This window comes from Giraffa tippelskirchi, chromosome 3, assembly GCF_054371585.1.
Source record: "Giraffa tippelskirchi isolate mGirTip1 chromosome 3, T2T-mGirTip1v1.2.pri, whole genome shotgun sequence".
Lineage (NCBI taxonomy): Eukaryota > Metazoa > Chordata > Mammalia > Artiodactyla > Giraffidae > Giraffa > Giraffa tippelskirchi.
The window spans coordinates 55245481-56364904 of NC_137277.1; the positions used below are offsets into that span (position 1 = coordinate 55245481).

At 41.8% G+C, this 1119424-nt stretch overlaps 2 protein-coding genes, 5 long non-coding RNA genes and 2 pseudogenes across 11 annotated transcripts; 5 read left to right on the forward strand and 4 right to left on the reverse strand.

Moving 5' to 3' along the window:
• Window positions 1-39859: 39859 nt before the first annotated feature.
• On the reverse strand, window positions 39860-44353 carry LOC145542892 (uncharacterized). The gene is made up of 2 exons (XR_014080213.1): window positions 43883-44353; window positions 39860-42727 (listed from the first exon to the last, which is right to left on the reverse strand). It is a non-coding gene; the product is annotated as an uncharacterized LOC145542892 (long non-coding RNA).
• Window positions 44354-66799: 22446 nt separating this feature from the next.
• Window positions 66800-74481, forward strand: LOC145542891 (uncharacterized). Its single transcript, XR_014080212.1, has 3 exons — window positions 66800-70430; window positions 71807-71954; window positions 73106-74481. It is a non-coding gene; the product is annotated as an uncharacterized LOC145542891 (long non-coding RNA).
• Window positions 74482-184282: 109801 nt separating this feature from the next.
• Window positions 184283-186310, reverse strand: NOG (noggin). The gene has a single exon (XM_081585332.1). The coding sequence runs from the start codon at window positions 185652-185654 to the stop codon at window positions 184956-184958; it is 699 nt and encodes a 232-aa protein (XP_081441458.1). The 5' UTR covers window positions 185655-186310; the 3' UTR covers window positions 184283-184955.
• A 63384-nt stretch (window positions 186311-249694) lies between these two features.
• On the reverse strand, window positions 249695-737674 carry ANKFN1 (ankyrin repeat and fibronectin type III domain containing 1). 4 transcript variants are annotated; one of them, XM_081585328.1, is made up of 22 exons: window positions 737482-737669; window positions 736702-736946; window positions 552410-552450; window positions 443268-443402; window positions 421126-421327; window positions 417010-417220; window positions 401457-401651; window positions 399574-399687; window positions 342938-343035; window positions 339744-339834; window positions 332372-332479; window positions 323302-323401; window positions 322860-322992; window positions 322265-322381; window positions 311190-311405; window positions 300045-300211; window positions 297072-297222; window positions 295375-295543; window positions 285189-285355; window positions 277696-277909; window positions 262918-263719; window positions 249695-250880 (listed from the first exon to the last, which is right to left on the reverse strand). In XM_081585328.1, exons 1-21 carry the CDS (start codon window positions 737516-737518, stop codon window positions 262950-262952), a joined length of 3681 nt encoding a protein of 1226 aa, XP_081441454.1. In that variant the 5' UTR covers window positions 737519-737669; the 3' UTR covers window positions 249695-250880; window positions 262918-262949. The 4 variants fall into 4 exon arrangements, with proteins under 4 accessions (XP_081441454.1, XP_081441457.1, XP_081441456.1 ...); XM_081585331.1 differs by lacking the exon at window positions 249695-250880 and having other exon boundaries at window positions 260203-263719; window positions 421129-421327; window positions 736702-736943; window positions 737482-737674; XM_081585330.1 differs by lacking the exon at window positions 249695-250880 and having other exon boundaries at window positions 260203-263719; window positions 736702-736943; window positions 737482-737674.
• On the forward strand, window positions 263428-515568 carry LOC145543536 (uncharacterized). Of its 2 annotated transcripts, XR_014080772.1 has the most exons (6): window positions 263428-263609; window positions 311683-311796; window positions 341205-343375; window positions 509587-509761; window positions 511021-511208; window positions 515281-515568. It is a non-coding gene; the product is annotated as an uncharacterized LOC145543536 (long non-coding RNA). The 2 variants fall into 2 exon arrangements; XR_014080771.1 differs by lacking the exons at window positions 509587-509761; window positions 511021-511208; window positions 515281-515568 and adding an exon at window positions 306650-306737 and having other exon boundaries at window positions 341205-343096.
• On the forward strand, window positions 556558-575752 carry LOC145543537 (uncharacterized). Its single transcript, XR_014080773.1, has 2 exons — window positions 556558-556724; window positions 571619-575752. It is a non-coding gene; the product is annotated as an uncharacterized LOC145543537 (long non-coding RNA).
• Window positions 737675-1014700: 277026 nt separating the features above from the next.
• Window positions 1014701-1015139, reverse strand: LOC145542685 (ubiquitin-conjugating enzyme E2 D1 pseudogene; annotated as a pseudogene).
• A 78771-nt stretch (window positions 1015140-1093910) lies between these two features.
• LOC145540955 (uncharacterized) lies at window positions 1093911-1112198 on the forward strand. The gene is made up of 2 exons (XR_014078664.1): window positions 1093911-1096343; window positions 1110122-1112198. It is a non-coding gene; the product is annotated as an uncharacterized LOC145540955 (long non-coding RNA).
• Window positions 1099811-1108821, forward strand: LOC145542428 (KN motif and ankyrin repeat domain-containing protein 2 pseudogene; annotated as a pseudogene).
• Window positions 1112199-1119424: the final 7226 nt, after the last annotated feature.

Here is a 1119424-nt window from a genome sequence, read left to right on the forward strand (position 1 = left end):
TAGGAGTCCCCTTTCATGGTCCAACAGGCCTGTGCAGAGAGGAAGTCGTTTCTTGGGCTGACCTACGGCTCTTAACGCTACATTAGACCGTGTTGATCTGAACGAGTCGGGTTTTCCTGGATGGCACCTATTGTGGGCTTTCCTGGGGCCCAGGAAGGTAAATGAGCTGCCTTTAAAGGCACGTTTTAGAGGAAATCTGTCTTCCACTGTCTAATGGCCGGAGTGTTCCTGCTGCTGGAGCCTTTGATGATTTCCTTGGTCGCCAAGGATGCCTGCCCCACAGCAGGGAGGCCGCCCGAGTCCCCCAGGATTCTGGGGATGGTCTCTGAGGTGAGGTTTAGATGCGGCTCTCTGTGCTATATCCTAATCCTTCACCCTCCTTGGGGGCCAGGCTGGGAGTGTTCCTAATTTCATTCTTTAATTGCTTTACTAACTTCCTGGCTCCATCTCATTCTTCGTGCCTCTTTAGGATACCCCCGGCTGCCTCCAGGCTGTACTCAGCCCAGCGGAGACTGAAGGCACTTTCCCTTCTTCTGTTCACTCTGACCAGGGTTGGTAGGTTCTCCTTCCTGGTTTTGAATGAAGCTGCCAGACCTGCAGCCTTGAGTTGCTGCAGCAGGTAGCAGACTGGCAAAAGACATTTGTGAATGGGGATATTAATGAATGAATGGGAGAGTGCATGACCATGTACCCGACCAGACATGTTGGCATTTGGGGTTTTTAGTTGCTTCCCTGTTTAGCAGTGGGTTTTCTGCCTCCCACTACTTGAGATCACAAAGCATATTTAGTAAGTAGAGAAGATGCCAGCAACCCAGGACAGGGAAGCCCCGTCTGGGAATCCGGGAAAGACTTTGACCAAATTTTGGCTTCGGCACTCAGCCATGAACCAGGCAGGATCCAGGTCGGGGAGACAGAATGACCTCTTGTATTGGTGGCATCTGCTCCAAGGTGCATTTACGACTCCCTCTTTGGGACCCAGTAAACTCTTCTGTCCTTGATTCTCTGAGCCCCCATCTCTGTTCAAGGCTAAGGGAGCCAAACAGAGGAGAGTAGTGTTGAGTTCAAGGTCCTCTGAATTTGAAGTCCACTCACTTTCCTGGAATTCCTAAGGAGGACTGTGCCATAAATATGACGCCTGCATCCCTCTGTCCTCTCCCGACAAAGCAGGCCCTGGAGCTTGGAAGCCAGGTTTTGAGAAGGAAGTGTAATAATGTAAACTATGGGACTGGAGGGGTCAACACAGTTTTACAAAGGTCACGAGTAAGCAGTGAGTTTGGTCATTGGTCATCCCAGGAACCGAATGCCACTCCATATGGTAAAAAGGAATTTCAACAACTACAAAAAAGCTTGTTTCTCCAATATGTTCTATTACTAATGTAATAACTCTCCCTTTTCGGCACACACCTTGCTCCTCCAGAGGGGACACTACAGCCTCTTGGGCATGACCATCCCCCAAGCCTCACGTGGGAGTTTCGGGAATCTAGGCTTTCCAACACCCTCAAGAAATAAATGTCCATCTCAACTCTCAGACTGAATAACAGCCCCAAGGTCCCACAGTACAGACAGTGAACCAGTGAATTAGTAAGTCAAGGAGCTAGTGAAATGCTATATCTACCTGCTCTCCAGTTAAGGGAGCTGATTACTCTGTGGTTCTTCTCAGCTTTTTGCAGCTTGAAAAGCAAAATAAAATACAGTTGGTTAAATCTTGAGTTTCTCTCTCCTGGAAGGTGCTCTAAACTCCCGCTCTTCCCCCGTGCTGACTTCCTCTCTCCTCCAGGAAACAGGATGCTGCCCTCAGGCTATGATGCCCTTTCTTGAAGCTCACAGGAGCTCCTCGTTTTTAATTTCAAGGTCATTGTTGAGTTCACGAGTCTGCAGGAAGTTGCCTTCGCTGTGGGAAGTCTTCTCCATCTGAATTTTACCCTGCTTACTATACCTGACAGTGCCCAGGAAAAAAGGGAGCCTTGCCTAACAAACTAGCACACGTCTTTTAATGGTGCCCTTCATCACCTTTCCCTTTATGCCTTGGTCACCAGGAAGCTCAGTGACACTTTTTGCTCAATTGCACTTGCTTTCCTTAGCTTAAACATTTTGATTCTGACTTGATTCTGGTTCATCCACCAGAGTTTTAATCATCCTCTGCTATTTGTTGAAGTTTGGCCTTTAAGTCCATGAGAATCCATGAGACGTTCAGAAAACTTGGGTATCTGGGGGGATTCTTGCTAAGCTGTTGACAGAGGGAATTTGAAGGAGTACTGTAGTGTTGGGCAGAATCCTAAAGGAGGGAAGGCAAGTCAGAACCAGAAAGAGAAGGCAAGGTTTTGTCTTTCAGCAGGGCTGGAAGCCTGCTGGGGGGCAGTGGGAGAAGCCCAGAGTATGAAGTCCCTTTCAAGTGAAAGATTCAGAACTTGCTTATACATTCATTCATTTATTCCTTCTTTCATCCATCCAGCCACTTATCATTCCATTTATTTTTTTTCTAACTTAAAAAAATTTTATCTGTTTTTGGCTGTGCTGGGTCTTTGTTGCTGCACAGGCTTTTTTCTCTAGTTATGGAGTTGCGGAGAGAGGGCTACTCTCTAGCTGCGGTGTGTGGGCTTCTCACTGCAGCGGCTCCCCTTGGTGTAGAGCACAGGCTTAGGGTGTGCAGTCTCAAGAGTTGTGGTGCACAGCTGAGTTGCTCCGAGGCATGTGGGATCTTCCTGGAACAGGGATCAAACCCGTGTCACCTGCATCGGTGGGCAAATTCTTTACCACTGAGCCACGAGGGAAGCTCCTCATCTATTTATTAAGAGTGTATTCCATTCTAGAGACTTTTGCAGGCACTGGAAACACTGAATAACTGAAAAAGTTCTCTGTTCTTGTGGAACTTACATTTTGTTGAAGACAAACAATAACAAAGAAGTGTGTGAAATATATCATGAGGAAACAAGACAGGAGTAGGAGGGTTATAACTTTATGTAGGGTGGCCCAGGACAAAGGGTGGCATTGAAATTAATGGAAAATATATGCCAGAAAAGCCCATTAACATGGTATCAGGTATGAGCCACAAGAGTTGAGATGGTCCAGTCAATCTCTTCTAGGAGTAGAAGGGGTGCTACAAAAATAATAGATACGATAAAGATATTTAGACCTCTCTGGTGGTCCAGTGGTTAAGAATCCACCTGTCAATGCAGGGGACATGGGTTTGATCCCTGGTCTGGTTGCTCTGATAGACAGAGTGTCTGAAGAACTATGGACAGAGGTTCATGACGTTGTATAGGAGGCAGTGATCAAGACCATCCCCAAGAAAAAGAAATGCAAAAAGGCAAAATGGTTATCTGAGGAGGCCTTACAAATAGCTGAGAAAAGAAGAGAAGCTAAAGGCAAAGGAGAAAAGGAAACATATACCCATCTGAATGCAGAGGTCCAAAGAATAGCAAGGAGAGATAAGAAAGGCTTCCTTAGTGATCAATGCAAAGAAATAGAGGAAAACAATAGAATGGGAAAGACTAGAGATCTCTTCAAGAAAGTTAGAGATACCAAGGGAACATTTCATGCAAAGATGTGTTTGCATGAAGGGCAGAATATAGGGCAGAATTTAGGACAGAAATGGTACTGACCTAATAGAAGCAGAAGATATTAAGAAGAGGTGGCAAGAATACATGGAAGAACTATACAAAAAAGATCTTCATGATCCTGATAACCACAATGGTGTGATCACTCACCTAGAACAAGACCTCCTGGAATACGAAGTCAAGTGGGCCTTAGAAAGCATCACTACGAACAAATTGAGTGGAGGTGATGGAATTCCAGCTGAGCTACTTCAAGTCCTAAAAGATGATGCTGTTAAGTGCTTCACTCAATATGCCTGCAAATTTGGAGAATTCAACAGTGGCCACAAGACTGGAAAAGGTTGGTTTTCATTCCAATCCCAAAGAAAGGCAATGCCGAAGGATGTTCAAACTACCGCACAATTGCACTCGTCTCACATTCTAGTGAAGTAATGCTCAAAATTCTCCAAGCCAAGCTTCAACAGTATGTGAACTGTGAACTTCCAGACGTTCAAGCTGGTTTTAGAAAAGGCAGAGTAACCAGAGATCAAATTGCCAACATCTGTTGGATCATAGAGAAAGCAAGAGCATTCCAGAGAAACATCTACTTCTGCTTTATTGACTACACCAAAGCCTTTGACTCTGTGGATCACAACAAACTATGGAAAATTTTTAAAGAGATGGAAATACTGGACCACCTTACCTGCCTTCTGAGAAATCTGTATGCAGGTCAAGAAGCAACAGTTAGAACTGGACATGGAACAATGGGCTGGTTCCAAATCGGGAAAGGAGTATGTCAAAGCTGTGTATTATCACCTTGCTTATTTAACTTGTAAACAGAGTACATCATGCAAAATGCCGGGCTGGATGAAGCACAAGCTGGAATCAAGATTGCTGGGAGAAATATCAATAACCTCAGATATGCAGATGACACCACCCATATGGCAGAAAACAAAGTGGAACTAAAGAGCGTCTTGCTGAAAGTGAAAGATGATAGTGAAAAAGCTGGCTTAAAATTCAACATTCAAAAAATGAAGATCATGGCATCTGGTCCCATCACTTCATGGCAAATAGGTAAACAATGGAAACAGTGACAGACCTTATTTTCTTGGGCTCCAAAATCAGATGGTGACTGCAGCCATGAAATCAATAGACACTTGCTCCTTGGAAGAAAAGCTATGACAAATCTAGACAGCATATTAAAAAGCAGAGTCATTACTTTGCTGAGAAAGGTCTGTATAGTCAAAGCTATGGTTTTTCCAGTAGTCGTGTATGGATGTGAGAGTTGGACCATAAAGAAAGCTGAGTGCCGAAGAACTGGTGCTTTTGAACTGTGGTGTTGGAGAAGACTCTTGAGAGTCCCTTGGACTGCAAGGAGATCCAACCAGTCAATCCTAAAGGAAGTCAGTCCTGAATATTCATTGGATGGACTGATGCTGAAGCTGAAACTCTGGTATTTGTCCACCTGATGTGAAGAACTGACTCTTTGGAAAAGACTCTGATGCTGGGAAATATTGAAGGTGGGAGGAGAAGGGGACAATGGCACTTCAGCAGTGGCCCTGACTGATGGACAGGGAGGACCTCCCGGGGCAGAACTGGGGCCCTGGGGAGAAAGGACCAGGAAGCTAGTCTGAAGGCATGGGACAAGGGGCCAAGTCAAGTGACACCCCTTATTCCCAGATTAATCCCTGTTCAAATGAGAATGTTTTTGCAGTGTTTCTGACCCTATCCCACCATTGTATGTTAGGTTTATATGGGAAAAACAACTTGTCTTTTTGCTTTTCTGTGGATCAAGAGGAGCCTTGGTGAGGTGTGTATAGGTCTTGGGTTTCTTGATTTCCAGGTCAGTGTCAGGATTGGATAAGACTATTGGAGTGTCTTCCGGATAGAGTGAGTGTATTTTGCATGTGGGAAAGGAATGAATATTTGTGAGCAAAATGGCACAAGGAGGGCATTATCTGTAAAAATTCCCTCTCCCCTTTCTGTTCATCCCCATGGGGCAACTCTACTTGCCTGCCTTTGACTGTAGGCTTTGTCATTTCGTTTTGGCAAATGATATGCTACTGGATATGACGTGAGCAGAGACTAGAAAGGGGCTTATGCTGCTGAGTTTGCTGTCGTGCTTCTTCTGTGGCCATGAGAAAAACATGACATGGGCCCAAGAAGATGGGAGTTATGCAGAGCTGCCCCGGGTGGCCACGGAGACCTGCAGTCTGAAGCAAAGCCACTCCCACTGACCCTCAGGCTTAGGGTGAGAAATACTTCCTGTTGTATGCCACTGTGGTATTTGTTATACAGCAGTAGCTGACTGAGACAACCCACAATAGCAACCAGGAGCCCCATGGCTTCCTGAAATATGGGAATTGAAAAAATAAAATGCCTAAAACTGGGAGTGAGTTTGCGTCAACAGAAGAGAGAAATGATAGCATCTTTGGGATGAGCTGAGAAAGTTGTCCCCACTGCCTTGAGAACTTAGCGTGAGTGATGGGCCCTGGAAAGGTGGGAGGCTCTCCAGAAACATGGGTCTCCCATGCTGGTCAAAGACGAGAAATAAAGAGTCTGTTGAGGTTGTAGGTGAGGTGAATGGGTTTATAGACTGAGGTTGCCCAGGAATTCTCAGTGTATATATACAGTGTACATACTTAATGTTTGATATATTTGTTGTACAGTAATTTTATGATAATTAAACTTCTTAATATAGCTTTGTGGTCAAAGTGCTCCTCCTACATTCCAAAGATTACCAGGAGTCTGACCTTTTTTTTTTTTTTTTTAAATCTTGTATTGTATGTATTTTTGGGAAGACATAGAGTAAAAATAAATAGATTAACCAGGAGTGCTGGGAATGGGGGTTGATGGGGGGAGAGATTCAGAAATAGACTGTGAAACTAATTACCTAGATAAACCAATGTAAACCATTTATTGTTTAAGACAGGGGTCATAAACTCAAGTACCTTGGGGGCCCCGCAGGTGACACAAGCAAGCACCACCACTTGTTTGTGTCAGGCCAGCTTGGCACTGTGGGGACGTGGACTGTGCATGTCCGTTCAAAGACAGCAGCTCATATGACTTGGTTCCCTCCAGTTGCTGCCATGCGGGAATGGAGCCTGCTGTGGCCAAGTCTTCTATGTTTTCCTGAGAAGCAGAGCTGCCGTGTACGCTAGTGTAGGTTGTGGGCTGCACAAGGCGCTCGTAGGGTTACTGGAGACTGAAATACCGTCCAAGCTCTGCTTAACGAGCCTTGGCCAGGACACATGGCTTGGAGAGTAGGGATGGGCTGGACTTCAGGGCCCTCTGTCTGCTTCAGCCTCCCTTTGTGCAGTGTTTGATCATATGGGCTGGCATAGGATGGAAGATCCATTTCCCACTGTTAAATCCCTCCTTATTCCTACCCCTGGCAGCCCATGCAAAGATGCCCTTCCTAGGCTCAGCCAATTAGATGCTCCTCCCCAGAACCTGGAGTTTTGCCTGAGTGACGACAGCACAGAGGTAGAGAGAAGATGTAGGGTGTGTTTGGGTGTGCTTGAATTGTAATTGATATAGCGCCTTTAACAACACTGAGCTGGGGACTTCTCTGGTGGTCCCAGTGACTAAGACTCCGCACTCTCAATGCAGGGGGCCTGATGTTCCATCTCTGGTCAGGGAACTAGATCCCACATGCTGCAACTAAGATCTGGCGCAGCCAAATAAATAGACATTTAAAAAAAAACCCACAAAGAACACTGAGCTGCTAAACAAAACTCACCAGAGGGTCTCTACCTACCTACTCAGGATCAAGACATTCCAATGGCAGGAAAGGAACTCTGAAAATACTTATCTCTTCTTAATAAACCTTGCACAATGCATAGGAGGAAGATGCCCTGGAGAAGGGAAAGGCTACCCACTCCAGTAATCTGGCCTAGAGAATTCCATGGGCGGTATAGTCCATGGGGTCGCAGAGTCGGACCTGATTGAGCGACTTTCACTTTCACTTTTCACTTTCACTCCTTCATGAAAGTTTGCTAAATTTTGTCTTTCATCACAGTAAGGTGTCTTTCCTGGGTATCACAGTACAGGGCAGTGAAATCTCCTTTTCTCAAAGGGCTGGCATTTGGTCCCAGTTCTACTATGGCTTGGTCCTGTGATCTTGGACAAATTTCCATCATGCTGACCCTCAACTTCCTTGTCTGTGAAATGGATATTTAGATGCTGGTCCTCTTTTCCTCCCAGGGATGTCATAAGGATCAAATCCAATGAGATGATGGATCAGAGAGTACTTTGAAAGCTCCCACACATCATGTAAACATAAGGTATCACTGTATAGCTGCTGAGATAGGAGAATGGATGTGGCTGATGTTTTAACCAGAGATAGGGGGATCTGGCATGGGGCAGGCCATTTGATGACTATCAAGATGCTGAGAAAAAGACTTTGCAATTCATTATCCACCCTGTCCACTGCTGCATATCTGTGACTTTCCTATAATAATAAATATTTATAATACATCTTGTCATTATTTTATCTGACCCTCACAATAGTCCAGTGGGATAAGGATTATTATCCCATTTGCTCGTGAGGAAACTGAGGCTCACGGGCCTAAGGTTATGCAGCTGGGAGGGAGCAGAACTAGGGAGTGAGTTGGGGCTTCCCATGTGGAAGTTCGAGTTCACAGTGTTTCCTGACAGTTCCCTGGGACCATCAGAGGCCAACCTGGAGCTCAACAGCACCATCAGTGATAGTAAAGACTCCAGCAAAGCACTCAAGGGATCCAGAGGGGATCACTGGAATTGATGACTTAGAACTGTGGTGCTGGAGAAGACTCTTGAAAGTCCCTTGGACTGCAAGGAGATCAAACCAGTCAATCCTAAAGGAAATCAAACCTGGAATATCCACTGGCAGGACTGATGTTGAAGCTGAAGCTCCAATACTTTGGCCACCTGATGCAAACAGCTGACTCACTGGAAAGGACCCTGATGCTGGGAAAGATTGAGGACAGGAGGAGAAGGGGGTGACAGAGGATAAGGTGGTTGAATGGCATCATCAACTCAAGGACGTGAGTCTGAGCAAACTCTGGGAGCTTATGAAGAACAGGGAAGCTTGGCATGCTGTAGTCCACGTGGTCACAAACAGTTGGACATGGCTTAGTGACTGAACAACAACAACTTAATGTCTGATGAGTTGATGAGCTGCAGCCCAGAATTCCCATCTCTGGAAACAACAGTATCCACTTCTGACTTTTGGGGAAACTGCCTTCTTCCCTATTCCATGTAGGTCTGTATGAAGCTGCATCTTCTTGCCTGAGAGGGGCATGTGATTTAATCTAGACCAATGAGATACATGGTCTTCCCTGGTGGCTCAGCAGTAAAAAATTCATCTGCCAATATAGGAGACCCAGGTTCAATCCCTGGGTTGGGAAGATCCTATGGAGAAGGAACTGGTAACCCACTCCAGTATTCTTGCCTGAAAAATCCCAGAAACAGAGGAGCCTGGCCAGCTGCAGTCCATGGGGTCACAAAGATTTGGACACAACTGAGCGGCTAAACAACAACAACAAGGAGATATATGCTCCCAGTATCTGAGTCTTGGGAGGTTACATACAGGGATGGAGGTAGGTTGTACCTGGGGCATCCCAAGACCAAGCCAGGCAAAGCAATTCTCAGAATCACCCAGAAGGCTTGTTAAAATGCAAATTACTGGGCCTGCCCTCAGGGCATCTGATTCAGAAGGTCTAGGGTAGGGCCTGAGATTTTGTATTTCTAATAAGCTCCCCGGTGACGCTGTTGCTCAGAGGACCACAGTCAGAGCTTCACGACCAGGGGTGACTCTGCCCCCCAGGGGACAGCTGTCAATATCTGGAGGCATTTTTGATTTTCACGGGTGGAGGGCTGCTATTAGCATCTAGTGGGTAGAGAGGTCAGGGAGGCTGCTAAACATCCTCCATTTCACAGGATAGCCCCTAGAACAAGGGATTACGCAGCTGTCAATGTCAGCAGTGCTGAAATTGGGAAAGCTTGAGTTGAGGAACAGTCCACTTGCTCCTACACTGAGATTCCAGAAACCTGGTTCCTGCTTCTTTCCAAGCTCATCTTTGAGTCTGGGGGCAAGCCCAGTATCTTTCCAAAACATTTCTTTTTCTTAATCAGTCAATATTTGTTATCGGCAACTAAAGATCTGATGGAGATGAAGTTTTAACTACTTTGGAGGAATCGGGTGAGTGCCGTGGAAGATCAGTCACTAGGTCCTGTCAGACTCTTTCCAACCCCATGGACTGCAGCACGTGAGTCTTCCCTGTCCTTTACTATCTTCCCGGAGTTTGCTCAGGCTCATGTCCATTGAGTCGGTGATGCCATCCAACCATCTCATCCTCTGTCATCCCCTTCTCCTCTCGCCTTCAATCTTTCCCAGCATCAGGGTCTCTTCCAATGAGTCATCTCCTCACATCAGGTGGCCAAAGTATTGGAGCTTCAGCTCAAGCATCAGTGCTTCCAATGAATAATATTCAGGACTGACTTCCTTTAGGATGGACTGGTTTGATAAGGACACACAGGCCACAATCTTTTTTCCTTCCCTCCCGTGACTCTACCCTCCTCCTAGTGCACCAGTCCACTTTAAATAAATGCCATAGTTTGTGTATCCATTCTCCTATTCTCGAAAAGGTCATTTCCTTTAATTTTTTGTTAGTAAACAATACCACAATGAATGCTTTTACATATAAATGCTCATGCTCGTATATAAGTGTTTCTCTAAGATTCCTACCTATATATAAGTGTTTCTCTAAGATTATATATACCCTTATATATAAGTGTTTCTCTAAGATTCCTCTACCCTCTAAGAATTCCTCTCTAAGATTCACTTCTTCCTACCCAGGAGTGAAATTGTTCGATTACGCCATCGAGACACCTTCAGTTTTGCCATTGAAAGTGAAAGTGAAATTCACTCAGTCTTGTCTGACTCTTTGCGACCGCATGGACTATACAGTCCACGGAATTCTCCAGGCCAGAATACTGGAGTGGGTAGCCATTCCCTTCTCCAGGGGATCTTCCCAACCAAGGGATCGAACCCAGGTCTCCCACTTTGCAGGTGGATTCTTTACCAGCTGAGCCACTCTTGGCTTGTTTTATTAAGTACAGCTTTTATCTTCCCTCTCAAATTTACTGAATGTTAGTAAATTTCTTTTCAAAATTGTTGTATCAAGTCATCCCTACACAGTGATGGGTGTATCAATGTCTTCTCACCTCTCCATTAACACTATATGTAGACAGATGTATTAATTTGTGCCATCTGTTGAATGACTCGTTTTAATTTGCATTTCCTTTATCATTAAGGTGTTTGACCATATTTTCAAATACTTAGTGCTCACTGGAGATTATCTTTCTGGAAATCACAATTCGAGTTCTTTGCCACTCCCCCTTTCTGTTTTCTTTCTTTCATTCTCTCTCTCTCTCTTCCTCCCTCCCTCCCTCTCTCCTTCCTTCCTTCCTTTCTTCTTTGTCCCATTTCTTAGTGATACGTAGGCTGATATGCTATACTCCAGGTGCTAGTCATGTGAATTGAATATCTATTCTGTGACTTGTCTTCTAACTTTGTTTATGGTGTTATTTGTTGAATAGAGCTTTTGAATTTTACTTCAGTCAAATGCATTAATCTTTTACCTTTTGGATTATTATTTTTCCATCTTGCTTTAAGGATCTTTCCATATGCCAGTTATTATAAAGATATTCTCCTCTATTTTCTCTTAAAAAATATAAAGCTTTAAAAAAATTTAGTCCTTAATCCATCTGGAATTTATTTCTGTTTGCAGAGTGGGTCAAAAATCTCACTTTAATTTTTCCATGTGAGTAGTTAGTTGGCATAGCACCAGTTATTAAGCAACTCAGCCCCTGCTCATTGAAGGATGCTGTCACCACTGCAGGTAGACAGTTTCCATTTATGTGAGGGTCTGTTTTGGGTTCTTTGTTTTGTTCAAATTGGCTTATTTGTCAGTCTCTGCACAAATACCACATGGATTTAATTACTGTAAATCTGTAATATGTCTTGATATGTGAAAGTGTGAATCTTTCCTCCTTGTTTTCCTCGTAATTATCTTGTCTAATTCTAGTCCTTTACATTATGCATATATAAAATGGTGTACTCTGTGTGTGTGTGTGTGTGTGTGTGTGTGTGTGTGTGTGTGTGTGTGTATAAAATGCTTGTTGGCTGTGTAGGTGCCTGGCCCAGAAGTGGAGCCCCGGAAATATTAATTTCCTATCCTCCTTCGAAGGGTTCCTTGTTGTTACCACCAGGAATGTACATTTCTTGGCTTAGCTTCATTCAGCCCCTGACCTTGTGCCCTAAAAGAGACAAGAGAATCACTGTTTTGAATCCAAGGATCCACTTTGTTACAAGTAGTCTCCTGACACATATGACCCCAGCTACGGATACATAATAGCACCTAGTAAATATTTGCTGAAACTGAATGAAAATGCCTTCAAGAGACCAAATGCCCAAGCGGAGGGTCTGTCTGTGAACCTCCTAGCAGCACCAGAAATAGCACTATGTTTATTCATTCAACGTGTGTTTGTGTAGCTCCTACCATGTTCCTGGTAAGCCAACGAGACATGGCCTCAGCCTTCACAGAGAGACATTCAATAAGCAGTTACCCTGCAGAAAGTGCTGTAAAAGAGAAGAAGCTGGACTTTTAAGGGAGAATAATGTTATTAGAGGGTCAAGGGAGCCTTTCCTGAGGAAGTGACGTATGAGTTCAGGATGGGTAGGGCCAAGTTAGGCCAAGAGGAAAGGGGATTGCTTTACAGGCAGGAAGCAGCGCGTGTGAAGGTGCTGAGGGGGAAAACACTAGACGTTCGTGAGTGGTGCTCCTCACTCTGCAGTGAGCACCCCGGGCTGTTATGCTGGGATGGGGCTGAACTGAATCTCCAGCCATCCCCCAGGTGCTGGTCTGAGGCCGTGGCTCTCATTTAGGGCAGCGTGGTGGCAGGGGAACCGAGAGGGTTGTGAGGGTGTGACAGAGCATGAGGGGCAAGGGTGAGGGTGAGGAGCTGGGGCTGGAGGAGCAGGCAGGGACCGGGTCCTGCAGGGTCTTGGGAGCCCCCTTCCAGATGTAAGTGGGGCAGTCCGCAGTCTGAGGTGGCAACTGATAAAACCTTTCTTAAAAGTTTTTTTTTTTTTTTTAATGCTCTGTTATGTTGCTGAGGGTGGTAGTGGTTGAATCAGACATACTCATGGGAGTTTACAAGCCTGGGCTTGTTCTTAATGCCAGAGAACCCTAGGAACCAAGGGGTTGCTGGAGTGTTTAAACTCGAGGCTGGTAAACCACACAGCCAGAAGTCCACCCTGTCACTGTCTCCCCTCCGGCTCCCCTCTCAGATCTGCTGCTGTGTTTACAAAGGAGGCCACTCGGAGCTCTGAAAAGAGGAGCCTGGAGACTGAAGGGAGCGCTTGGCCCCCTGCTCGCCCCTGGGGCATCTGTCCAACTTTAGGCACACCCTTCATCTGCCTAAGCCTCAGTTTCCACATCTGTAAAATGGCGCTACACAAGCCTCCCTGGCAGAGCTCTTGGGAAGACTGGAGGTAATATACGATAGTCACGGCCACTCAGCAAATGAGATATGCTTTTCCTGATTCCTATTCCCACGTCCTGAATTTAGGAAAAGCTCTCAACGTGCTACCTTCTGCACAAAGTTCAAGGACCTGAGACTAGCAGGACCTCCTTTATCTTGACAAGTCACTCCACTTGGGGAAGTTTCCCTTGTCTTCCGAAAGCCAGTAGTATCTGGTGTTAGACAGGCAAAATATAGGCCAAAAAAAAAAAAAGTGAATATTTTCTTTTTGAAAAGGAAAATTCTCCATAGGGGGGGGAGAAATTGAGCTGAGTTTGCCTGCTAGGGTCTGTGCTGACCTTTCCTCCCTGTCTGTCTGTCTGTCTCTGTCGTCTCTGCTCAACAACAGGATGTCCTGCGTCTCCCCCTCCTCTGGCTGCAAACAACCCCGGAGCCGCTCTGTCTGCCCCGCTGCGCTCTGTTTAAAGGAACAGACACCCATTTCTCACAGAAGAACCGTTAGGTAAACAATAATATATTTTTTTAAGCCCAGAAAGTGGCTCAACATACTCTGTGTGGAGGGACTGTCTCAGGCATTCTCCAGCTAGTTTCAGGACAAAGGGCTCCAGAGGAAGAGTGCTTCTTTCCCTTTCTCCTCCTTCCCTTCCCTTCTCTTTTCTTTCGAGTGAAAGAGGACCACAGGCCGAGAGGGGCAGGGAGATGGGCAGGCGGGAGCCTTGTCTAATGATCCCAGGAGGCTGCTCTCTGGGGCCCCCCTGGCACGCATGGCAGGAGAGAGTGACTTTTGCTCTGATGCATCTTGTCCCCTCAGCGTCCCTCTGTTCTCTGAGCACTTCCAGCCCTGTGCGGCGACCCCCCTGGGGTGACCTCACCCCACCCTCCTCAGGACACCTCGAGGTCGCCCTCACTTCCCAGATGAGGAAATTAAGGCCCAGGGGATGAAGTAATTTGCCCAAGGTCACACAGAGCAAAGTTCAGGTCAGGACTCAAAGCCAGGACTCCAAAGCTCCCTTCTGAACCACCTCCAACATTGACCCCAGCTTTCTGAATGGCTTGACTTCACCCCATAGCCCTGGAAGAGAGGAAAGAACCCATGTTCTAGATCTGGAGGGCAGGATCTGGAGGAATGAGCTGCTCCAGGTTATGTGGGTGGGGTGGTCAGGGGTAAGACCGAGGTTTCCGGGGTCCTGACTCCAATACCGAGCGCTGGTAGTTTTGGTGAAGGAAAAGCCCAAGAACAAGACATGGTCAGTCACTTCATTACCTTATGTGCACGGTGCATTCAGAGGCTTCCCTCCACCCTCTGCCTTTCAGCACTGTCTGCACAGCTGCGATCATGGAAGCCGATGGCTGTACATCCAGGTTCCCATCCGTCCGTAACAACAAAGAAATAATTACCAGAAAACTAAAGCCACAGAACAGGTTCTCAAACCAAGCAGAAAGAAAGAGTTTTTGGCTTTTTCAAAATACAGCGACTGTTGGCTGATGGGGACAAGTCAGTGGGGAGGGCTGTTGGGATGGGCTGGGGTGTGGAAGGCCCCGCTTTGAGATGAACTTGCTGATGTGGCTCCATGAGAAGTTCCTTCCTGGCTATTATGATCCTTGTTTCTTCATCTGCCACACCTGCACTGACTGTTGTTCCGCGAAAGAAAGGGTTACGGAAGGCGTCTCTGCGCTGGGTTGCTTCTTCTATTCCCACAGCAACGTAGAGATGGCCGCGTGATTATTTTTGCAATGAGGAAAGTGAGGCTCAGTGAAGTTTACCAGCTTGCCCGGGGTTGGCTGGCTTCAAAGTGAATGATCTTCACCAAACCACTGAGCTACCCTGGGTAGGTGAGTAGAATCGATTTGGGCTCAATGGATCTTATTCATTTCCTTGATTCCTTGACTGTGAGGGGCAAAGAGCATCTTAAAGATGGAAGCCCTGCCTACCACCCTTTGGGAGCCAGGCCAAGGTGAAGTCAAGGAGGTTTTGGTGCTTTGCACCCCAGCTCCCACCCCCGTGAACTGAGACTGGAGGTGAAATTTGGTCCGTGGAATGGAGCTGAATGTTGTCATCCTTGTCAGTTATTTCCTCTCTAAGAAGACAGGGGATGACCAGGGTCTTCCCTTCATCTGAGCTAAGAATGGACAGAAGAACAGAGTGGGAGGCAGTGTTCACGTCAGAATGACGATGAAGTTGACAGTGATGACAGCGAAGACGGGCTGACAGGGGGCGGGAGACATGCCCAGGGTCCCAGCGCTCTGCCTCTTTTGGTGGAACCATGATGCCACTGAGTTGTGATGATATCTTCCCCTCCAGATCCTCTCTTTGCTCTTCTTTCTGTGCCTGGGAGGCTGGGCTTTTCCAGGCAGCCTTACCTGGGCTTGTCTGATATGTGAGCAGGACGTCAGGAGCCTGAAGAGAGAGGTCAGCGTGTCTCTCCCCTCTCCTTCCTGCTCTGGCTCTGCGTCCCGCAGTGGCTCCTAGCAGGGGTCCCTTCCGTGTTTCCGGCTCTTGCACTGGGCCTCCGCCCCCGGGGAAATAGCTGCTTCCTTCACTAGGTTCTTTTCGCATCTCCCTGCTGAGTGTGCCTTCAGCCCCCTGCCGCCCCCGAGCGGGTGTTGCCGAGTGCCTCTGTCTCCATTCTGCAGGGAAGAAGCCTGAGACCCAGGAAAGCAGGTCTTGCCCAGGTCACAGGGTTTGTGTGTGGCATATGGAGGATCTGAAAGTGAACAGGACGGACTCGGTGGGCCCGCATGGAGACCCCCTAGGCTGCTCCTGAAGCAAGCTCCTGGGCTGGGAGGCATGTGGCGGGGGAGGCCAGCCTGCCTGGCCCTGCACCCTCCCTGTGTGCGACCTGTGCTGAGGACAGGCCCAGGGGCTCGGCCTGACACAGGGATTCGTGCACGTGGGGGCCTGGGAATGCTTTATGACCTTCCAGCCGGAAGCAGCGAGGCTCCTGGGAGCAGGGAAGGTGAACAAACACCAGGTTCTGCGGCCCGAAGTCATTGCTGTTTTAGCTCATGTTATTAAATGTTTTTCACATTTGCTGAGCTTTCCTCTTGCTCCTCTGTCCCCCACCCTCTCCGCCTCTTCCTTGTGGACAAACGGGGTGACCTCCCCCAACCCACTTTCCAGATGGGGACCCTGAGGCTCTGGGAGATGCAGGGCTGGCCTGAGGGGGCAGTGAGTGACTTGGGGGTGGTGCTATTCTGGGGGCTTAGTTCCAACAGGGCTGTGACATCTGCTCTATGAGCCACCAGCCAAGATGAGGGAAGAACTAAAGCTTTGGTGGGAATAAGGTGGCAGAGAGGGAGGAGAGGGGAAATCAGCATTGGTGGGGAGAAAAGGTAATAATGGGCTTCCCAGTGGCGCTAGTGGTAAAGAACCTGCCGCCAATGAAAGAGATGATAGAGACATGGGTTTGATCCCTGGGTCAGGAAGATCCCCTGGAGGAGGGCATGGCAACCCCTTCCAGTATTCTTGCCTGGAGAATCCCCTGGACAGAGGAGCCTGGCAGGCTACCGGCCATGGGTCACAAAGAGTCAGAAATGACCAAAGTGACTCAGCACGCGCACACAATGTAATAATGAGATAGCAGACAGTTGCCTCACCGCATCTGCGTGACCAGTGTGTACCGTTACTCCCATCGTCCGGATGAGAAAACAGAGACTCGAAGGGGTTAGGTCCCTTGGGACTGGCATACAGGCAGTGCTGAATAAACATGTGTTGACTGAATAGATTAAGTAACTTTACCCAACTAATCAGTAGTGGAGCTGGAATGGAATTCATCTGTCTGACCCCAAAGCCCTGTGTATGTGCCAGCAACAGTGTCTGTGCCAGACAGAAATAAAAAGAGGGAAAGGACGGAAGCCAGAGAAGCCAGAGGAAGCCACTGGCTGGTAGACCAGAGGCTCTGGGAAGGTGCTAGAGCGCTGCAGGTCAGATTGGGGGTTCCAGAGCCAGGCGGTCTGACTTGCTGTGTGATATGGGGCAAGTTGCTCAGCTTTTCTGTGCCTTGTTTCTTTTCATGTAAATGGAGATAACAGTGCCTGTGCTGGCCCGGGCCTGCTTGCCTTGTTGTCTGCTCTGCACCTTTCCCCTGCTCTGCAGCCACCCTCCAGGCTCTGCATGCAGGGCTCCTGTGACATCTGGTTCCAGTGAGGGTCAGCCAATGAGAGGCGCTGGCGGGCGGGCGATGGGCGGGGTGGGAGTGAAGCCAGAGTACTTCTTGCCCTCTCTCTGCCTGGAGGCTGATCTCTGCAAGCAGCTCCTTGCTCCTGCTGCAAAGGGGCACTGTGTTTCCAGCTTTTGAACCAGCCCAGAAGCCACGACTCCCACTCTCTTTGTCTGCCCGGCCCTGACTGGGGGTGGGGCAATGACTTTCTCTGAGCACTAAACTGGGCTCTCTCACTGTTCTTGTTTGGCGTCTCTGCTGTTTTATCACCAAGAAAGCCGGTTCTCTGCATTAAACCCCCTTTTTTAAGGACTTCGAGTGATTTCTCTTTTCCTATTTGGTACCTTGTGGGGTTTATGTGATTAATACGTTAATCAATGCCTAAGCACTGAATACACTCTAGCCTCTAGCTTTTGTTTTTTAATTGAAGTATAGTTGATTGAAAATGATTCAAGTGTACAGCAAAATGATTTAGTTATATACTTATGTACAATTATATATACATTATTATATATAGTTAAATATATATGCATATATTTACTCTTTCCAGATTCTTTTCCCTTGTAGGTTATTACAAAATATTGAATATAGTTCCTTGTGCGATGTAGGTCTTTGTTGTCTATTTTATATATAGTGGTGTGTATCTGTTAATCCCCAGTTCCCAGTTTTCTCCTCATCCTCTTTCCCCTTTGATAACCATAAATTTGTTTTCTGTGTTTGTGAGTCTATATGTTTTGTAAATAATTTCTAAAAAATGATTTCTTTTAGATTCCACATATAAATGATCATAAGATATTTTGATCTTTTTCTGTCTTTTTCTGTCTGACTTCACTTAGTATGATAATCTCTAGGTCCATTTATGTTGCTGCAAATGGCATTATTTCATTCTTTTTATGGCTGAGTAATATTCCATTATATATATATATATATATATATATACTGCTTGAGTGCTAAAGGGCTTCCCTGGTGGCTCAGATGGTAAAGCATCTGCCTACAATGTAGAAGACCTAGGTTTAATCCCTGGGTCAGGAAGATCCTCTGGAGAAGGAAATGGCAACCCTCTCCAGTACTCTTGCTTGGAAAATCCCATGGACAGAGGAGCGTGGTAGGCTACAGTCTATGGGGTTACAAAGAGTTGGACACAAATGAGCGACTTCACTAGTTGAGTGCTGAGTCACTTCAGTCATGTCCAACTCTTTGGGACTCTATGGTCCATAGCACACCAGGCTTCTCTGTCCATGGGATCTTCCAGGTAAGAATACTGGAGTGAGTTGCCATGCCTTCCTCCAGGGGATCTTCCAGACACAGCCCATATACCTTGGGCTTCCCAAGTGGCTCACTAGTGCAGCAGGGTGCAGCAGGGGGGCTGCAGTTGGAAGGAGAAACCAGGAAGGAGTTTCTCTTTGGCTTGACAGGGTTGGGAAGGGACAGTAAACAGCAGATGAAATGCCCAAAGTAGGGATCCTGGTTGAGTAATTGTGGCAAGTCCATGCAACAGAATCCTAGCAGCATCAATAACAGTATGCTCTCATATTTGTTGACTTGGAAAGACACTCACAGCCTGTTGTGTAGTGAGAAAAGCTGGTCAACTATAAACCTATCAGTGCCGAGCTTGGTACACGTACATGTCTGACTAGATGGATGGTGAGAGTGGTGGATACAGCTACAGATGACACCTAGTTCTCCCTGACAGAAGAGATTCCCATGTTGGTTTTTAAATGTTCTTGCATGATTTGACTCTTTTGCAAATAAACAGTGAGCATATACCCTCTTATTAACAGAAATAAAAATCCTAGAAGATTTTCACTTTAAAAATGCATGCATGAAAAATAAGAAATTTTAAAGTAGCTTGCTTTTCAGATTTCTCACCCAGGAATTTAGCAGGGAAATAAGGTGATACTAAAGGCAAGAACAAAGTTGAGGACTTTCTTTTTTTCCCTGCAAAGGAGAGTCCCGATCAAGCATTTGTGCTGAGACTGAGATGCCCATAGTGGGAGGAAGGGCACAGGGAAGACGGGGTGCTGCTCAGTGGGACAGGGAATTAGGGAGGTGGGAGTGGGTAGAATCTTGGCACAGGCGGTGGGATTAGCCCTGGACAGGTGGTGCACACCCCTTCCATGCCGCAGGAAGGGCGGTGCAAATCTACAGAGCACATAAGTGGGGGTGGCAGGAAAGTGAGGGCGTGCTTTCCTGACAGCCTCTATTTTCTCTGCAAAGTAGGAGGCGAGGTCAGCTTCCCAGGCTGGGGGCTGGAGGGGCTTGGGGGAGGCTTGGAAGGCACCATGGGAGACGGGAGAAGGGCTGGTGGGGACGCGTGGAGGGATGGTTAGTCTTCGCTGCGGCTGTTCCTTTGGCACCTGCCCACACAGCTGGTGGGGGGAGATGGAACACTGTGGACTCAGCTACAGAGCTGCAAGGCCTTCTGGATTCAACGCGACCGAGGAGCGAGCGAGGTGGTGAGGGATTGGCAGTGACAGCCAGAGAGCGGGTTAAATGAGGAACCATGGCCTCAGGCCAGCTTAAGAAGGGACGGAAGTCAGCAAGCAGCAGAGAGAGGGCTTAATGAGAATCCACAATGGGCATCGGGGAAGTGAATGAACAAGAGGAGGGCGGCTGCTTTGGCTGAGGATGAGATGTTGATAATGGGACTGCAGGGGTGAGAGTCAATGCTTTTCTTTGCCAGGAGGGGAGATGGGAGAAAGGAGTCACCTGTTCTGTGTCCCCTGATTCCCTCGGATGCACACTGCAGCAGCCTGGGCTCCCAGCATGCCCTGTGTTCTCGCCGAGCACTGGAGTTGCCTGGGCTGGAGCCATCCTGCTCTAACCAGCAGGCTTGCAGGCCCAGGTTCCCCACTGCTTGTATTAGTACCAAGATACCTACAGTGGGCACACTTGATTAGTCAGGCTCTGTATGAGTTTGCTCAAGTGGCCGTAATAAAATACCACAGACTGCATGGCTTAAAAGATAGAAATTGTTTTCTCCCAGTTCTGGAGGTTAGAAGTTCAAGAATGACACAGCGGAAGGGTCCATTTCTTCGGAAGCCTCTCTCCTTGGCTTGTAGACAGTCACTTTTTCCTGTGTCTTCCTGGGATCTTTCCTCTGGGTGTTTCTGTGTCCTGATCTCTTCTAATAAAGAGACAAGTCATGTTGCATTAGGGTCCATTTTAAAGCCCTCATTTCAATTTAATCACCTCTTTAAAGACCGTATCTCCAAATACAGTCATATTCTGAGGTACTGGAGGTTAGGACTTCAACATCGAACTTTGAGGGACAAAATTTAGCCCAAAGTAAAACTATTTTGGTTGCAAGGCCTAGAACCCCATTCAAATTAACTAAGTAAAAAGGACTGTTGCTAAGGATGAGGCTTTCTCATGAGAATTGTAAACTGCAAAGTGGCTCCTCCTGTCTCTCTCCTCTCTGGGGTGGTGGCTCTAAACTGTGGTCATAAATCCTTTGGCCACCTCCCTCACATGAAGTGGTGGGGTCTGTATTGAATGTGGGTGGGCTTAGGACTGCTTCAACCAACAGAGTGTGGCAGAAATGTTGCTATGAGGCTTCTAAGGCTAGGCCATGAAAGGCCAGGGAGCGTCTGGCCTGTTCACTGAAATACTCACTCATGGAGTGCTGACTCTCCTATAAGAAGTCCAATAACCCCGAAAGGCCATGCTGGAGAGCCCACTGTTGGGCACTCCGGTTTATAGTGCCAGCTGAGCCTGGCTTCCAACTCCTTGCCAAGGTGCCAGAGACAGGAGTGAAATCATCTCAGACACTCCTGCTTCAGCCTGTCTGCCAGCTGATGACCATACAGTGACTTCTGTCTATACCAAGCAGAACAGAAGAATCACCCACTGAGCTCTGCCCAAATTTCTAATCCAGACATTCAAGCTATATAATAAAATGGTTGTCATTTTGAGCCACTAAATTTTGGAGTAATTTGATATGCAGAAATAAGTAAGTGGAAACACCAGAAATCTGCTTCTTTCTTCTTTTCCCCTCTGTTGGTTTCTCCTGTTTACTCATATTTCCTGCTCCCCCATACATTTAGCCTGCATGTGGCCATGACTTGCTGTGGTTCCAAGTTATTCTGTGCTAGCCCCTGCATCTCTCTGATTAGAATCTCCACATTAGTCAAAATACGTGAGAATCTAGTCAGCCAAAGCCAGGAGTAGGACCATGTCTCCTGGAGGTTGGGGCCCAGCGACACAAAGCCTTATCTATGCAGTATCAGCTTTAATGGAAAAGTGTTCTGTGATCATTCAGTTTATTCTCCTATCCTATCAGGAATTCCTTGGATGATATCAGAAAGATAAAATCCCCATAGCCTCTCGTTAATACCTCCAGGGCCAGTTCCTCATGTGAGGCAGCCCACTTGCCGTGGGTCACTTATGATTTAAAATTTCTACATGTGGAGCTGAAATTTGTTTTCCTGTACTTTTTGATCTTTGGTCGTCATCTTGTTCTCAGCAGTCACATAGAATAAGTGATTTTCTCTTTTGGTGGTTTAGTCGCTCAGTCGTGTCTGACTCTTGTGATCCCATGGACTGCAGCCCACTAGGCTCCTCTGTCCATGGGATTTTCCAGGCAAGGATACTGGAGTGGGTTGCCATTTCCTTCTCCAGAGGATCTCCCTGACCCAGGGATTGAAGCTGGGTCTCCAGCACTGCAGGCAGATTCTTTACCGACTGAGCTACCAAGGAAGCCCAGATTTTCTTTTATGGCAGACAATATTTGAAATTCTTGAACCCCTCATTTTAAGGCTTAATCTCTTCATGGCAAACCTGAGACTCAGGTATAATGACCAGAGTGGGTGATCAGAGAGGGAGGAGGGAGAGGAGAGCTGATTTTCTCAACTACCAGTTCTTTCTGATCCTGTATTTGTTCTTTAGTGATTTTCACAAGTGAGCAAGCCTGGCTTGGCCTTCCTTTTCTGTATTAGTTTTGCAGGGCTGCCATAGCACATTACCACAAACTGGATGACTCAAAACAACACAAATGTATTCTCTAATAGTTTTGGAGGTCAGAAGTACAAAGTCAAGGTGCTGGCAGGGTCAGTCCCTTCTGGATGCCCTGAGGGAGAGTCTGGTCCGTGGCTCTCTCCTGGTTCATGGTGGCTGCCAGCGATCCTTGGTGTCCTTTGGGTTGCAGTGCGTCACTTGATTTCTACCCGTCTTCACGTGATGTTCTTCCTTGTGTCTTCTGTGTCTATGTCCAAATTTCCCTTTTCTTCTAAGAATACCAGTTAATGAACTAGGGCCCACCCTAATCCAGTATGACCTCATTTTAACTAATTACATGTGCAAAGAACTTTTTTTTTTCAAATAAAGTCACATTTTGAGATTCCAGGTGACATGAATTTTGGGGGTCACTGTTCAACCCAGTACTCTCCTCCCTCTCTCTTTCCATTTCTTGCTTCCTCCTCCTTAATTTTCTCCTCCAACCATATCTCCCCACTGGAAGCACACAGATAAGTGGCCAGTGTTCTTAAAGGGGTCATTGTTTTTGCACTGTGCCTGGGGTAGCACCATGTGTAATTCAGTTGGAGGTCAGAAAATCTTCAGATGGCAGAGACCACGTGATTGCTTGTAGATGAGTTGCAAATAACTCAGTGTTAATATCTGGATTAGATGTTTTAGCAGCTGTTGCTCAAGAAAGAGAGAAAGAAGAGGGGGAGGATAAGAAAAAGAAAAATACCATTTGTGAACTGAAATAATGTTTGCACCCTCCCTGCCTGACTATGGGGTGCTCAACTCAGGATGAGAGTTTTTCCTCTTCAGAAATAAAGATGAGTTAAGCAACAATCATGCTTCCTTTTGTCTGAGATTCTCTCAATATCACACTCAGTTATCAAAGCTGTTCTGGATCCTTCTAGACTTTTGCTGGCCAATAACATAGCCACTTGCCACAATGAAATGAGAATGTGCTCTAAGTACAAAATATACACCGGATTTCAAGTACTTAGCATGAAAACAAAGAATGTAAAATATCCCATTATTAATTTTTACATTGATTAATGTTGAAATGATAAAATTATATTGGGTTACATAAAGTGCAGGCATACCTCAGAGATATTGTTGGTTCAGTTCCAGACCACTGCAATAAAGCAAGTATCACAATAAAGCAAGTCACACGAACTTTCTGGTTTCCCTGTGCATGTATGACCAACCTACACAGCATATTAAAAAGCAGAGACATTACTTTGTCACCAAAGATCCGTCTAGTCAAGGCTATGGTTTTTCCAGTAGTCATGTTGGACGGTGAAGAAAGCTGAGCGCCGAAGAACTTTTGAACTGTGGTGTTGGAGAAGACTCTTGAGAGTCCCTTGGACTGCAAGGAGATCCAACCAGTCCATCCTAAAGGAGATCAGTCCTGGGTGTTCACTGGAAGGACTGATGTTGAAGCTGAAACTCCAATACTTTGGCCACCTGATGTGAAGAGCTGACTCAATTGAAAAGACCCTGATGCTGGGAAAGATTGAGGGCTGGAGGAGAAGGGGACGACAAAGGATGAGTTGGTTGGATGGCATCACTGACTCAATGGACATGGGTTTGGGTAGACTCCGGGAGTTGGTGACGGACAGGGAGGTCTGGCATGCTGCGGTTCATGGGGTTGCAAAGAGTTGGATACGACTGAGCAGCTGAACTGAACTGAACTGTGCATGTAAAATTTATGTTTACACTATACCATAATCTTTTTTTAAAAAATTATTAATTTTTAATCAAAGGATAATGCTTTACAACATTGTGTTGGTTTCTTCCATGCATCAACATGGATCAACCATGAGTATACATGTTTCCCCTCCCACCTCCCATCCCATCCCACTCCTTTAGGTTTAGAGCCCCAGTTTCAGTTCCCTGAGTCTTACAGCAAATTCCCACTAGCAATGCTATACCATAATCTATTAAGTGTCTAAAAAGACAATGTTCATAACAATTAAAATATTTTGTTGCTAAAAAATGCTAGCCATAATTGGAGCCTTCAGTGAATAGTAATCTTTTTGCTGGTGGAAGGTCTTGCCTCAGTGTTGATGGCTGCTGACTGGTCAGGCTGGTGGTTGCTGAAGGCTAGAGTAGCTGTGTCAATCTTAAAATAAGACAACAGTGAAGTTTGCCCTATTGATTTATTCTTCCTTTCATGAGTGATTTCTCTGTAGCATACAATGTTGCTTGATAATGTTTTACCCACAGTAGAACATCTGTCAAAATTAGAATCAGTCCTCTTAAACTTTGCCACTGTTTTATCAACTAAGTATATGGTGGACACATGCTAAGTCATGTCTGACTCTTGCGACCCCATGGACTGTAGCCTGCCAGGCTCCTCTCTCCATGGGATTTGCCAGGTAAGAATACTGGAGTGAGTTGTCATTTCCTTCTCCAGGGGATCTTCCTGACCTAGTGATCAAACCTGGGGCCTCCTGCATTGCAGGCAGATTCTTTACTGATTGAGCTACAAGGGACGCCCAACTAAGTATATATAATATTCTAAATCCTTTGTTGTCATTTCAACAGTCTTCACAGTATCCTCACCAGACATAGACTCCATCTCTGGAGACCAGTTTCTTTGCTCATCCATAAAAAGCAACTCCTCATTCATTAAAGTTTTATCATGAGATGACAGTCATTCTGTCACATCTTCAGGCTCTATTCCTAATTCTTGTTCTCTTGCTATTTCTACCACATCTGAAGTTACTTCCTCCACTTAAGTCTTGAACCTCTTCAAGTCATCCATTAGAGTTGGAATCAACTTCTTCCAAATTCCTGTTAAGACTGATATTTTGACCTCTTCCCATGAATCATGAATTTTCTTAATGACATACCTAGAATGGTTAATCCTTTCCAGAAGATTTTCAATTTACTTTGTCCAGATCCATCTGAATAACCACTATCTGTGGCTATATAGATAAAGCTATAGACTTAAAAAATAAATTTCTTAAATAATGAGACTTGAAAGGGGAAAATTAATCCTTGATCCACGGACTGCAGAATGGATGCTCTGTTAGCAGGCATGAAAACAACATGTTCTGTTATGCATCTTTATCAGAATTTTGGGGTGACCATATGCATTGTCAATAGGTAGTAATATTTTGAAAGGAATTTTTTTTTCTGAGCAGTAGGTTTCAATACTGGGCTTAAAATATCGAGTGGTGATGGTTTAGTCATTAAGTTGTGTCCAACTCTTGTGACCTCATGGACTATAGCCCACCAGCCCTCTGTCCATGGGATTTTCCAGGCAAGAATATTGGAATGGGTTGCCATTTCCTTCCCTAGGGGATCTTCCCAACCCAGGGATTGAACCTGGGTCTCCTGCATTGCAGATTCTCTAGGTACTGATGGGCGCTACTGGTAAAGAACCCACCTATTAATGCAGGAAACTTAAGAGATGTGGGTTCAATCTCTGGGTTGAACCATAGGGGTCTAGAGAAGATCTGGAGACGATCCCCTGGGGGAGGCCATGGCAACCCTCTCCAGTATTCCTTAAAATATTCAGTAATCTGTGTTATAAACAGATATACTGCTATCCAAGCTTTGTTGTTCCATTTATAGAGCACAAGCAGATTTACTATAATTTTTAAGGCTCCTAGGACTCTAGAATTGTAAATGAATATTGGCTTAAACTTAAAGTCACCTGCTGCATTAACTCCTATTAAGAATCAGCCTGTGCTTTGTAGTTATGAAGCCAGACATCAACTTCTCTAGCTATGAAAGTCCTAGATAGCATAGTGTTCCAGGTGAATCCTGTTTAATTTGCATGGAACATCTATTGCTTAGTGTGGCCACCTTTATCAATTATCTTAGCTAGATCTTCTGGATAACCTGATGTAGTTTCTACATCAGCACTTTCTGCTTCATCTTGCCCTTCTATATTATGGAGATGGCTTCTTTCCTTAAGTGTTATGAACAAACTTCCGGTAGCTTCAGACTTTTCTTCTGTAGCTTCCTCACCTCTTTCAGACTTCATAGAATTGAAGAGAGCTAGAGTCTTGCTCTGGATTAGGCTTTGGCTTAAGGGAATATTTTGGCTTAAGGGAAAATTCTTAAAGAGATGGGAATACCAGACCCCTGACCTGACTCCTGAGAAACCTGTATGCAGGTCAGGAAGCAACAGTTAGAACTGGACATGGAACAACAGACTGGTTCCAAATAGGAAAAGGAGTACGTCAAGGCTGTATATTGTCACGCTGCTTATTTAACTTATATGCAGAGTACATCATGAGAAATGCTGGGCTGGAAGAAGCACAAGCTGGAATCAAGATTGCCAGGAGAAATATCAATAACCTCAGGTATGCAGACGACACCACCCTTATGGCAAAAAGTGAAGAGGAACTAAAAAGCCTCTTGATGAAAGTGAGAGAGGAGAGTGAAAAAGTTGGCTTAAAGCTCAACGTTCAGAAAACTAAGATCATGGCATCCGGTCCCATCATTTCAGGGGAAATAGATGGGGAAACAGTGAAAACAGTGTCAGACTTTATTTTTTGGGCTCCAAAATCACTGCAGATGGTTATTGCAGCCATCAAATTAAAAGACGCTTACTCCTTGGAAGGAAAGTTATGACCAACCTAGACAGCACATTAAAAAGCAGAGACATTACTTTGTCAACAAAGGTCCATCTAGTCAAGGCTATGGTTTTTCCAGTAGTCATGTATGGATGTGAGAGTTGGACTATAAAGAAAGCTGAGTACTAAAGAATTGATGCTTTTGAACTGTGGTGTTGGAGAAGACTCTTGAGAGTTCCTTGGACTGCAAGAAGATCCAACCAGTCCATCCTAAAGGAGATAAGTCCTGGGTGTTCACTGGAAGGACTGGTGTTGAAGCTGAAACTCCAATACTTTGGCCACTTCATGTGAAGAGTTGACTCATTGGAAAAGACCCTGATGCTGGGAAAGATTGAGGGCAGGAGGAGAAGGGGACGACAGTGGATGAGATGGTGGGATGGCATCACTGACTCGATGGACATGAGTTTGGGTAAACTCTGGGAGTTGGTGATGGACAGGGAGGCCTGGCGTGCTGCGATTCATGGGGTCGCAAAGAGTCAGACACGACTGAGCGACTGAACTGAACTGAACTAAGGGGATATTGTGGTTGGTTTGATCTTCTATCCAAACCACTAAAACTTTCTCCATATCAACAACATAGCTGTTTTGCTTTCTTATCACTCATGTGTTCACTGGAATAGCACTTTTAATTTTCTTCAAGAACTTTCCTTTGTAATCACAATTTGGCTAACTGGTGCACGAGGCCTAGGCTGTGGCCTGTTCTGGTTTTGACATTCCTTCTTCACTGAATGTAATCATTTCTAACTTTTGATGTAAAGTGAGAAGTGTGACTCTTCCTTTCACTTGAGCACTTAGAGACCACTGTGAGGAGGAAATGGCAACCCACTCCAATATTCTTGCCTGGAGAATCCCATGGCCAGAGGAAACTGGTGGGGTACAGTCCTTGGGGTTGCAAAGAGTCACACATGACTGAACAGCTTAGCACAGATGCACATGATGCTATTAACTGGTCTAATTTCAATATTGTTGTGTCTCAGGGAATAGGGAGGCCTGAGGAGAGAGAGAGACATGGGGGTCCAACTGGTTGGTGAAGCAGTCAGAATGCACATAACATTTATCAACTAAGTTTACCGTCTTATCCGGGTGCCATTCATGGCACTCTGAAACAATGACAATAGTAGTATCAAAGATCAATGATCACAGATCACCATAATGAATATAATAGTGAAAAGCTTTGAAATATTGTGAGAATTACCAAAATGTGACCCAGCGACATGAAGTGAGCAAAATGCTCTTGGAAAAATGGCACTGATGGACTTGTTCAATGCAAGGTTGCCACAAACCTTCAATTTATAAAATATGCAACATGTATGAAGAACAATACAGTGAAATGCAATAAAATGAAGTCTGCCTGTATTAAAATCAGTTTCATCTGTTTCTTCTTACTTTAAAAAATGTGGCCAATGGAAAGTTTTGAGCTATGTGGCTCAATGATCTTTTTACGAGGCTGCACTGTTTAGAGCCTGAAGCACTATGATAAAAAAGCTTATCTGCAGGTTTTGAATCTAAGTTTTGCCACTGACAATTTGTTTGTTCTTGGTCAAGACACTGACTCTCTAGGCTTAATTTTTTTCCTCCTCTTTGAAATGGGTGCAATGTGATAATGATTTCTACCCCACCTCCCTCTGGACATCACTACCAGCATCAAAGGAAAGATAATATGTGGCGAGGCCTCATGAGTATAAAATGTAGCACAAATGTCTTTTGATTAGCATCAGCTGTGGCAGCAACAGCATCACTGCCACCATCACCACCACCACCACCACTATCACCACCACCACCATCACCATCACCACCACCACCATCACTACCATCATTATCACCATCGCCACCTCTGCCATCATCACCACCACCACCACCACCACTACCACCACCACCATCACCATTACCATCACCACCATCATCACCACCACTATCACCACCACCATCACCACCACCACCACTGTCACCATCATCACCACCATCACTACCACCACCACTATCACCACCACCATCAGCAGTACAACCATCATCACCATCACCACCATCACCACCACCACCACTATCACCACCACCAGCACCATCACCACCACCACTATCACCACCATCACTACCACCACCACTATCACCACCATCATCACTACCATCATTATCACCATTGCCACCTCTGCCATCACCACCACTATTGCCACCACCACTATCCACTATCACTACCACCACCACTATCAGCAGCACCACCATCATCACCACCACCACTATCACCACCATCACCACCACCACCACCATCACCACCACCATCACCACCACTACCATGACCACCACCATCATCACCACCATCACCACCACCACCACCACCATCACCACCATCATCATCACCACCACCACCACCATCACCATCACCATCATCACCATCACCACCACCACCATCACCACCACTATCACCACCACCACCACCACCACTACCATCACCACCACTACCATCATCACCACCACCATCATCACCACCACCACTATCACCATCACCACCATCACCACCATTACCACCACCACCATCACCAACAGCAGCACCACTATCACCACCACCACCACCACTATCACCACCATCACCACCACCACTACTATCACCACCACCACTACCACCACCATCACCACCACCACTACTATCACCACCACCACTACCACCACCATCACCACCACCACCACCAGCACCACCACCACTACCACTACCATCATCACAACCATCATCACCACCACCATCACCACCATCATCACCACCACCATCACCACCACCACCACCATCACCACCACCACCACCATCATCACCACCACCATCACCACCACCACCACCACCATCATCACCACCACCATCACCACCACCATCATCACCACCACCATCATCACCACTATCACCACCACCATCACCACCACTACCATCATCACCACTACCACCATCACCACTACCATCATCATCACCACCACCATTATCACCACCACCACTATCACCATCACCACCATCACCACCACCATTACTACCACCACCATCACCAACAGCAGCACCACCATCATCACCACCACTACCACTATCACCACCACCACCACCACCATCACTACCACCACCATCATCACTACCATCATTATCACCATCGCCACCTCTGCCATCACCACCACCATCACCACCACCACTATCACCACCATCATCACCACCACCACCATCATCACCACCACCATCATCACCACCACCATCACTACCATCACTATCATCACCACCATCACCACCATCATCATTACCATTATTATCACCATCGCCACCTCTGCCATCATCACCACCATCACCACCACCACCACCATCATCATCACTATCACCATCACCACCATCATCAGCATTGCTTCCACTTTCAGCCAAAAGAATTAGGCCACCAGGGCAGGAGCATAATACCAGACTCAGGGTAGAGTACAGCCCACAAGAATTTTTGCTTTCAGCTCTTCCCAAACCTTGTGGCTGGATTATAAGTGACTTACCCTCTGCCAGCTGCCAATAGTGCTTTTGTCTGCTTTGAGGGAGTGGAGTGGGGGCAGGTCTCTGAGAAAAATGTGCCTTCCACCTAGTACTTTTCAATCAATACAGCGTTTATGCATGCTTTGGGATTGGAATAAGACAGCCAGCTTTTTTTTTTTTTTTTCTCAAAAAAACATTTCTGTTGCATCAGACCACCAAAGCATTTCCCCTCTCTTTTCTTGGCCACCAAATATTTTTATGATTTTCCACATAAACAGCTAGGGAAAATGCTAGCAGCCACTCAGGCGGCAGTGGCAGGCACACCATGTCTCCCATGAGAGTAAGGGATTAAAAAAAAAAGACCAATGACTAGGGGGTGGGGATGGTGAGTGGTAATTAGTCTAAGATACAAGGATTTCTATGAATTCTTCTTGGGAATTCTGGGATAATAAACTAGAATTCACCCTGTGGCTTCAGGCTGTGAGTGCTCACTTTTGAAAGATTCAAACATTTGCAGATGGAATTAGGCATTGGTGAGGTTAGGAGGTGGGTGGGGAGCAACCCCACCCATCCGAGGGTTAAGCCTGGGTCCAGCGGACCTGATCCTGCCTCTTTCTGCTCCTCCTCCTTCCCTCATGAAGTGAGAATCATGATAAAGTTGGGGACCTGCCTCCTGAAGGATACTGTGTGGAGAAGGCCAAGAGCTCATGATAACTATTGATTATTTGGTCCTTTTTTCCTTTCTCATTCCATCCCTGGCAAAGTTTTCCCAGAGACATAGTGGGGCCTCTCGTAGCCGGCCAGCTGCTCTGTGCTGAGAGATTTAAAATCCTGCGATTGATTCTGACTGTGTCCAGAACAATAGGCGTCTGAATCTGATTTATTAATCTTCTGGGGAGTGAGGGAGGTGGGCTTCGTGTCCAGGCTGTTTACTGCGGGGGACAATGGGCAGGGTTTGGGCTTGCATTTGAGCTGGGTTTATTATGGATAGAGGCAGGGGAGTGGCGGACAGACATGTCTAACCTGAAGGAGGCAGTGAGGACCCGCTGCACAGCACGAGGGGAGATGTGTTGAAGGAACAGTAAGTAGGGGGTGGAAGTTGATTTAGGGCAGGTCCCCAAATGGGCAGCTGCAAGTGACATCACAGAGATGGCAGACGTGGTACCTAATAGATACTCTGCATAGTTGATTCCGTTATCTCGGTTTTGTGGTTGAATCTCTCAGGTCTCTGAAAGATGGAAGCCCGACAGGCAGGGCTAATGCATTCTTTCTCAAAAGGAGGGAGCTGGATATGATGATCTTTGAAGAGGTTAACGAGCATATGGGGAAAGGCTTCTACTCAACTCTGAGAAGGCTTCCTGGGTAGCTCAGCTGGTAAAGAATCTGCCTGCAATGCAGGAGGCCCCTGTTCAATTCCTGGGTCAGGAAGTTCCCCTGAAAAAGGGATAGGCTACCCACTCCTGTATTCTTGGGCTTCCCTGATGGATCAGACGGTAAAGAATCCACCTGCAATGCAGGATACCTGGGTTCAATCCCTGGGTGGGGAAGATCCCCTGGAGGAGAGCATGACAACCCACTCCAGTATTCTTGCCTAGAGAAAGCCCATGGACGGAGGAGCCTGGCGGGCTGCAGTCCCTGAGGTTGCAAGGAGTCAAACATGACTGAATCGACTTAGCATGCATGCACATATGGAAGACAGAAAAAAAAAAAATCAATGCGTCCCTGTGGTTAAGAGAACTGGCTTTTGGATCACATTCTGAATCAAATCCTAATTCTGCCACCCGTTTGCTGTGACATGTGGGACAAATTACTGAATGCCTCCAAGACTCAGTTTCGCAGTCTCTGAAATGGAGACGGTTAAAGAACCTATTCAGTGAGGTTGTGATCCTCGTATGTGAAGGAACAGCTGCAAATTTCTCAGTACAAGATAAGAACTGAGTAATATTTGCCATCAGCAGCAGCAGCTCCAGCATCATCCTCATGGTCGTTTTCTTATCTACGTATCCTGCCCTGCCCAGCCCTGGAGGGCAGACATGGGAGCAAACATGTGGAATCTACAGGGAGGTTGAGGGTGGTTCAACTCAAGAAAGAACAATCTAACTGCTAGAATTGTAGAGAATGGGCACACGGAGTGGGCAGGGAGGGAAGAAAGTGGGAAGGAAGTTGCTCAGGAGAGGGAGAGGGAGAGAGAGGAGCTTCAGCCGACCGACCGACCGACCGATCTGCGGAGGACAGCCACGAGCCTTGTGCACCGTCTCAGTCAGGGGTTAACCCCGTCTCAGTCAGGGGTTAACCCCTGCCGTGTCAGACTGTCAGAGAAAACAGAGGCCAGGGGCTTCCTGGCCACTGGCCATGGAGACCAAGAGAAGTTTCACTGTCTCCTTCACCTGCCGCCTTCCCACAGTGGTGAGACCCCCGCCCAAGGGCGGCCTGGAAATTTGGTGAAGAAATGAAGGCTTGGCATTCTTGAAAGATGGTCTCAGCGTGGTCCTGTTTGGACCGTGTCTTCAAGGAGGCCGTCTGGGGCCCTTAGGAAACCGGGCCTGGCGCCTCTGCAGCCTCTGAGGGCTCCTGAAGGGCCTCTGCCTGACTCAGCCTTCAGTGGCCCCTCCTCCCTTTGCCTCTAGCCTGGAGGCCTCCTCTCCTCCCACGATGGCTCCCTCACCCTGTAACTGCACCTGTGGATTCCCATTCTAGGCCAGCCACTACCCTCTTCTTTCAGTCTTGCCATCACTGCCCCTGGCTTTATCTTCTCTTCCCTGGGCACAGGGGCCCTTCCCGCGCGATGGTGTGAGTCTGTGGTGTGCCCAGAGTCCCGGATGCCTCCGCTGACCTTGACCTCTGCAGCCTTCCTTTCTCCGCTGCTTCAGTGTAAATGCAACCAGATCCCGGGAACGAAGCGCCCCGTATAGGCAGCGGAAGCTGTGATTGCGCTGTCATGATTACTGTCAGATGACACGCACGGGGGGGCGATGGAGCCTAGCCCTCCTCGCGTGCTCGAGGGTGAGGTTCGGCCTTGGGGTGTGAGCCGGCAGGGCGGGGGCTGGGGGCGGCGGCGGGGGGCCCGCGGTTCCGAGGCTCCTGCTAAAGATACTTGGCGGCAGCGAGGCCGCAGGCCTGTGGCTGGGCGCCAGGCCCGACCGCGAGTCATTTCCATACGCGGGTCAGCCCGCGGCGTGTTTACAGCCGCCTCTCCCCAGAGCTCTACCAGGAAGGCCCGGCCCCCGGGCCTCGGGAGGGAGGCCGGCGCTGGCTGTGGGCGGCGGGCTGCGTGCCTCTGGCCGGGAGAGCGCGGTTCCCATCAGCAGCGATTACCGGCGGCCGCCCCCGACGGGAGGTCGGGAAGCAGGCCGCCGGCACCGCGGGGCCGTGCGAAATGATGTCGGTGAGACCTGTCTGTGGGGCTGTGTGCTTATAAATACACGCCGGGCCGCTGGCCGGGCGCTGCGGGCGCCCAAACAGCCCTGCACGCAGCTGGAAACGCGGGCACAGGGGCCGGGCCGACCCCCTCGGGGACCTTGGGCGAGCGCTCGCTTCCTTCGCGCTCGCCCTGGGTCTGCGGACCCAGGACTTTAGGGAGAGTGTGGAGCCGGGGCTTGTGTTCCCACCGCGGCCTCTTTATAAAGAGACCCTTCTCTGATGTGGAAGCGTTTGGAAGCGTCTCCTCCTTGTCCTCCTCCCTCATGGCTCCAGACCTACCTGGTTGAGGTGATTTCATCCCAGCCATCCCCCCACCCCCGCCCTGCCCCCTCCTTCCGAACGCCGGTACCCTTCGCCGCCCCAGGCCAGGCAGGGCACTGGTTAAGGTTTAACAGCTGATTCTCTGGGTGGGGGACGGGGAGTCATGATTTGTAGCTTTGGTCCATTTCTGGGGTGTAAATATTCCCAGAGAGAGAGACAGAATGAGAGAGAGAGAGCCACAGCCACTTTCAAGCTACCCGCGTCAGGTCCCTGATGATACAGCTGGGCAGAGAGGCTCGGTAGTTCGTCATTGTGTAGCATTCCCTATAAATGCATAGGCGTAAATAACCGCAAGAGCGAAGATAATAGTAAAACGTCATAAAATAATGATAAAATGATAAGGTTTTGAATATTGACTAGCTTGGTTTTAGAAGTAATTTATTTCATTGTAACTGTATAAAATCTAACTTAAAAATAACGAATGTGTCCAACTTCTGGCTTACAAAAATGCCAGGAGCTTTTGCAGGCTTGTGAGCAGGATCCAGAACGATCCTGCCTGCGCTAAAGCCCCTGTCTTTCAGCCAGATGGCCCATCCCCCATATCTCTTCCTTTCTGAGACATGTTCCTAAACTGCAAGCCTGATTGATCATTGTCGTTGTTCAGTCACTGAGTCCAGTCCAACTCTTTTCAACCCCATGGGCTGCAGCACGCCAGGCTTCCCTGTCCTTCACTATCTCCTTGAGTTTGTTCAAACTCATGTCCACTGAGTTGGTGATGGCATCCAACTGTCTCATCCTCTGTCACTCTCTTCTCACCTTATCCTCAGTCCTTCCCAGGGTCTGATCCCATCTTTACACAATTCCAAGCGTATATGAAGTTTGTAATTTGAAAGGTGCTTCCTCATCTGACCCCTCTGATCTCTCCACTTTCAGTCCAGACTCCACCCCCGTTCTCACTCTCACACTAAGCTTCTTTCCATTTCTAAATAGACTATATAATTTATGTGTTTTTAAGACTTTTCAAAGGCTGTTAACTCTGCAGAGTCACTTTGACACTTATCCCCAACCCATTCTTCCATCTTCACCTGGAGGATGCCACTTCAGCCTTGAAGTTGGGGGTAAGTGCACTACAGCCCATGGCCAGATCTGGCTTGCCACCTGATATACAGCACACGAGCTCAGCATGATTTTTACATTTTTAGATAGTTGAAAAAAAAATCAGGACCTTGCAAAGAGGTGGCTGGGCCTATCCCACAGAAGCTTCCAGGCCATGGTGGAGACTTCAGACTTCATTCTGAGGAGGACTTTGAGCCAAAGCTTAGTGTAGCCTGAGGCATATTAAGAGTGTCACTCTGTAAACAACAGATCTTATTGGGAGGCCCGAATGGAAGCAGGAAGAACAGTTAGGGGCAAGAATCCCAGCAAGAGATGTGACACTTTGCACCAGGTGCAGCCCTGGAGATGGAGGGAGATGTCCAGATTCTGGAAACATTCCGAAGGGAGAGCCAGTTGATTTTTCTGATGATGGTCCCAATGAGATAAGACAGAATGGTCGTCAAGTATGGGCAGCATGTAGTAGTTGCCAAGTGAAGAGGTGCTGAAATCTGATCGGAGATTAAGGAGGACTTCTAGGAGGAGTTCAGTTCTGAGCAGAGCCCTGGAGACCGAGGGAGACATCAAAGGATTGGGAAGTGGGGAGAGTATTTGGGATTGAGACTGTCACGTGAGCGGAGTCATGGAAGTAAAAATGTGCCAGGTGAACGTGGGGAGTGGGGAATGGAGAGTGGTCCTCTCCTGTCAGTGGGCTGAAAGCAGGGAGGCCAGGGAGGAGGTGGGTCTAGGTCATGGAGGGCCTGGCTGGCGCAGCTGGGGCTTGTTGTGGCCTTGTCTCAGAGGCAGTAGGGCGCCGTCAAAAGCCTTTGGTGATGAATGCATGCACTGTCTCTGATGGGTGCAGGGAGGTTGAGCTGGAAGGCATGGGGGCTGCAGACTGTGATACATGGAGGAGGCTGTTGTCAGGGTTCAGGGGCCAGAAGAGGCAGGTGTAGCTCAGGGAAAGGAAGGGATAGAGTCTGGCGACTTTTCCAGAGCAGAAATTGCAGTGTAACTCATCAGTTGTTGTAAACCTCAAATAGCTGAGGGGAACTAGAGCCCCTTAGCTCAGCTTCTTGAGTCTGTCTCTGGGGAAATGGCGACTCAGAGGAGGTCAGACAGGTTTCGGGGTAGGTGTGAGACGTCCAGTTTAGGGGATACTGAGTGGAAATGTGTGGTGAACATAAGCTTGTGAGGTGAATGAAGAAACAAATGAAGGTCAGACTCTGAGTTTTGTGGTGAAAGAGTGAAATATCCCTTGGGGGCCATTCCCGGCCTGACCCAATCTTTCACTGACTTGGATTAAACTGGGCAATTTATAGCAACAGCTGCCAGGGTGCTCCCCTCTGCCAAGTAAAAAGGGTCTGTGAAGAACCCACAGACTGTGGGGGAGGACATTTGATTTTGTTTTTGGTGACTTTAAAAAATAAACTCTTAATCAAAGGGCAGAAAACTGCATAAATGCCTAACATGGAACCTGAAAAGTTTTTCATCAGCACCCAGATCAAGAAGAGGACGTTGTCAGCACCCCAGAACCTGGCTCTTTGGTGGAGGTGGTGGAGGCCTGCTGACCTCCTCTCTTGTCCTGGCCAAAGGCTGAAGGCCTCTCCTTGGCCTTCCTTCCTCTGGAGGGCCCAGATTCTCTGCTAATAGTCTTGTTCTCAGTAAAACCCTGGCCTGGGGCAAAGCTCATCCTCCTGTCTCAGGCCAGGGTCTGCAGTCATGAATGGGAGTGGGCACCCTCCCCAGCACAGAGGCTGGCATCCCCTGACCCCACCCTGCCATCATCCCATCTCCCATAACTTTTGGAGACTGGGCCTGCAGACCAACAAACAAGAGCCCTCCTGTGCTCCGTGTCAGAGACTCTGCACTCAGCCATGAGTGACAATTCATTGAGTGGCCTGTGTATGTCAGGCCAGGTCTCTGCAGCACCAGGTCCTGCTTTTGAGGGGTAAATCAGAGCCCTGAGAAGGTCTCTTTTAATGTGTATGATGTTTGAAGCACGGTAATTATAAACTTCATTCGAATGAAAATGGTTATTGCAGTTATTTCTTGAGCACTTTCTCTAAGACTCGAACCTCCCATCTGCCCTCAGGGGTGGCTGTTTGTATGTTTTCATTGGGGTATAAATTTCCTCACACTGTAATCGCATGTGCAGTGAGATTAGAATTCAGAGGCAATTCTCTGTAGTGGATTTTGTTTTCCTTACCAGCTTTCTCTTCTTCAGAAAGGTGGAAAGGGAAAACACGCCTTAAATTTTAATTGTCAGGTGACCTGAGTAGCTAACAGTCTCTTTGGGAACTAACCTTTAGCCTGGTTTGTTCAGGTACCTGATGCATCTTTCAGGATGCCTCCCTCTTCCTTTTTTTTTTTTTTTTTTTAAGGCTGCTCCGTGACACTTGCAGGATCTTAGTTCCCTGACTGGGGATCGAACCTGTACCCACTGTGGTGGAACTGCAGAATCCCAACCACTGGTCATCAGGGAAGTCCCTCCTTGTTCTTCTGTAAGACGGAGCTGGGTGAGGAGGGTCCTGCCAGGAAGGAGGAGGATGTAGTGTTGATGTCTTTGCAGGAGAAGGGGCCTTCTGTGCCTATCCCAGAGATGGGCTCCAGGCCAAACTTGATGGACACGATTCCAGAACAGGGCCTCTACAATCTGCCCCATAAAATGCATTTTTTTTTTTCTGGAAGCAATAGCCAGAGGTGGTATCCATGAGGAGGCCATACTGAGAGGGCTCATGGGTTCCCTGGGTGAAGCTTTAAGCAAGAGAGGCCAGTGACTGGAGGGTGAAGTGAGCCACACATGACAGACCCCGCCAGCCTCTGGATGTGCTCCCCACACGCTCTGTGGGGAGAACCCAGCTGCTCCCAAACTGCCCTCCCCAGCCAGCTCAGTGTCAGTCTGAATGACTTGACCCTCAGGCCGGTGGAGAGCTGGTCCCCTCCTACTGAATCTGGAATTGCTAATTAGCATCCTACCACCAGGAACCCTGCTGAAATGTGGGCCATTCCTTCCTGAAATTGAGGCTTTGGATGTAAAAAAAGAACACACAAGTTGGTTGACACCCCACATCCTCAACACGGCCTCATCTCCTCCCCTGACTTGGGAGAGGAGTCATGCCAACCTTTCGACCTTCTCCACGAAGTATGGAACTAGGAAGGTGACACGCATCATCCCCCAAGAACCTGGACCTGAGGTTTTCTCGGTACCACTGCACCTACAAGGGGAAGGGCAAGATGCTCCAGGTACTGGGTAACTTTTCTGGGGCTGGTGATGGTGAGGGCAGGAGCTGTGATGGTGTTGGTGGTGCATCCGTGTGCTGGGCTGGCAACCCTGGCCGTGGGGAAGCCAGCTGCTCCTGGATTGATCACAGCTGCAGGGCTGTTACGGGCCCCCAGGAGGACAAGTGGGCTGTGGCTCCAGGTACTCTGCTGGAGGTTGGGCTCTCTCTTTACCTTTAGCCACTGCCAAGGGAGGGCGACAGAGCCTCAGGCTGGGCCTGCTCCCAGTCCCTCAGTAGGCAGAGCACAGAGCACTGAAGGCTGTGCATGAAACGACCTCAGTGCATGGCTGGAGTCTGGCCATGGAATGCCAAGATACACAGGAGCCACTGTTCCAGCCCAGGTCTCCAGGGACTGGGGCTCCAGGGAATGAATGCCTGCATATTACCTCCTCCCCAGCAACCTGAAAGCTCTGTGCACAGACCAGGGTTGTGGAGGGGATAACTGAGAACTGGGATGGAGTTGGCCCACGGGCTGTGGAGAGTGGCTCCAAAAGATGCCGTTCCGAGGCAAGGCCAGAGTCGAGAACTACCAGATAGTGGAACAATGCATTATTGTGGAGGGGGGCTGAGCAGAGAAGTTCAGGGAGATATATGGCAAGATGAGCCACAGGTTTTGCAAGCATAGGGAGGCGGCAAGGGCTGGCGTGTTCCCTGAGGTGTTGAAATGAGACATGTACTTTGGCATGGTGGAGCTTTTTATAGAGAACCGACCATTCTGGAACATCTATCCATCTGTCCACTCCTGCATCCGCCCTTCACCCATCCATTCACTAAATCATTCTCATTCATCCAGTAGCCCTTGCAGTATGCGTGGGAATGTGCTGAGAGTGGTGGGGGAATGGAAAATCCACTAAGGAAAGCCCTCGGATGGTCTCCATCCCTGAAACATAGCCAGTCTGGGGCTCAAGGATTAGCCCACCATGGTGCCACATCTTGCATTCCCTTTGCTGCCCCTTGCACCCATCTGGGTAAGAACAATAGTTACTCTATTTTTTTTTTTTTTAACCATCTACTACAGCTGCTGTTGTGGGTGCTTTGAATCCATGTTTTCATTTAGTGCTCATGCAACCCCTGTGAGGGAAGCAAGGTCTGGAAAGTTTAAGGAATTTGCTCAAGTAACTTGCTGAGTCAGCGAGCGACAGAGCTGGGCCGTGAGCTGAGCTCTGACTCTGTCTGAAATGAAGGCTTCCTCTACCCTGCGCCGCTGCCTCTCCACTCATAGGACCCTGCTGGTGGCTTTTAAGGTCCCTGAGGGGGATGGATCAGCATCTGCAAAGGAGATTCTTTAAAAAAAAAAACACAAAACTTATTTGGGGCTGCATAAGGTCTCAGTTTTGGCACTTGGGATCGTCTGTCGCAGTGAGCAGTCCTTTAATTGTGGCTGGTGGGCTTCTGTCTAGTCCTGGTGTGAGCTCAGTAGCTGCAGCGCAATGGACTTTGTTGCCCTGTATCATCTGGAATCTTATTACCCTGACTGACCAAGGCTCGAACCTGCATCCCATGCATTGCAAGGCAGGCTCTTAAACACTGGACTGCCAGGGAAGTCCCAGCAAAGGAGAGGAGTCTTTTTATTTCTGACCCTGAGAGTCTACAGTCAGACAGGGACCAAGGACACCTACCGTGTCATCCACAAAAGGCATTGTACCTTTGTGTACATATGTGGTTCATATGTTGGATCTTCAAGCAAATCACTTCATATTTTGTAGATTTGCTTTCTCTAGTAAGTACCCAGCTTACAGGGGTACTGTGAGGATTGAGTGAAGTGATCCATGCTGAACACTTAGAACTGTACCTAGTATGTCGTGAGTGCTTCAGAAGTATGAGCCATTAGTACTGCTGGAGATTTTGTTTCCAGAGTTTTCCGTGGCTAGCACAGCTGCAGAACTCAGCAGTGCAGCCCCTTCCTCTTAGAGATGAGGAATCCCATGTGAGGCAGACCTGCCCAGGGTTGTTTTGTGAGCTTTGTGACCATGAGCTTCATGGGTCTTCAAGGTCAGAAGTCTGTCTGGGGAGGCAAGCTAAACTTGCTGGGCAGATGGCGGTCTAGGGTGCCTTCACCCACAAGTGGTGCTGAGTTACTACCAGAAGTGCCCTCTTCCTTCCAGCCCTCCGTGCAGTATACCGGGAACTGCAGCCAGCTCCCCTTACCCAAGGGCACGGGTCCACTTGGTGGCTTCCCTGTGGTCCCCATTCCCTTCCCTTCTCCGCGAGGGCCCAGGCTGAGCTTCTGCAGAGCAAAGACGGTATCTCAGCATCTCCAAATCCATGAGGCCTTGCATCTAGTAGGGACCCAGTAAGTCTTTCTTCAGGGAACAAGGAAGGGTTACTCTGGCACTGAGGAGGCAGCTATGTGGCCTGTATACGTTGTGAGCCAACGTTAAGTTCAAACCAATGGAAACAAAGTGAGTGCATCTGATCCTTGGACTTCTTCTTCAACAGAACAGCAGGCATGACTTCACAGAGGGGATCAATGTGCTGTGATTGACTGAGGGCTGAGTGGGACAAGACCCCAGCTCCATTGAACTGTTTCTTTCTGTTGCTCCTTCTTCCTTCAGATTCTGGGTTTCCTGAAGTCAGGAAGCATCATACATGTGTCTGTGTGCTCCAGCATCTTAGCTCAGGGCACTGAGGTGGGCCAGTCTGTGTGTGTCTACTCTCTGAAAAACTGTCTTTGTGAGTCTGCAGGCCCCAAGCCCGTGTGGACCCCCCTGTTCTTCCAGTGCTGCCGCTTCGGATCCCACCAGACAGACCTCTTTCCTAAGCCCGTCCCTGCGGACCACTTCGTTATCTTTTCTGTCCCCCCCCACCTCCTCTTCCCCCTCCCCCAGCCCTCCCACCCTCGAATAGAAGCTCAGGGAGTCAGGGCTGCGAAGAGAGTCGCCTGCCCAGATCTGATCAAGACACAAGTGAGAGGCAATGATTTGTGAAGAAATCCTGGTCCCGTCTAATGGAATTTTCCCAAAATAAATTCATGTAAACAACTTCCCACAAAGAGGCAGTCAGGGGAGCTGGGTGTGTAAACAGCGTGAACAGTCCCAAGTACTATGGGCTCCAGGGGTGCTGTGTCGTCTGGAGGGGGGGCTGTGGGGAGACTCCCTTTAGCAAAACACCTTTGGCTCCAGTCCTTCTGACATCATAATGTCAGCCAATTCATTAACTGGAAGAAAAAAAAAATGTCCTTCTTTTACTATCATCTCCAAAACATAGCAACACCACTTTGTAGCTGAAAAGACCGCAGAAAGGATTTTGTTTACATTTCTCATCCCATTTGAAAAACCAATCGAATCGGGAGATTATCTTCCAGCCTGGAGAAGGTGGGGGGAGGGGTGGGGGGGATCGGTGGCTGGACGAAGACTCCCTGGAGACAGAGAAAACCGTGCCTCCTTGGTGCTCGGGGATGGGTCTGAATACACTCATGGAGTTCCTAGAGTTAAGATGGAAATCGGCTCTCCTGAAGGCACTCAGAAGGACACCGAATTCTTGTGGCCTGGACGTCTCTGGCCACGTCCACACGGAGGGCTGCTGCAGGCTGGGCTGTGTGCATGGCTGTGCAGACCAGGCTTCCGGAGGGAAGTGTGTGCAGGCGAGCTGGGTGGGACACACCTTTCCCCAGACATTTTTTCCAACCGAGTCTGACTTTCCCAAGGCTGGGTTGTTTTCAAGACTTTGCACTTGATGACTTCCCCTCCCTCCTGTTACCAGGGCCCAGCGAGAGGAGACCTGGGTTCAAGTTCTGGCCGGGACACTACCAGGAGACCTTTTAGCAAGCAGCATAACTTCTCTGGCCTCGGGTTCTTCCTCTGTGCAGTGGGGAACCTGGATAATATTCCCAGCCCTGTGTACTTGAGGGAGTTGTCAAGTTCGAGTCAGGAAGTGGCTCAAAGTTGAGGGGTTTTATTTATTATAGTGAATTCTGATTTCTGCTTCAGCTGTATCTTGGCTCAGTTGGATTTTGCCAAGGACCTGACTGGCTTTGCAAAAGTCAGGGCCAGAGAAACAGGGAGTTGAAAGGAGGGTGCCTGGAGGTGTGCGAGGAGGAGTGAAGAGGCCCCTGGGAGGTAGGAAGGGGCAGCAGGGAAGAGGAGGTCACCAGCAATCTGCTGGGCTGACGCGCCCCACTCAGGGCTCCAGAGGACCTCAGGGCTGCTCTCTGCCAGCCTGATCTTCTAACCAAGCCACACGCCTGCTGGTCATGGTGATACAGATGCTGACTGTGGCCAACAGGCTCTGGGTCTTAAATTTCACCCCGGAAGGCGGTTGTCCATCCCCTCTGCCATGTGACTTTGCAGTGCCCTCCTATTGCGGGTGTGGGTCCCTTCCTCACCACACTGATGTCGCCTTGGCCATCTGACCTGAGATACTGAAGTCAGAGGTTTCTCACGTGCTTGTGCACGTTGATCTCTTGTGCTCCTAGGATCTGCTGTGAGAAAAAAACATACCCCAGTGGCTGCTGGCCCAAGAAAAGGTGTGGACATGTAGACTGGCTTGCACTCATCCCTGAGCCTGGAGCCAAGCGTAGCTGAGCTACAACCTGACACAGAGCTGCCCCCACCAACTCATAGAGCTGAGAGTGACGTAAACAAATGCCCTGAGCTTGGGGAGGTTTGTTACGCGGCATTCTTACAGTCTGATACACTGATAAGGGCAATGAGGATAGTGCACGGTTCCCTGAGCCCTGAGATTTGCCAAGGTAAGGATAAAGTTTTGATATCCTTGAAGTTCAGTTAAGATGGTACTAAGTGAGATAGGGCTTCCCTGGGTGCTCAGTGGTAAAGAATCCGCCTGCCAGTGCAAGAGACATCAGACATGACTCAGTGACTAAACAACAAGAAGCAGCAAAGTGCCGATGGCCTGTGATCACTTATGATGACAGGTTTTCTGTTTCAAAGCATTAGCTTCCCTACACAAGTAGAACACAGATGCCTATGATGTCATAGGGCTTCCCAAATGGTGCTAGTGGTAAAGAACCCACCTCCCAGTGCAGGTGATGTAATAGACTCAGGTTTGATCCCTAGGTTGGGAAGATTCCCTGGAGGAGGGCATGGCAACCCACTCTAGTATTCTTGCCTGGAGAATCCCATGGACAGAGGAGCCTGGCGGGCTACATAGTCCATGGGGTCACAAAGAGTTGGATGCGACTGAACTGACTTAGCACATGCACAAAAAGTGTCATAAATAGAAAACGGGATGCTGTATAGCTTGATGGGTAAGTGCTTGGCCTCTGAAGTCAGATGGTCTTGACTTGAATTCTGACTTTTTGTCATATTCAAACTTTGTGACCTAGGATAGCTTATTGAGTCTCTCTGAGTCTTAAGCATTTCATCTTTGAAATGAAAATAATTTTTTGTGAAAAGGACACGAAATAGGGTAGCAACATTTTAAGTGCAGGGTCTGCCACCTGGTGAATGCTCGCTAAAGATGTTAATTATTATTAGCTGTTATTCTGGACGGGAAATAATGTTTGTGTCCATAACGCAATGTCTCCGTTAAAGGCTGAACATAGTGGAGGATGTAAGTGACTGTGGGGAGATGCAGGGAGGGCCTGGGCTCCAGGTAGTGTGGGCCCAGCTCTTACCTGGGAGAGGTGGTGACGTCCTTCAGCCTTTCTGAGCTCTGTCCCTTCGTCAAAAGCCTCCCTCTCACTTGTCACCTGCTGTGCAGTCAGCCGGTCTGCTGTGCCCCCGATGGGCCTCTAGGAAACAGGACTCCTTTTGGTTGAAGGAGGAGAGGAGGGTTGTGGACAGAGAAGGAGTCATTTCTTCAGGATTAGAGTCTGTGTGTTGGGGACCCAGAGGGCTGGCAATTTGGATCTTGTCGATGGAGGGGACACTCCCTGGGGCTGCCAGAAAAGTGTGACCTTCATGCTGTAAAGCTCCTGGATGCTTGGGGATCTTTCCCCATCAACTTTGGCTGAAACTAACCATGAAGATGATGATGACTACAGTGATAAGTTAAACTTCAGGGTGGTGGACAGTTCTCTATGAGGAATGCTATTAGATTTTGGTACTCTTCACTCTACGAGGAAGGCAGAAGAGGGTTTTCAGCCCTGTTAATGGAGAAGCAGCAAGTAAGAATCTCAGTCCACAAACTCAGATGTGCAAATATTCAACTTAAATTTCTATTTCAAGCTCTGCTATGTTGGAAGCACACAATTTGATTCTTGGTGGATTCCATTCCCTGTGGGCCTTGCCCTACCCTGTGACACTTGTCTTGAGTTTCTGTCTGAGTTCCAGGGGCAGACTCGTCTTTGCAGGTCTCCACTGAGAAGTCCCTTGTTCTGGTCATTGGTTCTTGGTCACTGCAGTCACCACTGTGTCTGCCACTCCTTATTCTTAATTGCAAGAGCCCTAGCTGTCTCTCAGCTAACTTCTGGGCCTCTCTTGGCTACACAAGGAACAGTCCTTTGCTCCCATGCACTCCGGTTATTTCCAACCCAGCGAGGCTTTATTGGATCCCCCTTTTCTGGACATGCCACAGAGCCGCTCCCCTGTAGGTTTGCCACCACCTCTCCATGGCTCCATCTAAAAATCAAGGCACAGGTCCCTCTTGCCCCTGATCCCACAAGCCTGCATAGAAAGAGCTGGTTGTTTCCCCATCTCAACTGCACAACCAAGCTCGTTCGTCATTAGCTTCTTCCACACTTGTAGTAACGAGGCAGCTGCCGCCGCCGCTGCATTAGATGCCAATCCCACGACTGTACAGTAGTTTAAACTCTGGAGGAGTTTATTCATCATGAAACCTAAAAATGGATGTCTCTCATCAGTAGGAGGCTCTCTAGTCCCCTTCCATCCATAGCCTATGCTTTCACAGCACGTGGCTTCCAGAGTTGCTGCTGTGTTGGCCTCAGGCCGGGGACAGAGCAGGAGCATCCGAGAACTGAACTTGGAAGGTGTTTCTGGGCCAGGCCTGGAAGTGCCCCGTGTCACAGATGATAGCTCTCTGTGCTAGGACTCAGTTACCTGGCTGTGCTTACCTGCAGAGGTGTCTGGCAGATGTAGCCTACCTGCGTGCCCGGACCAAGGGGGATGGGCTTGGTAAACAGCTAGCCTGTCTTGCCACACCATTGTTTACTTTTTTCTTTTATTTTTTATTGTAGTTGATTGACACCTATGTATTAGTTTACGCTCTCCAGCAAAGTGACTCAGTTATATATATATAAGTATATATATATATATATTCTTTTTTCTATTCTTTTCCATTATGATTTATCCCAGGAGATTGAATATGGTTCCCTGTGCTGTACAGTAGGAGCTTGTTGTCCATCCATTCTGTGTGTAATTCTTTGCACCTACTAACACCAGATTCCCAGTCCACCCTTCCACCCCTCGGCAACCACAGGTCTGTTCTTTATGTCTGTGAGTCTGTTTGTGTTTCATAGACAGTTTCATTTGTGCTGTATTTTATATTCCACATATAAGTGATAGCATATGGCATTTGTCTTTCTCTTTCTGACTTATTTCACTTAGTGTGATAATCTGTAGTTGCATGCACGTTGCTTCCAATGGCATTATTTTATTTTTTTTTATGGCTGAGTAGAATCCTATTGTGTATATATGTGTATACACACACACACACACACATATATATATATATACACTTCAGTTGTGTCCGACTCTTTGCGACCCCATGAACCGCAGCATGCCAGGCCTCCCTGTCCATCACTAACTCCCTAAGTCCACCCAAACCCATGTCCATTGAGTCAATGATGCCATCCAGCCATCTCATCCTCTGTTGTCCCCTTCTCCTCCTGCCCTCAATCTTTCCCAGCATCAGGGTCTTTTCCAATGAGTCAGCTCTTCACATCAGGTGGCCAAAGTATTGGAGTTTCAGCTTCAACATCAGTCCTTCCAATGAACACCCAGGACTGATCTCCTTTAGGATGGACTGGGTGGATCTCCTTGCAGTCCGAGGGTCTCTCAACAGTCTTCTCCAATACCACAGTTCAAAAGCATCAATTCTTTGGCTCTCAGCTTTCTTTATAGTCCAACTCTCACATGTATACATGACTACTGGAAAAACCATAGCCTTGACTAGACGAGCCTTTGTTGGCAAAGTAATGTCTCTGCTTTTTAATATGCTATCTAGGTTGGTCATAACTTTCCTTCCAAGGAATAAGTGTCTTTTAATTTCATGGCTGCAGTCACCATCTGCAGTGATTTTGGAGCCCAGAAAAATAAAGTCAGCCACTGTTTCCCCATCTATCTGCCATGAAGTGATGGGACCAGATGCCATGATCTTAGTTTTCTGAATGTTGAGTTTTAAGCCAACTTTTTCACTCTCCTCTTTCACTTTCATCAAGAGGCTCTTTAGTTCTTCTTCACTTTGTGCCATAAGGGTGCTGTCTTCTGCATATCTGAGGTTATTGATATTTCTCCCGGCAATCTTCATTCTAGCTTGTGCTTCAACCAGCCCAGCGTTTCTCATGATGTACTCTGCATAGAAGTTAAATAAGCAGGGTGACAATATACAGCCTTGACGTACTCCTTTTCCTATTTGGAACCAGTCTGTTGTTCCATGTCCAGTTCTAACTGTTCTTTCCTGACCTGCATACAGGTTTCTCAAGAGGCAGGTCAGGTGGTCTGGTATCCCCATCTCTTTCAGAATTTTCCACAGTTTATTGTGATCCACACAGTCAAAGGCTTTGGTATAGTCAATGAAGCAGAAATAGATGTTTTTCTGGTACTCTCTTGCTTTTTCGATGATCCATCGGATGTTGGCTATTTGATCTCTGGTTCCCCTGCCTTTTCTAAAACCAGCTTGAACAGCTGGAAGTTCATAGTCCACGTATTGCTGAAGCCTGGCTTGGAGAATTTTAAGCATTACTTTACTAGTGTGTGAGATGAATGCAATTGTGCAGTAGTTTGAGCATTCTTTGGCATTGCCTTTCTTTGGGATTGGAATGAAAGCTGACCTTTTCCAGTCTTGTGGCCACTGCTGAGTTTTCCATATTTGCTGGCATATTGAGTGCAGCACTTTCACAGCGTCATCTTTTAGGATTTGAAATAGCTCAACTGGAACTCCATCACCTCCACTAGCTTTGTTTGTAGTGATGCTTCCTAAGGCCCACTTGACTTCACATTCCAGGATGTCTGGCTCTAGGTGAGTGATCACATCATTGTTATTGTCTGGGTCGTGAAGAAATTTTTTGTACAATTCTTCCGTGTATTCTTGCCACCTCTTCTTAATATCTTCTGCTTCTGTTATGTCCCTACCATTTCTGTCCTTTATTGAGCCCATCTTTGCATGAAATGTCCCCTTGGTATCTCTAATGAGATTTCTTGAAAAGATCTCTAGTCTTTCTCATTCTATTGTTTTCCTCTATTTCTTTGCATTGATCCCTGAGGAAGGCTTTCTTATCTCTCCTTGCTATTCTTTGGAACTCTGCATTTAAATGGGTATATCTTTCCTTTTCTCCTTTGCTTTTCGCTTCCTGTCTTTTCACAGCCATTTGTACGACCTCCTCAGACAGCCATTTTGCTTTTTTGCCTTTTGTTTTCTTGGGGATGGTCTTGATCCCTGTCTCCTGTACAATGTCACGAACCTCTGTCCATAGTTCATCATCTGTCTATCAGATCTAGTCCATTAAGTCTATTTGTCACTTCCACTGTATAATCATAAGGAATTTGATTTAGGTCATACCTGAATGGTCTAGTGGTTTCCGCACTTTCTTCAATTTCAGTCTGAATTTGGCAATAAGGAGTTCATGGTCTGAGCCACAGTCTGCTCCTGGTCTTGTTTTTGCTGACTGTATAGAGCTTCTCCATCTTTGGCTGCAAAGAATATAATCAATCTGATTTTGGTGTTGACCATCTGATGATGTCCATGTGTAGAGTCTTCTCTTGTGTTGTTGGAAGAGGGTGTTTGCTATGACCAGTGTGTTCTCTTGGCAAAACTCTGTTAGCCTTTGCCCTGCTTCATTCTGTACTCCAAGGCCAAATTTGCCTGTTAATCCAGGTATCTCTTGATTTCCTACTTTTGCATTCCAGTCCTCTATAATGAAAAGGACATCTTTTTTGGGTGTTAGTTCTAGAAGGTCTTGTAGGTCTTCATAGAACTGTTCAACTTCAGCTTCTTTGGTGTTACTGGTCGGGGCATAGACTTGGATTGCCGTGATATTGAATGGTTTTCCTTGAAAATGAACAGAGATCATTCTGTCATTTTTGAGATTGCATCCAAATACTGCATTTCAGACTCTTTTGTTGACTATGATGGCTACTCCATTTCTTCTAAGGGATTCCTGCCCACAGTAGTAGATATAATGGTCATCTGAGTTAAATTCTCCCATTCCAGTCCATCTTAGTTCACTGATTCCTAGAATGTCGATGTTCACTCTTGTCATCTCCTGTTTGACCACTTCCAATTTGCCCTGATTCATGGATCTAACATTCCAAGTTCCTATGCAATATTGCTCTTTACAGCATCGAATCTTGCTTCTATCACCAGTCCCACTCACAACTGGGTGTTGTTTTTGCTTTGGCTCCATCCCTTTATTCTTTCTGTAGTTGTTTCTCCACTGATCTCCAGTAGCATATTGGGCACCTACTGACCTGGGGAGTTCATCTTTCAGTGTCCTATCTTTTTTCCTTTTCATACTGTTCATGGGGTTCTCTCAAGGCAAGAATACTGAAGTGGTTTGCCATTCCCTTCTTCAGTGGACCACATTCTGTCAGACCTCTCCACCATGCCCCGACCATCGTGGGTGGCCCCACATGGCATGGCTTAGTTTCATTGAGTTAGACAAGGCTGTAGTCCATGTGATCAGATTGGCTAATTGTCCGTGCCTGTAGTTTCAGCCTGTCTGCCCCCGATCCCCTCTCTCAGTGCCCACCATCTTACCTGGGTTTCTCTTACCTTGGACATGGGGTCTCTCTTCACTGCTAATCCAGCAAAGCGCAGCTACCGCCCCTGACCTCGGGCGTGGGGTAGCTCCTTTCGGCCGCTGCCGCTGACCTCCGGCCCAGGGTAGCTCCTCTCGGCTGTGCTCAGTGTGCAGCCACAGCTACTGTATCGCCTATTATTTAGCCATTCATCTGTTGATGGACATTTAGGTTGTTTACATATCTTGGCTATTGTGAAGATGCATGTATCTTTTTGAATTATACTTTTGCCCAGATATATGCCCAGGAGTGGGGTTTCTGCATCACACGGCAACTCTATTTTTAGTTTTCAGAGGAACCTCCATACTGTTTCCCATGGTGTCTGCACCAACTTACATTTCTACCAACAGTGTAGGAGGGTTCCCTTTTCTCCACACCCTCTCCAGCATTTGTTATTTGTAGACTTTTTAATGATGGCTATTCTGACCAGTGTGAGGTGCATACCATTACTTCTTCATATGAGGGGTCTTTTAATCAATCTTAGATCAAGCAACCTAGTTCTGATTTATCACATAATTGCTGTGTCCTGAGACTCCTAGGGTCCATTTTTGAAACTCAAAAAGCTATTTCTTGGCTTCCTTCCCTGAAGAAATAGATGCTGCAGAGTTCAGTTGCCTCAGGGGACAAGGGACCTAGAAACAGGAAATACCAGAAGAAAATACATCAATAAATATTTCACAGTCTTAGAGGTAAAGTGGCTTGTTGACAACTATACAGCTAATAAGTGATGGAGCTGGGGCTTGGTCCAGAATTTCAAGCCTCAACCTCTTTGATGGGGATTCCCAAACCATGACATCCAGTAAATCAAGAATCCAGCAGAGCTCCAGTTCATCCATATTCCGGTGTGTGGTGTCTTGACCAAAGCCGTGGGGACACACTCAGAGACGCAGTAGGAATGAACAGGTGAACCCCAAGAGCCATGTGTGGGAGTCTGCATCCCCGTGAGTTCATACTGATCTTTCCTTCTCTTCCTTTCTTACCTGCCCTTCCACCCCAATTTCATCTTATATTTACCTACTCTCTCTCTCTGGTGAGGGTTGGGGGACCATTCCGTGAGGCACGCAGATCTTGGTTCTCCAACCAGGGATTGAACCTGTGTCCCGTGCAGTGGAAGTATAGATTCCTACCCCCGGACCACCAGGGAATTCTTCTACCTACTTCCTTCTAAGTCTCCCCCTCTTTATCAATCCCCTCTACTCCCTAGGACTCCATGCTCTGCTGCTACTAAGAGATTCAAATCAGCAAAGCTGAATTGGTGGTTAACTCATGCTTAGAACCAACACTTCAACTATTACTGAGCGCTCTCTCTGTGATGAGGGTTGTTTTGTGAGCTTTTCAGGGCGACCAGCTGAAGAGAACAGTCTTTGAGTTGGACAAATTAGAATTTGTATCTGGCTTGGCAGCCCAAGAACAGAATGCTGGGTCAAGTAACTCAACTTTCCTAGGTTTCATCCCCCTCATTACTATGTGCGTGCTAAGTCACTCAGCCGTGTCCGACTCTTTACGACTCTATGGATCATAGCCCACCAGGCTCCTCTGTCCATGGGATTGTCCAGGCAAGAACACTAGAGCGGGCTACCATTTACTTCCCCAGGGGATCTTTGCAACCCAGGGATCACACCCGTGTCTGGTACATCTACCTGCATTAGCAGGCGGGCTCTTCACTAGTAGCGCCACCTGGAAAGGCCCCTGATGACTGTAGTGGGGGAAATAAAAATAACATCCCAGGACTTGTGTTGCGGATTGAATGCAGAAGGACCTTGCACAGAGCTATGTGCTAACTAGCCCCGCCCCCGTCTATCACCATCTTCTCCTCGGCCTTCGAGGCTCTTCCGCCCACAGAGGCTCTGGACCGCAGCCCCCTTTCGCCTCTCAATGCCCTCTCTCCATCTTCGTCCCCTCTCTCGACTGTGTCGTCCTTTTGCCCTCCCTCTTGGATCATCCCAATCAGCCTTGTCACAGCTGCTCAATTTTTTCAACTTTTTCAGTTCAGTTCAGTTCATTTCAGTTCAGTCGCTCAGTCGTGTTCGACTCTTTGCGACCCCATGAATTGCAGCACGCCAGGCCTCCCTGTCCATCACCAACCCCCGGAGCTTACCCAAACCCATGTCCATCGAGTCAGTGATGCCATCCAACCATCTCATCCTCTATCGTCCCCTTCTCCTCCTGCCCCCAATCCTTCCCAGCTTTTTAAAGGGATACAAAAATATCCCTTAACTCCACCACCCTTTCTTCTCCTTCTTTCGCTCTGCGCCCCACCCACCAGATTGAAGCTGATAAAAAGGGATGTCCGCACACGCTGCCCCTGCCTGTGCCTGGTCCGGTAAGGCAGCCGCCTCCCCGCTCCGTGAGGCTGTCCTCGCCGAGGTCACCAATGACCGACGCAAGGCTGTCCACAACGGCTGCTTTCTGCCTTCATCTTCCTTAGCCCTGAAGTAGCTATGGACTCTGTGGGTCACATCTTCGTTTCTGAAACAATGGTTTCTCCTGGTTTTCCTCCTCCCTCTGGGGCTGTTTCTTCCCAATCTCTTTGGCGAGCTCTTGTGCCTCCACTTGCCTTCTGAGTGCTGGGGTCCCTGCCCCCCGAGCCCTCCTCTCTTCTTCCCCGAGTGATGTATCCATCCTCACGACTTGACACAGCCACTCTATGGTCTCACTCCCGAACGTGTAGCTCCTGAATCTCTATTTCTTTGGAATTCCAGATCTCCATGAGAAACTGACATCTTCAAAGAGGACTCTTCTGCTTAAGGTCTGTTCCTGCCTCGGTGTCTCCCCATCGCAGTTAAATGGCATCTTCCCGCTCCTTCTCCCCCACCTCCCACATCCATTCCATCATCAGCTCCTGTTGATCACAAGTCCTGATGCCCCCACCCTGGCCCCAGCCCCTTCCCTGTTTATAATCACTTCCTTTCTGGTGTCCTCAGTGCTACTCTTAATGTTATCAGCAGAGTGATCTTTTGAAAATGTCAATTAGATAACGTCTGAACAGTACACCCACACCCAGAGCACCTCAGTGGCTTCCCGCTGACGGAGCGCAAGGGCCAGGCTCTCGTATGGCCCGTGGGACCCGGAGGCGCTGGCGCCTGCTTGCTCCGAGCCTCGGCTCCGGGCCTCACCCTGTGTTCACTGCCCTGCAGCCTCCCCGCTCCAGTCCTTCCAGTTCCTGAGGGCACAGTGTTCTTGGCTCCCCTGGAGCCTTGGCCCGCTATTCTCAGCTCATCACCTCATTCCTGCACATCCTTTCGGTCTTGGCTGAAATGTCCCCCGCCTCCCCATCTCATTCCAGCGCCTCCTCTGATTTCTTCTCTTCTCTCCATTCATACTATCCATTTTCTTCAGAGCACTCGTCACAGTTGGTGACTATATAATTATTTGTGCCCACCCTTTGTGTTAACAGTTTGTCTCCCGCAGCAGACTGTACACACTGTGAGGCCAGGACCCGGTCTGCTTGGTTCATGGTTGCAGGGCCAACCCTGGCACCCAGCCCGAGCTTGGCACATAGTTGTTGAATAAGCGCTGATAGCTCTTACTATGTGTCAGCCCATCTCAAAGAACTTCCCCACGAAGTAGGTACTGTTTTTCATTTTATCAGTGAAGAAATCATGGCCCAGAGAGTCTAAGTAACCTGTCCAGAACCTCCCAGCTGGAAAGCGGCAGAGCTTCAGTGAGCGCTCAGGCCCTGAGCTTGTCCCTGCCCTTCTCTGCCCCCGCTGTAGGGGAGTGGGCACAGCAGGCGCTTGGGAAATGGGGGTGCCTGGGAGGTGGGTTCTGCTCACGGCTTGGGATGGGAGAGTAGGGGAGCTTGGAACCTGAGGGCAGTCCCCCCGCCGGCCCTGCAGTATCTCTGTGGTACCTCCCATCCAGCTCCCAGCAGTTAGTAGGTCAGAGGGACCCTGGAACCTCAGGCGACTTGGTAGCTGGGAGAGGCCCAAGGCTTCAAGACACCAGGGAAGGTGGGCCAGGCTGCTGCTGGGCAGCTGGCCTCAGAGAGGACCCTCAGTACCAATGCAGGGTGAGTGGGGAGGGGGCTTGCCTGGGATGTTCTGGGTGATGTGGTTCAGTCCTCACCTACTTGGGACCTTTGGAGAAGGGACCAGAGTGGAGGATATGCAAACTTTAAAAATGGCATTGAATCAAACATGGCATGTGCATTTCCTGAATCCCAAAGCAGGGGAAGCAGCTCAGGGGACGCAGTGGATGGGTGTGGTGATGCCACCAGCTGATCCTGCTCTGTCCCACCTTCAAGGCTCAGGTTGTCCCTTTGTTTCAAGTTCCCTGGACCCACACCCTGTGGTCCCAAACCACATGCATGGCCTGTCTGCATCCTTCACTCACTCCTGCCCCTCACAATCTCTTTGGGGGATGGGTTGAGATTTATCCATCCTTGTACCCCTAAGTCCTTACTGTGTGCTTGTTACCCAACAGTTGGTGGGTAACTGTTGAATCCATCCAAATCTTCTAGGGCGAGATACCTCCTCCTCTGTGTTACCTTCCTAAACATTACATACCTCTATTACAGTATCCACTGCACCTAAGTATTTCCTTGTTCTTCTGTCTCCCCAGTTAGAAGCGAGCTCCTTGGAGTCAGCAGTCATGTCAAAGTCATCTTTGGATCTGCAGTGCTCAGCGTGTGTGCATGCGTGCATGCTCAGTCACTCAGTTGTGTCCGACTCTTTGCGACTCGGTGGACTGTAGCCGGCCAGGCTCCTCTGTCCATGGAATTTCCCAGGCAAGAATAGTGGAGTAGGTTGCCATTTCCTTTTCCAGGACCCAGGGAAGGAACCCGCGTCTCCTGCATCTCCTATATTAGCAGGCAGATTCTTTACCACTGAGCCACCAGGGAAGCCCCCACTGCTCTGCCTTTCTGTTAAATGAGTGAATGAATGAATGGTCTTCCTTCTCTGGTCTCCAAGAATCCCAGCTTCTGGTGGGTGCTTCTCAAGCAGATCAGTCTTTGAGGTAGTGTCCCCTGGAGGAGGGGAGGTTAAAAAAGCAAGTAGACAGAACTGAACCTGGCCCAGGAGAGGGCTTGGCTGTTTCTTCTTGGAAAAACGTATCCCAGTTGTCCGAAGACTAGACACAGCTTTAGGGGATTGGACGCATGCATTTGCTTCCTAAATATTAAAAATTGCCTTGAGTGTGTACTAGATGTCAGTCACCTGGACCTTTATTAATTTCATTTTTGATACCTATTGTTTTCATTATATAGATGAAGGTACATAGGCTCAGAAAAGCGCAATGTCTTGCTTGTCTTGTCTTATAAGGTGGGCAGAACCCAATGTCCACCTTCTTGACTATGCCCATTTTTTATTCCATCAGGGAAGAATTATAAATAGATATGGTCCTTTCCTGACTACAGGTCTCTTTCAATTAGCTCCCTTTTTGGAAGGCAAATAATTTTTTTTTTGCGTTGTGAGCACATCTCTGTCCACGTTGAGCAAGTCCTAAAAGGGAGGCCGAGTTTGCCAGATCTTAGGTCTGACCACCAGGTGGTGCTGTTGGCCCAACATATTTGGGAAGTGCTAAAGGGAAAGCTAAACCCAACTGAATGCAGAGCCCCAGAGAACAGCAAGGAGAGGTAAGAAGGCCTTCTTAAATGAACAGTGCAAAGAAGTAGAGGAAAACAATAGAATGCGAAAGACTAGAGATCTCTTCAAGAAAATTGGAGTTACCAAGGGAAGGTTTCATGCAATGATGGGCTCAATAAAGGACAGAAACAGTAAGGACCTAATAGAAGCAGAAAGATTTAAGAAGAGGTGGCAAGAATATACAGATGTGCTTAGTTGCTCAGTTGTGTCCAACTCCTTGTGATCTTATGAACTGTAGCCCATCAGGTTCCTCTGTCCATGGGGATTCTCCAGGCAAGAATGCTGGAGTGAGTTGCCATGCCCTCCTCCAGGGGATAGAAGAACTATACAAAAAAGGTCTTAATGACCCAGATAACCACAATGGTGTGATCATTCACCTAAAGCCAGACAGCCTGGAGTGTGAAGTCAAGTGGGCCTTAGGAAGCATCACTACAAACAAAGCTAGTGGATGTGATGGAATTCCAGTTGAGCTACTGAAAATCCTAGAAGATGATGCTGTTAAAGTGCTGCACTCAGTATGCCAGCAAATTTGGAAAACCCAGCAGTGGCCACAAGACTGGAAAAGGTCAGTTTTCATTCCAATCCCAAAGAATGGTAATGCCAAAGAATGCTCAAACTATCATACAGTTGCACTTATTTTGCGTCTTAGTAAGGGTAGGCTCAAAATCCTTCAAGCTAGGCTTCAGCAGTACGTGAACTGAAACCTTCCAGATGTACAAATTGGATTTAGAGAAAGCAGAGGAACCAGAGATCAAATTGTCAACATCCATTGGATCCTAGAGAAAGCAAGGGAATTCCAGAAAAACATCTACTTCTGCTTCACTGACTTCACTAAAGCCTTTGACTGTGTGGATCACAACAAACTGTGGAGAATTCTTAAAGAGATGGGAATGGCAGACCACCTTACTTATCTCCTGAGAAACCTATATGTGGGTCAAGAAGGAACAGTTAGAACCTTACAGGGAACAACTGACTGGATGAAAATTGGGAAAGGTGTATGACAAAGCTGTATATTGTCACTCTGTTTATTTAACTACCAAGCAGAGAATATCATGCAAAATGCCAGGCTGGATGAATCACAAGCTGGAATCAAGATTTCCAGGAGAAATATCAACAACCTCAGATATGCAGATGATACCATTCTAATGGCAGAAAGTGAAGAGGATCTAAAGAGCCTCTTGATGAAGAGAGTGAAAAAGTTAACTTAAAACTCAACATTCAAAAAACGAAGATTGTGATCACTTCATCACAAATAGAAGGGGAAAAAATGGAAGCAGTGACAGATTTTATTTTCTTGGGCTCAAAAATCACTGCAGATGATGACTGTTTCCTTGAAATTAAAAAATGCTTGCTCCTTGGGAGGAAAGCTATGACACACCTAGATAGCATATTAAAAAGCAAAGATATTGTTGACAAAGGTCCATCTAGTCAAAGCTACGGTTTTTCCAGCAGTCATGTATGGATCTGAAAGTTGGACCATAAAGAAAGCTGAGCGCCAAAGAATTAATGCTTTAAAACTGTGGTGTTGGAGAAGACTCTTGAGAGTCCCTTGGACTGCAAGGAGGTCCAACCAGTCCATCCTAAAGGAAATCAATCCTGAATATTCATTGGAAGGACTGATGTTGAAGCTGAAGCTCCAATATTTTGGCCACCTGATGTGAAGAACTGACTCATTGGAAAAGACCCTGATACTGGGAAAGATTGAGGGCAGGAAGATAAGGGGGCGATAGACAATGAGATGTTTAGATAGCATCATTGACTCAGTGGACATGAATGTGAGCAAACTCCAGGAGATAGTGAAAGACAAGGAAGCCTGGTGTGCTGCAGTCCATGGGGCATAAAGAGTTGGACACAACTTACGACTGAACAAAACAGGAGTTCTCAAGGGAGAAGCTTCTGTTGTTGTAATGAGACCTGTCAGTCTTTGAGTTCTGCCATTTTCCTAAGCTTTGTATCCATAAGTCATCTCATTTGGGCCCCAAACCTTCTCAACAAAGTTTCCATCTCCATCTCAAAGCCTCCAGAGGATTTGAATAAAGTTCCCAGAGTTATAAATCAAAGGCTAGAATTTGAAACCAGGTCTGTTTGATTCCAACTCTTTGGGTTCTCCGGGTACAGGAAGATCTTGGCCTGACCTGTGAGTTGCACAGGAACTGTGAAGCCTTCATCTTCTAGAGATAGATTGTCTGGGAAGGTTCTGTGCAGCGTCAGGCCTCTGGGCAAAGTTGCAGAGAACCAGGGTCTGCCAGGAAACCTTTGGAGGATGTGGGCATCTCTGCACCCGCACAGAGCACTGTGTCATTTCTTTGAGAAGTGATGCTGTCCACAGCCCTCTAAAGTGGTTTCCTCTTGGTGGAAAAAGCCCGTTCACCTTGGAGTTATGGGATAATTCACGTAACCTCTGGAAAATACCATTTGCATCCTCTTGTTTCTGAAAGTAAAAGTCAGCTCTCCTTTTTATTTTCCTCATTTTTCAAAGAGAATGTTGATCTATATTGACAGTTGTAATTGCATATACACAGAAATAAATTCAATGAAAAACAAGGCTTCATAAGATGAGGGGGAGGTACAAGGGTGGCACATTCTTATCAGAATAGGAATATTAATACCTCATTAACCAAATGATTGCTCAGCCATTAGTGTCTTAGGAGACTGGCAAGAAACTGGCCCAAGGAACAGTCACACTGGCCATTATGGAAGCTTCTGTGAATGGTCTAGAATGTAGAACAGCCCATGAGGAAGGTATTCTTGTCTTTGTTTTGTAGATGAAGAGGGAACACCCACTTTCATGGTTTAGAGTGAGGGCTCTGGAGTCAGGTGTGTGTGTGTCTGCTGAGTCCCTTCAGTCGTGTCTGACTCTTTGTGACCCCATGAACTGTAGCCCACCAGACTCCTTTGTCCATGTGATTCTCCAGGCAAGAATACTGGAGTGGGTTGTCAGTCCCTCCTCCAGGGGATCTTCCCGACCTGAGGATCGAACCCTCACTGTAAGAGGCTCCTCAGTCCTTACCCTTCCGACATCTTTTGGCCAGACAGAAAATCTGCACTCCTTTCTCCAGCTTCCTGGACTCCCCATGGCTCCTTGATGTGTTTTTTTAAAAATAGCTTATTAATGTTTTTGGTTGCACTGGATCTTTGTTGCCACACGCAGGTAGCTTCTCTTATTGCGGAGCAGAGCCTCTAGGCACATGGACTTCAGTAGCTGCAGCACACGGGCTCAACAGCTGTGACTTTCAAGCTCTAGAGTAGCTCTCAGTAGCTATGGTGCATGGGCTTAGTATCTCTGCAGCCTGTGGGATCTTCCCGGACCAGGGGTTGAACCTGTGTCCCCTGCATTAGCAGGTGGATTCTTATCCTCTCCACCACCAGGGAAGTCCTACTCCTTGATGTTTATACCTTCTCTGGTGCCTCAAAAAAGGTCACTTCACGTCAGTCTTGCTCATCCCATGGTCTGCTAGCAGACCAGAATTTTCTATAGGACTTAATCTCATTCAGAAAGGTGTGCTTTGCCTCCTCCATCCATTTCCCCATATTCTCTTTCAGATAATCAAATAGAAAGTATCTTGAAAGAATTCAATATTTTCTTGGTTTTCCAGAAGAAAGTGGATCCAAAATTTCTTCTGAGTCTGAGAACTGAGCTGGATGCTCTAGGCCCTTAGACCAAGATGAACACCACCTCACCTAGGGTTAGGAATATGCCTAGGGTTCACCCCTGGTAAGGCTGTCTTCTCCTTCTCAGGGCTCTGGGCATCCTGTCTCCTCTACAAGTGTGGGGGCCAATCTGCTTCGGAATCTCAGCAAGGGAGAGGCCTGTTCTGGGCTCTGTGGCCCTCACTGGAGCTGAGTGGGAATTGATTATTCCCTCTGTTGTTAAGCATGAGCTAAACATTTTCTAGTTATTATTTTTGATCCTCACAGCAGCCTGATAAGGTAGATATTTTTTGTTCCCATTTCACAGATGAGTTAGCTGGGAGGCTAGGAAACCTACCTACTTTATTCAGGTACCAACTGGCAGAGTCAGAATCAGGATCCAGACTTGAAAGCCCTTGTTCTAAGCTAACATCTAAAGAAAGGTCGAGAGGAGTCGACCAGCCTTCAGGCTGTAGGGGATGGTGATGACTCTGACCTCCTATCTCAGTGCTTCACTGAGCCTGCTTCCCTGTTTTCCCTTTGAAAGCTCTCATGGCTAAGCAGAATCTCTGGAGGTGGTTTGGGGGGTACTCTGAGCCCACCATCTCCCCAGATTGCCATCGTTCTGATCAAAGGCAACTTTCCTTTCTATCTACGACAACAAAAATAGAAAGAGAACCCTTGTTTTTTCCTATGGCTCCAAGAATAAGAGCCCAGGGTGGCTGGGGGCACAGAAGCATCACGAGCGGACAGTGTATTAGTTTCCAGGAGCTGCTGTAACAAATGACCACATACGAAGTGGCTTACAGCAGCAGTTTATTCTCTCACTGCTCAGGAGGCCAGAAGTCTAAGATCGAGGTGTCAGCAGGGCTGCGCTCCTTCCAGAGGCTCTGGCGGGGGTCCACCCTTGTTTCTTCCAGCCGTTAGCGGCTCCCTCCAGCCTTTGGCTTGAGGCAGCCAAGCTCCCTCCTGTTTTTGCACTGCCTTCTTTTTTCTTGTCTCCCCTCTGTGTGTTTCTTACAGGATTGGTCGCTGGTTTAGGGGCTCACTTGTCTTCTGGAGATCTTTAACTCATCTTCAGAGACCCTTTTCTCAAATATGGTAGAATTCGGATGTTCTGGGAGGTGGACATGTTTTGGGGGGTCACCATTCAACCCACTAGAGACAGCTATACTCCTCCAGGGAAAATGAAAGTCGCTCAGTTGTGTCTGACTCTTTGCGACCCCATAGACTGTACAGTTCGTGGAATTCTCCAGGCCAGAATACTGGAGTGGACTGCCGTTCCCTTCTCCAAGGGATCTTCCCAGCCCAGGTCTCCCGAATTGCTGGTGGATTCTTTACCATCTGAGCCCCCAGGGAAGCCACCGGGAAAGTACTAGTTAACTTGTTCTCTGTAGTTCCAGCAGCTAAAGTTGGGGCCAAGGAGAATGGAAGCTCAAGGGACACACCTTTTCCCTCATTATAAACAGGTGCTTTCTAGTAATCCAGAGTTCACCTCCGTGGCTTGTGCCCCCATGGAAGCAGTGAATTTCCATCATTAAGGATGAGGGGTGAGAGGCTGGACTTAGGACTGATTCATGCTTTGCCATGGTGGGCACAGGGCAGCTAATATTTTTAGGGGCCCTTGAACATATTTGCATTCCTTTTAAAAATCAGAAAGAAACCTTTTAGGTTAAATGTTTTATTATGTAATACTCATATATTCATTGTGTACCACTGTAGTGGTAAAATAAGACTTTCAATGTTTGGTTGATGGAGGAAGGGGTTTACAAAAGCAAAAATGGCCAGAGCCATGAACGTCATCATGTGGTCCTGGCTAGGTTATACTTCAGTGGGAGTGGGATGTGCTGGAGGGGCCTGTCACCATTCCCAAGACCTCCATGCACGCCCTGACACTGCCCGAGGGTGCCCTCCACCTCAGGGCACAAGGTCTTCTTGCTGGGGCTCCGGGCCTGGATTGCTTGGAGCTGACGTTTGAGGGCCCCCCTGGCAGCTTGTCACAGATGGCCTCTGAACGGTCCTCACCTTTGGTGGGCATCTGTTAGAGGCTGAGCCACAATAACAATGCATAAATCCCTTAAGAGGGAAGGGAAGGGAACCGACATTTCCTCAGAATCTGCTTTCTTCTGGGTCCTTTATAGAGTTGTTATTTTACTTCCGCATTTTACAGATAAGGAAAGGGAGGCTCCAGGAGGCTAAAAAACCTGCTCATTTTCGGGTGAATAAGCAGGAGACACAGGTCCATCGGAAGCCATTTCTGCCTGCCTCCCGAGCTGGGTATCTTTCCTCTCTGTAAAGTGCTGCCTCCACGCCCCTGCACAGAAAATCACAGGATGGGAGGGTGGTGGGGAAGGGCGGGCTAGAGTTGGGGTGAAGCCTTTCAGACTTTTGGGATTGAAAGGAAATCAACATGCCCCAAATTTTCGTTCAGGCTCTCCTGCTGGCCTGGGAGAAGCCTCTTCTGCATTCCTGGCTATGGCGTTCTCTTGAGGATGAAACGAAAGGAGGTGGGTGTGACCCCCAGCGTTCTGGACTGAGATCCATCTGTCTTTTGGCCCTTCTGCAGTGTATTGCCCCGGCTAGCTCCGAGGCCCCTCCGGAGCAGAGAATAAGTCCATCATTTTGCTTTTCCCCAAATTTAGTATCTCAGTGTCATCCTCATAATTTTTGCCTCACTGGAGTCTACCTGTATTCCTAGTACCTTTATATGATCCTTTAAATTAACTTACTTTTGAAAAACATTACTCCTATTCTCAACAATAATATGTATGAAAATCATAGGCTCAGTTTATCATTCATTACTTCAGCAAATCTTTGTTGAATGCCTATGGGGTAACTGGCTCTTCTAGATGCCAGGGACACAGCCAAGAAAATTACAGTGAAGTCTTTACCTTATGGAGAGTATATGCCTGTAGAGGAGATGGAGCGTAGATAACATATACAAGAGAATCGTAGATGGTGATATCAACTCTGGAGAAAATTCAGCAGGGTGGTGAATTAGATAGAAATTTTTGATGCATAGTGAGTTATTGCCCTATATATATACATATATATATGTATGTATGTATATTATACACACTAACACACAGAGAATAGAACAAAAAAGTTGTGAAACAGTGCTTACATTTACTACACATGATGTGTTGTCATATTTCCCCTTTTTTTCTACTGTATTTTAAAAATATACTGGTTATGAGCCACTAAGACTGATCTTATGATCTACCAATGGATTGCAGCCTGCAGTCTAAAAACACTGGAACATCCGGGGGCCTGGTGGTGGGACACATGACAATATTTAAAACATTTTTTTAATTGAAATATAGTTGATTTACAGTATCATGTAAGTTTCGGGTGTACAGTACAGCAATTCACTTTCTATATGTATATATATATATATATATATATATATATATATATAAAATATGGGGGGGCTTTCCTGGTGGCTCAGAGGTGAAAAACCAGCCTGTAATGCAGGAGACGCAGGAGACATGGGTTCGATCCCTGGGTGGGAAGAACCCCTGGAGGAGGAAATGGCAACCCACTCCAGTATCCTTGCCAGGAGAATCCCCTGGACAGAGAAGCCTAGCAGGCTGTGGTCTAAGGGATTACAAACAGTTTGACATGACTGAAGCAACTGGGTGCATATAAAATATATCTTTAAATGTGAAAATGTTCGGCACTCAGTCACTTCCGACTCTTTTTGACCCCGTAGACTGTAGCCCTCCAGGCTCCTCCGTCCATGGAGTTTCTAGGCAAGAATACTGGAGTGGAAAAGGAAGGTGGGAGGAGGGAGAAATTAAGAGGCTGGGATTAGCATATACATACTACTATATGTAAAATAGATAGATATTCAATGAGGGCTTACTGTATAGCACAGGGAACTATACTCAATACTATGTGATGACCTATACAGGGTTATTCCAGTTATAATTCCCTTCTCCAGGGGATCTTTTTAACCCAGGAATTGAACCCGGGTCTCCTGCATTGCAGGCAGATTCTTTACCATCTGAGACACCAGGGAAGCCTCGAGATATATATATACATATAGTATATATATATTCTTTATAAGATTCTTTTCCCTTATAGGCTTTTACATAATATTGAGTATAGTTCCCTGTGCCATACAGTAGGTCTTTGTTGATTATTTTATATACAATAGTATGTATATGTTAATCCCAGCCTATTAATTTATCCCTCCTCCCACCTTTCTTTCCCCCTTTGTTAACCATAAGTTTGTTTTCTATATCTGTGCGTCTCATTTTACTTGGAAAATAAGTTTATTTCTGTCTTTTTTTTCTTTCCAATTCCACATATAAGTGATATCATATGATATTTGTCTTTAGCATGACACTATTTTAGAAAGAGCAGTCAGAGAAGGAGACTCTGAGGAATGAAACTTGAGCAGAGATAACAGAGCTGAGAAGGAGGGAGCAATGTAAAGGTCTAGGGGGAGAGCATTCCTGGCAGAGGGAGTAGCAAGTGCAATTCCTCAAGGTGGGATTGAGTTTGGGTTAGATGTGCTTGTACTGTGTGTGTGTATATGTATTGTTGTTCAGTCACTAAGTCATGACCGACTGCTTGTGACCCCATGGACTGCAGCACGCCAAGCCTCCCTGTCTCTCACCACCTCCCATATGTATATGGTGGGTTAGGTGTGCTTGTACTGTGTGTGTGTGTGTGTGTGTGTGTGTGTGTGTGTGTGTTAGTCGCTCTATCGCGTCTGACTCTTTGCAACCTCATGAACTGTAGCTTGCCAGGCTCCTCTGTTCATGGGATTTCCCAGGCAAAGAATACTCAAGTGGGTTGCCATGCCCTCCTCCAGGGGATCTTCCTGACTTAAGAATTGAACCCATGTCTCCTGCATGGCAAGTGAATTCTTTACTGCTGAGCTACCAGAGAATACATATATACTCACACACACACATATTAATGTGATCCATGTATTCTGATACAGATACAATCAATTGCATAGAAATCGACATAGAAAGATTTCCCTGGGAACCACTATATTAGTTTTCTTTTGCTTCTCTAATGAATCAGCAGGAACTTAGTAACTTAAAACAACACAGGTTATACTCTTACAGTTCTGGAGGTCAGAATTCCAGAACTTCTGGGTTGGCTGGACTGTTGGCCTTCTGGAGGGTCTAGGGGAAGGTTTTCTTGCCTTTTCCAGCTTCTAGAGGCTGTCCCCATTCTTTGCCTCGTGGTCCCACATCACTCTAACTTCTGCTTTCATTGTTACATCTTCTCAGACTCTGAGCTCCTGCCTCTCTCTTGTAAGGCTCCTTGTGATCCCACTGGGTCCCCCGGGATAATACAAGAGAACTGGTTATGAACTTGAATCACACTCACAAAGTCCCTCTTGCTATGTAAAGTAACAAAGCGGTAGCTTTAGGGGATCAGTGTGTGGACATCTCGGGGGAGGGGCGGCATTGTTCAGCCTCCCACACTGTGTAGAATCATCCTGTAGGTCATTGGTGAATTCTCCACTGTCAGGAATATCCTCTTGCATCTCTGCTCAGCGTGGTCCATGCACTGGGATCTTGATACATACTTGCTAGATGGTTAAATAAATGAGTCTCCTTTCCCAATTTTCCCCTGTTGTCCTATTCCTCTCTCTCTACTCTTCTAAAATACATGTCTGCTCACAGGAGTGGAAAAGGCGATGGCACCCCACTCCAGTTCTCTTGTCTGGAAAATTCCATGGACGGTGGAGCCTGGTGGGCTGCCATCTATGGGGTCGCACAGAGTCGGACACAACTGACACAACTTAGCAGCAGCAGCAGCAGCTCACAGGAGACACTCAGGCCAGAGACAAATGGGTCACCGTTTGAGCAGAACTAGCAAACTCCCACCCTGCGCTCCTCCTCATGAAACTCCTTGTGCATCTGAGCTGGAAGGGACTTTGGAGACCATCATCTGTCTTGACTTGCTGAAGGAGGAGGAAATCTTCCCAACCCTTTCACTTCCGTGGCTTCGTTTGGTGTTTTTAATTATGACTCACTTTAATAGGTTTGTTTTACCTTCAAAAGACATGAATCTCCCTTTTCTCATCTTACCCTCACCTCACTGGTAAAGGGCAGGCATCAATCTTCCCATTTTACAGATGAGGACACTGAGGGTCAGGGCGTAAAACTGAGCCCAGGACACAAGTATCCTGACTTCTCCTCCCCAAAAACTCCTTCCATTTGACTCTTCAACTTCTCTTTTTTTGTTGTTGCTATTTTTTCATAGTTCAGAATCCCAGAGGGGTTCTAGAAGGGCTTGGAAAGGAAAGCATGGCCCATCGGGTTTTGTGTAGTGCCAAAGACTTTACTTTTGAGAGACAAAATTTAGTTCAACATATAGGGAAACATTTTAGGAGTCAGTGTTGTCCAAACTAATGGGATCGGTTGCCTAAGGAGAAGCAGGGGACCCATTGCTTGTCACTGGATGGTTCTTAGCAGAGGCTGGACTTGGAAATTGTTAACCTTACTTAGATAATCTTCAAGTTAAATGTTTAGCTATAGGTGACCCTAGGGGAGCTTCCCCTGCTTAACACCACATGGAACTCTGAGGCCCTGTCCTCATCTGTCTTAGGCATCTAACCTAGGGCTTAGGAGGAGGGGAAGGGAGGAGGGGGTACAGAAAAATGGGTCTTGCAATGAGGGTGGGGGGCTAATGTAAAAGAAAACCTCAAATAGGGAGCCCCCCCTTCTAGGAGATAGCAATCAGATTATATACATTTTAAATGGCATTCTCGGGGTCTGAGTGATGTTCACATGAACACTCTGCTTGGAGTCTTTGGCATCTGTTTCTCCTAAAAGGGTAGAAGCCGAGAGAATATTTACATATTCTTGGGGCCCAATCACCAATTAAATCTTTTCAGAACCTCAGTCCCCCCTGTCCTCTGGCCCCCACCCCCTACCAACTCTCTCCACTTTTAGGATTGAATTTCTTGGCAGTCCGGGGCTTTTCTCTCTTTGGTGATTTATTTATTCAGTTGGATGATTTTTCATCTCTAGCCTCAGTGTTCACCTTGGGATCATTGGGAAGTGACCCTGCTTGGGGACCCTCCCCAAACCCGGCTGCAGGCCCGAGCCGGGACACATTCCTTCAGGCGCCGAGAGGGCCTGCCTCCGTGGCACCCCTCCGCACCCCCCGTCTGGCCCCCCCGGACCGCGACAGAGCCTGGTCCTGGAGACAAGGGCGCACAGCTGGCTGACGTCACCAGGAATGCGCAGGGGCCCTCACGGAGCCGAGCCGAGAAGTCACTGGGAGCAACTGGACCGTCCGTTCCATCCTCTGCTTCAGAGACGAGCCGGTCCTACAGGGACGGAGGAATCTGTGGAAACATCTGAGAACTCTGTATCTGGTGGAATGTGCCTCCCCGCTCCGCCCTCCTCACTCTTCTGCCTCTGGGGCTTCTCTCCCCAGGAGGCAGTCTACAAGAGGGTTTGGAAGCAAAGCACTTGGAATCCGCCTTGGATCCCTCCTGGCTCTGCTCCTTGCCAGCTGTGTGACGTTGGGCATGGCACGCAACCTCTCTGAGCCTCCCACGAGGCATCTAAAAAATGGGGCAAACAGTGGGCCCTGCCTCCTGGGCCTTGGGCAATGAATGAATTGGTACTGATGGAGCCCCAGCACTGTTCCCAGCACATAGTAGGCATGTAATAGCTGAGGGTCATGTGGATTAAGCTGCAACCTCAGGATCAAAGGTCGAGACCTATGAATAAGACATTCCGTTTAATTGATCAGACGCCTAAGCCTTGACTGTGTCTTGACTATGCTGGGGAGGTGGAGGCAGGTAGAGCAGAGGGCAGAGGCAGGGGGTGACCTTGAACTTTAACCTCACAGAGCTTCATGGATAAATCAGATGACTTATCTATAAGGTGAGGATGATTCTCATTTCAATGTGGCTGTTGAGTTGTGGAGGAGATAATGTATGAACACTCAGTCCATAGAGAGGATACTCCATGCAGTAGAACTATTGTTACTATTTATATCAGTACAGTAATCTACTAAATACTCATCATCATGATAATAATACTTACATTACTGCAATGTTTACAATAATAACCCCAAGTTCCTGCACTCAAGGAGCTCAGTGTCAAGTGGGTGAGACTGACCTGTAACTATAGCAACAGAAGGAGGGGCGAGGTGGTCTCTAGCACAGTGGATCCGGGCCCAACAGCCAGGGTTCCTGCCCCCCCCCCCAGCCCCCCGGCACTAGTGTGATCTTGGGCAAGTGACCTCCTGTCTCCCTGCCTCTGTTTTCTCATCTCGAAAATGTGGATGATGATAGGACACACTTTGAAAGACTGGGGTGAGGATAAAATGAACCAGGTTGTGTGAACCCTTGATAATGTATGGTACCCACCCCGCGGTTAGCACGATTGAAGCATCAGTTTCAGTCATCACCAGGAACCAGTTCACGCTGTATGGACCTGAGGGGAGTCTTCTGACAAAGGGTGATACTGATGTTGGGCTTTGAAGGTTATGAAAAGAATGTCCATGCGTGTGTGGGAGGCAGGCAGGGTGGGCTGGGCTTTCCAAGCAAACGGAATGATCTGAGCTGGAAAGCTGAAAGAGGTGGTTTATTTAGAACGTGAAGATCTGTGCCAATGAGCAGAGTACGAGGAAGAGTGAAAGAAGGTGGGACGGGAGGGGGAGGCCCGGGGGGCTGGTGGAGGAGTTTGTGTCCCAGGGGAGGGGGTCGGCGTCTGCCCGCGGAGATGGCAGCAGACCTGGAGAGAACGGCCAGGCTGCAGTGAAAAGGGTGGGCTGAACTCTCCATGCTGCCTGCTCCTCTCTGTCTCCTGGGGTCTTTCAAAGCAACAGTGTCAAGGTTCTGCTCCCGACCAAGTAAATAGGATGGGCTGGGACCTGGGCAGCCTCTAGTTGTTCAGCTCAAGCTGAGGAGGCCGGAGGGCTGGAGGCCATAACATTGTCTTGATACGATTAGGAGGTGATACGGCTGGAACCAGAGGGCCAGGGTAGTCACAGAGGCAGAGGCAGAGGTAGAGGGGGTGATGGTGGGGCTAGGGTCCACCCATCTTCCCCTTGGGAGCCACTGGCCTCATCTCTGGGGCTTGGATCCCACCCTGAATCAGAAGTCAAGAGGCTGGCTCTCAAGACCCAGCAGTTCCAGTCATGTGCATTTTGATAAGCAGCTGGGAAAGTGAGTGAAGCCAGGAAGGATTCTCCAGGTCTCCCCCACTGGTGAGCTTGTAACTCCATCCACCTCCTCTTTAGATAGAGCTAATTCACCATACTCTCTGCCAGGGGCTGGCTCTGATGTCATGGGTTAGCTGTCGTGGTTAGCTGGGCCTGGGTGGGTGCTGGCTCAGAGGCAAGCTTGCCAGCCTTTGAAATCAGAGCTGATAGTTTTTAATAACATCAAATTTTAAATTTCATTTCTCACGTTGGTGCTTTGGCAAGCGTTTCTCAGGCAGGGCAGGCAGTCTGATTTGGGGCCCAGCCTCAGAACTCTGGCCTAATCCCCTTTCACTTTCAAGGCCCGCAGACACCGCCATTCACATGACGGCCCGGCTCCGTCCTCAGCACCTCCAGAGTCACTGCTGTTCTGGCCCGGGGCCAGCCTGCGGCCTGCTGGCTACCTCTGCTCTCCTGCTATCTCTGGGTGTGGTGTCCCTTCCCCTCCAGTTTGTCTCAAGGCCTTTACCATTCTTTTTTTTTTTTAATTTATTTATTTTTAATTGAAGCATAATTGCTTTGAAATATTGGTTTGATTTCTGCCATACATCGACGTGAATTAGCCATAGGTGTATGCATGTCCCCTCCCTCTCGTACACAGGTGATTCTGGGAGCACAGGCGTGTCTGTGCTTGCTGACTAGGACAAACGGAACCCCAAAACTGAGGGCAAATACAGAGCAGCCTGAACACTGGACAGGGTGTGAGGAAAGGCAGTGTCTCATTCCTGGGCTTCAGTCTCCCCTATGAGGTCAGCTGGCCTCCGTCCAAGATTCCCGTCTGCCTCACCACTGTGTGACTTCCTGGGGATGAATCTTTAGCCAGTGATGGGATCTGGACCTTAAGGGTCGACCCCTCTATGTGATCTTCTGGAAGAAAGGCAGAGGGAGGAGACTGGCCTCCTAGGGAAATGTGAAGGGAACACCCATCGGGGTGAGGGAGAGAAGGAGAAGCAGCAAGTCCAGCTGAGATCACACAGCCTGGCCCCTCGACTCCTACACCAGCCCCGGGAGCGAGGGGCTGGGTGCCCTTGGTGGAATTGCGGTTTGCAGAGTTAAATGTTCTTAACTGAAAGAAATGGGATCTGAGACAACTCTTTCAAACTCAATAGTTATAACAGCAGTAGCAATAATAACAGCTCTGAGTCTGAGTGGTTATTACGTCTTTGGCTCTGTCCTAATTATCTAATTTACTCTGCATCGGGACTTCCCTGCTGGTCCAGTGGTTGAGACTTTGCCTTCCAGTGCAGGGGGTGCACTCGTCGGAGAGTTAAGATCCCCCATGCCCAGAAAACCAAAACATAAAACAGAAGCAGTATTGTAACGGATTCAATAAAGATGACCCACGTCAAAAAAATCTTAAAAAAAATTTACTTTGCATCATAACCCAAAGAAGTTGAACTATTTCAAATCCTAAAAGATGACGCTGTGAAACTGCTGCACTCAATATGCCAGCAAATTTGGAAAACTCAGCAGTGGCCACAGAACTGGAAAAGGTTAGTTTTCATTCCAATCCCAAAGAAAGGCAATGCCAAAGAATGCTAAAAACTACCGCACAATTGCACTCATCTCACACACTAGCAACGGAGAAGGCAATGGCATCCCACTCCAGTACTCTTGCCTGGAAGATCTCATGGATGGAGGAGCCTGGTAGGCTGCAGTCCACAGGGTTGCGAAGAGTTGGACATGACTGAAGCAACTGAGCAGCAGCAGCAGCACACACTAACAAAGTAATGCTCCAAATTCTCCAAGCCAGGCTTCAAAAGTACATGAACCGTGAATTCCAGATGTTCATGCTGGATTTAGAAAAGGCAGAGGAACCAGAGATCAAATTGCCAACATTCGTTGGATCATACAGAAAGCAAGGGAATTCCAGAAAAGCATCTACTTCTGCTTTACTGACTACATGAAAGCCTTTGATTGTGTAGATCACAACAAACTGTGAAAAACTCTTAAAAAGATGGAAATACCAGACCGCTTGACCTGCCTCTTGAGAAACCTGTATGCAGGTCAGGAAGCAACAGTTAGAACTGGACATGGAACAACAGACTGGTTCCAAATAGGAAAAGGAGTACGTCAAGGCTGTATATTGTCACCCTGCTTATTTAACTTATTTGCAGAGTACATCATGAGAAATGCTGGACTGGTTGAAGCACAAACTGGAATCAAGATTGCCAGGAGAAGTATCAATAACCTCATATATGCAGATGACACCACCCTTATGGCAGAAAGTGAAGAAAAACTAAAGAGCCTCTTGATGAAAGTGAAAGAGGAGAGTGAAAAAGTTGGCTTAAAACTCAACATTCAGAAAACTAAGATCATGGCATCTAGTCCTATCACTTCATGGCAAATAGATGGGGAAACAGTGGAAACAGTGGCAGACTTTATTTTTGGGGACTCCAAAATCACTGCAGATGGTGACTGCAGCCATAAAATTAAAAGACACTTACTCCTTGGAAGAAAAGTTATGACCAACCTAGACAGCACATTAAAAAGCAGAGATGTTACCTTGCCAACAAAGGTCCATCTAGTCAAAGCTATGACTTTTCCAGTAGTCATGTATGGATGTGAGAGTTGGACTATAAAGAAAGCTGAGTGCTAAAGAATTGATGCTTTTGAACTGTGGTGTTGGAAAAGACTCTTGAGAGTCCCTTGGACGGCAAGGAGATCCAACTAGTCCATCCTAAAGGAGATCAGTCCTGAATATTCATTGGAAGGACTGATGCTGAAGCTGAAACTCCAATACTTTGGCCACCTGATGCGAAGAACAGGCTCATTTGAAAAGACCCTGATGCTGGTAAAGATTGAAGGCGAGAGGAGAAAGGGACAACAGAAGGTGAGTTGGTTGGATGGCATCACTGACTCGATGGACATAAGTTTGAGTAAACTCCAGGAGTTGGTGATGGACAGGGAGGCCTGGTGTGCTACAGTCCATGGGGTCGCAAAGAGTCAGACATGACCGAGCAACTCAACTGAACTGAACTGATAACCCAAAGAAGTTGATAGTATTAGGATCACCATTTACAGAAAAAGAATCCGAGGGTCTGAGAGGCTCCTTGTTCAAAACAGAGCAGTGGTTCAGTGGTAAGACTGAGTTTCAGGTCTCAGTCTTTCAAACTGTAGAATCTGTGGGCAAAGAATAGTTGCAGTCAGAGACCACAGGAGGAAACTAACTGGAAGGTGTCTAAATGTCCCCACATGTCAAGCACTTGGTCTTGTGGAAGCAGAAGCTACTAGATGGAGAAGAGGCATGGGAGGAGCGGGTGGGGCAGCAGAGAGCAGGGGAATAGCACATGCAGGAGGAGCTGGGGCCCGGGCAGATGACACCCCAGTGAGAGAAGCCGGCGTGGCCGTCGAAGGCAGACGGAGACCTCTGCCCCTCGCAGTGCGCGCGTTCGTGGTGGCTTCTCACCACCAGCGCCATGAGGTCCAAGACTCGTATCACAGATAAGAACCCTCTCGGCCCATCTCCGCTGTTGTCCCACAGCACCCACTCCTACCACACCCACCCATTGCGTTCCTAATATTATAGAGATTTTCTGACCCTGAAGTCAAAGAAGCTTGACTGAAACACAGGTCAGCCTGCTGCAGAGTCTGGGAAGGACAAGTCAGGGTCCCCATTTCAGGAGTGTCCTTGTTAAGCTTTCTTGACCTCCTCAGCTCCATGACGTTGAAGTGGATTACACCTCTCTCCCGGAAAACACTCAAACACATACATATAGGGCAGTGCCTGGCACATAATAGGTGCTCAATAAATACTATATATATTATATAAACCTCTACATCTCTCATGGCAGATTTCCACAACCTCCATATGAGACAAGGTGCATTTTAATCCCATTTTACAGATGAGGAAATTGAGGCTCATGGGGTTTAGATGACTTGCCCAAGGTCCCATGGCTTGAAGGAAAGATGCAAAATTATCCCTGAGCATTTTTAGTGGCTGGTACAAACATGAAGGCATGACTTGTTCTGATGGGTTTGTATCACCTTGGGCCCCAGCAGTGGTGCTGTGACAGGTCTCCTGGACCTCAGCCGGGTGGTGGTAGAGGGGTGCTGCTCTTCTCATGAGTGCATCGGGAATGGAGTTTGTGGTATGAGTGGTACCCCCTCCTCTCTTCCCTCCCTTCCTTTCTTCCTGATGACAAACTAAAGAAGAAAATAACCAAGTGTATGGGACACCCTTTTTGTTTTCTGTTTGAAACAAAATAGCTGAATCAAGTTCCATGAAGGATAAAAAGTGAATTCTCTGGACTTAGATCACTTACTTAAGAGGAGGATGCTGATGAGTGAAAAAACCCCACTAATTTCAGCAATGAAGTCACTACTATCAGCACTTCTCGAGCAGAAGCACTCACTGGTGATTTTTTACTCTTTATTCTGGAATTCACTTGTGGGCCAATGAAAATCGAATAGGTGGGCCATGGGGGTGGCTTCAGGGCGCGCTGCTCAGCACAGTCTTACATATTAGACTAGAGCTCAGTGACTTGGCAGTCTCTGGGAGCACCCATCCTAACCTAACCCGGCTGTCAGGAAAGGGAGAAACAAGCCAATCTATTTGATGGCTGCCTCCTTTTCTCTTCCAACCAAATGAGCAGATTTTGACTTTTTAAAAGAATATTTATTTTTAATTGATTTATGATTGGTTTACAACATTAGCTTGATTTCTGTCATACATCAGCATGAATTAACCATCAGTGTACATATGTCCCCTCTCTCGTGAATCTCCCTCCCCCTCCCGCCCACTCCCACCCCTCTAGGTTGTTACAGAGCCCCCGTTTGGGTTCCCTGAGTCTTACAGCAAATTCCCGTTGGCCGTCTATTTACATGTGTTAGTGTATATGCATCCACGCTACTCTCTGCATTCATCTCACCCTCTCCCTCTTCTCCCCACCCTTGTCCATAAGTCTGTTCTCTATGTCTGCATCCGCAGACTTTAAGTGTACCTCCTCTTTCAGAACCCACAGCATTGCCAGGAGCGCCAGCCACCTGCTGATGCTGCCAAGGGCCCAGGCTCTGGCCGGGGGCCCTTCCCTTGCTCCTCCGACCTGCACTCCGTCTGAGCCCTCCTCTGGGCTCTGGTCTCTGTCTGCTCTGGCCCTTCCCTGGCTGGCAGTCTGTTCTCCCCTTCTGGCTCTCTGATTGGCGCCTGGCCCTGAGCACTGTCTTGATCTTCCTGTCACTTGTGGCTTCTGATAAGAGATGAGCTCTGACCAGATCCAGGCCCAACCACGGAGTCACCGGTGCAAGGGTTCAGGACATGGGCTCTGGAGTCAGGGTGATGCCAACCTAGCTCTTGTTAGCTCTGTGACCCCACGCCCCCTTCTGAGCCTCAGTTTCCTTGTCTATAAAGTAGGGGTGATGAGGTCTACCTCATGGAGGTGCTGAGAGGGTTAAACCCTGGTTTTGTTATTCTGTCGTGAGATTTCCAGCACACCTGTGTGTGGAGTGTTAAGGACTCAGGAAAATCACGTGTCCACAGTACTGTGCATTCTCAATGCTTTTTTTCAGATCATCAGCCTCATGATGATCATTTTGAGGCATCACAATACTTTCAGTCTACACACGCGGAAAGTGAAGCATCCAGGGAGAACTGAGGACACGCAGCATCACCACCAGCAAGCCAGGAGGACTGAGCTCGAACCCACACCTGCTGACTCCTGGCCCAGCCCAGCCCAGGCGGCGCTTTGATCCCCAGAGCTGCTGTCCAACAATATGCCACCGGGCAGGGAAGACAGGACGCGAGAGGAGTGGCTCCCGGGCCCCCTCCTGAAGAGCACCCCTACCCCCCCCCCCCCATACCGGCCGGCGGGGCAGGAGGAATCTGCGCGGCTGGCTTGTGCTCATGCTTGAGGAATGTCTTGAGAAGTCGTGCCTAAGCCCTCTGTATCTGACTCATCATCTCCCCGTCTCCAGGAGTGTCAGAGAAGAGCTCCCTTAATCCCTCCTGTCCTCGGTCCCAGGCTTTCATTTGTCAAACTAAAAATATTCCCTCCAGGAACCTCCTTTTGCCAGAGGCTGAAGGAGGTATAAGGGGAATGGCGTCTCAGTGTCACTTCCTGACAACACCACGAATTGTTCCCCGCCAGGGAAGCAGGGCCAGGCAGCGGGAGCCAGGGGCCCCTGGCATTCTTGGGCCGGGGCCAGCTGCTCACCTTTCTCCTGCGAGCTGGCTTCCTCCCCCCCACCCCCTGCCCCCCGCCACAGCACCCCCTTCCCTTCGAGACTCCAGACAATAGCCCATCAGCCTGACACCCAGCCTTGGCCCAGTCCCTTGGGGCTGCGTGGTGATGCCTGCCAGGTGAGGACTACAGAATGCCAACTTCATTTCCTTTGCAGCCTGAAGGGAGGGCGGCCTGGCACAGTTCATGTTTGTCTGCAAGGCTGATTTACCTATAAGGGGATGTCAAGCTTGAAGGTAAAGGAAAAAAACTCGTCCGGACTCCCTAGGAAAAAAAAGGAGGACCTGGAGCTCCCTGAGCCATTTGGTGGCAGCGTGGGGAAGCCATCAGGGCTTGTCTCCTGTTCCCCTCCTTCCTTTCACTTTGTCACTTCCGGCAGCCCTTGCATCCTCTGCGCTGATCTTGAATGTCCATGACCTTCCCTTGGCTCCAAATCTTGGCTCATAGCCTGGGCCCAATGAGGGTGCCCCCTTGCTCAATGGAAATGGAACACAGTGAAAACAGAAGATTGTGGACTTTGGACCCAACCTTGGATGTCAACTCTGCGGCCACCTGCCAAACTAGCTGTGGGTGCTTGAGTGAGGTACCTCACCTCTGAGCCTCAGTTCCTCCATCTGTATTAGTGGACAATCATACCCATTATTTAGTGCTATTGTGAAGGTTAATAAGATGGTGTAAGTAAAGTGAACTATACAATGCCTGTCACACAGTGCGTGTATGCGTGCTCAGTCGCTTCATTTGTGTCCAACTCTTGTGCCACCCCATGGACTGTAGCCCACCAGACTCCTCTGTCCATGGGATTCTCCAGCAAGAATACTGGCGTGCGTTGCCATGCCCTCCAGCAGGGGATCTTCCCAACCCAGGGATCGAACCAGAGTCTCCTGCATCTCCTGCCTTGGCAGGGGGATTCTTGCTGCTGAGCCACCTGGGGAGCCCCTGTCACATAGTAGGGGCTCCAAACATCGTCCTCACCATCATCATTCCTTTAAAGCTCAGCAACACATGCTGCTGCACCACTGGAATCAGAAGACCAAGTTCAGCACTGCCATTAACTAGATGTATGACTCTGGGCAAGTCTCCTAACACCTCAGAGTCACATGTGCTCATTTGTGAAATGAGGAGTTTGTCCTTGATTTCCCCAAAGATTCTTCTCAGATCTAAAATTCTGGTGTTTTGGAAGAGAAAGACAAATACTGTATGATATCACTTATACATGGAATCTAAAAAAAGAGTTGTTCAGTTACTAAATTGTGTTCCACTCTTTGTGCCTTCATGGACTGCAGCGTGCCTGGCTTCCCTGTCCTTCACCATCTCCCGGAGCTCGCTCAAATTCATGTCCATTGAGTTGGTGATGCCATCCAACCATCTCATCCTCTGCCACCTCCTTTTCCTCCTGCCTTCAATCTTTCCCAGTATCAGGGTCTTTTCCAATGAGTTGGCTCTTTGCATCAGGTGCCCAAAGCATTGGAGCTTCAACTTCAGCAACAGTCCTTCCAATGAATATTCAGAGTTGATTTCCTTTAGGACTGACTGGTTTGATGATCTTGCTGTTCAAAACTCTCAAGAGTCTTCTCCAAAGATCAGACAAACTAGTGAATATAACAGAAGCAGGCTCACAGACATAGAGGACAAACTAGTTGTTACCAGTGAGGGGCATATAAGGGTGAAAGATTGAGAGGTACAAAATATTGGGTGTAAGATAGGCTCAAGGATGTATTGTATACAACATAGGGAATATAGTCAATATTTTTTAATAACTGTCAATGGAAAGTAACCTTTAAAAATTGTATAAAATTGAAAACAAACAGAAATTTTTCAAAGATTAAAAAACAGTAAAATAAACTTCTGGGGTCTTGGAAATACCTGGGAGTAGATGTTCACGGAAAACTTCCTTCTTTTAAAGAATGTGAGAACCACTTTCCTGTACACTTGAAACTAATACAACATTGTAAATCAACTACACTTCAATTTTATAAAAAGGAATATGAGAATAAGGTAACCGCTTGCCATGGACTGACTTGTGCCTCCCCACATTCATATTGTTGAGGCCCTAACCCCCAATATGACCATATATGGAGATAAAGTCTTCAGGAGGTTGCTGATGTTGTTTAATCACTAAGTGGTGTCTGACTCTTTTATGACCTCAAGGACTGTAGCCCGCCAGGCTCCTCTGTCCATGGGATTTTCCAGGCACGAATGCTGGAGCGGGTCGCCATTTCCTTCTCCAGGGGATCTTCCCAACCCAGGGATCAAACCTGCGTCTCCTGCATTTGCAGGCGGATTCTTTACCGCTGAGTCACCTGGGAAGACCATTTAGGAGGTAGTTAAGGTCAAATGAGGTCATAAGTGTAGGGCCTTAACCTGACAGAACCGTGGCCTTAGAAGAAGAAGAAGAGCGAGGTCTCATCTCTCGGTCTCCCCCACCCCGCCGCTCCCTCTCTCCGCGTCGTGAGGACGCAAGGAGCTGGTAGTCTGGAAGCCCGGAAGAGGTAGTCTCACCAGAAACCCAGCCTGCTGGCACCTTGGTCTTGGACTTCTCAGCTTTCAGAATTGTGAGAAAATACATTTCTGTCAATGCCAGAAGCCTGTGGTATTTTGTTACGGTCTGCCTGCCGAGCGGGAGCACTGCGAACGGGGCTCCGAAGCAGAGCCCACCTCCGCAGCCAGCCCTTGACACTGCTTACCGAGCGGAAGGGGTGATGGCGCCTCCTGCCGGAAGGGGGGGAGCCACACCCCCCAGCAAACTGCCATTAGGAGAAACTCCACCTTCTATCACCGATCATGGTTGACTCAGGCTCTGGATTCAGACAAACTGAGTTTGATCCTGAGCTCTGCTGTACGCCAGCTGTGTGATTGTAGAAAAGTGAATTGAGCTCTCGGGTCTCATCTTCTCATTTGTCAAATGAATCACATGATCACATTTACTCTTCACCAGCTGTGAGTATATATATCGTGCAGAGCTCAGTGCTTCTTATATAGTGGGCATTTGATATGTTGGCTCCTGCTAGTAATAATGTCATATTATCAACAATTATTTTTTAAATTAAATTTATTTATTTTTAATTGAAGGATAATTACTTTACAGTATTGTATTAGCTTCTGCCAAACACCAAGATGAATCAGCATAGGTGTACACTTGTCCCCTCCCTCTTGAACCTCCCTCCCACCTCCTCCTCATCCCACCCCTCTAGGTTGTTACAGAGCCCCAGTTTGAATTCCCTGGGTCATACAGCAAACTCCCATTGGCTCTCTATTTTACATATGGTAGTGTATATTTCCATGTTACTCTCTCCATACATCCCACCTTCTCCCCCCACCTTGTCCATAAGTCTGTTCTCTATATCTGTGTCTCCATTGCTGCCCTGCAAATAGGTTCATCAGTACTGTCTTTCCAGATTCCATATATATGCATTAGTATATGATATTTGTATTTCTCTTTCTGACTTACTTCATTCTGTATAATAGACTTTAGGTTGATTTGTCTCATTAGAACTGAATCCATGTGTTCCTTTCTATGGCTGAGTAGTATTCCGTTGTATATATGTACCAAAGCTTCTTCATCCATTCATCTGTTGATGGACATCTAGGCTGCTTCTGTGTCCTAGCTATTGTAAATAGTGCTGCAATGAACATTGGGGTACATGTGTTTTTCAGTTTTGCTTTCCTCAGGGTATATGCCTAGTAGTGGGATTTCTGGGTCATATGGTGGTTTTATTGCTAGTTTTTAAGGACTCCCTACTGTCTTCCATTGGAAGGACTGATGCTGAAGCTGAAACTCCAATACTTTGGCCACCTGATGTGAAGAACTGACTCATTTGAAAAGACCCTGATGCTGGGAAAGATTGAGGGCAGGAGGAAAAGGGGATGACAGAGGGTGAGATGGTTGGATGGCATCACCAACTCAATGGACATGAGTTTGGGTAAACTCTGGGAGTTGGTGATGGACAGGGAGGCCTGGTGTGCTGCGATTCATGGGATCACAAAGATTCTGACACAACTGAGCGACTGAACTGAACTGAACTGTCTTCCATAGTGGTTGTATCAATTTACATTCCCACCAACAGTGCAAGAAGGTTCCCTTTTCTCTACACTCCCTCCATCAATTATCAACAATTATTATTAATTAATAATAATAATTATTATTATTTTTTTGCTCGTATGGCTTGCTTTACCTGCTTAAGTTAACAATAAGGCTATCCTACTCTTGTTATTCAAGCTAAAATTGACTATAGCACTTGTTTCCCCACCGGAGGAACACCCTTCTCTCCTCCTTTGTGTCTACTCTCCTAAGATAAGCTGCAATTCTCCAAATGCTTCTTTGTTTCAGACCCAGACCCGCTGGGGATTCTGTTAGAAGCAGTTGTGCCACCCAGAGGGGAGTGGAGTGCAGGCCGCCCCGTGTCCACCTCTGCTGCGTGAGATGTGGGAGTAACTTCCTCCAGTGACAGTCTCAGCTCTGGTTGGGGTAACAGCCCTCCTGTCCCCTCCCATTAGAGAGCTCCTTCTTGGGAGACCCTTCTTTTCTTTCTGCTCAGAGGACTTCACTTTGTTGTTGTTTAGTCACTAGGTCTTTGTGACCCCATGGACTGTAGCCCGCCAGGCTCCTCAGTCCACAGGATTTCTCAGGTAAAATACTAGAGTAGGTTGCCATTTCCTTCTCCAGGGAATCTTCTCGACCCAAGGATTGAATCTTTGTCTCCTGCATCGGCAAGGAGATTCTTTACTGCTGAGCCACCTGGGAAGCCCAATGACTTCACTATGCAATCTCAGTTCTTCAGCTGTTTGGATAACCTTGAATCCAAAAAAGCATCGCTCTCTGTCTGGATCTGCTTGTCCCTCCCATATTCAAATCTGCCCATCCCTTCACTAGAAGCCTTTGAATTCCACAAACAAGAGATAATTGGGCAGAGTGGACTTTGACAAATTTCCAAAATTCCTTTCTTGATGACAATGAGGTGCCTTCTTGTTTTATATATCTTTTGCCTATAGGACTACTCAAGTGGTCCTTTTCACCACAAGAAGATCTGCTTCAATAATAGTTTCCCACGTCATTGAATATAAGATGCTAGATTGTAAAATAAATTGTTAGTGCATTATGAAGAAAGAAAAAAAATGCTTCCAATTATCTATGACATGCTGTCCTCTGAAAGATACATCATGATTTCAGAGGTGCTAAAAATGTGAAACCATGTGCATTTCAGAATCAGTGAAATTATTAACAATATTAGCTAATCTCTCTCAAAGATTTACTGGGTGCTAAGTACTTGTTTTAAGAGTTTAAGATGAATTAATTAATTTAATCCTCAAAACAGGCCTACTCAGTCATGTCTGACTCTTTGCAACCCTATGGACTACTACAGTCTGCCAGGCTCTTCTGTCCATGGAGTTTTCCAGACAAGAATACTGAAGTGGGTTGCCATTTCCTCCTTCAGGGGATCTTTCTAATGCAGGGACCAAACCCATGCCTCCTGCATGTCCTGAATTACAGGCTGATTCTTTACCTTTGAGCCGCCAGGCTTTGTCTCTATGAAGTAGAGGTTATCATATTAACCTCATGTTACAGATGAGAAAAGTGAGGCACAAGTAGATTATGTAACTTAATGTCACACACTTACTGAGTAGCTAGATTCCAGCCCAGGCAGTTGAATACCCCTCTTACTAGACATGAAACAGTGGCAGCTTTTAAATAAAAACTTTCTTCTCATGCAATTCTCTGTCTCTCACACACAGGATTTTAAATCTTATCTTCATAGCTCTTCCAAATGCTATTAGAGTACCAACTTAGATTGAAGAGCCAGAAATGGGAGTTGGAAAGATCTGGTAAGTCTTCAGGAAGGAGTTTTGGTGCTATAGCCCCTCCAGGGAGGAAACATGGGTCCCCTGTATATAACTCCCAGCACATGATAGAGTTCAGGCTGCCCAGGAGCCTTTTTGTTTAAGCCACAACCTAGTTGGCTCCTCACTTCCTGGCTCTGGCTCTTTGCAATGATCTCCCTGGGTCTGGGATCCACACCAGGGCTGTCGCATGATGATACTGATAACATCTTCTTTCCGACCCTTCTGGAATCTTTCAGTTGCTAGTGACACAAAACCGAATTACAAGCAGTTTTAACAAATAAAGTGTTGGTGTTGTTTGTTTCTTGTTTGTTCTCATCTGATGAGTATCCCAAGGAGGGCAGTTCAGCTCTGGGGTGATGTCAGCCGCTCTGTTCTTTTAGTCCCATCATCTTAGCCTGTTGACATGTTGCCTTAGGCTTTTACTATGGTGTCTACATCTCCAGGCATTTGGTCATGTCTCAGGAAGAAAGGGGAAGGGCAGAGGGGCTTTGTCTTTTTATTTGGGAAAGGAACAGAATCGGGAAGTGTGGATGGCCTCTGCTGCATAGCTCCTCACTCCCCTCCAATGTCTGCCTGGGTCATACCTGCCCCCCTTCGCCTCACTGACCCGCTTCTCTCTGTGGGCTTCGGACAAGAGGGCGGGGAATCTGCATTCCCATCAGTGGTGTAGCTGCTGGAATGGAAGCCCACCTCTGCTGGGCTCCCCATGTTATCCCCAGAGCTAATCACACACCTGATGCATTGTAAGCACTCAGTAAACGCTGGAGTGAATGGACGAATGAACAAATCCTGGCCAGGAGCCCATGTGCTGACCACGGTCTCAGGAATCAACACCAGGATTGGGGTTCCCGCTGCCACCGGCCTGTGCAGAAGTTATGTGTGTGTGAATGGGTGTGTGACTGTGTGCGTGAGTGCACGCCTGCAGCTCCTCCCTGCCTCAGATTGAATTACTTATAAACAGGCCTATGCATTTCAGCATAGCAGAGTCTGTATTTGAGCACAGCAGTTTCCATCATTCCTGAATTCTTTTGATTTGGCAAAATCCAAAAATAAAGCAAAGCTCCCCGTACCCTCCTGCCAGTCTTCGGCTCAGCCTGTCTTTGGAGCCCAGTGCTCTACTTGAGCTATGGGTTCCGGATGTTCGAGACGTATCTCCAGAGCCTACCAGTCTGCTTTTTCTTTTTCCACAAGCTCCTGCCCTGGTCACAGCTTCCTCTCGGCCTCTCCCTGGAGTTTGGTGTGCAGGGTCAGGGCTCCTGGGCCCCTGTTCCGAGTGGGCTTTCTCTCATTCTGCAGTCTAGGCCTCTCCATACAGGACATCTACTGATGTAATTGTCTTGACAAAGGAATTGGGAGCATTTTCCCTCTGTCTTTAAGAATCCCTCATAGCTCAGTTGGTCAAGAATCTGCCTGCGAAGCAGGGGACCCAGGTTTGATTCCTGGGTTGGGAAGATCCTCTGGAGAAGGGATAGACTACCCACTCCAGTATTCTTGGGCTTCCCTTGTGGCTCAACTGGTAAAGAATCCTCCTGTGATGCGGGAGACCTGGGTTCGATCCCTGGGTTGGGAAGATCCCCCGCAGAAGAGAAAGTCTGCCCTCTACAGTGTTCTGGCCTAGAGAATTCCATGGACTGTATCGTCCATGGGGTCACAAAGAGTCGGACATGATTGAGCAACTTTCACTTTCGCTTTTCAAGAATCCCAAGGTGGATGCTACGACGGTATCTCCAGTTTCTGGACTCTAGGAAACAGGGTGTGACTGGTTGGCCATTTTCATTTAACTTGATCCTTAGACTCCAGTATATATGAACCACCTTTCACTATTGTCTCACGTGTGTCTAAGATCTCATACGGATGAATTGGTGAGCTTTTTATAAATCAAATTAGGAGGTTAGACTAGACTCTCTTTGAGGCTTCTTCGAACATTGACTAGGTAGACTAGCAGGTGTTAGTATTTTTAATATCACTGAGGAAGCTGAGGCACACGGAGGTTAAGGGAGAGAGGCTCAAGGTCACACAGCAAATCAGTAGCAGAATCGAGAATTGAACTAAATTCCCAGTCCAGTGAGCTTTCATTACACCATCCTATCTGTCCCATTAGTCTCCCCATGAAGCCCCAGTGGAGACACCCCTCCTGTCCCTCAGCAGGTTGCCTACGATGTACCTGCCTAGAATGTTTCAAATTGTATCAGAATCTTCTGAAGCTCTTGTTAAAATTTACTTTAGACAAATTCCTAAACCTCTCTCCAGGCACAGAACCCAGTCTTTCTCTAAGAGGTCCCCACCTCTCTCCCAGCCCCTAAAATGTTAGCAGGGTAGGTTCTCCAGCCAATGCTGCAGTGATGGTTGTCATGTGGATGTGCCCCAGGACAAAGAGCATCTGGAACTTGGAGCCTGGCAGAAGCAGTGGCCTGGAACTCCCTCACTCCTACCTCCCACCATGGCCCAGGCTTCCTCTGTGCTAATTAAAGTGATCCCTTTCTCAGTGTTTTGTTTTGTTTTTTCATATGCATAGAGAAAGACCAGGTGCTACTCTACTGCTGGTAGAGTAGAGTAGGAAAGAAAGAGCAAAAGCCTGGGACTTGAGAAAACAGGGCTGGAGGCCTGGCATGGCCACTCACAAAGTGGGGAGTTTTCTCACATGTTTTAATCTTTGAGGATCTCAGTGTTCTCTTCTGTAAAATGGGTACAGGGAGGTGTTAGACTGGATGGCCTCTAGGATCCCTTCAATTCCTAATGTGCTGTAGTATGTCCTTGTAATGCTATTTAAGGTAACAATGGCAGAGACCGACATGGATTCAGGAGCAAAACATTGTGAATGCTGTATGTTTCCACATAGTTTGGAAACCTGGAAACCCAGGAGTCTGTTAGTTGGAACATGTATGTATGAACTGCAGCAGCATCACTTTGAGAGGGAGTGGACAGTAGGAACTGGATGAAGTAAGGACACATGCCTTTGTTTTAGTTAATCCTCGTGTGGTAAAACTTGATCCTGACTCTCTTTAACTCCTTACTTTGTGTTCTCTCTAACACCACCCTGCACTTGATGATGTCTTCCATTTTATTATGTCTCAGTTACCACTCCTAGTAATTTAAGTATATAACTTAATTGACTACTCCGAATAATCTTAAGGAAATTAATAATGGATCCCCATTGTATGGATATAGCAATGGAAACAAGAGAAATGCAGTAGCTTGCCCAGGGGCACACAGTTAATAAGTGGCAGAGGCTAAATTCTCACCCACTTCTGCTAGATTGCAATGCCCACATTCTTTTTTGTTGTTGTTGTTGTTGTTGTTGTTTTTAAGCTGGGTGTTGAACCAGGAAGCTTTATTTACACAGTAAAAGTAACAAGCAGATTCCTGAGAGACTAGAATGGCCCTAGTGTAAGATAGTTGTGGAACACCCACACTCTTAACCACTAGAGTGTGGCCTCGACTTTCCGTGCTGATAGCTACTGTCCCTCAGCAGGCTGTCTTCTATGTACCTGCTCAGAATTTTTCAAATTGCATCGGAATCTCCTGGCACTCTTGTTAAAATTTGCTTTAGGCAAATTCCTACACCTTTCTCTAGACCTCCAGAAGCTGGCTTTCTGGGAGTGGGGCCTGGGACTGTATAATATCAAACTCTCAGGAAGTCTTATGCCTACTAAAATTTGAGAACCACTCAACTTGGGAATGAATAGGCCTTATTCTCGTTAAGCAGACTTTTCCATGAGCATGAGAGATCCAAGATGTGGAGAACATTTCCAACAGAGAACCAAGCATCATTATTACCTTACTGAGACGCCTATGGAATATAGGTACTTTGCACTAGTTTTCTGAATATGGGCTTTATTTATACTTTACCATAAGGTAAAGCCCAGTGTTTCGGTTAGCCAAGACTAGGTTAGGCTGCTGTTATAAGAAATCTTCAAATATCAGTTGCTTAAAATAATAAAGATTTGGATAGCTACATGTAAAAGAAAGAAATTAGAACATTTTTTCATACCATATACAAAAACAAATTACAAATAAAGACCTAAATGTAAGATTGGAAACCATGAATCTCCTAGAAGAAAACACAGGCAGAACACTCTTTGACATAAATCAAAGCAATAATTTTTAGATCTATCTCCTAAGGCAAAGGAAACAAAAGCAAAAATAAACAGAATGAAACCTAATTAAACTTGAAAGCTTTTGTACAGCAAGGGCAACCACTGACAAAATGAAAAGGAAACCTACTGAATGGGAGAAAATATTTGCATACGATGTGACTGATAATGGGGTAATATCCAAACTATATAGACCGCTCTCACAAACTCGATGTCAAGAAAGCAAACAACCTGATTAGATTAAAATGAGCAGAAAACCTGAGAAGACATTTTTCCAAAGAAGACATGCAGATGACCAACAGGCACATGAGCACAATAAAGATTGATTTCTCTGTCATACTACATGTCCGGTGTAGGTCTGTAGGGTGGAAGATGAGGGGCTATTCATCAGTTATTATGTCACAATTTTTCTCCTGGGTAAGGATTCAGGAGTGACTTAGCTGGGTAAATCTTATCCAGACACTCTCATGAGTTTGAGTTAGGATAGCATCTGAAGGCTTGACTGGGAGGATGTGCTTCCAGAATGGCCCATTCACCTAGGTGTTGGCAGGAGGCCTTAGTTCCTTATCACACAGGCATCTCCACAGGTTGTCTGAGCGTCTTCGTCACGCAGAATCTGGCTTTCCTCAGAGCAAAGGGTCTAAAGGGGAATGGGCCAGCAGGAAGCAGTGGAACCTTTCAGGACCTAGTATTCAAGTGGCGCGCCGTCACCTCTGCCTTATTCTATTCCTTACCATTGAGTTCCTACATCCAGCCCACACTAAGGGGAGGGAAGTTTATTTCCAGTTCTGAAGAGAAGAGTAAAAAATCTGTAGACTTTGAAAAATCAATACAGTCAGCCTGCTGTTAACTATTTATGTCCTTCTCGTGTGCAAAATATATTCACTCCCACCTAAGGCCTCCAAGGTATCATTCAATCAGAGCATCAGTATCAATTCCTGAATTTTATCTAAATAAGGAGCTGATAAGTGTCCTCAGGTACAACTCCTTAAATTCAGCTCCTTAAATATAGTTCCTCAAAAATACAAAGACGTGTGAATATACACACTCAACATATAATAATGATGGGACAGGCAGAGGATAACCATTATAGACATTTTTGTTCAAAATGGAGAGAATAGAAGGCACAAAGAACTCACTAGTCCATTGAAGTCTGAAACACAGCTGGACAAATGTTGAGAATTCTTTAAGACTTGATTTTACTCCTGAATGACAGTAAGTCTTCATTGCTCTCTGCCCTGCCCTCTGATGTCTTGACTCTTCTTGTGAGTTATCCTTACTTTTCTGTGAAGTGTAGTGTTGTTTGCAGCTGTATGGTTTTCTCAGCCTGTTTCCTGCTGAAATTTGGGAAGAGAGATTCAAAGATCACTTTCGTTTCATAATGTTTCAATCCTTTTCAGTCCAAGTTGGCTGTATTTTTACAAATATAATTTTCTGAAAAACTTTGTGAGTCTCTGTGATCAATATATTAGTAAAAGGCTATACCCAGAAATCTCTTTGAGATAATAAACCAGTGGGCTTACGCTGAAATGGTAGAAGGACAATATTTTTAAACTTCTTAGAGACTCTATTGCTTAATTGGGAGTATCTACAAGGCAAATACTTAAATTTTTTAGAGGAATTTTTCTTTTGATTGAATAGCCTTCTGAGATACTACCTTAGAGCTTCCTGAGGTCCCAATAAAGGGCTTTACTGCCACACCCTTAGCTCCATCTTCTACATGTTTCTTTTTACAGGGCCCTGGAATTAATCATTGTGTGGAAGGCACTTCTTAGTTTTAGCATTGTCTGCCATCTTGGGACAATGGAAAATTTCAAGACTATCAAGTTCTAGCTCTTGCATGTTAACAGTCCTTTTAGCCTATCTATCTCCTCTCACATTTTATTTTAAGCAATAGGAAGAAACGAAGTGTCACCTTTAACACATAGCTTAGAAAACTCCTTAGTTGGACCCACTTCATTAGGTATGTTTTCTTCATGCCTAGCTGCTGGTGAGATTGTTGTTAAACTTTCTACCACTATATAAGAAGGATTTCCCTTTCTCCCACTTTACAGTAAGATTTTTCTCACTCTCCTTTATACCCTCATCTGCAGACTCCTTAGAGGTCATCACGCATCTGCAAACAGTTTCGTCAAAGCACTTCAAGTTTTCACCAGCATTCTCTTCAAAATCGTTCCACCTTCTGCTTATTACTTAATTCTAAAGCCTTTCCTACATTTAAAAATATTTACTATGACAACCCCTCACTTCCAGTACCAAAATCTGTGTTAGTTATCTATTGATGTTAGTTATCTACTACCCAAAACTTCACAGCATGAACTAATGTTTTAATTCTACCAGTTACTGAGGACCAGGAATCCAGAAATGGCTTAGCTGGATGGTTCTGGCTCAGGGTCTTTCATGAGGTTGTAGTCTCTAGGTCAGACCTGGAGCAGTCGCTTCCAAGATGTCTATTCACATGGCTCTTGTTTGTAGGCCTCAGCTTCTTACAATATGGACGTCTCTACTGGGCTTCAAAAGTGTGCTGATAACACGGCTCCTGGCTTTCCCCAGAGTGAATGATTCAGAGAGAGAGCAAAGAGGAAGCTACAATGGTTCTTAGCCTTGGAAGTGACATGCCGTAACTTCTGCCACATTCTGTTGGTCACACAGACCCACTCTGATAAGATATGGGAGGGAGCTATTCAAAAATGTAAATTCCAGGAGATGTGGGAGTCACTGGGAGCCATGTGGAGGTATATGGTAGTCAACTTCAACATGGCTCCCGGTGACTCCCACATCTCCTGGAATTTACATTTTTGAATAGTCTCCTCCCAGCCTGAGACTAAAGTTTTGGGCCACCAAAACTATTGGGATTGTTGGTACTGTGAATAAGAAACTGAACAACTTGAAGATATAGGCGGCATCAGTTCAGTTCAGTTCAATGGCTTGGTCATGTCTGACTCTTTGCAACCCCACGGACTGCAGCCCGCCACGTTTCCCAGTTCATCACCAACTCCTGGAGTTTGGTTGGGGCATAGACTTGGATTACTGTGATATTGAATGATTTGCCTTGGAAATGAAGAGAGATCATTCTGTTGTTTCTGAGATTTCATCCAAGTACTGCATTTTGGAGTCTTTTGTTGACTATGAGGGCCACTTCATTTCTTCTAAGGGATTCTTGCCCACAGTAGTAGATATAATGGTCATCTGAATTAAATTCGCCTGTTTTGGTCCATTTTAGTTCACTGATTCCTGAAATGTCAATGTTCACTCCTGCCATCTCATTTGACCACTTTCAATTTACCTTGATTCATGGACATTCCAGGTTCCTATGAAATATTGTATTGCATATCCATCTTTATTTCTCTCATCTTCTTTTCTCTTTTGAAACTAGGGCTTTCAGAACTAGAAGAAATCAGAACCAGTTTGTTGTTTAGTCGCCAGGTTGTGTCCAGCTCTTTGTGACCAGAGCCACTTACAGATAGTGAAAAAAAAAAGAAGAAATAAAAAAACAGGATTTTGTATTTGAGCCTACAGCTTAAGATAGCAGAAGGATGATCTGGGTTGGAATGCTGGTCATAAAAAACAAGAGGAATGTATGTGGAGGGGACATGTCTACTGATCAAAATGCTTTAAACTGAGGGAGGAAAAAGGATCAGATAAAATTCTGTGAAATATATGAGTGAATAAAAAATTCTTATGCCTTGAACTAGAAGTCTTCTTGTGAAAGAAGTTGTTTTAATTCAGGAAAATATCTACATAAGCAGTTTGAGATTGAAGGTAGTCTTCTTTAGAAATATTAAGAATATAGTATGAGGCAAGGAGAAAAAAAAATCAGCTAAAGCTTCTGTACATTGGGCTAGTTAAAAACAAGAATCTGGGACATGTGGGGGAAATTTGGGAAGAGAGTAGAAGGTAGAGAGGCAGCAAGATAAAGCAACACGTCAGGGTAGATGAAAGAAGCATGCTCCACGCTCTGTGTTTCTGCTGTGCTCAGAAATGCCTGGTGTGAGTGCTTTCCGTAGAAACCAAGGATAAGCACTTGGCTTTAAACCTGGGTTATGTGATGTGACAAGGGAAAATGCTAACAAAATGGCAAGATGGTCCATAAACTGAGCAAAAGCTCATAGCCAGTCTCTCAGGCAAAGGAAGCCGGAAACAGACATACAAACAGGGAAGCAGAGATGCTTAGGGGTCTGGGCACCGGCATATGTGGTAGAGAAACAAGACAAACCTGATGTGAAACAGGAAGAGGCAAATTTCAGAGAGCTGGACACCTGTTGGGATGGTGCTTGTCCAGCAATGGAAGGATGCAACTGGTTTAAAAGAGAGAGAGTGATCTTACACAGACAGGGAGGAGTTACCCATTGCAAGCAAGGAGCATGAAAATTACTGAACTTGAGGGTGAACAGGGTAGAAAACTTGGATAATGAAATAAGAAAAATGATAAAGATTGGTGCTAATTTTTTTTTTTTTTTTGCTTTTTATATATTGGTAGGCATCGTCAAAGTATTTGACTTGCAATATCTCATTTAATTTTCACTGTAATGTTTTCATTCCAATCCCAAAGAAAGGCAATGCCAAAGAATGCTCAAACTACCACACAATTGCACTCATCTCACACACGAGTCAAGTAATGCTCAAAATTAACTGTGAACTTCTAGATGTTCAAGCTGGATTTAGAAAAGGCAGAGGAACCAGTGATCAAATTGCCAACATCCGATGGATTATCGAAAAAGCAAGAGAGTTCCAGAAAAATATCTATTTCTGTTTTATTAACTATGCCAAAGCCTTTGATTGTGTGGATCACCACAAACTGTGGAAAATTCTTAAAGAGATGGGAATACCAGACCACCTGACCTGCCTCTTGAGAAACCTGTATGCAGGTCAGGAAGCAAGAGTTAGAACTAGACATGAAACAACAGACAGGTTGCATCATGAGAAATGCTTGGCTGGATGAAGCACAAGCTGGAATCAAGATTGCTGGGAGAAAGATCAATAACCTCAGATATGCAGATGACACCACCCTTATGGCAGAAAGTACGAAGAACTAAAGAGCCTCTTGATGAAAGTGAAAGGGGAGAGTGAAAAGTTGGCTTAAAACTCAACATTCAGAAAACTAAGATCATGGCATCTGGTCCCATCACTTCATGGCAAATAGATGGCGAAACAGTGGAAACAGTGACAGACTTTATCTTTTGGGGCTCCAAAATCACTGCAGATGGTAACTGCAGCCATGAAATTAAAAGACGCTTACTCCTTGGAAAAAAAGTTATGACTGAACTAGACTGCGTATTAAAAAGCAGAGACATTACTTTGCCAATAAAGGTCCATCTAGTCAAGGCTATGGTTTTTCCAGGAGTCATGTGTGGATGTGAGAGTTGGACTGTAAAGAAAGCTGAGCGCGGAAGAATTGATGCTTTTGAACTGTGGTGTTGGAGAAGACTCTTGAGAGTCCCTTGGACTGTAAGGATTGGACTGTAAGGAGATCCAACCAGTCCATCCTAAAGGAAATCAGTCCTGAATATTCATTGGAAGGACTGATGCTGAAGCTGAAACTCCAATACTTTGGCCACTTGATGCGAACAACTGACTCATTTCAAAAGACCCTGATGCTGGGAAAGATTGAGGGCAGGAGGAGAAGGGGACGGCAGAGGATGAGATGGCTGGATGGCATCACCGACTCAATGGACATGAGCTTGAGCAAACTCTGGAAGTCGGTGATGGGCAGGGAGGCCTGGCGTGCTGCAGTCCATGGGGTCACAAAGAACTGGACACGACTGAGGGACTAAACTGAACTGAACCCAGAGAGAATGGAGTGAGGATCCAGACACAAGGAGTCTGCAATGGGGACCCACTCCAGGGCTCTAGAGTGGGCTCTTGTCTAAAACTTGGAGATGAATTGTCCAAGGAGAGACATGCACTGACAAAACAGAAGACTTCATTGGGAAGCGGTGCCCGGGCAGAGAGCAGCAGGGTGAGGGAGCCCAGGAGAACTGCTCTGCCACAGACTGGCTCACAGTCTCAGGGTTTATGGTGATGGGATTAGTTTCTGCGTTGTCTCTGGCCAATCATCTTGCTTGGCCCATGTCTGGTCTGACTCAGGGCTCTTCCTGCTGGCGCTTGCATCTCTCAGCCAAGATGTATTCCAGTGTGAAGGATTTGGGGAGGTTGGTAGGACATATGGACTGCTGTCTCCTCCCTCCTTTTGTGAAAGTCCTTCAGTTGTGTCCGACTGTTTGTGGCCACATCACTATACAATCCATGGAATTCTCCAGGCCGGAATACTGGAGTGGGTAGCCCTTCCCTTCTCCAGGGGATCTTCCCAACCCAGGGATTGAACCCCGGTGTCCCACATTGCAGGCAGATTCTTTACCAGTTGAGCCACCAGGGAAGCCCTCTTTTTGGCCCCTCGCAAATTCTGTTGGTTAGTTTTCAGCAGCAGCAGCACACTGTTTCTTTACCAGGACCTCTTGTTGTGAAACAATTCATGCAAGCGGTTACTGTCATGCCTGGCCAACGTGGGTGGTTTCAATCAACAGTTCCTGACACTTGGACTAACAGAAAATATAGGTGGTGATTTTAAAAAGGCCAGATCCCCTCACACAAATATAGGAAAGAAATCATGAGGACTTACAAATCACCAGTCATCTGCTACAGGTGAAGGTCTATTATCCTAAAAAGCATGATGTTTGGCAAGTCTTTTCACTTTGTATGGCAAATGACACCTCTGAAAAGACAAAGGAGACAAAGAGCGCTATCTCTTGGCATTTTGCACATTGAGGAATGAGCTTGCTGTTCCCATAATAATGAAAACTGTGGGAACTTTGGAAGAAAGAGATGATGTAACCTTGGAGGTTGTGATAGTGAAGAAGAGGGTGCTGGACACAAACATGTGGCCCTGACATTGGGAGGGTAAACATGTATCAAGCAGGGCACTCTCACTGGCAATCAAGCAAAAGAGAGTAAATTGGCTCTTGTGACTGGAAAGCCCGTGAGTGACAGCTTCAGGTACCACTGTAGTCAGGAGCTTGAATAAGACAATTATTCTTATTCTTATCAAAGGCCACTTTGATCTCCCTTCTCTCATCCCTTGGTTTTGAGTACTGGCATCTGCAAACGACAGGTGAGAAGGCAACTGCCTATAATCTCAGATTTATAACCTAAGTGGAAAAGTGTCCTTTATCTCTCACAGTCTCTTATTTTTCAATGCAAGCCACATCTCCTATTGGCCCTGGTGGTCTCATGCCCTGCTCTGGAACCATCTCCATTGCAAGACAGAGCACATACTATGGCAGATCCAGCCTGGGCCACTCTCTCACCCAGCAATGGAGGTTGGGTTGAGGGTGGTGGGTAAGAAGCAGTTCCACAAAAGGAAATAGGGCCCCTGGACGTAGTGATGTCCATTATAGCACATTTTGAACATTCATAGAGAAGTCTGGCCCAGTAGCTGATGATGTCATGAAGAATATAGAATGTTCCTGGAAAAAGCATTGTAACAATACTGTCAGAGCTGATCCCAATGAGGAGGAAAAGGGGAACTAGGGCCCCACACTGGGGCCATGAAACTTGCTCCAGGTTGAATTCTGACTTTAAAAACGCATACAACCCCTGGACCCTGAGGATGAGAACCAAAGAGTAGAGTGAATCTGTGGGAATAGTGATGGCAAGGCTAAGGTTCAGAATAAACTTATCTTTAAAGAAGGAGACATTCTAAGGACAATACAAAGTCTTTAGGCTGTGTTTAGTGAAAGAAAAGCAGTGCAAGTGTAGACCCATTGATTGGGCAGAAGGAAATAATGTTAGATAAGAAGACAGAGAAAGTCAAATAGGAGTTGAAAATATAATTCTTCTCTCAAGGATATTAAACTAGAATGAGAAAAACAAACAATATATAGAGGTTTGAAATCTATGGATATGATAGCCAGCTCAGTCGTTACTCCCTCCTTCTTTGCTGGCAAATGGCTGGTTTTTAAAGTGTTAACACCTCTTCACCACATCTGAGGGATAGATTCTGAGTTGTCCAGGACAGCTGTGTGGTTCCATGCTCTTCACCACTGGTTGTTCTGAGGACGGGCAACAGACTTCTGACTGATGATATGTGAGGACTGTTCTGTTAAGATTTCTGAAAAAGTGTCCTTGCTTCACCACTGTTGTGTTTGCCTGGGATATTAGAAATGAAAAAGCCATCTTTTGACCATGAGGGAACTGAATTGACAACCTGAGGAAGGCAGAGCAGAAGGGCAGAGAGGGATCCTTGAAGATGTCAGTGAAGTACTGAAGTAACCAGTCCTGAAGTCTCTCTGCCTAGCACTTCTCCTTTTATGAGGTAATCTATTTTCCTTATTGTTTAAGCCAGTTGAAACCTAGATTTTCTGCTCGCTGCAGCCCAAGGCAGTTCTGACCAGCTCAGAGCTCAAGGGAGATGAGGAGATTAGATTAGAAGGGGACAAGAAGCAGGATTCAAATGGGTCCAAGTATCTGACCCAATGACTCATATCCCGAGGTGTGGAAAGAACTTTCCGGTGGGATTGGGAGCCACTGTCAGTAAGTTTTAAGTAACTGTGGAGAATAGAAGGTGGTGCCAGGATCAGGAACTGCACAGAGATTATTCTGATTTTCATTAAGGAGAAAAAAGATAGTTTCTGGAAACTCCAGACAGATGATTTTGAGGTAGATCCTTGACAACAGAATGGATTAAGAAGCAGATGGTGGGTGAGCATTTAGGAAGGAATGCAATGGTCAGTTGAGAATAAAATGACTTCACTGAGCACAAGTTATTCCAAACTAACCTCATTTCCTCTTTTGATAAGGTTACTATGTTTGTGAATCAGGTGTGTGCCCTAAACATTACAGGTCTTGATTTCAGCTTAGGGTTAGCAGTTTCTCTCATGGTTTCCTTGTGGCTAACATGGTGAAATGTGGGTTGGATGAGAGTTGTGGTTTTATGTATTTGCAGCTGGCTCAACAGCTGAATCCAAAGTGTTGACTATTGGATGAATGTCACAGCCCATGTGCTGAACGCGGCTGGGGTGGTGGAGAGAAGTCACATATTGATCTGAGCTTGGCTGAGAGTGAGAGTCTGACACTTTGTGAGAGAAAGCCCGGGAGGGCCAGGACAAGTTCCAGCAAACCCTGAGCCTGTTGCCCAGGGAGACTAGGTGAAGGGGAGAGGATCAGATGGATCCAGGATGGGGCAGAAATAAAAAGAAGGGTCATCAAGAAGACCTTGAGAGGTGAATACAGACAAGGAGGCAGGTTTCAGGGTGAGGAGCAAGAGGGTGGAAGCAGTTGGGTAGAGGGGGAGCCCAAGGCGGTCCCATGGGTGGGTGTGTAGGCAGCCCTGCTCAGGCTCCATCTCCTTACTGCTTAGAAGGGCTGTGTTCCTCTCATGGCGTTGGGTGTCAATCTTCAGAGAGGTTTCTTGCAGAGTGCCAAGGTCTCCCTTGATCCTGTCTGATTTATCGTTAGATGAAAACTCAGGAGGCATACTGATCAAAGGTGTAGATGTCACAAATCTGGGAGGGAGAGTTAATACCAGAGGTGACAGAATGAGGACCCCGAGTGGTCCTGACAAGTTGGAATGCTGGGTCAGAAACAGTAAGACACAATTTAACAGGCCTCCATGTAAAGTCTGGCCTTTATGTGAAAAAAAAAAACAAATGGCAAATACATAGAGTGGGGGAGACTGCCTTGGCAGGAAATCATGTGAAAAATATCTGAGGCTTTTAAATGACCACCAGCTCAGAATAAGCCAACAGTGTGATGTGATTGCTAGCAGTCAACACAACAGGAGCTAGAAGAATGAATGGAAATCCAGTCCTCTGGGCTGGGGGGTGGGGGGGGGTGTTGTCTCTTTATACTCTTGGTCAGATGTCACCAGGAGTGTCATGTTCAGTTTGGGGCACCAGATTTTGAGAAGGGCATGGATAAATTAGCGTGTACTCAGAGACTAGCTAGGACTTCCCTGATAGCTCAGCTGTAAAGAATCCATGTGCAATGCAGGAGATGAAGGAGATGAGGGTTCAATCCCTGGGTTGGGAAGATCCCCTGGAGCAGGAAATGGCAACCCACTCCAGTATTCTTGTCTGGGAAATCTCATTAACAGAGGAGCCTGGCGGGCTACAGTCCATGGGGCCACAAAGGGTCAAACATGGCTGAGCATGCAGGCCCAGAGACTAGCTAAGGTGGAGAAAGTTCCAGAAATTATTTGATGTAAGGAGAATTTGAAGGATGGGAAAGCATTCTGCCTGGAGAAGCACACGCAAGAGGAACTATGAGAGGGACGCATGTCATTGAGGAGGAAGTTGGTCCACTGTCTCAGGCAGGACTAAAATCCGAGGGAGAAGATACGGGAAAGCCAATGTACTTTTATGTAGAGAAAACGTTCCTGATCATTGCAGTAAAGAGAAATCATGACCACTTATGAATTTCCCAAACGTGAGCTCCTTTGTGAGGTAGACCATCGGTTCCATGTCATAGATAAGATAATTGTTTGAAATGATTAAGAAATTGTGTGTGACGCATCCCCGGTGCCTAGAACATTCCTTGGTACGTATCTGTCCAATGAGTGCGGTTTGAGAGAGGTTGAATGCCTTTCTGGAGGTCACACAGATGAACACCTCGCTCCATGACAGACCCTGGAGTGGCTCGCAGATGCCCTGGGCTGCCCTTGGGCAGTGGAGCTTGACGTGAGCACTGGCAGCCATGCGTTAGAGGCTTCTGGATTGTGGTGACGGGGGAGCAGGGGACCTGAAAACCCCTTCCAATTTAGAGGTTTCACTCAGAGTGTTCTAAGCCAAAGAACCCCTCACTGCTGCTTGAGAGCACGTGGGGGGTGTGGGATCTGTCCTCACGCAAGCCCTGCCAGCCACTGTGGTCGATGGGATCTCCCCTGGGATCCTCTCAGCTCTCCCCCTAGAGATCTCTGTCTTGGGCGTGGGTGCACATAACTGGTGCTTCTATATCCGGACACCCAGGGTAACATTTACACGTACAGAGCTCCGGGATGATAGAATTTCAGCTCACTGAGCTGCCCGGGATATGCTTTCGACATCTGTGCTTGTTGCCAACTTGCATCACAAGTGTGAGTTCTCTCTCCTGCTTTGGCACAGGAGGAAACTCCTTTTCTGCAGAACGTGAATTTGCAGGAACTGAGGCGTGATCCTCTGAAGCGAGGGGCTTCCCAGGTGGCGCAGCAGTAAAGAACCCGCCTGCCAAGTCAGGAGATGCAAGAGACTTGGATTCAATCCCGGGGTCAGGAAGATCCCCTGGAGGGAGGCATGGCAACCCACTCCAGTATTCTTGCCTGGAGAATCCCATGGACAGAGGAGCCTGGCGGGCTACAGTCCATGGGGTAGCAAAGAGTTGGACATGACCGAGTGACTGGGCACACACTCATCTGAAGTGAATTCAACTCTAGGCTCTTTCTTTACAGACCCCTCAGGACAAACCAAGGAAGGTGTTTTTCCCTCTTCCTTTCGGGATAAGTTATGGTATACCTAGAAGGTCTTCACCCCCTTTCATTGTGATGGAGATGAAGCGATTGGGGCGAGGGTCACAAAATGGACATCAGCGTATGTTTGGGTTAAGTTCTTTTTCTTCCAAGAAAAGTGCAAAAGAAGTCAAGGGTCCTGGTCAGCACTCCTGACTGGCGGGGGCTCTGGATGTACCCTCTGCTCGGTGGTGTCTGCCATCTCCACTAGGTGGAGAAAAGGAGCGGCGGCGAGATGTACAAAACCCCAAATCAAAACCACAGTCCAAAGAGCAAAATCCAATTCTAAATGGAACTCGAAAACTTGAGAAGTAATTTAAGGGAACCACATTAAATACGAGAAGGTTTAATGGGGCCCATGTGTCGTGAGCAGAGAAAACAGAGGGCGAGAACTGGGACAGAGGAAACCAGGGAGACAATATGTCTGTGCGACTTGTTCTAATTAGGGGCACGGAGCTGCTGAGCATCAGTCATTATAATTTGGTTAAATCTTCAGCCTGGGCCGAGGCACCTCTGCTGACTGGTGTGAAACAAAGGGCTCCGTCGGAAGCGGGGTGAGCGCCTCTCCGTTGGAGGTTAACGCCAGTCACTGGGGAGGCCCCCGGCTGTACATCACTCTCCTGCCAGCTCTTCTTTATGACTCCGCGCCCGGCTCCAGCTAGCAGATGTCTGCACATTTCGGGGAGGAGAGGGGAGGGGCGCAGGGGGAGGGACGGGGGCCCCTGGCGCTCATTGTCTCCAACGTGTCTGTCGCTTAATTCAGTATCTCTGTCTGCCTCTGGAGCGGGATGGGAAGAGTTCAAAGGAGGAAATCAAAACAATCCATAGATCAGAGCTAGGGAGTGAGCTGTGTTGGCACCCAGGAATCGCGGGGCACTCCTCCGGCTCTGCTTTGAAATGTGGAGGCCGGCAATGATTCAAGGGGCCCCCATGGCAGCAGCACGTGGAACGCTTCCTGGGAGGGTGGTGCGTTTTGTTGTTGTTGTTTTTTTTAAAGGAGAAGGTAGCCAGAGACTTCAGGGGGAGTGGGTGGTGTGGGCTCAGGTTCAGGTTTGTCCCAGGCCAGAGGCATTTCAGTTCAGAGCTAGGGGTGATGTAGGGATGATAAGAAGGACTTGAGATGAGGCTGACACCCCACCCCCGCAAAACACATTCTCTGGGCTTTGGACTCTGCAACTCAGTCCATGGGGCTTGGGTGCTTCATCCAGGCCTCTTGCCAAGCTCTCAAACTTGGGAGGGTGCCATGTGTTTGTTTTAGACCTTTTCTTTGTATCCCACGGCCCAGCCAACCGGCTGGCTTGCTATGGCAAAGACAGGGCCTATGCTAGCCTCTAGGGCATCTTCATAGCAAAGTGCTCCCTGGAGATAACGGCAGAGCTTGGCCAGGCTGCTGGTGGCTTCCTGTGATGCGATACAGCCTTGAGCTGGGCACACAGCTTGTCAATGAAAACTCAGGTTGAATTTCTCCTCGTTTAACCCTCCCTTCAAGTGTCTGAGCGCCAAGTGTACATGTTAAGCACCAGCCTGGGCGTGGACAGCCCACCAGTTCAGTGCCTTATGCCAGCCACACTTGTGGAGCTGAGCCCTAGATCCCTTCCCAAGTGTTAGGTCCTATTCTGGTCCTTGACTGACCAAGATTCATTCTGGTGAGAAAGAGCTGCTTTATCTCTACCCTCGCATGGTCCACCTGAAAGTAGATGCTATTGACCAGGGTGGGGAGCAAGGGGAAGAGTGTTGGAGTCGAGGTGACTTGCCCCCTGACTACTAAAGAGCAAAGGCACAGTAACTCCTAAGGGTGAAATAAATGCTCCCTTCCATGTTTCCACCTTCCTGGGTGGGCTGGATGCCTCTGCTTCTGCTCACTTGTCCAACGTTCCCACCAAACTATTAACTCTGCAAAGGCAGGGCCTGTGTAGCTCCTGTTCACTTGTATAACCCGGTACCCTACCCAGTGCCAGATTCAATAAATCCCCGCCTCTCCACACGAGAGGGAAAGCACCTTCTACTACCTTGGCTCTGATTTAGCTGAATTCTTGTAATTTAATTCATTGATCATTTATTGAGCATCTGCTATGTGCTATCTGCCAAGGACATAGAGATGATTAAAAAGAGTTCCCGATCCTTAAGAATTCACATTCGGGGGTAAAGTGAGATGAGGACTCTGAGGAGAGAGCAGACAAGGACACTGCTAGATCCCAGCGTGCTTATGGGTCCCAGACGAGGGCATGGCCCAGGGTGAGACAGCCCCACAGCAGCAGGGCTCAAGCAGGGAGAGGCATCTTGCCTAGAAAACAGTGCTCAGTATCAGGCGTGTCACAATCAGCCCAATGCTGAGAACCCAAACATCCTGATGATAAGAAGTGTCTACTTTCTCTGAAGATTCTCAAAGGTCCTCCTCTGTTAACCCAGCCTCCAAAACCATTCTAGTTCTTGAAAGACAACACCAGGGCATAACCCCACAGGCTGCTGGGTGTCTTTGGGGGAAGGAATAGAGTGAATGTTTTGCTGCCTCCTCCACTGGGCGTGTCAACAGAAAGGCCTTCACTAACACATCTTTCGCATCTCTAAGGTTGGTCTGGTCTTGGACTCCCGTGAAAGAATGAACATGGGAAAAGGAGTGGACAAGCAGAGTGTGCTCCCATATACACCACACGCAGAACCTGAGGGGCTAAGGATCAGAAGTTTTCTCGGCTTCAAAGTTTTCTCCTCTGTAAAGAGATGAGATGGGGTCGGTCAGGAAGCTTTCCTGGAGCCAGGGAAGGGTTGACTTGTGTCACGACTGAGCGTGTTCTGGTTGTGTGATGAGTCAGGGCAGCCAACATGCGTAGACAACCCACTCAGAGGATTTCCTGACCCTTGTGCTGCCTGCAGATCATCACCTGCAACCCTCACCTGGTCTGATCGCATTTCCTCACACCGTGGGCTGGAGGGATACGTCCACATTGTCTTCTGACATGTATCTAGCATCTGCTGTATGTTAGGCACAATGTTGACCGGGAAGGAACCAAACACGAAGAAGCTATGGTTTCTATCCTGTACAGGCTCATATGCCTGAGAATGAGACTGTGACGTCAACAGATAAGCAAGAACTTTCACACATTTGCATTTTATTTGCTGCATCTCTTTGTGAATTTCTTGAGGATAGATAGGGCTTAGAAGTACTAAGAGCTCCGGCTCCAAAGGCAGGCTGTCTGGTCTCTCTCCCAGCATCACTTCTTGTTGCTGAATGAGCTTGGGCAAAACACATTCATCTCTCTAAGCCTCGGTTCCTTCAATCATAAGTCGGGGCTGATAACAATGTCCTTCTCAAAGGGCTGATCTAAACAGTAAGTGCGATAATGCACGAAAGATACCTAGCATGCAATAAATGCTCCACAAATGTTGACGAATATTATTTTCCAGTTTCTTTCATCTCTCTTTTGCAGCACCTCCAAATGTTCTCTGCAACTAAATGTTAGAGGCGTGATTTCAGAAGCGATTAGTTTGGAAAGACACTGAGTGCCCTGGAATTCTGGTTGTTGTTTTTGTTTTAGTTACTAAGTCAGGTGGGACTCTTTTGTGACCCCATGGACTGTAGACCATCTGTCCATGGGATTTTCCAGGCAAGAATACTGGAGTGGGTTACCATTTCCTTCTCCAGGAGATAATCCTGGCCCAGGGATCCAACCTACATCTCCTGCGTTGGCAGGCAGATTCTTTACCACTGAGCCACGTGGGAAGCCTGGAATTCTGATAACCACTTGGAAATTATAGTGCACCATCTAGGATCATAACTGCATAGTAATTCTGCAGACATTTGTTGAGCGCCTAGTCAGACTCTATGCTACACAATGTCAGGCAGACAAGAGAACACCCCCAGACATGTGGTTGCTTACTCTTAAGAAGCTCAGATTTCAGGGGAGTCATGTGAGCAAAGAGATTTAATGTCCTGGAGCAGCTGCTATGATGGCGATCCATGTGGCAGTGGTTGGAGATGCAAGGAGGGGGTGACCAACCTGCTGGGGTGGGTCAGACAGGGCTTCTCGGTGCAGGAGACTCTGAGCTGCATCCTGAAGACCGAGGAGGAGTTGGCTGGTTTTGTGCCTGGAGTCACCCAGAGAGTAGGAAGTTCCCCTCTCCGGTGCCTGTCTTCCAGCCATGCTGGCCAGGAAGCAGTGCCCAGTAGTATAAAGACCCCGGTGAGCTGGATTCTACTTTGAGCTCTGATAGTGACTTCTTGTGTGGCTTTGAGCAAGTCACTTCCCTCTCTGGGCCTGAGGTAACTTGCTGGCCTAGCTGGCAGGAACCTCTCAGATTGGATTTAGTCATCTGGCATCCAAGAAAAATTGTGTCCAACAAGTGTCAGGCATGGTTAAGTGCCAGAGAACCAATGGTGAGCTGGTTACCATTATGGTGGCTGAGAACTTTATCCTACGGGGAAAATTTGGAGAAACTGTTAAACAGCTGCTCAGAGTTAACCTGCCCAAGGGGCAAGGGGGTTGGGGCATTTATATGCAAACTCCATCAGTCGTTGGTTAAGAACTGTTGGTGTGAGGTGCAGTGGGTAGTGTAATTAAACTCTGTGTCCTACACACAATCAGAATGATATTCCAAGACTGGAGGATGTCGATGGAGGCTCTGTGATACATGCAGTGAAGGAAAGGAACATGACAATGAGAAGGGGAAGACTTGGTACGTGCTAAATGATATCCAAGGATAAGAAATCTTACTGTCACCAACTATATTCTTGAACTTGACTTTCCTGAGAGCGCCTTGTTGTAAGTGGCCTGTATGTTTAGATCCGTGGTTCCTAACTGAGAGTGCTCTTGTCTTCCAAGGAACATTTGGCGACTTCTGGAGACATTTTTGATGGTCAGGAGGCAGGGGTAGGGATGCTACTGGCCTCCTATTATGTGAGGCCAATGATGCTGCTAAACATCCTGAATGCACAAGACATCTCCCACAACCAAGAGTCATCTCCACAAATGTCAATAGTGGCCAAGACTTGGTTTAAGGCTGCAGTTTTCCAGTTGTAACTTATTCTGGTTCACCAGGCAGATGAGAGAGTTGCCTATAATAGTGGGGAGAGGGAGAAAGGGACAAGAAAATTAGGGAGAGTGACCTGTCTGTGGATGCAGGAGGAAGGGCACATTTCTGCTCCTGGAGCAGCCTGCTTACCCTGTGATCTCACTATGAGAAACAAGTCATATCTGGAGGAGGAACTGAGTTTCCACTTCTCCTTTGTCACCTGGGTCGTATGATTCCTGAGTGTGTGATCAACAGTAACTGGAAGGGAAAGGGAAGTGTGCGTGATTACCCACTGAGCCAAAGGGCTAGGAAACACTTTCAGAGCTTGGAAGCAAAGGTGAATTTTTGCTGGCGACTTGATGGAGCGAGTTGCCATGGGTGTGGGGCTGAAAGCCCCAAGCGGTTAGGTATGGAAGAGGCATTCAACAAGGGCCCCAAAGCTTCCAGGCGATAGAGTTTGGGGGCAGAGAGTATAGATCCTGGGCCATTTTCTGGGATCCAGTCCCTGTGTTAGTAAATTTCCCCTCCCCACTCCTCCCACTTAGCCACTGTAACTCTGAGCAAGTCACTAGATTTCTCTGAACTGCAGCTTGTCCTCATCTAGAAAATGGTGGGAGTTGTGGGGTTACAGTTCAATATTAGAGGAGATAATCCATTGTGTGTGTTTGTTTTAGGATACACACATGTTAGCCACCAGCCTCTTGGCAAAGTTGAGACTTAATGTGAGCTTGTCACAAAAGGAATTGTTATTAAATTGCACTGAGGTCCTCAGGATTGTCAAGAAACACGACCTAAGATCTGAAAGTAGAATGATCTCTCCTAATTCTCTCTTTTGCAAATGTCTGGCTCTCAAGTGCCCTTGAGAAGGGCCTCAGAGATTCCTTATCAATGGAGTAGAGGGGAAGTGATGCTATGAGGCCGGGTCACAGAAGGCCGCATGGCCCTGCCTGGCTTTCCTGGGATGCTCCAGCTTGTAATCAGGCACCGTGTTGTGAGGAAGCCCAGGCCTCATCTCAGCGGTCTCAGCTTTTCAACCAAAGAACCAGAAGACAAGAGCTTGAAATGAGGGCTCTCTCTGGAGGAAGGAGAGGGCAGAGTTAAGTGCAAAGATCTCACCACGGACACATGCAGTATCTCTGAAGCCTCATTTATTTCCTTAAAGATCAGTGTGGGGTTTTCATCAGACTTCATAATAAATCTCTTTTAACAGAAAAGCAATGGTGTTCGAATGACACACCGTCAAGTAAAATGGACCCTCTCAGCTGTGCCCTCTTTACTCTGTGGCTTTAATGCCTCCTGGCACACTGGTGTGCACCTGGGGGTCACACGCAGCAGAGTGCCCTGCACACACCCCCTTGCCTGCTTCACTTTCCCGCCGTGTCCTTGTCCTTCTTTCCCCTCACTTGCCCTGTCTGGTCTTTCCCATCCCCAGCAGCACCAGGGACATTATTGGGTGTTTCTTAGCCTTCACTGTGCTGGTGGGGTTCAGAGCTGGAGAGAGAAGTCGCTGCCCCACCCGGGGGTGGCATCTCTCCCCAGCCTCACTCCCCCTCCCCTGGATCTGTGTGCCAAGCATGATGCCATGCCCTGGGCATGCAGCGGGGAGCAAGGTGGGTAAGTCCTGCCCTCATGGGGCTTGCAGTGGGGGAGCAGGCAGGCAGATGTTAGCCACCTAATCACAGAAACAGTGCGCAGGGGAGAGGGACTTCCAGGGTGTGAACAGGCATGAGGCAGGGATGACTAACATCGCCAAGTGTCAGGGAAGGCTGCCCGGGAGAGTGCCTTCTAATCTGAGAGCTGCAGGCTAAGGAGGAAGGAGAGGGAAGTTCTGGGTGGAGGAATAGTGTGACCAAGGGTCGTGCAGGAAAAAACATGGAGACTTTTTGGATCTGGAGGAAACTCAGCCTATCTTGATGTGAGAAGGACAGTGGCCAGGGATGAAGCTAGACACCAGGAAGTTCCTCAGAGCCCTTCATAAGTCAAGTAAACAGTTTGGGCTTTATTTGGATGCCGTGAAAAGTCACCAGAGACAGTGTGTGTGTGTGCATGTGTGCTTGCATGTCTATGTGTGTGTGTGTTTGTGTGAACATGTGTATATGTTTGTGTGAACATGTGTGTGTGTGTGAGAGAGAGAGAGAGGTAACAGGGAGAGCCTCTTTGGGTACTACCCCTAGAACTCTGTGGTCTAAGTGGGAGTCTCCTGGCCAGTGGGAACATAATGAAAAAATAAAGAGGCTGGTATTTCAACATTGTTGCCAGATGCTATTAAGGACAACACAGACCCAGTGAGTCAGGGAACAAATGCAGATGAATCAGAAGGGATGTGTGGAAAACAACATGGTTTGGGGCGACAGGGTTAATGGTCTTTGGATGCTTCCTGCGGTGAACTGAGTACTCACTGAGCACTGACCACTCAGGGGCCTTTGGGGACTACTCAGAATTGCCCAGGTTCCCCTGACCAGTCTCTGGAACTTGTAGGATGAAAAGACTCGAGCTAAAGATACCGGGTCCACAGTGAACTGGTTCAGACCAGACAGTTACCCTTCCAAGCCTGGGGGGCTTTGTTGTCGTTGTTCAGTCTCCCAGTCGTGTCCAACTCTTTGCGACCCCATGGACTGCAGCACACCAGGCCTCCCTGTCCATCACCATCTCCCAAAGTTTGCCCGAGGTCATGTCCATTGCATAGGTGATGCCATCCAGCCATCTCATCCTCTGACAGCTTCTTCTCCTTCTGCCCTCAATCTTTCCCAGCATCGGGGACTTTCCAATGAGTCAGCTGTTCGCATCAGTCGACTGGGGGGCTTACCCATCACCAAACAGTGAGTGGAGGGAAATGGTGGGACAGTGTGCAGGGAGGAGTGGATGGCATGGGGAGACAGGGGGGCCATTCCTCTCTCTGCGGTTCCCAGGGGTGGGCCTTCTAGATGTGTTAGCTGGGGAAAAGGGACAGCCTTCTACAACCTGACAGGTGTTTCCTAGCTAAGCCAGTGTCAGGCATTGGTTTATCTATTCATCTATTATCCCTACACTTCATCTGAAAAGGCTGGGGCTCTGACAGACTGAGATGGGAGTGGGTAAGTTTTAAATGAGCAAGCATGTTAGGAAAGATACGCAGCACGAGATTGCGCTGTGGGAGCCTTGGGCGATGCTGTAAGGCCATAAGGAAAGGTTCCTTCATTCATTCAAAAAATATATCAGGTGCTGTGGCAGATAGTTTTCTCCCAAAATGGCCACAGAACACGTGGGCCTCTCCCAAAAGGCCCAGATGTTCTTCCAGAATATTGAACTTCTCATCAAAAGGCAGAGTCTATTTTCCCTACCCTTGAGCCTTTGCAAGTGTCTAAATAATAGAATGGACTTCCCTGGTGGCTCAATGGTAAAGAATCCGCCTGCAATGCAGAAGACCTGGGTTTGATCCCTGAGTCAGGAAAATCCCCTGGAGGAGGATATGGCAACCCACTCCAGTAGTCTTGCCTAGAGAATCCCATGGACAGAGGAGCCTGGCAGGCTAAGTCCATGGGGTCGTAAAGGGTCGGACACGACTGCAGCAACTTAGGACGCATGCAATGAATAGAATATAGAGGAAGGGGAGGGGATTCCCTGAGAGCTCAGTTGGTAAAGAATCCACCTGCAATGCAGGAGATTCCGGTTAGTTTCCTGGGTTGGGAAGATCCTCTGGAGACGGGATAGGCTACCCACTTCAGTATTCTGGCCTGGAGAATTACATGGACTGTATGGTCCATGGGGTCACAAAGAGTCGGACAGGATGGAGCGACTTTCACTTTCTTGAGAGGGAGGAAGAGGTGTTGTTAGCCTGGGTCGTAAAAGGCAATATAGGTCTGCCTGGCTGTCTTGGGATGCTCCAACTTGGAGTCCAGGCACCATGCTGCACAGAAGCTTAGGCCACATAGAGAGGCCACGTGGAAATGATGTGGCTGACAGCTCACTGAGATCGTAGCTGGCAGCCAGCATCAGCTGCCAGGGCTGTGAGTGAGTGAGCAAGTCTTCACATGCTTTTGGTCACCAGCCTTGGAGCTGCTCCAGCCAACACCGAGTGGAGCAGAGATGAATGGCCCTTCCTGAGTCCTGACCAATTGCAGGTTTGTAAGCAAAATACTAATGTTGAAGCTGAAACTCCAATACTTTGGCCACCTCATGTGAAGAGTTGACCCATTGGAAAAGACCCTGATGCTGGGAAGGATTGGGGGCAGGAGGAGAAGTGGACGACAGAGGATGAGATGGCTGGATGGCATCACTGACTCGATGGATATGAGTTTGAGTAAACTCTGGGAGTTGGTGATGGACAGGGAAGCCTGGTGTGCTGCGATTCATGGGGTTGCAAAGAGTCGGACATGACTGAGCGACTGAACTGAACTGAACTGAAGCAAAATACATGTCGTTGTTGTTTCAAGACACTAAATGTTAGAGTAATTTATTAAGCAGCCATAGTAACTGGGAAAACCATCTGCTACAAAATACCTGAGAATGACCTCTAACATTTGTAAAAGCACATTGGAGTTTACAAAAGATATTTATGAAGTGATCTCAGCCAGACCTCTAAAGGGCCCTGTGAGGCAGGAGTTGGGTTAGTTTCACAGGAGAGAAGCTGAGACTTGAGTGAATGGCTCAGAGGCAGGTGTCTAGTAGCGAGCAAAGGAGCCAAGGGCTGCCCAGGTTCTCAACGTGTCCTGGCGCGTGTGACCAAGGCCCAGTTCTAGGAACTGTGAGGACTACTGAGATGGAGCAAACAAGAGCCTGGCACAAAAGCATCTTCTGCATGGCGGAAGTGAGTTAAGCCCAGAAGTGACCGCACCACACTGCAGGGTACGAAGTGCTAGGTTCCTCAGTAGGTGAATTCACTCATTCATTCATTCAAATAATAATTATTGAGCACCTGTCATGTACCAGGTACAAATCCCTGCCCTTCTGGATTTTCACTCTAGTGAGATTTGGATAGATTACTGCTATGGACAGAATTACATCCCCTTCAGTTGAAGCCTTAACCCCTAGTAGCTTAGAAAGAAAGTGAAGTCGCTCAGTCGTGTCCGACTCCTTGCGACCCCGTGGACTGCAGCCTACCAGGCTCCTCCGTCCATGGGATTTTCCAGGCAAGAGTACTGGAGTGGGTTGCCATTTCCTTAGAGTACAACTATATTTGTAGATAGGGGCCCCAAAGAGGTGATTAAGATAAGATGAGGTCATAGGGGTGGATCCTAGCCAAGGAGAGAGGTCTCTGAGGAGCCCAACCCTTGCAATACCTTGATTTTGTGTCCTCTTGTAGACTTGTAGCCTCGAGGACTGTGAGGAAATAGATTTTTGTTGTTTAAGCCACCAGACTCTGGTTCTTTGTTATGGCTGCCCTGGCAAACTCTTACAATTGCTGACGGAGTTGGTCATGGGTTGGACTACTTCTTCCAGGACAATAGGGGAGATGGAATTTGTATTTTTTTTTTTTTTTAAAGGAGGGGTCTGGAGATACCACACTGTGGTAAGGGCAGGGTCGGGGGAGTTAGCTAGAGGAAGGGGGTGGGGTGGTTTACAGAATTAGGGGCAACAAAAATCAAAACTTTATATAATCCTGTTGTGTAATTCTTTTCGAGTAGAGGTGGGGATGTTCAGAAATTATGTCAGCCCCTCCCAAACCTACCCCCAGGCTCCGCAAATCACCTTGGCTCAGTCCATCACTATTTAGGGGACAGGCGCATGCAAAGTCGCCTCCCCCATCTTACAGACATTAGCTAGTGGACATCCATTGTTGTCCTGGGGTTTCTTTTATGCAGATCTGATTGCTGAGAGAAGGCAGATCAATTTCCTAAGATGCCCATGGCATTCTGAGAAGAGAAAGGATTGTTATGCCACCCCCTGTCCCCCTAAATTCAAAGTAAAGTGGTTCTAACCAAGTCCATTGTCCAGAGAAGTGACAAGATCTCTAAACAGAACCTTTCTAAGAAAGCAGAGAGTCTATCCCGGGGCCTTAGGTCACCTTGGCTTCAAGGTTCTTGTGGAGGGCCCATCCCCAGAGCTTGTGGCCTGCACTGATCCAGCTACCCCAGTGCAGGGAGTGGCTGACTCTGCAAGGTGGGCTGGGGAGGGAGTGAGCGTGAATTGCAAAGAATTGCCTTGGAGGTCACGCAGACATCACGGTGGTGTGGGCAGGGGCCTGGACCAGCAAGCACATCGCACTCATCATGGACCCATCCTCAGTGATCATACCCCGGGGCAGAAGAAGCTAACAGTGATGGCTCCTCTGCTGGAAAATTTAGATGGGGACTGTGTCCTCTGGGCTGAGTAAATTCAGTGGTCTCAGGAAACTCCGGGCTTGGGTATCAAGAAAGAGATGCTAAACTCTTTCTGTTGCGGCAACAATAGCTTGAGCTACTAATTGCAAAAGCAGAATAAAGTAAAATGAAACAAGTGACTATGAGATGTGTGTACCTTGATTATGTGGAGAAAGACATAGCCATACACAGATCAGGGCTGGGAGGGACTGCTGCGTCTCCTGTTCCTGGAGAACACTCCCCTCCCCCACCGTCTTTGTTTTGATAGAGGACATTAAGGTGAACTCTAGCTGTTTCTCACTGGAGTGGAGGTTCCTGGCAGGCAGGGTGATGCCTCGCCCATGTGAGCAATCCCCATAGCCTATGCACTTAGTAGGGGCTGGGATTTGCTGCCCAAATGACCTTGATGAGTCCCCTGACCAGGTTGTCTCATCTTGAAATGGCTCTCCTCTTGCTCCCCAAGGCTGAGCCCCAGACTCAGCTTACAGAGTAATTCTCAGAATCTCCCTCCCAGGATTAGCCTTTCCTGGACACTCCCTCCCCACTGTTCAGATGGTAGGAGCCATGGCAGCCCTGCGAGCAGAAAGCCAGGTGGTAAAAACACTCTTTGCCGTGTGTGTGTGTGTATTTCAGTGTTGGCTTAAATTCTTTCTTTGTCACAGCCTGATTCCTCTGTTGGCAAGTGCCCTGGACCCAGGTTAGGTCTCTGTGTGTGGAAGGTGGGAGCTGGTGGGAGGTAGGGTCTGTTGTTTTTTTTCCTTGTCAGAGTTAGGACATTGGGAATCACCTTCACATTCCCTAGAGCTCAGGGCTTATTCAAACAAACCTGTGTGTTGCCAGGATGTCAGCAAAGAAGGAAAGCAACAGTCAGGGGGTGGGATGGGTCAAGACCATCTGGCCTTGTGAGTGATAGTTCTTGCCGGGGGTGGCGTTTGTTATCTCAGAGTTTTCCATTATTTTCATATGCTCTCTTGAGCTGCAATTTTAACCAGCACAACCTCAAACGAGTGGGAGAATTTCATCTACTATTGATAAGTTGTACCTCATTTCCTAGGGTTACCATTTTTCTTCCTCTGGGATATTACATTGTGATGTTGGGGGCTCCCTGACCCTGACACCCTCCCCACCTCTTTACTCAGTCTTTGTCTGGTCTGCATGGAGCTGGGAGAAGGGGTGTCTTAGTCCTTACTTTTGACACACACCACCTCATCGAGTTCTCCAAACAGCTTATGCTACAGGCAGGGTTTTTACCGAGGAGAGCAAAGGAGGTTAAACAGCACACGCAAGGTCATATGGGAGATCTGTAGCCACCTGGATGTGTCGGGTTGAGGAGCCCAGATTCAAGCTGAAGTGATCCTGACTCCATGTGCCGAACTCCTCAGCCCCATGGCCTGGCGAGCCATCAGAGGTGACCAGATGTACCCACAGCTGGGGCCCCGTCCAGGTGGGTGGTATCCTGCAAGGAGGAGAAGATCCAGTGCTCCAAGCCTTTGACTCTGACTGGAAGGGACACCCTTCCATACCTGTCTGCAGACCAATGAGTGTACCTGGTTTCTCCTGCAGAAACCAGGTCTTTTTCCCCGGACCTGGCCTAACCTTACTCATCAGTACAGATGGCCTGGTTGTCAAAACTTATACAGGAGAGGAGAAAGAACCGCCTCTGTCCCCCTTCACCCCCAGAGTCTGGGGCTGCCTGGGCACCCCTCACCTGGGCACATCTGGAGGCAGTCTCTCCTCCACCAGCTCCCTTCTCTGTGTGGTCCCCACCCCCTGATGCTCTTTCTTGAGGGATGGGAAGCCAAGATGGAGACTGGAAGGCCAGAAACCTTACAGCCTCATCTGTCTGCTCTCATTGGAAATCGGTCTTCTTTCATTGGAGCCACGCTGGATGATGAGTCACAGCCTGTGTGTGGCTCCTCAAATGTGGAGAAAGCGTGCTAGAGAGATGAAGAGCCTTCCCCTGTCACTTGCTCAGGGGCCTTTCCTGCACCCACCTGCTCTCGGCCCAGGTTTCAAAGCCTTGGCCCAAAGGAAGGAAGAGGGTGAACATCCACAGCCTGGGGGCCGCCTTGGCCCCCTTCGCGGGTGGGGGGCTCTCAGGGGCTCTGCCATTGCTGACTTCTGTCTCAGTGACCAGGGCGGAAGGGTGGCCCTGAGGAACCTTTCCCTCCGCTCGTCTCTGAGGGAGGTCAGGGGCCAGGGTGGGCCTCTCTGGTGGGCAGAGGGGCAGGACTGCTCCAGAGAGAGGAGCGTGCTGGCCGAGGCCTGCTTCCTGACAGACGGCCGCACCAGGCCCCCCAGCGCCTGGCCTGGTGGTGGGCTCCCCGACCTTGCCGCCTGGTGGGCCCAGGGCCTCCGGCTGTCTCCTCAGCCTCCAGGCCAGTCTGCCAGGTGCCACGGAAGAGCCAGGAGCTGAGGACACGCCGGGGGAACCAGGGCATCCCCGCCCTCCAGGGAGTGACATCTCCCCGGGCCCACGGGGTCTGCGTGGAGCCGCCGCGGGCCATTCACTGAGGAACTGGGTCACAGGAACAGGAGGAATCTAGGCCGCTTGCGCTCCGCGCCCCAGTGGGGACACCCCTGAAGCGAATTCTGAAACTAGGCCAAGGACTTGCCCAGATTTCACACCTGTGGGAACACCGCCCCTCCCTGCTCAGCGCGCTTGACGTTCTGGCAACACGTCTCCGTGGCTGCAGGAGGAGAGGGGCCGGGGTGGGCTCCTCGGGCTCGGACCCGCCCTCCCCACACCCACAGCTGACTGGCCTCATCTCTAAAACGAGGATGGCCGGCTCTCCTTCACGGCAGGTCTGCAGACAGCGCTCCGCCGCACACCTAGCGTGTAGGGAGGTCTGAATCATGGGGACCCTCTGAGGATGAGATAGAATGTCCACGAGCGGCAGTGCCTGATGGTGCATGGCATCCAGTCCCCGCAGCCCCTGCTGCTCCTCGCATCCTCTCTAGCACCCCGCTTTCTGCCCTGCCCCCCTCAACCCCCAGCCTCACACCTTATGCTGCCAGCAGGTGAAATGCTGCCTCCTAAGCTTGCCTGGGAGGCACTTCCACAGGACACTATGGAGGTTAAATGGCCTGGCCTCCCAGCCCCCGAGACAGAGATGACTAATCCCTGATCAAGTGGGTGGGGAGGGGGGTTTCTGGCACCCGCAGATTCTAGCCCAGATCCACAAAAAGTTCTGCCCATAGGCTAGTGAGTTTCAGTGGGTGGTGGTTTCCTCTCTCCCTCCCCTCCTCCCCTCCAGAGAGGCTTGGCATTGTCTGAAGATGGTTTTGGTTGTCATAAAGGGAGAGATGCTCCAGCATCCAGGAGGTAGAGGCCAGGAATGTGCTGAACGCCCCTCAGGGCACAGGACGGCCCCCTGCAACAAGGGATTAGCTGGACTGAGATGTCAGGGGTGCCATGGGTAAGAAACCCTGAGATAGATGAGAAGAGGGAATTCACACGTTGACACAGAAACTGCGGGAAGCCATTACTGGGCAACGCTAGCAAGGGGACAGCCTGAGCCTAAGCAGGGGCTGTTCTCCTGGATGAGGGCAGCGCATAACTAGGAGAAGCACTGGAGCAAAGGAGATACTGCAGTGAGCTTTGGGTGCTGTAGGCCTTCTAGGCAGTGGAGAAGGCTGGAGTGTGGGCTGAAGGGACCCCACTTCTGGGTGGGCCAATAGCATCTGAGGAAATGCTTCTTGTTAATGGCAACTATTGCCCCCAACACCCAGGCTATAGGTCAGGGGAGAAGCTCTGCTTGGCCAGGTGGCTGGCTACCTTGGATGGCATAGCTTTGGTACTGGGACGCCGTGGACATGGCCAGAGTTAATTGATCACTGTTCAGCGTGGGTGTGACTCTTGCTTTTAAAAATCCACTAGAGGGCATATCAATGCTAAGATCTTCTGGCAGGTTGGACAAATGACATGTGGTACAAACTTCGCCCGCGAAGGCTCCTGGCCCTGGGTGGTGAAGGGGTGAGGGGGGCAGGTGATGGAAAATGGGGTTATTGATTCCCACCCCTCCCTACACTCCCTCCCCCTGCCAAGAGGTGGCAGGAAGGTGATTTGTGGGTTCATGGAGACAGGCAGCGGTGATTCTCCCAGTGATGACAGACACGGTTCGGGAAGTTAAGCTGGGAGAAAGACAGATGGGAAGACGGGGCCAGATTCTAGGGAGGGAATCTGACAGTGGTGTGACCTTCTGGAAACGGAGTCTCTTCCCTTCTCCACCTCTCCTCCCCAGGAACCAACTGGTACCCAGGGCCTGGCCTGGCCTAGTCAGGGGCCTTTAACCCCTGGACCCAGCAGAGCAGAGTGGCTGAGGGGCCCAGAGAGGTCTCCAGCGCAGAAGCCAAAGTGCTTCTGAAAAGGCCCACCCACACCCAGCCTTCGTTTGTGTGCATACCAGCCTGCAGAGCCTTGACAGAAAGGGGTGATGTACCCAGAAGCAGGCCAGGATGACGGTGAACAGAATCGGGTCGTGTTATTATCTCCCTGGGGTGTCATCTGGGTGGGGGGTGCATTGTGCGGGGAGCTGGGAGGCAGTGGGGAGAGGGTGGGTTAGTGGGTACCTGCCTTCAGGAGAGGGAATTATGAGGGCTCTGGGGCTTGTGTAAGAGAAACCAGCACCCCCTGAAGGCAGTAGGTCTGAGCTGAATCAGGAACAAAACCTACTGTTTGAGTTTGGATGATGATTAGGCAGGGAATTTGAGGGAGTCTTTGCCCACGGGATCTGTATTCACCAGGCCCTTTCTTTATCCTACTGACACCATTCAGAGAGATATAAACTTTTGACCATATATTTGTATATCAAGAGACCTGGCCCAAAGCCCAGCTCAGCCACTGGCTCGCTCTGTGACCTTGGGCAAGTCACTTAACCTCTCTGAGCTTCAGTTTTCTCATCAATGCCTCTCAAAGAATTATTGTGCAGATTCACTGACATAATGCATGAAAGTGCCCATCCCAGGACAAAGTTCAAAGCAAGTGCCCAGTAAGGTTTATTCTTCCTGTTAGCAATCTGGAGTCTACACATGGGTCACTTGGTCACCAGGAAAAGGTCTAGAGACCAAACCAGGCTCAAGGATGAGAGCAGAAGCAGCAACCAGCAAGGCTGTCTTGGTGTCTAATAATAGCACTAGTACTAGTCTTAGTTCCCATGGTGTTTGTGCTGCTTCAGTCGTGTCTGACTCTTTGCAACCCAAGGGACTGCAGCCTGCCAGGCTCCTCTGTCCATGGGATTCTCTAGGCAATAATACTGGAGTGGATTGCATGCCCTCCTTCAGGGGATCTTCCCAAGCCAGGGATTGAACCCACGTTTCCCTCCTGCATTTGCAGGCAGGTTCTCTACCATTAGTGCTACCAGGGAAGCCCAGGGCCCAGGGAGGTAGGTGTTTATTCAAAACCCACCATTTTACATACTTTATGTCCTTTAATCCTTGACAACTCACAAAGGATAAAACCAAGTCTCAGAGGGGTTCAGAAAATTTTCCAAAGTCACACAGGCAAAGATTTTACAGTGTGTGTGTGTGTGTCTCCCAGATCCACTTAAAACGACAAATGACTACTGTACAGAACACCCTGAAGCCTGAGGAAAATGGAAAAATCAGTAATACTGCCTGTGTCTTCCTTTGAAATTTTTATATTCTGTTCATCTTGGGTTTTTGCATTAATTTTGATTTTTTTTTTTTTTTTTTTTTAGTGGCTAGGAATCCATGCTCTCACTGCCAACGGCCCAGGTTCAATCCTTGTGTGTGGCCAAAAAGAAAAAATAAATTCAAAGAGAAAGACTGATTGGCTGATCTGTTTTTTTTTTTTTTTTTTTATAAATTTATTTATTTTAGTTGGGGGCTAATTACTTTACAATATTGTAATAGTTTTTGCCATACATTGACATGAATCAGCCATGTATTGCAGCCTGTCCTCCTTGTCTGATGGCAGAGTGTTTGGGTGGCCTTGGGATGGGGGCTCCACTCTCCCTGCAGGTCCCATGGCACTGCTGAGTGCCCCTCCTCTGAGTGATGTGACGTGGGCATTAGAACTCTCAGAGATGCAGAGCAGAGTGGAGGCCATTGTTCAGTAAAAGACACAGAAATCTCCTCTATGGGTGCGTCAGAGCCTACAGGCTAATGGGCACAATGGTGAAAGCTGCTGGCAGTGTGGACGTCCATCCTTGTCTGCAATCAGGCAATTGCATGGGAAGACATCATCATCAGTCAATATGCATGTTTACCAGCTTAAGATACTTCTACCTGTGAGTCACCCACACTCACTATCAGAAAAAAAGGTGAAGAAATGAAAGACACTTATTTACTATTGATGCAAATATGCGGGTATGGCTTCTTTGAAGAGTTGTTTGGCAGTGTCTGTTAAAACTAAAGATATGTGTGCCCTTTGACCCAGTTAGTCCCCTCACAGGTTCCCATCCTAGAGAAAGGCTGGCCTGTGTACACAGTGGGTGGCTCAAGCATGTTCATTACAGCTGCAGAACATCCCATATGATTATATAAATAATGCTACCTTCATGCTACAGAAGAACTGTGTAGCAATAAAAAGGCGTTAAGTTGGCCCAACGTGTTGAAAAGTATCAAAAAGTTAAAAATGAAAAGTCAAAAAAGAAAAACAACAGAAGCCAGGACAGAACAAGAATACCTGCTGTTTGGCTTATTCATGTTGTAAGACCGGGTATAGACTAAGAACTGAAAGCGAAACTATATTCCTTCATAAGTATGCAAATGGAAAGAGCAGCCTGGAAGTATGATTCAGTGTGATTTCTCTGGGTATGTAGAACACAATCTGTGGGAAAAAGTCACTAGGGACTTTCCCTTTGACTCTGGTTTGATTTTATAACAGAAAGGTAATATTCATCTACCTTGATAAATACTTTGTTTTTTAGAGCAGTTTGAGGTTTACAACAAAATTGAGAGGAAGATACAGACATTGTCCAGATATCCTCTGCCCCCAAACCTGCATAGACAGCCTCCCTCCTGATCCCTGTTATCAACATCACTGATACATTTTTCACCAAGGATACATTCAGTTCAGTTCAGTCACTCAGTCGTGTCTGACTCTTTGCAACCCCATGGACTACAGCATGCCAGGCTTCCCTGTCCATCACCAACTCCCAGAGTTTACTCAAACTCATGTCCACTGAATTGGTGATGCCATCCAACCATCTCATCCTCTGTTGTCCCCTTCTCCTTCTGCCTTCAACCTTTCCCAGAATCAGGGTCTTTTCAAATGAGTCAGCTCTTCACATCAGGTGGCCAAAGTATTGGAGTTTCAGCTTCAGCATCAGTCCCTCCAATGAACACCCAAGACTGATCTCCTTTAGGATGGACTGGTTGGATCTCCTTGCAGTCCAAGGGACTCTCAAGAGTCTTCTCCAACACCACAGTTCAAAAGCATCATTTCTTGAGCACTCAGCTTTCTTTACAGTCCAACTCTCACATCCATACATGACTACTGGAAAAACTATAGCCTGACTAGACGGACCTTATTGGCAAAGTAATGTCTCTGCTTTTTAATATGCTGTCTGCTGCTAAGTTGCTTCAGTCGCGCCCGACTCTGTGCGACCCCATAGACGGCAGCCCACCAGGCTCCCCCGTCCCTGGGATTCTCCAGGCAAGAACACTGGAGTGGGCTGTCATTTCCTTCTCCAATGCGTGCAAGTGAAAATTGAAAGTGAAGTGGCTCAGTCGTGTCCGACTCTTAGCAACCCCATGGACTGCAGCCCGCCAGTCTCCTCCATCCATGGGATTTTCCAGGCAAGAGTACTGGAGTGGGTTGCCATTGCCTTCTCCAACATCCTGTCTAGGTTGGTCATAACTTTCCTTCCAAGGAGCAAGTGTCTTTTAATTTCATGGCTGCAGTCACCATCTGCAGTGACTTTCGAGCCCCCCAAAATAAAGTCAGCCACTGTTTCCACTGTTTCCCCATCTATTTGACATGAAGTGATGGGACCGGATGCCATGATCTTAGTTTTCTGAATGTTGAGCTTTAAGCCAGCTTTTTCACTCTCCTCTTTCACTTCCATCAAGAGGCTCTTTAGTTCTTCTTCACTTTCTGCCATAAAGGTGATGTCATCTGCATATCTGAGGTGACTGTTATTCCTTCCAGCAATCTTGATCCCAGCTTGTGCTTCCTCCAGCCCAACCATTTCTCATAACGTACTCTGCATATAAGTTAAATAAGCACGGTGACAATATACAGCCTTGATGTGCTCCTTTTCCTATTTGGAACCAGTCTGTTCTTCCATGTCCAGTTCTAACTGTTGCTTCTTGACCTGCATACAGATTTCTCAGGAGGCAGGTCAGGTGGTCTGGTATTCCCATCTCTTTCAGGATACATTAGATACATGTATAGAGTGGTACATTTTTCACTGATGATAAATTTACACTGATACAATATCATCACCAAAAGTCCATAGGTTTATCTTAGTGTTTACTCTCGATGTTGTACAATCTGTGCTTTTGGACAAATGTATAAATGACATTTGCCAAAACCTTTTGTTATAATGCCATACAGAGTGTCTTCACTGTCATAAAAATCCTTTGTGCTCTGTCTATTCATTTCTCTCTCCAACATCCCGCCCCTGGGAGCCACTGATCTTTTCATTGTTTCCACAGTTTTACCTTTTCTAGAATGTCGTATAGCTGGAATCATACAGTGCATGCTCTGTTCAAATATGTTCTTTCACTCAGTAATATGCATTTAAGTTTCTCCCATGTCTTTTCTTGGATTGATAGCTCATTTCTTTTCAGGGCTGAATAATATTCCTTTGTCCGAATGTGCCACAGCTTATCGAGCCATTGCTTACATTTGTTTTTTAAAGGAAGAAATAGTATAATTTATTTTCTTGGAAGTCCTTTCTGGATGTGATGGAGCAGATGGGATGGAAGGTACACTCTTTCTTCTGGTCAAAAACTCCAGCGGTCTGTGGTCAAGTTGGCCATGGGAGAGTCCAAGGCAGGCCATCAGTTCTCATTTCCTATTTCCAGGAGCAGTAAGTCTGCCTTGTCAGAGGAAAATTATTGGTCTCACTGAAGATTTGTAGACTGCAAATGACTCTGATGAGCAGCCTCTAAGCCTGTCACTAACGTCTCCAAGGTTGGGACTACTCTGAAGCCCCTGATCTTCCCACTACACCATGTTGCCATCCTCTGTTGTTATTTCAGAATTTTAGACAAGAAACCTCAGTTGTGGTAATAAATAAAGCCCCACACTCAGTGGCTTAATCCTACCAAGATTTCTCTCTCCCACCCCCTGAATTTTCCAGTGTGAGTTGAGGGAATCTCCCGGGTAGTTCTCTTCTGGGTGATGATTCAGGGTCCCAGATGTTCCTATCTGGTGCATGTATTATGCCATTGTATGATCACTGCAGCCTGGAAAGAGAAAGCTGGAGGGCCACACTGGGAGCTTATATCACCGAGTTTGAGAATGGCTTACTTCCTCCCATGTCCCATTGGTCAGAACTAGTCATGTGGTTTCAGTCTAACTGCAAGGGAATCTGGGAAATGGGGGAGAGCACACAGCTATTTAGTGAGACTGTAATGTCCTGGTCGCAAACGGAGAAAATGAAAGGTATGAGTTAGACACAAATAAGTGTTATTTCTGTAAAAGTAGTCAACATGGGAAGCAGTTCTTTGCTCATGGCCTCCTTGAAGGTGCGGATCTTCTCATTAATTCTCACCTGCGTTCTAGTCCTGTTGATTGAAAGAATGACCTACCTTTGCAGAGAGTCTCAGTGTTAGCAGAACAGATCTACTACCCTTGCTCAGAACATTTGATTGCAACTTGTGCTGGAAATTTCCCTCTCGGTCAGCCTGTGAATGATACAAGCTGATCCGCTGCGTTTTCTTTTCTTTTTGTGCCTCATACTTCCAAGTTAGATATTTGAAAAGACTTCAGAGTAAGACAAACTGACAAAAATATTGGTCAAGACAAACTGAGAAAAGGCGCCAGTGAGTGCTGTGAATGCAGAATGGGACATCACTAGAGATGATGGAGGTCTGAAAGATAATAAGAGTACACTCGCGCATCTCAATACATTCCCCCAGAGTCTCAGCTATTTCGTCTGTTCTAACCCAAAGAGCCATTACCCAGCTTGACTGATCATCTTGTTCCCTACCAGACTGACCTGTGGCTATTCTTTTATAAAATTAATTATATTGTCAAAAGAAGATATTGTAGGGTTTAAAAGGGATATAGAGCAGACTCGGAAGGCAGTCTCCAAAGAAGTATGGGGACTTGATTATTTGATGTGTCATTGGAACATAGCCACCTTAGGGTCCAAGTTTGAAAGATGACTCTGCTCTTAGAGGCTTAAAGATGCATAGTTTGCTTAAAAAATTACTGGTTCCTTTTAACCTTTGATTGTACCTTGAACAGACTTGGGTTTAACCTACTCCACTCCGTATCCTGATAAAATGAATTTTTTGAAGCTGGAAAGTGTTGAAATGGGACTTAAGTCCAAGAAGAGATGATTCTGAAGAAATAGCTTAGAAGTATCATTGTTCCAAAGATGTGAGACTTGCAGTCAAATCTGGGCCCTGACAAATGCACGTGCCATTTTCCTTTAGAAAATGTCTTTCTTGTGGAAACATTCCATCAGGTTTTCTGCCTCCCCCTGGTTCAGGGCCTCCATCCCACTGGTTTCATGCCTGTGACAACCCCCTCCTTGCTGTCATGTCTCCACTCTATCCTCCTGTGCCTGTACCAGATGGGTCTCCCTGAAACTCCTCTCTGCTCATGTCTCTCTTGGAGGAAAAACCTTTCAGGAGCTCCCTCTTGTCGAACAGTTCAAGTTCAAATGCCTCAGCTTAGCTTTCAAACCTGCTAAAATGGCCCCACCCTACCAGGCCAATTTTATTTCCTTCTGCTTCCTGACACACACCCTCTTCTCCAGGCATGTCTGTCTCCTCCACATTCTGTAAACATGCCATCCTTGTTCTGCTGTTTCTGTGCATTAGTTCATATTACTCCCCAAGCCTGGAATGCAGCCTTGGGCCCACGTCATAGGAATACTTGACTAGATTCCGGGGGTGTCACTTCAAGTGTGTGTGTGTATGTGTGGAAAGCAAATCCCACTTCCAGCGCTGGATGCTACAGCTTCCGAAGTTTGTCTTGATTTGTGATTGGTCTTTGACTGGCTGTAGGCCCAGTTTTTCGCTTTGTATTTTCCTGCCTCTTAGTTGCTGCCAATCTATAAACCAGCACTTAAATCCATTAAGGAAGTTCCTTTAATGAAAGCATCATCTTTGATAGAAAGTGAGGAAGCGCTCGCATTTTTAAAATTTGCTGTTAAGCCTTGGATTATTGCCAACCCCTTTTCTTAGAATGGAGCCTACTTGTATGTGTCAAACAGCTCCTTTCCAATTTGGGATTCCAGAGTGGTATATACCAAACCCATCTTTAGGGGTTGATGTCACCACATCCTCATGGATTCTCTCTTCTCACTTAACCCCTATTGTGCAGGGTTAAGAGTCAAGCAACCCCGATGTACCTGGCATCCATCGGGAGCCCACCAGATGAACTCACTAGGGTGTTTTGTTTTGTCTTGATGAGAAAGACTGTGACCGAACATTCTGAGACCGACAACCAGCCCTTGGACTAAATCTTCTTGGCTATTGATTAAAAAAAAGGTCATCGTGTCCTCCTAAAACATTTTATTGGATGTGGAGAAAGGAGAGACCAGTCTGGTGGGAGAGGATGTCCTGACTTGATACGTGGACCATTCCTGGGCTCAGCTCAGTAAGTGCTAGGGCTCCTCAGGCTTCTGGCTTGGTTCCTTCAGGACCAGTTCCAGAATCTTCTGGGGATGGGAGCTGTAAGAAGAGGGAAGAAAATAAGAGTGGCTCACTCTTCATGGAAGCAGGGCTCAAAATGGCTGTGTCTTGTGATTTGGCATAAAATGTAACTGGGCAAAGAGGAGCAGCCCCCAGCCTTCCAGTTGGGTCCAGCGTGGGTCTCCCCAGCTGAGGTCCCCCTAGATGTGCTGTGGAAGAGTCAGCTATTCCACAGTGCCCCTTTTACATTTCTGCCTGAGAGAATCTGCGGGTGAAAGAAAATGATTCGATTTTTTAATACCACTCGGCCTGGGGAGATTTTTTTATGCAGTGGGAACTGCAACAGAGAGCTTACTTCTTGGAGGTGGACAGAAAGGATTTAGAGCTGAGGGAGCTCTCTAGGGAATTAGACTGGCAGTTACAATGATCTCTGAATCCTCTGAGCTCCAGATCATCCAGGCCCTACCTGTATCCCCTGGAAACCTGAAGGTTAAGTGAGAATAGAAGAAAACGGGGGCCATTTGGGAGACCCTTCTGACCTCCCTTGTTGGCCCAGAGCGGCGCTTTCTTTGGATGAGGCTGCGGTTTCAACCACCTCCTTCGTAGCGAGAGCCAGGGAGAGTGTCCTAGCTTCATGCCCTCAGGACCTCAGGACCTCTAGGCTAGAGACCTTATAACTACTGATTTTATCTCTTATACTCAGGGTAGAGCTGAAGAGACTTCAGGCCTCTTTCCCTATTGCTAGGACAGGCAGCAGAGTAAAACCTCATGAAACACGGCGAAGCTTTGGTTGACACTCGTGGTTCTTTCTGTACTGTAAGCTCTGAAGTAGCGGACGCAGCGAGAGAAAACCCGTGGCTCCAGCTCACTCACGTGGCGCCAGTTCGGGCGCCGCTGGCGATGCTGCTTTTAGGCCGGGCCTTTCCTGTGGGGGAAGGGCTGGGGGTCCGCAGGGGTGAGCTGGGGGCGGGGGGCGGGGAAAGCCCGTGCCCCTGGACCCCCCCTGACTTCCCAACTCTCTTCCTCAGTCGCCTCCGAACACACCACTTAGAGTGAAGCTGGGTGAGTGTCATGGAATTACAGCCCCTGCCCTAACAAGATGTTTCCGCTCTTGGAAGGCTAGGGGAAAATGCGCCCACCCTTAGGAGGCAGCCAGGTAAAATTCTCCCGGGGAAACTGTCCTGAGCCCTCCGCCTCCCACTGGCCCCCTTTCCTCCTGCCTGCGGTGCCTGCCTCACCTAGTAGACTGTGAACTCCTCAGGGTGCTTTCTTTAATCTTTATATCTCTGAGGCATTCTTGCTTCTGAGCACGTCCGACTCAAGAAATGTTCGCTGGGAAAAAAAAACAACAACAGAAGCATTGTCGGCGTGGCATGTATATCTTTCAAGAGATAACCAATGGGAAGGTGCTGTGTAATACAGGGAGCTCAACCCATACTCTGTGATGACCTGGAGGGGTGGGATGGGATGGGAGATGGATGGAGGTTCAAGAGAGAGGGGGCATATGTATGCTTGTGGCTGAGTCACGTGGTTCTATGGCAGAAACCTACACAACATTGTAAAGCAGTTATACTCCAATTAAAACTAAAATTTAAAAAGTTCTCCTTACGTATCTTTTTTCTTTTTTATATAATTGAAATGATAGTAAAGATACAATTTTGTGTTGTGTCTTGCTTTTTTTTTTTGTACCATGATTTCAGATGCATTTGCCCTGTTGTAACATGATTTCAAATCTTAGTAATAACAATAGCAACAACTCCATTGATTGTATGTTCTGTTCTGTGCCAGGCAGTCTTTGAGGTAGTCTTCCCAACTTGCAAGGCAGGATGTTCTTCCATTTTACAGATAGAGAAACTGAGGCTCAGAGAGCTTAGGGAGCATGAGCGTGCCAACAATCACCTGCTGATGGAGACTAGATTGGTTCCTCTGGTATCAGTATTCATATTCTAGCGATTTTACCATGCCACTTTCCATCATGTTTAAAGTGACCTCACAATGCTGACACTTTTGTGTGTATAGATCATAATTTGCTTAATAATTTCCCTCTTTATTTTGTCACTTAGGATACTGGCTAATTTTAGATATCTTAAACAATGAGGCAGTGAGCATCATTGTGCTAACAGACTTTCCCCATTTTTGGATTATCACCTTGGAATAGAGTCCCAGAAGTGGAATTACTGGGTTAAAGGGTAGGACTGTGTTTATGGCTTTTGATACTTATTGCCAAATCAATTTCCCAGAGGACAGGCTCACTTTGTAGGTAGGCCCTGGGGAGTTCGCAAGACAGGACTGAGCGCACAGGCACGCATGCTGGGGAGTTACCACGCTCCTCCGGGATGTCAGAATGCCCTCTAACCACTAGAGGGTGTGAAAGGATATTGCTCAAGTGACAGGAGCCTGGCCCCCTCTAGGAAATCCCCAAATTTCCTTGAGGAGCCTTCAGAGTCGCCTGGAAAGGAGGCAGGGGGCATGCTTAATTAATCAGAAGCTCAGTGCCATCATGAACGGACTTTCTCAGATTTACATTGAAGGTGGCCTGGTTGATGATCTGGACTCTGGGTGAGAGAGCAGTACAGTGCTCTCAGAGGCCTCAGGGATGAGGCTGACCCTGCCATCTCTTGCTTAGAACTCATGGGTGACTGACTCTCCCTGTGTGTCTCTGTCTTTGAATACTGAGCCTCAAATTTCAGCATCAGTGGGACTGGCAGCATCTCTGAGCGTCTCCAGGGGAGAGTGTGTGACCTGCCCATTTTTGTAACATCCCCATAGCCAACATTTAATAACAGCACAGCAGATGGGAGCTGAGTTGATAGAGGAAATGAGGCCAGAAATCGAGAGCAGACTTGGGGAGGATGGCAAGGGGTATGACACTGGCTTCCAGTCCCCACAGCCGGCTTACTGAAGGAGGGGTATTGGCTGCTGAACTGCAGGATGCTGAAGATGGAAGGATACTTAGAGATCACCTTGTCCACAAACTTGGCCCAGACAGTTATGATGATGACAGTGTCCTCACTTCCGTTCTTTTCCTTTAACCAACACTTGCTAAGCACCTATAATGTGCCAGGCCTTGAGGATGGAAAGATGACTGTGTAGAGTCCTTGCCTTCAAGAAGTTTTTTCTTTGTGCAGGGGTGTGAGAGACCTATACTAAACACCAGACAAAAAGTGAGCCCTCTGCTCAGTGAAGCTAAGGAAGGCACATTGAGGAAAAAACAAAAAAAAAGCTTGGCCTCAGATGTTCCTAGAGAAGTACTTTTTTCCAAATGTGTTCCTTGGAACATTCAATTGGGTATTTAATAGATGTTAATGAAGAAAAAATGGTTTGGTAGTTGTATCTGTCAGTTAACACTGCGCTTATGCTGAGTAACAAACCAACCCCAAACTCAGTGACTAATAATAATATTTATCATGATTTATTTCGATTTTTAGGGTTTCTCAGGTGGCACTAGGATAGTGATAAAGAACCCGCCTGCTGATGCGGGAGACGTAAGAGACGCAAGTTCTATCCCTGAGTCAGGAAGATCCCCTAGAAGAGGGCATGGCATCTCACTCCAGTATTCTTGCCTGGGGAATCCCATGAAGAGAGGAGCCTGGCAGGCTACAGTTCATAGGGTTGCACAGAGTTGGACACGACTGAAGTGACTTAGCAAACATGCATGCATTTTGATTTTTAATTTTTCTCATAGTCTGGAGGGGTAGCTGGGAGTGCCTCTGCTCCACGCATCTCTTATTCTTCGGGGATCAGGTAGCCACCCAGGGCATGGTCTCCTCAGGATGATGGAAAAACAAGAGGGCAAGCTTACCTGCATAAGCATATTTCAAGCCTTTCCCTCTATTGTGTCTATTAACGTCCCATTGGCTAGACCAAGTCACCTGGCCGAAATCAATGTGACTGAAGCAGAGAAGTGAATATATGCTACCACTAGTGGTAAGAATTGCAAGGTCACAACAGAGTGTGGTTACAGTGAGGAATTGGCAGCAATAATTCAATCTATTACAGTGGTCCTGTGAATTCAGGAAACCCTGCTGAATCTGGTTTCTTCATTGTAGGACTTCTCAGAGCCTTTATAGATGATTCAATTTAAAACCTTCATTTTAAAAGAAGGCAAATTAAGCCCAGAGACTTAAGCCACCCTTTGACCTGGATGTGCAAGCACTTAGTGGCAGGCCTGCAGTGAGACCCCAGATTTTATGACCATCAGGCCAGGGCTCTTTCCCTCACCCCACACTGCTAACATGCCTTGGCTGCAGCGGGCTAAGCAGACCAGAGGAAGCTGCTGAATGTGAGAGGGCTGATCAGCTGCGCAGAGAGGAGGCTGAAGCAGTCCTCAAACCTAGGAAACATGACTCTGAGTGGGGCAAGGAAGCCATCGGAAGACCTAGGCTTGAGGAAAATGCAAGTGGACAAAATTAAGGACATGTGCCATAGACTGTCTGTCTGGGCAGCCTTGGGCAAGTTATTTAATAGCCCCTGTACGCCTCAGTTTCCTTATTTGTAAAATAGAGAGGGTAGATATATTCACCTCAATAGAGTGGTTAATTCTTATAAAGCGCTTAGAACAAGAGCAGGAATGTAGTGAGCACTCAATACAGGTTTAGCTATTGTAATTATGTATTATGATTATTATTAATACTTTTTAACTTAGCCGATGTCCTCTCTCATGACTTTCTTATTCCTGGGGTCTCCTACCCCATCAGTATTCTCCCAATACACCATTCTTCTTTTATAATTGAAGTGTAGATGATTTACAGTATCATGTTAGTTGCAGATATACAGCACACTGGTTCAGATATATCTGATTCTCTTCTTCAGATTCTCTCCCGCTATGGGTTATTACAAAATACTGAGCAGAGTTATCTGTGCTGTACACTAGGTCCTTGTTGGTTATCTGTTTTATCTACAGTATTTATAGTAGTATGTATATGTTAGTCCTAACCTCCTAAATTATCCTTCCTCCCACCCTTTCCCCTTGGGTAACCACAATTTTGTTTTCTCTCAATACCCCATTCTTGGTATTAGTTGGTTAATGGCTAGTCTCCACTAAGCTGCAGCAGGATAACAAGTATTATTTAATATTAAAAGGGTGGAACCTGGAAAAGTTCAAGGTCCAAAGGTGTGGCAGGGAGTAGAGCTACATTTTAGAATCGGGAATCTTTTCTGATGCTCTATCAGGTCTCACTCCCTGGTTGACAGTCTGTCTTTTCAGCTATTTGGGTGGAAATGAGTTGAGTTTGACTAGGATGAGTAATTCACCAAAATCTGTGGTTCTTAATCCTGGGTGCAGATTAGAAGCACCAGGGAAGATTAAAATAATGACAACAACAACAAAAACCCCGGTGCTTGATCCCACCCTGGACCAATTAAATCTAAATCTCTGGGGTGAGGCCTGCGTACTGGTATGATTTAAAAGCTCCCAGGGTGATTCTGACACACAGCCAAATTTGACAGCCACTGACCTAAGGCATTGGATGGGCCCGCTGAGACTTTGGAGTCAGATACAAGCAAGCTTGCATCCCAGCCCTGCATTTCATTAGCTGTATGACATGGAGCAAATAACTTATCTCTCTGAGCTTCAGATTCCTTCCCTATTAAATGGGAATAGCAATTGATGTCTTGCAGAGATTTTATAAGAAGTCAGTGAAAACCAATGGGATGTGCCTCATGTTGCTGGCATACAGAATGAACTCACTGAATATTTGTTGATCAAATGAACGATGGTCAGTGAGAGCAGGGCTGAAGAACAGGGTGGGTGATGTCTGATCCCAGGCCGGCTGTCTGCCCTCCCCACTGGTTGGATTTTTTGTGCCCTCAGTCCTAAGTCTTCTGCGAGAAGAACTGAGTGAGACCAGAGGGGAGGCTTGCTCTGGGGTTGCTATGTCTATTGCACCATGTCTGGGGAAGAGCAAGGGCTGAAACCCAGCCTTTCTTCTACCTGCTATGTCTGGGCCCATAAGGCAGGGCCTGCGTGGGGGAGCCACCTTTTTCCATCAGTCCTCCCAGAGTGGGCATCTTATCCTAAGTAACACAGCAGAGTTGTGCAGGTGGGCTGTGGCCCTGCCTACTCCCTCTCAGTCTGGAGGCCAATGGTGCCAGGAAGGGCTCAGGCTGGCTGTTCTGCCAGCTTGTCATTCCAGCCCTACACACAGCCACCACCAGCCCAGCTGGGCAGAAAGTGAGGGTGCAGTGAGCAAGGTTGGAGCAACTACTTCTAGCAGAGTTGTCAGGCACTGTTTATGTGCTGGTCTCATGGGTTCCTCCAGGTGGCAAGGGGCCTGCGTTCCATCGTGGTTCATGCCCTGCATGTGACAGCACCCATGTTTTTGTTTATTAATAACAAGCTACATGATGAATGAAGCAACTGGGTTTCTTTGGTCTCAAAGCTTCCCGTTCAAAGGCAGACGGCTGGGAAGTGAACATCAGGATAGACACTCTGAATTGCTATTATCTCAGCAGTTAAGAAATCTTTTCAAAAAAACTCCTACTACCTGCAACACGTTCTCACTCTATCTCCTGCTTAGCGCCACTAGTCTAGAAGATTTTGTAGGTTTGACTCTTTGTAGTTTGTATTACGGAAACAATAGGTCTGCTGAATGTGTTCGGAGACATTGACATGTCCCGCTGGGGGGTGTGGCTCAGACGAGACTCCTGGCATGACTCATAAAATCCTCTGACCCGAGGGAGATGGGCGTTGTCATGCCCTTCCTCAGACAAAGGGGCCAAGGGGATCTAGATTCTAGCCCAAGCTTTCTGAATTCAGTCCATGAGCTTTCCATGTTTTTAGTTGGGGGGTTGGGGGGGAGAGAGAATTAGTGTTAACAAATTAGTACAGAAATATAACAAATAGAATTTCAATTTTCAAAGAGCAATTTCCCATCAGAAGGAGGTGAAAGTTAAGATTTGCAAGCAGAAAGTCAAAATACATTTCTCAGCCAGGTTGACAATTTTACATGGGAGTGAAATGCGTCCCCACCTTACTAAATTGTCTAACAAGAGAAAGGTTTGAAAAATGCTCTGCAAATCAAAGGGAAGTGCAAGGGGTTGTTATGCAGATCAGCGATACTTAAACTGGGGTTCACAGATCTTTGGGGAACCCATGCATGAGTAATTCACCATGTGAACCGCCTATATTTGCAAGCGAAATTTTGCGAGTGTGCACATATCTGATTTTCTCTAGGGAGAAAATGCAGAGCTTTCATCAGATTCTTATAGATGTGTGTGACTCAAAAATGATTAAAAACCACTACTGTGGCCCAACCCTGTATGTCATTTGCCAGTAAGAAGAACAAAGTAGTAATTTCAGAATCTGAAGTGCCCCCTACACTCTCTACAAGTCTCTTTCTGTATCATGGGGACCAGGGAAAAGGTAAAAGAAAATTTTCCAGGGGAAGGAAGATTAAGTAAAGATCCCCTCTTCCCAGGGGCCATGGGCCTTAGGATTTACCCCAGGGTTCACACAGTCAGCTGGAGAGAGGGGTACAGGAAGGCCTGGCTGCTCGAGCAGATGGCAGAAACGCCTTCCCATTCCCAGTGATGAAGGGAGACTGCTCAGACAAACGCTTTCAAAGTCTTGAACCTGTGAGTTTTGCTCCGAGTTCAGGAAATAACAGGATATAAATCTGCCCGAATCATCTCAGCTCACGCAAATTCAATGCCAGGCCACAGTGGCTCTGGCAACATCTTGTTCTTTTTGTGTAATGACTTTTGATACTATGGATTTAGATGGATTAGGCCATTTAGGGGAAAGACGGGAATATTAATATACAAAATTGTTAAATGTCAAATAAAATCCCTTAATAATGTGTGTGTTTAAGATGAGTATGCAGGCACTTTGAAAACACTTCTAGCACTAGCTCAAACATTTAAGAAATCCATTTTGCAAGTTCAAACAGATAACCCCCCGCCAACTATGCTGTGCCTGTGTGCGTCTGGTGGGTGACTCTGCAGTCTCGGCTGGGAGGAAGGCCCGTTCTCTTCCCATTGTCAGCAGCAGTAGCAGTACTTCATCCAACTTGCTGAATGCTTAAACCCCAAAGATAGGTGTACAGCTTGCAGCCAAGAATTGGTTTTCATATTTCCTGCAGATTAATTCCCTAAGGGTTTGATTTTACTTGTTTTAAAGGTCAACGAGTGTCAGATGATCTGGACAGTTCCAACCGTGAAGGCCCCTACATTGTGGTTTTGCAAATGATTGTCTGGGATTTGAAATCATTTAGGCGGTGAGGCAGGCAATGGACAGGAGTCACCTAAAAAACTGAAAGTAGTAATGTGAATGTAATAATTTATATCATATTATAATATTATATGTTCTAACCTGTGTAGGCTGGAAACATAACTGCTCTTTCAATTATTGATTCAAAAATAATGTTTTTCTGTCACAAAGCTGGACAGGCATGTATACAATCACCTATGATTCAATATAGACCCTGGTAAGTCCTCTGATAGAGATGCTAATGAAAGATTAGAGGGTCCAGAGGGGAAAATACAGTGTCTTGTGGGGACAGTGGGAGGGAATATTCAGGGAAGGCATCTTGGAGGTGTTAGCATTTATACCGGGCTGTATTCAAGGTATAATGTCTAAAAGTGGCTTAATTCTCATCCTATAGTAGATGTTGGCTAAGTTTAAGGATCTCATGATAAAAACAACAGAACTCCATCAGGAACCATTTGGAAAACAGAAGAAGTACCACTCATGGTTCCATGCCACTAACACACATTGTGTTGGCATTTTGCTGCATTTCTTGCTAGCCTTTCCTCCCGGGTACAGCTTCTACACGGCGCTTGTTGTTATAGCTGATATCATGTTATCGTACTAAGCATACGTACATTGTTAAAAAATGAATCATGAATTGTAAGCCTTTTTCCATGTTTTCACAAGAATGGGCAGATTTAAACTAGGTGGAGATGGGGGAATAGGCATTCCTAGGGAAGGAGAGAGTAAAAGTTCCAGTCGTTGGCAGGGAGTTTACTGTGACTGCACCTTAGGTTTTATGCAGGGTCTGGAATGCTCTCCTGAAGAGTGGAGGTTTATCACCTTGGTGATGGACAGCACTGTAGGTTCCATGAGATGGTGACATGATCAGTGTCTGACCCTCTCTAGTACTAGATTTGGAAATTTTTGGATTCCCTGGGAGACTTGAGAATTTGGGGGCTTCTTGTAGAGATGAGCAAACAGTTCATCAATCAGTATATAGAACAAGATCATTAACTAGCATCTGAATGAAAATGTTAATATATTTTAAAGTACTGTTTGATCTTAGCTACGGTAGAATAGGCTTGTTTATTGTAAAACTTTGTTTTAGAAGTTTCATACCTGATCATCAGATCTCAACAGATCTATCAGAATCTGACCCCTGCTTCTCCTGGCCAAGCTTGATTATCCAGTTCATAGATGATAAATAAGCTTCAGTGTACCTCACATCTCCAGGAGCTGGCTGCAGTGACTTAGGAACTGTGTTGAGAAGGACTGAAGGCATGTCTGCACACAACAAGAAAGGGGATGGCTGTGTGGGAGTGAAAAGCATCAACATGTATGCTGTATTTTGGCATCCTTATGCTCCTCAAATGTTCACTTAGGATGTTTTATACTGAATTCTATTATGGTCCAAATTGTTATAACAGAGGCAAACCAACTAGAGTCCAAAGAAAGAAGCAGGTGGAAGAAAATTCCTATTTGTTAGCATCTCCAGAAAGTAAAGGACTTGATCCATCAATCTATATCCATCTATCCATCCATCCATTCATCCATCCATCCATCCACTTATTCAACTAATCTCGATTCTGCATCTACAATGGGCCACACAGTATGCTAAGTTCAGCGGATAGAAGAGATTCTTGTCTCCAGAATTCAGAATCAAGTAAAGAAGCAACTGAAGAGATGGATAATTATAATACAGTGTGTTCCTAGCTAGTGCTAAGGAACCTGCCTGCCAATGCAGGAGATGTAAGAGACAGGGGTTCGATCCCTGGGTTGAGAAGATCCCCTGGAGGAGGGCATGGCAACCTACTCCAGTATTCTTGCCTGTAGTATCCCATGGACAGAGGACCTGGCGGGCTACAGTCCATGGGGTAGCAAAGAGTCGGACATGACTGGAGCGACTTAGCATGTGTTCCAAGGTAGACAGAGGTCTGAACACAGTGCCATGGCACAGTGGCAAAACCCACTGACCCCAACTGGGGCAGGAGAGGTGGTGAGGGTAGATATGGGCTACAGGTTCTTCATTAAGCTCAGATCTCCATGAGGGCAGGGGCCATGCATCTAATTCACCATTGCATCCCCAGCACCTAACATTGTGCCTGGCTCATAGTAGGTGTTCAGTAGATTTCTGTTAGTGAATGAGATATCCCAGGAGTAGAAGGTCATCTAGTCCATCCACCTGCCTCTGGGCTGAGCCACACCTAAATCATCCCAAGCACTATTTTGGGTGTGGTTATTCTTAGCTGGCCTCTCTGACAGCTGGAAAGAGTCAGAGAAGCAGGCTCTCCTCTGCAGGAGGAGCTCTGTTGGGTGGAAACAAGAGCTGGGAAGAGAGAGAGGCAAGGGGGTCCCAAGCCTGAAGCTTGGCTGGAGGTGACTAAGGTGAGCAGTCTCCTCTTCCCGGCTGATCGGCAGGTGAAACTAAGAAGGTAGTCTTCAGGATTGGCTTGGAGACTTGGTCATCGAGGCTCTGCTGGGCCTGGGGCATGGCTGGGCTCTTAGCCTGGGGCCCGACCACGGGAGAGAAGGCATGCTCATGGGCATTCTTGGATTGCCCCCACCAGCAGCCTCCATGAGGGCAGAGGTCTCCTAAACATGCATTCTCTCCTCTTTCCGTGGGTTGACTCAGGCCCTATATGCCCTGCCCCCACCTCTGCCAAGACCTTCAGTGAAAGAGGAGTTTGAAGCAGCAGCTCTGTAAGGAGATCTTTTCTTCCAGAACCTGTTTTTTCCAGGGTATTTCACAGTGGCCGGGGAGTGTCGGGGCCTAACACAGTCAGGCTGTACCAGGAGCCAGAGCCCAGAGTATTCTAATCTCATGGGGAGATAGGAAGAAATGATTAGTGCTCATTGAATAGCCCTGCTGTGAGCATTCTGAGCTGGACCAGTCCTGGGGCAAAATCAAGGGCAAGTTCTAATCTCATTTTCAGGTAGGGGAAGGGTAGAGAAGTTACATTCTGGGGCAGTCTCCTGAAAAACAAGCGTAAACAGGGAACAATGGGACCATTCCTTTCTGACCTACTCAACCTGGTGCTTGATACAAAATGAGTGTGCGTGTGTGCTTGGGCGTGTGTGTGTGTGTGTGTGTGTGAGTGTGTGTGTGTGAGAGAGAGACTAAGTATAACCTTGTGAACCCTCTTAGGAGGCTAATGCTTACTCCCAAATCCCCCCTGCATCGGGATGGATTTGCCCCCTTTTTTTTTTCTTATAAAAACTTGTGTTTTCTCAAGGCAATACAGAAAGTGGTTCAGTGGAGCTGCCCCTGAGCATCGGGGTCTCTGGATGGCTGTCCAGCTCCCACCCATGCTCCCCTCTGCCCCGGCCCTGCCACCCAAAGCTCTTAAAAGTAAAAGCTACAGAGCAAGACTGGGAAGACTTCTGACCCTGGAAGAGCAGTAGACAAAGAGCTAAAGGCTCCTGGCCTGGGAAAGGTGGAAGTGCAGAGACTCAGGGTGTTGGATCCAGCAAATATTACTGAACATGATCACATGCTGAGAACTGTGCCAGGACCTGTGCACACTACAGAGGGGATGAGATGCTGCCTCTGCCCAGGAGGGTCTTCCAGCGATGGTCACCTCACGCCTCTCTGCAGAAAGTCTCGCTTTAAAGACAAATCTGATGCACCTGCTTGAATGATGCTGCAAGCTATATTCAGTACTCCCTTTCCTGTGAGCCTGACAGTGTACACATGGTCAAAAGATAATTGCTCCTCATCAAGCCCACACTTATCTGAGCTCCTCAGAGAGGAAGCCTGAGCTTCCTGAGTCTGTCTCTTCTTGCTAAAAGCCACTGCATGTGCCCTGGCTTTGTCACTCATTGTCTCTGTGATGTGGGGAAAGTCACTCTTCAGGGCCCCCTCTTGGTATTAGGATGAACCATATGAAATTTGCTTTTTTTTTTTAGGTTAAACATGACCTAAAATGAGATGAAGGGGCTGATCTGTCTTTGAAAGTCCCTTCGATCACTGACATTTTAGGCTCCTTAGGTGATGCCCATTTCCCCCCAACTCCACCTTCCACAAGCAGAGTTCACCACTACTCCTCACTTAACCAGCAGGGTACCCGGCCCAGCTGCACAGCTGTCCCCTCTTAAGGGGCTTACTGTTACAAAGACTTTAAGGCAAGTCTGCCCCAGGCTTAGTGGGTGGCTTCCCTTTTCTGGATCCAGATGCTCCTTTGCTGGAACACTGTTTGCCCTTCAGTGCCAGCTCCATGTCACCTGCCTTCAGGTACTTCCTGAGGCCTCTCAGTCAAAAATACTTTCTCCTTTCTTCAGGCTCTATGAACCGGTCTCATATTTTCTGTAACATTTTTTCTTGAGATGTAAACATGCTCTTTGCAGAATATTTGGAGCTGGAAAAGATATAAAGAGGGAAATAAGAATCATACACAATCTGCCAATATCTAGTGTCAGTGTTTGATATGTTTCCTTCCAGTCTCTTTTTTATGCCTCGATTAAATGTGTTTTTTTCCTAAACCGCCATAGCTCTTTATAGTAGGTTGTATTTTTAGACTTTATTTTTTAGAGCAGTTTTGATTCACAGCAAAACTGAATGAAAGGCACAAAGATTTCCTATGTAACCAGAGTCCTACCACGTGCATAGCTTCCTACAGTCAACACTCTCACCAGAGTGGCGCATTTGCTGCAACTGATGAATCAGCACCAGTCCATGATTATCACTCAGCGTCCACAGCGTGCATTAGGGCTCGCTCTTGATGTACATTCCATGGGTTTGTGTCACATGTGTAATGACATGTGTCACTTATTATAATCTCATACAGAGTAGTTTCACTGCCCTAAAAATCCTCTGTGTTCCGCTTGTTCATCCCTTCTTCTTTTGAAACCCTGATCTTTTTAAGTGTCTCCATAGTTTGACCTTTTCCAGAATGTCCTAGAGTTGGAATCATACAGTAAATACCCTTCTTAGATTGGCTTCTTTCACTTAGTAACATGCATTTACATTTCCTCGATGTCTTTTCATGGCAGTAGATTGCGTTTTGGGGGGCCCAATTCCTTATCCCCTCTATATTTATACCCTTTGTCCTGTGACCTTACAGTTTCTCCTACTAACATGGGGGTGGAGTATATCCCCCTACCACCCCTTAACCTTGAGTCTGGCCATCTGACTTGCCTTGGCCAATGGATTTTTATGGTTTGTTTACTCTGTCAATGATAAGGACTTTATTATAATATTTATTTAGGTGACATAATAATCTGCTTTACTAGCTGACTCACAGACTGAGTTTATCTAGAGGGCATACAGTGCATCTTATTCATCATCTCTTTTTCCTTAGAGTCATTGTCACAGAGCAGCTGTTCAATAGGATGTCAGACAACCACATTAGTTATCCACGCAGGTATAATAAATGATCCTTACACTTAATGCTGGATGCAGCACACACTCGTGATCTCACAGTTTCTGTGGAGCCAGCATCTGTGTGTGGCTTAGCTGAGCCTTCCCGCCCAGGCCCTCTGCTGTTGGGGCTACAGCTGGGGCTACTAACAACTCAGGGCTCAGCAGGGGAGGGTCTGCTTCCAGTCTCACCCAGGAGGTTGCTGGCAGGATTCAGGTCCTCACAGGCTGTTGGACTGAGGGCCTCAGTTCCTCCTGGACTGATGGCCAGAGACTGCCTTTCTCCATAAGGCAGCTTAAAATATCCCTAAGAGCAAGCATGCAAGAGAGTTGAAGAGGCCAAACAAGACAGAAGCCAGGATCTTTTGAAACAAAATCTTGGAAAGGACATCCAGATTCTATCCACTGAGGAGAGTTACTAGGTCCAACCCACATCCAAAAGTAGGCAATTATGGAATACCACTAAGCCATAAAAAAGAATGAAATAATGCCGTATTTTGCAACATGGCTAGATCTAGAGATTAACATACTAAGTGAAGTGAGTCAGAGAAAGACACATACCATATGATACCACTTATAGGTGGAATCTAAAATATGACACAAATGAACTTTCTATGAAACAGAAATATCTTCACAGATGTAGAGAAAAGACTTATGTTGCCAAGGGGGAGGGGAGTAGGGGAGGGTTAGGCTGGGAGTTTGGAATTAGCAGATGCAAACTATTAAATATAGAATGGATAAACAATGTATAGGATGGAGAACTATATTCAGTATCCTGTGATAAACAATAATGGAAAAGAATATAAAAAAGGATTTGTATATATAACTGAATCACTCTGCTGTATAGTAAAAATTAACACAACATTGTAAATTAACTGTACTTTGATACATTAATTTTTAAAAAAGAGAGGGGGACTTCCTTGGTAGTTCAGTGGTTAAGACCCTGCACTTCCATTGCAGGAGGCTCGGGTTTGATTCCTGGTCAGGGAACGAAGGGAGAAGGCAATGGCAACCCACTCCAGTACTCTTGCCTGGAAGCTCCCATGGACAGAGGAGCCTGGTAGGGTGCAGTCCATGGGGTCGCTACGAGTCGGACAAGACTAAACGACTTCCCTTTCACTTTTCACTCTCATGCATTGGAGAAGGAAATGGCAACCCACTCCAGTGTTCTTGCCTGGAGAATCCCAGGGACGGGGGAGCCTGGTGGACTGTTGTCTATGGGGTAGCACAGAGTCGGACACGACTGAAGCGACTTAGCAGCAGCAGCAGCAGGGAACGAAGACCCTGCATGCAGCATGGTGCAGGGACCGCAAATAAATAAAACAGAATAAAATAAAATAATAAAAAAGAGGAAGGAATTAAACTAGGGAGTGAGTTCTAGGAGGCAGGGACCCTTGGGAGCCTTCTTAGAAACTGCCTACTACACTCGCAGAGGACAAAGTCAGAGTTTCTGTAACTTTGGAGAGCCCATCTAACACACATCTTATTGTCTAATTATTTGACAGTGATAAAGAGAAATGGGGGCAGAATCGACCATCTGCATCATTCACACACTAGATACCTGGACTATGAAGAGATGACACACCCAGAACAGTGAATCCCCCAACAGTAAATAAGATCAGGGGTTCTTCAAAGGGAGTCTGTGTGTGTATAATTTTGTGTTTATGTACACTGGGGGCCTGGGGTCAAATACATAGCTTTCAGCAAATTCTTTTAGGGCTCCCTGACCTCCAAAAGGGGACGGCCCTCAAGAGCTGAAGGTAGGTGAAGCAGTCAGGGGAATATCAAGACTAACAGCTAGACTGACAGCTCACTGGGATATAGCTCTCATGTGATTTGGTTTTGGGTCAAATAGTCTTTATGCCCTGTCTGACCCAGACCCAAACTTCTCTGAAGCACAGGAGGTATTGGTTGGAAAATTCCAGAAAAGAAATGTGATGCATCAAGGAGCCTGAATGAATTAGCAAACGTCAGAAAACAAGTTGCCCGTGCCTGTGTCCTTGAGGCAGGAGCAGGGGTGGGGCCCCTTCAGAGTTGAAGGTAAGCAGGCAGGGCTGCAGGTGGCCTTCGATAAATGCTCAGCCTGTTCAGTATGTCAGGGCTGTGGACAGAGCTTTGGGTCAACTCAGGCAGACTGAGACTGGGATCCTGGTTGGCCCCTTCCGAGCTAGAGGAGCTGTAATCTTGCACAATATTTAACTCACAGAGCTGCTGAGAGATAGTTTACTTTTTTAAACCTCGCTTTGTTCACAGAGGATTTAAGGCAGCACTTGGGAAATAAAAAGGCATAAACACAAACTACAGAATCTAACATTTCACTCACCCTCCCACCATTTATCCCCCCGTACATCCCTTAACCCATCCACCGGTCCAACTGTCCACCACCTTTCCATACATCACCTATCCACTCTCCGTCAGTTCATTCATCTACCTACCACTCACCCACCCTTCTGCGCATCCCATCCACCCACCCGACACATCCATACACCTACATATATAATTATGCGTCCACTTAGCCGCTGTCCACTCCTCTCTCCCTCTCTCTTTCCACCTGCAGCTTATCAGGCACTGTATTGGTTGGCTTGGTTGCCTTATGCTCTAGGGGAACAAGACAGCTTTTGTCCCTATTCTCACAAAGCTTACAATCAATTAACAAATGTTCTTCAGTTGCTCCAGCAAACCCTACCTGATGAAAATTAAGCACTTGTTTGAACCACTGTGAAAGGATAGAAGGGTCCCAGCACTGTCCCTCTCTGCATCACTCCATCTCTCCTGTGGGATTGGCCTGACCCATAGGTGAGCAGGTAAATGCTTTCTGCCTTTGGTCCCCAGCATTCCCTCCCCAACTACTCTTTGATGCCTGGAAGGCCACCAAGTGAAAAGTGTTTCTTGAGCTTAAGGCTTTGATCCCTGTGAAAATGAAAATCTCTGTAGGAGGGTCACAATTTAAACTGGTGCTGGTTATTGACACTTGATTGTGAATGAGTATCACTTCTTTCAACAGAATTAAATGAATGGGTATTCATTGAATGGGCTTTAGATCAGACTGGGGATGGTACCTGCCAACACCAAGGCATGTTTGGAGTGAGGCCTGGATGAAGAATCAGGAGATGCTCGTGGTGATTCTTGCTGGGCTGTATTTGGGCTACCGAGACGCATGTGGTCCGCTCCCCCTCCTCTGAATGGGTACAGAAAGGGGGTGTTGAGGGCTGGCTTCCCGGGCACTTGACCAGAGCAGTTGCACAGGGCCTTGTGCTTGGTTTAATGCTCTCCTGTGTCTGTCTTATGAAAAATAATTTTTGAACATGGAGCCTGATATTTTCAGTTTGCCCTGTGTGTGCCAGTTAGAGAGTTGGTCTTGGTGGGGAAGGAGACCCAAGGACAAACAGTGCTGCATGTAGAAGGCAGCCTTCAGTCGCCCCTGCTCCCTCCTTCCCAGTGGGGCTCAGGACTCGCCTCCCTGAGAAAGCCATTTCTGACTCTGCCCACCTGCCTGCATCACTCAACTCCTCTCTGCAAGTCTGCAGACAACAGGCTCCGCTTGGCAGATCATTCTCCTGTTGACGTTGTCAGGGAGAAGCTGGCTGGACAAGAGTGTGTACCCATTTCCCTGCCAGCACCCCAAGGCACCTGTCCCTTGCAACCCATGTCCCAGGGGCGGTGGCTTTGGTCCCGAATGAGAGTTCCAGCCTCACCTCTTGACAAGCTGTGTGCTGATGTCATAGGTCAGCAGGGTGCCCAGCTCCCACCTGCCTTCCTGGGTGGCTGCGAGGGCAGAGGGCATGCTCCTGAAAGGTCCTGGGCACACGGTAGGCAGCGATGAAATGCAAAGGTCTTCTGGACTCTCCGAGCCTCCTTACTGACCTCTAAAGAAGAGAAGCCACCCTCATCCTTGGGGGGTCAGGAGCAAGGGCACCTAGATACATTATCAGCTAAAAATACCCAGATCCCCAGCGGCTCCCGCCCCTGGCTACAAGGGAGCCACACCCGGGGGCAAACAGCATCTCTGGGGCAATCGTGCCTTGAGAGTTTCTAGCGCCTTTGAGCCCTTTGAGGTTTGAGTTGCATTTTCCCTTGGCAGCGTCTAGTTAGTTCTCTGATTCAAAGAGAAAAGCTGTCAGAGACAGGGAGGGTTGCGGACTGGGCGGGGCTGGGGGCTTGGGCGCTTGGGGGCTTGTGGAGAGGGTTGTGTTAAAAAAAAAATAGCTCGTCCGGCTTCTCGGACTTGGAATGGAAGGGTTCTGTGAAGACCAGGGGGGTGCACGCAAATCAGAACCGCATGCACTAGGCGCCCCTCCCGGAATACGCAGCTCGGAAGGAGGGCGCTGCTCCCTGATGCTTAGGGCCCAGCCAGACTTGGGCTGGGGGCGGAGAGGGGGTCTGCACCTGTGTTCTCCCACCGAATCCTGATTGAGATGGGAGAAGCTGGGAGCAGTGGTCGGTTCTATGGGTCTACTCGTGGACTCTGGAAGGACTTGAGGCCCCGAGACCTCCTGGATCAGGAGGCCAAGAGACGCTTTATAGAGACAGGGGGCTTCTGGCGGCGCTAGACAGTGGGAAGAGCACAGACTCTAAATGTTAAACTTTAAGCTTTAAACTTGAGGTCAGGACGACTTGGGTTAGCGTCCTAGTTATGTCCCTCACTAGCCGTGTGACTTTGGGTAATTTACTTAAACTCTCTGTGCCTGGAATGTCCTCATCCCAAATATGAGGACCATGATCACTATCCCAATAGGCTTCTGTGAAGATGAAACCAAATTTTTGCATTTTATTTATTTATTTAATGTCTGATTGATTAGGTCCCACATGCTTCTTTTCTTTCCAGGAAGGATATTAGCCAGCTCCCTAAATGAGATGCCATACATTAAAGAAATCACGACAGGAAGAAAATGAGTTGAAGAGAAATATGAAGCTAGGGCAGTGTCAGTCCACCAAACTGCACAGCATGGAGTCTTGCATAGTTATTAACATTGGTTAGTAAGCTTGTCTCTGAGCTTCTGCCTGGGCAAAGGAAAGCAGAAAACGTTCTTTGTAAGATTCATGTTGTGTATTTTAAAAATGTTTTCTCAGGAGGCCAGCTTTCCTTGGCACTGAGGCCACAGTCGTTTTTCCCAGGGGTCCTTAAAGGGGTCACAGCTCGGGGATAAACGGGCAGCAGCTCTTTGTTGCACTGTCCACGCTCAGAACCAGAGGTGGGTGTCCTGGTGCACAGCAGGTGAGGTCTCCGAGGGGCTGCCCAGGGCATCTAGGGGAGATTGTCTCATCACAGGAGAACTGGTGATCTAGGGTCGCTTTTTCCCCACTTCCGGTTACTGTTGGCTTGATTTCATCTCCTGCAACCCAGCCTCTCCCTCTGCCTGCCTCTGTGGGGACACACCTCTCGGTGCCTGTCAGCTAGAGATGATGTAGATCTGCTGGGCTGCTCTCCTGGAACTTGGCATGCTTGGCGCAGTGACACCCTGCTCTCTGGGTTCTGTCCCAGGGAGGAAAAGTGTGGGCACTGTCGAAGGACTCAGCACTGTTCCCTCCTGCCTTCCTCTCTTTGTCTTTCCTTCCTGGGCAGATGAAAGGCAGGGTGAATGAACTTTTCCCTTCTGATGGGAAAACGCACTCTGGTGCAGTCATGAGCTAGGATAATTGATCAGTGGATGGAAACCGAGGTTGTGGAATTGATGCTCAGTGTCAAAACAGCCCGGATCACTTCGGGGAGCCGTTCGACGGGAGTCTAGTGAGAACGCAGCTGACTTGGGTGAAACGTGAAAAGGTCTGATTGTGCTGAGCTCCCCCACATGGCGCTACCACGCTGAGATCTGGTTTCTGTTCTTTGGATCGAAGGTGTTGGCTAGTACTTGCTTTCTTCCCTTTCTCATGAGGGTAGAGACAGCTTGGCGATTGCCCCACAGCAGCTACTGTTTGAATGTGGATATTAATTTAATCTGGAGTTCTGTTACTCTTTAAACAGTTAGGGGTTTGGCTGAGGTCTTTGTGTTCTTAGGATGCGATAGACAGTGAAAAATGGAATTGGAATGTTTCTAACTCATTTCAGAATGGAAAAGGATTCTTGGCCTCCTTTTCCCCAAATTCCCCCTCCCCTCATCCTATTCCTTGCTTCCATTTTCTCATCCTCTGACTAAAGCTTCTGATGAGAATGAAGAGCTATTTCAACATTTATGGACAGAGGCCATGGGGTGGAGGAGAGAGAGAAGATAATTTAAAGTCAGACAGATCCACGGAGGGATGAGTCATGCGCATCAGGTGGGAACTTCAGAGCCCCATGTCCTCATCTGTGAAATGGGGCTTTGGACACCTACTCCTTAGAGCTGATACAAAGGTGAACTGAGACATGGTGAGCAGGGAGAGCAACCACCGGAATTCTATTTTATGTAAAATGCCACTGACCTTCAGCAATCTACTCCTAGAGCTTGCGTGTGGAATTCTGAGTGACTACATTTTTTTTATTGGATGAACCTAGTTATTTCTGGGGTCCTTTGATCTTGAGGAGTTTGTTGCTAACTGGAGAAGTCGAAGGGATTCAGCTCTGTCCTGTTGTCCAGAGAAAAGGCACAGAGGAAGCTTGAGGGGGCTGCCATTTAATTCTTGTGTTCCAGCCCTCCAGCAACTCAAGGGGGTAGGGGGCACAGCTTCATTTGAAAGATGACGAGATAAACTCGGATGCTCTGAGTCGCAGGCCGCACGGTGACACTGAGAGCCCAGGTCCAGTCTCACCACCTCCACGTTCCCAGTCCTTTCGACTTGACTAAGATGCTGCTCGTGGCCTCTGATGGGGTCGGGAGGTGGGGGGCATCCCCAGTGCCACGAGGAGGCCCTTCCTGGGGACTCATTGTTTCCCTGTTGGCTTATTTCCCAGGTATTTATTAAGCATCTACTCCATGCCAAACACCGTGGGAATTTAGAAGGAGCAAGGCAGAGCCCTCATCCTCAGGAAGCTGACAGTTCATCTAGAGAGACAGACACATAGACAGTTTTTCAAAAAGAAGAAAGAGGAAAATTTGAGGAATGAGTATTGAACGCTTCTCTTAGCTACAATTGCACTGTCAAGCCCCAGCACATAGTAGGTGTGCATTAAATGTCACCTGAATGAATACAATCTCTCTCCCCCATTGTCATTCCCCAAATGCCAGAAATCTCACTCTTGGTTTCCCTGGATTTAAGATACCGGGTGCTAGGCGCATGGTCAGTCCTCGGACTGACAGTCCAGGAGGCTTGTTTAACAGAAGCATCAGCTGTGGGAGCCAGAGGGTGCTTCACCTGAGAGAAGCACAAGAATGACCAGCGCTATTAGCTGCTGGGCCGACTTGGGGTCCAGACGGGGCATGTTCATTTCTTCCTCACAAGTGCTGATGGCATGGGTATTCTTACCACGCCAACATACAGATGAGGAAACTGAGGCACAACGAGGTTGCTGAGTGCATCTCCAGGCCCCTGATGGGGAGGGGAAGATGGACCTCAGGCCAGGTCCCAGGGAGAAACTGGTGATGCGCGAACACCTGCCTGTGGGCCACTAGGCGTCTGGGGAGGAGTGGGTCCTCCTAGCTCCAGGACGGAGGCAGGGAGCAGGGAGTTTCCCAGAGTCCTTTGAGGTGAGGAGCAGGGAGTGTCCCAGCGTCCTTCGGGCTGGCCCAGACATACCCCTCTCCATCTTCTTCAGGCCTACCTGCCCTTCCCATGTCACTCCGTAGGCCCAGGTGGGGGTCTCACAGTGTGCTGAGACAAAGTGGGCTCCAAGGAGCCTTCCTGGCTGAACCCACGCTTCCTGAGCCCAAGGAGCACCCTGAGAACTGCTAGTAAGCTAATGGCCTCAGAGTGGTACAGCCATTTATCCTGCCAAGAAGAGATTCCTTCCTCTGTGTTTTCTCTGTTTCCTCTCCCGGCAATTCTTTGACTCACTCATCCTTCTCATCTTCCTCTTTTGATTTTTCTGACTGTGTATCTCCTTTCCCTTCTCCACCTCCTTCACACCCTATTCCTCCTCCTTTCCACATTCTTTGTTCTTTTTGCCTCCTTCTTCTCTTCTCATGAGTTCCAAAAGAATTGTCCTTTTTTTTTTTTTAAATAAAGACTCTTTTATTTTATATTTATTTATCTGGCTGTGCCAGGTCTCAGTTGTGGCATGCGAACTCTTAGTGTCTGCATGTGGGGTCTAGTTCCCTGACCAGGGATCGAACCTGGCCTCCCTGCACTGGGAGTGCAGAGTGTTAGCCAGTAGACCACCAAGGAAGTCCCAAGAGCTGTCTTTCATTCACACACATGTGTAAACACATCCATGTAGGTGCATGTATAGGATATAAGATTTACTTCATTGTGTACTGTCTAGGTATGCATATCACACATACACACATACACACATATAAAATCAGGGCATTTGCACTGCTGAATATGTCCTTCTGTGAAAAATGTAGGAGATTCAGAAGATCTGGGGTCAAAGTCTGGCCAGGGCCACACCCAGGACAGGCTGCAGAATGGGTGGGAAAATGACAACTCCATAAAAGCGTGGGCTTCAAGTGTTAGAGATCACTTGGGCTATTTCTTCTTTCTGATGCTAAGTTTCTGTGTGACCCTGGGAAAATTATGTTCTCTCCCTGTTTCTTCTTCATGTGGAAAAGCAGGCCTGCAACACTACACAGAAATGCAGTGATGCTCAAATAAAAGATGAGTGGCAGGAGAAATAAAAATGTGAGTCATTATTTCCATTACAGGTTTTTATGCACGCATACACACACACCCGCGTGCGCGCGCACGCACACACACACACACACACACACACACACTCACACACTCCACCCTGCTCCTTATTTGAGCTGCAGGACAGTTGTGTGAATGTGAAGAGGAGGTAGAGACAGAAGAGGAGGAGGAGACCTCCTCTTCATAAAAAAGGAGAGTGGTTTTTACATAATTCCGGGTGGATTGCTCACCCTCAGTGTCTAAGAGAATATTTCTTAATTTTCTTTTTACTCATGCCCAACAGAACATTTGTTTAACTTTAGTAGTTTGTATAATTTTTAAAAACCTATTTCTCTTTTTTTCTAAGTATAACATCATTTTGCAATGTCCACTATGCTTTCTCAAACTCCCATTCCTTGAAATGTGGATGAGCCCTGGCTTTGGAAGATAGAGAATTCATTCTGAATTGTTGCATTTGTGGCTTTGGCTCAGCTGTTCACTTTTTTGGGGCCTCAATTTCCCTCTTCTGTGAGATGAGAGCTAGTGACGCCTCCTTGGCACCTACAAGGCCTGTGGTGAGGAGATGAGGTCCCTGGAGTCAGCATCCCTCATCTTGACCCATGGAGCTCAGGGCAGGCCCGTGGTGCAAGGCAGGGGGCCTGCAGCGGGAATAGTTTCTCTCTGGGGACTGTCTCCTGGAGATTTAATGTGACATTTTTTCTCACTGTCAGGAATCTGGCCAAACTCCAGGGCCGCCTATCATGAGCAGTCTTGTTTGCTTGCAATTTGCAGAGTGGAGAGGGTAAAGGACAGGCTTGGGACTATTCCATCAGTTGGGTGGGGTGGGAATTGCTTTGGAACAGAGGTATGGGCTTTGTCCTCTTAGGAAACAGGGATTCCTACAGGATTCAGAGGAAGTCTGGGGGGAGTGTAATCCTTTTAGGGATGACGTTCAGTGCCAGCCAATTCTTGGTGGATGTCCTCCTTTTCAACATTCAAGCATGCCGTGTGGTGGCATGAATATCCCCATTTCACAGATGGGGCCACTGAGGCTCAGAAAGTGGTACATAATTGTTCCTAGTCATGTGCTCAGCAGAATTTGCACCTATATCTGTGGTCTCTCAAGCACAGTTGGAATATGGGATGGAGGGATGAGTGGTTCCAGGGGTTAACAGGACACGTTTGTGAGGGTCTACATTTTCTCCTCCCTGTTCACCTATTTCCTTGAGCAGAATAAATTTCAGGAGGTGGTGACGACAGTAACCTGACTCCCAACTGTGTCCATCCAGTGTCCTGTTGGGGCCTGCTAAATAGGGAGCCAGCCACTCAGGAGGGGTCTTCTTTCCCAAGCTATTGATGACCATCTCTCCTAAGACCAAGAATTTGGAGCAGTGGATGATGTTCCCCCTGGTCTTCTCCCCCAGGTTTCACTGGCCTCTATTCCTTGTTCTGGTGCACCTGGCATGGTGACTGTAGGGTAAAGGGAGTGAACACAGGAGGAGGGAGTGAAAAAGTGAGAATCTATAGAGGCTGACACATCTAGGCTCACATCTTGTTTGCCACCTCCCATCTGTGTGGCTTCAGGCAAAACAGGGTGTGCCTTTGAGCCTCCATTTACCCAACTGTAAAATGGGGATGACAGTCTCCTACACAGTAAGATGAACTGAGATGGGAGATGGAGGGAGAGCCCGGAATGGAGTGAGGCACAGGGGAAGAACTCAGATGATGCAAGAGTTTTTTTGTTTTGTTTGTTTTGTGAGAGAGAAGACGTGTGCTCTGAGGCCTTTAGTAAAGCAAAAGACCCACCCTTCCCCGCCCCCAGCTGTTCAGAGTTAATAGCAAGAGACATACATTGCATAAGCACGAAATTTCACTTGGAGAGAAAAAAGACGAGAGAGGGGTAAAGAAAGATAGATCTGCAAACAGTTAGTCATCACCAGAGTGATGCTCAGAGCTGATTCTCACGAAGTGATTTTGTGATGGAGAGATTAAGCCTCAGTTACAGATCATGCCCAGAGGTGGCCAGAATGTTCCCGGGTCACCCCAGACTCTGCACGGTGCCCACCGTGCGGTGGGACCCAGTTCTGACAAAGGGACTTGGGCCCTCGGCCTTCCCAGCGGCAGGGACAGGGCGAGCCACCCGTCTGGGGCTCCCTGCCCACAGCTTGCTGTCAAGGGACGGGGCCCGCTGAGCATTCCAGAGCTGAAGGATTAGAAACTCGCCACGTTCACAGCTGCGGAGAAACACTCACCCAGCTTGTTTTTAATCAAACACCCAACACTGACACTTGGGCTCCAATCAACCATTTAAAAAGTTCCGCTAGCAAATAAACACTTAGCCAAATATTTGCCCTGATGTGTTTTCAACAGTAAATACCAGCTATATTGCTCATCTCCTTATAGCGCCCTGATAGGGCCTGTCGCTGGTGGCTCTGGAGGCGAGTAGCTTCTCCAAGGATGGGTGGGAACCCCTTCCCGACCTCCCGCTGTGGAGCCAAGAGCAGAGAGGACCGTCTGGTGAAAAAAAACCCCTCTTACCTCAAAGCCCAGACCTGCTTAAGACCTTTGCCTGCTATTTGCACTGATGTGTAGCTTAGCCCCCAGGCCCCAGACATGTTTTCCTGTCTGCCTCTCTTTTCCCTGGGTGTTCAGCAGCCAGCCTGCGATTGCCAGAGCATCTCTCAGGAGCAGGTCAGGGTTCAGGGCTGCCTCTAACCTAGTCTTCTGACCCGAGAAGACTTCAGGGGAGAGTTTGGGAATGGGGGTGCAGAATGAAAGTGAGAGGGCTTCAGCTTTAACAGGTCCAAGAGGGTATCTGGGAGTTTAAATTATACAAAACACAGTTCCACAGAGACATGTGTGCACACACACCTTCCCACGCAGCAACTGTGGCATTGGTTAGTACCCCTTGGCTCCAAGTAACAGATTCCTCTACAGGAGGGAGTAAGGGGGGCCTTATAAGAGGAGAGGCTGAGAACCTAGGTTTGGAAAAGGCAGTGCTGCCACTGGAAAGAAGGTTCTACCATATTCAGTCTCAGACACTGTGCTTATGGATCAAGTTCCAGGGAGGAACCAGGGGAGAACTGGACACCTTCATTAAAAACTCCCTCAAGTCTCAACTGAATTAATTTTCAACTTGTTTTTTTTTTTTTTTTTTTCACATCCCAACACATGTAAAAAGTATTTGCAAGGCATAACAGAGTGAAAGAACGAGGCTGCCCTAGGCTGTAAGCCACTGCTGGATGCTGCTGGCTTCCCAAATGGGCCTGGGGCTTCAACAGCTCAGTCTGTGCCCATCACAGCAAGTGCTGGGAACCTCAGCTGTTTCCAGGAGGAGGAGGTAGTTTCTCAAAGTATAATCAGGATGCTATCCCACCCCGCACGAAGGCCTCCGTCATCATCCACGAAGTGATCAGAGCTGCTCTCCTGCTCTGGCCTCTGCCTCAACTGCTCTCCATCTCATTCTCGCCACAATATATTGACTCTTCACCCAAGTCCTCTCTCAGTAAAGGGATGGCAAGGAAATGCACTTATATCTCTGCTCACACATTACAAATCTCCCCTTCAAAAGACTAAGGGCACCACAGACCCAGCCTATGGGTCATCGGCTTTTCCCATTGGGATCTAGAATAGTGCTTTGCACACAGACATATTTCAAAATGGACTCCAGACTTAGCTGAAACCTCTGCTCCAGACAAGCCACTCACATCCCCTTACTCTTCTGTTTAAGGTCCGCTTGGGCACCCTTTTTCCTTTAGGATCTCTGCTAAAGGAGTCTCTTGATGTATACTTAGACAGTGAATGATGAGAGAAATCAAGTGGACTCCCCAAAGAATAATCAGGCTGAAGCACCAGATAATCCAAAGGTGTTCATGGTATTCTTTGGTTTTCAAAGCATGATATCTGGATTCTCTTATGAAAACTTAATCTAGTCTGCCATATTCTTGGACTGGCAAAACTATAATGTTGAGGCTTTATGCCAACTGATAACCCATGTTAAATAAAAGCAGAACTGCTCTGAGATGACCATGCACTTTAATGGACTTAATTTATAAAACCTTTTGAAGAAGTCACAGGAAGTCTCAAGAAAAGAAAAACTAACTTCTGGGGAAAGCTCACCCATGCTAGGTAATTGCACTTGTATCATTTCATTCCACCTCTCATCTTCTCAGCAAACATTTAGGTGGATGTTATAATTCCCATTTTGCAGATGAAGACACTGAGGAGTGATTTAAAGATATACGTGGGCTAGTTTATTTATTTATTTTTGACTGCACTGGCTCTTTGTTGCAGCATGTGGGCCCCCTTTGCTGCAGCGCACGGGGCTTGCTGTCTCCGTGGCACATGGGATCTTGGCTACCTGACCACGGATTGAACCCACATCCCTTGCATTGGAAGGTGGCTTCTTAATCACTGAACAACCAGGGAGGTTTCCTAGGCTTGTTTTTCTAAATGACTTGTCTGAGGCAGAGCTGGGGCCCAAACTCAGGTGTTTCATGTTTCTGTTTTACCTCTGTAGCTCTTTGCATGCGCTCTCTCTAGGATCAGTGATTTTTTTGGAGGTATGGTTTTTAATGCTAGCTGCTACCAAAGTTACATGACATGCAACCAGACTTCTTGCTTCATGGGAAAAAGACACTCCTATTTGGTGCAGCTGTTTTTAAACACGGTTGTGGTGAACCTGGGGCTTCCCAGGTGGCACTAGTGGTAAAGAACCTGCCTGCCAATGCAGGGGACATAAGAGACGCGGGTTCAATCCCTGGGTCGGGAAGATCCCCTGAAGAAGGAAATGGCAACCCATTACAGTATTCTTGCTTGGAGAATTCCATGGACAGGGAAGCCTGGCCATACTGCAGTCCATGAGGTTGCAAAGAATCGGACACAACTCTCAGTTCAGTGACTGAATTGAACTGATACAGATACACATTTTTAAAAATAACTCAACTTATGCAAATCTATATTAATGGGATAAAGTGATAGAAGATTTTTAAAAGGAAAACATCCCACTTAATAATTCATGTGTTTTTGTAGAAAAATATTGGGCACTACAAGAGGGTGTAAACTCAAAAATGAAGATTTTTCTGCTGACATATCCTCAGTACTTCTCTCCAAAGGTAACCTGTGTATGAGCCCCAAACTTTTTTCTACGCATAGGGATTGGGACTAGGGTGAATCAAAGTGCCCAGGGGGCGAAACGTAAGGTGGTGTCCACTCTCAGGTTTCTGCAGCTGCAGTGTCCATACCTCCATGAGCCTGGGTGATGGGGCAGTCACCTCCTTACATATTACTCCCCAGATACTTTGCTTGAGTCCACTCTCCTGGCTCGGCTCCATGCTGCATATATTTATGTGGGTCCTTTTACTTATGTTTAAAAAACTGAAATCGTGTATTTTATCGTGACTTTCTTTCACTTAATAATGAATCAGGATCCATTTATGTCCCTTCCTATAAAGGTAGCTCAAACTTTTAACAGCTGTGGAGCATTCCGTACTATGAACAAACTGTAGTTGGGTCATTTCCCTACTGATGAACATTTAAATTTTAAAATTGCTATCATGCTGTGTCTTAGTCAATTTGAGCTCCTGTAACATAATGCCATAGAGTGAGGGCTTAAACAAGAATTTGCTTCCTTGTTTCTGGAGGCTGGGCAGTCCATGAGCAAGGTGCTGGCAGGTTTGGTTCCTCGTGAGGGCTTTCTTCCTGGAGTGTGCTTATGGAGGGGCCATGCCTCTCCCGTCTCTTCTCTAACCAGGGTGTCGATCCCACCATGAGAGCCCCGCCCTCATCGCTGCTGTTCACTTGCTCAGTCGTGTCCGACTCTTTGTGACCCCATTAACTGCAGCACACCAGGCCTCCCTGTCCATCAGCAACTCCCAGAGTTCACCCAAACTCATGTCCATTGAGTCGGTGATGCCATCCAACCATCTCATCCTCTGTCGTCCCCTTCTCCTCCTGCCCTCAATCTTTCTCAGCATCAGGGTCTTTTCAAATGAGTCAGTTCTTCACATCAGGTGGCCAAAGTATTGGAGTTTCAGCTTCAGCATCAGTCCTTCCAATGAATATTCAGGACTGATCTCCTTTAGGATGGACTGGCTGGATCTCCTTGCAGTCCAAGGGACTCTCAAGAGTCTTCTCCAACACCACCGTTCAAGAGCATCAATTCTTTAGCACTCAGCTTTCTTTATAGCCCAACTCTCACATCCATACATGACTACTGGCAAAACCGTAGCTTTGACTAGACAGACCTTCATTAGCAAGGTAATGTCTCTGCTTTTTAATATGCTATCTAGGTTGGTCATAGCTTTTCTTCCAAGGAGCAAACGTCTTTTAATTTCGTGGCTACAGTCACCATCTGCAGTGATTTTGAGGCCCAAGAAAATAAAGTCTGTCACTGTTTCCATTGTTTCCCCATCTATTTGTCATAAGTGATGGGATCGGATGCTATGATCTTAGTTTTCTGAATGTTGAGTTATAAGTCAGGTTTTACACTCTCCTCTGGCGGCGGCCAAGAGGGGCTAGGCCGGGCCGGGGGCCGGGGGCGGCAGCCGAGAGGGGCTAGGCCGGGCCGGGGGCCGGGGGCCGGGGGCTGGGAGCGGCGGCTGGCAGGGCCTAGGCTGGGCCGGGGGCCGGGGGCCGGGGGCCGGGGGCGGCAAGAGGAATTACCCAAGGCCCAAGGTAAGAGAAACCCAAGTAAGACGGTAAGTGTTGCGAGAGGGCATCAGAGGGCAGACACACTAAAACTAAAATTACAGAAAACTAGCTAATCTGATCACACGGACCACAGCCTTGTCTATCTCAATGAAACTAAGCCATGCTGTGTGGGGCCACCCAAGATGGATGGGTCATGGTGGAGAGGTCTGACAGATTGTGGTCCACTGGAGAAGGGCATGGCAAACCACTTCAGTATTCTTGCCTTGAGAACCCCATGAACAGTATGAAAAGGCAAAAAGATATGACACTGAAAGATGAACTCCCCAGGTTAGTAGGTGCCCAATATGCTAATGGAGATCAGTGGAGAAATAACTCCAGAAAGAATGATGGGATGGAGCCAAAGCAAAAACGATACCCAACTGTGGATGTGACTGGTGATAGACGCTAAGTCCGATGCTGTAAAGAGCAATATTGCATAGGAACCTTGAATGTTAGGTCCATGAATCAAGGCAAACTGGAAGTGGTCAAACAGGAGATGGCAAGAGTGAACGTCGACATTCTAGGAATCAGCGAACTAAGATGGACTGGAATGGGTGAATTTAACTCAGATGACCATTATATCTACTACTGTGGGCAAGAATCCCTTAGAAGAAATGGAGTAGCCATCATGGTCAACAAAAGAGTCCAAAATGCAGTACTTGGATGCAATCTCAAAAATGACAGAATGATCTCTGTTCATTTCCAAGGAAAACCATTCAATATCACAGTAATCCAAGTCTATGCCCCGACCAGTAATGCCGAAGAAGCTGAAGTTGAACGGTTCTATGAAGACCTACAAGACCTTCTAGAACTAACACCCAAAAAAGATGTCCTTTTCATTATAGGGGACTGGAATGCAAAAGTAGTAAGTCAAGAAACACCTGGCACAACAGGCAAGTTTGGCCTTGGAGTACAGAATGAAGCAGGGCAAAGGCTAATAGAGTTTTGCCACGAGAACGCACTGGTAATAGCAAACACCCTATTCCAACAACACAAGAGAAGACTCTACACGTGGACATCACCAGATGGTCAACACCGAAATCAGATTGATTATATTCTTTGCAGCCAAAGATGGAGAAGCTCTATACAGTCAGCAAAAACAAGACTGGGAGCAGACTGTGGATCAGATCATGAACTGCTTATTGCCAAATTCCGATTTAAATTGAAGAAAGTAGGGAAAACCACTAGTCCATTCAGGTATGACCTAGATCAAATCCCTTATGATTATACAGTGGAAGTGACAAATAGATTTAAGGGACTAGACCTGATAGACAGAGTGCCTGATGAACTATGGACAGAGGTTCGTGATATTGTACAGGAGACAGGGATCAAGAAAATCCCCATGGAAAAGAAATGCAAAAAAGCAAAATGGCTGTCTGAGGAGGCCTTACAGATAGCTGGGAAGAGAAGAGAAGCAAAAAGCAAAGGAGAAAAGGAAAGATATTCCCATCTGAATGCAGAGTTCCAAAGAATAGCAAGGAGAGATAAGAAAGCCTTCCTCAGCGATCAGTGCAAAGAAATAGAGGAAAACAACAGATTGGGAAAGACTAGAGATCTCTTCAAGATCATTAGAGATACCAAAGGAACATTTCATGCAAAGATAGGCTCGATAAAGGACAGAAATGGTATGGACCTAACAGAAGCAGAAGATATTAAGAAGCGGTGGCAAGAATACACAGAAGAACTGTACAAAAAAGATCTTTACGACCCAGATAATCACGATGGTGTGATCACTCACCTAGAGCCAGACATCCTGGAATGTGAAGTCAAGTGGGCCTTAGAAAGCATCACTACGAACAAAGCTAGTGGAGGTGATGAAATTCCAGTTGAGCTATTTCAAATCCTCAAAGGTGATGCTGTGAAAGTGCTACACTCGATATGCCAGCAAATATGGAAAAATCAGCAGTGGCCACAGTACTGGAAAAGGTCAGTTTTCGTTCCAATCCCAAAGAAAGGCAATGCCAAAGAATGCTCAAACTACCGCACAATTGCACTCATCTCACATGCTAGCAAAGTAATGCTCAAAATTCTCCAAGCCAGGCTTCAGCAATACGTGAACCGTGAACTTCCAGATGTTCAAGCTGGTTTTAGAAAAGGCAGAGGAACCAGAGATCAAATTGCCAATATCTGCTGGATCATTGAAAAAGCAAGAGAGTTCCAGAAAAACATCTATTTCTGCTTTATTGACTATGCCAAAGCCTTTGACTGTGTGGATCACAATAAACTGTGGAAAATTCTGAAAGAGATGGGAATACCAGACCATCTGACCTGTCTCTTGAGAAACCTGTATGCAGGTCAGGAAGCAACAGTTAGAACTGGACATGGAACAACAGACTGGTTCCAAATAGGAAAAGGAGTCCGTCAAGGCTGTATATTGTCACCCTGCTTATTTAACTTATATGCAGAGGACATCATGAGAAACGCTGGGCTGGAAGAAACACAAGTTGGAATCCACATTGCCAGGAGAAATATCAATAACCTCAGATATGCGGATCACACCACCCTTATGGCAGAGAGTGAAGAAGAACTAAAGAGCCTCTTGATGAAGGTGAAGGAGGAGAGTGAAAAAGTTGGCTTAAAGCTCAAAGTTCAGAAAACTAAGATCATGGCATCTGGTCCCATCACTCCATGGGAAATAGGTGGGGAAACAGTGCAAACAGTGTCAGACTTTATTTTGGGGGGCTCCAGAATCACTGCTGATGGTGACTGCAGCCATGAAATTAAAAGATGCTTACTCCTTGGAAGGAAGGTTATGGCCAACCTAGATAGCATATTTAAAAGCAGAGACATTACTTTGCCAACAAAAGTCCGTCTAGTCAAGGCTACGGTTTTTCCAGTGGTCATGTATGGATGTGAGAGTTGGACGGTGAAGAAAGCTGAGCACCGCAGAATTGATGCTTTTGAACTGTGGTGTTGGAGAAGACTCTTGAGAGTCCCTTGGACTGCAAGGAGATCCAATCAAACCATCCTAAAAGAGATCAATCCTGGGTGTTCATTGGAAGGTCTGATGTTGAAGCTGAAACTCCAATACTTTGGGCACCTCATGCGAAGGGTTGACTCATTGGAAAAAACCCTAATGCTGGGTAGGATTGGGGGCGGGAGGAAAAGGGGACGACAGAGGATGAGATGGTTGGATGGCATCACCGACTTGATGAACATGGGTTTGGGTAGACTCCAGGAGTTGGTGATGGACAGAGAGGCCTGGCGTGCTGCAATTCATGGGGTCGCAAAGAGTCGGAGACGACTGAGCGACTGAACTGAACTGAACTTTCACCTTCATCAAGAGGCTCTTTAGTTCTTCTCTGCTTTCTGCCATAAGGGTGGTGTCATCTGTATATATGAGGTTACTGATATTTCTGGAAGTTCTCAGTTCATGTACTGTTGCAGCCTAGCTTGGAGGACTTTGAGCATGACTGCTAGCATGTGAAACGAGTACAACTGTGCGGTAGTTTGAGCATTCTTTGGCATTGCCCTTCTTTGGTACTGGAATGAAAACTGACCTTTTCCAGTCCTGTGGCCACTGCTGAGTTTCCAAATTTGCTGGCATATTGAGTGCAGCACTTTCACAGCATCATCTTTTAGGATTTGAAATAGTTCTGCTGGAATTCCATCACCTCCACTAGTGATGCTTCCTAAGGCCCACTTGACTTCACTTTCCAGGATGTCTGGCTCTAGGTGAGTGATCACACTGTTGTGGTTGTCTGGGTCATGAAGATCTTTTTTGTACAGTTCTTCTGTGTATTCTTGCCACCTCTTCCTAATATCTTCTGCTTCTGTTAGGTCCATACCATTTCTGTCCTTTATTGTGCCATCTTCGATGAAATGTTCCCTTGGTATCTCTAATTTTCTTGAGATGTCTAGTCTTTCCCATTCTATTGTTTTTCTCTATTTCTTTGCGTTGATCACTGAGGAAGACTTTCTTATCTCTCCTTGCTATTCTTTGGAACTCTGCATTCAAATCTGTGTATCTTTCCTTGTCTCATTTGCCTTTCACTTTGGTTCTTTTCTCAGCTATTTGTAAGGCCTCCTCAGTGAATCATTTTGCCTCTTTGCATTTCTTTTTCTTGGGGATGGTCTTGATCTCTGCCTCCTATACAATGTTAGGAACCTCTGTCCATAGTTTTTCAGGCACTCTGTCTCTCAGATCTAATCCTTTGAATCTATTTGTCACTTCCACTGTATAATCGTAAGGGATTTGATTTAGGTTGTACCTGAATGATCTAATGGTTTTCCCTTTCTTAAATTTCAGTCTGAATTTTGCAAGAAGAAGTTCATGATCTGAGCCACAATCTGCTCCCGGTCTTATTTTTGCTGACTGTATAGAGCTTCTCCATCTTTGGCTGCAAAGAATATAATCAATGTGATTTCAGTATTGAGCATCTGGTGATGTCCATGTGTAGAGTCTTCTCGTGTGTTGTTGGAAGAGGGTGTTTGCTATGACCAGTGTGTTCTCTTGGCAAAACTCTGTTAGCCTTTGCCCTGCTTCATTTTGTACTCGAAGGCCAAACTTGCCTGTTATTCCAGGTATCTCTTGACTTCCTACTTTTGCATTCCTGTCCCCTATGATGAAACGGACATCTCTTTTTTATGTTAGTTCTAGAAGGTCTTGTAGGTCTTCATCAAACCATTCAACTTCAGCTTCTTCAGCGTTACTGGTTGTTGCATACACTTGGATTACTATGATACGGAATTATTTGCCTTGGAAACAAACAGAGATCATTCTGTCATTTTTGAGATTGCACCCAAGTACTGCATTTTGGACTCTTTTGTTGACTATGATGGCTACTCCATTTTTCCTAAGGGATTCTTGCCCACAGTAGTAGATATAATGGTCACCTGAATCACCCTCATGACCTCATCTAAACCTAGTCACCTGCCAAAGTCCTGTCTTCTTCAAACACCAACACATTGAGGGTTTGGGTTGCGTTTAAAGGAGACACAACACTCAGCAAATGCTGTGAAACGGATAACCTCAGGCATAGGTGCTTGCAAGTGTTTTCAGATGATACATTCCTAGAAGTGGAAATGCTGGTTAAAGGGATGTTTTACATTCTGAAAGCTGTAACCAAAGCTCCCTTCGAAAGTTTGGCACCAATTTGTACTGCCATCCAGCAGTGCAGAAGGATATAATGGTAGATACTTCACATTAGAATTATCTGCAACATTTAAAAATATAGCCAGCTTTCTTGGTATTTATGACTTCCAGTTAGATTCACGTGCCATTTTCGAGCAGTTGTCTTACTGACTAGATCCAGACATGCTGCCTGGAGCATGTGTGCTGGCTTCTGGGCCAGCCCTTTTTACCTCTCTGCTGGGGAAATCTATGGGGCCACGGTTGCTCTAGCTTTTCCTACAGACCTGAGGTGGGTCTGGGCTGGAAATGGGGAGCCAGGCACTCTGAAAGGCTTTCCCACAGGTCTGTATTTCATGCTTGCTCTCCAACCCCTTTAAAGATCAGTGCAGGGTCATGCAGGTCCTAAGGGGCATCAGGAGGTGACAGCTGTAGGGGACAACTTCTTGAATACAGAGAAGCTGGTGGAATCTTGATTTTTGTATTTCGGAAACAAATAACTTGGCCACCTTGGCAAAGAGGGAGAGTGCTGGACCTCAAGACCCTCTGAGATTCTTGAACTCCTCCTCCTCCCTGCAGTTCTGGATGTCAATTCCTGTCCATCTACCTTCCAAATCAGTAGTTGGCAAACTCGGCCTATGACTCACCTGTGGCATGCAACCTCCTTTTGTAATAAAGTTTATTGGAACACAAGCCATGCTCATGTTCAGATTGTCTGTGGCTGCTTTTGCAACTGTTGCAGTCATTAGATTGCATGGCCCACAATAGCTGAAATATTTATATCTGGCCTTTTATGGACAAAGCGTGCTGCCTTCTGCTCTAAATGTCTTGTGCGTTTGTCCTCCTCCTTCCTTAATAGTTCAGCCCATCCTGCCCGGCTACTGCAGTAGTCAGCAAGCTGGTCACCGTCGGTGTGAGCTTTCTGAGATGCAGATGGAAGGGTGGCAGGCCTGCGAATGTCTCCATTTCTACTGGTGCCTGCTGCTGGGAGTGGCTTGCTCCCTAAGATCCTCTGAGTCTGCAGGCTGTGTGCGGTCACCTCGCTGCGTCATGTACTTGTATGTTCTGTGAATACTCTACAGTCAGTTAATTCACCTGGAACATGGAGCTACTAGCATCTCCCTGGTGTTTCAGCTGGTATCAATCACTGAGCTTTCTAGACATACTGCTTGCTGTCTCACCCTTGGCCCTGGACACGTGCTGGTCCCCTTGCCCCAGGGACCCTCCCAGTGTCCCTGGTAAACTGCCACTTTTTCACATGCCTTTTCAACTGTCTCATTCGTGAAAACTCCTCCTTCCTCTTTGCTCCCACTAAACAGCTGCAGGGCTGCCTCTCTCCTCTGGAGCACTCACCAGCATTATAGGTGATTGCGTGCCTCTTTCCCTGCGTCCCTCTCTGATTTGTGAATTCCAGGGTGTGAGGAGCTGGTCCCAGTCTCCTCTACCTCTAACAGGGCCTGGCCTGCACAGGTACTAAGGAAAGGTTAGTAGAATGAATAAACACCAGTGTTCACTAAGCACTTGCTGTGTATCCACAGTATCAGAATCTTCACAGCAGACTGTGGCACAGGCAGTGTTTTAGCCCCACTTTACAGATGTGGCAGTGCAGGGTGTAGAGAAGCCACACACCCAGTCTCAGGGCTTGCCAGATCGGAACTGGGCAGCAAGGCCCCAGAGTGTGTGTTCTCACTCCTGTTCTCAAAGGAAGCAAGGGAAGGGACGAATGAATTCAGTGAGATTCTCTGAACTGAAGACAGAAAAGGTAAATGTCACATGGCCTTATGAAACCCACTGTTAAGGGGGTTTCCAAAAGAAAAACACAATGATTCCAGGAGACCTGGCAGGAATGGAGGCTATGGGGGGATAACAGCCCATAGAGTTCAAGGAGAGTTTAATGTAAGTGAAAAATCAGACCAGCCTGTGAATGCATGGGTGTACTTGAAAAACTGAGGGGCCATCGTCAAACAAACAAGGCCCGCTCCTCTGCTTGTAGAGCAAAGGGAAAAAAGGCACCAACCTTAACATTTATGGCACGTCTTCTGTATGCTTAATACTACACCATCTAACTTCATGTACGCTAGTTCACAGAAGGAAAACTGCCCCCTGCCCACAAAAACTTTCTGGCTCCATATATTTTCGCTGAGTAGCTATTATGTGCCAATCCCTTGAAGCAGATGCCAAGAGAACAAAAACAGATGGAACTCTAGGGGTCTCCAGCCTTGCAGGGAGACAGAGGAGTGGACAATTGTAGCAACATGCTCAGTGTAACCAAGAAGACCTAACTCCGCCTGGAGACGCAGATTTCCAGAGAGCAATGACTGAACTGGGTTCTGAAGGATGAATAGAGGTTTACCAGGTGGACAAGGCTGGGAAGTGCTCCTAGATAAAAGGCACAGTTAGTGCCAAGGCACAGAGGCAAGAATGTCAGGAGCCTATCAGTAACTCACTGGGGAGGAATGGCAGGTGGGGTTGCAGGGTGGTTCAAAAGGCATGCCGTGGAGACTGACTTTCTCCTGTGAGGTGGTGGGAATAGGGTGCAGGGATTTAATCAGATGGTATTTTAAAAGTGAGATGGTGTTTGCATGATGGTAGTATGGAGGAAACAAAGAGAGGCACAGTTTGTGATTGGGGGGTGGGGGGAAGCTAGCAAGGAGGCTCTTACCTGGTCCAGGTGGGAAGTAATGTGAGTCTGAGCTGAGGACACAGACAGGGGAGATGAAAAGAGAACCAGAAGATCAGGAAGTCTTGGTCTTGAAATGCTAAAATCTATATGAAACACCTATTGTTTGAAAAGCTTAGTCATTAGGATCTTCATTTGAGGAGGTTGCCACATAGTAGTGGTAGAGTGGCCTATATCTGGGGAGTGCGCGCGCACACACACACACACACACACTGCAGATAAATAATAGAAGGAAAACGTCCAACAAAAGGAACAAGTACACATAGTGACTACTATGCTCTCCAGTCTGAAATAAGTGGGTGTGTGTGTAGGATGGAAAGAGGCAGGGGAGTAAGTGTTAAGGTGTGGATAGGGGAGGGGTGAGACGAATCGAATGCCAGGTTACAAATTACCCCCAAAGTTAGTAGCTTAAAGCAGCAAGTACTTTTTATTGAGGTGTATTTGATCTACAATGGTTCAGGTGCAGAGCAAAGTGACTCAGTTCTTTCTAAGATATTAGATATAGTTCACTGTGCTACACAGTAGGTCCTGTATATCTATTTTATACATAGTAGTTGTTTCTGTTAATCCCATATTCCCAATTTATCCCCCATCTCTTCATCCTTTGGTAACCTTGTTTGCTTTCTGTGTCAAAGGAGCAAGTATTTATTATCTCACAGAATTTGGGAGTGGTTTGGCTGGAGAGTTATAGCTCCAGATCTCTCAAGAGATTGCAGCCAGGATGAGATGGAAGTCTTGAGTGGGGCTGGACCACCCGATTCTGAGATGTTGAACTCATTTGGCTTTTGGTGGGAGGTCCCGGTTCCTCACCAGAAGGACATTTCCGTAGGGCGGCTTGAGTGTTCATGACATGCAACTTGCTTCTCCATGGGGAGTGAGCCGAGAGAACACGGTAGGAGCAGAAAGGTCTACGTGACCTGGCAGTTGTCCCCATGATGCCCCAGGAGTCACGCAGCCCTGCCCTGCTCCTGGGGGAGGGGTTCCTCAGGGTTGTGGGTGCGGGAGGGCAGGGTTGTTAGGGGCCATCTTGGAGACATAGATGGGCCCGGAGCTAACTGAGGGCAGAGCAGGTGTGGAGAAAAGGGAGCAAGGCTTGGAGAAGAAGCTGATTAACAAACAGTCGTTCCGCTTGCGTTCTACCATGAGCCTTGTCTGTGCAGTGAGGCTCACCATCCAAATGCTGGTGGGCAGTAGGGAAGGTGATTTGAGAGAAGGCATACAACATGCTTTTTGGCACCTGCAGGGCACTCTAGTATGGTGCTGTGTAAAGTGACTGTGCAAGCAGAGGATATCCTTGTGAAGGTCTGGGTTTCTTCTGGATGGGAGGCTTAGACTTGCTGAATCCAGGAGGACCTCACTGAAGACACTTTCCCCTTTATTTCTGTGGCTGCGGAAATCCAGTAAATGCCATTTATTTATCGTCTGCTTGTACATTCCAGGAGAGGCACCATCCCAATTCCGTTTCATTTTTCTCAATGATGCTGACAAATGGAATCCACAAGCCGCACTTTACAGGAGAGGATACCGAGGCTCAGGGTGTGTAGAGAACTAGCCAAGAAATGAAGGGAGCTGGTGTTGCAAGCCCAGGCCTGCTGAACCTGATGGTGGTTAGGGGATGGGCTCAGCAGGACTGGCCCCTGCTGTCCATATCTGGGACCTGGGACTGCCCCAGGTTTGTTCTGCAGGTCAGCAACAAGGGCAGGGTGAAGGGGGAGCAACAGGGCTTCTCTTAGCAGCACTCCCACCCCCCAAAGCTCTTGGTCCTGAGCAGATGATGGGTCTTCGTGTATGCGTTGCATGTGTGACCAGCCCGCCAGCTGCTCCCATCCCCAAGCTGGGGATTAGGGTGATGAGGCCCACAGGGACCTCCGGAGCTGGCTGCAGGCCAGAGCCACATGGGGCTGGGGCTCCTGGGAGCTGCGTTCCCAGGCCGCTCTGGGAAAAGCATTTGCAACGGGGCTGCTCCAGGTGCCAGGCGAGACCATCAATCCCTCACTCTTTGGAGCAGCGAGTTTATAAAGTAGCAATTAAATAAGAGCTCTGTAAGTGCTTCTGGGAACTGCCCTGAATGCAGTTTCCAAACATAAATAACAGGACCTCCACTGGGCAGAGCCCACGCAGACAGGCAGCCGTGGCGGCCGGAAGGGAGCCCGGCGGAGCCTGCGAGCCAGGCCCCGCGCCCCGGTGCCCGCTCCGGGTAGGTGGCAAGTCCATTTGTCTTGTCCGCCTGGGTGGCATCGCAGCCTGCCAGGACAGGTCGCTGTGACGGCATGGTGGCGGTGACTGGCTGCTTGCTCGGGGAGGCTGTGATCACTGGCTGTCCCAGATGGTGAAGACGAAAGAGCAGAGTTAACAGCAGCGATGGCGTTTATCCTGTGAGCCCCTACTCTGTGGCAAGAGCCCACACATCCATATTATTGGGAGGTCTGGAGACTCGTCCAAGGCGACAGCTGGCTTGTCAGGTGGAGGGCCCCAAAGGAGGATCTTCAGCATCTCACGTTTATCAGTCTCGTGATATGCGTGGGGCTGCTCTAAGAAGCCAATGCTCTTATTACCCTGTTTTTCAGAAGAGAAACTGAGACAGGGAGAAGCCCCTGCTCTGAACCCCTCACTGTGCTGCGACAGAGCCTCAGACCTGAGCCCCGATACCAGGTGCCCCTCCATCTTCTCAGTTCGGATTTAATTCCTGTCGACTGTCCCGACCGTCTGAACCAGTCCCCCCCGGAGTGGTCCAGGGAATAGTTCTGGCAGCGTCCACCTTGCCTGCCCCCTTCCCCTCGGTGCCTCCCCCTGTGCATCCTCCTGTCCAGGGGGGCTGGCCCCCCAGTGACATGGGGACCCCATGGGCAGCACTCACTCTGTGCTCACAACCTCACACCCGTGCTCAGGCTGGCCTGTCTTCCTGGATGCTGTTTCCTCACTTGTCCATCTTGGAATTAAAAAATACTGAGGGATGTGAAGTCACCAGAGACAAGTTACTCTCGTATTTCCTGACCATCTGTCCCACCCAACCCCCACCATCCAGCTGAACTGGGAGCACCTCCTCTGTGAATACCTCCACCAGAACGCACATCAGAGTCTCATTCTTGCTGCTTTTCTAGTCTGTATTGATATCGCTGAGGAGGTAGATGGAGCCGTTTTTCAGAGAGGAAACATGTCTGATCCTGGGTTCCTAAAGGCCATTCTCACCCCTTCGGAGCAGTGGGCTAGTAAGATGATTGATCTGAATGAGAACTGACTTTGGCTCTGCTGTTGACTTGCTGTGTGACCTTAGCCAAGTCACTTCACATCTCTGGGCCTCGGTATTCTCATCTGTAAAACAGGAGCAATTATATCCTCCTAGAACCAGACATCCTGGAATGTGAAGTCAAGTGGGCCTTAGGAAGCATCACTATGAACAAAACTAGTGGAGGGGATGGAATACTAGTTGAGTTATTTAAGTTCCTAAAAGATGATGCTGTGTAAGTGCTGCACTCAATATGCGAGCAAATTTGGAAAACTCATCAGTGGCCACAGGACTGGAAAAGGTCAGTATTCATTCCAATCCCAAAGAAAGGCAATGCTAAAGAATGTTCAAACTACCGCACAATTATACTCACCTCACACACTAGCAAAGTAATGCTCAAAATTCTCCAAGCCAGGCTTCAGCAATACTGAAGCAAGAACTTCCAGATGTTCAAGCTGGATTTAGAAAAAGCAAGGAATCAGAGATCAAATTGCCAACATCTGCTGGATCATAGAAAAAGCAAAAGACTTCTGGAAAAACATCTACTTCTGCTTTATTTTCTATGCCAAAGCCTTTGATTGTGTGGATCACAACACACTCTGGAAAATTCTTAAAGAGATGGGAATACCAGACCACCTGACCTGCCTCCTGAGAAATCTGTATGCAGGTCAGGAAGCAACAGTTAGAACAGGACATGGAACGATGGACTGGTTCCAAATCGGGAAAGGAGTATGTCAACGCTGTGTATTGTCACCCTGCTTATTTAACTTATAAGTTATGCAGAGTACATCATGTGAAATGCTGGGCTGGATGAAGCACAAGCTGGAATCAAGATTGCCGGGAGAAATATCAATAACCTCAGATATGCAGATGACACCACCCTTATGGCAGAAAGCAAAGAAGAACTTAAGAGCCTCCTGATGAAAGTGAAAGAGAAGAGTGAAAAAGTTGACTTAAAACTCAACATTCAGAAAACTAAGGTCATGGCACCTGGTCCCATCACTTCATGGCAAATAGATGAGGAAACAATGGAAACAGTGACAGACTTTATTTTCTTGGGCTCCAAAATCACTGCAGATGGTAACTGCAGCCACAAAATTAAAAGACACTTGCTCCTTGGAAGAAAAGCTGTGACCAACCTTGACAGCATATTAAAAAGCAGAGACGTTACTTTGCCAACAAAGGTCCATCTAATCAAAGCTATGGTCTTTCCAGTAGTCATGTATGGGTGTGAGATTAGGACTGTAAAGAAAACTGAGCACCGTGGTGTTGGAGAAGACTCTTGAGAGTCCCTTGGACTGCAAGGAGATTAAACCAGTCAATCCTAAAGGAAATCAGTCCTGAATATTCATTGGAAGGACTGATGCTGAAGCTGAAGGTCCAATACTTTGGCCACCTGATGTGAAGAACTGACTCATTTGAAAAGACCCTGATGCTGGGAAAGATTGAAGGCAGGAGGAGAAGGGGACGACAGAGGATGAGATGGTTGGATGGCGTCACTAACTCAATGGACATGAGCTTGAGCAAACTCCGGGAGATGGTGATGGACAGGGAGGCCTGGCGTGCTGCAGTCCATGCGGTCGAAAATAGTCAGACACGACTGAGTGACTGAACTGATATCTTCCTGGCAGGGTTCTTTGGAGGTCTAAATGGGATACAGAAAGCAAAAGCACCCAGCACATGATGGGTGCTTAATAAACATTAGTTTCCCTCCCCTTTCCCTTTACCTGCAGAGGCTGAGGGGAGTCAGGGGGGCAGCATGACAGCCCTTTGCAATGTATATCTTGCAGGCTTACAGTCTTCCCTCCACTTCACCACGGTGGGGTCCTTACTTTCTGCACAAGATCCGGACCACAGTGGGCTCCTTTCTCTGCTTCTTCCAGGGTGACGACGCTGATTTCACCACCAGCCCACTGTCATGTTCCAACTAAATGCAGCATTTCTTGAACGCTGTCTTCCCCGCAGTTCCTCAGCAGAAGATCCTGTCGTAAAAAGCCCGTCAAGAATCCGGCCCCTGTTCATTCCTGAGCTGGGAGTCAGTGATTTCCCTGTCTCAGACGCCATCGGAGTTGCCAGTGATTAAGAAACTCATATATTTTCACACTCATTAAAAGAAACATGATGTTCACGATTCCAAGAAAAGCCATCCTTGTTTGTAGACCCTGTAATATATTGGGAACGCCTCTTAATTGGCTTCTAGGACTCGGTGTCAGAAGTCAGACCCAAGTTTGTTTATTGACACAAGGAAAAAAATAAAACGTCGTATAATTAGTTGAGTGACTGCCTCTAAATTCAGTAACTCCCATCGGTATGTGGCCTTGTCAGGGTTTAAGATTCCATTTCGGGTTATGAAAGAGGCCGGGTCCTAGGTAGTCCAGGCGCGGGCCGCCCTGCATCATAGCTATTGTACAAATGGGCTCAGTGTGCTGTTTGTGTTAAGATGGAAAACTTTTACATGTTTGATTTTTATGCAAGTCAATTAACTTGTTTTTTATAACTGTAAGGGCTTGCTTTGCAAATAAGATTACTTACCACTATAAATTATGGGAACATAGGGGCCTATTCAGACAAAATGCTACACACCCCTGAGCCGTGCAGCAGGCTGCATGCCGGCCTTCTGCAGAGGGGACGGCCGAGGCAAGCAGAGAAGTGCAGGAGGACCGAGGGGGTTATTTTAGTGCATCCTCAGGGGCCTTCCAGGAGGAATGCAAGGGGGGCTGGGGGGGCCTGGGGGTGGGGCCTGGGGACTGAACCAGAATGCCCTTCTCTGTGTTGCTTACCTCCTACCCCAACTCGCCCAGGTTGCACAGAGCTGGCCAAGGCCTTGCCTTACATGGCAATGGAGGAATCTGGTTTGAGCAGGCTTTTTGTTTTTGTTTTTTGGGGTTTGCCTCTGAGTGACAGCACACCCCCCTGAAGTCTGAAGTCTGGGGTAAGGCCGAGGCTGGGCTTTCTCCTCCCTGCCGACCTGTCCGCCTTCCTGCCACGACAGCGCTGTGCCCGTGCTGTATTCAGTGGGCCACCCCCTCTCACAGGGCAAATGGAAGGGGCGAGTGCAGGGCGGAGGGAGCAGAGAGGGCATTCCTGCCAGCTCGGCGGTGGGGAGGGGGCCAGGCAGAGTGAGAAGGAGCGCCTCGGGAAGAGCCCCAGGAAGTGAAGGAGCGCGCCTGGATCTCAGGCTCCTTGAGTGGAGATGGTTCCTTCCGGTTCTGGGTCTCAGGTGTTTTCTCACCTGTGACAGGGAAACAGCACACCTTCTGGGGCAGGGGCAGCACAGGGGATTCTCCGCAGGGGCCATTCTGCCCGCTGTCCAGCCCTGTGGGCATTTGGCAACGGCTGGAGGCATTCTGGTCGCTGCAGCCGCAGGCGGGGTCTGGCATCCAGGAGTGAGAGGCCAGGAACGCTGCCAGCCATGCTGCAGGGCCCAGGACAGCCCCACAGCAAAGGACTGTGTGACCCCCAGGGTTGAGTACATCGAGTCTGGAAAATTCTTGTAGGGTTGACCTGCTTCTTCTGGGGCGTGTGAGGGGAAAGGAGGTCCTTTGGAGCTGATTCATCTTTGGGATATATTTGATTTACTGAGGAATCAATATAGTATCTGGTCACTCAGGAATTCAGGGACAGGCCATTGACAAAAACAGCAATATAATTCTCTACATACGAACAGGAGGTCCTTGTGGATTCAGTGCTTGGGGATGCATGTTACCTCTATAAGACGCTCCCCAACCCCCACCCCCCTGCCAGCAATCTAAGAAATTAGCTAGGGAAAAAGCAATAATAATGACAATAGTCCTAATAGAAATTAGGATGATCATATTCCTATTCAATCCTGAAGGAAATCAATCCTGAATATTCATTGGAAGAACTGATGCTGAAGCTGAAGCTCCAATAATTTGGCCACCTGATAGGAAGAGCCGTCTCATGGGAAAAGACCCTGATGTTGGGAAAGATTGAACGTGGGAGGAGAAGGGGCAACAGAGGATGAGATGGTTGGATGGCATCACCGACTCAGTGGACATGGGTTTGGGTGGACTCCGGGAGATGGTGATGGACAGGGAAGCTTGGCGTGCTGCAGCCCATGGGGTTGTAAAGAGTTGAACATGACTGAGTGACTGAACAACGAATTCCTTTTCTGCTGAGAAAGAAACTAGGGCTTAAAAGTATGAAGTCACTTGTCTAAAATCACACAGATAAATCTCCAAGTGCTGGGCCCCTCTCACATCCTTGTGGGAGGAATCAGGATGCATATGATACTCTTATGAAACAAAGTCAAATGTCATTGTCAAATGTCACTGTCAGGTTTGACTTCACCTAATTTGCAAATACTTCCCAAAAGGAGGCCTTCCTTCTTAAGATAATTGCACTCTCTTCCACACACCTTGAATACTTTGTAGCCACTCTTTTTGGGTCATAGGTCATGGCCTCCAAGTCTGTCACCTCTATTGAACTGGGGTCTCTTTGAGGGTAAGGACTGTATCTTAATCATCTTGACAGACCTCTTTGAGCTTCAGTTTCCTTTTGCAGAAAATAAGAACAATGGCTCCCACCTTGCCAGGTAGGCCTCCATTAAATGTTTGTGTAACACCTGGATGAAGCAATAATGTTGACTTTCTTTCATGCCCTAGCCTCTGTGTCCTACCCTTTCCCCTTCCCCCTCACATGCTTGATGTCACATTTGGGTGCCAAGTGTCAGAGGAAGCAAAAGCTCTGTGGAGACTGTAAGAAGCATCATTGTGCTCTGAGGGTTTTATCTTATTTTTGAAAGTGTGGTTTATTGGAACACAGAGGATCAATGGTATCAATGGCGATTGGCCTTCAAGAATCCAGTTTTCACAACAAATAGGAACCGATTTAAACCGATTTAAATAGGTGATATTTAAACTTGCGAATAAATTTCTGTTGTGGCTCTTTAGATCATCAACAAATCAAATGTCCCTAAAAGAGATGAGAATGTAGGTGGCCACTTGACAACCCTACGGAGCTATGAGTGCCCAACATTTGCAGATGGCAAGATTCACATCTGGCCCTATGTGCTCCCCGCTGAGCCACTCACAAAGTGTGTCCACTCAATGGAGGCCTTAGAAAACTCCTTAGACATCTTGGCCTTTACTCTGTTCAAGTCTGAGTCTGGCATCATTATGCAATCAGTTCTATTCTAGGTGCTGTGGGGTCAGAGCCTAAGTGACAAGGGCTTTGTTCACTAAATCATTAGTGGTTTTGAGGACACATCACTCATTCATTCATTCATTCATCTGACAAACATTTTTTAGTGTATTCTGTGCAAACAGCTGTGTGTCTGTGGGCAAACTAACCTCTGTGAGCCTCGGTTTTCTCTTCTATATAATAGGAATAGAAAAGCTCACTTCATAAGGCTCAGTGTACAATTTCAGGCATATGGCAGCTACCCAGCAAATGGCAGTTATTATTATTAGATTCCAGAAAGCTGTGAATCTCACAGTTATCAGTTAAGGCATAAAAGATATTTAGATAAATGTGTTCAATGACATACAAACGAGTGTTAACATGTTGAGGACTCCAAACACAGCCCCTGAATGATTTTAGAAGACTCCACAGAGGAGGTTAGACAGAAGTCTCGAGGAAGCGACAGCCCAGATCTTAGAGCTAGAATTAAGATTCGGTAAGAAAGGTTGTAAGTAAGATCTCTTTGCCTCCAGCCAGGCACAGTACAATTATTGTTATTTTTTCATTTTCAAGTTGAAGAAACTAGGAGTAAATGAGATGAAGAATCTTATGCCCAAGAGTTAGATACTACCAATATGTTATTTTCACAAATGAGGTAACTGAGGCAGAGAAAAAATAACTCTCCGCCAGTGACATAGACCTCAAAATGGACTGCAGGTAGCCTGACTCCAGAGACCAGGATTGTGACCTCTGGATTCAACGGGAACAGGGACTCATAGTTAAGAACATTGGTTTTGGAGTCAGACCAACCTAGATTCTAATCTCTGCTCCAGCGAGTACTATCTTATCAATCTGGGAAAGGCAACTAAACTTCTGGGCTCTGGCTTCCTTATTTGGGAACTGGAAAGGATGATATCCACCCTGTAGGACACTCATAGAATAATAAACAGATATGTGAAGAGTTTTGCATAGCCCCTTAGATAGAGTGGGATTTCCCTGGTGGTCCAGTGGCTAAGACTTCACACTTCTAATGCAGGAGAACTGGGTTCAATCCCTGGGTCAGGAAGATCCCTTAGAGAAGGTAATGTCTACCCACTCCAATATTCAATGGGCTTTTCTGGTGTCTTGGATGGTAAAGAATCTGCCTGCAATGCAAGAGACCCGGGTTCAATCTCTGGGTCAGGAAGATCCCCTAGAGTAGGAAATGGAGACCCACTCCAGTATTCTTGCCTGGAAAATTCCATGGACAGAGGAGCCTGGTGGGTTACAGTCCATGGGGTTGCAAAGAGTTGGACACGACTGAGTGACTAACACTTCATGACTTACAGTAAATTATATCTCATATTGTCATAAACTCTTAAAGTTTACAAGAACTTTCGCAAACATGACTGCATGGAATTTTCTCAGATGCCCAATGAGGTATACAGGGGAGAGATTTTTATCTCCCTTCTGTGAATGAGGAAAGTTATCCAAAGAGGCAGAGAGAGGTAAAGGGAACTGTTTCAAATTCTCCCAGCTGTTTATATCAACTAAGCAACACAGATATTCCAGCATTACATTATCTTGAAGGGTATAAAGGATTGCTCCCATTTTTCTGGATGAGCAATTAAGGCTCACAGAAATGATATAACTTGTAATGTCTATAGAACCAATCATAAGGGGTATTGAGATTTAGACCAAGGTTTTGTGTGGACCCCAGGCATGCCTATGGTGGAGTGATTTGCTTCTGGGTCACAAGGCAGAGAAGGAACAGCCAAGGAGGGCTCCCACCTTGGTCTCCCAGCTCCAGTTCTCTTCCCCCTTCACCTTACTGCATGGATTAAGCTCTCAAATAAGATGGATTCCAAATTCTAAGCAAACATTGGCTTATGCAAAAGGTTAAAAAACCAGAACCTCAGAGATAAGAAATATCACCTTCCTTGATTAAACATAGGAAATCTGCCCATTATGGATAAGATTTGCTGTCTGCAGGAAACCTTCCCAGACATAAACCATTCCTATCTTCCAGCCAAAGTGATTTGGAGATGGCTTAACTAAAGAGACTTAAGCTGACCTACCTACAAGGTAATCAATGAAAAGGGACCCTGACTTTGGGAAATGTAGTCTGCTATTAAAGTCTTTGAGAATGATGGGTGTGGCCCTGTGTTCTGTGTAACCAGAAGGTCTATATGGATTGTGGGGAAGAGGGCGACCCAGAGCCAGAGAGATAGGTATCAAGTTTGGGTTTCTCTACTCTTGGCTGAATCACTCAATTTCTTTATATATAATGGTGATGGTGATTTTTTTTTTTTCCACCATAGGATTATTTGAGACTCTGAAGACATAATGGATGGTGAAACTGCATTGTATAATATCTCTGACATTCTTTTCTTGAGGGAAGAGTCATGGAGAATAGTAAAAGAACTGGAAAATAAAGATATCTCTCTGTATCACCAGTACACTCCAGAGGAGGGAGGTATGACTTGGTCTTTAGAAAAGAGCAATGCATCCTTGTGCTTGTGATGTTTCACCAGATCCGGCTTTATAGACATGACGACGATGATGATGACATAGTACCTGACTGTTCATAGCACACTCCCACATACAGTTATCATTTTCAATTCCCTGAGCTGACCATGCAGCTCTCTTACTTTCTGACCTTTGTACAATGTTGCTACTGCTGCCTGAAACATTTCTCCCCTGTCTTTGCCCGACTATTTACCCTTCGATATCAATTTAGGGATCTTGTTCTTAGGGAAATAGTTCCTGACCTATTCTACTCCCAACTTGGGTGAAGAGCCTTTTTGAGTGCTTTCTGATCCCATCACTCGTGTTGGAACTGCCTATTATCTGTCTATAGCTTCCCATCCGCTTTCCATGACAGCTGATATTGACCTTTGTTCATCTTAGGACTCCCACATCTGCTAGAACAGGAGTAGGCACATGGAGAGTGGTAATGGATATCGCTGTAGGTATGAATGAATAGACGAGTTTGACTTTCATGATAATCACATCAGGAAGGTAAGTAGGGCTGGAAGACACCTGAGAGGTGGTCCAAGCCAATTCTCTATCTCAGACGGAGGAACCAAAACCCGTAAATTAGAGTTCTGAAGGCACTCTGCCTGTTAGTGGCAGAGCCACATTAGACACGGCCCTTTGACTGGTTCACAACTGTTCTTTCTGTTTGTTCTGAGTCTGGTCTCCAAGCAACCTCGGGATGATGTTAGACATTTAGGTACCTTGTTCTTGGGCTGGGAACACTCCAGACAGTAATCAAGGTTTTGTAATGAAAAGGATATGGGGTTATCCTCGACTCCTCCAGTCTCTGTACTCTCTGTAGCCAATCAATCACCAAGACCTGTGAGTTTTACCTCCTAAGTATTTCTTGCATCAACCATCTCCTCTCCATCCTAATCTTTCGATGACAAAAGACTACTCGATCTTGAGCCCAGACATTGCCAAGTTTTCTAATTGGTATCTTCTTCTGATCTACCCTCTACATGATGTACAGAACCCTTCCTTGGCTTCCAGTGAACTCTTCTGTGATGGTATATGAGCGTCCGTGCCACATGAACCCTTCAGTGGCTCCCAGTGACTTTGGAGAGAACCCAAACTCCTAAATGTGGATTCCAAGGCCCTCTATTGTATGGCCCCTGACTTTCACCAGAGTTTTTATTTTCCCTTCATTCTCAGGTACCCTCTTTGTAACCCTGATCTATATAAGGTTCCCACTTCACACCAAGCTATTTCAGATCCCCATGCCTGTGGTCATGCCATTCCCCCTACCAGGAATGCCTCATCCCTTCCCCTTTGCCCCCCTATTTTGCCTGACTCACTCTTCCTCATCCTTTGACTTGTTGAAGCTCCCAGACTGAACCGAGAGCTCACGCAACAACATTTGCCCACCTCAAGTTCAGAAACCAATCTTGCTGCCTCTCTATAGCTCCAGCACCTGGCTTAGCAGGTACATAGCAAATTATGCACCTCAGCATGCCTGCAAGAGTTAAGCTCGGAGTTTTAATCCTCTCTTCATACAAGTTGTGTGACCTTGAGCATGTCATTTCCCCTCTTTGGACTTCAATAGTAACGGCCATGTGTGCTGTGTGCTGTGCTTAGTCGCTCAGTTGCATCCGACTCTTTGAGACTCCATGGACTGTAGCCCGCCAGACACCTCTGTCATGGGGATTCTCCAGGCAAGAATACTAGAGTGGGTTGCCATGCCCTCTTCCAGGGGATCTACCCAACCCAGGTCTCCCACATTGCAGGCAGATTCTTTACCATCTGAGCCACCAGGTAGACCTGATAGAAGGTTTAATTTCCTCCACTGTGAAATGGACCTAATCTTTAAGGTCCCTTCAAATTCTAAATGACATGCTTGCCACATCAGTTCCACAGGCATAGTATTACCACCTTGTAGTAGTATCTAAATGGTGTCCAGGATCAACTGTAGCATGATGGCCAAGGAATCAGACTTGACCTCAGATGAAGAGACTGTGAACAACTGATTGGTGTTTTCTTACAGATTCAGTTTCCTTGTCACAAAAAGTGGCAGATTAATAAAAGGCCTACCTCGGGTAGATGGGAGGACGGAGTGAGATCTGTGTGTGATGTGGTACGTGGCCCCTTGCACGCAGGGTAACTGTATAGGATGGCTCTGAGCAACCAACCTCACTTGATAGAGTATCACAAGAGCCGTGAGGTCCAGCATCTGAGAGTTGGAGCAAGGTATGCATTCTGTAATTCCAGACTTGCAAGGACGAGGCTCAGATTTTTCATCCAGGGACCTCATCAGCCCCAAAGGCTGGAAATAGCAAGCCTCCCTTAATTATAACCTGCCACAGGGGCTGAAGACTCCAAGTAGTCTCACCAGCACTCTTGCCTGGGGAAGGCTCATCTAGGGGCTTGGGTTCTTTTGCTCTGTCTCCATGCTAGACAGAAGGTTGTTTTATTTGCTTGTTTTTAAAGTGGAGGTTCTCTAACCGTGTCCCCTTTGCTTCCTCCCTTGGGAAAATGTCCCACTGCCTTTTGGGTGAGGCTAGCCCAGCCCTCCGGATGAGTTAGATCTGACCAGTCTTGATCAGCAAGATAAGGGGACGGGAGAAACAGCAACTATGCCACCTCCGCATTGCTGCTGGGGTGTGTTGCCATGGCTACCAAAGGCAGGGAAGCAAAAGAAGCAGAAGAAAAACAAAAGCCATAATATGTGTATATGTATGGTCTGCATGTGAATGCTTACACACGCCTGCAAGACAGCTGGAGAAAAGGGGAAGGTAGTCATTTCGGAGGTGGACAGACATTTTAACAACTGGATTGAAATTGTCTGAGGTGCATCAACATTCCCATTCCCTGTGTGAGGTGACCCCCTTCAAGATGCTACATGGTCAGAACAGGCCCCGGCATCCTGGCCTCTGTCTCTCCCCTTCTTCTTCCTTGCCATTTGCCTCAATCCCATAAAATGCTCTTCTGAAGTCCTTGCATATGGCAAGCATGGTGCTGGGCACCTACTTTTCTTACCCGCTTTCATCCTTGCAATACTCCTGCGAGGTAGGTGGTGTTACTCCTATTGTGCAGATGGGGGAGCGGTGGTTAAGGAGGACAGCACAACTGGTTGTGAAGTCAGAAGGTCTGAGTGAACCCCAGATCTGCCTTCTCCTCACTGAGTAAGCTTCGATTGCTGCTGTGTGTACCAGTCCTCTCATCTGGAAGCGGTGGTACCAGCTCTTCACTTAGGGATGGGGATGGTTAGTACAGGCTGTGGCACACAGTAAGCACCTGGAAGATGACTGCTGCTGCCACTGAGTTTTCTCAAGGACGGACAGTGGGGAAGGAAAGAGTTTTTAATTCACTGTGACTGCACAGTACCTGCCATGATGGAGGAACCGCATTACCGTGGTTTCACCTCTGCTGGGGATGGAGAAAGACTGGCAGAATGGTAGATAGTTGCTTCCCTCAGAGCTCAGCTGGTAAAGAATCTGCCTGCAATGCAGGAGACCCTGGTTCGATTCCTGGGTTGGGAAGATCTGCTGAAGAAGGGATAGGCTACCCACTCCAGTATTCTTGGGCTTCCCTTGTGGCTCAGCTGGTGAAGAATCTGCCTGCAATGTGGGAAACCTGGGTTTGACCCCTGGGTTGGGAAGATCCCCTGGAGAAAGGAAAGGCCACCCACTCCAGTATTCTTGCCTAGAGAATTCCATGGACTGTATAGATCATGGGGGTCACAAAGAGTCGGACACGATTGAGCGACTTTCACTTTCAAGTCACTAAGTCGTGTCCGACTCTTTGCAAACCCCATGGACTGTAGCTTGCCAGGCTCCTCTGTCCGTGGAATTCTCCAGGCCAGAATACTGGAGTGGGTAGTCATTTCCTTCTCCAGAGGATCTTCCTGACCCAGGGATTGAACCCAGGTCTCCTGCGTTACACGCAGATTCTTTACCGTCTGAGCCACCAGTTTCTCCAAGTAGGCTGCCCATCCGGAGCTCTGTCACTCTAAAACTTAAGCTCTTTCTGCTCATCATGTTCACCTGACTCAGATGCTGGGCTGACTTTCCCAACCTGGGGAAGGTTGTGCCTCTGGAGACATTCGGAGGAGGAGCAGCAGTGGCTGGTCTCCGAGAGCCAGCCTGTGCCTGGCAGGGAGGAAGGTGCTCGTCTTGGAAACACCCTGGGCACCGGCCCCTCAACACCTCCCCCACCTCGCGCAGCTCTCAGGGCTCTGGAGACTCTAGAAGGGTCTCTCTAACATTGTGGGTGAAGAGGTCTAACTACTGACTAACTGCTTCGTTCAGTAACACAAAAAAAGATAATTATGTCGAGTGTTTTAAAAAGTGATTTATGTGGTATACATACCCAATGAAATATTACTCAGCCATAAAAAGGAACGCATTTGAGTCAGTTCTAAAGAGGTGGATGATCCTAGAACCTATTATACAGAATGAAGTGAGTCAGAAAGAGAAAGATTAATACCGTATGCTAACGCATATGTACGGAATCTAGAAAAACGGTACTGAAGAATTTATTTACAGGGCAACAGTGGAGAAACAGACAGAGAATAGACCTATGGACATGGGGAGAGGGGAGGAGGGGGTGAGATGTATGGAAAGAGTAACATGAAAACTTACATTACCATATGTAAAATAGATGGCCAATGGGAATTTGCTGTGTGGCTCAGGAAACTCAAACGGGGGCTCTGTATCAACCTAGAGGGGTGGGATGGGACAAGAGATGGGAGGGAGTTTCAAAAGGGAGGGGATATATGTATACCTATGGCTGATTCATGTTGCGGTTTGACAGAAAACAGCAAAATTCTGTAAAGCAATTATCCTTCAATAAAAAATAAATTAATTTTTAAAAAGTGATTTCAATATCGGGAGGATGGTAATCTGGCATATCATGGGTATCACTAGGTTCTAGTCCCAGCTCCAGTGTTAATCAGCTTTGTTACTTTGGGCAAGTCTCTGCACCTCTCTGGACCTTGATTTCCCCATCTCTAATGTGAGAGGCCTGGGACAATGGCAGTCACTTTTTTTTTCTAATGTCCCTGCCATGCTGGTCTTCTGTGACTCTGACCTCAGTTGCTCCTGGTTTAAATAGGCTTCTGTTCCTCTCTGTTGAATCTTCTGTCAAGTCTGCTCCTCACAAGACAGCAGCATTTACAGAACACCATCCCTATCTGGTGTTCACAGGCTTTTCCAGTGAGATGCCAGTAATCTCTGGGGTTATCTCTCCCCATTTTCCTTCTCTGTCTGGGTGGGGACAGGCTGAGTGCTCTTTGGAGAAGCACATATTAATAACAGAGACTTGTGTTTGCTCAGGGTTTTAGAGCTTACGAAGGCATTAATATTATCAGTCACACAGCTGGGATGGAGTAAAAAGCTTAGCTTCAACTTCAAAGTCTCTACTTTTAACAACCCACATTACCTATGTCTTCAAAAGATCTCCTTAAGTTAAAGCTGGAATTAACCGATGTTCATTAAACAAACCAACACATTCTGTTTGGATCCGATTTAAAAAGAAAAAGCCAGAACCCCTTTTCATATCCAGTTAGTTACTCATTCACCATATATTTATCAGATGCTTAATATGCACCAAGCACTCTTTTGGATAACATGGTTAGAAGTTAGAGTCAAATACAGCAGTTGCCCTCCAAGGGCTTCGAAATCCAGAGGAGCCGCATATGCATCCATCCCAACTTAAAAGTGCTGGACTAATGAGATGAGCGGAGAAGGCAATGGCACCCCACTCCAGTACTCTTGCCTGGAAAATCCCATGGACGGAGGAGCCTGGTAGGCTACAGTCCATGGGGTCGCTAAGAGTCGGACACGACTGAGCGACTTCACTTTCACTTTTCCTTTTCATGCACTGGAGAAAGAAATGGCAACCCACTCCAGTATTCTTGCCTGGAGAATCCTAGGGACAGCAGAGCCTGGTGAGCTGCCGCCTATGGTGTCGCACAGAGTCGGACACGACTGAAGCGACTTAGCATTAGCAATGAGATGAGAGGCAGTATGCAAAATTGGAAGGAACATGGGTTCGGGAGTTTGAATCCTGGTTTTGCATCATGATTTTGCCACTAACAAAGAGTCCGCGGGTAGTTCACCAAATCTCTCTGAACCTATCAGTAGTAATACCACTTAGGATCTCTGTTGGAGTTTAAACGATGTAGTGCACATAAAGTACCTAGGACAGTGTCTGTCACATATGGGCAGTTAATATCTATTTATGTTAATTATTAATCATCGCACTGTGGGAGGGCAAAGTATGGCTTGACAATTCCACCCTGGCCAAGGGCTGAGGAGGTACCATGTGGGTTGTGCCCTGAAGTATGAGTAGGTCTTTCCTAGGTGGGAATCTTGGTTCGGGTTGATGGAGCAAGGGTGGGGCAGGGGGCATTTCAGGTGTAAGAAATTTAGCATCAAAGGGCTGACAAGTTCAGGCAGCCATGAGTAAGTTGGTGTGGCTGGTTGGTGGGGGTGGGGTGGAGCAGAAAATAATGAGAGATTATAGTGGAAGGTAAACTGGGGTCATAGACTGTAAAGGACCTTGAGCACCATGCTAAGGAAGTTAGCCATGGTTTTACAGTAAAGGGGAGACCCTGGAAGTTTGGAGTGTGTGCTAGGGAAATAGCGATGCAAATCACAGTGTTGAAGATGGGACAAGGCTGGAGGTGAAGAAATTGACTATGAGAATGTTCAAAGGCCAAGGCGAGAGACGATGAGGTCCTGAGCTATAGCTCATGGGGGCAAGAGGACGGACTGAGAGGTAATTGGAGAGGTGCTGGTGGACACTTTATTAGAGAGGAGAGGATGCTCATGAGAGGTAGACCAGAGTGACTGTGTGTTCTTTTTGTTTGTTTTGTTTTGACCATATACTTGGGTGAATGGTGGGGACATTACTTAAGAAGGAGAAAACTTATTGGAAGGTTTAGGAATAATGTTAGGGTTCTGCTTTGAGCTTGTGTTTGATGTGGTGAGTCTGGAAGGCAGGTTCAGAGCTCAGGAGAAAAGTCTGGTCCAGGGCAGAGATCAGGGTGCTGGCTACCCTAGTGTGGTAGCCCCCACTGTGGGAAGCCCAGAGTTCCTCCTCAGACATAGTTTCCCCTATGAAAGGAGAAGAGGGGAGTGGACCAGAACTTTGGGAAGCATCGGTCTCCACGAGTCCAGCCAGAAAGGGGAATTACACTGGACATGTCCCTGTGGGTCCCAGTGGGCAGGGGCCACAGCCCAGGATCTTCCCATGGCACTGACTTCCAAAGGGAAGGATGACAGAGCAGAGCCGAGCCCTTGGGCAGGACCTTTGGAATGTGGGCAAACTGTGGACACTTGAGTCTGCAGCTTAGTTTCCAGTGGGCCCACACTCACCTCAGGATTTCTCAGTTTGTGTATCTAACTTGAGATTTGGTCTTGGACCATGTCACTTCCCCTCTCTGGCCTCAGCTTCCTCATTTCCTTGGTGGTGGTCCTAGGTGGACAGATGCCCCTGGTGGCTCTCCATCCCCTGATTCTGCACATTTACCCTTGAGGAGGCCTTGGCCCTGATGGCTGTGAGAGTCTCTATCCCTGAAATGAGATGAGAGTTTCTAGGAGCAAGTCGTGTCTGGGTGATTCCTGCAAATAACCAGAAAAGAGGAATTTCTAGAATTCAAAGAAATTAGGGTGAATTTACCTGGGCTGAGTTCCTGTCGTGGTTTGTATAAACCAAATTCCTTGGTTTCCCAATTTCCCTTCACCCCGATGTAACCCTTTTTCTCTCAACTTTGCTTTTGGCCATTGGTCTTCCTCCTCACCCACTCTTTGCCCTATAATAACAACAAAAACAACTGGCCCTAAATATGCAGCTTTTTCAGGGAAGAGAGGAACCCAATGGATTCTTCCCTCCAGGTGTGGACCTTTCAGAGCTGAAGACCTGGGAAAGTAGCTGGTCACTGGCTCTGCATGGTAGGGCAGTCACCTTTTCTCCTGACTCAGAAGGTGCTGCTCCAGCCCTGAAATCGACCAGAGCGGAGAAGACTGTCATTGACTGGGCTCCTACACCTCACTTGGAGGTACCTGCATGGAACCCACTAGAACACCCCAATAGCCCAGAAAGGTGGAAATTAAGCCCGCTTTAGATATGTGGAAACTAAATCTCAGGGAAGTCAAGTGTCATAACCGAGGTCCGCAACTTAAGGCCATAGTACAGTTCAGTAGCTCAGTTGTTTCCGACTCTTTGCAACTCTATGAATCGCAGCACGCCAGGCCTCCCTGTCCATCACCAACACCTGGAGTCTACCCAAACTCATGTCCATCGAGTTGGTGATTCCATCCAGCCATCTCATCCTCTGTCATCCCCTTCTCCTCCTGCCTTCAATCTTTCCCAGCATCAGGGTCTTTTCCAATGAGTCAGCTCTTCATATCAGGTAGCCAAAGTATTGGAGTTTCAGCTTCAACATCAGTCCTTCCAATAAATATTCAGGACTGATCTCCTTTAGGATGGACTGGTTGGATTTCCTTGCAGTCCAAGGGACTCTTGAGAGTCTTCTCCAACACCACAGTTCAAAAGCATCAATTCTTCGGCGCTCAGCTTTCTTTACAGTCCAACTCTCACATCCATACATGACTACTGGAAAAACCATAGCCTTGACTAGACGGACCATTGTTGGCAAAGTAATGTCTCTGCTTTTTAATATGCTATCTAGGTTGGTCATAACTTTCCTCCCAAGGAGTAAGCGTCTTTTAATTTCATGGCTGCAATCACCATCTGCAGTGATTTTGCTTCATTGACTATGCCAAAGCCTTTGACTGTGTGGATCACAATAAACTGTGGAAAACTCTGAAAGAGATGGGGATACCAGACCACCTGACCTGCCTCTTGAGAAACCTATATGTAGGTCAGGAAGCAACAGTTAGAACTGGACATGGAACAACAGACTGGTTCCAAATAGGAAAAGGAGTACGTCAAGGCTGTATATTGTCACCCTGCTTATTTAACTTATATGCAGAGTACATCATGAGAAACGCTGGGCTGGAAGAAGCACAAGCTGGAATCAAGATTGCTGGGAGAAATATCAATAACCTCAGATATGCAGATGACACCACCCTTATGGCAGAAAGTGAAGAGGAACTAAAAAGCCTCTTGATGAAAGTGAAAGAGAAGAGCAAAAAAGTTGGCTTAAAGCTCAACATTCAGAAAACTAAGATCATGGCATCCGGTCCCATCACTTCATGGGAGATAGATGGGGAAACAGTGGAAACAGTCTCAGACTTTATTTTTGGGGGCTCCAAAATCACTGCAGATGGTGCTTGAAGCCATGAAATCAAAAGACACTTTCTCCTTGGAAGGAAAGTTATGACCAAGGCCATAGACCAGGACTCAAACCCAGGCTGGTATTCACTTCCAAATTCAAGGTTCCCTCCCTACCCCTACATCAAACTCCTTTCTCAGCAGAAAGGTTTTTGCCTCCAGGGCAAGTTATTCTTCAAGCCTCAGTTTCCTTATCTTTAAAATGATAATAAAAATTCTGGCTGTGCGCCCCTGTGCGGTCTGAAAGAGATAATGGATGTGAAAGTGATTTTAAACTGTAAAGCATTAGGTCTGAGTCAGTCATTGTGTAATGTTATTATTCCCTGGGCAGGGAAAGATCAAGTTTTAACTGTCCAGCAGATAAGGCAATCGGTCTGATTTTTAAGGATTTCAGATATGGGGAGAGGTGACTTTTCCACCCATGCCTGGTGAGTCTTGAAATTTTCTCCAGGGAATCACTCACTGCTATCTAGCTCCTAATGGAAACTGTATTTTGGGGGTGGAGTTCCTTTTATTCGAAGTGTCCTTGATTTGGTAAAAGAGTATATCTGGCAACTTATCCTTCCCCACATCCTCCAGTGAGCAGAGATCTTGGGCGTCAGTAGCCTAGGAGTCGCTGTAATCCCCAGAACTGATAGCATCATCTGAACAGTCCAGGCTCCTTGCTCTATATCACACATTGGGGCACATTCTTAAATTTTCCCTGGATCACTATTTAACTGGAGGTGGACTTTGAACTCTGGTATCCTCAGAGTCCCAGACAGAACATGGCTGATACCAGGAAGCTGATCAGTTACTGCTTCTTCATTTATTCAGTGTGATCATTTATCCCTATGTATATATATAGGGATAAATGATTGAGTATCTGTATCTGCTCCAAACTGCACCAGGGCCCAGGGATACCATGATGAATAAAATGGAGGGAGGTGACAGTCTATTGGAAGGGACAGCGTAAGCAAAGAACAGCAAATTATAAATACTAGCTGCGGTTTCCCCGGTGGCTCAGTGGTGAAGAATTCGCCCGCCAATGCAGGAGACACCAATGAGATCCCTGACTACTGAGCCACGAGTACAGAAGCCTGAGTGCCCTAGAGCCTGTAGTCCACAACCAGAGACGCCGCCACAGTGAGAACGCCACACAATGCCACGCAGAGTAGCCCCCGCTCGCCACGACTAGAGAGAAGCCTGCGCACCCCAGCGAAGACCCAGCAAAGCCAGAAAAAGAGATAAACAAAATTATGTAAAAAAAACAACTAACTACCAATTGTGACATATCCTGTGATGAGAGCCGAGAGAGCGTGGAGAGAGGGCCCTGACCTGCTTGCTGCAGGTAGGGGATCTAAAGGGCAGGGTGGTATTTAGGGGTGCTGGTGGCAGAGAGAGCACCCCTGGGCTGAAGGGGCAGCCAGGGCGGAGGCCCTGCACAGCGGGGAGCTCGGTGTGTGAGCGAACTTGGTAGAGATTGTGTGCCTGGGGCCCAGAGGCAGGGGCGGGGGCCTCGGCCTGGGAAGAACTGTGGCCTTTATCCCCAGGAGTGATGAGAAGCCACTGAGAAGTTTTAAGCAGGGGAGTGACAAGACCACATGTGTGTCTTAAGGTCACTTGGGCAACAGCGTGGAGAATGGATTGGAGCTGGGCGAGTGTGGAATCAGGGAGACTGGCTGGGATTATGAACTCTGAGAGCGCAAAACCCCTCTGCGACCCCTGCGGCCTGGCAGAGAGCTGAGTGCGGTTTGGATCTTGGAGCCACTGCCAGCGAGTGTGCGAGGTCGGCAAAGTCACTAAGCTTCCTATTTCCCCACGCTTCCACATCTGTAAAATGGGGGAAGGACGACTTCCCTTGCCTGACTAATCTTTCCCCCTTAATTCCATAAGTTGAATGCCAGTTGGGAATCCTTTGCAACTCAGGCTGGAAAGAGGCTGCCAAAACCAGCCACTGCAGGGCCTGTTTGCCTTGGCAGGTGTGGACCACCTGATCGTCCTTACACCCGTTCTGTAGACCAGCTGCGTGACCCAGCTCCAAGCAGAGAGAAGTAACAGCAGCCGGATGTCCCGTTACTGATGCACCGGTTCGTCCTGCTGCCAACACCTGGAATGAGCCCTGTGAGCAACCATCCTTTCCTCCTCTTCTGTGAGCTTCAGCTCTCCTATCAGTGAAACAAGCCTATGCATGTCCATCCTTCCAGGCGATATCTGTGACATGCTGCTATAGGTTAGGCCCTGGAGTAGGCTCTGGGGACACAAGACAGACCTATCTCCTTCCCTTGATTCATATCTCATTGCACAGAAAACTATGTATATGAAAATGCTCTTAAAATTCTAATACTGTTTGTACTTAGAACAACTGTAAAGGGAGGGTTGAACTAGAAATCTAGAAATTCTGCTTCTGGCCCTAGTTCTCTTCCAAGGTAACTAGACCTGAAACACACATCCATTGACCTTGAGCTGACAGACCTGTTTCTGCAGTCGGCTGAAGGAGTTTATATGTTGTAATTCTATCTATCCTTGAAATCTGGATCCCCTTCCCAAATTCTGTACCTGGTTTCCTTTAGCACTTTCTTTTTTCCTATTTTAAAGATGCAACGTTTGCTTTTGACTTTCAGTCCCCTCCTTATATTGAGTCCAGGGGTCTCAAATGCGTAAGCCTACAGTGGCTCTGGAGGGAATACGACGGAGTAATGCCTACATGGGGAAAGCGGAGGGCTGTGGCAAAAGAAAAGGGGCTTGTGCAGTTTGAAGGGGAGAGCTTCCTTTCAGCTCCAGCAAAAGATTCTTTTTTTCAAAGAGGCGGGCTAGATCTAACTTCCGTTCTCCTTTAAAACATCTCGGTTTTGTCCTTTTCTCTTCACCCCCCGCCCCCCCATCACAGCGTCCTCCAAAGCCAGATGACAGCAGCGGTCTCATACATGGTCTTCCAGCCCACCGTTTTGCATTTCTGATCTCTTTTTACCAAACCTAAGCCAGAATCTTCCCACTTCATCCCTTCTTCAAGAAACTACGCTGACTCCCTGTAGACCTCAAGTCAGTTCACTGCACTTTACCTAGGATTGACTGAACACTCACCAGGACAGTTGTTGTATTGGATGCTGTGGAGACCAAAAGCATGAGTTACAATCAACAATTCTGTCATTTAAAAATCGCATGGACTGGGATAGGGTTTAACCTTTGTGTTACCGACCTGGTGAAAATGACAGACTCCACTCCCAGAAAAAAACACAATACAAATAGGTAACTGCAAATCATAAATACTAACTACAAACTGCGATGCATCCTGTGAAGAGAAGGTCCTGAGAGCCAGAATAGGATGAATAGAGGGGTCTGACCTGCGTTCCAACCTGGACACCCCTCTTCTAAGCACCAGAGGTTAAGAACCCCCTTCCTTAAGAAAGTGCAGCGCTCAGGGCTTAGTGTGATGCAGAGAAGGGGGACGCTTCATTCTTGCCAGGGAATCCCTAATGGAGGAGACACGATGTCCCTTTGAAATCAGAGTCCTGGATTTGAGCTTCCACCCGCTGGAAGTGTGTCCTTGGGCTAGTCTCGTAACCTTCCTGAGCCTTGCCTTCCTCAGCTGTATAATGGCAATAAATGCTCCTCCTTTCACAGAGAGAACGAAATAACCAAGGCGAAGCGCGAGCTGGTAGCATCACTGAGAGTGTCGGTACCTTCTTCGCTCCTTGGCCTCTCCCAGGTTTGCCTGTTCTCCTTTCTTCACATCACCCCCAAATGCAAGTACCTTTGGTGCTATCAGGACCCATCTGTCTGCTGGGGGAAATCCGATTGCCCCCCAGGCCCAGAATGCTTGTTTATCCCTACCCTCTTTCTTTTGCTCTGTCTTTACTGTTCATTCATTCATTTACTCACTCATCTCGATGATAGACTGAAAGATTCTCCAGGCTTCTCAGATTCCTCCCTCTTCTGGACAAGCCTGGAATCTCCGTGTGCGTGTGTGTGTGTGTGTGTGTGTGTGTGTGTGTGTGTGTGTGTGTGTGTGTGTTGGGAGGAAGTGCTTCCATCTTAGATTCCTTTTCTGTGCCTGGTCCCTTGCAGGCCAGACATATCAGGTCTTTCTGACCTTCCTCTCAGTCCTCACATCTAATCAGCCACCAAGGCCTCTCCAGGCTTCTGGCAAATGATCTTTTTGTTCACTGGCATTGCTGTTCCTCAGGTATCAACTCTTAACTGATGTTTTTCTGGACCTTGGCAAGTTCCTCCTTAATGAATTTTCCAAGCTGTTATCCCACTTCCAAGCCATACTGGACACAGGCACCAAACTTAATTTGAAAATGACAGCCTCTTTTCATTTTTGTGTCTGGAACATACAACACAGAGCTTAGCTGATAGAAAGTGATTATGGTAGATTAAAGAAGGCCCCCCCGATTCTTTGCTATTGTTTCTATTGAGGGGTGATGTCTAATTCCCTTCCCTTGGAATCTATGCTGGTCTTAGACACTTGCTTAACCATAGACTGCAGCAGAAACAAGGTCCTGGGACTTTTGAGACAATTTCATAAGAAGTCTCGCAGCTTCCATTTAGATCTCTTGGAACACCTTCTCTTAGAGCCATGGGCTACCACGTACAAAGTCCAATTATTCTGAAGCCACCAGGCTGTAAGAAAACCCAAGTCACATGGAGAAGTCACTTGTAGGAGTATTGGTCACCAGGTCAGTGGAGCTCCCAGCCAACAGATAGGTGAAGCTATTTGGGAGTGGACTCTCCCACATTCCGCTGACTCCATGAGTATCAGAGACGAACTGCCCAGCTGAGGCCTTCCCAAAGTCCTGACCCACAGAATCATGAGCAAAATAAAATGGCTGTTTGAAGACTGTCAGTTTTGGTGAAGCTCATTATATATCAGTAATAACCAAAATGGGCTTCCCAGGTGGCACTCATGGTAAAGAACCTACCCGCCAATGTAGGAGATGCAGGAGAGACAGGTTCGATCCCTGGGTTGGGAAAATCCCCTAGAGAAGGAAATGGCAACACATTCCAGTATTCTTGCCTGGGGACTCCCACATACAGAGGAGCCTGGAGGGCTTCGGGCCATAGGGTTGCAGAGTTGGACGTGACTGCAGGGACTTAGCATGCACACAATAACCACAACAAAGACTACTCAAAGACTACTCAAAGACTACTGAGTGAATAAAGAATTCTTTTGCTGCAGGGTGCTGATGGCATCATTGCCCTATTCAAGAGCACTTCACGGCTTCCTATGGCCTGAGCACTAATTCAAGGTTCTTTATCATTAGACTTCAGCCTGCTTTTCAGACCTTACTGTCTGCTCTCACTTGGGGTAGATCCATCCTATACTGAAGTTTGTTTGAGCTGTTTCCGAAACATGCAAACACTTTTCCAGCAATATGTCTTTGCTTATGTATGCTGCCTTCTCCACCTAAATGCCCTTTCCTCTTGTATCCTCACCTCAGTAGGCCAGCAATCAACTGTCCTTGTGAGTCAGATGCCTTCTCTGGTTGCCCAGGCCAGCAGGGAGTCCTCCTCCTTCTGTCCCAGGTTTGTAACTGGTTTGTTTAGCTCCTTTTTCAGCACATACCCTGTTCTTTCTTACCTCCTCTACTGCATTGTAAGCTTCTTGTTTTAGGGAGGGGGTGAGTGAGAGAGGTCCTGGCACCTAACAGGGTACACAAAAATGTCCTGTGTGGCATCCCAGGCATGGATCCTCGTAGAGGTTGAGTTGAGCCTGGACAGCACGTAATGCGGCATGCGGGGTCTTCCAAGCCAGGTGTATGTGTGCTTGAATGGGGGAGGGGTGTTTAGAAGAAGTGTAGGCTTTAGCATAAGCCCAGATTTTTGAGCCATAACCATGCCACTTACTGTATCACTTTGAGTGAAACGCTTCAACTTTCGGAGCTCCAATTTCCTTATTTGGAAACTAAAGACTTCGAGTGAGAATGTGTATAAAGGACTAGAGAATGTGTATAAAGGGCCTACCTAGCTCAGCTCTTGGCACATGACAAGCCATTAAAAACTGTTTGCTGAACAGATGCAACAGGATGGTTGATCACCTGCCTGATGACCAGTTACAATTATGGCAATATTGGAGAGAATGCTCCCTCATGCCCCTCCCCCACCAATAAATAAAAATTGGGGGGAAAAAAGAGAACAATGAAGAGGCACCCTCAGCTATATTAATCTGTGTGATCTTCAGCAAGCCCCTCTGAGGTCTCAGTCTTCTCATCTGTAAATCGAGGGGTGGGCATTGGAATCTAAGCTCCCCTCCAGCTTGGGCATTCCAAGAGCATTAAAGAAAAAGGATGAATCACCCCTTCAAAATACCAGTATGAGCTGGGCCCTCCGCCTGCTGTCCACATCCAGCACAGCTAAGAGCTCTTAATGCACAGCCAGCCTTCCCCTGCAGCTGCCACCAAACTTCAAGCCCCTTTCCCAGGAGTCTCAGAAGCAAGACTGATAATGGACCCCTGGCCTTCTCCATCTCAACAGGGAACCAGATCCCATTCCCAGACTCTAGGGGCCAGAGGGCCCTCCCCTAAGGGGGCTGGCTTTCCGTGGACATTTGGCCTCCCTGTACTTGGGCGTCAAGTGTGGGGGTGCTGGAGGGGCGGAAGGAAGGGAAAAAAGGGAAGAGTGGAAAACAGAAGAGGGTTGATGAGTGAATTGGGGCAATCGGGGCAGGAGGACTAGGGTGCTGGGAAACGTTGCCATTCTCTTCCAGGATTTTGAAAAAGTAGAAGTGTCTGTATCAGTAATAGTGATAAATCTCCATTCTGGGGAGGCGTGGTCCCTCAGCAGCTGCATAAATTCATAGACACGGGCTGTCAAAGCCTCAGAAGACACCGAGATCAATTTTCCTTCTTACAGGAGGTAGGCACGAGGTGACCGCAGAGGACAGTTTCTGGCCTCTCTGCCCAGAGCTCTCTACTCCTTTCCGCCTTGATGCTATTATTAGTATTATCGACATTAATAATAATGGAGACGTAACCGGCTGTGCGTTAGTCACAAGGTTCCAGGAGCCAGAGCCGCCTTCGCTCTCTCGTGGGGCTGGCTGGGTTCTGCTGGATCTTCTCTGCTGGTCCGGAACCGCTGCGGGTCTGCCCTTGGGGTCTGTCTGTCCAGGGGTCTGTCTATTGCTGGTCACGTCTGCAGCCCGGGTCCTCCTAGCTCCCGCGGACTCCCGCTCTGAAAGCCGAGAAGCTCGCCGGCTGCGAGCGGGTTTTCCAAGTGGGCAGGGGTGGGGAGGAGGGGCAGGCGGGCCTGAGGGCGGAGGGAGGAGGGGGCGTCGCGAGGGGAAGACCTCGCATTGTAATCCAATGACATTGCCAACGTGGGGGCGGGGGCGCTGGCCTCGGCGCGCTCTCCGAGTTTTGGCTGCCCGCCCAGCTGGGAATAACTCTCTTCGCATAATTCGCGTGTTTACCAGGCATGAAAATTCTTGCTTTCGGCTCCCCCCGCCCCGTAAGCCCCCTCCCCTTCCCCCCCGCCCCACCACCCCCGCCCTGTGCAAGAGAAATTCTGTCTAAAAAAATATTGGCCCGGGGCACAGAAAGTTTTGCATAAATTCATAAGTGATGAATGGCTGATTTTAACATTATTTGGGTATTTGTCAGAACTTAACAAATATACATGGGGATGGCGGTTCATAAACTTAAACATCTCAATATCCCCTTTCTTCTGGAAATAAATTACGTTTGTTTGCCGGGCTTGGAGTCTTAAGGTAGCCGACATTAGGAATATTTTAAAAGCCATCATCCATCGAGCATGTCTCCCAGGCGCCAGGAAGATTAAATGAAAGAATCATAAGATGGAGGTCTTTAACTTTTAATCCTTTTACAATGAAGCCTCAGATAGTCGCGGGGGCAGGGTGCCCTCTCTGGGGGGAATAATGCCGTTATTCCTCGGCTCTAAGTTAATGAATACCCTAACGTCTGTCCCACGGCTGACGGAGGCAGCGCCGGGGAGGGGGTCCGGCTCCCGAGCCAGGCTATTGAAACGAGGAGCCACCGAGGCTGCGTCGGGAGGGAAGAAAGCGCCCGGCTGGAGGGACGGGGCGGGCGGGGCCCGGGGGCTCGGCGGCTGCGCCGGGGACCAGCGCAGGTTTGAAATAATTAGCATAGATTCCCCGGGACTCCGGCCTGGGGGGCGGGACGCCGGGAGGGAGGCGCGGGGAGGTGGCCAGGGGGTGGGGAGGGAGCACAGGAGAGCGACTTCGGAGTCCAAGATAAATAAAAGGAGTGCTGAGCGGTGTCAGGAAGCCGGCCCACGTGGAGCGGCGCGGATGGGCGCCACCGCGGGCTGAGGCGCAGGGACGCGCGCGAGTCCCGAGCCGGCCTCGGGGCGCTGGCTTCTCGAGGGGTGGGGTGGGGGGCATGTTTTGCACGTCCCTTTAAGAGGTCACAGGTCTGTTGCCCCCTCTGAAACCCACACGCTCAAAGATCTGACTCCGATTTCGCCTCCCTCTCCCACCCCCACGTGGAGTAAGTGTCCAGAGGGGGGCACACCCGGTGCCCAGCTGCAGATCCCCGGGGGTGACGTTTTTTCACCCAAATTCGGACTCCTCTGAGCCCTCCTTAGATCTCAGGGGAGGGAGGAGGAGGTGAGTGTCAAATCTCCCAGCTATTCCCAGCAATTCTGGCCGAGGGCCTGGATTTCGGGGCCTCAGACCTGCAGGACCCTGGAGGCTGTGAGGGTCGATTGCAAGGGATCGCCTCCCCATAGCTTCCGGGAGTGCAAAGGGTTAACGCGGGCGGGTTGTTGGGGGGGGGTGCGAAGCGGGAGGGGTGGCGGGATCTGGGTGGGCGCGCTCTGATCTCCCTCCCCCCCCCATTCCTCGGGGGTCAAGTTTCAGCGGCACTCCGCCCCCAGGGTAGGTGTGAAAGACACGTGTCCCCATTGTGAAGGGCCTGTCAGGCAGGACAAAGCGGCCGCCCACCCTCCCCCCCCCCCGCCCCTCGGCCCAGCCTGGGGTCAGCTCCAGGGGGCCGGCTGGGTGTCGAGGTCACGATGGGCCGGAGCTTTGGTGACATAGGGAGAAAAGGCTGGGAGACTGGGCGGAGGCCACGTGATGCTCAAGTGGGGAGTTTGAGAATAGCCACCCCCTCCCATGAAAAACTGAGCGGTCACTTCCATCACCCCAGAAGAAGGGATGAGCCCCTTCTCCCAACAGGCAGAGTAAGCACAGCGGCACCCCCTACCCGCCCCTCCCATCCCCAACCCCCCATCAATCACCAACACAGAGAATCGCAGTGTAGAGCGCAGTCGGTTTTAGTGGTTTTCTTTAATCCTGCTCTGCACTTCTTTCTCATTTACTACACGGGATATTATAAAGAATAAATAGCAGATACTCTTAATTTACAATGATTAGTCATTCCATTTGTTCTCTATATTTACAATAACTGTAAAATAACATTGAACTCTATAGCTTCTTCGAGGTCCAAGGAAAACCAAAACACTTTCCGAAGAATGGAAAATAGCTTTTTAAAAGTCCCTCTACAAAAGTTCTCCCCTCTCTTTGTACTTTAAGAAAAAATAACTTTCCCCCCCTCCCTGCTTCGCCATGCGAAGGGCACTGTAATATAAATAGCAGGTTAACATTATTAGCAACAACCAGAATAAGTCTCTCTTTTCTCTGTTCTCTGTTTTTTCCTTTTGCTTAAAATTTTTTTAAAAATACAGTAGAAGCCGGTAACTTTTAACGTATAATACTGACCTTTTAATAAGTAAATTAAAACTGGGACCGTATATACACACAGATATACATTCCTACACAGTTAAACAGTGCATTACATGAACCAGAAAGCTAGGTCTCTGTAGCAAAAAAAAAAAAAAAAGTTCATTGAATCCCCTCGCGAGAGGGCGGTGGAACTGGTTGGAGACCGTGCGGGGGGCGTCGGTGGGGTCGATCAAGTGTCCGGGTGCGGGCGGGGGGCCCTGAGTTCTAGCACGAGCACTTGCACTCGGAAATGATGGGGTACTGGATGGGGATCCAGCCGCAGCGCTGGCCCCCGCGCCGCTGACAGCGCCACCGCAGCACCGTGAGGTGCACGGACTTGGACGGCTTGCACACCATGCCCTCGGGCACTGAGCACGAGCGCTTGCTGAAGCAGCTGCCCACCTTCACGTAGCGCGGCCAGAAGCGGCTGCCCAGGTCGTTCCACGCGTACAGCACCGGGCAGAAGGTCTGCGACCACAGCCACATCTGTAACTTCCTCCGCAGCTTCTTGCTCAGGCGCTGCTTCTTGCCCGGGGCCAAGCCCTCGGAGAACTCCAGCGCTTTGATCTCGCTCGGCATGGCCCCCGACGGCCGCTGCCGCAGCAGCTGGTCCAGCTCCGCCAGGTCCTCGGCGCCCCCGGCCGCCACCCCGCCCCCGCCCGGCCGGTCCTCAGGGGGCGAGGTGGCCATGAAACCCGGGTCGTAGTGGCCCCCGAGCAGCGAGCGCAGCAGCGTCTCGTTCAGATCCTTCTCCTTGGGGTCAAAGATAGGGTCCGGGTGTTCGATGAGGTCCACCAGGGGCAGGTTGTCGCTGGGAGCCGGGCGGATGTGGAGATAGTGCTGGCCGCCGGCCGGTGCCACCCGCAGCCCCAGGACCACCACCAGGGCGTAGAGGGTGACCCCCAGGCTGGGGCAGCGCTCCATGCCTCCGGCGCGCGCCCGGGGCTGCTGCTTCGTCCCGCGTCCCCGGAGGAGAGCACGCCGAGCCGGCGGCGCCGCCGCGCTCCCCCGTCTCTCCGGAGGCGGCTCACCCGAGGCTGGGCAGGCGCAGGGCCGGCTGCATGAGGCGCCCGCAGAGCCCTTCGCGCGGCGCCGGCTCCCACCCGGGCGGAAAGGAGGCGCGCAAGCGGGCCGCCACTCTCCTCCCGGCTCTACGCGGGCAGGCGGCCGCGGCGGGGCATCCGAAACCACTCCAGGGCGACCGCGGGCGCGGGGGGCGCCGGCTGCTCGCTGCCTTCCCGGGCCGGCGGCGGCGCGGGGCGCGTGGACGGGCCGCTCTCCCCGCCTCCTTCTCCCGCGGCTCGTCGTCCGGCCGCTCGGGGCAGCGCCGCGGCTCGGGCCGGTCCTCGGGGCACTTCCCTCCGCCCGCTCGGGGCTCGGCGGCCGGCTCTGCCCGGCGGACTCCAGCGGCGGCGGCGGTGGCGGCGGCGGCGGCGGCGGCGGCGTCCGCGCACGTTGGCACCGGTTTGTCTGTCTCGCAGGGTCCAAGCCTTTAAATTTCCTGCACTTTCAGCTCCATCACCATGGAAACCACTGACTCTCTCGGCGTTGCCCCCTCCCCCTTCTTCCCCCCAAACAACAACCCCACCCCCCACTTCTCCACCCCCGAGGAGCCGGAGCCGCACAGGCTCCGGGGGAAGCCGCCTGCACTCGCCGCGGAGGCGGCGGCGGCGGCTTCGAAAGCGCCCGGGCTGTGCCCTGCCGGACCCAGATGCCCCGGGAAGCCGACAGCCCGGCTGCCCGCCGGAGCTCACAGGCGGCGGCGGCGGCGGCGGTGGCGCTTGGCAGGTCTCCGCGCAATTTTCTCTCTCCCCCACCACCCACCCCCCTTCTCCTCCTCCGGCAAAATGCACCGCCCCCCTCCTTTCTCCTGGAGCAATGCAACTGGGGCTCTAGGCGCCCCGCCAGGGCCAGTCCCGGGGAAGGCTCGCGGCTGCGCTGGAGCCGGGCTAGAGGGTGCAGGGCCGGTTTTGGGGGGTGGTCGAGGCGGGGGTGGGAAGATCCTCACTAGCTGGGTACTCTGCCCCGGGAGGGGAGCTGCGGGGCGGTGCTGGGGGCTCGCTTCTCGGTGCAGTTCGGTGCAAGGAATGTCTCCATGTGCAGGGAGCTTTTTCCCCGGGCGCGTCTCGCCTTCTTCTTCTCTCCCGAGCTCGGTCTAAGTCCCCTCCCCCTCCCCCCAACGCGCGCGCACAGACATACACACAGACACACACACACACACACACAGACACACACACACACACACACACTTTGCGCTGGAGGACTCCAGGAGCCGCAGCGTTGCGCAGCGTGATGCAATTCCTAGGAAGCCTCCGGCCCGTGTGTTCCCCGGGCCCTCAAGGGGGGTCCGCTCCTCACCCTCCCCGTCCCCTCGGCCGGGCCCTGCACCCTGAGTGGCCGAGCTGGAGGGGCGCGTCCGGCTTCAGGGGCTCCCCTCGCCCGCCCGGCTCCGCGCGGCCGCCGCTCGGCTCCCTGGGGGCGGCGCGCCCTCTGCCGGCCCGCGGCGAGCCCTGCACCCGGCGCTGGAAGGGGGGCCCGGAGAGGTGGGTTTATCCGCTGTCCGACTCGGTCCGACTCGGTCCGACTTGGTCCGACTTGGTTTGTTTCAGTGTCCGCGTCGTTGTGTGGACGTGGACGTGCTGATGTGCGTGTGTGTGCGTGCGCGCGGACGAGTGAGTCTGTTCCGTTCTTTCGAAGAGGAACTGGCGGCAGGGCACCTGAGTCCTGGCCCGGTCCGCCCTGATGGGACTGTGTTAACCTCGGACGAGCCACTGTAGTAGCACCGCACACCTTACTTTCTGCGTTAGCGACATAACCACATGACTCTTCCGGATCTACCTTTCCGTGGTTCTGAATAAACCTCCATGATGTTTTCTCTTCCAGGAGCAGTTTGTCTCTGATGGGAGGTGGATATTGAAATGAGACTTCCGGTCAGTTTTTCCTTGAATGAGGGGCTGAATCCAAGCTTCAAAACTCAAACTCAGTTTCCTTTGAGGGGCTGTGATTGGAGTCTGGAAAAAGCTGGAGAACAGAGACTCGGCGTGGAAGACTCAAGCATTCACAGCGTTCCAGAGAGTGGAGTTAGAAGTCTCGTTTTGACAGCCTGAATCACTCCAGTTTCTTTCCCCAAAGACCTGTTTTTTTTCCTTTCAACCTGTGCGGCTTCCCTCCCACCCCACCCCACCGCCACGAAACAAACAGAAGTTTATCATCTAAGGAAACACATTTGTTCCGAGACACAGTATTTCTGCAAAACCCCAGCAATTGGGAGGGATGGCTAGTTTCAGCTGAAAACAGTTCCCTAAACTTTCAGGTCTAGACAGTATCTAGAATTAGACAATCAAGGTACTGCTTACAAGGAAATCTTGCTTTGATGAATACAGTAGATTATAACAACCAATTGGTTGCTTGAATTGCGTTGATTCTGAAATAATGTGGGACTAGAACCTCGCACACAGTAGGCTCTTAAACAGCACTCCTTTCTTTTTGATGTGCTTTAGGGGGCTTGGCACTGGTTTGTTTTCTTAGGAAGATTAAATGTTCCAGAACAGTTCTGCCACTGCTGTGAATTAACTAAGAGAATAATTTTTCAGTAAAGAGTTCAAAAGGTTAAATTCTAGCCCAGCTCTCCCAAGATGGCGGGTTCCAGTTAGTGACATTTTCTTGTGCTGTCTTCTCTTCCATTGATCTCCTCTCCTTTCCTTCAAATCACCTGTTTTTCTTTGAAAAGCAGCCCAGATCCTTCAGTCCTTTATTTGGGTGGGGTAGAATGAAAACAAACCATGTCAGACAATAAATTGGGTGACCTGTTTATAGAATGTCCACTGGGTGAAGACTCTGCGGGGGTGGGGGAACACAAAGGAGAAAGAACTCACAATCAATTGCTACCATCCGAGATGTTTGCAGTCCAGTGAAGGGGAATATGATAAGTATATCAAGAAAACTTCAGAAGAGTGTGGGAAAAAAATCTCTAAATTCCCCTAAGAGTATAGACCAGTGTTTTGCAATCTTTAAAAAAACTCATGCCCACTTTTGGTAAATATTGCAATTTCATGCTATCTTCTGAATGTTTGAAATTTTATAATACATTATGATGACTCCTTGGTGGCTCAGATGGTAAAGAAGCTGCCTGCAATGTGGGAGACCCAGGTTCGATCCCTGGGTCAGGAAGATCCCTTGAAGAAAGAAATGGCAACTCACTCCAGTATTCTTGCCTGGAGAATTCCATGGACAGAGAAGCCTGGCTGACTACAGTCCATGGGGTTGCAAAGAGTCGGACACGACTGAGCAGCTTCACTTTCACTTTCATGATGACCCCAAAGGTAGAAACAATTATAAGCTATACTCTGTTCAAACCACACTTCCTCTTCTTCAGTGTGGAGTTCTGAAATGCCCCACTTGGGGCGCCTGCAATCACTTTCCCACTCCCTGCCACGCTGGCATAGCCCATATACTTAGGTACTGGGTGAATCTGGGCATGCTGTTTATCAGAAGCTAAGTACTACTAACACCTTAATAGTGAGCTGAACTTTAGCTGGGCTTGATGAAGAAAAGGGATATATTTATCTGAGTACATAGAGGAGGAGATTTGAGTTTGCATAAAGAAGGGAAGCACACCATATCAGGGATGGCCAAAAGAGCTGGGGTGTGGGGAATGGGAGAGTAACTGTCATAAACAGAGAAACTCAGCATAAAGACAACCTTCGCACCAGGTGGATCTCAGTTAGGATTCTGGTCCTGCCACTCACCAGCTGGGCTACCTTCTCAACATGGGCATCTTAACTCCAAACTTCCATTTCCTCCTCTGTAGAATGGGGATCACACACACCTCTCAGGACTGTGTTCTGTATCCTTTATAGCGATAAAGGAGGCTGTGCTTAGCTCAGTACCCAGGGCAGAGTATAATGTGGGCAATAGACTTCCAACATATGTTAGGTCTTCTGGGAACCCCAGTACCCTCGACTGACCAACTGTCTCTGATTTGAGCCAGAGAGGCTTGAAGGGCCTGGGCTTCTGTTGGAATCACCTCCAACACTGGTGAGCCTGCTTTCTGTCTACTCAGCATGTGCAGCTGAGCTGTTCTCCATGGCTCCTGGCCTTTTAGGAGCTTAGGGCAGGGGAACTGGAATTTCTTGGAGGGACTCAACAGCTGACCCATTTCCATGCTTTTGCTGCTCTGTTTAAGAAGGAGCTTGACAAGGGGGAAAAAGTGGGTATATTTATTCAAAAAGAAGCTGTGAGTGGTGTGGACATTAGCCAAAGGAAGAATGATTATCAGCTCAGTTTGCTGGAGTGGGAAGGGGAGCAGTTGAACATTAGTGGGGATTGGCCAGGGCCTTGGGCCTTGGCAGCCTATTCAGGAAGTCTCGTGAACAGCACGACTGCAGGTCCATTCTTGGAGATCTGCGTCCCAAGATTCTATCCGTGCCAAGTGCTCTGGTCAAGGGAGACTGAGGCAGCCTTCTGAACAATGGCTTTGGCAACTCCAGGTCAAGGCAGCAGGACCCAGAGGACACTTACTTATGCATCTTTTCTTCTTTTCAGCTGATGCTCAAAATAATTCGACAGTCTTGTTTTATTTTATTTTTTGGCCCTGGAAGCGTAGCCCCGAGGAAGCTGTGGGTGACATGCAAAGGACATGGGGCTTGACTTTGGAAAACCAGCCACCTGCCAGCTGTGTGACCCTGGGTGAGTCACCGCACCTCTCTGAGGCCCCATGACACAGAGGGGTCAAGGGAGCAGGAGGCACCGCAGAGGAGAAGACATGCCAACAACCCTCTTTTAGGCCCCGCATCATCCCAGGCATACAGAAACTGTCTCTCTGATTCTGATTGTCTTTTGGGTCCCCTACATGTCGAATTTGATGGGCTTGCTCTCAGTGAGACCCCAGATGGCATCTTTGGGCTTGACCCAACTGAGCAAAATGAGGACAAGTCAGCCACAAGGCTTGTCACTTTCCTGTCCTGACTTCAGGAGGAATGTGAGAGGGGAGGGTGCTTGTAGGGTGGGAGGTTGGTGGGCACCATGTAGCCTGTAGGAGGCCGGGGGAACCCTGGCCAGTTCAGGACCTGCAGCCAGGGTGGGGGCCAGTGCAGCTTGGCCACGCAGTCTAATATTTTGAGCGTGATTATTTCGGTGATGAGATTCCCGCGACAGCAGAGGAGTTCTCACCAGCATAGAAAAGGGGGAGGAGGTGGGAGGAGAGAAAGAGGAGACAAGGAGGGGAAGGGGACTCCAGATTGTGGGCTGGGGTGGGAGAACGGATAAATCAATGGGCAATGCATTTGCAGAGAGAGAGGCAAAGCTAAAGCAAAGGCCGAGGGAGGCAGCAAGAGGTCGCTGGGCCCCGACCGTGCCTCCCTTCCCAGCCTGGCTCCCGCTCCCCCGCCCCGCCCGGCTCCGCTGGGGAAGGGGAGCGCCTCTGGAGCCCGGTGGTTCATTCATCTCCTGATAAACTGTTTATCTGAGTTTTAACGAGGGCGCCTCTCTCCCAGCTCTGGAGACAGCAGCCTCCCCGTGTTTAGCCTGCCCTGCCGTGGGGGGCCTGGGGCGGGTAGGGGAGACGCCGCGGCCCGGCCTCGTTGCTGGGTCTGCCTGGGCCTTCGGCTCTGCAGGGCTTCTCCTCGCCTCTCCCGGGCTGGGGTCTGCGCCTCTCTGGACTGGAGAGGGCCTCTCTGGGCTTTTATCTGGAAAGGAAATCTTGTTTTATCATTTCTCTCAGTTCACTGTGTTGTGTGCGGACGTGCATGTATGTGCTCACACACACACACATTCCCTCTCTAAATACACACACACACGCACACATTTAAAAATCAAACACCACTTGGTTCTGAGTTGTGGACTTCTATCATAGGCGACCCAAAATTTCAAAAGGGAAGTGAATGGGATGCCACCCCTACAGCATGGGCAGCACAGGAGAGGATTCTCCAAAGTGAAGGAGGGAGACGCTGTTCTGTGAAAAGGCAACCGTCACCGAAAACAGAAACTAAAGCCCAGTTGTTCTAGGACTTGCTTCCCTCTTGCCATCCTTCTCCCTTAAGAATTCACACTTCAGAGACATTGATGCGTCTGCTGAGGCGCACACCTTCCCCATCACAACACATACTGGAGCTGTGCACATGGACAGACCAGGGTGCACACTTGTGCACACACGCATACCACACAAGCTCCCTATCGCCCCCCCTCCCCCACCAGCCCTCCTTTGCTCCCCAGGCTATAAGGGTTCCTGGAGACAGTCCCTCTTAGCCACCTACCATGAGGAATTTACACACAGCCCTCCCCCCATCAGACACACAAGCACCCATCTCAGTTTAAGCTCACATCTCCCCCACATCCTCTCATCCTGCTGCCTCAGATAGATGTTTATTGAGATAATATGGTCTAGCCTCCCTTATCCCCTCAAAGACTCAAGATAACAAGGAGACAGGAACTCAATGGAGTGAAAAATACAGTGAAACCCACTGCTATGTGAGTAGGGTGATTCATAGGTTCCAGCCACTGATTCCGCCTAAACGCAGAAGTCTCACATCTCTGAATTTTTTTCCTAGCCCCTACCTCTGTCTCTTCACCATCCAAGCATCCGTGCAGACTTGGAATATTTGCTATGACTACCTGCTGTCATCCAGCGGTCTTATTTCTCCATATAAGGAGTACCAGGCATGTACCCTGATTCCGGATACTCTGAAAGACTATTGGGGAAAAAAAAGAAAAATAAAGGCAAGATTACAAGTCAGGATGTCAATTGCTATGATGAAGCACAGAAGTGTTGCGGTGGGGGGGTGGAGGATCCCAAAAAAAAACTTTTTAGGAAATTCAATGTCCAGTGACCAAAGGGCCACTACTCGGGCTAGAGGAGCGAGGAGGGGGTGTGGACTGGATGACACTTGGGGCAGTGTGAGGAGGGAACACGGTCCAGATTCTGTAACAAGCTGAACATGGCAAGTGCTGGGGTTTGAGGACTAACGGCTGGAAGACTAGGGCCTTATTGTGGGCCATCAAGGGTCTCAAGCAGTTTAAAAATCCAATTTGAACTTATATTTGAGTTTAGAAATACTTGAAAGAATATGGTGATCATAGGTCCTCAATGTTTTAAGACAGCCTCTATTAAAAAAAACAAAACTTTATTCTGATCAAAGTCTAGACTGGTTTAGCCCTAGAATCCTTGTTTTTAGTCTCTATGAAGGGATTATGTGCAGGGGAAAATCTCTAAAATATAACTCATTAATTGTAACGATTACCTCTGAAGCGTGGGGTAAGTGGGTGAGGTGAGAAGGGGAGAGAGCTTTTCACTTTACGTCATTTGTATGTAAATCTGCTTAAAAAGAGAGCGCAATCATAAACCATTTTTGCATTTAAGGAAAAGACAGCGACAAATTAAAATCAGTGCATTGAGAGGCAACGACTTGCCCCAAAGTAACTATCAGGCACAAGTAAAGCTGGAAATGGCGTTGTTGAAAAGAGTTTTGAAGTCAGCCCTGGGCTGCAGGGCAGGGCTGACTCCTATTCTAGGAGGATCTTAGTTTCAGGGTTAGTTAAATGATTCAGCGCTGCTGTGTGGTGGCAAAGTGAGGGAGAAGCCCGTCTGAGGAGCTTTTTGTGTTCAGATGGGAGTGTTTGTATGCATGCCTGTAAGTGTGTGATAGGCACTGTTTCATGACACTTTAATCTCCCATCTCTGGCATCTACAGAGAAATCAGATTGTTTTCAAAATAAAGTGATACCCTCATCAAAACCAACCACTGGCCTGAAAAACAAAACTAAACTAAAATGCACCAAAGCCCAATCTCAGGCTTGATCTAAACCCTGCAGTCTGGAATGAGTTTGGGGTGGGGGCTGGTGACTGGAAGTACGTCACCTCGGTTGAGGGTTTAGGGGACAGAGTCCCCAAGCGAGTACAAGAGAGGATTTCTCTCCCAGTTGCCAGTCTTAGAAACAGGACTATGAATTGAACATGTGCCAGAAGTTTTTGTTGTTGTTTAGTTGCTAAATCATATTCGACTCTTTTGTGACCCCATGGACTGAAGCCTGCCAGGCTCCTCTGTCCATGGGTTTTCTTGGCAAGAATATTACAGTGCATTGCCATTTCCTTCAGGGACTTCCTCTGTGGCCAAATGGTTAAAACTTCCAGTGCAGAGGGCAGAGTTTGAACCCTACCTGGGGAAGTTAAGATTTCACATGCCAGGCAGCCAGAGAATACTGGAGTGGGTTGCCGTTTCCTTCTCCAGAGGATCTTCCTGACCCAGGGATGGAACCCACATCTCCAGCACTGGCAGGCTGATTCTTTACCACTGAGCCACCAGGGAAGCCCTCCAGAAGTTTACCATGTGCCTAATAAATAGTTTCTTATCTACATCTAACAGGAACTTCTGGAGTAGGAGTGATTAAATCCTCATTTTATAGATGGGTAAAAATGAGGCCCACAGAGATGAGGGAGCTTCCCAAGGTCATTTTTGATTCTGAGATTATCTAAGGAGGTAGGGAGAGGATTCTTAGCTCAGAGCTGTGGGCTCAATGGAGCCTTCTTCCTAAGGAATCAGTCTTCGTTGGTCCATTACTGTTCCCTTAGTCTGACCCATATCTGGCTTCCTTCAGAGGTCATCAGTATCAGCCAGAAGGCAAGGGAAATTTACTCTGGCAAGTGACTTTTGACGAAGGCTCATTTCAAACTCCCCATCCCCCAGCCTACCCACAGTCCCACCCTCCATAATGGAGCATGACTGTAGTAAAATGAGGCTTTTGATCAAGCTTTCTCACATCACTTTCAAGACAAACAATGTCTCTGAAACCCCCAGCTGCTTTTATTTTTCTTATATCTAAGGTTTCACCTTAAAATCTTTACCCAGCTTCATTAAAAAATGCCCTTAATTAAGGAAAAAAATCATGACATTTCATTATTGTAACGCACAAAACATACCCATAGTAATGAAAAAGAAGCTTCAAAGTTATAAAAACAACCTCTGTAAATTTATAAAATGGGTTCCTACCTTACCATCTCCCACCTACCATGATGATTTTCCAACCTTTTCTTCAGCACAATTAGTTAAGATTGTAAGTAAACATTAATTAAAATACAAATAAAAGTATATAAGACAGTGGCCAGTCCTTCACCAGCACGGTTGGGTATATTCATGTTTTAACACAAGTCTTTTCTAAGATATGATTCATTATTTATAGAATTTTTAGGAAAAAAGTTAATTTTATAAATTATTTATATGCATATATATTTTACAAATTTCCCCATCTTTGGTAGAAAGCTGGATAAGGTTGGAGCTAAGTCCAATACTTGGGTCCCTGGGTTTCCTCCCTACCTTGCTACAAAATGATCTGGTATGCTACAATTTCAGACAAGGGTTTCTCTCCTTACACAAAGGCTTAACCATGTTAACTAGTTAATGTAAAGCTTGATTAAACTCGCAAAGATAATCCCTAAAATGCTGGGAGAAGGGCCCTTGAAGTGCCTGGAGGTGGCAGGGAGGGGGCGGGCTGGTAATGAGGCAAGGTTGTGGTTCCAACCTCATTTTCACTTCGCTGTGTTTCAAAAGTGAATTACAGCAGCGGTTCAGCAAAATACATTGAGAAAAATGCAAAGCTGCCTCCCTCACCTCCTGGAGGATTTGAGTCACCACAGATGAGCCTTTCAATGTAATAAGAAGCATCGTAATTATCCTGCCACAGGGGTAAGAAAATCCTGGCAGATCCCATTTTATAGAACTCTGCTTTTCTTTCAAGCCCCCAGCCCAGAAGGAGAGGCAGCTACATTCGAGACTAAATGTTTATGGCTTAGGCTGCTTGAACAGCCTGAACGTTTACTTCTGAGGTAGTCCTATTGTTCTGTGTGTGATTTCAATATGCCTTTTCTAAATATTTTGACAGCCGGGCGAGCTTTGAGGCACTTGTCCTCTTTTAGGGACCACAGGGCCCTGATGTGTTATGGGTGGGGGATTGGTGAGGTCTCTGACTTATCCCTGATAGCACCTCTTCTTCATCCACAGTCCTCGGGGTCCTAGGAGAGACCCTCATCTCTTGCCAAGTTCCCACGGAGAAGGAGGGCTTGCCAATAGGACTAGCCCGCCCAAGGCAAGAAGCTTCCTACTGAACTGCACTGAAGTGCCCTTCTCATTTCTCCCAAAGTCTTGGCATTCTTGAAGGAGAAACAGGCTGAAATAAACTCATATGTAGAAATGGAATTATTTACAGTTGTTCAAAAGCTTTTAAGGGTTCTCTTGGTTATCCTCCGGATAACACTATGACATCAGAAGCCTTTTCCGATCTAACCTTGATCTACCTTTTCCCTTCCTGTTTCTCTCCCACTCTCTGCTGTCCACCTTCTATTTAGAGAACTCGTCAGACGTCTCTACACATTGCCTGCTCTGTCTCATCATTATAGTTTCTGTCTACTCTCTCTTTTTTGCAAGATCATTTGCAGCCTTCTGGATTCTGCTTCAGCATTGCCTCCTCCATTCTCAATTCCTTTGGGGCAGAATGAATTGCTCCCTCCTCAAATCTCCTATGCCGTCAAGGAGCTCTTCCTTTAGGTTATGGATTACCAGATGGTGATCCATCCTGGGCATACTAGGCCTTTGTCTGTCTTGGCTAGTTATCTCAAGCTCTTTATGGGAGTTCATCTCTCTAATCCTGGTACCTAGCATTGTGTTTGGTGTACCATAGATGACTAGTGAATGAATGACTTCCTGAACTTGTGAATTGCTTCTGGGGACAAAAAGCAATTCAGATAGATCCTGGTAGTGCATAGAAGGAGACTGCGGTGGGGAAAACTGTGCCCATCTCTGAATGAATGCAGCAAATCCAGACTGCAGTGGCTGATGTTTGATCTTTTTAATTTATTTGGTCATGCTGCTTGGCTTACAGGCTCTTAGCTCCCCAACCAGGGATTGAACCCAGGCCTGGCAGTGAAAGCGCTGAGCCCTAACCACTGGACAGCTAGGGAATTCCCTGTTGGATCTTTTCTTATAAACTAGGTCCCTCATAGGTATCTAGAAAATAAAAAGACCAACTTGTCCAAAATAGATGCCTTATTATTTAACTGGGACACACCAATAACTTGCCTGTGCTGAACTGGAGACAGCCTGGTTGTTGTACCAACACCTTCAGCAGCCTGAATCCTCACAAATTAGCAGCTCAGTATCTTGAGGTCTGCTGTCTTTGGCAGCACAAGCGAGCCTGGGCCGGGCAGAGGGTGGGGCGAGATTGGCTCCGTCCCAGGAAGCTGCAGCTTGGGCTGGGGGTCGGGAGTAGCTGAGTGATCCCAGCTCTTTTTGGGGAGGCACAGCTGCTGGGACATATCAGGGTGAAGTCAGCCCATGCCCTTGGAAGGGAGGATGGTGGAGTCTTCCACCCGCCACCCCTGAGACCCTAGCACCCAGTGCTTCTGGAAACTCTCTTCTCTCCTTTCTGCCCTGACTGCTCCCAGTCTATGCTGTCTTCTTGGAGAGGTGGATTCAGAAGAGTTTCCAAAAGGGCAGAAGAGCACTAATCTCTCTGAAGAGCAGGCTCCCCTTGTATCTGATTCTCCTTTGCGTAGCCAGAGAGCTTTGCACAACATCTGGCTCAGTCAACACTCACTGGGGGTGGCTGGATCAATGGCTAGGTTCACTGTCAACACCGAAGAGGTGCAATTCCCTAAACATCCTTTAGGTCCTCGAAACTGTCACTCCATAGCCCCAACTGTCCAGATAACCTGGTCAGAGGTACCCCTCCGGGTATTCTTTCCCAGCCTGAATGACACAGCCCACTGCACAAGTTTCTCAGGGGCAGCTGGGCATCACTCGGGTTCTGTCCACCTGGCACGCAGGGCAACGCTTTGAAGAAGAAATGGATTAAGGTATTGGATTACAGTTTCTGCAGCCAGGCTCAGGGCCTGAGCTGAATGTCCTCCCCCAAGTAGGGTGACTTGGCAGAACAGTTCAGGCGTCCCTCCCCTCCTTCCTCACTTTCCTCCAGTTTCCACTGCTCTCTGGATGAGGTGAGGAGGGGGAGGGGGGACCCTCACTCTCATAACTTAAATCACCAGTTTCTTACAGGGCGAATCTTAGGCTTCTCCAGATGGTCTGTCCTGCCTCATGGCAGCATGAAGATGTGGGCAAGAAAAGTCAGTGAGTGCTCTGCGTGAGTGCCAGCAGGGCAGAGGCCCAGCTCAGCAAGAAAATTGATGGCAACTTCTTTCTCTTCTTCTGCTTTCTTACCGGAAGAGTTCTTGCTGTGCGCCTGTTACATTGTATTATATTTGTTATGTCATGTAGCCTTTAAAACATCTCAGTGTATAAGTGAGGACACTAAAACTTAGGGAAGTCGAGTGACTTGACCAAGGTCACCCAGATAGAATGTGGCAGAGCTGCGGTTTAACTCTGCCCAACCCCAAACTTGTGGTCTGTTCTTGATTGCCTCTTTTTGTTTCATCTAGGATTCTGCTTCTCGTGTTCCTTACACAACTAATAAATATGGAAAGTGGTGGTGAGGAGAGACACAAAAATAGAATTTAAGGTGACTTACAAAATAGTAGTATAAATTATTAATGGATGCAAACATATGTGGTAAAGCTTATAATGGGAATTATACATACCAACTTGGAGACAGTGGTTATCTTTGGGGAGAGGGAAGAAAAGGGTGGTGTACTTGGTGGGTATTTACATGCATTTTTATTTTTTAGAAAGAGGATGAGAGCTTTCAAAGCAAACATAAAACAGACACAAATCTTTGGTGTCCCAAACCACAATGAGATATCACTTCATACTCATTAGGATGGCCATTATATGTATATACACATAATGTAAAGAAGTGTTGACACAGATATGGAGAAACTGAAACCCTTGTGTACTGCTCGTGGGACTGTAAAATGATGGAAGTGCTATAGAAAGCAGTATTGAAGTTCCTAAAAAATTAAAAACAGAATTACCATAAGATTCAGCAATTTCATCTCTGAGTATATATCCCAAAGAACTGAAAGCAGGGACTGCAACCCACATACACCCATGTTCACAGCAGGAGTATCTACAATAGCCAAAAGGTAGGAATAATCCAAGTGTTGTTCATCAACAGAAGAATGGATAAACAAAATGTGGTGTTTACATACAATGAAATATTACTTGGCCTTTAAAAGGAAGAAAATTCTGACATATGCGTGAGTGCCAGCAGGATAAACCTTGAGGACACTATGCTGAATGAAATAAGTTCTATCACAGAAAGACAAATACTGCGCAATTGCACTTACATGCGGTTCCTAGAGTGATCAGATTCATAGAGGCAAAGTAGAATGGTGGTTGTCACAGGAGAGAGGGAGGAGAAACAGGGAGTCAAAGTTTAAGGGCTACAGAATTTCAGTTTGGGGAGAGGAGAAGAGCTCTGGAGACAGATGATGGTGAAGGTGGAACACAGTGAGGATGTACTTAATGCTACTTACAAATGGCTAACATGGTGAAAGTTACATTGTGTGCATTTGATCGCACATGTATACACGTCCATCGCACATGTACACACGTCCTTGACGTCCAGCAAGGAGGGAGCTGCACTCTTCACACACAGCCCCCTGTCATGCGCCCTGCTTCTCTGGCTTGGTCCCCATTAGGGGACACTGGATCCCGGGTGGGGGGGAGTCCTCTCCCCCGGGCACTCCCGGAGGAGGGGCCTTCCTGACTCAGGTAGGCCGGCAGCTCAGCTTCGCACAGTCAGGCTCAGAGGAAGTTCATCTGAAAATAAAAGCCGTCCTTCAGGAGTCCATATGGATTGAAAGACTCCCTTCCTGGTGCTCTGGAGGCCCACTGCAGCCAGCCCCCTGGGCATAGTAAGAGCCCTGTCAGCCACGGCAAAGCTGCCCGACCTCAAAATCCCAAATTAGCACCTGGCCCTTCGATAGGGCAACTTTGGTTTAAAGTTTAAGTGAAACCTTGACAGTCCTGCTGCCTTGAGGGGAGGCCTTGGGCGGCTCTCATAGGATGTTCTTTCTTCGGAGGAATGCGATGCTGTGTACAGTGTGGTGTCTGCATCAGTTCCTACAACTGCAATTAGGGCCTTTCAATGGAGGCGTCAGCCACATTCAAAGTCTGAACGTCTCACCCATGAAATTCATAATGGGATGAAAGTTCCATTCCGGGACTGACAACTTCAAATGGAATTCGGTGTAATCTTTTATTTATTTACAGGGTTGTGGGAGTGGGGGATGGGGGCTATGCAAATCCCCCCCCCCCCGCTCCCATCCCCCCTAAAGTTTCCAAGGATAAAAATGAGGGTTGGGATTACATTTGGAGGGAAGCAAGGCTATATTTAAATAGGCTTTGGAAAGTGTGGCTCCATGTCTGAGGCAGCCCTGAGCAACAGCTCCATCCAGCCCGGTCTGGGACATTCCAGAGAATCGTATTGAGAGACCTTGTGCTAATTGGTTCCAATTTATCAGATGCGATGTGTCGAGGACCCGGGCCAGGTCTGAATGCTCAACGATCTGCGAGGACAGGGACCTGGATCTACTCCAGGAGCCAGCGGGGCCTTCCATCCGTGCCTTTGCCTGGCCTGCTCTGATGGCGATGGCCGTTTAATTAATTCTCGAATGCCTTCTTTTTAACCAAAGCTTACCCAAGTCATTATGCCATTAGCTGCCTCTTGGTAGGCCTTTCAGTAACTTCGGTTCGTCGTATTTACACAAAAGCCGAGGCTTTTTGCGGTATTAAGGGAGCTGGGAGAGCCAGGGCTGGGGGCGGGGGGCGGATTTATTTGTAATTACAGCGGGGTTCTCGCTCAGTCCCATCCCACCGTTCTGCCCATTCACAGGCTCCGGCCAGGGCTGGCGCCAAGGTCTCCAAGTTGCCCTGTGTTTATGTCATTGAGACGAGGACAATATTTCAGTGTGGAGCCAAGCCACAGGGATCCACTCTATAAAACCCTCACTAAAAATAGACGCGCCAACCCCCGCCCAGCCCCCTCCCCGCCTCCGCGGCTCCCTCCGCCCGCCCCCCGCGCGCAGCACCCAGCTCGGTTCGCGGGGAGACAGGCGTGCTAAATCGGCCGCACCGTGCCGCTCCGGGCTTGGGGGGCTGGGGGGACGCGAGCTCCTTTCTTCCCGAGGAGTTCGAACGCGGAATAAAAGGCGTCAATTAGCTGCCTTTAGAGCTGACAGGGCAATTAAAGCTAAATTGCAAGACAGGGAGAGCTGGACGGAGGAGGAAGGGAGAGAGGGAGAGGGAAGGAGCAGAGAGATCGCCAATGTATTTTTGGTGACAGCTGCATTTTTGAGGAGGGTGAACCTCTACAACTGGTTGTTTGGATAGATTTCACTTGTGAAGTGATATTTTCTGTGAGCACTGATACTCCCCGTTTATTGCACTTTTCATGTTAGATCTGAGCTGCTTGGGAAAATGAAAACAAAGTGAAAGGATCTTGACTTCAGTCTCTCCCAACAGGCTGAGTTAGATGCAGCGCGAAATTGTTAAGAGTAGATGGCCCGGTGGGCTGAGGCCACTGCAACAGGCAGCAGCTAATTTGGGTTTGGGGAATTCCAGAGTTTAGAACTGGTGATACCATCATAATGCCTTTGCACACTTTTCATCACCAGCCCAGGACCCGAAGGTTATAACACTATTGGGAAATGGTCTTTTTTTGGTTAACTCTGGAGTAATCTTCCTGAAGGAGCAGCCAAGCTTTGGTTTGGGGTTTGGGAGGGGTCTGAGACTGTCTTAAGCAGGTGGGAGTTGGTAACAAGGGTGGTATTGATTTTGATTCACTGTTGCAACAAACCAGGTTCCAGGGAATGGATGCAAGAGGTGCTGTGTCCCAGTAGGTACACAAGAGAGAAATACACTGCAATCAGAGGAGCAGGCAGCCTGAGGAAGCTAGAGCTCCATCACCCCTTCACAAGCATTCCACTTTCCCCTGGCCCCCAACCCACCAATGGAAGAAACAGTACCCACGGTCCCTGAGAGGATGCTCCCAAAGTCACCTTTGCTTTGCTGGGCCTCACATCCCCCATCCGACCCTATAATCCTGTTCGCTTTATCTTCCCTCACTCACTAAAAACTACCATTCCCACCACACGTCCCCGGATCCTGGCACTGTGTTAAGGACTTGCCAGACACTGAACGCAAGATGGATGTTATTCCTATATCTATTTTATGTAAGGGGAAATTGAGGCTGAGAGAGATTCAGTGACACGTTCCCGGTCATTCTGCTGGTAAGTGGGGAAGCTGGGATTGGAACCAGATCTTAAGTCTAGAGACTGTGCTCTTGATCCTTACCGTGTTCTCCCCTCTGTACAGGGCTCCCGTGAATCTCCAGGAAAACTTACTTACTTGAGATCAGTGTTCATTTGGTTTGCGCTGAACCTGGAAGCCCTCAGGAAAGGGTGACTTGCAGTCTTAGGACCCTGGTGAGACAGCAAGGACAAAGGTCAACATGCTTAGGAGCAGCAGTTTTGAGCTGAAGGGGCCGGAGAGTGACATTTAGTGATTTGTGCTTGGAGCTAGGGTCCAGAACTCCTGGATTTCTTAAATGAGAATCTATTCTCAGGAGCATAATGAGATTATAATATTTTGAGACAATATCTAGCTCAAGCATTGCCATTTTGACAGCTCAGGAGAGTGAGAGGCCAGAGAAGCTCACACAGCTGGTTATGACTTGTGACGTCAGAACCAGATTGCAGCCCTGCCCAGGACTATGTCTGTTAACAAGTAGCATTTTCAAACACTGAATTTATAGGTCCACTTGTACTGCTTGATTGAAGCCCCTTAGGGGCAAGGACTGGTTTTAGGAGCTTTAATAGATATTTGATGAGCAAATGTGTACAAGCAATTTAGACGTGGTTACAGGTAGGCAAACACTTGATATGCTAATTACAGACCAGCCGTAGCTGCACTCAAAAGTATTGGTGTTTGGTCACAGTTTGGCCTCCTCATCTCAATTGCTTAAATCAAGTAAAATTGTCTTTCTGTGTATATCCTGAGTTCTTCTCTGTTTGTTCCACATTCAATAATTTTTTATAGAATGCATAATATGAGCATTGTATATATTACATACTATGAGCAGAGTACTGTCCTGGACTGTAAACAAAATAGGCCAATTCCTCACCCCAGTCCACATTAACCTGGTCTGGAAGGCATTGCTGTGCCATATTGTACATAATTGGGATTTGGTCTGGTGAGGTTTGGATGGTGAGAGGCCCAGTTTAGTTTCTGCAACTTGAAGGCAATGACTGCATCTAATTTTTTTTTTTCTTCTTTTCTTCTATTATGCCTAAATGAGTGGCTTTTAACCTTTAAGTTTTTTAAATTAGAAAAATGACCAAATAATTCATTGTTAAAAATTAAAATAATGAGGAATATAAAAAGTAAAAACACAGAAGTGTCCTACATCCCTCCCTAGAGTAGCCAGTGTTAATAGTTTGATGGTTTATATTCTCTCCCTGGGGGTGTGTATATATAATTGTTCAGTACATTGTAGAAACTCATAGAAGTGAAGGGTACAGAGTTAGAGCAATTCAGTCAGTGGGGCAGGATAATCATACTTGTAATTTTATAATCTGTACTATTGGTATCTTGCATGGGCCTCTTAGGATATCATTAAGAAATCTCAAAATCAAATTTTAATGATATTCAGAAAAGAGAAGTCAAGGGCAGCCCCTCACAGCTCCCTTTACTTGCCTCCCCTTCCCTGAAATCATAGGCCCCGGGCCAGCCCGGCCTCTATCTGAGGCCCAAGGGATGGGCCCTGGTATGAATCTTTTTCCTTTTCTTTTCCCTTTTTTTGTATTCGAAACAAAAGTGGTTGATTCTATTATTCATGTTATTTTCAACTTGCTTTATTTATTTAACAACGTGGATATACATCCATGACAGTACAAGCAGAGTCATTCATTCTTTTTAATGGCTGCTTGCTGTTTCATAGCATGCACATATCATGATAAAAAAAATTTTTTTTGGACTGCTGCTGCTGCTAAGTCACTTCAGTTGTGTCCGACTCTGTGTGACCCCATAGATGGCAGCCCACCAGGCTCCGCCATCCCTGGGATTCTCCAGGCAAGAACCCTGGAGTGGGTTGCCATTTCCTTCTCCAATGCATGAAAGTGAAAAGTGAAAGTGAAGTCACTCAGTCGTGTCCGACTCTTTGAGATCCCATGGACTGCAGCCTACCAGGCTCCTCCATCCATGGGATTTTCCAGGCAAGAGTACTGGAGTGTCTGTACTCCATTTGTACTCCAAATGGAAAATGCCTTCTCCATTTTTTGGACTAACATGGAGCATTTTGGTTTTCTCCAGTTTTTGGGTTTTATAGGGAAAGTTGCAATGGAACAGCTTTGATGCGTGTCCTGTGCTCACTCACCTGACTATTTCTTTGAGGTAAGTTCCTGGAGGTGAATTGTTGGCTTTGAGGTTTTATACATTTATGATTTTGATACTGTGGATTTTTTTTCTTAAAAAACCTTTCAATTTGCTAAGTGTAGCAACTGAGCAGTGACAGACCCACTGGTGAGGGAGGAAAGCAAACCCAGGCTGTCCTTCCCCACTTTTGTGAATTTTTTTGGCATAAGGAATAATTATGTATCATTCCAGGCAGACATAATTGTATTTCAATCCCAGCTTTGCCATGAACTTAGTTATATGATATTGGACAAAGTGCTTAACCTAGTTCAGCCACGGTAGAAGAGAGAAAAGAGAATACTAGCACATGAAAAGATGCTCAACATCTCTAATTATTAGAGAAATGCAAATCAAAACTACTATGAGGTATCACCTAACATTGGTCAGAATGGCCATCATCAAAAAAATCTACAAATAACAAATGCTGGAGAGGATGGGGAGGAAAGGGAACCCTCCTACACTGTTGGTGGAAATATAAATTGGTATAGTCACTATGGAAAACAGTATGGAGGTTCCTTAAAAGACTAAAAATTCAACTACCATATGATCCAGAAGTCCCACTACTGGGCATATAATCAGAGAAAACCATAATTCAAAAAGATGCATACCCCTCCACCCCAGTGTTCATTGCAGCACTATTTAAAATAGCCAGGCGACATGGAAGCCACCTAAGTGTCCATTGACAGATGAATGGATAAAAAGGGTGTGGTACATATATACATGGACTATTACTCAGCCATAAAAAAGAATGAAATAATGCCTTTTACAGCAACACGGATGGACCTAGAGATTGTCATACTGAGTAAAGTAAGTCAGATAGAGAAAGGCAAATATCATATGACATAGCTTAGAGGTGGAGTCTAAAAAATGGTATAGATGAACTTATTTATAAAACAGGAAGAGAGTCACAGATATAGAAAATAAACTTATGGTTACCAAATGGGAAGCGGGGGAGAAATAAATTGGGAGGTTCAGGTTGACATACACACACTACTGTCTATAAAATAGATAACTAATAAGGATGTATGTATAGCACAGGGAATGCTACTCAATACTCTGTAATGACCCATCTGGGAAAAGAATCTAAAAAAGAGTGGATATATACATAATATATGTATAACTGATTTACTTTGCTGTACAGCAGAAACTAACACAACATTGTAAATCAACTATACTCCAATAAAGTTTTTTTAAAAGAAAAGAAAAGGAGAGAGAGAATAGTAACTGTCTCGGAACTCTTGTGAGGTTGAGATGAAATGATGGCACACAATGCTATTTCAATGTTTATGTCCCACACAGTGAGGCATTTTAGGTCATTACCCTTCATATCAGTTTAGTTGAATGTTAATGACGACAACAGTGAACGTTTTGGTATGTTCCACCTTACAAACCCCTTTAAGCATTTCCTTTACTTCCATTTTTATAAGGTGTCATGAGACTGTGTCTCAGGAAGGTGGGGTGACTTCCCAAAGTCCTGCAGCTAGAAGTGGGGGCGCTGCATTCCTGTACCAGGCAGAATCCCTCAGGCTAATTCCATCATGCTTTCCTCATCCGACTCCTGTTACAACTTCAGAGGTCCACGGGCATTTGTTAAGTTTGGAAGCAAATAGAACCCATCACCTGGGTTGGTGCAAAAAGACCTAGCTGCTTCACTAGACCTAATCCTATTGAGTTCTACCTGGGATTTTTCCTTGGAAGACCAGGGAGCTAGAAGAGGGTGGAGGCGCTTAGGTTCACAAGTCTCAGAAGAGGGAAGGCCCATCCCCGACCGAGCGTCTTTTTGAAGCCTGTGGTGGGAGATGCTCTCATGGGGGAGAGGCCCCTGGGGCAGAGTTAGGCTGAAGACAGCAGACGAGGAGTGACCTCTGTTGCTGGCCTCCATCCATCACTGCTCTTTTCTCCCCGCGTCTCCAGTCTCCTGGGGGATGGCTGGCTCCTCCTTTCTTTTCTCTCTAGCATCAGGGAAGATGACTCAAACACTGCCTTAGGGCACCGATGGCACCCACAAATTGGTCCCAATCCCAGCCAGTGAGGGCAGCGAGGGAGGAGACAAGCAGGCTGTCCTGAGGCTTGGGCCTTGAGAGGAAGGGGAAGGAGGCAGCTCGCCAGGCCCCTCTGACCCCATACGGCTCTAAGGCCCAAGCCTCCCGACCTGGGCTGCTGGGGCAGGCTTTGCTAAAATCTCTTCTGTTCCAAGGTGGTAAATACACAGATCTCTCTCCAGCTGCCCTCCCTCTTTTCACACATGTACTTTCTTACATCAGATCAGACAGAGCAGAGGAGAGGTCAAGAGCACATCTTTGAGTCCCCGAACTCCCAGTTTCCATTCCAGCTTGTCCACATGGAGCTGTGGGTCCCAGGATAAACCGGCTGGCCTTTCTAAGCTTCAGTTTTCTCATCTGTGAAATGGATACGGCAACACTCATTTTGGAGAGCTGTGGAAAAGGGGTGAATTCAGACACGCGAATTGCCTGGAACCCAGTCCTTCAGGAAGTGGTACCCTTGATTATTTTTAAAACCTCCTTCTGCTGACACCACGCCTGCCCCTCAACACACACAGTTTAGAGCAGGCAGCTGTAGCACTGACACAAACCCAACACCCTTTTCTCAAGTCATTTGCTTTCTTTTAAAATTGAACCTTGTATGACTTCCTGTAGCCGACACCCTGATCTCCCAGGCTGAATTTCACATATATATAGGCTTCCTGGGTGGTGCTAATGATAAAGAATCTGCCTGCCAATGGAGAAGACCTAAGAGACATGGGTTCTATCCCTGGGTTGGGAAGATCCCCTGGAGGAGGGCATGAAAACTCATTCCTGAGGAGCCTGGTGGGCTATGGTCCACGGGGTCACAAAGAGTCGACATGACTGAAGTGACTGAACACACACATGCACACACATATATATATTATATATATACACACATACATGCATATAACTCAGCCATGAGAAATAATGAAATGTCATTTGTAGCAACATGAATAGACCTAGAGATTATCACACTAAGTGAAATAAATCAGACAGAGAAAGACATTTCTTATTTGATATTGTTTATACGTGGAATCTAAGAAAAAAGGATACAAATGAACATATTTACAAAACAGAAGTAGACCCCCAGACATGGAAAGCAAATTCTTGGTTACCAAATGGGAAAGGAGATGAGGGATAAATTAGGAGCTGGGGATTTACATATACACACTACTGTATATAAAATAGATAACCAATGAGGACCTACTGTTTAGCCTGAAGAACTGTACTCATTATTTTATAATAACCTCTAAGGGAAAAAGTCTGAAAAAAAATATCTCTATATGTGTGTATGTATAACTGAATCACTTTGCTGTACACTTGAAACTAGCACAATATTGTAAATCAACTGTAGCTGAATTAAAAAATAATAATAATAAACACCAGAAAACCCCTCTTAAGGTCAGATTGGCTCAGCCCGTTCCCTCCAGTGACATGGGTGTGGGGGAGGGAAAGCAAGTAGCCAAATAATGGTCAAGAGTGTTCTGAAATCTTCTCCATTAGCTGTTCTTTCCCCCATCACCCCGCAATCGCTTCTCACTTAAGGTGGTCTCCTTGGTTGATAAACTCAGATGATTTCCCTTTTTTTCACACCCGGCTTGAAGTCGGAAATTATGTTGGTAAGACTCATGATGGTGGATGTTATTAATGTGCTTAACGGGCACTCAGGCAGTTTAAAGCTCTTAGCTTTTGCGCCTTGCTTTATCCCACCCTGGGGGTGAATAATGGAGATGCTAACACAGTCTATAAAGGGCAACGGAGCAGAGGTGGCCTGCCCGCTTCATGGGAAGAGGATGCTTTGATGGCTTGTCTGCAGGCAGGGTGATGAAATCAGCTTCCCTGGTTTTTATACCCCCTTCAAAAGGCCAGTTCTCCCAACACAATGCTCACTTCCAAGTCGTTTTTAATTTGGCATGAAAATGTCCCCTTTATTCCAGACTAGAGCCAGCGGAGTTAATGGGAAACACACATCTGGGCAGCTGTGCTCTTCCAAGTGAGGAAGTGAGCGATGAGGGTAGGAGTGTGATACGGCATTAAAGATAGCAGCTCCAGACCCCATTCAACCAATCATGCTTTAAGCCATCACACTGGAATTGTAAATTTTCAGAGCTATTTAGTGCTCCCATCCGTGGCCACGGTTTCCATCTTTTCCTCTGTGGAGGTGAGGTATGGAGTAGTAGGCGCCTCAGTTAACATTTTGGTGGTCTTTAGTTCCAGGCCCCAGGCTATGGGGGCAGGGGAACTTTCTTTGTTTCTCTACTAAGTGAGTCCAAATGATCTCCTGGCTGGGTCCTCTTCTGCAGCCCGGCCCTCTGTGTGAGTGCTGAAGATGGGGCACTTGGCAGAGGGATAGTGGGTAACTAAGGCTTTGAGCACACCCATGTCAAACTTTCAGGATTCCTCATGACTTGTTTTCATTCCTTTCCCTGCCCAGATTCATGGTGTGTGAATTCAAATTTGGAATGAATTTGTATCTATGACAAGGAGGCAGTAACCCTGGTAGACAAGTGTATATCAAGAGTGACTTTGTCTATTAATGCCTAAGATCCTAGGCCGGCGGGAGTGAGGGGGTGCAGGGTCCCTCTACTTAAACTTATCCCATCGTTATTTTAGCCTCAAGTTTTAGGCGTACTTTTACCATATTATGGTTTGCATATTATTGTTTTTATTGCTTTTTAGGGCCGGATGTGTAACCCAAGGAATCCTGGAGTCTGTGAATTCCTTGGGATTGTCTGCAAAAAAATGTATGTGCTCATGACTTTCATCAGATTCTCAAAGGGGCCTCAAAGGCTAAAATTAGGGTGATCATACATCTTGGTTTGCTTGGGACAGTTCCAGTTTATACAAGTTGTTCTGGTATAATTGGTAGTAGCAACTCTTTTCACTCATAAAAAAATGTCTTGGCATGGATGATAAATTACAGTTGATGCTCAGTACGTGTAGATTCTGTATTTGCAAATTCACCTACTTGCTAAAATTTATTTGTAACTCCCAAATCAATACATACAGTGCTTCAGCAGTCATTTGTGGGTGTACACAGCAGCAAAAGATTGAGTTGCCTAATGTGTGCCTCAAACAAGATGACACTTTGCCTTCCTTCTCTTTCAGCTTTCATAATGTGTCCCTTCTGTGGTCTATTTAATGCCAGATTTTGCATCTTGGCTTTTGTTGGTGATTTCATTTAAAATGATCCCCAAGCTTGGGGTGCTGAAGTGCTGTCCTGTGTTCTTAAGCTCATGAAGGCTGTGATGTGCTATATAGAAAAAACAACATGTATTAAATATGCTTCATTTGGTTTTGAGTTATAGCGCTGTTGGGCATAGTTCAACATTAATAAGTCAACAATATATATTAAATAAAATCTATTTGAGCAGAATCACATGTAAATGGATTGTTTGACTGACAGAAAAAAAGACTCACAAGAATCTAATTATGCATTTCTCTAGGAGCTGGGGTTCAGTCTTCAATATTCAGGAGTCTTTATAGAACTACTGTGAATTGGACTGCAAGGAGATCAAACCAGTCAATCCTAAAGGAAATCAACTCTGAATATTCATTGGAAGGACTGATGCTGAAACTGAAACTCCAATACTTTGGCCACCTGATGTGAAAAGTTGACCTATTGGAAAAAACCCTGCGGCTGGGAAAGACTGAAAGCAAAAGGAGAGGGGATGGCAAAGGATGAGATGGTTAGATAGCATCACCGACTCAATGGACATGAATCTCAGCAAACTCTGGGAGATAATGGAGGACAGAGGAGCCTGGCATGCTATAGTCCATGGGCTCGCAAAGCGTCAGGCACAACTTAGTGACTCAACAACAAGCCATGAATAATGAAGATCACCTTGGTTAAAATTCATTGTTTTATAAGAAGATAACCAGACTCAAAGTGAACCAGACTTGGTTCCAGATCCTGCCCTGTTTCTTAGTAGCCATGACACCTTGAGCTCTCAGTTTCCCTTAACAGGTATGTTTTCTCTTGGTAGGATGAGAATGGGATGCTTGGGGTTTCTTTCCTCTTTGCCTTGAATTGAGGAGCCTGGTACTTCCTTGGAAAAATAGGCTCTCTGGGGAAGGTAGCCCCAGATATTAGCCATAGGTTCCTACCTGGGCCTGGGACATACTGACCTCTCTGTCGAGGACTCTTGTGTCAATAACTGGAGTGGTCCCCTCCGAGGGCCTCTTTGATGGGGGAAATGGTCATTGCATGCTAGAGTGGGATCCATCCCCTTCACCAAGGCTCCTTTCTTGGACTGTCCACCAATCTGGAGAAGTTCTCAGTCCCCCAACAAATAGTCTTTCCATCCTGGGAACATCCTAGTCTGTTTTACAGGTACACTATAAAGCCGAGTGGGGGCCATCCAGATGAACCAGGAAAAAACCAGAAAGACAAAGGGGTTGGATTTGTCATGTGCTGAATGCCCAGGAAGAGTTGGGCATTGTGCTATGTACTTCAATCAATTACCCTATTTCTCATGGCATCTTCTCTGGTTAGATAATTTTATGTCCATTTAAAAGCAGATGTGGAAACTGGAACTAGAAGAGGTAAAGCATCTGCCCAAAGATATTCAATAAGTACTTGTGTGAACAATTCAGACTCAAGACTTTCTTACTCTGAATCCCATCATGTTCACTTCCCTATGGTGTTTTATGGGCTTTCCAGGTGGCACTGGAGGTAAAGAACCTGCCTGCCAATATAGGAGACATTAAGAGATTCAGATTCAATCCCTGGGTCAGGAAGATCCCCTGGAGGAGGGCATGGCAACCCACTCCAGTGTTCTTGCCTGGAGAATCCCATGGACAGAGGAGCCTGGCAGGCTACGGTCCATAGGCTCACAAAGAGTCAGACACCACTGAAGTGACTTAGCAGGCACGTGGTGTTTTACAGTAAAGCCAGCTTTTGGAGGGTAGGGATTTGCCTTTGAAAACCCATGATCTCTGACTCCCCAGGGATCTTTGAGAAAGAAAAAGAGAGGGGATCATATTGCATAATGGAAGCCCCAAGGGTGTCAGTAATTTCTCAGGAACGAGGTTTCAGCGACCAGTCTGCAGAGCCCCTTGTAGGAGTGACAGTGGACCTCCAAAGGAGTTGTGGCTCACGGGCTGCTGTCTGGTGAAGGTCACCCTTCTCAGCCTCACTTGCTTTTCGCTGCTTTCGAGCACCCTTTTTTCAGAACAGGAGCTCAGTTGCAACTCTCTCTTTTGCTTGGCCCCAGGACAAGTTTTCCACTGTCACCGCCCTGTAGCCTCAGCTGGCACAGAAATTCCAAAATAAATGAACGTGTTGTAAATCGGGAGAAAATATTGTGTCCTTGCGGTGTTGATGTTGATTGCAGCTCAGCGGCTCAGGCAGCGATGACCACAGCTCAGGCTGCATATTTCTTTACCCAAACATGCAGAGGGCCTGCCGGGGCCAGGAGCTCTGCAGACGCCTCCGTTCAGAGTGCACTTTAGCTTCTAGGAGGTGTGCCTGCCGGGCTGACAAAGTGCCGTTGATCCGCAGCCTCCAGCCAGGCCCGGAGCCTGGCTGTCAAAGCCAGGCTGAGACCAGTCTTCAGCCTCGAAGCGCCTGGGAACAGAGGCCTGACGATAACACTTTGGCAGGAGACAGCTCCCAAAGCAGCGGGCTGCTGGCCTTCAGAGTGGCCCCCTGGCCTGGGCTTGATCAGGGCTGGCACAGCACAGCCTGCAGCTCACTGAAGCCCTGTGCTAAGAGGATTCTTGGGCTGAGGGTGCGACCCAGGCTTGCTTGTCAGGGTCTGGCTGCAGGTTCTGAGGGGGGTTTGAAAGTTTGACCACCCAGAGTCATTTTGGTAGAGACACGAATAAGAGAGAAACAGAATCTCCTTTGAAGAGGCCTACAGGCAGGCAGAGGGAGAAAGTGATTTGTCACAAGGATTTTTTTCCTCTTAGCTCAAAGATCAGGCCTGAATTTTCCAGGGAGCAATGGGGATTCTTATGCAGGGCACTTTCCAGAGAGCTTTAGAGAAGACATCTGTTATTTTCTTTTCTGTCTGTCCAGAAAACCCCCACCTCCTCCTTTCAGACCTTGTGCCCAGTTTCCAATCATGTGACTCAGTAGGACAGCCAATCACAGTCTCTCACACCCCTGGATGCAGAGATGGGGCATAGACTTGATCTACCAATCACAGAACTCCACTTTCCTGGGAGGAATGGACATTTGACATTAGCTAGACCACTCTGAGGGGCTTCCCAGGTAGTGCAGTGGTAAAGAATCACCTGCCAATGCAGGAGTAGCAAGAGACTCGGGTTTGATCTTTGGAGGACGATCCCCTGGAGAAGAAAATGGCAACCCACTCCAGTATTCTTGCCTGGAAAATTCCACGGACAGAGGACCCTGGTGGGCTACAGTCTGTGGGGTCACAAGGATTCCGACGTGACTGAGCACACAGACCCATCAGAGTCCTTTCTGGAACTTTTTTTCATTCTCTCTGGGACTCTGGATCTGAAGGAGAAGGTCCCTTGCATTTTAGATGAGGGAGCTAAAAGCATATGAATGGAGGATGGCTAGTGGGCATCTTCTTTACACTTTGGGAAAGACTAATTTGTAGAACAGGTGAGAATGAGGCCATAACCAGAGAGTGACAGTACTAAATGATGGAGGGGAGAGTGGGAAAGAAGGTTCTGAGGATCACGCTTGAATTCCTGAATCTAGGTGTGCTTGGAACCAGGTTCATCCTTCGATTTCATGGTTAAATGGGTTGATATATTCCCCTTGCTCTTCTTTTTTTTTAATCCTAAACTTGTTTGAGTTGCTACTAAAAGAATCTTGTCTAAAACAAAGTGGCTTGTCACTCAGCCCTGGACAAATAGAAGTGTGTTTCTGAGGGGAAGCAGAGAGGAATGGGGGAAGGAGTTGTGACAATCATTTCATGAAAATCAAGCACCAGTTCCACTTCTATGCATTCCCATTCATTTATTCCATGTAGAGCTTTTGGATGTGCACTACACACCAGGTCTGGGCTATGAAAATGAGTAAGGTGAGATCTCTGCCCTGAAGGAGCTCATCGTTTAGTCTGAGAAACAAACGAACAGAGACTCTGATGGTGCAGTGGGATGCAGTCAGTGCTAGGGTTAGAGTCCAATGCTATGGTGGGGGGCCTGGGTATCTGTGAAAGTGGGGGAACCCCATAACCCAGGAGCCCAGGGAGCCCAGGACAGACTCACCAGAGGAGGCGGCAGCCACACCACAGTGGGTGCTGGCTGGTGGGGATGAGCAGGAGCTGATCTCTGGCCTGGAGCTCTTATTCTGGGGTTCGGGCTGGGTGGACTGCAGATGAGACCAACACAGAAATCGCAGTAACACATGATCAGTGGTGAGGTGATGGGGCCAAACTGATGACCAGTCAACAGTACAGACACTCAGTGGAGCGTCTGATACCTTCTCAGGAGATGATCTTTCCAGGCCAGACACAGTTCATCTGCTCACTCCTCATTCCTCTCCTGCATTTACTCGCCTCCTTTTGGCCACTGACTTTGTTATCTTCCTGCTCCTTCCAGCATCGGTCTTCAAATATTTTTGATCATGCCCCTTACTGGTAAAATGGTTTTGATGAGGCACTCACAATATTTGTATATTTACTTTGGTATTTATACATTATATTTATGTGCATTCATGCCCCCCCCCCCATACATAGGGCTTCCCTGGTGGCTCATTGGTAAAGAATCTGCCTACCAATCAGGAGACATGAGTTTGATCCCTTGGCAGGGAAGATCCTCTTGAGAAGGAATGGTAACCCACTCCAGTATTCTTGCCTGGGAAATCCCAGAGGAACTTGATAGACTACAGTCCATGGGGTCTCAAAAGAGTCAGACACAACTTAGTGAGTAAACAACAACAACAGTACACATACATATGTATATATAGCTGCTGTGCGAGTATAATATGCAATTAAAATATATTCAGAAGTAGGAAATTAAAAAGAATAAATTAGCAGTGTTTTAAATGTCTTGCTACTTGTACTAGCTAAATATACATTAACCAATATGCCTTTGGAGTGAGGTTAACTGTAAACGAAAGGAGATTTAAAGCCACTCATTTTGCAAATAGTCTTCTTAACAATTTGATTTTTTGGCAATATTCTTGTCATATTTGATGATACAGCCAATGGATAGCTCCATGAGAAGCAGGAAAAGTGAGAGAGTCATTTTCTTATTGGTCTCTTGTCCTGGCACTATCAGTATTGTCCTCTGGTCACATTCGTTGCAAGAATTCTTTAAGTCATCTGTCTATTTTGTGAAGATGAGTTTGGTTAAAATTAGGTAATTGTCATAGTCTGATCAGAGACTGCTATAAGAAAATAACACAAAGACTGGTAACTCACAAAAATAGAATTTTCTTTGCATAGTTCTGGAAGTGGGAAGTCTGTGATCTGGTTGTCAGCATGGTCAGCTTCTGGTGAAGGCTGTCATCCTGGTTTCAGACTGCTGACTTCCTGCTGTGTCCTTAACTGGCAGAAAGGTGGCCATGGCCAATTCTGCCCTCATGGCCTAATCACCTCCCAAAGGCCCCATCTCCAAATACCATCACATGAAGGATGAGGATTTCATCATATGAATTTGGGGGGACAAATATGTTCAGCCCAGGCTTCCCTGGTGGCTCAGATGGTAAAGAATCTGCCTATAACGCAGGAGATACAGGTTTGATCCCTGGATCGGAAAGATCCCCCAGAGAAGGGAATGACTACCCACTCCAGTATTCGTGCCTGGAGAAGTCCATGGACAGAGGAGTCTGGTGGGCTACAGTCTGTGGGGTAGCAAACAGTTGAACATGACTGAGCAACTGACACAGATACAGTTACAAATGCACAGCCTTTTCTGTAGTAACAGAAAACGTTAGTCTGCAAACTACATAGAGGTGCTCTGAAATCAAGCAAACAAGTGAGAACACCCTCACTGTCACCCTCTGTGCCATGGGAATCCCGTTTAACCCTCAGTGCTGTTTGCGTTGTGACCTGCAACACATGGACTTCAAAGAAGACTGCACTGCAACCTAGATATTAATAGTCATAAAGCTTAATTCATTCATTTTTAAAAGAAAATAAACATGTATTGAAATGCTAATATTCTCTTCCAGTTCTGGGGATCATTGTGTGTGCCTTCTGGAATGTTAAAACTGACTTGGGAGACCATTTGTTACATCAGGGTGAGGTTAGTTAAAGGTGGCTGGAAATTCTTTGTTTCTCGAAAGCTTGATCATATAAGGCCTGGAAGCCCTGGGCTAGACCGCTAAGGATACTCTCTGTGGGATCCCCAAGCAGTCACATTAGATATTTAATTAGTCTGATGCTAGTATGACCAGCTTAGCCTTCTGGCCATACCTGTACCGGTATTAGATGTGGGAAACAAGCTATCTCTTGTCTGTCCACAGTCAAATAGCACTGAACTTCTTTTGTTGACATTACGTGGAACAGAATAACCAGTCAGCTGTGCTCTGCCCAAATTCCTGAGATATCATCTGTGAGATAAAATAAATCAGTGCTGTTTTAAGACGCTGCATTTAGGGGTTGTGTGCTATGAAGTTATAGAGAACCTGAACACGGGTCTTTGGGCCAGATGCCTATGCTGTCTCTCTTGATTTTTAGTGATGACTGCCTTCTTAGCCTCACTTTTCTCTCTGAATGTACCTCCCAGTGATGCTTGTAGATTGTGATTGCCCTCTCTGGGTGGGGAGGGCATCACCAGCAAAACTCCACATCTTCTCTGATTCACAGGCAGGTACGACCATTCCAATTGCTCATGCCTAAGGCTGGATCTGATGTGGATCTTTCTGTGGGTCCAGTTCTGCCCAGTCTTCTCAATCCAGGGCTTTACTTCTTCCTTGGGGTGCTGACCATATGCAGAGATTTTTTTTTTAAGTTCTCAGTTAGTGAACACACTCCGTTGATGGAATTCTCTGGAACTGATGAAATTACAACCTCACTTGGAATTTGGCCTTCAGTGCTTCTCTGTCTGATGGTCTCAAGACCAGTCTTATTTCTTCCCTCCACAGTGACTTCTTTAGGCCTCTAACACATGGCTTAGATCTGGTTTGGGCTTATAAAGTCATTCAAGACCAGTTCCTTGGATTGTTAGTCCTTCATTGAGGACCATCAACTTGTCCTTTACAAGAAGTCCTTACCAACTCTTTCTTCCCCAGGTTCCCTTTCTCGCTCCCCTGAAGCAAGCATGACTGGGCAGGATTTACTTCCTCCCTGAACGAAAACCAGTGAAGACACTGTATCTGTTATCTACCATCACAATGATGCTGTGCAAAAAAATGACCCCAAAGCTCAGTGGCTTAAAAGAAGAAATATTTACTATTGCTCATGAACCTCGAGTTTACCAGATGGGTCTTGTGGTCTCTGCTGGGGTCACACATGCGCTTCTTAGTAGGTCTGCTAGGTGACTCCTCTGATCTTGGTTAAGCATTCATATGTTTGGAGATTGGTGTGCTCTCGGCTAGTATTGGAAGACTGGGCTTTTAAAACAACCCTACAGCAGGTTAACTCAATCATCTTGTGAGACTATCACTGTTTCATGATGATAGCAAAGAAGCAAAAGAGGAATTAGAAACATTCAAGTGGTTTTTCTTTCTTTTTTCTTTTTCCATTCTTCTTTCCCATTGGCCAAAGCAAACCATATGGCCAAGACTAGAATCAGAGTAGAAGGAGACCATGAAGTTACAGGGCAAAAGATGGACATGAGGAGGCCATTAACTGACCATTAATGAAGTCAGTCTATCAATATGCTAGATTCTCTCTTCTAACAAGTAGTTGTTGAAATCTGGAAAAACAGAAAGGCAGTCATTTGGTAGAGGTCACTTTGTAGTCATGAAAGAATGCAGTTATTGGCAGAAACACAGTGCTGAAGCAGGGAAGAGCAGTGAAGAAGTATCCTATCCACTCTCTCTCTGTCTGACCTCCAAGCTCCTACTGGTGCCTCTCAATGGCCAAATCCAACCTGAAGACAGCCAGTGAAAGAGCCTAGAAGGCACAAACCATAGAAGTCAGCCTTCCCGGGCAGAGGGTGAATCTGGGTGTGTGTGTCAAGCAGGTCGTTCTTACTTTACTTGTACCACTGGAACAGAACTGAAAAACCTGCTTCATAATTCCGAGGCCAAGAACTTTTGAGATGGGCTAGTTTAAACTTGGCCATGCTCAACACCCTCCCTCTCCCTGTTATTTCCTTCCTCCCTACACAGGTTAGGGTCTCTGAGATGTAGATGCTAAGATGATGGTGAGGGAAAAAGGGGAGGGGGCCAAAGCAGGTTGGGAGAGCCATTAGACCATGATGCAAGTCTGACATCTGTGAAGGAAAGGGGAAGAAAACTTGGATAGGTAGAATCTTAGATGGCATTGTAGTTCTAAAAGAGTTTCAGCCAGGTCAGTGGGGAGTTCTTGAGCCAAAGTCCACATCAAAGGGACCCCACATTCCACAGGAACTGTAGCCTTAGTTCCCTGACAGTGCTTACTCTTTGGCTGAGAGCAGAGATGGGGTGCACAGTCTTGGTGTCCACTCGGAACTCAGCAGCTGGATCTATCAGTTGACTGTGCTCTTGGTAGCAGGAGGTCTGAGAGGCACATTTCATGGCTTTTGCCCTCTCCCCTTCTACCCTGCCTTTCTTCCTTCCTTTCTCCTTTCCTTCCTTCTCTTTCTCCCTTCCTTCTTCTCTTTTTCTTTCCTGTCATTTTTTTTAAAGTGTTGTTTAAGTTCCAGGCTTAGTGCCAAGTATTGGTGATATGTAATGAATATGGCAAATATGATATCCACTCTTATGGAGCTTCATTGTTGACTCTTCTGTAGGATTTTGGGGTAGAGTTCTGTTGAAATAATTCAACTGAAAACCTTTTTGAGTGGAGGAAGGGAGACTTACCTAGCTCTATACCCTCCCTCCCTACTTTCTTATCCCACAGAGCCTGGTCAGTTGCCTCCTACATCATTAAGATGACCATATTTACTAAGCTCAAAACCAGCCCATTCTTATTCGTGACTTTTTTTTTTGGCAGAAAAAGTCATAAACAAGTATGAAAGTGAAATCGTATTTTTTAAATAGTTTTAATGAATTCACTTTCAATAATTATGGCAAATTCATGAAATTGGACTGATCCCAGGAAATCCAAGTTATATGTCAAACATAGCAAGTAGGCTGACTTAATCAGACTTGTTTGGGTGAAAAAAACCAAATTCATTCAAATTATTCATAAGTTCGTCTTAAGGTTACATGTGTGTGGGAACTCAGGGAAAGTTATTCAATTGGCCTTGGGAAGATCAAGAACTCCAGCAGAATCTGGGCCACACAGAGACTGAAAGTGGAATTGTAAAGTCATTTGGAATCCTGGGTGGTTCCAGGAATGTTGGCCTCAGGAGTGTATGGATCGTGACTGCGGTGTTCCATCGCTTTCATGACTCATCTCTTCTTCATGGCTGTTTTCCTCTTCCTGCTGCCTGATTTCCTCAACTTCTGATCTTTATATTTTCTTGACTTCCTAGTTTCTGACTCTCATTACTGCATTTTGTTCATGACCTGTGTTATAGTCTCTCTGGTTTATTTCTGTCTCATAATCTTTTGTCTTCAGCTGCTAAAGGCTTTATTCTCCTGGTATTTCTCAGTTTAACTTTTAGAGAGAGAAAAGAAATCTAGTTGGCCCAGGTCTTTTATAACAGTCCATGGTAATCTGTGCTGGACTGGGGACTTTGTTTAGAATTTCAATTGAGGGTCCAATCAACTGGGGGCGCTCAGTGGGTTTCATGTGACTCCCTGTGTGCTTCCTGAGGCTGTCTTTTCTCTCGGGGGTAATCATTATGCCTGTTTCCCTTAGGAGAGAACCACGGCTTCATTGATGAAGGTATAATCTTTTAAAAGTCTTATTTTGATCCTGTACCACAGTCATGGTGAATAAAATAGTGTTATTATATACCTACCATTTCCCTATCATTTACATATAAATGAATCTACTCTTCCCATTTCCTAGATTGATGGAGGAGGAGTGGGTGTAAAGTTGATCAAGTCTCCCCTATATGCCAAGAATTCTGCGAGATGTTCTGCATTCATTGTTTTATTAAATGATGACAATAACCCTGTGAGGTGGGTCCACATTTTCCAGATGGCAAAACTGAGACTCAGAGAGTTTCAGTAACTTGGCAGAAGTTGTAGAACCAGCAGGTAGCTAGCTCAGAATTCAAACTCATGTTTTTGGCTCCATGCTACTTCTTCAACATCCTACTTTTTATGTTATTCCAGAGCTCTACTTCGCCCGGCTCAGACAACACTCAAAATATTCCCTTCTCTGCCCTCCTTGGCCTGACATACAGGTCCCCTCAGGGCTCAGAGGGCATATCTGTCCTTCTCTTTGTCCTTTACTTAGCTAAGTATTCTGGTGACCAGAGAGTTTGTGAGGATAGTGACTCTGCTGTCTGCTCCCTCTCCGTGTTGTGTTGGCACTCTAATTACACAGCTACCTGAGTGGGGATGAGGGTGGGTAAAATAATTTTGGATTAGAGGCCGTCAGAAGACCTGAGTTCAAGTCTGGACTCTCCTACTAATGAGATGGATGACTTTGGGCCCATTTTTTTCAGGTGACAAATGAGAAGGACATTTAAGTTTCTTTCAGTCTCAAGAGACCATGCTCCAAAGAAAGCCTGGGTTCTTACTGCTTCTCTCCACCTCTGAGAGCTACATGATGTTGACTCAGGGTCCCAGACTTCTGAAGACCGAGTCCTTAAGGTAGATCAAGTCTCTTTCACAACCTGCTGCTGATAGGAGCCACCATATGCAGTGTTTAGGAAGTTAGAGGATGCTTGCCTGTGACTAAAAAGGGCCTGAATTTTGAGAAAATGCTACTTGCCATCTGATTTGGGGCCTACTGTGTGGGAGGAATGTGAAATATAACTGAGTGGGAGAGAATAATTCTCCATAGTCTGAATTCATTTTCTCCAGCTGTTTCACAGAACCATGCTTTGGATTCCCTAAAGTTCCAGTTTCACACATATCATCCCAGCCTGCCTGGAGTCCTAATTCAGAGATGCAGAAGTCTCCACAGTGGGGAGTGCTGACCCTCACTTACATTCATTACATATGGAGTACCACCATATAGTCCACTCCAGTATTCTTGCCTGGAGAATCCTACGGACAGAGGAGCCAGGTGGGCAGCAGTCCATGGGGTCACAAAGAGTCAGACGTGACTGAGCAACTTACATATTTTGTCCACACCATATAGTTCTGGGTTCCAGGTTTACAATAGTGAGCAGAAGTGATATGGTCCCTTCTTGCCATTTCTCACAAGCTGGAAGGAAAATCAATAAACAGTCAATAAGTATGTGATTCTAAGTCCTTTTTTAAAATTGATTTTTTAACTGAGATAACATTGGTTTATAACATTATATACGTTTCATGTGTACAACATTATATTTCTACCTCTGTATACACTACAGCCTTCCCACCACCAAAATTTTAGTTTTAATCTGTCATCATAGAGTTGATTTCCTTTACTCATTTTACACTTCCCCTGCCTCTTCCCCTCTGGAAACCATTACCCTGTTCTCCATATCTACATGTTTGTTTTGATTTGATTTGGTTTGTTCATTTATTTTGAACAAATATATTTTGTTTTGTTCATTTGTTTTTTTACATTCCACATTTGAGTGATTCTAATTTCTCAGGCAGCCCCTTCTTTAGAAATCTCATAAGGAGTTAATTGAATGTGGCTAGTGTCTTTTTAAAAAACTGCCTCCAAGTATTATGCATTGCAGCTAAGATCTCATTGTGAAAAATTCCTCTATGTAGCCAATGGAGTTATCACAATCAAGTTCAAATTATAATGAAACCTAGTAAATCACAGTCCCATTTTAGAAGCTGGTGCTAAAGGATGCAGCTGATATACTTTGATAATCACCCAAGAAGCAGCAAGATGTAGTTACACTTTCTTGGTTCTGTAGTCAGCCAGGCTTGTGTTTAGATTCCCACTCCTCCACTTATTAGCTGTCTTACCGTGGGCAAGTTATGTAACCTCTTCCAGCATATATGTATCACTTATCAAATAGTTAGGATAACTGTTGTGTAGCTTTGCATGATATACCAAATCAAGATACTTGGCACATAGTATTAAGGTTCCTTAAGTATCAATCTTCAATCTTTTCCCTAAGAGGGAACAAGTTAAGTGACAAGATGATGAACAGCAGGAGAAGGAAACTGTTATAGAGATGGTTTTGAACTATGTTCCATTCAATAATTAGACAACTTTTGCACTTATTCTAATTATTCATTAAACAATTAAAGGCTTACTTACAAAGCTATGGTTTTTCTAGTAGCCATGTACAGATGTGAAAGTTGGACTGAAAAGAAGGCTGAGTGCTGAAGAACTGATGCTTTTGAACTGTGGTGTTGGAGAAGACTCTTGAGCATGCATCCCTTGGACTGCAAGGAGGTCCATCCTAAAGGAAATCAACCCTGAATAGTCACTGAAAGGAATTATGCTGAAGCTGAGGCTCCAATACTTTGGCCACATGATGTGAAGGCTGACTCATTGGAAAAGACCCTGATGCTGGGAAAGTTTGAAGACGGGAGGAGAAAGGGGCAACACTGGATGAGATGATTGGATGACATCACCGATTCAATGGACCTGAGCTTGAGCAAACTCCGGTAGACAGTGAAGGACAGGGAAGCCTGGAGTGCTGCAGTTCATGGGATTGCAAAGAGTTGGACACGACTGAGCGATTGAACATCAACAAGGGCCTACTATGTGCCAGGGTTAGTAGGTTGTGCTAGGTTATGGGGATGTAGTGGTAAGCAAAACAAACATAGTCCTTGATCCTATGGAGCTGTTTTTAAATTTTTCTTTGCCTTTGTTGCCTGTCTCCCTCTCTCACTCCAGCCCCATTCCTACTTTCCCCTCTTCCTTCCTCTCTCTGCCTCTGTCTGTGTGTCTCTGTCTCTCTATTGCTGTCTCTGTCTCCTTTCCTTTTTTCCTCCAGTGGGCTTTTCATGTAGGATCATGCTTTGTGAGCATGATGACAATGAGTTTTGAAATCCTATGGAAAGTAGTGAGTACAGAGAGGGAAAATGATGGAAACAGAATGAGAGGGCGGTTTTTCTTTCTTTTTCTCTTGTATAACGAAGAGCCCATAATTAGAATACCACTGCTGCAGAGAGTGACTCTCAGATAGAAAGGATCTAGAGAGAGTATTTGTCATATAGGAGCATTAATCACAACCATGTGGGCCAACAGTCTGTCATGGAAATAATCCTGTTATTTACGTAGCTCTTTACAGCAGTGGGATGTACCATCCTGGGAGCTGACCTGTGTTACTTTCTCCTGAGATGCAGGCCAGTGACTGTTTACAAGTCTATATATTCTATAGCTGCTCTAAACAACTGGTAACTGAGGTGATGAAGGGGCCGGGGCTTTGCATAAATAGAAAAGCAAATGTATATTTGTCGGCATTGCTCTCTTCTCCTTTGTTTTATCCTCTTTCCAAAAATAAAGTGCATTGTCCCCGGGGAGTGGAATTTGAAGTGGCAGCTGTCTGCCTGGCTGACTCCTTCCCAAAGAGCAGAACCCAAGGAAGTAACTAGGGTTAACTTGAGTTTGTTCTGTCCTCTACCGACACACCAGGATCCAAGCTGCCAAAATAGCCACATTTGTGGGGTGTGTCAGACTGAGCCTCAAATGCCCACTGCTCACACATTTGCAAGTGATACACAAGCCTTGTGGGTGCCAGTGTCCTTGGGTCCCGCACACGTGTTGCTCATTGGAAAGCTTGCTCCCAATTAGTGCCATTTCTAGTGCCATTGCTTTTATCCTTCTTTCACATGAGAGACAAATATGGGCTGAAAATCATCTCACTCAGTCCAGATCTACAGCAATTCAAATGAGGTTTGGTTTTAACTGTGTTGTTTGTGAGCCTGTTAACCTGAGGGACTAGTCACATTTTGGAAGGTGAACACATACTGTCTGGCTTTAAGAAAAACAGGATTCACTAGATGACAGCTCTAAGGTAGTGTGCCCAGGAGAGGGAACATTTTGTTCAGAAAATTCAGGTACATTATCAAAATTTCCTGGAACTGAGTTAAATTGATATTACTCAATACAATAAACATGGATTAAATCCTTTGGTGTAGTTATTACACCAAGATTTCTGTGTAAAATAATTTATCTTCTTTGCAAATGGCTGTTCCAGAAGGGATAGTATGTGTGTGATCCCAGGAGCATCAATCTTTGGTGCAGGGGGAAAAGTTCCCAAGAGGTGGTATTAACACTTGGGAGAAACTTTCCCAGCCACCTTTTGCCAGCAGGTGCTAACTCAATGTCCTAGATGTGGTTAGTGGCAGAATAAACACCCATTCCATTTTAAAAATTGACCTTATAGTAGGTGTTAGGGTTAGGTGTTTCCCTAGCGGCTCAGATGGTAAAGAATCTGCCTGCAATGCTGGACACCCAGGTTTGATCCCTGGATCGGGAAGATTCCCTGGAGAAGGGAATGGCTACCCACTCTGGTATTCTTGGCTGGAGAATTCCATGGAGAGAGGAACCTGGTGGACTACAGTCCATGGGATCACAGAGTCAGGCATGACTGAGTGATTGAACACACAAGTTAGGTGGTAGGATAGATGCCAATAAATATGTCTCTACCTTTAAAAAGTATGCCTTATGGCAGGAAGCTAAGAGGAACTAAAGAACCTCTTGATGAAAGTGAAAGAGGTGAGGGAAAAAGTTGGCTTAAAACTCAACATTCAAAAAACGAAGATCGTGGTATCTGGTCCCTTCACTTCATGGCAAATAGATAGGGAAACAATGGAAACAGTGACAGACTGTATTTTCTTGGGCTCCAAAATCACTGCAGATGGTGACTGCAGCCATGAAATTAAAAAACGCTTGCTCCTTGAAAGAAAAGCTATGACCAACCTAGACAGCATATTAAAAAGCAGAGACATTACTTTGCCAACAAAGATTTGTCTAGTCAAAGCTATGGTTTTTCCAGCAGTCATGTATGGATGTGAAAGTGATAAAGAAAGGTGAACACTTTCTTTAAGGAGAATTGATGCTTTTGAATTGTGGTGTAGGAGAAGACTTTTGAGAGTCCCTTGAATAGCAGGGAGAACAAACCAGTCAATCCTAAAAGAAATCAACCCTGAATATTCATTGGAAGGACTGATGCTGAAGCTGAGGCTCCAATACTTTGGCCACCTGATGCGAAGAGCTGACTCATTGGAAAAGATCCTGATGCTGGGAAAGACTGAGGGCGGGAGGAGAAGGGGAAGACAGAGGATGAGATGGCTGGATGGCATCACTGACTCAATGGACATGAGTTTGAGCAAGCTCTGGGAGTTGGTGATGGACAGGGAAGCCTGGTGTGCTGAGGTTCATGGGGTCACAGAGTCAGACACAACTGAGTGACTGAGCTGACTGACTGACTGACCATAGAAAAGAGCATTTATTGGGACTTCCCTGGTGGCCAGTGGTTAAGAATTCAAGCTTCCACTGCAGGGGACATGGGTCGATTCCTGTTCAGGAAACTAAGATCCTGCATGTTGAGTGGTGTGACAAAAATAAGTAAATAAATAAATAAAAGCTTTAAAATAGAGCATTTATTGGGTTGAATGGCACAAAAGATATATACAATACACTCCTAATGTCGGAAACTCATGTATGTGACCTCATTTTAAGAAGGGTCTTGTGTATTACATATTTAATAACTAGGTTTAGTTAAAAACCTCAAGATGAGACCATTCTGGATTATCTGAGTAGGCCCTAAATCCAATGACAAGTATCCTTATAAGAGGCATACGGGGTAGAGACATACAGAGACTAGAAAAAGGCCTCATGAAAATGGAGGCAGAGAAGGAGTGGATCCACAGTCAAGTGGAGCCACCAGGAGCTGGAAGAGAGAAGGGAGGATTGTACTCTAGAGCCTTTGGAGGGAGCATGGCTCTGCAGACCCCTCACTTTTAGATTCGTTGTTGTTGTTAAGTCACTGAGTCGTGTCCGACTGTTTTCGACCCCATGGACCACAGCACGCCAGGCCTCCCTGTCCCTCACTGTCTCCCAGAGTTCGCCTAAGCCCATGTCCATTGAATCGGTAATACCATCCAGCCATCTCCTCCTCTGTTGTCCCCTTTTCTTCCTGCCTTCAATCTTTCCCAACGTCAGGGTCTTTTCCACTGAGTTGGCTATTCGCCTCAGGTGGCCAAAGTATTAGAGCTTCAGCACTAGTCCTTCCAATGACTATTCAGGGTTAATTTTCTTTAAGATTGACTGGTTTGATCTCCTTGCTGTGCAAAGGACTCTCAAGAGTCTTTTCCAACACCACAGTTCAAAAGCATCACTTCTTCAGCATTCAGCCATCTTTATGGCCCAAGCGATTTTAGGTTTCCAGTCCCTAAAACCATGAAAGAACACATTTCTTTTGTTTTAAGCCACCGAGTTGGTGGTAATTTGTTTTGTCAGCCCTAGGAAACTAATACAGGGTATAAACTCGTCACTGTATTCTGGAAGTCCATACTTGGAAGCTCTTTCTGAGTTTTCTGTGGTCTTTTTAATTCATTCATTGACTCCCTCCACAAACGCACAATGCCAGGCCTCTGTGGGCTGGGCACTGTTCTTGGTGCTGAGTAAACAAAGGCAAGTAAGACTCAGTGTGGCCGTTCAGAGAACTCACAGATGTAAGCAAAGAAATAACTACTCCGCTGGTAAGAGGGCCCCTCCGAGGTGTGTGTTTGGGAGCAGAGAGCAGAGCCGGGCATCGCTGTACTTATGTAGAGAGATGAGAGCTTTACCGCCACAGAGCCACAAGCGCTAAGGTGGGCCTGTGCCCAGAAGGAGGGCACATCTGCTCCCACAGAAAGTGCTTCTGCCTAGTGAGCTATGATTTCTCTCCCCTAACCTTAGGCTCGTTAAAAAAAAAAAAAAAAGACTGTGGCTCATAATTTATGGGGGCCCATGGGGAAGCAGACAAAAGGGTCCTTTCTTGAGTAGCTGATGTGTGGGGAGTTTGTAAACGTCCCTGTGACGTCGCCAGCCCCGGGTTTGAGTCCTTTTGCGTTGGAGCTGGTCAGTGTTGGTGGTGGATGGAGGAGGAGAACAGGGGGAGTGAAGGAGAGGGCGTTCTGCTGGAGGAAGACATCCCCGTCAAGAGCGGGGCCTGAGCTCGATGTGAGTGAGATCTACCAAAGATGCCATGTTGTCTGTCAGACTTATTCAAGCACAGTCACTTGTTTACTCCTTTATGGAATGCTGATGGACCCCCATGAGGTGAACAAGATGGTTCTCTGCTAGGGGTCAAGATGGAATGATACGAAAAAGCAAGGAAACTCTCAGGCGCTGATGAGTCTTGTGTGGGACCCCGTGGAGTGGTGTGAGACCAGGTCTGCTGAACCTGCAATGTGAATTGTATAGACAGACATGAAAACGCTATAGACTGTTAGAAAAGGGAGGTCAGTTAGGCCGGCCTAGTCAAGAAAGGCTTTCTGGGGAGTGAGGAGCTCAAGGTGGGTGCTGAAAGATGGGGAGGACTTAGCCAGTTGAGAGCAGATGGAGACTGGATGATTCTTTCTTTCTCCTTCCCTTCCTTAAGCCCCAGGTAGGAAGAGGATAGGTACCCAAATATCTACCATTAAACAGGATTGTTATCTGGGGGAGAAGGCAAACTTGGGTTAGCTGGGATATTAAATTCTGGTAAAAAAAAAAAAAAAAGATCTTGGATGGCAAAACATATAATTTTTAAAAAGAAAATGTAATCTGTGGCCAGATTGGATGTTTGCTAAGGTGTTTGTCTGTGATCCTAAAGATGGTGGGGAACAATTGCTTCTTTTTTATTTTAAGGAGATAAAGTCTATTTTCTATCCTAAAAGTAATAATGTTCATTACAGGAAGTAGAAGGATTACGGAAAAGAAGAAAAATAAATCACCTATAATCTTCCCTTAAAGAAATGATTACTGTCAGTAGCTTCCTTGCATGTAATTTTGTAGAAATCACATATATACTATTTTATATCTTGCTTTTTAATCTTACCATTATAACACAAGCATTTCCTGATGTTATTTCAATACATCAGGAGCACAGTCTTTAATGCCCACATCTAGGAGATGTACATTAATTTATTTAATCTTTCCCCTATGGTTGAATATTTGATTTACTAGCATTTTTCATTATTATAAATCATGCTAAGATGAGCTTCTTTGTGAAATAGTCTTCTTCCATATTTATGATTATTTCCTTTGGCTAGATCCTTAGATGGGGAATCACTGAATCAAAGGGCATGAACATCTTTAAGGTTCTTTGAACATTCTGCCAAATTGCTTCCTTGGGGGTTGTTGAGCTTTGGAAGTACATGATGAAAGATGAGTCTCATAGCTGAGGACAGGCAGGGCCAGGCCAGAAGAGAAAGAGCATTCCAAGCATTCTAGCAGAAAGAGACATTCCGGAGTCACCGAAGCCTCAGCCTGGTGATATGCTGTCCTGATATGAAAACATTGCTGGTGGCTCTGCCATTTTTAGAAAGACAGTTCTGAATTCTTCCCTACATGGATGGTAGTGCTCCAGACAAACTGGCCCTGTTTTTGTTTGTTTGCTCCTAGAGCACCTCAAGCTCACTTCTACCACAGGGCCTTTGCATTTGCTGTGTCCCTTTCATGGGAATGTTTTCCCTCACAATTTGTCATGACTGGTGTCTTCTCATTGCATGTTTCTCAGTTCAAATGTCAAATGCACAGAGAGGCCATCTCCAAAGACCTGCTGTAAAGAAACCAGACACCCTTTGCTGCCAACACTTCTATCAAGTTGATTTTATTCACAGCATTTGTTATTCCTGCCTAGTATCAATGTTCAATAGCTATCTGTGGAATGATTGAATGAAGTCGTTCCCTCATCCATGTAATCTAGAAATATTTCCTGATTGCCACTTTAAAATATTCCCATTGTAAACACAAAGACTAAAATATATCATGTAGCCTACAGAAGGGTTTCTAGAACTAGTTCCTGCCCAGTCTCTCTTATTTTACCCTGATCCACATCCTGCCTTCAGTTCAGTTCAGTCTCTCAGTCTCGTCCGACTCTTTGTGACCCCATGGACTGCAGCATGATAGGCCTCCCTATCTATCACCAACTCCCAGAGTTTACTCAAACTCATGTCCATGGAGTCGGTGATGCCATCCCACCATCTTGTCCTCTGTTGTCCCCTTCTCCTCCTGCCCTCAATCTTTCCCAGCATCAGCGTCTTTTCAAATGAGTCAGCTCTTTGCATCAGGTGGCCAAAGTATTGGAGTTTCAGCTTCAACATCAGTCCTTCCAATGAACATTCAAGACTGATTTCCTTTAGGATGGACTGGTTGGATCTCCTTGTAGTCCAAGGGACTCTCAAGAGTCTTCTCCAACACCACACTTCAAAAGCATCAATTCATCCTGCCTTAGTCTCTGCATTTCAGCCATATTCACTTTCTTTATGTACTTGAAAGTGCCACGCTTCTTACTGTCACAGGACCTTCACACTTGCTATTTCCCCTTCCTAAAACACACTTCTTGTGTTTACTGTATCAATGCCTCCTCATCTATAAGGTCTTAGATCACTGACACTTCCTTGGAAACCTTTCCTGACCATGCATACTAGGCCACTTTCTTCTAGTATGCACTGTTTGTGGGAGCTAGTTTCCAAAGATGACCCCCAATGACTCACACCTTCTAGCATTTATGCACTGTGTCGTCCTCTCTCTTTGAATCCACTCTGGCCCTGTGGCTCATTTTTTGATCCGTAGAATGTGGCAGAAGTAACACCATGCAGTTTCTGAAGCTAGATTGTAAAGATCCATGCCTCTTCCACAGGGGCCTCTGGGAATACTTGCTCTAGGAGGGATGCTGTGAGTCGCTCAGGCTACAAGGAGAGACTATAGACAGGTGCTCTTGTCAAAAGCCCCAGCTAATGCCTGACTGAAAGCCGCATCAGCCAACAACCATGTGAAGAAACCATCTTGAACTTTCAGCCCAGTCAAACCTTCCTGTGACTCTACCTCCAGTGCTGTCTGCCTACAGCTGTATGTGAGACTCCAAGTCCAAACCACCTAGCTGAGCCCAGTCAGGCTCCAGAACCATGAGGGGCAAAAGTAAATGTTTGTGTTAAATCATCAGGTTTGGGGGTGTGTTTGTTACACGGTGACAGATAGCTGAAACACACGTTAGAGCATTATACTCCTTACAGCATATAAATCTTTTCTTTCCTGGGAGTCATCTACAGCTGTGGCTGTGGTTTTCTTGCCTGATTATTTAATTTATGACTTCTTCCTTAATAGTCAACTTTATGAGGGCAAAGATCATGTTGATCTTTGTCTTCATCTTGTTGGCTTACCGTTTGTAATGGACACTAGTCACTTTGTGGTACCAAGAAACGTTTGGGGAAACTTCCATGGTGTGAGTTTCAAAGAAGGCAGGTTTAACCTCCCAAAAAGAGATCTGGAAAATCAATACCCTCTGTATCTCATGGCAGGTGCCCTGAGCTCAGCTAATCGGATGTCTCTGTCTGGGTGTTTGAATCTTGAGCTACTAATGCAGAGAAGCAGGGGTTTAGGAGTTGTTCTAGCAGCCCTGGTGGTAGCATCTCTTGCCCAATGGTGGCAGCCTGGACACTTGTATATTAGCCATGCCAGACTCTTCTGAGGTACAGCTTCGCCTGGGCTCAGGCTGCTCGACTTCCCTTTGTCCTGTCCATCTATTTTACAAGTTGGTTCTCCAAACTTGCTGCTGATCCTCTGAGCTACTTGATACTCCTTCAGAAATTTTGTTTCTATGTAAGCTAGTATTTAACTTATATGCAGAGTACATCATGAGAATCGCTGGGCTGGAGGAAGCACAAGCTGGAATCAAGATTGCCGGAAGAAGTATCAATAACCTCAGATATGCAGATGACACCACCCTTTTGGCAGAAAGTGAAGAAGAACTAAAGAGCCTCTTGATGAAAGTCAAAGTGGAGAGTGAAAAAGTTGGCTTAAAGCTCAACATTCAGAAAACTAAGATCATGGTATCTGATCCCATCACTTCATGGCAGATAGATGGGGAAACAGTGGCTGACTTTATTTTTCTGAGCTCCAAAATCATTGCAGATGGTGACTGCAGCCATGAAATTAAAATACGCTTCCTACTTGGAAGGAAAGTTATGACCAACCTAGATAGCATATTAAAAAGCAGAGACATTACTTTGCCAACAAAGGTCCATCTAGTCAAGGTTATGGTTTTTCTACTGGCCATGTATAAATGTGAGAGTTGGACTGTAAAGAAAGCTGAGTGCTGAAGAATTGATGCTTTTGAACTGTGGTGTTGGAGAAGACTGTTGAGAGTCCCTTGGACTGCAAGGAGATCCAACCTGGGTGTTCATTGGAAGGACTCATGTTGAAGCTGAAACTCCAATACTTTGGCCACCTGATGCTAAGAGCTGACTCATTGGAAAAGACCCTGATGATGGGAAAGATTGAGGGCAGGAGGAGAAGGGGAGGACAGAGGATGAGATGGCTGGATGGCATCACCGACTCGATGAACATGGGTTTGGCTGGACTTGGGGAGTTAGTGATGGACAGGGAGGCCTGGCATGCTGCGGTTCATGGAGTCACAAAGAGTCGGACACGACTGAGCGACTGAACTGAACTGAAGCTAGCTAGAGTTGGGTTTTGTCCTGTACAACCGAGAATGCTGACAAGTTACATAGCCGCCAGTAAGGTATTTAATAAGGCAAGAAAGGTATTTAATAAGGATTGTTACGGGAAATAATGAGTGTGCCAGGAAACTGGGAGGACATCTGGGACCCCAGGTTAAATAAATCTCTAACTCAGATGGGTTTATCTTTTCTTACATACATAAGCAAATATAGCAAATGGAGGTTAGTTCTGCAAGAGTGACAGGCAAGTTGCGGGACCAACTGTATCTAGAAGCAGGGAGAGGACCTCCAACTTATGTCAGCGACTATAATCAGATGAACAGTAAAGGTTTATTGGCTGATTGACTAGATGAATAAAAGAATGTGATGGTGAAGCAGTGTATACCAAAAATCTTGTCGATTTTGTTAAGTCCTAACACTTAATTTCTGTATTAATTAGGACTATTTATGTAACAAGTATCAGAAAACTCCAGTCAAACTGGCTTAAGTAAAAGGACAATTGATTGGCTCATAGAAAAGGTCAGGGTGTATAATAACTTCAGGGGTTCAAGTGTTATTATTCAGGACCTTCACCTCTTTGATCTTATCTGCACTGGCTTCATTGTTAGGTTCTCCCGACATGGTGGTTCCCAGACATTCAAGGCTTTCCTGTCTCAGGTTCATGGTCAGAGGAAACAAACACCGTTTCAATAAACTATTTCTAGCGGTTCAAGTGTGGCTGCATGGGTTTGCATGGATTGGACAAACTTAGTCTAGCCTGGCTAATATATTCCTTTCTGAATCAACCACCACTGGAAGGGAATCTATAATATATGAAACTTGCATTGGCCAGAACTAGTTCATGGTCCTGTCCTTGGAACTGGAGTAGAGATTAGCCCTAACCACTTGTGGTCTTCCCAGATGGCTCACTGGTGAAGAAGCCGCCGTAAATGTAGGAGACACAGATTTGATCCCTGGGTAGGGAAGATACCCTGGAGGAGGAAATGACAACCCACTCCAGAATTCTTGCCTGGAAAATCCCATGAACAGAGGAGCCTAGTGGGCTACAGTCCAGGAGGTTGCAAAGAATCAGACACACATGCATACACACACACATTAACTACTTGTGGTTAGGACCATGGCACTGGATGTGGATAGCTTGGATTTGTAAATCTTGCTTCTGCCACTTAAGCGAAATAGTAAATATTTGTCTCTATTTGTCTCTATCTTAGTTGACACATCTCTGAAATAGGGATAATAATAGAGCCCACATCATGGAGCTAGTGTAAGAATTGAAAGAGTTGATGCGTGCAAAATGCTTAGAGCAGTGCTTGGCCCACGGTGCGAGCTTTGTGCATGCTCATTATCATCCTTAGGTATTACTGCAGGGACCAAGAATAGGGAAGAGAGGGCTCCCAAACGAAATTCAGGGAACCAGTACCAGAAAGCTGTATGAATGAATGCTCCAAAGGCAAAAATAACAAACGTCCACGACACTTCATCCTTAAGTTCTCACCAATAAACCACCGGAGGTGAGAAGCCAATAAGCTCTTGGATGAAGCCAGCTGGGATTCACAGCTGCTTCTTGGTGTCAGTCCTGTCCCCCAGGAGAAGTTCCAAAGCAGTCATGCCCACCTGATCAACACCCAAGCAGGGCTGAATGTCTCCCTGGCAATCAGTCCTCATTTTTCCAGGCTTCACCTTTGGTGCAGTCTTAGAAAATCCATGCCCTGGCCAGCCTGAGTGCATATTAAACCATTTCAAAATGTTGGAAGAGGAAGTCTGCTTGCTTAATGTGTAATTTAGCTGAAAGAACTGGAACAACTTGCATTTTGGTATGTTCCTTATTTTGCAAATGAATGTTATTTTCGTAATGGACCATAATGGCTCTCTCAGAGTTATTCTGGTCCATCATATTAACGCGGGTTGTGGTGCTTTAATAAGATTTGACTTTTGACTCTTTCGGCGTGCATCATGGTTGCTTGGCTGCTCACACACCAAATCATCAGCCATTCTTCTTCTTGTGAATTGACATTTATTTCTTATTTCATGACTTCCACAGGATGGGCAAGAGCATGCACAATACAGCAACAAGCCCTGAGATACGTCAATGGCTTGAAGAGATAAAGGACTGGTTTTTAAGTCTTTACAAAATTCTGGTTGAGGAAGCATAGTGTCCATATTGTCTAACTTTGTCTGAGGTCACCAACATTCTTCACATCTCTCTGGAGACAGACTAAAGAGATGGTCCAGACCTCCAATTTTTCCCAGTTCAATTTGTTTCAGGATGGGGCGGGGGGAGTGTTCATGCCATAAAATAACTGGGTAAGAAGGATATTCACAGGCAAGAATTCCTGGAGAGCACTTTTGGCAGAGAAGTGGTTTTGAGCTAGGTTCTTGGAAAGAAAACATAAACCCTTTAAACTTTCTAACAGGAGTGCTGGAAAACCTGCCGACCCCTCTGTGCTAAGAGTCCAACACAACTGCTTGGGGACACTTAGGTGGCAGCTGTGATAATCTACCACTGCAAAGCTCCTGGGACCCACTCTTGGCTCTGCCCAAAGAACAAGACTCGAGGCTTGCTTTGATCCCTTGGTGCAGCATTCCATGAATGGTAGACCCGTGTCTAGAAAGGAATTATTGGCTTCCCTGTCTCCTGGGTCCCCAGCCTTCCCTCTTTTCTCTTTCCAGGAGGGGATGCATCCCCAAGTCCCCTCCTAAATGACCTGTTTCATCATCTCCTGCCTGTACTGTGGCCTCCCACCTCAACCTTCTTCTCCCTTAGGGCAATCACTTATTTTACATATTCTGAGGTGGATCCTATATCAGATGTTACATGGTTTTGTTACAATGTCCACTCCAGTGTTCTTGCCTGGAAAATTTCATGGACAGAAGAGCCTGGCAGGCTATAGTCCATGTATCGCAAAGAGTTGAACATGACTGAGTGACTAACACTTTCACTTTCATACCATAAAACTCTCTATCAATGACTGGTTTGGAGTATATGATCACACAGTTCTCCCCTCACCAATCCTGTTACTGAACAGCCCTTGGTTGCTGCCCTGTTGGATAGAAGACAGAGCCTGGAACTCAAAGAGACTCAGATTCCCATCTCAGCTTGACCATCTCACTGGCTGTGCAGTTAGAGACAAGTTCCTTCACCTCTCTGGGCCTCAGTGTCTTCATCTGTAAAATGGGCACAATCACATTTACTCCAGAGGGCTTTTTATGAAAACTGAATGCGGTTCTGTGGCTCACACTCTGAGCACACTGTTTGACACGTAGCAGCCTCTCAGGGAATCGTTGTCCTTGTTATTCTAGAAATCATCCTCCAGACAGGAGGTCTTGTCTACAGAGGACAGTGGTGCCTATTCTTCTCCTTCTCCTCTGCACTCCCCCGGACTCTTTCCTGTCTCTTCTCCTTCTTTCTTCCTCAGCTTCTTGTCTCCTCCACCTTTTTCAGTCCCACCCACAACTCTGAGAGGGTGGAAGAAGATAGACTTGTTTATTTGAAGACTAAATTCAACATTGACCCTCAGAAAAAACAAGCCCTGCAATATGCTCTATTACCACATAAGCGCCACATTTAAACAAAGCCTTTCGGCCTGAACTGAAAATTACCGTCCCGCTGGGAGGTATAAACTGGAGGGGCTGCCTGTGTGAACGAGGAATGGGCAGCAGCTGGCAGGGCCGTGTCTGTGGGAAGGAGAAGTCCAGCTCCTGGCTGTATGCGTTGATTTTACTCGGAAAATTGCACTCCCCTGTTCCTTCCACAGACAAGAAAACAATAGCAATCTGTTAAAACATGGGAGGGCAGGAAAGTGACAACTCTCATAGACTGAAGTCCATAAGAGCCCCATTTAGCTACCAGCTAGAAAATTCTGTTGGGGCTTTGGATGATATAGTCTGAAAACAGTACACAGATAGGATGACAAAAAATTCCCCCGGGCTCAAAAAAGCCAAAGAAGAGTGCGAACAACAGTGGAGCTGAGGAAATTCCTTTTGCTTGGGTATCGATATTAATGCTACTAAAAGCAGACTTTTATTGAGCACTTATTATGTACTGGACACAGAAATAAGGGGACACTTTATATCCAGGAATTGATTTAATCCTCACAACTAACCCATGAGGTCGATCCATTCTTCTTTCTTTCCTTCCTTCTTCCCTTTCTCCCTTTCTTCCTCTCTTTTTCTTTCTCTCTCTCTCCCCCTTCCATACTTCCTCTTTCATTCTGACTATTTTAGGGTAGTTTTAGGTTCACAGTCAGATTGTGGAGAAGATACAGAGGTATCCTATATACCCCCTACCCCCACATATCCGTAACCTCCCTTAGTATCAATCCCCACTACCAGAGTGGGTAGATACTGTCTTTATGCTCATTTTTACAGATGAGGATGGTAAGACTCCGAGAAGTTTAGTATCTTATCTAAAGTCACACAGTTGATGGTTTTTTGTCCCAGCATTCTGGTTCCCAAGCCCACATGCCTACTCCCCAGTCTTGTACTGCCTTATACTGCAGGAGAAGCCCTTGGCTGATGACACTGAACGAACACAAGTGAAGCTGACAGACCTCTCAGATGGGCCCACTCTACTGCCTTGGGGGCAGGCTGTCTTGTCATCCCCCTGAGAGACTGTAGGATCCTTGAGGATCTTTCTCTTTCAGAGTCTGCATGGTGCACCTGGCACACAGAAGGAGCTCAACAAATGCTTGTTGAGCTGGGAACAGGTAGATGCCAAATTGGGTGATGCTGACTGTAAATGTGATCTGGAAATTCAGAAAAGATGGAGATCAGGGAGGGATAGAGAGGCTGTAGGAGGCCCGTGGAAGAGAAAGAAAGGGACATAAGCCTTGAAAATTTGAATAGAGAGAGCCCTCCAGAAAGGGCACTCAGGGTGGGAAATCACATGGGCCAAGCACACAAGAAGAAGCCCTGCTTCTCAACATGACAGCTGCTGACTGGAAGATCTGGTCAACCAAAGTGAACACTTGGACTTAATCTAGCTGGCCACCACTGGGGCAGGTGGAGGTTCTGGACCTCCTGTGTGTATGTGGGGGGACCATGGGCCAGGCAGTATTTTCAGGAGACTCAGAGGCCAGTATTGCCCAGTGGTTAAGTGCTTGGAATCTTGAGTCAAAGGCCAATTTGACAATTTCCCAGTTGTAGGATTTTGTGCCAGTTACAGGGCATAGGCACCTCTCAGGGTACTGAGAGGATTAAATGAGACAATGTGTGGGACAGTGCCTAATGTCGTCCCATAGTAAATGGTGTCCGCTGCTGTCATCTATTCGAAGCCTCGAGGCAGAGGAGGGATGGGACCGGAAAGACTGAGGGAGCTTGAGTGAGCTCAAAGTCTCTGGCACTGATAACAGCAATAGTGAATTCGGATATTAGGGACTTTTACACTCAGTTTCCTTATCACATAATAATCCAGGGAGGTGAATGAGCGTCTGGTGAGTGAGTGTCTGGTCTGGCTTCACATGCACTCTGGTTTTGGGGTGATGGACTTTCCTCCATTATATCCTGCTGACCTGATTCAGGATGAGGAGGAGGAGATTTTACTGGTGGAAACATCCCTGGGCTGTAAATTGGGGGGCATTGGGTAAGTGCCCTAACCTTCTGGAGGCTTCTTTGAACTCCTGCTTTTTGAGAAACTCACAAGCCCCCACCCTCCACTCCAACTCCCAGGGGTTCTGCCGAGGCCACCACCCCTTTCCCCGTGAAGGAAGCCTGTCTCTGTGTATCTCTGGTAAGTGTGGAGCATTGTGTCAAGCTTAACTTTGTGTAGTTTGCTTTGTATTTTGTTGCCATTTTTAAACAAATTTATAATTTTTACATATCTAGGACTAGAAGGTAAGCTTGGCCACAGTTTTAGCTTTGTCATCTAGAACAGTGCCCACCACATAACAGGGGCTCAGTGAGCATTTGTTGAATGAACGAATGAACAATTAACCCTTGAACAATATGTTGTTAGGGGTGAGAACCCTCTGTGTGGTCGAAAGTCTGCATATAACTTGTAGTTGGTCCTATGTAGCCATGGTGGCACATGGAATGTGGATTTGACTAACAACAGGTTGTGCTGTACCATAATATTTACTATTGAAAGAAATTTGCATATAAGTGGACCCATGCAGTTCAAACCAGTGTTGTTTGAGGGTCAACTGTACTTCCTCAAATTATACACATGTCCTTGGGAATGTCCCTGGCACATGTCCAGAAAATGGTAGCTAGTATTTTTATCACAATAAACTTGTTTCGCCAACCTCACTTCTCACAGTCCCAATTCAGTAGCTAGACTGTGCATTATTTCCACTAGGTCCTGGGATCTTTAGGATATCTTATGTCTTCTTTCTGAATTTTGTAAGCGGTGCTGCCTGGAGTAGGTGCTCAGTCAATGCTGAGAGAATGATTGCTTGGTGGGACATGTATGTCCTGTGTACATATGTGTTTGTGTGTGTGTATGTGCAGGTGGACATGGGTGTGGTTTCCTTGCAGGCCCCCCTTCCCTGGAACTGAGGATGTTTGCTGAAGTTAGTCAGAATGGCTGGGACTCAGGACTCTTGGGTCCTCTTCCTATGATTCATGGGCATTCTGGAGAAGTCTGTGAAGCCCTTAAACTACAGTGAGAGCTGGTATTTAAAAAAAGAGGATGACTTCGTTCCTCATTCCCTTTTGTACATTTTTCCACTAGCACCACAAGCTCCTCCAGGAAATTTTAGATCTTTAACTGTCTTTAGAAAAAGTCATTTTACTAGTCGTATTTATTTTGACTACTTTTTTTTTAGAAACTGTCTACTAACTGGGCGTTTGTTCATACCATTCATTCATTCATTCATTGTTTTGAGTTTCACTCTGTCCCTACTATGTGCCAAGCACTGGCCGGCACTGCAGAGGTGAGACACATCTTCCTTCACCTCTGAAGCGCTCCTGGGGCTGGGAGACCAGCAAGGGCCTGGGAGTGGAGATCTGGTAGAGAGGTATGTGGGGTCAGGGAGGGAGAAGGTCAGGGAAGATTTCTAGATGAGGGTGCGCTCTCTGAATGAGAGCTCACAAGGTGCCAGGAGTCATGCTAAGCACGTTGCAGACATTATCTCATCCACTCCTCATCCGTCTATGAGGTAAGCGCTCTTATCCTTGTGTTTGTGTGACCTCGAGTGAGATACTTAACCTCTCCAAGGCTCAGTTTCCTCATCTGTAGAATGGGATGTGTAAAGCCTCAGAGAGTTGTGGTGGGAATCCTGTGTTTAAGAAGATAGACAAGAACTCAGCAACGTGCTAAGTTGGAGTTACTAGGTGGCTCATAAGTCACCAGCTATGACACTTACAGTGAGGAGATGAGGCCTGGAGAGGATGAATGACTTGCCCGAGCGTCACGAGTAGCATTTGGTTCCCGTACTCTTAAGTACAAGCTCCGCCACTATGTATGTGTTCTTAGGAGTTTGGAGTGGATTTGGAGAGTTTGTCCTGGATGGCAAGGAGTGTTATTGAAATATTTTCAACAGGGTAGCCATCTCCTACTTCCTACTCTGTAACTCCCTTCATAATAGCTATGGAAACCAGGAAGCTGGTAGAGGATCAAGGATTGTCACTACAGAACTCCTGGCCGGCAAATAACAAAAGGAAGTCATTTAAATAGGAGGGGTTGAGGAGGGAAAGAAAAGAGGAGAAAAGAAAAATAAAAGCAATCCATCTCTGACTCAGCACCGCTAACTGAAATAATTTTTTATCCTCTGTACAGAGTCACCACCCAGCTCTTCCAGGAGCCACCTCCCGGGGCAGTTGTAAGGAGCCCTGATAAAGATTTATGTGGTTTGTTTTCTTTCCCTGAGCCTTTGAAGATCAGCGGAGGAGGTAATGTTTATGGTTGGTTGGTTAACCCTACAGCTCTCTGGGGTCTCCTTCTGTGAACCCCAGGCTGATTCTCAAGGCAGGAGACAGCAGGCCAGAGCTGCCCCATCTGGGGAACTGGCCTTCTAAAGGCCAGGGTTGGAGAGGATTTCAGACCCAATAGTTCTGGAGGCCTTACTTACCACAACGGCGTCAGCACTGCAGAACGCCCCCACTGTGTTCGGAAGAGAACCAATTCATCCCACAGGGGAGTGGACTCAAGAAAATCCGCGTCAAGAGGAAAAAAAAAGGTTGGGGTGATGCTTGTAAGGTTGGGTTCAGCAGGCTCTGAGGTGGTTGAGGCTGATTAGGTGAAGGCAGAATTGTCCAGAGTTCTTTGGTGTTAGGAATGTTATAGGAAGATATGTATATATTTAAAAAATAAATGAATCTCTGCTTTATTTTTTTTTAAACTCTAATATTTTCCTGGCACTGCTCTTTAGAATTACTTACTTGTCTGGGTGTCCTGAACTCCATTTCAGGACCCAGCTGAAAACCGTGGACAGCTGGAAGGAAGCAGATACTTTGGAGATCCGAGATGTTTGGTATGCCTTTCTGACCTCATTAAAAAAAGAATCTGCTTGTTTTCTTCACATGCTCCTCCACATCTTAGGATAGCTACTTCAAGAACATTGGAAAAACATGTCTTTTTTAGAATTATGTTGGGGAGGAGAGGGCTTCAGTTCTTTGACTCATCTGGGAAACTCTGGATTTCTAGCTCCAAATTTGCCATTTCTGTTCAGAAACCTAGGAATCAGCAGGGGATTCCTCCTCTGAGTAACAGTGGGCTTCATTTGAAGAAATGTTCATCTATGTATGGATTCATTGGTTCTTTTTTTTTTTCTTTTTTTTTAGTCAACAAACTGGCTGCAATCATTTATTGATGATTTACTCAATAAATTTGTAAATCATCTGTAAGATCTCTGCTGACCCATGACAGTCCTACCTAGTAAAGGTGGTCATTTCCCACTTCATATGGGTGAGGAAATTGGTGCTCAGGGAGGCTGAATCATTGGACCACACAGCATTTCTGATTCTTTTCATTTTTCCAAGTTGTTTTCCCCAGAATCTATAGTGGGATGATGCTAAATGTGGAAACCAGAGAGACAGAGTTCAAATCCTGTATCTTCTTCACTCTGGTGGGGCCTTGGGCAAGTTCAAGCCTCAGTTTGTTCATCTGTAAAATGGAGATCAAATCAACAATAACATCCTTGCCAGGATTGTAGTGAGAATGGATGCAACAAGGTGTTCAGAACCCTCTACAATAGTTTCTCCACATGTGGGATGAATATTGGCATTATTAGGCCAAAGTCATGATCCATTGCTCTGGTCCTGGGGCCTGAAAGGAGTCTTTCAAGTTCACAGAGGAGCCTAACTAAGCCTTTGAAAACTGTATATCCTGCCTTGGGTTCTGTGTTCTCTGTTCTGGGCAGAGGTGGTCTTGAGAGCAATCAGCTTCGGTTTCTCCACCAGGAGGTAGAAATATTTAACATAACAAGGTGACCTCATCAGGGGCGGACCAGATTCTATCATCCATAAACAGCCATTTATTCGAGTTGAGCAGGCCCCACATGCCACAGGTAAGCTAGGAAAAGAGAGATTGAATTGTTCAAGTCTGCAGGAGTGGAGGTCGAACAGAAAGGCAACACAACCCTTACTCATAACTTCCAATTGCTGCAAGTGTGTGTGTGTGTGTATGTTTAAAGCAGGTTGAACAGGTTTTCCATGGAAAGGTGTAGAACAGGCCCAAAGCAGGACAATGTTAGAATTTTCTTTTTCATGGAATCGTCTACCTCTCCCCTATCTCTAAACTCCTTCCCCATCTCGACCCATACTGTCCTCTACTCCACATTTCAGCCACCATCACTCCCCCTGCTTCCCATCTCAGGAGAAGCATGTAAGGCTCAAATTAAGCTGATTGAACTGCATAAAGGCACTCTCTTCCCAAATGAGCAAAAATATTCCCACTTAAAAACGTACATAAAATGTTTATGAAATGAGGGAGGAGATTCTGAAGTTATTGTAGGAGCTGGCACAAGGCAGGGCCAGACGTGTGTTAGCGCACCTCTGATGGTTTTCTTCGCAACTGCCATTTAAAACATGTAGACACGTTCCTGCTCCCTCACTGGAAGGCCCCCCAGGCCCCACCCCTAGGCCCAGCTGCATATGCACACAGGAGCCCGCGTGTACAGGCGAGCATGCTCCGACCCCAGTAATCCTGCGAAACACGGGGCCGTTCTTCACGGGCGGGAGCTTGTTGTTTCAGCCTGTTGTTTTCATTTCGGAGCACCTGCACCCCTTGCCCCCTGCCACACTGCCCTGGCCTCGGCCAACAACACAGGGATGTGTGTTTCTGAATAAGCCTCACATTATTTAATTCGGTTTCCTTAGGAATTCGGTAGGAAAACTGGATCCCAGTGAATTGGTCTTAATTGGATCCTTCAGGTCCTGAGCACGCTTCACCTGCCTTGGGCTTGTTCTGTGGACCCCTCTGTCCCCATTGACCCCTTCTTCCCCTCCATCCCCCCGGAGCTGCACACGTGACACGGCAGAGGTCTCTATCCTGGGCAGGAGCAGGGCAATGAGCCGAGGGGTATGTGGGTGGTAAGGACAGCTTGGGCTGCCCGACATTCTGGTGGCTGAAGGGTAGGTAGAGAGGGTGGGCACCAGGCTCCAGGTTGATGAAGAGCTATTCCATATATTTGACTTCCAGCCACTACAGAATCCTATTTGCAAATGTTAAATAACCTAGCCAATATGGTACAAATTATCAATAGCAGCAGGGGGAATGTTGACTGCAGCAACTTGGGCTTTGAAGATATTTCTGTGTTCTAGGTGCAATCCAGGGCCAATGATGTCTTAAATACAACTTTCATTTGATGGATCTCTGAATCACGGCAGAGATGGCATTGCATAAACAAAGCAAAGGCATCTTCCTGATGGGGACAAGCCAATTTGGACCTAAATTAAGACTCAGAGGAAAATCATCCTAGAGTTGCCTTGCCATAGTATGAAGGTGACGTCACTTTCTTAGCCAGAGAGAGCAGTGAAGGTCAGGAAAGCAATGGTGGCTTGTTGGAATATGAAAGATAAAGATGAAAAAATGAAGAATCTGGGCTCTAAGCTCATCCTCAGGCACTGAGTGTAGACATCACCTTTACAGTATCCCTGAGAGGCGGCGGTGGTCCTCCTGGTTGAACACAGGGAGCTCACTACTTCAATGGTGGTACCATTCATTACACTCTTAGACAACTGTGATCATTGTGATTTTTTTTCTGTTAAAATTAAATTGGTCTCCTGACAGACACATCTTGCTATTTGTTAGTTATCCATTGCATAAGAAATTCCTCCAAAATTTAGCACCTAAAGACAACAAACATTCATTATCTCACACGGTTTCTGAGGGTCAAGAATTTAAGAGCAGTTCAGCTATGTGGTTCTGGTTCAGAGCATTTTGTAACGTTGTGGCTAAGGCTACAGTCAGGATTGCAGTCAATGGAGTTTCTGTTGGAGGTAAGCATGCCTGCCTGCAGGTGGTTCCCTCCCATGACTGTTGGCAGAAGGTCTCAATTCCTTGCCAGGTAGACCTCACCATATGCTGCTTGAGCATCTTCATGGCGTGGCAGCTGACTTTCCCCAGAGCAAGAGGTCTGAGAGAGAGCAAGGAAGAATCCATATGTCTCTTATGATCCAGTCTTGGAAGTCACACATTGTTACTTTCGTCACATTCCATTAGAAGGGAGTCACAGTCCAGCTCACATTCACCTTTTTAAGGAAAGAGTTCTGAAGAATTTGTGGATATATTTTTAAATTACTACAGTTGTAATTCTCCTAAATGATACCATGGGAAATAAGTCTATTGAATTATTATGGTAGCCTTCCAGATATTTGACTGCACACCCCTGGCTAAATATCCTCAATTCTTTTATCTATTCCACACATGACTTGCTGTATATATCCCTACTTTTCTCATGTAGTATGTCCATAAAGCTGAAACATGGTACCTTGAATTGGGCATAAGACCCAAAATATGAATACAGAAGAATACGTAATTGTTAGAACTCATTAGCCCATGCTTAGTACACATAGTAGGCATTCAAATAATGTTTGCTTCTGAAAGAATGAACACATGGATTACTATATTGTTAGACTTATTTGTACTAAAATAAATTTGTACTGAAGACTGCATTAGTTTACTCATAGATTGGGGGGGGGATCCTTTTTCTTAACAGATTTTCATACTTTTGTTTAATTGGGAGTTTGTTAAGTAAAATGCTTAAATCAACTTTTTTCCAATCCTTTGCCCAGTTACAGTTCTCCCATCTCGTTCTTGGATTTTTTAAACTTAAATAATGGAACTTTAATCCCTCCTAAATGACATCTGCGGATCAAACTTGTTCTGAATCATGAGCCTATCACTAGTATAAGCTGTCTCTCCTAGATTTATGTGGCCCAAAAGCTGCATAGAAATTATTGATTAACTACTGCTTCTTCAGGCTACCAAGTTATTTCATCTGTGGATATTTTCTCTGCCACCAGAACTCCTGATTTCCTGTCTCTCCTTCTCACTGGGCTCTGCATGTAATCAGTGCTCCAAAAAATGGCAAGCCACCCATAACTAACTTGTTCTAACTTCAGTTAATCCAAGCCATCCCCCATAGATGCGCCTCTCTCTCTCGGTAAAGACCTTTAGAAAGGGAGATTCCACTGCCTCCCACGGTCACCCATTTCCAGAGTTCACCATCTGGAGTTTGGGCAGAAAAGAGTGGGGAGAATGATGCATTGGTAGAATAATTGGGGTGGAAAGGATTTATTCTTGGCCTTTTCAGCAGGGACCAAAATCTTTTTTGGTTTGAGTGGGTGGAGGGAGATGTGGGGGTGGGGAAGATGGGCCTCAACTAAAGTCTTAACATCCAGCAGAGATGGCCATTTGGAAAACCAACGCAGAGTGAGGAGTGGAGGTATTCCACACAGATGTCAGTGTCTGGGGCCAATTAAGAGAGTGCATTTGGATAAGCTGAAAGATGTTAAGCACAGGAATCTGAGTTTTCTTTGCTCAAATCAGACTTGGCAAAATTCTGGTCTTAGTTTATTTTTTCTTTTATCTTGATCTGCTTTATTATGGTTTTAAATTATAGAAATAATATGTACTCTTTTTTTAACCATGTCAGATAATTCTGAAGTATGCAAAAATGTTAATAATCTCCCGATTCCCTCTTCTAGTCCAAAGTCAGAAGTTACCATTTATGTTTCTCTGCATATATATGTATCACATATGCATTAATAGGATTTTAAAAATTACTTACAGCAGGCTGGGTCATAAAATACATTTTACACTCTCACTCTCTTTCCCTTCCCTCCCCTTCATCTTTTTTTTTTCCTCTCAACCCACCATGGATATTTACAGGTCAATATAAATGGCTCTTATTCTTTATAATAGCACTATGTGTGCTGGTTCAGTCATGTCTAACTCTGTGCAGCTCCACGGACTCTAGCCTGCCAGTCTCCATCATCTATGGGATTGTCCAGGCAAAAAACTGGAGTGGGTTGCCTTTTCCTCCTCCAGGTGATCTTCCTGACCCTGTGATGGAATCTGTGTCTCCTGCATTGGCAGGTGGATTCTTTACCCCTGAGCCACCTGGGAATCTCATAACAGCACTATAGATGTAGCATAATTTGTCCAACTCTTCCTCTATTCATTGGCACTCGGGTTGTTTCTAGTTAGTTTTGCCACGAACAGCAAAGCTGCAGTAAGCATCCTGTACAAATATTCTTATCTCTTGACTCTTTCATCATGATTGAGATTTCCCAAGGTGGGATTTTGGTTTTACATGGTACCACGTTTTATATTCTTTTATGCTGGTTAATAGTACAATAAATAATGTACTGTTTTCTCTACCTTAAACCAACTCTCTAAGCCATTATTCTATTTTATTTATGCAGTAGCCAATTTCTCAAAGTGGCAGTTTGACTGAAGGAAAACCCAGGAAAATGCATCTACTCATTGTCTAAGTTGGGATCTAGGGTAGGCTCATTTCTATAGACCCAGTTTTGAAGTGCATCCATGTGTGCCAGTGAGTGTAGGTGTGAATGTGTATGTTGTGATTTAAATGACTTAGCTGAAATGCAAAGAGTGAGCATGTCTACATAGCATTTCATGTTAAATAAAATAAATGGATTGTAATACTGAAGTGTGATATACTAGACAGAGCATGGGATTTAAAGTTAGAAGACCTAGGTCTACATTTTCTGGTTCTCTACTTACTGGCTATATTCTCTTAGAGTTGATATCTTCATGAGAAAAATGGGCATCATCTCAGTGACCACCTTGCAGTTTGTAAGAACTAAAAGAGAGATCACAATGTAAGCCATACAGCCCTACGTGTGTGCCTGCATGCTAATTCAGTTCAGTTGTGTCCCACTCTTTGGGACACTATGGACTGTAGCCCTCCAGGCTCCTCTTTTCAAGGGGTTCTCCAGGCAAGAGTACTGGAGTGGGTTGCCATGCCTTCCTCCAGGGGATCTTCCTGACCAAGGGACTGAACCTACAGTTCTCATGTCTCCCGCATTGGCAGGCTGGTTCTTTAGCACTAGTGCCACCTGGGAAGCCCATACATCCCTGCACATGTGACTTAAATGCATTTAATGCAATCTCTAGCTTCCCTGGTGGCTCAGACGGTAAAGCGTCTGCCTGCAATGTGGGAGACCCGGGTTCGATCCCTGGGTCAGGAAGATCTCCTGGAGAAGGAAATGGCAACCCACTCCAGTACCCTTGCCCGGAAAATCCCATGGACAGAGGAGCCTGGTATGCTACAGTCCATGGGATCTCAAAGAGTCGGACAGGACTGAGCAACTTCACTTTCATTTTAATGCAATCAAAACACTCCAGGGGAAGATGCTTTATTTTTAACAAACAACAAACACATAAAGTCAGAAGGGGCCACAAAGACCTTAAGACTCTTCCAGAAACTTAGGAGGGCCGATCCCAATGGCACCCAAAGCCTAGAGAAGGACTGGCTGGGTTGAGTGGAAGATATCATAAGCTTACAATCAATAGTGTGTTGCAAAATAGTCATAAAAAAAAAAAAAAAAGCTGTTCTGGCATTTTCTGCATTTGAAGTCCCATATTTTACCTGGCTGAAAGGATTACTTTTGGAGAGCTGTCTGGTTTGGGGTATAAAGATTCTTTCTAATAGACTAAAGCTGTTGCTTGCAGTCCTGTACCAAGAAGCCCATGGATAATTCTCAGGCTTCTTGAATTGACAGGATTATTTACCACTTTCATTAAGGCAACCAGCTCAATGATATGCCTGGGACTGTCCCCAGTTCTGGGCACAATTAGATAGCCTTGCTCTCTCTGCTGGATCACTTGCTCTGGGGAAGCCAGGCACCATACCATGAGGATACTCAAGCAGCCCTATGGAGAGATATACTTGGTGAAGAGCTGAGACCTCCTACATCTTGATCTACATTCTTGAGTGGCTAAAACTGTTTAAAGAAAAGAAAATATGTCACGATCACAAAAGTTGCCCTCCATCCCTTACTCCCTGGGGGGTTATTCTTGGTTCTTTAAGACTGAGATTCTCAAATGTTGCTCTTATGGAATATTGGTGTTCTGTGAACTAGAATGAGGAGTTTTCCATTAAATTTAAATAAGAGCCTCTTTTTTTCAAGTATCAGAAAAGAAAAAATTAAAACAGCAGTAGAATTTTATCAATGTTCAATCCTCCATCCAAATATGACTTATCACTTATGATTATAAGTGATAATATATATTAACACTATAACCTTATGATTTTTAAATATAAGTAAAATTATATTTAAAATTACAATTTCACTTGCGAATATCATGGTATGTCATAGAGTGTTATTACTTCCAGTGTGCTTCATGATATAGAATTAAGTTTAGGACCATTTTTAAATAATTATTTTATTGGAATATTATATAAGAACCCTTCAGAAAGTTACGGGAAGGGGGATCATATGTCCCAGTTTTCCAGAGACAGTCCCTGGTAAGCCAGTGTCCTAGGGTCTGTCCAGTTAGTGTCCATTCTCACTGTCAAAAGTGTTCTGATTTTGATGACAAATTATATTTTCATCCTAGTTATGGGGGAGGGGGTCTTCCAGAAACCCAGTAGGAGGGAATTTTTTGTTGTTGTTGGCTAGCTTTTGTTAGATAGATGCCAGGCATTGATTTTTCCACATTTAATGTATTTTCTCAATTAACCCTAAGGATCATTAGTAGGTGCTATTAGAGATAAACAATCCAAGTCCTAGAGAGATTAAATAATTTGCACACATTCAAAAAGCAACCAAGTGGCAGAGTCAGGATTAGAACCCATGTCTGGCAAACCCCAAAACCTGTGCGCTTAGCTAATGCATACTTGTTTTCATCCTCTGTATTAGCAAGTGGTCTGAGATGTTGGACTTCAGTCCCAGCTGCCTGAAATCCTCAAGAATTCCAAGGAAGCAGATGAAACCTCAAGTGGCCAGTGGGGCTTCCTTCTAGGGGAACTGTGTTCCCTGGGTAGGGAAAATGAGGTGTCTGTACTTATCTGAGTATTTCCGATAACCCCAAGGGACACTCTGTCCATTCCTCATTAGTAGAGCTGCCTGTTTACAGCCAGGCTGAGATTTTTTTTCCAAATTAAAGTATAACAAATTCACTAAGACTTCATCGCACATTGCCCTGCCAGTTGGATGTTTTGGGGGCAGGTAGAATGCAGAAGTGTGAGTCCAGCGGCCTGCCCTAGGGTGAGACGAGAAAAGAGCTGATCTGTGTGCGTCCTAGCAGCCGGGAGCTCTCCCTCTACTGTGGCCTGTTCTGGGACTGTGGGCCAAAGGAGCTTTGGAATTGCTTTAGACCTGCCTCTGTGCCTTTAGCTGTCCGGGTAAAAACATCACCTCTCTGGAGGCCTGTGCTGGAGCACAAACCCACGTATTGTCTGGCCCCTGGCAGGCTGGTCTGTGGAGGGGACACTCTAAGAGCTCTATTTTAATCTTTTGGAGCTGGGCCAGGGTAGGAATTCAGCTGCCAGCACCAGGCTCCCCACCCCCATCCTCTCCCCCTCGCCCCCATACTGCTACCCCCTCCTCCTGGTTTCATTTGCTCTGACCTCCCATCATGAGAGGCGCTGGTGTTCTTTTTTTCTCTTTCTCTTTTCTAAACTACCAGGGCTCTTTCATTGATTTGACCTCCCAAAGTGAGGCAGACCAGGGCTCCTCAGTGGGCTACTTGGGGCTCAGAGCTGGCATGGAGCCAGCCCTTGAATCTCGAGATTTACCTCCAGATGTGTGTGCCTCTGTGCTGGTGTGGATGGGTGTGTGTGTGTTGTGTGTGTGGGGTGGGATCTGAGAGTGCTGGTGAGTCTACGTGTGTTTTTGTATCTCTATGACTCTTCTCTCCATATGAAGAAAATGTATACGGTGGGAAAGCTGAGGGGAGGGAAAGATAGCAGGGAGAGTCAGGGGTGGCCCAGAAGCCCACTCTTCCCCCACTGCCTAAGTCCTTCCCCAGTTGCCTCTCTAGGTGCATCTTCGTGTCCCTCCTCAGAGTCACTTGGGTCTTTTCTGGGTAGGAATGCATGAGCCTTGCAACGAGATCAGGTGGCATAGTCAGCAGGGGACTCCTTGAATTCTAGACTTGGCCACTTGCTGGCTGGGTGATGTCAGGCATGTGATTCCCCTTATCCTGAGCCTCAGTTTCCCAACCTGGAAAATGTGGATGATACCACTACCAGCTTTCACAGAAGGTGGGGAGCTGATGATTCGCTGGCACTCCAAAGGTGGCCTGTAATGCCAGTTCCTTCCCAGGCTACCTGGCCTTTCCCAGGAATAAGCCCGAAAGCCACAGCGGGGCTTGGCCCCTGACCCCAGTGAAGAGGCCCCCCCAGCTGGGAAGGAGGGGCTGTGTTCTTCCTGCAGGAGTGGGAGGGGGTTGAGGGTGGGGCCCTGGCTCTCCCCCCCGGAATCTCCCATCTTCCCTCACCCCCATGCTGCGGGCCTCTGCCAGTGATGTGCATTTTCCCCTCTGCACCAGCCTCCCAAACTGACTCATTACCTCGACAGGGTAGCAACTTCCAAAACAAAACTTTTTCAACCAAGGAAAATATAACTGTGAGGAGGAAAACATTTCAGTATCAAGCCTCCTGGGACCCGAGGAAATGTACTGAAAGTTTGTCAGGGAACGATGCTGTCCTGACTTCACAGACTTTGCTGAGGATGGCAGGAGAACAATGGCTGGCACCTGGCACCAGCCACGCTGAATGGCCCACGCGAGGGCCAGGCTGGGGCTCAAGTTGCCCCGGACTTGAAAGAAGCAAGTGTGTGTTCAGTTATGCCTCAAAGCAGGCCCCACTGTGGTAGGACAAACATCCTACAGGACAGAGGCCTTGAGCTGTCCCATGCCAATCCTTCCACTTCCCTTCCAGCCCAAAGGAGATGCCCATGGCAGGCGTGCTGTCTGGCAGAAGGCCTGCTTGCCTCCCTCCTGGGTTCTAGGAAATGGCTAATGGAGAACATTCCATACTTTATAACAGTGCCCCCTGGAGTTGTGCAACGCCTTGACCCTTTCCAGGACACTCCAGGGAAGGGATAGTAGGGCAGTGGTTGGGCAGGATCTAAGAGAACAGCTGGTGAGTGGTGCTGATGCCAAGTCAGGATACCAGGGCAGGTCCAAGGGCTATTCCAGACCGTGACTCCACAATGGTCTGGATGATCAGGGAAAGGGAAACTGAAATAAGTGGTTGTTTTCTCAGAGGGACTGGGGTCAGATTGAAGCAGAAGGAGGAACTTGGGGGGCAGGTATTGGCACAGGATGCTGAGTGGGAATCACTCAGCTGTTTTCCTTCCCCACTCTCTGCTCTGGGATAGACTCATTGTCATGTCTACTATCCTCCACCACCTGCCCCCCGTCCCCCCAAAGAGCAATGGCACCACCAAACATATAAACAAAACAGAAATGCTCTGAGAAGAATCATGACTCATCTCTGATATGTCCCCAGTGTGAATATTTTTTGATTTGAAATTTTAAAATTTTGTGAATATTTGACCAATTCATATTTTTTTATACAACTTTATTAATTTAGCTTTGGCTGTGCTGAGTCTTCGTTGCTGCACGGGCTTTTCTCTAGTTGTGGCAAGCGGGGTCTACTCTCTATTTGTGACGCACAGATGTCTCATTGAGTTGTCTTCTCTTGTTGAGGAGCACTGGATATAGGGTAAGTGGGCTTCAGTAGTTGAGGCTTCTGAGCTCTAGAGCACAGGTGCAATAGTTGTGTTGCATGGGCTTAGTTGCTTCTTGGTATATGGGATCTTCCTGGATCAGAGATTGAACCTGTACTTCCGGCACTGGCAGGTGTATACTTTACCACTGAGCCATCAGGAGAGCCCCTCATGAGTATTTGAAATTTTAAAGCTTAAAATGATCCTGCGCATTTGATAGATGTCTTCATCTGTAAGTTTAGAGAGGAAAAGTGTCTGGCTTGTAGTCACAGAGTGCCTGACCCTGAGCTAAAATATGGGCCTCCCAGGAAAGGGTCTGTGTGCTTTGCTATCTGATTCAGCTTCCTTTGTGGTCACTATCTTTGTATATAATGTCCCCTGTGTGTCTGTCCATGCAAGGTGTCTGTTTCAGAAGACAGAGAGCTTCTGGTGGCCAATTTAGGCATTCTTCTTCCTTTCTCATAAGACCTAAGTCTATGGCATGTAGCATACTGGATAGTCAGGAGTCTTGGGCCCTGGATTTCACTTTATTGAGCCTCAAGTTCCTTGTTTGCAAAATGGAGATAAAAGTTCTTGGTGTGATCACCTCACAGGGAGGTTTGTCAATCTCAAATAGGAAGGTGCTTGTGCAAGTATTTTATAAACATATAGGAGAGTGCAGTTATCAAAAGCTTGGTGGGATAAGTGATGTGGGCAAAAATGACCTTTTGGACATTGGGACAATACTTTTGCAGGTTTTCTGGGTGCTCTGAGTGTGCAGCTGGGATAGGTGGCCAGCATGTATCCATCTCCATGGTGTCCACTCACTGGACAGGATGCTGTCCTCTTGGATCTAATGGGCTGTCTGGACAGCAACGTTTCCCCCCTGACTTCCTTCAGGAGGCTGACCTCAATCAAAGCACTCTGGAGGTGGCATGTGGAGTTCATGGTAGAGTTTTTCAGGAAATCCATTCAATGCAGCCTGAAGGAGCTTCCTCTGATCCATTATAGATAGGCATTATAGATAGGCTGATAGGCATTTGGAAAAGTCCTTGAGTTCATTTCTCTGTGGAGAAGTTAAGCAAACTATGAGAATTAACCTGATTTTCAGTGGATCACTTCATCAGTTTATCACTCATTTAACAAGTCTTTGTACCAGGAGCTATGAAATGTGCTGGGGAGATGAAGATGAAAAAAGAAAAACCAAACAAAACCAGGCAATTGCCAAGGGGGAATGGAGTAGGAGAGGGATGGATTGGGAGTTTGGGACTAGCAGATGCAAACTATTACATACAGAATGGATGAACAACAAGGTCCTGTTATATAACACAGGAAACTCTATTCAATATCTTGTAATAAACCATAATGGGAAAAAAAACCCAGGCAGTTAGAGATCTGATCTAGTCTAGTATAGACTAGTCTAGTATACTGATCCAGTCTAGGGTACTGCTGGGGCCTAGCTTCCTCTAGTCTGTGTCTAATGCCAGTCCCTTCTGTGGCAAGATAACAGTACAGTGATTGACAGAAGAGGGATTCTATGATAGAATAAGGATTATTATTATTAGTAGTAGTAGTATAGACAGCATAAGAAACATTATGCAAAGGTGAGTGTACCATGTGTTACCGGAAGAAGAAAATGCATTTGCATAGTCAAGGAATCTTTGCAAAAATCTAACTTACTTGACAGATAATACTGGGCGAGAGAATTTCCTGGTGAGTGTTTTCCCCTGCCTGGCAGTCACTGTAAATCAATAAGAAACTCCTGGTTTAAGCTTGCCTAATTCTCTAAAATGATTTTCGAAAATTTTTCTGGAGAAGAAGGAATTATTTCTCGCTGGCAGATGGAAATACTGCATATTGCTTGGCATACCTTATCCAAAGGGCTCAGCAGTCAATGAAGGCTCACTTCTTACTTGGCTTGAATTTGAAAGACCTGCCCTTACTCTGTTCTGTCCCTCTCCCAACACCTCCCCAGGAGTGTCCATAGAAGAAAGAGGATATCAAAGAGCAGTGTCATCTGTTTGGTTTGAAAAAGAAGGTAAACTTTTATTTAAAGACAGAATTAGGGAGAGAAAGTAATGGTTTGCTTAGAAAGATGACAATTTACATAGGGAAAACAGCACATTTATCAGGACAACAGAACAGCCTTCTGAGGCTGTCAGGAAAGCCGACCACAAACATGCCCAAAAATTGAATTTGTGTGTGTGTGTGTATTTAAAAGAAGTCTGTAAAACAACATAAGACAAATACATAGTCCAAAGCAGTATATTTCCTGTTCTTTGGAATTCAAGAGGACCTTTGTGCAAGTTCCTGGGATTGAAGTAATCTGTTTGTAGTATTCTCAAACACAGAAGAAATCTCAAATCTCAGCCAGAAGGAGTAGGGGTAAGGGAAGAGCTTTGTGGGTGTATTAATAAAGGCATAGAGAGAGAGAGATAGGACAGCACATGCAGAAATGCACTGAAGACATTTAAACATGCACGCAGTGGAGGAGGGCTAAGGTTAAGATGTCTGAGCTCCTGGGTGCAGTCTGATGAGAATATTTGCCATGGTAGTTTGCTGCTGTGTTTTTAATACTTGACGCCAACCAACTGTACAAGAGAAATTACTCAAATGCTATTGATCGATAGAGGGCCAACAGGTCAGAGTTTTCCAATAATTGTCAAGACAATGCCCTCAATAGTAACTCTTTCAAAGTTTCAGTGAGATTTTAAAAACTCAGACTGAAAAATCTTTGTCTTCATAGAGACTTGGGAAAAACAGGTAAGCCAAGTACTGACAATTCTATTAGTTTATTATTTAATTGACATTTTCCCACACTGAAGACGAGGGCTTGGAAACTGTCCTTTAAACAACAAAAGATCTTATGAAGAATCAACAATATTTTTGACTTCTTCCTCCTTGAACTAGGTTTAAACAACATCAAGTTAGATATAAAGTATATTAGTACTATTTAATGCTTATGAAATAAAGTCATTCCCTCTGACGGGTAAGATTTCTTCAGTTGACAATTTTTCTTTCAGATACAATTAGGCAGATAGGAAATTATCAAAAATACTTGCCATTAGAAAAATTATCTTAATTCTTATTAACCCCTGACCTTATATAAATTGGTAGGCTCAGAGGCATGCATTTCACCAGTGTTGGTTTTGACTGAGGGTACTGGCTGATTACAATAGCTATTTAAAATGCTCAAATAGTCTGCAAAAGTACTTTCTACAAAATATTATTGTTTCAAGATTGGAGGTCACATTTAACACACCGTACATGATTCTTCTGTACATTTACAGAGGTTTAAAGCACACAAAATTGTGCACATAACATACCGAAGTCTAAATTTTTACATAGACTCAGTTGCATATGTAGCAATGAGATACAATAAATTCTGCACAAACAACAACTAATAATCAGCCAAATTACTATGTACACATTAGGCAGAAAGCAGTTAAACACTGCCTAATAGAATGTCCCTTAAATTATTTTTTCTATAAAGCACTCCTACTCTCCCACCCCACCCCCACACTTCTTTAAATTTGTTTTCCATCAAAAACATTAAACTGATGCTGTGACCATATACATGAGAGCTCTCAAACATGAGCTTTGTCACAGGGCAAGAAGCAACACAGCAACTCAGAGTGACTTAATGCAATAATTTGCTGGTCTTGGTTTTATAGATCAGCTACTGGATGGTGGTAACTGTGAAACCATATTCAGACATTTATGTCATGGAATGAAGGAAGAGGAGCAGAGTATTAACTAACAGCTTCTTAACATTTGCCACTAAGTTAAATATTGACTTTTCCTAAAATAAAAAATATGTGTATATCTAGAGAGTAAAGACCATGGGATAATATTGAAAACAAACAACAACAAATCTCCTTCCTTTGTCCAAAGATAATATTGTCACAGTCTACTTATATGATTGTTGAAACAAAACCAACTCTCCTGTTGAATAACCAATTTACAAATTTATTAATAATGGAAATGGAAGAAATAATTAAAAAAAAAAACAAACATAACTACTGTGTGCAGATGTGGTGGAAAAACCAGAGACCCGAAATATGGCAAAATCAGTGCTTCATAAACAGTCAATGGATTTTTCTAAAAATACTTTTTGCTAATGGCAAAGTTCAACACCTCAGAAAAGCTCTGAATTAAGATCTTAGAATAAGTTTCCAAGCTGTACACATAGTTTCAAATACACTACCCTTGTTGTTTGTAAGGCCGCATTGAAGTTTAGCTTAACAGTCATAAGCCATGTGTTTGAACATCTTATGAGAGGAGACCGGCAAAGAAACAAGTTTTTGCCTTGTTCACCCTACTACCTGTGAAGAGGTATCATTGCTTTCCAAATAGCTCCTTTAAAAATGTCCTTAAAGGTATGACCAGAAAAAAGTTCCGATTTGCTTAATTGAATCATCTGGAAAAATATTTAGACTTTATAAAGTGACAATGTAGCACTTTCAATTCTCTGAGAGTGCTCTCTTGTTAATGTATAACTGCCCTCTCTAATTGGCATGTTATAGTCCAATAAATAAATATACCAAGAGATGCACATTGTCTGCTGTAGCTCTGCTACATGCAAAGTTGTGTGAGCTGCAGAATAATGGCATCAATTTTCGAACAAGTATCAATCTTAAAAAGCCAGTGAATTCTGTGTGCTGTTAACAGAACTAGGGAACTGAAATGCCCTGCAGACCCCCTAATAGCTCAAGTTGACAGCTGTCCAAGAGAAGGAAGTGCATCTAGGGTGGAGTGTGAAGGACAAGACAGTGCCAAGGAGGTGGGAATATCTTGTACATCTACTTATCTAAAACTGTCTTCGAGGGAAGAGCTCAGCATTCACCAGGGTGCACATTCATGTGGCAAGAGAACAATGAATGAGAGGCCAGTCCTCTTTCCCACTTGTCTGGCATGATCTCCTGGCAAGGATGGCATAGGTGTTTGCCAGGTGGCTCCAGGACAAGGTCTTTTTAGGGGAGTACAACAAGGCTTCAGTCAGTGCTTTTCAGAAAGTGCTTTGAGATCCTTCAGGAATGAGGGCTGGAAGAATATTATTACTAACTGGCTTCAACTTTCAAACCACATGGAACCATTTTCTCCAGTGTAGTTATTGCTTTGAACATTAGTGAATGTTCTTAAAATGGAATGGTTCTTATCTTAAATAATCACTTCTTAAAATACCCACTCCCCAGAGCGGATGTTTTTGATGACCATCTCCCAGGTACCTTCATCAAGAAAAATGCTGTGATAACCTTGTAAATGATTACTGGGCATATGTATAGATGAATTGCATTTTCCAGGCTATCTTCTTTTATGAATAGATAGCAAGAGTGAAACCAAAGATGTCTAGCCCAACATGCACTGTGTGGGCCTGGTTGAGGCCACAGGCTCCTGCTTCTCCTAAGACATGGATAAGGTAATGGATGATGATGACGGCTATACTCAAAGCAAAATGTGAGCTCCTTGTGGCCTGGGAATCTGTTTCATACTTGATTATTTTGTTTTCTGTGGGACTTAGAATAGAGTTCCAGAGAGGACTTTGACAAGTGATTTTTGAGGGTTTCATAAAGGTGAGAATTAAGCATGGGAGGAACACTGTGAAAAAGAAGATCTGAATCAGGAAAGTTTCCTGCAGTGGCTCCCTGGTTGGACTTAAAAAGAATAAAAGGCAAAAGTCTATCATATCCAAAACAAACAAAACAAAATAAAGCTGATAAGACAAAGCAAAACAAACAAACAAAACATCCTTAAACTTTGTAAAGACTCTAAAATGAGATGACTGGACAGCTGAAAAAAGGACTGTGATTTGGAGAACACAATTATTTCTCACAAGAAGGTATTAATTGAAACTAGGCTCACAGGAAGTTGTAAAGTGGAGGTGTGGGTGGTGGGAAGCTCCGTGAACAAATAGTGGATTATCAAGGATATAATGTCCACTTTTCTATATAGGAATATTGCTAGGAAAATGCATTTTCAAGTTGATTGAGTATGCCCACTGAAATCTAACATTCATTTATTCACTTCATGGGCATGCTTCTCTTTCCTCATAGAAAGTGAAAAAAATCCACCATGTCCATAATATAAATTAGTGGGTTTGAATTTAATGCCATTTTACTTAATGAGTCATTATTTGGCCCAGTGTATCAAAATGTGCTGACTGAATGAGGGGGTCAGAGGGTTGGGTCAGTCTTTGCTTTGGTTGCCTGTCAAATGCCTCCCATCTAGTTCAGTCACAAACTTCTTTCCATGCCACCAGAAAGGTCATGATCAGGGAATAGCTTGGTTTCTGAGTCCTTGACAATTTCAGCATCTCATCTCACATCCTCATTCAATGTACATAATGCCTTATACTAAGAGATAAGTAGAAACTGAGTGGAGACAATTCTGTGTTATTTTTGTTTTTAAATTGGAGTCATATGGTAAGCAATTTTAATGCATTTCTCCTGATTAGGTTTTAACTAAATTATAATTAATTAGCTTAGATATCTATTGTATGAAATTTGCATTTTCTAGCAACAAGGAGCTCTGTGATATCGGAAATTTGTTAGGTAAAGGTGGAGAAAAAGAGTTGAATTTGGAATTAGAAGTAGATAAATGGTCTGTAAACTAAGTAAGTAGAATATAGACAATCTAAAGCTGATTAGGTATGTACCAATTACCAATGGGACAGTCTGCCCTAAAGGAAATGGTTCTGGGTTCTGACCCTAACTCTGAGACAAAACTAGCTCTGTGACCTTGAATAAGTCACTTAATCTCTCTGGACCTTAACTGCCTCATCTGTAAATGCTAGGACTTAGATTAATTTTATGGTCTATTCTAGTCCTAGAATAAAATTCAATCAGAACAAAATAAAGTTGCATTTTAAAATCCTTCCAGGCTTGGGAAAGGAGTTGCAGTGATTCTGATCAGGATTCTTTGGGGGTGGGGAGTGGTTCATTGAGTATAAAATCTCTTAAAACACAGACTGAGCTCTGAGCTTTAGTTTTCAAATGACCATAGGCCACAGGTCAAACCTGAACCTATACACCAAGATAATTACTTACGTTTAAATCAAATGTTTTAAAAATGGAAGGGATCAGAATAACATTGTGATCAGGTGATCTTGTATGAATTCCCATGAGGAGGAATGGCAGAACTGTGGCGACAGGGGTAGGACCGTAAAGAGCAATATTTAACCAAAATGCCTGTGCAGCAGAAAAGGATCATTTAGAATATCAGTGAACTGAATGGATCTTGGCTCCAGGAAAGGAGGGAAGACTCATGCCTGTTTTGAACGTGCAATGTAATTGCTGTTTGATTTGGGTTTCTCCTTTGTGAGAAAGGCAGGTGGGAGTCATTGAGACCAAAGCAAGGTTTTTGGGTGTCTTTAGGCATAGCCATGGAGCCACTGACAAGGCCTTTTAAGATTTTTCCCGAGGCCAGTGGGCCAGCTTATCTAGGAGCAAAACTGACTGAGGATTGAAAAAGGGAATGCAGACTGTCCGAAACTCTGGACAGTCTGTCCGATGACCTGTGTGGGGGTGACGAGATGTGCCTGAGTCACTGAGAAAATTCCATCCTTGCCTGATCACGTCTGAAGGGCACTTTCTTGTCCAATTACAAATCTATCACCTAAGAACCTGCAACAGATCCATTATCATTCTCAGAGTCACAGCCCCCACGGCTTTGCTTATTTTAGGACTGGAAAGGAAATACAATTTTGCACATGTCTCCGTCTCCCTCCCCTTGTCTTGTCTCCAATCCAGACTTCCACTTAACTCGGCCATCTCCTTGCACCCAGGAATAATTCCTGGGCCATTTTCATGCTTAAATGGGATCTGAGTGGACAGAATGGGCTGCTTCCTGGCCTAGTCTATCTTTGCAAGAGAGAGCTAGAAGAGATGCCTCCTCTGCTTTCATTTCTGGAGGGTTCCACATAGCACTAAATTGAAGAAAAGGCCTGCCCAAGGCCTAATAATCAGATCAGTGCTGATGGACAAATTGGATTTGGGGAGCTGCTGAGAAACATGCAGTTTGGAACAACTTGGCTTCTCTGACAGGGACCCAGGACAAGGCCACTAACCCTGTTCCCTAGAGACACAACTTGGGCTTCTTTCCTCAAACTCTTCTAAAGGTTTGGCATGGAGGGAGAAACAATGCTAATCTTATTGTCATCTGTAAAACTCCTTCCTAGCAATCACAAATGCTTGAAAGAGAGTAAACTCAGGAGTCAGATTACAGAGCCAGCCGCAGAGCTGAGGGTGGGTCTTGGGTTGTCCTACTTTGGCCAAGCCCTTCATGGATCATAGCTCTGTCATGGTGAAGGGGCTTTCATAACTCAATGAAGCTATGAGCTGAGCCATGCTGTGCAGTGCCACCCAAGACAGATGGGTCATAGTGACGAGTTCTGACAATCTGTGATCCACTGGAGGAGTGGCAACCCATTCCATGATTCTTGCTGAGACACCCCCCATGAACAGCACTAAAAGGCAAAAAGATACAGCACCGGAAGATAAGCCCCCCCAAGCAGGTGGCCAATAGGCAGCTGGGGAGGAGCAGAGGGCAATTACTAATAGCTCCAGAATAAATGAAGTGGCTGGGGCAAAGCAGAAATGATGCTCAGTTGTGGATGTGTCTGGTTGTGAAGGTAAAGTCCAATGCTATAAAGAACAATAAGGCATAGGAACCAGGAATGTTTGGGTCCATGAATAAATAAATAAATTGGATACAGTCAAGCAGGAGATGACAAGAGTGAACACTGACATCTTAGGAAGCAGTCAACTAAAATGGAGAGGAATAGGAGAATTTAATTCAGATGACCATCATATCTACTACTGTGGGTAAGAACCCCTTAGAAAAAAATGGAGTAGCCCTCCTAGTCAACAAGAGTCTGAAATGCAGTCTTTGGGTGCAGCCACAAAAATGACAGAATGATCTCAGTACATTTCCAAGGCAAACCATGCAACATTACAGTAATCCAAGTTTATGTCTCAACCACTGATGCCAAAGAAGCTGAAGGTGACTGATTCTATGAAGACTTACAACACCTTCTAGAAATAACACCAAAAAAGATGTCCTTATCATCATAGTGGACTGGAATGCAAAGTAGGAAATCAAGATTTCTGGAATAACAGGTAAGTTTGACCTTGGAATACAAAATGAAGCAGGGCAAAGGCTAATAGAGTTTGGTCAAGAGAACACTGTTTGTTTGTTCAGAGCAGACACCTGTTTCCAACAACCCAAGGGATGACTCTACATGGACATCAATAGATGGTCAAAACTGAAATCAGATAGATTATGGTCTTTGCATCCAAAGATTGAGAAGCTGTATACAGTTAGCAAAAACAAGTCCTGGAGCTGACTGTGGTTCAGATCATGAGCGCCTTATTGCAAAATTCAGGCTTAAATTGAAGAAAGTAGGGAAAATCACTAGACCATTCAGGTGTGTGTGTTAGTTGCTCAGTCTAACTCTATGTGCCTGCCCTGCTCCCCTGTCCATGGGATTCTCCAGGCACGAATACTGTGGGCTGCCATGCCAGACAACCAATTCCAGACCCAGGGACTGAACTTGGGTGTCCTGCATTGCAGGTGGATTTTTACCATCTGAGCCACCTGGGAAGACCATTCAGGTATGACCTAAATCAAATCCCTTATACAGTGGAGGTGATGAATAGATTCAAGTGATTAGATCTGGTAGACAGAGTGCCTGAAGAACTGTGGACGGAGGTTTGTAACATTGTACAGGAGCGAGTGACCAAAATCATCCCCCGCCAAAAATGCAAGAAGGTAAAGTGGCTATCTGAGGAGGCTTTACAAACAGCAGAGGAAAGAAGTGAAATAAAAGGCAAGGGAGATAGGGAAAGATATACCCAAATGAATGCAGAGTTCCAGAGAATAGTGAGGAGAGATAAGGAGGACTTCTTAAAAGAACAATGCAAATGAACAGAGGAAAACAATAGAATGAGAAAGACTAGAGATCTCTTCAAGAAAATTGGAGACATCGAGGGAACATTTCACGCAAAAATGGGCACAATAAAGAACAGAAATGGGAAAGACTTAACGGAAACAGAAGAGATTAAGAAGAGGTGCAAGCTGGTTTTAGAAAAGGCAGAGGAACCAGAGATCAAATTGTCAACATCTGCTGGATCATCGAAAAAGCAAGAGAGTTCCAGAAAAACATCTATTTCTGCTTTATTGACTATGCCAAAGCTTTTGACTGTGTGGATCGCAAAAAACTGTGGAAGATTCTTAAAGAGATGGGAATACCAGACAATCTGACCTGTCTCTTGAGAAACCTGTATGCAGGTCAGGAAGCAACAGTTAGAACTGGACATGGAACAACAGACTGGTTCCAAATAGGAAAAGGAGTATGTCAAGGCTGTATATTGTCACCCTGCTTATTTAACTTATATTCAGAGTACATCATGAGAAACGCAGGGCTGGAAGAAACACAAGCTGGAATCAAGATTGCCAGGAGAAATATCAATAACCTCAGATGTGCAGATGACACCACCCTTATGGCAGAAAGCAAAGAAGAACTAAAGGGCCTCTTCATGAAAGTGAAAGAGGAGACTGAAAAAGTTGGCTTAAAGCTCAACATTCAGAAAACTAAGATCATGGCATCTGGTCCCATCACTTCATGGGAAGTAGATGGGGAAACAGTGGAAACAGTGTCAGACTTTTTTGGGGGGGGGCTCCAAAATCACTGCAGATGGTGATTGCAGCCATGAAATTAAAAGACTCTTGCTCCTTGGAAGGAGGGTTATGACCAACCTAGATAGCATATTTAAAAGCAGAAACATTACTTTGCCAACAAAGGTCCATCTAGTCAAGGCTATGGTTTTTCCAGTAGTCATGTATGGATGTGAGAGTTAGACAGTGAAGAAAGCTGAGCACCGAAGAATTGATGCTTTTGAACTGTGGTGTTGGAGAAGACTCTTGAGAGTCCCTTGGACTGCAAGAAGATCCAACCAGTCCATCCTAAAGGAGATCAGTCCTGGTTGTTCATTGGAAGGACTGATGTTGAAGCTGAAGCTCCAATACTTTGGCCACCTCATGTGAAGGCTGACTCATTGGAAATTACCCTAATGGGGGGAAGGATTGGGGGCAGGAGAAGAGGATTACAGAGGATGAGATGGCTCGATGGCATCACCGACTTGATGGACATGGGTTTGGGTAGACTCTGGGAGCTGGTGATGGACAAGGAGGCCTGGCGTGCTGCGATTCATGGGGTCACAAAGAGTCGGACACGACTGGGCGACTGAACTGAACTGGACTGGACAAGAATACATAGAAATATACAGAAAAGGTCATAATGACCCAGAGAACCACAATGCTGTGGTTACTCACCTAGAGCCAGACATCCTGGAGTGTGAAATCAAGTAGGCCTTTGGAAGCATTACTACAAACAAAACCAGTGGAGCTGATGAACTATTTAAAATCTTAATCTAGCTGAACTACTTAAAATTCTAAAAAATGATGCTGTTAAAGTGCTGCACTGAATATGCCAGCAAATTTGGAAAACTCAGCAGTGGTCACAGGAATGGAAAAGGTCAGTTTTCATTCCAATCCCAAAGGACAATGACAAAGAACATTCAAACTACTGTACAATTGTGCTCATTTCACATGCTAGCAAGGTAGTGCTCAAAATCTTTCAAGCTAGGCTTCAGCAGTATGTGAACTGGGAACTTCCAGATGTACAAGCTAGATTTAGAAAAGGCAGAGGAACCAGAGATCAAATTGCCAACATCTGTTGGATCACAGAAAAAGCAAGGGAGTTCCAGAAAAACATCTAACTCTGGTTCACTGACTATGCTAAAGCCTTTGGCTATGTGGATCACAATAATTTGTGGAAAATTCTTAAAGAGATAGGAATATCAGACCACCTTACTTGTTTCCTCAGAAACCTGTATGCGGGTCAAGAAGCAATAGAACCAGACATGGAATAACTGACAAGTTCAAATTTGTGAAAGGAGTACAAGGTTGTAAACTGTCACCCTGCTTATCTGCTGTCTACACAGGGTATATTATGGGAAATGCTGGGCTGGGTGAATCACAAGCTGGAATCAGGATTGCCAAGAGAAGTATCAATAACCTCAGATATGCAATAATACCACTCTAAAGGCAGAAAGTGAAGAGGAATTAAAGAGTCTCTTGATGAATGTGAAAGACAAGAGTGAAAAAGCTGGTCTGAAACTCAACATATAAAAAACTAAGATCATGACATCTGGTCCTATCACTTCATGGCAAATACAAGGGGAAAAAGTTGAAGCAGTGACAGATTTTATTTTCTTCGGCTCTAAAATCACTGTGGATGGTGACTGCAGCCATGAAATTAAAAGATGCTTGCTCCTTTGAAGGAAAGCTATGACAAACCCAGACAGGATATTAAAAAGCAGAGTGATCTCTTTGCAGAAAAAGGTCATTATAGTCAAAGGTATGGTTTTTCTGGTAGTCATGTACAGATTTGAGAGTTGGACCATAAAGAAGGCAGAGCTCTGAAGAATAGATGCTTTCAAATTGAAATGCTGGACAAGACTCTTGAGAGTCCCTTGGACATCAAGGAGATCTGAACAGTTGATCCTAAAGTAAATTAACCCTGAATATTCAGTGGAAGGACTGATGCTGAAGTTGAAGCTCCAATACTTTGGCTACCTGGTGCAAAAAGTGGACTCACTGGAAAAGACCCTGGTGCTGGGAAAGATTGAAGGCAAAAGGAAAAGAGGGCAACAGAGGATGAGATGGTTAGATAGGATCGCCAACTCAATGAACATGACTTTGACAGTAGAGGTCAGAGGAGCATGGCCTGCTGCAGTCATGGCATCACAAAAAGCTGGACACGTCTTAGAAACTGAACAACAAACCTCTGCCACAGGTGTGACCAACAGGATGGTATGCTTGAACTCTTGTGTCTAGGACTCCATGTTGACACCAAAGCGCCTTTATGTCCTTTATAGGCTGACTGGGTATGAGACTGGCCACTCTTGCTTCCACTCCAACTCTAAAAAAGAGGACCCTGAACCTCTAACCTTTGGATTGTTAACCTTGAAAGCAGTTCAAATTGGGTAAAAACATGGGTGGAGGCGGGCTGGGATAGGGTGATAGAAAACGCAGGGACTTGCAGTGAAAAGTGGACAGCCAATTGTAGACCTCCTTAAAGCATGCTGCTGAGTATCTCTGACACAGGGGAGGTGGTAGGGTCCTCTGGGCTCAACTCCGGGCCTGTGGCGCTGGGCAGGCCCGAGTGGCCTACGATGGCAGGACTCAAGGCATTCCAGGGTTTGGTGTCCACCAGGGCTGCAGGGTAGGCCTCCACATAGATACGGTGCACCGCAGGCCTAGGGTCCTGGAGGCTGCTCTTCCGCTCCTCCGGGAGGCTGGCAGCATGGGCCAGAGCCAGGCCCCGTGGCCCCTCGGGGGCAGGTCCTAGTCGCTCGGCCTCCTCAGTCTCCTGGGCCAGGCCGCAGGCCCTGGACACGTGCTGCGTGTACACGCCCTCTGACAGCGACAGCGACTGCGTTTCTCCGTGCATGCGCAGCCAGCGGTGATGGCGGCTGAAGCCACCGTAGTGCGGCTGCTTGGCCGACTTCCGTTTTCCCAGGAAGCCCAGCGGCGGCCGCGCTCCTGGCGCCATCTTGGCGTGGTTCTTGGGCGTGAGGCCTGAGAGGGTCAGGTTGTGCAGGAGCTCGGCGCATGAGTGGTCGGTGTCCTGGCCCGGCCCCGAAGGAGGCTTCATATCGTGCACCTGCAGGACGTCGGGGGCACTGCCGCTCAGTCCGCTTCGGGACTGCTGGGCAATGTCGTGCGATGACAGGTAGACCAGGTCCAGGTCTCGGGGGCTCAGGGCGTCACTGGAGTCGTAGTCGCTGTCGGTGGGCAGGAAGACTTCTGAGCAGCCTTCTTCATCAGAGCAAGGCTGTGAATCTGCAAAGCCAGAGACTGCGCTTAGAAAAAAGAGAAACTCCTAGCCAGGGCTCAAGTGCAGTCCTATGAGCCCACACCCCCGTGCCTAGAAGGGCTTACGCTTTGTTTAGTGGTCTCCGCTCATTTCTTGATATTTTAGTAAGTTTTGAGCAAGGGGTCCCACATTGTCGTTCTGTGTACGGCTTTATAAGTTAAGTTGTAGATCCTGTTCTTAGCTAAAAGCGGAAGGAGGGAGAGGGAGTCTGACTGGACCAACCAGCCTTGTAGCAACAGAAGGCAACATGCCCTTCCTTACCCACACCTAATTTTACTATTCACTTTTCCCTGGACTTGTAGGGAGAGGGTGAAACAGGAAATAAAGCTGGATGTCATTCATTTATTCGTTCCCTAATCTTATTTCAGAGGTGATTTTTACATTTGATAAAATAGCAGAAACTTAAAAGGGGGAAAGAGAAGAGGAGGCCCTACGGTGGCAGAAGTCAGGGAAACCTGGATTCAAACCCTGGTTGTCCTCTAGATTGCTCTGTGATCTTGGGAAAGTTACTTAAGCTCTTTGAGCTTCAGTTTTCTTATCTGCAAAATGGGGGTGATAACAGAACTTCTTACTTAAAGTGACTAAAAAAATCGTTTATACATATAAATAGTTGACCTTGTTGTCAGTGTTTAAAAAGAAAAAAAAAAATTAACGCCAAGGGAGAAAATAAAACAGAAGTAAAATCAGAGGTGAAAATCAGCCTCAAAGGGCATGCTACACTGATCGTAAGTGAACCAGAAGTTCAGTTCTGTAAATACAGTATTTATAATTTAATGCAGTGCAAAATGTTTATATCTTTTTCCCAACCAGATTGTACATTTTTGTAGGACAAAAACTGTCTTAAAATCCTTTGAATTTTCCACAGAATTCAATCCATATTGAGTACTTGGTAAATATAAGCTAATTTTGAAAACATTCGAGTCCTTTTAAAGAACAAGAAATCACTCATCTCCAAATCTGAGCCAATCCCATTCAAAAATCGCCATAGGATTATTTATTTATTTGGGTGCACTGGCTGTTAGATGCGACAGGAGGGATCTTATGTTGTGGCAGGCAAGATTTAGTTCCCTGACCAGGAATCTCACTAGGGCCTGTGCTGAGTCTTAGCCACTGGACCACCAGGAAAATCCCTTCCATGAGATTTTTAAATGGAATTTGGTAAATTGATTTTTAAATTTATCAGGAAAAGAAAATTTATGAAAATAACTAAGGTTTTTTTAAGGTCCAATAAGAAAGAGCCTGATTTATGAGGTATCAAAACATATTATAAAACTCTGGTAATTAAAACTTTGTAGTATTGATATATAATGGACAGATGGATCTGTAAAACAGAAATATAAAGTCTAGGAACTGTCTTAATTCAGTGTGATGATTGAACATATGGTAAAGATAACATTTCAGACTAGGGGAGTGAATAGATTTTTCAGTATATAGTGTTGGTGCGAGTGGTTATCCTTTAGTAAAATAATTAGAGAACGTCCTCCCTCATCTCATATATAAAAGTACATTCCATATAGTTTAAATATAACAAGCAAACTCTACCAGTATTAGAAAACAGTATGTTTGTAATTTTGGGTAGGAAGGTCTTTCTAAGCAAGACAAAACCCCAGAAGTCAGAAAAGAAGTAACTGATAATTTGACTATATGAAACCTTAATACTTTGAAATGATCATATGAACAAAGTAAAGGTAAGGGGTAGGTTGAAAGAAAATAGTGATAATATGTATAAGAAAAGATTAATTTTACAGGCTACATAAAGATCTCCTGTAAATTAGAAGACAATCCAGATGGGCAGAAGATAACCAACACTTCAAAGAATAATTAATACAAATGGCCAATAAGCATAATAAAGCTATTCAACCGAGGTAGACTGTAATTACTAATGAGGTAGTAATTTGGGAAATGTAAGTTGAAGTAAAAACAGGGCATTTTTTTGCCCATCAGATTTGCTGAAAATAAAAAGAATGATCAACTCCTGTGTTGAGAAGAATGATAATCTCTTGTGTTGGTGATGTGTAGAAAGTCAGGGACCCTCATATAATGGTGGTGGGAATATAAACTGATCTGGCTCTTTGGATAGCAGCTTCGTAGAATAGATTAAAAGTGTGCATATCATTTGTCCCAGCAAGTCCTTTTTTTAGATATCTATGTTTGAGAAATTGTCACTATGTGTACATGGAAGCATTTACAAATTGTTTACTGTAACATGATTTATAATAGTGAAAAACTAGAAATAACCTTGTGGCTGAGACTACTGTGAAAGGAAGACTTAGAGACATAGAAGCAGTAAGAAAAGAAAAATAGTTTAAGAAAAGAAAAATACTTTACTTGGCAAAGTTGTGCAAGGGAGTCCAAATTGAGTACTGGCTTGCTGATTAAAAAATACAACAGGTATTTGAAGTAAAAACCCACAGGGTTATAAGGTTATAGTTAGTCTGTTCATGGTGGAAAATCAGACATGATTATCAGAAGAATATTGCAAGCTTCAGAGAAAAAAATTGTTTTGTTAATGGAGTGAATAATTTACACAAATGGGATTAAGGTTTCTTTTATTTTAGGGACTAGAACCAGATGTAATATATATTTTTTGGTTGTTTGTTTATTTCAGTGTCAGGGAGTGAAGTGTTTCTTTTCCTTTTTTTCTTTTTCCTGGCTGTAGAAGATGACATTCCTTACTCATTGGCAGGACAAGATTTCAGTTTTGTTCGCTCACTGCTGGCTGCTACCCAATATCCATTACCCTTTTTTAGTTACAAAATCTTAAATTTTGTTTGAGACAGCAGTGCATTCATGTAAAAGACCACATTTTTTTTTTTCAGCTTCCTTTGCAGCTAAGCATGGTCATATAACTAAATTCTGGCGAGTGAGATAGAACTGAAAATATGGTACAAAGCTTTTGGAAGGCTGCATTTGAGGAGCTGGCTTAGCTGGCAGATAGACCATTTTGTTTTTTCTTCCAATTGCCTGTAACAAGATGTGTTGGCTGGGCTCAGGAGCAACCTTGGAAAAGGAAGCCATGTTCTAGGATGGTGGAGCTGAAACATGGGGCATGGTGTCTGAAGACCATAGAGTCTACATACTGTCCCTGATTTGTTTTATCTCTGGGCTTCTTTCACATAAGAGAGAAATAAAGTATCTTGTGTTAATGACACCCTTATTTGGGTTTTCTGTAACACAGATTTAGACTTAATCCTAACTGATGCAAATCTAAATGTTTTTTATTAGGGGAGTGGTTTAAAAATTTGGGCACATCCCTACTATGGATCCAGCTACAGAGAATGAGATCAACTCATATGTTGTTCTTTAACTAATGATTATCAAAAAGGACTCCCTTTTTAATTAATTTATTTATTTTGGTTCCACTAATCTATTCAAGGATTCCCTCAAACAAAACCTTTTTTAGGAAGTATGTCTCAACTGTCCCAGAAAGGATTGCCCACTTGTCTGCACTTCTGAAATATTTTTTGCTTCTATTATCCTTTGGCACTTAGCCTGTATAGACTTGTATTGTTAGGTATCATTTTAGTGCAAATATAACATCCCGGTTTCCTGATTGGACCAGAGCCCCCTTCCGGCAAAGATACTTAATTCATCCATTTGTCCAACAATGAAGATTTTGTTTTGCTTGAGCTCCTGCTCTAACAGAAACACCATGTTTAGTGGCTGACTGAACGTAAAATTAATAAGAAATGATCTGTTTCAGGGATTTTACTGTTTTAATGGAAGTGGGGCATATGCATCTATGAGACTGTGGAAGAATGTACCTTTTATAAAAGAAGTTTAGCAAATAAGATGCAGGTTTATAGGAAAGAGATCATATTTTATTGGGACAGGATTGATAAAACACTATCGTCTTTATTTTTTCTCTCCTTTCATTCATCTCTGTTTCTATGTATATTAATTTATTTCTTCATCTACTTTCAAAAAATGATTTGAGGCAGCTTTTAAAATAAATACACAAATGTTGAGGAGAGGATTAGAAAACAGAGAGGGAAAGGAAACAGTATAAGTACTCCTGTTTGACTATTAGATGGGAATAGGAGTGGAATTTTGGGAAAATGGGGTACAAAAGTAAGATGCCAGCATTTTCACTCTAGGAATTTATCCTAGAAAAATTAAGGTTTATTTTCATGCAGGAACCTATATATATGAATGTTCATATACCAATTTTATTGGTATTAACCCCGAACTGGAAACTACCCAAATATCTTTCAATGGATGTGTGATTAAACAAATTGTGATACATCCATTCAATGAAATGATACTCATCAATACAAATAAAGAATTCTATTTATGTAACATTCATGAAATAATTATAGAGATGAAGAACAGATTAGTAATAGCCAGGGTAGGGGCAGGAGTGGGGTGTGGTGGGTAAGGTAGAAAGGGGTAACAGAGGAAGTTTTGTGGAGATGGTACAATTGACTATGGTGGTGATTACCCAAGACTATACATATGACAGATTGCACAGAGCTATGCAATCGAGCCTACGTGCTTATGTGCATGCACATGCATGCACACACTACACACACACACAAACATGCATGAGTATAACTGGTGAAATTTAGATGAACAGTAGATTGTACCAGGTTCTTGGTTTTGATATTGTGCAAGAACTGTGTAAGATGTGAACACTGGGGAGAGCCTGGGGAAGGAGAACATAGAAATTCCTGTACGTTTCTTTGCAACCTGATGTTCTTAACAATTATTTTAAATAAATGGTTAAAAGAGGTTATTTTTTTTTAAAGACAGGATAGAGCCAGAGGAGAACAGTGAATACCTAGATAAGGAGTTTGTACCTAATTTTGTAGCCAATGGGTAATTATCAGAAAAATTTAAAGAAATAATTAGCAAGACGAGAGCTGAAATTTATAATAATTATGTCACAGGTAGGATGTAAGATGAGCTGGATCAGGAGGAAACAACAGGGAGGCCAACTGTGATGCTGTTGTCCAAGATATGTTTTTTCCTTTATATATTTACCTTTTATAGGTTGTGGGGTTGAGCAAGAGTGGTGGTTACGTGGAAGAAAATAGAACTCCAAGAAAGTCATTCATTTGAAGATGTTTACCGAGCACCTATTTTATGATAGACGGACATGGTTGCTGCTTTCAAGCAGTTCATAGAGGGTAGATTAGACAATAAGTAAGTCAGAATATACCTAAAATTAATTTCAGAGAGTGTAAAGTTCTATGAATAAAATGAAACTGGATTTCAGCTAAAGAGTGACTTGGAAGGGAGGTTCTTTAAACAAGGTAGCCAGGGGGGGAATCTCTGGAGACTAGATGAGACTTCAATGATCAGAAGGAACCAGCTTTATAAAATTTTTAGGGAACAGTGTTCTAGGCAACTTGGAGAAGAAAGTGTGAAGGCCCTGAAATGACAAATATGTTTCTAGCCTTGGTGCCTGAAAGATAGGAATAGCATCAAACCAGAGGAGTTTAACTGCAAGAGGATTGGGCAGTGGAAGACGTGGTAAATTTGATTTGGGACAAATTGAACCGAAGTGGTTGGCCAAACCATCCTGGAAGGATGGAATGGGAACATGGTGGGGGAGCACAGTTGGGGGAAGATGTTTGTGGGTAGAGAAGAAACTGTTGGAAAGGGAATGACTGAAGATACGAGCAATAAGTTGATGGAAATAACAAGGAGGATGGTTGCGGTCTTCTTGACAGACTGGAACCTGGGGACAGGAGTTGACGAAAAGAAAGCAAAAGAGAGAGAGAGACTAATATTCCCTGGGTTTCGTGGAAAACCAATAAAGCCCTAGAATAGGGCCTGTACTGCTCATGAAGGCACAGGGCGTCCTCTAAAGGAGGTCTTGAAAGCCCGGGCAGGAGAGTAAGCTCTGCAGGCCTCCATGCTCCAAAGAACTAGCCTGAGAGAAAGAAGGACATGGGGGACCCAAGTCTCTAGTGGAACAAGGGTGCTTTATTCATGTTTGCATGAGCTTATATATTGTTATATAAGAAAGCTTTAGGTAAAAAATAAGCAAAGAACAAAAAACCAGACATATAACAGCCGTTACCAAAGGAATAACAAGAAATAACAATCATCACAAGGCCAGAAGACAATCCATAACTTGAGTAAGAGGGTCATGACTAAACAGTTTTACCTTAGGGTAAAAGGTTACTAAAGGAAATCCATGCATGCATTCCATCCTATGACCTCAGTCCTGGGAACAGCATGCCGCTCCACTCGTTCCTGTTTACCAGGAACTGATAAGGAACAGAGGGTTCATGAGAAACAGAAAACAATATACAGGAATCCTATAGTTAAACGTTCCCTGACAGAGGATCACTTGGGAGCACTGGTGCTGTCATCCATCTTTAGTGAAAAGATGTAAGGACTCCTCGTTAAGGAAGAAGGCAGACATAGCTTTTCAAGTTAAGAGAACTGGATAAAGGCTTGGGCTGAATGACTTTGCCTTTCTTAAAACAATTTTTAGACAATCCTTTTCCATATCTTTTTTAAAATTTATTAAATTAATTAATTTATTTTAATTGGAGGCTAATTGCTTTACAATATTGTAGTGGTTTTTGCCAGACATTGACATGAATCAGCCATGTTCTGTTCGCACATGTGGGAACAGAAAACGGTCTCAGAACTCTTAGCTGTTTTTGATGATGGTAGTGGTAGGTGCCATAGGGCCTTGAGGAAGAGAGGTTAATTGAAGATTTGACACTGGGCTGGAAATAGGATCCATGCAATTAACTGGTAATTGACTTTAGTCAAACTTCCTTCTCTATTTGATCACTGTCGTCTATTCAGCTATCCATATATACTATTCATTTGTATCCACAATAGTAATAATAGTACGTGATGTTTCCTTAGTGCTTACTGTGAGCTCAGTGTTCTAGGAGCTTTATCTTATTTAATTCTTACACCAGTTTCCATTCGCAGGTAAGGATACTCAAGCCTAGGCTTATTAAATTTTCCAGTTCATATAAGCTGATAAGTGGCACAACAGAAACCTATATGCAGATTTGTGTCACACCAAAGACCTGCTCTGCTGCTATTTACCTCAGAATTCCCATGGCTTTCTGTGGAAGCTTCCTGCAGGCTGGGACCTAGTTCATATCATCCATTTGATGTGATACTCACACAGTTATAATAAGGTTTTAGTAAGAGAAACATGTTAGGTCTTGTATTAGTTTCCTGTGGCTGCTGTAACAAATGACCACACACTGTGTGGCTTAAAATCACAGAAATTTATTCTCTCATGGCTTTGGAAGCCCTGAGTCTGAAGCCATGGCAGTCAGCTGGGTGGCACTCCCTCTGGAGGTTTTAGGGGAAAATATACTTCTTGCCTCTTACTGCTGCTCCTGGCTGTGCATACCTTGGGCTGCATCACTCCAATCTCTGCTTCTGTCTTCACATGGACTCTTTTCTGCGTCTTTTAAGGACACTTGTAATTGGATTCAGGGCCCACCTGGATGATCCAGGATGATCTCATCTCAAGGTGCTGAATTACATCTGTGAAGACTCTTAATAAGGTCCCATTTATAGGTTCTGAGTGTTAGGACACAAACACGTCTTTTGGGTGGCCACCATTTAACCCACTAGAAGTCTGATAGTAAAAATGTCAAGAAGCAAAGTGCTAAGGGGTTTGTGTCGCTAAACTCTTCCCAGCCTGTAGTCAGGTCAAATGCTCTACAAGAACAGTTTGCACTTTGACCCCACAGCATACAGATAGTGAGAATTTGTTGGTTGGGGGGGACTAGTGAGTATATGAAGATATGCTTTAAGGGCTGACATTCTGATATTTTGATTGAGCATCACATTTTAAGACTCAGCCTCAAGAAGAGCCCGTGCTGATTTCCCCAGGTTGAGTTAAGTTGCTCAGTGCTCTTGGCACATAAGGCATTTTATTTATATCTCTATTACAGCATTTATCAAGATTTATTATAAATTATTCTCTTATATTTTTATCTCTCTCATTAAGTGTAAACTCCAGAGGGCATGTACCATGTCTTAATCATCTCTGTTTAGTAAGTGTTGAAGAAGCCAGTCAGTGAAGCAAAGGACTAAGGAAGCAGTCAAGAAAAGGGATATATAAATCCTCTGTATTTCCCAGATCTGAACATAGACATATGAACAGACCATGAGGAGTAGAGTGTGAATTCATCATCATTGTATTATTAGCCTCTTGTGCTATATCTGATACATACAAGAGTCTCAGTAAAGAATGTTGCATTGAATTGAAACTGAAACAAATATTGAAATCTGAAAGCTTAAAGAGAGATTTGATTGCCTCCTAAAAACAATACTGAAAGCAGTCTGAAAAGATCTAATTTAATCTGCCACAGAAATGTTTGAGAACAATCACCTACATCATTTAACTTTATTTTATTTTTTTCATTTTGCTTCATATTTGGTGACACTTAACTTGAGTCAGCACAGTTGTAGCAGAAAGAACAATTATCTGAAAATTAGGCTGAAGTCCTGCCTTGCTCCTTACAGTGTATATGATATTGAACAAATCACTTAGCCCCTCCCAACTTAGCCCCTTTATCTGTAGCATATAGGTAATCATGTTACCTATCTTCCATAGGTGCTATAAGGATTAAATTAGTTTGTTAAAAATAGTTTAAGTGCCTTACAAACAGAAGGTGTTAATATTGACATCTTTTTCACTTTTAAATGGAGAGTAGCTAGAAAAAATGTTAAGAGGTGACTCATTAAAATACAAACCAGTAATCAAAAAACCTTCAAGATTTTGCTGTGAGAATTGTATTGATAATAAAGAACAATAATGTCTTGAATGGTGTCTCGTATTAGTCCAGTACTGTATTTCTCATCCTAGATTTAGCAGTGAATTTGTAAATGATGTAAACTTTTCCTACAGCTCCCAAGAGTAAGGGAGATAGGAGATAAATCAAGAGAAAGAGCAAGTTATAACTGTAGTAACACGAAAGAGATGAAAAAGGGCTTAAGTATGAAGTGGTAAATATTATATTGTAAGTTCATGGACCTGCACTTTGGAAACCCTGCTCTAGTGGGAATCTAAATATTTGACTTCCATGGTGGTTGTCTTATTTATTATAGGACTTAGTGGAACCTATTGCTTAGAGTGGGATACCCCTCCCAGAACAAGCTGGGAAAATCTCCAGGATGCCAGCCAGGGCACTGAGGAGAGTTTCCAGGGATTTTAGGCCACTGCCACTCCCTCCCTTCCTGGAAAAGAATGCAAAGTGCAGCTTCCATCCCCAGATCCAGGCCATAATGCTCCATTAAGCATTGTAGGCACCTTGCCCAGTTGTTATTTTAATAAAGCTGGTTGTGCTCCTCAATTTCCCTTAGAGGGCCCACTGGGCAGGCCAGCACTGGTAGAACCTTGTGTTTCCCCTCTGCTTGACCCACGAGCTGTCTGATGGAAGTTCTGCCCATAGTATTAGCGCTGGCTTAGGAAGCTTGGCTTTCTTGCCATTGTAATGGGTGTTGCAACTCCTGGTCTCTGCAGATCAGGCCAACAACAGCAGAGTAGAGTTGATGTGGATTTTGAGGGTGTTATGGGGAGATGACATTGCAGGAAGGAATAACTGATTTAAAGCTATTGCTTTTCTCTTAAAGGCAAGGGGCATGGCAGGACAGAAAGAAAGGAAAAAGAAGTAGTATTTGCCCTAAGAATCTATCTTCACATTTTTAACATATCACTGTTCAAACTGGTACTTTCTTTGTGTGTGCTTCATTGAATTTATTTCCACTGTATTTGAGTAGAATTTAGATAATTTAGAAACAAAGAATTTTAATAAATCATTAAGCCTTGGGTAGAAGCTCAGGGGTTTGTTCACCTTCTAATTTCCCATCTTCAGGTTCCTGTTGATTTTTCTTTTTTTGAGCTGTTTAGATTATGCCACAGTGTTCTTAATCTTAACTTCATCTGGGAAAATCTTACTAGGAACATCAGGATAACCTTCACATGCATCTGAAGGAAACAATGCCTCCCCTCCCCTTTGTTGCCTCACCCATGCATCACTAGGAGAAATAGCAGTATCGGAAAAAAAAAATTGCTGCTGTCTGTGACCATTATACCCACAGAAAAGGAGTAGGAGAGAAAATAGCTAGCTATGGACCAGTCATTCCACCCCCTGCCTTATGCTGCCTTTTCTAGGAGCCAACTTTCCCCCTTGGGTCTTTAGGAGATGCTTAATTTTAATTGACTCAGAGGAGTTCTACTTTGTATCTGAAAACCACACAGAAATGGGAAGTAAAAGAGTTCCATTGCCCTCCCACCCTGCCCGTCCAACCACATACACATATACACACACAAACAAATCCAAGGTACTCAACAGCCTTCAAATGGAATCTTGGGCTGGTACCAGAGTCTAGGCTTGTGACAGGCTTTGCATTCCCAGCAGGCTTCTCAGAAATTAGGTGACCCCTGCTCACACTGAATGGAACTGTGTTGTAAACTTTGACCTGTGAGCAACCCAGAGGGGATGTACCTCTAAATTGGATTTTTTTCTTTTCATAAATGGTTTCCAAGCAATTAAAAATAGTCACACTAGTGGAGAGGACAGAGTATGCAGGTGCAGATTTCATTGCTCTGAAATGCTTTTGCTTTTGCTTTTGTGAGGGGATGCTAAATGTTTCTCCCAGTTCTCAACAGTTTCCCTGTCACTGGGTTCCATTTTTCATTTGCTGCCCTCCACGTCTTTGTGTTTCACAGCCCATGGAATCTTGGCTTCAGAGAAATAAATGGACCCATGAGAGAGTTATATTTTAAGAAACAGAATGATGATCGCTCACATTTTAAGTTAATAATAAAATCCAAGTGTAATTGGCCAGATCTTCCCAGCAGGGAGTGTGTGTAACCCGTCATCTGGGCAACGTGAGAATTTGGCACTTATGTGGCACAGGAGAGGCCACCCGCATACAGCCAGGGGGACCTACTTAGGAGCCTGTGGCTAAGAGAAGATTAAACACTGAGAAAGTTTTGTGAGCAGAGAGGACAGACAACGGCTGTGAAGGTGGAAGTAGAATTGAAGAGTTGTTTGTAGAGTTATGTGAATTGGGGAACACCGAGGGTATATCTGTCCTGCCTTTTAAACATGCCCTTTCAAACTTACACCTCCCCAGCTACCGCCCTCGCCCCTTCTCTTTCACGGCCAAAATTCTGAAGAGTGTATCCTTACTGATCCCATTTTTTAACCTCCCGTTTACTCCCTGATCAACTTCTATTCGGTTTCTGTCTCCTTTCCTTCTCAAACTGCTGTCATCAAGATTACTTATGACTTTCTTGTTGAAAAGACGAAACAAAACAATAGAAGCTGTTCAGTTTTATTTAACCTTTTTTACCATCATTTGACATGTTTTAATTTTTGTGACACTGCTCTCTTTATCTTCTTCCTCTGGTCTTTACTTCTCAGTTTAAGAAGTTTTGCTGTTCTGTTCCACAAGCATCTTTCCTTCTCCTCTCTTATTCTACCTACTCTCTCTAGGGAATATCAAGCATATTCATGGGAATATCATGCATTTTCATAGGGAATATCAAGCATTCATATGTCAACAATTATTACATCTATAGTATTAGTTCATTTATCTTTTCTGATGCATCCTGTTTGCTTTTGAATGTTTCTTTTTGCATGGAATGCCCTAAAACTAACCTAAATTCACCATACCCATTTGCTCAAACTTTTTCTCCTCCTGTCTGTTTTTGGTAAATGACATCATAATGTCCTGATGCCAGGAAACTTGCTATCTTCTTTGGTAATAGCTTCCTGATTGATCTCCCTGTTTCCAACATTGGTCTCTTCAAGCAACAGACAGATTTGATTCTAAAGAATAATTCAGATTATATCAATTCTTGCTTAAAAGCTTTCAATGGCTTTCCATCACAAGTAGAATAAAATTCCAGCTTCCTTCCATGCCCTGCCTGATCTGGTCCTTGCCTTTCTCTGTACCCCTTCTCTCATCACCAGCCCCTTTGTTCAGTCTACTCCGATGACTTTGGCCATCTTTTCACCCCTTGCTCTCCTCAGGGCCTTTTGCTGTTTTGTTGCTTGGGATATTCCAACTCGAGATCTTTGCATAACTGGATCCTTTTTTTCAAATATAGCCTTCACAGACAGGTCTCTGCTGATTATCCTAGTGAATTCAGCACTCTTCCTAGCCACCTTGATTGCTGTTTTGTATTATACATTGGAATTTTCACTATCTGAAATGATCTTGTTTCTATTTTCATTGTCATCCAAGAATGTCAGCTCTGTGGGAGCACAGACTTAGCTTTATATCCTTGTTACCTTGAAGAGCGCCTGGAAGATAGTAGGTGACCAATAAATGCTTTTTAAATGAAAAAAGAAAAAAAGGATAATATCCTTAGATCCTGAGTTCAGCCAGACTGCTTACAGTTCCCGGAACTACAACACACCTGCACATTCTGCCTCCTCTGCGTATAATGCTTTCCTCTTTTTCAGTTCAAATTCTGCTTATCCTTCAGTACTTGACTTTGTCACCTCCTGCAGGAAGCTCTCTTTGATCTTATGAGTTCCTGGTTAACACCTCCATTAGATTCTATAGCACCCTGTGCATATCCTTATTATATCAGTAGCACATACGCAATTAGTATGAAATTGTTTGTTAATGTATCTGTCTCCCTCATTAATTAGCTTCTGGTAGGGATAGTGTTTTATTTGTATCCTGAGCTTACTGGGAACCTATAAAAACCTACCTAATTATTTTGTTGAATTATTTGTTAAATGATAGAATCCTTTGGTAATATAAATAAACTGTCCCTCAAGTTCTTACACTTGCCAAGTTTTGATTTTTAGACACTGAAGTTTTTAGAATGTACATAAACTTACTTATAGAAAAGGTTCATATCCCCACTAAAGTTTTCTGAAATAAAAATAACATTAAATACTATATTACAATTTATTGTCTATTATGTTCTGTGAACCTCTGACATAGATTCTTATTCACAAATAACTTTTCAAGGTGTATATAGTATTATTCTCATTTTACATACATAGAAACAGACTCAGATGTAGTAATCTGTTCAAGCACATACAGCTGGCAAAACAAAGCTGGAATTTGAATCCAGGTCTTTGATTTCTAAGGCCAGGCTCTTTCTGCTACACCATGCTGCCCCCTATGGGACAAGTTCACATTTTAGAACTGTTTATTAAAAATACCAATTATCATCATTGTAGAACATATAAAATTAGCTCTTATAAGATATAGAATAAAGATGCTTTGAATACCATTTTTTCAATTAATTAGAAAAATGGCATTTGTTTCAACATGGTCTAGGCAAGAGCATTCATTATATTGCCTTTGACTAGTATGTTTTCTCTCTGTTTATAAGTATAAAAGGGTTTTGCAGAAGTTTGTGTTAACTCAGCTATGTTTTTTTCAGTTAGTATTTGCCATGTAAAGTCAAATTTAATTCCCAAGAGTGGAGGTGGCTTGCTAGGCATCTCCTCCAGCTTGTCTGAAGTTGTCTCCAGATTGTTGTACCCATGATGAGACCAACCTATTTATTTGGCCTCAGGCTCAGGATTCTAGTTCACCCAAGGTTTCTTGCTTTCCCATCTTCACCCCAGGACATTGGTGCCATGTTGGTGGGAAGTTTGCCTGGAACTCTTACCCAGGCTAGGACCTACTTCCTGCCTCAGTTCTGTCAGTCCCTATATACTGGAGACTGGGTCTATTTTCTTTACTCCCTGGTTTTGGTCAAATTCCTTTTGTATATTGGAAGCTTAAAGTAGAACTGGACTGAATCTTCTCCACTCCTAACTGGATATGATCTCAGGTCATTGCCCTAGCTTCCTACCCTCCCCTGTTCTGATTTTATTTCTTCTATGCTTCTAGACTGTTACTGCTGAGCAATGTTTTCTACCGCTTGCTTAGTCTAATGACTCAGCACAAACCTCATCTGTGGAGATTAGGACCAAGAATCTGGTGACTGAAATACAGAATTTTGGATCTTATTGCTTACCACTCACTGCCTTTCTTCTGTGCATCTCTGGGGATGGTGATGGTGATGGAAGACAGTCTATATGTGATGATGTAGAGTTGATCTTCTTTAGGTTCTGCTCATCTGAAGGATCTATCAGCTTAGTGATGAATAAGCCAGAAACTGGTTGCTTGTATCTTGCATAATGTAGAGCATCCATGATCCACCTCATTTCACGCCAAACTTCATCTATTTGCTTTGGAATAAAATGGTAAAAGACATTGAGTTAGCTTCCCAGGTGATGCTAGTGGTAAAGAACCTGCCTGCCAATGCAGGAGACAGCAAGAGATGAGGAATCGATCCTTGAGTCGGGAAGATCCCTTGGAGTAGGGCATGGCAACCCACTCCAATAATCTTGCCTGGAGAATCTCCATGGACAGGGAAGTCTGGCAGGCCGTGGAGTCGGACATGACTGAAGCAACTTAGCATACATGCATGCATTGAATTAGTGAACAGGTTTAAAAAGGTGTTAAGTTTCCTTGAGGGTCCAACATGATACATTTTCTACAGTATTTGGTTTTGAGCATGGGTAAAATATTTTCAACATAGATTTACTAAACCAGAAAATACCTCATTTTTATAACCTTTTGTGTCTTGCATGTTTTTTACCCAAGAGGCTATTTGATTTAATGCAAATAGTGAAAGACTTGGATTCCAGCTGGGATCTGCAACTTACTGGTTCTATAACAACCTTTGGCAAATCACTTGACCCCTTTGAGCTTTAGTTGCCTTATTTGTGAGATGTGGACAAAATATTTCTTTTATACGCCACAGGACTGCTGTGATGATTGGGTGAAATGATAAATTTGAAGGTGCTTTGTAAAACTGCAGGGTACATTTCTCACACATGTAAAGTGTTATTAATTCTCAGCATGTAATGAAATATTCCTCATTAGGATTTATGGGGAAGGCATATGATAAAGTCTGAATTTCAGAACAGGTGGAGAAAGAAATGTAGTTTTAGTCCTGTGTGAACACTAGTTAGCATTACTGGGATAAACAGCTTTGCGTCTAATTTCACTGGGTGCCTTGAGCAAGCCATTAACTTCTGACTCATTTACCTCGCTGTGAAAAGAAGAGGCTGGGCTGGATGATGTCTAAGGTCCCATCCAGCTCTGACACTTTATGATTTATTTTTGAAGAACCCTTAGAAAGTTGGTGTCACTCAGTTTCCAGCTAGAAGGTGTTTATTGTACGAATACTACATGGTTAAGGTGTCTCTGATTGTAGAAGGGACTATCTAATGTTCTGTTTTATTTTCAAATTTCAATTTTTAGAGTCTTAATCTGTACTTAAAGAATACTCTTTAAAGAATATCCACAAGCCAGATGCTCCGAATAAACACAGAGTAGCTTCTGAAACTGTGAGAGTTCAGAGTGACAGGCAAGTTTGAGTGAACTAATGAATGGCACTGCATGGTTGGTTGCCATTTTCCCTTGCTTTCTGGTAATGTTCTATCCTGGAGTGACAGAACTTAGCAGAGTTTTTAGTGTTGTTAATGAAAGCATGAAATTGAGCTTCAGGCTTTGTCAGCCAGTGAGTTGGGCTGAAGGTTCAACAGTGGCAGGCCCACTGAACATTACATAGGGAAAAATCTGAAGTTCAAGGGGTAAATAAAGTGGAAGTTCCATTTAACGCTTGGACAAATTTTCTTAATGAGATTGTTGCTTTCTCAGCTAGCTTTTATTGATCCCACCTCATGCAGCATACTCTCATCTCAAAGTGAGGCACTGCCTGACTATGGACAGCTTTTAGAGGTCCTGCCGAGGCAGGTACTGTGCTTTTGTACCTTTTACTCTTGGCTGTGCAAAGAATTGGTACTCAGTAAATGATTTTTCAGCAAATGAAGGTATGAGTGAATGGTTATCTAATACTTTAGATCTCTGCCCTTGAACAGAATTATTATGAGGATTAAGTAAGATGATGTAGGTGAGTGCACTTTGTAAGCTGTACATTCTTATAAAATTTTCAGTTGTTACAGTGACAATCACGGTTATTGTAGTGGACAGAATGTGACCTCCCAAAATATATGTCCACATCCTAATCCCTGGAACCTGTATTACTTTATATGATAAAAGAGTGAATGTTACCTTTTACAGCAAAAGATGTGATTGTTAAGGATTTTGACAGCAGGGTTTTATCCTAGATTATCTAGGTGGGCCTTGATTCCAGTGACAAATGTCTGCATGAAGACATTCTTCTCAGAGTGAGGTAGACGGAGATGTGGCTGACAGAAGAGGAGGCCGTGTGACCACAGAAGCAAAGAGTGAATTGAGGTAGCCCCAAGTCAAGAGATGCCAATGGCCACCAGGAGCTGGAGGAAGCAAAGGATAGATTCTCCCCCTCTCCAGAGGGAGTGTGGCTCTGCCTACACCTTGATTTTAGATTTCTGGCCTTTAGAACTGTGAGAGAATAAATTCCTGTTGTTTAAGCCACTCAGTTTGTGGCAATTTCTTGCAGCTGTCTTAAGAAATGAATACAATTATTAATAACTTGTTCTCCACTTGTTCTCTTTGGATAGGTTGTTTTAGCATTACTACTGAGGATGGATAGTGAGATTTAGCATAAAAATTTTAAAACTTATGTGTAGAAACAATGTTTATTTCTTAATTTTTCTCAGTGATGAAGTGAAGAGGAATTAACTGAAGAGAAATCAGAAATATAGGTAGAGGGAAACCTATGGACTGAGTTTTACGGACTTAGTTAAGTAGCTCTAAAAGAAGCACAATTTTCACTCATTTTACCTTATACTGTTGATCTAAAAATAACTGACAACATAATCCCCTTGATTTTAAGGTCCAAATACAGCTTCTAAAGACTTGCTGACATGTTTTTAAAAAAGAAAGACCATGAACTCACTAGGTCTGCTGGTTAAAAGTTTTGCATCCATTTCTCACTTTGCCTTTTAAAAATTTTGGTTTTCATCCCATAAATTACACTCCTTTCTCTGTACTCAGGCAAGATAATATTTTTATTAAAATGTAAAGGTGATTGGTTTTCTCACAGCACAGTTACAAGGTGCTTGAGGGGATGATAGATTGGCTATATTTAATGAGCTGTGTTTCTATTACAGCTTAGGAGCATTTGAAGCATTCCAGTATATAAATTATAGCCTAATTGCCCTTTCGGCTTTAGCAGCTCCAAATATGCGCAGTGCCAAGTCTCCGCACTCTGACATTTCTGCCGCACGTGTTGTCTGTAAAGGCTGTGTACCTTATCTATGGTTTCTACACCTCCCCCGGCCCAGCCCTTCCTCTCTGGCTGCACTCCTTGGCTTCTTTTCCTAACTGTATTTACACAGACTCCCTCGCTCTTTACAATGTTTGGTTTGTGTAGTGCCTTCAACACTGTCTTAGATCTGCAATCACACAAATGCTCCCACAGCTGGCACTTGCCTCTGCCGATTATGGTGTGTGGTGGACTGAGCTGTGAATGCCAGTGGGTGAATGGCTGCAGCTGGTTTTCATTCTGAGCAGGAGAGACAGAGAAGCCCAATATTGTTATGGAGAGAGATGATACTGCATTAACTCTAGTCAGTGAAATTATCCATGTTGGATGGAGCAAGGCAGTCCACTGAAGGCTATCGGTGCAAGGAGATGGTCTGGTTTTAGCCTGGCCAAGAAGTGCTTTTTGGAACTCTTGGGGAACTGGCTTTTATCCAAGTCTTCATTTACCTGGCTGGCTAGCTGGAGAGTATGTAGAGGGGGCTCTCAAGTTACCTGCTTTAGGAAACCAGAGCAGGCTAGAACTTTAAAGAATTCCTGGCCTCGCTTGCCTTCATCCATCCCACTTAATGGTGTGCTGAAAAGGAAAGAGAAGAAGGCATTGGAGCCATAGGCTAGGTGAGAAAGAAAGGAGTGAGGATTGTCATCTGGAAGTAAGAATGGAGCCAGGGATTCTTGGAGTCTGTGACAGGCTAAAGAAAGTCAGTGTTCTTGGTTGAACATAATGGATTCAGGGGAGCCTTAGTTGGAATAAAGTGGAAATAGAACCTAAGGTAAAGTTAGAGAAGTGCTTCTATAAAACTATTTATGGCTGTTAAAGAAGTCATGAAATATTAGAGCCAACTAGGTGCTTAAGAAGTCATCCAGTCCAGTTCTTACAATTGAGGCATTTGGATCAAATGAATTGTCCAATAGTCCAAGGTTTATCAGTGGAAGATTCCGGACTAAAAATATATGCTAACTGAATTCTGGTCTTCATTCTTCTTAGTATGCCCCCCTATTCCTTACCTTGGGCTCAAAAGATATGCCAATCTTTCATATTCTCCTCCTGCTTCTTTCTTCTTTTTCCCACCCCCTTTCCCTATCAGTATTTCATTTTTACTAGAAATAAAATAAATGATGTAAATGTTTTTAATTTTTAAATACTATGCTTTCAGGTCAAGAAAGCAAGTAAGTTCTTGAAAGGTTTATTTTTTTAGTCTAAGAGGTCACCTAAAATATCTCATTTAGGATGAGAGAAGTAGGATGGGATTTGTCTGGCTCACACTTTGCAAGCATATTACAATATCTTCTTCATGAGTACTTAATAAACCCCCAATCTTGCATATCATGTTTTAAAGTATTTTCCCTTCTTATTAATGAATGAATGTATAATTTATTGCATACTTATTATGTGCAGGCACTTCAGTGAAATCATTATATGTATTATCATATTGAATTCTCTCAGTGACACTGAAAGCTAGTCCTATTATTATCATCCCTGTTTTACAGATGAGGAGATTGAGATTTAGAGAACTTTATTTGCCCAAAGTTCACAGCATTTTCTCATCTTAGGTCCTCATTACTTGCTTGGAGGGTTGTGTAATAGCTTTGTATCTGGTGTCCCTGCCTTTAGTCTTCTCCTTAAGCCTAGGAAGGACATGCAAATGATTTAGTAGCCAGTGAGAATGAGTGCTTACTGTGTACAGCCAGTGTGGCCATACCAACATGAATGGGAGGACTATCTTCTGCTGCTTGAGTCCATCCTAAATATCTGTGAGATCCTGTTACTGACTTTCTCCAGCACTCTGGCTGGGTACCATGGCCTACAGCATCAAGTACAGATTTGCTGTGGTCTTTAATAGAGCCCCATGTGATCTGATTTCATTGCTACTTTCATTCTTACCTAATTTTTCACTATTGTCCTTTATTCAGTTTATGCCCAAACCAATCTTGATTATACATCATCCCCCAGGTACGATTTTTCTGCTCTTTCTCCCTTATCTGTTTATATTTTTCTTTGGCAGTTCTTCATTCTGTTTCTCTTCACTATAGACTAACCTATTCCACTAGGCCCAGCTCATATATCAGTTATATCCTCTAAGGCATTTTTTTTTTATGCCCACAAATGTAAGTAAATTTTTACTTCTTTGTGTTGACACAAAACATTTTTACATTATTTTTTATATTTCTCTTTTGGTACCTTAGAGAAGGAAATGGCAACCTACTCCAGTGTTCTTGCTTGGAGAATCCCATGGACTGGGGAGCCTCGTGGGCTACAGTTCATGGGCTCACAAAGAGTCAGACATGACTGAGTGAATAGGCAATAAATTTGGCACCTAAATCATTTTTACATATAGTATTTGTACACATTTCTTGTCTACCCTAATGAATTTTAAACGAAGCTCAAGGACCGTGTGTAATTCAACTTTGTATCCCCCTTACGGTGCCTGACACTTGTGTCCAACAAATGTTATATTTATCAGACTGATCTGAATATATGTCAAAGTGATATTCATGATGGGGCTATTGCTATTATAGAAGTCCCCTCTTATTCATGGTTTGCTTTCTGCAGTTTCAATAACCATTGGTCTACTGAGGTCTGAAAATGTTAAATGGAAAATTCCAGAAGTAAACAGTTCATAAATTTTAAATTGCCACTGTTCTGTATAGTGGGATCAAATCTCTTGTCATCCTGCCCAGCCTGCTCAGGACGTGAATCATCCCTCTGTCCAGCGTATCCCACCCTTTAGTCACTTAATAGCCATCTGGGTTATCAGATTGTTGTGGTATCATAATTCTTGTGTTCAAGTAACCCTTATTTTATTAATAATGACCCCAAAGTGCAAGAGTAGTGATGCTGGCAATTTGGTTGTGACAAAGAGAAGCTACAAAGCGCTTCCTTTAACTGAATAGTTGAAAGTCCTATACTTAATAATGTAAGGGAAAAAACCTGTATGATGAAATTGCTAAGATCTATGATAAGAATGAATCTTCGTTCCCTGAAATTGTGAAAAAGGAAAAAGAAATTCCTAGTAGTTTTGCTGTTGTACCTCAACTCGCAAAAGTCATGGCCACAGTACATAATAAGTGCTTAGTTAAGATGGAAAAAGACATTAAATTTGTATAATAAGATATTTTGAGAGATAGAACATTCACATAATTTTTGTTACAATATATTGCTATAACCATTCTATTTTATTATCATTGCTAATCTCTTACTGTGCCTGATTTATAAATTAAACTTAGCATAGGTATGTACATACAGGGAAAAATAGTATATCCAGGGTTAGGTACTATCTGCACTTTCAGTCATCCACTGGGGGTCTTGAGATGTATTCCCTGAGGTTAAGAGGGAACTGTGCATTCATTTGTGAATTGGATTATACTGGAGGCATAAAAGGGCTTCCCAGGTGGCACTAGTTATAAAGAACTTGCCTGCCAGTGCAAGAGATGTAATAGACACGGGTTCAATCCCTGAGTCAGGAAGATCCCCTGGAGAAGAAGATCCCATGGCAACCCACTCCAGTACTCTTGCCTGGAGAATCCCATGGACGGAGGAGCTTGGCAGGCTACAGTCCATAGGGTCTCACATAGTTGGACACCGCTGAGGCGACAGTATGCACGCACACACAGGCATAAAGATTATAAGATTTGTCCAAGGGATTTAGGGCCAATTTCAGGCCAGATCCAAAGTCTCTTGATGATTCCTCAGTCCCACTGTCTCAAGACCCTGAGACTTCACCATAGGGCTTTTCCAGAAAAGACCATGGACAGGGAACACATTTTTAAGCCTTTATAGCTATGCATTAAAATGTCAGTTCTGCCAGAAAGAAGTCCAAAGAATGAGAAATCTTATGTCCTGAATTTGGGTTTACATAAACTGATTTATCATTCTGTTCTGTTTTTCTCTGTGATATTGAATTAATTAATACAGTTTTTCTTTCTGTTGGAATTAGCATTGGGCTACTGGGTACTAATATTCTGATCTCTACTTCTGGCAGTTGTTTTTCTCTTCAATGTGGGAGACTACAGCTACCCACCACAGGGACTGATAAGAGCTCTTATTAACACTGATTTATCTGTAGCTTTTTCTTAAGCCTTTGTTTAAAAACTTGTATTTCCTTGAGTTCTGCATTTTAACCAAATCAACAGTCTGTTTGCACATAGTGGTCTTTCGCCCAGACTGCTGTTCTTTCTCTTGCTTGGTTTTCATCCTCACCACCCTGTCCCTTCCTTCTTCCTTTTACCTCAGATAAAACAAACTATTACCTGAATGAAATCTAAAACTTGCTGGTGTCTTTGTTTGGCAGCTGCAACTTCGCTGTCTGAGATTGCTTCCCTCAGGGACTGTTGGGTATTCAGAGAATCCAGCTCCACAACAGCAGAAAGGCGGCAATACAGACTAATAAATTTCTCCCTGTAGCTGCAAAAATGAACTGGAAAATGGACAAGCAAAATAAAACATGTTAAGATCTGGTATCAAAATAGAGAAATTCATACCTCAGAGAAAACAAGTTGAATGAAAACATGATTTATTAATCCTATCATTGGAAAATATTAGGCCATAAATAAATTATAAATGTGCTCTTAAGGGGCCAGTTGTCTGGCTTTAGTGAGACGGTATTCCCTTTTAAGGTTTACCAAGTCCTGGTAGGGTATGGGGAAGTGGAGTTGGCTAAAGCTGCAGTTTATGTTCAGCCCCTAAAGTTGGGCTACTACTGGGAAAATAAGTTTGCGTACCAATTTAAAGAAAAAAAAAGGCAAGTATCAATTTGAAACCCAGTTTTGATTGCCACGTCTGATTTCTAGTGTGTATCTTGCATGTTCCTTTCCAAGGCCAGAAGTCCCAGAAGATAAAAGGCATATTTTTCTCAGGGTATGTTTTGTTTTTTGTCTGGCTGGAAAACTTCTTAAGGACCTAGTATGATGAGTTTTGATTCTTCTCCTGCCTCTTCACTCCTCAACTCCTCTGGAAAGATGATGGAGCTAGTGTGCTGCAGATCATTTTTGTCTTCACCTTCTTCTCTTAAAAGATAATGGGCTAGAGGCCAATGGAGACAGTCTAACCTTCATCTCTGTCATGGAGAAGGGAGAGAAGTGTGTGGGTCCCAGCCTGACGCAGACAACCTGAGGTGGTCCGATTTTTCATACCTCTCTGATCGGCTCTGATCACACGCCATAACTTCAGAGTCCAGTAAGATGAGGCAAGCATCCTGATTTAGACTTGTATAGTACCAGTCTCTTCCTGGCCATTGCTGAGTTTGGAGATTCACTTCCCAGGAACCTCACTTACTCTGTGTACCTCTGACCTGTATCAGTGTGTTTCATGCTTCGGAAATAGGGCTGTAATAACTCAACAAATCTGTGGAAGCATTTTTATTCTGGCTTCTTTGGTGAGGAATTCTAGGAAGAACATCTAATTACTGCCCTCAGGCCTCTTTGCTATTGATTCCGGAGACCTAGACCTGGCCATTTTGGGAAGCTAAAACCACACTACCTCAGAACGGGGCATCTGGTCATCTCTACACCTCACTGAGGAAGCCCTAGTGCTCTGCACATTGAGAGATTTTGTGTACCCTACAATTCCCATCTTACCACTGCCTGCTTCCTTGCTTGATTTTCTCTCAGGATGAAACTCAGGTGAGGGTAAGGGTGACCTGCTCTGTTTGGATTTCCTTGTATTGAAGGAGTAGAGAAGAATGGCGTGAGGGCTCCAGTGGCCTGTCCTTAATCCAGCTGGGCACTATTTCAAGGAGTTGTTTCTGATTTCAGGTAGTTTCGGTTCTGGGTTTTTTTGTTTTTTTCTCTCTCTCTCTTGTATTAGATCTCTCCTTCTACTTCCTCTGCTCTAAAACTTCCTTGTCTGACACACAGAAGAACTCATCTCAGTAAACGCAAATTATTTAGCTCTTCCCAAATGATCTACATTTCATGTTTTCCCTTGATTATACACCTCTATAGAGCACCTTCTTGACTCAGGATACAATCCAAACATCACAGTAAAGCGAGCTTCTTGAGATCTAGGGTTTTAACATATCTTCGGTCATATCTGCTGTCATGCCTTCCACCCTCTGCCTTCATTGACCCTATGCTTTGCTCAAGCTGAGCTTACTACAGGTCCTTTTGTACTTCCATGTTTGTGAACATGCCATTTCCTTCTCCTCCAGTGCCTTCTCTATCAATACATGCATGTCAGCTTCTTCTGATACTTGAATATTCAGCTTAAATATCTTCTCCTCTGTGAAATCTTAACTGGTACCTCTTTCACTCCAGGCAGAATTAGTTTCTGTCTTTTGTGGTCCTAGACCACTTGTTTTTAAACACACCAGGACATTTATCCTGCTTTATTGTAATAATGTGTTTACTCGACTGATTCTTTGAGGGTAAAAACCATATCTCCTATTAACTTTTATTTCCTCAAAACCTGAATACTATAACTTCTCAAGTTAAGTCAAGTGTTAGTTGCTCAGTTGTGTCTGATTCTTTGTAATCCCATGGGCTGTAGCCTGCCAGGCTCCTTTGTCCATGGGATTTTCCAGGGAAGAATACTGGAGTGGATTGCGATTCCCTTCTCCAGGGGATCTTTCTGACCCAGGGATCAAACCCAGGTCTCCTGCACTGCAGGCAGATTCTGTGATTTGAGCCACCAGGGAAGCCAACTTCTCAGTTAAGGTTTATTGCCTGAATGCACAACAAAATGTGTGCCCTGATCTGAAGAGAGCAGACCTTTATTCCAAAGTCTCCTTTTCCCCTCTATTCTCTTTCCTCAAGGTGCATTTGATTTTCAACTCTTTCAAAAGGTATATTTCAAGTCTGTGATATTTACTGGCTTCTCTACAGGAAAGAGTCACTGTTACTTTTCAGCTTACTCTTGACCCTTGTAGCTCCCTGAATGTGTCTTTATGCCTTTCAAGGAGGAATTATATCCTGTTTGCACTTGATAGATGTCCTCTCTTGGCTGAAGAGTGAAGAGAGTGAAGTGTCTCACAGTCTGCCTTTCCAAACCAAGTTGCAAAAAAAAAAAAAAAAATCAGCTTTTTTTCCTTCTTTCTAAAATATGACTGGAAGATAGTGAGAGGCACTGAAGAATTTCTTTAGAGGAAATGCTATCAGTCCCATCTGAATTCTAGAACGCCAGGGTGTCCACAACTCTCTCTTGCTGCGTCTCTTTGTGGTCAGAGCCTTGGATCAGTGGGTGGTCTCACAGCGCCCACACGGCCCGCGCCACCCGCCACAGTGAGCTACGAGGACCTTCCAATGACAAGGACAGTGCTTCAGTTTCCCACTCTAGTGGTTTTTATCCGGAGCCTTTAATGTTACTTTAACAAATGTGACTTTAACATAGTCTTTTGTGGTTTAGCAATGATACATTTGGTAGCCATCACTGAGAAGGGGAGGATAAACTGGAAGCTTCTAATTTTTTTCCTAATGTGAATCACATGCATTTTGCAGGCAAAATGGTATAAAGATACAAAAATGCATTATCCCAGACCGCATAATTTGTTAGTAATTTACAAACGAAGACTAATTTTCTGCGGTGTTTTCTCTGCCTTTTTTCTTTATAGGATAGTGACGGACTAAAATGCCATCAGCACCGACAGTGGAAGTCAGATTAGGGGTACTGTAGGGTGGAGAGTACTCAGGCTTAGGCGCAAGACAGAACTGGAGTTGAATTATACTTCTACCACTTACTACTTTCATAATAGGCATATAACCCCAGGGAGCCTCAGTTTCTTAACATATCTAAGGCAAGGATAATAATGTCTACCTAGGATAAAGCAACATAATAATAAAGTGCCTAGACAGCATGTGGCACATATCAGATGCAAAATGAATTTTTGTTCATATCCTTACCCCGTCCCCCTGGGAAGAATGAGGCATTTAGTAGTTTGAATATTAGAACAGGATTGAGGTTAGAATATTTTTCCTAAAGATCTCTTACTCAATAGGGTCCTAATCAGTCTGAGCCACATAGCCTAGTCTGGAAGCTAAGGAACCAACAAGATTACCTCTAAGGGTCAGTTTAGTTCTATGGTTCTTTGCCAAGGTATCAGAAAGAACCTGGGCGTAAGATGCCTCTCTAAAGATTCCTGGTAGTGAATGAGTTGACAGTTGGAATTCAGGAATGGTATCCTAAATCATGAAAAATGGGCATTAGGAATGAGGGTTGGGACGGTGCCATTTCTTATAAGCTTGTGGCCTGGATTCCATTAGGCTCAATGCCTGGATATCCCACAGGCACCTCAAACAAAACTCATCATTTGTCAAACTGAACTAACTCATCATCTCTCCCCTCCCCCAAACCTGTTCCTCCCCTCTTATTTCCTGTTTCTGTAGATGGCAGCGTTATCCATGTCAGTACCGTATTCAGACTCTGTGGCTCCTCCATCTTTCTCTTCAACCACATTAAATCAGTCACAAAGTCCTATTGATTTTAACTTCTAAATTCCTCTTGCCCCTGCCTTCTCTTCTGTTCCCCTGCTGTGGCAGTCTCCGTCTGAGTTCTTATCAATGCCCACCTGGGCCGGTCTCTTAACTGTCTCATTGCCTCTAGGCTCAGCCCTTTTCTTGTTGTCCCGCAATCCACAGAGTTGTTAAAACCCAGTCAGTTCAGTTCAGTTCAGTTCAGTCCAGTCGCTCAGTCGTGTCCGACTCTTTGCGACCCGATGGATCGTAGCACACCAGGCCTCCCTGTCCATCGCCAACGCCCGGAGTCTACCCAAACCCATGTCCATCGAGTCGGTGATGCCATCCAACCATCTCATCCTCTGTCAGCCCCTTCTCCTCCCGCCCCCAATCCTTTCCAGCATCAGAGTCTTTTCCAATGAGTCAGCTCTTCACGTGAGGTGGCCAAAGTATTGGAGCTTCAGCTTCAACATCAGTCCTTCCAATGAACAACCAGGACTGATCTCCCCTAGGATGGACTGGTTGGATGTTCTTACAGTCCAACGGACTCTCAAGAGTCTTCTCCAACACCACAGTTCAAAAGCATCAATTCTTCGGCGCTCAGCTTTCTTTATAGTCCAACTCTCACATCCATACATGACTACTGGAAAAACCATAGCCTTGACTAGATGGACCTTTGTTGGCAAAGCAATGTTTCTGCTTTTAAATATGCTATCTAGGTTGGTTATAACCTTCCTTTCAAGGAGTAAGCGTCTTTTAATTTCATGGCTGCAATCACCATCAGCAGTGATTTTGGAGCCCCCCCCAAAAAGTCTGACACTGTTTCCACTGTTTCCCCATCTACTTCCCATGAAGTGATGGAACCAGATGCCATGATCTTAGTTTTCTGAACGTTGAGCTTTAAGCCAACTTTTTCACTCTCCTCTTTCACTTTCATCAAGAGGCTCTTTAGCTCTTCTTCACTTTCTGCCATAAGGGTGGTGTCATCTGCACATCTGAGGTTATTGATATTTCTCCTGGCAATCTTGATTCCAGCTTGTGTTTCTTCCAGCTCAGCATTTCTCATGATGTACTCTGCATATAAGTTAAATAAGCAGGGTGACAATATACAGCCTTGACGTACTCCTTTTCCTATTTGGAACCAGTCTGTTGTTCCATGTCCAGTTCTAACTGTTGCTTCCTGACCTGCATACAGGTTTCTCAAGAGACAGGTCAGATTGTCTGGTATTCCCATCTCTTTAAGAATTTTCCACAGTTTTTTGTGATCCACACAGTCAAAGGCTTTGGCATAGTCAATAAAGCAGAAATAGATGTTTTTCTGGAACTCTCTTGCTTTTTCGATGATCCAGTGGATGTTGGCAATTTGATCCCTGGTTCCTCTGCCTTTTCTAAAACCAGCTTGAACATCTGGAAGTTCACGGTTCACGTATTGCTGACGCCTGGCTTGGAGAAGTTTGAGCATTACTTTACTAGTGTGTGAGATGAGTGCAATTGTGCAGTAGTTTGAGCTAATACCATATTATTCTTTTCCTTAAAAATTTTTAATGACTCCTTATTGCTTATAGAATAAAGTCTAACTGCTTTAGGGTGGCTTAGCCCTTCATGCTTTTTCCTTTTTTCAATTTTAGTTTTGTCTCCCGTCAACACTTGCTCACATGCCTTAAGCATCTGTCACAATGAGCTACTCAGAGTGTACTTAAGTGAGATGCATTTTCCTAGGTCTCCAAGCCTTTGTGCCTGCTTTTCCTTCTGCTTACAGTGATTTCCTTTCCTGGTCTACCTTTTTGTTTTTCTGAATGTTTGCTTATACTTCAAAGTCTATCTTAAATCTTATCTCTGTAAGAAAGGATTAAGTGTTTTTCCTCTGAAATTCAGCAACCGACCTCTCACAGAAGAATTTTCATTGTATTGGGACTATTCGTATAGATAATATCCCCCACTGGGTTCTAGGCTTCCAGTGGGCAGATTATGTCCTATTAATGTCTATGTGTCCAGCCCTAGCATAGTACTTGGCATATAGTGGAAACTTAGAAATGTTTGTTGAATGAAGCGTGTGGCTGAACACTGAAGTATAAAATGCATACCAGGCTTCAAACTGGTTTTAAAAATTTCCCAGTTTCTTAATCTTGCTCATTGAGTCAGTCAAAATCTTAGAGCCAATGATACTGATAAAAGTCAGCTTTTCTCTTCATAGGCCTATGGTCAATTGTGACTGCCCATGGGGTCAGGGCAGGGCGACCTCCTCAGTATAGGCAAGTCCTCAAGAGGCCACATCACAGGGCAGTTTCTAAGGGCTTTTCCTTTTATTTCTGGGGCAGCATAAATAGTGACCTTGCTGTCCCCCAGGTACATACTTGATAACTGCAGAGGAGTGCATCCTGTTCCTCTCCAAAGGGTTGGGAATATCAGCCCTCAAGCTGTGGGGGGCAGTGGGTCTACAATTATATAACTTTGTCCCAGCTCAACCCTGCTCATGGAATCTCACAGCATCCTCCTGTATGATGGTCTCTCTCCCCCACCGGTAATCCTAGGAAGGAATACCCTATGGGACTACCCTATTCTGCAGAGCTTATATTAAAAGTTACTTATATTAAAGATTATATTAAAAAGTTATTCTACTCGAAAATCTCCACTGGATTTCCAACACACTTAAAATAAAATCCAAAGTCCTTATTATGATCTATGAAGCCATGAATGATCTTCTAATCCTGACCTTTTGATATCATTTCCTATCTTTGTTGCTCTTGCTTACCTACATTCCATCTATACTGATCTCTCAGCCAAGCACACTCTTACTCTAAGGCCTTTGCACCTGCTATTTTCATTTCATGGAAATCTCTCATCTCCGCTCAAATTATCTTCTTCAGAGAGGCCTTTCCTTGTCATCTTATACAAAAGCGCAGTTCCTGTCTCTTCAGTCTAGTCTTTTATCCTGATTTATTTTTGTTTCTGGCTCTCATTACTGTCTGACATTTCCAATATTACTGTTTGTTGATTGGTTTACTATTTGTCTCCCCCACTGGAGTATTATTAGCTCCATGAGGAGTTTGTTCACTCATTTTTCAATGCCTGGAAGAGTGCCTGACACATAGGAGTTGTTTTACTTGCTAAATTTTAGTCACTAAGTTGTGTCTGACTCTTTTGTGACCCCATGGACTATAGCCTGCTAGTCTCCTTTGTCCATGGGATTTCCCCAGGCAAGAATACTGGAGTGGGTTGCCATTTCCTTCTCCAGGGGATCTTCCTGACCCAGGGATTGAACCCGTGTCTCCTGCATTGGCAGGAGGATTCTTTACCACTTAGCCACTTAGGAAGCGTGGCACATAGTAGGTTACTTAATAAATATTTATTGATGAATTAATGAAGAAATGAGTGAAGAGAGGAAATTGTAGAATGGAGAGTAATAGAGGTAGGATAAAGTGTGGTTGCCCAAGGATAGTGTGTAAGCCTCCCAGAAAGAAAGATAGGATGCTTCCAGGCCTTCATTCTCCAGGGTCTTGGGAGTCATGTTATATTATGATTGATACTAAATCATCGATTATTCCCACCCAGGCCACTGAAACATTGAGAAATGAGCCTCATGTATTTTTGCCTGTAATCATGGAACAGTATGGCCTTTTTACGTAGAATGGGCTCTCAGTTCACTCTCCAATAAAGGATTTTCTTTAGTTCTTTTCTCTGTCATTTATCTATCCATGGGAAATCACTCACTTTCATGGCTTCATCTGTTATCAGTAGACTGTGGCCAAGTTTCTGTTTTGTAACCAACTTTGTCTCCTGCATTTTTACTGCCAGTTGTATATGTCCACTTGGATGTTGAATTAACACCTGCAGACTCAACATATGTGCATGCTCAGTCATGTCTGACTCTTTGGGACCCCAGGAACTATAGCCCGCCAGGCTCCTCTGTCCATTGAATTTTCCAGGCAAGAATACTGAAGCACATTTCCATTTCCTACTCCAAGGGAAATCTTCCCAACCCAGAGATCAAAACCCCATCTCCTGCATTGGCAGGTGGATTCTTTACCACTGAGCTCAAGATATTCAGAGCTAAAAGCATCATATTCTTCCCCAAAGCATTTTCTTTTCTGATTTCATTATGTCTGGTAATGGTAGCAATATCCTCACAGTCTTTGAAACTAAAAACCATGGGGGTGCTTAGAAGTCTCTAAGCTTTGCCTTTTCTCATTCAAACAGCTGTCCAGTCTTGTCGATTACTTCCAGTGTTTCTTACATCTATACTTGTTTCCTTTTTTTTTTTCTACTTTAGCATCAAAATATTATTATAACCTCTGAACTATCTCCCCAACCCTGCTTTCAATTCATCTTAAGCATATTCCTCAGCCTGATTCTTAAAATACTGCCAAATATGGCTACAACTTGTCTGTAAAGGTTTATGTCTACTATTTCCTCAGGTCATTTCTCAAATCTAGCTAAACTGGACCACTTGTTCTTTTTCTGATTCTTTCTGAGTTCTTCTATTATGTCTTTGCTCATTCTGCTCCCTTTGACAAAAGAGATTTCACTATCCTTGTTTTTAGCATCCAGTCCATTCTTTAACACCTACAACAAATAGCCTCTCTCCAAGGTGGCCTTCTGATACCGTCTTTAAGAAAATGTGCTTTCATTTCTTTTTTTCAGTATCACTTAAGATTTAAGCACATTATACATATTTTAAAAATTAATTTGGGTCTTTATTTTACTCTTACCACTGTACTAAAAAGCCCCTTGAGGGCAGAGTCTTTGTCTTAACTCATTTCATAATCTCCACAGTAGACACCTGATGTGTATATATGGACGTGAATTGAAATACTTTGACTCAAACTATGTTTTGTAATAGCAGTGCAGTTATAGCCTAGACTAAAAATGTTCACTAAATGGTCACATTCACATTCAGGCATCTTGGAAGTGGTATGACCAATATTATCAATCATTTGGCACAGAAAAGGTACAGGAAAGTTAAATGATTGCCAGTGCCACACAATCGAGGACCCAGTACCCTCAAGTCTCAGTCTGCAAGTCTGATTCAGGCTTCTCTTAATAACTCTCCCTCCTCTGGCAAATAACAATTGCTGTTCATCAGCTTTTAAGCATGTAAACTCCTTGGAGCAAGGGAAACTGGGAGACTATCCATTTATCCTCAAGAGATAAATTCAAATTCAGATGCCCGGGTCTCAAAATGAAACATCAGGCAGTTGCCTTGTCTCTTTGTAAATCTGGTAGCTGGGGAGCAATCCAAAGAGAGGCTGCCTTCACTGAACTTCATTTCACCCACCCATTCACTCCTACTCCCACAAATCCTACAGTCCATTTGAACTGATGGAACTCTTGTTAATTGCCTCTTATTGGCCTGTTACAAGATGAAACATGGGGAGGAGACAAAGCCTCCCTATTCACATTTTCAGTGGGCAGCAGGGATCTCTGTAAAAATAGAGAATCTGCGGCCCAGGCTACCCATTTTTGAAAGTCAGGATGAGATCTTCCACCATTGAGAATCCCATATTATAATCACAATATTGCATCCTGGGAGACCCTGTCAATTTCTCAAATGGTCTGTTAGAAATTTAGAGTCTATTTAATAAATGAGTACTACTTAAAGTTACAGGCCTTTTTCTGCTTTAAAGTGATACACACTTTACATTTTAATTTCAGTTTTTTTCCCAGTTGGAGGAAAGAGGGGGCAGGAAGAGGGGGAGAGAGGAAAAAAAGAAAGAGAAGGGACAGTGCTTTTCATGAAAACATCAGTTCTTATATTTAAGCTTTAGGAAAGCAAGGGGGAGGTAAGAACTGCAGCCTGATAACTGAACTTTCTGTTTAGAAGTCCCTCCTCTCCATTGGGCTTTAGCTAAGTTTCAGTAATTATTGCTCAGGCACATAGTCTTGGAGCTTGCTTTCTCTCAGACTTGTACACAGTTCTAGGAAGGGTTGTTGCCAAAGCCATCATGTGATTTATTGACCCTCCACTGGGACAAGGGGGAACAGATATAACTTTGTGATTTTATTATAAGGAGGCTGGGTTAATATTTCTAGGTGAAACAAGCTACTATACCAAGTTCAAACATCTGAAGAGGGAGGTTAAGAAACCCTGAGTGTGGGGTGTAAGGATTATTCTGTCCTGGGGCTGTACAGACGTCGTCTGAGGCAGGGAGCAGGAGAAGAAAGGACACATTGTGACCCATTTCCAACACCTCCTGTGTGTAGAGGCGGAAGTTCCTTGCCTGCAGAGGGACACGCGAGGAGGAAAAATAGGAGAGTTACAACATGGCACTTACATAAACAACACCAAACTGGCATAAAACATCTAACAAAATTACATGACTTTAAGCTTGGAATTTTTATACAACATAAATATTAGGGTTCAGTCCATTTAATAATGCTATATAAAATCAAGATTTAAGGCAGTAATGTTCCACATAAACTCTGAAAACAACATTTATGCTTCTTATAAAAGCAGAAAATGATTGCGTTCTGTGGGCTTTTCAAAATGATGAATATAATTACATGAAGCAACAAAAATGGATTGAATTAAAAATCCACTAGTTTCAATTTAAGTTGGTTAAGGGGGGAAAATGTAGTTTCTGGCCAAGGACTGAGAAAATTTTACAAGTACCAAAAAAAAAAATGCTGTATGTACTGTTAGGCTGTTGGGCAGGCTGCTCCCAATGTGTGCGTGGCCCAGGAGTCACCAGTGAAACATGAGCTGCTTCAGACCCGCTAAGCCCAAGAAACCCTTTAACGGTATCTACTGTCAGAAGTTGAGCTGGTATTTTTTTTTTTTTTCTCCTCCTGAGTATATGGCCACCCCTGGAATAATCCAGTTAACTCCCCTAGTGTCTTTATAGCATCTTGTGCAATTTATTCTTTTTCAGCGTTAGCTGTTTCGGACTAGCTTTGCAACATTGACTTGTAATCAAAGCAGTACCCTAATGTAAGAACACTCTTGGAGTCTTTAATCTATCCTCTTGTCTCCTTGGGTCAGAGGCCAATTCAGGTTGTCTCTCTGTTATTTAAAGAGAGCCAGTCACTCCTGTGACAGTCTCCCTGTTTGCAGGCTAAACTTGGCTTATTTTACTTGTGTGTATAGGAATAGTATGTGTGTGTTTTGAATGGAGAGAGATGGTAAATGTAGATCAAAAAGAAGAGAATCCAGTGCTACCTGATATTAGCTCACTAGACAGAGCCTAGTAAACCTTTACTGTTGTCTTCTATGCCAACAGTTTCTTTTTTTAAAGTTGCTTATTAGTGGAGGTAAGATTTACACATTCGGACTTAGACAAGACAGTAATTTTGACAGCAAATTTTCTGTTTGTGGGAAAATAGCATGGAACAACCTTGGCCACTGCTCTAGATTTATACTACCAGTAATCTTCTATTCTTAAGGAAATCATTTGCAAACTAACTATACACTTATTTATTTACTTCGCTTGCTTCATGCTCTCCTGATGCTAAGACTTGATGTCTTTCAGGGTGGGTTAGCTAATTTTTCCTTGTTTGACCAGACCACAATAAAGTGGGGTCTGGGAACTTTGGAAGACATCAACATGGAAGAGAGAGTAAAGGTACAGAAGTGTACTCAGTGTCCATGTATAGGCATCAGATTGAAAATGTGCATGTGTGTGCAAAGCGACACGTAAATCAATGAACAAAATGTATATATGTGTATTTTTTCACCTCTTGAGTTTTACACCATAATGCAGTTTCCATGAGTCACAAAAAGAAGATAAAAATAATGGTAAAGACTAGTACCTGATGTAGAGGTATATTGATCTGCTTAAGGAGAGCTTTCACTGCCATCTGGAGCTCGTAGAAGAACAATTGCATGGGGCAGTCAGAAGTATGATCCACACTTTCCATAGATTCAGAGCCAGAAAGCTTTTGGACCCATTCCCACTCCTCTCTGTATGTTGAGTCAAGTTAAAATTAGAAATATAACAAAAGTTCAGAACACAGCTCAGAACATTTTTAGTGTATATGTCCAGAACCTGAATAACCAATTTTTGGTGGTCAAAACTTGATGCAATTCATGAAATTTGAACTTTTTGCCACCCAAATAGAGCTTAAAATGAGCTCTTTTCAAGTTTATTTCACCTATCAAACCACACATACCTCAGAACAGCAGGTCTGATTTGTAATGAATCAGTTTTTGAGATTGGAGCTTTGAAATATTTTGAAATAATTTTTCTTTCCCTGAAGATCCCCTGTAAGTTCTAAGACCCTACATTTTACCACCGGGGCATCTGCTGGTTAATTCAGCAGTTGGGTAACCACAGGACTCTGGTCCAACTCAGGCAAGAAACCACATGGCACATTTCAACCCTGGCCTGTTGTAATCGTGGGTACTATTTTGGTTTCTTTTCCCTTTCCAAAAGCTTGAGGAGAATCACAAACAGGAACACCAGACAATTCCAATAAAAGGGGTCAGGGGACACACATCACTGATTCTGTCCTCTTTTCAAACCAGTCATCTGCGTCTTTATTCTGCATGCTCTACCATCCTTCCTAATGAACTTTTCCAAATGTTCTGCAGAAAGGAAGGGAAAAGAAAGGAGGTGGGAGGAAAGCGCATCTGATTTGTCCCCCAAAAGCTGCTCTTCAAAAAGGTCTTGAAAAGATCAAGGGAAATACCTCTCGGGCGACATTGTTTCTATAAGGTATTTTAGCACAAGTCTCTAAACAGATTCATTTGGCTTATTTGCTCCTGACTGCAAGGAGAAGCAATATGCTCTCAGAAGCAGGCTAGGGAGGAAAGGAAAGCCCTGTTGTTTTGGGATGGAAAGGGAGGAGGTGCTAACATGTGTTCCCACCCTCGTGAAAATCCTCTGAGGGCTCTCCCTGATGGGTTGTAGTCACCGGGGCTCCAAGCTGTGAGCCAGAAAATGGAATTGATTGTGACATAAGCTTTGCATCGGATACACTCTCTTTTAACCAACTCCCCTCTTAGAAAAGTTTCTGTTTTCATGATATCAGTTTCATTTCAATTCCCACACTGGAAAAGACTATGGAAAAATATACCCTTTGTCTCAATAAGAGGAAAAAAAATGAAAATTAAATCCCGCTTCAATCTGGGCATACTGTTGGCTTCACAAATAACTGAAATCTTTGAGAACCTGCTTGGGAACTATATCTTTTCTTCCATCACTGATACTGAACTAAATGAGGGATTCTGACTAGCATAAGTATGCACAAAATCTAAAGGACCACATTGCTAAAATAATATCTGTAATCAAATTAGAAAATAAATTACCAGGGGGAATACCATTAAACATCTACCACTAACTAATCAGTTTAGCCTTTAAGGATGAGGGAGGTGGAACTGGCACAATGAAGACTACTGGAATCTTTTGTAGAAATGAAACTTGGATCCTTGGCAAATGGAAATTAGTTGGTACAACCACTAAAAGATAGAATCTAAACCTTTAAGACACAAATCTAGAAAATGGATGAAAGTAACCATTGCAGAAGCAACCCACAAATGAGCCTCTTGGGAAGGCCTGAGGTAACTACTGCTGATTGTATAAGTGGCCACCAGATGGCAGACTTAAAGTCTAGGTGTGTCTGATAAGGGAAAGAAGAGAATATGGCAGCTAGCGAGTGCTCTAAAGAGCTCGTGCATCATCATCATCTCCTCCACTGTCATGAAGGAATATTTAATATATATTGTGAGACACTATAGTTAATAAGTCCTTCACACTTTAGGGACCAGATTTTAAATGACCAAATTAGAGTCTTCTTTGGTTAAGCAAATTTGTAGGTGCAACTAGAATGATCTAAATTGTACACTGAAGCCTGACAAACCGTTTTTCAAGTTCTTTTTCTTTTCTTATCTAGTCTTTCCTTTCCTTTTTGTGTTGAGCACAATTCAGTTCATTTTAGTAGACTTTCATAGGCCTGCTAGAGGGCTAGTTGTAAAGCTGGATCAGATTACAAAGATTGGGCAACTTTTCCAAAGTTAACAGGGTAATTCACCATAATGCCAAACCATAGAGCAGTTTCCAGAAACTCGGGCCTTGTTACTTCTTTTCTTCCCTAGAGAACCATATAGAGCATAGGAAACATACGAAGTCCTTAGGTCTGGGGATTAGGAGTGGGAAGAATGAGAGTAGGGAGGGTCCTTTAAGATTATGGGGAAATCAGTTACTCTACTAGAACCAATTCACTCAAGTGATTTTTTAAAATATGACTTTTTAGGTTATGGAGAAAAGATTTTGGAAATAAAAGTGTTGAAAGAAAAGGGCATCTGTTCACTAACCTGAATGTCAGTGGTTGCAGAGAGGAAAGGGAAAGGATAGCATCCTCTTTAAATGGGTGCACTCCTTATCCTAATGTTAAAACTGAGCTATGCCTTTAACGGTAATGAACCTGCCTGCAATGTGGGAGACCTGGCTTTGATCCCTGAGTTGGGAAGATCCCCTGGAGAAGGGCGTGGCAACCCTCTCCAGTATTCTTGCCTGGAGAATTCCATGGACAGAGGAGCCTGACAGGCTATGAAGTCCATAAAGTCGCAAAGAGTCGGACACAACTGAGCGACTAACACTTTCACTTTCCTTACCCTAATGTTAAAGCCGAGCTATGCCTTTGCCCCAGTGTGCTGGCCCCTGAAGACATCTCGTCATAAAAACTTCACCTGGAAGTCACATTTCAGTTTCCTTCTGGCACATCAAACCCATCACTTGAACCATTGTTTCATCACAAGAAAAATCCAAACTTCTTATAGCTTACTTGGAAATGTTATAGTTTTCACGGATCTTCACATGACAGAGAATGTTAGGCAGCTTTTTGGTAACAAGAACTTTGATCTGGTCCACAGAGCTACACAGCTTTAGGTAACCCAGATATAATCCAGGAGAGAGACGCTGATGACTTCTTTTGTGATAGGCGAGAATATCCTGTAGGATGAAAAATGAAACAAAAAATACATTAAAAGACAATCTCTTTTCATTTCTTAGGCCCACCGTGTCATGAATTAAAGGAGCTGTAGCTAAGTGATTAGTTAGAAACCTTGGATATCACCATCATGACTGTTGAGAATGTTTTGGTGGTACAGCCATCTTAACCGTCAGGAGAATTAGCCTCCAAGTCAGGTAGGCAGTCAGTAATATTTTCTGCATGCTTATTTTCCTCAGACTTCTGCTCCACAAGTAGATGTGTGAGTTGTGATTTGGAATGGGCTGGTGGTGGTAGAAGAAGACACTAAAGAAAAATAGAATTCGTAATTTCTATTCTTGGAGGGTTTATTGTTTAGCTGGGGCATACTTGTAAGTGTAAAAACTGATAAAGCAGTATAGAAAAGCCTCATTATTTCAGGATAATTGGTGTCAGGAAAAGGATCAAAATTTTATAGTAAGTAGGAAAAAAAAGAGAATTTGATTGATTATCTTGAAAAATGAAACAAGTAATAGCAATATATCTTATTAACATTTGAGTTATAATTGTTCACTACTAAGTTGTATGATAGCTGGAGTGCTGTGCCTAATATTTGACGTCACAATGTGATCATGAACAGGATAATTTTCGCAAGAGGATTTGAAGGCTCCATATATTTTTTTCTCTGGTGTAAAAAAATTGATCTTCAAGTCAATCTCTTACATGATCCTTGTTCCTTATGTGTTCTTCAGTTGTTAACTAGCCTACCTCTGCTAAATTCTCAATTGTCAGTAGCTTTGCATGTTATTTGATTAGGTCTCCATGTCTTCATCAGCTTCACAAAATTTTGTAACTTTTACAAGATTTTAAAGTTTACCTTGTGATAGATTTGCATTGAATTTGCCTTGTATTGTCCCATCACACTATTCCATAGGCAGCAGAGACTGAATGAAGTTGGGGCAACAAGAAATGCCAACTTACTAAGGTTGTGACTTTTGCTTCTCCACATGACTGCAGGAACTCAGATAATACATATTTGTTGATATAGATACTCCCTTTCTCCAATATCAGTAGGTAAGACTTTGTATACATTTGGGCAGTGTGGTGGTGAAAAAAGTAGGCATTATGACTCAGGAGACTGATTCTAAGAGAATGATTCCTATATGCCAGAGTTTATCCTGTTTTCAAAGGGGGTAAAAAAGAGGGAATTAATGCTACCTCTAGGAAGGAAAAAAGAAGAGGAAAAGTATTTAGAATGGTACAGAATTTAGTATGGAACAGAAATGTATGAAGGAGTGACCCCTCCTCTGTAGAATGAACCATTTGTAGCATCTAATATTGGCTTCCCTCCTGCCTACAATGCAGGAGATCTGGGTTCAGTCCCTAAGTTGGGAAGATTCCCTGGAGAAGGGAATGGCTACCTACTCCATTATTCTTGCAGTGAGAATAACATATGTTATTTTGTATTGTCTTCTTTGTCCCAACCTTATCAAACATACTGAGTTTCAGGTACTATAGGAGACATTGGGGTTTCAGGTGAACCTAATATAATGCCTACTTTTAAAGAGGTTAAGAAAAACAGGTAAGTAAAGGAATGATTACAATATACTGAAACCAGTTTATAATAGAGGCAATGTAGGCATACAGAGGAAGGTGTATTTAACTTATATTTTTCTTCTTTTATATTGTTTGGTTGAACTAGACTATGAAATTAATGGCAGGGCTTTTTTTTTCTTTTATTGCTGTTTCTTTAGTACCCAGTACTATTTCTGCATATAACAGGTATGCCACATGTAGCAATCAGGCCTTATCCTTAAAACAGCATGTATGAGAAAAGCAGAAGAGGGACAAAATAAGAATGATCACAATTGGAAGGAGGATGTAACTAGCATTATAGAAAAGCAAATAAGTAACTCTTATGATGCATGGCAAAAAATAGACTTGAAAAATTTAACTTCATGATTAAGAAGGAAGGAACTCTTATATCAGGTGATTGATAAGGCTGAATTTTTTCATCTTCTCTCTTCAGAGCAGATCGCAGATAGTTAAACTAGAGGAAGTTCAGTCAAGGTGAAATTTTGAGAAATGAACAGGTAATCAACGAGAAAGAAACAATTAATGAGAGAAAGAAAAATGAAAGTATTCACATCAGCAGAATTTGATGACATGCACCCTAGGGGTACTTTGTGTACAAGCAGATGTGGCCACAAACCCACAGGTCATTATTTTTGAGAAGTAATGGAGAACTGGAAAAGTCCCTAAAGACTGGAAAAGGGCAAATATGCCTATCTTTGAAATAGGAAGGGGAGAAACACAGAATGATCCTAGTAATTAAATACCACCAACTTATTGATCTTTGGGAAGAATGAGAGTGAACTATCAAGCAATCAATTTGCAGTCACTAGGAAACCCTGAGATGCTAAATAGGAGTCAACATGGTTTTGTGATGGGCAAATCATAGGGACAACTTTAATTTCTAATAGCGAAAGAACAGGATCCATAGACCAGGGAGAGGTCTCCAGTATAATCTGTAAGCTGAATATCAGGGTTGAAGATTCGTGGATGATGGGGATAGTATGGTGATATTAGGACATACTGAGTGATGGCACAGTGGAGACTGGTCTTGAGAGCCAGTCTGTTCAGCATATTTATTGATGTTCCTGACAAATAAAGAATGTGTGTATCAAATTTGTGGGTCCCAAATTTGGTGTGGTTTTGATTTTCTGGAAAATAGTAATAAAGCTCTGAATGACCCTATGCATTGGAAAAATAAGCCTATCACAATTAGGGTTGAAACTTAATAAGAAAATGTGCTTGTAAAGACCCAAACCCAAGAGTAAAAGTATAGGATGGGTATGAGTATAAGAAAAAACATGTGGGGTCAGAACTGACCACAAAGAAAGTGTGAGTTAGGAACATACTGTGGTTACGCAAAAAACAGTATCACTTGGGAATGGAGGAATTCACTCTTTCATTCAATTCTGTAATGACTATTACTGAGCATCTACTATATGTTTTCCTGCCTTTACGTAGTCATTTATCCTTCATTAGTCAGAATGTTTTTGGAGCCTGTGAAATGCATGGGAAGAGAAAGAGCTGTCCTATTCACATGATTTGAGGTACACTTTCTAGTGCCTCCTGAGTGAGTGAGTGCAAGTCGCTCAGTCGTGTCCGACTCTTTGCGACCTCATGGACTATACAGTCCATGGAATCCTCCAGGCCAGACTACTAGAGTGGGTAGCCTTTCCCTTCTCCAGGGGATCTTCCCAACCCAGGGATTGAACCCAGGTCTCCCACCTTGCAGGCAGATTCTTTACCAGCTGAGTCACCAGGGAAGCCAGAAAGGCCTCCTAAGCCAAATAAAATGCCTATGGGTTTATATATTGCCTGATCTGAGCTCTAATCTGCATTTCTAGTCTCTACTTCCACTACAGTCCTCTTGTGTCTCTTACCTCCAGCCAAAATGGATTGCTTTTCCCTTCCTCATATATAGCCTAATCTCTCTTCTTTGATTCTTTATTGGTTCATGAATTCACTCATTCTGCCAACTTTCATTGAGTATCTAGAGGAGGAAATGGCAACCTACTCCAGTATTCTTGCCTGGAAAATCCCACGGACAGAGGAGCCTGGTGGGCTACAGTCCATGGGGTGGCAAAGAGTCGGACGTGACTGAGCACACACACTACTACTACTGTGTATCAGGCATTATGCTAGGATGTTAATGACATCAAGATCAATAGGACATGATCCTTCCTTTCATGGAACTCATATTTCAGTTTGTGAGAGTGACATGTAAATTTTTCTTAGCCTGGTATGATGAAGGTTTTGTAATGTCCGTTGTGGATGCAAGGGAGGGTGGGATCTACTTTTCCAGCTTTCACCCTCGTTTCTTTTTTAACCATGCCCTCTATTTAATTATATATTTAATTCCTTCCTTCATCCCTCCTTTTCTGTCTTCCTTCCTTTCTTCTTCCCTTCCTCTCTTCTTCTGTTTTTTTTTCTAACTTCCCTCCCCCCACCATCTTTCTCTTTTTTTCTCTACCTTGTGAACTTACACTTCACAGCTCAGCCAAATGTCACCTCTTCTACAAAGCCTTCCCTGATATTTCCAGGTAGAATTAATAGTTACTTTGTCTGTGTTTTCATAGTACACTGTTTGTGCTGCTATCAGACTCTGGTTTAATTCTGCCTTGTATTACCTTGATTTGTTTACATGTCTGTCTCCCTCCCTTGACTGAACTCCTTGAAAGCAAGGACCTTGACTTAATCATTTGTTTTTTCTATAGCACCTAGAAGAGTTCCTGGCACATAGTTGGTGCTGAAAAAATGTTTATTAAATATGAAGTGAGAGGCCCAGATGTAGTGGGGGTCTGGGGCTGGATCTTGGGGAGAGAACATGTTGTGCTGGTACAGAGGAAGGGGATATCATCTTCTCTTCATTGATCAGATATCCAGAGAGCTTGTTAGAGGAGCAACATTAGTTGCTTTTCAATTAACTTTTGTTTTGTTGGATAAGGCATGGAAGCTGAATTGTCCAGGGTTAGCAGAGGTCATAAAATGGTGGCCAGTGGCCCAAGATTATACAGGCTGCCAAGAATGTAAAGTTTCTGAATTATTTTCTAACTTTTAAAAAATAAAGTGATTTTATCCAAAATTCTGGACTTTTGACTTCTCTTTAAAAACTGAAAAATATTTCAACATTGGGACCACTTTCTTCCACTGCAGTTAGCTGAGGCTGAATAGGGCTGTTCTTCAGATGAGACAAGGGCTCTCTAGATTACTGTAGTCTTTATTACTTCCACTTTTTTATACTGAGATATAACTCATATACCATAAAATTCAGCCTTTTAAAGTATGAAATTCAGCAGTTTTTTACTAAAGTCACAAGGTTGTGCAAATTATCAGCACTATCTAATTCCAGATTATTTTCATCATTCCGGAGAGAATCCTTGCATTAATTAGCTGTCATTCCCCAGTCCCTCCTCTTCCTGCCTCTGGAACCACTCATCTACTTTCTGTCTCTATGGATTTGCCTACACTGGGTATTTAATTGTGTAGCACTTTGTGGCTGGCTTTTTTAACTTAGCATAATGTTTTCATCCATGTTAGCATGGATCAACACTTCATTCATTTTATGGCTGAATAATATCCCATTGTACGAATGCACCACTTTTGTTTATCCATTTACCAGTTATTGGACGTTTAGGTTGTATTCACTCTTTGGCTGTTGTGAGTACTTCTGCTCTGAACACTGATGAACAAGTTTTTGTGTGACCCCAGTTGTTTCTTATACCCAGTCCAATTGACTCATTTCCATTAATCTTCCTGATTTCAATAGTTTTAAACCCCTATGTTAGGTGTATGCAGGAAAATAGCAGAAAAGGACAGAAGAAATAGTTGGTCCTGAGCAGCTCAGGTGTAAAAAGAAGATACTGGGTGCCTGCAGGTGACAGGAAATGCCTAAGGAGAACAAGAGAAGGAGAGCAGGGACAGGAGAAGATACAGGCAAGCTTCATCACAGCTTCTCTAGGACCACAGTTTGAAAAAGGGTCTAGAGAAAAAGAGGGGGAAGACGAGGAAAGCATCCCTGCAGATGGGAAGAGCACCAGGCTAGGAGTCAGAAGACTTGTGTCCTAGGCCCACAGGCTGATTTTTGGCTGGTATGACCTTAGGGAGTTACTTCCCTGAAATCCATAGCTTCATTTATGAATTGGACACAGGTTTCCCACTCAACCTCACTGGGTTTTCACGAGGGTTAAATAGATGTGACAAAGTGTTATCAACTTTAAAGTACAAGCATGAGAGATTAATCTTCAGAAAAATACTTCACCTGTGAGGTTTCTAGTTATTGAAGTGACCCTTGAAGATTATGGTCAGAGAAACTCAGCACTTGAGAGGGGTCTTTCTGATGGAAATACGGTTGACCCTTAAACAACATGGGTTTGTATTGTGTGAGTGTACTTATCCATGGATTTCAATAAATATGCAAAAATATATGTGTAGAACAATGTGTACACTTGTATTATACAACACTTGTATTGAAGTGGATAGCCTGTCCTTGCATAGGCATAAGGTGAGTAATATTTAATGCAAAATTAGTAATGTTTTAGTTTTCTTACTGGTTTATAACTTTGCTTTCAAAGAATTACATTATCACATAGTATGTTTCCTCTCTCGTAATTGGAGAAACTGCCTATCAGCCTATCATCACAATAGATTTCTTAAAAAAGGAACAGGGTTTCCAATACTGTACTATGAATGTGACTGTAATACTGTATGCCATAAAAATTTCATGACCATTCATTAGCCTATAGGCTAGGCTACTGTGAAACAATTGGATCGATTAGGCTACCACAAAGCAATCATACTGCTGCTTCTTTATTATCAATTTGTGAATCATTATACCTAATAAATAAATATGAATTTATTTTTCACATTACCTTTTCATTTTTGATGTCTAGCAAGGACAGGAAAGCCTGGCATGCTGCAGTCCGTGGGGTCTCAAAGTCGGACGTGACTGAGCAACTGAACAACAACAGTTTGTGATAGGTATAACATCTACAGTGTTTTGTATAAGACAGTATTTTAATAGGTACTGACAGAGGATTCATCTTGTAAAGAGATGACATCAATTTATGGTATTGATAAATACAGTATAGTACTGTAAGTGTATTTTCTCTTATGATTTTTTAAATAGTATTTTCTTTTCTTGATCTTATTATAAGAATATACTGTATAATACATATAAAATATGTGTTAATCAATTATTTATGTTATTGGTAAAGCTTCTGGTCAGTGATGGGTATTAGTTGTTAACTTTTGGAAGAGTCAAAAGTTATATGTGAATTCACTGCTGGAGGTGGGCTTATCAGCACCCCTAACTTCTGTGATGTTTGTTCAAGGGTCAGCTGTGCTTTCACTGCCAGTTACTTTGCTCAGGGGAATTCTAACTTGTCTGTACTACCTCCCTTTTCCTTCCCAGGAAAGTGTGGGAAGGATTTCTTTTCCCTTCCAGATACTCGAGAGAGGCCTATTATGAAGGTCCGATACTTGAGAGGGTCAGGCATTTGAATGGGTTAGACCCTGGGAGTTCCCTGGGGCCCTAAAGCATTAGTACATTAGTTGTGGGCCCAGATTTTGTTAAAGCCCTTATCTGTTTTGAAAATTCCATTGTGGATCACACAGTCTTTATTTTTAGTCTAAATTTATACAGTTTTTCCTTACTATTTATGTAAAGGAGAGGAAGTAGTGAAATACTCCAAGGGTTGAATGAACTGCTACCTAAGGTCTCCTGGGAGAGTAGGGATGAGGAGGAGATGAACTAGGTGTGCCCTGAGGAGAACCTAGTATTGGTCGGATTTTTCTGAGTAGAGAAATAATAAAAATAACTAACAGCTCAGCTATTTAGAATACAAAACGATGATGCTGTTAAAGTGCTGCACTCAGTATGTCAGCAAATTTGGAAAACTCTACAGTGGCCATATGACTGGAAAAGGTCAGTTTTCATTCCAATCCCAAAGAAGGACAATGACAAAGAATGTTCAAACTACCACACAATTGCACTCATTTCACAAGCTAGCAAGGTTATGTTTAAAATCCTTCAACCTAGGCTTCAGTAGTATGTGAACCAAGATCTTTCAGATGTACAAGCTGAGTTTCAAAGAGGCAGAGGAACCAGAGATCAAATTGCCAATATTCATTGGATTATAGAAAAAACAAAGGAATTCCAGAAAAAACATCTACTTCTGCTTCATTGACTATGTTAAAACCTTTGACTGTGTGGATCACAACAAACTGGAAAATTCTTGAGAGAGGGGAATACCAGACCACCTTACCTGTCTCCTGAGAAACCTGTATTCAGGTCAAGAAGCAATGGTTGGAGCCAGACATGGAACAATAGACTGGTCCAAAATCGGGAAAGCTGTACAACAAGACTGTATATTGTCACCCTGTTCATTTAACTTGTATGCGGAGTACATCATTTGAAATGCTGGACTGGATGACTCACAAGCTGGAATCAAGATTGCCGGGAGAAATATCAACAACAATATGCAGGTGATACCACTCTAATGGCAGAAAGTGAAGAGGAACTAAAGAGTCTTTTGAGGGTGAAAGAAGAAAGTGAAAAAGAGGAGAGTAAAAAAGCTGACTTAAAACTCAACTTTAAAAAAACTAAGATCATGGCATTTGATGTCATCACTTCATAGCAAATAGAAGGGGAAAAAGTGGAAACAATGGCAGATTTTATTTCCTTGGGCTCAAAAATCACTGTGGATGGTGACTGCAGCCATAAAATTAAATGACTCTTGCTCCTTGGAAGGAAAGCTATGAGAAACCTAGACAGTGTATTAAAAAGTAGAGATATCACTTTGCCAACAAAGGTTTGTCTAATCAAAGCTATGGTTTTTTCCAGTAATCATGTACGGATGTGAGAGTTGGACCATAAAGGAAGGGAGCACTGAAGAATTGATGCTTTTGTATTGTGGTGCTGGAGAAGACTCTTGAGAGTCCCTTGGACAGCAAGGAGATCAAACCAATCAATCCTAAAGGAAATCAATCCTGAATATTTGTTGGAGGGTCTGAGGCTGAAGCTTCAACGCTTTGGCCACCTGGTACAAAGAGCTGACTCATTGAAAAAGACTCTGATGCTGGGAAAGATAGAAGGCAAAAAGAGAAGGGGGTGACAGAGGATGAGACGGTTAGAAAGCATCACTGACTTAATGGACATGAATTTGAGCAAACTCCAGAAGACAGTGAGGGACAGGGTAGCCTGTTGTGCTGCAGTCTGTGGGGTCACAAAGAGATACAACTTAGTGACTGATCAATAACAACAACAACAATATTTACTAAGCATTCACTTTGTGGTGTTCTTCTAATGGTTTATATACTTAACTCATTTAATCCTCATTAGAGACCCATGAAGCAGGTTTTATTTGCAGAAGAGGAAGGACAGGAGGTAAGAAATTAAATAACTTGTTGTAGTGACATAAAAAAGGTGGAGTCAAGATTCATACTGTCAGCCTTATTCCATAGAAGTGCCTCAGAATGTGGTGTGATATAGCAGAAAGAAACTCAGGCTTCCAATCAGAAGGCCTAGTGGTCATCACTCTAGTGACCCTAAGAAAAAAGAATGGTCTGTGGCCTGTAATTGTGGGAATTATCCAGCCTCCTTTGGTCAAATCCAAGATCTATCTCTATGTTGAATTGGTGGGGCTACCTCCTAACGTAATTAAATGTTAAGTCTAAGAGTGATTACCCTAGTGATTTTATTCACCCATTTCCTCTTTAGTGTGAGACCTGTGTGGGAAGGAGGGGAGAGAGAAAAAGTAGAAGGAGGAAAAAGGAGAGTAGGGGGTGGGTGGGAATGACATCAAGCAGGAATGTGCCAGTCAGCGGGGGTAAATTTTCCACTTGGATCTGTGTGGAAACCTGATCTTGCCTCTATTTTTGGTCTCCTTCTCTAACAACTTTTTGCCAGATTGGAATTTTTCTGCACCTGTAACATATTTTTAATGTAATAAGTCTAGGAGAAACCAGGTATATTATATCATGCTGGGGCCTGTGATGTGTTTCGTTTCTAGGAGCAAAGGTAGCCCAGCCTCCAGTTTATCCCTATAAGGGATTAGTGTATTAGTCACCCTGTAAAAGCTCAATTTATTATGATTTTTTAAATGTTTCTTTTAGCACTTACTTATAAAAGGTGAAAGGGGAACCACGAATGTGTCTGTGTTCCCTGCTCCCAGCTACACCTACACACACACACACCCCGTCACTCTCTATAAATTTCATATGAACCCAATTCCATGAAACCAAATCCAGAGGTATTGGCTTTGACCAGTTAGTTTACCTTTGCTGCGATGGACTTTATCCTGGTCTGGGCCAGAGGAGTATAGAAAGGTGAGATTATTGTACTAGCCACCCCTCAGTGGAGGATGGACCTAAGTCAGCAGGTGAGTGGTTTAGCTGTTTAGGGTGATCATGTGGGGTTACTGGGTCAAGACTTAGGTTTGGCTTGTGAGAGTGAGCCCTTTCCCATTATTCCAGGTTGGCCATCTTGTGGATATATGCCATTGGTTATGTAGGCCTTAAGGCAGTTGTTTCTCCTAGCTTTACCATACAACTGGAGAGCTCTACAGAACTCGTTCTCATCACTGGGTTTAAAAGAAGGAAAAAAAAAAACCCAACAGCTTGAAGCCCATGTTCACGTAAGAACATGTGCAGGCACTTCCCTGGTGGTCCAGTGGTTAGGAACCTGCCTTCTAATGCAGGGCATGTGGGTTTGATCCCTGGTCAGGCAGCTGAAACCCCACAAGCCGTGGGGCAACCAGACAGCTTGCGCGCTGCAACGGAGACCCAGCATGCCAAAAAAAAAGAAAAGAGAGTGTGTGAGAGAGAGGGAGAAGAAAAGAAAAGAGAGAGAGAGAGAACACCTGAGGCAGTGTGGTGGCATGGAGCGAGCGCTGAACTTAGGGGCGCAAGATGTAGGTTTGCATTCCAGCTCTGCTGTCCAGCTGAGAGACTGGATCTCAGCTGCCTGGATTTTGAGTTTCGTTGACCATTTAGTTCTCTCTCCCATCCCTCACTCACCAAAATCCTAACTCCTGCCCCCAAATGTGATGTTATAACACAGCAGGAAGAAGCCTGCTTCCAATCAGAAGATCTGAATTCAGATTTCAGCTCTGCCATTTTCTAGCTGTATGTTTAGGGGCAAATCCAAGTTTGATGGGGCCTGAAAATAACTCCATTTTTGATGCTTTCCTTAAGGAAAAGAATAGAAAATTATGAATGTGAAGCTGTTAGGGCCTTCGAAGGGACTTCTAGAAGTGAAGAACTGAAAGATGCTTCTGAATCTTTCCTATGTGTGGAATGCAAACAATGATATGTCTCTGGACCTCTTCATTCCATTATTGCATATGTAAATGGCTCTTGGTATATTTCACTAGTTCCTCAATAAGTGAGTTTGGAACTTTAAATGTTTAGGAAATTGAAAAGACTACATACCTGGATAGTTATCAGTAAAATGTCTAAGGCTGTTGGCTCCTCAGGTGTAGAGAGAGACTTCCTCTGGCTTTGCAGTTTTGAGATCTGCATCCATTTTCCATTGAAAAATGAATAGAGCATCTCTACTTCTCTGATGGTGACTATGAGGATGTTTCCATGCCGATCTTTAATGGGTTCGTAGTAAACTCTTCCCAAGTTGTGTGTTCCAAGTAAATTCTAGAAACAAATAGATTTCTGGTAGCTTTGATCATGTGCAAACAAAGCAACATAACTGTGACAGAAAACACTGAGTAATTATCTGATGTTTCTGAGAAGCTGTTTTGTTGTTGTTAAGCAGACTTAAACCTAGAATATGTAGCATCATAGAAATGTACTTAACAGAAGCTCAAAGAAAATGTCTTTACCATAAGCCTGTGAAGATTATAGCAAGAGGCACAAAAATTATGTTTTTTTAAGCAAATTTAATGTCTGTAAATATCTCTTACCCACATAGACACACCAGCACATAAACCTCAGTTACCAGCACTTGAAGAGAATCCCAGATGTTTTAAAGAAAAATGCCTGATATTTCAAGTATGCTACTTGTGGAGTTTTCAAGAGATCTACGGTAAGCTGGTATGAAGTGGGGTTGTTCAAAATGAAGAAGTGAATTGACAATGTAGCACATTGTACAGGTCCCCAAATGACTGCACATTCCCTTCAAGATACTTTAATTGGAAGATTGGCCTGGTTTGACTTATCTGCATTTCAGAGAGTTTTATTTATTTAAAATTTTATTGAAATTGTTTGTGAGCTAGGTCAACGAGGTAGACAATACATTTAGAAAGGTAAGAAGCGAAGGATGCCACATTAAATTGTGGAGGGGCCCAGGCAGATGTTATTAAAATAAGCAACTTTACAAATATGCAAAGTTTAAAGATTTTTAACTTAGAGCATTGGATGAATAGGATAAAATCCCCTTTTTGTTTGAATATCTATGGTTTTTTAAAATTATTAATCATCTCAGAGCTTAGCTGTGATTTTTGTGAGCTCACGTAAGTGCTGACAAGATAGCCTGTTAGCAGGAGAGCAAAAGTACAACTGAAATTTGTAAAAGTAATTAGGATGACCTAAAAATGAGTGAGCCAGCTGATCATTATCCACATTTACAAAAACACTGGAATGATCCTCATAGGTAGGGACTGTGTCCTTTTTTTTCTTGTTCTTAATTTACAAAGACAGATTCTGCATATTGATAAATAAGAAATTTCATAAATAATTATTGACATTATAAAAATTCATTTGGCAGGCTTACTATTTTAAAAACTGGCCTAACTACTCAGTCAGATTATTGCTTTCCAACAATTAACTTCTATATCATAGGGAAATAATTGGGTAAGGCTCTTACTACAGCCTTATATAAAGCAGTTTGCTGCAAGGTCATACTGGCTTAATCAGCAATGGCATGCTGGTAAACTGGCCATCAAAAAAAAAAGTCCTGATATATAGAATATGCCAATTTTTGTGGTGTAAATACCCCCACAATATTTTATTTCAAGTTACCAAAAGTTTGATAGCAGGCTTTGAAAATTTCTGAGTACTTAACAGTTGGCCCTTCCAAGTGAGTACAAGTTGACTCCATCACATTACTGCTGTTAAGTCTTTAGTTATCCTGGTGTTGAGTTTCAGGGCTGGCTGCTGTTCATTAACATTTAAACTTTTGAAAAATGACTTACTCTTTCTGGCCCTGAGTTTCATCAGCTAAAATTAAGAGTCCTTACAGGTCAGACATCCCTTATGCTAATTCTTACCTTATAGAGTGATGGATTAAATCAAACAATGTATGAGAAAGTATTTTGTATACTGTCAAGCTTGATACAGGTAGGTAGGGTATAGGCTTTCTTTACTGCTCCAACTGGAAAACAATACTTACTTGTTTTTAAGATTCATCTCAGGTTTCACCTTCTCTGGGAGGACTTTCTCAACTGTCATAGGTAGAATTTAGCATCTCCTCTTTTGTCCCCTACTGTTTCCTGTACCAACTGGTATCTTAGCATGACCCTGGCTCTCCTGTGTATTGATGTAAATGTCATGAGATCCATCTCCGTCTCTCTGGGTTCCTTGCACAGTGCCTGGTACATAGTAATAGCTCAAGAAACTTTTGTTGTCTGAATTAACATATTATCATTATGACACTGGAAAATATGATCTGCTTTGGATCAAAGTGGGTGGGTGGACATTGAAATGAGATGATCATTTCATTTAGGCAGAGTTATTATCATTGGTCCACTGTTAGCTTTGGATATGTTGATTAAGGGACTAAAACAAGAAAGCACTAAAAATCTTCCTGAAATTCTATATTGATAGTTAATTGAATTAGATAGTTAGCTCTGGGAAGAGCCAATGTAAAAGAAGAATATCCTTGTGAAAGTAAATTGCAACCATATTCTAAGGGGACAAATGTAGGGTTCTTTAGAGCCTAAAGGAAAAACAGACCATGTTAATACCTGTCATGCTCTGCAGTCAAGATTAGGAGATCTGGGAACACTGAGGATTCTACAAGGTAAAGAGAGATAAAAGCCATATGATGGCTCACCGGCATGCATCTAGGGTGTAACCACAGCACATCGCAGGGGTGTCAGTAAGCCCTAGACAGATGCACAATACTTAGAGATCTTTATTCAGTTTGGAGTGCCACAGGAAGTTGAAGGAAGTTTGGAATAAGATATGAAGGCCTGGAAAATAATAAAATTTGGGGGAAACCCCTTTGCCCCCACCTTGAAAAATGAAAAAGAAATAATATTCATGAATTGTTACCTGGCTTTAGCTCATTAATGCTTATTTCTAAAAGCTGTGGAGAAGGAATCTAAAAAAAATTATAGAAATAAATTTATTTACAAAACAGAAATAGAGTCACAGATGTAGGAAGCAAACTTACAGTTAACAAGGGGGAAAAGATAGGGAGAGATAAATTGGAAGATTGGGATTGGCATATACACGCTTCTATATATAAAATAGAATAAAGACAAGACCTAGTATATAGCACAGGGAACTCCACTCAATATTTTGTAATGACCTATATGGGAAAAGAATCTGAAAAAGACTGGATATATGTAAATATATAACCAATTCTCTTTGCTGTGCACCTGAAACTAACTCAATGTTTTAAATCAACTGTACTCCAATAAAAATTTTAAAAATAAAATAAAAGCTGTAGAGGAGGGAAGTTTAATATAACCCAATCTATAATGTCATATTATTACTATATTTTGAAGATAAGTAGTTTGGACATCTCTCAGTGTAAGAGGAATGTATACTTCTGCCTTTTGGGGCCTCTGCCATTTTCCTAAAAGTAGGGAAAACATTGTGGGGTCTTGGTCACTTACAGGCTTTCTAATCTTTTTTTTTTTTTTAAATCCAAATGTTGGAAGATACTTATCTCTCCTGCTCAGGTAATATTAATTCATATTTTTTTTGTGTGTGTGCTCAGTTACTGGGTCACCTCTGACTCTTTGTGATCCTGTGGACTGTAGCCTGCCAGGCTCCTCTGTCCAATGGAATTTCCCAGGCAAGAATATGAGAGTACGTTGCCATTTCCTACTCCAGGGGATCTTTCCAACCCAAGGATTGAAACTGCATCTCTTGTGTCTCCTGCATTGGCAGGTGGATTCTTTACCACTGTTACACTTGGGACTTTACCTTCTTCCAAATAAAGTTTCCTGTGCCAGGAAGATCTGCTGGAGAAAGGATAGGCTACCCACTCCAGTTTTCTTGGGCTTCCTTTGTGGCTCAGTTGGTAAAGAATCCTCCTGCAATGTGGGAGACCTGGGTTCGATCCCTGGGCTGGGAAGATCCCCTGGAGAAGGGAAAGGCTACCCACTCCAGTATTCTTACCTGGAGAATTCCACGGACTGTATAGTCCATAAGATTGCTGAGTTGGACATGACTGAGTGACTTTTTCACTTCACTTCACTTCATTACTAAATAGACTCCAAATGATGCAGAATAGACTTTCACTTTTTAGACTATAATGTAGATAATTTGTTCTCTTCAAAATTTTTGTTTGCTTTTTGTAAAATGAATACACAATATAAGTCATGGAATGACATGGTCAGAACCTTTTATTGGCTACTCTGGCAGGAGTGTGGAGAATGCATTGGAGGGTGTTAAGACTGGAAGCAGGAGGATGACTTTGAAAGCTTTTGATATAACTGGGGTAATGAGGCAGTGGTAGTGATGCTGGAAATGGGAGGAGATTAAAATGAGATTTACCATAGGTTTATGTATGGCTGATGCCAATCAAGCTATTTAATAATGCTTTTTCTCAGAACATTGTAAGAAATGTTAGTTTAGTAAAGAGACCTAAAATATTACGTATAAATCTCCCCAAATGTATATTTCTTCCTCTTCTGTAAAGTTTTTCCTGTGCCCTGTCACCCCCTGCACTGCACCCCCCCCAAAAGAGTGGCTTCAGTATTTCCAGAAATGTTTATTTAAAGATCAGTAAGGAACTTGGACAATATTTCCTACAAAAAAAAGATGAAAGTGACTTCTATTATTTAAGCAGTCAGTGCTTTGGCTTGTGGCGCTGTAAGGGGTAACTATTTTGAGTACTACGAGGCACTGGTCACTGTGAGGGGCTAGAGAACTATCCAGGTGGTAAATATGGCATGAGGTACATTTCTGTAATCCCTTTTCCCTTTGGTTAGATAGAGTATCCTCAAGTGTGATTTTAGGGCTACAGAGGTTGGACTGATAAATACATTTATCCAGGTAGTAGGTAAAGAGGATCTGCCACGTGCCACACATGGTGGATATAGTGATTACCAAGACAGAGACATGATCTCAGGGACTCACAGTCCAAGTTGACACTGACCAAAAATGATATGAATAATTAACAAATGGATTATGGTCACCATTCTGAATGAAGAACACAAGGTGCTCTGTGAGTGATTCACTTAATTGGGAGATCAGAGAAAGGCTCCCCGAGGAAGTACGAAAATGAAGCTGAGTAAAGCAATTATCATTCAATAAAAAAATAATTTAAAAAAATGAAGCTGAGATCTGAAGGTTATGTAGGAATTAGTGACACAAAGAAGTAGAAGCAGATTCTAATCAGAGGAAACAGCATTCAAGCTAGCAAAGGAGACTGAGCCAGACCAGGAAGTTGGAAAAATATGGAAAGTGTGGAGTCGTGAAATCCAAGTGATGTGGCAATTTAAAATTATAAAATGAATAAGACCATTGTATCAAATGCTACTGAGATGTCAGCTGCAAAGAGGATTTGAAAGTGTCTATCGGATTTAGTGAAACTGAAATCATTGGAGCGATGGATGCAAGTTTTTTAGGGGCCAGTACCACACACTTTGGGGCCCCTCTTTAAGATAAAGAATAAAAAATTGCAGGTATGAAGATCAGGTATGAAAGTCATTTTAAAAAAAATAAAAGTGAATATTTTAGACTGAGAAAGAAAATCTCCCCCAATACTAGAGTATTTGGAATTTTTGATCTGGGATTTCTTTAGGCATGCCTGCATACGCAGTTGCTCAGTTGTGTCCAACTCTGCGACCCTATGGACTGTAGCCCACCAGACTCTTCTGGTCATGGAATTCTCCAGGCAAGAATACTGGAATGGGTTGCCATTTCCTTCTCCAGGGGATCTTCCCAACCCAAGGATTCAATCCTGTGTCTCCTGCATTGGCAGGCAGATTTTTTTTTCTTACCACTGAGCCACCTGGGAAGCCCTTTCTTTAGGCAGCTTACCAGAAATGCTTGCTGGTTGTAACTCAACCTCCCCTCCCTAAACACTCTACAACTCCCACACCCACAGGGGGTCATGCAAGTGAGGGACCCCGAAGCTCAAGATTTATGAGCGTCGTCTGCCTCTGACTATTGCTGGCCTGAGAGAGCAGTCTGGTAAGCACGATGATAGCAAAAGTTAGGGAAAGAGCTTGGAACTGAATGGGAAGTGAGGAAATGAATGGAGAAAGAGAATGTTGGCCACTCTTTCAAGTTTGGGTCTAAGGAGGAGAAGGGTGATTGTAGTTGAAGAAGGGAGTGAAGAGCTGAAATCTAGAGCACATGTGAGAGATGACCCTTTGGTAAGAGGAGTGAGACTTTATCTGTTGGAATAAAGGGGAAGGAAGAGGAAGTAGTGTCAATGCAAGGAGGCTTTCCGATTTGGTGGTAGAAAAAGAATTATTTCCCATTTATTTTCTTAATGAGTTATACAGTAAACTATCACCTGATGTGGGGATGGAAAGTATGGGGAAGGGGAAGGGATGTGGTAGAATGGAGAAGATTTTAAATAGTTGTAATTCGGAAAAATTACAATCCTTGTAATTTGGAAAAGTGAATTTAGTAGAGAAATGGAATGTGATCAGTAGGTAACATTATACGTGAGAACTGTAGTAATGACATAAAACATAAAGCCAATCATACCCCCTGCCCTGGTTTAGTAATTTTATTTTTTTTAATGCAGCAGTGTGCAACTGCTCCAGTGTAGTGAATGCGTGTTGGATTCATCCAGGCTTCGATCTTTTCCAAATAAATAAGGTGGAGGGAGAGAGTGGCCAGAAATTTAGAGGATTTTCATGGGGGTAATTATGATGGGCCAAATAATCTAAGTTAGACAAAGAGGAAAATGACCTCAGAAGAGGGAAGATGCATTATGAAAAGTGATGGGGGCTGATACATTGGGGGACCAAATCCAAGAGCTATTTCAATGGAAGTAATAGTTGAGTAGGGCACACTGACCATTATGACTTCTCTCTAGCCCCTCAGTGTTTAAATGCAATGACTTGTGACAGCCTAGTTCTTCTCTGATACTAGATGAAGATGTTCTTCGAAGACTCTAATGAACATAATATAAAGAGCTCCATTTGAAATTCTAAAGTTGTTCAGTCTGTAATCTAAACATGCCTGGGTTGTATGGTAGGCTAATGGGAGGGTCCACTAAGGACTCCTGAGAAAGAAGTTTACTAAGGGACCAAGGGGCCTACTGAGAATGAAGTTTATTCTAAACAAAGAGCTGTTTTTGAGGTATAGTGGCTTAGTCCAACTATAGCTGGTCAGTGATGAAAGGAAAAGCCTCTTTGAATTTAGCACAGTCATCATGGCCCAGCTCCAAAAACATCTTGAGTTAAAGGAGAAGATTGTGTCATCAAGAGTGAGTTGAATTTGCACTGGCCATCATCTATTTTACATATGGTAATGTATATGTTTCAATGCTATTCTCTCAATCATCCCACCCTTGCCTTCTCCCACTGAGTCCAAATTCTGTCCTTTACATCTGTGACTCCTTTGCTGCCCTGCTTGCAGGATCATGGTTACTGTCTTTCTAAATTCCGTATATATAGAGCAGGGCACCCAAAGCTGGTGCTCTGGGACAACGCAGAGGCATAGGGTGGGGAGGGAGGTAGGAGGGGGATTCAGGATGGGGGGACACATCTATACCTGTGGCCAATTCATGTTGATGTATGGAAAAAAATCACAATATTGTAATTATCCTCCAATTAAATAAATTAATTAAAAAAAGAGTGAGTTGAAATTGAGGGCACTTTTTTCTTTTAGATCTTACTGAAGACACAAAATAAAGACAAAGGAGAAAAGGAAAGGTATACTCATTTGAATGAAGAGTTTCAAAGAATAGCAAGGAGAGATAAGAAAGCCTTCTTTAGCGATCAGTGAAAGAAATAGAGGAAAACAATAGGATGGGCAAGATTAGAGATGTCTTCAAGAAAATTACAGACACTGAGGGAATATTTCATGCAAAGATAGGCACAATAAAGGACAGAAATGATATGGACCTAACAGAAGCAGAAGATATTAAGAAGAGGTGGCAAAAATACACAGAAGAACTATACAAAAAAGATCTTCATGACCCAGATAACCACGATGGTGTGATCACTTACCTAGAGCCAGACATCCTGGAAAGCAAAGTCAAGTGGGCCTTCGGAAGCATCACTACAAGCAAAGCTAGTGGAGGTGATGGAATTCCAGTTGAGCTACTTGAAATCCTAAAAGATGATGCTGTGAAAGTGCTGCACTCAATATGCCAGCAAATTTGGAAAACTCAGCAGTGGCCACAGGACTGGAAAAGGTCAGTTTTCATTCCAATCCCAAAGAAAGGCAATGCCAAACAATGTTCACACTACCACACAATTGCACTCATCTCACACGCTAGTAAAGTAATGCTCAAAATTCTCCAAGCCAGGCTTGAACAGTACACAAACTGTGAACTTTCAGATGTTCAAGCTGGACTTAGAAAAGGCAGAAGAACCAGAGATCAAGTTGCCAACATCCGTTGCATCATCGAAAAAGCAAGAGAGTTCCAGAAAAACATCTGCTTTATTGACTATGCCAAAGCCTTTGACTGTGTGGATCATGACACACTCTGGAAAATTCTTAAAGTGATGGGAATACCAGACCACCTGACCTGCCTCCTGAGAAATCTGTATACAGGTCAAGAAGCATCAGTTAGAGCTGCACACGGAATAACAGACTGGTTCCAAATTGGGAAAGGAGTATGTCAAGGCTGTGCATTGTCACCCTGCTTATTTAACTTACATGCAGAGTACATCATGAGAAATGCCAGGCTGGATGAAGCAGAAGCTGGAATCAAGATTGCCAGGAGAAATTTCAATAACCTCAGATATGCAGATGACACTACCCTTATGGCAGAAAGCAAAGAAGAACTAAAGAGCCTTTTGATGAAAGTGAAAGAAGAGAGTGAAAAGTTAGCTTAAAACTCAACACTCAGAAAACTAAGATCATGGCATCTGGTCCCATCACTTCATGGCAAATAGATGGAAACAGTGACAGACTTTATTTTGGGGGGCTCCAAAATCACTGCAGATGGTGACTGCAGCCATGAAATTAAAAGACGCTTGCTCCTTGGAAGAAAAGCTATGACCAAACTAGACAGCATGTGAAAAAGCAGAGACATCACTTTGCCGACAAAGGTCCATACAGTCAAAGCTATGGTTTTCCCAGTAGTCACATATGGATGTGAGAGTTGGACTATAAATTAAGCTGAGCACTGACAAATTGATGCTTTAGAACTGTGGTGTTGAAGAAGACTCTTGAGAGTCCCTTGGACTGCAAGGAGATCCAACCAGTCCATCCTAAAGGAAATCAGTCCTGAATATTCATTGGAAGGACTGATGATGCTGAAGCTGAAACTCCAATACTTTGGCCACCTGATGTGAAGAACTGACTCATTGGAAAAGTTCTGGGAAAGATGCTGGGAAAGATTGAAAACAGGAGGAGAAGGGGATGACAGAGGATGAGATGGTTGGATGGCATTACGAACTCAATGGACATGAGTTTGAGTAAATTCCAGGAGTTGGTGATGGACAGGGAAGCCTGGCATGCTGCAGTCCATGGGGTCAGAAAGAGTCGGACACAACTGAGTGACTGAACTGAACTGAAGACACAGGGCAGTAAACTGCCTATGCAATGGAATATAGCACAGTAGGTTTAAGAGTTACGTTTCAGAATTTATTATAATATCAAGACAATAGTTATTATTGCAAGGAGTCAAATTATTGCATGGGTAAAGAAATGAAATTTCTGTAATTGCAGGTAGGGATGAAGCTGTAGAAAATTTTTGTTATTATGACTCTTTTTTTATGCTTTGGATGATATGGCCTGGCCAAACACAACTTATGCAGATTCCTGTTATATGTATTTCTAGAGTTTATGTAACTGACAGCTTTGTAGGTAGATACCTATCACTGAAAGTGTTCTTTGCTTAGTCATGTCCCACTCTTTGTGACCCTATGGACTGTAGCCTACCAGGTTCCTCTGTCCATGAAATTCTCCAGGCAAGAATACTAGAGTGGCTTGCCATTCCTTTCTCCAGGGGATCTTCCTGACCCAGGGATCGAACCTGGGTCTTCTGCATTGCAGGCAGATATTTTACTGTCTGAGCCACGAGGAATTGATGCTTTTGAACTGTGGTTCTGGAGAAGACTCTTGAGATTCCCTTGGACTGCAAGGAGATCAAACCAGTTAATCCTAAAGGACATCAACCCTGAATATTCATTGGAAGAACTGGTGCTGAAGCTCCAATATTTTGGCTACCTGATGCGAAGAACTGACACATTAGAAAAGACCCTGATGCTGGGGAAGATTGAGGACAAGAGGAGAAGAGGGTGACAGAGGATGAGATGGTTGGATGGCATCACTGACTCAGTGGATACGAGTTTGAGCAAACTCTGGGAGATAATGAAGGACAGGGAAGCCTGGCGTGCTGCAGTTCATGGGATCACAAAGAGTTGGATACGACCCAGCAACTGAACAACATCAACAACCCATCACTGATAAAGCCTCATCGGTACCTTAAAGATCCTAATTCTATGTAGCAGAGGTTTTCCTGTGCTAAGAACCACAAATTCAGATAATATCGAAACAAAAACAAAACAATGAAAGGGAAACCCAGAGATGCCTGGTTAGAATTCAGTGTCATTTCTAAGAGGAGCTCTGTAACCAACAAAGATTCCTGCAGGGCTTGGAGATATGATCTGATTGGGTTAATAGTAGAGAAGGGTTAAATTCAGAATGAAAGATAAATTTTTAAGAGTTTTTGTTTTGTTTTGTTTTGTTTTAATTATCAAAAATGTATGCAGATACATTTGTTTTCCCATAACATCAAGCCAAGACACTCCTTAAAATATCTGAGGGTCTCTTTTTCCATCTCCGTACACTCATATAGATCCACAGGATGCCAAAACATCCAGAACTCATCAAGAGAGCTAATCAAACTCTTATTGTGCAAATGATGAAACTCAGACCCGGAAAGCAGAAATGAGTTGACTGATTAATATCAGATCCAGAATTCAGGTCTCTTTACTCCTTGTTTACTTCTAGATTCTTCAAGATAAACCTTTATTCCTCTCCCAGGAGAGTGCCAAAAGCACAGGTTTGCTACAAAGACAGGTGTGCAGCTCAGAGTATCCAAGAAGACTTCATATGTCTAAGGATCTGAAACAGCAAGGAGCCCACCCTTTTCCTTTGCAGGTGTAATTGGTAACTTAACTGACACATGTTTCCAAAATTTCCTTGGAGGTCTAGGTTGAAACCTGGCCACTCACCTGTAGCTGGGCTGTTGCTGCAAGCATCTTCTGCCGAGTTTGTAGTACTGTGGATGAGGACATGGAGATAGGTATGCTTTGCCTCAACCACCTTATATCTTCCCACATACAAGACAGCTGCAAAAGAAGTCACGAGGTCATATCATCTTCCAAGTCAGTGCATGATTTAGGTTGTGGCATCAAAGCAAAGCAGGGAGAAGGAAACCTGACACCTGATGTTTGTTCTCCAGTCCATTTTCAGATACATGCAAAACAACTTTTTGATCTCTGTCCAATTGGAAAAAGATCTGAATGTTAATGAAACAATCAGATCCACATTTTAGTCTTTGCCAAATGATCCCATAACTCAGAATAGTGAAGACACAATCTGACAGGGTGGAAGCTTCTTTGCTTTGAAAATGTAGTATAGATACTATTTTGGCATTTTTAATGACAAAGGGCATATTGGGCCAGAAAGAGACCATTGAGATAATTTACTCCCACTCCAATATATTGATCACTGGAGACTCCTCAACTTCTCAACTAAAGTTTTAGAGATTTATGTGAGGTACTGTTGGTGCAAAGTGGGGAAGAATAAAATTAGAACTCAGGGTACCTTTGTGAACCACAGAAAATCTTGTGTAATGGAACTGGTGTGAGAGTCATCTATTTCAACAATCGGTAGTTGATCTTCATTGGTGACTAACATATTGTCTTTGTAATAAAATAAAACAGCTATGTAGAGTCCTCTAAAAAGAAAAAGCAAAATAAAGATTGTCATTAGCCATCTTCTCCAAGCCTGAATCATGGAAAGAATATTTTTGGGCATGATAAATGATAGTTTAAAATATACCTATGAAGATATTCTTGTTAAGTACCACAAATTTATTGGCTAGAATTCAAAGAAATAACTCTTTTGTCCAGATTCTCAGAAGAAAGGTGAATTTTATATTCTTTTAATAATAAAACAAGAAATATTTACCAAGTTTCCACTCAGAACCAAAATCAGTAGATTTCTGAGATGCTAAGACTTCCTGGAAAAACTACAAAGGACCCACCGTTTCAAGGTCTTCACAAACTTGTTTGAGGAATGGAATAGGTGTTTCAGGCTCCTAGAGACTGACTGCTTGCGGCCCGAGGTTTGTAATTTTGAACTTTCTGGAACACAGGAAAAAATACAGTGTAAATTTCACTGGAAGAAGAGCGCGCTCAGAGCCTTCTTCCCATCTTTTTGCCTTTCTCTCCCCTGTCCTCTCAGTGGCACTTATATTCAGTTTCAGAGGGACTCAGCTCATTCACTTTAGAAGCTTCTGTATCTTGAGATGCCAGTAGTTAACTCGGTTAATGAATAGCTCCTCAAAAATGTTGAAGATGAGTAACATTTATAACTCCAAGGGAAATCACTCAGGTGTTCTGTTTATATCCTCCTTGTTTATTATGAGGTGGGATAAAAAGAAATAGAATCAACTTTTGTCCCCAGCCTATATTACCTTTTAATATTCACACACTTCTCAATGGTGACAAAACTCTTATTAGACTACATATTCCATTAATTTTTTTCATTATAAAATTAATATAGGCACATTACAGGAAATCTGGAGCATAGAAAATGAACAAAACCTCACACATGCCATCCTGCCACTTTAGCAGAACCATTGCTAATATTATGGTGTAGTTTTTTTTTTTTTCCAGTGTGTATGTTGGCTTACAAAAATAGCTGTAGGCATGGTTAACATCCTCATTATTCAGAAGAAGATACTGAGATAGAGAAGTTAAGTGGTTTGTCTAAAATAAAAAAACCAGTAACCAGAAGAACACATTTATTCACTGAATGAATGTTTATTGGGACACTACTATATGTTAAGTTCTGTGGTTACTGTGATGAGCAAATCATCCATTGCTTCTGCTTAGCTCTTTTATTTACAGTCTGGAGCTCTCACTGGTAAAAGTAGTAGCATTGAATCATATACATTACCATATGTAAAATAGCTAGTGGGAAGTTGGTGTATAACACAGGGAGCTCAACCTGGTGCTCTGTGATAACCTAGAGGAGTAGAATGGGGTAGGTGGTGGGAGGGAGGCTCAAGAGAGAGGGGACATATGTATATTTATGGCTGATCCATGTTGCTGTATGGCAGAAACCAACAGAACATTGTAAAGCAACTACCCTTCAATTAAAAAAAGTAGTAGATTTCCTGTAACAGTATTTGCAAACAGTGCTCCCTAAAGCTGAACTAGAATTCTTAAGTATAACTAATGAATGGAAGATGAGGTTGTTGGGGTCATCACCAAACTCTCGACAGGCATGTTACTGGGGATGAGAACAGTCTATCACTGTTCTTAGACATGGAAACCTGGGCAGATAGCCTGTGCCTGAGGCCCAGTGTGGCTCTGCCTATGATCCTTTAGGAGAAGCTGGGAATGAGCTGACTGATGCAAGCTTTCATGCCAGCTTCAAGCTTGTGCTGATAGTGGTTAGTCCTGCCAGGACAAAGAAAAAGCATTTTCTTCTAACTTGAACATGAATTTGGCTGGTCATATCCTACTTGAACTGCTGCTGGGACTTCTGATTAAAGGCAGCATATTGAACATATTCATCACATGCTACTCTCTTCCAAACCTTACTAAAAGCAGAGTTGTTGTTGTTATTCAGTTTCTCAGTCGTGTCTTGACTCTGCGACCCCATGGACTGCAGCACTCCAGGCTTCCCTGTCCTTCACCAACTCCTGGAGCTTGCTCAAACTCATGTCCATCAAGTTGGTGATGCCATCCAACCATCTCATCCTCTGTCGTCCCTTTTTCCTCCTGCCTTCAATCTTTCCCAGCATCAGGATCTTTTCCAATGAGTCAGTTCTTCACATCAGGTGGCCAAAGTATTGGAGTTTCAGCTTCAGCATCAGTCCTTCCAATGAATATTCAGGGTTGATTTCCTTTAGGATGGACTGGTTGGGATCTCCTTGCAGTCCAAGAGACTCAAGAGTCTTCTCTAATACCACAGTTCAAAAGCGTCAATTCTTCAGCACTCAGCCTTCTTTATGGTTCAACTCTCACATCATACATGACTACTGGAAAAACCATAGCTTTGGCTAGATGGACCTTTGTCGGCAAAGTAATGTCACTGCTTTTTAACATGCTGCCTAGGCTGGTCATAGCTTTTCTTCCAAGGAGCAAGTATCTTTTAATTTCATAGCTGCAGTCACCATCTGCAGTGATTTGGGAGCCTAAGAAAATAAAGTCTGTCACTGTTTCCATTGTTTCCCCATCTATTTTCCATGAAGTAATGGGACTGGATGCCATGATATTCGTTTTGTGAATGCTGAGTTTTAAGCCAGCTTTTTCACTCTCCTCTTTCACCTTCATCAAGAGGCTCTTTATGTCCACTTCGCTTTCTGCCATAAGGATGGGGTCATCTGCATATCCGTGGTTTTTGATATTTCTCCCGGCAATCTTGATTCTTGTGTTTCATCTAGCCCAGCATTTCACATGATATACTCTGTATATAAGTTAAAGGAGGGTGACTATATACAGTCTTGTACTCCTTCCCTAATTTGCAACCAGTCTGTTGTTCCATGTCCAGTTCTAACTGTTGCTTCTTGACCTGCATACAGGCTTCTCAGGAGGCAGGTCAGGTGGTCTGGTATTCCTATCTCAAGAATTTTCGACAGTTTGTTGTGATCCACACAGTCAAAGGCTTTGGCATGGTCAATGAAGGAGAAGTAGATGTTTCCCTGGAATTCTCTTGCTTTTTCAATGACCCAACGGACGTTGGCAATTTGATCTCTGGTTCCTCTGCCTTTTCTAAATACAGCTCGAACATCTGGAAGTTCACGGTTCACGTATTGCTGAAGCCTGGCTTGGAGAATTTTGAGCATTACTTTGCTAGCGTGTGAGATGAGTGCAATTATGTGGCAGTGTGAACATTGTTTGGCATTGCCTTTCTTTGGGATTGGAATGAAAACTGACCTTTTCTAGTTGAAATAGATGTTTTTCTGGAAATCTCTTGCTTAAGAGATTTAAAAAAGAGGAAGGGATGTAAATCTGTAAAGACAAAGAGATGGGAAAGGAGATAGAGGCAAGTGAATTTTGGTAGCTAGGAAGCAGATGGACAGAGGGATTTAGTAGACTTGAGGAAGATGAATCCTCAGCCAACAGTGGAGAAAGTTGAAAAGCAACATGACTCACCCCATGGGCATTATACACTGCTGGAAGTGAATGGTGAATGTGGAGCTAAAATGAGGAGGGTTTGTTGAAATCTGTTTAAAAAATATTTAGAGGTCTCGAGCCTTCCCTATCCCTTCCCATTCTAGATGAAAGATGGTAGCTTAATTTCAGGAAAGAATAAAAACAGAGATCTTTGGCATGAAAGACATGATGTATGGTTATAAATGGAAGGAGGGAGTGGTATGTACTCAAAACAAGTGGATTAAATGAAAGCTTCCTTACAGCATATTTCCCCGCTGGACTCTGGGAACACTGATACTCAAACCTCTATCCTCCAGGCAGAACACTGGAAATAGTGTCTGTGGAGACTCTGATTAGCATAAGAATACACCTAAAGATTCTGACATTGGTTTTATTACTTTCCTAAAGATAAGGCTATGCCAGATCACCCTACAGTGGTCTGTTTAAGAGCCTGATCCTTGTGTTCAAAGCTTCTAAACAGCTACTGAGTTCTCTTCTCTTAAATCTGAGCACATATACAAGGATCACTGGGCAGTTTGGAAAGCATGTAACAAAAATAGTACAGGCCAAAAACAAGCAAAAGAGCAGTTTAGAGAGGAGTCTACGTTGAAAAAAGAAAAAATGAAAAACAGCCAATCATTAATAGCCTGAGAGACAAGCGAAGACTTTGCCTCCTTGTAAAAAAGGTAAGCATCTCTAAGAGAAATATTCAGAGAACAACAGAGAGCATCAGAAACTAAAACTATGTTATTGAAGTCTGAAAAGCCAAATAAAAAATAAAATTGAGAGAATCTGCAAGAAAATGGAGCAAAGGAACATGAAAATGTAGGGAGAGGAAAAAAAAACAAACAGGGCTGGTTTATGAGGTTCAGTATCTGAATTAGGGTTCTCACAGGAGAGGGCAGAGCAAAAGGAGGGGAAGAAATAATTAAAGAAATAATTCAAGAAAATATCCCATAATTGAAAGCTATAAGTTTCTATATTGAAAGGGCTTGCCAAATGTGCAGCCCAACAGGCAAAAAAAGGGCCACTCAAAGGCACATAGCAGTGAAATTTTAGAATAGTGACGTTATAAAGAAAGCTTAAAAACTTCCAGGGCAGGAAAATGTAGCTTCCATATAAAACTTCTGGAATCAGAATAGTGTTAGACTTTTCAGCACTGAAGGCTTGAAAACGATGAATATGAAGGGAAATTATTTCAGTTGAGGATTCTAAATGTATCCAAATCCTTAAATAAATATTAAATAAAATAAATACATCTCCAGACACATAATGTATCCAAAAATTAGCTCCCAAGTATCCTATGAGGAAGCTACTAGAGGAAAGGCTCCACCAATGACAGACAAACCCCAGAAAAAGGAAGAGATGGTAAACAGAGGAACTCTAAAATTGGAGAGAATCCTCAAGAGAGAATCCTCAATATGGTGATGAAAGGAGATCCTGGAGTGACAGCTATGTAACAGACACGGAGGCATCCAGTAACCAGTCTAGACTGGAGCAGGGTAGAGGACTCTATGAGAGGTTTCTTTAAGAAGAGGCGCTTGAAACAATACTTATGTATCTGATTGTACTGAGAGAAAATTGATGGAACTGAAGAGTAGCTTGGGGATTGATTAGTTATAACATGGAAAGATTAAAAAACACATAATAAAAGTTGAGTATTATCTACAGGGGAAATAAAAATTTATCTAGGAAAGGAAAATGATTATAAAATTTATATGATCATTATAATGTTAGCAATAAATATTGATCTCATTAAAATTATAATATTAGGAGGATGCATGCATACTTAGTCACTCAGTCATGTCAAATCTTTGTAACCCCATGGACTATAGCCCACCAGGCTCCTTTGTCCATGGGATTCTCCAGGCAAAAATACTGGAATGCATTACCATTCTCTTCTCTGGGGGGTAAGGAGGATAAGGGGGTAGGAATTATATGTGCTTGTAAGAGAGTGGAGGGATAAAAAAGAAATAATCATCTTCCTTAGTGAAATAGTTGACTATAATTTTTAAAAATCAGGAATTAGCAATTTAAGCTTGTTATTTAGAGATATAGAAAAAAAATCAAAATAATTGAGCCTTTAGGGAATAAAAAATGGATGATGGGAGAAGGTGCTTTTTCTTTAATAATAAAGCTTTTCTTGATGCTTTACTTATTTTAAGTCATTCAGTTCTCAAATAACTGACAGGTTTACATAATTCTTATTTGCATTTTACAAGTGAGCAAAGTGAGGTATAGAGAATGTGGGAATTTACTTAAGATCACACAGCTTTGTAAATGTTCAGCCTGTGTTTGAACCCACATAATCTGACTTCAGAGTACAGTCATATATAACTTAATTAAAAATGAAGACTTAAAAAAATTAGGCTAAAAAAAGAGAAAATGAGAAATGCTGCGACTAGTTGGGGAAGGAGCCCATGAAAATGTCAAATATTCCAGGTCTCCTCCAGTTTGGGCAAACAGTAGAATTACACTTCTTGGAGCTCTTGTGGTTGGGTTGAGGCCATGTGACCAGTTTTGCCAATGAATTTTGATTGTGAATGTTAGTCTTGTCTGTAGGAGACGTCCAAGTGTCTTTTTTCCCCCCATGGGTTCTGACAAATATTTCTAGAAAGAGTATCATGACAAGACTGATGGATAGCCAGCCCTCAGCTGACCAGTGACATATAGTAGTAGCACATGCGAGAAATACATATTTTGCAGTTCATTTGGATACAGCAGCATGACAGCCCATCTTGACTGATGAAAGTGAAAGTGTTAGTCACCCAGTTGTGTCTGACCCTTTGCAACCCCAGGGACTGTAGCCCACCAGGCTCCTCTGTCTGAAATTCTGTGAGCAAGAATACTGGAGTGGGTAGCCATTCCCTTCTCCAGGGGATCTTCCTGACCCAGGGATCGAACCCAGGTCTTCTGCATTGCAGGCAGACTTTTTTTTTTACTGTCTGAGCCACCAGACTGATACAAGATCTAAGCTCACTTCTCTCCTAAGAACACTGTGGCTTCCATTCTGTTTTTGCTTAGTTCAGAATTCCCGAGCAATGGTTAGTTTTCTGGACTCTGAATTCAGCCGGTCTTGAGCTTTTAAGTGCTTAGAGCATAGAGAGTTTATTTTATTCATACTAGTACATCTAGCACCTAACACATAGTAGACAATGTTTCAGTTAATGTTTGCCAGTTGAAAAATTGGAAAATAATTGAAATTCACTCCTGTAGGGGACGGCTTTAGTGAACACAGTTGACTTCTTTATATTTCATTATGTATGCCAGGGCATTAACCTTGTGAACAATAAAGGCCATGCAATACCTCCACTGAATTTCCATCTCTAAAGATGTGAATTAGCTGTGGCCAGTTCTTTTGCCAAAAATAAAGAAATTAATGTGGGTTTTGGTATCTTCTGTGTAGGGCTTTGGTAGGAGAAGGAATGTTTTGTTATTAGTTCTGCATTTAGAATATGCTGTGTGTTTATTGAGTACTACAGGCTCATTACAATGGAGTCAGTGATTCCACTTTAATTCTAGGACATATAAAGTGCTGAGGATGGAGAGTGCTCCATTCTTCAATTGGAAGAACAATGGAAAAAAATAAGCTAGAGTTTGCTAAGTGCCTACACTATGCCAGATGAGTTTAATCCATTATCTAATTTAACTCTTATAACAGTCCTGAAAGATGGATATTATTATGCTGGCTTTTTCTGATAGGGAAGTTATGGTTCAGAGAGGTTAAATGCTTTTCTTAAGTATGCACAGTAAGTGGTAAAAATGGGATTTTAAATAATTGTTTTTTCTAAATATGAAAGTTGTAAACTACACAGTATCAATGTACTTGAGTATTTCAAACAAAAGTTTTATAGTTTTCTGTATGCAATACCTAATTATCCTTCATTTATCCTTTTAGACTTGGAAAGATTTATGTTGTATCATCTTGGAAGGTCATTGGGTTTATCCTGGAGTATGACAGGTCAATGTTCCCCAAAGTTTGTGCCTTGGAACACTAATTCTGTGAAAAATGTTTTACAGTGGCCAAATAAGTGGAAAACGCTTGCTTAACCAAATTCAAAATGTCTTTTTATCAGAGTCTTTAATATTTAATGTCTATTTTACATTTCCAATAAAGGGATATATAATGTAACAATTCCCACATTTACTTGACCAGAGACCCTCTTTCAGCTGAGCATATTATGCAACCACTCTTCTTTGGAACACACTTTAGGTACTGTTTAAATATCCAATGTTCATTTCAATATAAAAATACTCTTCTCTTGTGGGAATTCTACTTAATGCCTTACTTAAATCTTGCTTGATGCTATATGTATATTTACATCCCCGTGGGGGAAAAATATGTACATGATAAAAGTTGAATGGCAACTATACAAATAACTGGGCTGTCAAGACAATCATTTTCTGATTATTGGACTGTAACCCAGTAGTATTGGAGAGAACATCTAGATCCTCAGATAATATAAAAAATAATCCCTCATTCCATGAGTAGTTTTAGCTTTCCCCCTCTGATCTTTATCAGAAAACGCAAAATGGCTTATGAATTGAAAAGAAAAATCTATCTGATTGCTTTTTCACTTTTGCATGCCATGCAGGAGCTGAAGGACAGGGGAATGATGGAAAGGCAGAAGAGAAAGGAGCCTAGGTAACACCTGGCTTGGTTAAATGGGCCCTGGATAACTGAGAACTGAGGAAATTTTGGCCAGTGTGGAATGTTGAAGGCTCTTGTCTGGCTAAAGTTTTCCTAGAGATCTAAGAATGAAATTCCACTTGGGTTTCCTTCTCAAGCTTCTTCCATGAATATTCACATCTCCTAATGAACCAACCACTCGTTAGAACATGATTTTCTTACAAACACTTGCCCTCATTTCTAGCTATAGCTGGCATTTCTTAACGGCTCTGTTGTCATAGCTATATAGCAAATAGGAACAACTTGTGCTAGTGCTTAATATGATTTCCTTATAGCCAGTCAAAACCCCTTTAGCATTTCTTAGTTTCAACCATAGATTTCTAACCTAGCTGGTCCAGCAGTGCCCTATTCTAGAGAGTACAATGCAGTTAGAGATCTGATGGGTGAAGGAGCATGGAAAATGAAAACTTTATGGAACTTTTAATTCTCCAAATAAAACCAAGTGCCTGCTCCACAAATCATTACACAGATCAGAAACCTGACTCTCCCATTTGAACAGCCCAAGTAGAAAATAATCTTTTTAAAGCTTCTCAGAGATTTTCTGGGTATACTTAGCTACGTCTAGAGAAGGTGTGCTCTACTTTCTCATGAGCAGTAGTACAGGGAAAGATTAAAATTCAGGGTGAGATTAAAATCCAGTGCCCAGTCCTGATGTAAGAGTGGGACACAAAAATGAGGTGTAACAAGAAGACTGGCTTGGAGACAGAAAACCTAGGTTGGTATCTTGATTCTGTTTCTTCTTGGCATTTTGACCTTGGTCAAGTCACTTAGCCTCAGTGATAATTTCCAAAATGAGGATGAAAAGAGATATTGAATGTGAAATTGCATGTAAACTTTATTATAAATATACACAAAAGTTTGCTGATACAATTGGTTGAGCTTCCGCAGGGATGCTCAGAGAATTTTTGTTGCAGGTGAAAAGTTTGAGGGTGAACATCCCAACGACCCAGCACACTGAGAGGTTTTGTGAAGGTGCAGTTTAAATAAAACTAGTGGCTGTTGCTATTTCTCCTGTGCTTGTTTGCAAACTGTTCCTATGGAGTGAGGGTGCGAAAGAAAGAAGAAGGGAAGGAAGGGAGAGTCTCTTCTCAAGGGTTAAAGCAAGATAGTGCTGTAAAGTGATTCCAGATGTACAAATATTAATATCTCTCTCCCTCCTTGATGAATGAGAAGGTATGACCCAGTTAGGAAGCTGCTAAAATTACCGGCGCCACCGAGACCTCAGTCAATGGCCCGGAGGAGATTTTTATCCTTACCCCGGCAACTATAATGCTGATGAAGGGCTCGGACCTGCTGCAGCAGACCTTCCAAGACTTCACTCTGTCCCTTGTGTCTGGGCGCTCTGTCGTCATAGTCTTTCCAGTCTATTGAACAAAAGAAACAAACAGAGTGAAATTTTCAAGTAGGAGAGGCCTCTTCCCTGCTTTGCCTCGGGAGCTAAGTTTTACTTATACTACCCACAGACTCTGTGGATGAGCACCCAGCGCTCGCACAACGAGCAGGAACTGCCAATGGTTTGGAAGCTGCCATTGTCCAGGCCCTGTACAAAACAGTAATTGTGGTTGACGTCTTGTGTTGGGCCGTTTTAAGGCAGAGAAAATGGTAATTGAAAGCCAAAAGAAAATAGAGGATTTGGGAGTCCAGTGTCCCCTCCCGCAGCTCCTTACCCTCCTTTTCAGCATCCGTGTCCTAATCAGTTCCCCTGTCCCTCTCCATTCAGCACCCCGGGTCGCGACTGAATTTCCACAGAAGGAAAGAAAGGGGTGGGAATGTGCAGACTAGATGAAATCCACAGTCCCAATGCTTTTATTGTAGGTTTCACACTTTTGGCCAAATTGACATTTCTTTCCAAGGAAAGAGCCCATGTCAGATGCCAAGAAATGGAAATCTACATTTTAGCTCTAATGAATGTCTGCTTTGGTTAGCTGGCACAGCAACTCCTGCACATACTCTGAGCCACCAACCGCCCAGTCTGCTCACTCTCTAAATATACAGTATTAGCTTACATGGCAAATTTAAATTGCAATACCCACTGAGATTTTTCTCCCCCTTCTATTTTCATTCCATTTGGCTATGATGATATCAGAAGTAATAATCCGTGTGGGACTAATGTCAAGATTATAATTCTGCTGTCTCCAACTCTAGTTTTTTTTTTTCTCAGCAGGTCAGTCATTTCATAGTCCATCCCTCTCCTCCTCTAATCTCTTTCCCCCGGCTTTTACTTTCTGGATCTTTCAAAAGCAACAACTTAAAGTGCTTCTTAGTTTAAATGCTTTCTCTAAAATTGGTAGACATTCTTTTCAAGAAAAGCCAGTTAGTTCAAGAATATATCTGAGGCTTAAGTTCTAATTGAACAAGTTTCAAGTTCTCTCCACCTAGAGTTATTTTAAAATAGCGAGTCTCTCTTGTTCAGCCCCCCTTGTTAAGCTGATGCCATGACAGTTGAAAGTGAAGTGAAAGTGACAGTCTCTCAGTCATGTCCGACTCTTTGTGACCCTATGGACTATACAGTCCATGGAATTCTCCAGGCCAGAATACTGGAGTGGGTAGCCTATCCCTTCTCCAGTGGACCTTCCCAACCCAGGAATCTAACCAGGGTCTCCTGCATTGCAGGTGGATTCTTTACTAACTGAGCTATGAGGGAAGGCCGCCATGACAGTTAACGTTAGGTAAAAGCATTCCAGATTGGTCCATCCTAGGCCAAGCAGTTCAGCATAGTCAGAAAGAACTCAGGTTATGGAGTCAGATAAGTCTGGTTTTAAGCCCTGACACTTCTGATTCCTAGTTTGGTGTCTATAAGACAAGTTACACTGACGGTGACTTGACTCAGTAGTATGAAAAAGGGGTATAGTATCTATCTGGCAGGATTTTTGTGAGGTTTAAATGAAAGGTGTGTTATAGTAGATATTTAGCACAGTGTTACATGGCAAGCCTTATGTAAATAATAACTTAAAAAGAAGGGAACTCACTGATGGAAAGTTAACTTCCTGAATGGTGTAATGGAAACATCATTGCTTACCTTAGCAGATAATTCCCTTTGAAGTAGAAGGCCTCGGAGATTTTCTAATCCCTCTTCCTTCCCATCTACCCACCATGTACCCATCTTCCTTTCACCTCTCAGAAAATAAAGGCCCAGAGATAGCCATTCCAGTTCTAAATTATTCAGCTTGTTGGTGGTGTAGTCAGGACTATAACATAGTCTCATGACCCTCCATATAGTGCTCATTTCCTTTTACCGTGGTGATGTTTTTGTTTTTGTTTTCTTTTGAGAAGGAGGGTGAGAGTTTGGTTGGAGTCTGTGTGCTGTGGCTTAGTTGTGGTCAACTCTGGAGACAGGGAGTTGGCATAGGTGCTTTCTGTGGACGCTGTTCCTTGTTGGCAGAAACCATGACTTAATTTCTCTTTGCCTCAGGGTTCTTCTTTGTAAAGTGAGCTTTTGAATCTCTTTTCTAGGTTATTTGTGGTTTCAGAGGAATAATGTAAGTAAAGCACTATTCTGGGCACATTGGAGATGCTCATTAAATGTTGGTAAAGCATTGTGACTTGAAACGTGATGGTGTTCATGTAGAATGGGCTAGGAAAGGGCTTTTCCTGGGAAATTTAGAAATGTCTGAGGAAACAAATGGCAAATGGCCCTTGGACTATCTGTAGTGTCTCTGGCATCTGGACACAGTGAGACTAAACAGTGCTCTCATGAATTCCCAGAGGCCATTATGTGTTTGTTCTCTTAGATGAATATACCTGAAGTACTCAGATAAGATGAGAAAAGCTGTTTGCTTGAGTGAGACTCCTGGGTGGCTGAATTACTACATGACTCTGAACGTACTTATGCATTCTAATGAGTGTTAATACTGCCATCCATGCAGGGGGAGATGAATTAGATCTGGCTCTTTCAGCTGAGCCCTATTACATCAGAGGCAAGCTTGAACTGATGACTTTATGATACATTAGAAAATTGCTAATGCTAAATTGCAGCCTGAGTGAGCACTGGACATGATGCCAAGGTTTTTGGAAAGAATGAGTTTTTCTCATGGATGTTTGGAAGGTTCTGATGACTACATAAAATAGAAGACTTTAGGGATGAGGAAGAAAATTGAAAATATATTAAGAAATCAGGAACCTGACAGGAATAAACTTAGTGTGGTAGGAAAAGAGCAGATTGTGCCACATAATACTGTTCACTGTTCTGGTAATGAGAACACTTCAATTGCAACACAATGCAGAGCTTACATTCACTGGCGATATCAGGGCTTTCCTGATCATAATTCAGACAAGTCTGTCTTGGTCCTTTTCTCTTGTTATGTACCATGCCATTTAACATCAGTCTATAAAAACACATTAAGGCCTTTTGTAAAAATATTTTAAAAAGTTTTATAGCTTACTGGAACATATTACCAAATTTCCAATTACTCTGTCATGTTAGAATACATTGTCCTCTAGTAAATATCTGAATACTGATATATGTTACATCACAATGTCATACTCTGTTTATAAATAGAACCAGAGTGTTTTTATATTGTTCTTTCCAAGTGACATGGCATGTCTGCAGTGACTATAATGACATGTTTCGATTTCAGTTCTTTGCCAGATACCCCTACTAATCAAATGTGCTGTTTTAGAAAGTGTTGCCATTTGCTATGTTAATTACCAAGTAATAAGTAACTCTTCCCAGCCCTGCACAACTGTTCTTTTCATTCTGGAGAGAGCTCTTCAGATGGGCTGTGAGGGAGAGTATCCGAATAGAATTTGAAGTTTACAGAACCAGGATCCATCTGATGTTTATAAGTAAATACATAATATAAATCAGAATTTGCATGGGATATGCATTTGGAGTGGGTTTCCCCCTGCGCCACCTTCAGGGGTACTATTGTTTTCCTACTTTTTTTTTTTCTTTTCTATTCCTTCTATCCTTCCATCTTCAAAAATACATATCCTTCCTCTCTGTCCCACCCTGGAATGAGATTGGTTCCTTAAGTATCTTAGTATACTAGATAGTATAGTAGTGTCTTATCGTAATCTTGCAATATTCCCCATATGTGTTTCTGGCAAGTCTTCAGTAAGAAAGATGCCCAGATAAGACTGGAATAGTTAAATCATCCAATGCTAGGGGACTCAGGAGTCTTAGAGATCTTAGGTATTTGTGGTCCAAGGCTCTGTATGGCCCGATTTAGCTATCTGAATCCACAAGAGGCAAGAATACACAGAAGAACTCTACAAAAAAGTTCTTAATGACCAGAATAACCATGATGGTATGGTTACTCACCTAGAGCCAGACATCCTGGAGTGTGAAGCGGGCCTTAGGAAGCATTACTATGAGCAAAGCTAGTGGAGATGATGGGGAATTCCAGCTGAGCTATTTAAAATCCTAAAGGATGCTGCTGTGAAAGTGCTGCATTCAATACACCAGCAAATTTGGAAAACTCAGCAATGGCCACAGGACTGGAAAAGGTCAGTTTTCATTCCAACCCCAAAGAAGGACAATGTCAAAGAATGTTCAAACTGCTGCACAATTGCATTTATCTCACATGCTAGCAAGGTAATGCTCAAAATCCTTCAAGCTAGGCTTCAACAGTACATAAACTGAGAACTTGCAGATGTACAAGCTGGGTTTAGAAAAGGCAGAGGAACCAGAGATCAAATTGCCAACATCTATTGGATCACAGAAAAAGCAAGAGAATTCCAGAAAAAGCTTCTACTCCTGCTTCATTGACTCTGCTAAAGCTTTTGTGTGGATCACAAAAACTGAAAAATTCTTAACCTGCCATCTTACCTGCCTCCTGAGAAACCTGTATGTAGGTCAAGAAGCAACAGTTAGAACTGGACTTGTTCAAAATTGGGAAAGGAGTACATCACTCCAGTATATTGTCACTCTGCTTATTTAACTTATATGTGGAGTACATCATGCGAAATGCTGGGCTGAATGAATCACAAGCTAGAATTAAGATTGCTAGAAGAAATACCAATAACCTCAGAAATATCAATAACCAGGAGAAATATCAATAACCTCAGAAGTATAGATAATCACCCAATGGCAGAAAATGAAGAGGAACTAAAGAGCTTCTTGATGAAGGTGAAAGAGGAGAGTGAAAAAGCTGGCTTAAAACTCAACATTCAGAAAACTAAGATCATGCCATCTGGTCCAATCACCTCTTGCAAATAGATGGGAAAAAATGGAAATAGTTACAGACTTTATTTTCTTGGACTCCAAATCACTGCAGACATTGACTGCAGCCATGAAATTAAAAGATGGTTGCTCCTTGGAAGAAAAGCATAACAAACCTAGATAGGGTATTGAAAAGCAGAGACATCATTTTGCTGAACAAAGTCTGTATAGTCAAAGCTATGGTTTTTCAATAGTCATACATGGATGTGAGAGTTGAACCGTAAAGAAAGCTGAGTGCTAAAGAATTGATGCTTCCTAACTGTGGTGTAGGAGAAGACTTCTGAGAGTCCCTTGGTGACAAAGGAGATCAAACCAGTGAATCCTAAAGGAAATCAACCCTGAATATTCATTGGAAAGACTGATGCTGAAGCTGAAGCTCTAATAATTTGGTCACCTGATGTAAACAGCCAACTCACTGGAAAAGACCCCGCTGCTGGGAAAGGTTGAAGGCAGGAGGAGAAGGGGCGACAGAGGATGAGATGGTTGGATGGCATCTTTGACTCAATGGACATGAGTTTGAGCAAACTCCAGGAGACAGTGAAGGACAGAGAAGCCTGGCATGCTGCCGTCTATGGGGTCGTAAAGAGTCGGACATGACTGAGCAACTGAACAGCAACAGCGATAATCCACCAGAGGCAGTGGGTGGTATTGGCTGGCTGGCTTTTAGTCTGATTGTCTGCCTGATGGCAGGGCACTAGTTACTGCATAGAGTCTTCACTATTTCAGACTTAATCCTGGCTCAGCCATGTACCAAAGTTGTGATCCTGGGCAAGGCAACATCTTCTCTCAATCCTGATTTCCTTATTAGTAGAGGAGGAGTAGAGCCTGGTGGTGAAGAGCAAGGGACAAAGGGTTTAGACTTGACTTCAGTGCTTGCTAATTTTGTGTTGTTGGGCCATATGTGTGTGTGTTATGTACATCAACATTAATAGTTCCCTCATCAGTAAAAAGTAAAAAACACCTCAATAGATTTGTTATGAAGATTGACTTAATCTGTATAAAATTCTAGATTAACGTGCAGCATATAAGCAGTTTTAGAAATGTCAGCTCTGGTATTGATAGTGATGCAGATGATAATGGTGATGTTTGTCCACAAGATGGGAACAGCAACTGTTGTTAGGATTACGTGATACACTGACTGTGAAAGCTCGTAATATGCTACCTGATTCATGGTTTCTCCTGGGTAAGCATTATTAGAATACTTGAAGAATACATAAACATATAAAAAGGAAACCAAAGAGCCCATAATCTTATAACCTAAATAGCCACTGTTAAATTTTAATAATTATATGCAGACACACCTACCTAACTGTGGTCAGACTCACAGTTTAAATGTGAAAAAATTGTGAAAATTGTTTATATAAAACTTACACTATAAGAATGTCTTCTATACAATGTTGGTTTTTTAAAAATACCATTTGTAATGGTTGCATTTTGTTCTATAGTGTGGATCTCTATACATCGTGTTTTATTTAACCATGAAATTGATATTGGATATTTATTTGTTCTCCTCATCACACATGATATTTCACTATATCAATATATTGCTGCAGTGCCCATGTTTGTTTATGATTGTGTGTCTGCATCTGTTTCTTTAGGTTATATTCTTAGACATATAATTATGGGATAGAAAGAAATGAATGTTCTTATAGCAGTTGATATAATATAAACATTGTCTTCTACAAAGGATGGAGCAGTTTGCACTGTCACAAGAACATGTGATACCATTTTAAATGATCACATTAGTGAGGATTTTTTAAAATTAAAATATAATTCAGAGCAATAGATTTATTATGTAGAAAATATCATCTTGTGGTATGTCTGGAGATATTTCTTCTTATTGAATTTTCTGGTTAATAGAGAATTACCAAATATACCACACATAAATTATTAATTTTAAACTAATTAGAAGGGGCTTTGCTGGGTTTTTCCACCACCATTACAAGTATTAGAGATTTTGTTTGTGGCAGAGTGTAGCAGAGTGCCTGTTAATAAGAAAGCTTTCCTTATGATGGAATATGAGTAAGATTTGCTAGATTTTTGGTGAGGAAGGTGAGGTGAGAGCTAAAGTGGATTGCATGTACTTGGGGCCAGCCAGTCCTAGTATGACATTTCAGTACATCCCCACAAAAGCCCTGTGAAGGGTATGATGCGACCCATTCTACAGATGTTGAACTGAGACTCAGAGAGTTTAAGTAAATTTTTAAGGCCATGTGGCTAATAAAATGTATAATGGGTATCTAATCCAGTCTTGCTGGTTCCAAATTCCCCCTTCTTTTATTCCACTGAGTTGCCTCCCCGGGAAACATTTCTGCAGAGGAATCATTCATTATGTGGCCAGATGCTACTCTGAGGAGGTCTTGTTAGTGTGAAGCAGTGGGGAGAGGGAATGGCAGTGGCATCCTGAGGATAGAATTGCAGCTGGAGCCTGGCCGGTCTTGAGAGAATTCACAGCCACCACCTACTAGAAGGAGAAGCACATGCTGGTGTCGTGGTCTGAGCAGGTCCCCATCCTTTCATGTTATAAGCCGACACTTGAACAAAATACTGTTGGCCCTGCAAAGTATTGAAACAGAGAGAATGATGCATTGGGAATTTTATTTTACAAGGTCAGTTTTATCCTGTGTCTGATGAACTCATTCATCCCATTACCCACACTTTAACTTTCTAGCTTTTCTTGACTACTATGTTTTTACATGATAATAAATGTGTTTGGGGTACCCTCTTAATTTATTGGTGCTTTCTTTTTTCCCAAATTGGAATATCTTAGTTGCTTTTCCTGACCTCCTCCCAAATATTATATACCAATTTTTAAGTCATAGTTCTGTAGGGTTTACCAAAACCTTCAATTTCTCACCCTTTATCTGTTTTTCCTTTTTTTCTCCTCCCTAGTGGCATATGCTATCACCTTTTTCTAACTGATCATCTTGCTTCATAAAATTGACAAGTTGTAATGAACACATTTTCAGATTAATAATGAAATATCTGCTCCATTCTTTTAGTGGTTGCATAGTACTTCACTTTTGTTAAACACATTTATTTATTTAACCAATCCCTTATCAGTGGACAGATCATTTCCACATTTTATGATACAATAAATAATACTGTAATAAATATTCTTTACTCAATTATTTTTTTAAAAATTAAATCTTTGATGTTACTTCCTTTTAAAAACCATTATTAAAACAATAGTTTATATCTATAATGTCTTAAGATATCAAGAATTAGGAGTTGTGGCTGTATGGAGGTTCCTCAAAAAAATAAGAACTTCCATATGATCCAGCAATTCCATATCCAGATATTTATCCAAAGAAAATAAAACACTGATTTCAAAAGATATATTCATCTGAATGTTCATAGCAGCATTATTTACAATAACCAAGGTATGGAAGCAATCCGTGTCCATCAGCATATGAATGGATAAAGAAGATGTGATACACACACACACACATACACACAGACAATGGACTCAGCCATAAGAGTGAAGTTTTGCCATTTGCAACAGCATGGATGGGCCCGGAGGATATTATGCTTAGTGAAATAAACCAGAAAAAGACAAATACTGTATGATATCAGTTATATGTAGAGTCTAAAAAATAAAACAAACTAGAAATATAACAGGAAACAGACTCACAGATATAGAGAACAAGCTAGTGGTTACCAGTAGGGAGAGAGAAGTAGGGAGGACAGAGAAAGGAGAAGAGAATTAAGAGGTACAAACCACTGGGTAAAAAATAAAGAAGATACATCAAGTATGTAATGTACAACACAGGGAATATAGCCAATATTTTATAACTTTAAATGAAGTATAATCTATAAAAATATTGGATCACTATATTCTACACCTGAAACTAATATAACATTGTAAATAAATTCTACTTCTATTTATCTATTTATTTTTGGCCCTCTGGCATGTGGCATCTCAGTTCCCCGGTCAGGATCCAACCTGTGCCCTCTGCAGGTGCAGTGGAAGCGTGGAGTCTTAACCACCGGACCACCAGGGAAGTCTCATATGCTTCAATTTTTAAAAGAGAATTAAGTTGTTTTTTGTTTGATTATAGAATTTTAAAATGTTTTGTATGGTTTTATGTTTTTGCTTTGAAGAATTTATTTTTTCCCCCAAAAGGGTATTTCAGAAGTCAGCACTTGTTAAAGCGTTGCTTGTAAAATCTGTAAAATAATGTTTGAAGTTAAAAAAAAATAGAAATCGTTGTAGAGCCTTTTCTAGGGACTTAATAATAGTGGACTTACCTATTATAAACTTAATTTTTATAACATTAAAAATGGGTTTCTATGTATCTCGGCGTTACGGAGATTCTGTAGAAGTGTAAGTCTGCTTCTAGGCTTTTATGTGATTAGGATAGTGTCTGCATTACTCTCATTGGACGACCAAGTGGAAAAACTTAATCCCTATAAAAATTAGTTCAAATATTAGAGAATTCTCTGTGGAGAGTTTTCCAATTTTATCACCGTATCACTTTTTCTTTTAAGCAATGGAAATTCCCTTGGGTTCTCTCTGGCCCTCTTCCATCATGTGAGCTATAGTGTTGGGAATCAGATGCTGATAGCATCTCTGGGGGCCACCCACTCAGGGGTTTGTTTGTTCTGCTAATCCATAGTTTTGGCCCCTGGTGTAGACGTGTAAGATGAAAAGTTAAGAATCTGTGATGATGACCCAACCACCAAGAATTCTGTTAGAATAAGGTGGTTCAAACTTGAAGAGGTACAACCTAACACAGCTTTTTAATCCTGGGCTTCAGGATTATGCTTTACAGATAACTGTTTTAATTGACTAGCCTTTTAGAAAAACAAGAAAATTCTCCCTCTGCCTCTCACATTCAAAGGTCCTAAGATATTAATTATTTGAGTTGGATTAAAAAAATACAGGTTTAAGTTTACCTAAAACCTTTTTTAATTAAAAAATATTGATGATCCAGTTTAGTTGCATTAATTGTTTGAGGAAATACAGAATTTGTTCCAGTCTGAACTGATTTGTTAGGTGTTTTTATATACTGCATTTCATATGCTCATATAGTTTGTAGTTCTATAAATAATTAACATTTAGATTGGTTAAACAAATAAGCACAGTTTGTTCCAGTTTTTCATTCACAGTTAAAATTGGTTCAGGTTATTGAGAAGTGTAGTGCCACCATATATAGTTTTCTTTTTTTGTAAAAGCAGATTTAGACACACTTTTTTTTTTGTAATCGAGGGGAAAGGATTTCTCTCAGGAAATTGTGTGACTCCAGTTGATGACTGATCTCAACTGAGGCTGTCGGGGTGAGGGTTAGATGAGGCTGTTATTTTTACCATCAGACAGGGAGTCAAAATTGGATCTCTTAGAGCCTTTGATCCCTCCCCCAACCCCTGAGATTAAACTGTGATCCAGAAAGCAGCAGCTTTCAAGGCTTGCATGAGGCCAGTCTTTTTCTGATCTCTGTAGAACATGGCAGCTTACAAAGTGGTTCATGCTGTCTGCTCTCTCCTTTGTGGGGTTCAGATTATGGATACCAGACATATCATGCTTCATGAGTGGCAGTTGTTGCCAGAGGAATGGTCGTTGGCTGTTGCTTCCAAAGTAGGCATTTGCTACGAATATCCCAGCACAGACATCAGGGGCAGGGGAACAGGGAGTGTGGCGGGAGGACTCGGCATTTACCGTTGTAAGTCCTGTGATTGTGTATTTCAGGGTCTGCAGGTTTTCCATGATGATTTCTCCAGCCAAAGGACAGAAGTCTTTAGACATGCTCCATTCCACTGGATGGAAAGGGGAGGGTAGGGGAAAAGAGAGGGAGAGAGGAAAATAGAGAAAGAAAAAGGAAGAATAGTCATCTCTCAAGAAGCATTATAGAAACTCCAGCATATAATCACTCTCAAAAACAGTGAAGTTTATCATCTTTCCCCTATACTGGCAATCTAACAGTTCTCAGGGTAAGGCAGTTTCCACATCCACCATTATTTTTTAAAACAAAAGCAGGAAAAAACAATCACTCACTCAACAGTGATTGTGCATGCTAAGTCACTTCAGTCGTGTACGACTCTTTGTGACCCCATGGACTGTAGCTGGCCAGGCTCTTCTGTTCATGGGATTCTCTAGGCAAGAATACTGGAGTGGATTGCCATGCCTTTCTCCAGGGGATCTTCCTGACCCAGGGACCCGCATCTCTTAAGTCTTCCGCAGTGGCAGGCAGGTTCTTTACCCCAGAGCCACCTGGTATGTATTTTATGTATATAGACAAACACATGCTTACATGTTATATAAAAAGCTTGTTGTATATAGAAGGTAAGCTATTTATTACGTGTGAGAAGTGAAGGATTCATTAGGATATTATCTTCTATTTGTTCCCTAGGTCTGGCTTCTCTTTCGCCATTTTGCCGAGAGTTTTACTTCAAGATCCCAGGGGTATTCTTATCACAAATAAAGAAGCCTTCTTTCATGCCCTTCTGCAGAATTTGACTCCTCCTTCTAGAATAATTCTCTTTCTTTAATGTCCTATGCTCTACTCCTCTGGCTTTCGTTCTCTTCCATGATAGTGTCTTCCAGGCTTTTTCATTGGCTTCTTTTCAGTTGGAGAATTTAGGATTTGTGGCTGACCTCTTCAGTGCTCCCCACACACCTGACATCTCCAAAGCGGGTGTTCATTCACAGTTAAATCTAACACTCAAATTGAAACACCCCATTTTACTGTGAGACATGATCTTTCATAACATTTTCCACTGGTTGGAAAAACCCATGGTCAGGAGAGAGACATTGTACATCATCAGTAAAAAGCATCTTAAGTGACCGTTTACACATGGCAGGATTTGAGGCAATCCTAAATGAAGCATGAGCTTAAGTCACATGGAAGACAAGGCCTGCATATTTCTAAACCTCATGATGACAAGCTATAAACATTAAGATTTAAATCATATTCTCTGTGACACTTAAATGCTGCAAAATTAAGCCAGACCATCTAAATCCTGCTGCTCCCCCAGACTCAGACAATTCCTCTGCTTGTGGAAGTACTCCACTAAGTACTTTTTCTTATAGGAATGTTTCTCTTCTCTTTTTCTTAATTTTAACTCATGACTTTGTCACACATCTAGTCAACCAACCTAAAACTCGGTGCATCCTTGCCTCCTCTTTTTCTCCAGTTCCTCACAACCGGTTGATTACTATACCCAGTAAATTCTGTTTTTAAATGCCTCCCATAAACTTCCCTCTCTTCCCTCACTGAAGCTATTGTAGAGCAGACTCTCATAATCATGAGCATCAACTCTGCAACTGATTTTTTTTAGGCCTAATTAATAAACTCTCCTAATTGATTTTTCTGTTCATCTCCATATCCTTATATACGATCTTCTTATTATAACCTGCATTATAGTTTTAAAATGAAGATCGAATTATTTAGTTTCTCTGCCTAAAATCTTTTCATGGTGTCTAGTTGATTTCAAAGTGAGATTAAATCTTAACAAGGCATTCAAGGACCTTCACAGTCTAGCCCCAACATTATACTACTATCCTTATGTTCTGCCATTTCCCAAAGCAAAGTCCTTGCTTTATAAATCTCTGTTGCCTGGTTATTACTCTGTGTGTTTTTATGCCTCTGTCTTGTGTTCATCTTCCAACTTTGCTTGTCCAAACCCTACTAATCCTCTAAATTCCTCAGGAATAATTAATTAAATACATCTTTTTTCTGTGTTCCCAAAGTACTTTATTTGTATAAAAATAAGATTTAATACACATAATTATGCTTTATTGTATGTGTCTCTTTTTTTGTTAGATGTTGGGAAAGTTAAGAATAAGAAAAGTGTTAGTCATTTTTCTCCTCTAGATCCACACGTGGATCTGTGTTCTTGGTGCATAGAAGATGCTTACTAAATATTTCATAAATCAAATACATATATATATTTGTTTTATTGTGTGCATTTGCATATGTACACATGCTCACAAACACACAATCCAGAATAGACTGGTTTTCCAACATAGAGATATTTTTCTCATGTGAATCTTCTCCTTCTCCAGACTCTTGCCCTTTGAAGCTCTCAGGCACATTATAAAGTCTAATTAGAATCAAATGATTAAGGTTTTATGTTTACTCTCAAATCAAGCCTATACCTCATTATGAATACATATTCTAAAAAATATATGTGGATGCATTTTAATATATGTGTTTTATATATGTGTATATATGTATAATTTTTTGCAAATGTTTTATTATGCTTATGAGCTCTTAGCTCTTGAAAAAGCCAAGTTTCTTAAAGTCAAATTAGAGAGAGTTTGTAATCAGAGAATAATGTTGCATATTATTTTAAGCTAAAGAAAAAAGAGCAGTCACTGAGGGAATTATCACAAACAAAATGAAAATCAGTAGCACATGTACAAGGACATTTATAAAGAACAAAGAATATAGGAAAATTCTAGAAACAAAAATATCTTTGGTTGCCATTGAGATATATATGGTTGACTGATGTGGTGAAGCCCCAAGCCCAAGGCTGAGGATCAAGAGCTTCTGATTTTGGGCTGAGGATTCAGGGTAACATCCAAAAGAAGAGCTAAGGATTAGTGGGAACAAGACCAGATTATTTGAGAAATGATTAATGAAAAGTTGCTCAGAGATGCAGTCTTCAAAATTTCTCAAGAAACAACAATTTATTTTTGAATAAGAGCTGTCATGTTCTATTGAAATATGTTCTTACAAAGCATACTTCAGATGGAAAAGAGGGCCTGGCTTCTTGAAAAACAGCACACACACACAAAAACAAATAGAAGCAGGTTTGTAGGGAGGTATGGTCCTCTTCAGGAGTTAATAGAAAGGTTTAAACGTTTAAGTGTAATTTGATCTTATAATGTGTGTAGATTTCAACAGGTGAAGGATTTAGAGAAAGAGAAGACTCACACGAAAGGAAAAAAATCCTCCACATTGGAATAGCCAGTCCATTCTGGGACAACCTATAGTTGTTTTCCCTCTATGTACTTCCTTGGGTTGGTGGGCTCTTTTGACATAAAGAAAGGTGATTCTGCTCACTCCTGAAAATAGAGTGAGTAGGAATCACTTTGAGAGTCAATTGGGAGTTCTAAGAAGGCAACTTAGTAAGGTCTCTCTGGAAAGTTATGTGTAGGTAGTTTAAAGACTTAATATTAAAGCCATGAGAAAAATCACTTATAAGTCTGCTCTAAATCCCTGAAGGGTTGGAGCTGTATATATGAAGTTTAAGACTATATAAGACTTATAATTTTCAGATAAAGATCAGGGCAACTGTTTCTACTTAGGTCTGGGAAATAGAAGCAGGGTTCAATCATGCAATAGCTCACAGCAGTTGAACATTAGTGAAAAAAGGTGCCAGACAAAACCTAGGTGTTAGCATTTTTTAACATTTGGCTCTGGCTCAAACTGTGAATCAGTGTATTTATATCAAATAGCTATGAATATTTTAAATGTGATTTGCTATTTTAACAAATATTTCACTTTTATCTAAGCTTTAGAAATGTCAGCTGGGCAAGAGAGTTCTAGCTGAACCGTCACCATTTTCCTGATGACAGTTATGTAAACCACAGACTGAAAGCCCAAGAAGAAAAAGAGCTCCTGACGGGTTGGCCTTGTCATTTGAAGTCTATAACGTAAGGAGAAATGTCCCAGGGAGAAGGGTAGAAAATGCATGACTGGAAACGTTAGGGTACGCAAGCAGAGAACTTAGTCAAAATTTCATGCCTCATGGTGTGGACTGAGTGATTAACAAACCCTGAAGAGTTGTAACAGTGTTACAGCTGAAGAGGCCATCCAAAGTCTGCTGGGGCCTCAGTGACGCATGCATTACTGTGTGATGATGAGGACTGTGTAAAAGTAAAAGCATAAAGAGGTAACATTGCAGCAATGTGTAGTTTCTCTTCAATTGATTAAAAAAAAACAAATCTAAAACTGGCTATTGTCCAGCTTCTCCCTCAAATCTCAAATGACTCAAAGTCTAGAGAAGTTGTTTTACCCTCTTCACACATCAAGAGGACAGACTGTAAAAGGGATGCTCTTGTCCAGGCCCTACCCAAGCTTTCCACTTGAGCCCCACCAGTCACTTGACTTGTATGCGTATGCTGTTTTCTCTTTTGGTATGCTCGCCTTTCCCCAAATCTTCTACCTACTCCATTCAAACCCCTGGTTCCAGGACCCTTCCTTTCCACAGCTCTTCTTGGCTTTCCAAGGGAAGCCTCTTTGCAAAACTCCCCTTAGCAATTGTAATACATCTGTTACATGGCACTTGCTTTATTATTCTGTATTTAAGAGATCTGTCTCCTCTTGAGTCTATGAGCTCTCTGAGAGCCTGAACCAAGCTGCATTAATAGCAGTTTCCAAAGCATCTGTCATAGCACCTAGCACAATATAGGTGGTTCAGTATAAATTGGGTGAACTGAATACTTGATTCATGACTTTGGAATGCTTGAAGACTAAGATAGACAGAAATCTGACCCTGGTACTTAAAGAATAAGAAAACAGTGTAGAATAGAAAAAATTACAGTCAAAAGAGAACAGAAGTTGTTTGAGCTGCTTAATAAGTAGTTGAGATGGAGATTAATTCCTGGCTTTCAGATTCCCAGCATCCCACACTGCTCACTTGTCTATACTGCCTCTGAGGACCCCCAAAATTAAAGTTTATTTCCTATTCTCTATCAGCATTTCTATGGAACCAAAACAGCATTTTTACTGGCCACACTCACCCGGCGCCTTAGCTAATGAATGGAATTTGGCTAGACTGCCCAGCCCAGCACCAGAGCATTATGAATCTTCCCTTGATTCATCTAATTGTGCAGTTTCTAACCTTTCAGGCCAACCATAGCACAAGAGGAAGAGAGAGGGAGAGAGGAACGGGCCGAGAAACCCAGAGAAAGATCAAATATAGTCATTTCTAGAGATGAGAAGACCTGTCTTGCTAAAGCATGAACCCGCTCCACACTTGTGCGTTTTAATTGGGAACTGACGAGAAAACTCTGAATCTGGGAATTCTGTTTAGGTCTGGCAACATACGAGATTGGAGCCGCTTGCATTTTTTATTTTAAATTCCCTTGGTAGTTCGAGAAGCAGGGGCATGCATTACTTTCAAACAAGAATCTTTATTGTTTGCATAGCACACAGTCTTCCAGTTAATTAGAAAAACATTTTTTTCCCAAATTAAATTTCCCTAGAAAAACAATGATTTAAATTAAGGGCAAAAGGCTTTTTTGGGGGGGTGGGGAGACACTAGTAAATCCTTCCTGCACCTATTACTTCTAGAAGACTAAAAGTGCAGTTGGAATTGGAAGGCTATATTCATTCATTTATTGTCAGATTCTGCCATCCATAAAAATAATATGCCTCTACTTGTATAGGTTATGTACTGTCTTAGTTTTGCCTGCCATATGACAGAGCTACCTATAGACACAGACATGATGAAGAGATTCTAAATGTTCAGGTTTTTGAAAAGTGCAGAACACTACAAAAGAGTACAAATAACAACAAAACTCAGCTCCACAATCTGATCTATTTGCTTCTTTATCTCCTAATGGCTTTCCTCTTAGGGCTCTTATCTGAATTTGTACTTTCTCTTGATCCTCTTTGCTTTGTAAATAAAATATATAGTTTTTGTGATTCTTACTACTACTAAGAGTTCTTTCTCTTTTTCCAAGCATGGCATGAAATGTTTGCTGAAGGTATACCAGTCTTTAGAGGCCCAGCTGCCATCAGCTTAATGTCTTCAGTGAGATTCAAAGAGCTTCACCTCTTGCACTTTCTTGGTCTCTTAACCAGAGGTGCCTTTAAGCAAAAATTTCTTCAGTAATTTCTACAGTTTGGGGATGAGAAAGTCTGAATGATCTCTACTACTGGAGTTACTGGAAGTATAAGTAACCCCCAAATCCCAGATCATATAGAAATCACTTTTTTTTTCATTTATAGGATCTCTTTCCTTAGTAGAGTCATCTACTGGGTTTTCCTAGAACATTAAATTAAAAGTTAGGAAGGTCTCAGATTTATCACAAACTACAAAGTGCAAAATCTCCTTATGTCACATCTAAGATTAGGTGGTATGATAGGGTGGCTTTTAGAGATAGCACAGAGAGGCAGAAGGAGAAAGTCAGAGCTTGGTTCCAACCACATTTAGATCAGATAATTCCAGTGGTGCTGGAGTTGACCCATATGGCTTGCAAGAGCTGATTGTTAAAATTTCAGGAATTTTTCCAGCTAGAAGTTAAACATAGCCATCATTAAAAATTAAATTGCATAAACTTATAGTTAAGTAAATTGTGTTAAAAAGACAGTAAATAATCAAAACTCATGACTTCCTAATTTACTGCGTTTTACTTCTACTGCATTTTTATCTTAAGAGCATATTAATTATGCTCTTAAGATTATCAATACATATTTTATTAGTATGGTAGAAATAGCATATAATGATGTACTACTAAACTAATCTCCCCAGCCTGTTTAGTGACATCACATTGGTAGCTTCAATTGTGGTGGGAATATGTGCAGCATAGAAGTCAGCAAATGCTATGAAACCAAAGCTTGATTTTTTATTTTGTGGACTGTCTAAACCAGGTATTGGCAAACTATAGTTAAAAGCCAAATCTTGCCAGAGGTCAGGCTTTTACATTTTTAAAGGAGTGTAAACGCACGCATGCACACACACACAAACACACACACACAGAATATGGGACAGAGACAATATGTAATCCACAAAGCCTAATATGTTTACTCTCTGGTCCTTTGTAGGAGAAATTTGCTGACCATTAGTCTAGACTTAAGAAAGTGATAGAGAGTTAATAATTCAAATTAAAGTTAAATGTCTCTGTGGCTGTTATATTATGAGTAACACAAAATAATTGAGGAAATATTCTTCCAGTACTCAGAACTATTACTTGATTCTCCTCCTGCCCTCAATCTTTCCCAGCATCAAGGTCTTTTCCAATGAGTCGGTTCTTTGCATCAGGTGGCCAAAGTACTGGAGCTTCAGTTTCAGCAGAAGTTCTTCCAAGAATATTCAGGGTTGATTTCCTTTAGAATTGATCGATTTGATCTCCCTGAAGCCCAAAGGACTCTGAAGAGTCTTCTCCAGTGCCACAGTTTGAAAGCATCAATTCTTCAGCACTCAGCTGTCCTTATGGTCCAACTGTCACATCTGTATATGACCACTGGAAAAACCATAGCCTTGACTCTATGGATCTTTGTTGGCAAAGTAATGTCTCTGCTTTTTAATATGCTGTCTAGGTTTGTCATGGCTTTTCTTCTACGGAGCAAGCATCTTTTAATTTCATGACTGCAGTCACTGTCTGCAGTGATTTTGGAGCCCAACAAAATAAAATGTCACTGCTTCCACTTTTCCCTCTTCTATTTGCTATGAAGTGATGGGACTGGGTGCCGTGATCTCAATTTTTTTAATGTTGAGTTTCTAGCAAGCTTTTTCACTTTCCTCTTTCACTCTCATCAAGAGGTTCTTTAGTTCCTCTTTGCTTTCTGACATTAGGGTGGTACCATCTGCATATCTGAGGTTGTTGATATTTCTCTGAGCGGTCTTGATTCTAGCTTGTGATTCATCAAAGCTGGCATGATGTACCCTGCATAGAAGGGTGACAATATACAGCCTTGTCATACACCTTTCCCAATTTTGAACCAATCCATTGGTCCGTGTCCGGTTCTGATTGTTGCTTCTTAACCTGCATACAGGTTTCTCGGGAGGTAGGTACAGTGGTCTGGTATTCCCATCTCTTTAAGAATTTCCCACAGTTTTTTGTGGTCCACACAGTCAAAGGCTTTAGCATAGTCAATGCAGCAGAAGTAGATGTTTTTCTGGAATTCCCTTGTTTTCTCCATGATCCAACGGATGTTGGCAATTTGATCTCTGGTGGTTCCTCTACCACTTCGAAACCCAGCTTGTATATCTGGAAGTTCTCGGCTCACATACTGCTTGAAGGATTTTGAGAATAACCTTGCTAGTATGTGAAATGAGTTCAATTGTGTGGTAGTTTGAACATTCTTTGGCATTGCCCTTCTTTAGGATTGGAATGAAAACTGACATTTTCCTGTCCTGTGGCCACTGCTAAGTTTTCCAAATTTGTTGATGTATATTGAGTGTGGCCCTTTAACAACATCATCTTTTTAGTATTTGAAATAGCTCAGGTGGAATTCCATTAGCTCCTTTAATTTTGTTCATAGTAAGCTTCCTAATGGACTTCCCTGATAGCTCAGTTTGTAAAGAATCCACCTGCAACGCAGGAGACACCGGTTCGATTCCTGGGTCAGGAAGACCCGCTGGAGAAGGGATAGGCTACCCACTCCAGTATTCTTGGGCTTCCCTTGTGGCTCAGCTGGTGAAGAATCCACCTGCAATGTCGGAGACTTGGGTTAGATCCCTGGGTTGGGAAGATCCCCTGGGGAAGGGAAAGGCTACCCACTCCAGTATTCAGGCCTGGGGAATTCCATAGACTGTATAGTCCATGGGATCACAAAAGTCAGACACGACTGAGTGACTTTCACTTTCACTTTCATTTTCAATGCTTCCTAAGGCCCACTTGACTTCTCACTCCAGGGTGTCTGGCTCTAGGTCAGTGATCACACCATCGGGTTTATCTGCGTCATAAAAACCTTTTTTGTATAGTTCTTCTGTGTATTCTTGCCACTTCTTAATCTCTTCTGCTTCTGTTAGGTCCTTACTGTTTCTGTCCTTTATTGTGCCCATCCTTACATGAAATATTCCCTTGATATGTCCAGGTTTTTTTGAAAAAATGTCTAGTCTTTCGCATTCTATTGTTTTCCTCTGTTTCGTTGCATTCTTCATTTAAGAAGGCTTTCTTTTTTTTAAATTTAATTAATTTATTTATTATAGTTAAGAAGGCTTTCTTATCTCTTCTTGCTATTCTTTGTATTCTCTAGAACTCTGCATTCAGTTGGGTGTATCTTTCCCTTTCTCCTTTGCCTTTCACTTCTTTTCTTTCTCAGCTATTTGTAAAGCTTCCTCAGACAACCACTTTGCCTTCTTGCATTTCTTTTTCTTTAAGATGGTTTTGATCTCTGCTTCCTGTACAATGTTATGAACCTCTGTCCATAGTTCTTCAGGCACTCTGTCTACCAAAGCTGAACTCTTGAAATCTATTTGTCACCTCCACTGTATAATCAAAAGGGATTTGATTTAGGTCATACCTGAATGGTCTAGTGGTTTTCCCTACTTTCTTCAATTTAAGCCTGAATTTTGAAATAAAGAGCTCATGATCTGAGTCACAGTCAGCTCCAGATCTTGTTTTAGAGCTGCTTCATCTGTGGCTGCAAAGAACGTAATCAATCTGATTTCAGTATTGACCATCTGATGATGTCAATGTGTAGAGTCATCTCTTGGGTTGTTGGAAGAAGGTTTTTTCTATGACCAGAGTGATCTCTTGACCAAACTGTTAGCCTTTGCTCTGCTTCATTTTGCTCTCCAAGGCCAAACTTGCCTGTTATTCTGGGTATCTCTTGACTTCCTACTTTTGCATACCAATCCCCTATGATGAAAAGGACACCTTTTTTTTTGGTGTTAGTTCTGGAAAGTAGTGTAGGTCTTCAGAGAATAGGTAAACTTTAGCTTCTTCTTCAGCATCAGTGATTGGGGCATAGACTTGGATTATTGTGATGTTGAAAGGTTTGCCTTGGAAATGAATAGAGATTCTTCTGTCATTTTTGAGATTGCACCCAAATGCGCATTTCAGACTCTTTTGTTGACTATAAAGACTACTCCATTTCTTCTAAGGGAATCTTGCCCACAGTAGTAGATATAATGGGCTGCTTAACTAAATTAGCCCATTCCTGTCCATTTTAGTTCACTGATTCCTAAGATTGGTGACGTTCAGTCTTGCCATCTCCTGCCTGACCATGACCAATTTACCTTGATTCATGGACCCAGCATTGCAGGTTCCTATGCAGTATTGTTCTTTACAGCATTGGACTTCACTCACCATCTGACACATCCACAGCTAAGCATTGTTCTTGCTTTGGCCCAGCCACTTCATTCTTATTAGAACTATTAGGAATTGCATTCTGCTTTTCCCAGTAGTATATTGAACACCTTCTGACCTCAAGGGCTCATCTGCATGTGTCATATCTTTTTGCCTTTTCATACTGTCCATGTGATTCTCTAGGCAAGAATACTGGAGTGGGTTGCCATTTCCTTTTCCAGTAAACCACATTTTGTCAGAACTCTTCACTATTACCTGGCTGTCTTGGGTGGCCCTGCACAGTATGGCTCATAGCTTCATTGAGTTACACAAGCCTCTTTGCTATGAAAAGGCTGTGATCCATGAAGGGGATAGGCTGTGAGGGATTTATAAGAAAGTGTATGGTATATTTTATTATTATTATTTTAAAATTGTGTGCTCCATATCCTCTCTGTCAGTAAAATTTATTAAAAGACTGGTGTGTGTATGTGTGTGTGTACTTTTTTTCCTCAGAGATTCAATTGTCAAACATTTACCATCATACCGCTGGATAAATGATAGATGGTTGCTCAGATAAAGTATGAGTGTGGATGTATCCTGAATAGCAGGGTATAGTGTCCACAGAGGGTAGATTTCTCAAGCATGACTTAGGTAACATTCTGTTATCTAAGATGAAAATGAGGTATGTAAGCCACTTAAGAGGCAGGAATGGCACACTGAGGGCATCTGTGACAAATGTTCATTTCCTAAGGAATTACCATATGGGAGGTCTGTCCAGTGGCCAAGACCCAGGCACTGGTCTGTACAGGTGCTCAGACTCCTTACATCAGTGCTGCTTGCCCAAGCCAGTACTAGCCCAGAAACTAGCACAGCATGCAGCTTGTAGGGCAGGTGTCTGTGGACTTGATTGTAACAAGGATGGCAGCGTCATGGGCCGGCCAACTGAAACCTCAATGTTGGTTGTATGTGTGGCAAAACATCCTAGTCTACTCCCTCTGATGGCCTGAACGAGCTCTGTGCCTAAACAGGGTTATCTGGGTTTCATTATTGTTATAAATTTTTATATTCTTTGTTGTATTTACTCCATCACTACTCAACTGCTTTCTTTTCCTTGCAGCCTTTTCCACTGAGAAATAGTTATCAGTTTCTCTTATTCTTTAATTTATGCAAATTGAAGAAGTAGTAATGTAAAAGGGTCCAAGGCCAAATTTACTTCAAATTCTTCTTTTCCAACTTTTCTTATAAGATCTCTCTTTTTCTTCATTCTCTAGGATTAGGGAAAGCCTTTGTTACTTGTTATTTTATTAGCCTTATTCATTTCACCTTTTCTCAAATATTTGAGAATATTTGTCTCAAATATTTGGGAATTTTTATGTTTTATATATATATATATGTAAAGCTGAAAGCCACTGTTGAGTCAAGACTGTATAATCAAGTCAGTACCATACTTTTCATTTGAATGATTTGTCAAATCAGATTTTAGGTTACTTATGAAAATAATCTAAGAAGATAGTGCACCCATATGTACAAATGTTTGTGATAATTTGTTATGTAAGGGGTATTATGAAAATGAGAGCTTTTTGGTTTGATCTGTTTTTCTCAAATAAGTAACTAGTAACATTTTACATCAAGTCTATAAAGTTTGAATTTTTTCTCCATGAATGAAACTAATTTTTATAAGTAAATACCGAGTTTTGTGAGCTTCCCCTATGGCTCAGTGGTAAAGATTCCACCAGCAATGCAAGGAGACGCAGAGACCCATGTTTGATCTCAGGGTCAGGAAGATCCCCTGGAATAGGAAATGACAACCCACTCCAGTAATCTTGCCTGGAAAATTCCATGGGCAGAGGAACCTGGTGGGCTATAGTCCATAGTTGCAAAGAGTTGGATACAACGGTGTGACTAAACAACAACAATGATAACTCTACTTTTAAAGCTTTTTTAAGGAACCTCAAGTTATAAGATGTCTAAGTAGATTTTCACTTATTTTAGACTGCTTTTTAAGAGAAACCGTCCTGATAATAATTTTTGTTCATTAAAGAAGTGTAAGCTTTTTAAACACTGCGATGGATAAAGCTGGACGATAGCAGGGGCATAAAACCAAGTGACAATTAGAGATCTGAAGGCTGGGACTGCTGCACCACATTCCTCCTTTGAGAATAGGCAGCATCTGAAACCTATTCCGTGGGGTAAGAGCTGCTCCATGAGCTTCCTGGGATGCTGAGATTTTTGTTTTTGTTTTGTTTCCAGTGGAGTGATGCCCTTCTTGTCTGCAGGGAGAGATTCTGACAAGCTGTTTTACTTTCTAAAGCATACAAAGTAGGGAAGTGCAGGATCAGCTGTCTGATTTATACACACAAGGCCCAAGATATGTGATCAATTCACAGCTTTCTGAATCCTGTTGAGTCCTCATGGAATTAAAATAAAAAGAAAGCAAAAACATTCCAACTTTTCTGCCAGATGATAACTTTCATTCAGAGAAGAGTATCCTATTTGGTTTTGGAGGTAGAGGGTAATTTTCCTACCATTTAAAAAAAATATTGGGGTAACATTGGTTTACAACATTATAAGTCTCATGTGTTCAACATTGTAAGTTTCATGTGTATAGCGTTATGTTTCTACCTCTGTACACACTCCACTGTGCTTGCCACTAAAAATTTAGTTTTCATCTGTCACTATACAGTTGACACCCTTTACCTGTTTGGCTCTCTCCCTACCTCCCTTTCTTTTGGGTAACTACTATTCTCTTCTCCATATCTATGCATGTTTTTAATTTGGTTTGTTTTGTTCATTTATGTTGTTTAAAATTTTTTATTTTCCACATATGAATGAAATCACACAATATTTTTCTCCAAGTTAGCATAATACTCTCAAGGTCCAATGTGTTGTTGCATATGGCAAGATTTCATCTTCTCTTGTGGCTAAGTAGTATTTAAGTGTGTGTATGTGTGTGTGGCCCACATCTTCATTCATTCATCCAAACATTGGTGGGCACTGAACAGTTGTTTCCATATCTTAGCTATTGTTAATCTACTATACCCATTTTTAACATCCCATTTTTCTTCTTGGGCTTTCATGGTGGCTCATTTGGTAAAGAATCCACTTGCAATGCGGGAGACCTGGGTTCAGTCTCTGGGTTGGGAAGATCCCCTGGAGAAGGGAAGGGCTACCCACTCCAATGTTCTGGCCTGGAGAATTCCATGGACTGTCCTTAACAAATTAAACTACCTAAGGAAAGGACTCATGCCATATTGATTTATGGACACCCACTCCACTCTTATAGAATTATGGAGTACAGGCTCAAACTGAGTGGGTTTGATTTGAGTCAAGTTGAGTGGGTTTATATGTGGACACACATGTGTGAGGGACAGTTCTCCTAGGTCTATTTTGCTCCCTTGACCTACAAAATAAGAACTTCTTTCCTGGGCATTTAACCTAATTTCTGAGCCTTGTTTTTCACTGCTCTCTGCATTTGCTCTGTGCTCCAGGAAAAGAAAACTAACACTTAATGAAAATCGACCAGGTTCTTTCACAGATAATTTTGCTACTTTCCCTCACAATATTCCTGCAAGATAGGCTAAAATAATTCTTCCAATTTAACAAGTGGCAGAATTGGGAATTAAAGCCAGGTCTGTGTGAACCCAAAACTCACATAAAAACTTTTTTGAGCCTGTGATAAAATCCTCTGTCTTTGTCCTGGTCTGCAAGGCCCTGGGTAACATGGGCCTTCTCCATCTTCTAGCTTCAGTCTCAATGCACTCACAAGGTCTCATTCTGATTTTTAGATCCTCAGACATGTCAAGCTTCTTCTTCCCCACACATTTTATTCATTTTACTGGAAATGTTTTTTCCTTTCTGACTTTTGTAATTATCCCTTCCTCTTCCCTTACATTTCTAGTGTAAATGTCACTTTTGCACGAAAGCATTCTCTGATCTGAAGATAAAATTAACGTCTCTGTTACATGTCTCAGAGATAGATAATAGTACCATAGTGATTACCTGTTAGTGCAGTTATCTTTTTAATCTTAAAAACTCTGTGAAGACAATGGCTGTGAATATGTATTCCTTAATAGCTAATATATCCCACCAAGGCTTCCCTGGTGGCTCAGACAGTAAAGAATCTGCCTGCAATGCAGAAGACCCTGTTTGATCCCTGGGTCGGGAAGATCCCTGGAGAAGGGGATGGCTACCCGCTCCGGGATTCTTGCCTGGAGAATGCTATGGCCAGAGGAACCTGGTGAGCTACAGTCCATGGGGTCTCAAAGAGTCAGACACTACTGAGTGAGTAGCACTTCACTACTTTATAGTATGTCTCTCTCTCTCTCTCTCTAGTAGGTAAGCCCTGTCCAACACTTGCGACCCCATGGACTGTAGCCTGTCAGGCTCCTCTGTCCATGGGATTTTTCAGGTAAGAATACTGGAGTGGGTTGCCATTTCCTTCTCCAGGTGATCTTCCCAACCCAGGAATTGAACCCAGGTCTTCTGCATTTCAGTAAGTCAATAAATATTTATTGAATAGATATTAGATTACTGTTCAGTTAGGTTGTGTGGATATGGAAAGACAAGTGACATGGCCCCTAGCCTTAAGAAGCTTACACTTTAATATTATAGTCCATTTTTTACAGATAATGACAGGAGATACAGGGAGATCAAGTGTATCTCAGACCAATGTTCTTATTCCATCACCATGCGAACTCTCAGGAAACAAGATGTCTTTCCAGCCTAAAGCCTCTCCCATCTCCTCTTATCAAAATCTACTTGAGTGAAAGGCTCATGCTCCTTCAACCCTGGTTATTCTCCCTGATTCCCCAGAGTAATTTTATCTGTCATTCTTTCTAACATTAATGCTCTCTATTTTGTATTACAATGATTCATGGACTGCATTTTCAACTCTATCTGCACAATATATTTCAAGCTTTTTGGTACTGGCACAAAGACAGAAATATAGATCAATGGAACAAAATAGAAAACCCAGAGATAAATCCATGCACCTATGGACACCTTATCTTCGACAAAGGAGGCAAGAATATACAATGGAGAAAAGACAATCTCTTTAACAAGTGGTGCTGGGAAAACTGGTCAACCTCTTGTAAAAGAATGAAACTAGAACACTTTCTAACACCATACACAAAAATAAATTCAAAATGGATTAAAGATCTAAACATAAGACCAGAAACTATAAAACTCCTAGAGGAAAACATAGGCAAAACACACTCCAACATAAACCACAGCAGGATCCTCTATGACCCACCTCCCAGAATATTGGAAATAAAAGCAAAAATAAACAAATGAGACCTAATTAAACTTAAAAGCTTTTGCACAACAAAGGAAACTATAATCAAGGTGAAAAGACAGCCTTCAGAATGGGAGAAAATAATAGCAAACGAAGCAATGGACAAAGAATCCATCTTGTTTTAATTTTTTTAAGCTCCATTATTATCACCTTCATCCAAACTACCACCATTTCACAATGGAGCTCCTAGGACAGTCTCAGAGCTGAACCAGACAGTCTCTCCCTCTGTTCATACCCGCTCCCCCTTCCCCCAATCTACTGAAGCCAGAACAGTCTCTTTGAAACATAAATAATATCACAATACTCTCCTTCATTGAAACCTTATAACCTTATGAAATCCAAACACCTTAAGATAGTCTACGACAGGGGTTGGCAAACTAAGACCCTGTGGGCCAAATCTAGTCTACCACCTGTTTTTATGTAGCCTGTGAGCTAAGAATGGTTTTTCTACTGAAAAAAGAATCAAAATGTACTGTAAGTTGTGAAAATTATGTAAAATTCATATTTCAGTATCCATAAATAAGATTTTATTGGAACACAACCCCCACTCATTCTTTTACACATTGTCTCAATGGCAGATTTGAATAGTTGCAATAGAGACCATATGGCCTGCAAAGCCTAAAATATTTACTATCTGATCCTTTATAGAAAGAATTTGTAGACCTCTAGTCTACAAGGAATCATGATCTGGCACCTGCCTACTTCTTTGGAATCCCCTGTCCTAATTTCTACCCATTTTGCTTCATCTGCACTTTCTTTTTCTCTAAGTTACTAAGTTATTTCTTCCAAGCTCATCTGCATCTCTCTCCAATACATTATCTTTCTTTATTTAGGGTTCTTATCATTATCTAAAATCATCTTGTTTAAATTTATTTGTTTATTCAAAAAATATGAGCTTCATGTTTTGTCTGTTTTCCCCCCAACTGTATTCCCAGGGCCTAAAAGAGGATCTGCACATTGTGGGCATTCAAAAAACCATGTTAAATGATTTTCCCCTAATTTTCTTCAAGGAAGACATTGTATCTGACTCATTTTTGTATCCCCCACAGTGACCAACATTGTGTCCTGTGTGGAATAATAATAATAGTTCTAAAAATAGCTGTTAAGTGAATAAAGTGCCAGACACTTATTTCCTCTTCCTCCTGAGTCAAAGTGAGAAAACACCTGTTGTCAGCTGGACCCTAAGAAATAACAAAATGTGTACAGCATCTTTTTCTACCTTATCTACAGTGCATTGTTTGAGGGCAGATTTTAATGAGGGGCCATGAATTCCAGCACATTCCTCAAAGAGCAGTAGCTACAGGTGCCGTAAGTGCCCCGATAAAGAGCATTTTTAGTTGATGGTGAATTAGGTTCAGTGTTTTCTAGTAGTGGGAAAGAACCATTGGCAAAGATGTTTTGGCAGTTTTTCCTATGAAAATTGCTCCAATTATTTTTCAGAAGGTTATGGATTGCCTTTTAAAATATTGCATGTGCAAAATGCTACAAAAAATAAAAGGTAAAAAGAAAATCCTGAATTAGACATAAAAAGATGATGGTTTATTAGGAAGCTAATGCCTAGTGATCTTTGGAGGATACTGGGAAGATGTTTATTAATATTTATTGGAGTGCTTTGATTTATTGGGGTATCTATGATCCTGTATCATAGATAATATTTGTCTCATTTTACAAATGAGAAAACTGAGACCCCAAAGTTTTTAATAAATAGTTTAAGGATATATAGCTTATCAGCGCAGTCTGGATTTGAACCCCTGTCTCTTTTGTCTTCCTCTCAAGCCCATATGAGGAGAAAGTGATAAATGGACTAACAGCCATGTTGGGGTCTTTTAAGCTAGAGAAAGCCCCACTGTGAAGAGTTTGTAGAAAGTATTTATAATATTTGACTTCCAGTGAGTGAACTTAAGACAGGGCTCCGGTTGGCACCTCTGTCTTATTTCCCCAAGGGCCAGCATTGTCTCCAATCCTGTGATTTCCTTGTTGTGGTTTCAAGAGGGACTGAGGATAGTGGGCAGTGACTGCTGAGCAGAACAGGAGATTGTACTCATGCTGGGGACTGTGAGGCTTATGAAGGTGTCCTGTATCTCCACATCAGCCACACGTGGCTGTGGTTGCCAAGACGTACTGATTTAGAGGGAAAAACAGCAACGTAAACAGCCACAGAAAACTCATGTGAATTGCTGGCACGTATTCTGAGCCTGTTTCATGTTATGTAACCTCACTGGTGTCAGATACTCCTCCTTCACCTCCCTCTCCACCATGACCTACTTCTTTCCTCCCAAGTCCTGAATAAGGTCCATGTCCTCTTTCACCTGTTTGCTTAAGCCGAGATAAGAGAGTGCTCACTATTGATTGATTGAATTGATTGAAAGTCGTTCAGTCATGTCTGACTCTTTGCGACCCCATGGACTATACAGTCCATGGAATTCTCGAATACTGGAGTGGGTAGCCTACCCCTTCTCCAGTGAGTCTTCCTGACCCAGGAATCGAACCGGGGTTTCCTGCACTGCAGGCGGATTGTTTACCAACTGAGCTAACAGGGAAGCACAACGTGGGGATAAACCAACTCCAAAGCAGGAGTGGTTCCTTAGGATCCAGAGAAATTTGTGGGAGAATAAGAAATAAATAAGGAAAGGAAGGGATGGAAGGAAGGGAGGAAAAGAAAAAAACGAAAGAAAGAAAGGGAGAAAGAGGACTTCCCTGGTGGGCCAGTGATTAAGAAGTCACCTACAAATGCAGAGTCCACATGCCCTGGAGCAACTAAGCACTGAAGCCCCAGTGCCCTAGAGCCTGTGCTTTGCAATAAGAAAGGCTGCCGTAATGAGAAGCCTGCGCACGGCAGCTAGAGGAAAGCCTGCGTGCAGCAGTGAAGATTCAGCACAGTCAAAAAGAAACCACATTTAAGAGAAGGAAGGAAAGGAAAGGAGGGAGGGAGGAAAGGAAGAAAGGAAAGAAAAGAGAAGGAAGAATAAGACCACTTTAGGGCAGCTAACCATAGTCCTCCTTCCTCTGTATCTCACCGAGGCGAATGTGCTGTTTGCAGTACCTCCCTTCCGTATTTGTTTTCACATACTACTGTGAATTACTCAACAAAGTGCCTTTATTGATCCTGAAAAATTCAGTCTTTAGATTTGAAGGCAAGAATAAGCCTTTCAGAGATTCTGAGGGAGACAAAGAGCCCTGTCCCGCATTCCCAGACTCAGATTCTGCTTCTGTGTGGATGATCAGACTAGCTGATGACGAGGGCATGAACCTCAATATGCTCATATAAGGATTCTTTGCTGGAAGTCTAGAAATCCCAAATGGGCTTCAGAATATTAAAGCAAACCCTTCATATTGTAAGCAACATACACATATTTTTTTTCTCACAGCTCCCTCTGAAAAGTTATACATCACAACGTAGAATGTATTCCATAGAATCCTAGCTGGAGCTATTTGAAGGGCATAATCCCTTTTCTTTTCTTGGAGATAGTGCTCTAGTTATCTCTGTTTTGTTTGTTGTCTTTGGTTTCAACATTTCTAGTTATATGTGATGTGTCTAAGTTCTCAATACTTACAAAACATATTTGAACCAGTAGCTTGGACCTAAAATATTTGTTGAGTGTTTTACAGCTCATTTGTTTAACTGAAAGTTTCACCCATGCCTTTATCTTGGCCCATGGGGGCAAATGGAACTTAGTGGGTTTCCAATAAAGATGTTGGAAATTAATGATTGCAATAATTTATTTAATAGAGAAGACTTTTTTCACATTCACAATTAAAAATGAAGAACAAAACTGCTATTTTGCAAAGATTCAAAAGAGGTTATCCACTTGTGGGGATGATAAAGCTCTACAGATTTTGAAAACCCTTGTATCTATTTTAATATAGATAATAAGGCAGGGAAGGAAAGCCATTGGCAATATTTAAATCAATAGTAAGATACCTGGCCCATAGAAGGTGAGAAAAAGAATTATGTGGATTGATTGGAAGGTTATATACATAATTGGATCTCAATAAATAAACATAGTTGAGTTTACTGAATTTTGTATCTATTGGTCCAACACCCAACACCATGATAATTGCTGAGATATTTGGGATAAGAAATCAAGTTCAACTTTCAATCTAGTACTATTTGGCTGATTGAAGAGACTTGCAGCGCTGCCCTGTTAGACACCAGATGATGTAAAGTGCTGGGGATATGAATGTGAATAAGTCTAATCTTAAAACTCAAGATAATTACAGTTCAACAGGGGAGAAAGACAAGCCAACAAGTTATAACGCAATGAGTGCTGTCTTAGAGGCAGGCTTAGAGTGGGGACACCCTCAGAAATCCGAGGAGAGAGTGGTTAGGGATAACTTTCTGGACAAACTGGCTCTGGGCAGACTCTTGAAGGATGTGTTAAAGGCATTCTAGGCAGAAGCTTCTGGGTATGCAAAGACACAGAATCAGGGGATGGCGGGGCAGTTACGGAGAACAAAAGAGGTGAGTGGAATGCGAGTGTGACTTTAATCAATGATAAGATTCCACAGGGAGGCAGGAGCTCATCATGCTAACAAGTATCACCATTATTTTGAAGGCATTTTGGAGCTATTGAAAGATCAGGCCATCATATGATCAGATTTGCATTTTAGAAAGTCTTCTATTATAGTTTATGGGAGAAAAACTGGAGAAAGGCAAGGCTGTAGTCAGGGAGACCAGAAAGATTCTACTAGTACTGTGATTCATGTGAGACAGGGTACTAGTTCTGGGCTGGCATTATCTTTGCCCTTTGTGAAGAGGAGGAAAGTGCCTGACTTCTTGTTAGCCACCACAATATACCTTTTCCTATTCACTGAGACATTTATGAGCCAAATTTTTATGTAAATCCAAATATTTGGCATTTCAAACTCTCATAGAAAATGGTAAATACTGGAGTTCTAGTCTTTTTTTTTTCTTTTAATTAAGAGCTATTAGCAACACTGTATACTTAAAAATTTCCAAATCAAATTCCTGGTCATATCAAAAACCATGCTGTCCCTTCAGGTATATGTAATGGGTCTCAGCTTGACTCAGAGTTCAATTGCAAGCAGTAATAAAAACATTGACATCTCATTGCTCATTCAATACTCATGTAGCTGTCCCCATCTCATTTTTCCACATGTAAAACCTCAAGAGTTGGTTGAATTTGAGGTGAGCTGAAATCCTCTTTGACAGTAGGTTTTTTGGAGGATACTTTCATCCTTAAGTAGTTTTCAAAACAACACTCAGATAGTGGCAAGAGATCAAAGAAATGCTTTGTTACCACAGGGGCTGCTGAAATTGATATTTCCCCTGCAAAAGTTCTCCTTTGCAGAGAAGAAAGTAGATCACACTTATTAGGTGTTGGAGCAAATACTCCTCTATGCAAAAGCAGACCCAAGCCCAGTGAGATGTATACCCATACTGTAGGTCCTCTGCAAAGAATCCAAGAGGGAGAGATGGGGGAAGAAGTAACAAAAGAAGGTGAGAATGTGCCTGGTAAGTCTACGTCTCATCAAGAGAATAATAACTTACAGTTCCAAAACATTTTTAGTTTGCAATACCTTCTTCCACATTTTTTTCATTTGATTTTCACAAGCCTTATGCATTTTTCTTATTTTAGAGGTGAGGTCAAAGACTCTTCAAGACTGAATACACTGGCCAAGGCCACACACTGGGAATAAATGGGAGGGTCGGATTTCAAACCTGTGTCTGTCTGGTCTCAAAAATCCAGTGCCTCTTTCCCTCATAGTTAAATGAAACTTCAGCATGTACTGAGAGGTGAGGAAAACAGTAGCTGTAGAGAGGAAAACATAGAGGTACACAGATCTGTGAGTTTTAATTTTGAGAAAGTCTGAGAGATTCCTTCTGAATCTTCAGTTACCAGTCAGATGAAGGTATTATTCCATGGACCAACTCTGTCCCACAATGAAGGTTAGGGTGTGTTATGCCTGGTAACACCAAGGGGCTCACCTGCTTATACACCCACCCATTCCTCTGCAAGCTTGTGGAAAAACATGTGGCATGTAGAATAAGAAGTGTTCTGATACAAAACTCTGGGGCCAAATTCTCCTTATTGCTCAGGTTCTTCACTTTTGTGCATGAGTGCGTGCTAAGTCGCTTCAGTCGTGTCCGACTCTTTGAGACCCTATGAACCGTACTCCACCAGACTCCTCTGCTCATGGGATTCTCCAGGCAAGAACATTGGAGTGGGTTGCTGTGCCCTCCTGCAGGAGATCTTCCCAACCCAGGGATCAAACCTGAATCTCTTAAGTCTCCTGTATTGGCAGGCGGGCTCTTAACCACCAGCGCCACCTGGGAAGCCCTCTTCACCTTTACTAATGCTAATTACTGTATTTTAATGACAGTTTCCAGTTTCAAAACTCCTTCATGTATGCGCATTTCCATATATGATTACATAATTCTTTGAGCATCTTTAAGATTGGAAGGCGCTGTGCTGGGCGATGGGGATAAGCTAGAATAAGACATCACCTTTGGCCTAGGACTCACAAACCAATGGGCAGATGGATAAAGATACAGGCAATTACAGTAAGATGTGATCTTGCAGGTGAACAAAGTGTTGTTGAAGTTCTAAGGACCATCAAAGTTGGGAGGGGGTGGGATAAAGGAAGGTGATGTTTGGCCTCGGTTTTGAAGATTGAGTGGGATTTTGCCACACAGAGAAGGGCATTCCAGGGGAAGAAATTGAGGGTTGAAAGAGTTGAGCATGATAAGTCACAGCAGAGGAAAGAAGGATGGGAAGGCTGAGGAATGGGCTGATACGTGAAAGTCCTTGATGCAATGCTGAGGGTTGGTTTTTATCTCATGGGAGCCAGTGAAGGTTAATGAGCAGGGGAATGACATGATCAGCTCATGTTTTAACTTGATGACCAGTGTCGGTGTAAGGAGAGTAATGAGAGGCATTTAGATCTCACAGACTCTGCTGGGTTCTTATTCTTACATTTTAAGTAAGGGAGCTAATTCCTAAGAATATTTCACTGACTTTCACATAGCTAGTAGGTGCTGGTATTACAACTCAGCTGCACAGTTTCTGACTTCATTCTTACGGAAACCACATGCCTGTGTGACACATGGCCCCCAAACTCTTTCTTTTCTGTAGAGCCTATGGTTTATAATATTTGGAGTGTCTGCCCAGCTCATTCACTACCAACACTGTGCACAGATAACTTAGATTTCCCATGAAGGTCTGGCATGCCTGAGAACTGTGACCTTTATATACAATTCTCTACTCACCCCCCCCCCCCATTTCAACTCAGTTACTAAGATGAATCTACTCAGAGTAACTGTTGAATGGTGTTGACAGATGCTTGAACCACATCATATAATTACTGCTGTACAAACATGCTGTTGCTTTCACCCTTCTAGGCAAGGACCAGGACTTTGGGAACCTGGACAGCTACAGTTCTAGACCTGGAACATGTCTCTCACTGTGGCTCTTCTTAAAGTTCACATTTGCATCACCAGATCTGCCATTGAGCTTCAACAGTAAATGAAAATCCAGTCAGAAACCAAAAATAATTACACAGCTTTGGCTTTCCCCTTTATGGAATAGATTCTTCCATTTTAATAGAAACTAAAAAACCTACTGGAGTTGGGTCACAGCTGAAATTAAGTGTTTCCGGCATTTTAATGATCACCACTCAATTTATTTTGAATTTTGAATGGTAAAATGTCACATCAAGGTATTCATCACCCCTATTTGTTTAAAAATGTCTTACCACTTATTTTATTTCTTTAAGCCTTAAAATAGAAAAGTAATAAGCATCTCATGATTCAGGGTTTTGATTTTTAAATAGCATGTATGATGAACCGATTATTTAGTTACCTAATGTTGAAGCTGAAACTCCAATACTTTGGCCACCTCATGCGAAGAGTTGACTCATTGGAAAACACCCTGATGCTGGGAAGGATTGGGGGCAGGAGGAGAGGGGGATGACAGAGGATGAGATGGTTGAATGGCATCACCGACTCGATGGACATGGGTTTGGGTAAACTCCGGGAGTTGGTGATGGACAGGGAGGCCTGGCGTACTGTGATTCATGGGGTCGCAAAGAGTCGGACGTGACTGAGCGACTGAACTGAACTGAACTGAAAAATTTTAATAACACACAAAGAGAAGAAATAGTTAAAAATGCATGTGTGTTGGAGTTGGGGAGGTTTGGCTAAACGCTGCCTGAGACTGGAGAATGAAGAAAAATTTTACTTATTTTAGTATTTACTTTATCAAAAAGTCTGGCATAAAATGCACAGTCCAATAATTCTACTGAAAACTAATTTGCAAGTAAAAAGCCAAGGACACCCAATAAAACATTTAATTGTTACATATATAAGTGACATATTTGCAAGATACCATCTCACCATGCTGCAAATATATTTACTTTTAAAATGTATTATTTACCTATAAATTATCTGACTAATGTTAGGGGATAAGTGATTTTAAAATGATATATAAATTTGTATGAAAAGCTTTCATTTTCAGAAGACATTGAAAATATCTGATTTTTCTAAGTTTTCCACCTATTGAAAGGGATGAAAATGCAAGTTTGAAGTAGGAGATTTGATATCTTTCTTTTTTTTTTAAGTGACAGCACACACAGAAAATATACAAACACTACAGAAAGTTATATTCTCCCTTAACTTGCTTCGCAGAGGCAACCATTGATACCAGTTCCTGACTTTCCTTCTAGATATTTTCCATATGGATAGTAATAGAGGATATTCTCTGAAAAACCAGGCTGATGTTCTGTTTCCTCATGAGTAAGATGAAACAGTGCCTGGTGAATTGGGTTGTTAAATGACATAATGATATGAAAAATACTTGACAAACTTTGGAACAATTTGCAAATATTAACCAGCCATGGAGTCCTTAACCTAAAGTTAATGGACCACTATAAAACCTACAAGTCTTGGCTTCACAGTGTCTATGAAAGCCCAGAAGTTATAGATAAAATATACTGGGTATACAAATAAGTGCATTTTTTTGGTTTGTTTTGTTCTGTGTTTTTTCCTGGGCAGGCAGAGCCATTGTGTCCATGAGCTTTTCTAAGGGAGAATGATATCAAAGTTGTTTAGAACCAGTCTTCTAGAGCCTGAGTTCCATTTTCTTTGGATTGTACCCTATTCATTGAATGTGCATCAAAGGAAGGAGAGAATGAAGATTGTGAAACAGTTTAGAATTCTCCTTGGGGCTTTCTAACTCCCCTTTTCCTGGATCTCTCTCTCCTGTTCACCCAGAGCAATGTCTGTATGTTCCTCACTGAGTTATCCCATTCCTCCAAACAAGCCTACTCTTTTGCAGCACTGTGCCAAGCTTCCAAAATTACCACCCTGTCTTCTCCCATCATCTAAATTCTGAATCCAGCTGTCACAGAGGAAAGTTTAACATCTAATAAAAATTAAAGACACATCTAATAATAAAGTGCTTTACATCAAAGTATGAATGATGGCTAACAGCGTAAAGACATGCTGTGAGACTATTTTCACTTATATACTTTGATTATTCGTTTTTCCCCCAAAGTATTTTTATTTTAAAATAGGAAGTCAGAAGATAAAACATAGGGCATTATTTCTACTACAAAGTTTCCAAACTTGTTTTCTCTACTGCAAACATAATGGGTTACAGGTGTATGCTGTACTCCCATTGAAATATCCAGGGTTATGCCCAACTACATGCACCTTAGGTATAATTTCACATCTTTTGTGCTCAAGACTCCAACTGCAATATCATAATCATTATTTAAACTATATAAACACCTCATGGTTGATAATAACAACACTGGTGTGATGCAAGAAGGAAGCTGAGACTATTCAAATAATAGAGGCTTAATTTTAATTTTTTGAGTGGGAGCTGGAGCTGCTTTAAGATGGCAGGTTTTTCTGGTGCTTCTCAAATTATATTCATTCATTCTCTCATTTATTTGCCATTCATTCTTCCATCCAGCTGTCTATTTGTTCAGTCTAGACATTGGGAGAAGGTGGGAGGGCATGTCATACAGAGGGAACAGCATGTGAAAGTGCATGAAGGCATGAGATTGTATGATGGACCCAGGGTAAGGTGAGCTGCTCTGTAGTTTTGGCTTTAGAATGCAAGATGATAAGAGGTGGGAGATGCAGCTGGAAGGGAATGTTGGGGCCAGGCTGTGAAACTACTGTCTATATGTTAAGGAGGATGGACTCATGTCATCACCACTTAAAGCTGGTTGTACTTGAGAGAAACTACATAAAGAGCAAAATCAATCTTTTACATTTATGTTTCTTTTTAGAGTTCTGGAGAGGGAAGGCCAGTGGGCTAGTCCTGTGCACTGATTGAGGGTTGAGCAACTGTTTGGAGATTCTGACCTGATATATTGGTTACCATGATCCACACCAGTTAGAAATGCAAGAGTCTGAGGTCTGAGATGTAAACTTCTGATGTCAGCAGAAGTAGTAAGTATCTAAGAGCTCTCAGCATTTTACTCTAATCCCAAGGGGATCAGAATTGAACAGGCTCCTTTTGTTGAGAATTTTCAACCTCTGCAAACTCAAGAAATCTCACCTCAGCTCTACAAATTGCTCAGATTATGGGCTAGGTGCCTTAACCCCCGAAGTTCCTAGCTGAGGTTTCAGACCTCTGTGTGATTTCTGGTGATTTTTACTTGGGAAGTAATGTGCTATGGGCAAAATAATAGTGAATTAGGAGGAGAAATCTAGGATTTTTGTCTTGGCTCTGCCAGAGAGTTTTGTGACCTTCAGCAAGTCTCTTCACCTCTCTGGATCTCAGTTTCCATAGTTTTAAAAGATTAAGTTGGTGCACATGATCTCTGCTTTTCTTTGGTTATTAAATTCCAGGATCCTGGGTTTTTCTTTTATTATGTACTATACATATCTTATGTATAGTATTTTACTATTTTGTTGTTATATTTTGGCTTTCACCACATCACCATTTTAAGTAAAACCCTTTTCTAAAATTGATTTTATATATTTTTATATTTATACCTTTAAATTTTTAATTTTATCCTTTTTATCACTCTGTTTTAATGTTTTAAAACAAAGGGTCATCTCTTAAAACCATTTAAGATATCTCAATTCTTTTGCTAACTTTGACTGGGTTTTGATTTTCCAGAATTAGATCAGAGGATATGAGCGAAAGATTCTTAAGTCCAAATCTTTATCCTCTGATCTTAAAGAACATCCAGCCAACATAAACACATTCCTTAGCTTTATGAATTAACAAAGAATTTACTACCACAGTGTTAGGTAGATTGGACTGTTTAAACATGGAAGAATAATATCAGAAAAGAAAGATAGGTATCATTTAAAAGAATATCTTTACTTAGAAATTAAGGGGAAGTTTTAGCAGACTAAAAAGTTGGGAAGTTAAAACTATTCAAGTGAAAATCACTGAGATAGAATTAGCAAGAAATTATATTCTTTCTCCCTGATTAACAAACCAAAGTATATTCTGATTCAAGAGAACATTCATGTAGGAAAGGTGAAACGCTCTTTCTCCTTTGTGGACAAAGCTATCTTAAGACCTAACTTATTGGAGAAAGAAAAGACATCGACTTTGGAGAATTCTAATGTATGTGCTCAGTTGTGTCCAACTATTTGTGATCCCATGGATTGTAGCTCGCCAGACTCCTCTGTCTGTGGGATTCTCCCCAGCAAGAATACTGGAGCACGTTGCCATTTCTTCCTCCAGGGGATCTTCCCCACCCAAGATCAAATCCGTGTCTCTGGTGTCTCCTGCATTGGCAGGCAGATTCTTTTTCACTGAGCCACCTGGGAAGCCTGGAGAATTCTAAGAGCTCTCTGGTGGCAACAGATGCCCCAGGGCAAAGAAAATGTCCTTTGGGGTTTCACCTCTCAAAACTGGTTCGACTTTTCTTCTCCTTAATAGTTATTGTGCTCTCAGTTATTTTAGATTGTATATTATTGAAGTAATTGTGGATTGATTTTATAACTAAAAATAACACAATCATTGCCTTCCTACTTTAGAAAGAAACTGAGGCCAGAGGAATTAAGTACTTGCTCAAAATTTAATTCAGATGACCATTATATATACTATTGTAGGCAAGAATCCCTTAGAAAAAATGGAGTAGCCCTCCTAGTCAATAAAAGAGTCTGAAATGCAGTACTTGGGTACAGTCTCAAAAATGACAGAATGATCTTGGTTCGTTTCCAAGGCAAACTATTCAACATCACAGTAATCCAAGTCTATGCCCCAACCACTAATGCTGAAGAAGCTGAAGTTGAATGGTACTCTGAAGATCTAAAACACCTTCTAGAACTAACATCAAAAAGATGTCCTTTTCATCATAAGGGATTGGAATGGAAAAGTAGGAAGTTAAGAGATACCTGGAGTAACAGGAAAGTTTGGCCTTGTAATGCAAAATGAAGCAGGGCAAATGCTAACAGAAATTTGTGAAGAGAACACATTGGTCATAGCAAACACCCTCTTCCTACAACACAAGAGATGACTCTACACATGGACATTACCAAATGGTTAATACTGAAATCAGTTTCATCATATTCTTTGTAGCTGAAGATGGAGAAACTCTATATAGTGAGCAAAAACAATACCTGAGCTGACTGTGGCTCAGATCAGTTCAGTTCAGTTCAGTCCCTCAGTCATGTCTGACTCTTTGTGACCCCATGGACTGCAGCACGCCAGGCCTCCCTGTCCATCACCAACTCCCGGAGTTTACTCAAACTCATGTCCATTGAGTCGGTGATGCCATCCAACCATCTCATCCTCTGTCTCCCCCTTCTCCTTCTGCTTTCAATCTTACCCAGAATTTCAAATGAGTCAGTTCTTCGCATCAGGTGGCCAAAGTATTGGAGTTTCAGTTTCAACATCAGTCCTTCCAATGAATATTCAGGGTTGATTTCCTTTAGGATGGACTAGTTGGATCTCCTTGCAGTCCAAGGGACTCTCAAGAGTCTTCTCCAACACCACAGTTCACACCACAGTGGCTCAGATCATGAGCTTCTTATTGCAAAATTCAGGCTTAAAATGAAGAAAGTAGGGAAAACCACTAGACCATTCAGGTATGACCTAAATCAAACCCCTTTTAATTATACAGTGGAGGTGACAAATAGATTCAAGGGATTAGATTTGGTAGACAGAGTGCTTGAAGAACTATGGACAGAGGTTCATAACATTGTGCAGGAGGTGGTGATCAAAACCATCCCAAAGAAAAAGAAATGCAAGAAGGCAAAGTGGTTGTCTGAGGAGGCCTTACAAATAGCTGAGGAAAGAAGAGAAGTGAAGGGCAAATGAGAAAGGGAAAGATATACCCAACTGAATGCAGTGTTCCAGAGACTAGCAACAAAATATAAGAAACCCCTCTTAAGTGAACAATGCGAAGAAACAGAGGAAAACAATAGAATAGGAAAGACTAGAGATCTCATCAAGAAAATTGGAGATACCAAGGGAATATTTCCTGCAAATATGGGCACAATAAAGGACAGAAACAGCAAAGACCTAACAGAAGCAGAAGAGATTAAGAAGAGGTGGCAAGAATACATAGAAGAAGTAGACAGAAAAGTTCCTGTGTGTGTGTGCGTAGTCATCAGTCATGTCTGACTCTTTGGAACCCCATGGACTGTAGCCCACCAGGCTCCTCTGCCCGTGGGATTTTCCAGGCAAGAATACCGGAGTGCATTACCATGTCCTCCTCCAGGGTATCTTCCCAACCCGGGGATCAAACCCAGGTGTCCTGTATTTCAGGTGGATTCTTTGCTGTCTGGGCCACCAGGAGAAAAGTTCTTAATGACCTGTATAACCATGATGGTGTGGTCACTCACCTAGAGTCAGACACCCTGGAGTGTGAAGTCAAGTAGGCAGTTGGAAGTATTACTACAAACAAAACTAGTGGAGCTGATGGAATTCCAGCTGAACTATTTGAAATTCTAAAAGATGATGCTGTTAAATATGCCAGAAAATTTGGAAAACTCAGCAATGGCCACAGAACTGGAAAGGTCAGTTTTCATTCCAACTGCAAAGAAGGGTGATGCCAGAGATTGTTCAAACTATTGAACAATAGTTCAGTAGTTGAGCTCATCTCACCTGTTAGCAAGATAATGCTCAAAATCCTTCAAGCTAGGCCTCAATAGTACATGAACTAACTTCCAGAGGTACAAGCTGGATTTAGAAAAGGCAGAAGAGCAAGAGATCAAATTGCCAACCTCCACTGGATCATAGAAAAACCAAGGGAATTCCAGAAAAACATCTACTTCTGCATCACTGACTACACTAAAGCCTTTGATTGTATAGATCACAACAAACTGTGGAAAATTCTTAAAGAGGCAGGAATACCAGACCACCTTACTTGCCTCCTGAGAAACCTGTATACAAGTCAAGAAGCAACAGTTAGAACTGGACATGGAACAAGGGACTGGTTCAAAACTGGGAAAGGAGTACATCAAGGCTGTATATTGTCACCATGCTTATTTAACTTCTATGCAGAGTACATCATGTGAAATGCCAAGCTGGATAACTCACAAGCTGAAATCAAGATTGCAGGGAGAAATATCAACAACTTCAGATATGCAGATGATACCACTCTAATGGCAGAAAGAGCCTCTTGATGAAAGTGAAAGAGCTGACTCTTAGGAAAAGACCCTGATGCTGGGAAAGATTGAGGGCAAGAGGAGAAGTGGGTGACAGAGGATGAGATGCCTGGATAGCATCACCAACTCAATGGACACGAATTGAGCAAACTCCAGGAGACAGTGAAGGACAGGGAAGCCTGGCATGCTGCAGTCCATGGGGCTGCAAAGAGTCAGACACGTCTTAGTGACTGAACAACAGGGTCACACAGGTAACAAGAAGAGAGACTGAGAGCCAATTCAAAGAATGAGGAAGGCAATTGTGATTGCTTATATTCAAAAAATAATACCTGTTCCTCCATTAAACTCATGTTTTAGAAAAAAAAAATAGGCATAATAAGAGAGAGGACATGATTTAGTTATCTATTGATAACTTACTGTAAGGAGGAAGGAGGAAAAACAAGGTCATGAAGGGGCTGTTTGAATCTCATTGAAAGAGATGCTGATAAACTTCTGTAGAGCTCTCTTCATCATAGAGTTGTTAGGATAGGAATTTATTCACAAGCCGCTAGGAAGAGGCTTTTAAGTAAATGAGACTATCATTCTTTCCATAGTTAGTTAGTGTTAGTTGCTCAGTCGTGTCCGACTCTTTGCGACCCCATGGACTGCAGCCCCATGGACTGCAGCCCGCTAGGCTCCTCTGTCCATGGAATTTTTGAGGCAAAGATACTGCAGTGGGTTGCCATTTCCTTCTCCGGGGTATCTTCCTGACCCAGAGATTGAACCTGGGTCTCCTGCACTGCAGGCAGATTCTTTACCTACTGAGCTACCAGGGAAGCCCATCGTTCTTTCCATAGAAATACCTAATATTTTTGGCATTCTTAAAGAGAGTTTTATAATTGTTAATTATGAAGATCATATCATTCATTGACTTTTTCTACAGCTTTGAAGAAAATATTTATTTTTTAAAATAAGAAACATAAGATTTAGATAAAGGAAAATAAAAGTTGCTAGTGATGTCAACAAATTAAAATAGTTTTAATTTTTTCTATTCCTTTCCACATTTAAGTCCATGTTTCACTTCACCTTAATTTTTGAACAATGTTTGAATCCTAGAGTAACGTTTCTTTTTTCTCCCACTGTGAACATCCACTTGCTCTAGCACTATTTGTTGAATACATTATCTTCCCTCTATTGAGTTGCTTTTGCACCTTTGTCAAAAAATCACTAGAGCATGTTTGTGTGACTCTAATTCTGGGGTCTTTTCTGTTCCATTGATCTTTGTGTCTGTCCTTCCACCAGTAGCACAGTCTTGATTAAGGTAGCTACACAATAAATCTTGTAACTGGGTAGACTAATCCCATCTACCCTTCACTACTTAGTTCTGGGAGAAGTATTGTAGCTATTTTAATTTCTTTGCCTGTCAATATAAATTTAAACAGCATTGTCTAAATCTATCAAAAAAAATTTTGATAAGTAATTTTGCTGGGCATAGGATTCTGAGTTGTCAGTTCTTTTCTTTCATCATTGAAAATTATTATTCTACCTCTGTCTGAAGTCCATGGTTTCTAGTGAGAAATCCAGTGTCATTTGAATGCATTTTTTTTTCTCCCATAGGTCAGGTGTTTTCGTTCTTACAGTTCAAGAGTTTCTTTTTCTTTGTCTTTAGTTTTCAGAAATTTGACTGTCATGTGGTATGGATTTCTTTTGGTTGATCTTGTTTGGGTAGCTTAGCTACTTGAATACAGATTTCCATCTTTTGCCAGAGTTGGGAAGTATTCAGTCATTATTTCTTTTAGTGCTTTTTCTGCACTGCCCTCCCCCACCCCTTTTCTGTTACTCTAATGATATAAATATTAGATCTTTCATTATAAACCCACTGGTCTCTGAGACTCTTGTTTATTTTTTTCAGTCTGTTTTCAATCTGCTTTTCAAATTGGGTAATTACTATTGTTCTGTCTTCTAGGTCACTAATTCTTTCCCCCTCTGTCCTCTCCATTCTGCTGTTGAGCATATCCACTGAGCTTTGTATTTCTGTTATTGAATTTTTCAGTTGCACAGTTTGCATTTAATTTTTCTATACATATTCTATTTCTTTGCTAAGACTTCCTATTATTTTGCTTTAGAATTTCTGTTTTTTGTTTGTGCCACGCATCTTTGTACTTGCCTTTGAAACATCACTGCTGATGTAGACACTGTAAGAAAACTCTTTATCTCTGGTGTCCTGATATTGACATCTACTGATAGATTTCTTTCTTTCAGTGAGCAATTTTCAAATGATGACTAGACATTTTTGTATTATTTGATGAGACTTGGGGTATTTTTTAAACTTCTATTTGAGCTGGCTTTCTCTGATATCACTCTAGCAGGGGAAGTAGGGAACTCATTCTAACTGCTGGAAGTCCAGGTTTCCCACTTGGCCTCCACTGACACCCGAGGAGAGGGGATCATCATCATCATTACTGCTGGGCAGGTGGATGTTCCAGCTTCCTTTGTGGTCTCTACTGACATGGTCAGGGGGACTATGTTAACAATGAACAATGGTGAAATTTCCCACATTTCACTAGACCTCTTCTGACTCCACCCTGGAAGGAAAGGGGACCTTGTTACAGACCAGCAGGGATGAAATTTCTATTTGGTTTTCTCTGACACTACTCTGGCAGAAGTGTATGGGTTCTTCATTATAGTCTGGAAATGGGGGAAGTCTGAGTTCCCCTCTTGGCCTTTATTGCCAAGGTTGGGGATGGGGTCACAGTTTTTTCCTATGGTATCTGGCTGGAGTAGAGCCATTATTGTCTAAAGTTTTTCTGTCTTGCTAATCTGCCCCTTTCCTGGTTCTTTGGCTAGAGAGAGCTTTTGTTGGGCTTTTTTTTTTTCTTTTTTTGGTCTGCAACCAATAGTGCTAGCTTCTATTCCTGAATAGATAAGGCAAAGGAAAACCCAGGGAAGTGACTTCTGTGTGGTTCTTGAGTCCCAAAGTTCTTAGACAGTCTGCCTCCTTTTCTTCATGTTTCAGGACTTCTTATGCTTTTTTCTGTATAGGGTATCTCCTTTCTGGCTTACTTCACTCTATATAATGGGCTCCAGTTTCATCCGTCTCAATCCAAACATCTAATCTTAGTTTTTATGACTCCCTTCCCCTGTTTTATTTGTGAAAATGAGTCTGTAAGTTAAATGTAATTTTTGAGAATAAAGAATCTGATTGCTGTCTTCTTCCACCACAAAGATAATACAGGAGAGTATCTCTGGCAGGTCTACATAAAAGCTCCCATCATTTCTACAGGTGTCTTTATCCTAATTCACTAGCAATTTATACCTCTGTTAATTCATAATAGGAATATAGATTTAACAGAATGTCTCAAAGAAAACAGATGGAGGAAACATAAATAATAAATGTACATAGGGAGATAAAACTTCCATAAACACTTATTACAATTTTCAGAAAGACACCCAAAATACTATGATGGACCAACTAATTAGTCAATAAGAAATTTAAATATGTAGCTATTTAAGCTTAATAAAATATTTTTTCTAGAAAGTTCATATTGAAAATAGTTGTAGTAATTGCAGTCAGTGAAGAAAACATCTAGGCACTTTGCTAAAATATGGTTCTGAATTTATTCCAGTCTAACATTTCTTTACTGACAAAGGTCCATGTAGTCAAAGCTATGGTTTTTCCAGTAGTCGTGTATGGACGTGAGAGTTGGACCATAAAGAAAACTGAGTGCTTAAGAATTGATGCTTTTGAAGTGTGGTGTTGGAGAGGACTCTTGAGAGTCCCTTGGATAGCAAGGAGATCAAACCAATCAATGCTAAAGGAAATCAGTCCTGAATATTCATTGGAAGGACTGATGCTGAAGCTGAAGCTCCAACACTTTGGCCACCTGATGCAAAGAACTGTCTCATTGGAAAAGACTCTGATGCTGGGAAAGACTGAAAGGCTTTTCATTCCCATTTAGAGAATGGGATGACAGAAGATGAGATGGTTGGATGACATCACTGACTCGATGGCCATGAGTTTGGAAAGCTCTGGGAGTTGGTGATGGACGGGGGAGCCTGGCGTGCTGTAGTCTATGGGGTTACAAAGACTCAGACACGACTGAGAGACTGAACTGAACTGAACTTGTTTCTGATATGGACATAGGGAATGGGAATGATCTACAGAAAATATAGCCTAAAATTCTTTGTAAGTTCTAAATTATTTTCTATCTTGAAGTCCTCTGATACTTGGGCAGTTTTGTGCTAGGAGTGGTTGATATCCCTTTATTTCAAGCCTATGTTTCAGAAACCTTAATCAAATACAAAGAATATATTGATCATGTGTTAGCTCTGACCTACTACAGAGCAATAAAAGCCTGTATATGTTTTAACATAAATGGAGGTCCAATGTGCTGTTATGGGTATGTCATTTGGAGAAATGTATTTATCCTGACTTTATCACCTATTAGCTATACAACTTGGGCAACTTCTTAATTTCCCTCCACAAAATGAAGAGAAGAATAGATCCCACCTCATAAGACTGTTGAAAGGATTAAATGAGATAATACAGAGAAAACATTTAGCTTGGCACATTGTAAAAAGTTCAGTAAATATTTCCTACTATTAGTGCTACCACTTTTACTACATTTCTTCATAAACCAATCTAAAGGATAGCACTTTGTTCAATATGCCTTATATGCTAGACTGTTTTTTTTTAGTCAGATACAAATTTTCTTTACTCTGATAGAATAATTAAACCCTTTCCAGATTCCATGTCCATGGAGTTTGAAGGTAGATACTGTTAGATACCTTTAACCCATCAAATGTTTACTTTTGGAACCCTATAAGCTGAAAGGTCACCCACATTTTCTTCCCTTTTTTTCTTTTGCCATATTTATTTGGTCTCATGTCAGAGACTTCTTTGAGGTAGTTCAAATTTACATCCATTACAGGTCAATCTAGAAAAGGGTGATTATTTATTGTCAGATGAATACATGAAACTTGGCATTTTCAGAAACCATTGCTAAAGTGATCTTATAAAGTTCCAGTTAAATCAAGACAGTGATGTGCTAGTCTCATGATGACTTTCATGAAATTACCTCTGAAATGCTAAGTATTTTCCCACTCAGAACCTTGTTCTGATTCTCCAAAGATAACCCTCTACTTGCTCTTGGCCTTATAAGTCTTACAAAAGCCCTTGGCCAAAAGCAATAAAACTTGACCTGACCTAATCTTAGATTAGGATAGGATAATGTGTGTATTTTTCAATCAATAATTTAATGTGGAAATTAACTGCATGTGTCACATATTTCCCATCTTAAAGAGAGAGCTTTTACGGTTCTAATGTTACACAAAAATTAAATATGTAAACACTCTTGTCATTTAAGACTCTTCATTTTCCTGATAGCTTAATAAGCACTACAAAAGACTCCTTTGGAGAAATTTGTTATTGAATAACATGGAAGCCTGCTCTATGGAATTCACCCACTATGGTCACGGAAATGATAGCAACAGATATTTTTCTCTTTCCCTTTAAATGATTTGAACTAATTTTTCTACTTTGGCTTATGTATTATTCTCTCATGATTGTAAATACAGGAAGAACACTGGAAATGTATAGAAAAATTTTGTTCCCTTTCTTCTTTTTTTAAGGTGTACTTTTGAGCATTTCTTCTCCTGGGTGTGGGGAGAAAAGTGTCTCTCTTCCTGGCCTCACTTTTTCCATAAAGGCTATCATTTCATGGTATCTTTTGTCTGATAGGTCTTTTCTCATTTACTCACCTGTTTTTCTCTGTATCCCATGAACTTTATTTATTTATTTATTTTTCGATCTTTTTAAAATTAAATTTAATGTTTTGAATAGGTTCATGTTGTTCAAAAACCAAAAGATGTAAACAATATTACAGGGATAAGTCTCCCTCAGTTCCTCATCTGCTATCTTGTCTGTTCCCAGATTTGCCCTCCACGGGTATACACTGTTCTTAGTGTCTTATATAACCTTCCAGAATTTCTTCATGCATATGTAAGCAAATAGGAATATAGATCTGCACCCCACCCTTATTTATCACAAAAGGTAGCATATTATATGTACTCTTCTAAACTTCTTTTAAATTTAATTTTTCCTGGAGATCTTTCCATTTAATATACATTGATTTCTACTATGTATGGTAATTTAATTAGTCTAGATGGCGCTAGTGGTAAAGCCCTGGAGGAGGAAATGACAACCCACTCCCATATTCTTGCCTGGAAAATCCCATGGACAGGGGAGCCTGGCAGGCTCAGTCCATAGGGTCGCAAAGAGTTGGACATGACTTAGCAACCACACAGTGGTAAAGAATCTGCCTGCCAACTCAGGAGACACATGAGACATGAGACGCGTGAGGCATGAGTTCGATCCCTGGATCGGGAAGATCCCCTGGAGGAGGGCATGGCAACCCACTCCAGTATTCTTGCCTGGAGAATTCTGTGAACAGAGGAGTCGGGGGGGCTACAGTCCATAGGGTCACAAGGAGTCAGACATGACTGAAGCAACTTATTACGCTTGCACACTATTGATAGATAAGTCTATGTTTTACTCTTATAAACTGTATATTATGTATTTACTATTTTTTTTTTACTCTTACAATGATGTGAATAATCTTGCGCATATTTTATATTATACATCTTTAAGTGCATCTGTGGGATAAATATCCCTAATAAGGATTGCTAGGTTAAAAGCATTTGCTATTTGCTTTTTATAATTGTTTGAATTTGTAATTTTGATAGATATTGCTAAATTGCCCCCATAAGGGTCATAAAAATTTATTCTTCCAGCATTATTATATGAGAGTTACTATTTCCTAGAGTCTAATCTATAGGGTGAATATTAAAACTTTTGGATTTTTGCCATTCACAGAGGTGAGAAGTGCTATCTCAGGTCAGTTTTAAATTCCATTTCTTTAACAATGAGGGAACTTGAACTTCTTTTTATATGCTTGGGGACCATCTGTGTTTCTCTATGAACTATCCATCCTTCGTTTTTTCTTACAGATTTTAAAAGCTGTCTATATGTTAGAAAGATGAGTCTGTGTCTATTGTAAGAAATTTTGTATTTTTTATGTTGCTTATAGTTCTTTCTGCTGAAGATTTTTTTTTTTTAATAGTTTGACTTTATTCTAGATTTTGAGTCATGGTTATAAAGGCCATTCCTATTTTAGTTGTAAAAAATTTCTCTCATGTTTTTGTCTTGAACTTTTATGATTTTATTTTATTTTTACATTGAAATCTCTGCTATCTTTATAATTTATCTGGAAATACACTGTGAGACATTAATTCTATTACATTTTATTTTTCTATTCAGTATCCCTCTTATTGAATTGTGTACATCTTTTCCCCACTGATGTGAGACCTGAGAGATCATAGACTATCCCAGTCATTTTATAAAAAAAAGGAAACTGAAGCTCAGTGAATCTGTGATCTTTGTGCCCAAGGTCATTCAGTTTCTAAGAAGCAAGAGTCAACTCAGAACTCAGAGATAGTTATTTTCACTTGATTTAGCAGTGAACCTGCTGCTGCTGCTGCCAAGTTGCTTCGGTAGTGTCCAGCTCTATGTGATCCCGTAGACGGCAGCCCACCAGGCTCCCCCGTCCCTGGGATTCTCCAGGCAAGAACACTGGAGTGGGTTGCATTTCCTTCTCCAATGCATGAAAGTGAAAAGTGAAAGTGAAGTCGCTCAGTCATGTCTGACTCTTTGCAACCCCATGGACTGCAGCCCACCAGGCTCCTCCATCCATGGGATTTTCCAGGCAAGAGTACTGGAGTGGGTTGCCATTGCCTTTTCCATAACAGTGAAGAGAAGGACAAAAATACTTTATGTGCTTTACTGAAACTATGGTACCATGTGCCAACCATTGTGCTTGTCATTGAGTTGATAATAGTGAACTAAATAGGCATAGTCCTTGTCTTCATGGAGATTATGGTCTAGAAAGAGAGAGAGATAGCAAGGAAATGATATATGGATAAAGATGTAATTACAAAGTGGGAAAAGATTGAAGGGAAACTACCCAGTACTCTGAAAGACTATAACAGGAAGATAATTATTTTGACTGTAGAGTCTGGAAAACCTCCTGTGGTTCTCCCTATCCCCAGTCCTGCCCTCCCACATTGTCCTGAGGCATCTCTGTGGAGACCTAGGAGTCCATGGATCAATTTGAAGACCACTGATCTAATCTTATTCCCTCTTTTCTTCAGAGGAGAGAACTGTGGCTCAAAGAGGAGACTTGGCTTACCCAGGGATGTTACCTAGCTGTTTAGAACAGAACCAGGACTAGAACAGCAGACCCCTGACTTGCTGATTAGGGCTTCTCCTACTATACAATGAATGACCTCTTTGTGAGACTCGTGCTCTGCCACCAAAGTTTGCAAGGACACCATCCTCCATGGATCATGGGCTCCCAGGAGACTGTGTTACTTTGACACTTCGATTTCAGTTATACCATGCCATCATCAGCACACTGTATAGAAGAGGCAAATCACGATTTTGACAAACACTTGCCAACAAGGCTAGGTAGTTTTTAGAATATAATTTGTCTCATTTTCCTTGAGTGGGATATTGATTATTGTACTTAAGAGTGGTGGGATGAATGTCCCTAAACCCAGTGCACATTTTTAGAATTTAAAGCACTTCATGGGATATCCAACATCTTTCTTTTGTCAATGGAAAACTCTTCTTTGGCAGTTAACAGTCTGACTTAAGTTTTCCTGGTGAATTGTTTCTATCCATCAGGGTACTCTAGCACAGACTTAATCAGAAGTGGAAGTGGTTGATCAGAATAGAAAAGATTTAATGCCATTTACTTAGATTTGGTTAATGTGTGGACAGCACTTCTTGTGTGCCCTACACTCATTGTTTATGGTTGTATTCCCATTTACCACCTGGGACAGAGGGATTAAGCAGGGGTGATGGATCCTCAATCTATCTAGAAGCTATTTCTTGTAAATTAAAACTCCTTGCCTTATTATGCTTCCCCCTTGCCCCCCATACTTTTCTTTATTTTTCTTTTCTTTGGGGTGGGGTAGGTGGTAGAATAGGAGAATTTTAATATTATTTCCCATGTCCACAGTTAGCTGTTTACAACTTAGTGACTCAGAGGTGATAGAAAAGTCAAGACTGAATTTAAAATGGAGGAAAAATTAGTAGAATTCTCTTTTAAAAAATATTCCACTGTGCAGGAAAAACTAAATACAGAGATGTTCATGGCAGCAGTATTTATAGTAGTGAAATAGTTGGAAGCAACTTGAATTGCCAACAATCAGGAAATTATGTATTCCAGATAATGTTAAGTATGAATTAAAGCAGTACTTCTTCAAAGCAAAAGCTGTAACATGGGGATGTGAAGTGGAAAAGGCAGTGCAGTATAGTCATTAAGAGTAGAGGCTCTGGGATAGATGACTGAGGTTCAGTTGAACTCTAGTGTAGCTATAGGACCTCCAGCAAATTCCTCTCTTTGCCTTAGGTTCCCCATTTATGAGGAAAGGATGATAATTGTACCTATTCCATAGAGCTGTGTGAGGTTTAGAAGCAATGCTTGTAAAGCCTTGACCCAATGCCTGGCATATGGCTTGACAAATGTTCATCACTATTATTACATATATGATATCAGTTTTAATGGATATGCCAAGAAATCTTGGGCATTCCTTTAAGGAGTAGACTTCTTTGGGATGTAGGATTAAGGGTGAGTGATTTGTTTCTTTGTTTAAATTTTCTTTGTAATGTTCTATAATTATTATGCTTGTTTTTCCTTTTTTTCCTTCCATTCTCTTTTCACCCCAGAACATTTTTTTCACCTTTTCTGTGCTGCTCTGTGTCTCTTTAGAGGCTGACCTCTATGGATGCTTCCTCCAGTGCCTTCTAATTGGGCTCATCCAGTGCCTCAGTCTGAGGGTAGGTGTGTCCTTTCACACAGCAACTCCTGACTGGTGTCCCCAGCCAGGCTTTTCTCCTTACTCTTTCAAGAGTAGGGGCGATAACAGCTTCCCAGTGTTGCTAGTCTTGAGTGCTTTGCTATTCCTTGTTCACTTATAAACACTGTTCTATTCTATGTAAATAATCCCTTTCTTCAAAATTCACGTTGAGTGTGTTTTCTCTTGGGACCCTGGGTGATATAAGGAACATATGTTATTTTTATAATTGGAAAATTTGTACTTAAGAAGCACAAAGGACCACCCCCTGCCTCCCACCTCCCAAAAGGAAGCACTCTTCACTGTGTGGAGAGGCCCCTCAGTGTTCAGACTTCAGGGTGATTATTTTTGTTTCATTTGTGAGCCCTCACATGAAATTAGGCTTCAGGCTACAACACCTATTTCTTAGAAAAACACACTTTCTCCTGGAGAGAAATTCTAGAAAGCAGTCGCGGACTATTGACAAACTATAATGCTGCAAAGGGTTCTGGCCAAAAGCGAATCAAGAGAAAATCTCTGTGGGGAGATGGTGGCTCAGAAAGTGGTTCATCATCTGTGGTGCCAGCTGTGTGCCTAGTTGGACAGTTGTGGACAGAGCTGTGCCTTAAGTGGAGACCTGCCTCTGTGGCTACTGGAGACTCACCAGCCCCTGTGGTGTCTGGGCTCAGCAACTGCCAGGCTCCCAGGGGGTAAGTGATATAGTGTGTTCAGTCCGGGGCTGGGCATGGTGGTGTGAGGTGGTGATGGGACTGGTTGAAGGGGAAAGTGGGGCTTGGCACATAACTGTGCACTGCTCCACTGTTAAATCTCGAATGGCAGGCTGATTTTTCCCCAGGAGGAAGTATGAAGAGGAATCTCATTGTTGCAAGGCAATAAAGAGCTACCTGGTGGGCTTCACTCTCCCCCAAGAGGCTTCATGGCTCCAAAGTTCCTGGAAGGGTGTGTTAGGGGGAGGAGGAAGAAATAAACTACCTACTCAGTTGTGATGTGATCACCTTTGTAGAAACTTTCCAGTGGCAAGTATGTTGAAGACAGTGAGTTTAGGGGAGACAGCATAGTACAAAAGAATGAAACTGAAGGCAAGGGGAAGGGGTATCTGAGAAGAGAAATATAAACTACATATAAAGTACAGGGATGAAGTGTGAGTTTCAGTAAAAGAGGGTATTGGACAAAGGCAATTAAAAACACCAGCTTCAACACTTTGGTCTATGATAAGCCCTATTTTCTTTATACTGTGAACTGAATTCTTATGTGGGTGAGTTTTATTTTCTCCACTAACCTCTAAGCACCATAAACAAAGGAAACTGTGTTTATTGTGTTCATTGTGCCAATGAATTGAGTACCTACCATAAAACCTTTGAGTCCTGTGCCAAGTTCTAGGAGCACAGAGATGAAAAAAAAAGTCCCTGTTCACATGAGGCTTACAGTCTGAAGGGAGGTGCAGATATAAAAAACTTGACCACACATTAACAACCTAGCTGCATATTAGAGCCATCTCACAACTCTTGAAAACTATCTGTGCTTGGGTTCCTATCCTACAAAGACTCAGATTTGATTGGTCTTGGAATCTATCCTGGCATGGATCCTAAAGTGATCCTATTGTTCAGCTTAGTCTGAGAATTACTATTCTAAATATTCTCAGGACTTGGTGAAACACTATTCCCATGAAACATCCAATGATGTGCAAGTTAAATTTGGGAAATAATTTATTATATATATTAGATATTAATGACTCTAATGAGTTATATAATAAAGAATAATGAATAAAGATATATATATATATATACACACACACACACATACATACATACATACAAAGGAGTGTTGTTGTTTAGTCACTAAGTCATGTGACTTAGAAAAGGTAGAGGAACCAGAGATCAAATGCCAACATCTGTTGGATCATCAAAAAAGCAACAGAGTTCCAGAAAAACATCTACTTCTGCTTTATTGAGTATGCCAAAGCCTTTGACTGAGTGGATCACAACAAACTGTGGAAAATCCTTAAAGAGATGGGAATACCAGACCACCTGACCTGCCTCCTGAGAAATCTGTATGCAGGTCAGTGAGAGAGTCATTTCCTAGGCAGGTTGATAAGAAGTCTAGGGGTCCCCAAGGAGAGAGGGTTCTGGAATTCTGAAAGAGGAAGAAAGGACAAACTTTTTCTTTTCTCTCTACATTCCTTAGGATTATATAACAATAATGTATCCTGCCTGAGGACAGTCTCTGGATTAAACTTTCTGGCTAATTCTGTTATTTTAAAATGTAAATTATGGGAGTAGGTCTGTCTTTACAAGGATTATAACAATAATGTATCCTGCCTGAAGGACAGTCTCTGGATTAAACCTTCTGGCTAATCCTGTTATCTTAGAGTATATAACTCCACTGCTAACACTGGCAAGGGGGTACTCTTTCTGCCCACTTCTGATGCCTATGTCAGAAGCTTTCTCTATCCCTTTTATACTTTAATAAACTTTATTGCACAAAAGCTCTGAGCAATCAAGCCTCGTCTCTGGCCCTGGATTGAATTCCTCTCCTCTGGAGGCCAAGAATCCCGGCCATCTTTTCGTGATTCAGCAAACAACCTTTCATCAGGAAGCAACAGTTAGAACTGGACATGGAACTACAGACTGGTTCCAAATAGGGAAAGGAGTACGGCAAGGCTGTATACTGTCACCTGGCTTATTTAACTTATATAGAGAGTACATCATGAGAAACGCTGGGCTGGATAAAGCACAAGCTGGAATCAAGACTGCTGGGAGAAATATCAATAACCTCAGATATGCAGATGACACCAACCTTATGGCAGAAAGCAAAGAAGAATTAAAGAGCCTCTTGATGAAAGTGAAAGAGGACAGTGAAAAAGTTGGCTTAAAGCTCAACATTCAGAAAACTAAGATCATGGCATCTGGTCCCATCACTTCATGGGAAATAGATGGGGAAACAGTGGAAACAGTGACAGAATTTATTTTTTGGGCTCCAAAATCACTGCAGATGGTGACTGCAGCTATGAAATTAAAAGACGCTTGCTCCTTGGAAGAAAAGTTATGACCAACCTAGACAGCATATTAAAAAGCAACCTTGGCCAACAAAGGTCCATCTTGTCAAAGCTATAGTTTTCCCAGTAGTCATGTATGGAAGTGAGAGTTGGACTATAAAGAAAGCTGAGCACTGGAGAATTGATGCTTTAGAACTGTGGTGTTGAAGAAGACTGCTGGGAGTCCCTTGGACTGCAAGGAGATCCAACCAGTCCATCCTAAAGGAAGTCAGTCCTGATTATTCATTGGAAGGACTGATGCTGAAGCTGAAGCTTCAATACTTTGGCCACCTGATGTGAAGAAATGACTTATTTGAAAAGACCTTGATGCTGGGAAAGATTAAGGCAGGAGGAGAAGGGGACGGCAGAGGATGAGATGGTTGGATGGCATCACCAACTCCATGGACATGGGTTTGAGTAGGCTTTGGGAGTTGGTGATGGACAGGGAACCCTGGCTTGCTGCAGTCCATGGGGTTGCAAAGAATCAGACATGACGGAGCGACTGAAATGAACTGAGCATCCTTGTCTTGTTCCAGATTTTAGCAGGAAAGCTTTAAACCTTTCACCATTGAGTATTATGTTGATTGTAAGTCTGTCATAAGTATCTTTTATTATGTTGAGAGATGTTCCCTGTTTACCTACTTTGGTAAGATTTTTTATCATGAATGAATGTTGAATTTTTATTGGGTGGTTTTTCTGCATCTATTAAGATGATCGTGTGGTTTTGTCTTTTCTTTCATTGGTGTAGTTTATCACATTGATGGGTTTGCATATGCTGAACCATCCTTGTGACCCTGGGATGAATCCAACTTGATTGTAGAATATGATTTTTTTTTTTGTATTGTTGGATTTGGTTTGCTAATATTTTGTCAAGTATTTTTGCATCTATATTCTTCAAAGATATTGCCGGTACTTTTCTCTTTTGGTATTGTCACTTTCTGGTTTTGGTATCAGGTGATGGTGCCTTCATAGAATTGCTTTGGGGATGTTCCTCCCTTTTCAATCTTTTGGAAGACTTTGAGAAGGACTGGTATAAGTTCTTCATATGTTTGGTAGAATTTCCCAGTGAAGCCATCTGGTCCTAGACGTTTGTTTGCAGGGAGTTGGTTTGTTTGCTTTTAATTACAGATTCTATTTCACTTCTAGTGACTGGTATGTTCAAATTATCTATTTCATCTTGATTCAGTTTTGGTGGGTTGCATGTTTCTAGAAATAAGCACATTTCTTCCAGTGTGTCCAATTTGTTGGCATATAAGTGTTCGTAGTATTCTCTCTCTCTCTCTGTTTTTTCTTTCTGCAGAGGTTATTTGTCCTCTTTCGTGTCTTACTTTTTTTTTTATTTGGTTCCTCTCTCGTTTATTGATGACCCTGGTCAGAGGTTTGACAATTATGTTTGCCCTTTCAAAGAACCAGTTATTGATTTTATTGATTTTTTTCTACTGTTTTTTGCATTTAACATCACAGTAATCCAAATCTATACCTCAACCACTAATGCCAAAGAAGCTGAAGTTGAACCTTCTAGAACTATTGCCAAAAGAGATGTCCTTTTCATCCTAGGGGACTGGAATGCAAAGGTGGGAAGTCAAGAGGTACCGGGAGTAACAGGCAAGTTTGGCTATGGAGTACAAAATGAAGCAGGGTGAAAGCTAACAGAATTTTGCCAAGAGAATACACTGGTCATAGCAAACACCCTCTTCCAACAATACAAGAAATGGCTTTACAAATGGACATCGCCAGATGATCAATACTGAAATCAGATTGATTATATTCTTTGCAGCTGAAGATGGAGAAGCTTTATACAGTCACCAAAAACACAACCTGGAGCTGCCTGTGGTTCAGATCATGAACTCATTATTGCAAAATTCTGGCTTAAATTTGAAGAAAGTGGAAAGAACCACTATACCATTCAGATATGAGCCAAATAAAATCCATTATGATTCTAAAGTGGAGGTGACAAATAGATTCAAAGGATTAATTCTGGTAGACAGAGTGCCTGAAGAACTATGGATGGGGCTCATAATATTGTACAGGAAGGTAGTGACCAAAATCATCCACAGGAAAAGGAAATGCAAGAGGCAAACTGGTTGTCTGAGGAGGCCTTACAAATAGCTGAGACAAGAAGAGAAGCTAAGGGCAAAGGTGAAAAGGAAAGCTATATGCATCTGAATGCAAGAGTTTCAAAGAATAGCAAGGAGAGATAAGAAAACCTTAAGTGAACAATGCAAAGAAATAGAGGAAAACAATAGAATGAGAAAGACTAGAGATCTCTTCAAGAAAATTAGAGATACCAAGGGAATTTCATGCAAAGACTGGCATAATAAAGGACATAAACAGTAAGGACCTAACAGAAGCAGGAGAAATTAAGAAGAGGTGGCAAGAATACACAGAAGAAGTATACAAAAATGTTCTTAATGACTTGGATAACCATGATGATGAGGCCACTTACATAGAGCCATACATCCTTGAGTATGAAGTAAGGTAGGCCTTAGGAAGAATTACTATGAACAAAGCTGGAGAAGGTCATGGATTTCCAGCTGAGCCATTTCAAATCCTAAAAGATGATGCTGTGAAAGTGCTGCACTCAATATGCCAGGAAATTTGGAAAACTCAGCAGTGGCCACAGGACTGGGAAAGGTCACTTTTCATTCCAATCACAAAGAGAGGCAAGGCCATAGAATGTTCAAACTATCATACAATTGTGCTCATTTCACATGCTAACAAGATAATACTCAAACTTCTTCAAGCTAGCCTTCAATAGTACATGAACTGAGCACTTCCAGATGTACAAACTGGATTTAGAAAAAGCAGAGGAATCAGAGATTGAATTGTTAACACCCATTGAATCATAGAAAAAGCAAGAGAATTCCAGAAAAAAACATCTACTTCTGCTTCATTGACTATGCTAAAGCCTTTGACTGTGTGGATCACAACAAATTTTGGAAACTTCTTAAAGAGATAGGAATACCAGACCACTTTACCTGACTCCTGAGAAACCTGTATGCAGGACAAGAAACAACAGTTAGAACCAGACATGGAACCATGGACTGGTTCAAAATTAGGAAAGGAGTACATGAAGGCTGTATAACTTATATTTAACTTCTATGCAGAGTACATCATGTGAAATGCAGGGCTGGATGAATCACAGCTGGAATCAATATTGCTGGGAGAAATATCAACAATATCATCATATGCAGATGACACCACTCTAATGGCAGGAAGTGAAGAAGAATTAAAATGATGAGGGTGAAAGAGGAGAGTGAAAAAGCTGGCTTAAAACTCAACATTCAGAAAACTAAGATCATGGCATCTGGACCCATCATTTCATGGCAAATAGATGAGGAAAAAGTGGAAACAGTGACAGATTTTAGTTTTTTGGGCTCCAAGTCACTTCTGATGGTGACTAGAGCCATGAAATTAAAGGATACTTGTTCCTTGGAAGAAAAACTATGATAAACCTGGACTATGTATTAAAGAGCAGAGACATCACTTTGCCAACAAAGGTCCATATAGTCAAAGCTATGGTTTTTCCAGTAGTCATGTGAGAGTTGGACCTTAAAGAAGACTGGGAACCAAAGAATTGATGCTGTTGAACTGTGGTGTTGGAGAAGACTCTTGAGAGTCCCTTGGACTGCAAGGAGATCAAATCAGTCAGTCCTAAATGAAATTAACCCTGAGTATTCATTGGAAGGACGGATGCTGACGCTGAAGTTTCCACCTCATGGGAACTGCTGAGTCATTGGAAAAGACCTTGGGAAAGTTTGAGAGTAGGAGGAGAAGAGGATGACAGGGGATGAGATGGTGGCATGGCATCTTTGACTCAATGGATGGGAATTTGAGCAAACTCTGGGAGATCATGAAAGACAGGGAAGCCTGGAATGCTGCAGTCCATGGGGTCACAAAGAGTGGAGTGGGACTTAGCAACTCAGCAATTTTTTTTTAATATCTGTTTTATTCACTTCCTCGCTGATCTTTATTATACCTTCTGCTGTCTTTAGGTTTTGCTTTTTTTTTTGGGATTTTTCTTTTTTTTTTTTTTTGTTTGAGGAAGGTCTGGATCGCTATGAACTTTCCTCTGAGATCTGCTTTTGCTTCATCTCATAGATTTTGTAGGATTGTGTTTTCATTGTTATTTGTCTCAATGTATTTTTAATTCCTCTTTGATTACATCATTGACCCATTGGTTTTTCAGTAGTTTATTGTTTAGTCTCCATGTAATTTTTTTTCTTTGTTTCTCTTGTTGTGGTTGATTTTTAGTTTCATGCTGCTGTGATCTGTAAAGTTGTTTGAAATGATTTCTACCTTCTTAAAGTCATTGAGGGGATATTTTATATTTTATGTCCTTGTATATAGTCAGTCCTAGAGAGTGTTCCATGTATAGCACTTGAAAAGAATGAATATATTCTGGCTTTTTTGGATGTAATGTTCTGAAAATATCATAAGTCTAACTGTTCTGTTGTAACACCTAGGATCTCTGTTGGTTTACTGATTTTATGTCTGGAAGATCTGCCTATTAATGTGAGTGGGTTGTTTACATCTTCCATTGTTATTGTATTTGGTAGAGGGATCATCCGGAGAAGGCAATGGCACCCCAATCCAGTACTCTTGCCTGGAAAATCCCATGGATGGAGGAGCCTGGTAGGCTGCAGTCCATGAGGTCGCTAAGAGTCAGACACGACTGAGCGACTTCATTTCACTTTTCACTTTCATTCATTGGAGAAGGAAATGGCAACCCACTCCAGTGTTCTTGCCTGGAGAATTCCAGGGACGGCGGAGCCTGGTAGGCTGCTGTCTATGGGGTTGCACAGAGTCGGGCACGACTGAGGTGACTTAGCAGTAGCAGCAGAGGGATCATCATGTGTAAAGAACTCACAGTGGGGGGAAATGGTTTAAGATCAGAAAGAAGGCCAAGGCTACTGGACTGTAGAAAGTGAAGGGAAAAGTGAAAAACAATATTTCTGCCTTTAACAAACACCTCATACATTAGAGAAAAATGTTCCAAAAACTCAGTACTTTATAAATCTATCATTTTCCAAATATAACAAGAAGAAGACATCAGTGTTAGGAATAATCTTTCACTAGCTGATGCAAAAACCAGTTTCAAGTTTGTCCTCACTTAGCTCACATAATTTTTTGAAATAGCAGTTATGATTTCGTTAGTAGGTTGGCTTAGGATAATGTTAGTTTAGGTCATGTTTACTGAGCATACAGTCTGGCTAAGAAAGAGAAGTGACTTGGAGATTGAATTAAGATGCTAAACTGACACGTTTGCCTACCCCCTTTTCTCTCCAAATCTCTTAAAAGGTAAATAAGTATGCTAGAACATATCAATTCATTAGAAAACCAAAAAGTGAGTAATGTATATTCATTTATCTCTTCCTCATTTCCTCATTAATTCCTGCAACCACTAATCTATTCTTCACTTTTCTAATTTTGTTATTTCAAGAGTGTCATATAAGTGGAATGATATACTATGTAGCTTTTGTGGATTGGCTTTTTACTCAGCATAAATCTCTGGAGATTCACCCAGGTTGTTGAGTATATCAATAATTTTGTTTCTTTTTATTGTTGAGTAGTATTCCATGGCTTGAATGTACCATAGTTTCTTTAATCATTTACCTGTCGAAGGACATCTGAACTGTTGCAATTTGGGACAATTACAAATAAAGCTGCTACAAACATTTTATATAGGTTTTTATATAAACACAAAATTTTTAGGATAAATGCCTGGTAATGCAATTGGTAGGATGAATGGTAGTTTCATGGTTAGTTTTTTGAAGAAATTGTCGAACTGTTTTTCAAAGTGCCTGTATCATTTTACATTCCCACTAGCAATGTATGGGTGATCTGATATCTCTGCATTCTAGTCATTTGGTGCTGTCACTGTTTTAAAGTTTTTGCTACTGTGATATACATGCAGTAATATTTCATTGTGATTTTAATGAGCCTTTCCCTAATGGAAACCTAATGAACTATTATTATACAGTGGAACATGAGCAGAGAGTATTCTGAGAGGGAAAGTAAATACCACTCTTGGGAAAATAGGTACTACTCTGAAAGGACCATTTGAAATGAATTTTGAATAAGATAATGGTAAGTAGTGTAAGAAAGAGAGAAAGAAAATTAGAGAATTGAGGAAAATATGTAGGGAAGGAAATATAATCAAATATACTATTAATACTTTATTTTAGAATGTCAAAAACTTGTAGTGGTATATAAACATTGTTGCCTTAACTAAAAATGGAAATATATTGAGAGAATAAGAAAGTGTGTGGTATTGTGAGAGAGTTAAATTCTGTTATAATTCTATTGCATACATAAGACCTGCAATTGATAAAAAATAACCATAGAAGCATATTAATTAAAGAACGTGTATAACCATGAGTAGTAGAGGAGTTAAAGGTGGCTGGCTCTGAAGGGAAGAAGGATGGTAAAAATGGAGCAAGTAACAGCTGTTTTTTCACACGTTTGCTTTTTAATCCTATTCTTATAAGGATACATCACTTGGGACAAAAAAAAAATTAAAAGTGTATAGAAAGAGACTCTCAGAGTATATGAATTTATTTCTATACTTTTTACAAGAGACAAACGTATTTCAAATGTCATGGAAAGTTGAAAATAAAAGAAATACAAAAAGACAGAAAGCAATATTAATCATAAACAGAAACTGAGGCAAACAGTATTAGGCAAGACAAATAAAACAGCTTCTCAGAGATCAAAGATCAAAGGGACAAGTACTTTAGAAAAAGACAGGGATTTAACTAACACACACACATTCACACTTTATACCCAGTGGAGTTGACATATTCATTTCAAACACCAAGTATGGTACATATATCCACTGATTCATTGGTTAGCCACAAGTAGGAATTGAAAAAAATTCTCAACGGAATACAGTCCACATTTTAAAATGTTCTTATTGTAATAGAATAAAATTAGAAATTACCAATAAAGCTATAGTAAAAAAGTATGGCCAGTTACAAGTTTAAGGTGACTCATCTAAAAACTTTGATTCAAGTGGAAGTGAAACATATAACAGATTATTTATAAATATATGATCATTATAGCAATACATTTTAAACTTTTTGGATATGGACAAAATAGTAATCAGGGGATAAATTGTAGCCTAAAATCCATGAATTAGAAATGAAGAAAAATAAACAAGTAAATTAAGTTAAAAAAAAAAAAACTCTACAAAACTAGAAAAGAAACATTTAAGTAAACCCACAAAAAGCAACAGAATTGGCAAAGATAAAGCCAGAAATTAATAAAATAGAAAATAAGCAAGAAATGGATTTTATGAATCAAGAAGTTTATTCTTCAAACAAACCAATAAAACAGACAAATGATCAAAATTCTAAAAAAAAACTCACAAATACATGACTTTTGAGGTTCTAAAGGGGCTCTAACCACAGAGGATATTTAAAAATTGTGTTCACCACTATATCAATGATCATAATCCAAATCAAACTTTCATAACTTTGCAAAATGTATCTACCAGAAAATTACAGTAGACATCATACTTAATAGTAAAATATTAGATACATGTTTACAAAGAAGGTAAGAGAGAAGAATACCTACTATCCCAGTTACTATATACAATATAGTGGGAACTAGAACTCACATTGATTCTAGTTAATAAAGTAAGATCTGAAAAGAAATGAAAGGTATTAGAAAGTAAGGGACAAAATGATCCTTTCTTGAAGATGAAATGTATTGGGATGAAAGAGGCTATTTAAGTTTAGTAAAGTAGTCAACTAAAGATTGTTCTAAAATTAGCAAGAGCTCTTCAACTGTCCCACAATAGCCCATTAGAAAATATTTTGAAAAGAGAGTTCACTTATAATGAACTGTAAAAATACATTCAGCATGAGACTTTACAAGAATAAAGATCAATAAATAAACAGAGTTATTAAACTTTCCTGAAAATATAAAACTCCAGCTTTGTTAGAAAGACATGTCATGGGTGGGAAGTCTCTCCAAATTAATTTAGGAATATGATGCAATTTAAAAATTCATTTTGGAGGAACACATTGCCATACCAGATGTTAAAATATACTATGACATTATTATATGGTATTAGCATAGGTGTAGGCAGTGAGACAGAGTATGGGACTATATAAATATTTCCACTTTCAGTTTACAATCCCAGAAAAGAATATTCCCACAGGTAAAAGAGACATATACAAGGACTTAAACATTATAAAATAGGAAAAAAATAGAAACCACTATATTCATCAGTGGGAGAATGATTAAATACATTATGGCACCTCTGTCTGTGGAATAGGAATACTATATAACTATTTAAAAGAATGAGTATCCAAACACTGACATGTATATTGTTGAACTGAAAAAATATATAACTATGACTAGACAAATAGCATGATATTTATATTAGAGTACACAAACAATACTATACATCTGGGTGTATATACATATATGTGCACATACATCAAGAAAGGTTTTGCAAGTCTACACATTAAACTCACAACAGAGGATAAGTTGGTGATAGAGATGTAACCTTGAGGAAAGGGCAAATCTCAACTTTTTCTTAATTTTTTAAAGTCTTAAAAAACTTTTAATTTTACTTTTTATTTATTTACTTTTTAAAAATTTTAGTTTTAAATTGGAGTATAACCGATCAATAATATTGTAATAGTTTCAAGTGGACAGCAAAGGGACTCAGTCATACATACATATGTATCCATTCTCCCCCAAACTTCCCTCCCATCCAGGCTGCCACATAACACCAAGCAGAGTTCCCTGTGCTATACAGTAGTACCTTGTTGGTTATCCATTTTAAATATAGCAGTGTGTACCTGTCGATCCCAGACTCCCTAACTATCCCTCCCCCCCAACTTCCCCCCAGTAACCATAATTCCTTCTCTAAGTCTGTGAGTCTGTTTCTGTTTTGTAAATAAGTACCTTTGTATCATTTTGCTTTTTTAGATTCCACGTGTAAATGACATCACATGATATTTGTTTGATTTTTTCTTTTGTATAATTCTGGACTGTGTTTTTTGAAAGTTAGATTTTTTTTTTCTAAATGAAGAGAATGCAGAAAGGATATGATTCACGGCATATGTTATTACAGAAAACTTTACAGGTTGGTTGGAGAGTAAACTGGCTGGATGCTGACTACTGAGTTACTAGTGAAGGAATGAAGGACTAAGATACAAAGGCTATAGCAGCTTAGAAGAAATGACTTTTGAGTAGTGTAGGCATTCTGTCACTCTCACTGGATCTTCTATTTTTCCTCATCATACATGTTACTCAACTTACTTCCACATTTTCACTTGTGTGCAAAAAGTTAATACATTGCATTTCATGTCCTCTGGACGTTAACAACTTCTGCCTCTCTGAGTTGCTTTCATTGCATACTTTTGACTTCACTTCTGCCCAAACAAGCTAAATAAAGTTATAAATATCACTATGTGGAATGATATCACTTCAGTCTAGTAATGAGGGTAGTCCCCTCATGCTTATGATCAGATTAATTCTTCAGTTAATTAAACATGCAATATTTATTTCCTATGCAATAATTTCCTATGCAATATATTTTTCTATTTAGACAAGTATCTTTCCAATTACAACATATAGGAGGAAAAAAAATAGAAGGGGTGAAAAATAGTATAAAGTACTGAGCAGTGTCTTGTGAAGTCAGATTTTTCTTAAGTCTTATGAAAAGACAGCCCAAGTTATCAAGTCATAATCAAGTTCACACTATCATTGTAAACTATCAACCCTGAGGGTTTTAATGTGCAAATGATGGACCTTCTTTCCTAGAAGCTGCAGTGCCCCTAGACACCTCTCTGGTATCCTTTGGCTTCCTCTCCTTCTGAGAAGGAAACTGGAGGAAGTGGTTGGCAGACGCACCAGCCTGGTCTTTGAAGAAGCAGATACACTACCAGCTCCTGAAAGGTCCTGGCAGTCTCTGCGGGAAAAAATGCTTTTTTATTTATTTTTGAAAATGCCATGGAATGAGGAGCAGTTAAATAACTTGCTATTCAAGCCTTTGTAGGAAGGAATTAGGGAGGCAGTTTCTAATCTCTTAGGGAACAAGATGGGAAGAGAGATGGGGAAGGACATCATCCAAACCAAGGTACTGCCCGCATGCACTGGAGCAGCTACAGCATCTTGTCATTGGCAGATTGCAAAGTGTCACCATTTCAAGGCCTGCTTTTTCTTTTTTAAAAAAAAAAAAAAGCTAGAAAATGAATCATCCTGTAGATGGAAAACAGATGCTGCACTGCACCTGTTAAAGGATACCTTCCTATCCACCTTCAGCCCTGCAAAGAGCACTAAAGTCACTTTTGAAAATGTTTTCTGCTTTGGGACTACTGGGAAATGACATATCCTCTGCAAATGAGAGCTCCGGGTAAGTCACCCAAGGCGGCAAAGAGAAAATGTGGAACGAAGTTCTGGCACTTGTCTAAAGCATCAGAGCATCTGAAATAACTCTTGTTTTGCTCTGTAAGCCATATCCTCTGCAAATGAGAGCTCCGGGTAAGTCACCCAAGGCGGCAAAGAGAAAATGTGGAACGAAGTTCTGGCACTTGTCTAAAGCATCAGAGCATCTGAAATAACTCTTGTTTTGCTCTGTAAGCCATGAAAACTGGTGAGATGGGACCAAAAGAGGCAACCACTCTTGGAATCCAAGGAAGAAACACCTAGAAACAGACTAGCTCTCTGAGCTCCATTTTACTGTTTTCAAGGAAGATGCAGGCAGAGTTTAGAGAGTCTCACTCAAAACTGTTTTCTGAGTTTTGAGCTGAAGTGGATGCCTTTAATCTCCAAGTTGGGATGCCTGTTGGCCTGGTGCTTGGCCAACCCTGGGGCCTGAAGAAGGTGTATAAAGAGATGCTCTTTAAAAGATTTCTGGATATCAGTGAACGTTTTTTGAAAACAAAAAACAAAACAGAAAAACACATGTTGATGAGTTGAATGTAAATAAGAAGCAACAGAAGGATTCAGATTTTCTTTCAAAAATTGGCTTAAGCATGAAGAGGGATAATGTCCAGTTGTCAAAATAGGCTTGAGGTTTTGCTGAACCCAAAAGTTCTGGAGAGCAATATGTTTTTGCCAAACTCTAAATACTGCAGGGTTAAACCTTCCCTCTAACCAATTAGATAATTGCCACTCCATTTTGTGGATTTCTTAATTGTTTCTTCTTTTTTAACGCAAACAAAATAATTAGCCTTGTCTCAGTGTAGTTTTGTTAGTATTTCCTTAATTAAATAACTACTTCAACCCTGAATTAAAAACTGTCCTGCTGTCTCTCAGTACAGTAAGCTGGCAGCTGTTTTAAATAACCCTTGAGAGTGATCAGGTTAAGGACTCAATTTATGACCTTATAAATTAACACAAGGAAACCTACTCCATAATGCAACAGACAATTCTATTTATAATACTTAATTAAGCCTCTCCAGTCACTAACAAAACCCATTTGTGACCTTTCATTTCAACCTCACCCAAATGCAAGTCTCCTGAGATGATACACGTTAATATCTGAATGTTGATTGAATTTGCTGGCATTATGGTTGGGTATTAAATAGCTGACAGTCTGGATAAATTAGCTCCTGATAGCTCACTAATCAAACGTTAGAAGAAAATGTCAAGGTGGGCAGCATTGATGAAACTCTTTATCAAAGCCTTGAGCTGGAGGGAGGTAGAAAGAAAGGAAAATGTCATGTCTAACATTGCCTGCAAACATTTGCTCTGAATTTCAGAAAATCTTGGCAACCAAGAGAAAGTATCAGAATTGAATTGAAGGATGGCTGTGGGCAGCCGTTCTTGGTTTCATTTATCTGCTGTTTCCTCAGGTTGCCCTCTCTTAGCTTGATACAGAAAACCCAAAGTGACAAATAATTCAATGCTGTTTTGCCTAAGATATAAAAAGTAGTGGAGATATCTGGAAAATTCCAAGTAACTTAGAAAGCTACATATTGTGGATAATTTGGAGACATAGAAAGTTCTCCTGGTAACAGGCTCTAGAAGGAGAAAGGAAGGATACACTACTTGAACATTTTTGTGGTCCATGGTAGTGGCAGTGACCTGAACACAGGAATTCTGCCTTGTGGCCTGGCATCTTGGAATATGTGTGGAGAGTCTTATCAAGTTTTAGGACTGTCCAGGGAATTTCCATACGTCCTCCTGAATCAGGAAAATAGATTTCTGTCTTTTTTGTCTACCACATTCAAGAGTCAACATAATATGGTATTTCTGGCTCTACTGTAAGTCTTTAGGTAAACTTACGTTCTTCATTTCATTGCTCCAGTTTTCTCATCTGCAGATGGGAACCATAACAGTACCTACCTTATAAGGTTGTTGTGAGGAACAGAGTTGATACATATAAAGGCTTTACACAGTGCCTGCAGCATGGTAAGTACTATGTAAGCCTTGGCTGTTATCCTCATAGCATCTCCATCAAATTTTTCTCCTTTCCCAGGGCTGCTATAGCAGTCAGGTCAGGCTGTCATGACCTCTCTCCTGAATATAATGGCTTCCTAACTCACTTCCTTATTCCAAATCCACATCTCTTCCAATACACAGTATGTGCGTGCATGCTAACTCGCGTCAGTCATGTCCGACTCTTTGCAACCCTATAGACTGGAGCCGGCCAGGCTCCTCTGTCCATGGGATTCTCCAGGCAAGAATACTGGAGTGGGTTGCCCTGCCCTCCCCAGGGGATCTTCCTGACCCAGGGATTGAACCCATGTATTTTATGTCTCTTACATTGGCAGGTGGGTTCTTTACTGCTAGTGCCACCTGGGAAGCTACATCACACACAGTGTCGGAACTTAAATTTTTGAAAAGTCTACTTCTGATTTTGTCCCTATCTTATTCAGTGGTCTGCAGGGTTCATCAGATAAAGTCTAAATTCTTTAATCTTGATTTCAAGCCTCATTCTATCCCTCCCTTCTAACCCTAGTTCCACTTTCCAATTGTATATTTCACTGCTTCTTCTCATGAACTCTGTCCTGGAGCCACTGCACTGCAAGCTCCCTTGCTCTCCTCTACTTATTCTGGAATGTTCTTTCTTTTGTATGTGTGCTCACTGTTCCCTTCACTTGGAGTTCACTTTCCTTCCAATATCTTCTGGTTCAAATCTCAGCCATCCTTAAAAGCCAGGCCCAATTGTCACTGCTTCACTGGGGCCTTTCCAGCTCTATCATTTAACCATTCCTCCCTCTTCTCTGACCTCCAATATTGTTGTCGTTTTAATTATCAGCCCTAGTTACCTGCTATTACAGCTACTAATTCGTATGCCCCCTGTTTAGTATGTGCCATATCTTAGCCTCTGAGCCCTGTAGATTGAGGCGGCTTCTTTAGTGTGTCCTACTCGGAACTGTCTGCAAGTGAATGCTATACACAGAGCAGGTGCTCGCTCTGCAAGCAAGAATGAAATATTAATACTAATATTAGTCTATAACACTCTCCATCATCTCACTCTCTGGGTGAATGCCTATGGAAATACTGCAACTTGAAAAAGTAAATGGGATGAAAAAATCTTTTCAGCAGAAAAAACAAACATGCAAAATGTGCAATTGATCCTCACACAGCAGTTTGTATTTTAAGGCGAAGCAGTGACAAAAATATTTGGAATCAAGTACCTTTATATCTGGTTACTACAGCTGCGTTGACACTGAGAGGCTCTTGAAAGCTGACAGTGAGTGATGTGCTGCTGGTTACCATGAGACAAGCGCTGGTTGGCACTTCGGGGGCTCCTGGGACAGAAGGAGAAACACAAGGATCTTAACATAGCAAATCCTTTTCAAACAATGTTCCTGTCTCTTCAAAGGATACCCTGAAACACACACTATGGAGACATTTGTTTGTAGAGCCTAATAGCTTTTGCTTTTGAGCATTTTCATTAGAAGTCTCAATGGCCTTTATTTGTTGCCATCACGGTCTTATTTGAGCATTAGAACATCTTCTGAAGGGGTAAATAATACCAGTTAAGCCTTCGCAAAGTATCTTAGAAACACAATAGAAGATTGGGCTGGACCAGTGGAGAGGAGGTCAGAAAGTGTTAGCAGGAATCAATATTGTAGGTAGAGACTACTTTCATAAAGTACTTTCATGTAAATCATTTCACTGGAGCCTTTTTGCAACCCTGTTGGGTAGAAAGAATGAGTAACCACATCCACATTTTTAGGATGAGGCAACTTCAACCCAGAAAGGCCAAATTACTGGTTCAAGAACACAGTAAAGGCATAGCTAGGATGAAAGTCCATGGCTTCAGATGCCCAATTCCGGGCTGTTCCCAGTATGGAATGCTAACTTGACTTGCTCTCACACTGCCTCCAATTACATCAGGTACTATTTTTCTAAGAGAGACTTCATGGGCAAATGTCATGTCCACTAACCCCAGGTTTTAAAGGACTTCTATCACTCAGGGTACTTTTTGACACCCAGATGTTTTTTCATTTAAAAAAATTTTTTTAAATGGCATCAAATTAATGATTTGATGATTCTAGTATTAATACTAGTATTAATCTATCCTAAATGAGGTACAATGGTAAATGCATTTATTGAAACCATTGCTGAAAATAATTTCAACAATTATTGAAATGGTTTTTTTTAAAGCATGTATTAGTATTACTAAAGGGATTGTTAATATTAAAAGCAACCTTTCATTAACGTTACTTAAGCTATTTTCTTCAAGAGAAAGGATTAGGCCTAGATTTGGTATTTAGAATACAATACTACCGAAAACAAAAATTTCTCTGCCTTTGGTGTTTATCACGAAGCGGAGGCAGATAGTTCCCAAACTAATGAATTGATCTTTCCCTTATATTAAACATTTCAAGTCTAATTTTTTGTTGTTTAAATAAGATCACCTTTTAGAATAAAAGTTTAATGTTTCACAAGTGTTCAGATTGTGTATGAATTTTTATATCAGAGGTGACACTAAGCAGTACCTTTCAATGCTAATGAGTATTATCCAGAAACAAAGCTTTTCTTAAATTAACAAAAAGAAGTGGTAAAGAGAATGGAAATGCAGACAAAAGCATAATTCATAGGTTGGTTATCCTTCTCTGTTGGCTGTATTAACTGAAGGTCAGTTTATATAAGCTGTATATAGTAGAGAGTTGAAAACAACTTAATCTTGAACTTGAAGTAGAAACTGGACAAATAGGCAAACAAGTATTTTTCCACCTCCACATCTCAAAATAAAGCCACTTAGGGAATCAGACCATCCAGGTCATTAGACGTTAGGGCGTAGCGGGTGGAAAGTGCTAGATGAGTGTGACACGGTGGAGGGAAGCCAACAGCACTAAAGCCTCATGGCTGTGGTCAAAGAACCTATCAGGAGCCAGAAAATCAAGCAAGACAAAAGACCCTTTGACAGCCTCCCAGAACCCTTGCTCCAAAGAGGCTGACAACGGCCATCCGTGATCCCTGAAGTGGCAAAAAATCAGTGAAAGAAGTCCTGCTGTCTCAAACCAGGGTTCAGTCTAGTTAAACGAACAAGTCCTCTGCTTATACTCACTGGCATGTTCAAAGCCTGTTTTCATGCGCCTGTAGAGTCGGTACCTCCACTCCCAAGCTTTCAGCTGTTTCTCTTTCTCTGTGTTGTCCAGACTGAATCCTTCATTCTCCACCTGAGCAGACAGTTCACTCACCCTTTCCTGGGCTTCCTGCACCAGTGTGTTGAGGTGCATAGATCGGCTTTCCAGGCTGACAACTGGAAGGAAAGAAATGGAGTGACTCGCTTTTCTTTCTACGGAAATGCCGCTTTGTTGACACGGTATCTGAGAGTCTACCATGAGTTTTTAAAAATGCCCACGGAAAGTAGAATCTGTATTTATTATTAGCTATCTTACTATGGTAAGATCTAACTGGTGACACAACTGGATTAAATGGTAAACACATCAGTTTAAGAGATTCCTATTGCCCTCTGGCCCAAATAGCTGCCTGGCAGAGTTAATCAGAATTCCACTGGTATGAGGTCTACTTCTATTTCATGTTGCACATAGTTGTCTCTCTGATCTTCAGAGGTACAAACACTTAGGGGCAAAAGCTTTGTAGGACTAGGAAGGTCTTAAGAAAAGTCATCCATGAGGCAAGTTGCATTCTGCTGAAGATGTGCTTTTGGTTTTTGCTGTTTTTTTGTTTGTTTGTTTTTGTAGAACCTGATCAAATCTTCTGTTTTTATATTCCTTCCAGCTCATAGGGATTTTTCTTAGTGGTAGTTTTGTTATTGTTAGTCAATTTAGTTATTGATAACAAAGTGAGAGTTGCTCAGTCGTGTCTGACTCTTTGCGACACCGTGAACTGTATAGTCCATGGAATTCTCCAGGCCAGAATACTGGAGTGGGTAGCCTATCCCTTCACCAGGGGATCTTCCCAACCCAGGGATTGTTCACAAAGTGTTTCACTATTGCTGCCACAATAGAGCTAGTGAGTCCTGATGGCTGGATGACTTGGGTGTGATCACATATTGATCTTTGATCAATTTTACCCTTTAATGGTGGTCTGATTGTGTGAATGATTTCTGGAGATGCCCATGCCCAAGAGAGCAAGTTATACTAACTCCCCTTGCCAAGAGAGGTTGTCAGGCTTGGTAGTTTTTTTAATTCAGTGTATGATAATCTTTATTTGATTCACATCATATTATTTACCCAACCTGCCCTGTGTGAGTGAACGTTCGTGTCAGTGACAGAACATTTCAAATTCTTATGCCAGATGGGAGTCTGCTTCTTGCTGTCCACTCATGGCGCTCTTGCATGTGAGGGCCTGCCTAGGGGGTCACTTGGCCACTTCAGTGGAGCCCTTCCTGGTTAGTGATAAAGAAGGGAAGAGAGCCTTAGCATGCATAGGGTAGAGGATCATACAAATAATGAAACAGAGAAGAACCAAGTTCTGTAGATCTGTCATCAAAACGTGTTTGACACTCTCTGTGACCAAAACATTTCCCCCTGGTGGGTGGGAAAGATATCTAACCATTTTATTCTTCTGATTAAGAGGGAAAATATTATGAAGATAACGCAAAGTGAAAATTTTTAGGTGTATTTTGAAATGGAAATTACGTGGTTATATATTCATATTGTCTTGTGTTCATAGGCATGTTTGCATTAATTACAGGAAATGAATACGAATTTATTATTGCCCCTGCTTACCATCAATCTAAATTTATTCACAGATGAAGTCAATGAAAAATTAGTTGAGTCTTTTTCGTTTTTTCTTTCTTTTTAAAGTTGCTGTTTAGAACACTCAGGACTGTGTTTTGCTGCAGATTTGTCATGGTTAATACACGTTGCTGTAGCAGTCAATCATGTACTCTAAATACTGTCACACTTTTTTTTAAAGCCTCAGTCATGAGCCATGACAGAAAAATAAACAAACAAATATAGAGCTAAAAAACTCTTTCACTGAGAAGCTACACTATGCAGAACCCCTTGGGAAGGCTAAAGGAGGCCAGAATAAATGATAATATAAGTGCTGTGGGTGTAGGGAAGCAATGATGGTGTATGAACACAGAGGTTCTGGAGAAAAAAAAATACACATACGCACATGCAGGCGCATACTCCTGTGGAAAAATTGGCAATATTAGTAGCCTCAAGGTGCAATTTCCTGGAGCAGTGAGATTGACAAGTCAGTACTAAATGCTGTTAATTTAACTAACTTCAGATTAATGGTAGAGTCTGCTATGACTGAAGCCCTCAAACACAGTCTCATTATAGCCTTGCTGGGAAGGTCCTAAATATAGGCATTGACAGTTTAAAACGAACTCGTATACATTTGTGTATTTTTAGACATAGGTTAGGCCTCAGAGTTTGTGTCACAGTTTTCAGGTTGATTAATTGACCCAGTAACTGCACCCTTTACCCGCTCCCCCCACCTTCTTCCACTCCAAATTATGCACAAAATGGGGGAATTGTCCTTGCTAAGTCATTCAGTGAGCTTTTTATTGTGAGCCTGATGTTTGAATTGCATGCATGCGTCAACACTTGGGCGATAGACACATGATTTATAAAAATAAATTTTTCTAATACTATGAAATCCCCCCTATTAATTTTTATATCCACAACAGTTATTACTGGTGTGAATTCCAGGTGGCATTTCAGATGGACAGCTTCTCTTGAGCTATGCTTGGCTCCCTCTGAAATTTTTCTTGCTTCTCCTAGCACAACACATTTTGTTTCTAGACTTTGCCTTTATTCCTAGACTGTAGACTTGATGCTATTTGAGTTGTAGGGGTAAAAGCACTCTGAATCTTTAAAATAAAGCATTCACCTCTTCATAGAACAACAAGAAAGATATGTAGAATTTTATGGCCAAGTAAGTTTTCCAAGATGGTTTAGATACATGTGCTTCTCAAACTGAGACACCTAACTTACAACATAGTATGGTGGTGATATTGATGCAGTTCAGTGGGCATCTCTGAAGCCTCAGAATAAATATGTCTGTCTTTCAGGAATATTGAATTTTCTATGCAGATTTTGATGAAAGCAAATTATTTAGAAGTTAAAACAAGCTCTTCTATTATGGAGAAGAGTGGAACATATTCCTAAAAAAATGAAGATTAGAAAAGAAAGCTTATAGATCTCTTTCTCTCTTTTTTTTTTTTCCAGGCTAAGTTCCCAGCTGCCCCTGGGAATATACCTACTCACTTGCTTCTGTTAGAAGTAATTTCATGCACGAGTTGGAGAGGCACTAACTGAGCCAGTGGTTTCAAACCATTTCACCAAGCAAACCTTTTATTATTTTTATCCTATGGATTTTTTAATAGTTTAATAAAACACTCTCTCTTGAAAGATTTTCTTTATTGACTGCCAAATCAGCTGACTTAAAGTAATCATTTTTCTCCCTATTAATAATGACCTATATAACTGCCAATAGAAGCATCTGTTCAGCATTAGATAATCAAACCTAACAAACTGAGTTAATGTTTTAAGGAAAAGCATGTAAATATGATAATCATATTAGACTGTGTAGTTTTATCTTGAGTAACGATGTGTTTGTTAAGCTTTTGACACCTTGGAAATTGTTTGGGGAATCTCATTCCTATTTTTTCCACCCAGAATGAGAACGTTTTCAACCACCTTATTGTTAAAGATAAACTGATATCCAGGGAGGTGGGATGATGATCCAACTTAAAAACCTTAAACTCAGTGAACTTCCTCTAAACCCAAATGGAATGCAAATCAACCTATTCTTTATGTATTGCTATTTTCTAATTGCTATCTATTTGGCACAAGATTGGTGAGCTTATTTTGGTGGTTTGTTTGGACATAGAAACTAGAAAGGTTAATGTCTATTCTATGATTAATTTTCCTGCCTGTCACTTCCCTTTTCCTTGGATCCATTCTTCTTTTACTTCTACCCTCTGGATATTTTCCCCTTGAGTCCAGAACTCCTGTATCTGTTTGCGAGGTTTGGTCTTTTCACTCTTACTGCAGTTGATCCCTTCTCCAGTCAAGCAACTATCCCTCTGTGCAGCCATAGCCAGCACAATAGAGGGTCTGTGAGTGTGTGGTGAGCAGTTCGGCTGGGGCAAGACCACTCGGCGGCTCCTGAAATAGGCTCCATGCTATTGTGGTGTTTAATTATCAGCAGCATTTCTACCACCCAGTGTTTCTGAGTAGGTATTTGTTCTAAGACCTGCCCAGCTAATTAACTACTGGGGTGGGAATGGGGGGAGGGGCAGGAACTTGGTGTTCAAAGAATACAATTACGGTTACTGTTTAAATCCTGAGATAAATAATAATCAGACCAATGGATTTTCTTCACCATCAGAATCTAACCTACTGGTTGGCAACTACTTATGAGCCTTACATTTCTTAATTTTTTCTTTTACCTTGCAATTGGTGAATTTGGGGCTAAATTGCTTAAAGCTTGAAAAATATAAAAGAGTAAAATGTAAACTAATTTTAATTTTTTATTGACACTTTCAGGGAACGATTCATTTGGCTTACTTAAAAAAATACATTTGCCCATTACTAATGATATGATATTTTGCAATGTAGTGATAACTTTTCTGTTGTCATTGACATTTCCCTTGTTTTCACTGATGAGAAACGTAGGGCAGTAAGATAATCATTTAAACTCAGTGATAGAAGGATGTTTACAACTAGCCTTAGGTGCCTCTTCCTATAGTACCCTTGGTTCTATATGATTTTCTTCATGAGGGGAACTCATTGCTCACCAGTAATAGTACACAGAAGACTCTCAATTAGTACAGGTTTATATAATTTTTATTAAACCCATTGGTCTGTGTTATACTTAAGAGGCACACAAATATAAATCAAATGCTTGTTTTTATAAAATACCTTAGTGTTCTTCCATCAAAAAATAAAAATCTCTTGCCCCAGATACAAATTTTCTGTTTTAGCTTCCATTCAAAAATATATTGTATACTAAGTGGTGTTAATTTCAACCCTATCTGTAATTTCAAAGGAGAAAACAAGGTCACTTATGTATAAACCTTGCATTGTAAGCCAATATCCTCTGGGCAACCAAGAATAGCAGTTAATAAAATTTATCTTTGCTGATCATAAATGACAACCTTCTAACAACCTCACAACTGACTTATTTCCAGCTAGGAATGTCAAAAGAAGTAATATAGAGGTATTTTAATAATTAAATGTTTTTTAATTAAAAAACTCAAAACATAAGTTGCAATTTACCTGTCTAAATAAGATTCAGGGCTAAAAATTCACTTGGGTCTCAACCCATTGCCTTATTTTCAGGTTTTCCCAAGGATTTTGAGAGTGTGATTCCCCAAAAAGTTTTAGTGATTTGGAGATTAAATGTTTCATTTCAATTACTGTGAACTTTATTCTCCTAGAACTCATTACAACTTGGACATGGGGCTCTGGAATATTTTTCTCTGCTGCTGCTGCTAAGTCACTTCAGTCGTGTCCGACTCTGTGCGACCCCATAGACGGCAGCCCACCAGGCTCTGCCATCCCTGGGATTCTCCAGGCAAGAATACTGGAGTGGGTTGCCATTTCCTTCTCCAGTGCATGAAAGGGAAAAGTGAAAGTGAAGTCGCTCAGTCGTGTCCGACTCTCAGCGACCCCATGGACTGTAGCCTACCAGGCTCCTCCGTCCATGGGATTTTCCAGGCAAGAGTACTGGAGTGGGGTGCCATTGCCTTCTCCATTTTCTCTGCTACTTTCAGCAAAATGTGGATTCACAAAGTCCACATTATATAGTGTAAGTTGTAATTGTTGCTCTTTAAGAAGCTAGAGCTATTGACATAGAGAAAACTTTCTGCCCAGGTCTCCCAAACTTCCATGGGCAAATGGACATTTTCTCTGAAATAAACACACAAAATAATTGAAGAACTTATTTAGAAAATCCAAAGTAGATTACTCAGTGATGTCATAGAGGGGTTAAAGATGAAATAAGATAGCTTTAACTTCTTCTGATTTTTTAGTGCTGTCCAATAGAAATGTAGTGTGTCACATCATTTAAAAATTCCTAGTAGTGACATTAAAAAAGCAAAAAGAAATAGGTGAAATTAATTTTCATGATATATTTAAGTTAACTTAATAGACTCAAACATTATCATTTCAACATGGAATCAGTATAAAATTATTAATTATATATATATGGTATTTAAGCCCTAAAAATTCATTGTAAATTTTATATTTAAAACACATTTTAATTTGGACTGGACAGATTTCAAGTACTCAACAGTCGTATGTCTATGTTTGACAGTGTAGTTTTAGAACATAAAATCCTACAAACTTTAAAAAGGGCATATATTGGACAGCGTTTTCACAGCACAGACCATACAACAAATGGGTAAAATATTTAAATTCTCTACCAGAAAATCTTGGATTGTTTTATTTTGTTTCTGAGAGTTATACTGGCTAACAATTTATTTGACCATTTACAATGTGCCAGGGAAATGTTTTAAACCTATTGCATTTAATTCTCAACAATTTTAGATAGGTAGTAGAGTAGCCGGAGAAGGCAATGGCAGCCCACTCCAGTCCTCTTGCCTGGGAAACCCCATGGACAGAGGAGCCTGGTAGGCTGCGGTCCATGGGGTCGCTACGAGTCAGACACGACTGAGCGACTTCACTTTCCCTTTCCCTTTCATACACTGGAGAAGGAAATGGCAACCCACTCCAGTGTTGTTGCCTGGAGAATCCCAGGAATGGGGGAGCCTGGTGGGCTGGGAGCTGGGAGCTCCTGGGAGCTGTCTGTGGGGTCGCACAGAGTCGGACACGACTGAAGCGACTTAGCAGCAGCAGCAGCAGCAGCAGAGTAGCCAGCCTTCAAGAGACCCCCCCTAGTGATCTCACTGTCCTAGTATTCACACCTTGTACCAGAGTTGATCTGTGTTGGGCATCAAGATCAACAAGATTCAGCAAAAGTGATAATATATCACCTCTGGTATTAGGTAACAAAAGAGACTGTTGCTTCCATCTTGGTTGGTCTCTCTCTCTTACTTAAATAATGTCCTCTAGGGGAAGCCAATTGCCATGTTAGGGAGCAGGGCTATGGAGAGGCCCATACAGGAGGGAACACAGGCTTCTCACCAGCAGTCACTTGAGTTAGCTTGGAAATGGATCCTCTGGCTCAATCATGCTTTAGAGCAGAGGAGTGGTTATGTTGGTTGAATTGAGGGACAGAAGCCTAGACAGTGAGTGTGTGCATGTGCACATGTATGTGTTGGGTTGGCCAACAAAGGTATCTTTATAGTTTATGTATGTTTTAATTTGGGGAAGGGAGAATACATTCAGTGTTGCAGGAATATTTAAAAATTAAAAATAAAAGAATGAAAGAACAGTTGTCAACTCTTGAAGAGCAAGTGACCGGGACTTAGGCTATGGCCACCTGATGTCTAAAAAATTATTTGGAAATAAAAGAGGTAAATTCACTTGATATTTAGTAAAATTATTCCCTTCAAAATTAATAATACATTCACACCCTTCAAAAGAAGAAGTAGTCTTGGGATTTATTCAGTTCAACTAAACACATATTTATCAAGTGCCTACTCTTTGATGGGGATAGAGTGACAAATGAGACAAATTTTGCTCTTTGGAGTTTACATTCTAGTGCAGAGGAAACAGAAAATAAGAAAATCAAAACACCGAGAATATATTGTATAGTGATTTCGGTGCTATGCAGAAAACTAAAATAAACTGATGTGATCAGAAGTGGCTTTACTTGCAGAATAAACTCTTAAGAGCTATGTACAACTCTCTGCCACCCAGTTCCTCTCACTCAAGCATGGAGGTCAACTGCCCAGGGAGGGTGGCCTGAACCCAAGCAAGCTTGCGTGAGCCATACATAAACCTTGGTGGTAAGTTCACTGAAATTGGGGAAGGGTATTTTTGTTACTACAGCAAAGTCTAGCCTAATACACTTGTCTACATAAAAGTGAAATAGGTAAAATATTGTTAAAAAAAAATGGCCTCCCAAACTATAAAACTCCTAGAGGGAAACATAGGTATGGTTATGTCTCCGACATAAACCACAGCAGTATCCTCTATGACCCACCTCCTAGAATATTGGAAATAAAAGCAAAAATAAACAAATGGGACCTAATTAAAATTAAAAGCTTTTGCACAACAAAGGAAACTATAAGCAAGGTGAAAAGACAGCCTTCAGAATGGGAGAAAATAATAGCAAACGAAGCAATGGACAAAAAATTAATCTCAAAAATATACAAGCAACTCCTGCAGCTCAATTCCAGAAAAATAAATGATCCAATCAAAAAGTGGGCCAAAGAACTAAACAGACATTTCTCCAAAGAAGACATACAGATGGCTAACAAACACATGAAAAGATGCTCAACATCACACATTATCAGAGAAATGCAAATCAAAACCACAATGAGGTACCATTTCACCCCTGTCAGAATGGCTGCTATCCAAAAGTCTACAAGCAATAAATGCTGGAGAGGGTGTGGAGCAAAGGGAACCATCTTACACTGTTGGTGGGAATGCAAACTAGTACAGCCACTATGGAGAACAGTGTGGAGATTCCTCAAAAGACTGGAAATAGAACTGCCATATGACCCAGCAATCCCACTGCTGGGCATACACACTGAGGAAACCAGAATTGAAAGAGACACGTGTACCCCAATGTTCATCACAGCACTGTTTATAATAGCCAGGACATGGAAGCAACCTAGATGTCCATCAGCAGACAGATAGATACGGAAGCTGTGGTGCATATACACAGTGGAATATTACTCAGCCATTAAAAAGAATGCATCCGAATCAGTTCTAATGAGGTGGATGAAACTGGAGCCTATTATACAGAGTGAAGTAAGCCAGAAAGAAACACACCAATACAGTATACTAACACATATATATGGTATTTAGTTAATCAGTAAAGATGACCCTGTATGCGAGACATCAAAAGAGACACAGATATATAGAACGATATTATGGACTCCATGGGAGAGGGCGAGGGAGGGATCATATGGGGAGAATGGCATTGAAGCATGTAAATTATCATATGTGAAACGAATTGCCAGTCCAATTTCAATGCATGATACAGGGTGCTCGGGGCTGGTGCTCCGGGATGACCTGGAGGGATGGGATGGGGAGGGAGGTGGGAGGGGGGTTCTGGAAGGAGAACACATGTACACCCATGGTGGATTCGTGTCAATGTATGGCAAAACAAATACAATATTGTAAAGTTAAAAAATAGATAAATAAACTAATTTAAAAGAAAAAAAAAAAAGAAAAAAAATGGCCTCCCATGCCCAAAACAGTGGATATAGAGAACAGTCCTTGCCTTGCATCCTTTTTCTATTTACTTTCTATTACTGTTCCCAACATCTTTAAATTGCTAAAGGAGACTAAAGATCCCCATAAACTCAAGGAAAAAGAAAAAAGAAAGACTTTAGACTTTGGACTTGGTGGCCAAAGAAAGCGTCTCTTGAAGATGTGAAATTTGAACTGAAATATTAAGAAGGAGTTGGCAATGTAATGATCAAGATTAAAAGCACTCAATCTTTTCAAGCATGGAGAATAGCCATACAAAGGCCCTCTAATAAGATAGTGAGGAGTGTTTAAGGAATGGAATGGAGGTTTGCATATCACAGCTGAGGGCTGAGCAGTATGGGGTAAGATTTGAGGAGGAGCAAGTTCATAAGTCAGGGTGATGGTCTGTACACCTATTTTAATGAAGCAGACAAAAATATCTGGAGACACATTCTAGAGACCTGCTTAAGCCTTGTCCTTTACATAGTTTTAATGATTGAAAACCATTATCTTTTGAGGGTGGATTTGATTTCAGGAAACCTCTCTAAATCATTGGAAGCCATGTCTGGTAAACAGGGAGGGTGATGACGCTGAGCAATGCTGTTTTGGAACAAAAATCAGGTGTGACTCTAAGCAACGAGTCAGATTTTCTCATAAACTGGCTCTGAGGACAAATCCAAAAGTGCTTACAGCAATGGCAGCACTGTTGAAGCAAGTGTGGGGTCTCCCATGAGGACCCTGTTACAGGATAACATTCGTGTGGATTGTAGGCTTTCTGGTGTGTTTGTTTACATAAAGCCAGCCTCATTAGTTTATAGTCACACCTCTTAGACGTGCCCTGAACCAGTCCCAGCACCAGCATGGACCCTTGACTACTGCAGAAATGAGTGGTGCATCCTGACAAGTCTGCCAAATTTTGACATTGGTGTCTGCACCACACTCAGATGACAGCTACTCTGCGATCGTATTTTATGAAGTAACTGAACATAACTAATTCTGGGAGACATTTCCTAGTGCCACAGGCAGTATCCAAGGGAAAGCAAGAGAGAGAAGTTCAAATGGAATGCAGAGAGGGAGGAGAGGGTCTGGGCAGAAGGGAGAATGCAGCTATAGGAAAGCGCAGAAAGAACAGTCTGCCTTGTTGTTAATCAGTGTAAAAATAAAAAGTCAGGCTATGTCTGCAACCAAATTTCAAAACAGTGCCTGGAAAACACAATAATGGCAGCAACAGAAGGTTCCCCACAGTGTTAATTACTGGAAGACAAAGTTGTCTTCATACACTGTGTGCGTGTGAGCACACATGTATGTGTGCTAAAATTCAGTACCTGTGATTCCCAACAGCATAAAGGAGGTCTTAAAATTTCACCTGAAAATTTCTCAGCCCATACTATGTGCCAGGTATTGGGGTCAAAGATGAGATAACATTCATGTGAGTGACCAGATTTGCGTATGGTAGGTGTCCAAAAAGAACTAGTTTCTTTATGATCACTGTTTATAGAGCCTATGCTGTGCTGTGCTTAGCCACTCAGTCGTATCCGACTCTGTGCGACCCCATGGAGTGTAGCCTGCCAGGCTGCTCTGCCCATGGGAAGAGCCTAAATGATGCCAAATGGGCAGCAACCTCAGAAAGGCAAGGACTTCACTGACGATTTAGTAAACCCCTGGAGACTGTGGAAGTGTGATTCAAAGGTGAGGGCAGGATATGAGTTGGAATAAGGGAGAGGTTTATGACAGGGGACTTTCAGATATGGAGCAAATCTTTCTCAGATAGCAGTTGTTCAACTGCGTATGTGTTATAGCAAATGGGTGACTGAATGGGTGAAAAAAATCAAAAGTATAGTCCCCAGGTATCCTGAAGTACTTCTGTACATTAGTTTTCCTAGGTCTGATCCTTTGAGATTCTCTGCCTGTTTTCTAAGCTTGGCACACCTATGTGGGATTCTACTTCAATAATGGCTGAGGTTTCCTTCTAGAAGGAATGAATATTACTTTGTGCTGCTTACTTAAAGGTGGGAGGAACAGAAAAATGTTGCTGAATAAAGACAGTTGATTCATCTAATGAGCAGGCTGAAGTTCTGTATATATTTAACCTTGGGGCAGTGTGCAAATTTGGGTGGCTGCTTCTGGCACTTCCCTTACAAATAAGGACATGTACATGGCTGAATTTCAAGCCATGTTTATTAAGAACAGCTCCATATAGCTCTATGATTTGAAGGGTTAAAACCCGGATGACACGCCTGACCAATGGCTTAGGAGGTTAAGCCCCCAAACGTATCTGTGTTTTTGTGATTCCTGTTTTGAAATGGAAACAAATACAGAGGACTTTTTCTGAATTATGTCAAAATCTTTGGTTGGCATAGTGAAAAGAGAATTGGGCTGTTTTCAGAAGGGAACACACAGGGGAAGGGAAGACAGAAATTTTACCCTACTAGAAATCCTGAAATATTTGACAGGCATTAGAAGACGAACAGATGGAGGAAAGTCAGGGAAGGAAGGAACTGAATATCTACATTGTGTCAGGAAGTGGGCTAATACTTTTCTACAAATACCTAAAGCATTTAATACCAAATACCAAATACTAAATACATTTAATACTAAATCAGTTCAGTTCAGTCGCTCAGTCGTGTCCGACTCTTTGCGACCCCATGAACCGCAGCACGCCAGGCCTCTCTGTCCATCACCAACTCCTGGAGTCTATCCAAACCCATATCCATCGAGCCGGTGATGCCATCCAACCATCTCATCCTCTGTTGTCCCCTTCTCCTCCTTCCCCCAATCCTACCCAGCATTAGGGTCTTTTCCAATGAGTCAACTCTTTGCATGAGGTGGCCAAAGTACTGGAGTTTCAGCTTCAACATCAGTCCTTCCAATGAACACCCAGGACTGATCTCCATACCAAAGCATTTAATACAGAAGATCTGGGTTCAAATTGTGGGTCCACCACTTATTAGCTTTGGAGCACTGGATGAATTATTTGTCTTTCGTTATTTCAGGAAACTCTCATCTCACAAACCAGTGGTCAGGATCAAATGTAGACAAAAGCATTTTTTCAATGTGTAACATACTCTAAGAACTTAAGACCTCATTGTTATTATTATTATTACTATGTTTACTCTTCTATTCTGCCTCTACTGCTTCTCTGGAACAGTTTGCAACAGGTGCTTGCTTACCTGGTTCTGGCTGCCAGACCGTTTTTCTCATGGGCTGACTCATACTCATACACAGAAGCAATTTGACTTCTTTTGTACTTGATATATAAAGTGAATTAAAAATCCCTGAAAACAGATTGTGTTCTTCTATCCTGCTTTTTTCCAGCAGAAATGGCATCTCAGTGCCCAGAACAGGACAAAAAAACACACAATGGAATTTTAGCAAATAGCAAAAAGGGAAAGGGAAAGGGTCCTAGTGGCCAAAGCCTTCCATACTGGTTATTTGGAAAGACAGTAAATTTGCACAGCAGGATCCCAGGTATGGTATCCCACACACTTGGACTTCAATCCTTGACACCCTTATTCATTTGCTCTATGTGTGACCTTTGGTTAGTCATACAACCTCTCAGAATCACAAATTCCTCTTCTTCAAAATGGAGTTAATAACATTATCCTGAAGGGCCAATGTGAAAACTGGAGATAATGTATGTGGAGATTTCATAGACCCTCAATCAGTTGTCCTTTGCCATTTTTACACACGTGGAAGTCTATACACCATCCTGTCTCTAACTTTTTGGGTGGCCGAGGTGACTTAGGTATCATATTTCCCAGAGGCTAAAAGCTGAGTTTCTCTCTCACTATCCTTTACAACTTTGCGATGATAATGTGGTTATCATCCCACAGGGAATGAGGAAAAACCAGGGATCTTTTCAATGAATTTTCTTTTGGTTTAACTAGATATTTAGTGCTTAGGTTCTTTTATGGAGATTTAATTATGCACAAAGGGGATTGGGGGGATTGGGAGTCTTACTGGTTTCGTGGAAAATGCAGACATTTTTTGTAGCGTCTCAGGTAAGTAAGAGTAATGTTTCATCCGGCTCAGTGTAGGCAACATCTGGATGAATGGTCTCCTTGTTCCTATAGAATGGAGCTCAGTCTGCATTCTCTGTGTTCAGACCCCTTGATTCTCTCTCCACTGCTCTCTCACTGGATCTTTGGGACAGACATTATTGCAACATAAATTGGAAGGCAGCAAATAAACCTTTCTCATTTCTTCCATCCTTATTTGCCCATCCATCCAAATCCTCCAGTTCCACTAAAAAGTAGCGGCACTTTGACGAAGGAGCTCTTACTGAAGAGCCCATGCTAGTGAACCCAAGTCCTCATTCTTTTTGACATGGATGTGGTGAGCTTAGCATTTTTAAAAGAAAGAGTTTTCTGATACAAGGATCTGCCTCTGTACCTAGTCTTTGGGTGGCGGGGTTTTATGAAATTTAGGAGCATAGATGTGACCTCTAATTATATATTTGTTTCTTCTCTTTCAGCCTTCTGGGTCTCACCACTTGGAAGTGAGTGAATCAGTATTAGTGAAACTAACAATTTGATGAGTTTACTTTTTTCTTTTAGGAAACATAAAAACTGTGGCTCAGAGCCACTGTGGTCATTGGGTCAGAGAGTTTGCACCTAGGGGAATGTGAGTGCCTACCTCAGAATGTTGTGTGAGGATTAAAGGAGTCAATACATGTAAAGTACTCAGAATAGTGCCTGGCACAGGGCAAGGGCTGTGTGATTTTATCCCATCCACTCCTGGGTGGGGGCAATGGCCCCAGAGCAGCTCCCTTTGGCAAGGACTATCAGCTCTACTTCAAAATACATTCAGAAAGAAGCCATTCACAAAAGATCACATATTAAATGATTCTATTTATGGGAAATGTCCAGAATAGGCAAATCTATAGAAACAGAAAGTAGTTGTCCAGGGCTGAGAGGAGTGGGCAGATGGGGGTGTGATAGCTGAAGGGTATGGGATTTCTTTTGGGGGTGATGAAAATGGTCTAAAATTGATTGTGGTGATGGTTTCACAAGCTTGTGCTTGTACTAAAAATCTTTGAATTATACATGATAAGTGGGTGAATTGTATAGCATGTGAATTATATTTCAATAAAGCTGTTAAAAAATACATCCAGAATTCCACCCCTGCTCACCATCAGTGTCACTACTGTGCTAATCCAAGCAACTGGCGTCTGTCTTCTGGACCATTAGAATGGCCTCCTAGCTGGTTTTTAGAATTTCACTATTGCTGTCATCACTGTGTCTTCTCCGCAGGGCACTGTAGTGATCTTTTAAAATGTAAAGCAGAAGGTCTTTCTTTTTTTTGCCACGTCATGTGGCTTGCAGGATCTTAGTTCCCTGACCAGGGATTGAACCTGGGCCCTACCAGTGAAAGTAGGAGTTCTAACCATTGGACTGCCAGGAAATTCCCCAGAATGTGTCTTTCATCTGCTTAAACTGTTTCACTATGTCTCTATCAAAATGAAACATCTCGCCGTAGCCTATCTAATCCTGAATGATCTAGTCCTGGTGATGTCTCCCTCAACCATCACTCTCCCCTATGTTCATTTTCCTTTAGCCACTCTGGCCTTCTTGTTCTTCAGAAATATGGCAATCTCATTCCTGCCTGCCTCAGAACCTTTCTCCCTGCCATTCACTCTGCCTAGAATTAGCCGCCATATCTTCTCATGGATCATTCCTTGAGGTCATATAGGACTAGGAGCAAGTGTCGCTACATCACAGAGACTCTTCTTGCCCAATGCTATTAAAATAGTCCCACTCGATCAATCTCTACCCATTCATTCACTTTATTTCTTCGTAGTGTTTATCACTATTTGAATTTGTATTTTATTTATTTTCTGGCTTGTTGGAAATCTCCTCCACTGGAATATAAGTTCTATAAGTGCAGAGGTTTTTGTCTTGCTCACCACTGCATTCCAAGTACTTAGAACGTACTTGTTTGTTGATTGAGTGAATAAATGAATGGAACCACCATACTGACTGTGAATAGAAGTCACCAAATTGACTGTACAGCACACGCAGGCTCATTCTTTTTTCTATCTCATTCTTTTCTCTATGTATATATCCTGTGCTATAGCCTTGTTCGGGGTATTTCACGTATCTTAACTTACGTTCAATTCTTAAGAGGAAGTTCCTTTGAGGTTCCCGTTCAATACCACTCTGTATATTCTATTTAAAATGTAACTGGATGTTTAGACGTATAAACACCGTCACTATTTGCATGAAAGCTTTTGAAAACATGTAAAGGATTTCAGAGCCTATGGTTAGTCAGTCATTCATTCTAATGGCCAGTAATGACTACTTCAGTGATATAAAGCTGGGGTCTGGCTTTAATAGTATATGTTTTATTCTCAAGTTTACTTACAGTGTGGACTTTCTCGGGCCCCTGTCTTCAGAAGAATCCTAGCAATGGGTACATTGTTGGTCATGATGGCAATATCCAGAGGTGTCAACCCTTCACTGTTAGGTGTGTTGAGATCTAGTTCTTCTGGTGTGTACTGATACAGGAGGATCTGAACAGCATCCATGTCTTGCTGTTCAACTGCTTCAAACATGGCTTCATTGCCCTGGAAGTTCTGGAGAAGAATGAAGTAGGTTAGCACAGTTTCATAGACCAGCTTGTCTTCATGGCCTAGTTGTTGGAGACTTCAAGGACTGCTTCAGGGACTACATTTCCACTTAAAAGTGGTATGATGGTGGTGGTGGTTTAGTCACTAAGTCCTGTTCGATTCTTGCTACCCCATGGACTGTAGCCTACCAGGCTCCTCTGTCCATGGGACTTCCAAGGCAAGAATACTGGAGTGGGTAGCCATTTCCCTCTCCAGGGGATCTTCCTGACCCAGGAATCAAACCTGGGTTTCCTGCATTGCAGGCAGATTCTTTACGGACCGAGCCACCAGAGAAGCCCTTTTACTCCAAGGTCTTGAAAGTAAACACTGTTGGGCCCTCCCTCCATCTTTCTAATGGGCATTGAAAAGATCTGTACATTTAGATGCATGGAGACAATTCAGTATACAGTCTATAGATAAGAGCAGACATCAGTTTTTCTCAAACCAGCCTTCTGTGGAATACTGTTCAGGAGCCCATTATGAGGTGTTCTATGAAGAAAGTAACATGTGGTCAAATGAATTCGGTCAATGTTAGATTAAATCAAGTTACTGCATTATTTTACTGTAAGACCTCTCAAGGTCTTTGCTAATTTTTTTAATAGATTACATTACATAATTTTCTGTATATTATTATTATTTTTAACATTAAAAAAAAATAATTTTATTTTATACTTTGGCCACCTGATACGAAGAACTGACTTGTTGGAAAAGACCCTGATGCTGGGAAAGATTGAAGGCAGGAGGAGAAGGGGACGACAGAGGATGAGATGCCTGGATGGCATCACCAACTCCATGGACATGAGTTTGGGTGAACTCCGGGAGTTGGGGATGGACGGGGAAGCCTGGCATGCTGCAGTCCATGGGGTTGCAAAGAGTCGGACACGGCTGAGCGACTGAACTGGACTGAACATAATTTTCTGTATATTATTATGTTTTAACATCTTTTAAAAAATAATTTTATTTTATTTTTGGCTGTGCTGGGTCCTTGTTGCTGCATGGGGTTTTTCTAGTTGTGTTGCTGTGGGGGCTCTTCTCTGGTTGTGATGCATGAGCTTCACATTGCAGTGGCTTCACTTGTGGAGCACGGGCTCTAGGGCACACGGACTTCAGTAATTGTGGCTGATGGGCTCAGTAGTTGAGGCTCGCTGGCTCTAGAGCATGGGCTTAATAGCTCTGGTGCGTGGACTTAGTTGCTCTGTGGCAAGTACAATCTTCCCGGATCAGGAATAGAACCTGTGTGTTGTGCACTGGCAGGCAGATTCTTTGTCCCTGAGCTACTAGGGAAGTCCTAAGGCCTTTACTAATTTTAATATGCAATTATGATCCTCTCATAGGTGAGAAATATGACCTGTTTCAAATAATTTTTTTCACAGAACATATTTTTCATTGTACTAGTTTTAACTGTCCTGGAATAATGTTCTACAAAACATAGTATGGAAAATGCTGGCACAGATAACTTAGCACTGCTGCTGCTGCTGCTAAGTTGCTTTAGTCGTGTCCGACTCTGTGCGACCCCATAGACGGCAGCCCACCAGGCTCCCCCGTCCCTGGGATTCTCCAGGCAAGAACCCTGGAGTGGGTTGCCATTTCCTTCTCCAATGCATGAAAGTGAAAAGTGAAAGTGAAGTCGCTCAGTCGTGTCCGACTCTCAGCGACCCCATGGACTGTAGCCTACCAGGCTCCTCCGTCCATGGGATTTTCCAGGCAAGAGTACTGGAGTGGGGTGCCATTGCTTTCTCCTAACTTAGCACAGGTAACTTAAATTATGACTAGCTTGAAATTGAGAGTACATACCCTTTCTCTGTTACCCCCTCGTTTTCTATCCCCATGTCTGGACTGTTGCTCAGACTGTTCCCAGATTATGGCAACGACCTACTTGTTTCTTGTCTTAGTCTCCTCCATCACTACTCCATACAAGAGTAATCTTTCTAAAATTTACAATGCTACATGTCCCTTCCCTATTTACAAATTTCTAATAGGTCCATACTGCCTGCAGACTGACTCCCTAACTCCTTTGTACCAACCTCTGTGCTTTCTCAACCTGGAGTCATAGTCACCTCGCATTTCTGAAACCTCAGATGAGGGAATCAAGAGGTAGTGTTCAGGGAAGGTGTACAGGATTAGGTAATAAACAGTTTATTAGGTAATAAACTGCTTTGCTGTCTGAGAGGGACAAAATTTCAATAATTCATAGGATACAAATCACCTATAGAAAAAAAATAGCTAGAGACAATATGTTTCCTTTGAAAGTTTCTTTCAGAATATTAATAGTAAGCAAAGGAGAAAACCTTTAGAATTCTCTCAAATACATATTTCTACAGCTCAGGGGAGAAGAGCAACACATATACTATTCAAACATTTATCTGGTACCTTTTCCTGGAGTTGCCTGGTGGTTAAACCTGTTGAAATACCAGTGGTCCTGACCTAGCATATGGGTTGTCTGATTAAACCTTTAGTAACCAAATATTAAGGTTGGCAGGTTTTATTTTTAGTCTCATCAAAAATCTGTTCTTTCCATCAAAGGCTGCAGGTCGGCTTAACTGAGTGCATAACACATGAATGAAATCTGAGGAAAATACAAAGCTATTATGCAAATACTTGTTTTGACAATGGGGACCCAGGGGATGGAGCTATTTGGTATGCAGCTTTCTTTGCCATGGCAGTCTGCTGATTGGAAAAGTGTTTTGTCAACAATCTGCTAAGCTGAAGAGCCTCTAATGCTTGGGCCATAGCTTAACCAAGTCCTCCTAGAAGATGTGTTTGAAATGAGAAAAATTAGAAACCAGAGTGCAAGGTTAATATGCTTCCCTCTCCAAACAACACAGTTGTGTATTTGTTTGTGATTCTTAGTATGTCTATTTCTCATGTGCTGTCGTATTTGCTCTCACTCTAAGTCATCTCCTTCTCCATGCTTTCGTTGGCGAACTCCAGTATGCTTCTCTCTGGGAAGGCTAGGGCTCATTTCTGTTTTAAGCTCAAACAAATGGTGCCATAAACCCCTGCACAGACCTCCTTCCTGATCATGTTAATGTTATGCTCTCAGCTTTTACCGGGGGGCAATATAAGAACCTTCTATATGAGAATGTCTATAACATCCCCAGTACTACTTGTTATTCTCCATTACATAATTCACTGTATCTTATAAAGGCCAGAGGACTTAGCAACAGGAAGATATCATTTGGTATACTTTCAGTTATTAGCTAATGGATGCTATTACCAATTGTTCTTCCCTTTCTGCTTTGACTGACTGGGAACTCAGAGATAAATGTAATGATGAATTTCAGGTACTGTATTTGCCTAGGTTTTTAGTATATCAATTTTTCTTTCTAATCTCACTATTTTCTTTTTCTAGTTTTTTTCTTCCTTCCTTTGTTCCTCTCCCACTCCTTTGCTGTCCCCCACTATTATCATTGCTATCGATTTATTTCCCATTATATAATACATTTGCATTTTTTGCCTGGATTCTGTCTTGAAAGCCTTTGGAAAGCATATGGGGTCTACATTATAAATAAGTAAATAGAATATTGTTCATTGTTTATTCAGTATTTGAATGAACACTGGATCTCCCAAGAAAGCTTATTTGATCTCAAATTGTTTGTCAAATTGCTCTTTTGGAAGTTCTTCGGTGTATTAGAGAAAGCAAAACTAAGGAAAAATAAAGGAAAAGAAATTAAGAAAAAGAAAGGGAAAATCTCCCAGTCATTCCAACTTTGAGTAACATATATATGTGCAGTTCCTGCCTTACTTGACTTTCAACATTTATAAACTTGCAAACGTCAGGTTCTGAAGTTAATGAGGGTCATCTTAAAATCTTAAATCCAAACACAACTGCACAAATCAAACCAAGATGGGAATACAAAGAGTTTTATTACCACCGAAGTCTTTCTGAGACTCAGCCGGTCAGTTCTTGTCCGAAAACAGGCCTCATCGAATGAAGAGTGGCCCCCTTTCAGTTTCTCTGAGAGGTTCCGGTACAGGCGTTTGGCAGCACTGGGAGACGAAGGGGCACTATGTTTCTTTGACTGAGAAAGATGTAAATTTTGCATTTGTTGTGTCATTTTCACACGACAATTCCTAGGAGGAGAAAAATCTAATGTTATAATAATTTACATAGTGTAATTATAAGTTGACAAAGAATTTTATCATCTCCAGTAACCATCTAGAATCTTAATAAAATATTATAGCTGGAAGGGACCTTAGAGATCATCAGATGCAGCTTTTTCACCTTATAGATGAGAAAGCTGCAACCCCAGGAAGGGACACAGCTTGTTTATGGCCATACAGCTAATTGGTGACAAGAATGAAATGACAACATCCATTTACTGTATAAACATATACATTCACATACAAACATGTATGATTTGAGCCTCTACTCAAAATCTTTTGATCTATGTCCCACTGGGAGGTAGTATCTGAATTGTATAACCCAGGGTGTCTGTTCAATTCTTCTTGGCTTGATATAATTGGAATTTTGCTACTTATACTTTACACACTATCTTCTGTTGGGTATATAAGAGAGTGTGGTTTTTTCCTGAAGATCTTCTTCTCTCAAGCGGTTAAACTGTGCCTGAGATTCATTAAACTACTCTAGTGCCCAGACTTTTGGGGAATTTGTACTCATGTACCCATAGGCTCAAAAAACTAAGATCATGGCGTCCAGTACCATCACTTCTTAACAAATTGATGGGGAACAAATGGAAACAGTGGGAGATTTCATTTTTGGGGGGGGCTCCAAAATCACTGAGGATGATGACTGCAGCCATGAACTTAAAAGATGCTTGCTCCTTGTAATAAAAGCTATGACAAACCTAGACAGCATATTAAAAAGCGGAGACATCATTTTGCTGACAAACGTCCATCTAGTCAAAGTTATGTTTTTTTCAGTTGTCATGCATGGATGTGAGTGTTGGGCCATAAAGAAGGCTGAGTGCTAAAGAACTGATGCTCTTGAACTGTGGTGCTAGAGAAGACTTGAGAGTCCCTTGGACTGCAAGGAGATCAAACCAGCCCATCCTAAAGGAAGTCAACCTAGAATATTCATTGGGACTGTTGCTGAAGCTGAAGCTACAATACTTTGGCCACCTGATGCGAAGAACTGACTCATTGGAGAAGACCCTGATGCTGAGAGAAGAAGGGCAGGAGGAGAAGGGGAAGACAGAGGATGAGATGGTTGGATGGCATCATTGACTCAATAGACATGAATTTGAGCAAACTCCGGGAGATAGTGAAGGATAGGGATGCCTGGCATGCTGCAGTCCATGGGGTCACAAGGAGTCGGACACAACTTAGTGACTGAACAACAATACCTATAGGCTCACCCCTGGTCACCACGGATACTCCAGATAGTGTCCTCCAGGATACTTACTGCTGGCATTCTCCAAGTAGTAGTAGACTATTCCACAAATCTCTAAACCAACATCATACCTGAGTCAATTTCCAGGAGGTCAGCCATGGATTTCAAAAGCCATCCACCATTATGTAGGTATTGCTTTTGAGATACTAATGCTGCCAAGGCTATGGTTACCTAGCATATATGTATTGGGTGAACAAATGCAAGAATGGAATAACTGGCTAAGGCAGTTAGTTATGTGCAAAGTGTCTCTATCCTGGTGCAACCTCTGGTGCATCGCACCCAGGTCTCTGGAACATGCTGCTGCCTTCTCACCACCTGCCCTCAAATTTCTAATAGTGTCTTCTATTTGTAATGCTGCCATTTAGCTGTGACCTGGACATCTCCAGTTTTTTAATATTTTTAGCCTTGTGGACTCTGAAATAATATCATGTAAAATCTCTTTTATTGACCAAACTCTTCATAGGATAGAGTTCAATGATTCTCCAGTTCCTACAGGTATAAACTACATTCTTCAGCCTGACAAACAAGTGCTTGCCTCTCCAGCTTCATCTGATACTGTACTTCTACTTTTATGTTTCAGTCTTTCTGACCGTCATAGATTTCCTGAATAGTTCAAACTCTTTCCTACCTCTGGGTCATTGTATGCACTGCTTTGTATTTATTAAAATTCCATCTGTGCCTTCATCCCCTGGGAAACAATTGCTAATCCTTAAAGTGTAGGCTCAAGTAGTTTCTGACACCTCCAGGTAAATTTGTGTATTTCTTTACTCATTCACTCAGTATATGCCTGTTACAGTAAATATTTTATCCCATCACAACTGTTTAGCATTCTTTCTCCCAGCTAGTCTGTATGTTTCACCAGAAGAAAGACTGCCAAGTATTAATTTTTATCTCCCCAGTACCTAAAAGGTGCCTGTCTCAGGGTAAAAAAAATATAACACAGATTGATGAAGGTGAAAGAGGAGAGTTAAAAAGTTGGCTTAAAACTCAGCATTCAAAAAACAAAGATCATGGCATCTCGTCCCATCACTTCATGGTAAATAGACGGGGAAACAATGGAAACAGTGACAGACTTTATTTTCTTGGGCTCCAAAATCACTGCAGATGGTGACTGAAGTCATCAAATTAAAAGATGCTAGCTTCTTGGAAGAACAGTTATGACCGACCTAGACAGCATATTAAAAAGCAGAGACATTACTTTGCTGACAAAGGTCCATAACGGTCAAAGCTATGGTTTTTCCAGTAGTCACATGTGGATATGAGAGATGGACTATAAAGAAAGCTGAGCACCGAAAAACTGATGCTTTTGAACTGTGGTGTTGGAGAAGACTCTTGAGAGTCCCCTGGGCTGCAAGGAGATCAAATCAGTCAATACTAAAGGAAGTCAATCCTAAATATTCATTGGAAGGACAGTTGCTGAAGCCGAAGCTCCAATTCTGTGGCCACCTGAAGCGAAGAACTGACTTATTGGAAAAGACCCTGATGCTAGGAAAGATTGAAGGCAGGAGGAGAAGGGGACAACAGAGGATGAGATGGTTGGATGGCATCACCGACTTGATGGACGTGAGTTTGAGCAAGCTCCGGAAGATGGTGAAGGACAGGGAAGCCTAGTGTGCTTCCCATGGGGCTGCAAAGAGTTGGACGTGACTGAACTGAAGATGTGAATTGCTCCTCTTCTACCTACTGACTACATGATATTGAGTCAGTTGTTTTAACATGCCTGAATCTCATTTTTCTCATTTATAAAATAGGGACAATAACAATAACTATGTATCATGGCTGTGAGGATTTGATGAAATAATGAATGTAAAGAGCTTAGAATATAAGAAGACTCCTGGCAGCTATCATTTTGTTGTAGAATATATTCAGTAGATACTTTAGAGAAAGTAAATGCACATATGAGAATCTATTATATTATATATATTATATTATAATCTATTATTAATTATATAGTAAGGGTCTACCCAGAAGGCTTATTTCTGCTCATGCCTCTGAATTGGGTTCCATTTCCACCAGCACCAATTAACCTTGACTTATTTGCACTTTAATGCAAATGAGTGGCAATCCCTCTTCATTACATTGTTGAACATCTTTAGGCACCTATTAAATCTTGCTTATAATTTTCTTCAATACAAAGACTAGACCTATTTGATATTAATAGTCTTCATCAGGTCCTACCCAGTCTTAGCTAAACGGCCATATTTACATTTAGAAGGAGGGTGTAAAGCATTGTCTGTAGTATGTATATACCTGGGGGCGTATTTTCATTCATCTTCAATAATCTTTTAATTTACACAAAAGCAGAAATGGAAAGAGTAGGTGATATGGCATCTTTCTCCTTCTGTCCACAAGTCTTTTATCTATAATTCAATAGCACCTATAGCATTTCCTCTATATCTTACCATTCTCACAGAAATTTCAGATATCTGATGTGCAAACTAGCTCACATGGGGATTGTCTTATTTATTTCTGCCTCCTCCTGCCTCTAGTCTTTTCCTTCAGCATTATTGCCCCAGTTCGAGCCATCTGTCTTGTCTACATCATTATCATTCCCCAAATGAGCGTGCATTCTTTAGTATCTCTCACAGTGCCCAGGAGTCCAGTAAATGAATTCTTGCCGATTGATCAAATTCTAGTGACTTGCCCTCTAACTGATGCCACCTACCCACGTGGCCTCTTTTGTCTTTGCTCATCTCCCATCTGTTCCTTTCACTCAAAAGAGATTGACTTCTTCTCTTTCTTTGACTTCCTTCTCATACCATCCCAGCTGTCCCTTCTTTCCAGGCCATCCTTTAGCATGTTTCTGTTTTTCTAGATTTCACCTGTCATTATATTTTCTTTTTCTCCTTTATACGTAGAATTTTGTCTTATGAGAGATACTTAGAAGGACAACTTTCTATTTTCTGTTCTCATAAACATGTACACCACTACCGCACCCCACCCCCTCAACTAAATGTGCTCTTAAATTTTTACCATGGAAAGGGGCAAGCATTTGAGAAGCAGAGTAACTTTGGCTCTAATTTGGCAGATCCAAGCTTGAGCCATGATATTGTAATCTGTAATTGATGTAACTTTGGGCACTTTAATAAAATTCTCTGAGATAGTTTAATTATATATAAAAAGATTTATTACAGAGTTGTGAAGATTAAATAAATTCACACCTGAAAGGTTTGTATCCTGTTTGGTGCATAATACTCACTCAATAAATAGCAGCAATTATTAAACTTACTTCAAGTCTTTTTCCCAAGGTAGAAACACCAAAGTACACTGTAATAATTTAGTTTTCTTTGTTCTAAACATTGTTTTGAAATCTGATTTTATGTATTTATTATGCTGCTGCTGCTGCTAAGTCGCTTCAGTCTTGTCCGACTCTGTCTGACCCCATAGACCGCAGCCCACCAGGCTCCTCTGTCCCTGGGATTCTCCAGGCAAGAATACTGGAGTAGGTTGCCATTTATTATGCTACTTAGCTTTTATTGTGATAAAAATATGTTTAGATATTTTAATGTGTATGTTTATGGTAACTTATGGTAAAACAGAAATAGCAAGCAGAGCTTCAAACTATTAGGGGGAAGAGGGGAATGAAGATAAGTCTAAAAATACTTGGAAAATACAAAGAAATAAAATTAGAAAGTATAATAAATGAAATGTAAAATGAAGGAGTAGGGTTAAGACTGAATGTATTAGTGAGCACAATACAGTCAAATGGTTTACTTTTCCTAATAAAAGATAAAATTCTCCAATTGAGATTTTTAAGTTGCCATTTACAAGTGGTATACCTAATTAAACATTTTTACAGAAATATTAAAAGCGAAAGAAAAGTATGACAGGGGGAATGTCAAAATGAGGACCTCTGAAGATCCTTTTAGCAAAAATTGTCTGAATTAATTTTTCAAAACCCAGGAAATTAACCAAAGTTTTGCAGCAATGCAGGAAGTGTTTATTCAAGAAAAGTAACTGAATTTGATAAGAATAGTGAGCTTTGCGGCATTTTTAAACATGCTTCATTCCCATCAACTCAGCAGTAGCCTTGAAGACTAAACAGTAGTCTGGTAGCCAATGGATGGTGCAGAATGGTGCTAGAGATAAAACCCGTCTTGAGAGAATTGTCGTTCTTTGACATGTCTGGTGGTTCCCTGAAAGAATTCACTCACAGGCTTTTTAAAATTTGATCTAACTCAGAGCTCACCAAGTACAAATAACTTTTCCTCTGGGGCATATGTTTGAACACGAACACCAGCAGTGGCTTAATATTATAGCTGCCTGCGGTGGTGGATAACAGTGGTAACAAACAGTAGATAACCAGAAAGCTTAAAAGAAAAAGTTGGAGAATTAGGTGTCCAAAGAAGACTTTGTAAAGTTCTGACTCATTCCTGGGGATCTAGCAGATCACATGTATTCTCAGATATGAGAGGATTATCATCAAATACCTGAGAAGGTCCTAAGCTCTCATCTCTGTCTGAGTTTGCGGTCTGTGCAAGCAGGGTGTGAAGGCTATGCACTGTATGTGCCTAATTGCTTGGTAATGTCCGATTCTTTGTGACCCCATGGACTGTAGCCCACCAGGCTCCTTTGTCCATGAAATTTTCCAGGAAAGAATACTGGAATGGGTTGCCATTTCTTACTCCAGGGGATCTTCCTCACCCAGGGATTAAACTCACATCTCTTGCATCTCCTGCATTGACAGGCGGATTCTTTATCACTGTGCCATATGGGAATGAAGACTACTACAGAGCTGTCAACTGCCTGGTGAGGATTGAAGGTGTGCCCTAATATACACTTAGAGCCACTCTGCCATGATTGATTCTAGGCCTTTAATGAAATTTTTATTTGATCATTAGCTGAGCACTTTTTCTTAGGCTTCAAAATCACTGCAGTTGGTGACTGCAGCCATAAATTAAAAGATGCTTGCTCCTTGGAAGAAAAGCTATGACAAACCTAGACAGTGTATTAAAAAGCAGAGATACTACTTTGCCAACAAATATCTGTATAGTCAAAGCTGTGGTTTTTCTAGTAGTCATGTATGGATGTGAGAGGTGGACCATAAAGAAGGCTGAGCACTGAAGAATTGATGCTTTTGAACTGTGGTGTTGGAAAAGACTCTTGAGAGCCCCTTGGACTGCAAGGAGATCAAACCAGTCAATACTAAAGGAAATCAGTCCTGAATATTCATTGGAAAGACTGATGCTGAAGCTGAAGCTCCAATACTTTGGTCACCTGATGCGAAGAGCTGACTCATTGGAACAGACCCTGATGCTGGGAAAGATTGAAGGCAGGAGGAGAAGGGGACGACAGAGGATGAGATGGTTGGATGCCATCACCCACTCCATGGACGTGAGCTAAGCAAGCTCCAGAAGATGGTGAAGGACAGGGAAGCCTGGCGTTCTGCACTTCATGGGGCCACAAAGAGTTGGACATGACTGAGCGACTGGTCAGTCTGGTCAACAACAAAGTTGACCAAACAAAGACTTCAGTGGCCACCTATAATGAAAATACAGACTTGACAGATTTAGTTCTGGACTTTACAAATTCAGTTAGGGGACAATCTGATTTCTAGAGTTGCCACATTATATTATTTAAGATGCCTAGTTTTTAACAGAAAAAAATATGAAACATGCAGGAAACAAAGCTATTTTCCATTCACAGGAAATAAAGCAGTATGTTAATATTGCCCTTGAAGAAGTCTAAATGTTGGACTTGTTAGACAAAAACTTAAATTGGATATCTTAAATATGTTCAAGGAACTAAAGGAATTTATGTCTAAAGAAATTAAGGAAATCAAGAGAATGGATGTCTCACCATATAAGGAATATCAATAAAAGGTAGAATTTATTAAGCAAAGCCAGAACCAAACAGAAATTCTGGAGTTGAAAAGTACAATAATTGGGACTTCACTGGTGATCCAATGGTTAAGAACCCACCTGCCAATACAGAGACACACATTTGATCCCTGATTTGGGAAGATTCCACAAGACAGGGGACAATAAGTCTATGTGCTACAACTACTGAGCCCAAGTACTGCAACTGCTGAAGCTCACATGCCTAGAACTTGTGTTCCCCAACAAGAGAAGCCACTGGAATGAGAAGCTCATGCACCACAACAAAGAGTAGACCCCACTTGCTCATTGCAACTGGAGAAAGCCTGTGTGCAGGAGTGGAGACCCAGTGCAGCCAAAAATAAATGAACAAATAAGAACAAGAGCAGCAAAACCCCATAATACTAACAAAAAGAAAAGCACAATAACTGAAATGAAAAATTGACTTAGAGGGACTCAACATCATATTTGAAAAGGCAGAAGAAAGAATCAGGAAACTCAAAGATAGGTCAATTGAAATCAGTTTTAGGAGCAAAAAGGAAAAAAATAATCAAGAAAAACTGAGTTTCGGAGATCTTTGTGACACCGTCAAGTATACCAACATACATTTAATAGGAGTTTCAGAAGGAGGAAGAATATTGACAAAATAATGGCCAAAAACTTCCTCAAACTGCTGAAAAACACACATCCAAGAATTTAGTGAACACCAAGTTGGATAAAATTAAAGAGACTCACACCTAGATACATCATAATTAAACCGTCAAAAGCTAAAGACAGAGAGAAAATCTTGAAAACAAGCAAGAAATCACTCCTTATGTACAAGGAATCGTCAAAATGAGTTATAACTGACTTCCCATCAGAAAACAATAGGGGCCGGAAGGATGTGGTTTTAAGCACAGTATTGAAAGTAAGGACTTTGATATAAGTCTGATCTACTTTCAGGGTTTGGCTTTTCAACTTATTACCTGGATGATATTTAGCAAAATATTAGCTTCAATTTCCTCATTGTAACAGTGGTACCATCTCAATTTTAATAGTCATGTCTAAAGTTTTAAGTGAAGTAACACATACCAATTGTTTAACAGAGTGCTTGAAATAAATAGATGTTCCGTAAATATTTTCTGACTATTTATTTTAGGTCCACTGTTCCCAGGAAATTACTGGTCTGCTTTTTAATACTATAGATTTGGTTCCATTTTCCAAAATTTCATAAAAATGGAAGAAATCATCATCATTCACTCTTTTTTTTTAACTTTGACTCTTTTTTTTGAGGGCCAATTTTTTAATGGTAGTGTTTCTTTTTAAATTTTAATTTTTAATGGAAGTATAGCTGATTTACAGTGTCATGTTAGTTTCTAATGTACAGCAAAGTGATTCAGTTAAATATAAGATTATATATTTTCTTTTTTCAGAATAGTTTCTATTATAGGTTATTACAAGATATTGAATACAGTTCCCTGTGCTATACAATTGGTCCTTGTTACTTATCTATTTTATATACATGTAAGTCCCCTACATATGAATGAGTTACGTTCTAAGAGCACATTTGTTAATTCAATTTGTTGGTAAGTCTAACAAAGTTAGCCTAGGTACCCACCTAACACAATCAGCTATATAGTACTGTACTATGATAGGTTTATAATAACTTTCACACAAACATCTATAAAAAAACAAACACGAAAAATAAATAAAACACTATAAATCTTAGAGTACACTACAAAAGATGGTATCCAGGGGCTGGCATGGAGTGACCAGGCAAGAAAAGTTACTGACTGGAGAAGGAAGAGGGGGTGGAGATGGTAGAGCTGGAGGATTGCCAGCAAAAGGAGACGGAGGGCAAGCTGCAACTTCACTCACTCTTGACCCTGATGGCACAGGTTCTGGTTCTTTGTTGGGTTCATTTCTATATACACTGGATTATATAGTGATGTCTGGTGGTAGCTTTTTTTTTTTTTCTTATCATAGATGACATGGCAGCACTGGATTGCATTCCGAATAGCTGCTGCAACTTTCGTATACTGTTCTATATTCAAGTCCTGTGCCACAAAGACTAACAGTGCTCCTCAAATAAAGAAAAATCCCCTTGCTGTTTCCTGCACTGTGACTCTCTTTAGTTACTTCCTCCTCTTGTCTCTCTTTGTCCTTTCTCTGGGCCTTCAATTCCATCAGGTCTTCCTTAGTGAAGTCCCCATGTTGCACAGCAAAGAGCTCAATGAAGCTGTCCTCTTGAAAATTTAACTTGAAATAAAGATACTGTAGCAAGTGTCTTTTAATTTCATGGCTTCAGTCATCATCCATGGTGATTTTGGAGTCCACCCCAGGCAACTAAAATCTGTCACTGTTTCCACTTTTCCCCCATCTATTTGCCATGAAGTGATGAAACTGGGTGCCATAATCTTAGGTTTTTGAGTGTTGAGCTTTAAGCTAGCCATTTCACTCTCCTCTTTCACCTTCATCAAGAAGCTCTTCATTTTATGCCATTAGAGTGGTATCATCTGCATATCTGAAGTTGTTGATATTTCTCCTGGCAATCTTTATTCCAGCTTGTGTTTCATCCAGCCTGGCACTTCCCATGATTGTACTCTGCATATAAGTTAAATAAGCAGGGTGACAATATATGGTCTTGATGTACTCCTTTTCCAATTTTGAACAAGTCCACTGTTTCATGTCCAGTTCCAATGGTTGCTTCTTGATGTGCATACAGGTTTCTCAGGAGACAGGTAAGGTGGTCTGGTATTCCCATCTCTTTAAGAATTTTCCACAGTTTGTTGTGATTCTCACAGTAAAGGAGTTTAGCAAAGTCAATGAAGCAGAAGTAGATTTTTTTTTTTTTCCTGGAATTCTGTTGCTTTTTCTATGATCCAGTAGGTGTTGGGAATTTGAACTCTGGTTCCTCTGCCTTTTCTAAATTCAGCTTGTACATCTGGAAGTTCCCACTTCACATACTGTTGAAGCCTAACTTGAAGGATTTTGAGCATCACTTGCTAGCATGTGAAATGAGCACAATTGTATGGTAGTTTGAACATTCTTTGGCATTGCCTTTCTTTGGGATTGGAATGAAAACTGAAATTTTCCAGTCCTGTGGCCATTGCTGAGTTTTCCAAGTTTGCTGGCATATTGAGTGCAACACTTTCACAGCATCATCTTTTAGGATTTGAAAGAGCTCAGCTGGAATTCCATTACCTCCACTAGGTTTGTTCATGGTAAAGCTCCCTAGGGCCGACTTGACTTCACACTCCAGGATGTCTGGCTCTAGGTGGGTGATCACACCATCGTGGTTATCTGGGTCATGAGACATTTTTTGTATAGTTCTTCCATGTATTCTTGCCACCTCTTCTTAATCTCTTCTGCTTCTGTTAGATCCTTGCTGTTTCTGTCGTTTACTGTGCCCATCTTTTCATGAAATATTCCCTTCATGTCTTCAATTTTCTTGAAGAGATCTCTAGTCTTTCCTATTCCATTGTTTTCCTCTATTTCCTTGCACAGTTTACTTAAGAAGGTTTTCTTATCTCTCCTTGCTATTCTCTGGAACTCTGCATTCAGTTGGGTATATCTTTTCCTTTCTCCATTGCCTGTTCCTTCTGTTCTTTTCTCAGCTATTTGTAAGGCCTACTCAGATAACCACTTTGCCTTCTTGCATTTCTTTTCTTTGGGATGATTTTGGTCACTGCCTGCTGTACAGTATTAAGAACCTCCATCCATAGTTCTTTGGCACTCTGTCTACTAGATCTAATTCTATTTGTCACCTCCACTATAGAATCATAAGGGATTTGATTTAAGTAAATATATGAATGGTCTAGTAGTTTTCCCTACTTTATTCAATTTAAGCCTGAATTATGCAATAAAGAGCTCATGTTCTGAGCCACAGTCAGCTTCAGATCTTGTTTTTGATGGCTGTATAGACCTTCACCCGATGTGAAGAGCTGAATTCTTAGAAAAGACCTTGATGCTGGGAAAGATTGAAGGCAGGAGGAGAAGGGGACGACAGAGGATGAGATGGTTGGATGCCATCACCGACTCAATGGACATGAGTTTGCGCAAGCTCTGGGAGATGGTGAAGGATGGGGAAGCCTGGTGTGCTGCAGTCCATGGGGTCACAAAGAGTTGGACATATCTGAGCGACTGAATAACACAGACCTTCTCCATCTTTGGCTGCAGAGAATATAATCAATCTGATTTCAGTGTTGACCATCTAGGGATGTCCATGTGTAGAGTCATCTCTTGTGTTGGAAGAGGTGTTTGCTATGGCCAGTGCATTCTCTTGGCAAAATTCATTTTGTACTGTTTCATTGTGTACTCTAATGTCAAACTTGCTTGTTACTTCAGGTATCTTCTGACTTCATACTTTTGCATTCCAATCACCTATGATGAAAAGGACATCTTTTTTGTGTGTGTATGTATGTGTCAGTTCTAGAAGGTCTTGAGGTTCTTCCTAGAACCATTCGATTTCAGTTTCTTTAGCATTAGTGGTTGGGTCATAGACTTGGATTGCTGTGATGCTGTATGATTTGCCTTGGAAATGAACTGAAATCATTCTGTCATTTTTGAGATTGCACCCAACTCCTGCATTTTGGACTCTTGTTGACTATAAGGACTACTCTATTTCTTCGAAGGGATTCTTGTCCAGAGTAGTAGATATAATGGTCATCTGAATTAAATTCACCCATTTCCGTCCATTTTAGTTTACTGTTTGCTAAAATATTGATGTTCACTCTTGCCATTTCCTGCTTGACCACATCCAATTTACCTTGATTTGTGGGTCTAACACTCCAGATTCCTATGCAATATTGCTCTTTACACCACTGTACTTTACTTTCACTACCAGACACATCCACAACTGGATTTAGCAGTATACAAAAAGCATAATATCATGATCAATCATGGTTTATTGCAGGAAAGCAAGTTAGTGTAGCATTCACCATAATTTATTGCACTATCAGAAAAAAGGGGAAAAGCTATATGGTCATCTTTATAGATGCATATAAAGTAACATTTGACAATTTCAACATCCATTTATGAATTAAAAAAATTAGGAATATAAGGGAACTTCTTCCACCTGATAAAGAGAATCTATAAAAACCTATAGCCAACATTATGTTTAATGGTTGAAGACCAACTCCTTCTTTCCAGGATCAGAAAAAATGCAAGACTATCCATTCTTACCTTTTTTGTTTTACTAGGCATCCTTGCCAGTGAAGTTAAATAAGAAAAATAAAGGCATATAGATTGGAAAGAAACAAGGAAGACAGTCTTCATTTGCAGATGACATAAAACCTCTGTAGAACAATCTAATAAATATACAAAAATCTACTTAGAACTAAATACAACAAAATATATGCAAAATTATACAGTTAAAATGACATGACATTAATATGTGAATTAAAGAAGACCTAAATAAATAAAGATATACCTTCTTCATGATCAGATCAGAAAAAGTAGTATTGTTAAGATACTAGTTCTTCCAAACTGAGCTATAGATTCAATGCACTCTCAATCAAAATTCTAGCACTCTTTTTTTCTTTCTAGAAATTGACAAGCTGTATGAAAATGGGAAGAATCTAAAATAGTCAAAACAACTTTGAAAAAGAACAAAGTTGCTTACATAACCTTATTTCACGACTTTTAAAGCTACAATAATCAAGATATGGTACTGGTGTAAGGATTGCTGTATAAATAAACACAGCATAAGGATAGACATATAGGTGACTGAAGCAGAATAGAGAGCCCAGAAATAGCCTGAACATATATGGTCAGTTGATTTTTCACAAAGGGTCAAGATAATTCAATAGAAAAAAATTATTTTTTCAACATTCTTTTGAAACAATGGATGCTTGAACAATGGGATCAGTTCAGTTCAGTTCAGTTCAGTCGCTCAGTCGTGTCTGACTCTTCGCGACCCTATGAATCACAGCACGCCAGGCCTCCCTGTCCATCACCAACTCCCGGAGTCTATCCAAACCCATGTCCATCGAGTTGGTGATGCCATCCAGCCGTCTCATCCTCTGTTATCCCCTTCTCCTCCTGCCCCCAATCCTTCCCAGCATCAAGGTCTTTTCCAATGAGTCAACTCTTCGCATGAGGTGGCCAAAGTATTGGAGTTTCAGCTTCAATATCAGTCCTTCCAATGAACACCCAGGACTGATCTCCTTTAGGATGGACTGATTGGATCTTCTTTCAGTTCAAGGGACTCTCAAGGTCTTCTCCAACACCACAGTTCAATAGCATCAATTCTGCGGCGCTCAGCTTTCTTCACCGTCCAACTCTCACATCCATACATGACCACTGGAAAAACCATAGCCTCGACTAGACGGACCTTTGTTGGCAAAGTAATGTCTCTGCTTTTAAATATGCTATCTAGGTTGGTCATAACCTTTTTTCCAAGGAGTAAGTGTCTTTTAATTTCATGGCTGCAATCGCCATCAGCAGTGATTTTGGAACCCAGAAAAATAAAGTCAGCCACTGTTTCCACTGTTTTCCCATCTATTTCCCATGAAGTGATGGGACCAGATGCCATGATCTTAGTTTTCTGAATGTTGAGCTTTAAGCCAACTTTTTCACTCTCCTCTTTCACTTTCATCAAGAAGCTCTTTAATTCTTCCTTGCTTTCTGCCATAAGGGTGGTGTCATCTCCGTATCTGAGGTTATTGATATTTCTCCCAGCAATCTTGATTCCAGCTTGTGTTTCTTCCAGCCCAGCATTTCTTATGATGTGCTCTGCATAAGTTAAATAAGCAAGGTGACAATATACAGCCTTGACGTACTCCTTTTCCTATTTGGAACCAGTCTGTTGTTCCATGTCCAGTTCTAACTGTTGCTTCCTGACCTGCATACAGGTTTCTCAAGAGACAGGTCAGATGGTCTGGTATTCCCATCTCTTTCAGAATTTTCCAGAGTGTATTGTGATCCACACAGTCAAAAGCTTTGGCATAGTCAATAAAGCAGAAATAGATGTTTTTCTGGAACTCTCTTGCTTTTTTGATGATCCATCGGATGTTGGCAATTTGATCTCTGGTTCCTCTGCCTTTTCTAAAACCAGCTTGAACACCTGGAAGTTCACGGTGCACATATTGCTGAAGCCTGGCCTCGAGAATTTTGAGCATTACTTTACTAGCATGTGAGATGAGTGCAATTGTGCAGTAGTTTGAGCATTCTTTTGCATTGCCTTTCTTTGGGATTGGAATGAAAACTGACCTTTTCCAGTCCTGTGGCCACTGCTGAGTTTTCCAGATTGGCTCAGGCAGTAAAGAATTGGTCTGCAATGCAGGAGACCTGGGTTCAATCCCTGGGTTGGGAAGATCCCCTGGAGAAGGGAACGGTTACCCACTCCAGTATTCTGGCCTAGAGAATTCCATGGACAGAGAAGCCTGACAGTCCACAGTCCATGGGATTGGAAAGATTCAGACATGACTGAACAATGGGATATACATATGCAAAAAAGAACTTTAACTTCTACTTCATATCATATATACAAACTAATTTAAAATGAAATAGATCATAGACCTAACTTTGAAAGCTAAAACTAAAACTTCTAGAAAGAAACATAAGAGAAAATCTTTGTGAACTTGAATAAGATAATGATTTCTTAGAGGAGATACAAAAAGCACAAACCATAAAATAAGTTGGTAAGTTGGACTTAATGAAAAGTAAAGACTTCTGCTCTTTGACATATTATGGCCTGATCTCAGCTATATTTTTGAGGGACCTGTGAATAGCCAAGTTGTAAGGAAAGGGTGACAGTAACCTGGACAATCCACATCCAAAATGGCAAGAATAACCTATGGAGAGCAGAGTCTGTTCAGATTTCTTTCAAAACTACCTGTTTCCTGGGCTTTGGCTGCTTGTTCAAATAGAGAGCTATCCAGCTGTTGCAAGTGAAGGGTGGGTCCATCATGCTTGTTGTGACAGTAGCTTCAACAGCTCTGACCCAACTAGACCCATAGAGGGAGGCTCCAGCTTCAATCATGGCTATGGTGAAGGACTGGGTAACATTATCCAGATATGGGAAAGCTGGACCAAGGAGAGACAGGAGACTGGAAGTATCCAGCAGATAATTTCCTTTCCATTCCTTCCCTGTGGACTGTTTTGAAGGCTTCTTGGAAGCAGCCACATGCAAGCAAATAGCCGTATGTGTTTTGCTGTGATGTTTGGGTTAGTTCAGCTACAAACCACCTGTATTTGTTTCCCCTCATTCTGTGGCTCATTTTCTTTTATTCCTTCAAGTTTGATGCCCTGAGGTTGCATCTGTCAGTACCAAATAGAATATTTGCAATTGACTCTGCCTCAGGCTTTGTTTACATAGGCTAAGACAAAATATAATAACAATCCTATGAGGAAATCATAGGACCATTAGGACTTCCCTGGTGACTCAGACGGTAAAGTGTCTGCCTACAATGTGGGAGACCAGGGTTCGATCCCTGGGTCAGGAAGATCCCCTGGAGAAGGAAATGGCACCCCACTCCAGTACTCTTGCCTGGAAAATCCCATGGACGGAGGAACCTGGTAGGCTACAGTCTATGGGGTTGCAAAGAGTTGGACACGACGAGCGACTTCACTTATACTTTCATGAGGAAATCAGCACTACTAATACATCATCATTTTAAAAACAAGAACACTGAGGCCCAGAGAGGTGAGGCAATTTGTCCAAGATCCTATAGTTAGTAAATGGAGGAGGTAGAATTGGAACTGTAACTCTAAACCTCCTGCTCTTAGCAACTCTGCTATTATTCTGGTCTGGCTGCCTATCAGCTTCTTCTTAGACCTTGGTTCTGAAGACAAGATCTTGCCCTCATAATGAGTTCTGGCATGTCCAGAGTCCATGTCTCATAGGTTGTGGAACTTTCTCATTTTATTTGTACTGTGAAAAATGAACTGAGCCAGTTTGAATGAGGAGCGGTGGTAAAACAAAGCATATTAGAAACAGGAACTCTAGCCATTTTTGACAGCTGGGTAGACAGATACATTTAGTGAAGGGAACATTTCTGACTGGGACAAGATTGCTCTTCAGGCTGTGATGTGAACTAGGGACCTTTAGACTCCAACCTGCCTGTCACTAGATAGAAAAGTATGACCCCTTCCCCCATTCTCTACTGCTGTTAACATGACGAGTATGTCTTCAATTGCTAAAGTGTGGCCAATTCTATTACACTGATGGTATATAAGAGGGTGGAAGCATCCTTTTCAGTTCCTGTGCATTTTTCAAAAACATAATATATTCAGTTATTCAGTGATAAGTTTTGTAAAGTCAGCTGTCTTCTTCACAGCAAGAAGAAGACTGATTTTTGAAGTTTGATAGTATATTTATGAGGTAGAAAGTGCAAAGACAATTAATATTGGTTCTATAGTTCAATAAATCCTTACGGATAATCTACTTTGTAACCTATGTACCCTGTGTTAGACCCTTATTCAGAGGTGAACAAGTCAATGTCCTTATAGGGTAACCAACTGGCTTGGTTTGCCTGGGACTGAGTGGTTTCCCTGGTTGCAGGACTTACAGTGCTAAACCTGGAAAAGTCCTGGGCAGTTTGAAACAAGTTGATTAGCCTACCTGTACCCCAAGGGGCTCATAGGCTAAAAATGAAGGCAGTTATACAAGTGTATGCAGCTATGAAGTAGTGTGATATGTGAAATTATGTAATAATAATATGTTTTACTTCCCTGCAGCTTCTCTGAAATAGTCACTGTTTAGAATAATAATATATGTATCAGTTCATTGAATCCCACAACAGCCCTGTGAAATAAGGACTGTTATCAGCCTCACTTGACATAGAAATTGAGGCACTGCTAAGGCACGGGTCTAGGTTTCAAACCCAGGAAGTAAGGGTCTACATATGATAAATTAACCTCTAGACACTGGTCTCAAATGGCTAAGGCAAAGAAGTAGCAAAAGGAGTAAGTGATTAACTTTGTGGGTGACAGAAGGTGCTTATGGAAGAAGGGGGTGTGGGAAAAGGGGTTAGAGAAGGTGGTACCTGCACAGGAACCTAGGAAGGAAAGGAAAAGCATTCTAGGCAGGGTGGGTCAGGTCAGGACGTGGAGATGTGAGCCATCACCGTGTGCTGGTAGGTCAGTGTCTACAGGAGCCCTGAAGGGAGTTTTCTGGGCTCTGACATGTTCAGTGGTACATTTCACCCACTGTTCCAGGACCTTGAGAAAGAAGCCTGGAGAAGTCGTAGGGCCAGGTCATCAAGGACTTCACATGCCACACTAAGGAGCACAGATTTCAACCTGTTCATAATAGGGAATCAATAGAGGATTTTAAGACAGAGCTGATGCTTGTACTTTTAGAGAATTTCTCTGGAGGCATCCAGAAGGGGAGAGCATGGTGATAGGACTAGTGACAAGTGAAAACCAAGGTCTTAAATAAGGCCCTGTGGGAGCTGGTGACTTCAACTACAGTGGGTGACAGAGGGATGGAGAGGACCGGGCAGGTTAAAAATATGAAGATAGAATGAACGAAGCTTTCTTAGCGAATGGATGGAAAGGCCAAGGAATTAGGAAATTGACTTCTATGTTCTTTGCTTGGCTAGCTAGGTACATAGTCCTTCCACCAATGATTAAAAAAAAAAGAACACAGGAGGAAAAGTGGATTTAAAGAAGAAAGATGGTGAGTCCAGCTTTCCGCAGTGTGACTCTCAAGGGCCTAGAGGAAATCTAGATGATATTGTCTAATCCAAGCATTTTACTAAAAAATGAGGCAGCTTTTCCTAAAGGCTACTTAGTTTTCTGATCAAGAGTAAAATAATAATTATGAAGGAACCTCTTGGAGCCAGGTATGAAATAGATAGAAAGCAATATAATTAATATAATATTAATGTAGCACTCTTTGGGTTTCCCCTGAGGTACAAAATATTTAATACATTCATTTAAATACATTTAAAATATTTAATACATTCATTTATGGTAAGATATCAGTGACTTGGGCTTCCCAGATGGCGCTAGTGGTAAAGAACCCACCTACCAATGCAGGAGATATTAGAGATGCAGGTTTGATCCCTGGGTTGGGAAGATCCCCTGGAGGAGGGCATGGCAACCCACTCCAGTATTCTTGCCTGGAGAATCCCCATGGACAGAGGAGCCTGGCGGGCTACAGTCCAGGGGTTGTAAAGAGTTGGAGACAACTGAAGGGATTGCTGCTGCTGCTGCTGCTGCTAAGTCGCTTCAGTCGTGTCTGACTCTGTGCGACCCCATAGATGGCAGCCCATCAGGCTCTGCTGTACCTGGGATTCTCCAGGCAAGAGTACTGGAGTGGGTTGCCATTTCCTTCTCCAGTGCATGAAAGTGAAAAGTGAAAGTGAAGTCGCTCAGTCGTGTCCGACTCTTAGCGACCCCATGGACTGTAGCCTACCCGGCTCCTCCATCCATGGGATTTTCCAGGCAAGAGTACTGGAGTGGGGTGCCATTGCCTTCTCCGACTGAAGGGATTTCGTATGCACATATGCATCAGTGGCTTAACTTATTATCTGTCTTAAGAAATATCTGTGTTTCATAAAGGACAGCAGTGCTTAACTGAATCCCGGATAAAATAATTTCATTTATTTTAATCCTAGAGATGGATTTTTTTTTTGAGCAGATGAACCTTCTAGAACACCTCAAATTATAATAAATTTGCAGCTGCTAATTCCATGTACATGGGTATGGGGGTAATTTGAACGTCTGAAAGGTGTCATAAATTCATTACATGGATTTCTTTCATCCTTGAATGAACTCTCCCCAAGTATTTACATGTTTGTTTATTTCAAACATTTAAGACCTTCAGTATCTTGTTATCCAAGTATAGAAAATCAGTTACTACTGTGCAATATAATGAAAAAATTATTTACATGACCAATTTATTTGAATTTTAAGTTTTTAAAAAATGCCATTTTCCATGAAAATAAACTCAAAATGGATTAAAGATCTAAACGTAATACCAGAAACTATAAAACTCCTAGAGGAAAACATAGGCAAAACACTCTCTGACATAAATCACAGTAGGATCCTCCATGACCCACCTCCCAGAATATCGGAAATAAAAGCAAAAATAAACAAATGGGACCTAATTAAAATTAAAAGCTTTTGCACAACAAAGGAAACTATAAGCAAGGTGAAAAGACAGCCTTCAGAATGGGAGAAAATAATAGCAAATGAAGCAACAGACAAACAATTAATCTCAAAAATATACAAGCAACTCTTGCAGCTGAATTCCAGAAAAATAAACGACCCAATCAAAAAATGGGCCAAAGAACTAAACAGACATTTCTCCAAAGAAGACATACAGATGGCTAACAAACACATGAAAAGATGCTCAACATCACTCATTATTAGAGAAATGCAAATCAAAACTACAATGAGGTACCATTTCACACCAGTCAGAATGGCTGCTATCCAAAAGTCTACAAGCAATAAATGCTGGAGAGGGTGTGGAGAAAAGGGAACGCTCTTACACTGTTGGTGGGAATGCAAACTAGTACAGCCATTATGGAGAACAGTGTGGAGATTCCTTAAAAAACTGGGAATAGAACTGCCATACGACCCAGCAATCCCACTGCTGGGCATATACACTGAGGAAACCAGAACTGAAAGAGACACATGTACCCTAATGTTCATCGCAGCACTGTTTATAATAGCCAGGACATGGAAGCGACCTAGATGTCCATCAGCAGATGAATGGATAAGGAAGCTGTGGTACATATACACAATGGAATATTACTCAGCCATTAAAAAGAATACATTTGAATCGGTTCTATTGAGATGGATGAAACTGGAGCCCATTATACTGAGTGAAGTAAACCAGAAAGAAAAACAACAATACAGTATACTAATGCATATATATGGAATTTGAAAGGTGGTAACGATAACCCTATATGCGAGACAGAATAAGAGACACAGATGCATAGAACAGTCTTATGGACTCTGAGGGAGAAGGTGAGGGTGGGACGTTCTGGGAGAGTAGCATTGAAACATGTATATTATCATATGTGAAACAGAACACCATTCCATGTTCGATGCATGAGACAAATGCTCAGGACTGGGGCAATGGGATGACCCAGAGGGATGGGATGGGGAGGGCGGTGGGAGGGGGGGTCCAGGAAGGGGAACACATGTAAACCCATGGCTGATTCATGTCAATGTATGGCAAAAACTACTACAATATTGTAAAGTAATTAGCCCCCAACTAAAATAAATAAAAAATAAATAAAAAAATAAAAACGAGAAAAAAAAATGCCATTTTCATCTCTGTTCTCCCGTTCCAATGCTCTAAGTGTAATCTCTATTAGATGAGGGAGGGAGCATGCATCTCCTCATCCCCACGTAAACTCTCATCTGTGGGTTTTTGGTACACAGGCTCTGGATTAAAGCGCATTAACGGTGATCTTGATTGCCTGTTGCATCCTTTAACAAGAAAGATTTAAGTACTAACTCATAGATATGTTAATTGACCTTAGTGTGTCTTCTTTGAAACAACTAGGAATGGAAGGAGTGAAGGAATGGAGATTCAGGGAGAGTAAATGAATTCTCAAAGACACACACTTAATTGGGGAAATCAGCAAAAGGGACTGGCTTTCCTGACATCTCTAGCCACTAAACAATGCTGACTCCTTCCTGTTAGGATGCCATCATTTGCTGAAACAGCCAAATCATGCAGGAGAATGACCCTGTTCTTGTGACTGAGTGGCCTGGGGATACTTTCTACTAGGCAAAAGGCCACCCATCTCTCAGATTTCTTAACTTTGCTTTGTATTTAGAGAAACATGCTGTTCACTGTTCCAACATCATCCATCCTTGTCAGCACCCAAGGCCACAGCTTCATCTGAACAGCCAGTGATGTACTGCAGATAGAATGCACCAAAGACATTAAACTCTGTCTGACATTTACGCAGACTCTGAGCCCACCAGAGATGGACTGGTGCTGCCATAAAGTCTTGGAGTAGCCAGGCAAACAAAAGACTAAGGAGAGATAGTGGTGATGGTGATGGTAGGAAAAGCAATAGTTTTTTCTATTCACTTTCCCCCTCTGCAGAAATTGGTTTATATCTTATTTAGAACATGAGAAAATTAAATGAGTACAGGGATTTTGGGGGCCCAGCATAGAAGCAAACTCAGGCTTGATTATCAGTCGTACTTCCAGCCGCCTTGGCTGGGCCAACAACCAGCATGGGTAACAGGGCCCTCAAAATATTCCACTTTCAAACTTAAGGCATCCTCCCAACTATATATGTTCATGGGATAAAAGACTTAAGAAACGTGGGTGTAAAAGTGGCAGGGGATCAGGCAAGTGTTTGCATGCATGTTCACTGTGTCCCCTTGGCAAGTATTAACATCCAATCATGATGTTATTTATGATCATGCCAACCCAGGATGGACAGAGTGCTAACATTCTGTTCTGGATGTCCAGCCTGCAAACTGGATTAAAGACAGCAATATGCCTACATTTGGATTCAGGATTATCAGCATGATGGAATCCATCTTTACCTGATCCCACAGGTATTTTGTAGGTACTCAGGAACCTCAGTGGAAAACAATCTCACACAACAAGAGAACAGCATATTTTTCATAGCTAATGCTAATCCGTTAAGCAAGCACAAAATATCCTTAAGCTTGCTGCAAACAAAATGCCCAGTTATCAGAAACGGGGCTTCCCTATCCTCATCTTAACCTATTCACGTAAACAAGCATGTGTTATTGCAAAACCACTGTGTATGGCCTGTGTGCATTCTTCATGGACTGCCTGCAGCTAACTTTGGAAGACGCAAGTTTTGTTTTCACATCATTTAAACCGCAGCAACACATACCTATTTTAAAAATAATCAGTAACTGAGAAAGCCTCACATGCACACGAAGAAAGACAACAATAAATTGGACTTACCAGTTTAGGTTGTTTGAGGCAGCAGAGGAGCAAGTTGCTGGTAATTGTCCAGTGCTTTCATTCAATAAATCACATTGGCTCTGCTTTCTCCTGTTGCTCAGCCTCTGCACAAAGCAAGCAAACCTCCTTCCTATTCTGTGTAAAGAGTAAAATGAAAGGAGGATCACTACGGGCAAGAGCTGAAGTCATGATCACTAAGGTATCTCAAGGCAAAATAAAAGAGCCAGTGATGTACAGGGAGAGGATGGGGGAAGGAAACAGCTGGGCTCAGAATCTAGGTGTATTCTCAGGACTGCAGCCCCGGGAGGGATTGATTTCTCAAGCCCTTGTGCAAGTACTGAAAGGATACTATGACTCCCATGCACCTTTAGCCTATTATAACTGTGAGGTCCATTAGGAATGGCCCACAGGGAAAATAAGCTTCATGGCAAACAAGACTGAATCGGAACAGATTGTTACTCAAGGATGAGCAAAGTGGCGATGAGGCAGCCAGTTAGCTTTGCCCTGTATGAACTGTAGGGGAAGAAATATCGTCTGGCATCCTGGAACCCATCCAGCAGTCTGTGACTGCAGATGGTCCACAGCCTCCTGGGGCCAGATGCCCTCTTACCCCCAAAGCTGCTTGGGGCCAGAAGCTCACAGGTGGCAGCCCAAATCCTCTCACCTGGTGGCACACGGGCAATCCTTTTCCTGGCAGGAACAAGGGGTGTCTTTGGAAAGGTCCCAACCCTGCCGGGGCTACTCAACCAATGCTAGTTTTTGTCTGAGCAGAGTCTAAGAAGGTAATCAACAGACTTGGGACTTAGGACACCCAAAGGCTCAGTTTTTAGGAAGAAGATTCCAGTGCTTTCATTCCATCCACATCTGAATGCACCTGGCTCCTTTCACGGGGTTATGCTTTACGCGACGAGTAAGACACACAGAATGGATTTCCTAGAAAGCCACTATGTAGGCATTTTTCATAATTCTCCCTGAAATAAAATGGCAAATGACCTCCACAGGCTGCTTATTATGTTTAGGGAGGCATCGTTGATTGAAAGCACATATGAATACACACACACACTCACACATATACACACATAGATACACACACACGTCCCTAGCAACAGCATTGAAAATCTTTCTAAAGCTCTGTTCAGATTCTGTTTCTGCCAAATGAAAGCTTAGCTTCTGTAATGACTTCACAAATAATTCTGGACCCTTTTGTTAGGCACCGACACTGGTTTGTGATTTATACCTGGAGCTCAATCAACTTCCCTATTTTGAATGTGACTCTGTAGCAAATCAGGAGAAAGTCTCTTAGTTATAAGCAAGAGGGTGGACTCTTAATATATGTCCTGGTTATCACTTAGAATCCTGGGAATGGCATCTTGTATTTTTGAAAGTCTTCCTGCTTTATAGAGACCGCACCTCATCCTGGCAGCTTAGTCATCCCCAACAAGTGGCTGTTCTGGGGCTGAGATCCGAGATAAGGCTCAGTGACATAAAACGTGGGTGTCCAAAGGAGGAGTTCAGTTTGGCTTTGCACAATTGTACTTTTTCCTCATTTGAAAGGCAAAGTCTCTCTCTGGATTTTTTTCTCTTTTTCTCTCCTTGAACTTATTTGTCCATGGAAGCATTGATAGAAATAATCTAATTTGGGAATGTGTGTGCCCTTTAGGTTGAGGAGGCTAATTTTTTCATCAAGGATTAAGGAAGAGTCAGGCTACCCTCTCACAGCTTAAGCCTAAATGATTGCCAGGTAAAACTTTACCCTTATCTCTAGGAAGGCTTTGATTTTTGATGCAGATTGACTTAAATTCCATCTGCTGGGGTAAGCCAGGTGACTCTCAGTAATTCTACCGAGGTTAGGGGCTGCCTCATCAGGGTCATTAGTTCAATCTGCTATGCAAAACTAAGAGGATGATGCCTCCCATACTAGTGGCATTGCTTTTTGGAGCAAATACTTGAGACTGAGTCATTTCATGAGCCCGTGTCTATTGAAAAGGAGAACCATTCATCCATTAATTTATTAATCCACTCTTCAACAGACATTTGTTATTACTTAGTAGGCTAGTATGCACTATACTTTAATGTTATGAAAAATTTATCAATAAATATGAACTCCCAAACATACTTTAGCAAAATTCTCCATAGTCTGGCTCTGCCTGTCCCTCTAGCCTAATTTCTTGTTACCTTCCGACTTGCCCTTCATGCTGTAACTTTTTTGAATATTTTTCAATTCCTTGGACATGCAATGCTGTCTCTTAACTGCAGAATTCTGCATATGATATTCTTCTGTCTGAATGCTCAGTCACTTTTGTCTGCCTAACTAATGTACGGTTTTAGAGTCTCAACTCAAACATCATCTCTCAGGGATATTTTTCTAGTCCCTGAGCTTTTAGGGTTCCTACTCTGTGGTCCTATAGCACTTTATACCCTCCCATCACAATTTATCCATCACAATTTTTTTTTTTTGCACTTACTTGTTTGACATCAATCATTCCCATTTTACTGTAAGAGTTTAAATACAAAGTCTTTTATTCACTGCTCTATCTTGAGTGTCTTGCAGAGTTCCTGGCCTATACAAGGTGTTCAAAAAATATTTAGAAAGTGTTTTGTTGAAGCACTTAGCATGTATTTATTAAATGATGAATAAACCGTCTCAAAGAATAACAGGGGTCTGAGAATTGAAAGGAACCCTAAAGTTCACTTAGTATGTGTAATTTTTCTTGCCAAGTGGCCATCAGTGAATGCTTGTCTTCTCTGATTATTCCTTCTACATCAGTCCAATCACACATTTACTTTGTCCCATATCCCACCACAACCCCCGCCACCCCACCCCACCCCCCGCCCCCACCGGGCACTTTCACAGCATGTTCTTGCTTTTTGTTCTCCAGCTGTTTCCTGGAGTTTGTCTCATCCCTACAAACTGGTATTCTCCATGCCGCTGCTGCTGCTGCTGCTGCTAAGTCACTTCAGTCATGTCCGACTCTGTGCGACCCCATAGATGGCAGCCCACCAGGCTCTCCTGTCCCTGGGATTCTCCAGGCAAGAACACTGGAGTGGGTTGCCATTTCCTTCTCCAATGCATGAAAGTGAAAAGTGAAAGTGAAGTTGCTCAGTCATGTCCGACACTTCACGACCCCACGGACTGCAGCCTACCAGGCTCTTCTGACCATGGGATTTTCCAGGCAAGAGTACTGGAGTGGGGCGCCATTGCCTTCTCCGGGTATTCTGCATAACACCTAACAAAAACCTGCAATTATTTGATGCTGATTCATTCAACAACTCTGAGTTAAATGATCAGAGTCCCGCTTTGGGAAGGTTACTGTGGTATTGGGGGAAGGATGGGTTGGATCAGTCAGACCTAATAATGACCACAACCCAGAGGTAGCATTTAAAAGCAGCCTTGCTATTTCTTGGGTTTCCCTGGTGGCTCAGCTGGTAAAGGATCTGTCTGCAATGTGGGAGACCAGGGTTCAATCCCTGGGCTGGGAATATCCCCTGGAGAAGGGAATGGCTACCCACTCCAGTATTCTGGCCTAGAGAATTCCGTGGACTGTATAGTTCATAGTGTCACAAAGATTTGGACACGACTGAGTGACTTCCACTTGCTCTTTCTTTTCCTCTACCTCTCCTCCATCACCCCACCCTCCATATCATAAAATCAGTGTTCTCATTTTTAACACTGAGAATGTTTGGTCCATACTCGGCACTTCCCCTCCACCCAGTTCCACCCTCACAGTTAGTTCACTTGCTTAGGTTATTCATGAATGTGTCTCACTGATTAAAGCTCCTTTGAAGACAGGGATTGCATTTTACTTATTTTTAAAATTTTCTTCCTCCAGCCCTTACCCTGCCTGGCCTAGTGTCTTATAGATAGTAAATGCTCAATAAATATTAAGAAAGAAAAGCACTTATTATATGCAAAGCTTTGGATGGAACACTATGGTGAGGAGGGGTACCAAGATGAATTAGATATCTTTTGAAAGATAGAAGAGATCTATTTAGTGAGGGAGATGTGACTTACAATAGAGGGCAGAATTAAATACATGTCATAAAAATTATGAGCAATATGCTATGGGAACAGAACAATTATTACTTCCTTCTGGGATATGTAGGGAAAATTTACAGAGAAGGTTGCATTTAAACTGGATCTGGAGGAATGAAAACCTCCAGAAGTTGGAAAGAAGAGAAAGGAATGGAGACAATGCACAAAATTCCTGAAATATTTGGGGATTCACAAGTCGTCCAGTTGAGCTGGAGTAAGTGGTAATGGGAGGACCTAATGGAATTTAAGTTTCAAAAGTAGGCAGGAGCTAAAGAGAGCACTCAAACACTGTGTTAAAGAGTTTGGACTTTATGTACAGTTGACAGAGATTTGAACAGGAGAATATCAGTGCAGCTGACTAAAGATCCTTCTAGTCTACCCATCATGGACCATGAACTGAAGTGGTAAGAATTTATAAGCAGGAAGACATTGCTATTAAGGGTCTGTAAGTGTACAAATTAGGAGATGCACACGGGACATTCTTTGGAGGTGGAGCTTATAGAATTTGTCAGTGGTACAGGTGGAGGAAGTGAGATGGCAGAAGAAGCTGAATTTTAACTTGCATGATGGCAGATAATGATGGCATTACTAGATCCCAGTAATCAAACATAGAAATAACTTAGGCATTCATGTAATGTTCAGAGCACCTTTTGAAGACAGAGAAGAGAGCAGGAGACCAAGTCCTTGGAGTCAGGTGAATGTGCCTAGGGGCTTTGAAGAAGCCATTCAGCAGCAGCTAAAGTTGCAGGCACTAGTGGTAAAGAACCTGCCTGCCAATGCAGGAGACGTAAGAGACATGGGTTCGATCTGTGGGTTGGAAAGATCCCCTGGAGGATGGCATGGCAACCCACTCAAGTATTCTTGCCTGGAGAATCCCATGAACAGAGGAGACTTGCGGGCTACAGTCCATAGGGTCACAAAGAGTCAGCAACAACTGAAGTGACAGCACCCATACATGCAAAGATCCAGGGCCATTTGCAAGGGGAAGGGTGTAGAATTTCCCTTGAAAGAAGATTTCCCATTTAAATGTGAGGGTTTGCAATTTCCCATCTCCGAATTATTTAGCTCAGTGGAAAGAACCCTGGTTTGGGGTGCAGACTTTGAGCTTGAGCCGCAGAGTGACCTTGGGCAAGTTACTTTCTGTTGTGAGGTCTCATTTTCCCCACTTGTAAAATGAGGGAGTTGGGCCAGTTAAATCCAAAGGTTCCTTTTAGTACTACACTGTTCTCTGATTTGTGAAGTGCAACGTTTAGAATTTCAGAACACTTGTGAAATTAGGCCAAAACCCACCAACATCAGAAGCTACTAATGTCCAGTCTCTCCTGCGAAAGCATGCCCATATTTTGAGAATGTCCATTGCAAATACACGTCTGCCCTGCGGTTAATTCCATGTGGTTTGTTTGTAAGACATATATTTAAATTGATCACTTTTTGATGACCATTTTCTAACAATTTTTCACTTTTTTTTTTTCCCAGCAAAGATTTTTTTTAAGGGGGTGCCTTTTCATCAGAGTCTCAAAATTAAATTATGGGAAGAAAGCAGCAGTCCCTTACTGTGGTCAGCAAAGAGTTTGGCCAGCCTACTTCCGCTCCCTAATCTCCTGACCTTCCTTAGGGCGCGGCTGCTCAGTAACGGCTCTGATTCTTTTTTCAAAAATAAAATGTGCTACTTATCGAAAGCTGCTAAAAAGGAGACAAAAAAAAAAAAATAGGAAAAGAAAACTAACACCGCAGGGTGTATCTGAACATGCTTATTATGTGTGAAGTTGTTAGTAATGAATGTGAAACTCTTCCTCCTCCTCCCTCTCAATTTCTAAGCCCCAAAGAAAAAAGAAAAAAGGGATGGGGGAGGGCATTGGCTATTCAATCCCAAGCAGACCTTTTCAAAAGGTGCAGACTGTTCATAGGCATGGTATTTCTTGATTATTTTGTTTTAAGCACCAGTTGACCTTTCAGACTAAAAGTAAAGGTCCTCAAATATCCTGAGATACCCTCTTTTGGGTTTTTTTCTTTTCTTTTCTCTCTAAGTCTTGGAAACTAGACTCATGACATTCAGAAAGACTCTTCAAAAAGAGATGGTCCGTATGACTTCTAGTGTGATTTGATGACAAGGTGTTTATCTGAACTAATCATGTGAGATTTTCCAGCGTTGCATTTTGAGAAATGGGATTCTCTTAAGGAGGTTACAAACACTTCACTGAAAGCTTTCCAAGAACAGCCTCATTCGGCCTCTCAGCAGCCTCTTGCTGGGCTGTAGCACCGATGTGATAATCAGGGTCCTGCTTCTGAAAAGTCTTCTTGTTCTGGCTGCCACCCTCCTTTCAGTCATCATTAGAATTCTCCAGCTATGAATCCCCTATTGTCTGTGTGAGCCCAGGATCCCCCACACCATGCAGAGGCAGGAATGTGAACCTCCTAGGTCTGGCTCTAAGTCTCCACCTTATCCAGCAGGTCACAAAGCCCCATTTATACACAACTCCAAAGTTTTTATCATAATTCTTTATCTGCTCAGCCCCATATATCCTCTAGGGCAGTCCAGAGACATTTGATAATGAAGCTCATTTATCCTCATTTTCTCAATTGGCACACTTAAAGTTCTAATATTTATGTTCACACTGTCCTAATTTTGAATGTCAAAGATACTATACTAGACAAGTAGCATTGCTGAAGGATAATTGAACCACACAGAAGAATTCACCAGAGTCAGATACATGATGTGGTTTGTCATATTACCAATCACTGCATCAGAAATAGTTCCTTTTAATAACTCTGTGAAAAATAATAATAAATGCTGCCATTTATCAAATACCTCCTGTGTGTTATGCAGCAGTATCACTGAATCCTCACACAAAGAGGATTATCCACTTTTTACTGATGAGGAAACTAGGGTTCAGAGAGATCAATTAACTTGTTTATGTGCACTGAGGGGCTGAGCTGGGACTCAACCCAGATCTCTGATTGCAAAGCTCATTGCATTTCTACCTCATTTCTACCTCACTCCTTTGCCTCTTACCAGAAATATAATTTGTGAGTTGTTTTAAATTAGTATAACATACTTATTTTTTTTAACTCACAAATACATGAAGAATTATGAATTTAGGGCTGTTAAAATGTTTTGGCCAACTGAGTAATGAGATCTGCTCTGATAAACATTAATTAGCACAACACCATGTTCGAGTAGGAATTTGTAGCATATATTTCACCTATCAATAGGTGGCAGCATTCACCTAAATCTCTCCAAGAGGAATTAGCACAGGTTACTTCTCCTCACAACCACCCCCAAGACCATCTACCTTCTTTGATACACTGTATTTTATCATAAAGAAAAGCATTTACAGTAAATGGATTGCTAAATGGATCTTGATCATGCCTCTGTGTAGTGAGATTTGGGCTATAAAGAGATTGTCGGGAAGGATGATGAGCCATCTCAGAAACACTGGGAATCCTTTCCATTCACAACTTTCATTTCTGCTGATTCTCTGGGGAGATCTTTTGTTTGCAACTCAAAGCCAAAGGCATTTTTGTGTCTTTACTTACTTTAAGAATGTTGTGTAGAATCCTCAAATAATTTTAAAATGTTGATACTGTTCATGCACTTATAATTCAGTGAAAGAATTTGTTTAGATCAGGACAATAAAGCAACTTTCAGAATATATGATTTCAAAACCTTGTGTACATGTATACCTACCCATGAAATCATATGACTCTTCATCTTCCTGACGGAAAGCAGAGTCCATAAGGACTTGTATAAGGATTCAGTATACAAGTTAAAGTAGTCAAGCTGATAAATCAAAATACTGAAAGATACATGACTTCTGTGGAGAAGGAAATGGCAACTCACTCCAGTGTTCTTGCCTGGGAAAACCGCATGGACAGAGGGGCCTGGTGGGCTGCAGTCCATGGGGTTGCAGAGTCAGACAAGACTTAGTGACTAAACAACAACTACAACAAGATGACTTCTGAGTTTTAAGTATGCTCTTTCTCCACTTTCCGTTAATCCTATTATATTCTTTTTCTCCTCCTATTTTTTTTTTGTAAAGAAATTCTCAATATAAAAATATGTAATTAAATATATTAGCACAGAATCTGTTTCTACTTTCCAGCTTCCAATAAGAGTTTATATAGTAGGATTTACTTTTATGAAGTCAAGAAAGCAGGTGTGGTAGTAGAAACAAAGATAAGCTGGCCTACTTTTCTGTTGACTTCTCCATTTTCATTTGGGATACTTGGGACTGATCCTCATCAATGATGGCTGAAAAGCACTTAGAAATCAGATAAGATGAAGAGTCTTAACTCTCAGAAATAAGAAGTTGACTCCGGTAAGATTCTAAAGGAGAACAGAATTTCTCAAAAGAATTCAGATTGGAAAGTAGAAGACTTTGGAGACTGCAGGTTAACCTTTTCTTTTATATTCCCCAAACGGAATAAGCGTCTTTCTCTTCCCTCTCTGTGGCATCTGTAGCTATCTCAGTGCTCTTAGCACAGTGTAACTTTGTTAGAGTTACATGGGTCTCTTCTTTCCTTACTGTATTGAGATCTCCAGGAGGGCGGGGCTCAGGCATGCCTGACCTTTGGGTCACTAAGTCATGTCTCTGAGCTCAAGGATCAGATCTGTGCATGTTCAATGCATCTATGTTTAATTCAACTGAATTAAATAGAACTCAGAGGAATGCATTTTATACTTTGCTGTTGCTGTTCAGTCACCAAATCGTGTCTGACTCTTGGCGACCCCATGGCTGCAGTATGCCAGGCCTCCCTGTTCTTTACCATCTTCCAAAGTTTCCCCAAGTTCTTGTCCAATTTTATACTTGGTCCTTAATTTAAAGAAAAATTGCAGCGTGGGTGTTGGATACTACCCATGGGTCACATTTCTTATTTCTCACGTAGTTCTTCCATTTCAGGACAGCATTGGTAAGTGACTGTCAAAGCCCCCCACATCCTTGGAACCATTAATTACCTAATTTTACATCATTGACAAGACTGCTGTATTTTGTAGGATATAGCTGTGGCCATAGGAAGGTTAAATGCAAAGGCAGGCTAAAAAGTCATTACAAAGGACATGAAGTGACCCACATCTAGTGTATCCTTTCAGTCACTAATGTTTCCTGCCTTTGTGGTTTGGCGACCCAACCTGCACTAAAAAGCTGAATGGTACAATGCTGTTTCCAAATGGTAGCTATCATTGTTTCCTATATTAGGACAAAGCTAAGTGCAAGGGTAGACATTCATTTTGAAAAGCTACAAAATTACATTTCACTCATTAAGCATATCAGGAGATATTGCCATACTCGGGAAATGAATTACCCAGCTGAATACCACAGGCATAATGAAGACATCAGCGGCAACAGTGCAGCTGTAGACTGTCTGATTATATGTTGACTGTTCTGGCCATTCAGGGACACCCCAGGCAGGAAGTTGTTGTCATATTGTCCACCACATTCCTAGCCTTGTCCACAGCCTTGGTGATAAACCTGATCTTGGAAGCACAGGGAAAAACAATAAAAATAACAAACCAGGAAGACAATCCTCTTATTCCTGGCAAGGGTGGAGTCTCTCTCCTCCTGCAGGTCCAATCTGTCATCTTCTTTAAAAAATGACAATGACAAGGAGTGTAAGTTTAGTTCTGATTTTCCAAACAGCGCTTCACAATGGGCTTTAGTTTTGTTAACTTCAAAATCAGCAACAGTCTAGCAAGAAAGCAAACTACATGCTTGAAATTCACACCTTTCTTTGAGTCAAAGAGGAAGGCATGCTGAACTGTTCCTTTCTGAAGAACAGTCTGAGCAGGTTGGTATGTAGTGTCTCTTAACATCAGCTAGAATCTTCTGAAAGTTTATCTTGCCCCCACCCCTTTTTAAAACCAAATAACCCTTTCAACTTTCTTCTCTATTAATTGAAGGGGTTAAACTAGAATATCTTGAAGGACATTTCTGACTCTTAACATCCCATCATATCAAAAGACCTCTAAGAGCACTTTGTACATGCTGCTGCAAAGACAAATTGCTTTATTTCCACTCGGCTACTTTTGGTCTGTACTGGAAATATAGTCATTGCTTTGTATCTGTATTCGCAGGGGATTAGTTCCATGATGCCCCCCGCCCAGTGCTCCAGTCCCTTATATAAAATGGTATAGTATTTGCATGTAACCTATGAGCGGGCTTCCCTGGTGGTGGTCAAGAATCTGCCTACCATGTGGGAACTGCAGGAGATGGGAGTTTGATCCCTAGGTTGAGAGGTATTGTGTCTCCTGGAGGAGGACACGGCAACCCACTCCAGTGTTCTTGCCTGGAGAAACCCATGGACAGAGGAGCCTGGCGGGCTACAGTCCATGGGGTCGCAAAGAGTTGGACACAACTGAAGTGACTTACGTGGCACAACACAACCTATGAACATCCTTCTGTATACCTTATATCCCCTCTAGATAGTTTATAATATTGAATACAATGTAAATGCTATGTAAATAGTTGCTGGTTCATGCCAAATTTGTTTGCTTTTAGGACCTTTTTGGAATTTTTTTCCTGAGTGTTTTTCATCAGTGGTTGGTTGAATCCACAGAAGTGGAACCCACAGATATGGAGAGTCCACTGTATGTTCTAATGCTGCAGAACTGATGTAGGTGAACTTTCTTTCCCTACAGTACAATGTAATTTGCTTGTAACACATGTGTTATTTATCAGAAATTTTTAATAAAGTAATGTAGATGTCCCTCCTTCATTAATAGAGCCCTATATTTATTCACATTTTCTTTGGAGAAAGTCAACAAGATGTTTTTATTGATAGGACTGGTGCTTTTGTACACGTTTACTGTACTGCATAGGAGCTTTTGGTCCTTTGATTAACCTAGGTCCTAACTCACTGAAGAATGATTTGCATGAGTAATAATTGGTAGTTTTGGTGGTCAATCAAGCCATAGAGAAAATTCTCCTTCCACCTTCATTTATATTTTCTCCTGAATGCCAGCCAAAAATGGAGTTTCATAAAATCAATCATATTTCAAAACTAGAAATATTTCAGTTTGGAGTTTGAGTCTTGTTAAGTTGAATTCTAGGTGCCTATGACCAAAGTTCATAACAGGTCCTCTTATCCTTGGTTAGCTGATAAATAAATGAATTTCTGAAGAGGCTTGCCCTCTTTTACAGGCTGCTTTCTCCATCTAATTTTCAGCCTGTGTGTTCCTTAGATGATAGCTACATGGATGCCTTGGGATCCAGTCCTCACCAGATTGCTCATCTGCCTATCTCTACAAAGAATACCTCACCAGCTTGAAAAATGGTTTATTTTGATAATTTCATGATATCACATCTTCATAGAGAAGACATGCTGCTGCTAAGTAGCTTCAGTCGTGTCTGACTCTGTGCAACCCCATAGACGGCAGCCCACCAGGCTCCTTCGTCCCTGGGATTCTCCAGGCAAGAACATTGGAGTGGGTTGCCATTTCCTTCTCCAGTGCATGAAAGTAAAAAGTGAAAGTGAAGTCGCTCAGTCGTGTCTGACTCTTCGCGACCCCATGGGCTGCAGCCTACCAGGCTCCTCCGTCCATGGGGTTTCCCAGGCAAGAGTACTGGAGTGGGGTGCCATTGCCTTCTCCAGAGAAGACATAAGTCTTTGTAACTAATCACAAAGAGTTGAGAATTCAAAATAGTAATGTAAAGGAAAAGTGAAGATGTAAATTTTATTTGCTCATTCAAACATGGTAATGAAGACCTATAGCTGCAGGACAGGACCCATAAATGATGAAGGCAGTCTACACTGCCACGTAAACAGTGGACTGTAAATGCCACTTTAACCATTAAAACTACTCTTAGCAAAAAGGAAAAACTTCTTTCCCTTTTTCCTAAAAATGCCAGATCAAGTTTGCTGTGCAAATGTTGGAGCTTCTGACCCATAGTGCCTAAGAGGTATTTAACGAAGAAGAAAGACAAACAGGAAGAAATAAAAGTAAAGTTAAAGAACTTGTAATAATACTTTAAAAGAAGGCTTTAAGGATTCATCTTGTTAAAATTTAGCCTCATCTCTATTATTCCCATTTTCTCCTTACAAATGTTGGCACAGCCCTTTTATTTCTGGCCTAGTTCTGTCTTCCGTCTTCTGTCCCATTTCCCTTTCTTTACTGTGTCCCAGACTCTGAAATCCCATGAGAGCAGACACAGGAGGGGCCAAATGAGGTGCCCTGGCCACTTTGTAAGTTTGCTCAGCAGAGCTTTTTTAAGGACTACATATGCCAAGTACTCAATGTAATTCTTCTGTGGCATTGTCAAGCCTACCGGATACACCTCGCAGGAGAGCAAAGGCATTGAATGGAATTAGAGGCTCAATGGCTTATTCACTTCATTCATTATTTAGGGGGAAAATCCAAGACTTTGCTCAGAGAGGATTAAAAGGACTGCAACAGGCGCCTTCCGTCTGCACTGCCAATCTAACTAGGATAGTCTCTACTTCGTTTGAAAGGGAGGTCACAAAGTTCCACTTATTTCTCAGATCCTCAACACTCAAACTCAGCATATCAAATACAACCAGAGCTATTAACAGTTATTCAGTCTCACTGCTCCTTCAGTGATTTACCTTTAGCATCAAAGTAGGGATTTTTCGTATAGTCCAGCTCTAAAATACATTTACTTCTCAAATTAAAACACACATACACCACACTACAAGTTCACCATCTCCTTTAGATATATGAGCAAGAAAATCAAGAACTTAAAAGCATTTACACTTCATCAACCAAATATAAATTTAGTGCAATGTGACATGGGTGGAAGAAATTGTGGCTATTTTAACTGATTAAAACGGCATAGGCTGAAGAGAGTTACATGCAGACCAGTGAAAAACACACTTGCTCTTGAACAAAAAGAGGTAATTTTGGGTTTGGCAGCACTGAATAGGTGAGGCTGCAAGTAGATCCCTGCCTGAGATGGCATTAGACATCACACAAGTACCCCACAATTAGTGTGCAATGGTTGGAGTTCTGTTTGAAAAAGCCACTGTTGCTCTCAGGTAACCTAAAATCATTCCCACATCTGTACCTTCTTCTACCAAACCTTGTCAAACAGGCCCTCATGTGCTGTAGACTGGTACAGATAAGGAAAGCTGAGGTCAGGGATCTGATGTATAAAAAAATACAGTACTTGGGAAATGAAATACCGGTCAGATTCAGGAAATGTGGCTAAAAAATGTGTTTGCTACTTTTTAGCTATGAATCTTTGGCAAGTCACTTGACTTCAGACTCAACTTTCTTGTCTATAAAATGGAATTAATAGTAGTTGCCCTGCTAAAGGCTTGAATAGACACATCAAAATGGAAGATATACAGATAGCCAATAAACACATGGAAGGGTGTTTAACTTGATGAATCAACAGAGAATTGCAAAACAAAACCACTCTGAGATACCAGTTTACAGTTACTACAATGGTTAACATCAAATGCTAGTGAGGATGGTGAGAAATAAACTGAATGTACATGGATTGCTGAAGGGAGTGTAAAATGGTATAACAGTTTTGGAGAACTGTTTGGCAGTTTCTCATAAATATAATATATAAGAAAATATAATATAAGTTAAATATAATATACTTTTGACTCTACAATTCTACCTCGGTTTTTATCCAAAAGAGAAGAAAATAAGTATCTACAAAAAGAGTCGTATAGGACCACTTATAGTAACTTTGGTCAAAATAGCCAATCTGGAAACAGTCCAAAGATCATTAGTAGGATAACAGATCAACAGATTATTGTTTAGTCATCCTATGGAACATTACTTGATAATGTGAGTGAATCTCAAAACTATTCTTTAATTTTGAGAGGATTTTTTTGCTGATGCAATTATCATTGGACCTGTTAAAAGTATTTTACAGGTTATAATAATATTCATATACATTTTTGATAAATCATTTTGAAATCCACATATTCATACATCTACAGGTGATGATTCAGAACAATCTTTTTCTGAAAAGATGTAGCTCTTTATAAAAATTGATGTTGTCTGAATTCAATTTTAAATGTACATAATTATAGACAATGACATTTTAATGTTTCCTCTGATATTTCCTATAATTTATGGAGGTCATTTAAGACACTAAAAGTGGCTTCATGGTTCATCTATTACTGTATTTTTAATTATGAAAAATTTAAACTTCCTTTCCTCATTAATAAGTGGCTCATTTTTCATATGAAAATAATGTTCTTATGTTCACTGAAATGATCTTTGAATTTAATTTCTGTTTCTAGAAAAATAAGAGCAAAATAAAGTAAGCAAAAGTGAGAAGATAATAAAGTTATGAGCAGAAGTCAATGAAATTGAGAATAGAAAAACATTAGAGAAAATCAATGAAACAAAGAGATGCTTCTTTGATAAGATAAATAAAATTGATACCTCTATTGACAAAGAAAAAAATGACACTGGTTAACAGTACCAAAAATTAAATGTGGAACATTAGTGATATTAAAAGAATAATAAAGAAATTGAAATCTTAGGCCAAGGTAGTTTCACAGGAGAATTTTACCAAATTATTAGGAAAGAATTAGTGCCAATTTTACACCATCTCTTTCAGAACACAGAAAAGGAGAGAACACATCTCAATTCACTTTATGAACTTAATGTTACTCTGATAAAGCCAGACAAAGACAGCACCAACAAAATTAAATCACACAATAGTCCTCATAAATGTTTATGCAAAAAATCATTAACCAAATGTTAGCATTCAAATCCAGCAATATATAACAAGAATTAAACAACATGACAAAGTGGAATTTATTCAAGGCATGCAAGGCTGGCTCAATATTTGGAAATAAAACAGTATAATTCACCATATGAAGAAATTAAAGAAAATTCGTGTGATCACATAAATTGATGCAGAAAAAGTATTAGACAAAATCCAACACTCATTTATGTTGGCAATTCTCAGAAAAAAAAAAAAAGGTATGGGGAACATCCTCAGTAAAAAAATGTCTACCAAGAAATCTATTGCTAACATTATACTAAATGCTAAAAGGCTGAATTCAGTTCAGTTCAGTTCAGTCACTCAGTCATGTCTGACTCTTGTGAAAGGCTGAATACTTCCCCCTAAAAAATTGACAGATCATCCAGACAGAAAATCAACACAGAGACACAGGCCTTAAATGACACATTAGACCAGATGGAATTAATTGATATTTATAGAGCATTCCATCCCAAAGCAGCAGTATGCACATTCTTCTCAAGTGCACAGGGAACATTCTCAAGGATTGCTCACATGCTTGGCCACAAGGCAAACCTTGGTAAATGTAAGAAAATTGAAATCACATCAAGCATATTTTCTAACAACAATGGTATGAGATTAGAGATCAACTAAAAGAAAAAAAAAACTCTAAAAAATACAAATGGAGGCTAAACAACCAATGGATCACTAAAGAAATCAAAGACAAAAAATATACTTAGAGACAAACGAAACAAAAGCACAGTGATCCAAAACCTAAGGGACCCAGCAAAAGCAGTTCTAAGAGGGAAATTTACAGCAATGTAATCTCACCTCAGAAAATAAGAAAAAATGCAAACTACCTAACCTTGCACATAAAGGAAGTAGAGAAAGAAGATCAAACAAAACCCAAAGTTAGTAGAAGGAAAGAAATCATAAAGATCACAGCATAAATAAATGAAATAGAAATGAGGAAAATAATAGAAAAGATCAATGAAACTAAAAGCTGGTTCTTTGAAAAGATAAATAAAATGACAAACCTTTAGCCAGACTCATCAAGGGGAAAAAGGAGAGGGCTCTATTCAATAAAATTAGAAATAAAAATGGAGAAGTTACACTACGGAAATACAAAGGATCATAAGAGAATACTACAGGCAAATATATGCCAATAAAATGGACAACCTAGAAGAAATGGACAAATTCTTAGAAAAGTACAATATCACAAGACTGAACCAGGAAAAAATAGAAAACATGAACAAATCAATCATAAATATTGAAATTGAAACTGTGATTAAAAAGCTCAGAACAAACAAAAGTCCAGGATGAGATGGCTTCACAGGCAAAATATATCAAACATTTGCAAAATAATTAACACTTAGTCTTCTCAAAGTATTTGAAAACATTGTAGAGGAAGGAATACACCCAAACTCAGTCTATAAGGCCAACATCACTCTAACACAAAGACCAGACAAAGATACCACAAAAAGGAAAATTACAGACCATATCACTGATGAACACAGGTGCAAAAATACTCAACAAAATAGTAGCAATACAAATCCAACAACACTTTAAAGGGATCAAGCATCATGATGAAGTGGGATTTATCCCAGGGATGCAAAGATTTTTCAGTATCCACAAATCAATCAGTGTGATACACCACATTAACAAATTGAAGAATAAAACCCATATGATAATCTCAATAGATGTAGAAAAAGCTTTTGACAAAATCCAATACCCATTTATGATAAAAACTCTCCAGAAAGTGGGTATAGAGGAAACCTACCTCAACATAATAAAGGCCAAACCTAAACATCATACTCAACAGTGACAACCTGAAAGCATTTCCTCTAAGATCAGAAACAAGATAAAGATGTTCACTCTTGCCACTTTTATTCAACATAGTTTTGTAGGTCCTAGTCACATGAATCAGAGAAAAAAGAAATAAAAGAAATCCAAATTGGAAAAGAAGAAGTAATAGTGTCACTGTTTGCAGATGATATGATACTATGCATACAAAATCCTAAAGGTGCTATTCTAAAGCTACTAGAGCTCATAAACGAATTTGATAATGTGCAGGGTACAAAATTAAAACACAGATATATGTTGCATTTCTATACACTAACAACGAAAGATAGGAAAGAGAAATTAAAGAAACAATCCCATTTATTATCACGTCAAAAAGAATAAAATGCCTAGGCATATACCTACCTAAGGAGACAAAAGACATGTGCTCAGAAAACTGTAAGATGCTGATGAAAGAAATAAAAGACATCACAGATGGAAAGATACACTATGTTCTTGGACTGGAAGATTGATATTGTCAAAATGACTTTATTTCCCAAGGAATCTGCAGATTCCCTATGAAATTACTATTGGTATTTTTCAGAGAACTAGAAAAAATTTCTAATTTTTATGGAAACACAAAAGACCCAACTTGCATGGCCAAAGCAATCTTGAGAAAGAAATACAGGGATGGAGGAATCAGGTTCTCTGACTTCAGACTATACTACAAAGCTATAGTCATGAAACAGTATGGTGCTAGCACAGAAACAGAAGTGTAAATCAATGGAACAGGATAGGAAACCCAGAAAAAAGCCCATATGACCAATGAATTCATAACAATGGAGACAAGACTAATAAAATAGAGACAAGACAGTCTCTTCAATAAGTACTGCTTGGAAAATGACAGCTATGTGTTAAAAAAAAATGAAATTATAACTTTCTCTAGTCAGTAGTTTCATTTGCTATTATTTTTCCCATTCTGAAGGTTGTCTTTTCACTTTGCTTATAGTTTCATTTGCTGTGCAAAAGCTTTTAAGTTTAATTATGTCCCACTTGTTTTTATTTCCATTACTCTAGCAAGTGGGTCATAGAGGATCTTGCTATGGTTTATGTAAGTGTTATGTCCATGTTTTCCTCAAGGAATTTTACAGTTTCTGATTTTGCATTCAGGTCTTTAATCCATTTTGAATTTATCTTTGTGTATGGTGTTAGGAAGTGTTCTAATTTCATTCTTTTACATGTAGATGTCCAGTTTTCCCAGCACCACTTATTGGAGAGACTATATTTGCCCCATTGTATATTCTTGCCTCCTTTGTCAAAAATAAGGTATCCTTAGCTGTGTGGGTTTATCTCTGGGCTTTCTCTCTTGTTCCTTTGTGCTATATTTCATTTTTTGTGCCAGTACCATACTGTCTTGATGACTATAGCTTTGTAGTATAGTCTGAAGTCAGGAATGTTGATTCCTTCAGCTCCTTTCTTCTTTCTCAAGACTGCTTTGGCTATTTGGGGTCTTTGTGTTTCCATATGAATTTAAAGTGTTTGTTCTAGTTCTGTGAAAAATGCCATTGGTAGGTAATTTGATAGGGATTGCATTGAATCTGTAGATTACATTTGGTAGTACAGTCAATTTCACAATATTGATTCTTCCAATCCAGGAACATGGAATATCTCCTTATCCATTTATGTTGTCTTTGATTTCTGTCATCAGTATATAACTGTCATCTGTATATAACTCTTTTTTCTCCTTAGGTAGGTTTATTCCTAGGTATTTCATTCTATTTGTTGCAATGGTAAATGGGATTGATTCCTTAATTTCTATTTCTGATATTTAATTGTTAGTGTATAGGAATGCAAGTGATTTTGTATCCTACCACTTTGCTAAATTCACTGATTAGCTCTAGTAATTTTATGATAGTTTCTTTAGGGTTTTCTATGTATAGTATCATATCTTCTGCAAACAGTGAGAGTTTTACTTCTTCTTTTCCAATGTGGTTTCCTTTTATTTCTTCTTCTTCTCTGATTGCTGTAGCTAGCACTTCCAAAACTATGTTGAATGATAGTGGTGAGAGTGGGCACCCTTGTCTTGTTCCTGATCTTAGAGGGAATGCTTTCAGTTTTCACCATTGAAAATAATGTTTGCTGTGGGTTTATCATACATGGCCTTTATTATATTGAGGTAGGTTCCTTCTGTATCTATTTTTTGAAAACTTTTATCATAAATGGGTGTTGAATTTTGTCGAAAGATATTTTTTCTGCATCTATTGAGATTATTGTATGGTTTTTATCTTTCATCTGTTAATATGGTGTATCACATGGATTGATTTGTATTTATTGAAGAATCCTTGCGTCCTTGGGATAAACCCAACTTGATCATAGTGTATGAGCTTTTTAATGTGTTGCTGAATTCTGTTTGCTAGAATTTTGTTGAGGATTTTTGCATCTATGTTCATCAGTGATATTGGTCTGTAATTTTCTTTTTTTGTGTGTTATCTTTGTCTGGTTTTGGTATCAGGATGATGGTGGGCTCATAGAATGAGTTTGGAAATGTTCCTTCCTATGCTGTGTTTTTGGAAGAATTTTAGAAGGATAAGGATTAGTTCTTCTCTAAATGTTTGATAGAATTCACTTGTAAAGCTACCCAGCCCTGGGATTTTGTTTTTTTGGGAAATTATTTATCATAGTTTCAATTTCAGTGCTTGTGATTGAATTCTTATAATTTCTGTTTCTTCCTGGTTCAGTCTTGGAAGATTGAACTTTTCTAAGAATCTGTCCATTTCTTCCAGGTTGTCCATTTTATTGGCATATAGTTGTTTGTAATAGTCTCTTATGATCCTTAGTATTTCTGCATTGTCTATTGTAACTTCTCCTTTTTCATTTCTAATTTTGTTGATTTGATTCTTTTCCCTTTTTTGCTTGGTGAGTCTGGCTTAATGGTTTGTCAATTTTGTTTATCTTCTCAAAGAACAGCTGACAAAGTATTAATTTCAAAAATATACAAGCAGCTGAACACCAGGAAAACAAACAACCCAATCAAAAAATGGGCAAAAGATAAAAACAGACTTTTCTCCAAAGAAGATGATAGATGGCTAATAAACACATAAAAAGATGCTCTACATTACTCACTATTAGAGAAATGCAAATCAAGACTATAATGAGATATCACCTCACACTGGTCAGAATGGCCATCATCAAAAAATCTACAAACATTACATGCTGGAGAGAGTGTGGAGAAAAGGGAACCCTCTTTCATTTTTGGTGGGAATGCAAGTTGATACAACCACTATGGAGAACAGTATGGAGATTCCTTAAAAAACTAGGAATAAAACCACCACATGACACAGGAATCCCACTACTAGGCATATATCCTGAGGAAACCAAAATTGAAGACACATGTAACCCAATGTTCACTGCAGCTCTATTTACAATAGCTAGGAAATGGAAGCAACCTAGATGTCCATTGACAGATGAATGGGTAAAGAAGCTGTGGTACATATACACAATGGAATATTACTCAGCCATATAAAGGAATTCATTTAAGTCAGTTCTAATGAGGTGGATGAACCTAGAGCTTATTATACAGAGTGAAGTAAGTCAGAAAAAGAAAAACAATTATCGTATAACACATATATATGGAATCTAGAAAGATGGTACTGATGAATCTATCTGCAGAGCAGCAGTGGAGACACAGACAATGAGAACAGAGCTATGGACACAGCTGATGGAGGCGGGGAGGAAGGAGAGGGTGGGAGGTAGGGAGGGAGTAACATGGAAATATACGTTACTATATGTAAAACAGAGAGCCAGTGGTAATTTTCTGTATGAGTCAGGGAACTCAAACTGGGGCTCAATAACAACCTAGAGGGGAGGGAAGAGGAATGTTCAGGTGGGAGGGGGCATGGGTAAACCTATGGCTGATTCATGTTGATGTTTGGTAGAAACCAATACAATACTGTAAAGCAACTATCCTTCAATTAAAAAAAAATTCTCTAACACCATACACAAAAATAAACTCAAAGTGTATTAAAGACCCAAATGTAAGACTGGATACTATAAAACTCCTAGAGGAAAACATAGGCAGAACACTCTTTGTCATAAATCACAGCAATATCTTTTTCAATCTGTCTCAAAGAGTAATGGAAATAAAAACAAAAATAAACAAATGGGTCCTAACGAAACTCAAAAGCTTTTGCTCGGTAAATAAAATCATAAACAAAATAAAAAGACAACCTACAGAATGGGAGAAAATATTTTCCAACAATGTAACCAACAAAGGATTAATCTCCAAAATTTACAAACAGCTCATACAGCTCGATTAAAAACAACAATAACAACAACAAACCCAATAAAAAAAATAGGCAGAGAACCTACAGAGATATTTCTCCAAGGAAGACATGTAGATGGACAAGAGATATGTGAAAAGATGCTCAACATCACTAATTATTAGAGAAATGCAAATCAAACCTACAATGAGATATCACTTCACATTGGTCAGAATGTCCACCATCAAAATATCTGCAAACATTAAATGCTGGAGAGGATGAGGAGAAAAGGGAACCCTCCTACAATGTTGGTGGGAATGTAAATTTGTACATCTACTATGGAGAACGGTGTACAGTTTCCTTAAAAAACTAAAAATAGAGTTCCCATATGATCCAGCAATTCCATTCTTGGGCACAAATCCAGAGCAAAACATGATTCAAAAGGATACATGCATCCTGATATTCACTGTAGCATTGTTTACAATAACAAAGACATGGAAGCAATCTAAATGTCCAAGAACAGATGAATGGATAAAGAAGATGTGGTCCATATACACAATGGAATATTACCCAGCCATTAAAAAGAAAATAATAACATCGGCAGCAACATGGATGGCCCTAGAGATTGTCATACTAAGTAAGTAAGTCAGACAAAGACAAATGCCATATAATATCACTGAAATGTGGAATCTGAAAAGAAATTATACAATTGAACTTATTTACAAAACGGAAACAGATTCACAGACTTAGAGAATGAACTTGTGGTTACCAGGGGGAAAGTGTTGAGGGCAGAGACAGATTGGGAGTTTGGGATTGACATGTACACACTGCTATATTGAAAATAAAATTCTTTTCCATGAAAAACAAATGCAATAAAATGTTTTGCTATGAAAAAGACATAGTAAAGATGCAAATTTCACCCAAGTGGACATACAGTTTTAATATAACTCCTATAAACATCCCAGCAAGATTTTTTGTAAGTATAGAACAAATTTTTCCAAGTTGTAGGTGAAAAGACAAAGAAACTATTATAGCAAAACCATTTTGAAAAAGAAAACTAAGGTGAATGGAATCAGTCTACTCAATTTCATATAGCTACAGACTCATCATATAGCTATGGTAATCAAGACTGTGTGGTATTAGCAAAACAGACACACAGATTGATGGAAAGGAATAGAGAATCTAGAAATTGTCTCACACAAATATGCCTACTTGAGATCTTTTGACTAAGGTGCAAAAATAATCTAGTGGAGGAAAGAGAGTGGTACTGGAGCAATTAGGCCAAAAAAAAAAAAAGAAAAAGAAACGAGCTAAGCCTCAGACTTTATGTGAAAATTAACTCAAAATGGATCATAGACTTAAATGTGAAAAATATAACACTTCTAGAAAAAATATAAGGGAAAGCCTTCAGGATCTAGGACTGGGCAAAGAGTTCTGAGACTTGATGCTCAAAGCACAATACATAAAAGGAAAATTTGATAAAATGGACTTTATCAACATCAATTTTTGCTTTGTTGGTGTTCCTGTTAAGAGGATAAAAAGACAAGCTGCAGATTGGGAAAAAAAATATTTTCCAACCACATGTCTGACAATAGACTTCATATATGGAATATATAAAGAGTTCTCAAAACTCGAAAATTAAAAACCAAACATTTCATCTAGAAAATGGGCAAAAGATATGAAGAAACATGTCAACAAAGAAAATATACAGATAAAAAATAAGTACTAAACACATGAGATTACGTTCAACATCACTAGCTACTAGGGGAATGCAGATTAAAACCACAATGGGATATAATTACAAACATCAAAATGGTTGAAATTAAAAATAGTTGATAACACCAAATGCTGGTGAGGATGCAGAGAATGTGGATCACATATTTTGCTCATGAGAATGTAAAATGGTAAAGTCACTCTGGAAAATAACTATCTCAAAAATCAAAGGAACTATAATGCCAAAGGAAGCCAAAGGAAGTGGCCTTGTATAGTAGACAGAATGTAGGCTGTATAGTATTTCATTTTGGTTGTATATTATTTCATGTTTCATTCATTCATTTTGGGTTTATTTTTGTGTTTGGTATTAGAGAATATTCTAATTTTATTCTTTTACGTGTAGCTGTCCAGTTTTTCCATTACCACTTATTGAAAAGACTGTCTTTTCTCCATTGTATATTCTTGCCTCCTTTGCCATATATTAACTCACCGTAGATGGATGGGTTTATTTCTGAGCCTTCTATCTTGTTTCATTAATACATATTTCTGTTTTTTGTGCTAGTACCACATTGTTTTGATGACTGCATCTTTGTAGTATAGGCAGAAGTCAGAGAGCTTGACTCCTCCAACTCTGTGTTTCTTTTTCAAGATTGCTTTGGCTATGCAGATGGGGTTGTTTGTGTTTCCATATAAATTAAAAAATTTTTTTCTAGTTCTGTGAAAAAATGCCATTGGTAATTTGATAAGGGCTACACTGAATCTGAGGAGAAGGCAATGGCACCCTACTCCAGTACTCTTGCCTGGAAAATCCCATGGATGGAAGAGCCTGGTAGGCTGCAGTCCATGGGGTCGCTAAGAGTCAGACACGACTGAGCGACTTCACTTTCACTTTTTCACTTTCATGCATTGGAGAAGGAAATGGCAGCCCACTCCAGTGTTCTTGCCTGGAGAATCCCAGGGACGGCAGAGCCTGCTGGGCTGCCATCTATGGGGTCACACAGAGTTGGACACGACTGAGGTGACTTAGCAGCACACTGAATTTGTAGATCCCTTGGGTAGTATAGTCATTTTGACAACATTTATTTTCTCAGTTGAAGGACACAGTGTATCTTTTTATCTGTGTATGTTGTCTTTGATTTCCTTCATCAACATCTTATAGTTTTTAGAGTATCTTTTGCTTCCCTTGGGTAGGTTTATTCCTATATAAAATATTTTATTCTTTTACATGTGATGGTAAATGGCATTGTTTCCTTAATTTCTCTTTCTGATCTTTTGTTGTTAGTGTATTCATTAACTTTCATATTTTGTTAAGGGTGTTTTAAAGAAGGAACATGGGCTTTGGAGTTGGACTGACTTGTTTTTGAATTTCATCACTTTCATTAACTATGTTAATTTGTACAGGTTACTTAATCTCCCTAATTAATGAATTTAGGGGCTCTCATTTCCTCATCTGTAAAATGTGGATAATGACAATTAGCTTATAAAGTTATCATGTGAATTCATTGTGTTAAGCATTTTATCTAGGGTTTGGCTCAAAGCAGGTAATTTTTAAAGAACATTTGATGTATTTATCACTGCCTAGACTGTTGAAGAATGGAAGATTTCTGACTAGCTCACTTGCCTAAGACTTAATAATTGTGTAAAACCTTGGTATCCATCAGGCCCCACGGACTCACTGAATTTCCAAAACTGGCCACTTCCTACCTTTTCTTTTCTTATCCAATATCCAAAATCAAAGCAACACGTAGTCTCAGTGCCCTGGTTTGGTATTCACCTGCCTTGGACATGCCCATCTTTTACCCTTCTGTCAGCCATCCTGGTCTAAATTTTCACTGTTCTTTCTCTATCATAAGCTAACTCAGTGATAGAGGTACTTCCAAGCTCAGAATCTTCATCATTCAATGAGTCAAACTCTTCTGCTCTTAACCCCATTTGAAAATGACAGAGCCACCAGGACATTCTTGATTGCATTTCCTATTAGCAGTTTTGTTTTGGGAGTTGAATGTTCACATAGCTTGTTGGTCCATAGGGCAGAGAAAGTCTCAGTTTGGGCCATGGTGTTTCAAAGGCTAAAATCGTATAGTGAAAATGGAATAGAATAAGCCAGCCATAGGATTTTAGGGCATTTTGGATTAAACTGAATTACTATGGTTGATCTATCCGAAACTACCACATGCCATGCACTATGAGACTCTGTGATCCTGAGTACCCAGAAAGACCCAATCCAGTCCAGCAGTGAACATGCTGCCAGAAAGAAGCCTGTCTGGAGTGTAACTTCAGCTGATGGTAGAAGAGGCAGCACTGCCATAAACCTGGATCTGATGCAGGTTAAACAACCCCAGATAATCCCTCATATGACTTAGATGTGGTACCAATGCATGGCATATTTCTACCTGCGCTGTGGATATCTGAGGATTATGTGAATCCTTCTTGTGACAGCAGACTCACTAACCCTGGAGGTGTGCCATCTTTACAAAACTCTGTGAGAACACTTCTGGTGATTAATACAAAGATGCTATCTTCTGTTTTCTCTCTCTAAGGATGATGTGGCAAACTAGATAGAAGACATCACTGTGTTTTAGAATTAGCCATTCCACTTCTCTTAGACTACTTCTGTGCATGAATTTGTGATGTTAACTTCAGGATTTGATCAAGGCAAAGGGAACCAAATTCTAAGCAGCAGATGTCTCAATACAGAAGTATGGATGGGAGAGGGACTCTCCGCTTGATGGGCAAACAATCAAATATTTGAGGACTCTGTCACAACACACTGCCAATTACTGCCATCTGCCTGCATGTGAAATTGATCTTTCTCTCACCCCAAGAGTCCTGCAGGGGCAGCAGTGGAAGATGCCATGTTTGCAAATGCTCAGTTCCATGAGATTGTGTATCTGACCCATCAACACTGACCTTGAGACTTTCAGTTTGATTCATTTTCTTTTAAAAAATGCAATTTCCTGTGTCTAAGGGAGGGGGGAAAAGGTTAAAAAATATCATTATAAAGGCTCCAAAGATTTTTGGGACATCAAATTGCCCTGACAAACCATTTTTATGAGTTAAGTGTAAAGGAAACAGAAACATAAGGATTGAATTTCCCTTAAAATACACACGAGCTTAAAAATTAAGGGGGAAGAAGGACTTGGCAATGCAGGTTTCAGACTTTGCCAAACCCCAACTCCCAAGAAATAACTTGAGATGCTTGACAAACCCAAAAAGCAGCTGGTTATGCCCTGTGCCCTCACTGAGCGACATCTAGAGTCCCATGTGATTGGAAGCTCTCTAGCTCAAATATGCTAATTTACAAATTCATGCTCTGATTCTTCAAATTACCCCAAACAGTCTCTGTTTATAAAATTTCTCCCTAAAGGCCTAGTCCTCCTTGGGTTCTCCTTGGGTCTAGGCAAAATCACAGACCAACGTTCTAATTCCCATTTCATGGATGAAAACAAAGAGCTGGATGAGTTCTGAGCTAGATGGTTGGGGGGCAGCTTCTTCAAGACAGAAAATTTACCCAAACGGCCCCCACATCTGCCTTGAGAATAAAAGAGAGTCTTGGGTTCATTAATGGATTCATAGACAAATTGCAACTATAAACTCCCCATTGAGCACTGAGAATTCAGGATGGTTATGTATGAACCTAACTATAGTATTGATTCATTCATACATTCAATAAAAAAACACTTACAGAGCAAAAATGTACTACTGGAATCACAACGGAGATAGAAATAAAAGCAGCTAATGTTTGCTGGAGTTTACTATATGCCTCTGTGCTGTGCGCGCACTTAGTTGTGTCCAGCTCTTGATACCCCATGGACTGTAGCCCTCCAGGCTCCTCTGTCCATGGGATTTTTCAGGACAGAATACTGGAGTGGGTTGCCATTTCCTCCTCCAGGGGATCTTCCCAACCCAGGGAGTGAACCAGCGTCTCCTGCATCTCTTGCAATGCAGGCAGATTCTTTACATGCTAAGCCATCAGGGAATCCCTTGCTATATGCTGGATATTGTGTTTGCCCATTACTGTGCAGGATCTTCTTTAAAGCCACTTGAATTTTCAGAAGTTGTTATTGTGATCATCCCCGTTTTATGGAGGAGGAGGGAAGTACAGAGGGATTTAGAAATTTTGGCTAGTTAAGGTTGGCTTGAAAGGGCAGATCTAAGATTCAAAGCCAAGACTGGTGTGAAAGATACTTGAGTTCTGCCTTTGGGAAGCCCAGAGTTTCTTGGACAAGCTAGAACACACTTAAATACCAGTACAATAAAGAGTGATTGATGTCCTAGAGACATTCAAAGCATGAAGGGGGATCGCTTTCTACTGAGATTAGGAAGGCTTTGTGCAGGAGGAAGTTTTTTGCAAAGATTTTAAAGGATGAGTAAGACCGAAATCCCAGGCAGGAGGTCAAAGTCATGCCTGGAGCACATATGCGAGGGGGATGAGAGAAGGGAGCCTAGGACGCAACAGGAGATGCTGCAGGCATGCAGGGAGATCACAGCAAACGGCGAATGTACATCTCACTCAGGCAAATGCATTTATGTATCATCAGCCAAAACAGGCGAAAACAAATCCTCCAAAATAATTTAAACAGCTCAGGCAATATAATCTGCCATTTCCAGAAAATGAGTGCAAGATAGGAGGAGCAGTCTGTTATTTTCTCATTCAGGTCCAACTCTGAGAGCCTCTCATGTGGTGAGCATCTCACAGCACTAAGTAATTCTAAAGGTGAAAGGTGCACATTTTTGCATAACATGGCCCCTAATTGTGTTATCTAGTACTAGGTGAAGTCTTTCCCAGGGCTTGAGGAATAATAGTCTATTACCAAGATAGAATGGACTTCCCTGGTGGCTCAGATGGTAAAGAATCTGCCTGCAATGCAGGAGACCTGGGTTCAATCTCTGAGTAGGAAGATCCCCTGGAGAAGGGAATGGCTACCCATTTCAGTATTCTTGCCTGGAGGATTCCAAGGACAGAGGAGCCTGGCAGGCTATAGTCCATGGAGTCGCAAAGAGTTAGACACAACTGAGCGATAACATACACACACACACGGAGATGGAATAATTTTGACTATATGTGATATCTACCTTATTTGCTCATTTTAGAACTTAAACCCCCTTGTATAAATGCAAACTCACAATATCTGCTTACTTTGTAAATGAACTCTTGAAATTAGAATGGCCTCGTTGTTAAAAATGCTTTGAGTTGATGTAGTGAAAACAATCAATCTAAACAAAATGAAAGTTGTGCGTGAAAATACATGCAGAAGCTAAAAATTGTTACTAATGCATGAAAGTATGTTAAGCTCTACACATATACAAAAGGGCTTCCCTGCTGGCTCAGATGGTAAAGAATCTGCCTGCAATGTGGGAGACTTGGGTTCGATCCCTGGGTTGGGAAGATCCCGTCAAGAAGCGAATGGCAACCCACTCCAGTATTCTGGCCTGGAGAATTCCATGGATAGAGGAACTTGGTGGGCTACAGTCCATGGGGTCACAAAGAGTTATACACAACTGAATGACTTTCAGTTTCATATACAAAAGGAAATATCATGCTTAACCCCCTTCCCCCAGCTATTTGCTTACTTGTGACAAACCAAGCATACAGACTTTTAACAGTCTCCAAAATCCTGTTTTTTGTTAATAGCAGAGACTTCAAGACTTGAGGGTGAGAAAGTCAGTAAAAAGGTAGCAGAGATGAGAAAGTTTATTAAAGAAAATATAAGGCGGTAGAATTGTAAGAATAAGAAATGGAAGAACACTGAAGGTGCATGAATAGTTGTCTTCAAGAAAATGTTAATGTTATGAGTTGATAGAATATACATGTAAAAGAAATATCTGATAATTTTACTCCTATCTTTTCTCTAAATATAAAAGCTATATATGCTCATTTTAGAAAAAGTTGCATATATGAAAACCACAGAGGATAAACAGAGAAAAGCAAAAATCAGCCATAATCCTATCACAGAGAGAACTACTTTATCTTTTTGTGTATATTCTTCCATATGCATATATTTTACATAGTTACATTGATTCATGCTTTCTATCAGTGGTTCTCAAATTGTAACATAACATCAGATTCCCCTGGCTGGGAAGACACATTGCTGTGTCTCATCCCTTGAGTCTCTGATTCAGTAGGTGTGGGTGGGCCTGGCAAGGTGCGTTTCTGTCAAGTTCACAGGCTCTGCTGCTGCTGCTGGTGAGATCCACACGCCGAGACCCACTGTTCTGTAAGGCTTTCATTCTCACTCTTTTAACTTTACATTGCATCGAGTATTAAAATTACTTGAAAATATCTTCTCCTATGTATAGTATGTTATTACATAATTTGTTAACCACGCCCCTATGGTTTTTCCAAACCGATGCAATGGAGGATGTTCTGTTTCTTTAAGACAACACTAAGCTGTGTCTCAAGCCTTGAGACAGAAGCACACACACCTAAGGATGTGAGATATTTACACGCTTCTGGTTACTTTGCATATTAAGGACAGTAATGATCACAGCCCCGGTAGGAACGGTTCTGATAAATCATTTCAGCTGCCAGGCAAGGACTCTGTAAGCCTCCAGAAGCTGTATCTGTCACAAAGCAGTTATCAGTGACTTCGGAAATGTGCCAAGTGGTTCTTTTGAAATACGTAGAAAAAGAGAATCAAGACAGGAGTGTAGGAGACTGATGTTATGACATGCAACTAGCTAAAATCTCCTTCCAGAAGCCGCTTGATAAACTTATGGTTCCAAAGAAACCCTTGGCTCTCTTGGTAAGCAGCTCTTACCACGAACAGAATCACCACATGGAATGCTCTGGCCCTCCTGCCTTTTTCTCATCCTCAGCAATGAGCATCAGAAACAGTTAAACTGCCAGCAGCTCCCAAACAGCGGTTTCCGCCCTTAGCGACTGCCAGCCCCTGCAGGCTCACCGCACACAGCCTCAGAGGTCTGGCTCCGGAGCGCCTCTCTGCCCAGACGCCATTAACAATGAGAAAGGAAAACTGCGGCCACCGCAGAGCTTCGGAGGCCAAAGACACAGGGCAGCCTCCGCCCTCCCCAGCCCCCTCACCCCTTGCCTGCGCCCTGCTTCCCACCCCCTGCGTGCTAAGCCGACTGTGCGACCCCACGGACCGTAGCCCGCCCGGCCCCTCTGCCCCGGGGTTCTCCAGACAAGGACGCTGGGGAGGGTCGCTGTGCCCTCCTGCAGGGGGTCTTCCCGACCCAGGGGTGGAAGCCGCGTCGTCTCTATGCCCCCTGCATTGGCAGGAGGCTTCTTTACCACTAGCGCCACCTGGAAAGCCCTCTCTTTCCCAACCTTTCCCGAATTTTCACAAAAATCTAGGGTTCTCGTCCTCGTCCTCGTTCATTGTCTCATCGTCTCACACAGTCCCTGAGGAATTGCAAGGAGGGCCAATGAAGCTGCATTTGGTAATGAGGCATCTCCGGACATCCGATAACACTCAATGTGGATGAACTCAGTAAACAGTATCAATGAGACCAAATGTTTGAAGGATGATGCCTATCGAGCATGCTGTAGATGCGTACAATCCAACTTATTCCTCACATCGGCCCTGAGAAAAGGAAAGGCGCTCAGTTGTGTCCAGCTCTTTGAGACCCCATGGACTATAGAGCCCACGGAATTCTCCGGGCCAGAATACTGGAGGGGGTAGCCTATCCCTTCTCCAGGGGATCTTCCTGACCCAGGAATCGAACCGGGGCTCCTGCATTGTGGGCGGATTCTTTACCAACTGAGATATGCGGGAAGCCCCAGCGCTAAGAGCTCAGTATTATCACTCTTCCATTTTATCAATGAAGAAATAAGTGAAGGGTCTACATGCAGAGCCAGAGAGGTTGAACACTCACCCAGTTTCACTCGGTTGGCAAGTGCCAGAGAGGGACTTAAACCCCAGTCTATCTAACTCCAAAGCCCATGTTCTTTACCACTATTCTGATCAGCTTCTTTGAAGAAGATATCCAATATTTGTTTAATTTTCTGTTCACCAGACTCATCTAAATGACAAAGCAGGCCAGGCATTTCACTTTTTTAGAGAATCTTAAATGGTAGATGAGATTCCTAATAGTTTATTTTAAATTGGCCAAAAGAAAGTCTCCTGATTTCCTGGGTTATTTGTTTAACCTCTCTGGCACTCAGACCACAGGAAGCATGTGGAGGTAGTCCTCAAGGGACTCAGCATTATCACATCAATTAGCCAGAGGTTTCAATAAAAGTTACTATTGTATTAAACTGACTTTTTGAAAATTCAGTAATTTTAGTGCTTATGTCTATGCATGATTATAATATGCATATAAATATGGTAGTACTAAGTACACATACACGCAAACATATATACACTTAGTATGACATAGACTCAGTTGGAGTCGTGGTTCTCCAACACCAGCGTGCCCTGGAATTACCTGGAGACTTTGTTAAACCACGACTGTTGGGCCCCACCCCCAGGTGTTTCTAAGTCAGGACATCTGGGTAGGACCCAAGAACCTGCCTTTCTAGCAAGTTCCCAGGTGATGCTGATATTCCTGGTCTAGGGAGCTCCTCTCAGTGTTGGGGGGTAGAGGATCTGCCAAGGCTCTGCCCTGCAGGGTAAGAAGTACTTGCCTCAATATTTTAAAGAAAATTGCCTTTCTTTCTTGAATTCCATGCCACGCTGCCTTTCTGCTGAGATGATAGATGGGTGTGTTCGATCTGAGAGCATGATCGCCTGAAGGACGGGGCCCACTTCATACTGAGTCTTCCATATCATGACACAGAGGGTTTCCCAAGGAGCAGCTGTGGCACCTGAAGTCCCAGGGGTGGTCATTAACAGATGAAAGCCAGAGGCCAGAGAAGGCCAGTGTTTTTGATTGTCTCCTCTACATCAATAACAGGAAAAGATATATTGACTCCTTTGTTACTTAATGTAATTTTAGAGATGTTTGCAAACAAACTTAGTAGTTTTCTGTAGCTGTCCTAGGAACTGGATGTTCCTTTTGCTGTTGGAAAGATCATGCTCGCTTGCTAAAAGTGTGATTGCTTTCTCAGATTTGGCCATCAAAATGCCCTGTGAAATGTTCCTTAGCCACTTGTTAGCTCAGGTCTTGTCCTGTGTACATTGCTTCCGGAAGTTTCTTGGCATTTTGGAGTATGGGGAGTTTAGAATCAGTGTTCATTCAGTAATGTTTTCATCTAAATTAACAGGTTGAGTTCTGTGGCAGAAAATTTCAGCTATTTCTGCCAGATTTGGGCTGTCCCTGAATGACACAGCCATGAACAGGCAGGTCAGATCCTTGCTCCAGTTTGAAATTCTTTGTGTCTTGAGCTGTTTTGCTAAAGTAAAGCAGCATGCAAAATGCTGTACCAGGCCACACATTCAGTGGCATCAAAGAATAAAATTCTCAAATTTCTACTATCTCTTCCCAGGATGGAGAAAGCCAGGCTAATGTCCAACCTCAAATTCCGAGAGCAAACCAGAAAGGGCCAGAAAATGTCAGTCTGTTTTCTTCTTTGATAAGCTTCCTTGGCAAAGTGAGATGACCTGAATTACGGTGTGGCCTGGGGCCCAAGAATCCTGAAGTCGACTCTGGCTTCTCCTGCCTCCTGCCTCTCTTCAGGCAGTGGTGTCTGGCCCACAGTGCCATAGATCACTCACTAGGTTTCCAGTGGCAATCATGCATCCTCTTTATGATTACGGGTGCCACCAGAGAGAGGGAAATAGCACAGATAACCCCAAAGAGAGCTAACACAGAAGCCAATTTTATGTTTGCTTTGGGAAGGCGTTATTCAGTTTCTTTATATAGCTTATTTTGCCTTTCTAGCTGATAGCAAAACAAATTCCCTGAGAACATAAGGCCTCATAGTGGGGGAGATGGATCAGCAATTTGCTAACTGGGAAGAAAACAAAGCTTGGAGTTTAAGGAAAAGATGACTGAGTATGCCTATAAAGGATGCTTCGCTTGCTGAGAATCTGCCAGGTAGCTAAACCACAAGAAGGTGTTTCTGTCTAGAATTTTTAGAAGGGAGCTTGGGTATCCTCGAATACAAAGGCTTTCAGACTTTCCCTGGTGCCCTGGAGAGGGCTGGAGCCCTGGGAATACAAGGGATGAATAAGGCCCAGCTTTTACTTTCAAGAAGCTCAAGGTTCAATACATGGTTGAATGATTATTTAATCATTCATTTGATAAGTATTTTCTGAATACTTAGAATGTGCCAGGGAGATTGTTTCCGTAATGAGAACTCAGAATAGAAAGAGACTCTAGACCAGGGATCAGAAATCTCCTGGGTAGCAGCATCTCTTCCATGCTGTCCTTGGCAGCTCATCACCTGACCTCTGACCACATATTGGGGTGAGAAGCTCACCAAGTCATGAGGCAGCTTATCCCATTGCTCCCCAGCAGTCATGGCTCAAAGGTTCACTTTGTACTGTACTGAAACTGTTATCTCCCTTCTTAGATCCCACCCTGAATGAGACCTGTGTCTCCTTGAAGGAGCCCCACGGAACTAGATACCACTGCCCACCCACCTGAAACCCTTTCACCTCTCCCCCTAAAATAACCACATACACACAAACACCCACATGTAAGTCCCCAACATTGTTGGGTTTGTGTTTCCTTCTGTGCTTAGCAGTGGTGATGATGGTGTATGTGTGATAAAAGGAGTTAAAAAGAAGGTAGAGAAGAAGAGGATGAACATGTTTGTCGCAGTGCCTAATATGGTACCTGGCACACAGTCTTTAGCAAATATGTGTCAAAGGAATGAGTGAATGGATGCATGACTAGATGAGAGACTAGAGCATGAATTACTAACTAGACTATACATCTTTCATATTATGAATTATGTCTCATACATTTAGCACCAAGACAGTGCTTGGTCCATAAGTAAGGGTTCAACGATAAGTAATTTCTGAATGAGTGAATGGAAACCTGAAATTGAAAACCACTGGAATATAAGTGGATGCTAAATAAATGTTTGTTGTCAGAACAAATGAATGAATGAACATACAAGCCAAGGAGTGAGGCTTCACTGGGAACAGTTATTCCTCTAGCAGTTATAACTGGTAAGTTATAGGTAGGTGAGAAAAATATGACTTTATTTAATAGGGCTGTTGGTTGCCTTTTCAGCATGAGAAGCTCTTTCCTACTGTTGACTCAGAAGCCCAGGCAGTCTGCCTTTATTCTGCGGTCTTTTCTCACACACTAGGGTTAGCTAGGTGAGATGGCAGTGCTTTATTTTGTTTCATTTTTAAATCAAACTCAGCTTTGCTAAGAGAGTCTACATTTATTTGGATGGCTTTCCAGTTGCTTAAGAGAATATGGATGTTAACTAGAAATGGTTACAGATGCTAACTGAGAAACTGTCTGGTTTGGTAACAAAAAAAAAAGGTCGAGAGAAAATGAGTATCACTTACTGATGTCTGGACCCTTGTCCTCCTAAGACCACCTAGAGATCCCTTACAGATACAGAAGAGGACTGGACACTCCATTTCTCCCAAGAGGTCTTCTTTTGGATCTGCCCCACCTTGCTAGAGCAAGTCTGTTCCCTCAAACGTGGACCTCTGAGAAAGTTGTTTCTCAGAGCCACACTCTGTGAAGATGAGACCACATGTTACTTTTGATCACATCACTTCTGTCTCCTGGAAGGCAGCTCCAAAATGGCACAAGACCAGCAGTACTGAAATTTGGTTTGTTTTTCCTTTTGTGATGGTTAGATCCTCAGCCTCTGAGTCGGTTTGCCTGTATATCTTAGGAAATCAAGTTTTGCTTTCTTATAGTAGGAATTGAACTCAGCCTCTGCCTCTTTGGAAGGTACTGTGATTTCCATGCCAGTGATGAAAAGAAGAACCAGGGAGATACAAATGATACCCACTATGTAGCAACCTATGATCTCAGCAACATGCTCCTTCAAGAATGCCATCTGATTAGCTCTCCTGGACCCTGCTGAAATGATGAACCAAATACTGGCAGCAGTCCTAAAGAAGATAAAGAATCTGTCACAAACTAAGAGGATTTAATATAGCCAAGTAAATTAAGTATCCATCTCTTAATTAGGTTCCCTGATAGCTCAGTTGGTGAAGAATCCGCCTGCAATGCAGGAGACCCCGGTTCGATTCCTGGGTCAGGAAGATCCCATGGAGAAGGGATAGGCTACCCACTCCAGTATTCTTGGGCCTCCCTTGTGGCTCAGCTGGTAAAGAATCGCCTGCAATGTGGGAGACCTGGGTTCAATTCCTGGGTTGGGAAGATCCCCTGGAGAAGGGATACGCTACCGACTCCAGTAATCTGGCCTGGAGAATTCCATGGACTGTATAGCCCATGGGGTTGCAAAGAGTTGGACATGACTGAGCGACTTTCACTTTCATCTCTTAATTAGTTCCCGATTCTTTGTTAAAATGGGGTCATTTGTCAATTACTTTTCAAGGCAAGTATTTGGCACTAAGAAAATACTTCAGAGAAATAGGTGATCAGACTACAGAAATTCAACAGATGTTTCTGGGCCAAGTGACAGAAGCCACAGTCCTTCCTTGTTTCAGAGAAACCCTGGAAAATTTCTAGATGGCCCATATGAAAAGCAAGTAGCATGCTGGGTGGACAGGCCATCTACTGCTCCTGACATTAGGTTCTAAGCCCCTCAGCAAAGGACTACAGGCCAGATTGGGCAAGAAGTGAAGGCTGCCCATGCCCACCATAACAGGCAGCTGTCCAGTGTTCTGGCTGGCCCAGTTAGATGAAGCCAAGTTTGAATTGGCAGGACTAAAGTCAGGAATAGTACAATTAGGCCCCTAACTGTGCTTTGGGCTATTATATATCTGAGCATCAGAAAGTCAGTTCTGTGTAGTAGGATACTCCATGCCAATTGATATGGTCTTGATCTGGATTGATTTGCCCTTCTTGAACATAGTGTGTGTGTTCAGTTGCTAAGTCATGTGCGACTGTGTGACTCTATGGACTGCAACACAATAGTCTTCCCTGTTCTTCACTATTTCCCGGAGTTTGCTCAAACTCATGTTCATTGAGTCGGTGATGCCATCCAACCATCTCATCCTCTGAAGTCCCCTTCTCCTTCTGCTTTCAATCTTTCCCAGCATCAGGGTCTTTTCCAATGAGTTGGCTCTTCACATCAGGTGTCCAAAGTGTTGGAGCTTCAGCTTCAGCATCAGTCCTTCCAGTGAATATTCAGAGTTAATTTCCTTTAGGATTGACTGGTTTGATCTTGCTGTCTAAGGGACTCTCAAGAGTCATCTCCAGCACTACAGTTTGAAAGCCTCAATTCTTCAGCTTTCAACCTTCTTTATGGTCCAACTCTCACATCTGTGCATAACCACTGGGAAAACCATAGCTTTAACTATATGGACCTTTGCTGACAAAGTGATGTCTCTGCTTTTTAATACATCATCTAGGTTTGTCATAGCTTTCCTTCCAAGGAGAAAGTGTCTTTTAATTTCATGGCTGCAGTCACCGTCCACAGTGATTTTGGAGCCCAAGGAAAGAAAATCTGTCACTGCTTCCACTTTTTCCCTTCTATTTGCTGTGCAGTGATGGGACTGGATGTCATGATCTTAGTTTTTTTAACGTTGGGTTTTTAAGCCAGCTTTTTCTCTCTTCTCTTTTACCCTCATCAAGAGGCTCTTTACCAGTCACTTTTAGCAGGCATCTTGCAATTCTCTGATGTTATGAGGGAATATATCCAACATAGAAAATGTCATATATTCAGTCAATTAATGAGTTAAAACATATTCAAGGCCTTTGGAGAGAGGAAATCAGGTGAACAATTTAAGGAAGATGTAAAACAGATTTTGAAAGATATGGGAATAGGCCCAAAATACACACAGAACCTTGCAGTGATCCAGTGATATTGTCTTACAGACATTTTGCCCCTAAGGAATTATTTGCAGTCTCAACAGGGTTCTCCAGGTTGTGGTCATTTCTCAGGGTGAAATGACCCAGACTCTTATTTACAAACTGGACCTACAGCTTTTAAGAGCCAAGAGACATGGTTTTGAGATATTACCTTTCTTTGACTCTCTAGATTAGCTTGGAAGTATTTAAATCCTCATGGTGAGTCAGTGTTCTCCAAGCATTACAGCCCTCACAGACTGGAGGCTGGAGACAGGCCCTCATGAAAGCTTGTCTTCATGTCCTTAATTTTCACAGGAGGGGAGGAAATGAGATCAGACATTGTTCAGAGTAATTTCAGTATCATGTAGTCCTCCAAACATCTTCAAATCAATAGCAATTGAGGTGAGAGGAACTGTTAGAAGGCACTGGTGCAATGATTAATGAGACTAGCTATCAACTGCCTAAGCTGGATTTGAATTAAAAAATGTTTCAAATTGCTAAGATAGTCTTATTTAGAACACCAATTAGGCTCAGCTCATCACAGGACCTTTGAAATATTTAGTTCATGTGTCTCTTCAAGTAGAAAGGGGAGTGTGGGGAGAATGTTCTGGATTTGGCTGTAGCTTCGAGTGCTCTAATCAAACATAATTGCAAATTCTAAAAGGAGACAATGAAACTTCCACATCAAGGCACACATGAATTTGACCTAAAGAGATACAAGTTGCATGTCTTCTACTTCAGTATTTCTCTGGGCATGTCTAGCTTTTGTTTCTGTTATTTGTATTTATCTACATGGCATCCTTATTTCACAGATAGAGAAAATGAGTCACAGAGAGACAAAGGGATTTCCACTGAAAGATGTGTAAGTTCCTATTAAAGTCATTGGATTAATAGTGAAGTTGGCTCTATAATTCTGTATTGTTCATGGTCCTGCCTGAAATCCTTGTTGGAATAAGGGAGTTGAGGAAAGTGTGGAGAGAAAGAGATTGAGAGAGGGGACAGAAGAACGAAGGGAAGGAGGAGAGATGGGGGTGTGGTGAAAGAGGGGAAGCGAGAGAGGAAAATCCGCAGAGAAGGGGGAAGGAAGAGAAAGTAACTGTCAGTCATTGTGGGGAAGATGCAATTGCCGGGAGGTTAGGACCCAGTCCCAGAAGGCGCCAGATGCATGATCAAACTGTACGAGTCTCAGTCTTCTCATCTGTGAAATGGGCTAACAACATCTGCTGTGCCTCTCTTGCAGAGTTTGCCAGACCACAGGAGACCACAGCTTCTTCAAGTGTATGGAGAAGCTATGGAAAACACAGAGTGCTGTTCAGCTACAAGCAGTAGGATGGCAGACAGTCAGTTACTCCTTCAGGGAATTCTGGGATTTGGTTGCCCTGGAGGGTCACTGAAAATGTTTGGACTCCCCCTTGCTTCCGAGTGAGGAGCACCACATGCTACAATGGGGGCTTAGTTTACAAACAGGGAGAATTCCAAAGCAACCCCGGATAGGGGGTGGGGAGCCTCTCCTAAGAGCCGGCTCTAGGCGCCAGAAGAAATGGAGCTGTCTCCCTGCCTTTTGATGCCAAGACATCAACACTTAAAGCAGCCACAGGGTGAGTTTGATCGAGAACCAGCAAAGCAGAGAAAGAACTCAATTGAGGTGCCCTGCCCTGTAGGCAGGCTTCCTGCTAACATGAATGAGAACTATACCCAGTAGGAGCTGAGGACTGCCTTCTGCATTTTAAGTATCCCCTGGGCTTTCTTATGAGTGAATCTGCTGTCCTTTTGGCCCTGGAAACAGAATTGAAGCCTCAGAGCCAAGTGATGGGACAGAAGAAGGAGGAAAACAATTTCTGAACTTTAACAGAATGCCTTTTTCTCAGGGTCTAATGAGGCAGCTTCTCGGACTTGCATCTGAGACTCTCTGCCTCCCCCAGTGTAGATAAATTTCTCAGATGCTGTAAACATAGACTCATTTAGTCTCTTGTCACTAATTGATGACAAATATCTAGTAGTCTTTGCCACTGGATAAAGTAAAACACTCTGTTCTCTTTAAACAATAAGAGCAAACCTTAGGTGAATGGGGATCCACCTTCACAGAAATGGATGCCATACATTTAAATAACATAGGAGAGTGTTTTGCTGAGAACTTCTCAATAGAGCTTGACCTTACGCTCTGCCCCAGCCATCCAGGGCTGGCCAACTCCCAAGATTCTTCACTAGCAACACGAATTCCTGCAAAACAAAGAAACCTCCCATCACCTGCAGCCTTTTGAGCTGGTGATTTAACCATCAGTCTATATTCCATTTAATAATGTTTGCATAGATGAGAATTGGTTTCCCTTTGTGAGGTTTCTTCTTCAAATTGCTGAACACTACCTCTATGAGAAAGATCTAAAATGATTGGCTTTTAGATACGAATTAAGGATGGTTCCCCACCCATATGCAGATGTAGAGCATCTCCCTTTTCTTGTGTGTGGCCAGGATTAAGATTTACTTTAAAAAAAAAGAGATTTTATTTGTTTATTTTTTGTTGTGCTGCATCTTCGTGGTTGCCTGGGTTTTTCTCTAAAAATCCAAGGTTGTAGTGAGTGGGGGCTACTCTCTAGTTGTGGTCTGCAAGCTTCTCATTGCAGTGGCTTCTCTTCTCTTGTGGCTCTAGGGCACACAGGCTTCAGTAGTTGCGGCTCCCAGGCTCTAGAGCACAGACTTAATAGCTGTGGCACACAGGCTTAGTTGCTCCATGGCATGTGGGATCTTCCTGGATCAGGGATCGAACCAGTGTCTCCTGCATTGGTAAGCACATTCTTTACCACTAAGTCACCAGGGAATTCCCTAGCATTTACTTCTTAAAAAGCAGCTTCTAAATAGGTAGTATCACCCATTAGATCACATATCATCATTAAAATTAACTTCTTAGCTACTAAGTGCCCAAGATGCTTTAGGTACTACTCTAGACACTTAATTATCGTCTTTTAATTCCACAGCAGGAATGAACCACACAGTAGGTTTTTACTGCTTTCATTCTAGGGGTGAAAAGGGGAAACTCAGGGAGGTTAACTTTTTGTCCAAAGCCACCAAGCTGGAGAACCAGGACTCAAACTCAGGCTTGTTTTGTTCAAAGACCAGGCTGAGAGGCCCAGTGCTGTGCTGCTCTCTCATTGGCAGAGGTCCATTGGTGGTGCCAAGAAACCCGATTTCACATCAGACTGACTGTCCTGAGTCTCAGCTCAGTGACTTTGGGTAAAGTACTGATGTGGCTGTGTTTCCCTTGTGTTTGCTTAAAAATGGGGAGAGTGAGGTCTGATTTATCTTCTTCACAGAGTTACGAGGATCGGATGCAAAGATTTATGGAACCACAATCACAACTACAGGGGATTGTAGTAGCATTCTTGATAGGAAAATTATCACTCCGTGTCATTCCATCAAAGGACTTCTTGGAAAATTCTGAGAGGTATTAACAAGAATGATGATATCCTGCCTATGGCTGGTAGGGTGCTTGGTAGAAGTGGCTGGCCATTTTCCAAGCATGCGTATAGACAGCCCATCTCACTTGATCTTCTTACAAAGTTGACTGCACTTCTGCTAATGGAGGTGGAAGTTAAATGTCCTTTGCCCTTGGATCTTGGCTAGCATCTTCCTTGGTCTATGGAATATGGTGGAAGGATGCTGTGGAGGGATGCAAAGTGAACCTCTGGTTAGCTTCCACCTGGCTCAGGTACTAGTCCTTGAAATCCTGCCAGCATGCAGTGAGGAAGCCCTCGTCACATGGAAAGGCCATGTGTGAATATGGCCAGCACTGAACAGCCAGACCTCGACTGACCACAGCATCCATGTGTGAGCGAATATGCCTTCAGATAATTGCAGGCCTCGACGATCTTCCAGCTGAGGCCCCAGACATTTTGGAGCAGAGACAATCTGGCCCCAATATATCCCCTCTGAATTCCCAAACCACAGAAACCATAGGAGATAATAAATGATTGTCATTGTTTCAAGTCACTAATTTGGGGTGGGTTGTTCAGCAGTAAAAGATACCTGATATGAGAAAACATTAAAACAGGGTCACAAAGGCTCTAAGATAACATCATAGTTTTCTCTAAGCTTCCTCTTGCCAGGACAGCTTTCCATTCTGGAAGTTCAAGAAGATGCTGAGAGATAGGAGATGTTGAGTCTCGGCCAACGTGGAATCACAGACTTAAGGGATGGGCCGCTGCAGGCCACAGGAAGGGAGCGAACCAAGCAGGCTGAGTGGGTATTGGAAAGGTGGTTTTTCTTTTGAAAATGAAAGGCGTGTTACTAAGCATTACTCTGGAACAGCAGGTGTAGATAAGGGTGTCCTAGGTAAGCTGGGACTTAAGGACTGTTTGACAGCAAGGAGATGATGAGAGTTCTGAATGGTTTGCTGACTATAGCAGGGGGTGGGGTGGGATTTAGGAAGCAAAGTTTGAAGATCTGGACAGGCAAGTCTGTGTTTGTAGCAGTAGGACACGAAGTCACACAGCTGGGTACAGAGGCAGGATTCAAGTCCTGGGTGGGCTGAGGGAGGCTTGCTCTTAATGACAGACTAAGAGGGGAAACACAAGAGCATTATGTGGCTCCAACTCTGAGACCTCTCTTAACCAAGAATGTGAATTTCAACTATATATTTTGTTTTGAGAAACTCCTCAACTAGAAGTGGAATAAAGATGGAGAGAGGCATGAGTCATCTGGTGTGTGTGTGTGTGTGTGTGTGTGTGTGTGTAGAAAAAAAAGAGAAGTAAGAAAGGGGACAGAATGAACTTCTGGAGGGTCGCTGGTTTGGAGCAGACCTGGGCTGGGAGCTGGGAGCTCTTGACCTAAATACCCTAAGGATCGCAGTGAGCAGGGGAGACCATCTCCAGTCCTGCAGCTCAGCTCGAGGGCATAAACCCTTAGCAGTCTGTCCAGTCTCTGCCTCATACTCTTGAAAGAATAGGAATTTGTCTGCAAGGGAAAGACCACACACAGTCCCCAACCACACCCCTGCTGTCACCCTAAATGGCACTGGCATGGCTCAATTAAAATTTTGTGAGACGGGAACAGATTATAAGGCCATCATAGTTGTAGATTTCTCCATGAGATGATTTACTGAAGCAGTCAAAGATTCCTTTCTATCAAAAAATAGCGCAATATTTATATAGTCACAGAATAAATAGAATCCTGACTTGTGCTTCATATTTTACGCAGCTCATTCCAGGTAATTTGAGTTCTTTCTGTCATTTCTGACAATTATGGCAGTTATACCTTTTCTGGGAAGTGGAGGAGAATTTTTCTGCCCTCTTTCTTTACTTAGGATTGTCTCAATGAACTAAATGAAGTCTCTCTTTAGGTTGCCTGGGAATTCCCTCTTTCCCTTCCATGCACGGATGTATCTAAACTCTTGTTCTTTTACTGGACTTGCACTTTCTCACCTCCACTGTTGCCTGGGTATTTTATGCTGTTGTATAGAGCAGTGGCCTTCAAACTTCTTTGACCATGACTTACATTAAACAACACTTTTTACGTTGTGACCCACACACATCACAAATATATAACAGAAACAAAATTTCATAAAATGTTATCAATGTTCACAAAGAACCCTCCTTTGCACTCAAATGACATTCATGCCCTTCTATTCTAAGGTATGCTTCCCTATACTGGCCTATACTAGTAGATCAAGAAAATTCAATCAAGATAAATTGGAAATCATTGGCTTGATTAGAACTTTCTTAGACTTAAGACTGACTGTATTTGTTTGTGAAGAAAAAGAAGAAAAATGAAAGATCTTATGAATATTTTTGACAATGTACCTTCTAAAAGTGAAAGTGAAATTGTTAGTCGCTCAGTTGTGTCCAAATCTTTGCAATCCTATGGATTGTAGCCCACCAGGCTCCTCTGTCCATGGAATTCTCCAGGCAAGAATACTTGAGTGGGTTGCCATTCCCTTCTCCAGGGGATCTTCTAAGACAACTTTGAAAGGCAGATTGTAATTGGAAATTTTGTGATAGTTGTTAATTATCTAGGAGTGGAATTTATAACACTTAAGTCCGTTGCTGGAATTTTACAAATCAATCTTTCTCAGACACTCATACATGTATATGCATTCAAGCTCATTACACACACACACACACACACACACACACACACACACACACACAATATTGCCAGATATCTCTGGGAACTCTAATCAAATATCAGAGTACAGGGTATTTTGTTCCCCAGTCAAAAGTGTCTAAAAGTTCATTACTGGGTGAGGAAGCATATAAACCATAATATGGCCATATAAACCATAATACTTTAAAACATATAAACCATAATACTTTCGCCACCTGATGTGAAGAACTGACTCTTTGGAAAAGACCTTGATGCTGAGAGATTGAAGGCAGGAGGAGAAGGGGACGACAGAGGATGAGATGGTTGGATGGCATCACTGACTCAACGGACTTGAGTTTGAGCAAGCTTCGGGGAAGATGGACAGGGAAGCCTGGTGCGCTGCAGTCCATGGGGTTGCAAATAGTCAAACATGACTGAGCAACTGAACTGAACTGAATTGTCACATCAAAGTGTCATCAGTCTTTTGATAGCTATAAATCATATCAGATTATTTCCTATTTTTGAAAGGGCTTGGGTTGTGGTGGTTAAAACTAATGAGATCTAGTCATCTAATAAGAGGAAGCAGCTTCCTGAAGGAGGAAAAATAGTCTGCATAGTAAAAGGGGGAAAGGAGTTGAGGTTCAATCTAGGTGTTAGGTGTTGTGCTAACACTTGGAATATGTTCCTTCATTTAATAGTTAAAATGAACTGTCATATCAGTGTCCATTCACTGAATCACAGAGTCTACAAAATGCATGTGGCCCCTACTATGCTTTAGATGCTGGGATTGATAATGAGCAAAGCCCACAAAGAGCTTTCCCTCTACCAAGGGATATGCTTTTATGCCTAGTCAAGTGCTGAAGGAGAGGCTTCTTGTGTTTAATCAGTAGACCCGACCCTAGGGCAGGGCTTCCCTGACAGTTTAATTTTGGGTCTGAGGAGGAGTGTGTGGAGAGCACTTAGCATTTAACACCTACAAACTAATGCTACTCCTGGTACTTTATGGAAGGTGCATAGGAGTCTGTATTGTGTGTTAAAAAAAGAGGGAAGGGAATTTGATTCTTGGAGAATTTATTTGTTTCCTAAAATTTATTTTTATTGAAGTATAGTTGATTTACAATGTTTCTGGTATACAGCAAGGTGATTCAGTTATACATATGTATAAATATATATGTATATATATATCTATTCTTTTTCAGATTATTTTCCATTGTAGGTTATTACAAGCTATTTGATATAGTTCCCTGTGCTATGCAGTAAGTCCTTGTTGTTTATCTATTTTATATACAGTAGTGTGTGTCTAATCCCAAATTTCTAATTTATCTCTCCCCCATTCCTTTCACCTTTGGTAACCATAAGAAAGGCAATGCCAAAGAATGGTCAAACTACCGTACAATTGCACTCATCTCACACGCTAGTAAAGTAATGCTTAAAATTCTCCAAGCCAGGCTTTAGCAATATGTGAACCATGAACTTCCAGATGTTCAAACTGGTTTTAGAAAAGGCAGAGGAACCAGAGATCAAATTACCAATATCCGCTGGATCATCAAAAAAAACAAGAGAATATCAGAAAAACATCTATTTCTGCTCTATTGACTATGCCAAAGTCTTGACTGTGTGGATCACAATAAACTGTGGAAAATCCTGAAAGAGATGGGAATACCAGACCACCTGACCTGTCTCTTGAGAAACCTGTATGCAGGTCAGGAAGCAACAGTTAGAACTGGACATGGAACAACAGACTGGTTCCAAGGAGGAAAGGAGTACGTCAAGGCTGTATATTGTCACCCTGCTTATTTAATTTATATGCAGAGTACATCATGAGAAACACTGGACTGGAAGAAACACAAGCTGGAATCAAGATTGCTGGGAGAAATATCAATAACCTCAGATATGCAGATGACACCACCCTTATGGCAGAAAGTGAAGAAGAACTAAAGAGCCTGTTGATGAAAGTGAAAGAGGAGAGTGAAAAAGTTGGCTTAAAGCTCAACATCCAGAAACTAAGATCATGGCATCCGGTCCCATCACTTCATGGCAGATAGATGGGAAACAGTGGAAATAGTGGCTGACTTTATTTTTCTGGGCTCCAAAATCACTGCAGATGGTGATTGCAGCCATGAAATTAAAAGACGCTTACTCCTTGGAAGGAAAGTTATGACCAACCTAGATAGCATATTAAAAAACAGAGACATTACTATGCCAACAAAGGCTATGGGTTTTCCAGTGGTCATGTATGGATGTGCGAGTTGGACTATAAAGAAAGCTGAGCACTGAAGAATTGATGGTTTTGAACTGTGGTGTTGGAGAAGACTCTTGAGAGTCCCTTGGACTACAAGGAGATCCAACCAGTCCATCCTAAAGGAGATCAGTCCTGGGTGTTCATTGGAAGGACTGATGTTGAAGCTGAAACTCCAATACTTTGGCCACCTGATGTGAAGAGCTGACTCACTGGAAAAGACCCTGATGATGGGAAAGATTGAGGGCTGGAGGAGAAGGGGACGACAGAGGATGAGATGGCTGGATGGCATCATTGACTCTATGGACATGGATTTGGGAGGACTCGGGGAGTTGGTGATGGACAGGGAGGCCTGGCGTGCTGCGGTTCATGGGGTCGCAAAGAGTTGGACACAACTGAGCAACTGAACTGAGCTGAACTGAACCATAAGTTTATTTTCTATGTCTGTGAGTCTATTTCTTCTTTGTAATAAGTTCATTTGTATCATTTTTAAAAGACTGCACATGTAGGTGATATCATGTGATGTTTATCTTTGACTTACTTCACTTAATATGATAATCTGTGTGTGTGCATGCATGCTCAGTCATGCGATTCCATGGACTATAGCCCTCCTGGCTCCTATGTCCATGGAATTTTCCAGGGAAAATTATTGGAGCAGGTTGCCATTTCCTACTCCAGGGAATCTTCGTGACCCAGGGATCAAACCCACGTCTCTTATATCTCCTGCATTGGCCAGCAGATTCTTTACCATTTTGCCACCTGGGAAGTCTCTATGATAATCTTTAGGTCCACATTGCTGCAAATGGCTGAGTATATTATTATTTTATTATATTTTTTATTGGTGATGAATATTCAATTATACATATACATATATATGGCCAATTCTTGGCAACTCTATGGACTGTAGCCTACCAGACTCCTCTGTCCATAGGATTCTCCAGGTAAGAATAATGGAGTAGGTTGCCATTTTCTCCTCCAGGGGATTTTCTCAACCCAGGGATTGACCCTGCATTTCTTATGTCTCCTTATTGGCAGGCAGGTTCTTTACACATATGGTAAAGGACCCCATATGCATCCGTGCCTTGGCTATTATAGACAGTGCTTGCTGTGAACATTGGGGTGCATTTATCTTTTTGAATTAAAGTTTTCTCTAGATATTGGTATATGACCAGGAGTGGGATTACTGGATCATTTGTTGTTCAGTTGCCAAGTAGTGTCCAACTCTTTGTGACTTTGTGGACTGCAGCATGCCAGGCTTCTCTGTCCCTCACCATCTCCCAGAATTTGCCCAAATTCATGTTCCATGAATCAGTGATGCCATCCAACCACCTCATCCTCTGTCACCCTCTTCTTCTGCCTTCAATTTTTCCCAGCATCAGGTTTTTTTCCAGTGAGTCAGCTGTTTGCATCAGGTGGTCAAAGTATTGGAGTTTCAGCTTCAGCATGAGTCCTTCCAATGGATATTCAGGACTGATTTCCTTTAGGATGGACTGGCTTGGTTTCCTCACTGTCCAAGAGACTCCAAAGAGTCTTCTCCAACCCCACAGTTTGAAATCATCAGTTCTTTCGGTGCTCTACTTTCTTTATGGTTCAGCTGTCTCATCCATACATGACTACTGGAAAGACCATGTCCTTGAGTATATGGACCTTTGTCAGCAAAGTGATGTCTTTGCTTTTTAATACACTGTCTAGGTTTGTCATAGCTTTACTGGATCTTATGGGAATCTATTTTTGTTTTTTTAAGGAAGCTCCATACTATTGCTGAAAAATTTAGTAGAGATTTTATTGTAAAATGGTATGTTTAAATCAGTTTTCATCTTTTAGCTGTATTCACATACTTGCATATTGTATGATTATTAATAGAATTTGGATTACAGAATGTGATTTCTGTTGTCCTATCTTAAACTTCCATTTTTTTTCTACCTCAATTCAAGGCTTTTCTCTAAAATTTTCAGCAATACATACAGTGAATATGCCAACACTTTTGTAAAGGTTCAAGGTTCTTTGTATTTTCTTTTTTTTTTTTAATTTATTTATTTATTTATTTATAAATTTATTTATTTTAGTTGGGGGCTAATTACTTTACAATATTGTAATAGTTTTTGCCATACATTGACATGAATCAGCCATGGGTTTACATGTGTTCCCCTTCCTGGACCCCCCACCCACCTCCCTCCCCATCCCATCCCTCTGGGTCATCCCATTGCCCCAGCCCATACAGATCATTCTTGGTACCAAGCTTTTTAAAAAAAAAAAAAAAATTGTTAGCTAGGATGGTTATAAGGCACTGTATTCATTTTCTAAGTCATGAAACAAACTCATCATATTTTAGCCAATCATATCAAATATCCAGATAAATATGAGATACTCATTGCTATATGATTGTTTAGCATCAGTTCAGCACTTTAACCGCCTCAAACACATCTTTTTCTCAGAGCACTTTAAAAGCTAAAACACTTTCTAGTATTGTATAGCACTCTGTAATTTACAAAAGTGGTTTTTAATGTTAATTTTTGAGGTATAATTTACATACAGATCATAAGTGTACAATCTTAAGTACATAGTTTTTAGAAAGTGTTTTGACAAATATATACACTCATGTAACTACCACACCTCAATCAAGATAGAACATTTCCAGCACCCTAGAGAGTTCTAGTCTATTGCACAATCTCCCTTCTCATACACAAGACAAGCATTGTTCTGATTTTATTATTATATAAATACTGTCATACTGTATGTATTCTTTTGTGTCTGTCTTCTTTCACTCAACATATTTCTGAGATTCATCCATGCTGTAGTTTGTATTAGTAGTTCTCTCCTTTTTATTGCTGAGTATGAATATACCATATATTTAGCCATGCATCTGTTGATGGACATTTGTGTTATTTCCAGTTTTGGGCTATCATGAATAAGGCTCCTCTGAACATTTGTGCGTAAGCTTTGGTATGGTCCATTTCTTTTAGGTAAAGAGTTAGGGATGGAATTGTTGGGTCCTAGGAGACAAACATGCTTAACCTTACAAGCAACTACCAAACAGTTTTCCAGTGTAGCGATAACATTTTATTCTTCCACATTCCATGTATATGAATTCTGGTTGCTGTACTTCTTTGCCAACATTTGGCATTGTCAGTCTTTTTAATTTTAGGCACTCTCACGTATGTGTTAAGCTTTCATTTCAGTTTCACCCAGAGTTTTACTTGCATTTCTTTGATGTCTAATGAGTTTGGGTGTTTTATTATGTGCTTACTGGTTCTTTTTCTATCTTTTGTGGAGTGTTTGTTTGCATATTTTGCTAATTTTTAAACTGGGTTGTTTGTCTGTTTGCTATTGAGTTTTAGGAACTCTTTATATATTCTGAATACAAGTCCTATGTAGTGTAAATTTTCTTCCTCAGGCTATGTGGCTTATTAGTATTTTTAATGTAGACTTCTGAATTTTTAATTTATCCTTTTAATGGTTAGTATTTTCATTGTCTTGTTTAGTAAATTTACAGGGATTTTATCTTATATTTTCTTTGAGAAGATTTACAGTTTTAGCTTATACATTTATGTCTGTGATCAATATAAATTAATTTTGAATTTGGTGTGAAACAGGGATTGAGATTTATTTTTTTCCTAAAGTATTATCCAGTTGTTACAGTGTTATTCATTGAAAAGATTTTCTTTTCCTGATTGAATGGTTTTGGCACTTTTGCTGAAAATCAGTTGATTGTATAAGTGAAGGTAAAGTGTTGGACCATCTATTCTGTTCTATTGATCTGTTTGTCTATCCTTATACTAGTCAATAATACCATATGTCTGGATGGCTATAGTCTGATAATATTGAGATCCTCAACTTTTTATTTTCTTTGCAAGATTGTTTTGACTATTCTAGATCCATTGCTTTTCTATTAAAATTTTTTAATTAGTTTGCCAAGTTTCACAAAAAAAAGTCCACTGGGATTTTGACTGTTATTGCATTGAAACTATAGAAAATTTATTGATAGCTTGAGTTTGCTACTGAAGCTGAAGAAGAGTCATGGAAGCTCAGAGAGCCATAGAGTTTAGAATACTAGAGTTGGAAAAGACATTGGATAAATCAGTTTTCTGCAGTAGTTCTTTAACCTTGTGGCGCACTGGAATCCCCTGGGGATCTTTAAACAACATACATGTGACTCCCACCCTGATATATTCTGATTTAATTGGTCTGGCTTGCAACATAGGCATCAGGATTTTTAAAAGCTCTCCTGGTAATTCTAATATGCAGTGAACTTTGGGGACCACTGGTTTTGTGCTCAAATTTATAGATGTGGAAATTGAGGCCCAGAAGTTTCAAGTTGCCTAAATTTTCAAAAAACTTACAAATTGACTCACTTAAAACCCACTACTCTTCACACAATGTCATATAGTTGTTTTTAAAAAATTATGTAAACCTTGCAAAGCAATCACAGCTACAGCTACAGCTCCCAGCCAAGACTAAATAGCTGCCTCTTTCTTGCCAGCAGAGACTGTTATCTAGCTCTTTGTGTCATACTGAGCAAAGTTCTAAATGTGAATTTCCTCAGGGAAGTAACAAAGCAAAGGAATAGAGAGGAGAAAAGACTGAAAGAAATAACACAAGCATTAAGACCAGGTGTGTTATTATACCACTGGATGCCAACTCAATTGCTGTCTTTTCAATTGTTGTCAATTTTCAAGCTGTAAAAACAAAAGGCTATTTGGAGAAACACAATGAAGCCTGAAGTCTTATGCTTCTTGGGGAAAAACACATAATAATATTACTAAGTTCAATATTAGCAATTTCTATTTAAATTTCATTTAAAGAAAATTGCTTTTAAACATCATAAGAAAAAGAACATTGCTCAGCATGCAGATTTATTTTCTCTGTGGGAGTCAACATCCTTCTGTCTGGAAAGTAGAAATTTAGGACAATAGACATAAAAACTGGTGTTATGCAATTATTACTTCTTTAATTGAGTATATTAGAGGCTGTAGCCTCTCTTTTTCCAACACACTTTTTAAGCTCTTTGAGGGCAGGAACCATGTTTTTCTTACCTGGTAAACTCTCATTAGCACAGTGCATGGCATGTCTCTACATGGCTGCAGCTGAGTGTTAAATGGAACTATTGTCCAGAAGAAGAAAAGCTAAGCGCCACATTAGATTGTCTCTAAGAAAAGTCCTGCAGCGTTGAACAGTCAGGCACTGCTCATTTCAAAGCTTTAAAGCAATGCATGCTAAGGATATCTTTCACCTTCAAACTTCATGTTGATCATCTTTCAGAATAAATGTCATCGTTTCACAATTTTTCTCATTTCAAGGTGTTTGGAGACAAAAAAAAAGACTGTTCCCATGTGCCCATTTAGTTACGAGATTTGGGCTTTTCTAAATTGTTTATCATTATTTGTGTTTTGTCATAAGGCATCTTTCAGGTTGTCCCTAAAACTGCTTACTGGCTGTCAATTCTCAGAATTACTGTTGTCGATAAGTAACCCATTCCCTAGTTTTTGAAATGGAACCAGTTTAAAAAAAATAGTGGTGATGTGCCAGAAACATATTCAGAGTCAGTCTGCATACTCCTAAAGCAACAATAATTTTTCGAAGCTGGAGCTGTATGTGAGGTCCACCCTCAAAGCACTCCTGTTTGGTCTGGGCCAAATGAAGGAAGAGGAGGCAGGAGATGGAGCAATTCCCAAGTTTACTTTAGGGATGGACAGCAGAGGATAACATGAGACTGTAGACATGTCCTTCTGTTATTTTTATCTCCCAGATTAGAGGAGAAAATCATACTGGAATAAACATGTACTTAATACCTAATTTGGGTATTTTGAAAAACTTCAGATCCAAAGGGATGACTGAGAGAGGGAGTGATTAAGGGTGGGCAGGAGGCAGCAGAGAAGGAAAAGTTCCTTGGGAGCCATCCTGCCAGAACTGGAGTTGTATTTCATGGCTGTCATTATTAAGCGTGCTGGAGAGTAATATGTGTCAATCCCAGTCTCCCATTCCATCCTGCTCTCTTTCCCCTCTTGGTATCCATGTTTGTTCTCTACGTCTATGTCTCTATTTCTGCTTTGCAAATAAGATCATCTATACCATTTTTCTAGATTCCACATATATGCGTTAGTATATGGTATTTGTTTTTCTGACTTCACTCTGTATGACAGTCTTTTTATATACACTATTTTGTATAAAATGGATAATGAATCAGAATAGACTACAGCCTAGGGAACTCTATTCAATGCTCTATGGTGACCTAAATGGGAAGGAAGTCCAAGGAAGAGGGTTTATAATACATGTGGCTGATTCACTTTGCTATACAGCAGAAACTAATAACACATTTTAAAGCAACAATACTCCAATTAAAAAAAAAGAATGCTAGAGATATTGGCAAAGAATCATTTAGAGGAGATAGGCTTTAGCATGAGATATAAGCTGCTCTGATCATTTGGACATTGCTTTGGATGGGTAATTCACAGTGGCTTTTATTGGGAATTGCTTTTCAGAAGTCATTGCTGATGAAGAGCCAGTTGATATCTACTTGATAAATGATTACTTCCTTACAGGATCAAGGATTTTTCAACACCCTCCACCCCCACCCCACAGACTGGGTGTCATCCCTTGCTCTCACTGGTAGAGTGGTGAATTGAAAAGTGTGAGGAGGCCTCTGGCAGTGACACCACTGTCCCATGATACTGGATACACTACAGATCATATGACTCAGTATTCTTCCATAAACACTTCTCTAAACCACTAGCTTTCAGGCTTTAATCAGATCACTGTTACTTCTTTGGATTGACCATGGTGAGCCAACTTTTAAAAACTCAACTTCTTAAGGACTAAAAACTTGATTCTAAAGCAGTGTAGGCTTTGGAGTTAGCCATATTTGGGTTTGGTTCCAGTCCTGTTCTTATTATTGGGAGACTTTGGACCCAATTTTTTTAACTTTAATGTCCCCCTCTGTAAACCAGAGATATAAGTACTTACTTCTCAGGGGTGCTGTGAGGATTACATGAGAAGATGTACATACAGCACCCAGGGCAGTGCTTGGCACATAGGAGGCCCTCAATACATGAGAGCTACTACTATTATTATTATTATACCATTATCATCACCACCATTATTCTACTACTCTACTACTACAGGATAATTCCGTACAATAAACAAACAAGAAAAGTTCTTAAATAAAAACAAAGAACTTATAGCATTGACATCTTGCAAGTGAAGCTTTAGAATTTGGAATTGTAAATTCCCATACTTTTCATTATCAAATTTTGTCTAGAAAGTGTTTAGTTATCACTTTAAGAATGGGATGAAAATTACTTTAATTACTAATATTCAAATAATGATTGTCTTACTCAATATTATATGATGATATTTGATTGAATATTATAGATCAAAATTAGGATTAGGTAAAAAAATATATGACTCTTGATTCTCAGGAGTGAAAAGAATCCTGGAATTGACCCATGAATTTAGATGTATTCCTGGAGAATTTCAAGAAAAGAATCAACAATTGTTTATAAATAAATCTTTAAACAAAAATTAGACATACCAAACAGTCACCAGTTAGTGGCTATTCACTGAATGGATTCTATTTGTATATCGTTTTTATATCTAGGATTTTAGGAGTTAGGGTGTGGTTGTTACTTTTTTGTATCAATTGACTGGGCTAAGTGATGCCAAGATGGCTGATAAAACATCATTTCTGAGTGTGTCTATGATGGTGTTTCCAAAAGAGATTAGCATTTGAATCAAAAGAAAAAGTAAAGATCATCTGCCCCAACGTGGGTGGGCATCACACTTTTGTTGAGGGCCCTAATAGAGCAAAAAGGGGACGAAGGACAAATTTGCTCTCTGCTTTAGCTGGAACATATTATCTTCTCCTGGCCTAGGACACTGGTTCCATGGTTTTTAGATCTTCAGGTTTGGATTAGAAAGAACTATACCGCCAGATTTCCTGGGCCCCCAGCTTGCAGGCAGCAGACTGTGGGACTTCTTATCCTCCATAATCCTGTGATCTAATCGCTCATTCATTTCGGTTCAGTTCAGTCGCTCAGTTGTGTCTGACTATTTGCGACCCCATGGACTGCAGCACGCCAGTCTTCCCTGTCCATCACCAACTCCTGGAGTGTTTACTCAGACTCATGTCCATTGAGTCAGTGATGCCATCCAACCATCTCATCCTCTATCTTCCCCTTCTCCTCCTGCCTTCAATCTTTCCCAGCATCAGGGTCTTTTCCAATGAGTCAACTCTTCCCATCAGATGGTGGTCAAAGTATTGGAGTTTCAGCTTCAGCATCAGTTCTTCAATGAACACCCAGGATTGATCTCCTTTAGGATGGATTGATTGGATCTCCTTGAAGTCCAAGGGACTCTCAAGAGTCTTCTCCAACACCACAGTTCAAAAGCATCAATTCTGCGGTGCTCAGCTTTCTCTATAGTCCAACTCTCACATCCATACATGACTACTGGAAAAACCATAGACTTGACTAGATGGACCTTATTGGCAAAGTAATGTCTCTGTTTTTTAATAAGCTGTCTAGGTTGGTCATAACTTTTCTTCCAAGGAGCAAGTGTCTTTTAATTTAATGGCTGCAGTTACCATCTGCAGTGACTTTTGAGCCTAAGAAAATAAAGTCTGCCACTGTTTCCCCATGTATTTGCCATGAAGTGATGGGACCAGATGCTATGATCTTAGTTTTCTGAAGGTTGAACTGTAAGTCAATTTTTCACTCTCCTCTTTCACCTTCATCAAGAGGCTCTTTAGTTCTTCTTCGCTTTCTGCCATAAGGTGGTGTCATCTGCATATCTGAGGTTATTGATATTTCTCCCAGCAATCTTGATTCCAGTGTGTGTTTCTTCCAGCCCAGCGTTTCTCATGATGTACTCTGCATAGAAGTTAAATAAGCAGGGTGACAATATACAGCCTTGACGTACTCCTTTCCCTATTTGGAACAAGTCTGTTGTTCCATGTCCAGTTCTAACTGTTGCTTCCTGACCTGCATACAGGTTTCTCAAAAGACAGGTCATGTGGTGTGGTATTCCATCTCTTTCAGAATTTTCCACAGATTGTTGTGATCCACACAGTCAAAGGCTTTGGCGTAGTCAATGAAGCAGAAATAGATATTTTTCTGGAACTCTCTCGCATTTTCGATGATCCAATGGATGTTGGCAATTTGGTCTCTGGTTCCTCTGCCTTTTCTAAAACCAGCTTGAACATCTGGAAGTTCACGGTTCATGTATTGCTGAAGCCTGACTTGGAGAATTTTGAGCATTACTTAATAGTGTGTGCGATGAGTGCAATTGTGCGGTAGTTTGAGCATTCTTTGACATTGCCTTTCATTGGGATTGGAATGAAAATGGACTTTTTCCAGTCCTGTGGTCACAGCTGAATTTTCCAGATTTGCTGGCATATTGAGTGCAGCACTTCCACAGCATCATCTTTTAGGATTTGAAATTGCTCAACCGAAATTCCATCACCTCCACTAGCTTTGTTCATAGTGATGCTTCCTAAGGCCCACTTGACTTCACATTCCAGGAAATCTGGCTCTAGGTGAGTGATCACACCACTGTGATTATCTGGGTCGTGAAGATCTTTTTTGTACAGTTCTGTGTATTCTTGCCACCTCTTCTTAATACTTTCTGCTTCTGTTAGGTCCATACCATTTCTGTCCTTTATTGAGCCCATGTTTGCATGAAATATTGCCTTGGTATCTCTTATTTTCTTGAAGAGATCTATAGTCTTTCCCATTCTATTGTTTTCCTCTATTTCTTTGCTGTGATCATTGAGGAAGGCTTTGTTACCTCTCCTTACTATTCTTTGGAACTCTGCATTCAAATGGGTATATTTTTCCTTTCTTCCTTTTCTTTTCACTTTTCTTCCTTTCACAGCTATTTATAAGGCCTCCTCAGACAGAAATTTTGATTTTTTTGAATTACTTTTTCTTGGGGATAGTCTTGATCCCTGTCTCCTGTACAATGTCACAAACCTCCATCCATAGTTCATCAGGCACTCTGTCTATCAGATCTAGTCCTTTGATTCTATTTGTCACTTCCACTGTATAATCGGAAGGGATTTGATTTAGGTCATACCTGAATGGACTAGTGGTTTTCCCTACCTTCTTCAATTTAAGTCTGAATTTGGCAATAAGCAGTTCATGATCAGAGCCACAGTCTGCTCCCGGTCTTGTTTTTGCTGACTGTATAGAGCTTCTCCATCTTTGGCTGCAAAGAATATAATCAATCTGATTTCAATGTTGACCATCTGGTGATGTCCATGTGTAGAGTCTTCTCTTGTGTTGTTGGAAGAGGGTGTTTGCTATGACCAGTGCGTCCTCTTGGCAAAACTCTGTTAGCCTTTGCCCTGCTTCATTCTGTCCTCCAAGGCCGAATTTGCCTGTTACTCCAGGTGTTTCTTGACTTCCTACTTTTGCATTTCAGTCCCCTATAATGAAAAGGACATCTTTTTTGGGTGTTAGTTCTAGAAGGTCTTGTAGTTCTTCAAAGAACGATTCAACTTCAGCTTCTTCAGCATTACTGGTCAGGGCATAGACGTGGATTACCATGATATTGAATGGTTTGCCTTGGAAACAAACAGAGATCATCCTGTCGTTTTTGAGATTGCATCCAAGTACTGCATTCTGGACTCTTTTGTTGACTATGATGGCTACTCCATTTCTTCTAAGGGATTCTTGCCCACAGGAGTAGATATAATGATCATCTGCGTCAAATTCACCCATTCCAGTCCATTTTAGTTCATTGATTCCTAAAATGTCAACGTTAACCCTTCCTATCTCCTGTTTGACCACTTCCAGTTTGCCTTGATTCATGGACCTAATATTCCAGGTACCTATGCAATATTGCTCTTTACAGCATCGGACCTTGCTTCCATCACCAGTCACATCCACAACTTGGTGTTGTCTTTTCTTTGGCTCCATCTCTCCATTCTTTCTGGAATTATTTCTCTACTGATCTCCAGTAGCATATTGGAGCCGCTGCTTGCCACTAATCCCTCATAATATATCCTTTCTATTAATATATATCTGTATCTATATACGATATCCTGTTGGTTGTGTTTCTCTGGAGAACCCTGACAAGGGGCAACCCACAAACATTACATGTGCATAGAGTGTACTCTTTTTAAGAAACCTCCTTTTCCTCAAATAAATCTTGAAAGTGAACTTGTCACAATTGAAAGAAATGGAATGAAGCTGAGGCTCTCTCAGCAAAAAAGCAAACTGCCTCATTTGAGGCTTGTAAACACAGTCTATGATAAGTCAAAATATATAATGAATAAGAATAATTCAGGAGGAGCGATAAGCTGTCAAGAATAAAAGGAATGAAGATTTTGTGAGTTAAGAATAAACTCTGATAACATTCACCTACTTAATGTTCAGCAGAAATTCCAGTTTGAAGCAGAGGTTAAATTCACTGCTATGAAAGCATGATTTTTTAATTGTCTCACTATCATGCATTACATTGAATTTTTAAATTTTATTTATTTACTTTTGGCTGTGCTAGGTCCTCTTTGCTGTGCCGTCTTTTCTCTAGTTGCAGACAGCAAGGGCTACTACTCTTCATTGCAGTATGTGGTCTTCTCATTGTAGCAGCTTCTCTTGTTCAGGTTTCCATGCTCTATAGTTGTGGCTCGTGGGCTTAGTTGCTCCGTGGTGTGTGGAATCTTCCTGGACCAGGGATCAAACCTGTGTCTCTTGCATTGGCAGGCGGCTTCTGTGCCACTGAGCCACTAGGGAAGGCCCAGTTTTTGATATTAGATTTGAAATTGTGAGCAACCATGCCTGAGGATTGGATAGGCATGGTGGTTATAGCCTATGACAATGTGGGGACAATACTCTTTCCTGGCCGCTAATGGCTGATCATCACTGGGTACCAATGAGGAGCAAATGTGGATCTCAATAGGTTTCATGTATTGGCTTACTGAATTCTCACAACAACCTTGTAATGTAGGGACTGTTATTTATTCCACCTATAGATTAGGAAATTGAAGCTTAGCAAGCTTAAGGGATATCCTCAAGCTACATTGTTTAGAGATGAGATATGAACCCACCTGCCCGTTTTCCAACTAGCTTGTTCTTAACCATGAGTCCATGGAACCAGAAGTCAGAAAGAGAGGAAGCCTTATCCTCAAGCTGACTGAATGGGTGCTTTCATCCTGAATGAATACAATTTTATAGAGACCCAGAGCCGAGGGAAGAACCCAGGCAAACTGCTAACCTCAAAAGTGCTAGAGTCAGGTTACCTTTGGATCAGAGATTTGGGGGCTGTGTCAAGTTCTTCAGTGCTTCTACTAGAGTCAGACAGGTGAGAGACTACATTTGGACCACTCTCTGCAGTGTATTAGCTGTGTGATCCTGAAGCAGTCAAGCACTGTAAGCTCTTGGAACTTGGTCTTATTTGTGAGAAGTTGATTAGTAAGAGTACCTCCCTACAATAGAGTAACTCTGGCTGCTCAGCATGCTTGAGTCTTACTCTGCACAAAGATCCCAAAGTTCATTCAGAGTTCTGTCCTCTACCCTATTGTCAGTTCATGTGGTTTGGCTGTGTTGTATGAGATGAAGATCCAGACAATAGAAGTGCTGTACTACCAGAGCCATAGAAATATTATCTGGTGAGCATCAGTGAGATGGGATGAGATTTGGGCCCAGATTCTTGGGCCATTCATTGCTGAGAATGAAACAGGCATAGAGGAAGTCAAAGTCAAGCAGTAGAAAAGAAATATTATTTGAACCTTGAATCAGGTTGTACCTGAAGCCAAATGTACCAATGGTCTTTTCAGTTAAATGACTGAGTTGCCTCATACCTTCTACATAATAATGGAAATGTGATCTGGTGAGGGTCAGTGAGATGGGATAGGATTTATGCCCAGGCTCTTGGACCATTCATTGCTGGGAGTACGTAATACTTTGTCCTAACTATACTATCTACTTGTTGTAAGGGTAAAAGAGATTTCAATAGCATTGAAACATGTATATTATCATATGTGAAATAGATCGCCAGCCTAGGTTTGAAGCATGAGACAGGGTGCTCAGGGCTGGTGCACTGGGATGACCCTGAGGGGTGGGATGGGGAGGTAGGTGGGGGGAGGGTCAGGATGGGGAACTCATATACACCCATGGCTGATTCATGTGAATGTATGGCAAAGACCACCACAGTATTGTAAAGTAATTCAGTTCAGTTCAGTCACTCAGTTGTGTCCGACTCTTTGCGACCCCATGAATTGCAGCACACCAGGCCTCTCTGTCCATCACCAACTCCCGGAGTCTACCCAAACCCATGTCCATCGAGTCGGTGATGCCATCCAACCATCTCATCCTCTGTCGTCCCCTTCTCCTCCTGCCCCTAATCCTACCCAGCATTAGGGTCTTTTCCAATGAGTCAACTCTTCGCATGAGGTGGCCAAAGTATTGGAGTTTCAGCTTCAACATCAGTCCTTCCAAAGAACACCCAGGATTGATCTACTTTAGGATGGACTGGTTAGATCTCCTTGCAGTCCAAGGGACTCACAAGAGTCTTCTCCAACACCACAGTTCAAAAGCATCAATTCTGCGGCGCTCAGCTTTCTTCACTGCCCAACTCTCACATCCATACATGACCACTGGAAAAACCATAGCCTTGACTAGACGGATTTTTGTTGGCAAAGTGATGTCTCTGCTTTTAAATATGCTATCAAGATTGGCCATAACCTTCCTTCCAAGGAGTAACCGTCTTTTAATTTCGTGGCTGCAATCACCATCAGCAGTGATTTTGAAGCCCAAAAAATAAAGTCTGACACTGTTTCCGCTGTTTCCCCATCTATTTCCCGTGAAGTGATGGGACCAGATGCCATGATCTCAGTTTTCTGAACGTTGAGCTTTAAGCCAACTTTTTCACTCTCCTCTTTCACTTTCATCAAGAGGCCCTTTAGTTCTTCTTCACTTTCTGCCATAAGGGTGGTGTCATCTGCATATCTGAGGTTATTGATATTTCTCCCGGCAATCTTGATTCCAGTGTGTGTTTCTTCCAGCCCAGCGTTTCTCATGATGTACTCTGCATAGAAGTTAAATAAGCAGGGTGACAATATACAGCCTTGACGTACTCCTTTTCCTATTTGGAAACAGTCTGTTGTTCCATGTCCAGTTCTAACTGTTGCTTCCTGACCTTCATACAGGTTTCTCAAGAGACAGGTCAGATGGTCTGGTATTCCCATCTCTTTCAGAATTTTCCACAGTTTATTGTGATCCACACAGTCAAAGGCTTTGGCATAGTCAATAAAGCAGAAATAGATGTTTTTCTGGAACTCTCTTGCTTTTTTGATGATCCAGTGGATGTTGGCAATTTGATCTCTGGTTCCTCTGCCTTTTCTAAAACCAGCTTGAACATCTGGAAGTTCACGGTTCACGTTTTGCTGAAGCCTGGCTTGGAGAATTTTGAGCATTACTTTCCTAGCATGTGAGATGAGTGCAATTGTGCAGTAGTTTGAGCATTCTTTGGCATTGCCTTTCTTTGAGATTGGAACGAAAACTGACCTTTTCCAGTCCTGTGGCCACTGCTGAGTTTTCCAAATTTGCTGGCATATCGAGTGCAGCACTTTCACAGCATCACCTTTGAGGATTTGAAACAGCTCAACTGGAATTCCATCACCTCCACTAGCTTTGTTCATAGTGATGCTTTCTAAGGCCCACTTGACTTCACATTCCAGGATGTCTGGCTCTAGGTGAGTGATCATACCATCTTGATTATCTGGGTCATGAAGATATTTTTTGTACAGTTCTTCTGTGTATTCTTGCCACCTCTTCTTGATATCTTCTGCTTCTGTTAGGTCCATACCATTTCTGTCCTTTATCGAGCCTATCTTTGCATGAAATGTTCCTTTCGTATCTCTAATTTTCTTGAAGAGATCTCTAGTCTTTCCCAATCTGTTGTTTTCCTCTAGTTCTTTGCACTGATCACTGAGGAAGACTTTCTTATCTCTCCTTGCTATTCTTTGGACCTCTGCATTCAGATGGGAATATCTTTCCTTTTCTCCTTTGCTTTTCACTTCTCTTCTCTTCCCAGCTATCTGTAAGGCCTTCTCAGACAGCCATTTTGCTTTTTTGCATTTCTTTTCCATGGGGATTGTCTTGATCCCTGTCTCCTGTACAATGTCACGAACCTCTGTCCGTAGTTCATCAGGTACTCTGTCTATCAGATCTAGTCCCTTAAATCTATTTGTCACTTCCACTGTATACTCATAAGGGATTTGATCTAGGTCATACCTGAATGGACTAGTGGTTTTCCCTACCTTCTTCAATTTAAGTCTGAATTTGGCAATAAACAGTTCATAATCTGAGCCACAGTCTGCTCCCAGTCTTGTTTGTGCTGAGTGTATAGAGCTTCTGCATCTTTGGCTGCAAAGAATATAATCAATCTGATTTCGGTGTTGACCATCTGGTGATGTCCATGTGTAGAGTCTTCTCTTGTGTTGTTGGAAGAGGGTGTTTGCTATGACCAGTGCGTCCTCTTGGCAAAACTCTGTTAGCCTTTGCCCTGCTTCATTCTGTCCTCCAAGGCCAAATTTGCCTGTTACTCCAGGTGTTTCTTGACTTCCTACTTTTGCATTCCAGTCCCTTATAAGGAAAAGGACATCTTTTTTGGGTGTTAGTTCTAGAAGGTCTTGTAGGTCTTCATCGAACCGATCAACTTCAGCTTCTGTGGTGTTACTGATCGGGGCATAGACTTGGATTACTGTGATAGTGAATGGTTTGCCTTGGAAACGAACAGAGATAATTCTATCGTTTTTGAGACTGCATCCAGGTACTGCCTTTCGGACTCTTTTGTTGACCATGATGGCTACTCCATCTCTTCTAAGGGATTCTTGCCCACAGTAGTAGATATAATGGTCATCTGAGTTAAATTCACCCATTCCAGTCCATCTTAGTTCGCTGATTCCTAGAATGTCGACGTTCACTCTTGCCATCTCCTGTTTGACCACTTCCAATTGGCCTTGATTCATGGACCTAACATTCCAGGTTCCTATGCAATATTGCTCTTTACAGCATCGGACTTTTTGTCTATCACCAGTCACCTCCACAGCTGGGTATCGTTTTTGCTTTGGCTCCATCCCATCATGCTTTTTGGAGTTATTTCTCCACTGATCTCCATTAGCATATTGGGCACCTACTGACCAATATGACCTACTGTTCATGGGGTTCTCAAGGCAGGAATACTGAAGTGGTTTGCCATGCCCTTCTCCAGTGGACCACATTCTGTCAGACCTCTCCACCATGACCCATCCGTCTTGGGTGGCCCCACACGACATGGTTTAGTTTCATTGAGATAGACAAGGCTGTGGTCCGTGTGATCAGATTAGCTAGTTTTCTGTAATTTTAGTTTCAGTGTGTCTGCCCTCTGATGCCCTCTCGCAACACTTACCATCTTACTTGGGTTTCTCTTACCTTGGACGTGGGGTATTTCTTCACGGCTGCTCCAGCAACGTGCAGCTGTTTCTCCTTACCTTGGACAAGAGGTATCTACTCACGACGGCCCCTCCTCTTGGCCCTCCTGTGACCACGCATCCCCTGCTCCTTGGGCCTTGGGTAACTCCTCTCGTCGCCGCCCCTGGCCCCCGGCCCAGCCTAGCCCCTGTCGGCCACCGCCCCCCGCCCCCGTCCCGGCCTAGCTTAGCCTCCAATTAAAATATATTTTAAAAAAAGATATTTCAATGTAAACAGTTAACAAAGTTTCTGATGCATATAAAAAACACAATAATAGTAACCCTATACTATGGGAATTTAATTATTTTCATACTTTTAGATTTTTCCTTTACATATATATTTTTTATTTCCTTTAAGTCTTAGTAATATTCTTCATGTAATGATGAGTGTTGTAGCTCACAAATATGAAAAATCTCATGCCTAACTACTAATCATATATATAAATAAAAATGAGACTCTCAGGTTATAATATATAATTGTTTTGTATTCTTGAAATAAATTTAATAACACTATAAAAAGTCATTAAAGTGGCCATTGTTTTAGATCTAGAAATTCACTTCTGACACACTCACTCTTATGGAAGCTATATAAAATTCAGACAAGATTTATGTCTCACAATATATTAATAATAGTGAAAATTGGAAAGAAAATCCTAATTGCTTAACTGTTGTTCACCTGTTGAACTGTTGCTTCTTAGCCAGGGGAATGGCTAAGAAAATTATAAGCCAGCCTCAGAACTGAATATTTTATACCTATTGAATAAAGATATTTACAGATAGCTGTTTATTATAAGGAAAAATGAACATGCTAAAATGTTAAATGGCCAAGGGATACTGAAATGTACACATATTAAGAATTTATTCGTGTGAAAAGTTTTATGCATATTGTGTCATATATACACACAAAAGATGAAGGAAAACACCAAAGTATTTGCCACAGAGGTTCAGAGTTCCAGACACATGCAACATCCTGTATGAATTAGAATTTACCCTCTTCTGTGTCAGAGTGATGACTCAGGCTCTTAAGATGTGTTAACAACTATTTCTAGAAAAAAATATTTGGGCTTTTGAACCAAGGGCCCAATTCAGACTCATCTATCAGTTTTCCCTGGCAGGGATTTAAAGGATGCAAACTGAAGAACATTTTCCCAGACAGCTGTGGTGAAATATGAAATTAGGATCCCTTCTAAGTGGTATTCCACTCATCCCTTGCATTTCACTTCTTCAGATGCCAGTTAAAAATATACTAGTAGGTGGAGACATTCTCCAGCTCACTCGAGACCAAGGAAGTATCTATGCTAATATTGTAACAAACTCATATTTCTCTGCTTCATCATGAAGATTTTTGCACCTTTCCCTTTCCAGTAACAATAGTTACTATTGATTAAATGTGCTTTTTCTATCAGACTCAGTGTTTGGTGTGCTGTGTTTGCTCAGTTGCTCAGCTGTGTCTGACTCTTTGCAACCCCATAGACTGTAGCCTGCCAGGTTCCTTTGTCCATGGAATTTTCCAGGCAGGAATACTGGAGTGGGTTGCCATTTCCTACCACAAGGGATTTACCTGACCCAAGGATGGAATCCGCCTTTCTTGTGTCTCCTGCATTGGCAGGTGAATTCTTTATTGCTATGCCACCTGGGAAGCCTCCCAGTGTTTGGTGCTTCATTCTTTTTATATAACACAACATTCTGTGAGTTAGATATTATCTTCATTTTACAAAAGGAGAAACAGGCTCAGGGAGGATCAATGACTTGTCCAAAGCCACAGGGATGAAGCACAAGCTGGAATCAAGATTGCCGGGAGAAATATCAATAGTCTCACATATGCAGATAATACCACCCTTACAGCAGAAAGTGAAGAGGAACTAAAGAGCCTCTTGATGAGGTGAAAGAGGAGAGTGAGAAAGCTGGCTTAAAAGCTAAGATCATGGCATGCAGTCCCATCACTTCTTGGCAAATAGATGGGGAAACAATGGAAACAGTGAAAGATTTTATTTTCTTGAGCTCAAAAATCACTGCAGATGGTGACTGCAGCCATGAAATTAAAAGACACTTGCTCCTTGCAATAAAAGCTGTGACCAACCTAGACAGCTTATTAAAAAGCAGAGACATTACTTTGCCAACAAAGGTCCGTCTAGTCAAGGCTATGGTTTTTCCAATAGTCATGTATGGATGTGAGAGTTGGACTATAAAGAAAGCTGAGCACTGAAGAATTGATGCTTTTGAACTGTGCTGCTGGAGAAGACTCTTGAGAGTCCCTTGGACAGCAAGGAGATCAAACCAGTCAATCCTTAGGGCAATCAACCCTGAATATTCACTGGAAGGACTGATGCTGAAGCTGAAGCTCCAATACTTTGGCTACCTGATGTGAAGACCTGACTATTTGGAAAAGACCCTGATGCTGGGAAAGATTGAAGGCAGGAGGAGAAGGGGATGACAGAGGATGAGATGGTTTGATTGCATCATAAGTTTGGGAGATGGTGAGGGACAGGGAGCCCTGCGTTCTACAGTCCATAGGGTTGCAAAACTCCGGCATAACTGAGCCACTGAACAACAGCAACAAGGAAGTTCATGGATTTTTTTTCCATGAGCTCCGGGCTTTTGATGGCAAGGACTGACTCTATCTTTTAGACTGTGCTGCAGTCTTAGGAGGTTGAGTGAGGGCACTATCTTGGCACCATTCAGAAACCCTTGTGAGCTCCTTTGACTTTGAGCAAGGCAGTAGTTAAATATTTCAACCTTATCTTTCTTGTCTGTAAAATGGGGACAACTCCTTAAACTCAGGGCTTGGAAGGACCAGGTAAAATTTCAGAGCACATTTAAATTAAAATGATTGGTTATAATGAATGTGTCAGGAGGTTGTGAATGGCTTTTAGATGGTACATCCAGCTTATCTGTAAGTGCTGTTGATAGGGGAAGCAGTGAAATGAATTTGTGTTTTCTTCTTGTTTCTTATGCTTAGAGGGGTGAGGATGTAATCTAAGCTGGAATGAGATAATTAGAGATGAGTTCAAGAACAGCATCCCTTCTGACTCATAGTATCTGGCTGTGCCTGAATTAGAAGCTTAGAATTTTAGAGCTTGGAGACCATCTCTTTGTTTCATACTTGAGAAATCTGAGGTCCAAAGGGGAAAGTGACTGACCCAAGGGAATATAATTATCTCACTAAAATTTGGTACTATGCATATGCTGAGAGAATAAGGTCTGTTTTTAACAGGGGGAATGTCACAAGAATGGGGTCCAGTTATTTGTAAATAAGCAAGGCATATTATTCAGCAAGGCATAGTATTCCAGTGGTAGGCCTATGGTTTTTCTCTGTCATTAAGGCTTCCTTGAGTAGTGGGCTTATGACTCAGCCTGTAAAATCCCTTGGGGCAACACTCTTCAGTTCTTGGTATAGGGATGGGCATGTGACCTTGAAAACAAGGCCAAACACGGTACCTCCACACAGTGTGATATACGAACAGCAGACAGAGAGGATCTGTCTTCCTTTTGGATTGTTAATCTGCAGCATGCACGCTGGGAGTGGTCAGTGGCCTTCATTCCCAATGTGCTGCTCCTGCTGCTGCTAAGTCGCTTCAGTCATGTCCGACTCTGTGCAACCCTATAGATAGCAGCCCACCAGGCTCCACCATCCCTAGGATTCTCCAGGCAAGAATACTGGAGTGGGTGCCATTTCCTTCTCTAGTGAATGAAAGGTAAAAGTGAAAGTGAAGTCGCTCAGTCGTGTCCGACTCTTAGTGACCCCATGGACTGCAGCCTACCAGGCTCCTCCATCCATGGGATTTTCCAGGCAAGAGTACTGGAGTGGGGTGCTATTGCCTTCTCCTCCCAATGTGCAGAGAGATACTAAGATGATACCAGTGAACAGTCAGAAGTGCAGCCAAGAGAAGAGAGTAGATATGATGACTGAATTCATGTCCCTGGACTCGGCCATGACTTAAGTCCAGGTATTCCAGCCAGTGAAGCTCTTTCTGCACCTTTTTTCAGAACAGTTGAACACGGTTGGGAAGGCACTCTGGAGAACTGTAAGGACTGGGTGGGGCAGCTGTATGAGCTGATGATGATGAACAGAGCATTTGTGGAAGCCTCAGTTTCTGGGGAAGGGATTTAGTGTGGAGGGATGATTCATGAAGAAGAGAGCAGTTACCTCCTGGCTGATCTAGGGAGCAGGTAAGGCCACCCCTCCATCTCCACACTGATCCAGTATGTGAAAGAGCCACCACTGGAATCCACTACTTGGATGAAGTCAGACATCCTCAAAGTATGTTCTTCTGAAGGCCCCCATATTCAAGGACTGTTTGTTCAAATACGTTTATTTTCTTTTGTTGTTGTTGCTTAGTCACTAAGTCAGGTCTGACTCTTTTTGCAGCCCCGTGGACTGTAGCCCACCAGGCTTCTCTGTGCATGGGATTTACCAAGCAAGAATCCTGAAGTGGGTTGACATTTCCTTCTCCAGAGCATCTTCCCAACCCAGGGGTTGAACCCATGTCTCTTGCATTAGCAAGTGGGTTCTTTACTTCAGAACTTTTTAGATGTAACTCTCCTAATGTTCTTTGGGAATCTCCAAGAGGCAACTGGAGTATATATTCTCTAACCTTTTAATTCAAAGAACTCTTTGTTTTGTTTTCCTTTGGCTGGAGGCACCTCTCATAAGAACATCCTTTGATGAGTCTTGGATTAAGGCATCATTTCCCAGGAAGACCCCTGCTAAGTAACATACTGCTGGGGCAAAGTAGCGTTATTATATCCTCTATTCCTCCTACAAAGTTCTGGAGGTGCAGAGGAGAGAATGGAGCAAAGGGCTAAGAGACCAAGGATGGAGTGTGGAAAAGAGGAGGAGGAAGGAAGAGCGTGGGGCCAGTTCAGAGAGGAGGTAAAGTGAAGTGATGGCACCTGGGGGAAAGTCAGGGCCCTGAGCCTCTTGATAATCATGGCAGACAGGCAGGTGATGACTTTCTTGAACTGATTTTTGTGACTCTAATTACCTCCTAAAAGCGAGTGAAATAGGTACTTGAAAGAAACAAAAAATTATTTTTCATTTTAACACTTAATCCCAAAAGAGCATTGATCATATGGCTTCTTAGATAAGAGACATAGAGAAACATGGTAGAGACTTCAATAGTGAACTTACAGCAGGCACAGAAACGCCCTTCATGGGGACTGTTTCCTCTACTCACATTCAACAAAAGAACAGAGGCTTAATATGAAGTAACAGACTTTTGTCCTCCCAGGTGGCCCTAGTGGTGAAGAACCCACCTGCCAATGCAGGAGACATAAGAGACGTGGGTTCGATCCCTGGGTCAGGAAGATCCCCTGGAGGAGGGCATGGCAACCCACTCCAGGAGAGGGGCAGCTAACAAGTTAGCCCAGTGGAGATCAACGGTGTGCACAGAGCAGATGATTACCTTCATTAATGCTACTGGAGGAAGTTAAGAATGAGACTGAGTGAAAGGTACAAACCTACATGCCTGAGTGAAAGGTATGTAGGGCAGAACCATTTTGAAAGCAGGGGGAGGAACAGTAGGGAGAAGGGGAAGGAAGGGTGGAAGGGCTTGGGTGGAAGCAGTGTATAGACTCTTGATGATTCACCAAGGATGTGTCTTGGAGGCCGTAGAATTAGATTCAAATGTGGGTGAAATTCTCAGAAAGTAGATAAGATACAATGAGGCCTAGCTCTGAAGCCACAAATCAAAAACTGCAGGAACAGTATGCAACCCAGGATTCAGAATGATTGTATTTCCAAATGGAAGAGACCCCCCAACACTCAGATTAAATATAATGATTGAGTCATTAATACACAAATGACTCAGGCACAGTTGGAAAATGTCATGAAAGCCAAATTTCATTGTTGTTTGATGTAAATGTCCTACCCCCAGACTGTGTCAGAGAAAAGCTGACAACCTGACCCTCCTGACAGTTACAGCCGCACTTTTGCGTGTCCTCCCCTTTGAATGCTGTTCCCTTTGGTCACTTTGAATGCACAGTCCAACACGTGGCTTCCAGGTTGTGATGGTCTATTCAGGTTCCCCAAATCCTTAAACCCCAACTTCATCTATCATTGAACCATTTGCTCAAATCTTGGATTTCTTCTCAGAATATCAGGGAATCTTTAGTTCCCACAAAACCTATGAGCTCTATCAACACTTGTTCATTTTTAATAATATAAAACTAGTATGGAAAGGGAGATGCGGCAGAGAAAGAAGCAATCAATGGAAGTTGCTCAGAGTGGTCTCAATTTACATGAGCTTTTATAGGAAAATGCTAGAAAGGATGTGAGAATGGTCTCAGAGGGCTGGGGAGTGGGGCTTGGTGAGGGCAAAGCTGTTTACTCCTCCAAACAAAGGCTGTGTAGAGGGGAGAGGAGAGTACTAACAGGTTTCACGGGTTCCAAACAAGAGGAATCATGTAAGATAGACCATGAGTCATGGAAAAGTCACTTACAGGTGAGAAAACCGAAGGCCAAGTAGACTAGCATTTCTCTTTGCCATCAGATAGTGGCAAAGCCAAGAATAGAGTCTAAACCTCTGGACTCCGAGGTCAGTGTAGTGTTTGCAACACAACTGGGACAGATTGCAAGTGCAGAGAGAGCTGTTTTGCTGTCCTGAGAACCAGGCTCATTCTGAGGGGGCAGAAAAGCACAGGGGAGATTGGTTACTCTTGGGAAATTTCCCCAAATCAACAGAAAGAGAAGGGAGACGTGTGTTTGTAAACTGCAAACTTTTTGAAATTTGCTTCCAGTGTCTTAACGAGCTCCTGAACACCAGAAAAAGACAGAGAAGCCTCTCCATGCGGGAGGTCTCAGAGGCAGACAGACGATGCATGAAGAATACCCATGCCAGGCTGGCGGGCATCTGTTCATATTTCAGGAAAAGGGCAATGATATCGATGGAATCCTTCTGCAGAGGAAAAGAGGCTCCACACACTGAGTAAGTTACACAGTTCAGCTGCTTAACAGACAGCATAAATCCTCTGTGGTCACTTGACCTCACTCTGTGGCTTCCTCGTCGTGGATCTGACCCACTTTTACCAGCCCTCTGGAGAGGAGATGCTCTCTTCCCAGTAAACCCCAGCGTCTTTTTACCACTCCAATTTGTGGGCAGTCCCTATAGGAGCCTGAGTCCCTGTCACCAGCTTCAGTAAGACTCCAGTATTGCTCAGCTGGAAAGGGAAAGAGTACTCCCCAAAACACTTCCTACCCCCTTATCCACCCCCTGTTGATATTTCACTAAATGTAATGTCACATGATGTAATGTCACCCTCATAGGTCAGGCTTTCTCTGTTGGTTGGTCCCTCAGGGAGTCTTTAGGTTGAGAACTGTAGGAAGCCCTTTGGGCTGGAGGCTGAGGTACAGGTATCAGAGCGACAGTGACAAATGAGGATGGTGCCAACAGAGACTGTTCAAATAAACAGCTGGATGCTTGGAAGTACAGCCCAAAGACCTCAGATCTTTCTCTCTCCTCTGTTTCTTTTTCTCCCAAAACAGAAGATTAAGTTTGCTGTGAACATGAGCTGATGAAAAGAATTCAAATAGTTCTTTGAATAGGACCCCAGTCAGACCCACAGGAGAGCTACAAATTGCTTTTGGAGACACCAGTCTCCCTTTACAGAAAGTTAGCATAAAGCCCACATATCTTCTTTCTATAAGGTACTAACTTGTAAATTAACCTTTAATGGTGTATAAATGATGTTCTGAAAGAACTGCTTATGCAGCTATATTTATGATCTAGAAAATTGCAAATATTTACAAGATTATAGGTGTTAATGGTCTGTCAAAAATGTTTGTATATTGTACATACATTAAACCCCGGTTTCAGACCACCCTGGTATAAAAGACCACCACTCTCCAGTCCCATATAGTGTTTCGCTTTGATTCCATATATGCCAATCCCTATAATTAGCCTGTTCCCTAATATAGATCAAGTCCACTTTATAGCGAATTCTCCCGATAGTTTTCATTTAGTTTAAATCCAGGACCCAGGCCGCCTATGTAAACTGTTTGCTAAATGGCCCGGGATGGCCAATCGATCTTATGTCAAGCCTTCGGAGGCTGCTGGGCCATGGCCTGTGAACTTGTCCGTCTTGTTTCTGAGTGGGCCCCAATGCAGGGTCTAAGTGCCTCTGGTTTGATTGCTTTCCTGAAATAAAATTAAGTATATGTGCGCGCTCCCAGGACTTGGGCTCTGCTGAGGTTCGGTCGTTCGTGCCACAAACATAATTCATTCCAAAGAGTGACAGCAGCACCTTAACTCTGGTGCTTGACACCGGAAAGGACACGGGACAGAAGGGGAACCTCTCCTTTCTCCCTCACTGTTAATCCCTTCCCTGTGGTTACTGTGGATCCTTTCTCTGGGTGTGGCAGGAAGGAAAGAAAAAGGGTCACAGGTTGTTTGGAAACGGTTCTTCCATCCTAGTTTGAGATCTTATTTGCACATTTTTTTTAATGTCAAACTGTTTCCATGCTGTCTCAAGGTGATGGGTCTCCCAAGGCTTTTGCTAGAGCTGTGTCTGCTTCACAGAGATTCAGAGAGTAGAGCTTCTTTTCAAATATTATGAGAGGAGCTGCCTTCCCATCTACTCCCCTGAAAACTCACAGGAAAATGTTTGCCGAAGTTCTGATGTGAAGAGATGAACATTTTAATTTTTACCTAGCTCGTCACACAATCACTCCCTCCCACTCCCTCCACTCCCTGACTCCACCCTCAAAAACAGAGCAGGAAAATAATGGAGTCAATTTTTCTTTAAAGCCCTCTAACGAGCCTTGACGACACACAAATTTCTTGAAAATAAAATAGGTGTTTTGGTTTCTGTGGATGGACTGAAACCACTGAAGTCTCAGCAGAGGTCCTAAATGGAGCCAGCCCGATGGCTCTGGGCTCCAGATGAGGAGTAGGATGCTCCAGAGAGAAGGGGAGAGGCTCTGGGCCCTGGGAGGTCTGTGTCAGGGAGGGCGGCCTTGCCGGTCCCCCTCAACTCTCTCTGAGATGTTCTCAGAACGAGCGCGTCTTTGCACTCGCCCAGCATTTAGGAAAGATACCAGGATGCTTTCCAGCGCTTCCCTACAGCATTCCACTGGAGCTGTTCTGGATATCTGTCTACCTTGAAATGCCTATCAGACCCTTTCAGTTAACTATTCACTACCTAGGATTTTGATCCTTTGGGGACACGTGCTTCTCAGAGGTATTCCCAATATATCAGAAACACCCACTGGAGTTACAGAACCAACTGGGTTCAGACTACAGAGGAGAAGTGACGCCTAATTAATTCAATTTCTATCAACTTGGGGTGTTTCTGTTGGTTCTGTGACAATGGCAGTTCTTTTTATTAATAACAAAATGAGGAAACTATTTCTCAATAAGTGTATTTGGTGTATATCCGTCAAACTATGGACTTGGAGAGGAAAGGAAAAATAACAATGTCCATGGAGGTGAAAAGTGAGGAGCCACTGGTTTAGAGGGGCTTTGTGTGGGCCACAGAGCACCAAGTCATCACTTGTTTTATTCAGATGCCAAGTGAGGAAGCTGAAAAGTAAACACAAGATCAGATCCCAATTAGGGACAGATTCCAATCTCTGCTCAATTGCCTCTTATGTTTATTGAGGAGAACAAATGACTGAACAGTCAAATGTGCTATATTTGCATGCTCTCACAAGAGGGTTATAAGTATGTTAGCTTTCCCTCTTACTCAGGAAGTGATCTTCTTAAGATGGACACTTAAGATTAGGGAGCAGTCTAGGTACCAAAAATGTAATGCTGGGCCCTGGCTGTTCCCCAGTGTTGTTTAAGAGGGAGGGGCCTGGAATAGTCCAACAAATAGCCGTGCATCTATTCCTCCTGGTGAGAATGGCAGGGCCTTGGAGGAATTCATCAATTGTTTCAAATCTTTTCTTTTTTTTTTTAATACAAAAACATTATGGGTTTGGCAAAATTCCAGACATACTTTACCAAATGCTTTTTTCCTTCATTTTTAAATCCCCAGTGTATTTCAAATGCAATCCTTATGTTACTGATTCATTTACGCTTAACTCATCAAGAATGCTGGTTGGGATGAATTAGTCGATGCCCAAGAAGAAGGTTGGTCCCCTTTTAAAGAAGATCTTAGGAACCTTTTCCCCACTCCACCACTGTTTGCCAAATACAGTTCAAAGTGAATCAGCACCCCGCCGCCTCCCCCACCGCCAATTTTTAATAACATTAGAAAAGCCATTTCCAAAGAGCACTAAATTTGGGGAAATTCTTCATTCCATTCTCCCTCATTTAAAAACCCTTGTGTATTTTAAGGGAAATCTAATCCATATGCTTCTGATTCATTTACACTTGAATCATTAAAATGTTGTTTGGAACAGCCACTTGGTGAACAGAAATGAGTATGAGCCTCTTTTATTATTATTTTGTCAGACTCTTTTCTGCAAAACAGGAAGTTACACTGGGAAAGTTAACTATCCGAAAGTTTAAATTTGGTATGATAATTTTTAGGCCACCATGGTTTCGATAAATCTATTTTTGGTTATCCTCACATGAAACCCAGGGCAGCTCTCTGCTTGAATGGCAGATGCATGATCATAATTGCACGTAATGAGCCAAATTGCATCCATGAATAAGTTACTTCCTTTAAGTAATTTGTGCGTGCGTGTGATAAATTCTTTGGAAACTAAATATACCTGCTAAGATGGGACTGAGAATTGAACTGCATGCTGAGAAAGAGGAGAGAACATACATGAAACAGTTTATGTGTTTCCACAAACATTAGTGGGGTAACACCCAGGATATAGTCTTCTTTGGTCCTAGGTGAAGACTAGTTAAGGTCATTGCACCTATGTCATCAAGATCACTGACAAACTAGAGGGGCAAATTGTTACCATCTCTTGTTCTTTTTCCTCTATGACAATGCGTGCCAGTGGACGTCACTGTCTTTTTAAATCCTTTTTGTCTTCCTCTCCTAAATCTCTTGATATAAGTTATACTGGGAACATTCACCTACTCCAGCCTTTTCATTTTACAGAAGCAGAAACAGAAGTCCAAGAGTTCATAACAAAACGTAGGACATAGAAGTTTTGATTTCCGAAGTCTAATTGTGATGCGGTGGTTAAAAATGAGGACTTGTGAAGTGCTTTTGAATACTGACTCTGCCACTCAGTGGTTGGTGATTTTAGGACTGTTACTTAACTTTGCTCTGTCTTTTTTCTCTCAAAAGTAGACGTAATAATAGTACCTAAACTATGGAGTGGTTGTGAAGATTACATTAGCCACTCCATGCAGTGATGTCCAGATGCAATAAACACTCAAGAAATCGTGGCTGTCTTATCTATATGACATTTTAAAACAAAATCTCAGTACTTAAGAAAGCAAAAAATTCTTAGCTTTTGTGGCAATTTACAAGTAATTTGCATTATACCAGGATCACAGTGATGATTATACAAAAGTACCAGCCAAATTTTTTAAAATTACATTGTTGGTTAAAAAGGAATAGTCTAAATAAATGTCAGAGTTTTCAATAAATATTTATGAATAGTCAAGAAATAAGCAAACAAAAATCATGGCCAACACTCTTTCTGCTCCTCTTCACAGTCACTCTAATTTGGGATTTCATCAAGGCAAAAGGATGTGCCTACTATTTTATGAATAGAGAGACCAGGGTAGCTGCAGTGAACTGGATAATTTGTGTATGTTCTGAAGTCCTCTCTCTACCAGCCCTTTATTCCAAATCCTGCCGTGTGATGGGCAGGCTCGAGGTACATCAAACTGCAGCAAAAAGCATACAGATGGGCTCAGCACCTTCCCAACATGGAACCTGAGCAAAACCCTCACATCCTGCCACGATGGACGTGAAAACAAAATGGAGGTTATTGAGAGGGAAAAAATAGCATGACAGCCATCATTTATTAGTGTTGTTATTATTTTCATATCTACAGTCTAGTGTTATATTTGCAAGATGATTTTTAAGCCATAGTAGGGGATAATACCATGGCTGAGATGGTAAAGAATTTGCCTGCAATGTAAGAGACCTGAGTTCAATCCCTGGGTCGGGAAGGTCCCCTGGAAAAGGGAATGGTTACCAATTTCAGTATTCTTCCTGGAGAATTCCATAGACAGAGGAGCCTGGTCTAAAGTCCACGGGGTCACAAAGAGTCAAACATGACTGAGCAACTGGCATATTTTTGGGCTTCTCTGATGGCTGAGATAGTAAGGAATTTGCCTGCAATGTAGGAGACCCGGGTTTGATCCCTCAGTTATGAAGGCCCCCTGGAGAAGGAAATGGTAACCCACTCCAGTATTCTGGCCTGGAGAATTCCATGGACAGAGGAACCTGGCAGGCTACAGTCCATGGAGTTGCTGAGTCGGACACAAAGTGTCATTCTAGTTTGGGATTACCATTTCTAGTTTGGACTGTGGGTCATGAGAGTTCCTAAAATCTCACTTATCAGATAAAGTGAGGTGAATCCCATTAGAACAGTGAGATGGGGATTTCATGGCAAATAAAAACACTGAATCATTTTAATAAAATCATTATGTGCAAATGAACACAGAGGCAAGGAAGGGTTAAATTTGTAAGCCTTTACCCAGCTCTTCTTATTCTGGCTAATATTCTACAATTCCAGCAGAGACTTTTGGTAGTAGCATTATCAGTCTGCTACAGAAGCTGGTTAGTTCTAGATGTTTGTGTATCTTAGGTTGAGGAATTACAGTGAGGTTTCTAGGGTAGCATTTGAATAGGGACAGTATGAAAGGCTGACAAAGTATTTTGGGAAGGAGGGTTAGTGGAAGGCAAGACAGGTAAGCTAACCGGGGAATGTTTCCCTTTTGATTCCAAAATCCCCTCCTGGAGCTTCAAATGTCGCTGGAGGAAACTGATGACGACCTGTTTTCTAGATCCAAGGTGACACATCCTTTAATATTAATTTCTTAAATTGTCCAAAGGAAATTGTGACTATGCCTGTCTCCACAGTGCCAAAAATCTAGATGAAATTTGCAGGGGAGGGAATCCCCTGAATAGTCCCCATGTCCTCACTTGCTTGTGGCCTGGGGGGTTGGTGACTGTGAGTAAACTGGCAGGGCTTCTGAGGAACGCATGAGTCTGGGACAGGGCTGAGAGGCCAAGTGGAGGCTTTTACACACTGTTAAAAAATGCTCCCCACCATGTCACTGGAGTGTCTGCAGGCCCTGGAGCCTGTGGGATTGACCCTCTTTTTCCAGAGTCATGGGCAAGTGAGAGAGACTGTTAATGTTCAAGGGCTAGTGAATAAAATCAGCTGTATTGCACGTGGCACTGATGCAGCCTTGTTTCCAGCTCCATCTGCAGCCAAAGGCAGAGGAACAGATGAATCCCAAAGGTCCTTATCAGTTCTAGGATTCAAGTGCCAGCTTTCCCTAGTAGAGAAAGAACACTTCTACTCCAGGGACCCCATTACCACCATGACCATCACCACCATCAACACAAAGCTAAGTGAGTGCTTACTATATCCAGGCACCAAACCAAGGCCTTAAGTTATCATTTAATTTAATCTATAGTAACTTTTTGAAGTTGGCACCATCATGATCTCCTGTTCATAAACTGGGCTTCCCTGGTGGCTCAGAGGGTAAAGAATCCACCTGCAATGCAGGAGACCTGGGTTCAATCCCTGGGTTGGGAAGATCCCCTGGAGGAGGGAATGGCAACCCACTCCAGTATTCTTGCCTAGAGAATCCCATGGGCAGAAGAGCCTGGCAGGTTATAGTCCGTGGGGTCACAGAGTCAGGCAAGACTGAGTGACTCAGCACAGAATGCACACACAGAATTCATAAATCAGGGACCCAAGGTTAAATCAGGGACCCAGGCCACCAGCATAGCAAGTGACAGACCTAGGACTTGTCCTCAAAGCCTGTGGCATTAGTCAGTATGCAGTTAGGTGGTTCGAGCCTAACTTGAATGAATAAACAAATAATTACAAATACCAATTCTGACTTAACTCACTTCTGATGATAATCTTGGAAGATAATATTGTTTGGCAAAAGAGATAGAATTAGATTAGAAGTCCTGATTTGTCACTTGGTAGATATGTAGCCTTAGGCAGGTAATTGTGTCTCTGAGCTTGGTTTTGTATCTGTAAAATAGGGATAAAATTAACCATTCTGTAAAGTTGTTATTAAGTTTTCACACATAATATATATCTTAATAACATAATACATTAAGTATCTGGTTCATAGTTGGTCACTAATATTTGATACATATCAATTTTAAATATCTTAAATGTTTATATTAATTGATTATTACTTGTGGGCTACAACTACCCTTTAAGAAAAGAAAGCTGGGCAGGTCGGCAGTCATGGAAGCTGGCCTTATTTTCTGCCCTCCTACCTCTTACCATCTTTAAACCTTCAGAATGTGACCCTCCCCCACTTTTTACTCCAAGTTCTCAGACTCAAATAATGAAAAAGCAAGCCTGATGAATTTGGGCTTCCTTTTATAGGTGAGAAAAGGGAAGGCTGTGTCTGCCAAGGGGAAAATGCCCAAATTTTGAGAGATTAAGGGAAATATCTCATCTTTCTTATTTTGTAGTCTGCAAATAATGATTTCCTTTCAAACTCATGGATAATGGATTAAAATCAACCCTTTTCTACTCCCCAGTAAAATGATTTGACTTGAGTTTTTGAAAATGTTTTCATTAATCTTTTCTAACTCTTAGCAGACTGTTCTTAGACTAAGGCTAGCCCTGGGTAGTTTACACTACTGGACAATGAAGGGATTCAGAATGGAAACAACCACGCTTGTTAGGTCTTAGCTCATGACACATTCTTTCTTTAGGCAGAGTCATTATCTACTAATTCTCTCCATAGTAAATTTGAAGTTCTTACATAAATTTCTGTTATTAGATTATGGAGTCTTAACCAGTAATGAGAAACTATAACCAAGGCAATCAAAGGTTTTAGACTCAATTGTCTTGAATATCTAGAATTTAACAAGCTTGTGTAAAAGCTGTGTGATATACAATAGTCCAGGGAAAAGATGACCATTTACAAAGCATGATTGGATTACATTTACCATACTGACCTTCTTGCTTTGTAAACAGGCTACTTTTTCACAGGGGAAACATAGAGATTAAATTTCCATTAAAAATTAGCCACTTTTAAATTCATACACTTAATTTGGACTTCTTTGGGGATACAGAGGAAAGGATGTAAAATGCACTTTTCTTTTTACAAGTGTGTTTCTCACAAGGACTACCCCCTTCCACATAGCCTGAGCCTAAAAGGAGTAGTGACTGTCCTTTTCTGGGACAAAAGTCTGTGCTTGGTGGACTGTGTTGGCAGAGAGAATGAAATCCCACATTCCAGGCATTTGGAGCTGTGCTGTGACTGAAAAACAGGAAGCCTGAAAAAAATAGGACTTACTTCCCAATCTCTCTGTACCCAAAGGCACAGTGCTCCTTCCAGTATATTCTATAGTTCTAAGCGGTTGTGCAGATGCAACATACAGCAAATATCACTCTCAACAGGGAAAACCTGAAAGCATTTCTACTAAGATCAGGAACAAGGTAGCATGTCCACCTTCACCACTATTATTTAACATAGTTTTGGAAGTCCTGGCCATGGCAATCAGAGAAGAGAAAGAAATGAAAGGAATTCAAATCAGAAAAAAGAAGTAAAACTGTCACTGTTTGCATATGACATAATACTATAAACAGAAAATCCTAAAGAGGCCACCAGAATACTACTAAATCTCATTAATGAATTCAGTAAAGTTGCAAGATACAAAATTAATACACAGAAATCTCTTGCATTCCTATATACTAAAAACAGAAGCTCAGAAAGAGAAATTAAGGAAACAATCCCATTTGCCATCACAACAAGAATAAGCTACCTAGAAAAAAATCTACCTAAGAAGGCAAATGAGTATACAGTAGAAGTGACAAATAGATTTAAGGGACTAGATCTGATAGACAGAGTGCCTAATGAACTATGGACAGAGGTTCGTGACATTGTACAGGAGACAGAAATCAAGACAATCCCCATGGAAAAGAAATGCAAAAAAGCAAAATGGCTGTCTGAGGAGGCCTTACAATAGCTGGGAAGAGAAGAGAAGCAAAAAGCAAAGGAGAAAAGGAAAGATATTCCCATCTGAATGCAGAGTTCCAAAGAATAGCAAGGAGAGATAAGAAAGCCTTCCTCAGCGATCAATACAAAGAAATAGAGGAAAACAACAGATTAGGAAAGACTAGAGATCTCTTCGAGAAAATTAGAGATATGAAAGGAACATTTCATGCAAAGATAGGCTCGATAAAGGACAGAAATGGTATGGACCTAACAGAAGCAGAAGATATTAAGAGGTGGGAAGAATACACAGAAGAACTGTACAAAAAAGATCTTCATGACCCAGATAATCACTATGGTGTGATCACTCACCTAGAGCCAGACATCCTGGAATGTGAAGTCAAGTGGGCCTTAGAAAGCATCACTACGAACAAAGCTAGTGGAGGTGATGGAATTCCAGTTGAGCTATTTCAAATCCTCAAAGATGATGCTGTGAAAGTGCTGCACTCGATATGCCAGCAAATTTGGAAAACTCAGCAGTGGTCACAGGACTGGAAAAGGTCAGTTTTCGTTCCAATCCCAAAGAAAGGCAATGCCAAAGAATCCTCAAACTACCGCACAATTGCACTCATCTCACATGCTAGGAAAGTAATGCTCAAAATTCTCCGAGCCAGGCTTCAGCAATACATGAACCGTGAACTTCCAGATGTTCAAGCTGGTTTTAGAAAAGGCAGAGGAACCAGAGATCAAATGGCCAATATCCGCTGGATCATCGAAAAAGCAAGAGAGTTCCAGAAAAACATCTATTTCTGCTTTATTGACTATGCCAAAGCCTTTGACTGTGTGGATCACAATAAACTGTGGAAAATTCTGAAAGAGATGGGAATACCAGACCATCTGACCTGTCTCTTGAGAAACCTATATGCAGGTCAGGAAGCAACAGTTAGAACTGGACATGGAACAACAGACTGTTTCCAAATAGGAAAAGGAGTATGTCAAGGCTGTATATTGTCACCCTGCTTATTTAACTTCTATGCAGAGTACATCATGAGAAACACTGGGCTGGAAGAAACACACGCTGGAATCAAGATTGCCAGGAGAAATATCAATAACCTCAGATATGCAGATGACACCACCCTTATGGCAGAAAGTGAAGAAGAACTAAAGGGCCTCTTGATGAAAGTGAAAAAGGAGAGTGAAAAAGTTGGCTTAAAGCTCAACGTTCAGAAAACTAAGATCATGGCATCTGGTCCCATCACTTCATGGGAAATAGATGGGGAAACAGTGGAAACAGTGTCAGACTTTATTTTTTTTGGGCTCCAGAATCACTGCTGATGATGACTGCAGCCATGAAATTAAAAGACGCTTACTCCTTGGAAGGAAGGTTATGCCAACCTAGATAGCATATTTAAAAGCAGAGGCATTACTTTGCCAACGAAAGTCCGTCTAGTCAAGGCTATGGTTTTTCCAGTGGTCATGTATGGATGTGAGAGTTGGACGGTGAAGAAAGCTGAGTGCCGCAGAATTGATGCTTTTGAACTGTGGTGTTGGAGAAGACTCTTGAGAGTCCCTTGGACTGCAAGGAGATCCAATCAATCCATCCTAAAGGAGATCAATCCTGGGTGTTCATTTGAAGGTCTGATGTTGAAGCTGAAACTCCAATACTTTGGCCACCTGATGCGAAGAGTTGACTCATTGGAAAAGACCCTGATGCTGGGAAGGATTGGGGGCGGGAGGAGAAGGGGACAACAGAGGATGAGATGGTTGGATGGCATCAGCGACTCGATGTACATGGGTTTGGATAGACTCCAGGAGTTGGTGATGGACAGAGAGGCCTGGTGTGCTGTAATTCATGGGGTCGCAAAGAGTCAGACACGACTGAGTGACTGAACTGAACTGAAGAAGGCAAAAGGCCTATAGTCTGAAAAGTGTAGGATACTGACAAAAGAAATCAAAGACAACACAGCATATAGAGATACATACTGTGATCTTGGATTGGAAGAATCAATATTGTGAAAATAAATATAACAGCCAAAGTAATCTGCAAATTCAGTGCAATCCTTATCAAGAAACCAGTGGCATTTATCACAGAAATTAGAACAAAATTTTTTACAATTTGTTTGAAATCACAAAAGACCCTGAATAACCAATGCAATCTTGAGAAAGAAAAGTGAAGCTGGAGGGATCGGGCTCCCTGGCTTCAGACTACACTACAAAGCTACAGTCATCAAGACAGTATGGCACTGGCACAAAGACTGAAATATATATCAATGGAGCAGAGTAGAGCCCAGAGATAAACTCATGTACCTATGGTCACCTGACCTATGACATAGGAGGCAAGAATATATAATGGAGAAAAGACAATCTCTTCAATAAGTGGTTCAGGGAAAACCAGACAGCTGCATGTAAAAGAATGAAATTATAACACTCCCTAACACTATACCAAAAATAAACTCAGAATAGATTAAAGACCTAAATGTAAGGCTGGACACTATAATATTCTTACAGGAAAACGTGAGCAGACTCTTTGACATAAATCACAGCAAGATTTTTTTTACTCGCCTCCTAGAGTAATGACAACACAAACAAACAAATGAGGCCTAGTTAAACTTAAAACTTTGCAAAGCAAAGGAAACCATAAACAAAGCAAAGGCAACCCTCAGAGTGGGAGAAAATATTTGCCACAAAGCAACTGGCAAGATATTAACAAAATATACAAACAGCTCAAGTAGCTCAATATCAAAAAGCAAACAACCCAATGGAAAAAAAAAAATGGGTGGAAGATCTATACAGACATTTCTCCAAAGAAGACATACAGATGCCCAACAAACATATGAAAAGGTGCTCAGCAGTCCTCATTATTAGAGAAATGCAAATCAAAACTACAATGAGGTATTGCTTTACATCAGGAAGAATGGCTATCATCAAAAAAACCCACAAACAATAAATGTTGGTGAGGGTGTGGTGAAAAGGAAGCCTCCTACACTGTTGGTGTAGGCTCCCCTGGTGGCTCAGATGGTAAAGAATCTGCCTGCAATGCAGGAGACCTGGGTTCAAACCCTGGGTCAGGATGATTCCCTGGAGAAGGAAATGGCAACCCACTCCAATATTCTTACCTGGAGAATTCCATGAACAGAGGAGCCTGGCAGGCAGGCTACAGTCTATGGGGTTACAAAGAGTTGGACATGGACATGGCTAGGCGACTGATAACAATATGCTGTTGGTGTGAATGTAAATTGGTACAGCCACTATGGAGAACAGTATTGAGGTTACTCAAAAAACTAAAAATAGAACTACTATATGACCCAACAATCTCATTCCTGGGCATATACCTGGAGAAAACCATAATTTAAAAAGATACACCAGTGTTCATTTCTGCACAATTTACAGTAGCCAGAACAGCAACCTAAACATCCATTAATGGAAGAATGGTTAAATAAGATGTGGTATATGTATACAGTGGAATACTACTTAGCCATAAAAGGAAGGAAATCGTGCCATTTGAAGAGAGGTGGACAGACCTGGAGACAGTCATACAGTGTGAAGTAAGTCAAAAAAAAGAAAAACAGCTAAAGTATAATATCACTTACATGTGGAATCTAGTAAAATGGTACAGATGAATTTACTTGCAAAGCAAAAATACAGACATAGAGAACAAACTTATGGAGCCCAAATGTGGAGGTGGGATGAATTGGGAGATTCGGATTGAAATATATTCACTACTATGTGTGAAATATATAACTAATGAGAACCTACTGTATAGCACAGAAGACTTGGCTCAGTGCTTTGTGGTAACCTAAGAGGGAAAGAAATCTAAAAATCAGGGCATATATGTGTATGTAAAACTGATTCACTTAGCTGTACAGCAGAAACTAACACAACACTGTAAAGCCACTATACTCTAGTTTAAAAAAAAGAGAGAGAATTGTGAAAATGAAACTACCAGTTGTGACCAGCTGTCTCCACCAAAACACTTTTAATGCAGAACCACACAGAAGAGAATCCCTGAATCAAATGACCATGGTCAAGAATAGGCTAGAACTCAGGACTTCCGTTCCCTGCTGCCTTTCTCCCCCACCCACTTTCCTTCCCATCTCTGGCCTTTCTCTCTTCACTCCCCCTCTCCCCGGCATTCTCTGACTGCAGTGATTTAAGCCGGGTGCTCGTGGATGTTGAGGTAGGGCAGTTGTGGTGGCAGGAGGCAGAATGCACAGAAGTGGGGGAGGAACAGGGTTTTTCTTGTCTGGGAGCTGCTCTACATTTGCAGCCAGAGTCACAGGATCAGATTCCTCCCTGCCAAGCACAAGCTTCCAGCCCTTTGACTGGTCTCCTTCCTTACCATCTCTTCCTTCCTCACCCACTTCCAGGGCACCAGGGACCTGGGACTCGTGTTCTCTGTCCTCTTTTTATCTCCATCTTTGTCTCATGAGAGTTCTACCCCCAGAGACTCCAAGATCCCTGGGCTGGGGTCCAGCCTGGATGTTGGGCTCTTTTGAAGCTCCCCTGGTGATTCTGATGTGCAGGGGTTGCTGAGAAGCTCTGTTGTGGAGGAGTTGTCTTCAGTCTGAACCCTGGGTTTTAGAGAAATTGGACTGCATGCAGTCCAGAGGAAAACAGATTCTGGAGATGTAACCATGGGGAAAGAATTACCTGGAAGTTCTGGCTGTAATCACTTATGTGAGCTGGTTAACAGGCTTAACTAATCATTTTGTGTGCATAATGGTACACACAGACAATGTAGTAAGAGTAGATTTGCTGTAGCTTTTATTTGGTAAAAACACTTTGTTTTTCAATTGAAATGTAGTTAATCTGCACTATTATGTTAGTTTCAGTTGTATTACATAGTGCTTTGACATTTGCATATATTTTGAAATGATCGTGACTGTAAGTCTAGTAACTGTCTGTTCCCTTGCAGTTATTACAGTATTATTGACCATATTCCTTATGCTGTATATTACATTGTCATGACTTATTTATCATATAACTGGAGGTTTGTTTCTTTTAATCCCTTTTATCAATTTCACCTCTCTACCTCCCTTCCTTCTGGCAACTACCTGTTTGTTCTCTGTGAGTCTATTTTTGTTTCATTTTGTTTGTTTTTTAGATTCCACATATATGTGAAATCATATGGTATCGGTCTGCCTGACTTATTTCAGTCTAATTTATTTCACGTAGCATAATACCCTCTAGATTCATTCATATTGTTGCAAATGGTAAGATTTCATTTTAGGATTGAGTGCTATTCCATTGTATGCATATACCACATCATCTTTATCCAGTCCTCTATCAATGGACATTTAGGTTGCTTCTGTATCTTGACTATTGTAAATTATGCTGCGGTGAACATAGAGGTGCATGTAACTATTTGAATTAGTGTTTTTTTCTTTGGATGTGTACCCCAAAGTGGAATAGCTAATTTGACACTCAGGCCTTGTAGCAAGTTCTCATAGCCATAATCTTAAAATCAGTGAAAACATTCATACCTTGCACTCTTATAGATACTGTGAATGTGTGTGTGTGTGTGTGTGTGTGTGTGTGTGTGTGTGCGCGCGCGTGCTCAGTCTTGTCTGACTCTTTGTGACCCTATGGACTGTAGCCTGCCAGGTTCCTCTGTCCATGGCATTTTCCAGGACAATGGAGTGGGTTGTCATTTCCTCCTCCAGGAGAATCTTCCCGACCAGGTGATTGAGCCTGTGTCTCCTGCCTCTCTTGCACTGGCAGGCAGATTCTTTACCACTGAGCCACATGAGAAGACCCATCATAGGTATCAGAGTGCCTCAAATACTATAAATTCCCAATTACCTGCTCTTTTGGTGGAGACAGGACAGTGGTGAAGGGGTCCTAACCTAATATGTTGAAGAGTTACTTTGTATTTTCTCCTCTGAACATTTTCTGGCATATGTTCTGGTGAAATGTTTTAATTTTCATAGAAGATTACAGATTCAGCATTAGAAAAAAAATTTCTGCAACACCGAATATCTGTTTTCCAAGTTCTTGACAGAAAATATGACCTTTATAACCTTGAAATTTCCATTGCTCAGTCCTTAATTAAAAACTCAGTTTTAAGTAACAATATTCACTAGGGTCTGCCCAGAAGATGTGAAGATAGCATAAAATGCTCAGAACAGTCTGGGCACATGGTGAGGGTTTATCATGGTAGATTGTTTATTTCGCCAGGTAGTCTAAATGCTATCCCTGATGAAGCCAGACCCTCAGTGAGCTATGTGCCTGGAACACAGTATTCTGGTTTTTTGTCCAGATGCTTTTGCTTTCCTGGGCACTGCCGCCCTCCTGGCCTCTGTGAAGAATGGCTCAGAAACTAGATTGTTGAAATTTACTATTGCATTCATAGAAGCAATGCCTTTTCTGAAGATCCATGAGAAAAACTTCATTGAGGTCTCAAGACCAGGAGCCATGGAATTTCTCCTGAGAATCAAGATTTTTTTTTTCCATAAGCAGTTTACTTTTTTAAGAGCAGTTTTATGTTTATAGAAGAAGAGAGAGGAGGGTACAGAGATTTCCCATTCACCTCCGTGCTCCCCCCACACGAATAACCTCCCCTGTTACCAGCGTCTCCCATCGGAGGGGCACCTTTGTTAACATCAGGGAATTACAGATATGTCAGAATCACCCAAAGCCCGCAGTTTACATCAGGGTTCATTCTTGGTGCTGCACATTCTATAGGCTTGGACAAATGTGCAATCACGCATCGCCATCATTTTAATCTCATAAACAGTTTTTCACTGCTCTAAAAATCCACTGCGCTTCAACTATTCATTCCCTTTTCATTCCCCAGCTCCTGGCAACTTCAGATTTTTTTTTGACTGTCTCCATAGTTTTGTCTTTTCCAGAGTGTCATATAGTTGGAATAACAGAATATGTAACCTTTCAGATTTTAGATTGTTTTCATCGGATGCCACCATGAATTTTGTGTCCTTCCTTCCTTGGCTGCTAGGAAGTAAAGCCATCATTGGTGACCCATTTTTACTAACTATGTGGAACTTTTTGGTGCATTTCATCTACCAAAGTAACTTCTTGTTTTATTTAATTTTTCTCACTTCCTCTTTCTCACTCCAGATTCTCTCAATTGCTATTTTTATCTTATTAATTCTGTATGTACTTCAAATTAAAAAATAAAACCTTTGAGGAAGTGGAAGGAAAGTAAGGAATAAATAAATAAATGCAATTGGCCATGGAATGCATTTAAATAATTCTTTTGCAAATTTACTGGGGCTCCTCTGGTTGCTCAGATGGTAAAGAATCTGCCTGCAACGCAAGAGATCAGGGTTTGATCCCTGGGTCAGGAAGATCCCCTGGAGAAGGGAATGGCTACCCATTCCAGTATTCTTGCCTGGAGAATTTCATGGACAGAGGAGCCTGGCAGGCTACAGTCCATGGGGTTGCGAAGAGTCAGAGATGACTGAGCGACTAACACTTTCACTTTGCAAATTTACTACCCTATTTTTTTTCTGTAGTGAAAAGAACATAATAACAAGAGTTCCAGCCTTGATTACATCACTGGTGAACTGGGTAACTTTAGAGAAGTCACTTTATCCCACAGGCCTCCTCGTATTGTATCTGTAAGTAAAGAAGTAGAAGTATGTGATTTTTAAAGTTCCCCTCAGTGGTGACAACCCTGGACATATAAAGGAGTTTACATTCTCTAAGCATATGTCATCAACCCAGACAGGTACTGAATGACAGGTAGAAGCCAGCCTGGGAGCTGTGCTCTGTGATTACGCCACAGAGCATAAATGAAACATCCGACAGCTAATTGCCTTGAGCCAACTTGTTACCTTCCCTCAAGGAGTTTATGATCTAATGGAAATCCCTAGAATTTATTCTCAATATCCTGATGTCTACTGGCCAGCGTTCAATAACTATTTGTTGAGTTTATAAGTGGAGGGATGAACAAATAAATCAATACATTCTCCAATAGCTTCTCAAATTTTGGATTTTTTCCTTCTGAGTAACTTTGTATTTCATTTACTAAAAAAGCATATATATATACTTAGAGATGGCTACATTAATATGAGTCATTCAGTAGACAAATAATTCTTGATGTGGATATTAATTCCTAGTCCTCTTATAACTCTGTGGTGTATTGAACATCTCACTCCCCAACCCCAGAAGTAGGGAACGCCTTCTAAATGTTTATGATGATACTTCTGAAAAAATATTTCCAGTTATTCTTCCCAATTAGCATTTAAACATCTGTCTATTCATATGTTGTTACAATTAAAATTAAATTGTTAGGAAAACTTTATGGTATTTAAAAAAACTTATTTTTTGATGACTTTTTGATAAATGATTTCTATTTTGTTTATTTCTGAGGGAACACTTCAGATCCTTTATTATAGCTTCAAAGGTGCCCATAACTCAATACAAAAAGATATAAATCACTGATTTCAAGACAGATTTGTAACTCAGTTCCAGCATCTGAATAAGACATCTTGATATTCATGTTATTAAGCTCTCCTCAGCCCTTGATTCATTTTTCCACTTTTAGATTCTTAATGCTCATATACTAGGAGCCTTTCTATGGACCCACAAGATCTCCTTCTATGGAAGTTAGGCATATTGGTTACTTTTTTCCCTTTTTAATTCTCCAGATAGAACATGTGTTTCCATATTAGCCTTGAAGCTTCATCTAGGGTGGGAGTTACAACAAATGAGATGAGGTCAAGTGGGTGATCTTTAGCATCAAAACGATAAGTGAAAATGAAAACTGTGCAGTTGTGAGAAGAATGCCTAATCTGAAAATTTGGACATCAGAGAGAAAATCTTTAGGGCAGCAAGAGATATATACTCTCTGCCAGTTGCAAACAAAAGTCTTTGCTGATATAAATGCAACTAAGTCCAATGTTGGCTTAACTAGAATGAAAACTTCCCTAGAAACAAACTTGATTTTAAAAAATCACCAACTTATTCTTTCATAAGATTATATTTATTACTTTATTTCTTGAGTCACAGATCATGCTTTTAAGAGCTCCTCTTATAAGTTTCAGTTGAAACTTTATTTTACAGTATTGCAAAGCTATGCAAAGCTCCCATATCAAAGGAAACCAATTAAAAATACTGTATAAACACAATTTGGCTTTATTTGGAGAAAAATGACCAATCTATTTTCATTAACAAGCCTATCTTTTTTTTTTTTATTAACAAGACTATCTTTTTTTATTAACAAGATTGTATATGGCTTTTGTTGTAAGTGGCTCCAATTTTTTTTTTAATAGAAGTGAAATATAAATATTTTCAACAAATAAAATGATGTGTCAAGTTTAGATTGCCCTCCGACTTTCCTGCGTGGGAAAAGTTGTTCAAATTGTTTAAAAGTAATAAAGTTTCAAGTGATTATTGATGAAGGCTATACCATTTTAGATACATGATAAAACATAATTTTATCATGTATATCGAATTAGAAGGGAAACCCTGGGCTGCATATCATATTCCCTAATCAACTGTTGGCTTGCTTAAGCCAAATAACTATTGAGGGTAGGTTCTTCCCTTTTCTTCTCAAAGAGCTGTAACATGATGGATAGATCTGGTTTGTGCGGCATATTCTAATCAGGTGCTTTATGAAAAAATATTCTGTGGGCAGAAGTTGGTGTTTATTTATTTGAGTTATAATATTAATCTCCTTAGATTAAGGGCATAAGAATATGCTTATATTTCTGAATAGAAACACATCAAATTAAAGAATGATAAATTCTTGGCCAGCATACTGTTACTTTCACTATTGTGCCCATGGCAGACATTACTAATCAGCTATGATATTCTTTTTAATGAGTTGGGACTTGGCTCCAAAAGCATTTGAACTACTGTTTCAATGGACAGATACGATGAGACTTATTTGCCTTGCATTTTGAAGCAGCCAAAATATAGCAGAGGCCCTATAGAACACTGGAATCTAAACAAAGTAAAACTGAGTTTTTTGAAACTTAAACTTTCAAAGGAAAAAGAGAATGGAGGATACTGAGGTTTTGTTGCCTTTCTGCTCCATTTTTATGAGATAACAGGCATTATGTCCTTATGAAGTTTCTCGGGGGAGGGAAGATTATTGAAGAGATGTTCAATGTCCAAACCCTTGTTTCAACCACTGTGTAAATACATATAATAAAACCATTTCACAGAAGCTTTTATTTTCCTTAGAAAAAAAATGCCAACAATGGTATAGCAGAAAAGTCCAAAAGCATTGGAAGCTGCCCCAGTGATCAAATCTCAGAAAGTACTGTGGGACTATTGGTTTTTCATATGGAAAAGAGTGAAACCCCTATGTAATTTATCTCCACATGAAAAGTCAACAGACCCACATCCCTTACTGAATAGTTCAACTTCTCCACTGAAATCTTACAACCTCCTCCTTTACTTACCATTTTTGAGATCACCTCTTAGTGCCATAGCTATGTTTCTGTCCCTGTGACAATACATACTATCTGAATGACTGCAACTTTACAAGTCTATCTTATCTGTTCATGACGAATTTGCCCAATCTTTGTCCCTTTTCAGAATTGTTGTGGCTATTGTTCTTGTCTTTGTCTTGTCTTTGTTCTTTCATACAAAGTTTAGAATCAAGCCAAGTTCTATTAATAAACCTGTTGATATTCTGATTGAATTTCTTTTTCATTTACAGATTAGAAGATCACTTACATTTTTATAATGTTGAGACTTTCTGTGCATGAACACGATAATTCTGTTCTTTCACCAAATCTATTCTTATATCTTTCAACAACCTTACCTTGTGAAAATTTCAAAGGTCAGAACAACCTTAGCTACAGGTGACTTACTCACCTAATGATATTGAAGCTGTTCTGGTCAGACTGGATGTGACTGGGGAGTTTTCAGCTCCATTCCATGCTATTTCCAATGGCAGTATGGTCTTCACAGCATCCTTGTCTCCCAGTGGGATTAAGTTCCAACTGTCCACGTGTTAACTTGTTTGATAATGCACTTTTTAATCTTTCCTTCTATGTGTGTGTGTGTTAGTTACTTAGTTGTGTCCAACTCTTTGTGATCCCATGGACTGCAGCCCATCAGGCTCCTCTGTCCATGGGATTCTCCAAGCAAGAATATTGGAGTGGGTTGCCATTTCCTACTCCAGAGGATCTTCCCAAGCCAGGAATCAAACCCAGGTCTCCTGCATCGCAGGCAGATTCTTTACCATCTGAACTATCAGGGAAGCCACTTTCCCTTCTATGCTCCACTTCTTCTTTCTTACCCATATTTCCCTTAATCACTTAAACCACAGGTACCAAGTCAGGAAGATCCCCTGGAGGAGGAAACAGCAACCCACTCCAATATTCTTGCCTGGAGAATCCCATGGAAAGAAGAGTCTGGTGGACTACAATCCATGGGGTCACAGAGTTGGACATGACTGAGCATGCATATGCATGCACATGAAATTTCATCCTTGCCTTAGGCTCTGCTCTTGGGAAACCTTGACAAGTATTACATGGATTTCCATACCAAATGTAGTAAAATCTAATTCCCAGAACCTGAAAGCAAAGAAACTCCATCTGCTGTAACTTTCAGGTAAGGTCTTTCAGGAGAAGAGCATGGTCTTTGGGGCCTGATAGACATTTGGATTCTAGCTTCCTGATTTTTTCACTGTATGGCTTCAACAAACCTCTGTCTTCCACCTACACGAAAATAGTAACTTAGGCCTCATAATACTATTCTGATTATTGAATGACATGTTAAATTTTACATTCTTTCAACATTTATTTCTCCAGGTATAACTTATATAAGGAATTTCCCTGGTGGCTGAGTGGTGAAGAACCCCCCTGCCAATGCAGGAGATGCGGGTTCAATCCCTTGGTTGGGAAGGCACTCTGGAGAAGGAGATGGCAACCCACTCTAGTATCTTGCCTGGGAAATCCCTTGGACAGAGGAGCCTGGCAGGCAATAGTCCATGGGATTGCAAAAGAGTCAGACACAACTTAGTGACTAAAACAACAGCGATAACTTACATAAGGAACATAGTTAAGTAGCTGGAACAGAGAGGTGTACAATAAATGGAAACAGAATCTGTTGCTGTACACTGATGAATGGGCGGTCGAGCGAATCTTGGAGAACTTATGAGAAACAGGCATTTGCTGCTGCAGCTGCTGCTGCTAAGTAGTTTCAGTTGTATCCAACTCGGTGCGACCCCATAGACGGCAGCCCACCAGGCTCCCTTGTCTCTGGAATTCTCCAGGCAAGAACACTGGAGTGGGTTGCCATTTCCTTCTCCAATGCATGAAAGTGAAGAGTGAAACTGAAGTCGCTCAGTCGTGTCTGACTCTTAGTGACCCCACAGACTGCAGCCCAGCCGGCTCCTCCGTCCATGGGATTTTCCAGGTAAGAGTACTGGAGTGGGGTGCCATTGCCTTCTCCAAACAGTCATTTGGACAAGCCCAATTTAAGTGGGCACTCTTCTGTCCAATTCTCCAGAACTGACAGTAGTTAAAACCGAATACACAACAAACAGGACAAACTTGCTATCCACAATTTATGAAGTTTTCTAGAACGTAGCATTAGAGAAAAACATATTGAGGTTATGTTCAAAGGCAGGAAGATGTAACAGTTCTATTCAGTCTCAATAAGCAATCTTAAGAGGACATTTAACTGTGGAAGAAAGAACATGGTTTTTAAAGTCAGATGAACTTAATCTTCTTCACTTTCTGCCATAAGGGTGGTGTCATCCGCATATCTGAGGTTATTGATATTTCTCCTGGCAATCTTGATTCCAGCGTGTGTTTCTTCCAGCCCAGCGTTTCTCATGATGTACTCTGCATAGAAGTTAAATAAGCAGGGTGACAATATACAGCCTTGACGTACTCCTTTTCCTATTTGGAAACAGTCTGTTGTTCCATGTCCAGTTCTAACTGTTGCTTCCTGACCTGCATACAGGTTTCTCAAGAGACAGGTCAGATGGTCTGGTATTCCCATCTCTTTCAGAATTTTCCACAGTTTATTGTGATCCACACAGTCAAAGGCTTTGGCATAGTCAATAAAGCAGAAATAGATGTTTTTCTGGAACTCTCTTGCTTTTTCGATGATCCAGCAGATATTGGCAATTTGATCCCTGGTTCCTCTGCCTTTTCTAAAACCAGCTTGAACATCTGGAAGTTCACGGTTCACGTATTGCTGAAGCCTGGCTTGGAGAATTTTGAGCATTACTTTACTAGCATGTGAGATGAGTGCAATTGTGCGGTAGTTTGAGCATTCTTTGGCATTGCCCTTATGGCAGAAAGTGAAGAAGAACTAAAGAGCCTCTTGATGAAGGTGAAAGAGGAGAGTGAAAAAGTTGGCTTAAAGCTCAACGTTCAGAAAACTAAGATCATGGCATCTGGTCCCATCACTTCATGGCAAATAGATGGGGAAACAGTGGAAACAGTGTCAGGCTTTATTTTTTTGGGCTCCAGAATCACTGCTGATGATGACTGCAGCCATGAAATTAAAAGACGCTTACTCCTTGGAAGGAAGGTTATGGCCAACCTAGATAGCGTATTTAAAAGCAGAGACATTACTTTGCCAACGAAAGTCCATCTAGTCAAGGCTATGGTTTTTCCAGTGGTCATGTATGGATGTGAGAGTTGGACGGTGAAGAAAGCTGAGCGCCAAAGAATTGATGCTTTTGAACTGTGGTGTTGGAGAAGATTCTTGAGAGTCCCTTGGACTGCAAGGAGATCCAATCAATCCATCCTAAAAGAGATCAATCCTGGGTGTTCATTGGAAGGTCTGATGTTGAAACTGAAACTCCAACACTTTGGCCACCTCATGCGAAGGGTTGACTCATTGGAAAAGACCCTAATGCTGGGTAGGATTGGGGGCGGGAGGAGAAGGGGACAACAGAGGATGAGATGGTTGGATGGCATCACCGACTCGATGGACATGGGTTTGGGTAGACTCCGGGAGTTGGTGATGGACAGAGAGGCCTGGCGTGCTCCAATTCATGGGGTCACAAAGAGTCGGACACGACTGAGCGACTGAACTGAACTGAACTGAACTTAATCTTAATTCCAGATCTTCCATTTTGTAGGGGCATATGATTTTGGGCAGAATGCTTCATAGTTGACCTTCGGTTTCTATAGTAAAATGCTTAAAAAAATCCCATTTTTCAGTGTTATTAATAAGGTTAAGTCAGATAATCAGGAAAAATCATGTGAAAACAAATACCCAATTTGCACACACATGGGTATACAAATTGGGTGTTTGTATACCCACATACTGGCACATAATCAAAACACTATACATGGTAACAATTGGTATTATGCAGCTAGTATATAAGCTGAAATATTTACTTCAGAGTTGTTTATTTTTTACGTAGAGTTGTTAGTCTAAGATATGAAATATATGTAGGAAATCTGTGTCTTACTTCCGATACTTTAGTTCTCAACTTTTTAAAATTTGACTTTCAAATGGCTTACATTTCTGTATATTATATATTTAAATCCCTAAGTCTCCTTTCCTCTATCAAATGCAGATTTATACTTTACCAAACAGCCATGTCAAGTTTTCTCTATGGGGTGCTGCTTGCCAACAAGCAAGCAAAGCCATCCATCATTGCCTGCAAAGCAGCATTATTGGTCAGTTATCTGAGTAGTGTATTGTATTTCCTTATTTTATAAACATGAGTGGAAAATGGAAAGTGAGGGATATGATTCTAGTGATAAGCACAGGTTTCAGAAGGCAGCTGTTCTACCTACAGAAAGTGGTAGATATTTTACTCGGGTTAGTAGTTCCATTGGCTCAAGGTGGTTAACTATGTTCTCAAGTGAAGAGAATTAGTAACTCGTGTTTGAAGCTTGTGCCTGAAAGGCAAGAACGAAGTAGAGATTTTATAACATTCTTAAGGTCTCTGAATGGAAACTCCCTTTTAATGTGGATAACTACCCTTAGAACTTCATGTGTTATTAGGCTTCAGCATTTTAATGATGTATATGCCAATAGAAAACTGCCTACATTTCTAAAAAGTCTAATTGAAAATGCAAAGTTTCTTTTTTTCTTTAGAGGACTATAACTCACGTGGTAATGCTGAACACGTCCGCAAAATCAAAGTTCTGATGGGCAATTTCCCATTTTGGTTCATAAAAATTGTAACATTTATTTTTCATTAACTGTTTGTTTAATAAGCGAATTTCTTCAAAGCATGAGACCCACAAGGGAAAAAATACAAAAGGGGTTTGTAAAGAAAATAATGAGAGAAGGTTGGAAACCAAATGAGTCCAACAAACATGGCTGGGCAACTTTGTAACTTGAGCTGCAGCCATTAACTAGAGCTGCAGAGATGGGTTAGAGACTGACTGACATTATTATGTCTCTGGAGGGGCTTGGTCTCTTTGAGATTCTTTTCTTGGAGGCCCAACAGATTAAAAGGTCTCTCAGTTCAGTCCTTACTGAAGCTTTTGCCCATGATGCCATGAATGAGGTAGGTTTGCTCCAAACATACCAGTTAGGAAGTGGACTCCAGTCTGGATAACCTATATCCCAAGTTATATTTTCAATGCAGTTTGGAATCACCTTGCAATTACTACTGAATTTCTTCCTTCTCTGGTTAGAGGTGGTGGTTGTGGTGTGGGAAATAGAAAGGAGCAACACTGATTACAGATGCCTCTTTTGGGGTGAATAATGAATTCTTCAAAGCGATGTTTTCTTGACAGGAAGGATCATTTTAACCTGATTCAGGGGAAGAGACCCATCTGCTTTTTTCTCTTTGACCTTTTAGTAGGTTGATGCTGTCTGTCTTCCCTTTTAATAAATTGCAACACAGCTCTCCTATAAAAGAATCCATAAAACATGACTTAGTGCTGTAGCAAAACTATAAAAACCAATTACCAGCACAGCTCCTGCCGGTCTGTGTTAAAATTTCAAAATAAAAGTAGGATTCTCCAGTTTCCTTAGAGAACTGCTTTTCTCTTGATAGTGTCTCTTAGCCCCTACTTCTATTTAGTCTTCATTTTAATGACATAATTAAAATGGGCTAGACTGTGCTTTCTTTTAAAACATTGTAAATAAAATTATCTCTCTTAATCCGCAGATAAAATAGTATTACTTTAAGTGTTTCTATCAGCTTAAAAATGGTATTGACAAAATTGAAGAACCACACCAAAGTCACAGACCATGAGGAATTTAGGTTTTAAAGTTGATGTGTAAGGTAAAAAATTGCTAATTGTCAAAATTACCCTGTGAAGATTTATTAACTTACCCATAACACACTGTGGGACCATCTTTTAATAAATCTAAGCATTTAGTGTGGCAGGAAAGATCACTGTTGAGAATCAGGTAAAAGGTTATCTCAGGTTTAGGCACCATGATATTTAAAAGAAAATCTTTAAATACTGGAATCTCTCTGCACTTGGTGAGACCTTCACTCCATAAGAGTCATTAAAGTGAATGAAGTGAATGACCTGAGGACCCAGCAGCTTTGGGCCTCCAGTGAGTCTTGTGACTGAGAAAGGATCAGTGGGTGAGAAGGTGGGCAACATTTCTCACATGATTTTTTTTTTTTTTTTGCTTTTTGCTGAATATTATACAGTTAAATTTGCAGATGGCAAAAAAGAAAGGACCATTGAATATTAGAAATTAAAACACAAGTAATGCCTTTTGGGGGCAAGACCTAGCAAATTTCAAGAGGGTACAGACAAGTAAGCAATCAGCAAATGTTTGATAATTCAAATACTCAATATTATTGAAAGCCTTTTTTTTGGAAAACACATACTGTAATTAGAAGAATCTTAATTACTGAGATTAAAGAAATACTCTCAAGTTTTAATGAATAAAAGGTCGATCCTTCTCTAAGTAAAACCTTCTCCAAAGCAAAGCAGTGGCTTAAATTTTCTGTTTCACTGAAGGGTGAGTTGAGACAAGCTTCAGAGGGTCAAGCTGAGTCTCGGAGCAAGCTTGTTCTCTTAACCCTCCACTCCCTGGTGGTTCTCTTGTTAGAACTACAGATCTAATCCTTTTACTTAGGGTCTCTGGATCCAGTGATACTCAGCCCTTCCTTGCTGACCACATGCAGTTTTTCTGGATTTATGAAAGGACTGGATATCTAATCTCAGGTATAAAAATTAAAACAAAAAATAAAAACCCAAAACTTAAAGATGAGCAGTAACATCATTCAGTCATTCAGCTTTCTCTTGATCTGTTTTTGAGAAGGCCTCTCAGAGCTGAGTAGTTCCATTTTGTACTTAGGTTGTTGGGCCCTGAAGACCGAGGCCCAGGAATGTCATGATGCAGTAACTTTGAGTCACTGAGAGTGTTTACTCTGGGCATGTGGCTTTGGGTACCAAACACACAAGGAAGGAGGCGAGAAGTCTTGAGAAAGACAACAATCCAGGAAAAATGATTAAACATGGTTTCTCCTCCATTGGGGGAAAATTTTGCCCAAGTTATTCCCTTAGAGTTATTCTGTCCTGTCTTCACCTTGATGCTTACACTGGAATGAAGAGGAGCACAGAGTCTGTCTTTACTAAGGGATCTTCACCTACCTTACCTAGCGCACTGCTTGACAATTAGCACATGCTTGACACACATTTAAAAAATTAATATGCTGAAGTTTATAGGTTATGAATAGGAAAGGAAAGCCGATCGTGAACACAGTATTTTAGGTCACACTCCCTTCCTGCCGCACCCTGTGTGCCGTTCAGAACTTCCCTCCAAACAGCATGTTGGCCCCCCTTCCTGCTTTCTGCACTCCCACGCCCCACCCCATCTGTGATATTTCGTAATGGTCTATGGCCAAACTCTGGCCAACTGGCTTCACCACAATACAATGAAGTTTCACTGAACTGAAAATGTATTTAAAGGTCCAGAATTAGAGAATATAATTATTACATAGGTTTTTTTTTTTTAATTGAGGTATAGTTGATTTGCAATAAATACTGAACATAGCATAGTGATTCAGCTTTTTTCCAGATTATATTTCATTATAAGTTATCATAAGATATGGAATATATTTCCCTGTGCTGTACAGTAATTCTTGGTTGCTTATCTATTTTGTGTAGTCGTTTATATCTGTTAATCTCATAATCCTAATCTATCCCTCTCTCCTCCGTCTGCTTTCTGCTTTGGTAAACATAAGTTTGTTTTCTATGCCTGTTTTCTGTTTTGTATATCAGTTCACTTGTATTATTTTTTAGATTCCATATAGTGATCTTATTTAGTATTGTGATATCGCATTGTATTTGTGGGCTTCCCGGGTGGCACTAGTGGTAAAGAATCCACTTGCCAATGCAGGAGATGTAAGAGACATGGGTTCAATCTCTGGGTTGGGAAGAACCCCTGGAGGAGGGCATGGCAACCCATTCCACAATTCTTGCCTGGAGAATCCCACGGATAGAGGAGCCTGGTGGGCTACAGTCCAGAGTCACAAAGAGTTGGACATTACTGGAGCAACCTAGCACGCATGTGTAGTATTTGTATTTCTTGGTCTGACTTACTTCACTAAGTATAACATTCTCCAGGTCCATTCATGTTGCTGCAAATTACATTTCATTCTTTTTTATGTCTGAGTCATATTCTATTCTATGTATAATGTGTGTGTGTGTGTGTGTATGTGTATTATATGTATGTATGTATATCTCACTTCTTCCTAACCCAATTATCTGTTGATGGGCATTTGGTTTGTTTCCATGCCTTGGTGATTGTAAATAGTGCTGCTCTGAACATTAAGGTACATATATATTTTGATTTAGAGATTTTGTTTTTTGGATATTGACTCCTTGTTGGTTGCATCATTTGCAAATATTTTCTCCCATTCCATAGGTTGTCTTTATTTTGTTGATGGTTTCCTTTGCTGTGCAAAGCATTTACACTTGATTAAATCCCATTTGTTTATTTTTGCTTTTACTTATATAGGTTTTAAATGTTAATAAAAAGATAACATTCTTCAATACCCCTTAATGTAACTGGAGATTAAAACTGTAGTTGAGATTTGAAAGGCATATATATGTATAATTTTAATAAATACAGCCCTTTAAACATTTTTCCTGAGTTGGTTCTCATGGTGAGAAGGTTATGGTAGTCCTAATGATAGTCCAGTCTATCTACCTGAGAGCTTCTTGATGTATCTGCTGTGTTTAGGAAAGGCAGTCCCATTTCTGGCTTCCATATCACGTTATACCTTCTGACCTTTCTCCAGCTATACTTTGCCTAACTTTACCAGGAGATGTGTGATTTTGGTCTCAGATCAGGGTGTGTTCCTCTTTGCCACTGTGTGGTCTTTCTTATAAGTATGGGATCCCCTTTCTTTCCTATCTTTGGGTGGTTGAGTGTTTAAATGGTAACATTAACTCACTGTATGATCCCTTTCAATTGTTTTGGATTTTCTTACTGGCCTTTAGCCTCTCTTTTCAGGCTTCACTTCTTGTTTATGTTTTTCCCATTGCCACAGAGTATCTGGCTGAGAACACGGCCTCATTCACTGGATATCTAGCATTCATCTCCTATCCTAACTCCTGACCTCTTCAGATAGAAACTCTGCTGTCTTTCCAATAACTATAATCTGCTCCAACTGTTGTTGATATGACAGCATTCGGTGGGAAAAAGATAAAATGGAAAAGGTTCAACAGGCATTAGTTCTCCCCAAATGAAGTCATAATGCTTCTTAATTGCATTAGCACTTTCCAGTGTCTGGCTTCTTTCATTCAACATTGTGAGATTTATTCATGTGGCTACATGTAGTTGTAGATTGTATATTCTCATTGCTCTACAGTTATTTCGCTGTGTGAATATACCTCAATGCATTTCTCTTGGGTGTAGATAAAATAATAGAATCACTAAGTTACAGGTATGCCTATGTTCATCTTTAGGAGATAATGCTAGTTTTCCAAAGTGGTTGTACCAAATGTCTCATCCACCAGCAATATATAGGAATGCCAGCTGTTCTACATCCTCACTAGTATTTGGTATTTTCTGTCTCTTGTTATGTTCATCTGGTGGATGTAATTTTATTGTCTTTTATTTTGATCCAAATATTGGAGTATATGCTAGAGATTTCCTGGAGGTCCTTTAACCCGGTATCTATTCATGATCTGAACAGTTAGCTTTTACAGTGTCTTTTATGTAGAATTGTGTCTCCTCCTTGGTCTGCCTCTCTCCTTTTAAAAGATGAGATGCTTCATAAATCAGGAATAAAGTTACTTTAGCCACTTTAAAGTTTCTTTATTTTAGCCTTAAAATTGAATTAACATGGAGACACAATAATCTGCTGTTTCTTTTTAAAATTAACTCTAGCATAATAGTCTTATTTTGAACCATATACTGAGACTTTAAAGGTCACTCTGTACCAACAAACTGTTCTATAACTTCTGTAATGGCCACTGATGAAAAGCAATAATAGCTGACCTTAAAGTTACCTCTTTGTGTGCCTTGGTGCCTTTTACCCTACTGCAGTATAAAGATTACTTAATCCAGTGTGCTCAGTGATTCCCAGTTTAATATGTGAATTCAAAGACACAAATAAGAGAATTACAGGATGTATATTCACTATCTTCATGGTTCTTTCAGAACTGGGAAAACGTGATTAATCCATGTGTACAAATCATAAAATAATAAAATGAGTATATAATCCATTGTAAAATATGATGCTCTAATGGTAATTGCTAAGGTCTTTAATATTATTATTATACTGTATTTCAGATTTTTGTTTAGTTGTTTCCCATACTAGATATGGGTTTCCCAGGTGGCTCAATGGTAAAGAATCCACCTGCTAATGCAGGAGACGTGAGTTTGATCCCTGGATCAGAAAGATCCCTGAAAAGGGAAATGGCAACCCACTCCAGTATTCTTGCCTGGGAAATCCCATAGACAGAGGAGTCTGGCAGGCTACAGTCCACGGAGTGGTTCAAGAGTCGGACACAACTTAGAGACTAAACAATGACAGCACTAGATATACGTTCCATGAAGATAAGGACCATGCCTATCTTCTTCATTATTGTATTCTCAGTGCAAGTATAGTGCTAGATATGTTGTAGAACTTAATATATATTTATGAGGCTAAACTGAAGGAAGACAAAACATGAATTAGAGTAAGTAGCCAGAGAAAACTTATTAAGATTCAGGTAGACAGAAAGGAAAGGGGTGTTTTCTAGGCAGAGAACATACACCAGCTTTATACTAGTGTTTCCTTTTATTGCTGTAATCCTTTATATTTAAAAAAAATCACACAATTATCCCAATTCATTTCCCCAGAAAACCATATAAGTATATGGGACTCAATGAAGTAAATAAAGTATCAAAAAGATACAGCCTTGTTCACAAAGAAACTCATTAACTCTGAAGATAACAAATAATACAGGAAAATAAAGAAGTAAGTGGAGGGGTGAAGCCCTCTAGCTGAACTTCAGTTTGGAATCAAAGCAAGGGAGGACTAGAATCAGGAAGGGCTAGGAGTTCTGCACCTGCAGTTTACTGAGGATTGCAATCTTGATATCAAGTGGGAAGCTAAAGCTGGGCTCACTGATTGAGGCCGGGAGGTAATGTGAGTCTTCTCAATTTGTCAAAGGAGGAAGAAAACTGTTGCTTGGGATTCAGATGTGGGCTAGGGAAGCTGAAGAAAATACACTCAACTTTATAAAATGACTGAGTGTGGATGTCTTCAATAAAACCAGGGAGCAGGAACATAAGCCTCTGTTAGATATTTGGTTGGACTGGGAGTCCTTCTGAGAGGGGCTGAGTAGAGGCAACAGCAAAACTTATAGAGAAGGCAGTGTGAGGAGAATGGGATGGAAGGAGAGAGAGAAGGAAAGTCTCAGGAAAAGTGAGACACACATAAAGTTTTCAAAGAACAAATAAACTCAATACTAGGTAAATGTAAAGGAGACTAGAATGCCAAAAAAACCACAAAACCCTACAATTGATTCTTGAACAATGTGGGAGTTAGGGGTGCTGATTCCTTGTGCAGTAGAAAACTTACATATAACTTTTGATTCCCCCCAACTTAATTACTGTTGACAAGAAGCATCACCAACAACACAAACAGTGATTAACACATATTTTGTATACCATGTGTATATCTACATATATTTTATGCATTCAGGTCATACTAATTTTTCTATATTGTTATTTTAAGACTATACAATTTGTGATTTTTTTCAAGTTGTTGCAATATTTTTTCAATATGTTTATTGAAAAAAAATCCACATACAAGTGGACTTGCACAGTTCAAACCTGCACAGTTCAAAGGTCATTGTATAGGTTATTCTCATGTGTGTGTGTTAGTCGCTCAGATGCCATTTCCTTCTCCAGGGAATCTTTCCGACCCAGGGATCAAACCCAGATCTCCTGCATTGTAGGCAGATTCTTTACCATCTGAATCACCAGGGAAGCCCCAGGTTACTCTCCTAAGTGAACCTAAATGAAAAAAATTTCAATAGACATCTAATACTCAAAACTCATCACTTCATATCTGTTTTATGACATTTTATTATTACCTGTTCTTCTCTGGTTATTTGCATCTATTGCATGTGTATGGTAAAACACCATATAAATGTATTGCAATCCTTTCTTAATTCCATATTCAGTGATGTCATGTTAGTTGCTTGAAATTGGCCATAATAGAAGGATCCACACCAAAGAAATCAACAAACACCACAAATCAAATCCTGATTCATTGTGTTGTTGGTTGTCTACATTTAAGAAAGTGAGGTAGAAAATATTAGTAAAGCAGATTAAGCAAAAAGGAATATTGAGTTTATGACTTTCATGTTGTGAATAATATAGAAACTTGAGGAAATATTTTATAGTATTAAAAAAATATTATCCCACCTAGTAAAGAAGTTGCTCACATTCTTAATGAATGGGTGGGTTTGTGACACACACTTTGTTTCACTTTTGTCTTAGTCATTGTGTGCTGTGCTCAGTCAGTCATATCTGACTCTGCAACTTATGGACCGTAGCCCACAAGCCACTCCTGTCCATTAGGTTCTCCAGGAAGAACACTGGAGTGGGCTGCCATTTCCTCCTCCAGGGGATCTTCCTGACCAAGGGATTGAACCTGTGTCTCCTTGAATTGACAGGTGGGTTCTTCACCACTGAGCTACCCTGGAAGCCCGGCTGAGCTATTGGGGGAAGCCCTGTCTTATTTATTAACATAAATATAAATATCAACATCAACCACATTTATATGTAAACTACATTTATTCATCAATTACAACCATTGGTTGACTACAAGTACAAGATTCAGCAAAAATTAATGGAAAGTGTTGTGTGAGAATCAGTTGGTTATATGAAATTTACAATAAATAACAGAATGAACAGTGTGAAAAGGCAAACCAATATGACACTGAAAGATGAACTCCCCAGGTTGGTAGGTGCCCAATATGCTACAGGAGAAGAGTGGAGAAATAAGCCCAGAAAGAATGAAGAGACGGAGCCACAGCGAAAACAACATCCAGTTATGGATGTGACCGGTGATGGAAGTCAAGTCCGATGCTGTAAGGAACAATATTACATAGGAACCTAGAAGGTTAGGTCCATGAATCAAGGTAAATTGGAAGTGGTCAAACAGGAGATGGCAAGAGTGAACATTGACATTTTAGGTATCAGTGAACTAAAATGGACTGGAGAGGGTGAATTTAACTCAGATGACCATTATATCTACTTCTGTAGGCAAGAATCTCTGAGAAGAAATGGAGTAACTCTCATAGTCAACAAAAGAGTCCAAAATGCAGTACTTGGGTGCAATTTCAAAAATGACAGAATGATCTCTGTTCATTTCTAAGGCAAACCATTCAGTATCACGGTAATCCAAGTCTATGCCCCAACCAATAATGCTGAAGAAGCTGAAGTTCAACGGTCCTATGAAGACCTACAAGACCTTCTAGAACTAACATCCAAAAAAGATGTCCTTTTCATCATAGGGGACTGGAATTCAAAAGCAGGAAGTCAAGAGATATCTCGAGTAACAGGAAATTTGGCCTTGAAGAACAAAATGAAGCAGGGCAAAGGCTAATAGAGTTTTACCAAGAGATCACACTGGTCACAGCAAACACCCTCTTCTAACAATACAAGAGAATACTCTACACATGGACATCACCAGATGGTCAATACTGAAATCAGATTGATTATATTCTTTGCAGCCAAAGATGGAGAAGCTCTATACAGTCAGCAAAAAAAAGACCAGGAGCTGACTGTGGCTCAGACCATTAACTCCTTATTGCAAAATTCAGACTGAAATTGAAGAAAGTAGGGAAAACCACTAGGCCATTCAGGTATGACCTAAATCAAATCCCTTATAATTATATAGTGGAAGTGACAAATAGATTCAAGGGACTAGATCTGACAGAGTGCCTGATGAACTATGGACGGAGGTTTGTGATATTGTACAGGAGGCAGTGATCAAGACCATCCTCGAGAAAAAGGAATGCACAAAGGCAAAATGGTTGTCTGAGGAGGCCCTACAAATAGCTGAGAAAAGAAGAGAAGCTAAATCAAAGGAGAAAAGAAAAGATATTCCCATTTGAATGCAGAGTTCCAAAGAATAGCAAGGAGGAATAAGAAAGCCTTCCTCAGTGATCAACGCAAAGAAGCAGAGAAAAACAATAGAATGGGAAAGACTAGAGATCTCTTCAAGAAAATGAGAGATACAAAGGGAACATTTCATGAAAAGATGAGCACAAAAGGACAGAAATGGTATGGACCTAACAGAAGCAGAAGATATTAAGAAGAGGCGGCAAGAATACACAGATGAACTATACAAAAAATATCTTCATGACCCACATAACCATGATGGTGCGATCACTTATCTAGAGCCAGATATCCTGGAATGCAAGGTCAAGTGGGCCTTAGGAAGCATCACTACAAACAAAGTTAGTGGAGGTGATGAAATTCCAGTTGAGCTATTTCAAATTCTAAAAGATGATGGTGTGGAAGTGCTGCACTCAATATGCCAGCAAATTTGGAAAACTCAGCAGTGGCCACAAAACTAAAAAAAGGTCAGTTTTCATTCCAATCCCAAAGAAAGGCAATGCAAAAGAATGTTCAAATTACTGCACAATTGCACTCATCTCACATGCTAGCAAATTAATGCTCAAAATTATCCAAGCCAGCCTCCAACAGTGTGTGAACCAAGAACTTCCAGAGTTACAAGGTGGATTTAGAAAAGGCAGAAGAACCAGAGATCAAATTGCCAACTTCATCGAAAAAGCAAGATTTCCAGAAAAACATCTACTTTTGGCTTATTGACTATGCCAAAGCATTTGACTGTGTGGATCACAACAAACTGGAAAATTCTTCAAGAGATGGGAATTCCAGACCACCTGACCTGCCTCCTGAGAAATCTGTATGCAGGTCAAGAAGCAACAGTTAGAACTGGACATGGAACAACAGACTGGTTCCAAATTGGGAAAGGAGAACACCAAGGCTCTATATTGTCGTCCTGCTTATTTAACTTATATGCAGAGTACATTATGAGAAACGCTGGGCTGGATGAAGCACAAGCTGGAATCAAGATGGCCGGGAGAAATATCAATAACCTCAGATACACAGATGACACCACCCTTATGGCAGAAAATGAAGAAGAACTAAAGAGCCTCTTGATGAAAGTCAAAGTGGGGAATGAAAAAGTTGGCTTAAAACCCAACATTCAGAAAACTAATATCACGGCATCCAGTCCCATCACTTCATGGCAAATCGATGGGGATACAATGGAAACAGTGACAGACTTTATTTTGGGGGGGCTTCAAAATAACTTCAGATAGTGACTTCAGCCATGAAATTGAAAGACACCTGCTCCTTGGAAGAAAAGTTATGACCAACCTAGAGAGCATATTGAAAAGCAAAGACATTTCTTTGCCAACAAAGGTCTGTCTAGTCAAAGCTATGGTTTTCCAGTGGTGGTCATGTATGGATCTGAGATTTGGACTGTAAAGAAAGCTAAGTGCTTAAGGATCAATGCTTTTGAACTGTGGTGTTGGAGAAGACTCTTGAGAGTCCTTGGATTGTGAAGAGGTGAAACCAGTCAATCCTAAGGAAATCAGTCCTGAATATTCATTGGAAGGACTGATGCTGTAACTCCAACACTTTGGCCACCTGATGTGAAGAACTGATTCATTGGAAATGACCTTGATGTTGGGAAAGATTGAAGGCAGGAGGAGAAGGAGATGGCAGAGGATGAGATGATTGGATGGCATCACCGACTGATGAACATGAGTTTGAGTAAGCTCCAGGAGTTGGTGATGGGCAGGCAAGCCTGGCGTGGTGTGGTCCATGGGGTCGCAAAGAGCTGGGCACGACTGAGTGACTGGACTGAACTGAATCGAATATTGCATATTTTATTGTTATTTATGAACTTTGTGCTATAAATCCATTACATCAACAAGATTTATGATATATACATATGTGTATATATATATGTGTGTGTGTGTGTGTGTGTGTGTGTGTGTATTCCAGGAATAGGTTGGAAAGACCACATTGAAATTATACAAGAAATGTAATTGTTGGAGACTGAAAATAATAGTTGTTTATTAATCCTGCAGAATTGGACATGATTAAGAGAGAAGTAAGTGAGAAAAAAAGCAACACAGGCTAGGATCTTGTTATACAAGCAGTAGGGAGAAAGAGGTCAGACTCTTGAGAAGCCACTATGAGGCATTTGGATAAAGAAGATCTTTAGCATAGTTTGCTGTGGAATATAACATAATTCCTCTTCAAATTTAGTAAAATTTACATTATTTTCATCTTTTTAGACACTTGTGTTTGTTTTGAATACCTAAACTCTGATAGGCATGAAGCAGTTGAGTTCTATATAATCAGATCACATAGCATGTTGGTAATGTAGGTATTATTTGAAGGTAATATTGGTTCACTATGAACAAATTATGCCAAACTTACTTTGATTCCCCTTAGGATATGGTAGCTGCACAAGCATCTTGAGAACAACAACGAAAGAAACAATACAATTATTACTACCATTAATTATCATTTTTATAGTTTTGGCAGCTATTCTACATTCTTTAGATGACATTGATTAGTTTGCTTAATCATCGCAACAAACAAATGAAGCAGATACAAATAATTTAATATCATCATTTTACAAATCAGGAAATAGACCCAGATGGGGAGAAACTTGCTCCAAAGCACACAGGTAGCAAAGTCTAGCAGGATTAGAATCCAGGCAGCTTATCTCTGAGGGTCACGGTATAATGCTACAAAACCACCAAGCATTACTTAGTAGCATAAATTCCTCTTGTTTTTGGTTTGTAAAGGGCATCAATATATATCAGAAGATGGCTCTCTGTCTAGGTGTTGGAAAGCTGCCTTATTTGATTTTATTGACTGATTTCATAAAGGCATTTTTGAACATCTGGTTGTTTAACAGAATGTCACAGGAGAGATACAAATGAATAAAATATGACTTCATGTTTGAGAAGCTTGAAGTCCAGACACTTGCTTATTTTAAAAATCAATCTCTTGAATGAAGTCAAGAGGCAAATCCTTCAAGTATGTCCCAAAACTGGCACAGGATTTTAAAATAATTCAAATTCAAAAAACTCCTAACAGTTTCCACTACTAGTATTCTTTTTTTAATTAGTTTATCTATTTTTTAACTTTACAATATTGTATTTGTTTTGCCATACATTGACATGAATCCACCATGGGTGTACATGTTTTCCCCTTCCAGAATCATTGTCACCAGGATAAACTTTAAGATTTGCATATTCAAACCAAGTACAGGACTGGGGAAAAAAAATCTGCTTTCTTGTCTGCTTCTATATAACATAAGTAGATGTTTTAGCATTAATCTCAGGACTAAAGTGCTATTGACATTTGCGATGTGCTCTTAGGTCATAGTAATGGAAATAACATGTCCAGAATGAAAGCTTTTCGGTTTTTTTCCCCTTGGTGCTCTGCAGTGGTCAACCACCTTGGCAATATTCTTTTCAGTTCAGGCAGTAGCATTTTAAGAGGAACATTGAAAAATGTGACTGGGACACATGGAAAAGGGTAACTAAACCAAGTCATATGAAGAATGATTGAAGGAATTGAGGATGTTTAACCTGGACATGGAAGAGTCACAGAGTATAGAGGATCAGATTCCAAAATATTTGGAGCGTTGTCTTGTGGAAGAAGCAGTGAACTCCTGAGCAGCTCCAAAAGGAAAACTAGTACAAACCACCTGAAGGTTATCTTAGGTTAGCAAAATAAAGCTGAAAGGGCTGAGCTACTAAAAAAACAGATTGTACTTCCATAGGCTGGAGACTCTAGAGAGTGTTGTGAGGAGGGAGGCTTGGGGAGGGGGTGCTGTTGAACAGCATCATGTCGAAAGCATCTTCCAAAATTAAAAACACATTATTTATAATGATACAACACAAAGTTCCCTAGGGGACATATAGGAAGACCGTATATTACACAAATAAGTGAAAATTACACAATTAATCTACAAGTAATAATTATTCTTCCTAGAAGCAAAAGAAGCAGTGATGTTTAGGTCATGGAAAGAAAAGAAATAAGGGGCCTGTGCAATTGCCTTTGTGCTTCAAAAGTCCAGGAACAGTGGGCATAAGTCCTGGGATATCTACTCACTCCATGGAGAGCAGAGTTTCTTTAGATATTAAGAAGTGAATACAGGTTCACCCTGGATGCAACTTTAAAGCCTTCAGCACAGTGTCTAGCAGTCATAAAAAAGTAAACACAAATCAGCAAAGCCTTTCCAGAGATGATAAACAGAAACAGAACAAATTTCTCTCATCTACATAAAAGCTACATCCATGAGCTGCCTCTGCTGAGAGATAAGGGCAAAAATTCTGGCACATGGATCTTCAGGTGATTTACAAAAGCCAAGTTAACACAATTGGCAAGTAGACATTTAAAGATGGAGTATTTAAAGAGAATCCCATCAAGGCCAGAAGAGACTGATGGGACCTGGTAGAAGAGACTGTTCTAGGCTTATCAAATATAGGAAAAGAAAATAAAACAGATTGAGATTGCAATCTAGACGAAGCCCAGTGGAGAGTCAAGAGGAGTTAAGCGGAAGAGACCTTTTCCTAGCTGATGAAAGCCCCTGATAAAATCCCAATCACATCTGGCAATTTATTAAAAGTTGCTTCTTCCCCACTAACCAACCAGCTTCCACGAGTCTCAAGCATTCTTTCTGACTTATTTCATTAACATTTCCTTCTTTCTGGAGTGGTCAGAGCCCCAGGGAATCTCTCTCTGTCTCTCTCTCCTGCCCCCTTGCCCCCAACCAGTGGGGCATTGAATGAGAGCCAGAGTGTTGTCTGCATAAAGAAAAATTGCAAAACCACAAATTGCAGAAAATCGTTACTGCCAAAAATCGAAAGGAACATACAATATCACCAGGCCTCTTAAAAAGCAATTGTGCATTTTACAGGCCTCTGGATAATTCAGGTTTGTTTGGCAGCTGTCTCACCCGTACCACCCAGAAGACAATTCTTCCACCAGAGGCAGTGGTCCTAAGGAATATGTGTAGTTGAAAAGAAACAAAAAATGTGGGTACAAGTCTTTCCAGGGGTACGATATGGCTCCATATAGTTCTTTTTCTTCTATTGTGAAATATTGATTTTAAGACCTAAAGTTTGCTTCCAGAGTCCCTAGGACTTCCACAAAAAAACAGCAAGTGCCTCCAATAATTAATAATAAGAACCCTTTGAAGATAGAAAGCATTTTTAGATGATAAAATCTTTCTGAAATGTTATGCTGTTATCACAACTGTCCTTAGACGGAGGTAAGAAAATGGTTTTCTCCCCAGTTCATTCTCCACCCCGCCATAATACAGATACTTAGAAACTGAGAGGTTAACTAAAATTCTCAAAAACCCTACCATTTCTGAGGGAGTGATCCGAGACTCAGACGTGCACCTTCTTGTTCTTTCTCCTGAGTTCCTGTCATCACTTGCCCTTTCGCAGCAATGAGCACACCTTCCTGACTTGGATAAGGCTGCCCTTCCTCCCCCACAGTGGGGCTGGGTTTTACTTGGTGCATATACACTCCCAGGACCTTTACTTGCAAAGCCTCCTACCAGTCACTGTGGATGGAAGCCTTGTTTGAATGGAGCGCTGATTAGGTGGTTCTCCATTTGTATTGACTGTATAATACAATCATCATTAGGACACAAGGCCAACTCCAGAGGGGCCCATTGAGTCTGGCTGCCAAAATGAGCCCCAGTCACAATAGCCTGATGATTTGAACGCGTTTCCATGACTCCACAGATCAGACCAACTTTGCGCCAGTTGCTCTGAGATGATGTGGAAAGGTACACAGATGGTATAAAATTCTAGTGCAAGTTTACTTAGAATTAATAAAATGGGTCACCAAGCACTTTGTATATCCTTGAGAAAAAAATGTAAAAGTAAAATGATCATAAATTACTTAAAGTGAAATAACTAGATTTCCAACCCTCACCCTCAATCTAGGAAGTAAAAGGTGTTTTCAACTGAAATTTTGAACAAGAGATCTTGAGCTAATAGGCATATATGTGTTTATAGTTGCATATTTGCATATAATGACTTAAAATGCTGCTTTAAATTGCCCTTCATTTAATTTTCACCATGAACATATATCAACCATGTTTTAGTATTTAACATTAAATTATTTAAAAGCAGTGTAAATGTAATAACCAGACTCTGTATGAAAAAGATCTACCAAATATTAATATTCAAGGAAGGAGCACAGGTGGTGTTTCCTGAATGGCATTTTACATTCAAAGGAGAGAGTACCGTCAAAAGTTACCCTTTATACAATACTCATGATAGCACATGAAAAGGAAGATTGCTCATAAAATCTAGAATGACTCTATTAGTAAAAGCTGCTTAAATCATTTATAACATGAAGGTGTCTTGATAAGGCAATAAAGACCAAAGCAGTATAACACAGAACTTGACATTTTACAAATTCCAGTGAATGCATAATAATTAGACATAAAATGTAAATGATTTTAAGGGTAATGTTTCTTGTGCTGAAGTTTAGATATTTGGGAATAGCAGTGGGATCAATTTCTTCTAGAGAACAAACAAAAGACATCATCCAGGGAAGTCGGTAAAAACTAAGTTTTTCTTACAGTTCACCTGAACACATCATTGGTCCCAGGGTCTGAATGACTCAAAGAGAATTTATTAGAACATGTATAATATGTATAATTTAAGTGAGACCTCTGGATTCTCTCTGGTCCACGATGTCTAATTAAATGCTTCAGTGACTGCTGAGATGCACCTCCCAGTAGAGACTGTGTGAATCAGGAGCTGGGCGCCATGGGCCTCCTACTTACTTATCTGTAGTGACAGAGTTAAGCTACTATTGAATAGCTAGAGTCTTCATATTGAATCCACATTTAGCCTCTGCTTTTTGAACTTGCATAATAGAGTCTAGTGTGTCTGGTGGGACTTTTCTGTTTTAAGAATGTGTGATGTATGTTGCAAGGTAAGGAACATTAGATGTCTTTGTTCTTAGATTCTCATAATCAAATTATTGCAGAGGCAGATGGGATGTTCATATTATCTGGTTAAAATTATTAAACACATTTTAATTTAAAAAAGAAAAAATAATCACATCTGAATTCCCAAAGGCAAAACTCTAAAATGCTCAGAACTACCAGTTCAGACCTGGTATAATTTTATTTTGTCTTTTAAAATAGAGGGGGTTTGTAATTTGGGTAGGGACACTGAGAGTACCAAGAATAAAGAAATATAATACTCCAAGAGAATCATTCTAGAAAGAACACTGGTCTAGAGAGTGGCTGTAATCCAGTACACACAGGAAAGAATTATTAAGATAACTACAATATTGTTAAATGGAAAACAATCTGTGACTCCAAGGATCAGCTGGACAAAGAGTAATAAAGTAGTCAGCCATTTTTGAGAGAACTTGAATATTCAAAAGTATGCTGTCACACTATCATAACGTCTAAAAGAATACTGTCTAATTCTTTCCTCCTTACTTTTTTCTAGCCTTCTTTTAGAGGTAACCTGCTCACAACCACAATCTGGTTCAATCTGCTTCCTAAATGGTTTATAAAATGTTCCACAATGTTACACACATCAAGAGTGTGAAATATTAGATTTAAACTGCATTTGTTGAGCCAGACTTGAAAAATTCAGCAATGTGAGATGGGAGCCTTAAAGATTAGGAGCTTTTAGGAATTAGAGCTAGAAGGAGATACCATTTCAAGGAGGAAATGTACTTACATTTTACTGCAACTGAAACGCTTGTCTTTAAATGGTAGCCTCTGAAACAAAGAGAGAAAAAGCTGTGTTAAAAAATTCAGACTGACCAATTACAACTGAAAAGGGCGTTGAATTGCCTTTGAAGGTGTGGCCTTAGAATATGTTTTCTCATTTGAAAAAATGAGAAGCTTAGAGATGAAACCATTTTTACTGGGAAACTTCTTGGAGGCACAGGGGGCTGCAGTCCACAAAGGAAGCACATGAGTCAATGATGGTACCGCATTGCACACTCAGCTCCCTGTCCCAAACATCTGCTAATTTTGAGATTCCTTGATGATCACTTATCTCCAAGGTGTGATCCTGGTGATAGGAGATACGGAGTCTAGTTGCATAGGCTGATGGCTCAGTTTATCATTCTCTTGCTTCTGGTTTGTACTCACCGCGTACCCTGTTCTAGAAGGCTCAGGTCTGACCCTTTGTTCCGTTAACTGAAACTCCTCCTGAAAATTATGATTTTCTCAATTTATGCTTATTGGGATAAGTGGACAAGTTTTCTTTTCCAAGAAAACTTTTCCAAGTTTTCTGGGAGCAGGGGGAGGTTGAAATCAATGCCAAGTTTCTCTTTATTCAAGATGGCAGTGAAAAGAGAGGGACAATTAGACTGTGCCCAAGCTTGGAAGGAGTCTGCCAGTTGTGCCAGCAATTTGTTCAGGGTGGCATCCCACCAGACAATTCGCTTCCAAATCCATTTAAAAAAAAATCTACTGTGGTTATATCCAAAGGGGTATTTTTCAGGGTAGTAGGTTTATTGAGAATGGCAGGTAAGTCCCCATGATTGATGGGAAGTATTTGGGTTGTGAGATTCAAATGATCCCAGTCATCTCCCAGCCTGAGCAGTCAAGTCGCGATGTCCTCAGCCTGACAAGAAGATCCTGTCACTTGTCACGCCACCCACATGGATCTGGATGAGTCAGATGAGTCACCTCAGTGAGCAATAATTTTGCAGCCTCTGCCATTTTTAGTAATAGCGTGACTTTGGCAAATTGATCCAATGCTTTGGGATGGAGAGAAATAAAAATAGTGGCTGTTTCAAAGAACTGATGTAAGGGTTAAATAAGATAATACATGTCAAATAGTAATATAAGGCTGGTCCATGCTGAAGAGAGTGCTACCTGGTATTGTTACTGTTATTGTTATTATTACTATCAGAAGGCCAACTTGGAAAACTAAATTAAGATAAGTTCATGGAATTGGAACTAGGAAGGTAGCTACAGAGACCATTTTGCTTGGGTGGGAATGTCTCCACTCTTGGCAGTCAAAACTGTGCCATTTTCCCAAATTTCTCTCCCAGATGGCCTCCCTCAAATCTTCATTTTTTCCAACTGCTGAGAATATTAATAATTTGAATTAGATCCAAACCCACATTGGAAAATTGCTAAGTATTTTAGTAAGCCACCTAATTCCTCATTTACAATCATAGAGATGATTGGGGTTGGGGTTCCTAGATTGACAATGTACTAAATTGTTGAATGGCTGAGCCCAGAAAAAAAAAACAAAACACAAGGATATTCTTCTTTCAGAACTTTTACCTAAGGTAGGTGCATGATGCATTTTTATTGAGTTGAATTTTTTTAGATGGACCCTATGGTGAGATTCAGGAAAATTTCAGGTGTATCACTGACTTGAAGGAATTAAGACCGCTCCTCTGATGCCCTGCCCCCTACGTATACTTGCCTCACTCTCCTGCCCCTCAAACAAAAAGTGTATCAAAGATTCCTCTGAAATTTTGAGCCCTTCAGTTCCTTTGAGGAAATTGTTGCTAGGAAACAAATTTAGAACATTCTCACCTACTGAGAAAAGTTTTTACTACTGCCTCACATAACAGCTTCTTACTTAGCTTTGAAAGTATCAATAAAGAAAGCTGTCCTTTACTTCACTGATTCACTGGATAATAGCTCTTCATTTGGGCAACAATTTCACAGCAATAGCATTGATTACTTTGAAAACTATTCAAAACCATCCTTGAAACTAACTTATGTAGCTACCTAATGCAGTAGGACCAATCTTTTTTCTTGGGGTACAAAATAAATAAAGCCATTAAGAACATTGTGGTGGTGAGGTTTTACAGACCATTAAAAACCATAAAAACTTGCTTTTGCTTTTCTAAGCTTACTTCCACACTTGAAAAAGAAAACCTGAGTTCTTAAAGGAGAAAGAGAGCCCTTAACTTTAATAATTAGCTCATTTGCTAAATGTTCCTTCAGTGCCTGGTATGTGAAGGACTCTGTGATAGGCACTAATCATACATTCCCTGCCCTCATGAAAATGTCTGATTGAAAAGACAACTAAACACTTGGAGAGATCATGAGGTGATACAGTGCAAAATTACAAGGTGCTCAGTGAGGCAGGAAGGTGGTCTTTGAGGATCCAATCTAGAAAGAGAAATCAGGGAATTCTAATTGGGAAAGTGCTAGGATAATATCTGATGAAAAGTCCATATTAATAATAATAGCTCAACTGCTAGTGCTTTGTGCACCAGGAACTGTCCTGATGCACTGATTCACTTATGACTCAGCATGCCTACAGAGGTGCTATTCTGGCCTCAGGGTAGGAGTTAAGAAAGCAAAAATGGAGAGTAGAGCATACCAGGGGAAGGGACATCATCAAGGGCACAGGCCCTGGACAGGAGGAACTGGCTCCTTTGAAATTCAAGAGACCAGGCCACCATTTGCCTTACCCCTGTATACATCTCAGCAGAGTCCGTCCTTCCACCCCATGGGAATCTTCAGGGGGTCACGGATGGGCTCTTCTGATATCAATTCTGGATTACTTTAGTTATGGAAGTTGAGCCTTTGTTCCCACCTTGGGGAGACACAACACACAGCTTGGCTCTGCCTGTACCCAGCACGGGAGCCACGCTCATAAGATGTGCAGGGACAGCAGTCTACCGTCCTCAGCTCACGGTAGCGCTTGGGTCTGAGTCAATCGCCAGGTCCACAGGAACGGGCCTTGTCCAAAGCATTTGGATACCATCTCTGGTCTCCTTGTTAGAAATCCAGTCTCCTGTGCTCTGATGACTACTGAGATCTGTCAACTGACAGTTCTGGAGCTCAAGGCCAAGGTGTCCAACCAAAGGATTCTCTGCATCCCTCATCTCTCTCAACTTCTCACTCGGCTTCCTGTGGCTGATACCATCTGGTTATGATCTGTAACCTATGATTGACACTTTTTAAGAAAATGAATGTTTACGCTGATTGAAATATTTGACTTGAGTTGTCTGCTGTTTAAAATTTTATGACAGCAAAAAATTTCATCAGTGCCAGTGTAATTGTTTGACTAATATAACACATGGAGTCAAATCAGTATGCCTCTTCCTCTCGCTAATATACAATGTTACTTCCTGCTAGTCCAAGATTATAAACTTTGAGATGAAGTGGCTACTACTTTCTTATTCTGAATATAGAACTAATTCTATTTTATGTTAATTTAAATTATTTGCTTATTGGCATGGTAGGAATAGGGCCTTCCCACGTGGCACAGTGGTAAAGAATTCGCCTGCAAATGCAGAAGATGCAAGAGACATGGGTTCAATCCCTGGGTTGTGAAGATCCTCTGGATAAGGAAACGGCATTCCACTCCAGTATACTTGCCTGGAAAATTCCCCTGGACAGGGTAGCCTTGTGGGCTACAGTCAATGGAGTAACAAAGATTCGAACATGACCGAGGGACAGAGCATGCATACACACACAAAGAAACACACACACACACACACAGTAGAATACTTGTTCTTTATCTTACTTAATCCCAGGAATGCTGGGAACCAATAGTCTTTTAAGTTACCGGGGAAACTAAGAAAACTGATGCAGGTTTCATATAAGTAGAATATGCCAGTTCCTGGGTAATAATTATCATTTGTGATTGGTGGATCCTCTTCACTTTGAACAAATGTTCTTCATGTGCTGGCTCCTTGAGAGTTTGAGGGTCTCTGCCCACAGCTCCCACACTGAAGGTAGAGACAACAGTATCAGAGGCTAGGAGTTCAGTGTCAGATCCTCCACTGACCTCCTGTGTGACCTCTAACCAGTCATTCAACCCTACACTTCTTCAGTTTATGACATCACATGTGTGTATATCAGTCTTTATGTAGCTCATTGCCTTTTCTGTAACATGTGGCACCTACATCTCTCCTAAGATTGCTGTGCTTATCAGAGGAATAATGCATATAAAGCACTTGGCAGAGACCTTGACCATTCTAAGCACTAAACATAGGATGCTTATGATTGTCTTTACTGAGTACAAAGTGAAGAATCACCATACAAAGAGCTACACTTTCTATGTGAGTCAAAAATATTCCCTAACTGGTTATAAAGTATGCCATATTCAACCTCTTTTGTCTCTGACTTTGGGTCTTGATTTAACCCAAAGTGGGCTTGTCTTTAAAAAATCATAGTTGATTGGCTTTTCATGATTGTTAATAATTCTGTTAACAGTAGCTCATTTATTTATTTGCTGTAGTGTTTTAAGAATTTTATAAACATTTCAAATAGCTTCTGTTATGGTATTGGGATTTCACTGCTTTTTTTTTTTTCCTAGTCTTGACTCTGCCTTTGCTGAGATCTCAACAAACCCTTCCATTGCCTTGCCAAGTTTACTTATATGGAATTCTTGTGTTTTGATTTCTTCCTAGCTTTAAACAGTAAAAAGTTTAATTAAATAAGCTATTTCCATTACAGAAATTTTGGAAAATACAAAAGAGTATCAAAATGAAAAAGTGTTCAGAACCTCATAGATTTATTCTAAAGTATACAAAGAAGTGAATGTTCTTGTCCAACACTCCAGCCTCATTTCCCAGAGGTAATGTTGTCAATAGTATGTGAAGGCATTATTCCAAATTGTTTTTTATGCTTATGAAAGCACATATACATACATAAACCTTTAGACATATACACAAGTATCATTAACATTCTTTCAACAAAACAAGGTCATACTATGTAATTTTGTAAAAAATGCTTTTATTCTTTTAATAGTTTTTGTGGACATATATTCCAAGTCAGTGTATATACATCTCTTCATTTTTTTTAGTGACTAAATAGAAACTTATTTATGTAATGCGCTAATTTATTTAACCAATCCCATATTGATGAACATTTAGGTTGCATGTGCTTTTTAGCTATTACAATAAGCTTGCAATGAGAAAGCATTTTGAACTTCTTTTCTTAGACTCACATGCTTATACTGTAGGGTAGTTCTTAGAATTGTGAGCACTTTATGACAGGATCTATGCAGCTTAATATTAAATGGAGGTCTTCAAGATGATTGAATCTATTCACTTTCTACCAACAATAGGATGCATCTTCCATGTGTACTTTCATTTTCCACTCATAATTTCCATTTCTTTGAGATTTTTTTTTCTGTATGTGATAATTCTTCCATCTGAGCTTCAAGATACTTAATTCCTTTTTCAACAATGTTTTTGAGTTCCAAGAACTCTTTCTTTTCCTCAGATTGCTCCTTTGTAATAACTTCTGTAGTCTCTTTAGAAATTAATATTATTTTCTTTTAGAGTTATTCTGGTTTCTTTTTTAAAAAGGTTCTCACAGGGAGCTACATTTTCTGATTATGTTGTTTTTACCCCCTTCAAGCTGCTAAGTTACCATTAATGCTTTGTACGTTTTCTCTCCCCACTGTTACTCATCTGGACATCCAGATCTCCTGACTCATAAGGGAGGAAGGGTCCTCAGCCCATATGCAGGGAGGCTCTTGGGGTCTCCTAAACAGTAGGGAGATCTGCCAGTCGTGAGAGGTGAAGGTAGAATCTTTTCCTGGGGGATGAGATGGTAGGCTAGGACCTCTCAGCTGAGTGGTAAGGGGGCAGTCTCCATGTTCTCAGGACCCTCAAGGCAAATGTGGAGTATAAGTGTTCTCTTCAAGTTAAATACACTTGATGTATTCTTTAGTCATGGTCTTCTCAAAAATAAAACATAAAGCAACAGCAAAAAATCTAAATATGGGTCCCAAAACAATAAAAAAAAGTCTTTGAAGCCAAGCTGACATGACAGACCAAAGGTAGATAGACTCTCATCTTAAAGATAAGGGCAGTAAGGAATTTTTATAAGCATGGCATTCTCAGAAAACATGTCAATAATATTGTGAATTATATTCTATGCTGGATATGGGGATATTCTGGCCAAACAGTTTCATTGCACACTCTATTCAAATAGTATACATTAATTGTCAGTAGCAATAAAGTAGAGGGTCCTTTTGGTCAATGGTCAATAGTGTATTTATCAACATATACCAGGTACTTAAAATGTGTCCCAGGTGTTGAACATCTAACATTGGCAGAAGTGTGGTGATTATATAATCACCAAGGTATTTACATGAAAAGCGTTCTAGAAAAATGACTTTACAATTATAGTGACATATATGGTAAGTACTATGATACTGCTACATGTCGGGTATTACTAGGGAAGGAGGTTCTTCCTAAACCAGATTAAGCCAGACTTTTCCAAAGAACGGTGATGATGGATTTGTGAAAGGAAGTTAAGTGTTCAAGTAAGTTTGGGAAATGCGGGATTAAAGATAGTGAAATAGGTCTTTCTACAGCAATCTCAGACTTTTTAATATTTATTATAAATTTCAAAGAGAAGTAATATCCCAAATCTACATGTCCAAAGAACAAGTATTGGACTTCTTGCCAAGCATTTTGAAGGATATGTGGGGGGAGCAGTGGCCAAAGTGATGCAGGAGAGCTCTCCAGAGCAGTAATAGCAGAGCTGAGATTTCAAGATGAGCAGACATGAGCAAAACAGATTAGGGAAGTCTCAGGAGGACAGTATATACACAGGCCCAGAGACAGGACAGGAGCTGAAGGAACCCTAAGTAGCTCAAAACAGTTATACCAAAAAATTCCACAGGAAAATGTGGCCAGGGGCAGGGACAGAGATAAGCAAGAGTTAATTAGAGCATTCCTTCCTGGTAAAGGACTGAAAGTCTTCTCGAACAGAAAGCCAAGAAGCTTGTTTGAAGGTTTCTAAAATAAGGGAGAGATATGAATGGATTTTTTGGGTTCAAAAATCACTGTGGATATTGACTGCAGCCACACAATAAAAAGACACTTGCTTCTTCAGAGAAAAGCTATGACAAACCTAGACAGCATATTAAAAAACAGAGACATCACTTTGCCAACAAAGGTCCATAAGGCTATGGTTTTTCCAGTAGTCATGTGTGGATATGAGAGTTGGATTATAAAGAAGGCTGAGTGCTGAAGAACTGATGCTTTTGAATTGTGGTGCTGGATAAGACTCTTGAGAGTCCCTTGGACTGCAAGCAAATCCAACCAGTCCATCCTAAAGGAAATCAACCCTGAATATTCATTGGAAGGACTGATGCTGAAGCTCCAATACTTTGACTACCTGATAAGACCTGACTCATTGGAAAAGACCTTGATTCTGGGAAACATGGAGGGCCGGAGGAGAAGGTGGTGACAGAGGATGAGATGGTTGGATGGCATCACCAACTCATTGGACAGAAGTCTGAGCAAGGTCTGGGAGACAGTGAGGAATAGGGAAGCCTGGTGTGCACAGTCCATGGGGTCGCAAAGAGTTGGACACAACTTGGCCACTGAAAAACAACAACAATAAATGTGTTTTGTCAAAAATATCTTGGTCGCAGCAGAGCTGTGGATTACAGCTAGGTCAGCCTGGAGAAAGGAAGCACAGTTGGAAGAAGTTATTAAACTAACCCAGATGACAGTGTTGAGGGACTGAAGTAGAGAAAGGTGAGTGGATAATTAGAAAGGTTAGAGAGATCAAAGAGATTAATTAGATACATTGACAATAGGTAAGTAAGTAGATAAGGGGCTGAAGAGAGTGGGCAGAGCCAGGCAGCAGATTGGATGTGAAGTGAGTTGACATTAGGTGATTTCTGGGGGACTGGGTGGGAAATAACATCACTTAGAGAGAAGAGGAATATGGGAGTGAAACAGGAGGGAAGGCATAACCTTTGAAAGAATGACATAGGCCAAAGACATGACATAAACTGATTAGAACCAAATAGGTCCAAGATGGCAGATGATTCAAATTCCATTAGACCTTGAGCCTCAGAATATACTTATTGTAACATATCAGCAAGCTAAATTACACACACAGGTGCCATGACGGTTCCAAGACTGACCATGAAGGTCAAAAAGTGAGCAGTGGCCAATTCCTGGAAATCCCCATCCCTTTCCCAAAATAACTGGAATACTCTCTCATTCGTTGGTGTTCAGTCGCTCAGTCTTGTCCAACTCTTTCTGACCCCATGGACTGTAGCATGCCAGGCTTCCCTGTCCACTACCAACTCCCGGAACTTGCTCAAACTCACGTCCATTGAATTAGTGATGCCATCCAACCATCTCATCTTCTGTTGCCCCCTTCTCCTGCCTTCAATCTTTCCCAGCATCAAGGTCTTTTCTAATGAGTCAGCTCTTTGAATCAGGTGGCCAAAGTATTGGAGCTTCAGCTTTAGCATCAGTCCTTCCAATGAATATTCAGGATTGATTTCCTTTAGGATTGACAGGTTTGATCTCCTTGTAGTTAGTTCAAGGGACTTTCAAAAGTCTTCTCCAACACCACGGTTCAAAAGCATTAATTCTTTGGCACTCAGCCTTCTTATATCCATACATGACTGCTGGAAAAACTATGGCTTTGACTATACAGTAATTTCATAGGCTCTCACTCATTAGCCTATGAAATTACCCAGCTGTGGAATGTATTTCCCTCTAAATAAATCCTCTTCTTACCTATCACTTTGTCTCTCACTGAATTCTTTCTGTGATGAGACATCAAGAGCCCAAGTTTCTTTCCTTAAGTCCCGAGACCAGGGATGATCTCATTTAAAAGACCACGGGTTCAAGTCTCAAACTGAGTTACATGGTATCAGGGGGAAGAACAGATTTGCATTGAACCTAACAGGTTCAATAGCATAGGAGGTAGAATTCAGATGAGAAGGGAAGGAGGCCCAATCCACTGCTATAGCCATACTCTTTGACATGTTGAATTCGCTGAGCTGTTGAACATGTAACTTTTAAGATCCTAATAGGTAAATCTAAAAGAAATAATAGCAACACTAGGAACCCAGAAGTCATATTTTTATTCCTTAGGAAACACAGAACTCACTTAGAGATTCTATACTCGAAACCCCTCAACAGGAGTTTCTCTGGTGGCCCAGTGGCCAAGGCTCTGCACTCCCCATGAAGGGAGGCCCAGATTTAATCCCTGGTCAGGGTACTAGATCCACATGCTGCAACTAAGACCCAGTGTAGCCAAATAAAAATAAGTAAATAACTGTAAAAAATTGCTCATACTTTCTAAAATATTTATTAAAAAAAAAACCCTCAACAGACAAGATGAGTATGAATTATTTTTAAATGAACATAGATGAATGGCTAAGGAAGTTGTGGTATGTGCATACAATGGACTGTTACTCAGTCATAAAAAGAATGAATCAGTTGAACTGAAGTGGACAAACCAAGAGTCTGTTATACAGAATGAAGTAAATCAGAAAGAAGAAAACACATGATGAACCTATTTGCAGGGCAGGAATAGGGACGCAAACTTAGAGAACAGACTTGTGGACACAGCAGGGGAAGGAGAGGAGGGGACAAATTGAGAGTAGCATTGAAATATATACATTACCGTGTGTAAAATACATAGCTAGTGGGAAGCTGCTGTGTAACACAGGGGGCTCAGCCTGGTGCTCTGTGACAACCTAGAGGGATGGCTTGGGAGGGTGTGAGGGAGGCTGCAGAAAAGGGAATATATATGTATGCTTATGTCTGATTTGCATTGTTGTATGACAGAAACCAACAGAATACTGTGAAGCAATTATCCTCCAATTAAAAATAAATTAAAAAACAAACATAGAATGGTTAAAAATTCTTTATTTAAAACCCATACTGTCTAACCTCTTCTTCTTTCTAAGGGGGAGAAGGGGATGAACTTATTCAGGTTAGTGGAAAACCAATTCTCTATTTCAGGGTTTCTCAGCCTTGGCACTGTTGGCATTTGAGGTCAGATATTCCCTCCACATTGTAGGCTAGCAGCATCTTGGCCTCTACCCACTAGATGCCACTATTACCCCTTCTTTCCCCAGTTATGATAATCAAAATGTCTCCAGACTTTGCCTGATACCCCTGGGAGGGTCATAACTGTGTTTTCTCTGGTGCCTCCTACTCAGACTGAGAACCAGTGCTCCAGCTATTCCTCTGATACCATGTGGTGAAATTTGGAAGAACTCTGCTAATTATTTTGTGCCAGGGGAGGGTGAAACCTAGAGAAGGCCTTTTGTTTATCAGAGAACATTAATGAGTTCCTGGCCTAGACCTTGAGTAGATGGTGTGGAAGTTAAGTTCTGTGACAGAAGAAAGTGAAAGGAACTAAATTTCTACAGTAAACTGAAAGGAACTTGCTGGGCAGCAGGAGGCTAATATCTTGCAGAAAGGAGAGCGGTGAGAAATCCCGGATGGTTGGGAGGATGTACGGTCTTTAATTACAGGGATGCTTAACATTCAGTCCTAAGCTAAGCTATTTCCTGCTCTGTGATATAAGACTCCTCCTTTACTTTAAAGTCCTGAGGTGGAACCTCAGGCCAAACATAGCTGTAAGGATGTCATCTCCCAGGACTTTGCAGAGATGTTCAATATGGGGCTTAGGCTTTTAAGCTCTATCACTGTCCTCACCATTGCCATCTTCTTTCTTTTTATCATTTCCTCCTTCTTCTTTCACATTCCATAATAAAAACTTTCATTCTTGGAGATTAATTCCTTTGCTTGGAATTATCAGTAAGCTTAAATTCCCTGTGGGATGCTGAGTTTCTGAAGCTGTAGGAGGCCAGAGATGCTCTTTGGGATGGACAGGGCAGAGCTTGGCATAGAGACAGACATCATCAGCAATATGGGGTCCCCTCACTGATATCTCCTAACAGATGGGTAAGCTGAGGTCCAGAAGGCCACAGGGCTTTGTTTTAGGAACAGAGCCTAGGTCCTTTGGCTCCTGGTTCAGTACTTTTTCTAGCAGAGCACACTAGGAAATCATTTCTCTCAGATTACCTGGCACTGATGTCTAGAAAGGTCTCTGATTTTTGCACTAGAAGCTTCAAGGTAATAAACTTTCAAGGAGAAAAAAAGCAGAGTAAAAGCTCTTTAACTAAAGGTTCACTCAAGGATGTCTTAAAGCTTGGCTTATCCTCAAATCTTTTCTCCATGACATCATTAAACTATTATTTGGCTCAAAATATTTTCTACTTTCAAACATCTCTTTTCAAATTTCTATCTTCTGTCAGCTGACAATACAGGCACATAAAACCCTTTCATGTCTCACAGGCCACTATAGTTCAAATCTTATTAAATAATGAATTTCTAAAGATTAATTATTCAAATGTCAAAGAGATGGTTTTAGGCATGGAATGAAGTATGTTTCAAATCTGCAGTAGATAATATGAAAGCTGATCAATGGCCAGTGTTTACATTTCTAGCTATCAATTTTTAATGAAACATTTCTTTTGAAGTCATAAGAATGTATGAAGTCTGTAAATATAAAACCTGAAAATCACACTGAAGTTCTGTTTCACAAAAGGTGACCTCAATTAATACTGTTCCAAAACTCTCCCAACAGGAGAGCAATGGCTCAAATTCTTTATAAATCAGAGCATGAACCCAAACAACTTCTTATCCATCTTTTTATATTCTGCAGTGTCTATCAGAATATTGAGCACAAAGTGAGTCTTCAATTGATAGTCATTAAATGAATCAATCTCCAAACTTCCCCAGCAAAAAGATTCTGCCTGCCCAGCAGCCTCCCACATCCACACTGCCTCTATCACCCATACGTGTGTCCAGGACCAGGTATGTCATTTGTAGGACTCAGTGCAAAAATGAAAAGGTGGAGACTCGTTGCAAAATGATTAAGAACTTCAAGGCAGTGACAACAGAGCATGAACCTAAGGCCTGAGGCCCTGTGTGACTGCATCAGGTGTGTGGCACGTTCACAGGGCCAGCATTGCAAGTGTCCAGCCTGCTTCCCAGTCTTCTGAGTCCTTCATGCTGCTCGTCATGCCACCTGGGCCAAGAGTAGACCCAAGTTGATCTGTACTTGGCCCCTTATTTCCTGTCTCAGTCAAAAAGTCAAAAAGAAGACCCTTCCTTCTAGGGTATGTGGCCTTCCATCCTTCTTGCGTTGTTTTTTTCCTTGTGCTTTCTGGACCCATGTGCTAAGGTGAGAGATCTCACCTCAGTCTCTATCTTCTCTGTCCATCTCCTCACCAGAATGGAAACAGGGCTTTCCACCTCTCAGTCTTATCCAGCATGGAACATTATTGTTTCTGACTCCAAAGTGCCCTTGAACCTTAGTGGCTCTTCTAGACCATTTGTTACCTTGCTCTTTGTTACATAGTTGCTTGCACCCTTTTCCCATACCCTACCATATATCATTAGATACTTTGCATGATGCATTAGATACTTAGACACTTCCTTCTGCCTCCCTCCTGACTCTAGCATGCAGCTCCCAGCTTTCTCCTTCTCTCTCAGCTTTCTTCTTCTCTCCAAGATTTCTTGGTGTTTGTAATGTTTGCCTCAATGATCCATCTGGCTCTGTGACCTTGCAGCTCAATGATTTCCAAAAAGTCACTGATCTTCATTACTACTGACTCTAAACACTCACTGCCATACCTCAACTTACACTATTACTGGGAACTACTCCACTTACAAGATGTATGTTTTAAGCATGGGACAATTTGGAAAATATAGAAAGCTGCTGCTGCTGCTGCTGCTAAGTCGCTTCAGTCGTGTCCGACTCTGTGTGACCCCACAGACGGCAGCCCACCAGGCTCCGCCGTCCCTGGGATTCTCCAGGCAAGAATACTGGAGTGGGTTGCCATTTCCTTCTCCACTGCATGAAAGGGAAAAGTGAAAGTGAAGTCGCTCAGTCGTGTCTGACTCTTAGCGACCCCATGAACTGTAGCCTACCAGGCTCCTCCGTCCATGGGATTTTCCAGGCAAGAATACTGGAGTGGGGTGCCATTGCCTTCTCCGAATATAGAAAGCAAAAACAAGCAAATAAGAACAACAAAGCAAATTAACCAACCAAACAAAAATAACTTCCATTGTACCACTCAATGACCTCACTGTTAGAATTTTAGAAACTACCACCCCCAGTCTTTTCTTTTTGCAAAGAAAATAGAAAGTGTAGAAGCTGTGATGAGTCTTATCTATAAGAATGAAGAGTATTGATCTCATCTGGGATATCAGATTATGGATGTTTAACCAGAGAGCTCTAGTTAAGCTGAAATCTGAAAGCTGGGTTGGAACATCTCATTGAAGGAGAGAGGAAAGATCATCATGCTGCTGCTGCTGCTGCTAAGTCGCTTCAGTCATGTCCGACTCTGTGCGACCCCATAGACGGCAGCCCACCAGGCTCCCCCGTCCCTGGGATTCTCCAGGCAAGAACACTGGAGTGGGTTGTCATTTCCTTCTCCAATGCATGAAAATGAAAAGTGAAAGTGAAGTCGCTCAGTCGTGTCCGACTCTTTGTGACCCCATGGACTGCAGTCTACCAGGCTCCTCTGTCCACGGGATTTTCCAGGCAAGAGTAATGTAGTGGGCTGCCATTGCCTTCTCTGAAAGATCATCATAGCAGAAGGCATAGCTTGTGCAAAGATTCTGAAGAAGGAAAGAGCATGTCTTGTTTGAGAACCTAAAAGAAAGCCACTGAGTAAGAACAGGGTGAAATGAATCACCTGGATTCAAATTATTTACTTCAGCTTCAATTTCCTCCTCTGTAAACTGGAGATCATATTGGCCTTCTCCGAGGTTGGTTAGAAAGATTAAATGTGTTCTTGTAGGGAAAGCACTTAAAATAGCACCTGACACATAGTAAAGCTTTTTTTCAAACAGGGGAAAGAAAGTGTAGATAGCCTGAAGAATCAGCGTGGAGAAGGAGCCATGTCTCCTCTGCCTCCCGTGTTCTCCATGAGGACACAGCCATGAGGGACAGCTACCTGCATGAGCATGTCAGGCTTCTCTCTTTACTCTTGAACTGTCTTTTCCAGCCAGGAAGAGGTTGACTTCCCAGACTATGGGAAGACCGATGTCCACCAGGCCATTTTCCAGAGAGGGAAGTCTTCCTGGCTGCAGGCCACTGACTGCTCTCATGTACACGTGGTTGCAGGCTTCTGTGTTAATGCTGCAAGTCAGGGGTCCTGTGAGTGGACAGGCAAGTGACAGGTGTGTGGCGATGGGCTCTAGGTTCTTCAATTCAGAGGAGGGCAAGGGGAACCCCTGGTTTGGGTTCTGCTGTGAAGTTTCCTGGTTGCTGTGCATTTTGGGTTTATTGGACACTCTCCAGCTATCAATGAGGTTGGGACTTTGATACCCACTTAGTGGAAAAGACAGGGTAAAGGATTAGAATCATAGTCCTCAACAAGTCAATGATCTAGAAATCTTAAGAATAACTACAAATACTTTGAAAGCAAAAAACCTGAACATGAGACCACAGATCCTAGTACAGCTATTTATATTATGAACAATTTGGTGTGAGTGGGCAGTGCTAGCCTTTGTTTGACTTGTTTGGTGACAATGACTTGCAGTCAATGTGCAGCTAAGGCCAATACTGAATTATTTGGACTTTAAGTAGAAGAACAACAACAATAGCAAATCCCAGGATACTTTCCATCAGAGTAGAGAGAACAAGAGAGAGGTTTCAGCTTGCAGGGTACTGGTAGGCACTGGGAACACTTGCTTAGCTGATCCAGCTGGGGTTCCTGCTGATCTAGTTTGGAACGGCACAGGCTCGAGGTGGGACTGTGGAAGGACCAGCTTCCTAATTCAAGGAGCTTGCCTACAGGATCCTGAGGCTTTTGAGCAAATATTTTCTAAATGGCTTTTTTCATAGCCTTATTTCTTAAATGAGATATGATATCTTAAATCCATAGCTGATTATGATGTGGATTTACAAAACCATTTCCCATCACTTCATGGCAAATATATAAGAAAAAAATGGAGACAGTGAGAGACTTATTTTCTTGGACTCCAAAATAAATGTGGATGGTGACTGCAGCCATGAAATTAAAAGATGCTTGCTCCTTGGAAGGAAAGCTATGCAAACCTAGCTGCTGCTGCTGCTGCAAACCTAGACAGCATATTAAAAAGCAGAGACATAACTTTGCCAACAAAGGTCCATATAGCCAAAGCTATGGTTTTTCCAGTAGTCAAGTAAGGATGTGAGACTTGGACCATAAAGAAGGCTGACAACTGAAGAACTGTTGCTTTCAAACTGTAGTGCTGGAGAAGACTCTTGAGAGTCCCTTCACCAGCAAGGAGATCAAACCAATCAATTCTAAAGGAAATCAACCTTGAATATTCATTGGAAGGACTGATGCTGAAGCTGAAACTCCAATATTTTGGCCACCTGATGTGAAGAGCTGACTCATTGGAAAAGACCCTGATGCTGGGAAAGATTGAAGGCAGGAGGAGAAGTGGGTGACAGAGGATGAGATAGTTGGGAGGCATCACTGACTCAATGGACATGAGTTTGAGCAAACTCTGGGAGATGGTGAAGGACAGGGAAGTCTGGTCTGCTGCAGTCCATAGGGTCGCAAAGAGTTGGACACAACTGAGCAACTGAACAACAATGATCCAGGTAACGATTAAAGAGGAGCTGAATCTCTCGTTTATCTTTAGGCAGTCAGCTGGGAAGTATACTTGAAAGACCATTTTTTTGAACTATCTGTTTCTAGGGTAGATTTGCTTACAGAGTGAAGGAAGAATAAAGTTTTTTTTTCTATAAAAAACAAAAAACAGGCTTTGATCTTAACGTTAGAATACAAGCTGTTAAAATTGAAAGGAAAATGAAGGAAGATGCTGTGACTGAGTGGAAAAAAAAGGAAGTTATTACTTTAGGAGAAATGCTAAGATTTTGGAAGCTAAATTGGACAGGTACAAACCTAAAATGTTTTAAATGCATTTAAAGTTCATGTTAGAAAAGAAGTATTGCTGCTGTTTAATTGCTAAGCCGTGTCTGCCTCTTTTGAAATTCTATGATGTCTATGTAGCCTTCCAGGTTCCTCTGTTCTCTGGTCCTCTCACAGATGGCTCAGGGAGAACCAGCTAACCAACTTTAAATGCTTTTTTGTTAAATTTTATGGAAGTGCAGTTATTTACGGGCTTCCCAGGTGGTGCTAGTGGTAAAGAACTCGCCTGTCAATGCAGGAGATGTAAGAGATGCAGGTTTGATCCCTGGGTCGGGAAGATCCCCTGGAGGAGGAAATGGCAACCCACTGCAGTATTCTTCTCTGGAGAATTCCATGGACAGAGGAACATGGAGGGCTATAGTCCATCGGGTTGCAAAGAGTCGGACATGCCTAAAGTGACTTAGCATGCACACACAGTTATTTACCATGTTGTGTTTAATTTCTGCCAAATGGTGAAGTGACTCAGTCATACATGCACACACACATGTCTATATAAATATATATATATATGTATATATATATATATATATATATATATATACACTTTTTGGCATTCTTTTTCATTATGGTTTATCACAGGACCTTGGTGTTTATCCATCCCATATAGAATAGTTTGCTTCTGCTAATCCCACACTCCCAATCTGACCCTCCCCCATGTCCCTCTTTCCTTGGCAACCACAAGTCTGTTCTCTATATATGTGACTCTGTTTTTGTTTCATGGATATGTTTGTGTCATATTTTAGATTCCACATATAAATATCACATTTGTCTTCCTCTTTTTGACTTACTTAGTATGATAATGTTTAAGTCCATCCATGTGGCTGCCACTGGCATTATCCCATTCTTTTTAAGGTCTGAGTAGTATTCCATTGAATATATGTAGCTTTCCTTTATCCATTCATCTGTCAATGGACGTTTTAGTTGTTTCCATATCTTGGCTACTGTGAATGGTGCTGCTATAAACACAGGGGTCCATTGGTCAACTTTGAGTGAATTGCACCTCACATCCTTGGGCAACATCTGGCGTTATCTAGGAACATTCCTCTTTGATTATCATGATTTGAGGGTGGGGCTTGTTGTTGTTGTTGTTAGGTTGCTCAGTCATATCCATCTCTTACGACTCCATAGACTGCAGCCCCCCAGGTTTCCTTGTCCTTCACCATCTCTATAATTTGCTCAAAATCAAGTCCGTTGAGTTGGTAATGCCATCCAACCACCTTGGCCTCTGTCATTCCTTTTCCTGCCTTCAATCTTTCCCAGCATCAGGGTCTTTTCCAATGAGTTGGCTCTTCACATCAGGTGACCAAAGTATTGGAGCTTCAGCATCAGTCCTTCCAATGAATATTCCAGATTGATTTCCTTTACAATTGACTGGTTTTATTTTCTTGCAGTCCAAGGGACTCTTAAGTGACTCCTCCAGCTTACTTGCTACAGTTCAAAAGCATCAATTCTTTGGCACTCAGCCTTCTTTATGGTCCAACTCTTACATCCATACATGACTACTGGAAAAACAATAGCTTTGACTATCTGAAACTTTATTGGAACAGTAAGATCACTGCTTTTAATATACTGCCTAGGTTTGTCATTGCTTTTCTTCCAAGAAATAAGCATCTTTTAATTTCATGGCTGCAGTCACTGCAGTGATTTTGGAGCCCAAGAAAGTAGTCTGTTACTGTTTCCACTGTTTCCCCATCTACTTGCCATAAAGTGATAAGACCAGATACCGTGATCCTAGTTTTTTGAATGTTGAGTTTTAACCCAACTTTTTCACTCTCCTCTTTCATCCTCATCAAGAGGCTCTTTAGTTCCTCTTCACTTTCTGCCATAAAGGTGGTATCATCTGCATATCTGAAGTTATTGATATTTCTCCCAGCAATCTTTATTCCAGCCTGTGCTTCATCTAGCCCGGCATTTCACATGATGACTCTGCATATAAGTTAAATAAGCAGAGTGACAGTATACAGCCTTGACATACTCCTTTCCCAATTTTGGAAACAGCCCCTTTTTCCATGTATGCATCTACCTGTTGCTTCTTGATCTGTGTACAGGTTTCTCAGGAGGCAAGTAAGGTGGTCTGGTATTCCCATCCCTGGAATATTCCACAGTTAGTTGTCATCCACACAGCCAAAGGCTCTAGTGTTATCAATGAAGCAGAGTTTTCTGGAATTTTCATGCTTTTTCTATGATCCAACAGATGTTGGCCATTTGATGTCTGGTTCATCTGTCTATTCTAAGTCCAACTTGTACCTCTGGAAGTTGTTGGTTCACATACTGTTGAAGCCTAGCTTGAAGGATTTTGAGCATTACCTTGATAGCATGTGAAATGAGTGCGATTGTGAGGTGGTTTGAAGATTCTTTAGCATTGCTTTTCTTAGGGATTGGAATGAAAACTGACCTTTTATAGTCCTGTGGCCACTGCTGAGCTTTCCAAATTTGCTGGCATATTGAGTGCAGCACTTTAACAGCACCATCTTTTAGGATTTGAAATAGTTCAGCTGGAATTTCATCAGCTCCACTAGCTTTGTTCTTAGTGATGCTTCCTAAGGCCCATTTGCTTCGCAATCCAGAATGTCTGGCTCTAGGTGAGTGATAGATCACACCATCATGGTTATCCAGGTTATTAAGATTTTATTTTTGTACAGTTCTGTGTATTCTTGCCACCTCTTTTTAAATGTCTTCTGCTTCTGTTAGGTCCATGCCTCTTCTGTCCTTTACTGTGCCCATCTTTGCATGAAATGTTCCCTTGGCGTATCTAATTTTCTTGAAGAGATCTCTAATATTTTAAATTCTCTTGTTTTCCTCTATTTCTTCTCATTGTTAACTTAGAAAGGCTTTCTTATCTCTCCTTGCTATTCTTTGTAACTCTGCATTCAGATGGATATATTTTTCCTTTTGTCCTTTGCCTTTCACTTCCTTCTTTTTTCAGATATTTGCTGAACTCTTTATTGTAAAATTCAGACTTAAACTGAAGAAACTAGGGAAAACCACTAGGCCATTCAGGTATAACTTAAACCAAATCCTTTATGATTATACAGCGTAAGTGATAACCTCAGACAACCATTTCACTTTTTTGCACTTATATTTCTTGGGGATTGTTTTGATCACCACCTCCTGTACAATGTTATGAATCTCTATCCATAATTCTTCAGGTAGCCTGTCTACTAGATCTAATCCCTTGAGTCTATTTGTCACTTCTACTATATAATCATAAGGCATTTGCTTTAGGAAATGAAAACTACAATCAAAGAGAACTAACCAATCTGATTCCATGGATCACAATCTTGTCTAACTGAGTGAAACTATGAGCCATGCTGTGTATGGCACACCCAAGACAGATGGGTCATGCTGGAGAGTTCTGACAAAATGTGGAATCCTGGAGAAGGGAATGGCAAATCACTTTAGCATTCTTGCCTTGAGAACCCCATGAACAGTATGAAAAGGCAAAAAGATATGATAGTGATAGATGAACTCCCCAGGTCAGCAGGTGTCCAATATGCTACTGGAGAAGAGAGGAGAAGTAGCTCCAGAAGGAATGCAGAGGCTGAGCCAAAGCAGAAAGAGCACCCAGTTGTTGATGTGTCTGGTGGTGAAAGTAAAGTCTGATGCTGTAAAGAACAATATTGCGTAGGAACGCAGAATGTTAAGTCCATGAATCAAGGTAAATTGGAAGTGACCAAACAGGAGATGGCAAGTATGAACATCAACATTTTAGCAATCAGTGAACTAAAATGGATGAGAACACACAAATTTAATTCAGACGACCATTATATCTACTGTGGACAAGAATCTCTGAGAAGAAATGGAGTAGCCCTCATAGTCAACAAAAGAGTCCAAAGTGCAGTACTTGGGTGAACTCTCAAAAATGACAGAATAATCTCTGTTCATTTCCAAGACAAACCATTCAACAACTGAGTAATCCAAGTCTATGCCCCAACCAGTAATGCTGAAGAAGCTAAAGTTGAATGGTTCCATGAAGACCTACCATACCTTCCAGAACTAATACCAAAAACGATGTCCTATTCATCACAGGGGACTGGAATGGAAAAGTTGGAATTCAAGAGATACCTTGAGTAACAGGCAAGTTTGGCCTTGGAGGACAAAATGAAGCAGGGCAAAGGCTAATAGAGTTTTGCAAGAGAATACACTGGTTATAGCAAACACCCTCATCCAACAGCACAAGAGACGACTCCCCACATGGACATCACCAGATGGTCAATACCGTAATGAAATTGATTATACTCTTTGCAGCCAAATATGGAGAAGCTCTATACAGTCAGCAAAAATATGACCAGGAGCTGACTGTGGCTCAGATCATGAACTCCTTATTGTAAAATTGAGATTTAAATTGAAGAAAGTAGGTAAAACCACTTGGCCATTCAGGAATGACCTAAATCAAATCCCTTACAGTGGAAGTAACAAATAGATTTAAGGGATGAAAACTGATAGATGGAGTGCCTGAAGAACTATGGACGGAGGTTTGTAACATTGTAAAGGAGGCAGAGACTACTGGCTGTGTAACATGCTGTTATGTAGAAGAAAGCCCTCTGAACAAAGAATTACCCAAACTGAAGTATCAGTAATGCTGAGATTGAGAAACTTCCTTTGGAAAACCAGCCTGGGCTACAACACTGAGTGCAGATGGAGTCAATTGCTGGGCTGATGGGCAGACTCATCCAACTTGGAGACCTACAAGTGGAGCAGGTTTGTTTTAAATGTGGATATTTTGGCAGCTTTTGAAATGGCTGACTTCATATCTCTTACCAAGGAGGATCTCAAAAGACAAAGTCTGGAATGATATCATGAAGAAAACAAATGAATGAGGCTGAAAGCAAAGAGAAAGAGGAAGGAGAGAAGGTATTGTGATCCAGCCAAGTGTATTAGCATCACAAAATAGGAAAAGGTAGGGAGTCAAGTATTACACTTTTAAAAACAGCTGACCTTGTTCGAAAAGAGTGCAGAATGAGAAAGAAAAATGAAACACTAGAGGCATTTGTTACTGAACAGGGATGAAGGTGGCATAGATGAATGTCCTCAGTACCAATGAAGCAGCATAATTCACTCAAGGCCTAGGGATTTAAAATTCGAGGAAAGGCAAGTTTTGGGGGAAGAGCTCACAGTAAAAAGGATAAGCTTCCCATCTGAGCATGCAAACTGCGGCTGCCTCAACAAGAGTTCAGTTTGAGAATCTGTTGAAGACAAGTGCCCCCTGAGATAAACATGAAGCAAAGAAGGTATATCATTCAAGGATAAGTCTACAGAAGTGGTTCTCAAGCTCAGTATCCATTAGAATTGCCTGGAGAGATAGTCATAACCCAGATTTCTGCATCTCACTCCTGAGGTTCTGATATAATAGATATGAGTGGTGCTTTAACATCTGTATTTCTAGTATACTGCCACATTTATAAAACACTAGTGTACAGAATTCCAGTGTAGGAAGTGAAGACAGTACACGCTGCCTTCTTGGGATCCTGAAACAGATGGATAAATTCAAAAAGTAGATCAAGGCACATGAGACAGTTGCCTCTCCCTTTTGAGCACCCTGCTCTAAGCAGAGGATGCTGAGTAATTGGAAAGATCCCACCCAGGATTCAGCACTGGGAGAGGGACAAAATGTGGGGCTCAAACCTGGAATGGAAATGAAAAGAAATAAAATATGCAGCATAGAAAATGAGCCACAAGAAGATCTGGAGATGAGGGCCACCATTGCAATTCCTTTATTTTGCAAGTGTCTCAGTGCCAGTCTGTGAGGGAGGAAACAGGATGCATGGACAGATTACCTTCTCTCTCCTTGCCTCAAAGGATATGGGGAGAACAGGCTCACAATGAACTTTTCCATGTGTCAATACACAAAATTTCCCAGTTCAATTGTTTATGCTCCAGGTTATAGATCCTAAATAGATTATGGATTCTAAATTGTTTTGAAACTGAAACCAAGAACATTCTCTTTTCCTTCCCAAAACTTTATGACTCCATGAACTATACAGTGGCTGAGCCACAAGGGAAGCTCAAGAATACTGGAGTGGGTAGCCTATCCCTACTCCAGTGGATCTTCCTGACTCAGGAATCGAACTGAGGTCTCCCACACTGCGAATGGATTCTGTACCCACTGTGCTATGAGGGAATGTGGTCCACTGGAAAAGGGCATGGCAAACCACTTCAGTATTCTTGCCTTGAGAATCCCATGAACAGTATGAAAAGGCAAAAAATAGGACACTGAAAGATGAACTCCCCAGGTCGGTAGGTGTCAAATATGCTACTGGAGATCAGTGTAGAAATAACTCCAGAAAGAATGATGGGGTGGAACCAAAGCAAAAACAATACCCAGCTGTGGATGTGACTGGTGATAGAAGCAAAGTCCAATGCTGTGAAGAGCAATATTGCATAGGAACCTGGAATGTTAGGTCCGTGAATCAAGGCAAATTGGAAGTGGTCAAACAGGAGATGGCAAGAGTGAACGTCGACATTCTAGGAAGCAGCAAACTAAGATGGACTGGAATGGGTGAATTTAACTCAAATGACCATTATATCTACTACTGTGGGCAGGAATCCCTTAGAAGAAATGGAGTAGCCATCATGGTCAACAAAAGAGTCTGAAATGCAGTACTTGGATGAAATCCAAAAACAACAGAATGATCTCTGTTCATGGCAAATCATTCAATATCACGGTAATCCAAGTCTATGCCCTGACCAGTAACGCTGAAGAAGCTGAACTTGAACGGTTCTATGAAGACCTACAAGACCTTTTAGAACTAACACCCCAAAAAGATGTCCTTTTCATTATAGAGGATTGAAATGCAAAAGTAGGAAGTCAGGAAACACCTGGCATAACAGGCAAATTTGGCCTTGGAGTACAGAATGAAGCAGGGCAAGGGCTAATAGAGTTTTGCCAAGAGAGCACACTGGTCATAGCAAACACCCTCTTCCAACAACACACGAGAAGACTCTACACATGGACATCACCAGATGGTCAACACCGAAATCAGACTGATTATATTCTTTGCAGCCAAAGATGGAGAAGCTCTATACAGTCAGCAAAAACAAGACTGGGAGTGGACTGTGGCTCAGATCATGAAATCCTTATTGCCAAATTCAGACTCAAATTGAAGAAAGTAGGGAAAACCACTAGACCATTCAAGTATGACCTAAATCAAATCCCTTATGATTATACAGTGGAAGTGAGAAATAGACTTAAGGGACTAGATCTGATAGACAGAGTGCCTGATGAACTATGGACAGAGGTTTGTGACATTGTACAGGAAACAGGGATCAAGACCATCCCCATGGAAAACAAATGCAAAAATGCAAAATGGCTGTCAGAGAAGGCCTTACAAATAGCTGTGAAAAGAAGAGAAGCGAAAAGCAAAGGAGGAAAGGAAAGATATTCCCATCTGAATGCAGAGGTCCAAAGAATAGCAAGGAGAGATAAGAAAGCCTTCCTCAGTGATCAATGCAAAGAAATAGAGGAAAACAACAGAATGGGAAAGACTAGAGATCTTTTCAAGAAAATTAGAGATACCAAGGGAACATTTCATGCAAAGATGGGCTCGATAAAGGACAGAAATGGTATGGACATAACAGAAACGGAAGATATTAAGAAGAGGTGGCAAGAATTCACAGAAGAACTGTACAAAAAAGATCTTCATGACCCAGATAATCACGACGGTGTGATCACTCACCTAGAGCCAGACATCCTGTAATGTGAAGTCAAGTGGGCCTTTGAAAGCATCACTGTGAACAAAGCTAGGGGAATTCCAGTCGAGCTATTTCAAATCCTGAAAGATGATGCTGTGAAAGTGCTGCACTCAATATGCCAGCAAATCTGGAAAACTCAGCAGTGGCCACAGGACTGGAAAAGTTCAGTTTTCATTCCAATCCAAAAGAAAGGCAATGCCAAAGAATGCTCAAACTACTGCACAACTGAACTCATCTCACATGCTAGTAAAGTGATGCTCAGAATTCTCCAAGCCAGGCCTTAGCAATACGTGAACCGTGAACTTCCAGATGTTCAAGCTGGTTTTAGAAAAGGCAGAGGAACCAGAGATCAAATAGCCAACATCCGCTGGATCATCGAAAAAGCAAGAGAGTTCCAGAAAAACATCTATTTCTGCTTTATTGACTATGCCAAAGCCTTTGACTGTGTAGATCACAATAAACTGTGGAAAATTCTGAAAGAGATGGGAATACCAGACCATCTGACCTGTCTCTTGAGAAACCTGTATGCAGGTCAGGAAGCAACAGTTAGAACTGGACATGGAACAACAGACTGGTTCCAAATAGGAAAAGGAGTCCGTCAAGGCTGTATATTGTCACCCTGCTTATTTAACTTATATGCAGAGTACATCATGAGAAACGCTGGGCTGGAAGAAACACAAGCTGGAATCAAGATTGCCGGGAGAAATATCAATAACCTCAGATATGCAGACAACACCACTCTTATGGCAGAAAGTGAAGAAGAACTAAAGGGCCTCTTGATGAAAGTGAAAGAGGAGAGTGAAAAAGTTGGCTTAAAGCTCAACATTCAGAAAACTAAGATCATGGAGACTGGTCTCATCACTTCATGGGAAATAGATGTGGAAACAGTGGAAACAATGTCAGACTTTATTTTTTTGGGCTCCAAAATCACTGCTGATGGTGATTGCAGCCATGAAATTAAAAGACACTTACTCCTTGGAAGGAAAGTTATGACCAACCCAGATAGCATATTTAAAAGCAGAGACATTACTTTGCCAACAAAGGTCCATCTAGTCAAGGCTATAGTTTTTCCAGTGGTCATGTATGGATGTGAGATTTGGACAGTGAAGAAAGCTGAGCACTGAAGAATTGATGCTTTTCAACCGTGGTGTTGGAGAAGACTCTTGCGAGTTCCTTGGCCTGCAAGAAGATCCAACCAGTTCATCCTAAAGGAGATCAGTCCTGGTTGTTCATTGGAAGGACTGATGTTGAAGCTGAAACTCCAGTACTTTGGCCACCTCATGCGAAGAGTTGACTCATTGGAAAAGACCCTAATGCTGGGAAGGATTGAGGGAGGAGGAGAAAGGGACAACAGAGGATGAGATGGCTGGATGGCGTCACCAACTTGGACTCGATGCACATGAGTTTGGATAGACTCCGGGAGTTGGTGATGGACAGGCAGGCCTGACATGCTGCGCCTCATTGGGTCTCAAAGAGTTGGACACGACTAAGCGACTGAACTGAACTGAACAGTGTGGATCAGAACTTTGTGTTCCATCTGTCACTTCATTCTCTGTGCATATTTTCTATCCACAAGGAGAAGAACTGAGTACTCAGATTCAGGCACCAAACTCTATCTTATGCTTCTCAAATCCAGTGAGAGAAGATCCAACTAAAATATGACACAAAGGACAATGATATAACCATTAAAAAAACCCAAAACCTCATGAAGAGGTATAATTATGAAGAGGTATAACTGAGGAAATGGTTATGATATATAGGGAAGTGAAGTTAAAAAAAAATTCAATATTAAAAATCATATGAACAGTACAAAAAGAAAAAGATATGACACTGAAAGTTGAACCCTCCAGTTGATTGGGTGTCCAATATGCTATTGGAGAAGAGAGGAGAAGTAGTTTCATAAGTAATGAAGAGGCTGAGCCAAAGAAGAAACAACGCCCAGTTGTCAATGTGTCTGATGGTGAAAGTAAAGTCCAATGCTGTAGCGAACAATATTGCATAGGAACCTGAAATGTTTAGTCCATGAATCAAGGTAAATTGGAAATGATCAAACAGGAGATGGCAATGTGAACATCGACATGTTAGGAATCAGAGAACTAAAATGGATGAGAATGTGCAAATTTAATTCAGATGACCATTATATCTACTGTGGACAAGAATCTCTAAGAAGAAATGGAGTAGCCCTCATAGTCAACAAAAGAGTCCAAAATGCAGTACTTGGGTGAACTCTCAAAAATGACAGAATGATCTCTGTTCACTTCCAAGACAAACCATTCAACAACAGAGTAATCCAAGTCTATGCCCCAACCAGTAATGCTGAAGAGACTGAAGTTCAGTGGTTCCATGAAGACCTAGAACTAATACCCAAAACAATGTCCTTTTCATCACAGGAGACTGGGATGCAAAAGTAGGAACTCAAGAGATAGCTCGAGTAACAGGCAAATTTGGCCATGGAGTACAAAATGAAGCAGGGCAAAGGCTAACCGAGTTTTGCAAAAGAATGCACTTGTCATAGCAAACACCCTCATCCAAAACACAAAAGATGACTCTACACATGGACATCAGCAGATGGTCGATACCAAAATCAGACTGATTATACTCTTTGCAGCTAAAGATGGAGAAGGTTTATACAGTTAGCAAAACAAGACTGGAAGTTGACTCTGGCTCAGATCATGAGCTCCTTCTTGTAAAACTGAGATTTAAATTGAAGAAAGTAGGGAAAACCACTAGACCATTCAGGTATGACCTAAATCAAATCCCTTATGATTATACAGTGGATGTGACAGATTCAAGGGATTAGATCTGATAGACAGAGTGCCTGAAGAACTGTGGATGGAGGTTCATAACACTGTATAGGAGGTGGTGATTAAAGCCATTTCCAAGAAAAAGAAATTCAAGAAAGCAAAATGTTTGTCTGAGGAGACCTTACAAATAGCTGAGAAAAGAAGAGAAGTGAAAGGTAAACGAGAAGAGGAAAGATATACCCATCTGAATGCAGAGTCCCAAAGAACAGCAAGGAGAGATGAGAAATCTTCCTAAGTGAACAATGAAAAGAAATAGAGGAAAACAATATAATGGGAAGCATTAGAGATTTCTTCAAGAAAATTAGAGATACCAAGGGAACATGTCATGAAAAGACAGGCACAATAAAGGACAGAAATGGTATGGACTTAACAGAAGCAGAAGATATTAAGAAGAGGTGGTAGAATGTGTAAAAGAACTGCACAAAAAAAAGATGTTAATGACTTGGATAACCATGATGGTGTGATCATTCACCTAGAACCAAACATCCTGGAGTGAGAAGTCAAGTGGGCCTTAGGAGCCTTGCTACAAACAAAGCTAGTTGATGGAATTCCAGCTGAAGTATTTCAAATCCTAAAGGATGGTGCTGTGAGAGTGCTGAACTCAATATGCCAGCAAACATGGAAAACTCAGCAATGGCCACAAGACTGGAAAAGGTCAGTTTTTATTCCAATCCCAAAGAAAGGTAATGCCAAAGAATATTCAAACTACTGTACAATTGGGTTTATCTCACATGCTATAAAGGTAATGCTCTAAATCCTTCAACAGTACATGAACCAAGAACTTCCAGAAGTAAAAACTGGATTTAGAAAAGGCAGAGGAACCAGAGATCAAATTGCCAACTTCTGTTGGATCACGAAGAAAAGCAAGGAAATTCCAGAAAAATATCTGCTTCTACTTCATTGGCTATACTAAAGCCTTTGACTTGTGGTTCACAACAAACTGTGAAAAATTCCTAAAGAAATGGGAATACTAGACCACCTTACCTGCCTCCCAAGAAACATGTATGCAGGTCAAGAAGCAACAGTTAGCACCATAAATGGAACAACAGATTTGTCAAGGCTGTATATTGTCACCCTGCTTATTTAACTTATACGCAGGATGCATCATGTGAAATCCAGGTTGGATGAAGCTCAAGCTGGAATCAAGATTGTCTGGAGAAATAATCCCCAACTTCCGGTATGCAGATGACAAAACCCTTATGGCATAAAGTGAAGGGGAACTAAAGAGCCTCGTGATGAAGGTGAAAGATGAGAGTGAAAAAGCTGGCTTAAAACTCAACATTCAAAAAATGAAGATCATGGCACCCAGTCCCATCTCATCATTGCAAATATATGGGGAAACAATAGAAATGGTGACAGACTTCATTTTTCTTGGCTCCAATATCACTGGGGATGGTGACTTCAGCCATGAAATTAAAAGACACTTACTCCTTGGAGGAAAAGCTATGACAAACCCATATAGCATATTAAAGAGCAGAGATATCACTTTTCTGACAAAGTTCCGTATAGTCAAAGCTATGGTTTTTTCCAGCAGTTATATATGGAAGTCAAAGTTGGACCACAAAGAAGGCTGAGTGCTGAAGAATTGATGCTTTCGAACTGTGATGTTGGAGAGGACTCTGAATGTCCTCTCTTGGATGGGCAAGGATATCAAACCATTCAATCCTAAAGGAAACCAGTCCTGAATATTCATTGGAAGAGCTGATGCTGAAGCTGAAGCTCCAATATTTTGACCACCTGATGTGAACAGCCCACTCTTTAGGAAAGGCCCTGGTGTTGGGAACATTTGAGGGCAGGAGTAGAAGGAGACAGCAAAGGATGAGATGGTTGGATGGCATCACCAACTCAATGGTCATGAGTTTGAGCGAACTCTGGGAGATAGCAAAGGACAGTGAAGCCTGGCATGCTGCAGTCTATGGGTCTCAAAGAGTCAAACACTACTGAGCAACTGAACAACAACAACAATGTCACAGTTATATAAAAACATAAAAACAAATAAAATACTCTGCACAGATCAAACTATATATAGAAATGCAGCACAAGTGTATATTGGGGTTATTCTCAAATGCTAGAGATTTTCTCTTTCATTATTAAATTGGACGTCATATATAATAGGAATAATAAACTTTATCAATTTTAGGTATTTTAGTGCAATAGCTAGCATTAGAAAGTCTGAAGACACTTATTTCTAGAACACAGGTGAGACAAAGTAAACAAATATCAAAATTGTAAGGAAGATGTTGGTAGAGATGTGCTTTGAGGTCGGTGAGAGACGTGGAACTGAGGGAAGATTTACAATGGGGAGAGAAAGATCATTTCTCCAATAGGAGGACATTCTTAATATTTGAGATCTTGCATAGAGTTGATGTACAGTAATAGAAAAGATATAAAGCAATTTTGGGCTGATACTGCTAACCAATTGCAGAAGCATGAAGAAAAGTTTTAACACTCTGGGGATATAATGAAAATCAACAAAATTGGTTTAATGAATTCCACATGGGAAAATAGAATGAACTGGCTATGAAAAAAATCAGAAATCTCCTTTTGAAAGGATGGCTACAGTATCGCTTTCCATTATAAATGAGGAATATAAACACATTGTCAAAAATACACATTTTAAAATGAATTTGAAGAAAAATATTTTAGCTTTCTGTCAGCTGACTAGAATAAGTTTAGATTTTAATTTAAGCATCAAGAGAAATGATCTAATGGTTTACGAGCAGCTTTGCAGAGACCAGAAGTGATAAAAATTGCAAACAGATGATATGTAAATAAATATTTGCATCAACTGGTATAAATATTTAGAAGTGCTGACAACTTCCAATTATATTGTTTTAATTGGTTCACATAGAAACTAATTTTTGACAATCACCCTTGGTCAGTTAATACTTTAGTAGCTCAGCTAAGGTCTTTGATCTTAAGAGTGCTTTTGGGGACAAGTCTCCTTTGTATGTTGGAGAAATAAACTCTTCATTCAGTCATGAAAATGCAGTGGTTTGTGAGCCACCTTCTACAGCCAAGGAAGTCTTAGTCAAAGAGAGTGGAGCCAGAAAGGTTGTAATATTAAATTGTCAAAACCAGTGATGCTGGGATTGTGGGTAGGAAAGAGAGAAAGGGACAAAGCTCATGGGAAATGTTGGACATTGGCTTTTAAATGTCTATGTCATAACAGCTGTTGCCAATCAGTTATATGTAATCACAAACTGTGTCCAACTTTCTGAAGAGACATGATTTAGGTATCATTTCAGAGAAGAATCAGGCATTAGTCTGAAAGTTCACCCATTCCCCACCCCGCTTTTCTCTCTCAGTTTATATCTCACTACCAAATTTCTTGGCTAGCTACACATATTTGTTAAAAAAAAAAAATAGATATCCTGAGGGAGAGGGTTCAAGATGGAAGCATAAGGATCCTGAACTCACCATCTCCCAGGGACACAACATATCTACAACTACACCTGGAATAATTTCCTTAGAAATGAACCTAAAAACTGGATAAACAAAGTCTTCACAACAGAAAGAAAAAAGATAGCAAGCAGGGTAGAAGAGGTAGAGATATAGTCTCATAGGGATCTCCCATGGTGATCCCTAGTGGGGAGGGTCACAGAGGGATCTTTTTCCCTGAGGAGCAAGAGATTCATTCATACCAAGCACACTACCCATACAGGAGAGACAAGTTCCCCAAACACATTTGAAAAGAAAAGTAATGGGGAATATGCCTAGGAACTATAGAACTTGAAGAAAGGAAAAACCTTCTCTGAAAGAGTTCACACATATACTTACTTGACCAGAAAACCAGCACAAAAACACCAGAATAAAAAGCCTATGGACCATAGGTGAAGGGGACCTACTTACTAACCTGAAAGTATCTGTTATCAAGGAAGTAGCCAACTGGGACTTTCCCTGGGTACTGAGACAAGGTAGTTATCATTTTTGCAATCTCAGACCTCTTTGCTAATACTAGTGCTGACAGATGCCATTCTAAAATTCACCCTCTAGCTTATTAGTTACAGTGGGCATGCCTAAGGGAGATGAGTGGGCATGCCTGCGCCTTAGCTGGGTTGCACAGTCAGCTGAGTGATAGCATCATACACCTGAGTGCACAGCAATTGCAGGCAGGCCTCAAAGCTGGGCTGGGGGTTTGTCCTGCCCACAAGCATCCTGTGGCAGCTATGGCCAGGCTCTGTAGCCAGTCCTTGTACACTGAAGATGCAACTACAGCCCTACCACAATAGGAAGGTGCATCCAGCCCAGACAGGCAACACATATGGAGTACCTGGCTTTGATGGCCAGGTCAGATTTCACCTCTGAGCCCCATAAGACATCTCCTAAATAAGTCTACTCCTTGAAATCTGAGAAGATAGCTGATTTACCTAATAACCTGAAGCAAATGCAGAGAATTAGGCAAAATGAGGAGACAAAGGAATATAAACCAATTGAAAGAATAAGACAAAAACCTCAGAAAAATAACCAAATGAAACAGAAATAAGCAATTTATTTAACAAAGAATTCAAAGCAATGGTCATAAAGATGCTCACTAAACATGGGAGAAGAATGGATGGACACAGTGATAACTTCAGCAAAGTGATAGAAAATCAAAGAAAGTACCAAACAGAAGTTAAAACTGAACTGATAAATATACTAGAGGGGTTCAACAGCAGACTGGATGAGGTAGAAGAATGAATTATTGAATTGAAAAATAGAACAGCACAATGAAGCTAGAATTTTCAAAAATAAAGATACCATAAGGGATCTCTAGGACAATATCAAACAGAATAACATTCACATTAAAGGGGTCCCAGAAGGAAAAGAGAAAAGGTCAGACAAATTATTTGAAGAAATAGTGATTGAAAACGATTTCAATTTGGAGGGGGTAACAGAGATCCCAAGTCTGGGGAGCTTGGAGAGTTTCAAATAATACAAACCCAAGTAGACATACACAAAGACATTATAATTAAAATGTTGAAATTTAAGGAAGAAGAGAGAATTCTAACAGTATCAAGAGAAAAATAGCTTCTCATAAGGGTATCAGCAAATTTTTCAGCAGAAATTTACAGGCAAGAGGGAGTGGCATGGCATATTTGAACTGGTGAAAGGAAAATACTTCCAAGAATACTCTACCCAGCTAGGTTATCATTCAGAATTAAAGGAAAGATCAAGAATTTCCAAGACTAGCAAAGGCTGAAAAAAAGTTCATCACTCTCTAAACTGACTCTATAAAAAATGTGAAAGGACCTTCTTTAAGCTAAACAGAAATGGAACTAAATAATGAGAAAACATGGGCATCCCAGGTGGTGCGAGTGGTAAAGAACCTGCCTGCCAGTGCATGAGACTTAAGAGACAATGATTTGATCCCTGGGTGAGGAAGATCCCCTGCAAAAGGGAATGGCAACCCACTCCAGTATTCTTGCCTGGAAAATCCCATGGACAGAGGAGACTGGCGGGCTACAGTCCATGAGGTCACAAAGAGTTGGGCATGACTGAAGAGACTCAGCATGCAGTAAGAAAACATATGGGCTTCCCTGGCAGATCAGATGGTAAAGAATGTGCCTGCAATGCAGGATACCTGGGTTTGATCCCTGGGTGGGGAAGATCCCTGGAGAAGGGAATGGCTACCCACTCCAGTATTCTTGCCTGGAGAATTCCATGGACAGAGGAGCCTGACAGGTTACTATCCATGGGACTGCAAAGAGTCAGACTTGTCTGAATGAGTAACAATTTCAATTTCACTTAAAAAAAAAACATATAAAATTAAAAATTTCACTGGGAAAAGTAAACATATAATAAAGGCAGTGGATCAATCACTTATAAAGAAAGCATAAATGTTAAAAGACAAAGGCAGTAAAATTAACTAAAATTAAAATACTAGTTAAGGGATGCATAAAATAAAAAGATGAAAAATGTGAAAGTTTAAAAGGTGGGCAGTAGTTAAAAGATAAAGCTTTGGAACGTGTTCAGATTTAAGTTGCTCACAAGTTAACCTAAGGTTACTATTTAAATAGGATGGTATATGTGAACCTCATGGTGATCACAAGGGGAAAACTCACAGTAAATATGCAAAGGAAAATTATAAATAAATCTAAAAATAACACTAAAGAAAATCACCAAAATATAAAGGAAGAGAGAAAGGGAAGAAGAAAGTAACATAGAACTACAAAACAAACAAAATGGTGATAAATGCATACTTATCATAATTGAATTAAAGTCTCCAATCAAGACATAGAGTGGCTGAATGGATATAAATAAATCCAAGATCCATTCAAGGCTTCTCTGGTGGCTCAGTGGTAAAGAATCTGCCTGCAATGCAAAAGCAGTAGAATACACATTCTTTTCAAGTGCCCATGAAACATTCCCCAGGATAGATCACATGTTAGGTCACAAAACAAGTTTCAAAAAATTTAAGATTTAAATCATATCAAGCATCTTTTTCAACCACAGAAGTATAAAATTAGGAATCAATCTCACACACATGTGCGTGCACACACACACACACGAATGGGGAAAAAAATCACACACACACACACACACACAAAAACAGGAAGATTAAACGACATGCTACTGAACAACCAAATGGTCATTGAAAAATCGAGAAGAAATAAAAAATACCAAGAGACAAATAAAAACAGAAATACAAGATACCAAAATCTTTGGGATGCAGCAAAAGTAGTTCTAAGAAAGAAGGTTTCATAGCAATTCAGGCCTGCCTCAAGATACACGAAACTTTTCAATAAAGAACATAAATTTACACCTAAGGGAACTAGAACCAAAGAACAAACAGAGCCTAGTATTAGCAGAAAGAGACAAACAATAAAGAGAAGAGCAGAAATAACTGAAATAGAGACTAAAACCAGAAAAGGTCATTAACACTAGGACCTAGTCCTTAAAAAGAACCCAAATGGAAAAACCTTTAGCTAAAGTAACCAGGAAAAAAGAGAGGAGGCTCAAATAAATAAAATCAGAAATGAAAGAGAAGAGCTTACAACAAAGCATCAAAAGAGACTTCTATAAACTGTTATAAATTAGACAATCTAGACCCAAAGGAAGCATTTCTATAGCATACAATTTTCCAAGGCTGAATCAAGAAGAAATAGAAAATCTAGAAAGACCGATTGATCACTAGTAAGGAGAGTGAAACAGTAATCAAAAATTTCCTAGCAAACAAAAACTCAGGACTAGATGGTTTCACTGGTGAATTCTACAAAACATTCAAAGAAGATATAATACCTATTCTTCTGAACTCTTCCAAAAAACTGAAGAAGAGGGAGACCTCCCAAACACATTTTATGAAGCCAGCATGACCCTAATACCCAAACCAGACAAAGACACACACACACAAATTATAGATGTGTCCTTGATGAACATAGATGCAAAAATCCTCAACAAAATATTAACAAACCAAATCCAACAATACACTCAGAGGATCATACAATATGCTTAAGTGGGATTTATCCCAGGGATGAAAGGATGGCTCAACATGAAACATCTCATTAAGAAAGTGGAGAATAAAAATCATATGATCATTCCAATAGATACAGAGAAAGAATTTAGCAAAAGTCAATATCAATTTATGATAAAAAAAAACAAAACCTCAACAAAGTTGGCATAGAACATACCTCAATCCATATATGACAAACCCATAGCTAACATCATACTCAATGGTGAAGAGCTGAAAGCTTTTTCTCTAAGACCAGGAAGAGGAAAAGGATGCACACTCTCACAACTTTTGTTCAACATAGTTTTGAAAGACCCAAACAGAGCAATTAGGGAAGAAAAAAATAATATGTATCCAAATACTGTGTGGATCACTATAAACTGTGGAGAATTCTGAAAGAGATGGAAACACCAGACCACCTGACCTGCCTCATGAGAAACCTGTATGCAGGTCAGGAAGCAACAGTTAGAACTGGACATGGGACAACAGACTGGTTCCAAATTGGAAAAGGAATACGTCAAGGCTGTATATTGCCACTGTGCTTATCTAACTTATGTGCAGAGTACATCATGAGAAACGCTGGGCTGGATGAAGTACAAACTGGAATCAAGATTGCCAGGAGAAATATCAATAACCTCAGATATGCAGATGACATCACTGTTATGGCAGAAAGTAAAGAGGAACTAAAGAGCCTCTTGATGAAGGTGAAAGTGGAGAGTGAAAATGCTGGCTTAAAACTCAAGATTCAGAAAACTAAGACCATGGCATCTGGTCCCATCACTTCATGGCAAATTGATGGGGAAACAATGGAAACAGTGACAGACTTTTATTTTCTTGGGCTCTAAAATCACTACAGATGGTGTCTGCAGCCATGGAATTAAAAGATGCTTGCTCCTTGGAAGAAAAGTCGTAACCAATCTAGATAGCATATTAAAAAGCAGAGACATTAATTTGCCAGCAAAGTTCCATCTAGTCAAAGCTATGGTTTTTCCTGTGGTCATGTATGGATATGAGAGTTGGACCTTAAATAAAGCTGAGCAGAGAAAAATTGATGCTTTGAACAGTGGTGTTGGAGAAAACTTTTGAGAGTCCCTTGGACTCCAAGGAGATCAAACAAGTCAATCCTAAAGGAAACCAGTCCTTAATATCTATTGGAAGGACTGATACTCAAGTTGAAGCTCCAATACTTTGGCCACCTGATGGGAAGAACTGATCCACTGGAAAAGAGCATGATGCTGAGGAAGATTGAAGGCAGGAGGAAAAGGGGAGGACAGAGGATGAGATGATTGGATGAAATCATCGACTCGATGGATATGAATATGAGCAAGTTCCAGGAGTTGGTGATGGACAGGGAAACCTGGTGTGCTGGAGTTCATGGGGTTGCAGAGTCAAACATGACAGAGCGACTGAACTGCACTGGCAGACTCAACAAAAAAAATTGTTAGAGCTAAAATTAATTCAATACATTCACAGGATAAAAAAGCAATATGCAGAAATTTGTGGAATTTTTGTACACTAATAATGAAAGAGAAATTAAGAAAACAACACATTTACAATTGCATCGTAAAGAGCAGAATATCTAGGAATAAATTTAACCAAGGAAGTGAAAGACCTGTACACTGAAAACTCTAAGATACTAGTGAAAGAAAATAAAGAAGACACAAATATATGGACAGATATTCTGTGTTCATGAATTGGGAGAGTTAATATTGCTAAAATTTCCACACTGCCCAAAGCAATCTACAGATTGAATGCAATCTGTACAAAATTTCCAATGGCATATTTCACAGAACGATAATAGAGATATCATACTCCCTGGTTTTAAACTATACTACAAACTATAGTAATGAAAGTTGTATGATACCAGCACATAAAGAGGCACATAAGTCAATGGAACAGAATTGACAGCCCAGAAATAAGCCCACACATATATAGACAATTAATTTATGACAAAGGAGCAAAGAGCATAGGATGGAGAAAGTCTCCTCAGTAAATTGTGCCAGGAGAATCAGGCAGCCACATGCAAGAGAGTGAAATTAGACTGCTATCTTATACCACACACAAAATTAACTCAAAATAGATTGAAGATTTGAAACCATAAAAATCTAGAAGAACACGTAGGTGTTAACCTCACTGATTAGTAATTTTTTTTTTTTTTGTGGATCTGACTCCAAAGGCAATGGAAAGAAAATAAAACATAAACAAATGAGACTACATCAAACTAAAAATCTGCATAGCCAAGGGAACCATCATCAAAGTGAAAAGGCAGCCTCCTGAATGGAAAAAGATATTTGCAAATCACACATCTGATAAGGTGCTAGTATCCAAAATACAGTAAGTACTCAAATAACTCAACAATAAAAAAAAAAAGAAACAGCCTGATTAAAAAATAGGCAGAGAGTCTGAAGAGACATTTTTCCAAAGAAGACATGCATGTGGCTAACAAACACATGAGAAGATATTCAATATCACTAATTATTAAAGAAATGTAAACATGTATATTGTCATGTGTGAAACAGAACACCATTCCACGTTAGATGCATGAGACAAATGCTCAGGGCCGGGGCAATGGGATGGCCCAGAGGGATGGGATGGGGAGGGAGGTGGGAGGCGGGTCCAGGAAGGGGAACACATGTAAACCCATGGCTGATTCATGTCAATGTATGGCAAAAACTACTACAATATTGTAAAGTAATTAGCCCCCAACTAAAATAAATAAATTTATTTAATAAAAAAAAAAAGAAATGTAAATCAAAACCACAATGAGATATCACCTCACACCTGTTAGAATGGCTATTATTGAAAAGACAAGAAACAACAAATGTTGGAGAGGATATAGAGGGAAGAGAACCCTCATACACTGTTGATGAGTCTGCATTTTGGTGCAGCCACTATGGGAAACAATATGGAGATTCCTCAAAAAATTAAGAATAGAACTACCATATGACCTAGTTGTTCCACTTCTGGGTACTTATCCAAAGAATTCCTTTGCCGTCCCACCTGCACTGCCCACCTCACAGCAGCACCATCAGAGGCTGCAGAGGCACATCCCATGGCACAGCGCCCACCTGCCCCCCTGGTGTGGCTGGCATGCTGAGGGCTGGGCTCCAAGCACACTAGAGGCCCTAGGGTCTTGGAGAGAGGGAGCCCAGGAAAGGTTCCAGAGCCTGGGCCCAAGCAGGAAAGGGGACGCCTGAGAGGCAAAACTGTGGCAGGGAGCACCCTGTGTTTTATGTAATCATTGATGCATAGCACCATAGGGAAGACAAAGAAGGTTAAGACCCCTGCCTCCCAGCAGCTTATACCTAAGCAGGTGGTGCAGCAGTAAAGAATCTGCCTGCCCGTGCAGGAGATGCAAGAGATGTGGTTTTAATCCCTGGGTTGGGAAGATCCACTGGAGGAAGGCAAAGCAACCTACTCCAGTATTCTTGCCTGGAAAATTCCATGAATGGAGAAGCCTGGCGGCTACAGTCCATGGGATCACAAAGAGTCGGATGCTACTGAGCACACATCTAAAGAATACACGAACACATTCCAAAAAGATAACGTGCACCCTATATTCATTGCAGCATTAATTACAACAGTCAAGATATGGAAACAACCTCAGTTCAGTTCAGTCACTCAGTCATATCTGACTCTTTGTGATCCCAAGGTGAGGGATCCCCCCAACTTGACTTGTGGCGATCATTTTAAAATGTTACATACTTGAAACTTACGTAATTAAAAAATGGTATCACTGGCTAGCTTGTGCCTATTTTGTACTCTAAACCAATATCTAACTTTTATTGTGCCCCATAGTACTCATTCATGCTCTTTGCCAAAAATGTTTGGCTCTACACCTTCTTGGCATATAGAGAATTGCTTTCTTAGTTCCTTTGTGGGTGAATGAGACCATATGAATAGTTTTAGTTGGGAACAAATGTAAAGAGCAGAATGTCACATCCTTGCCAGGTCATTTTATTTCCCAGGCAAGTGCCCCAAGGACTTTCTTTGCCTTCTGACAGGGCAACCAGAAGTTTCAAGATGGTGGTCATTCCATCAGCCTGGGATCCTAAGTGACCGATGAACAGAGCCCCCAAAGACAGTGATATGCATGTAAGGTGACAAAGCCCCTTTGAGCCAAGCCTTGTGTCAGCTGCTGAGGGAGATAAAAGTTTATATATGTATATGTGTATATATATATATATATATACACACACACACAATATATTATGTAATATATATTATTATTATAATTTTCAATTAATATACTATATATAACATAGATATAATTATATTGTCCTTGGCCTCAAGGGGTGTTCAAATTAGTTGCAATGGTAAGATATAAAAAAATCAGAAGGTATATAACAGGAGCTATTTTTATGTGGAATGTAGTTCAGGCCAACAGTAGGAGAGATGGCACAAGGTTATGGGCCATAAGAAGGAAAAGGAGAAGAAATAAGGGAAGATTATCTGAGGAGAAATCTGCACTGGGTGGAATTTAAACTTTGGAAGGCTGAAGACTTTATATAATTAGAAAAGAGGGAAATAGCCCTTCAGGTAAGAAAAAGCAGGTAAGCAACAGTAAATCAATGAGAAATTAGGAGGTATTAAATAAACCAGTTTCACTGACACCAAGTTTTGTTTAAGAAGTATTAAGCTGGCCTGCAAAAGTCAAGCATCATAAGCTCAACAGTTCATTAATTAATTCAACAAATATTTATTGGACACCTCTATGAGTTCATCACACAAAACTGACAAGAAAATCCCTGTCCATATGGTAAGTGCATTCTAGTGGAGTTGAGTACTGGTAGAGTCAGAATTAGATCCAGAGTCTCCTGACTATTCCAGTACTTGCGGCTTTTTCCAGTGATGAAATAAAATGATATATTCACTTATTTTCTGGATTAAAAAAGTTCCAGTTCTGAAAATTTGGAAAAGTGGCTGTCCTTTTCTCTTTTCCCTGGATGGTTTGGCACTGAGTACAACCACGCACCTGTTTGTTCTTCTATTTAAAATTCAAAGTTTTTACAGTCCATGTGTTCCAGTGATGCTCAATGAATATTTGATGATCCACTTGCTATCATTCATGCGTTCAAAAAATGCACTTAACAAACATACATTAAATGCCTAGGATGTTCCAGCCACTACTAGGTTCTGGGGATATTAAATATATGTGAACATATGATTTTAGCAAAATGTTAAATAAATGGTAATAGATATATGTTCATATATGCGTAGAACTTTGGGATCACAGAGGCAAACTTGGCTTAGTGGGCTTAGCAATTAGAAATGGCACCATGCTTGCCAGATTTACCAAATAAAAACAGAGGTGACCGGTTAAATCATAAGTGTGTCCCAAATATTGCATTGGATGTGCTTATACCAAAACATAATTTTTGTATATTTGAAATTCAAATTTAAGTAGGAGTCCTGTGTTTTATTTGGCCACCTTAGCTGGCATAATTGGATGGACTAGTAGATGAAGTTCCAGGGGTCTCTGTGGGAAATTTACCAAGACACCAAGAGATGTTGGAACTCATTAAGGAGAGTCTAGCAGAAATGCCAAGAAGAGTGAGGATGCTCAGGAGTGGGGGTGGGGAGAGAGGTGCTTTGAAGTTGGGGGATCAAAATTGTGTTTGTGATTTCACATTGTTCTGGAAGTTGAAGCCAATATAATGAGAACCAGAACAGAAATGAGGAGTATGACCTTTGCCTGTTGGAAAAGGGAGAAAAAAAAGTCACTATTTTTGGAAAATATCTTCTTAAAAAACCTGTGAAAATCAGCTGAAAAAAATATTGGAGTAGATGGGGGTTCAGTAAGGTCATTACATATGAAATAAATATTAAAAAAATCAGTAGCTTTCTTTCGTAAGAGCAATAGCCAGCTAGAAAATATAATGAAAAAAGATCGCATTCAGTATACCTTCAAAAATATAAAGCAACTAAAAATAAACCACAAAACCATGAAATGTGCTGAACTTATACAAAAAAACAAGTTTAACACCTTCAGAGACGTGAAAGGAGATGAAAAGATGGAGAGTCATGGCATATTTCTAGTCAAGAAGACTGAAGACTGTAAAGATGTCAATTTTCTTATAATTTACTTTTAGGACTAATGAAATTGTAACCAAGATCTTTGTAGGATGCATGAGGAACATCAATAGCCAGGGGCAGGTTGACGTATGACACAGGGCACCCAAAGCCAGTGCTCTGTGACAACCTGGAGGGAGGGGATGCGGAGGGAAGTGGGAGGAGGTTCGGGAGGGAGGGGACACATGATTCATGATTCATGCTGCTGTGTGGCAGAAACCATCACACTATTGTAAAGTAATCATTCTCCAATTAAAATGAAAAAAAAAGATTCCAACATTTACATGTAAGAACAAAGTCATAAAAACAGCTAGAGAAATTTCAGAGAAAGGACTAGTGAAGGGGTAATTAAACCTACCTGATATTAAAACATTCCAAGAGCTCCATTCCTTCCATCACAGGGGCGTTTAGGAATGAATGAACAGAGAAGGCATCTGGATGGAGCTGAGAACCCAGGAACCCCCCAGTGTCTGAAACACTAACTTATGTGCCAGGAGGGAAAATAGATCAGAGGGCAAGAGCAGGACAGTTCAAGAAAAGTGCCTAGAGAGTTGAGCTGTTGTTAAGTCACTAAGTCATGTCTGACTCATTTTCAACTCCGTAGACGGTAGTCTGCCAGGCTCCTCTGCCCATGAGATATCTCAGGCAAGGATACAGGAGTGGGTCGCCATTTCCTTCTCCTGGGGATCTTCCTGACTCAGGGATGAAACCTGAGTCTGCTGCATTGCAGCAGATTCTTTACAGCTGAGCCACCAGGGAAGCCCAAAGAATTGCGTATCTATCTAGAAAAAAATTTTGTTTTTCATCTCATAGGAAACCCTCCAGATGCGTTAAAGTTTTAAATGTGAAAAGTAAACCAAACAAAAGAATAAAAGAGCAAATATATATCTGATCTATGGACTTAAATTATTTTCTGGATGGCTTAAGGGGCTTTGAGTAGTGTAAATCCAGCCAATCAGAAGACTTCAGGGTTTGTTGGTAGATTTGTTCTTTGCAGAGAGTTTGCTGACTTGTAGAGGAAGGCTTGCCTGGAGACTAGTCAGAAGACCATTGGAGTGATCCCGGCCATAGACTTCAGGAGTCTAGCTAAAGCCTGGCAGTAGGGAGAGAGAGCTGAAGAAGGGTATGGAAACTAACAGCAGCTTCCCTAGGAATTTGCCGTATGCAGTACGTGTCTAGACACAAAGAAATATGCTCGGGATCTCTCTGTCAGATGGTTTGTAAAGGGTAGTTTTTAAAGTAAAACCTATTTTTATTATTCCCACAAAGACCACCTCCCCACAATTCAGGTCTTTTAAACTCCATGCCTGGCATAATCAAATTCAGTGTTTCCCACTTTCTATGTTTTCTTTTCTCAGTCTCTGGAAATACGATCTAACTAAGTTTCACCGTAATCGATAAAATATTGTACAGTACGTGTGGAATCAGATATGTCTGTGTTTTTATAAATGCACACGAGAGAGGGGGACAGGAGCGGTACAGAACAAGGTGGCTTGTTCATGCTTTTTAATATAGATAGACTGGACGAAACAGCATGATCTGTCATAAAACGAAACCTAATATTCGAAAATGAGATTGCCGTCTCTGCGTATTTCGATAGTCTTCCCGGGAGACAAATCTTCTTTCATTTGAACAAACACACACAAGTGCTTTTTATGGACTATTAGGAAATACTCAGCAGTTGGTTTGTGAGGTAAGAGCGGTGAGGTAAGAGCGGCGAGGTAAGAGCAGCTGGCCAACAGTTTGACTGTCTTCTCACCAACACAGTTTCAGTGAAGCTACCCTCTGACCCACTTGCAATGTCATTTCGAGGTGTCAGATTAGAAAGAAGAATTTGTGTGATACAATGCACATGGCCTTGCTTGTTGGCCACAACTTCTTCCCAAAGTATTTCCTATCCAGTTAGCCACCAGAGCAGCCATGGTGGCTTAACATGAAAAAGGGGACCAGGGGTGTAGATCTCAGATCTGAAAGGCATTGGATCCAGTCTGACTGGATCTGACTTTGGTTCAAATTTTTTTTAATTAGTTTATCTATCTATTTTTAAAATTTTACAATATTGTATTTGTTTTGCCATACATTGACATGAATCCATCATGGGTGTACATGTGTTCCCCTTCCAGAACCCCCCTCCCACCTCCCTCCCCATCCCATCCCTCCAGGTCATCCCGGTGCACCAGCCCCAAGCACCCTGTATCATGCATTGAACCTGGACTGGCGATTTGTTTCACATATGATAATTTACATGCTTCAATGCCATTCTCCCATATCACCCTGCCCTCGCCCTCTCCCATAGAGTCCATAATACTGTTCTATATATCTGTGTCTCTTTTGCTGTCTTGCATATAGGGTTATCTTTATCAATTTACTAAATTGCATATATATGTGTTAGTATACTGTATTGGTGTTTTTCTTTCTGGCTTACTTCACTCTGTATAATAGACTCCAGTTTCATCCACCTCATTAGAACTGATTCGAATGTATTCTTTTTAATGGCTGAATAATATTCCATTGTGTATATGCACCACAGCTTCCTTATCCATTTGTCTGCTGATGGGCATCTAGGCTGCTTCCATGTCCTGGCTATTATAAACAGTGCTGTGATGAACATTGGGGTACACGTGTCTCTTTCAAGTCTGGTTTCCTCAGTGTGTATGCCCAGCAGTGGGATTGCTGGGTCATATGGCAGTTCTATTTCCAGTCTTTTGAGGAATCTCCACACTGTTCTCCATAGTGGCTGTACTAGTTTGCATTCCCACCAACAGTGTAAGAGGGTTCCCTTTTCTCCACACCCTCTCTGGTATTTATTGCTTGTAGACTTTTGGATGGCAGCCATTCTGACAGTCGTGAAATGGTACCTCATTGTGGTTTTGATTTGCATTTCTCTGATAATGAGTGATGTTGAGCATCTTTTCATGTGTTTGTTAGCCATCTGCATGTCTTTGGAGAAATGTCTGTTTAGTTCTTTGGCCCACTTTTTGATTGGGTCGTTTATTTTTCTGGAATTGAGCTGCAGGAGTTGCTTGTATATTTTTGAGATTAATTATTTGTCTGTTGCTTCGTTTGCTATTATTTTCTCCCATTCTGAAGGCTGTCTTTTCACCTTGCTTATAGTTTCCTTTGTTGTTCAAAAGCTTTTAATTTTAATTAGGTCCATTTGTTTATTTTTGCTTTTATTTCCAATACTCTGGGAGGTGGTTGATAGAGGAGCCTGCTGTGGTTTATGTCGGAGAGTGTTTTGCCTATGTTTTTTTCTAGGAGTTTTATAGTTTCTGGTCTTACGTTTAGATCTTTAATTCATTTCGAGTTTATTTTTGTGTATGGTGTTAGAAAGTGTTCTAGTTTCATTCTTTTACAAGTGGTTGACCAGTTTTCCCAGCACCACTTGTTAAAGAGATTGTCTTTTTTCCATTGTATATTCTTGCCTCCTTTGTCAAAGATAAGGTGTGCAGAGGTGCGTGGATTTATCTCTGGGCTTTCTATTTTGTTCCATTGATCTATATTTCTGTCCTTGTGCCAGTACCATACTGTCTTGATGACTGTGGTTTTGTAGTAGAGCCTGAAGACAGGCAGGTTGATTCCTCCAGTTCCATTCTTCTTTCTCAAGATTGCTTTGGCTATTCGAGGTTTTTTGTATTTCCATACAAATTGTGAAATTATTTGTTCTAGTTCTCTGAAAAATACCATTGGTAGCTTGATAGGGATTGCATTGAATCTGTAGATTGCTTTGGGCAGTATACTCATTTTCACTATACTGATTCTTCCGATCCATGAACACAGTATATTTCTCCATCTATTTGTGTCCTCTTTGATTTCTTTCACCAGTGTTTTATAGTTTCCTATATATAGGTCTTTTGTTTCTTTAGGTAGATATATTCCTAAGTATTTTATTCTTTTCGTTGCAATGGTGAATGGAATTGTTTCCTTAATTTCTCTTTCTGTTTTCTCATTGTTAGTGTATAGGAATGCAAGGGATTTCTTACAGCCCATTATTTGCTCCCTAGTATAGTTCCTTGACTGAGCACATGGAGGAAATAATCTTTCCACTGACAGCTTCCCCATATGGAGTCATGATCACAAATTTTGGATGTCCTATTCACTACCATCTTTTAAAATTATGGATCCACTTCTATTTTTAAAAAAGGCATTGTTAAATTATCGAGGGGGGAGCTAATTAAAATCTAGTGTGATGTATCACAAAGTATTTGGAGGCAGTGCCCAAGCATTTTTGTTTCTTCCACTTTATTAAGATACACCTGAGAGCATCCATCATTAGAGAGGCACTGTTACTGAATGGAAGCTGAGAAGCTGTAGGCACTCAGGCAGCAAGGAGAATGATATGCTGAGTGAGGCGTTCTCTCTGAGTCTGGCTGCTGTCACAAACCCTATCTTCTATGAAGGAAGAAGGAAATATACTTTTTTTTTTTTTTTTTTGCTTTGAATGTAGAAGCATCTGCTTTCTTCTGGGTTTTCATACAGAACAAGTTGTTTCAGTAAAGATTGGGTATTTGACAGGTGGCAAAGGGTTGTCAATAATGACATGATAGAATGAGGAAACTAGAAATAGAGGGCCAGAAATAGGAGGCAGGAGGAATTGAGTTTTCCTCTGGCACCATGAATATATAAAATAAAATCCTCTAAAATACACTCACCCTGCAAACATTTATCAAGGGCTTATCTGCCAGAACTGGGTAAATCCTTGAATATACAGAGATGAACTAGACATAGTGTTCAAGAGTACAGAGGGAGAAAAACATGATTTCTGGATTACAAGTCAGTTTTTAATATTCAAAGTGTTAAGTACTGTATTTGTGTTGTGTACAAAGTGCAGGGGGGCAAAAAGAAGGGCCCAGGAAGATGCTAATCTAGATGGGAGACTTTGAAGGCCAAAGGAACACTGACACCTTCAGGGTAAGCTGTTGAAATATGTTTTTAAATGTTTTCCTTATTCAAAAAGAGAGGCTAAGGGATACAACTCACATGCCTGCTTCTAAGTATATAAGCTGACTTCTGTCTGCCTCTTCTCTCATTATGAAATGCCTTTAGCTGATTGCATAACAGACAACAGAGATTGATGGTGGGGAAGAGGGGAAGGAGGGCTGGTTTATACTGTTGAGCCTTGTCATTCCGTTTATGAATAGAGAGCAGAAATTACAAATTCAGTCTTGACTTCTGCTAATCCAAGCTGTGGTTGGCTCAATAATGACGCCCCAAAGATGTCCAGGAGCTGACCCTGGAACATATGACTATACTACCTTACATGGTAAAAGGGGCTTTGCAGATGTGATTAAGTATTTTGAGATGGCAAGATTGTGCTGGATATGCAGGTGGACCGAACGTAATCACAAAAGTCCTTATGGGAAGGAGGCAGGATAATATAGTAGGAGTTGTGATAAAAGAAGCAAGAGGTTGGAGTGATGTAAGGAAGGGGCCACAAGCCAAGGAATGCAGGTGCCTTTAGAGGCTGAAATGCAGCACTGCTGATACTTTGATGTCAGATCTCTAACCTCCAGAATGATGAGAGAATAACGTTGGGATGATTTGTGACAGCTACAACAGGAAACTAGTACACTGGGCTCCTCATTAATATGGGCAGGGAAAATGGTGTCCAGGCCATAGAGCTTCAGAAGGCACCAGAACTTACATTAGTTTTGTGTGGTTTTCAGTGGCATCGTTAGGAAGTGGAACACCATATAGTTTCTCATTTTGTATGTGTGTCTCAAAGGGACACACACTTAGCTTGAGTCAGAACTCAGCTGCCTAAGACTTGGTCCTGTGCTGTGCCCTATTTCTCTGATATCTAGGAAACCAGGTGATAAGTTCATTTCCCATGTCAAAGATTTTCTTCTACTTAGAATGGCCTTAGAGATTTTTGCTCAAATTTATATGTCTGCTTCCGTGGGTCACAGTAGATACAGTGGATACTCTGAAACCAGAAGACTGTAGGAAGCATGACTGACTCCTGGTAGCTCCATGACTTGGTCAAACCACTTAACGTCTCTTGAACTGTAAAATGGGATGATAACACACATCGTGCCCGACTCACTGGGTTGCTGAGGATCAAACATGATAATATATGTGAAAGGGCTTTATAAATTCTATAATGCTATTCAGATGTGAAGAATTATTTTTATATGCTCTAGAAGGCTGGCACAGTCCCTCTCCCAGGTGACTAAAAAGCATGTGAGATTTTATTTGCTCCAATAATTTTATTCTTATTAGTACTTGTTCAGTATACTACATGGGTACGCACAATGCACAAAGCATTTATTCTTCTTCTGGCCAGGGTAACTACACCCTTCTCCCTCCAAACTTACCCTTGTAAAAATAAATATGACTCATAAAAAAAAAACAAAGGCAAAAAGGGGGGGTGGTTGGTGGCATCATTCATGAGCACTGTGTGTCATCAAAAACACTCACCTGTCACTTTGCAAACGAGCTGCTTTTGAGAGTGGACAGTTAGTTCTTTTAACCAAATAACTACCTAAACATACAATCTATTGCTTTTTCTTCTTTTTTTTTCATTTTAATTTTTAACGTGATTTTCTAACCCTCCACTTCAAGAGGTAAATACAATTCTGGCAGAGTCTTGGTCTAATTTAGTTTATTAGGGTTTTTACTACAAGTTTTTAAGCACTCGCTGATTTTCAAAAACATATTAAACTGGCCATGGCCAATCTCGTCGATTGGTACAAGTCCACATTTCCCGAACGACTTAATAGTCTGAAACTTGTGCCAGACAGAGAATGATTTCACCATTCTCTGTCCTACAACCTGAAGGTTGGACATTGTTTTTTAACTCTGTGGTGGGAGGAAGCAGTTTGCTTTGCCACATTTGTCTTCCCACCCCCACCCAGAACCACCTCCTATAAGTTTTATAGGTTCTGCTATCTTGAAGAGCACATTAAGTTCCCAGAGAACCTCTTTGTAGGCCATTTCTAGGGTCAGCAGCCTTGCCAAGGCCTGTTCTTGGAAGATGGAGCTCCTAGGAATTTTCCCCAAATTTGATCTTTTGGGCAGGGGGATTAGAAGAGCTATGGAGAGCCTATCCTGTGGCAAAATAACTAAAATTGACACTTATGCTTCTGAATCTTGTCCCTTTTCTCTTTCTCCATATCTTTTTCACAGTTTTTTAAACATTTTTATTCTTTACTTATTTTCAAGATATTTAAAAAATTTATTTTTAATTGGAGGATAATTGTTTTACAGTGTTGTGTTTCTGCCATACAAAAATGAGAATCACTGCCTCCCCACCCCATCCTACCCCTCTAGGTCTTCACAGAGCACTAGCTAAGCTCCCTGCACTATATAGCAACTTCCTACTATTTATCTATTTTACATATGATGATGTACATGTATCAGCGCTACTCTCTCACCTTCTCCTTCCCCTACTGTGTCTCCATATCTTTTTCAATTGCCAATGACAAATCCAGCAAACGTTTACATACAGCAAATAAATAAATGGCTAAATATTTGAGCACTTCCACTGCAAGGCTCCTGTGCTGAAAGCAGAGTTGAATTCACAATCTAGTAGAGGGAAATCACATCAGTGTATATGTATCATATAACACCTAGGGTGTCAAGTGGGATTAGTTTTGGTGCAAAGGAGAGATAGTTAACTACATGGTCAGAGACTGAGGAAAGCAAAGATGACTAATTGCCCAGGAGGACAAATTCACTAGGAAACTCTGCTATATAAGCACTGTGTCTGCGATTCATGTTGCAGATCTTTTGGGATAGTTATTACTTCATTTGTATCTGTTAAACTCCTGCTCAGCCCAGAGAGTGACTGTTTACCTGCTGTCCTGAAGCAGCACAGCACTTTGATATTCTGGAGCAACAGTGAGGGGGTGTGCGGTTCTGGTCTGAGTTCTGCTCCAAGGAGTGGACTCACCTGGGATGAGTCACTTCACTGCTAAAAGAACACAAGATCTGCCAGCTTCTCAGGCCTAATCTCAGCATCAAATGAGATCATGAGAACTCTGCTTTATATGAAAATGTGTATGAGAATTTCTAAAATAACACCAAAGCACAAAGGAATATATGTGTCTATCACCTAAGGAACTATAGCTAGAAGTATAATGGAGTGGTTTTGAATACCAAAATCAAAGTGACAGTTTATGTTCTTCCCGTGGAGTATATGTGTAGGCATATAAACATATATTGTGACATGTATACATAAATACATGTGTCATATACATACATACATGTGTACATGTATATATGACATGAAGTGAAAGTGTTAGTCACTCAGTCGTGTCTGACTCTTTGCGTCTCCACTGATTGTAGTCCACCAGGCTCCTCTGTCCATGGGATTCTCCAGGCAAGAATACTAGTGTGGGTTGCCATTCCGTTCTCCAGGGGATCTTCCCAATTCAGGGATTGAACCTGGGTCTCCTGCTTGCAAGTAGATTCTTTGCTGTCTGAGCCATCATGTAATTCTGCATATGTGACATGCACATATATGTTTGTTGGTCGATTCTGAGAAAGCAAGCCACGGGAAAGGGGCAAGCAATGATGGTCTGAGCACTGTGGGTTTCAGGTGACTAGGCTGCAGCTTTGAGCGATGGTTATAAATTCGTTCTTGGAAGCCAGATTGTCTGGGCTACCATGTATTACTGTGTCGTGTTGGGCAAGTCACTTCCCCTCCCTCTCCAAGCCTTCATCTCATCCTCTGTGGAATTGAGATATAATAAAGATGGCCTCGTCAGATTGTTGCAGACATGAAATATATACATGACAAATTAAAAAAAGTGCTTTCTAAAACGTCTGGCACTCAGTAGGTGCTCAATAACTCACATCCATTACTATTTTTATGGAAATTGCTTTATTTTTAAACTTTTGGAAAAATCCTCCAATTTCAGAGACCAGGATGCAAAAACAATACTAAATATTAAAAAGATGTAGGAATGGATTCTAAAACTTTCCAGATAAAAAAGCATTTGTGTAAATAAATTTACAAAATTACAAAAAAATTTACACAAAAAGATAAAAATTCTTTGTTATGTTTTGCTTTAGATGTGTTATCAACCTTTTACAGAATTAGCATTATTTTTATAATAATAACAGAAAGCATCACTCATTCTCTAGACTAAAATAGCCAACCAGACTCTGGGTAAAGGCATATATTATGTGAGCAAATTGGAATAGCAACTCTTTTGAAAGGTGCTCTTTATTGAGGGCATTTTTATATAATGTAGGGCAACCTGTTTTGTAGTTAATGAACCTAGAAGCTAAAGCTGAAAAGAGTAGAGCTCCTTCTTCGATGCTACAAGGTAAATTAGCATCAAATCCTCTGTCATGAACCTTCTAATAAAGAACCGATTATATAAGGCATTGAGCCTTTCTCTAATTACAGCTATAAATATAGATAATCAAGTCATTTTGAGCACTAAAATCAGATTCACTGTTTATGCTGTTGCCATACTATATATTTAGCTGCTGACTTTTAACTTGAAGACATAAGCAGCTGGTGAAAAATATCCTTAGCATACTAATTAAGTTGTCATGGGGGATACCAATAAATGTGGCCTGTGCTAATGAGGACTGAAAACAGTATAATTGTTTTACCAACTAAAACACTATATATGAAGAGAGCCTAGGATTTCGTGTCATAAATTAGATGCTAAATACTTTTCTCTGGCTATTTTCAAAAGTGTCATCTCTGTAATAAAGTTATCTGTAAGTGCTTTTTGCTGGGGCAGGCCCGGGGCTCTGAGACAGCTTCTGGCCTGAACTATGGGGTTTGCACAGTTGGTTACAGGGAGGGAGGTGAGTGGATGATGATGGAGACTTTCAACACCTCTCCCAATCACAAATAGACGGGGCCCCAGACAAACTCACACACCTCACCACAACAGTACCTGGATGGCTGTCCTGCTAAAGTAGGTTCTACTTCCATCTCAGAGCTAGGAAGTGACTCTGCCTCTAGAAAAATGGGGTCCAACAAACCCTCAGAGTGACCACCCTTCCTCTCTTGGGGAAGGACATGTAGAAAGAGTCCCAAAGCATTCCCACCAGCACTCCACTTAAGAAAAGAAGGGAAGGTTACAAGAGCCCCTTTCATCCCTTCCTCCTAGGCGAATCTAGGGCTCTTTAAGTTGTTGTTTTAAAATGTATTCATATACAACTACTCAGTCACAATAGTTTCAAGAAATATTTATTGCACACCTTCTCTGGTCAGGTATTAAGCTGTGACATGCACTTAGTCACGTGATTTTCTTATGGTAGTGTTCATAAGTGTGCTTCCAGAATTGAAATCAAGCTAAAGAATGCTGCTTTCACCTCCAGATTTTGGGAGGAAGGAAGGAACATTTCATTTGGCTTCTTAAGTCTCTACTCAGCCCAGGATTCTGAACCTGATATCCTAAAATTTGATTTCATTTGTTACTCAAAGAATCTCCAAGTGGGCAGGTAAGTTGATTTAACAGAAGAAGTAACTGAGATTCAGAGTGATTAAGTGACTCGTCCAAGGTCACAAGCTTGTGAGAAGTGCGTGCATGCTAAGTCATTTCAGTCATGTCTGACTCTGTGCCCCATGGACTATATATAGCCAGCCAGGTTCTTCTGTCCGTGAGATTCTCCAGGCAAGAATACTGGAGTGAATTGCCGTGCCTTCCTCCAGGGGATCTTCCAGACCCAGAGATTGAACCCATGTCTTCTGTGGCTCCTGCACTGAAGGCAGATTCTTTATCACTGAGTCACTGGGGCAAATTAAAATCCAAATTCAGTCTGCCTTCCTTCTTCACATTCAGCTCCTTCAATTCTCTGTTCCTGGCTGGTCTAGTGGCAGGAAAGTCAAAGCTCATTCTACTGTCCCTACAAATGACTCTTGTCCCAATAAATGTGTTCTCTCCGAGTTTTTGGGACCACTAGGTACAGCATTTCAAGTGAGGCTGGGGACTCTTCAATCCACACCCAGGGGAGGGGGGGTGACCTAGTCAAAATCTCACCTACTGCTTCTAGTTAAGAAATACAGTGAGGTTTGCTTTCTACTATCCTGAGTTACTAAGAGCTCAGAAAGTGGTACCAGAAAGTCTTGCTATTTTGTCTTCTCGTTTCCTTATCCTAGTGTTTCCTGAAGAATGTTTCAGGGACACGACTCTTATGAAAAGGAGCTTACATTCAAATAAGTCTGGGAAGTGCTACATTACATCCCCCTCCCCCATTCCATGATGATCAAGATGTTCATTGGTGTATAAAAGGCTCTGAGAAGAGCTGCAGCAAAACCCAAATAAAACACCATATCTTACTTCAACCTATGCCTTTCAAGTAAACCATTATGACCCTGGAATGCTTTTCCCACCTACTCCAAGGATTAAAAACCCTACTTACTCTTTAAGGTTGAATTTTAAAAATATATAGTTCCCCAGCCTTACCCTCAGAAAGTCTAATTTAGAAGAAGCCCAGGAAATGGCATGCACACACGAGAAATGTGTGTGCATGAGAAATGGCACCCCTCTCCAGTGTTCTTGCCTGGAAAATTCCACAGACAGAGGAGCCTGGCAGGCTACAGTCCCTTGAGTCGCAAAAAGTTGGACATGACTGAGCACGCACACACACACACATATACACACGGAATTTTAAGCACCTTCTTAGTGTATAGATTGGAAGAAACTTCTAAGTAATTCTGACAACCAACTGTGGAATTAACAGACAGTGCCTCAGAACTGAGTCTAGGTTAGTGCTCTATTCAAGAATCCAGGGACCAAGATGTGTTCACATCAGCAAAAATAGATTATGCTGTCAATTATTATATTATAATTTTATATAGCCAGTGATACAGTTTGCAGTGGGGCATGTTTAAATGAACGCCCTTCAGATAACAACTTTATTTTAAAGTATTGCAGTTCTTCTGGTTTTTCAGTGCCCTCAACAACCACATGATATCTGAAGCAGTCAAAATCTGGGAAGATTGATAGATGAGACAATCCTGGGGTTCATCAGACTTGCTCCTGGTCCATTTTCCCAAGTCTGCATCTTTTCCTTTGCAGACTCCTGTAACATTTTAGGATCTTTTAACTTGATTACAACAAAGTGCTGAGGACCTGCAGGGGAATGGTGAATGGCATCCTGTCCCTATTTCCCCCAAGAAACCAGTTACCAACCAACATCAAGGGCCCCTTACATTAACATACAGGAAAAATTTATAAGTATGAATTTCTTCAGTAGTTGTTTTGTGTTTATAATCAATTCCCTTGTGACTTCCTTCCTTTAATCACAATGAAATCTCAACTACATCATGAACCTAACTGGAAAATGCTGCCTTAATGTTAAATATTAATAACATACTGAAAACAAACAAACAAAACAGCAACTTATAAAAAATAAAACCAAAACTTGTGCTGTCAACTCTGGTAAAATTAGGAGCTTAGGCAATTAAAAAGATAACACTGTAGAAAATATTTTCACATCTTTGTTGCAAACATCATGTACTATAGCTTATAAAAGGCACATGTCTTCATAAATGAATGTTATGTTGGTCTTTTATCTTTGGAGGCAGTTTCTGAGTGTAGCAAATAAGTCCAGAGAAAACACTGGAGTTGCCTCCCAGAGGCTTGAGCCTCAGATGAAACAGGGACATGAACTGTAGGCAGATTATGAGATACAACCCTTTGCAATCTCCTTTTCCAGCGAAGATGGGCCAGGAACCTCCACTTACTCTTGACCCTTGCTTCTAAGAAGCTTCATCAAGCCCTAGGTGAGACTGTTTTCCACATCATGAAAAAAACGGGCACTCGTTCCCATGCTGGGAAAACAAAACCGCAGCTGCTTTGTGGGAAAACAGCATTAGAGGACAGTGGTCCCTGGCTATGTCCACCGACACACGGCCAACACTTGACAAGGTCACAGGGCTTTCTTTGTCTGTGGTTGGATGGGGATCCCCTTGGGAAGACCAATCCAGACTGTTAAGGGAGACTTGCACTGACCAGTCAGTCATCCATTTCTGCCAGTGAATCTGGAAGGATGCTGACTTTCACCAAGGACAGAGGTCAGAGAGGTCATTTTACCTGGCGGCTGTGGGGCCAAGAGGAGCTACTCCACATTCAAGGTCAGGAGGGGTGGCTGTGAGGAGATACCCCTTGCCCAAGGTAGGGAGCAGTGGCTGTGCTTTGCTGGAGCAGCCGTGAAGAGATACCCCACGTCCAAGGTAAGAGAAACCCAAGTAAGATGGTAGGTGTTGTGAGAGGGCATCAGGGGGCAGACACACTGAAACTATTAATCACAGAAAACTAGCCAATCTGATCACATGGACCACAGCCTTGTCTAACTCAATGAAACTCAACCATGTCGTGTGGGTCCACCCAAGACAGACGGGCCATGGTGGAGAGTTCTGACAAAATGTGGTCCACTGGAGAAGGAAATGGTAAACCACTTCAGTATTCCTGCCTTGAGAACCCAATGAACAGTATGAAAAGGCAAAGAGATAGGACACTGAAAGAGGAACTCCCCAGATCGGCAGGTACCCAATATGCTACTGGAGATCAGTGGAGAAATAACTCCAGAAAGAATGATGAGATGGAGCCAAAGCAAAAACAATACCCAGCTGTGGATGTGACTGGTGATAGAAGCAAAGTACGATACTGTAAAGAGCAATATTGCATAGGACCCTGCAATGTTAGGTACATGAATCAGGGCAAATTGGAAGTGGTCAAACAGGAGATGGCAGGAGTGAACGTCGACATTCTAGGAATCAGTGAACTAAGATGGGCTGGAATGGGAGAATTTAACTCAGATGACCATTATATCTACTACTGTGGGCAGGAATCCCTTAGAAGAAATGGAGTAGCCATCATGGTCAACAAGAGTCCGAAATGCAGTACCTGGATGCAATCTCAAAAACGACAGAATGATCTCTGCTCATTTCCAAGGCAAACCATTCAATATCACGGTAATCCAAGTCTATGGCCCGACCAGTAACACTGAAGAAGCTGAACTTGAACGGTTCTATAAAGACCTACAAGACCTTTTAGAACTAACACCCCAAAAAGATGTCCTTTTCATTATAGAGGATTGGAATGCAAAAGTAGGAAGTCAGGAAACACCTGGCGTAACAGGCAAATTTGGCTTTGTAGTACAGAATGAAGAAGGGCAAAAGCTAATAGAGTTCTGCCAAGAGAACGCACTGGTCATAGCAAACACCCTCTTCCAACGACACAAGAGAAGACTATACACATGGACATGACCAGATGGTCAACACCGAAATCAGACTGATTATATTCTTTGCAGCCAAAGATGGAGAAGCTCTATACAGTCAGCAAAAACAAGACTGGGAGTGGACTGTGGCTCAGATCATGAAATCCTTATTGCCAAATTCAGACTCAAATTGAAGAAAGTAGGGAAAACCACTAGACCATTCAAGTATGACCTAAATCAAATCCCTTATGATTATACAGTGGAAGTGAGAAATAGATTTAAGGGACTAGATCTGATAGACAGAGTGCCTGATGAACTATGGACAGAGGTTTGTGACATTGTACAGGAAACAGGGATCAAGACCATCCCCATGGAAAACAAATGCAAAAATGCAAAATGGCTGTCAGAGGAGGCCTTACAAATAGCTGTGAAAAGAAGAGAAGCGAAAAGCAAAGGAGAAAAGGAAAGATATTCCCATCTGAATGCAGAGGTCCAAAGAATAGCAAGGAGAGATAAGAAAGCCTTCCTCAGAGATCAATGCAAAGAAATAGAGGAAAACAACAGAATGGGAAAGACTAGAGATCTCTTCAAGAAAATTAGAGATACCAAGGGAACATTTCATGCAAAGATGGGCTCGATAAAGGACAGAAATGGTATGGACCTAACAGAAGCGGAAGGTATTAAGAAGAGGTGGCAAGAATACACAGAAGAACTGTACAAAAAAGATCTTCATGACCCAGATAATCACGACGGTGTGATCATTCACCTAGAGCCAGACATCCTGTAATGTGAAGTCAAGTGGGCCTTAGAAAGCATCACTACGAACAAAGCTAGTGGAGGTGATGGAATTCCAGTTGAGCTATTTCAAATCCTAAAAGATGATGCTGTGAAAGTGCTGCACTCAATATGCCAGCAAACCTGGAAAACTCAGCAGTGGCCACAGGACTGGAAAAGGTCAGTTTTCATTCTAATCCCAAAGAAAGGCAATGCCAAAGAATGCTCGAACTACTGCACAATTGCACTCATCTCACACGCTCGTAAAGTGATGCTCAAAATTCTCCAAGCCAGGCTTCAGCAATATGTCAACTGTGAACTTCCAGATGTTCAAGCTGGTTTTAGAAAAGGCAGAGGAACCAGAGATCAAATGGCCAACATCCGCTGGATCATCGAAAAAGCAAGAGAGTTCCAGAAAAACATCTATTTCTGCTTTATTGACTATGCCAAAGCCTTTGACTGTGTGGATCACAATAAACTGGAAAATTCTGAAAGAGATGGGAATACCAGACCATCTGACCTGTCTCTTGAGAAACCTATATGCAGGGCAGGAAGCAACAGTTAGAACTGGACATGGAACAACAGACTGGTTCCAAATAGGAAAAGGAGTACGTCAAGGCTGTATATTGTCACCCTGCTTATTTAACTTCTATGCAGAGTACATCATGAGAAACGCTGGGCTGGAAGAAACACAAGCTGGAATCAAGATTGCTGGGAGAAATATCAATAACCTCAGATATGCAGATGGCACCACCCTTATGGCAGAAAGTGAAGAGGAACTAAAGAGCCTGTTGATGAAAGTGAAAGTGGAGGATGAAAAAGTTGGCTTAAACTCAACATCCAGAAAACTAAGATCATGGCATCTGGTCCCATCACTTCACAGGAAATAGATGGGGAAACAGTGGAAACAGTGTCAGACTTTATTTTTTTGGGCTCCAAAATCACTGCTGATGGTGATTGCAGCCATGAAATTAAAAGACGCTTACTCCTTGGAAGGAAAGTTATGACCAACCTAGAATAGCATATTAAAAAGCAGAGACATTACTTTGCCAACAGAAGTCCGTCTAGTCAAGGCTATGGTTTTTCCAGTGGTCATGTATGGATGTGAGAGTTGGACTGTGAAGAAAGCTGAGTGCCGAAGAATTGATGCTTTTGAATTGTGATGTTGGAGAAGACTCTTGAGAGTCCCTTGGACTGCAAGAAGATCCAATCAGTCCACCCTAAAGGAGATCAGTCCTGGGTGTTCATTGGAAGGACTGATGTTGAAGCTGAAACTCCAATACTTTGGCCACCTCATGCGAAGAGTTGACTCATTGGGAAAGACCCTAATGCTGCGAGGATTGGGGGCAGGAGGAGAAGGGGACGACAGGGGATGAGATGGCTGGATGGCATCACTGACTCTGACTCGATTGATATGCGTTTGGGTGGACTCCGGGAATTGGTGTTGGACAGGGAGGCCTGGCATGCTGCGGTTCATGGGGTCGCAAAGAGTTGGACATGACTGAGCGACTGAACTGAACTGAACTGTGGGGAAGTTGTCCAGTCAAAAAGGGCCAGGGTGGCCCAAGTTCCTGCAGATTACAATCTTGCCTTCGTGGAATTACCTGGCTTGCTGGTTTTGCTACAGGGATTGTAGGGTTGGGGTGGTATTATTTAGGGGAATATCAAGTGTTTTGACTCAGGCAAGAGGCACTGGGTCGTAAGAGAACCCATATTTCGCTTGATAGGATGTATCTTCTACTATAGATAATCACGACTGAACCAGAAACCTTATAGGTTTCTGGATAGGACATGAGTTTGAGTGCATTGATTTTCCCAGGTCTCTCCCATGCCTCTGTGCTTTGCAGAAGATCCCCTACTCTCTCCTCAGAGAAGTGATTTTCCTGCATGGAAGGCAGGTGATTTAGTTCAAGGATTCAACACATGCAAGTCTAGGGAAAGTGCTTCTGGTTCTGTAGCCAAACTCCCTGTCTCGCTCCTGTCATCCAGTGTCTGCTTAGGGCCAACGAGGTTCAAAATATGGGCTGCAGCACAGACGTTGACACCATGAGCACGAGGCATGGGTAAGACAGTCTGCTTTGCTATAAATGGAGTTCTCTTAACTCCTTGTGCACATTGAATGGGTTCCAATGTATAACAAACACTCCAGTCCCATGCATTCCCAAGCGCATAGCCGTCAAATCCAAACTTTAAACTTGAGTAAATGTATCTGTCTTACAAAGTCCAAAGTATTTATTACAGGGATCACCCACTTCAGGAATTTAAACAATGTTCAGACCAAGGAAAATTTTCTTACCAGGGGTTTTAAACTCCATTTCCCTTCTCTGCAGCTGGCGAGCAGAGCCTGACATGAAAGCAAGTGAACCAAGCAATCCCCACTCTTCCTTCCCTTAGTCCTGGACTCACTGGTCTCTTTAACCCCTCTCTGCCCAACACAGGGATTTGCATCATTTACCAAAAAATGTGAAGGGTGGGTTGGTGCCAAGCTGGCTGAACTCACAGCAGGGTGGTTAAAAATACCCCCCACATCCATTGTCACATGACTCTGCAAAGTCCAATTAACAGATTTAAATGAGAAGGTCATAAAAAGGTGTTTTCTTGTCTCTCTTTCTCTTGCCTCCCCTCCCTTCCCCCACAGCACACACACTATCTCATAATAGGCTATTAATTCCAGCCATTTCAGTCTGTCTGTAGTGTGGTGTGTAAACTGTGGCAGCATCAATCAGAGTTGTGTGTCTGGTTATTTCAAGCATTCCCTGTTGGCATAAAGAAAGGCTGGTTTGTCCGCTCCAGCTCAACTGCCCCTGAGATCTCCATTGATGGATCACTGAATGCATGAGCTGGAAACCTGACAGCTGGGGCAGCAGGAACCCAGCTGCTGAGTGATCAGAGTAGTCGGGGGAGAGGTTGGGGCTGGGCAGGGAAAGGTGGGGCTGGCCAGTGACAGGGTGTCTCATCCCCTGAAAGTGGGTGGGACTCTCACTACTAGCTGGCTGGCTCTAGCTTGGTGACTTGGCGAGCTGAGGTGCCATCCCTGGTGATGAGCACAGCACCCTGCAGGGTGTGCAGCAAACCCCTCAAACACTCAACCCACCACTGTCACCAAAGTCAGAGGCGCGACCTTCCTGACACAGCGAGGTTTTGGCAGTTGAGAGACCCAGGTCAGGAAGATCCCCTGGGGGAGGGCATGACAACCCACTCTAGTACCCTTGCCTAGAGAATCCCATGGACAGAGGAGCCTGGTGGGCTACCGTCCATGCGGTTGCACAGAGTTGGACACAACTGAATTGACTAAGCAGCAGCGGTACAGGGACCAAGGACCTCCCAGGTGGCTCAGTGGGTAAAGCATCTGCCCGCAACGCAGGAGACACAGGAGATGTATGTTCGATCCCTGGGTCAGGAAGATCCCCTGGGGGAGGGCATGACAACCCACTCCAGTATCCTTGCCTGGAGAATCCTGTGGATAGAAGAGCCGGGTGAGCTGCAGTCAATGGGGTCGCAGTGAGTCAGACACAACTGAAGCAACTGAGCCCAGTGGGAGCCCCAAGAGCTGTGAGGGTGGCAGTGTCCTAACTGCCAACAAGGTATAGCCAGAGTTGTGTTTTCTCGTTCCTTGTGAAACATCTTAATTGACTAGAGTTTAAAGTTCCTACCCTGTTATATCTTTAGCATCACTTCTAGTCTAAAAATGACACTAGGAAGGACAAAAAGATTATGCAGCTCATAGTTTGCATATTTTGATAACTTGTTTTGTGTAGCTAAAGTCCTGTAGACATCGGGGGATCCCAGTTTTTCTTAGAAAATGGTGTAGAAAGTGATCTGGGTCTAAACTTTGGAAAATACTTATTTAATACACATATGGATAGATTTTTCTTTCTCTGATTATTTTCACCTCAAAAGCTGGGTGGGGGTGGTCTGGGCACAAAAGAAAAAATAATGGCACAGAGAAGTAATGAACTCCCTCTTACTTAATAAAAAACAGAAAACCTAAAGAAAGTCCATTTAAACTTATGTGCTTTGTAGACTCATTTTGATGTGAATAAAACCCATCCTTGCCACCACCTGCTAATTCTCCAGGGTTAAGCCTTGGCTTTCAAATGTGGACTTTCAGTCTGGGGGAGGGGATGGTGAGTAGGGAGGGTCTGGGGAAATCAATCTTGGCTCATCCTTGCTAATGAATAGATGTGAGAGGGGGTAGGCAGGGGTCTGAGTGCCCCTGGAGGCTTCTTTGGGCAAAAGTCAAGCAAGGAACTGCAGGTCTTGTGGTCTAATTATAGGACCCTTAGCAAGAATGAACAGCTGACCCACATGGCAGAAAGCAAACATGAATCACCGAAGAGGATGGTGAGAAGGGGAAGGGGCCATCCCAACAGCACCAGGGGGCCTCGCAAGGAAGAGTAATGCAAATAATTGCATCAGGACTAGCCGAAGAGGCCTCAAGCCATTCACTAGAAATATCGCTCACTGGGGAGGTTTGGAAGTCAACCTCGACCTCTCTCTCTCCTCCTCTAAATCCAGCTGTCCCAGGACAGGACTGCTCTGCATCCTTGCTGGGGTTTCAAGTGGGACCAGCTCCACTGTCCTCTGGCTGAGCTGACAGAGGCTCTGCAGACAAGTGTCACTGGAGGGCCAAGGGGGCACACAAACTTTTGCAAGACTGCTGGCAGAGGATTGCCGCCCCATTGGCTTCCGGCTTGCTGGTCAAGCCGGGAAATGGACGAGGCGGACAGAGGCGACAGCCTCTGGGGAAAGAATGCACTCCCTTTCCCCTCCCAGCTGCACTGCCCACAGTGGCAGCCTGACCCGAGGATTCCTGGAAGGCAGCATACGAGCCCAGCGCAGCCGGGCAGGGGTGGGGAGGGACCGCAGCTCACCTGCTGCTCCCAGGACTCAGGTGTATAAGGGGAAAGCGGGAGGAATCTACCTTGACCACGAAGGCACATTCAGGGCACGCGATTAATATTTAGGATCATGATCTCTGTAATGGGTCCCAGAGATCGGTATTTCGAGGTTTCCCAGGTGATTCTTGCATATTAATTCATCCGCCAAATGTTTCTTGAATACCTTCTCTGTCCTAGGCATTGTTCTAGGTGCTGGAAATATAGCAGTGAGGAAAACAGGCACATGTCCTTGGCCTCTGGGATTTACATTCTAGTCGGGGGGATTGAGGCATATGGCTAGATGGAAAGGGCTGAGTTCTCCAGGGAAGTTCAGCTATCCAAGCAGTGTAAAAACAGGTGGTGGGGAGGAAAGCCTCATCGCCAGGGTGATAGCTAAGCAAAGGCTTGAAAGTGGTGACAAGTACCCCAATGTTCATCACAGCACTGTTTACAATAGCCAGGACATGGAAGCAACATAGATGTCCATCAGCAGACGAATGGATAAAGAAGCTGTGGTACGTATACACAATGGAATATTACTCAGCCATTAAAAAGAATACATTTGAATCAGTTCTATTGAGATGGATGAAACTGGAGCCCATTATACAGAGTGAAGTAAGCCAGAAAGAAGAACACCAATACAGTATACTAATGCATATATATGGAATTTAGAAAGATGATAACGATAACCCTATATGCGAGACAGAATAAGAGACACAGATGCATAGAACAGTCTTATGGACTCTGAGGGAGAAGGTGAGGGTGGGACGATCTGAGAGAATAGCATTGAAACATGTATATTATCATACGTGAAACAGAACACCAGTCCAGGGTCGATGCATGAGACAAGTGTTCAGGGCTGGTGCAATGGGATGACCCAGAGGGATGGGATGGGGAGGGGGTGGGAGGGGGGTTCAGGATGGGGGACACATGTAAACCCATGGCTGATTCATGTCAACGTATGGCAAAAATCACTGCAATGTTATAAAGTAATTAGCCTCCAACTAAAATAAATAAATTAATAAAAAAATAATAATAAAAAAATTAAAAAAAAAAAAAAAAGAAAGTGGTGAGGAGGTGGATGCTGCCAATACCCGGGGGAAATATACCCTGTGCAAAGGGAGCAGGTTGGGCCAAAGCTAAAGGCAGGACTGGGCAGGAATGGCAACCAGCTGGCAACACGGCCAAGCCCAGGGGCCACGGGGAGGGTCACGGGGGGAACAAGTGGGAGCAGACACCAGACATCTGAGGACACTCCTCTGAAACCATGACCCTTGGTTGGTGAAACATGGCTGATTTCCGACCGGTTATGGTAAAGAATCCAGTTTCAGTGGTTTTGTTTGGAATCATATAAGGAAGTTAATGAAGTGAACGTTTGAATGCAGAAGTTTTGCTCTAGGCTGGGTTCTGGGCTAGATGCTGGTTCATAAACCCCAGTAAGGCACCTCCTGGCCCTGAGAACATTCCAGCATGGTGGCAGGGACTAGCAATCAACCACACAGCACAGAGCTTGCCAAGAGCTAAACGCGTGGGGCCACAGCAGACACTCGGAGGGCCAGCCCGACCCCTGGGGCTGGCTCCCGACAGAGGACTTCTGACCAGAAGTGTGACTGCTGCCTCCAAGGCTGCATGGGACCAGCCAGCTCCCTCTCCGGTATTCATGGGGGCCCAGACAGAGCTGCCCGGCACACAGCTTGTCCCAGCAGACACACCCCCGACCCCCTCTCCAGGTCCTTGGAAGCTCCCAGCTCCTAACCCCAGCCTGCGCTGAACTCTGAGCGGGCACCTGCCGTTTCTCACTGCCACCTCCCAGCAGGGCCCTTGGACACTCCCAGGACTCTGCTTTTTGTATCAGACCCAGAGGCAACTCGTTCACTGCTCCTTGGTTCTGTATCTGCTGGATATAGGGCTCCCCAGAATTTGGAATGATAAGTATGAAACAAGTGAATGGTGGGGAAAGACCCTGCTCACTACCAAGGAGGCAGGTGAAGGACGCTCCAGGAGGTTTTGAGGGAATGAGGAATATACCATCCTCCCTAAAATTACAAGGTACACAAGGAATGGTATTTTGTGGCCTCCTCTGAAAGACCTAGTCCCTCAAATAAGATAGATATGGTTTTGACCCAGTTCTGCTACCCTTAGATGTCTGATCAGGGGCTGAAACTTACTTAATCAGACTGAGTTATTTTCTCATTTGTAAAATAACGATATGTGAAGAATATGGATGAAAAGGATAATCAATATAAAATTCTATGGATGTTACAAGAACATAGGAAGCATGCAGCGAAAACTAGAGTCATTTTTGCTTTCGCTATTGCTATTGACTGAATGTCCCCCCCGCACTCACATGTTTAATCCTAACGCCCAGTGTTTGAAGGTTGGAAGGTGATTAGGTTATAAGAGCACAGCCCTCATGAATGGAATTAGTGTCCTTTTTATAAGAGATTTTATACAGACCCCAGAAAGTTCTCTGCATACCCCCCTCCCACCTTCTGCCATGTGGGGACACAGTGAAAAGACTGTCTATGAACTAGGAAGAAAGTCCTCAAAAAACATTAGATCTGCCAGTAGCTTCATCTAAGAAAACCCAACCTCCAGAACCATGAGAAGTAAATTTCTGTTGTTGAAAGCCTCCCAGTCTATGGCACTTTATTATAGTAGTCCAAACGAACTAAGACAGCTGCTATTATTATTCCACGTAAGAGCAAGTACAAACGGAAGATGGGGGCTTCCCTAGTGGCCCAGTGGTTAAGGGTTTGCCTTGCAATGCAGGGGACACCGCTTTGACCCCTGGTCCCAGAAGATCCCATATGCCACAGAGCAACTAAGCCCATGCACCACAACTATTGAGCCTGTACTCAGCCACAGGAGAACCCCTGCAGCTATAAGCCCGCACCCTGCAGTGAAGAGTAGTCTCCGCTCTCCACGACCAGAAAAAAAGCCTGCATGCAGCAGGGAAGACCCGGCACAGCCAGCCATAAATAAGTAAACAAGGAAGCCGAGGGTCACATTCTGGAAGATCTTGATCAAGGAGGCTACTTCTCGGAGTGACAAACAGCAGAGCCAGGACAGAGACCCTCTTCCTTGGTTCCTCTGCTGGCTCCTCTTCTGGGAGTTTCCTCCTCAAGCTGGAGGCGCTGGGCTGGGAAGTGCCTGCATTTATTTCAGTCGCAGGCTTCCGTGCTGTTTGCTGTCTTCCCTTCGGTGCTGACATCTGTGCCTGGGCCATCTTTATGGGTCTGGGAAGACCCAGACCCAGGGTGATGTGACCCAGCTGTGGACAACGTCTTGTTTCAGAGACTTGGCCTTTTCTCAGAGGGATGCCAAAATGGAGAAAATAACTTTTCTTTGGCAGTTTCCACAAAGTGAAATGCCAGTCCCAGCCTTTGGATTTTTTCCCCTTCTGTTCACCCACGCTGTTTATGGAAAATGAATCATGCGACTCATTTACACACAAATGGAGAGGTAGTCTGGGGATAAACAACACAACTTCCTGGAACGCCACTGGCTGCCATCACTTTGCTGTTATAACCATTGCTGCAAAACCTCCCTGCAGGGAGCCTCCTGGGGTATAAGGTGTGGCTTAGGTCAGAGGGAAAAACAGGTTCTGGGCCCATCTGCTGGGCTAATTAATCCTGGAGACAGGATTCTCGTCTGCACACTGCTCTTTGCCTGGCGTGAATCAAAACCATTCACTCTAGTTTCTCCAGCTCTAGCCCCTCCCCTCTGCGCAAGGACGGAACCCCTGCAAAGGCCCAGGGGAAAGACAGAAGGCAGGACCTGGCGTCCTTCTGCCTTCCAGGGGAGGCCTCATGGTGAAGTCCCCGCGGCCAGTGCGCTCTTAGTGCAGCTGTTAGTGCATTCGTGGGGTCTGTCCTGCTTCCTTCAGGGACTTGGAGCTTCTTACTCCTGCAGATCTCTTCCTCCTTGGGGTCCAGCCCCAAACATGTGGGCTCCTCCTGCTCGCCATGCCCTTTCTGCTGCTCGCCATGCCCTTTCTGCTGCTCGCCATGCCCTTTCGGCTGCAGAAGATAAGCTTAGAAGCTATTCTTATTTCCAGGATACTTGAGGACATTTCAGGTGGCTTCCCTCATAGCTCAGTCAATGAAGAATCTGCATGCAACAGGAGACCCGGGTTCAATACCTGGGTCGGGAAGATCCCCTGGAGAAAGAAATGGCCACCCACTCCAGTATTCCTGGGGTTGCAAGATTCCGATATGACTTAGCGACTAAACCACCATCACCAACCACCACCAGGTGGCACAGTGGTAAAAACCTACCTGCCAATACAGGAGACATAACAGACATAGGTTCAATCCCTGGGTCAGGAAGATCTCCTGGAGGAGAGAATGGCAACCCACTCCAGTATTCTCGCTTGGAGAATCATCATGGACAGAGGGGCCTGGCAGGCTACAGTCCATAGGTTAGCAAAGAGTCAGATACGACTGAAGTGACTTAGCATGCACGCACGTGCATTCAAAGACTGGCCTGCTCCTTCTAATGACACACTCAGCTCAAACATTTGCTTCAGTTCAGTTCAGTTCAGTCGCTCAGTCATGTCTGACTCTTTGTGACACTATGGACTGCAGCACGCCTGGCCTCCCTGTCCATCACCAAACATTCACTTAGCTTCCCACAGGCTTGATCGCTTGCTCCTCTGTGTTCCTATAGCTCTTACAACTAGTTCTGTATGCATATTGGTGATTGTTTGCTTGAGTATCTATCTACTCTCTGCGCAAGTAACCCTGTAGGGACCAGGGCCTGCCTTATTCTTTGAATCTTTGGCGGTACCTGGAATGGAGTAGAAGCTCAATGCACACTGGCTGAGTAAGTAAAAGGGTGCTTTCACTCATCATCACTTTCTTTGACCTCTGAAATCATTTTTTGAGGATACTTCCATTTTTGTTTTTCAAGATGAAGCACGGGGCAGGAGTGTTTGTGAACTCCCAAGTATCATGCCAAAAGCGAACTCTCAGGACCCAGAATGAGGACCTCAGAAGTTTCTTCTCCTCTCTAGGGCTGACAGTGGCCACCACGCCTCTTCCAGATGGGCCTAATGAGGGCCTGTCTTCCACTAACACAGTGTCTGCCGCCTGAGCTTCCTGATGGATCATGCGCTAGGCCAGAGTGGGTGAAATGATTCTGCTTGGTCAGCCGAGGGCCCCAGAGCAGCCCCTCTCTCCCCGCTGCCTCCCAGCACGAGCATCCTCAGGGTCTCCGCCAAGGCCACTGGCGGGGCACAGACTCATCGCTCCCCCGTGATCCTCACTTTCAAGCTGGCAATGTCTCTAGGCATCCCCAGGACACTTTCTCTGCCACTCTAGTCATGACTCTTTCATCGTCCTGCTCTCCCCAAAACTCCTGCTCACTGCGCAACCTCCACCCTCTTCCTCCTCACCCTTGGTGGACATGCATTCGTACTTCATAAAGAAGTCAGCAACTCCGGAAAGGAAATGCTTAGTTTCTCCTGCCAGGTCCACAGACTGCTCTACCTCTGCGTGCTTTCTCTTCCTCTTTCCTTTTGTTACAAAGGCGAGCACTGCCCGCCGTGGACCCATGGCTAGCCCGCCTAAGGGATTCCAGATGCCCTCAGTGCCTCGTTTCCGGAGGCCACTCTCTCTCGGCATTTCTTTCCTCCTGGACTATCCCCCACACTATCTAAGCACACTCTGTCATTACTGTACCAAACAAGACTCCCCTGAGACTACCACCCCACAAAGGTAACCATCTCTATTTTTCCTCACAGTCAGCATTCTAGAAGCAATTTTTTAGAGCCTACAATCTCCACTTACCCAATTCACTCCTCAACCTCTCCAAGGAGGCCTCTGCCCCCGTCTCCAGTGCCATTCTGGCTAGTATGACAGATCAGAGTCACATATATATGGAGAAGGGACTTGCCGGGTGGCTCAGCAGTAGAGAATCCACTTGCAATGCAGGAGACAAGGGTTCAATCCTTGGATCCAGAAGATCCCCTGGAAGAGGGCATGGCGACCCACTCCAGTATTCTCACCTGGAGAATCCCATGAACAGAGGAGCCTGGTGGATTAAAGTTCATAGGGTCGCACAGAGTCTGACACGACTGAAGTGACTGAGCATGCATGTATACAAGGGGAGGGAGTTGGCAGTTCACCACTGGAGAAATGACTGTAGCTCAGACCAGGGTGGTCACAGTGAAGAGAATGAGAGAAGCTCTAAATAGATGTTGTGTGGCATGTGGCCAAACAGATTTGCTGAAAGATGGAGAAAGAAAAAGCATGGTCCTAGGTGACCCCAAAGTTTCTAGGAAGCTCAGCTGTTAGATGGTGCTGTCAACAAGGCAGACTGTAGAGGGCAGGCTTTCGGCGCATGGCTGTCTCCCCTTCTGCAGTGTAAGTTCTGTGCCAGCTGCTGCTGTATCTCAGTGTTCACTCGCCACTGTCTCCCAAACACCCAATGCAGTGGGCTCTTACGTGTATATTTAATGAGTGAGTAGATCTTAATATATAATGATTTTAGTTCCAATTAGGATATTTTCAGCTAGAAGTAATAGAAAATGTTAACTCAAATTACCTTGAAATTTTTATCATCTCATAAAACAGGGAGTGCAAGCTCCAGGCATGGCTGATTCATCTCTGCATCACTCTGTTCTGTGGACCTCAGCCCTGGACTCATCCTCGGGCTGGTGGGCAGTGGTTCCAGAGTCACATTTAACTCAACCAGAGAAGGAAGAAGCAGCATCCACCTCTTTCTGTCTCTCTCACCTTCTCTCTCTCTCTTTCTCAAGGGCAAGAAAATCTTCCCCACAAGCCACCCAGCACATTTCCCCTGTTGTTTCATAGGGCAAATTGGGCACAAACTCCTTCCTAAGCCAATCTGGGTAAATTCGGCCCCTGTAAATCACCCAGGTCCTCCTCTGGAGCTGGGGTGGGGTCAGCTTGCTACAGGCACCTGGCCGCAAGGTGGTGAGGAGGGAACCTGAACCAAGTCTGGATTTTGTTAGAAAGGAAGAAGCAGGAAAGTGGCACCTGTAGGAAACCAATGCCCTCATGCTGACAGGATGCTTTGTGGTAATAGTGAAGTACAGGTTTAATCAACAGGTTGTGTGAATTCTGAAAGTGTTTGTGGGGGAAAAAAAAGCTAAACTAAACCAGACCAAAACAAAAAAGGCCAAAGCAATTGCTTTTATGCCTATGGGTATTCTAGATAAAACAATTACCCAAAATATTAAATGAGCCTTGCAATTGATGATCACTTTACAACCACACATTTCGTGTGAATTTAAGATACCTTATGGAAAATAATTGCAAGTTTCTTATGAAAGTTACTTAGCAAAAATTTCTTGAGCATTATGTGCAAAGACATGAGATCAAAATGGAAAAGGAATAACAGTAAAAATACAACCTGGCCCAGTTAATCAGGAGGGAAAGGAGGAAGGCACTGCCAATTGCTGAGGTCTGTCCTATGTGTTTGGTGAGGTGCTTACATTTCTTTCTCCCAAGAGTCCTTGCAAGTAGTCATTATTATCCTCATCAGACATTTCTAATGATCACCAAGGTCTGGCTCGCTTATTCTGTGTTCATGGACGGTTGTACTTCCGAGGCCCACTGAGGCTGAGTCTGTGAGTCACACAGGTCCCTTCTGTGTTGGGCGCTAATCGCTGGTGTGAGGACTTCCAGTCTCTTACCCTAGGGCTCTAGCCCTAGGGATTTCAGATGATGCAGTGACAAGAGGTTCATCTCCTGGGTCCCTGAGTGATTGTGTGGAGCAGAGTCTCCTGTTTGCCTGCCATGGATATGTAGCATGATTGAGATGCTTCTGTTAGGAGAAGCACCCTCGAGATTTGGGAGTTCTTACTGCACCACACTGTAGTTTATCCTCATATAAAACAGGAAGGTACAGAGGAGTCAGGCGCCTCACCCCAAGTCACCAAAAGTGAAAGAACAGGGCTATGAACACAGGTGTAGCTGGGTTCCAAAGCCTGCACTGCTTTTCTGTAGCATGTCAGAGTTTAAATTATGTTAAGTCCTTTTCACAAAACTGGCACTCAACGAATGCTTCATCTAGCATTATTGGTAGTGATAAAATGCATGTGTCTATCATGCTTTTGACATTTGAGACACTGTTTTCAAAGTTTTATATACACATATATAAAAGCATACAATGTTACATGTGTGTATATATATATTCACACACATATATATATTATATATATGTATTCTTATTTAACCCTCATTAAGCTCATCAAATAAGTCTTAGTAAATTGTTTTGTGTCTGTTTTTTCCTTTATTTTTTCCTTCCGCTAAACCAATAATTATTGATATTCAGGCATACACTAGTAAACAGTAAAGGCTACCCAAGAGTTAAGAGATTTGTCTATGAGCTCACAGAAACTAATAGGAAGAACTAGAATTTGAACACAGGTTGCCTGTTTTTAAATTTCCGGAGTTTATAGTCTAGTAATGGTGGAGAAAGTCACACAAATATCATTAAACATGGCAGCCAAAAGAGTTAGTGAGGTGGCATAGAGTTGGTCCTCAATATTTGCTTATTGTTGAATGAAAAACTACTACTGGCATTCAGGAGCGGAGGATGGGAGCTCTTCCAGCTGGGGTCACCAGCAAAGCTTTCATGAGAAGGTGGAGCTCACCTGAGCTTTGCAGGAGGAGTGGTATTTGGACTAGAGACTGAAGCACAAGTGTTTTCCAATGGCCTCAAATGTTCCAAATGTATTGTAGAAAATATTCAAATGCTGTTGGGTACAGTGTGGGCCTTCCATTGGGAGCAGTAGGCAAATCTGATGGAAAGAAGACTATAGAGCTGTGCAGTGTGGTAGGAAGCCATCTCAGAGATCATCCCATCCAGGGAGATCGAAGTGCTTTGATCTCCAAGGTTAACTGGGGTCTACTGGACATGACTGCATGCATGTTATGAAACTCATTAGTGCTCAGTGGGAAAAGGCCAGAGACTGATGAACGATGAACTGCAAGGGCACAGCAGGGAAGGGTTGGTGCCTGAATGCCACTCATCTGGCATCTCTGATCTTGTCCAATCACTTCATGTCATATGCAAGGAAACTATGATCCAGAGAGGAGAAATCACACAACTCGGCTGTGGTGCAACCAGAACTAGAACAAAGACCATCTGATCTCCTTCCTTGGGCTTTTTCTCTCAGTATTAGGCATCAGATTCTGGAAGACCCTATCCATTTGAATTATTGTGTAAGTCAGAGGGAGGCTCTGCAAGCTTTTCAGAAGGCAGATTGCATTGAAATGATGGTGAAATTGTGGTAGGCAGATTGACATGTGGAGGGCAGAGGCAGGGAAAAGGTTAGGTAAATTCCAAAGTCGAATTAAGCATCACGTAACAGGGCCTGAATTAGGGCAATGCAGGGTAAAAGGATGGATGAGCATGATTATAACAGAAGAGAAAGAATTCTTGTTGTTATTAACAATACTGACAATGCTGTTCATAAACAGGATCAGATCACTGTTCTAGAAAGTGATGTTAAAAAGAATATTTCCCCCGAGAAAGCCCAGACTAATCCCAAGTTTAAACAATCCTTGGTTGTTGTATTCCAGGCTGAAGTTGGCTCTTTCTCTAAGTGCCAAACACTCAGATGGAAATTCAAAAAATGAGCCCAACATCTGAATGTTTGGGCTATATGACACCAAGTGTCCCACACAGCTGATTCCGAGGCAACAAGAGGGCCTGTGGTGCTGACTGCTGGTACTGGCGTTTTATAGATTCCACCGGGACTCTGAAAAGTTGAGGATGTAGAATACATTACCCAGACAACACTCATTTGTATCTTTTTGGCAAATCTACTTCACTTGACAAGGAGATGAGACCTAGGAAACACTCTGTCTCATCCAAAGAAAATCCTGCTTACAATAGTTCTGTGTCATGGTCTATATTAGAGCCACAACAGTCTATATAATAGAAATTATAATGTCATGGAACACACTCTTGGAGAATTTCGATATATTTTCTAAAAAAAGAATTTGCAATTGTTAAGCGATGACCTTGAGAATGGCAACATGTGATAGAATAGAAAGAAACCTCTGTGGTTTTGAGGAAAATCTGCATTTGGGTTTACCCACCTTTAAGCAACGACAGGCACATAGCAGGTACTCAAGCAATATTAATTTTCTTTCCATCATATTGACACAGAACTTAAAGGTCGTAAGGCCATTTGAGTGAACTCCACTTGACAAAAATCAAGTCATGTAAGGTCTGAAATACTAACTAACTCCACCCAGTGCCACCCAACTAGCAAAGAGTGAAGACCAGGTTTAACTTTGCCTTTTGGCTCTAAGGCCAGTGTGCTTTCACTACACCATGATAATGAGCATGCTATGTGTATTACCACTTCTGCTTAAGCAGGCTACAATTTTGGCAGTCCACCCTGGATTTTATTTTCCACTGTGGCTTGTGCAATAGTTACCACCACTGAGTACTTTCAACTGACAGAAGATTTCTACTGAGAAGCAAACTGATGCACTATCTGGAGAAACAGGCTTAACTTTGTAATATGAAGCCCCAAGAATAACCTGAGAATCACAGACCACTTTCAGCTTGGAAACTTGGTTGAGGGCATTCATCCATACTGAAAGGACTTTGATGATACTTTCAAATAAAGAGGCTTTGAGAGCTTCCAGATTGTTGATATTAATAAAGCTGTGTCTCCAACTGTTCATTTTTAAAAATTTTAGCTCATAAATTTGTTCATTCATTCATCTAGTCATTAAACATCATGTTCCAGGTCCCATGCTAAGGGCTGGAGATGAAGAAGTGATATACACAGTCCTCTTCTGCAAGGAGCTCACAGTTTGGTAGAAACAGACTAGCAAACAATGAATTATGAAACAGTGTAAGGACAGACTGAGTGTAGGACAGACTTGATACCATGGGATGTTGGGGAGGGGCCTCTGACTAAGACTAAGAATCAGGGAAGTAGGCAGGGGAGGATTCCCTGAGGATCTGCTGGCTGGACTGAGATGCAAAACATGATGAGAAGCTAGAAGTATTTAGAAAGAGCTGAGGCATGGTGGAGGTCTTCTCTGGGCAGAGGGGGTGCCAGAGGAAAAGGTGCAGAAGGGTGGGAAAAACATGGTGAGTGGGGTGTGGCCATAGCAGAGAGGAATAAAAAGATGTTGGTGAGGCAGATTCTGAGAGACCTAGGAGCCTAGATTCTTACTGTTTGATACACATAGTTCAGTTGAGTTGATCAGTCATGCCTGACTCTTTGCAACCCCATGCACTGCAGCATGCCAGGCTTCCCTGTCCATCACCAACTCCTGGAGCTTGCTCAAACTCAGGTCCATCAAGTTGGTGATTCCATCCAACCATCTTATCCTCTGTCATTCCCTTCTCCTCCTTCCTTCAATCTTTTCCAGCATCAGGGTCTTTTCCAATGAATCAGTTCTTCACATCAGGTGGCCAAAGTATACACATAGGGGAATACTAATTCTTTTTAAACCAAAATCAAGCCAACTACTGCTGATGAGAGAAAGAAAGTGTTAGTTTGTCAATCATGTCCAAGTCTTTGCAACCCCATGGACTGTAGCCCACCAGGCTCCTCTTTCCACGGGATTTCCCAAGGCAAGAATACGGGAGTGGATTGCCATTTCCTTTTCCAGGGGATCTTCCCAAACCAGGGATCCAACCTGGGTTTCCTGCATTGCAGGTGGCTTCTTTACTGTCTGAGTCACTAGGGAAGTCTCACTACTGATGAAGATTCAGCCAAATTCTGTGACTATGTGTAAAATACCAACATCCACACACCCCACAAATCACACCAGATCATATCTATACACTGAGTAAAGAATAATACAAGCTGTTTTAAATTTCTAGATGATTTCTAGATGATTTCTTCTTCAGAGATGGAGTTGGTGGTTTCCATCATGTAGCTTGTTTGAGTCTTTGGCTTGCTTTCCAGGTCCAGAAGGTTAATATTAAATATCTGAAGGCATTGAAAATGGAGGCAAAGGAAGGCAGACGCTGTGAGGTTGGCTGGACAAAGACCCAGTGCTGTGCAAGCCTCATGGCAGTCTAGTGCTATCTCACTCATACAAAGATGTCAACAGTACAAACTACCTCTAAAATTTTAGGAGCCAATTACCTCTTTAGCAAACTCAAGGTTTAGGAGCAAAGTTCCTTGGTCAGTGCAGTACATCTTTCCAAGCAAACATAGGTATGGAGGATGAAGTCTAACAAAAGTGGACATTGGTCATGGAAGAAAACCACAAATGTGTGTGTGGAGAACATGTGAATCACAGGACCATAAACTCTGAGAGCTGAGAATTCTAAGACACAAGTTAAATAGCTCAGGATTCAGCCAGGGCTTTCTGCATCACCACATGAACATTATTTACTTTGTGTATTGCTTAAAGCTGTACAACGTCAGATCTAAACAGTGGCCACAGTCAAACAGAAAATTTGTATGTGCGGTGGGAGGTAATATTGAGTCATTTCTGCTTGGCTCTGCTCTTAGAAAAATCTCTGAAAATTTTTACAGGCAAAATTGGCATCTCAGATATAGAGAGGTCCCCAGTTCTCATTTTTCAAGTTTCAAAATATGTTTTTATTTTAATTTATTTTCAATATTAGAAAGCTAAGATTTATATTGCTGCTTTTAATTTGTCCCCAAAGAAATACATATGCTATTACAGTAAAGTCTCCAATAGCAACTCTATAGCAAAGGATCGAATATGTTTTTAATACAGAATAATGGAGAGGAGAAAACCTGTTTATCTGTTTTTATTAGCTCAACCAATAAATTTGAAACATCAAAGATTTCTGCAGAGTTTGCTGAATGATTATTCCATTTTCACTAAAAAATGCTATAGACACAATGGGTATGTCCATTGATAGTTCTGCTCAATTTGATTAATTTAGTAATTCAGTGTGTTTATACCATGTTGTTATGGGCTGAATTGTGTTAGCCCACCTCTTGAATTGCTAACTCCCTATCCCCCAGTATGTGAGAATGTGCTTGTATTCAGAGACAGGGTAATTAAATTTAAAAAGATCATTCAGTTCAGTTGCTCAGTCGTATCCAACTCTTTGCAACCACATGGACTGCAGTATGCCAGGCTTCCCTGTCCATCACCAACTCCCAGAGTTTACTCAAACTCATGTCCATTGAGTCGGTGATGCCATCCAACCATCTCATCCTCTGTCATCCCCTTCTCCGCCCACCTTCAATCATTCCCGGCATCAGGGTCTTTTCAAATGAGTCAGTTCTTTGCATCAGGTAGGCACAGTATTGGAGTTTCAGCTTAAGCATCAGTCCTTCCAGTGAATATTCAGGACTGATTTCCTTTAGGATGGACTGGTGGCATCTCCTTGCAGCCCAAGGGACTCCCAAAAGTCTTCTCCAACATCACAGTTCAAAAGCATCAATTCTTTGGTGCTCATCTTTCTTTATAGTCAAACTCTCTCATCCATACATGACTACTGGAAAAACCAAAGCTTTGACTAGATGAACATTTGTTGGCAAAGTATGTCTCTGCTTTCTAATATCCTGTCTAGGTTGGTCATAACTTTTCTTCCAAGGAGCAAGAGTCTTTTATTTTCATGGCTGCAGTCACCATCTGAAGTGATTTTGGAGTCCCCCACAAAAATAAAGTCTGTCACTGTTTCCATTGTTTCCCCATCTATTTGCCATGAAATGATGGGACCAGATGCTGTGATCTTAATTTTCCGAATATTGAGCTTTAAGCCAACTTTTTCACTCTCCTCTTTCACTTTCATCAAGAGGCTCTTTAGTTCTTCACTTTCTGCCATAAGGGTGGTGTCAGCTGCGTATCTGAGATTATTGATATTTCTCCTGGCAATTTTGATTCCAGCTTGTGCTTCATCCAGTACAGCATTTCTCATGAGGTACTCTGCATATAAATTAAATAAGCAGGGTGACAATATACAGCCTTGACGTACTCCTGTCCTGATCTGGAACCAGTCTGTTGTTCCATGTCCAGTTCTAACTGTTTCTACTTGACCTGCATACAGATTTCTCAGGAGGCAGGTCAGGTGGTCTGGTATTCCCATCTCTTGAAGAATTTTCCACTGTTGTGATCCACACAAAGGCTTTGACATAGTCAATAAAGCAGAAATAGATGTTTTTCTGGAACTCTCTCACTTTTTCAGTGATCCAGTGGATGTTGGCAATTTGAATTCTGGTTCCTTTGTCTTTTCTAAATTCAGCTTAAACATCTGGAAGTTCACCGTTCACATACTGTTGAGGCTTGACTTGGAGAATTTTGAGCATTACTTTGCTAGTGTGTGAGATGAGTGCAATTGTGTGGTAGTTTGAGCCTTCTTTGGCATTGCCTTTGTTTGGGATTGGAATGAAAACTGACCTTTTCCAGTCCTGTGGCCACTGCTGAGTTTTCCAAATTTTCTGGCATATTGAATGCAGCACTTTCCCAGCATCATCTTTCAGGATTTGAAATAGCTCAACTGGAATTCCATCACCTCCACTAGCTTTGCTTTCAGTGATGCTTCCTAAGGCCCACCCGACCTTGCATTCCAGGATGTCTGGCTCTAAAAAGATCACTAGGGTGGGACCTAATCCAATATATCATTTCAGTGTGTCTGACTCTTTGCAACCCCATGGGCTGTAGCCTCCCAGGCTCCTCTGTCCATGAGATTCTTTTGGCAAGAATACTGAAGTGGGTTGCCATTTCATCCTCCAGAGGATCTTCCTGACCCAGGAATTGAACTGGCATTCTCTCATGTCTCCTGCATTGGCAGGCGGGTTCTTTACTACTAGCACTACTTGGGAAGCGGTGGATAATCCAATATGATGGTGCCCTTACAAGAAGAGAAAATTTGGATACAGGCATGTGTAGAAAGAACATAAATGGAGACACAAGGAGAAGACAGCCATCAGCAAGCCAAAGAGAGAGGCTGGAACAGAACCTTCCCCCAGGACCCTCAGAAGGTGCCAGCCCCACCAGCACCTTGAACTTGAAATTCTAGCGATGAGAACTACAAGACAATTTAGTTCTGTTGTTGAAGTCAACCAGTCTATGGTGCTTCCTTATGGCAGCCCTAGGAAACTAATATATATGCAATTGTTGCATCTCTATATTAGTAAGTTTATAATGTGAACATTTATTTTCTGCCATCTGCTTGTTTTTAGTTTGGTTGCAGCATCCTGATTTCCTCTAGGAGCATGGCCTCTCCTCATTCTATATACTCTTGATGGGACTATAAATAAGACCCCCACCCTACCGTGGGGATGTGATGGACATGCGACCCAAGTTAGGCCAATTAGTCTCACTCCTGTGACTTTGACGCTTAAGTGGAACTAGGATGAAAATAATGATCGAAGCTGACCAAGGAGACTGCTACACAGGATCTGCTACACAATCCAGAGCTGCTGCCTGCATCCTGCATTTTTTCAAGCATGGTTGTCTCTCATGGATTCTGAGAACTGCCCCAAATCTTCCAATTGCTTCGAGTTAGAAAAACACATTTTCTATAGCTTGCAAGCAATTATTTTTCTAATTCAGTCGTGCAATTTTTCTTCTATTGCAATCTGAAAGAAAAGTTAACAAATTTTTTATTTAAAACCCTTTCCTTGCTTATCTCTCTCTCTCTTATTTTCCTATGTTGGTTTTATGCATTCATTCATCATTCAAAAAACATTTACTGACTGAGAAAGACAAATACTGTATATCACATATACGTGGAATAAAAAATACAACAAACTAGTGAATATAACAAAAAGGAAGCAGACTCACAGACATAGAGAAAAAAAATCAGTGTTACCGGTGGGAAGAGGGAAGCAGAGAGGGGCAATCTTCTGGTGGGAGAGTAGAAGGTACAAACTATCAGGTATAAGATACATTCGAGGGTGTATTGTACAATGTGGGGAATATAGCCAATATTTTGTAATAACTGTAAATGGAGTGAACCTTTAAAAACTGTATCAAAAATTTAAAAGTTAAAAAGCTAACTGTTTTACACCAAAATCAAGCCAACTATTGCTGATGAAGATTTAGCCAAATTCGGTGATTATATGTTTTTTTATTATGTGATAATTATTAACAAAAAACAAAACTGTTTACTAAGCACTTCTTAGGTGTCAGATACTGTGTCAGTTAATTCCATCAAACTGGAAGCTGAAAGATGTTCCCTGTAGTGTGGGGAATTATTGAAGAAGTAGAAATTATATATTTCATATATTATTAACATACCTTTATACAGAGCCTGTATACATTTATATCAGCAGCTCAGATTAAGTGGAAAATCCCATCTAAACATAAAGAATTTAAAATCAGACAGCATTTGTTTAGCATCTACTGTGTCCAAGTCCATATCAAGTAACAGTGTAGGCGGGAGAGACAGACCTAGATGGCTTCCCCAGGGGCACTTAGCAGAGCCTTGGCAGGTACAGCGGACAGAAAAAAGGCACGTGTTCAGTGTGAAGCACCAAACCTTAAGAAAGTGAGAAAAGTCATTCTGAGTCCTCTTAGCCCTGGTGATGCCACCGCAGGAGAAGCTGTTGTGCTCACACTGCCTTAAGACCTTTAACACCTGGTCTCGTTTAGTCCTCACACCACACCTGAGTGGAGTACTAGTCTCCTTCCCATTTTACAGAGACAGAAACGAAGGCTAGGAAACTTTCCTAAAATCTCCTGGCATTCTTTATAGTCCTTCAAGTGGCAAATGAGCTCCTCTAATTCCACTTGCCCTTTGCCACCAGTAACGTCTTAATTATTAGAGGCCCAGAGAATCCTCTTACAGCTAAGGAAATAAAACAACCTCCACCTCAAGATTCCAGGAGTTAAGATCTGTCTGCCATGTGTCCCCATCTCCTGTCCTCTCCTGGCTTTACAGCTTTTTTTATTGGTAATTCCTTCTTCACATTTGAGGCATCATAACTGTTTCATTTCTAAGCCTGCTTGGTAACAGACTACCAAGACTATAGAGTCTGAGCTAGGGAACACACTGCAATGGGATTTTATACTTACTATTACCTGGCTCCCAGACTCATTTAACAGAGGCCAATCGGCGGCTCCCATCTCTTATAATAGTTTCCAGAAGACAAAACATGAGAGCTCTGTTCCATTTTTTTTTCCTGGGATTCTTTATCTGGCATGAGCATCAGTAATCAAAGTGGCATTTACTAGCTTAGCAAATGAATAAACCTTTGCTTTCCCACAAGTTTAGTTGTAGGCGTCAGGCTCTCTGAAAGTTTCCAGAACAAATAGGCATCTGAGTGTTTGTGCAAAAAGGGAGAGACAGAGAAAAAGGCAGAAGAAAAAGGGTAGGGAGAGAGAGAGGAAGAAAAGAAGGAAGAGAGAGACAGAGAGAAAGAAGAGAAGAGAAAGGAAATCTGCAGGGAAAAATAGTATAACAAGGACCACACTGATCCTATATTAGTTTCTTAGGGACTTGCAGAGTTTGTAATTTTTATCATTTACCTTTCTCTCCACTACACCAACTCCTAGGGGAAGGTTCATTTTTTATTCATTCTGAAAGTTTACCATCAATCATCCTCTTAAAGAGCTTGCCAGAAACTTGGACAGAGACTCATAATAAGATTGCAAAGACAGAGGACTAATTGATTTCTATAAATAATGTTTAGCTGTAAAGATATGAAAGGTGGTTAGAACCACATGTATTAATCTCCCTCTTGCTCCATCTGTGTCTGCAAATGCAGACTGTACCTTGACAAAGTGCCCTGGCCATTTTGCCCTGCAAACACAGCAGGAGATTAACACCAGATGGCTCACCCCTCCCATCTCCCTGTCCTTGCCCTCTGCCCCACCCCCACTTCCTCTAGCCAATCCTCTAATTACTCCTCCCCACTGGACCCCAGTTTCTATCCCATAATTTAAAAACTCTTTCCCATCACCATCCCCACACTGACAACACGCAGAGAGGATGACAGCTCCCCACCACTCTCCACCCTTCTGCCTTGCTGTACAATAAACAATACAACCCAAACCCTGAACGTGAAAGCTCTTCTTCAGGCTGACAATGTTTAAGAAAAACAGTAACTATTGGTGCTAAAAAATTCTTAATGTGAGTGTTTTGGAAAGAGGTGGTTAGAGAGATCCCTCGGAAAGAAGCTCTCACGCACTGCTAGCTTTAATCACATCACGCAGAAACACCCAGCAGTTACTACTTGTCAACATCGTGTAAAAAGGGAACAAAATTATATCTGGCAAATAACTGCTGGCTGGACAAAGGTAAGGCTCCAACTCTCATACTTATTTAAGAGTTGCAAAAGAAATGTTGAGAACTTGCAGAAACACCATCTGTTCAGCCCAACTGTGATGCGTGGAAGTAAAAAGTGAACTGGAGACAGGGCTGGGCTGTGTGATAGACGCCTAATTCTGCTTTATGAATATTAGGTCATTATATCTCAAAGGCTGATACATAAAGGCACAATCTTAGTTGGTTCCAATCCTGGTTAAACACAATACAGAATGCCAAACTTAGCACTGGATATCATTTTTTTTGGCTACAGATTAAATACAAAATGAATGATTGGTTTCACTTGGGAAACAGGACAATTGTTGCACTAGACAGAATTCAATGAAACTGGCCCATTTCTTCTTCCTCCTCTTCTCCTTCTTCTGTTACCACTATTTCTTCTACGGCTACTACTTCTTCATTTTTAAAAATTTTGTTTATCTTAATTTTGGCTGTGCTGGGTTTTTGTTATTGTCCACGGGCTTTCTCTAGTTGCAGCGAGCAGGGTCTATTCTCTAGTAGTGGGACACGCGCTTCTCACTGCGGTGACTCCTTTTATTGTGGTGCATGGGCTTAGTTGCCCCAAAGCATGTGAGATCTCCTCGGCTAGGGATTGAACTTGTTTACCCCGCACTGGCAGGTGGATTTTCAATCAGTGGACCACCAGGGAAGCCCCTACTTCTTCCTCTGATTTTCTTTCCTCTTCTTCTTTGATTCTCCTAATTCTTCTCCTTTTCTTTCTTTTTCTTTTGTCTAGACTGCTTCTAGATGCTGGTAGATGGATATTTCTCATAAATAATAGTGCTAGGGAGTCTTTTTAATGGGGCAACACAGATGACTACATTGATTTAAAGTGATTCCACATCAGTTGACTTCTGACAGCATTAAATACTCCTGATGATTATAATACTCAAAATAGTGCAATTTTAAAGGCTTTCACAGACAGTTTCCTTTTCTGTAACTTTTTATGGGAGGCAGATCAAACTTTCTCAAAGCTTTTATTTTGCGGGGGAGGGAATGCATGCTGTGTTCATAATTTTAAGTCTCAGTAAAATTAACCACACTTGTAAAAAATCATTTATTTTTTGCAAGGCCTTCTTCTATAACATTCCCTCTTTCTCCACATGCTGTTTAGTTGCCTGTCTTTACATCCTTGGGCAGGCTTGCTCATTGCAGTGGGTTCTCATTTCCATGGTAAGCACCAAGAAGGTAGGGACTGTTCTAGTTCCACTTGTTTTGAGTCCCCAGTGGCTTAGCAAAGGTTACTAGCCCTTCCACTAGCCACTAGGGTCTCGGATTTTCTGGTTTTTTGTTATACTTTAATTAACCATTTTGCAGTGGCCCTAACCTCATCTAAGCAACAGTATGGAAGAAGAAAAAAAGACAGGAATAGATGATAGACACTAAGAAAGTTTTCTTTCTTCCATGGTGCAGACAGCAAGCCAAGTTGTAAATGAGCTGCCATGTCACTCAATCTCACAGTTACTGAACTGCTTCTAGAAATCAGGCAAGATAACCTTTGGATTATAGCAAAGGGAATTACTTGCTCTGTGAATTAGTGAGGATGTCAGGACACAGCATGGCTGATTCAGTCCTCAAGTCCATGGTATTCAAATAGCTGAAACATTTTGAACAAGGGAAAAAATCACATCTGTTCGTTGGATCAGTGGAAGGAGCCTACTGAGCTCTGAAACACCAAGGCTGGTAGGTCTGGTGAATTATTCAGCATTCCAAAAAGCTAGGGTGTTCTCCATGTAGGCTGGTTGGAAAGTTAAGAGTGCCAAGAAATACATGGTACTGTATTTATATTACCTGGAGTTGAAAACTGTGTAACCCAGTTTCCACTGCTTATGGCAACAAGCTGAAGTCTGAAACCTGGAGTCTAGAGGAACATCTAGGGATGAAGTTCAAGCTCAGATTCCACAGGTTCAATCAAGTGCAGCCGCCACTGCTTTCTGACCAATAAGTTTACACCTATAAATGGGCCTGCCAACACACGATGAAAACCTTGAAGTAAGTAAATAATCACGGTTGGGGATCGAGTACATCAGTAGGCTTATGGCCAGTGGAGTCCTAGGAGAAGGGTCTACTTAAGTGTATCAGTGGAAACCTGGAGATTAAGGAAACTGAAGCCAATCTTCCTGAGTGCCAGGCAAGGAAATGGTCCCTGGCAAGACACCATCATCACCATCTCCCAGAGTTTGCTCAAACTCATGTCCACTCAGTTGGTGATGCCATCTAACCATCTTGTCCTCTGTTGTCCCCTTCTCCTCTTGCCCTCAATTTTCCCCAGCATCAGGTGGCCAAGGTATTGGAGCTTCAGCTTCAGCATCAGTCCTTCCAATGAATATTCAGGGTTGATTTCCTTTAGGGTTGACTGGCTTGATCTTGCTGCCAAAGGGACTCTCAAGAGTCTTCACTAGTACCACAGTTCCCTACATACTCCTAAAGTCTTGAGAGAGAAAGAGGAGACTCCTGGGAGGCCCAGGAGAATTTGAACCATGGGGTCTGAGAATAAGCAGGCACTCTTTCTCAGCATGCTGGTGATGGTCATCTGGGGGGGGAGATAAGGTATCAGGGTTGCTCCCTGATAGAGTCCCCCAGACACACCTGATCATCAGTGCACATTCAAGCCAAGATGATCAACTAAAGCTGCTGCATCTGCCTGTTTCCAGAGTCCTCGAGTTGCCTCCTCACCTGAGTTTTGTTGCGATCTGAACTAGTTGAGGGCAAGGATGCAGAAGTTCTTTTCTCCCCACTCCTGCCCCTTTGGCCAAGGTCCTCATCCACTTCCTTTTCTGTCCTCTCTGAGTGACCAGTGCTCCCTTGCTGGTTCCTAGTGGCCTGAGGCCCTTTGCTGTATTATTACACCAAGACCATGACTCCTCATCCACTTCCTTTTCTGTCCTCTCTGAGTGACCAGTGCTCCCTTGCTGGTTCCTAGTGGCCTGAGGCCCTTTGCTGTATTATTACACCAAGACCATGACTCCTCACCCCCACCCCTAGAAGAGAATCTCTCAGTCCTGCTATTTTGGAGACCTGGAGATGGGGTCCCCTTCCTAGTCGGTGATAACTAACCTAAATATAGGGCTTCCCTGGTAGCTCAGATGGTATAGAATCCACCTCCATGCAGGAGACCCCAGTTCAATTCCTGGTTGGGAAAATCCCCCTGGAGAAGGGATAGGCTACCCACTCCAGTATTCTCAGGCTTCCCTGGTGGCTCAGATTGCAAAGAATTCACCTGCAAGGTGGGAGGCCTGGGTTCCATCCCTGAGTTGGGAAGATCCCCTGGAGGAGGGCATGGTAACCCACTCCAGTATTCTTGCCTGGAGAATCCCCGTGGACAGAGGAGCCTGGCAGGCTACAGTCCATGGGGTCGCAAAGAGTCGGACATGACTGAAGCAACTTAGTACGTATGCAAGTACAAAAACATGGGACAAGTTAGATTCGGCCTGTGGAGCCACAGTTTGCTGACTCCTGGTGTGGAAGAAAGAATACTAGGCAGGAAAAAACCTGCCTCTCCATCTCCCAATACAGCCCAGACTTAAACCAGCTGTGTGTCTTTAGGCAAGTCACCTCCTACTTTTTTTTCTTACCTCTCACTCCTCAAAGGAGTGTGACTTAGAGAGGGTGATGTGTGACCCCAGCCACTCGCCTGATATCCTCAGCTGTTTTGTTCATCAGTGGCCAACAATGCAAAGGCAGTGGAATCAGTGTTGATACTAACATCTCAATCACGTTAAACTTCTGTTATAATGTACATCCTTTCCCTTCATCTTCATAAGGCAATGGGATGGATCCCTCTTTAATAGATGAGGAAACAGAGATCAGGGATGTTAAATTTACAGGATGGGTAAGTCACAAGTTCAGGATTCAAATTCAGGTTCATCCAGCCACATTCAGTTTTCTCAAACGTCACGTGCTTTCCCTTGTAGGTTTCACTGCCGTTCACTCTAATCATTTTGCGGATGTTGTTTGTCTCTGGTTACACTGTTTTCCTACATAGTTGCTGGAGTGATCATATCTAACAACCTCCATGTGAAATTTATCCAATTCTTTTCCCATCATACTTTGGATGGAATCAAGCCTTTCTAATTAAAGAACAGAATGAGGTAGCTTCAGAGTCCTCACTGCGGCTTATAAGACCCCTATGATCCGTGCTATCACAGTCCCACCCTTCTGACCTTTCCTCTCTACTCCACCTACCCTATTCCAGACCCAGACATTTTGCTTTGTCTAAAACATGTCAAGGAGACCCGCACATCAAGACCTTTGGACCCCTAGTTCTCTAGCTTGGAACACTATTCTCTTAGCATCCAAATGGCTCACTCTTATTTAACTGATGCCTCAACTTAAATGTCACCTCCTGAAAAAGAACTTTCCTGGCAATTTTATCCATCAGCTTGTCTCCTTATGTTGCTTTAGTGTTTCGTGTAGCACCAATCATACTAAGCAGTAATCATGTCTGTCTTTTATTCCTTTTCTCTTGCATGGTGAGGGCAAAGAATTTGTCTTGTTCATTGATAAATGGTGCCTGACTTCACAGACTTTCAATAACTGTCTGTTGATTGTGGAATAAATGAAAGAATATTTTGGAATGAGGCAACAGAGTGTGACTGGCTTGAGTTCATTGCTTACCACTCTGAGGGCAGTGATTTAAATCTATGAGCAATGAGAAGCCTAGTCTCCTAGACCCCTAGTTGAAAGAATGGTGTGCTTGCCACAGTCAGAAAAATCAGGGTATTACTTTGTCTCATCCTTAGAAAGTACCCAATACAAGAGATGATACAAAAGTGGGAAAGATTAGTCTCATATCTCTGAATGTCAGAGGTCGTCTACTCCACACTTTTCTAGCTTCCAATCCCTGAGCCACTCCTTGCTCGATCACCTCCACAGTCTGCAGCACCCTTCTCTGCAGGGGTTGTTTCTGACCAGATTGTATCACTATCAACCCCCAACCACCAAATTCTCTTCTCTCCAGGCTTGAGGGCAGCATGGAGACTTCAGAAAAGTGCTTTGGTGGAGAAACACTATTTTCATCCAAACTCTGTCACTTGATGGATGAAGGGTCAGAGAGCTGAAATAGCTTGGCTTAGGTCCCACTGCCACATCCTGGTCCAGAGTCTAGGTCTCCTGATCACAAAACAGGTCCTAGCGCCACACTCCATGCGGCACATGGTGAAGGTTAACAGCCAGTAATACCCCAAGCTGCTCCTTCAAGAATCCACTCAATTCCACAAACACTGATTGAGCACCCAAAGTGTGCCTGGCCCTGTAATTGGTTAGAACCTGAGGGTAGCAAGGACAGCAGTAGAGAGCCTGTCCTTGAAGAGTTTCCTGAAAGTTCAAACACAGAATGAAGGAAGTAAGATTTCTAAAATTGAGATATTGATAAATAGGTGAAGGCAGCAATCAGTTTAACCTCAAAGAGGGCTTAAAGGACCTTCTCAGAACCTCCTCAGACAGTTGTGCTTAGGCTGGACTCTGGCTATGACAGATACGATTTTTTAAAAAGAGGCAGAGAGGGAAGAAGAAAGAAGGAAGGAAATGAGAGAAAGGGAAGAGAGGAAAACTGAATAGTCTGTGGCTTCCTCCTCCCCACCCCCCCTGACTTGGACACATCTCTGCTTCTTTCAAACTTTTCAGCAGGGACCTCACTGCTCTGAAGTCCTAGGATGAAACAAAAGAGCTGAATTATTTTTTCCTCTCGGTTTTCCTTACCTGGCCCTCTGCCCAGACTTCAGCAACAAACTTCCGCATGATTATAGAAATTTTTGATTACTACAGAACACAATCAATGACAGACATTCCCTCCATCAAAGGCACAATGAGGTCTTCTGGATCAATCTGTGTCGGTGATGGGGATGCAGATACGCGCGCGACCCGCAGGATCAGTAGGGGGACCTGTCAGTCAGTCCCATCTGTGCCCAGTCCAGGTTCAGCCACGCAGAGGTCACCGCTCTACCAGAAAAGTTCATGCTGCACTTTAGAAATCTTTACAAATCTTTCTTCTCCATCGTGACAACAATAAAATCCAAAAAGAAAGAAAAGGAGAGCGAGAGAGAGGCAGTGTGCAAATGCACTGGCAGAAAAACTGAGCAGGAGTTGACGTTAACATGGAAACAAGTAATTTCTGATTTCCTTCTCTTTATATAAGCAAAAAGCAAAAGGTAAGAGAGAAAGTAGAAAACAGGATAAGAGCTTGTCTCCTAAGCGCTCTCTCTTTCCACCCTTCCGCTTTCTTCCATCTCGCAAAAGATTAAGATACATCCTACAGCCCCAAACTGTTTAGGATTGAGACTTGCCTGTGTACAGAGAGGAAACCAGCTTTCCCTCCGCCCGACCAGGATTCTTGCACCCGAGTTCATTCGCCCCCTCTGCCCACATTTTCCTGCCTGTTGCACGCAAACGCAGTTGTCTCCAAACGACAATTACCGACATTCAGAACTGTGGTTTTCCTACCCTGGTTAGAGATTCCTCCATGAGAGCCTGGGGTGAGCTCCTGAGTTCAAAGAGAACCGAGGTGTGGGTGGAGGGAAACCCCTTCTCCATCCTCCACACAGTTCTTGTTGCCAAGGGAACCCTTGCTTTGTCCGGGAGGCTAAGAATGGCCGCCTCTCCTGGGGCCTGGCTCCAGGAGTGGCCGAAGCACCGCACAGGGCTGGGGCAGAGGGAGGGAAGCTCCGCACACGCCTGGGACAAAGAAATCACTTTCAAGGAATGAAAGAAATGGTGAAAAACATAGGGCCTTAGGAGGGGCCTTTGGGAGGAGGCAATAAGTTTATCGATGCTGCTGCGATTGTATTTGAGTTGGCTTTTGTGCCCCCTGAAAGGAGTGAGATTCAAATCTGTATTTCAGAGGAGACGGGGGGCAGGGTGGAAGGGGTGCGTCTTGTCCTCCTGCAGCCATGCTGAGCAGTAACCAGATCAAAAACTATTTTGTTAACAGGCTTAGTGGAAGCTTGGACTGAAGCTAGGGGTTATTATTTCGTCTAGAGATTGGTTGGAGGAGGATCTGGCTGTTTCCTAGAAATCAGGTGGGGTCTGGCCAGGAGATGATGGTACGCTTTTTTTGATGAGCAAGCATATTCTTTTTTGCCCTGAATTTTAGGGACTGATTTGGCTTTCCTCTGGGGAAGAGATTCTTTCAGAGAATGGGTCGAAGGAGCACGTTTTACGGATGCTTATTTTGAAAGTCATTTGCCAAGGGTAGGGTCGGAGAAGGCAATGGCACCCCACTCCAATACTCTTGCCTGGAAAATCCCATGGATGGAGGAGCCTGGTAGGCTACAGTCCATGGGGTCGCTAAGAGTCAGACACGACTGCGCGACTTCACTTTCACTTTTCCCTTTCATGCACTGGAGAAGGAAATGGCAACCCACTCCATTATTCTTGCCTGGAGAATCCTAGGGACGGCGAAGCCTGATGGGCTGCCGTCTATAGGGTCGCACAGACTCGGACACGACTGAAGCGACTTAGCAGCAGCAGCAGCAGCAGCAAGGTAGGTTAAGTGGTGGTTTAGAGAATTTGGATGGATTCTAATTCCTAGCCTGCTGTCTGGCACGGTGTAGGTTCTCAATAAAGAATTTGCTTTCTGAAGAGTTGTCAAAAGACAAGCGTCTTGTCTTTCCAGCAAGGTAGGGAGATAAATATTTGACTGATGGTATGGTTAAGGCTCAAAGAACCCGGCTTAGCTGTGGACCTGGGGTGGAATGGTGGTAGAGAACAGAGTTCAGCCCACCGCCCATTACCTTTGACCATGGTGTCTAATGACTTTTTTAAAAATAGAGAAATCGAAGGAACTCTGCATCCAAATATTGCTCTACAGTGGGAGAGAATAGCACAGAGGTAAAGAAAAACAAGAACTGGTCACCTCTGCATCTGGTCTGGGCTAAAGATGGGGTGAGGCTATTCACAGTGAGTTACCATGAAGTGTCAAGAAAACACATATGTGCATGCACACACATACACACGTCTATCTCCCTGTGAGCTGGGGAGCTTCTTCCATCACTCATGTTCTAAGCTCATCCCTGGCGTTTGTTGCTCCAGGAATCTCCTGTTGCTCTCCCAAAGCTCAGCTTCCATAGAGCTTTTTAAAGATCTTTCTCATGATACTTAGCACACTGATTTAGTCATGGGAGCCTGACTTAGGCATTAGTGTGATCGCAGGATGGCCCTCTACCAGAATAAAATTTTCCTGAGGAAAGGCACCTCGCTTCATTCCTTTTTTGTCTCTTAAGCACCTAGTAAGTTTCCCCTGGCACAGCAGGTGAGTGATACATTCACTTAAGAGTCGAGGGTAATGAGCCCATTTGTAAGTGCTGCATTGAGTATCATCTATATTATGCCCCAGGGAGGATTCAAGAGATGTTGGAGGTATTGTATCTGCCTGCTTTGAAGTGTTTCAGCCCTAGGTGAGATGAAGGACTTGGTCCTTCAATATTACTTAAGCCTATTGCAATAAGTGTAACTGAGGATAGTAAATATCATCACTTATTTAATGGACAAAAATGCACTCTCTTGGTGGCTTTGTCGGTCAAATTGTGGCCCAGCAGCCCTGAGCTGCCAACGGGCCCAGTCAGGCTTGCAGTGGCCACACTTTCTCCTCATCAGTACCCCTGACTTATTCAGCCTGTCTCCTTTATAGAGATCCTGGTCTAGGCACTTTACCTAGTGGTAGAAGGGCCAGAATTAGCTCCATCTTGGCACTTTCCCTATTCTAGAGCTACTTCTTTTTCACAAGAAGACCTATCTAAATCCATCGAAGCTCACTATCAAAAAGCACAAGTTACAGCTGGTGCAGAACCACAGAAAGCAACGGCGTTTTGAACATTCTTATCCGTTTCGGGCATCCGGGCCCAGGTTTCCCGCTCATTCTCTCAGAGTGAGCTGACACAGCATGTCCTTTGCATGGATGAAGCGCTAGCTGGTCAACCAGAGGAAAGGGTGAACCAGAAGGGGCAGGGTCTCGTTCTCACTGCTGCTTCACGCTGGAGACAGCAGGTGGACAGTGCTAGGTGCTGAGGGGAGGAGTAGAGGGCCAATGCTTTCCGGGTCACCTGACGGTCACAGAGGGAGACTGAGGCCCAGGGTCACATGCTGAGTGAGCAAAGACGGGACCGGAGCCTGAGCCCAGGACACCTCTCACACCTTCCTGAGCCTCTCTTGCCCTCAGGTCCCCTTGCCTCCAGTCTGCCCCTCCCCACCTCCAGCACCAACAGAGTGATAATCTGAGCTATTCATTCCGTCTAGTGACACTGCTCCTCACTGTAAGATGCTGCCATGTCTGTCCATTGCCTCAAGATCACCCCCATCTCACAGGCTTTCTGTGGCCTGGGCATCCCAACCTTTCCTCAGAGGCTCCATTCACTTTTCTCATGCTCACCTCTTCTCTAAAATAGTCAGAGACATTATTTCACCTCACCACATTCTCTTGCATTTTCCTCCATGAAATGTGGCTCAACTGATGGCCATGTCACAGATATGGTCCCAGATCAGCTTGTGAGATCACTTTGCTGTGCCGGGGAGTGGTGAGGAAGGACTTTGGTGGAAGAGGCTAACGGGGACCCTGTTATGCTGGAGGGAAAGGCACTGTCTTGGTGCTCAGCTTTCATCACAAGTGCTGAGCATTTTGGGGAGAGGGTGTAAATAGGAGAAGGAGACGTAAAGGAAGGCGGAGGAGTTAGCATCCATCCATATCTACTGCTCAAGTGCATTTATTCTTCTGGGCACCAAGTAGCTTCTATTTGAATCAATACAATTACCACACACTGAGACCTCAAAGGCAAATGCCTATAGGGGCCAGATAATGAGGTAAGTGAGGGTGGAAGACCTTGTGTCAGACAATAAGCAGTGGTGGAGACTATGGTAAAATAGAGACAAAATGCCATGTGTAAAGAGCATGGTGGTTTCTCAGCCCCAGCTGCTGACTGACATGTGGGACTGCAGCCCTGGATTGCCAGAGCTTTTTCTGTTTTAAGAGAAGCTGGAAATGTGTTAAATTTCACAATTTAAAGTTGCTGATTCAAAATATTAACAAACATTGTGTAGGGCAAGCAAAATATATTGGTGGACTCTGTCCAGTTCATGAACTTCCACTTTGCAGGCTTTGCCCAACATGGAGCTTTGCTGAGGCTGTGCACAGGCACCTCCAGGCAGGGGTGTATAGCTGTCATCAATAACCAGGGTCACAAAAATTACTGAAAACACCCACAGGGTAACTGGAGAGAGCCATAAATGATCTCAACATGCTGCTTAGTCTACTAGCATTTAGAAGGTGCTATAGTGATCAGAAAGAAAAGAATGGAAGAAAAATAATGGAAGATGGAGCTGCTTCTCTGGAGATGTGATTCTGTTTGAAGAGGCGATAGGATTGATGGGAGCTCCCATCCAACTCTGGGAGGTGGAGAGCAGTCCTCCCAAAGCCCCCATTTAGCACAGGGAAGTTGGGTTTGTTAGTGGGGTATCACCATGGCGGAGAATAGGATGCTGCTCCAGGTGTAGACACACACATGACTCAGCCCCAGGTTTGTTTGATTTTTTTAATCACTGGCCTCAAGCATACCCTCCTCAGCTCTCAACCTGCATAAATTCAAGGCTTCATATCCGGGGATGGGTTGGCAATGGTGACATCCCCCTTTCCAAGGAAGACCTTTCTTCCCCCCTAGCCTCCTGTAGAGGCTCTGGTGTGACAACTGTCATCAATGGCCATTCTGCTGGACCCCAGGAGGAAAACACCACTGCCTTTCAAATCCATTTTCATCATCACATCTCCTCTCTCTCACTTATAACACAGAGAAGATACCTCCCAAGAATCTGCCTCCCGAGTCTCTTTCAATTCTTCCCTTCCTTTGGATTATCATTCAAATCTCACTAATTACTTTTTTTTTTCCATAAAGCCTAGTGGTCCTGAGACACCTTTTCCTATTTCTATAGCCACCATCCCTACCCACGTGTTGAACATTCCAAATTCCTATTGCGATTCATGACCTCTGAAGAAGGTTTTTCTTGCCTTTAGTCTCTCCTCACCTGCCCCAAGCACCATTTCCATCATGTCAGCCCCTTCCCTATTATTTATTATCTTAAATTAAAATACACAAACATGACCTTAACAGATTCTTTTTTTTTTTTCACTTCCTCTGTGTAGAACTTATCCAGTTACCTTCAGCCAATGGAAAGGGGATGGATTTCAGAATCACGCAGACCCCCATTTCCATTCTGGCTTTGCCTTTTACTCTCTGTGTGAACTGAATAAATTATATAACCTCTCTTGGCTTCAGTTACCTCATCTTAAAATGGGGATAAATAATAGCTACCTTGTACAGTTGTTGAGGCAATTATATAAGCTAATGTAGGCTTTCTCATTGTAAGTACTTGAAAAAATGGTAGCAGTCATTAATATTATTCTCCACAGAGCTAGCATTAGAGTGGAAAATAAGAGGGTGTTTAGATCTGTCATCAAGATGATGAATGTATCAAAAGAACCTGAAGCAAGCTAGATAAATTATGGAAATTTGCACAGTGCTATGTGTTCTGCTGTAGTGCAAAATAAATTTAAAAAAATCTAGTGAGAAGATGAAAACATACTGTTATTAAATTTCAGCAATTTTGTTCCTTGAATGTTTCAGCTATATTACCTCCATTAGCCAGTACATATGGATGTCACAGGCTTTATGGACTGTGGTCACCTTTCACCTTTATGGGGCCAGAATAGAGACATTTGTGTTGTCTGAGGTCAAATAATCTGAATATAAATCCTGACTCCATTAAGAATCCAGCTGTGGACTATGAGCAAGGTACCTGACCCTTCCAGGCCTCAGCTCCTTACCTGTAAAACTAGGAGAACCAAGACATCTAGGTACGGAGCATTAGATTAGTGGCTCTTCCAAAGGGCCTCACCTGTTTTAACTGTCCATGTTACCTTATATAACCTTCTCTAAGTTCACTTCTCTAAGAAATTGTCTTGCTAAAACTCTTCTGATACATAGCCACTGCTTTACTTTGTATCTTCTCAGCAAATGAAATCTTAAAATCTGTAACTCAGAGTCACCAGGAAGAGTCTTTTGATTTAGATAAACTTGGTTCCAAATTCTGATTTCCACGTCAATTAGCTACGTTACCTGGACAAGCCTTAGTCTCTTTATCTGTAAGACAGGAGTAATAACAGTCCTTTCTTTCTTTCTTTCTTTTTGATTTATTAATTTTATTTAGATGTGAGTAATTAATAAAACATTAAACTTTATTGACTATCTGCCAGACATTGAGCTATATGTTGAACCTAAAATAGTAAAAAAAGACAAGAAAAATAAGAATCCTCCCTCTCATAGAGCTTGTAAGTGACATTGGCAAATATTAAGCAAATAAACAACAAATGCACTATTTAATTAATAATAATCCTAAGACCTCAAAAGGAATACATAATTCTTTTTTTTTTTTTCTGTTTCTTAGGGACTTTTTTTTTAAGTTATTATTATTATTTTTTTTATTTATTTTAGTTGGGGGCCAATTACTTTACAGTATTGTAGTGGTTTTTGCCATACATTACATGAATCAGCCATGGGTTTACATGTGTTCCCCATCCTGAACCCCCCTCCCACCTCCCTCCCCATCCCATCCCTCTGGGTCATCCCATTGCCCCAGCCCTGAACATTTGTCTCATGCATCGAACCTGGAATGGTGTTCTGTTTCACATATGATAATATACATGTTTCAATGCTATTCTCTCAGAACGTCCCACCCTCACCTTCTCCCTCAGAGTCCATAAGACTGTTCTATGCATCTGTGTCTCTTATTCTGTCTCGCATATAGGGATATCATTACCATCTTTCAAATTCCATATATATGTATTAGTATACTGTACTAATGGCTGAGTAATGCCTCCTTTTACTCAGTAATTTTAATGGCTGAGTAATATTCCATTGTGTATATGTACCACAGCTTCCTTATCCATTTGTCTGTTGATGGACATATAGGTTGCTTCCATGTCCTGGCTATTGTAAACAGTGCTGCGATGAACATTGGGGCACACACGTCTCTTTCAATTCTGGTTTCCTCAGTGTGTATGCCCAGCAGTGGGATTGCTGGGTCATATGGCAGTTCTATTCCCAGTTTTTTGAGGAATCTCCACACTGTTCTCCATAGTGGCTGTACTAGTTTGCATTCCCACCAACAGTGTAAGAGGGTTCCCTTTTCTCCACACCCTCTCCAGCATTTATTGCTTGTAGACTTTTGGATAGCAGCCATTCTGACGGGCGTGAAATGGTACCTCATTGTAGTTTTGATTTGCATTTCTCTAATAATGAGTGATGTTGAGCATCTTTTCATGTATTTGTTAGCCATCTATATGTCTTCTTTGGAGAAATGTCTGTTTAGTTCTTTGACCCATTTTTCCACGCACCTATGGACACCTTACCTTCAACAAAGGAGGCAGGAATATACAATGGAGAAAAGACAATCTCTTTAACAAGTGGTGCTGGGAAAACTGGTCAACCACTTGTAAAAGAATGAAACTAGAACACTTTCTAACATCATACACAAAAATAAACTCAAAATGGATTAAAGATCTAAACGTAAGACCAGAAACTATAAAACTCCTAGAGGAAAACATAGGCAAAACACTCTCTGACATAAATCACAGCAGGATCCTCTATGACCCACCTCCCAGAATATTGGAAATAAGAACAAAAATAAACAAATGGGACCTAATTAAAATTAAAAGCTTTTGCACAACAAAGGAAACTATAAGCAAGGTGAAAAGACAGCCTTCGGAATGGGAGAAAATAATAGCAAACAAAGCAACGGACAAACAATTAATCTCAAAGATATACAAGCAACTCCTGAAGCTTAATTCCAGAAAAACAGTCCTTTCTTTTAGAGAATTCTTGTCAAGATTCACTGAGATAATGCAGGCAAAGTGTTTAGACCAGGATCTAGTGAGAAAAAAGATCCAACAGAGATCAACTGCTTTTATTGAGGTAGAAAGTGCCAGAAATGGTACCTAGCAGGAAGAGACGTTGATCCCACCTTGACACAAATAAGCTGTGTGCCCTGGATTCAGTCATATCACCTCTCTGTTTCCATGTCCATAAAATGAAAGTCATACCACCTGCTTTGTATTCCAGGAGTCCCACGAAGATGAAATAATGTTGTGGATGTTGAAAAATGAAAAGGAACAGTTTTTTGCTGGCAAAAAGTTGTTTGTTTTCAACTCTGTATGTGTGAGTGTGTGTGTGTGTGTAGCTCTTCGAAGGAAGGGGGATCCTGTGATTTTTTTCTGCACTAATTCCACTGTTTCTAATTGAATTCTATTTCTTGTTGCAACCACATTCAGTGCTTTTGCTCACCCACAGCTACCATATAGAACAGGCTGCAATAAAAGGCACCTACCCCTTCCATGGGGGCAACATCTCTTCCAAGGCAAAGATTCAGCTCCTTGGTCCAAGAGCCTGAGCTGCCCCAAGGAGCGGGAGAGATGAAGCATCCGTCATAAATGTTCTCCAGGCAGGGAGGGAAAAATCACCTAACACTCTTGTGGCTTTTAGAAAAAAAGAGAGAGAAGCAGGAGGGAAAAGAAAACCCTGAGCTTTAAACAAGTGGCCGGGCTGTTTGTCATCTGTAAAATGAGGCGATGGAAAAGCACGAAAGGGCAGCGGTCACCGCGTCTGCCTCGGGGATTCGTGCCTCAGACGTCTGCGCCAAGGCTCCCGGGCTGTCCCCAGCTGTGATTTCTTTTTCTTTAACAAAAACAGAGAAGTCTCACTGGGCTGAAGTTTCTCACCTGGCTCAGGAGTTTTCAGACCTGGCCTAGGTGGTCTCTAAGTAAATATTTTCATCCTCACTCACCTCCTCCCAAGGAAAAAAAATCATCTCTTTGCTCAGCTAGAGAAGAAAGCACCCAAACCAAACAACAGATTATTTGCACCATTGGAACCCTCATTCCAGGGACTCCCGGGAGGGCATGTGGTTTAAATCAGAGTTCCAGGCTACTTGTCCATCTTCTAGACAAATCTGGTTAACACAGACCCAGAGAGAACATTTGGATGCAGGCCAAAGCACTTCAGCGCCTGTGCAGATTGGCACCGGGATGCCTTCCACCACACTTAGTTCTAGAAATCCACCTGCAGGCAGAGAGAAAAGGAACTGTCTAAAGCATGAACTCTACTGTATCCTTGCCTGTGTTCGTGGAGACTGAGCCCTTTGTGATTTTGCCATAGCTAGCAGATCTGACAGAAATACTGCTGTTGAGCTAATTTCAGGGGCTTCATCACTTTTGAATTTGGTCAATTCAGGCTGAGCACGCTTTTCAGAAAACACTTTAGGTGTTCCCTGTTTATGTTTGGCACTGTGCTAGGTCATGGGAATCTAAAGACCCAAACACAAACTCTGCCTTCCAGGAGCAAGCAATTCTTGTGATGAAGACAAAAATCTAGGTACACAATTGTAAAGATTTAGTTTCCTAGGATTTCTGAAGCAAATTATCACAACTTGGGTGACGTGAAACAATGGAAATGGCATTCTCTCTCAGTTCACAAGCTATGACAACCTAGCAGTGTATTAAAAAGCAGAGACACCACTTTGCCAACAAAGGTCTGCCTAGTCAAAGCTATGGTTTTTCCAGTAGTCATGTACGGATGTGAGAGTTGGACCATAAAGAAGGCTGAGTACCAAAGAATTGATGCTTTAGAACAGTGGTGCTGGAGAAGACTCTTGAGAATCCCCTGGACTGCAAGGAGACTAAGCCAGTCAATCTTAAAGGAAATCAACCCTGTATACTCATTGGAAATACTGATACTGAAGCTGAAGCTCTAATACTTTGGCCACCTGATATGAAGAGCTGACTCATTGGAAAAGACCCTGATGCTGGGAAAGATTGAAGGTGAGAGGAAAAGAGGACGACAGAAGATGAGATGTTTGGATGGCATCACCGACTCAATGGATGTGAGTTTGAGTGGACTCCAGGAGTTGGTGATGGACAGGGAGGCATGGTGTGCTGCGGTTCATGGGGTCGCAAAGAGTAGGACATGACTGAGCGACTGAACTGAACTGAGAAATCCATGGTGACCCCTCGCTTATACCTGTAAAACTCCATTCTCTGCCTTCACCTTCACAGGGCCTCCCTGCTGGGTCTCTGTGTCAAATCTCTCCTTTCTAAATCCACTGGATTTAGGGCCCATGTTAAATCCACGATGACTTCATCCTAAGATCCTTAATGACATCAGCCAAGACCTCATGTCCAAGTAAGCTCATGTCAGAGGTGCTGAGAGCTAGAGCTTAAACATATCGTTTGGAGATGCAGTTCAGTTCACTGCAAAGACCAAATGTGATAAGTGCTGTAAAAATAGAGATGGGCACAGGACACCAGTGAAATGGACAGGGGGATGGTCTCATGCAGCTGAATGAGTCTAGGAGAGCTCCTAGAGGAGGTGATTCCTACGAGAAGCTTCATATGAAAGTGAGAATCTGCACGTTGGAACAGCTGCTTATGTGAAGGCTTGGAAGTTTGATAAAGTGTCCATTTTTTTTTTTTTTGCATTTGAACTTCAATGGGCTCTGTGGATCCCCTCTCTGTTGATCTCTCCACTACATCTTTATCCCGACCCCTATCCTGACAAGAAAAGTCCGTGTGCAGAGGTGCCCAGGATGGAATTTCAAGGCATGTAGCCTTAGCCCACAGTATGGAGAGCTCCTCACCTTAACCCACATCACAACCACCGAAAGAGCCCAAAGTCACCCCCATCTCACCCTCCTTTTCTCTCCTTCTCATCATCAGACTCTTGTAAGTCCCCCTGTCTTCCTGAGAATCCCAACCTGCATACTAAATACACATTCATTCATATCCATGAGTGAGTGTCATCTGTCTCAACCTTTAAATGCATTCCTGGGTGGGTGATCAGAGCCTGCCTCCGGGCAGACTGAAGAACTGGTGGGACTGGGGAATACCTTAGAGGTTTGTGTGAGTGGGATGTGCAGTGTGAGTAGAGTGGAGAGGAAGTAACTCCACGCTGGAGAGGTAGACAGGAGACAGAGCATGGGAAGTCTGGCAAAGAAGATGGGCTATAGCAAAACACAAACTGAGTAAGGCATGCCAAAGCCAAACAGCCCTCACTCAGCTGTGGAAACCAAGAAGAAGATGCTGTTTGGGAATCATTCTGGTTCTCGACAGGTGAAAACTTCAGCATCAGGAAATATAGGCAAAAATGAATGTGTAAGTAGAAAACCTGAAGGACAGGGAGCTTTCTTGAGGTGTGGCTGGCTGTCCTTTCAACCAAAATTTTCTAGGGTCTGAATTTTCTTCTGAAAGCCTGTCTGCAGGTAGGTCAACCTTTCAGGTACAAGGAATAAAGTTCTTATGCAGTGTGCTTTGAGCCCATTACTAACTTTTGAGGTTTCATGCTTCCAAAAGCATCTCCTGTTTGGTCAGAGGAAGGACTAGCCTTCATGGAGTGAATATGGCCAGTAGCTAATACTGATGTAAACTTTGGAGGCAACCTGGAAAGAATACTTCCAACTCGTCATTTCCATCTAGTTGATGGAATTCTCAGAGCTGCCTCAGCATGGCTTCTTCTTTGATGCCCATGAAACTGACTGGACCATAAAGTAAGACCTAGCAACACCTAGTAAGAAAGGATGAGAGTGTGTGACCCAGTGTTGGTAAGGCTTCTTTGATAAGGATAGCAGAGCTTCTATCATGCTGAAAAATTCATCAATACGTGGATATTAACTACCTCCATGCTGAGTGCTCTGCCTAAGCAGAGATCACAGTTCGCGGGTGGGGATAGTGTGGAAAAACAAATGCACCGGGACCATTTACTCCAAGAAAGCTTTTCCCCACCACACCCTGATAAATGTTTTTTCTAATGGTCCTTTATCTGAAATAGCCCACCAAGAACATTATACGGCTAATGCAGAAGGCCACATCCCAGGCATTCTTGTTACCATTCCAAACTTATTATTTATGTGTGGCTTTGGATGCTCTTCAGAAGATTCATTGAAGCATTCACACCACTTCAGTCCAAAACGTCAACCTTTAGCAAGACCATTCTTTACATGACAATCCTGGCATTGTGAATCATTTTAGAGTCGAAATGTCAGGCGCATGATCTCCCAAAGGAAGAAAAAAAATAGAAGGAAAAACGCCAGCAGTGCCTGACCCTCAGCTACTTCTCCTTAAAGGCCCTATGGTATTCCATATTAGAGGCTTGGAAAACAACCATATGACTGTCAGCAAACTGCAGGAATTGTACTGGCAAGATTGACTTGTGGTGGCTCTGTCTACAGATTGTGTTTTTTGTCTGACTGCCAAGACCCACTGTCCCTGATAAATGTAGCACTCAGAGAGGGCCAGTGAGAGAGGTGCTTTGTACCACAGAAACCAGCTCTCTGCAGAAGGTCAGTGATACCAGATCTAGAAACCAGGCAAAGATGGTGGACAGAGAATTAGAGAATCCAGGGGGTCGCTTTTGGAAAACCTGAGGTATATCAGTGTGTAATCATTGCTTGCACATTGCCAATAGGTGCAGCTAATTATAGGGATTATAGGGGTACAGATAAATATCTGATGTGAACTTGTCCTCCAGAAACTGTCAGTCTATGTGGGTAGCTAGTGGACATTCTATGTGAAAACGTAAAGTGAAACATAATTTAATAAATGGAGCAGATTAAAACTTATATCTATAATTTATTAATGCTGCTGCTGCTGCTAAGTCGCTTCAGTCGTGTCCGACTCTGTGAGACCCCATAGACGGTAACCCACCAGGCTCCGTTGTCCCCGGGATTCTCCAGGCAAGAACACTGGAGTGGGTTGCCATTTCCTTCTCCAATGCATGAAAGTGAAAAGTGAAAGTGAAGTCGCTCAGTCATGTCCGACTCTTCGCAACCCCATGGACTGCAGCCTACCAGGCTCCTCCGTCCATGGGATTTTCCAGGCAAGGGTACTGGAGTGGGTTGCCATTGCCTTCTCTGAGAGTATGGGAAATGATAGCTTCCAATTTAGAGCAGCTAGAGAATATACACATTTTTATTTACTTAATGTTTTGCATAGCTCTTACTAGTTCTGAGTGCCCTAACTGATACTAGCTCATTTAATCCTCCCCACAGTCCAATGATGGTACCTACTGTTAGCATACTCATTTGTTCCTTTTAGATAAAGAAACTGAAACAAAACTTTTAAGTAGCCTCCCTAAGGTCATGGCATCTGGTTCCTGGTTCCACCACTTCATGGCAAATAGAAAGGGAAAAAATGGAAGCAGTGACAGATTTTATTTTCTTGGGCTTCAGAATCACTGTGGATGGTGAGTGCAGTCATTAAATTAAAAGGCACTTGCTCTTTGGAAGAAAAGCTATGACCAATCTAGACAGCGTATTAAAAAGTAGAGACATCACTTTGCTGACAAAGGTCAGTAGAGTCAAAGCTATGGTTTTCCCAGTAGTTATGCATCAGTGTGAGATTTGGAGTGTAAAGAAGGCTGAGCACCAAAGAATTGATGCTTTTGAATTGTGATGCTGGAGAAGACTCTTGAGAGTCTCTTGGACTGTAAGGAGATCAACCCAATCAATCAAGCCAAATCAACTGATTTCCTAAAGGAAATCAATCCTGCATATTCATTGGAAGGACTGATTCTGAAGCTGAAGCTCCAATACTTTGGCCACCTGATAAAAAGAGCTAACTCACTGGAAAAAAACAAACAAACCCTTATGCTGGGACAAATTGAAGGCAAAAGGGTAAAGGGGCAACAGAGGATGAGATGATTAGGTAGCATTATTGACTCAATGGACATGAATTTGAGCAAACTACAGGAGATAGTGGAAGGCAGGAGTCTGGTGTACTAGAGTGCATGGGGTCACAAAGAGTTCGACACAATTTAGTGATTGAACAAGAACAATGAGGTCACACAGCTAATAAGTGACAGGGCTGTGATTTAAAACCCCATGGAAGGAAAAAAGAACTTAGGTTAGCTTTTGAAAGTAGATTAGAATTTGAAATGCAAGCAGGTCATTGGTGAGGAAGGGAGTGACATGATGGAAGATTCATACTCCTCACTTTTGAATAGTTGATCTGATGGTAAAAGTAGGGAACATTGTAAAGGGAGATGGTGGAATGACTTAGTCAACACCTGGTATAGAACTCAGTTGTGGAAACAGAAATGAATGGAGAAATGCAAAAGAATCTATACATGAGGAAATGAAATAGATTAATGACCAAATGGATATGAGAGAAAAGGATGTAGAAAGTCAAGGCTTCTCTCAAGTTTTGACCTAAAAACTAGTGGTACCATTGACAGAATTAGGGAAGATAAGATGAAGCATGGATTTTGAGATGATTGTAGGATTTCCAAATACATGCAACCCTCAAGCAATTGCTTAAAAGTGGAGCTTGGCCTTAGGAATGTGGTCAGGCTTGGATTTATGGACCAGGGAACTATTTATGGGCTGTGAATGTGAGTGATACAAGTGCTCCAAGGAAGAAGAAGAATAGAGAGCAGAAGTTAGGGACTGAACTTTGTCCCAATACACTTACCAGAGAAAGCGAATTAACTAAAATGAAACAGAAAGGAGAAGATAGAAGAAAGGTACAAAACTAGGATAGTATACCACTGTGGAAATCAAGGGAAGATGCTCTCAGAAAGAAGAGGATAGTTATCACTTTGTAATGCTGCAATGAGGTAATGGAAAACAGAGAGTGAGGCAAGAAAAAAAAAATCATGGCGATTTCTGAGCAGCCAACATAAATGAGGTGTCCCTTTTATCACTTCTGTAGGCTGAGTTTTGACTGTTCTGTCAACATTTCCTGATATAGAAAGGTTTTAAACCTCTCATCCTCCCATCACTCTCCTCTGTCTGTAGGGAACACATAATGAGAAGATAGCATGGAATCAAATGGAAAGGCTCTTCTGATAAAAACAAATTTGGCAACTGATAGAGCAGGTCATAGTCAGGGATAGAGCCCTGGATTTTCATCCTACAAAATTTCTTCCAGATTGTCACGGTCTTTGAGTGCAATTATTCAACCAGTTGTGAATTCACTTGGGGGGGTTGCTGAATGACTGGCTGAAATGAATAAGTATTATATTTTGAGTGGTATTTTAATTTATCAACATGGCAAATTTTAGTTCAATGGTGAATGAAGTTACCATGCTATAATTTGTTCCTAATGAGCAAATATGGGTTCTTACTGATCACTTTATTTTTTCAAAAAATTTTGAGACTACACCTAAACATTCTTTCCTAGAACTTTGCCAAGGATAAATTTTAAATTCAAGGAACTAAATTTCAGTAAATTTGGATATCTTCTGATCACTAGTCCTTTGAGAACCCTCCCATTCATTATATCATCTCAGAAATAATAAGACTGCTAAGAGGATATAGGGATATATATTTTCACCATAATTTTTTTTTTTCAGGTAAAACTTTTCAAGGCCTAAAACCCTGAACTTGAATTCATTATTGTTCCCTCTCAATGTTGACTTGAATTCTTTATATTTCTTATTCTATATAATTCTTTAGATCACTTATTCTATTCTTTCAGATATGACATATCTTGATAGAAAATCTGATACTCTGGGACTTCCCTGGTGGTCCAGTGGTTAGGAATCCTTGCAATGCAGGGGGCGCAGGTTTGATCCCTGATCGGGGAACTCAGAACCCACGTACTGTGGAGCAACGAAGCCCGAGTGCCACAACTACTGAGCTGGCATACTCTGGAAAAGTTCTGTCCTGGAAAACAGAACTAGAGAGTCGGCATGCTATGACTATAGAGTCTGCACATCACAATGAAAGATTCTGCACGATGCAACGAAGATCGTGCATGCTGAAACTGAGACCTGAAGCTGCCAAATTAATTAATTAATAAGAAAAATCTGGCACCCCAATACAAGCTGAAAGTTGAGCGTCCTTCCTTCTCTCTGTTATTCAGCAATGCAATGAAGACATACTTCATTCTGATAGTCAGCTTTCTCAGGAGCCGGAAAATGAATGGCATGGTTCATATATCTTCTGATTCAACTCCATTTTCCAAATGCATTCTTTTGAGATCTAAATGGACAACAACCCCCTCCCCGTCATGTATCTGCATAGTTTCATGGGCTACCTTGTCCTCTTTTGTTCCAGTTGGGATTATTTTCAACTGAACAGCTGGAATTTCAACTTTGGCATTTCTTCAAACTTAGAAATTCTCCTTCACTTTAGAAATCTTCTAGATATAGACCTATTTCTATCTATCTCTGAATTTCTTAAAGCCTTGTGTATGTGTTCAAAAATATTCCTTGTATCTATAAATTTCCTGACATGGTTCTCTCAACATTCCTGTTAATATATTTTGAAGGCCAGTATTAAGTATAAGGGGAATCCTCTTTTTTCCCCCTGTACTTTCTAAAAGCTGACATTGTTAATGAGGTAAATGATTGTGAGATAATCTAGTTTTGACGGAGTTAGACTTTTGGTAAATTTATGGAGAGACAGTGTTTTCCAGGTGGTGGTAGTGGTAAATAATCTGCTTGCCAATGCAGGAGATGTAAGAGACGCTGGTTTGATCCCTTGGTCAGCAAGACCCCCTGGAGGAGGGCATGGCAACCCACTCCAGTATTCTTGCCTGGAGAGTCCCATGGACAGAAGAACCTAGTGGGCTATGGTCCAAAGGGTCACAAAGAGTCAGACACCACTGAAGCCACTTAGCATGCACATGCATGCATGGAGAGATAAAATCCCTTATCATATTGAGATCACTTCTACATTTTTAAATATAAATCTATATTTTAAAATATAAATTTTCAAATTTAGGGCTTCCCAGGTGGCTCCGTGGTAAAGAATACACCTGTCAATGCAGGAAGCAAGAGACATAGGTTCAATCCCTGGGTTTACAATTTCCTCTGGAGTAGAAAATGGCAACCCACTCAGTGTTCTTGCTTGGAAAATCCCATGAACAGGGAATGTGATGGGCTATAGTCCATGGGGATGCAAAGGGTCAGACACAACTGAGCAACTGAGCATGCACATATTTGAAAATAAGTTTTAACATGATTTGTATTTAATATTAGGAAAATATCCTTAAACGCTACCTGACTAGGGAGCCTGCAGTATTATGCCAACAAAGTTGAACTTTGATTCTCTTTTTCTTTTTCACAATTGAAATGCTTTTCACTTTACTTCCCCTCTAGGATCTATAAATTTTTGTACAGTATATGATTCCATTATATACAGGCCTAAATTCCTCTCTTTTTCCTGTCTCTATTAGGCAACATGCCATTCGATTCCTCCAACCAGGATTGAAAAAAAATGTTTTACAATGATTAAGGAGTAGCTACAAGCCAACACACAGCAAGAAAGGCTTGAAATGCATACATTGGGAGTTTCTAGAAGGACTCATCAAGCTCACAGTAACTGAAAGGAAGCTCTGTAAAGACATTCACCTCGTGAAAAACTTCTTTAGAGGTGGCCAAAATGATCCTCCTTAAGCATACAGCCACTTGGCAGTTTTCAGATTTTGTGTCTTAGGTTCCCTAAGGGAATACTTTCAGCTGCAAACCTCCATGGTCTTTGTTCAAAGGGAGGGCCATATTTTCTGCTGGAACACCCACTTTCTTCTTAATCCTTTAGGATTTTTACTTATACCCCCATGATTCCTACAATTTCAAATATTTCATTTTCGCATCTTTCTTCTCTACCGGACTGTAGCTTCCTGGAGTGCAGATTGTGTCTGACTCATCTGTGTATTTCTACCACCCACCACATGGTTGAAGTTCCTTGAATAAATGGTCTGGGTCTATCTGTGGGCATGGTGTGGTGGGTCCTAGGAAAGGGTGTCTGAATTTGTCAAGAGCGACTCTGCTCCTTCAGAGCAACAGAATTTTTATCTTTGGTGACATAGGGCAGGAATTTGGGTCAAAGAGATCTGACATTTAAATATGCTTACCTGGATTGGGTTAATATTTTGTTTTTGCCTTTTCATCAAAGGTTAACATATTGTTTATTCCAACCATAGGCTTCACCACATAAGTTGAGGAATATTTAGGAGATTGCAAATGTCTTTCATATATCTTAATATCTGAAGTTCAACTGCTTGTTCCCTCTGCTCTATAGGGTTGGCATATAAATGTCATTTGTCATTGCCTAAGACATTCTAGGAGCCCTTGCCCTTGTTCTGTGGCTCCTTGCCATGTCAGACATGACAACCTCCATACCATCACATTTTGCAGTTTATTCAGACTTTTATTTCTCCCTCTCTCTCTGATAAAAGCTCTATTTCAACTCTGTTGATCAGCTCAGAATTGTCTTCCAAATTCATTCTTTTCAGTCTCTGTGAAGTGTACTCAGATTCTAGCCAGGACCCTTTGTTCTTGTGTTGCAGACCACAATCTAGGAAACTACTATCTCTTCAATACTATCTTCAGCAGTCACACACTTCATCCTCCTTTCTTTTCCAAAGACATGATCTTCAGCTGGAAGCAGAGATGAAAATATCACCTGTGTCCTGAGAATCCCTCTATGATTTTCTATCCAGAACTTGAAGGGCTCTGGGGACCGTTTCTACCACTCATTCTTGTGGGAGCCAGTGGAATGGGGTAGTGAACCATAGGGTTCAGGAATCTTATCTGGCATGTTGCCATTTGCCTTCCATGGTGGTTGCTTGAATGGCTGTCCATAGACAGGTGCTTCTGAAGAGCACGGTCTGAACTCTGCCCAGCAGATCATCTGTCTGAGAGCCATAATAGAGTTCTTCTACATGATGGTTCCTGTAAATCTCTTTTACTGTTCTTTTAGTAAAGGGTGGCACTTTTCTAAAGTCAGAATACACTCACCAAAAGAATCTCTTTGTAGAGTTTCCCCTTTTCCCTTCTTTCATATAATTTGGACATCTATTCCCATTAACAACTTCAGTATATGTTTCTATCGGGGTGCTTTTCTCCTGAATTTTTTTTCACTCCATATTATGTTCATTGTCTGTAATATAGAGTATAGCAAGGTGATCCTCACGCTTTCCCTCCATTTTTACTAGTCACTGAAGCTTGAATACAGAGCAAATAGAACTTAATCCATAACTTGGGGGATGGAGAAACACAAAATAGATTCTGAAGGTCAGAAAGCTCTAATAAATGTGAATCACTTCCCACCCTCAAGAATAAAAATATATTCTGGGTTGCAGGGGACAGTTGTTTTCAAGTCTTACTGACTGAAACATGTTAATGTTTCATGATCTCATTCACTTGCTCTTAAAAATAATCTGTGTATTGAAGAATCTTCATCTAGTTTCTCAATAGCTGGTATTGAGATATTGCAAGGCTAATAATAAGATTTATGATGTTGTAGAAAGAATACTAGGTGAGAAATCTAGAGAACTGGGTTCAACCCAAACTGTAACATGCATGGTTTTGGGCTATATACTTGAATTGTGAATCTCATTTCCTGGTCGATTAAACTGAGGCAGAAAATAGTCCCTGCTTTTCACTGGGTGTTTGTGAGGGCAAGGCACACACATACATATCTGCATACATGTATAACACACACACACATTTTACAAACTGTATAATGCTGTGCAAATAATACATTTTAGGTAATTATCACATCATTTTAAAGCTAGTGTGGCAACCCAGAGCCCTATAAAAGGAGCAAGCTAGAGTAATCTCTGTGATTATTGAAGCAAAGCTGTCTATATGAGATTGAACAGGTAATTCATCCTGTTTGAGAAATTCCCCCTATTGTGAAATAGAGATGGTGATAATTCCTGGCCATCCTCCAGAATGCTCTGCTCTCTGGCCCCAGGCTCCACCTCTTCTCTTACAGAGTGTTGCCTGGAAGCATCACCCTTCAGGAAACAGTGCACTCAACTCAATTGTCAACTCACAACTTACCCTAAGAGTTCATACAGACAACACATCAGTAAGTGAAGCAATAACAACAATATCTAAGCAAAGCATCCCTGCTTAAGAGTTGGGGAAGACGGAGGTAGGAAGAATTTACACTTCCTTACACTAAGTCATTTTATACCAGGGTATACAATTTTGTACTTGAATATTTTGCAGTATGGTATCAAATAACTTGAAGTTGATTGCAAGTTATTTGACATCCTCTCAACTTGAAGCTTTGAATACCCATACCATTATTCATTCATTCATTTATTTCCTACCTACAATTCTTTGTAGCCGAAGATGGAGAAGCTATATACAGTCAGCAAAAGCAAGATCTTGAGCTGACTGTGGCTCAGATCATTAGCTTCTCATAGCAAAATTCAGGCTTAAACTAAAGAAAGTGGGGAAAACCAATATGCCAGCCAGGTATGACTTAAATCAAATCCCCTGTGAATATGCCATGGAGGTAATGAATTGATTAAAGGGATTAGATCCAGTAAACAATGTGCCTGAAGAACTATGGACACAGATCTGAAATATTGTACAGGAGACAGCGAACAAAACCATCCCAAAGAAAAAGAAAAGCAAGAAGGCAAAATGGTTATCTGAGAAGGCTTTACAAATAGCTGAAGAAAGATGAGAAGTGAAAAGCAAGAAAGGGAAAGGTACATCTGACTAAATGCAGAGTTCTAAAGAATAGCATGGAGAGACAAGAAGGCCTTCTTCAGTGAACAATGCATAATACTAGGGGAAGACAACAGAAGGGGCAAGACTAGATATCTCTTCAGGAAAATTGGAAATGTCAAGGGAATATCTTATCTAAAGATGGGCACAATAAAGGACAGAAATGGTAGAGACCTAGTAGATGCTGAAGAGATCAAGAAGAGATTGAACGAATACATGGAAGAACTGTATGAAAAAGATCTTAATAAACTGGATTACTATGATGGAGTGGTCAGTCACCCAGAGCCGAATATTCTGGAGCGTGAAGTCAAGAGGGCCTTCAGAAGCACTGCTGTTAATAAAGCTAGTGGATGTGATGGAATTCCAGTAGAGCTATTCAGAACCCTAAAGGATGATGCCATCAAGGTGTTGCACTCAATGTGTCAGCAAATTTGGAAGACCCTGCAGTGGCCACAGGACTGGAAAAGGACAATCCTCATCCCAATTCCCAAGAAGGGTAGTACTAAAGAATGTTCAAACCACTGGACATTTGCACTCATCTCTGATGCTAGTAAGGTCATAGTTAAAATCTTGCATGCTAGGCTTCAGCATCTTGTGAATCAAGAACTTCCAGAGTCCAAGCTGGGTTTAGAAAAGGCAGAGGAACCAGAAATCAAATTGTCAACATTCTCTGAATCATAGAGAAAGCAAGGGAATTCCAGAAAAACATCTACCTCTGTTTTATAAACTACACTAAAGCCTTTGACTGTGTATATCATAACAAACTGTGGAAAGTTCTTAGAGATGCTGATACCAGACCATCTTACCTGTCTCCTGAGAAACCTGTATACGGGTCAAGAAGAAACAATTAGAACCCTGTACAGACAACCAATTGCTTCAAGACTGAGCAAGGAGTACAACAGGGCTGTCTGCTGCCACCCTGTATGTTTAACCTATATCTGAGCACATCATGAGAAATGCTGGGCCAGATGAGTTACAAGCTGGAATCAAGATAGGCAGAAGAAACATCAACAACCTCAGATATGTGGATGATACCACTCTAATGGCAGAAAGCGAAGAGGAACTGAAGAGCCTCTGGATGAAGGTGAAAGAACAGAGTGAAAGAGCCAGCTTAAAACTAAATACTAAAAAAACGAGGATCATGGCATCCGGCCCCTTTACTTCACGGCAAGTAGAGGGGAAAAATGTGGAAGTAGTGACAGATTTCCCCTTCTTGGGCCCCAAAATCACAGTGGACGGTGACTGCAGCCATGAAATCAGAAGGCGATTGCTTCTTGACAGGAAAGCTATGACAAACCTGGACAGTGTGTTGAAAAGCAGAGGCTTTACTCTGTCAACAAAGGCCCGTATAGCCAAGGCTATGGTCTTCCCAGCGGTCACATACGGTTGTGAGAGCTGGACCATAAATAAGGGAGAACGCCAAAGAATTGATGCCTTTGAACTGTGGTGCTGGAGAGGACTTCCGAAAGTCCCTTGGACAGGAAGGAGATCAAATCAGTCAATCTTAAGGGAAATCAACCTCAAGTACTCGTTGGAATGACTGATTGGGAAAGCCCCTGATGCTGGGAAAGATTGAGGGCAGAAGGAGAGCAGGGCATCAGAGGATAAGATGGCTGGATGGCATCACTGATGCAATGGACATAAACTTGGGTGAACTTTGGGAGATGGTGAGGGACAGGGAGGCCTGGCATTCTGCGGTCCATGGGGCTGCAAAGAGTTGGACATGACTCGGCGAATGAACAACAACAACACAATTCTTTTATTGGGTTGTTTAGTTAGGACTGCAGATTCAACCATGATCCACACTGAGAATGCTTGAGAATCATGCAGAAAATAACACTGACAGGTATAGACTCAGTATGTGACACTGGGACACATAACAATGCCATGGACCCTACAGCTGAAATCTGTGAGCAGAAGGAAGGCATGCAGGTGTGTGTACACACACACACACACACACACAGGGATACACATCCAAATGGCATCAGGACTGAGATCAAATCTACTTGGCTACTTCATTTTTAAGGCTGTCATTTTTCTGCAGACCAGAACAAAGGAGAACTCAGGAGGAGAAAGAAGTGCAAAGGTCTTATTTCTTCTTTGAAGTCATCTGTGGAGAAGTCGATTGTAATCTAAATGCGACGATGCTTATTTTGGGGACACAGTACACATGCAAGCTGGAATGGCCAGCAACTACCTGTCACCATGTAAAAACTGAGCCCATGTTCTTGGAGAAAGTCTGCTTTGTTATTTTTTCATCTGAAAGAAATTAACCAGCCAATTCAAGGTGACACAGACTTAATGACAGTGACAAAAACGAGATGGCATTTTCTTTCTTTACTTCTCCAGTAGATGTCATAGGCAGTTTTGCTTTCCTGGGCATCTAAAAAGATAAGCCCAAATGACTCTTTTCTAATGATCTCTTATATGAAAATAGAATTTACTTCCCTGTTTTGTGCATTGCCCTTGCACCAACGTAGCAATTTTAAGGGAATAGCCTCCTCACGACCTATTTCAGTGACCTACTCCACCTGTGGTATATTGCTATGTTTGGATTTTAGGAAAGCCCATCAGAGATGGTCCCTGATTTATAAAATTGCTTGGCAAAATTGAAAACTTATGAGCAAAGAAAACATTGGTAGATTGAATCTTTTATGAAATGCACCAAAAAACTCATTACAGCAGAGCCTTCCCAATCGCAAGAGATTCACCGGGAGAGCAGGTGGATGCAGGGGCCCTGCAGGTGAGTTCTGCCCATCCCCAGGGCACGTCCTCGAAAAGACCAGAATATAGAGTAGGGTAGGGTGTCAGCCCACTCTGAGTGCTCCCTAATTTCATGTCTCCTCGTTTATCAAATGAGAGGATTGAAAGATAACCTGATATTCATCGAGAACAAAACTGGACAAAGATGAGGGTTTTTGTTTGTACCGAGTGAGCAGCCTCTGTGCACCACCCCCTCAGTTAAGAAGACTGAAACTAAAAAGGAACAACAAACTACCTGTAACTCACAGATAGCTCCGACCACAGGCAGTAAATGAAGCCATGCATCTCTACGTATCAAGAGGGACCCATGGTCTTTGCTTTTTATTCTGAGAATTCACATAATTGGATTCTGAAAGTTAGAACCCACATCTGTAGATTTGAAGGTGATAATTTACATCATTGGAGGAGTCTTCTCATGACCAAAGATTCATCAGAGCATTTTCTTAGTAGTGAGTATCTCACCTAATTTGATGTCACTTTGAATCATCTGATTTTGTAGAACCACCAGTGCAGTGAATTCTTGCTACAGCCCTGTCCTAGAGGGAAATGCTATTGATCATATAACGAGGTGGTTCCGGATCATTTTTAATTAATGCACTTGGAACCAGTCTAAGATCAGAAGCACTCTGACAGGTTCAGCTCTAAGGAGAGACAAGTACATTTTGTAAAAAAGATACACACTGCTAGCTGGAGTCAGACATTAAGATAATTTTTTCCCAACTGAAGCAACTATGGCAGCTACCAGAGACTTCTGATTCAGTGGCCTTATGTGTTTTATGCAAACTTTTATTGGGACATTCGTTAGACCTCCAGGGCATTCTAAATGTAGAAATGGGGTATTTAAAAAACTATATCTAGAAATCTCCTGAAAGTTCTGCATTTCTACATGTCAAGGCTATATAGATGCTGCTTGTTTTAAGACATAGGGACATAGGGAACAAAATGATAAACACCATTAAGGAGGATGAATTGGGAATCATTATCCTATGCTTTAGCTGCCTACACAGTCAAAATATGCAGTTGCAAAATATTCAGTTTTCCTTTATCTGTCTGAAATTTTTTGACAGTTGCCTCCAGAGACTCTGCGTTTTTTAGTATCACGCACATGTAACCTTTATAAGACAGAGCTGGATTCATTTTAACCTCGTCTCTGTCTCAGATGTCGCATTCAATTTGAGATTTCTCCAATGGTGAAAATGTATTTCTTTTAAGTGGCTCATAGAATTAAAAAAAAAAAAATGAGTTGGAAGTTCTGACAAACATCCAGATCAGCCAGTCTCATCCTATTCAATCCAAGGTTTGACAAGTTGCTATACAGAAAAGCAGTCTTTTGGAGGCAAAACAGCTTGCCAGCATGCACGTTAACTCCGGGAGAGGGCAACGCACCAGCTGCCTGACCACTCAGGCTGCATCTCCAAGAGCAAAAAGGACTCTTCAGTTTCAGCACAGTGAACTTTCCCCCAGCTAATCAAAATGCCTCTTGCTTGGCCAATTGAAATACCCTCCAACCTGGTAAGGCTGCACCACTTTTCACCACTAACCTGCCCAGGGAGAAGTCAATAAAGAAACAGAATGCAAATAAATTAGCATTCATCACTGCTGATCTAGTATAAATATTTATAAGGGAAAGATGCGGCGATTTTGAGTGATACCGTGATCCCGGGCCCCACATCAACAGTTAAAAACAGTCATACTTGGGAGATTGCACTTTGCATTTTTTTTTCCATTTCACATCACCATAATCACCTAATAAATATTTAAATGGACCCATTTGCCGTAACTATAAAAGAACCGTGTAAACTTGTTGTCATCTAGACACATTAGCCGTGGTGGAGTCAATGAATTTCAACAGTCACTTAAAACTGCCAGCCCCGGCCTGCCAGGAAGCTACTGTAACAGCCCTGCTCACTAACTCAGAGCAAGACACGAGCTTCATTATGAATGCGAGCACTGCAGCTCTAATTAGGCCTGGGAGAAGTTTAACAACCATCCTACAGTCTTGCTGCTGACAAATATAAAAATAAAGCCTTGTTCGAATTAGCAACGTGAAGTGAGAAGGCCTAGGAGCACTGAGTGTCTGACGGGCCCTGGAACAGCTCTAACCTATAGTGAGGTTATTTTGGTTCATAAACTGCTAGTATGTTACCTGCAGGAGGTCGCCCCTGTAAAATGAATTATAGTCAGCTATATGTGATAATTAACCATGCATTAGCAAATATCTTGAAACAGGGAGGCTCTGTTTTCTCTGTATTTTGACTAATAAAAGCATGAATTTGTTCAACAAATGATCATTTAGGTTGTGGAATTCTAACCATATTGGAAGGACAGAGTGAGCAATGCAACATTGTGCTGGTCTCAGAGTTTCCTTTTACCCAAACAGGCTGCTTAATAGGCTGGCTCCATACTATGATGCTATTCAGACTAAAAACCACAGCGCTGAGAAGACAAATACAATATACATTTAAAATAATATGAACCTTGTGCTCTTATTTACTTTAAAATCACCCTATATATGACAATTAAAAAAACATGCATAAAGTTCTATTTCAGAAAACAACTTTATATTTCATTAAAAATAATTTTGAAACAGCTCCCATACCTTTACAACAATTAAAAAATACGTTTAACTGCACGTTTTTGAGAGTGAGTTTCTAAGAATTTTCTTTAGAAGCCTTCAGACATGTCCTGAAAATCAAAATCAAACTGCAACAAAAATTCAACATTTTTTTGAATTAATTCATCATCCAAAAGAATACTCAGGAATACAGCTGGTAGGCATCAATGACTTGGAAAGAAGTGTTTTGGGTGCTGGATTAGAAGCAGAGGGGCAGGCCCTGGGAGATTAATGAGAAGGGGTGTCATCTTTGATTGTCTGTCATTCAGTGAGAGCTGGCCAGATGTTTCCCCCATTGTAGGAAGCTGGGATCAATGGTTGCCAACAATAGGAGATGGCGATAATGCCTTAAAATTTACAAACTTTCCCCTTCCCCCTCTTAGGACACTGATTGCTTTTGTATAAGAAGAAATATCCCTTGCTTCTTTTTTTCTTCTAACCTCGAAGTTAAAATGCATATTTATACATAGTATATATAAACACATGTACACAAACATACACACAGATCTAAAAATAATCCAGACAGACCACTAAGGCAGCTTCAGATTTTATCCCAAATATGTGACCCATAGTTCTGCTTTAAATAGTCTACCCAAACCCATCAATAGGTTGAGGTTATCCTTTCTAAGCAGTTTCAAGAGTTTATATGTTTATAGCCAAACTGTTTCCATGGGATATTAATAGGTGCTATGCTAAAAGAGTTCTGTGGTCAGATACATATGACAATCTCTGGATTAAGTAAAGTGACATAAGTTTCTTTACTACAGGACTTCTCAGAGCCTTTACTACCACCTTGGGAGATACTGGCCCAGTGTAATCATTAGATACAGATAGCCAGTTCTCACTGAAAAGAGTATCTAGCTTTATAAAAAAACAAATTTCCCAGTGATGCAGGGAGATGGAAAGAGATGTGGATTCTGAAGATCTCCTTGAAGGACCCTGTGGGCTGAGGCTTGAAGGGAAGTAAAAGCGTTAGTGACTCAGTTGTGTCAGACTCTTTGCGACCCCGTGGGCTGTGGCCTGCCAGGCTCCCCTGTCCATGGAATTCTCTAGGTAAGAACACTGGAGTGGGTAGCTGTTCGTTTCTCCAGGGGATCTTCCTGGCCTAGGAATCAAGCCTGAGTCTCTTGCACTGCAGGCGTATTCCTTACTGTCTGAGTCACCAGGGAAGCCCAAGCTGAGGCATAGTCACCAGTCACCCAGGACAGACCTCACTACAGTCTGCATGAGCACATCTCATCCTAAGTGGGGCTGAGGGCTTTCTTAGTTTGCCTAAGGGGCTATCCTCTTCATAATCAAAACATACTTTTGTTGCAAGCCATTTACCCAGTCCAGGTTCTCAGGGACAATCACAAGGCAAACACATTTTGTCATCTCAGCAAAGAATCCCTTTTTTTCTTTCCAGGTAACGTCAAAGCATTTCTGCTCTTAATCACTGAGCACCTACCAGGAAAGAACAGGTGGGTAGTCATCAGCTTTTGCAAGGGAGGTGAAAACACACCGTACTCTACAGGATATTTCTAAGCTCAGATCGTCCACGTATCCTGGCCTGAAGTATGAGTATCACCTTTTGGGGGAAAGCTCTCTGATTTAACTTCCCAACATACTGGGTGCTTAGAGCACTGGTTTGGAGAAGGCAATGGCACCCCACTCCAGTACTCTTGCCTGGAAAATCCCATGGATGGAGGAGCCTGGTAGGCTACAGTCCATGGGGTCGCTAAGAGTCGGACATGACTGAGTGACTTCACTTCCACTTTTCCCTTTCATGCACTGGAGAAGGAAATGGCAACCCAGTCCAGTATTCTTGCCTGGAGAATCCCAGGGACGACGGAGCCTGGTGGGCTGCAGTCTGTGGGGTCGCACAGAGTCGGACACGACTGAAGCGACTTAGCAGCAGCAGCAGAGCACTGGTTATAAACTCCTATGAAAGCAGAAACCAGCAAACGGAGTGAAGATCCTGGGAGGGGAAATGAAAGAATGCTGGCATTAAAATAAGCTCTAGATTTTGTTCTGTGAAGATTTGGTGGTCAGTATAGGAGTCTGGAAAAGAGTAAATATCGATCTTCAACGCACTGATAAATATCGTTGGAGACTGGTGGTGTAAGAATTATCTCTATTATATTGTTCCTCAGTTCTTCCCTTCTCCATCTCTCCACAAACAGGTTTGTTGAAAATTTTAAGAATTTAAGTTTGTGTCCTTGACTAAGATTGCAATTGTACCTGTAAATGATTGAATGTTCTCAGTGACAGCTTCAAACTTTTGTGAAGAGTTTGTGGGAATCTGAGACTACATGAGAAAGTAATATATTATAAAATGTTGGTCCTGAGTTGTGTTCTCTTGTCTAATGGAAAACGGCTCAGACTTAGAATCAAACAGAGAGATCTGTGTTCAAATCTTGTTTCTGCCACATACCAGGGCAATATATTTTGCCTCCCTGAGCCTCAATTTCCTTATCTGTAAAATCATGATAGCAAGAGAATATATGCAAAGTGCTTGGCACACAGTAGGAGTTGAGAGAATAATGGTTATCCCTCACTCCCTGTCTCTTACTGCCCAATACAGAAATTTATTCCACAATTATACCCGGTGCTCCGGGCCAATCTGGACCTAGATGAGAGGCCCCTACTAAGAGGTAGAAATGTCTCAGCACATAAGCGTAAAGAATAGCCGCTCTTTCTGAGCGTGTATAATGTATGTCCCAAGGCTTTGTGCAAAGCAGTTTTAGCAGTGCATGTATCCTGTTTAATCTTAACAATCTCCCTATGATTTGGGGATGCCCTTTCTAGTCAACAAAAGTCAAAGATTAAAAAAATAAAACAAATTCCTAGTGATGCGTGTGGGTTCTTTCACCCCATTCTGCTGCCATCAGGACTGATGTTAAAGAGCTGTACCTTCTGTACTGTTTATTCATGGGAATGGTATTATTGAGGGGGCTTGGGAGCGAGTGTTAACAGTGCCCCCTTTTGGTCTGTGAGAGCCTTACAGCCCTTCTGGGAGAATTAGGTGTGAAGCCTCCTCAGGCTCTTTGCAAGCCCATTCAGGGTTATTTGTGTCTCATACTGTTGTGTCCCCTGGTCAGTCTGTATGTGGCTTTTACATTCCTTAATAAAGTAATAGACATGAAAGAATTCTGTGGCTGACGCCAGCAGCCACAGAGAACACCAAGTCTAAAGTCAGCTAAAGGTAAACATATGGAGCCATCCAAGGAATGTAGCAATAAAAATTGGAACATATGATGGAGCCTCCCCTCCCCCCTCTATTTTTCTGGGATAATTGTGTCAAGGAGGGGAAAAAGCCGCTCTTCGCAGACAGCAAGCCTTCACTGTGATCTGCTGTCTTCTGGCAGGGGGAGCCAGTCAAAGAATCTTTCAAGAAATAGTTAGCTTTTTTTTTTTTTTCCCCTGACTGAGTGTTCAACTACCAAAAATCTCTCAGATCAAATCCAAAGACAATTATTTATTTTCCAGACTTAATTTAATAGCAAAAACACCCCTGGAGGACTGAATGTGGTATTTGACTTTTATTTGGGCCACTCTGGGCATCACCCGTGGCTTTCTTCTCCAAAGTGTGACTTTGCAGCTAGCTCCGGGGCCCCCAGAGCTGTCCAGGGCTGCTGGCTGGGAGCCCCACTGCCCTCCCAACAGCGACCCGGGGGCCGGGCCAGAGACAGCACATAAATAACGCTTCTCAGTGCAGGTTTGACTCGGTATTTCTTCTCCATGGCTCATACTCTTCACTCTCATGGAGGGAAAACATGACCCCAGTCTGTCCCCAGACCACCTTCCCAGCCTTGTCTGACACCACAGTGGCCCCACCGCGGGTCCCTTCTGCCCCATCATGTGCGGTTAATTGATGCTGGCTCTTCCCCTCTCCCTTTCCTTCCTGCCCTGCATTTAGGCGGCCTAAAGCATCCCTGTCTCTACTCACAGCATGAGGTTTTAACACATGCTATGGGCTTCCCTGGTGGCTCAGATGGTAAAGAACCTGCCTGCAATGAGGGAGACCTGGGTTCAATCCCTAGGTTGGGAAGATCCCCTGAAGAAGGGAACGACAACCCACTCCAGTATTCTGGCCTGGAGAATTCCATGGACTGAGGAGCCTGGCAGGCTGCAGTCCATGGGGTAACAAAGAGTCAGACAGAGCTGAGTGACTTTCACTTTTGGGACTTCTGGGATGGAGTCTGAGAGATGGATTCAAATCCTGACTTTGTTACTTTCTAGAGAAAGTTCTAGAGAAAGTCTAGAGAGACTTGTTCTAGAGAAAGTCTTTCTGTGTGTTTCTTTACTCATAGAATGGAAACTGCAGTATACACAACCAGCTTTCTTTACCGGGCTTCATCATCATGAAATGAGCACTTGCTTTAGCCAGTATCTGGCACATAATAAGCACTCCATAAATTTGGTTTTCATTATAATAGTTATTAATATCACAACAGAAATCCTACTTAAATTTCAAAAGACACATCAACCCCATTTCCTTGGAGTGGGACCTCCAAGGGGTCTCCCTCTCCTTTCCCAGCATTCTTTTTACTCAATTGTTTATCCATCTCTTAAGGCCTTAATGCCTCTATTTTGCTGTTGATTAATCTGAGTTGAAATCACTTCATGCCCTAAATAGCCATTTTTAGGTGCATCCAATGTGCAAAGCCCTTTGCTGGAGACACAAAGATGGACCAGGCATAGAAGCTCCTTCCAAAGAGGCAAGAATACAAGGGAAGGCCTGGCCAAGGTCGACCACAGTGCAAGGCTGAAAGTGCTAAATGCTATGAAGGTGAAAAAGTGAAACTGTTAGTAGCTCAGTCAGGTCTGACTCTTTAGGACCCCATCAACTGTAGCCCAGAGGCTCCTCTGTCCATGGAACTCTCCAGGCAAGAATACTAGAGTGAGTAGCCATTCCCTTCTTCAGGGAACCTTCCCAACCCAGGGACGGAACCTGGGTCTCCTGCATCGCAGGTGGATTCTTACCCATTAGCACCACCTGGAAAGCCCGTGAGATATAGGAGACAAATGCTACGAGACATATACAAAAAAGTTTGTATTGGGTGGGGAGGTGTCTGGAGGAAGGAGAGGTCAATGTAATTTGAGGTGAACAGCAAATGGCTTTTAGAAAAGATGGTGCTTTCAGTGGCTCCTTCAGGCTCGGAGTACTTAGAAGTTGGGAGGAGATGGGAGAGGGGTAAGGTAGACTCATGACTGGTTATCCGCATCTGTCACTCCAACTCAGATGTGAGCTCCTGGAAACCAGAGACCATTTCAGAAGTGGAGTCATCACTAGGTGTGTCAAGGGTCCCCAGCCCCCAGGCCTCGGACCAGTAGAGGTCTGAGGCCTGTTAGGAACCCGGCCACACAGAAGGAGGTGAGTGGCCAGTGAGCAAAGCTTCATCTACTACTCCCCATCGGTAGCATTGCTGCCTGAACCGTCTCCCCTGCCACCCATCCATGGAAAAAGAGTCTTCCACGAAACCAGCCCCTGGTGCCAAAAAGTTTAGGGACCGCCGTGTTACGTGGTTGTGGCCCGGCTATGAAAGGGAGCTGAGTGTAGCATGGAGTAAAGGCTTGAGAGACTGACGGGATGGGGAGAAAAGGGATGGATCCTTGAGGCTAGGCATGGTCAGACAGAGCAAACCATTCATCTCAGTACTCTAGAACATTCCAGGTGATATTCTAATCTATGAAGTCCAACCCTAGGGGTGGGGTGAGTGGCTAGTGCAAGACAAGTAAAGGGAGTTCTCCCGAGCCTCTGGAAAAATAGAAGGGGGTCAGGAACTGGCAGAGATCCTAAAGAGGGCTAGGGTGGGTTTAAAACTCCAGCCCTAGGGACCTTGGAAGGAAGGTAGTGGACTGAGTAAACCGGTTCTTTGAGGGCCCGGAGGGTCTCAGCACAAGGGCCTGTGCTTGTAGGCCAGCACGTCCAGTCTCTGGGCAGTGGCTGCTTGAATGTGCATGTGGACTACAGTGAAGCCGAACAGGGAACCGTGGGTTTTGGAGCCATCAGACCTAGATTCAGCTAATAAGCACTGTCGCAGACCCTCAGTGCTTCCATCTGTCAGATATGTCAATTTATACACATTATATTAGGATCGAAAGAGATAATTATGTAAAGGGTCTAGAGTGTGATCCACAGACCAGCAGTATTGGCATCACCTGGGGACCTGTTAGAAATGGTCTCAGGGCCTACTCCTGATCTACAGCTGCTGCTGCTAAGTCGCTCAGTCGTGTCCAACTCTGTGCAACCCCATAGATGGCAGCCCACCAGGCTCTCCCCTCCCTGGGATTCTCCAGGCAACAACACTGGAGTGGGTTGCCATTTCCTTCTCCAATGCGTGAAAGTGAAGTGGCTCTGTCATGTCCGACTCGTCACGACCCCATGGACTGCAGCCTGCCAAGCTCCTCCATCCATGGGATTTTCCAGGCAAGAATACTGGAGTGGGGTGCCATTGCCTTCTCCGCGATCTACAGCATCAGAAACTAAATTTTAAGTGGACCCCCAGGTGACTCCCATGCACCTTGCCTGCATGCGTGCTAAGTTGCTTCTGTTGTGTCTGACTCTGCAACCCTATATACTGTAGCCTTCCAGGCTTCTCTGTCCAGGAGATTCTCCAGGCAAGAATACTAGAGTGGATTGCCATACCCTCCTCCAGGGGATCTTCCCGACCCAGGCATCGAACCCATGTCTCTTATGTTCCTGCATTGGTAGGCAGGTTCTTTACCACTAGTGCTGCCTGGGAAGTCCATCCTATGCACCTTAGAGTTTGTTAAACACTGGACTAGGTTAGTAGGTGCTCAAAGTTGCATGCCTCTGGCCTACTGGTCGCCACGTGTGACTAACTCAGCCAAGATTCAGAGCAGAAGAGATGCTCTGAGAGGGGTTCTTACTGGCTCCAGGACTTAGTGGGTCTGACCTTCATAAATTCTTGTAGAGCTTGCCCAGTGCCCTATGCAACACACACACTCCCATGTGATGCACATTGGGCCTTCTTGAGTTTGTTAATCCATGAGCAGTGAGGGCTCTCACTTTATGTCTAATTACTCCTACTTTTCGGAGAAGGCAATGGTACCCCACTCCAGTACTCTTGCCTGGAAAATCCCATGGACGGAGGAGCCTGGTAGGCTACAGTCCATGGGGTCGCTGAGAGTCGGACACGACTGAGCGACTTCACTTTCACTTTTCCCTTTCATGCACTGGAGAAGGAAATGGCAACCCACTCCAGTATTCTTGCCTAGAGAATCCCAGGGATGGCGGAGCCTGGTGGGCTGCCATCTATGGGGTCGCACAGAGTCGGACATGACTGAAGCGACTTAGCAGCAGCAGCAGCACTCCTACTTTTTGCCTCATTCTTTTGGTTTCCATCCTAGCACACCTTGCCATTTCACAGTTTCAAATGTGCTTGCCACCCGGTGTGCTGGGAACTCTTCAACACGACTGTCCTGCCTCTCTCTGGATAAATGCCACACTCCAGGCAGAGTGAAAACCCCCTGTGTCCTGGTGGGAGGCCTGGGGCGGGGGCTCTGCTGGAACCAGAGAACGCAAGTCACCAAGCGTCCTCCCCCACTTTCTGCTCCGGCCCATCTGATGTTTCTGGCACATTGCCTCAACACTTCTTGATCCCAAATCATCATCAAACCAAGCCATTAAAGTCCACTTTGTGTAAGGTTAGCTCCAGTCCTCCAGAGGTGTTCAAAGCAGAAGCTGTACTGTATTCCCAGGCTTCACTGATGTACTATGCAGTCACCCTGGACCACACGGTGCAGGGAGAGAGAGTTAAGCATGGGCGACAGAATGCAGTTGGTGGATTTAGCACTGGCTTAAATGCCTTGGACCACATATTTAGCCACTTATTATGTGATCTTGGCTTCCCTGGTGGCTCAGACAGTAAAGAATATGCCTTATGTGATCTTGAGTAAGTTACCTATCTGACCCAAGCCTCAGTTTCCCTGTGTATAAAGTGGGGAAATAATTATACAGGATTCAATGATATCATCCAAGCAACATGGTTAGTATAGTTCCTGACATATTATGAGTACTCAATAAATGTTTGCTATTAATATTAGACTCACCTTATACAAAGAGGTTACTCTCTGCCCTCCTTTTCCCATTTAATAAGCAAACAGACAGCTCAGACTTGGAACGGAGTTCTGGTGAGCTCCACCCAGATGGAAGCCAAGTGGTACCTCATGATCCCTGAAAAAACAACAGGGAACCTCCAAACTACACACCCCGAGTTGCCAAGACCAATGCCTCAGTGCCCATTAGTCCCCATTTAGCTTTCTATAGGAAATATGACCACTTTTTTTCAGCGACTGTAATTTGTGGATTAATTAGACTATTTGATTTTCTTTTTCTTTCTTTCTGATGGCCAGAGGGCCTCATTAGCACCTCCATTAGCATTTGGTCAGGGAAGGAGGAAGCAGTGGTAAGTTCCAATAGCCTGAAGCAGAGAAAAGAGGAGGGCCTGAGTTAGGTTTTCTCTCCAGATCCTGAGTTTGAGATGTGGGCAGCGATGAACAATTTATCCATTTGCCCATCACATGTTTATTGAGTCCCTGTTGTGTGCAGTGTGCTTCCAGTCATTGAAGGGAGTGGAGGGGGAAAACTATACTTGGGGACAATGACAAATACACACAGGAAAAAAACTACCACGTGGAAGACAAGTTTCGAGAACAAAGTGATCGCATTCACCTCTGCCTCCTGAGCTTTAGTGTCCTCTTCTACTAGATGAAGATATTGGACCATAGTAAAATTATAGACTTTCAAGCTTGAAAGGGACCATGTGTGTGCATGCTAGGTCACTTCAGTCGTGTCCAACTCTTTGTGACCGCATGGACTGTATCCCACCAAGCTCCTCAGTCCATGGGATTCCCAGGCAAGAATACTGGAATGGGTTGCCGTGCCCTCCTCCAGGGGATCTTCCCGACCCAGGGATCGAATCCGTACCTCTTACTTCTCCTGCCTAGGCATTACCCATAGCACTGCCTCGGAAGCCTCTGGCAGGGACCAGAGACGTCTTCTATACCAATATTATTTTCTGGCTGACAGATCTCCAGAGATAGGACACTTATTCTTTCAGGAGACAGCTCTTAATTGTATTAAGATTTTATTTTACTAAAAAATATATCTCCCTATAAATTCCTCCTCCTGGTATCATTTCTGAAAGCTGGCCAGTGCTCAGAGAGCCAGGACTCTGAATGGCCAGTTCTTCTAGTGGTAGATTCCTTCTATTCCAGTTTTCAGAAAGCCAGTCTGTTAAGTGGCCACACCTGATTTTCAGCTGGTAGATCTCAGTGACTATGCCAGTTGTTAAACCACTTCTGTATCAGCGATTGATAACAACAGTTCAACTTACTTCCTCCAGAGCCCCCCACTACTACCCTGGTAGCCTGGCACCTTCCCAATCAACCTCTTCAGCCTTCTCATGATCTAGAAAGCAAAGGTTTAGTGCCTTAGAACATCAAGAAAATCCTCAAGTCTCTATGCAACCCTATAGCCAATATACCTTCTGCTTGGTCCTTGCTTATATTGTACTGATTGTTAATATTTTTATATCACTCCTATGAATGATCCCTTTACCTTTTATCCTCTGGACCAAATAGGCTAAACATAAGGATCTTTGTGTATTTGAGGACAGCTGTCCAATCTACTAACTCTGAATATTCCCATTCTCTCTCTCTTTTGACACTCTCCTTCTGAATTTGTTCCATTCGGCCACTGTTCTGCTTTGGTGTGATATTCTTGGTGGAAGTTGAATCACAGAGAATGGAGCAGAAATCCGCTTGCCCTTGTAATGGGTCCTTTACCTCGAGCAGTGTAGACACAGATAACATCACCCTTGAGAAGCTTATGAGATATGAAATTCCAAGAAACCAAAGAGAGCCAAACACAAGGAGTACACGACTAATGTCCAGTTCAAGATTAAGCTATTGTGCACTCTTAGCTCATGGGAGTGGGGATTACTAACATCTAGGGTGCTGATTCTCTGGAGGTTGTTTAATTGAGAGTCTTGAGGAGGAGCAGAGAAAAATGATTAGAGATGGAGAAAACAACATGAGCAAGGGACAGAAAGCAAGAACATCCCCGAAATGACTTTAGGGAAGAGTAAGTCAAGCACAGTGGAATAAGATCTTCTTTAAGGAACTAAGGAGAGATTGAAAAGGTGAAGGGGTGGGGTAGGGTGAGGGTCTAGACTTGATTTTGCAACATGGAGTCACACAGATTTTTAACTGGGTAGGGATATGGTCGAAGTGAAGTCCTAAGAAAAACAATCACTAAGTTTTATGACAAAGGAACTAGAGGGGCAGGGGTGTAGGTTAAAATGTCAGGGGGAAAGAGAGAGAAAGAGATAAACCAAAAGAGCGTTAAAAACTTGGAAAAGATGTGGATAAATGTCTAAATGGAAAATAGATGGAGCAGGATGGGGTAAGGTTGCAGGAATGAAGAAAATACTGTAAATACTATACTTCTGAATGTAGGGGACTAGAAGAATAAGTAGCATTCAGAGAAGAACAAAATATTCCAGAAAGGGAGCCTGATATTAGCAACTTAATGCACAAATCTGAATTCAGTGTGATGGTGTAATCCTCTTTAGAGGTGTTAAGAAGAAGTTGGAATTGTGAAACAAGTAGTACATTCCAGGAAATTCTCTGTTAGGCTAGATTATTCATTTCATGTTAGCTTTCTGATTTTCTTTTCTTCTCATGTCAGTCTAAGTATTCCCTGACAGAGCTAGAGTAACTATAGGAGACTGTTTCCTAGGATAGGAGGGTCCTAAGTGTTAGATTTAGTTGGGAATGAAATATCCCAAGATTACCAATGGCCATTCTGATAGAAAGTATTGTAATAAGCATCAAAGTCAACACCAGGAAGAAAATGTGATGAGTCAGGCTCAAAAGGGCTTAAGAGGATGGGGAAATTTGGTTATGGAAGAACAGGATGTAGTGAAATATTAATAGATTGTCAAACAGTGTAAACCCAAGGCTGTGAATGGCAGGTTGATGCCAGGGAACTCCCTTTTCTGGAATGATAATTTCAGTGATGACAACAGTAGGTGATTAAAATATAGCTGAGTAGGGCGATAGAGATGGAAAACCTGTGTTGAAAGAATGAGTACATGTTGATGATGGAATAATGCAGCATCATTTGAGAATTAGATTTAGGGATAGGAAATCAGGGTAGCTGTTTGAGCTTAGACTAATGGGCACAACGGCCCTGCCAGCAGTTAAAACATAAGAAAGAAGGATTTGGCTAATACATACTGCCTGGTTGTGTGGATTGAAACAATGAGCTACCTTTTATTGGGAGCTGACTAAATGCCAAGTGAGATGATGATTTCTTTTCATATGTTATTTCTTGTACTTGCAACAATGTTGACAACTAAGATGAGGAAACTGAAGTTCAAAATGATTAAAGAACTTCATCTAGAAGTGACAGGTCCAGAATGTAGTTCATGATTTTCTGTTACACCAGGCTTAGTAAAGCTTTCAACATATCGCTCAAATATGCGTACAAAGAGTATGGGGAAAATTATTAAATTATGATTGAACTTAGAGCATAAGTCATTCCCCTGACACTGTACTGAATTCATACCAACAGTACTTAAATATGCGTCGAGTTTTCCTATCAAAGACAGAACAGCACCTGTCAAACGTGCTCTTTCCTGGCTTGTTACAGCCCTGCTCGGGGCTCTTCTCCACGCAGCTTCATAGCGTCAGAACCGTTCTGCCTCCATCCCACCATCTTCCGCCTCCATTCCATCATTTTCCACGGGCTGCAGGGCCCCGCCACACTGCTGCACCACAGAGCTTTCCAGAAGGTCACCAGGGACTTCTGAGACTCGATCCAAAAGTGCCTTCACTCTCCTTGACCTCTGTGTGGCATTCAGAACTGTTGACAGCTCTCTTCCTTGAAATGCACTTTTGGCTTCAGGAACTTTATAAACCCCTGGTTTTCTTATTATTTACTTGGCAGCTTCTTTGCAGTCTCATCTCTCTTTTTCTGTGTCTCTAAAAGTCAAAATTCCTCAAGGTCCAGCCCTAGTGTTCTCCTCACATCGTTTTTACTCTGCCCCTAGGCAATGCTCACGATTTTAATTACCATCTATGTGACCATCCCTAATTTATATATCTAGTTCAGATCTCTGTTCTAAACTTCAGATTCACATGCTGAACTGTTCATCACATGCCTCACAGATCCCTGTGGATCAACATGCTCATAACTGAAATCATAGTTTTCCATCTTTTGCCTCCCTTTTCCAGCTCTCAAACTCCATGGTCCTTATCTCAAGAGATGGCAAGCTGTCCTCTGGTTGCCAAAGTGTGAATCCTTTTCCTGAGTTCCTTTCTGCATCAAATTAACCAGTAAGGTATCTTGATTTTATTTCTTAAATATCTCTCAAATCAACAGATTTTAAGTTCTATGAGAGCAGAGACAAACTCTCTTTTGCTCATAGCAGTAAGCTCAGTTCATCACATGGTGCTTGTAGACAGTGAAGGTTCAATAAATATTTGTGGATTAAATGAATAAATAAATGACTAAATCTATTCATTTCTTACTGTTTTCTCTACTGCTCTTCCAATATAAGCTACCATTATTTCTCAGCTGGGTTACTTATCTCAAATGGTTGCTGGGAAGATTAAATGTATGTTAATATATGTAAAACGCTGAAATGGTGTCTGGAGTATTGTAAGCCCTCAACAAATGTTAGCTGTCATCAGCAAGAGCAATAGCAGTAGCAGCAAGAGTATCAATACTGATAAGGGACATAAGTAAATTGTTGTCAGAGATTCTAAGGTAGAAATGCATCTACTTAATTTGAACAAAGATATTCAATTCTATGCAAGTCAGAAATTTTATAACAGATATTCAATCCTATGCAAATCAGACATAACGAATAAGTAAATGAAAGGACTTTGTAGGAAAACTGAAATCCTCACACATTGTTGATGGAAATGTAAATTAGGATGGCCACGTCAGAAAGCACTCTGGCAAACAGTTCCTTAAAAGGTTAAACATAGATTTACTGGATCCAGCAATTCCATCCCTAGGCATCTATGAAAGAGAAATGAAAACACATGGCCTCCTAAATACTTGTGTATGATTGCTCCCTGTAGTGTTAGTCATAATAGCCAATAGAGCAAACAATCTAAATGTCCATCAATTGGTAGATGGATTTTTTTATTTTTGAAAAATGTGTTTATTTTAAATGCTCTATTTTGAATTGGGGCATAGCTTATTAACTATTTTGTGATAGTTTCAAGTGAACAGTGAAGGGACTCAGTCATACATATACATGTATATATTCGTACCTAAACTCCCCTCCCATCCAGGCTACCACGTAACACTGAGCAGAGTTCTATGTGCTCTACAGTAGGTCCTTGTTGACTATCCATTTTAAATATTGCCGAGTATATATGTCCATCTGAAACTCCCTAACTATCCCTTCCGTCCATCCCTCCCACCAGCAACCATAATTTCATTCTCTAAGCCGGTGAGTCTCTTTCTGTTTTATAAGCTCATCTATATCATTTATTTTTAGATTCCACATATCAGGGATACCATATGATATTTTTCCTTCTCTGTCTGACTTACTTCACTTAGCATGACAATCTCTAGATCCATCCATGTTGCTGCAAATGACATTATTTGGTTTTTTTCCATGGCTGAGTAATATTTCATTGTACATATGTATCCCATCCTCTTTATCCATTCCTTTGTCGATGGACATTTAGGTTGCTTTTGTGTCTTGGCTATTGTAAACAGTGCTGCAATAAACTTTGTAATGCATGTATCCTTCAGATCATGTTTTTATCTATATATATACCCTAAAGTGTAATTGCAGGGTCATATGGTAGCTCATTGGTTTATTTTTGTGTTTTTTCCATTTTTATGGGAGATGGATCAAAAAAGATATTACTGTGATTTATGTGTTCTTCTGCCTAGGTTATCCTCTAGGAATTTTATATTGTCTGGTCTCATATATAGGTGCTAATCCATTTTGAACTTACTTTTGTGTATGATGTTAAAGAATTATCAGAAATCTGTTGCATTTCTATACACTAACAATTAAGATAAGGAAGAGAAATTCAAGAAACTATTCCATTTACCATCACATCAAAAAGAATAAAATACCTAGGCATAAACCCACCTAAGGAGATAAAAGACCTCTCTGAAAACCATGACACCAATGAAAGAAATCAAAGATGACATAAACAAATAGAAAGATATACCATGTTCTTGGACTGGAAGAATCAATATTATCAAAATGATTATACTACCCAAGGCAACCTACAGGTTCAACCCAATCTCTGTCAAATTACCAATGGCAATTTTTCACTGAACTAGAACAACAACAACCAAAATCTCATAATTTGTATGGAGACACAAAATACCCTGAATAGCCAAAGAAATCTTGAGAAAGAAAAACAGCTGGAGGAATCGGGCTCCCTAACTTCAGACTATACTACAAAGCTACAGTCATCAAAACAGTATGGTGCTGGGAAAATTGAACAGGTACATATAAAAATATGAAATTAGATCATTCTTTAACACTATCCACAAAGATAGATGGATTTTAAAAATCCCTGAAAGTAGATCATCCATACAATGGATACCTATATAATGAAATTTTATTTCAGCAACAGAAAGTACTGAAACATGCAGGTGATATTTGAACAGAGTTTTGAGAGATTTTCATTCCTCATACAGGCCAGTCCAATGCTTCCTATACAAATTAGTCAACATATTTGGGAAATTGAACTTTCAATCTTGGTCTCAAAAATGCAACAGTGTAGGTAGTAGAGAAGGTAGTAAAGAGCCAGACCAGGCACTCTGACTCCAGCCTTGATATCCAGAGGTCCAAGAATTTCCCATGACTTAGAGTGGCCACCAGCACCCTCCTTACAAGAATTAAGAAAACTTAGAATCCTTTGACTTAATCCCCAGTGATAATGCAGATTTTAAGAATTATCCTTTCCTCTCATATGCTTGATCATTTGCTTCCTAGATACTAGATTTTTGAATTTTAATACTACTTCCTTTAACTATAACATGGGCCAAACCAAATGAAGAATGTATGTGACTTAGGGAGGGATAAGCCTTCAAATGAGCTCATTATTTTTCAACTAAATTTTTTCATTTTATTTTACTATTTTTTAATTGGTGGATAATTGCTCTACAATATTCAGTTAGTTTTTATTTTAGGATTATATGAGTCATAAGCTTTTCAAACTCAGTTATCTCCCCAGGGGTTAAAATTATTTTGTTTGGCATGCATTCTTCAATTCACATATAAGGACTGTTAAAAATACGTAATTTTGTTTTTGGGAGTTCAACTTACTTTTCTCATGCTTTATTTTGGTGACAGACCTGTCACATTCACCAGGTTCCGCTTCCTGTCCTATTTCATGGATAATAGGCTCAAGTCTCCGCAACCATTCTTCACTGCAAGCAATGCTCCAGCTAATATTCTTGTCTGTGGGTCTCCATACATATATGCTAGTGGTTCTCCATTATAATAATAAGAAGAGGAATTGATGAGTCAATGAACACAATATTTTAAATTTTAATGAAGCTGTATTCATTTCTGTGGCCACTGTAACAAATTGCCAGAAACTAGCGGTTTACAGCTGCACAAATTTACTATTATATCTTAAAGAGTTTTGCAAGTTGTAAGTCTGACATTGGTCTCACAGGGGTAAAACCTAGGCACCTAACACTATGACTGCATTTCTTACTGGGGGCTCCAGGAGGCAGTCCTCATCTCTGCCTTTTCTAGCTTCTGCAATCTGCCCACATTCCTTGGCTCATGGCCTGCTTCCTCCACCTCAAAAGCCAACAATGTCATGTGGAGTCCTTCTTGCATCACTCTGACCTTGCTTACATCATCATTTCTCCTTCTCTGACTTTGATTCTTCTGCCTCCCTCTTCAGCTTTTAAGGACCCTTGAGAGTACAGCTGGCTTCCTGTGAATAATCCAGGATGATTTCCCTAAATTAAGATAGCTGAGAAGCCAGTCTCCCAAGGTAAAAGAAATAAAAATTAAAATTAAAAATGGGACCTAGTCAAACTTAAAAGATTTTGCACAGAAAATGAAACTGTCAACAAAATGAAAAGACAAACTAAGGAATGATGAAAACATTTGCAAATGATGTTACCAACAGGAGGTTAATATCCAAAATATATAAACAATTTCATAAACTTAATATAAAAACAACCAACTCCATAAAAGATGGGCAGAGGACCTAGCAGACATTTTTTCCAAAGAAGACATACAGAGGGTTAACAGGCACATGAACAGATGCTCAGCATTGCTCATCTGAGAAATGCAAAACAAAGTCACAATGAGGTATCATCTCACATCAATAAGAATGGCTATCATTAAAAAGTCTATAAATAATGCATGTTGTGGAGGGTATGGAGAAAAGGGAACTGTCTTACACTGTTGATAGGAATGCAAATTGGTGCAACCACTATGGAAACTCCTTAGAAAACTAAAAAATAGAATTGCCATATGATCCAGCAATTCCACTTCTGATAAATATCCAGAAAAAAAATAAAACTCTGATATCTAAAAAGTGAATGCACCCTAATGTTCACAGTGGCACTGTTTACAATTGCCAAGATATAGCTGCAACATAAGTGTACATCAACAGATGAATGGATAAAGAAGATGTGAGATATATATATATATATATATATATAATGGAATATTACTCAGCCATAAAAAGAATAAAATTGCCATTTGCAGCAAAAAGAGTAGACCTAGAGAGTATTGTTAAGTCGCTTCAGTCATGTCCAACTCTTTGTGACCCCATCGACCATAGCCCGCCAGACTCCTCTGTCCATGGGATTCTCCAGTCATGAGTACTGGTGTGGGTTGCCATTTCCTTCTCCAAGAGAGTATTATGTTTAGTGAAATAAGAAAAAAAGTAAATACCGTATGATATCACTTATATGTAGACTCTAAAAAAATTACAAATAAATCTATATACAAAACAGAAACAGATTTACAGACAGAAAATAATGTTAGGATAGCCAAAGGGAATGTGGGGAGGGACAAATTAGAATTATGGGATTAACAGATACAAAGTACTATACCTAAGATAGATAATCAACAAGGACTTACTGTATAACTCAGAAAATTATATACATTATCTATAAAAATCTATAATGGAAAATAATCTGCAAAAAATGAATCATTATGCTGTATACCTGAAACTAACACATATTGTAAATCAAGTATACTTCAGTTTAAGAAAAGATCCACTGATTAACAATCTTATTCCATCTGCAAACTTAATTCCTCATTACTATATAACTTAACAGGTTCTTGGGATTAGGATATGGACATCTTTAAGGAAGGGGTATTATTCTGCCAAGAGTAATATAGCTTTATAATTGTGTATAAATTCCCTCACCACTCACACAGTATATGAAAGTACCAGTTTCCTTACATCCTCACTAATACTTGGTCTCATCATGCTTTTAAATTATTGCCAATTGGAGAGAAGAAAAATAAACTCCATAGTAGTAATCTAGCTTATAGTAGTCACTCAAAAATTCCTTTTGATTGAATAAATGAATGAATGCCCTTTAAAATTGTGTTTCCCCTATTACAGAGTTGAGCATCTTGTCATATATGTGTTGGCCATTTGTACTTTCTTTCCTGTAAATTGCCTGGTTTCCACTTTTGCCCATTTTTTCCTCTGAAGTATTTCATTCCAATCCCAAAGAAAGGCAATGCCAAAGAATGCTCAAACTACAGCACAATTGCACTCATCTCACACACTAGTAAAGTAATGTTCAAAATTCTCCAAGCCAGGCTTCAGCAATACATGAACCATGAACTTCCAGATGTTCAAGCTGGATTTAGAAAAGGCAGAGGAACCAGAGATCAAATAGCCAACATCTGCTGGATCACTGAAAAAGCAAGTGAGTTCCAGAAAAACATCTATTTCTGCTTTATTGACTATGCCAAAGACTTTGACTGTTTGGGTCACAATAAACTGTGGAAAATTCTGAAAGAGATGGGAATACCAGACCACCTGACCTGCCTCTTGAGAAACTTGTATGCAGGTCAGGAAGCAACAGCTAGAACCAGACATGGAACAACAGACTTGTTCCAAACAGGAAAAGGAGTATGTCAAGGCTGTATATTGTCACCCTGCTTCTTTAATTTATATGCAGAGTACATCATGAGAAACACTGGGCTGGAAGAAGCACAAGCTGGAATCAAGATTGCCGGGAGGAATATCAATAACCTCAGATATGCAGATGACACCACCCTTATGGCAGAAAGTGAAGAGGAACTAAAAAGCCTCTTGATGAAAGTAAGAGAGGATAGTGAGAAAGTTGGCTTAAAGCTCAACATTCAGAAAACTAAGATCATGGCATCTGGTCCCATCACTTCATGGGAAATGGATGGGGAAACAGTGGAAACAGTGTCAGACTTTATTTTTCTGGGCTCCAAAATAACTGCAGATGGTGATTGCAGCCATGAAATTAAAAGATACTTACTCCTTGGAAGGAAAGATATGACCAACCTAGACAGCATATTACAAAGCAGAGGCATTACTTTGCTGACAAAGGTCCATCTAGTCAAGGCTATGGTTTTTCCAGTAGTCATGTATGGATGTGAGAGGTGCACTGTGAAGGAAGCTGAGCACCGAAAAATTGAACAATGGTTTTGGAGAAGACTCCTGAGAGTCCCTTGGACTGCAAGGAGATTCAACCAGTCCATCCTAAAGGAGATCACTCCTGGGTGTTCATTGGAAGGACTGATGTTGAAGCTGAAACTCCAATACTGTGGCCACCTGATGCAAAGAGCTGACTCATTGGAAAAGACCCTGATGCTGGGAAGGATTGGGGGCAGAAGTAGAAGGGTATGACAGAGGATGAGATGGCTGGATGGCATCACCTACTCAATGGACATGAGTTTGGGTAAACTCCGGGAGTTGGTGATGGACAGGGAGGCCTGGCGTGCTGCGATTCATGGGGTCGCAAAGAGTGGGATTCAACTGAGCGACTGAACTGAACTGATTATTTCCTTATTAATTGGGTTATTTTTAAGTCAGCATCCCAAATAAGACATAAAGAGCCATTTCTGCAGACCCGTTTCTTGTTATATTTTTCTTGAGAGGTGGAGAATGATACAGAAAACATAAATTTGGAGGCAACATGGACTTGCAGATAGAGGTGCAGTTCCTGGGTTCAACTCTGTTGCTAGAGCAGCTGTGTGACCTTAAGTAAGGTGCCTTCTCTCTATGTCTCTTCCACACAATGATGCTTTTACACTCCATAGCCTCTAATACCCCTTTTCTGTTCTGTTTATCAGTTAATCTTCAAATTAAGAGATTATCATTTCTCTCTAGTTAACTGGATCCTGCTCTACAGAGGGTCGGTGGAATTCCACCCTCATCTCTCCCAGGCATGTAGTCATCTAACCTGTTCAGATACCACTTAGTCACTCAAATGCCACTTACTCAGAGACCCTGTCTTTCCCTGTGGGTATGTGACTATCTCTCTTCAACTTATGATAACATATAACTATCATTATAACTATTATTTTGGCAAACTAATAGAGTCCAACACTCATTTTCCACGCCCTCTGCACTGTATCATTACCACAGTTCTGTGAGGAGGCTAACATTACTGTTTCCATTTTACAGATGAAAATGTTGAGATACAGAAAGTGGCATAGCACTTTCTGAGGGCAAAGTGATGGTCTTTGACAGCAGCAAAGTTTTATTGCCCATACAGCTTAACTCAGTTCATTCCTTTCCAGGGAATTCATTCTACAGAAATATTACAGAAATGCATACACGCACACGCACACACAATTACCCCCCACACACACATATTTGTGTGTAGGCCGGTATACATCTAGTATGTTTGTAGTAGTGAAGAAATGGAAGCAATCTGCACTCTAGCAATCGGACAAACAAGAAATAAACTATGGTAATTATAGAATGAGACACTAGGATATTGTTTAAAAGAATTAGGTGTATCTATGTACACTGGCTTGAGGAGGTCATGGTGATCCACTTTAGTATTCTTGCCTGGAGAATTCCATGGACAGAGGAGCTTGGCAGGCTACAGTCCATGGGGTCATACAGTCAGGTATGATTCAAGTGACAGCAGACATGCATGCACATACACTGGCATAGAAAGCATGAGAACATATTCTTTAGTGAAAAAAAAGCTAGTTGCAAATCAAAATAATATACACTGTGATTCTATTTACCAGTTTGGAATAATCCAATGTCATTGAGTACATTTGCTTTTATATACAATCTATGATTATGTGTACTCTTGTATGTTTTTAGAAAAAAGTTATCTACAGGTTATCTACCAGGTACTCGTGGTTTTTCTGGAAAGGAAAAGAAGTGGATTTTGTCTGGGGGTATGGGTTAAAAATTTTATTTTTTTTCTCTCTACATTTGTTCTGCTTGGCTATTCTACAATAGTATATTACTCTAATAGTTTAAAAAGTTAAAGTGGGAGTGAAAAGAAAGAACCAGAGGCTGTAGAAAATTGACTTTCGTAGAAAGCAGACTAGCTCTTCGTATTAATGACTCATAAAAACAGTATATCAGATTAAAGGAGCAACCACAGCTAACCTTTCGTCTTCACCATTCTGGAGAGAAGCCACCTTTCAGGAAGTCAGGTCCCTCAGGAATGAGCTTACTGCATTCTTTAGCCCATGAACAAACTCCAGAATTAGACAATGCATAACTCATTCTGGATTTGTAAAAATAACTTCTTGCTATAATAAAAGACTCTGGCCTGCATTGTAATAGCAATTGCCCTAAATGTATAATTCATATAACACTAAAACCATTCTTTTGGACAATGAAATTCCAAGAGTGGATTGAATCTATGAAGCAAAGACAATTTCACCTATAGTTAGGTGTCTGAGGAGTTTTCCCTGGCTCTAAGTCAAAATATATAGCCCAGAGACTATGCCCTAGATTCAGACCATAGGCTCCCCACTCTGATTACCAGTTCCATCCTTGATGCAGTGGCTGGGCTGCTAAGGGAGCAGCCATTCTGCTCATAATGATTTCAAGCTCTCTTCAGATTTAATGGAATAAACTCCATGAGTTTCGCCCCCAGGGCCCTTCTATCTTTTAAGCCTATGGACTCTCTCCCCTCATGCCCAGAGGAGAGCCAAAGGTGTGGCTCTACTTGTTACTGGTGGAGGATTCCACATTTTCTTCTTGATCTCTTTTTGTTTGCTTGTTTGTTTTATTTTTCCTCCTGTATGTATTTGTATCAAGAGATTTGTTCCCAATAATCCAGCTTTGTGGCCACAAATATTTTTTGCTAGTAACGAGAAGTGTTGGTTTAAATATTTACTGGTATGACTTTTAAGTATGTCATGCTGCAGCCTCAGCCAAAGCAAGATCTTATTTCAAAGAGAAAGAGACTCATAGTTGCCCAGAGAGAGCTGTAAGCCCCGACTAAGGGGCATTTGAGCAGGTCTGATAGATCTATGCCTGGCAGAGACTTAGGGAAGCAGCTCACCAGATTTTTGTAGATCAAGGTCCAGTTAACCAGAGAGAAGCTACTGGTGGAGGTGGAGAATGTGGGGGTGAAAACAGGCGAAGAGCCAGGAGCACAGAGATTTGGGTCCCCTCCAAGTCAAAGGAAGAAAGAAAATGGATGCTTATTCAAGTTCAAAAGGCCAGCAGCAAGAATGCCAAGGGGCAGGGTGTGTGGGCTGACAAAGAAGATGAGGAGCTAACCCCTAATCCTGAGAAAGAAGGGAAGACTTACCCCCAAGTGCTCAGGATGGCCAGGGTCGGCGCCCAGGGACTGGAAGGCTGATCCTCCAGACTCCAGGGTGAAGTTGCTCAGCTCTGTTTATACTCCTCACCATGGTTCCCAACCAGGAACTGGGAGCTCTCTGCTTTCTCTGAAAACACAGACGCTGCAGTGGCAGGCCGCTCAGTCACTGTGTGTGCAGGTGGCATAACCCCTGCTAGAACTGTCCTTGTAGCAGGTGAGGAATGATATTTCAGGCTGGCACTTCTTTCCCCTTTCCTTCCCTGAGGAATATATTGGGGCCAGTACTTTGTTGCCTGTGGCATGGTTTGAAGGAAAGAATTCAAAGCAAGTGTCAGTGGACCCAAATTGTATTCTTGGCCTTCATTCATTCACCGTAGATTTATTGAGTGTCTATGTTATACCACACACTAGGCTCTGGAGTTATAAAGTGAACGAAAGAGAGAAAGACACACTGCATTTACAAGCCAGTAGGGCAGACAGACTTTAATCAACTAATCCCACAGGGAAACATAATCATAGACTGGGTGATGAAGAAAAGTCTTCAGGGTGATGAGCGTTAAGAATGGGAGCAGAGGAAGGAACACCTAGCTAACCTGATAAATCAGGAAGGCTTCTCTGGAAAGTGAAAAAAAAAGTAAGAATTAACTAGATGGATGGGGAGGCAGCATTCTAGACAGAAGGAGTAACAAATGCAAAGACCCTGAGATAGGAAGGATGGTATACGATGTTTAGGAAAGAAGCCCAAGTGGTTAGCACATGGCAGTAAGAGACAATCTCAATCTGAAGTTGAAGCCTGGCAGGGTCAGCCAGGCATTTTTTATTTGTTTGTTTTTTTTAATAATAGGAAATTTCATTTGACCAACAATATCATTAATAGGAGTACTCCTTGCAAACAAGCACCACAATCTAACCAACCTCTACAAGCCTTTGGGCTTCCCTGGTGACTCAGACAGAAAAGAGTCCGCCTGCAATGCAGGAGACACAGGTTCCATCCCTGGGTTGGGAAGATCCCCTGGAGAAGGGAATGGCTACCCACTCCAGTATTCTTGCCTGGAGAATGCCATGGACAGAGATACATGGCAGGCTACAGTCCACGGGGTCACAAAGAATCAGACATGACTGAGCAACTAAGCATGGACTGGCCCTTAGATAAAGGAAAGTTCAAACATGTGACATAGAAATTCTGGATTCCTATAAAGGAACCGTTGGTCGAACTACCTGCCTTTGTATTCTAATATGAACAGTCTCCAAGCGGTGAGGTGAGCCCTTCTAACTAGCCAGGCACTGTGTCAAACACTTTATATGCATTATTTCATTTAACCCTTTCAATGATCCCAGTTGGCTGTTCATTAGGACTGTTGACAGATATTCCTGCTCTCTCCCTTCCTCAGGACAGAACTGACATGACTGATTATACTTCTCACCTCCTTGAAGTTAAGTATGGCCACATGACTAACTTTAGTCAATCAAACAGAAGGCAAAGTATGTCATTTTCATGGAGAAACATTTAATTGTCAGTGTTTAAGCTCAACCTTTCAAGTGCATTTCTAGATCATTTGAGTACAGTTCTCAACTGGTGGTAATTTTGTTCCCAGGGAACATTTGAATATGTCTGCAGATAGCTTTGATTGCTATAATTGGGGGGGAGGGGTGCTACTATTGACATTCAGTTTGTGAAGGCCATGAATGTTGTTGAATATTCTACAATGAAGACGACAACCGCCCACAACAAAGAAATATCCAGCCCCAAATGTCAACAGCTCTGTGGTGGAGAAACCTTGGTCTGGGTGAATCTTCATCCTCCTGGACTGCTGAGTAACCAGGAAGAGTACGTCCCCTCTGCTGGTGAGCTTGAGTGAAAAACACACCTTTGTTGTGTCGAGTGACTGATAAATGCAAGATAGTTGTCACCCCAGCATAAACTTCTAACTCCAGCATCCACCATGACCAATACAGTGATTGCTCACATCTTGTAAACCGGGAATCTGAGACTCAGAGATGGTAAGTAAACTGCCTGAGGCCATACAACTAGCCAAGCTGGGACTCTTACCCAAATTATTTGGATTCCAAGGCCTATATATTAACCATTCTATTAATAATTAGCCAAATGTTGGTCATTCAGGATCCTGTTCACAGACCCCAGGGGAAAATGGAACCTTAGACAAGACCCATGAACCCCTCCCAAGGGAAGAAAATGACCTACGAAATTGTTCTTATTTATCTGAGAGCTATTTGTTGAAGGGATTCAAAACGATGTTGAGTAACAGATTTAGCTTATACATGAGATGATATCTCAAAATTTCAATACTTTGCTTTATGTACTTTCTTATACATATGTGAATTTTTCCCAATCCTAATTCTATGCTTTGGAGGTTCTCATTACCTCCAGAAAAATTAGGATTTTCAGTCACTGTTCAGGACTTTGGAATTGGGTTTAAATGCCAGTCCTGCCCTCTCCTGGCTGGGTTATGAAGTTACTTAACCTCTATGACTCAGTTTCTTTGTCTGTAAAACTAGATGGTGTATTAATAGTATCATTCTCACAATATTGTCAGGGGATGTAGCCATCTAACTTTCTCACATAGTAAGTATGATATAAGCACTTATTAAGAGAATTTTTTGGTAAAGAATTAAATGAGAAAAGCAGAGTTCAAGAAAAGAAGTCCCTGTTGCCATCTAGGATGATGCAGTGATCTGATTATCTCATCACAGAGCTGTGGTTGTACAGTTGCAGTCCATCTATTTGAGGGCTGGTAAAGTCAGAGACAGCATTGAGAGGAGTCACCACTTGGGACAGCTCTTTGGGAAAGAGTAGGAGTTAGCAGGTGGTCACAATTCAATGGCATATTTGGGTGAGGTGGTGTCATTGCCCCAGGTAACTAGCTCAGACTCCTGATGAGGTACAACACTAGTAAGCTCTTTTGGAATCTGATACTAAGCAATTCTGACTGTAGCATAGAAGTTTACCAACAAGCTCCTTACATGCAACCTCTTCAGTTCAGTTCAGTCACTCAGCCATGTCCGACTCTTTGCGATCCCATGGACTGCAACACGCCAGGATTCCCTGTCCATCACCAACTCCCGGAGCTTGCTCAAACTCATGTCCATTGAGTCAGTGATACCATCCAACCATCTCATCCTCCGTTGTCCCCTTCTCCTCCTGACTTCAATCTTTCCCAGCATCAGGGTCTTTCCCAATGAGTCAGTTCTTCCCTTCAGGTGGCCAAAGTATTGGAGCTTCAACTTCAGCATCAGTCCTTCCAAAGAATATTCAGGTCTGATTTCCTTTAGGTTGGATTGGTTGGATCTCCTTGCAGTCCAAGGGACTCTCAAGAGTCTTCTCCAACACCACAGTTCAAAAGCATCAGTTCTTCAGTGCTCAGCTTTCTTTATAGTCCAACTCTCACATTCATACATGACTACTGGAAAAAACCATAGGTTTGACTAGATGAATCTTTGTTGGCAAAGTAATGTCTCTGCTTTTTAATATGCTGTCTAGGTTGGTCATAGCTTTTTTTCCAAGGAGCAGGCCTCTTTTAATTTCATGGCTGCAGTCACCATCTGTGGTGATTTTGGAGCCCCAAAAAATAGTCTCTCACTGTTTCCATTGTTTCCCCATCAATTTGCCATGAAGTGATGGGACTGGATGCCATGATCTTAGTTTTCTGAAGGTTGAGTTTCAAGCCAACTTTTCCACTCTCCTCTTTCATCTTCATCAAGAGGCTGTTTAGTTCTTCTTTGCTTTATGCCATAAGTGTGTCATCTGCATATCTGAGATTATTGATATTTCTCTTGGCAATCTTGATTCCAGCTTATCCAGCCCAGCATTTTGCACGATATACTCTGCATATAAGTTAAATAAGCAGGGTGACAATGTACAACCTTGACCAGTCTGTTCCATGTCCAGTTCTAACTGTTTCTTCTTGACCTGCATACAGATTTCTCAGGAGGCAGTAAGGTGGTCTGGCATTCCCAACTCTTTAAGGATTTCCCACAGTTTGTTGTGATCTACACAGTCAAAGGCTTTGGAGTAGTCAATAAAGCAGAAGTAGATGTTTTTCGGGAACTCACTTGCTTTTCTGATGATCCAGTTGATGTTGGCAATTTGATCTCTGGTTCCTCTGCCTTTTCTAAATCCAGATTGAATATCTGAAATTTCACAGTTCACATAATGTTGAAGCCTGGCTTGGAGAATTTTGAGCATTACTTTGCTTGTGTGTGAGATGACTGCAATTGTGTGGTAGTGTGAATGTTCTTTGGCATTGCCTTTGTTTGGGATTGGAATGAAAACTGACCTTTTCCAGTCCTGTGGCCACGGCTGAGTTTTCCAGATTTGCTGACATATTTACCCAGATAACCACAATGGAATGATCACTCACCTACAACCAGGCATCCTGGAATGTGAAGTCAAGTGGGCCTTAGGAAGCATTACTACAAACAAAGCTAGTGAAGGTGATAGAATTCCAGTTGAGCTATTTCAAATCCTAAAAGATGATGCTGTGAAAGTGCTGCACTCAATATGCCAGAAAATTTGGAAAACTCAGCAGTGGCCACAGAAATGGAAAAGGTCAGTTTTCATTCCAATCCCAAAGAAAGGCAACGCCAAAGAATGTTCAAACTACTGCACAACTGCACTCATCTCACATGCTAGCAAAGGAATGCAACCTCTTAAAAATAGAGAAAACAGAGCTAGACACTGAAGCTGTGGAACACGAGAGCAAGCGATGAATAATTTCCCTGCATTCATCCAGGTACTGCCTTACATGACCTGTCATGGGAAATTCACTTCTGTGACTCTTTAAAAACCAATGAGAATTAAAAAAAAAAAAGAAATGTGGTTAGTCATTTGCCTTCTTTTGGGAATATGGGTAGAGCTCTTTTGATAAGGTTTGAAACCCCCAAAATGGGAGGGGCAGAATCCCATCTCCATTTGCATTTTGAGTTCTTGGGCATCCTGAGTCCTCACTAGATCTTCAGGTCTCTCAGTATTGGTCACTTAAGTGTAGCTTCCCTATTTCACTCTCAGAGTAGCTAGTGCCTGGGCTCCATGGTCTTTTCCGCAGCTGAGTTGCCTTCTGCCAAGGCTTCTGAGGTGGGAGGAAACCAACGCCTCCCAAATTTGATCTCTGAAGTTGAAGAAAAGGAGAACTTTGCCCTTGGATTTTCTTGAGGTTATATTCTTTGGAGCAAGGCTTGAGACACATGCAAAATCAGTTTCATGTGATGCTTCTGAGTACAGCAAGAAGGTGAAGTGGGTATTTCAATTTACAGTTGGGTAAAGATTTCTCAGCTCCATCTCTCTCCAATAGATGAATGCCCACTGGTTCAGTCACTCAAGTAAGAGATTGCCCAGTAATAACCATTTATATTTCACTTTATAAATTCTCAAGTGTTCTCCCTGCAATTTTCTATTTATTCCTCATCAAAATCCAGAAGGAGGATTTGGTAGGATTGGATAGACTTCAAGATGAAATTTTTGAGGAAGAAACAAATATTGTTCATCTTAGATGAGAAGGTGAGAAAACTGAGGTGCAGAAAAGGAAAAGGCTTTCCAAAATCCTATGATAGAATTACAGCTGTTCTGGAATCAGAAACTAAGACTTAAGATTCAAATCATCAATCCAAGCTGCTAAAAGATGAACTCAACGGATTAATACGGCATCATGATTATCTAGCAGTTAAATCAGTTCACAAGCCTCCATATCATATGTAACCAGGAAAATGCAAATTAAAGCAGCAGTGAGATACTACCACATGCCTGTCAGAATGTCCCAAATCCAGACCCTTCACAACATCAAATGCTGTTGAGAATGTGGAGTAATGGAAACTCCCATTCATCATGGATGGAATGCAAAATGGTGCAGCCACTTTGGAAGACAATTTGGCAGTTTCTTTAAAAGCTAAACATACTTTCACTATTCAATCCAGCGATTGTGCTCCTTGGTATTTACTCAAATCGATTGACAATTTATGCATGTGGATGTTTATAGCAGCTTTACTTATAATTGCCAAAATTGGGAAGCAACCAAAATGTCTTTCAGTAACTGAATGGCTAAACTGAGGTACATACCAACAAGAGAACTTATTCAGTATTTAAAAGAAATAAGGTCTATAAAGCCATGAAAAGACATGGAGGAATTTAAATGTGTATTACTAAGTTAAAAAGTCAACCTGAAAAGGCTGTATGCTGCATGATTTCAACCACAAGATAGTCTGGAAAAGGCAAAACTACGTAAAAGGATCAGTAGTTGCCAGGATTTTTGGAAAGGAGGAAATGAAATAGGCAGAGCACAGAGGATCTTTAGGGCAGTGAAAGTTCTCTGTATTATACTATAGTGATGGATACATATTATCTTTTTTGCAAAACCCATAGAATGCACAACACCAGGAGTGCACCATAATGTAAACTACAGACTTTGGGTCATAAAGAAGTGTCAGTTTTAGCTAATGTTCCACTCTGATGGAGGATTCAATAATGGCAGAGCCATGCACGTGTTGAGGCATATGGCAAAACTCTGTATCTTCCAACATCACTGTGAACCTAAATTGCTCTAGAAATAGTCGTTTTAAAGAGGAAATAACATATAAAAGAAACTGTTATGTCTTTATTTTTTAGTAAGTAGGTTTTTTTTTTTAATAAAAGGCAATAGTTTCTTTTCTATTCTATTTCCTTTTTTAAAAAAGACTATTTTTTAGAGTAATTTAAGGTTCATAGCAATGTTGGAAGATACAGAGATTTGCCATATGCCTCAACACATGTTAAAGTGCTGCACTCAATATGCCAGCAAATTTGGAAAACTCAGCAGTGGCCACAGGACTGAAAAAGGTCAGTTTTCATTCCAGTTGCGAAGAAGGGCAATGCCAAAGAATGTTCAAACTGCTACACAATAGCACTCATCTCACATGTTAATAAAGTAATACTCAAAATTCTCCAAGTCAGGCTTTGTCAGTATGTGAACCGTGGACTTCCAGATATTCAAGCTGGATTTAGAAAAGTCAGAAGAACCAGAGATCAAATTGCCAACATCTGCTGGATCATCGAAAAAGCAAGAGAACCCAAGAAAAACATCTACCTTTGCTTTATTGATTATGTGAAAGCCTTTGTGTGTAGATCACAATAAACTGTGGAAAATTCTTCAAGACATTGGAATGCCAGACACTTTACCTGCCTCCTGAGAAATCTGTATGCAGGTCAAGAAGAAACAGAACTGGACAGGGAACAATGGACTGGTTCCAAATTGAAAAGGAGTATGTCAAGGCTGTATATTGTCACCCTGCTTATTTAACTTATATGCAGAGTACATCATGTAAAATGCTGGGCTAGATGAAGCACAAACTGGAATCAAGATTGCTGGGAGAAATGTCAATAACCTCAGATATGCAGACAACACCACTCTTACGGCAGAAAGTGAAGAGGAACTAAAAAGCCTCTTGATGAAAGTGAAAGAGGAGAGTGAAAAAGTTGGCTTAAAATTCAACATTCAAAAAACTAAGATCATGGCATCTGGTCCCATCACTTCATGACAAGTAGATGGGGGAACAATGGAAACAGTGAGAGATTCTATTTTTCTGGGCTCCAAAATCACTGCATATGGTGACTGCAGCCCTGAAATTAAAAGATGCTTGCTCCTTGGAAGAAACACTATGACCAACCTAGACAGGACATTAAAAAGCAGAAAAGTTACTGTCTGTTTAGTCAAAGCTATGGTTTTTCCAGTAGTCATGTATTGATGTGAGAGTTGGACCATAAAGAAAGCTGAGCACCTAAGAATTGATGCCTTTGAACTGTGGTGTTGGAGAAGATTCTTGAGAGTCCCTTGGACAGCAAGGATATCCAACCAGTCAATCCTAAAGGAAATCAGACCTGAATATTCATTGGAAGGACTGATGCTGAAGCTGAAGCTCCAATACTTTGGCCACCTAATGCGAAGAATTGACTCATTGGAAAAGACCCTGATGCTGGGAAAGATTGAAGGCAGAAGAAGAAGGGGACAACAGAGGACGAGATGGTTGGATGGCATCACTGACTAGATGGATATGAGTTTGAGCAAACTTTAGGAGTTGGTGATGGACAGGGAAGCCTGGTATGCTGCAGTCCATGGGGCTGCAAAGAGTCAGACGTGACTGAGCCACTGAACTGAACTGAACTGAGGTTTTTTAAAAATGTTTATTTATTTATTTTTGCCTGTACTGTGTCTTTTATTTATTTATATATTTAAAATTTATTTATTTATCTATTTTTTTACTTTACAATATTGTATCAGTTTTGCCATAAGTTGACATGAACCCACCATGGGTGTACATGTGTTCCCCTTCCAGAACCCCCCTCCCACCTCCCTCCCCTGTACATGAGACAGCAAAAGAGACACAGATGTATAGAACTGTATTTTGGACTCTATGGGAGAGGGTGAGGGCGGGATGATATGGGAGAATGGCATTGAAGCATGTAAATTATCATGTGTGAAATGAATCTCCAGTCCAGGTTCGATGCATGTACCATGTCTTCATTGCTGTGCAGACTTTCTCTAGTGGCAGCCAGAGGGGGCTACTCTCTAGTTGCAGTTTGTGGGCTTCTCATTGTGGTGGTTTCTCTTGTTGCAGAGCATGGGCTCTAGGGCATGCAGGATTCAGTAGTTGCATCTCAGGCTTCAGTAACTGCATCTCAGTTTTCAGTAACTGCCTGGTGTGCTCTAGAGCAGAGGCTCAGCAGCTGTGGCGCACTGGTTTAGTTGCCGCAGAGCATGTGAGATCTTCCTGGATCAGGAATTGAACCCATGTATACTGCATTAGCAGGCAGATTTTTAACCACTGGACCACAAGGGAAGTCCTGTAATGTCTTATACTTCATAATGGCAAGTATGGACAGATGTTTCCTATGTGAGTATGTGTGCATGAAATTCATATTTTACTATAGGTTGTAGTAAACTTTAAATTTCTAAATTCCCTTTCAATGCCAGTCCTTTTATTCTACTTTTGAGCCAGGAAGAATACAAAGGGTCATCCTCAGACCAGTAGGGCTCTCATCTGAGGATCTCAAAAGTCTTTTCCACGGTGGAACATTATTTTATGTTGCAGACGCAGAGGATATTTACATTTGCTGAGCACATCGTGAATGGCTGATCCATTTTCTCTGCCAAGAATATCCCTCCTTTCCACCCCTATCTCCCTGCCCTCTTCGTATACCTGATAAATTCCCACATTTCCTTGACAATCCAGTTCAAATATTACTTTCCTTTCACAAATTTCCCTGGTGACCAGGCAGAATGAGCTGCTGCTTCCTGGGTACGTTGCACAAGTTTGTGCATACCCATCCGCTAGCTCTTGTTTTATTTTAGGCGGCTGCTTACATGCCTGCCTCTCCCTCTAGACTGCAGACTCTGAGAACAGAACCTGTTTATTTCATTTCTGTATCATCAGCCTGGGACACGGGTTTGGAACATAGCATCAACCTGATTGTGCCCGCTGAATTAAACTGTAATCTCTTTCAGCACGTCCTACATCCACAAGACAATCCAGGGAAAGAGATCGCTTTCATCTCTTGGAAGGATCGGGCCCTGGAGTGGGACCGGCCAGAGCCCTGCCGTCCACCTCTCAGCAAGGCCCCATGCTGGCAATGCTGAGGGCGAGTCAGCAAAGGAGCCCCCTCTGCTCACTGCGCGTGGCGCCTCAGCCTTCCGCCAGCAGCATGGTCCAGGGAAGCTGCTCTTTCTGAGGTGCTTTTGGCTTTAGCTCAGTCTAGACTTGATAGCTAGGAACTGCCACTGACCAGGTTGTGCACCTTGATGCTGTTAAGCTCTGGCCCTCACTATTCTGCCAGGCAGGGAGGCAGCCTGCAGAACTTCAGCTTCGAACAACTCCACACTGGGATGTACAGCACAAGAGGCAAGACTCCTGTTCAAGCCATTCAGGACCTGAGCTGCCTTGCCCTCTCCTTCGGGGCTGATTGACTTTACAAAGGTGACTGAAATTGGCACATTTACTCATTTCACAGATATTCCAGTGGGCACAGTCTCCCAGATCATCAACATAAAGCCTGTATTAAGGGGCCCAAATTGTTAACTATTACATAAGCAAATGCTTTTTTTACATATTTGGCTGTATACCATTGTGAAATATTTAATTTTCAAGCATGTGTGTTTCCTAGAGCCTTAATTTACCTGAACCTAGACCCAATTTTCTCCTTAGGATGTTCATTTTCAGGTTATAATATTACGGTACTAGTGTTGTTAAATCAACAATTTCCAAAAACATCCTCCATGCCAAAATCACGTGGGGAACTGAAAATACAAATTCTCTAAACCTTACTTTTCAGGAGTCTGAGGTTGGCCAGGATGAGCTTAAGCATCTGTGGCTTTCAGAAGCTCCCCAGGGAATTCTAAAGCTTGTCTGTGTTGGAGAGTCACCTCTTCATATAACTCTATCAAGGACTAAGAGATCCAATATTTGTGGACTCCTCAGATGAATAAAATTTATGAATTCAATAATTTAAACAACTTACCCATTTATGCCACACTGTTTAATATAAGCAGAAGGTAAATGGACATACCCCTTCATGGATTCAGCTTTGTCATGGTGAAGCGGCTTGAGTAACTCAATGAAGCTATGAATCATGCTGTGCAAGACCACCCTACACAGACAGGTCCTAGTGAAGAGTTTTGATAAAACGTGGTCCACTGGAGGAGGAAATGGCAACTCACTCCAGTATTCTTGCCAGAGGAGCCCCATTAACAGTATGAAAAGTCAAAAAGATATGACAACACTGAAAACTGAGCCCCCCAGATCGGAAGATGTCCAATATTCTACTTGGAAGCACAGAGGGCAACTACTAATAGCTCTATAAAGAATAACACCGCTGGACCAAAGTGGAAACAATGCTCAGGTGTGGAACCAGACTTGGAACAGCTAACTTGTTCAAAATTGGGAAAAGAGGACACAACAAGGCTGTATACTGTCACCCTGCTCATTTAACTTATATGCAAAGTACATCATGCAAAATGCCAGGCTGGATGAATCACAATCTGGAATCAAGATTGCCAGAAGAAATATTAAGAACCTCAGATATGCAGATGACACCATTCTAATGGCAGAAAGTGAAGAGGAGCTGAAGAACCTCTAGATGAGGGTGAAAGAGGAGCATGAAAAAGTTAGCTTGAAACTCAACATTAAAAAAATGAAGATCATGGCATCCAGTCCCATCACTTCATAGTAAATAGAAGGGGGAAAATTGGAGACAGTGACAAATTTTACTTTCTTGGGCTTCAAAATCACTGTGGGTGGTGACTGCAGCCATGAAATTAAAAGACATTTGCTCATTGGAAGGAAAGCTATGGCAAACCTAGACAGTATGTTAAAAAAAGCAGAGACATCATTTTGCTGATAAATGTTTGTATAATCAAAGTTATGTTTTTTTTCCAGTAGTCATGTACAGATGTGAGAGTTGGACAATAAAGAAGTCTGAGTGCCAAAGAATTGACACTTTCTAACTGTAGGACTAGAGAAGACTCTTCAGAGTCATTTGGACAGGAGAGATCAAAACAATCAATTTTAAAGGAAGTCAACCCTGAATATTCATTGGAAGAACTGTTGCTGAAGCTGAAGCTTCAATAATTTGGCCACTTGATACGAAGAACCAACTCATAGGAAAAGACCCTGATTCTGGGAAAGATTGAAGGCCAAAGGAGAAGGGGGCAGCAGAGGATGATGTGGTTAGATAGCATTACCTAGTTGATGGACAGGAAATTAAGCAAACCCCAGGAGATAGTAGAGAACAGAGGAGTGTGACATGCTGTTGTCCATGGGGTCACAAAGAATCAGACACAACTTTAGTGACTGAACAACAAAGTGAACATAATTTGTCTGCTTATTTATGATGAATGATACCTTGAATGTTAAGTCCTATACTGTGCTCTCGTGACATGCTCGTGTATGATTGACTGTATAATTTATCATGTTCCCCCTTACTACTTGGCCCCAGATGCCTGGTTTCTCACACCTTTCCAGTGTGTTCCTCTCAGTGTATGTTTCTGACAACTGGTATTAAAAAAAGTAGGATCTCCAAATTTTGTGGCCAGAGGGCAACCACAAATATGACTAAGTGTTTATATATATATACTCTCTTCAATGAATTGTTTGTTGTACATAACTATGATATGGCTTCACTGGAATATGGACTTTGGTGCATTTTTCCAGGATTGCAGATGGATTCCCAGAGGCACTCCTTGGTGCTGAATGTAGTCTGTGTCCCCAAGGACAGTAACTGGCTGACATGAGAATAGAGTCTTTCAAAACTATATTGTAATCAACATAACCAACTGATAAATGATTGTGGTGCTTTTCAAACTTTAGTATGAAGGAGAAACTAGGTTGATTGTTTAAAATATAGATCGTACAACCCTACCTTCAGAGATTATGACATTAAGTCTCTGGGTTGGTCCAGAATCTGCATTTTTAATTGGTGTTCCAGATGTTTTGATGCAAATAGCCAATCAACCAGTACTTTTTAGACTAGGTATGGTCATCATTCAGTTTATTTTTGCATCCAAATCTTCCACTGACCTGATCCCTCAGCTCAAGAGATATATAATTTATCACACAAATTTGGCATTATTTTACACTGGTCTATGTCTTAGTCCATGAGAAATAAATACCGAACATGTTGGAGGTTGTGGCAATGACAAGGCTAAAATTTTCTGAGTCCTCACTGTTGAGGATTCACATAGATCCATGGACCTCATTTTGAATATCACCAACATATAGCTCCAGGTTAGAAAGGTTTCATCAGATTGCTGAGAGGTCCCTAACTCTGGCAACACTAGGGGTCCCCATAATAAAGGTTTAGAGAGCAATGGATATCTATCTGGTTAAAGTGTAAGTTGATGAGCAGGCAAGTTTTGGGGCATGTGGTCTAGCTCTGGGAGATGAGAATGGATGCATTCATTTGTGACAGTAATTCCTTTCCCTTTAGATGAAGGAGAAGTGGGGAGGAAGGGGTTCTGATGAGAAGACAGTGGTTCAGAGCCCTTTCTCAAGAATCTGTGTTCTTAATCCAGGAAGACCCAGATAGACTCTAAACAACAGCTGGTCAGGGAGTCCCAACTGACAGGTTGGCCAGTAAGTGATAATAAAAACCCTAAGTTTTGGCAAACTGAGAATGAGACTGGGGCAAAGGCTCCAGGTGGACAGCTGGGCTTGGTGAGATGCAGAGATACCAAGATTACTAACGCATTGTTACCCTTCTGCCTCCCAGGACCTTCTCTCTCTCTGTGGTGTAGTCACCAAGTCTTGTCTGACTCTTGTGACCCAATGGACTATATACCCTGCCAAGCTCTTCTGCCCATGGGATTTTCCAGGCAAGAATACTGGAGTGGATTGCCATTGCCTTCTCCAGGCGATCTTCCTGACCCAGGGATTGAACCTGGATTTCCTACGTTGCGGGCAGATTCTTTACCAACTGAGCCACCAGGGAAGCCAGTCTCTCTGTCTAGGTGATGGCAAAGATACTGGCATTCACTTTAGAAATAAAATATCAAGAACTATCATTAAACAACTGTTTACTGTTACTGTTTAATTAACATGCCATAAACAATTATGGTGGTTTGCTAGATATATGCCAGGGTAAGTTAGATTACTGCACTAAAGTTCTCCCTGTGCTATAGTTTGCTTATGTAATGCAAGTATGTTCACAACCTGAGAGGAAATACTGTCTCCAAACAATTTTGTTCCCTAGGTGATGTTCTGAGCGCAGAAGAATTGATGCTTTTGAACTGTGGTGTTGGAGAAGACTCTTGCGAGTCCCTTGGACAGCAAGGAGATCCAACCAGTCCATCCTAAAGGAGATCAGTCCTGGGTGTTCATTGGAAGGACTGATGTTGAAGCTGAAACTCCAATACTTTGGCCACCTCATGCGAAGAGTTGACTCATTGGAAAAGTCCCTAATGCTGGGAAGGATTGGGGGCAGGAGGAAAAGGGGACAACAGAGGATGAGATGGTTGGATGGCATCACTGACTCGATGGACATGGGTTTGGGTAAACTCTGGGAGCTGGTGATGGACAGAGAGGCCTGGTGTGCTGCGATTCATGGGGTCGCAAAGAGTCGGACACGACTGAGCTGACTGAACTGAACTGAGGTGATGTTCACTGACTGGCTCTGAGAGATTTCTCCTACTTCAATTGTGATGATTACTGGAAAAGTTGAACAGCCTCTAACCATAGAATCCCAGGACCCATCATAGACTCCTTCCTTAATCTCATTTTCCATATTTGCTTGGTCTCTAAATCCTGTTACAGCTTCCTTAATGGCCTTTGAACCATCTCTGTGTTTATCACCAGTTTCTGTGAGTTTCAGCTCTTCTTTCTGAAATATTGTTTTACTCACCTCTGTTCTTGTCTCGCTCATCTGTCTTCCTTTTTTTTTTTTTTTTTTATAAATTTATTTATTTTAGTTGGGGGCTAATTACTTTACAATATTGTAATAGTTTTTGCCATACATTGACATGAATCAGCCATGGGTTTACATGTGTTCCCCTTCCTGGACCCCCCACCCACCTCCCTCCCCATCCCATCCTTCTGGATCATCCCATTGCCCCGGCCCTGAGCCCTTGTCACATGCATCGAACATGGAATGGTGTTCTGTTTCACATATGATAATATACATGTTTCAATGCTATTCTCTCAGAACGTCCCACCCTCACCTTCTCCCTCAGAGTCCATAAAATTGTTCCATGCATCTGTGTCTCTTATTCTGTCTCGCATATAGGGTTATCGTTACCATCTTTCAAATTCCATATATATGCACTAGTATACTGTACTGTTGTTTTTCTTTCTGGCTTACTTCACTCTGTATAATGGGCTCCAGTTTCATCCATCTCAGTAGAACCGATTCAAATGTATTTTTTTAATGGCTGAGTAATATTCCATTGTGTATATGTACCACAGCTTCCTTATCCATTCGTCTGCTGATGGACATCTAGGTTGCTTCCATGTCCTGGCTATTGTAAACAGTGCTGCGATGAACATTGGGGTACACGCGTCTCTTTCAATTCTGGTTTCCTCGGTGTATATGCCCAGCAGTGGGATTGCTGGGTCATATGGCAGTTCTATTCCCAGTTTTTTAAGGAATCTCCACACTGTTCTCCATAGTGGCTGTACTAGTTTGCATTCCCACCAACAGTGTAAGAGGGTTCCCTTTTCTCCACACCCTCTCCAGCATTTATTGCTTGTAGACTTTTGGATAGCAGCCATTCTGACTGGTGTGAAATGATACCTCATTGTGGTTTTGATTTGCATTTCTCTAATAATGAGTGATGTTGAGCATCTTTTCATGTGTTTGTTAGCCATCTGTATGTCTTCTTTGGAGAAATGTCTGTTTAGTTCTTTGGCCCATTTTTTGATTGGGTCGTTTATTTTTCGGGAATTCAGCTGCAGAAGTTGCTTGTATATTTTTGAGATTAATTGTTTGTCTGTTGCTTCATTTGCTATTATTTTCTCCCATTCTGAAGGCTGTCTTTTCACCTTGTTTATAGTTTCCTTTGTTGTGCAAAAGCTTTTAATTTTAATTAGGTCCCATTTGTTTATTTTTGCTTTTATTTCCAATATTCTGGGAGGTGGGTCATGGAGGATCCTGCTGTGATTTATGTCGGAGAGTGTTTTGCCTATGTTTTCCTCTAGGAGTTTTATTGTTTCTGGTCTTACGTTTAGATCTTTAATCCATTTTGAGTTTATTTTTGTGTACGGTGTTAGGAAGTGTTCTAGTTTCATTCTTTTACAAGTGGTTGACCAGTTTTCCCAGCACCACCTGTTAAAGAGATTGTCTTTTCTCCATTGTATATTCTTGCCTCCTTTGTCGAAGATAAGGTGTCCATATGTGCGTGGGTTTATCTCTGGGCTTTCTATTTTGTTCCATTGATCTATATTTCTATCTTTGTGCCAGTACCATACTGTCTTGATGACTGTGGCTTTGTAGTAGAGCCTGAAGTCAGGCAGGTTGATTCCTCCAGTTCCATTCTTCTTCCTCAAGATTGCTTTGGCTATTCGAGGTTTCTTATATTTCCATACAAATTGTGAGATGATTTGTTCCAGTTCTGTGAAAAATACCATTGGTAGCTTGATAGGGATTGCATTGAATCTATAGATTGCTTTGGGTAGTATACTCATTTTCACTATATTAATTCTTCCAATCCATGAACACGGTATATTTCTCCATCTGTTTGTGTCCTCTTTGAATTCTTTCATCAGTGTTTTATAGTTTTCTATATATAAGTCTTTTGTTTCTTTAGGTAGATATATTCCTAAATATTTTATTCTTTTTGTTGCAATGGTGAATGGTATTGTTTCCTTAATTTCTCTTTCTGTTTTCTCATTATTGGAGTATAGGAATGCAAGGGATTTCTGTGTGTTAATTTTATATCCTGCAACTTTACTATATTCATTGATCAACTCTAGTAATTTTCTAGTAGAGTCTTTAGGGTTTTCTATGTAGAGGATCATGTCATCTGCAAACAGTGAGAGTTTTACTTCTTCTTTTCCTATCTGTATTCCTTTTATTTCTTTTTCAGCTCTGATTGCTGTGGCCAAAACTTCCAAAACTATGTTGAATAGTAGTGGTGAAAGTGGGCATCCTTGCCTTGTTCCTGACTTTAGGGGAAATGCTTTCAATTTTTCACCATTGAGGATAATGTTTGCTGTGGGTTTGTCATATATAGCTTTTATTATGTTGAGATATGTTCCTTCTATTCCTGCTTTCTGGAGGGTTTTAATCATAAATGGATGCTGAATTTTGTCAAAGGCTTTTTCTGCATCTATTGAGATAACCATATGGTTTTTTTCTTTCAATTTGTTAATGTGGTGTATTACATTGATTGATTTGCGGATGTTAAAAAAACCTTGCATTCCTGGGATAAAGCCCACTTGGTCATGATGTATGATCTTTTTAATATGATGTTGGATTCTGTTTGCTAGAATTTTATTAAGGATTTTTGCATCTATGTTCATCAGTGATATTGGCCTGTAGTTTTCCTTTTTTGTTCATCTGTCTTCCTTATACTACGAGATAGGTGACTAAGTCACTCACCATGTAACACCCTCTGCTGCATCACCCTCAAGGGAGAGTCCAAACGTCTTAACATGCAGGATCTCTCATGACCTGGTCCTCCGTTGCCACTCAGCACCCACCACCACCACCCCTTCTTAGCATATTTCACCCCAGCCATGCAGAACTATATGCAGTTTATCAAATAAAACAAACACTTTCCTCAGTTTTGTAGCCCCTCTTTCAGTTACATCCTTGTCTTTATATTCTGCCTGCCGAATCTCTACTCAGGCTGAGTTCCAATGTTTCCTCCTATGGACTCGATACATTGTTGTAGTGATTTGTCTAAATTTCTGGCTTCTCCAGGAGAACAAGAGCCCTCTGGCAAATTGAAACTGACTTTAATCAACCTTTGCATCCCTAGATCGAAACACCAGGAGGCATAACACCAGGAGGCACTTAACTTACACTCGTGGAACACCTCCAGAAGTGTCACGGAAGAACTATGACCAGAACTATGAATTGAGAAGAAGGGAAAGACAAAAGACTTGGAATTCCGAATATTACCAACTCTTCCCAAACTAAGATCACCGTTTGTCTGAGATTTTCAAAATGTGCTAAAAGAAACACTGGTGAAGGAACAAAGCCAGGAAATTAAGCACTTAAGTAACTTGTGATCTGATCCGTCACTCCCTTCCAGTGTGCTTTAAAGTGAAAATCTCAGTTGTGCCCTATTTGACTAACAAGTCTCAGCATTTAAATAGAAATTGCTTTCTCCCCACTTAATCCACTGCTTATAAAGGCTCCTAGGGTAGAAAATTGGTACACAGAAAAATAGCATGTCACTTTTGAGTTGTGACAAGGTAAGACTATCCAACCATTTTCCAAACCTGCTGGGCAAATTGCAAAATGGCAAGAACAGCCTGGCAGGTGTGAACAGGCTGAAAGCAGCAGCTATCTCTCCTCCTAAGCCCAGAGCAGTGAGCTTGGCACTGTTTAGTAAAGACGTCACTGAAAAAACACTTTGTCCTTCTTTTCCTCCCACCTCCCTTTCAATACACACATGCACACATGCACACACACACATTTTCTGACTGCTAGAGATTTGCTTGGGATAGCAGTAAACATGTTTATTGCAAATTTTATGGTTATAGAGATGGGGTGAGGTTTGCTATGAGGTGTTAAAATATAAATTCTAATTTGAGAGCATCTTCTAGTTCTTCATGCAATTAAAGGCAAAGTCCTCCTTTCACTTATTCAATCAATATTTGGAGAGATTTCACTTTGAGTGAGGTATTTTTCTAGGGTTTGTAGACACATCAGTTAATAAAGTCCCCACCCGTATGGAGATTACAGAATAGGAGACAAACAATAATAAATAAACTGGGAAGTATATCATACATCAAAAAGTGATACATGCTATGTACAAAAATGATATGAAAAACACTAAAACTGCAGCTGTAATGGAGATAAAGTGTGGTGGCGGTGGTGTGTTTATGTGTGTGTGTGTGTGTGTGTGTGTACACAGGTGCATTCACATGTGTGCACACCCACATGCAGGGAGAGAGGGCTGTTTTATAGGGAGTGGTCATAGGACATCTTTTTGAATTATATTACACCCAAGAAAAGACTGTTCTAATTTCTTGAGGCTGCTGTAACAATTTGCCACAAAATGGGTGGCTTCAAATGCTAGAAATTTATTCTCTCTCACCCAGATCTGAAATCAGAACCTAAAATCAGAGTGTTGATAGGCTTGTCCTCCCTCTCGAAGCTCTAGACAAGAATCCATCCTGGTGGCTATCGCCAGTCTCAAGGCCATGTCATCTCCTCTTTCACGTGCATATAATTTCCCTCTGCCTCTCCTTTATAAGGATATTCATGCAGCATGTGGGACCCACTCAGATAATTCAGGATAAACTCTTCTGTTCAACATCCTGAACCAAAACACATATTTCCCCATATAAGGCAACATTCACAGATTCTGAGGATTAGACCACGGATATAACTTTTTTGGGGGAGGTCATCATTTACCCCACGATAGAGATACAAATAATATGAGAAAGACATAGGAAATCCAGAGTAACAGCAACTTTATGGGGCTCTGAACCTGAAGCAAACCCATCCTAGGAAGAGAAGGATAGGAAAACCAGCATGGCTGGCTCAGAAAACATGGGTGGGAAGGTGTGACATGGGGCCTGGAGGTGTGCACTGTAGGGGTCATGGAGGGATGCAGAGGACTTTTGACTTTATGCCGCAATGAGAAATCACTGGAAGGTTCTGAGCACAATAATGACATGATCTGACTTGTGTTTCATATAAGCTTTCTGCTCAGATTGTATGGTGGCACAGGCTCCGATTTAACCAGCCACTGATGGAATTTTAAAGATGCATAGATATGCCTAGAATGAGACTTGTTGAGGGCATGGGATATGACACACTGAAACTTTCTGGTAAGAAAGAAACAGGCGCTTGGGCATTTACAAACAGGTGGCAGGGGGAAGGAAGAGAGGAGAGGGAGAGTGACAGGGAGAGGAAATGACAGCACAGCAGGCTGGGAAGTGAAGTAGGATGGGGCCAGGGGCATGACTAGCAAGCATCTCTTGGTGGTAGGTAAAGGAGGGAGCATGATTTTTATGGCAGGGATATCTCATCTTTTGTACTGCTTCTACAAGCCCCCTCCATCATCCCAAACCTTCAGGAAAAGTCTGCTATCAAACATTCCAACCTTAGTTAGGATTTCTTCAGATTAAAGCAGCCCTGAATTTTCAAAGTACTTTGGGACTACCAGGCAGATTTGAATTCAAATTTCAGTCTCAGCACTGTTTGTGGTGAGCATGGGACGGCAGAAGATCCTGAGAAACCAGTTGCACATAAGAGGGTCTTGAGTGTGTCTGTGTATGTTAAGTCACTTCAGTTGCATTTCACTCTTTGTGACCCTATGGAATGTAGCCCACCAGGCTCCTCTGTCCATGGAATTCTCCAGGCAAGAATACTGGACTGGGTTGCCATGCCCTCCTCCAGGGGATCTTCCCAACCCAGGGATCGAACGTGCATCTCTTAAGTCTCCTGCATTGGCAGGCGGGTTCTTTACCACTGATGCCACCTGCGAAGCCCATCACAGGATCTTAACTAACCATCAAGAACATAGGACAATAAAGTCCCAGGCATCAGTCAGATCCTTGTATCCCTCTCCTATTAGATGGCCACATCCTGCTTTCCAGTTGGCACTGGAAGAGCTCTGCCAGTGGAAAAGTGGTTCAAGGCAGATGTGGAGAAGGGAAAAATGTGGACCTATTTTTTATTGGGCACTTAGCCTGGACAGCGTGTCTTATTAATTTTCTTTAATTTAGTGCCAACTTACAACCTCAGATATAAACTGTTATTATGGATACTTTACAGACAAAAGAAATATGGCTTGGGAAAATAAACTCTCCAAGGTTTCTGCAGCTGGGAAGCTCTGGTACCAGGATGTCTTATTTCTCTGGGCATCTGGTGATTCACCTAAGTCAGTCAGTGAGCAGATACCACATGGGCACACCTGCTGCTCATCACAGACTCCTCCGATCCTGATGCCCTCCTGGCTCGTATATGGACTCACCATCCTTCCCATTCAGGGCATAGTCCTTCTCTTACAGGCAAAGCCTGGCTTCTTTCTCTGTGGCTTTGCTGGCTTTCTAGAATATGTGTCAAAAGTAAGGAGTTCAGCACCCAACTGAGTGGGTTTCCTCCGAACTTGTCCTGATGCTAGTTAATCAAAAAGTTTGAAAACAGTGATGCTGCTCTTAAAAGACCTATTTTTCCAAGTTATCAACATTTCTTATCAATATCTACATTGGTAAAGTGTTGAAGAGACCCCTATATTTATTGATAGCATCTGCATTCTCTTGCTTGTACAGTCCATGGATCTCTCTAAGGGGCTGTTTCTGTAAGTTTGTAATACTGAATGCCATTGTATGAAGATTTTAAAGTGAGTGTTTGGAGTTTGGAGTCCATTGCTTTTACAGTTTACGGTTGCTCAAAATTCAGTTTTGAACTAGACAGTCTAATGATGATAGCTTGCATGGTAGCTTGCATTCTTGGTGCTTATTTCATTCTCAACACTTTATATGCACTATCTCATTTAGTCCTGACAATAATCACATGAAGACCCATTTAGTAAGAGAGCAAACTGGGACCGCATTTAAGTAGAGTCATTTCTGCTATAGGGCAGCATATGCATTCCTAAAAGCTACTATACTGTCACTATGCTAAAAGTTACATATGCTGTGCAAAGTCATGCAACAAAAACCACGAGGCTAATGAGAAAATACAGATTGTGGCACATACTAGTTTCCTAGGGCTGCCACAATGTGTGTGAGTGCTAAGTTGCTTCAGTCATGTCTGACTCTTTGTGACCCTATGCACTGTAGCCCACCAGGCTCCTCTGCCACACAAAGGACCACAAATCAGGTCCCACAGATCTGGAGGCTAGAAGTCTGAAATCGTGGTGTCTGCAGGGCAGGCTTCTCCTGAGGACTGCCAGACAGATTCTGTCCAATGCCTCTTTCCTAGCTTCTGGTGGTTGGCTGACAATCTTTGGCATTTCTTGGGTTGTAAATGCCTCGCTCTGATCTCTACTTTCACGTTCATGTGGATTTCTTCCTGAGTGTCTTCACATAGACATCCCTCTGTGCACGTCTCTTTGTGTACCGATTTTCCCTTTTAATAAGGACACCAGTGTTATTGGATTAGGGCTTGTCCTAATGACTTCGTTTTAACTTGATTATGCCTGAAATGATCATATTTCCAAATAAGTCACAATTCTAAGCACTGGAGCTAAGGACAGGGGATACAATCCAACCCATTCAAAAACTACCAGTGACACATTCAGTAAAGGTAGGAAACCAATAAAATCAGTAGGATAGTTTTAAGCATGTGAGATGGTTAAAAAATACCTTAAGTATTGCATAAATATGACATTTTCCTTTGGAAAAGATTTAATGATTGCTTGTGGAAGCGGCCTTGGAATGGTTACAGCTCATGTGTGAAGTGGTAAAGGAAGGTAATCTGAAATTAGAAAGAAAGTCACAACCCTTCTTGGATGGGTATTGCTCAAAACACAGGCAGTGGGCTGAGGCAGTTGTTTGAGATATGTGTGTTTTAAATATTCTCACATGGCAGTTTTTTTTCTTGGGTTCAGTATTTCTTGAGAAGGAAATGATGTGTAAGCAAATTTGTCTTATGCTTGAATTGTTCCCTAATATAGCAATGTCTTTGGAACAATTTGCATATTCAAAACAAACATTTTAGCAGAAGGGACTTTAAATTGCCCAAGGTCACAGCCACGATTGAGGATTTGGGTTTTAATCCCCAAGTAGATTGACACCCCAACTTGAGTCCTTAGCCACTAAGCTTTCAAAGTGTTAGCACTGGAAATAAAGCAAGAAAAGCAAACAACTTATTCTTATGCCATTGTGACATTATTATACCATTCCATAGTAGGCAGAACCCTACCTAGGATGTCACTGCTCCTTGAGATTCCCTGCCCTGACTCCTAGGACTGTTTACATGATGAGTCTTCATGGCTGTGATTATGTTACATTATGTGCAGAGGGGATTTTGCAGATGTTATTAAGGTTACTAATTGACTGACTCCAAGTTAATCTAAATGAATGTTATCCAGGTAGATCTAATTTAATCACACAAGTTCTTTAAAAGTGGAGAATTTTTTTCTGGCAGGAGGCAGAGCGGTTCAAAACACAAGATTTGAAGAACCTCTGCTAGCTTTCACGATAGAGAGGACCACACACAAGGACTGGAGGAGAATGGCCTCAAGTTGAGAACAACACCTGGCCAATTGCCAGGAAAGAAACAGGGTCTTCAGTCCTACAATCACTTGGAACCGAATTCTACCAACAACCTGAATAAGTCTGGGGCAGAGTCCTCTCCAGATCCTTCAGACAAGATGCAAGCCAGCCAACAAACCTTGACTGTGGCCTTGAGGCCCTATTCAGAGCATCCAGTTGAGCCCATCAGCTCTGACCTATGGACTGTGAGCTGATAAACTGATGCTGTTTTAAGCCACTAACTTCATGATGCTTTGAAACGGTTTAGAAAACCAACACACTATCTTTTCTGTGCCTAGACTGTGAGGCCTACAAGGCGAAGGGAAGGAAAGAGCGAAGCCCTTGCTGGCTCCTCCGGGCAGGACAGAGAAACTGTGCAGACAACTCCCAGATTGCACCAGCCCTTCTTCCTAGCCCAGTCTGGGCATTTGTACAGAAAAGCTGCATCATTTTTCTTTTGTAAAATATGCTTTATAATAATATCTTCTATTTTTCTTTCATGTATCTTACTGCAAACCTTCAAGATAAGTACTATTTGGATATGTCATCAAGCAAGGCTGGTTACCATCAATGACACATTTTAATTTTAGTTCCAGAAATTATCTGAGTGGGGTAGGGGGACCACCCCTCCATGTGCCCATATGAAAGTTACACACACATTGAACGACTATTTTCCAATTAAAGTGGTTAATACCTTTCATTGAAGCTTTTATTGAAGTCATAGTATTTTTGAAATATTAACCACAGCATCCTCTGGCTACTCTGAGTTAGGCCAACCCTGAGCATCTCCCTCTTTGGTTGGAGTCATTCGTGTCTGAATGTCAGCAACATGGAAAAATGAGCTTGCTCACAATGTGCTTTATAAAGAAGTCAGTGCTTTGAACACAGTGTTCACTTCCCTTCAGGGAACAACATCTCTTTATAAGTGGAAATATTTTTCCAACAAAGAAACTGCTGCCTCAGATTTGTTAAAACCGGTTCAACAATCTGTCTCCATTCCTGTGTCTAGTGATGGGGTAAAAAGAATGTTGAGTATTATGGATAATTAGTGTTGAGTTAGTGAGAAATAACAGTGTGTGTGTGTATGTGTGTGTGTCTGTGTGTGCATGCATGTGTACACATGTGTACTTCATTTGTTTGGAAGGAAAAATGAAATGTTTGAAAATAAATTTCAATGGATAAAAGTGAAGTCACTCAGTTGTGTCTGACTCTTTGCGACCCCGTGGACTGTAGCCCACCAAGCTCCTCTGTCCATGGGATCCTCCAGTCAAGAATACTGGAGTGAGTTGCCATTTCCTTCTCCAGGAGATCTTTCCAACCCAGGGGTTGAACCCACGTCTCCCGCATTGTAGGCAGACACTTTACTGTCTGAGCCACCAGGGAAGTCTATTCTTATAAAGAATTGTCTTTCATTGTATCATCAAAAATCAGCCTTGTGGATAAGTAAATCACATTTTAAAAAATATGTGCTGGAATATCAATTGCACAATTTTACTCAGTGACTTTGCTGTATCATACAGGTTCTTTTTTTTTTTCCCTGATTTTTTATTTTTATAAATTTATTTATTTTAGTTGGGGACTAATTACTTACAATATTGTAATAGTTTTTGCCATACATTGACATGAATCAGCCATGGGTTTACATGTGTTCCCCTTCCTGGACCCCACACCCACCTCCCTCCCCATCCCATCCCTCTGGGTCATCCCATTGCCCCCGCCCTGAGCCCTTGTCTCATGCATCGAACATGGAATGGTGTTCTGTTTCACATATGATAATATACATGTTTCAATGCTATTCTCCCAGAACGTCCCACCCTCACCTTCTCCCTCAGAGTCCATAAAATTGTTCTATGCATCTGTGTCTCTTATTCTGTCTCGCATATAGGGTTATCGTTACCATCTTTCAAATTCCATATATATGCATTAGTATACTGTATTGGTGTTTTTCTTTCTGGCTTACTTCACTCTGTATAATGGGCTCCAGTTTCATCCATCTCAGTTCATTTTGTTTTGCAATTTTGATTAAGGTATTTTTATTTTGTGTCTGTCATTTGTGTTGAACCATTTGGTGACTTCTTGGCTGGGATGGTACAGGACTTTAATTGCATCTCTACTTTGGGTGCTACCATTATCTACAGAGTTGAGTACTTCATTTACTTCAATAGACATTTTTTGAGGCACTTCCACATTCTAACTGAACCAGCTTTCAAAGAGACAGGAATGAAAAATGCAGCCTCTGCCCTGAAGATGCTCATAGTTTATAACAATGGTTCTCCAGTGTGTCCCAGGGATGGAGACCTAGAATTCCTCATGCTCACTGTAAATACCACAACATATTGGTAATTATGTTAAAATAAAGCAAACATTCTTATGGTAAGCCAGACATGATTTTATATTAGAGTCTAGCGTAGACAATGTCTGTGTGTATCAAGACTTAGAAAAAAAGAAAAAGGATAAGAAAAAAAACTTAGACACAGGGACAATTCTACATTTAAATTTTTTCCTGTAGGTTGGAAAAGAGACATTGCTCTTTTATTGTGGTTTTAGGTCCCTGTTTTATTAGGAGAAGTTAGTACATAAACAATTGAATACAGCATGCTAGAATTCCTTACAATGTTTACCTTTCAGGTTAAATACTGATCTCTGCCTGTGTTACTCTCCTCCTCCAAAATGTTCAATTTCTTTCCACTGCAAAGAAAGCAGAAACTAAACTATTTACCCTCATCTAGTATCCAGCCCTCCATATTCTGGAGTGTTCCCACTTCACTTACCTGCATTCTCAGCTCCAGTGACTCCAAATTGCATCCTGCATCCCACTCCAATCCCCATCCCACTCCAACACGCCCAGCATTCTCCTCCTTATTCCTTTTCCAACGACCGTCCTCCCTGGCAGCCCCATCTGATAAAGAAGCAAGTGCAACTCAAATCCATGAGTCTTTCCCAGATATCTTCCCCCTTCAACAACCAGAGTGAAAACTTTGATTCTGAGTTTTCCATTTCATATTGCTCACACTTAGCAAAGTCTTTCTTGCAGTGGTGGTAGCAGTTGACATGCATTAGCCAATATGTGCCAAGCACAGCTGTATTATCAAGCACATAGTGAGATCAAGAGAGAGACTCAGGGAGGTACTGCTGGAAGTGCTGCGGATGATTGATAGCAAAGCCACAGTTGGAATTCCAGTTGCTGCTTCCAAAGACACTGCTGCCCTTACAGCCCAGAGCCTCTTTCAGTGTCTTTATCTTTCTGGGGATACAGGCAGACATGTGCTTTCCTCCCATCATTGTGCCTGATACCCGGGACCTACTCAAAATACATCTATAGAATTGAATCTTAGGGGCAAGAAAAAATAATACCACTTTCCCAGTTTTTTCTAGCAAAGTTTAAAATGATGCATACTATTCACTATTGGTAAAAGAAAAAAAGCTAATTAATTGTGAGTGTGAATGTTAATTAACATGCTCACTTTAGAGCTATCAAAAGAAAAAAAATAGTTGCATGCCCTGACATGCAATTCTACTCTTAGAAATTTATTTCAGGGAGATAATTATAGTCAAGTGCAAAGATGCATGTAAAAATCTATTTCTTGCAGCATCATTTATGGCAGTGAAATTGATAGGCAATGTAAGTGTCCATTACTAGGGGAATGGATAAACATATAAAAGGATGCCATATGATGGAGTATTAAGTAAACATTAAAAAGTTGGATATAGATCTGAATGTGCAAAGTTGGAAGAGTCTTGACAATATATTGCTGAGCTGATACAAATGAGTTCCAGTATAGTGAAGAGTGTTTGTCTTACTTTTTCCTTAAAAAAAAGCTTCTTCTCTTTTTTCCATCTCCCTTGTCCACATACACACATACAGACAGAAACTTCTCTAGATGTCAAGTGGAATATTTTTTCTTCTCAGACTAGTAGTTAGGGTCCAAAGATGAAGACAAAGTATGCTAAGAACTTTCCATTCTAAAGAGAGCCACCAACAGTTGTGGCCACCAGCCACCTACACCATGCTAGGAGAAGCCAATGGTGACCTGCTGCCATCAGTCATCTGCCTTCTTCTCCCTCCTCCAGGAAGATTAAGCAGAGCTTCTAAACATGTTATTAGCCTTGTGAAGCTGTAGAAGTTAAAGCTTACTGCAGAAGTTGAAGCCTACACCAATGAAGGCTAAGATATAATTACACAATAGTTGACCGTGAAATACTAGTCTAAGCCCTAAACAGCCTGGCACCTGTTAGGAAAGTGAAAGTCACTCAGTCGCGTCCTACTCTTTGCAACCCTATGGACTATACAGTCCATGGAATACTCCAGGCCAGAATACTGGAGTGGGTAGCCTTTCCTTTCTCCAGGGGATCTTCCCAAACCAAGGATTGAACCCAGGTCTCCTGCATTACAGGCAGATTCTTTACCTGCTGAGCCATAGGGAAGCCCAAGAATACTGGAGTGGGTAGCCTATTCCTTCTCCAGCAGATCTTTCTGACCCAGGAATTGAACCAGGGTCTTCTGCATTGCAGGCAGATTCTTTAGCAACTGAGCTATCAGGGAAGCACCTAAGCTCAACAAATATTTGTTGAATGGATGAAACAAGCCAGCACCTTTATTTTGCTGATCGGGAAACTGAGACATGGAACAGTGATCTAGCAGAAATCACACATGTAGTTCATGTCAGAGCTTGAACTGGGCCCAGAAATTCTGTGCCTCAGACTGAGGTTCCTGAAACCACAGTGATCTCTTGCCTCATTGTCACTGCATTAAAGACAGGATACAGTAAGTTCAGAGAGGCTTGTCCCAAGTCATTCTGTTATCTTGTATCAGAACTGGTCTAGGTCTCCAGACTCCCAGGTCAAGCTATTTCCACTTCACCTATAACCTCGAAGGCTTTCTATTACCAGCCCTGGAAAAGAAGTCTCAAAAAGTAAAATGAAGATCCAGAAAATAAAAGGATGAGGCAAAGAATAGCAGGTGGTATATTTTATCGGGATTAAAAAAAGTTAGTGACAGTATCATACTTTATTTCTCCACCTTTCCTACTAATTCCCCAAATATACACTGTTAACAGATCAGGAAGGGCCAGGCCCTTGCCCAGTGGAGAAACTCCTGGAGCTCTGCTTGATATGCTGGGATACACAGTTTGCCCATAAGATGTGAAGCAAAGTCACCTTGGAACCATGAAGATCTCTCCTGACTTCTCAGGATTGATAAAAAAATCAGGAGAGCAGTGTGAAAGAAAAACTGAACATGTTTTACAAGTAAGAGAAGTTCCTTGTTCTCACAATACCTCTCTTGATTTTGCCCTAAATGCCAAACAAAAAGCAGAAAAAAGGAAAGAAAGAAGGAAGTTATACTCCCTCAGTATTATCTGGACCCCTAGTTGGTTGCCATGACAACAACTGCTGAATATTCTATTAATCTTCTCTGTTTCCCTTTACATCCTTGACTATAAGGACCATTTACCAGCTGGTGCCCCCTTCACTGGTGAAGCCTAACCAGTATATGTCTCTGGATAGTGCCTATTTAAAAAAAAATTTTTTTTAATTTCAATAAAAGTCAAGATTTCCTGCTTCTCTTGAAACTTTGCAAGTTATGACACCACAGAGCCCGAATTCCCACAAGTTTATAACAGGCTTGAATTTAGTATCTGATGATCCCTTCCTCAGAGCAGAAGCTCTCCAATTTGCCATGGTTTCCACCTGGTTGCTTCTCTTCTCCATGGTGCCTGCCTGGGGACATTTGAATCTGAATCTTCTTTTGGTAAACTGGTGTCAAATAAGCAAAATTTCACCTAAGTACGCTGTTTCCACTGTCGTCGGAGGACTACTCAAGAATGGGAAATAGTTCTCAGATCTAACCATGTGTGAACCTTCCAGGGTGATTTCCACGGTTCAGGTCCTATCTAATCTCTAATGCAGTTGAATTTGAATGTCAGCCTGCTCTTCTGAGTGCCCGTGATGCCCGCGGTCCCTACTCCCTGGCCGCCTGGTCTTCTCACTCTTAGACAGCTCCGCTTTACTATTGCACTAAAAGTCAGAACCTGGGGATCTAAAAATAGTCAGTCATCACTGCACTGACATAATGCTCCTGTTGTTCCGAAAGCAATTCTCTGTCAAAAGAATATTTTCAAGAGGCAGTTAGGTTTAAGTTTAAAAAAAAACTGCATGTGAAATGACTTAGAGCTCTTATTGTTTCTCCCAGTTCCCATCCCCCTGGACACAGAAGCACTTTTGAAAAGGTCTGGTTACTGCAGAATAATAGGAGAGAGTGTGTGCTACAGTTCTGCTTGGAATTACAAAACATGGTTTGACCTTAAGTCAAAGCCTTAAGCGCCTGGTCTAGCATCTGACACAGAGTGGGCACTCAAAATATATCGGAGGGGAGAGAGAGGTAGAAAGCTACCCAGTACATATGCTGTTTTGTTCTAGTGATGTTTATTGAGTACCTCCAGTGTGTAAAGTGTTTTTCTAGGCACAGCAGAGTTTCATTTGTTTACTTCTTCATTTATTCGTTCCCTGAATGTCTACATTGCTTTCTTGTAACTGCCATTTGCATGTGTGATCATCAGTTCATAATCTCATCATTCATCCAAATATTCTTCAAGGGCAAAGTGCTGCTCCATCATTGGCAGTCATCACAATGTCATTGACACCAAACTTTGACAGAAAATCTCCTACTTCTGTTTCACATGGTATAATATGGAATCTCAGCAATCACTCAGAAAAGAAAGTTTTCCAGTAGCTTTTTATAAAGACTAGAATGATTCACATCTTCTCAAATTTATCTGAAACCTAGAGAGCTCTCTGTGACAAGTACAATGGCAGACTGTCCTCCTCTGAACCAAGTTCATGAACAGTACCCTCTATATCCAGAGAGTAACTTAGCAATCAGTAAGTCACTGTTTCGCTTCACTGAACCACGGTCAAGCCAATACAACTCCCAAGAGCATAATGTGTGGCATGTAATTAGCATTCAATAAACTTTTGATGAATGAATAAATAAACAAAGGAATACACAGAGAATTAATAGACTAACTGGGTGTAGATTTTGTAAGTAAAATGGAGATCTGTAAATGGTTGGGCTCCTGTTCTCACCACTACATTAATCTCCTGTCTATCAGCATATCTTTCTTCCCTCAATGATCTAAATGCACAGCTCTTCTGTTTTTTTAATTCAATACATTTGGAACTCTGACTTGATTCACTACCTCCTATTCTCTCCAGCAGGGATTTGAGAGAAGATCAGCAGGCTTCCTTTGCCCTCTGACAGCAGAGCCCCCATGGAGAATCAAAAATATCAAAGCTTCCAGACAAAATTGGGAGGAGCAGGAGGAAACACGTCTTTGGTTTCATCAGGAGAGAAAACCCAGGCATAGTGGAAAAGGTATTTTATTTTTCAGGTGAGAACCCCGAAAAATAAATGAAAGCCCTGCTATTTTCTTTCTTGGACACAAATCTCCAGTCAGATCCTGGGATCCCAGTTTTATTGGCTATAGAATGATAGCAAGGCCTCTTAATTATATGTTTTTATGCTTTACATCGGCCTGTTGTAAATTAATACATATAATGCACACTCATTGAACAAAGCACACACAAAATAGAAATATATATTAAATTGAAATCCTTTTCTTCCCTCTCCTCTCCACTCTCCACCTTCCAGCTCCCTGAGGAATACACACAGGTAGAGATAAGCCTGCCCAATGGTTACTAAGGAGTGCCCTTGGTCACCAGAGCCTCAGAGGAGTGAAGGAAACAGGGCTGGGAAGAGAGAAGTTCAGCTGGGATGTGGTTTCCAAAAGGGCTGGAGCTGATTCATAGGGAGAACTTGGGAGCTTGGATAGACTGGCAGAACTGTCCTAAAGGGAAGTGAGGGCCTTTGTATGCCACCATTCCACCATTCACTGGATGTGAGCCCCACCTCAACCCCTGCAGAAGGAGGTGTGAACTTAGAGGGGGCACCTCCCTTCAGCAGAGGGCATTTCCCGGGGAGGGGGGCAGCCCTGAGCCTCCAGGACTTAACCTGCAGAAGAATTCAGGCCTTGTTGCTCTCAAGAGAGAATTGGGTGACATACTACAGAAATACATTGTTATTTTCTTTCCAAAACCCACACATTTTCCATATCTCTGTGAACATGTGAGGCACACACGTGCACTAGCATAAGTGTTAGGGACGTGAATTCTGAAGCCAACCTTGGAAATTTACTTCATCTCTCTGGGCCTCGATTGCTTCCTTGGTTAAAGTGGGGTGCGGGATGGCAACCATACCAATCATAGAGCCATGTAATTATAGAATATGAAATGAGAAAAATTCTGACACATAGAAAATTCAACTCCTTGCTTGTGCCACTCAGCAGTTGTCTTAGACAAGCTTCTCTGTTATTCATATGGAAATACTTTATTGTCTTTAATAGCTAAATAGTATTCTTCTTTTCTATTTTTTTTTATATTGTGGTGAAAGTCACAGAATATAAAACATACTATTTTAACCATATTGAACTGTACAGTTCAGAAGCACTAAGTACATTCACATTATTGTGCAATACTCACCAGCATCCATCTCCCTAATTGAATAGTACTTTGGAATACCGAATCCTGGATGTTGAACGGAGTCAATTTGCTGTAGTTTTTTGAACAGTTCCCCTACTGTTGGGCATTTTGGTTGTTTCTAATTTCTTGCTATTACAAGTCATGTAGTGGTGAACATCCTTGTAATGATATGTTTATCCTTATGCACTTGGAAGGCTATCTACAAGACAGGTTCATGAAAGTAGAATGGATTTTCAAAGGGAAAGCACACTTCAGATCTAACAGTTACTGTTAATTGCCCCTGAAAAGACTGCATAATTCTAACTTGGATCTCAGCATCATCTTTTCACCTTTTGAGGGTGCCTCTCAACTCCCTCATGGCTCAGATGGCAAAGAATCTGCTTGCAATGCAGAACTGGCTTCAATCCCTGGGTCGGGAAGATCCCCTGGAGAAGGAAATGGCAACCCACTCCAAAAATTTGCCTGGAGAATCCGATGGACAGAGGAGCCTAGTGGACTACAGCCCATGGGGTCACAAAGAATCAGACATGGCTGAGTAACACACAAACTAACTAACTCAAGTAGTAGAAGTTGAACTCCTATGTCAAACCTGCCAATCTTCTTTACAGCACCAAGTTTCGGGGTTCTATGTATGCTGTTGCTGTTGAGTTGCTAAATCATGTGACTCTTTGTGACCTCATAGACTGCAGCATGCCAGGCTTCCCTGTCCTTTACTGTCTCCCGGAGTTTGATCAAATTCATGTTCATTGTGTTGGTGATGCTGTCTAACCATCTCATCATCCTCTGCTGTATGTTCTGAGTATGTAGGAGGTGTAAAAGGAGAGCTCCCCCTTGGTCAGGCTCACATGCAAAGCTCACTTTATCCTTAGAACTGTAAATTCTTTTATAGGCCCCAAACTCTCCATCTGCCTAAAACAGGCAGCTTCTTTTGATGTCATTTCTGTTTTTCTTTTTCTTTTTTTTTAACTTAGCCCTACATATTAAATCCTAGATGGTTTCTTGTCCACAATTTCATCACAGCATTTTTCACATACACTTCTCCCTTCTTCCTCCCTCTGATTCCATTCCTTCTCTCTTCTTTTGACTATGCCCAGCTTATGGTGCTATCTGGGGCAGAGGTCAGCCTAAGAAGTGACAGTGCTGTAGGCTGTCGTCTGGATTGTAGGCACGTCTCTGCTGGCTCCCACAACTAATGTCATCACTGTTTGGTCCCAGTACTAGTGATAATGACTGTGTTGCTGGAACCAGCACAGCAGGGAGGCAGAAATAAAGGGTTCATACTTTTAAACTGGTGCAGTGGATGGTGAGTGGTTTCTGGGATGTAGAAGTGACCCAGGAGAGCCTGATTGTCAGAAGCATCAGTTTCTGCTGCCCTCTGACACGGAGGACCTTCCCAACAGCAGTCATATCTCCTTTCGGCCCTTGCTGGGAGCACAGTCACACTTCTTATGGGAAACATACCTTGTGGCTTTGGTCCTTCAGATAAGCTCCAAGGTCCATCAGCTGGGTTTGTAAAAGAGATCTCTTCTGGGACCCCCTAAGAGCCACATAGAACTTGGAGAGGGGTGCTTCTGCCTCCTCAGTCACTACAAAACACAGTCCAGTCACGTCCCGCAGGTGTGATGTACTTTGGCAAGCCTCCTGTCTCCAAAGAGAGAGCTGCTTGCTATGTGTCCTCCGAGGGAGATGTGGGTGGAGAAGAATTAACACCTCATCAACTGTGCTTTACTCAAGAAAATGACCTTTCTCCACACATTTACGTGGACATTCAGAAAGGGTGATGCCTCCACGCAGTTCTAGAAAGAACCACTTCTTTGCAAACCTTGCAGAGAGTTACAAACTCCAGACATCTATCTAGGTTCCTTTTGTCTGTCTGCTTCATAATGCCTGACCAGGATATCTGTGATTCTGTGACTCAGAAAGAGAAGACTGATCATGACAATAATGATAAACATAGAAGTTATTGATAGGAGCTGTTGAATATCTTCTGAAATTCTACTTTCAGTGTGATGGAGTAAGTGCCAAGCAGACCAATCTCTAGGAACAATAACTGTAAACTTCAGAAAAAAAAAAACATTCAAAAGGAAAAATAAACCCAAAGACTGAAAAGCCAAAAAAGGCAGGCAGATTTTAGAAAGTTGAAACTTGGAAGAAGGGATCAACAGAGGATGAGTTCCCGTGTTGTTGCTTTTCTGTCCTGCCATGCCATGCTAAGTCGCTTCAGTTGTGTCCAACTCTTTGCAACCCTATGGATTGTAGCCCCCAGGCTCCTCTGTCCATGGAATTCTCCAAGCAAGAACACTGGAGTGGGTTCCCATACCCTCTTCCAGAGGATCTTCCCAACCCAGGGATCAAACCCACGTTTCTTACACCTCCTGCATTGGCAGGTGGGTTCTTTACCACTAGCACCACCTGAGAAGCCAAATTCTGCCCTGAAGGTAGGACATAGTCATGGTGTAACATAGGATAACTGAAGGAATAATGAAAAACTTGCCATCTTTCTGGTCTGAGGAATCAGAGACAGAATTGAAGGTGGCCACGGCCTCTGAAAAGTGAAGAGGAAGGCCCAGAAAAGAGAATATCAGAGTAAGGGAGCCCCAGATCCTATGTGTCAACTCTTCTCAAATCTCTGGCTGACCCTTGAACTACACATGTATGAAACCATCCAGCTAAAGGAAAAAAAGAATTGAACTTAGATTTGAGCTTCCACTTACCAAAGGCAGCTTGAGTCTTAAGCAAGTTACTGCCTGCTACAGAATATATCAAACCTCTTTGGAGGAATATAACAGAATCCAGAATCTCTACATCATAAAAACACAATGGCTAGAACACTATCCAAAATTTCTCTACTAAATATAGCTGACAATAATTACCTCTTGAGGACTGTTGTGAGACTTAAACAAGATGATGTATTCAGCACAGTGTTTGCAAAGTGTCTGGCATACAGCTAGTGGATGAGTCACAGCCTGTACCACCCAGGAGTGGGTGGGAGGCATAAACAGAGATGGAGATCAGCATTCAAGTTAGTTGTCAGGGTTGCCAGTGAGTTCCAGAGAAGAGCAACAATTTTCAAAAAAGTGCATACAATAAGCCAAGTGCACAAATAATAGGAGCTGTGAAGCCAATTCAAAGAGTACCAAACCATATACAGATACATGACTGATCTCGAATAAAGATGAGAGTGGGGCTGGTTCTGAGGAAGCAGGCTGGGGCCAAGGATTTGAGAGACTTGGAAGACAGGTTTGTGTCAGTTTCACAGGTTCCTCCTGTGGTGATGGGCCATGTTTTACCTGTTCACAAAGGATATCCCAGGCTTGGAAACCCAGGTTCTTTAGTCTCTTATTGCTTCAAGGGGAAACACTAAAGGAGCTGATTCAAGAACTACCATTAGTCTTGATGGATGCAATGGAAGCATGCAAGGTTGCCCAATAAAGTCCAGATGCCATGTTCTGAGAGCAGTGGGCTCATCTTCTCAGTTCAAAACTGAGGCCAGCACAAAGCAAAGCTTAAAGCCCATCCAGTATTATCTGCTTGTGTCAGATAACAAGGACATTGATATTGTGATATGACTTGGCCTGAGTGGCTGAATCTCCTTTCCTGCCTGCTCCCCATCAGTGTTTTATGTCCATGTTTGGAAACAAAGTAATACCACAAGAATGCAGAATTATAGCGAAGATCATTTGTCTCCATTGTCCTCATTGATTCCAAAGATCATTTGTCTCCTCACAGCACTAGAGGGGTCCCAGAAATCAAGCTTCTCCCTTGGAACTAATAAAATTCTCATTTGTGCAATGATAGGTTGGTGACAAGCTGAATAGAAATGCTACCTGGTAGTGTTTGATCAACAGGACCTTAGTATTTCTCACCTCCCTGCTTCTCCTGCCAAATCACCACCTTGGCATAGTTGAGTGTGGATATGAATTTAATATCCACTGACTCAGACATCTCCTAAGGTATGCTCTTTTTTATAAGACTGAAGAGAACCTTCAGCATCGGATTAACTCTCACTGGACTCCAACTCTAGAGAGTCCTTTGATAAAGCAAGGGACTCCTGTTTGTCTTGAGCCTTGCAGAATTCCTTTCAAACAAGTGAGCCTGCAGGCACCAGTGCAGATGAACGGGTCACTTCCCAGCCTAAGATTCAGAGTGTCTAGATCTGCCTACTCCAGTCCGCTTCAGGCTTCACTCTCAAATGCCTGCTTATCTCAGCTACAGAGTTCACCTGTCTTGCAATTTTATTTCCTTGCTCTTTAGAATATCTGTTTTTCTACCTTGATCTCCAGATTCCTCTTTGATTGTGATTTCTCCTCACCACAATGACGATACTAATTTTGGTGATGCCAATTTAAAATTCTCATTCCATCCAGCCTGGCCATGACGCTAGAATCTTCAACATATCACAGGCCCTCAGGACCATGCTGTCCCACCATGAGTGTGGAGTAGGGCTTGAGGAGATCACTCTCTTGGACCTGAGGTTGTATTTCTTTTTCAGACAGAGTGGGAAGTGGAAAAGTACTTTAGAAATGCAGTAGGAATCTTCTTGAGTGTCTTAGTCAGAGTGTTCCCACATTTAGGCGGAGACCATTGGAAATGGTGACTCCAGCTCCAGCAAAGATGGGTTGTGTACAAGCTTGTGAAGTGCTCCTTTCTTGAGAAGGAGGGGCAGGCGGACTCTACCTCACCATGACAGTGAGCACGCCAGGTTAGCACACTCCATTCAGTGTTAGGATGCTGCTGGCTTTGTGGGAGGAGAAGATACTTAGAGCAAGAACAACCCGGATTTCAAAGCTACTCTGCCCTGAGGCATTAGGACTTAGCTTACTTCTTTATAAAAGGGCACACTGCCTTGGGTGTGTGTGTGTAGGGGGGGGTGTTATTATATGATGATTATTATTGCATTGTGCCAGGTACTGTTCTGATCACTTTAGAAAAGTTACTTTGTTTAGTCTTTATAACAATCCTCAAAGCAGATATCACTATTACCATTCCTAGTCTACAGACTGAGAAACTGAAGCATAAAGAAATCAAGCTGCTTTTGAAGGCTACCCAGTTGGAAGCAGCAGAGTCAGAATCCAAAGGCAGCAATGTGACTTTGGAGGTGGTGCTCTTAACCACTGCCCTCTGCTGTCCCCACGTGGTACCCCCCATTGTGGGTACTCAGCAAATGAGGTCAATTATAACAATAACAGCAATTATACCCTCACCACATAATGAAGGCAATTCCACAATGCATTGTCAATTTAGTCATTCAACTAGCAGATTATGTAAATGTGCAGAGTGCTTGTATAATGCACATGTGCTTACAAAATGTGAAAAATAAATTATATTGCTTAATCTCTTCATCCACTTCTGCAATACCTTTCCCCATTGTAGCAGCAGCACCTGGTGCTCTGTGGGTGTTGAGCCAATGGTTATTAATTTGTGTCTCACACTGTCTGGTTTTAGAACATAATGATATAAATATTACCATTAACGTTACAGGTACTGTGAATGAGAATTCCATATTAAAGAATAAGTGCTATTAGAACATAAATATGCAGAGGTCCACACTGAATGACCTTTCCAAAGTCTGGCGAGTTCCCAATTCTCTAGTGGACGTAGGACAGTCAGCTGTTCTGCCCTAAAATGGTCTGAAAGATTTCTTTCTGTCTTTGGGGACCTGCATTTTCTGTGAAATTTGACATTTCTGCCTCTCAGTCTTATTCTCAAGTTTGCCCAAGTCAGAAATTTGACAAGGTGGTGAAACACTCCCAGTTGTTCGCAGCTGCCGTGGCCGCGTGATGTGGTTGCCCTTCAGTATCTGGGTTAACCTCTATTAGAGAAATCCTGTAGAATTAGGACTGAAGGACTCACTAATGCACAATGTACCAAGCTTCAGTGTTCCGATTCCCTCTTCCCTTTCATGTTAAATTCACTGCCTTAACTAAGTGGCCCTTTGCAAAGCCGGCCTTGTGACTAATGGGCCTTTGATCAGGTCTTGCTTCCTGACAGCTGTACATATAGATGAATGTTTATTCCAATTAAGTAATGAGCATCAATTCTCTTACCCACTTACTGCAAAGTGCCTCCTCATCTCAAAGCAGCCCCACTGTCGTGTCAAGGCTAATATATCTGAAGAAAGGGATGGGGCACATGCAGTTCAGGACCCTTTGGAGAAAAAGAGCAAGGCTGGGCACAGATTTTCTAGAATCTACTAGCATGGTCTAATCAGAAAAGGAAAGCTGCAATTTTTGAGCATCTGCAATTACTAGTATGTAAAGTATTTCATGTACACTATTTCATCTTCTCTTCATGTTAATTTGGGGGCTGTGTGGGTCTTCACAGTGGCGTGAGGGCTTCTCTCGTTGCGGAGCACAGGCTCTAGGTGCACCAACTTCAGTAGTTGTGGCTCGTGAGCCTAGTTTCTCCCAGGTATGTGGAATCTTCTTGGGTCAGGGATCGAACCTGCATCCCCTGCCAGGGAATTCTTAAGCACTGGACCACCAGGGAAGAAGTATGAAGGGTTAGTCGCTCAGTCATGTATGACTCTTCGCAACCCCATGGACTGTAGCCGCACCAGGCTCCTCTGTCCATAGAACTCTCCAGGCAAGAATACTGGAGTGGGTTGCCATTCCCTTCTCCAGGGGATCTTCCTGACCCAGGGATTGAACCCTGGTCTCCTGAACTGCAGGCAGATTCTTTATCATTCGAGCCACCAGGGAAGCCCTGTGACCACCAGGGAAGTCCTCGCGTTAATCTTGTAACTAGCATCAGCTCCACTGAAAATGAAGGAAAGGAAGCTCAGGGCTGGGTGAGCTAGTACTAGTTAAGTGACTGGTCAGTGACTGAGTCACAGTTCCAACAGCCCGAATCAGGTTGTTCGTGACTCCAAACTTTTATTTTCCCAACGCCCTGGATGATCATTCTCTTTTTCTCATACACTGAAAATGGCACAGGATTTGGGCTATGGATCTGTTCCCTGTTAGCTCTATGGCCTTGAATAAGTTGCAGATCCCTTTTGATCTGGAGCTCTTCATCAACAAATCAAGATCTACCAGCACCAACTCGGCTGATCTGAACAAATTCTTGTGAATGGGGTTTGTGCTTGAGAGTATGCGGTGCAGAGGAGTAGATTGTTGGCCCTTTTACAAACTTAATTTGTTAATCTGTTGCAGTCTCTAGGTTGCTCTGACACTTTTTCCTTCCCCTTCCTGACTCTCCAAAAGCAACACTTGGGATTTATTTGCCAACAACAGATTTGTTTTCATTATTAGGGATGATCCTGTCTTCAAGTTGGAACAGAAATGGCAACCGAACGTGCTTTCATAGGAATTTCAAGATTCCATTTTTCATGGGGAAGGAAGAAATAGGAGCCAATGGAACAGCAATTAAATCCATAGTTTAAAAACAAATGCTAAGACGCAGATGATATCATGCAATCATTGGAATGCCTCCTGTTTTCTCAGGCCTGCAGAGCAGGGCAGCCCTGGAGATCTCAGGGCAGCTGTCAGTGTCTATTCCAGGATTGCCACTCCCATGCATCTCGTTGGCAAATTCCTCTCTCTGCAACCCAAATCTATTGTGCTTAACTCCTAGCATAACCCAGGAAGCCACGAGGGGCCCAGCGCTGCTTCCTGTGGTGTCAGAGGGGTCTGGCTCCATGCGGCAGTTTCCTAGAATGGGTATTCACCGATCAAACAACAGGAACATTAACTGAACAGTCTCTGTCCCAACAGACCAGACATCCTGCCCGCCTCTGCTAGGCAAGTTGACATATCCTACAGGAGACAAGAGGAAACTATAGCCTGCGTAATCAGCATCTCCTCTCATGTGCCATAAAATCCTTGTGTATTTTAGCTAGAAAGGAGGTCAGTTGAACACGAGCTAAATCACTCTTTATAGCTAGCCATGGAGGCGCACCACCTATTCTTAGGACAGGTCTGCCCATCTTGAACAAGAGATTTCTTGAGGCTTCAAAACTTACTACCACACCAGGAAGATACTTTGGCAGTTCCACAAAATGTTAAACAGAGAATTATCATATGACTCAGCAATTCCATTTCTAAGTATATTCTCCCAAAACTGAACACAAGTACTTAACTAAACCTTTGTACATAAATGCTCAGATACACAATAGCCGAAAGATGAAAGTGACCCAAACGTCCATCAATGGATGAATGGGTATGCAAACTCTGAATACTCAAACAATGGAATATCACTTAACCATAAAAAGGAATGAAGGTAATGATATGTGCTACATTGTGGATGAGTTTTAAAAACATTATGCTAAGTGAAAGAAGCCAGACACAAAAGGTCACACATTGTATGATTCTGTTTACATGAAATATCTGGAATATGTAAACATAGAAACAGATAGATTAATGATCACCAGGAGTTGGGAGGAAGAAAGAATAGAGAGCAACTGCTTAGTTGGTAAGGGGATTTATTCTGGACTGATAGAAAAGTTTTAGAACTAGATAGATGTGATGCACAGCATAATGTACTAAGTAATATTGAATTATTATACTCAGTTTAAAGTGGCTAATTTTGTGTGTGTGTGTGTGTGTGTGTGTGTGTGTGTTAGTTGCTCAGTTGTGTCTGACTCTTTGCAACCCCATGGACTGTAGCCTGCCAGGCTCCTCTGTCCATGGAATTCTCCAGGCAAGAATACTGGAGTAGGTAGCCATTCCCTTCTCCAGGGATCTTCCCCACCCAGGGATGGAACCTGGGTCCCTTGCATTGCAGGCAGATTCTTTACTGTCTGAGCCACCAGAGAAGCCCCATCCCTAATCTATTTTATGTGAATTTCATCTAATAAAAAAAAACTACTACTAAAGCTACTAAACTTCCTCTGAAATGCATAAAAAATAGATTGGCTAATTAATAGACATAAATATGTGATCAAGCATGAAAAATAGAATGTTAATTATGGAATACAGGTGGTGGGTACATGAGTGTTCACTGGAAATTCAATGTTTCAATGGGATTGAAATTTTTTATAATGAATTGTTTAAAAAAATTATGAAACCTAGAACATATCATGTCATCAGAGAGTTGGAAAGGAGGTATCAAAATCCTACTTTCCAACATGAGTCTTTTTATCTTGGTCCTGACCATATTTGGGAACCAATCAGGATAAATCAGCTGATATCTATCCACTGTACACACTCCTCCCCTCCCCTCCTTGTCCCCGCCTCACCCATCTGCATATAATACCTCCTTTTCATTATAATAGCTGCCACTTACACACATCCATTGTGCAGGAAACTGACACTCATTGTATCCAATCCCAATAACACTCAAAGTAGGTTACAGATGAGAAATTGCCCATAATAATAAATAAAACCAGACACAGAAAAAGTACATATGTTTTATATGAGCAGATTGTTTAAGAAGTAGAAAAACCAACAGGCAAAACAAATTTTTGCCGTTCAGAGGGAGGCTAATGCTACCATCGGGAGGCAGCCGATTGGAAGGCTCCTGGGGGCCTCTGGCCTGCACTGCTGGTGCTGTTTTATTTCTTGCTTTAGTGTTGATTACATGAGTGTGTTTTCTTTGTGAAAATCCACTGAGCTGTACTTTGTGAACCTGCTTGTATGTATATTTTATATCAATAAAAGTTTAAGAAAACCAAATCAATGGATAGATAAGTAAAGTTAATCAGTAAAACACAAAGCAAATCCGTTGAAAATATCAATTAAAAAATAAAAAGAAAGATGGAGAAAGCACAAACAAGTAATCGGACTAAGATGAGACCACCACTATAGAAGGAGTTGCAATTTTATAGCAGAATACTGTACACAGATCCTTTCCAATGGCCTTGAATATCTTGATGAAATGGAAGCTTTTCTAAGAAAACAACTAAAATCAAGATTATAGGGGAACAGCCACCAACCATGGAGTCTGTGCTGGTGGAGTCTAAATAACAGCTGAATTCACAAATCCCTCTTCTCCTGTTAGCACCAGGAAGGGCCACAATAACACACACATAGACTGACCAATTGGTCTAGGACAGCTATAGCACTGTGCGTTGCAGGACCCTTGATCTGCAGAACCTATAAAGCCCTGCCATAGAAAGCAGGTGGTGAGTGTCACTGTGATTAGAATCTGAATCCGTATCCTAAGTGAAATTGCAGAGCACTGTGCTGTGTCCTTGTTTCGGAATACTTTCCTGAGGCCAGGTGATGACTAGGTAAGACTAGGTGACTCAAACCTGTTGAACAGATGCAAAATCACACTGGAAATGGTAATGGTATTTTTTGGTTGTAGTAAGTATCAGCTTATTTAAAAATAAGAAACTGAACCTGTATCCAAGCCCTGTGTCCCTGTCCTTTGAAGTAAAAGACTTTTGCTTTAGTCTCCCAGGACTCCCTTGAGTCTCAAAAGGCTGGCTCACAGTTGATGATTAGGAAATGTGGAGATAAAGACACAAAGAATAGCTGTTGGGCCAGGAAGCTGGTAACAATTTAGACTACAAATCCACCACACAGCAGAATCACCAAGCTCCTAGTTCTCTGAAAGATATAGATAAAGGCCTGACACACATTCCGATGTTGTTTTTAAGGGAGCAGAGCTCCACCAGATAAAAACTGCTGATCACAAGCACATGGACCCTAGACTAGTTGAAATTTGAGTGTCAATGTGCTTGAAACCTCACCTTTATGTCAACTTATCAGAGAATTGTGCAGGATTGGATCACATACTGTGAAGCCCCCTCCCTCACACTGCCTTTCACATCTTTTGAGCATGAGCTGCCCATTTTCCTTGCTTGGTGCCCTGCAACAAATGCCATGCTTTCTTTCACCACAATCTGATGTTAGTATACTGGTTTTACTGAGTGAGGGCAAGTGGACCCGAGTTTGGTTTTGTAACAAAGCCACCTTTGACAGGTGGTCAGAAATGTTGTTTTTCTTAAGCAGATTTTTTAAAGACATGTCAACTCATGCGGCAAAGAGGGAAGGAAAACAATCAATTTTAAGCTTAGGAAAATAATCCATTAGCACCCGGGAAGGATATAGTTGGGGGGATTTTTTTCCAGCAAGCCCTGATTTACCTTGAGGTATGAGAGAAACTCCAAGCAGGAAGAGATGGCCAAGAGAATTAGACATTCCAGACAGGTCAGAAGGACCAAAGAAATCCCAAGTTTATAAGGTTGGGCAACCTGAACTTTCCCAGTTACTTTAGAAAGGTGCTTTGTATAATGAGAACAAAAGCCCAGAAATGTCTGAGACTTAAAAGAGAGGTCCTACCTTGGACTGGTGGTGGGGACAGGGGCTTTTGTGAGGTATGATGGTATTGGAAAAGAGTTTCAAGTCTGAAGGTAGAATCAGGCAGAGAGAAGCTGGTTTGTTTCTAGTTAGGATGGAATTAACCATATTTGTACCCTGAAGGGAAGGATCAAGGTGAAAATATTACAGATGCAAAAGAGAGACTTCCCTGGTGGTCCAGTGGTTAAGACTCTATGCTTCCAATGCAGGGGATGGGGTTCGACCCCTGGTTGGGGAACTAAGGTCCTGCATGCCATGTGGCAGGGTCAAAAATAAAATGAAAGGCACATTCCATGAGGGAAAAGAACATTTAAAAAATATGGAAAAGAGAAAATGGAAATAATGGTTGAGAAAAAGATCCTAGATTCAAGAAGATGAGACAATATGGCTTTGGGAGAAGGGCTTGGCTTTGGAAAGAAGCTGACTAAGCAGAACTAGCATAACCTCTATAGTGGGTTTAACAGTAGTCTCCAGGAGAGATGTCCATTTCCAAACCCTCAGTATTTGTGATGTGACCTTATTTAAGAACAAGATCTTGGCAGCTATAATTAAGGATCTCCAGATGAGATCATTGTGGATTTAGAGTGCGCCCTAAATCCAATAAATTGTGTCCTTAAAGAGAAAGAAGAGGAGAATTTGAGGCATGCAGACACAGAGAAGACCCAGAGGGGAAAAGGCCATGTAAAGACAGAGGCAGGGAGTAGACTTATGTCCCAAGCCAAGGACAGTGTAGAGCCACCAGAGGCTGAAAGAGGCAGAGAAGCAATCTCCCCTAGAAGCTTCGAGAGAGGATGGCCCTGCTGACACCTTCATTTCAGGATTGTGGCCTGCAGAACTGGAGAGAATACATCTCTCTCATCTGAAGCCACCCAGTTTGTGGCAATCTGTTATGGCAGCCCTGGGAAACTAGTGCAACCTCCAAACTTCAGGTTAGAATTAATCCAGTGGAGTGAGTTAACCTGAAATACTGACACGATTCAGAGATGGGTCTTCACTCACGAGTTTGGTTAGGAATCCAGTCAGCCTCATAAAGCCTTATCCCTGGAGCAACAACCCTGGCCATTAGCCTCAACCTCAAATTTGCCCTCAGTCCGTTTGCCATCCTCCGCTTGGCCCGCTGCTGCCTTCCGTTGCTCTGGTTGGTGTTTCTCACTGTGCACCCAACACTCATCCCAGTCGCTTTAGTTTCAAGGCATTAAATCCTCTAGTTTCTTTCTCCAAACTGTGAAATTTATATGAAAATCCAATTAAAGAGGCCGTGAGTAAAAGGATGCTATTATATATACATATCTATTATAATAAAATGTGCCTTTTATTCATGGCTTCTTTAACTGGATATATATATATATATATATATTTATTTATTCATTTATTCATGATCTCTTTAATATAATATATATATTCATATATATATGTCTAACCCTAAACCTTATTATAGTAGATTTCTCCTGGGCACCTACAAAAGCATTTATTCTCGTGGTTGATCTGACTTACTGCCGATTCTTACCATTTACGTTCAAGTTCCTCAGTTCCTCACTATTAAATATGGCACCAATTACAGCATAATGAGGCACTGAGTATCATTTATTCAAATCATCTTTGCTCCCTAGCTGGGATTCAAAGGATATTGAATTAATTTATATTAATCCTATGTATCCAGTTAATTAAGAAGTTCCCAACCTAGAATCTGGAGAAGGAAATGGCAACCCACTCAGTATTTTTGCCTGGAGAATTCCATGGACAGAAAAGCCTGGTGGGCTGCCAACCATGGGATTTCAAAGAGTCTGATATGACTGAGTGACTAACACTAACCTAGAATCACTATAGTTCATCAATGAGGGCTTAAGGAAAAACATGCAATAAACACATTCATTCAGTCCATGTTTATTTAGTATCTGCTCCCTCCCATGTACTTTGCTAAGTGTTGGGAATATATATATATGAATGTGAGGAATGAGTTTGACCTTGAAAGAGCTCATTGTCTTCTGCATAGGTGCGGAAAAAACAGTGAATTGGACAATACAAATACAATATGACCAGCATTATCTTACGGCATAAACAGTTCCATTCAGGAGGCAAGGGAACTGTGGGGGGTTCTGGAGATGGTGTAAGGGCCTGTGCTAGCTCATTTCTATTTGACCTTCTGGACACAATCTCTACCTTTCCACCTGCCCTGTGCTCTAGAGGCGTTGGCTGTGAGCTGCATTCTCCGGTCACTCATGCCTCCTGGCTTCTAGACAAGTTCGGTTGATGTTAGGACATCTGAGCATGGAGTAGAGAGCTCCTTTTCTGTCATACTGCAGGTTGGCAGGGACAGCTCTGTTCCAGGAGAAACCACTGCTTCTTTCTAGAAGCTCCTCTTAGGAATCTGGTCAGGTTCTGGAAACTGTTTTTTCTTTCCTGATTCTAGTGGACAGTAGCCTTGGGCCCCTTCGCCATCCCCTCCTGGCTTCCCTTGACCTCGCCACAGCTCTGTAACGATTCCATTATGTGCCATCCTCTAACCACTCATTGGATTGTGCCATCTGTTTCTTGCTGGGACCCTCATGGGCACCGGGGTCAAGGGATGCTTCACAGAGATGGTGACCTTTGAACTTTGTCCTGAAGAATGAGTAAGGTTTCTCCAGATGTATATGCATGGGGTGGGGTCTCCCAGGCTAAAGTAAGAACACTGTCAAAGCTGGGAGGCCATGAGGTGCGCTGCACATTTGGGGACTACAGGATCTTATGGAGGAGCCTGCAGGCAGTGGTGGGAAAGGAAACCGGAAAGTTGAAAGGTTTAGGGCTTTTAAGGGCTTGCCTGGTGGCTCAACTGGTAAAGAATCCATCTGCAATGCAGGAGACCCTGGTTCGATTCCTGGGTTTGGAAGATCCACTGGAGAAGGAATAGGCTACCCACTCCAGTATTCTTGGGCTTCCCTTGTGGCTCAGCTGGTAAATAATCTGCCTGAAATGTGGGAAACCTGGGTTCAGATCCTGGGGCAGGAAGATCCCCTGGAGAAGGGAATGACTACCCACTCCAGTATTCTGGCCCGGAGAATTCCACGGACTGTAAAGTCCATGGGGTCGCAAAGAGTCGGACACAATTGAACGACTTTCACTGTCAAGGCTTTTGAATTGTATACTATCAGTGATAGGAAATTCAAAAGACACTGGCAACATTCTAATGCCTTGAACCTCCAGATACCCAGGTCTTTCTACAAAACTTGTATTTCAGAAGTGAGAGGCTGGTGTCGATCTGTGCTGGGAATTTATGCTTTATGGGTTTTGTATTCTTTGCTTTATGGTTAATAAAATTCAGACTGGGAGCTGAGGAAAGCTGTTGACTTAAAACATCAAATCACTTCAAAAGCTTTTCCTTTCAGTCCCAATTTATTGAGCTTTCTACTTATGTATTATGGAAAAAGCTATCTTGAGCTATGTCACAGTTTCATTCAATTACAGAAAACTTTGCCGAACGTGACAGCCTTTCAAAGATCCTTATAAAAGGAAGTACTTAATCAGAGTCAATATTCTTGGCTCAGGTCTCAGGGAAGGGGGAAGAGGGAGGCCAAACTAACATCTGGTGAAGGATAGAGAAGGGGATGAGAAGCAGGAGACATCAAGGAAAAGAGAAATATTCAGAGCAGCGTTGTCCAATAGAAATGTCACGTAAAGTGCAAATATAAGACACAGATGTGATTTTAAAAGCTGTAGAAGCTACATTGAGAGAAAGTAAAAAGAGGTGAAAACAAAATATGTGTTTATCAACAAATAAACAAAATGCAGTAGATACATACAGTGGAATGCTATTCAGTCTTAAAAAGGAAGGGTGTTCTGACATATGGAATAACATGGATGAAACTTGAGGGCCTTATGCTAAATGAAATACCAGTCACAAGAGGACAAATACTGTATGATTCCACTCATATGAGGTACCTCGAGTGATCAAGTTCATAGAGACAGAAAGTAGAAGAATGGTTGCTAGGGGCTGCAGGAAGGGGGAATGGGAAGTTGTTGAATGGGCATAGAGCACCAATTTTGCAGGATCAAAAGAGTTCTGGAGATTGGTCATAAATCAATGAGAATATACTTAACATTATTGAGCTATATCCCGAAAAATTATTAAGATGGTCAATTTTATGTTATGTATATTTTACCATAATTTTAAAAAAAAGGTCTTTACCTTTTAAAAGAGGTAAAATTATTAAGAATTTTAAGAATATAGAATATATTTTATTTATTTATATTTTATATAGAAAAAGAACATATTTTATTAAGACATAATTAATATATATTTATATAATAAAATATATTCTTAATCTATTTAACCCATTATATCCAAAACATTATTATTTCAACATGTAATCAATACAAATTTATTGGGATAGTCTATACTTTCTAATACTAAGCCACTGAGATCTGATGCATAGTTTAACACTTACAGCGTAGTTCAGTTTGAATGCACCACAGGTCAAGCGATCTATGCTATGTTGTGGCCAATGGCCACCATTGTGGACAGTGCAGGTCTAGAGCAGCAATTCCCAATCTTTTCAGCACCAGAGACCAGTTTCATGGAAAACAGTTCTTCTGTGGACCTGGGAGGAGTGGGGATGGTTTCAGGATGATTCGAGAGCTTTACACTGATTGTGCTCACTTGCCACTGTAAAGCCTGCCACCAAATGTAGCTTAATTGTCATTGATAGCTTAAACCCACTGATAGGGTTTTGCTATGAGTCCAACCAATTGATTTATTATGGTCTCTGTGGGGTCAAACCTCTCTGCTAATGATGATCTGTAGCATCACCACCCCAGCTCCACCTTAGATCTTCAGGCATTAGAACATTATCAGGAGATCTCAGTCTAGATCCCTCACATGCACACTTCACATCAGGGTTCCAGCTCTTATGAGAATCTAATGCTGCTGCTGCTCTGCCAGGAGGGAGCTCAAGTGGCAACGTGAGCAGTGGGGAGTGGCTGCAAGCACAGAACAAGCTTCTTCACCGGCTTGCCTGCCACTCACCTCTTGCTGTGTGGCCCAGTTCCTGACAGGCCATGGACTGGTACCCCTGGTCTGGAACACTGAATAAAGGCAGATTCCCTCTTGGGATTCTAGTCTTTTCCTTATGAGTACACCAATGACTTCCTTCATCGTGATACTTTTCTTCAGAGGCTTTTTGCTTTAGAAACTTGCCTTTGACAGCCTGGATGGGAGGAGAGTTTGGGGGAGAATGGATACATGTATATGTAGGACTGAATCCCTTCACTGTTTGCCTGAAACTATCACAACATTGTATAATCAGCTATACCCCAATACAAAATAAAAAAGTTTTAAAAAAGGAAAGGAAAGGAACTTGCCTTTGAAGCAGTGCAGGCATGGGCTGAGACCTAAGTTTTTGTGCAGCATCATGGGAGGTGGTTCTCGAAGCCATCCCAGGATTCTAAACCCAAAGAGATGAGAAGAGGCCCCGGAGTCCACCTCCACTGCCCCAGGAGCCCTTTGGTTGTGGGTGCTCTGGCCTGGACCCAGTGCTAGCTAGTTGGTACGTCAGATAACAGATGTCAGAGTGAGGCTTTGTGACCTTGGGGAAGTTATATAACATCTCGGAGCCTGAGTTTCTTCACTGGTGAAGTGGAGATAAGGATAGTGGTCATTTTATACTGCTTTTGTGCGAATTAACTCACAATGCACAAACAAAACGTTGGTAAAAGGGACTGAGTGAGTGAGTGAAAGTCGCTCAGGCGTGTCCAACTCTTTGTGACCCCATGGACTCTTTGTGAGTCCATGGAATTCTCCAGGCCAGAATACTGGAGCGGGTAGTCGCTCCCTTCTCCAGGGGACCTTCCCAACCCAGGGATCAAACCCAGGTATCCCACATTGCAGGCAGATTCTTTACCAGCTGGCACTAAAGGGACTGCTGCTGCTGCTGCTAAGTTGCTTCAGTCGTGGCCGACTCTGTGCGACCCCATAGAAGGAAGCCCACCAGGCTCCTCCATCCCTGGGATTCTCCAGGCAAGAACACTGGAGTGGGTTGCCATTTTCTTCTCCAATGCGTGAAAGTGAAAAGTGAATGTGAAGTTGCTCAGTCGTGTCCGACTCTCAGCGACCCCATGGACTGTAGCCTACCAGGCTCCGCCGTCCATGGGATTTTCCAGGCAAGAGTACTGGAGTGGGGTGCCGTTGCCTTCTCCGCAAAAGGGACTGGTGTATATAACTGGTGGCTTGGTTATAAAAATCTCCATCATGTTTGTCATTATTATTACAGCTCATTTTAGCTGCACAGTCTTGTTTTAACATTCTCTTAGATTTTCAATCATTCCCATGGGAATGACTTGAGGATTAAAAACACAGATTTTGGAGCTCAACTTCTTGGGCTCAAGTTGTGGTCTTGATACTTTCAAGTGGCCTGAGACTGACTCTTCCTCTGTTTCAATGCTCCCTCCTTCTAAGCCTTGACCCCACACATCCTCCATTATAACCTCCTTGTCTCTTAGTTTTCAAATCTGTAAAATGGGAGTAATAATAGTAAACATTGTGTAGGATTAAAAGCATTGATGTAGAGGCACCCTTAAAGCATGTCTTAACATATATGACAAACCTTAGAGAAATGTGTTTGTAGCAGGAATTAAGCAGACACTACACTTGCTCTCCCAGAGTACAAGCCTGCAGGAAGGTTAGACCTTCAACCAATAACACAATAAAGAATAAAGAGTGTTATCACGTGGGAAGTCCTTATTGATGTCTCTCTTAAATACATGCACTACAATTTAAAAGCTTCTTGTCCTCTCCTTAGCAGACCAAAGCTTGATTCTCCCCAGAATAAAGACTATGAGCACACCGTTTCTCCCACCTGTCCAGCATCTGAAACAGCAAAGCCTCCTTTTCTTCTCAGGCCATTGTTCCATCACCTCTCCTTCAACTCTGACATGCCAGTGGCCTACCAGTTTTGTGACGCAGTACTGCCTGTATTAAGCCCTTATACACTGAGTTTCTAAAACCCCCACATTTATCAAACCCACTTATCTGTGGGCAGGAAATTCCCACTCCCAAGACACCGTCAGTTTCTACTTGCATAGATCAGGATGCACAAACACATGCTGAGTTTCTGCTCGGCTCCCACTGGGTACTTTGGCCTCTGCACAAATAATTACAAAATGAACAAAAGAGACTAGCACTGAAGCGATTTATGGGAAGCTACACAGGAGATCAGAATAGCACTGATTAATCTCCAGGTTGATCAGATACATGGGCAACATAAAAGAAAAAAAATTTGTTGGTAAGATTGTACTTATGGGAGTAAGCACTGAGAAAGGAGTGTTCCGACTGCTCTTAATTTGATCAGAGTTGACATTCAGCCCTGTCTGGCTCCTGTCATTAAAGCACGTACATTCCGGAGAAGTACCCCCAGCAGTGGAGACCTTCAAACATGCTCCTTTCTTTCCCGACAAGCTTAGCAAGCCCTCACCTTCCCAAGGGCCCCATTCCCACTTCTCGGTCAGGCCTCCGTCTCACGTCTTGAGAATGCAGGGTTCTGCCACTGCCCTGGCTCTGATGGGGTTGGGGAGGAGGAGGGAAGGGCCAAGGAGCCTGACAGCCTTGAGTTCCAGGGCTTAGAGGGAATCCTGAACTGGCTTCTCCCACCCCCAGACTGTGACCGCTGTTCATCTTTCTCAGGAATCCTGGTACAGGATGGAGAGCTTCTGCCCACCCCTTCTTCACCCCCACAGAGACAAAAAGGGGAGGCTGCTGAACTTGGATGCTCACAGGAATCACTGACAGAGCTGAGGAACTGCAGGCTTGCCCTAGGGAAGCCCTACACTGCCTGGCTTAATAGGACTCAAAGGCAAACTCCGCCCGCCCTCCCCCCCAAAAAAAAGCAAACTCTGAAAAAAAGCGACCTTAGGAAACTTTTTATAGTTCCTAATTTAGAGGGGGTGGGAATCTAATGTACATAAGACTCTAGATCAGTTGATATTTACAGATGATTTGGGGCAATGGAAATATGTTTCAGAGAACAGTTTGGTAATAGGCAGTAAAAGCCACTAAAATGTTCATATTTTTTGCCTCACTAATATCACTGTTGGGAATTCATCCTCAACCAATTTTTTTAAGAAAAAGAAGTAAAACTGCTTTATGCACAGAACATATTCAGAGTGGTATTATAATTATGGGAAAGCTAGAAGCAATTTAAACAGTCAACAATTGCTGAAACAGATTGTGGCAGATCCACTTAACAGGTTAATCCATTTAATCTAACCGCAATTAACCATCTGCATGAAACTGTACTGGAAGATGGGGAAGTGTTTATGGAATAATACTTGGAAATAAGCAGCATAAATGAATATATCTAGACTGTAGTTACAATTGTGTCAAAAATGCATGCTTGGACAAAGCCTGAGCGCACAGAGAATAACCAGAGGTGATAAAAAGTTGAGTTCAGGAAAAAAAAATCTTAAAGGAAACCCCACTTTTTAATGTTTCCTCAGTGATAGCAAAAATAAATAATAACAAAGCATAGACATCAGGGTGCTCATCTTGCCTCATTTCCTTGGCTTTCCTTGGTTGCTTAAATTAGATTCTCCCAACCTGGATGCCAAGGCATACCACTGTGCCATGGAAGGGTTCTAAAGAGCATGATGTTCCACCTATTGGACCCTCTCCACTGGGATGGCCACTTGAGCCCCCCTAGCCATTAATCCCCAGCTTTGAGTCACCTTGTCTCTTTCCTCAGGGAACCAAAGTGTGGGAAAGCTCAGAAAGCATGGCCTGGGTGAGAAGACTCCCCATGAAGCTCATCCCCTGGTTCATTTACCACACACACCGCATGGCAACTCAGGAGCTGGGCCCTGACCCTCCAGCGCTAGAGCATTCAGTTCTGCACTCAAGCATCACTGACTGCTTTCCTCCCAGCCAAGCCCCAGTGTGAAGGGTCTCTGACTCTTCTACCTTCGTCATGCACAGCTGCTCAAAGCCTGTGTTTAGGATAGGTGATGCTGTGTCCCTCCTTCCCCTTTCCCCCTCCTAGGGAAGATGGACTTGTATGTATTTACTGCAGGTACTCAAACATACAACACTCTGCATGACAGGCGCGGCCACATCAAAGCATCTAAAGAGGGAAAGAAGGAAGCAGGGATGAGAAAACAAACTGCACACAAGCACCCATGTCCTCTCATAACCAGAATACATCAAGTTCATGACCAGGTGTGCTTTGGCTCAGCACATTATTTAGCATCAGTAACAATAGCCCAAAGACATTAACCAGTTCCTGATGCTGCGACAACCTGCTGCACGAGGGCTTTAAAGCAACAGTATTCTCTCCTGCCCCTTTTCAGCATCAGTCAATCCCGTGTTCACAGTAAATGCCAGAGCTTAGTTAAACAAACAACTTTCCCAAAGTTCAAGATCCATGCTGTCAGCCCTGAGAGACCTGCTGAGCAGAAGCACGAAGTACACCCCATGTTTCCCAACCCAGGGGCTTTGCTCACTGAACTCTTTTAACAGTACACCTGAGAGGTTACATTGTGTCGGATCTGGTGCTGTTTATTACAGACAACTCCGGCTGAGAGAGATGCAGAAGTCACGCTGGCTGCTTTGTGGTTAGCAGGGAGTAAACACCCCTGCAGAAGAGAAGCTCAGTGGAAAGGAATGGAGACCTGCATACCTGCAAAAGAAACTTGGTAAAGAAAAGGAGTCCTTCCACTCAGGAAGCCTCTCTCAGGCTGCGCTTTCTGCTGCATAACCCACTCTCAAGAACGGAGAAGAGGAAGGAAAAAATGAAAACCAAAAAAAACAATCCCCACCTGCTGCTTACGTGTGTTATGATTAGCGGAGAAAATGCAAGTGCGTGTGAGCCCACTCTTGCACCTCCTTTGGCAGAGGAGAGCAGATCCCCAAGGCACTTGTTAATTGTGTAAACCATCTCCCCACCCTCAGCCATACAGAGAGCCCCAACGCACACATGCACGCCCACCTCACAGCCAAGCCCCCTCCCCAGCATTCCTTTCCCAGCTGCAGAGATAGCACAAAATGCTACTCACATGTGGCAGCTTCAGCTTCCCTTTCCCTCTCCCCAGCCTGAGCACTGGCTCCGGATGCTGCTGCTGCTGCTTTTCCTGTTGCAAGTGAAACAAACCTTCATCGACAGAGATGGTTTTTCTCTGGGCTGCTTTGTCTGAGGTTCCCCAGATGAACACCGACTCGTTTATGTCATTATCCGACTTCGATAGCTCCCCTAACACAGGCAGGGCTTTGGGGCTGTCATCTTCCACTGGCTGGGCTTCTGCTGAGAGAAACAACAGACCTGAAACTGACAACTGATCGCATCAAAACACTCCAGGGGATGGCAACCCAAGACTACGAAGTAACGTGTTAGCTTGCAGGGATACCATATACAGCCAAGGATCATCTGTCTTTTACTGGCACTGCAAGTCTGACCAAGTGGAAGAGATATTATTTATGAACTTACAGCTTCCAGAATGTCTCCAAGTGAAGCCATATGGGCATTATAAAGCATGGTGTCACAGAAGGACCCTGCAAACCTCAGACGTGCTCAATATGTTTGAAATCAATCAGGGGGTAATATAATTTGGTGGTTAAAAGTAGAAAGTCTGTCTAAAAGACAGGTACCAATGTGAGATCCATCACTTGTCAGCTGTGTGAATTTGGGCAAAGTCCTTTTCCTCTCTGAGTCTCTTCAGCTTCACATTCAAGTTACCTATACTTACCCTGTAGGAAATGTGCAGGAAGTGAGACGGTATATATAAATTAACAAGTTCAGTGCAAGGTAGACACCCATAAGAGAAATAAATATCACTTACACAGTAGTAGTATTTCTTCACTTCGATAACTCCTCATCTCCTAATAAAGAACTTTGTGTATGTATTATAAAACATCAGGACAATCCCAAAGGTCCACATAATCACTTGCTTCCTCAGAGGAAACAGATTTAGGTAAGCTCTGACTTTCAGGTCTCAAGCCTGTCAGATGCCAGCATGTCCGTTTTTCAGATATGGGAAAGGGAGCCACTGATAAAAATTGCTCGGCGAGGGCAGGACACGCCTTTCACTGCTTTTGTTACCAATCCGAAAGGGATTTGCTTCTTGGCAAGTTTTTAGTCAGAGACAACACCAAGGAAAATTATCACACAAAGTGAAGCTTTCATTTGCAGCAAATAAGGAGGTCATGGGGAGTCATTTCCCAAAGCCACGGCTCCCTGTCAAGGAAAGGATAGTTTTTTATTAGGGCAGGGGATGAATATTCAAGCAGGAAAAATTTTAAATGTATGTATTTTTAATTGGAGGATAACTGCCTTACGATATTGTGTTGGTTTCTGCCATATGTCAACATGAATCAGGCATAGGTATACGTATATCCCCTCCCTCTTGAAACTTTGTTCCACCCCTCTAGGTTGTCACAGAGCACTGAATTTGAGCTCCCTGCATCATACAGAAAATTCCCATTGGCTGTCTAATTTTGCATATGGTAATATATATATTTCAATGATACTCTCTCAGTTCATCCTATCTTCTCTTTCTCCTCTGTGTCCACAAGTCTCCTCTCTATGTCTGCATCTCCACTGATGCCCTGAAGGTAGGTTTGTCAGTCCCATCTTTCTATAATCCATATATATCCAGTAATATATGATATTTGTCTTTCTCTTTTTGACTTACTTCACTCGGCATAATGGGCCCTAGGTTCATCCAGAACCTTATTAGAACTGAGTCAAATGTGTTCCTTCTTATGGCTGAGTAATATTCTGTTGTGTATATGTACCACAGCTTCTTTATCCATTCATCTGTCGATGGACATCTAGGTTGCTTTCACGTCCCAGCTATTTTAAATAGTGCTGCAATGAACATTGAGCTACATGTGTCTTTTTTGATTATGATTTCCTCAGACTATGTACCCAATGGTGGGATTGTTGGTTCTTAGGGTAGTTTTGGGCCTCGCAGGTGGTTCTAATGGTAAAAGATCTGCTTGTTAATGCAAGAGACATAAGCGACATGGGTTCAATCCCTGGGTCAAGAAGACCCCCTGGAGGAGGGCATGGCAACTCCCTCCAGTATTCTTCCCTGGAAAATAACATAGACATAGGAGCCTGCCAGGCTACAGTCCATAGGATCGCAAAGAGTAAGACACAATCGAAGCAACTTAGCACACACACAGAGTAGCTTTATTCTTAGTATTTTAAGGAATTGCTGCACTTTTCTCCATAGCAGCTGTATCAATTTACATTCCCACCAACAGTGCAAAAGGGTTCCCTATTCTCCACACCCTCTCCAGCATTTATTGTTTGTAGATTTTTTGATGATGGCCATTCTGACGCCTCATTTTAGTTGTGATCTACATTTCTTTAATAATGAGCGATATTGAGCATCTTTTCATGTTTATTAGCCATCTGTATGTCTTTGGAGAAATATCTGTTTAGGTTTTCTGCCCACTTTTGGATTGCATTGTTCGATTTTTTTGGTATTGAGCTGAATGAGCTGCTTGCATATTTTGGAGATTAATCATTTGTCAATTGTTTAATTTGCTATTATTTTCTCCCATTCTGAGGGTTTTCTTTTCACCTTGTTTGTAGTTTCCTTTGCTGTGCAAAAGACTTCAAATTTAATTAAGTTCCATTAGTTTATTATTATTTTTTATTTCCTTACTCTAGGAGGTGGGTCATAGAAGATCTTGCTGTGGTGTATGTCAAGAAGTGTTCTGCCTATGTTTTCCTTGAAGAGTTTTATAGTTTCTGGTCTATTTAGGTCTTCAATCCATTTGAGTTTATTTTTGTGTGTGTTGTTAGGAAATGTTCTAATTTCATTCTTTTACATGTAGCTGTCCAGTTTTCCCAGCACCACTTAGAGAAGAGACTGCTTTTTCCCCATTGTATATTCTTGCCTCCTTTGTCAAAGATAAAGTTCCCATAGGTGCATGGGTTTCTCTCTGGGCTTTCTATCTTGTTCTGTTGGTCTATATTTCTGTTTTTGTGCCAGTACCATACTGTTTTGATGAACGTAGCTTTGTAGTATAGTCTGAAGTCAAGCAAGTTGATTTTTCCAGCTCCATTCTTCTTTCTCAAGATTTTTGTGGCTATTCAGGGTCTTTCGTGTTTCCACACAAATAATGATTTTTTTTTTGTTCCAGTTCCATGAAAAATACCATTGGGAGTTTGATAGGGATTGCGTTGAATCTATAGATTGCTTTGGCTAGTATAGTCACTTTCACAATATTTATTCTTCCTGTCCAGGATCATGGTATATCTCTCCACCTGTTTGTGTCATCTTTGATTTCTTTCATCTGTGTCTTATAGTTTTCTGCGTACAGGTCTTTTGTCTTTTTAAGTAGGTTTATTCCTAGGTGTTTTATTCTTTTTGTTGCAATAGTGAATGGGATTGTTTCCTTAACTCCTCTTTCTGATTTTTCATTGTTAGTGTATAAGAATGCAAGGGATTTCTGCATGTTAGTTTTATATCCAGAAGCAGAGAAGTTTTGTCATTACAATGAAGGCAGGCAGAATCTTGTGTGTGCAGTATGGGAATAAGCTTCTTCATATATTCCATGTTATGTTAATGGAGCTTAAGCTCCAACTGGGGAGGAGAGTTTGGCATTGAAATGAAACAAAGGTAACTTTTGGACATTCTGATTTGTCCGAACAAGCTCTAGACTTGTGGTCAAGCTCAAAGTTTGAACCTATCAGAAGGCTCTTGATAACATATCATCTTGGAGCTGTCTGTACCCTGAAAAGAAACAACTCAAAAAACAGCACTGGGTACTTTCTGCACTGGAGTTCCTAAGGAATACAATGGCCTCTTTTCATCTTATTCACCACGAGCCACTCAAGGACAGGGGCTGGTCAATGACACTTTCCTTTTGAAATAGACTTGTGGAAACAGAATGGGAATCTTCTTTCCCTGAAGGGATTCTTTCAGGAGAGTTGGGATTTCTAATGATTGATAGATTATGATGAGGGGGTCCTCAGTAGAGAAATGTGTACTCATTTTAAAGAGTAAAAGAGAACACGTCCAAGTGATGAGAAAATCCAGACCATTATTGCCCAGTGGACCCCTGAGGCCTTCTAGTCCTAACTTGGCTTTTCCCAGTTGAGAACATTGCTGTTCAGAAGCTGGTTTCATCTCCCATTTCACTGATTCATCTCCCATTTCACCACCTGCAAAGAAGAATGCCTGAACAAATGCCAATTGCTGTGTGCAGGGATTTTTACCCTTCTGCTGTAGTTTCAGTGACACCAACATCAAATACACTCAGGGATGGAAAAGGACTCAGCCCAGTCTATCATGTTCCATGTCACCCCACAAAGGTTGTTAGAGGGAGAGTATGCATTTGGGTCCCAGTCACAAGCCACTGCTCTCCAGGTGAATCAGGGTGAATGAACAATTGGTAAAAACCTGGATTAGAGCAGTTGCTGATAAAAGCTTCATCCATGGGTTTGATGACCATCTAAGATATGAAGGGAACATTGCAGAGGAAAAGAAATAACTAGTAAGTTCCAAATTAGTTCCTTGAAAGAGCCTAGAAAGTCTCAACAAGATCCCATAAACATGGAAGGACCATTCTGCGAGGAATGTGTGTCAAGTACTTAGCACAGTCTGCTACATTATAAATGCTCGATAAATGTTAATAATCAATAACAGTACCAGTAATAACCAATAAGGAGAAGGTGAAGGAATTTCTATAATTTGAGCTCATAAATTGTATGAGGCATGACACAAACATTTTACTATGTTGTTTCATTCAATTCTCACAACCTTGGAAGAGAGATATTATAATGCCCATCATGAATAGGGAGGTAGAGGCATAGGGACTTCAACAGTCAGAAGAGAATGTTCACAAAGTTCTACCACCACACTTACCCAACTACCCATAACTGTGCCTGTAGACACTGCTCCCCTCTGGTTACCGTGTCCATTTTTCCAAAGGCTACCTCAGCTATTCAAGGAGGTTATTGCAGCAATATGCCTGTGTCTTTCCTTCACCATTAGTTTTTTCTCCTGTACCACACAATTCTCAATGCCTTTATGCTATTTGTTCTCCTATATTTAAAAGACATCTTCAGCTGATCCCATATCCCCCTCCAGGTTCTGTCTGTTTATATGCTCTCCTATAATAGCAAAGATTATCTTGAGAAGTGTTAAAACTCATTGTTTAAACCCTCCTTCTCTCCTGAACTCACGTCAATCCAGTTTTTACTGCTGTCTCTCTACCAAACTGCTCTCATCAGTCACCAACAGCCTCCACACTGCTATGTCAGCCCTCATCTTTATTTGACCTGCCACCATCAGCTGACAGGTTACTCTATTCCTCTTGGAACACTTTCTTCCATTGGTTCCTAGGTCCCCACGCTACCCTGGTTTTCTTCCCTCTTACTGGTTGTCCCTTCCAAGTCTTCCATGTGAGTTCCCTTCTAGCTATTGTAGAGACATTGCTAGGAAGGGGCTTAGAAGCTCAGACTCTGAAGCCAGATAGTCCATGTTGAAATTCTGGCTATGCAACTCAGCATGTACATGACATTGGACAAGTTACTCTTTCTCTCAATTTCCTAATCTACAAAATAAGGGTACTATTAATACTACTACTTACTTTTTAAAGTATTTATTAAAAATAGCACTTTATGGAGTTGTCATGGAAAATAAATAAATTCACATGTGAAAGCACTCAGAGCAGTGTCTATAGTACATAATAAACACTTTCTGAGCATTATTTTTACTACCCACCTCTCAATTCAGGTGCCTAAGGGCCCAGCCCTTGGACATCACTCTTATCTGGTGATCTCATTCTGTTTTGTTGCTTTAAACAACGTGGCAAGGCAGATTTAAATCTACGGTCAGGACCTCTCCTGTACAAAGTAGGCCCAATTATCTAATTAGTATCTTCTCTTACATGTCTCGGAGAAGGCAATGGCACCCCACTCCAGTACTCTTGCCTGGAAAATCCCATGGACGGAGGAGCCTGGTAGGCTACAGTCCATGGGGTCGCTAAGAGTCGGACGACTGAGCGACTTCACTTTCACTTTTCCCTTTCATGCACTGGAGAAGGAAACGGCAACCCACTCCAGTATTCTTGCCTGGAGAATCCCAGGGACGGCGGAGCCTGGTGGGCTGCCGTCTATGGGGTCGCACAGAGTCGGACACGACTGAAGCGACTTAGCAGCAGCAGCAGCAGTAGCAGCAGCTTACATGTCTAATGAGTATCTCAAAGTCAATATATACAAAACCAAATACCTGGCTTTCTCAACTAACTTGTACCTCCCACTGTTTTTATCTCAGTTAATGATGACTTCATCCTTCCAATTTTCAGGTCCAATTCCTTTTAACACTTGGAGCCGGCTCATACCACTCTTCTGCTTAAAATTCTTCAACAGCTTCTCATATCACTTGGGGAAAAAAAAAAAAAGGCTAATGTTCTTATTGACCTACCAGGTCCATTCCTCTGCATTCCGTCTTCTTATACCTCTTTGGGCTCACCCTCTATTACTCTTTCAATCACTCCCAATGCCCTAGACAGACAGTCTTCTTGATACTTTATAAAGAACACTACATTCAGCCCAACCTAGGGCTTCGAACTTGCCATTTTCTATGCCTGGAGCATTCTATCTACTTGTACCTACTTGATTCATTTCTTCACTCTTCCCAAAGTCACTTTCTCAAGGGCACACTCCCTAATCACCCTGTTTAAAACTGCTCTCTTCCTCAAACTCCCTATTTCCTAACCATATCACCACCAATAACATACTTTGTATTTCCTGTGTGTGTGTGTGTGTGTGTGTGTGTGTGTGTGTGTGTGTGTGTTACATGTCTCCCAAAGTCTCCCTTTATGAGAATGTAAGTTTGATGGGAGTAGGGTTTTTTCCTAACTCTTTTTCTCTCTGCTGTTCACCAAGTGCCTAGAATAGGGCCTGCATCATATAGGTGCTCATTAAGTATTTCTTCACTTGGATGGAATTAAGAGGCTTAAACCTCTCACCAGTGGCTACAGAGTTAACAGATGATAGAACCAGACTTTTGCAGATCTTTCTGCTTGCATAGTCCTTGCTCTTTGCAATGTACCTGCAGCAGCTACATCATGGAGCTGTGTAAACCACTCTAGACTAAGTGTCCACTAAAGCAATGTTTTAATTTTTAATGACTGGTGGGTCTTATGCTACATTTCAGCAGTTTTAGGCTGCACATATGTCATTGCTTGCTAACATTTCTATCAACAAAATATTTTGTGAATCGTGAGTATATTTTACCAAAAAGAAGAAAAGCCACTTTATTGTTTTGAATAGATTTATTGAAATCAATGTTCTGGCTAAAATGAGGATTTTTCTTATGGTAGATGTCCTTGACTGTCCATTCAAAGATAAAAAGCAGCAGTAACACTTTTAAAATTTCTTTTGTGCACCAAATTATTTGAGAAATAATAAACAATGGCCAGGAGTAATTGAATTTTTGAAACATGTTTTAGAAATTATAACTGAGTGCTAACAGGGACCAGAGATTCTGTGATTTGGTTTTAACAACATATGGGAAAACTAATTTGCTTTTTGTTTGTAACTTTTCATTTGTTACTTTGAGAACATCTCAATGCAGATGAATCAATCCATTGGGAAGAACTTGCTCATGGGAAGTGTGCTAGGAGCCCCTCCACTGGGGGAAGTGTTGATGACATCTGGTTAGGAGTCAAATTCTAGGTTTCATTCCCAGGTCTGCCCCTGAGTACCTGGGCATCCTTGGGAAAAGCTCTTCAGGACTCTTGGCTCGATTTCTTTATCAATATAAAGAAGGCTGGACCAGCTTATCTCTGTTATTGCTTCTAGGTCTGAGTTTCTATTAGACCATAAGTTCTGTTTTCAGTTGTGAGGGTGGTACTGTACTGAAACCAAGTGACTGATAATTAAATTAAAGCAGGTAGACTCTGGTTATAAGCAGACAAAACTCACTTGGTCTGTATGAGAAAGTATTCGTTCATTCATTTATCAAGTATCTACTATATGTTTACCACTCTGTTACATGTTGAGTATACAAAGAGGAGTAAATCACAGTCTTTGTTTTAAAAGGTTTCATAGCCTAGCATGGAATGGAGCAAAACATGAGACAGCTATAATGCTATAATGGTGCAGGAAATAGATGAGAGCCATTTGATTAAATCTGGGAATTCAGGATAGCTTTTTGGAGGAAGTGACCCTTGAACTCAATCTTGAAAAATGAGAAAAGTGGAAAAGGATGAAATTGGTGGTCCAGATGGAGAAAACATCACCTATAAAGGTGAGAAAGATGTCAGAATCAACCAAGTTTAGCCAACTGAGATGTGAGGTTATTAATCTGACTTTATATCTTACTTGTGTCATTCTCTAACAGTTTTAAAATCCTTGTCTTTGTTCATCACAGGGATAGAGAAAGAGATTTGGGCCTCAGAGTCCGTTCAGCGTTTTTGTGTGTAAAAGAATGCAAAGGAATTTACCAAAGTAAGATCTGTCAGTTATCCTTACACATCTTTGCTGATGTTGTCCTTCTGTCCTGCCATCCCTGACCCTAACCATTCTGCTGAGTAAGTTACACCAGTGTATACAACCATTCATGATGTGTTAACGTTCATCAAGTATGGATATAAGCAGTCTGAATCAACCTTGTGTGAGGAAATGTTTTATCATAAGGCTTAGGGCTGGACACTAGCGCCAGACATTATGGGCTTGAGTCCTGATTCAAAACACTTTCTTCATCTGTGAAATGGGAGATAATAATAGTACTTATTTAGAGGTTTGTGAATTAAATAAGAGAATCCATATAAAGCTCTTAACACAATGCCTGGCACAGAGGAAGAGCATGATACTTTCCAGTTGTTTATTTCAGGCACTTGCACTTACTTAGAAATCCTAAACTAATTTAGTGTTGGGTCACTTGACTTGATGTACTTTCTATATTAAATTATGAAAGTTGGAATTAAATTGTTAGGCTTTAACTATAATGCAGAAACCATTGCTCAAGCAATTGTTAAAACAACCCTATCAGATTTTAACTTGACAGTTTTCAGTTATTGGATGACCACAGTCAAGACTGAAATGCAAGTTTAGCCAGAGGATTCATGAGCCAAGACTAGGGCTGGATCTGCCAAAAGATGCTTCTTTCCTTAAAGTCACTTGACATTTACAAACTCTCTTCCGTTTGTGTTTCTTAAGGGAAAAAATTTGTCTTCAATTTTATATCCCCAACACTTAGCCCAGTGTATGGCAATCATAGAAAATGGAAAACCCACTCCAGTATTCTTGCCTGGGAAATCCCATGAACAGAGAAGCCTGGTGGGCTAGTCCATGAGGTCGCAAACAGTTAAACACGATTTAACGACTAAACAGCAGCAGCACCAGCCCACAGTGGATCCCACTTAGACCTTGGAGATATCCAGCTGTGTATGTCCACTGACTACCTATCATTGCAAAGCTACAGGGAATATTTGATGTCACCTCATCATTATAGAACGGGGGGCCAGTGTAGCAAGTTGGCAAGACATTGAACCATGGAGAAGAGACTCGAAAAGGCAGTTTTTTCATTCTCTATGGGACTCTTGTTGAAGTTTCCATATTTGGGGTTTAAGAGGCTTGCTAAGCCTTTTGCAAGGATTTTTACGATTTGGCGGGAACTCATTATGGACAGGCAAAATCCCATGGTCACTGATCTGAGTGAATTCTTCAGAAGGAAAAGAGGACACTTAGAGCTACACTTACTGAATCCCTGCACCATGTCTCCCAATCTAGTGCTCTTCCCAGAGAAAATATTCTTTCAGCTAGTTCCTATTAATTCTGACTTTCATAAGATGTATATGGTAGATTGCTCATTTCTATCAAACTTAACCCGGTATCTTACAGACAATGTCAGATGCTCAATACATTTCTATGGAACAAGTAAAAGCACATATGAAAGAATGTTTTTGTTCCCATGGTTAAACAGGATTCATTTTCCTTCTGTCCCAGCAAGAAACAGAATGCATTAAACAATGCAGAGGCCACTTGCTGATGTATTTTAGGCAGGAGGGGCCACTGGCTCTCAGATTTCAGGGCTGATGTGTGGCGCCTCCAATTTCAGCAGGATGTCACGTTCTTGGTAACAGCATCTGCTGTGCTTGTAACACACGAACACCCAGTGACAGACACAGAGCCTCTGCTCTCCCAGGACCTGCAAAGGATGGAGGCGCCATAGCTGGGAGGGATAGCGCAAGCCCATATTTCACAGCAATTGCTCTGGATTATCAGGAAAGGTGGCAACAAAAGCTATTAGCAAGTTGGTGGAAAGAAGATTTATGGCTTGGCATCTCAAAGGGGTGACAGGTTTCTCCTCTGATGAAAAATCACTTCTTTGGACCTGAGAAAAGGGCAGGCACCCTGCTCAGCAGATGGGAATCTATCAAGTTAGCTTCGCTTTGGAACAACTTTTCGTCTCAATCTAAATGTCCCTGTAACTCTTGAGGACAAATAATTCCTAATTCTCCTATGGAACATTGCAGATCCACAGAGGTGAACATAGCACATCGCTGACATCCATGAGCAGGTCACAGTCCTCGTATGAACTACAGATAGCACTTGATGCTGTTGAATTATCTCTTCCTTCTTGAACCATACCTTTTACTTTTAGGACTTCACTCTGCTTTTATTATTTTTTTTAGCAAACAAAATTATTTTTTGATGAATTTAATTTTTAATTTTTATTGGGCCATAGTAGATTTGTGTTAGTTAACATAACACAATGTTATGTTAATTTCAGCTGTACAGAAAAGTGAATCTGTTGTACATATGACTTCACTTTGTTTTGATTGTCTCATTACTTCACAAGTCCCTCTTCCCAGTTTCCTATGTGAATTCTGTGTTTCTGTCCCACTTTTTTACACTGGGGTTCTCCAATATTCCCCTCTCCATCCACACCCTCTCCCTTAGGACGCTCATCCAACCGCAGACAATCAAATGCCCTCTGAACCCTGTGGGACACACTCTTGACATTGGCATGTCCATCTCCCCTGAGCTCCAGGCTGATGTACTGAGCTGTCCACTCTTTGTCCCTATGTGGATGGTTACTACACGCATCTCCAGCGAACACCAAATGTCTGATCCAGCCCCACTCCTACAGCCAAGTTGACTCTGTCTTGAGTCAAAATCATCTTAGGTTTGTCAGATTCTGAATCTTGCAGTCAAAGTGATCTTCTTTCTTTCATATCCCGATCTAACCCTCCTTTCAAACGTGATCAGCTCTACTGCCCTCACCCCTGCACTGTCTGAGCCCCGTGGCTGTCTCCTGCTGAGGCTGCGAACAAGCCTCCTAATTGGCTGCTCTGCTTCTGCCCGAGACCCTACACAGCAAGAGGGAGGCTTCTGAAAGGTGATTCTTATGCTTAACACAAGTCAGGGTGATCTTTATACATTAAGTTCCAGTTCTCGAATCACTCAGAATTGAAGCCTCAGGGCCCTGGTCCCCAAGACCGTCAGGGAGGTCTGGTCCCCCTGAACCCTGCACTCCTTCCCTGCTGCCTCCTCCTCGTCCTTAAACATGTGAGGCAGGCTCCCCACTCACTCTCGCACTTGTTTTCTCCTCTGCTAATGTTCAGGACTCATTCCTTCTCTTTCTTTGCATTTAGTCTTCAGTGTCGCCCCTCGGGGGAGCTTTCCTTGGTCTTCCTGTGTAGAAGAGCTTCCTCTCCCATAACAGATGACCCTATTTCTGCTTTTCTTTCTCGTGAAAGAACTGAGTATGAGTGGATGGTAGGGGGAGGAAGGGAGGAGAGAAAAACATAGAAAGGGGAAGGGGCACACATTAATATTGCAAAATATCATCCAATCACAGCCAAAACCAGGAAATGAGGAGGAAGAGGAGCCGGTTTCATGGTGGATTTGGGTCACACTCAGTGTGGGAGGGCTGGCAGAGCTCCAGGGCAGAAATATCCAGCGGTCAGTTATTTTACAAGGTGAAATCCTTCAGGTCACCGTGGCACTGAGAACAACTGGGCAGGCAGCCTGTCTTGTCAAGATGGGACTTGAAGGACACAGGAGGAGAGGGCTGCCATCACAGAGCTCCGGATGGTGTGCATCTAGAAGCCAGCCACTTATGGCCAGCATTGCCTCATCACCATCCCTCATGTGTGCATGGCACTTCACAGAGTTTTGCAATTTGCTTTCATCCATATACCCTCATGTGACCTTCACGACATGGTGACTTCATCTGGATGAGCATCCTACAGCCACATCATAGAGGAGAAACTGTTCTCCATGCAGGCCCACAAGAAGGGGAAAGGGGGGCCACAGCTGTCGGGAGCAAGTCCCCCAATCTTCCCTCATACATCCCCACACTTTCTCTCTCATAGCCATTATTTTAGGATGGTTCATAACTTGGGGTTCTTAATGATGGGCTTGGGGAGTCCAGAACTCTCCAAAGTTGTAGGAAGCATTGGATCTGCCTATACACATACATTGTGTTGTTTCTTTTGATTGAAATTTCCATAGCATTTATGAGATGCTTACGTAGTTTGTTATGCCAAAATGATTAAGAGACACCATGAGGACCCTGTTCTTTAAAGTGTTTTACCTGGGCCACTGACATAAACAACAATAAGAACAAGCGACAACAACCACAACACTAGTAATATTTGTTAAAAAAAAAAAAAAGTACATCAGTGCTTCCTAGACCTCACCCCAAGTTATTCAGTTGGGTATAGCCAGGAATCTGCATTAAGTGCAGATATCTCAGGACATTTTAGGCATGCAAATCTTTATTGGCTACAGTTGATATAAAGTGAATCTCCAAGTGCACTCTTAAACTCAGGCCCCCGAGGCTGTGAGTTACAGAACCTTGGCCACCATCAACAGCTTTGCCCCAGGAGGATCAGACTGGCTCTGAGGAGGCCTCCAGACTGCACAGGACCCAGCAGGTCTTCCCTGGGCCTTCCCTCCTCAGGAGCAGTGAGCAGGGCCCTGACCTCCCTGGGAAGGTCATTTCCTTCTCTGCCAGCCCATTTCCGCAGCCCAAGCATCGGTTTTTGTGCAGCCCCAGTCACCCCCTGGACTTGGAGGCAGGTGCTGGTTATCAGCACTGGACGTCTGGGTTCTTCCAGAAGCTGTCTCTCTTATGGATACAGTGGAATGAAGGCCAGCAAACTTTTTCTGTAAAGGACCAGATAGGGAATGTTTTAAGCTTTGTGGGCCATCTGGTCTCTGTTGCTACTACTCTGCCACTTTAGCTCAAAAGCAGCCAAAGGAAAAATGCAAATGATGGGCATGGCTGTGTTCTCTGGAAGCTTGACTCAGAGAAATAGGCAATCAGCTGGTCTGTGTTACCAGCCCTACTCTGCCAGCCTCTGGGTGGAAACTAGATAGAGGCCTAAGCATTTTGATTTCCTATTTTTCTGATAAAAGGAATCCAAAGCAAGTGAAAATGTCAAAAAAAGCAAAAACCCCACATTCCACTTGCTCTATCTATAGCTTTGGACAGCACTGCACTTTTCTTGTGGCTGATGATCCTGTTTTCTAATTATGTTTTGCTCAGGATATTAATATGGGTTTAGACTCTCTGAGCAGACCCTGCTTGGGCTCAGGAGGGGGCCAAGGGTGAATATAAAAAGCAAAGTGAGAAAGGTAAGCCTCTTGTTAAAATTAGCTGCAGGTAATTGAGAAAAGACTGTCTATGAACTGCCAGTGGGGATGTGAGACACCCCCGTGAGTGGCTGTATGTTTATTAAATTTGAAAATGGCCTCTCTTGTCTTCATTTGCCTGAGCCCCCAAAGGCCTGTGTTCAAGCAGGTGAAAGTCAGGAGGACAGAAGTCCTCCATTGAGCTGGAGAGGATGAGTTCTATTTCCTGGAGCCAGGAACACATGGTGGGGGTGACAATTCATATGTACTGATTGTCTCTTACATGTTAGGCACACCATGAGTCGCTTTACAAATAAAGATAATAACAACTAACATTTATGGAGTGCTTGCTCTCTGATAATTATTTTTCATGAGTTGTATCATTTAAGCCTTCAAAAGACCCCCCAGATTAAGTACTACTACTATATTCTTTTTACAGATACTTAGGGTAATATCAGTAACCTCAGATATGCAGATGACACCACCCTTACGGCAGAAAGTAAAGAAGAACTAAAGAGCCTCTTGATGAAAGTGTAAGAGGACAGTGAAAACGTTGGCTAAAGTTCAACATTCAAAAAACTAAGATCCTGGCATCTGGTCCTATCCCTTCATGGCAATTAGATGGGGAAACAGTGGAAACAGTGTCAGACTTTATTTTTTGGGGCTCCAAAATCACAGCAGATGGTGACTACAGCCATGAAATTAAAAGATGCTTACTCCTTGAAAGGAAAGTTATGACCAACCTAGATAGCATATTAAAAAGCAGAGACATTACTTTGCCAACAAAGGTCTGTCTAGTCAAGGCTATGGCTTTTCCAGTAGTCATGTATGGATGTGAGAGTTGGACTATAAAGAAAGCTGAGTGCCGAAGAATTGATGCTTTTGAACTGTGGTGTTGGAGAAGACTCTTGAGAGTCCCGTGGACTGCGAGAAGATCCAACCAGTCCATCCTAAAGGAGATCAGTCCTGGATGTTCATCGGAAGGACTGATGTTGAACCTGAAACTCCAATACTTTGGCCACCTGATGCGAAGAACTGACTCATTGGAAAAGACCCTGATGCTGGGAAAAATTGAAGGCGAGAGGAGAAGGGGACAACAGAGGATGAGATGGTTGGATGGCATCACCGACTCAATGGACATGAGTTTGGGTGAACTCTGGGAGTTGGTGATGGACAGGGAGGCCTGGCGTGCTGCAGTCCATGGGGTCACAAAGAGTCAGACATGACTGAGCGACTGAACTGAAATGAACTGAAGGATAATAACTTTCTCCAAGTCACAGAATCATCAAAAATAGGCAGCCGAGAAGGAAATGACAATCCACTCCAGTGTTCTTGCCTGGACAATCCCATGGGCCGAGGAGCAGGTTATAGTTCAAGGATCACAGAGTCGGACAAAACTGAGTGATTAAACAACAAAAACAGTGAGGGCTCAACAGTGCCCACTTTTAAACATGTGGTTAGTTTGCCCCGGTATAGTCCATTTCATAGGAAGCCTCCTCTGCGGGTGGTATTACCAGAGGTATTAGTTGCATTTTACAGGTGAGAACCCTGAGGACATGAATGACTTTCCCATAGCTACACACAAAATCAGGGGAAACCCCAGTCTAGGTCTGTCTGACTCCAGATTCCTTTCACTGGGAGCTACTGCCTGGGGTCCAAGGCTAAGCCATTCACCCACCTAAACCTCTGCGTCTTCTCCTGCTGAGTTTGGTTAGCAGTGTCAGTCCTGTCTATCTCCCAGCACTTGAGAGATCAATAATCCAACATTTTCACAGTGATGTGCTTTAAAAATGATAAAGCACTGATTAATTGCAGCTTGTTGGTAAGATATACAAGTTTGGAGTCTGATAAATCTGGATTCGGATTTCTGAATCTGCCATCTGCCAGCTGGATGACCTTGGATAAGTTCATGAGGCTCTCTAGTTTTAAGTGTTTTTATCTGTATAGTTAGAATAATAATATTAATAATAATAGCTCTCTCACTCTGTTGTTGTGGGGATAAAATGGGATACTGTTAGAGCTTGACATCTGAGAGACCAAAATGGTGTCATTCTTTCTTAATTTCTTATTGGTTGCAGAGCTCAAAGTATCCAGAGGTATTGGAGTAAGGAAATAAGGACTCAAGGAGTCCTTGGAAATAGAAAAATCAGTGGCTCAGAAAGGGATGTTGGATAGAGATCACGTAACAACCTTTCTTTCTGACTTGGATGGCTGCTTTGTCTTGCTTCAGATGCCTCTGCAGCTGTGGTCCTAGAAATATGTTAGCAGACTCTATCAGAGTCTATGAAAATAACTCCCCTGCACCCTACTGAGTGATCTCTTTGTGTTCATCTAGAAAAGTACATAGCCATGAAGTCTAGGTAAACAGCATTTGCAACACACTGGAGAGTGAGTGAGGAAAATCCCAAACTTCATTTCCAAATAATGGAGAAAAGGAGAGAAGCTACAGACCCAATCCCTTGCCTCCTAGCCAGCTAGCAGCCTACTAAGATAAGAAAGATTGGGGATTCTTGTTGGTTATGCAGCCCTTGTTGGTAGCTAAGTAATTATTCCAAAGATGGAGACCCTCACCTGCAGACTCTGCTCCAAAGTCTCCTTGCAAACCATGTTGTTGGAATTTATGACACACTCCACCTCAACACAAACAAGATGGTGGTTTGCCTCCCAGGCCAACTCTCACATGTAGAGGCCCTGAAACAGTCGTCATTAGGACTAATGGTAGAATTTCAGCCTTTGATCCACAGGGAAATGCATTTCATATCACACAGCAAGACAAGGAAAGACATGAAGGCCGGGAAGACGTGAATCACAAGCTGCAGCAGTATCAGCCACTCAGTGCCATGCAGAGAGCCTGAGATGACATTTATGAAAGCACGAAACAGATGCAAGGCACTTCTGTTATTGCTGTTGTAATGGTAAGGGTAATGGAGATTATTGGTGATAAGGACCATGGTATTAACTTTCCACTGCAACCATAGAAGCTACCCTGTGTGTTTGAGAAGAGGATAGGAGAGCATTAATGTGATATATCCTTCTCCCTCTTGAGGACTTTGAAGGAATTACCTCCACCTTGTCATTGTTTTGTTGCTAGGTCGTGTCCAGCTCTTTTTTGACTCCATGGACTGCAACATGCCAGGCTCCTCTGTCCATGGGATTTCCCAGGCAAGAGTACAGGAGTGTATTGCTATTTCCTTCCCAGGGGATCTTCCTGACTCAGGAATCAAACCCATGCCTTCTGCATTGGCAGGTGGATTCTTTACCCCTGAGCCACCAGGGAAGTCCAGCTCTTCTACTTAAACCCGTCTATACCACTGCTGATGGGAGATTGGCACTTTTCTTAAACTTGGACTGCAATTATAATGGCCCCCTACATGGAGTACCGTCTGTTTCAGGCATTGAGAGATATACACTTATTGTTTGGGGTGCTTATAAAACTACGAAAAGTAAATATTGCACTACTGTTTTACTGGCAAGGAAATCTGGACTGCAACAGGTTTACCCACTGGCCCAAGGTCACATAAGTATCAATAGTAAGTGACAGTTGCTATTACAACCCAGGTCATTCTGACTCTAATACTATCCTTTTGCTGTTACTGGTAGTATTCTGTTTCCTTAACCTTTCTCCACTAAGTTTTCTCTCTAAACAGGTTAGCTCAAGATCCACTCGTCCTGCAGTAAACTTAGAGATCACAGAGTTTTGTTAAAACCTGGTTCTATCTGTTTGCCCAATTATCTGGTATCATCACATAACCCCTCACATACTCTGTTCTGTCAAAGAGCTTGAGGAAGGGATTGCAATGTGAGTATGTTTTACGATAGTCCCTGGTGACATTAGTGGCTTTGGATAAGGTTTCAGGATAATTCTGTAGGACATTGTTCTATACCCTCTTCCTTTACCAGCTGTCAAGGTAGTTTATATCAAATTCTTTTTAATGGGGGGGATCCATTTCTACCTCTATCTTGCCCCCTTCAACATACACACATGCGCACACACACATTTTTTTTTCACACTGCTTTCAAATGATTCCTTATGAATTAGCTCTTTGATTTCCCTTATGGTGGAGAAGAGATCTACCCATGGATAGTTAAAGAGATGCAGTTTATAATACAAGAACTATGTTGCTGCTGTCTCTGTCTTTACAATGTGCTCCCCCTAGTTTTGAAACTCATAGAAAAAATATAATCATTGAATAAATCAATAAGGACCAGACTCCAGTAGTTGCTAGAAGTATTTTCCTGTATGCAAAAGAGAGTAGACATGTCTTTCTCTACAAGAGTGTTTGCATAACCAATTCCAGAGGTTACAGCAGTACACCTATTCACCCCATTTTTCTACAGAGAAAACACGTTCTGTTCAGAGTCTGGTTCTGTTCTGCCTGGAGACACATGGCATCAGCTTCTTCTAGTATGATTGCCGTTGTATCCTCAATTTAAGGTAGCTGTTTCTTGTACTCTTATGCATCATGTCTTATACTAAAATATTTTGGTGTGTTTGCTTTCGTTTTGTTCAGTGTGGTGTATTTGTTACAACTGATGCGCCAATATATTACAATTAACTTAAGTACATAGTTCACACGAGGATTCACCCTTTGACGTACATTTTTATGGGTTTTGACAAATGTATCGTGATGTGCATCTTCTGTTACTCTATCAAAACCCCTTATATTCCATTTGTTCATCTCTCTCTCCCTTGTCCCCAAGCCCTGGCAGCCATGATCTTTTTATTGTCACCATAGCTTTGCCTTTTCCAGAATTTTATATAGTTGGAATTATACATTATGCAGCCCTTTCAGCTTGACTTTGAAACAGTATTTTCACTTTTAAAAATCAGCAAAACTATCAAATTCCCTAGAAGTGGTCTACCTCTTTGCATTAATTTTACAAGCTTCCTGAACAAAGGAGAATGGAGAGTGTTGATTTTGTTGCTGCTACTAATTTCTGGGTTGTTGCAGGAATGTTTTGAAAGGTGAAGTGTTTTATTATGGAGAGCTGAGTTAATCATTTTCTGCAATTCCATGATCACTGGCTCATTCAAGGCCTCTCGTTCTTATTTATTTGTTTTTCTAAATTCATCTGTCCGTCCATCCGTCCATCCATAACTTTTCATTCTAATTTTACTGCCCTGCCCAATCCTGCCATTCTAACATGTTGAATACGAACCTCTGAGTTTTGTATATCCTCATAAAATTCAGTGTTCTTATTGTGTGAATGTTTTACATTTACTTGAATGGCACTGTGCTAATTTGGTCTCATTATGTTTTTATGTTCTCTAGTTGTTGCAAGTAAACAGCCTCATCTGTTGCTTCTTCCTGCTAAATAGTATCCAGATGGGCATCTTTCCTGCATCTTGCCTGTTCCTCATGGATGGGCACCTTAGGTTCTCTCGCCATCAGCAGTGTGATTATGAAAAATTCAGAAGTTTTTAGTTGTTGAGGGTAGAAACCCAGGAATAGTAATTTTTTCCTGTCTCAAAACCAACTTGAAAGAGAACCCAGCACTTCCGTTTAAGAAATTCAAGAAATAGATTTAAGTCCACAAGACCTTAAGGAAGAAAATGAATATTTTACTAAGGATTCAGTAGAAAGGCAAAAATGAGGATAAGCCAGTTATCCTCTGTCTGTCCACCTCTCAAGCGCCCCTCACAGCAAGTCTGCCTTGGTCCCCTGCCTTCCCTGTAGCCCCCAGATTTACATTCCATTTCAAATGTAGAGGGATTGAGACTCCCCCAGTGAACTGTAGGAGTCTTCACATTCTTCCTCTGATTTGGAAATAAAAGATCCTCATAGGGAGATGTCTTCTCCTTTCTGGCATGTGCATATCCAGTGGTGGGATCACATATGGGATTACACTTATGGTTTTTACATGCTTTTTATGTGTTAGCTTAATTTCTTGCAATAATAGAAATACACCAAAATTTTAAAATACAATAAATGCATAATTAGAAGACATCATCATGCTTTTTGTTGTTTAATTACTCAGTCATGTCTGCCTCTTTGTGACCCCATGGACTGCAGCACACCAGGCTTCCCTGTCCTTCACCATCTCCCAGAGCTTGCTCAAACTCATGTCCATTCAGTTGGTGATGCCATCCAACCATTTTGTCCTCTATCGTCCCCTTCTCCTCCTGCCTTCAATCTTTCCCAGCATCAGTGTCTTTTCTAATGAGTCAGCTCTTTGCATCAGGTGGCCAAAGTTTTGGAGCTTCAGCTTCAGTATTTGTCCTTCCAGTGAATACTCAGGATTGATTTCCTTTAGGATTGACTGGTTTGATCATCTTGCTAGGCATCTGTAATTATTATTTATGTTAACTTTCATCATGCTTTTCATAAATTAGTATAGCTTCTTCTTTAATCGGCCCAATGAGGAAAATGACATTTATTTCATCATGTTTGCATATTCTATTCATAAATATTTATTATATGGCAAGCACCTCTATGTTCTGTGATATGCATACAATATTTGATGTTTTATTCAATCTCTAGAAGAGCCCTTTGAACTTTTTTAAAATCCCATTTTGTAAATGAGAAGTTCTAGGCTCAGACTAAGGGTGCACTTCCTCAGTCATGGAGACCCTGTTCTAGGAGAAGATCGGTCTGGAGACTTGCCTGGGTCTCCTTCACAGCTTGGATTTCCCAGTTTGTGCTAGTGGGTAAAGAATCCACTTGCCAATGCAGGAGATAGGGGACTTGGGTTCGATTCCTAGTTCTGGAAGATCCCCTAGAGGAGGGCATGGCAACCCACTCCAGTATTCTCACCTGGAGAATCCCATGGACAGAGGAGCCTGGCGGGCTACAGTCCATAGGGTTGCAAAGAGATGGACACAACTGAAGTGACAGCACACACAGCACGCAGGCCTTTACAGTTTAACTGGTTAAAAATTTTAAGGCAGAATAATCCATTCAGCAGTGAGGGAAAGAATTCCATCTCCCTTGATACTCAGTAGAATTTAGAATCATGCATGTGCAGATTTTGAGAGCCAAAGGACATGCTCACATATGATACGAGTGGGATGTTATTGATCATTTGGGCAAGAAAAACATCAGGAAATACTGTCTCTAACATCAGTTGATGTTAGTGTCCTTGGAAGTCACCCATCAAAGGCCAGTATGACTCTTCGCTTATTGTGACCTCTCAAGTTACCCTTCACAGTTTCTTTGTCCCCATATTGAGATTAAGCCGAGGGCCAGGGAGATGGATTAACTGAGTCACACAGTTTCAACTTTGCTGCAATTCAGATTTAAAACACTTCAGGTGCTTTAAAAATATCAACACCTATCTCACACCAAATACATCAGAACATCTAAGGGTAAGGGCTGGGCACTGGCATTTTTAAAAAGCTCGTAGCTGGTTAAGATGTCTAGCAGAGTGGTTAACAGACTAGGCTTCGGAGTCATCCTTTCTAGGTTCGAATCCCAGGTCTTTTATTTAGTTATGCATTTTATTTTATTGTGTTGGATCTTGGCTGTGGCACATGGGCTGCAGAGCACGCAGGCTCGGCAGTTGCAACGTGCACAGGCTTAGTTGCTCTGCTATATGTGGGATCTTTCCAGATCAGGGATAGAACCAGTGTCCCTTGTACTACAAGGTGGACTCTTAACCTCTGGACCACCAGGGAGTCTCGGAATCCCAGTTCTTTTATTTACTAGCTGTGTAACTTTGAGCAAGTTGCCTCATATCTTGGTGCCTTGGTTTGAAAATATAATTACTAGTATTTACTCCATAGAATTTTTGTCAGGGTTATGTGAATATGGTTGGCAAATGGGAATAGTAGCTATTAACAATTATCATCATCATCAATCCTGTCTCCTTATCATCTTTCTGATGCTCCCTTCTCTAAGAGTTTGTTTATTTTCCATTGCTTATTGACAAAATACATCCTCTGGGTCTTCAAAAGTGAAAAGTGAAAGTGTTAGTTGCTTGGTCATGTCTGACTCTGTGACCCCTGGACTGTAGCCCACCAGGCTCCTCTGTACGTGGAATTCTCCAGGCAAGAACACTGGAGTGGGTAGCCTTTCTCTTCTCCAGGGGATCTTCCTGACCCACGGATGCAACCTGGGCCACCTGCATTGCAGGCAGATCCTTCACCATCTGAACCATTAGGGAAGCCCTTGGGTCTGCAAACTCAGCCCTAAATCTGCATGGAGGCTAGGAAGGAGAACCAGGGGTGAATGATGTCCTCAAGGGGGAAGGATGCAGCACGGAAGTACTTTAGTACTGAATTACCTTGGGTATTACCAGCCTTTCCCACTGGAATAGAAGACTCAGTAAACTTCCCTGAAAGGAAGAAGCATCACTGACACCCATCTGGATGGAGTTCCTTGTGGAGGACCCAACCTAGAAGGGTGAAAAGTCAGCCAGATTCAAAATCCTGGCTCTGCAGCTTTCTAGCTGTGTGGTCCTAGGAATGTTACCTAAACTCTTTGAGTTAGTTTCTATGGTGGAAACAAAAAAGCCTGCAATGCAGTATTATTATGGTGATAAAATCAGATAATGTGTGTAATGCTCCTGGCACAGGGAAAACACTCACCAAAATGTCAATTTGCTTCCTTCAGATGTTTTCGTGAAGGCTGTCCCCCTTACTCCCCACCACCTGCTCCCACCACCCTCACTCCTTTTGTAGCCACTGTGGAGGCTTGAAAACAGAGTGGAGTTAAAGCACATCATGTTAGACTAACAAATGCACAAGGACTGAAGTGGTTTAGGAGAACTGTTTAAGAGATAATGACACTCTTCTGGATACTAAGAGGGAAAAGGCAGGGAGAAAAATGTTTGCATCCCTGAAAAAAATTTGCATACCTCATAAAAACAGTTTTGCTTCCCCAAAAGAGGTCGTGTGCCTTTTTTTCCCTTTGTCCCTTGTTTAGTTCAGCTAACCATTCTACTACCAGTTTCCAGCTGGGTCCACTCTGTGCAGTATCATGGGCTGTCGTCTGAAGAGAATAGCAGAGATGAATTCTGGACTCCAGCTCTAAAGCTTAAGCAAAAGTCCTGGAAGAGGCCATAACTTTGGACCTTGAGTTTGGAACTCAGAGTATGACAAAACCTAGACCTTAAACTGAAGAACAGCCTGACTCTGGGCCCTATGAAGCTCCAGACAGTAGTGAATAATAATAGCATGAATCTCCAAGGCTGAGTTTCCAAATCCCTTTGTCCTGAAATATCTCATTTGATTCTCATATTCATTTTAGGAAGACAGACATCTTCATGTTACAAATAAAGATGTTGACAGTCCAGAAAGTTAAACTTCTTTCCCTGGGTCATGAGGGATACCAGGTGACTGCAGACTTATTTGAATCTAAGATGTCTGATTTAATCACTATTTCTAGAATTTCCATTTATTCTGAACTTTATAAAACAGCATGAAAAAATCAGTAAAATTCAGAGTCTCTCATTTTCCCTCTGAAAACATGGGAAAATGATACTTCTCTGGCTCCTGAAGGCATGATCATATGACTTCACAAATAAAATGTGTGTAAAATGTTATGTGTAGAATTCAGGCAAAACCATTTAATACCAGTGAGAGACTGTACACCAGAAATCAGAAAATTATGACTTGCAAGCCAAATCCAGCACACTACTTGTTTTTGTAAATTTAATTTTGTTGGCAGATGCCACACTCATTTACTTTCATATTATCTATGGCTGTTTTCATGCAACGTTGGCAGAGTTGAGTGGTTGCAACAGAGATATCCTGGCCTGCAATGTCAAAAATATTTACTATCTAGTCCTTTAAGAAAAGGTTTACTAAACTCTGTTCTGGACAGTTCTTCACTGCCTGCCAGATCAGCCAAGGAGTCTGAGTGTCCCAAAGATACAGGCAGAAGCTGGTGCAGGCTCCTTCCAACTGGATCCTTTAGCTGCTGCTAGAAGAACATTTGGCCTGGAGAGTCGTCCAGACCCATTGTAGACTTTCTGTGAGTTAAAAATAAGTCTTTGCTGTGTTAAGCACAAAATTTTGGATTTTTTTTTCAGTGAGACATAATCTGGCCTCTCTTGACTGACACACAAATTGAGTCAGTAAAAGCTAAGGATAAAAGGAAAATACACTGATTAGAGTCTGTTACTGTCAGATGCAGTGACAAAGTTGGATACTGGGTGATGGAAATGGACGTGGAAGGGGCGGATGGGTGTTCCTGTTTTGGGGACTGGCACGTCCTGTGATTTTTAAAATAGAAAGTTCTGCGCCAGAGATTGTGGGCAAGTTTGCATTGTTGACAACTCTGCCCACTGTGTTTAAGGTCAAGGGAATTTCCAGGTGTGACTCGTGGGTTGAAAGTAGTCATGTTTCCCTAAAAAGTTTTGTAAATCAAATTTCTGCATAAAGATGTTGATTGTTGATACATTTAGAGCAAAACAGGCCCTCGTTTCTGAGCTGTTATTTAAGGTGATGCCCTGTAGGAATGTTCTGCTTCTCAGGATTGACTCTTTAACCTCCTATCACAGCTGGTGCTCAGTACGGAGCAAAGGCTAGGTCAGGTGTTATATCTCTGTTGGAAGACTGACCCCTCTGGACCAGATTTAGTTGGTATTTGGGTATGATTCTCAGTTCCAGTGCAGCAAAATTAATAAGAGCTGGTTTACTGGCTTTTGAGTTCTTACAAGTGAATAGAAAGTCTCATTCAACAAAGCAATGAGCATCTCCTCGACTTCTAAGTTCAGCAAGTGTTCACTCCAAAGGAGTTTCTGTCAGGATACTAAAAATGGATCTCTATACAGTTTGAAATAAATTCAGTAACCTTCCAGAGACACAGAGAGCCTGAATGGAGGAATAATTTTGATATTAATAATAAAGCATCACATCCTGTTGCATGTGACATTCTCGGACCAAAGGCCAAAGGCAAAGTGACTTAGACCTAAGATTCTGAATAAGGGCTGACCAGTGAAAGACCTTAGATGTGTTCAGTGGAAGTAGGAAGGGTTACTGTGGTTCCTACAGTCATGGGTTACCTGATAGGTTAAAACAAAAATGTTTCTGACATATATAACTCACAGTGGCCATCCTGTGGCATGCAACTCACTAGACTCATCATACCTACTTTGCTAGCAAATGCTCTCAGTCATTGCCCTGCCTCTGAGGTTGGTCTCAGAAGCTTATGGTGTAGGCAAGTAATGCATAAACAAGAAGTAGTAGAGAATAAGAGTTTGTTCATTGAATAAGGCTTAGGTAGAAAGGTATAGGGGCTTCCCAGGTGGAGCTAGTGGTAAAGAACCCACCTACAAATGCAGGAGATATAGAGACTCAGGTTCGATCCTGGGGTCGGGAAGATCCCCTGGAGGAGGGCTTGGCAACCCACTCCAGTATTCTTGCCTGGAGGGTCCCATGGACAGAGGAGCCTGGCGGGCTACAGTCCATGGGGTCACAAAGAGTCAGACATGACTGAAGCAACTTAGCACTCAAACATGCACAGGAAGGTATAGAGAACAGGAGGCATAATCAAGTGATTGCTTAATCAGTAGAAGTTGTGGTGACAGACATAATTTAGAACCACCCCCCCCAGACAACCTCCTTTCCAGAACTCTGATTGTTTGTAAAGAGAGAAAATGTTCCTCACTCCCTTCCACCCTAGAAGAAGAAAAGAGAATGAAAATGGTTCATTAAATGATTTTTTTATATAACACCACAGTCTTATCCTAGTCTTCACAACTGAGAGCAGCAAAGAATCCAGCAATTACTTGTTTCCTAAAAATCTCTTCTTCTTATACAGGAATATTATTAATAAAGAGTTCAGAAGACATGAAGGAATAGGATTTAGGACATTACCAGGGACTATAACTGGAGACCCAAATTCGTGTCAAGAGGACAATTGAGATATATTATAAATGTGGAGGCCTCGTTAACACTCTATTAAGCTCAGTTTGATATCAATCCAGGGCTGCTTTTCTTTTTCTCCAATTAGGGTCATCTTCCCAATAATTAAAGCACGTCACAAATATTCCCTTTGGGTGCAAAGAATGTTCTCCCTACTTTCTATATTTTATTAATCCAATTTTCTGTCCTGTGTCTGATCTGAGAATCCAAAAATAGCTTATGCATTTGAACTTGGAGAAGGCTGGTGTCAGACTCTAAATGCCGGAGCCGAACGGGGGCGCAGCCTCTGGACGGTAGAAGGAGGAGACCATGGCTCCCCACAGTCCACTTGTCTCATGAGGCACAAGACAGTCTTGAGCTGCTTTGATCTGAGGGGGGCACGGTCATGTGGGAGCAAGTGTGCACACTTCACTGCATACCTAATTTCATTAAAACATGGGAAACCAAACATACAGCAAAGGAAATGGGAGTCAGAAAGAAAGATCCAGTTTCTATGACAACTGGAGGAGTGTGTGCATCATCACAGCGAGAGGTCTGAACTGGGGCAGGAGTGCTGATAGCTTCACCTAAGGACTGACATCAGGTTTTCTCTTATCTTGTGGTGCCTTCATCAGTCACCTGCTATCTCCTCAAAGTCCTGGGATGAGGCACCCTCCTGCTAACAGGTAGGGATGGTCTGCCTATACTGCTGTTGCAAAGCGAAATAGAAGACAGGAATTTTCTTCAGATTATTTACCAACTTGAGCATCTAGATTAGACTTCTGAGGATTCCTTTTCTCACTCTCACCTCCTAAATACGTGTGTACTTGTGCATGTGCGCGCGCACACACACACACACACACACACACACACACACAGAATCTCCACTAGGGTTCTTGGTAATATGCATCCATGGACAGCTGTACCCAAATGCATTACCCTGACATGTGTATCTTCTGGGGTGCTTCACGTAATGTACTCATTTCCTCACAGAGAAACCATTTCAGCTCTCAGCCCATTACACCATCAAGTCACCTTTTTTGAGGCAGACTCTTTAAGTCAGCAGTCCTCAACTCAAGCTATGCATGAGCATCATCCATAGTAACTTTTAAAATGTTCTGGTGCACAGATCCCACCTCTAGATTTGATACATCTGCTTATTTTCAAAACACATGTCCCTAATGTGATTCTAATATGTAACCAGGATCGAGTACATTATACTAATTCACTCAGCATCAATGTACTTACTGGATTTTTGTGTGCTTGGTCTTAGAAACTTGAAGCGGAATAAGGCAAAGGAGTTTCCAGTCTACTGGTGGGAGTTAGAGGTACAGACAAATAAGTGCATGAAGTGTTGTGTTGGTCCTACATTGGTCTGTACAAGTCAAGTGGGGATGTGTGAGAGCTTGGCTCTGCTTGGGAAGCATTAAGAAAAACAACATGAAGGAGAGGATGATACTAGACATCAATACTGGAGGATGTGTGTGTAGGACAGAAGAGCAGTGTGATAAAAAGCCCGGACAGATACAGGAACTAAAATAGGTTGGTACACCTACATGTAGGTTAGAGGAGTGTTTTGTAGTTAGAGATGAATTCTGATTAGTAAAACATAAGGTAGATCAGAATAAAAAGATAGAGATTAAAGTATAGACAGAGAAAAGAATAAACACCATCAAAAATATTAAAAAAATTAGTATGAAATATAGGTAATGTTAGACCTTTATAATTGGAACTCTTCTTTTGGCCTAACAAAAGTGTAACTGGAACCCCAGAAGGAAGGAAAGAGAGACAATGGGGGAAGAATAATATTTGGAGAGATGATGGCTGAGATTTCTGAAATTCTAAAATCATCAAGTCACAGATTCAATTAAGTACTATCAATCCCAGAAGAATAAATACAAAAAAAATAAAATAAACCAATATTGGTCCTCATAAAACTGTTGAAACTTAAAAACAGAAAAAAATATTAAAAACAAGCCAGAGAAAAAAAGAAATACTTTTCTTTGTGTGTGTGTGCATGCTCAGTCTCTTAGTCATGTCCAGCTCTTTGCGACCCCATAGACTGTAACCCGCCAGAATCCTCTGTCCATGGAATTTTCCAGGCAAGAATACTGGAGTGAGTTGCCATTTCCTTCTCCAGGTGATCTTCCTGGTGCAGGGATCGAACCTGCATCTCCTGTGTTTCCTGCATTGACAAGCGAATTCTTTACAACTGCACCATCTGGAAAGCTCCATATTTTCTTCAAGTCAGTAAAAATAAAACTGATAGTGGACTCAATGGAACAGAAAATAGAAGCCTGAAGTCTGTGGAGTGATAGGTGCCACGTTAGAAGAAAATAACTGCCTGAGATTGACCATCAACAGATCCCACTACAGTAGATTATTGATACAATTCCTCAGAGAGCAAGAAAATGGTTCCAGATTGGGGCATAGAGATACAAAAGTAGGAATAACAATAGAAAAGGCAAATACATGAGTGAAAACTAACTGTGTAAAACAACAGCAATACATAAGACAGAATCATAAACAAACAGAATCAAAACACATGGCAACAAAAGCACACAGTTGGAACAGGCAAGGGGAAATGGGATTAATTTGTTTAAAGTTCCTGTATTGCCTGGAAAGTAGTCCTAATTCATATTAGATATTAATAAATCAAGGCCATATGCTATGATTTTGAAGGTAAACACTAAAAGAATAGTAAAAAAAAAAATAGCTTGCTAGCTAAAGTGGAGAGCAGATGAAAAAAAAATCCATGAGTGGGCAAGAAAAGAGAAAAATAAAAAGAGATGAGTGGAGCATATAGAAAGATGCTAAATTTAAGCTCAAATATATCTGCAATTACACTCATTTTGAAATAAGTTTCTAAAAGACAATTATGAACAGACTGAATGAAAACAATAGAGCCACATTTATGAGGTTTACAAGAGAAATATCTTAAATATAAGGATAGAAAGGTTTGAAAGGAAAAGGGAAAACTCCAGTGCACAGTATTTATTTAAGAAAAATGAAAACACATGTTCACAAAAAGACTTGCACAAGGATTCATAGATGCTTTGCTTATAATAGCCCCAAACTGGAAATAGTTCAGATGTCCATCAATATCTCAGTATACAAAAGAATTATGTATGCATAATGCATATGAAAGTGAAAGTGTTAGTCCTCAGTCGTGTCTGACTCTTTATGACGCCATGGACTATAGTCATACTTCTCAGCAAAAAACAGGGATAACATGGAACAATTAAATGAATGAATCTCCAAAGAATTATGTGAAAGAAACCAGACATAAAAAATAAAGAAAAAATTCAAAATATGATAATTTCAAACACTCAATAAAATTCAACATCCATTCATGATACTTTTATCATACTAAGAATAATGGGAAACATCTCTAATCTGATAAAGAATATCTATAATAACCTACTACCTCCTTAAAGGAGATATAATGAAAGTTTGCCCTCTGAAATGCTGAGCAAGACAAAGGAATTTGCTTTTCTCTTTAACATTGTATTAAAAATCCTAGACGTGATGTTTGGCAAAAACCAACACAACTCTGTAAAGCAATTATCCTTCAATTAAAAAATAAATAAATTAAAAAATAAAAGTCCTAGACAAAAAAAGGCAAGAAAATAAATGTAATAGAATCAGAAAATAACAAATTAAATACTCATTATTTACAGATGTCTTGATTACCTATGTACATACAAAAGGATCACTATTAGAATAAATTAATGAGCTTTAGATACAATGTCAATATGCAAAAGTGAGTTGTACTTTCATATAATAGCAAACAATCAGAAAATGAAGTCCAAAATGTTATATTATTCATGATAGTTTTAACAAGATCAAGTACTAGATGTATATCTAACAAAGATGCATAAAAACTCTATACAGAATGTCGTGGGGTTTTTGGTATATTTTGTTTGTTTTCAGTTGGTAGAAAATGAAGGAGACACTAATAAAGAAGGGATATACCACTGAATTGGAATATTTAATATCATAACGGTACCAACTGATGTATAGACTCAGTGCAATCTCAATTGAAATCTCAAGAGATTGTGTCTTTGTTTTTTGTTTGTTTATGACAATCTGATCCTAAAGATTCTCAGGTCTAAAAAGTCTGAGAATAGCCAAGAAAATCTTTTTAGTGGCAATTGAGAAAGTGACTGAAGTTTTAACATGGAGAGCCAAAGAGTCAAGAATAGCCAAGATGACCTTGAAGAAAATATTTTTTTTCTAAAGTGGAAAGAGCTATTATACCTGATATTAAGATTTATTGCAAAACCACAGCAATTAAGACAGTACATACTACTGTAAGATGAATGATTAGTCTAGTGGAACAAAAAGGAAACCTTGCATATATATAGGTTTCTATAGAACTACACATATATCAACACTTGATTCATGACAAAAATAGCACTGCAGAGTAGTGGGGACAAAAATAGACTCAAACAAACAACGGGCTATCAACTGGATATCCAGAGGAGGATAAGACTTAATCCATTTCTTGTATACAATAGTATATTCCAGAAGAATTACAGATCTAATTGTAAGTAAAAGAGTAAACCTTTAGAGGAGAAACTAGAATATTTTCATGACCTTGGGATAAGGTAGATTTCTAAAAATTGATTGTTGAACTTTGTTAAAAATATAAACTTCTAAAACTGTAACCAAAGATTTCTCAGTTATGATAATGGAGAAAAATGATGCTTGAACCAAGCAAAACATTACCCACATTCTACTAATATATTAAATTTCAACTTTAAAAATTTGATTTGCATTTATAGTTATATATGGATAATTAACACAATGACTACAGCAGGACTATGATGGGGCTCAAAAATTTACATTTCTAACAAGTTCCCAAGTGATGTTGCTGGTCTGGTGACCACATTTTGAGAAGTACTACTCACATTAAATAAAATTACATTTTTCTGTTTTGAATTAATTTATTAATTTTATTTGGAGGACAATTACATTACAATATTGTGATGGTTTTTGCCATACGTCAATGTGAATCAGCCACAGGTATACATGTGTCCCTCCCATTCTGAACCCCACCCCTTCCTGCCCTACCCTATTTCTCTGGGTTGTCCCAGAGCACTGGCTTTATACAGAAGGCTAATAAACAGAAGAAAAGATGCTCAGCATCACTCATTATTAGAGAAATGCAAATCAAAATCACAATGGGGTATCATCTCACACTGGTCAGAATGCCCATCATCAAAATGTCTACAAAGAATAAATGCTGGAGAGGGTATGGAGAAAAGGGAGCCCTCTTACACTGTTGGTGGGAATGCAAACTAGTACAGCCACTATGGAGAACAGGCATTCAGGGCAATAAAGGAGTCACAGAGGTAAAGAACAAACTTTTGGACTCAGTGGGAGAAGGCCAGGGTGGGATGATTGAGAGAATAGCATCGAAACAGGTACATTGCCATATGTAAAATAGATGACCAGTTCGATGCATAAAATTACCTTTGATTTACTTACCCCTAAATTGATTTCCCCCTTCATGGATCATTGCCTTGTTGTGGTGAAGGGGCTTGTGTAACTCAGTGAAGCTATAAGCCATGCTGTGCAGGGCCACCCAAGATGGATGGGTCATAATGGAGAATTCTGACAAAATGTGATCCACTGGAGGAGGAAATGGCAAATTACTCCAGTATACTAGCTATGAGAACCCCATGAACTGTATAAAAAGGTAAAACGATATGGCACCAAAAGGTGATTCCCCCAGGTAGGAAGGTGTCCAATATGCTACTGGGAAAGAGTGGCGTACAACTACTAATAGCTCCAAAAAGAATGAAGCAGCTGTGTCAAAGCGGAAATGAAACTCAGTGGTGGGACTGTCTGGTGATGAAAGTGAAATCTGATGCTGTAAAGAACAGTATTGCATAGGATCGTGGAATATTAGGTCCATGAATCAAGGTAAATTGGATTGGTCAAGCAGGAGATGGCAAGAGTAAACATCAACATCTTAGGAATCAGTGAAGGAAAATGAACAGGAATGGGTAAATTTAATTCAGATGATCATTATGTCTACTACTGTAGGCAAGAATCCCAGAGAAGAAATGGAGAGTCCTCATAATCAACAAAACAGGCTTAAATGTAGTACTTGGGTGCAACCTTAAAAATGACAGAATGATCTCAGTTCATTTCCCAGGCAAACCATTCAACATCATTGGAATCCAAGTCTATGCCCCAACCACTGATCTCAAGAAGCTGAAGTTGATCAGTTCTATGTAGACCCAGAAGACTTGCTAGAATTAGCACCAAAAAAGGATGTCCTATTCACCATAGGGGATTGGAATGCAAAAGTAAAAGTCAAGAGATATCTGGAGTAACAGGTAAGTTTGACCTTGGAATACAAAATGAAATGGCAAAGGTTAAAGAACAAGAGAACACTTTGGTTATAGCAAACATCTTCTCTCAACAACACAAGAGATGACTTTATACATGGACATCACCAAATGATAATACCAAAATCAGATCGATTACGTTCTTTGTAGATGAAAATGGAGAAGTTGTATATAGTCAGCAAAAATGACCTGGAGCTGACTATGATTCAGATCATGAGTTCCTCATAGTGAAATTCATGCTTAAACTAAAGAAACCAGGGAAAACCACGAGGCCAGTCAGGTATGACTTAAATCAAATCCCTTTTGCATACATAGTGGAGGTGATGAATAGATTCAAGGGATTAGATCTAGTAAACAGAGTGCCTGAAGAACTATGGAAAGAGGTCCGTAATCTTGTATAGGAAGCAGCAAACAGAACCATTCCAAAGAAAAAGAAGTGCAAGGAGGCAAAGTGGTTGTCTGAGGAGGTTTTACAAGCAGTTGAGGAAAGAAGAGAAGCAAAAAGCAAGGGAGAAAGGGAAAAGTATGCTCAACTGAATGCAGAGTTCCAGAGAATAGTAGGGAGAGACAAGAAGGCCTTCTTCAATGAATATTGCAAAGAAATAGAGGAAAGCAACAGAAAGGGTAAGACTAGAGATATCTTCAAGAAAATTGGAAATATCAAAGGAACATTTCATACAAAACCGGGCATAATAAAGGACGGAAATGGTAAAGACCTAGTAGAAGCAGAACACATCAAGGAGAGATGGAAAGAATACACAAAAGAACTGTACAAAAAAGGTCTTAATGACCAGGATAACCACGATGGTGTAGTGTCTCACTCTGAGTCAGACATTCTGGAGTGTGAAGTCAAGTGGGCCTTGGGAAGCACTACTGCCAATAAAGCTAGTGGAGGTGATGGAATCCCAGCATAGCTATTTAAGATCCTAAAAGCTGGTGCTATAAAGTGCTGTACTCAATATGTCACCACATTTGGAAAACCCAGCAGTGGCCACAAACTGGAAAAGGTCAATCCTCATCCCAATTCCCAAGAAGGGCAATACTAAAGAATGTTCAAACCACTGGACAATTGAGCTCATCCCCCATGCTAGTAAGATACTGCTTAAAATCCTCCAAACTAGGCTTCAACATTAATTGAACAGAAAACTTCCAGATGTTCAGCTGGGTTTAGAAAAGGCAGAGAAACCATACATCAAATTGCCAATATTCACCATATCAAAGAGAAAACAAGGGAATTCCAGAAAATCATTGATCTCTATTTTATTGACTATGCTAAAGCCTTTGACTGTGTGGCTCACAACAATCTGTGGAAAATTCTTAGAAAGATAGGAACAACAAACCATCTTACCTACCTCTTGAGGAAACCTGTAAGGGGGACCAAGAAGCAACAGTTAGAACCAGACATAGAACAACTGACCAATTCAGGATTGAGGAAGGAGTGTGCAAGGCTGTGTATTGTCACCCCGTTTGTTTAACTTACATGCAGAGCACATCATAAGATGCCAGGCTGGATGAGTTACAAGCTGGAGTCAAGACTGCTGGGAGAAACAACAAGCTCAGATATGCTGATGATACACTGATGCTTTTGAACTGTGTTGTTGGAGAAGACTCTTGAGAGTCCCTTGGACTGCAAGAAGATCCAACCAGTCCATCCTAAAGGAGATCAGTCCTGGGTGTTCATTGGAAAGACTGATGTTGAAGCTGAAGCTCCAATACTTTGGCCAACTGATGTGAAGAGCTGACTCATTGGAAAAGACCCTGATGCTGGGAAAGATTGAAGGTTGGAGGAGAAGGGGATGACAGAGGATGAGATGGTTGGATGGCATCACTGACTCAATGGACATGAGTTTGAGCAAGCTCTGGGAGTTGGTGAAGGACAGGGAGGCCTGGCGTGCTGTGGTTCATGGGGCACAAAGAGTCGGACAAGACTGAGCGACTGAACTGAACCACTCTAATGGCAGAAAGCAAAGAGGAACTAAAGAACCTCTTGATGAGGGTGAAGAAGGAGAGTGAAAAAGGTGGCTTAAACCCAATATTAAAAAAAAAACACTAAGATCATGGCATCTGGTCTCATCACTTCATGGCAAATAGAAGGGGAAAAGGTGGATGCAGTGGCATATTTCCTCTGTCACAAGGAAGCCTGGCATTCTGCAGTCCACGGGGCTGTGCAGAGTCAGACACCACTTGGCCACCGAACAGCAACAACAACCCCATGCTGGTGTGGGGCAGGCTAAAACGTGGTTTTTTTCCAAACTCCTAAATATTGAATGGGGCTATGTCTCCTCCCTCTTCATGGATCACACACCACCTCATGGAAAGGGGGCTATCATAACTCAATGAAGCTATGAGCCATGAGGTGAAGGGTCACCCAAGATGGATGGGTCATAGTGAAGAGTTCTGACAAATTGTGGTCCCCTGGAGAAGGAAATGGCAACACACTCCAAAATTTTTGTCTGGAGAAATGCATGAACAGTATGAAGAAGCAAAAAGATATGACACCTGAAGATGAGCCCCCCAGGTTGCAAGGTGTCCAATATGCTATTGGGGAAGAGCAGAAGACAATTACTAATAGCTACAGTAAGGCTGAAGTAGCTGGGCCAAAGCAGGAATGACTCTCAGCTGTGGATGTGCCTGCTGACGAAAGCAAAGTCTGATGCTATTAAGAATAATATTGGATAGGAATCTGGAATGTTAGGTCCATAAACTGGTAAATTGGATGTGGTCAGGTAGGAGATGGCAAGGTTGAACATCTATATCTTAGGAATCAGTGGACAGGAATGGTAAATTTAATTCAAATGACCATTATATCTAGTACCATGGGCAAGAATCCCTTAGAAAAAATGGAGTAGCCTTAGCCCTCATAGTCAACAACAGTGTCTGAAATGTGGTACTTGACTGCAATCTCAAAAGTGACAGAATAATCCCAGTTGATTCCAAGGCAAACCATTCAACATCAGACTGGAAAGTAATCCAAGTCTATGCCCCAACCACTGATGATGAGGAAGCCAGAATTTGACCAGTTCTATGAAGACCAGAACTTCTAGAACTAACAACAACAATAACAAAAGATATCTTTTTCATCATAAGGGATTCGAATGCAAAAGTAGTAAGTCAAGAGACACCCAGAATAACAGGGAAGTTTGGCCTTGGAATACGAAATAAAGCAGGGCAACAGCTAACAGAAAGGGTATCGAATACCCTTTCCCAACAACCCCAGAGACATCTTTACACAAGGACATCAACAAATGGTCAATACCAAAATCAGACTATGTTGTTTGTAGCCAAAGATGGAGAAGCTCTATACAGTCAGCAAAAACAAGACCTGGAACTGACTGTGGCTCAGATCATGAACTCCTTATTGCAAAATTCAGACTTAAATTGAAGAGAGTAGGGGGAACCACTAGGCCATCCAGGTATGATATAAATCAAATTCCTTATGATTATACAGTGGAAGTGGTGAATAGATTCAGGGAATTAGATCTGGTAGACAAAGAGCCTGAAGAACTATGGATGGAGGTTCATAACACTGCACAGGAGGCAGTGACCAAATGCAAGAAGGCATAGTGATCATCTAAGGAGGCTTAACAAATAGCTGAGGAAAGGAGTAAAAGCAAGGGAGAAAGGGAAAGATATACCCAACTGAATGCAGAGTTTCAAAGAATAGCAAGGAAAGATAAGAACACCTTCTTAATTGAATAGTGCAAAGAAATGGAGGAAAACAATAGAATGGAAAAGTCTAGACTTCTCTTCAAGAAAACTGGAGATATCAAGGGAACATTTAATGTGAGGATGGTCACGATAAGGGACAGAAATGGTAAAGACCTAACAGAAGCAGAAGAGGTTAAGAAGAGGTGGCAAGAATACACAGAACTATATAAGAAAGGTCTTAATGACCCCCGATAACCACGATGGTGTGGTCACTCACCTAGGAGCTAAACATCCTGGAGTGTGAAGTCAAGTGGGCCTTAGGAAGCATTACCACAAAGAAAGCCATTGAAGGTGATGGAATTTCAGCTGAGCTAGTTAAGATTCTAAAAAATGATGCTGTGAAAGTGCTGAACTCTATATGTCAGCAAATTTGGAAAACTCAGCAGTGGCCACAGGTCTGGAAAATGTCAGTTTTCCTTCCATTCCCAAAGAAGGGCAATGCCAAAGAATGTTCAAGCTATTGTACAACTGTGCTCATTTCACATGCTTGCAAGATTATGTTCAAAATCCTTCAAGCTAGGCTTCAATAGGACATGAACTGAGAACTTCCAGATGTACAAGCTGGGTTTCAAAGAGGCAGAGGAACCAGAGATCGAATTGCCAACATTCATTGGTTCAGGGAGAAATCAAGGGAGTTCTAGAAAAACATCTATTAATACTTCTGCTTCATTGACTACACTAAAGCCTTTGACTGTGTGAATCACAACAAACTCTACAAAATTCTTAAATAGATAGGAATACCTGACAACCTTACCTCTCTCCTGAGAAACCTTGGGTTAAGAAGCAACAGTTAGAACTGGGCAAGGAACAACTGAATGGTTCAAAACTGGGAAAGTGATAGGATAAGGCTGTATATTGTCACCCTGCTTATTTAACTTCTCTGCAGAATATATCATGCTGCATGACTTACAAGATGGAACCAAGATTCCCAGAAGAAATATCAACAGCCTCAGATGTGGAGATGATATCACTCTAAATGACAGCATGTGAAGAGGAACTAGAGAGCCTCTCGATGAGGGTGAAAGAGGAGAGTGAACAATCTGGCTTGTAACTCAACATTAAAAAGCTAAGATCGTGGCATCTAGTCCCATCACTTCATGGCAAGTAGATGGGGAAAAATTGGAAACTGTGACAGATTTCTTGGGCTCCAAAAGCTCTGTGGACAGTGACTAAAGCTATGAAATTAAGACACTTACTCCTTGGAAGCAAAACTATGACAAACCTAGAGAGCATATTAAAAAGCAGAGACATCACTTCGCCAATAAAGGTCCATTTTGTCAAAGTTAAGATTTTTCTGGTAGTCATGTACAGATGTGAGAGTTGGACCATAAAGAAAGCTGAATGCCAAAGAATTAATGCTTTCAGATTGCAGTACTGGAGAAGACTCTTGAGAGTCCCTTGAACTGCAGGGAGATCAGTCAATCCTAAAGGAAATAAACCCTGAATATTCATTGGAAAAACTGATGCTGAAGCTGAAGCTCTAATACTTTGGCCACCTGATGAGAAGAGTCAATTGAAGGCAAAAGGAGAAGGGAGTGGCAGAGGATGAATTGGTTAGATAGCATCACCAACTCAGTGGACATGAATCTGAGCAAACTCTGGGAGACAGTGGAGGACAGAGGAGCCTGGTCTGTTGCAGTCCATGGGGTTGCAAAGAGTCAGACACAACTGAGTGACTGAACGACAACAATGATGTCTCCTCCACCACCACTCCTCCCTGGCCTTTCCCTTCTTTACACAACCTCTCGGTGCTGAATGGACTGGGTTTTGTTAGTGGTGATGGTTTTGTTTTTTTCTCCTCTTATCTGTCTGAGTCTGCAAGCATTGCTAAAGCCAGGAGAAACTGGACTTGGGTTTCTTCTTTTCTCCTATATTATATCCTCCTTCTTTCCTACTCCAACCTTCCTATAAAGTATTAGTGGCAGGTGACATTCAAGAGAGAGAGATTAGCTTACTCATAAGGAACATAAATTAGTATTTTAAAACCTTATACTCATTTTCAAACGAAAATCACTTAAGGCATTATAGAGGACCAGTGAAAACCCTTTCCACTTCAAATGGATCTAAATAATTCTCAAGTGTGAATAACATGAAGGAATAAAGGGAAGACCAAGTTTAGGATGGGACAACAGCTCATAGAAATGTGCGGAATGGGAGCAAAGCTCTATTCTGTTTCCCCAGGGGAGGGACTTTTCCAAACCAGATCTGAATGGTGGCAGAGCAGGTTCTGTCCTGGATAACTAGCATTGGAAGTCCAAAGAGCTCTCCATCCTATGGGGACTTTCTCCTAAGAGGGATGCATGGACCCAGGGCCAATGCCAGGCTCTGAGCTAAAGGATTCCATATGTCCTACAGAGCTTAGGGGTCAGAGAACAGGAACAAAACCCCACACCCCAGAGACCTGGAGATGTCACTAGCCAAGCATGGAGCAAATCCCAGGGAACTGGCATCTGTTGAAGTTATTAGATGGAACCCCTTTGAGGGTCAAATAGGACGGACATCAGGTTGCAACTGAGCTTTCTCACAGGGCACTGAGATGGGTTTACCCCTCCATCCTGGCCAGGGGTGTGCTGACACCACTCACCCATTCTGACTCCCACTGTCACTCAGAAGGGCTGAGCAGACTCCAGCTGTTGGGGAGGAGCACAGCACACAGCTGCAGCAGGGCTGAGATAAGAATGAGGATTGCCTTGGGAAGCAGCCTGCCAAGAATTGATGCCAACTCTTCCCTCTGACATTGCAGACCAGGAAGGGGAGCTCTGCCACTGAGAAACGAGAAATATGAACTTACCGACTTCCTTTACAGCGCACTCCTGCTGTGGTCATCACATGATGTGGGAACTAATCCCCTCTCTGTCTGTTTCACAGGACTGTCTACAGCTCCAAACACAAAGACACAGGTGAAGGCACTCACTAACCTACTCCACCTACTCCACGTGAGATGCTGGAGACGACTGTGTTTACACTGTGTGCTGGCTTTAACCCTTTGACTCAGATAAATACTAGATTACAAAAATCAGAGCGCTTGGAGCTTTTTGTCTGAATCCCACATCAGTGTGCCCCTTGGGACTTCCTACCATCCTGTATTCAACTGCCTCTTGAATCAGATCCATCTTAAACCATTTCCTCTTTTCAAATGAGAGAACAAGTTAATAACAGTGTTTTGTGTTTAAGTGTAGAAACCTGCTCATATTTCATGTTTGGAGAGGAGTGGGAGCAATGCAATCCTGTGGTTTTTTGGTTTAACACTGTGTGTGGCTGCTTCCACACACAGGGGAAGATTCTGAATCTTCAGGGGAAGATTCTGAAACTAGATTGAGGGTTAGCTGATAGAGGAAGGCATTCATGGAAAGTTACTGTAAGCAGATTCAGCATCACTCCCTGAGCTGGTACACACAGGGAAAGAGGCGTGAAAAAGTAAACACAGTACCTGCTCTTTGGTGGCACATAGCAGTCTTAATACTGGTCAGATTTCCCATCAACCATATCACTCTGTTCAGTTTAGTTGCTCAGTCGTATCTGACTCTTTGTGACCCCAAGGACTGCAGCACGCCAGGCCTCCCAGTCCATCGCCAACTCCCAGAGTTTACTCAAACTCACATCTGTTGAGTTGGTGATGCCATCCAACCATCTCATCCTCTGTTGTTCCCTTCTTCTTCTGCCTTCAATCTTTCCTAGCATCATGGTCTTTTCAAATGAGTCAGTTCTTCACATCAGGTGGCCAAAGTATTGGAGTTTCAGCTTCTGCATCAGTCCTTCCAATGAATATTCAGGACTGATTTCCCTTAGGATGGACTGGTTGGATCTACCGTATCACTGGAGCTCAACAGAAGTGACTTTTTGCTATATCTGAAAAATTTCTGAGTTTTATAGTTTCATTTCTTTTTTTTTTTTTCCTGTTTGCCTCTGGCTCTTGACCTTTTGGTTTTGTTACTGGTCTTATTTCTGCCTGGGCTTCCCTGGTGGCTCAGCTGGTAAAGAATCCGCCTGCAATGCAGAGGACCTGGGTTCAATCCCTGGGTTGGGAAGATCCCCTGGAGAAGGGAAAGGCTACCTACTCCAGTATTCTGGCCTGGAGGATTCCATGGACTGTATAGTCCATAGGGTCGCAAAGAGTCAGACACAACTGAGCGACTCTCACTCACTTCTTTCTCCACGTCCTCTTTGAAACTGATGACACGTAGGCTTCCCTGCCTGTTGTGGTCTTTTAATGGACCGGAACTTGGGGGAACAGAGTCGACTGATAAGAAAGTGAAAGAAGAAAGAAAAGAGGCTGAGCAGCCTGAAGGGGACGGAGAGAGAGAAAGAGAGAGAGATGAAGAAAGACATGGGGACCAGAGTTCTGGTGGAACAAAGGTGTTTATTCAGCATATTGTGGGCATATATATACTCTGTTAAAATATATATATATACTCTTATATATACTTATATATAAGAGTATATATATATACTCTTATACGCATATATATACTCTTTTTAGCAGAGACAGGGATAAAAAAATCTTACAAGTTATTCAGAAAGCTGGAGGCTAGAATCATTTTCAAGAGAGGGGATTGTAAAAGTTACATTCCATATCAGAAGGGGAGAGAGCTGTAAATGGCTGCTTATGAGATACATAAATTCCTATTATTTCTGAGAGCTGGCTTGCCAGCTCTTCTCCTCACACCTACATTCAGGGGCTGTTCAGGAACAAAAGGATTTATGCAAGACTGAAAACAGCATACAGGTAGCCTCCAGTTAAATGCTACCTTACACCTGCCTACTCTCCTTCTAGGTATATATTCTTTCTGGCTCTGACACCTGAGACCCAACCATGGCATTAACCTGCTTTTTTCTTGCTCCAAGAGGTTCGTCTTCATCTCCTACAGTGGGTTTGCATACCATGCTGGAGATTTACTCCATTTATAGTAAAAGTGAATGGATCCAGGGCATAAGATGAATGCTGCCAACATAGCCTATATAAGCATGAATTATAGTAGACAGTCCCATTCACTTATTTGTACACTATCAACTCTTACTCATCTTTAACTCCACAGTTACTCTTTATCAACTCAGAGGCCATGGAGAGTTGTTTGAGCCTGGGTCCTCAAACTAACAGGAGTTCCTGGAAGTATCAACATTCAAGATTTCAAAAATTCTAGCAGGACCTGAATATTTATCCAAGATAAGTCTGCCCAAGCAATTGGAACTTGGGATTATTTGATTTTAATAGAGGGGTTGTTAGTTATGGTTGATGAGCAGGTATAGGGTTAATACACAAAATAAAAAAATAAATGACTTAAACTTAGTAAATACTATTTGAGACCCTGAATATTTCAAAATGTTCTGACATGACAATTAAAATGTTCCAAAATAGGAGAGCATGACAATTATGGTGGGAAGTTCTTTGAAATAAAAAGGCAGTAATCTACTGACTAAATTTCAAGGGCAATATAGACAATTGAGTCTCTTGTGTGTAGCCACAGAGTACTTTGGTCTTTTATGTGAGCAATGGAAAAGAAATTCTTGGGGAACCTCTGATTCAGTGATCATAATGGGAGATGTGAGCATTTTGTAAATCCTATCAACAGCATTTTGAGAGAACATGTAAGAAATCCACTAAAATCCTCTTCCTATTCCAAGAAGGTATCAAAAAAGCCTTCTCCCAAGAAGGAGGATGGATTGATTATTCAGTAATCAATGAATTTTTTTCTAATTTATTTGTAATTTTTTTCCCAAGTTTTAAGAAAGAGCAGACCTGTAGATTTACAATTTTTTATCCATGAACATTGTTTACTAATTTAGAAGATCTATCTGCATAAATGGTTTTATTTGAAATCACTCCCATATGGTAGGTAAGTTTTACTAGGTCCATTCTGGAGTTGAGAATATTGAAATTGCCAGCAACAAAATTCTGATTACCCCATGAAGGCACATAACTGTTTCCTATTAAGAATAAGACATATTTAACTTAAGAGCACTGTGGATTTTTGCTCCTGAGAGTAAATCTGGGCATATCAGTATGATTTAAATCTCTAATGATTTTGAGGTAGCTCGAAAGATGGTTGCTAAATATGACTCAAGCCAATAAACAAAACAAGCAAAGAAAACACTTAAACACCAAAGGCTTTTCGAAAGATAGAAGGCGAATTTTTATTGCAGCATTTCCTAAGCTGTGCCTCAGGAACATTAGTGTCCTAAGTTAGATTAATAGATATTCGAAGGAAAAGAAGGATTTTGAGGTGAATTAAGTTCCGAAAGCACTGCTTAACACATCTTTTTATTAAAAGATAATTCACTGAAAGCTCTGAGCATTTCTACACTGTAAAAAAAACATTTGATTTTGTTTATCAACGCTTCCCAAACTTAGTTGATAATGGAGAGACTTTTTGCCATAGAATTTCTATTATTAAATGTGGCATTTATGTGTTCCAGCATACTGGTTTAGCCAAATAAAAAGGGGAAACGTACCTTGAATTTACAATCAAGAAGGTGACCAGGAGGAAAAATCAGACATCATGATATTTTGTTATGGCAGCCCTAGCAAACTAATTTAACTTTTAACTACTGTCTCTAGATTACAGGGATTTTCAATTATTAAATGGGGGCACAATCTCTTTAAAGGTGGTATGTTGTTGGATTTTCTGCCAGTATGGGTGTGTTGGAGGTCCTTGGACTACCCCCAGGTTTGATGTTTCACTAGGAAGACTCAAAAGACTCAGCATACAGTTGTAGTCACATCTAAGATCTATTACAGTGGAAGGATGCAAAGTAAAATCAGCAAAGGGAAAGGTACATGGGAGAAGTCCAGAGGAAATCAGAAACTAGCTTCCGAGAGTCGTCTCCCAGTGAAGTGCTTAATTCCCCCAAGAATGAGTTATAGCTGAGAAACAAGAGCTGACAACACCTGAGAAATGTCAACTAGGGAAGCTCATTAGAGATTTGGTGCTGAATTTTTATCGGAGGCTGAACATATGGGCTTTCTCTACATATCATGGACCAAAATTCCAGACTCCTGAAAAGAAAGTAGGTGTTCAGCATATGTTCAGCATAAACCACATTGCTGGTACAGATAACCACTCTCAGCAGTTCTGGGAATGGTGGGTAGCTACTGTACACCAGCCAAAGGCCAGTCTTGCAAATAGTTCTTTGTAAGGATAGTAATCTCAGTCTTGCTCTAACTCTTTTCTGCTAGATGATTTACACAACTGAAATGCTGGGTAAAATATAAAAACATCTTTTAAAGAACGTCATGGATCTGAAACTATAAGAAGGGACTAGAAAAGACCAAAAATCAAGTGAGAGTAGGAACCTGGAAGGTAAGAAATAAACAAAGGCAGTTTTTGTGCTAAAGACATCCTCTTCCAGACCCAGGAGAATGGGAGTTTTCATTCTAACAACTATACAGAATGCAGGGAACAGAAGACAAAACCCAGGCCCCCCGCCAGATAGACTGACTGGTAGGATGTTGCCTTAAAAAGTTAGCACCTGAATAGATGACATCTTGCAAACCACAGCCAGAACATTTGTGGTCCAAATTAAAGATACCTCTGTGATATGTAAAACCTCAAGTTTATAACTGTGTTTAGAGTTGAAACAGGTTGACAGTGATGTCAGACAATTAGCTAATATATATAAGAGGTGAATGTTTGCCCAGTCGTGTTCAAATCTTTGCAACCCCATGGACTGTAGTCCACCAGGCTCCTCTCTCCATGGGATTCTCCAGGCAAGAAAACTGGAGTGGATTGACATTTCTTCCTCCAGGGGATATTTCCAACCCAGGGACTGAATCCAAGTCTCCTGTGTCTCCTCCACTGCAGGCAGATTCTTTATCAATTGAGCCATTGGGGAAGCCCTAATATATATATCGGAGAAGGCAATGGCAACCCACTCCAGTACTCTTGCCTGGAAAATCCCATGGATGGAGGAGCCTGGTAGGCTACACTCCATGGGGTCGAGAAGAGTCGGACATGGCTGAGCGACTTCACTTTCACTTTTCATTTTCATGCATTGGAGAAGGAAATGGCAACCCACTCCAGTGTTCTTGCCTAGAGAATCCCAGGGACGGAGGAGCCTGGTGGGCTGCCGTCTATGGGGTCGCAGAGTCGAACATGACTGATGCGACTTAGCAGCAGCATATATATATATACATATATATATATTCATTTATTTATTTATTTTAAATTTATGGAGAAACATAGCTTCAATCTAGTATTTCTAGTTAAAAATCCTCAGACAGGTTCCAAGGAAAATGAGCAACTTATAGCCAAATATCACAAAGACACACAGCAACAAAGCATTATGTAAATGTCAGCAGATGCAATAATAATAGTTGATTTGGGCTCACAAATATTTTAGACATTGGAATTATCAGACACAGACTACAAGTGCTACATTTAAAGAAATAAAACAAAAATTTGAAATATGACCAAGGTTATTTAAAATATGACCAAACATATTTGAAAGGGAATCAAATAGAACTTTTAGAAATTAAAACCACAACAGAAAATTAGACAAATTTCCCTCAGTGGGAAGTTAGTGGATGGAAAGATAGCAAAGGAATTATCCAAAACACAATGCTGAGAAGCAAATTTTTGGAAAATGTGAATCTGATGTTAAGAGATGGTAGATAAAGTAAGTTAAACAAGGATTTAAATTAGAATTCCAGGAAGGAAGGTCTTATCAAAAAGAATTCCAGAAGTAGAATGACATAAAAGCAATACTTCAAAAGAAAATAATGGGTCGGGGTTTCCCGCAAATTTTTTAAAGACACCAAACTTCATATCCAGGATTTGTAACAAACCTCAAGCAGGATAAATGTCACAAGGCATAATGGAATATCAGAAATCAGAAATAAAAAGAGGATCTATTAAAAGCAATCATAACATGAAAGTGAAAACACAACTTGTAAAAAGTTAGGATGCAACAAAAGCAATATTTAGAGGGAAATTTATAGCATTGGAAATACATGTTATAAAGGCGATATTTCCAATAATCAGTGAGGTAAAATAATTTTTCTAAAGTATCAATGATTCAACCATTATTAGAAGAAAGACTGAATTATATTTACCATTTTCTGTATAGAAAGAAAAAAAACACTGTCATATAAACAGGTGATCAAAGAACATACTGCCAAAAATGTAGGAGAAATTATTATAGAGATATATCAGACAGTTGATTAATACAAATGTTAAATTATCATGATATATATGTTACCGGTCAGATTTTTAAAGTCTATAACTTGTGATTTCTGGATAAATATTTAATTTTTCATTCATAGTTTTGTATTATTTTTCTTAAAAATGATACTCTCCTTTCAAATTATGTGAGCTTCAAGTTCTTCAAAGTTTGAACCCACCTCTGATTAACATAAGAGTTTCTCTAGAAATTATGCATACTTTTACCTAACACAAATGGTCATATTAATGTGCACCCACCAGGGCTTCCCTCGTAGTTCAGTTGGTAAAGAATTTGACTGCAGTGCAGAAGACGTGAGTTCAGTTCTTGGGTCAGGAAGATCCCCTGGAGGAGGGCATGGCAACCCACTCCAGTATCCTTGCCTAGAGAATCCCATGGACAGAGGAGCCTGGTGGGCTGCAGTCCATGGGGTCGCAAAGAGCCGGGCACAGCTGAGCGACTAACACTTCACTTCTTCAACAGGAGACAAGGCTGGCAAGCTGTGTCCAGAAATGGCACAGAGTGCCATGAATACCTTGGTGAATTTATGTAATCTAGCATCTGACTTGGAGTCCTACAGGTTCTGAGTTGATTTTGTTAGTAAGAACAAATCCATGTCTCAGATTTATCTTACATTAGCTGAACTCATGAGATTGGTATATTTAATTATGATGGCAAGTAATTTATTTATAGGGTGAAATAGTAATTTCACCCTATAATAGTGATCAGAAAAAGTTGAAGCACATTTTTGGACATTTTTCTCTCTGTAGAAAACTGCATGACAAGCAATATATCACTCCTTAATGAGAGATCTCTGGTAGAAAGGCTAAAAATACTAGAAAATGTAAGGGAGTATGTTTCTTCCCTGGAGGCAGACCCACATGGAAAATCAAATTCCAACCAGAAATTCACTTGATGAGCTTGAAATCAAACTATAGAGCTAGAAAAATGGAATATTTAGTGAAATCAGACTAAAATTCTGTTTTGAATGCCTTTTGTTCAAAAGCAATTTGGCTGCAAACCCTATTTCCATTTCCATTTTATGAGCGGACCTATTAGCGAGATTGGGGCTTCCCCGGTGGCTCAGCGGTAAAGAATATGCCTGCAATGCAGGAGTCACCGGTTCAATTCCTGGGTCGGGAAGATCTCCTGAAGGAGGGCATGGCAACCCATTCCAGTACTCTTGTATGGAGAATCCCAAAAACAGTGGAATCTGGCGGGCTGGGCTACAGTCCATAGGGTCACAAAGAGTCAGACACGACTGAACAACAACAACAGTTTTATTGTTGAGGAAACCTCAACTACCAATAGTACTTATTGATAGTACTTTCTTTTTCTCTAAGCCTCCAGGGCTGATCCTTTTTAATAAATAAATACTGTCATCTAATAACACATCTGTAGTCAGCTCTATCGTACATCTTAATGTTTCATTCTCAGAAAAGCATATTTTGCTCTAAATATTCTGAGACTGTGTCTCTAGGAAATGTTATTCACAGCATGATTTATTGGCATGAAATTCAGAAATGGCTTAAGATGTGATGAAAACGACATGCTGGCTCACCTCCTCAATAGCAAAAGTTAACATGGCAGAAATTATTGTCAAACACAGATGCTTATGTTAAATGTTAAGTGAAAAAAGTACCATGAAAAAGTGAAAGTTGCTCAGTCATGTCTGACTCTTTGCAACCCCATGGACTATACAGTCCACGGAATTCTTCAGGCCAGAATACTGGAGTGGGTAGCCTTTTCCTTCTCCAGGGTATCTTCCCAATCCAGGGATCAAACCCAGGTCTCCTGAATTGCAACAGATTCCATGTATACCATGCATTCACCTAAATAAGACAATTATGCAAGCTTAAGAATCAGTATTACATATGAACAAGGAATGAAAAAAAAATTTTCTTCTTTTATTAAGGCTTCTATTAATATGGTTAAAATGCTATTTTCTTGTCTATGAATCTAAATCATTTTCTAAACTCTCTACTTTATTCTAATACTTCTTTGCTTGGTATGAAACAGTGGTTATCTGAATTTCAAACATATGAAATATAACGAAGCTTCAAACTGTCCCAAGGATTTGCAAACCAGATTTTCACTGATATCCATTCATTTGGCCATTTGTTTATTAAATATTTTTAGTGAAGACCTACTGTGGATCCAGTACAATTTCATACTCATGTCTTATAGATGAAAGAACAGATGTTCTACTAAAGCAGGAAAAAACAGATGTATTTAGTCCCAGAGACAGCTGATTAGAATAGACAGAAAATTGTCAGAGATGGGGAAGTAAGATAAAGGACTTTGAAATGTGGCCATCAAGTGGTTAAAGCTCATTATTGCATCTGAAGATGTTCTAAGAAGTTTCATCTGGAATTAATAGAAAACCAAAGCCCTAATAAAAATTCTAATTAATGCCTCCCAAATTCTGAAACTGTGATTACAATTACAAAGAAACTGAGCTAACAAAAATGATTGATTTGTTAAAATAAACCTGTTGAACATACTGTCTGCATTTTTAAATGTAGGTCAATGTTAACCAGTTGTTTATGTGGAGGCTTCGTTCTGATTGATCATTGGGAAATAACTTGAATGACCCTAATATACTAATTCCATATCCCTCAATCCAATCAATAATAGGTTCTGTAGGTTCTGCTTCTGGAGTGTGTTTGGAATCTGTCTGTTTTTATCTGTGCCCATCATTATCATCCTGGTATCATCATCCTTTACCGCACCATCCTCTTTCCTTGAGTCACTGCCTCTGGTTTTAAACTCAGTTCCTTCTCCACCTGGCTATTGAATAAGTTTTCTAAAACACATCAGTGGCTCCTCACACCCTAAAAACAAGGGAAGATGTAAACAGCATGACTTACTCAGCTTTTTGTGAACTGTCCCCTCTTATTTCTCCAACCTCTTTAATCTCCATGGCCATGCATGCCATGAGCATTCTTTCCTTTGCACCTGTTATGCTGGCCTGGTACACTCTGATACATTACATGTTCACAATATCTTGCTTTTCCTATGGCTCAGCATCAACTGCACAGTGTTAATAATGCCTTTACTTACCTATATCTCCTGTTAGATCACATTGCTGGTCAGGACCACAGCCATTGCTGGTATCATTGCCCCTTACATCAGTGCTGTACTTCCTGTAGACTAGTGGCTCAATAAATACATGTTGAATGAAGGGAGGGATGAAATAATTCAATATAGTCAGTTTCTAGTATAGAGGAAAAAGATGACTACCATTTTCTGGGCATCTATTTTGTGCCATATCTTGTAGTAGGGATCTCATGGACATGATCTTGTTAATCCTGAATACTACACTGTGTGATGATGATGTTATTCACCTTTTCTTGAAGGCCTAGGATGTGCTTATGTTTCATAAACATTGTTATTCAGCAGCCTTCATTTGCCCCCTTTTCTGAAAGGCAAAATTGAGGTGCAGAAAGAATCCATTAACAAGTTTTTATAGAAAGCTGTCTATCGTTACAAAGCAGAATTCTCTTACTGCGCCCATGTCTTCCCTGCAGCCCACACTGCTTGTGCTTTTCTCTCTCTTCTTGACTCTTCACACCTGCAGAGTTCCCTCTCACAACCTCCGCTTACATAGGGACCACTTTATTGTGACAGAGTCCTAGACTCAGAGGGAAACCAAGCTGGAAAGGGTCTGGGGGACCAGTGAAACCAGTCCTCTCACAACAGAGGTGAGAACACTGAAGCCACAACAGTGAAGTGATTTCCCCAAAGCCTCAGAGATTCTTTTCAAGCTGATCAAGGAAGTTTCTCCTAACATGCAGCTATTATTTTTTAAGGGACAGGTCTAACTAAACTTTCAGTAACAATACTACTGTTGGCTAGTATTTTCATAATATACACATGGTCTTTAACTTGCAACTTAAATAAGGAGAATGTTAGTAATGCGGATACTGATCCCTTATTTTGAGGAATGAGGTCCAGGAATGTGTTCTTTTAACTAGTAACCTTTTGTCATCCTGACCCAGGTCGCACCAGGACCACACTTTGGGAAACGCACTTTAACCACGCCCTTGAGTGTGGTCCTTATAGCATTTGTGAAAATCGGTTTGCTGCTGTTCTCCGCCCAGGATTTAGGTCTCAGCAAGGCTCACTGCTCTGTGCTCTGCTGCCAGGAACTTTCTTGGGCCAGCCTGTGTAGGTCTTAGGGGCAGGGTGCTCCTGCACCGTGTAGAAACAAGGCCATCTCAGGAATGAGCTAGGATCTGGCTTAGAAAGAAATGCAGAGCCAAACTGCAGGGGGTCACGTGAGGCTGAAAGAGGAGGATGGAGCGGCAGACTTAGGGCAGAAACTGCTGACAGCAGGAGGGAGAGACCCTGTCAAGGGAGATTGGGTGGGAGAGTTCAAGGTCAGGGAGAGGGCAGGAATGAAATAACAGTGACTGCGACTTTGTCTCATTGGAGACCCATGCTGTAAGTGAGTAAGAAAGAGAAAGAGCGAGTGAAGGCTGGCATTAGTTCCCCTGTGTCTCTTGTGTCTCACCGCAGGACCCGGGCCACACAAGATGTTTCAATTGTGATTCCGCAGGGCAGCAGGCCCAGTGCTCTGCACACACCAGCCTTCAAACCCTTGTTATGTTCTTTCCATTTCCTTCTTCATCTTCCGCCCCCCCCATCCCCACCATCCGCAGTAATGGTAGCAGGAGCTCCGAACAAAACAAACCACGGAGCGGTGAAGAGGACCAAGAGCTTGGAGCAGAGGTAGTGTGGGTGTGGAGTTGGGGGGCGCGGGGGTAACTCCACAGAGGATCTGTGCAGAGAGGTTCTGTGGCTCTTTCCCAGCGAGGTGCAGGAACAGGGACACACAGGGCTGTGCTCCTGACAGACCCCAGCCTGGAGGGTTTCAGAGCCTCTGGTCTCGCCTGGCAGAACAGAAGGCAGCCCCTGCCTGAAGCACTGCTGGGTCCTGCCAGATCACCTTGCCGTCGGGCCCGCAGATGCTGAGGGCACGGCCAGGGCGCGCAGGAGGGAAGGGGGCTAGAAATAATCTGGCGACAGGAGGCTTACGCGGTCCGTCCCTTCCCTTTCTCCAGTCCACCCGGAGACAGCCGGGGGAATCTGGCCTTCCAAGCTTACTCTCTCACTGGATGGAACACAGCACAGCAACTCCCTGGCCTTGTCCTGGTACCCATTGTTCCTTCTGGCGTCACGCGGGGCGCTCTCCCACCCTTGCCTGGAACTCGCGCACCGCCTCTCCGCGGTGCTTGCAGAAGAGGATGCTGCCGCAGCTTGGGGGGTGGGGGGGGGGCAGTGCAGAGCGTGTTAACCTTCAAGACTTTCCCGACGGCTCTGAGAGAACTCTCCTTAGAGTGGGAAGTGTATCCTTTCTGGACCTTGGTTGCCTTCTCTGCACTCAGATTGGCTGGCAACAACCTGAGAGCTGGAACCTAAATCTCATTCCTTCATTTAATGAACTTATCTGAGTACTTAATTAATATTGGCTAAAAATTAGTGTTGACTAAAAAGAAAAGTTCTCTACAGATCACAGCCTTGTGGCAAAGTAGCTTGCATCATTCAGTGAATCTGTGAACCGTGTCACACAGGGCCACCTATGACAAAAGGGTCATAGTGATAGGCTCTGACAAAATGGGTTCTGCTGGAGAAGGAAATGGCAACTCCCTCCAGCATTCTTGCCACAGGAACCCCATGAACAGTATGAAAATGCAAAAAGATATGACACTGGAAGATGAGCCCCCCAGACTAGAAAGTGTCCAAAATGCTACTGGGGAAGTGCGTGCATGCATGCTCATTCGTGTCCAGCTCTTTGCAACCCCATAGAATGTAGCCCACCAGGCTCCTCTGTCCATGGGATTTTCCAGGAAAGAATACAGGAGTGGGTTGCCATTTCCTCCTCCAGGGGATCTTTCTGACCCAGGGATCCAACCCACATCTCTGGCATCTCCTGCATTGGCAGGAAAATTTTTTACCACTGAGCCACTGGGGAAGAGCAGAGGGCAATTACTAATAGCCCCAGAAAGAACTAAGCAGCTGGGCCAAAGTGGAAACCAAGCTCAATTGTGGAACCAGACATGGAACAATTGACTGGTTCAAAATTGGGAAAGGAGTACGCCAAGGCTGTATATTGTCACCCTGCTTATTTAACTTCTATGCAGAGTACATCATGCAAAATGCCAGGCTGGATGAACCACAAGCTACAGTCAAGATTGTCAGGAGAAATATCAACAGTCTCAGATATGTTGATGTATCACTCTAATGGCAAATGTGAAGAGGAAGTAAAGAACCTCTTGATGAGGGTGAAAGAGGAGAGTGAAAAAGCTGGCTTGTAATTCAACATTAAAAAAAACTAAGATCATGACATCCAGTCCCATCACTTCATGGCAAATGAATGGGGGAAAAGGGGAAACAGTGACAGATTTTATTTTCTTGGGCTCCAAAATCACTATGGATGTTGACCTCAGCCATGAAATGGCTGACAAAGGTCCTATAGTCAAAGCTATGGTTTTTCCAGTAGTCCTGTACAGATGTAAGAATTGGACCATGAAGAAGTTTGAAGACCAAAGAATTGAATTGGTGCTTTCAAACTGTGGTGCTGGAGAAGACTCTTGAGATACCCTGGGACAGCAAAGAGATCAAGCCAGTCAATCCTAAAGGAAAATTCAACCCTGAATATTCACTGAAAGGACTGATGCTGAAACTGAAGCTCCAATACTTTGGCCACCTGATGAGAAGAGCCGACTCATTGGAAAAAACCCTGATGCTGGGAAAGATTGAAGGTAAAAGGAGAAGGGAGTGGCAGAGGATGAATTGGTTAGATAGCATCACCAACTCAGCGAACATGCACTTGAGCAAACTCCAGGAGACAGTGGAAGACAGAGCAGCCTGGCATGCTGTAGCCCATGAGGTTGCAGAGAGTCAGCCACGACTTAGCGACTAAACAAGAACAGTAAAGAAAAGTTGACTAAGACAAAGAAATGGCAGGAAAAAAAAAAAGCTTCCAAGACTGCATCACTCCGCTAAGAGCTAAAGTCCTGAGAGCTAATCCATGCTGGGCAATGTGCTAAGTTCTTTCCCTGAGTTATCTCCAATTAACTCCAAGACCATCTGCTGAGAAAACAGAGTTTCAGTAGCTTCCTCACATTCCCATTGTTAAACTGTTAATAACCAAGACCCAGAATAAGAACCCAAGCAGACCAACCTCAGAGGCCTCCACTGGGAAGCACTGTGCTTAACCATGCCAGTCATATCACAGGCCCTCGTGTCTTAATTCTTAAATAAATAAATACAAGTTCAAAAATTTATTTTCTTTAGAAAGTCATTTTCTTGGGGGTAATGTGCATGAGTCAAAGCTGTTTCTCAGAAGACTTTCTGCCAAAGAAAAGTGTCTTCTGCAAAATTCACACTGAAATGATGTTTGAATTCATGGACATGATTGAGAAGCTAGAGTAGAAAACCAGGTAAGTGTCTAGGAGCAGGCCTGGGCAGAGGTCACACGCCTGTTCTAAAGGACAGCTGTTTGGGAAGCTGCAACTTTCACAAACAAATGTCGGGGGTGTGCCGGCGTAGGGGAGGGACAAGCCACATTCCTGACTTCTTTGAGTTTTATAAATAGAGAACTTCACTTGCCAGAGACAATATGGTCCTGGTGTTACTACTCCTGTCAACACTGCCCTCAAAGGACACGGTTTTCCTTCCCTTTCATCTTTCTTTACATAAGTGAGGGGGAACAAAAGGACAAAGATGATGTTTGCTCTAAAAGTTCATGTAAACAGAAATATCTCAATAGCAAAAGCCACTCCTCCCTCCTACCACTCCCTCAAGCACTTCTGGCTAGTTTTTATCAGGCTGATTTTAACTCATGAAAGACCAAGTGGAATCTGATGCCTGGATTTTCTCTACCTCAGCCTAAATGTCTTCACAGCTGCAGGTGAGCAGAGCAAACCCTCACGAAGGCAACCTTTGGAAAATCAGCTTGATACTGCTTGATTCTCTCTGTTTTTGAGAGAATCGGAGAACAAAAACGAGAAAGCCTTGAAACCTGCTAAAACGACTCAGAGAAAGCTCTATGAGTCCTTCCCTCCAGGGAGAGGAGAGGAAGGGAGGGGGGAAGTGTTCCACATGGCACAGCAAATAAGGCCGTCTGTTTATGAATTCCATGTGAGACTTTCTGTGGGAGGGATACTCAGTGATAAGAAAACCTACCCAGATTCCTCCAACTCGGAACTTGTCTAACAATAGTTCTTGCATCTCCAGCTGAACTGGGTGCTTTGAGGTGGTTGGTTGGAGTTTAGCAAAGGGTGAACTGTCTTGGAGCAGCCAGAACTTGGGTTAGAGTCTTTTGGAGGGTTATTTAGGACAGTACCTCTGTGGAGAGATAGGCAAGCCAACAGACTTCTGCTGAAGAATAAGATGGCTTTGCCATCTTGAACTTGGCCCACAGGAATGGGAACAGTTCTGTCCCATGTCACTTCTCAAGCCAAGTCTTACACCACACTTCTTTTCCGTGGGTCTTTACGATTTAGGGCTTCCCAGGTGGTGCAGTGGTAAAGAATCTGCCTGCAATGCAGGAGACCTGGGTTTGATCCCCGGGTCAGGAAGATCCCCTGGAGAAGGGAATGTCTTCTCACTCCAGTATTCTTGCCTCGAGAATTCCATGGACAGAGGGGCTTGGCAGGCTCAGTACATGGGGTTGAAAAGAGTCGGACATGACTGAGTGACTCACACACACACACACACACACACACACACACACACACACACACACACTTAACATACACTTATGATTTAGCCATGTTAGCCTTTCAGCCCCTCAAACTCTGCTTGCACACCATGACACCAGCACATGATATTTTCTCTGTCAGGGGAATAGGTATGCCATTCTCAGCTCCCATCTCCCAGCTCTGCCTCCTGAATGCTTACTTGTCACAACCCTGTGGCAGCATCACCATCCACGGGATCCAAGTTGTTCTGGGCTCTGATATAGCATCTTAGATTTTTGTTTGCAGCATGATGCAGAGTTGGGGTTTCATGTTTAGATGCATACTTACAAGACCGTGTGCTCCCTGAGGTCAAGGATACGTGTTTGTTTTGCTGCTACTGAATCCTCAGTTCTGGTAATGAGCAAACACTCAATAACTAATGGTTGAATCACTATGTGACTTTTACTGAGCCTTGATTTCCTCCTTTATAAAATTCAAAAAATAATACTTGGCTTTGGGTTGTCCCCAGATTAAATGTGGTAAGTGAAAAGTGAGAGTGAAAGTCACTCAGTCATGTCCGACTCTTTGCGACCCCATGGACTATACAGTCCAGGGAATTCTCTAGGCCAAAACACTGGAGTGAGTAGCCTTTCCTTTCTCCAGTGGCTCTTCCCAACCCAGGGATCGACCCTAAGTCTCCCACATTGCAGGCAGATTCTTTACTAGCTAAGCCACAATGTATATGGAAATTCATGAAGCACATAACATTGTCAACGTCCACTCATCTCCTAATTCCAAGCTGGTTTCCAGCCTCATAGATCCAGTGAATTTGTTTTTTTTAAAGTCACCAAAGGCCCAGTGATAGATAAGCCCAAATGTTACCTCTTTGTCCTTGGAGCAGAGACAATAATGCTCACCAAATCCAATATCCCATTGTATCCCCTACATTTCTTGGTTTCCATCTAAGTAGACAAGAGTCATATGATGAGTTCTGGCCAATGAAATGTATGCCAAGTCCTTGTGTATCTCAGACTAAGGCAGTGAAAAGCTCCTGTGTGGTCGCTAGTTTCTCTCTTTCTCTGTCCCAGTGAACAGAGATGCCTCAGGTTCCGTATCCTGTTGTTGCAAGATGGGGGAACTGGGGTCACCCCAGCTCCTTAAGTGTAAGAAATAAACCTTCATTATCTCAAGCCGATGGGATGTAGGGATTAACTTGTTGCTGCAGCATCACCTAGAATATCCCAGTGAATACAGACCCTATCATACTTCTCTTCTGCACCATTTAGAACTGTCAGCCACACCATCCTTTTTGAAACTATTACTACCTCCAGCTTTTGGAAGTTTGCTCTTTCCTGATTCTCCCCCCTCTCAGATACTCTCTCAATAGCCTTGAGGATCTCTTCTTCATTCATTCATGTTCCTTCAAGAGAGAATTCCCCAAGATTCTTTCTGTGGTTTCTATTTTCTTTTGCTCTCCATACTTTCCATGAATTGTTTTATTTAGGCCCATAGCTGCAATCAGCTTAATCCAGACTCACTCTAAATCTATCTTGCTAGGCAGTCACTCTCTCCTGGATACCAGGCTCCTATGCTTAATGGCCCCTTGGACATCTGTGCTGGGGTATTCCCAACATCTCAAACTTAGCATGACCTAGAGTGTATATGTAATCTTTTCTTCCCATCGTCTTTTCATTGCAACCCCATGGACTGTAGCCTATCAGGCACCTCCGTCCATGGGATTTTCCAGGCAAGAATACTGGAGTGGGCTGCCATTTCCTTCTCCAAAACATAAAAAAATGCTTTCTAATATTCTTTTTGCTATAATTGTCAGAAATTAATTCCAGAGTTGTAACAACAAAAAGAATATACTGGTTCATGTATAGCTCAGATGTACGGGGGGGTGAGGCTGGCTCCAAGGACTCCAGGAATCCAACGCTGTCCCTCTGTATGGAACTTCTATCTCTAAAGCTCTCACTATGTGTTCTGTTTCTCCTTGTCAACTTGCTTTCTTTCCCTTCGTTGTCATGGGGAAGTGGGAGAAATGGAACAGAAGGGCATGTATACCAACTCTTCCATTTTATCCTGGTATCCGCAAATAAAATATCAGGAAGGAACCCTGATTGTCCTTGGCAAATCACTGCATGCAGGGGTTTGGTGAAATAGAAAGGTTAGAAACTTATCATAACTTCTGCACTAAAGCCAGAAATCCTGGATGCTGTGATTGACAGAGGCCACACGAGGACTACATGGAGGGGAGCATTTTCCCAGTGGAGAAGAGATGTTTTCTGTAGCAGGAGTGCCGAGTAGATGTTGGCTTTGTTTCCTCTCTGGCTCAACCTTACATTTTTCCTCGCTCATATACCCTGTGATCCTGCCTCATAAAACCCGTCAGTTTCCCCAGCTCACCATGCGGTTGTGTGATGACACTTCTTTGGACAATCTTTCATCTTTGCTGGAAATGTGAGACCATCCTAAAACTCATTTGTAGTATACCTACTCATCAGTCAAGACATCCCATAGGAAGCCCCTTCTGAGGCTTCCAAGAAGACTTGATTGTTACCACCTTTGGGCATCAAACGTATCTTTTTTTTTTTTTAGTTCTTTTTTTTTTTTGCCACTTTTTGTTTTTAATTGAAGGATAATTTCTTTACAGAATTTTGTGGTTTTCTGTCATACATCAACAAGAATCAGCCATAGGTACAGCCATGTCCCCTCCCTCCCGAAACTCCTTCCCATTTCCTCTCCATCCCACCCTTTGTATTGTCACAGAGCCCCTGTTTGAGGTCCGTGAGTCATACAGCAAATTCCCATTGGCTGTCTATTTTACATATGGTAATGTAAATTTCCATGTTACTCTCTCCATACCTCTCACCCTCTCCTTCTGCCCCTTCCCCGTGTATGTAGGTCTATTCTCTTGGTCTGTTTCTCCATTACTGCCCTGAAAATAAATCCATCAGTACGATTTTTCTAGATTCCATATATATGTATTGGTATATGATATTTCTATTTCTCTTTCTGACTTACTTCACCCTGTATAATAGGCTCTAGGTTCATCCACCTCATTAGAACTGACTCAAATGTGTTCCTTTTTATGGCCGAGTATTCCATTTATGCATGTACCACAGCTTCTTTATTCATTCATCTGTTGATGGACATCTAGGTTGCTCCCATGTTCTGGCTACTGCAAACAGTGCTGCAATGCACATTGGGGTGCATGTATCTTTCCAGTTTCAGTTTCCTTGAGATATGGGCTTAGGAGTGGGATTGCTGGGTCATATGGTGGTTTTATTCCTAGTTTTTTTTTAAGGAATCTCCGTATCATCTTCCATAGTGGCTATTTCAATTTACATTCCCACCAACAGGGCAAGAGCATTCCCTTTTCTCCATACCCTCTCCAGCATTTATTGTTTGTAGATTTTTTGATGATGGCTATTCTGACTGGCGGAGAAGGCACTGGCAACCCACTCCAGTACTTTTGCCTGGAGAATCCCAGGGATGGAGGAGCCTGGTGGGCTGCGGTCCATGGGGTCACTGAGAGTTGGACACGACTGAGCGACTTCACTTTCAATTTTCACTTTCATGCATTGGAGAAGGACATGGCAACCCATTCCAGTGTTCTTGCCTGGAGAATCCCAGGGATGGGGGAGCCTGGTGGGCTGCCATCTATGGGGTCGCACAGAGTCGGACAGCAGCAGCAGCAGCAGCATTCTGACTGGTGTGAGGTAATATCTCATTGTAGCTTTGATTCGCTTTTCTCTGATAATGAGCGATGTTGAGCATCTTTTCATGTGTTTGTTAGCTATCTGTATGTCTTCTTGGGAGAAATGTCTGTTTAGGTCTTTTTCCCACTTTTTGATTGAGTTGTTTGCTTTTTTGGTATTGAGTTGTATGAGCTGCTTGCATATTTTGAAAATTAATCCTTTGTCGGTTGTTTCCTTTGCTATTATTTTCTCCAATTCTGTGGGTTGTCTTTTCACCTTGTTTGTGGTTGTCTTTATGTGCAAAAGCTTTTAAGCTTAATTAGGTCCCACTTGTTTATTTTTGTTTTTATTTTCATTATTCTAGGAGGTGGGTCATAGAGAATCTTGCTGTGATTTATGTCACCGAGTGTTCTGCCTATGTTTTCCTCTAACAGTTTTATAGTTTCTGGTCTTTAATACATTTTGAGTTTATCTTTGTGTATGGTATTAGGAAGTGTTCTAATTTCATTCTTTTACACGTAGCTCTCCAGTTTTCCCAGCACCACTTAGTGAAGGGGCTGTCTTTGCCCCATTGTATATTCTTGCATCCTTTGTCAAAAATAAGATACCCATATGTGTGTAGGTTTATCTCTGGGTTCTCTATCTTGTTCCATTAGTCTATATTTCTGTTTTTGTGCCAGTACCATACTATCTCAATGACTGCAGCTCTGTAGTATAGTCAGAAGTCAGGAGGGTTGATTTCTCCAGCTCCATTCTTCTTTCTCAAGACTGCTTTGGCTATTCAGGGTCTTTTGTGTTTCCACATGAATTGTGAAACTTTTTGTTCTAGTTCTGTGAAAAGTGTCATTGGTAGTTTGATAGGGATCTCACTGAATCTGTAGGTTGCAGTTAGTAGTATAGTCGTTTCCCCAGTATTGATTCTTCATACCCAGGAACATGGAATATCTTCCCACCTGCCAAATGGATCTTGAATACACATCTACTCCAGCACTTATACTACATTGAATATATTCATTTGTAGATCTCTCATTAGTACACTGTTTAGGATCTTTGAGGGCAGCATTGAATCATAATCATATTTTCAACTTCTACACCCAACATGGTACCTTTTCTGAATTGCACAATAAATAGTTACCAAATCTGAATATGATTGTTCAATAACTCACCTCCCTGAATGCACTCATTCATCTATTCATTTGGCAAATATTTAGTGATTTCTGTTTTCTAGGCACTGTTCTAAGTGATTAAAACACATCGAAAGCAAGATGTAAGATTTATACCCTCAAGGGGCTTATACTCTAGTGCTAGAGTGTACATTCCTGCTAAGTTGCTCCAGTCATACAACCCTATGAACCATAGCCTGCCAGGCTCCTCTGTCCTTGGGATTCTCCAGGCAAGAATATTGGAGTGGGTTGCCAAGCCCTCCACCAGGGTATCTTCCAGACCCAGGGATCAAACCTGTGTCTCTTATGTCTCTTACATTGGCAGGTGGGTTCTTTACCACCAGCACCACCTGGGAAGCCTCTAGTGGTAGAGACATACTATATATACATAAACTCAGACAGTGATGGGAGATACAAAGAAAATAAAATAGAGTAATGGGATGGAGATTGTAAGGTGTGAGAGGTGCTTTAGTTATGGACTCTGGGAGATGGCCTCTACTGATAATTAGGCAGCCATGCAGAGATCTGAGGTGGACAACACACCAGGAGCAAAGGGACTTATGAATGTGTTTGAGGAGCAGAAAGAGGCCAGAATGGTTAAAATATGGTGACTCAGGGAGAAACTAGTAAGAGATAACATATAAGAGATTTGTTGTTGTTCAGATGCTCAGTTGTGTCTGACTTTTTGCGACCCCATGAACTGCAGCACGCCAGGCTTCCCTGTCCTTCACCATTTCCAGGAGCTTGCTCAAACTCATTTCCATTGAGTTGGTGATGCCATCCAACCATCTCATCCTCTGTCACCTCTTCTCCTTTTGCCTTCAATCTTTCCCAGCATCAGGGTCTTTGCTAATGAGTCAGCTCTTCTCATCAGGTGGCCAAAGTATTGGAGCTTCAGTATCAGTTATTCCCATGAATATTCAGGATTAATTTCCTTTAGCATTGACTGGTTTGATCTCCTTGCAAGGCAAGGGACTCTCTAGAGTCTTCTCCAACACCACAGTTTGAAAGCGTCAACTCTCTGGTGCTCAGCCTTCTTTATAGTCTAACTCTTACATCCATACATGACTACTGGAAAAACCAAAAATCATATGGTTTTATGGAAAAACCGTAGCTTGTAGTACTGATAAGTACTACTACTTGTCAGTAGTACACGGCTACTGACAAAACCATAGGGACCTTTGTTGGCAAAGTAATGTCTCTGCTTTTTAATAGCCTGTCAATGTTTGTCATAGTTTTTCTTCCAAGGAGCAAGCATCTTTTAATTTCATGGCTGCAGTCACCATCCACAGTGATTTTGGAGCCCAATAAAATAAAGTCTGTCACTATTGCCATTGCTTCCCATTTGCCATGAAGTGATGGGACAAGATGCCATGATCTTAGTTTTTTGAATGTTGAGTTTAAGCCAGTTTTTTCACTTCCTTCTTTCACTTTCATCAAGAGGCTCTTTAGTTCGTCTTCACTTTCTGCCATAAGGGTGGTGTCATCTGCATATCTGAGGTTACTGATATTTCTCCTGGCAATCTTGATTCCAACTTGTGCTTCACCCAGCCTGCATCTTGCATGATGTACTCTGTATATAAGTTAAATAAGCAGGGTGACAATATAAAGCCTTGCAGTAATCTTTTCCCAATTTTGAACCAGTCCATTGTTTCATGTCCAGTTCTAACTGTTGCTTGACCTGTTTCTCAGGAGGCAGGTAATGTGGTCTGGTATTCCTGTCTCTTGAACAGTTTCCCACAGTTTGTTGTGATCTGCACAGTCAAAAACATTAGTGTAGTCAATATGAGAGATAAGTGTAGCCAATCATCTAGGGCCTGGTAACTCAGATGATAAAGAAGCTGCCTGCAATGCAAGGGACCTGGGTTTGAGCCCTGAGTTGGAAAGCTCCCCTGGAGAAGGGAATGGCTACCCATTCCAGTACTCTTGCCTGGAGAATTCCATGGACAGAAGATCCTGGTGGGCTACAGCCCATGGGACGGCAAAGAGTCAGACACGACTAAGCAACTAAAACTTCCACTTTGAAGGATGCCAGATCTTATTCTACTTGCAAAATAAAGCTGAAAAGTGAGGAAGTGATGTGATGTGGTTATAGCTTAAAAATATCACTTGGGCTCTCAAGTGGAGAATAGATTTGTGTGTATACTGGGGGCTGTAAGCATAGACAGCGTAACTGAAAGCAAGGTGCTTGGTAAGATGGGCATTGCATAAGTGCATGGAAAATATCATCACGGTTTGAAACAAGGTCATGGCAGAAAAGTTATAAGAATAGATCACATTTAAAGTGTGAAGAAATGAACATGTAAGTGTTTTTCTTAGACTCCCATTCAAGCAAGCCGTGATCAATACACAGTATTCAAACAGTGAAGAATTTTCCTCATTCATCATGCATTCATTCATTGAACAAATATTTATGGAGCCTTCATAAATTCAATCTCCTAGGCCAAGAGTCAAATAAATAGTGGTAAACAGGACTGACATAGTCGCTGCCATCTAGAGCTTTCAATTTCCTGGGGAAGACAGACGTTAAAGAATGAACACAGAGATATTAGTAGGTACCAATGTGATAAAGTGAGAGTTTAAAAGAGAATTAGAAGACTTAAAGTAGGAGAGGAAGTGACATCAAGCTATGACCTGAGGACAAGAAAGAAATATCCTGGGAAAGAGGAGCATGCGCAAGAGTCACAGCTGAGGGAACAGAACTTGTAGATGCTCTGAAGCTGGAAGGAGAATGTACTCAGAGAAAGTGAAGAAAGGCTTGTATTGGGTCCTCCATGATGAGACTGTCTGAGAAGCAAAACAGAAAGCAAAATAGGAAAGCAGAGGCCAGATTGATAGCTCTTTATAGACATTGTTAAAAAAATCTTGAGTTTATCCTACAAATAATGGCGGGTCATCAAGGCATTTTAATCTCTGAAAAAGGTGAAAGTGTTAGTCCCTCAGTTATGTCTAACTCCTTGGAAGCCCATGGACTTTAGCCCACCAGGCTCCTCTGTCCATGGAATTCTCTAGGCAAGGATACTAGAGTTAGTTGCCGTGCCTTTCTCCAGAGCAGATGGTAAAGAATTTGCCTGCAATGCAGGAGATGCAGTTTTGATCCCTGGGTCACGAAGATCCCCTGGAGAAGGGAATGGCTACCTGCTTCAGTATCCTGCCTGGAGAATTTCATGGACAGAGGAGCCTGGCAGGCCACAGTCCATGAGATTACAAAGAGTTGGACATGACTGAGAGACTGAGATACTTTCATTTTCATTTTAATCTCTAGCACTGAAGAAAATAATTGAAAGTTTTCTGTGTATGTATGCTGGTAAAGTGTCATGCGGGTGCCTGGAAAGACTGCTTACTCATCACTGTGTTCCCTTCTGCATGTGTGGATGCAGACATTCAGCCCTCAACTGTCCCAGTGAAAAAGGGATTTTGCAACACAAATGGAGGTTACAGAAGGAGGAACGAGAGCTGGTATGTTACAGTGAGCTACAGGCTCTGGGGTCCTGCAGACATAGATATGAATCCTGCTCTGTCACGTACTGGATGTGAACTCATGAAAGTACTTAGTTTTTTTGAGCTCTATTTTCCTTTTCAGCATCATAGGGGTGATAAATCTATTGGTTAAGAAGCTTTGAGCTGTAGATTGCGAAAATCCCTGATTTACCTGACTTGACACAGAAGATGTCTTATCTCACAGAGCAAGAAGTTCTGAGGTAGGGCAAGTGGGGTCAGTGAGTTAATAGCTTGGAATCATCATGACCCTAGTATTTATTTTCCTATTTTTCTCTCTGTCATACTTGGTGCTTGCCCAATTCCCCTCATTATCATAAAGTTGAAGCAGTTCTAGGCATCTTCCACAGACCAGTGGAGAAGAGAATAACATCCTTCCTATGTGCCTTCCTATATGACTTCCTAAGTCAACAAAGGACAAAACCCTGCTTGGAAGTCCCTGTGCAACCTGTTATTCATGATTGGCTAGGATTGTGCTCGATGTCCATGTCCAAGCCATCTGCAGACAAGAGGGTTGCATCACTATTTCTGGTTTAGTTTCATCATGATTTTCAGCCCTTAGGGGGGACTTGAGCTCACTTCACCTGCAGAATAGGACCTGCAGGTGAAGAGGAGGAGGGTGGATAGTTCAACTGTTAACAAAGGAGAAAGATGTGATGAATTGTTGTTGAGCAGGCAACACATGGTGTCTAATGCCTTAATGTCCATATTGCAGGGTCTGTCGTTGTAAAAATTCTGTACTTTGGCTCTAGTTGCTGCTCTGTTTCTAACAAGCTACTTTCAAGCTCTTTACAACTATCTGTACAATTACAAGTCCATTTTGCTAATCAGTAAAATAAACCCTTGAGGACTTCTATTGATCAGTCCAGTAGGAGGAGGCCCTGTTTATTCTTAAACATGATGTAGTGGAACTAAATTTTTTCAAACATGTGGAATTAAAATTTTCACCATATCCAGTCCATAATCTTCTGCTTCCTCAAACTCAGTCAGAATGTTAGGTTTTACCACCTTTTTTAAGAATAGCTGTTAAGCATATGAACAACAGAGTTACACAAGCATCAGTTTAAATCTTGCCTTCATTATGTTTTGCTGATATTAGAGTTTACAATCCTTTTTCTTTCACCTTTAACACAGGAGTAATAATATTATGAGGCTTGAGTGAGGCAATACATGTAAAAATTTGTGGAGCAGAGTAGTTGTTCTATAAATATTAACTCCTTTGGTTGTTATCTAGCTCAAATAGTGGTCAAGAAGGTGAAATGAGATAATGTATCTGTAGCAATGGTATATAGAAAATAGTTAACAAAAAGCATCCATTATGTTTGCCACAAGCCAGAACAGTAGCTGCCTTTATTAATACCATGAAGTTTTTTTCTACATTTGATTGGTGGAATCATGCCACTCCAATCATGCTACAGGTATTAATTTTTTAGACAAAACACACGGTTACTGTTTCAAATTACTGACTACTCTCTTCAGAGCCTGTCATGTTACACTAAATGGTCTGGTGTGGTCATTCACCAAACTAATAATTAAATCCTGGAATTTTGCTAAAACAAATTACAAGCAAAAGATATTTGTCTTCAGCCTATACCCAGAAATGAATGTTTTGGAAACTATATACTTTATCAATTTGAAAAGTTGACTTGTCCTTAATCCCCCCTGTCTTTATTTATTGAATTCCTCAATCCAGGAAGCTTTCATGTTTCCCATAAAAAGAGTTTCTTTGCATTTCCTTCTTAACAATAACAACAACAACAACAATAAAATATCTTTCATTAGGGGTTTCAATGGATCCTGACACTGTTCAAATGGATCCTGACACAATTAAGTCTTCTGACATAAGCTGATTTAAATTACTGAGTAGTGTTGGCTTTGTGGTGAAGAATAAGACACTGGTTGTGTCAAGAAAGAAGTTAAGAGTTTGGAAATGGGTTTTGGTAATGGAGTTAAAGGAGATGAGGAGGGGTTTTGCTGGAAGAACTAAGAACAATGATGGCTCTCCAGTTTCCAGTTGGGGAAGAGACTGGTATAGCTAGAATTAGAATGGAGCTGAAGTTTCAGTCTGCTGTTCCTCTATTTTTGCACCTTCAAACACCTTATTTAGCCATACTACCCAGTGATGTCTTGAGAAAGTGAAAGTGTTATTTTCTCAGTCATGTCTGACTCTTTGCAACCCCATGAACTGTAGCTTACCAGGCTTCTCTATCTATGGAATTCTCCAGACAAGAATACTAGAGTGGGCAGCCATTCCCTTCTCCAGCGGATCTTCCCAACCCAGGGATCAAACGTATTGCAGGCAGATTCCTTACTGTCTTAGCCACCAGGGAATCCTTGAGAAGCAGTCATTAATAACTGAGATCTCTTTACCACGAACCTCCTGAAAAAACACTTGCCAGAAAGCCTTCATCCAATGACATGTTCAATATAATAGCACTGGACCTGATTGCCAGTTTCCTCAAAGAGATTATTAGGACCAGTTCCATCATGTCTTAACATCCTGATTTGCCTCAATCATCATCAGAAATCTAAGTCTCCTCTATTATTCATGATCATCCAAAATTTCATCTTCATCTACTCTGTAAATCTCATGATTTGAATCTCACAGTCCCTAAGAAAACCTCCTAGTGATTCATGCCTTTGTACAGTCACCTTGCACATTAAATAGGGTCACGTTGTTTGACCAAAAAGACATTACAAAAATGATGGCATGTGACTTCCAAAGAAAGACGTTCATGTTGCTTTCTTGAATTGCTTGCTTTGGGAAGAAGCGACCTGACATGTGAGGGTGGTCAAAGAACTCTATGGAGAGGCAAACATGGTAAGGATTGAGGTCTTCTGCCAAGATTCAAGTGAATGATCCTTCCAAGAATCTTAGAAGCAGATCCTTCAGCCCTGGTCTAGCCTTCAGATGCCTGCAGCACCAGCCAAGATCTTAACTGCAGCCATATGAGAAACCCTAAGCTGGCAGCATTCAGGTAAGCCACTCCTGAATTCCTGGAACACAGACCTTAGGAAATAATAAATGTTTAATGTTTAAGTCATTATGTTTTGGAGTATTTTGTTATACAGCAATATATAACCAATACACTAAATCAGAGCTCACCTTCCCATCCTTCTCAAATCCTAACCTGTGCTTTCTTAAGCTCCTGCTCTATGATAAGTAATTTCCAGAATCCTCAACTTATCCTTTAAGCATTTACTCAGCCCTATGTCTTAACTGGATCTTGGTTTTCTCCATATGACATTGCTTCCGATATATCTCTCTAATAGTTAAGATACTTCCAGCTGCACATAGAAGAATGACTCACAGTGGCCTATGCAATAAAGCATTTAATTATCTCACATAACAAGAAGTCTAAAGAAAGCTGTTTTTAGTTTGGGACAACATGTTTTGTGTTTTTTTTTTGCTTTTTAAAAAATTTATTTATTTTTTAATTGAAGGATTACTTTACAGAGTTTTCTTGTTTTCTGTCAAACCTCAACATGAATCAGCCATAGGTATACATACATCCCTTCCCTTTTGAACCTTCCTCCCACCTCCCTCCCCATCCCACCCCTCTAGGTTGATCCAGAGCCCTGTTTGAGTTTCCTGAGACATACAGCAAATTCCCATTAGCTATCTATTTTACATATGATAATGTTAAGTTTCCATGCTACTCTTTCCATACATCTCACCCTCTCCTCCCCTCTCCCCATGTCCATAAGTCTATTCTCTGTGTCTGTTTCTCCATTGTTGCCCTGCAAATAAATTCTTCAGTAAAATTTTTCTAGATTCCATATATATGCATTAGAATATGATATTTATCTTTCTGACTGACTTCACTCTATAATAGGTTCTAGGTTTTCATCCACCTCATTAGAACTGACTTAAATGTGTTCTTTTTTATGGCTGAGTAATATTCCATTGTGTTTATGTACCACAACTTCTTTATCCATTCATCTGTCGATGGATATCTAGGTTGCTTCCATGTTCTAGCTATTGTAAATAGTGCTACAATGGACAATGGGATATATGTGTCTTTTTCAATTTTGGTTTCTTCAGGGTATACGCCTAGGAGTGGGATTGCTGGGTGACATGGTGGTTTTATTCCTAGTTTTCTAAGGAATCTCCATACCATCTTCCATAGCGGCTGTATCAATTTACATTCCCACCAACAGTGCAAGAGCATTCCCTTTTCTGCACGCCCTCTCCAGCCTTTATTGTTTGTAGACTTTTTGATAATGGCCATTCTGACTGGTGTAAGGTGGTATCTCATCATAGTTTTGATTTGCGTTTCTCTAATAATGAACGATGTTGAACATCTTTTCATCTGTTTGTTAGCTATCTGTATGTCTTCTTTGGAGAAATGTCTGTTTAGGTCTTTTTCTCACTTTTTGATTGGGTTGTTTGTGTTTCTGGTATTGAGTTGTATGAGCTGCTTGCATATTTTAAAAATTAATCCTTTGTCAGTTGTTTCCTTTGTTATTATTTTCTCCCATTATAGTTTCCTTTGCTGTGCAAAAGCTTTTAATTTTAATCAGGTTCTACTTGTTTACTTTTGTTTTTATTTCCATTATATATGGAATCCTACCTATAAGGTAGGTCATAGAGGATCTTGCTTTGATTTATGTCATTGAGTGTTCTGCCTTTGTTTTCCTCTAAGAGTTTTATAGTTTCCAGTCTTACATTTAGGTCTTTAATCCATTTTGAGTTTATCTTTGTGTATAGTGTTAGGAAGTGTTCTAATTTCATTCTTTTACGTGTAACTGTCCAGTTTTCCCAGCACTATTTATTAAAGAGGCTGTCTTTGCCCCATTGTATATTCTTGCCTCCTTTGCCAAAAATAGGATACCCATAGGTGCATGGGTTTATTTCTGGGCTTTCTTTCTTGTTCCATTGGTCTATATTTCTGTTTTTGTGTAGTTTGGGGCAACATCTTAATGATGCTCATACTGTTTCGATCTTTTCCCTCTGTTAACCTTATGGGATTGACATTCTGTCCTCACGTTTATTGCTCCATAGTCACATAGTGGCTACTATAGCCCCAGGTATCATATTTGCATCTGAGCAAAAATAAGGAGGAAGAGAAGATGACAATGAATGCACCTCTTACAATAAACTTTTGATAAGACAAATTCTCCAGAAGCCTCCCAGCAGATTTTCACTAAAGCCTCCCAGCAGATTTCCACTAAAGCCTCCCAGCAGATTTCCACTAAAGCCTCCCAGCAGATTTCCACTTACATCTGACCAGCTTTCTAATACAACCACTCCCAGATATAGTATCCTCCTTCATATCTTTTCTTGTTTATTTTTGACTGTGCTGGGTCTTTACTGTTTTGCGCAGACTTTCTCTGGTTGCAGCAAGCTCTGGCTTCTCTTGCAGTGGATCACAGGCTCTAGGCATGCAGCTTCAGCAGTTGCGGCATGCGGGCTTAGTTGCTTTGCAGATCATGAAATCTTCCCAAACCAGGGACAGAAGCTGTGTCCCCTTTGTTGGCAGGCTGATAAAGGCAGATTCTTATCCACTGCACCACCAGGGATGTCCTCCATGTCTTTTTTTGAAAGTACTTAATATCATTTGAAATATGTATTTATTTGCTTCTTGCCTGCCTCCTCTCATCAGAATGTAAACTCTGTAAGAGCATGAGTTTTGCAATTTTTGTTCACAGTTGTATCCTCAACACATAGAACCAGGCTGACAGACAAATGGGTGTTCAAAAATACGTTTTGTTGAATGAATGCCCTTTGACCATAACTATATTACAACTTTCCTTTAGCTACAAAAGGAGGTCATGAAAAAGTGTTGGCAAGAGGAATAGTAATGACTTTGTCATCTTTATTAACCCCTTAACCCCCTAGTACTGGATACATGACTGGGATTCTTAAGCAAAAGGGAAGGATGGAGAAATGGCTGTTAGTGAGAGAACCAGCAGAGTCAGCCCAAAGTCCTTGCAAGCGGAGACTGCTTTTTGTTTGTTTTTCAACTCTTACATATATGTTAGGATAGAAAAGCAAGGTCCATATCCTCCCTGCTCCCCATTCCAACTTTTAAATTTACTTCTACTCTCTCATGCAAAACATTCTGTGTATTTGGGGTTTACTTCCTGCTGATATACTCTCCATGTTGCTACCATTTATCTGATCATCTCATATGTTATAAAAAAAAATAGCTCTGTTTCATGTTCCTCCTCTTTATTAGATTTTAGTCATCATTTTTGTTGACGTCAGCACCCATGTGGGTGATCCACCCCATTCCCTAGACTCACTGTTTCTTACCATCAGCCACTAATCCTACATTCAAAACCCTTTTCCTCAACTTCCCTCTTCAATATCGTGCTCTGGGCTTGTCACTACCAAGAGTACACCACCTCCCAATCATGGCTGTAAACATTCTATGGTTGATCACCATCACCTGTGTTCTCAGCCTGCCTTCTCAAGTTCCTCACTAACAATAACTCTTCAGCCTCTTCACGTCACTCAAGACACTGAACTCATTTCTGAAGAAGGACCTTTCTCTCATCTAGGGGCTGATCCTTTGTATGTCTCCTCACTTCCTCAGCTCTGAGCCTGCTCTCACACCTCTCTCATACTAGCAGTCTCCTCAGCTGGGTCATCCCAGTAGCATGAAGACGTGGCGTATTTCCCAGGCTAGCCTCTTCTCGTAATTCAGGCCCAGCTCATTTAACTGCCTTGGAAATGACGTGACTGACCCTCTGCTTTAAATAACCTGCTTTCCCTTTGCAGTCGCTCCTGTTCCTGTTACTTCATTCTGTTTCTGTATAACACTTGCCACTCTATAACATTATCCTTTGGTTAGTAAATTTATTGTTTGTTGTTGATTGTCTCCGCTCTCCCAGTAGATTATAAATCCCAGGAAAGTAGAGCTCTTGCTTGCCTAGTTCACACCACATCTCCAGGGTGGTGAATAGTACTAAAACCTCATGATTCTTAAATGGATATCTGATGAATAAATAAATGAATGGCATCTTCCATCCCCCCAAATAAAACACTCTTCTCCTGAACTCTCACATTCCTCTCACTCTTACCCCATTTCTCTTCTCCCTTTCAGGGTCAATATCCCAAAAGCGTCACACAAACTTCTCTTTCCATTTCTTTGCATCCTCTGTCTTCCCTATCCAGACTGGCTTTCACCTCTATTTTACCACTTCCAGGGTCAGTGGCAACAATAACTTCGTCAGCCAGCGGTAACAATAATGTCCTGTTGCCAAAATCAGTGACCAATTTTCAGTTGTTTTCCTTTTAGACCTACATCATGCAATATGAAACAGTATTTCAGTATGAAAATCAGATCCACACTGGACATTGTCTATGTAGACGATTTCCATTGTTGCAGAGAGTTCTAGATGCCTCAGCAGTGGTTAATATTCTTGTGCTAAAGAAGGTTTGGCTCATTCCTCATTGGACGATCCTGCTCTGTCTCCTTTGAAGGATATTTCTCTTCTAATTTAATTTTAAACATAAGAATACCTCATGGCTACGTTGTAGGCTATCTATCCTTCTAAATTCTCTTTTGGTAAACTTATCCATTCCTATTATTTTAAATGACATCGACAAGCTGGCGAATGAAGCCCGGCAAAGAGTTGGACGTGACTTATCAATTGAACAGCAACAACAACAAACTGATAAATCAGGAATTTATATCTCCTGTTCAAACTTCTCTTTTGAGCTCCAAATTCATACAACCAACAGTCTCCTTGCTATCTCAAATCTCATGCCCAAGAGCAAATTCTAGATTTCCCCCTAAATACGTTTGTCTCCCTCGCCTGCATTGTCTTGGTCATGGCACCACCATGCAGTGGGACCCACTGCTCATTCAGAAACCTGCAGATTGACCTTTTCCTCCCCAGGCTCTAGGCCAGACCACACAAGTCCTGACTCTCCTTCCTCCATAGCGTCTTACTCTAGTTTTACTATTGTATTTACTGTAAACCTGCATGGTGTGTATATGTATATATATATACACACATACACCCATACCTATTACCTCTGTCACACACACACAGATGTACACCCATTTTTCCCTTGCTGGGACAAGCCACCATCTTGGCTTTTCTGGATAAGCCATAATCACTTACTTTTCCTTCAGAACTGTCACCATGGTGCAGCCAGAGTAACCTATTTCAAAAAAAAAAATCAGAACCTATCACTTCCCTGACTGTTCACTAAATCTAGAATAAAATCCAAATTCAATAATATAACCTGGATTTCCTGTATAACCTGTTGCTGCCTATATCTGTAACTTATTCCATGACCTTCTTCTCCAAAGAATCTTCTCTCCAGTTGAACAAAAGTTCTTTCTGTCCCTTAAACCCATCAAGATCTTTCCCGTCCTGGGCCTTTCACACACTCTCTTCTCTGCCTGGGATAGCATCCTCACACTCCATCCCTGGCTGGTTGCTCCATACTCCAGTCCTCAGCTTAACTGCCTCTTTTCTTAGACAGAACAACTTTCCCTAGTATCTTCTTTGAATTAGAATAAATATAAAAGATTATATATTATATTTCATATATTTAATTTCTAGGGAGACTTCCCAGCTATTCTTTTTAATAGTAGTATATGTTATACTATTGTTAATTTGCTATCTATTATCTGTTGTCTCTACTAGATGGTAAGCTCTGTGAGGGCAAGACTATGTCTATTTTATTTACTAATTTATATCCAGCTCTGCTACATAGAGGCCCTCAATGAATACTTGTTAAATAAATAAATAAACCTCTGCAAGGAGAAAAAGTTTTTTTGAAACAAGATAAATCTGGGTTTGAGTCTCTGCTCTACATTTTAAATATATGAACTTGCACACAGTTTTTGCTTTGTTTTTTTTTTGTTTTTTGTTTTTATAAATTTATTTATTTTAGTTGGGGGCTAATTACTTTACAATATTGTAGTGGTTTTTGCCATACATTGACATGAATCAGCCATGGGTTTACATGTGTTCCACATCCTGAACCCCCTTCCCACCTCCCTCCCCATCCCATCCCTCTGGGTTATCCCATTGCCCCAGCCCTGAGCATTTGTCTCATGCATCGAACATAGAATGGTGTTCTGTTTCACATATGATAATATACACGTTTCAATGCTATTGTCCCAGAACGTCCCACCCTCACCTTCTCCCTCAGAGTCCTTAAGACTGTTCTATGCATCTGTGTCTCTTATTCTGTCTCGCATATAGGGTTATCGTTACCATCTTTCAAATTCCATATATATGCATTAGTATACTGTATTGGTGTTTTTCTTTCTGGCTTACTTCACTCTGTATAATGGGCTCCAGTTTCATCCATCTCAATAGAACTGATTCAAATGTATTTTTTTTTAATGGCTGAGTAATATTCTATTGTGTATATGTACCACAGCTTCCTTATCCATTCGTCTGCTGATGGACATCTAGGTTGCTTCCATGTCCTGGCTATTGTAAACAGTGCTGCGATGAACATTGGGGTACACGCGTCTCTTTCAATTCTGGTTTCCTTGGTGTGTATGCCCAGCAGTGGGATTGCTGGGTCATATGGCAGTTCTATTTCCAGTTTTTTAAGGAATCTCCACACTGTTCTCCATAGTGGCTGTACTAGTTTGCATTCCCACCAACAGTGTAAGAGGGTTCCCTTTTCTCCACACCCTCTCCAGCATTTATTGCTTGTAGACTTTTGGATAGCAGCCATTCTGACTGGTGTGAAATGGTACCTCATTGTGGTTTTGATTTGCATTTCTCTAATAATGAGTGATGTTGAGCATCTTTTCATGTGTTTGTTAGCCATCTGTATGTCTTGTTTGGAGAAATGTCTTTTTAGTTCTTTGGCCCATTTTTTGATTGGGTCGTTTATTTTTCTGGAAATCAGCTGCAGGAGTTGCTTGTATATTTTTGAGATTAATTGTTTGTCTGTTGTGCTTTGTTTTAGACATTATTAAGCATACATTTAAAATATTTTAGTACTGAATACATTTTTACCCACTCTGAGTGTCTGTGTGCTTAGTCACTAAGTCGTGTGTGACTCTTTGTGACGCCGTGGACTGTAGGCTGCTCGGCTCCTCTGTCCATGGGATTCTCCAGGCAAGAATACTGGAGTGGCTTGCCATTTCCTTCTCCAAGGGCTCTTCCTGACCCAGGAATCGAACCCAGGTCTCTGAATTGCAGATGGGCTGTTTACCATCTGAGCCACCAAGGAAGCCCCTAGGCTCTAGCTTTTCTTGCCACAAAGTAGAGAGTAATAATATACAGCTTGTAAAATTGTTGCAAGCATTTGGAACATAGTATGTGTTTAGTTGTTTTTTTTTTTTTCTTCATTTCTTTCAATTTCTTCTTGAAATAAAAGATCAGGCAGATAGAGGGTAGGGAAAGCAAACGGAAACAAGGGAACAGCCAAGCTGTCTCTTTTCCTTGATAGCTAAGTAAACTTGTTCCTGCAAGTAACTCAGAATTCTTAGAGAGAAGAATTATCAGTCTTCAGGACAGAGCTGTTCAGTGAGTCTATGTCATGGTACCATTCAGTGTACAGAGTTAGGTTCAGGAAAAGAAAATGAGGAAACATTTGCACTACTTTAGTCAGATACAGATCAGAGTTGAACTATGGGTCTTTCACTAGCATGGTTGACCCGGGACAATTCTCTTTATCTTTTAGAAGCTGGGTTTCTACATGTATAAAATGAGAGTGCTGAGATCTACTTCTAAATTATTATTATGATTGAATAAGAAGACCATCTTCACGATATTCCACTGCAAGTTGCCAGTAAATGTTCTAAAAGTGATACAGGATGAACCTTTAGGTTCATAATTCACTGTATCAGTTAACTGAGCTATAGTAATAAAAATATTCCTTTTTGTTATCTATATTTTTGTCAAAGTATTAATAAAATTTCTTCAACTAGTATTTAACTATCAGGTTCATAAGTGCCTAGTCAGTTCATCTTGCTAACCCAAGTCGTATGTCCATGTATTTTGCTGAATTCATTGAATTTGCTACCACTGCAACTGCTTGTGGAAATGACCAAATTTATGCCTCTATACTCCAAATTTAGCAATACATCATGACACTGAGATATTTCTTCAGGGAGTATTAATTGTAGGGTGAAGGTGATGGCATCTTATTCAGGTTGTCTGGAAAGTCAAAGAAAGATTATAATTTATAGTTACTATGGTATCTAATTATACCTTCAAGGATATGTCAGTTGCTTTTTTTTTTTTTTTAAAGGCTTTGATCATAGATGAGACCCTTGTTGGGGAATAAAAGAAAACAAGAAAGTGGATTTGTGAATTTGCCATCTTGAAAAATGCCTGGCTACATAGATCAAATTTCTCTTTGGTTAAAAAATCAGTTCAAATTGGTTTCTCCAAGGCACTAAAGCTCATACCAAGGTCTAATAGTGTGGAAACAATTTCATAAAATGCTAACCCCTGTGCTTTCACGTATGCTTTCTCTTGAACATGTGTTTTATTTAGGGAGGTGAACATCATTCATCAAATTCATAGCCTTTAAGCTCAGAAGGCTTGGTCCAGGTTATACTAGGATGAGAGAGATCTGAAAGCATATGCCATTAGGCAGAACCAGTTTTACTGCAAAACACTTCTACCACTGCAAGAGCCTGGATAAAGAGCTTCTATGTTCAGGAGGTAAGGCAGGTGGGAAGAGAAGAGAGAGAGCTGGAGTTGGGTCCAGAGGACTCTGCACTGTGGCTCGCCTCTTTGGATTGAGGCCAAGTCTTGGGAGGGGTCAATGAGAAAAGGGATTTGTCTTTGCTTCTTGCTTGGGCCCTGGGAAAATCAGCAGGATCCAGGAACATCTAAGCTAGGCCCCCAAGTCTTATATGGCCTCAGAAGGATGTGGGAAAACACTTGAAACTCTCAGGGTAGCAAAGGGCTAAAGAGGGGCTGTAGGAAGGTGATGGACTGAGAATGGTGCAGTTTATCATCAATGACTGGAGAACAGGGGACAGATACAAATGACCAGTGTTCAAATACTTTCCTCCCCACTTTTACCTCCATTCTTTTGTGTTTTCTAAATTTTATTTTTAATTAAAGGAAAATGGCTTTACTATGTTGTATTGATCTCTGGAGGCTTAGATATAGAGAATGGACTTGTGGACACAGTGGGAGAAGAGTGGGATGATGGGAGAAAGTGGTGTCGACATATATATACTGTCTGGGCTGTGCTGTGCTGTGCTGGGCTATGGTTAGTCGCTCAGTCATGTCTGACTCTGTGCAACCCCATGGACTGCAGCTCACCAGACTCCTCTGTCCATGGGGATTTTCCAGGCAAGAACACTGGAGTGGGTTGCCATGCCCTTCCCCAGAGGATCTCCTCAACCCAGGGCTCGAACCCAGATCTCCCTCATTGCAGGCGGATTCTTTACTGACTGAGCCACCAGGGAAGCCCAAGAATACTGGAGTGTGTAGCCTGTCTCTCCTCCAGGAGATCTTCCTGACCCAGGAATTGAACCAGAGTCTTCTGCATTGCAGGTATATTCTTTATCAGATGAGCTACCAGGGAAGCCCGTATGTGTAAAATAGATAGCTTATGAGAAGTTCCTTTGTGTTTTAAAAGCTCCTCTGAATTTAGATCCACCTAATGCAAAAAAAAAGGTGTCAATTTTAATTTGAATGAGTTTAAACCTAAAATGTCTGTATGTACATTGATTAAGGCTACAGCTTCTGTTATACAGGGATTAAGTAGCATTCAGTAAAAATAAAGAAGTTGCCTTGCCCTTTGCAAATTTGGGCTCATAGCAACTAAAAGTAAAGATCAATTCTAGGCAGGACATTTATATCTATTAAAAAATAAAATAATTTTAAAATCATAGCCCCAAACCCTAACCTTCACTACATTCTTAAAAAAAAAATGTAGTTCAGGTGATCCAGGAAGCCCATCTTCATCTTTGTTTTCTATCCAAAGATACTGAATCTTAGTGTGACCCTTGAGGATGCTCTTGGGTAGAGGAGCCCTACACTCCCTCCTCTCACATCTGTAACTTCTGTCTCTTGAAGTAAAATGCTTTACTTTGTACTTAGACTTCCTCTGAGTCTCAGAAAGTCTGGTGGAATAGATTGGAAGAATAGAACAATGTAGTAACAAATTACAACAGCTGAGTCAGGAGAACAGTAACAATTTAAACAATAGATCAGTCATAAATCAGAGTCCGGGACCTTTAGTTCCTCCCTGCAGGACACAGATAAGAATGTCTGATGCACATTCCTAAGCTGTTTTTTACAAAAGCCAGAATCTCACCAGATGAAACTATTGATCACAAGCACATAGACCCAAGACTAGTTGGAACCAAAAGGTTGATGATTGAGACTCTTGAAAGATCTCTCTGTTACCTCACCACCAGCATGTCAAAATAATGTCCATGAACTGGTCAAACACCTTGCAAACCACATCTCTGATATTGCCTTTTAAAAATGTTTCTTGAAAGCCATTGGGGAGTATAGATCTTTTGAGCACAGGCTGATCATTTTCCTTGCTTGGCACCGTGTAATAAATCCTGATTTTCTTTACCACAATCCACTGTCAGTAGATTGGCTTTGCTGTGTGTTGGGTGAGGGAACCCAGGTTTGGTCTGGTAACAATACTTCCATGAAGTTGTTGTTCAGTTGCTCAGTCGTGTCCGACTCTTTGCAACCCCATGGACTGAAGCACATGAGGCTTCCCTGTCCCTCACAACCTCCCAGAGCATTCTCAAAGTCATGTCTGTTGAGTCCGTGATGCCATCTAACCAGCTCACCCTCTGTTGTCCCCTTCTCCTCCTGCCTTCAATCTTTCCCAGCATCAGTGTCTTTTCCAATGAGTCGGCTCTTCATATCAGGTGGCCAAAGTATTGGAGCTTCAGCCTCAGCATCAGTCCCTTCAAAGAATATTCAGGGTTGATTCCTTTAGGATTAACTCGTTTGATCTCCTTGCAGTCCAAGGGAGTCTCAAGAGTCTTCTCCAACAGCACAGTTCAAAAGCAACAATTCTTGGGCACTCAGCCTTCTTAATGGTCCAACTCTCATATCTATACATGACTACTGGAAAAGTCATAGCTTTGACTATATGGACCTTTGTTGGCACATAATGTCTCTGCTTTTTAATAGGCTGTCTAAGTTGATCACAGCTTTTCTTCCAAGGAGCAAGAATCTTTTAATTTAATGGCTGCAGTCACCATCCTCAGTGATTTTGGAGCCCAAGAAAATAAAGTCTGTCACTGTTTCCACTATTTTCCCAACTATTTGCCATGAAGTGATGGTACTGGATGCCACGATCTTTGTTTTTTAACCAAGCCAACTTTTTCACTCTCCTCTTTCACTTTCATCAAGAGGCTCCTTTAGTTTCTCTAAGGGTGGTGTCATCTGCATGTCTGAGGTTATTGATGTTTCTGCCAGCAATTTTGACTACAGCCTGTTTTTCATCCAGCCCAACATTTCCCATGATGTACTCTGCATATAAGTTAAATTAGCAGGATGACAATATACAGTCTTGATGTACTCTTTTCCCAATTTGGAACCAGTCTTTTATTCCATATTTCAACAGTTCTAACTGTTGCTTCTTGACTTGCATACAGGTTCTACAGGAGGCAGGTAAGGTGGTCTGGTATTCCCATCTCTCTAAGTATTTTCCACAGTTTGCTGTGATCCACACAGTCAAGGGCTTTAGCATAGTCAATGAGGCAGAAGTAGCTGATTTTCTGGAATTCTCTTGTTTTCTCCATGATCCAATGAATGTTGGCAATTTGATCTGTGGTTCCTCTGCCTTTTCTAAATCCATGAAGTTGGGTTCTCTTATATTCAGTCAGTGAAAGTCGCTCAGCCATGTTTGGCTCTTTGTGACCCCGTGGACAGTAGCTTGACAGACTCCTCTGTCCATAGAATTTTCCAGGCCAGAATACTGGAACAGGTAGACGTTCTCTTCTCCAGGTGATCTTCCCAAACCAGGGATGGAGCCCAGGTCTCCTGCATTGCAGGTGAATTCTTTACCATCTGAGCCACCAGGGAAGTCCTCTGTTATATTACATTCTATCTAAAACCACTGCTTCAGGTACCCACAGTTTATAGAATAAAAACTAGACTTCTTAGTTATCTAAGCATCTCAATATCTAACCCTACCCTATGAAGACAAAGTGGTTTTCTAAAGACGCTTTACAAATAGCTGAGGAAACAAGTGAAGTGAAAGGCAAGGGAGAAAGGGAAAAATATACCCAACTGCTATTTCAGAGAGTAGCAAGGAGAGATAAGAAGGCCTTCTCAAGTGAACAATTCAAAGAAATATAGGAAAACAAAGAACTGAAAAGACTAGAGATCTCTTCAAGAAAATTTGGAGTTATCAAGGGAATATTTGATGCAAGGATGGGCGCAATAAAGGACAGAAATGTAAGGACCTAACAGAACCAGAAGAGATTAAAAAGTGGTGGCAAGAATAAGGAGAAGAACTATAAAAAAGGTCTTAATGACCTCAATAGCCACCATGGTATGGTCACTGGGCTAGAGCCAGCCATCCTACAGTGTGAAGTCAAGTGGACCTTAGGAAGCATTACTATGAACAAACCTAGCGGAGGTGATGGAATTCCAGCTGAGCTATTTAAAATCCTAAAAGATGGAATTTGAAAGATGGCAACAATAACCCTATATGCAAGACAGAAAAAGAGACACAGATGAATAGAACAGTCTTATGAACTCTGTGGGAGAAGGCGAGGGTGGGATGATTTGAGAGAATAGCATTGAAACATGTATATTACCATATGTGAAAGAGATCGCCAGTCCAGGTTCGATGCATGAGACAAGGTGCTCATGGCTGGTGCACTGGGATGACCTAGAGGGATGGGATGGGGAGGGAGGTGGGAGGGGGGTTCAGGATGGGGAACACATGTAAACTCATGGCTGATTCATGTCAATGTATGGCAAAAACCACTACAATATTGTAAAGTAATTAGCCTCCAACTAAAATAAATTAATTAATAAAAAAGATCCTAAAAGATGGCACTGCTAAAGTGTTGCACTCAATATGTCAGCAAATTTGGAAAACTTGACAGGGACCATGGGACTGGAAAAAAGATCAGTTTTCATTGTAACCCCAAAGAAAGTCAATGCCAAAGCATATTCAAACTACCCTATAATTGTGCTTATCTCACATGCTATCAAGATTATGCTAAAAGTCCTTCAAGATAGGTTTCAACAATACATCAACTGAGAACTTCCAGATAAACAAACTGAGTTTAGAAAAGGCAGAGGAATCAGAGATCAAACTGCCAACATTTGTTGGATAATAGAGAAGCAAGAGAATTCCGGAAAATCACCTACTTCTTCTTCACTGACTTCGCTAAAGCCTTTGACCGTGTGGATCACAACAAATTATGGAAAATTCTTAAAGAGATGGGAATACCCGACCACCTTATCTGCCTTCTGTGAAACCTGTATGCAAGACAAGAAGCAACTGTTAGAACCAGATATGTAACAACAGACTAGTTCAAAATTGGGAAAGGAGTATGCCAAGTTTGTATATTATCACCCTGCTTATTTAATTTCTATGCAGAGTACATTGTACAAAACACCAGGCTGGATGAACCACAAGATGGAATAAAGATTTCTGGAAAAAATTTCAACAGTCTTAGATATGCAGAAGATACCACACTAATGTCAGAAAGTGAAGAGAAACTAAAGAGCCTCTTGATGAAGGTGAAAGAGGAGAGTGAAAAAGCTGGCTTGAAACTCATCATTCAAAAACTAAGATCATGGCATCCAGTCCCATCACTTCATGGCAAATAGAAGTGGGAAAAATGGAAACAGTGACAGATTTTATTTTCTTGGGCTCTGAAATCACTGCAGATGGTGACTGTAGCCATGAAATTAAAAGACACTTGTTCCTTGGAAGGAAAAGTATGAAACCTAGACAGCATATTAGAAAGCAGAGACATTACTTTGTCAAAAAATTTTTATATAAAGCTATGATTTTTTCCAGTAGTCATGTACGGATGTGAGATTTGAGCCATAAAGAAATCTGAGCACCGAAGAGTTGATACTTTTGCACTGTGGTGTTGTAGAAGATTCTTGAGAGTCCCTTGGACTGCAAGGAGATGAAACCAGTCAATCCTACTGAAAATCAACCCTATATATGCATTGGAAACCTGCTGCTGAGCTGAAGCTTCAATACTTTGGCCACCTGATTGAAAGAGCCAACTCATTGGAAATGACCCTGATGCTGAGAAAGTTTGAAGGCAAAAGGAGAAGAGGGCCAAGAAGGATGAGATTGTTAGACAGCATCTTCGACTCAATGGACATGAGTTTGAGGTAGTGAAGGACAGGGAAGCCTGGCATGCTCCAGCCCATGGAGTCACAAAGAATCTGACATGAATTAGCAACTGAACAACAACCAGAACCCTACCTACCCAGCCTTACAATACTTCAGGGTAGAGTAAGTTCCAAAGGAAGTGCCACATCTTGACCCTGTAGTGTAATTTCCTTCTCCTGTGTCTTTCCCGATTTAGTTCTCTTGCTTTACATTGTTCCCTCCACCCAACTCTTCGTTAATAGTTAAGGGTCTGTTAACGTTGGAGTCTAATATACATGGATTCAAGCGTTCAGATTTTGGTTATCCCAGTGACTAGAAAGGCAATTCTGAACAAATTTCCCTTTGTGTAAGCCTACTTTAGACACCAATGTATAGTATGATTTTGAATTATAATTAAATAATGAGTTGAAAAATAGTCAGTGAATGGTACTTAGCACATAGTAATGCTTTTGAAAGGGCTGGGGGTGCTGTTATTATAACTACCAGTTCAAAACCATTTTTCTTTATTTTATGATAACAATTATTTGTCTGACTCTCCAGATAGGTTATGCGTTCCCTGGTGACAAGAACATTGCTTAAATCTGCACTATCTGTCACTCAACAGCCATTCAGTAAATGGCAGTGGAATTCATGTTTGGATTAATATGTAAAGCTGAGTTGAAACTATCTGAGTTTTTACCTTCCAGACAAGTCCTCTCTGATACCCCAGGAGGAATTAACAGCTCCTTCCTCTAGGATCTGCTAATGCTTCCATATGACTCACATGCCTTGTTACATGTCATTTGCATGCTATTTTCCAATTATGTACACATCACTTATTTAAACATGCCTCAAAAAATATTATTTTGAAAATGTACTTTCTTCGTCTTGTTAGCCCAACTACTCTTTCCTGAACTGGAAACTATTGCTAAACTTAAAAGCAGAGCCTGGCACATGATAGATGCTCACTCAACACTCACTAAGTTATGCTGAAAACCTCAAAACATCTTTCCTAATTGTAGTGAGTCAACAGCATCATGTCCGTACTTGAAGGGCAAAATAGGGTGGGGGCTGGGAAGTGGCAAATTGTGCACAGCCTAGCAGGGGTCCCTGGGCCCCACAGGACAGCTGGTCTGGGCTCAGTGTAAGAGCAGAGCTTTCACTTTGTATCTTGAAGATGACACTTTAAAATACAAAGCAAAAAGAATTTGAGATAATGTGCATGCCTTCCTTTCAAACATGCCATATGGAATTTGAGGCCTTCGGATTAAGAATCATAAGACCTACTTACTAAATTAAGACCAGCAGACTCCTGGAGAGCCAACAGAGAGGGATACAGAACATGGGGCATGGATAAAAGTAAAGCTTACTTTAGAAAAAAGCATCAGGAAATAGTCCAGGCATCCCATCCCTTTGTCCCTGTCAGACCAAACCATGCTTTCACTTCCATTTCATCCTGTGCGGTATCACCAAGTATTGATCATCCAGCTCTCTGATAAAGTAGGTAGGTAAAAGGTATGATTACAGTAACAACCCCATTTGAACCAGGACTGGTGATTTCCAGGTCTTCCTACACATGTCTGAAGATAGCTGGCTGAGATGGGCCTCTAGCAAGGTGTTCCAGGCCCCAGAGGAGGATGCACGGCATAGGCTAGCTGTGAAGAATGAGAAGGAAAAGATTCTACATTCCACTGGACTTGAGGTGGTAGCTGTCCTTTGAGTGTACCTTCTCTAAGTTCTTTCAGATTCAGGAAGAATTTGGTAAATGTATCACTGTATTCTCTCTCCACCTCTCACCCTGCAGTTACCTCCTGAACATCCAATCTAGTTCCTTCTGCATAAATTTTTATTCCATAACCAAGTCACTAAAATGGGCTGTTTTATGATACAGATGAAAGCAACCCTATGCTGTCTGCTAGAATGGTGAGACTTCTCCTCCAGAATCTGTTTATGCAATCCTTGGGGCTTATCCATCAGGCACTTATCTCACAGGCTAGTAAAGTAATGCTCAAAATTCTCCAAGCCAAGCTTCAACAATATGTGAACTGTGAACTTCCAGATGTTCAAGCTGGTTTTAGAAAAGGCAGAGGAACTAGATATCAAATTGCCAACATCCGCAGGATCATCGAAAAAGCAAGAGAGTTCCAGAAAAACATCTATTTCTGCTTTATTGACTATGCCAAAGCCTTTGACTGTGTGGATCACAATAAACTGTGGAAAACTCGGAAAGAGATGGCAATACCAGACCATCTGACCTGTCTCTTGAGAAACATGTATGCAGGTCAGGAAGCAATATTTAGAACTGGACATGGAACAACAGACTGGTTCCAAATAGGAAAAGGAGTATGTCAAGGCTGTATATTGTCACCGTGCTTATTTAACTTATATGCAGAGTACATCATGAGAAACACTGGGCTGGAAGAAACAAAAGCTGGAATCAAGATTGCCGGGAGAAATATCAATAACCTCAGATATGCAGATGACACCACCCTTATGGCAGAAAGCGAAGAAGAACTAAAGAGCCTCTTGATGAAAGTGAAAGAGGAGAGTGAAAAAGTTGGCTTAAAGCTCAACGTTCAGAAAACTAAGATCATGGCATCTGGTCCCATCACTTCATGGGAAATAGATGGGGAAACAGTGAAAACAGTGTCAGACTTTATTTTTTTGGGCTCCAAAATCACTGCTGATGGTGATTGCAGCCATGAAATTAAAAGACGCTTACTCCTTGGAAGGAAGGTTATGACCAACCTAGATAGCATATTTAAAAGCAGAGACATTACTCTGCCAACAAAAGTCCGTCTAGTCAAGGCTATGGTTTTTCCAGTGGTCATGCATGGATGTGAGAGTTGGACGGTGAAGAAAGCTGAGCACCGCAGAATTGATGCTTTTGAACTGTGGTGTTGGAAAAGACTCTTGAGAGTCCCTTGGACTGCAAGGAGATCCAACCAGTCCATCCTAAAGGAGATCAGTCCTGGGTGTTCATTGGAAGGACTGATGTTGAAGCTGAAACTCCAATACTTTGGCCACCTCATGCGAAGAGTTGACTCATTGGAAAAGACCCTAATGCTGGGAAGGATTGGGGGCAGGAGGAGAAGGGGACAACAGAGGATGAGATGATTGGATGGCATCACTGACTCGATGGACATGGGTCTGGGTAGACTCCGGGAGTTGGTGATGGACAGGGAGGCTTGGCATGCTGCGGTTCATGGGGTCACAAAGAGTTGGACACGACTGAGCGACTGAACTGAGTGAGGCTTTTTAGCTAGAAAACGAGACGTCCAGGACCCCATGACTCCTGAGGCCCTACAACTCTCTGACAAAAGATGTTCATGTGGATTGTGTGTATGCATTTGGGAAGAGGCATGGTTAGAACAGCCACATTACCTTGATTTTAAAATTATGTTAAAATGTCTAAATCTGGGAAGATATGCAACATGGTGGTGGTGGTTAGTTGCCAAGTCATGTCCGACCCCATGTCTTGTGACCCCATGGACTGTAGCTTCCAGGCTCCTCTGTCCATGGGATTTCATAGCAAGAATACTGGAGTGGGTTGCTATTTCCTTTTTCAAGGGATCTTCCCAACCCAGGGATCAAATCTGGGTCTCCAGTATTGCAGGAGGTCTGCATTGCAGGTGGATTCTTTACCTACTCAGCCACCAGGGAAGCAACTGTCTAATTCTGGGAAGACATGCAGCATACAGCCTGAATATATAAGAGATTCTACCACTAATCTCAAATCATTTAGCACAAATTGTGTGAGCTTGTATGTAAATTGTTGTCAAGAACTCTCTTGTGTTTCATTTGTGCCTCAATTTCCCTACGCTATTGCAGAAATAGTTTTGCTACACAATTTAGGAAAAGAAAAACCAAGAAACTTTTAAGATTTTATCCGAAATGCATAAAATCATTGAGAAAGGAAATGAAAAGGGAGTAAAATGGTGAGGAGGCTGGAGAGTGGCGGGAGGGAGATATACAAACTCAGCTCACTAATCCTCTCCTCTTATCCATCTTAGGCCTGCTAAAGCTCACAGTGGGTGGGTATTGTCAAACATCTATGTTGTCTGGAAACTTGGTCATCTGTGTGAGCACAGGACTTCCTACTTTGGAAGCAGAGATTAATACAAAAAGTATCTGAGATAGGAGAAAATACACTCCAAGAGCTCAACATCCCACAGTACCATGACCTCTGTTGCTTGTGTTTATTTTCATTTAGTTTCCTAGGCCCACGAAGCAGCTAAGCTCCAACAGCTGATATGACCACAAAAAATATGATGCGGTTTGACTCACAAAGGATTCGATCTATGAGGGCAGCAACCAAGATTTTCAAGGATTGCTAAGGTTGAGCTCACCGTATACTACTGACCAGCAGCCATGCCAATGAGGGCAGCCAGAGAGGAAACATGTTAAGTGGGGCTATGAGAGAGACTTGCGAAAATCACTGTAAGACCGTGAACTGTTAAGAACTACAATAGGCCTTAGACAGTGCTGAATGCCTATCCTCACTCATCAGTAGTGTGACTGTAACCTCTGGTTGCCTGGGATCTTTGTTCTGGCACAGTTGCTCTGGCATAATAGCACCTCCTCTCACTTTCGGGGCTTCCCTGGTGGCTCAAACAGTAAGAGAATCTACCTGCAGTTCAGGAGACCCAGATTCAATCCCTGGGTTGGGAAGATCCCCTGGAGAAGGGCATAGCAACTCACTGCAATATTCCTGCCTGGAAAATCCCATGGACAGAAGAGCCTGGTGGGCTACAGTCCATAGGATCACAAAGAATCGGACATGACTGAACAATTAACACACACACAGCTCTGACTTTCAGAAGTGTTCTGTTTTGGTTAACAAATTATTTAGACACTCATTCATTTAGCAAATTGGAAATCTGAAGCCCCAAAAGGGAAATGGAATAAATGGCAATAGGTATAGGATTTGGAACATGTTATGAGTTTGTTTGCTATAGCTAACAAGAAAAAAAAAGCAAAAGAAACAAATAAACACAAACCAGTCTCCACACATTACATGACAACTACCTATTTCTCTGTTTACCTCTTTGGCTAGGTTATAAACTCCTCAAGGTCAAAGGCTGTGCCTTAACATCTGATTTCTCAATGTCAAGCACACACCAGGCAGTTAACGAATAGTTTTTTGTTGCATTTATTAACATACTTTTGTGTCTATTGTCCCATTTGATTCTCCACAGAAACTATACTCAATAGATAGTATTGAATAAAGATGAGAAAACAAAGTCTGGGATGTTTAACCCTGAGGAAGTGAATAGCAAAACCACTAAAACCCAGGTTGTCAATGCTTCTTTCCATGACATTATACTCAGTGTTAGAAGGAGTCTAAATGTAGAAGGAATGTTTGCTTAGAGGGATGGAGCCTGGAAGAGCTAAGGATAATGTGGTAGTCAGAGAAACATCTCTGCGGGCTCAGAGATTTGACTACTGGAGCAGCAAAACTGTTTTTTGGTGCCCTGTACTTCTTCCAATATGACTGCTCCTTTGAAAAAAGGAAGCACATCATGTGTGGGTGGGGGATGGGGAAGGGAGGTTTGGACATGATCCCGGATGCCGTGAGGGCAGGGATTCATAGTGGATGGTTAAAGCACAGCTGAATGGACCTACCAGGCAACTGTTAGCATGGGTCAAGCTAGAAAGGGTTTTCCCTTCATAAGACATATCCAGGGTCCCATTCAAGAAAGAATCAAGCCTGGCATTTATCTGGTTATTTACCTAAAAAAAAGTGAAGCTTAGCATTTTGAAATATGTATTTCTTGGATACAAATATATTTTGGCCCAACCCACATCCCATTAGAACTCACCACATGAAGTTTCCAGTTCCATCCCCAGGCCACAGCCCCACTGTAGCATGAAGGATGATATTTTATTTATTTAATTCCTTTTTTTTTTTTTAGTCTTCCATTCTAGCTCCTTTAGCAATCACTTGATCTGTATTCTTTTTTCTTGACTTGTCCCCTTTCCTTCCACCCATTAGGTCAGTACTGTGTTTTCTTACTTTCATGAAAACTTTTTGTCAATAATGAAATAAAATTTACCTGATTTGGAGCTGTAAATGCCCCCAGGGACCATTGGAAACCTCCTTGACTTCCTCCTGGCCCAGATGTCATCACCATTCAGTTGACCATTGGCCACCCTGGGAACGGGAAGATGTACACTATTGTTCAGGTGACAGACAACCAAACGCTGAGAGGCCTCTTGCCTCAACGTGCCAGGGGTGGATTGTGGCTTCTCTCTCCTCTTCCCCAGTCCCCCATCCCCAGTAAAGACCTAGTGATCCACTGTAGAATTATTTAGAGTAACAAGAAAAGGATCCCAATAAAATCTCACACCATGACTCAAATTCCAGTCTTCAACAACTGGTAGTAAGGATCTTCTGTCTTCTTGAAGGAGCCTCTGAACAGGGTCTCTGTGGTAATCCTCTGAGGCAGTAGAGGGCACTGTGGATACACACTGGAAGAAAGCCTTTCTTTGCCTCAGGAATCTGACCACAGTTAGTAGGACATGCTCTGGGGTTGATATCCCACATCTTTCATGTCAAGTGGTCCCCTCCACAGTCTTATTGCCATGATTCCATGGAAGCAACCATCATGACAAGAATAAAAGATACCTGTTCTTTCATTTTCTTCTTTCAAAAGCAAGTCTACCTTGATGCTGAGGGTCATGAACCTTGAAACAGGCTGACTTTTACTCAGATCCTAAGTTGGCTACTTCTTGGTTGTGTGACCTTGAGACCTAACTTCTCTGAGTCTAGATTTCTTCATTTTGAAAGTGGAAATAACAATACTTATTAACCACAGTATTGTTGTGAGAATCAGTTAGGATAATGCAGATGGTTGCCTTCAGCATATAAATGTCAATCCATTGTAGCAGCTGTTATCATTAATAATTTTGCAAATGTGGTTAGATCTGTGGATGGCCATGCCCACACTCAGGACCTTTTGTGTTTTCCGAATTCTTGTTATTTTTTTTTTCTACTATTTAACACTTCTTTTCCTACACACAGCTCACAAGGGCTTTGCTGGCACTAAGAACATTCACATGAATGATGCCAGGGAAAGGCTGAGGGGCACAGATTATATCTCATCATAGAAGACAATGATGACTTGGGGGGCCTCTGGATTATTTTGAGGAGACAGGGTATCAGTCCAAGTCCACTTATTCTCATTCTTATTGGAGGCCCAGGATTCAGAACCAACACAATTCTGTGGTACCTGACTAGGGATGCTATGTATGTGTGTGCAGATTGTCCACTGCATGGTAGTCTTTAGAAAACTATAGCCAGAGTGCCAAATCTGACTGGCTGCCTATTTTTATAAGTAAGTTTTTTTCTGGAATACAGTCATATCAATTAATCTATCTATTGTTTATGGTGACTTCTGTACTACAATGGTGGAGTTGAGAAGTTGCAGCCCAAACAACATGATTCTTAAATCCTAAAATATTTATTATCTGTCTCTTCATAGAAAACGCTTACAGATCCCTGTGCTTAGCCTTTGGACCTAGTACCTTCTACATAGTAGATGTTCATACCATAGCAGTTGAGTGGATTAAGGGATGATTGAAGGTTGAAAGGTCAGTTTTCGTTCCAGTCCCAAAGAAAGGCAATGCCAAAGAATGCTCAAACTACCGCACAATTGCACTCATCTCACATGCTAGTAAAGTAATGCTCAAAATTCTCCAAGCCAGGCTTCAGCAATACGTGAACCGTGAACTTCCAGATGTTCAAGCTGGTTTTAAAAAAGGCAGAGGAACCAGAGATCAAATTGCCTATATCCGCTGGATCATCGAAAAAGCAAGAGAGTTCCAGAAAAACATCTATTTCTGCTTTATTGGCTACGCCAAAACCTTTGACTGTGTGGATCACAATAAACTGTGGAAAATTCTGAAAGAGATGGGAATACCAGACCATCTGGCGTGTCTCTTGAGAAACCTGTATGAAGGTCAGGAAGCAACAGTTAGAACTGGACATAGAACAACAGACTGCTTCCAAATAGGAAAAGGAGTACGTCAAGGCTGTGTATTGTCACCCTGCTTATTTAACTTATATGCAGAGTACATCATGAGAAACGCTGGGCTGGAAGAAACACAAGCTGGAATCAAGATTGCCGGGAGAAATATCAATAACCTCAGATATGCAGATGACACCACCCTTATGGCAGAGAGTGAAGAAGAACTAAAGAGCCTCTTGATGAAGGTGAAGGAGGAGAGTGAAAAAGTTGGCTTAAAGCTCAACGTTCAGAAAACTAAGATCAAGGCATCTGGTCCCATCACTTCATGGGAAATAGATGGGCAAACAGTGGAAACAGTGTCAGACTTTATTTTTGGGGGCTCCAGAATCACTGCTGATGGTGACTGCAGCCATGAAATTAAAAGACGCTTACTCCTTGGAAGGAAGGTTATGACCAACCTAGATAGCATATTTAAAAGCAGAGACATTACTTTGCTAACAAAAGTCCGTCTAGTCAAGGCTATGGTTTTTCCAGTGGTCATGTATGGATGTGAGAGTTGGACGGTGAAGAAAGCTGAGTGCCGCAGAATTGATGCTTTTGAACTGTGGTGTTGGAGAAGACTTTTGAGAGTCCCTTGGACTGCAAGGAGATCCAATCAATCCATGCTAAAAGAGATCAATCCTGGGTGTTCATTGGAAGGTCTGATGTTGAAGCTGAAACTCCAATACTTTGGCCACCTCATGCGAAGGGTTGACCCATTGGAAAAGACCCTAATGCTGGGTAGGATTGGGGGCAGGAGGAGAAGGGAACGACAGAGGATGAGATGATTGGATGGCATCACCGACTCGATGGACATGGGTTTGGGTAGACTCCGGGAGTTGGTGATGGACAGAGAGGCCTGGCGTGCTGCAATTCATGGGGTCGCAAAGAGTCGGACATGACTGAGCAACTGAACTGAACTGAAGGTTGAAATACCAACTCAAAACAGTCAAGCGGGAAACTGCGATGGATAAGCTTAAAAAAAATAAATAAAAAACTTGAAATTAGGAGACTTAGGTTCTGGTTCACACTCTGCCCCCTGATTGATTTGTGTGGCACTTAGAGCAGTCATCTCAATTTCCTCATCTGTAAATTGAATGCTTAGCCCATTTTACTGGGATTGTAATGAAGAATAAAATGGAATCACATATTAAAAACATTTTGCTCAGTTTTTTGTCACATGATAGCAGTTATCAAGTGCTGGAAGAAAGTGCAAGAATGAGGAGAAACCCTTTGCTTCTGAATAAAATATCTACCTTATCACAGAGGAGTAAACAGAAGAATCTATACATTTAATTTGTAGATGTCACAGAATAAAGCTTCAAGGAGTATTCTACACAAAGATTACCAGGCTAGTTTGTGTTCAAAACAACTAGTCAGCCCACAGCCTGAGCCAGGAGCCAAATATTTCAGACCCCATCAGGGCTGGCTTTCCAGGTTGCTCTACATGCGGCTGGAGCCAGGCCACAGGAAGTCCTTGGTGTCAGCTCTCTAGAACCCAGGAGATTCAAGCATGTTCTTGATTCTTTGTGTAGACCACCATGCAGATGAGGGACATGAGCAGAAAGAAAAGTGATCTCTTTTCAGAAAGGCTGCTCTGTTTCAGCTAAATTAAACCATGCAGCTCCTTGAGGGTTGCCAGAAATGAAGTCTGCAGCCATCATGCCTTTTGTTTCCATTTCCTCCTGGGGTGTGGCCAGGGTGGGGAGGTGGAGTGGGGAGCTTATCATAATGTTGACCTTGGGGGACACTTTGCCACGTCACCCTGGTCTCATTTTATGGTGTATGGAGTTTTATAGACCAATTTAATGTGGGAGAGGAGACGAGAAGGCTGATGTGTGAAATGAAGTTGAAGAGTCATAAATTCAAAGGAAAATTATTCCAGAATTCTAAGTCCTGCTTACCAGTGTCCAAGGGTAATAGCCACTGTTCAGTGGTAGGGGTTGGACTTTCAATGTTATTTCAGGGGCTGCTTGTAGGACAAGTACCCTTTAATTTCATTTGGATGGGTAAATATTTTAGAATGGGGTCTCCTAAATACATTGAGATCCAGCCAAAGTCCCCAAACTTTGGGAACCCTTAACACCCGAGCTCTCTTTGCTCAGGTCAGTTCATGCAGGATGTCCAAATATGACAGAAAATGATTTATACTTTATCTGCACAAAATACAACCAGACTCACTATTTGCTTTGAACTTGAGACCTGAGGAAATTTTGAAAAGCCTTTTGATTGTGGAGCATTCGCCAGAATATCACAAAGCCAAATTCCAAAGTTCCCACAGGATAAAACAGAGAAAAGGATATGTTGATGAAGACCTGAAACTGTGGTCTTACCCATTTCTATGTTTGTAACAATAGCTCAGGAATCTGGGGACATCTTTGCATGATTACAGAAGGGACAGAGGATAAAAGGGCTGAGTGGGCAGAAGTGACCATCCAGGCATGCAACCATTCTCTCATCCTCCTGTTTCCAAACATCTGGAAAGAGACATGCCTAACACTATCTAGGGTCACAGTGAAGAACTGGAGAGTCAGTCTGAAGTCCCCAAAGCAAGGTCCCAACACACCCCCTCCCAGAATACCTGTTGCCTCTGACTGTGTACCGCTGGCTCTTCCAGGGTCCTTTCTTGTAGGCGTCTGACTTCTGCTGATTCTTCAACAACAACCCCACCAGTTTCTCTAAACATAACATCTCTCAAAATTCCCATGCAAAACAAATCATAATTAATATTCCCCAAAACTATGAAAAGTGCTCTTGCTTCATGTCTGATGGCTGCTGTTTGACAATGCCTGGTGGCCCTCATTCAAAATGAATAGTTGAGCTGCTGAAAATCTAGACAGTAAGAAGATTCCTGCTGGTGTTATCGTAGCCTCAAGCCTGGCTTGGAAAACCCTCTGCCAGAAACCCTTTTTTTCCTTAGTTCTTGGTTTTAGAATTTTGTTCAAGGGCTGTGAAGAACGTGTTGCCATTATTAGAGGCATCAGCTAATGGAGACATAATGTAGCATGTGTTTTTTTGAATTCAACATCTATCTCCATAAATTCATGAATTTTTCATGTTCCGGTGTTTAAATTACAGATTGGATAACATTCAAAGAGCTTGGAATTCAAGCTGATGAGATAGATAAGAGGACAGGCAATATAAATGTCTGTTGGCAGTCATTCAAAATAGGATGTTCTTCTCCAGACAAGGTGCTGAGGTCCATTAATGAGCTGTGGAAAGAGTTGTTGGATTCCACGATATTAGGGTAAAAGCTCATAAGTAAATGTAAGTTACTGATACGGTTCTAGGTTTTAGGTTCTGTGGTTAGTGCATGGTTGTTTTTTACTTTAGAGAAAAATACATAAAATAAAAAGGACCACACATGGACAAATGATGATAGTGTATCATGAAACAATGATGATTATTAATCCAACTTATATTTGTTGTATTTTCTTATTATCTAAATTCTTTTCAAAAATATTGTTTCATTGAAGTGTAGTTTATTTACAATGTCATGTGAGTTTTAGGTGTACAACACAGTGTTTCTATGTATACACATCTTCTATTTCATATTATTCTTCCTTATAGGTTATTACAAAATATTGAGTATAGTTCCCTGTGCTATGCAATAGATCCTCGTTGGTTATATATTTTACGTGTTCTTGATGCTCTGGCATTTGGAGTCTTGATCCTGGAGAGACTTCCTCCCAGGGTGAGCTAATTCTCAGAAACAGCAAATGAGTTCCCAAGAGCATACCTTTGATATACAAACCAAGCAATTCAAATCCCAAACTATCTCCTTTATCAAGCTCTCACATACCACGCCAATATGCTTCCTGCCCTAAATCACCCCAGGGTCAGGTAATGGACAAGTAGGGACCACTCCTGTAGCCTAGAGCCCAGTGAAACCATCCCTAACCTGTAATGGGGACAATTTAAAGAAGAAGGAGGAAGAGGAAGAGGATGGCTGGTAGCGGAGGGTATGTACACGGCTTACAGAAAAGGGAGTGCCGTGCTGTCCTTGGCTCCCAGACACCCTCTGGTTTCCGGCCCAGCTTCAGTGCCCAGGAGGAGTGCCTGGGAGAGCTCTCTGAGCTTCCTGCCTGACTCTCACGTGGTGATCTATTCCCAGCCAATCTAATGTCTACCGGTGGACTCTGTAGGCCACAATAAGATGCTTTGTTGATTCCAAACTCACCATAAGATCCATATCATTGCAGCACACCCGTCCTTATTGGCTTCTCTAATGCTTCAAGAAAGCAAATTTTCCTGCTGTTTGAAAGACGTGTGTGGAAATACTGATCTATCTTTGCGCTTTCTTTCCCCATGTGTGTTTTCTCCTTTCCCAGTGTCCTATTGGAGACTAACCCAGAGGTGATTTCAGCCTGGTTCTCCAGTTGTAGTTCTCTTTCTGCTCCTTCTGAGCCGGTCACCCACAAGGCCCTTTCATGGAGTGCTGAATGGGGTACTCTAAGAAATAATAAGGACTTTCTAAGGAATCAGTCTCCTTAACACTTAGCAATTTTGGAACAAAATCCTACAGTTCAGAGAAATGTGGTTGAATTTGAACCCCTTCTATAGCAATAAAAAGAGATAAAATCATGCTTTCTGCATGGTTATGGGATAGGGATGAAACTTTTGAGAGGAAATAAATAAACTTCAATATTTTCTTTTGCAATTCAATTTCTATTTTTAGCCCGAATTTTGAAGGTTTCCGGAAATCAGAACTGATTGGTTCAGAGATGCAGTCCCCATTTTCCGCCCTTCAGAGTGGTGGTGTACTCTCCGGGAGGCATTCACGGGCCCAGCATTGACGAGATGATGCCACTGCCTGTGTTGCGCACCTCAGGGAAGCTCCTGCCCTCTGCCGTCCTCTGCTCGGGCCATCCTCATCCTGCCATTGGGTCCCTTCTGTTCTGGTTCTTTCTTTACTTCTTCTGGGTCCCTGTCAGGAGAGCTTTTCTACTGCATCCAAATCACACTACATAACGGACACTCTGATGTCTTATCACTCTAGACACACGATGCCTTCTTTGAGAGCTTGCTGCCCTCCAGAAATGTGAGACAGAAGGACCCTCTACTCTCCAAAGCAGCAAATTTCTCTTTATCACACATCGACTTTGGCCCAAGATGACCCACTCAAAGAGCTCCTTTCACTCTGGGAATGATCAGTGTCTGTTCCCAGGTGGTGTTAGTAGTAAATAACCTGCCTGCCAGTGCAGGAGAAGCAAGAGACATGGTTAGATCCTTGGGTTGGGAAGATCCTCTGGAGGAGGAAATGATAACCCACTCCAGTATTCTTGCCTGGAGAATCCCATGGACAGAGGAGCTTGGCGGCTACAGAGTTGGACACGACTGAAGCAACTTAGCATGTACATGGACTTGATACACCCTCGCTTTCTTCCCTCCCCTCACTCTGAAGGCTCTGTCTAGTCTGAGAAACAAAAAATGTGTGACTCTATTCCTCAGATAGTCTTTAAAATCTGGTTTTACATACACAAGTCCTTTCTATTCCCCTTGGTATCTGGGCTTTGGAAACTCAAAAGCCAATAGAAAACAGACCGGTGAAATGTGTATGTGATGAATGGGTGAGGGAACTAGCTGGTGGGTGAAAGATTAAGGGGGTAACAGTAAATAATGCTGCAACACTATTGGGTAATACTAGAAAACACAATGACCACCCATGCTAAATTAAGCTGCTTTCAGGAATTTAGAAGGGGGCCTACAGAAAGCTATTTCAGAACATATTTTATTCTTGTGTTCCTACAAGTTAAGAACTTTGTCCTGATGCACTTTCCACTCCAGTGTTCTTGCCTGGAGAACCCCAGGGACGGGGGAGCCTGATGGGCTGCCGTCTATGGGGTCGCACAGAGTCGGACACGACTGAAACGACTTAGTAGCAGCAGCAGCAGCAGAATGAAACTGGAATGAAAGGACTGAGGTTAAAATCTAGATTCTTTGATTTCTGTCAGTGTCAGGGATGCCAATACTTAACCCCAAGCGAGTGCTGCTAGATGAGTTCAAACATAGCATCCTTTCATCATCTGTCTCTTTCTCTTTTAGTTCCTTCAACTCTCTCCCAAAGACACACCCCTCACCACACACACTCCCACGCACACACACAAACAAACACAGTCGACACTGCTCCAGGAGTCAAAGCAAACAAATGGGCAGATTTCAGAGCTTGTTTTCTAGCCAGTTGACCATACAGCACACCTCCCCTACTTGGTTGTAAACACATATTTTCCACTTGTTACATTACTGTTGAGATGCTTTAAGAGTAAGAATTATGAAAAATATTGGTACATTGGCAAGGGCACTAAATGAGATGACCTCTAAGACTGCTTTCCCACTCTTGTCATAGTAAATACAAGAAAGCGTGTCATTTCAGGAGAATATACTGGAAACAGCTCTCACTTCTTCACAGGCATGTTCATTTTACTAGTGGCTTTTCCCATCTTGATGAGATGAGACTGGAGAAGGCTTTGCATCCCTCATTAACTTTTCCTACTGTGGCCCCAAGTAGATCCAGGGGAATGGGTGTCTATCATCTGTGTCTCCATCTACTCACCATAAAGGACAAATCCCTAACACTTAACACTGTTTGACTAGACTCTCAATCTTCCCAGCTCTAATGGTGTGATTTTCCTCTTTTATTTTAGTAATCAGAAATGTAAAAATGAAAAAAATTAAATTTTATTTGACTTCATCTTCAAATGTAACTGCTGTTATCAGGTGAATATTTTCCAAACAATTTCTAGGCTTATGTATATACACATACTGTGTGTGTGTGTGTGTGTGTGTGTGTCTGATTGTGTGTATACAAATGAAATTGTGGCAAACAGTGTCCTTCGACAACCCAATAACTGTGATCATCAAATTTCTACTTTACAGGTACAACAAATCCAATTTTTAAGATAGAGGAGAAAGATTTCTCTCTGTTGGTTTGAGGTTTTGGGGCTTGTTTTATTCTTTCTATTGAGATATAACGTACATACTGTAAAGTTCACAGATCTTTAGCTTACATACATATGCAGCGGTCTTTCCATCACCCAGTTCAGGACATAGATTGTGCCCATTACCCTAGATGCACATCATGCCTCTTCTCAGTCAATATCTCCTGAGGGTAATCACTATACTGATTGCTATAACCGCAGTTTCAGCTTTTCTTAAATTTCAGATAAATTAAATACTACTGTATATGATCCTTTGTGTCCAGCTTTTGCCAGCATTTCTGTAAGACTAATTCATGATTTGGTGCATGATTCAGTGGTCTGTCCTTTTTCATTGTCATGTGGTTTTTCATCCCATGCACTTACCACAGTTCATCCATTCTCTTTTTGAGGAATATCTGAGATACTCAATCTTATGAAATCTTTAATAAAACTACTGAGGACATTCCTTGAAATACTTTGGTGGATGTACACTCACTTCTGTAGTTATATAACCAAGAATAAAATTACTGAATCACAGAGTATTTAAATTTATCTAGTAGATATCACCAAAGAATTTTCTAAAGTGGCAGTCCTATTTATTTCCAGCTCTAATGTGCAAGAGTTCTACTTGCTCTCTGTCCTCACCAGCATTTAGTATTGTTTGTGTTTTAAATTTTAGCCATTCTGGTGAGTATATAGTAGTTTTATTGTGATTTGTGTTTGTATTTGAATATTCTTCATAATATTATTCTTAACTTTTCACATAAGCTTACTTACCACTTGGATAGTCTCAGTTCTGAGGTGTCAAAGTAATTTGTCCATTTTAAATTGACTTATTTGACTTTTTAAATTGTAGGAAATTTATATTTTCTGGGTCAAAGTCCTTTATCAGATATTTATGTATTACAAATGTTTACTCCAAGTCTTTTTTTATATACTCTTAATGATGCCTTTTGATGAGTAGAAGTTTTTAATTCTACTGAGGTCTATGCTATCTATATTTTATGGGCAGTGCTTTTGGGGGCAGAAATCTCTATTTTAGGATAGCAGACTCCTCCTCCAACCCTGAGGATAGACCATGGCACCTCTATATGGGCCATAAAATTCATTTCCTTTAGTGTGCTACTTTTGCAGACTTCTCTGTAGCAAAATATGGCCATATGCCACAGTTCTGAATTGTGTGAAGTAAGGACAAATCTTATAGAAGGTTTCTATGAGAGATTATCTTGCTGGATAAAAAGCCACAGATTCTTGAGAAGAGAGCTTGTTTCCCTTGCTGTCTTCATCCTGGGAAGCTGATGTGGAGACTTGTTATTTGCTGCATGCATTTTGTGAACATGAAGGAAAAGCCAAGAGAATTGTAGAGTCATTGACCCAATGTTCTAACATCATTGGTTATTGAAATAATTCTGCAACAGTTCCACCAGATTTATTGTTAATGGAGGATCATAGATGTCATTGCCATTTTGACCATAATTAGTCAGGAGTTTGTTATTTGCAAATTGCAATATTTTTTCTAATAAGAGACTCAGGGTACATATTGATCTTCAACTTCTTTTTTTCTTTTAATATATCATAGACATCATTATAAGTTAGTACTCTTCAGATTTACTTCCTTATTTTCACTGGTCACACAGAATTCCACCATGGGTATACCATACATTATTTATCCTGTTTCCTATTTTTGCACATTTCACTAGATTGTTACTATATTGTTATTATAAACAACACTGCAATAATCTGTATGAATGTCTTTGCATATATACTTTAGCATATTGATAAGACTGATTCTTAGAAATATATTGCTGAGTCAAAAGATATGTACAATTAAATTTGGATAGACATTGGCAAATTTGCTTCCAAAAATGTCATTATAACTGAAATTTATACAAATTATATACTAGAAAACTTATTTTCCTCACACAAATGACAGCTCAGCCTGTTACTAATATTTTAAAATTTTTACCAATTTTATAGACACAAAATTGCATTTCATTGTGTAAATATGTATTTTAAATAATAAATTTGACCATGTTTTCATATCTTTTGCTGTCCATTGCATGTGTGAATTGCCTATTCATTTCTCTCGCCTACTTCTTTACTGAGCTGTCTTCAGTATTACATCATTTCCTATGATGATTACTGTTATACTTATTTTAAAGGATGTCTGGGCAAAACTGAATCAGGCAGATGACTCTTCCCTAAATAGGTTTAAAACATGTGGTTGGGTTAATCTGAACTGAGTATTAGCTAATGCTAATTATATATGCTGTAAATATTTTCTTCTTTTAACTTTTTGTGGGGAGAGTTTTACTAGACTGAAGATTTACAATTTTATGTATAAACAAATCTGTCTATTACACTTCTCCTGTTGGTGGTATCCTTAGAAAAGCTTTCTGTAGCACAAGACTTTAACATTATTTTTCTATATTTTGTCTTCCTCAGTTACTTTTTATGTCTTAATCTTTTATTTGAAATTTAACAAGTATCTATTGAGTACTTAATATGTGCCAAGCACTGTAAAACAGTGAAGAATAACGCAAAAAGTCTCAACTTTCATGAAACTCTTCATTTTACTGGAAAAATAGACAACAAGCTTTTAAACAGATTAAGAGTGTCTCAGAAATGATAATGTCTATGTAGGAGACAGTACAGTGTGACGGGAAAGATAAACCTAAGCTGGTACTTTAGTTTGGAAGCTCGGGAAATGCCTGAAGAGGAAGTGATATTTGAAGAAACCTAGCAGGGAGAAGAGCCAGCCTCTGGGGGGAGAGGGGCCCAGAGAGGTGAGAGCCAGTGCTCAGTCCTTGAAACAGGACACACATTCAACAGGCCGAAAGAGGGCCACTGCAGGAGGAAAACAGTGAGTGAGGGGGTCACAGCATGCCTTTCATGGTGGGATCAGAGAGCCAGCTGTAGGTCAACTTCAGTTCAAATTTCACTGTAACTGTGTTGAGAAGTTTTAAGCAGAGTATTCATGTGAAGAGAATTACCTAAAATACATATCAGTGCTTTCCATTTCCAAATAGGGTGAGATAAGCCACAATAGGCCAGTGATTCCAATGTAACAACAACAAAAAAAAGATAAATGTATTTTTAGATCATATTTTTAAGACATTGTAGTGATGTTGAAAAATGATGACTAAATAACCTAAACTTCCATAAAAAAAAGAATATTCTATTAGCCTGTATAATGGTTCTCTACGTAAGGATTCATCAGGGAAATGGGAACACAGTGCATGTTATGACAAATATTAACATGTTAGTAGAAAAAGAAGGCAATGGCACCCCACTCCAGTTCTCTTGCCTGGAAAATTCCATGGATGGAGGAGCCTGGTAGGCTACAGTCCATGGGGTCGCTAAGAGTCAGACACGACTGAGCGACTTCACTTTCAGTTTTCACTTTCATGCACTGGAGAAGGAAATGGCAACCCACTCCAGTGTTCTTGCCTGGAGAATCCCAGGGACGGCGGAGCCTGGTGGGCTGCTGTCTATGGGGTCGCACAGAGTTGGGCACAACTGAAGTGACTTAGCAGCAGCAGCAGAAAAAGAATGAATTTGGGAATAATAAACTTTCATATAGAATAAGGTAAAAAACTCAGTAAGTAGTTAAATATACAAAAAGCAGTACATATAAATGAAATCATACCCTTGATAGGAAAGCAGCTTTTTTGCTTTTATTGTGTACATTACTTCATAAACAGCTCAGGGTTTTTGGTGTCAAATGCTGTATTCCAAAAAAAAAAAGAAAACCAAAAATCATTAGAAAGTAAATAATTTATTTGAAAAACACAGAACGAAGACTTGCACCAAAACATCTTTTTGTTAAAAAGAATACTGCCTCATGTACTTGAGAGTAGAGTTCAAAGAATAATGCCCCAAAAGACAAACGAAGAGAAACTATCTTAGAGACCCACTAAAGTGCTCACTAAAGTGATTCAGTCTACTGGTGTGTGATTTCTTACTAAAAAAAAGAAGGAGAGGTAAACAATTTAATTGGTGAAAACAAAACATGTAATAACTCAATTTGTTTATCGATACAGCCAATGACTATCTCATGGGGAATGGTAGGAAAACTGCGTGTGTTGTGTTTAGTCACTCCTGTTGTGTCTGACTCTTTGCAACCGTGTGGACTGCACATCACCAGGTTACCTCCATCCGTGGGATTCTCCAGGCAAGAATACTGAAGTGGGTTGCTATGCCCTCCTCCAGGGGATCTTCCCTAAACAAGGATCAAACTCAGGTCTCTTAAGGCTCCTGCATTGGCAGGCAGGTTCTTTACTACTAGCACCACCTGGGAAGCCCAGCAAAACTGTAAAACCTGTGAATGTAAGTGGTGCATTGTCTCCTGCTTTGTGTAAAAAGTTCCAAAAGGAAACTATTTTTACGCTTTACCATTAAAAACCTACATTCTTTAATTATGTTGGCTTTTATTTATCAGTCATATCAAAGTCTTTGGGCAAAAAAAATATGAAATTTCTCATATTTTGTCATTGTAAATAATTTATATTCTCTTACATTTCAAACTAGTCGCTGTTGGGTGTAAGGTATATATATATAAATGTATTTAAATATATATGATAACTTAGTATGTAGTTGGATTCCACATATATGTCTTTGTGTATATATATGTATATGACTTCCATATAAATATACATGATAATTTAGTATGCAAATGATTCCAGATATACATATATTCTATATAAACATAGAGAATATAAAATCCTGATGTTTGCTAAATTTTCTTATGTTGTAATAAATTCTAAATAGAATCTTAGACTTTTATATACATGTGCAAAATTTAAAATCTTATTTCATTATAATATTTAAAATTTTCATTGTCGTTTCATGTGTTGTGGCATTGGCTAGAATATCCAGAATGAGTAAAAGAAGTGAGTGGGCTTCTTTGTGAACTAATACAGAGATTGCTTACATTTCTTAAAAAATGTGTTTTACCTATATCTAGCTCAATACTCCTGATAACAATTGCTGTTGTATAGTCAATAAGTTGTGTCTGACTCTTTATGACCCCATGGACTGCAGCATTCCAGGCCTCCCTATCCCCTGTTTTATCCCAGAGTTTGCCCAAGTTCTTGTCCACTGAGTAAGTGATTCTATCCAACAATCTCATCCTCTGCTGCTCTCTTCTCCTTTTGCCTTCAGTCTTTCCCATCATCAAGATCTTTTCTAATTGATCTGTTCCAATTGATCTTTTCATTTGTTCCCATCAGATGGCCAAAGAATTGGAGCTTCAGCTTTGGCATCAGTCCTTCCAGTGAATATTCAGGGTTAATTTCCTTTAGGATTGACAAGTTTGATCTTCTTGCAGTCCAAGGGACTCTCAAGAGTCTTTTCTAGCACCACAGCTTGAAAGCATCAATTTTTGATGTTCAGCCTTCTTTATGGTCCAACTCTCACATCTGCACATGACTACTGGGAAGACTGTGACTCTGACTACAGGGACCTTTGTTTGCAAAGTGATGTCTTTGCATTTTAATACACTGCCGAGAAGATACTTGCGTCTTGGAAGGAAAGCTATGACAAGCCTGGTAACAATAAGCACCATTTTATTGTTGAGGAACCTGAGAAGTTAGGTAATTTCTTAAAAGTTCTAGAGCTATTAAGCTAGCATTAAATTCATGGTTCAAGCTCAGAACTCTAGAAATTTATTTATTATTTTGGCAGGACCTGATCCAAATCAAGTCAGGAAGATAACATCTAAATTTTTATATAAAATGTATAGTAACCTGAGTTTGAAAGACAATTTTGGTTTAATTTTTTTCCCACCCAATGTTTTAAAATTTACTACTTATCCTTTTCCTGTAGCTGAAAGGTAAAGGAGAGAAGGCTGATATAATCCCCTAGTATGGTGGATACCACTTGAGACATAAGGTCTCAATGAGCCCAAACTGTTAAATTCATGGTAAGATTGGTCAACTGTAATGGAACCAATTGCTAGATTCCTGGGGTTCATCAGGAAGGGATCATTCAGTTGAAACCCTGAAGATACTTGTTGGGAGCTCAGCGATTATTTTAAAGAGGAAGAGAAGAACTTCTCAAATATGTGGGCAATTGAAACAAGAAAGGGTGATGAGCTGGCCTAGCCAATTCCATCCACACTCTAGAAAACTGGGTTTCAGAGAAGTTTTCAGTCCAGTTCAGTTGCTCAGTCGTGTTCAACTCTGCGACTTGATGGACTGCAGCACTCTAGGCTCCCCTGTCCATCACCAACTCCCGGAGCTTGCTCAAACTCATGTCCGTCCAGTCAGTGATGGCATCCAACCATCTCATCCTCTTCGTCCCCTTCTCCTCCTGCCTTCAATCTTTCCCAGCATCAGAGTCTTTTCTAATGAATCAGTTCTTCATATCAGGTGGCCAAAGTATTGGAGTTTCAGCTTTAGCATCAGTCCTTCCAATGAATATTCAGGACTGATTTCCTTGAGGATGGACTGGTGTGATCTCCTTGCAGTCCAAGAAGTTTTAGTAACATTAAATATGAGATTGAATTGGCACTACAGTGTTGATAAAAGACTGCTTGATATAACTGAATATCAATAGTGTTGCTCTGTTATTGGTTTGTAACTCAAGAACTTCACAATTGAATTAGAGAGAAGCACAGATCCTATTCTAAATAAACATTGCTAGTTAGTCAAGCACCCATAGTGACTCAGACACTAAAGAATCTGCCTGCGATGCAGGAGACGTGGGTTCAATCCCTGGATCAGAAAGATCCCTCGGAGAAAGAATGGCTACCCACTTCAGTATTCTTGCCTAGAGAATTCTGTGGACAGAGGAGCCTGGGGAGCCATAGTCCATAGCATCACAAAGAGTCAGACATGATTCAGTGACTAACTTTCAAGCACCCATAGAGTTCAAAATAAAGGAAATAGTATTCAAATCTCAGCCTATCTGGTCCATAGGGGAATTGAACTTCGGAGAATGGCTCCTCTGCAATATCGATTAGTTTTTACTCTTTCTTTTATTAACTGTTGTTTTTCTCACAGCTCTTACCTTTGGTGTCTCCTATCCTCTTCTCAGCATCTTCCTTCTCTCTATACTGTTTCTTTGTCAGTCTTTTAACTCCTGTTCTCTGTGGGATGGTATTGGGGCATATTTATTACTCTAAACTAGCTTCAAGGAAAGCTATCTTTTGTTGCAAAATGTGTTAAACAAAAAATCCTTTCCTATCAGAGGTTGATTGTTTCCATAATCTAGTAGAAAATCTATTTGTATGGCTTGTTGCAAGTTGTATTGGAATGTTAAGGAAGCAGCAAATAGGGAAAAAGCCATGGAAGCAAGGAACAATCTACTTAGTGGAAAAAGTACTGTCTTTGGAGTTAAGATTCTTATATTCAAGCTGTAGCTCTGCCAATGACTGGTCTGACATTGGCACCAGTTTTTCTGACTTCTTCAAACCTCTGTTTGCAAAATAGGAATAATAGAAGTAGTTACCAACTTCATATTGATTGTTACTTCATAGGAAGTAATTGTTACTGCAAGTGCCTTAAGTATTTGTGGTTGTCTTCAACATGACAGGTGCTGTAGTAGGTTCTGGAAAGACAAGAATGCATTAAAATATCCTTTGGAGTTGATAATCGTCTGGTGTGTAATGAAACTATGAACTGGCCTAGCATAGATTATGACATGCAGCAGATATTTAATTAGAGCTATGTAATTCTGATAAAGAAGATCTCTTGTCAAGATATTATATAAAGGGGCAGCTAATTTGAGGTCATTAGATGAGTCAAGGGCTTCCTTGGTGTCTCAGGCAATAAAGAATCTGCTTGCATCCAGTATTCTTGCCTAGAGAATTCCATGGACAGAGGCTACAATCTATGTGGTTGCAAAGAGTTGGACATGACTGAGCGAATTTCACTCACTCACAGATGAGTCAAAATCTAAACATTGAGCTTTTAGGACAATACCAATTTCATCCTCCCTCTCTTAGTAATGATACTTTTATCTCAGATTTCAAAGAAAAAAAAAGACCTTTATTTGTGTTTTAAAAGTCTACAGAATGCAGGTTCATTCTGTAGAATAGCATATTAACGTTGTTGAGTTATCCTTTATCTAAGAAAGTTGATGCAAACTATCTACTCTCAGAGGATGACTGACTCTGCATTTCTGGAAAATGAATTAAGGCAAGTCAACCATCTGTTTATTGAGACTGAAAGGTGATAGCATTTGTGCTATAGAATTCCAGGACTATAGAATGTCCAAAGCTGGAAGGCACTTTTGTGAATACCTACTTCCACTGCCTTGTTTTCAAGTGTGGAAACTAAGACCCAGAGATGGCACTGAATCATCCTATAACCCTCTGCTAGTGATTATGTCTCTGCTAAAGAAACAGAATTCAATGACAGGCATGGAGATGAAAGGCACACCTTTCAGTTCATTAGCACCACATCACAGTGAAATGAGTGTAACAGCCTAAGTGTAAGAGGCACCTAGTATAAGAGAAAGTGACTCTAACTCCAAAGACAAACAAACAAAAAAACTGCTGAAACTGGGAAATATATTATACTATGTATCCTAAGGATAACACACTTTTGGAAACATCTGAATACATGTTCATTGTAAATAGCCATAGGACAAAAATAACTTCCTTCCCCAATTGTCTTTCCAAAATCAATTTTTCATAAACCACTATAAAACAGTCTAAATACTTCCTGGGAGTCATCTCGAAATCCTTGTTCCGCAGCCCCTCAGACCCAATATACACAAACTTCTTCTTCCCCCTTCCCTTCTTCCCTTTAAGTATATCACAGTCTAGTAGGCAATGCTTTATGACTTGACCAGAGAAAAATCTTTATTTCATGCAATTTCAAGGAGTTCAGCTTAATCATCTGCCATCCATATTCTTGCCAAAATTGCTGATAAGAAAATTAAGATTCAGAGATGAATATTATAAGGGGCATCATCACCTTTGTACTAAGTTCTGTTTCAGTATCATCTTTGGTACCAAGCAGCTGTGTTCCTGGATTTAGGTGATCCCTACTGGGCATCTGGTAGTTCCATCATCCGCTTGGATAGTTTGGGTTTGGGGGTATAAATATCTTGTTTCCATTCCCCACTTTCCCAACCATGGAGGTTTTCTTAAATGTTTACTTATTTGATTTTTAGCTGTATACCTGAACAGTCACTTTGCTTCCAGAAGAATTCCAGAAGATTCTTCCAGCTTCTTGACTTGAGAGCTTCTGTATTTCCCTAATGCTGATGACCTTCCTCTCCCTCATGTGTTAACCATTCCTCCACATGGTATAGCAATCAGACATATTTTGGGCTACCACTGAAAATAAAAACAAACAAAAAACACCCCTTGATTTTCTGTGGCTTACACAAATAGGGTTCAGTTTTCACTCATAATAAGCAACATGGCAGTATATGGTAGTCCAGGGCAGCAGTTTGCCAATGTCCTTCAGCCTGTCCACAACCCCAGAAGGTTGACTTATCAATTTATGTTGTCAGTGTGCCATCCACTCCTCCAGAAATCACACCAAGATTCAAGGCAAAAAAAAAAAAAAAAGTCACACCAGCTGCATCTGTCCCATTAAGTAAAAAAATAAAAGTGCTTCCAGAAACCTGAGTAGACCTAATACCTATGCCTCTTTGGCAGCAACTTAGAGAATTAAGGGATACTGGGAATATTACTTCTCTAATGGAAAGTTATGACCAACCAAGACAGCATATTAAAAAGCAGAGACATTACTTTGCCAACAAAATTCCGTCTAGTCAAGGCTATGGTTTTTCTAGTGGTCATGTATGGATGTGAGAGTTGGACTATAAAGAAAGCTGAGTGCTGAAGAATTGATGCTTTTGAACTGTAGTGTTGGAGAAGACTCTTGAGAGTCCCTTGAATTGCAAGGAGATCCAACCAGTCCATCCTAAAGGAGATCAGTCCTGAATATTCGTTGGAAGGACTGATGCTGAAGCTGAAACTCCAATACTTTGGCCACCTGATGCAAAGAGCTGACTCATTTTGAAAAGACCCTGATGCTGGGAAAGATTGAAGGCAGAAGGAGAAGGGGATGACAGAGGATGAGATGGTTGGATGGCATCACCGACTCAATGGACATAGGTTTGGATGGACTCCGGGAGTTGGTGATGGAGGGGAGGCCTGGCGTGCTGTGGTTCATGGGGTCACAAAGAGTCGGAGACAACTGAGCAACTTAACTGAACTGAACCAATGTTAGAGTTCATATATCTTATGAAGAACAAACCAAGACCTTATATTTTATCCCCCTTCCAGGCAACTGAGCCCTGTTTTCCTTACCTTTCCTTCAGCAGATATTTAAGCCAATAAATATTACTGAGCCCCTACACTGTGGTAAGTTTTAAGGAAACAAGGATGCATACAGTAAGGCAAGATGCATGAATAAGAAACATCTGTAACTATTCCCTTCTTTATCCCTCTGTTAACTTGGAGAAATCTGTAGAAAAAATGAATGAAAAAAGTCAAAAGTTATTGGATATATTTTCCAAGAATTTCGACAAGAGAACAAAAATGCAACTATAGTTCATAAAGAATTCCATCTTACACCTCCATGTTAAAATTGAATGCAATTTTGTCCTAAGTTTTAAAAAAATGGTTTTGATAATTTTTTCTAAGCTGCCCTATGAATACATTTTACTTTTATTCTTGTGACTTAAACTTTATTTTTAGTACAAAACTACCTTAATCCAACTGCTGTTGAATAGTTGACATGCTGTTATGTATTTTGTGTACATTTTAGATTTAATTTTGCTGTTCATTTTTCTTGAGAGGCAATCATTTTGTTTTAGGTCTAAAATTTTCTGCAGGGTGTTGAAAAGCACGTAGACCCTAAGCATTATGCTTTGGTGTTCTATCCATAGACATGCCCTGAGTAAGGACATCTTGGAGTGCTAGCTACAAAACTTATAAAATACTCCAAAGAGACCAGATATATGATTTACCCCAGGGCCTGCAAACTCAAATCAATTCAGGGTCAAGTACATAAATTAAATGAGTGCTGTTATAAAGAAAGTATGAACTGTGGCAAACTAGAGAGTGATACGAACTAGTCAACAAACCAACTAAAATATCATTTCAATAAAAAAAAATGATAGTTGGGATCTATTGGCTGTTGATCTTTGATTCAAAATTTAGGAATGTGATGTAAGTTACCTGGAGTTTCACATAATGTAGCTGCTGGGGCCAGAGCCCCAGTCCACATCTCCTGTGATCCCATTCAGTGCATACTTTGCCCTAATCACCATGCTTCTCATTTATAGGTTGTCCACATTCCTAAAAAAAAGAGGGAAAACTTGAGGACCTGTCATGTGCTAAAGCCCTCTTTGTAGGTTATTTCTTTTCATGTTTAATACACATTTGAGATTGCTATTAATAGCCTCACTTTTTAGATAAGAAAACTGAGATGCAGCAATGTTACATAACTTGTCTAAGGTTGATTTATGAAGGTGTGAGCAAGCCAGTTAGGTGTGGGTTTTGAAATCAGGTCTATCTGTGTTTGGAAGGTTTTTTTTTTTTTTTTTTTTTATCGTATTGTGTCCATGACTTCCAGAAAATGCTAATGATTTAAGCAGTGAATCAGAGAAGTGACTATGACGGAATAATTTTAGATGCAGAGTGTATCTGAAATTCGTTTATCAAGAATGACTATCTGTATAGTGAACCCTCTCAGTGATGGTGGGAAAAGCAAGGAGGCTCAATGTTGCTGCTGCTTTTCTTTCACTTGCTCAATCCTCATTTTTCCTGAACTGTTAGCTGCATTCCCCACAGCTGATCATGCTTTCCTGTAGTGCCCTTAAAATACTTTATTCATTTGCTTTCTGGACAATCTTTGTTGTTCTCCCAGGTCATCACTCTAAAAAGTGGTATGAGCCACAGTTCAACTTTATTCCTCTTCTTGTCACCAGATAACAGCCAGTCACTTTGCTTTAACAAAACACCATCTACAAAATTATGCCTTTCACTTTTATATTTTCAGCTCTGGCCACTTTCTTGAAGTCTGGCTTGAAGACCTCTGTGATCTCTTATCTGAAATCTCAGTACAGTTGTGCTTTAGCATACATTGTTTTATTTCATAAATTTATATGTACATGCTGTATATAACACACACCTCCGGCAAGATTCTTTTAAAAACAAAGTCTTTTAAAAACAAAGAACACAGCTGGAGGTATCATGTTCCCCAATTTCAAGCAATACTACAAAACAATAATAGTAAAAAAAATGTATGGCATAAAAATAGACATATATATCAATAGAACAGAATATAAAACACAGAGACAAACCCATGTTCATATGGTCAATTAATCTACAGCAAAGGAGGCAAGAATATACGATGGGGGAAAGGCAGTCCCTTAAATAAATGGTGTTGGGAAAACGGGATAGCTACATGCAAAATAATGAAACTGGATCACTTTTTAATATCATGTGGAAAAATAAACTAAAAATGGATTAAAGACTTAAATGTAAGACCTGAAAGCATAAAACTCCTGGAAGAAAACATAAGCAGTACTCTCTTTGACTTCAATCTTAGCAGAAATTTTTTGAATCTGTCTCCTAAGGCAAAGGCAACAAAAGCAAAAATAAACAAATGAGACAGCCTCAAACTAAAAAGTTTTTACATGGTGAAAGAAATCGTTATTAAAATGAAAAAACAGCCTATTGACTGAAATAGGATATTTTCAAATGATATGTTAGGTAAGAGGTTAATACCAAAAATATATACAGAACTCACACAACTCAAATATTAAAAAAAAAAAAAACCTGATTAAAAAATGAGCAGAGGACCTGAAGAGACATTTTTCTAGGGAAGACCAACAGACACATAAAAAGATGCTCAACATCACGAATCATCATGGAAACACAAATCAAAACCACAATGACATATCACCTCATACTTGTCAAAGTGGCTATTATTGAAATAGACAACAAATGACAAGTGTTGGCCAGGAAATGGAGAAACAGGAGCACTTATGCACTGTTGATGGGAATGCAAATTTGTGCTTTCAATGGGAAACAGTATAGATGTTCCTCAAAAAGCTACACATAGAACTGCCATATGATCCAGCAATTCCGCTCCTAGGTATTTACCTAGACAAAAACCAAAACACTAGTTTGAAATATATATGCACTCCTAGGTTCATTGCAGCGTTATTTACAATAGTCAAGCTATGGAAGCAACATAAGTGTCCATGAACAGATGAACGGATTAAAAAGGTGTCATAATTGCAGATAGCCAACAAACACTGGAAAAATGGTACTGATGAACCTATTTGCAGGGCACGAATAGAAAATGGACTTGTGGACACAAAAGAGGAAGGAGAGGGTGGGATGAATTGAGAGAGTAAACACTGCAATATATACTACCATGTGTAAAATAGATAGCTAGTGGGGAGCTGCTATATGGCACAGAGAGCTCAGCTTGGTGCCCTGGGATGGCCTAGAGGGGTGGCATGTGGGGAGTAGGGAGGCTCAAGAGGGAGGGATATATGTATACTTATAGCTGATTCATGTTGTTGTACAGCAGAAAGTCATACAACATTGTAAAACAATTATACTCCAATTAAAAAAATAAATTTAAAAAGACGTAAATAGATGCATACAGTCATATGGGTATGTGACATAAAAAAGAATGAAATCTTGCATTTGTGACAACATGAATGGACTTAGAGGGTGTTATGCTAAGTAAAATAAGTCAGAGAAAGACAAATACTGTATGGTTTCACTTATATGTGAAATATAAAAGACAAAACAAATGACCAATAAAACCAAACAGAAACAGACCCATAGATAAAGAGAACAAACTGTTGGTAGCCAGAGGGGATGGGCTTAGCAGTTGGGTAAAATAGGTGAAGGGGATTAAGAGCTACAAGCTTTCGGTTATAAAATAAATGTCACGGGGGTGTAATCTACAGTGTAGGAAATATCTTCAATAATGTAATAACTTTGTAGGGTGACAGCTGGTTGCTAGACTTACTGTAGTGATCAATTTGCAATGTATATAAATGTTGAACACTATGATGTACTCCTGAAACTAATAGAATATAGTATGTCAATATAGTATACCTCAATTAAAAAAGACATATCATGCCAAAAAAAGACCTGGGGCAATATTTAAATGTCCAATACTTCTGCACTAAAAAATATTTACACCAAATTAGATGAACAATGACTATAAATAGCCTCATTATCAACAGTTGAATGGGAAGTAAAACTCCCCTCTCTGTTTTATTTCCTCATCCTTCCCCTGCTTTATTTTCCTCCCTGAGTTAAGTTCAATCCAGTTGCTCAGTCATGTCCGACTCTTTGTGACCCCATGGACTTCAGCATGCCAGGCTTCCCTGTCCATCACCAACTCCCAGAGCTTGCTCAAACTCATGTCCATTGACTAGATGATGCCATCCAACCAGCATCCTCTGTCTTCCCCTTCTCCTCCCACCTTCAATCTTTCCCAGCATCAGGGTCTTTTCTAATGAGTCAGTTCTTCACATCAGGTGGCCAAAGTATTGGAGTTTCAGCTTCAGCATCAGTCCTTCCAGTGATTATTCAGGACTGATTTCCTTTAGGATGGACTGGCTGGATCTCCTTGCTGTCCAAGGGACTCTCAAGAGTCTTCTCCAACACCACAGCACTTTTATTTCATAGCACTTACCAGCTCTTGACATATTATACAGTGTTTGTTCATTTGCTTAAGGTCTTGCTTCCTCAAATCCAATGTAAATTCCATGAGATCTGGGTTTTCAGTGTTAATGCCCAGCTCTTTACCCAATGCATATCACCATTCTGACACACAGTTGGTGCTCAATAATTATTTCATGGAGGAATAAACTTATCCTCAAATTCAGAAAGGCCAAACACAACACCTCTTTTTGCCTGGTTCTGCCAGAATATCACTGAATATGCGATCCAGAAGTTCAAGGTCACAGCTAGCAATGACTACCCTTTCTTGTCACCTTCGTTGTTTGAAGACATGTTGAGGGACTACTGGTCAGACTCCAAGGCTCTGTGAACATTTACAAATGATATCCCTAGGCCCATTTTTTAAATGAGTAACTTGAAGCCCAGAGAAGCTGACAAACTAGTTTCTGGTTACCAGAAAACCTGTTGCTAGCAGAACTAAGAGCAGAAGCCAGGCTCAAGAGGTTTTTCATCTCATTTCTCTCAAACCTCCGCAGGTATAAAAAGTATTTGTGGAATGTTGAATGGCTCTGAAATTTTAATAACCTGGTTTATTAGAGTATTATAAGAAACCTGCAACCCTTTTTTACTAAGTAATGAATTTTTTACAAGAGTTATGGAACTCAAATCTTTTAAATTATAAAGTATCCTTTTTACCTGTCTTCCTAGGGTAGGGCATTTCAATTCATTAAAAACTCTAAAGTAAATTGTATTGATAAGATCTGGATAGTGTGTTGCATTTCAAGTTAATGTGTTTGTCCTTAAATGTAATTTTCAAAGCATTTTCATTATTATTTTATATAGATATATTATTATATATAATTAAATATTGAGTATTATAAATACCCAGATACTGGGTACATCAGACTCTGAATACCTCTATATAGATGTATATTTATATGTGTATATGTTTATACATACATAAAATATTTCAGGAGACCCTGGTTTTATTCCTGGGCTGGGAAGAGTCTCTGGAGAAGGGATAGGCTACCCACTTCAGTATTCATGGACTTCCCTGGTAGTTCAGATGGTAAAGAATCCACCTGTGATGCAGGAGACCTGGGTTTGATCCCTGGGTTGGGAAGATCCCTTGCAGGAAGACATGGCAACCCACTCTAGTATTCTTTACTGGAGAATCCCCATGGACTGAGGAGCCAGGTGGGTTACAGTCCATGGGGTCGCAAAGGGTAAGACACAACTGAGCGACTAAGCACAATCTCTGAACTTCACTTTTATCATGGGAGATAAATAAATATATGAACAATTATTGCCATAATATTTGTTCTACTTATCTCAATGGCTTGTTGCAAATAAAAAATATAATAATAGTCTTCATTTTGTACTATGAAGTGTAGTTTAATAAATGTAAGATAGAATGTTAAGTGTGAGTGTTAGACACTAGTTAAAATCACGGACTGTGTATTCAGACTACCCAAATGAAATCCTTGCTCTGCCACTTACTAGCTTTGTGACAAGGGCAAGATGCTGAACTCTTCTGAGGTTTCTTTTCCTCCCCCGTGAAACAAGGATCATAATCCTAGCTACCTCTAATGGCTGTTCGAGGTTTGAATGTATCGATGTTTGTAAAATGCTTAGAACACTGCCTAGCATCTCATAAATGCTCTGTGTTCACTGCCACAGTAGTGCAATTAGGGAATCATTATTATGGCTGGCAGATCTGGATAAAGATATACAGCTAGATGTACAGATATGTTCATAGTGTAGAGGTATATAAGTACTGTGTTTATGTGGTTATATATAGATGTAGGAAAGATTCATAGCTACACAACCAGTGAGCTCAGTTGCTCTGTTATTTTTATTGTTTATTAATAGAGAGCACAGAAGTACATGGGAAATGTGAGAGCATGGTTCCAGCAATCTACTATAGTCAAGTTCATATTGCAAATCCCTAAGTATCACTAACTCTCCATATTGTTAGAATTTAGTCCTTGCAAATGCAGCCACTGCTTGGGCAGACTGCAGCAGCTGCCCAACAGGTGTTGAGAAACATGAGAAAAGGGGAGGAAAGCCATCCTTCCCAGAAAGGATTGGACTCTCTTTTAATGCTTTACTGAGAAAAAAAGAAGACAAAGTAGCACAAAGCAAGTAGTTTTTGTGCCTGGAACCAAGTTGTACATTAAAAATGGAGGTCAGACAAAAGATTTACACTTTTCTAGGAGCTGTGAGCTCTTCCAAATTACCATAGGCTAATGGAGGAAACTCCCTTTATTCTTAGCCCCTGATGGGAAGTTTACCGTCTCCCTCGACTTTAATGGAAGCTCTGTTATTTGCTGTAAGACCCTCCTGCTGGGAGTTAATACAATGTTTGTACTGCTTATTTCAGGCACAGAGTGGAGGTCAGACAGAGCTTCTCATGCTCAGAAAGCAGCTTTCCTTCCCTTGGAGAACCTTCATTTGATGTTTTGTCCAATTCAATCGGGCATTTTTCCTTTGCTTATTGTATTTTAGGGTTTCTGCAGAATTTTAGCCACTCATCTAGCCTCTCTTTAAATTCATAAAGCATATTTGATGATTTATCACATCATACATAATCTATAACATTTTGGTTTCTGTTTACCCAGCTCTGAGCTAGATTCAATCAAGACTGCAAAAGAAATTCATGGCTCTCAAGGTATATAAAACTCTGATGCAGATTTACACACAGTTAAAAGATTCAAGAGCAAAGTGACTTGACTATGACTTGACTTGTTGCCATAATTCAAATGATATGTCTTGTTCAGTGTTCTATTCTGGTGCCTACCTAGCATGGCACTGGTATCGTATAGGCACTCCAAAGAGATTTTCAGTGAATGAATGGGTGAAGGGCAGTGATTTAATACATATTAACAGCTACAAAAGCACTACTGAATTTTAGACTACTTTTCTAGTCTGATTAAATAATATAAAGAAGAAGTTGTCATAGAGACTTGGCTAAATGCTCATCAAACTCTTTTCCCTGGGTACATATTAGGACTGCCTCTCCCAGCCTCCTTTGCAATTAAGTTGTCACGTGACTGTTTGGCTAACGACATACTTGCATAAATTGCGTCTACCCACTTCCAGGCAAACCTCAGAAACCTTCTTTGAAATCTGTTGTAAATTATTTTTTCCTTTATCTGACTGCTGGATGCTAAGGATCTTGTACAGGACTTTGGGATTCTAGAAGGTAGAAGAACCATCAGATGGAAGAAGCTTGGGTTCCTAAATAAACTGTGTGGAGCAGAACCAGAGAGAGCAGAAAGGGTGATATTAGGCTGTGTTCTGTGAGAAACGCGCTTTTATTTCTTAATCCATTGAAACTGTAGTCTATGCTGATCCATACAACTATATAAACAAAGATGCAAGAGCCGCATTATTTATAACAATGAAAAAGCAGAAGCATCTTAAGTGTTTAGCTATGAATGAGAGTTTAAGGGTATAAACTTACGCAAAATGTAGTACATCCCTGGAAAGCGATGGCTGTGGATGCTATGTTACAATTTAGGAAAATGCTAATATTTTGTTATAAAAATCAGACTGTGATATAAAAAAATCTTACAAAACGATTTCTTATACATACATTTAAAATGCTTATAAAATTTAAATATGGGAAGTTCACATCTTACAATGTCAAATATAGTTGTGTTAGAACATACAAATTTATAATTGATTCTTTTATTCTTAAATTTTTCACTTTTTGCATTGTGCTATCTTTGTTTTATGATTTAAAAAATAAAGAATGAAAAAAGTTATTCTAAAAAATGAAGTTGATTCTCAAATGGTAGGGATACAATTCATGAGTGCTTTTGTTGGTCTAAAATGGAGGGATCAACATTAACCAGAGGGTCAGAGAAATTTTATCACGAAGGATGAAGCTGGCATGTTTAGACAGAAGCAAAGAGAGTTCCATTCAAAGAGAGGAGTGTTCAGGAGGCGGGAATGAAGGTTTGGGAAATGAAGAGATTCTGAGACTGCCTAAACATCTCAAGACATTAGGCAGGGCTCTTTGAGGGGCATTTTGAGGCACCCTTTTTGTCTCTTTGTTCCAGAGTTCCATCCTTTCTGCAAAATCACAATTCTTTTCACCAACAGGGCAGGTGTTTGGGTTGGTTCTCCTGGAAGTGGAGGCCAGCTGGCATGGGTTGCATCCATCTGTTACTTGAGTTCTTCTCGGAGGATCTGGATAAAGTCAGAGGACCAGGGAGAGTGGTATTATTGGGCTAATGGGATGTTGGCCTCAGACCACATAATCTGGCTGAACAGAATTTTTGGATCCAGCTCAGTATTCTCATTCGTTTTCTGTATGCTTCGGCTGTCTAGACTCTGAACTGGAAGCAGGCATGAGACAGACTCAAAGTCTGTCCTTAAAAAGCTCACAGTTTAGAGGGAATGGGTTAAGATGGAAAGTTAAAGAAAACCCCACTTACTTGAATCTTCATTCTGTGGCATGGATAACATGAGAGACTTTGCAAGACTCTCACAATAGCTTTTTACAATAGGCACTGTCATTTCTGTCTTACAGATGAGATGAGTGAGACTCAGAGGCAAAAGGATCTTTCTAAGGTGACACAGCAAGAAGCAAGCAACAGAAATTGGACTTAAATCCAGGTCTCTTTAATTTCATTATCTCCGAAGTTCTGAGAGAAGCCAAAATATGGCTCATGATATACAAAAGGGTAGAGAATGCATTATTATGGAAGTTCAAAAGAGACTCTAAAGCTGGAACTGGTAGAAAAGTTAAAAAAGGGGGGGGATAGTATTTTTGTTGCAGTTTTAAATAGATGGATATTTGGGGCATAGTCTTGGTTTCAAAGCAAAGCCCTGGGTTTGTGGGTTACTTGGGGAGGGCTTCGGGGCAGCTGCCTGGCATTAGTTGGAAACATGCAAGCTAGGCTTGAGTGATCCCCAAGACTCCTTCCTCTATTTGCAAAGGCAGGGTGGGCCTTTGAAACTCAGCCTTCCAGAATCCTGTCTCTGCAGTCAAGACTTGTTTAGCGGCCTCTTCACACGCAAGCATTTTAAAAGGTGCTTCTAATCCATTCAAGCCCCTCGTAAATGATAGGAGCCTGCATATTACCATAGTTACCGAATCAGCAATCAGAGTCTCCATCCATTTCCTCTTCTGTTACAGAATGAGAGGACACAGCACAGCAGGTGAGTTGAAAGCATTTCTCTGCTTCACTCTCAACCCTGCCTCCAGCTTTGTTATATTAGGAACTTAAAGCCACTTATTTCAAGAGACAAAAATAAATCCCTGAATTATCTAGAACAATAGGACTGATATCTGGAAACACAGAGCACAGCCTCATCAATTAACCAGCAGAACTAGTCAGGAGCGCTGAGGGCCAGCACATGTGTAGCTATTAACCTACATGTTCTTACAGAAACTCAGGTCTAATGGTGCTCCCCCACCTTCACAATCCTATTGCACCCAGATATGCCTTGATTTCAATCTTCACTGCTAGATTAAGTCTAAACCTCATTAATTTTGCATTAAACAGTCACTGGTCCACAGTTCACCCTCCAACTCATCACTTCTTCAACTGTAAAAGATCTACCTTGAGTGTCTCCTCCTCCAGGAAGTCTTCCTAGCTCTGGTTTAGTTGCTAAGTCATGTCCGACTCTTGCCACCCCATGGAATGTAGCCTGCCAGGCTCCTCTGTCCATGGGATTCTTTAGGCAAGAATACTGGAGTGGGTTGCCATTTCCTTCTCCAGGGGCTCTTCCTGACCCAGGGATTGAATCCAGGTCTCCTGCATTGCAGGCAGACTGTTAACCTACTGAGCTACAAGGAAAGTCCAAGCTGTATCAGATGATTTCCTGTGCTACCCTATGAACACATTTCATTTTCTGTAATAATATCTTTGCTTGTCTGTCTCTTCCACCTATAAACAACTAAACGACAAATGGCTACATTTTATTCATCTTTTTTACTTTTTACAGCGATTAGCATCCTACATGCTACATAGTAGAAATGCAAGAAAGTTTGAGCACAGTACCCATTCCAGTGTTTTCAGCTACCTTGAAAAACCATTTATAGAAGGTGCATCATACAGAAGGTTCTTCACTGACTATGCTAAAGCCTTTGACTGTGTGGATCACAACAAACTGTGCAAAATTCTTAAAGACATGGAAATATCAGACCACCTGAACTGGCTTCTGCAAAACCTGTATGAAGGTCAATACATCTATAATTTAACTTATATTATAGATGTACTCTGCATATCAGTTAAATAAACGGGGTGACAGTATACAGCCTTGATGTACTCCTTTCCCAATTTGGAACTAGTCCATCATTCCATGTTTGGTTCTAACTGTTGCCTCTGAGAAATGCTGGGCTGGATGAAGCAGAAGCTGAAATCAAGATTACCAGGAGAAATATCAATAACCTCAGATATGCAGGTAACACCATCTTTATGGCAGAAAGCAAAGAGGAACTAAATTAGATCCTCTTGGTGAAGGTGAAAGAAAGAGTAGAGCGAAAAACTGGTTTAAAACTCAACATTCAAAAAACAAAGATCACGGCATCCAGTCCCACCACTTCATAGCAAACAGATTGGAAAACAATGGAAACAGTGACAGACTTTATTTTCTTGGGCTCCAAAACCACTGCAGATGATTACTGCAGCCATGAAATTAAAAGATACTTGCTCCTTGGAAGAAAAGTTATGACCAACCTAGACAGCATATTAAAAAGCAGAGACATTACTTTGCCAACAAAAGTCAAAGCTATGGTTTTTCCAGTAGAGTTGGACTATAAAGAAAGCTGAGCACTGAGGAATTGATGCTTTTGAACTGTATTGTTGGAAAAGACTCTTGAGAGTCCCTTGGACTGCAAGGAGATCCAACCAGTTCATCGTAAAGGAGATCAGTCCTGAATATTCATTGAAAGGACTGATGCCAAAGCTGAAGCTCCAATATTTTGGCTACCTGATGCGAAGAGCCAACTCATTAGGAATCACCCTGATGTTGGGAAAGATTGAAGTCAAGAGGAGAAGGGGACAACAGAGAATGAGATGGTTGGATGGCATCACTGACTCAATGGACATGAGCTTGAGCAAGCTCAGGGAGATAGTGAAGGACAGGGAAGCCTGGTGTGCTGCAGTCCATGGGATCGCAAAGAGCTGGACACGACTGAGACTGAACAACAAAGAAGGTGTTTTACATATGGAGAGTTTATGCCTTTCTGGATTCTCTTCTCTTCACCTGAAATACCTTCAATCTTCCAGTTTCCCCCTCCCCACCCCATGATAATTCTGCCTGAAGAAATTGCAGCCATCCTATACTTCAGCTGGTGTGCTGCACTACATCTGAAGCCTTCTGTGCATCTCCAAAGCAGCCCTGATTGTCCTTGACCTCAGGTCCTAAATTCTTGTTTGGGCTCTGGTTGGCTGAATGTGTCTCTAACCCCACAGACTCCAAGTTCCTTCAGACCAAGAACCAACCATTGTCCATCTCTGCTCTCTGCAACTGCATCTAACAAATGCTCAACGTTCAGTGCAGAGCTAAATAATGCCATAACCAGCAGGCACTAAAAGAACTTGCCAATCACTGACTTTCTGGATCCCCACAGAATCACAGTTTGAATCTTTTCCTCACCTCCTGGGTCAATAAAACCCTGTTTTGACAGCTCACTTTACTTCTTACACCTGAGCTGAAAACTGCACACAGTAGCTTGAGCAGGATGGGAAATGTGATGAATGATGACTTTTTCCACCCAGGATAGAGGCAGGATTGGTTTCTGAGTGGTTGTTATTTGGAGCAGCAATCTAAAATCAATCACTACTCTTGTTCTTGCCAAGCTGTGGGCATAGTTTTCATTTCCCATCTGCCTGACAGAAGAACATGATTCTCTCCTTAGACCTGCCTTCAGGCTAACATGATTGAAAAGGAATGAGGAGGAAAGGAAAAAGGAAAGTTAGGAAAAATTAACAAAAAGTCAGGAAAAGATACGTTCCTTAAAAATCTTTAGTTTGATGGAATAAGCCAAAGCAGGAGTCTTAGGTTCAATCAGGCCTGTCCTTTAATTACTACTAAACTACTGCATGATTTGGGGAAAATTACTTAATCTTCCTAAACCTCTGCTTCCTGATTTATGAAGTGCTGAATCGAGGATTAAATGAGGTGATACATGTTTCAAATAAAAAGAACAGTATCTAAGAAGATACTCAATAAGTATATGTTTTTGTAATTGTCAAGTGACCAGAAGGGATGACACTGATGTATCATATTATATTCCTGACTTAAGTTAGGTTTTTATGCAAGCAAATGATAGCAGAAGTGCTCCTGGCTGGAAGCTGCAAAGGATAGGGGAGGCTGGGCAGAGAAGGGAAAAAGGCCAAGCCAGCAGAGGGTTTGAGGGAAAGTCACAGCTTTAGCCTTCTAAGAGGACCCTGGAGTGTAAATCACAGTGGGGTTGTTCTAACTCTGAACAAGAGGGATTGGCTTTGGGCTTTCTCATCCACAGCCATTGGCTAAGGAAGCCCAATGGCAGTGCCTGTCTCCCAGGCACTCTGGTTCCTGGAGCCTGAGCAAAGCACCTTCTAGAAACTTCTTCCAAAGAAGCAGAGGCAAAGCACACACAAGGCAGAAGGGGGCACCTGGAAGCGAGAAGAGGGACCAGAGGTCAGGCGGATGGTCGTTGTCCGTGTGCACCACAATTTGAATGAGGCACTTTTTAAGCATTTTCTCATCCATCACCTGGAGAAGGAAATGGCAACCCACCCCAGTGTTCTTGCCTGGAGAATTCCATGAAAGGAGGAGACTGTTGGACTACAGTCCATGGGGTCGCAAAGAGTTGGACACAACTGAGCGACTTTCACTCATCCATCATCTGGTGAGAGATTCCAGGGGACCAGCCTAAGATGGAGCAACTTTGAGATGGGGCCATGAGGAGGGTTCTGCTGTCTGTTCCTGCCTTTGATATTAGAGCTGCTAGAGCTGCTTCTGCTACACTTCTGCTGCACAGGCTTTGCCCTTTGCTAACTCCAGGGATCTCAGAGGAGAAGCAGCAGAGAGCCACAGCTGAGTGTCCCCATTCTTCTTCTTTTACACTCTCCCTTCCTGCTCACCCTCCTAGGATGGTCAGTGGAAGGAGGAACGGAAGCTCAGGACTCCCGGGACTGGGCAAGACCCCGCCATGTTCTTTATTTATGCCTCACCAAGTCTGCTGCAGAGGAAAGTTGAGCGACCTCAGTCACGACCTGGAACATCAAATCCAACTTAGGAGATGTTTCTGTATCAACCCAATAGTTTCAGCACACTTTCCAGCTCTTCAGAGGACTGTCACATCTGTTATTTTATTTATAGGTGGCTCGTATTTCTGGGAGTCTTTTTCCGTATCAATCCAATAGCTTTCCCACATTTTTTAGCTCCTCAGAGGACTGTTATGTCTATTATTTTATTTTATTTATGGGTAGTTCTGGAAGTTTGGTCTTGAGGAAAGAAGGAACAGCAACAGTGTCAGGAGTGAGAATGAGGAGGGAAAATGAGCCCAAGCAAGAGAGACACTGGCCCTGTGGGCAGGTGCCTCAGCCAGGGCTGCATCTCAGCGCCCACTGAGGGGCTTCCAGAGTCCCCCTTCCCAGCTACAGCCAGACCAGCTACATGAGGACTGAGGATGCCTGGGGTGAGACCGAGGCAGCAGTGATTCCAGTATGCTAACAAGCTTGGAAATCTCTTCGCTAACAGGAGCTAATTAGTCAAAGTAGCCACAGCTACTGTTAGGACCAAGTAATTATACCTGTAGTGGAAGAGAGATCTTGAAGTTTGTCACTCTCCAAATACTTACTGAGCACGTTCTAAAAACAAAGCACTATGTTAAGTGACCACAGATCACAAAGAGGAGTCTCTCTGGGTCTCCCTGGTATCTGCCCCTACAGTCTTGGAGAGGTGGAGACTGGCATGTAATAAGATAAATGTAAATAACTGCAGTCCTCTCTGTTATGAGCTGTAGGAGATGTATAGCTCCAGAGATGAAGTGAAAGTCTCTCTGTTGCATCTGACTCTTTGTGGCCCCATGGACTATACAGTCTATGGAATTCTCTAGACGAGAATACTGGAATGGGTAGCCTTTTCCTTCTCCAGGGAATCTTCCCAACAAAGGGATCAAACCCAAGTCTCCCGCATTGCATGTGGAGCCTTTACCAGCTGAGTCACAAGGAAGATGGCAGTTATTTGCAGATAGAGACAGAGAGAGGCTTCCCCAGTAGCTCAGCTGGTAAAGAATGCACCTGCAATGTGGAAGACCTGGGTTCAATCCCAGAGTTGGGAAGATCCCTTGGAAGGGGACATGGCAACCCACCCCAGTATTCTTGCCTGGAGAATCCCCATGGACAAAGGAGCCTGGTGGGCTACAGTCCATGGGGTCACCAAGAGCCAGACATGAATGAGTGACTAAGCACACACACAGAGAGACAGACACAGAGAAAGGGAGGGAGAGAGAGATAACAATGAAATTACTATAGAGCAGTGAGCTCTATTGCCAGAATCTGGGGAGGGAGTAAGTATGGTTAGGAAGGTGTTACAGTAGAGGAACTTCTAAAGCTGGGCTTAAAGTTCATCGCAGCACTGTTTATAATAGCCAGGACATGGAAGCAACCTAGATGTCCATCAGGAGACAAATGGATAAGGAAGCTGTGGTACATATACACAATGGAATATTACTCAGCCATTAAAAGAATACATTTGAATCAGTTCTAATGAGGTGGATGAGACTGGAGATCATTATACAGAGTGAAGTAAGCCATAAAGAAAAACACCAATACAGTATACTAATGCATATACATGGAATTTGAAAGATGGTAACGATAACCCTATATGCGAGACAGAATAAGAGACACAGATGCATAGAACAGTCTTGTGGACTCTGAGGGAGAAAGTGAGGGTGGGACTCTCTGAGAGAATAGCATTGATACATGTATATTATCATATGTGAAACAGAACACCATTCCAGGTTCGATGCATGAGACAAATGCTCAGGGCTGGGGCAATGCGATGACCCAGAGGGATGGGTTGGGGAGGGAGGTGGGAGGGGGATTCAGGATGGGGAACTCATATAAACCCATGGCTGATTCATGTCAATGTATGGCAAAAACCACTACAATATTGTAAAGTAATTAGCCCCCAACTAAAATAAATAAATTTAAAAAAATAATAAAAAGTAAAAAAGATAAAATGCTAAAAAAAAAAAAAAAGATGAGAGGATTTGAAAAGTGAGAAGTAAGGGAATAGCATGTATATGGCAAAAAGGAAAAAATAAAGGACATAGTGTTCCACGATGTGTAAATGACTGGGGATGGAAATCCCAGGATGTGAAAAATATTAGGAAATGAGGTTGAGAAGGTTAGAGGGTGTGGTGTACTGTGTTTGTGCCTTTGCATCCTTTAATCATGGGGAAGACTTATCTCTGAGACCACTGTGAGCCTCAGAAACATGAGCCATTCCTGCTCCTCCAGACCTCTGCTGTGGGAAGACATAAGAACTGGATGGGTTTGTTCATTAGTGGAAGTACAGTTTTGCTTTCTATACACACACACACACACACACACACACAGAGAGTCCCCACTTATTGAAACTAGTCCAAATGTAATGTTGGACTCCTGTTTGCTGCAAATTCCCAGGGATATGTGGACTCGATGGTCATTTCTATGTCCAATTTCCTCTTTTGGTTGAAACCAAAATCTCATTTCGTCTATCCCACTCCACCAATGGGGTCATATTTTTCTGTGGATTAGTACCAATATAGATGAAGATTTTTGTTTCCACCAAAATCTTTCACACCAGACATTTGTACATTTAGCAGACCTTTGAAATTTGAGATGATGAAGACCATTCACATTATAGAGAAACATATAAGTTAAACGGAGAGTTTAGACACTTTTGCTTTAAAAGTCCTTGTGCTGGGCCTCCACAGAGAATTTCTTGTTGGTCATACTCCCTTAAAAGTCCCCAACCCCCAACACACATGTTTGTACTCCTCTCATCTTAATTCTCCACCTTAATTATGCAGAACAGTTAAGCTGCTTCTGAACTCTCTACCCCTCAATTGGATTCTAGGTTTATTTTTAAAAATACAGCCTCATTAGTGTGCGGGCTGGAACAAAGTTTCACTCACCCTAGGACTCATTCTTTAGCCTCACAGAAGAAATGGAAAATGTTTTGAAATGTCCATCTCTCCTCTCTCCTTCTCCCACTGATTTCTGTAACTGGAAGAGAGTACAGAGACCTAATTCCTCCCTGATAAAAGTTATGCCACACCACCTATTCCAGGTTTCCTTGTCCTTCACTATCTCCTGGAATTTACTCAAACTCATGTTCATTGAGCTGATGATGCCATCCAACTATCTCATCTTCTGTCACCCCCTTCTCCTCCTGCCTTCAATCTTTCCCAGCATCAGGGACCTTTCCAATGGGTCAGCTCTTTCCATCAGGTGGCCAACGTATTGGAGCTTCAGCTTCAGCATCAGTCCTTCCAAAGAGTATTCAGGGTTGATTTTCTTTATGATTGATGGTATAATCTCTGTGCTGTCCCAGGAACTCTCAAGAGTTTTCTCTAGCAGCACAATTTAAAAGCATCAGTTCTTTGGAGCTCAACCTTCTTTATGGTCCAACTCTCACTTCAGTACACAACTCCTAGAAAAACCATAACTTTGGCTACACAGACCTTTGTCAGCAAAGTGATCTCTGCTTTTTAATACGCTGTCTAGGTTTGTCATAGCTTTTCCTCCAAGGAGCAAGCATCTTTTAATTTTGTGGCTGCAGTTGCCATCCACAGTGATTTTGGAGACCAAGAAAATAAAGTCTGGCATTATTTCCATGTTTTCCCATCTGTTTGCCTTGCAAGATGTAAGAGAAATATGAAGAAATAATGCATGGACCTTCTAATTAATTCAAGTCTAAATGGAGGGAAATCACACAAAAACAGGTGCACACACCACAGTCTGCTTGTATGACAAGAAGATTATTTAGTGAAAAAGTGGTGTGAAACACTAAATCTTTAAATCACACACCCATCATCACACACAACTTCTAGCACTGGTTGACACAAATTTGTTCTGGTTGTACAGAGAGTGAAATTCATTCTACTACTCCTTTGAGGGGATATTTTGGTAGCATAGAAAGATATACCTTTGGCAACAGAATCTCCCTTAAGAAGTTTAATCCAATAAACATTTTAAACTGCCTCCCTTGGGCAAGATTGAAAGAGCCCAACAGGAATTCCATCACCTTCACTAGCTTTGTTCATAGTGACGCTTCCTAAGGCCCACTTGACTTTGCATTCCAGGATGTCTGGCTCTAGAAGAGTGATCACACCATCACGGTTATCTGGGTTACAAAGATCTTTTTTGTACAGTTCTTCTGTGTATTCTTGCCACCTCTCCTTAATATCTTCTGCTTCTGTAGGTCCATATCATTTCTGTCCTTTATTGTGCCCATCTGTGTATGAAATGTTCCCTTGGTATCTCTAATTTTCTTGAAGAGATCTCTAGTCTTTCCCATTCTATTGTTTTCTCTATTTGTTTGCATTGATCACTGAGGAAGGTTTTCATGTCTCTTCCATGCTATTCCTTGGAACTCTGCATTCAAATGGGTATGTCTTTCCTTTTCTCCTTTGCCTTTTGCTTCTTTTCTTTTCTAAGCTATTTGTAAGGACTCCTTGGACAACAACTTGCCTTTTTGCATTTCTTTTTCTTGGGGGAGGTCGTGATCACTGCCTCCAGTACAATGTCGTGAACCTCCATTCATAGTTCTTCAGGCACTTTATCAGATCTAATTCCTTGAATCTACTTGTCACTTTCAATGTATAATCGTAAGGGATTTGATTTAGGTCATACATGAATGGTCTAGTGGTTTTTCCTACTTTCTTCAATTTAAGTCTGAAATTCGTAATAAGGAGCTCATGATCTGAACCAAAGTTAGTTCACAGTCTGATTTTTGCTGACTGTATAGATTTTCTCCATCTTTGGCTGCAAAGAATATGTGGAATTCCAGTTGAGCTATTTCAAATTCTGAAAGATGATGCTGCAAAAGTGCTGCACTAAATATGCCAGCAAATTTGGAAAACTCGGCAGTGGCCACAGGACTGGAAAAGATCAGTTTTCAATCCAATGCCAAAGAATGTTCAAACTACTGCACAACTGCACTCATCTCACATGCTAGCAAAGAAATGCTCAAAATTCTCCAAGCCAGGCTTCAACAGTATGGGAGATGTGAAATTCCAGGTGGTCAAGCTGGATTTAGAAAAAGCAGAGGAATCAGAGATCAAATTGCAAACATCTGCTGGATCGTTGAAAAAGCAAGAAAGTTCCAGAAAAAACATCTATTTCTGCTTTATTGACTATGCCAAAGCTTTTGAGCGTGTGGATCACAACAAACTGTGGAAAATTCTTCAAGAAATGGGAATACCAGACTACCTGACCTGCCTCTTGAGAAACCTGTATGCAGTTCAGGAAGCAACAGTTAGAACTGGACACGGAACAACAGACTGGTTCCAAATATTAAAAGGAGTATGTCAAGGCTGTATATTGTCACCCTGCTTATTTAACTTCTATGCAGAGTACATCATGAGAAACGCTGGGCTGGAAGAAACACAAGCTGGAATCAAGATTGCTGGGAGAAATATCAATAACCTCAGATATGCGGATAACACCGCCCTTATGGCAGAAAGTGAAGAAGAACTAAAGAGCCTCTTGACGAAAGTGAAAGAGGAGAGTGAAAAAGTTGACTTAAAGCTTACCATTCAGAAAGCTAAGATCATGGCATCCAATCCCATCACTTCATGGCAAATAGATGGGGAAACAGTGGAAACAATGACAGACTTTATTTTTCTGGGCTCCAAAATCACTGCAGATGGTGACTGCAACCATGAAATTAAAAGACACTTACTCCTTGGAAAAAAAGTTCTGACCAACCTAGACAGCATATTAAAAAGCAGAGACATTACTTTGCCAGCAAAGGTCTGTCTAGTCAAGGCTATGTATGGTTTTTCCGGTAGTCATGTATGGATCTGAGGGTTGGACTGCAAAGAAAGCCGAGCGCTGAAGAACTGTGGTGTTGGAGAAGACTCTTGAGAGTCCCTTGGACTGCAAGGAGATCCAACCAGTCTATCCTAAAGGAAATCAGTCCTGAATATTTATTGGAAGGACTGATGCTGAAGCTGAAACTCCAATACTTTGGCCACCTGATGCAAAGAGCTGACTCATTTGAAAAGACCCTGATGCTGGGAAAGATTGAAGGTGATAGGACAAGGGACGACAGAGGATGAGATGGTTGGATGGCATCACCGACTCAGTAGACAGGAGTTTGAGTAAACTCCAGGAGTTGGTGATGGACAGGGAGGCCTGATGTGCTGCAGTTCATGGGGTGGCAAATAGTTGGACACGACTGAGCGACTGAACTGAACTGAACTGAAGCATCTGTGGAGACTAGAAGGTAGAATGCCTTGAATATCTTGCCAGCAAGTCTAGGCTTTATTCTGTAGGTCGCAAAGAGAAATTTCTAGCTGTGGGTATGGTTTGACGACATTATGCTTTAGGAGGAGCTGTCTGGAGTATGTTATAAGACAACCATTGGGGTAGGGTGGAAGGATCCAGCAGCAAGGGGTCTGACTATCCATTGGTATAGTTACAAAAATTAAGTTAAGAAAAAGTCTTTTATTTAGGGGAGTTCTTCTCTAAATCAGTACATGGTGTAATGGATTTGGTGTTATTCCAAGGTTTCTGTAATAAAAGTCAATATAATCTCTTATTTGATTTGCTTTTTATCCTTCAAAACAACCTCTTGAGGTATATCTTATCCATCTGCACTTTCTAGATTGAAAGAAAAATGAGCCTCAGGAAAGCTGAAATTTTGTATAAGGCCACATGGCAAGCTAGTATCCTAGTCTGGGTTTGAACTGGTATCCAGAGTGACTCAAGAGTCTAACTTCTCTGGACATTCTGCATCAGAGCTAAGTTTATAGACTGGTCTCATGTGTCCATGTGTGAGCCTTCTATTTATGGATCACCCAGAGAAAATGTGTAATATCAGGCTGACTTCACTCTGCCACCCAGCACGTTCCTGGAGTACCTCCCAGCTGGTGTCTCCTCAGGGAACAAAAGCTCACTTCAATATTAGCCCAAGTCAAACCTAATTAGAAAGGCAAATCCACCCCCTGCCTTCCCAGACTCAAATTGTTGATTCATGCCAAGCAGTAACTTTCCTGTGTTTTCTGCCACTTTGATTTTTCAGTTCCAGTTCTGATTACCCTGAGTGATGCTCTATCCAAAAACTGAACCTATTTTCCATTTTGTTTCAAGGTGAAAATCCTCCAGGGATTATCAAATAATATTTATATCTTTGACCTTGCACTGGAGCTACTGCACCAATTTCTGCATTGATTTGAAAGGCATTTAGTGAATTTAAAACTTGTGCCAAGCCACAGATGAAGACATGCTCCCTTCATGCTCAAGGCGATACAATCTAGAAAGTGATACCTGTTTTGTATTTAAATAACTGAAAACTTAGTAATCCCTGATACCAACTCAGGCTACCTGATATCTATTTTACGTCTGTATGTATATATATATATATATATATATATATATATATATATATATATACACATATATTTGTATTTATATGGGTTTCCCAGTGGCTCAGTGGGAAAGAATCTGCCTGCAATGCAGGAGACCCAGGTTCAATCCCTGGACTGGAAAATATATATTTATATGTTTACCTGCTATCTACTAATACCTCACTGAAAGAACTGATGCTAAAGCTCAAGCTCCAATACTTTGGCCACCTGATGTGAAGAACTGATTCATTGGAAAAAACCCTGATGCTGGGAAAGATTGAGGCAGGAGGAGAAGGGGATGACAGAGGATGAGATGGTTGGATGGCATTACTGACTCGGTGGATATGAGTTTGAGCAAGTTCTGGGAGTTAATATTAGGGTGGATGAAGCAGAAACTGGAATCAAGATTGCCAGGAGAAGTATCAGTACCCTCAGATATGCAGATGACACCACCCTTATGGCAGAAAACGAAGAAGAACTAAAGATCCTCGTGATGAAAGTGAAAGAGGACACTGAAAAAGTTGGCTTAAAACTCAACATTCAGAAAACTAAGGTCATGGCATCTGGTCCCATCACTTTATGGCAAATATATGGAGAAACAATGGAAACATTGACAGACTTTATTTTTTTGGTCTTCAAAATCACTGCAGATGGTGACTGCAGCCATGAATAAAACGATGCTTGCTCCTTGAAAGAAAAGTTGCGACTAAAAGTTCTAGATAGCATATTAAAAAGCAGAGACATTACTTTGCCAACAAAGGTCCATCTAGTCAAAGCTATGGTTTTTCCAGTGGTCATGTATGGATGTGAGAGTTGGACTATAAAGAAAGCTGAGCACCAAAGAATTGATGCTTTTGAACTGTGGTGTTGGAGAAGACTCTTGAGAGTCCCTTGGACTGCAAGGAGATCTAACCAGTCCATCCTAAAGGAGATCAGTCCTGAATATTCATTGAAAGGACTGATTCTAAAGCTAAATCTCCAATACTTTGGCCACCTGTGAAGAACTGACTCATTGGAAAAGACCCTGATGCTGGGAAAGATTGAAGGCAGGAGGAGAAAGGGACCACAGAGGATGAGATGGTTGGATGGCATCATCAACTCAATGGACATGAATTTGAGTAAATTCCAGGAGTTGATGATGGACAGGGAGGCCTGGCATACTGCAGTCCATGGGGTTGCAAAGAGTCGGACATACCTGAGCGACTGAACTGAACTGAAATGAACTCTACACTTAAGAAACCTAACTACTCTTGCTTAGTAAAACATTATGCTAAGGGCTTTTTATGTATTATCTCAACTCTTGATAACAGTGTGAGATACATATTATTGTGATAATCTTTTTATGATAAAATAAATTGTAGTTTTGTGAGGTTAAGAAAATTACTCTGTCACAAAGCTAATGCAAGGTAGAACTAGGATTTTCATTCACACTGAGATGCTCTGAAACCATTATCTTAGGCCTTCCTCTTTATATTTAACCCATCATCAAATGTATGGAAAGATGGCAGCTGTGTATGGAAAACTGGTTAGGGTCGGTACACCAAGGCCAAATTTAATCCTTATTAAAAACAAACAAACAAACAAACACAATTTCATTCCCATTTTACTGGCTAAGAAACCGAGGTCCAGACAAGCTAAGTGATTTTTCTCCCAAGGTTCCAATGGTCATAAGTGGTGGAGCTTGAATTCAAACCCAAGTCTGTCTGGCTCCTGAGGAAAGTCATAGATCCCTTCTTCTCATAAGTCTCTCCATCTACCCCCCACGCAAGGTACAACCTACAGTTTCCTCCCAAGCAAACCTGCAAAATGGGCTTTTGGAGCCAAGTGTCCACAGCCTTGCCTTGGGTACCCTCCACTTCATCCCTCCTCCCAGCCCCTGCCCCAGCTTTCCACAGCTCTTCCAGCCCATCAAAAGGGGTCAGTTCTCTGTTTCAACAGCCTCCTGGGCACTGCATACCCTCTTCCAACCCAAATAAGTATGTGGGTGTTTGGTGAGTGTTTTTTCTCACTGGGAGGCCCCGCACATCAGAGTGTGGATTTTGGTTTCAAGTCTTTCCTACCTTTTGGCCAACTCTTCTCTCACCTACTGCACTGGGCAGTCCTGCCTCCCTCCAACTCTCGCACTTTGCCAAACCCTGACTCTGGCTGGGAAACAGAAGGCTGCATGCTGCCCTCCTTGGATGTCACTCTCTTTGGGTTCCATGAATAAGTCAGCAGGAATGCTTCAAGAAAGCAAAGCCATCATTTTTCCACCAAAGGGGAAAAATACACACAACACTTTCATGGATGTGCCCAAGTGAAAACACCCCAGGCCTCCTGCATGGCTGGCCCTTGGGCTCAAAATGTGCACCAAACAGGACTTCAGAGGTGAACACATTCTGCCTTTCAGTTCCTCCGTGTTTACCACAGGGACAACAGGGGGGAATACCATGCCGACTCAGATGCAGGAGTGGTATTTAACCAACAATCATCACCCACATCAATAGGAATTAAACTCACATAAAAAATGAATAAAAAGGCCAGCAAGTGGCCCTAGTAAGGAGAAGAAAACTCTTCCCACCACAATATCCTTGTCATTTAATTACAAATAAAGTCCATTAGGGGCTGTGCTTCCTTTCTGGGACTAAGGGCTAAGAGGTACAGGAAATGAGCTTGTGTGGCTGTCAGCACATCAGCTGAACCTTTGATTGATTCTTGAAGCACAGAACTCTCCAAGATGGCATTGGGAGTCTTAAACAGCCAAAGGAAAGAGAGAGGAGTGTGTGTGTGTGGACACTGGCCCTCGTGTAGGAACCAGCATGTTTGCAGACACCCTGTGCTGCCATCAAAGTGAAAGATGGGATAGACCAGAATCAGGGAAAACTTAACTGAATATTTACAATCACTGAAGCATGTGTGAAATACACACTGTCTTAAACTTTTAAAATGAGTTAAAAACTGTTGAGGAATAGAGGAGTATAATAGAAAGGATATTGACTTTAAAGATCAGTAGAACTATTTGCGTTGTTGTACAGCAGAAACCAATAGGACATTGTAAAGCGATTTTCCTCCAATTAAAAACTAAATTTAGAATAAATAAATAAAAATTAGTAAAACTGATTAAAGTATAGAATTCTGCACTTGACTAAACAGTGGTTTACAACTGAAAAAAAGTGATTGTTAAAACTGATTCAGAATAAAGGAAATTTTAAAATTACCCATGTAACTTAAGAATTTCCCTAGATAGTACCAACATTTTACTCACTTTTCAAAGCACTTAATTACAGAGCTCTAAACACTTGACTGGGGCTTCCACAGGGGGCTTAGTGGTACAGAATCCATCTACAAATGCAGGAGACATGGGAGATGTGGGTTCCATCCCTGGGTCAGAAACATCTCCTGCAGGACAAGCATGGCAATCCACTCCAGTATTCTTGCCAGAAAAATCCCATGGACAGAGGAGTCTGGTGGGCTACAGTCCATAGTGTCACAAAGAGTCCATAGTCACATAGTGATTAAGATGACTGACCATGCACGCAAGCAAACCCTTGAGTGACTCTTATCTGATAAATTTAAGGTATCCTGGTTCAAGCAAAAGGGCCATTTCTTTAAAAGATAAAACTGAGGTATAGGAGAACTTACTGTTTATCCAAGAACACACTAAAAAGTGCAAATTCAGCATCTGAACATAGCTCTGTTCAACTTTTGCTCCTTTCCCACTGCCAGGTGATCTCCCATGTGGAGTGTTGCTCCCTAACCCTGTCTGAACTGCAGTGAATCGCCTGGGCAGTATGGCTCCAATAGTGCCCATGGACTGAAAGTTCATTACTTAAATGAAAATGCTAAGCATTGTCTATGTTCATCATCCCCACCTGAGTGCTCAAACAATTTAAAACAAACCTTTAATCATCACTTCACTTATTTAACTCATTGGAAGCAAAGAGAGTTGGCATCATGCTAGAGGTTAATCTCTTTATGTGAACTAAAGAATCACTAAACTCAGGAGAAGAAGAACTACAACACTTGGCTCTACTGAGCACCAGAGCTACAGCCTTGCACAGCTCCAGGGTGCCATTCCTTTTGCATTCTGTGTCCTGGAACATAAATCTAGGGAGTAGCGTTTGTTTAGACTACCACGGGAATGGTGTCCCATGTCATTGCATAATGCAGAGGTCCTAGTAACTCTGAGCAAACCTCTCTGAGTCTGAGTTTCCCTCCTGAGAGCAGGAATAGTTATGTCTACTTTGGGGAATTATATTAAATAATAAGTGTAAACTCCCTTGCATAGTGTAGCTGTTTGTATATAGTGCCTGAGAAAGCACCTGGACCATGGCTGCTTTAGGAATATAAGATTGATTTGAATCAAACTGAAATAACTCATTATCATTCTTTAATAATAAGAATAAATTAGTTCATAAAATCATCTCACGTCTGAGAGAGGTACTAGGAAAAAACACTTGGAAAGGATTGTATGGGTGGGACACGGGAGTGTGTAGTTTTGGAAGCCAAGGCACAGAATGAGAGCTCTGTCATTTTGGACAGAAAGTGAGGGTGTAGCTGATGAAGGTGGTGGAAAGGACTAAATAGGTAGTCAGGATGGGGCCAGAAGACAAGTCTGAGTTCTTCTCAAAGTCTTCTCTAGACTTGAAAGACAGTGAGCATCCCATTGGTCTTGTTATGAAAAGTGAGGCCTTAATCCAAGTGTGTCTCTCAAAGAGTTGGGATGAGTGCCCCCAACATATATTCCTGCGGACCTTGCTTACCTCACCCAGTACACAAGCTGATTGTTCCTTTAGGAGCTAAGAAGCCAGTTAAGGTGAGAGGGAGTGGCCATGATTAAAATGGATCTTTACAAAAGCAATGACTCTTATCTGGGGCTGGTCATTTGGGAGATGGCCCTTAGGGAAGACAATCCTGTTATAACTCAATTTTGGCTGCAGAAGTAAATGCTAAAGAGAAATAAAAAGCAGGCAAGATGCCTTTTGTGCCACAAGAGGAAGACAGGTGGGTTCTCCACCGATCCATAATCAAAGGCTCCCATTAACCAGCCCATTAACTTGGGAAGAAGCCCCAGGGGCCCAGCTGCAGTAACAGACACCCTTGAAGATGGCTCATGGAGATGCAGTCTAGCCTGCTCTGTCTCAAAGCATCCCTTCATCTTTTTCTAAGCCCCCTGAAATGAGTCATATCATTTGCTTTGGGGACTATATAAGAGAATTCACAGATTTCTCATTTGATCCACACAAATCTGCTGGAAACATCATTTTAACAATGTGAAAACTAGCAACAGAGTTTAGTAAATTGTCCTGATTTTAAAGGCTTTTTAAAGATTGATTTTATGTATGAACTTGGGTCTCTTCCCACTATAGCACACTGCCATCCGTCTGTAATTTCACTGAATTCTTCAGCAGCCTTCCAAAGTAGAGTTTATTAGCATCATTTTCCATTGGGGAAAGCGAGGACCCAGAAAGATCCTCCTGGTCATGTTTCAGGTAAAACACCTAGGATTTGAACCCAGGTTTTCTGACTCCAAGTATTGTGCTCATTTCCTTACACCACAGCTGCTGTGACAGAACACGAGACATCTTGGCGTATCCAGAGCAAAGAGCTCCCCAGTACTGCCTCCATACCCAGAAAGGAATATACCATATTGAGACATCCAGAAAAAAAAGAAACCGCCGTAAAAACTGATTACTAGACTCCAAAATTCTTTGGAACCCTTGGAAATCCTAGGTTAGCAGAACCATTCCTGAAAATGAAGTGAAGCTGATGGCAGGAAATGTGGAACTCTTGTCCAATGTACTTATTTCATTCTCATGAAATGCAATATTTTCCATTTAGGCCAACAGCTTGTACAATTAGCTGTAGGTGGAGGGAGAAAGGGTAGGCCAGCCCCTTGGAGGGTGCCAGAACTCCAGTGATAAGCTCAGCACACAGGGACCACAAGCTATGCTCTTGGGGAGAGAACCTGGCAGAGGGGGATGGTCAATAGCTGCAGAACCCCCACATGTCACTCTGTACATCATGTCTCTTTCCGGGCAGAGAGGACAGTCTCCTCTGGGCTGTAGTCTCCCTCTTGGGGAAGCTGTTTTAATATTCTGTTAGTCCACATGCAACTTCTTTAAGGGACAGAAGTGGTTTAAATTCTCTTGAGTAATGTGTGCTCACTAAAGAAGTGGAAGAAATTATAAAGAACCCTGATTTGGTGTCAGAGAAACCTGAGTTCAATCCTATCTCTTCCTCTTTCTAAAATTGTGTGCACATATAACCTAAGGCAAGCAAATTTACCTTTCCTAGCCAGTTACTTTTCTATGAAATTGACCTATTATTTCAGAACCTATAAGGCATTATGAGTTTCTTTTGAAGTAATATTTAGAAGATCAGCTGCATAATAGTGGCTTGAAAAAAAAAATAGTGGCTTGAAACGTTTTTCTTTGTAATCAATGTGTGACAGCTCTACAAAGTCAATATTGCTCTGCCTACTTTACAGATAAGGAAATCAAGTCCCCCAAATTATGCAACCACATAAGTAACTAACCCAAAGTGACAGTCCTGGTAAATTTTAGACCCAGGGTTAAAATTGATTCAATATCATATCAAGATGTTATTCACTTTGAAGCAGGACCTCCAGGAAGCATCACCTAAGGGCCCATATGTCTGTGTTTATGGAGATTGTGTTGATGGTAAGGCCATAACAGGCAAAAAGCAAAGTTAGAAAAAGCCTGGAAAAGAGTGGGCTTAAAACACACACTAAGAGTCATCTATAGTCTCAGCATTGGCCAGATACAGGGCTTGTAAAGAAGAATAATATTATTAATGTTTATCAGAATAATGTAAGCCCAGATCTCAGTATGAAAGAGTCACAGGCCTGTGGTGATGGAGGGAGGAGGGAGAGGGGGACCAGTATTCCCTGAGCATGCTTTCATGTGAGGCTCTTTGCTAGGTACTTATGGCGCATTATCATATTTAAGTGTGGGATAATTCCATGAGGGTAATACAACTATTAATTGCTCCCTCCATTATTCATATTGTCTTAATATTCTTAGAAACAACCCCCTTGGTTTTTGGCACGCCACCAAATTTCTCAGCCTTCCTCTGTAGCTTCCTATTGCCAAATGACCAAGATCTAGCTCAAGTATTATGAACACAAGCTATACATACAACATCTACATTATGCTCTTAAGAGGAAGTTTCTTGCCTTCCACTTTTGCTCCTTTCTCCATCCTAGGAATTAAAATGCAAATATGGTGTTAATACACCAGCTTTTACTATATGAACAAAGAATACACTCTGGGGCACAAGGCTGATTTTGTCTCCCCAAGAGACCTATACAGCATCTAGAGATATTTTGGACTTCCTTGGTGGCTCAGACAGTAAAGAATGTCCCTGCAATATGGGAGACACGGATTCAATCTCTGGGTCAGGAAGATCCCCTGGAATAGGAAATGGCAACCCACTCTAATATGCTTGCCTGGAGAATTCCATGAACAGAGGAGCCTTGTGGGCTACAGTCCATGGGGTTGCAAAAAGTCGGACATGACTGACAAACACTTTCACTTTTCAGAGATATTTTTGGTTGTTACAGCTGAGAAGAGGATGCTACTGGCATAAGTAGCAACCATGGATGCAGCTAAACATCCTGCAGCACATGAGAACATCTTCCCACTCCCACCCACACTTCCGCCAGCACAGTTTATCTATTCTGTGTGCAAATAGCATCTTCCCACTCAGAGATGTTCTCTGCAATCAGCTGACTGTCTGGCTCATCTTACTCTTCATATTGAGGAGTTCTTAAAATGCAGGATTAACATACTATTTCCAGCCTGATAGTAGTATGTGTCACTGCCGTTGGTGAGACGTCAGCCCACAGCTTCCTTTTCGTCTTCTGCAACTTCTTGTGATTACAAGAAGTGGGATGATTAATGTTGACCAGGGTCGGTCCACCTACTCAGTGGCTACAACTATTGGAGTTCTGGGGTAACACAAAAACCACAGTCATAGAACTCTTCCCTGGCCTCATGATGCCAGACTGCATCACACAGCATAGTGTGGGGTCCAGAAATGATTTTACATGAGTCAGTTCTTACAAGTGTTTTGTAGGTTCAGTTCCATACAAAGCAACAACTTTCATAATCCTTCTCCCACACAGTCCCATTCCTTCTTTTACAGCTTACCTCCCAGGAGTCAGTGGAATATTATCCATAACACAGAAGGAGACAGTCTATAAATTAGCCTCCTTCCAGTCAGGGGTTTCATCCAGTGATCTGACCTTCTTCACTGGGACTCTTAGTATCGTACAATATGTGACATATTCCATTAGCAGAGAAGACCCCCAGATGGATAATTCACCCATGTTCTCAGTTCCAAAATATCTCTTAGGTCTGCACGGGCCCTTCCAAAACCATGACACTAATGTTACATACATTCTCAGCATCCAAATCAGAATATTTAATTCAATCACAGTAGAAATCAGCTACGTGCTCTAAAACAAAACACACACAAACAGACGGTATTTATATATCCTCACTTACGGAAACCAGTCCAAATGCAATGGCGTTTTATGAAGGTCAAAGCCATATTCTAAGGGAACTAAAGAAGTAATGGATGCAAGTAAGGCATTGAGAATGCCTGTAGTGGTGTTAGGGCTTCATAGGTTTGTGCTTGGAGGAGGGCAGAAGGAGAAAAGGAAGAGAGATCATCCTGTCTTAGGGGAACATATACTCCAACACAACGGAGCAAAAATGCAGTCACAAGAATACCTACACTTAAATTAATCTTCATAACAACCCTATGAGTAGCTATTCTTGTGATTTTTAATGGTATAAGTGAGAAGATAAATATTGTCTGCTGGGTTGTTACAAGGTACCACTGGCATAATCCAGATTCAGCCACTGTGCTGCTGTGGTCCCTTGGAGAGCGGGAGTGACCTATGTTCCACGCTGTGTCTGCTTCTCTTTGCCACTCTCTGCTCAGGTCACTTAGTTCACCACCTGGACCTCCAGGAACTGCTGCCTCTATGTGATGCTCTGTATTCCTCTGTGGGACCCAGTGGGAAGCAGGCAGAGGTGGAGTCCATGTGGAGCAGGTCACCACTCATCCTTCCTTGTCCTTAACTCTACCCTCTACTAAGAAGCAAGGCTGTAGGAGGCCTATTAGGTTTTGGCAAAAATTGGGGAAATATTCAGTAGCATATCTTTGTGTAATAATTATTTGTAATAATATACATGAATATTAAGCATGGCTCTTCCTGAAAGTTCTTCAGCACTGAGTCACTAGGAATTTCTCATTGGTTAACTTTTTCCATTGTTTTGATGCTTCCAATGTATTGTCTAGCATCTTTTTTACATTCTTGCTATTGTACAACACTGGGAACAATACATGTGGAACCTGCAAAACCTATAAGAGAGTGTTGTAGGTTACCACAGAAAGTTTTTGTCAGGATTATAGAAGCACAGAGTAGGCAAGTGGTCTCGAGGAATAGAGCTAATGGAGAAAGTGTGTTGGACCCAAAACTTGAAAACTATCTGAGAGAATACTGATGCTGCATAAGGCATCCCTGTTTTTTCCCAACTCAAGTGAAAGAAGTAAAGTGACCAAGTCAATGAAAAATGAGAAAAAGTCTTGGGGGAGAGGACATCCTCAAGCCTACCCAGATAATCAGAATTCATGTGGGCTGAAGAGTCAGCCTGCCATCTCTCTTCTTCTCATGGCACATTTTCTTTCATGAGGATGTTTGTACTCTTTCTCAAGATCTCCCAGGACCTGCAGTAAATAAAACTGATGGACTTATCTCTCAGAAATCATTTGGCAAATGAGAAAAATTCAACCAATAACCTGAAAAACACAAAATTTTCCTGCTTTTGTTAAAGAAAAATAGTATATTTAAGTTAGAGAAAGTCAATTTTTTTAACTAATTTATTTTTTATTGAAGGATAATTGCTTTACAGAATTTTGCTGTTTTCTGTCAAACCTCAGCATGAATTAGCCATAGGTATACATGTATTACCTCCTTTTGAACCCCCCTCCCCTCTTCTTCCCCATCTCAACCCTCTAGGTTTATACAGAGCCCCTGTTTGAGTGTCCTGAGCCATACAGCAAATTCCCATTGGCTGTTTATTTTACATAGGGTAGTGTAAGCTTCCATGTTCCTCTTTCCATACTTCTCAACCTCTCCTCCCCTCTCCCCAAGACACATGTATCCCATTGTTCACTGCAGCACTATTTACAATAGCTAGAACATGAAAGCAAGCTAGATGTCCATTGACAGATGAATGGATAAATAAGTTGTGGTACATATACACAATGGAATATTACTCAGCCATAAAAAGGAACACATTTGAGTCAGGTCTAATGAGGTGGATGAAACTAGAACCTAATATACAGAGTGAAATAAGTCAGAAAGAGAAAGATAAATATCATATTCTAATGCATATATATGGAATCTAGAAAAATGGTACTGAAGAATTTATTTATAGGGTAGCAATGGAGAAAGTCAATTTTAATGAGTCAGCAATGGTGAGCTAAAATTTGAACTCAAGTCTGTTTTATTCACAATCTCATGCTCTTTTCCTTCAGTATTTCTGTTTCTCAGTTATACACCATAAAACACTTTGTACCTACCCTGGTATCTGAGACATTTTCATGTTATTGGCCCAGAAATAACACTGTAGGAGAAAGATTTCCTAAGCAATACCTATTAGGAATTGAAAAACCACTTGGACAGTTTAGGGTATATTCCAACCTTTGGAAATTATTTTAAAAATTCTTATGATTTTGTGTTGGTTTGCTATGACAAAATAGAACTTTTTGTTCTAACACTAAAGATGTGTGTGTGTGTGTACACATGCAAGTGTGCATATGTGTATATGCACCTTTAGAACATCTCAGGCATCAAAGCATTATTATGTGTTAGACAGATTAACTGGAAGCACACAGCATCAATTTCTCTCTAAGCAGCAGGTGTAGGAAGCAGAGTCAGAGTTCTGGCATCCCAAACAGCAGCTCTGTCCCCAGGCTTCTTGTTTTCTGGGAAACTTTTTTTGCATGAGCATTTATAAATCATTTTTTAAAGTTGAATCATTAGGATAGGTATTTGTTGATAGACCCATGGTTAGTAATTAGTAAGTAGGGTTGGTACAGTGGTTTGTTGATTCAATTGCTATCCACATTATGAAGCTGACAAAATGTTAAATTGTGCCTTTCCAAGGCTAATTATTTATTTTTAACAACTCCTTGAAAATGAAAATGACTAACATTTATTGAGAATGTCTTACGTGCTAGGTACTGTGTTAACCACTTTATATAAATTATCCCATAAGAACTTTATGAGTTAGCTATTACTTGTCCCACTTTAATGATGAGAAGAGGGAAGCATAGGTGTATACCGAGTAGGTGAGAGATTTGGGAGACCTCCTGCTTAACCATTATCTTGAAGGGTTGAGAATTTTAAGTAGGGCTACTGTAGCTCAGGTTATTTAGGTTAAGAAGAGAGAATCAATAGAAACCCAAAGATACATTCCCAAGATTTTCTGAGTGACAGTAGAAGTACTTTTTTAAAAATAGACTTCAATAATTGCATATTTCTTTCTTTACAGATTCTTCATTTCAGATGACTCTGTATTAATGTTCATGGAAATTGCATTATTCTTGCTGTATTAATGAATGTTTTGATTTAGTGAAAATGTTTTAGAAAACTATCACTAGAGATTACCCAAGTGAGTTCCTGGTAAAAAATATAAATACCATGAATCTCCTAAAGAACTTTCCAATTTTCTCAACCCTACATATCTTTCTCTGGGTTCCAAACATGTGCATCTAAATTTCTACTTTCCATTTCCATTTGGATGCCTAATTGGCACATACATCTTAGTTTGTCACAAATAAAACATCTATTTCCCTCTCCTTTTCTTCCCCAAACATTAAATGCCATCACTTATGTGCTCAATTCATAAACTTACACTTAACCTTAATTCTTCTCTCTTTTCCATGTTTCCACATCCAATCAGCATATCAAATAGGCTTTAACCTTAGAATTATTTCAAAAATGTGCATTTTTCTCCATGTCATCTTCTCAGGAACTATGTAACAGTCACCTCCTGATCTCCCTGTGTCCCCTCTGGCCCTCACCCATGCCATTTACCCCAGGACAGTCAGGGGGATCTTCTAAAAATGCAAATGAAAGCTTCTGGTCCAAGATAAAAGATTGAACATGTAAGTTTACCCCTTTACTTTTCTAAGGCCACTTTGCAATGGAAAAGCATAAAAAATTCATTTGCCACCATAAAACAAAGAGAAAGGGGGTAAAGTCAATAGTAACAGAATGTTTCAACACATATCTTTAGACCTAAAGTAGATGAAAGAGTATTGGCTGGTGTAGCAGATGGGAAGAGAAAGCTGAGAATTGCAGAACTCCACACAGACTCCCGACTCAGAGACACCTGGTGTAATGGGTTATTGGCATGAAGATAGTTATGAACATCTCAAACCAAGCATGCAGATGAAATAAAAGCAAGGCTCATAACATTACTGCCAATGTATCTCCCCCTTCTCCAGGAAGTTCCTTGAAGATTTAAATAAAGAGAGAGGGGAAAAAAATGGGAGCCACAGGATACTGAATCTGACCCAGCAGAGTAGTGAAAGAAAGTTTCAAGATGACAGCTGCTCATCAAGCCTAGAGAACAATCATGTCAGTGTTCAGCAGGAAGAACAGAAGCAGTGGAACAGGAATGAAGGCAGAATTGGAAGATTTGCTGGAATCCCTGAGGTAGAGGTTAAAGTATTTGTGGGACATAATAAAGGCACACAGTATAAAGCAGAAAAATTGCAAACAAGATGAAAAGTAAGTGGTTATGAAAGGAAATATGATTTTAGCATGTTATTTGATTCTTCAATGAATGATATTAGATGGTCACAGCAATGAGACATTTAAATTCTAAAATCTGCCTATAGACAAGGCATGGAAGGCTCATTACATTTGCAGATCAAAATATAAATATGATCAATCTGACATTTTAAGTGTAAATTTGAAGGCAGAACCCAGGATGTGGAGGCAAGGTATAGGAGAATATAGAGGAGAGTAGAAGGAAAGGGGTGTAATATCCTAATCTTATAAAGTGAGGGGTCTAGAGAAAATATCTACATGTGATAGAATAAAAAGGAAATATAATATTGAAGCTTAAAAGTTAACTATTAGGAGGATTTAAAAGAACGGTTAACTATTTATTTTTGAGATTGGGATGGCATTGGCCATAGTATAAGTTGAGTCCTAATTTATCATGTGTAGGTGTCTGCTCAATTATGTCCGACTCTTTGTGGCCCCATGGACTATACTTGGCCAGGCTCCTCTGTCCATGAAATTTTCCAGGTAAGAGTACTAGAGTGGATTGCCACTGGCTACTCCAGGGAATCTTCCAGACTCATGGATTGAATCTGCGTCTCTTGCATCTCCTGCTTTGGCAGGTAGATTCTTTACGACTAGCACCAACCTGGGAAGCCCTAAATGATTGTCAGATTATTGTTAAATAATAAACTGGTGAAAATGTGTCCTGCAAGCCAAATAGAGCTAAAGTATAAATCAAGGTGCATACAAAAGGCCTGTGCCTATCTACTGCCAAGCAAATTAGAAAAAGGGGATTATAAATCAGTTCAAGATGACCTGAAATAAAGGAGGGAATTTAAAACCAGATATAGATCATAGACCAGGGCCTACTGGCATAAGACAACTGCTGAGTGGAAGGGAAATCTGTCCTGAGGCCCCACACCTGGGACTAATATCAGGAACACCGGGTTTTAGGAGGAAACTGGCAGTGCTTCCAAACCACATAGCAGATTTAGCCCAAATCGACCTTCAACAGATCTGGTACACAACATGGAAATGACTAAGAAGAGAGAGAGGGAGACATGAGGTCCACAGGGTCTTAAAAATGCAAGGGCTTTACATGGACAGGCCTCTGGATGAAGAATTTTACAAGAGAATCAGAGGCAGCTGCAAAGACCACAGGAACCCAGAGGAGGCTGAGTCAACAGGGCTGTGCCATTGGCCAATAATGAATGGATCACAGGATCATCAGCAGAGGATGCTCATAGAATGCAAAATGATGGGGCTAGGCCATTGCACTCCAAAGGAGCAGCAGATAGGTGGGTATACTTACAAAAATGTGCAGGTGAGTTATAAGGGAAAAAAAGGGATAGCCATATCATATTCCCATCCAATTGCAATGTGAGATAATTTATCACTGTCCTCCATTATGAACGGAGGTTTGCAACATTGTACAGCAGGTGGTGACCAAAATCATTCCAAAGAAAAATAAATGCAAGAAGGCAAAATGGTTGTCTGAGGAGGCCTCACAAATAGTTGAGAAAAGAAGAGATGCAAAAGGCAAAAGAGAAAGGAAAAGATAAACCAATTGAATGTAGAATTCCAAAGAATAGCAAGGAGAGGTAAGAAAGCCTTCTTAAGTGAACAATGCAAGGAAATAGAGGAAAATAATAGAATGGGAAAGACTAGACATCTGTTAAAGTTAGAGATACCAAGGGAATATTTCATGCAAAGATGGGTATAATAAAGGACAGAAATGCTATGGACCCAACAGAAGTAGAAGAGGTTAAGAAGTGGCAAGAATACACAGAAGAACTATACATAAAAGATTTTAATGACACAGATAACCATCTTGGTGGGATCACTCACCTAGAGCCAGACATCCTAGAATGTGAAGTCAAGTGGGCTTTAGGAAGCATTACTACACGTAAAGCTAGTGGATGTGATGGAATACCAGTTGAGTTATTTCGAATCCTAAAAGATGATGCTGTGAAATTGCTGCACTCAATATGCTAACAAATTTGGAAAACTCAGCAGTGACCACAAGACTGGAAAAAATCAGTTTTCATTCCAATACCAAAGAAGGGTAATATCAAAGAATGTTCAAACTATCTCACAATTGCACTCTATTCAAATGTTAGCAAGGTAATGCTCAAAATTCTTCAAGCCAGGCTTTAACAATACATGAACTAAGAACTACCAGATGTACAAGCTGGATTTAGAAAAAGCAGAGGAACCAAAGATCAAATTGCCAGCATCTGTTGGATCATAGGAAAAGCAAGTGAATTGCAGAAAAATACCTACTTCTGCTTCATTGACTACACTAAAGCTTTTGACTGTGTGGTTCACAACAAACTGTGGAAAATTCTTAAAGGGATGAGAATACCAGACCATCTTACCTGCCTCCTGAGAAATCTGTAGCAAGTCAAGAAGCAACAATTAGAACTTAACATGGAACAACGGATTGGTTTAAAATTGAGAAAGGAGTACATCAAGGCTGTATATCGCCACCCTGCTTATTTAACTTATATGCAGAGTACATTATGAAAAATGCAAGACTTGATAAATCAAGGCTTGATAAATGGAATCAAGATTGCTGGGAGAAATATCAACAACCTCAGATGTGTAGATGACACCACTGTAATGGCAGAAAATGAAGAGGTAGTAAAGAGCCTCTTGAAGCAGTTTAAAGAGGAGAGTGAAAAAACTGGCTTAAAACTCAACATTTAAAAAACTAAGATCATGTCATCAGGTCCCATCACTTCATGGCAAATAGATGGGGAAAAAGTGGAAATAGTGACAGACGTCAGTTTCTTGGGCTCTAAAATCACTGTGGACAGTGACTGCTGCCATGAAATTAAAGGATACTTGCTCCTTGGAAGAAATGCTATGACAGACCTAGACAGTTTATTAAAAAGCAGAGACACTTTGCCAACAGAGGTCCATATAGTCAAAGCTATGATTTTTCCAGTGGTCATGTATGGATGTGAGAGTAGGGCCATAAAGAAGGTTGAATGCTGAAGAATTGATGCTTTTGAACTGTTGTGTTGGAGAAGACTCTTGAGAGTCCCTTGGACAGCAAGGAGATCAAACCACTCAATACTAAATTAAATCAATCCTGAATATTCTTTGGAAGGACTGATGCTGAAGCTGAAGCTGCAATTTGGCCACCTGATGTAAAGAGATGACTTATTGGAAAAGACCCTAATGCTGGGAAAGACTGAAGGCAGGAGGAGAAGGGGATGATAGAGGATGAGATGGTTGTATGGCATCATCTACTCAATGGACATGAGTTTGAGCAAGCTCTGGGAGATGGTGAAGGACAGGAAATCCTGGTGTGCTGCGGTCCATAGGTTGCAAATGATCAGACAAGTCTGAGAGGCTGAACAACACCACCATTGTCATTATTATCATTGATACCCAGGACGAACTACAAAGGGAAATTGTGTCCTGGAGAGAGAAGCCGACTTCTCTTATGGGCAACAGCTTTCAGAGAGGTTGAGGATACAGGATTAATTTTAGCTAAGGAATGGAGATTACAAAATGCACTGTGAGCAAGTTCAGACTTATATCTCAATCAAGCAATGGGAAAAATGGAAGTTTTGCTCAGTTTTCCAATGTTTCCTAGAAGATGGCAGAAGGAGGAAGGTGTTCTGGGGAGATGGAAAGAAGAGATAGGCCTCATGGTTGTTTGCTGGCACACTGCTTATACTCTGTTTCTGAGGGTAGGAGAGGGATTCTGACCTCACTGGAAAGAGTCAAGTGTAGTCTGGGTTATCTGAGATAGTGGTGGTATAGGTCCCAGCCAGCCTATAATGATATTTCCAAAATTTTGCTAGCTCATGCTTCACATTTAAAAAAATAAAATAAAAAACTATTTCTGATCTCACAATCTGGTTAAGTTTCTATCCCATGAGAGCATACTTAGCCTCAATGAAGATCTTGACCATGGAAGGCTGTGGACTCCCAGTGTGAAAACAATCATCTCTGTAGACACAAAACTGTTCTTCTTTAATGAAAGAAAAGAAGATAGCCATGCAGATTTTCCACAAAAGATAGAAGAGACAGGAGGCCTGTAATTACTCTTCCCTGAAGGTGGAATATTTTGATCGTTAAATTATGCTGTCTGGGATATTTTTAACTTTCTCAGTTAAAATACTTTCTTAGTTGACTCTGTCATGGTGGAAGGACATAGAGGTGAGGTCACAAATAAAAAAGACAGACAAGTCTTCTCTGAGATTCATCAGGCATCATCAAGGAGTCAACTTGAGTGCTAGGCGAATATCCTGTTGCTAAGTAGGACTTGGCCCCTGCAGAATTAAGAAAGGGATATTATGCAGAGTTGATGATCCAGGAGTGTGGCTGGGGCTAGGGCCGTATTTGTTCATATGACTCAGTATACCAAACATGTCTTAGGCAGATCCAGCCAAAAGAGGGGGTAAAAAATACACACATACATACACTCACCCCCCCACACACACACACCTCCACTACACACACACACATACTGCTCTCAAGAGGCCACCCACAGTCAGTGATGAATTTCCAGGGCCCAAACTAACTGCCTTGGAATTCAATTGAAATGCTATGTCTTGCTAAAAACTTGGTATGTGTGAATTGGGCATCACTCTGCTTCCCAGAGTTGTTGAGAGATGAGGGTATCCCCATGGGCCAAGGGTGCTCAGCCAAGTCTGAAAAGGTCCAGGCTGGACAGTGAAAGAAAAGTTGACTTATTTAAAAGTGGTTGCTTCTTAATCAGACTGGGATGTTCCCTAGAACATTGGAAATATCCAAGATCTTTTGAGGTACTGGGGAATTGAAAAGTACAAAGAACATCAAAAAGATAGAAAAGAGACAGAAAAAAAAATTGTCCTGAGATTATTCACAAAATAATAATAGACAAGAATTATGATTTTAAATATTTCAAAGGCTTATGATAGTGGGATGCTGAATTATACGGCTGAGGTTCAAGTCATGGCAGAATGTCCTGGACCTAGAAGACTGAGATGAAGAGATATCTTTAGCACTGGGCAAAGGTCAAGAGTCAAAACATAGAAGAACAGCCAGGATTCTGTTACTTCGAGCTCATAGGAATGTGAAACCAAAAATGGAATTCAAATTATGAGGTCAGTACAAACTGCAAAGGATAGTCTAGAAATTAGGATAAGTCTTAATTTCTCAAGGACAATGCCATTTTATACCTATAATTTCAGCTCAGTTTTGCACTTCCTTTGAAATTTTCATTTTCAACTGTTATTATTAATGTTTACCTTAAAATAAGTTGGAATAGATATCAAGAACTATGTTTTATACCTCTAGCTTCTGTTAGGTTCTCATTTATTAATGTATGAGATACATGGGCACCAAACATAGCTCTCAGTTTAATTCATGACTATGTTTGAAAAGAAATCAATAATAACCCATCTTTCTTTTCCCAATTTATTTATGTTTCCCCAAAGAAGATCCTGAGAAAATGATTCACATGCAAGTAGCTCCTTTGGAGGTGAAGAAAAACACAAGCAGAGGAGAGGGGACAGGAAACAAGAATGGGAAAGCAGTAAATAAGGGTACAGAATCAAGCCAGCTACCTCTGAAGGCAACTGAAGCTTAATTGAGCCAAAAAAACTCTTGGAGCTAATGTAAAAGAATTGTATAAAATGACTTTCCCACTTACAGTTTAAGACAGTTGTGTTGTTTATACTCTGACTAGGATCAGTCATTGGTTGAAGACTTCTTCCAAGGGACAGTAATTCCCTAGCACTTATGAGTTACACTAGAGACAGCAAACCAAGCTTTGGTAATTTAAGTTAAAAAACAAACAAACAAACAAGAAACTTTAAGAAAAGGAATACAGGTAACTACTACCATACACCAAAGTAATAAAGGCAAAAAGTTATGGATTAGACTCTGGCAGCATTTCATGTAAACCTGTTTAATGATATTCATCATGTTTATCTAAATACTACCTGTTCTAGATTACTCTTATCTTGAACCAGAATGTCTGCTAAACTAGTCTAGGTTGTTTGATTGGCAGGGTAACCAGATCTCCACCCTGAGATGACTAAACTCCTGGTTATACCTTTGTCAGACCAGGGCTGTTGCACTGTACAAAAATGGTTCCCACTGGAGATAAAAGCACCAGTGTATGGTGCTAGTTTATGCCACAACCACTAACGGTGAAGAAGCTGAGGTTGAATGGTTCTATGAAGACCTACAAGACCTTCTAGAACTAAGACTAAAAAAAAGTCTTTTTTGTCATAAGGGTCTGGAATGCATAAGTAGGAAGTCAAGAGATACCTGGAATAACAGGCAAGTTTGCCCTTGGAGTAAAAAATGAAGCAGGGAAAATGCTAACAGAATTTTGCCAAGAGAATGCACTACACCCTATAGCAAGTACCCTCTTCCAACAACACAAGAGAGGACTTTACACATGGATATCACCAGATGGTCAACACCAAAATCAGATTGATTATATTCTTTGCAGCTAAAGATGGAGAAGCTCTATAGGGTCAGCAAAAACAAGACTGAGAGCTGACTGTGGCTCAGATCATGAACTCTATATTGCCAAATTCAGACTTAAATTGGAGAAAGTGGGGGAAACCCTTTTATACTGTTCGTGGGGGTTTTCAAGAATGCTGAAGTAGTTTGCTATTGCCTTCTCCTGTGGACCACATTTTGTCAGAACTCTCCACCATGACCCGTCTGTCTTGGGTGGCCCTACATGACATGGCTCATAGTTTCATTGAATTAGGCAAGGCTGTGGTCTATGTGATCAGTTTGGTTGAAATTGAAGTGAAAGTGAAAGTCGCTCAGTCATGTCTGACTCTCCAACCCCACAGACTATACACTCCATGGAATTCTCTAAGCCAGAATATTGGAGTGGGTAGCTTTTCCCTTCTCCAGGGGATCTTCCCAACCCAGGGATCAAACACAGGTCTCCTGCATTGCAGGTGGATTCTTTACCAGGTGAGCTGTCAGGGAAGCCCTTCAGTTTGGTTAGTTTTCTGTGATTGTGGTTTTCATTCTGTCTGCCCTCTGATAGATGAAGATAAGAGGCTAGTGCAAGCTTCCTGATGGGAGGGACTGGCTTTGAGAGAACCTGGGTCTTGCTCTGGTGGGTGGGGCCATGCTCAGTAAATCTTCAATCCAAGTTTCTGCTGATGGTTGGGGCTGCGTTCCCCTCCCTCCTTCCCTGTAACCCTCAGGCCAAATTATGGTAGGGGAAATGGCAGTAATGATAACCTCCTTCAAAAGGACTAATGCCAGCATGCCAGGCCTCCCAGGACCATTGTAGTCAGTGCCCCTGACCACTCGTCAGGCCCCTGTCGACCCACCCACCAGAGACTCCTGGACACTCACAGGCGAGTCTGGCTCAATACCTTGTGGGGTCACTGCTCCTTTCTCCTGGTGTGCCCAAGGTTTTGTTTGTGCCTTCCAAGAGTCTGTTTCTCCAGTCCTGTGGAAGTTCTGTAATCAAATCCTGCTGACCTTCAAAGTCAGATTCCCTAGAGATACTCAGTCTTGATCACCAAGTTGGGAAGTCTGTTGTGGGCCCTAGGACTTCTGCAACAGTGTGAGACCATCTTTGGTATGATTGTTCTCCGGTTTGTCAGTTGCCCGCCCAGTGGCTGTAGAGTGGAGCTCATGGCGACCTCCTTCAAGAGGACTCATGTGACACTGCGCCTGCCTGGACTGCTGTTGCCAGAGCCTCTGTATCCAGGGCAGGCTGCTGCTGACTCATGTCTCCACAGGAGACCCTCAAACACTCACGCCAGACCCAGGTCTGGCTCAATCTTATATGGGGGGTCACCTGAGACCCTTTAACATGTGAAAAGTCCCTTGGTCCTGGTACACACAAGGTTTTGTTTGTTTGTGTCCTCTGAGCATTTCTGTGTGTATGAGGTTTGATTTTAAACGTGATTGCACCCATCCTACCATCTTGTTGTGGCTTCTCCTTTGTCCTTGGTCACAGGGTTTTTTTTTTTGGTGGGTTACAAAATTCTCTTGTCGATGGTTGTTCAGCATCTAGTTCCAGCATGGCAATCTGAAAGTTCTAAGTTCACGCAGTGTTGAAGCCTAGCTTAAAGGATTTTGACAATTATCTTGCTAGCATGTGAAATGACAGCAATTGTGCAGTAGTTTGAAATTTCTTTGGCGTTGCCATTCTTTGGGATTGGAATGAAAACTAACTTTTTCTTGTCCTGTGGCCATTGCTGAATTTTGAAAATTTGCTGGCGTATTGAGTGCAGCACTTTAAGGGAAAACCACTAGGCCATTCAGGTATGAGCTAAATCGAATCCTTTATGATGATACACTGGAAATGACAAATGCGCTTAAGGGATTAGATCTAATAGACAGAGTGCTTGAATATCTGTGGACAAAGTTCATAACTATATAAGACGTGGTGATCAAAACTATCCCTGAGAAAAAGAATTACAAAAAGGCAAAATGGGTTTCTGAGGAGGCCTTACAAATAGCCAGAAAAAGAGAGAAGTAAAAGACAAAGGAGAAAATGAAAGATATACCCATCCGAATGTAGAGTTCCAAAGAATAGCAAGGAGAGATAAGAAAGCCTTCTTAAGTGAACAAAGCAAAGAAATAGAGGTAAACAATAGAATGGGAAAGACTAGACATTTCTTAAAGAAAATTAGAGATACCAAGCGAATATTTCATGCAAAGATGGGTACAATAATGGACAGAAATGGTATGGACCCAACAGAAGCAGAAGAGGTTAAGAAGAAGTGGCAAGAATACACAGAAAAACTATACAAAAAAGGTTTTAATGACCCAGATAACCACGATGGTGGGATCACTCACCTAGAGCCAGACATCCTGGAGTGTGAAGTCAAGTAGGCCTTAGGAAGCAACACTATGCACAAAGCTAGTGGAGGTGTTGGAATTTCAGCTGAGCTATTACAAATCCTAAAAGATGATGGTGTTAAAGTGCTGCGCTCAATATGCCAGCAAATTTGGAAAACTCAGCAGTGGCTACACAGAACTTGCAAAGGTCAGTTTTCATTCCAATCCCAAAGAAAGGCAATGACAAAGAAAGTCCAAACTACTGCCCAATTGCACTCATTTCACATGCTAAGAAGTTAAAGCTCAAAATCCTGTAAGCTAGATTTCAACAGTACATGAACTGAGGATTTGCAGATGTACAAGCTGGTTATAGAAAAAGCAGAGGAACCAGAGATCAAATTGCTGAGATCTGTTGGATCGTAGTAAAAGCAAGGCAATTCCAGGAAAACATCTACTTCCGCTTCATTGACTACTCTAAAACCTTTGACTGTGTGGGTCACAACAAGCTGTGGAAAATTCTTAAAGGGGTGGGAATACCAGACCACCTTACTGCCTCTTGAGACACTTGTATGAAGGTCAAGAAGCAACAGTTAGAACCGGACATAGAACAATGGGCTGGTTCCAAATTGGGAAAGGAGTATGTCAAGGCTGTATATTGTCACCTTGCTTATTTAACTTACATGCAGAGTACATCATGCAAAATGTCAGGTTGGATGAAGCTCAAGTTGTAATCAGGATTGCTGGGAGAAATATCAATAACCTCACACATGCAGATGACACTACCTTTAAGGCAGAAAGTGAAGAGAAACTAAAGAGCCTCTTGATGAAGGTGAAAGAGGAAAGTGAAAAAGCTGAAAACTCAACGTTTAAAAAACGAAGATCATGACATCCAGTCCCATCACTTCATGGCAAATAGATAGGGAAAAAATGGAAACAGTGACAAAATTCATTTTCTGGGGCTCCAAAATCGCTGCAGATGGTACTTCAGCCATGAAATTAAAAGACACTTGCTCCTTGGAAGAAAAGACAAACTTAGAAAGCATATTAAAAAGTACTTTGTCAACAAAGATCCATGTATTCAAAGCCATGGTTCTTCCAGTAGTCATGTATGGATGTGAGAGTTGGACCATAAAGAAGACTGAGCACTAAAGAACATGCTTTCGAATTGTGGTACTGGGAGAAGACCCTCGAGAGTCTCTTGGACAGCAAAGAGATCAAACCAGTCAACCCTAAAAGAAATGAACACTGAATATTCATGCTGAAGCTCCAGTAGTTTGGCCACTTGATGCATAGAGCCAATTCATTGGAAAAGACTCTCAATGCTCGGAAAGATTGAAAGCAGGAGGAGAATGAGACTACTGAATATGAGATGGTTGGATGGCATCACCAATTCAATGGACATGAGTTTGAGCATACTCCAGAAGTTAGTGAAGAACAGGATATACTAGGATGCTGCAGTCCATGGGGTCACAAAGAGTCAAACACGACTGTGCAACTGAAAAACAGCAACAGATACCCTAGTGAATCCCTTGACTTCCAGATGCTACTCTTCCTGGTTCCCTTATATAGCAGCAATCCAATATTCTCATGATAATCAGGGTCTTTTTTCCTGGTAAAGTATAAATATATACAGTAGCTCATCATTTGTTTGTTGAGCTATTAATTTAAAGAGCCCAAAACAACCAAGTAAGAGCTGTGACTTGAGAATTAGTGAAACTCCTACCAAGTCTCCTTGTAGAAGCAGCTACTTCTTGGAAACTAGTAGCTTTAGACCAACAAACTAAACTTGTGGGATCAGATTTCACAAATTACTCAAGTGAGCCTAGGAGGATGATGAGTGGGCCCAGTAATACTTTTACCCTTTGATTTCCAGACTCATACATATGGGATGCTAAGCAGCATAAAATAGCCATTAGTTCAGTGTATATTTCAAATTTTGAAAGCTAGTACCCCTAATTCTGATACATTTAGGAGAAAATTCCAATATTCTATCAGTCCAACAGTTTCCAAGGCATGTAGTTTCTGATAGTTTCAATGGATTTTATACCCTTGTAGGTCTCTTGACAAAAGGCAAAGTCAAAATTTGATGTGAGATAGAAAACACTGGGTTAAAACTCAGCATTCAAAAAACTAAGATCATGGCATCCCATTCCATCACTTCATGGAAAATAGATGTGGAACCAATGGAAACAGTGACAGGCTTTATTTTCTTGAGCTCCAAAATCACTACAGATGGTGACTGCAATCATGAAATTAAAAAACATTTGCTCCTTGGAAGAAAAGCTATAACAAATCTAGACAGCATATTAAAAAGCAGAGACAAAGATCTATCTAGTTAAAGCTATGATTTTTCCAGTAGTAATGTACGGAAGAGATAGTTGGACCATGAAAAAGGCTGAGCACCAAAGAACTGATGCTTTTGAACTGTGGTGTTGGAGAAGACTCTTGAGAGTCCCTTGGACTGTAAGGAGATCAAACTTGTCAATCCTAAAGAAAATCAACCCTGAATATTCACTGGAAAGACTGATGTTGAAGTTGAAGATCCAATACTTTGGCCACCTTATGTGAAGAGCCAACTCATTAGAAAAGACCCTGATGCTGGGAAAGATTGAGGGCAGAAGGAGAAGGGGACAACAGAGGATGAGATGGTTGGATGGCATCACCAACTCAATGGACATGAGCTTGAGCAAGCTCTGGAAGTTGATGAAGGACAGGGAAGCCTGGCATGCTGCAGTCCATGGGGTCGCAAAGAGTCAGACAGGACTGAGCGACCAAACAACAACAAAGTCAAGTTAGAGCAGCTCTCAGCATTGTTTGCATGTGCCTACAAGTTGAGTGTTTCTTTACATTTTTAAAGGGTTAGAAAAACAAAACAAGAACAAACCAGAACATGTGATAGAGACCATAGGTGGCCCAAAAGTTTAAAATATTTACTCTCTGGCTCTTTACAAAAAAACTTTGCCAACCTATGATTGGATCTCTAATTGTTAATTTTTTTTAAGCAGGAAAATATTAATTTCTACTAAATGAAATTTCATATGTGGTCCAATCCAAATAAAACAAATAAGGAGAACTGCTCTGGTTGAAGAGCTGAGAGATTTTAGAACCCTGTTTCCTCAGCTTCCCTCTATTCCTTCTAATGCCTCAGTACCTCTTCAGTAGCTTGGGATCCACAGAATGTGGTTGAAAACATTGAGTTTAGAATGTCTCTCAACTCTTCCAGTGTTAATATTAGGATATTGTTTTTTATATTGGCTTACACTACTGAAAAACACTCTGGCCTCCCAAGAGCTAAATTTTGTTCAGTAATATAGTCTATTAATTATTAACAGATCCTGAGGGCATGAACAACCACAGAGCTCTAGTGAAGTCACAGAACACTGAGCAAAGCAATTAGACCTTTGCTCTCCTCCCTCAGGATTTTCTATGAGCTTCCTGAAAGTGTCAGTTTCACCCCTAAAACCAGCCTTGCTGAAGCTTAAACTGCCCCCAGATGGGATCACTAAACTTTTGTTAGAGATAGGGCTGACTGACAACAAGACCCAGCTTTGGGCTGGTCTTTTCAGTTTGGGAAGCTTGCTTTTTTCAATGTGAGAAATAAAGTTGTGCTCATGCTTTTCTGGAGAATTTCAAAACACAGAAATTAGGTCAAATGGTCAATTCTTCCTGGGCTGTGTAACATTTCATTCCTTGCCAAAACCAGAGACAAACATCAATTCCCCAGTTCAATGGGGTCCCACTTTTTCATTCTAAGGGGATAAGTTGTGCAACCTCTGAGAGTTATACAAAGTTTGGTTCAGCTGTCTTCCTGTCATATCCTTTGTAGAATATGCCTCTGAGGTAATGGCCTATATCTCAAAGCCATAATCTGCCCAATGATCCAAAACTTGTTCTTTCCTGGAACCCAGAAAGGAATGGGTGTGGAACTAATTCTTCTTTCCCATGCCTATTCCATATCCTGGAAATCCTAGTGTTCTCCCAAGATTTCCACAAATTCCCAAGGGAACTTAGATTTTTATGATTAACTATGGCTCTGACTTCCTGCCTCTCCTAACTCTTATTCTCTACTCTGCCCCATGGTGCTTTCAAAAACAATAGAAGAATCAGCCTGCAATTAGTGCAGTCAAACATGGATATTTTTATTTCTTCTCTCAATTCTGTAGACTTAAGACTTACTTTATGCATTTGAAGCCCTACTCTTGGGTGCACACATATTTAAGATTTATACATATACATATATATATATATAACATATATATATATATATATATATAACATATATATATATACTGCTTTTTTGAACCCTTTATCATTACCTATTGTTTCTTTTTTTTTCTTCCTGATAGTATTCCTTGCTCTAATTTCCACTTTGCTCGATTTTAGCATACTTAGCCTCACTCTCTTTTGTTAGTGTCTATTCCAGCTCTTTATTTTCAATGTATTTATGTCTTTACATTTAAATTGGGTTTCCTTTAAATAGCATAAAATTGGGTCTTGCTTTTTCATCCATCCTGGCAATCTCTGTATTTTAACTTGTGTATTTTGACTATTTACATTTAATATGATATGAATAGATTAAATCTATCATCTTGTCAGCTCCTTTTTATTTAGTTATCTGATTTTTGTTTCTTTTTGTTTTTCTATTTTTATGGCTGCCCTTGAGTTAATTGAGTATTATTTTACGATTTGATTTTATCTTCTCTCATGGCTCATTATTTATACATTTTTACTTACATTTTTTGCTGTTACTACCCTACAGTTTACAGTATGCAACTTTAATGAGCCTATCTTCAAATAATGTTATTTTATATATAATTTAAGAAACAGAGTATCTTATATTCCTTCCATTGATTTTTGCTTTATTAATGTCATAATTTACTTTTGCATTTGCTATAAGGCTTCTCTAATGGCTCAGCTGGTAAAGAATCCACCTGCAGTGCGGGAGACCTGGGTTTGATCCCTGGGTTGGGAAGATCCTATGGAGAAGGGAAAGGTTACCCACTCCAGCATTCTGGCCTGGAGAATTCCATGGACTGTATAGTCCATGGGATGACAAAGTGTAGGACACACTGAGCTACTTTCACTTTCACAATACATCTATTTTTCCTTTAGACAAATTAATTTTGAGAGTCATTAGATATAAGAGCAAATCTATTTCAACTTATCTTTATTTATTCTATTTTCAGGGCTCTTCCTTTCTTTCTTTTGATCCAAGTTTCTATCTTATATCATGTCTTCTGCCTGCAGGAAAACTTCTTTGAATATCTTTGTAGAACACTAGGTCTCAGAGATGAGGCCTCCTCCTCTTCCAGCAATAGCCTGTTACCCATAGTAGCCCTGCTTTCCCCTCTGGTGTGGGAGTTTTTCCTTTCTAGTCCTTTTCCTAGCTGTGGTGAATATTGACTAGTGCCCTAAAGGGTATTTTTGACCTTCTTCACACAGAGTTAAACTTTGCTCTACAGTAAAAAGGAGAGAATGGTCTAGTAGAGTTCTGTGACACTTCTGCATTGGCTGTTCTTCCCTTTCTTCACATTTATATCTTAAGGGACACTTTCACAGTACTCTTATTAGCCTTTTCTGAGAGCACCTAGTGGAGTTCATGGAGAAAAACACAAATTTCAGAATCCCCCTGTTTCTGCAGCTTTCCAGTGGCTTTACAATCTCCTCTTGGTAGCCAGTTTTGCCCTTCTTGCTAAGCAAGTGCTAATGAGACAGGAAGAAAGTGAGGATAATGATAGTCATTGAGCAAAACAGGATAGGACAAAAGCTGGTTAGAACAACTGGCCCAAGAAGATAGAAAATTCAAATTTTAGCAGATCTTGAGACTCATTATATGCTCACAGTGATTCATTAGAATATGCTAAATGACACAGTCACTAGAACAATGACAGTTTTCCAAGGATGACCACAAAAGGCCAAAAAGTGGGCAGTGGCCCAATGCCTAGAAATCCCTGCCCCCTTCCCCAAAGTAATTAAAATATTCCTCCCACTCATTAGCTTATGAAATTACCCACCCCACAACCTGGGCTGCCTTCACTTTCTAAGAAGGTCTGCTTTCTGCCTATGGAATGTGCATCTCTCTGACTAAAGTTGCTTTTGCTTTACTTTGCTTCATTCCTGAATTCTTTCCTGCATGAAGCCAAGAACCATCACCTGGTGGTCAATCCCAGGGGCTCCTGTGTGTCCCAGGATGTGATATTTCCCTCTCTTGCATCACTAGCATGGCTCTGTCATGGCTGACATCCTTCTCTCCTTAGGGGCCAGTTGGTTGCCCTGAAAACTCAGTCTTCCTGTAGTGTCAAGAGAAGTAATGAAATTGTCTGCTTTTTAAAATTTGTTTATTTTTTAATTGAAGGATGATTGATTTACAGAATTTTGTTGTTTTCTGTGAAACATCAACAAGAATCACCCATAGGTATACATATGCCCCCTCCCTCTTGAAATTCTCTCCCATCTCCCTCCCCATCCCACCCCTCTAGGTTGTCACAGAGCCCCTGTTTGAGTTCCCTGAGTCATACAGCAAATTCCCATTGGCTATCTATTTCACCGACGGTAATGTAAGTTTCCATGTTACTCTCTCCATATATCTCACCCTCTTTTCTTCCTCTCCTCAACACCCATATCCGTAAGTCTGTTCTCTATGTCTGTTTCTTCATTGCTGCCCCACAAATAAATTCAGTAGTTCCATCTTTCTAGATTCCATATATATGTGTTAGTATATGATATTTATATTTCTCTTTATGACTTACTTCATTCTGTGTAATAGGCTCTAGGTTCGTCCACTTCATTAGAACTGACTCAAATGCATTCCTATTTATGGCTAAGTTCCATTGTGTATATGTATTCTGGCTTCTTTATCTTTTCATCTGCCGATGGACATCTAGGTTGCTTCCATGTTCTGTCTGTTGTAAATAGCACTGCAATGAACACTCGGGGTACATGTGTCTTTTTCAATTTTGTTTTTCTCAGGCTATATGCCTCATAATGGGATTGCTGGGTCATATGGTGGTTTTATCCCTAGTTTCTTAAGGAATATCCATGCAGTCCGCTATAGTAGCTGTATCAATTTACATTCCCACCAGCAATGCAAGAGTGTTCCCTTTACTCCACACCCTCTCCAGCGTTTGTTTGTAGACTTTTTGATGATGGTATGTCTCCTGGTGTGAGATACTATCTCATTGCAGTTTTGATTTACATTTCTCTCATAATGAGCGATGTTGAACATCTTTTCATGTGCTTGTTAGCTATCTGTGTGTCTTCTCTGGACAAACGTCTCTGTTTAGGTCTTTTACCCACTTTTTGATTGGGTTGTTTGTTTTTCTGGTATTGAGTTGTATGAGCTCCTAGTATATTTTGAAAATTAATCCTTTGTCAGTTGCTTCCTTTGCTATAATTTTCTCCCATTCTGAGCATTGTCTTTTCACCTTCTTTGTAGTTTCCTTTGCTGTGCAAAAGCTTTTAGGCTTAATTAGGTCCCACTTTTTATTTTTGTTTTTATTTCCATTACTCTAGGAGGTGAGTCATAGAGGATCTTCCTTTGATATATGTCATCGAGTATTCTGCCTGTGTTTTCCTCTAAGAGTTTTATGCTTTCTGGTCTTATATTTAGGTCTGTAATCCATTTTGAGTTTATTTTTGTGTATGGCATTAAGAGGAGATGTCTCTTGTGTTGTTGGAAGAGGGTGTTTGCTATGACCATCACCAGATGGTCAATACCAAAATCAGACTGATTACATTCTTTGCAGTCAAAGATAAAGAAGTTCTATACAGTCAGCAAAAATAAGACTGAGAGCTGGCTGTGGCTCACATCATGAACCCCTTATTGCAAAATTCAGACTTAAATTGAATAAAGTAGGGAAAGCCTCTAGACCATTCAGGTATGACCTAAATCAAATCCCTTACAATTATACAGTGGAAGTGACAAGTAGATTCAAGGGATTAGATCTGATAGACAGAGTGCCTGAAGAACTATGGATGGAGGTTCATGACATTGCATAGAAGGAACTGATAAAGACCATCTTCAAGAAAAAGAAATGCAAAAAGGCAAAAGGGTTGTCTGAGGAGGCCTTACAAACAGCTGAGAAAAGTAGAGAAGCTAAAGGCAGAGGAGAAAAAGAAAGTTATACCCATCTGAATGCAGAGTTCCAGAGAATAGCAAGGAGAGATAAGAAAGCCTTCTTCAGTGATCATTGCCAAGAAATAAAGGAAAACAACAGAATGGGAAACACTAGAGATCTCTTCAAGAAAGTTAGAGATATCAAAGGAATATTTCATGCAAAGATGAACACAATAAAGGACAGAAATGGTATGGACCAAACAGAAGCAGAAGAAATTAAGAAAAGGTGGCAGGAATAAACAGAAAAACTACACAAAAAAGGTCTTATTGACCTGGATAACCACAATGGTGTGATCACTCACCTAGAGCCAGACATCCTAGAGTCCAAAGTCTAGTGGGTCTCAGGAAACATCACTACAAATAAAGCTAGTGGAGGTGATGGAATTCCAGCTGAGCTATTTCAGATCTTAAAAGATGGCATTGTTAAAGTGCTGCATTCAATTTGTCAGCAAATTTGGAAATCTCAGCAGTGGGTCCAGGACTGGAAAATGTCAATTTTCATTCCAATCTCAAAGAAAGGCAATGCCAAAGAATGTTCAAACTACAACACAATTGCACCCATCTCACATGCTGGCAAAGTAATGCTCAAAATCCTGTAAGCTAGACTTCAATAGTATGTGAACCGAGAGCTTCCAGATGTTCAAGCTGGATTAAGAAAAGACATAGGAACCAGAGACCAAATTGCCAACATCGATTGGATCATAGAAAAAGCAAGAGAATTCCAGAAAAACATCTACTTGTGCTTTATTGACTACGACAAAGCCTTTGACTGTGTGGATCACAGTAAACTGTGGAAAATTCTTGAAGAAATGGGAATACCAGACAACCTTACCTGTCTCCTGAGAAATCTGTATGCAGGTCAAGAAAGCAACAGTTAGAACTAGACATGGAACAACAGATAGGTTCCAAATTTGGAAAGGAGTATATCAAGGCTGTATATTCTCACCCTGCTTATTTAATTTATATGCAGACTACATCATGTGAAATGCTGGGCTGGGTGAAGCACAGGCTGGAATCAAGATTACTGGGAGAAATATCAATAACCTCAGATATGCAGATGACACCACCTTTACAGCAGAAAGTGAAGAGGAACTGAAGAACCTCCTGATGAAAGTGAAAGAGGAGAGTGAAAAAGTTGGCTTAAAACTCAACATTCAAAAAACAAAGATCATGGCATCTGGTCCCATCACTCATGGCAAATAGATAGGGAAACAATGAAAAGAGTGACAGAGTTTGTTTTCTTGGGCTCCAAAATCCCTGCAGATGGTGACTGCAGCCATGAAGTTAAAAGATGCTTGCTCCTTGCAAGAAAACTTTGACCAACCTAGGCAACATATTAAAAAGCAGAGACATTACTTTGCTGCCAAAGATCCATCTAGTCAAAGCTATGGTTTATCCAGTAGTCATGTAAGGATGTGAGAGTTGGACCATAAATAAAGCTGAGAGCTGAAGAATTGATGCTTTTGAACTGTGGTGATAGAGAAGATTTTTGAGAGTCCTTTGGACTGCAAGGAGATCAAACTTGTCAATCCTAAAGAAATCAGTCCTGAATTGGAAGGACTGATGCTGAAGCTGTGACACTCCAATACTTTGGCCACCTGATGCGAAGAACTGACTCATTGTAAAAGACCCTGATACTGGGAAAGATTAAAGGCAGGAGGAGAAGGGGACAACAGAGGGTGAGATGGTTGGATGGCATCACTGACTCGATGGACATGAGTTTGGGCAAATTCCAGGAGCTGGTGAAGGACAGGAAAGCCTGGTATGCTGCAGTTCATGGGTTGCAAGGAATTAGATATTACTGAGTGACTGAATTGAACTGATGGCATTAGGAAGTGTTCTAATTTCTTTCTTTTATATGTAGCTGCCCTATGTTCCCAGCACCATTTATTGAAGAGGCCATCTTTGCCCCATTGTATATTTTTGCCTCCATTGTCAAACATAAGGTACCCGTGTGTGTGGGTTTATCTCTGGGTTTTCTATTTTGTACCATTGGTCCATATTTCTGTTTTTGTGCCAGTGCCATACTGTCTCAATAACTGCAGCTTTGTAGTATAGTCTGAAGTCAGGAAGGTTGATTCATCCGGTTCCATTCTTCTTTCTCAGTGCTGCTTTGGCTATTCAGGATCTTTTGTGTTTCCATAAGAATTGTGATTTTTTTTTTGTTCTAGTTCTGTGAAAAATGCCATTGGTAATTTGATAAGGATTTCATTGAATCTGTAGGTTGCATCTGATAGCATAATCATTTTCACAATATTGATTCTTCCTACATGGGAACATGGAGTATCTCTCTAGCTGTTTATATCATCTTTGATTTCTTTCATCAGTGTCTTATTATTTTCTCCCTACAGTTCTTTTGTCTTCTTAGGTAGGTTTATTCCTAGATATTTTATCCATTTTGTTTTAATGGTGAATAGGATTGATTCCTTAATTTCTCTTTCTAATTTTTCATTGTTAGTGTATAGGAATGCAAGTGATTTCTGTGTATTGACCTTGTATCCTGTGACTTTGCTAGGTTCACTGATTACCTCTAGTAATTTTATGATAGTTTCTTTAGGGTTTTCTATGTATAATATCATATCATCTGCAAACAGTAAGAGTTTTACTTCTTCTTTTCCAATGTGGTTTCCTTTTATTTCTTTTTCTTCTCTGATTGCCATAGCTAGCACTTCCAAAACTATGTTGAATAATAGTGGTGAGAGTGGGCACCCTTGTCTTGTTCCTGATCTTAGAGGGAATGCTTTCAGTTTTTCACCATTGAGAGTAATGTTTGCTGTGAGCTTATCATATATGACCTTAGATCGAAAGTGATGTCTTTCCAACTTTTTATATCCTCCAGTAAAAATAAATGCAGTACTTTTATTTATTGCCTGAAAATTAATTCCTGGAGGTATAAGACAGTCCTCCCATTTTACAATTAAGAAAATGGGTACAAAAAAGTTCCGTGTATTGGCGGGTGGAGGATATAAGAAAGCAGATGAAAAACTAGAAGCAGGGTAGAAACCTACAGTTGTGCTGAACCCAAATTTGTGTAGGTCTACTTAGCTGTTTATTTGTTTTTTATGTAGTGGTGTGTATCTGTTAGTCCCATACTCCTAACTTATCTCTCTCTCCCACCCCCAGTTTTTCTCTTTGGTAAGTATAAGCTTGTTTTCTATGCCTGAGACTCTGTTTCTGTTTTGTAAATAAATTCACTTGTATTATTTTTTAGATTCCACATATGAGTGATATCATATAATATTTATTTTATATGCTTTACTTCATTCAGTATGAGTGTATATATGTATACGTACATACATATATTATACACACAATGGAATACTACTTAGTCATGAAGAAGAATAACATATTTTTCATGTGCAGCAACATGGATGGACCTGGAGATTATCATACCCATACTCTTAGCCACCAGAACTTTAGAAATTAACTATTCATGGTCAGAGATAAATTTTCTTTTTCTTTCTTTTTTTTCTGAGCTCAAGAATATAAAAATGTATTCCCTAAGATACCATGTGCTGTGCTGTGCTAAGTCACTTCAGTCGTGTCTGACTCTTTGAGATCCTATGGACCATAGCCCACCAGGCTCTTCTGTCCATGGGATTCTCCAGGTAAGAATACTGGAGTGGGATGTCCTGTCCTCCATCAGGGGATTTTCCCAACCCAGGGATCAAACCCACATATTGTATGTCTCCTCCATTGGCAGGTGAGTTCTTTACCACTAGCACCACCTGGGAAGACGTAAGACACCATATTCCCTTCTGTAAAATTGCTCTAGCTTCTCTGGTCTAATTCAAAACAAAATAATCACTTCAAATAATTTCAAGTATTATTTTGAACAAAATTATTTTGAGTTATAAAAAATGCCTTACAGATATTGATAACACCCAATATCCTTTGCTATCATAGTTAAAAGGATTTTTTACGTAATTTATCACAGAAGTTCTCTAGCCTGGCAGCACTAGCATCACCTGAGAAATGCATAGGAATGCAGATTCTCAGGCCAAACTCCAGACCTCCTGACTCATAACCTCTGCAAGAGAAACTCATCAATCTGTTCTTACAAGACCTCTAGCTGAGTCTGGTGTACTGTGAGGTTCGAGAACTGCTGTTCTAGCTCAGCACCTTGCATGCTCAGTGGCTTCCCCGGTGGCTCAGACAGTAAAGAATCAGCCTGCAATGGGGGAGACCTGGGTTCAATTCCTGGGTTGGGAAGATCCCTTGGAGAAGGGAACAGCTACACACTCCAGTATTGTTGCCTGGAGAATTCCATGGACAGAGGAACCTTGGTGGGCTACAGTCCATGGGGTCGCAGGTTCAGATACGACGGGGTGACTTTCACTTCACTTCATCACGCATACACCACTTAAGATATACTGTGCACCAGGATCTATGATTGCCAGAAGTGAACTTGGAAAGATTTGTAGGGGCCTCTTTGGGTTTACTGGGCCCAATTTCAATGTGTGGAGGGAGGTCCCCTTACCGACAAACAGTCTTTGGGATACCAACTGGGTGTACTACAATTCAAATCATTCTGGCACTACTTACCTGGAGGCAGCATCAGATTCCATAGATCAGGGGTTATTTCCACCCACTGGCTTTGATGCTGGTTGAAAGCCCAAGTTGTCACATGTGTTTCTGACCTGTTATCTATAAATCGGAAGTTTCCATGATGGCATTTTTGGGTTTGATTTATTTGCTAGAACAACTCATAGAAATCAGAGAACTGTTTTACTTACTAAATTTATTATAAAGGGATATAACTCAGGAACCATCAGTTGGAAGAGTTGCATAGAGCAAGATATGGGGAAAGGGCCAGAGCTTTCATGTTCCCTCCAAGTGTCACTCTCCCCAAATCTCCATGTGTTCACCAACCTGGAAGTCACCAAATCTTGTTTGGGTTTTTATGGATAGCTCATTACATAGCCATGATTGATGAAATTATTGTTCATTGGTAACTGATTTAACCTCCAACCCTTATCCCCTCTCTGGAAGTCAAATGGTTGTGACTGAAAGTTACAACCCTTAATCATGCCATTTGTTCCTCTGGCAACCAACCTCCATCCTTAGATGGTGTCCAAAAGTTTCTTGGTTAACACAACAAAAGACACCTTCACCCTCCCACACTTACATAATGCCAAGGGTCTTAGGAGCTCTTTGCTAGAAACTGAGATGAAGACCAAATACAGAGGGTCCCAATTAATCATTTTTCAACTTTAAGATGATCAACAAGCATTTGGTAGAAAACAAACTTCGAATTTTGAAATTTGAGCTTTTTCTGGGCCAGCAGTGCTCAGCACAATACACTTCCCTGAGGCTGAGCAGGGCAGTAGCCGCAGCTCCCAGTCACAGGACCATGACAGTAAACAACTGATACACTGACAACCTTTCTGTTTTTCACTTTCAGTTTGTTGTTGATGCTGTTTAGTCTCTAAGTCGTGTCCAACTCTTTTGCAACCCCATGGACTGTAGCCCACAAGGCTCCTCTGTCCTTGGGATTTTCCAGGCAAGAATACTGGAATGGGTTTATCTTTCTTCAGGGGATCTTCCCAACTCAGGGACTGAACTTGCATCTCCTGCATTGCAGGCAGATTCTTTACCGCTGAGCCACCAGAACAGCACCACTGCATTTAATGAATTACATGAGATGTTCAACATTTTATATAAAATAGGTTCAGTTCAGTTCAGTTCAGTCACTCAGTCGTGTCCGACTGTTTGCGACCCCATGAATTGCAGCACGCCAGGCCTCTCTGTCCATCACCAACTCCCGGAGTCTACCCAAACCCATGTTCATTGAGTCGGTGATGCCATCCAACCATCTCATCCTCTGTCGTCCCCTTCTCCTCCCACCCCCAATCCTACCCATCATTAGGGTCTTTTCCAATGAGTCAACCCTTCGCATGAGGTGGCCAAAGTATTGGAGTTTCAGCTTCAACATCAGACCTTCCAATGAACACCCAGGATTGATCTCTTTTAGGGTGGATTGATTGGATCTCCTTGCAGTCCAAGGGACTCTCAAGAGTCTTCTCCAACACCACAGCTCAAAAGCATCAATTCTGCACTGCTCAGCTTTCTTCACCGTCCAACTCTCACATCCATACATGACCACTGGAAAAACCATAGCCTTGACTAGACGGACTTTTGTTGGCAAAGCAATGTCTCTGCTTTTAAATATGCTATCTAGGTTGGCCATAACCTTCCTTCCAAGGAGTAAGCGTCTTTTAATTTCATGGCTGCAGTCACCATCTGCAGTGATTCTGGAGCCCCAAAAAATAAAGTCTGACACTGTTTGCACTGTTTCCCCATCTATTTCCCATGGAGTGATGGGACCAGATGCCATGATCTTAGTTTTCGGAACGTTGAGCTTTAAGCCAACTTTTTCACTCTCCTCCTTCACCTTCATCAAGAGGCTCTTTAGTTCTTCTTCACTCTCTGCCATAAGGGTGGTGTCATCTGCATATCTGAGGTTATTGATATTTCTCCTGGCAATCTTGATTCCAGCTTGTGTTTCTTCCAGCCCAGCATTTCTCATGATGTACTCTGCATATAAGTTAAATAAGCAGGGTGACAATATACAGCCTTGACGTACTCCTTTTCCTATTTGGAACCAGTCTGTTGTTCCATGTCCAGTTCTAACTGTTGCTTCCTGACCTGCATACAGGTTTCTCAAGAGACAGGTCAGATAATCAAGGCAAACTGGAAGTGGTCAAACAGGAGATGGCAAGAGTGAACGTCGACATTCTAGGAATCAGCGAACTAAGATGGACTGGAATGGGTGAATTTAACTCAGATGACCATTATATCTACTATTGTGGGCAAGAATCCCTTAGAAGAAATGGAGTAGCCATCATGGTCAACAAAAGAGTCCGAAAAAATAGGTTCAGTGTTAGATAATTTTGCCTAACTGTAAGCTAATGGAAGTGTTCTGAGCACATTGAAGGTAAGATGTTTGGTAGTTTAGGTATATGTCAGGATGTTTTATTTCTCTTTGTCACTTCTTGTCTCATCCCAACAAAAATTTGGAGCGATGGACTAAAATGTGTAGAATAATAGACAAGTTATAGCTCAGGTCAGCTCAAGCAGAGAGATATTTTTTATTAGTCAGGCATTCCTAAAGGAGTCCTCTTCATCCTTCCTGTCAATCCCTCTTGGCTTCCCCCTCTCATACTTCCAGTTTCCTCCTCTGGTTATGCCCTGGGCAAAGTATGGGCTTGTGCTCACCACCAATCAATGAAAGGGAATGCCGATGGGCATATGATCAAGGCTGATTGACAATTTCAAGTTATATAACAGTAAGTTGTGTTGTTTATGTCTTCCCATAATTCAGACTGTTATAATTAGATATAGAGTATTCTTGAATCCTTAATGGGCCCCTAGCTGCCTAATGGAGAAGGCAATGGCAACCCACTCCAGTACCCTTGCCTGGAAAATCCCATGGACAGAGGAGCCTGGTAGGCTGCAGTCCATGGGGTCGCTAAGAGTCGGACACGACTGAGCGACTTCACTTTCACTTTTCACTTTCATGCACTGGAGAAGGCAATGGCAACTCACTCCAGTATTCTTGCCTGGAGAATCCCAGGGACGGGGGAGCCTGGTGGGCTGCCATCTATGGGGTCGCACAGAGTCGGACATGACTGAAGAGACTTAGCAGCAGCAGCAGCAGCAGCTGCCTAAGGTTACTTGGAGGAGTCCCTGTGGTTATTCTGTATCCACTGTGTGCCTAGGGCACAAGTGCAGGAGTTGAAAAGTCTCTCTCTGTAGTTATTTTTTAGCATATCTGTTAGCTCTCCTGGGTGTGTCTGGGATGGAGTTTAGAGATCAGTTTGCATCCCTTGTTGCTCATGCCTAACTTCCTACCTAGCAGTATATGAAATGCAGTTTTGACTTAAGATATCTTCAATTTATGATGGGTTTATTGAGAAATAATCCCATCATAAGTTGAGGAATATCTGCATATGTTATTATAAATCACAATAATACAGAGCCAGATCAAGTTAGAGAATTTTAGCTTCAGTATGTACATAAAAGGGGTGGAGGTGAGGGACTTTAAGCAGAGGGAATCATAATTTGATTGACATTTTGTTATTCATTAGATGAACTTATCCTTTCATTAATCCACCAAATATTTATTGAGCACATATAAGGTGTGAGCCTCTGAATCACAAACCCAAGATAATCTTGCTATCAATGTGGTTGAGTGAGTAAAAATGACAGCATGGGAGGCTACCAGGAAGGCTATTATGATGCCTAAGTGTAAGATGACAAGATTCTGGAAAGCATGGCAGTGGGGGAGTGGATTAACCAGGAGATGCTTAGGATATTACATGTATTTCCTAAAGACTTCACTTGACCCAATTTGATATGAGAAGGTGGAATAAGACTAAAATGACCCCTAGACTTCCAATTTAGGCAAATGGGCAGTGTGTAATGATACCATAGGGCTTCCCTGATGGCTCAGTGCTGAAGAATCCACCTGCAATACAGGAGCCACAGGAGATGCTGTTTCCATCCCTGTGTTAGGAAGATCCCCTGGAGGAAACCATGGAAATCTGCTCCAATAATCTTACCTGGAGATTCTCATGGACAGAGGAGCTTGGAGGGCTACAGTTCATAGGGTTGCAAAGAGTTGGACACAACTGAAGTGATTTAGCATGTACTCACATAGAGATACCATTAGCTAGATCAGAATACTGAAGGAAAAACACATGGAATGGTGAGGTGACCAAATATTGTGTACTAGGAGAATTTCATCTAACCAGTTGCAGTGGCATGATCTCTCATGGGTGCAAAATGTAACCAAAAGCATTGAAAATATCTTTAATGACTAAAAAAAACAAAAACAAAACCCTACTTTTTCCTTGAACTGAAATACCAACTCTGTAACTTCCACTTACTGATCTTACTTTGATAAGGAACTCAAAATCAATCTACTTTGGAGAGCTCTCCTGCAGCTGAATTCCCAAAGAAATGTCTATAAATGAGTATATATATATCTAATCCCACTGACTTCTGCTTTCATTTGTCTTAATTTCTGAGGGTTTGTGATTTGACAGTGATTTTCCCCACCTTAACTGTTCTTTACTACATCTAGTTCTTCCTGACAGTCTTAATGATTAAAACGTGAACATTTATATGTGTCAATCAAGTTTGGTGTTAAGGTACACTAGAATCATCTTTTTGAAAAATGAGTCATGACCCCCTTCCAAAGGGATTTTGCAAACTTCTCTTTTAATCAGGCTTAAAATTAGCAAACAAAACCCTATGCTCAACCTCATTGAATTGAAGGCTGTTTTCTCATCCTTTGAGTTTTTTAACAAACATTTCTTTTAGTTTTTTATTCACAGCCAGAGGTCTGTGTCTTACTGAATCAGAAATATCATTATCACAATTTTTTTCTTTCAAAGCAGCACAGTGCAGACCTCAAGGCGCCAATTATCCTTCTATCCCTAACATTATTTTTACTAAACTCCTCGTCCCTTAGCTAGAGTAAAATCAACAGTTAAAGGTCTGCCCTTCACTTTCTCTCAGATCTATGGGTTGCTCAAGTTTAAAGGCCAATTTTTGTTGCATCATTGTTTTAGGGGAAGCCACTGACATCATTGAGTAGAACACCCATCTGAAAAACACCTATTCCACATACTTTTTCTTGTTTTTAAGGAAAAAGCTATTTTCTGAGATTAATATTGACACATTCTCATAGGAGAAAATGTGAAAAATGAAGAAAAGCATAAAGGAAAATGTCAAGATTTCCCATAACCACACCACACACAAAAAATTGCAATTTATTGCATTTTCTTCCTGAATTTCTTCCAAAGTATGTAATTTTACAGTTAACATCAGGTACCTTTCTAATATATTCTACTTTTTATATGATACTGTAGTTTTGCATGCCACTTAAAATTCTTTTTCAGCATATAAGAGCTGAAAAATAATCCATCATATGAAAATATCAAACTGTAGCTTAACAGGTCTCACATTTCTAGTCATTTAGTTTCCAGTGTTTGGGATGTCACAAATAAAGCTGCAACAAATAATGCTTTAATGATGTCTGTCTTTTGAATGGTAAAATACAGATTCCCAGCTATGGAATTTCTGATCTGAAGGAACTGAACTTTTTAAAACAGAGCAATTTTTGTCCCTTCCTCCTATGCATTTTTACTAACTTGAGATCACACTACACATATGTACCTCTTTTGCTTTTTTCATTTCACATTATACCTATTTTACTTGCAAGTTCCCCAAATGTTGGACTTTTGATGGCATTTTAATGAAAACCCATGAGCTTAAATTTGGTTACATCCATGTTATTTATATCAGATAAAAATAACAGAGGTAAAATAATTTCACAGAAGGATCTGAATGAGAGAAAGAGAGAAAGAGGTGGTTTTATTGCATTCTCATTGTTATGTCTTTAGTTTCTACACTCTCTAAAGAAACTGAACATTTTTTCATGAGTTTTTGGGGTATCTTTGCCCAGTCTAACTTTGTTTTTACTTTAATTAAAAGTGGTTCCTGGCTATAAGAAACATTATTTTAACAACTGTGTAGTTTACCCTTTGTATGGCTATTCTATATTTGATTTAACCATGCATCTATAGGTTGACATTTGTTTCTAGTTTCTGAAATATTAAGTAACGCTACAATGAAATCTGTATATGCATATGTATCTTTTACATTCCTGGTTATGACTCCAGCCTATATATAATTTGGGGGATTATTGTTTTATACAGATTTGTTCAGTTCAGTTCAGTAACTCAGTCGTGTCCGACTCTTTGCGATCCCATGAACTGCAGCACACCAGGCCTCCATGTCCATCACCAACTCCCTGAGTCCACCCAAACCCATGTCCATCAAGTCGGTGATGCCATCCAGCCATCTCATCCTCTGTTGTCCCCTTCTCCTCCTGCCCTCAATCTTTCTCAGCATCAGGGTCTTTTCCAATGAGTCAGCTCTTCGCATCAGGTGGCCAAAGTATTGGAGTTTCAGCTTCAACATCAGTCTTTCCAATGAACACTCAGGACTGATCTCCTTTAGGATGTACTGGTTGGACCTCCTGCAGTCCAAGGGACTCTCAAGAGTCTTCTCGAACACCACAGTTCAAAAGCATCAATTCTTCAGCACTCAGCCTTCTTCACCGTCCAACTCTCACATCCATACATGACCACTGGAAAAACCATGGCAGTGATTTTGGAGCCCAGAAAAAAAAAGTCAGCCACTCTTTCCACTGTTTCCCCATCTATCTGCCATGAAGTGATGGGATTGGATGCCATGATCTTAGTTTTCTGAATGTTGAGCTTTAAGCCAACTTTTTCACTCTCCTCTTTCACTTTTATCAAGAGGCTCTTTAGTTCTTCTTCACTTTCTGCCATAAGGGTGGTGTCATCTGCATATCTGAAGTTATTGGTATTTCTCCCAGCAATCTTGATTCCAGCTTGTGCTACCTCCAGCCCAACGTTTCTCATGATGTACTCTGCATATAAGTTAAATAAGCGTGGTGACAATATACAGCCTTGACGTACTCCTTTTCCTATTTGGAAGCAGTCTGTTGTTCCATGTCCAGTTCTAACTGTTGCTTCCTGGCCTGCATACAGGTTTCTCAAGAGGCAGGTCAGGTGGTCTGATATTCCCATCTCTTTCAGAATTTTCCACAGTTTATTGTGATCCACACAGTCAAAGGCTTTGGCATAGTCAATAAAGCAGAAATAGAAGTTATTCTGGAACTCTCTTGCTTTCTCGATGATCCATTGGATGTTGGCAATTCGATCTCTGGTTCCTCTGCTTTTTCTAAAACCAGCTTGAACATCTGGAAGTTCATGGTTCACGTATTGCTAAAGCCTGGCTTGGAGAATTTTAAGCATTACTTTACTAGCCTAAGAGATGAGTACAATTGTGTGGTAGTTTGAGCATTTTTTGGCATCGCCTTTCTTTGGGATTGGAATGAAAACTGACCTTTTCCAGTCCTGTGGCCACTGCTGAGTTTTCCAGATTTGCTGGCATATTGAGTGCAGCACTTTCACGGCATCATCCTTTAGGATTTGAAATAGCTCAACTGGAATTCCATCACCTCCACTAGCTTTGTTCATAGTGATGCTTTCTAAGGCCCGCTTGACTTCACATTCCAGGATGTCTGGCTCTAGGTGAGTGATCACACCATTGTGATTGTCTGGGTCATGAAGAACTTTTTTGTACAATTCTGGGTATTCTTGCCACCCCTTCTTAATGTCTTCTGCTTCTGTTGGGTCCCTATCATTTCTGTCCTTTATTGAGCCCATCTTTGCATGAAATGTTCCCTTGGTATCTCTAATTTTCTTGAAAAGATCTCTAGTCTTTCCTATTCTATTGTTTTCCTCTATTTCTTTGCATTGATCACTGAGGAAGGCTTTCTTATCTCTCCTTGCTATTCTTTGGAACTCTGCATTCAAATGGGTATATCTTTCCTTTTCCCCTTTGCTTTTTACTTCCCATCTTTTCACAGCTATTTGTAAGGCCTCCTCAGACAGCCTTTTTGCTTTTTTGCATTTCTTTTTCTTGGGGATGGTCTTGATTCCTGTCTCCTGCACAATGTCACGAATGTCCATCCATAGTTCATCAGGCATTCTGTCTATCAGATCTAGTTCTTTAAATCTATTTCTCACTTCTACTGTATAGTCATAAGGGATTTGATTTAGGTCATATCTGAATGTTCTAGTGGTTTTCTCCACTTCCTTCAATTTCAGTCTGAATTTGCCAATAAGGAGTTCATGATCTGATCCACAGTCAGCTCCTGGTCTTGTTTTTGCTGAGTGTATAGAGCTTCTCCATCTTTGGCTGCAAAGAATATAATCAATCTGATTTCAGTGTCGACCACCTGGTGATGTCCATGTGTAGAGTCTTCTCTTGTGTTGTTGGAAGAGGGTGTTTGCTATGACCAGTGCATTCTCTTGGCAGAACTCTATTAGCCTTTGCCCTGCTTCATTCTGTACTCCAAGGCCAAATTTACCTGTTACTCCAGGTGTTTTTTGACTTCCTGCTTTTGCATTCCAGTCCCCTATAATGAAAAGGACATCTTTTTGGGGTGGTAGTTCTAGAAGGTCTTGTAGGTCTTCATAGAACTGTTCAACTTCAGCTTCTTCAGTGTTACTGGTCCGGGCATAGACTTGAATTACCGTGATATTGAATGGTTTGCCTTGGAAACAAACAGAGATCATTCTGTCGTTTTTGAGATTGCATCTAAGTAGTGCGTTTCAGAATCTTTTGTTGACTATGATGGCTACTCCATTTCTTCTAAGGGATTCCTGCCCACAGTAGTAGATATAATGGTCATCTGAGTTAAATTCACCCATTTCAGTACATCTTACTTCACTGATTCTTAGAATGTCGATATTCAGTCTTGTCATCTCCTGTTTGACCACTTCCAATTTGCCCTGATTCACGGACCTAACATTCCAGGTTCCTATTCAATATTGCTCTTTACAGTATCGAATCTTGCTTCTATTGCCAGTCCCATTCACAAAAGGGTGTTGTTTTTGCTTTGGCTCCATCCCTTCAATCTTTCTGGAATTATTTCTCCACTGATATCCAGTAGCATACTGGGCACCTACTGACCTGGGGAGTTCATCTTTCAGTGTCTTATCTTTTTGCCTTTTCATACTGTTCATGGGGTTCTCAAGGCAAGAATATTGAAGTGGTTTGCCATTCCCTTCTCCAGTGGACCACATTCTGTCAGACCTTTCCACCATGCCCCGTCTGTCTTGGGTGGCCCCACACACATGGTTTAGTTTCATTGAGTTAGACAAGGCTGTGGTCTCTGCGATCAAATTGGCTAGTTTTCTGCGATTATAGTTTCAGTGTGTCTGCCCTCTGATACCCTCTCTCAGTGCCCACTGTCTTACCTGGGTTTCTCTTACCTTGCACTCGGGGTCTCTCTTCACAGCTGCTCCAGCAAAGTGCAGCTGCCACCCCTGACCTCGGAGGAGCGGTAGCTCCTCTCGGCCACCGCCCCTGACCTCGGACATCGGGTAGCTCGTCTCGATATTGATTTGTAAGAGATCTCAAAGACACGCACACACACACCTCCTAATTTGTTTTCAATGTTTCGCTGGATAAAACTCTACTTCTTTGCAGTCAAATCTGTCAGTTTTTTTCGTTTAAGGCTTTTAGGTTTGAATTACACTTAGCAAATTTTCAAGATTTGCTTTTCAAGATTATATAACTATTCTCCTGAACTTTATCCTAGCACATTTAATGGTCTAATTTTAAATCTATACATTTGGAATATAATTTGTGCATACATAAAATAGAGATCTAACATTGTTTTTCTCCAAATGGTTAGCCAATTATCTCAACGTAATTTGTTGAATAATACATCTGTATGTTACTGCTTATTATGTCTATATTTGCATATACACTTGGACCTTTTACTGGACTCTCTTTTCTTGTCCACTAAAGCCTCAACATTCAGAAAACTAAGATCATGGCATCTAGTCCCATCACTTCATGGGAAATAGATGGCGAAACAGTGGAAACAGTGTCAGACTTTATTTTTTTGGGCTCCAAAATCACTGCAGATGGTGAGTGCAGTCATGAAATTAAAATACGCTTACTCCTTGGAAGGAGAGTTATGACCAACCTAGACAGCATATTAAAAAGCAGAGACATTACTTTGCCAACAAAGATCTGTCTAGTCAAGGCTATGGTTTTTCCAGTGGTCATGTATGGATGTGAGAGTTGGACTATAAAGAAAGCTGAGTGCCAAAGAATTGATACTTTTGAACTGTGATGGTGGAGAAGACCCTTGAGAGTCCCTTGGACTGCAAGGAGGTCCAACCAGTCCATCCTAAAGGATGTCAGTCCTGAGTGTTCATTGGAAGGACTGATGTTGAAGCTGAAACTCCAATAATTTGGCCACCTCATGTGAAGAGTTGACTCATTGGAGAAGACCCTGATGTTGGGAAGGATTGGGGGCAGGAAGAGAAGGGGACGACAGAGGATGAGATGGCTGGATGGCATCACCGACTCGGGGGATGTGAGTTTGGGTAAACTCTGGGAGTTAGTGATGGACAGGGAGGCCTGGCATGCTGCGATTCATGGGGTTGCAAAGAGCCGGACACGACTGAGTGACTAAACTGAACTGAATATCTTTGTTTTTTCTTCATGTTTGTTAAATTACTGAAGTTGTATAGTCGTTTAAAATCTGATTCGGCAAGTCTTGATGTATGCATCTTCTGTTCAAAATAGTTTGTTAGATCCATCAATGAATGCTAAAATTAGTAGGCAAAATTTATGCAGATATAAGATACTTGAATAGTCTCAAAGAATCTCTTCCCAACTATTTCTAATTACAGGAGGCAGAAATATAAATTTATAGGAGAGAATCCTGCTATAGCACTTACCCAAGGGATCAAAGTTTGCATTACCAATAACACATGTCAATATCACATACGTAGGTATGACTCACAGAGAATGGTAAATCACTTCTGAAATGTCCTTCCCAATAATGCATAACTTCAATCTAATGATGGAAAACAGCAGACAAACCCGAATTAAGGACCAAATTAAAGCCCAGATTAATATCAGACAAACCCAAATAGAGGGTAACTAACCAGTAGTCTACAAATGTGTCAAAGTCACAAAGGAATTGTCACTTGTCAGAGGAAACTAAAGACACATGACAACTAAGTGCAAGGTGGGATCCTGAGACACCAAAGGTATGTTAGTGGGAAAATTGGTGATATCTGAACATATTCTGAAAATTTAGTTAACAATATTATAGCAAGGTTAATTTCTTAGTTTTGGTAACTGTTCTATGGCTATGTAAGTTGCTAATGTAAGAGAAAACTAGATGATAAATACTATAAAGAATGCCACTTTTTTTGCAACTCTTTTGTAAGCTTAAAACTGTCTCAAAATGAAAAAAAAAAAAGTTCTCGCCTATTTTAATGCATATATTCTTTCCAGTGAGATTTTTACTATCCTTTGTCAAGCTCTCTTCCCACTAACACAAAGTAAAAAAATAAGCCTTGACATTCTCATTGTGATTGGGTTGAATGTGTATGCTAATTTAGGAATATTTGGCATCTTTACAGTGTTTAAACTTCTATTCAGAAGAAGCATATATACTTTACTTTGTTCAGACTTTATGTTATGTTATTCAGTTGAATTGTCATCTTCATAAACTATTATATGCTTCTTTTTATTTATACAAGTTTTGCTGTAATTTTGATTCTGTTGAGTGACAGTGGAGAGTGTAGGTGTTTCTGTGTTATTTCTGACATCGGTGAAAATGTTTATAGCATCAAACCACTGAATAAGTTTATTATTTATTGCTTATAATAAGACTTTATCTTCTGTTAGAGGTTTCTTTCTTTTTATTTAGAATTTTAACAGGAATTAATACCAAATTTTATTTTAAAAATTCAACTTCTATTAGATAGGATCACAGTCTTTATTTTTCTCTTTATTTTCTTCATGAAGTATGAGACCAAATTTTCTTTCTCTCCTTCCTTTTGTGCTTTTTTTTGGTCACACCGTGTTTCCTGATCAGGGATTGAATTTGAATCCAGGCCATTTTAGTGAAAGCCCAGAATCTTAACCACTAAGTAGGCCACCAAGGAACTCCCCAGATATTCTAATGTTGAGCCAATATTGCGCCTCTGAGATAGAGCTTCATTAATCAATTTAATCACAGTGTACTGCTCCTTTCTCATGTGTTTTTAGGAGCTGGGGAAGTTCATTTATATGTGATAGATATGTATTAGTGAATAATTTTAAAAACTTGTTCTTAAATAATACTATCAGTTTATTTAGAGTAGAAATAATATTTAGCAAATAGACTCAAAATGAATATTGTCACATATTGAAGAGACTCCCAGTTTGTTCCTGACGTCGGAATTGGGGGCATTTGTTGGGTATTCAGATGGATGTTAGTTTCAGAGACTTTCTTACTTCCCAAAATAAAATCTTCCATTTTTCAGTTATTCTCTCTTTCAGAGGTCTCAAACTCAGCCAATGAAACAAATTTGCCTTGTCAATGTGTTACGTAGCCACAAGATGTTTTGAAAATGTTTGATTTAATTGATAATATTTTAATGTAAGATTTTACGAATAAATCTAGGTCTCTGGTTGCTCTTGAAAAATCATAGATGTGGAATGTGGAATTACTAGACTCTTATTACTCAAGGAATTATAGTCCAGCTGAAAAATCTAAGTGTCATGAGCAGTGATGCTTAGTAATGACTGTCAGTGGTAAAGGTTTACAAAAGAGAGAAGTCATCATGAACAGGAGAGGTAAGACAAAAATTTCATAGAGGAGGTCATATTACACAAGAGATCTGGGTTTGATCTGTGGGTGGGGAAGATCCCCTAGAGAAGGGAATAGCTACTCACTCCAGGATTCTTGTCTGGAAAATCCCATGGAGACAGGAGCCTGGTGGGTACAGTCCATGGGGTTGCAACGAGTCAGACAAAACTGAGCAACGGACACTTTCACACGTTCATATGGCTGAAAAAAGTAAACATGTTAGATGAGCAACAAATAAGACATTTACTGATTTATAAGATTTGTTATTATATGGCCTTTAGTGTATCAAATAATAGTTGAATGATTAAGTTGGTCTTGATTTGAGTTTTAAGTATTTTTAAGCCACAGTATATCCAACTTATTGACTCATTCTCATGCAGTTGTACCCATAAAGGCATACAAGACTAAGACTGGAAAGGATTTTTGGGGTCACTTATTCCAATTCCTTCCCATTTTACAAATAAGGAAACTGAGAGTTAGGTTGGTGGGGTTCATGCAGTTTGTATGTGATAGAATAAGTCTAGTGATCTTATTACCATTTAGCTGCTTAGTCGTGTCCAACTCTCTGTGGCCCCTTGGACTGTAGCCTGCCAGGCTCTTCTGTCTGGGGAATTTTCCAGGCGAGAATACTGGAGCGAGTTGCCATTTACCACTTCAGGGGATCTTCTAGAGCCAGGGATCGAACCTGTGTATCTTGCATTGGCAGGTGGGTTCTCTACCACTAGCGCCACCTGGGAAAGTCCATTTTATTGCTAACCAATCATGATCCTTTGCAATCACATCATCACTGCTCTACAACAGGGGTAGGATAGATTCCTAAGATGCCTTCCATCCTAAGATGAAGGAGAAAGACAACAAAAATTGCTAGATTGAGCCTTTATTAAAATCATCGATATGAAAACTACTCAAGATGACTGCTCAGTAGAATGCCAGTGGCTTAAAGAGGTTAAGAGGAAATCAGAGAAGGTCTGTGAGTGCTCAGTTTTGTGCCAAGAAGTTTTCACTGAGGAAAAGGAGAGTCTGTTAGTTTTGGGACAAGATGAAGGGACGACAAGACTAGGACTGAAATTTAGTAGTTCTTGCCAGATACTTTGGGTTTAGTGAGCAGGGAGCTAGTTACAAATGTATAGTTCTCCAGGAGTTTTTGCAACAAGAAGCACTCAGGGCCATGTAACATTATGTACTTATTTAGATATCATGTTTTCTCTTTTCCCTTCTAGAATGCATATCAGCAAGAGCAGAATATATTTCCTAGGACAGCTGCCACAAATTGCCACAAACTTGAGACTTACAGCAACAGAAGTTTCCTCTCATCATTCTAGAGGTCAGAAGTCTAAATCATAGTGTCAACAGGGTTGACTCCGTCCGGACACTGTGAGGGAGGACCTGGTCCATGGTGGCTGCAGTAGTCTTTGCTGATCTTGGCTTTATAGATACATCGCTCAGACCTCTGCCCCTGTCTTCACAATGCTCTCTTCTCCCTCCCTGTTGATGTGTTCCTTTCTGTCTCATACGAGGACACTTTCATTGGATTTAGAGTCCACCTTAATCTAGTTTGGTCTCATCTTCATCCTTACCTTAATTAGAGCTACAAAGACCCTAGTTCTCAATATGATTGCCTTCTGGGGTTCTGGGTAGACATGAATCTGGGGGCTGCACTACTCAACTCAAAGACAGAAGGGTTTTATTTTCTTATCTCAGTGCCTAGGAGAGCAGCAAATGTTTGCCAAAAATTGGAAAAAAAACTTAATTGGAGCTTAATAGGCTGTTCCCTATACATTGCCTTTTCTATGGACCTACTAGTATGACCTACATCTCTCATTCACATCACCTGTGGGCCTTAGAGGCTTGGGTTTGACTTCTGTTCATCAGGTTGAAAGTGCTGTCTCACTTTTTCTCCCAATAAAATAGAGAGAAAGGATGAAGAGCAGTGGAGAGGGGAGGAATGCATCTGAGAACACAGTGTAAACCACAGCCAGACAGCCTGGAATCCATTCCTGCCTCTGCCACTAACTCGTGGTGGGTCTCAACCATTTCAGTTTCTCCATCTGTGGATGAAGATAGTAACACCTTGAGCTTGGTTGTGAGGATTAAAGAAGTTGACACTCATAAAGCACACAGTCTAAAGGTACCCGTACAGTGCTATAAAACGTGAGCTATTATCCAAATGTCTCAGAGCCCAACGTTGAGATCGCACATGCTTTAACTAACATTTACATTTTAAATGAGGACCATACCAGCTTGCTTCCTTATAATCACCTCCAAATGAGACCGAGATTTTCTTTGTAAGCTAAATATTTAATCATATCACAATCATATATTCATTACTCTAGGGATAGGTTTTCATATAAAGAGACCAGAGAATGAATTGCTTGGGTGATCTGTTTGTATTTCCTTTTGAGATTTTTTCCTTTTAAATTTGTTAGTGTCTATCTCATCCCACTTTTTCACCTCTCACCCTTAATTTGCCAATTACTAACCTTAGAAGCAACTTGGAGGAGGCTGAAAGGAAGGAGAATAGAACAATATTTGAGTATCAGACATTCTGAGATTGAGCCAGCTCCGAGAGTTGGTGATGGACAGGGAAGCCTGGCGTGCTGCAGTCCATGGGGTCGCAAAGAGTCAGACATGACTGAGCGACTGAACTGAATTGAACTGAAGTGATCAGACATTCTGTTTAACAGTTTGCCAACATTTTTTATCCCGCACTGTAAAACGTGTATTATTACTTTCATTTTACAAATGAATAGCTATGACTTAAATTTGCTCTGGGATTGACACATATACACTATTCATACCATATATAAAATAGATAATTAATCAGGACATACTATATAGCACAAGGAACTCTACTTGATGCTCTGTGATGACCTGAATGGGAAGGAAGTCCAGAAGAGAGGGGATCTATGTATATGCATGGCTTATTCATTTTGCTATACAGTAGTAATAAGTACAACACTGTAAATCTTCCCTGGTGGCTCAGACGGTAAAGGGTCTGCCTACAATGTGGGAGACCTGGTTCGATCCCTGGGTTGGGAAGATCCTCTGGAGAAGGAAATGGCAACTCACTCCAGTATTCTTGCCTGAAAAATCCCATGGACGGAGGAGCGTGGTAGGCTACAGTCTACGGGGTCGCAAAGAGTTGGACTTGATGGAGCAACTTCACCTTCACTTTCAAAGCAACTACACTCAAATAAGGGCTTCCCAAGTGGCACTAGTGGTAAAGAACCCACTTACCAATGCAGGAGACATAAGAGATGTGGATTTTATCCCTGGGTCGGGAAGATCCCCTGAGGAGGGCATGGCAACCCATGGAGAATCTCATAGACAGAGGAGACTGACAGGCTACAGTTCATAGGGTCACAAAGAGACAGATGCAACCAGCACACAGGTAAGCATATTTGAATAAAAATTAATTTAAAGATATTGTAAAAAGTTGCTCTGAGATGTAACTTTCTGAAGTAATCTAAATATTGCATAATGAAGATGTCCTTTGCTATGTTCTGACTCCAAAATCTCTTATGTTCCTAATATAGTGTGATATCCAGTGGTTATGATATAGTACTATAAATGTAATTATATATACACACTATGGATTTTACCCTAGTATTTTTGTCCATTTGAATGCAATTTCTGTTATTAAGCTGAGTTTTGCCAGTTGCCTTGTATTTGAATAAAGATAAGAGAATACAAAAAAGATTAGAATGCTAGCTCTAGCAATATTTATTTTGTAAAGAAGATCATTTCAGTTCAGTTCAGTCACGGAGTCGTGTTTGACTCTTTGTGACCCCGTGGACTGCAGTACACCAGGCCTTCTTGTCCATCACCAACACCTGGAGCTTGCTCAGACTCATGTCCATTGAGTCAGTGATGCCATTCAACCATCTCATCCTCTGTCATCCCCTTCTCCTCCTGCCTTCAATCTTTCCCAGCATCAGGGTCTTTTCCAATAAGTCAGTTGTTTGCATCAGGTGGCCAGAGTATTGGAGCTTCAGCTTAAGCATCAGTCCTTGCAATGAATATTCAGGATTGATTTCCTTGAGGATTGATTGGTTTGGGCTCTTAGCAGGGATTCTCAAGAGTCTTCTCCAGCACTACAGTACAAAAACATCAATTCTTTGGTGCTCAGCTTTCTCTATAGTCCAACCCTCACATCCATACATGACTACTGGAAAAACCACAGCTTTGGGTAAATGGACCTTTGTCAGGAAAGTAATGTTTCTGCTTTTTAATATGCTGCCTAGGTTGGTCATAGTTTTTCTTCCAAGGAGCAAGTGTCTTTTAATTTCATGGCTGCAGTCACCATATGCAGTGATTTTGGAGACCAAAAAAATTAAGTCTGACACTGTTTCCATTGTCTCCCCATCTATTTTCCATGAAGTGATGAGACCAGATGCCATGACCTTAGTATTTTGAATAGAGTTTTAAGCCAACTTTTTCACTCTCCTCTTTCATTTTCATCAAGAGGCTCTTTAGTATTTCTTCACTTCCTGCCATCAGGGTAGTGTCATCTGCATATCTGAGGTTATTGATATTTCTCCCAGCAATCTTGATTCCAGCTTGCACTTCATCCTGACTGGCATTTTGCATAATGTACTCTACATATAAGTTAAATAAGCAGGGTGACAATATACTACCTTGACATACTCCTTTCTCAATTGGAACCAGTCTGTTGTTCCATGTTCAGTTCTAACTGATGCTTCTTGACCTGCATGCAGATTTCTCAGGAGGCAGGTAAGGTGGTCTGGTATTCCCATCTCTTTCAGAATTTTGCACAGTTTGTTGTGATCCACATAGTCAAAGGCTTTGGCATAGTCAATATAGCAAAAGTAGATATTTTTCTGGAACTCTCTTGCTTTTTCAATGATCCAAAGGATGTTGGCAATTTTATCTCTGGTTCCTCTGCCTTTTCTAAATCCAGCTTGAACATCTGGAAGTTCATGGTTCACATACTACTGAAGCCTGGTTTGGAGAATTTGGGCAAGAGAGATAATGGGCAAAGAAAGTAATGCCCTTTTAAGATTAGCACTTTTTCTCAAGTCAAAACTAAGCTAGGTCTCATGTCCAAAAAGCCTTATCACGTAAGCAGATTAATTTTAATAGGGCTTACTGTCACATATTGTTATTACTATGCAAATATGTTTTGGGTTGACACTTTAGAAGGAAACAATCTAGTTTTCTTCTCCCTATCCTTCTTTTTAATATTCTCTGTACTAGAAAGAAAAGAGGTAATACTGAATATATGAAGGAATCAGAAAGAATCCCCAAACCACACCTTTTTTAACCTTCTAATTAGAAGAACCAAACTATTGGACCAAAAATGAGCAAACAATATAATTAATACAAAGATTTACAAATGATGGGATAGCTGTCTGTAAATTAAGTCATATGGAAAAGTTGCTTTTATTTATTTCCTGAGGCCTACCAAAGAGGACAGACTAGGGATACTAGTTGAGCTAAATTTACTGGGACTCAGAGTCTTTATTACATATATATGAATATTTGTACTTAACAGAAGTACAAATTTAATTAAAATACCTCTGCCCAACAATAAAATGGGTGCCTTTGAAAATTGCCAATGTCCTCCATTGAAGATGCTCAAACAGTGGCTCATTAACTTTTGGGAATGTCCTGTAGGGGAAGCAAATACTCTGAAGGTTGTGTGTGTGTGCTCAGTCGCTCAGTTGTGTCCAACTGTAACCTCCAGGCTACAGTCCATGGGCTTGCAGAGTCAGATACGACTGAAGGATGAATATACACATGGCTGTTTTCATGTTACGGCAGAAGGGCTGAGTAGTGTTGACAGATACTGTAGGTCTTGCAAAATCAAAAACATTTATTATCTATTGCTTTAAAAATGTTTGCTAACCCCTGCTTTAGAAAGTCAACTTATGAGAGCAGGGGTAGAGTCTTTGTTGTTTATCTCTATGGTCCTAATATTTGGCACAGAGGGCCTTCTATGCTCAGTTGTTGAATGAATAAATGAATAAAGAATGATTGTGTTCAAACTTTATGAAAAGTCATTAAATTTGCCTATAAATAATTCCTTCTTCTAGAGACCAACTGAGATTTATATCCTTGCTCCTAAACAAAGCAGAGATACATTGTATGTGAACAAAAGACTCAACTGGGGCTAATATTGAGGTATAACAGACCTGTTCAGCACAATGCCTACCTTCCATTTGGATTGGCCTAGACCATATCTCCCCATTTATTAAAAATTTTGGTAACCACCTCTGGACACACGATAAGTTGTTACCTTAAAAACTTATGGGTTATTCAGACGTTGCTGAATTCCTAAAATAAACTTGAGAAACTTTGTCTTTCCTTATTTTAATCAGTTGGCAAATTTAATGCTCCTTGGAGGAATAATTGTGGGGAATTATTCTTTCCTTTCAACACAGAAAGAAAGCCAACTCAGCCATTCACTGACATTTGCTGCAGCTTAGATGAATATCAACAACTTGCTTCTCCCTCCACACAAAGAGAATATTAATATGTTGTCATATTTAAGAAAAAGATCTCCCAAATGCTTCACCTGCAACAAATTCAGAAACCGATTTTAGAAAGTTAAAATTTGTTAAAGATGCTTACACTGATTCTCATCCCCCCTCCCACGTTTTTTAAAACTGTTAGCTGTACAGTACTAATCATCCAGTCGGCACTTCTTGCAGCAGAGAATTTCCAAGTTTCATCCCCAGTTTGATGCTGTCAGGAGAAAGGCTGAAGACTTACACTTCTTCCTACAGATTCGTGCTCTAATTAAAGAAATAAATACGGTTCTCTTCAAGGGAGAAGTAGTCAGTGAGGAAAGATCTCTTCCAATCTATTAACCCCACAGTGTAGTTGTAGGATTTAAATTCCAGTTGGCATAGGACAGGGGAAGAACCTACACACACAAAGGCAGAAGAGGAAAAAGAGGCAGCTGGTGACATGAGAAAGGGGCAGAACAGCCCAGTCCCAAGGCCAGAACAGAAAGGTGATGGCACACCCTCTGAGGGGCAGAGACATGTCTCATGTGTTTTTCCATTTCTCATCACATAAGACCAGCTGGATAGGATTTAGAACTAGAGAAGTCTCAACAGGCATTAGGTCACAACTTAGCCTATGGAGTGAACTGCACAATTTTATTTATGTGCTTGTTTCATAACTGGCTTATTTTAATTTTGAAGAAAAAAAAAAAAAGCTTAGGCACTGCTTTGCTTTTGCTGACAAAAGTCCATCTAGGGAAAGGTATGATTTTTCCAGTAGTCATATATGGATGTGAGAGTTGGATGGACCATAAAGAAGGCTGAGGGCCAAAGAAATGATGCTTTTGAAGTGTGGTGTTGGAAAAGACTCTTGAGAGTCCCTTGGACTGCAAGGAGATCCAACCAGTCAATCCTAAAGGAAATCAGTCCTGAGTATTCATTGGAAGGACTGATGCTGAAGCTGAAGCTCCAATACTGTGGCCACCTGATGTGAAGAGTCAACTCATTAGAAAAGACCCTGATGCTGGGAAAGATTGAAGGCAGGAGAAGGCAATGACAGAGGACGAGACGGTTGGATGGCATCATCAACTCAATGAGTTTGAGCAAGCTCCGGGAGTTGGTGAAAGACAGGGAAGCCTGGCGTGTTGCAGTCCATGGGCTTGCAAAGAGTTGGAAATGAATGAGCAACTGAACAACAACAATTTTGAAGAAAGAAATCTGGTTACATTTATTATAAAGTTATTACATGCTTATCATAATTTTAGCCATGAAGAATAGTCAAAGAAGAAAGTTCCCTTGTCATCTTAGATCTTCCACTAGAAAGGAGTAGCCATTGTATTTAAGGAAATACCATTTTAGATATCAGGTTTATTTTTTTAATATACAGAGGATAATAAATAGATCTGAAACTTTAAAGAATAAGAACATGTGATATTTTTGCATAAAAGCCTTCACTTAACTTGATTTTAATAGAAAGGGGAAAAATACAAAGTGACTGTATTTCTTATTTTCCTAAATATTTCTGCCAGGCAGATGAAAGATATTGTGAAAACTATTAAGTGGTTGGAATCACTATGTCTTTGACTTTTTAAAATAAACTTCCATTTTTACCCTGTTAATTGACTCTATCAAAGAACAATATCATGCTTCCTCCTGCCTCCTCTAACTGCTTCTTTAATTTTAAAAGTAATTCTATCTTTATTATTATATTTTCTCTCATGAGTAATGTGTCATGTAAATACAATTTACATAATTTCTGGTATTAGTTTTGGTTTTAGAAGAGTTCAGTATATACCACTAATATTTTTACTGTGGTCTTTCACTTTTAATTTAATTTTTCTTTGCTTCATACTTTTTATTAGTTGAATTTGTTATCAAGCATATGTGTGTGTTTGTGAGAAGAAGGATTGCTGGATGCTAAAATGCTTCATTTTGAATGTATCTAATCATTTCCTTTATATTTGAAACTGATCTTAGCTCAATTCACTTTTCTTGATCATGCCCTTAGAAACTTTTCATAAGGCTTTTGCAGCTGAATGCTATCACGGAAAAGAGTAAGGTCAATGCAATTTCCCTTTCTTGGTTCCTGCAGGTATTTAACTTTGTGACATCTGACTTTAGTCCAGCTTTTTCCTTAAACAAAATATTTTTCAATATCAGTTCAATTCAGTTCAGTCACTCAGTCGTGTCCGACTCTTTGCAACCCCATGAATCGCAGCACGCCAGGCCTCCCTGTCCATCACCAACTCCCGGAGTTTACCCAAACTCACCATCAAGTCGGTGATGCCACCCAACCATCTCATCCTCTGTTGTCCCCTTCTCCTCCTGCCCCCAATCCTTCTCAGCATCAGGGTCTTTTCCAATGAGTCAACTCTTCACATGAGGTGGCCAAAGTATTGGAGTTTCAGCTTCCACATCAGTCCTTCCAATGAACACCCAGGACTGATCTCCTTTAGGATGGACTGATTGGATCTCTTTGCAGTCCAAGGGACTCTCAAGAGTCTTCTCCGACACCACAGTTCAATTCTTCAGTGCTCAGCTTTCTTCACAGTCCAACTCTCACATTCATACACGACTACGGAAAAACCATAGCCTTGACTAGATGGTTCAATATAGATTCCAACAAAAAGTGTATAAAATACTTAATTTATGCCATTTTGATAAAGAAAATCATTTAGCACTATTGATTTAATTGGTACATTGTTGATTCCTAGGATGGGTTGAAAATCTTTTAGATCTTCAATTATAGTTTTAGACTAATTAATAATCTACTGATTGGCCAGACTTTTGATTTTTACAAAATTTAGCAGAGGCTTTCACACATAGATCATATATGTAAATTTAATAATAATTATGTAACTGGACTAATTTAATGGACCTAATATGTGAAGACTAGAGTGCCATGTGAAACAGATAAGATCATACTGCCTTTACAAGGTGATTTGGGGTTTTGATAATGGCAAAATACATAGAAAAATTGTATTCCAAAATTGGAAGAACTGCAGTATATTCAAATTCAGTGGATTATAAACAGCCAAATTCTTTTTTAAATAAAAAGCTTTTGAAATAACACCTAATAAATAAGCCAAAGTGAAACTTGCTCTAAATAAAGTGAAATAGGGCAGGAAAATAGAATAGAATTAGCTTGTTTTTATTTATTTATTTTTCTTCCTGACTCCCAGGTAACTTGGAAAGCCACAAGATGCCAATGTCTAAAAATCTGAAAATCAGCCAAGATGGCATGATAGTTTTGTACTTTGACACTGTCCTCGGCTTAGAACATAGAACAAGGATAGATAAATCATTCAGAATGTGTTCTCCAACCACAGTGAAATGAAGCAAAAAAATTAACAACAAACATCACTAGAAAATAATCACTATGAAAAATAAGCAATAAGTATCTAAATAATCCATATGTCAAAGAAGAAATAACAAAGAATATTGGAAAGCATTCTGAACTGAACAATAATGAAAGCACAGACATCAAACTTGTGAAATACAGTTAAAGCTACACTAAGGGTGAAATTTATAATCAAAGTGCATATGTTAGAAATTACGATGGGCTGGAAATCAATTACCTAAGTATCCAAATCCAAGAAACTGAAAAAATAATTAACCCCAAGAGTGAAGAAAATCATAAATATAATTTGAAAAAATTAATAAACTAGAAAATAAATTTATTAGTACAAAAATAGAAAACTAAAAATGATTCTTAGAACTAAGAAAATTAAGACTTCTAGCAAAGCTGATCAAAATGACAGAAAAAATCCCTTAAATTCAGATATTAAAATGAAGACATCACTACAGATTTTGTGTCTATTAATGGATATTAAAGGTATATTATTAGCAATTTCACATGAATACATTTGAAAATTTTAGTGAAATTGACATTTTTAGAAGTTCTCTAATCGCCAATAAGGGAAATTGGCATACTGAAATAATAAGAAATAAAAGATATAAACAATCCCATAAGTATTACATAAATTAAATCTAGAATTTTAATCCTTTCCATTATATAATTTCAAGGCCTAAAAGATTTTACCAGTGAATTCTCACTAAGTTTTAAAGAAGGAATAGCAACAATTTCTCATACTCTTCACCAGAGTTTAGGGGGAGAAAATATTTAAGGATGGAGTGAATGGGAAAATTATCTTGCCAATTTATTTACTGGCAAAATTTGATATTAAAGGTTAATAAGAATATTGCAAAAAGGAGGGAATTTAAAAGCCAACATCCCTAATGAAGAGAGAGGAAAAAACCTTAATCAAAATATTAGCCACTTGAATTCAGTGATATATAAAAGGAAATTTGTAGTATCATCAACTAAGGATAACTCAAGAATGCAACAGAGTTACAGGACAGTTATAGTTCAGTCACTCAGTTGTGTCTGACTCTTTGTGACCTCATGAACTGCAACACACCAGGTCTCCCTGTCCATCACCAACTCCCAGAGTTTACTCAAACTCATGTCCGTTGAATCAGTGATGACATCCAACCATCTCATCCTCTGTTGTCCCCTTCTCTTCCCACCTTCAATCTTTCCCAGCATCAGGGTCTTTCCAAATGAGTCAGTTCTTCCCATCGGGTGGCCAAAGTATTGGAATTTCAGCTTCAGCATCAGTCCTTCCAAAGAATATTCAGGACTGATTTCCTTTAGGATAGACAGGTTGGATCTCCTTGCATTCCAAGGAACTCTCAAGAGCCTTCTCCAACACCAGAGTTCAAAAGCATCAATCTTTGGTGCTCAGCTTTCTTTATAGTCCAGCTATCACATCCATACATGACTACTGGAAAAACCATAGCTTTGACCTTTGTTGGCAAAGTAATGTCTCTGCTTTTTAATATGCTGTCTAGGTTGGTCATAGCTTTTCTTCCTAAGAGCAAGCCTCTTTTAATTTCATGGCTACAGTCACCATCTGCAGTGATTTTGGAGACCAAAACAATTAAGTCTGACACTGTTTCCATTGTTTCCCCATCTATTTGTCATGAAGTGATGGGACCAGATGCCATGATCTTAGTTTTCTGAACGTTGAGCTTTAAGCCAACTTTTTCACTCTCCTCTTTCACTTTCATCAAGAGGCTCTTCAGTTCTTCTTCACTTTCTGCCATAAGGGTGGTGTCATCTGCATATCTGAGGTTATTGATATTTCTCCCGGCAATCTTGATTCCAGCGTGTGCTTCATCCAGTCGAGCATTTCGCATGATGTATTCTGCATATAAGTTAAGTAAACAGGGTAACAATATACAGCATCAACATACTCCTTTCCTGATTTGGAACCAGTTTGTTGTTCCATGTAGAATTCTAACTGTTGCTTCTTGACCTGCATACAGATTTCTCAAGAGGCAGGTCAGGTGGTCTGGTATTCCCATCTCTTTCAGAATTTTGCAGTTTGTTGTGATCCACATAGTCAAAGGCTTTGACATAGTCAATAAAGCAGAAATAGATGTTTTTCTGGAATTCTCTTGCTTTTTTCAGTGATCCAATGAATGTTGGCAATTTGACCTCTGGTTCCTCTGCCTTTTCTAAATCCAGCTTGAACATCTGCTAGTTCACAGTTCACATACATTTGAAGCGTGGCTTGGAGAATTTTGAGCATTACTTTGCTAGCGTGTGAGATGAGTGCAATTGTGCAGTAGTTTGAGCATTCTTTGGCATTGCCTTTCTTTGGGATTGGAATGAAAACTGACCTTTTCCAGTCCTGTGACCACTGCTGAGATTTCCAAATTTGCTGGCATATTGAGTGCAGCACTTTCACAGCATCATCTTTTAAGATATGAAATATCTCAACTGGAATTCCATCACCTCCACTAGCTTTGTTCATAGTGATGCTTCCTAAGGCCCACGTGACTTCACATTTCAGGATATCTGGCTCTCAGTGAATGATCACACCATCGTGATTGTCTGGGTAATGAAGATCTTTTTTGTACAGTTCTTCTGTGTATTCTTGCCACCTCTTCTTAATATCTTCAGATTCTGTTAGGTCCATATCATTTCTGTCCTTTATTGTGCCCATCTTTGCATGAAATATGCCCTTGGTATCTCCAATTTTCTTGTAGCGATCTCTAGTCTTTCCCATTCTATTGCAATAGAGGATAACTCTATTTCTTTGCACTGATCACTCAGGAAGGCTTTCTCATTTCTCCTTGCTATTCTTTGGAACTCTGCATTCAAATGAGTATATCTTTCCTTTTCTCCTTTGCCTTTTGCTTCTCTTCTTTTCACAGCTGTTTGTAAGGCCTCCTCAGACAACCATTTTGCCTTTTTGCATATATATGTGACAATAGTTATGCATAACAAACTGTCCTGAAATTCAATGGCTCAAAGTGATCACATTTGTTTAGCTTATAAGTATGTAAGTGAGCTTTGTATTTCCTGTCTTAGTGGCTTTCTCAAATGACTCTCAAAACTGCTGGTGGTTGTGTAGATTAGTAAAAAACTGACTGTTCACAGCCAGACTATCCTGCAATAACTATAACATGTAAATTATCCAAGTTCGCATCAAATCTAGAATGAACATATCAATTACGGAATTCATACAAGAAAATTCCACTTAAAATAAAATAATTGATATAGACAACAAAACCTATGATTGAACAAAGGAAATCAGACTATGCCCCTAATCCCCCCAAAAATAAAAAATAAATTTAAAAAATTTAAAATGTATATTTATATTGCATTCAAAAACACACAAAAAAATACTTCATGGATTGAGAAATCTTATCAGTGAAGCCTGTAAGTAGAAGGGAGCACAAAGGAGATGCAATTTACTCACAATATTCTGTTTCAATCTGGGATCTGAGCCTATGGATGTGTTCAGTGTGTGAAAATTTGAGTTAAATATTTCCATGTGTTTATCTGCCTATGTGTTATGCTCAACTTTTAAAAGATAATTTTATATGATTCAATATACATATATAATATAAAGTATAGAAATACACAGAAAAATTCATAGAGTTAAAAAAAGAAAGATGCTATGAAGGATTGAAATAGCAAAGAATCAAGTGAAAGAAGACCAAGTGAGTAGGAGGCATGTATATTTCAGAAATACACATCTTTTAAAGAACTCATGTCTAAAATATATTAAAGAACTCCCAAAAATAGAAAGGAAAAGACAGACAACTCCTCTCTCAAATAGCTAAATACTTGAACTGGCCCTTTGCAAATGGGGAAATTCTCATTACAATAAACATGAAGAAGATGTTCAACTTCATTAGCCATGAGGAAAATACATATTAAAGTCACTATGAGTATATATGCCATAATGGTGCAAATAAAAGCAACTGCCAGTACCAAAAGGCAGCAAGCCTGTGGAGCAGTAGGAACTTTTATACATTGCTGGTGGGAATGTAACTTGATACAAAAATATGGAATATTGTGTAGTGAATACACGCATATCCTGTCACCAGCAATTCTACTGGTGCTATGCTATACTATGCTATGCTATGCTATGCTATGCTATGCTAAGTCGCTTCAGTCGTGTCCGACTCTGTGCGACCCCATAGACGGCAGCTCACCAGGCTCCGCCGTCCCTAGGATTCTCCAGGCAAGAATACTGGAGTGGGTTGCCATTTCCTTCTCCAGTGCATGAAAGGGAAAAGTGAAAGTGAAGTCGCTCAGTCGTGTCCGACTCTTAGCGACCCCACGGACTGTAGCCCACCAGGCTCCTCCATCCATGGGATTTTCCAGGCAAGAGTACTGGAGTGGAGTGCCATTGCCTTCTCTGATTCTACTGGTAGATGATGTCAAATAGAAATGTTCATGTTTGACATGTTCTTCAAAAACGTATACAAGAATGTTCATAGAAAAACTATTTGAATTAAGCAAAACCGGGCCTATTAATATTAGAAGGGATAAATTATCTGTGGTATGGTCAAAGAATAAAGTATTATATGGTGATGAGAAGAAACAAGATATTACTTCAAACAAAGCACAGACACGTTGCACAGATGTGTTGAGAAAAATAAGTCAAAGGAGAGCAATATATTCTGCACTACTCCATTTAAATGAAGTACAGAAGATAGATACAACTAACTGTGTTAGAAATATGCATAGAGGTTATCTTTGAGGGAAGGTCATGATTGAGAAAGAGGGTGAAGCCTCTGGGGTGTTGGTTATACAGGTGAGTTCATCATGCTCTGTTCAATATTTTCAAATAAAGAGTGTTTCAACAAAGTTTTTTGAAAAGTAAATACTTGTATATGAAAAAAAAAACACACACATACACACAAAATTAAAAGACAAGTCATGAACTAGAGTTAATAATCTTACATATAACCGAACACAGTTTAATATCTACAACATATGAAGAATTCTTATAAATCAATAAGAAAAGGACAGTTCAGTTCAGTCACTCAGTCGTGTCCAACTCTTTGCGACCCCATGGACTGCAGCACACCAGGTTTCCCTGTCCATCACCAGCTCCCAAAGCCTACTCAAACTCATGTCCATCGAGTCAGTGATGCCATCCAACCATCTCATCCTCTGTTGTCCCCTTCTCCTCCTGCCTTCAATCTCTCCCAGCATCAGGATCTTTTCCATTGAGTGGGTTCTTCGCATCAGGTAGCTAGAGTATTAGAGTTTCAGCTTCAGCATCAGTCCTTCCAATGAATATTCAGGACTGATTTCCTTTAAGATAGACAGGTTGGATCTCCTTGCTGTCCAAGGGACTCTCAAGAGTCTTTTCTAACACCACAGTTCAAAAGACAGTTATTTTTCTAAAAATGTGCCAAGTATATAAACAGGTAATTCACAGAAAGTAACCAAAGGGGCTGAAAACATAAAATTTGATCAAGACTACCATTTATTCATGATCTATATAATTCCAGAGCATAATTGCATCGTGAATTAACTATTAATCTTATTGTTTGCCCATATGTGAAATCTCTCAACTCTCTACCCCCAAGTCATTTATAGCTTTTTATTCTTTGTTAAAATTTTGTTCTCTTTGTTTTCCAGCAGTTTTAATGAACTGTGAATAAGTGTGGTTCTTAGCATTTTTTCCTGCTTGGAATTTAGTAGTTCTACTATTTAAGATTTGTGATTTTCATCAAATTTGAAGTGTTATTATATAAAAAATATCACATTGATTTTTTTCAGATATAATTCTGTCTCATTCTTTTGAGGGGGACTCTGATTGCATATTATTGTATTGCTTGATATTCTCTCAAAGTGTTGACATTCTATTCCATTTTTATTTTAGTCTTTTCCCTTTGAGCTTCATTTTGGGTAATTTAAAAATTGAACTGTCATCAAGTTCATGGATTCTTTCTTCTGCAGTGTTCATTCTGATATTAGTCCATCTAATATATTTTGTAGTTTAACATTTTTGGTTTGATTTATAATCTTTATAGGTTATTTTTGTATGAGGTACATGTTATTATCAAGGTTCATGTTTCTTATCTATGAATAATTGTTAAACACAATTTTTTGCCACTGAGTTGCTTTTGCAACTTTTTCAAAATCTATTGGCCATATTCATGTGAGTCTACTTTGGACTTTATTCTGTTCTATTGATCTATATGTTTAACCCTCTACAAAATTATACTATTTTAATTGCTTTAACTATATAGTAAATATTATAATCATATAATGGGAATCCTCCAACTTTATCCTTCTTTTTTAAAAATTGTTTTTAGCTGTTCTAGTTTCTTTGATATACGTTTTAGGATCAGCTTGTCTTTATCTCGAATATCTTGCTGGAATTTTTAAAGAAGTTTTATATCAACTAGGAAAAAATTGACAGCTTTACTGTATATTTTCCATCTGTAATCACAGTATGTCTCTCCATTTATTTAAGTTTTATTTCCTTATTTAGCATTTTGTAGTTTTCAATATATGTATTCTGTATGCATTTTATTATATTTACATGTGAGCATTTTATTTTGTCAGGACTATTGTAAATTCTACTGTGCTTTAAATGTTCACTTTCACATTGTTAATATTTGTATAAAGAAATGTTTGGTTTATACACTCGCAACAAACTATCTAAAAAGGAAACTTGGAAAACAATCCCTTTCATAATAGAATGAAAAAGATTAAAATACTTAGGAAAAAGCTTAACTAAGAATGTGAAAGCCTTGAGTACCAAAACTACAAAATATTGATTAAACTAGTTAAAGAAGATTTTGCATGTTTATGGATCAGAAGATGTAATATTGTTAAAATGTTCATACCACCCAAAATGATCAGTAGATATACAGATGCAATTCCTATCAAAATCCCAATGGCACTTTTATAGAAATTGCAACACTGTTCATAATAGTCAAGATGTGGAAACAACCTTAATGTCCATTGGCAGATAAATGAATTAAAAAAATGTACAAACAATGAGATACCATTTGGCTTTAGAAAGGAAGAGGATTCTGTGGTATTCAACAATATGGTAGAACCTTGAGGACCTCATTCTGAAATAAGCCAAATACAACACAATTTCACAAAGTCCAAAATAGTCAATTTAGAATCAAAGAGTAGAATGCTGATTGTTGGGCTGGAGAAGAGAGAAATGGGGAGTTACCAATCAATGCACATAAGGTTTCAGCTAAGGGAGATGAATAACTTCTAGATATTTGCTGTATAGCATTGTGCCCATAGTCAACAACATAAGACTGTATTTTACACTTAAAGAACTAAGACGGTAGATCTCATGTTAAGTGTTCTTACAATGAAATAAAATTTTTAAAACTGAATTTATGTATTGTCATCATGGAGTAAAATTCTATGAAAACTTGTTTTAAAGTCAAGCAAGTTAGAAAAAAGAAAAGAAAGAAATATGCTTGATGCCTCCCATCACCATGCTAAACTTACTTATTAATTATTATTTGAACTTTTTTTGGTGGATTCTTTGAGACACTTTTATGTGCACAATCATGTCACCTGTAATCCGGGACAGTTTTAGTTTTTCTTTTCTTATTGTCCTCTCTTTTGTTTCCTTTCCTTGCCCTGTTCCACTGGTTAAAATTTCCAGTATCATGCTGAAAAGAAGTGATGAATGCAGACATCCTTTCCTTTTTTCCAATCTTATGGGGAAAGCATTCATTTTATCACTAAGCACGGTGTAAGTTGTAACATTTTTATAGATATTCTTCAGCAGTTTGAGGAAGTTTCCTTTTCTTGTTAGCTTTCTGAGAGATTTGTCATAAATAACTGTTGAATTTTGTTGAATGTTTTTTTTTTTCATGAATTGATCTAATCATTTAAACTACTTATATATGTTAACTTTTATATTTGGAAATTCTCAGGTCATGTACTGCTGAAACCTAGCTTAAAGGATTTTTAGCATAACCTTGTTAGCATATTTGTTGATATTTCCCTGCTATTGTTTCAAGGAGATTGTCTAGAATTCAGGTTATTTCTCTTTTAAATATTTGGTGGAATTTGTCAGTAAAACTATATGGACCTTGAAAGTTCCTTTTCAGCCATATAACATAATTTTTAAAATTTTAACTACTGTATTTTCTAGCTCTAGAATTTCTATCTTTGCTGTTTTTCATAGTTTCCAAATGTCTCCTGGGATTCTTTGCCTATTCATTTACTCCTTTCATCTTTTCCTTGTATATCCTCAAACTTGATTACAATTAAAAAAAAAAACATCTCTGTCTTCTTATTGCAACATCTGGTTCATCTGTGAGTCAGTGTTTGTTGAATTTTTTGATGACTGATATTTTTATCTAACTTCTTTATATGCCTAGTAAGATTTTATTATAAAAAATTGTATATTTAATTATAGTGGAGATGGAATTATGCTCCTATTTTGTTTGTTTTATTCTACAGGTTGTAAACACTTTTTGTATGTAATTGCTAAAGATAAGAGAGTGATTGTTTATATTTTACCATGTGGTAAGTTGATCCAGGATTGATCCCCAGCATTAAAAAAAATTGACTATATTTTTTGTTAACTCAATTCCCAACTTTCAGTTCTGCTGCAGTAGGCACTCATGATTAAGAGTCAGTCTCTTCTTCTTTTTTTTTTAAATTAGTTTATTTATCTATTTTTTAACTTTACAATATTGTATTGGTTTTGCCATACATTGACATGAATCCACCATGGGTATACATGTGTCCTCCTTCCAGAACCCCCCTCCCACCTCCCTTCCCATTCCATCCCTCCAAGTCATCCTGGTGCACCAGCCCCGAGCACCCTGTATCATGCATCGAGCCTGGACTGGCGATTCGTTTCACATATGATAATTTACATGCTTCAGTGGCATTTTCCCAGATCATCCCACCCTCGCCCTCTCCCATAGAGTCCAAAAGACTGTTCTATACATCCGTGTCTCTTTTGCTGTCTCACATACAGGGTTATCTTTACCAATTTACTAAGTGAAGTAAGCCAGAAAGAAAAACACCAATACAGTATACTAACACATATATATGGAAGAGTTAGTCTCATCTTATCAGTGTTTGATCCTGAAGCCAGGAGGAGATGGGCTGCAGCATCACCCTTGGATGGAGCTGTTTTAGGTCTACTTCAAAGTCCCGCTGAATACTTGAGAGTGTTCTTACTAGTTTTGGGTTCTGCTTTCATTGGCCTTTTTAGAACAAAATTGTGAGGTGATTGTTGAAATCATTATTTTAAGCAAATTATTAGTGCGTGTGGAATTTTCCTGCTTCTAATCTGTCCCATCTCCTCCAATCAGAGCTATTAGCTCCACTGACTTCTGGGGACTCAATAGAGGGAAAACATTCTTCTTTTGCTTGTATCTAGAACCAATAATTTACCCATCTCCCAGAAGCTGCCACAACTTGCTGCTCACCTTTGAGGAACTCTCTCTGTAAGTTAGCTCGAGGCTTCTTTACGTATACTTCTTTTTGATAGTATGATAGGTAACGCGATGGTTTATTTTATGTGTCAGCTATGTGCCCACATATTTGGTCAAACTTTGTTTTGGGTGTGTCTGTGAGGGTGTTTTGGGTGAGATTAACATTTGAATCATAGACCAAGTAAATTTCCCTTCCTAATGTGAGTGGCCTGCATCCAATCAAGAAAGGCCTAACTAGGAAAACAGTTTTTCTCTATCTGAGGTAAGATGGAACTTCTCCTGTTTGACTGCTTTAAGCTGGGACATCAGTTTTTCTGGCCTTCAGACTTGAACTGAAACATTGGCTCTTCTTGGGTCTTAGGGCAGTCAATTTTCATACTGGAAACACATTAGTTCTTCAGGATCTCCAGCTTGCCACCTGCAGATCTTGGGACTTCTTAGCCTTATACATACAAGCATACCTCTATGTACACAGGCATACCTTGAAGATATTGCTGGTTCAGTTCCAGACTACCACAATAAAGTGAATATTGCAATAAAATGAGTCAGATGAATTTTTGGTTTCCCAGTACATGTAAAAGCTATGTTGACACTATATTGTAGTCTATTAAATGTTCGATATCATGTCTAAAAAAGTCAATGAACATACCTTAATTTTAAAATATTTTATTAATAAAAAATGTTAACTGTTATCTGAGCTTTCAGCATGTCATAATCTTTTCGCAGGTGGAAGTTTTGAAGTATTGTGAGAATTATCAAAATGTGACACAAACACACAAAGTGAACAAATGCTATTGAAAAAATGATGCAATAGACTTTCTCAATCCAGGGTTACCACAAACCATCAATTTGCAAAAAAAGCACAATGTCTTCCAAGAACAATAACACAAAGTATGTGAAATGAAAGTGTTAGTCAATCAGTCGTGTCTGACTCCTTGCTATCCCATCAACTGTAGCCTGCCAGGCTCCTTTCTCCATGGGATTTTCCAGGCAGGAATACTGGACTGTGTTGCCATTTCCTTCTCCAAATATGTGAAGGGTTAAAAAAAGACAGATACTTATGTAAAAAATTAGAGCAATGACGGATAGATGATAATATAGAAAAGCATATTCATATTTGTGGAATTAGCAGGCCTAATTGTATCTCAATTAATAATCAAAACTGTGAAAGTTTCAAAGCTACATCAAAGGAAATATTTAACTAAGATATTCAACAAAGTGGAAAAAGTGACCAGATTCCCAGGTAGAATCTTGATAATTATTTAGCATGTTTTTGGGGAGATTCCTAAAGTAGAAGAGAGGGGATCAGAAGTTCCTTCTCATTGCAGGATGTTCTGGGTTTCTGACAAATTCAATTATTCACAAGCAATATCAAGAACTTTGCTCCCAGTATTCACTGAAAATTAGAATGGGTTAATTCCTTCCTTGAGTCTCAAAATGTGGGGGGTCACTGTTACCATTATAAGTCAATGATTTGGGTTCAACCTCTAGGTTTTACACACAGTATGCCACTTCCGCATCCCCTCCACGTCTTAACTAAAGTCATTTCCTCATTCCTTGACTCTTAATTCTAAATTAGGTCCCTTTATACTTGGTCTTCACTGTCCTTTAATTTTCTTGCCAACCACTTCTCTCAATTTGCAATTACTTTCTCTCTGTGTGTGATTATTTGTGTAGAGTCTATAACTCCACTGATCTTAAAGCTTCGTAAGAGTAGGGGCTGTGTCTGTTTTCTTCACCACTTGGTATGAAGGACCTACATCAGTCTGTGACACAAGATGAAGTGCCTGTTAAGTGTTTACTTGGTGGTGAATAATGATTAATTGAGTGTGCTTCCTTGGTGGCTCAAATGGTAAAGAATCTGCCAGCAATGCAGGAAACCCCGGGTGATCCTTGGGTTGGGAAGACCCCCTGGAGGAGGGAAATGACTATTCACTCCAGTGTTCTTGCCTGGAGAATTCCATGGACAGAGGAGCCTGGTGAGCTACAGTCCATGGGGTTGCAAAGAAGCAGACATGACTGAGAGACTAACACTCCATGTCAATGATTAATTGAGTAGGATCCTGGAGAACAGAAATTGTTAACCTTCAAGCTATCAAGAGTGTTGAGTGAGAGACTTCCCTGGTGGTTCAGTAGTAAAGAAGCTGCCTGCCAAAGCAGGAGACACGAGTTCGATCCCTGGTCTGGGAAGATGCCATATGCCACAGAGCCACTAATCCCAAACGCCACAGCTATTCGTTTTAGAGCCTGGGAGCCACAACTACTGAAACCTGTGCATCCTAGAGACCGTGCTTTGCAGTAAGAGACGCTGCTACAATGAGAAACCTGTGCGCGGCAACTACTGGGTAGCCCCACTCTCTGCAGCTAGAGAAAAGCCTGTGCAGAAGGAAGACTCAGCACAGCCAAAAATAAAATAAATAATTTTTTTTTTAAGAGATCTTGAGTGGCTTAGGTGGGGGAAGCCACAAATAAAAGAGGAATTTCCCAAGGGTTGTGTCTTTTCATATATTTCTCTATAGTCTTGAAAACCTAGAACTCTGGAAAACCAGAGCTGGGAACTTATCTCATGCCTCGCTTGACAGAGAAGAAATCTGGAGCCTACCTAGAGGAAGAAGCTATGAATATGCAAGAATCCATGGATACACTGGGAGCATTTCAAGAGTTACTTTCAGAAATACTTTGGAAAACACATATACATAAACAAAACCAACTCTCCAACTATCCAACTTAAGTTTGAAATTTATGCTCAGCTGTTGATCCAAAATTGGCTGAAGATGGGAGAATGCCTGTGTGCAGAGGGGGTGCTGGGAGCCAGCGACCTCCGCTAGAGGCCCAGCCCCCTACAGGGACCGCGTTCCCCCACGTGCACAGTATCCTCCCCCATGTGCACAGGGTCCCTGGAGACCAGGGCGCTGAAGGAGACTGCAGAGCTGAAATGCTGACAGCCTTCCGATTGCAAGGTCACCACAGTAACTTTTCGAAACCTCCCACGGCGTGGATGGGGGAGGGGAAACCAAAAATCCCAAATATAATTTAATTTCCAGGGTAAACACTTTCATGCAAAAATGGCCAAGGCTTTCCTTGAGGCGAGGCTGCCTTCTTCAGCATGACCACACTGCCCCCTTGAGCATTCTTTTGAAATCCTGCGCCGAGCTCCAACTTCACAAGCGATCTTCCAGAGCCTGGATCCCTGCAGAAGAGGTGAGGATCTAAATGCAGGAATGACAGGAAGGAGGAGACTGAAACAGCTTTGCTTTCTCAAGAGGGCCTGATGTGGATAAAACAGATGCGAGTTGTTAGGGAACATTCCGCTTGATCTTAAAAGACTCATGAGCCAAGTGCATAGTCGCTGGTCAAAATCAGGGATGCCCACTGGCCCATCTGAAAACCAGAAGGGTCGCCCTGCTCCAGGCATCCTACTCTGGTAAAACTTTTCAGCATTTATGATTTAGAACATATTAGAAGCTATGCTAAGACCGTTACTCCTATTGCCTTATTTAATCATCATTTTCTGGATTTGAGGGGGAACAAGAAGGAGGCTCTGGAGGCTGATACCCTTTTCAGTAACATGCAGCAAATGGCTTAACAGAGGCTTGTGCCCGACTGTGTGGGACTGTGCTGTGAGGTCCAGGAGAGCCCAATTGCTAGTTCTGCCGCCATCAGCTCCATGAGCTGGTTGTCTTCTATCTCTCCACCTTCCGCCTCCCCTTTTTAAAGTGAAGGGAATGCATTAGACCCTCTCTAAGGATTAAAGCGCTAAGTTTCTATGAAGCTATGGCATTGACAGTGTAACAAGAATCAGCTCAATATAGATTAGCAAGCCAGATAACAGCACTGAAAGGAGACAAAATAGGAAGTGTTGGGGAGTGGTATAGGGATGGATGCCCACTTTGCGTGGGGCACAGTGATGGGGAACGTGGAGCCTGGGAAAACTGAATATGGGGTGGAGTCCTAGACACAGGAGAGAGGGCCAGATGTGTGTCCTGTAATCACAGATTCCCCCTGCTTCTGAATTTAGACTCAAAGTAGCCTTGTACAGGTTGTTAAGGTTGTTAGCTGGTCCATCTCTCCCATGCTACAATTTGATCAATTTCATTCATAGAAAAACATCCATTCTCATTAGAACTGATTTGAAGTTTGGGGTACAGTGTTTAAAAACTGTGAAAGTAAATGAAATTAAAAGGTCATTTATGTTCCTCTCCCTGCCAAATCTGTCTGTCTCCTTCAGGATTATGAAGCAGACAGTAAGACCCAGTCACTGATCATAACGAACTGCTGAGGTTGGAAAATTGCTTCTTATAATAACGCTTATGACATATTGAGCCTCATCTCTGTTATCAGCATTAGTTAAATGTTTGCCAAGAAGTTGCCAAGTTTCCATTCCTTTGCTTGTAAATATTGCAGTACTTGAGATCTTCAGTGCTTTAATTCAAACTCTGTCTCTTTCTGTCTCTCTGTCACACTCACACACACACACACACACACACACACTCACATACACACATTGATCCACCATAAATGCTGAGCACCACAGTCTTATACTAGAAGATGGGATGTAAGTTCATTTCAACTTTACCCTCAAGAAATTCTTAGCATAAGAAAACAAAAAGAGCAACCATTACATGACACACTGGCCATGAGGGAGCTATGCAGGATGCTGTGAGGCTCAACAACTCAAAGTAGCCTGGAAACATAAAAATGGTTAGAAAAACTATCATGAGGAAGTGACAAATCCAGCCTAACAGGTAAGAGTGGGAAGCATGTTCTAGGCAGAGGGACTATAATGAGCAAAGATATTGCTGCACGAAACAGTTTTGAATTATTCAGGGAAATGCGTGAAGTTATTCTGGCAACAAAGAGGATGACTGTGGGAAAGCCACTGAAGATAAATTTGGAGAGGTAGGCAGGGGACAGATAAAAATGACTTTGAAATATTTTATAAACTATTTAGTTCATCCTAAAGAAATTTTATCCTAAAGAAATTTGGAAGCCACTGAAGGATTTCCGGAAATGTAATCATCCTTAAGAAAACATTTCAAAGGCATCAGTGCTCAAAACATAAAAGAAACAAAACTAAGACTAAGAGAAATAGGATAATATGTCAATGGGGATTAATACAATAAGTGATCAGAATTTTTAAACTGTTGATAATTTCTCTGTTTTATCATTGTAGGCTAGTATGCATAATATGATCTGTATTTGATTTTTAATGTGTTTATGGGGTGATGACAGCATCTATGAATCAGCTTCTTCGGTTTAGAACATTTTTGTACAATCAGTAAATGATTCCATCTTCTTTGCATCTTCTCCACTTTGACAGGATGTGGTCAAACCACTTGCATTTTCCAGGGCCTATCTTGTTTATGTGTTTTCCCCACTTTGCAGTTAGCGGGTGAAAACAATTGTTCCCAGGATTTTGAACAGGGCGAGCCTTTCTTTCACCAGCTTTATCTTGTGAAATTCCAGTATTATTCTCCAGTTTTTCCTTGGAAACAAAAGCCACTACAGCATATCTTTGAAGAGTCTGAAATTCAACAAAAAGACAGCAACATAAACTGAAAATAGAACCGGAAAACTTATTTGTTCTTTCCCTGGAGCTCTTGTGCAGACAAAGAATTATGATGCAACTTCACTGGCTGACCATAAATTGTCCAATTTCTTCACGCCTCCAAGCTGACGCCAACCTGTCATCAGGATCTGGTCTTGATCTTTCCAGTCTGGTTCTTCACTTTTTAAACTAAAGACTGGATCTTTCCAGTCTCTTTCTGCTTAACTTAGGATCTGGCTTTTTTCAGTCAAATGTCTGCCCTTTCAAGAACTGATCTAACAATGCTGGGTGTCCTGGGACTTGCAACAACTCAATGAAAGTGAGGCAATGGAAAAATCATGTAACTTAAACCAAACAGTTCCCATTTGCTCTGAGACTTAGGAGCTCCTCCTGGATAAAATACACTTCTACTTCAGTATCACTTCACTGAGAACCTTCCTGAGCACCTTACTTAAGATTGCAACCTGCCCCACCTCCATTCCACTTGTGCCACCCTAATTCTTGTGAACCTTTTATTGCAATTTATTTATTTTAATTATTGCCTGCTTTCTATTCCCTTATATATGTATAAATGTGTATAGTAAGAAATGTGTAAAGAAACATACACAATGACACCTATATTTCAATAAAGACAAGTAGGTAGGTAGATACAGATGAAGATATAGATAGCTAATACGTAAGCAGGTACAGACAGCTTTGTGTTTATGTGAGTCTAAAGGAAGAGACATAGGAAGAGATAGAAAACAGTGAAACAGAGTCAGCCAGATGATGGTCACCATGTATAAGCTTCTAGACACAATGGTTTCTGTAGAAATAATAAACATATCCAATCTAACAATTACTGATGGAATCCCAGAAGAGTGTTTGGAATTGAGACTCTTCCAGGAAACCCAGGCTGGTCTCTGATGCTCATTACTTAGGCCTTCCTGAAGGAATGGTGACCCCACTTCTTACCTGGAATATCAGGCTGAGATCCAGAACGGTCTATACATAGAGCCGTATCCAAGTCACAGACCTTGTCATCAGTCTTCCTTGGACGGGTGACGTGGAAAGCAAAGGGGCACTTCTCTCTGGCTGTGCCAAAGGACGGCTTGGGGGGCTTTTATCACAGTCCCATCTCTAAAACTAACCCATTAGAAATGTAATCAAAGTGAAAACTATGGTGAAACTGCAAATATTCTGGGACACTTCCATGGTTACCCAGCCCCATTCCAACCTTCTCACGAGATGGTCACTCTAAACTTCTCCTCTGTGGAAACTCTAGAACTAGAGTGCGCTTCTAATTTCCCTGAGTGATCCACAAACTACAAAGTAGTTTCCACTCTGGTAACCTCTAGACCTCAATGATACAAGTGCTTCAATAATCAGGGCACTTTGAAAACTTGAATCCTGAAAGAAGGCTGCTATTTAAATAGATTTCCCTCCAGAAATCCCTATGGCTATGATCTCTTTCTCTGTTGCTCTCTCTCTCTCACACACACATGCACACAACACAAATTATTGGTTATTTTCCTATGGCCTCAGTGAGCATCATTCACTTCTGCTGGTTACAGATTCACTGGAATAATCATCTACATAGATGCAAAACCCTGCTTATGCAACTGTGAACTGGATTTATGCAAGCTTTTTCTCTTTGTAAGTGAATATGTGTGAAGGTACAGTTTATTCCATTTTCCCTTAGGGAGTCTACATATTCATGTTGTGTGCAACGAGCATGTTGCTATGGTAATGATTATGGCTTTATATTAAGTAGCAAGAAAATCAGCATCAAGAAAACTGCTTTGTTTTACCATTCAGTCACACTCCCTTCGTCTCCCCTTCTGCAGTCCCTAGACCCAGAATTCCTTCCTACAAGTATAATTTAGCTATGACCCTGGTCTGGGTGGCCACTTGCAACAATTACGGGTGGTGAAAAATAGGCTAAAGTCTATTAAGTTACTGCTCCTACTCTTCAAAGGGTTAAAATGGCATATGATAATAGAACAAACACAGCCAATAGAGGTTTAATTTCTACCTGTGATCTGTAGTGGATGCTTTATGTGAATTTGTATGCTTTTTTCCTTTTCTTAACTTTGCATCTCAGCTTCCTTCTCAGCAGGATGATAGTGGTTTTGTTCCCAAATGCTCTCAGTGTTTCCAGGTTCTCTCTAACCTTAACCTTTTATATGCTATATTAAAAATGACACCACCTATAGAAACAACTAGACCTTGATTTTAATCCTGGATAGACACCATCATCAACTCTGTTATCTCTGACAAATTCACATCTCTAACCTGAAGTTTTCCTTATCTTAAATTTTAAAAGATGCTAGTTTTCCAGATTCTGATAAAGCCTGAAATAATGTGTGTAAAGTGCCTGGTCCACAACTGATATTCAACGAAAAGCACCATTTGGTATGTGTTTATTTAGTTACTTTTCAGTCAACAAATACCATTGAGGTTCTATGAAGCTCTGGGCTACATGGTGAATAAAACAATGATTTCCATCATGGAATTTCAATCTAGTAGGTCAAAGAGAAAATAACGAACTGGAGACAAATGCAAAGTTGCAATGGCAACAGGCACTAACATGGAGCTGGAAGATGCTATAAGAGGATCTGACTTAGTCAAAGAAGTCAGAAGAGGCTCACTGAGTTCACTTCAAGGTCAAGTGACCATTGAACAGAGAGATAATGTAGGAATATAAGTTAACTGAGTGGAGAGAATAGGGCATAGTGTTCTGGGAAGAGGGGACAGCAGGGACAAAAATCCTGTAGCAGGAGAAGTTTGATGCAGTCAGGGCACTCATAGAACTCACTGTGACTGGAGCAGAGAGAGATAAGGCTGAAGGAGGGTTAAAGACTAACCATTGAAGGGACTTGGAAGCCGTCTTAACAGATTCTGTCTGATGTTGACAGCAAAGAAAGCTAGTAGAAGATGTGAAGCAGGAAAGTGACATGATCAAATGTGCATTTTGAGATCACCCTGGTGTGAAGATCAGAATGGAGGAGAGTGATGCGGAGTGACCATGAGTAGATGAGGGAAGAGGCAGTAGTCCTCCAGGCAAGAGGTGGCTTGGGCAGATGGTGGTGACAAAGATGTAGAGATATGATGGATTTGAGGACTATTGTGAGGTTGGGGGTGCATAGACATCTTTGGTGAAAGATTTGCAGTGGGAAGTGACAGAGAGAAAGAAATTCATGGATTCTGGATTGCAAAACAAAATGAATGTTCATGCTGTTTGCGAAAACATGAAACCGAGGTTTGGGATTGTATGAAAGGAGGGCAGTACTGAAGAGCACTAGGACATAGTTTTTAGACCTGTCGAGTTTTAATCCTCTAAGTCATTCAAGATGCACATTTTACCAAAGACAAGTATCTTTATAGATACCCAACAAGGGTAGGTGCCCACTGACAAGACAAGATCACATGGGTGCACTGTAAAAATCTTCTGCACAGTTATTGCCTCTCCACCATGCACACAGACACAGAATAGCCTTTACCAGCACAGATCAGTTTGGGTTGTTATTTGTTTAAAATCTTGCTATTACCACCCATTGCTTGTAGTATTCTGATACTTGGAATATGGAGGCAGGGTGGCAGGTGAGCAGGCATGCAAGGACACTATAAATTCCTGGGTGGCTCAGGGAGAAAGAATCCACCTGCAATGCAGGAGAAGATTCCCTGGAGGAGGAAATGGCAACTCACTTCAGTATTCTTGCCTGGAAAATCACAGACAGAGGAGCCTGGAGGGCCACAATCCGTGGGTTCATTAAAGAGTCAGACATGACTTAGCAACTGAACAACAACAACAACAAATTAATTTCCTAGGGTTGCCATAACAAAGTACCACACAATGGGTGACCTAAAACAATAGCAATTGTCTCACATTTCTGGAGATATAAGTCTAAAATCAAAGAGTTGGCAGGGCCCTGCTCTCTCTGAAGACTAGGGAAGAACACTTCCTTGCTTCTTCCAGCTTTTGGTAGCCTCAGACATTTCTTAGCTTGTGGTCATACTAGAATCACTGCCTCCCGCTTCATACGATTGTCTTCCCTTGGTGTCTGTGTCCAAATTTCCCTCTTCATATAAGGACAACCATTATGCTGGATTTGGGATCCACCCTACTCCAGTGTAATCTCATCTTACCTTGACTCAGGACATCTGAAATAACCCCATTCTCAAATATGGTCACATCCTGAGGTACCAGAGATTGGGACTTCAGTGTACCTTGCAGGGGGTGCAGGCACAACTAATTCTGTAACAAATGCTTTTATAACTATCCTTTGGGAAGTGCACTCTTTGCATTCCCTTGTTCTGTTTCCCTTTTCCATGTCCTCTTCATATTTTAATAGAAAATTTCCTTCCAATTCAGGGTCCTCAAACTCTGTTAGGGTAACTTCCAGCCATTCCTTCTTCTCAGGAAACTATCCATTTACCATCCATACCATTACAAGTGTAGGGTTCCCAAAGTCTATGATCCTACACCCAACATAGAGATGATTGACCTCAGGTGAAGAACTGATCCTTCATGGGCTGAAATCTCTATTCTGAAACTTGAAACTGTTTTAGAGAGACATTCAGGCTCTTTGCTGGTGGCTGGACTTGTTCCATCTGAGAGCTGCCGCCTGTACCCATCATCTCCCGCATGAACTGAGAAGCAGAGAATGCCAGTGTTCAGGAAGGAGAACAAAAAAGAAGCGTTCCTGGAACAGAGCAGAGATGGGAGACAAGCAGGATGGCTGTGGGCATTCCAGTTCCTGGTAGATACTCACCTCTTCCACTATACTAAATTCTAGGTTCAATAAGTTCAGTTAAAATTATCTCTAAATATATTATGAATGCATTCTATCAAACTATAATCTTAAAGAAAATTTTGATAAGGGTATACATACTAAAATATGAAGGTTCAACATGCTTTATATTCTAGGATAACCTAGAGCTAGAAGTCTTAATCCAAATACATAAGTCTAAGGAGTGGAAATTCTAGGCCACAGCAGGCAGGAGGCTGGGTCTTTTGGAGGATGGGGAGTAGTCTAACTGCTACTAAAATCACATTGTGTAAGGAGAGGAGAGAGGAGAGGCCAGAATTGTTTAGTCATTTGCAAACTTGAGCATACACGAGAGACCCCTGAAAGACTTGTAAAAATTTGAAGAGCTGGGACCACCTCTAAGTTTATGATTTGTTAGGTCTGGGGTGGTTTGTGAGAGTTCACTGTTCTAACAATATCACAGGTGATGCTGCTGCTGCTGGTTGAGGATTACATTTTGAGAACTACTCCTTGAGAAATCTGGCATTATTTCAGAGCCAGATGCTGTACCAGGGTCGGGGGTGGGGGTGTGGTCCTCAGGCAACCCAATATAGGAGGATTCCTCCTCTACATGGACCAATGTTACAGATCAAGTGGTGTTCGTTTTTACAAAAAGCATTTGGAGAAATTTAGAGGAGGTATGCAGGAAGCATGATTTAAGTTCCTTCTCTGATTATTCCTAGAAAAAAAATCCTGGAGGGTTCTGATGGTACTCAGAAAAGACTGCTGGTTTCCAAGTTTATGTATATATGTCTTTGGGTCTTAGGTTTCTTACTCTTGAATAAAGGTGTTGAATAATTTTATCTTCTAGGTCCTTCTTGGCTCTAACCTCCTCAGACCCATGATTTTGCTCAGGTTTGGCCCTGAAACTCTTATGAATGATCTTTCCTAAGAGATCAATCCAGAAACCACCTCTAGCTGCTTCAGTCCTCACCCTGCTGAGGGTGAGAGTGGCAGTCATTGTGTGAAGCATGTACGCTGTGCAGTAGTCTCTGGGGAATGTGTGACAGAAAAGTAGAACCAAGAGGAAATGTTCCCAGAGGGGAACAGTTGTCTCTTCAAACTCTTGAATCATTTACACTGAATTGTGATGAAGCTGTTATAGTCCTCTAGAGTACCTCAAGCAAGTAGCTTAGCTGATGGCCCTGATCAAAACATGTGGGCTGTCGGAAATCACACTGCAATGGCTTGGGTCCAGCAGAACACAGCAATAATTGATATCCAGCAAAATTTTGCCATCCCATCACACCTATCAATCAAAGGATTATCCCCTTGTGCCCATATGGCTCAGACAAGATGTAACTTGATAGAAGCACGAATCTGCTGTATTCTTGGAAAGTGCACAAGGCAGTCCTCAAAGGCCCAGGAGCATCATGAGCATTTAGAAAGTGTACTCAGGTTGAGTCCACACTGTTCAACCAGGCAGGTCTTGCCTTTGAAAGACCCACAAAGCAAAGAGACAAGACAAATGTTCATACAGGCAAGAGACATCTAAGAGTTGGGATTGGGGCAACGGAAAGGAAAACAATTTGCTGTTTGTTCTTCATTCCAAGTCTTCCTGGACTAGAAGCTTCGATTTCTCTTTCCCTCTTCCAATATCCCGAGACATTAGAATACAATCCAATATCCTGAGTATATTAGAAGAAGAATGAGTCTGGATGTCAAAAATAAACAAATACAATGAATAATATCAATAATTTTGTACTCTGTGCAAGACGATGCCCTTCACACTAGGGAATCACAGATGACTGAGACATAGGCCTTGCTCTCAAAGATCTCACATCCTCACTAGAGAGAGACATTTGGAGATAGCATAATGATGGAAGCATCTTCCAGGAGCATAATGATGGAAGCATTGCAGCATGTCATACATGTAGAGAGGAAAGAAAGAGACCTAGCCTACCTGGGGTGTGACTGATGTGATGGCAAATATCTGATGCGAAATATTCCTCTTATAACCCAGCTCAATGTCCTGGAGTGGGAGGGGCTGCTCAGACAGCTGCTCTCAGGCTGAAGTTCTGTGTGCCTGGGAGAGGGCTTCTCAGAACACAGCCATGAGCACCTGCTCATGGACATTTCATTCTGAGGCCTGGGCTGTTACTCTGAAAGGGTGGTGCACGCATCAGCTGCACCAGAACCGCCAGGGGTGTTTGCTAATCACTTGAGTCTTGGACCCCGCAATAGATCCAAAGAGTCACAAACTGTCCAGGAGAATGTATCTTTACAAAGAAGTGAGATGCGGAATGGAGAAGAGAGGATCATAAATATTTATCTCCATCAAGCCCTCAGCTGTATAACCTGTATCAAGAAGGCTAGAAGCAAAGTGAGGACCAGAATTTGCAGTGTTTTGAAAGATAAACATTTTTCTTCTCTTTACCCCCTATAAGACAATAAAGAAAAATACATACTGATAGACATAAAGAAAAAAAATATATTGCTTTCCATGATGAAGTTTAACAGCGTGAGTGTTCAAATTATGTAATGTATACGAATAGTCAACATAGACCTATTCAACTTGAAATGTAGTAGGTAAAATAGATGTCTTTACTGCCAAAAATCTTAGAACATTTAACAGATTTTATATTTCTTGTGAATATCCAAGAAGCCACAGCTTCAGTTAAACTCAGCTGAAGATAACACAATCACTATTGTCATTTTAATCAGCAAGAGATTTGATACAGGGAGTTGGGAACTTACAATATTGCTGGAATGCTAGCAAAGCAAGCTCCATACTGGGGCTCCAGGGAAAACATTCAGAGCCACAGCAGAGACTCGGCTTGCTGAGGGGACCCAGGCAGAGTCAGGAAGCTGAGCATTCAGGAAATTGCCACCAAAACCATATACAATGCCAGTTAAACAAAAGCCTCCTTGCCTAGTTCCTTGAGTCTCGGACGCACAAATGCATCTTACCAGAAGCCCAAGTCATATCTGGACTCTAGTGCAAAAGAGTTTTGGAAATGTAGTATTAAAATAATAAGCTAGAGGGCTCCTGGAGCAGTGATACAGTGAAGCCATCTATCATCGGCACCACAGGCAGGCCTAGTTACACAGCATTTCCGGAAATTATTTACAGCCATAGAACCATTTACTTCAGAAACACCATGAGAGAAACACTGTTCCAGGGAACACGCTTTTGAAAGTGTTGACCCAGTTCTGCCTTCTCATTGATGAGAAAGGAACTGATGTCCGGAGAGGTGGCCGTTTGGCTGACACCATCCAGTGAATCAGCAGCAGAGCAGGGATGGGACCAGGTCTCCCGTTCCTGGGGGTCTAGCCTTGCTGCTTGCACTGTTTTCTGCAGCTGTCCCTCCATCCTGAAGTTTCCTGCCAAATGGACCATTTGGAAAATGGTCCTGTGAGACCAAAAGCAAAGAAAAGGCTCTTAAGGAAGCCTGAGCCAAACTCCTGAATTATGCAACAATAGAGCAAGTTAATAAGCTCTCCTGAACCTCCAATTAAGTACAAGGATAATTACACCCTGGAGTTAGGAGAACAGCTGAGACTGGGAGTATTACAGGAACTGTCAGTAACCGAGATGCTTTTGAATTTTGGCATTTCATTCTTGTGCCTTCTAGGGCAGAAGAAGGAGGAGGAGGAGAAAGCTGTTTGGTCTCAGCTCTCTTTGGACAGCCTGAAATAGATTAAACGAACTCTTCTCCTGTTTAGGCTGAGGAGAAGAAGCCTGCTGCCCTTGCCCTACAAACTGGACTGGAAGAAAAGCTGCTCACAGCAGCCAAGTTATCTGTTAAGAACATATCTGCGTTTATAACATGAGTTTTTGACCTAAGCTTTTAACCGCTCCTTTCTAAAGTCTGCACTGTTTCCTATAGGGCAGCTTTACTGCTGCGTCACAATAGCCTGAGTGGGCTCATGCATTCCTAGGTGTGTTTAAGCCCTCTTCCAGAAATCTTCTTTCATCTTGGGCACTGTCATCTACCTCCCTTCCCCAAATAATTGATATTCTTTGTCTTTTTCTGCTCAGCACTTTCGAAGGTGTTTTGCGCGACTGCATTTATTCTGATGTATTCATATTGTGCAACTGTGGCCCTCCTAAGGTGCTGGAGATTATTTTAAATATAAAAGCAATTGTTTCTGTAGTGGAAAGAAAACTCTCCTTCAGATTCATGAGAGTGATGTTATTTTTCCCATCAGAATTCAGACTTTCTCAACCAAGTTTTTTTTTAAGATGACAGGTGCATGTTCATGTTGCAAGCTGAAAATGGTCAATTAGTTCAACAATCCTGACAAAAACAAAGTGAAAAAAAATCACTGGGTCCAAAAAATCAGACCCAAATCAACATGTTCCTAGTTTATTGATAAAAACTGTGATATTTTTCATCATCATAGCAGTTGTCAGAGGTAAACAAAAAACTAAAGAGATAAAAAGGGAGCAACCCAGCCTTCAGGCACAGCAGCAGGATTGTTTTCCCACTTACTATTCCTCCAGCTCCTCTCCCCACTCCTCGATCACTTCTTGGGCAAATCTCAGCCCTGTACGTCCCCTCAGGTTTCGCAAAGTCTCATTCAGGCTAATCCAGTTTAACACGTCAACCTCATACAAGGCCCAGTCCTTCCTTATGACTCCTTTCCCTCCAATGTGGCTTTTCCTGTGGCTCAAGGGCCCTCGGTGGGGAGTGGGACTGTGGTCTGAGCTTTCACTCCTAGGACACAGACTCTGTTTCCTGCGTTTCTCCCACCTCCAGCAGGCAGGACCTGCTGCAGGGAGGGGAGCGGGGAGGGAAGATGGAGGGAAGGTGGCAGGCGTCCTCGGACTTGAATGCAGCCGTTTGTGGTCCTCTCTTGACACCACCCTACGTGAGGTGAGAGTTCCCTGCTGGTTTTCTTGTGGTGCATTTGTGCATTCTTCTGGAAGCCGTGAAGGGCAGCACAGCCTCATCTCACTCCCTACCTCGGTTCCTAAAGTCGTAAACCTCTGCAGTTCTTACTGCTAGCTTCCCTCACCCAGCACCCAACTTTTCGGACAATGGTTTGGGTTAGATCATACCCCTCCCTCCCCTTCCCCTAACAAGTCCTAACCCCCAGTACTATGAACATGACTTTATTTGGAAACAAGGCATTTGCAAATGGAACCAAGTTAAGATGAAATCATTAGGATAGGTTCTAATCCAGAGATAGGTGTCTTTAGAAGAAAAGAGAAATTTGGGAATCAACACACAAAGACAGGAGAATGCCGTGTGAAGACACGGAAGGAAGATGGTCGTGGAAAAATGGAAAAACAGAAGCTGAGCTGGGAGTCAGGCTGCCATAACCCAGGAACATCTGGAGTCACCAGAAGATGGAAGAGGCAAGGAGGCAGGCTTTGCTGGTAGCTTCGGAGGGAGCATGGCATCTCAGGTGGCTTAGACTCCAGAAGTGCGAGATGGTAAAAATCAGCTATATCAGTTAGCTAATGCCACATAACAAGCTGTCCAAACTTTAGTACCCGAAAATAATAAGTATTTACTAATCCACATAATACTGTCTGCTGGGGTCCTTGCTGCTCTGGGCCAGGTTTAGCTGACTTCAGCTGAGTACTCATGCTTCTGTGGTCAGCTGAGATGCCTGGGCAGGGGGCTGGTTGAATGCAAAGCTGTTATGGCCTCATCCACGTATCTGGGGTTGGTTCGGGGCCTGGACCTCATATCTGTCTTTACTCAGCAAGTTGAGGCTCACTGTTGCAGTGGCTGGACAAGAACTTAAGAGTAACAGAAGCAGAAAAAACCTCTAATGGCTTCAGTTCCACAAAGAGTGTGCCAAAGGAAGTCACAGTTCACTCAGATTCAAGGGCTAGGGAAAGAGACTCCATCTCTTTAGTGCGAGAAAGTGCAAAGCCTGATTGCCAAAACCCTGATGCAAGGAACAGTGAAGCATCTGCCTGTTTTTTGCAATTTCCCACTGGAAGGATACTTAGCACAAATGGGCTGTGTATCAGTCTAGCTAATGCATTCATTACACTGAATGCTGTAACAAACAAGCTGAAAATCTCAGTAGCCTTTTTTCTTGTTAATAACCCAGTCCAATGAAGGCAGGTGTGTGTTGGAGAGAAAAGTATCTCTGCTCTATGTAATTTTTCAAGGTCCCAGATTTGACTCCACCTTCTTTTAATAGCTCAGAAATATGTAACCTCAGATGAGAGGGGGAAAAATGAGTGAAATGAGTAGCCAGGAGGTTTCAGAGGTCAGACCTGTCTTACATCATTCCTATTGGCCTGAACTTGGCTCAGATTTCATTGACTATCTAAATGCAAAGGGCAGCTTCTTTGGTGCTAACAAAGAAAATGAAGTAAGTTTGTTTCCATAGTCTTACCTGTAAGGCTTCAGCCTAAATTCCAAGGCAGCAGAAGTCCCATGCTCTATCTGGTCTGCCAAATTCAGTGTTCTCCCTCTTAACACCAGCGGTGCTGCTAAGTTGCTTCAGTCATGCACGACTCTGCAACGCTACGAACAGTAGCCCACCAGGCTCCTCTGTCCATGGGATTCTCCAGGCAAGAACACTGGAGTGGGTTGCCATGCCCCCCTCCAGGAGATCTTCCCAACCCAGGGATCAAACCCACATCTCTTATGTCTCCTGCATTAGCGCCACCTGGGAAGTCCCCTCAAAACCAGAGGGACTGCTAATGCTGTCCTTAGATCATCTTTTCTCTTTTCCTCTCTTTCTGAACCTCAGTTTCCTCATCTCTCACATGGGGAAGACCCAACTTTATGCTGTTACAGTGAGGGCCACCATGACAGTTAAGCCCCTGGTACAAGGTCAGCCATCTTCCCACCTCATCCTGATCCCAGGTACCACATGGGTGGAACATCAAGAAGAGGAATGTGTCTAGAATTATTGTCATTGTTCAGTCGTTAAGTCATGTCTGACTCTTTGCTAACCCATGAACTGTAGCATACCAGGCTCTCCTCTGTCCTCCACTATCTCCTGGAGTTTGTTCAGATTCATGTCCATTGAGTCAGTGATGCTATCTAATCATCTCATCCTCTGCTGCTCCCTTTTCCTTTTGCCTTCAATAAACAGAGTTTTAGTGATGCTTCTCAAAGAGATAAGGCTGTGGACAGACACAGGGAGGGGTGCTATATGACTTGGTGTCTAGCAACATGTAAAATGTGTTAGGAAATATGAGTTGTACTTAAAGAAGCCAAGTTATTGTTTCAATGAAGTTTTAAAAACAGAAGCAGAAATATCATAGAGAGATTTAGGATTTCATATAAGGCCATGCATTGTTCTCAGAGCTGTAAAGAGAAGACTTTTTCACCATGCACCTTCCTCTGGTATTTAGAATTTTGCCCCAATGTCATTTCTATTCCAGAACCTGCAAAGCTATGATAGGCTGTAAGTCGATGCCTCTGTCTTTGTAGCAAAAATATGATTCTTGCCTTCCCCTGGCAGCCAGATGTTAAGTCATCACTAGATGGCAGTAACATCCAACACTTAATAAATGTATCAAAACATTTCATTTTAAAAACTTTTTGTTTTTTTACTTTTGCATCTCTATGTCAAGCAAACATTCATTCAACAGAAAACAGAAGCAGCCTTAAACTTATCTCATTTTTACTTAGCACTTGATATGCAGAATCATAAAATTATAAAAAAAAAAAAAGGGAATGGCCATTCCATAAACTATAAGGAACAGGCTTCTCACTGGGCTCTCAGAGTTCATATTAAGAGACTTCAATGACTCAATGGACATTTGAAGTGTAGTGAAGTGAAAGTCGCTCTGTCCTGTCTGACGGTTTTTGACCCCATGGACTGACTACACAGTCCATGGAATTCTCCAGGCCGGAATACTGGAGTGGATAGCCTTTCCCTTCTCCAGGTGATCTTCCCAACCCAGAGATGGAACTCAGGTCTCCTGCATTGCAGGTGGATTCTTTACCAGCTGAGAGGCAAGGGGAGCCCAAGAATACTGGAGTGGGTAGCCTATCCCTTCTCCAGCGGATCTTCTCAACCCAGGAATTGAACTGGGCTTTGCTGATAGCAAACAGGGCTTCGCTGATAGCAAACCGGGCTTCGCTGATATCAAATCAAACAGGAATTGAACAGGGCTTCCCTGATAACTCAGTTGGCAATGGACATGAGTTTGAGCAAACTCTGGGAGATAGTGAAGGACAGGGAAGCCTGATGTGCTGCAGTCCATGGGGTCCAAAGAGTTGGACATGACTTAACAACAGAACAACAACAACCCTTGTCTGAACACGGACAAAAATATAAATGTCTAGTACCATTTGTATTTGACAAAGAGTTCTATATTTAGCCCAGTTGCTCTTTTTCTTAAATACTTTTTATAAAAGGCTACAAAAATATTTATGCACTTGGTGGGAATGTAGCTGATTTTCCTAAAGAAGCTTCTTAACTTCACTTTCACTTTTCTCCCAGATTCCTCCTTCCCACTCCCAGATTCATTCATACACACAAAGTCATCTTTTTTCAAGGAACCATTAGAGCAGGCATGAAAGGAAAAAAAAGTGGAAACATTAAAAGGGACTGGTGATGATTTAAATCCATGATTTAAATCCATTTAAATCCCCATGTCATACTCTGGGTGCATTAAGGAACCTGGAATACGGATTCCTAGATATTCCAGGAGGCTGTTTATTGGGAACTTGAATTCATTTCAGAGAACTTCCAGGTAACTCCTACTATGAAAGCCTTGACCTCCTTCAAGGAACTGGGATAAATATGAAACCCAAATTTGTTTATTTCTATGATTAGGGACCAAGGGACCTTACAGAATGCCTAACAGCTAATAAGTGTTGACACCAAAAGCTTCCCTTCCTACCATGAGGTAGCTCCAATGATAGATTATTACTGCTTGAGATTTGGGCCTTAGAAACTTTGCACTGGTATCTACAATATTATTAGATCATCTGGGAATGGAGTAGAATTTAGATATGCATGTGGAGGTGAGACAAGGGACAGTTTCAAAGTGCTAGAAGTCAGGCTATGCCTAGTGCTGCTGGGGTCGTCCCTGTTTCCATCTTCATTTAGGAAAAGACTGTACCAACAAACTTCATCCAGTCAGTAAAATGAGAATTAGACTGGTGAACACGGACAAACCCCAACAAGCCAGGTGGGCACGCTCTGCGAGGTCTTGTTCAAAGCGAGAACATCTAGGTAAGTAAATGCATCACTATAGCTAGAATATTTGGGGGGCTCCAAAATCACTGCAGATGGTGATTGCAGCCATGAAATTAAAAGATGCTTACTCCTTGGAAGGAAGGTTATGGCCAACCTAGATAGCATATTTAAAAGCAGAGACATTACTTTGCCAACAAAGGTCCGTCTAGTCAAGGCTATGGTTTTTCCAGTGGTCATGTATGGATGTGAGAGTTGGACGGTGAAGAAAGCTGAGCACCGAAGAATTGATGCTTTCTAACTGTGGTGTTGGAGAAGACTCTTGAGAGTCCCTTGGACTGCAAGGAGATCCAACCAGTCCATTCTAAAGGAGATCAGTCCTGGGTGTGCATTGGAAGGACTGATGTTGAAGCTGAAACTCCAATACTTTGGCCACCTCATGCAAAGAGTTGACTCATGGAAAAGACCCTGATGCTGGGAAGGATTGGGGGCAGGAGGAGAAGGGGACGGTAGAGGATGAGATGGTTGGATAGCATCACCGACTCGATGGACATGGGTTTGGGTAAACTCCGGGAGTTGGTGATGGACAGGGAGGCCTGGCATTCTGCGATTCATGGTGTCTCAAAGAGTCGGACACAACTGAGTGACTGAACTGAACTGATAGCTAGAATCTGGACTAGTAAAAGAAGTGTAGACTGACTGGGCACAAAGAGGGTATCAGGGCTGCATCTGCAGTCTGTGGACTGGGTGAATATAGGTGAAGAAAGTAGAGGAAATGAGCTGCAACCATGTCTTACCCATTTGCCTGGTAACCAATCCAGTTAGTATGTATCAGATCTGATCAGTGGCAAGCAGGGTGGGGACCTCTCGGTCATCTGGGTCATGAATCTGAGGTCTGGGATGATATGTGACGGAGCTGAATCTCTAGCTGGGAGCATTAGCAGAGGCAGCTGTGACCAGCTGGGAACTCAGAAGTAGTGAAAGCAAAGCTGGGGCTAATGCAGCACTGGAAAGTCTGTACCTGTTAACATGTCCACAGTGAGGACCGTACAGGAGCTCTGATGATAACTGCCTGGACTAGAATCTACTAAAAATAAGATTTCCTATCACAAAGGATTCATGTATGACACTGACATGAAGAAATGGAAGAAAGTGGAGACTGGGAACCATTCTTTCACTTTGAAGCAAAAATAAAAGGCTCCTGGGTGATTTTTTCATAAGATTCTGTTTTATATCTTTCCTTTCAAATCTTGCTGTCTCAGTGCATAAAAAATATGCAGTGATGAGAAAATAAGTGTAAAAAAAGAGATATCCAAGAAGATATAAGCACTTTCCAATTTCTATTTTTTTTTAAATCATTTGGGAAGAAAAAAATTTTTTTAAAGATGCATCTAGTTGCTTCTTCTTAGAAAATTTAGCTTTGGACATAAAATGCTATGTTAATGGTAAAGAAAACATATTCCAGCTGGAGTAACAGTGGGTTAAATTTTATCAGGAAAATAGAATAAATATTTCTAGTACTAAGGTAAAAATTCTGATAGAGGATTACAGCTGCATAGAGGAGGAAAAAAGACTTTCTAACTCCCTCTGACAACTCAGCAAATGACTTAAGAACTTTAGTAATTTAATATCATATCTCCAAAATGAAGCTTCTTTTTTATTCATTGGACTATGAACTCCAGGAGGGCATGGAATTTTGTCTCTTTTCTTTACTGCTGTCTTTCTAATGCATTGGACATAAGGAATGCCCAGTAAATACTGTGAATCAATGGGAGAAATCAATTTGAAAGCTTTACACCTGCCTATGAACTGTCTCATACCTCTTTCAGTGTTCCAACAAGGACTCAGCTCTTCCCATGACATCATCTTTGCTCTCTCCTTCCTTCCACTCAACCTATCAGGGAGGGTTTGAGTTTACTGATGACTAGAGGCTGGCTCTTTCATCCTGAGCTTCCATTTTGGTCTGCTCTGATTCTAAAGAACCCAATGGAGAAACCAAAGGATGAGATGAGGGTACAAAAATTCCTGGAAATATTTCATAGCACAAAAGGTGCTGAGGATGGTCATGGAAAGACAATTTCCCTTCCAGCCTCTGCGCTTGATCACAAAGAGTGGAATGGAAGGATACATTGCTTCCATCTAGGATTTAAATTCTGATACTTCAGTAGATTTTCACTCTTTCTCAAAAACCCTGTTATTATAACCATGTTCTTAATTAATACCCCCGTGAAATTTCCATTGACAGAAGGTGTCATTGTGCCACCTCTCGCTAAAGGGTGATCAAGCCAGTGGCTTCTGTTGGACCTGGATCATTATAAACTGTTCTGTCACCTTTGTCTAAGAAGGAAGAGGCAAGGTCAAGGTACTGATTTTGCCAGGCTCAGTCAAACATCCTGAAATATTTTCCAACATTGGGAGTTGGGCAAGATCCCAAGCATGTTTGGCTTGGGTCCCCATTTTTTTTCTAATTGCTGAGCCTAAATGGAACATGGAATCCATCTACTCCAGAGTCATTTTCCCAATATTCATTCAAATTTTCCTTGGTGAAAACTATTTGGTGACTTCGTCTTAGTAGACCTAACACCTTCCTTCTCATGTTTTCTTTCTTGGAACTAGGAAGTGGACAAAGTCAAAAGTAACAAGGCTCAGTTTCACAACACATAATCGGTAAAATCTGTAAAAGCAGGTCCTGGGGTGGAGGGTCAAGAGTCTCACTTCTAGAATTACAGCTGTGACACCTCTGAGGGGGGAGCTGAGGACATCTCTAGAACAAATGTGTCTTTAGAAGGCCAGAGAACACAGCTAACTGAGGACAGAGTCCTCTCCACCTCATATTCAGCAGCACCTGGGACCCAACACCTCACCACAGTACCCTGGTGAGAAAGCTGAAAGCAGAGGTTTCACTAACTCCTGCTGTTTGATGTTTGGTCAAATTGTAAACCCTGATCTTGAAGCACAAGAGGGCTCACAAGATCCACCTAACACCTTTTAATAAGACTCTGACACTCAAAGTGAGACAAAAGTGGTTCAAAGTCCTGACTCCTAACTATTAAAGTACTTACTAGTTTATGACCACAGACAAGTTCATTAATGTTCTGAACTTACATTTTTTCACTGTAATTAAAATAATCAAACCTTCCTGGCATACATATTGTGTGGCTTAGATAAGATTATAGAGCTTAGCACAGTGCCTGTCATTTGGAAAACACTCAGTTAATGACAAATGTGTATATCATTATTGGTAATTTTTATGACAGCATTATTGAGATATCATTCACATATCACACAATTTAGGCACTTAAAGTGTACACTTCAGTGGCTTTTGTATATTCACATAGTTGTGCAATCATTACCACAATCAATGTTAGGATGTTTAATCACTCCAAAAGAAACTCCATACCTATTTGTCGTCACTCCCCATTACCTCCCAATCCTAGGTGAGCACTAGACCACTATTTGTCTCTGTGGCTTTGCTTTCTCTGGACATCTCATATAAATGGAATGCTACAATACATATTCTTTTGTGACTGACTTCTTTCACATGACATAATTTTCTCAAGGCTCAACCACGTTGCAGGATTTATCAGTACTTAATGTGAAAACATTTTCTCCCATTCTTTGGGTCATTTTTACTTCCTTGATAGTATCCTTTGAAGCAGAAAATGTATTACTTTTAATGAAGTCCAATTTACTTATTTGCTGTTTGTGCTTTTAGTGTCACATCTAAGAAATCATCATTAAATCCAGGATCGTGAAGATTTCCTCTGTGTTTACTTCAATCATTTTGTAGTTTCAGCTCTTACATTTATGTCTTTGATCCACTTAGATTTAATTTTTAGATATAGCATGAATTAATAGTTCAACTTCATTCTTTTGTACATGGATATCCAGTTTTCCCAGTATTGGCTGTTGTAAAGATTATACTTTCCCCTTTGAATTGTGTGGTTCAGTTCAGTTCAGTTCAGTCGCTCAGTCGTGTCTGACTCTTTGCGACCCCATGAATCACAGCACGCCAGGCCTCTCTGTCCATCACCAACTCCCGGAGTCTACCCAAACCCATGTCCATCGAGTCAGTGATGCCATCCAACCATCTCATCCTCTGTCGTCCCCTTCTCCTCCTGCCCCCAATCCTACCCAGCATTACGGTCTTTTCCAATGAGTCAACCCTTCGCATGAGGTGGCCAAAGTATTGGAGTTTCAGCTTCAACATCAGACCTTCCAATGAACACACAGGATTGATCTCTTTTAGGATGAATTGATTGGATCTCCTTGCAGTCTAAGGGACTCTCAAGAGTCTTCTCCAACACCACAGTTCAAAAGCATCAGTTCTTCGGTGCTCAGCTTTCTTTATAGTCCAACACTCACATCCATACATGACCACTAAAACCATAGCCTTGACTAGATGGACTTTTGTTGGCAAAGTAATGTCTCTGCTTTTAAATATGCTATCTAGGTTGGTCATAACCTTCCTTCCAAGGAGTAAGTGGCTTTTAATTTCATGGCTGCAATCACCATCAGCAGTGATTTTGGAGCCCCCAAAATTAAAGTCTGACACTGTTTCCACTGTTTGCCCATCTATTTCCCATGAAGTGATGGGACCAGATGCCATGATCTTAGTTTTCTGAATGTTGAGCTTTAAGCCAACTTTTTCACTCTCCTCTTTCACTTTCATCAAGAGGCTCTGTAGTTCTTCTTCACTTTCTGCCATAAGGATGGTGTCATCTGCATATCTGAGGTTATTGATATTTCTTCTGGCAATCTTGATTCTAGCTTGTGTTTCTTCCAGCCCAGCATTTCTCATGATATACTCTGCATATCAGTTAAATAAGCAGGGTGACAATATACAGCCTTGACATACTCTTTTTCCTGTTTGGAACCAGTCTGTTGTTCCATGTCCAGTGCTAACTGTTACTTCAAAAACCAACTGATCACTAAATGAGATTTATTTCTGACTCTCAATTCCCATTTATTGATCTATTATTGTCCTCATGCCTATACCACACTGTCTTGATTAATGTTGATCTGCATTAAATTTTGAAATCAGAAGCTGTAAATCTTCAAAATTTTGTTCTCTTCCAAGATTGTTTTTCTATATTCAAGGTCATGTCATCTTCAAACAGAGACACTTTTAGTTCTTCCTTTCCAATCTGGATAACTTTTATTTCTTTTAATTTTCTCCACTATAATTTTTAATAGAAGTCACAAGAGCAGACAGTTTTGCCTTGTTCTTGATCTTAGGGGGAAAAAATCTTTCATCATTAAGATGAGGTTAGCTGTTGTCTGTTCATGAATGGTCTTCATACAATTGATGAAGTTTCTTTTCTTTCCAAGCTAGTTGACTGTATTTATCATGAAAGAATGTTATTATCACTATACAAAAATGTAACTGTTCTATTTTCCTTTTTTTTCTCTCCTCTTTTGATTTCTTTCCAGAATCTGGCGTCCGGAAATAGGAAGCCATGGACTTCTGTGCATCCATTCCCCGATGCAACAAGTGCCCTTGTTGTTCTGGCAGAAGCTGCGTCCCTCCACTTTGATCAGCTTTTCTGACCCACTGTCTCCTGCTTCTGGGTCACTGGCTTCCTGTCACTCTTCTTCAGTGTTCAGATCCTCTTCCTACCTCTTTCCAGGTGTCCTAGACTGCATTGGCAGTTACTGGTGTTTGGAGAGCTAAAGAATGTTTCCAGGCATTAGTTTCCTTTTCACTCATATGCCTAGTTTAATTCCACAAATATTTTATGTTAACTTTTAGTGCCAGGAATTGTTCTTGTTTGATCCTGAGAACACTCAGTATAACCCCATGATACAAGTTTTCTCTTTCTCAGAAGAGAAAACAGAGATTCCATGTGGCTAATTTGTCTGAGGTTATATACAGTAAGTGCTAGAATCATTATTTGATTATAGATTTGTCTGTTTGGAGAAAAAGAAAATACATGTGTACAGTCATAACTGCTAAGACAGAACTCATGAAACCAGTTGCCATGTTGAAAAAGCCAGGGAAATCCAGGAAAGTAGCACATCTTATTTCAAATACAAGAGTTCTATTTCTCTGGCTTTTGCCTATTGGCCTGGCCCCATCTTTCAAAAAACATGTTAGGCTTTCTCTATTGCTATATTTTTTCATAGGATGTGTCTCTGCCTGTCTCTTCTACTCAAATGCCAACTTTTAGAATGCCTGGCTAACTCTTCAAGACCCAATAAAGGAATTACTTCCCCTGGGAAGTCTTTCTGACCCATAGCAGGCTACGCACATTTCCCCTTCTCCCCAGCAGCCAGTAACCAATAGGTTGCAAGCAGCTTGAAGACAGTGGGCATGGTTAGTTTTCCTCTGTTTCCCAGCACTCAGGATAGGTTCTAGCCCAGTGTTTCTTGAATAACTTATTTAATCTTCAAGATGAGATCCTACTGATAGATGCCCTCTCTAAGTAGAGGAACGGCTTGGACATTTGCATATTTTCTTCCATTGTGGAGAATTTGAATCCTAAAACTGTGGTTCAAGCCCCTGAAATTTTAATTTAAACAGGTGAAACTACATTTCCATTCTGCAAAGCACTACTCATGGTCATCAGGTCACCATGAGGCACATCTCAGGAAATATGATGATTCAAAGGAAGAAATTAAAGGTCTCACTTTAAACACAGGGCAAGGGCACCCTAACTTTCCTAGATACTTCTCAAAATCCAAGGGACCACATTTAGCTTGAAAAGCACAAGATATTCTGTCTTCAATTATTAAACAAAATGATCATTTCATCTGACTCAATGCCAGCTCCATGAAAAGAAACCAGTTGCAAGAGAAGATATTTCTGGATCCTTTGTCACAACTCTGAGAGCTAAGCTTTAATGTAGCCTGTCACCTTTTGCTTTCTCCTCAGAGAGAAGGCTAGAGGTCAGGCCCAGGATTGCAATGCCTAACAGCCCCTGAAGGGCTCTTAGAATTAGTTCTTGCCAATTTCCCTCCAAGTCCTGGCACATCTTGGGCTGAATCACACAGTTATTTTCATTTAAGCATGAATGCTGAACCAGTCAGTGTTTTTTTCCCCCCTAGGTTTTATGTTAACTCTTTCTAAAAAAAATGTGGTTTTAAGAAAAACACTCCTGGTCATTTATCTAACAGACCATACTGTGATCTTTAAACTCCACCCTTCTTGAAGCTTTCACATTCTATTAAAATAGGATCTTTTACCAGGAAATTTACTTGTACAGGGGAGTTCATTTGAGGTTGAAACTGTAAAGTGGCCAATTATCTCTCAGCTATTGGTTGCATATGATTTTTACCCCCAAGCTTTGGAAATAAAGACAACATTTAGTAAATATTCTGCTCCAAAGCTAATGTTTTGGAAAGAATAGCAGCATGTTGGGAATAAATTACATAGTCTTTAGTGCATTTTAATGTTATTGCCTGTTAATATGCATGCCAGCTCGTGAGAGAATGCCATTCTTCTAAGGAACTGATTTAATTGTTGAGTTTATGGTGTCTCTGTTGTAAAGTTGAACAGTCTGGGAGCATAGGAGGCCATGTCTGTGGATGCCAACCTAGGGAAAGCTGTGAATCAATAGGCTGTCCTTACATTTTGATAATATCCAGAGCAGACTCTGAGTATGGCATTTGAGACTTTTTATCTTGAACTAACTAGTTTCCAAGACAGTCCAAGGTTAAATGGGTTATATTAATGGATTATATTATATTAATATATTAATGAGTCATATTAATCTTAAAACCAGGTAATCTAATATACCTACTAGAGTAACTAATTTAACTAATTCACTTGCTGTGTTCAAGCTTTGTGTCTTGCTTTCTTTTTTTTTCTCCCAGACTCAGTGGGAAAATAGTGGAATGCTTTAGAAGATAATTGATTCTGTTTCTATGAAATGTTTGGAATAGGCAAATCAATAGAGACAAAAATTAGATTAGTGATTTCCTAGACCTGGAAGGACAAGGGGATTGTGGAGAACTGGCTCAAAAGATGTGGGGTGTCTCTGGAAGTAATAAAATGTTCTAAATTTGATTGTAATGAGGGTGGCATAACCCTGTGTATGTTCTGTGCTGTGCCTAGTTGCTGAGTCATGTCCAATTCTTTGCGACCCCATGGACTGTAGCCCGCCAGCCTCCTCTGTCCATGGGATTGTCCAGGCAAGAATCCTGGAATGGGTTGCCATGCCCTTCTCCAGGGTATCTTCCCGACCCAAGGATTGAACCAAAGTCTCCCACATTACAGGTGGATTCTTACTGTCTGAGCCACCAGGGAAGCCCATGAATACTGGAGTGGGTAGCCTATCCCTTCTTCAGGGGGTCTTCCCAAACCAAGAATCAAATTGGGTTCTCCTGCATTGCAGATGGATTCTTTACTAGCTTAGCTATTAGGAAAGCCTAAAGCCTTTGAACTGTATACTTTGAGTGGGCAAATTATATGGTATGTGAATTACACTCAGTGAAGTTGTTTTAAAAACCACAAAATCTTGCCCTCACAAAGAGAGAAAAGATGTTAATGCTTTCAGGTAGAAACAGGAAGAACTAAAGTCAGGTACCATAGGGGCTGAGAGAGATCCACACAGCACAGCTTTCTTCCAGCTTTGGGATTTCCTTTCATCTGGAGTGGTCGTGACCTCTCTTGGCATGGGTTTAGGTCTGGGGGGTGGGAGAGGGGGACTTACAGGAGCATGAGGAGAACTTCTAATAAATGACTAGCAATGAAACCAAGGAGAAGATGGCAAAGATGTCCTGGGAGCAGATACACCAGACTTGAGCCTCTTGGTGTCCCCCCACTGCAGGTCCTACCTCCTGGGCAGCCGCCGGCGAGAACAGTGTCTCATTTAAAGGGGGAGAGAAGGGGAATGTGGCATTCCTTCATCTAAGAGGAGTCTCCTATAACTGGCCTCTCCATTATAAATTTCCCCAGATCACCATCCCTGCTCTCATCCAGCCTCCCATGCTCCTAGGGAAAAGGCTCTGGAATCAGTGCTGTCCACAAAATAAATCAACAAGAATTAGCCCTGAAGCAACTTATAAGCCTAAATATTGCCCCATACACAAGCAATAGTAACCTATTCTGCAGGCTGTAGAAATTCTTCAGGCAGACTAAGATATTTTATGCATGTGTGAGGGATTTATTTTTTGTTGGTGTGCGCTTACTTTATTGAAAAGAATCAGTCTGGAGAAGGTGAAGGTGGGACGTTCTGGGAGAATAGCATTGAAACATGTATATTATCATATGTGAAACAGAACACCATTCCATGTTCGATGCATGAGACAAGGGTTCAGGGCAGGGGCAATGGGATGACCCAGAGGGATGGGATGGGGAGGGAGGTGCGTGGGGGGTCCAGGAAGGGGAACACATGTAAACCCATGGCTGATTCATGTCAATGTATGGCAAAAACTATTACAATATTGTAAAGTAATTAGCCCCCAACTAAAATAAATAAATTTATAAAAAAAATAAAAATAAAAGAATCAGTCTCTATTGTCACCTTTACTTACACCCACTCAGCCACTATTTTTGTTTATTCCCTCAATTTCCAAAATTTATTCAAAAGTGAAATTATCAGGTACATTTAATATAAATACCTCCAAATAATTTCAAATGTGATTATACTTTTTAAAACTTTAGACTAATTATAAATAAGTGATAATTTGCATTTTTACATAATAATAAACTGTCAAGCAGTGTTGTATATAAGCATTTTAAAGAAAAAGTTGATCAAGAGATTATTCTGCATGAGTGTGACACTGAGTTCCAGGTTTAGTGTTCTCTGCATCTTGGTTCTCTACTTCCTCACCCTGGTGATGAGGATCTGCCACTGTTTTATGCTGTTCTAGTCCTTCTATTCTTGTCACTGGAACAAAGGCTGAGTTGAGTATTGAGTTAGGAAGAGAGTGGAACATGAGGCAGGGAGACCAGTGTTTTCGCTCTTCTTAGAAGTGCCCACAACTGGGTGATATCTGTGCTGGTTTCATACTGCAGATCTTTGAAGTTTGTGGGTCAAACTAAACTGAGTGACATGGTATACTCCTGCTCCTCTGACCCCTGTTTCCCAGGGAGAACCAAAGGCAAGAGCTCCTTTTTCCAGTGCATGCCTCCATCCACGTTCCACGGCAAAGCAAGCATTGCCTTTGGGAAGCTGTCAAATTTCTGGTGTGGTCCTTGAACCCTTGGCCTCCCAGGAAAAGGTAGTGAAGCTACCAGATGAGTGAAACAGACCTATTTCCTGAGTTAGTGACACTAAACAGAGACAAAGGAATGTGAGGCATTTTTCCTTTCCCTCTCCCAGCCTTGGCAAGGCTATTGGCACAGCCAGAGATGCCCTCCCCTGGGTGTAGCTGCTAAGCCACTGCCAAGCCTGCAGAGTGCAGAGCTGCTTCTCAGCTTTTTGGTGAATTTCTTCATCTTCAGTTTTCACAACTTGAAAATAGCTAGAATGAAAGCTAGTTTTAATAAACTGTTTTCACCCTTCTTTTCCTTCTATAATCATCTTTCTGACAGCTGTCTTATTTTTAATGAGAGTCATGACTACTTGGCAGAGTAGAAGAATTCACATTTCCCTGGATTTTCATGGCTTCTGCACCCTCTGAAGTGGATATGTATAAGTTTACACTCTAGAATGAATACACAGACATCAATATTGTCAATGCAAAAAAGACACAAAAAAGCAATAAGCTTGGGTAACCCACATATTAAGTTATCTTCTGATTAGAATTGTTTTCAAGAATATGGGACAACATGGCATAACACTCAGTCTAGTCCATGATCACAGTCACATAAAAATGGACAGCATATGAGCAAAGAGTAGCAAGGATAATAAAGAACTAAAGAAGAATGTGAATATTTTTTCTGTTAACTTCTTCTAATGTGCTATAATATTGTTTAAATAATTTTTAATGAGGAAGGAAAGGAAAATGTGTCACAGATAGTGCTCACACACAAAATAATCCTGCCTCTATTGGGTTTAATATGTTAACAACTGGATATAAAACTAATCCTCAATTTGCCATTCCTTTCTTTTTTCCCTTTCTTCCTTGCCATGCACAACTCTGTTCTCAGTCACTCTGAGAAGAGCTTCCACTGCCTTCACCAGGCAGAGTGGCAACCCCCATGGCAACAGACACACGTGGCTGAATCTCTTCCAGAAGGCGTGTCATTACGCTACTAACCTAAGGGTGTTTCTCATATCTCAATGACAGCGTTTTGAATTTTCAAATACGTGGCAAGGCACCCAAATTTCCTCCACAGTTGACTCCAAATCAGGTGGGATAAGAAAGTCTTCCTGGCACAGGTAACTGGCCTGGGCATCCCGACCTCTAAACCAGATGATACTACATCTCAATAACAGGATCCTCTGCCCCCAAGTCTGCTTGCACTTTACCTAATTCAGCCTTAGAACACAGAGTTAAATATTGAGAATTGAGACCTTGATTATTACTGTTGGTGATGTTAGCTGTTAGGCCTAGTTTTTCAAAGTGCTTATCTCACCTCTTTCTTGGTATTCACCTTGAAGATCCAGACCAGGGGAAGAATTCAATCTAGAACCCCTACTTTGTATGTTTATGTATAACTGTTAAAACAAGCTGTACTGACAAAATGCCTGGGTCAAACCTTGGTGCTATCTTTTATTATCTTGGACTGATGACTTAACATCTCTGAGCATCATTTTCCTACTTGGTAACATGAGGGAAGTTAGTGCCTACTTCACATAGTTGTGAAGATGAAATGAAAAATATTGTAAAATATTCCCAGGTTGACTTGCACATGGTAAGAACTCAATAAATGTTAGCAGTGATGTTTACTATTATTATCATTGTCTTTATTATGTTCACCCTCTCTTCTTCACTTTATTCAACACAAAGTGAGTCTGGAAGCATTTGATGGAGCAGCAAGGACAGGGAACCTGGAATCAGATCCCATCCATCCTAGTAGCTGAATAATATTGACAAGTACTTAGCACATTTGAATATATTACCACATTTGTAAAACATAGATAGTGACACTCACTCAACAGAGCTCCTGGGAAATGTTTGACATATAATAAATTCTTAGTAAATAGTGTAGTAAATAATGGCTGCATCAAGACTTCTGCTGGGCCACTCATCCAGCTTGTAACTTTTTAACTTAAGTTTGCAGTTAAAAGAGAAGGCATCCCATCCTCCCCTGTGCTGCTTCCAGCAAAGAGCATCAGGACAGGGAGCCAAAGCAGGAGCCAGACCTTGGCAGGTGTTAGATGAGTGTTGATATCACAAGACCACTGTGCAGAATTTCCCAACTGAATGTGCAAATTATGCTACTCAAGCTGGAATATCATCCAAGTATGCTTTGGATCCACAGTGACCACATTCCAGTTGGAGTTGGGTGGTGAAACTGACCAGCCAAGAATTTTATTGTTTTACTTAAAAGAGTGAATCATCAGTCAAATAGCCTTCTCCATTCAGGTACTGTATTCAGTTTGCACATGATGTCTACTTTCTTGGCAAATGAGTCAGGGGAAAGAATCTGTGAGAAATTGTTCAGGGTGTGGAGAGATATCAGAGGTTAATATCTCAGTGGTTTAAGCAAAGTGACCTCCGGAATATCACTTAAACTTAAACTCTCTAGGACTTAGTTTTCTTATGCATAAAATAAGAAAATAATAGGAAATACTGTATATGTTGTTGTTATCAAGACCAATTCTCAGGGGAGATCATGGCACATGTAAAACCCAAATGTGGTTTTTAAAAAATTTGTTTATTTAATTGGAAGAATATTACTTTGCAATAGTGTGATGGTTTTTGCCATACATCAACGTGAATCAGCCATAAGCATACATGTGTCCCTTCCCTCCTGAACCCTGCTCCTTCTCCCCTCCCCACCTCATCCCTGCAGGATGTCACAGAGCACTGGCTTTGTGTTCCCTGCATCATAGGTCAAACTCTCACTGGCTGTCTGTTTTACATATGGTGATGTATATATTTCAATGCTAGTCCCTTAAAACCTTCCCACCTTCTCCTTCTCCCACAGAGCCCCAAAGTCTGTTCTTTAAGGCTTTGTCTCCTTTGTTGCCTTGCATGTAGGATCATTTTGATGTTAGTGATAGTGATTATTATACCAAGACCTTTGGTACTTTCAAAATGCATCACATTCTCACTTCTGCTCTAATAAGCTTATATTCTTTTTGGAGAAAATAATTTGTACGTAACAAATGAAATGAAGATACAGAGCTCTTTGAAATACATGACAACTGAACAACTTCCATATAGTCTGAAAAGTAAGGCTGAAATCTAAGCTTTCTTCTTCCACTCATGTGATCAGCCAACTTATGGCACCGCCTCCAGCTTTGTAAGTTTAGAGGCCATGAGGCACGCCAGTAGACTACATGTGCTCCCATAGCTGGAATGGGAATGGCTTTGGTGGCCCTGAGGCATGTGGCCACACACATGTGGAAGCTGAGTTGAGATGCTTCCATAGCTCCCACAGTGGGTCAAGGTCCATGACAATTGTGGTCCTGGCACCTGACTTTGGAGAGTTTGTGAACACAGCACCTGAGGGACACCAGGGCTAGTTACCTGCTGGTTTCCATGGTTGAGGTGGGGATGAATACAGTGCCAAAACCAACCCTTACTTTCTGAGCCTGCACAGTGAGTGACACCAGAGTCCACCTCCCAGTGGACTTATCTGGCAGAGCAACACTGGAGAGTGGCTCCTCTCCCGTGGGCATGCTCCAATACTGCCTACCTCACACTACAGCTCAGAAATGGGTCTGGAAGCTTCTATTCCAACAACTGGGCATCAGATCCCGTTCCCAACAGGACTGTGACAATCACAGAGCAAACAGGAGGCCTCACTTAATATCTGGTGAGGGAAGAGTCAGACATGGCTTAGCAACTGAAAAACAACAATCCTAATGTCATAATCATAAGGTTTTCTAAAAGTGTTTGATTACAAAGATGTTCATTACTGAATCACGTAGAGTAGTGAGCAATAAATATAACCAAAATATGTAACAAAAAAGGATGATTAATTAATGGACATTAACTCAGTGGAGTATTATGCATCCAGTAAAACCCATGAAGACTACTTCCATGCATGGCAGAATGTGTCTGCATAAATATAAATTGGAAAGCAGAGGGGTAACATAAGGGCAGGAGATCAGGAGGTACAAATCACTGTGTATAAAATAAGTAAGATACAAGGATATATAGTACAACACAGAGAATATAGTTAATATTTTATCATAATTCTAAATGAAAAATAACCATTAAAATTGTGATTCAATATGCCGTACAACTGAATCTTACATTATTGTTGTAGTTCAGCCACTCAGTTGTGTCTCTTTTCGATCCCATGGACTGTAGTACGCCAGGCCTCCCTGTCCTTTGCCATCTCCCAGAGCTTGTTCAAACTCATATCCACTGAGTTGGTGATGCCATCCAATCATCTCATCCCCTTATCCTCCTGTTGTCCCCTTATCCTCCTGCTTTCAATCTTTCCCAGCATCAGGGACTTCTCCAATGAGTCAGCTCTTTGCATCAGGTGGCCACAGTTATGACTTCCCACCTAGATAGCATATTAAAAAGCAGAGACATTACTTTGCCAAAAAGGTCCATCTAGACAAAGCTACGGTTTTTCCAGTAGTCATGGATGGATGTGAGAGTTGGAGTATAAAGAAAGCTGAGCACGCAAGAATTGATGCTTTTGAACTGTGGTGTTGGAGAAGCCTCTTGAGAGTCCCTTGGACTACAAGGAGATCCAACCATCTATCCTAAAGAAAATCAGTCCTGAATATTGTTTGAAGGACTGATGCTGAAGCTGAAACTCCAATACTTTGGCGACCTGATGCGAAGAGCTGACTCATTTGAAAAGACCCTGATGCTAGGGAACATTGAAGACAGGAGGAGAAGGGGATGACAGAGGATGAGATGGTTGGATGACATCACTGACTCAATGGACATGAATTTGAGTAAACTCCGGGAGTTGGTGATGGACAGGGAGAGCTGGCATGCTGCAGTCCATGGGGTTGCAGAGTCAGACATGACTGAGTGATTGAACTGAACTGAACTGAGGTTTGTCATAGATTTTCTTCCAAGGAGCAAGTGTCTTTTAATTTCATAGCTGCAGTCACCATCTGCAGTGATTTTAGAGCCCAAGAAAATGAAGTCTGTCACTGTTTTCATTGTTTCCCCATCTATTTGCCGTAGAGTGATGGGGCCAGATGCCATGATCTTCATTTGATGAATGTTGAGTTTTAAGCCAGCTTTTTCCACTCTCTTCTTTTGCCTTCATCAAGAGACTCTTTACTTCCTCTTCATTTTCTGCCATAAGGGTGGTGTCATCTGCATATTTGAGGTTATTATATTTCTTCTGTCAATCTAGATTACAGCTTGCGCTTCATCCAGCCCAGCATTTCACATGATGTACTCTGCATATCAATTAAATAAACATGGTGACAATATACAGTCTTGATGAAACATATCATACATCAACTATACCTCAACAAATGTTAAATGAAAAACAAAAGGAGATAGTATTATATGCTACCTGCTATGATTCCATATATTCCTCCAAGTAAATGTCAATCAAATACTTAAGTAAAGAGAGAAAAGATCAAGAGATTTCCTCTGAAAGAAAAAACAACAAACAGATCTCTTTAGTGTACAGACACTGACTTCAAAAAGGAGGTAATGTAAATACTGAAGGAACTAAGTTAGCAACAGAAGTGCAAATTGCTGCAAAAAGTAACTAGAATCTATAAAGGAAAACAAAAAAAAATTAGAAAACTCATTTACAGAGATGAAAGCTGAACTAAAGGCAGTAAATAGGGTTCTGAACAATGAAGAAGAAAGAAAAAGTTATCAGGAAGAAAGAATAATAAAAAGCACCCAGTTAGAAAAACAGCATAAATATAGTTTAAAAAAATAAAAGTAATATAAGAGATAGCTTATGGGCTATTATAATGTTTGCCAATCTATGCATAATAGAGATCCTAGAAGGAGAAGAAAGAGTAAAAAGGGTTGAAAATGTATTTGAAGAAATTGTGGCAGAAAAACCTAACAAATCTAAGAAGAAAACAGACATCCAGTTACAGGAAGCACAAAAGGTCCCAAACAAGATGAACCCAAACAGACCTACACCAAGACATTCAGTAATTAAAATGGGAAAATTTAAAGATAAAGAGAAGAGTCTAAAGATAACAACAACAGCAAAAAGAGTTAATTACAAAGGAACCACCACAAGGCTGTCAGCTCATTTCCTCTCAAGAAATGTTGCAGACTAGAAGGAAATGGCAAGATATATTCAAAGTCATGAAAGGGAAAACCCTGCAACCTAGGATACCTAACTGGTAAGATTATCATTTAGATTAGAAGGAGAGATAAAGAATTTTTTAGACAGGCAAAAACTAAAAGAATACAGCAATACTAAACCTATCCTGAAAGAAACATTAAAAGATCTTCTCAAAATAAAAAGGAAGCAAGAATCCATGGGAAAGACAAAAGCATAATAGGAAAGCAAACCACTTAAGTAAGCCAGTTCTCAAATTATAAGCAAACAAACAGACAGAAGGTTTGTGAAAGCAGTGATGACTGCAATGAACAGCAAAAGGATAAACATGAGATGTAAAAGAAGACATCAAAATCATAAAATATGAGGGAGGAGAGTAAGAAAATACAGATTTTTAAAAACATGTCTGAGGCTATATGACCACCAGTCTAAGCAAGTAGATATAGGAAGAGGTTAACGTACTTGTAAAAACAGGATAACCACAAATCAACAACATAATAAATTTACAAATTCCACAAAGAGAACAAAAGTATAATACGAAAGGAAACTATCAAACCACAAAAGGAAAAACAAAAAGGAAAACAAAGAAACAAGAAACAGAAATCAACTGGAAGACAAGAATTAAAATGGAAATAAATGCATACTTCACAATAATTACCTTCAATATCAATGGACTAAATGCTCCAATCTAAATTCATAGGGTGGCAGATTGGGTGAAAAATAAGAGCCTACAACACTCCGCCTTTAAGAGGCCCGCTTAAGTGCAAAGGACATACATAGATTGAAAGTGAGAATGGAAAACAACATTTTATGAAAGTAGAAATGACAGGACAATGGGGGTAGCTGTACTCATATAAGACCAAATAGATTTTAAAACAAGGTCACAAAGAAAGATAAAAAAGGACACTGTATAATGATATAAGGATCAAACCAAGAAGAAGATATTATATTCATTAAGATATATGCATCCAATATAAGAGCATCCAAATACATAAAACAAATACTAAAAGGAAAAAAGGGGGGACACATTGTGATGGGAATACAATATTAGTAGGAGCTTTAACACCCCACTGACATCAATGGGCAGATCTTCTAGATGAAAAAAAAAAATCAATAAGGAAACAGAGATCCTAAATGAATCAACAGAACAGTGAGGCATAGCTAATATTTTTAGGACATTACATTAAAAATAACAGAATGCACATTCTTTTCAGGTACACATGGAAAATTCTTTAATGTTGATGACATATGAGGACACAAAACTAGCCTCAACAAATTTAAGAGGATAGAAATTATTTCAATCATCTTTCTGACCACAAAGATGCCTAGTTTCTAGGTTTGAAACAAGAAACCAAACACAGTAAGAGAAATAGGGAAAAAAATGATTACATGGAAACAGCATGCTACTAAAAAACCAATGGGTTGGATTTCCCTGGTGGCACAGTGGATAAAAGTCTGCCTGCCAGTGCAGGGGACATGGGTTCAATCCACAGTCTGAGAAGATTCCACATGCTGCAGAGAAGCTAAGCCCATGTGCCACAACTACTGAGTCCACATGCTGCAACTACCGAAACCCATGCAACTAGAGCCTGTTTTTCACAACAAGAAAAGCCACAATAATAAGAAACCTGAGCACTGCAATTAAGAGCAGCCCCTGCTCACCACAACTAGAGAAAGCTGCGTGCAGCCAAAAATAAATTAATTAAATGCAATTTTAATTAAGACCCAGCACAGCCAAAATTAATTAATTAATTAAATGCAATTTTTAAAAGCTCAATGGTTCAATTATGAAATCAAAGAATAAATTTTTAAAAAATAGCTTGAGACAAATGACAATGAAAACACACCCTTACAAAATCTATGAGATGCAGGCAAAACTGTTCTTAGAAGGAAGTTCATAGTAATATATGCCTTTCTCAGAAAACAAGAAAAATCTCAAACAACCTAATTTCTTCCTAAAAGAATTAGAAAAAAAGAGCAAACAAAACCTAAAGGCAGCAGAAGGAAGGAAATAATAAAGATGAGAGAAAAAATACATAAAATAAAGATTTAAAAAACAGTAAGAAAAAAAATCAGTAAAATCAAGAGTTAGCTCTTTGAAAAGGGGAACAAAATCAACAAATCTCTGGACAGGCTCAATAAGAAGGAAGGAGAGAGGACACAAACAAACAAAATAATAAATGACATGGGAGAAATAACAACTGATACCTCAGAAATCTAAAAACCATAAGAAAATACTATGCACAATTATATACCAACAAACTGGACAACCTAGAAGAAATAGACAAGTTTCTAAAAACATACAGCCCACCAATACTGGATAAAGAAGAAAGATAATTTGAACAGAGTGATTGCTAGAAGTGAAATAGAATTTGTAATGAGAAAACTCCCTGCAAACAAAATTCCAGGAACAGATGGCTTCACTGGGGAATCCTACCAAAGATACAAGAACTTACATTGAGCCTTCTAAACACTTTCAAAAGACTGAAGAGGAAGGAACACTCCCAAAGTCATTCTAAGAAGTCACCATCACCCTGAAATCAAAACCATAAAAAGACACTATGAAAAAAAGAAAGTTACAGGCCAATATCTCTGATGAATACAGATGCAAAAATTCTCATCAAAGTATTAGCAAACCAAATCCAACAACACATACAAAAGATCATATACCATGATCAAGTAGGATTCATTCCAGTGTCACAAGGATGAATTCAACGTACTCAAATCAATCAATGTGATACACTGCATCAACAAATGAAAAGACAAAACCACATAATAATCTATATAGATGCAAAAAAAAGCATTTGATAAAATTCAACATCCATTCATGATAAAAATTCTTACCAAAGTGAGCATAGAGTAAATATATCTCAACATTATAAAAGGTGTTTACCCACAGCCAACATAATCATCAACAGTGAAGTGCTTAAAACTTTCCTGCTAAAATATGGAACAAGACAAGGATGCCCACTCTCACCATTTCTCTTCAACATAGAATCAGAAGTCTTAGCCACAGCAATCAGACAAGAAAAAAGAAAAGGTATCCAAATTGGAAGGGAAGAGGCAAAATTGTCATTACACTCAGATAATATGCTACTATATATAGAAAACCTTAAAGACTCCACACAAAAAACTACTAGAATTGATAAACCAGTAAGGTAGTAGGATACAAGATTAACATGTAGAAATTGACTGCATTTCTTTATACTAACTGGAGAAGGAAATGGCAACCCACTCCAGTGTTCTTGCCTGGAGAATCCCAGGAATGGGGGAGTCAGGTGGGCTGCTGTCTATTGGGTCTCACAGAGTCGGACACGACTGCAGCGACTTAGCAGCAGCAGCAGCTTTATACTAACAATGAAATATCAGAAAGGGAATGCAAACGATTTTTTTAAAGAAATCATATTAACAATAAAATACTTAGGAATAAACTTTACCAAGAAGGTGAAAGACTTATATGTTGAGAACTATAAAACATTAATAAAGGAAACTGAAGATGATACAAAGAAATGGAAAGCTATCCCTTGTTCTTGAGAAGAGTCTTATTGTTGCTAAGAGGGAGGGGGTTGGGGAAGAAATAGATTGATAGTTTGGTATTAGTAGGTGTAAACTACTATACATAGAATGGATAAACATTCCACTGTACTACTGTATAGCACAGGAAACAATATTCAAAATCCTGTGATAGTCATAATGGAAAAGAATATGAAAAATAATATATATGTGTAAGAGAATCACTTTGCTGTACAGCAGAGTCTAACACAACATTGCATATCAACTATATTTCATCAATTTTTTTTTTAAAAAAGCTTATAAAAAAAACACACTCAATGACAGAACTTCCTAAAAATGAAGACCACTCAGTGAGACAGTCCCCTTACCCCTGGTTATGACAGCAGTTGGGAAAACCAGGGACATGAATATCACAGAATGGTGGATCCTCACCTATTCCCAGAAGTCTTTAGTGTTTTTCTTTTGGAGGTTTTTTTTTTTAATGATTAAGCATAGTGAATCTCGATGTTTGATATTCATGCAGGAAATACACACCATCACAACAAGAGCAATAATAGCAAAGGTGTAAACAGAAGCTCTGTGAGCATCTGACTTTGGAAACCAGACTCAGAACCTGTAGGCTCTAGTCCTTGCCCCACAACTTACAAGCTGAGACATCTGGGTGTACCACAAAATCTTCTAAGCTTCCTCCCCCATTATAAAATAAAGATTGTGAAATTAGCTTGTTTACCCTAAGGAGTATCATAGTGCCAACAGACAACAGATGTAAAATCATACCTAGAGAACCTTTCCAAATAAAAGAAAAACAAACTGAACTCAGTCTCAACTAACAAGAGTTTTTGTTTGCCTTTTTTAAGGAAAAAAGAATACTCTTATGGGAGGAAATGAAAAAATGAAAAGGGCAAACACTATTTTTAGAACTATAAGAGGAAGATTCTAAATGTTATTTTTTCATGTCAGAATTGTATTTTCTTATTTGGAGATAGAGAAGAAAAATAGCATTATTTTGAAAGAAAAAGTACTATTCCGTAGTCCTTTACCAAACATGTCTTTTTAAAGCCACAGTTGTAGACAACTGATGATGTGGCATTCAGATATGGCTGAGTTTTTGCTCTCTTTGCCCTAACTTGATATTTCTTGGACAGCTCTGTCTTACCAGGTATTAATGGGAAATGTGTTGGAGCTGTTGCCTGATATCAAATTGGCTAAAGTCTGTTAGGCAAACCTCTTAGTAACTATACATGAAATAAGCTGAGGAAAGAGGTTTTTCTCTGAGGAAATGCAAGCTTTGGCCCATTCTAGAACAGAGAACCACCCAGGGTTCTCTTTCCCCCTTCTCTTTGGACACCTTCTTTTAGAACATTTTATTCTCCATTACTGATGGCAAGACCGAGGTCCAGTGCAATGCTGTCAAGAGCTCTGGACAGAAAGAAAATATCTCGGCTTCTGGGCTCAAATGACTGATCTGGAATAGTGTGCTGACATAAAAATCCTGTGAGATAGGCTAATATGACTCTTTTTTTGTTGCTTACACTCTTCATATCCAGTTCAGTTCAGTCACTCAGTCATGTCCAACTCTTTGCAACCCCATGGACTGCAGCATGCCAGGCCTCCCTGTCCATCAACAACTCCCAGAATTTACTCAAACTCATGTCCATTGAGTCGGTGATGCCATCCAACCATCTCATCCTATGTCATCCCCTTCTCCTCTTGCCTTCAATCTTTCCTAGCATCAGGGTCTTTTCCAATGAGTCAGTTCTTCACATTAGGTGGCCAAAGTATTAGAGTTTCAGCTTCAGCATCAGTCCTTCTAGTGAATATTCAGGACTGATTTCCTTTAGGATGGACTGGTTGGATCTCCTTGCAGTTCAAGGAACTCTCAAGATAAAGCATAAAATTCTAGTGGCCAGTATAGAAAAATGGAATATAATCTGGATTGTGTATGCTAGTGGCCAGACTTTTCTACACTGACCCATTTTATTTTTGCATCAACTCTTTTTTATTGTTTTTGAATTAATTTATTTATTTAAACATTTTCTGCCTGGGTCTCCATTGCACATGGGCTTTCTTTCATTGTGGCAGGTGGAGACTCCTCTCTGGTTGCAGTGCACAGTCTTCTCACTGTGGTGGCTTCTCTTGTTACAGAACTTGGGCTCTAGGGCATGTGGGCTTCAGTAGTCGTGGCTCCTGTGTTCTAGAGTGTGGGCTCAGTAACAGTGCACAGGCTGAGCTGCTCCACAACATGTGGAATCTTCCCAATAGGGATTGGGACCTGCATTGGCAGGTGAATTATTAACCCCTGCACCACCAGGGAAGTCCTGCAACAATTCTGGATGCAAGTACTTTTACTTTCTTTTTATGGATGAGTAAACTTGCATTAAATAATTTTGCCTAAAACCAAGTAGCTGATAAAATTCAGGCAATGTTTCTGGGTTGAGGTAAGGTTAATCCAAGTTCTGACCGAAGTGAGGTGCATCACCTCAGGAGAAGGAAAGACATTTTATGCATCAGATTTAGCAATAAGTACATGAGTACATGAAAGAGCCTGAGCCAGAAGATAAAACTCTTAGATTCCAAAATGTGTTCTCTTATCAATGGGCTGTGTGACCTGAACAAATCACTTCACATATCTAGGTTTTAGTTCTCTGCCTCATAAATTTTGTTGGAAAGATTAAATGATGTGATTGTCAAGAAGCTATCACAAGACCTAGAACTTAGGAAGTGTCATCATCATTATTGAAACCAATACTCTTATCAACACTGTAAGTATCATTATCACTAATACTACCTTATTTACTCAGCATTTTAGGAGGTTGTAATAATGAATACAGACATTCATAGATAGACTTCCCACCAAGAATAATGGATGGGCTTCTTACTGAAAAAATAAAAAGTTGTAAATAGTTTAAAAGTGCTGAAATTTATTTTACTCTGAGGGAGTTGAGAAATAGAATTTCCAAATGGATTAAATTAAATTCAACATAATTTCTGTGCATTTAACAATTGTCTTTATTCTCACCTTACTTCTGGATTTTAACTCTGCTGTTGCTGCTAAGTTGCGTCAGTCGTGTCCGACTCTGTGCGGCCCCATAGATGGCAGCCCACTGGGCTCCTCTGTCTCTGGGATTCTCCAAGCAAGAACACTGGAGTGGGTTGCCATTTCCTTCTCCAATGCATGAAAGTGAAAAATGAAAGTGAAGTCGCTCAGTCATGTCTGACTCTTAGTGACCCCATGGACTACAGCTCACCAGGCTCCTCTGTCCATGGGATTTTCCAGGCAAGAGTACTGGAGTGGGTCTCCAGTGCCTTCTCCGGATTTTAACTCTGGAGAATGCTAAAAGATGATTCAAAGTGAAAAACAAAACACGTCACCAGTCTCTCTAGACTATGATATTTGCCTTTATAAAGATCAGCTGTATGATTTGTTGTTCAGTTGCCAAGTTGTGTCCAACTCTCTGCAACCACACAAACTGCAGCACATCAGGCTTCTCTGTTTTTCAAGTATCTCCCAGAGCTTGCTCAAACTCATGCCCATTGAGTTGGTGATGCCATCTAACCATCTTATCCTCTGTCATTCCCTTCTCCTCTTACCCTCAATTTCCCCAGTATCAGGGTCTTTTCCAATAAATCGGCTCTTTGCAGCATGTGGCCAAAATATTGAAGCTTCACTCATTTAATCAGGGTTTTAATGCAGAAGGTTTAACGATAAGGTCAGTCACATCTTCTACAGTGCATTTAATCAACATGGATAGGGTATCAGAGATTTACTCTCTTATATAAGACAAGGTTCTCCCAAATTTACAAATAAGGGGGACAAACTATAACTATCCAAGGATTCTCTCTGTGCCAGAGGAGATGGGAAGGAAAAGAAGAAAGTCCATCTTAATTCAAAATTGTAGGCATGGTCCTAATACTTGTGTCAGTCTTGTCAAGCCCCATATGAGAAAGGGATATAGAAAATAAACAGCCCAGAACACTGATGACTAGTTTCTGACAGTAGAAATCTCTGAGATGTACTAATTCTATAAACACTTGAGAGCTCAGCCCTTCATGAATGCAGCTGGTATAAACCGAGTGGTTTCCAAGTAGCAGTCATGATGACGATGGTGAATGACAAAAAAACATCATCATAACACATTGGCATGATTTTGTTGCCCTAAGGATTAGATTATTGTTCACAGCTCACTTTTGTAGACTCCATTGTGGCCTAACTCCATCATCCAAGTAAAGTTCTGAAAATAAAGAAGGAATTTCACCTTCAAAATCACTGTTCCACTCATGGCTATTCTTCACATGTTCTGATCTCTCTTGTTTTCTTATGCATGTATGTAATTTTATTTTCAATACAGGGAAAACTGCACCAAATGTCTCCTGAGTCATCAACAGAGTAGCATTTATCCACGACTTATGCATAACTTAGGAACATAGAAGGTCACTACTTCCTAGGACTCAACTGGAATGTCACTGTCTCTTCCACAAACATATTTTTAATGATGAAAATGAAAGTATTTTCCTATTCCATAAAATATACAAGATGCAAGAGATTCTTTATATTACTCACACATAAACTCTATGGCACTCCATCCAAAACTGAGTATATTCACAGATTCTTGTTCAGTCCTCAGGTTGAAGTAGGAACCTTGCTACTTAACTTTCATGTATTGAGAGGAGTCATCTTCATAGGGTAAGGTATTGCTTCCTACCCTTTTGCAGAACAGAATATTAGATTGTGGATACAGGTAGAATGATGTTTCCAAGTACACAGTGACTGGATAAAATCATGGCTGAATTCCAGTATTGGGTCAGTTTTCTCAATAGGTTGTGTCTCCAGCGGGTAACTTACCCGGTCAAATACTCATGTGACTGAGAGACTGGAGTTCTTTTTCCTGGTCCTGCTTAGTCCTGGGCATCAGATGGTAGACCTCAGGCAGTGGTATGGTGGTAAATATCTATTAACTAGCTTCCCTCCAAAAGTCTTGACTTGCAGCATTTGCTAATGTCTATGGTGACACCACCCTTATGGGTGAAGAACTAAAAAGCCTCTTGATGAAAGTGAAAGAGGAGAGTGAAAAAGTTGGCTTAAAGCTCAACATTCAGAAAACTAAGATCATGGCATCTGGTCCCATCACCTCATAGGAAATATATGGGGAAACAGTGGAAACAGTGTCAGACTTTATTTTGGGGGGCTCCAAAATCACTGCTGATGGTGATTGCAGCCATGAAATTAAAAGACGCTTACTCCTTGGAAGGAAGGTTATGGCCAACCTAGATAGCATATTTAAAAGCAGAGACATTACTTTGCCAACAAAAGTCTGTCTAGTCAAGGCTATGGTTTTTCCAGTGGTCATGTATGGATGTGAGAGTTGGACAGTGAAGAAAGCTGAGCGCCGAAGAATTGATGCTTTTGAACTGTGGTGTTGGAGGAGACTTTTGAGAGTCCCTTAGACCGCAAGGAGATCCAATCAATCCATCCTAAGGGAGATCAGTCCTGGGTGTTCATTGGAAGGACTGATGTTGAAGATGAAACTCCAATACTTTGGCCACCTCATGCGAAGAGTTGACTCATTGGAAAAGACCCTAATGCTGGGAAGGATTGGGGGCAGGAGGAGAAGGGGACGACAGAGGATGAGATGGTTGGATGGCATCACTGACTCAATGGACATGGGTTTGGGTAGACTCCGGGGGTGGGTGATGGACAGAGAGGCCTGGGGTGCTGCAATTCATGCGGTCACAGAGTTGGACACAACTGAGCGACTGAACTGAACTGAACTGATGGTGAAGTAAAAGTGAAAAGGGCTTCCCTTGTAGCTCAGTTGGTAAAGAATCTGCCTGCAGTGCGAGAGGCCTGGGTTCTATCCCTGGGTTGGGAAGATCCCCTGAAGAATAGGGAATGGCTACTCACTCCAGTATACTGGCCTGGAGGATTCCATGGACTGTAGAGTCCATGAGGTCACAAAGAGTCAGACACGACTGAGCGACTTTCACTTTCGTGGTGTGAATATTCCTACCACAGGTGATTTTATTTTACTAATGTGATATTACTGAACTTAGAGTTGGAAGTCAGGATGAGCCAGTAGTTCCAGCACAACCCTATAATAAGATCCTTCTCCTGATATACTGCCTCTGCACTCTCCTTAGAGAGCCCTCTCAGATATAGCATCTAAGTATATGTTTGAGTCCTGGTCCCTTATTTCTTCTCTCTCAATTCCCTTTCTGATTGCAAAACTGTCATCCTTCTGTGTTCTAATAATAGGAATCAGTGGTCTGTTTTAAAGAGCTTAGTGGCCTTTAGAAAGAACCCAAACCGTGGCTTCCTGTTCATCCTTTCATAATGGTAAGGAGAACCATTCCATAGAAACACAATAGCTTACTTCATTTTACTTGAATGAAAATAAAAATATTTTCTTAGTCAGGGTGTGTCACTCTCTCCAATGAGACCAAAGAGTGCTCAGTCACTCAGTCATGTTGGACTCTTTGTGACCACCAGGCTCCTCTGTCCATGGGATTTTCCAGCCAAGGATACTGGAGGGGGTTATCATTTCCTCCTCCAGGGGATCTTTCTGACCTAGGGATAGAACCCTTGTCTCCTGCATTTGAGGGCGAGTTCTTTACTACAAATACCACCTGTTTTTTTTTCACTTGAAGGAAAATAAAAGCATTTTCACTATTCTGGGTGTATCACTCTCTCCAGTGAGACCAAAGAGACTTCTCTAAAAGTGTTCTCTCTCTCCCAAACACACACAGAAAGAGAGAAACACCAGAAACACTGCTAGACTTACTATATATTGTCTCAAAAGCAAAACCAAACACAGGAAAATACGGCATGAAAATAATACAAATTTCCTAACTGTATAGTGCAGATCTGTATTCTTACTGAACACATATACTTGTTCCTCACCTCTTGAAATAGGTATGTTAGAGCCTCCCACTATAATGCTGGGTTTGTCTATTTTTCCTACTTCTCTCAAGTTTTTTATTTATAAAATTTGAAGTGATATTATTGACTGTAAAATAATTTATGATTGTGATATCTTCCTGGTGGATTGACTCCTTTATCATTTTGAAATTCTTTTTAAAATTCAAAATTAGTGATTTGAATTTCAGGTCTATTTTGTATGATATGTCTATAGCTATTCCGTCTCTCTTTATGTAGGCTTTTACTTTCAACCTTCTATATTTAAACTGACTTTCCTGTAAGCAGCATATAGTTGTTGTTGTTTTTTTTTTCACTGTGAAAATCTTTGTCTATTAGGGAAAATATTTAATCATGTAGATTTCAAGTGATTATAAACATGCTTGGGGTAAAATAAATATCTATGTTTTAATTTCATTCATTCCATTCATTAATCACTATTCCAATTCCACCTTTTGTTACCTTGTTGATTACACATTCTTTAACAAATTCTTTAATGCATATTCTTGATACTAAAACATAAATACTACATAGTTTCAAGTCTGATGTATGTACATTCATGGCTGATTCATGTCAATGTATGGCAAAAACCACTACAATATTGTAAAGTAATTAGCCTCTAATTAAAATAAATCAATTAATTAAAAAAGAATAAGTCAAAAAAATAAAATAAAGTCTGATATAAATATAATTTTTATCACTTCAATCAATGTAAAAGATAAAAACTATTTAACTCTTGCTCTCTTGTGTGTTAGTGTTGCAATTCATTTTAAATATACAGTTCAGTTCAGTTCAGTCGCTAAGTCGTGTTTGACTCTTTGCGACCCCATGAATTGCAGCATGCCAGGCCTCTCTGTCCGTCACCAACTCCCGGAGTCTACCCAAACCCATTCCAATCGAGTCGGTGATGCCATCCAACCATCTCATCCTCTGTCGTCCCCTTCTCCTCCCGCCCCCAATCCTACCCAGCATTAGGGTCTTTTCCAATGAGTCAACCCTTCGCATGAGGTGGCCAAAGTATTGGAGTTTCAGCTTCAACATCAGACCTTCTAATGAACACCCAGGATTGATCTCTTTTAGGATGGACTGGTTGGATCTCCTTGCAGTCCAAGGGACTCTCAAGAGTCTTCTCCAACACCACACTTCAAAAGCATCAATTCTTCGGCGCTCAGCTTTCTTCACTGTCCAACTCTCACATCCATATAATGACCACTGGAAAAACCATAGCCTTGACTAGACAGACTTTTGTTGGCAAAGTAATGTCTCTGCTTTTAAATATGCTATCTAGGTTGGCCATAACCTTCCTTCCAAGGAGTAAGTGTCTTTTAATTTCATGGCTGCAATCACCATCAGTAGTGATTTGGAACCCCGCAAAATAAAGTCTGACACTGTTTCCACTGTTTCCCCATCTATTTCCCACGAAGTGATGGGACCAGATGCCATGATCTTAGTTTTCTGAATGTTGAGCTTTAAGCCAACTTTTTCACTCTCCTCTTTCACCTTCATCAAGAGGCTCTTTAGTTCTTCTTCACTTTCTGCCATAAAGGTGGTGTCATCCGCATATCTGAGGTTATTGATATTTCTCCCGGCTATCTTGATTCCAGTTTGTGTTTCTTCCAGCCCAGCGTTTCTCATGATGTACTCTGCATATATGTTAAATAAACAGGGTGACAATATACAGCCTTGACGTACTCCTTTTCCTATTTGGAACCAGTCTCTTGTTCCACTTCCAGTTCTAACTGTTGCTTCCTGACCTGCATACAGGTTTCTCAAGATACAGGTCAGATGATCTGGTATTCCCATCTCTTTCAGAATTTTCCACAGTTCCTTGTGATCCACACAGTTAAAGGCTTTGGCATAGCCAATAAAGCAGAAATAGATGTTTTTCTGGTACTCTCTTGCTTTTTCGATGATCCAGTGGATTATGGCAATTTGATCTCTGGTTCCTCTGCCTTTTCTAAAACCAGCTTGAAAATCTGGAAGTTCACGGTTCACGTATTGCTGAAGCCTGGCTTGGAGAATTTTGAGCATTACTTTACTAGCATGTGAGATGAGTACAATTGTGCGGTAGTTTGAGCATTCTTTGGCATTGCCTTTCTTTGGGATTGGAACGAAAACTGACCTTTTCCAGTCCTGTGGCCACCGCTGAGTTTTCCAGATTTGCTGGCATATCGAGTGCAGCACTTCCACAGCATCACCTTTGAGGATTTGAAATAGCTCAACTGGAATTCCATCACCTCCACTAGCTTTGTTCATTGTGATGCTTTCTAAGGCCCACTTGACTTCACATTCCAGGATATCTGGCTCTAGGTGGGTGATCACACCATCGTGATTATCTGGGTCGTGAAGACCTTTTTTGTACAGTTCTTCTGTAACCTGTATGGCATTATTATTGTCTTTACCAAGTCAGTATCTTTCAGGATTTATTTATTTTATTTTGTTATTTTTTTTTTATTGAGGTATAGTTGATTTACAATGTTGTTACTTTCTGCTGTGTAACACTGTATCAGTTATACATATATGTATATCTACTGCTTTTTAGATTCCTTTTCCATATAGTTTATTACAGAATACTGAATACAATTCCCTGTGCTATACAGTAAGTTCTTATTAGCTACCTTCTTTATACATAGGACTTTCCTGGTGGTTCAGATGGTAAAGAATCTGTCTGCAATGCAAGATACCTGGGTTCAATCCCTGGGTCAGGAAGATCCACTGGAGTAGGAAATGGCAACCCACTTCAGTATTCTTGCCTGGAGAATTCCACAGACAGAGGAGCCTGGTGGGCTATAGTCCATGGGGTCACAAAAAGTTGGACATAACTGAGTGACTAGCTTGCTTGCTTATATATAGTAGTGTGCATATGTTGACTCTAATCTCCTGTTCATCCATCCCTCCCATCCTCTTGGTAACCATAAGATTGTTTTCTACATCTGTAACTCTATTTCTGTTTGTAAATAAGTTCACTTGTACCATTTCTTAGAACACATATATGCTATATCATATGATATGTATCCTCTTTCTGACTGACTTCTCTCAGTATGATAGTCTGTGTCCATCCATTTTGCTGCAAATGGCATTAGTTCATTCTTTTTATGGCTGAGTAAAATTCCACTGTATGTATGTATCACATCTTCTTTATTCATTAATGTATTGACGGACATTTAGGTTGCTTCCATGTTCTGTCTATTGTAAATAGTGCTGCAATGAACATCGGGGTGCATATATCTTTCAAAATTATGGTCTTCTCCAGGAATATGCCCAGGATTAGGGGTGCTGGATCATATGGTAGCTCTATTTTTTGTTTTTTAGAAACCTCCATATTGTTCTCCATAGTGACTGTATCAATTTACATTCAGATAAGTAGATGTTTCCTTTTCTCTACACCCTCTCCAGCATTTGTTGTTCATAGATTTTTGATGATGGCCATTCTAACTAGTGTGAGGTGATACCTCGTTGTAGTTTTGATTTGCGTTTCTCTAATAATTAGTGATGTTGAACGTGGAATTGATTCTTCTGCAATTTTTTGGAACCGTTTCAGAAAGATCGATGTTAAATATTCTCTAAATACTTAACAGATTCACCTATGAAGCCATTTGGCCCTGTACTTTTGTTCATTGAAAGTTTTTAAATAACAGATTCAATTTCGGTACATGTGATTTTCTGTTAACATTTTCTATTTCCTCCTGGAAGATTTTATTATTTCTACTTGGAAAGTTGTAACCTTCTAAAGTGAAAGTGAAAGTTGTTCAGTCATGTACTACTCTTTGCGACCCCATGTTCTGTAATAGTCCATGGAATTCTCCAGGCCAGAAAACTGGAGTGGGTAGCCATTCCCTTCTTCAGGGGATCTTCCAAACCCAGGGATCAAACTCAGGTCTAATGCATTGCAGATGGATTCTTTACCAGTGAGCCACCAGGGAAGCCCTTCTAAGAATTTATCTATTTCTTCTAAGTTGTCCATTTGATTGGCGTGTAGTTGCTTCTAGTAGTCTCTTATGACCTTGAAATTCTGTGGTGTCAAAGCTGTAACATTTTCTTTTTTATTTCTAATTTTGTTGATTTGAGTTCTCTCCTTTGTTTCTTAATGAGTATGGCTAAAGGATAATCAATTTTGTTTGTCTTCTCCAAGGACCAGTTTTTAGTTTCACTGATCTTTACTATTGTTTTTTTCATTTCTATTTCATTTGTTTCTGCTCGGATCTTTATGGCTTCTTTCCTTCTACTAAGTTTGGGTTTTGTCTGTTCTTCTTTCTCTAATTGCTTTAGGTATAATTTTAGGTAATTTGTTTGATATCTTTCTTGTTTCCTGAGGTAGGATTTTATTATTATAAATTTCCCTCTTAGGATTGCCTTTGTAGTGCCCCATAGGATTTGGATTATAGTGTTTTCATTGTCATTTGCCTCTAGGTATGTTTTTATTTCCTCTTTGATTTCTTCAGTGGTCTCCATTGTTTAGTAACATATTGTTTAGCCTTCATGTGTTTATATTTCTTAAGAGGACATTTTTTCTGTAATAAATTTCTAATTGTACAGTATTGTGGTCAGAAAGATGCTTGATATGATTTCAGTTTTCTTAAATTTACTGAGACTTGATTTATGGCCCAAGATGTGATCTATCCTGGAGAATGTTCCATGTGCACTTGAGAAGAAAGTGCATTCTGCTGCTTTTGGATGGAATGTCCTGTAAATATCAATTAGTCTACCTGTTCTATTGTGTCATTTAAGGCTTGTTTCCTTATTGACTTTCTGTCTGGATGATCTGTCCATTGGTATACATAGGATGCTGAAGTTCTCCACAATTATTGTGTTACTGTCAGTTTCCCCTTTTATGGCTGTTAATGTTTACCTTATATATCGAGGTACTTCTATGTTGGATGCATACATGTTTGCAATTGTAATATCTTCTTCTTGGACTGATTCCTTGATCGTTATGTAATGTCCTTCCTTGTGTCTTACAACAGTGTTTATTTTAAAGTTTATTTTGTCTGATATGATTATTGCTATTCCAGCTTTCTTTTGGCTTCAATTTTCATGGAATACCTTTTCCCATCTGCTTACTTTCAATCTGTATGTGTCCCTAGATCTATCTGAGGTGGATTTCTTGCCAATAGCTTATATATAGGTCTTGCTTTTATATCTATTCAGCCAGTCTATGTCTTTTAGGTTGGAACATTTAATCCCTGTACATTTGAGGTAATTATTCATACACCTGTTCCTATTTACATTTGCTTAATTGGAAAAGGAGTACATCAAGGCTGTGTATTGTCACCCTGCTTATTTAACTTATATGCGGAGTACATCATGCAAAATACCAGGCTGAATGAAGCAGGAGCTGGAACCAAGATCGCTGGGAGAGATATCAATAACCTCAGATATGCAGATGACATCACCCCTATGGCAGAAAGTGAAGAAGAACAAAAGAACCTCTTGACCAAAGTGAAAGAGGAAAGTGAAAAAGTTGGCTTAAAACTCACAATTCAGAAAACTAAGATCATGACATCCAGTCCCATCACTTCATGGTAAATAGATAGGGAAACAGTGACAGAGTTTATTTTGGAGGGGCTCCAAAATCACTGCAGATGGTGACTGTGGCCATGAAATTACAAGACACTTGCTCTTTGGAAGAAAAGTTATGACCAACCTAGATAGCATATTAAAAAGCAGATATCATTTTGCCAACAAAGGTCCATCTAGTCAAAGCTGTGGTTTTTCCGGTAGTCATGTATGGATGTGAGAGTTGGACTATAAAGAAAGCTGAGCACCGAAGAATTGATGCTTTTGAACTGTGGTGTTGGAGAAGACTCTTGAGAGTCCCTTGGACTGCAAGGAGATCCAACCAATCCATCCTAAAGGAAATCAGTCCTGAATATTCATTGGAAGGACTGATGCTGAAGGTGAAACTCCAATGGAAAAGAGGACGACAGAGGATGAGATGGTTGGATGGCATCACTGACTCAATGGACCTGAGTTTGAGTAAACTCCGGGAGTTGGTGATGGACAGGGAGGCCTGGCATGCTGCAGTTTATGGGGTCGTAAAGAGTTGGACACGACTGAGCAACTGAACTGAACTGAGAATTCGCCTCATCCTCTGTCACCCCATTATCCTTTTGCCTCCAATCTTTGCCAGCATCAGGACCTTTTCTAATGAATTGGCTCTTTGCATCAGATGGCCAAAGTATTGGAGAGGATGAGATGGTCAGACAGCATCATTGACTCAATTAATGAATGTGAATTTGAGAAAACTCTGGGAGATAGTGAAGGTAGGGAAGCCTGGCGTGCTGTAGTCCATGGGGTTGCAAAGAGTCAGACATGACTTAGTGACTGAACAACAACCAGAAACATCTTCCTGTCAATGATTGTACAACTGTTGTGATTTCAGTGCAGTTGCAGGAGGAGATGAGCACTTGTCCTCTGACTATGCCGTCTTAACCATTCTCTCCTGAAGTGATTTTATTTCTCAAAGTTTTTATTAAATTTGTTACAATATTGTCACTGTTTTTTGTTTTGGTTTTTTGGCCTCCAAGCATGTGGGATCTTAGCCCCCCGACCAGGGGTCAAACACACACCCCCTGCATTGGAAGGCGAAGTCTTACCCATGGACCACCAGGGATGTCCCCAGAAGTACTTTTAATATGTCAAACTTTTCATATATTTTTCAAACATTTTGTAGTATAGAGTTTTAGGTTAACAGATTTTTATTTGTATTATATTTTGAAGATACCAATTTTCACTGATTTCTATAATTTCTGATGAGAAGTCACCTGTAAGTCTTAGGGGGGGTTTAAAGGGTAAAATATTTCTTTTTTCCCACCAACAGCTTTTCATATTTTATCTTGTTTCACCAGTTAATACTGTGATGACTTAAAATATGGCTTTATTTATATATTTTTACTGTTTGTAATACATCTTGAATCTACAGCTTGATGTTCTTTAGCAATTTTAGAAGTTTTTCCACCACTACCTCTTCAAATATTGCTTCTGCCTTACCTTACTTTCTCACTATTATGGTATTACTCCTGCACACATTTCAGATTTTAACAGTTTATTCCATATCATTCTCAACTACTCAGTATTTTCCATTCTTCTGTTATTTCAATGAATGTTTCTGTATATTTTCACATGCTTTAATCCCCTCCTTTACTTGTGTTTAATCTGTTGTTAAGTTCCTATATTGAGTTCTTAATTTTAGTTATATTTGTTCAGCTTCATGATTTTATTTGATTTTTAAATATATTCTAGTTCTCACTAAATTTTTCATGTTCTAAGCTAATATTTTGGACATATAAACCCCCATTTAAAAAGTTTAAATCTTATAAATACAAGATGATCTAAATATCTTTCAGGCTTGCTACTCTTATTTGAATTTATTCTTGGTTATCAATTATTGTATTTTACATCCTTGCATGCCTGGTAAATTTTTTTGAAACTCATCTTGTCAGAAAAATATATGGTGATAATATGTTTGTGGATGACATGCTTTTCCTCCAGAGAGGATAAAATTTTGTTTCTATCAGGTGATTATGGTAGAGGCAAGTCACAAATCAAGTTAGCATTGATCTATTTTAGATCTGGTCCTTGTGAAACACAGTCTAGTTTTAGATTTTCTTTATTGTTTGAAGCAAACTTTCATGTTTCCTAAAAAATCAGGACTAGGGTGAGGCAAGTGAGACATATAAGGCACAAAAGTTAATAAGTAAGTGCAGCCTAAAATTTTGCCCCACAAATGCTTAATTTGCATCTTCTTAGTCTTGGCCTTGATATGAACTGAAAATCTGTGCTAGTTACCAAGCAATTTTTCCTTGAAAGATTCTGAATTCCTGATTTTTCTTCACATCTTAGACTTTCTAAGATCTGCTGAGCTTCTTAATTTCTTGCCTTGACTAAATAAGCAAAAATCTCAAGAGAAATTATCAATATTAAGGTTTAGTATCTCGTTTGTCTATCTACACTTCTGTCTGGATTTTTTCACTCCTAAGTCACCACTTTATTTGTAGCTTTCCCTTGGTTTCAAACATATTTTTTAAAATTAATCTACCTTTTTCAGTTATTATATGCAAAATGGTTAGTGGAAACAAGCTAGTCTATCATGGTCAAAAATGGAAATGCCTCTTGTTTTCTATGTGTATGATAACGACAGATTTAGAGGCAACTTCACATATTTCTCAAATTGTAAATATTCTTTTTGGATGTTTTAATCATTCACATGGATGCTCGTTTTCTCCTGTTCTTTATTTAAATGGTGGTATTCCTCAGTATTCTCCTTGAGTGGAACTGTACATACAAAGCATGATATGCTGCCATAACTCTGATGAATCTCAAAATTTATAAGCCCATCCCAGAACATTCATCTGGCTTTGACCCCAGTATTTAAACACTTCGTGTAATACCTCTCTCTGGACATCTTCTGTGCCCCTAGAATGCAGAATGTCCAGTAATGAAACCATTGCCTTCCTTTTCACCTCACTGCTCTCTATTTCTCTGCTTCTATTCCCTGTCTTAATTAACATTGGTTGCTTTCCCCAGGATCCTATCTTAAACTACAAAATACTTTAAGTCATCCTCTAATCATATATTATAAATTTGCATGATTCATCAAGTATATTATATGAGGGGTATATATAATATATGATATTTTATAAAAGCATATATTTAGTATATATATTAAATATATATAGTATAAAATATTTAAGTATGTTCCCTTTACCTCCCACTTACACACTGGGTTTGCCCTAAGTTTGTACTTATGATTGCTTACCTAGACTTTCCCAACATCCTACTAATTCAGAGATTGCAAATGCCTAGTCTGCTTCCACTTTCTTCTTCCTTCTTCTTTCACTAAAGACAAACTTATTTTTTTTTTTATTACTAGAGACTCTTATTACTTTATTACTGGAGTCCAGATGCAATTCTGAAGTTTTATTCAAAGCAGCATTCCCTAGAGACACTTTTAGAGTTGACAAGCAAGTTGAAACCATTTGTCATCTCTTCTCTGTGCTTCTCTACCAGATGGTCAGTATCTAGTACAGATTGTGGCACCAGAGATATATCACTACAGAAAATCTGATTATGTCACTTCCATGTTTAAGAATCTCCTCTTGTTTACAAAAAAGACAACTGCTCACTGGTTGAGTTAAATGGCATTTTATCTTCCCTATTCACTATAAGCCTGTTTAACTCACATTTTGATTTTATTCTTTTCTAAATTTCTCTGAGCAGAATTAGTTGATTCTTCCTCTAGATCTCCAGAACACTTTTTTAATCTTTAATTGAGAACATAGCACTTCTCACTATTATGGTTTTAATTATTTATGTATATGTCTGGGAGAGCATTTCTGTTAAAAACAGTGTCCTCATTCAATGCAAAATGTCTAGTAGGTGCTCAGTTAACATATATTAAAATTGTAATTTCAATTAGCAACTCTCTTTTTCTTATGGTAACAGTGCCAACAATGCTTGCTTATTTTTCTTTAGTTGTTTGTTCAACAAATACACTTTTGAATATCTACTATGTACTAGTTATGAGCATGATTCATGACAGAAATCTGCAACCTAACCAAAGAATTACCCTGTATCTAAAGCAATAGGAACAAAGTTAGGACCACTTTAAGTGGCTTTTATGCAAACATTTCGATCTGTCGTGCTCCCTTCCATGGGTGAAGGAACTGAAAATGAAGTATTTGGCTCTCAATGAGTAGGGCACAATTCTTGGCTCACTTTGATAAATATTGATCTTGTATAAATTACTCAGGAGAGGCAATTGATGGTTCTCTGAATACACACACACACAGCCCCCACTCCCTTTTATGCAAAGACATAAATCATTTATGAATAGAGCCCCTCATGCTCTATGAATAAGTCCCTTGGATTCCAAGATGACTGATACATAAGCATTTTTCTCATTTGAGTGCAGACATAAATTTAAGCAAGCAGTCAGAATATATGAAGTAACAATGCCCTTTTGCTCATGGTAAGTTGAGAGATACATAATAGATTTCCAAAGGTAAGCATGCACTTTTCCAGGTAAACATCATTAGCTGTGGTTGCACATTTGTGCCTTAATAAAACTGAAGGCAAGGAGATAGCTCTTTAGAAACATCTAACATCATGATCATTCAATTTTAAGTTTTAGTTGCTGGTAGAAAATGGAGGGTTAGTATGTGTGTGAAATTTTGCAGAATTCCTTTTCTTTGACTACAGTTGAATCAAGTCTTTGGTTTCATTTGGAAAGCTGCAAAAGCACAATGAAGGGTCTGTGTGTGGTGCAGAGTCATTAAAATTTTAAAAAGGGCAGCAAATACTGGTTTTCAGGAGTTCTAGTGGTGAGATTACTAATGAGAGAGTTTAACCTCTGGGAACTTCATCACTGAAGGGCCAGGAGAAAGATAAACTGACAAATAGCTTGTGGTCAATTGGCAGGAACTGGAATTTGTCATTTGGGTTCACACAGAGTGTCAGAATGCTGAAGTTTCTTAGGAGAAATAAAGAAAAGTGACTTGTGCTTTTCAAAACCTTTACTTATGTGACTGTCCCCACCTTGAATGTTTTTTGTCCCCCAATTACAACTTTTCACATTCTGCACATTTTTGTCAGTTGCATTCACTTTCTGCACATTTTTGTATTCACAAAATGTACAACTGTGTGCACAGCTGTATTCGCAACTAAAAAGGCATATAAGCCATGACATAAGAATTTTTTGTTTAGGGATTAATGGACAGAAAGTCTTTAATGACTTTCTCAGAGTCATTGTATATGAGATATGTATATAAGAGAATTATTCCAGAAATATTCATAAAGAAAAAATAGAAAATCACTTAAATGCTCATAATAGCAGATTGGTTAAGCAAATTATGAAACATTCTTACAAAGAAAAGAAATAAAGAAGTTAAATGTACAGTAGATAAATATAAATATAATAGGTAGAAGGCTGTCCAAGTTATACTGAAGTTTAAAAAGGTGGGGCATTGCAGAACAGTATTTGTAGTATGATTTATTTTAAAGAAAATGAAACCAGCATATCATGTATACATACACAGATATGATTTACGATGGTTATGTCTTGGGAGTGTAATTAAAGCAAGAGTGGGGTAAACTTTCACTTCTTACAATCAATTTGTCTACATTAGTTGAATTTATTCTAACACAAAGGGCTACCCAGGTGGCTCATCAGTTAAGAATCTGCCTACAATGCAGGAGACACAGGAGACATAGGTTTGATCCCTGGTTTGGGAAGATGCCCTGGAGGAGGGCATGACACCTACTCCAGTATTCTTGCCTGGAAAACTCCTTGGCCAGAGAAGCCTGGCAGGCTACAGTCCATAGGGTTGCAAACAGTCACACACATCTGAAGTGACTGAGCGTGCATAAGGGTTGTGTGATTGTTTTGTTAATTGAAAATAATTATTTTTTTAAAAAACTGATTTGTCTTTCAGATTCAAACTCAAATACTTTATGGAGAAAGGAATTCTCCCATTTCTGAAAAGCAGTAGATTTTTTACCAATTTCTCACACTTGCTGCATATTTTTGTAGTATTATGTAGAGAATACTTAATATGATACCAGAAAACTAAAATTCAAATCCACTTGTGCCACTTTCTAGCTATAAAGTCATTTTGGTAAGTGATATATCTTCTAAGTCTAAAATTTCCTTTCTGCAAATAGGAGAAATAATGCTAATGCCAGATTCCTTGGGAAGAATAAACAGTAGGCATGAATATAATATTGGCAATTTGTGTGCTTATTTTGTGCATTCTATAACATTTCAGCCCCTATGAGAGCAGGGACTCCTACATTCATTAATTTATTCAATAGGTATAGGATGAGGTACTACTGTGTGTCAGACACTGTGCTAAGCTTCATGGATAAAACGATAAACAAAAAGATAGCATCTTATCTCATATGCAAATGGAAATTAAGAGAATACACACACAACTAAAACTGCCAAACAGTGTAGTAAGTGTTGTAATAGGAGAATCAGGAGATTCCTTTGGTAGGAAGTGATATTTTCAACTGAGACCCAGGGGATGAATAAGCTTTAGCATGCACAGAAGTTAGAGAAGAATCAACAACTGTGTCAAATAGAAGAAAAGGATTGAATGACAGTGTAGAGCATTGTGAATATTAAATATATTCTGCATGACTGGTAATTAAATGGTGAGGAGAGAGGGGTGAAATATTAGGTTTGGCACCTCCCTAATATTCCTCCTGCATTCCCCAGTGATTCAGTGGTAAAGAATCCGTCTGCAATGCAGGAAAGGCAGAAGACTCAGGTTTGATCCCTGAGTTGGAAAGATCCCCTGGAAGGAGGGCATGGAAGCCCACTTCAGCATTCTTGCCTGGAGAACCCCACGGACAGAGGAGCCTGGTGGGCTACCGTCCGTAGGGTTGCAAAGAGCCAGACACAACTGGAGCAGCTGAGGACACAAGCATACACAGCATTCCTCCTCACTCCTAGTGTTGCTCATTCTCTCTAATAATTAGTGGAGGCTCACAGTATGTCAGGCTAGAATTTAAATGTTTTCCAAGCAACTGGACCGAGTAGCTGCCGGAAGATTAAATGGTCTGAAACCTAGAAAGCCCAGATCATTTTAATACTTATGTAGAGACCCAGCAGCCTGCAGGATACATGAATCCACTAAACCTTCACAAAACTGAAGGACTGTGCTAAGCCAGGCAATCTGGGAGATGGAGGTGAAGGAAATGAAGAGATGCGTTTTTGTTTGTTTGGAGTGGGAGCTTTATCAGGAAGTGATAACTCAGCCACAACAGTTCAGTTCAGTTCAGTTGCTCAGTCGTATCCGACTCTTTGTGACCCCATGAAATGCAGCATGCCAGGCCTCCCTGTCCATCACCAACTCCCGGAGCTTACCCAAACCCATGTACATCGAGTCAGTGATGCCATCCAACCATCTCATCCTCGGTCGTCCCCTTCTCCTCCTGCCCCCAATCCTTCCCAGCATCAGGGTCTTTTCCAGTGAGTCAACTCTTTCCATGAGGTGGCCAAAGTATTGAAGTTTCAGCTTCAACATCAGTCCTTCCAATGAACACCCAGGATTGATCTCCTTTAGGATGGACTGGTTGGATCTCCTTGCAGTCCAAGGGACTCTCAAGAGTCTTCTCCAACACCACAGTTCAAAAGCATCAATTCTGCGGCGCTCAGCTTTCTTCACTGTCCAACTCTCACATCCATACATGACCACTGGAAAAAACATAGCTTTGACTAGACAGACCTTTGTTGGCAAAGGAATGTCTCTGCTTTTAAATATGCTATCTAGATTGGCCATAACCTTCCTTCCAAGGAGTAAGCGTCTTTTAATTTCATGGCTGCAATCACCATCAGCAGTGATTTTGGAGCTCCCAAAAATAAAGTCTGACACTGTTTCCATTGTTTCCCCATCTATTTCCCACGAAGTGATGGGACCAGATGCCATGATCTTAGTTTTCTGAATGTTGAGCTTTAAGCCAACTTTTTCACTCTCCTCTTTCACTTTCATCAAGAGGCTCTTTAGTTCTTCTTCACTTTCTGCCATAAGGGTGGTGTCATCTGCATATAGAGGTTATTGATATTTCTCCCGGCAATCTTGATTCTAGCTTATGTTTCTTCCAGCCCAGCGTTTCTCATGATGTACTCTGCATATAAGTTAAATAAAGGTGACAATATACAGCCTTGACGTACTCCTTTTCCTATTTGGAAGCAGTCTGTTGTTCCATGTCCAGTTCTAACTGTTGCTTCCTGACCTGCATACAGGTTTCTCAAGATACAGGTCAGATGGCCTGGTATTCCCATCTCTTTCAGAATTTTCCACAGTTTCTTGTGATCCACACAGTCAAAGGCTTTGGCATAGTCAATAAAGCAGAAATAGATGTTTTTCTGGAACTCTCTTGCTTTTTCGATGATCCAGGGGATGTAGGCAATTTGATCTCCGGTTCCCCTGCCTTTCTAAAACCAGCTTGAACACCTGGAAGTTCACAGTTCATGTATTGCTGAAGCCTGGCTTGGAGAATTTTGAGCATTACTTTACTAGCGTGTGAGATGAGTGCAATTGTGCAGTAGTTTGAGCATTCTTTGGCATTGCCTTTCTTTGGGATTAGAATGAAAACTGATCTTTTCTAGTTCTGTGGCCACTGCTGAGTTTTCCAGATTTGCTAGCATATTGAGTGCACCACTTTCACAGCATCACCTTTGAGGATTTGAAATAGCTCAACTGGAATTCCATCACCTCCACTAGCTTTGTTCGTAGTGATGCTTTCTAAGGCCCACTTGACTTCACATTCTAGGATGTCTGGCTCTAGATGAATGATCACACCATCGTAATTATCTGGGTCATGAAGATCTTTTTTGTAGCCACATCATTGGTGCAATTATAGGCAAAGAGTAAGTTACAGGAATTGTATAAGCTTTCAAATCTCAGTTGCTCAAAATTCAAGGGAATTTTGGTTAAGACTCCAGGCTTCCAATGCAGAGGGGGTGCAGTTTCCTTCCCTGATTAGGAAAATAATATACTGCATGCCATGTGGCATGGCCCAAAACAAAACAAAACAAAATCATAAAGCTTCTGACCATACAGAAAACTCTGGCATTAAGGCAAACACTTGAAATTTAAAAACTTACTGCATTTGAGTAACAAAATATAAAGACTAAGAAACTTCACATTTTGGTGCTGAAATGCACTTAATAAGGCATCTGGTTCTCTCTCATTTTTTAGAGGATGAAACCTGATGCCCAAAGACCATGAACTCTAGTCATTTATCAACACAGGCATGCATCAATAATCTCTATCAAGTGCTTGTTGGCTGTTCCCAGTCCTACAAACTGGAAATAGAAAGACAAAAGAGTGTTTTCCTCTGGCTGCATGGTGCTGACCATTTATTAGCAAAGGATATAACGTGTTTTGAGATGTGACACACTACACTGGAAACATATGAGTAAAGGCTGGAAGAAGGGATTCAGAAAGCTTTCACTGAAGGATGCATCACCGAACTCATTCTGAAGAAGTGCAAAGTTTTTGCTCATTCAGAAAGGAAAGTTAACACTATAAGCAGAGGAAACAGGACACACAGACAATAATAGCATAAACTTGCTGAATCAAGACCCACATTGGCAATAAAGCATTTACGAAGTAGTAGCAACTTCTGACCACCTAGCCAGGATAAGAAAGGCACTTTCTTAACATCAATCCCATATCTGAACAAGAAGCAACTGGAAGGAGGCGGGTGAACTCTCATCTTCTAACATCAAAATTACTAGACAGAAGCATCTAATAATATGCTATAGATTCGACTTTCTAAGAGTTTTATTTTTAAAAAAGTAAAGGAAGGAAAAAGAATGAATTAACTAATTCAGATTTGTAAAAAAAAAAAAACAAACAAAAAAAAACAAAACAGGAAGCAATGGTTTTGTGCAAGATGGCTAAGTAAAGAAAATAGTGAAATTGGGACAGACACATTTTAAATAAACTAAGTGATTATGTACATAATTTTATTTACTTTTCTGAACAACTTAGGATGTGAATATTACCCTGTTTTATGGATGAGAAAAATGGTACCTCAGAGGCTTGTCAGAGTACACAAAGTCAGTAAATGCTGGGATTCTAGTCCATCTTCACTTTGTGCTCTTTATATTATGTGACATGGAATGGGAATAAATCTGTGGTCCCTGGTATACAGTAGCCCTACAATAAGAATTTGACAAATGAACCTAAGCACCATTAGGACAAATATATATTCATCTTATTTACCAGGAAAATGACAGACATAGTGTTCTTTGGATTTTTATTCTTGTAGGAAAGCCAGATAAAAAATAATGTGTAATATAAATGTGAGTAGCAATAATTCCCATAAGGAAAAATGGAGGTGGGTAAAGGAAGAGAAATAATGTGTGGTCATTTTTTGTCGCTGTAGTTGGTTTGAGAGGTAAAGGACTACTTTAGATAGGGAGACATTTGAGCAGAGACTTGAGTGAAGTGCGGTGGAGGATTAATCAACTATTGCTGTATCAAAGTACACCAGAGCTTATTGGCTAAAAATAACACTTCTTATCTCGGGTTTTCAGTGTTTCTGGTGTCTAGCTCAGAGTGTCTCATGAGGCTGCAGTCAAGAGTCTAGGATTGAAATCCTTGAAAAGATGGACAAGACAGAGAAGGATCCTCTTCACTTTCACTCAGGAGGTTGCTGGCAGGACTCAGTTCTTCCCAACCTCTTGGAGGATTCAGCTCTTGACTAGCTGCTGGTGAAGTGATCATCTCCAGTTCCTTGTCACATTAGTCTCTCCAGAGAGCAGCCCCAAGATGGTAACTCACAGAGCAAGTGAGAAGCATCAAAGAGAGAGGGAGTGAGCAAGACTTCACGGTCTTTCATAGCCTAATCTTTGGGGGGCATCCCATCACTGTTACTCTTCTTGACAGCAGGTCTGTGCTGGCCTATTCTTTAGAAGTCACTAGTTCCAGCTCACACAGAGGAGAAGGGGTCACACAGACATGAATCCCATAAGATATATCCCTGGAAGCCCAGTCAGAAAGCTGCAGACCACAGGATGACACTGTCCATGGATCTAGGAAAAGAGCACACTGCTTTGGGGAATAGCAAATGCAAAGACAAAGGCATGTTTGAGTGACAGAGAAAAGACTGAAGATAAATAAGAAGAGGAGGAGGTGGAACTTATAAACTAGGTGGTGTCAATTCCTAGGCCATATGGAAGGTTTTAGGTCTCAGTAGTTTGGGTTTGATTATGAATATGAAGAAAAGTCCTTGAAGAGATTTGAGTAAAGGAAGTGGAATTAATCTTGCTTTTATGAGATCACAGTGATAGCAAATAGTACATTTATTGTATTTATTTATTTGTTTGTTTCTAGTTACTTTTAGTGAACTTTGTAAGGGGATCACAGCCTTATTGTGGTAAAGGGGCTTGCAAAACTCAAAGAAGCTATGAGAGATATTGTGCAGGGCCACCCAAGACAGATGGCAATAGTGAAGAATTCTGACAAAATGTGGTCCAGTGGAGGAGGAAATCGCAAAACACTCTAGTATTCTTGCCATGAGAACCCCATGGACAGTATGAAAAGGCAAAAAGATATGACACTGGAAATGAGCCCCACAGGTCAGCAGGTGTCCAATATGCTTGCTACTGGGGAAGAGTGGAGGACATTATTAGTAACTCCACAAAGACTAAAGTGACTGGGGCAAAGCAGAAACAATGATCAGTTGTGGATGTGTCTGGTGGTGGAAGCAAAGTCTGATGCTCTAGGCAACAGTACTGCATAGGAACCTGGAATGTTAGGCCCATGAATCAAGGTAAACTGGACATGGTCAAGCAGGGGATGGCAAGAGTGAACATCAACATCTTACAAACCAGCCAACTAAAATGGATGGGGATGGGTGAATTTAATTCATATTACCACTAAATCTACTACTGTGGGCAAGAATCCCTTAGAAGAAATAGAGTAATCCTCATAGTCAAAAGAAGAGCCCAAAATGCAGTACTTGGCTGCAATCTCAAAAATGACAGAATGATCTCTGCTCATTTCCAAAGCAACCCATTCAACATCACAGTAATCCAAGTCTATGCCCCAACCAGTAATGTTGAAGAAACTAAAGTTGAATGGTTCTATGCAGACCTAAAACACCTTCCAGACCTAACATCAAAAAAAGATATCCTTTTTATCATATGGGGTTGCAATGCAAAAGTAGGAAGTCAAGAGATACCTGGACTAACAGGCAAGTTTGGCCTTGGATTAAAAAATGAAGCAGGGCAAAGGCTCACAGAGTTTTGTCAAGAGAGCACACTGGTCATAGCAAACACCTTCTTCAAGCAACACAAGAGACAACTCTATACACAGACATCACAAAATGGTCAATATCGACATCAGGTTGATTATATTCTTTGCAGCTGAAGATGAAGAATCTTTATACAGTCAGCAAAAAACAAAAAGACCTGGAGCTGACTGTGGTTTAGATGATGAGCTCCTTATTGCAAAATTCAGGCTTAAATTGAAGAACACAGGGAAACCCACTGGCCATTCAGATATGACCTAAATCAAATCCCTTATGATTATACAGTGGAGGTAGTGAATAGATTTGAGGGATTAGATCTGGTAGACAGGGTACCTGAAGAACTATGCACAGAGGTTTGTAACATCGTACAGGAGTCAGTGATCAAAACAATTCTAAAGAAAAAACAAATGCAAGAAGGCAAAGTGGTTGTCTGAGTAAGCTTTACAAATAGCTGAAGACAGTAGAGAAGCAAAAAGCAAAGGAGAAAGGGAAAGATATACCCAACTGAATGCAGAGTTTCAGAGAATAGCAAGGAAAGATAAGATCTCCTTCAATGAACAATGCAAAGAAGTAGAAGAAAACAATAGAATGGGAAATACTAGAGAGCTCTTCCAGAAAACTGGAGATATCAAGGGAACATTTCATGCAAGGCTGGACATGATAAAGGACGGAAACAGTAAGAACGTAACAGAAGCAGAAGAGATTAAGAGGAGGTGACAAGACTACACTGAATAACTATACAAAATAACTTCTTAATGACCTGGATAACCATGATGATGTGGTCACTCACCTAGAACCAGACATCCTGGCGTGTGAAGTCAAGTGGGCCTTTGGAAGTGTTACTACAAACAAAGCTAATAGAAGTGATGGAATTCCAGCTGAGCATTTTAAAATCCCAAAAGATGGTACTGTTAAAGTGCTGCACTCAACATGTCAGCAAATTTGGAGAACTCAGCAATGGCCACAGGACCAGAACAAATCAATTTTCTTTCCAATCCCAAAGAAGGACAATGCCAAAGAATGTTCAAATTACTATACAGTTGCACTCATTTCTCGTGTTAGTAAGGTAATGCTCAAAATTCTTCAAGCTAGACTAGTTCAGTTCAGTCGCTCAGTCGTGTCCGACTCTTTGCGACCCCATGGACTGCAGCACGCCAGGCCTCCCTGTACATCACCAACTCCCGGAGTTTACTCAAACTCATGTCCATTGAGTCGGTGACGCCATCCAACCACCCCACCCTCTGTCATCCCCTTCTCCTCCTGCCTTCAATATTTCCCAGCATCAGGGTCTTTCCAAATGAGTCAGTTCTTTGCATCAGGTGGCCAAAGTATTGGACTTTCAGCTTCAACATCAGTCCTTCCAATGAACACCCAGGACTGATCTCTTTTAGGATGGACTGGGTTGATCTCCTTGCAGTCCAAGGGACTCTCAACAGTCTTCTCCACACCACAGTTTTCAAAAGCATCAATTCTTCTGCGCTCAGCTTTCTTTTTATAGTCCAACTCTAACATCCATACATGACTACTGGAAAAACCAGTAGTCTAGCCTTGACTAGACGGACCTTTGTTGGCAAAGTAATGTCTCTGCTTTTTAATAGTTAGACTAGAGCAGTATGTAAACTGAGAATTTCCAAATGTACAAGCTAGGTTTAGAATAGACAACAGAATCAGAGATCAAATTGCCAATATTCGTTGGATCACAGAGAAAGCAAGGGGATTCCAGAAAAATACCTACTTCTGCTTCACTGACTATGCTAAAGCCTTTGACTGTGTGGGTCACAACAAACTGCAGAAAGTTCTCAAAGAGATAGGAATACTAGACAACCTTACATGTCTCCTGAGAAACCTGAATATGGGTCAAGAAGCAACAGTTAGAACCTTCCATGGAACAACTAACTGGTTCAAAATTGGGAAAGGAGTACATCAAGGCTGTATATTGTCATGGTGTTTATTTAACTTATATGCAGAGTACATCATGCAAAATTCTGGGCTGGAATCATAAGTTGGAATCAAGATTGCTGAGAGAATTACCCACAACCTCAGATATGCAGATATTACCACTCTAATGGCAGAAAATGAAGAGGTAATAAAGAGCCTCTTGATGAGGATGAAAGAGGAGAGTGAAAAAGCTGGCTTAAAATTAAACATTCATAAAACTAAGATCATGGCATCTAGTCCCATCACTTCATGGCAAATAAAAGGGGAAAAAGTGGAAACCATAATAAATTTTATTTTCTTTAACTCCAAAAGCACTGTGGATGGTGACTTCAGACATGAAAATAAAAGACACTTGCTCCTGGGAAGGAAAGCTACCACAAACCTAGACAGTGTGTTACAAAACAAAGATATCACTTTACTGACAGAATTTTCCTGGTAGTCATGTATGGATGTGAGCGTTCGACCATAAAGAAGGCTGAGAGCCAAAAAATTCATGCTTTCGAATTGTGGTGTTGGAGAAGACTCTCGAGAGTCCCTTGGCCTGCAAGGAAGTCAAACCAGTCCATCCTAAATAAAATCACTCCTGAATATTCATTGGAAGGACTGATGTGAAGCTGAAGCTCCAATACTTTTGGCCACCTGATGTGAAGTACTGACTCATTGGAAAAGACTCTCATACTGGGAAAGATTGAAGGCAAAATGAGAAAAGGGCAGCAGAGATTGAGATGGTTAGATAGCATCATGGACTCAGTAGACATTAATTTCAGCAAACTCTGGGAGATAGTGAGGGACAGGGGAGCCTGAAGCACTGCAGTTCTTGGGGTCTCAAAGAGTAGAACACTGCTCAGTGGCTGAACAAAAACAACTAAGGGAAAACTGGCCATTCCATGTCTTTATTTCCTATATTAAAAAAGTATGTCATTTTACTAGTTCTTAACACCCTGAATCTGACAATTTAGATCTATAGGGAGATGATTCGAAATCAGATTTTTTTTTAGGATTTGACCTCTCTGTGTTTTGGGAGGAAGTATTAGTTGATTTATTATCAATAGCTATTAATTATTGTTTTCCAATTAGTTGAACTTGTTCCTCTTCTGCCTCAGGCAAAGTCAGGGGAAAAAGTAGCTGGAATGAGAAGTAGTATGGTGAGATTTTTCCTGTCTGTGCATGGGGAGCCATGTGGAAAGTCTCCAAGAACCCTAGGATATTCGGGGTTTGCAGGGTCTAACTCCTGGAAAACACATGTGTGCATTCTAAGTAGCCTCAATCGTGTCCCACTCTTTTGCGACTCCATGGAGTGTAGCCCACCAGGCTCCTCTGTCCATGGGATTCTCCAGGCAAGAACTCTGGATCCGTGTCTCTTTTGTCTCCTGCTTTGGCAGTTGGGTTGCTTACTACTAGCACCACCTGGGAAGCCACTCCTGGAGGATAAACACACTTAAATTGCTGATTCCTTCTCACTAGTTGTCTGGGTCGGTTAATCTCAGCACAGAGCAGCCAGCTGAGCTCTTCCCTGGCCAGAATGCTGTGCTTTGAAATTCCCCATAGGCTACCTCACCCAATGATGTCAGAGGGGTGAGTGCCCGCCAGCCCTCCCTCTCGCAAGATGCTGTGTGTGCTCTCTTTGCTCAGGAAACATCTGGTTGATCCAGCAGGTCACTGGCTGTTTCATAAGTTAGTGGAACAGAATAGGATGTGAAGACACAGAACTTCAGTGATTACTCAACCCCACCAGCAAGTTCCAAACTAAAATGAGATGTGAGGAAATGGGCTCCCTGGCCGCCCCCTCTCCAGAGACTCAGCACCTTGGCTGCACAGGCACATTTCCTAGCTTGTGATGGAAAGCAAATGCTGTTTACAAGAGCTTGAAGTAGCTGGAAGCCAACAGGAGCCAGAGTGTAGTGGAGTGAGAACTCCTACTTGGGGGCTTTCAGCAATCCAGCAATGATTCAACAATGACCTGAAATAATACTCACTGTCCCTGGAAAAACTATTATACCCTATCCCTTGGAAAGTGAAATCCCACACTCCTTGGTGAGCAGAATACCTGACCACTAAAAACAGACCCAGTCTCTCCTAGGCTGTTTGGCATAGAACAGAAGTTGCTGTGTGTCCCTCATTGAGCTCCAAGTACTGTTTTTCTCTTGCTTGGTTTCCATTGGCTGTTTCTCAGTTGATGAACCACTAGAGAGAAATCAAATAAAATATATAGGAGAAAATGGGATTGGTGGCTTCCCCCACCCCCACCAACCTCTATATCTGTCCCTGAGGGAATCAGTTTTTTTTTTTTTTAACTTCCAGGATCCATGCCTGTGAATGAAAAGCTCTGCTTTCCTTATCCTGCTCTGCCTCTTGCCACTCTCTCTTGTGTGGACTTCTAGACAGTCAGTATAAGTCCTCCAAAAGTGTTGAATCAGAATGGAAAGGCAAAAATAAACAAATACAATTTTAAGTTATAAAATAAAGCCAACAAAATAAAAACTCTGCAAGACAAAACAATTGTAGCCTCAACATTTATTTGTTCTCAAAATTCATCCTTCTGATGAGGATAAAGTGGAAAATAAGATTAAGTGTATATTTTTTACCCATCTTTCTGCCATAGAGTCAAATTGTGTTCCTGGGGTTTTAGAGATACTGCTTCTCCATTATTTCATTTATTCCTCAGCATAGAGTTTCAGTATTTTGTGTGTTCTCTATATTGAGTGTACAGCTGATAACTAGGCAAAATTCTATGCTCTCTAGGAACCTTTATATGTATTTAAGTGTAAGGATGAAATCATCTAATGTCTGTGAAATTGCTCATCCTGTGCCTGGCATTTAGAAAGTGGTCAGTAAATGTTTATAGCTTTTGCTCCCAACTGCAAATATCTTTCTGCCTCCCAGGCTCCCTACCTCTATGCTTTGCCTCAAGTTTTTTTTTTTTTTTTTTTTTTTTACCTCCCAATTTTCAAAGGAAATCTTCCCATGTTTTGTCAAATTTCTGTCCAAATTCAAGATTTATAGCAAGAAATTGTCTCACATGATTATGTAGGCCAAGAAGTCCTAAAATCTTTTTGGAGACTCTTTGTAAGTAGATATAACATAAAACATAACTTGTTGAAAATTTTATTGAAAATTTTGTCTCACATTTATTTAGCTTCCTTCATCTTTACAGCTGTGTTTAGATTAGTCTTGAAAATTTCATGACACCTTAAACAGCTAACTATTATCTTAAGTAATCTTTCTGGCTGATGAATTCTATTGCTTGAGCTATCATGAACTCATTTGACTTTTTGTAAACACAGGTAAGAAAAATAAGTATTGTATTTAATGGTGACAACTCTAAAGATACACCTGTTTTAATTAAACGAATAAATTTAAGCTAGCTTTAATTTATGAAAATTATCTTAGATTACAATAACTTAGAAAATATTTGGATTAGTGTGTATTTCTGAGAGTATACTTTATTTATATAATGCTTGTTTGTCTTTAGTCAATAAAATAGAACTCTAGGAAATATTAATAATCTTGGTAATGCTATTCAGAAACAAAAGCACAAAAAAATCACATATCTATAGTATACATGGCTTTTTAGGTGGAGCTAGTGGTAAAGAGCCTGCCTGCCAATGCAGAGGATATAAGAAATGCAAGTTCAGTGCCTGCGTTGGGAAGATATTCTGAAGGAGGAAATGGCAACCCACTCCAGTATTCTTGCCTGGAGAATCCTATGGACAGAGCAACCCGATGGGCTACAATACATGGGGTCACAAAGAGTCAGACACGACTGAAGTGACTGAGGATGCACATAGAGTATACATATATTCGTTAAGTTCAATCACTCAGTTGTGTACTACTCTTTGCAACCCCATGGACTGCAGCACTCTAGGCTTCGCTGTCCGTCACCAACTTCTGAGCTTACTCAAACTCATACCCATTGAGTCGGTGATGCCATCCTACCATCTCATCTTCTGTCATGCTCTTCTCCTGCCTTCAATCATTCCCAGCATCAGGGTCTTTTCCAATGAATCAGTTCTTTGTATCAGGGAAGTATTGGAGTCTCAGCTTCATTAGGAACCCTTCCAATGAATATTAAGGACTGATTTCCTTTAGGATTGACTCGTTTGATTTCCTGTAGTCCAAGGGACTCTCAAGAGTCTTCTCCAAAACCACAGTTCAAAACCATCTATTCTTCTGTGCTCAGCTTTCTTAATACTCCAACTCTCATATCCATACATGACTACTGGAAAAACCGTAGCCTTGACTAGACGGACCTTTGTTGGCAAAGTAATGTCTCTGCTTTTCAATATGCTGTCTAGGTTGGTCACAGTTATTTTTTTTTTTCCCAAGGAGCAAGCATCCTTTAATTTCATGGCTGCAGTCACCAGCTGCACTGATTTTGGAGCCAAAATAATAATAATAATAATAATGTCTGTCACTGTTTCCATTGTTTCTCCATCTATGTGTCATTAAGTGATGGGACTGGATGCCGTGATCTTAGTTTTCTGAATGCTGAGTTTTAAGCCAACTTTTTCACTTCTCCTCTTTCACCTTCATCAAGAGGCTCTTTAGTTCTTCTTTGCTTTCTGAGATAAAGGTGGTGACATCTGCTTATCTGAGAGTATTGATATTTCTTCCGGCAACCTTGATTTCTGCTTGTGCTTCATCCAGCCTGGCATTTCGCATGATGTACTCTGCATACAAGTGAAATAAACAGGATGACAATATACAGCCTTGATGTACTCCTTTCCCAATATCGGAAACAGTCTGCTGTTTCATGTCTGGTTCTAACTGTTGCTTCCTGACCTGCATACAGGTTTCTCAAGAGGCAGGTCAGGTGGTCTGGTATTCCCATCTCTTGAAGAATTTTCCAGTTTGTTGTGATCCACACAGCCAAAGGCTTTGGTATAGTCAATAAAGCAGAAGAAGATGTTTTTCTGGAACTTTCTGGCTTTTTTTGATGATCCAACGAATGTTGGCAATTTGGTCTCTGGTTCCTCTGCCTTTTCTAAATCCATCTTGAACATCTGGAAGTTCATGGCTCCCATACTGTTGAAGCCTGGCTTGGAGAATTTTGAGCAACACTTTGCTAATATGTGAGATGAGTGCAACTGTGTGGTAGTTTGAACATTCTTTGACATTGCTTTTCTTTGGGATTGGAATGAAAACTGACCTTTTCCAGTTCTGTGGCCACTGCTGAGTTTTCCAGATTTGCTGGCATATTGAGTGCAGCACTTTCACAACATCATCTTCTAGGATTTAAAATAGCTCAACTGGAATTCCAGCACCTCCACTAGTCTTGTTCATAGTGATGCTTCCTAAGGCCAATTTGACTTCCCATTCCCGGATGTCTGGCTCTAGGTGAGTGATCACACCATCGTGATTATCTGGGTCATGAAGATCTTTTTTGCATAGTTCTTCTGTGTATTTTTGCCACCTCTTCTTAATATCTTCTGCTTCTGTTAGGTCCATACCATTTCTGTCCTTTATTGAGCCCATCTTTGCATGAAATTTTCCTTTGATATCTCCAATTGTCTTGACGAGATCTCTAGTCTTTCCCATTCTATTTTTTTCCTCTATTTCTTTGCATTGATCACTGAGGAAAGCTTTCTTATCTCTCCTTGCTCTTCTTTGGAACTCTGCATTCAAATGAGTATATGTTTCCCTTTTTCCTTTACCTGTCGCCTCTTTTCTTTTCACAGCTCTTTGTAAGGCCTCTTCAGACAATCATTTTGCCTTTTTGCATTTCTTTTTCTTGGGGATATTCTTGATCCCTGTCTCCTGTACAATGTCACGGACCTTCGTCCATAGTTCTATTGGCTCTAATCCCTTGAATCTATCTGTCACTTCCACTGTATAATCATAAGGGATTTGATTTAGGTCATACCTGAATGGTCTAGTGGTTTTCCCTACTTGCTTCAATTTAAGTCTGAATTTGGCAATAAGGAGTTCATGATCTGAGCCACAGTCAGCTCCTGGTCTTGTTTTTGCTGACTGTACAGAGCTTCTCCATCTTCTTCTGGAAAGAATATAATCAATTTGATTTCGGTGTTGACCATCTGGTGATGTCCATGTGTACAGTCTTTTCTTGAATTGTTGGAAGAGAGAGTTTGTTATGGCCAGTGCGTTCTCTTGGCAAAACTCTGTTAGCCTTTGCCCTGCTTCATCTTGTACTCCAAGGCCAAATTTGCCTGTTACTACAGTATCTCTTGACTTTATACTTTTGCATTCCAGCCCCTTGAGATGAAAGGGACAACTTTTTGGGTATTAGTTCTAGAAGGTCTTGTAAGCCTTCAAAAAACCATTCAATTTCAGCGTCTTCAGCGTTACTTGTCAGGACATAGACTTGGATTACTCTGATATACAAATGGTTTGCCTTGGAAATGAGCAGAGATCATTCTGTCATTTTTGAGATTACATCCAAGCACTGTGTTTTGGACTGTTTTGTTGACTATGATGGCTACTCCATTTCTTCTAAGAGATTCTTGCCCACAGTAGTAGACATAATGGTTATTTGAGTTAAATTCACTCTTTCCAGTCCATTTTAGTTCACTGATTCCTAAAATGTCAGTGTTCACTCTTGCCATCTCCTGTTTGACCACTTCCAACTTATCTTGATTCATGGAACTAACATTCCAGGTTCCTATGCAATATTGCTCTTTACAGCATCAAACTTTACTTCCATCATCAGTCACATCCACAACTGGGTGTTGTTTTTGCTTTGGCTCTATCTGTTCATTCTTTCTGGAGTTATTTCTCCACTGATCTCCAGTAGCATATAGGGCACCTACTGACCTGTGAAGCTCATCTTTCATTGTCCTATCTTTTTGTCTTTTCATACTGTTCATGGGATTCTCAAGGTAAGAATACTGAAGTGGTTTGCCATTCCCTTCTCCAGTGGACAACATTTTGTCAGAACTCTCCACCGTGACCCATCCATCTTGGCTGACCTTACACCTCGTGACTCATAGTTTCATTGAGTCAGACAAGGCTGTGATCCATTTGATCAGTTTGGTTGGTTTTCTGTGATTGTGGTTTGCATATATAGACATACATAAACATACAGGCTTCCCAGGTGGCTCAGTGGTGCAGTATCTGCCTGCCAATACAGGAGACACAAATTTGATCCCTGGGTTGGGTAGATACCCTGGAGGAAGAAATGGCAACCCACTCCAGTATTCTTACCTGGGTAATTTCACAGACAGGAGAGTCTGATGGGCTACAGTCGATAGGGTTGCAAAGAGTTGGACACGACTGAACACACATGCACCAAACATACAGAAAGAGAGATATCACAGCTTTCACTTAAACAATCTATTTATGAAATGGATACAATAATACAAAAGTCACTAGTTTATAAAACAACAGTTGGGTGCATTGTATTCCTGGCAAATGCAATAAGTTAGGGTGATTTACTCAGATATCTTTTTACTATTATTTGTGTTAGAGACTAAAATGGAGCAGGACTTTGTGAGTCCTTCCTGGTTACCAAATCTTTCTGTGTCCCCTGTTCCTTGTTTGTAGGAAATAAGCTTCATTCAGCCTCCTTTGAACTTTCCTGAGTTCCAAAGGACAGATTGAATCAGTTGCATATCAGGGAAAGGAGAGAAAGAAAAAGAAGCAAAACAAAAGGAGTACTCAAGAAACAGCAGAGCAGCCATGGAGCAGATTCTTGGTTCTTCCTAAAGAGATACACATAACAAAGTGCTTTTGAATTCTTCTGCCAGTACTAAGGCCCTAACCAAGGTGGAGAACGGTGACTTCAGTCTGAGCACAAAATTTATGGCACACCACCCTGTTGGGCTTCCCTAGTGGCTAAGATGGTAAAGATTCTGCCTGCAATGTGGGAGACCTGGGTTCAGTCCCTGGGCTGAGAAGATCCCTTGGAGAAGGGACGAGCTACCCACTTCAGTATTCTGGCCTGGACAGAGGTGCCTGGCAGGCTACAGTCCATGGGGTCACAAAGAGTCAGAAACTACTGAGCGACTTTCATTTTCTCTTTCTGCCCTGTAACCTTGCCACTAACCAATCAGAAGATAGTCTGCACGCTATGAAAGATAGAGAAGACTCTGATTCCTTTCTCAACAATGCTCTTTTAAAAACTTTTATGGTTATGCAGAATCTTTGGAGTTAGGTTTTTGGACATGAGTCCATTCTCTCCTCAGGTTGCAGCCCTCTGAATACAGCAATCTTTCCTTTACACCTAGCCCTTATCCCTTGAGTACTTGCTCTTCCGTTCCTCTTTACTTACTGCCATAAAGATGGTGTCATCTGCATATCTGAGATATTGATATTGATATTTCTCCCGCCAATCTTCATTCCAGCTTGTGCTTCATCCAGCCCATCATTTTGCTTGATGTAATCTGCAGGGTGACAATATACAGCCTTGACGTACTCTTTTCCCATTTTGGAACTGTCAGTAGTTCCATGTCCGATTGTAACCGTTGCTTCTTGACCTGCACACAGATTTCTCAGGAGACAGGTCAGGTGGTCTAGTATTCCAATCTCTGGAAGAATTTTCCGCAGTTTGCTGTAATCCACACAGTCAAAGGCTTTAGTGTAGTCAATAAAGCAGAAATAGATATTTTTCTGAAATTCTCTTGTTTTTTCTCTGACCCATCAGATGTTGGTAATTTGATCTCTGGTTCCTCTACGTTTTCTAAATCCATCTTAACATCTGGAAGCTCATGGTTCATGTACTGTTGAAGCCTGGCTTGGAGAATTTTGAACAAGACTTTCCTAGCATGGGAGATGAGTGCAATTGTGCCCACATTCTTTGAGCTTGGACACATAAAAGGACTAAAAAAAAAAAAAATCACTGTACAACCAGGTAGAATGAAAAAAAGGAAAAAAAAAAAAAGAGGAAACATGATGGGATCAGCATTCCTTGTGAGGAGCTGAAGGAGAGGAGAGGTTCCAACACTCAGGAAAGCCCCTTTACTGTGGGTGGATCAGCTGGCACAGAGAGGGAGCTTCAAGGGATCAGAGGGGAATGCAATAACTGGTCTGTGAAAGGCAGGACAGAGTAAGACCTACATGCACGGTCTTTGCTGCAGCACTGCACACCCCAGCCTGAGTCTTGTGTCTCCAGGTACAGGGAGGGATGGGTGCTGGAAAGTGGGATTTGGAGAGCAGACCAAGGAGGAGACAGCTGTTGGCTGTGAAGAGACAGCCTGAAGAGAAGGGACTAAAGAGCTCAACAACCAGAAAAGTTTGTGCAGGAAGCTCAGAGAACCATAGATGTAAGGCATCATTGTTGTGTGTGTGCAAGGGGTGGGGCCACTTTGCATCACCCTTCCCCACCCTCCAGTCCTGCCTCCAGGGGAAATGATAGGGAACCCACATCAACAGGCTTTCTTGAGCCTCTTCCACTCATACAGCTTTGACAAAGTCCTTAAATGCTTCCCCACTCCTGACCTGTGTGGACACGTGCTTCAGAATAGCCTAGGAGCAGATGCTGGTGATAAGAATATGTAGAGATGGTGTTGAAACCACAGCTGAGTTCCAGGGGCTGTGCAACTAAGGAAGAAATGCTAAAACCTCTCCTTGTGGCCACCCAAACCACAAAGTTAGGCCTCTGCTGATGGTTTCCAATATTCAGTGCCTACAGAATATCCAAATGGGCCACAAGTGCTCTTACAGCTGAGATGGAGCTGGCTTTAGCAACTGTGAATTTTGTGGGCACCAACACACAAGGACTGGGCCAGGCTAGAGTCTGAGTTGCCTTCATAATTCCCACAGAGGATCCAATTGCATGAATACAGCAGTTCTGGGACCTGACTTCAGTGGACCTCAGTGCCAGTGGCCTACATTTGCCAGTATACCCATGGTTACACAGGGACCAAAAGCAGTGCCACCCAGTGTACTTTGTGAGCCTGCACAATGGTTGAAAGTGGACACAATAGAGCACACTCAAGGAGTGAACAGTCACAGGAGAAATACTCAGAGGCTTCTTTCTTATTGGGAGTGCCCCAGTCCTGCATACTTTGTAGTAGAGATCAGAAACACAGTTAAGAAACAGATTCTGAGGCCTCTATTTTAACAAGTAAGGAGCACACCATGCCCTTGACAGGTCAGTGACAACTACAGAGCAAAAGGGAGGGCCTGCTCAATATCCATTTCACTCACCAAGGAGCAGACACCAGAAGCAAGAGGAGCCACACTCCTACAGCCTGCAGACGGAGCCAACAGACACAACAAGTCAGAAAAATGAGACAGCAGAGAAATCTGCTGCACATGAGGGTGCAGGATAAAAACCTGTAAGAACAACCAAATGAAGAGGGAATAAGCAGTCTACCTGAAAAAGAATTCAAAATAATGATAGTAAAGAAAATCAAAGCTCTCAGAAAAAGAATGGAGGCACAGATTAAGAAGATGCAAAAGATGTTTAACAAAGCCTAGGAGAACTAAAGAACAAAGAAACAGAGATGAACAATACAATAACTGCAATGAAAAATACTCTAGAAGGATATTGATAGCAGAATTACCAAAGCAGAAGAATGGATAAGTAAGCTGGAAGACAGAACGGTGGAAATCACTGCCATAGAATAGAATAAAGAAATAAGATTTAAATGAAATGAGGACAGTCTTAGATACCTCTAGGACAATGTTATTTTTTTTTAATTTATTTATTTTAGTTGGAGGCTAATTACTTTACAATATTGTAGTGGTTTCTGCCATACATTGATATGAATCAGCCATGGGTTTACATGTGTTCCCCATCCTGAACCCCCCTCCCATCTCCTTCCCCATCCCATCCCTCTAGGTCATCCCAGTGCACCAGCCCTGAGCACCCTGTCTCATGCATCCAACCTGGACTGGCGATCTGTTTCACATATAATAATATACATGTTTCAATGCTATTCTCTCAGATCATCCCACCCTTGCCTTCTCCCTCAGAGTCCAAAAGACTGTTCTATACATCTGTGTCTCTTTTGCTGTCTCGCATTTAGGGTCATCGTTACCATCTTTCTAAATTGAACACACACACACACACACACATATATATATATGTGTGTGTGTGTGTGTGTGTGTGTGTTAGTATACTATATTGGTGTTTTTCTTTCTGGCTTATTTCACTCTATATAATAAGCTCCAGTTTCATCCACCTCATTAGAACTGATTCAAAAGTATTCTTTTTAATGGCTGAGTAACATTCCATTGTGTATATGTACCACAGCTTTCTTATCCATTCATCTGCCAACGGACATGTAGGTTGCTTCCATGTCCTGGCTATTATAAACAGTGCTGCAATGAACATTGGGGTACACGTGTCTCTTTCAATTCTGGTTTCCTCGGTGTGTATGCCCAGCAGTGAGATTGCTGGGTCATATGGCAGTTCTATTCCCAGTTTTTTAAGGAATCTCCACACTGTTGTCCATAGTGGCTGTACTAGTTTGCATTGCCACCAACAGTGTAAGAAGGTTTCCTTTTCTCCACACCCTCTCCAACATTTATTGTTTGCAGATTTTTGGATAGCAGCCATTCTGACCAGTGTGAAACAGTACCTCATTGTGGTTTTGATTTGCATTTCTCTGATAATGAATGATGTTGAGCATCTTTTCATTTGTTTGTTAGCCATCTGTATGTCTTCTTTGGAGAACTGTCTGTTTAGTTCTTTGGCCCATTTTTTGATTGCGTAGTTTATTTTTCTGGAATTGAGCTGCAGGAGTTGCTTGTATACTTTTGAGATTAATTCTTTGTCAGTTGCTTCATTTGCTATTATTTTCCCCCATTCTGAAGGGTGTCTTTTCACTTTGCTTATAGTTTCCTTCGTTGTGCAAAAGCTTTTAAATTTAATTAGGTCTCATTTGTTTATTTTTGCTTTTATTTCCATTACTCTGAGAGGTGGGTCATAAAGGATCCTGCTGTGATTTATGTCGGAGAGTGTTTTGCCTATGCTTTCCTCTAGGAGTTTTATAGTTTCTGGTCTTACGTTTAGATCTTTAATCCATTTTGAGTTTATTTTTGTGTATAGTGTTAGGAAGTGTTCTAGTTTCATTCTCTTACAAGTGGCTGACCCATTTTCCCACCACCACTTGTTAAAGAGATTGTCTTTTCTCCATTGTATATTCTTGCCTCCTTTGTCAAAGATAAGGTGTCCATAGGTGCGTGGATTTATCTCTGGGCTTTCTATTCTGTTCTGTTGATCTATATTTCTGTCTTTGTGCCAGTATCATACTGTCTTGATGACTGTAGCTTTGTAATAGAGCCTGAAGTCAGGCAGGTTGATTTCTCCTGCTCCATTCTTTTTTCGCAAGATGCTTTGGCTATTCGAGGTTTTTTGTATTTCCATACAAATTGTGAGATGATTTGTTCTAGTTCTCTGAAAAATACCGTTTGGTAGCTTGATAGGGATTGCATTGAATCTATGAATTGCTTTGAGTAGCATAGTCATTTTCACTATATTGATTCTTCCAATCCACGAACATGGTATCTTTTTCCATCTATTTGTGTCCTCTTTGATTTCTTTCATCAGTGTTTTATAGTTTTCTATATATAGGTCTTTTGTTTCTTTAAGTAGATATATTCCTAGGTATTTTATTCTTTTCATTGCGATGGTGAATGGAATTGTCTCCTTAATTTCTCTTTCTGTTTTCTCATTGTTAGTGTATAGGAATGAAAGGGATTTCTGTGTGTTTATTTTATATCCTGCAACTTTACTATATTCATTGATTAGCTCTAGTAATTTTCTGGTGGAGCTTTAGGGTTTTCTATGTTGAGGATCATGTGATTTGCAAACAGAGAGAGTTTTACTTCTTCTTTTCCAATCTGGATTCCTTTTATTTCTTTTTCTGCTCTGATTGCTGTGGCCAAAACTTCCAAAATTATGTTGAATAATAGCGGTGAGAGTGGGCACCCTTGCCTTGTTCCTGACTTTAGGGAAAATGCTTTCAAATGCACTGACATTTGAATTATAGGGGTCTCAGAAAGAGAAGAGTTAGAAAAAAGGCCTGAGAAAATATTTGAAGAGATTGTAGTTGAAAAATTCCCTAACGTGGTAAAGGAGGCAGTTACCCAAGTCCAAGAAGTTCAGAGAGTCACATACGAGATAAACCCAAGGAGGAACACACAGAGACATATATTAATCAAACTAACAAAAATTAAATACAAAGAAAAAAATATTAACACTAACAAAGGAAAAGCAACAAATACAAGGCAATCAAAATAAAGTTAGGAATTTCCTTTTCAGTATAAACTCTGCAGGATAGAAGAGAATGGCACAATATATACAGTAATGAAAGGGGAAAAGTACAGCCCAGAATACTCTACCCAGCAAGACTCTCATTCAGATTCGACCAAGAAATCAAAAACTTTACAGGCAAGCAAAAGCCAAGAGAATTCAGCACTATCAAATCAAGTTTACAACAAATGTTAATGGATCTTCTCTAGGCAGGAAATACAAAAGAAGGGAACAAAAGAGGAAAGGAAGGAAAAAAATGCAAAAATACAAAACAAGAAAACGGCAATAGGAATACACATATTGATAATTACCTTAAATATAAAAGGATTAAACAATCCATCCAAAAGATATAGACTGGTTAAATGAATATAAAAGCAAAACCCATATATCTGCTGTCTATATCTATAGGAGACCCATTTCAGAACTAGACACATACAGACTGAAAGGGAGGGGCTGAAAAAAATTTTCCATGCCAAGGGAAATCAAAAGAAAGCTGGAGTAGCAATACTATATTGGACAAAATGGACTTTAAAATAAAGACCATTGCAAGAGACAAGGAAGATCACTACATTAATGATCAAGGTATCAATCTAAAAAGAAGATAAAACAATTGTAAATATATATGTGGCCAATGTAGGAGCACCTCAATATATAAGCAAATGCTAATAGTCATAGTGGGGAAATCAACAGTAACAGATTTAATACCCCATTTATACCAATGGACAGATCATCCAGACAGAAAATTAATAACACAAGCCTTAAACTACACTTTAGACCTGCTGCTGCTGCTAAGTCACTTCAGTTGTGTCCAACTCTGTGCGACCCCATAGACGGCAGCTCATCAGGCTCCCCCATCCCTGGGATTCTCCAGGCAAGAACACTGGAGTGGGTTGCCATTTCCTTCTCCAATGCGTGAAAGTGAAAGTGAAGTCGTGTCTGACTCTTCACAACCCTACGGACTGCAGCCTACAAGGCTCCTCTGTCCATGGGATTGTCCAGGCAAGAGTACTGGAGTGGGGTGCCATTGCCTTCTCCGACACGTTAGACCAAATAGACTTAAATGACTTATAAGATATTACATCTGAAAGCAGTAGAATATACTTTCTTCTCAAGTGTACATGGAACATACTAGAGAATATATCACATCTTGGGTCACAAATCAAGCCTTGGCAAATTTATAAATATTGAAACTATATCAAGCACCTTTCTGAAAACTACATTATGAGATTAAAAATAAATTACAGGAAAAAATTTAAAAACAAAAACACATGGATGCTAAATAATATGTTAATGAATGACCAATCAGTCACTGAAGAAATCAAAGAGGAAATAAAAAAATATTTAAAGACAAATGACAATGAAAACATGTTGGTCCAAAACCTATGTGATGCAACAAAAGTAACTCTGAGGGAATTTTATTGGAATATGATCTTACCTCAAGTAACAAGAAAAATCTCAAATAAACCATCTAACCCAACATGTAAAACAACCAGAAAAATAAGAACAAACAAAATCCAAACTTTGGAAAGAGATTATAAAGATCAGAGCAGAAATAAATGAAATAGAAATGAAGATAACAATAGCAAAGATCAATGAAACTAAAGCTGGCTCTTTGAGAAGGTAAACAAAATTGGTAAACGTTTAGCCAGACTCACCAAGAAAAAAAGGGAAAGGACTCAAGTCAATAACATTAGAAATTAAAAAAAAAAGAGAGAAGTTACAACAGACACCTGAGAAATTAAAAGGCTTATACGAGACTACTACAAGAAACTATATGCCAATAAAATGGACAACCTAGAAGAAATGGACAAATTCCTAGAAAAGTACACCCTTCTAGAACTAAACTAGGATTAAATATAAAAATTTAACAGGCCAATCAGAAGTAGTAAAAATTGAAAGTGTAATTAAACACCACCCCACCCCCCCAAAAAAGGATCAGGACCAGATGGCTTCACAGGTGAATTCTATCAAACATTTAGAGAAGAGTTAACACTTACCCTTTTGAAACTCTTCTGAAAAACTGCAGAAGAAAGAATACTCCCAAGGTCATTCTACAAGATCATCATTACCTTGATACTAAACCAGACAAAAATATCACACACACAAAAAAATTATAGGCTAATGTCACTGATGAACACAGACACAGAAATCTTCAACAAAATATTAGCAAACCAAATCCAGCAATAAAAGGATCATATATCCTGATCAAGTGAGATTTATGCCAGTCATGCAAGGTTTCTTCAATATATGCAAATCAATGAGATATACCACATTAACAAATTGAGGAACAAAAATCATACGATTATCTCAATAGATGCAGAAAAATCTTTTGACAAATTTTAACACACATTTATGATTAAAAAAAAAGAAAGAAAGAAAGAAAAATTCTCCAGAAAATGAGCTTACAGGGAACCTACCTCAATAAAACAAAGGCCATGTATGACAAACTCAAAGCAAACATTATCCTCAACAGTAAAAAACTGAAAGCATTTCCTCTAAGATCAGAAACAAGACAGGTTGCATACTCTTACCACCATTATTCAACATATTCTTGGAAGATCTACCACAGAAATCAGAAAAAAAAATAAAACAAAAGGAATTCAAATTGGAAAATAATAAGTAAAACTGTCACTGTTGGCAGATGACATGATACTATACCTAAAAAATTCTAAAGATGCCACCAGAAAACTACTAGAGACAATCAATGAATTTGGTAAAGTGGTAGGATACAAAATAAATCCACTGAAATGTCTTGAATTCCTGTACACTAACAATGAAAAATCAGAGAGATTAAGAAAATAATCCCATTTATCATCACAGCAAAAGAAAATAATACACAGTAATAAACCTTCCTAGAGAGACAAAAGACTTGTACTCAGAAAGCTATAAGATTGTGATGAAAGAAATCAAAAGATGACACAGACAGATGGAGAGATATAACATGTTCTTAGATTGGAAGAATTAATAATGTGAAAATGACTACACTACACTATCCAAAGTAATCTACAGATTCAGTGTAATCTATATCAAATTACCAATGGCATTCTTCACAGAACTAAACAAAAAATTCTACAATTTGTATGGAAACACAAAGACCTTGAATAGCCAAAGGAATCTTGAGAGGGAAGAACAGAGCTGGAAGAGTCAGGTTCCTTGGCTTCAAACCATAGCTACAAGTTCATCAAAGTAGTATGGTACTGGGACAAAAGCAGAAGTATAGATCAATGTAAGATGATAGAAATTCCAGTGATAAACCATACATCTCTGTCCATCTAATCTATGACAAAAAAGGCAAGAATATAATGGAGAAAAGAAGTTTCTTTAATAAGTGGTGCTGGACAGTTACATGTAAAAGGATGAAATTGGAACACTCCCTTACACCATATACAAAAATAAAACAAAAATAAGTTAGAGACCCAAATGTAAGGTCAGATGCTATAAAACTTTTACAGGAAATCATGGGCAGAACATTCTTTGACACAAATCACATCAAGATCAAATCACTGCTTGGAGCAATGGAAATAAAAACAAAAACAAACAAATGAGACCTAATTAAACTTCAGAGATTTTGCACAGCAAAGGAAATCATAAAAGAAATGAAAAGAGAAACCTTAGCATGAGAGAAAATATTTGCCAATGAAGCAATCAACAAGGGATTAATCTCCAAAATATACAAATAGCTCATACAGCTCACTATCAAGAAAGCAAGCAACCCAATCAAAAAATTGGTGAAAGATCTAAATAGACAGTTCTCCAAAGATGACATATAGATGGCCAAAAAACATATGAAAAAATGTTCAATATCACTAATTATTAGAGAAATGCAAATCAAAACTACAATAAGGTATCACTTCACACTGGTTAGAATGGCCATCCTTAAAATATCTACAAACAATAAAATGCTAAGATGATGTGGAGAAAAGACAACCCTCCTACACTGTTTGTGGGAATGTAAATTAGTATAGCCACTATGGAGAACAGCTTGGAGGTTCCTTAAAACACTAAAAACAGAGCTACCCTATGACCCAGAAATTCCCCTCCTAGGCATATACCCAGAAAAAAACATGATCTAAAAGGATACGTGCACCTCAATATTCATTGCAACACTGTTTACAATTTCCAGCACACGGAAGCAACCTAAATGTCCATCAACAGAAGAAGGAATAAAGAAGAAACGGTACATATATGCAATGGAATACTATTCAGCCATAAAAAGGAATGAAATAACATCATTTGCAGTGATATGGATGGACTTAGGTGAAGTAAGTCAGAAAGAGAAAGACAAACTTTGCATAATACTGTTTATATGTGGAATATAGAAGAACTGTACAGATGAATCTAACTGTAAAGCAGAAATTGAGTCACAGATGTAGAAAACAAACATATGTAATTACCAAGGGGGGAACAAGAAGTAGAATGAATTAAGCTTGGAATTTTCATATACACATTACTATATATAATAATAGATAACTTCTGAGAACCTACTGTATAGCTCAGGGAGCTGTACTCAATGCTCTTTTGTGACCTAAATGGGAAGGCAATCTAAAAAAGAGACTATATATGTATATGCACAACTGATTCACTTTGCTGTACAGCAGAAACTAACAAAACATGGTTAATCAACTGTACTCCAATAAAAATAAAAATAGTTAAAGGGTTTGCAGAAAAAAAAAAAAGGATGCTGAGAAAAGAGCTGTGTGTGTGAACAGGATTTTGTAAGATTGTATTAACTTTAATTAGATAAATGAATTTTGTTAGAAATAGACTGGGGCAGGAATGGATTTGGTTTCTCTCAGTAAAGAGAGCAAAATTTTCTTGGCATGCTGCTGTTGATAACAGATTGTATGATTTTCCTTGCCTTTAAGCAATCTGTATTTGTTTTTTAATTCTTTTGTCACTTGGTTAAGTGAATAAGTATTGTTTCACAGTAAACTGTGATCCTACTTGACCAAGTATTTTGGAATCTTTTTGATGTTTTTGATAAACTCCCCAAACATCAAATTCTAACTGAAATTCTTTGACCTCAGCGAAGTTTGAGATGCTTCCGAGGAATCCTGAGGCATCTCAGAGAGATTAAAAAAAGCTAACTAAAATTATTTGGCATGAGAAAATTCTATCTATTCCATCTTGTGTCACTTCCTTATCAAAGAGCAAGCTACTCTGGGCTCCTTGCTAGCCAATCTGAGCCCATTCTCTTATGAGAGTTGAGCCAGTTTGTTTTGAGGCATCCACTTGAGAATGGAAGTGGAATTTGGGGGCTACATCTCTGACATTGTGTTTATGTCTATGTTTCAGTACTAGCACTGGCTGTTTGAGACATCTCTGGTCTCTGAGCTCTGAAGACAACATGATACTCTTTATTGCATTGGCTTTGGCCATAGCAGAACATCAATTGAGACTTTTCCCTTTCTGAGGCAAGAGACCTATGATCTTGGGAGATAATTTTTCATCCTATAGTTTGCTCTCTTGATATATGTGTATGGGTGATCCGATCTATTTTCCATCATGTAGTCCCCAGGGACGGGGGAGCCTGGTGGGCTCTATGGGGTTGTACAGAGTCAGACAAGACTGAAGAGACTTAGCAGCAGCAGCAGCAGCAGTCCCTTAGGGTGTATTTTTGCAAAACAGGGAAATCTTTAGTTATGCTCTCATAAATAAAAGAATGACACTTTTTACTGTTTGACCTCAGTACTCTTGAATCTGGAGAACAAGAGCTCCTAAAGGCTCTGCTATTGTATCAAAGTGAGCCTTTTGGAGTTGGTTTGGCTTTTATCGAGGGTGTGTACATGAACGTCTGGTTCTCTCTTCCTGGTTTTGACTTTTGTTAAGGGGACCTTGTAATGCAAATACAGATTCTTGTTCTTCTGAAAATGAGGCATGTGAATGTGAGTGAATGGTATGTTTCATTGTCTATAACTGCTATTTATTACGACTGCATTGAATATTTAGTAATTAAAAAAATCCTAGAAAATTGCGAAGGTAAAACTCTTTTGATATTCTAAAACATGCTTTTGTATGTGCAGATATAGGAAGCTAGTTTTCTAGAATGAATACACATTTCTCTTCTTGTGATTTTGAGATATAAATGAGCTACTTGAAACCTTAATCTAATCATTTATGATCCCAGAGAATGAGGGGAAAAGAGGTGTTTGTTATTTGGTATGTTAAATTATATGAGAAGCATTATCAAATGAGTGATAAGCTTTTTCAGGTTATCAGTTCAGTTCAGTCACTCAGTTGTGTCCTACTCTTTGCGACCCCATGAATCGCAGCACGCCAGGCCTCCCTGTCCATCACCAACTCCCGGAGTTTACCCAAACCCATGTCCATTGAGTCGGTGATGCTATCCAACCATCTCAACCTCTGTCGTCCCCTTCTCCTCCTGCCCCTAATCTTTCCCAGCATTAGGGTCTTTTCCAATGAGTCAACTCTTCGCATGAGGTGGCCAAAGTATTGGAGTTTCAGCTTCAACATCAGACCTTCCAATGAACACCCAGGACTGATCTCCTTTAGGATGGACTGGTTGGATCTTCTTGCAGTCCAAGAGACTCTCAAGAGTCTTCTCCAACACCACAGTTGAAAAGCATCAATTCTTCGGCACTCAGCTTTCTTCACTGTCCAACTCTCACATCCATACATGACTACTGGAAATTATATGGGCAAATGTTATTAATATGGAATACCTAAAACTTTGGTATTTTGGTTATTGTAATCAAGTTTTTCTTTTTTTTTTTTTTAGTAAAAATAGCATTTTATTATATGGAAAAAGCTACATTAAGATCTGTAAAAGGTATCAATATAATATTGCCTATACAGAAAAAAATTCAGATGTGAATAGCAACAAATAAAAGTTACGTATCTTTCTACCTAGCAGTGCAATTAATTCACATTGTAATAAAGTTAAGCCAAGTATAACAAAACCAAAACAAGTGTTTCTCCATAATTAGTATACTGAGAATTACAGTGTAAAGATCATTACAAGTTTAAGAAATCTGCAATCAATCTACAGAATACCCCAAGACAAGGGAGACAGTTAATTCATTTCATTATCAGTTTTGGGGTTTTTTCAATACTGTTCACAGAAAAAAAGTAACAAGTTGACATACATGTAAATAAAATATATTTAGTCTATACAGTAAAATGGAGAGGGAGATGGCACCCCACTCCAGTACCCTTGCCTGGAAATTCCCACGGACAGAGGAGCCTGGTAGGCTGCAGTCCATGGGGTTGTGAAGAGTCGGACACGACTGAGTGACTTCACTTTCACTTTCACTTTCATGCATTGGAGAAGGAAATGACAACCCATTCCAGTGTTCTTGCCTGGAGAATCCCAGGGACGGTGGAGCCTGGTGGGCTGTCGTCTATGGAGTCTCACAGAGTTGGACACGACTGAAGCAACTTAGCAGCAGCAGCAGCAGCAGCAGCATACAGTTAAAAAATACAAATTATAAAGTGAGCTAACAAAGAATGAAATCTGAATACAGATTTATAAAACTAACGACATCTTAGATAACACATACAATATTTTTCATATAAAAACATTTAGTTTCAGCAAAAACGTAATTTGGTTGCTTCTCAAATGCAATGTAGATCTTGTAAACTGAAGATGCAGATGTCCAAGTGTCTTAAAAACCATAATAAATGTCTTTCTCAATGTATACAAAATGATAAATACTCTCATCACAGTCTCAGGAATATTTTTGGAAGTTTGTTTTGTCTTGCTTCAGAAATACATTTAAAATGGGCAAAAATCAAAGGATTCCATGGTATAACGAAACAGAAAACAGTGTTCAATTTCCTGCAAATGTTGAAAAAATCCTAGGTTTTACAGTACTCTGGTATATGTGAATTTTTTTTTTTTTTTACATTGCATATTTCTGAGTCCCTTCTCTTGCATGTCATATTTTTCTTTGTCTGATTTATAGATTTGTGCAATATCTGGTACTAAGGGGTCATCTGGATTAGGGTCACAAAGCAGAGAACATATGGACAATGAAACTTTTGATACAGTCAGCGCTGGTGACCACTGGGACCTCAGGATATCAAGGCAAATACTTCCATTACTGTTTATGTTTGGATGGTAAATTTTTGTTGTGAAAGCAGCCTTTGGTGGATTAAAAAGATAGTCTGTCGGAAAATGTACAGTAAGAAAGAGGACTCCACCTTGATATGTGCTATCAGGAGGCTCCATAATAGTTGTTTGCCAGTGGAACAAGTCGTCTCCCACAGGTCCAGCCGACAGTGAGCAGGTGGGTCACGCTGTAGATGACGTAACTCTTTCTGAATCCGCCTCAGTGCCATGGGTCAGGGAGGGCAGCGGGACCCCGGCCTGCAGGGGACGGCTGCGGGGCTCAGGGACGTGGGCTGGTGGGCTTGGATCGGGGGCTGCTCGGCTGACTCAGCCGGGTGAGTCCCCGCTCGCTGCTGTCTGGCTCGCTCTCCTAATCAAGTTTCCTGATTGATTACATAGTAATTAGTTGACCTTCTCTGAGTTCCGAAGGATAGATTCAGTCTGTTGTTAAAAAGAGAAGGAAGTGAATGCAGAAACAAAGAAGGAGCAGTCAAGAAACTACAGTATAACCATAGAGCAGGGTCCTAGTTCTTCCTCGAGGAATATACATAGCTTACCACCTCCAGAGGGTACAAGAAAGCAGCAAGCTCAAGGGCTCAGCAGGTACTCAAGTATGGTTGCCTTTACTCCCAGAGTGGTTTTTGAGGGCCTCCTTTGGTTCCCTCTTCTGACACTAGAACTATTAAAACATAAACTGAGACATATTAAAAATAAACTTGAATCAGCACACAACCAACCAGACAGAAAGGCTGAAAGGAACTTCAGGAGTATACAAAATGAGAGACTTTCTTGGGCAGAAGGGAGCAAGAACAGGAAGTTACGTTAAGAAGAAAGTAGGTTCGTTATTATGTGTGTCTTATGTTTCTACAGTTGTGGCCAACTCTTTGTGACCTTATGGACCATAGCCAGCCAGGCCCCTCTGTCCATGGGATTTTGGAGGCATGAATACTGGAGTGGGTTGCCACACCATCCTCCAGGGGATATTCCCTACCCAGGGATCAAACCTGCATCTCTTATATTTCTTGCATTGGTAGGCAGGTTCTTTATCACTAGCGCCACCTGGGAAGATCCAGGTTGGTTATCATAAGGTTTTTTTCTTTAATCTATTAGGAAGATTAAGGCAATTCCTGATTGACTATTTTGAGGTTACATTTCTGGGAGAGCCAAAACTGTGTGTAAGTCTTGGTTTGGTAAGTGGAGTTTAGCATAAGTGACTCCATTTGCGGCTTGCTGTCTTGTTTTTAAGAGTGGTTAGCCATAAACTCTTAAGATATTACATGTTTCCCTTACATAACTGATATTCTCTCATTATTATAAACTTCGTACATATTCCATGTTTTCTGTAATTCCCAGGTGCCTTTAGTGATAAAGAACACATCTGCCAATTCAGGAGACGTAAGAGATGCAGGTTGGATCCCTTGGTTAGGAAGATCCCCTGGAGAAGGAAATGACAATCCCCTCCAGTATTCTTGCCTGGAGAATCCCATGGACAGAGAAGCCTGGCAGGCTACAGTCCATAGGTTCGCAAGGAGTCAGACACGACTGAAGCAACTTAGCAGGCAGAATTTGTTCAACTTTATGAACTCCATTGCCTAGCACTGAACCTGGCATGTCAGGTAGAGAACTTGCAAACTTACTCACATAACACACTGCCACATTGTTGTTCCACTATTATAGGATGAAATGGAGCACATATCATATGTATCCAAGCAGACATACATAAAAATACATATAAATGCATTAGCAATACAAGTAATTTTTCTGAAGCCCTTCTATTTTGTTGGTTCTACGCTCTGAGGACCTCAGTAAATAATGTGCTTTTGTGTTCTGAAGCATATATATATATATATATATATATATATATATATATATACATATATGTATGTATATATATATATACGTAGGTTTCCCAGGTGGTGCTAATGGTAAAGAATCCACCTGCCACCAGTATTCTCGCCTGGAAAATTTCATGGGCAGAGGAGCCTGGCAGGCTACAGTCCATAAGGTTGCAAAGAGTCAGACATGACTGAGTGTGTGCATGCGCACATGCACACACACACACACACACACACACATTTCTTCCTTGTAGTTGGGGAGGAGTTTAGAAAATTAAACTTTGGGAAAAGCAGACCTGCTTATATTTTATATGACTTTCCTTTTTCTCTACCATTTCTGGCTCTTGCAGTGGCTCTGCTCTTACTGGATGCATGATACAGTCACACTGGAAGGTGTACTGACAAGAGCATGGGCCAGGAGCATCAGGGGTCATGCACGTGGAGATTCTCTGATCTCTGTTTCTCTGGTTAAACTTCAGTATGATGCTCTACTTTGGAAACTAGATTTGAATGGGGGTTTCTCAGGATGCTGCTTCACAGTTGGAAGGAAGGATTCATAGGACCGGCTTAGCGCATCTTGGAGAGCACCCCCACGCCATGCTGGAGATGGTGAACCGTGGGGGAATGAGCAGCTGTTAGGAATGAGCACGTCTCATCAGGTCACTGCTCACCCTAAAATCCTTCAAAGCTTTCTAGTACTCTGGGTATAAAATAAAAGTCCTTGCCATGTCTCTCAGGATCTCCCACAGCCTCACTGCCTCCTTCTTCAGCCACATGGGAGATGCCTTCCTCCACTCTCATTGCTCAGACCTACTGGCCTTCGGTTGGTCCTGCAACACGGCTGCCTCTCCTGCTTGAGGGATTTTATGGAAACGGTTCCTTCCATGTGGAATAGCTTTCTTCTCCAACCTCCATCCAGCCGACTCCAACGTGTTCTGCCCAACCCCCCAAACTTTAGTTAAAGTTACCCCCTTTTACTTGCCCCCTCTCACAACTTATCACCTTTTAACAGCTTGCCTGCTGTGTCTTCTTCACTGGATCATAGCTCCTTGAGGGTGGACCCCATGTGGCTCCCTCATCCCAGGAACTACCATGCCTGTCCCCTTGCCAGATGGATGCCAGACCATTGAGAAATATCTGTGAAGTGAACACACATCTCAAAGCATCTAAAGACAATTCCCCGAGCCGGCTGGGTGGTGCTTCTGGAAACAAGAGAATTGAATCCGCTCTTCCTGCTTTCTCTCTTTCAGCCCAGTAGGGAAGCAGGGGTTTTGAAGGGCAGGCCCTAGATGTGAGGATTTTGGGTGAGGAATCTCATCCAGGGAGCCAGGCCAGGACTCGCACTGTGAAATAGGAACATTTTCAGGAAGTGACTCTATGCTGGAATTCCTCAGTTCCAAGGTGTTCATTAACTTTATACTGTTACACGGTATGAATAATTCGCCTGTGGGAAAAGAAATTAGCACTGACAGAAGTGCTACTTTCGTCATCAAAATTCTGAAATCCTGACTAATCTCAGCTCAATTCACTCCAGACTGAGCCATTTCCATAATTTTAAAGTATAACCAGTAACCACACCAGCAAAGCCACCCCTTAACAAATAAAGGATCTGGTGGTCTCAAGAAAGACCAATCAGAAGCTGAGGAATCTGTAACCCCTAAAATGATAGTGTGGGGAAAAATTTGGCTTGAATTAAATTCAGTTCAGTTCAGTTTAGTCCTCAATCATGTCTGACTCTTTGTGACCCCATGGACTGAAGCACACCAGGCTTCCCTGTCCATCACCTACTCTCGGAGAGTGCTCAAACTCACGTCCATTGAATCAGTGACGCCATCCAACCATCTCATCCTTTGTCATCCCCTTCTCCTCCTGCCTTATTAAACTTTAAAGTAGTATTTAACGTAATCAAATCAAACCTCTCTCGCTGGATAGGTTTGGCCTTCTGGGTGTGTGTCGTGTGGTCAATCTTCTCCAGATCATTAAAGTCACTCATTAAGTACCATTTGAGTGCCTAATACCAGCTTTACTCTTGGTTCAGGGGTTCTCAGTTTCCCACGTAATCCCATATATCAATGCTGTATGGCTATATCTTCTTCATATTAGCAAGCATGAATGTGAATAGGTCTTTACTCTGCTATTTATAGCAGGTGAAGTGACTTTTTTCAACTTCCTTATCTAAAAGCTCAGCATTCTCAGTATTCTCAGAGTTCTTAGCACACCATCAAACACTGTTTAAAGATATAGTTTCTATGACACCATTTCATATCGATTCTCTGCTCAAAGACTAATCCTAGTGCCTGGGTTTGAATGACTCTATACATAAAATGTCAACTTGACCTCTATTATATGAGACATTTAGATTCAATTTACCTAAAATTCTGGCTATATGACAAATGGTGATATTTTAATTATACGTCTATGAAGTATTCACCTTTTTGCATAATTCTATCCATATGACCACAGTGACTGGCAGGGATTGACACCTGGTTTAGAGGGAATCATGGGATAGTTTGAGATCAACTGGAAAGAAATGCTGGCTTTTTTTGACTTGGCATAAACCTGGGAAGATGTAGGCCTGCCTTTGGCTGTTAAAAGCCTTTCTGCCATCAAACATGGCCCGACATCAAAGAAGCCTTAGAGAACAGAGCTCGTTTCTAATGTCAGGCTTGAGCCCCTGCACCAGATCCCTACCTGGGACCACTATACCCCTGGCCTTGCATGTAAGTGAGCCTGAGGTTCCATCTCATGTTCCAGTCCATGACAAGACCTCAAGACTCTGCTGTCTAAGACAGCACCCCAACTCTGCCTGTCCCCAGACGTGGCCCCCTCAGGTGCTTCTGGGGACAAAGCAGCCACGGGGGACACAGGCATCAAGGTGGCAGCTGAGGGGACTGCTGGTGGACAATCCTCCTCCTTGAATCACTTGGTTTAGAGGAAGAGCAGTCAGGAATGATGAGCAATAAGTTAAATGTGGAGATCTTACAACAAGCCCATATTGACTGCCAGAACTCACTGGGACAAAGATTCTAAAAGGAGAGAAACAAACAGAAAACATGTATACTTATTACTGAACTAAAACTCAGTTATGATCTTTTAAATATAAAATAGCATTTTATCTGTTATATTTTTTAAAATATGCTTGGATCACATTTGGACTTGCAAACCAAATAGACGAGACTTAATTCATTCGCACAGAAGGATCAAGGTAGGGAGGACACTGTAGACAGGACAAGTATAAGTCACTCTGTATTTATTTGGTATTCAATACACTTCCCATTCCTGAGAGAAAACACATGGTCTGAGATATACTGTTAATAACCCCCCTGTTTCTGCCTTTATGTCCTGAATTTTTATGCCTGTTAATCGAGGTTTGGTACTGTCACATACAGTATTTAAAAGTTTCCCCTGAGATTATTTTAAGGCTGTTCATTTTGCCACAGAATAGCTTCTCTTCTGAAGTTCAAGAGAAAAGTAGAAAAAGGGAAGTATTCTGGTGGTGAGAGAGGCAGATAACAGACAGAATTACTGAGAAAAAGATATAGAGTCAACCACAACATTAATTCATATTTTCCTGACAATGAACTTTATCCTTTCAACATCTCCAAACATTCTAGCAGGAAATTCATTTCCTGCATAAAAGAAAATTTATCTCAATGCTGTGTACAAAGCAGGTTGGCTACTGCTAACCACCAGCATTATCATGATGCTTCAGTTTCTGTTAAAATGCAGAGCTAGAGTGCTGAAGAATTGATGCTTTTGAACTGTGGTGTTGGAGAAGACTCTTGAGAGTCCCTTGGACTGCAGGGAGATCAAACCATTCCATCCTAAAGGAAATCAGTCCTGAATAGTCATTGGAAGGACTGATGCTGGAGCTGAAACTCTAATACTTTGGTCACCTGATGTGAAGAACTGACTCATTGGAAAGACCCTAGTGCTGGGAAAGATTGAAGGCAGGAGAAGGGGATGACAGAGGATGAGATGATTAGATGGCATCACCGACTCAACAGACATGAGTTTGAGTAAATTCCAGGAGTTGGTGGTGGACAGGGAGGCCTGGTGTGCAAAGAGTCGGACACAACTGAGCAACTGAACTGAACTGAGTGAGGTGTGGATAGACTTCTCCAGGGGCATATGGGAAAGAGGAAAACCCAGACATGAATGATTAGAAAAACTATGTGCATTGTCAAGCCTGCACTGTTTTTCAAAATGGTTTGAAATCAAAACAGTTAATGATCCTCTCCAAGCAGGAATTGGGAGAGACTTAGTGGATTATCATCTCAGGTAAATCAAGTCAGCAAGGCATAAGGCAAATGGACATGAGTCTTCTATTCCTGGTGCACTGAGTCAGCTATGCAGGCAATGCAACTTCAGCAGGAAATCACCCTCCTGGGTTGCAATGACTCACATTTGGGAAGGTGCCAGCTAGCTGGGATCAGTACTCTTAGGTGATGATGTCAGTCCTCCACCCATGACCACCCTAGAGTGTCTCAATGGAATGAATGAATTCCCTACTGAAGACTCCCCTTTTTAGAAATAAACAAGCAAAAATTTCCATAATCTGACCCACATTCAACAGTGGATGAAGGCAGTGGGTTCTGGGTGGGAAGAGTGGAAAAGGAAGCCCAGAGTCAGGCAAACACACTCAAGGACAAGGTGCTAGAGAGTGTGCAGGTCTCTGAGGATGGAAAGAGAAATGCAGGCTGAACAAAGGTGCTTGTGGCACTTCTGAAGGCATTTCCATGGACACAAGGTTCACAAATCTCTCTCCTGCAGTACTTTAGACAGGAATTCACCACGTTTTCCAAGTAGGTAGGAATTTCATTCTGCAAAGGAAAAGAGACTGTCACTTCTATGTCCACATACCAATTGCTCCTGATTCTCAGCATGTGGCAAAGGTGAAGGAAGATGGCTAGGGTAATAAATACGACAATAAGGCACGTGAGCAGATTTCTACAGAGTGTTGCTACAAATGATGACAAATGGTAAGATGCAGGGCATAGGTAAGGTAGGCGCCACTGCTGTAAAATCTTGCTGTATATTTTAGATCTGGCTAATAAAATGTTAAGCTATTTCTAAGACATCATTTTTTAAAAAAGGAAAATGAAACCTCGTAATGAGATTGGCTTGGACTGAGGGATGCTTCCAAAGAAACGAGATAAAGAACTTACTTTACAGAGTTAGAAAATGGCAAGAATTGGGAGCAAGAGGCAGGATATGTCATCCTTTACTGAATGTTGAACATGGTTCAAGACTTTCCACAAATGTTCTATTTACTCCTTCTCTACAGAGTGGGAATGCTGCTGCTAAGTCACTTCAGTCGTGTCCGACTCTGTGCAACCCCATAGATGGTAGTCCACCAGGCTCCGCCATCCCTGGGATTCTCCAGGCAAGAATACTGGAGTGGGTTGCCATTTCCTTCTCCAGTGCATGAAAGGGAAAAGTGAAAGTGAAGTCGCTCAGTCGTGTCCGACTCTTAGTGACCCCATGGACTGTAGCCTACCAGGCTCCTCCGTCCATGGGATTTTCCAGGCAAGAGTACTGGAGTGGGGTGCCATTGCCTTCTCCGCACAGTGGGAATATCCATCTCCATTTTTTAGAGGGAAGAAATCGATTACCTAGATTATATAGTCAGAAGCAGGGCGAGGGTTCAAAATATGATGTGTTTGACTCAAGTCTATGTGCTTTTTCACTCTCCCAGGGGATTAGTGAGTCTCTAGCCAGTAAATAGGACCATACAAAACAGACTGAATGGTGTCCATGATTTCAGGTCCTAGGCAGTCTCTCGCGATCTGGGTGCCACTGAGGTCCTCTCTCCTTATGGAAAAAAGGCAACAAGAACAAAACCAGAGGCTTCCTCAGGCTTGAACATATCTCACTGTCTCCTAAGCCAGGTTGGCCTAACTCCTCCATAAGCAGATGCAGGCACCCTAGTTACTACAAGGAACAGGCTATTGTCTGGAGATTCCAGAGAGTGATCCTGGTGGGATCTCTGGGAGAAAGCAGATGTTCTAGCCAAAAATGTTTTGTCTTTTTTTTCTAGCCTCTCTCCTGGATGTCAGCAACTCTAGTCCTGATCAGAGTCAGTCAACCAAGCTGATCATAAAACAGCTTCATAGGTCCTGAGAAGTGTATCTTTTCAGGCTGACAACCCTATAGGTTAAGTTAGCATTTGTCAAACACACTTCCCCTCCTGCCTCCTGGAGTCTTCCCTTGGCAGCCCAAAGAGCCAGTTTGGAACTGAGCAATTTAGGTTATCAAAGTAAAACATGAAAACTAGAGAGGGAAAAAAGGACAATTCAGAAGGAGGGAAACTGTTCGAAAGATACAGTACAAACCCTGCAAACCTTTCACCCCTCTCTTCAGGCCCAGAAAGTAAGGATGGAGGTAACACAGATTCAAGTGGACTCTGTCCTCTGCTTTGCCTTAAGGCACATTCTACTGCTGTTTATTAAATGCTTGGCAAGTACTGGTCACTTGGATATATCACTCTTTCAATTATTTCTTTCATTAATTATCTCAGTTCTAAGAAGTTGATAAAATAGACCTCAGTTGATATAGGATAAATTGGAGACTCAGAAGAATGAGGTGACATGTCCAAGGTGGTAGACTAACATGTCAGAACTATTGTTTAGATTTTGCTGTGGCCCCACAGCCACATCCGTTCAGTCCAGCAGGTGGTCTCATGGACTCCTCTCAGACTCTCTCTTGAGGCTGGAACTCAAGGAAAGCAGCCCTCAGTCCCTGAGTTTTTGCTGAGAAGAGGTGTCTCCTCAGAGATGGTCCCACTAACTCTCCTGCCCATGTGCAGGAAGCTGGTGTGTGCAGTATTAGACAAGCCTGAAGTGAGTTTCTAAGCCTTCTGATTCTCTTGGATATTCTGATTTCACCTGGAAAGTGCAAGAGTAAAGAATGAACTGATCAGATTTAAACACCCACTTACATTTTACCCAAGCTTCGGGGGATAAATTGAGTCTCCCTTGTTTCTTTACACCCGTGTCCAGTCTCTGACCTTGGGGAATATGCATCTTGCGCTCTACATGCCTGCAGTCAGTGCAGTCTTCACACGGGTGGCCCTGGCAGGTACCCCAACACCTCACCTGCCCCCTTTTTACCTTTGCTCCCCCTCTTGCCATCGCTCTGGATCTCCAGCCTCTGCTAGAACTGCCTTACCCAGATCACACCAGACTTCTCTGGAAACTGTGGCTCAGAGGTACTCTGGGCCAGGAACACATGAGTTTTCTGCCCTTCAGTGTCCAGCTATCACTGCTGCTGCACATAGACACACTACACCACCAGTCAAAGCACAACATCCAGGCCAGCGTGTCAGATGAGCAGAAGGAGAGCCCACAAGCCAGAAGCAAAGGGACATGATTCTGTTCCTCCACTTGGTAATGGCTCCCTTATACTGTTACTTCATGTCGTACCCTGTCTACCTACCTGCCGTGCAAAACCATGGCTCCTCCCACCTGGTGTTCTCATTTGAGAACATAGATTACCCACCAGTGAATGGTTCCTTGTCGACTTAATTATGGAGGAAAGCCGCTCCTTTCTCCTAGAAGGCAACGAGATCTCAGAGGATTGTTCACTTATTAGCTATGTGATCCTAGATAAGTTACTCCACTTGGTGGAGGCTCTGGAGAGAGACTGGAGCAGAATCACACTCAGTAAACAATGAGGCCATTACTCTCTGTTCTCCCCCAGATCACTGACATCTGTGTACAGAAGATGGTCAGACAAGGTTGTTTACACCTGGTGATCATAGGAAGACACATGAATACCCAAATATTTAGTAGACTGATATCCTCACTGGTTCTGGTTCACCAAGAATAATAAAGCCATTTCATCTCATAAGGTCTTCACTGGTAACTCCAATGGTACAGAACCTGCCTGCAATGCAGAAGACCCAGGTTCAATCCCTGGCCAGGAAGATCCCTGGAGAAGAAAATGGCCACCCACTCCAGTATGTTTGCCTGGAGAATTTCCTGGACAAAGGAGCCTGGCAAGCTACAGTCCATGGAGTTGCAAAGAGTCAGACATGAGTAACTAACACTTTCACATTCATCTCCATAAGCACTCACAGAACAACAACTATGTCTATGGCACTATTATTGAGAAGATCATTTGATTTTAAGAAATAGCAGGAATCACATCTTACTGAGCCATTACTATGTACACATATCATGTCTTTCACATGCAGCATCAAATTTGATGCTGAAAATTTCCCTGTGAATTTGCCATAAGTATTCTCATTTTATAGATGACAAAATTGAGGCTCAGAAAAGCAAAGAAAGTTGCAGAAGATCCCATAGCCCAGCTGAAGTGATGGAACCTGAATCTGAACCACATGAGGCTCCACAATCTGGTGAGACTTTCTTTCATAGCTGCAGAGGGCTCAGCTCTTCAATGTGTTCATTAGACTGTCCCACGGCAGAATTTTAGGTTTGATAGGAGAAAGAATCAATGCCTAAAATAATCCAAAAAGCTTCCCTTTAAATGTAACACAATTACATTACAACAGCCAAAACCACAGCCAGGGCCAGGTCGAAATCTCTACAACACCCACACTGGTCTTCTCTTCCCCTAGCCACTCTGCAGATAGTCCACTGTGTATATGTATGTGACATATACATATATACAAAGACTGAGAAACTCATTATGGAATTGTGTGGCATTGGGAAGCCAATGGAACAAAACTTCAAGGAGTCCCAAGTGTCCACTCCTGAGAATTCCCCCTGCAGGATCCCTTTGAGGTCAGAGAGGTGGGGTTGCCCAGGTCCAGATCACCGTCTCTGGTCACAACTGGAGCTGGTTCCACAATTGCCTCTGCCACCAGCTAGCGGTGAGACCCTGATGAGAACCTGAGCAGAGTTCTGAACTTCCCTCTCCCTCAGATTCCTTCCGTGTCTGATGGGGATGATGTCTCCTATCCTGCACAGGTGTTGGGAGGATGACAGAAAACCACATAAAATCTAAGAGATTAAGTAACACGATTTCTTGAATTACCAACCACCTATATACAAAGTAATTAGCAGTCTGTGCAAATTGTGCCAGAAATAGTCCCTTATGTGGTCTGTAATCTAGCTAGACCAGGATTGATACATACACACAAAATCAGTTCAGTCGCTCAGTCATGTCTGACTCTGTGACTCCATGGACTGCAGCATGCCAGGCTTCCCTGTCCATCACCAACTACCGGGGCCTGCTCAAACCCTTGTCCATTGAGTCAGTGATGCCATCCACCATCTCATCCTCTATCGTCCCCTTCTCCTCCTGCCTTCAATCTTTCCAAGCATCAGGGTCTTTTCCAATGAGTCAGTTCTTTGCATCAGGTGGCCAAAGTATTGGAATTTCAGCTTCAGCATTGTCCTTCCAATGAATATTTAGGACTGATTTCCCTTAGGATTGACTAACTTGATCTCCTTGCTGTCCAAGGGACTCTCAAGAGTCTTCTCCAAACACAACAGTTAAAAAGCATCAATTCTTCAGTGCTCAGCTTTCTTTATGGTTCAACTCTCACGTCCATACATGACTACTGGAAAAAACTTAGCTTTGTCTATACAGACCGTAGCTTTGTCTATACAAACTTTGTTGGCAAAATAATGTCTCTGCTTTTTAATATGGTGGTTGGTCATAGCTTTTTTCCCAAGAAGCAAGCATCTTTTACTTTCATAGCTGCAGTCACCATCTGCAGTGATTTTGGAGCCCAAGAAAATAAAGTCTGTCACTGTTTCCACGGTTTCCCCACCTATTTGCCATGAAGTGAGGGGACTAGATACCATGATCTTAGTCTTCTGAATGTTGAGTTTTAGGCCAGCTTTTTCACTCTTTTGTTTCACTTTCATCAAGAGGCTGTTTAGTTCCTCTTCACTTTCTGACATAAGAGTGGTGTTATCTACCTATCTGAGGTTATTGATATTTCTCCAGCAATCTTGATTCCAGGTTGTGCTTCATCCAGCCTGGCATTTTGCATGATGTAATCTGCACATAAATTAAATAAGCAGGGTGACAATATGCAGCCCTGACATCCTTCTTTCCCAATTTGGAACCAGTCTGTTGTTCCACATCCGGTTCTAACTGTTGCTTCTTGACCTGCATACAGATTTCTCAGGAGGCAGGTCAGGTGGTCTTGTATTCCCATCTCTTTCAGAAGTTTCCACAGTTTGTGGTGATCCACACAGTCAAAGGCACTGGCGTAGTCAATAAAGCAGAAGTTGACATTTTTTTGGAACTCGCTTGCTTTTTCGATAATCCAATGGATGTTGCCAATCTGATCTCTGATTCCTCTGCCTTTTCTAAATTCTGCTTGAACATCTGTATGTTCTTTGTTCATATACAGTTGAAGCCTAGCTTGGAGAATTTTGAACATTACTTTGCTAGTGTGTGAGATGAGTGCAATTGCGTGGTAGTTTGAACATTGGGACTGGAATGAAAACTGACCTTTTCTAGTCTTGTGGCCACTGGTGAGTTTTCTAAACTTTCTGGCATATTGACTGCAGCACTTTCACAGCATCATCTTCTAGGATTTGAAGTAGCTCAACTGAAATTTCATCACCTGCCCTAGCTTTGTTCGTAGTGATGTTTCCTAAGGCCCACTTGACTTCACATTCCAGCATGTCTGGGTCTAGGTAAGTGATCACACCATTATGGTTATCCGGGTCATTAAGATCTTTTTTGTATAGTTCTACTGTGTATTCTTGGCACCTCTTCCAAGTATCTTCTGCTTCTGTTAGGTCCATACCATTTCTGTCCTTCATTGTGCCCACATTTGCATGAAATGTTCCCTTGGTAGCTCTAATTTTCTTGAAGAGATTTGTAGTCCTTCTCTTTCTATTGTTTTCCTATGTTTCTTTGCATTAATTACTGAGGAAGGCTGCAAAACTGAGGAAGGCTTTGCATTAATTACTGAGGAAGGCTTTCATATCTCTCCTTGCTGTTCTTTGGAACTCTGCATTCAGATGGGTATACACACAAAATACATGCAAACAATTCCCACAAACACACCCCCAGATTCCATCTCTTTTTAATGGACAACATTTAACGGACAATACAAACAGTCTTACAGAATGGTAGAGTTAGAAAATAGTCCAGCTATAATCCAGTACAGTGGTTCCAAAGTTTTGTTTAAATCACAGAGACTCTGCTTAAAGGAACTTTTATGGAAATTCCGTGTGTAAAACACTCAGCTGGTGTGATTGAAGACAGTGGAGTTGAAATCTCCCCTGTCCCTGCCTATATTCCATCCAATCTGCCCACCCAGTAAATGTCCATCACATCTTCTTAGCCTGGCCCTAAGGAAGCTTCACAGAACCCTGAAATATCAGCTAAAACTTCCCACATCCATTCAACTGCTTCATATCATAATTGATGAAAGTGAGCGGAAAAACATGAACACAATGTCCAGAGCCAGTATTTGTGGGGGAGGGTAGGAGGAGAGAGCTGGGAATGTGGGGCCTGAGTTCCAGCCCCCAGCTGGCTGCTAACCACCTGCCTGTGTGCCTGTTACCTTACCTCTCTGGCTCCCTGCTTTGTCCTCTATACATGGAGGGAATGTATTGAATACTCTTTATGGAAAGTTTTTTCAAGTCCCCAATACTGTAGCACAAAGATTTCCTAGAAAAATTCTCAAAAAATATGAGCTGCCTTCCCACAATTACAGACACTGCACATGGTCAGGGCCAGAAATCAAACTCTGAGCTTTCTGAAAGTCACACAAGAAGCAACAGCTTTAGCAGATGCTCCTGAAAGAATCAGACAATGTTGCCCACACCTGCTGGACATACCACCATTGGGTGACAGCCACGGGGCACAGAAACACTTAGAATGATGAGTAAAGATGCACCTTTGGAAAGGATATATCTCTGCTGAACTTGTGAGAAGGGCTCTCCACTTCCCAGGAGACCACTACCTCTCTGTTGCATTCTCTTTCATAAAGTTCTAAGGAGAAAATAGGAAGTTCCTGCATCTGAAAGCTTCTGTGATTTCAATTACACAAGAAGCTTTGATATGATGACTTTATAGGGAATGATAAAGCACTAACTTAGGCACAAAATAATAGAAAAAGTCAGACATTTATTACCACTGAAAGCTTGTTGCCCAGGGAAAATGTCTAATAGATATAAAAACACATTGAAAGTAAAACAATCCAGGAACCTCTCTGGTTGTCCAGTGGTTAAGAAGACGCCTTCCAATGCAGGGAGTAGAGGTTTGATCCCTGGTCAAGGAGCTAGGATCCCACATGCCTCATGGCCAAAAGACCAAAACATAAAACAGAAATAATATTATAACATATTCAATAAAGACTTAAAAAAACAGTCTAACAGAACTTTCATTATATACCAAAACAATTTTCTTATGATGAGTAAAGCAAAATTAGGCATCCAAAAGTAATTTTTTTGGTTTAAAAATCAGGGTAACCACCAGATGTCACTAGAGTACCAACAGTTACTCTGTTGTGCCCTTATTCCCCTCTTAGTTCAGTTCACTTCAGTTCAGTCGCTCAGTCGTGTCTGACTCCTTGCAGTCCCATGAACTGCAGCACGCCAGGGCTCTCTGTCCATCACCAACTCCCAGAGTCCACACAAACCCACGTCCATCATGGCAGTGATGCCATCCAACTATCTCATCCTCTGTCGTCCCTTTCTCCTCCTGCCCCCAATCCTACCCAGTATTAGGGTGTTTTCCAATGAGTCAACTCTTTGCATGAGGTGGCCAAAGTATTGGAGTTTCAGTTTCAACATCAGTCCTTCCAATGAACACACAGGACTGATCTCCTTTAGGATGGACCAGTTGGATCTTCTTGCAGTCCAAGGGACTCTCAAGAGTCTTCTCCACACCACAGTTCAAAAGCATCAATTCAGCAGTGCTCAGCTTTCTTCACCGTCCAACTCTCACATCCATACACGACCACTGAAAAAACCATAGCCTTGACTAGCAGACTTTTGTTGGTAAAGTAATGTCTCTGCTTTAAATATGCTATCTAGGTTGGCCATAACCTTCCTTCCAAGTAATAAGCGTCGTTTAATTTCATGGCTGCAATCACCATCAGTAGTGATTTTGGAGCCCCAAAAAATAAAGTCTGACTCTGTTTCCACTGTTTCCCCATCTATTTCCCATGAAGTGATGGGACCAGATGCCATGATCTTAGTTTTCTGAATGTTGAGCTTTAAGCCAACTTTTTCACTCTCCTCTTTCACTTTCATCAAGAGGCTCTTTAGTTCTTCTTCACTTTCTGCCATAAGGGTGGTGTCATCTGCATATCTGAGGTTATTGATATTTCTCCCGGCAATCTTGATTCCAGCTTGTGTTTCTTCCAACCCAGTGTTTCTCATGATGTACTCTGCATAGAAGTTAAATAAGCAGGGTGACAATATACAGCCCTGATGTACTCCTTTTCCTATTTGGAAGCAGTCTGTTGTTCCATGTCCAGTTCGAACTGTTGCTTCCTGACCTGCATACAGGTTTCTCAAGAGACAGGTCAGATGGTCTGGTATTCCCATCTCTTGAAGAATTTTCCAGTTTCTTGTGATCCACACAGTCAAAGGCTTTGGCATAGTCAATAAGGCAGAAATAGATGTTTTTCTGGGACTCTCTTGCTTTTTCGATGATCCAGTGGATGTTGGCAATTTGATCTCTGGTTCCTCTGCCTTTTCTAAAACCAGCTTGAACATCTGGAAGTTCACAGTTCACATATTGCTGAAGCCTGGCTTGGAGAATTTTGAGCATTACTTTACTAGCATGTGAGATGAGTGCAATTGTAGGTTTGAGCATTCTTTGGCATTGCCTTTCTTTGGGATTGGAATAAAAACTGACCTTTTCCAGTCCTGTGGCCACTGCTGAGTTTTCCGAATTTGCTGGCATATCGAGTGCAGCACTTTCACAGCATCATCTTTCAGGATTTGAAATAGCTCAACTGGAATTCCATCACCTTCACTAGACTCCTCCACTAGACTTCCCTCTTAAGACTTGACATATTACAGGCATTCTTGGACTAAGCTACCCAGTCTGGTGTGTTTAGTGGGGAAATGAAATTTCCATAGAGGTTAGTGTCCTTCCTAAATGGCTAGAAATTCCACTATGCTAACCCTAAATTTCTTGCCTCTTTCCCATGTTACTTTCTGTCACAGCTGTAGGGACCAAATCTCTTTAATATCTCCTGTGTTATTGCATGCAAATAGCATCAGCTTTTGGAGGGAGATGGCAAAGAAATGCTGTGAAGTGTGCAACCTCTGCCTTCAAGCTGTGTGGGAAGCTTCTAGCTAACCATTTAGAGAAAGATCCAAGCCAAGCCTGCTGTAGGAACCAAGAGAGTCCCTTGAGGAGATACTGACTGTGGAAATGTGTTAATTTAGCTTTGGGAAAAAAAGAAAGCTATTAGAAGCAAATCATGGGGTGAAGATTGCCAGCCCATTGGTATGAGGCTGAAGATGCCCCTGAAAGGAAAGGTAGTTGTCGCCATCCGTTGCTTTCACCTCCTCTGCTATGACTCTCCCCTTCTTAGACTAGCGTCTCATTCTCCTTCAGGGCATCATCCTTCTCCTCCGTTTCCACTATGTGGGTGTAAGCAGGACTGACTTGGCATTAATCTCAGGACTCAGAAAATGAGCCAGACATGGTCACAGTGATCATTCAGGGAAGACACCTGTGAAAAGAGGCTTGGCTTACCACCACTCTAGCAAGTTTAGCAGAAAAACTGGCTTATTAAAGGCTTTGAGGTAGCTCACAGAAGATATAGGAGGACAAAAATTAGGTTCAGAACTTCAGGATTATTCCAGAGAAGCCAAACTACTGCTGCCTTTGGACCATACTTTGTATTTTGGACTTCTGATGCCAAGTATCACACATCAGTGGCTCTGCAAATGGCTACAGCACATGACTGAACCACAGCTGGTAGGGAGATGGGCAGGGACGACCTGGCTTTTCCCTTCAATAAGTGAGCATCACAATTAACCCTAACTAGTAAGACTATCTGAAAATACTAAGAAACCCAAAACTATGACAAATGTCCCCAGTAAGTAAGTAAGTACATAATACATTCTGAGGTTTTGAGAGCCAATCCTGAGACTCTGGCTGCCATCAATAGAAATGGTCTTATTTCTCTGGGGTAACATACATTCTTAGAATGTAAGCCTGCATCTTTTGGTGGCATCTCTGCAATGGCACAAGAATCTGCCTGAAAATCTGGTTAACAGAGAAGAAAACAGAGTTGAGTTGGAGAAATGAAGTATTGGATGTAGCTGACCTGGAAGCCAGACACTCATGAATTTTCAATGCCATGAGCCAATAAACTTTTTTCCCCTTTTCTTACACTTACATTTGTAAGCTTTTATTTCTTGCAACCAAGATTTCTGACCACAGTAAGGGTCTGTCAGAATTTCTGTGCCTCTGGGCTAGCTGTGTATCTATTCCACCATGACTGGGATGGCAGAGACCACTCCCTGCTATAAGTAGCAAGAAGATCTCCTATTTAATGCCTCTTATAACTCTCCATAATTTCTAGGGGAAATCTAAGAACTCCAGATTTTCTGGGGTCATTTTTCTAGATTTTTTAAGAACTCTGGATTTTCTAGAAGCTCTGGACCCTCCTCCCAGCCTAGTTCCAGATTCTGGTACCCAACAACCCAACAGCACTCAACGACTCACAACTTAAAAAAAAAAAAATCATGTTGTTTAATGCCTTCCTCTCTTTAGTTATCTGTTCCCTAGGTCTAGAATGTCCTTATACCACTAGCCTCTCACCCTCTTACCTCCCCACATATATGTATCATTGTTGTCTCTAAAACTTCGATTCGATTTCTAAAAAGCTTGGGGACTACCTCCTCCAAGAAGATTTCCATGCCCACCCAGGTACATGGGATAAGAATGAACTTATAGTAAGGGCAAAGTAGCCTTCAGAGCAAATCAGAGTGCAAATATGAGTATACAAAGAGCAAGCCCTAAGAGTTGTGAAGGCATAATTCAGCCCAGCACTCCAGACATTCAAGCAAAAATTTAAAATTAAATACACTGTAGAAATCAAACCTATTGTTTTCTACTGGTGACAGTAAATGACAATAGATTCTACTCAATAACTGATTTTAAAAAGTTGCAAGTGGGAGCGGGGCTAAGATGGCGGAGGAATAGGACGGGGAGACCACTTTCTCCCCCACAAATTTATCAAAAGAACATCTGAACGCTGAGCAAACTTCACAGAACAACTTCTGAATGCTGGCAGAGGACATCAGGCATCCAGAAAAACAGTGCATTATCTTTGAAAGGAGGTAGGAGAAAACATAAAAGATAAAAAGAGAGACAAAAGAGTTCGGGACGGAGACCTGTTCCGGGGAGGGAGTCATGAAAGAGGAGAAGTTTCCAAACACCAGGAAACTCTCTCACTGGCGGGTTTGGGGGAAGATTTTGAATCTCGGAGGGCAACATAATCGGGAGAAAAAATAAATAAAACCCACAGATTACGTGCCTAAAGGCAACTCCCAGCAAAGAACCCCAGACGCTCGCATCCACCACCAGCAAGTGGGGGCTGAATGGAGAGGAGCGGGCGGCACTGAACGGTAAGGACCGGGCCGAATGCCCTGAGGGCAATCTGAGGGAGCTAACATGAGGTAGCAACCTAAACTGTGGGACAGCCAGAGAGAGAGAACTATCCCACGAAAAGCCCAAATCTAAGGCACTGCCAGCCCTCTCACAGAACAAAGGACTGAGCAATACCAGAGGAGAGCTAGCCGGCTGCGGATCGCCCCATCCCCCGCCGGACACAGTGGGCAGGCGGGACCAGCCAGAGCCAGAAAGGGGCAAACTCGGCCCCAGAGAGGGCACCCCCTACCAAACTGCAAACAGGCTTCCAGTTTCTAAGCAAAGACTGCCTGAGATCCTGGAGGGTCAACAGCCGGTGGGAGGGTCGCAGCCAGAGACCAGCTCCCCAGAACTAACACAAAGCACACTGGAGCCAGGCGCACCCATAAACTGAGGCGGGAACCAGGGAGGTGATAAGCTGCACCGCCCCAACAGGGGAGAGTGCACTCGCCAAACTCCTGGCTGCCTGAGCTGCTCTGACCGGGAACGGCACAAACTGCGGGCCCAACCGAGTCTGCGCCTTTGTGGAGTACCTGGGAACCTGAACCTGAGCGGCTTAGACCTGGGAAGTGCATGCATCTCAGGGCCCACTCCCCGGCCAAGTAACCTGAAGCCTGAGCAGGGCAGACTGGGAAAGCACACACGCCATGAGCGGGGGCGAACCCAGTGTGGCGGAGACACTGCGAGCTCTCCACACACACACGCCAGTGATGTTGGTTTGCAGTGTTCCTCCCTCCCCACAGCACGACTGAACAAGCGAACCTAAAGAGACCACCTCTGCCCCTTTGTGGCAGGGCGGAAATTAGACACTGAAGAGACCTGCAAACAGAAGCCAAATAAACAGAGGGAAGCGCTTTGGAAGTGACAGGCCAACAGATTAAAATCCCTGTAGTTATCACCGACTGCATTGAAAGGGGCCTATAGGTCTTGAAAAGTATAAGCAGGAACAAGGATCTATCTGAAACTGAACATACCCCACACTACTCACAACAGCTCCAGAGAAAGTCCTGGATATATTTTTACTATTATCATTTTGTTTTTCTTTTTAATTTTTTTTTTACTTTTTTCTTTGAGTCCTCTATTACACCTTTAATTTTCATTTTTATAACCCACCATTACCTTGCAAAAAAAAACAAACAAACCTATTTTTAAAGCAAACTGCATACATATATCTTATACTTTTTGTGATTTTGTTTTCTTTTTTCTTTTTTTTTATATTGTATTTTTTTTAAGAGTCTAACCTCTACTCTAGATTTTTAATCTTTGTTTTACATATTTGATATCAATTTTGTACATTTAAGAACCCAATCTTTAGTACCCATTTTTACTCAGGAGTGGGATTACTGGCTTGATTACTCTCTCCCCCTATTGACGCTCTTTCTTCTCCCTCAAGGAACCTCTATTTCCCACCTTCCTCCTTCTTTCTCAACCCAATTCTGTGAATCTCTGAGGGTGTTCTGGGCACCGGAGAGCACTTCGGGAATAGAATACTGCCCAGATCTCTCTCTCCCCTCTTGATTCCTCCCTTTCTACTCATGCTTACCTCTATTACCTTCCTCCCCCCTCTCTATGTATCTCTGTGAACCGCTCTGAGGGTTCCAGACTGTGGAGACCACAGAGGGAAGTGCTTACTGGCTAGACTGCTCTCTCCAAGTTTGAGTCCCCCTCTTCTCCTCCTGGTCACCTCAACCCCCCCCCCTTCACCTCTCCATGTAACTCAGTGAACCTCTCTGGGTATCCCTCACTGTGGAGAATCTTTTAACCATTAACCTAAAAGTTTTATTATCGATGCTGTATGGATGGAGAAGTCTGGAGGCTACTGAAAGAATAAGACTGAAAGCCAGAGGAAACATTAATAAGAGATCATCCAAAAGCCTCCACATATACACTGAAACCAAGCTCCACCCAAGAGCCAATAAGTTCCAGAGCAAGACATACCACACAAATTCTCCAGCAATGCAGGAGCATAGCCCTGAGCATCAACATACTGGCTGCCCAGAGGCATGCCAAATCCATAGACATCTCAAAACTCAATACTGGACACTCCATTGCACTCTAGAGAGAAGACATCCAGCTCCACCCACCAGAACACCGACACAAGCTCCCCCAACCAGGAAACCTTGAGAAGCCACCCGTCCAACCCCACCCACAGTGAGGAACCTCCATAATAAAGAGGAACTTCAATCTACCAGAATATAGAAAGGCCACGCCTAACACAGCAATCTAAACTAGATGAAAAGGCAGGGAAATACTCAGCAAGTAAAGGAAAATGATAAATGCCCACAAAACCAAACAAAAGAGGAGGAGATAGGGAATCTATCTGAAAAAGAATTTAGAATAATGATAATAAAAATGATCCAAAATCTTGAAAACAAAATGGAGTAACAGATAAATAGCCTGGAGACAAGGATTGAGAAGATGCAAGAAATGTTTATCAGGGACCTAGAAGAAATAAAAAGGAATCAATATACAATGAATAATGAAATAAAGGAGGTAAAAGACACTGGAGGGAACCAACAGTAGAATAATGGAGGCATAAGATAGGATAAGTGAAGTAGAAGATAGAATGGTGGAAATAAACGAAGCAGAGAGGAAAAAAGAAAAAAGAATCAAAAGAAATGAGGAAAACCTCAGGGACCTCTGGGAAAATATGAAACGCCCCAACATTCAAATCATAGGAGTCCCAGAAGAAGAAGATAAAAGGAAAGGCCATGAAAAAATACTCGAGGAGATAATAGTTGAAAATTTCCCTAAAATGAGGAAGGAAATAGTCACAGAAGTCCAAGAAACCCAGAGAGTCCCAAACAGGGTAAACCCAAGGCGAAACACCCCAAGACACATATTAATCAAATTAACAAAGATCAAACACAAAGAACAAATATTAAAAGCAGCCATGGAAAAACGACAAATAACACACAAGGGGATCCCCATAAGGATAACAGCTGATCTTTCAATAGAAACTCTTCAGGCTAGAAGGGAATGGCAGGACATACTTAAAGTAATGAAAGAGAATAATCTACAACCCAGATTACTGTACCCAGCAAGGATCTCATTCAGATATGAAGGAGAATTCAAAAGCTTTACAGACAAGCAAGAGCTGAGGGAATTCAACACCACCAAACCAGCTCTCCAACAAATGCTAAAGGATCTTCTCTAAACAGGAAACACAGAAAGGATGTTTAAACACGAACTCAAAACAACAAAGTAAATGGCAAAGGGACCATACTTATCAATAATTACCTAAAATGTAAATGGGTTGAATTCCCCAACCAAAAGACAAAAACTGGCTGAATGGATAAAAAAACAAGACCCCTATACATGCTGTCTACAAGAGACCCACCTCAAAACAAGGGACACATACAGACTGAAAGTGAAGGGATGGAAAAACATATTTCATGCAAATGGAGACCAAAAGAAAGCAGGAGTTGCAATACTCATTTCAGATAAAATAGACTTTAAAATAAAGGCTGTGAAAAGAGACAAAGAAGGACACTACATAATGATCAAAGGATCAATCCAAGAAGAAGATATAACAATTATAAATATATATGCACCCAACATAGGAGCACCACAATATATAAGGCAAATACTAACAAGTATGAAAGGGGAAATTAACAATAACACAATAATAGTGGGAGACTTTAATACTCCACTCACGCATATGGATAGATCAACTAAACATAAAATTAACAAGGAAACACAAACTTTAAATGATACAATAGACAAGATAGATTTAATTGATATTTACAAAACTTTCCACCCCAAAACAATCAATTTCACCTTTTTCTCAAGTGCACACGGAACTTTCTCCAGGATAGACCACATCCTGGTTCATAAATCTAGCCTTGGTAAATTCAAAAAAATTGAAATCATCCCAGCCATCTTCTCTGACCACAATGCAGTAAGATTAGACCTCAATTACAGGAAAAAAGCTATTAAAAACTCCGACATATGGAGGCTAAACAACATGCTTCTGAATAACCAACAAATCACAGAAGAAATCAAAAAAGAAATCAAAATATGCATACAAACGAATGAAAATGAAAACACAACAACCCAAAACCTATGGGACACTGTAAAAGCAATGCTAAGGGGAAGGTTCATAGCAATACAGGCGTACCTCAAGAAACAAGAAAAAAAATCAAATAAACTAACTCTACACCTAAAGCAACTAGAGAAGGAAGAAATGAAGAACCCCAGGGTTAGTAGAAGGAAAGAAATCTTAAAAATTAGGGCAGAAATAAATGCAAAAGAAACAAAAAAGACCATAGCAAAAATCAACGAAACTAAAAGCTGGGTTTTCGAGAAGATAAACAGAATTGACAAGCCATTAGCCAGACTCATCAAGAAACAAAGGGAGAAGAATCAGATCAACAAAATTAGAAATGAAAATGGAGAGATCACAACAGACTACACAGAAATACAAAGGATCATAAGAGACTACTACCAACAACTATATGCCAATAAAATGGACATCTTGGAAGAGATGGACAAATTCTTAGAAAAGTATTAACTTTCCAAAACTGAACCAGGAAGAAATAGAAGATCTTAACAGACCCATCACAAGCACGGAAATCAAAACTGTAATCAGAAATCTTCCTGCAAACAAAAGCCCAGGACCAGACGGCTTTACAGCTGAATTCTACCAAAAATTTAGAGAAGAGCTAACACCTATCCTACTCAAACTCTTCCAGAAAATTGCAGAAGATGGTAAACTTCCAAACTCATTCTATGAGACCACCATCACCCTAATTCCAAAACCAGACAAAGATGTCACAAAAAAGAAAACTACAGGCCAATATCACTGATGAACATAGATGCAAAAATCCTTAATAAAATTCTAGCAAACAGAATCCAACATCATATTAAAAAGATCATACATCATGACCAAGTAGGCTTTATCCCAGAAATGCAAGGTTTCTTTAACATCCGCAAATCAATCAATGTAATACACCACATTAACAAATTGAAAGATAAAAACCATATGATTATCTCAATAGATGCAGAAAAAGCCTTTGAAAAAACTCAACATCCATTTATGATAAAAACCCTCCAGAAAGCAGGAATAGAAGGAACATACCTCAACATAATAAAAGCTATATATGACAAACCCACAGCAAACATTATCCTCAATGGTGAAAAATTGAAAACATTTCCCTGAAAGTCAGGAACAAGGCAAGGGTGCCCACTTTCACCACTACTATTCAACATAGCTTTGGAAGTTTTGGCCACAGCAATCAGAGCTGAAAACGAAATAAAAGGACTCCAGATAGGAAAAGAAGAAGTAAAACTCTCACTGTTTGCAGATGACATGATCCTCTACATAGAAAACACTAAAGATTCTACCAGAAAATTACTAGAGCTAATTAATGAATATAGTAATGTTGCAGGATATAAAATTAACACACAGAAATCCCTTGCATTCCTATACTCCAATAATGAGAAAACAGAAATAGAAATTAAGGAAACAATACCATTCACCATTGCAACAAAAAGAATAAAATACTTAGGAATATATCTACCTAAAGAAACAAAAGACCTATATACAGAAAACTATAAAACACTGCAGAAAGAAATCAAAGAGGACACAAACAGATGGAGAAATATACCAGGTTCATGGATTGGAAGAATTAATATAGTGAAAATGAGTATACTACCCAAAGCAATCTATAGATTCAATGCAATCCCTATCAAGCTACCAATGGTATTTTTCACAGAACTAGAACAAATCATTTCACAATTTGTATGGAAATTTAAGAAACCTCGAATAGCCAAAGCAATCTTGAGAAAGAAAAATGGAACTGGAGGAATCAACCTGCCTGACTTCAGGCTCTACTACAAAGCCACAGTCATCAAGACAATATGGTACTGGCACAAAGATAGAAATATAGATCAATGGAACAAAATAGAAAGCCCAGAGATAAATCCACGCACCTATGGACACCTTATCTTCGACAAAGGAGGCAAGAATATACAATGGAGAAAAGACAATCTCTTTAACAGGTGGTGCTTGGAAAACTAGTCAACCACTTGTAAAAGAATGAAACTAGAACACTTTCTAACACCATACACAAAAATAAACTCAAAAGAGATTAAAGATCTAAACGTAAGACCAGAAACTATAAAACTCTTAGAGGAAAACATAGGCAAAACACTCTCTGACATAAATCACAGCAGGATCCTCCATGACCCACCACCCAGAATATTGGAAATAAAAGCAAAAATAAACAAATGGGACCTAATTCAACTTAAAAGTTTTTGCACAATTAAGGAAACTATAAGCAAGGTGAAAAGATAGCCTTCAGAATGGGAGAAAATAATAGCAAACGAAGCAACAGACAAACAATTAACCTCAAGAATACACAAGCAACTCCTGCAGCTGAATTCCAGAAAAATAAACGACCCAATCAAAAAATGGGCCAAAGAACTAAACAGACAGTTCTCCAAAGAAGACATACAGATGGCTAACAAACACATGAAAAGATGCTCAACATCACTCATTATTAGAGAAATGCAAATCAAAACCACAATGAGGTACCATTTTACACCAGTCAGAATGGCTGCTATCCAAAAGTCTACAAGCAATAAATGCTGGAGAGGGTGTGGAGAAAAGGGAAGCCTCTTACACTGTTGGTGGGAATGCAAACTAGTACAGCCACTATGGAGAACAGTGTGGAGATTCCTCAAAAAACTGGGAATAGAACTGCCATATGACCCAGCAATCCCACTGCTGGGCATACACACCGAGGAAACCAGAATTGAAAGAGACGTGTGTACCCCAATGTTCATGGCAGCACTGTTTATAATAGCCAGGACATGGAAGCAACCTATATGTCCATCAACAGACAAATGGATAAGGAAGCTGTGGTACATATACACAATGGAATATTACTCAGCCATTAAAAAGAATACATTTGAATCAGTTCTATTGAGATGGATGAAACTGGAGCTTATTATATAGAGTGAAGTAAGCCAGAAAGAAAAACACCACTACAGTATACTAATGCATACATATGGAATTTGAAAGATGGTAGTGATAACCCTATATGCAAGACAGAATAAGAGACACAGATGCATAGAACAGTCTTATCCACTCTGAGGGAGAAGGTGAGGGTGGGACGTTCTGAGACAATAGCATTGAAACATGTATATTATCATATGTGAAACAGAACACCATTCCAGGTTCAATGCATGCGACAAATGCTCAGGGCTGGGGCAATGGGATGACCCAGAGGGATGGGATGGGGAGGCAGGTGGGAGAGGGGTTCAGAATGGGGAACACATGTAAATCCATGGCTGATTCATGTCAATGTATGGCAAAAACCACTACAATATTGTAAAGTAATTAGCCCCCAACTAAAATAAATAAACTTATTTTAAAAAAAAGTTTGCAAGTGTTACTCACCTTTAACAAATCCATCCCATTCTCTTATAGTTCAAGTTCATATACACATCTGCAGGTAGACCTGGTGGTAAATCCTCCAGAACACCAAAGGGCTTATACTCATAATGTCTAGTTGGCTGTAAAAACAGGACTGGCAGATGCAGCCTATTGATTTCCAAGCTTAGATTACACAGTATATGAAAAACAGCTGGAAATGCAGCACCACTATGGCACACCTCTCCTGTGGCTTTGATGACACAATGGTGAAAAAACAGATGAGAATCCTGTTTTCATAGGTCTTATGTTCGGCTTTAGGCATTGGTGGTGGTGAGAGCTATAATCACCCTCCAGGTAACTTAAGTAGGACAAAAGAGGGTTCCCAGGTGGCTCAATGGTAAAGAATCCACCTGACAATGCCGGAGACATGAGTTCAGTCCCTGGGTCAGGGAAATCCCCTGGAAAAGGAAATGGCAACCCACGCCAGCATTCTTGCCTGGAGAATCAATCCCCTGGACAGAGGAGCCTAGCAGGCTATAGTCCACAGCGTTGCAAGGAGTCAGACATGATGGAGCAACTAAGCACAGCACAGCACATCTGAAACTCCACACCCTCTGCTACAGAAAGTTCCACCTTCTTCTTTCCACTAAGAAATTTAGAAAAAATTATAAACTTGCTGGAACCCTCTACATTCTTGGCCCTGATCAAACAATTAGGAATAGGCTTATAATGGGTTGGCTAAAAAATTTGTTTGAGTTAGCCTATGGGATGGTAAGGAAAAATTCAAACAAACTCTTTGGCCAAACAATACTTGGCTTTTCAATTTGGAATATATTTCTCTTGGTGATCTGTCAGTGTCACTGTGATGGCCATGTATTCTGCATTTGAAGTTTTCCAATCACTTTCAGTTCAGTTCAGTCGTTCAGTCATGTCCGACTTTTTGCAACCCCATGGACTACGAACACCAGGCCTCCCTGTCCATCATCAACTCCTGGAGTTACTCAAACTCATGTCCATTGAGTCGGTGATGCCATCCAAGCATCTCATCCACTGTCAAACCCTTCTCCTCCCACCTTCAATCTTTCCCAGCATCAGTGTCTTTTCAAATGAGTCAGTTCTTCATATCAGGTGGCCAAAGTATTGGAGTTTGAGCTTCAGCATCAGTCCTTCCAATATTCAGGACTGATTTCCTTTAGGATGGTCTGGTTGGATATCCTGCAGTCCAAGGGACTCTCAAGAGTCTTCTCCATCACCACAGTTCAAAAGCAACAATTCTTCGGTGCTCGGCTTTCTTCATAGTCCAACTCTCACATCCATACATGATTACTGGAAACACCATAGCTTTGACTGCAGAGCTTTGTTGGCAAAGTAATGTCTCTGCTTTTTAATATGCTGTCTAGGTTGGTCATACCTTTTCTTCCAAGGAGCAAACGAGCTTTAATTTGACCCGCTATAAATTCTTTTGATAATACTAACATTTATTTCTCTAAACACAGTGTCAGTTCAATTCAGTCACTCAGTCATGTCCGACTTTTTGCGACCCCATGAATCGCAGAACCCCAGGCCTCCCTGTCCATCACCAACTCCCGGAGTCTACCCAAAACCATGTCCATCGAGTCGGTGATGACATCCAGCCATCTCATCCTCTGTCGTCCCCTTCTCCTCCTGCCCCAAATCCTTCTCAGCATTAGGGTCTTTTCCAATGAGTCAACTCTTCACATGAGGTGGCCAAAGTATTGGAGTTTCAGCTTCAACATCAGTCCTTCCAATGAACACCCAGGACTGATCTCCTTTAGGATGGACTGGTTGGATCTCCTTGCAGTCCAAGGGACTCTCAAGAGTCTTCTCCAACACCACAGTTCAAAACCATCAACTCTTCAGTGCTCAGCTTTCTTCACCGTCCAACTCTCACATCCATACATGACTACTGGAAAAACCATAGCTTTGACTAGATGGACCTTTGTTGGCAAAGTAAAGTCGCTGCTTTTTAATATGCTATCTAGGTTGGTCATAACCTTCCTTCCAAGAAGTAAGCGTCTTTTAATTTCATGGCTGCAATCACCATCAGTAGTGATTTGGAACCCCCCAAAATAAACTCTGACACTGTTTCCATTGTTTCCCCATCTACTTCCCATGAAATGATGGGACCACATGACATGATCTTAGTTTTCCGAATGTTGAGCTTTAAGCCAACTTTTTCACACTCCTCTTTCACTTTCATCAAGAGTCTCTTTAGTTCTTCTTCACTTTCTGCCATAAGGGTGGTGTCATCTGCATTTCTGAGGTTATTGATATTTCTCCCGGCAATCTTGATTCCAACTTGTGTTTCTTCCAGCCCAGCGTTTCTCATGATGTACTCTGCATAGAAGTTAAATAAACAGGGTGACAATATACAGCCTCGACGTACTCCTTTTCCTATTTGGAACCAGTCTGTTGTTCCATGTCCAGTTCTAACTGTTGCTTCCTGACCTGCATACAGGTTTCTCAAGAGACAGGTCAGATGGTCTAGTATTCCCATCTGTTGAAGAATTTTCCACAGTTTCTTGTGATCCACACAGTCAAAGGCTTTGGCATAGTCAATAAAGCAGAAATAGATGTGTTTTCTGGAACTCTCTTGCTTTTTCGATGAACCAGTGGATGTTGGCAATTTGATCTCTGGTTCCTCTGCCTTTTCTAAAAGCAGCTTGAACATCTGGAAGTTCACAGTTCACGTATTGCTGAGCCTGGCTTGGAGAATTTTGAGCATTGCTTTACTAGCGTATGAGACGAGTGCAATTGTGTGGTAGTTCGAGCATTCTTTGGCATTGCTTTTCTTTGGGATTGGAATGAAAACTGACATTTCCAGTCCTGTGGCCACTGCTGAGTTTTCCAAATTTGCTGGCATATCGAGTGCAGCACTTTCACAGCATCATCTTTCAGGATTTGAAATAGCTCAACTGGAATTCCATCACTTCCACTAGCTCTGTTCATAGCGATACTTTCTAAGGCCCACTTGACTTCACATTCCAGGATGTCTGGCTCTAGGTGAGTGATCACACCATCTTGATTATCTGGGTCATGAAGATCTTTTTTGTACAGTTCTTCTCTGTATTCTTGCCACTTCTTCTTAATATCTTCTGCTTCTGTTAGGTCCATACCATTTCTGTCCTTTATCGAGCCTTTATTCTTGCCACCTCTGTAGTTTCCAGTTTTAAATTCATTATCTCCTGTAATCTCAACAAAGACCTGTGATATTGACCAGGACTTGGGATAGCCAGAAAGAGGGTAACATCAGCCCCTTCTTCCCAAATGTCACTTAATTTAGCTCTAGTCTCGTCACACATTTACTCTAAGCCATTGTTCCAAATCACAAGGTAATGATTCCAGTAAAGACAGCACAGAATATTAGAGTTGTAAGGGATCTTAGACGCTTATGTAAAATATGTCATTGCCTAGCCAAGAGTAAGGCAATGCCACTCTTTGTGGAAAAGCATGATGGGAAACTGTTGCTTCAGGTGTCCAAGCCAGGGTTCCTGCCTTAAACCACCCAAGATGGCCCTCTTTCTGAGATGATCCCCCGAGCCCTTGTGTGTTTGTCCAATAGGCCTCCAACAGCCAGAAGAGGTATTTTTTAGGTGCTGCTTCTGGAGTCTTGAGATAAGGACCAACGAAAAGGCAGGAATGGAGTAAGGATGGAGTAAGAATATTACCACCTTAAGTGAATTAGGCTGTGTTTTCTTTTCTCATATTACTCCAGAGTCATTTCAAAACTCCTACAGCCAAGAATACAGCATGGTAGTTATAGCAGGAACTTAGAGTCACAGCTCAGATATGCTCTAAACTCTTCCACCTGCTAGCCTTGCTTTCCTCAGATGCAAAGTGGGTCTGAAAAGAGCTTCTACATAGAGGAATGATTGTGAAGGTTAAGTTAGGTAATCCATCTGAAGCTCTTACTTTGGTGCCTAGTACATTACAAATAATTAGCATGTATTATATACCATTTTCACTAACAATGTAGGTATAAAAATGATCTCCTTTTGTCAGATTAAAGAACTAGGGATTCAGAACTGTAACATAACGCACATGTGGGGAGAACTAGCATCTTTGGAGCACCTGCCCTAAGCTCATAACTGTGCTGGGAGATAAATACTCACAATAATGAAGTAAGCATCTCATTACCTCCACTGTTTCAGAGAAGAAGCAGAGGGGATACGGAGGCATGTTTAAGCAATTTGCTATTGTCTTCATTAATTTTTGAGATGCTTTGCTGTTTTATCTAATTTGTCTAAAAATCAGTCTGAATATTTATTACCAGTCGTGGTTCAAGTGCATTAAAAAACTGCATTTTTTCAACTGCATTCATAGGCTTAACATATATTTAGAGAAACGATACTGCTTCTAACACACTTATTTGTCCTAAGCAGAATAAATTCTGCAAAAGCTAATGCATTTACTTATGAGAAATGTTAAAACCTCATAATGTTTGCATTTGACATTTGCAATTACTCCACAAGATAAATTCCTACAATGGAGTAATCCCAACTCTCCCACCCCCAGCCCACAACCTGACCTGGAGAAAGGCACCATTCATTCTTTTCAATTATTGTGTTTATCTGCATTTGCATCATTTACTACTTGTGATTCATCAAGGCAAACTTGATGAATCACGTTTCTCTAATCCTATAATGCAACTCGAGCGTGCACTGAATTCTATTTGCCTCTCATAGAAGAGTTCATTTTCATTCCGCAGAGGCCAGGAAGCCTCTCCAATCTACCACTGTAGGAGCTGTCCACCGTCAGCCCTCTGTGACAAGTTACAGACTCAGATGGTATGAAAAGTAATCATTTTTCACCAACAAGAATCACTGCCAATAGCAGGTGTCAAAGCTGCAGCTGCCACTGGGAAGTGTGTACCATGACTGTCTGAAGAAAGGTGACTAAATCTGACTCAGTATTTAAGGTCTTTTCAAAAACACACAACAGATTTAACCTGAAGGACTACAGAGATAACACAGTAAGATAACAGAGATAACAAATGTTCATTGAGTGCATACTGAATACCAGGCACTGGGCTGAGTGCTTCACAGGGGTCATCCCACTTAATCTACACAATGAGCTAATATGGCGTATGGGTCATCAATAAACTCACATTGGGGAAATTAAGTAGAGGGATAAGTAAAATCCCACACATCTGTCTCCAGGTATAAGCCTGTCTTTCACTGGATCCTTGCATGAGGGTTACAGGATGTAGCTACTAATAAACCTAAAATTTGATTTTTGTTGGGCCTTGGTAAACATGGAGAGGAAAGATGACTTTGTAGGAGGGATTTGGACATTTTGGATCTTTGGATATAACATTATACCAATAATACCCGGGTGAACCAGGGGCTGAACTGACAGAGGATGATGGTCCTGCTTAGTCTTCCAACCTGCCTTCAATATAAAAGTCACCTCTTAAAGGCAGAAGGAGAATTCCAGCAGGGTCTCCAGTGGGAGTACTTTCTTGCCCCACAAGCTAACCACTCCCTGACATGATTTTGAGAGACTATATTATGCAAATGAGCATACATTTTGTAAGAAAGGGAGAATTCCTGTGAATACTAAGGTTTGAATTTTAGCCTGGGTTGTTTAATGTGTTTTTAAGAATTTTAACGTGTTTTTAGACACACAAAAATAGAGATATACAAAGCTACCTTATCTTTCCATTTAGTTTAGGAAATACAGCTTTCATAGCTGCCTTTGGATTTTCTGAATATACCTTAGTGAGAAGAAAACTCCAGAATATTTGTTCATACACCCATTCAAGTAGTCCTTCAGGATCTATTCTGTGTGTGTATTTTGCTAAGCCTCAGTGATGCCTGATGAACAAGACAAAATTCATGCCTTCCATAAGCTTTCAGTTCGGTTCAGTTCAGTCACTCAGTCATGTCTGACTCCTTGCAAACCCATGAATCGCAGCACACCAGGTCCCCCTGTCCATCACCAACTCCTGGAGTTTACTCAAAGTCATGTCCACTAAGCTGGTGATGCCATCCAACCATCTCATCCTCTGTCATTCCCTTCTCCGAGGTCAGGGGTGGCGGCCGAGAGGAGCTACCCCATAAGCGTTAAGACAACATAATAGGCACTTTTAATATTCTTTGTAGATGCTCTGACTTCTTGACCTATACAATTTTTTTCCTCCTTAAAAGCTTCTTTTAGCATTTTTTTCTGGAGCAGGTCTGCTGCTGATGAATTTCCTCAGTTTTTATTTGTCTGAAACAGTTTTTATTTCTTCTTCAATTTTGAAGGATTGTTTCATTTGATATAGAGTTCTAGGTCAGTGGTTTATTCTTGCAAAACGTTATATATTTCATTCCACCCTCCTTTTTGCAGGGTGGCTTCTGATGAGATGTCTCAATTCAGTCGCTCAGTCATGTCTGACTCTTTGAGACCCCATGTACTGCAGCATGCCAGGCTTCCCTGTCCATCACCAACTCCCGGAGTTTACTCAAACTCATGTTCATCGAGTCAGTGATGCCATCTAACCATCTCATTCTCTGTCCTCCCCTTCTCCTCCTGCCTTCAAACTTTCCCAGCATTAGGGTATTTTTCAGCTCTTTGCATCAGGTAGCCAAAGTTTCAGCACCAGTACTTCCAAAGAATATTCAGGGTTGATTTCCTTTGAGATAGACTGGTTTGATCTCCTTGCTCAAGGAGACTCTCAAGAGTTTTCTCCAGCCACACAGTTCGAAAGCATCAATTCTTCAGCACTCTGCCTTCTTTAAGGTCCACCTCTCACAGGCATATATGACTACTGGTAATAAATGAATACACAGAAGAGCTGTATGAAAAAATATCTTAATGATCTGGATAATCATGATGGTGTTGTCACTCACCCAGAGCAAGACATTCTGGAGTGCAAAGTCAACTGGGCCTTAGGAAGCACTTCTGTCAATAAAGCTAATAGTGGTGATGGAATTTCAGTAGAGCCATTTATAATCCTTAAAGCTGGTGCTATCAAAGTGCTGCACTCAATACGTCAGACACATCTGAGCAGTGAAATGACACTAGGTAAATGCCTGGGTTATAGTTTCAGTGTGTCTGCCCTCTGATGCCCTCTCGCAACACCTACCATCTTACTTGGGTTTCTCTTACTTTGGATGTGGGATATCTCTTCACGGCTGCTCCAGCAAAGTGCAGCCATTGCTCCTTACCTTGGACAAGGGGTATCTACTCACGACGGCCCCTCCTGACCTTGAATGTGGAGTAATTCCTCTCGGCCCTCCTGTGCCCACGCAGCTGCCGCTCCTTGGACCTGGGGTAACTCTTCTGGCCGCCACCCACAGCCTCCAGCCCCGGGTAGCTCCTCTCGGCCGCCTCTGGCCCCGGCTAGCTCCTCTCAGCCACCTCTGGCCCAGGTTAGCTCCCCTTGGCCGCCTCTGGCCTGAGCTAGCTCCTCTTGGTCACTGCCCCCAGCCTCTGGCCTGGGCTAGCTTCCTCAGCTGCCTCCGGCCCGGGCTAGCTCCTCTCAGCCACGCTTCTGCGCTGACCGTCGCAACTCAGCAGTGGCCACAGGACTGGAAAAGGTGTTTTTATTCCAATCCCAAGGAAAGGCAATGCCAAAGGATGCTCAAACTACTGCACAATTGCCCTCATCTCACACGTTAGTAAAGTAATGCTCAAAATTCTCCAAGCCAGGCTTCAGCAATACATGAACCATGAACTTCCAGATGTTCAAGCTCGTTTTAGAAAAGGCAAAGGAACCAGAGATCAAATTGCCAACATCCACTGGATCATTGAAAAAGCTAGAGAATAACAGAAAAACATCTATTCCTGCTTTATTGACTATGCCAAAGCCTTTGACTGTGTGGATCACAAGAAACTGTGGAAAATTCTTCAAGAGATGGGAATACTAGACCATCTGACCTGTCTCTTGTGAAACCTGTATGCAGGTCAGAAAGCAACAGTTAGAACTGGACATGGAACAACAGACTGCTTCCAAATAGGAAAAGGAGTACGTCAAGGCTGTATACTGTCACCCTGCTTATTTAACTTCTATGCAGAATACATCATGAGAAATGCTGGGCTGGTAGAAACACAAGCTGGAATCAAGATTTCCAAGAGAAATATCCATAACCTCAGATATGCAGATGACACCACACTTATGGCAGAAAGTGAAGAACTACAGAGTCTCTTGATGAAAGTTAAAAGGAGAGTGAAAAAGTTGGCTTAAAACTCAATGTTCAGAAAACTAAGATCATGTCATCTGGTCCCATCATTTCATGGGAAATAGATGGGGAAACAGTGTCAGACATTATTTTTTAGGGCTCCAATATCACTACTGATGGTGATTGCAGCCATGAAATTAAAAGACGCTTACTCCTTGGAAGGAAGGTTATGACTAACCTAGATAGCTTATTTAAAAGCAGAGACATTACTTTGCCAATAAAGGTCCATCTAGTCAAGGCTATGGTTTTTCCAGTGGTCATGTATGGATGTGAGAGTTGGATGGTGAAGAAAGCTGAGCGCCGCAGAATTGATGCTTTTGGACTGTCGTGTTGGAGAAGACTCTTGAGAGTTCCTTGGACTGCAAGAAGATCCAACTAGTCCATCCTAAAGGAGATCAGTCCTGGGTGTTCATTGGAAGGACTGATGTTGAAGCTGAAACTCCAATACTTTGGCCACCTCATGCGAAGAGTTGACTCATTGGAAAAGACCCTAATGCTGGGAAGGATTGAGGGCAGGAGGAATAGGGGACGACCGAGGATGAGATGGTTGGATGGCATCACTAAGTCGATGGACATGGGTTTGGATAAACTCCGAGAGTTGGTGATGGACAGGGAGGCCTGACATGCTGCGATTCATGGGGTCGCAAAGAGTCAGACACGACTGAGAGACTGAACTGAACCGAACTGAAATGCCTGGGTGTGGCTGGTATGGAAAATGAATGGTCGGAAGATAAAAGGAAGTTGTCTGAAAACATGTCCATTTTTCTTTGACAAAGGAAGCAAAACTATACAATGGAGAAAAGACAATCTCTTTAACATGTTATGCTGGGAAAACTGGTCAACCACTTGTGAAAGAATGAAACTAGAATGCTTTCTAACACCATACACAAAAATAAACTCAACATGGATTAAAGATCTAAATGTAAGACCAGAAAGTACAAAATTCCTAGAGGAAAACCTAGCAAAACACTCCTTGACATAAATCACAGCAGGATGCTCTATGACCCATCTCCCAGAGTAATGGAAATAAAAGCAAAAATAAACAAATGGGACCTAATTAAGCTTAAAAGCTTTTGCACAATGAAGGAAACTATAAGCACGGTGAAAAGACAGCCTTCAGAATGGGAGAAAATAATAGCAAACGAAGCAACAGACAAAGAATTAATCTTAAAAATATACAAGCAGCTTATGCAGCTCAATTCCAGAAAAATAAATGACCCAATGAAAAAGTGGGCCAAAGAACTAAACAGACATTTCTCCAAAGAAGACATACAGATGGCTAACAAATACATGAAAAGATGCTCAACATCACTCATTATCAGAGAAATGCAAGTGAAAACCACAATGAGGTACCATCTCACACCAAAGAGAATGGCTGCTATCCAAAAGTTTACAAACAATAAATGCTAGAAAGAGGGTGGAGGAAAGGGAACCCTCTTACACTGTTGGTGGGAATGCAAACTAGTACAGTCACTATGGAGAACAGTGTGGAGATTCCTTAAAAAACTGGAAATAGAACTACCATACGACCCAGCAATCCCACTGCTGGGCATACACACTGAGGAATCCAGAATTGAAAGAGATACGTGTACCCCAATGTTCATGCAGCACCATTTACAATAGCTAGGGACATGGAAGCAACCACTGGCAGACGAATGGATAAGGAAGCTGTGGTACATATACACAATGGAATATTACTCAGCTATTAAAAATGCATTTGAATCAGTTCTAAATAAGTGGATGAAACTGGAGCCTATTATATAGAGTGAAGTAAGTCAGAAAGCAAAATACCAATACCATATATTAACGCATGTATATGGAATTTAAAAAGATGATAATGACAACCCTATATGCAAGACAGCAAAAGAGACACAGATGTAAAGAACAGACTTTTTGACTCTGTGGGAGAAGGCGAGGGGTGGGATGATTTGAGAGAATAGCATTGAAACATGTATGTTGCCATATGTGAAAGAGATCGCTTGTCCAGGTTCGATGCATAAGACAGGGTGCTCAAGGCAGGTGCACTGGGACGACCCTGAGGGATGGGATGAGGAGGGAGGTGGGAGGGGGGTTCAGGATGTGGGATACATGTATACCCATGGTTGATTTATGTCAATGTATGGCAAAAGCCACTACAATATTGTAAATAATTAGCCTCCGATTAAAATAAATTAATTAATTTTAAAAAATGTCCATTTTTGCAGCAAAGTACCTGCTTAAATGACTCTTAGAAATTAATTCTAGTCTGAGCTTCCTGCTCATCCTGTTGTACCTAGTGACCCTGGTACACACAAACATTCAGAGCTCCACCCTTCTGTAACACTTTAATACTCTGGTCTCTGCCAGGAAACCTGCACTTCACTTACCTTGCCTAAAGGTGACTGTTAATCTACTTACCCTGCAGCAGCTAGCACATGGAGCAAAGATGACAGGCCATCATTCGACTTGGCTGGTTACCTGACTCCAAAGTCCTGCATGCACACCCGCAACTCCATTCCTCTTATCCTTTTAGTTACTCTTTCTCCCAGAAGCTTCAGACTAAAGTTATTAAGTGTAATTTACAAGGAAGGGGCATTGGCCAAATGTTGCTAAGTCAGTAAAATGACTAGAGATGACAGTAGGTCTCCTCTCAGCAACACTCCTCACCCCACAAATCACCCGACACATCTATTCTCTGTCTGAATAATTCAGTCTCTTTTCTATCCATATTTAATCCTAAAATACTCCTCACAACACAAACACCACTGTTGTCCACCAGGAGTGGGGCTCCACGTTCCTTGCAGGCAAGTACATAGGGCTAAGAATTAGCCAAGCCAGGTTTTAACTCTATTATTAACCTTCTCAAACAAACTATTTTCCCAGGCCTCAGACCTGAAATTAAATTCTGATGACCTCTGCACTCCCTGAGACCTGTAGGGGGTAAGGTCGGCTGGAGGCACCTCAGTCCTGCTCCTCTGGGCTCCAGAAGACCCGCGGGGTTTGGACTTCTGACTGGAGCCCGACAATCTCCCACCCAGAGCCCCAACACTCTCACCCCACCACCCTACTCCTCCCGCTGCCGCTCCACGTGACTTTAGCCACCAAAAGCTACCTGGTTTAGCTGCAGCCCATGCTCTTCACCAAGAGCTCCCAGCCTGCCCCGCCTACCCTGGGCTGCTGGAGCTCCACACAGACAACCTGAACTGCACCTCAGAGAAGCAGCATAGGCCATTGTTCCATTGCTGCAGCAATTCTGCCTGCACAGGAGGCCCAGAAAAGGCTTGGTGTGTGTGTTGTGGGTGGGAGCAAGAGGGTGGCCCTATGTGATTGGCAGGGACCCCAAAAGAGTTGGGTAGAAGGTGGGACTTAGGGGAGAAGGTGTTAATGTGGAGCGGAGACAGTGAGGAGTGGGTCTGGAGAAGTGGACCTGGTTGAGCCAGAGAATAGGGAGGAAGGAAAAGAAGTAAAACTAGAGAAACACAGAACTTGATCTGGGGAAAGACAGAGGGATGAGAAAATAGGAAGACTTCTAGATGCGAAAGAAATAGGAGACACTACTGAGTGGCTTGCCCCGGGGTCAGGGGCACTGAACACCACAGTCCTGGGACCCTTGCAGATGGCTGGCATAAGTCCTTTTGAAGGGGGTCGCCTCAGGCCAAACTATAGGGAGGGAACACTGCCCCACTCACCAATAGAAAATTGGATTAAAGATTTATCCACCCATTAGAGCAAGACCCAGCTTCCCCTACAGCCAATCCCTCACATCAGGAAGCTTCCACAAGCCACTTACCCTTAACATTCAGAGGGCAGACAGAATGAAAACCAAAATCATTTAGTTTTCTGAAGACTAAGCAAACTGATCACATGGATCACAGCCTTTTCTAACTCAATGAAACTATGAGTCATGCTTGGGCCCACCCAAGATGGACGGGTCATGGCTGAGAGTTCTGACAAAACGTGGTCCACTGGAGAAGGGAATGGCAAACCGCTTCGGTATTCTTGCTTTGAGAACTCCATGAGCAGTATGAGAAGGCAAAAAGATATGACACTGAAAGATGAACACCCCAGATCAGTAGGTATCCAATATACTACTGGAGAAGAGAAGAGAAATAGCTCCATAAAGAATGAAGAGGCTGAACCAAAGCAAAAACAATGCCCGGTTGTGGATGTGACTGGTGATGGAAGTAAAGCCCAATGCTGTAAAGAATAATATTGCTTAGGAACTGGGAATGTTAGGTCCAAAAATCAAGGTAAATGGGAAGTGGTCAAACAGGATATGGCAAGAGTGAACATCAACATTTTAGGAATCAGTGAGCTAAAATGGACTTGAAGGGGTGAATTTAATTCAGATGACCATTACCTCTACTACTGTGGACAAAAATCCCTTAGAAGAAATGGAGTAGCCCTCATAGTCAATAAAAGACTCCAAAATGCAATACTTGGGTGCAGTTTCAAAAATGACAGAATGATCTGTTCGTTTCCAAGGCAAACCATTCAGTATCACAGTAATCCAAATCTATGCCCCAACCAGTAATGCTGAAGAAGCTGAAGTTGAATGGTTCTATGAAGACCTACAAGACCTAGAACTAATACTAGAAAAAGATGTCCTTTTCATCATAGGGGACTGGAATGCAAAAGTAGGAATTCAAGAGACACTTGGAATAACAGGCAAGTTTGGTCTTGGAGTACAAAATGAAGCAGGGCAAAGGCTAACAAAGTTTGCCAAGACAATTCAAGGTCATAGCAAACACCCTCTTCCAACAACACAAGAGAAGACTCTACACCTGGACATCACCAGATTGTCAATACTGAAATCAGATTGATAACTTTCTTTAGAGCCAAAGATGGAGAAGCTCTATAGAGTCAGCAAAAACAAGACCAGGAGCTGACTGTGGCTCAGATCATGAACTTCTTATTGCAAAACTCAGACTTAAGTTGAAGAAAGTAGAGAAAACCACTAGACCGTTCAGGTATGACCTAAATCAAATCCCATACGATTATTCAGTAGAAGTGACAAATAGATTCAAGGATTAGATCTGATAGACAGAGTGCCTGAAGAACTATGGAGGACGGTTCATAGAATGTTATGTGTAGGATATGGTGATCAAAACCATCCCCAAGAAGAAGAAATGCAAAAAGGCAAAATGGTTGTCACAGGAGGTCCTACAAATAATTGAGGAGAGAAAAGAAGAGAAAGGCAAAGGAGAAAAGAAAGATATACTCATTTAAATGCAGATTTCCAAAGAATAGCAAGGAGAGATAAGAAAGCCTTCCTCAGTGATCAAGGTAAAGAAATAGAGGAAAACAACAGAATGGGAAAGACTAAGATCTCTTCAAGAAAATTAGAGATCCCAAGGGAAAATTTAATGCAAAGATGGGCTCAATAAAGGACAGAAATGGTATGGACCTAACAGAAGCAGAAGATATTAAGAAGAGGTGGCAAGAATACACAGAAGAACTATACAAAAAAGATCTTAATGACTCAGAAAACCATGATGATGTGATCATTCACCTAGAGCTAGACCTCCTGGAGTGTGAAGTCAAGTGGGCCTTAGGAAGCATCACTACGAACAAAGCTAGTGGAGGTGATGGAATTCCAGTTGAGCCATTTCAAATCCTAAAAGATGATGCTGTGAAAGTGCTGCACTCAGTGTGCCAGCAAATTTGGAAAACTCAGCAGTGGCCACAGGACTGGAAAAGGTCACTTTTCTTCCAATCCCAAAGAAAGGCAATACCAAAGAATATTCAAACTGCTACACAATTGCACTCATCTCACATGCTAGCAAAGTAATGATCAAAATTCTCCAAGCTAGGCTTCAACAGTATGTGAACCAAGAACTTCCAGATGTTCAAGATGGATTTAGAAAAGGCAGAGGAATCAGAGATCAAGTTGCCAACATCTGTTGGGTCATAGAAAAATCAAAAGTTCCAGAAAAATATCTACTCCTGTGTCACTGACTATGCTAAAGCCTTTGACTATGTGGATCACAAAACTGTGGAAAATTCTTAAAGAGATGGGAATACCAGATCACCTTACCTGCTTCATGTGAAATCTGTATGCAGGTCAAGAAGCAATAGTTAGAACCGGACATGGAACAACGGACTGACTCCAAATTGGGAAAGGAGTAGGTCAAGGCTGTATATTGTCACCCTACTTATTTAACTTATATGCAGAGTACATCATGTGACATGCCAGGCTGGATGAATCACAAGCAGGAATCAAGTTTGCCAGGAGAAATAGCAATAACCTCAGACATGCAATGACACCACCCTTATGGCAGACAGCTAAGAGGAATTAAAGAGCCTTTTGATGAAAGTGAAAGAGGAGAGTGAAAAAGCTGGCTTAAAACTCAACATTCAAAAACTAAGATCATGGCATCACTTCATGGCAAATAGACGGGAAAACAATGGAAACAGTGAGAGACTTTATTTCCTTGGGCTCCAAAATCACTGCAGGTGGTGACTGTAGCCATGAAATTAAAAGATGCTTGCTCCTTGGAATAAAAGCCGTGACAAAAATAGACAGCATATTAAAAAGCAGAGACATTACTTTGCCAACAAAGATCCATATAGACAAAGCTACGGTTTTTCCAGGAGTCATGTATGGATGTGAAAGTTGGACCATAAAGAAAGCTGTGGCTGCTGCTGCTGCTGCTAAGTCGCTTTAGTCGTGTCCAACTCTGTGAGACCCCAAAGATGGCAGCCCACCAGGCTCCCCCGTCCCTGGGCTCTCCAGGCAAGAATACTGGAATGGGGTGCCATTTCCTTCTCCAATGCACGAAAGTGAAAAGTGAAAGTGAAGTCACTCAGTAGTGTTCGACTCTTTGCAACCCCATGGACTGCAGCCTACCAGACTCCTCCATCCTTGGGATTTTTCAGGCAAAAGTACTGGAGTGAGGTGCCATTGCCTTCTCCAAAGAAAGCTGAGCACCCAAGAATTGATGCTTTTGAACTGTGGTGTTGGAGAAGACTCTTGAGAGTCCCTTGAACTGCAAGGAGATCAAACCAGTCAATCCTAAAGGAAATCAGTCCTGAATATTCATTGGAGGACTGATGCTGAAGCTGAAACTCCAATACTTTGGCCACCTGATGTGAAGAACTGACTCATTGGAAAAGACCCTGATGCTGGAAATGATCGAAGACCAGAGGAGAAGGGGATGACAGAGGATGAGATGGCTGGATGGCATCACTGACTCAATGAACATGAGTTTGAGAAAGTTCTGGAAGTTGGTGCTGGACAGGGAAGCCTCTCATGTTGCAGTCCATGGGGTAGCAAAGAATCGGACATGACTGAGCAACTGGACTGTAGTACAGTCTGTCTTGGAGAATCATGGATATTTTAAAAGAAGGAAATTTTAATTTTTTATGCTATAAGGAATAGGTGTCTCACTGGGCTTTCAATCTCTTATTAGGAGATGTAAACCCTGTTTGGACATGGATGAAAAGATAAATATCTAGTACCACTTGTATGTGACAATGAGTCATATACTTGGTCACATTGCTCTTTTTATTAGGCAAGAAGAAAAGACACTTTAAAATACCTATGAGCTTGATGGGAGTGTAAGCAACTTTCCCAAAGTAAGAGTCATCTAGTTATCTAAACAAGCTTCCTCTGAGCTGCACTTTCCCTTTCTGCTCCAGACTCCTCCTTCACCCTCCTAAATTCATTTGTGTAGCCGAAGTCAGGTTCTTTCACAGAATCACTAGAGAAGGGATGAAAGAAAAATATGGAACCATTAAAAGGGACTGGTGATGATTGAAATCCATGCCATGTTTTGGGAACACCAAGGAATCTGGAAATGTGAATTCCAACATGTTACAAGTGAGTGTTTAATGGGGTCTTGAACAATTTCCAAAGAAATTCTAGAATGCCCCTGCTTCCTATGTGGTCTTCCCAGCTGATGCTAGTGGTAAAGAATCTGCCTACCAATGCAGGTAGTTGTAAGAGATGCGTGTGTAATCCCTGGGTTGGGAAGACCCCCTGGAAGAGGGCACAGTAACCCACTCCAGTATTCTTGCCTGGAGAATCCCATGGACAGAGAGCCTGCCAGGTTGCAGTCCATAGGGTCACACAGAGTTGGACACGACTGAAACAACTTAGCACCTGCTTCCTACAGTATTGTTAGGTGAGCTGGGGATGGAGAAGGAGTTAGCTTGAAACATACACATCAAGGTGGGAGACAAGGATAGCTCCAGAGGTGCTAGAAGTCAGGTCATGCCCAGTGCTCCTGGCGCTGTATCTGTCTCCATCTTCATTTTGGAAAAGGCTGTACCAACAACTTGCCTCCAGTCAGTGGAGCTAGATTTAGACTGGTAGACACAGAGAGACTAGCAGGCCAGGTAGACACACTCACCAAGGTCTCGTTCAAAACAAAAATGTCAATGTCAGTAACTGGGTCACTACAGCTAGAACTTGAACTAGTGAACTAGGGCTGTAAACTGATTTTACAGAGGATAGAACATCTAAGCTGCCACTCTAGCCTGGACTGGGTGAATGCAGGGGAATAAAGTAGTGAAGTGATCTGCAGCCAAGTCTTACCCATCCCTCCTAGTAACAAATCCAACTAGAAGATCTCAGATCTAGATAGTGGCAAGTAGTGCAGAGTCCCTCAGTCACCTGGGCTCAGAGTCTCAGGTCTAGGATAATATAAAATACCAATCTGAAATAGCAGTCATGCTGCATTATTCATCTCCATCTAGAGCAGGTGAGACAGCTGAACCTCTAGCTGGGAGCATCAGCAGAGCAGCTGTGACCAGCTGGGGACACAGAAGCAATAAAGCAAGGCTGGGGCTAGTGCAGCACTGGAAAGGCTGTACCTGTGAAATGTCCACAGAGGGTATCTTACAGGAGCTCTGTTGATAACTATCTGGACTGGAATTCACTTAACACAGCATTGTCTACACAAAGAATTCATTTATGACACGGACATGCAGAAATGGGAAGAAGTAGAGACCGGATGCCATATTTTTGCTTTGAAGCAAAAATACAAGCTGTTGGTTACTGCTTTTATAAGATTCTATTTTATATCTTTACTTTCAAATGTGGCTTTCTTAGTGAATAAAATCTGCCTGGTGATGAGAAAACAAGGAGAAGGAAAGACATAACCATGGAGGAAGCTTTAGTTCCAAGATTTAGCATTTCCCAATCTCCATTTTTTAGTCATTTGGGAAAAAAGAAAATTAAACAATGCATCTAGTTGCTTCTCATAAAATTTAACTTTGAGCATATGATGTTATGTTAGTGGTAGACAACATATTCCATCTGAGGTAACAGTGGAGGTCAGTGTTAAAATGTACACCCATGGCTGATTCATGTGAATGTATGGCAAAAACCACCACAATATTGTAAAGTAACCAGCCTCCAATTAAAATAAATAAATTAATTAATTAAAAAATTAAAAAGCCAAAAAATAAATAAGATTTATCAGTAAAAGTATAAATATTAATATTTGTAGCACTAGGGTTAAAAGTCAAACAGGGGATTAGAACTGCTTATAGGAGAAATGAAATAAATTCTACCCACCTTTGACCAATTCAACAATTGACTTTTAAAAATTTTTGGACTTCTATGGTTGTACAGTGGATAAGAATCTGCCTGTCCATAAAATTGTTCCATGCATCTGTGTCTCTCATTCTGTCCCGCATATAGGGTTATCGTTACCATCTTTCAGATTCCATATATTGGACTCTGAGGGAGAAGGTGAGGGTGGGTCGTTCTGGGAGAATGGCATTGAGACATGTGTATTGTCATATGTGAAACAGAGCACCATTCCATGTTCGATGCATGTGACAAGGGCTCGGGGCCGGGGCAGTGGGATGATCCAGAGGGATGGGAGGGGGAGGGAGGTGGGTGGGGGGTTCGGGAAGGGGAACACATGTAAACCCATGGCTGATTCTTGTCAATGTATGGCAAAAACTATTACAATATTGTGAAGTAATTAGCCCCCAAGTAAAATAAATAAATTTATAAATAAAAAAAAAAAAAAAAAAAAAAAAAGTGACCCTGGGTCAATTGGGCATCTTTATAGAAAGAAATAAGCCTGGCTTTCTACTTTATATAATATGCAAATTATTTACAGATCATAATCCTACCTAAGTGTTAAAAGCAAAACAATACAGTTTGTATATGAAAACATAAGAGAATATCTTCATGACCTTTGGGTAAAATTTTTTTCTTCAAAACAGTAAAAAGCATTAAGTGTAATATAATATGAAAGATTAATAAATTGACATTGCTAAAAATTAATACCCTACATTAATCACAAAGCACTATTAAGAGAAAGAAAAGGAAAACCACAGACAGGAAGAAAATATTCTAATTTATCCAAAAGGAGACAGAACTTGTTTGTAGAGTTTATACAATACTCCTACAAAAGAAAACACCCAGTAAATCCCATTGCTGCTAAAAAAAAAAAAAAAAAAAAAAAAGAATCTGCCTGTCAATGCATGGGAGACAGGTTTGATCCTTGGTCCAGAAAGATTCCACATGCTGCAGAGAAAGTGAGTCTGTGAACCACAGCTACTGAGCCTGCTCTCTAGAGCCCATGAGCTGCAACTACTGAAGCCCACATTCCTGGAGCCTGTGCATTACAACTGGAGAAGCCACTGCAATGAGGAGAACATGCACCGCAATGAAGAGTAGCCCCTGCTTGCCACAACTAGAGAAAGCCAGTGTGCAGCAATGAAGACCCAGTGAAGCCAAAAATAAAATATTTTTTAAAAAATTAATAATTTAATATTATATCTCCCGAATGACAATGTTTTTTTAATCCATTGAAATGTGAACTCCAGAAGGGCAAAGAATTTTGTTTGTTTCACTTACTGCTGCCTTTCTAAGGCATAGAAGATAGTAAACACTCAGTAAATACTGTGAAAGAATGAGAGAAACCACTTTGAAAGCATTGCATCTGCCTATGAACAGTCTCATATCAATTACAGTGTTTTAAGAAGGGCTTAGCTTCTCCAATGACGTCATCTTTGCTCTCCCCTTACTTCTACTCAATCTGTCAGGGAGGGTTTGGGCTTACTGACATCTAGAAGATGGCTCTCTGATCCTAAGAATCTCATTTAGTCCTGCTCTGATTCTAAAGAATCTAATGGAAAAATCAAAGGATGAGATGGGGCCACAAAAAAATTCTTGGGAATACTTCAGCATCCACAGAATAAGGGGTTGGGAAGTGTCATTGTAAAACAATTTCCTTTTCAACCTCTGCTCTTGATCAGGAAGAGTGGAATGGAAGGATATGTTGCTTTCCTTTAGGAAATAAATTCTGATACTTCAGTTGATTTTAACTCTTTCTCAAAAACCCAGTTATTATGACCACGTTCTTAGTTAATGCCCCAATAAAATTTCCACTGACAGAGGGTGCCATTGTATCATCTCCCACAAAAGGGTGATCATGCCTGTGGCTTGTTTTAGACTTGAACCATTGTAAGGTGTTTGGTCACCTTTGTCTACGAAGGAAGGGGCAAGGTCCAGGTATTCATTTTGCCAAGCTCAGTCAAACATCCTAAAATGTTTTCCAACATTGGAAATTTGACAAGATCCCAAGTATATTTGGCTTGGGTCTCCCTTTTCCGCTTGACTGCTGGTCCCAAACAGAACATGTAATCCAACTGCTTCAGAATCATTTTTGCACAACTCATCCAAATTTTCCTTGGTGAGAGCTATTTGATGCCTTTGTCTTAGTGGACTTAACACCTTCCTCCTCACATTTTATTTCTTGGAACTAAGAAGCAGAAAAAGCCAGAAGTAACAAGAATCAGTTACAAACACAAGACATAATCTGCAAGAATGGAGGGTCAAGATTCTCACTTCTAGAATTACAGCTGTGACACCTCTGAAGGGGCAGTTGAGGGCATCTATAGAACAAATGTCATTAGAAGGCCAGAGAACACAGCTAACTGGGGACAGAGTGCTCTCCACTCTGTTTCCAGCGACAACTGGGATCCAACACCTCACCACAGTTCCCTACTGAGAAAGTTGAAAGCAGAGGATTCACTAACTCCTGCTGTTTTGTTCTTGGTCGTATTGTAAACACCGGACTTGGAGCACAAGAAGGCTCACAAGATCCACCTAAGACCTCTTAATAAGACCCTGATTCTCAAAATGAAACAAAAATGTGTCAAAGGCCTACTTCCTATTATGATACTTACTGATTTTGTGACCATGGGCCAGTTCCTTAAAATCTCTAAACTTAGGATTTTCACTGTAAATAAATACGACAAAAAAAACCTTCCTGGCATATTTATTGTGAGATTAATGCTTTCCTGAAGGCTCAGACAGTAAAGAATCTGCCTGCAATGCAGGAGACATGTGTTTGATCCCTGGGTAAGGAAGATACCTTGGAGAAGGGAATGGCAACCCACTCCAGTATTCTTGCCTGGAGAATTCCATGGACAGAGAAGCCTAGTGGCTACAGTCCATGGGTTGCAAAGAATTGGACACAACTGAGTGACTAACACTTTCACTTAAAGATAAGATTATAGAGCTTAACACTTTGCCTGGCATTAGGAAAGTACTCAGTGATACGACTGTTACTATTATTTTTATGACAACTTTATTGAGATATAATTCATATCCCATACAATGCATGCACCTTAAGTTTACTTTTGATATATTCAGACTTCTTCCTGACCCAGGGGTTGAACCTAGGTCTCCTGTATTGAAAGCGGATTCTTTATCATCTGAGTCACCAGAAAAACCTCTGTAATCATTACCACAGTCAATTTTAGGTCCTTTTATCACTTCATAAGGAAACTGCATACCCATTATCAGTCATTCATCGTTATCTCTCAATCCTAGGTGACCACTAGTGTACTCTTACTTTCTGTGGATTTGTCACTAAGGACATTTGGAAAATCAATTTTAACTGAAAAGGTTTATTTCTGACCCTCAATTCTGATCCACTGATACATGATTAACTTCATGCTAATATTTCACTGAACTGGTTAATGTTGATATGTAGTAAATTTTGAAATGAGAAATTGTGACTCTTCCAAAATTTTTCTTCTTTTTCAAAATTTCAAGATTTCTGGATACAAAGTTATGTTATTTGTAAAAAGAGATACTTTTACTTCTTCCTTTCCAATCTGAATCTGAATGCCTTCTATTTCTTTTTCTTGCCTAATTGATCAGAATCTCCAAGGCAAATTTTGAATGAAAAGAGCAGACAACCTTGTCTACTTCTTGATCTTAGGGGCAAAGATTTTTTCATCACTAAGAATGAGATTAGCTGTTGTCTGTGGATGGTCTTCATAATGCTGAAGTTCCCTTCCATTTCTAGTTTGTTGAGGGTATTTATCATGAAAGAATTTTATTTTTATTATATACAAAAATGCAGGTGTTCTATCTTGCCCGTATTTTCTCTTTCCCCTTTTTTCTCTCTTGTTTGTTCCCCCTTTTTTGATTTCTTTCCAGAGCCTAGTAGGACATCAGGATGATATCAGGAAAGAAGAAACCACAGGCTGCTGTGCATCCATTCCCTGAAGTGCCCTGTGAGCATCATCTGCCACCCCTCCCTCCTGTCTGCACTCCTGACCTAGTGATTGTTGTTCTGGCACAAGCTGCATCCATCCACTTTGATCTGCTTTCTCATCCACTGTCTCCTGGTTCTGGGTCATTATCTTCCTGTTACTCTTCTTCAGTGTTCAGATTCCCTTGCTACCTCTTTCCAGGTGTCCTAGACTGCTTTGGCAGCTACTGGTATTTGGAAAGTCAAAGGCTATTTTCCAGGCTGTAGAGTTTCCTTTTTACTCATATGCCTAGTTTGATTCTACAAATATTTCATGAAATCTTTTTATTACCAGGCTTTTGATACTGGTAATACTCACAATAGCCCCACTATACTATTCCTAGTTTGGCCTTGTGTTCCAGAAGAGAAAACAGAGGCTTCGGGTGGCTAATTTGTCTGAGGTTACATACATAGTAATTGGCAAAGCCACACATTAATTGTAGACTTGTCTGTTTAGGGAAAAAGAGGGGACATGCATAGAGCGGAAATTGCTAGTATAGAACTCAGAATGTCAGTTGTTATGTTGGAAGAGTCAGGATGAGTTAGGAACATGCTATGTATCATTTCAAATATAAGGCTTCTATTTTCTGACCTTTGACAGCTTGTCCAGCCCATCTTCCAACACCTAGCCATGCAAGACACAGCAAATTAGTTCAGGCTATCTCTTTGCTATTTTTTTCCCCCATAGGCTCATATCTCTGCCTGTCTCTTCTACTCAGCTGAGAACTTCTAGATGACTGGCCAGATCCAACTACTACTTCAAGACCCAGTAGAGGAATCACTTACCCTGGGAAGTCTTTCTGATTCTTCCCAAGCTGTGCTCCATCATATTCCATACCACTTATGTCCTAATGTTTACCACATTCAAGTTCTCCTCCTCCCCTACAACTTATCACCGGTAAAATGTAAGCACCATGAAGGCAGTAGCCATGGTTAGTTCTCCAAGGACTCATGATAATTCCAGGGCCAATATTTCTCGAATTATTAATTTAATATTAAATGAGCTCCTATTGACAGATACTCTCTCTGGAAGGTGATTTCAACCACTTCTCTATTTAAGTAAATAAAATGCTGGGACAATTTCCTGTTTCCTTCCCTTATGCAGAATCTGAATCATAAATCACTGGGCTCAAGCCTATGAAATTTAAACTTAGCACAGTAAATCCAACTTCCCACTCTGCAAAATTCCACTCATGCTCACCAGCTCACCATGGGGCAGACCTTCAAAAAGATAATGATCCAAAGGAAGGAAACATGGGCTTCATTTAAATCATAGGCCAAGATCTCCTTAACCTTCTTAGGTATGTCTCAACATCCAGGGGTCCAGAATCAGTGCCAAAGACAACCTTTAGGTGAAAAAGCACAAGCCATTCATGTTCTCAGCTATTGAACAAAATGATCATTTCTCTTCTGACTCAGTATTAACTCAGTGAAAAGAAGCTAGCTGCAAGAGAAGGTATTTCTGGATCATTTGTGACAACTCTGAGAGCTAAGCCTTAATGTAGTCAGTCACATTTTGCTTTCTCCTCCAAGAGAAGACTTTGAGGTCAGACCCAGGAAAACAGTACCTAACAGCCCCTGAAGGGCCCTTGGTATTAGTCCTCCCCAATTTCCCTCCAAGCCCTGGCACATCTTGGGCTGGAGGCACATGCACTATCTTCATTTAAGCATGAATGCTGAACCTCTAGGTATTTTGGGGGGGTGCTAATTTCTGATAACTTTGTTTGCAAAATGTGGTTTTAAGAAATAGTACTTCTCGTTATTTATCTAACAGATCATATTGTGATCTGTAAGCCCCATCTTTCTTGAAGCTTTCACATTCTATAAACTGGGGAATTTATCAGATAGGGAGAGTTCATCTGGGGGTTGAGACTGTAAAGTGGCCAATTACCTCTCAGCCATTGGTTCCATATGATCTTTACCCCCAAGCTTTGGGAACAAAGACAACATTTAGCAAACATTTTCCTCCAAAACTAATGCTTTGGAAAGAATAACTACTTGTTGGGAATAAATGCATGGTATTTAGTGCATTTTTGTGTTATTCCTTGTTAACATGCAGAGAGTGTGCCAGCTGATGAGTGAATGCCAGTCTTCCAAGGGAAAAGTTTCTAAATTGTTGAGCTTATGACACCCTTGTTGGAAAGTTGAACAGGCTAGGAGCACAGGTGGCCATGTCTGTGGGAGCTGACTGAGGGGAGCTATGATCCATAGGTTTCCACCAGTTGTGATGATATACAGACCATCAATCCACTCTGAGTATACCATTTAAGGTTTTCTTAACTAAGACTAGTTGCCCATGCCATGGGTTATGTTAATCCTAAAACCAGTTAGTCTAATATACCTAATAGAATTTACTATTTTAACCTTACTCAAACACTGCTAGGTTCAGGGTCTTTTGCCAGAGAGAAGTGAGACCATTACATGATCATTGATTCCATTGCTATGACATGTTCAGAATAGGCAAATACATTGAGACAAAAATTAGATTAGTGGTTTGCTGGATCTGGGAGGGTGGGAGAACTAGCGAGTGTCAGCTTAAAGGATGTGGGGTTGCTCTGGAGGGTAATAAAAAAATTGATTGTGGTGAGTGTTGCATAACTCTGTGTATATATGAAAGCCTTTGAACTGTACACTTTAAATGAACAAATTGTACTGCATTTGAGTTACATTAATACCTCAATAAAGCTGTTAAAGAAAACGTAAAACCTTGTCCTCAGAAAGAGAGGAAACATAATCAGTTTCACGTGGAAACACGAGGAACTAAAGTCAGGTATCGTAGGGGCTGAGGGAGACCCATACAGCACAGATCTCTTTTGGCTTGGGGCTTTCCTTTCCTCTGGAGACTGCACCCTCTCTCTTGGCACAGGTGTAGGTCTGGGGGATGGGAGAGAGGGACTTCCAGGAGCAGGAGGAGAGCTTCTAACAACTGACTAGAAAGGAAACCCACAGTGAGATGGCAAGGATGTCCTGGGAAACAGCAGACTTGAGCCTCTTGTTGGAGTCCCAGTGCAGGTCCTACCTCCTGGACAGCTGTCACAAAGAGCTGGTTCAAAGGAGGGAGGGTTATTCCATCAGCTGAGAGCTCTCTGTTCCCTTAGACTCTCCATCCTAAAGACAACTTTCCAGAAAAATACCATCTCCACCCCCATGCAGGTTTCCATACTCCTGTGACAAAGGTTTCTGAAATCAGGGCTGTCCATAAAATAAATCAACAAAAACTAGTCCTCAAGCAACGTATAAGACTAAATACTGCCTGATGCACAAACACAAACCTTCATTACAGGCCATGCAGGTTACCATAGAAATTCTATAGGCAGAAGAAGAAATTTTACTCCATGCTTAAGGCATTTATTTTTTTATTGAAGTGGTTTTATTTTATTTAAAAGGATCCATAACCATCTTCACATTCATATCCTCTTTCTGCAACCATTTTTGTTTGTTTTCCAATTTCCAATATTTGATCAAAAGCAAACTTATCAGGTGTGTTTAATACAAATGATTCCAAATAATTTCAAATGTAATCATACTTTTTAAACTTTTAGACCAATAATAAATATTATAAATGATAAATTGCTTTCCTATGTAACATTAAACTGTCAAGCAGTTTTGTGTATAAGCATTTTAAAGAAAAAATTCATCAAAGGATTATTTGAGAGAATAGCATTGAAAGAAGTACATTACTCTATGTAAAATAGATGAACAGGGCAAGTTTGATGCATGAAGAAGGGCACCCAAAGCCGATAATCTGGGACAACCCAGAGGGATGGGGTGGGGAGGTAGTGGAGGGGGGTTCAGGATGGGGGGACATATGTGCACCGATGGCTGATTCATGTTGATGTATGGCAAAAACCATCACAATATTGCAAACTAATTATCCTCCAATTAAAATAACTTAATTATTATTTTTTTAAAGGAGATTATTCTGCACAAGTATGACTCTGAGTTCCAGGTTTGCTGTCCTCTGTACCTGTGGACCTCTGCATCCTCACTCTGGCAATGCTGACCTGCCACTGTTTTATGCTCTTGTATCTTCCTTCTTGTGGTGGAAACAAAGGCTGAGGTGAGTGTTAAGTTAAGGAGATGGTGGAACACGGAGCAGGTAGCCCAGTTTTCTCTCTCCTCTTGGAAGTGCCTACACTGAGTGACAGCTTCACAGATTTCATTCTGGAGATCTTTGGAGTTTCTAGGTCAAACTGAGTTAAGTGATGTGTTGTCATTCCTGCTCCTCCTATCCTTGGAAGAAACAATGAGAATGAGTTCCCTTTTCCAGTGAATGTCTCTAACCATCTTCCATGACAAGGCAAGCATTGTCTTTGAGAAGCCGCCAAATTTCTGGTGTGGGCCTTGAACTCTTGGCCTTCCAGAAAAGGTAGTGAAGCTACCAGCTGAGTAACACAGACCTATTTCCTGAGTTAGTTATGAACAGAGACAAAGGAATGTGAGGCATCTTTCCCACCCTCATCCAGCCTTGGCAAGGCTGTTGGCACTGCCAGAGGTGCCCATCCCTGGGAGTAGTTGCTGGGTCACTGCCAAGCTTGCAGAGGGTAGAGCTGCTGTCAGCTTGTTGGAGAGTGTCTTTACCTTTGGTTTTCATAACTTGAAAATAATTAGAATGACACTCATGTTAATAAACTGCTTTGACCCGTTTTATTTTCCTTTCCTTCTTCTTTCTAACAGCTGTCTTATTTTCAATGGGAGTCATCATTACATGACAGAGTAGAAAACTTCATATTGCCCTGGATTTTCAGGCTTTCTGCATTCTCTGGAATGGATATGAATAAGGTCATATACAACTGTACAAAGACACATAGGATGGAGACACAGGCTCAAAGATATAAATGAAGAGAAGATAGGAAAAGGTAATAGGCCTAAGTAATCCACACATTAAATCTGCTAATAGTATATGTTTTCAAGGCTATGGAACAATATGAAAAAACACTCACTGCAGTCTGATCATAGTCACATAAAAATGTACAGTATATGAGCAAAGTCTAGCAACAAACATAAAGGGCAAAAGTAGAACATGAGTAGTTCTTTGTTAAACTTCTAATGATGCTATAATATTGCTTAAAGGATGTCTGTATAAGAAATAATGTGCTCACTGAAAGCTAATATAAAACTAGTCTCCAATCTTCCATTCCACTTTCTTCCCTTTTTCTTTTGTCAGGCATGACTCTATGCTCAATCATTGCACAGGGATTTTCCTGTTCTCGTGGGGAAGAGTGACAACCCCTGTGGCTGCAGAGGGCATATAACTTGTTCTTTTCCAGGATGAGTATCAGAAACAAAGGGTCCTTCTCATATCTCAGTGACAGTGTTGTGGATTTTCGAAGGCTGCGCCAGGCACCCAAATTTCCTGTGCAGTTGACTCCCAATCAGATGACATAAGAAGGACTTCCTGACACAGGCACCTTCCCTGAGCATCCTGACCTACAGACCAGGTGAGACTACATCTCAATAATTCCATCATCTGCCCCAATGTCTGTCTGCAATTTTCTTAAGTCACCCTTAGAACATGGAGGTGAGGGTTGAGACTTGTGACTTTGGTTGAATGGGTTCCACTGGCAATGTTGGAGGTCTGACTTATTTGTTGAAATCTTACACGTGGACATCACCAGATGGTCAACACCGAAATCAGATTGATTATATTCTTTGCAGCCAAAGGTGGAGAAGCTCTATACAGTCAGCAAAAACAAGACCGGGAGCAGACTGTGGCTCAGATCATGAACTCCTTATTGCCAAATTCAGACTTAAATTGAAGAAAGTAGGGAAAACCACTAGTCCATTCAGGTATGACCTAGATCAAATCCCTTATGAGTATACAGTAGAAGTGAGAAATAGATTTAAGGGACTAGATCTGATGGACAGAGTGCCTGATGAACTATGGACAGAGGTTCATGACATTGTACAGGAGACAGGGATCAAGACCATCCCCATGGAAAAGAAATGCAAAAAATGCAAAAAAGCAAAATGGCTCTCTGAGGAGGCTTTACAGATAGCTGCGAAGAGAAGAGAAGCGAAAAGCAAAGGAGAAGGGGAGAGATACTCCCATTTGAATGCAGAGTTCCAAAGAATAGCAAGGAGAGATAAGAAAGCCTTCCTCAGTGATCAATGCAAAGAAATAGAGGAAAACAACAGATTGGGAAAGACTAGAGATCTCTTCAAGAAAATTAGAGATACCAAGGGAGCATTTCATGCAAAGATAGGCTCGATAAAGGACAGAAATAGTATGGACCTAACAGAAGCAGAAGATATTAAGAAGAGGTGGCAAGAATACACAGAAGAACTGCACAAAAAGGATCTTCATGACCCAGATAATCACGATGGTGTGATCACTCACCTAGAGCCAGATATCCTGGAATGTGAAGTCAAGTGGGCCTTCGAAAGCATCACTATGAACAAAGCTAGTGGAGGTGATGGAATTCCAGTTGAGCTATTTCAAATCCTGAAAGATGATGCTGTGAAAGTGCTGCACTCGATATGCCAGCAAATTTGGAAAACTCAGCAGTGGCCACGGGACTGGAAAAGGTCAGTTTTTATTCCAATCCCAAAGAAAGGCAATGCCAAAGAATGCTCAAACTACCACACAATTGCACTCATCTCACATGCTAGTAAAGTAATGCTCAAAATTCTCCAAGCCAGGCTTCAGCAATATGTGAACTGTGAACTTGCAGATGTTCAACCTGCTTTTAGAAAAGGCAGAGGAACCAGAGATCAAATTGCCAACATCCACTGGATCATCAAAAAGGCAAGAGAGTTCCAGAAAACACATCTTTTTCTGCTTTATTGACTATGCCAAAGCCTTTGACTGTGTGGATCACAAGAAACTGTGGAAAATTCTTCAAGAGATGGGAATACCAGACCATCTGACCTGTCTCTTGAGAAACCTGTATGCAGGTCAGGAAGCAACAGTTAGAACTGGACATGGAACAACAGACTGCTTCCAAATAGGAAAAGGAGTACGTCAAGGCTGTATATTGTCACCCTGCTTACTTAACTTCTATGCAGAGTATATCATGAGAAACGCTGGACTGGAAGAGACACAAGCTGGAATCAAGATTTCCAGGAGAAATATCAATAACCTCAGATATGCAGATGACACCACACTTATGGCAGAACGTGAAGAAGAACTAAAGAGTCTCTTGATGAAAGTGAAAGAGGAGAGTGAAAAAGTTGGCTTAAAGCTCAACGTTCAGAGAACTAAGATCATAGCATCTGGTCCCATCACTTCATGGGAAATAGATGGGGAAACAGTGGAGACAGTGTCAGGCTTTATTTTTGTGGGCTCCAAAATCACTGCCGATGGTGATTGCAGCCATGAAATTAAAAGACGCTTACTCCTTGGAAGGAAGGTTATGGCCAACTTTGATAGCATATTTAAAAGCAGAGACATTACTTTGGCAACAAAAGTCCATTCAGTCAAGGCTACGGTTTTTCCAGTGATCATGTATGGATGTGCGAGTTGGATGGTGAAGAAAGCTGAGCACTGAAGAGTTGATGCTTTTGAACTGTGGTGTTGGAGAAGACTCTTGAGAGTCCCTTGGACTGCAAGGAGATCCAGTCAATCCATCCTAAAGGAGATCAGTCCTGGATGTTCATTGGAAAGACTGATGTTGAAACTGAAACTCCAATACTTTGGCCACCTCATGCGAAGAGTTGACTCATTGGAAATGACCCTAATGCTGGGAAGGATTGGGGGCAGGAGGGGAAGGGGATGACAGAGGATGAAATGGTTGGATGGCATCACTGACTCGATGGACATGGGTTTGGGTAAACTCCGAGACTTGCTGATGGACAGGGAAGATTGGCGTGCTGCAATTCATGGGGTCGCAAAAAGTCGGCCACAACTGAGCGACTGAACTGAACTGAACTACCCTCTCTTGGTGCTCACCCTCAAGATACAGGGTAGGGGATAATCCAGTCCAGAACTCACACATTATATGTTTATGTGTAGCTGTTATAACGGACTATTAATATTATGATAAAATGCTTTGGCTCAAATATTGGTACTATCTTTTGTTATTTTGGACTAATGTCTCAACATCTCTGCATATCATATTCTTTCTTTGTAACATGGAGGAAGTACTGGTGCCTACTTCATATGATTGTTGGAGGATCAAATGGAAAAGAACATATTGAGTTGTTAATCTCAGTTTTATTTTTTGTAGTTGCTGATTTTATTTGACTTTTTAACATATTCTTATTCTCAGCTAGTTTTTAATCTAATATTCATCTTCTTGTCTAATGTTTTGTCTTTAAGCAATTTTTTAAAAGTTTGTCTTTCACAGAACTAGAACATTTTTTTTAATTTGTATGGTTTTTAAATACATACAAATCCCAATTTTTAAAAAGTTTGTCTTTCACAGAACTAGAACAAATTTGTTTTTAATTTGTATGGAAAAACAGAAGACTCCAAATCGCCAAAGCAATCTGGAGAAAGAAAAACAGAGCTGAAGGAATCAGGCTCCCTCACCTCAGACTATACTACTAAGCTACAGTCATCAAAACAGAGTGATACTGGCACAAACAACAGAAATATAGAACAATGAAAGAGGATAGAAAACCCAGAAATAAAGCCACTCACTATAGTCAATTAACTTATGACAAAAAAGGAAAGAATACACAATATACAAAATACAATTTTCTTTTCAATCAGTGGTGCTCAGAAAACTAGATAGCTACATGTAAAAGAATAAATTTTGATCATTCTTTATAATCATCAACAAAAATAAATTAAAAATAGATTAATGATCTATATGTAAGACCAGATACTAGAAAACTCATAGAGGAAAATATAGGTGAAACACTCTTTGAAATAAATAGCTGAAATACCTTTTTGAATCTATTTCATAGAGTAATGGAAATAAAAACAAAAATAAACAATGGAACTTCGTTAAACTTAAAATCTTTTACAAAATAGAGGAAACCATAAACAAAACAAAAAGAACCTACTGAATGGGAGAAAATAGGTGCAAATTATGTTAGCAAAAGAGATTAATTTCCAAAATATACAAACAGCTCATGTAGCTCAATATCAAAAACAAGCAAACAATCCAATTAAAAATGGACAGAAGACCTATGTAGACATTTCTCCAAAGAAGAAGATATACAGATGGTCAAAAGACACATGAAAAGATGTTCAACATCACTAATAATTAGAGAAATGCAAATCAAATTAATATATATTCATATTCTTTTCAAATTATTTTCCCTTATAGAGAAATATTTATTTATTTATTTATCACAATCTTTGTGCTCTACACCTGAAACTTACATGATATTGTAAATCAACTACATGTCAATAATTTGTTTAAAAGTCTAACTCTTATAAATTCAAGATCTCTATTTTCTACAATTTTGCCACTGTGTCTGTTTTTATTTATTTTAAATATTGCATTTTATATCCTTATATATCTAGTAAATTTTTTAAAAGTCCTCTTGTCAGAAAAAATATATATATATACTGATCATATTAGTTTCTGGATGATATTCTTTTTCTCCAGAGAGGATAAAGATTTGCTTGTATCCGGTAACAGTAGTAAAGGCAGATCATGGTACAATTTTTGATTAATCTATTTTAGAACAGACCTTTGTGAAGAATGATCTAGTTCCAGATTTTGTTACCATTTGTAGATAATCCTTCAAGTATCCTGAAAGAGTCTGGATTGAGTGAGGTAAGTAAGGCATGCAGGGTACAGGATTTAATAAATGAATGCCTCCTACAAACCTAATTTGCTTCACTCTAGACCTGGCCTTGATACCAACTGAAAGTCCATGCTATTTACCAAGCATCTGTTCCTTGGGAGGTACTGAATTCCATATTTTTGCTTCACAGCCTCACTAAGACTGCCTAAGCTCTGCTTATGTCTTCAGTTTCTTTGCCTTGACTTATAAATTAGCTATGACAAACCTAGATAGTGTATTAAAAAACAGAGACATCACTTTGCCAACAAAGTTCTGTAACAGTCAAAGCTATGTTTTTTTCCAGTAGTCATGTACAGATGTGAGAGTTGGACCATAAAGGAAGCTGAGAGCCGAAGAATTGATGCTTTTGAACTGTGATGTTGGAGAAGACTCTTGAGAGTCCCTTGGACTGCAAGGAGATCAAACCAGTCCATCCTAAAAGAAATCAGACCTGAATATCCATTGCAAGGACTGATGCTGAAGCTGAAACTCCAATACTCTGGCCACCTGATGCAAAGAACTGACTCATTGGAAAAGACCCTGATTCTGGGAAATATTGAAGGTGGGAGGAGAAGGGGATGACAGAGGATGAGATGGCTGCATGGCATCACCAACTTAATGGACATGAGTTTGAGCAAGGTCAGGAGATGGTGAAGGAAAGGGAAGCCTGGTGTGCTGCAGTGCATGGGGTCACAAAGAGTTGGACATGACTTAGTGACTGAACAAGGACAATATAAGTTACTAAAAACCCTCAAGAAGAAATATGAAGCCTTAATATCATGTTCATCTATTTGCATTTATTCTTGAAATTTTTAGTCCCTAAATCACTTTCTTCATAATTTCCCCATGATTTTAATGAGATTGTAAAAAATTAAAAATACTTTTTCCAGTTATTCTCTGCAGGGTAGTAGGTCTGAAACAAGCTAGCTTACAAGAGCTAATAATAAAAAAAATCATTTTGTTTCTCTCTGTGCATGTGACAATGAAAGGTTGAGAGGCAATTTCACATTTTTCATAAATTGTGAATATTCTTTGTGTAGGTTTCGAGTCTCCCACATGGATCCTCCTTTTCTTCTGTCCATTATTGAAATGTTGGTGTTCATAAGTGTTTCTTCGTGAGAGATACTATCCATGCAGTGCATGAAAAGCTGCCCATATTCTGAAGAATCCTAAATTTATATTTCCATCCCAGAATGTTAATCTGGAACCCCAGATTTCAAACACTTTATTTAGTATCTCTCTCTCTCTGGATATCCTCTGTTCTCCTAGAACTTAGTGTGCCCAATACTGAAATCATTACCTTCCCTGTCACCTCCTTACCACTCTCAACTTATTTTCCTGTTTCTATTCCTTTTCTTATTTTAATTTATTTAGTTTAATTGGAAAATAATTACTTTAAAATATTGTGGCAGTTTTTGCCATACATTGACTCAGCCACAGGTGCATATGTGTCCCCCTATCCTGACCACCCCCCTCCCACCTCCCTCCCTATCCCATCCCTCTGGGTTGTCCCAGTGCATCAGCTTTGGTGCTCTGCGACATGCATCGAACTTGGACTGGTGATCTATTTCACATATGATAATTTACATGTTTCAATGCTATTCTCTCAAATCATCTGACACTCGCCTTTTCCCACAGAGTCCAAAAGTCTTCTTTACATCTGTGTCTCTTTTGCTGTCTTGAATATAGGGTTATCATCACCATCTTTCTAAATTCCATATACATGCATTAATATACTGTATTGGTGTTTTTCTTTCTGACTTACTTCACTCTGTATAATAGGCGCCAGTTTCATTCACCTCATTAGAACTGACTCAAATGCATCCTTTTTTATAGCTGAGTAATATTCCATTGTGTATATGTACCACAGCTTTCTTATCCATTCATCTGCCAATGGACATCTAGGTTACTTCCATGTCCTGGCTATTGTAAACAGTGCTGTGATGAACCTTAGGGTACATGTGTCTCTTTCAGTTCTGGTTTCCTTGGTGTGTATGCCCAGCAGTGGGATTGCTGGGTCATATGGTAGTACTATTTCCAGTTTTTTAAGGAATCTCCACACTGTTCTCCATAGTGGCTGTATTTGTTTACGTTCCCACCAACAGTGTAAGAGGGTTCCCTTTTCTCCACACCCTCTCCAGCATTTATTGTTTGTAGACTTTTTGATGGCAGCCATTCTGACTGGTGTGAGATGGGCCCTCACTGTGGTTTTGATTTGCATTTCTCTGATAATGAGTGATGTTGAGCAACTTTTCTTGTGTTTTTTAGCCATGTCTTCTTCAGAGAAATGTATTTAGTTCTTTAGCCCATTTTTGATTGGGTCGATTCTTTTTCTGGTATTGGGCTACATGAGCTGCTTGTATAATTTGAAGATTAATTCTTTGTCAGTTGTTTTGTATGCTATTATTTTCTCACATTCTGAAGTCTGCCTTTTCACCTTGCTTATAGCTTCCTTCTTTGTGCCAAAGCTTCTAAGTTTAATTAGGTCCAATTTGTGTATTTTTGCTTTTATTTACATTACACAAAGAGGTGGGTCATAGAGGATCTTGCTGTGATTTATGTCAGAGAGTGTTCTGCCTATGTTTTCCTCCAGGAGTTTTTAGTTTCTGGTCTTACATTTAGATCTTTAATCTATTTTGAGTTTATTTTTATGTATGGTATTAGAAAGTATTCTAGTTTCATTCTTTTACAGGTGGTTGACCAGTTTTCCCAGAACCAGGTGTTAAAGAGATTGTCTTTTCTCTGTTGTATATTTTTGCCTCCTTTGTCAAAGATAAGGTGTCCATAGGTGCGTGGATTTATCTCTGGGCTTTCTATTTTGTTCCATTATCTATATTTCTGTCTTTCTGCCAGTACCATACTGTCTTGATGACTGTAACTTTGTAGTGTAGTCTGAAGTCAGGCCGGTTGATTCCTCCAGGTCCATTCTTCTTTCTCAAGATTCAGTTCAGTTCAGTCGCTCAGTTGTGTCCGACTCTTTTCAATCCCATGAACTGCAGCATGCCAGGCCTCTCTGTCAATCACCAACTCCCGGAGTCTACCCAAACACATGTCCATTGAGTGAGTTATGCCATCCAACCATCTCATCCTCTGTCGTCCCCTTCTTCTCCTGACCCCAATCCTTCGCAGCATTAGGGTCTTTTCCAAAGAGTCAACACTTAGCGTGAGGTGGCAAAAGTATTGGAGATTCAGCTTCAACATCAGTCCTTCCAATGAACACCCAGGATTGATCTCCTTTAGGATGGATTGATTGGATTTCCTTGCAGTCCAGGGGACTCTCAAGAGTCTTCTCCAACACCACAGTTTAAAAGCATCAATTCTTCAGCGCTCAGCTTTCTTCACCGTCCAACTCTCACATCCATACATGACCACTGGAAAAACCATAGCCTTGACTAGACGGACTTTTCTTGGTAAGTAATGTCTCTGCTTTTAAATATGCTATCAAAGTTGGCCATAACCTTCCTTCCAAGGAGTAAGCGTCTTTTAATTTCATGGCTGCAATCACCATCAGCAGTGATTTTGGAGCCCACAAAAATAAAGTCTGACACTGTCTCCACTGTTTCCCCATCTATTTCCCATGAAGTGATGGGACCAGATGCCATGATCTTAGTTTTCTGAACGTTGAGCTTTAAGCCAACTTTTCCCCTCTCCTCTTTCACTTTCATCAAGAGGTCTTTTAATCCCTCTTCACTCTCTGCCATAAGTGTGGTGTCATCTGCATATCTGAGGTTATTGATATTTCTCCTGGAAATCTTGATTCCAGCTTGTGTCTCTTCCAGTCCAGCATTTCTCATGATGTACTCTGCATAGAAGTTAAGTAAGCAGGGTGACAGTATACAGCATTGACGTACTCTTTTTCCTATTTGGAAAAAGTCTGTTGTTCCATGTCCAGTTCGAACTGTTGCTTCCTGACCTGCATACAGGTTTCTCAAGAGACAGGTCAGATGGTCTGGTATTCCCATCTCTTGAAGAATTTTCCACAGTTTCTTGTGATCCACACAGTCAAAGGCTTTGGCATAGTCAATAAAGCAGAAATAGATGCTTTTCTGGAACTCTCTTGCTTTATCGATGATCCAGCAGATATTGGCAATTTGATCTATGGTTCCTCTACCTTTTCTAAAAGCAGCTTGAACATCTGCAAGTTCACAGTTCACATATTGCTGAAGCCTGGCTTGGAGAATTTTGAGCATTACTTTACTAGCATGTGAGATGAGTGCAATTGTGTGGTAGTTTGAGCATTCTTTGGCATTGCCTTTCTTTGGGATTGAAATAAAAACTGACCTTTTCCAGTCCCGTGGCCACTGCTGAGTTTTCCAAATTTGCTGGCATATCGAGTGCAGCACTTTCACAGCATCATCTTTCAGGATTTGAAATAGCTCAACTGGAATTCCATCACCTCCACTAGCTTTGTTCATAGTGATGCTTTCGAAGGCCCACTTGACTTCACATTCCAGGATATCTGGCTCTAGGTGAGTGATCACACCATCGTGATTATCTGGGTCATGAAGATCTTTTTTGTACAGTTCTTCTGTGTATTCTTGCCACCTCTTCTTAATATCTTCTGCTTCTGTTAGGTCCATACCATTTCTGTCCTTTATCGAGCCTATCTTTGCATGAAATGCTCCCTTGGTATCTCTAATTTTCTTGAAGAGATCTCTAGTCTTTCCCAATCTGTTGTTTTCCTCTATTTCTTTGCATTGATCACTGAGGAAGGCTTTCTTATCTCTTCTTGCTATTCTTTGGAACTCTGCATTCAGATGGGAATATCTTTCCCCTTCTCCTTTGCTTTTCGCTTCTCTTCTCTTCGCAGCTATCTGTAAAGCCTCCTCAGAGAGCCGTTTTGCTTTTTTGCATTTCTTTTCCATGGGGATGGTCTTGATCCCTGTCTCCTGTACAATGTCATGAACCTCTGTCCATAGTTCATCAGGCACTCTGTCCATCAGATCTAGTCCCTTAAATCTATTTCTCGCTTCTACTGTATACTCATAAGGGATTTCATCTAGGTCATACCTGAATGGACTAGTGGTTTTCCCTACTTTCTTCAATTTAAGTCTGTATTTGGCAATAAGGAGTTCATGATCTGAGCCACAGTCTGCTCCCGGTCTTGCTTTTGCTGACTGTATAGAGCTTCTCCATCTTTGGCTGCAAAGAATATAATCAATCTGATTTCGGTGTTGACCATCTGGTGATGTCCATGTGTAGAGTCTTCTCTTGTGTTTTTGGAAGAGAGTGTTTTCTATGACCAGTGCGTTCTCTTGGCAAAAGTCTATTAGCCTTTGCCCTGTTTAATTCTGTACTCTAAGGCCAAATTTGCCTGTTATGCCAGGTGTTCCCTGACTTCCTACTTTTGCATTCCAGCCTCCTTTAATGAAAAGGACATCTGTTTTAGGTGTTAGTTCTAGAAGGTCTTGTAGGTCTTCATAGAACCGTTGAACTTCAGCTTCTTCGGTGTTACTGGTTGGGGAATAGACTTGGATTACTGTGATATTGAATGGTTTGCCTTGGAAACGAACAGAGATCATTCTATCGTTTTTGAGATTGCATCCAAGTACTGCCTTTCGGACTCTTTTGTTGACCATGATGGCTACTCCATTTCTTCTAAGGGATTCCTGCCCACAGTAGTAGATACAATGGTCATCTGAGTTAAATTCACCCGTTCCAGTCCATCTTAGTTCAGTGATTCCTACAATGTCAACGTTCACTCTTGCCATCTCCTGTTTGACCACTTCCAATTTGCCTTGATTCATGGACCTAACATTGCAGGGTCCTATGCAATATTGCTCTTTACAGCATCGGACTTTGCTTCTATCACCAGTCACATCCACAGCTGGATATCGTTTTTGCTTTGGCTCCATCCCATCATGCTTTCTGGAGTTATTTCTCCACTGATCTCCAGTAGCATATTGGCACTTACTGACCTGGGGAGTTCATCTTTCAGTGTCCTATCTTTTTGCCTTTTCATACTGTTCATCGGGTTCTCAAGACAAGAATATTGAAGTGGTTTGTCATGCCCTTCTCCAGTGGACCACATTCTGTCAGACCTCTCCACTATCTTGAGTGGCCCCACATGGCATGGCTTAGTTTCACTGAGATAGCCAAGGCTGTGTTCCATGTGATCAGATTAGCTAGTTTTCTGTAATTTTAGTTTTCTCAAGATTGATTTGGCTATTTGAGGTTTTTTTGTGTGTTTTGATGCAAATTGTGGAATTATTTGCTCTAGTTCTGTGAAAAAGCAGAATAGGGATTGCACTGAATCTATAGTTTGCTTTGGGTAGTATAGTCATTTTCATTATATTGATTGTTCTGAATCATGAACATGACATATTTCTCCATCTATTTGTGTCACCTTTGATTTCTTTCATCAGTGTTTAATGGTTTTCTATATATAGGTCTTTTGTTTCTTTAGGTAAATTTATTCCTAAGTATTTTATTCTTTTCATTGCAATGATGAATGGGATTATTTCCTTAAATTCTCTTTCTGTTTTCTCACTGTTAGTGTATAAGAATGCAAGGGATTTCTGTGTATTAATTTTATATCCTGAAATTTTACTATATTTATTGATTAGCTCTAGTAATTTTCTGGTGGTGTCTTTAGGGTTTTCTATGTAGAGAATCATGTCATCTGCAAACAGTGAGAGTTTTACTTTTTCTTTTCCAATCTGGATCCCTTTTATTTCTTTTTCTTCTCTGATTGCTGTGGCTAAAATTTCCAAAACTATATTGAATAGTAGTGGTGAGAGTGGGCACCCTCGTCTTGTTTTTGATTTTAGAGGAAATGCTTTCTAATTTTCTCCATTTAGGATAATGTTTGCTGTGGGTTTGTTGCAGATGGCTTTTATTATGTTGAGGTATGTTCCTTCTATGCCTGCTTTATGGAGGGTCTTTACCATAAATGGGTTTTTAATTTTGTCAAAGTCTTTCTCTGCATCTATTGAGATATTCATATGGTTTTTATCTTTCAATTTATTAATGCATTGTATCACATTGATTGATTTGCAAATATTGAAGAATCCTTGCATCCCTGGGATAAAGCCCACTTGGTCATGATGTATGATCTTTTTAATATGTTGTTTAATATGTTGTTGGATTCTGTTTGCTAGAATTTTGTTGTGGATTTTTATATCTATGTTCATCAGTAATATTGGTCTGTAGTTTTCTTTTTTTGTGGCATCTTTGTCTGGTTTTGGTATTAGGGTGATGATGGTCTTGTAGAATGAGTTTGAGAGTGTACCTTCCTCTGTAATTTTCTTGTAGAGTTTGAGTAGCATGGGTGTTAGCTCTTCTCTAAATTTTTGGTAGAACTCACCTGTGAATCCGTCTGGTCCTGGGTTTTTGTTTGTTGGAAGATTTTTGATTACAGTTTCAATTTCTGTGCTTGTGATGGGTCTGTTCAAATTTCTTCCTCGTTCAGTTTTGGAAGGTTAATCTTTTCTAAGAATTCGTCCATTTCTTCCAAGTTGTCCATTTTTATTGCCTTATAATTAATAGGCTCTTATGGTCCTTTGTATTTCTGTGTTGTCAGTTGTGATTTCTCCATTTTGCTTCTAATTTTGTTGATTTGATCCTTCTCCCTTTTATTCTTGATGAGTCTGGCTAATGGTTTGTCTATTTTATTTATCTTCTCAAGAACCAGCTTTTAGTTTTGCTGATTTTTGCTATAGTCTCCTTCATTCCTTTTTCAATTCTTTCTGCTCTGATTTTTATGATTTCTTTCCTTCTACTAGCTTTGAGGTTCTTCTTTTCTTTTGTTTCTAGTCGCTTTAGGTGTAAAGTTAGGTTATTTATTTAATGTTTCTCTTATTTCTTGAGGTAGGCTTGTATTGCTATGAACCTTCCTCTTAGCACTGCTTTACTAAATCCCATAGGTTTTTTGTTGTCATGTTTTCATTTTCATTTGTTTCTATGTATATTTTGATTTCCTTTTTGATTTCTTTCATGGTCTGTTGGCTATTCAGAAGCGTTTTGTTTAGCCTCCATGTGTTTTTATTTTTAATAGTTTTTTTCTTCTGTAGTTGACAGTTAATCTTATTGCATTGTAATCAGAAAAGATGATTGAAATGATTTCAATTTTTTTTAAATTTACCAAGGCTAGATTTATGGCCCAGGATGTGAAATATACTGCAGAATGTACTGTGTGCACTTGAGAAAAAGGTTAAAATGATTATTTTGTGGTGAATTACCCTATAGATATCAATTAGGTCTAACTGGACCGTGGTATCATTTAAAGCTTGTGTTTCCTTGCTAATTTTCTGTTTTGTTGATCTATCTATAGGTGTGAGTAGGGTACTAAAATCCTCCACTATTATTGTGTTACTGTTAATTTCCCCTTTCATACTTGCTAGCATTTGCCTTACATATTGAGGTGGTCCTATGTTGTGTGCATATATATTTATAATTGTTATCTCTTCTTCTAGAATTGATCCTTTGATCATTATGTAGTGTCCTTCTTTTTCTCTTTTTATGGTCTTTATTTCAAAGTCTATTTTATCTGATATGAATATTGCTACTCCTGCTTTCTTTGGTCTCCATTTGCATGAAATATTTCTTTCCAGCTCTTCATTTCTTCACTTTCAGTCTGTATGTGTCCCTTGGTTTGAGGCAGATTTCTTGTAGATCTCATATATAGGGGTCTTGTTTTTGTATCCATTTGGCCAGTCTTTGTCTTTTGGTTGGGGCCTTTAACCCATTTACATTTGAGGTAATTATTGATACGTTTGATCCCATTACCATTTACTTTGTTGGTTTGGGTTTAATTTTATAGACCTTTTCTGTTCTTCCAGTCCAGAGAAGATTCTTTAGCAATTGTTGAAGAGCTGGTTTGGTGGTGCTGAATTTTCTCAGCTTTTGCTTGTCTGTAAAGCTTTTGATTTCTCCTTCATATGCGAATGAGAACCTTGCTGGATAGAGTAATCTTGGCTGTAGGTTTTTCTCTTGCATCCCTTTCAGTATGTCCTGCCATTCCTTTCTGGCCTGAAAAATTTCTATTGAAAGATCAGCTATTATCCTTATAGGGATTCCCTTGTGTGTTATTTGTTGCTTTTCCCTTATTGCTTTTAATATTTGCTCTTTGTTAGTTTGCTTAATATGTGTCTTGGGGTGTTTTGCCTTGGGTTTATCTGTTTGGGACTCTGAGTTTTTTGGATTTGGGTGGCTATTTCCTTCCCCATTTTAAGGAAGTTTTCAACTATTATCTCCTCAAGTATTTTCTCATGGCCTTTCTTTTTGTCTTCTTCTTCTGTGACACCTATGATTTGAATGATGGAGTGTTTAACATTGTCACAGAGGTCTCTGAGGTTGTCCTCATTTCTTTTAATTCTTTTTTTTTCTTTTTTCCTCTCTGCTTCATCTATTTCCACCATTCCACCTCACTTATCCTCTCTTCTGCCTCAGTTATTCTACTGTTGGTTCCTTACAGAGTGCTTTGATCTCCATTATTGCATTATTCATTATTGATTGATTCTTCTTTATTTCTTCTAGGTCCATGTTAAACATTTCTTGCATCTTCTCAATCCTTGTCTCTAGTCTATTTATCTGTAACTCTATTTTGTTTTCAAGATTTTCTATCATCTTTACTATCATTTTTCTGAATTCTTTTTCTGGTAGATTCCCTAGCTCCTCTTGTTTGCTTTGGTGGGAATTCATCATGTTCCTTTACCTGCTGAATATTTCTCTGCCTTTTAACTTTGCTTAGATTGCTGTCTTTGGGGTGCCCTTTCTGTAGGCTGGAAGTTCGTGGTTCCTCTTTACTAGAGTCTGCTCCCTGTGGGTGGGGTTTAACTATTGGCTGTCAAGGTTTCCTGGTTGAGGGAGCTTGTGTCTGTGTTCTGGTGGGTGGAACTGGATTTCTTCTCTCTGGAGTGCAATGAAGTGTCCAGTAGTGAGCTTTGGGGTTTGGCATTGCTTTGGGTAGTCTGTCTTTTAATGCTCAGGGTTATGTTCCTGTTTTGTTGGAGAATTAGAATGGTATGCCTTGCACTGGAACTTGTTGGCTCTTGGGTGCAGCTTGGTTTCAGTGTAGATATGGAGACTTTTGGGTGAGCTCTTGTCTATTAATGTTCCCTGGAATCAGGAGTTCTCTGATGTTCTCAAGTTTTGGAGTTAAGCCTCCTGCCTCTGAATATCAGTCCTTCTCTTACAGTAGTATCAAGACATACAGTACATACATACAGTACAGATAATAAAGCATCTGGGTTAGGGTGAAACAATTCTTCATGGCAAGGGACACCCAGAGAGATTCACAGAGTTACATGGAGAAGAGAAGAGGGAGGAGGGAGATAGGGGTGACCAGGAGGAGAAGAGGGGAAGTCAAAAGGGGAAAGAGCAATCTAGCCAGTAATCAATTCCCTAAGTGTTCTCCACAGCCTGGAACACCCAGAGAGATTCACAGATTTAAGTAGAGAAGACAAGGGGAAGGAAGGAGATAGAGGTGACCTGGAGGAGAAAAGGGAGAGCCAAAAGGGGAGAGGTCAATCAAGCCAGTAATCAAATCCCTAATTGAAATTGGATACTGAAGATTAGATTCTTAAAGGTACAAAATTGATAACAAATACCAAAATTCAAAGATCAAAAATCTAGAATACATCCTGGTTATGTTGCTCTCTGAGATTCCCAAACTCACCACAGACCCACCTGTGATAGGATTTCCTACTGTGTGGAAAGTTCTCCTTCAAGACTCCCTCCCAAGGATGGGTCTCCATCCCTAAACCTTTTGTCTCTGTTTTTATCTTTTTTTTTTTAATAAATTTATCTATTTTAGTTGGGGGCTAATTACTTTACAATATTGTAATAGTTTTTGCCATTCATTGACATGAATCAGCCATGAGTTTACATGTGTTCCCCTTCCTGGACCCCCCACCCACCTCCCTCCCCATCCCATCCCTCTGGGTTATCCCATTGCCCCGGCCCTGAGCCTTTGTCTCATGCATCGAACATGGAATGGTGTTCTGTTTCACATATGATAATATACATGTTTCAATGCTATTCTCCCAGAACGTCCCACCCTCACCTTCTCCCTCAGAGTCCATAAAATTGTCCTATGCATCTGTGTCTCTTATTCTGTCTCGCATATAGGGTCATCGTTACCATCTTTCAAATTCCATATATACGCATTAGTATACTGTATTGTTGTTTTTCTTTCTGGCTTACTTCACTCTGTATAATGGGCTCCAGTTTCATCCATCTCAGTAGAACCGATTCAAATGTATTTTTTTTAATGGCTGAGTAATATTCCATTGTGTATATTTACCACAGCTTCCTTATCCATTCGTCTGCTGATGGACATCTAGGTTGCTTCCATGTCCTGGCTATTGTAAACAGAGCTGCGATGAACATTGGGGTACACGCGTCTCTTTCAATTCTGGTTTCCTCGGTGTGTATGCCCAGCAGTGGGATTGCTGGATCATATGGCAGTTCTATTCCCAGTTTTTTAAGGAATCTCCACACTGTTCTCCATAGTGGCTGTACTAGTTTGCATTCCCACCTGTTGGTGTAAGTTTGCATTCCCACTGTTGTGTAAGAGGGTTCCCTTTTCTCCACACCCTCTCCAGCATTTATTGCTTGTAGACTTTTGGATAGCAGCCATTCTGACTGGTGTGAAATGATACCTCATTGTGGTTTTGATTTGCATTTCTCTAATAATGAGTGATGTTGAGCATCTTTTCATGTGTTTGTTAGCCATCTGTATGTCTTCTTTGGAGAAATGTCTGTTTAGTTCTTTGGCCCATTTTTTGATTGGGTCGTTTATTTTTCTGGAATTCAGCTGCAGAAGTTGCTTGTATATTTTTGAGATTAATTGTTTGTCTGTTGCTTCGTTTGCTATTATTTTCTCCCATTCTGAAGGCTGTTTTTATCTTTTATATTTTTGTCCTACCTCCTTTAGAAGAGAATGGGCTGACTTTCTGGGTGCCTGGTGTCCTCCACCAGCATTCATAAGCTGTTTTGTGGAAGTTGCTCAACATTCAAATAATCGTTTGATGAATTTGTGTGGGAGAAAGTGGTCTCCCTGTCATATTCCTCTGCCATCTTGGGACCACCTCTCTATTCCTTTTCTTAATTAATGATGATTGCTTTCCTCTGCATTCCATCTTAAACTATGAACTTTATAAAGTCATCCTCTGTTCTTTTATCTTAAACTCAAATGATTCAAATCCTCTATATGCAGGATTACATATCTGTATTTATCTATGCTTATAATATTGTCAGAATATTTAATGAATTAACTATATATAGTATGAAATAGGAAAAGGAAATGGCAACCCACTCCAATGCTTTTGCCTGGAAAATCCCAGGCACGGTGTAGCCTGGTGGACTGCCGTCTGTGGGGTCACACATAGTCGGACATGACTGAAGCGACTTAGCAGCAGCAGTAGCAGAATGAAATATTTAAATATACTTCCATCATCTTCCAGTTACACACTGAAATCACCGAAAGTTAGGACTTAGGATCTCTCTATGACCTAGTATGGTTTTTCCAGTAGTCATGTGTGGATGTGACAGTTGGACCATTAGGAAAGCTGAGCACTGAAGAATTGATGCATTTGAACAGTGTTGTTGGAGAAGACTCTTGAGAGCCCCTTGGACAGCAAGAAGATCAAACCAGTCAATCCTAAAGGAAATCAGTCCTGAATATTCATTGGAAGGGCTGATAGTGAAGATGAATCTCCAGTACTTTGGCCACCTGATGCAAAGAGCCAACTTACTGGCAAAGACTCTGATGCTGGGAAAGATTGAAGGCATGAGGAGAAGGGGATGACAGAGGATGAGATGGCTGGATGGCATTTCCAACTTGATAGACATGAGTTTGAGCAAGCTCCAGGAGTTGGTGATGGACAGGAAAGCCTGGCATGCTGTAGTCCATGGGGTCACAAAGAGTCAGTCACGACTGAGCGACTGAAGTGAACTGAGGATCTCTCACTTAAACTTTCCCAACATCCTGCTAATTCAGAGATGGCAAATGCTTAATTTATGCTGTCTACCTCCTTCTCTTCTTTCTTTTCTTATACGAATGACAAGCTTATTTTTTCATTACTATCGACTCTCCTGTTGAGTCCAGATGCTGTCCTGAAGTCCTTCTCAAAGTAACACTCCACAGAGACACTACTAGACTTGATAAACAAGTGCAACTCCATTTGTAATCCCCTCTCTGTCCTTCACCAGATGGTATGTAGATACATCAATAAGGGTCATCTAATTATGTCACGTCCAAGTTGAAAAATTTATGAGGGTCTTCTCTTGCTTTCAAAAGAAGTTAATACCTCACTGGTTGAGTGTATAAAGCCATTTACAATTCAGTTCTAACAGAAAAGGTTCAGATTTACCTGTCATTACTGACAAATTTTCTAATTATTCATAGCAACACATCCCATTTCTGCAATCTGAAGGTCTTTCATGTTTCTTTTGTTTGTGACATCACTTCTTCCTAAAATTCCCTTCTCCATTCACCAGAAGCTTGTTGAACTTAATCTTAATCCTTGAACAAGCTTAATCCTTTCTAAACTTCTCTGTGAGGAATTATTTGATCCTTCCTCTGGATCTTCAGAACACTTTTATTTAACCTTTAGTTGAGAATACAGAGCTTTTCATTGTTATGTCTTTTATTATTTACACATATGGCTAGAAGATCATTCCAAATTATAATTGTGTCTTCATTCAAGGTTAAAATGCCTAGTGGTTACTCAATTAATATATCTTAAAATAATACAGTCAGTAAGCAAATCTTTTTTTCCTTTGTGAAAAGTGACAGCAGTGTTTGCTTATTTCTCTTCACTCCACAAATACATTTTTAAATACCTACTATGTGTTAGTCATGAGCAATGTCCACGACAGAAATCAGCAATTTCAGCCAAAGCTTCACATTGTATCTATAGCACCAGAGACAAAGAGAACCACTTTAGATTTGCACAAACTTTTTAATTTGTTGTGCTCCCTTCTATGAGTGAAGGAACTATTAATATAAAGGTAGTAGTTAAAATTCAGAGAGTATGTCACAATTCTTGGCTCACTTTGATAAATATTGATATTATATAAACTACTCAGGAGAGGCAGTTGATGGTTCTCTGAGCAACACACAAGCAGCCCCCGCTCCCTGTATGTAAAGACATAAATCATTTATGAATGGAACCCCACACACTCAGTGAATAAGTCCTTTGGATTCCAAGATGACTGATACTTAAGCATTTTTCTCATTAGAGTGCAGACCTAAATTTAAGCAAGCAGTCAGACTACATGAAGTTACAATGCCCTTTTGTTCATGGTAAGGTGAGAGATGCATTTCCAAGGGTAAACATTGTGTATTTCCAAGTAAATATCATTAAGTGTGACTACACATCTGTGCCTTTAATAAAACTGAAGGCAAGGGGACAGCTTTTAAAAGCATCTCATGTCATGATCACTCAATTTTAAGTTTCAGTTGCTGGAAAGTGGACTGTTAGTGTGTGTATGTATGTGAAATTGTGCAGAATTATTTTTCTTTGACTACAGTTGAATTAAGCCTTTGGTTTAATCTGGAAAGCGTGCATAACACAATGGGAGTCTGTGTGTGGTGAGGAGTCATTAGATTAAAAAACAATGGGCAGCAAACATTGGTTTACAGGGGTTATACTGGTAAGATTACTATTGAGAGTGTTTAACCTCTGGGGACTTCATCCCTGAAGAGACAGGAGGAGGATAAAGAAAGACTGACAAATAACTTGTAATCACTTGCCAGGAGCTGGAATTTGTCATTTGAGTTCACACAAATGGACAAAATGCTGAAACTTCTTGGGAGAAATAAAGGATTGTGATTTATGCTTCTCAGTACCTTTATTTACGTGACTTTCCCCAGCTTAAATATCTTTTTTTCCTTCCCATTCCAACTTTTCACACTCTCTGCATTTTTGTCAGTTTTGTTCAAAATTTAAAAGGTATGTAATACACGGCACAAGAAATTCTATTTTTAGGAACTGATGGAGAAAAAATCTTTAATGGAATTTAGGAGATGTGTATACAAGAGTATTATTGCAGAAATATTGTTTTTTGAATTTTTTTAAAATAAATTTATTTATTTTAGTTGGGGGATAATTACTTTACAATATTGTAATAGTTTTTGCCATACATTGACATGAATCAGCCATGGGTTTACATGTGTTCCCCTTCCTGGACCCTCCTCCCACCTGCCTCCCCATCCCATCCCTCTGGGTCATCCCATTGCCCCAGCCCTGAGCATTTGTCTCATGCATCGAACATGGAATGGTGTTCTGTTTCACTTATGATAATATACATGTTTCAATGCAGAAATATTTTTAAAGGAGAAACAAAAAGTCATATAAATAGCAGATTGATTAAGAAAATTATGGAACATACCTACCAAAAAAATTAAAATGCAGTAGTTAAAAGCACAGTAGGTAAGTATAAATATATCAGATAGAAGTTTGTCTAAGTGGCACTGAAGTAAAAAAAAAAAAAAATCTGCACAACAGTAGTCATAGTGTGATTTCTTTTAAAACAAATAAAACCAACATGTCATGTTTATATACACAGATATGGTTTGTGATGGTTATTTCTTTTTTTTTTTTTTTTTTATAAATTTATTTATTTTAGTTGGGGGCTAATTACTTTACAATATTGTAATAGTTTTTGCCATACATTGACATGAATCAGCCATGGGTTTACATGTGTTCCCCTTCCCGGACCCCCCACCCACCTCCCTCCCCATCCCATCCTTCTGGATCATCCCATTGCCCCGGCCCTGAGCCCTTGTCACATGCATCGAACATGGAATGGTGCTCTGTTTCACATATGACAATACACATGTCTCAATGCCATTAAGAATGTAGTTAAAGCAAAAGTGAGGTGACCCTTGATTTTTGTATTAAATATGTCTGTATTCATTGAATTTATTATAACACATAGAGGTTCTTTGATTATGTTTTCAAAATTGAAAATAATTCTTTAAGAAAAAAGCTTATTTATCTTTTGAGTTCAAGTTCAAATGTCATCTCGTTTAGAAGTAAATTTTCCCATTTATAAAATACAGTAGATTTTGTAACACTTGTTTCATATATATTGCTGCAACATTGTATAGGGTACTCTTACTTTGCTATCGAAGACTAGAGTACAATTTACCTGTACAGTCATCTTGGTAAGTGACACATCTTCTAAGTCTAAAATTTCCTTTGTGAAAGTAGGAGAAACAATGCTAACTACACAGATTACCAGGGAAGTGTAAACAGTAGGAATGAATATACTGTTTATTTGTGTGCTTATCTTTTGTATCCTATAACATCTCAGCTCCTATGAGAGCAGGGTCTCCTAGATTCATTAATTCATTCTGTAGATACAGCAGCCCTGTACTTATGTCAGGCACTGTGCTTAACTTTAGTGATGAAACAATAAATAAGAAAGATGGTATCTTCTTCCATGAAATTTATAGGTAAGTGAAGAGAACATACGTATAATCAAATAATGCCAAAGAGAGTATCTAGTGGTATAATAGGAGAATCAGGAGACTCTTGTAGGAGGTGATATTTTTAGATGAGACGTAGGAGGTGATATTTTTAGATGAGACACAGAGTATGACTCTGCTTTAGCAGACAAAGAAGGTAGAGAGGGTTTAAAGAATGTGCAAAGTAGAGGAAAAGAATCAAATGACAGTGTAGAACATTGAGAATATTTGATATGTTTGACATGACTGGAATTTAAAGGTGAGGAGAGAGGGATGAAATATGAGATTTTAAACCTTAATGACATGCTTCCTCATTCTTACTGAATGTTTCTGACTATTATTAGTGAGAATACACAGTATCTTAGACTAAAATTTAAATGTTTTCCAAGCAACTGGACACAGCAAAAGTTGGAGGATTAAAGGGTCTGAGGCTCAGAAAGTCAACATCATTGTAATACTTCTGTAAAGACCCAGCAGCCTCCAGGATATGTGAATCCACTCAACCTTCTTCAGAGTTAGGACACAAGATAGAAGGAGTGTTCTAAGGCAGGTAACCTGGGAGATGGAGGTTAAGGCGATGAGGAGAAGAAATTTATTTCTTTGGAGTGGAGGATATGTCAGGAGTTGTAAATACATCAACTCAGTCATATCCTTGATGAAAGTACAGGCAAAGAGTCAAAGAAAAGGGCTGTATGCACATCCAAATCCCAGTTGCTTAAATATCAAGAAGCTTCTGACCATACAGAAAGCTCTGGCATTAAGATTAATACTCGAAATTAAGAAAATGTCTACTGCATTTGAGTAATGTAATATGAAGCTCCAATATTTTGGCCAACTGATGTGAAGAGCTGACTCATTGGAAAAGACCCTGATGATGGGAAAGATTGAAGGCAGGAGGAGAAGGGGATGACACAGGATGAGATGGTTGAATGGCATCACTGACTCAATGGACACAAGTTTGAGCAAACTCCAGGAGATGGTGAAGGACAGGGAAGTCTGGCATGCTGCAGTCCATGGGGTTGCAAAGAGTCAGGCATAACTTAGTGTCTAAACAACAATACAAAGTCTAAGAATCATAGCATTTTGGTGCTCAAATATGCTTTTTAAGGTGTCTGGACATCTCTCTCATTTCTTAGAGGATGAAACCTGATGCCCAAGGACAATGGACTCTAGTCATTTTTCCTCACAAGCATTCATCTCTAACAAACGCCTACTGGCTGTTCCCAGTCCTATAACTTGGAAATAGAAAGATAAAAGAGTGCTTTCCTCTGGCTACATGGTGCTGACCATCTAGTATTAAGTGATGTAAGGTATTTAAAGATATGATACAATACAGCCGAAACATCATGAGTAAAAGTTGGAGGAAGGGACTCAGGAATCTTTCGCTAGAGGATGTGACATTGAGCTCAGTCTGAAGAAGTGCAAGTCTTTTGTAGTCTCAGAAAAAAAAGCTAACACTGTAGACAGAGGAATCAAAACACAAGCAATGGTATAAACATGCTAAACTAAGACAGCCATTGGCAGTAAGCTTTTACAAAGTAACAGCAGTTTCAGACCACCTGATTTGGGTATGAATGGTATTTCTTTAATATTAATCCCATACCTGAACAAAAATAAATTTGAAGGTGATAGATGAATTCACTTCTTCTGACATATTATTTTCTAGGCAAAAACATCTAATAATACATTGCAGATGTGAATTTCTAAGAATTTTATTCTTCAAAAGCTAAAGAAAGAAAGAAAACATGAATAGGCATTAATTGCTTAATTCAGGTTTGTAAGGAAAGAAATAATTGTTATGTCCAAGGTGGCTAAGCAGAGAAAGTGGTGGAAGAGGGGCAGATATATTTTAAATATTCTAATTCACAACAACTTAGGGTGTGAATATTATCCCATTTAAGGGATGAGAAAAATCAAGGCTTAGAGACATAAAGTGATGTTATCTGTGTGCACAGAGCCAAGAGGTGCTGAGTTCTGAGTTTCAGTCATCTTCACTGTGAGTGTTCTTTCTATTGATATTATGTGACTGCTTTTCCCAGGAACCCTGGGAGATCAAGGCAGTGATACCTGGGCATTCATAAAATCAATTAAAGTTATCTAAAGAGCTTTAAAAAGGGATTTGTACAATCCCATGGTTGAGGGTTATAAAAGAAATAAAGCTTGTGAAAGATAGGCAAAGTTTTTTCCCAAAATTTTATTATGTAAAATTTCCAATATATAGAAAAGTAGAAAGAAATGTACAGGGAAATAGAATGTACATCTATCCACCATCTAGATTCTACAGTTAACATTTTGCTATTTTTCCTTTATAAAGATGGTTATATTTTTAAAAAATAAAATTCTGACTGTATAAAAACCAGAAATTATAGGTATAATATCAAGTCTATCAAAATTATAAAGCCATGAGTACTACATCATAAGTTCCATGAGGTCAAGACCATGTTTGTTTGTTTATCTCTGTGTAGCCAATGACCAGCATGACTCTGGGCACAGAGTTGGCCTTTGATGAATCTTTATTCAATGAATGGAGGACATAATCCAAGTGAGCAAAAGTGAGATTCAGATGAAGAAGCTAATATAGTATGCTCTCTGGAAAGGTTAATAAGAGAGGAAAACACGTCCCATAGATGGAAGGAAAACAATTCACTAGGGATCAGTACATCAGAGGATATAGTCAATTTAGTAAAAATAAGAATAAACTTAAGCTAGTGTTTCTGCATAGCCTAACACATTTCAAGAGAGTCAGTTCAGTTCAGTCGCTCAGTCGTGTCCGACTCTTTGTGACCCCATGAATTGCAGCACGCCAGGCCTCTCTGTCCATCACCAACTCCCAGAGTTTACCCAAACCCATGTCCATCGAGTCAGTGATGCCATCCAACCATCTCATCCTCTGTCGTCCCCTTCTCCTCCCGCCCCCAATCCTTCCCAGCATTAGAGTCTTTTCCAATGAGTCAACTCTTCGCATGCAGTGGCCAAAGTATTGGAGTTTCAGCTTCAATATCAGTCCTTCCAATGAACACCCAGGATTGATCTCTTTTAGGATGGATTGATTGGATCTCCTTGCAGTCCAAGGGACTCTCAAGAGTCTTCAAGGAGGTTAAAACTAATATGGTGAAACTCAGCAGAAATTAGTGTAAAGTCTTTCATGTTAGTTAGTGATCAATTACACAGGTAGAGGAAGGGAGCTGCTGCTTGGTAAAGGTTATGTATTTAAAATGTGGAAGAAGAGTGAGAAAGAAATTGATTATTATGAGCCAGTAGTATGAATATGTAGTTAAAAAAGATAAACCGGACTTGCCAGTAATAGGAACTATATATATATTACAAGAAGGAATAGTCTCACTGTATTCTGAGTATTCCTCTCATACTGGGATCTATATAGTGCTACTAAATGAATCTTCTGTGTTTACTGGAATAGAGGAGGGAGGTGATTAAAAGTCAGAAAATCATTGGTGATTAGAATCGTTAAAGGAACATGACATTTTTAGACTAAGGGGGCGAGAATAAGGGAGAAGATGATAATTATCTTCAAATATTTGAAGGGCTGAAAGAAAGGCAGTAGATATACTGGTTTCAAAATGGCAGCTAAACTGACTATATATACATATGTATACATACTAATATAGTCTTATTTTATATTTGTAAAATATATTCACTTAAATACACACATAAGAATTAAAGCATAAAGATTTTCACACTAGAATTGCTACACCTTGTGGGCCAGAAACAGACAGCAAATGGATAAGATAGACTTGAGAGAGAGCTAGAAGTCAGGACTCCTGTGGAAGAACCCAGCTGTAAAGATGGGAAGAACAATACGGATGATCCGTGTTCAGAGTTTATCTATCTCTGGTGTCTATCATGAGAGTAGAAAAGTGGCCGGGCCAATTAATCACTGTTGACCACACACACACACATGTACACCAGGGTAGAAGCATCTTCTTTGAGATGAGAAGAGTGACTCTGGGAGCTTCAGGGAGACACACAGGAAAGTTCTAGGTTAGGTGATGTAGGAGGTGATCCCTGGAGACCTGGCTAATGGTGCTGTGGGCCTGCACTCCCAGTGGAAACCCGGGGACAGTGAGCCTCAGCAGTAGTTCCCACACCTCCTTTAAAGAAGCAGAAAGTAGAACTGCAACCTCAATTGCAAAAGTGAGCATCATCTGAGTAAACACCAAACATCTAAGATAAGTCTATAGTTTAAAAAAGAGACAATAAATTCGATAAGCAAAACTTACACCCAAAGAAATAGAGTTAATGGAAAAATTAGAATTATGCTTGTGAAGAAAGAAATAGCAACCTACTCCAGTATTCTTGCCTGGGAAATCCCATGGTCAGAGGAGCCTTGTGGGCTACACTCCACAGAGTCGCAAAAGAGTCGGACATGACTTAGCAACTAAACAACAACAAAAGAACTATGCTTGTGGAAACTGAATAGATATATTACTATTATTTCTGAGAACAAAATGCTAAGGCCAATAGAGGAAAGTAGCAGGAAGTTAGACTTCATCACAAAGCAAGGTAAGAACTTTTCAAATAATTATGATCATCCTATGCTGGACTTCAATCAAGCATGTACATATAAGCTCTGGCCTTGACAAAATATTGGCATTTTAATTAAAAACTCAGTTAAAGGCATAGAAACAGCAATTTAGTAACAATAACAAGAAAAATAATTAGCCAAGAGACTAAATTAATTGACCCAGATACCAGGGAAAAGGGATAAATAACCTAGGGTCAATGGATCTGGTATAAAGTAGCCCTACAATAACTATTTTTTTCAAATAAATCTAACCACCATCAGTGCAAATATATAATCTTTATTTTTACCAGCAAATTGTCAGACATGGTATTCACTGAATTTTCATTCTAGTAGGGAATCCAGCTAATAAATCAATATACAAGTGTAAGTGGTGATAATTTCCAGAATGAAAATAAAGATGGGTAAGGGGCTAGAGGATAAAGTGAGATCAGTTTTGTGGGTTTGATCGGTTTTGGACGTGTTAGGAGACATTTGAGAAGAGACCTGAGTGAAGTGAGGTGGAGGATTAGCCACCTACATTCTGTACCAAATGTATCAATATTTCTTATCTCAGGGTTTCAGTGTGTCTGGGGCCTGAGTGAGGCTGAGCTGGTCCTGGTGTCTGGCTCAGCAACTCTCGTGAGGCTGCAGTCAGGGTCTTCTGGGACTGCAATCCTTGCAAAACTGCAGGACAGAGAAGCATTCTCTTCAGTCTCATTGATAAGGTTGTTGGCAGGACTCAGTTCGCCCCGGCCTGTTGGGCAGAGGGCCTCAGCTCCTGATTGGCTGCTGGTCAAAAGGTCACTCTCAGGTCTTTGTCACATCATCCTCTCCAGAGGGCAGCTCACAAATGGCAACTTGCTTCATCAGAGTAAGTGAGGAGTGCCAGAGTGAGCAAGAAGGACATCACAGTCTTTCACAACCTATCCTCTGAGTGACTCCCATCGCTGTTTCTCTTCTTACAGCAGGTGCATTCTGATCTGTTCTTTGGTGATTACTCAACCCCACCAGCAAGTTACAAACTAAAATGAGATGTGAGGAAACAGCCTCCCTAGCAGTCCCTCTCCAGGAACCTGGCACCTTGGCTTTACAATCACATTTGTTAGCTTGTAATTGAAAATGAATGCTGTTTACAAGAGCTTGAAGTAGCTGGGAGGAGAGAGGAGCCAAGCAGTGAAGTGGAGGGAGAGCTCCTACTTGGATGCTTTCAGCAACCCGGCAATTATTCAACACAGGCCTGAAATCAGGCTCCCAATGGGAAGTGCTATTCACTGTCCCTGGGAAAATGAAACTCCACATTCATTAGTAAGCAGAATTCATGACCACTTAGAAATAGACCCTCCTAAGCTTTTGACATAGAACAAAAGTTGCTCTGTGTCCTTCACTGAGCTCTAAGTATCATTTTTGTCCTGCTTGGTTTCTATTGGCTCTCTCCCAGTTTATGAACCACTAGAAAGGAATCAAGTAAAGTGGATAGGAGAAAACGGGCTTGATCATTGCCTCCACCCTCATCAACCTCCATATCTGTTCATAAGGGAATCATGTTTTGTTAACTTCCAGGATCTTGGTCTGCAAATGAAAAGCTCCTCTCTTCTTATCCTGCATTGCCTCCTGCCTCTCTCCCTTTAAGTAGCTACATCAATAACACCTTTCTACTGTGTGGACTTCTAGACAGCCTGCATAAGTCCTTCAAAGATGTTCAAACAGAATGAAGAAGCAAAAATAATTTCCTTAAAAATTATAAGTAATAGAATTAATCAAAAATAACAAAGACCAAACAATTCTAGTTGTTAAAAATTCTAAAAATTTGATGGAAATGAAGAAGATGATGGGTGAATAAGACAGGGAGATCACCTTCCTTCCCACAGATACATCAAAAATTCATCTAAATATGGAACAACTCCTACAGAACAACGTCTGAATGCTAGTAGAAGACACCAGACTTCCAAAAGGAAAGTCAATCTACTTAGGATGACGTAGGGCAAAAGATAAAGATAAAAAGGAGACAAAGGATTTCAGGACAGGAACTTGTGCCCCAGGAATGGAGTCATGAAGGAGGAAAAGTTTCCATACCCTCAGAAATCCCCTCACAAGCCAGGTTAGGGTGGAGGTTTGGAATCTCAGAGGGGAGAGCAACAACAGGTGCTCAGAAGGCAAAACAGAGAGAAATCATTACAGAGATTGTTGTGAATAACACTTTGCACTCAAAAAGTGACTCTCATCCCTCTGCCTCCTGCGGAGAATGGGGGAGGGTTGTCAAGGCTTGGGTGTTGGTGTCAGACCCCAGGGAGAAGACCAGGGTTGGCTGCCATGAGGATACGCTGAGGGGACTAGTGCAACAGCTGAGAAAATACAGTGAAAAGACTGGGAATCCCAGAGGGGCAAGAGGTCATTGTTTCTGTGACACTCTAATTCTGCGTGTTAGAAGAAGGCTGAGTGCACAGCAGTGGACTTCAAAATCCAAAACTGGCAAAACTGGTCTGAGTCCCAGTGGATGGAATTAGACACTGTGGTTTACAATCCCAGAAGGAGAAGCATAAGCCTCAGCCACTGCCAAAGCCAGAGAAAGTGCCTGAGGCAGTGGACAAAACATCACTGATGAATATTGGCATACACGTGTCTCTTTCAATTCTGGTTTCCTCAGTGTGTATGCCCAGCAGTGGGATTGCTGGGTCGTATGGCAGTTCTATTCCCAGTTTTTTAAGGACTCTCCACACTGTTCTCCATAGTGGCTGTACTAGTTTGCATTCCCACCAACGGTGTAAGAGGGTTCCCTTTTCTCCACACCCTCTCCAGCATTTATTTCTTGTAGACTATGGATAGCAGCCATTCTGACTGGCGTGAAATGGTACCTCATTGCGGTTTTGATTTGCATTTCTCTAATAATGAGTGATGTTGAGCATCTTTTCATGTGTTTGTTAGCCATCTGTATGTCTTCTTTGGAGAAATGTCTGTTTAGTTCTTTGGCCCATTTTTTGATTGGGTCATTTATTTTTCTGGAATTCAGCTGTAGGAGTTGCTTGTATATTTTTGAGATTAATAATAGCCAGGACATGGAAGCAACCTAGATGTCCATCAACAGATGGATGGATAAGGAAGCTCTGGTACATATACACAATGGAATATTACTCAGCCATTAAAAAGAATACATTTGAATCAGTTCTATTGAGATGGATGAAACTGGAGCCCATTATACAGAGTGAAGTAAGCCAGAAAGAAAAACACCAATACAGTATACTAATGCATATACATGGAATTTGAAAGATGGTAACGATAACCCTATATGCGAGACAGAATAAGAGACACAGATGCATAGAACAGTCTTATGGACTCTGAGGGAGAAGGTGAGTGTGGGACGTTCTGAGAGAATAGCATTGAAACATGTATATTATCATATGTGGAACAGAACACCATCCCAGGTTCGATGCATGAGACAAATGCTCAGGGCTGGGGCAATGGAATGATCCAGAGGGATGGGATGGGGAGGGAGGTGGGAGGGGGGTTCAGGATGGGGAACACATGTAAACCCATGGCTGATTCATGTCAATGTATGGCAAAAACCACTACAATATTGTAAAGTAATTAGCCCCCAACTAAAATAAATAAATTTATTAAAAAAAAAATCACTGATGCAGTCCTGACCCCAGAGGTGGCAGCTACCACCAGGCTGTGAGCAGGCACGGGTTGCTGACCACTCCTTGCTGAGATCCTGTGTAGCTTGGCTCTTTCTAGGGACCCATGATCAGGGGCCAATTCCTCTGGGAGAGAGCCTGACCTCCTCAGACTGTAACAACATCCAGCAGTTCTTTATCGGCACAAACGTTCCCCAGTACATCCCAACTGTGGCTGCCATACCCCTCCTTCTCCCTAGCCAGATTGAGCAAGGGAGCCCAGTAAGCCTTGGCCTTTGCCCCCTCGTGTCTGGGCAGGGAACAGTCACTGAAGGATGACATACAAATAGAGCTGGGCCCAAAACCAAAGCAGAACACCAGGGACTGTGTGACTGAAGAAGAGAAAAAGAATTAGCTCCAGCAGCCGCAGGTGCAGCAGATCAAATATCCACAATTAGTATGACTGTAGATGTTAGGGGCATCTGTGGAGTTTGGGAGCAGGTACGAATTGGAGTGAGCTTTCCAGGTGACACTAGTGGTAAAAAACCCACCTGCTAATGCAGGAGACATATGAGACACAGATTCGATCCCTCGGTTGGGAAGATCCCCTGGAGGAGGGCATGACAACCCATTCCAGTATGCTTGCCTGGAGAATCCCCATGGACAGAGGAGCCTGCAAGGCTACCATACATATGGTCAAAAAGAGTCAGACATGACTGAAGTGACTTAGAATGCACACACAAGCTGGAGTAAGGCCAGATCTATGACTGAGTGGACTTCAAACTGCCCACAAGATGGGCACACAATATTTCTTCCTTGAAATATTGCAGGACTTTAGTGTGAGTTTCTCTGAGTGTTCTGGGCTCTTGAGTATTGCTTTCACCAGTAGTCTTGGGGCTTTGTCTTCTGTATTGTGTTGCTTGTAATATCTTGGTACTACAGTAAGAGATGGGGCCTGAACCCATGAGGTGGGAGACCTGAGTCCAGGATCTTGAACTACCAGAGAACTCCTGGCCCCTATGGAACATTAATCAATGAGAGCTCTCCAAAAGGCCTCCATCTCAACACTCAAGACCCATCCAAAGGGCAGCAAGCTCCAGTGCCAGATGCCCCATGCCAGTACATCAGCAAAACAGGACCGAAACTCTACACATTAGCAGATAGGCCATACCAAAGCCATACCAAACCCATAGACAGCTCAAAACACACTACTGGACATGGTGCTACCCTTCAGAGAGACAAGATCTAGCTCCATCCACCAAAATATAGGCACAAATCTCACCAACCAAGAAACCTTCACAAGCCACTTGAGCAACTCCACCTATAGGGAACAGACTCCGCAAAAGGAACTACAACCTTCCAACCTGCAGAAAGGAGATCCCAAACACAGTGAATTAAACAGAATGAAAAGACAGAGTAACATACAGCAGATGAAGGAACATGGTAAAAACTCACAAGACCAAACAAATGAAGAGGAAATCGCAATCTATCTGAAAAAAATTCAGAGTAATGATAGTAAAGACGATTCAAAATCTTGAAAATAAAATGGAGGCACCAATGAATAGACTGGAGGCATGGATTGACAAGATGCAAGAAATGTTTAACAGAGACCTAGACAAATTAAAGAATAAACGATCATCAATGAACAGCATAATAACTGAGATTAAAAATACACTAGAGGGAACCAATATCAAAGTAATTGAGGCAGAAGAATGGATAAGTGAGCTGGAAGATAGCATGGTGGACATAACTGAAGCAGGGCACAATAAAGAAAAGAATAAAAAGAAATGATGACTGGTCTCACAGACCTCTAGGACAACATTAAACATAACAACATTAGAATTAGCAGTCCCAGAAGAAGAAGACAAAAGGAAAGGGCATGAGAAAATATTTGAGGAGATTATAGTCAAAAATTTCCTGGGAAAGGAAAGGAAACATCTACCCAAATACAGGAAACCTACAGAATACCATACAGGATAAACCCAAGGAGAAACATGCCAAGACACATATTAATAAACTAATAAATATTAAACACAAGAAATATTAAAACCAGCAAGGGAAAAACAACAAATAACATACAAGGGGATCCACATAAGGCTAATAGCTGATTTTTCAACAGAAACTCTGCATGTCAGAAGGAAGTGGCAGGATATACTTAAAGTGATGAAAGGAAAAAAACTACAACCAAGATTACTCTATCCAGCAAGGATTTCATTCATATTTGAAGGAGATATCAGAAGCTTTACAGACAAGCAAAAGTTGAGAGAATTCAGCACCATCAAACATCTTTACAACAAATGCTAAAGGAACTTCTCTAGATAGAAAACAAAAGACAAATTAAAGGCCTACAAAAACAAACCCAAAACAATACATGGTAATGCGATCATACATATCAATAATTACCTTAAATGTAAATAAACTATGTGCTTAATCAAAAGACACAGACTGGCTGAATAAATACAAAAACAAGACCCCTATATATTGTGTCTACAAGAGAATCACCTCAAACCTAGGGATACATACAGACTGAAAGTGAGGGGAAGGAAAAAGATATTACATGTGAACAGAAATCAAAAGAAAGAGGGAGTAGCAATACTCACATCAGATAAAATAGACTTTAAAATAAAGACCACTACAAAAAACAAAGAAGGACACTACATAATGATAAAAAGATAAATCTAAGAAAGATAGAGCAATTATAAAGACATATGCACCCAACATAGGAGCACCTCAATACATAAGGCATATGCTAACTATTAAAGGAGTAATCAACAATAACACAGTAATCGTGGGAGACTTTAATATCCCACTCACACCACTGGACAGATCATCCAGATAGAAAATTAATACAGAAACATAAGTCTTAAAAGATACATTGGATTAGTTGAACATAATTGATATCTACAGGGCATTTAATCCAAATACAGAAGATTTCACTATTTTTATCAAGTGCACGTGAAACATTCTCCAGGATAGACTGCACCTTGGGTCACAAATCAAGCATTGGCATATTTTTTAAAAAAACTGAAATCATTGCAAGCATTTTTATGACCACAACACTATAAGACTAAACATCAACTAGAGGGGGGAAAAAAACTATAAAAAGCACAAACACATGGAGGCTAAGCAATATGATTCTGAAAAACCAATAGATCACTAAAGAAATCAAAATATACCTAGAAATAAATGACAATGAAAACATGACAACTCAAAACCTACAGGATGCAATAAAAGCAGAGCTAAAAGGTAAGTTTGTAGCAATACAAACCTATCTCAATAAACAAGAAAAACATCAAATAAACAACCTAACTTTACACCTAAAGCAACTAGAGAAAGAAGAACAAAGAAACCCTCAGAGTTAGTAGAAGGATAGAAATCATAAAGATCAGAGCAGAAATAAATGAAAAAGAAATAAAGGAGACAATAGCAAAGATCTATAAGGAGAGATAAGAAAGCCTTCCTCAATGATCAATGCAAAGAAATAGAGGAAAACAACAGATTGGGAAAGACAAGAGATTTCTTCAAGAAAATTAGAGATATTAAGGGAACATTTCATGCAAATATGGGCTCGATAAAGGACAGAAATGGTATGGACCTAACAGAAGCAGAAGATGTTAAGAAGAGGTGGCAAGAATACACAGAAGAACTATACAAAAAAGATCTTCACGACCCAGATAATCACGATGGTGTGATCACTCACCTAGAGCCAGACATCCTGGAATGTGAAGTCAAGTGGGCCTTAGAAAGCATCACTATGAAAAAAGCTAGTGGAGGTGATGGAATTCCAGTTGAGCTATTTCAAATCCTCAAAGGTGATGCTGTGAAAGTGCTGCACTTGATATGCCAGCAAATTTGGAAAACTCAACAGTGGCCACAGGACTGGAAAAGGTCAGTTTTCATTCCAATCCCAAAGAAAGGCAATGCCAAAGAATGCTCAAACTACCACACAATTGCACTCATCTCACATGTTAGTAAAGTAATGCTCAAAATTCTCCAAGCCAGGCTTCAGCAATATGTGAACCGTGAACTTCCAGATGTTCAAGCTGCTTTTAGAAAAGGCAGAGGAACCAGAGATCAAATTGCCAACATCTGCTGGATCATTGAAAAAGCAAGAGAGTTCCAGAAAAACATGTATTTCTGCTTTATTGACTATGCCAAAGCCTTTGACTGTGTGGATCACAAGAAACTGTGGAAAATTCTGAAAGAGATGGGAATACCAGACCATCTGACCTGTCTCTTGAGAAACCTGTATGCAGGTCAGGAAGCAACAGTTAGAACTGGACATTGAACAACAGACTGGTTCCAAATAGGAAAAGGAGTACGTCAAGACTGTATATTGTCACCCTGCTTATTTAACTTATATGCAGAATACATCATGATAAATGCTGGGCTGGAAGAAACACAAGCTGGAATCAAGATTGCCAGGAGAAATATCAATAACCTCAGATACGCAGATGATCCCATCCTTATGGCAGAAAGTGAAGAAGAACTAAAGAGAGTCTTGATGAAAGTGAAAGAGGAGAGTGAAAAAGTTGGCTTAAAGCTCAACGTTCAGAAAACTAAGATCATGGCATCTGGTCCCATCATTTCATGGGAAATAGATGCGGAAACAGTGAAAACAGTGTCAGACTTTATTTTTGGGGGGCGGGCTCCAAAATCACTGCCGATGGTGATTGCAGCCATGAAATTAAAAGACGCTTACTCCTTGGAAGGAAGGTTATGGCCAACCTTGATAGCATATTTAAAAGCAGAGGCATTAGTTTGCCAACAAAGGTCCATCTAGTCAAGGCTATGGTTTTTCCAGTGGTCACGTATGGATGTGAGAGTTGGACGGTGAAGAAAGCTGAGCGCTGAAGAATTGATGCTTTTGAAGTGCGGTGTTGGAGAAGACTCTTGAGAGTCCCTTGGACTGCAAGGAGATCCAATCAATCCATCCTAAAAGAGATCAATCCTGGGTGTTCATTGGAAGTTCTGATGTTGAAGCTGAAACTCCAATACTTTGGCCACCACATGTGAAGGGTTGACTCATTGGAAAAGACCCTAATGCTGATTTGGGGCAGGAGAAGGGGATGACAGAGGATGAGATGGTTGGATGGCATCACCGACTCGATGGACATGGGTTTGGGTAGACTCCAGGAGTTGGTGATGGACAGAGAGGCCTGGCGTGCTGCGATTCATGGGGTTGCAAAGAGTGGGACACGACTGAGCGACTGAACTGAACTGAACTGATAAATCTAAAAGCTGTTTTTTTGAAAAGATAAACAAAATTGAGAAACCATTAGCCAGATTCATCAAGAAATGAGTTGATGAGAGAGAAGACTCATAAAATTAGAAACAAAAAACGTTAGAAAATACAACTCAGAACTACAAAGGATCATAAGACATTATTATGAGCAGCTATATGCCAATAAAATGGACAACCTCGAAAAAATCGATGAGTTCTTAGAAAAGTATAATCTTAGAAAAGTGAACCAGTAAGAATTAGAAAATATGAACAGACCAATCACAAGCAGAGAAATCAAAAGTACAATAAAAAAAAGTCTTCCAACAAATAAAAGCTCAGGGCGCAATGGCTTCACAGAAAAATTCTACCAAAAGTTTAGAGAAGAGCTAACATCTATATTACTCAAACTCTTCCAAAAAATTGCAGGGGGAGAAAAACTCCCAAAGTCATTTTATGAGGCCACCATCACCTAGATACCAAAACCAGACAAAGATGCCACATACACAAAAAGAAAATTACAGAACAATACCACTGATGAACATAGACGCAAAAATCTTCAACAAAATTCTAGCAAACAGAATCCAACAATGCATTAATAGGATTATACATCATGATTAAGTGGGTTTTTCCCAGGGATGTACAGATTCTTCAGTACACACAAATCAACCAATATGATATACTATATTAACAAATTGAAAGATAAAAACCATATGATCATCTCAATAGATGCAGAGAAAGCTTCTGACAAAATTAAAAAACAATTTATGATTAAAAAAAAAACTTTTCAAAAAGTAGGTATAGAAGGATCATTCTTCAACCTAATAAAGGCTGTATACAACAAACTCCTTGCAAACATTATTCTCAGTGAAGAAAAGCTGAAAGTCTTTCCTCTATAATCAGGAACAATATAAGGGTGACAACTGTTGCCACTATTATTCAACATAGTTTTGGAAGTCCTAACCACAGTGATCAGAGAAGAAAAAGAAATAAAAGGAATCCAGATCAGAAAAGAAGTAAAACTCTCACTGTTTGCAGATGACATGTTATTTATACTATACATACATATACTATACATAGAAAACCCTAAATATTCCACCAGAAAATTACTAGAGCTGATGAATGTAGTAAAGTCACAGGATATAAAATTATTACACATAAATCCCTTGCTTTCCTATATACTAACAGTGAAAAATCAGAAAGAAATTATGGAAAAATCCCATTCACCATTGCAACAAAAAGAATAAAATATCTAAGAATAAATCTACCTAAAGAGACAAAAGATCTGTGTGCAGAGAACTATAAGATTCTGATGAAAGAAATCAAAGATGACACAAATAGATGCAGAAATATACCATGTTCTTGGACTTCCCTAATAGCTCAACTGGTAAAGAATCTTCCTGCAATGTGGGAGACTTGGGTTCAATCCCTGGGTTGGGAAGATCCCCTGGAGAAGGGAACGGCTACCCACTCCAGTATTCTGGCCTGGAGAATTCCATGAACTGTATAGTCCATAGGGTCTCAAAGAGTCAGACACGACTGAGCGACTTTCACTTTCACCATGTTCTTGGATTGGAAGAACCAATTTTGTGAAAGTGACTGTATTACCCAAACCAATCTAAGATTCAGTGCAATCTCTATCAAACTTCAATAGTGTTTTTCACAGAACTAAAGCAAAAAATTTCACAATTTGTATGGAAACACAAAAGACCCAAAGCAATCTTGAGAAAGAAAAACAGAGCTGGAGGAATTAACCTGCCTGACTTCAGGCTACACTACAAAGCTACAGTCATCAAGACAGTATAATACTGGCACAAAATCAGAAATATAGACCAATGGAACAAGATAGAAAGCCCAGAGATAAACCCATGCCCCTATGCTCACTTTGTCTTGGAAAAAGGAGGTAAGAACACACAATGGAGAAAAGACAGTTTCTTCAATAAATGGAGCTGGGAAAGCTGGACAGCTACATGTAAAAGAATGAAACTAGAATATTTCCTAACACTATACACAAAGCTCATAATAGATTAAAGACTTAAATGTAAGGCAAGAAACCATAAAGCTCCTAGAGGACAACATAGGCAGCACACTCCTTGACAAAAATCACGGCAAGATCCTCTGTGACCCACCTCCTAAAACAATGGAAATAAAAACAAAAATAAACAAGTAGGACCTACTTAAATTTAAAATCTTTTGCACAGCAAAGGAAACTATAAATAACATGAAAAGACAACCCTCAGATTGGGAGAAATTAATAACAAATTAATCAACTGAGAAAGGATTATTCTCCAAAATATACAAATAGTTCATTCAGCTCAATACCAGAAAAACAAAGAACCTGATTAAAAAGGGGGCAGAAGACCTAAACAGACATTTCCCCAAAGAAGACATACAGATGGCTAATAAATGCATGAAAAGATGCTCAACATCACTCATTATTAGAGAAATGTAAATCAAAACTACAATGAGGTATCACCTCACGCTGGTCAGAATGGCCATCATCAAAAATTCTACAAACAATAAATGCTGGAGAGTGTGTGAAGGAAAAGAAACCCTCTTGCACTGTTGGTGGGAATGTAAATAGATGGAGAAGAATGTGGAGAGTCCTTAAAAAACTAGGAATAAAACTACCATATGACTGAACAATCCCACCACTGGTAATATACCCTCAAGAAAACGTAATTGAAAAAGATACATGTATCCCAATGTTCACTGCAGCACTGTTTATAATAGCTAGGACATGGACACAACCTAGATGTTCATCAAGAGATTAATGGATAAGAAGTTGTGGTATACAGTGAAATATTACTCATCCATTAAACAAATGCATTTGAGTCAGTTCTAATGAGGTGGATGAACCTACAGTCTATTATACAGACTGAAATAAGTCAGAAGAGAAAAACAAATATATTAATGCATATATATGGAATCTAGAAAGATGGTACTGATGAACGTATTTGCAGAGCAGCAAGGGAGATACAGACATAGAGAACAGACTTGTGGACACAGCGGAGTAAGGAGAGGGAGGGACAAATTGAACTATGTACATTACCATATATAAAATAGATAGCAGTGGGAATTTGCTGTATGATGTAGGGAGCTCAAACCTAGTATTCTGTGACAATGTAGAGGGGTGGAATGGGATGGGAGGTGGGAGGGAGGTTCGAGAGGGAGGGGAAATATGTATATCTATGGCTGATTCATGTTGATGTATAGTAGAAACTAACACAATATTATAAAACAATTATCCTCCAGTTAAACATTTTGAAGAAAAATTCTAAAAATTCATTTGTTCCAAAAGCTCACTCTTTTGTTAAGAAATGGGTGGAGCACAAGGTAAAGTGTAAATTTTCATATCATCTTTCTGCTATAGGTTCAAATTGAGATCCTAGGCTTAGGATTGTTGTGCCACCATTGATGATTCATTCATTCCTTCAGCAGAGAGTCAAAATGCTCTGTGTTCTCTGTATCGAGTGCATAGCTGAGAACAGGGCAAAGCTCCCTGCTGTCTTGGAGTCTTTATGCATATACAAGGGTGACCATGAAATGATCTAATGTGTGCGAAGTGTTCACCCTGTGCCCAGGATTTGGAAATTGGTTAATATACATTCACTATTATTAGGTATTACCTACTTCTGTGCTTTGATTTAAGCTATCCCTTTTACCTACTCAAGTTTTAGAGAAAATCCTCTGCACGTTTTTCAAATTTCTGTCCAAATTCAACATTTATCACAAGGCATTGGCTCACACGATTATGTCGACTGAGAAGTCCAAAAATATTTTAGAAACTGTTTTTAAGTAGTTTAATGACTTTAGTGATTTTTTTATATATGAGAAGATGCAAGAAATTGGGCTCATTAAATCGTTTGAAAAAATAAAAGCAGCAAAATTCTGTAAAGCAATTATCCTTCAATAAAAAATGAATTAATTAGGATATATATGTATATACATATATATATATCCATATATATATATGTATATATATATATATATATACATATATACATATATATATATCTGACAGCCTATTCTGCCACATCTTTCTGAGCACAGAGTGCCTCATTCCTGACCTCCACTCTGAATTCCTTATAGCATTTGTTGAAGATCAACAACTGAAGCTAGTACTTCATTCTTGTAGTAACAGATGGTGCCAGTTAATAGTTGGCAGTACTCCCTCATAATTATAAATTGGACCATGGTTTTAGAGACATTCCATGATCATTTTGTCCCATGGTGCTAGGAATGCTTATTCCTAAGTCGGGCAAAGATTTCATTGATAGGCCACTCAGTGTGCTAATATTGGAGTAGGCCTTATTAATTAAAACCTCTGGACCACCTCTCTGTTATGATCCAGTGAATAATTCCATTTTGTTGCTTCTTCCCATATCTGGAGTTACATTATTATCACTGATCTTATGTAGAACTATATATAGGTCAACTGCTTCAAGTCATCTAGTTATTATTTTATCAGAGATTTAGTCACACATTTGGTAAGGAACAATCTTATGAAATAGGTAGAATGCAGGTAATATAGCTAGTAGTATTTGTAAGAGTATAAATAAGAAGATAAGCCAAGAATTTCCATTAAATGTGGCCCCCAGGTCATCTGACTTAGTGTATTCTGTACCAATCCTTATCTTTAATGGAAATTAGGTATTGCCATTGTTCATGAGGCACCCAGTCAAATTTCCTAGAGTTATTAGGTTGGTAGACTTAATATGTTTTTATAGTTACAACATGAGGAACTTAAATGATCAGAGCCTGGTTTTAGTCATATAAATCCATCCTAAAACTTAGGGAGGTTATATTCTTTGGCTGAAATTTGCTTGTTGCTGATTGAACTTGAATAACTCTAAAAGATAATTTATATTTATGGCAATGGTCAGAACAATTATGACTGATTGGCCAAGTGAGAGAGTCTCAACCAGCCACATCAACAGTGGCTCACACATAACAAAATCTTCTTTCTTCTAGAATGATTTCTTGGTAGTAGTGTTAGTCAGTCATGTCTGACTCTTTGTGACCCCATGGACTATAGCCCACCAGGCTCCTCTGTCCATGTAATTCTTCAGACAAGAATATTGGAGAGGGTTGCCATTTCCTCCTCCCGGGGATCTTCTGGACACAGGGATCTACCCTGGGTCTCCTGCATTGCAGGCAGATTCTTTACCATCTGAGCCACCAGGGCCATCCAATTAGAGCCTTGAGTGGAGAAATCCACCAAGGTAATCCAGGAGTACTGGATATTGACCATTAACTCAGCAATTGGATTAACTCTGCATAAGACTGTAAAATACATTTAGTTCATAAGCAAAAGTGTGAGCAATTATCAAAATAATTGGTATACACACTTGGTCTGGCAACTTGGGTCAACTGTCTACTTCAGATACTGTTTTTGTTTTTTTTTTTTCTTCTCATCTTGGTCTGCTAGATTCTCCTTTGTTTGAGCATCACTTTAAGGTGATTTTGAAGTCAGCAATCCTCTCTATAGACCAGTTTAATGCAGGGGCCCTTTTTAAGTGGAAATATTAATCCAAAAGTCAATTCCCTTCAGTTTTGCTGTGCAGGAGCAAGTTAAGAGCGCCTGATAACAGTCCTTCCATCTAGGGTGATGGTGTTATCCAACTCTTGCGATCCTATGGACTGTAGCCCACCAGTCTCCTCTGTCCGTGGGATTCTCCAAGCAAGAATACTGATGTGGGTTGCCATTTTCTTTTCTTGGTTGGAGATAGTCCTTTAAATGTTGTCTTTTTCAGTGTGCATAATCTGCTGCTTGCAAATCATAGGGTTTCTGATCTTCATCCAAATTGACTAATGAGATGAACTTCAGAAACAAACTTGATTGTCCTTTAAGTAATTCAGTTGGACTTTACAATAATATAACAGCAAGGAGCTAACTGGGAAGCAACTCTTAGTAAACTGCAGACCTAAATTAACAAAATTCAGTGATTCAGCAGGTTGCACAAAACAGGGTGGGTGGCGTGGTGGAAACCTGAGACAGCCAAAGCGGGCGAGGTAAGCCTCAGCCCCTGTCGCAGGTGGTCTGACTCACTGTCCCCAAGTGACTCTTGAGGAGGGTCTGTTGGCAAGAGGATGGCCAAAGTCCTGCATGCTTCAGCCCCCTTCCCAGGAACTCCCAGCACAACCCTCTCTTCGAGCCTTCCCCTCCAAAGTGCCCAGACCTGCCCTACTCTGTGGAGGTGCCTTAAGGCTACCACCTTGATCTGGACTTTCTCAAGAACAAGTACTTGAAGTACATGGGAAAAAGGGCCACATGCTGAGGCAGGCGGTTGTGCAGCATGGGGCCTGGCCTCAGCTTCCTGCCAGGTTATAACCCTGGTCCTGGTGGATTCCCACGGAAGCTGCCGCTTTTGCCCACAGTCAGGCACCCTGGCTGCTCACTGCGGCTTCAACCTGCTTGTGCAGCACAAGCCGCTAGACACCTGTCACCACCTTGAGGACCAGAATGCCACACCCACTGGGCTGGACTAGCTGGTTGCCAGTGTAGCAGGCTTCACGAGCTCACTGGTAAGGGTAGAGCTGCCATCAATGATGCCATGGGGATAGCAATTGTCCACACCTCTGCCACCCAGCACTCCTCAGCTGAGCCATGTGTGGGAACAGATGGCCAGAGAAGCTGTAGCTGCCAGAGGAGCCAGTGAAGCTGATCCCTGTGTTCTGAGTGAAGCAGTTGATGCTGCAGGAGGAGAAGTGGCAGTCCATGGTGCAGCTCCAGAGCTGGAAATTCATAGGCACCCCGTGGAGCCCTGGGGGAAAGTGAGCTCTGCCAGGACCTCCCCCAGGGGGCTAACCCAATGGCCCTCTAGACCTGGAGTGTGGGCACGTGGGTCCAAGAGCAGGTCTTGGGCATGCCAGAAACTGAGACAACTTGCTGCTAAGGTTGCTGTGCTAGAGACTCAGCTCAAGAAAATGCTCCGGGAACCAATAGCAGCTCATGCATGGCAGGCTGACCTCCAGCCTCAGACCTAACCACCCCTGAACAGCCCAGTTCCTGCGGACACCCTTGGGGTGGTGGAAGGGCCGAGGGAGGTGGAGATGGCGACCAGCACAACTGCTGGGTCCCCTGCAGAGCGGCCCCAGAGTCTGCAGCCCTATGGCGCAGGGCCTGGCAATGTTAGCAGGGCTGAGAGTCCCGCTGGGTTGTCATAAGGTGGTGGAGGCAGTAGGTATGCATCTCCCACTGCACACACCAGCAACGTCCACCTGGTGAGGATCAGGATCACAGAGCACAGCTGCAATGTGGCTGGGTCAGATAGTGAAGGGTCCTTCCTTATTCCTCTGAGTGCCAGGTTCTAGCCACAGCCCTAAGTCCTTCAACCTGCTCTCAGAGCTTTGGTCTCTTCATCTGAGAACAAAGGACAATTGTGGAGTTGACTCAGTGCCTCTAGAGACCATGTGAAGAAACTGGGTGTCTGTTAAGTGAATGTGCTTATGTCTAGTGCACTGTAACTGTTTAGAAAACAGGAAATATTTGGAGAGGTCCCCAAGGCTGTTGGTTGCTGGGCAAAGAACCCTCTCTGTTTGTTCATTAAGTGGCAGGAACAAATCTTAGATCATGAAAAGGAAATGTGTTCTTCATGTAACTTAGTGACAGCTTCAGGCAGAGTTGGATCCAGACATACAAGTATAATCAGGATTCTCTAACTCCCTCTGTTTCTTCCTCTGTGTACCCTGGAGGTTCTCAGACAGGCAAAAGTGTCTCCACCACTCTGGACATCTGTCCTTGTAGCTCAGTAGAAAGGGAGCCCCTCAATCCAGATAGCACCAATAAAACTCCCAGAGGCGGTCCTTCTTAGCTGGCTTGGGTCATATGCCCATTACCGAGCTAATCACTATGTCCCTCACTGACCAGGCTAAGGTCCTGGGGTAGAAGAGCCCCACCCAAGTCCTGAGGGAGGAAGGGAGTGCTCCCTGGAGGAAATACTGAGTCCTCATTCCAGGAAAGGAGATGTGGAATGTGCAGAATGGCAGCTGCCCCACCACTGCCATCCTGAGGCCCCTGGGAGAAGCTGCCAGAATGATTCATAATAATAACAGCTGCTCTTTGTTGAACACCAGCCTGGTGCTAAGGGCTCTGATAAGTGTTTCAGCCATGGAGGAGCTGTGCAGTCAGGCAACCTGGGTTCAAATTCCACTTCTTACTGTGTAACTCTGAGCACTTCATCTCCCAGGCCTCAGCTTCCCTATTTGTGAAGTGATATATTAGTGTACAGTAAGCACTTAGTCATTGTTTATTGCTATTTCCACTGATCTTTTTTTTTTTTTTCAGGTTACACCTCAGAGTTTTATTCAGCAAGCAAAGGAAAGTACACTCTCCAGGCATGGGGCAGGCTGACCCTAAAGGAGAGAGGCCTCAATCTGTCCTGGCTTCCTCTTTTTATACATTTTGTTTCCTCCCCCTCCCCCCCGACCCCCAGTCTACTGATCATTTTAGGTCACTTCTATTTATAGCTGGGAAGACAGACTAGAGGAGAAGCTTTGCTTGTGCTGTATCACACAGTCGGGATTCAAGCCCAGGCCAGCCAGATCCCACAGGATTCAAAGGTGGGGCCTAGATCCTCACCCCAGACTTGAATGTCAGGCCAGAGCCCCATGGAGGGACCAGAGGGCTCAAGCTGGAGGGCAGGGAACCAGCTCTGTTTTCTTGATTCTCCATGTTATTACTGGCCAGTTCTGAACTCCACCCCTCTTTTCTGTGTCTATACCAAACAAAAAACACCCAGCCCGAAGACTCTGGCCCCCAGCCAGGGACCACACCCAGCCTAGGTTCAGGATCCTTGAGAGTCAACCTCCGTTCCAGACTTGCCTCTCAGAGCAGCCACGGGGCCCCCTGCCTGCGGGATACACAGGCATAGCTACACCCACAACTTGTGCAAGCTGGTGCCTCCAAAAATTCTTTCTTGGGTCTCACTTAACTCCCTATTGCTATAGCCAGACCCAGTCTATGCCTAGCTTGGGCAGAACAGTTCAGCTCAGTTCACTTCAGTCACTCAGTTGTGTCCGACTCTTTGCGACCCCTTGGACTGCAGCACACCAGGCCTCCCTGCTCATCACTATCTCCTAGAGTTTACTCAAACTCATGTCTGCTGAGTCGGTGATGCCATCCAACCATCTCATCCCTCTGTCATCCCCTTTTCCTCCCACCTTCAATCTTTCCCAGCATCAGGTCTTTTCCAATGAGTCATTTCTTCACATCAGGTGGCCAAAGTATTGGAGTTTCAGCATCAGTCCTTCCAGTGAATATTCAGGACTGATTTCCTTTAGGATGGGCTGGTTGGATCATCTTGCAGCCCAAGGGACTCTCAAGAGTCTTCTCCAACACCACAGTTCAAAGCATCAATTCTTCAGCGCTCAGCTTTCTTTATACTCCAACTCTCACATCCATACATGACTACTGCAAAAACCATAGCTTTGACTAGATGGACCTTTGTTGGCAAAATAATGTCTCTGCCTCTTAATATGCTGTCTAGTTTGGTCATAACTTTTCTTCCAAGGAGCAAGTGTCTTTTAATTTCATGGCTGCAGTCACCATCTGCTGTGATTTTGGAGCCCAAAATAATAAAATCTGTCACTGTTTCCACTGTTTCCCCATCTGTTTGCCATAAAGGGATGGGACCAGATGCCATGATGTTAGTTTTCTGAACGCTAAGTTGGTTTTTTTTTTAATTAATTAATTTATTTTAAGTGAAGTGAAGTTGCTCAGTCGTGTCCGACTTTTTGCGACCCCATGGACTGTAGCCTGCCAGGCTCCTCTGCCCATGGGATTTTCCAGGCAAGAGTACTGGAGTGGATTGACATTTCCTTCTCCAGGGGATCTTCCAACCCAGGGATCGAACCCATGTCTCCCGCACTGTAAGCAGACGCTTTACCATCTGAGCCACCAGGGAAGTCTAATTGCTTACAATATTGTAGTGGTTTAGCCAACTTTTTCACTCTCCTCTTTCACTTTCTTCAAGAGGCTCTTTAGTTCCTCTTCACTTTCTGCCATAAGGATGGTGTCATCCGCATATCTGAGGTTATTGATATTTCTCCCGGCAATCTTGATTCCAGCTTGTGCTTCATCCAGCCCAGTGTTTCTCATGATGTACTCTGCATATAAGTTAAATAAGCAGGGTGACAGTATACAGCCTTGGGCAGAACAGGCATGTGCTAATTCACTTCAATATCTTCTCATCTTCCAAACATGTATTGAGTACTTGCTATTTGCCAGACTCTTCCAGGCACTGGGGACACAGCAATGAACAAGACAGATAAAGACCTTAACAAAACAAAAGACCACTGGAAACAAGTGAAGAAATATCACTCAGAGAACACATGTTTGAAGCAAATAAAACAAGGTCATGGAATGGTTGGTGTTTGGATAGAGTTGTGGTCTGTGTTCAAATTCTGGTTTCCATGCACTCAGGCTCTGTGCCTTCTCTGCGCGACATTTGCAAATTAGTGGTCCTGACAGCCTGATGTCACCAGATCAGTGTAAGTTTAAAAGCATCAGTTGGTGCTGAATGTTCAGCATGGTACCAGGTGCTGGGAGGTAATCAAAGTTTAGCTGTTGGCTCTTTGAACCAAGATGTGAAAGGAAAGAAATAGCCAGGTGGCTGCTTGACAAGTCCTTGGACTGCTTTTTCTTTCAGGTCAATAAGCTCAACAGATAGATCAGATGGAGGAGGCAGAGAGGAGCCCAGCCTTTCTAGCATCTAAGATTTGCTTGCTGCAGCCAAGGGCAGGGAATGTGACTGGCAGGCTTCCCCTCAGGCTGGCAAATGTGGGTGGGTAAGGCAGAGGCCTGGAGACCCTACAAAGTCTTCTTAACCCTATACCTCTCGAAGGCACCACAGAGAGATTAGTGGGAGAAGGGGGTAGCGGGGTGCATGCATCCATGGGGTCTCTCCAAGGCTTTGACATTTCTCATGATTTTTTTGAAACATTCCTATGAAAGCAATTCTTTGTGGAAGTTTTGAAAAGTACAGAGGATTCTAGAACACAAAGTTAAGTGTCCATACTCCTTCTCCCCAACCACCAAAAATCCCAAAATAAAAAACCTTGAATCTAATATCCACTGAAACATAATCTTTTTCTCTCTAAAATTATCCTAATTTCTACCAAATATAGCCAAATTTAGATGAATTTGTTCGCAAAATGATTCTGGTTTTAGTACTTGGCCTGATGAGCTACAGAAGTGTAACTGATCATACAGGTTGTTTTAAAAACTGGTTTTGTGGGACTCTTTTACAGGGAAGCTCAGAGTGAATTCTTAAAATGTTTATCAAGGCCAGGAAAGCCACACTAAAGGCTTGTCACAGATTTCACCTGAGATAACTACAAATTTGGGCAAATTCCTCCATTTTCAAGGTACCTCAAATGCTTTAAGATTCTTGTGACTGTTGGGCTATGAACTTCCCAATTTACTTGATTTTTAAAGTTGTTGGGAACCTAAGAGTTTCCATCACAAGAAGGATCAGTTACATTAAAAAAACAAAACTTTTGATTCTGCTTACAAAAGTATAATTTACCAAATTGCTGTAAGTCATAATTAGCTTGAGAGGAAAACTGTCTTTATATCTAGAAAACACAGATTAAAAGTCAGTAATATTTCACACAGAAACCATAGATTTTATAATGATATTCAAGAGTTCCCACAGTCCTATATAAGTGATCCTTTTTAGTTAACAATTTTATAAAGCCATCAGATTTTCCATTAGAATTCTTTAATTTCTTACTCAGTTCAGTGGTATGATCATAAAGTTGTCAGAACTTGGTACTTGTCAAAAAGTCCTTGCTAAGAGTCTTCTTGAAGAGGAAGCACTTTTGCAAAAGCATCAAAATAAAAACAATAACTGTATGAATGACTATTTAAGAAGGTGCGGTTGAAGACCTGTTCACAATGCAACCGACAAAGCAACTTGCTTACTGCTGTAACATATGACATTTTCAGATAATGACTAGAATTATGACAAATAATATTTTACTAGGAAATATGAGAGTTTTAGGAGTTCCATTTAGTTTCTGGAATATCTAGATTAATAACATTTACTCATATAATATAACCTAAGGAGATTTATTACTCATTTGACAATGCTTCCCATGTAATATAACATAGCAAATACATTTAATTAGTTTAACATCTCTCTTTGGGATGTTTCAGGGTCCTTTGAAGCATTCTAAAATTAGCTAGACTGGATAGTTACATGTAAAAGAATGCAATTAGGACACTTCCTAGCACCATACACAAGGATAAACTTAAAATGGATTAAAGATCTAAATGTAAGTCCAGAAAGTATAAAACTCTTAGAGGAAAACATAGCAAAACACTCTATGACATAAATCATAGCAGGATCCTCTATGACACATCTCTAAGAATAATGGAAATAAAAACAAAAATATTAAGGAGTTTTGCATCTATGTTCATCAGTGATATTGGCCTGTAGTTTTCCTTTTTTGTGACATCTTTGTCTGGTTTTGGAATTAGGGTGATGGTGGCTTCATAGAATGAGTTTGGAAGCTTACCATCTTCTGCAATTTTCTGGAAGAGTTTGAGTAGGATAGGTGTTAGCTCTTCTCTAAATTTTTGGTAGAATTCCGCTGTGAAGCCGTCTGGTCCTGGGCTTTTGTTTGCTGGAAGATTTCTGATTACAGTTTCGATTTCCGTGCTTGTTATGGGTCTGTTAAGATCTTCTATTTCTTCCTGGTTCAGTTTTGGAAAGTTATACTTTTCTAAGAATTTGTCCATTTCTTCCAAGTTGTCCATTTTATTGGCATATAGCTGTTGGTAGTAGTCTCTTATGATCCTTTGTATTTCTGTGGAGTCTGTTGTGATCTCTCCATTTTCATTTTTAATTTTGTTGATCTGATTCATCTCCCTTTGTTTTTTGATGAGTCTGGCTAATGGCTTGTCAATTTTGTTTATCTTCTCGAAAAACCAGCTTTTAGTTTTGTTGATTTTTGCTATGGTCTCTTTTGTTTCTTTTGCATTTATTTCTGCCCTAATTTTTAAGATTTCTTTCCTTCTACTGACCCTGGGGTTTTTCATTTCTTCCTTCTCTAGTTGCTTTAGGTGTAGAGTTAGTTGATTTATTTGATTTTTTTCTTGTTTCTTGAGGTACGCCTGTATTGCTATGAACCTTCCCCTTAGTATTGCTTTTACAGTGTCCCATAGGTTTTGGGTTGCTGTGTTTTCATTTTCATTCGTTTCAATGCATAATTTGATTTCTTTTTTGATTTCTTCTGTGATTTGTTGGTTATTCAGAAGCGTGTTGTTTAGCCTCCATATGTTGGAATTTTTAATAGCTTTTTTCCTGTAATTGAGGTCTAATCTTACTGCATTGTGGTCATACTTATCAATAATTACCTTAAATGTAAATGGGTTGAATGTCCCAACCAAAAGACAAAGGCTTGCTGAATGGATACAAAAACAAGACCCCTATATATGCTGTCTACAAGAGACCCACCTCAAAACTAGGGACACACACAGGCTGAAAGTGAAGGGATGGAAAACATATTTCATGCAAACGGAGACCAAAAGAAAGCAGGAGTCGCAATACTCATTTCAGATAAAATAGACTTTAAAATAAAGGATGTGAAAAGGGACAGAAAAGGACACTACATAAAGATCAAAGGATCAATCCAAGAAGAAGACGTAACAATCATAAATATATATGCACCCAACATAGGAGCACCACAATATATAAGGCAAATACTAACAAGTATGAAAGGGGAAATTAACAATAACACAATAATAGTGGGAGACTTTAATACTCCACTCACGCATATGGATAGATCAACTAAACAGAAAATTAACAAGGAAACACAAACTTTAAATGATACAATAGACAAATTAGATTTAATTGATATTTACAGGACTTTCCACCCCAAAACAATCAATTTTACCTTTTTCTCAAGTGCACATGGAACTTTCTCCAGGATAGATCACATCCTGGGCCATAAATATAGCCTTGGTAAATTCAAAAAAATTGAAATCATCCCAGCCATCTTCTCTGACCACAATGCAGTAAGATTAGACCTCATCCAACATCATATTAAAAAGATCATACATCATGACCAAGTGGGCTTTATCCCAGGAATGCAAGGTTTTTTTAACATCCGCAAATCAATCAATGTAATACACCACATTAACAAATTGAAAGAAAAAAACCATATGGTTATCTCAATAGATGCAGAAAAAGCCTTTGACAAAATTCAGCATCCATTTATGATAAAAACCCTCCAGAAAGCAGGAATAGAAGGAACATATCTCAACATAATAAAAGCTATATATGACAAACCCACAGCAAACATTATCCTCAATGGTGAAAAATTGAAAACATTTCCCCTAAAGTCAGGAACAAGGCAAGGATGCCCACTTTCACCACTACTATTCAACATAGTTTTGGAAGTTTTGGCCACAGCAATCAGAGCTGAAAACGAAATAAAAGGACTCCAGATAGGAAAAGAAGAAGTAAAACTCTCACTGTTTGCAGATGACATGATCCTCTACATAGAAAACCCTAAAGACTCTACTAGAAAATTACTAGAGTTAATCAATGACTATAGTAAAGTTGCAGGATATAAAATTAACACACAGAAATCCCTTGCATTCCTATACTCCAATAATGAGAAAACAGAAATAGAAATGAAGGAAACAATACCATTCACCATTGCAACAAAAAGAATAAAATACTTAGGAATATATCTACCTAAAGAAACATAAGACTTATATATAGAAAACTATAAAACACTGATGAAAGAAATCAAAGAGGACACAAACAGATGGAGAAATATACCGTGTTCATGGATTGGAAGAATTAATATAGTGAAAATGAGTATACTACCCAAAGCAATCTATAGATTCAATGCAATCCCTATCAAGCTACCAATGGTATTTTTCACAGAACTAGAACAAATCATCTCACAATTTGTATGGAAATATAAGAAACCTCGAATAGCCAAAGCAATCTTGAGGAAGAAGAATGGAACTGGAGGAATCAACCTGCCTGACTTCAGGTTCTACTACAAAGCCACAGTCATCAAGACAGTATGGTACTGGCACAAAGATAGAAATATAGATCAATGGAACAAAATAGAAAGCCCAGAGATAAACCCACGCACCTATGGACACCTTATCTTCGACAAAGGAGGCAAGAATATACAATGGAGAAAAGACAATCTCTTTAACAAGTGATGCTGGGAAAACTGGTCAACCACTTGTAAAAGAATGAAACTAGAACACTTCCTAACACCATACACAAAAATAAACTCAAAATGGATTAAAGATCTAAACATAAGACCAGAAACTATAAAACTCCTAGAGGAAAACATAGGCAAAACACTCTCCGACATAAATCACAGCAGGATCCTCCATGACCCACCACCCAGAATATTGGAAATAAAAGCAAAAATAAACAAATGGGACCTAATTCAAATTAAAAGCTTTTGCACAACAAAGGAAACTATAAGCAAGGTGAAAAGACAGCCTTCAGAATGGAGAAAATAATAGCAAACGAAGCAACAGACAAACAATTAATCTCAAAAATATACAAGCAACTTCTACAGCTGAATTCCAGAAAAATAAACGACCCAATCAAAAAATGGGCCAAAGAACTAAACAGACATTTCTCCAAAGAAGACATACAGACGGCTAACAAACACATGAAAAGATGCTCAACATCACTCATTATTAGAGAAATGCAAATCAAAACCACAATGAGATACCATTTTACACCAGTCAGAATGGCTGCTATCCAAAAGTCTACAAGCAATAAATGCTGGAGAGGGTGTGGAGAAAAGGGAACCCTCTTACACTGTTGGTGGGAATGCAAACTAGTACAGCCACTATGGAGAACAGTGTGGAGATTCCTTAAAAAACTGGGAATAGAACTGCCATATGACCCAGCAATCCCACTGCTGGGCATATACACCGAGGAAACCAGAATTGAAAGAGACGCGTGTACCCCAATGTTCATCGCAGCACTGTTTACAATAGCCGGGACATGGAAGCAACCTAGATGTCCCTCAGCAGACGAATGGATAAGGAAGCTGTGGTACATATACACAATGGAATATTACTCAGCCATTAAAAAAAAAAAATACATTTGAATCTGTTCTACTGAGATGGATGAAACTGGAGCCCATTATACAGAGTGAAGTAAGCCAGAAAGAAAAACAACAATACAGTATACTAATGCATATATATGGAATTTGAAAGATGGTAACGATAACCCTATATGCGAGACAGAATAAGAGACACAGATGCATAGAACAATTTTATGGACTCTGAGGGAGAAGGTGAGGGTGGGACGTTCTGGGAGAATAGCATTGAAACATGTATATTATCATATGTGAAACGGAACACCATTCCATGTTCGATGCATGAGACAAGGGCTCGGGGCCGGGGCAATGGGATGACCCAGAGGGATGGGATGGGGAGGGAGGTGGGTGGGGGTGCAGGAAGGGGAACACATGTAAACCCATGGCTGATTCATGTCGATGTATGGCAAAAACTATTACAATATTGTAAAGTAATTAGCCCCCAACTAAAATAAATAAATTTATAAAAAAAATAAAATAAAATAAGAAAAAAAAACAAAAAAAAAACAAATGGTACTTAATTAAACTTAAAAACTTTTGCACAGCAAATGAAACCATAAATAAGATGAAAAGATGAACCTCAGAATCAATTCAGTTCAGTTCAGTCGCTCAGTTGTGTCCTACTCTTTGCAAACTCATGAATCGCAGCATGCCAGGCCTCCCTGTCCGTCACCAACTCCCAGAGTTTACCCAAACCCATGTCCATTGAGTCTGTGATGCCATCCAACCATCTCATCCTCTGTCGTCCCCTTCTCCTCCCGCCTTCAATCCTTTCCAGCATCAGGGTCTTTTCCAATGAGTCAACTATTCGCATGAGGTGGCCAAAGTATTGGAGTTTCAGCTTCAACATTAGTCCTTCCAATGAACACCCAGGACTGATCTCCTTTAGGATGGACTGGTTGGATCTCCTTGCAGTCCAAGGGACTCGCAAGAGTCTTCTCCAACACCACAGTTCAAAAGCATCAATTCTTCAGCGCTCAGCTTTCTTCACCATCGAACTCTCACATCCATACATGACCACTGGAAAAACCATAGCCTTGACTAGACGGACCTTTGTTGGCAGAGTATTGTCTCTGCTTTTAAATATGCTATCTAGATTGGTCATAAACTTCCTTCCAAAGAGTAAGCGTCTTTTAATTTCATGGCTGCAATCATCATCAGCAGTGATTTTGGAGCCCACAAAAATAAAGTCTGACACTGTTTCCACTGTTTCCCCATCTATTTCCCATGAAGTGATGGGACCAGATGCCATGATCTTAGTTTTCTGAATGTTGAGCTTTAAGCCAACTTTTTCACTCTCCTCTTTCACTTTCATCAAGAGTCTCTTTAGTTCTTCTTCACTTTCTGCCCTAAGGGTGGTATCATCTGCATATCTGAGGTTATTGATATTTCTCCCAGCAATCTTGATTCCAGCTTCTGCCTCATCCAGCCCAGAGATTCTCATGATGTAGTCTGCACATAAGTTAAATAAGCAAGGTGACGATATACAGCC

What these genes read in the sequence shown, in the direction of transcription:
- ANKFN1 (XM_081585328.1), bottom strand. Translation starts at nt 737,518, where the DNA reads ATGAGGAGTTATCGAAGTGAAGAAATACTACTACTGT. An exon ending in GTCTCAGAAAGACTTCGGTG is followed by an intron (nt 417,221 to 421,125) that starts GTAATAAAACTC and finishes ATTCTTCTCCAG; the next exon opens with AACTTCCAGGGCAATGAAGC. An exon ending in TTTGTGAAGACCTTGAAACG is followed by an intron (nt 322,993 to 323,301) that starts GTGGGTCCTTTG and finishes TTTTCTTTTTAG; the next exon opens with AGGACTCTACATAGCTGTTT.
- NOG (XM_081585332.1), bottom strand. Translation starts at nt 185,654, where the DNA reads ATGGAGCGCTGCCCCAGCCTGGGGGTCACCCTCTACGCCCTGGTGGTG.